The 1,088,225-nt window shown below is 38.1% G+C and overlaps 6 protein-coding genes, 1 long non-coding RNA gene, 1 other non-coding gene and 2 pseudogenes across 22 annotated transcripts; 6 read left to right on the top strand and 4 right to left on the bottom strand.

The window, feature by feature from the left end:
* The first annotated feature begins 30,733 nt into the window (after positions 1-30,733).
* Positions 30,734-31,252, top strand: LOC145510417 (large ribosomal subunit protein uL23 pseudogene; annotated as a pseudogene). Its single transcript, XR_014057004.1, has one exon. The product of XR_014057004.1 is annotated as a large ribosomal subunit protein uL23 pseudogene (transcript).
* A 45,109-nt stretch (positions 31,253-76,361) lies between these two features.
* Positions 76,362-193,059, bottom strand: LOC145510897 (uncharacterized). Its single transcript, XR_014057295.1, has 4 exons — positions 192,962-193,059; positions 180,559-180,779; positions 79,376-79,635; positions 76,362-78,598 (listed from the first exon to the last, which is right to left on the bottom strand). It is a non-coding gene; the product is annotated as an uncharacterized LOC145510897 (long non-coding RNA).
* A 227-nt stretch (positions 193,060-193,286) lies between these two features.
* EMC2 (ER membrane protein complex subunit 2) lies at positions 193,287-486,193 on the top strand. 11 transcript variants are annotated; one of them, XR_014057287.1, is made up of 16 exons: positions 193,287-193,348; positions 201,105-201,218; positions 201,735-201,799; positions 203,740-203,825; positions 213,235-213,292; positions 223,198-223,283; positions 223,433-223,492; positions 229,323-229,404; positions 230,472-230,582; positions 232,624-232,728; positions 240,638-240,841; positions 241,760-241,847; positions 254,454-254,592; positions 296,568-296,631; positions 298,240-298,438; positions 298,845-299,808. XR_014057287.1 is itself a non-coding variant. In XM_081503057.1 (12 exons), the coding sequence occupies exons 1-11, from the start codon at positions 193,309-193,311 to the stop codon at positions 241,844-241,846; spliced, it is 921 nt and encodes a 306-aa protein (XP_081359183.1). In that variant the 5' UTR covers positions 193,287-193,308; the 3' UTR covers position 241,847; positions 245,037-245,208. The 11 variants fall into 11 exon arrangements, 4 of the variants coding, with proteins under 4 accessions (XP_081359183.1, XP_081359185.1, XP_081359184.1 ...); XR_014057282.1 differs by lacking the exon at positions 240,638-240,841; XR_014057283.1 differs by lacking the exons at positions 240,638-240,841; positions 296,568-296,631; positions 298,240-298,438; positions 298,845-299,808 and adding exons at positions 449,597-449,703; positions 483,736-486,193.
* TRHR (thyrotropin releasing hormone receptor) lies at positions 299,703-853,058 on the top strand. The gene is made up of 15 exons (XM_081503056.1): positions 299,703-301,583; positions 449,597-449,703; positions 483,736-483,854; positions 684,460-684,601; positions 722,974-723,138; positions 767,108-767,222; positions 778,556-778,807; positions 783,133-783,218; positions 787,667-787,769; positions 788,785-788,935; positions 789,829-789,884; positions 800,725-800,791; positions 807,119-807,340; positions 807,856-808,729; positions 852,084-853,058. The coding sequence occupies exons 14-15, from the start codon at positions 807,941-807,943 to the stop codon at positions 852,489-852,491; spliced, it is 1,197 nt and encodes a 398-aa protein (XP_081359182.1). The 5' UTR covers positions 299,703-301,583; positions 449,597-449,703; positions 483,736-483,854; positions 684,460-684,601; positions 722,974-723,138; positions 767,108-767,222; positions 778,556-778,807; positions 783,133-783,218; positions 787,667-787,769; positions 788,785-788,935; positions 789,829-789,884; positions 800,725-800,791; positions 807,119-807,340; positions 807,856-807,940; the 3' UTR covers positions 852,492-853,058.
* TMEM74 (transmembrane protein 74) lies at positions 562,275-566,843 on the bottom strand. 2 transcript variants are annotated; one of them, XM_081503063.1, is made up of 2 exons: positions 566,706-566,824; positions 562,275-564,439 (listed from the first exon to the last, which is right to left on the bottom strand). In XM_081503063.1, exon 2 carries the CDS (start codon positions 564,272-564,274, stop codon positions 563,357-563,359), a length of 918 nt encoding a protein of 305 aa, XP_081359189.1. In that variant the 5' UTR covers positions 564,275-564,439; positions 566,706-566,824; the 3' UTR covers positions 562,275-563,356. The 2 variants fall into 2 exon arrangements, with proteins under 2 accessions (XP_081359189.1, XP_081359188.1); XM_081503062.1 differs by having other exon boundaries at positions 562,282-564,313; positions 566,706-566,843.
* On the top strand, positions 691,551-691,997 carry LOC145508629 (small ribosomal subunit protein eS24 pseudogene; annotated as a pseudogene).
* Positions 815,448-815,519, bottom strand: TRNAF-GAA (transfer RNA phenylalanine (anticodon GAA)). The gene has a single exon. It is a non-coding gene; the product is annotated as a tRNA-Phe (tRNA).
* Positions 853,059-866,723: 13,665 nt separating the features above from the next.
* Positions 866,724-1,034,939, top strand: LOC145510899 (uncharacterized). Its single transcript, XM_081503068.1, has 3 exons — positions 866,724-866,817; positions 867,830-867,946; positions 1,032,442-1,034,939. The coding sequence occupies exons 1-3, from the start codon at positions 866,756-866,758 to the stop codon at positions 1,033,061-1,033,063; spliced, it is 801 nt and encodes a 266-aa protein (XP_081359194.1). The 5' UTR covers positions 866,724-866,755; the 3' UTR covers positions 1,033,064-1,034,939.
* Positions 965,191-1,056,361, bottom strand: NUDCD1 (NudC domain containing 1). 2 transcript variants are annotated; one of them, XM_081503066.1, is made up of 10 exons: positions 1,056,136-1,056,361; positions 1,043,156-1,043,310; positions 1,026,064-1,026,249; positions 1,020,259-1,020,439; positions 1,017,117-1,017,299; positions 1,013,756-1,013,960; positions 1,009,733-1,009,877; positions 999,921-1,000,046; positions 969,511-969,670; positions 965,191-967,548 (listed from the first exon to the last, which is right to left on the bottom strand). In XM_081503066.1, the coding sequence occupies exons 1-10, from the start codon at positions 1,056,251-1,056,253 to the stop codon at positions 967,256-967,258; spliced, it is 1,752 nt and encodes a 583-aa protein (XP_081359192.1). In that variant the 5' UTR covers positions 1,056,254-1,056,361; the 3' UTR covers positions 965,191-967,255. The 2 variants fall into 2 exon arrangements, with proteins under 2 accessions (XP_081359192.1, XP_081359193.1); XM_081503067.1 differs by lacking the exon at positions 1,026,064-1,026,249.
* Positions 1,056,362-1,056,566: 205 nt separating this feature from the next.
* On the top strand, positions 1,056,567-1,067,359 carry ENY2 (ENY2 transcription and export complex 2 subunit). 2 transcript variants are annotated; one of them, XM_081503069.1, is made up of 5 exons: positions 1,056,567-1,056,717; positions 1,058,069-1,058,145; positions 1,062,369-1,062,439; positions 1,063,639-1,063,713; positions 1,066,223-1,067,359. In XM_081503069.1, the coding sequence occupies exons 1-5, from the start codon at positions 1,056,712-1,056,714 to the stop codon at positions 1,066,297-1,066,299; spliced, it is 306 nt and encodes a 101-aa protein (XP_081359195.1). In that variant the 5' UTR covers positions 1,056,567-1,056,711; the 3' UTR covers positions 1,066,300-1,067,359. The 2 variants fall into 2 exon arrangements, with proteins under 2 accessions (XP_081359195.1, XP_081359196.1); XM_081503070.1 differs by having other exon boundaries at positions 1,056,567-1,056,645.
* Positions 1,067,360-1,088,225: the final 20,866 nt, after the last annotated feature.

Raw genomic sequence — 1,088,225 nt, forward strand, 5'->3', positions numbered from 1 at the left:
GTACATAGAAAAGCACTGAAAAAGATAAATCACTATATAAACAATGGTTTAGTGGTCTTGATTTAAGTTTTACCATTCTTTGAAAATTTTCTACAGAAAGGATATATTACTAGGATATATTCACTAGGGACTGAAATTATTCATTTTGTCATGGATTGATAGAAACTTCGTTTGGGAGACTCTGCCTCAAAAACAGAGAAAATAACACTAAAACTTAAAATTACACAAGGATACTAAATGTCCTATCTATGCTCTTCCTCAGTAAAAAAAAAAAACACCTAGATTTCCTAAAAAAAATTATCTTTGAAGTTGAGAGTAGTGGAACTTCTAGAGTCATGAGTCAATTTAGGCTTCCTTCAAGGGCAAAGATTCTCCAAGTAGAGGAGTTTATTTAATATGCAGTCTTAGGGACCCTATCCCAGATGATTATTATTGAATCTCTGGGAATGTGGCCTATGTATCTACATTTTAGTCTACATCTTCAGGGAGAGACTTATACACCCAAAATTGAAGGGAAATATAATCTTTTAAGTGTTCTCTATCTTGATCTGGCTGGTGGATCATGGATGTAAAAATTCATTAAGGCATACACTTCTTTACTTCACATTATCTCAGTAAAAAGTAAGAGGAACAAAAATACTAGGAATTATATATTGCTTTAGCAAAATAAGTAAGTCTAATGTTTAGTAAATTGTAGTTAATACCAGTAGTCATAATTTATATATTTCCATTATTCTGAGGCAGATTATTTTGCATTTTTGCTAGAAAACTAAGCACTGGTCATTTTAGAAACAATGTTTTATATATTTCTGATTGAAACAGGCTTATTTTAATGGAAAAATAATTCTAGCTTATAACCAAATCTATTTGTTTGAAAAACAAGCCACTGTTTTGTTTTCTTTGATATAGGTAAAAGTCATTATTTTAGATTTAAAAAGTTTTGTGTTTCTTTAGAAAGTTGATGTTTCAAGTAAATGGTACATTGAGAATTAAAAACTTTTGTGTGAAAGAAGGGAGGAAGAAAAGAAGAAGAGAAGGAGGGAGGAAAAGAAAGGAAATGAAAGAAAATGGAAGAAACCATTAAGACAAATGGTTAAGACAAAACATTCCTGCACATCCTCTCAAAATAAATCACCTCAAGGGCCTTAAGATATTTTGCACAGTTTGTTAGTGAACATCTCTATTTATTCTGATTCCCACCTAGAACAGCCTTCTTAACTGCGTAGTAGGTGATTGGAACACTTTATAGTTGAACATATTTTACAGTTGTTTCTACTGATGTGTATTTGCAAGCTTTAGTGTCATTATTTAAAATATATGACTGTTTCTGTTTTGGAAAGAGAAGGGCAGGGACTCACTGTAAGGGGCAGAGCACATTTAAGAATTTGAGGCCTCTCATTTTGATGCCTGATTTATCACACATCTTCACAATTTTACTGGTGTCAGAAGGAGGCCTGTTTTCTCTTGGAATGCTACATTCTTTGGGGATGAAGTGTTCAGAGTGTTTAATACTGTATTGAAGTGTCTCTTGAGTATTTAGCATCTGGATAGGGCCGTCATCACAGTAATGAGAGACAGAGCAGGCCAGAACTGACTCTGTCCAGGGGAAAAGCAGGATCAACACCAAATCTACCATGGCTTTTCCCAGTGTTGCAAAAATAATGGGTCAGGAAGGCATCCTTATGGAATACCTCTGCAGTCTTGCATTTAATTTGTTATTGTCACCCAGTCTACAAACAGTGAGGAAATTACACTCAGAGTTAATAACTGTAAAAAAATTTAGGGGATTATGGGGCATAATTTTTATAACAACAGTTACAGGCTGTTATTGTAGACTTTGTTATTCTCACTCACATATAATAGTATCTTTCTCTTTTTTTTCAATAATAGTGCTAAAAATACTAGAAAGATTTTTGAAATATCAGGCTTCCCTGGTGGCTCAGACAGTAAAGAATCTGCCCGCAATGCAGGACACCTGGGTTCACTCCCTGAGTTGGGAAGATCCCGTGGAGAAGGGAATGGCAACCCACTCCAATATTCTTGGCAGGAGAATCCCATGGACAGAGGAGCCTGGCGCGCTAAAGTCTGCTGCTAAGTCGCTTCAGTCGTGTCCGACTCTGTGCGACCCTATAGACGGCAGCCCACCAGGCTCCGCCGTCCCTAGGATTCTCCAGGCAAGAATACTGGAGTGGGTTGCCATTTCCTTCTCCAGTGCATGAAAGGGAAAAGTGAAAGTGAAGTCGCTCAGTCGTGTCCGACTCTTAGCGACCCCATGGACTACAGCCTACCAGGCTCCTCCATCCATGGGATTTTCCAGGCAAGAGTACTGGAGTGGGGTGCCATTGCCTTCTCCGGCGCTAAAGTCTATGTGGTCTCAAAGAGTCAGATGCGACTGAGCAACTAACACTTGTTTTCACTTTTTTGAAATATAATAAATAATCCATGTTGGCTTAGAAATTATTTCCTAAGTATTACCAAGAGAGACAAACTTCCAAACTAGATGGACCATCTGACTTATTTTGTATTCATAAAAAATCTCCTATTGCTTTTATTATGGAACTGATACACATGTGTAATAAAAAGATTTTAAAATGTATATAAGCAGAGAAAAATAGATTAAAATCTCTAATAGGCCATGCCCTTAGAAATAATCTCTGTTAATATTTCTATGTAGAGATACATTAGGAGTGAGATTGATAGGTCACCACATTTATTCAGCACAGTGTTCTAGAACTTGTTTTATGAATATTAGCTCATCTAATTCAAAAAACAATTCTGTAAGGTGGTACTGGGTCTTCCCTGGTGACTCAGTGGTAAAGAATTTGCCTGCTAATGCAGGAGATGTGGGTTCAGCCCCTGGGTCAGGAAGATCCCCTGGAGAAGGAAATGGCAACTCACTCCAGTATTCTTGCCAGGATAATCCCATGGACTGAGAAGCCTGGCGGGCTTCAGTCCATGGGGTCATGAAAGAGTCGGACATGCTTAGCAACTAAACAACAGTAATAAAGTGGTACTACTGTAATTAAACTCTATTTACAGAGAAATCTGAGGAACAGAGTTATTAAATGACTTGCCCAAGATCACATCACTAGTAGGTGGCAATGCTGAGATTTGAGGCCAGGCAGTCTGACTTAGGGATCTGCATTCTTAGTCACTTGATAAAATTGCTTACCAGTAGCTTATTTTTATGTACAATAAACTGAAAATATTTAAAATATATATTTTGATGTTTTGTTAACCATCTTAACTATGTCTAAGTATACAGTTCAGGTGTGTTCAGTATATTCACATCATTGTATGACAGATTTCCAGAACTCTTTATCTTGCGAAACCAAAACTTTATAACCATTAGATAACATCTCCCAGTTCCCCTTTCTCCAGCCTTTGGCAACCACCATCCTACTATCTATCTGTTTGTATGAATTTGACTACTTTAGGGAATTTACACGAATGGAACCATATAGTATTTGTCTTTTTGTGACTAGTTTATTTCATTTAGCATAATGTCCTCAAGGTTCACAGATGTTACAGTATATAGCAAATACTCCTTCCTTCCCTTCCTTTTTAAGCCTAAATACTATTCCATTATGTGTATGCACCAAATTTTGGTTTTCCACTTATCTGTCAGTGACATATTCCCTGCTTTCATCTCTTGGTTGTCGTGAATAATGCTATGAACATGTCTGTGTAAATATGTCTGAGATTCTGCTTTCAGTTCTTTTAGATATAAACCCAGAAGTGAGAGTGCTGGATCATTCTATTTTTAATTTCTTGAGGAACTATCATATTGTTTTCCATGGCAGTTGAACCATTTTATATTCCCACCAACAGTACACAAAGATTCCAATTTCTTCATGTCTTTGCTAACAATTACTATTTTCTGTTTGTTTGTTTTTTGACAGGAGATATTCTAATGGGTGTGAGGTGATATCTCATTGTGATTTTGATTTGCATTTCTCTAAGGATGAGTGGTGTTGAGAATCTTTTGGTGTGTTTTTTTGGTCGTTTGTATATCTTCTTTGGAGAAATGTCAAGTCCTTTGTCCCAGATGCCATGATCTTAGTTTTCTGAAAGTTGAGTTTTAAGCCAACTTTTTCACTCTTCTCTTTCGCTTTCACCAAGAGGCTCTTTAGTTCTTCGCTTTCTGCCATAAGGGTGGTGTCATCTGCATATCTGAGGCTACTGATATTTCTCCTGGCAATCTTGATTCCAGCCTGTGCTTCATCCAGCCCGGCATTTCACAAGATGTACTCTGCATGTAAGTTAAATAAGCAGGGTGACGATATACAGCCTTGATGTACTCCTTTCCTGAGTTGGAATCAGTCTGCTGTTCCATGTCCAGTTCTAACTGTTGCTTCTTGACCTGCATACACATTTCTTAGGAGGCAGGTCAGGTGATCTGGTATTCCCATCTCTTTCAGAATTTTCCACAATTTGTTGTGATCCACACAGTCAAAAGCTTTGGCGTAGTCAATAAGGCAGAAATAGATGTATTTCTGGAACTCTCTTGCTTTTTTGATGATCCAGAAGATGTTGGAAATTTGATCTCTGGTTCCTCTGACTTTTCTAAATCCAGCTTGAGCATCTGGAAGTCCATGTTGCACGTACTGTTGAAGCCTGGCTTGGAGAATTTTGAGCATTACTTTGCTAGCATGTGAGATGAGTGCAATTGTGCGGTAGTTTGAACTTTCTTTGGCATTGCCTTTCTTTGGGATTGGAATGAAAACTGACCTTTTCCAGTCCTGTGGCCACTGCTGAGTTTTCCAGATTTGCTGGCATATTGAGTGCAGCACTTTCACAGCATCATCTTTTAGGATTTGAAATAGCTCCACTGGAATTCCATCACCTCCACTAGTTTTGTTTGTAGTGATGCTTCCTAAGGCCCACTTGACTTCACATTCCAGGATGTCTGGCTCTAGGTGAGTGATTACACCATCGTGGTTATCTGGGTCATGCAAATCTTTTTTGTATAGTTCTTCTGTGTATTCTTGCCACCTCTTCTTAATATCTTCTGTTTCTGTTAGGTCCATACCATTTCTGTCCTTTATTGAGCCCATCTTTGCATGAAATGTTCCCTTGATATCTCTGATTTTCTTGAAAAGATCTCTAGTCTTTCCAATTCTATTGTTTTCCTCTATTTCTTTGCAATGATCACTGAGGAAGGCTTTTTTATCTTTCCTTGCTATTCTTTGGAACTCTGCATTCAGATGGGTATATCTTTCCTTTTCTCCTTTGCCTTTTGGTCTCTTCTTTTCTCAGCTATTTGTAAGGCCTCCTCAGACAACCATTTTGCCTTTTTGCATCTCTTTTTCTTGGGGATGCTCTTGATCACTGCCTCCTGTACAATGTCATGAACCTCTGTCCATAGGTCTTCAGGCACTCTGTCTATCAGATCTAATCCCTTGAATCTATTTGTCACTTCCACTGTATAATCGTAAGGGATTTGATTTAGGTCATACCTGAATGGTCTAGTGGTTTTCCCTACTTTCTTCAATTTAAGTCTGAATTTGGCAACAAGGAGCTCATGATCTGAGCCACAGTCAGCTCCCAGTCTTGTTTTTGCTGACTGTATAGAGCTTCTTCATCTTTGGCTGTAAAGAATATAATCAGTCTGAATTTGGTATTGACCATCTGGTGATGTCCATGTGTAGAGTCTTCTTGTGTTGTCGGAAGAGAGTGTTTGCTATGACCAGTGCGTTCTCTTGACAAAACTCTGTTAGCCTTTGACCTGCTTCATTCTGTACTCTAAGGCCAAATTTGCCTGTTACTCCAGGTAGCTCTTGACTTCCTACTTTTGCATTCCAGTCCCCTATAATGAAAAGGACATCTTTTTTTGGGTGTTAGTTCTAGAAGGTCTTATAGGTCTTCACAGAACCATTCAACTTCAGCTTCTTCAGCATTATTGGTCGGGGCATAGGTTTGGATTACTGTGATATTGAATGTTTGCCTTGGAAATGAACAAAGATCATTCTGTCATGTTTGAGATTGCATCCAAGTACTGCATTTTGGACTCTTTTGTTGACTATCATGGCTACTCCATTTCTTCTAAAGGATTCTTGCCCACAGTAGTAGATATAATGGTCCCTATATTATGGACATGGTATATTATAAGATGCTATTTTCATCTTGCTATTATATATTAAACTATGCTTATCATATTTATTGATTTTATGGTAGTTTCTGTATTAGTTTTCAGAGTTTGCTATAACAAATTACCACAAACTTGGTGAGTATAAACAACAGAAATTATTCTCTTATAGTTCTAGGGGTTAAAAATCAGATATCTGGCAGAGCCACACTGATCCCAGGCGTCTTTATTTTTTCCAGCCATGCCCGTGGCTTGTGGGATCCTAGTTCACCAACCAGGAATCATACCTGGCTCTGGGCAGTGAGAGTGCAAAGTCCTAACCACTGGACTGTCAGGGAATTCCCTCATTCCAGGCTTTTAAGGGAGATAATGCTCGTTGCATTATTGTTGGCGCTGCTTGACTTGTGGCTGCATCCTTTCAATATCTGCCTCTGTGTTCGCACTGCCTCTTCCTCATCTGTCTCTGTAATATCCCTCCGCCTTAGTCTTACAAGTACACTTATCATTGGATTTAGGGCCGATCCAGAATGATTTTTTCATCACAAGATCGTTAACTAAATTGTAACTTCCAGGACTCTTTTTCCTCATATAGTAACATTAACAAATGCTGGGCTAGAACACACACATAACTTTGTGGGGGCACCATTCAACCCACTAGAGTTTTATTAAGGTAAATGTCTAAAATTAGAACTATTAGTTCAGGCTATGTAAAAATTTAAATGTTTTTAGATAAATATTTCCAAATCATGCTTGAGAGTGACTATGAATTGTGTTTTTAATGTTCTTTTACATATGTGTATGTGCTTTTATACACACCATGAAAAAATGTATATGCAATCCATACAAATCAAAAAAGGAAAGAAAAGAGAAGAGAAAATTGGAGGTAGGGAGGAAATAAAAAAATGTGGAGGCAGAAGGCTTTTAGCTCTACTCCTTTATCTGTCCACGGTTGTGTCAGTAAAACATATGCTATTGGGCTAGGCCTAGAGATACGGCCAAATTTGTATGATTTTGATTTTTTTATTTGATTATCCCTGTTTTGTTTCCATCCAGAAATATATTTTATTTTCGAATCTTTGCCTTTTATGTAAAATCATCTTCAATGATAACATGTTACATTTTCCTTTTGAAAGAAGTACTTTTTCTGTTTTCTTCCACTGTCATAGAATCTTTATGTGGTAGAATATAGGTCCTGGTACATTTAAAATCATTTGATGAATAAGCAAAGGGAAGTTTCATGTGTATATATGTAGGTAACTATTCTCTGGGAGGTGGAAAACCATCAGGATTTGGCATTTCTTTTCTTAAACATAGTTGAAAAGTTCACCGAAAAGGAACTATGTCTCAGGATAAAAGAGCATTTGGGTAATAAATCATGTGGATTGAATTTTCAATACTTTATCATGAAGAGCCATGAATCACTAGCTTCTTGATTGAGAGTGACTTTTTGTAACCAACTGGCAGACCTTACACATCCCGCTGAGTGTGAGTTCCTCAAAGTTGGAGGCCAAGCACTTATTCCAGGGATGTAACTGTTGCTCAGTATCAGTTCTCCTAACTGCTTTAAACTTCTGGCTTAAGATGCTCAAAAATAAATAAGTTTCATATATTTGATGAACTCATATCATATTTTGTTTACAATTTCTATGTATTTTTCAGTTTTACCATCCATTGGACTTGGCTCTGAATAATTTTTGGTCTGAGTCCAAAAATCAAATCCACTTTCATGGAAAAATAATTTGCCACTAGAGAGGATACTCAATATGTTTCTATGTTCTCCAAAAATGATTTAAGCAACAGCACTATCATTAAAATAAGAATATGGCCTCCTGAGGAATGAACTTTGAGAGATAACATGTTATTTGTGAGAGAAGTGCTATTTGTGGTATGTCTTCATTGATATCCTGACACCTTGCTACAGAAGAAACATGATAAGAGTTATAGGATACGTGATTTTAAGAGGAAGAAGGTACTCAGGATTTTCCAGTCAAACCTCTTAATTTTAATAAATAAGGAAAGGTGAGACTCAGGCAACTGAATTTGCAGAAAGTTAGCTACATCCTTAGGTGGTTATGGAGTTTATGTAGATCCAAGTTTTAAAATTAAACTTTTTTTTTTAAACCTTAATATGGTGTAATTGAAATTGTGAACTGGCAAGTGGCCAAGGGAATGGCTACCCACTCCAGTATTCTTGCCTGGAGAATTCCATGGACAGAGAAGCCTGGCAGGCTACCGTTCATGGGATCACAAAGAGCCAGACACGACTGAGCAATTAACAAATTTCCAACCTGCAGATGTGTCCTCATTAGCTAAACATTTTTAAATAGCTTTAGGTGAGGAAGTACTTCTCCTCTTGAAACGAGCACCAAGTTTTAGTCATGTGTGAAACCTACGGCCTTAGGGTAAGGTAGCCAAATTCAGCAAATAAAAATCAAAATTGCAGATTAGAAAATGGCTATCTTTTTACTATAAGAATGTCCCAAACATTGCATGGGGTATACTCACACTAAAAATATTAATTTATTTGGAATTCAGAGTTACCTGGGTGTCCTGTACTTTATCTAGCAAACCTAGCTTTGGGGCATATAAAGTATGCGTGTGTGCATGAGTGCAAAGTTGCTTCAGTAGTATCTGACTCTTTGTGACCCTATGGACTGTAGCCTGCCAAGTTTCTCTGTCCATGGGATTCTCCAGGCAGGAATACTGGAGTGGGCTGCCGTGCCCTCCTCCAGGAGATCTTTCCGACCCAGGGATCAAACCCGTGTCTCCTGAAGCTCCTGCATTGCAGGCAGAGTCTTTACCACTGAGCCACCAGGGAAGCCCCCATATAAGGCAAACGTATCACCATTTTGAATCTGGCCTACAAGCCAGGTATAGCAGAAACATTTATTATTCATTAAATAGCCTTATGTTCCCTCATCACATTTTACAGATTCCTTGAAGTCAGGTAAAACCACATGAGTAGTTCTGGCCAATGTGCTATTGTTAGAAGGATGTGTATGTCAGTTGATTGATGTACTTAAAGGCCCACATGCAGGCACCATCCTCCCCCAGGTCAGTCTTTTCCTGCTGCAGTGAACTATAAGCCATATATTCAAGATGGCATAGATGCAAGACACAGTCTTATAACCCTGAAGAAAAGTTGCAATGAAGGTACCCAGGAGAACCACTGGACTCACAGTATACATTGTACATGTAAGAAGTAAACCTTTATCTGTTCATCCCTTGAAATTTTAAGGTTGATTTGTTACTGCAGCTTGGCATAGCCTATCCTCATGAATACACTGTGCATATTAGATAAAAGTTGGCTTAAAGCTCAACATTTAGAAAACTAAGGTCATGGCATCCGGTCCCATCACTTCATGGCAGATAGATGGGGAAACAGTGGAAACAGTGGCTGACTTTATTTTTCTGGGCTCCAAAATCACTGCAGATGGTGACTGCAGCTATGAAATTAAAAGACACTTACTCCTTGGAAGAAAAGTTATGACCAACCTAGATAGCATATTAAAAAGCAGAGACATTACTTTGCCAACAAAGGTCTGTCTAGTCAAGGCTATGGTTTTTCCAGTGGTCATGTATGGATGTGAGAGTTGGACGGTGAAGAAAGCTGAGCGTCAAAGAATTGATGCTTTTGAACTGTGGTGTTGGAGAAGACTCTTGAGAGTCCCTTGGACTGAAAGGAGATCCAACCAGTCCATCCTAAAGGAGATCAGTCCTGGGTGTTTATTGGAAGGACTGATGTTGAAGCTGAAACTCCAATACTTCGGCCACCTCATGCGAAGAGCTAACTTGTTGGAAAAGACCCTGATGCTGGGTAAGATTGGGGGCAGGAGGAGAAGGGGATGACAGAGGATGAGATGGCTGGATGGCATCATCGACTCGATGGACATGGGTTTGTGTGGACTCAGGGAGTTGGTGATGGACAGGGAGGCCTGGCGTGCTGCAGTTCATGGGGTTGCAAAGAGTCAGACATGACTGAGCGACTGAACTGAACTGAAATATAATCTGTGAGTCTAAATTTGCTGTTCTTTTTTTTTTTTTTTTAAATCTTAATGGAGTTGCCATCAACTCTGTAGGTTTGTTTGGAAAACTGAATGAGAATTACAGGTGAAATGAATCTGTCATACAGACTGAAGTAAGTCAGAAAGAAAAATAGATATTGTATATTAATGCCTATATGTGGACTTTAGGAAAATGGTACAGATCAACCTATTTTCAGGGCAGAAATAGAGACACAGATGTAGAGAATGTATCTGTGGACAAGGGGTGGGGTTGCGAGGGGGGTGAAATTAATTGGGAGATTGGGATTGACATATGTGTACTGCCACGTGTAAAATAGATAGCTAGTGGGAAGCTACTGGGTAGCTTAGAGAGATCAGCTCGGTGCTCTGTGATAACCTAGAGGGATGGAATTGGGAGGGGGTTGGGAGAGAGGTCCAAGAGGACGGGATAAATGTATACACATAGCAGATTCACTTCGTTGTACAGCAGAAACTAACACAACATTGTGAAGCAACTATACCCCAATTTAAAGAGAAAAAAAAAAGCCTTGGCACTCTGTTGTATGGTAGGCTGCAACAAATGAGAATGGTATTTAATAACATCATACCCATTATGATTATTGTTTTAATTCTTATAACAGCCTTATAAAATTGGTGTTATTATAATTTCCATTTTATACCCAAGGGAAATGAGGCTTAGAGTGGTTAAGCAATTTGCCCAAGATTATTTCAACAGAGCTCTAATTAAATATAGAGCTAAGTCTCCATTACAAGACAGGCTGGCTCCAAAATCTATATTTTCAAATCTATATTGCATAAACATTTGCCTGTGACATAGAGAAAAGTCTCTATCCCATTCAGTCATTTAAAAAACGTTTATTTAATGCCCATTGTTATCAGATGCCCTGTATTAGCATTAGAATACAAAGATGAAAGACCAGACAAATGTTGACCTTAAGGAAGTCTCTGTCTTATACAGACAAGTAAATCTATAATTCCAGATTGGTACAGTGAAATATGTCATCAAGGGAGGCACAGGCTTCTAGAGGAACACATGTTGGGAATGGCAGTGGGCTTAGAGAAGGCTTCAAGGAGGTGGTGAAACTGTCTTGAGCTTAGTCTTGGAGGATGAATGTGAGTAGGCCTGACCAAAATGGCCTGGGTACTTGAGGCAGGGAGAACATGTACAGATCCTTTTGGCATGTTGAGGAATTGTAATTAGTTATATGCCTGGTTACAAGCATGTAGTGAGTTCAGGATATTGGAGACAATATTCTATTGTCTCCAATTGGATTTCCTCAGAAGCAGAGCTTGAGAAGGAGATTGGTGTGTGGGAAGCTTACAGAGGAGTGCATTCAGGCTCAATACTCATGGAAGAGAAGAGAATGAAGTAGGATCAGGCAGAGGTAGAAGCTGAGCTGCAATGCAGTGAAGCCTCAGCTGACCCCACATGTAGCTGTGCAGCTAAAACAGCCCTTCAGAGCTGTCCTGAGTTGGAACATGGGGTCAGACCTTTATACTCCCACTCTGATGGATTACAGGTTACCAGCTATCCTGGAAAGGAGTCATGACCTTGGGCAAGACAGTTTTATTCTGAGGAAATTCCTATAGAAGGCTGACAGCTGAGGATCATCTTCCAGCAGCATTCTCAGAAGCTGGGGAAATAAGTCAGGGTCACCATAATCCATCCCTTGCATCTCTTACTCTTTGCATAGCTTCCAGAAGCAGCTCCTCATGAGCTTTTCTTCCTGAAGGAAATTTGGAAAGGGAAGGCTAGTGAGACAAGCAAGAGTTCTCACTGCTGCAGCTGGTCCCGGGGACACAACTAACACTGGCTGTATTCCCCCATCTAGATCCCCTCACCCTCAGCTAGCAACTCTGCTGGTCTTGATGGTTTACCTGACATGACTTAGACTCTTTCTTTTCAGGTATCTGAGCACTGCTTACCATGTCTTTCTCTGGCCAGAGTTACTACACCTGGGAAAAATTGAGGACAAGAGGAGAAGGGGGCAACAGATGATGAGATGGTTGGATGGCATCACTGACTCAATGGACATGAGTTTGAGCAAACTTAGGGAGATAGTGAAGGACAGGGAAGCCTGGCGTGCTGCAGTTCATGAGGTCATAAAGAGTCAGACACAACTTAATGACTCAAAAACAACAGCAAATTCAATTTACCATCAGAATTACTCAAGAGAGGGGACTCTCCTGGCTGTCCAGTGGTTAGGACTTTGCCTTTCAATGAAGAAGGTGCAGGCTCTATCCCTGGTTGGGGAGTTAAGACCCCACATGCCTTGCAGCCAAAAAACTAAAACAGAAGCAATATTGTAACAAATTCAATAAAGTCTTTAAAAATGATCCACATAAAAAAAAAATCTTAGAAAAAAAAGAATTGATCAAAGGAGTACCAAGGGTCCACCCAAGTGGATTACTTGAGCTCCTCACATATTCTAACCAGTCCTACCTCCTCTTGATGATCGGGGTCAATTTCTCCTGCAAAAGAATGGTGACTCCTTATCTTGCTGACTTGTCCCTGGACACTAAGAGCTAGAAGTGGCCAAACAGCAGCCATAGTTGTTCAACTGGACTCTTGATATGCCCCCTGGTTGAAAAGTTCTCCGAGAATCAGGAAGTCTATACCCACAGAGCCCTTAGCTCTATGCAAACAATAACAAAGAAACCTTAAAATCTGAGTGAAGATCAACTTTAGGACTCTTATTTAGAGGCCAGGAAGAGTAAGAAAAATTAGGGGAAAAAAAAAAAACAGTTTCATAGGAGGGAAAACAGATGTATGATGTCTCTGAAGCCAAAAGAAAAAAATTTTTCAAAAAGTAGGCTTGACCAATTACTGTCAAATGCTGCTCTAAGAAAGGTACAATAATACGAAGACTGAAGATAAACCACTGGATTCAGCAAGAACAGTGACCTTAAAGAGTGTTTATTTCAGTGGAGTGGAAGAATGAAAGCCTGACTGCACGCGTGCTAACTTTCTTCAGTCATGTCCCACTCTTTGCGACCCTATGAACTGCAGCCTGCCAGACTCCTCTGTCCATAGGATTCTCCAGGCAAGAATACTGAATGGGTTGCCATGCCCTCCTCCAGGGAATCTTCCTCACCCAGGGATCGAACGCACATTTCTTACGTTTCCTGTAATGGCAGGCTGGTTCTTTAACACTAGGACCACCCAGGAAGCCCCAAAGCCTGACCAGAGGGGTTAAACACAGGGTTAAACATAGGAATATGAGGAGAGCAAGTGAAGATGGTGAGTATACAGATGTTTTTAAGGGATGAATTGTGAGATTGGGATTGACATATACACACTACTATGTATAAAATAGGTAACTAATAAGGACTTACTGTACAGCATAAGGAACTCTACTCAATACTCTGTAATAACCTATATGGGAAAAGCACCAGAGAAAGAGTGGATATATGTATATGTATAACTGATTCACTTTGCTATGCATCTGAAACTGACACAATATTGTAAGTCAACTATACTCCAATAATTTTTTTTTAAAAAAGGTGTTTATGGAAGTAAAGGAAAAGACAGTATCGATATCTTGAGGGAAAAGGCCCAAAGGATGTTTGTTAAAGGTTGCAGACATTATAATATGTTGATGAAAATGACCCATAGAGAGGGAATGTTTGTGGAGGCCTAATTATTATTTGTCACAGATGCCTGAAAAGAAGTGTTTAGTAACTGCTAGCTACTCCGATTGTTTTGTACTATTTTTAAAATCAGCCCTTGATAATTATAAAAATCATTTGTCTACCTTCTTGAATTTTTAATTGAATTTTTGATTTCTAGGACGTTTCTAGGTAATTTAATAAATATAGCCAAAATGTAAGGTCCATGAATGTTGCCGTGAAAAATAATAAACAAGAAGTTTACTGTTTCTTATGACCACGTGAAAATAAAATTACATACATTTTTGGGGAGGGAGAGTTTTATGTAGGCAGTCTATGCATCTGAACATAAACCTGTTATTTCCACAAAATAATTTACAGTTATGATAATGTTTATTATTTGAGAAGAGTTTTGTCTATAGTCAATAACAGAGTGCTCTGTGGATATGCTAGGTCACAAAACCAAAGACAAACATCACACAGAACAAAGAATAATGTCAATGGAGCTATTGCAAAGCATGAAGCAGATTCTAGGTATTTAGATTAAAACTCTCCCTTTTTAGGAGTTTGGGATGGACATGTACACATTGCTAAATTTAAAATGGATACCCAACAAGGACCTACTGTAGAGCACAGGGAACTCTGCTCAAGGTTATGTGGAAGCCTTGATGGGAGGGGAATTTGGGGGAGAATGAAACATGTATATGTATGGCTGAGTCCCTTTGCTGTCCATCTGAAACTATCTCAACATTGTTAAACAGCTATACTCCAAAATAAAATTAAAAGTTTTTTTTTAAAAAAGTAGCTTTTCTTTTTCTTTTTCTGATAAGTGGCTTGAGGTGACCTCTAAAAATGGTATGCTATTCACTTGACCCAGGAAACCCCACAAAATCATGCAAATCAAGAGGTTCAAATCTTCATGTTCACTTTAAGAACATTTGAAACTGCATGAAACTTGTGAAACTGCCCCGGCCATTAAGGGTATGCATATCTGAAAAGCCACCAAGTATCTTAAGGATGTCACTTTAAAGAAGCAGTGTGTGACATCCCGTTGTTACAATGGTGGAGTTGGTAGGTGTGCACAAGCCAAACAGTGGGGTTGGACTCAGGGTCAGCGGCCCAAAAAGAGTACTGAATTTTTACTGCACGTGCTCAAAAATGCAGAAAATAATGCTGAACTTAAGGGCTTAGGTGTAGATTCTCTGGTTATTGAGAACATCCAGGAGAACAAAGAGCCCAAGATGCGGTGCAGCACTTACAGAGCTCATAATCAGATCAACCCGTACGTGAGCTCTCCTTGCCACACTGAGATGATCATTACTGAAAAAGAACAGATTGTTCCTAAACCAGAAGAGGAGGCTACACAGAAAAAAAAGATACCCCATAAGAAACTGAAGAAACAAAAAGTTATGGCTTGGGAATAAATGCTGCAAAAAATAAATGCAAATAAAAGTAAAAAAAGAAAGTAGCTTTTCCCCTATACCTTTTAAAAAGTAGCTATGGGGAATGCCTGAGTGGTCCAGCGGTCAAGACTCTGCACTTCCACTGCCAGAGCCAGGTTCAGTCCCTGGTTGAGGAATTAAGATCCCACAGGCAGAGGGGCACGGCCAAAAATTTTTTTAAAAAAAATACAGAAAAAACTAACTATGATGACTGAGTAACTAATCGGGATGTCTGGGATTAGATCTAATACTTTAGGGTCTCTAGAATAAACACAAAAGGAGGGCATGATCATAGTTTTTGTTATTTTGAACAAAAGAGGAAAAAAGTGAAGCCTCTTTACTTGTGAAATTGTTCAATTTGTGTGTGAGGAAAAACCATGTTTATAACCAATCAGAGCCTTTGGCCAAGTAAAAGATTACAGAGAATTATTATCAGATGCTGGGTTTCTCCTTCCAGAAGAAAAACAACCCTATACCTTGAAAATTTCAAGAGCAGTCTTCCAAACCCCCTATAAAATATTAAAATAATATACTTGCAATTTTAGTAAAAATCAGGAAATGCAAAAATTACAATACTCATAGTTATATTAACTAAGTTCACAGGGCACACATGTAGGTCTTTTTATTCCAAAGCAGCCCAGTTTGATGAGTTAATATTTCTTTGGGGACTGAATACTTGTATTTTCCATCTTCTCTGAATTAAGATTAGAAAATGAAAATAAATGTTTGCATATTTCATTTAAAGTATAATTTCTTAGCATTACCAAGATGCTTGGCTGACCCCTGATTTTATATCAATATTTAAGGGAAGGTATTAAATGGGAAATCATTTTGAGGCAAAAATCAAAGACCATGTCATGTACTAGGGTTTTTATACTTTTTATATTTTACTGCAGTAATTTTACTTTGTTACTATTTTCTATAACATGTTTCAATTATTTAAAGAGAAAAAAATACTACATTTCTAAGGGCAAATCTTCAATTTTCATCTTTTTTTTTGGCCATTTCACTCCACTTGGGGTATCCCCTGACCAAGGATAGAACCTGGGCTGTTGGCAGTGAAAGGGCAGAGTCCTAACCATTGGACCGTAAGGGAATTCACAATTTTTCGCTTTTTTATGCCAAAACACTGAAAAGAGAGAATTATGCAATTCGACATTTGATTTACTTACATCTCTCGTTAAAATTTTTCTCATGCTGTGTTTATTTAATAGTCCAAATATTTTGATTGGTTTAAATATTCTGAAAAATATGCATATTGATGTGGGAACTGATAAAATATTTCTTAAAGTCATGATGGCATATCTACTTGCCAATGTATTATAACAATGGGCATAACTAAAATATTCCTAAATCTTACATTTTTCAACTGAGGAGGAAAAAACATTCCTTTTAAGAAACATGGCAAATCAACCAGTGTGATCTTATCATTTGGGAATGGTCTGAGGAACTCAGCCAGAATTGTCCATCCAAGGGGAGGAAGAGAGTATTACTTCTCTACCAATTCTTGTCCTGTGTTTTGTTAATCACTTGCAGTTCCAGATTTGTACATGAGTCAAACTTCAGCTGAACAGTTTCCTACAGGTGCTACAGCAAAAATTTCCTGATGCAGAAAGCAACAAATTGCAGTGGTTGTAAGGTGCTGTCACATTACGCTTGTGTGTGCCTGGTTGTTATAATAACACTCCGGCTAGAAGTACGTTAACAGAATGTGAGGTGGGGTGCAAGATGATGAACACCCTTTCATGACGAATTTTGGAAAAATAACATGGCATAACCATCAATAGATGTGGTTACTTCCAAAGAAGGTAATATAGGAATACCCAAGATTTATCAAGGTGACTATAAATAAGAATCCAATCCAAGTGTTAGTTGCTCAGTTGTGTCCGATTCTCTGCGACCCCATTGACTGTACCCCACCAGACCCCTCTGCCCATGGGATTTTCCAGGCAAGAGTACTGGAGTGGGTAGCCATTTCCTTCTCCAGGGGTCTCCTCTATCCAAAAATCAAACTCAGTTCTCCTGCTTTGTAGGCAGATTTTTTACGATCTGAGTCACCAAGGAAGCCATAAGTAAGAATGTCTAAGCCCAAACGATCATATTGTGTTTAAGTAAAGAAAGATAGGCTAGAGTTAAAGAATATATCCCATGTTTTCAAGTCTGCACAGGACCTATTAAGAGGAAGGCAAAAAGTACTATAGAAGCTCTGCATGCCTTCAGTAGAGTTATTGTCTATATTGTCTCCTGTGAACTGCTCAAGTATCTAGTCTTCTTAGCAGCATGGTATTTGGCGAAGAAGGGCATCAAGCAAACATTGCTTAGAGACATGGTATTAGAGACATTAACTAGAAATATCACCTAATTTTATCTACTCTGCTTCCATGTTCACTAAATAGCATCAGGTTCTACCCAAACTTCCTCATAAGTTCCTGGTCTACAGGGGTAAGATAGACATTTTCATCATGAATAATTACATTCTCTTCATAGTCATATCTATCATTACACATTTCAAGACTGAGTTATGGTTTACAGAGTAGTCCTTTCTGAATTTGAATGGTGTGAGATGGAAAAGACTGAGCATATCAAGCATAAATATGACAAGGAAATCAAGATGCTATGACAAGGAAAGAGTTGAGTACATTAAGTTCTAATAACAAAAGGCAGTTGAGAGAAAGTTTCCAGTGGAAATTAATGGCTTGGAAGGAGTGAAAGGGGCAAAGAGTGTGCTGATTCTTCTTCCTGGCTCTGTGGGCAAAGTGAAGGAAGTTTGGGAGACAATAATGAATTGTTCTCAATTAATAGAGGATAGCATTTTTGGGAAAAAGTTCAAGGCTAGAACTTGGCCATTTTGACAGTAGAATGGGTTCTACAAAATACTGTAGACCAGACTATTCTAAATTTTCACTTTGTGTGTGGTGTGATGGTACCCTTTCATCTCAGCAAAGTCTTTTCTCCAAGGTGATGGTTTGATTTGATCCATTATCAACAGTCCTTGGAGATGGGAAATAAAGGCGACTGCAAAGCATTTGGTAAACATAAATTAATATAAAAGTCAATACTAGCAACTTTCCAGAAAATGTCTCTGAAATAAGTGGTGTATTTTGTGTAAAATTTCACAGAGTGGTTTCTTGATACATTAAAATGTGTTTCTCTTATTAGTGATGCTTTCATAGTTGGCTTGATTCACTTGATATCGATGATCTACACTATAATAAAATTTAAGCAGAGAAACTTAATACAGTCTGAACTAGGAACCACAGCTTCATTGGGACTTAATGTATCATGTTACAGCATAACTTTCTAATATACATAATTTCCTAAATCATGCACTGACTTCAGGGAATACTTAAATATTCAGCACAACTCTCTCCTAAGTCTCCAGAATACAGTTAACAATCTGATGTCCTGCATGGAGAAGACAGAAAACCTTCCCTCCACACCAGATCCACCAGCACAGACACAAAATCAGACAGGTGTTACATGAAAAAGCACTCTGGTAGAGGTATTTCCAGAACACTTCAATGGGACACAAAGGGAAGAAGAATCAGCATTTCCTGAATGTCTACGTGTCAACCCTTTTAATAGTATTTTAACATATTTTGTCATCAGAACAAATCTACAAGTATACTTATTCATTATTTCCATTTCACTTTTAAGGAAACTAAGGTCAGAAATACTGCTGAGGTTAACACAGCTGTGGTGGAAGTGAGACTGGAGTACAATTCTGTTTTCTTTCTATTCATACACACAACCGGGGATCTACGTCCAAATCTCTGAATGCAGATGACTTCTGCTGGGGCAACCATTGCGGGTATCTCAACATTATTTCTTCAGCAGACAATCCTTTCACTGCTGTCCAAGTTGGCATGCATTTAAGAAAGTGAAATCTCTACTGCTTCCTTAAAATAAGAGGGTTATCAGACCAGTCTTTGTTTTCTTAGTGACAACAGGTATGGTTTCAGGAACCAAGTTCTAACGTGTTCACCAGCTGTAAATTCCTGAATGACAGAAGCCATGACCTTGACTTCCAATTTCCAACTTATACCTGGTTTAAAGGAATCTTGCCACACGTCAAACCATGGCAACAGTAGGTTATATCTGAGTTGCTGAATTCTTGCTTCCTCTAAATACTGAAGACTCAAGCCCTGAATTATTTCAATTATTTATGAAATGAACAGATGTTCACATTAATACAGTTCTTTATTTACTCGATATAAGTAAACAAAGAAACGTTTGGTAAATGCTCACTTTTACAGTGAATTGGGTTTGGCCTGCTGACTGAGTGGTGAAGGATCTGGATATGAATATTTTCAGTTGGCAGCAAGAAGGAGAAAGAGTTCTCCGTTTGCTTCTTGACATGGTGAGTTTAAGGAATGTTTTGTGCTGTTATCCTGACAGACTTACAAAATTGTAACCTACAGCTTTCAGTTGAAGACAATATTAGGGGGAAACATACATATGTTTCACTGTCGAAAAGTAGGAAGAAAGGGAACTCTTATTTTGAGGCTACCATATAAAATACTGACTTCATACAGTTTCACAGGCAAACAGATTAGAATTCACTTCAATTTCATCAGAAAATTATACATATATGAGAAAACTAAGGTAACTACTTCAAATGAAGAATGGAGGGGTCACTTTATAAGGTGGTGACTTTATAAAACCACCACATATGGTTCATACCTCTTGATAGTCACATCTTTGTGTAATCCCTTCCCATTGAGTATTGGCTAGACTGAGTGACTCACTTTCAATGAACAGAATAAGGTGGAACTAATGGTGTATGTCCTAAGAGGCAAGGCTTCCCTCCTTTCCTGCCTCTCTCTCTCTCTCTGCCTCTCTCTCTCATATTATTAACTCTATAAGAACCCAGCTGCAGTACTAATACCATGAGCAACCCTATAGTGAGGCCCATGTACGAGGATCTGAGGCCTCTTGCCAACAGCCATGTGAGTGAGCTGGGAAGTGCATCCTCCAGCTCCATGCCAGCCACTGGATGACTGCAGCCCCAACTGACACTTTGACTGAAGCCTCATGAGAGACTGAATCAGGACCACTGTGCTAAGCTGCTCCCAGATTCCTGATCCTGAGAAACTATGTATGATAATAAATGTTAATTGATGTAAGCCACTACGTGTTGGGATAATTTGTTATGCAACAAGAGGTAACTTGTACAAGGGGGCAGAAATAATAACACACAGTCTAGCCTGGAAAGGACAGGCCAGGAACTCATCTCAGCACAAGGACTAAACAGAAATATTTCATGTTTTAGTAGGTCGATTAAGAGAAGCCAATATATGCCACAGGTCTCGACTATTACCATGTCAAGGCTGGAAGTTTGGAAGCCAGCAAAACTGGCATACTCTGGAAAAGCTGGCAGCAGAGAGTTTAACCCCAAAGGTTAGTAGAAAATGTAGATGAGTGATCTAAAGGAGGCAGTTATAGAGAAGCTAGACTTACCTCATAGCTTAGGAGACTCTGCAAGACATTTGATGTGAAAGTTGTCCTCACTATCAGAGTTTAGTCATCTAAATAGATATGGTTGCTACCCTCTAGGGACTTATATTTTTAAATGGATAAATTGACATAGGCAAGCATATAAAAGGTGTGTGTGCTAAGTCGCTTCAGTCATGTCCGACTCTTTGTGACCCTATGGACTGTAGTCCACCAGGCTCCTCTGTCCATGGGCTTCTCCAGGCAAGAAAACTGGAGTGGGTTGCTGTGCCCTCCTCCAGGGGATCTTCCTGAATCAGGAATCAAACCTAGTCTCCTGCATTGCAGGTGGATTCTTTACCATCTGAGCCACCAGGGAGCCCTGCATATAAAAGGGTGTGACACTAAATTTGAAATGCATGTTCTTTCTCCTCATTCTCTCTGCCTCTGTCATAGCTAAGGCTCTCAGCACCTCATGCCTAGCACTTAATTGCTACCAGGTTGTTTCTTGTTCTTGAGCCTTGTCTTCTCAGCTAGACTGTAGGCTGCTTAAGGAAAGGATCATGTCTCATTCAGTAATCCTCCTCCAGCCACAAGTTCTTCTCATTTGAAATATGAGCATATGTGGACTTATTTCTGTATACCTTCTCTGAAACCACAAGAATTTTGGGTCATTATGCATGAATGATTTCAAGTTGCCACCATTTTATCTCTAGTAAAATTCAATACCCTTGGGTTATACGTTTCTACCCCTCTTCTGCTTCTCTATACTATTGGTTACATTCTCTCCAATTTTTGCGTAAGTGTATTATCATTTTCTTTATATCGTGGGCATTATGATGTAGTGTAAGAAATGGTACTAGATGTTAGGAGGACATACTGCTATAGATGAGGATAGATGTGGACCCTGCCTTCCTGTTATTTGTTACCCAAGTAGTCTGTACAGTGTTGGGTAAAACAAAATTAATTAATCAATAATACACAGAAACTGCAGCAGCTTCTGGGAATATATGAAGGCAATACTCACGATATGCCATGATATTCCCCAATGGAGGAGACACTTTTCAATCTGACACTATGCCATAAGTGATTTTTCCCACCAAAGAAAACTTTGTAAGATCTTGCAACACAGAATGCTTTTCAGGACAGAAAGATGCACTCACATAACAGGATACAAAGAACACAAATGTTGGAGAGACAGAATAGTGCTGTATCTTAAAAGTAGGCAACTAGAAACTGTCAGAGCATACCGAAGGGAGGTAAGTCCTTAGAAAATAAGTTCTTAAACTTGGTATCTAAAACTTTTTATTTGAGCAAATAGTAGATATAAAGTGTATTTTAAAAACACCTTAACATATATATTAAATGATTCACTACAATTTTAAAAAATGACTAACTCTTTCTAATCTGTTAGGTGTCCATTTAAAGTTATTTCTTCTAAGAATCCTTCATATGTGGTCCAATTGCCCCTGTCCAACTTAGCATAATTTGAAGCAATCTAATATTTAATTGTCCATTTCCATCCAGTATATTGTGGGCTTTCAATGAGAACAGGGACCTGTCTTTCTTGATGAGTTTTGTGCCTCCAGTCCTTAGCACAGTGTCTCACACTGGAAAGTGCTCTCAAAACATGTGTGTAGTGAAAAAAGGAGTAAATAAATGGAGGTAAAAGAGGGTTTAAAAAAAAAAAAAAGACCAGTTATCATATTCATGCTTTCTTCAAGAAAAAAAAAAATCAAGAGAAACATCAGAAAGACATGAAATCAACATGTAGGGCTAATCAAATATGTCTGATGATAAACCAGCCAGGAGCACAAGCATTTGTTAATTATTTTTCATTTATTTCTTCCTCTTTGATAGTCAACAACACCAGATTTTGCCTCTCCTGTTCGTCTTCTGGAGCCTTCCTGGGGGCCTCTCCCAAGGTATGGCCCTGGCAGAGACCTGACTTTCCCAATACATGCTCTCTTTCCTATCTCTTGCTTTCAAAGATCTGATATTGAACAGCCCAATTTGTTCATTCCTCACAGGCTGAAATATTGGAACTTGATTTTCCCAGCAATAACAACCATCAGAATTCTCCCAGAAAAGAAGCAGCATTGCAAAGCATGGTTCAAGAAGAGTCTTCTGTTGATATCAGTTAGAATTGATTCTTCTTTGGAGAGTCTGACGTTGAATAGCCACAGTTTGTAAGGAGAGAAGGTTCAAGCAATATTAAAGGATGAGAAAGCAATGAAATGTTTTGCACTTAGTTCCAAATGGGTGCACTGGTATGAGTTCAGTGAAGGAGGAAGTGATGTGCAATAGCAGGGTCTGAGGCCTGAGTGATGAAAGGGAGCATGAGTTAGCTTCAAGAGATAGAAAGGATTTAGATAAGTAATAATGCATATAATTTGTTTACAGGAAAACATAAAGAATAGCTTGGTTGTATTAATAGCAATTATTCTCAACATCTTTTGAATTCAGTTGAGAAGCTCAATAAAATGAGAATTCATGTGATCTATAAATGCCCTCCATTCAAAGACCACCAGGAACACACTTACAGTTGAAGGAGGTTGCGTTTTTAAGTTTATTGCAAAGAGGGAGAACGTACACCATGGAGAACCAAGGGGTGTCTCAGTAAAAGGGTTTTAAAAAGGACTTAGGTTTGTGCTAGTGATTTGGGGGAAGGTCCAAAGAAGCAGGGCTTTGCTCTGGATTAGATGCTGTCGAGAAACAAGGGTAATTCTTGTGTATCTCAACAATTTTTACCTAGAAGATGAAAAGAACCTAGGAATCCTAGAACTGTAATCAGTAAAGAAGCAGCAATTGGACTTCCCTGGTGGTCCAGAGGTTAAGAGCCCACCTGCCAATGCAGGGGACACAAGTTTGATCCCTAGTTCTGGAAGATTCCATATGCCTCAGAGCACCTAAGCCCATGCACCACAACTACTGAGCCTGTGCTCTAGAGCCAGCGAGCCATGATTACTGAAGCCCACATGGCTAGAGCCCATACTCCTCAACAAGAGAAGCCACCTCAATGAGAAGCCCTTGCACCGCAACTAGAGAAAGCCTGTGCACAGCAATGAAGACTCAGTGCAGCTAAAAATAAATAAATAAATAAAATAAAAAGAAGCTATTTAATGTCTTTGAACATAATTCTTCCAGCAATAGCAGGCTTTAAAGGCATATGGGCAAAGAAGCAACATTGCAAAGCAAGGTTCAGAAAGATTCTTCTTCTGGTAGTGAATAGGATGGTTAGATGGGGCATAACGGATGGGGGCTCAGACTGGGGAAGAGCAGGGAGAATAGAAGATGACCAGACCATGAGCTAGGACACTCTTGCAAAGGTCTGATCCTGACAAGATTATAATTGTATTAAAATATGAAAGTGAAAGTGAAGTCCCTCAGTCATGTCCGACTCTTTGAGACCACATGGACTGTAGCCAACCAGTCTCCTCCGTCCAGGGGATTCTCCAGGCCAGAATACTAGAGTGGATTGCAATTTCCTTCTCCAGAAGATCTTCCCAACCCAGAGATCGAAGCCAGGTCTCCCACATTGTAGGCAGACGCTTTACCATCTAAGCCACCAGGGAAGTCGTATTAAAGTACGGGTAGTGGAAATGAAAAGAAGTACTGGTTGTGAAAGACATTAAATAAGAATTTGAAATCCACTCACTATGAGCCTAGAGGGCAGAGACTTATCTTAATATTCTTAGCTCCCAGACCTGTGCTTAGGGGCACAGGGCATATCCAGGACCTATGATTTAGTCTTTACATGGGCATATGAGGTCATTGGAGATCACAGAATTTCTGTGGGTGGGTAGGTGAAAGAATGGAAGACAGAGTCATCCTCATCCTGATTTGACTTGGCAATTCTTATTTTTACCATAGAGGATGGAGGTAGAAATAAGATGCCTTTGAACAGTAGTGTTGGAGCAGGTTCTTGAGAGAACCTTGGACTACAAGGAGATAAAACCAATCAACCCTAAATATTCATTAGAAGGACTGATGCTGAAGCTGAAGCTGCAATACTTTGGCCACCTGATGGGAAGAGATGACTCACTGGAGAAGACCCTGATGCTGGGAAAGATTGAAGGCAAAAAAGAGAAGGGGATAGCAGAGGATAAGATGGTTAGATAGCATCACTGACTCAAGGGACATGAATTTGAGCAAACTCTGGGAGACGGTGAGGCTTCCCTGATGACTCATGGTAAAGAATCTGCCAGCAATTCAGGAGACCTGGGTTCAATCCCTGGGTTGGGAAGATCTCCTGGAGTAGGGAATGGCAACCCACTCCAGTATTCTTGCCTGGGGAATTTCATGGACAGAAGAGGCTAGCGGGCTTCAGTCTATGAGATCGCAAAGAGTCAGACACGACTGAGCTACTAACACTTTCACAAAACAAAAACAAAAACAAAAACACTTTCTGGAAGATGGTGAAGGACAGGGAAGCCTGGTGTGCTGCAATCCATGGGGCCTCAAAGAGTCAGACACAACCTATCTACTGAACAACAACAACAACCCTAGAAGATAAGTTGCCATTAGAGGAAAAAATATATATTAACCATTTCAGGACTATAGTGTTGATCTTTTTATAGCATGGATCTGGAGTCATTAGTTAGGGTTTCTAGTTCATCTCTGTTCCAATCAAACTGTGAATTTTTATGTATTAGTAAGTTAAAATTTCTTGAACTGCAAAAAGGAGATAATAGAAGAAGAGCCACATTCTTAAAAGGTATCTATAAAGAAAACTACAATACAGATCTCATGGGAATCAATGAGTGTTAACACCCCTAATCAATGAGTGTTTTCCACCCCTACAAAAACTGACAATCACATACCCTGGGGCTGCTCCCCCTTCTCAAGTGGCTCACACTCTGTCTGTGGAGAGTATTTCTCTCCAAATAAATCTACTTCTTACCCATCACTTTGTCTCTCACTGAATTCTTTCTGTGATGAGACATCGAGACCCTGAGCTTCATTAAGTCCTGAGACCAGGTGTGCTAGGTCTCAGTTAAAGTGTGTTCAACTCCCAGTCCAGGTTTTGGCTGGATTCAAGTCCCAACCCAGTCCCAATCTGAGCTGCACAGTTTCAGAAATAAGAGGGAAAATCCTTTTGAGTTGATCAGATCATACTATGTCCAACTATTACCTAAAACTGGGTTCAACTGTAGATTATGGGCATCTAGCCAAAAAACACAATGAAGCCAAAGACTGGGAGAAGGAAGTATTACTTGCAGTAAGTAAGAAGAATATGGGGGTCTTTTCCAAAATAATGTCTTTCTGAACAGCAAAGTTAAGGGTATACACATGTTCATGAAGGAGTTTGGGTGGTAGACAGAGTCCAGGCTTTAGTTGATTGAAATCATGAGGGTTAGAAAAGGTCAACATCATCATCCCTTAGGTTTGGTTGTTCTGGTGGTTGAGCCCTGCAGGCTAATCTTTCTATTGAAACAGAACTGGGAGTCTTTACAATCGATATATTACCTTTACTATTGTTCCTTCTCTTGCCTGACAAACAGCTTTTTGTTCCTTTAAGATCATTAATTACTGAGACCTATTCAAGGATAAGCATTGAACAGGGCCAGACTCAGATCACAAAAAGGCTTCGACCAAAAATTGCTTTTCTATTGTCAAGAAAGCCATGCCCGGTTCTCTTTCTCCTGGGACCCCTTACCCTATCTGCTTACACAACCACTAACAGAGTTGTTAAATAAAAGTAAATATATTTGTGATAGCTCTTGCCTAGCCCTTTCTGAGTTTTGTAAAAATATATTTCCAAACAGTTTGCTTAAAACATATGTCTTTTCATTAAAATCTAAGCAAAAGGTGGCGATGTTCTATACAAATGTTCACCAATCCCTTAACTATTACCTGTATAATTTGTAAAATAAAGTGTCTTAACTGCATATATTATAAGAATCAGAAAAACAAAATACCAGGCTTTATTAAGAAAATTTGAAATTTATAAGAAGTCATCTTATAAATGATTAAAATGCAAGACAAACACAACAGTCTGTTAGGGTACGTGTTTTTCAATAAAGATTCTTATGATGCACTAGATGTTGGAGTACAGAAACCTGAAGCATTATTTCTACATTTGATTCATACATGATCTTCTTCTTGCTTATCATATTGTCTATCTGAACACTCAAAACTTGATTAAAATTTCTTTCTTCAGGGCTTCCCTGGTGGTACAGAGGATAAGAATGTGCCTGTCAATGCAGAGGATGTGGGTTTGATACCTGGTCTGGGGAAGATTCCACATGCCTTGGGGCAACTAAGTTGTTGCACCACAAATACTGAGCCTATGCCCGAGAGCCTGAAAGTGGAAACTACTGAGTCCACGTGCTGCAGCTGCTGAAGCCCAGTGCTCCACAACAAGAGAGGCCACTGCAATGAGAAGCCTGTGCACTGCAGGGAAGAGGAGCCCCTGCTCGCTGCAATAAGAGAAAGCCCACACAGCAACGAAGACTCAGCATAGTCAAAAATAAATAAATAAATAAATGTGTGTGCCCTAAGTTGTGCTTGACTCTTTTGTGACCCCATGGACTGTAGCCTGCCAGGTTCCTCTGTCCATGGGATTTCCCAGGCAAGAATACTGGAGTGGGTTGCCATTCCCTTCTCCAGGGGATCTTCCCAACCCAGAGATCCTACCCACATCTCCTGAATTGACAGGCGGATTCTTTACCACTGAGTCACTTGGGAAGTCTAAATAAATAAACAAATAAATAAATAAATGTTATTTAAAAGTTTTTCTTTAGACAAATCTATGTTCTCCAGCCTCCTTCTCAGGATGGCCCTCTAGCCACAGGAAAAGAGCACTGGCCTGCATTTTGATATCCAAGTTTTAATTCAAACTCTATTTTAATCATAAAAATGGAAGAAAGTTAAGTATTAATTGAGCATATACCATGCTCTAAGCAAGACATATGTAATCTGGCTTAAATCTTGCTTAAAAACCAATAAAGTGAATATCATTAGTCCCACTTTATATATAAACAGAGGTTCAGAGGAGTTAAATAACCTATCTAAGGTCACTAACTAGAAACTAGGATGTAAACATTTAAACTAAATTTAAAGGCCCCAATTATTTCAATTTTTTGTTTCTCCATTAGGGGAGTTTACCAGTTTTTTCCATTATATCAACTCCTATGGCTATATCCTATTTATATTTCTTGATTATTACTTGATACTAAAGTTAAGGAAAAGCTACTACAAGTTAAGAACTTTTTTTGAGATATCAGGGGAAATTTTTGTAGAGATAATTTGAATAGTACTCAGCATGAGTTAGATGTGAAGTATAGAGATCTGGAAGTATGTTTTTAGTGAGTGCATTTAAATAATATTAGAATAAATTAATTAGCTATGTTGTGACAATGTTTAATTTTGTACTTAAAATATGATCAGTATCTATATCTTCTTTTCATGCATTAGTCTGCATTAGTTTTCCTAGGAACTGTGTTTTCCAGTGCTGTTTAAAAATGTTAGATTCTCTAACATGTATGTTTTTCCAGTCCAAGTCTTTGACAGTCTCCATCAAAACTCAACTGATGTTGAAGGCTGACTTTTTTCCCCTAATTTTTTGTTGAAATAGTCTATTTCTCTGGAATATTTTAAGGCTGTTCTTACCATTTCCTGCTGGGTGGGACTTTTTTTTTTTAACCATGTTGTTTGCTTAAACTATGAAGCCATTTCAAGTAGACGTGTTTTATCATTGCTTTTTCCCTTTAGGGGACCCTCCCTATAATTTAAGGTTGTTAATAACCTCACCAAAGTGACATTTCTAATATTTACTTATTTATTTTTCTCACTGGAAACACAGAGTGAAGGATAGTGTTTTTTCTATTTTTTCTAGCAGTGGTTCTAAACCTACTGAAAAACATAGTGAATTGTTGATAATGTATCCTTAAAATAAAACTATGTCATAAAAGGGAGTTATTTTAAATATAATAGAAATAAACCTAATAATTTTAATAGCTAATATTAGCTATTAATAATATAATATTAATAATTTAATAGCTAATATTAAATAAAGTTAATAATGTCTTAAAATATAGTTCATTCATTAGGGGTTGAAACACATTTCCCGAAGTTGCTTTTGGAGAGCAATAGGCATTGGGTTTAAATCACTTAAATGAGTATTTATGGCCTGTGTGTTATTATCTTCCCCATTATTATTGTTATCAAGGCACTTTATTCACAACAAGAATGTGGCATGTGTACCCATTTATGCTTGTCATATAAGTAAAACAAGTAACATGCTTGTTGGGAAATTAATAATAAAACAGCAAAAATGACAGGAACTATATTATTAAGCCAACAAATACATTGGAGAAAAGGATGATATGCTTTCTCTTTCACAGATAAAAAGCTGGAGTACTGTTTTATAAAATCTTTCCAATTTTTTCTTTGTTAGGAGGGGGAGTTTACCCTTTTGAAACTCCCAGGCAACAGCATTTTGACTTATTTTTAATAAGTTACCATTAGCTGCACAGCAAAGGAAGCCAATATAAACAGACAATTGACCAGATGGGAGAAAAGTTTGCAAATGGTATATCTGTTAAGGGGTTAATACCCAAAATACATAATAAGGGGTTAATATGCAAAATACATAAAAAGACTCACACAACTCAATAGCAGAAACTCAAGCAATTCAATTCAACAATTAGGCAGAAAATCTGAATAGACATTTTTCCAAAGAAGACATAGAGATGGCCAATAGTTACATGAAAAGGTGCTCAACATCACTAATCATCAGGTAAACACAAATTAAAACTACAATGAGGTATCACCTCTTGCCTGTTAGAATAGCTATTATCAAAAAGACAAGAAATAACAAGTATTAGCAAGGATGTGGAGAAAAGGGAACCCTTGTGCATTGTTGGTAGGAATGTAAGTTGGTATAGCCAATACGGAAAAAAGTATGGCAGTTCCTTAAAAAATTAAAAATAGAACTATGGTATGATTCAGAATTCTACTTCTGGGTATTTATCCAAAGAAAACAAAAATTAATCCCCAAATAAAGATGTATGCATACCCATATTCATCATAGCATTATTTATAATACCCAAGATATGGAAATAACCTAAATCTTATTGATGGATCAATGAATGTATAAAGAAACTGTGGTATATAAATACAATGGAATATTATTCAGCCATGAAAAGAATTAAATCTTGCTATTTGCCACAACAAAGATGGGTCTAAGGGCATTATGCTAAGTGAATAAGTCAAAGAAAGACAAATGCTGTATAATCTCTGTTATGTGTGCATGTTCAGTTGCTTCAGTCATGTCTGACTCTCCTCTGTCCACGGGATTCTCCAGGCAGAAATACTGGACTGGCTTGCCATGCCCTCCTCCAGGGGATCTTCCTGACCCAGGGATCAAACCCACGCCTCCTGAGTCTCCTTTACTGATGAGCCACCAGGAAAGCCCCAGTCTCTGTTAATATGTGGAATCAAAAAGGAAAGAAGAAAAGAAAGGAGAGAAGGAATGAATGAAGGAAAGGAGAGAGAGCAAGAGGGAGAGAGAGAAGAAGGGAAAGGAAGGAAGGAAGGAAGGAAGGAAGAAAAGAAACAGCAATCAATCAACCCAAGCTCATAGGTATAGAGAATGCATTGGTGGCTGTCAGAGGTGGGGGTAGGAGGAAGGGGGCAGTGGAGAGGTGGGAGGAATGGGTGAACTGTTTTTGTTTTTGTTTACATAAATTGAATTGTTCTTTGAAAAAAAATTCTTTGGAAATCATCTTCAGTAAATGTGCGATACCTCTTCAGTTTAGTTCAGTTCAGTTCAGTCGCTCAGTCGTGTCCGACTCTGCGATCCCATGAATTGCAGCATGCCAGGCCTCCCTGTCCATCACCAGCTCCCGGAGTTTACCCAAAGTCATGTCCATCGAGTCGGTGATGCCATCCAGCCATCTCATCCTCTATCGTCCCCTTCTCCTCCTGCCCCCAATCCTTCCCAGCATCACGGTCTTTTCCAATGAGTCAACTCTTCCCATGAGGTGGCCAAAGTATTGGAGTTTCAGTTTCAACATCAGTTCTTCCAATGAACACCCAGGGCTGATCTCCTTTAGGATGGACTGATTGGATCTCCTTGCAATACCTCTTAGAATGGCTAAATATGTATTCTAAATGAACATGCTGCTTTTCATGAAGATGGCGCCGAAGGCGAAAAAGGAAGCCCCTGCCCCTCCTAAAGCTGAAGCCAAAGCAAAGGCTTTGAAGGCCAAGAAAGCAGTGTTGAAAGGTGTCCACAGCCACAAGAAAAAGAAGATCCGGACGTCACCCACCTTCAGGCGGCCCAAAACACTGCGGCTCAGGAGGCAGCCCAAATATCCTCGGAAGAGCGCCCCTAGGAGAAACAAACTTGACCACTATGCCATCATCAAATTCCCCCTCACCACCGAGTCAGCCATGAAGAAAATAGAAGACAACAACACACTGGTATTCATTGTGGATGTCAAGGCTAACAAGCACCAAATTAAACAGGCTGTGAAGAAGCTCTATGACATTGACGTGGCTAAGGTCAATACTCTGATCAGGCCTGATGGAGAGAAGAAGGCATATGTTCGACTGGCTCCTGACTATGATGCTTTGGATGTTGCCAACAAAATTGGGATCATCTAAACTGAGTCCAGCTGGCTAATTCCAAATATAAAAGTTTTCACTATGTATATGCAAAAATAAATAAATAAATAAAAATAAAAATAAATGAACATGCTAAGACAGTTGCCACTTTGAAAGAAGAAAACAAATCAGGTGAAAAACCATTTTATTTTCTTTTACAGAAGCCCCAAATGTTTCTTTCATCTATTTTGAAAATAAAGGACAGAAAATATTGCCTTACGCCCAATAAATATAACAACCACGAAGGAGAGTCAGAGATTAGAGGAAACAAATGGTGAATAAGGAGAAAAAGAAAATGAGAAAAAGATAAAGATATTCACAGATATAAACAGGCAAAATTAAGAACAAAGAGACAAAGAAATATATTAGAAAGACTTTCACAGAAGTTAAGTGGAAAAGCAAAGAGACAGACACTCACAGTGAAACATGAGTCATTCCAAGAGAAAGTGTTTTCATGGAGAAAGAGCTAAATCAATAGCATTTAATTAAACATATTTCATAAACATATTAGTATCAAGCATGATGGGTATATGGGGAATGAAAACCTCTTGGTATTTACTTCTGGGCCAACTGAAGGGAAATTGAGGACTAAATCAGAGATACTCCAATATTATTTCAATTGATGAAAATTAAATTTTTCAATGGGTATTCCCTACACTATTGTAAAATGATAGGAAATAACTACATACTGATACCTCCTCTAGAAAAAGAAAAGGAAACTTGTAGGACAAAATAAAAAGTGAGTTTTAAAAATGTATTTTGTTTTCCTTGGGTATAATAAATCACATACACTTTTATGGAAGTGGTTTATTTATAAGCCTTTTATATAAAGTATAATAATTGTTAACATCAATCATTTTCCATATTATTAAGTTAAAATAGAATATTTCAATATTAATGACTTAATTGTTCATTTTAAGTGTTATAGATAACAGTATAATTGTTACATTAAAAATCCTTATCAATTAAATATGTAGTAGATGTATATGGGACTTCCCTGGTAGCTCAGCTGGTAAAGAATCCGCCTGCAATGCAGGAGACCCCAGATTGATTCCTGGGTCAGGAAGATCCTCTGGAGAAGGGCATAGCAACCCACTTCAGTATTCTTGCCTCAAGAATTCCATGGACAATGAAGCTGGGCGGACTACAGTCCATGCGGTCACAAAGAGTTGGACATGACTGAGTGACTAAGCACAACACAGCACAGATATATATGAGTGAAAGGAAATAACTTGATATAATTTGTTAAAAGAAGAGTGTGAGAGTTTATAGATAAAACATGTCAAGTATTAACGATAGCAACCTGGGAGGTAGGCACATAAAAGTTCATTATATTCTAGTTGTGTGGTATATTTTAAATTTTCTATAACAAAAAAGTGAAAATATTTTTTCTTTAATTGAGTCAATTATCTATAAGACATTCACTTGCTCAGAAGTAGCTCAAATTAAACCACAATCTCAGTTTCAGGGCATCGTGAAAGACTTTTCTGGAATTTCTGTTACAGAGATTTCTTTGGTTCCTATTTTTTTTTTTTTTTTTGCAGTGACTTCTATTACTTTATTTCCATCATCATCTAAATTTTATTTCAGAACATCTGAATTGTGCTTTTATAAATTTCCACTTCAGAAAAGCAGGAAGTCTTAAGAAATGGATGAGAACCAGGTCCTTAGTGTAAGTTTTCCATTGTGTCCCAAATGCTAAAAGCAGCAGTGGAAGTATCTTTACGCCTTGAGTAAAGATGTCTCAATTGTTCCATGTGAAACCTGGAGAACGGGTTGTATTTGGAAGCCTTTTTTTGGCTATCGCCTAAGCCTGGTATCCTGGAAGTGTAGTGTACTCAGTCTCCTGGAGGAGAAGAATGCTTGCCTCTTACTCATACACTGCTTTATTTGCAAGTGTAAGTCTCAGAGGAGACTGCTTGTCTACCCAGCTGCAGAATGTGTATGCAATGATTGCATCTGTTGCCATAGAAACTGAAATATAACCGATAAACTACACACCCCAAACAGATTAAAATTGACTTAGAAAGACTATAGAGAGTTATTACAAAATGTATGTAAAACATTACTATGCTTCTCTTTTAAAAATGGTAGCTTATTAAGTTTAATTTTCATAGAAATTATTTCTCCTAACAGAGTTTGCAGTGGTAGCAAGATTATTGCTGAATAATCGCTATTGGTAAAGAACCCTCCTGCCAATGCAGGAGATGCAAGAGACATGGGTTCAGTCCCTGGGTTGAGAAGATTCCCTGGAGGAGGAAATGGCATCCCACTCTAGTACTCTTGCCTAGAGAATCCCATGGACAGAGGAGCCTGGCAGGCTACAATCCATAGGCTTGCAGAGTCAGACATGACTGAAGCGACTTAGCACATACAATCTTTAAGGTAGTTAAAAAAAAATGACAGCAGGTGGCTGAATAGTTTAATTATGTTTATGCTAAGCATACATGTATGGGGTAATGATTTAGTTATGAAAAACCATTAGAGTCTTAGACATTCAGGCCCAAACATGTGTTAACATGATAAGAATACAATTGATTTCTATTTTAACATTAAAAGATGAGCATCTCCTTTCATGTTGAACTTATAGCAACCTAATAATAGCCACAGGGGCTTCCCTGGTAGCTCAGCTGGTAAAGAATCTGCCTGCAATGCAGGAGACGCTGGTTCGATTTCTGGGTTGGGAAGATCCCCTGGAGAAGGGATAGGCTACCCACTTCAGTATTCTTAGACTTCCCTGGTGGCTCAGATGGTAAAGAATCTGCCTGCAATGCGGGAGACCGGGGTTCAATCCCTGGATTGGGAAGATTCTCCTGGAGGAGGACCAGGTAACCCACTCCAGTATTCTTGCCTGGAGAATCCCATGGACAGAGGAGCCTGGTGGGCTATACAGTCCATGGGGTCGCACAGAATCAACATGACTGAATGACTAAGCACAAGCACAATAATAGCCACCACTTACTCAGCATTTATTCATAATGATAAAAATCATAGAGGTGGAGATAATCAGCACTCTTGTAGAGGATTGGTTGGTTGAAATAGATGCACCATTTTTTTTTCCCTTAAATGTGAATATCATACCTAGAAAGCTAAAATTAGTCATTTGGGGAAACAAAAATTATGATATAATTATTTAGGAGGCATACATTTAGAAAAACCTTATTTGGGGGGTCAAAGGTCAGAATTAAAGTAATTTGACAGCAATAATAATTTCAAAAAAATTGCTAGCAAAAATAATGGTAGTGTATAGTAAGGGAGAGGAACAAAGATTGGGATTGCACTGAAACACTATTGGATTTTCACCGTTTAATTTATTCTACATTAGCGATTTTAAAAAACAACCTTCTCAGTTACACAAAACAAGAGGACAACTTATGGAGGACATATCCCGTGGAAATTTTGAACAGTTTATTTTGCCATCTTTTAAATCAAAGGAGGACTGAAAGGTCTTTTTTCCTATTTGTTGCTCTGATGATTTATAGGAAGGGGAAGGTTCTTTGGGAGATGGCTAAAACAAAGTTCCAGCAATCTAAACTCTGTCTTTGGAAATGACTCATAGCTTCTAAAGTAGGACCTTCTAATAGTCTGTGTGCAGATGTATGCAATGCTCAGTGGCTTAAGAATGGTAATAGCTGGATCTTACTCTAGTCTCTGTTCTGCCATTACCTGGCTATGGATCTCAGACATTTCTGGCCCATGATTTTCTTGGCTGTCAGATCATGGTAGGGGGTTCCAAACAATCTGCAATAATCATTTCAAGTCTAATTAGAATAAAACCTTATGGTACAATGTTTCTGTCTGGCTCAACCCCAATGCATAAGCCCTTTCTCCCTAACCATCTTTCAGTATTAGTCCAGGAGTAACCATGTGTCCAATTCTATCCAACAAACAGTTGCTGGATAAAATTTCAGGAAAGCTTTTAAAAAGCATAGATTGGGGGCTTCACTTGGTGATCCCGTGATGAAGAGTCGGCCTGCTATTCAGGGGAGACTGGTGTCTGTGCAGGGGACACGGGTTCAGACTCTGGTCTAGGAAGATTCCACAGGCTGTGGGGGCAACTAAGCCCCTGCATCACAATTACCGAGCCTGTGCGCCCTAGAGTCTGTGCTCTGCCATGATAAACCACCGCAGTGAGAAACCCATGCACCACAACTAGAGAGTAGCCCCACTCCCGCAACTAGAGAAAGCCTGAGTGCAGCAACAAAGACTCAACACAGCCATAAGCAAACAAATAAAAAGGATAGATTGCATTGGAATGTTCCTTTGGACCTTCTGAGCCTGTCCCTTCTTGCTTGCAAAAAAAAAAAAAAAGGAATGCCTAGAGGTGTAGCAGCCATCTTATGACCATGAGGTGACATGCTAAAGAGTAAGGACAAGAGAAGCAGAGAGATGGAAATAATGTGTCCCTAATAACTGGACATGGAACAACAGACTGGTTCCAAATAGGAAAAAGAGTACATCAAGGCTGTATATTGTCACCCTGCTTATTTGACTTATATGAAGAGTACATCATGAGAAACGCTGGGTTGGAAGAAACACAAGCTGGAATCAAGATTGCCGGGAGAAATATCAATAACCTCAGATATGCAGATGATACCACCCTTATGGCCGAAAGTGAAGAAGAACTAAAGAGCCTCTTGATGAAAGTGAAAGAGGAGAGTGAAAAAGTTGGCTTAAAGCTCAACGTTCAGAAAACTAAGATCATGGCATCTAGTCCCATCACTTCATAGGAAATAGATGGGGAAACAGTGAAAACAGTGTCAGACTTTATTTTGGGGGCTCCAAAATCACTGCTGATGGTGATTGCAGCCATGAAATTAAAAGACACTTGCTCCTTGGAAGGAAGGTTATTACCAACCTAGATAGCATATTTAAAAGCAGAGACATACTTTGCCAACAAAGGTCCGTCTAGTCAAGGCTATGGTTTTTCTTGTGGTCATGCATGGATGTGAGAGTTGGACGGTGAAGAAAGCTGAGCATCAAAGAATTGATGCTTTTGAACTGTGGTGTTGGAGAAGACTCTTGAGAGTCCCTTGGACTGCAAGAAGATCCAACCAGTCCATCCTAAAGGAGATCAATCCTGGGTGTTCATTGGAAGGACTGATGCTGAAGCTGAAACTCCAATACTTTGGCCACCTCATGGGAAGCGTTGACTCATTGGAAAAGACCCTGATGCTGGGAAGGATTAGGGGCAGGAGGAGAAGGGGACGACAGAGGATGGATGATTGGATGGCATCACTGACTTGATGGACATGGGTTTGGGTAAACTCCGGGAGCTGGTTATGGACAGGGAGGCCTGGCGTGCTGCAATTCATGGGGTCGCAAAGAGTCGGACACGACTGAGTGACTGAACTGAGCTGAACTGAACTGAATTGCTTTCTTGAGAAACTGTTTCAACCTTGGACTGCCTGTATCTCAATTTCTTGCTACATGAGAAAAATAAACCCATGGTTTAAGCCATCATAGTATGGCTTACCTTATTTGCAGCAGAATTTATGCCTAATTGATAAAGCCTAACACAACAAATAAAACTAACATGCTCTAATAGAAGAAGGTTCTGTGGGAGGCATATAAAAATGAATACTATGATCACTTCTCTCAAGGAGCTTCTTCTTAAGTAAAAGGCAAAAGACAAGCACTAAAGTAGCCACAATACCAGACAGAATGTATTAAGAAGTACAGGGACTTCCCTGGTGGTCGAGTGGTTAAGAATCTGCTTTGCAATGCAGGGGCCATGGGTTTGAACCCTGGTCTGGGGAACTAAGATCCCACATGCCTTGGGGCAACTAAGCCTGCATGTTGCAACTGCTACTGCTGCTGCCGCCACTGCTAAGTCACTTCAGTCATGTCCGACTCTGTGCGACCCATAGACCGCAGCCCACCAGGCTCCCACGTCCCTGGGATTCTCCAGGCAAGAACACTGGAGTGGGTTGCCATTTCCCTCTCCAATGCATGAAAGTGAAAAGTGAAAGTGAAGTCGCTCAGTCATGTCCGACTCTTTGTGACCCCATGGACTGCAGCCTACCAGACTCCTCTGTCCATGGCATTTTCCAGGCAAGAGTACTGGAGTGGGTTGCCACTGCCTTCTCTAGCATGTTGCGGCTACTGAGCCCAAAACTAACAAGCCTATGGGCCACAACTAGAGAGTCCAAGTGCCTCAATGAAAGACCCTCACAATGCAATGAAGATCCTGCATGCATCAACTAAGACCTGACACAGCCAAATAAATAAATATAAAAAAAGAAAGAAAGAAATACAGTACCATCAATGTCTTAAGCAGAATGAAGTCATACTTGAGTTCAGGGAGCAGTGTGGAGAAACCAGGAATGCAGCCTTTAAAAAGTATATTTTAGTATTCTTAGAAGTTTATGATGCCTCCTAATCTTTTGGCCACCTGATGCAAAGAGCTGACTCATTTGAAAAGACCCTGATGCTGGGAAAGCTTGAGGGCAGGAGGAGAAGGGGACGATGGAGGATGAGATGGTTGGATGGCATCACTGACACAATGGACATGGGTTTGGATGGACTCCAGGAGGTGGTAATGGACAGGGAGGCCTGGCGTGCTGTGGTTTATGGGGTCACAAAGAGTCGGACACGACTGAGCGACTGAACTGAACTGACTGAATACTTACATTATTAACAACTAAATTATTAATACAGAACTAATACTTAGACATTAACATATAATCACTTGTTTAATTATGCTGATCTAGAGATTATGTTACATTGTTTTAGCTTGATTTTTAAACTAAAATTTAATCAGAATATTGTTTTAAAGATCTCCTCTCAGAAGAATTCCATATTTGGGGGATGAAAATTACTACTGTTATCCATTTCCTTCTGGCTCGATCAGTTAATGGCTTATGTAACTACTCCCAGTGTCCCAATAATTTGTTCTATTTTTTAAAAAAATATGAACTAAACTCAGTGCCTATTCTTCATCTTTTTATACATTTTTCTTTACTGCTTCTGATGCTACCCTGACCCTAACCTTGGGTGTAAATCTTTTCCCAAATTGTACAATCTGTTAAATAATTCAACACAGATGAGCTAACAAATAAAAATGGCTTAATGTGCTACCAGCTCTTCCTCAGTATTTGTATTTATTTTCATAACATCTAATGCAGTGATAATCCCTGATTACATTTTAGAGTCATCAGGAAAGGTCTAAATAAAAGAATAGTGCCCTCCCATCCAAGATAGTTTGAATTTAATTGGTCTGCAGTGGGATGAGGGCATTGGTAGGTTTAAAAGCATCTCAGGTGTTTCTAATGTACAGCCAACGTTAAGAACCAGAAGCGTAACCCACATGCAACATATATTTACCAGGTGACTGACAAAAATCCCATGGACAGAGGAGCCTGGCACACTACAGTCCACATGGTCGCAGAATTGGGCATGACTGAAGCGACTTAGTGTGTGGGCTTCCCAGGTAGTGCTACTGGTAAAGAACCTGCCTGCCAATGTAGGAGGCATAAGAGATGTGGGTTCAATCCCTGGGTCAGGAAGATCCCCTGGAGGAGGGCATGGCAACCCACTCCAGTATTCTTGCCTGGAGAATCTCATGGACAGAGGAGCCTCTTGGGCTACAATTCAAAGGGTTGCAATGAGTTGGACACGACTGAAGTGACTTAGTATGCATAGCGTGACACTGTAAGTTACTCTGAAAAGCTACTCTCAGTCTTGTGGGATTGGATGGCTAATGGACAACTCATTTTACCCTTGAGTGAAAAAGGAATTTTTGGAAAGAATACTGGATTTTCTCAGGCATAGGCAATGGTATCTCAATTGGGACTATACCCCATGTCTGGAAACCTGACAGCAACCAGGCAGTGGCATTCTCTCTCATTTACGGTTCATTTTTCTCTTTCTGAAACCCAACTCTTTCTGCCTCCCCAACTATGAAGAAAAATACTATGGCCCCTCAGGGTCATCATATATATTTGTGCCCTGCATCTGAAGCTGCATCTATCTAGAGGGATGCTTTCTCTTATGTGAAAAATGGCCCCTGTTGCAGGGATACAGCCTTACAGGTGCACTGGTGATGCTTCACAGTTCTCTAGTTCCCAGCTACTCCATTTAGGAGACAGATCTAGGCTAAAAGGTCTTTTGTTTTATTTATTTATCTGATAAAAGTACATGGTCTCCAAGAGGAGGATCTAGCTGGCCAAGCATGGTTAGGTCCCTTCCCTAATCTATTCAGAAGCAGACTAATATGGCAGAAGCACAGATGTGGAGGACTCACCCTTACACAGGGAAGGGGGCACATTTTATGAGGTGGGTAGTTAACTGAAAAAGTTACTTAACCCTCTCAAGGAGCTAGCTTTTTTTTTTTCTTGGCCAAACCCTGCCAGTATGTGGATCTTAATTCCCTGACCAGGGATCAAACACATACCTTCTGCAGTGGACGCATGAAATCTTAAACACTGGACCGCCAGGGAAGTTCCAGAGCTAACTTTTAATATGGGGTGAAAAGTCTAAAATGTGAACGTCTTTTATAAGCCTATCAGTGGATAAGCATTTAAGAAAAATAAGAGGTCATTTCTGACTGGTGTATTCTAGCATCATGGAGAGGATCGAATTTTAATAGACAATGCAAGGAAAGAAGCCAGCCCAGAGAGTCAGAGGAATTACAGTGAACAAAGGCATGGAAGTGAGAATGACAACTATTTCAGATTGATTGAACCATAGGATTTAAAGTATAATGAGAAATAGTTGAGGCCACATTGTGGAGGATTTTGGAAGTCAAGCTAGGGAGAGAGGATTCCTTTTTAAAAACTGTAAGGTTTTTGAGCAGGGAAAATATATAATCAGACTAGTATTTTAGGAAAATTGATCTTTTCCAAGGTGTCGAGTAATAATTAAGGAGGAGAAGATCTAAAAGTAGATGAGTAGATCAACTAAGAAGCAAGACAGGGTCTAGTCTGGGCTGATGGCAATAAGAATATAAAATAAAGGCAGGACATTCTTGAGAACCATGGGGATTTCAGGCATCATGCCAGGGAGCAAGCAGAGCGATATTTGGATTAGGAAGCACATTTCCAATGCTCTGGCCATGTACAATGTGGTAAAGCCAGTCCTTTCTAAAAGGATATTTTTAAAAGCACCCTATTGTTAATTTATTTCACTTTGTTCATTCCATTGTTCACTCACTTTACAAACATTTGTTGAACATCAGATGTGATCAGACACCATAGGAGAAGGTAGTTCAGATAAGATGAACAAGATCAATCTCTTCTACTGAGGATATGGACTTGAAAACAATGAAGGAGAAGACAGTGAGAAAAGTGCCACATGACCTCATAGGGCTGCTGGGAAGATTAAATGAGATCACGTCTGTAAAATGCTTAGTTAGGCACAGTGCCTGGTACCTAGTAAGCACTCAATAAATAGTAACTATTCTTCCATGTAAAATCCCGTGAGAGCAAAAAGGAGGAGTGATGACCTGTCTCAAGATATTGAGGACAGCTTCAGGGAGGAAGTGAGATCATTAACCAGGAAAAGACTAAGATGGGCACTCTAGATTAAAACTTAAAGGATCCATATGAGAAAAAGCATGGTGCGTTCTGAGAAGATGAAGTGGCCCATACAGACTGTGGGATGTGTTTTTAGGAGTGGCAGCTATTGGGCCTAGATTTTGGATAGTTTGAATGGCCAGCAAAATTTAGACTCTATATTTTAGACAATCAGAAGCAATGACTGGATTTCAAATAGAGAGTTGGTGAGCAGATGGCTTATTAGAAAGGTCACTCTGGGGACAGTCTGGAAGATGAACTATGGGTAGGAGGTGAGAAACAGGTCAGAACAAAGAAATCACTACAGATATTCCTTGACATTCCAATAAAGCCACTGTGAGTTAAAATACTGCAAGTTGAAAATGCATTTAATGCACCTAACCTATTGAACAACATAGTTTATCCTATCTCAACTTATACATGCTCAGAATAATTATATTAGCCTACAGTTGGGCAAAATCATCTAACACAAAGCCTGTTATGTAATAAAGTGTTGAATAGCTCATGTAATTTGCTGAATACTGTACTGAAAGTGAAAAACAGAATGGCGGTATGGGTACAGATGGTTTTAAGTGTAGCTGTGGTTTATCCCGTTATTGTTTAGCTGACTGGGAGTGTAGCTCACTGCCACTGCCCAGCATCACCAGAGAGTATTCTACTGCATAGAACTAGCCAAGGAAAAGATCAATGTATGGCTTCTACTGATTGTGTATCCCTTTCACACCATCGTAAGGTAAAAAAAAAAAATCATTTCAAGTCTAACCATCATAAGTTGGGGACCATCTGTATACTACTTAAATTGTTCAGGCAAGTCATGTAAGCATGAATCAGGTGATTCCAGCAGGATAAAGGGGCAGAAACAAACGATGATGTGTTGGGAAAATTCAGTTTTTTCCTTTCAGCATAGGGAAGAATCCAGTTCTTCTCTAAGCTGTGTTTCTTCCCCGTGTATCTCTTCTCATACTCAAACTGTACACTTCACTTCTTCTGGTCACCAAGTATGTGAAGGCTTCCTCCACTCCAAGCAATTCTCTGTGCAAAAATGTAAGTATTGTAGTATCCTGATGAAGAACATCCTTTCATTATTGCATTACATGAGAAACAGCCAGATGACCAAGACATAGGTAATGCATGGAGGTACCAGCAGCTATCAAGGTTGACAAATTGCTAACTCTCACCTTTCTGAACCCTGGAAAGGGTTACTGGGTAATTTCCAAAACTCTCTGAGGTCTTGTTACTGCAATTCTTATGTACAGTCCAGGCTTATTCATTGACAATTCACTTAACCAGAAATTTCAAATAATGAGTTATTTCTTAATAGTCCTTATATGTGATAACTCATCTTTATAATAAAAGCCACCAAGAACTGTGAAATCCTATATTTAATTTAAAAGCAAACCAGAAAAATTCTATTTCATTTGCTACTATTTTAGCGTATTTTTTAAAATACAATTTTATTTGAGATAACTGCAGATTCAGATGCATGTGTAAGAATTAGTACCGAGAAATCTCTTGTACTCTTTCCCAGTTCCTCTCAGTGGTAACATCTTGCAAAACCACAGTTAAATTTAACAACCAGGACACTGACACTGATGGAGTATAGGTCTATTTCTGTGTTCTCTCTTCTGTTCCATTGATCCATCCATCTTTTCCTCCATCAGTATAATACAGTTTTGACCATGGTAGTTATATAGTGGGCCCCAGTATGGGGAAGAGTGATTCTTCACACTTTATTCTTCTATTTCAAGATTGTTTTAGGTATTTTAAGGCCTCCTTTTAATGTCCTTAATAATATTTTTCCTTTGAAAAATTAGAAATCTGGGCGTACTATCTATGGCATCCCTATTAACAAGAATATGAATTATTAATATCTCATTCATCAAAATTCTGAATAAGAATTTACTTTTAATCCTTACTTTAAGGTAAATTACCGTAAAGTAGATTATAAAAGCAAGTTATAGAAACTTCTCTGTAGGTATTTAAAACCATCTATTCTTATCTATATGTCATAAACACTTCAGGTCTAATAATTCTGAAGATATTCACTATTTAAAATGATTTTAAAGGCCAGAAGTTTTACCATGTTAAACCAGTGAGGTGTTCTGTAAAAACTATTCTATTTTACCAACCTTTAGTCATATTTACCTACCTATATAACCTTTAAAAAAGCAATAAATAGCTGTAAGCACAGAACATGAACAAATCCTAAAACCAGCTTGTTAAAATGCAACTTTGTCTTTTAAGAATCTGCTGTGCCATTTACCTTTGGAGAAAGGCAAAAAGGACAAACAAAAGCTTCTGCAAATTGATGCTTAGAGATTAAATGTACTTAAGTGTGTGGATATATTTTTAGCCTTGAGAATGTATATTCTCACCAGCAGTGCTCTCTTGTAATTGCCTGTTTTAACAAATGGGTCAGAATATATGAGATAAATCTTCAGACTACTGCATAAACTTGCCAATTATTGCATTTCAAAACATACAGCATTATAAAACTTCATGCAACCTTCTAATCTGTGGGACTCCTAATTTGTTTTTGAGGAAGATAGGGTTTTTGTTTTCTCCCAGACAACTGGTTAAAATATTTGTGCTGTCTTTAAGAGATAAAACAGGCTTTTAACAAGGTATTCTAAAAATGAAAAGTCTAGCCATATTAGAAATCACTGCAGCATACAATCAAAGTAAATACAAAATAAAAATGACACCACCATAGATAGTGCTAACAAAGTCTTTAAATAAAAAAAGAGGAGCTTTAAAATTTGTTTTCAACAACTTTGTTGAGATGTATTTGACTTTAAATTGCACATATTTGAATTGTACTAAAAAATATGTAAGTTTTGACACATGCATACCCCTGTGAAGCCACCACCACAAGCAAGATAATAAAGATATCTATCACCCTCAGAAGTATTTTTGTGCTTTTTTATAACCCTTCCTACTTCTTCTATCCCAGCTGAGATAACCACTGACTCACTTTCCATCACTATATATTAGGTTGCATTTTCTAGAATTTTATATAAATGGAATCACATAGCATATATTCTATTTTGTTTGGCTTCTTTCCCAGCATCATTATTCCCAGATTCATCCATGTTTCTGCATGTATAATATTTCATTATTTTTTATTCTGGTAATATGGATACAGTGGGCTTCCCAGGGGGCACTAGTGGTAAAGAACCCACCTGCCAATGCAGGTAGATGTAAGAGACACAGGTTCAATCCCTGGATCAGGAAGATCCCCTGGAGGAGGGCAGGGCAACCCGCTCCAGTATTCTTGCCTGGAGAATCTCATGGAAGAGGAGCCCAGTGGGCTACAGTCCATGGGGTTGCAAAGATTCAGACATAACTGAAGTGAGTTAGCACACATGGACACAGTACCACAATTTGTTTATCCATTTACTGATTGAAGGGCATTTTGATTGTTTCCAGACTTTGGCTGGTAAACTGCTATAAATATTTGTATGCAAATCTCTGTATGAACCTGTGTTTTCATGTCTCTTGGATAAACATGTAGAAGTGGAATGGCTGGATCACATAGTAGATGTGTGCTTAACTCTTTAAGAAGCTCTCCGACTTCTTTCCAGAGTGGTTGAGCCACTTGAATTTCTACCAGCAGTGAATGAGAATTTCAGTTGTTTCACATCTTCACTAATACTCGGTATGGTCAGTTATTTTAATTTTAACCATTGTGTTAGTTGTGTAGTGGTATCCCCTGGTGGCTTTAATTTGCACTTACCTAACGACTAATGATAAAGAGAATCTTTTCATTTTCTTGTTTGTTATTCCTATAGCTCTTTGATGAATTGTGTTCAAACACTTTTCTCCCTTTCAAAAAAATGGTATTGTTTTCCTAATATTGAGTTTAAAGAGTTCATTGAATATTCTAGATATAAGCACCATATTCTATATATGATTTGCAAATATTTTCTCCTAGTCCTTGGATTATGTTTCTATTCTTAACAGTATCTTTTGAAGAACAGAACTTTAAAATTTTCATTTTGTCCAATTTATTGTTTGTTTCTCTTATGGATTGTCCTTTTGGTGTTCTATTTAAGAAATATTTGTCTAAACCCAAGGTCTCAAAGATTTCCTCCTATGTTGTTTGTTAAGAAGTTCTATAGTTTTAGATCTTTACATTATATCCAAGATTCATTTTAAGTTAGTTTTTGTGAATTGTAAGGGGTATGGATAGAAGTTCTTGTCTTTGTGTATGTATTTTCAAATGCTTCAGGATCCTTTATTGAAAATATTTTCTCCACTGAATTGCCTTATATACCTTTGTCAAAAAGCAGTTTTCTATTCATGTTTGGTTGTATTTCTGGTCTCTTTATTCTTTTCCATTGATCTATTTGCCTGTCTATGACAATGCTGCACTGCCTTAATTATTATAGTTTTATGTTGAATTTTCTGAATGTTGAGCTTTAAGCCAACATTTTCACTCTCCTCTTTCACTTTCATCAAGAGGCTCCTTAGTTCTTCTTCGCTTTCTGCCATAAGGGTGGTGTCATCTGCATATCTGAGGTTATTGATATTTCTCCCAGAAATCTTGATTCCAGCTTGTGTTTCTTCCAGCCCAGCGTTTCTCATGATGTACTCTGCATAGAAGTTAAATAAGCAGGGTGACAATATACAGCCTTGACATACTCCTTTTCCTACTTGGAACCAGTCTGTTGTTCCATGTCCAGTTCTAACTGTTGCTTCCTGACCTGCATACAGGTTTCTCAAGAGGCAGGTCAGATGGTCTGGTATTCCCATCTCTTTCAGAATTTTCCACAGTTGATTGTGATCCACACAGTCAAAGGCTTTGGCATAGTCAATAAAGCAGAAATAGATGTTTTTCTGGAACTCTCTTGCTTTTTTGATGATCCAGAGGATGTTGGTAATTTGATCTGTGGTTCCTCTGCCTTTTCTAAAACCAGCTTGAACATCTGGAAGTTCACGGTTCACGTATTGTTGAAGCCTGGCTTGGAGAATTTTGAGCATTACTTTAGTAGCGTGTGAGATGAGTGCAATTGTGCGGTAGTTTGAGCATTCTTTGGCATTGCCTTTCTTTGGCATTGGAATGAAAACTGACATTTTCCAGTCCTGTGGCCACTGCTGAGTTTTCCAGATTTGCTGGCATATTGAGGGCAGCACTTTCACAGCATCATCTTTGAGGATTTGAAATAGGTCAACTGGAATCCCATCACCTCCACTGGCTTTGTTCGTAGTGATGCTTTCTAAGGCCCACTTGACTTCACATTCCAGGATGTCTGGCTCTAGGTGAGTGATCATACCATCGTGATTATCTGGGTCGTGAAGATCTTTTTTGTACAGTTCTTCTGTGTATTCTTGCCACCTCTTCTTAATATCTTCTGCTTCTCTTAGGTCCATATCATTTCTGTCCTTTATCGAGCCCATCTTTGCAGGAAATGTTCCCTATGAAAGTGAAAGAGGAGAGTGAAATAGTTGGCTTAAAGCTCAACATTCAGAAAACGAAGATCAGGGCATCTGGTCCCATCACTTCATGGCAAATAGATGGGAAACAGTGGAAACAGTGTCAGACTTTATTTTGGGGGGCTCCAAAATCACTGCTGATGGTGATTGCAGCCATGAAATTAAAAGACGCTTACTCCTTGGAAGGAAGGTTATGACCAACCTAGATAGCGTATTTAAAAGCAGAGACATTACTTTGCCAACAAAGGTCCATCTAGTCAAGGCTATGGTTTTTCTAGTGGTCATGTATGGATGTGAGAGTTGTACGGTGAAGAAAGCTGAGCACCTCAGAATTGATGCTTTTGAATTTTGGTGTTGGAGAAGACTCTTGAGAGTCCCTTGGACTGCAAGGAGATGCAACCAGTCCATCCTAAAGGAGATCAGTCCTGGGTGTTCATTGGAAGGACTGATGTTGATGCTGAAACTCCAATACTTTGGCCACCTCATGCGAAGAGCTGACTCACTGGAAAAAACCCTAATGCTGGGAAGGACTGGGGCCAGGAGGAGAAGGAGACGACAGAGGATGAGATGGTTGGATGGCATCACCGGCTCGATGGACATGGGTTTGGGTAAACTCTGGGAGTTGGTGATGGTCAGGGAGGCCTGGCGTGCTCCGATTGATGGAGTCGCAGAGAGTCGGACACGACTGAGCGACTGAACTGAACTGATGTTGAATTTTGAAGTCAGATAGTATTTGTCTTCTAACTTTGTTCCTCTTCTTCAGTTGTTACTCAGACAACCAATGTGTTATGACAGAGAGTAGTTGTGTTTAAAGATGCTTTTTAGGGACTTCCCCGGTGGTTCAGGATTTAAGACTCCATGCTCCCAATACAGGGGGTGTGGGTTCAATTCTCGATTGGGGAATTAAGATCTCACATGCCATGTGGTTTGCAAAAATAAAAAAAATTTTTAAAAGGTGCTTTTAACTAATTCTGGTCTGGGAAGATGGAGTACAATCTCCAGCTCTCAATTGTTCCATGAAGGATATGTTCACAGTTAATACACGGGTGTGCTGTCACTTCAGTTATACCTCAGCTTTGTTGAACACAGACTGTTTAAATTCTTGTGGCTGAAAGCTACATTTGTTCAGTTCTTTATAAATATTAGCTATTGTTGTATAGGTAAGTGAAAATTAAGTGCTGAGTATAACTTCCAGAAGACATCTTTGTATTTTGAAATGCTGATGAATTCAGAAGGCACTTGGAGTGACTTTTCATGCAAATTTTTATTAAAAATTCTGCAGCACTAAGAACTACTGTCTAACCTGGAAGGATGAGAAACACATCTAATCTTACAGTCCAGTTTCCTGCAACAATTTTCAGTGGTCTTTACCATCCTTTCAGCCTGACCATTCGCTTGAGACCATTGCAAGATATGATAAAACAGTGGTTTCCATGATTTATTTGGAATTTACTAACACAACTCTGAGGGGGATTTTTTTTTTTTCTCTTCTTCCCCCCACCCCCCAAACTGAGATTGTCAATATGATCATTGGAAATTGGGTATAATATGGTATCTGCCTCTTAGGATTGTTACAAATGTTAAGGTATGTAATGTTTATAAAGGGCTTCCCAGGTGGCTCAGTGGTAAAAGAATCCAGCTCTCGATGCAAGAGGTGACGTTTCGATTCCTGCCTTGGGAAGATCCCCGGATAAGGAAATGGCAACCCACACCAGTATCCTTACCTGGAAAATTCCATGGATAGAGGAGCCTGGCAGGCTACAGTCCATGGGGTCACAAGAGTCAGACACGACTTAGCGACTAAACCACCACCACCATATATATCAACCAGTTCAGTAAGCAAGCCTCAACCCCTTCCTCTGGGATCGCAAAGAATCAGACACAACTGAACACACATGCATGGAATGTCTATGAAATACTTAGGCCATCTGCACCTTATGTAGGCATTGTTATGCTCTAAGTCAGTGGTTTCTAGGTGGTTTCTAGGTGATGCTAAATTTCAAAGTTCAGGCCACACCCCTGACCAATTAAATCTCAGTCTCTTGGGATTGGACATAGGGACCATCCACACGGTAGGATCTTCCTGATCCAGGGATTGAACTCACGTCTCATTTGTCTCCTGCATCGGCAGGCTGGTTCTTTACTACTAGCGCCCCCTGGGAAGCACAAGCAAGGTCCTTAGATAATCCTAAATGTAAGTGTTAGTCTTTCAGTTGTGTCTGGCTCTTTGCGACCCCATGGACTGTAGCCTGCCAGGCTCCTCTGTATAACCTATTGAAGTGAAGTGAAGTGTTAGTCACTCAGTTGTGTCCAACTCTTTGCGACCCCATGAACTGTAGCTGACCAGGCTCCTCTGTCCATGGAATTCTTCAGGCAAGAATACTGGAGTGGGTTGCCATTCCCTTCTCTAGGGGATCTTCCTGACCAGGGATCAAACCCAGGTCTCCTGCATTGTAGGCAGATTCCTTATCGTCTGAGCCAGCAGGGAAGCCTATTTAACTTATTAATAAAACCTTAAAAAATCAATAAGGGATTCTTGATTAAAGTTTTACCATTATCTATCATGGAATCAACTCTGGTAAATGATACACTGGATCTTGACTTGTGCTTTATTTTTTCCAGTCTTTGCAGTAGTTAGATAAAGTCCAAGCTATTAGAAAGAGAGCTTCTACCCAATGCTTTCCTGAGAATAATTCCCAGATGTGCTTTATGTACAATGGCCAACATAACTTGATGACTAGTTTCTGGAACAATATCCTGTTTGCTATAAAACACATTTCTATGGCATGTAATTTTTTTTCTCTACACACACTTAATTTAGGACATCGATGAACCAGCATCACAGCTCTAGTGGGAGCACTACAACAGGTTTTAGTATCTTAAGTGACTGATGGTTCTGGACATCACCATTTGCTATTGCTCTTCCAGGCCTGTAAACAAATTACAAAAACTGAGCAAAAATGACACTTCTGCATACATGATGACATAATTATGGGCGTAGACTTAATCTTATGGAAGAATCCCAAAAGAGCTTATGTCAGTACAAATGGTAAAGACACTGCCATAGGGATATTTTTAGGATTTATTTGCTCCCACAGTAACTGCAAAGAACTCAGTGCCATTTGACAGTAATTCTATTATTTTGAGAACTTTCTGCTTGACTAGTAGGCAACTATTCTTCAGTCTACCTGGCACTTTGAGGCTAAGGACTATCCAGACTGCATCAACTGAAACAATAATGGTTTGTATTAAGTGTAATATCGTGATGCCAACCAAGAAGTTAATAACACTTTGACACTCTGAAAAGTGTTTTCCCACTAGATAGTTCCAACACTACCAGTAATGTTGGAATAAAGTACCTTTATTTTCCAGTAGGCATTAAAGTACCTCAATAAGGTTGATTTCTTTTTTTTTAATTTGAGATTTTCTGTTTTTCAAAGGGCAAATGACTTTATTTTCTTTTTACAGTTATAAAAATATTGTTAGCCATACTGGTTGGTGTAATGAAGAAAGAAATCATCTGAAATCTCACTCTACAATGATAACCTCTAGGTATGTAGGTTTCCCTCCTTCCCTCCTTTTCTATTATCTTTCAACTTATTTCTCTCTCTAAAAATGCAATAAATACATTTGTATGGAAAAATCAAATATTAGAGAACGGACATAAAATGAAAAGCAGAATTCTCTCCTCCATTTTTTTCTCATCATTAAATCAGTTTTACAGAGGTTAAATATTTCTGTTTTACTTCAATTTTTGATTTATCAACTTATTTGCTACTTGTCTTTTCTTCCTAACAGTTTCATAATCACATTATTACTTTGATTTCTAATGCTTACTGACTTTTTTTTTCAGCTTTAAGGTATAATTGATAAATACATAATTGTAATATATTTAAAGTGTACATTGTGATGATTTGACATACATATATATTGTGAGAGGATTTTCTCCATCTAGTTAATTATGACATTCATCATCTTAAAACTGTTGACAAAGTACTTTGCTCCTGTGTGTGCATGCTAAGTTGCTTCAGTAGTATCTAACTCTTTGCGATCCTAGGGACTGTAGCCCACCAGACTCCTCTGTCAATGGGATTCTCCACACAAGAATACTGGAGTGGGTTGCCATGCCCTCCTTCAGGGGATCTTCCCGACCCAGGGATTGAACTTGTGTCTCCTCCATCTCCAATATTTCAGGTGGATTTTTTACCCACTGAGCCACCTGGGAAGCCACTTTGCTCCTAGTTGAATAAAAATGCATAAATATCACATTCGTGATAAATATCAATTATTTCAAATTTGTGAAAAAAGTCATAAACTACAAACAGTGTTCTTCTCTAAGAAATGTATCTTAAAAGAGCTATAATATTGTGGTACTATTGCAGGAGGATGAGGCTGTCAGCCTATTCTGTGGCCAATACAAGCAAAAAGAACCATCGTTCCCATGGTGGAAAAAGTATGTGCTATCTTTTCTTCGGGGGCAGAATTTTATTGGCATATAGTTGATTTACAATGTTGTGTTAGTTTCAGGTATATATCAAAGTGAATCAGTTATATATATATATACACACACACACACACACACACACTCTTTTTTAGGTTATTTTTCCATATAAGCCATTACAAAGTTTCTGTCGAGTTCCCTGTGCTATAACAGTAGGTTCTTATTATCTATATTATAGATGGTATTTTGCATATGTCAATCCCAATCTCCCAAGTTATCCCTCCCCCTCTTATTAATGATTACCTACTGACCTTAACTTAACTTAACGTGAACTTCCAGATGTTCAAGCTGGTTTTAGAAAAGGCAGAGGAACCACAGATCAAATTGCCAATATCTGCTGGATCATCGAGAAAGCAAGAGAGTTCCAGAAAAACATCTATTTCTGCTTTATCGACTATGCCAAAGCCTTTGACTGTGTGGATCACAATAAATTGTGGAAAATTCTGAAAGAGATGGGAATACCAGACCATCTGACCTGCCTCTTGAGAAACCTGTATGCAGGTCAGGAAGCAACAGTTAGAACTGGACATGGAACAACAGACTGGTTCCAAATAGGAAAAGGAGTACGTCAAGGCTGTACATTGTCACCCTGCTTATTTAACTTCTATGCAGAGTACGTCATGAGAAATGCTGGGCTGGAAGAAACACAAGCTGGAATCAAGATTTCTGGGAGAAATATCAATAACCTCAGATATGCGGATGACACCACCCTTATGGCAGAAAGTGAAGAAGAACTAAAGAGCCTCTTGATGAAAGTGAAAGAGGAGAGTGAAAAAGTTGGCTTAAAGCTCAACGTTCAGAAAATTAAGATCATGGCATCTGGTCCCATCACTTCATGGGAAATAGATGGGGAAACAGTGGAAACAGTGGCTGACTTTATTTTTTTGGGCTCTAAAATCACTGCTGATGGTGATTGTAGCCATGAAATTAAAAGACGCTTACTCCTTGGAAGGAAGGTTATGACCAACCTAGATAGCATATTTAAAAGCAGAGACATACTTTGCCAACAAAGGTCCATCTAGTCAAGGCTATGGTTTTTCCAGTGGTCATGTATGGATGTGAGAGTTGGATGGTGAAGAAAGCTGAGCACTGCAGAATTGATGCTTTTGAGCTGTGGTGTTGGAGAAGACTCTTGAGAGTCCCTTGGACTGCAAGGAGATCCAATCAATCCATCCTAAAAGAGATCAGTCCTGGGTGTTCATTGGAAGGACTGATGTTGAAGCTGAAAACTCCAATACTTTGGCCACCTCATGAGAAGAGTTGACTCATTGGAAAAGAGCCTAATGCTGGGTAGGATTGGGGGCAGGAGGAGAAGGGGACAATAGAGGATGAGATGGTTGGATGGCATCACCAACTCGATGGACATGGGTTTGGGTAGACTCTGGGAGTTGGTGATGGACAGAGAGGCCTGGCGTGCTGCAATTCATGGGGTCGCAAAGAGTCGGACATGACTGAGCGACTGAACTGAACTGAACTGACCTTAAATGTTATACTGAAATTTCTATTGCCTATTCCATTGACTGCCACTCTCTTTCACTTTTTGTGTTAAAGACACTAACATTATTATTCAAACTTCTACCTCTCCTGCCCATTTTTTAAGTCTCAACTTCTGTATTTCTGCAATGTCAAGATTTATCATATTTATATTTTGCTCTGCAAGGATTCAAAATCAAGAGATCTGGGTTAAAATCACATTTTCAATATATATAAGGTATATAATATAATTCTACTAGGCCTCAGCAGCAAGTTTGTGACTTTTTCATTTTGCTTAAAGGTGTCTTTTGATGAACATGTTTCTAATTTTGATAAATTCCAATATATCATATTTTTCTTTTATGATTACTGCATTTTATACACCAAAAAAATCTTTGCCTACTGCATGATTGCAAAGATATTCTTTATGCTTCCTTCTAGGGATTTTTATAGTTTTGGCTTTAATTTTTACATTTTCAATGCAACTCAGGTAAATTTTTAAATATGTTGTGATATACACGTCAGGATACATAGCTATCCAGTTATTCTAGCACCATTTGTTGAAAATATTTTCTTTTTCCCATTGAATTTCTGGCATTTCTGTCAATTAGCTGAGGATATGTGGTGTCTATTTCAGATTTTCTACTTTGTTCAATCTATTTGTCTTTTCTTATGCCAATAATGTACTGTCTTAATTACTATAGCTTTATACTAAGATATTTTAAGGACTTCCCTGGTGGCTCAGATGGTAAAGCGTCTGCCTACAATGTGGGAGACCCAGGTTCAGTCCCTGGGTCGGGAAGATCTTCTGGAGAAGGAAATGACAACCCACCCCAGTATTCTTTTCTGAAAAATCCCATGGACAGAGAAGCCTTGTAGGCTACAGCCCATGGGGTTGCAAAGAGTTGGACATGACTGAGCTACTTCACTTTCACTATATTAAGTCTTAAAATCAGTTAATCTAAGTCTTCTGAATCATTTTTTTTTCAAGATTATTTTGACCATTCTAGTCCTTTGTATATTCATATAACACTTCATGTGACACTATCAATTTCCAACAACAAAAATAACAACAAAGCATTCTGAGTTGCAAGCACACTGATTCTATAGATCAATTTGGGCTGAAATGGCATTTTGATAATATTGTCTTGCAATAATGTTTATGATGTATCTTACTCATTAAGCAGCTCTAAATGAGCTGCTTAATTTCTTTCTGTGGTTTTGTGATTTTCAAAGTAGAGATATTTTACACCTTTCCCTAAATTTATTCTTAGGGATTTAATGTTTTTTTGACACTATTATAAAAATATTTATTTTTAATTGTTATTTTCCAATTATCTGTTGAAACATTATAGAAATACTGACTTTATATCCTACAACTTTGCTGAATTCACTTATTGGCCCTAATAGTTTTTTGGGCAATCATGTAGAATCATGTTGTCTGTGAATAAAGACAGTTTCATTTTTGCTTTTCTAACATTTATTCCCGATTACTCATTTCTTTATATGTTATATCCATCTTTTTTTATAGACTTTTAAATACATGTATCAAAGTTATTTTAAGGTCTTTTTCTGCCAAATCTAACACCTGTCCTCTGTTGGTCTCTTTCTATTGTATAGAAGTCACATTTTCCCATTTCTAGTAATTTTTTAGTGCTATGCTGTGGATAATACATTGCAAAATCTCTGGATCTTCCTCTGAAAATACTGAATTTTGTTCCAGCAAGTAGCTAAACTACAGACAGTTCACCTTCAATCTGGAGAGGCTGGGTTTTTATTTTGTTAGGGCAGCTCTATGCTTTAGTTTTGGTGATGTAGTCTTTATTCCTAACTTTATGGAAAGTCCAAGGTGTTTGCCAAACCCTTCTGTTGGTTGGCCAAAAAGTTTGTTTGAGTCTTTTCATAACACCTTACAGAAAAACCTGAATGAACTTTTTGGTCAACCCAGTAACTTAGTTGGATTTCAACTCCAAAGCGTGTCTTACCTGTGGCAGGTAAAATCTTAGTTCTTGGAGTCTTCCTCAGATGTTATGTTCAGCTAGGCTCCTTAGATTCTCAATGGCACATTCACAGTTGAGGCATAATCCAACATTTTGAGGGGAGCTTACATACAGATTTTGTGTCTTCTCACCCAGAAGCTCCTTCCTTTGGGGGATTTACCTCTAGAGTTTCAGTTGTTTGGGCAATCCCAAACTCGGGTCTCTAAATTCTTTGACCACTAGGATCGTGGCTTTCTTTTAGAGTTCTGTGCTTCCATGCAACACACATTGAAGAGTGAGGAGGGCTATTTTTATAGCTCTATTTAGAATTTTACTTACTCTATTTAGAATCAAATATATGCATAAGAAATCTGACCCAAACTTTACAAAGTTTTACTAAACTTTTCCCATTTCCTCAGTGAATCTTTTCTCTCCTAACTCTTACTGAATAACTTATAAGTCTTTTATTTTTCCTTTCCACTTTCATCATAACTCGATCATACTCCTTAAAAATTTCCAGTTGTATTCATAATTGTCAAAAATTGGATTTCCATTACCACTGGTGTCATAGAAGTAGGATGAGATTGAGGATCAGGACACCAGTGCTTTATCACTGCTTTTTTTCACCAATCAGCTGTGTCATATTAGAATTAGGGAACCACCAAACCATTCTGTTCTTCAATTTCCTATTTGGACAAAAGCTAAAAATGAACTAACTAATGTCAAAAGATAATTCTAATCAGAGTCTATACACACACACATATACACAATGTAGACAAATTACTTTGAAATTCTCTAAATTTCAAATAAACTCTTTAAATTTTGATTTAAAAATTTTTTGTATCTTATTAATAAATAAATCATGTCATCAAAATAACAGCTACAATAAAAAAATTGCCAAAATATAAGAATACATTTTTTATTTTCCCCTTGGATCTTTTTAGGCTAGAGTATGTAAAATAATCATGCTTTATAAATGGTAAAGATGAATGGTGTTTGATAACTTCTTAAAATAATTATATATATAAAATCATATAGTAGAATGATTATATGCATAAAATCATATATATAGTTTCTGAAAATGAAATATTTTCTACTTTTTTATTGAGAATTGAGTATATTGTATATATATATATATATTCTTCATTTTAAGATATATTTAATCATTAAAGTTTTGAAAGATATGCCATAAAAGCCAAGTGAAGCTCTTATAAATATCTATAAATCATTCTTTACAAATTGCTTGATTTTAAAGGAAAATCATAATAATATCACTAAACTTGTAAACAAAGTTTTGCTTCTTAAATACTGTCTTTTATGTGTGACCAAACAAAATAATGGACTCATAAGTTTTGTTTGACATTTCACTGCATTCAACTCAATTTGATCTAAATATCAAAGAAATATGTGGCAGTGTACACTTGAAAATTAATATTGAGCAATGTTTCTAGGAACTCTGCATATGGCTAAAAGTTACCTCACCTTGTGTCTACCTTTTAATCTATTTCATCAGGAACTATTTAGAAGGATATATATGTGTAGTTAGACAGTCTGTGTCCCTAGGGCTATTGCCCTCCTTCTCCACACACAGACGCAGACAATTTCAGTGCATCTATACTTCTATTCTTCACTTCATTTTAGAGTACCATCAACATCATTAATTCAAAATTATCTCCTATTTGTAAAAAACCAACTGCCTTCCTCTTGCCTTTCATCAGAGAAGAGGATAACATCACAACTGTTCCTATGAGGGATCTTAAGCTAGCTAGCTAGATCTTTTCTTTTCCATTCTTAATTTCTTTATACTTCAATTTTTTATCCAAGATACACACACAAAATATTTAAGAGTTAAGTAATCTTTAAAGCAACATTTCCCTCTCCCTTACAGCTCCTCTGCTTTCTAATTCCCAGAAGCAACCATTTTATTTATTTTCATTATTTAAAATTTACTTATGCTGTGTGCTAGATCATGCATGCTAAATTGCTTCAGTTGTGTCTGACTCTTTGTGACCCTATGGGTTGTAGCCCTCTAGGCTCCTCTGTCCATGCGATTCTCCAGGCAAGAATATTGGAGTGAGTTGCCATGCCCTCCTCCATGGGATCTTTCCCAGCCAGGGATTGAATCTGCGTCTCTTATGTCTCGTGAATTTGTAAGAGAGTTCTTTACCACTAGCACCAGCTGGGAAGCTCAAAATTTACCTGAATAGTTCTAAATAACATAGTTTTATTGCTATATCATGTAGATTTTATTTCATGTCATCTCCCTCCAGATGAACAGTTAGCCTATGTTTTTGTTTAAAACCATTCACCTTCTGCCAGCATCTCTATTCCCCTACCTATATATTTGTTCCCTATACTCTCTCTCCCAAGATAGTTACATGATGTTCAGTTAGATCAATATTCAGGATTTGCAGTCATAACTAGGTAAACATTTCATGCTGAGCCACATAATATATAGTGTTAATTTTACTTTCCTTTCATTAGATTTCATAGTCTTATTTTTTTCCTTTGGTCAGTGCTTTTATATATTTAATTCTTCAGTTAATATATTATGTTGGTGCAAAAGTCATTGAGGTTTTGCATTGTTGAACTTTGCTGTTTGATATTGGAATACATTTTAAAATAAATGTGATTATGTTATATATCATTTTAATGCACATTTCTTGCTTTATGATTTTTGCTAATGACATTATTTGCTGTTTATTTTATATTTATCTTAGACTAGGGAAATGATGTTAGACAAAAAGCAAATTCAAGAGATTTTCTTATTTGAGTTCAAAATGGGTCGTAAAGCAGCAGAGACAACTTACAACATCAACAACACATTTGGTCTAGGAACTGCTAATGGACATACAGTGAAGTGGTGGTTCAAGAAATTTTGCAAAGATGAGAGCCTTGAAGTTGAGGAGTGTAGGGGCCAGCCATCAGAAGTTGACAGTGACCAACTGAGAGCCATCATTGAGCTGATCCTTCTACAATTACACATGAAATTGCCAAAGAACTCAGCGTTGATCATTCTATAGTTACTTGGCATTTGAAGCAAGTTGGAAAGGTGGAAAAGCTCAATAGGTGGGTGCTTCATGAGCTGACTGCAAATAAAAAAAAAAATCATCACTTTGAAGTGTCATCTTATTCTATGCAACAACTATGAACCATTTCTCGATAAGATTGTAATGTGTGATGAAAAGTGGATTTATACGACAACTGGAGACAACCAGCTCAGTGGCTGGACCGAGAAGCTCCAAAGCACTTCCCAAAGCCAAACTTGCACCAAAAAAAAAAAAAGTCATGGTCACTGTTTGGTAGTCTGCTGCTCATCTGATCCACTACAGCTTTCTGAATCCTGGGGAAACTATTACATCCAAGAAGTGTGCTTAGAAAATTGATGGGAAGCAGTGAAAACTGCAATGCCTCAAGCCAGCATTGGTCAACAGAAAGGGCCCACTTCACCCAACCTCATGTCGCTTATGACCAGTGCTTCAAAAGTTGAACGAATTGGGCTACAGAGTTTTGCCTTATCTGCCATATTCATGACCTCTCACCAACCACTTTCTTCAAGGATCTTGACAACTTTTTGCAGGGAAAATGCTTACACAACCAGCAAGAGGCAGAAGATGCTTTCCATGTGTTCATCAAATCCCAAGGCATGGATTTTTATGCTACAGGAATAAACAAACTTATTTCTTGTTAGCAAAAATGTGTTGATTGTAATGGTTCCTATTTTTATTAATAAAGATGTCTTTGAGCCTAGTTATAATGATTTAAAATTCACTGTCTGAAATCACAATTATGTTCACACCAACCTAATTTATGCATAATCATATAACTCAATTTCAAAGGCTTAGTTTTCCTCAGAGTTGATTAGTAGTTTGTCAGGGTATAGAATTTTAGATTAGAAATTTCAGGATTTTAAAGTCATTTCTTCAGTGTTTTCTACATTCCAGAGCTATTGTTAAGAACTCCAAAGCCTTTCTGATACTTGACCCTTCTATGTACATTCTCTTTGAAAATGAGTGGAAATTTTTCTTTGCTCCCAGTGTTCAGAAAATACATAATAATAGACATTAGTATGGATCTATTTTTTTTCTAGCATGTTAAGGCATTATACATTAAGCAAGTTCTCTGCATTTGTAAATTCATATCCTTCAATTCTAGGAAATTATTTTGGATTATCGTTTATTGATTTCTTTGATTGCATTTTCTTTGGAATTTTTTTATTTGGGTATTGGACTTCTTAGATTGCTTATCTTTTCTTTCCTATTTGTCTTTTTTCTCTGTTATCTGAAAAGTTTCTGTATTTTTATTTTCCAGCCTTTCTAGTGAGGTTTTTTTTTAAATTTCTGCTAGCATCTTTTCTAAATTCTAAAATCTCTTTAAGAAAAATTATGAATGCTTCCCCTCCCTTTTTAAACAGCATACTGACCTTGCCTCATGCTTATAATATTCATTATCTTATGATGATTTTCCATACCATCTTGTCCTTCTGAAACCCACTTAAAGGTTGGTGTCTGTGATCTTCTCTGGCACTGAATTTCCATGATCATCTCCATTTGTCAGACAATCCCTTCTCCAGAATCTGTCATAGTTCAGCTCTTAACACCTTGACCTTTGCTCACAATCTTCTTTTCTATTTTTGACTGACTCTGACTTTAGATATTAAGTTTATTCTTGATGAATCTCATCTTGCATTTTCCAAGTGTATCATGATATAAAAAGTATGACAAAGGTTGACCATAGTTTGAAATGCTTTGCTTTAGCAAAAGTATATAGACTTCCATACAGAAGGATCATTTTGAATGTCCATTATTATAATGTGCGTTATGGATATCCAAGAAGGAGCAAGCATTTTCCAAATTTATTTGGTCTCAGATTCTTTGAATGGGGCATCTCATATCAGTAGTGCTTGAGAAACACATTTTGGGAAATACTGATTAATATTGTGATTGAAAATGCCTCATCTTAATTCAGTTTTGTGCCAGAAATTGGGTATGGGGTATTTTTACTTGGACATTCTACTAACTCGGTAGGTCTAGAACCACATCTTCATCATCTTTCAAGCCACTATCTCTTCTCAATTTTTTGTTTTATCAGCATCTACCAGAGTTTTCTCATTCATCCCAACTCAAAACCTCAGCGTCATTTAACTTTCCTTCTTCATTTCCTTTACCCATTCAGTTATCTCTTAATTATTTATTAAATTGCTTCTTGAATTTGTATGTACTTGTTATCTATCTAGTTTAAATTCTCATAACCATATCTGGAAATCATCCTAACTGGCCCGGTTATATCAAGCTTTTTCTTAAATTAATCCCTTCTACAGCAACTACTTTTGTTAAAATACAAATTAAATCATGTCACTGTCTTGTTTAGGATCTTCAGCCAACTTCCTGTTGCCTCTTGAATAAAGTCTGCAATATTAACTGGTATATTTAAGGTTAATGTCTCTATTAGCCTTCCTCTATTTAGTTCATTGCTACGTCTCTAATTTTGCTATTTATTTGAGCTAAGTAGACCTCATTGTTCTAAACATGTAAAGATATTTCCAGCTCTGAACCACTTATTGACCATCTGCCTTGCGTTAGTTCAGGCAGTATTGTTGTAATTTCATGGATCATGAAATCAATTACTTTGGTGTTTAAATTAAACTCATTTTTATTTTTAGTTGTTTGCTTAAAGATATCTATATTATAGTTCTTTATTTTCTTTTCATTAGGAAGTAATGATCTCTGCAAGATGTTCTTACATTTTTAAATCAGTTATTCATTGCTATGTAACACAGTACCTCAAGCTTAATTATTTAAAACAAAAAATTAGTTTATTTGTTCATGATTCTATGGGTCAGGGGGCTTCCCTGATAGCTCAGTTGGTAAAGAATCTGCCTGCAATGCAGGAGACCCTGGTTCAGTTACTGGGTCAAGAAGACCTGTTGGAGAAGGGATAGGCTACTGACTCCAGTATTCGAGGGCTTCTCTTGTGGCTCAGCTGGTAAAGAATCTGCCTGCAATGCGGGAGACTTGGGTTCAATCCCTGGGTTGAGAAGTTCCCCTAGAGAAGGGAAAGGCTACCCCCTCCAGTATTCTGGCCTGGAGAATTCCATGGACTGTATAGTCCATGGGGTCGCAGAGTCGGACATGACTGAGCGACTTTCACTTCACTTCACTATGGGTCAGTGACTGGCTAGTTTTTCTCCTTTGTCAGGGGTCATAGTGTCAGTGTGAGTGCTGAGACAGCTAGAGGCCTAAAATCCTCTCACTCACATGTCTGCAAGTTATTTCTGGCTCCTGATTTGGGACTCAGCTGGGGTTGTTATTGGGGACTTGGATTTTTCTCTACATAGGTCTTTCCATGCAGCTGCTTGGGCCTGCCCACAGCCTAATGGTTGAATTTCCATAAGGTGCATTATAAGAAGCAAAGATAGAAGATATATACCTTTCAAGGTCCAGGCTCAGAAGTCAAAGCTTCACATCTCCCAATGGTCAGAACAGGTACCAAAGCTGGGCAAAATCAGTGGTAGAGGAAACAGACTCCACCTTGTGATAGGAGGGGAGCAAGGCCACATTGCTAAAGAATGTGTGAAATGGGTGATGGTATTGCAGCTTTCTTTGGAAAAACAGCTTGTTTACACTGTCTAATGTTCTTTCTAGGTTTTTTTTTAAACTTCAAATTTTTAAAGAAAATTTTAAACAATATATATATATATATATGCTGCTGCTGCTAAGTCGCTTCAGTAATGTCCGACTCTGTGCGACCCCATAGACGGCAGCCCACGAGGCTCCGCCATCCCTGGGATCTCCAGGCAAGAACCCTGGAGTGGGTTGCCATTTCCTTCCCTAATGCATGAAAGTGAAAAGTGAAAGTGAAGTCGCTCAGTCATGTCCGACTCTTTTCGACCCCATGGACGGCAGCCTACCAGGCTCCTCCATCCATGGGATTTTCCAGGCAAGAGTACTGGAGTGGGTTGCTATTGCCTTTTCCATATATATATATATAAATATAAATATATAAAACATATAATGTTGTTGTTCAGTCTCTTAGTCATGTCCGACTCTTTGCAACCCCATGAACCGCAACACGTCAGGCTCCCCTGTCCTTCACTATCTCCTGGAGTTTGCTCAAACTCATGTCCATTGAGTCGATGATGTCATCCAACCATCTCCTCCTCTGTCACCCCCTTTTCCTCCTGTCCTCCATCTTTTCCAGCATCAGGGTCTTTTCCAATGAGTCGGCTCTTCAAATCAGGTGGCCAAAGTATTGGAGCCTCAGCTTCAGCGTCAGTCCTCCAATGAATAATCAGGGTTGATTTTGTTTAGGATTGACTGGTTTGATCTCCTTGCTATCCAAGGGACTCTCAAGAGTATTCTCCAGCAGCATAGATTTAAAGCATCAATTCTTCGGCACTGTAAAAAAATACCAGAGACTGGGTGGCTTACAAATGAGGGAAATTTATTTTTCACAGTTTTAGAGGCTGGAAGTCCAAGATTGGGTGACAACACGGTTTTGTTCTGATGAAGACCCTCTTGCAGACTGCTAACAACTTCTCAATGTAATCTCACATGGTGGAAGGAGCAAGGGAGTTTTCTCAGGCCTCTTTTGTAAAGGCACTGATTCCATTCATGATGACTCTTCCCTTATAACCTAATCACTCCCTGAAGGCTATACTGCCTAATATGATCACCTTGGTGGGTAGGTTTCCACACATAAATTGAGGGAAAACACATTCAAACCATTATACCTGCTGAACGACATCTTGGTTGCTTCTAAGTTTTGCCAATCATGATAAAGTTGGTATAGACATTTGTGTGCAGGTTTTGGCACAGACATAAGTTTTCAAGTTATCTGAGTAAATATCAAGGAGTGTAACTGTTGGATCATATGGGAACAGTATGTTTAGTTTTGTAAGAAACTACCAAACTATCTTCCAATGTGGGTATACCATTTTATATTCTCACCAGCAATGAATGAGAGTTCCTGCTGTTTTATATCCTTTTCAACATTTGTTGTTGTTTCTTTTATTTTTAATGTGTGAAAGTGTTAGTTGCTCAGTCATGTTCGACTCTTTGTGACCCCATGGACTGTAGCTCCGTCCCTGGAATTCTCCAGGCCAGTATCCTGGAGTGGATAGCTATCCCCTTCTCCAGGGGATCTTTCCCACCCAGGGATCAAACCCAGGTCTCCTGTGTTACAGGCAGATTCTTTACTGCCTGAGCCACCAGGGAAGCCCTTATTTTTAATATGAAGAAATGTTATTTCCTATTTTATAGATAAACGACAGCATACCATAATTACTCCTTTTAAAACTGTAGAGTATATCATAGAGATCATGCCACAGTTATAAATATCACTTATTTCTTTTTTACAGCTGCAAAGTATGTCATTGTATTGATATAGCATGGTTTTATTTAACCCATCCCGTATTAATGGACATTTGGGTTGTTTCTAGTCCTTGTTATTACAAATAGTACTTTAATGAATTCCTTGTCAACCTCTTTTTTTTCTTTTCCCAATGTATCTTTATAGTTGATTCCTAGAAATGGATTGTTAGGTCAAAGGGTATATGCTTGCATAATTCTGGTATGTGTTGAAAAATTCCTTTCTCTGTAGAAGTTAATTTTTTTTCTTTATTTGCTGCACTGAAAGCCTTGTGGAATCTTAGTTCCCTAACCAGAGGTCCAACCCATGCCCCTGCAATGTAACTGCAGAGTCCTAACCACTGACCCTCCAGGGAATTCCCACATCTTGTATTTCCATAACAATGTATTAGGGTGCCTATATCTTCACAGCCTCATCAACAGAGTATGGTCTCAAACTTTTGGACTTTTCCCAATCTGATAAAAAAGAAATGACAACTCAATGAGGTTCTAAATTATACTTTTATTGTTATGAACATGGTTGAAAACTTCTTTAAAGTTCCATGTGCATTTCTTTTTCCTATGAACTTTACTCATATTTTTAGCTCATTTTATTATAGAGTTGTCTTTTTCCTTTCATTTTAGAAGCTTAAATATGTATTAGAAATATTAACCCCTTGAAACATACAATTTTCCCAGTGAATCATTTAAGATTTTTAAATCTGTCATTTTATAATCATGTCTTAAATTTTTATCTGATCAAATTCATCATTTTTAGTGTTTCTGGAGTCACAGTTTTCCTACTTTCAGGTTATGGAAGAATTCGATAGTGTTTCCTTTAATACTTATATAACCATAAAGGTAATCCAGTTTAGAGGGTTGTAACTAGCAGTTTTTAAAATGAGATAGAATTAATAAAATAGAAAAAAATAGTATTCACTGCATGTAATAAAATTTTGAGAGTTTGAAAGTTATCATTCTCATCTTCACAACAAGAAAAAAGCTGGACAAATTGAAAGTCATCAATTCTTAGATTTGTCAAAGGACTGAGGCTGAAGGATAAATTGTTACTCCCAAAACTTGAGAGACAGGAAGATACAGAGAATCACAGTTTACCAGCAGCAGGAGCCAGTACTGGTAGGAACACTTTCAACTGTAATTTATGAACTGTTCAGTGGCTTGATGCTTGAAATTCAAAACTTCCCAAACTTGAGAGTTAAAAACTCCATGGGGCCCAGTTTTAAGGGGTCTCTCTGGCTCTTCTGAGCTTTACCTCTAGGAGGCCTATCAGGTTCTTACTGTGTAGATGGGAGTGCTTCCAGCAGGAGGAGGGGGAAAGTAACCATTCTGAAATATACTCAGAGCTTTCTGTTCTTAACAAGGATTTAAACCTTAAGGGAAACTACTTTACCAGAGCCTGAATGACTGGGAGTTTACATAAGTCTAACTACCTGCAGGAAGGGAAATACCCAACTCAGGCTCACTAAAGACTAAGACCTCATCATGGGGCCACAGGATACTTCCCCTCCCCCTAAACTTTACCCCAACACCACAGGGCTCCTGTGTCGTATCAGTAGATTACCGCTAAAGAACTACAAGCCTCAGATCCTATTTTAGAAGTCTCTGTGAAAACGCAAAAACTAAAGAGGAGACAAAAGCATGACGCTTAATGAACTTTATAGCCTCTGACAGCACAACTAGAGTAAACAGTAAACACAGTCTACTCTTACCACACGAACATGAAGTATATAATGTTTTAAAACAATCAATATAGACATAGCTATAAACATGTATATTCAATTGTGATTTAAAATGAGTTTCTTACTGGGGACCACAGTGAAAAAAGCTGAAATCATTTGGCATAAGGAGTCTCTTGATTGTTCTCTGCAGAACCAAACAGTACTAGTATTACGCACTTATTTCCCATTCAAGTATAATAGTTTCTCACATTTCAGGCAACAATAGCTCAGTAAAGACATGGACAAACTGGTACTTCTTGACTAAAACTAACTTTAGCTCAAGTCAGGAAAAGTCCTATGTCCTAGCAATGCTTCTCTCTTAGCTACCTATAATACCCACTATGCTGGCAAAAGATGCCAATAAAAGCTCTGCTATGCTTGGGGGCAGGAGGAGAAGGGGACGACAGAGGATGAGATGGTGGGATGGCATCACCGACTCGATGGACATGGGTTTGGGTAAACTCCGAGAGTTGGTGATGGAGAGGGAGGCCTGGAGTGCTGCAATTCATGGGGTTGCAAAGAGTCGGACACAACTGAGCGACTGAACTGAACTGAACTCAACTATCCTCATCTTACTTGTGCTAGCCACAGTTCCCAATTGCAACATTGTTGTCTGTGAAACCAGCAGAGGTTTTCAAGTAAAAATATGGCACACATCTTTCCTTCAGTACTAAGCTGCTCAGTAATTTAGTCTCTTTAAGACACTACTGTGCTCTCTTTACTTCTTCCTGTATTTACATCTTTATTCTTGCTCTTAGAACTCACCTAAACAAATCTCACCCAATTGAAAGATCAAACTCCTCTTTGATCTGTAAGTCTCATTTGTCTATGAAACTGCCTTGGCCCTTCTTTTATTTATCCTTGTCTCCAAGAGTACAAAGAATTTATTTCCTGAACCATTATTTTTAACACAAAAATCATTTGTCACCATGAGTTTATTACTTAACTATTTCAGACATGTGAATCTTGACACACTTGTTAAATTATAAGTTCCTGGAGTAGACAGTCATTTCTTTTATATTCCATCTCAGTTGATCAAAGATGGATTTGCTCCACCTCACACTGATGAGAATGCCCATCATTTAAAAGTTTTCAAATAGGAGTTCTCTGGTGGCGCAGTGGATGGGAATCTGCCTGCCAATGCAGGGGACACAGGTTTGATCCCTAGTCCAGGAAGATTTCATGTGCTGCAGAGAAACTAAGCTCATGTACCGCAACTACTAGGCCTGTGCTCTAGGGCCCCTGTGCCACAACTACTAAAGTCCACGTGCCCTAGAGCCCACACACCACAACTACTCCATCTGCATGCTGCAACTGGTGAAGCACGCTTGCCTAGAGCCTAGGCCTTGTGCTCCACAGCAAGAGAAGCCACCCCAATGAGAAGCCTGAGCACCACAACCTGAGAGCAGTCCCCACTTGCTGCAACTAGAGAAAGCCCATGCAAAAGCAATGAAAACCCAGCACAGCCAAAAATAAATAAATAAAATAAAAAATTAAAAGTCTTCAAATAACAAATGCTGGATGGTGTAGAGAAAAGAGAACCCACTTACATTATTGTTGGGAATGTAAATTGTTGCAGTCACTGTGGAAAACAATATGGAGCTTCCTTTAAAAACTAAAAACAGAGATGCCATATGATCCAGATAGCTCACTCCTGGGCATATATCTGGAGAAAACCATAATTAAAAAGGATAAATGTACCCCAATGTTTGTTGCAGCAATATTTACAACAGCCAAGACACAGAAGCAAACTAAATGTCCACTTGCTGGAGTGGCGAGCGGCGGAGAGGTGATATCCCACGTCCAAGGTCAGGAGTTGTGGCTGCGCCCCATGTCCAAGGTCAGAGAAACTCCAGCAAGATGGTAGGCCCTGGAACAGCTGTGAAGAGATACCCCATGTCCAAGGGCAAAGGAGAAAGCCCCAGAAAGATGGTAGAAGGAGCGAATTCACATTTAGAATCAAACCCATTCCCGCCAGAGACCCTCAGAGGGCTCAAACAAACCTTGTGTGCACCAGGACGCAGGGACCCCATAGAGACAGAGACAGAACTGTGTTTGAGCGTTTCCTGTGGAGGTATGGGTCAGCAGTGGCCTGCCACAGGGACAGGGGCTCTGAGTGCAGTAGACTTGGATATGGCATAAGCCCTCATGGAGGAGGTCGCCATTAACCCCAACACAGAGCTGCCAGAACTTCCACAGGAATGGGAAATAGACTCTTGGAGGGCACAAGCAGAACCTTGTGCACCAGGAGAAAGGAGCAGTGATCCCACAAGAGACTGACCCAGACTTGCCCGTGAGTGTCCAGGAGTCTCCAGCAGAGGTGTGGGTCGGTGGTGGTCTGCTGCAGGGTTGGGGGCACTGAGTATAGCAGTACAGGCATGGGATCTTTTGAAGGAGGTCACCATTATTTTCATTACCTCCACCATAGTTTGGCCCCAGGTAAATTGCAGGGAGGGAACACAGCTCCACCCATCAACAGAAAATTGGATTAAAGATTTACTGAACATGGCCCAATCAGAACAAGACCCAGCTTCCTCCTCAGTCAGTCTCTCCCATCAGGAAGCTTTCATAAGCCTCTTATCCTTCTCCCTCAGAGGGCAGACATACTGAAAACCACAATCACAGAAAACTAACCAATCTAATCACATGGACCACAGCCATGTCTAACTCAATGAAACTATGAGCCATGCCATGTAGGACCACCCAAGACGGATGGTTCATGGTGCAGAGTTCTGACTAAATGTGGTCCACTGGAGAAGGGAATGGCAAACCACTTTAGTATTCTTGCCTTGAGAATCTCATGAACAGTATGAAAAGGCAAAAAGATAGGACACTGAAACATGAACTTCCCAGGTCGGTAGTGCCAATATGCTACTGGAGATCAGTGGAGAAATAACTCCAGAGAGAATAAAGAGATGGAGTCAAAGCAAAAACAACACCCAGCTGTGGATGTGACTGGTGATGGAAGCAAGGTCCAATGCTGTAAAGAGAAATATTGCATAGGAACCTGGAATGTTAGATCCATGAATCAAGGCAAATTGGAAGTGGTTAAACAAGAGATGGCAACAGTGAATGTTGACATTTTAGGAATCACCAAACTAAAATGGACTGGAATGGGTCAATTTAACTCAGATGACCATTATATCTACTACTGTGGGCAAGATCCCTTAGAAGAAATGGAGCAGCCATCATAGTCATCAAAAGAGTCCAAGATGAAGTACTTGGATGCAATCTCAAAAATGACAGAATGATCTCTGTTCCAAGGCAAACCATTCAGTATCACAGTAATCCAAGTCTATGCCCTGACCAGTAATGCTGAAGAAGCTGAAGTTGAATGGTTCTATGAAGACCTACAAGACCTTTTAGAACTAACACCCAAAAAAGATATCCTTTTCATTATAGGGTACTGGAATGCAAAAGTAGGAAGTCAAAAACCACCTGGAGTAACAGGCAAATTTGGACTTGGAATACAGAATGAAGCAAGGGAAATGCTAATAGAGTTTTGCTGAGAGAACACACTGGTCACAGCAAACACCCTCTTCCAACAACACAAGAGGAACCTCTACACATGGATACCACCAGATGATCAACACTGAAATCATATTGATTATATTCTTTGCAGCCAAAGATGGAGAAGCTCTATACAGTCAGCAAAAACAAGACCAGGAGCTGACTGTGGCTCAGATCATGAACTCCTTATCGCCAAATTCAGTCTTAAACTGAAGAAAGTAGGGAAAACCACTAGACCATTCAGGTATGACCTAAATCAAATCCCTTAAGATTATACAGTGGAAGTGAGATATAGATTTAAGGGATTAGATATGATGGAAAAGTGCCTGATGAACTATGGACAGAGGTTCGTGACATTGCACAGGAGACAGGGAGCAAGACCATCCCCAAGAAAAAGAAATGCAAAAAAGCAAAATGGCTGTCTGAGGAGGGCTTAGAAATAGCTATGAAAACAAGAGAAGTGAAAAGCAAAGGAGAAAAGGAAAGATATACCCATTTGAATGCAGAGTTCCAAAGAATAGCAAGGAGAGATAAGAAAGCCTTCCTCAGCGATCAGTGCAAAGAAATAAAGGAAAACAATAGAATGGGAAAGACTAGAGATCTCCTCAAGAAAATTAGAGATACCAAGGGTACATTTCATGCAAAGATGGGCTCAAAAAGGACAGAAATGGTAGGGATCTAATAGAAGCAGAAGATATTAAGAAGAGGTGGCAAGAATACACAGAAGAAGTATACAGAAAAGATCTTCAGAACCCAGATAATCATGATGGTGTGATCACTCACTAGAGCCAGACATCCTGGAGTGTGAAGTCAAGTGGGCCTTAGGAAGCATCACTACGAACAAAACTAGTGGAGGTGATGGAATTCCAGTTGAGCCATTTCAAATCCTAACAGATGATGCTGTGAAAGTGCTGCACTCGATATGTCATCAAATTTGGAAAACACACCAGTGGCCACAGGACTGGAAAAGGTAAGTTTTCATTCCAATCCCAAAGAAAGGCAATGTCAAAGAATGTTTGAACTACCGCACTATTGGATTCATCTCACACACTAGTAAAGTAATGCTCAAAATTCTCCAAGCCAGGCTTAAACAATACTCGAACTGTGAACTTCCAGAAGTTCAACCTGGGTTTAGAAAATGCAGAGGAACAAGAGATCAAATTGCCAACATCTGCTGGAACATCGAAAAAGCAAGAAAGTTCCAGAAAAATATCTATTTCTGCTTTATTGACTATGCCAAAGCCTTTGACTGTGTGGATCACAATCAACTGTGGAAAATTCTGAAAGAGATGGGAATACCAGACCACCTGACCTGCCTCTTGAGAAATCTGTATGCAGGTCAGGAAGCAACAGTTAGAACTGGACATGGAACAACAGACTGGTTCCAAATAGGAAAAGGAGTATGTCTAGGCTGTATATTGTCACCATGCTTATTTAACTTCTATGCAGAGTACATCATGAGAAATGCTGAGCTGGAAGAAACACAAGCTGGAATCAAGATTGCCGGGAGAAATATCAATAACCTCAGATATGCAGATGACACCACCCTTATGGCAGAAAGTGAAGAAGAACTAAAGAGCCTCTTGATCAAAGTGAAAGAGGAGACTGAAAAAGTTGGCTTAAAAACTCAACATTCAGAAAAATAAGATCTCAGCATCCGGTTCCATCACTTCATGGCAAATAGATGGGTAAACATTGGCCACAGTGGTAGGCTTTATTTTTCTGGGCTCCAAAGTCACTGCTGATGGTGACTATAGCCACAAAAGCAAAAGATGCTTACTCCTCATAACGAAAGTTATGACTAACCTAGACAGCATATTAAAAAGCAGAGACATTACTTTACCAACAAAGGTCCATCTAGTCAAGGCTATGGTTTTTCAGTAGTCATGTATGGATGTGAAAGTTGGACTATAAAGAAAGGTGAGTGGTAAAGAATTGATGCTTTCGAACTGTGGTGTTGGAGAAGACTCTTGAGAGTCCCTTGGACTACAAGGAGATCCAACCAGTCCATCGTAAAGGACATGGACTGATGTTGAAGCTGAAACTCTAATACTTTGTCCACCTGATGCGAAGAGCTGACTCATTTGAAAAGACCTCGATGTTGGGAAAGATCTGAAGGCAGGAGGTGAAGGGGACGATAGAGGATGAGATGGTTGGATGGCATCACTGACTCAATAGACATGAGTTTGAGTAAATTGCAGGAGCTGATGATGGACAGGGAGGACTGGCGTGCTGCAGTCCATGGGGTAGCAAAGAGTCGGACACGACTGAGCAACTGAACTGAACTGAACTGAAATATCCACTGACAGATGAATGGATAAAGAAGATGTGGTACTGATACACAGTGAAATACTACTCAGCCATAAAAAAGAATGAAATAATATCATTTGCAGCAACATGGATGGACCTAGAGATTATCAGACCAAGTGATGTAAGTGAGATACCATATGATGTCACTTATATATTGAATCTAAAATATGCCACAAATGGACTTATTTAGAGAACAGAAACAGACTCACATACATAGAAACAATTTATGGTTACTAAAGGGGAAAGAGGGTGTGGGAGAGATACATTAAGAGTATGAGATTAACAGACACAAACTACTATATATAAAATAGATAAAAAGCAAGATCATACTGTATAGTGTAGGGAACTATATTCAATATCCTATAATAATCCATAACAGAAAAAGAATATGAAAAAAATATATAACTGAATCACTTTTCTGTACACCAGAAACTAACACAACATTGTAACTCTACTTCAACTAAAAAAATAGAAAGAGAGATTGGCATGCAGCAAGTACTCAAATACTTTTTCAGTGAACGGATTCATGAGTGACTCAGTACACCAGTTCTCCTTTAAGAAGGATAGTTGTGGGTATATATAGATATATATTTTCATTTATGTTATTTTTATGAATACAATATGTTATTTTAAAGTTCAGAAAACTAGAAATCCATGATATGAGACATGTTCTTGTAAAAATGTCTTTCTAGAATTTAAAAATTATACTGATGATGCTAATTCTCACAATTGCAAGAACATTTAAAAAGATGAATAAGGGGGTTAGTCAGCCCTCTAGTCAGATGACAGACCTTTTTAAGTAAGCCTATTTAGATACTTCCTTCTGCCTGTGGAACTTCTAATTAAGTTATGAACTCATAATTCCCTGGGGTTTTGCCATAACATTCATCAATTCAGTTTTCTCAGTGACATATAAATGCCATTCAAAACGTACTTCTAAGTAAAACTCCCTTGTTATTTTTGTTTTTCCATCTAAAAAGTACTCTCTACTATAGGATGATGAAAATTCACAGAATAAAATTATATAATTGAGTTGTATTCCAGGTATAAAGAGTTGGGAAGATCCCCTGGAGAAGGAAATGGCAACCCACTTCAGTATTCTTACCTGGGAAATCCCATGGATAGAGGAACCTGGCAAGCTACAGTCCATGGGGCCACAAGAGTCAGACATGTCTTAGCAACTAATCCATTCTGTACCACCAGGTACAGAATCTCATTCCTCAAGTTGACATGTGTATACAACATTAGACAATCAATGTTTCAAACATTCAACATTGGTATTTCCTTATTTAAATCTGCAAGCTCTTCCTTAAGTATCAACATCTTTGGAAACACTGATCTATCGTCTAATCTATACTGGAATTTCTTTTATATTTTTTGGGTCTATAAATACTTATTGATCAGTTTTTCAAAAGGAAAATACCTGAAAAGCCTATTAAAAATCCCCTCTTGGCCTCTCAATCTAGGGTCACTACTTTTGACTTAAAAACTACTGTCCAAGTAGCAAATAACCAAGCAACTTAACTAGTATCTCTTAGTTCCACCTACAAATAATTTCAATTGAGTTCATGTATCTACGTATATTCAGACTCTTACATGGTTTTACTATATAAACAAGCACTTTTATAGACAATATAATTCTTCCTTATTTTCAGCAACAAATCCATTCAAAACTTGTCAGCCAGGTTTTGCTATAACAAACAACCCCAATAGCACTGTGGGAGGGAAACATCAGAACTGGGTACCAAACCATGCCCAAGGTATGGCACATTTGCAGCACATTTAAAACTTCTACTGAGGCAATTTATTTGCCAAAGAAAGTAATATCACACAAGCCAAAGTCAGTGGAAAGGAAAATAGACTGTCTCACAGAGAAGCATGGCAAGGGTATGGAGGGAATAAATATTTGTGAAATAATGTAACCTACCACAGCCTGCTCTCACAAACATCTACTTCCATCCCGTAAACAAAATGTAATCACCAGATCCTAAAGATACTCCAAGGTCTGATCTAAACCTCTAGCTTGAAATTCAGAATCTTGAGTTTATATCATGCCCAAATGTAGCTCTATTGAGCCAAGTTCTATGAAACAAAACACTTGTTGTTTGTAGCTACCTGTGATAAAATACATACCTCCACACCCATAATAAACTAGTGTAACCACAACAAACACTCTCATTTAGAAAGGGGAAAAAAGGGGGGAACCCAGCAATTACTGGTTCACAGTAGTTCTGAAATCCCATGGAGGGATTGTTACAAGGTCTACTAATCTCTGTGCAAGGAACTTTGCTTAATCAATCTTTGGTTTTGTTTCCTAGCAGTAGCTTCACAGTCTATTGTACTTCATGACGCTTGACTTCATCTTGTGAAGAGTCCTTCCTTTTCCAATATCCTCTTCGGGAGAAATGTCCATCTTTGGCTGCCAAACAACTTCTTCATCCCGTCAAAAAACTTGAGAGCTCAAGGGTAGTTTTATTGCTCAAACAATCACAAACTCTTTTTAATTCAGGCTGGTAGTAGCAATTTTGGCACACTACAATTTTTAAAAAAACATGTTTTTTTGATATCTTTGTTTCCTATTAGTGCTTCCTGCCAATAGCCAGTTTCATAATTACAAGACATTCTTTTAGGCTTAATTACAGATAATTTGTAGCTTTTAGCCTTCCATTAAGCCAATCTATGGTTTCTTTACCAGGAGCCATTCTGTACAAGTGAAATGACTTACTGGGGATTACTTTAAAGGAATCAGATGTCTTAACAAATGGTGTGGTGACAACAGTCTTGATTTGGTCTTTGCTCCCCAGCCTGAATCACCATGATCATAATCATATTATTATCATTAACTGGGCTTACTTTTACTTAATAGGATAAAAATATTAACTTTTCATATTCATGAACGATGACAAAAACTCTTTATAGGCACTTTATCATATTGCTTTTTGAAGACTGTTCTTGTCTTCTGATCTTTATAATAGGCTTCTCAAAGATAATAGATAATATAAGTTGCTCCTTTTCCTATTTACCCACTTAAAAATCTCTTTGATGGTATACTGAAAATCACCTACTATCTTGAAAATCACCTACATGTTACTATATGAAAATATGGTAATTTCATATTCAGCAGTTCCTCAACTTGCTGATGTGCTTTAAATCACCAAAAATAATTAAAATTATTCCATGTAATAGAATGTACACAGAATTAGAAAATGACTATCCATGCCCTTGACTTGGTCTTTGCATTGAGTCTTTGTCTTAATCTGCAAATGATTTATTGGCTGGAGATGAGAAATACTAATATATTTCAACTCTGCCTCTGGATTTCTGCATCCTTCTTTTCCCTTCTATTCTCATTTGAAAAAATTCCAATTATTTTCTGAGTTTATTCTTCCTTACAAAGCCTAATTAGCAATTTTGGCTACCAACATTCTGTCTTGAAAATTCTTTGAAAGTTTAAAGGTATATTTTCTGACTTTCAAGTTATTTCAGGTAGCAGTATTACCAAAACTTTCATCATTGCATAGAAGAGGTCATTTTTCCAGCCTCCTTTAACATCAGGGGCTCCCATAACAGGCACAATACAAATAACCTCATATTTGAGTTTATTGTTGTTGTTGTTATAGTAGTGTCACGCTTTTAGGTATAAATTTATTAATCAATTTTTGTTGATTATTTGTGGTGACAACTAACCTCAATTCTGGCAACTTGCAACAACAGTCACTTGTCATTCATGTTACTGGATTCTGCTGGGCTCTTTTGGGTTCAGCTTGCATTGTTGTGTCTTCTCTCTTTGAATCAAGTCTGAGGAGGAGCCACTGTCTGAAAGATGCCTTCCTAACAATGGAAGGTGGGAATAAGAGGAGTGTCAACCACGCAAGTGCATTTAAAGTTTCTGTCCAGATGTGTTATATCTGCTCACATCCCATTGGTTAAAGCAAACCACCCAGCCCAAATTTAACCAAGGTTAATGAGTGAGGGGAGCAAATGCTGACCATAGGACAAGAAGGAAAATTTTTCTTCACTGAAAAATTTTGCTTCATTTTTTCTTCATTTTTTTTCTTTGTTTTTCTTCACTGAAGAAAAAATAAAATCTACTTCAAGAAATATTTACTAAACAACAAACTGTGTTCCTTGCAAGTGCTAAAGATATTCTATAAACAAAGTAGTGTCTCTGATCTCAGATAACTCAGTCTAGTGGAGAATTCTGCAAGTAAAGAGGCAATCAAAATGTAATGTGAGAAGTATATAGGGACTCATGTCACTTAACCTAGAATTAAGGCATTAGGGAAGGCTTCCTGGAAGAAATGATAACTGAACCAGAATCCGGATGGTGAACAGGAGATAGATGGTGAAAGGAGTTGAGGAGCAGTGGACAGGGAGAGAGTTCTCAGCAGCTCAGGATGAGCAAAGCCCGAGGCCACGAGAAAACATAGAGAACAAAAAACATATGAGTATTGTTTGAGGACAGAGATCAGTCCTCTCAAATACACAGAACAATGGCTGAATACTTCATGTTAAAAAACATAAATGCTGGCTTTAAAGCTGTGGAGTCACAAGTCCCATAAACAATTTCACATTAGTATACTGTTATTCACTGAAAACTGAAAAAAAAAAAAAATTCTCCGTGCCTTTCAGAGGTGGAACAACCCAGAGAGCATGAGCATTTATACTTAAACCAAGCCAGGGTGAAATGCAGAAATAATAGGATTAAACTGCTTTGTGGCCTGGCACTTTTCTCCAGCGTGCTTTGTGGGAGAAATCCTCAGTGCTGAAATAGAGTGAATGCTGTTAATGTGGTAATTATTTTATTATCAAGGGCAACTACTGGCAAGAAAAGAATTGCCTTGAGGTTTATAGTTTATGCTGCTGATCAGAAAATACAGTTGCTTCTGTCGATTAACTACATTAACCAGGTTTTAGAAAAACAGAAATGAAAATGCAGTTTTAATCCATTACGGTTCAAGGGCGTGGCTTTGAGTTTGGTCTAAGCAGTGTGAAGGAATCTGAAGAGGATCCCTTCACAGCGACTGCTCTGAGTAAGAGTCCAGCAAGCTCACAACATGGAGAGGCTCCCTTGTCCTTTTAAAATGGGCAGCTGGGGAATGTTAACATGCTGATGACAAGCATATAAAAAAAATAACACTTCTGGCTCAGTTTGTACTCAGTGTGCATGTATTTTAAAAGGAGGAATCTTGTAAGTGTCAGCCATAAACTGCTTTCAAAACAATTTCTGGTAAGGGATGCCTTTGCAAAGCAGTCCAGGAAACGGACACTTTAAATATTCACCTTTAAGACACTCTTTGCAGTTCCCTTAAGCACCTGTGTAGTTCTGCTGCCCTAAATCTGTAAGGACCAGTCATAAGAAGAAAAGTCAGAGTGAAAACAAAAATCCAGAATCATCAAATTTGAGATCAAATGATGATACAGTATGAATGAACTACCCATGATCTTTTTATCACCAAAATCCTGAACACATGATAATGTATTTGTATCAACTCCAACCATTGATTGTCATGTTGTTGTTGAGTTTGCCTGTGATCTTGTCACAGGCAAAAGTACTGAGAAGGCAAAGTATGCCTATGTTGTCTTCCATTCCCCCAGGATCTCACTTTTGCTACAAAATCATTTCCTTTTCTCCACTCTAGTGTCTGTAGCTGCCCTTACTGGCTGCTTAACCAAGCTCTGGACACAGTGTTAATCAAGTATGTACATAATTTAACAATAGTGGTAACCATGTTTCTCTCATCTTAGAGATAAGAAAACTGAGATACCCCAAACATTAAATAATTTTCTCAAGCTCATAAAGATAGCAAAATGGTATAGGAAAGATTCAAACGAGATCTCTTTGACTATAAGCACATTCATAATTCCAACCACAACACTGCCATCTGCATTTTGATTGGTTTCTGACACATTGGAAGCTGTGGCTTGGGAAGGAAGCAAACTAATCCTAACATGTGAATGACTATAGCCCATCCTCCTTACCCACAATCTCATATCATTTATCTTTTTTTCACTTTGAAAAATGAACTTTATCATTCAAGTTGACTGAATCTTGAACTGGATTGATTTAATGCAAGGTAACAAAAGGAAATGAAATATTTTAGACAAACTGAGGAAGTATTTGGAAATAGGAAAGAGGAGCAGGAGCCATTCAGGTGTGATTTGAGTCATTCCATTTAGTTGGCAGTGGAATTTCATGGCTGATGTTTTCTTTTGAAGCAGGTCTAATATTACAGACTCATAATCAAGTCAGCTTTGCTCACCTCTTTGGAGAAAATATTTACCATAACTTAATGCTTCAACTAAAAAGAAAAGATTGGAGAAAATCAGTGAGGTCTATTGATGGTAGACATCTGAATGCAGATTTTTATTTCCCTGTTTGAGCACTCAGGTACTGGTAATTGAGGCCAGTAGACTGATCCAGTTTACAAGAATTTTAAGTCTCTGGTACAAATGCAACTTTCCATTTGTCCTCATTTACAATTTATTTATCTACCAGGCAACTTCTATTTATCCTTTGGCTTTTCACTGCTTTCCGTGTGGCACTAGTGGTAAAGAACTTGCCTGATAATGCAGAAGACATAAGAGACATGGGCTCGATCCCTAGGTTGGGAAGATGCCCTGGAGTAGGAAATGCCAATCCACTCCAGCATTCTTGCCTGGAAAATCCCATTTTCCAGGTCATGGAGTCTGGCAGGCTACAGTCCACGGGCTCATAAATAATTGGACACGACTGAGCATCTGAGCACACACACAAATCTGTGAACTCTTCTTCCATATCTTTCCCATCTTCATTTACTTACAGGTTTAATCTCCCCTTCTTTTGTGTTCCCTAAGCACTTATCTTTCTCTATGTGACAGCTCCTACACAACACATTGTAATCTTTTTACATGTTAAGCTTTTTTCACTTTAAGAATTTCTGAGGGGCTTCCCTGAAGGCCCAGATGGTAAAGAATCTGCCTGTATTGAGGGAGACCCAAGTTTCATACCTGGGGTTGGGAAGATCCTCTGGAAAAGAGAATGGCAAGCTGCTCCAGTATTCTTTCCTGGAGAACCCCAGGGACCGAGGTTACAGTCCATGGTATTGCAAAGAGTTGGACACAACTGAGCGACTAACACACACACACACACACACACACACACACACACTGATTTATAGTTTGTTTTTTTTCTGGAAGCACTGTGCAGCATGTAGGATCTTAGTTCCCTAATCTGGGATCCATCCCTTGCCCCCTGCAGTAGAAGCACAAAGTTTTAACCACAGTACAGCCAGAGAAGCCTCTAGATTTTTAGTGAGAGCATCTAACAGTATATGGCACTGATTAGTTACTGAATAAATAAACACATATTTTCTGTATCTGTATTTCATATTTGAAAAATGCCAGTCACAGGATCAATGTAACCTAAAGAGTGTTTCTGCAAAAGTTTAAACTTTATCTATATGGAACTGGTTCTTCTAATTCATTCCTCTTCCTCTTTTTCTTTGCTCGCTAACTCTTGCTTTCTCTTGTACTCATGCTCTCTTTCGCCTTCCCCTTTTTGCCTTTTTTGCTCTCTTTATTTCTCTAACTCTACCTGCTTTTCATAACTATTGGTCTCTGATTAGCTTCATTCCACAACAGACTCCTCATTGTGTCAGGGAAGATGGGCCACTGGTGCCAGGTTCAAAATTTCCAAGCTTAGCAACCTTATCAGAAAGTGAACATGTTTCTTCTGGTGTTTAAAATATTATCATCCTGCTTTGGTTTATTTTGTCTTACTTTTTGATGTCTTACTTATTCTTATATGAGGGTAAGTCAGGAGGATATACCTCAGATATCTAGAACTTTACCTACTACCTTCTTTGGTGTATAGCTAGGTTTTTACTGTGATAATGCTGTGTAACAAATAAACCCCCAAATCTCAGCTTCAGTCTCAGTAAGATCTCAGTTGTTCCAAAATTTTCTTCAGCATTTCTCAGGCTGTATGGTTCTTCATTAACGTACTGCATTTGTCATATTCCCTCAACCTTTGATTTAAAGTCTTAGGCTTCATTCCAGTGGCTCTAAATTATTAATTAGATCATGTTACTACTTTGAACCCATCATGGACCCAGATAGTGCTAATAAGTTTAGGCCAGAGCTGTTCATAGAGATACTTCTCTGAAGCATATGAGCTGCTTAGAGGTGATGGTGGTTATCTAAAATACAGTCAGGGTGCTAGAATCAAAATAAAGTGATAAAAATCTGTCACAATCAGCAAATGTTCAAAACAGAATGTCTGCTTACATTTTAGATTTCTTATTTAAGTTCAAGTTTGTGGTTTAGTCTACTTTGATCTTAGAAAGAAGGGTTAGGCAAGAGCCATGATCTGAGCTATTAGCAGATACCACCTTAAAGACTAAACTAAGAAAATTCCCAGAATAAAGACGGAAAGATGAAGAAGCGAGACTCAGTAAAAGGTGACAGTTTTCTTCTAGTACTTGATCTGCTGACAAACATCAGCTACTTAAGTTTAAACTTTTTCCTCCCTTGTAAAGAATATGAGACATTTTGAATTGGAAACATCTGCTGGTACATCAGTCAATGTTCTAGTTCTAGGAGAGAAAAATAGTAAAATGTTAGTCATGATAGTGGAGGAAGAGCTACACAGGAAATATTTTCTTGATTAAAAATATTTAAAAATATACGTAAGAACTGAAGAAGGACAAATGTTAAATAATATATGAATTCTGAAAAAATTCCCTTACATCTGAAATTTCTGATGCATGATACTTTAGGATGATTAAGAAACAATTTTAGTGATGCTGAGGACAAGATTATTGCTACTTCTGGGTGATACCCATAGACTGTCTTTGACTTAATGTTTATTCAAAGGACTGCTATGGTATATCAATGAAGGATTTCACATATAGAATTCACTGTACTTATAAATGTCCTACCTTAACCTTGTAAAATAATTGTCTGTAAGATGGCTTTGAACTGCTCTGAAGATTTAGAGGGTTCTTTATAACTCCACTTGAAGCCATTTCCCTGGGGATGACACACAGTTGTAGGCTTATTTATGTTCTCGAGATGAAGTGAAGTAATGTATGAGATGTGATTGAAATAGTCCTGGATACATGAAAAGTGCTCAATAAATTGCACAACAAATTACCTTTCCTTATTACTGCTGTTATTATTTGAATTATTATTGCTTATATTATTTGAATCATTTTTCTGTAAGAGCACATTCTGTGTGCAAGTTGCTGCTCTAAGGATTTGATGATAGGAAAGTCTACCCTCACTTGTGCTGATCTCAGAGGATGAATGAAGGTGGCAGCTGGTTTCTAACATCTCTGCTTTGACAGCTCTCAGAGCCAACAGAGCCTCACCTGCAATTGGGCCTATTGGTAGCTGCTGGAGTAAGAGTGCTTGAACATCTTCAGAATGCCAATATTTTTTTCAGGGAATAGTAACCATGTGTCTCAAAGTGAAAATTAAATCCAAATTTCCTTCATCATCAAACACTTGCTATTCCTCTTTGAAAACTTGGTGAATCTGGTGTTCGTGAAAACATGGGTGAGTGAAGATCAGTGTGAAAGGTCAAGTAACGCGTCTTCTTCCTCCTCTTTGGCTCTTCATTTTCATGGCCCTAATAATTTCTCAACAGAAGAAAAGCAAGCATGAAGGAAACAAGATCATAGAAATGATACTAGGTAATGAGTCATACCATAGTTAACAACCGAAAAAAAGCTAGTTTGATGCGATAAAGCTTGGACTGACAATTAAATACTGGTCATTAAAAGATAATTTAGATGTTTGCAATTACCACATTTTAACACCTCAACTTATTTGAAGAAAAGTTTTATGATATGTTTTAACTGCATTATTTATAAAGAGCAAAGGCTATGCCACAAAATAATTAGTACTTGTGATTCTTTGAGGTTTTTATTTTAAAATATGGGTAGATAATTGAAGATTATTTTCAAAATATAAAATGGAAAAAGTAGAAACAAATATTTTAATATTTATGTATATTTAGTAGTAGTGGTGAAAATTGCTCAGTTGTGTCCGACTCTGTAACCCCACGGACTGTAGCTCACTAGGCTTCTTGATCCATGGGATTCTCTAGGCAAGAAAACTGGAGTAGATAGCCATTGCCTTCTCCAGGGAATTTTCCAGATCTAGGGATCAAATCTGGGTCTCCTGCATTGCAGGCAGATTCTTTACCATCTGAGCCACCAGGGAAGCGCTTATGTATATTTACAGAAACACAAATCAAGATAGGATTTAATTTTTTTATACTTCAGATTATATCAGGGTTGAATAGCAGAATATGTGGAGATAAGCAGTCAAGTATTTTGGATAACCATCAGGGAAAACCATCAGGATTTGTAGATGGATTGGATGTGGCAAGAAAAGGAAAAAGAGAAGTCAAGGATAACTCTTGATGTTTTTAGTTTAAGCATCTAGAAGGATGAATTTACCATGGACTCAAATGGGAAAAACCATGGAAGAAACAGGTATGGAGTAGAAGAAGAGGTGTTTGCTTAGGTATATGAGATGTTTGAAGTTTGATTGTACTATCTTAAGCAGTTTGATTATTTTATCACAAACTTATTTTTTTTGATTAAGTCAGTTTCTAGGGTATAATATTCCTCAACTCAAACACAAGGAAGAGATTTTGCTCTTAATTAATAATTTGGCTTTTAAGTTCCAGTTGGCTTCCCAGGTGGCTCATTGGTAAAGAATCCACCTGCCAATGCAGGAGATTTGAGTTTGATCCCTGGGTCAGGAAGATCCCGTGGAGAAGGAAACGGCAATCCACTCCAGTATTCTTGCCTTGGAAATCCCATGGACAGAGGAGCCTGGTGGGATGGTCCATGGGGGTCACAAAAGAATCAGACACAACTTAGCGATGAAGCAATAACTTCCAATAGTACACAATAAGCTTTGAGATTACCCACCATTTTGAAAAATAAAAATGTAAGTATCAACATAGTGCTTAGTAATTACTTATTATTGTTATCATTATGTGTTGAACACTGTGCTAACTGCTTTACAGATGCTATCTAGTCCCCACAAACACTATTATTTCCTCCTATTTTCCAGATAAGAACAATTGAGAATTTAAAAGGGCCTGGGGACACACAGTCTGTACTCAGAACAGTTCGTGGGATTGTGTGTGTGTGCTCAGTCACTTTAATCACATCCAAATCTTTGCAACCCAATGGTGTCCATGAGATTCTCCAGGGAAGAATTCTGGAGTGGTTTGCCTCCCCTCCTCCAGGGGATCTTCCTGATTCTGGGATAGAATCCATGTCTCTGATGTCTCTTGCATTGGTAGGCAGGTTCTTTACCACTAGCGCCACCTGGGAAGCCCTGCTAGTGAGACCAGCCCTACTAGTAAGATGCTATGCTTAAAGGCATTCTATTTTACGTATTTGTTTCTTTTTGAAAAATGGTAATGTTGATTTTTATGCATATATTCACAAAAATTTCTAGTTTTTCTTCATTTTTTACCTTTCATTAGCATATTTTAATTCAGGTTCATACTGCTGCTGCTGCTGCTGCTAAGTCGCTTCAGTCGTGGCCTACTCTGTGCGACCCCATAGACGGCAGCCCACCAGGCTCCCCTGTTCCTGGGATTCTCCAGGCAAGAACACTGGAGTGGGTTGCCATTTCCTTCTCCAATGCGTGAAAGTGAAAAGTGAAAGCGAAGTCGCTCAGTCATGTCCGACTCTCAGCGACCCCATGGACTGCAGCCCACCAGGCTTCGCTGTCCATGGGATTTTCCAGGCAAGAGTACTGGAGTAAATATTTAATCAAGCATACATAATATTTAATATGACTTATTATGACTGGTTCCGATTTAGGAATTCATATTCATATTCATATTCAGGGCAACCATATTGAGTCATTATCAGATGAATAGTCATAAAAATAATTGCTTAAAATATTAAGTAAGCTGGACTACCCTGGTGGTCTGGTGATTAAGAATCTGCCTGCCAATGCAGGGGGTGTAGGTTCAATTCCTGGGCCAAGAAGATTCCAAATGTGGTGGGACAACTAAGAGCACTGAAATTACTGAAGCCCATGAGCCCTAGGGCTAGCTTGTGTTCCATAACAAGAGAAGCTACCTCAACTAGAGAAAGCCCCAGTGCAGCAGCAAAGACCCAGTGCAGGCAAAAATAAATAAATCTAAAACAGTCTCTCCCTATTTTGCCCCAATTTTTTAAAAAATATTAAGCTGAAAAAAATGTCAATCATATTATCCTAGTTAGCTCCATTTTTGAAAATCAGATATTAGATCAGTAACATTTTTTAAAAAGTTGGAAGTGTGGGTCACTCGGTCACTCCACAAGATGGGTTTAATCACAGACTTGTCAGTTTTGTTTAGGATTCATAAAGGATAATTTATTGTGTTAATTATCCTGAGGCTTTGCAGCAAAAAATAACACACAGGAAAACCCAGCCAAGTGGAGGAAGAAGCTGCCGAAGGGGACAGACTCCACTGCCAGACGGCCAGCCTCACCCTCCTGCCCGCCCGCCTGGCTCAGTCGGACAGACCCCTCTGGGCAGTGGTGCTGCTACCTGTATGTTTACATGACGTTTAGCCCAAGGACAGACCACCAACCAATGGACTTGCAGACACCTTGAGGCTGGGTTTCTGTCTCCTCTTTTTGGAGAAAAGGAACAGGGCAGTGGGATTTTTTTGTTGTTTTTGTTTTTAAGAAACAAAACAGAACTGCCTTTGCACTAAATTAGTGACTTGGACTTTTGCACAGTGAAGACAGGCTGTGATACTCTGGATGTCTTGGTGTACGTGAACACACATCGCAGACTCACCAGGACTTCAAACATCTGCTGAAACCTTGGGGTCAAGGAACATTTCATTGAGTTGTTTGGTCCCCACTCCTCCCTTCCCCTTGCTCATTTGGATGTCACCTCTCTTAATTCTGCCACCACCATCTTTGATTCACCCAGGATGTACAGTTTACAATCAAAAAGAGCAAATGGAAGGATTTTCTCTCCTAGTGGAATATGCAGAACTTGGGATGTGTGTATATATAAATATATAATATATATAAATATATATAATACTGACTTAAAAATCAAAAAAAAATAAATAAAATTATAAAATATAATTTTCAATATTATAAACCTAGTGAACAGGCACTGATTCTAAATATTAAAATATAAAAGTAGGCACATTAATTCAGCAGGAAACTTCTTAGTGATGAAGAACAACTGCTTGAATGAAGGAAAGGAAATTAATCAATTACCAATTAGTCTTGAGGAAAATGTGATCACTAGATTTTCCACAGAAAGTATCAGGCTCCTCTGGATTGTGCTGCATACAAAACAAGACCAGAGAGGAATCTTGTGGTGCCAAGAGCAAATCTGGATTAATCATTAGTGGCTAGCCCCTTGACAAGTGTGGCTTCCTGCCTGGGATGTCGTACCCCTGTGTTGAGTTTTGACTACTGCCAGTAGGGCAGTGACCATCATCGCCACATCCTCAGGTCCTATGGAAGATCCCATGATGACCCACTTTCTTCTTCATTTTTTCGGCCATGCCACACAGCTTGTGGGATCTTAGTTCCGCAACCAGGTACTGAACCTGAGCCCTGGCATTAAAAGTGCAGAGTCCTAACCACTGGACCTCCAGGGAATTCCTGACTATTTCCTTAGTGATGAATTCAGTTCAGAAACTTAGAAGATATTGAGATTCTGGCAATAGAAGACTTTTTAAAAAATGATAGGCCTTATTTAAGACCAGGCCTAAGGTGGAACAGTGAGAAAAATGATCAGATCATCTCCCTTTGAAAAAAATGCTTTAGAAGTTCTTGATAACCTTGGTAAGTTAATAAGGTCCTTTCTGTAAATTAACATTCTTTACTTTTGCTGTCTCATTCAATGCTAATGTGATGTATCTTCACTTTATTCATCAAAAAAAACCCAAAAAACCCTGCTAATTTAATGCACAGAATGATGATTTCCCTTTGGATGTCTTAGACTCTGGTTTATTTCCTCATTTCTAGTCTTTATAATTTTCTACATAGATGAATGACTATATTTTTCTAATCTCCATTTAAAAATAGGTCATGAGAAAAAAGCTATGCCAATGCAACTAATCTTTAGCTAGCTAGTGCCAGGAAAGCAACATTCATAATACTGTCCTCATTGCCTTTCCTTTTGGAATTGTGGTGCCAGGTGAAATGATTTACTACCAGCCTGGACTGAGACTTGAGCTTTGTAGAAAAGATTTATTGGCATCAACTTTGCATAAAGCCATAATCATCTCTGAAAAGACATTTGTCACTATAAACCCTTATTTTCAGGTGCCTGATACTTTCCATAAAAAGCTTTTCAAGTGGAAAAGTCATTTGAGTTTTCAGGTCCTTTATTCCAGTATTTCTTAATCATTTAAAAGTCTCTCATTCCTTGAGCTTTCTGGACACATTAGGACAGTGTTTCTGGGATCTATCCTTAGGTTTCCATGAGGCAGGGTGGAGTGGAAACCATAAATGTGCATTTAAACAAGTGCCTGAGTAGATTCTGCTGCAAACAGACTTTGAGACACACTCTTCAGAAAAGGGTATAAAGTCCCATGTATAAATTCTGGCTCCACACTTTTATTTGTGTAACTTTAACAAACGTGGCCTCTGTCTCATTTGTTTCCTTATGTATATTTCTTAAGTATATTTCACTTGGGTGAGTATACTTTCTGTTCATAAATCGTGAAGTTTAAAGAAAATAAAGTAAGGAAGCACCTTATAGGAAGTACATGGAGGAAGCAGATAATGCACTTTATTCTTTTCTCTACCATTCGTGACAACAAACACACAAACAAAATTATATATGTATATACACACATTTGACAGTAAGTCTAAGGTGGAACAGCTCTAGGGTAAGCAAATTGATCTCTTGATCAGAATGGGAAACAACATTCACTTATTCAGTTCACTTCAGTCACTCAGTCGTGTCCGACTCTTTGCGACCCCATGAACCACAGTATGCCAGGCCTCCCTGTCCATCACCAACTCCCGGAGTTTACCCAAACTCATGTTCATTGAGTTGGTGATGCCATCCAACCACCTCATCCTCTGTCCTGCCCTCAATCTTACCCAAAATCAGGGTCTTTTCAAATGAGTCAGCTCTTCGCATCACGTGGACAAAGTATTGGAGTTTCAGCTTCAACATCAGTCCTTCCAATGAACAGCCAGGACTGATCTCCTTTAGGATGGACTGGTTGGGTTTCATTGCAGACTCTCAAGAGTCTTCTCGAACACCACAGTTCAAAAGCATCAATTCTTTACCACTCATCTTTCTTTATAGTCCAACTCTCACATCCATACATGACCACTGGAAAAACCATAGCCTTGACTAGACGGACCTTTGTGGACAAAGTAATGTCTCTGCTTTTTAATATGCTGTCTAGGTTGGTCAAACTTTTCTTCCAAGGAGTAAGCGTCTTTTAATTTCATGGATGCAATCACCATCAGCAGTGATTTTGAAGCCCAAAAAAATAAAGTCAGCAACTGTTTCCACTGTTTCCCCATCTATTTGCCATGAAGTGACGGAACTGGATGCCATGATCTTAGTTTTGTGAACATTGAGCTTTAAGCCAACTTTTTCACTCTCCTCTTTCACTTTCATCAAGAGGCTCTTTATTCTTCTTCACTTTCTGCCATAAGGGTGGTGTCATCTGCATATCTGAGGTTATTGATATTTCTCCTGGTAATCTTGATTCCAGCTTGTGCTTCTTCCAGCCCAGCATTTCTCATGATGTACTCTGCATATAAGTTAAATAAGCAGGGTGACAATATACAGCCTTGACGTACTCCTTTTCCCATTTGGAACCAGTCTGTTGTTCTATTCCAAGTTCTAACTGTTGCTTTCTGACCTGCATACAGGTTTCTCAAGAGGCAGGTCAGGTGGTCTGGTATTCCCATCTCTTTCAGAATATTCCACAGTTTATTGTGATCCACACAGTCAAAGGCTTTGGCATAGTCAATAATGCAGAAATAGATGTTTTTCTGGAACTCCCTTGCTTTTTCGATGATCCAACAGATGTTGCCAATATGATCTCTGGTTCCTCTGCCTTTTCTAAAACCAGCTTGAACATCTGCAAGTTCACAGTTCACGTATTGCTGAAGCTTGGCTTGAAGAATTTTGAGCATTACTTTACTAGTGTGTGAGATGAGTGCAATGTGCTGTAATTTGAGCATTCTTTGGCATTGCCTTTCTTTGGGATTGGAATGAAAACTGACCTTTTCCAGTCCTGTGGCCTCTGCTGAGTTTTCCAAATTTGCTGACATATTGAATGCAGCACTTTCACAGCATCATCTTTTAGGATAGGTAGCAGCAATTAAGACAAGGCCACAGCCTTGCAAACAGTCAAGGTTAGGGAACATAAACAAGAGGCAAAGTTTATATCAAGACTGACAATCAAAGAGGCCCTGACTAGGGACACCAGTTCAAGGAAGATGAAGAAGCTGAAAACATTCCTCAAGTACCAGTGACAGGCATTCATATCCATTTATGGTAGCCTGAAATTGTCAGTATTTACTTTACCATATTCATTAACTTGCCAAGAAGCTGCACAAATTAATCAGTCCATCATTTACTCTTATCTGTGTCACAAATCAGAGGAGTTCAAAAGTCAGCCTAAAAGCACTTGTGCATTTTAATTGATTCCAAATGTAGGGTCATTATAGTATTTGCTTCCTTATAAAATGATTTATAGTGTGCATCCTTTATAAGTGGGTCTGTGAACTCTGAGGTCAATTATTCAAAATGTTTAAGTTCTGAATTTTCTGATCATTGCATTATGCTTCTCTTTTATTAATTATATGTGTTGATACACCTAGATCATTTGTGTTCTTTTTTTAATATATATACTATTTATTTAATTTTATTTAGCTATTGTTTTGGTCGCACCTCATAGCATGCAGGATCTTTGTTTCCTGACCAGGAATTGAACCTATGCCCCCTGCAGTGGAAAGGCAGAATCTTAACCACTGGACCACCAGGGAAGTCGCTCTGTTTCCTCTTTAAAACTCAGAGAAAAATTTTCATTTGTTCAGTTTTGGAGAAAATATAGTAAATCATGAAATTATCCAGAAAAGAGAAACCACCAAGCAGTAGTACATTTTATCCTGCTGTGGTTATTTCCAGAATTATCCATTTTGCTGTTGGTCCAAAATATACTCGTTAAATTGTTTGTTTTTAAACGAGATATATATATTCAGAGAAAGGTTTTGTCTTCATTACTGTTTAATAAATACCCAAAGAATATTTTGTGAGGTATTACAAGTAAAAATAAAAATCTGGTAAATTTGTGTTCTTAAAATCCAAATCTTACTTAATCTAATGGATTTATTACTGAGCAGATAAAAATACATTTATTAATTAAAAATAGAAATTTTACAGTGACATAAATATCTAGGTCCTTACAAACAGATTTGTTTAAATGTTTTAGTACTGGGCTAACATTTATTCTGGTTGTTTAAAATGGATGATAGATTATTAGAAAACTACTTAAAATACTGGAGATGAAAAGCTCATGGAAAATTTAAAATGCTTACTGATTATAGAAACATAAAATGTGAGCTTGTAACTTTTAACCAATCAATAATCAGTTAATCCATATTTATATTTTTAATCTATATTTATTGATTGACTACCTTGGAAACACTGGAAAAATATAAAAGAACTCTTGCATGGAGTTCCAGGGCTGCCATATTGCTCTTTTCCAGGGGGATGTTGAGATCTGCTTTGTAAGGTGGGGTCCTGGAATTAAGAGGGCACATTCAGCCTTCAGGGTTGGGTATAGCAGCAGTTCATGGTTCCTGTCCTCAACGAGTTTACAATCTATCTGAGTAAGGGTAACAATATGATGAGAAAGAAGAGAGACAAAAATTAAGGTGGCATATGCAAAAGACATGGGATGTAGTTTGTCTCTTTCCCCTCATAAGGTAATAATCAACAGATGGTAAATAACTTGGGTAACCAAGCATACCGTCAAAGACACGGTCTGTATAACAGCGTGGGCCTATGGGAATCAAGAAGCCTAGAGATTAGTGACTCTACTAATTAAAGCCCTGGTGAAAATAAAAAATGAGCCAAGAAAAGAATATGATCTTCAGTCATTCAATGAGATTGGGTTTCAGCTATCAGGAAAATTTCAGTTTCAATGTGAAATTACTGACTTGAAATTACACTTGATTTCTGTTTTTAAGTCACATAGCTAATTCATAATTTCATGGTGAAATCATCTATCTTATGTTTAAATTTCCCCAAGAATGCTGGGTGTGGATGTGAGGTGTGGGTTCTGTTTTGCAGAAAGAACTGTGTATATAGCATTATGAATAAAGAATGGGTTCACTAGGACCAATTCCATGAAAAACATTCCTTTGAAACTTATGAAGGAAGGCTGTTACATATAAAGTTGAGCATGCAGTTGATGAGTGGTACAGGCAATTGAGTGCTGTAGGTGTTTTTACTGATGTTTCAGACCTCAGTTTAGGAATCATTTCCTCCAGAAAACTTGCTGATCTCTAAGATTAGGCTACATACCCTTCCTGTGGTTTCGGAGAACCTTGTGATCAACGCTATCAGTGCACTCATTGTTCTCAATTGCAATGGCCTATTTAGTATTATACTATCTCTGGTAACAAAACAATAACAAGCATCATTAAACATTTTGCTGAATCATAAGAATTCAAATCTAGACAGACTGACTACAAAAGCAAGCAGTGTCTTTTATACCTGATGCTGGCACAATGTTGGGCACTTAGCGTCCAAACAGTCATTGAAAAGATAACTGAATGATGTCAGAGAAGAGGGAGACAGATGAAGACTAGAGCTGTAGCTGAAAACTTGATGGGGGGGGGGGTGAGAATTAAGCAGGGCTTTGAAGAGTGACAAGATTTGAGTAAGTTTATAGGAAAGCAAAAAGCATGAGGCCTGGAGGACTTGAACCAAGCCACAAGAATGGGTATGTGATGTGTTTTGGGTACAGTGAGGAAACTATCTTAATTATAAAGCAAGAAGCAAATTACTGGACATGAAGATAGGGTATGCAGGTTGAAGTCAAATATAGATTTATATATTTGTCTTATATAATATAGACTTCATATAGACTTATAGAATTCCTTAGAATCCATGCAAATAGTTGGGTAGAGAGCAGAAAGCCACTGAAAGATTGTGTGTATGACAGCGACATAATAAGAGCAGTTTTAGAATGAAAGCATTATGCAAAAAACAATGCAACCATATAGGTATTTTTTAAAGAATGTCTATTTTACTAACAAGCTAATTTTGAGGAAGGTAGCCTTCAATTTATTATTTTTACTCAGTCAACTGATGTCTATTGAGTACCTCTTCTTTGTTATTTATACAATGTAAAAGATGAGATAATCTGCAAAGATGATTTAGTGTAATTTTTTAAGATGTATTAAAATTCAATTTTGAAGTTTTGTTTTCTTTCAAAATGCTAGACTTTCATCTCACATAACAATAACATATCTTAAAGCCTTCAACTGGTTCTAATATGTCCTTTATTAACCACCTAGCTAGCACTAAAAATAATGACCATATTTAAGATGATTAGGTCAGTCCAAAAATTAGTTGTTTAGCTTATCAATTTCTTGATAAACTGTAGCTTTTGCTTGTTATTGTCAACGAACTTTAGGATTCTGCCTGTAACTCTCTCTTTCTTATCTTATGTATGTCTTTATAACTTAGAAAAGGCAAAATCATCAGATTTATAGATGTCACAAAACTGAAAAGAAAACAATCTATCTGATGTCATAATAGGAAAGTTTGGGGCAAGTGTCATATCTAACAAGGTGGAACCAGTGGGGATGAATCATATTTCTAGATCCTAAGAAAATAACCACACCAACAGAAGACTAAGATGATGTTTAGCAGCAATACCTGGGTTAAAAATCCCTGAATGTCCACCCTAGTCAGTTTACAGTTTGTGGTGACTAAATTGAAACTTATTATGCCTAACTTGTTTTCCTCTATTTCTTTGCATTGATCACTGAGGAAGGCTTTCTTATTTCTCCTTGCTAGTCTTTGGAACTCTGCATTCAAATGGGTATATCTTTCCTTTTCTCCTTTGCTTTTCACTTCTCTTCTTTTCATAGCTATTTGTAAGGCCTCTCAGACAGCCATTTTGCTTTTTGCATTTCTTTTTCTTGGGGATGATCTTGAGCCCTGTCTCCTATACAATGTCACGAACTTCCGTCCATAGTTCACCAGGCACTCTGTCTATCAGATCTAGTCCCTTAAATCTATTTCTCACTGCAAAGATGGGCACAATAAAGGACAGAAATGGTATGGACCTAACAGAAACAGAAGATATTAAGAAGAGGTGGCAAGAATACACAGAAGAACTGTACAAAAAAGATCTTCATGACCCAGATAATCACACTGGTGTGATCATTCACCTAGAACCAGATATGGAATGTGAAGTCAAGTGGGCCTTAGGAAGCATCACTATGAACAAAGCTAGTGGAGGTGATGGAATTCCAGTTGAGCTATTTCAAATCCTAAAAGATGATGCTATGAAAGTGCTGCACTCAATACATCAGCAAACTTGTAAAACCCAGCAGTGGCCACAGGACTTGAAAAGGTCATTTTTCATTCCAATTCCAAAGAAAGGCAATGCCAAAGAATGTTCAAACTACCGCACAGTTGCAGTCATCTCACACGCTAGTAAAGTAATGCTCAAAATTCTCCAAGCCAGGCTTCAACAATATGTGAGCCGTGAACTTCCAGATGTTCAAGCTGGTTTTAGAAAAGGCAGAGCAACCAGAGATCAAATTACCAACATCTGCTGGATCATCAAAAAAGTGAGTGAGTTCCTGAAAAACATCTATTTCTGCTTTATTGACTATGCCAAAGCCTTTGACTGTGTGGATCACAATAAACTGTGGAATATTCTGAAAGAGATGGGAATACCAGACCACCTGATCTGCCTCTTGAGAAACCTGTATGCAGGTCAGGAAGCAACAGTTAGAAATGGGAATAGAATAACAGACTGGTTCCAAATAGGAAAAGGAATACGTCAAGGCTGTATACTGTCACCCTGCTTATTTAACTTATATGCAGAGTACATCATGAGACATGCTGGGCTGAAAGAAGCACAAGCTGAAATCAAGATTGCCAGGAGAAATATCAATAACCTCAGATATGCAGATGACACCACCTTTATGGCAGAAAGTGAAAAAGAACTAAAGAGCCTCTTGAAAGTGAAAGAGGAGAGGGAAAAAGTTCGCTTAAAGTTCAACATTCAGAAAACTAAGATCATGGCATCCAGTTCCGTCACTTCATGGCAAATAGATGGGGAAACAGTGGAAACAGTGGCTGACTTTGTTTTTTGGGGCTCCAAAATCACTGCAGATTGTGATTGCAGTCATGAAATTAAAAGACACTTACTTCTTGGAAGGAAAGTTATGACCAACCTAGACAGCATATTAAAAAGTAGAGACATTACTTTGTCAACAAAGATCGGTCTAGTCAAGGATATGGTTTTCCCAGTGGTCAAGTATGGATGTGAGAGTTGGACTATAAAGAAAGCTGAGTGCCAAAGAATTGATGTTTTTGAACTGTGGTGTTGGAGAAGACTCTTAAGAGTCCTTTGGACTGCAAGAAGATCCAACCAGTCCATCCTAAAGGAGATTAGTCCTGAGTGTTCATTGGAAGGACTGATGTTGAAGCTGAAATTCCAATACTTTGTCCACGTGATGCGAAGAGCTGACTCATTTGAAAAGACCATGATGCTAGGAAAGATTGAGGGCAGGAGGAGAAGGGGACAACAGAGGATAAGATGGTTAGATGGTATCACTGACTCGATGGACATGAGTTTGGGTAAACTGCGGGAGTTGGTGATAGACAGGGAGGCCTGGTATGCTGCAGTCCATGGGGTTGCAAAGAGTTGGACAGGACTGAGCGACTGAACTGAACTGAATGTCTAACTTGTGCTGCCCTGCAAGGGTACAATTCCATTGTACATTGATAATGTAGATAATGGGTTTTAAGGAAACATATACATCATATATTTTTTAAAAGTTCACATCATATATTTTCCTGCTCTCTCAACTTCAAAAGCACTATTAGTTAGAAACAAAAGAGCCCAATTGATTTCTCAGTTTTTCAAAACATCAAATCCATCCATTATAAAACAAATAATTTATATATTTACTTATTATCTATTTATGTTTTTTGGCTGCGCTGGGTCTTCATTTCTTTGTGAGGGCTTTCTCTAGTGGCGGTGAGTGGGGGCTACTCTTTGTTGTGATGAGCAGGCCTCTTATTGCCATGGCTTCTCTTATGGTGAAGTACAGGCTCTAGGCTTACGGACTTCCTTAACTGCAGCACTCGAGCTCAGTAGTTGCAGTGTCCAGGTTCTAGGGTGAGCAGGCTTCTGTGATTGTAGCACACAGGCTCCGGAGTTGTGGCTTGAAGGCCCTATAGCAAGCGAGCTTCAGTAGTTGTGGCTCCTGGCTCCAAAGCACATGCTCAATAGTTGCAGCACACAAGCTTAGTTGCTCTGTAGCATGTGGAATCTTCCCAAACCAGGGATTGAACCCATGCCCCCTGCATTGACAGGGAGATTCCTATCCACTGCACCACCAGGGAAGTCCTCAAATCCATCACTCTTATCTTTCAAAGACACACTATTACAACAGTGTTGCTGCCTTATAGAAGTCAAAGAACTATATGAGCCCAGTGCCATATACTACTAGATTCCTTCTGCAAATGGGTCTATGAACTCTGATATAGCAGCCCAAAATCTTCTATCAAGGCATGATTTCACCAGAATCTAAGTCTTATTTCCAAAAATATTCAATCAGTTAGCAAAATAAAATAATTTGTTTTCAATCCACATTCTCTGTTTACTTTCTGGAGGCTTTTAAATTGTTAGCCCCCAATTTCCTTCTAAGTTGTTATATGATTGCTAGGCCCAATTTTAGTTACAATTCCCCAAAAGAGTCCTGAAAAGATGCTGTTAATTGTTTCAAATTCAAATTACCTCAAAAACTCAAGTGTGCAAACCTTCCAATATTAAACAAGACCATACATATAAATATGCACATTCACTCATGCAGGTATAGAGATTTTTTGTGTTTATCTGGATCTCTAGACATTAATTTAAAACTCACCTACACAAATGGTTCTAGTTCAACAAAACAATGTATCAAGAAACAAATCCTCTGGTGGTTCAGCGGCTAAGATTCCACCCTCCCAGTGTAGGGATCCTGGGTTCCATCAGTAGTCAAGGAACTAGATTCCTAAGAGTTTGTGTGCTACAAGAACAAAGATGAAGATCCCACATGATACAACTAAGACCTGGCACAGCTAAATAAATAAATAAACACTTTAAAAGAAAAAGAAACATCTAAAAAAAACCTCACTAAATTTAACCATCATTTCATTCTTTAATTTACCTGTCCATCCATCCAACAAAAGTTTACTTGAGTCTAAACTGCAGCCTAAATTGAGTCTAAATTTTCAGTGGAAAATTCTGAAAGAGATGGGAATACCAGACCATCTGACCTGTCTCTTGAGAAACCTATATGCAGGTCAGGAAGCAATAGTTAGAACTGGACATGGAACAACAGACTGGTTCCAAATAGGAAAAGGAGTACGTCAAGGCTGTATATTGTCACCCTGCTTATTTAACTTATATGCAGAGTACATCATGAGACATGCTGGGCTGGAAGAAACACAAGCTGGAATCAAGATTGCCGGGAGAAATATCAATAACCTCAGATATGCAGATGACACCACCCTTATGGCAGAAAGTGAAGAAGAACTAAAGAGCCTCTTGATGAAAGTGAAAGTGGAGAGTGAAAAAGTTGGCTTAAAGCTCAATGTTCAGAAAACTAAGATCATGGCATCTGGTCCCATCCCTTCATGGGAAATAGATGGGGAAACAGTGGAAACAGTGGCTGACTTTATTTTTTTGGGCTCCAAAATCATGGCTGATGGTGATTGCACCCATGAAATTAAAAGATGCTTGCTCCTTGGAAGGAAGGTTATGGCCAACCTAGATAGCATATTTAAAAGCAGAGACATTACTTTGCCAACAAAAGTCCGTCTAGTCAAGATTATGGTTTTTCCAGTGGTCATGTATGGATGTGAGAGTTGGACGGTGAAGAAAGCTGAGTGCAGAAGAATTGATGCTTTTGAACTGTGGTGTTGGAGAAGACTCTTGAGAGTCCCTTGGACTGCAAGGAGATCCAATGAATTCATCCTAAAGGAGATCAATCCTGGGTGTTCATTGGAAGGACTGATGTTGAAGCTGAAACTCCAATACTTTGGCCACCTCATGCGAAGAGCTGACTCATTGGAAAAGACCCTAATGCTTGGTAGGATTGGGGGCAGGAGGAAAAGGGGACGACAGAGGATGAGATGGTTGGATGGCATCACTGGCTCAATGGACATGGGTTTGGGTAGACTCTGGGAGTTGGTGATGGACAGGGAGGCCTGGCGTGCTGCAATTCATGGGGTTGCAAAGAGTCGGACACAACTGAGCGACTGAACTGAACTGAAACTGAAGCCATGAAATTAGAAGATGCTTGCTTCTTGGAAGAAAAGCTATGACAAACCTAGACATCATATTAAAGCAAAGACATCACTTCGCTGACAAAGGTCTATATAGTAAAAAGCTATGGTCTTTCCAGTAGTCATGTACAGATGTGAAACTTGGACCTTAAAGAAGACTGAGTGCCAAAAAATTGATGCTTTCAAATTGTGGTTCAAGAGAAGACTCTTGAGGCTCCCTTGGACAGCAAGGAGACCAAAGCAGTCAATCCTAAAGGAGATCAACCCTGAAAACTCATCGAAAGGACTGATACTGAAGCTGAAGCTCCAATACTTTGGCCACCTTATTCGAAGAACTGACTCACCGGAAAAGACCTTGATGCTGGGAAAGATTGAGGGCAGGAGGAGAAGCAGGCAACAGAGGATGAGATAGTTGGATGGCATCATCGACTCAATAGACATGAGTTTGAGCAAACTCCAGGAGATAGTGAAGGACAGGGAAACCTGGCATGCTGCAGTCCATGGGGTCACAAAGAGTTGGACATGACTAAGCAACTCAACAACAACAATGGAATAGTTAAGAACCCCAAGCTGTAGAGTCAGACAGGGTCAAGGTTCCTCATGCCTCCTACAAGGCTGTACACTATCTGTACCCAAATTGCCTCTCTAAACTCACCTACAACTGATTTCTCCCTCACTCACACCATCAAAGCAAGAAATTATGTCTGTTTTGCTCACTACTATATCCTCAACACTTAGAATAGTACCTAGCACACAATAGGTACTCTAAAATCAGTTCAGTGTATGAAGTGGCAGCATTTTAGTGGTAAACCAAGAAGGATATAAGCAAAGTCATCCAAATTACAGTCTTTTTCTAAACTTGTTGGCTTTGTTGGGATGTATGGGTAATCATGTATTTTTTGTTGTTGTTGTTACTAACTGGGACAATTTGGGGCCAGACAAATGTTGTACTATTTAAATTTCACTGAAACGTACATATATCTTTCACTCAAAAAATTTGAAAGTTGTCAGTTCAGGACAGTTTTGTCCTATATTGTCTGTATTTCATGTAGTTTATATTTAGGCATAGGCTAACATAATCTAACCCCATTCAATGCAAAAAACGCAGCTAAAGTGGTTGAGTGGAGTTGCTCAAGACCCTTATTATGAGTCCTGGGTATTTCAGTTACAGGTTATGGGACCTTGAGCATGTCATAATTTCCTCATTGCTAAATGGGGGATAGTAATAGTACTTGCCTTACAGGATTGTTGTAAAGATTGAATTAATTAATATCTATAAAATGCTGAGAGCAGCACCTGACACAAGTAAACACTTTATTAGTGTTTTTGTTATTATAGTCTCTATGCTCAATCAATTTAAGTCTTCTCCTAAGGACAGACATTACTTTTTTTTTTTTTACAAATATATTCACCTTAAAGTTCTCCTAAAATGAGTTCAGTTCTATAATTACAGAGAATACACCTGACTGTAGTCCTTGTTCCTAAGAAGAACCTTGGTGAAATAGGAGGTGAATGTGATTAAAATATCGACTTAGAGAATCCTTTCCAAACAAATCACATTCTGCAGCCTAGTGGCATGACACAGATAAAATTTATGTCAGAGGTTGAGCTAAAACATTTGTGGAGAGCCTCTAAGGCAATTTGGTAATGTGAGAGGGAGGAAGGGAGGGGCAGGAGGAGCTTAAGAAGTCATTGTCCTTTAGTCACTAAGTCTTGTCCAGCTCTTTTATGACCTCATGGACTGTAACCTGCCAGACTTCTCTGTATAATATAAATAAGCTACAGGGATATATTGTATAGCACAGGGATATAGCCAATATTTTATAACTTTGAATGGAACACAATCCACATAATTTTTGAATTATGTTGTGTACCTGAAACTAATACAATTTTGTAAGTCAACTATAACTCAATAAAAAAAAATAAATAAGGGAATCATACTGGTTTTAAGAGAATAAGGTAGTGGTACAAATAAGATGGAGCAACAACTGAGGTTAGCACTCAGAATGCATTTTAGAAGCAGTGCACATTTCCTGAGGAGAGATGCATCTTTTTTAAAATTATTACTTTGGTTTTTCTTTTAGACATCAGGTACACAGACTTGGATCACTGAGTCATACATCTAGTGGAGCTAATAGCACATATTGATAACCATGTGTGAAGGCAATGTTCTTATAGGTTACGGCAAACATTTTTTTATTTGGGGTTATTTGTTAGAGTAGTACAGATAGTTTGGGAACGAAAAATTTCATCTGTCACTTGGACTTCCCTAGCTTTATTGGGCCTCCAAATAGAATATCATTTAGGGGTGTTTAAAAAGAAAAAAAGCTTGCCTAATGCCCAAAGTATCCTATTAGCACAATTAAACAAAACAAAATAAAAACTCTACAACTGAGAGAAGTAGGTCAGACAGGGAAAGACAAGAATCATATAATACCTCTTATATGTGGAATCTAAAAAAAACGGTAGAAATGAATATATTTACAAAAACAGAAAAAGAGACGCATATATAGAAAACAAATTTAAGGTTAGCAAGGTTAGCACTCCAGATGCATTTTAGAAGTTGTGCACATTTCTGCAGAAGAAATGCATCTTTTAAAAATTAACTTTGCCTTCTCTTTTAGATATCAGGTATGCAGAATTGGATCAACAAGCATGCATGATACACTTTTTGAGTACTTGGATATTTATGCAGCTATATTTAATTATAGAAGGAGAAGACATGAGCCCACTACTCACAAGCAATTGACAAAAACAAGGCATACAAGTCTGGATGGGAGGGGAGTTGGAGAGGAATGGATACCTGCATATGTATGGATGAGTCCCTTTGCTGTCCACCTGAAACTATCACAACACTGTTAATTAGATATACTCCAATATAAAATTAAAAGTTAAAAAAATAGAAAATAGAGAAAGCAATGCATATGTTTGACTCTAAGTGTCCTAATAGCCAAGGAAAAGAAAGGAACAAAATCAGTAACATGATTTGCAATATTCATAAAATAATGATAAAAGCACTATTCCTCAGTCAAGTACTAAGAATTTTCTCCTAGTAGTCTCATAATGGGAGGATCATGAAATGTGAAAACAACAACAAAAAAACCCTATTTAACGATATTCCTAATAGCAAATTTCATACTTTTATCCACTTTAGCTGCGTTTTTTGCATTGAATGGGGTTAGATTATGTTAGCCTATGCCTAAATATAAACTACATGAAATACAGACAATATAGGACAAAACTGTCCTGAACTGACAACTTTCAAATTTTTTGAGTGAAAGATACATGTACGTTTCAGTGAAATTTAAATAGTACAACATTTGTCTGGCCCCAAATTGTCCCAGTTAGTAACAACAACAACAAAAAATACATGATTACCCATACATCCCAACAAAGCCAACAAGTTTAGAAAAAGACTGTAATTTGGATGACTTTGCTTATATCCTTCTTGGTTTACCACTAAAATGCTGCCACTTCATACACTGAACTGATTTTAGAGTACCTATTGTGTGCTAGGTACTATTCTAAGTGTTGAGGATATAGTAGTGAGCAAAACAGACATAATTTCTTGCTTTGATGGTGTGAGTGAGGGAGAAATCAGTTGTAGGTGAGTTTAGAGAGGCAATTTGGGTACAGATAGTGTACAGCCTTGTAGGAGGCATGAGGAACCTTGACCCTGAGCAAGACATGTACCTATCGGAAAGTTTGGAGTAGAGTGACATGATCTTGTTTGAGAAGAAGCAACTTGGGACAAGGACAGAAACTAGGAGATCAGTTTAGTGAAATATTCAAAGATATATTAAAAATCTGAAATAATAATTTCAAGTCTGTTTCTCCCAGATCACTATTCCATCCCTTACCCTCTCTACTAAAACATCTATCACCTTTCCCACTTCTACACTCTCAGCTGATGCTTATTTCCTATTTCACTCAGAACCATCAATTCTATGCACTCTCACCACCACTTCTATCCCTCAATCCACATCCATGCCCATTTATTCTGCTTTCCCTTTGGCCACAGCTGATGAAATAACTACCCATACTCCTTTTACTTGTCCACTAGTTTTATCTTCTTCCACCTACTCAAGGACATTGCCCCAGGATGTCTCTTTTCGCTACTGCATCATCATTTTTTACTTCTTTTTGGGATCATTCCCACAAGCACATAAATATGCTAATTACCTTCCCAATATTAAAAGAGCCCCTCTTTTGGCCCCAATCCATCATTCAGGTAAAGCCCTATTTCCCTAGTCCCCTTTACGGCAAAAATAATACAAAGAATAATTAATTCCTCTCCTTTGTCCTCTCATAACATATTCTAGTTGAGCTTTCACCCACACCACTCCATTGAAACTTCTGCTGAGAAGTCAGCAATGACTTTCACATTGCTAAATTCACGACTAGATCTCAGTTCTCAACCTACTTGATCTATCCACTACAGGCGACACATTTTACTAGATTTCTGGCACAGCTCTTCTCTTGGCTTTCCTCCTCTGTCTCCTGCTTCCTTTGCTGATTTCTCCTTATGTCCCATTAAATATGGGGCTCAGTCCATGGAGCTTTTTTCCTTTCTGATTAACTACTCTTTTGGTGACCTCTTCGAGCTTCAGGACTTTAAATACTATTTGTATGATAAAGGCTCCAAAATTTATACTCTAGTTTTGAACTACTGTATTAATTCTAGACTTCCCTATCTTCAATTGGACATCTAATAGTCTTCTCAAATATACAAAGCCCAAAGCTGATTTCTGATCTTTCCTCTAAACCTGTTCTTCCAGCATTTCTCCCCATCTTAGCAAACAGCAACTAGATCCTTTCAGTCTAAAACCTTAGAGTCTGTCATAGACGAACAGTAAATCCATTGTCTTTACTTTCTTTTGTTTTTTTTTTACTTCTCAAAGTCATGTTTTATTGAATGTTATCATTTTACCTTCTTTTTTTTTTTTTGTAGTAGTTTTTGCCATACATTGACATGAATCAGCCATGGGTTTACATGTGTTCCCCTTCCTGGACCCCCCTCCCACCTCCCTCCCCATCCCATCCCTCTGGGTCATCCCATTGCCCCAGCCCTGAGCATTTGTCTCATGCATCGAACATGGAATGGTGTTCTGTTTCACATATGATAATATACATGTTTCAATGCTATTCTCCCAGAACGTCCCACCCTCACCTTCTCCCTCAGAGTCCATAAGACTGTTCTATGCATCTGTGTCTCTTATTCTGTCTCGCATATAGGGTTATCGTTCCATCTTTCAAATTCCATATATATGCATTAGTATACTGTATTGGTGTTTTTCTTTCTGGCTTACTTCACTCTGTATAATGGGCTCCAGTTTCATCCATCTCAATAGAACCGATTCAAAACCAAAAACCTTAGAGTCTCTCATAGACTAACAGTAAATCCATTGTCTTTACTTTCAAAATGTTGCCACTTTCTAAACATATCTAGAGTTTAGATATGCTTTCTGTTCTCACTGTTCCACTGCCAGTACCTTGGTTTAATCCTCCATCATATTTTGAATAGATTATTGCAACAGCCACTTAACTAGTCTGATAGGTTCTATCCCTTTACCTCCTTATAATCACTTCTCGGAGAAGGCGATGACACCCCACTCCAGTACTCTTGCCTGGAAAATCCCATGGACAGAGGAGCCTGGTAGGCTGCAGTTCATGGGGTCGCGAAGAGTCGGATACGACTGAGCAACTTCACTTTCACTTTTCACTTTCATGCATTGGAGAAGGAAATGGCAACCCACTCCAGTGTTCTTGCCTGGAGAATCCCAGGGACGGGGGAGCCTGGTGGGCTGCCATCTATGGGGTCACACAGAGTCAGACACGACTGAAGCGACTTAGCAGCAGCAGCAGCAGCAGCAATAACTTCTCAACCCAGTGGCCAGAATGATCCAACTTAGTCAGATCATTTCATCCTTCCACTCAAAATCCTCCAGTGGTTTCCCATCTCACTTATGGCAAAAGTCAAAGAATCCTCAATGGCTTAAATGGCCTGACACAATCTGGCAACAATTTGAAAGTCTGACAATACTGAATATTAGTGAAGTTGTGAAACACTAAGAGGTTTTTTTTTTTATGTTTAAATTTAATTTTTAAAATTTGCTGGTGAAAGTACAATGGGTATAATCACTTCAGTGAACCAAGTGTTAATACCCAATGAGGTTGAAAAGGCACACTCTGACAGGAATTTTGCTCCTGAGTTCATACCTAGAAAACCTCACACATGTATAGAAGGTGACAAAACAATAATTTTTAAAGCAGCATTGCATGTAACAGCAAAAACTGGAAACATTCTCGAGGTCTATTTACATGAGATGAATGAATAAATCTTGGTAGGTTTATACAGTAAAGCACCACTAAGCAATAAAAATCAAAGAACTAAAGCCACATGTGTCAACATGGAGAGCCACTCAGAAGTCTTCACCAGCTTTAAAGCTTTATTTCCTAAACAGGGTAGTGGTTTCACAGGTGTTTGTTACATTAGTCCTTATAGCCTCTGTATGCCTGTAATAGATCATAATTTTTAAAGGATTTAAATGGTAAATTTGTAGAATATGGGAACAGTGTTGAGGAAAGCTTGCTGAGGGATAGGCATTGATGGACACAGGGATGAACATATACAAGTCATGTCCTGGGGTTGAGGAATTTAATCTCCATCCCCTTCTTCACCCCCATGTGGTTTTCTTGGTTCAGGCTTTGATCTTTTCAATAGCCTCCTATTTGTTTTCCTTGTTAGAGTCTTATTCCCCAGAATTTATTGTTTACACTTCTGAGTGGCTTGTAAAAATCCAAATCTGGTCTTGTCAGTCCCTCTACTTGTAAATCTTAAAAGACTTACAAGTGAATATAAGTAAATTTCTTAACATAATATTAAGAACATTCTGTAATATGAACCCAAGCCTCCTTATCAATATCTGTTCCCACATATTTCAGTTCCCAGTTCTGTATTCTTGCTAACATCCTTCATTGTGAGCATCATTTTCTCACACTTGAAAACATCAACATGAAACACAGTCATGACTTCTTTCTAGCTTCTTTAGAGATACCAAGTGCTTCCTTCCGTGTCTTTACATACGATTTTGTACATAGCTCTATTATAGCATCAGATCGTATAGGATTTTTACTAGGCAGTTATATTTTTGTTTCCACAATATGAACTACTAAAAGTCAAGTGGGTTTTTGTTGTTGTTGTTATTGTTATTTCATTTTCTGTATCTAGTTGTTTTTAAATCTTTGAACACTCAGCTCCTACCAAGATGTTTAACACATAGCAGGTACAAATAATCATTTGCTCAATCAATAGAATGAATAGAGGTTTTAATTTAGCAGTGTTGTAGGTAACAAGAATAGAACATTAGGTGATATATAAATCCAATTTTCAAGTTCTCAATTATCTGGTTGTTTCTACTCACTAATTAAAATGCTATTTCAACTTACACATATCTTCAACACTTACTAATTTCAAGAAAGATAAAAAAGAGGCATGCACTGTTTTGCTTATGTTAACTAAGAGCAGTCATGAATTGAGCTGGGGTTATTCCTAGGGTAATTAAAAATTGTTATACTGATGGAATACGAGGATATTTGAATTTATTTTTGAAAATCTGGATTAACAGAATACTAGCTTTTGTTCTGAAAAGATACACAAGATGCTGTGGCTCCCTCCTTCATTCTCAAGATGTGTGCTGGTAAAACCTAGTGGTATATGGTGTTACTGTAAGGCCACGCTACAGAGAATGGGGACTGTGTCAGGACTAAAACATCTGCACAGGAAAATCTGCTTTCTTTAGTTTTTAATTTTCTAACATTGAATTATTTTATAATTTAGAGGGAAAAATCCTACTGCTTTTCCATTGGTTCCCAGGACAATTGCATATGGTAACTTACATTTTTGAAAACATATCAGTTTGGATATTTACTCAAAACTGGACAGATTCCACATTTTAGAAATAACCAGTTATTATTCAACCTCCAACTTCCAAGTAGCTTGAATATTAAGAACTGGTTTTAAAAACCAAACCCACAAAGTGCTCCAGGAATTATAAATCATTCTTCAATTGTCAACCTCCAAGGCACTTCAGTTTAGAAACGAACCAAGACACTTTCCAGTTATTCAAGTCTAAATGTCTTAACCCAGTTTCAGACTGAGGATAAAACCCTCTAAAGACACAAAAAATGCAACAGCACTCATTTTTTCTTTTTCTTTTTTGGCGGAATCTTTCTTATGCATTCTCTAAGAAACAGGTATAAAACTGAGTTACTAGTCATTACTGATAGAAGTGAGAGGGAAGCTGATGATGTGAACAGAGCTGAAGGAAACTTGTCTAGGTAATCAAAATACCAGACTTCCATTTAGATCCCTGAATAGTTCCCAATTTTTTTGAGGTGGTTAAGTCCATCTTCTGCATTATTTCTCAAACACATTAGGATATTGCTACCATGTGTGTTTTAGTTTTTGTTACTGTTTTTATAATTTACCCTAATTGAATGAAAAATGAGGGCATGAAGTAAAGCATGGGGGTTCTTGATTCTTTTTCTCCTTTAGCCCGACAAGTTAAGCACAGATTTACCCCGTGCTGATTCTTGTAACACTTTGTAGGAGGCCCTGATCTAGCCATCATTCTTTGTAACTTCCAGACAACTGCTAGCCATGCTCTTGGATGGGAGAAACAGAGGGTTTTTGGAAGCTGTAAACCAAGAGTTTCAGCTGTCTGATCTTTTAGTTCTCCCTGACAAAGGCCTAGCTCAAAACAAAAATTCACCAAATCAGTAATCATCAGGTCTCTAACATTATTCGCATTATTTTGAAATTTTCTCCTTTATCTATGTTAAGTTTCTTCGACATATCACTTGAGTGAGAATTATATGATCTTGCTATAATATCAACTTTACAAATAACTAGTCATTCACTGTGAGTAGTACAGGATGCTAAATTCGATTTGTGGTAAATTTCAATATTCCTATTTGAAAGACTGGCTTATAATATTAGGACTTTTATTAAATAACTTCAAACTAATAAGAGTTGCTTCTAGACATGTAAAACTGAGGACTTGAGGAGGATGAAAGAAAAACTAATTCTTCACTATAAACACATTTGTACTGCTTGAGTTTCTTGCCATATAGATGTAACGTCTACTAAAATTTTGTTTTATTAAAAGTTTTTCAAACTGTATTACAGGCACTAAGTGCAGAGTACTTGCTCTCTTAACAAGGCTAGAAAGAATTAAAAGGCTAATCTAAAGGTTTCAGACATGTCAGATTTGGGAAGACTCAAAAGCCAATATTCCATTGTTTCCCTATCCATTTGCTTCTCTTCCACACCACATTCAGAATTAGTTACAAATAGATTTCTATTTCCAACATCCATCTCAGAGCTTTCTTTGTATTTTTATTCCTAGATAGCTACCAAATATTTATTTTATTTGAAGCATATTTTAGCTGCTCTTGATTATGTTTTTTTCCCAAAATGATTTTCCCTGGTGACAACTGAAACTCAAGTGATGATTACAACAAAAGAGATTTTAAGAGTTTTTCCAGAACCAGGGTCATTGGTGACATTTCCATAAATCACACACAATCTCAACACAGGCCATCTTACAGAGAAGCCTCACTCTAATAAGCTTAATATACAGAGGTTAAAATAGCCCCGTTGTATTTATCTTTCACTGTGAAGCTTACCAAAACCAAATTTCTGTCATCAACAATTATTAATCATCCATATGCCCTGGAGAGAATTTTAATAAAGTATATTTTGAACCTAGGGATGGGGGGATTCAGGAGAGACACAAATATGATCCAAATTTATAAAAGGAGATGGGGGTCCCTATTACTCCACCACATCTGTTTGCCACATGTTCATAAATCACATCAATGTTTTGAACATTTCTCCTAGCACCTTCCTGTCACTCTGGTTTTATAGTTCATAATTTTACCCCTCCTCTCTACATACACACAAAAATTCTCATTATTATATTTCAGGCTTGAGAGTGACATTTGACGAAGTATTAAGTCAAGCAACTGCAGCAAATGACTGTGGCTAGTGCCCAAGGGCCCTCCAGTTTCGTGAGATTTGGTCACAGTAAGCACAAGTGGGAGCAAAACATCTTGTTTATTCTCAAGAAGCAGAGAAATAATATGAAGACTCTAATGACCACTGCCAAACCAACAAGAAAGCTGCACTTTGAGTCTGAATCTATGAGATAAAGTTGCCAAAAAGAAAGTTGCCAACTTAGATAATTTCCCCTGCAAATGGAATCCTCGGAACTACCGTGGATATTAAATTTATTTTCATCTTCTAGTGATGCTAATGCATGTCTGCATGGAGTGCAGCGCTTGTCCTCTAGGAGTTTGCCATCTCTGACACCCATGACATGTGAAGACAGAGCAACAGGATATAAGGCTACATTTTCAAGACAGACTATGTGACCTGTTGGTTTATTTAATGGGGAAAAAAAAAATAAGCAAACTGAAGATACAGAGAAAGTCAAATTAGATGAAACCAGAGTCTCTGGCTCAGTCATTATGGCTGATTAACGTCTCCCTTCCCTTTGCTTCAAATCTAGCTCTGTTGAATAGAACATAACAACCACTAAAATATACATATCCATATTTATGCCTGAAAACAAAAAAGAAAAACCACATGAAATAAACAGTCAATCTGAAGCCAGAGCAATGAATGGGAGCTAAAGCCAAATGGGCCATGCAGCTATGGGACCTGGATATTCTAAGTCCCTGAGGTTTTCACCCAAGAGGAGAGAGTGGGGGGAAAAGCAGGGGCTTCCAGGCCTACGGGTGTGGAGAGCTATAGGTGCATACTCAGCATTAAAGCAGGAGCCTAGAAGGGATTAGAGAAATTTCTTCCACTGGAGTGGGAATTTGGTAAGAAAAATGGATTGCCTGTCCTAGTTCATGGTTGAAAATTAATCATCTGGGAGAAATCAAAACTGATACTATACAGGAGTAGGGGTTGAATTCACATATTATGTTTGGCAAAAGAATTTGAAGTCAAGAAATCATTGTTAAAACTAGTTGGCAGTTTAAACTGCCAACCCATGGGATTTGCAGAGGTAGATGTAAAACCACCCACAATAATGACTTCACAATCCTGAACCATGACATATCTTGTGAAAACAATCTGAAGTCGGATTCAGTCAAAATTTGAAGCACTATGAGAGGAGGAGACTTTCTGAGAGCCAGGAATGTCAGTAAACAGGAGAATCCACATGTTAAAACTAATAGAACCATGTAAAAACAAGTTTGTTTTAAATGTTCAAAGAAATAAATAAGGAAAAAATAAAAATTACAAGGATAGCATCTCCTAAAAAGGAAGATGCAGTTTTGAAAAAGACTAAAGTAGAAACCCTAGAAATGAAAAATACTGCACTTGAGAGGAAAAGCTCAACATGTGAACAATCCAGTATATGAAACATAAAGAGGTATTTAGTAAATTTGAAAATAGATCTAGAAAGAAATTTAAGAAATTCACTTAAAATACAGTAAGACATACATACATAAATATATGCACACATATATAAGGATTATAATACATACGTGTATTATATATGTATGTATATAATGTATATATATATATAAATATATATAAGGAAAGGAAGGAAACAATGTAAATATATATATATGTTATATGGTACTGTGTTTATGTTATTTCTCAATTAGTTAACTACAAATTCATTGGTAAATAAATAAATTTATTACAAATATAAAAGATGAATGGATGATAGAATGAGAATTTCTGATATATATATAATAAACCTAATAAATCTCATCAGAATGAGAGATTTGGAGTGATGCAATACTCTGAAAATGAATAAACCATAAATGTTCATACTCAAAAAGTAGACATTTCTGAGTAACATACCTTGAAAAAAATCCACACTTAAATAACCATGGTGAAAATTTAGAATATCAAGGATTAAATTTTAAAAATTAAAAAAGCGTTAAGTTGTACAAAGATTGAGACAAGTGATATTTACAGATCCTTACTAAAATGGTACCAAAAAATATACTTTGGCAAGAAGGAAACTAACATAAAAAGAAAGGGTGTGGTAGAAGAATCAATAATAGACAAACAAAAAAAAAAGTCAAATGCTTTTTGATAATTCTAGGTTTCAATGTTTAAAACCAATAGAACCATGTGAAAACTAGTTTGTTTAAAATAGACTGAAAACATATTAATATAAAAGAATAAGGTTCTTGCCTTATTTTAAGAGGATAGAATTATTGATTCATCTCAAAACTTACCAGGTTATGTATATGCTACTACTTAAGAGTAACGCTCATTTCACATGCTAGTAAGGTTATGCTCAAAATCCTTCAAGCTAGGATTCAGCAGTACTTGAATTGAGAACTTCCAGATGTACAAACTGGGTTTAGAAAAGGCAGAGGAACCAGAAATCAAATTGCCAACGTTTATTGGGTCATTGAGAAAGCAAGGGAGTTCCAGAAAAAAATCTACTTCTGCTTCATTGACAATGTTAAAGCCTTTGATTGTGTGGATCACAACAAACTGGAAAATTCTTAAAGAGATGGGAGTACAAGACAACCTTACCTGTCTCCTGAGAAACCTGTATGCAGGTCAAGTAGCAACCGTTAGAATTGGACATAGAACAACGGGTTGGTTCCAAAAATTTAATTTGTATTCAGAGAACACCACATGAAATGCTGGGCTGGATGAATCACAAGCTGGAGTCAAGACTGCTGGGAGAAATATCAACAACCTGAGATATGCAGATGATAACCACTATAATGGCAGAAAGCAAAGAGGAACTAACGAGTCTCTTGATGAAGGTGAAAGAAGAGAGTGAAAAGCTGGCTTAAAACTCAACAGAATTTGCTGTATGGCTCAGGAAACTCAAACAGGGGCTCCGTGTAAACCTAGAGGGGTGAGATGGGGAGAGAGATGGGTGGGAGGTTCAAAAGGGAGGGGATATATGTATACCTATGGCTGATTCATGATGAAGTTTGACAGAAAACAAAAAAATCCTGCAAAGCAATTATCCTTCAATTTAAAAATAAATAAAAAACAAACAAAAAACTAAGCTTATGGCATCCGGTTCCATCACTTCATGGCAAATAGAAGGGGAAAAAGTGGAAGCAGTGACAGATTTTATTTTCTTGGGCTCCAAAATCACTGCAGAGGGTGACTGCAGCCATGAAATTAAGATTCTTTCTCCTTGGAAAGAGAAACCTAGACAGTGTATTTGCTGATAAAGGTCCACATAGTTAAAGCTATGGTTTTTCCAGTACTCATGTACAGAGTTGAGCCATAAAGATCATAACATTGGACTATAAAGAAGGCTCAGTGTGGGGAATTGATGCTTTTGAACTGTGGTGCTGGAGAAGACTCTTGAGAACCTCTTGGACAGCAAGGAGATCAAACCATCAATCCTAAAGGAAATCGACTCTAAATATTCATTCAGCAAAGGACCAATGCTGAAGCTGAAGCTCCAATACTTTGGCCACCTGATGCAAAGAGCTGACTCCTGGAAAAGACTCTGATCCTGGCAAAGACTGAAGGCAAAAGAAGAGGGCGGCAGAGGATGAGATGGTTATATGGCATCACTAACTCAATGGACATGAATCTGAGCAAACTCCAGGAGACAGTAAAGGACAGGGAAGCCTGATGTACTGCAGTCCATGGGGTTACAAGGAGTTGGACATGACTTAATGACTGAACAACACTAGATGAATAGAAACAGAATGTATAGCTCACAAATTTAGCTAAGAGATATCTTGAAAAGAGTGAGGTGAGGATGGGAATAAACCCAATCAGTGTAATAGAGGAAACAACCACTCTCAGGTCTGGGTTTTTTCATTGCTTGTTGTAGTTCAAAGTAAGTCAATAAAAACAAGGTATTATGTGCATTTTCAGGAATTATAGTAACGATTAAGCATACATGCATGTGTGCTCAGTGGCTTAGTTGTGTCTGACTCTTTCCAGGCCTGTAGCCCACCAGGCTCCTCTGTCCATGGGATTTTTCCAGTCAAGAACATTGGAATGGGTTGCCATTTCCTCTTTCAGAGGATTTCCAACCCAGGGATCAAACCTGCGTCTCCTGTGTCTCTTGCATTGGGAGGTGGAATCTTTACCATTGAGCCACCTGGGAAGTCCAAGAAAAATTATACATAGGATTTTTTTAATACTAAATAAAGTAATACACTTACAGCAATATAAACACAGAAGAAGGAGCAAAATGAAAGAGCTTAATAAATGATAGACATCATCATTATTATGTTTAAACATTAAAAATTTTAAATTTCAGTAATATACAGCATAGGAAATATAGTCAATAATATTGGAATAATTTTGTATGGTGACATATGGAAACTATTGTGATCATTTAAATGATCATATTGTGATCATTTCATAATGTATAAAAATATTGAATCACTATGCTGTACACCTGAAACTAATATAGTATTGTAAGTTATATAGTTTAATAAAAATAAACTATGGATAAAATATGATTGATAGTCATTAATATGGCTTTAAAAAAAGTTTAAACTTTGCAAAAGAAGTTCTCTTCCAAAGGAGAAGAAACAGCAACAATCTGAGATATGAAGATGAAGAGGCAGATTTGGCATCGTCTCTGATATGAATGTCCAATGTGATTACAAATTAACATTCTAAATTGACAGGTAATTTGCTATTTTTAGGAGGAGCCAGAACATCAAAACACTGAAACACTGCTGACATTTATCATATAAATAATAATTGTAAACAATGCAGTGAGGGAAAAGGATAAACAAAACTTGCAATTTAATTTGAAAGGATCGCAGGTTCATTTGAAAGCTGGTACCACTTTCTAAAAGGTGGGAGAAAATTCAGCTTTGATATCATGCAAGAAAAACATTAAACATCTTCGACATCCAAAGTGCTCTCTTTATTCTTAGAAATTTTACAGAACTGTAGATCATATTCATGATTTTTTTTAAAAAAAATCTACTTTGCTTAATAATTTTTTAAGGACTTATATTTTTTCTTCTGGATCATAGAATTTGAAGGCCTGAATAATGTCATCTGTCACTGTTTTCCCCACATAACTACCATGTACCTTGAAACATTAAAATTGGTTTGTGGATGAAAAGTCGAAAATAATTTTTCTGAAAATAACTGACATTCATGAAAAGAGCTGTTTAAATTCAGTAGCACTTCCTCCCCTTGTCACAGAGAAAGACAACCATTTTCTTTACCTGTTTTCTTACCCCACCAAATAGAAACCAGACAGGAGCTAAGAGTAAGATTTATCAAGGAATGTATGCTTTCAATTTTTTAAGCTAAAAGGCTTTAGATGCTTTAGGAGAAGATCCTTCTGACAAGAACATCAAATATCCCTAGTTTTGAATGTATCAGACACATATAGTCACACTGCCTCATTATTCATCCAGAAAGCTTACTACTCTGTTCTTCATTCAAAAAGTGTGTTCGTTTATGATAGATATCAGTATCAAGAATTTTAATGGACAGAATTTCTCTCCAACTGCCTACTGTACATAAAAAGCAAAAGGCAACATATACAGAATATTCAGTGATGCGTCTTCTTACCGAAGCCTTAGGTGTTTACTTTCATCTTCTCTCTCTCATCCCCAGACCACTTCTATGCATCTCTCGTTACCACACAGCAGAGGACTGCATGACAAATCACTGTCTAAATATTACTATTCATTAAGCCAAAGACAGCTTTATTTTGAAGAGTGGCTTAAAAATTGCACCTTACTATGTGTATAAAACTCCTTAAGTGCCAGATGGTTTCATTTCAGCGTTTAAGTTGCTGATCTTCCCATGACACTTGCCAGAAGAAAGTTTGGGACACCTCTTCACATGTTTCTTGAAGTAGCCTCTTGATACTAAGGAAGCTTCTCCAGATGTAACTCAGTAAACATAATACCTTTGAAAACCATAAATAAAATGGCCTCAGCTAAGCTCACATCAGGAGACTGTCAGCCTGTAGGAAAGCTTTTTTCCCTCCAGCAAAACTCAACAAATGAGATAGCAGAGAACTGAAGGTACAGGGTGTAGTTCTTACTCTGTTTATACATTGGAATCATCTCAGATGACCTGAATATGAATTTTTCAGGAAGCAGGTCAAGACATTGGTATTTTTCTTAAAAGCTCTTTTTGTGATTCTAATGTTCAGCCAGGTTGAGAACCAGTGGGCTATGGGGCCCACTGACAGAAGGATCATACTTTCTTCTCAAAGCAAAAAAGCTTCACATGCATATTGTTTTTACAAAGATAGTTATAGATAAGCAAAATGAGAAGGAAAAAAATCGATGTGCAATTTTGATTTCTAGAGATGGCAGTTATTACAACCCTAGTGTATTTTTTCCATATTCTTTACTTTGCATGTCTGTGTGAAAATATGTGTGAATACATAAACACTGTTTTCTTTCATTTTTATACTTTTTCATATATCATAAAAATATTTAGAATCATGATTTCAGAGGCAAAATGGCTGATAATGTAGGGAAGAAAAGGTCAGTGCAATTTAGCCTTTATTTTCATAATACCTAACTCCAAAAGTCTAGTCCATCATTAGAATGACCTTATCAGCAGGAAAGCATTAGCTGACTTATTTCCTCTGTCTCTCCTTCTCTCTCCCTCTCTTTTTCCTTTCTTCCCACCCTTCTTTTTTTTAAGGTTGTTGTTTTTTCCTTTTTTTAAAACTGTTGGCCATATCATGGGGCATGTGGGATCTTTGTTCCTGAACCAGGGATTGAATCCTGGCCCTATGCATTAAAAGCACAGTCTTAACCATTGGACCTCCAGGGAAGTCCCCCCTCCTTCCTTCTTTCCTTCCTTCTTTTTCTCCTTACCTGCCCCTCTCTCTTCCTTCCTTCCTTTATGTCTTTTTGTTTCTGAGAAAGTTAAGCATAAAAAAGATTGAATGTGGAGACAATGGAGCCTTCATACTTTGCTGGTGGAAATGTAAAATGGTACAGCCTCATTGGGAAAAATAATTGGCATTTCCTAAAATAAACAAAGAATTACCATATGATGTAGTGATTCTACTGAGTATTTACCGCCCCAAAATTAACAAACACTCTGACAAAAACTTGTATACAAATATTCAAAGCAGCATTTCTTTTAATAGCCAAAAAGTTCATAACCTAAATGTCCCTCAACTGATGAAATGATAAATAAAATTTGATATTTCATAGCATGCAATTTGTTCATCAATAAAATGAAATTAACTACTGATACATGCTACAATATGCTAAGTGATGAAAAGCAATCACAAAAGCCCATATATTACATGATTACATTCACATAAAATGTTCAGAATAGGCAAATTTATAGAGACAGAAAGTTGACTGGTGGTTCAGTTCAGTTTATGTGAACTGAATGTGGATGTGGGTGGTATAGAGGAGAATGCTAATGAGTACAGGGTTTCTTTTAGTGATGATGAAAATATTCTAAAACTAGATTGTGGTGATGGGTGAACAGTGCTGTGAATATGTTAAAAAAATTTGCCACTGTAATATGGACTGTAGCCTGCCAGGCTCCTCTGTCCATGGGCTTCTCCAGGCAAGAATACTGAAGTGGGTTGCCATGTCCTCCCCTAGGGGATCTTCTCCACCAGGGATTGAACCCACGTCTCTGGTGGCTCAGGGTAAAGCATCCGCCTGCCAATGTTGTTCCAAGAAAAGTCCTCATTGAAAAATTTCATTCCGGTGATTTATCTTCCTGAAAAATATAGGGCCATAATATTTTGGTTGGCAACGGGTTGAGAGGTGTAAAAGAGGAAGCTGGGGCTGATGCGAGTTGTGGGGAGTTATAAAATAGAATAGTATTTTGTATTGATAAGGAGGGACATAACAGCAAATGCCTACTTCTTCCCTGACTGCATGTTGTGGTCAACTTGATTGAAGACAGGTTTAGAGTCAGCTTGAGCTGCAGGGTTTCAATAAGCTGGTCAAACTCAGTTGTTGAAATTTCATTAGGACACTCGGAAATAGCAATTTCAGGAGTTTGGGGGATTTTTCTCTCTCCTTTTGCATTCAAGTGGTAAAAAATAGTGTAAAATTTTCACGCCAATCATAGACTGCTTGAGTATGTATAATAAGGAGTCTACCACCAGCTAATCTCCCAGGGCATACATCCCAGAATTGGTGGGTGCATTCCCTTAAAGTACAGTCAAAAGCCTCATAAACAGAGGGCAACGGATGTGTTAATCTTGACAAAAAATCTGAAAGCATTTCCCATTATTTTTATATTTGAAGTGCTTTAAGAGAAACTGTGGGAAGAAAAGGTAATTTTAAAGAAATTGTATAGTTAGTACTACCATAGAGGGGGTCTCAAAGAAGATTCAAGAAGACTCTTCTGTTTAGAAAATGAGTGATAAAGAAAATAAATAGTTTATTTTAAATTACATCTATAACATAAACTATTATTGTCTCTCAGAGGCATATGCCCCTAACTCAAGCTATGTTCACTTTTTTTGTTTAAACAAATGGCCCAGAAATGGCTAGTCCTTATCAAAACGCAATCCTAAAAATTAGTGGTCTTCAAACTAGAATTGATTCTACTTTTTAGAGCAGTTTTGGTTTAGAGAAAACTTGAGCAAAAAGTCAGAATTTGCATCTACCTTCTCTCCCTGCCTCCTACTCTGTATACAGTTTCCCCTATTATTAACAGCTTTCACAACAGCAATACATTTGTTATAATTCATGAACCAATACATTATTACTAACCAAAAGTCATAATTTACATTAGGGTTCATTCTTTGTGTTGTATAGGTCTGTGGGTTTTGAAAAATGCATAATATTATGTATCTACCATTGCAGTATTACATAATAGCTTCATTGCACTAATAATCTATTTTCCATGTATTCATCCCTCCCTTTCTTCCTCCAAAGCCCTGGCCACCACTGATCTTTTTATAGTCTCTATAGTTTTGCCTTTTCCAGAATGTCTTAGAGTTGAGTTCATACAGCAAGTAACCTATTCAGACTGACTTCTTTTATTTAGCAACATGCATTTAAGATCCCTTCACTTCTTTTCATGGCTTGATAGCTCATTTCTATTTATTGCTGAATATGTATTTACCATAGTTTATTTATCCATTTATCTGTTGAAGAACATCTTGATTGCTTCCAAGTTTTTGAGTAAAACTGTTACAAACATTTCTGTTCCGGTTTTTGTATGGACATACATTTTCAGCTTATCTGGATAAATGCCAAGGAGTGCGATTGCTGGATCTTATGGTAAGACTATGTTTAGCTTTGTAAGACATTGTTAAATATCCAAAGCAGCTAAACCATTTTGCATTTCTACCAGAAATGACTGAGAATTCCTATCGCTCCATATCCTTGTCAGTATTTGGTGTTATCAGTGTTTTGGACTTAACCAGTAATAGTTGTAGAGTGGTATCTCATTATCATTTTAATTTGCAATTTCTTATGTGACTTCCCCGGTGGCTCAGAGGTTAAAGTGTCTGCCTCCAATGCGGGAGACCTGGGTTCGATCCCTGGGTCGGGAAGATCCCCTGGAGAAGGAAATGGCAAACCACTCCAGTATTCTTGCCTGGAGAATACCATGGACAGAGGAGCCTGGTAGGCTACAGTCCACGGGGTCGCAAAGAGTCGGACACGACTGAGCGACTTCCCTTTCCCTTTCCCTTTAATGACATATGAGTTTGAGCATTATCTCATATACTGTGTACTCGGCTGCTCAGTTGTGTCCAACTCTTTGTGACCCTGTGGACTGTAGCCCACCAGGGTCCTCTGTCCATGGAATTTTCCAGGCAAGAATACTGGAGTGGGTTGACATTTCCTTCTCCAAGGGATCTTCCTGACCCAGAGATCAAACTTGCATCTCCTGCATCTCCTGCATCGGCAGGTGGATTCTTTTACCACTGGACCACCTGGGAAGCCCTTATTTGAAAGTATATCTTCTTTGGTGAGATGTCTGTTCATATCTTCTGCATACTTTCTAACTAGGTTGTTTTCTTTATCATTGCTGAGTTCTAAGTGTTCCATATATTTTGTATGAAGGTGAAAGTTGTTCAGTCATGTCTGACTCTTTGCGATCCCACGGACTGTAGCCTACCAGGCTCCTTGGTCCATGCAATTCTCCAGGCCAGAGTACTGAAGTGGGTAGCCGTTTCCTTCTCCTGGGGATCTTCCCAATCCAGGGATTGAACCCAGGTCTTCCACATTGCAGGTGGATTCTTTACCATCTGAGCCACCAGGGAAGCCCCTATTTTGTATACCAGTCTTCTTTTGGATATGAGTTTTGCAAAGATTTTCTTCCAGTCTGTGGCTTGTCTTTTCATTCTCTTTTCACCCTAATCCTAGTATTAGCATAGTAATAGGCACAAAGCAGAATCAAAACATTAACTGAATGAACAAATAAATCAATTAGCGTCCACTTTCCTCTAGGCATTCTTATTGCTGGCTGAAAGTTTCTTCTAAGCATAGGAAAACCTAATCACAGATTAACACTTATTTTTAAAATCCGTTTCTTAAAAGGTACTGAGCCTCTTGAAAAAACTGAAAAGTATTTGAGTATTATATTAGCTTCAGATTATCTCCAAAGGAAATCTATGTCTCCTATTGGGAAGTCCAGTAGTGGAGAGATAGTAAAAATCCATTTGAGGAAAAAGAGGAAAGTATGTTCACACAGAAAACTTTACAGAGTTTAGAGTGAATAAGAGAGAGTGAGGGCCGAATCCTAACCACTGGACCACCAGGGAGAGAGTAAATGAATTTATTATTATTAAGCGGGTCACTTCAGAAGCATTTTTTTTTCCCCGGACCATTGGTATGAAAACAAGTTTGGCTTCATATTTCTTTTTTTTTCTATAGAATCATTCTCCAAAAATCCAGTGTTTTCTAGGGATTGGTTATTCAGATCTACATATGTAAGTCTGAAAGCTCTTGTAACTGTTTCTAAGATGAACATGTCACTAACAATAGGAAGAGGGGTTGTACTTCACTAAACCGGTTATCACATTTTGAAAAGCTATGATTGATGTGCTATAAGAGTCAAAGCAGTGTTGTCCAAAGTGCACCACTTGATCTTTATATGAAAAGATGACTTCTTTTAAAATAGTTTCTCCAGGGCTTCCCTAGTAGCTGAGTGGTAAAGAACCCGCCTGCCAATGCAGGAGACACAGGTTCAATCCCTTGTCTGGGAAGATCCCACATGCCATGGAGCAACTAAGCCTGTTTGCCAAAACTATCGAGCCTCTGCTCCAGGGCCCAGCAGCTGAAGTTACTGAGTCCAGGTGCCCTAGAGCCCATGCTCTGCAGTAAGAGAGCCACTGCAATGAGAAGCCTGAACGAAACACACAGAGTGCGGCGCCCGCTCAACGCAAATAGGGAAAAACCCAATTAGCAACAAAGACCCAGCACAGTTCAGTTCAGTTCAGTCGCTCAGTCATGTCCGACTCTTTGCGACCTCATGGAGTGCAGCACGCCAGGCCTCCCTGTCCATCACCAACTCCCGGAGTTTACTCAGACTCATGTCCATTGAGTAGGTGATGCCATCCAACCATTTCATCCTCTGTCATCCCCTTTCCTCCTGCCTTCAATCTTTCCCAACATCAGGGTCTTTTCAAATCAGTCAGCTCTTCACATCAGGTGGCCAAAGTATTGGAGTTACAGCTTCAACATCTGTCCTTCCAATGAATATTCAGGACTGATTTCCTTTAGGATGGACTGGTTGGATCTCCTTGCAGTCCAAGGGACTCTCAAGAGTCTTCTCCAACGCCACAGTTCAAAAGCATTAATTCTTTGGTGCTCAGCTTTTTTATACTCCAACTCTCACATCCATACATGACTACTGGAAAAACCATAGCCTTGACTAGATGGACCTTTGTGGACAAAGTAATGTCTCTGCTTTTTAATATGCTGTCTAGGTTGGTCATAACTTTCCTTCCAAGGAGTAAGCATCTTTTAATTTCATGGCTGCAATCACTATCAGCAGTGATTTTGGAGCCCCCAAAAATAAAGTCAGCCACTGTTTCCACTGTTTCCCCATCTATTTCCCATGAAGTGATGGGACTGGATGCTATGATCTTAGTTTTCTGAATGTTGAGCTTTAAGCCAACTTTTTCACTCTCCTCTTTCATTTTCATCAAGAGGTTCTTTAGTTCTTTTTCATTTTCTGCCATAAGAGTGGTGTCATCTGCATATCTGAGGTTATTGATATTTCTCCCGGCAATCTTGATTCTGCTTGTGCTTCATCCAGTCCAGTGTTCTCATGATGTACTCTGCATATAAGTTAAATAAGCTGAGTGACAATATACAGCGTTGACGTATTCCTTTTCCTATTTGGAACCAGTCTGTTGTTTCATGTCCAGTTCTAACTGTTGCTTCCTGACCTGCATACAAGTTTCTCAAGAGGCAGGTCAGGTGGTTTGGTCTTCCCATCTCTTTCAGAATTTTCCACAGTTTATTGTGATCCACACAGTCAAAGGCTTTGGCATAGTCAATAAAGCAGAAATAGATGTTTTTCTGGAACTCTTGCTTTTTTGATGATCGAGCAGATGTTGGCAATTTGATCACCTTTTAGGATTTGAAAGAGCTCAACTGGAATTCCATCACCTCCACTAGCTTTGTTCATTGTGATGCCTCCTAAGGCCCACTTGACTTCACATTCCAGGATGTCTGGCTCTAGGTGAGTGATCACACCATCGTGATTATCTGGGTCATGAAGACCTTTTTTGTACAATTCTTCTGTGTATTCTTGCCACCTCTTCTTAATATCTTCTGTTTCTGTTAGGTCCATGCCATTTCTGTCCTTTATTGTGCCCATCACTGCATGAAATGTTCCCTTGGTATCTCTAATTTTCTTGAAGAGATCTCTAGTTTTTCCCATTCTATTGTTTTCCTCTATTTCTTTCCATTGATCACGTATGAAAACTTTTTAAAAATCTCTCCTTGCTATTCTCTGGAACTCTGCAAATTTATGGTTGGTTATAGTGTAATGTAAAGCACATAAAATATATAAACTCTTGAATTAGATTGTGTTTGAATGTTGCTTCTGGCATTTTCTATGATTGAGAAACTTATTTAATTTCCTTGAGTCTCAGTTTTTTTATGAATAGGATGGGTCTCGAAATACCTCTATTGAAAGCTATTGAATGACTATGCAGTGCCTAGAAAGATCCAAAAGCTACCACTGAGAAAAACACCAAACAAAACAGGTCTCATCTAAGAATCAGGAATCAGAATGGTGTCAAACTGCCCAATAGCAATACTGAAAGTTAATATAATATAATGTAATAGGCATAACGACAATATAATAGGATCCAAAATAAAGAGTAAAATTATTTTCAATCAAGAATCTTGTACCTGACCAATCTTTCAATCAAGTATGATCACATAATAAAGGCATGTTTAAATATGCAAGGTAAAAAATTTCAGTACACTCTTCAGGAAATTACTCTTGAGTAATTTCCAGAAAACAAGAGAGCAAATTAAGAAGAAAAAGATTAGGTTAAGCAAACCTCCTGGTAACCAGGCTACAAGAGAATAATGTATAATCCAGAAATCCATTTCATAATTTTTAATGATAAGTATAATGTCCATAAGGAGAAGGCAATGGCAACCCACTCCAGTACTCTTGCCTGGAAAATCCCATGGATGGAGGAGCCTGGTAGGCTGCAGTCCATGGGGTTGCGAAGAGTCATACACGACTGAGCGACTTCACTTTCACTTTTCAATTTCATGCATTGGAGAAGGAAATGGCAACCCACTCCAGTGTTCTTGCCTGGAGAATTTCAGGGACGGGGGAGCCTGGTGGGTTGCTGTCTATGGGGTCGCACAGAGTTGGACACAACTGAAGCGACTTAGCAGCAGCAGCAGCAGCAGCAGCATAATGTTCATAGGGTCACAAAGCGCAGTCATGACTGAAGCAACTTAACACACAGCAGATAATGATTAAATGCCCTGGAATGCTATTTATCATCTGACCACAGTATTTTTTTCCCTAATGGAAAAATCTACATCAGAAACATAATCATAATAAGAAAGTTGTTGTTTTGAAATTATGAGTCAAAGTGAAGGAAAATATTCTATGATGGCCAACAAACACATATCCACTGTCAGGATATAATATTGGGCTGGCTGAAAAGTTCATTCACAATATGAAACGCCCAAATGAACTTCTTGGTCAATCCAGTATATTAAGAGAGCCTTTTGGGGCACTCCCATCCCACCTACGATAGTGGGGAAGATATGTTAGTATTATTATTCAATATATTATCTGCATTCAATGTCACTCTCTTAAGTCATCCTTTCTATAACTGGAGTAAGTCTGTGGATTTACCATTTTTGAAAGGTTTGAAAAATGCCCTCAGTCATATATTTACCCTACTTTTCATCTAATTATTTCCTTTTAGAGTGGCCTACATCTATACTTCAATGCTTATGTATTATTATTATCCTTTCCTTCAAAGAAAACTTTATGTTCATTTTTTGGGGACAGCTCACCAGAGCCCTTTATGTACTGACTACATACATATCCTGACAAACTGAATAAAATCAGTAAGAATCTCAAACAGAATCATCACAAAACAAACCTATATTTAGGAATTTTTCTGAAAACAATTACATTGTCCAGATATATTTTGTAGCAAGGAACAAAAACTAGCTCAAATAAAATGCTCATGTTATAATGACAGATGTTACAGTATATAAGAAAAAGCTACACAACCAAGTCTCTGAATGAATGGGGAACTTAGCGGCAAGAGATACTGAACTGTTACTATAGAACTCTACTATTGTGGGAACCCAGTAATACTACATTCTTATATTCACTATTAACATGACTCAGCTACACTTCATGTGACCATTACTTCTCTGTTTCTCAATCTCTTTGATTTTAGAACATGTATTTTCTGAAATCAAAACACAAAATGCAAAATTTATATATCTTGAGCAGTCACATCCACCTTTGTAATCACATCCAATACATGCACACACACTCATGCCAACATGCTAACCATTTAATCTCATCTGTCAAGGAAAAGTAGAACTAAATTTGGTATAATTTCATAATTTTTGATAGCAATATCTTTTAAGTATCAGATTAGAAAGCATTATGTCAAGATACAGGGTCACTCCAATGTTTCTATATAGGATTGTTAAATTTGATCTGTTCTTTAGCCACTGATGCTATAACCACTAACCCCAGTCACCTTGACCCTTTGTATCATTAGTCACAGTGAGGACTCTGTTGTAGTGTGAATAGATCAATGCAAATCCACCTCTATTACTGAAATACTATCTCAAGTGGCATGACCTATAGTGGATAAGGGTTAACATCTTGATTTATAAGGAGTTAATTAAAACCACCATTGAAACCAAGATCAAGAGCTGGAATTGAAACAAGCTAAAAGACAATCTAAAAATGTGGAAAGACTAGAGAACAGAGCAATTGAAATGGAAAAGCTAGTGTGAAGGAAAGAGGAAGAAAAAAAGTCAGTTTCCAGATAGAGCGTGAAGGGAATAGAAAAATAGAAATGAAATACTGTAGATGTACTGTGGTTTGAAAAGTTGAGGTAACTTCATATAAACTATCATATTAAGCATTCTATTTAAAAAGACAGTGATCTTAATGAGTATTTCTGTTCAGTTCAGTTGCTCAGTGGTGTCCAACTCTTTGCGACCCCATGAATCGCAGCACGCCAGGCCTCCCTGTCCATCACCAACTCCTGGAGCCCACCCAAACCCATGTCCATTGAGTCAGTGATGCCATCCAACCATCTCATCCTCTGTCGTCCCCTTCTCCTCCTGCCCTCAATCTTACCCAGCATCAGGGTCTTTTCCAGTGAGTCAACTCTTCGCATCAGGTGGCCAAAGTATCGGAGTTTCAGCTTCAACATCAGACCTTTCAATGAACACCCAGGACTGATCTCCTTTAGAACGTACGGGTTGGATCTCCTTGCAGTCCAAGGGACTCTCAAGAGTCTTCTCCAACACCACAGTTCAAAAGCATCAATTCCTTGACGCTCAGCTTTCTTTATAGTCCAACTCTCACATCCATACATGACCACTGGAAAAACCATAGCCTTGACTAGACGGACCTTTGTCGGCAAAGTAATGTCTCTGCTTTTTAATATGCTATCTAGGTTGGTCATAACTTTTCTTCCAAGGAGTAAGCATCTTTTAATTTCATGGCTGCAATCACCACCTGCAGTATTTAGATATTTTCAAACAAATTACAATGAACACCCTACTCACAGAGGTGGTGTTGAAAATATTTAATAATCTTTATGTCATGGGCATTGACCAATAAAAATGGATCTGAACATTCAATGTGGATGGAGACTATAGCGGTCCCCTGCTAGACTAGATCCTTTGTTGCTGGGTCACAAAGAACTCCACTGAAGATGGCTAAAGTATTGGGTGAGGAACTCAAGGATCTTAGTGTGGCAACCATTTACAGAAGAGTTTTTGTGTTATAACAACTAGCATAGCTATAACATTGTCCACTGGTTGAACGTAAATTCTGCTTACACATAAATTTAACATGCACATAAGTCTATCTGTTGTCCAAATAGCTAAAACGCAATTTCTAGATCAATGGAAATTTTTGTTCAGATAAATAATGCCAACTGCCTTTCAAAAAAGTACTGTAACATACTCTGTCTAAAAAAACTTCATCAACAATATCATTTTTTCATCTTCGTCTATGTGCACATGGAAGTTTTAATACTTAGTACTATCAAACTGTAATCATTGCTTATTACCTTTTTATAGATATTTGTACCACTCTCCTTTATTTTGCAGTTTTAAAAATTATGAGTGAGGTTCAGTGTCTTTTCATAGGTTTATATGATTAGTGTTTCATTTTCTGAGGCCAGCCACTATGAGTCCTTTGCTATTGCGTTTTTATTTGTTTTTTATGAACCTTCAAATATGAGTTTAAAAATATATATTAAATAAATTAGTCCTTTTTCAACTATATTTGTCATGCTCATTTTTTCCAGTTTGTATCTTTTGGCTTTACTGATGTATTTAAATACAAAGAAAACTCTCATTTCTACGTAGTCAAAATTATCAGTCTTTTCCTTCTGAATTCTGGGTCTCATGTCACTTTTTAAAAGCCTTTCCTATTCCAATTTTATTAAAAACAGTCATCTGAGTTTTTTTAAAACTACTTTTATGGTTTTAGTTTAAATATTTTTGATCCATCTGGAATTTATTTTAGTGTAATGAGTGAGGTAGGAATCTAGCTTAATTATTTTCCAAATGGGTAGCCAGTCATCCTGACACCATTTATTGACTAATTAGTCTTTCCTCTACAAATTATGCTAAATTCTCAAATGTACTTGCATCCATCTTTAGTGTTTGATATGTTCCACTGATCTTTTCATTCCTATACTAGTATCATACTATTTTAATTACTTTAAGTTTATGTTTTAATATTTAACAGGGATGTCTCACTTTGTTACTCTTTTCTCTCAAAAGAGTAACCAATCAATCACCTGCCATGAAAATTTTTGAATTACTTCTCGACATTTCACAAAATCATCCTCTAATTGGAATCAGAGTGGATTCATAACTTAAATTAGATACTTGATATAATTACAATAATGAGCCTTTCTATAAAAGAAAATGTTATGTCTTCTTATATTTTGACATCTTCAATAGAACTTTAATTTTTCTTTGTCTTTTTAATAAAGCTTATTGTTAGAATTTTTATTATTAATTTCTCTTGTAAATTGGATCTTTTCTTTCTATATAATCTCAAGCTAATTTTTTGGTGTGCTAGGAAAGTTAATGGTTTCTTTGTTTTATTAACTAGTACATTTAGGGAATTTTAATTGTCTCTCATTATTTTAACTTGCTTTTACTGGGTTTTCTAGATAAACAACCACTACACTACTTGAAAATACTGCCTCCTCTCTTACAATATTTTTACTTATATATTTACAATATATTTAATTTTTTCATCTAATTTCATTTTTTTTTTTAATAGAAAAAACATTCAAGTAATAAGAAAGAGATGGGACTTTCTCCAGGGACAAAGACTATATCAAGATCCTTGGATAAAATGAAATACTAAGAATAACTCTTCTTGTTCAGGAAGCTACTTTTGTATATAGTCTTCACTACGGGAATCATTCTTGGTCATATTTTCAAGCTCAATGCACACCACCTGCCCTATAATTGCTCTAATAATTTTAAAATAAAAACACTGATAGCTGTGGACAGCTATAAATAACCAAAATGGAAGTCATTCACACCATACTTTCAAAATGCACTTGTTTAGCTTTACTTTGCCAATAATTTAAACCATATGGAAAGAGCAAATTCTCCTGCACAAACACATTCTACAAGTGGTATGCACAATAAATGATAGCATTAGACAAGTTCTTACCAGTTTATTTCTTTTCAGAGACAGAAAAGCCAGTTGTTACAATCAGTGTAAAGTGAAAAAACGTGTACCTTAATAATCTAGGAGGGTTTTTTTTTTTTTTTTGCCTGTGTTAAATCATGTTTATACAACAGTAGCTTTGCTGGACAGGCTGCCATATATCCACTCCCGTTCCCTTTGCTCCTGTTCCAGAAGCTGAAGGGTCAATGATATAGTGGTGCCTAGTGAACACCACTTGGTTATGAGGTTGACAACTTTTTGAAGCATGAAGTTGAAGACATCAATGGACTTCCAGATGTTCCAATTCCTTGAAGATCAACTTGAGAAACTGAAAACTGAGCTTCTTTCCACCTATAAAACACTAACTCAGGTTTCTCAGCTGAGATGCTGTAGGGCAGCTATAGGAACAAGATACGATAGCAATACAAAGAAACTAATTAACTGTTGATCCCCCCTCCTTCTGTAACAGTGAGGGGAGTGGAAGTGAAAGTACACCCAGATTCAAATTGAACATTCTCTTTGCTTTTGCATCAGATAAAAAGTAACCCCTCTGGTGTGCTTATGTATATCAGGGCCCTTTCCCTCTATATCGAACACTGGTGCCTGTAGCATAAGGAAAGAGATAGGTAAGAAGATAAAAGTGATGCATGTTGGAGGTTCAGTAAAACCAAATAATGACTACTTGAAGATCAGGGAGTTCTACTGTGTTTCCAGGTGAACGCAAGTAGTTCTTACTTACACTTATTGTGAAACTGGATTTTCCTACTTTAAGGGAATTATTAAATTGATTATTTGGTCATATTTAATATTTTAATTTGATTTCTAATGATTTAGTACTCTTAGAGGGTTCTAAACTAAATAACTTACAAAAAAATTTTAATGACTAATTTTGATGAAACTGTAAATGATCACTATCCACCTTTAGGGGATCTTGAAATTGGTTATAAATAGAAAGCTTTTCATAAGAACCAGAGCATAAAAAGAGAAAGAGGACAAAGGTGAGAAAGGACAAAGTAATAAGTCTGTATTTTGAGTGTTGAAAAGGTAAAGATAAGGTAAGACAAGCAATGATGTAGTCTGAGATGTTGCTGGATAGGTAGTTATGTGTGTTGCAACTATTAAGCTACAACTGAGTGCTAAGTTCTACAAAATTGAAAATAGAGTCTTCAAGACAGTGATTTTCAATTTGTTCAGCTAATCAAGTAGGCATAACCCTTGGGACTCTGTCCTTTTACACATTTACAGCATTATATAACTAAGAACAATTTTATTAGCAGAAATGGGGACTGTATTTTAGGTATAAGACTTTCTGAGTCTTAAAAGTAATAGTACATAAAATGTATTTTAAAATTATGTATTTAAAAGGATAGATATTATCTATCATAGTCACCCAATATAATACGAAGGATGAGCTTTGTTGGAGTAATAATTATGAATTTAATTATTTTGTATCAAATTATGTTGATATCTGCCGAAAGGTAAGGAGAAGTAGGTGCCAAAATTTAAGAAAGTGTTCTAGAAAAATTTAATCTTGAGAAACTCCATTCACTAAATTAAATTCACTGGGAGTTGAATAAGGGAGAAAAGTTGAGATAGAAAATATCTTTCTTCATGTGTATTCTTCTATTTAGACATGCCTTTTTCCTTACCATTGTATTTACAGTTTATTTTCTTTTCTAGAAGTAGAAATAAAATTCCTCTATAATTCCTTATGCAATTTAAAAAAATTCTATGCTAGTTATGTTGATGAAAATTGTTTCTATGTTCCTAATACTGGTAAATTTGTCGATTCTTTAATGAATTAATCAGGGCTTTTTCAGTAGTAAGACATGGAATCATAAACAAATGATTTTAAGGAAACAAAATATAATTCATTGATACACGTAACTAGAAAGGATATAAAGATAAATTAAGAAATCAAGGAAGAACTGAACTGGAGATGGAACTCTCTGCCATAAGGATTCTGTTCATCTCTCAACTTGTCCATGCTTAATTGAGCTTTTTATTTTCCATTTCCCACAACAAAAATCTCCATTCTCTCATTTGCTTTGTTGCATAACAAAATGTTTGTAAGAAGTAGAGAAGATGGGACAATGATTAAGTTGCACCTTCTTTCCTCCTATTCACTAAATGTATAAACTTTTGCAGTGTAAAATGCTTAAGTATCAAGAAATAATTTTCTAAGTCTGAAGAGTCACAGCAATTATTCAATCTGATGACTTCTGTAGACAGCAGTACCATGGTTGGGAGGGGGACAAACCTCTATCAAATTCCTTAATTGAAAAACAAATTCTTAATTTTCATGAGATTTTTCTGAGGAATTGAGACATAATCTCTATCTCTAGTGGGTCTAGATAGATTGGTACCTAGTGAAATCTCTGCTTTGAAACTTCTAGGTAAAAATGGATAACTGAACACATATCCAATTTTATTCCTTCCCCAGCCCCAACAAGAAAAAATCAGAAAATGGATTTTTAAAAATTTTATTTTTAGTGTCTTAATTTTTTTCATTTAATTTTTTATACCATTTTAAAGGTTACTTTCCATTTACATCTATTACAAAATATTGCCAATATTCACCATGTTGTAAAGTACATCCTTGAGCCTATCTTACACCCAATAGCTTGTACCTCCCTATATCACCCACCCCTTGTACCCACCCCTTGTACCCTTTGTACCCACCCCTATATTACCCCTGAAACTGGCAACCAGTAGTCTGTTCTCTATATCTGTGAGTCTGCTTCTTTTCTGTTATATTTATTAGTTTGTCATATTTTTTACATTTCACATATAAGTGATATGATTCAGCATCTGCCTTTCTCTGCCTGACTTACTTCAGTTATTTCACTTGCAGGGCCTAATGTCCTCCAAGTCCATCCATGTTGCTGTAAATGGCAAATTTTCATTATTTTTATGGCTGAGTAGTATTCTATTATGGAGCTTCCCAGGTGGCTCAGTGGTAAAGAATCTTCCTGCCAATGAAGAAGATGCAGGAGATGCAGATTTGATCCCTGAGTTGTGAAGATACCCTAACTAAAGAAGGAAATGGCAACCCACTCCAGTATTCTTGCCTGGGAATTCCCATGGACAGAGAAGCCTGGAAGGCTACAGTTCATTGAGTCACAGAGAGTTGGACACGACTGAGCAATTAAACAACAAGTATTTCATTATATATATCCCATCTTTTTCATCCTTTCGTCTGTTGATGGACATAGGTAGCTTCCATATATCTTGGCAATTGTAAATAATGCTGTATGAATATTGAGATTCATGTACCTTTTTGAATTTAGTGTAGGAAATGGATTTTTAAAGGAAATAAACCCAAAAGGGTGTGGGGAAACAGAAGAGGGAAAATACACAGAAATTTAGGAGAGTTGGAAAGCATATGGAAAAATGATAATGATTTAGGATACTTGAGAAAGTTATATCCCAAGCCTGCAGTGGGAGCAGTAAAGAATGAATTTTTACTTCACAGAATCCTCTAAAATATCAGGAATTAGTGACACATAGTGCATTTCTCTATGTAGCTGCCAACTTGCTCTTCTTCATTCCAACACAAAACTGGGGGTTTACTGCTTGGAAGGGATAATACAACAGGACTGGCAGACGCTGGACAGTTGATTAAGGGGTACTTTACTGAAAGTAGGATTCTGAGATGTCTAGTCCTTTCTGCCCATTTGACTCCTGGAATGCCTTTATCCTCCAGAGAGGATACTGTAGGAGTCTCTTCAGGGGAAACGGTTGTTTCAAAACACATATACATATATAAAGATTCTGAAATTGGGAGAGAATCAATTAATGTCCTAGCCAAATTATCTTTCTGTGGAGTCCATGTTTGATCATTATCTTCAAATAAGTGTCTCAGTCCTTTATCTTTACATATGAACAGTTAATCATGAATATTGGATATTTAAGGAAAGGCTTTAACATAGAACATGAAAAAGAAAGATAAAAGAGGGGGAAAGCAACATTTTGGAGGAAACAGAGGTTATACAATATGAAGAAAACTTGACAAAAAATCATTAATATCCTGAGGGGGTAAGAGAAGCAAAAGTTTCTGGAAGTTAAAAATATGAGGGTAGGTAAAAAAAAAAAAAATAGGTGGAAGGAAGATACAGTTCAGAAAATCTCCTACGAAGTGTAGCAAAATAACAAAGAATTGGCAGGTGAAGAGAAAAAGAATGAAACTACAGTCCAACAGACCAAAAACAAATTATCTTAACTGGAAAACTGAGCCCTCAAATAGTCACACTGCTAACAAGTAGAAAGTCTAGGGTTCAATCCCAGGCAGTCTGACTTCAGATCCTGGGGATTTTACCACTTAGTCTTTCCAAAGTTCAAGAAAGAAAGAAGGAGCAGGAACACAGAGGAAGAAAAAATCATTCTGAAAAAAAAAAATGCTTAAAAATCATCCAGCACAACAAATGGAAAGACACCCACACAAAGGCAAATCTCAGTGAAATTCAGAAACCTAGAGATAAGGGAAAGATCCAACAATCTCCAAAGACAGAAGAACAGGTCACAATCAAAAGAGCGGGAATCAGAAAGGCATTGGAATTCTCAACATAAACACTGGGATATAGATAATGGAACAATGTCTGTAATATTCTGAAGCAAAATGACCTCAACTGGAGAATTATATTATTATACAAACTATTACTACAGTGAGAATGAAATAAAGACATTTAAAGGCATGCCAATTCTCAAAAAATTTCCTTTCATGTACCTTGTGTACACGCTCAGTCATGTCCAACTCTTTGGGACCTCATGGACTGCAGTCTGCCAGGTTCCCCTGTCCGTGGAATTTTCCAGGCAGGAATATTGAAGTGGGTTGTCATTTCCTTCTCCCTTAGTCAGGAAGCTACTGGAGAAAAGCTTTATGAGAGTGAAGAAAAAAGAGGGGATTTGGAAAGAGGTGAGGTGAAGGAAATCACCTTACCAGGGATGTAAACAGCACAGTTAAGAGTAGTCCAGGGGCTCCAGGAGTGATTTTTTTTCAAGAAGACAAGATTAATAGAATATCTGATGTATCTAAACTCTCTTTTTTTAAGTATTTTTTTCATTTTTTATTATTTATTTATTGACTGCAGTTTAGGTCTTTGCTGTGGCACATGGGTTCTTTGTTGCGGTGCATAGGTTCCTCTGTTGCAGTTCATGGGCTCCAGAGGGCAATGGCTCAGTAGTTGTGTCGCGTGGGCTTAGTTACCTCTCAACTATGATATCTCAGTCCTCTAACTAGGATTGAACCTACATCCCCTGCATTGGAAGGCAGATTCTTAACCATCCAGACCACCAGCGAAGGCTCTACCTGAATTCTTAAGTAGAGATTCAGACAAGCGGCAAGCAGCTCAAGGTTTTAATTTAAATTTATGACAAATATATTAAAAACTAAAATTTTTAAAAATGAGGCAATATTACCTCCAGGAAAAATGTAAAGATTAGTAATAAAGTTGAAATAATCCTAGTCTTTTCAATGGCACAGATTTGTATAGCACTTAGAAAGTTATACTAATGTGAACACTGAATTTAACTAACATTGTGCTTCAACTGTAGCAGAAGGATAAGGGATGGGAAACAAGTGTGTGTATGATGGGATGGGTAGAGGAAAGAGAGCTGCAACCTCAGGCCCAGCATATCAATCATATATTTTCAAAGATATGAAGGTAAATAACAAACATAGTCTCTAAAAGTAATGTTTTTCATAATAAATTTTCCATGGTCATTGCAGAATACTTCAGTGCTTTTATTATGTGTATGAATAACTGATGCCAGGAAAGACTGAGGGCAGGAGGAGAAGGAAGCGATAGAGGATGAGATAGTTGGATGGCATCACTGACTTAATGGACATGAGTTTGAGCAAACTCCAGGAGATTGTGAAGGATAAGGAAGCCTGGCGTGCTGCAGTTCATGAGGTTGCAAGGAGCCAGACATGACTGAGCAACTAAACAACAACAACAAAGTAACTGATGAAAGGAAAAAGATTCCTTCATTTTTTGATTATTAGAATTTTCTTGTGACTAAGATTACTTGGAGAGTCCTCTTACATTGTTTAATTAAGAGCATTCACATGCAGCAATTCATAAGCAGAACACATACTATTGCTAAATATATCTTTTAATTTTGTATATAGTAAAAAATTTGTTAAATCATCTTTAAAATACCTTAAAATCATCTCTTATTTAATGTATTCTGTATTCTTATGGAGCTAGGCAGTTTCCCCAATTGAAAATGAAGTCTCAGACTAAGAAAAATTTTTTAAATTGTGCAAGATCCCGTAGGAATTTGAGGAGAGTAACAAGATCGGAACACAACATTCCCAGTTCTTTGTCATCATGCCACAAAATCATGTTGAATTTTCCCAAATATTTTAAAAATAATAAACAAAAACCCAAATAATTTGAGAATGCCAAAAAGTAAGAAAGAAGTAACAATGCTGGTACCATTATAAACTAATTATGCATATTTGACAAAGACTCATGAATTCCTTGTCAGATATAAAAACAGAGAAGTCAATTTCCTCCAAAGCTGTGGCAATCCACAGTTGAATAAAGACTATAATGAATAAAAATAATAAGCAGAATGAGTGAAAAGATCAAGTATGTGAGGGGAATAAATATTATCCAAGGCTACAGTATATCTGTGAAATCAATGAAGGGTAGAGAAAGCTAAACACATACAAACAAATACAATCACGTATACACACCAAAATTTTATTCCAATTATTTCCCATTAATGGGACTGATTCTTTCTGTTTTTCATTAGATGGGACTTCAGCTCAAGCTTTCAGATCAGAAAGCCTCCCCCATGGCTCAGCAGTAAGGAATCTACTTGCAAATTCAGGAGACACAAGAGACCTGGGTTTGATCCCTGAGTTGGAAAGATCACTTGGAGGAGGGTATGGCAACCTACTCCAGGATTCTTGCTGGGAAAATCCTGTGGACAGAGGAACCTGGTGGACTACAGTCGATGGGGTTGCAAAGAGATATAACTGAAGCAACCAAGTGCCCACAATCATTTAAATTTAAATTAATTTTTTTTTAAAATTAAATGTCCTGTATATGAAAATTCTCTTCCTTGGAAAAATTTAAAAGAACAGAAACAAGTGAGTAAATATAAATTTGACCTCAGGTTCCTCTTCTGTAAAATTAGGATAATAGTACTCATCTCACAAGGCTGGTGTGAAGGTTAAATATAATAACCCATGGAAGCAATCTGCATAGTGCTTTATGCCATTTTGAAGGTAAACCCTAATTTCAATGCTTCTGCTTAGTTCTCTATACTGTTCTTCTATTTAGGAAAATACCTTAATAAGGGTCCTTAGGAATAGTCTGGAAGGAGAAAATTAAAGGGGGATAAAAAGAAGAAAAATTGCTCTGCATAATGTATTAACAGACTTTCAACTGTTGGGCACAGGGGTACAGACTGGAGGTTTTGGGGGTTATGGACAGGGAGTAGAGGAGTACAGTAGAAGAGGAGAATGAGTGAGAAATAGTCTAAGATGAGAGACAGCACAGTTGAAAACAGTTATCTAATGATTAATTTTATTTTTCCTTTTCTATGTTGGGCATATTCCTCCTCCCAAAAATGTTCTGCTTAATTAAGCAAACTGCTATTTACCCGAGTCCTTTGTTAGTTGAGCTTTGGGAAATGAACAGGGGCCTGAGGATGCAGACTAAAAAAAAGGTCACAGAGGCAAGGCAGTGAGTAAAGATTGGGCCTGGGAGTGAGAGATGACCGGATCCTACAAGGTTCTCCCATGCCTACACCATCCTAGAAATACCTGGGAATTGCGAAGGGGCCTCAATTTCATGTCTACACAGGAGGGAGCTGAGAATATTTAAGATTACCCTAGAAGGCTGGCCAATTTGGGCTTTTCAGGTTTAAATCAGCTGCTCTTCTTTCCTTTAGCTAGAATAACTTAATACACAAATAACTCTGACAGGTAACTAGTCACAGTGACTCCCTTAACAAGGACACATGATAACTAAGTTTTAATGACATAGGGGAATTGGATTTAAAAAAAAGTTTTAGAACGTTGCTTCACAACATTCAGTTCAGTTCAGTCACTCAGTTGTGTCCAACTCTTTGCAACCCTATGAATAGCAGCATGTCAGGCCTCCCTGTCCATCACCAACTCCTGGAGTCTACCCAAACCCATGTCCATTGAGTCGGTGATGCCATCCAGCCATCTCATCCTCTGTCGTCCCCTTCTCCTCCTGCCCCCAATCCTTCCCAGCATTAGGGTCTTCTCCAATGAGTCAACTCTTCGCATCAGGTGGCCAAAGTATTGGAGTTTCAGCTTCAACATCAGTCCTTCCAATGAACACCCAGGACTGATCTCCTTTACGATGGACTGCTTGGATCTCCTTGCAGTCCAAGGGACTCTCAAGAGTCTTCTCCAACACCACAGTTCAAAAGCATCAATTCTTCGGCACTCAGCTGTCTTCACCGTCCAACTCTTACATCCATACATGACTATTGGAAAAACCATAGCCTAGACTAGACGGACCTTTGTTGGCAAAGTAATGTCTCTGCTTTTAAATATGTTATCTAGGTTGGTCATAACTTTCCTTTCAAAGAGTAAGCGTCTTTTAATTTCATGGCTGCAATCACCATTAGCAGTGATTTTGGAGTCCCCAAAAATAAAGTCTCTCACTGTTTCCACTGTTTCCCCATCTATTTTCCAGATGCCATGATCTTAGTTTTCTGAATGTTGAGCTTTAAGCCAACTTTTTCATTCTCCTCTTTCACCTCTATCAAGAGGCTCTTTAGTTCCTCTTTACTTTCTGCCATAAAGGTGGTGTCATCTGCATATCTGAGGTTATTGATATTTCTCCCGGCAATCTTGATTTTACCTTGTGCTTTTCCAGCCCAGCGTTTCTCAGAGAATGTCACTCACCATCCTGTTCTATAAGGATTAAGTCACTGGCTACTGTACTCACTGAATTTAGGACAAAGAATAGGATAAGGCCCCTCTGAGGGGCAAAACAGACAAACAGGCCCTTAGATAATTATACATATTTCAGGAAAATTTTTTTTTTTTTTTTTTTCAGGAAAATTTTTTATGAACTCGGATTCTTGCATCTTCCCATACTCAGAAAAGCACTGAAATTAGTAACTGAGATATCTGTTCCTCACGGCCAACACTAACTTTCTACAAAGATGTATGTTGGATTATATGCACTCTTTAGTCAAAATCACATAAATATCCTGGTTTCTCCTGCACCTTTTTGGACAAGTTCTTCAGAGCAATCCAAGAAGCTATCTCCTGGGATATGGTCCTCAGTAAGACACTGAATAAAACTCAACTCACAGCTCTTACATGTTTTTTTTTCCAGTCAACATTAAGCTCGAGCTTGATTGTTTTATCAATATTTTTATAAAAGGACACATCCCCTTCAATCTTGTTCCTCTCTCTCTTTTTCCTCATGATCTTCTAATAAAAGAAAAATTATTTTTAATAAACTCAGTTCTATAAAGAGGAAATATTTATGCCAAAATGAAATAAAACCTAGTCTGGAAATACACCATCTTATTATCAAAGTACTGATGAGGTCTAAACACAAGAATGAGGCAGGAATTTTATGAATTTTAAAAGCAAATACTCTAGGGAAAGCCAAAATAAATTGAACTTAGTAAATGAACCAGTAAAGAAAAAAGAAAACTACAGTTTATAAATTTTATGTTCATGATAGAAATATATTTGCTGATGCATTCAAAAGACTATGCATGAATGATTGCCCAATATGTGGCTCTGCATCATGTCTTTAAATTTTGGGTTTCTTATAAGACCCAATGGAAGCACACAGAGAATCAGTTTGGGTACTAAATTTCTATTCCTCAAGTATGCAATTTCCACCCTCCATCCCTTGATTGGTGGTGGCCCCCATTGGTGGTGGCTGCTATTCATACGCTTGGTATTGAAAAAACTAACATTTCCTTGCTTCCTGTTTGCTAGCTACAAGCAAAAGAAAAATCCATTGATTGAACACCAGTGTTAGTTAACTTAGTCTTTTGCCTGTTTTGTCAGTCTTCCCATTAACTTGTATTTGAGATAATCTGGTATCATTTTTTGTTAAATAATAGCTGTTTTTGCTTACATGTTGGATGTGTGAAAGATACCATGTATCTGTGTTTTACTAAGATTTAGTGATGTTGCAGGAAAGGGTCTGAAACTGGGCTCTTGTCTAACACTCGGAAATGAATTGTCCGAGGAGACACATGTGCTGACAAAGCAAGAGATTTTATTGGGAAAGGACAGCTGGGCAGAGAGCAGTAGGGTAAGAGGACCAAGGAGAACTGCTCTGCCACGTGGCTCACAGTGGTTTTATGGTGATGGGATTAGTTTCCAGGTTGTCTTTAGCCAATCATTCTGACTCAGAGTCCTTCCTGGTGGTGCACACCTTGTTCAGCCAATATGGGTGGCAGTGAGAAGGATTCTGGGAGGTGGTTGGACTTGTGGTGTCTCCTTTTGACCTTTCCTGAACTCTTCCAGTTGGTGGTGGCTTATTAGTTCTGTGTTCCTTACCAGGACCTCCTGTCCTGGTACAACTCATACAAATCGTTACTATGGTACTTGGCCAGGGTGGGCGGTTTCAGTCAGTGTGCTTCCCCTAACAGTGCTACTGAATATAAGGCACGATTCTGCTAAAAATATTATACCAAAAATTAACAATGAAGTCCCAAACCTGTACAATCACAGCATCATATTAGCAATAATACAAAACAAACACAGACTGGAGTGAGCAACAACTACAGAACACATTGTGGTGGTTCCATTAGATTTCATTACCTGAGATCATTCTTTTTTGACAAATTTCATCTACAATCATTTTACTTGAGTTCAAATACAGGTAATTTTTAAAAAGCTGATCTATAAGAATCTCAAAATGGTAATCCCATAAAACAAAACTGCTAGAGTATAAGCACATAATTCTACCACTTACCAGTCAGATCTCAAATCTTTTCATATCTCACCATCCCTATTGATAAATGAAGATAATGACAGTAAACCTCATAGGATTATTGTGAGGCATAAATGAGAATATGAATGGTAAAAATAGGGCTTGGCACATAATGACTCAATCAACATTTGTTATTTATTGTTTCTGGGTTGTTTTTTTTTTAGCATAATTATTCATGCGGAATGCATTAGTTAAAATGCTTTTAGCTGTAAGTTTTAGGCCAAGTTAGAGTGGTCTCACACACAGAAGTTTGTTTTCTCACTTAATAAGAAATCCGGAGATTAGGCAGTTCCCTCAGATGCTCAACAATATCAGGATGCTAGTCAATGTTTCTGGAATTCTTTTGGTTTCTGTGCCCCCATCTCTGTCCACAATCACATGGCTATAGCATTACATGAGAGTATTCAAAGCAGGAAGGAAGAGGACAGGCAGAAAAGAGACTCTTTTTTTTGCCCAAGGAGATTCTCTTTATGTCTCATTTTCCTGAACTGGGTTGCAATGCTCACTTGTAAACCAATAAAGAATAAGATTCCTTGTAGAGATTAATAAGAAATTATCCCCTGAGCCTGGTGCTGAGGGACTGCTACTCAAAATATAGTTCTGTTTGCAAGGTAGACGAGTGAAAGGCATTAACAAGACAAAAGAGGGTGACTGAGTTTCCTTTTTAAGGCTCCTTTGTGATAAGGCCTGACTAACAAAATAGAGCTGAATTATTACCGGTCTGATAATTCTTCATCATTTCAAAAAATAGCAAAAGGAGGTGAGGACTTATTGTTTTTTCTTCTAAACAACAGAATAAAGAACAGGTCTATCAAGCTGTATAAAGGGAATTTAGTGTGTGTCGATAGGTCCTTTTCCTCAGTGGTGGTTTATCTTCCCTGAATGATCCAGGTTAGTGTTTCCATTCCTAACTATATTCCGTACGTTTTTCCACAGTCTCTCAACATACGTACAGATATTTTTTGTTTGTTATGTTTGTGGTTTTAAAAAATAGATTGGCCAACAGTCCCTGTCTAGTATGAATTACATTGAGAAATGGAGTATTTCCTGTCATATCAGTAAACAAGGATGTCACAGTCACCAGTAATTCCAGCCTCTCGAATGTGAACTTCTGAGCCCTGACAGCACCCAGGAAGAACAATACCTGCTATCTGGCAGCTGTGAGGCTGAAGCCACTCCCTACGGTGAGCACTGAGGAGCTAGGGGAGGTGGGGGAGGATGTGAAAAACACATGATACTGGCCCCAGACTGCTGAGATGCATATAAAAGGCATGATTTCAGTGAGCTTAGACTCTTGCATCTTCCCACACTCATGTTCAGACTACCTGCCTTTTGTTGCAAATTTCTATGTAACCTGACTCCTTTCCCCACCTCTTCAGAAAAGTTTGCTCAGGGCTACTTGAGATGCTATCTCTCAGCTTGGAGTCCTAAAAATTCCCACCAAATAAAACATAACTTTCAGGTTGTGATGATTTTTTAAGTCAACAACATATATATGTGAGAGAAAAAATTTTCTTATCTTGTAAGTTATCTTCCAACTCTGTCATTTTTGAAGTTCTATATACAGCTGATCTCCAAGAGACTTACTTAGCAACAAATGTTAAATGGATGAAAATGTAGGTAAAAATTGTGTATAAAACAAAATAATGAAAAACCATACTGATTTGGAAATAATGCAAGTAGTCAATTTGAGAACTTAGTTCTTTAAAACATTCAAAGAATATGATTATCTTTCATTGCGTATAATAGCCAAAAATAAAAACTTTTATTCACAGACTAAAAATTGTTAGGTTCATCCTTAGTTTTGTAATTATTTTTCATTAGGCAGGATTCTACATCAGTATTCTTCATTCTCTTTTTTACCTGCTCCTGCTTTTAGTATAACACACTCCCAATTTGTTGCGGATGTCCCTTTACACCAACTGTCTCTAAGGTATCATAGCATCTGTCAGTGATGGAAATGATCATGAGAACATCATATAATCATTAGTTCATTTTATTCCCACTTGGCTGTTGCAATGCCATGTAGTTAATACTACATTACGTTACGATATGAATCCGGTCTAAAGACAAGAATACTGTGATAGAGTTAAAAAGTATTAGAGACTTGTCAATACAGAAATAGAATCAAGTTCCTTTAACAGGGAATGATTATCTGGTGAATTAAGTTGCATGTTTTATTACTATAAAAGGCTTCACAAATGATTTCTATAACAAAGTTTTTTCAGCACTTTTGAGGAGGTTTCAATAACTGCAGTCTCTGTCCAAAGAATACACTGACCCAACTCTTCAATGAACTGAGTAATCTATAAGAAGAAGGTACATAATTCACTCACATGAGAACATGTTGATAAGAAAATGTACCGACTAGACATCTAGGCAATAGTTTCTTTTAAAATGATATCCAGTTCAAAACACTCTGCTAAAAATTAAACCAAAACCTATCAATATGATGAGGAGAGATTAGAAAAAAAAAAAAAAAAAAGCAACAGGGCCATCAGCCCTGAGAGGTGTGGTGACTATTCAGAGATTGTGATCTTTGGTCTCCTAGCTTTAATTGGCCTCCTGGGGTTTGTAAAATGCCTGTTTGTCACACTCCTAGAGATCTTGGCACAAACTATTTACAGCTGTTTGGAGACTTAACATACAATAGAAAGGGCCTGCTGGGTTTGGCATTTGCTGACACAGTCTTGGAATCAATGGAAAAGTCTTGCTTCTCTTTTGAGGTCCTTATAGTGAAGGATTTGCAGACTATAAAGTGTACAAGAAGCTAAGAATCACCCTTAGCACAGCCAAAGTTCCTCTCTGCAGGGATCCAGCGAGTCTAGTTAGTACACATTTTCTGCAGAGCCCTGGAACATTTTCACCTCCTTCACATGAATAACATCTTTCACAATAAAATATTTTACAATATTTTGCCTACGTTTGCCACACAAATAGATTACGATATAAGAGCCCACAACAGAGGTGGTGGCAGACTAGTAATCTGTGGGGCTGAATCCACTACACAGGCAATTTTTTCCCCTTTGGTTTGGACCCTCATAGTGTTTCATTTTACTTTGTTTAATTTGAATTTAGTTGCCAACTTTGAAAAATCAAGACATTTCACATTAAAAAAATTCAGATTATTGATGTCTCTGGAAAAATTAGATATGGCAACACAAAGTCTGAGTTCCCATTTGGCAACAGATAACTGAGAGATCAATCCTGGGTGTTCATTGGAACGTCTGATGTTGAAACTGAAACTCCAATACTTTGGCCACCTCATGCGAAGGGTTGACTCGTTGGAAAAGACCCTAATGCTGGGTAGGATTGGGGGCGGGAGAAGGGGACGACAGAGGATGAGATGGTTGGATGGCATCACCGACTTGATGGACATGGGTTTGGGTAGACTCCGGGAGTTGGTGATGGACAGAGAGGCCTGGCGTGCTGCAATTCATGGGGTTGCAAAGAGTCGGACACAACTGAGCAACTGGAATGAACTGAACTGGGGCTGGGTAGCAGCCACCCACTTTGGAGGGGTCATGAGTCTCAAGTGCCAGAGTTCCACTGAAAGGCCTCTAGCATTCATACCTCCTGACTGCCACTAGAATTATCAACCACTTCTATAAAGAACATGCCTTTAAAACACAGATTACAAGCATAAAGAACAATTAGGAATATGTCAACAAATTGAGAATTATGTTTCATTTGACAGACTTTCTGAGGACTTCAAGCCCAGGAAGCAGCTTCTTAGATATAAGAAGGACTGCTGGGGACTTCTCCAAAGAAGTAAAGGAGGAGTTAGGATATACAGAGGTTTTTGCAACAAAGACCAGGTAGTTGGAACATTAAAAAAAAAAAAAAAAAAAAAGCCATTAAAGAAAGCCAGGTATCTCAAGTTAACGAATTTAGCACTTTTCCATGTATAGGAAGATGCAAGAGTCTGGGCTCACTGAAATTATTCCTTTGATATGCACTTTAGGTATCTAGGGACTTCCCTTGTAGCTCAGCTGGTAAAGAATCCACCTGCAATGCAGGAGATCTGGGTTCGATCCCTGGCTTGGGAAGATACCCTGGAGAAGCGAAAGGCTACCGACTCCAGTATTCTGGCCTAGAAAATTCCATGGACTGTATCGTACATGGTCGCAAAGAATCGGACATGATTGAGTGACTTTCACACTTTCACTTTAGGTATCTAGAGTCAGTATACTGAGTCCCCTCAGGGTGTACCACTCACTGTGAGTGGCTGAGTGGCTGAGAGCTTGGTAGTGGGCAGCCTGTTGGTTTCCAACACGAGTTCCCTCAGGGCTCACTGTTGGGGGTGGCAGTAATGGGCTTGATGACTGCAACATCATTTGTTTATTGATATGGCAGGCAACATTTTTCATTCACAAATATTACACTGAACATAACCACCTCTTAGTTTGCTTAAGCAATATTTTCCTATTTTGCTTAAGATTTTTTTTAAAGAAGTAAAACATTATAAGTTCAAGCTTTCTGTTTATCCTTCCAAATTTCAATCCTCTTTATCCAACTATGTATATAGCCACTATTTGAACATACTCAAGTGCTTTATATAAAATGTCATAATATTTGCATATAACCTGACAACATGCTCCCATGTACTTTTATGGGAGTCTAGATTGCTTGTCATACCTAACATGACAAGTCTAGATTGCTTGTCATAGCTAACACAATGTAAATACATGCAAATAGCTGTAAATACAATGTAAATAGTTGCTTACTATTGTTTAGTCGCTAAATCGTGTCCAACACTTTTGTGACGTCATGGACTGTATCCTGCCAGGCTTCTCTGTCCATAGGATTTCCCAGGCAAGAACATAAGAGTGGGTTGTCACTTACTTCTCTAAGGAATCTTTCTGATCCAGGGATCAAACCCATGTCTCCTGCATTGGCAGGTGGATTTTTTACCACTGAGCCAACTGGGAAACCCAAGCACACCAGAAATTCAAGTTTTGCTTTTTGAAACTTTCTAAAAATTTTTTCCCAAATATATTCAATCTTCTATGGACACAAAGGGCTGCCTGTATAGTTCAGTTTATCCAATTTTCTATTGCTTAAATTTATGTAATTTTAATTTTCCTCTGTTTCAGACAATCTTGCTGTGAACATTCCTGTGCAACATACTTGTGTACATATTCAAGAGTTTCTTTATGACATACCTAACAAGGAACTGCTGAGCCTTGAGGTGTACTTCTCAGTTAGTCAGTTCTGTCGCTCAGTCGTGTCCAACTCTTTGTGACTCCATGGACTGCAGCACACCAGGCTTCCCTGACCATCACCAACTCCCGGAGCATCCTCAAACTCATGTCCATTGAGTCGGTGATGCCATCCAACCATCTTATCCTCTGTTGTCCCCTTCTCCTCCTGCCTAATATCTTTCCCAGCATCAGGGTCTTTTCCAATGAGTCAGTTCTTCCCATCAAGTGGCCAAAGTATTGGAGTTTCAGCTGCAGCATCAGTCCTTCCAATGAATATTCAGGACTGATTTCCTTTAGGATTGACTGGTTGGATCTCCTTGTAGTCCAAGGGACTCTCAAGAGTCTTCTCCAACACCACAGTTCAAAAGCATCAATTCTTCAGTTCTCAGCTTTCTTTATAGTCCAACTCTCATATACATACATGACTATTAGAAAAACCGTATCTTTGACTAGATGGACCTTTGTTGGCAAAATAATGTCTCTGTTTTTTAATATGCTGTCTAGGTTGGTCATAGCTTTTCTTCCAAGGAGTAAGCATCTTTTAATTTCATGGCTGCAGTCATCATCTGCAGTGATTTTGGAGCCCAAGACAGATACTGCCAAATTTCTCTCCAATATTACTTTATTTAATTTAACCTCCTATTGATAGGGTCAGAGTAAAGGGACAAAGTAGGTGGTTAGTTAATCCCACTAGGGAATTGTTTGTGGAAGGAAATGGCAACCAACTCCAGTACACTTGCCTGGGAAATCACATGGACAGGGGAGCCTGGCAGGCTATCATCCATGGGGTCACAAAAAAGTCAGACACAACTTAGCGACTAAAACACAACAAAAGGGAACTGTAAACAGAAAAATAGGGGAGACCCCTGTAAATTAAGTATCACTCAAAAAAGTAGGTTTGCTTAAGCACAAAACCAAGCAGGCTTGCTTAGCAACAAAACTATGCAATAGAAGCATGTGACATGCCCCCAAACAATAAAACAGTCATGGCATGAGACCCACATCCTGCACAGTAAGCTCTGTAAGTTAATGATCCATACGACATGCTCTCTGCACACATAAAAAACAATAATTTGTGCATCTAGCTTGACCATAGAGGGACAAGAAAACTCCCCTGCCCAACCTGAAGGAAGAGCTGAAGATGGAAGCATGACATCTACTCAAGAAAGACAAGTTTTTCTCACCCTCCCCATTTTTCCTTTGATTATAAAACTGTAGCCAAGATCTCAGGGTGTGGTATTTTTCACCCACCCACTTGTAAGCCTCACAAGAGTTCTAATAAATTTACTTTTATCTATCACTTTGCCTCTCGCTGAATTCTTTTCTGTGCTGAGACATAGAGGACTGAAGTACCAGAGCTCTTTAAGCCACAAACAGTTTAACTATCAGCAGCTTGTGAGAGTTGCTGATAATTACTCTTTCATACAAATACCTTTCACTTTTTCACTTTTTGCCAATTTAATGGGAGTAAATGGCATTTTGTTATTGTTTTAACTTGTATTTTCTTGATTGCTAGTGAGACTGAGCATCTTTTCATAAATTTATTTAGGTATTTAATCAACTTAGTATTTATCTTTGAACTTAAGAATCTTATTTTATTTTTCTTTGTGAATATCCATTTGTCTCAGCACAGTTTACTGAATAGCCCGTGCTTTCTCCAAGTTTATAATGCCACTGATGAATATATAGAGTTTTGGGGCTATCAGTTCTGTTGCATTGCTCCATTTGTTTCTGTGTCAGTCTCACAGTGTCCTACCTACTGTGCATTTAAAATAAGTTTTAGTGCTTTGAAGGGCTAGGCCGGGCCGGGAGCCGGGGGCAGCGGCCGACAGGGGCTAGGCGGGGTTGGGGGTCGGGGGTCGGGGGTCGGCGGCCGGGGGCCGGGGGCCGGGAGCGGTGGCCGACAGGGCCTAGGCCGGGCCTGGGGCTGGGGCCGGCGGCGACGGCGGCGGCGAGAGGAATTACCCAAGGCCCAAGGTAAGAGAAACCCAAGTAAGACGGTAAGTGTTGCGAGAGGGCATTAGAGGGCAGACACACTGAAACTAAAATTACAGAAAACTAGCTAATCTGATCACACGGACCACAGCCTTGTCTATCTCAGTGAAACTAAGCCATGCCATGTGGGGCCACCCAAGACGGATGGGTCATGGTGGAGAGGTCTGACAGATTGTGGTCCACTGGAGAAGGGCATGGCAAACCACTTCAGTATTCTTGCCTTGAGAACCCCATGAACAGTATGAAAAGGCAAAAGGATAGGACACTGAAAGATGAACTCCCCAGGTCAGTAGGTGCCCAATATGCTAATGGAGATCAGTGGAGAAATAACTCCAGAAAGAATGATGGGAGGAGCCAAAGCAAAAACGATACCCAACTGTGGATGTGACTGGTGATAGACGCAAAGTCCGATGCTGTAAAGAGCAATATTGCATAGGAACCTGGAACGTTAGGTCCATGAATCAAGGCAAACTGGAAGTGGTCAAACAGGAGATGGCAAGAGTGAACGTCGACATTCAAGGAATCAGCGAACTAAGATGGACTGGAATGGGTGAATTTAACTCAGATGACCATTATATCTACTACTGTGGGCAAGAATCCCTTAGAAGAAATGGAGTAGCCATCATGGTCAACAAAAGAGTCCAAAATGCAGTCCTTGGATGCAATCTCAAAAATGACAGAATGATCTCTGTTCGTTTCCAAGGCAAACCATTCAATATCACGGTAATCCAAGTCTATGCCCCGACCAGTAATGCTGAAGAAGCTGAAGTTGAACGGTTCTATGAAGACCTACAAGACCTTCTAGAACTAACACCCAAAAAAGATGTCCTTTTCATTATAGAGGACTGGAATGCAAAAGTAGGAAGTCAAGAAACACCTGGCGTAACAGGCAAGTTTGGCCTTGGAGTACAGAATGAAGCAGGGCAAAGGCTAATAGAGTTTTGCCACGAGAACGCACTGGTAATAGCAAACACCCTATTCCAACAACACAAGAGAAGACTCTACACGTGGACATCACCAGATGGTCAACACCAAAATCAGATTGATTATATTCTTTGCAGCCAAAGATGGAGAAGCTCTATACAGTCAGCAAAAACAAGACTGGGAGCAGACTGTGGCTCAGATCATGAACTGCTTATTGCCAAATTCAGACTTAAATTGAAGAAAGTAGGGAAAACCACTAGACCATTCAGGTATGACCTAAATCAAATCCCTTATGAGTATACAGTGGAAGTGACAAATAGATTTAAGGGACTAGACCTGATAGACAGAGTGCCTGATGAACTATGGACAGAGGTTCGTGACATTGTACAGGAGACAGGGATCAAGACCATCCCCATGGAAAAGAAATGCAAAAAAGCAAAATGGCTGTCTGAGGAGGCCTCACAGATAGCTGGGAAGAGAAGAGAAGCGAAAAGCAAAGGAGAAAAGGAAAGATATTCCCATCTGAATGCAGAGTTCCAAAGAATAGCAAGGAGAGATAAGAAAGCCTTCCTCAGCGATCAGTGCAAAGAAATAGAGGAAAATAACAGATTGGGAAAGACTAGAGATCTCTTCAAGAAAATTAGAGATACCAAAGGAACATTTCATGCAAAGATAGGCTCGATAAAGGACAGAAATGGTATGGACCTAACAGAGGCAGAAGATATTAAGAAGAGGTGGCAAGAATACACAGAAGAACTGTACAAAAAAGATCTTCACAACCCAGATAATCACAATGGTGTGATCACTCATCTAGAGCCAGACATCCTGGAATGTGAAGTCAAGTGGGCCTTGGAAAGCATAACTACAAACAAAGCTAGTGGAGGTGATGGAACTTCCAGTTGAGCTATTTCAAATCCTCAAAGGTGACGCTGTGAAAGTGCTGCACTCGATATGCCAGCAAATTTGGAAAACTCAGCAGTGGCCACAGGACTGGAAAAGTTCAGTTTTCATTCCAATCCCAAAGAAAGGCAGTGCCAAAGAATGCTCAAACTACTGCACAATTGCACTTATCTCACATGCTAGTAAAGTAATGCTCAAAATTCTCCAAGCCAGGCTTCAACAATACGTGAACCGTGAACTTCCAGATGTTCAAGCTGGTTTTAGAAAAGGCAGAGGAACCAGAGATCAAATTGCCAACATCCGCTGGATCATCGAAAAAGCAAGAGAGTTCCAGAAAAACATCTATTTCTGCTTTATTGACTATGCCAAAGCCTTTGACTGTGTGGATCACAATCAACTGTGGAAAATTCTTCAAGAGATGGGAATACCAGACCATCTGACCTGTCTCTTGAGAAACCTGTATGCAGGGCAGGAAGCAACAGTTAGAACTGGACATGGAACAACAGACTGGTTCCAAATAGGAAAGGGAGTACGTCAAAGGTGTATATTGTCGCCCTACTTATTTAACTTATATGCAGAGTACATCATGAGAAATGCTGGGCTGGAAGAAACACAAGCTGGAATCAAGATTGCTGGGAGAAATATCAATAACCTCAGATATGCAGATGACACCATCCTTATGGCAGAGATTGAAGAAGAACTAAAGAGCCTCTGGATGAAGGTGAAGGAGGAGAGTGAAAAATTTGGCTTAAAGCTCAACGTTCAGAAAACTAAGATCATGGCATCTGGTCCCATCACTCCACGGGAAATAGATGGGGAAACAGTGGAAACAGTGTCAGACTTTATTTTTTTGGGCTCCAGAATCACTGCTGATGGTGACTGCAGCCATGAAATTAAAAGACGCTTACTCCTTGGAAGGAAGGTTATGGCCAACCTAGATAGCATATTTAAAAGCAGAGACATTACTTTGCCAACAAAAGTCTGTCTAGTCAAGGCTATGGTTTTCCCAGTGGTCATGTATGGATGTGAGAGTTGGATGGTGAAGAAAGCTGAGCGCCGCAGAATTGATGCTTTTGAACTGTGGTGTTGGAGAAGACTCTTGAGAGTCCCTTGGACTGCAAGGAGATCCAATCAATCCATCCTAAAAGAGATCAATCCTGGGTGTTCATTGGAATGTCTGATGTTGAAGCTGAAGCTCCAATACTTTGGCCACCTCATGTGAAGGGTTGACTCATTGGAAAAGACCCTAATGCTGGGTAGGATTGCGGGCGGGAGGAGAAGGGGACCACGGAGGATGAGATGGTTGGATGGCATCACCGACTCGATGGAAATGGGTTTTGGTGGACTCCGGGAGTTGGTGATGGACAGAGAGGCCTGGCGTGCTGCAATTCATGGGGTCGCAAAGAGTCGGACACGAATGAGCGACTGAACTGAACTGAGAAAAGATCTCTCCTTTCCTTCCTCCTACCACTCCTTCTTCAAAATTATCTTTATTATTCTTTACTTTTGTTCTTCTACATACATTTCCTTTTCAATTTTCTAAAACTAACAAAATCCTATTTGGATTTTGATCGGAATTTCAAAGAATATTCAATATATATTTGAGGAGGAGGAAAATATTACACAAGAGGGTCTTCCTACTCATGAACATGGTACGTTCTTCATTTGCATAGGAAATTGTCAATAAGGTTTTACAACTTTTTGCATAAACTTTTGCACATGTTTAAAAATTTAATGCCTAGATTCCTTATAAAATTTAATCTATTAAATTACTTATTTTTTTTACTCTTTCTGAGGAGTAGACAGTAGGATTCTCAATCAATTTGGGGAATTGGTCTTGAATCTAGCAACCTTTCTGATTTTTATTATCAGTAATTATAGTTTGTTTATAGAGTCCTTAGATTTCTATTAAGATAATCAAATGATCTTTGTATAATAAGAATTTTATTTCTTTTTCTGGCCTTAAACTTTTGTATATTTTCCATTGAATAGAATTAACATCACTGGGTATTCTTACCTTTTTTAGCACACATGCAATTTTGAAATTTTACTTGAGCTAACACTTAATTATTAAAACAAAGGAATAAACTTTTCTGGTATTTTCCAACAGCTCTCAATATTGGTTTAACTAATTAATTACCTTAAGAGACATTTGCTACTCAGACTATTACAACAACAGCCTAACAAAACTTTTTAATTCAAAATTTGTCCCCATATCAGTGACTATTTAAAAATGTAACTAAGATCACAACATGCCCCTGTCTAAAATTCCTCAATGACATTCTGTTGCACTATACAGTATAATCTGAACTTCTTTTAATGCACAATCTCCAGTCTCAGTTCTTATTCCTAGGTCTTACCAAGGCCAAAGATTTTACCTCTCTTAAGAATCTTCCCTGATCTCTTTATTTAAAATAGTTCCTCCACTTTATCCTGCCCTCCTACTACTGTTTCTGTTTAAAACTCGTCCTGTTTTTTCTGTTATAGCACATTCCACATTCTGAAATTATTTTATTTGCTTAGTTGTTTATCGCCTGTTTCTTCAACTAGAGTATAAGTTTCATGAAGATAGAGCCCTTCTCTCTGTTCACATTAGTATCCCCAGCGCTTAGAAATGGTTGATACATAGTTGGTGTTAATATTTTTTGAATGAATAAATGAAAAGATAGTTCTTCCTCCTTCTACCCTATAATTATTCCATATGTAAGCTCTAACTCTGCCTTGATTGCAAAGAAGAAAATGATCATAATAGAAAATTTATCAAGAATAAATTTTGAACTTTTATAGACAGCTATTTAAAAATGTTCAGTCAGTTCAGTTGCGTCCAACTCTTTGAGACCCCATGGATTGCAGCACGCCAGGCCATCTGTCCATCACCAACTTCCAGAGTTTACTCAAACTCATATCCAATGCATCGCTGATGTCGTACAACCATCTCATTCTCTGTTGTCCCCTTCTCCTCCTACCAACAATCTTTCCCAGCATCAGGGTCTTTTCAAATGAGTCAGTTCTTCTGATCAGGTGGCCAAAGTATTGAAGTTTCAGCTTCAGCATCAGTCCTTCCAATGAATATTCAGGACTGATTTCCTTTAGGATGGACTGGTTAGATCTCCCTGCAGTCGAAGGGACTCTCAAGAGTCTTCTCCAACACCACAGTCCAAAAGCATCAATTTTTAGGTGCTCAGCTTTCTTTATAGTCCAACTGTCACATCCATACATGACTACTGGAAAAACCATAGCTTTGACTAGACGGACCTTTGTTGGTAAATTAATGTCTCTGCATATCTGACATTATTGATATTTCTCCCGGCAATCTTGATTCCAGTTTGTGCTTCATCCAGCCTAGCATTTCACATAATGTACTCTGCATATAAGTTAAATAATCAGGGTGACAATATACAGCCTTGACGTAATCCTTTCCCAATTTGGAACCAGTCTGTTGTTCCATGTCTGGTTCTAACTGTTCCTTCTTGATCTGCATATAGATTTCTCAGGAGGCAGGTAAGGTGGTCTGGTCTTCCCATCTCTTTCAGAATTTTCCACAGTTTACTGTGATCCACACAGTCAAAGGCTTTGGCATAGTCAATAAAGCAGAAGTAGATATTTTTATGGAACTCTCTCGCTTTTTTGATGATCCAGTGGATGTTGACAATTTGATCTCTGCTTCCTCTGCCTTTTCTAAATCCAACTTGAACATCTGGAAGTTCACAGTTCACGTTTAAAAATGTGTATCCCCCAAATTTAGGAAGCTAAGCAAATGTATTTCTACTGGATGGGCAGCCTTTCCAGGTGAGCTGGTCCTCAGGTTCTAGTAATCTAGGCTCTCTGGGGATAACATGGCTTCCTGGCAGTAGAACTATGCCCCTCACAGTGATTCTACCTCTGTCCTATAAGTCTAGGTCTTTTCTTGACTGTGGATAATTGTGGGATATGGGCCCCTGCTTTATACCTCTTCAGACTTTTTCTTTCATGTTTTATTGACTCCTTCCTCTCAGTGTCTTCCCTCAAGAAATTCCTCTACCATCTACAGGCTTCCTGTCACAAATACTCAAGTTTATTTCACCTCTAAAAAACAATGGTTCTCAAAAAGATAGTAGGTTTAGAATCCCAGCCCTTTACAACCTAAAACTTGTACACTCTGCCTTCAGAACTCAGAAAGTCTAGACTTTAAAACTATGGTGACATTCTCTCCCTGGAGACTTCACATCCTACTCCAAATCCATACTTATCTCCATAGGGTAAGAGTTGGAGCAAATTATGCTATGACTTCAACTATGTAAACTAGCATGGGAGAAGAAGCTAGGCTTGGGATGGAGGCTGAAACCAGAGAATTCAAGCCAACAGAGAGGTCTGAAGTCAGGTCCAAAGAACATATTAAGTTCATTGTGATCTAGGAAGCCATTCTGTCCTGTGTTACAACTCTAGAATTGGGGAGAGGGCAGTATCAGAAGACAATCAATATTTGAAGTCAGGCAAATATTTCAATTATGTCTATTTATGTTTTTGTTGTTGTTCAAAAACTGGTGTTTAACTCTTTGCAACCCCAAGGATTATATCACACCAGGCTCCCCTGTCCTTCACTATCTCCTGGAGTTTGCTCAGATTCATGTCATTTGAGTCAGTGATGCTATCTAACCATCTCACCATATGCCACCCCCTTCTCCATTTGCCTTCAATCTTTCCCAGCATCAAGGTCTTTTCCAATGAGTTGGATCTTCACATCAGGTGGCCAAAGTATTGGAGCTTTAGCTTCAGCAACAGTCCTTCCAATGAATATTCAGCATTGATTTCCTTTAAGACTGACTGGTTTGAGCTCCTTGCGGTCCAAGGGACTCTCAAGAGTTTTCTCCAGCATCACAATTCAAAAGCATCAATTCTTCGGCACTTAGCCTTCTTTATGGACCAACTCTCACATCCATACATGACTACTGGAAAAACCACACCTTTGACTTTAAGGATCTTTGTTGGCAAAGGGCTATTCATATAGAATTCATCAATTAATGACGTCAAGAGAACAGGTAATAAAACAGTTGAGAAGTTATTATCTACCATGCACATCAGTGTCACTCATAGTTCAGTCAGTAAAGAATCCGCCTGCAATGCAGGAGACCCGGGTTCAATTCCTGGATTGGGAAGATCCCCTGGAGAAGGAAATGGCAACCCACTCCAGTATTCTTGCCTGAAGAATCCCATGGGCAGAGGAGCCTGGCAGGCTACAGTCCATGGGGTCACAAGAGTTGGACACGGCTTAGTGACTAAACCACCACCCCCATATACATCAATCAGTTCAATAAGTAAGCCTCAACCCCTTTCTCTGCCATATGTCCTTCATTTAGGCAGTAAACTCAGCCTTATTATTTCAGTTTTTAAGATGTCCAGAGGCAGGTTGTTTCAAAGTTATACATTTAGCAGCTCAAAGCAATTGTCAAGGACCTGGGATTTTTCTTTCTTTCCCCTCCGCCATCTTGTATATGTTGATATTCAACCAGATCAGCAGTCAACAATGTCACCTGTCAGCACAGGAGATGCTCTTCTGTGATGTCTCCCATAAAAAGTTACTTATTCCTTTGCGAGACCACTGTACTGTATAACCCCTAATACTGCATGCTTTAAGTGTGTTTATTTCCTTCTATATTGTATGTTCCTGTCGTAGTTATTGCTACATTCCTATTGTTGAGCATAGGTGCCTGGCACGTAATAGGTATGATTACATGTTGAGTACATGAACAGAGCCCACTATGTGGTTTCTTACCTAGGGACTCCTCTCAAAACCCCAAATATCACAATGCCTTGTGTATCCCAATTATGCCTCTTCCTTCTCCCTTTTGTTTTCATCACTTCCATTACTCTGTTCTTCAGCTGCTGCCTCAGAGGTTTAATCTCTGGATTTCTCTAGGCTAGGAAGGTATTTATCTGGGACAAATATGCTCTCCATAAGCGAATATCCCTCAAGACATTTATTTTCTTTACCTGTGTTTCAGCATTCCCAATCTCCAAGACAGATCTTTTAACTTAAACATTTTTTCACAGCTGGCAGACTCTGTCCAGACCCACTGAACTCCAGCTCACTATGAAAACCAATAATTCACTGGTCTAAAACATGGGCAGCAGGGCAGGGGGCTGCCCTTCTGTGGCTGCAAGGGAATTTTATTTGAGAAACTCTAATTCTTATTGACATATTTAGTATAGTCCCATTTTTTTCCCTTAACTTTATTGCCTCATCAGTAAAACTGAAACTTTCCTCAAGAACTGAGAGTAGCTAGGAAATGAAAGTCACATGCATAGTATAGTGGTTGCTATGTATTTGTCTTCCCCTTCCTCTTTAGAAATGCAAGTTCTATGAGGAAGAAAAAACAGCTACATCGTCAATTAAATATATGGCAATTTCTGATGGAGAGTAGTAGTTAAAAGAAGGAAAAAAATAGGAAACTTGAGATTTTGGGCAAAATTTGAGAAAGCGAAAGAATGCGATTTTTCAGGCCAATTTGAAATTAGGGCAATGCCAACCTAACTACTGACATCATTGAATTAGTATCAGTGTATTAACAGCTGTCTTGGTGAAGTTCGTTTCTCAAACTGATATCCAGTTGGCATGTAGTTGACTGCAGTAAGCAAGAGCAATGGGAGAGGGGAGAGAGGGTGAGGCTGCCTCAAGAGTCAGACAGAATAAACTGTGAGATGTGTGTGGCTCAAATACTACGCTTACATCCTGAAAATTCTGGACACAGTGGAAGAAGAAACATATTGCAATTATGATTTCAATCCCATTAACAGAGGCAGATTTGTTGGAACTAAATTAAGCTTAAATTTTAGGCTCCCTTCACTTATACAATTCCCTCCTAAGGACTAGTACTTAATTTACATTATTTTTTTCAAAAGGTCTCCCCCAATTATATAAGCACCAAGCTCTAAAATACCTACATCTTCCCCTGCTAGTTAAATTTAATTTTTAAGAGGCTCCCAAAAGACATCAACCAGGGTTGTAATTAAATACCAGTTTAAAGGAGAGTGTGAAGGACTGAAATTCAGACAAACAAACAAATAAAGCATATAATTCAACAGGTACTTGTAAACCCTGATCATGAGGTTTTAGATGCTCTCTTTAAACGTAATATAGGTCACTGAGGAATCAAGACATAGGCACATAAAAATAACTACGGCAATTAAAACTGAAAATGGGAATTATCTGTTTAACAAATGCTTATAATTATGAATTCTGTGCCAGGCATTGCACTAGGTACTAGGAACCCAATCGTTACTAAAACATACGTGATCAGCCTTCATGGAGCCTACGGTCCAGTAGGAAAAAAACTTTAAGAAACGAATGAAAGAAATTTTTTTAAATTGTAACAAGTTCTGTAAAAGAATCTGGTTGCTAAAACATAAATTAAAGAAACTTCTTTTGCACATTTCAGAACTGGGTAGTCTATGAAGGTCTATTTGAGAAACTGACACACCTAAAGGAGAGAAGAATCAGTTATGAAAAAAGGATCTGAGGCAGGAAATAGCTTGGCCTTATTGAGTATTCTTGCCTGGAGAATCCCAGGGACGGAGGAGCCTGGTGGGCTGCCGTCTATAGGTCGCACAGAGTCGGACACGACTGACGCGACTTAGCAGCAGCAGCATTGAGTGACAGAAAGGAAGCCAATGTGGATTTAATACTATGGGGCCAGAGACATAAGATGAGGATAAAGATTCACGGTTTATTCTGCTTGCACATAAAGAATGTGGAATACTTGCTATACTACATTTCCTTTGTAACTTGGGAAGTGATGGTTTGGAAAATTGACCTTGGTTCTTATACCACAGAAATACAAGATCCAGCCATTGCATTTTCCATAAGACAGTTTATTAAAGTTAGCATAAAATAAGAAAAATTAAGTATGTATTGTTTTACAAAGGTCTTATATTTCATTATCTCTCTCTAAAAAAAAAAATATGTATCCTTGTTGATTTGTATTTTTATTAAGTTAGAAAATGGTGAAAACCTATCTCCTTAGTGTACCACTTAAGAAACATAGTAATTGTATACCAATGCTATCAATTCATCTGGGTTATAAAAGAATGAGTAAGGCTGTACTCCACTCCACCTTTGGAAGACGCTACCCCACAGACCTGTGAACCACAGATGAATCTTATTTTATCTTCCCCTCTTAAGACAGAGATGGAGTGTGATAGGAAGAGCAATTGCAACTGTCTTTTGGTAAGAATATTTTCACTGACTTCTTTCTCTTGGAGTTTTAAATCCTCCTTTCACTTCTTAATGAAAGAACCAATCAATGAAGACTTAACAAAGAGTATGCAGACAGGGGCCTGATTATACTTGGACTTGGAGCCAGTGACTTGGAGACTAAATTTTGATTTAAATACAATGGAAAGCCATCAAAAATGTTTTCTTGGAAAATTATATGGTCCAGTTCATGTTTTAAGAAACTATATGTTTTAAGAAGTAGCACAGATAATAATTCCATACTTATTAGAATTAGAGGTTAGTGTGTGCTGATTATAGAGAGGGGGACTTCTGAGTGGAGATAAACCAGGGACTTTAAATGATGGGTAAAATTAGATAAGCAGGGGAGAGAATAATAAAGGGCATTTATGGTAAGTGCAATGAAATGAGAAAAGGCTTTGAGCAGGCTGGAGTGGGAGAAGCTAGGGAGTATGCCCACCTGACTGACATATACTAAGTTCTGATCAAATTGTAATGGACTCTGCACATCAGACTCCAAAAATGTCATATTCATGATGTAATAGAAATAAATCTTCAGAAATACAAATCTGGTGGAAATGTGAAGAGAGGTTTCATTTGAAAGTAGAGAAAGGCATGGAAAAAATGTAATATGGAAAGTCTTAGCAACAAAACGCAATCTGAGGTGGGATATACATTTTTTTTACTTTCATTTAAAACTTAAATAAACCTGGCAATGGTTTTGTTATTTTCTGATTAGCATGCCAGGGTGAAATAGAGAGCAAGATCAGGATAAATGCTGCTGCAGCTAGGGTTAGCTGTAGGAGGGGTCCCAAAGGAAGGTGACAAGAACCAAAACCACAGTGAACATGACAACTTGGGCTTGGGTATGATTCAGTGGTATTCAGTGCACCTAATACAGAAGATGGGGTATCGTGGCCGGAGTCATGGATGTGCTGATATAATCATTAGTCAGTATTGTGAGAGTCAGATATGTAGTTCTAGGTGGGTGGCAATTAAGGGAAGACAGCAGAAAGAAGACTGGCAGGCTGGGTCATTCATTAAAATCCATGATGGAGGTTAAATAATATACTCAGTCTTAGTACAAGTATCCAAGATTGCATTTTGGGTATTATGACTTCAAGCAGGTAAGATGTTAATTAAATACCCCAGCCATTGGGGAAAAAGGACACATACCACATTGCAAGCTTTGGTTCCAGTGGTCTCAGGGTCTGGGCAAATCTGAGATTACTTAATGCAGGGAGGTGGTATGGTCTACTGCAAAAGAGCCCAGGGACCTGGAATCACAGCTTGGGTTCTCTCTGCCACTTACTAGCCAGATGACAAGTTATAAATCAATCTGAACCTCACTTTCTTTTTCTAAAATATATGGATACAAATATACCTAAATAGCATGGTTGCTAGGACAATGTTTGTAAAAGTACTCGATACAGAAAATGATTTGTTAAATGGCAGCTTAAAAAAGGAAAGTAATGATATAAAAAAATAATGATGTCATTAGCAAAAATAGTCTGGAACCTATATCAGTTGTTACCCTGAAGGAGTTTAACACAACCCTAAATACCTATTCATTTCCCAAGTGCTCTGAGATAAAGAGATTGTAGGGATAAATATAAGTATTGTGCCTCTGCCTACTGGGCTACAAATGGGGATATATTGATGGTAAATAATGAGGAACATCAGACATAATGGTTCAGAACTGTGGAGTAATTCCTTGGTAAGCCTGATATTTATATTTACCTCTGGAACACTGCTATCTCATGGCATTTTGGAAAAGGCTGCTCAGAGTCAAAAGAAAAACTCATCAAAGTATCAGCTCCTTATGAAGACATTTGAAAAATAACAGCATCGAGTCACTTGGCAGTTGATGCAGAGCAAAGTGTTCCACATTAATGAATCTGTACATGGAAAAACTCAGTATGCTTACAGAAGAAGAGACTTTAAAAGACTGACAAGCTACGTTGGGGGTCTAATGAAAGCAAACTTATGATAAAAGCAAAGTTATTATAGAAAAGAAATGGTGAGTATTTAGCAAATGATGTAGTAGAGCTATTGAAAGTTCCTAAAAAAATTAAGCGGAATTATTCAGAGGGAATATGATCCCACAGGAGAGAAGAGATTGTTAAAGAGAAAATTCCCTCCATATATTCGCCTAGAACCTATACTTCCACTATCATAGCATTTACCAACCTAGAATGTAATTGACCATCTGTCTGTTTCCCTCATGAATTAACAAGCTTCAAGAGGAGATCAATCTAACTTGTCAACAGTTCTCTTTACAATCCCCAAGGTCTAGTGCAGTGTTTGGCAGAGTAGAGGCTCAATAAATACTTGATATTAAATAAATAATTAATCTAGCACCATAGAAAACACTGTATCTCCTTATGGAAGATATGGTATATACAAGAAATTTGGTAGGTGGAAAAAAAAAACAAGAAAAGAGGCAGTGCAACACAGAGGCAGATACATTTTTTTTTTTAAAGTCTCAATGCTTTATGTCTGAAAAATGGGAAATCAACTTCTTCATCTGATCTTGATGAAAAAGAGAAGAGATAAAGAAATTTTAAGTTGTAGATGAGTATATTTATAAATTGTGACCACAGCAGCTAGAAATCTGATTCAAGTTTAATTTATGGCAAAATATAGTGGTCATTTTATTTAGTTTATGACTTGGTAAATATTATTGGTTGTTTTAGATTTAGGATCCAGTCTTGAAGAACTTTACACAAAAAGGAGAAAGAATCTTCGAGTATAAAATGAAAATGTAATCAGGAACAGTAAAAACAATACAGTTGTTAATTCAGCCCTGAAGAAGACAAGATTCCAGGTCCACAAGCCTCACAGACTAACTCTGACAGATGTGACCCATGGGAGATGTAGGATGACCTGGAGGTGTTGGAATTGGATGTATACATCTATTGTTCTAGGTTACAGCTAGATGATTTAAGAGACCCCAAAGCTAATGAATATCACAAGGAACCAGAAACTCCCTTGACAGCCATGTATATAAGTGTAAAATAACAAAGAATCTGAATGCAAGTGTTTGTACTTCATCACTCAGTCTGAAATTCTATCTAATTCATTCAAGCCCAGAGAAATGTGCAGCTTTTGCAAAAATCGCTCCCTTCCTTGAAACAAAATATTAATGTTACCACTGATGCACCCACTTTTCAAGGCATTCTTCATTTCAGATGTTCTTAATAGAACTCTGACACTGCATCCAATCAATCCTTATTAAAGGGCCAGCAATAGGATTTGACATGTCTTCTGGAAAATTACATGTGCTAATACAAAATCTGGGCATTTGCCACAGAGTTATTTTGTATTAAGTGAAAACTGCTGCTTCAGAAAACAAAAAATTTTGCCTGAAGAAAATTTGGAACTTTTTATCCAGCTTAATTTGATATTGAAATTCAAAAAATGAGGCAGGATATTGCTTTTTCTATGCTGATCTTAATGCACCAAATGAAACTACTTTTGCTATTTGTGTCCTTGTGTTTTCTGTGATACAGTTTATTCCACATTAAGACTAACTTTAAAACAATAAACTTTTTGAAAATAATAAAATATAGCTTGAGGGAAAAATTGTCAGTTAAAGTTTGGGTGGACTGGGCTAACTGGACAACCAGACTTATTACAGTCTCTTTTTAGAAAGACTGTGGTTATATTGTGGATAGTCTATATCTTCTTCTAAGATACAAAATATTACATGACACCAAGAATAACTGAATTCATTAACTTCCACCTGATATAATGGATGCTTTTAATGTTAGAATCATCATGTTCAAGATTTGGACACTGAAAAAGGCACTGAATATTTACTGTATCCCTACCTCTTTAATAATTGCATTCCTTAATATATACTGATTTGTACTGGCCAAAATGTCATACCATTAATTCAATTCAATCCATGTTTGTTCAGTTTTTCACAAGAAAAAACACAAACTCAAAAATCTCATATTGGCAAAGTCACATTTAATAATAACAGACTATAGAGCATGAGAGTTCAAAAGTTGTAAGCATCTATACTCCATGCTCTACGACAATTAAGTCTTGGCTGGCCAGAGAGAGTCTAAGTTTTGCTTGATCTCCCTAGCTTCTGCTTTTCTACCCAAACTCTTGAGTTCAGATAGCTTCAAAAATTGGTCCAGGATTGTCTTCTTTTCTGTCTAGACTCTACGCCTAGATAATCCTACCTCTGTACATCACAGACCACTCACCCACTCTCCAACCACCTTTTATGTCTCCACTTGGATGTTCCATATCCATTTTTAGAATCTATCCTCCACCAAATTATATTTCTAAAATGTGAATGAGATCATACTTATTTTCTGCCTAAATTTCTTCAGTGGCTTTCATTTCTCTTACGATTCAAATTCCTTACCATGGTCTAAAAGGCCTGATGATTTCTTTCTAATTCTTCATGTCCTCATAGCTCATATCTATTCTGATTTTCTTTTTCTTCCTTGCAGGAATTAAATCTTTGCTCTTTATAGGCCTTTACTCTAGCTCCTGGACGGCTCTGTTTTTCCCGTAGCTGTTCACCTGTGCTGCTTACCTTCAACCTTGGGTCTAGGAGCAAAGACCACCCTCTTAGAGGCTTTCTTTGACCACCTTAGTAAAGTCTCTTTTCCCATTTGCTTTTCTCCTTGCCCAGCTTTTCTTCATCTTAGTACTAATGACCATTTGAAACTATCTTCATTTTGAATTCTATAAACGTGCTTCTGTTCTCTCACCATTCCTAGTTGTGTCCTACTCCCTCTTCAGCCAGAGGCCTCCATTCTCTAAGGAAGGATTAGAGTTGCTATTGTGTGAGTACAAGGAAAAGACAGAGTCAGGGTTCTGCTGCAACAGCAGCTAGGAAACATGAAGCCATTTGGTATTTATTTATTTGGCTGTGAGGGGTCTTAGTTGAATCACTATGTATCTTCACTGGGGCATGTGGGCTTAGCTGCCCCAAGGCATGTGGGATCCTAGTTCCTTGACTAGGGATCAAACCTGCATGTCCTGCATTGGAAGGCAGATTCTCAACCACTAGACCACCAGGGAAGTCCTGAAGCCTCTTGATTTTAAAAGAAAGGGGTTTTTCAAAAAGACAACCTATTGATTGGGAGAAAATATTTTCAAATTATATAAAAGACAGGTACACTTTAGGGCTTCCCTGGTGGCTCAGACAGTAAAGAATCTGTCTGCAATGCAGGAAACCTGGGTTCAACCTCTTGGTCGGGAAGATCCCCTGAAGAAGAAGCACTCCAGTGGGAAAGATTGAAGGTGGGAGGAGAAGGGGATGACAGAGGATGAGATGGTTGGATAGCATCACCAACTCACTGGGCATGAGCTTGGGTAAATTCCAGGAGTTGGTGATGGACAGAGAGGCCTGGCATGCTGCAGTCCATGGGGTCGCAAAGAGTTGGACATGACTGAGCAACTGAACTGAACTGAACCCACTTCAGTATTCTTGCCTGGAGAACTCCATATACAGAGGAGCCTGGTGGGCTACAGTCCATAGGGTTGCAAAGAGTTGGACATACCTGAGTGACTAACACTTTCACTACATGACTGATAAGGGACTAATATTCAACATATATAAATAGCTCATATAACTCAGCATCAAAATAGCAAACAACCCAATTAAAAAATGAGCAGAAGAACTGAGTAGACATTTTCCAAAGAGGAAATGCAGATGGCCAAAAGGTACATGAAAAGATGCTCAACATCACTAAGCATGAGGAAAATGCAAATCAAAATCACAATAAGATAAAACCTCACATCTATCAAAATGGCTACCATCAAAAAGAACACAAATAACAAATGTTAGCCAGGATATGGAGAAAAGGTAACTCTCCCTCCTTACTGTTGGTGGGAATGTAAATTGGTACAGCCACTGTGGAAAACAGTATGACAGTTTCTCAAAAAACTAAAAATGGAACTACCATATGATCTGGCAATTCCATTTCTTGGTATATAACTGAAAAAAATAGAACAAAACAAAAATTCAAACAGATACATTCACCTCAATATCCACAGCAGCATTATTTACAATAGCCAAGATATGGAAGCAACCTGTGTCCATCAAAAGATGAATGGATAGAAGCTGCCCTGGTGACTCAGTGGTAAAGAATTAACCTGCCAAAGCAGGAGACATGGGTTCAATCCCTGATCCGGGACAATCCAACATGCCACTGAGCAACTAAGTCTGTGTGCCACAACTATTGAGTCTGTGCTCTACAGAGTCTGTCACCACAACTACTAAGCCCACATGCTGCAACTTCTGAAGCCCATGTGCCCTAGGACCCATACTCTGCAACAAGAAAAGCCACTGCATTGAGAAGCCAGTGCACTGCAACTAGAGACTAGCCCCCACTTGCCACAACAGAGAAAAGTCCACATAACAAGAAAGACCCAGGGAAGCCAAAAATACATAAATAATATAAAAAATAGATGAACAGATAAAGATATGTGTACACACACACATACATACACAGAGGAATACTACTCAGTCATGAAAAAGAATAAAATTCTGGCATTTGCAGCAACATGGATGGAGTTGAAGGGCATTATGCTAAGTGAAATAAATCAGAGAAGAACAAATACTGTTTGATATCACATTTGGAATTGAAAAAAGGTACAACAAACAGGAATACAACAAAAGGGAAGCAGACTCACAGATACAGAAAAACAAATTAGTAGTTCCTCAGATGATAAAGAATCTGCCTGGGAGGCAAGAGACCTGGGTTTGATCCCTGCGTCGGGAAGATCCCTTGGAGAGGGGAATGGCTACCCACTCCAATATTCTTTCTTGGGAAATCCCATGGAAAGAAGAGCCTGGCAGGCTACAGTCCATGGGGTTGCAAAGGGTCAGACATGACTAACAGTTTCACTTTTTCTCTCTTTGTAGGGAGGGACAACATAGGGGTGTTGGAGGGACAAAGTGGGAGGAACAAACTGTTGGGTGTAAGATAGGCTCAAGGAGGTACTGTGCAACACAGGAAATGTAGCCAATATTTTGTAATAACTGTAAGTGGAAAGTCACCTTTAAAATTGTGTAAAAATTTTAAAAATTCAAAATAAAAATAAGAAGAAAAGAGTTTTTGAGGAGAAGAATTTATTTTCCTAAAGTTTTGAAGGAGTTTTAATTTATCCATATATGACAGATTTAAAATAAAATATTATAGATTGAAAAATATTTGTTGTTGTAGAAAAAGAATTCTGGAAAGTATAAATCAGAATTAAGCAGGGGTCAATCTCTCGCCCCCACCTCTAATAGAGACTCAGAGACTTTCTGGGATTGACTTTTATCTTCTCCGTCTACTAGATGAGAGCCTTTGAGTCACATGCCCTAGCTTCTTTTCTGTAAAATGAAGATAATATTCCCTATTTCACAGACTCTTGAGGATTAAAGCAGTTAAAACATATAGAGCACTTAAAACAGTGTCTAACACATAATAAACTCAGTATTCACTTGTTTTCATTAATATCTAGGTAACAACCTCTCATTCTTTGTTTAAAATTATTTAGGCCTCATCCCCTCTCTGAAGATTTTAAAGCTATCCCTTTTCTAACCCCTTCTATAATACATACAAAAGTACTTGCACTTTTATTCTTTAAAACTACTTAAATTACTCAGTCTCATGAGGAAATCAACTGCCAATTCAAAACCGGTTAAGGAGATAAAGATGGGTTAAATTTTTCTCAGTTACTTCCAATTCCTTTTAAAGAAACAAAGGTTTCTGAGTGGTGATTTTTTATAAACATATTGAAATAAAATTGTGGATTTGTAGAATTTTAAATTACAGGTAAAATTTATTTTCCCAAAAGAACTTTATCAGGCATACTGTTACCTTAAATGTTTAAAAAAGAGCTCAAGAGAATTCATATGCTGTTCTCAAGCATTAAACTTTATAAACTAAAAATTTCTCTAGGTGATTTATTACTGAGAGGGGCAAAATACCCTTCTTACATTCTGAATCTAATGTTAATGTCCTCATCACATACTTAATGGTGTTATTATTATAAGAACACAAAATCATATTCCAATTATTCTCAATTGCATGTTGTCATGACTCTTTCCCTCTGAGAGATTGCATGACTTAAAAGTACATCACATTCACTGTGGGAACTTCTACAAATCACACTAATTAAGAGCACATGGAAAAATTAGTTGGCCTTCCAGGGTTGCTTTATGTGTTATACTTAGATAACAGATTAGCACAAATGGAGCAAGAACAATAATATAAACCATAAGTCAAAGAAATGATAAATTTTAAACCTGTGTCCTAAAAGGCAATGTATACCTTCTATCTTACAAGACCGCTACTAATCATTTATTGTACAGAGGCTTTTAAAAATACATGTTGAATCAATAACTACCATTTCTGGAATCTTTTATAATTTGTCTAACATTGCTATTGATATGTATATCAGAAACCAACTCTGGAGATTAATTTTCTAATCACCTATGAGAGTGATTCAGCTTAAATCTCCAAACAACAAATCTATTTTGGTAAAATGCTGAATTTCACCTTTGGTCCTAGAAAGTAACATATCAGCAAACTAAGTAATTTTATTAATTAGGATCTTTCACCTTTCTTTATAAAACACTTTCTCTTTCTCGCCTTGGTGTTTCTTTTCTGCATCAAAGCTCCCCTAAATCTCACCTTCTCCCCCAAACTTCCCAAACTAAATGTCAACAAAACTATAATGCTTTTCAACTGAATCTTCACAAAGTGGGCCAGTTTAATGTAGAAATGTTTATTTGTCTTTTGATACCCATCCCCCTCCTTCTCCATCCCAATAACCCCCACTCCTGCTATAGAGGCCTGTCCTTTAATGGCCCTTAGTCTCTATTTTCTCATCAACCTTTACCTGTCTTGCATTCCATTCCCTCAGGGCTTTAGAGTTACGATTAGATCATCTGAGAAACCAATCTGAGCTAATGTAATGTACTGAAGTCGTACTGCTTATGGTCACATGATAGGATGGATATAAAACACAGAATCTGAGAATGTATGAGCTCAGAGGGCAGAGATCATCAGTTGCCAGGCATGGGAACTGGAACCAGCTGGTCAGATTCTACCACAATTAGGAAAAAAACCTTTGTTTCTGGTTTGTTTTATAGCTTATGGTATTTTTTTTTAAGTTTTGGTACTTTAAAAGAAAATAAATTTAATGACTAGTAAAATCCCCCATAAATAGGTGTTATTGGAGCTAAAATTTAATTAATTACAGTGAAGTGACCATTGTAATACATGCTTTCTCATTAGATATTACTTTGCTTGAGCATATTCTGACGCACCAACCTAAAGGCCAAGCGACTCCATTCTTTCCAGAATGGCAATTTCCCAGCATAACACACCCTGGAATGTATTATTGTGGTTTTAAAATTGTCCGTGTAGTGGCAAATTTGTCATAATTAAGATGTTTTGCAGAAAATAATAACATGCCTATTAAAGTATTAAGTGAAAGTTTTGCTAATTACAAGTGTTAACATGTGTGGGGATTTATATATATATATATAATTTAATATACTTTATTAATTCACGTGATTATATAATTTTATATATATATTTTAAAACTCATTTCAACTTTTTCCAGATTTAGTTCATACTCTTCTCCATGAAACTTATTTAGGTGGTGTCCTCCTTCTTATATATAAAACTTTTGAGGAGACTGATGGGTCAAAAAGAGGTAAATGAAGTTTTCATGAACTTTAAAAACAAACTAAAAGCTATGTTAGTAAGGCTAGGGAGTCACAGGTGACTTCTCACACTACTAGGGAATACTTATATTGTTACTTTTTTTTTTTTTCCTGGAGGTCACTTTGGTCTTCATAGCAAATGCCTTAAAATTGTACATATTTTTTCTATCTAAAAATTCCCCCTTCTAGATATTTATCCTAAAGAAATAATTGTATAAAAGTGTAAAGTTGCATAAAGTTAGGCCCAAACTCCTTCAAGCTAGGCTTCAGCAGTAGATGATCCAAGAACTTCCAGATGTACAAGCTGGGTTTAGAAAAGGCAGAGAAACCAGAGATCAAATTGCTAACTTTTCATGGATCATGGAGAAGCAAGGGAACTCCAGAAAAACATCTACTTCTGCTTCATTGACTATGCTAAAGCCTTTGACTGTGTGGATCAAAACAAACTGTGGAAAATTCTTAAACAGATGGGAATATAGACCACCTTACCTGTCTCCTGAGAAATCTATATGCGGGTCAAGAAGCAACAGTAGAACTTTACATGGACCAATTGACTGGTTCAAAATTGGGAAAGAGTATGACAAGGCTGTATATTGTCACTCTGTTTATTTAATGTATATGCAGAGTACATCATGTGAAATGCTGGACTGGATGAATTACAAGCTAGAATCAAGATTGCTGGGAGAAATATCAACAACCTAAGATATGCAGATGATACCACTCTAATGGCAGAAAGTGAAGAGGAACTAAAGAGCCTCTTGATGAGGGTGAAAGAGGAGAGTGAAAAAGCTGGCTTAAAACTCAACATTCAGAAAACTAAGATCATGGCATCTGGTCTCATCACTTCATGGCAAATAGAGGGCAAAAAGTGGAAGAAGTGACAGACTTAATTTTCTTAGGCTCCAAAATCACTGCTGATGGTGACTGCAGCCATGAAATTAAAAAACGCTTGTTCCTTGGAAGGAAAGTTATGACAAACCTAGACAGCGTATTAAAAAGCAGAGACATCACTTTGCTGACAAAAGTCTGTATAGTCAAAGTTATGGTTCTTCCAGCAGTCATGTATGATTGTTAGACTTGGACCATAAAGAAGACTGAATGCTGAAGAACTGATGCTTTCAAACTGTGATGCTGCAGAAGACTCTTGAGAATCCTTTGGACAACAAGCAGATCAAACCAGTCAATCCTAAAGGAAATCAACTCTGAATATTCATTGGAAGCACTAATGCTGAAGCTGAAGCTCCAATACTTTGGCCACCTGATGTAAAGAGCCGACTCATTGGAAAAGACCTTGATTCTGGGAAAGATTCAAGGCAGGAAGAGAAGAGGGCAGTAGAGGATGAGATGGTTAGATAGCATCACTGACTCAATGGACATGAATCTGAGCAAACTCCATGAGATAGTGAAGAACAGGGAAGTCTGGTGAGCTGTAGTCCATGGGGTTGTAAAGAGTCAGACATTGACTTAGCAACCAAACAACAACAATAAAGCTGCATATACAAGAATGTTCACTGTAGACCGTATATCATATCAAAACATGCTAATCATCTAAAAGTACAAAAAAGAAGAACTTGATTAAATATATTATGGTATATAGCTACAGTGAAAAATTCATACTTCAAAATCATTGTGTAGGTTACATATATTAACATGGGAAATATTTATATGTGTTCAATGAAAAAAGTCAAATTGTAAACATTATATATAGTATGATCCATTTGCATTTTAAAAACAAGAGTTTATATGTGAACATATACCTCTGTGTACATGTGTGTACATGTATTTTCTCAAGCATGAGAAAAGTCTACATTTACAGCACTGTGTATGAATGGTCCATGGTGAAGAAAATGTTTTGAATCTGCTGACCAATACAATAGTCTCTGGCTGCTTGTGGCTGATGAGAACTTGAAGTGTAACTAGTGCAACCGAGGAACTGAATTTTTAACTTTATTTAATTTTAAATACCACAAATGGATAGTGGCTACCATACTAGGCAGCTCAGATCGGGGAGAGTATATACCATGATATATACCTCCAGATGGTAAGGAATCTGCTTGCAATGCAATACCTGGGTTCAATCCTGGACTGGGAAGATCCCCTGGAGAAGGGAATGGATACCCATGCCATTATTCTGGGAAATCCCACAGACAGAGGAGTTTGGCAGGCTATAGTCCATGGAATTGCTAAGAGTTAGACACGACTAACACTTTCACACTTTTTTATACCATGATATTAACAATCCTTATGATTTACTGCTGTTTATTTTCTTTATCTTGCCTTTTTAATTTCTGAGATTTACAAATGAACATTTATTACATATGTGATGAAAAAAAAATCAAGGTTCTTTTTTGAGAGATCAAGGGGACATTTCAAGCTTAGGTCTAGGAGTATAATGACCTGGATTTGAGTACCAATTCTGCTATTTATTAGCTATATTAGTCATTACTTAAAATTTCTAAGCCTGTATAATACCTATAACACCTCTTAGGTTGGTGATGTATGGTGATTTTGATTAAGTGAAGTCGCTCAGTCGTGTCCGACCCTTGTGACCCCATGGACTGTAGCCTACCAGCTCCTCCATCCATGGGATTTTCCAGGCAAGAGTACTGGAGTGGGTTGCCGTTTCCTTCTCCAGGGGATCTTTCCGACCCAGGCATCGAACCTGGGTTTCCAGCATTGCAGGCAGATGCTTTTACCGTCTGAGCCACCAGATTTTGATTAAATTGCTTAATATTTGTGACCAATGTCGCTTTCTGAGTGGACAAAGTTAAGAGTAAACCTACTTTCTTTATCTTGGAATTTCTATTTGGAGAATTAAATAATTGAGGAAAATATGTAAGAATCCTGAAATTGACTATGATCATAATGTTGATGAAATAGGAAAAAGAACTAAAAGCTTATATAGAGTGAAAGAAGAGTGGCCACATTTACCAAAAGGAAATGAAATTATGTGAGACATCTATTAACATTGATGAAACCTTTGGCATATGTCTTATAGTAACCATTAATCATTTTAATAAGACATAATAAAAACAAAAACATTTGTCTAAGAATATCTCACTGATTAGGTGAATTATCTAAAACATTAATATATGTCATGCATGCTCATTTAATTAAATTTCACTAATTAAATTTTAAAATCCATATGACTATGCAATAAAAATATGAAATTTTGCATGCCAGTATATAATGATATACTATATATAACTGTATACTATATATAACTATATAGAATACTATATATATACTATATATAACTGTATACTATATATAACTGTATAGTTACATATAACTATAACATGACAGTTCTCTATTTTAAGAGATTGGCAATGCATCTGCTTAAGATAATATTTACAAATATAGGAGAACCCTACTTAAAGAGTTCTTGGTTCAGTAAAAGGGTTAATGCTTCATGAGGTCAATGGAAATGTTCTGATAACCATATCTTTAAAAATATAGCAACACTATAAAAGAATTTACCTAGAAATCAGATGAATATAGAATTATGAATTTTATATTCATAAATGAAATCAAGCATAGAGTAGTATATTAGCACTTGGAAACTAACATTTAAAAGCAACTGAAAAATCTCTCTCTAAGATGTCCACAGGGAATAAAGTTTTGAAAGACTGCTGAATGTATTTTAGGATATTTTTAGGATTCAAATAAGATGCCAAAAGAAATACACTATAATAACACAGAAAAATAAAAGACTTAAACAGATGTTTATTAAATATATTAAGTGTGAGAAATAAAAAAAAGAGTATCACAACTATAGCAATGATTAGGTTGACGTATTAATAATAACTTTTAAAATCTGTTTTAGAAAAACTCATTTGTGACCAAAGATGACATTGAAATATATGAGAAAATAGATATTTTTCTAAACTGAGAGGTTTCTAATTTACCAATTCCAATTCTTTTTTCTTGTGTTTTGTAAAGAATTAACTGAAGTCATGATCACAAGCCGCTAAATAAATATTTTCAAGAACTGGGGAAACTTACATATGAGCTAGGTTATAAGTGTTAATAACCACAAGGATAAAAATAACAATGTTAGAAGCTATAGATTCATAACATCAACTACGTAACTCAGAAAATATTGACACATATTTCAAAGAAACAGGGTTATAGTCAGTTACAGACCATGGATTAAAAAAAAAACTCAAAAAAACCCCAAACCAATTTGGCCCTTTTCCCTTCTTTGAATATTAAAAATGACCACAGCAATTATTTCTAAGTTCTCACATTTAAGCAAGAGGTAGCAATATTACAGTGAGTTGTAGTTTATAAAATATTTTCCAGGTCACTGTTATAGTTTTACCATAAAACTATGAGTTGAGATTAATGAAGATGAGAATTTTACAAATGATAAAGCTCAGAGAAATTAGTAAGTTTTCTAAAATAAGTGGCATTAGTAGGACTCGAACCTAGGTTTCATAATTTTAAGGCTGGTCTCCTGGCCTTTATGATCACTCCGAGGCAGAATTCTACCAACTACATGGCTGTTTATTGATCAAGATAAACTTTTCCCTATGCACTCCCAGACTAGGGGGTGAAGGTCTGATGAATTTTCCTCCTCAACACTACCCTCCCTCCCTTCCAAATAGCGAAGGCAGTATGACTCCTTCCTGGTACCCAATTATTCCTGCTCAGAGACAGAAACACATGCCCTTCTGTTTGGGATTCAGAACATCACTACCGCTCACTTAAAAAATAAACTCCAGTCTAGACCTGCAGATTCTTTTAACAACACGCAGTATCAAACTAACATATAAGCATAACTATAAACTGCTGTTCTGAAATGTGAGGAAACTATTGTCCCAGGGACAGCAAATCATCTAATTCCTGTAATTACTCAAGTTATAAAGCAAAACTTGTAACAGGAAAGACAGTTTGACAGATGTGACTTGCGATTGTCTGGTTCCCCTTTTCTGAGAATTTCTATGCTAAAAGGAACAGGCTCTATCACACTAGGCAAATTAAAACTCAGTCTGTGATCGATCAATAAATTATATAACATTAGCACAGACAATACGTTTGGGAGTCTCCAAGTCAAAAATAAGATATATGCATTGACTTTTGTGTGTATATATGTTTTCAACAAATATAACCTGCTTTCCATGAGTCCACAGAAATGTTTGCATTCTCTTTGGAACAAGTCACCCTTAAAATCCATATTGTTCTCCATGATTTCCCACACAGTTGAAGCCTTCTTAAGTGCATGATAGACACATGGGAGGAATTTCATAACAGCTATTTTGAACCTGGGTTGGTGTTGAGGAATACCTTTAAATTCAGTCAGGCTTCTCTGCAGGGTAAGGTTAAAATCTGGTGAATCTGAGCTGTGAAAACAACTGTTCTTCATAATTCTGACAGAATATATACTATTTTCCTTATTGGGTAAGAGAAACTCAAAGTTACTTAATCATGTTTTAAATAAGTCATCCTACTTATTGTGGCTGGATGGCATCACCGACGCGGTGGACATGAGTTTGGGTAAACTCCAGGAGCTGGTGATGGACAGGGAGGCCTGGCGTGCTGCGATTCATGGGGCGCAAAGAGTCGGACACGACTGAGCGACTGAACTGAACTGAACTGAATTATTATGTTAATATTTGTAATATCACTAACAGTGACTCCGAAAAAGTGAGCATATAATAAATGTAGAATTCATGTTCAATTTAATATATGAATTAGTTTTTAATGTTTGAATATCTCTAGAGCACTTAGATGTTCGGCATTAAGCTAAGTGCATTCTCTACATTATCTTGGTTACCTATTATTAATAATCCTGTGGGTCTAAAAAGGATTATGTTCATGCTATACACAGAGTTTCTATATAAGCATTTCCCAGTATGCTCTAAAGATCATTAGTTCTTAAAAGTATTCAATGAAAATGAAGGAAGGCTCTGAGGTTAAAATATGTATTGTTGTTACTCTTGGAGATTTAACATACCTTATAAAGGATATGAGAATTAACAACATTAATGGGCTGAAAAAGAAACCAATATGATCTTTTCAATAGCTATGGAAAAATAATTTGGCAAAATTCAACATCCAGTCATGATAAGATCTCTCAGCAAACTAAGAACAGAAGGAGACTCCTTCAAACTGATAAGGGGAATTTACAAAAAACCTAGAGTTATCTATTACATTTAATGGTGAAAGAGTGAATGTTCTCTAAGATTATGATCCATCAAGGTAACAATATTCCCTTTACTACTTCTGTTCAACACTGTCCTAGAGATTCCAGCCAAGGAAATAAAACAAAACAAAAATAAATATAATTAATACACATCAGAAAGAAGTAAAACTCTTTATTAACAGATGACATGATTGCCAACTTAGAAAAATCTTACAAAGTCTACAAAAACATCACTAGAATTAATCAGTGAGTATAGTAGACCTGCAGATACCATATTATATTTCTAAATACTAGCCACACGCAATTGCAACTTTAAATTCAAAGAAACCATTTACAATAGCATAAAAACATAAAACACTTTGGGATATATCTTTTAAAAACTTAAACCACAAGACATTAATTTAAAAAGCTAAAGAACACCCGAATAATACCGAATTCATGGATTGGAAGCTCAATATTGTTAAGATGTCAGTTCTCCCAAAATTTATTTCTAGATTAAACAAAATTCCAACCAAATCTCAACAGACTTTTCTTTAGAATTAACAGGCTGATGTAAAAACTGTTATGAAAAAGGCAAAGGATCCAGAATATCCAAAATCATTCTGGAAAAGAACAAAACTTGCGGACTCAAATGAGTTGATTTCAAGATCATAGAGCTATAAAACAATAGTAATCAGTGTGGCACTGGCATAAGATAAACATATAAACAAATTTCAGAATAGTCGAATTTTGACAAATGTGCCAAGGAGATCCAGTGGGGAAATTGATCAATTGCTTGAAAAGGCTATATGTCTTTTCAAAGAGTTACCATATCACAGAGCAATGTCTCTCAAAGACTATTCACAAATATTCATAGCAGTGTTATTCCTAATGCTATAAAAACTGTAAATAAGCCACCACTCACTGAAAGGATAAATAAATTGTGGTACATTTATGCAATTTAAAATCACTCAAAAATAAAAAAGGATTAAATACATGCAACATCAAGATGAATCTCAAAAAGTTAAGTTAGGTAAAAGAAATCAGATACAAAAAGTTACAAACTTTCTGGTTATACGAAGTTCTTTTCTGAAAAGGGCAAAATTATAGACAGAAATCAGAGCAGTGTTTGCCATGGGCTGGAGCTGGGGGGAAAGGCAATGAATGCAAAACAGATGGAAGAACTTTTTGGAGTTATAAAAATATCCTAAATCTTTAAAAAATTTTAAATTGAAGTATAGTTAATTTACAATACTAAATTAGCTTCAGGTATACACCATAGTGATACAAAGTTTTAATAGATTCAGTTCAGTTCAGTTCAGTCGCTCAGTCGTGTCCGACTCTTTGCGACCCCATGAATTGCAGCATGCCAGGCCTCTCTGTCCATCACCAACTCCCGGAGTCCACCAAAACCCATGTCCATCGAGTCGGTGATGCCATCCAACCATCTCATCCTCTGTCGTCCCCTTCTCCTTCCGCCCCCAATCCTACCCAGCATTAGGGTCTTTTCCAATGAGTCAACCCTTCGCATGAGGTGGCCAAAGTATTGGAGTTTCAGCTTCAACATCAGACCTTCCAATGAACACCCAGGATTGATCTCTTTTAGGATGGATTGATTGGATCTCCTTGCAGTCCAAGGGACTCTCAAGAGTCTTCTCCAACACCACAGTTCAAAAGCATCAATTCTGCGGTGCTCAGCTTTCTTCACCATCCAACTCTCACATCCATACATGACCACTGGAAAAACCATAGCCTTGACTAGACGGACTTTTGCTGGTAAAGTAATGTCTCTGCTTTTAAATATGCTATCTAGGTTGGCCATAACCTTCCTTCCAAGGAGCAAGCGAAAAGAAATGCAAAAAAGCAAAATGGCTGTCTGAGGAGGCATTACAGATAGCTGGGAAGAGAAGAGAAGCGAAAAGCAAAGGAGAAAAGGAAAGATATTCCCATCTGAATGCAGAGTTCCAAAGAATAGCAAGGAGAGATAAGAAAGCCTTCCTCAGCGATCAGTGCAAAGAAATAGAGGAAAATAACAGATTGGGAAAGACTAGAGATCTCTTCAAGAAAATTAGAGATACCAAAGGAACATTTCATGCAAAGATAGGCTCGATAAAGGACAGAAATGGTATGGACCTAACAGAGGCAGAAGATATTAAGAAGAGGTGGCAAGAATACACAGAAGAACTGTACAAAAAAGATCTTCACAACCCAGATAATCACGATGGTGTGATCACTCACCTAGACATCAGCCAGACATCCTGGAATGTGAAGTCAAGTGGGCCTTAGAAAGCATCACTACGAACAAAGCTAGTGGAGGTGATGGAATTCCAGTTGAGCTATTTCAAATCCTCAAAGGTGACGCTGTGAAAGTGCTGCACTCGATATGCCAGCAAATTTGGAAAACTCAGCAGTGGCCACAGGACTGGAAAAGTTCAGTTTTCATTCCAATCCCAAAGAAAGGCAATGCCAAAGAATGCTCAAACTACTGCACAATTGCACTTATCTCACATGCTAGTAAAGTAATGCTCAAAATTCTCCAAGCCAGGCTTCAGCAATACATGAACCGTGAACTTGCAGATGTTCAAACTGGTTTTAGAAAAGGCAGAGGAACCAGAGATCAAATTGCCAACATCCACTGGATCATCAAAAAAGCAAGAGAGTTCCAGAAAAACATCTTTTTCTGCTTTATTGACTATGCCAAAGCCTTTGACTGTGTGGATCACAATAAACTGTGGAAAATTCTGAAAGAGATGGGAATACCAGACCATCTGACTTGTCTCTTGAGAAACCTGTATGCAGGTCAGGAAGCAACAGTTAGAACTGGACATGGAATAACAGACTGGTTCCAAATAGTAAAAGGAGTAAGTCAAGGCTGTATATTGTCACCCTGCTTATTTAACTTATATGCAGAGTACATCATGAGAAACGCTGGGCTGGAAGAAACACAAGCTGAAATCAAGATTGCTGGGAGAAATATCAATAACCTCAGATATGCGGATGATATCACCCTTATGGCAGAAAGTGAAGAAGAACTAAAGAGCCTCTTGATGAAGGTGAAAGAGGAGAGTGAAAAAGTTGGCTTAAAGCTCAACGTTCAGAAAACTAAGATCATGGCATCTGGTCCCATCACTTCATGGGAAATAGATGGGGAAACAGTGTCAGACTTTATTTTTTGGGCTCCAAAATCACTGCAGATGGTGATTGCAGCCATGTAATTAAAAGACGCTTGTTCCTTGGAAGGAAGGTTATGGCCAACCTAGATAGCATATTTAAAAGCAGAGACATTACTATTATACTCCATTTAAAACTGTTATAAAATATCGGCTATATTCCTTGTGCTATACAATGTATCCTTGTAGCTTATTTATTTTATACATGGTAGTTTATGCCTCTTAATCCCCTTTCTGTCTTTCCACTGGTAACTACTAGTTTGTTCTCTGTACGTGTAAGCTCATTTGTTTTGTTACATCCATTTGTTTATTTTTTATATTCCACATTTAAGCAATATCATACAGCATTTGTCTTTCCCTGACTTATTTCACTAAGCACAATACTCCCTAGGTCCATCAATGCTGCAAATGGTAAACTTTCATTCTTTATTATGGCTGAGTAATATTTCCATGCATATATGTGTATGTATGTATACGTATCACATATCTTCTTTACCCATTAATCTGTTAATGTACACTTAGGTTCTTCTATATCTTGGGTATTATAAACAATGCTGCTATGAATATTGGGGTGCATGTATTGGGTTGGCCAAAAAGTTTGTTTGAGTTTTTCCAACATGGAAACAAACGTTCTGGCCAACCTGAACAAACTTTTTGGCCAACCCAAATCTTTTGGCCAACCTACTTTTTAGGTTACTGTTCTCATTTTCTTTGAATATATACTTAAGAATGGAATTGCTGAATCATGTGGTAGCTCTAGTTTTAGTTTTTGAGGAATCTCTATACTATTTTCCATAATGGCTATACTGATTTACATTCCCACAAACAGTGTAGTAGGGTTCCCTTTTCTCAGCAATATTTGTTATTTGTGGTCTCTTTGATGATAGGTATCCTGGAAAATTTCCTATATCTTGCCACAGAGTGGTTAGAAACTGCCTACATTTGTCAAAACTTGTAGAATTATACATTTAAAAGGGGTAAATTTTACTGCAAGTACACTAAAATTTAATGAATTTAACTCAAGCAAAAAGTCTCTCAGACCTACTTTAGTAAGAAACTGGTTTACATATTTTTTAACTTTAAGTTTTCTAAGATTATTTTTTACTGAAAATATTTTGCAATATTTCTTTTTTCATCCCGTAGAAGTCGTTATTATGCTCTACACTGTAAATATGAGATATATATTTATATCTTTTAATATATTTTAAATATATTTTATAAAGTTATATATTTTTATAGTTATAGAAATGAAGGAATCTCTCTTAAAAGAAAATTTGAGGGCTATAGTCATAATAGAGACAAAACATCGTAGCTCAGTTAGTAAAGAATTCTTCTGCAATGCAGGAGACCCTGGTTCGATTCCTAGGTCAGGAAGATCCCCTGGAGAAGATTCTTGGAGTGGCTTCCTTTGTGGCTTAGCTGGTAAAAAATCCACCTGCAATGTGGGAGACCTGGGTTCGATTCCTGGGTTGGGAAGATGCCCTGGAGAAGGGAAAGGCTACCCACTCCAGTATTCTGGCCTGGAGAATTCCATGGACTATACAGTCCATCCATGGACTATACTATAGTCTATGGAGTTGCAAAGAGTCAGACATGACTGAGTGACTTTCACTTTCACTTTACTTTCATTCTATAAAGAGACTGCTGCTGCTGCTGCTGCTGCTAAGTCGCTTCAGTCGTGTCCGACTCTGTGAGACCCCATAGACGGAAGCCCACCAGGCTCCCCTGTCCCTGGGATTTTTCAGGCAAGAACACTGGAGTGGGTTACCATTTCCTTCTTCAATGCATGAAAGTGAAAAGTGAAAGTGAAGTCGTTCAGTCGTGTCTGACTCTTCGTGACCCCATGGACTGCAGCCTATCAGGCTCTTCCTCCATGGGATTTTCCAGGCAAGAGTACTGGAGTGGGGTGCCATTGCCTTCTCCAATTAAAGAGACTAATACGGTTCAAATCCTAATAGAGACTCAAACCTTCCTGTGTTTGAGTACTACCCTCAGAGACACAATATAGAATAGTTCCCAGAAGAAAAGTGTTTTGGATTTAAATGATGTTTGCTATTACATACTGCAAGAGCTGTTGAGAATACAGAGTTCAAAGACATATTCTTGCCCATAGGTTGCTCAGAAATAAATGTGGGAGATAGGCAAGTCATCTGTGCCGGTGATTGCAAAGTTAAAACTAAAACAGAGAAACCAGTTAGGAGGCCCTTTTGGTCTCTGAGGTAGGGAAATAGCTAGGGTGTGAACTTGCTAATGGTAATGGACATGGAAAAAAGACAAGATAGAAGTATCCAGAAAGTGGATTTGATATTATTTGAACACACAGTGGAAGTTGAGAGTGAAGTTGAAGGAGTGATTCTTTGGGGGTTTTGTTAAGAAAACATTTTAGTCTCAAATAAAGATCCTTCTCAAATTACTAACATGACCCACAAAACAATATTTACACATTATTACTTCCTACAATTCCTTGAAGTATGCAAAAGACAAGAGAGTCTCAAAAACTGCTTGGCCAATGAAATAATTAGAATACTCGAGAATTAAATGTTCATAATTTCAGATTTGGGGAATAGGCAGATGAGAGAATTCTTTTAATAGAATTTCAAGAAACTATAATTGTTTCCAAAGATCAGAAAGTAAAATGCCTTCTAAAGTTGTAATAGTCAAAACACATGAAAGATTCTGTAAGATTAAAATCTCAGTATCTGTATTTTTAGATACCTAACAATGTCAAAAATTTGAAGATAGTTAATAATAAAAAAAAGGAAACTCTTTAGTAATATTGAAGTTACTCAGATGTACAATTTCATTAAATCTTTAAAAATATTTTACTTGTATTTTTTCTTATAAAGAACTACTGTAATTTTCTACTGCTATTTTAATAGATTTTCCCTTGAAAAAGGATTTGTATGATTTGTATACATTTAACAAATTAACTCAGTAAATTATCCACCTTACTGTTCAATTCATTATTTTAAATATTTTCCATTGTTTCCAAATGCACATTCCTATTCTTGCCCTTCTTATTTTCAGTTGAAGACCTCACCTCCCAGTTTACCAGCAAAATAAAGACATCCAGCCTGAACTCCCTCAGTCTCCTCTGTCCCTTCCAAACTACTGAAAGAATTTTTCTTTTGTGTAAAATGATTCCTAGTGAAAGTGACTGATTTTCAGGTATATTGCACAAAAAGCTAAATATGAACCTTCCAAGTGCTGTGATATACAAATCGAATATTGATTTTTTAAAAAAAAGCTGGATTTACAACCTGACTTTGACTTATTCAATTACAGATAAAGAAACTAAGGTCCAAAGAGTTTCAATAACCATCCTCAGTGACCAAATGATTTTCTTCCCCTTAAAAATCTATTATCTTAAGATTAAAAAGAAAATCTATGACTAGATTATGGGTAATAGAGAGAAAAATACAAATAAATAATTTTATCAAAATAAAAGTAAACTATGGTTATTTAAAATCTAGCCATGAACAGGAAAAAATAAAGAGTATATTGATTTATTTTAAAATCTTATTAAGCATCTACCAGGAACTCTTCAAGACTCTGGGGATACAAGCATGAACAAAACAGACAATAATCCCTCCTTTCTGGGCTCATATTTCTAGTGAAGGGTGTCAGAGAATACAGAACTAAATAAGAAAAACTATTCATCACAGCAGATGATTAGAAGTGCTATGGAATAACAGAGCAGTATACTAATTATCAAGAGCCGGATGGAGGGAGAGTTCCAGTATTCTATATAACTGGGTCATCGGGAAGGTCTCACTAGGAAGGTGACATTGAAGCAAAGACCCGAAACAGAAGGGACAAGCCACACAATGGTTGGGAAAGGCGGGGGTGAGAGGGATACAGACATTGTGGGAAGGTGGGGGGATTCAGGGAAAAGATCTTTTTAGGCAGAATGAAAAGCAAGTACAAAAGCTTGAGGGGGTATCATTTTCTAGTAGGTTTCATGAACAAGAGACCAGACTAAGAAAGCCTTTGGGGCTAGAGCAGAGGGATGAAGGATTACTAGGCAATTAGAATAGAAAGGTGTTAGAAGAACAGCTTGCTGTAAGGTCTTGTCTTTATAATAAAACAGAAGCTGTTGGAAGATGTTTGACCAAAATGATGTGATCAATTTATCTTTTAAAAGGCCCATTTGAACTTTTATATTGACTACAAGAGAGCAAGGGGTTAAGCAGGAACCAGTGAGGAGGCAGTTGCAATAACCCAGGTAAGAGATAGATGTAGTAGAAATGGTTAAAGTCTAGACATATTTCAAAGGCAAAGCCAATAAGATTTGTTGACAGGTTGGATGTGGGGTACTAAAGAAAGACTATAAGAATTTTTCATTTGAACACCTGAAAGGATGGAGTTGTTATTAGAGAAAGGAGAGACAATGGGAGATGCTATCTTCGATGGAGATTGAAGAAAGCAATAACAGGAGTTCAATTTTAATTATGTCAAGTATGAGATCATTTTCAGACATCCAATTAAAGATGTCAAGTAGGTAGTTAGATATATGAGTCTGAAGTCAGAGAGGAGATACAGGAGGGGAGATACAAACAGAAGCCACCAACAGATACATGGCATCTAAAGCTATGTATCTGGACGTGATTACAGACAAAATGCTCAATAACTCATCTCTGAGGCATTCAAACGTTGCTAGGTCAAAAAGATATGAAGGATCAACTAAATGAATTTGAAAAGAAGAAGCCAGTAGGGAAGGAGAAAAACCAAGAGTGAGTGTTCCAGAAGCCATGGTTTAAAATGCTGCTCAGGTAAAATGAGGACTGAAAATGAACCACTGGCCTTAGAAAGGTGAGGGTCACTTGCATCCTTGATGAAGAGATATTAGAGGGAAAGAGGTTTACAAAAGTCTGATGAGAAATTACAACGTGTTTTGTACTTATAATCCGTTAAAAAAAAAAGAGAGAGAGAGAGAGAAGTAATGATGAAGAAGGAAGAATTGCTGGAATGGCAGGCGGAGTTGAAGAAAGGGCATGGAGTCTACTGAGCAAGTGCAGGCATTGCCCTGAGGAATACAGACAACCCCAGACAGGGGCAAGAGAAAAGTAAAAATACATACTGTTCACAGAAAAAAGCTTGTGCCCATTTATTACTATTACTTTTCTTAGGTTCATATTTCACATTTGACTTATGAGTTCATTATTTTAAGAGCAAGTAAACTCTTTTTTTAAATTTTTGCACATATTTTATTTCTATATATATATTAAACAGCACTTTCTAAATTTCAGAATGTCTTCTTTCAGTCCAAAAATCTTGCCTGCAGTTCAAGCAGTTCCAGTGTGCTGCAGTACCATCCAAATGACAGAAATAACTCAGATTTAAAAAGGACATTCTAAGCCTATTTACTGTTTTTCTTAATCAAGAAAAAAACTAAGATAATATCCTTTTTACTCCTTTTATGCTTTTTACATAAGATATAATCTCCCTGAGTATTCTTTACTCTAGGGTCCTGACTCTGGTAATACCCTGAGGTAAAGAATATGCAAGGAGATTTATATTTCAGTATTCAAGGAGACAATATTTAGCATTTGCTTTATTTAGGCTAAATAAAATACATGAGGAGAGTGAAAAAGTTGGCTTAAAGCTCAACATTCAGAAAACTAAGATCATGGCATCTGGTCCCATCACTCCATGGGAAATAGATGGGGAAACAGTGGAAACAGTGTCAGACTTTATTTTTTTGGGCTCCAAAATCACTGCTGATGGTGACTGCAGCCATGAAATTAAAAGACGCTTACTCCTTGGAAGGAAGGTTATGGCCAACCTAGATAGCATATTTAAAAGCAGAGACATTACTTTGCCAACAAAAGTCCGTCTAGTCAAGACTATGGTTTTTCCAGTGGTCATGTATGGATGTTGAGAGTTGGACGGTGAAGAAAGCTGAGCGCCGCAGAATTGATGCTTTTGAACTGTGGTGTTGGAGAAGACTCTTGAGAGTCCCTTGGACTGCAAGGAGATCCAATCAATCCATCCTAAAAAAGATCAATCCTGGGTGTTCATTGGAAGGTCTGATGTTGAAGCTGAAACTCCAGTACTTTGGCCACCTCATGCGAAGGGTTGACTCATTGGAAAAGACCCTAATGCTGGGTAGGATTGGGGGCGAGAGGAGAAGGAGACAACAGAGGATGAGATGGTTGGATGGCATCACCGACTCGATGGACATGGGTTTGGGTAGACTCCGGGAGTTGGTGATGGACAGAGAGGCCTTGCGTGCTGCAATTCATGGGGTCGCAAAGAGTCGGACACGACTGAGCGACTGAACTGAACTGAACTGAAAATACATGTGTGTCCTCTTTCTTATGATTCATAAATTGGAGCAAATAAGATGATATTAGTAAATTATTTAGACATTACAAATATTTTTGTTGACTTATCAATAAATAATAACCTAAATGTTATAAATAATTAATACATCAGGACTACCATCCTGTTTCAAAAATTCACATCTTAAATAGAAATGAGAAACTACTTTATTTTTTGAAAACAGTGACTTCTAAGCTCTTATCTCCTGTCTATTCCTTTGTAGATGTTTTAGCTCTCTTGATAAGAACTCAAAAGGCTTCTTTCTTTCCATCCCGAGCCCAGTTCCTCCAAATAAAACAGACACTCAGTAGGCTGGAGTGATTGACAGGGATCCCGAATGACATGGTGAAGAGTGAAAGGTGCAAAGAGAAATGTATGTCTCTTGTCTCATTTCTGGGTATTGTTTTTTCACACGTACACATCAGAATTCTAAATTAGGGGAGTTACAGAAAACCTCCTTAGTCCTCTATTTTCCCTCTTAAAGACATTCCCACAATTGACCAGTATTTTAGGCCAATATGATTATCTTGTGATCTGAGTTGTTACTTGAGGATTTTCATTATGACGGTTTGTGGTACAAGAATAGACTCTGTGTCACAGGAAAAGTTTTCCAAAAGTTACTGTCCAGTCTATTGTTGCTTTGTTTATTATCAAAGGATTAAAAATTACATTTTATTTCTAACTAGGGGAAACTAATTCTTATATGCTCATCTATTTAATTTCTATGTAGGTAAGTTAAAAGGAACAGGGTTAAGATGATGAGTGATGGGCTAGAAGGAATACATTTGGTTTTAAAACACAAGCTATTTGAATTAGCATTACATGAGCCCGCATAAAAATATCTCATATATTCATTTCTTGATCATTGCTTTCATTTCCTTTTAAAGCTGAAGAAAATAAAACAAAATTAATATTATGTTAAGTGGTATTCATGTCTTAGCTTTTTTCCCCTAAGGACATCAAGGAGAAATTCCAAAGAGAAGAGAGAAAGAAAAAATTATATACGTTAGTAGGGTTTATCAGCAGTGTTTTTATGGGTTAAAGAGGTGCAGTTTTAGGTTATGGTGGGAAGAGAGGTGAGACCAATGTCATTATAATCTCATTGCCTTCCACATCTTCCTAGATAAGGTGATTTAAAGTAGGTGGTTGCTTATTTTATAAAGTTAAGAAACCATTTGGTTATCTCACTAAAAATTCAAGACAACTGTCTAATGATTTTACAAATTTAAACTGGATGGATTAGTAAAGTATAGATAAAAATGTAACAAATACAAATTATCTTAGCTTCTTCCAAGATACTATTTTCAAGTCTACATCAGGCTTCTATTTAACTGTTACTAAGGAAGTATTACACAGTTTGCTACATCATCCTGTACTAGAGCTGAATGATGAATGGAAAAAACAGAAATAGTCCATGAAATGATGACTTCATTACAGTGATTATTTTTAACCACTTCAAATTTATTTTGCTCATCTGTCAGGTATTGTGCTATGCTATCACAGCAATTTTCACATTTAATTTTTTAAATAACCTCTGAGGTAGGTATTATTATTTTATATCACATGAGATATCAAGGACTTACACAAAATCATACTATTAATCATTGGTAAAGACAGAAATCAAGTCAAAGTTTTAGGATTCCAAGGAATATTAATGTTTTAGTAGATTGACTACAATAGAAAACGAAAAGTTCTTTTTGGGGAGGAAGTACTTGTGAGAAATGGCATGTCCTTATATTTGTGTCATATATTTATTTAGATCTTTATTTGTATGGTTACAATTTCATTTGGCTATCTATTCTTTAGTGACAATTTCTTCAAAAACCTATGTCTCCTCAAGAAGAATCTAAATAATTTCATGTAATTCTTAGATTATTCCATTTTTAGCCAACCTAATTGAGATATTCATTTGTAATACAATAAACTGAATGCAGGTAAAGTGCAACATTTGAATAGTTTTGACATTCACACTTGTGAAATCACTACAGTCAAAATAATAAACATGTCCACTACTCTTAGAATGCAAACAAATAAAAAACCTATGTCTCCTCATAGGTTTGGCCACTGGTAACTCTGATATGATTCAGAAGCTACAGCATCTCAATATTCCAGCAAAGAGTTTTTATATTTTATTAAGTGATACACAATTTTCTTCCTTTTTTTTTAAATTTTTTAAAAAATTTTCTTCCTTAAATTAAAAAATTCTTAATCTTTTGTAATGAGAAAAAATTGCTTATCTAACTTAACTTCATATAACTGCTCTTACGTGACTGTAACTTGAAACTTTGGAAAAGAACTCTCAAAATCACCAGTGTACTCTGGTTGAACTTTTGTTTTTCAGTCAATTGTGCTTAGCATGCAGCTCAGGTTGATAATCTTGTCTGTGTTGACACTAAAGTATCTACTCATTGATATTATGCTGCCAGTTATAACTAGTTTTATAAGTGATAAACCAAACTTAGCTCTTGATAGTTCAAAAATATTTAACTGTTATCATTAACACTTCTCCAAATATATCAACATCATTTTGTTTTTCCTTTTCGAGCATTTTTTGAATGGGAAAATTTTGTTCAAAATTAATGGTTAAAGGTTTTACTGGCTATTTATGAACAAAATGAAAACTGCAAGAGTATTTTCCATTGTTTTAAATGTACAGTGTAAATCCACCATCTTATGTCCTCTGCTCATATTGAATCAGCCTAGATTAAGGATAAAAATCATAAATTCCACTTCTAGCTGTTAAATGAATTTATTCCTTAAATTATTATATTAAGTGGTATTACAATTGGGCCAACAAATATATTAAAATAGATTAGCTTTCACAAGTTTGATTTAAGATGTTATATATTTCAAACCAGAGTTCAATGTAGTAGAGTCTTATTTTCAAAGAATTCCAATGAAGCAGAAAACACAAACAAAACCCAAAATTCCTCTTGAGAGTTTACTGAGTTTAGAGATCTCTAATTCATGAGTTTACTAATTTTAATTACTGCATATGGATATTGTTTGATCTACTATTTTATTGAGAGGCTGTAGTTTAGCTGTGAAATTTATCTGCAAAATTGTTTTATAATAGAAAATAACATGACTTTGCTTTCAGTATTACTATTGTAAGAAAAAAAAGGACTAAAGCTAGATTATCAAGGCCCCCTTTCTTTTTCTTCCTAAGGACAACAAGGAAGTTATGATAGAAAGTAAAATAAAAATAAAGAGAAAGCACAGATTTGTGAACACACAATTCAGATTCAGAAATTTCTCTTGGCCTGAAGCATTACAACAGACAGAATGTAGGAGAGAGCTTTAAGGGAGTCTCCTGTGTCATCAAGGGTCTAGATTACATCATCATTGATTTCATCTTTTCCATCTCCTAATTTTAATGGCTTTGCTTTCCCAAAGCCTGCTGTAGTTTATCCCATGGGTTCTCAAAATAAGTTCTCAAAATAAGTGAAACTTAAAATAGGAATATTGCTTCTGTGTTGTCTTTATCGTCTTTGCCTTCTGTTGTTATCACATATATTTGCAGAGCTAATAGTACCTTCTGCTCCAGTTCCAATGAAAATGCTCTTTATGTACTCTTTATTCACTATATGCTCTTTATTCACTATTTTGTCAATTAGATGAAGAAATTTTGTGATCTGTGAAATAAGACACTAGTAATACATTTATTCTGCTTTACTGTAAAATTTAACCAAAATGAATTTTGCTGAATTGATGAGGCAAGAGCTATAACCAAAATAAATTTACCAGAAAGGTTTTGCATCATGTGATACTTCAACCATAATTTTATTTTTCTTCTTAGATCAGACTGGAGCAACCCTTCCCCAGACATATATTTTTTAAAATAAAATTACTGGTTTTATTTTCAAATACATTCACTTCTTCAGAGAATTACGGGGAAAGAGTGAAAAGTCTTGAAAAGGGAAATGAGTACCACCTGCGAATCATGTGCCAAGATGCTCAATGACTTTTTTTTTCCTTCAAAGATATAGATAATAAGGATAGGAGACAATTTTCAGCCATTAGTGAGTGTTTCTTAAAAAAAACAAAACAAAACAAAACTAGAAGTTGTTACTTTGAAAACAGGTGAATTATCATTTTGAACTGCCTTACCTTATCTGAGAGTGGGAAGAGATTTACGAAGTCAGCCAGCTGTGCTGTGTGCGTACGTGCTCAGTTCTGTCTGACTCTTCACAACCCTACGGACTGTAGCCTTCCAGGCTCCTCTGTTCATGGGATTTTCCGGGCAAGAATACTGGAGTGGGTTGCCATTTCTTCCTCCAGGGGATCTTCAAGAAGTCAGCAGCAGTTCTGACTTCAGGTAGAAGTTGTCACTGATAGAAAAAAAGTTAAATTTACTCCTTTTCAAGAACTGTTCTTCAATGAATCCTTAATAGTCCCTAAGTATTAAAATAGATGTGAAGCTAAATTGTGGTTGTTATTTTTAATGTACTCAGTAAAATAAAATGCTGGCAAACATATTTTGGTCCCCTTATATTTTTTCTTGAAATTTTACTAGATCATAAAGCCCCAGATTCGTATGCACTTTTTAAATAGAGCTTCTTTTCCACAAATATTTATCCAGTCTCTGGGGACAGATCATGAATATGACACACAGGTGTCAAACAGAGCTTAGACACAAGCAATGATTGTAAGGGAGTGAGATAAGTGCTTTTAGGGAGACAGAAGTGCCAGGAATACCAGAACCTACGAGCAGGGCACCTACTCCCGATCTGGGGAAGTCAAGCAAGGATTTCTCTAGGAAAGAGATATAAAACCTGAATAGTGCATATTGACTTTGTAAGCAAAGTATCTCCTTCAAGGTATCTAGGTACTTGGAAAAGCAAACCAAGGAGCTGCTTTATCACCAGGGAATTAGAGCAAATGGCTATAATTAGAACCTGTTGAACTTTGCAGAAATAATCATGTCCTAGTCAGTACCACAGTTCCTCAGCAGCTAGATAATAATAACTTCTCCAGAGGTAAGATAGTGGGACATTTTTGAGGTAAGAAGTGCTATTCTTTTTCTTGTGTGTCTCTCTCAGTTTCTGTCTGTGTCTCTGAGAGTGAAACTTTCCTCACTCTCCTGTAGATTCTGAACCTCTCTCAGAAGGAGAGAGTGTCTGGGGAGAAAATTGGGACAGCAGGAACCTCACCTTTCTGGCTTTGGTTTTCAAAACCCACGGAAGAGGATATATTTAGGTGCTTCTGGATAAACCACAAGTAAAACAGTCCCTAGGGAACAGAGCTTTGGGGGTGTGGGGGGAACTTCCCCTGAGACTAAAATATTGCTCTTGCAGGGCTGGGGCAGGAGTGGTAGATAGGAAGAAAATACTCGAGGGGAGCTGATTAAAGCAGAGTTTGGTGGTTCCAGGGGAGGAAGCCATATACCCAGCCAGAGTCTCAAGAAGGTGAGAGCACTTAGTTAAAAAAAAAAAAAAAGGCAGCAAGTTATGCCCAGGGAGTGAGCTTCAAATTCCCATGTGATCCAAAAGTAGTCAGGAGAACCACAGGTATTTGTGGAGAGAAACAAGGGCTGTATTGCTAACTGGAAAACCGGGCAGACTTCCCAATGCCTTGAGACTACATATGCGAGACTCATATATAGTTTGTATGGCTGTAATGGTTGATAAATTAACAAAGTACTTTGTTTTCGTTCATAGTCATTCACCCAGAATCACCTACCCTCCCTAAAGAACTAGCCTGGAAACACCAATACAGTATACTAAGGCATATATATGGAATTTGAAAGATGGTAATGATAACCCTATATGCGAGACAGAATAAGAGACACAGATGCATAGAACAGTCTTATGGACTCTGAGGGAGAAGGTGAGGGTGGGACGTTCTGGGAGAATAGCATTGAAACATGTATATTATCATATGTGAAACAGAACACCATTCCATGTTCGATGCATGAGACAAGGGCTCAGGGCCGGGGCAATGGGATGACCCAGAGGGATGGGATGGGGAGGGAGGAGGGACGGGGGTTCAGGATGGGGAACACATGTAAACCCAGGGCTGATTCATGTCAATGTATGGCAAAAACCACTACAATATTGTAAAGTAATTAGCCCCCAACTAAAATAAATAAATTTATTAAAAAAAAGAAAAAAGAACTAGCCTGGGATGGCTGAGGAACCTCCAGGATGCTTCATAAGCACTAAACCTGGCATCTGCATCCTTTCTGACTGGTTGATGTATTAGTTATCTCATGTCATAGAACACTGTACTCAAAAAATTGGCAGCTTACAGCAATAATAATGATTTGTTTTCTCAGAGTTTCTGTGGGCCAGGAATTAGGAAGCAGCTTAGCTGAGCTGCTCTAGCTAACAGTATATCATGAGTTTGTAGTTATGATGTCAGCTGGGTCTACAGCCTTCACTGGGGTAGGGGGACCATTCCTAAGGTATATCACTCATATGGTTGGCAAGTTGTAGGGGGCCTCAGTTCTATACCATGTGGACCTCTCTGTGAAGCTGCTCGAATGTCTGCAGTGACACAGCATCCACCTTCCCCATAATGAGTGACCTAAGAGAGGGCAAGGCAGAAGCTACAATGTCTTTTATGACTTAGCCTTCAAAGTCATACTCTATCATCTCTGAAATAACCAACTGATGACACAGGTCATCCTTATCACTGTGGAAGAGACTACACAGGGTATACTAACCAGGAGTGAAAATAATTGGGGGCCATCTTGAAGGCTGCTACCACAGTTGGAAAGTTATGACCAACCTAGGCAGCATATTAAAAAACAGAGACATTACTTTGCCAACAAAGGTCCGTCTAGTCAAGGCTATGGTTTTTCCAGTAGTCATGTATGGATGTGAGAGTTGTACTATAAAGAAAGCTGAGCGCCGAAGAATAGCGCCGAAGAATTGATGCTTTTGAACTGTGGTGTTGGAGAAGACTCTTGAGAGTCCCTTGGACTGCAAGGAGATCCAACCAGTCCATCCTAATGGAAATCAGTCCTGGGTGTTCACTGGAAGGATAGATGTTGAAGCTGAAACTCCAATACTTTGGCCACCGGATATGAAGAGCTGACTCATTTGAAAAGACCCTGGTGCTGGGAAAGATTGAGGGCAGGAGAAGGGGACGACAGAGGATGAATGGTTGGATGGCATCACCAACTCAATGGACATGGGTTTGGGTGGACTCCGGGAGTTGGTGATGGACAGGGAGGCCTGGCGTGCTGCAGTCCATGGGGTCGCAAAGAGTCGGACATGACTGAGCAACTGAACTGAACTGAACCACAGTTGGTGACCTTGCCCTATGGGTTGTTAAATATTTTGCAAATCACTTTCACATGAGTCAGAATAGCCTTGAAAAAGGAGGCAAAAGTGCAGGGTTTCCTCAATGGCCCAGCAGGTAAAGAATCTGCCTGCAATGCAAGAAACATAGGAAATGAAGGTTCAGTCCCCAGGTAGGGAAGATCCCCTGGAGAAGGAAATGGCAATTCACTCCAGTATCCTCACCTGAAAAATACCATGGTCAGAGGAACCTGCTGGCAAAGAGTCAGACATAACTGAGTGACAAAGAGTCAGAGTCAGAGAAGTGCAGGACAAATTCCAACCTGAGATTAAACTTTTCTCTTCTTCCAATAATAAAAACTGAGTTTTATAAGAATGCATATTTTGTCCTTGCACACGTGAATTTGTGTACTGAAATTCATGGCTACTGTGTCCTATGTAACTGTCCCCTGAAAATAACTAACAAAGTTTCCTTTGTTTACCACTCCTTTATTGTTTTAATTCTTTCTTTAAAATGTAAAATCCTTCAAGAACTTTGCTATTCAGAATGTGAATCTGGGAAGCAATCTGCCTCTTCCCACTAAGTAGTGATTTCACTTTATCAGTCCTTGTGGCAGCCTGGAATGTGAAACACACGTACTGTCCTACCTAGAAGGGCATCTGTGCAGCAAGGCAGATACTAACTAGGGCCGCCTCAGCATTCAGAAGGAAGGGTGGCGTGACAGTGAGGGTCATTGGATTCATGCCCTACTCATATTTCAGACCTGTAATCAATTATCTGTTTGGGGGACAAGTATTGAGAAACTATAGTCTTGCTTAAGTTTATTAACAAACAATCATCAATGATATAGTATGGCAGTTACCCAGTGAATTATCAAGAAGCATTTCAGTCAATGTCTTTGGAATTTTCTAGTATTTCATGGAGATCTTGAGTTGTAGAATTTTAGAAGTGCTGCCAGTTTTGAGAGTTATACTGTTATTCTTGGGAAGATGTTTAAAAATTTTGAGTTACTTGGATACATTTGGAATGAGTAAAAAGAAATATGAAGTTCTAGATAATTTCTCAAAGGTAGCAGCATTAATAATTCCCAACCCAAGAAAAAAGTGAATAATTCCTGATTTGCACCTCATAAAAAAAACAAGTAAAATTTCAGGCTTCGGTGGGCTGGATATATTTCACCATGTCTTTTCTTCAACATAAGGCAACCATTGCTGAGCCATTAATAAATTACTAGTAAAAGACATTCTGTGGACTTCAAATAAAATTTTCCTATCTCAAATAGCTTTTTAACAGCTTCTGAGCTATGTATGTCAAGTAGCTTCTGAGTCTAGCTATTACTACAGGTGAACACACACCCCTACCTCTCATCAAAAATGGCAGCTCACATCCAGAATGGAAGAAGGATAATAATGGTTACTGTGGCAATTATGGAGGTGCAGTTAGAATCTTCAAGAAAGAACTTGCTATTCAGCTGCAAGGAGGGCAGGGAGCTGGCAGCCTCTAGCTATCAAAGGCTTCAGGATTTATGTCAGCTTTTGAGCTGAAGTGATGCTCTTCCAGGCAGCCCCCAGCCAATGACTGAACATTTAGGGGTCCTAAGGCCTGGCTATTTTGGCCACTGTAGATTAATGTGTGCTAAGTTGCTTCAGTCATGTCCAGCTCTTTGCAGCCCTATGGACTGTAGCCTGCCAGGCTCCTCTGTCCATGGGATTCTCCAGGCAAGAATACTGGAGCAGGTTACCATGCCCTCCTCCAAGGGATTTTCCCAACCCAGGGATTGAACCTGCATCTCTTATGTCTCCTGCATTGGTAGGCAGATTCTTTACCACTATTGCCACCGGGAAGCCCCATAAGACTATTGTAATGGGTAATCTTTGCTCAGGAGCTTTTCTCATTGAGTTGGCTGATACTTAGTCAGAGATAAATCTTGAGACTCTTTGAGACTTTCTATCCAATTCTGCTTCCTACTCTCCTTTTGCAGGTATCAGATATGCATCATGATCTGAAAGCATTCCCTACCCAATCTTGCTTTCTTCCCCTTTTATCTTTTACACAGAGTTTCCTCTAGTAAATCTCTTGCATTCCCACCTCACCATCTGCTTCTCAGAGGCCCCAAATGACAGAGCTACTAATTACTAAGAACCTATTGTGTGAAGGAGGAAGTGTTTGGGGAAGTTATTTAACCTACCCTAACTGTTCTTTCATCTGTAAAGTGGGATTGTTGTAAGAATTAAATGAAATAATCTACAAAGATCAATCTACAAATGTACAGTGCCTCATATATAAGTATTCAATAACTTGTATATAACACTAAGAGTATTATTATGCCAAACACTAGAGTTGCGTGAGGAATTTTTTATTACTTGTGTGTTAGTCACTCAGTATTGTCTGACTCTGCGACCCCACGGACTGCAGCCTGCCAGACTCCTCTGTCATAGGATTCTCCAGGCAAGAATATTGGAGTAGGTAGCCATTCCCTTTTCCAGGGGATCGTCCCAACCCAGGGATTGAAGCCAGGTCTCCTGCATTGCAGGTAGTTTCTTTATCACTGAGCCACCAGGGAAAATCTTTGTTAATTATCAAATATTATTATGCTCATTTAACATATGAGGAAACTAGTGTTCAATGAAGTTAAAATAACTTGTTCAAATTACTTAATTTATACACCTCCACCTGGGATAAAAACTCAGCAAGTTCTGTAGAAGAGAGCAATGTACATATATGTTAGCAAAGGGAAGGGAAGGGAAGTCGCTCAGTTCTGTCCGACTCTTTGCGACCCCGTGGACTGTAGCCTACCAGGCTCCTCCGTCCATGGGATTCTCCAGGCAAGAATACTGGAGTGGTTTGCCATTTCCTTCTCCAGGTGTTAGCAAAGAATCCACTGCTATTACCTAGAATGTAAAGGAGCTCCACACCGTCTATGGCATGGTATGTACAATTTATAATTAATAAAACTACTTTGGGGATTCTTTTATAAACCTAAATCTATACCCTTAATTCCACTAAGTATATGACATTAGAATCTATCAGTGAGTGCTTAAAATCAATAATTTGTCTAAAAGTTCAGAAGAGCTATATGTAATGCCACTGCCACTCCCTGATGAGCACTGGTGCTGCTGCTGCTAAGTTGCTTCAGTTGTGTCCGACTCTGTGCGACTCCATAGACGGCAGCCCACCAGGCTCCGCCATCCCTGGGATTCTCCAGGCAAGAACACTGGAGTGGGTTGCCATTTCCTTCTCCAATGCATGAAAGTGAAAAGTGAAAGTGAAGTCGCTCAGTCGTGTCCGACTCTTCGTGACCCCATGGACTGCAGCCTACCGGGCTCCTCCGTCCATGGGATTTTCAGGCAAGAGTACTGGAGTGGGGTGCCATTGCCTTCTCCGCTGATGAGCACTATCTGTTATTTTATAGAACAGCTCTCAGTTTGGGTTTGATTGATGTTTTCTCATGATTAGATTGAGGTTATATTTATATTCCATAATCTTGCTATTGCTAGAAAAATTGCATCAGATGAAATCATTCCTGCTTTGCCTGTCCCTGCTCCCGCCCCACTCACATGACAAATGTTCCAGCCGATTATTAAAAGATGCAAAAGAAATAATAATAGAAACATGATGAACAGAGGAAGCTAAAATATTATAATGCTGAGAGAATGTCTAGTCAGGTGGGAACAATCTGAACTAAACGGCAGCTTTGGAAGCATATCTATACTGTGCCTTACTTCACAGTTTTAAGATAAAAAATTGTAAGTATAATTTAGAAAATTATGTTACATAAAGTTTTAAAAAGTTGACATTATGATGTTTCCTCAGGAATGAGGTGGTGCTGTATAGGGTTGGTGGAATGGATTTAGAGTGGTCAGTTTTCTTAGACATGTTCTGCCAGAAAACCCAGTTTCTTTCTTACGTAAATCCATGAATTTGACTAAATAAACCCTCCTATATGCAAAAAAAAAAAAAAAGCACATGATTTATGATCTGAAATAGGGCCACATTATGTCCAATGTGGTTAAAAGCCAACTTTAGCCAAGACTGGTCAGCATGATCTTAAAAAGCAAAAGATGGCCAGTAAAGATGACCATGTGGCTTAGTGGCAAGGGTAAGACACAGGTCTGAGCAAATAACTTAGCCACTTGTGGCTAAAGTGGTGCTACCAAACCAACAAAGAGAGGGATGGTCGAAAAAGGAAAATTACATCTGCAACAAGATAATATGTTACTCTAAAAATGTATAAGTTAATATTCAGTATATTTTTGTATGACTTTTGCTTAGTGAAAAATACTCTCAAGAATATTTTTCAAGTAAAGAATTCAGTTATAGTTCTATTGTAGAAAGTCGAGTCTAGATGGGCTCCAGAGACCCCCAGGTCACAGTGATAGTATGTAGAGACTCCCGGATGTTTGATACCCAAAGGAATATTTACGAAAACACATTTTTGCAAAAGAACTGTTACGTATGCACAGATGTACGTGTGTAGCAGAACAGAAAATGCACTTTGGGGAAATTAAATAAATAACGTTGAAAAAGTGGACTTTTAAGTATAGTTATAAATCTCAAAAAGAAATAGCTCTAATTTATTGCCCATGGGGGAGAAATTCTGGGTGTACTCTTTCTGGATGTGCTTTCCTCTTCATTCTTACAACCATGGCACAAAGGGGTAATTATCAGTTTGTGAATTCTACTGTGAAAGGACCTAAGTGATTTCACTGGAAATGTTTCCCAGAGATTCTTCTTTGTGTTTTTTTAAATAATGTAATTATATGTGAAATGAATGGCTGGCAAATTTTAAAGCATATATATTGTAAATGATGGCAAACTTGGAAAAACCAGGGGTGCCTAAATGCTGTGGTTGTGCTAATAAAGAAGGCATAGGCTCCTGGGTTTTGTGGGATTGTATTAAATTACATAAGTTTCAAAAAATGTAATAAAAAGCAAGGTTCAGAAGGTTCCTAAAACAACTCTATGGTAATCTGGATTTGGTAAATAAAACTCTAAGGAAAACTTTCTTCCAACTATGAACATGTCACAGTAAGAATCTATTGTCAAGATGAAACAAGTAGTATTTGCCCTTAAATACAAAGGGATTGTGGTTATTATTCATTAATTAGAAACAATAACATGATTTAAAAGCTATGATAAATTTTATATGAGAGTCGCATTAAGACTAATTTACTTTGATGGATAATTGTCAGAGTAGTAAATTGAGGTTATAAACTGTGCTACATGATGTAGAATATTTGAATTCACTTTGATTAAGACAGAACAAAGCAGGTAATAGATTCTAAGTAAAAGATTTGATGACTATGTTGAATACTGCAAAAATGAATTACAATGGTATTATGCTTTGTCCTGTTAATGTACATTTTATAAATGTTATAAAACTTATTAAATTTAAGAAGTTGCTTTAGTCTTCCATAATGTCTGAAGACATTAATTAAGTAAACCATGACCATAAGAAAGAACCCCTCTAAAGCACTTTGTGGGGCAATCTGGCTTGATAAATAAAGCTTATCCTATCTCAAAGAAAATGTGAGCTTATTCAAAGTTATTCCTTTCTGACCCTAACTCATTCTGATGTGTTGATATTCTAACTATTCAAACATGATTTTGTAGGGAAAAAAATGAAAATCATATGATAGGTTCATATTTTAAAAAGCATGTAATAGATCACATCCATGTCCCTTTTTCTTCTGCTGTTGAAATCATTAAATGAAACAGTACTTCCCATGGTGTTGGACATGGCATAATCTAATATTTGTCTGCTTGGATAGTTTCCTGATATTTGTTACCAATACTGGGCAGCTGTTCAATCAGATAAACTGGATTAAAATTTTTAATATGCATGAATGAAAACTTTTTCAAAGGAATGGGAAGACGAGAGGTACAACTTGGAAAACATTTGTAAAGGTAGATTTATAGAAAGTATGTTTGATATTCATGTGTCCAAGGTTATGGTTTTATCTATAGAAGATATTTCTTTTTATTTATTTTATAATTATATTATAAAATGTTAAAAAAGAATACAGAAGTTTTGTTACTGACATGCCAGTTTTCTCCAAAGTATGTCTGAGGAAAGCAAGTTTTATTGGACATCTGAGATGTCATAAAGTATGAAAAGCCACTTTCCTCACTTCAGAGAGTACTACTGGTGACAAACATTTTTTCCTGTAAATATTTCATCTTTCATCTATGAACCAAACAACTCATCTCCTCCCTATGAATTTCTCATCTTTGTTATCTACTAGTAGCAAGAATTTGAGCAAATAATTTAATTTCAGGACCTCAGATTAAGAAACATGAACAATGTCCATTAGTGATTTTCAAAATATGGGTCATAACCCTATTACTGGGTCATAACAAATATTTTTGTAAAATAAAATGGAATTGACTCAATTTGAATAGAAAATATAGAGGACTTGCATTCAGGCTAAGTCACTTCAGCCGTGCCCAACTCATTGCGACCCTATGGACTGTGGCCTGCCAAGCTCCTCTGTCCATGGGATTTTCCAGACAATCCATACTGGAGTGGATTGTCATGCCCTCCTTCAGGGGATCTTCCTGACCCAGGTATCAAACCAGCATCTCTATGTCTCCTGCATTGGCAGGCGGGTTCTTAACCACTGAGCCACCTGGGAAGCCCCAATATATGACAAGGCACATTAAAGAGCTAGTGTGCAAATGCTGTTTCAGTTTTAAATATCTGTATGCACACTGTATGATGTAAACTGTATTCCTTAACGTAAGATCCAGGCAAAAATGTTTGACATATGGTTTCCAAAAGAATCACAAGTTCCTTATAAATCTAAAATGAAATTATTCTAGTTTACAGCTTAAAAACTCTATTGATCTCTTTTAACCTTATGTCATATAGTTTATTGCCTGACAGACAACAGTAGCTGGCTATAAGGGCATTTATAACGGAGTGGAAAATATTTATCCCTCAATTGGATGTACTTGTTATCAGTTCAGTTGCTCTGTCATGTCTGACTTTTTGTGACCCCATGGACTGCAGCACGCCAGGCTTCCCTGTCCATCACCAACACCCGGAGCTTGCTCAAACTCATGTCCATCAAGTCGGTGATGCCATCCAACCATTTCATCCTCAGTCATCCCCTTCTCCTCCTGCCTTCAATCTTTGCCAGCATCAGGGTCTTGTTATACCCATTGTAAATCATTCAAAGACAACTCCTTGGGCTTTCATGCCCTCTGGGTAAATGCCAGACCCAAAGCAGATAGGAATTTGACATATTTAAGTAATAGAAATAGATGAAAATGGTTGGGATATAGTGAAAAGAGAATAGTAAGATATGAAGGAAGAGATGTAGGAGGGAGCTGCACTGAGTAAAACCCTGTAAACCATGGTAAAGTGTTTATAGAGTATATTTTTGTTGCTGGCAGGGAGCCATTTGAGAGCTGTAAGCAAAGGACTTTGTGTGTGTGTGTGTTTATTTTTTTAAAGACCAGTAGGACTACTGTATAGAAAATAGATTTATACAGCAAGATGGAAGCTAAGGAGGTTAAGAGACTATGATACTCATTCAGGTAAGAGATGATCTTAGCTTCAATTAAGGTAGTAGCAGTGGAGACAAAAAAAAAAAAAAAAGATGGATTTGGAAGCACACAATACAGGATCTGCTAACAGACTTGATATATGGGGGTTGCTAGAATTTTAGTTTGTGAAACCAGGTGGATGTTTCACCAATTCCAATGGGGGCCATGATGGCAGGAATCCAGACTTCTGTTTGGTAGATGTTAAATTTGAGATACATACTAGTCATCTAAGTGGATGTCAAGAAAGTAGAATTGGGTTTTGGGGCAGAAGTAAGGACTGCTAGATTTGTACATTTGGGCATCAGTATATAAATACTATTTATAGCCACAGGACTGTTACTTCCCTGAGTGTCATGTAGTATCTCTTTTAATCTTGATAACAACTCAAGTAGATATTTTCTTTTTATATTGATGAGTAGCTTCTCTTTATATCTGAGCAACTCTTATATTCAAAAATACATACATTGAAAGTCAAGCAGCTACTAAACGATGGAGCCTGGAATTTAATTTTTTGAATGAAGCCTTTTTTGAAAGGTCTGGTCTGGAGAGAGTGAATCTCATTCAGAATCTAAACCAAGTTTATAAATTTAGTAGTCTTTTCTATCCTTTTGCAACTTTCCTTGAGCAGGTGCCACTGACAGGTTTTGTTTTTTTTTAAACTATTCCTTTGGCATATGGGAGAGGACTCTTTTTTCCTTTTTTCTCATATCTTGACTGTTTCTTCTTCACTGGCCTTCAACTGTATCTTTTATGCAGGGATTTCAAGCCTTCTTACTCTCTTTACCTGTTTCCCCTTTACATGTTTATGTTCTCCTTGGTTCAAATACTAAATATACGCTTATGTCATAAGTGTTAGTCACTTAGCCGTGTCCGACTCTTTGCGAGCCCACGGATTGTAGCCCGCCAGTCTCCTCTGTCCATGGGCTTCTCCAGGCGAGAATACTGGAGTGGTTTGCTATTCCCTTCTCCAGGGGATCTTCCTGACCGAGGAATGCAACCCGGGTCTCTCGCATTGCAGGCAAACTCTCTACGGTCTGAGCCACCAGGGAAGCCCAAATGTACGCTTATGATCCTCAATTATTTTGCTTCCAATGCAGACATTTTTCCCCCTAGCTCTAGTAGACCAGGTCCAAAGGTTTCCTGAAAGCAATTAGCCTGGAGGCTCCCCCATGCGATTAAAGAGGAGGAGCGAAGTGGAGGGGCTGTGAAGGTCTCGTTTGATTTGTATATTCATTCATATTTCCTTATAATCATTTACATATCGGCTGCTTCTATGGAGTTTCAAATCTAGAGTGGCAAGCAGACAGTGACGCACGGGGAGGGTTAACTAAGGGTTTAGCTTGGCACGATGCCCTTCGTGTGAACATTAAGTCCTCGGCCACAGGGGCATAATGTGCAAACACAGAACCCTGCTTAGTTCCTCAAACAGATTTAACGAACATTTTTTGAAGTGTATCAGTTTTGCCGAACATTAAAAAAGAAATCGAAGGCAGATCCTTTCACGGAAGGAGTAAATTTGGGCACAGATGAGAGATTCGAGCTGAATGCTGCACTGCAGCAGGTCATGAAGAGAACAAGATACTGATTAGGGAGTGAGTAGAGAATGAAGCACTCATGTAGAAAAAAATGAGAAACCGGGGATGGTATACATTAAAAAAAAAAAAGAAGAAAAGAAAACAACCCAGCTTTTGTTAAGTCATGGTAAAACACACACCTCAACCCAAGCCGGCTCCAGCGGCTCCGCCAGGGTGTCCTCACAGTTCCAGCGCGCCGCGCACCGCCCAGCTCGCCCCGCGCCGCCCAGCTCGCCCCGCCTCCCAGCCCGCCCCGCGCCGCCCAGCCCGCCCCGCGCCGCCCAGCTCGCCCCGCCTCCCAGCTCGCCCCGCCGCCCAGTTCCCCGACTGCCCCAAGGCAGAGCCGCGTGCACGTGCTCAACGGATCCCGCCCCCTTCGCTCCCTCGGCCAATGAGAAATGGTGTCGTAATTCTCCACTGCCTGGTATCGTGTCGCGTGACCACGTCTCCCCGCCCCCTCACCCCGCCGCCTCCAGGTTCTGAGAAGATGGCGAAGGTGTCCGAGCTGTACGATGTCACTTGGGAAGGTAACTGCGGGCGGGGTGGCCGCGGAGAGACCTAAAGCCGCAGGAAGCGGTTCGGGAGTACCTGCTGCCCTCGGAGACATGGATTCTCCGATCTCTCTTCAGCTCTGGCCCGGCCGAGCTGAGGTGATAGCTGAGGTAGTTAGTTGGCTGAGGTGGAGGTGGAGGCTGACCCCTTCCTTGGCCTGGCCTCTGACTGGAGTCTGTGGTGGTCCTCACCGCTTGGGTCGGTAGACTGACTGACCAACCGGCCTACCACCGCGCCCATCCAGCGGCCAAGGGTAGCTTCCTCTATAAGGCAACCGGGATCTGGGGCTGTCACACTTTTCCTGTGGCTGCTGGGCGGCGCGGAGGAGGCGGGATAGCTGTCCGCTGAAGCGTCTTTGCAGCCGAGAAATCCAGGGCCTGTAAAGGTCTTTCAAATGGTCTGTAAGGGGTACAACTCAGTGTAGTAAAGTGTGTGGAAAACCAGTAAACATATCCGATTCTTTTCCCTGCCAGTTTACATTCCCTTCTCTCTTCAAAACTTGGTGGTTTCTGATTTCCCCCCTTTTTAAATGATCCCCTGTCCCACTTCCCTCAAGATGAATTTACACACACAACCCAACTTGCTTCTTATTCCCTGCCAATAATTCCTTTTCTGAAGGTGGAAAAAGTTCTCGTTTAATCTGAGGTGAAGTTTGTCTTTAAATTTGGAAGCAGTCAAACTTTGAACCAATTCTGAAAGAGAGATTTTCCCTTCTTAAAATCTTGAGTGAGAGGTGTGCATGCTTGAGAAAAGAACCTTGAGTTTCTCTAAGGCATGGAATTTGTGTAATTGAAATTTATATTTCCAGCGTTTCACAGTAGACTTCAGTAGCTTGTTTGTTGGGATATTTAATTGGTGTTATTTATTTAAAATATGTTATTTTAAAATGCCTGATAACGCGTGGACTGAGAATTGTATTGGTTATTCAGTGTCGAGTAAATCTCTCCAATATTGAAAGTTGAAAACGATAATGAGAAAAGGTAAAATTCCTTTATCCTGGAACTAATTCAGTGATTTATTATTGGTTTTGTGGCCTCTAGCATAGTGTGAACCACCGTATTTCTACCTGTACTGGGCAATCTATTATATTAAAGTATTACTTTCTCAGTGCTAGATCTTGGTGATACCAAATTAAGTAACACACAGTCCCTACCTTTAGGGAGTTCATAGTCTGATGGAGAAAGATAGACTTGTAAAAACGTAGTTTTAAAAAGCTTGTGTCAAAATATATTCCTTCAGTAGCTATGTGGCTATTATTTTTAATGCTTTTAAAAAATGTTTCAAATAGTTCATGGTTTTTTTGAAAGTGCTATTTTGAAGGTATGTTCAACATAAATTTCTTAGATAATCTCGTGTAGACACATAGGAAATGAGTAGATGCAGTCGAGGTGATTTAACTGAGTAGCTTAGACCTTACCCTCTGGACATTCTAAAGGTAAGTGACATAATTACTTAGATGAGTAAATAATTACTTCACAGGTTTGTTGAGGAACAAAAGGGAAAACATATGTCGAAGTGCTTTTAAACTGTTAAATAATATATTAAAAAAAAATGATCTGGCTCCTACCTGTATCTCCAGTTGTATATTAAGCTACTCTCCCCCTTACCCTTTGATCTGGCCATGCTGGCTTTTGCTGAATTCCCTGTGTGCAGTGCTCCTCTTGTCTTAAGACTGGACATAAGCTATTCCTTCCGATGGAAGTGTTCTTACCTCCTTGTTCTAGTCTTATACTCTACCCATTATACTTTATCATTTATTAGAATTCCCCTCAAAAGTCACATACTTCAGAGAGCCTTCCTCCCACCCCCCACTCCTCCCACACCCACCCCCCCATCCCCTCCCATTCCATATCCTCACACCAAGTTTAAAAGAAAAAGACAACAAAAGCAACAAAATTTACCCTTGGTCTTTTAACTATGTATCCTCATACAATTGAAATACTTACCCAATTGTGTTACATTAAAAAATTTTGTCTCTCCTAGAATGAAGAGAGGGCCCAGGCCTTTCTTGTTCTAAAGCTGACATACTGGAGGAACTCAGTAATCGGTTGAGAAAATGAATTATTAGTACGATTAAAAATGAACATTAGGGACTTCCCTGGTGGTCCAGTGGCCAAGACTGCGATCCCAATGCCATGGATCCAGATTTGATCTCTGGTCAGGGAACTATTGATGAGCCTCATCTTAAGGGTGAGCATGCTGCATCTAAAATTCCACAAGCCACGACTAAAAGAAAAAAAAAAAAAGCCCCAAAGATCCTGCGTACCCAACTAAAAAAAAAAAAAGATTCTGCATGATGCAACTAAGACCTGGTGTGGCTAAATTATATATATACACATACATATATATAAGAATGTTAACAAATCATCACAAAGAAAAACTATAAGTCATGTTTTTTAGTGTTGGAATGATTTTTTTAGTATCTTAGACAACTCACTTAACAGTATACCGTTTGCTCATTTGTAATTAATGAGTAGAATTAAAATTGTATTTAGGGCACTTACAGGAAAAGAGTATTATAGATTTTTCTTTCAGAGACTTAGGGTAACAAGAGGGTGATGGGAGGACCCTCAGTGATAGTTTTTTTGTTTCAATATTTTGCAGGAGGGAGTGTCAGTTGACCTGTGTCTTTTAAAAATTCCATTGAGTACCATCATTAATTTAAGTAATGGAAATTGTTAGTCCAAAGACTAGTGTGATTCTTGTAATAGGAAAATTTATCACATATTTATAAAAGACATGTATACTAAAACTCCCTTAGTCTTTATTGGGCTCTGTAAAAAGAACGTAGGTATATGGTTTGTTGAAAGTTACAGATGTTAATTATTAAATATATAGAGGAATTTGGAGATGGGAAAGAGAGTTGAAGGAGGGTATAGTCAAGTCAGGTCTCTCAAGAATAGGGTGTTTGGGCAGAGTATGGGTAGGATGCCTAGCAGCCTGGCCTATAATTGGCATTGAATGAGTATTTGAAAAAATATTTATTGAAAATGTTTGAGGGGACTTTAGTTGTATATACTCACTGTCTCAACTTCTCTTTATTCAGTCAAACAACCACAAATTGGTTTCAGTACTCTATTAGTTCAGTAAAATTTCTAGAGAGATCTAATGCCGAGTCTAATGTATCTATTTTGTACATCTATACTACGTTTGTCATTGCAGATCATTCCCTCTGAAAAATTCTTTTGTTGATTTCTTAATAGCATTAGGCTCTCTTATTATTTTTAAGAACTTTGCTTCATTCTCTACATTTGTTTGCTCCTTATTTTTTGATGTCCTCAGTGGTCCTTTCCTTAGCCGTCTTCTTAATCTGTTATTGGTGGTGATTAATCCTGAGTTCAATAGACTCCTGACTGATGCAAACATAGATGTTATCTGGTCTGTGAATGTCCTGAAATTATATGCAAAATTGAATGTGTGTGTTTTTTTTCCCTCTTTATTTTTATTTTTTAAAATGTATTTGTTTTTAATTGAAGGATTGGTTTCTACCAAATATCAACATGAAACTGCCATAGGTTTACCCATGTCCCCTCCCACTTGAACATCCCTAAGTGTGTTTTTAAACTTGTACATATTTCTGGGAAAAGTTGGTTCAGAGGTTTCATCAGCTTCAAAGAGCTTTAAAAAGATTTAATGTCTTCTGTGGGTAATCATCCACACCTAGCTCTAATTACTGTATTAGTCTATATGCTAAATGACATGTTAAACATGTGTTTGAGTACTTTGCGCCAGGTACTGTTCCCACTATGCAGCATTCTTAACTTGCAACAAAAGCAATAGAATACAAAGGTTAAACTAAACGGAATAGGTCAAATATGGGGTCAGGTTTGTTCTCCCCTATTTTACCCCGCTCTCTTAATTTTTCCTCTTCTGTTAAGTGAAGCTTCAGGTTTTCTTTTTTTGTTTTTTGTTTGTTTGTTTGTTTTTTAGGGTCTCTGGGAGAAGTCTTTGACAGAGAAACATGTTCCCCACCCCATAATGGGTTACATAAGTGAAGAATTAACCTGAGCTCTGTTTTGCAATGTTCTGAAGAAACTACTTTTCTTTCATTTGCCCTTTCCCCCTAATCTAGGTGTGTTGGGCAATTTCCCAGTCCCTCAGCACGTTAGATACTCTCATCTGTCTACCATGGTTCATGCTCTTTGCTATAGACTTCATCTAACAAACTCTTTTTAATCCTTAAGGCTTATTTCACTTATCACAGATTTCTTCAACCTTTCTTCTTGCCAGGTGGAATTAATCATTCCTTCACCTTGCTTTCTTAGTGCTCTGAGCGTAAACACTGTCTTACCTTTTATCACATTATTTTGTGGTTGTTTACAGTTTATCTGTTAACTTGTTAACTTCTTAGCTACATGGGTTGATTCTTTTTTCACTATGTTTCTAGAATGTTATAGAAATAATGTATTAATATATTTTTGAATGACTAAATAGAAGTCATGGGGGACATGACAATAGATGAAGGGGGAATGAGTTAAGTCAGGGATTTCCCATTTATATACCTTGGTTATGAATAAGTAGGAATGGAAAGTTGAATACTATTGGTAAGTGAGAAATTTGACAAAAAAGGAGATGGGACCGTTTTTTCCCATTTAGTATCTAGTTTATGGAGAGGAATTGTACAGTGCAGGGTACTTAAAGGACATTGCAGGGTACAGGCAAGGAGTGTAGTTTTGTGAAACAGATCTGTAAAACACTAAATAAATTTAAATAATCTGCCAGTCAACAAAGAATGTGAACTTCAGATGGTAGTTACAGTATAGGGGATGTGTTTTGAATGAGTTCTGAAAACCCAAGGATCTTGTGGATTCATGTTGTATGTGTATGTGCTGAGTCCCTCAGTCGAGTCTGACTCTTTGTGACCTCATGAACTGTAGCCCGCCAGGTTCCTCTGTCGGTAGAATTTTGGAGCAGGTTGCCACTTCCTACACCAGGGCATCTTCCCAATCCAGGGATCAAACCTGCTTCTCTTGCGTCTCCTGCATTGGCAGGCAAATTCTTTACCATTGTGCCACGTGAGTATGTGTGTTATATTGTGGATATATGCTATATTGTGATATAATAAGGTATAAATACATGTTTGGTTTTCATCCTGGCACAGAACTCCTAAACCCTTGTAGTTTCCTTAGAGAAAGGAGTGATAGGAACATCTTCTGTTCTAATATTTAGTCTTAGTCCTGGGTTCCAGATATAACATCTTAGATTTATAGTGATGTATCTTTATGTGCCACTGAATAACTGGAGTCTGGAGAGCTTCAGGATGGTGCCTAGTCACTGGAAAGACCTAGACTTGGGTGAGGGGTTGGAACTTCAAACCTGGGATGGGAGAGGATCTAGAGATTGACTTAACCAGTGTCTAAGGATGTAATCAGTCATGCCTACAAGCTGAAACCTTCATAAAACCTCCTAAACTTTGGGAGAACTTCTAGGTTAGTAAATACATCAAGGTGCTAGGATGATGACTCACTCAGAAAGAGTATGGAATCTTCTCTACCCATGCACACCCCCTCCCACCTCCAACACTTTGCTTTCTGTATCTCTTCCATTTAGCTGTTTCCTGAATTGTATCTGAAAAGCGCTTCACTTACTGATTCTGTCAGCCACTCTAGCAAGTATCAAACTGGATGAGGAAGTTGTAGAAAGGAACCCCTGAGTTTGTAAGAGTTCCTCAGAAGTATGGGTGTCTCTGGCTTGCATTGGTTTCTGAAGTGGGAGCAGTCTTATGAGATTGAGCCCTTAAACTGTGGGGTATGAATAACTTACTTTTTTGTTTGCCTGCTCAATTCCTCTTCAGTCTTTAAGATTCAGTTTAATTTACTTCCTGTGCAGAATGAGTCAAGCTCATTTCTAGGTTTTCAGTAGAAGGAATTCATTTCAGTCGCTCAGTCATGTCCGACTCTTTGCCACCCCATGGACCACAGCACGCCAGGCCTCCCTGTCCATCACCAACTCCCGGAGCCTACTCAAACTCATGTCCATTGGGTCAGTGATGTCATCCAGCCATCTCATCCTCTGTCGTCCCCATCTCCTCCTGCCTTCAATCTTTCCCAGCATTAGGGTCTTTTCAAATGAGTGGGTTCTTCGCATCAGGTGGCTAAAGTATTGGAGTTTTAGCTTCAGCATCAGTCCTTCCAATGAATATACAGGACTGATTTCCTTTAGGATGAACTGGTTGGATCTCCTTGCAGTCCCAGGGGCTCTCAAGAGTCTTCTCCAACACCACAGTTCAAAAGCATCAATTCTTCAGCCCTCAGCTTTCTTTATAGTCCAACTCTCACATCCATACATGACTGCTAGAAAAACCATAGCTTTGACTAGAGGGACCTTTGTTGGGAAAGTTATGTCTCCGCTTGTTAATTCATGATTTTCTAAGACCATTTTTTTTGTAATTCAGGTAGGGTCTGTTTTCATCTTATGATTATTTTTGTTTTCTTTTGTAGACTTTGAACTGTAGGGACCAAGATAATGGTACATATAAAAGTAGTGAAAATCCCATGTGCTTCTCTTTTATTTATTCTCTAGAAGAATAGCATATTGTTGTTGATAATTTAACTCATGTATTCAGTAACATTCAATAACAACTTAAGTCAGCTATTTAAATCTATACAACATGTGTGTCAGTAGAAGGAAGAAGGTAACTTTATATGAATATGTAAGATTTTTCAGAGGTGAGAGTAGAAAGCATGTATGTAACTGGTGAATTGGGCAGTTTATTCTACCTTAACTATATAAAAAAGGGATCTTTTTTTCTGGATTAGGTACTCTCCCACCCCTAGTTATTATTTCTGCTTTTATCAAAATACTGTTCTTTGAAATTCCAGAGTTCCCTATTGTATTATGTGAAACAGAACACCATTCCATGTTCGATGCGTGTGACAAGGGCTCAGGGCCGGGGCAATGGGATGATCCAGAAGGATGGGATGGGGAGGGAGGTGGGTGGGGGGTCCAGGAAGGGGAACACATGTAAACTCATGGCTGATTCATGTCAATGTATGGCAAAAACTATTACAATATTGTAAAGTAATTAGCCCCCAACTAAAATAAATAAATTTATAAAAAAAAATTAAATAAAGTAAAAAAAAAAAAAAAAACATGCAAAGTTGTTCTTCCAACTTTTGTTGTTTGCTAGTGCCTTTGACCTTACTTTGCATTATTCATTTTATTCTTTTTATATAAGCAAAAATTTCCTTTGTCCTAATTTTCCTGTGTTGATTTCCTTATGTAATTGTGTATTTTTGTATGTTATATGGACTGTTGTAGTAATGTTTTTAAGGGAGTTTTGTGATGAATGTTCCTTCAGTGCTGATAGCCTAATATGATACCCTGATTATAAAAATTTTATGTTCTTGAGTCAGTGAAGCACTTTGAATTTTTTGAGAGTTCGGTGTGTAATATTATTCAGTTTTCTGAAAAAATAATCCTTAGCTTTTATCAAATTCTGAACATTGTAACTTCAAAAAAGCATGATCCATAGTCGCCTGAAGGGATAGAGGATCTTTGTAGCAGATCCATGCCATACAGTAAAGATAGCTGTAATATCAGTTGCATTTTCAGTCTTCTAAAGGATCTGTTGCTCTTAAGTTGATTTTCCACTTTATGAAATTTGAGACACCACAGATTTTACATTAGTATGAGTGTATTTTCTTTACTTAAAAAGTTGATTTTGTCTTGTCCATTTGTTTGACATTAATCAAATATTTGTATATATAATTGCAAGCTTATTTTTTTCAGAAATGCGAGATAAAATGAGAAAATGGAGAGAAGAAAACTCACGAAATAGTGAGCAAATTGTGGAAGTTGGAGAGGAATTAATTAGTGAATATGCTTCTAAGCTTGGAGATGATAGTAAGTTTTTAAATCTATTATGTTCATGCTCAGCACATGTTTCATTTACAGTTCTTAGTTTTTTTTTAAAAAAATCCTGTCATTATGGTTTTTCTGCTGTTAATATCAATCCATGATTTATTAATGTTTAAAATACTTCTCAGGATGTCTGAATGATAACTTTTATTTTTAGGACTTATAATTATTGGTAGTAGTGAAGCTATCCAATAGACATTTTTGTTTTAAAGCTCACAAGGCTGTAGTCCTGGGCAGATCAAAAATGTATTTCATAATGAAGCTTTTAAAACAGGAAATGTATTAAATAATTAAAAATTTTTTTAACCTGGTAAGATATTAAAATATGCATTGCTAAAAACATAAGGACACTTTTTCCTTAATTCCAGATGTAATATAATAAATCACTTTTCAGTTGTAAATAATGTTCTTTAAAATATCAGAAGCAAGAAGAATTCATTATCTAATTTCTGTTGTGAGATTTTTATATTAAAGTCAGTTTTTTCCTGTTTGTGTGTGTAGTTTGGATCATATATGAACAGGTGATGATTGCAGCCCTCGATTATGGTCGGGATGACTTGGCACTGGTGAGTATATTTTATTTTATGTTTAATTTCCTTCATGAATTATGTATAAGCAGTATGTGGCTTGTAGTGAATGCTTTCTGTAGCTGGTTTTTAGTGCTACTCTTGAGTTGGTAGGACTGACTAGGTACTTTGGGACGCATTATATTTTTATATCTTTTTAATAGTTCTGAAAAGTAGATATTTAGTATCCCAGTTTCACTGAAGAGGTTAAATTAGTTGGTGAAGGTAGTTTACTTAATAGGTAGTTTATACTATATTATAGAGTTAAAAATAAACATAACTTAAAACAAATTTGTCTTTTGGGTAGTTAAATGGCTTATGTTGTACCTAACATTAAATATTGTTTTGAGATATTTTAAATGTATATCTTAAAATTATGAGAAAATCCTACCGTGTACAGAACATGACTTAAAATACTCATACCAGTATTTAAGTGGGGCCTGATGCATTATGAAAGTCATTTTTCATTTAATTTTAATTTTAAAATAAAATAATAATAGCTATATTTTTGAACACTCATATGCTAGGCACTATTCTAAATGCTTTATATCATTTTTATTTTACATGCTTTATTTGATCTATATAATTATTTCTTAATTTGATTCGTTTGATAGTATCACTATATTTATTGTATAAATCAGGAAGCAGTGGTTTCTGTTTTGTAATCCTGACCTCTTAAGTGCTCCTTCATGCTGCTTCCTCATAAGCCAAGAAGAAATACAAAAAAACAATACCAGAATGTAGAAATACCTGGAGAACATACACAAGTTTAATTGGCATTGTCCTTTTCAATGTAATTTATGTTAGCAGTACATTTAATTCTGGTGGAGTTGCCCATGATAAAAAATATTCCACAAAACCTTTGTATTACCTTTAAAACCTATGAGACATTGTCTTTTGAATAAGGTGGCAGCTTATTTTTTGCGGGAGATTTTGAAATTATTTTTTGTATAGCAAAATGCCATTTGGTAAAGTAGGAGATCAAGTGAGTAGATAACTTTTTTTGTAACAGTATTTTTTTAATGGTTCAAAATTCCAGCACAGTTAGCTTGACTGAACAAGTACTATGAGTTTTGCATGATATCAAAGAACTAAGTGAACATCACTTTCAGTTTTAATTAACTTGAATATTTTTCTTACTATAGAATTTACAGACACAGACTTTGAATCTATACTGCCAAACCATATTAAAACTTATTTTCTTACGATTAATAATCTGTTCATTAGTTAAATGCATTTTTAATCACTTATGCTTTGGGGCACTAGAAAGGATCATTTTTATCATCGTTAACATTTCTAAGACTCTTCTAATCCCTCATGCTCAATAAATATTTGATTATTTGTTTAGTTGAGTTGATGGGTGAATTATGAATATCTGCCAAAAGGAGATTGGTACTCCATTCATACTGTGTCTGTATTTTATGGCCCTTAAATCAGGACTAGTGTTCTGACAAGGGTGATTAATATATGATTTCAACAAGGCAGAATTAAAGTGTTAATAATACTTGATCGAGACTTCGGAGTACTACCAAAGAGCTTAATTTTTATCTAGAGAATGCTTATGCACTAGTTAGGAAGAAAAGGCCAGGAAACTGTTGTAGTTAGTTAAGATGGGCTTGATTCATTATGAAAGCAGTTTTTAAGGAGGAGTGATATGGTAGTATTCAAAGAGTTATTAGTGGACCCCATAATCTCATTTTCTTAGTTAAGAGTTTGATCAGTTTCTGAGAACTCATTGTTGTCCTCACTGTAAATTCACAGTTGTTCTTTCACTCCATTTTTCATTACTGATTAATTTCACTTATGTCATTAGATCTCAGTAATGAAATTATTTAAGAAGATACACTGAAGACTATGAAAGGCATTCCTTATAGATCATTTAGTTCATGTAGTGTAATTACTATCCTTCAAGTCTTTTTATAATTTTTTTTCTTTTTTAGTTTTGTCTTCAGGAGTTGAGAAGACAGTTCCCTGGAAGTCACAGAGTCAAGAGACTAACGGGCATGAGATTTGAAGCCATGGAGAGGTAACTGAATCTTGCAAATAGTGTGATCCTGTTTTCAAATGGCAAACATGGGGTCTTAAATTTAGGTCCTCCTGCACCAGTGGCAGCATCATTAATTATGCAAGATCTTTTGCTACTCAGCTTCAGAATAGTGTCAGAGTACTTCTCAGCATCAATCCTCCAAGTTATTCCCCTTAGGTAGAATTTGACATAAGAGTGGGATCCATTTATCATCTTTGGACTTGTGGAATGGGATCATGCTTTGGAGTAAGAACTGGCTTCATATCCTATTTCTAAGGATTTATTATCTATTGACCTAGAAAATTATTTAACTTCTTTAAGTTTTTTCAGTCTTATTCCTCTGTAAAACAAGAATATTACCAGTTTGTCAGGGTTGTTTTGAGAATTAGTAATGATATATGTATAGTACCCTCACAGGCACTCAAAATCTAGAAGCTATTATATATATATATTTTAATTGAGATATAATTGACATAGGGACTAAGACTAAGGGGAAAATATGCCCAGTTGTGTTTGAATCTTTGCGACCCCATGGACTGCAGTCGGCCAGGCTCCTCTGTCCATGGGGATTCTCAAAAGCAAGAATACTGGAGTGGGTTGCCATGCCCTCCTCCAGGGGATCTTCCCAACTCAGGAATGGAACCCAGGTCTCCCACGTTGCATGCAGGTTCTTTACCTACTGAGCCACCAGTTCAGTTCAGTTGCTCAGTTGTGTCCGACTCTTTGCGACCCCATGAATTGCAGCACGCCAGGCCTCTCTGTCCATCACCAACTCCCGGAGTCTACCCAAACCCATGTCCATAGAGTCGGTGATGCCATCCAACCATCTCATCCTCTGTCGTCCCCTTCTCCTCCCGCCCCCAATCCTACCCAGCATTAGGGTCTTTTCCAATGAGTCAACCCTTCGCATGAGGTGGCCAAAGTATTGGAGTCTCAGCTTCAACATCAGACCTTCCAATGAACACCCAGGATTGATCTCTTTTAGGATGGATTGATTGGATCTCCTTGCAGTCCAAGGGACTCTCAAGAGTCTTCTCCAACACCACAGTTCAAAAGCATCAATTCTGTGGCACTCAGCTTTCTTCACCGTCCAACTCTCACATCCATACATGACCACTGGAAAACCATAGCCTTGACTAGACGGACTTTTGTTGGCAAAGTAATGTCTCTGCTTTTAAATATGCTATCTAGGTTGGCCATAACCTTCCTTCCAAGGAGCAAGCGTCTTTTAATTTCATGGCTGCAATCACCATCAGCAGTGATTCTGGAGCCCAAAAAAATTAAGTCTGACACTGTTTCCACTGTTCCCTCATCTATTTCCCATGAAGTGATGGGACCAGATGCCATGATCTTAGTTTTCTGAACATTGAGCTTTAAGCCAACTTTTTCACTCTCCTCTTTCACTTTCATCAAGAGGCTCTTTAGTTCTTCTTCACTTTGCCATAAGGGTGGTGTCATCTGCATATCTGAGGTTATTGATATTTCTCCCGGCAATCTTGATTCCAGCTTGTGTTTCTTCCAGCCCAGCATTTCTCATGATGTACTCTGCATATAAATTAAATAAGCAGGGTGACAACATACAGCCTTGACGTACTCCTTTTCCTATTTGGAACCAGTCTGTTGTTCCATGTCCAGTTCTAACTTGCTTCCTGCCCTGCATACAGGTTTCTCAAGAGACAGGTCAGATGGTCTGGTATTCCCATCTCTTTCAGAATTTTCTGAGCAGAGCCTACGAGGGGTTTTCTTGTCTCCTGGACGTCAGCGGACAGATGAGAGGGGCCAGGCCAGGCCGGGCCGGGGGCCGGGGGCGGCGGCTGACAGGGGCTAGGCCGGGCCTGGGGCCGGGGGCTGGGGGCGGCGGCCAACAGGGGCCAGGCCATGCCGGGGGCGGTGGCCAAGAGGGGCTAGGCCGGGCCGGGGGCCGGGGTTGGCGGCCAACAGGGGCTAGGCCGGGCCGGGGGCTGGGGGCGGCGGCCGAGCCGGGGGCCGGGGGCGGCGGCCGACAGGAGCCACCAGGGAAGCCCATAATTGATATATAACATTATATTAGTTTCAGGTATATAGCATAATGATTTGATAAATGTGTATGTATTTTGTGAAATGATTACCATAATAAGTTGAACATCTATTATCATAGTTATAAATTTTTATTATAAGAATGTTTAAGATTTATTCTCTTAGCAACTTTTAATTGTACAACACAGTATCATTAGCTATAATGAACCATGTTGTATTATGTCCCAGGACTTAATTTATCTTGTAACTAGAAGTTTGTACCTTTTGACCACCTTCACCCATTTGTCCCACTCGCCATCCCCTCCTCTGACAACCACTAATCTGTTCTATGTATCTATGAGTTCATGTTCTGTTTGATTCTACATGTAGGTGAGATCACACAGTATTTATGTTCTTGGTCTGACTTAGTACACTTAGCATAATGCCCTTAAAGTCCATCCAAGTTGTCATAAATGGCAGAATTTCTTTCCTTTTTATGGCTAATATTCATTGTATTAATATATACAGTTAACCTTTGAACAGCATGGGTTTGAATCGTGTGGGTCCACTTAATACATGAATTTTTTTTTGATAGTCGATATTACAGTGCTGCACAGTCTGTAGTTGTTGAACCTGTATGTAGAATCTTGAATAAGGAAGGACCAAGTGTATGGAGGGCCTATTCTAAGTTATATATGTATGGAATTTCAACTTGATGTAGGTTTGGTTTTTAAACCTACATTTGAGTTATTATATATTATTTATGGAATTTCAACTGTGATGTAGGCTTTCCTGATCTCAGCATTGTTCAAGGGTCAGACTTCTTTATCTATTTATCTATTGATAAACACTTCTGTTATTTCCATGCCTTGGCTAATGTTAATGCTGTAGTGAACATGGGGCTTCAGATATCTTTTCAGGTTAGTGATTTTATTTCCTTTGAGTAAATACCCTAAATTAGACTTGACTTTATCAAATGGTAGTTCTGTGTTTAATTTTTTGAGGAACCTTTATACTGTTTTCCATAGTGACTGTCAATTTACATTCCATCTACAGTCCAGTTCCCTTTTTTCCACACCCTTGCCAAGACTTGCTTTGTTTTGTCTTTTTGATAATAGTCATTTTAACAGGTATGAGATGATATCACATTGTGGTTTTAATTTTCATCTCCCTGATGATTACTGATGTTGAGCATCTTTTCATGTATTTGTGTGTCTTCTTTAGGAAAATGTATATTCAATTCCTCTGCTCCTTTTTATTTAGATTGCTTTTTTTTTTGCTGTTGAATTATATAAGTTCTTACAATATTTTGGCTATTAACTTTTTATTAGATATGATTTGCAAATGTTTTCTCCCATTCCACAGGTTGCCTTTTCACTATGTCTATGTTTTCCTTTGCTGTGCAGAAGCTTTTTAGTTTGATGTAGTCCCACTTGTTTATTTTTGATTTTGTTGACTTTGCTTTTTGTGTAAAATTAAAAAAATCACCAACACTGATGTCAGGGAACTTACCACCTATGTTTTCTTCTAGGGGGTTTATGGTTTTAGAGCTTCTGTTCAGCTCTTAAATCCAGTTTGAATTTTTCTCTGTGGTGTAAAGACAGAGGTCCAGTTTCACTCAGCTGTCTAGTTTTCTAACATCGTTTATTGAAGAGAGTGTTTTTTTTCCTATTGTATATTCTTAGCTCCTTTGTTGTAAATTAATTGACCATATATGTGTGGGCTTTCTGTTCTGTCCCATTGATCTATGTGTCTGTTTTTATGTCAGTACCATATTGTTCTGATTACTGTAGTTTTGTAATCTAGTCTGAAATCAGAGAGCTTGATCTCTTCATCTTTGGTTTTCCTGCTCATGATTGCTTTGGCTATTTGAGATCTTTTGTGATTCTAGACAAATTTTAGGATTGTTTTGTTCTATTTCTTTGTGAAATGCCATTGTAATTTTAAGAATTGCACAGAATCTATAGATTTCTTTGGGTACTGTGGATATTTTACCAATATTAATTCTTCCAGTTCTTGAGCATGAGATATCATCTCATTTATTTGTGTCTCATTTATTTGTATCAATTTCTTTCATCAGTATCTTAAATTTGCAATATATAGGGCTTTCAACTCTTTGATTAAATTATTTCTAGGTGTTTTATTCTTTTTTATGCAGTTATAAATGGGATTGTTTTCTTAATTTCTCTTTCCAATAAGATTCTTACTAGTGTATTGAAACACAACAGATTTTTGTATATTGATTTTGTATCCTGCAACTTCACTGAATTTTTTAGTTGTAGCAGCTTTTGATGGCATAAGCTTTGATTGTCTTCACCTGTCTGGCAGTTTTGGATGCAGTGGCTTTCCCTGTAAGTTTAATTGTCTGATGGATCTAAGAGTAGTTCATTCGGTATGTTTCGCTTTTTCTTGTGAGGATAGGAGTGATGATTTCCAGTCTTTATGTGCCAGACCAGGAACCAGAAATCTGAGTATCTTTTCATGCAGTTGTTGGCCATTTATATATGTTCTTTGGAGAAATGTCTGTTCACATTTTCAGTTTTTAAATTGGATTAATTTATGTCTTTTTATTATTGAGTTGTAAGAGTTCTTTATATATAGTCTAAATACAGGTCTTCTATCACATATATTTGATTAGCAAAAATTTTCTTGCATTACATAGCTTGTCTTTCACTTTTCAGTGATGTCCTTTGATTACAAAACGTTTTGATTTTTTAAAAGTAAGTTTATTTTTTCTTTTGTTGCTTATCATTTGGGTGTTGTTTCTAGAAACCATTGCCTAACTCAAGGTCACCAAAATTACACCTATTTTCTTCTAAGTGTTTTATAGTTTGGGTTTTTACATTGAGATCATTGACACATTTTGAGTTAATATTTTTTATGGTATGAAGCAGGTGTCCAACTTTATTCTTTCTTTTGTAGATATCTGGTTGTCCTAGCACCAGAAAAAACTACTTTCCCCATTGAATTGTCTTGGACAGTTAAATCAGTTGGATGTTAATTATGTGATGGTTTATTTCTGGGCTTTGAGTTCTGTTCCATCAATATATATGTTTATTATATACCACACTGTATTGATTCTAATAATGATATTGTAGCTTTGTAGTAGTTCTAAAATTGGGAAGTGTGTCCTTCAACTTTGTCCTTTTTTTTTTTAAGATTATTTTGTCTATTCTGAGTCTCTTAAGTTTTTATATTCATTTTATAGTCAGGTTGTTGTTTCTTACCTTTTTAACTTGGTGCTTTAGGTGAGACAGGGTTTACTTGTACTTCACTTGTAGTTTTTTTCTTGCAAGATTCATTGATACAGTTTTTCTTAACCCTTTTGTTCCTTGGCTTTTGGCTTATCTATTTTATCTATGTGTATTTTAATATCTTTGAATCTTTTCTGTTAGTAAGCAAAGGGCATGGATAAATAAAACAAAGTAGTATTGCAGGTTAACAGAAAATAATTTTGAATCAGAGCAGAATGGAAGAAATCTGCAAAGGATTGCTCCTGAATCAGTATTCTATTCTATTACCACTTTTTTTTTTTTTTACTTCAAATACTATGAATTCCTAGACCATTCTTAAAATATATGAATAACAAAACACATCCCAGAGTCTAAGATGAATGATTTTTCAGATTATCTTTTTAACACATTTTAATAGTGATCATTTCTCTACCTTCTTTCCAATCATACAAAAATATTAATATGGTAGCAATAATTTATTCTTAAGTATTAACTCAAGTTTCTAACAAACTTTAGTTTCTTTAAGCCTTTATCCTTTAATTAACTGAAACTCATATCATTTTACCTAGTAAGATTTTACTGTTTTTCCGGAAAGACTGGCTGTTTATGTGTTTTTGTTACATAGGACCTTTAACCATTTTCATACATGATTGTGCAAATTAGAATTATCTGTGCCATTTAAAGGAGGCAATGGCCACCCACTCCAGTACTCTTGCCTGGAAAATCCCATGGACGGAGGTGCCTGGTAGGCTGCAGTCCACGCGGTCACTAAGAGTTGGGTATGACTGAGTGACTTCACTTTCACTTTTCACTTTCATGCATTGGAGAAGGAAATGGCAACCCACTCCAGTGTTCTTGCCTGGATAATCCGAGGGACGGGGGAGCCTGGTGGGCTGCTGTCTACAGGGTCACACAGTTGGACGCTACTGAAGAGACTTAGCAGCAGCAGCAGTGCCATTTAAGATGTAGTTGCGTAGTCTTCACTCTACTGACATAAGTCTGAAATCAGTTAGGGGTGTAATGCATTAAAGTAGACAGGTGGATTTGAGAATGTTGTTGACTCAAGGTAAATTTTTATGGACCTTTGGTGTATTAGTCAGGATTCTCTAGAGAAACAGAACCAATGGAATGTGTGTGTGTGTGTGTGTGTGTGCACGTGTGCATGCACACATGGGTGTCCATAATGGAGATTTACTATGAGGCAGATATGGAGGCTGAGAAGTCCCAGGATCTGCTGTCTGTGACCTGGAGACCCAGGAAAGCTGGTAGTGTAATTCAGCTGATAGTGTAAATTTCAGTTTGAAGTCTGAAGGCAGGAGAAGGTGAGATGAAATGTCCCTGCTCTAGCAGTGTGAGGCAGTAAAAGGAGGTGAATTCCTCCTTGTTCTTCCCTTGTTGTGTTTAGGCCCTCTAGGGATTGGATGGTGCTTACCACATTAGGGAAGGCAGTCTGTTTTACTGAGTACATGGATTCAAATGCTAATCTCATCTGGAAACACCTTCAGACATACCCAGAAATAATATTTGATCTAGGCACCTCATGATTGACACAGAAAATTAATCATCACATCCAGTTTTTACATAAATTATTTTTTTAAATTATAACTTAAATATGTTCAAATATAAAACTATTAATGCCTTATGTATATAGTTTTCAGACTGTAAAGACAATGTAAGTTTTCTAATAAAATACCAAAAAGACTAGAAAATCCTAAAAATTCACATTATTACTATCATTGTATTAATGAAATGAATGGTTTCCTATTTTCCTTTGTCATTTCCAGTATATTTCCCAGAGGTTATATAGCTGGAAAAAGATCCCCAGGTGATTCTCACATACTTTGTCTTGTGAGAACCAGTGCTTTTTAGCGTCAATTTTTGCCCTTGTTTATATACTTTATTGTTTTGTTTTATTATTATTTAATGATTTTATTTTCTGTTTCTGTAGTTGCAGATTCTTGTAAGGCTAGCATACCTATAATCAAATATTATCAGGTATTTGATTTCCAAAGTGATTTTCTTTTTCTGAGCTATTGCTAACTCTGATTAACTTAGGATGTAGTGATGCTGTTTGGCCTTTGCATGGTATAATCACATTTACAAACTAAGTCTGCTTTTAATTTTCTCAGTAGTCCGCTACCATTAGTTAAAATATTCTTATCTATTGATGTGACCGTAATCACAAGTACAGGCTTGGTCATTAAAATTGTGGGGCAATGTTTGATTAAAGGACGTGTCATGTGATGATATAGAATATTCTATGTATTGAATATCACTAAGAGAAAAACTTGAAAAATTATCATAGAGAACTTAAGAATAGATCACAAGAGTATATCTGCTGTCCCTAGTTTTATAAGGAAAGGAAAGGAAAGTCGCTCAGTCGTGTCCGACTCTTTGCGACCCCATGGACTGTAGCCTGCCAGGCTCCTCCGTCCATGGGATTCTCCAGGCAAGAACACTGGAGTGGTTTGCCATTTCCTTCTCCAGGGGATCTTCCCGACCCAGGGATCGAACCCAGGTCTCCCACATTGGAGGCAGACGCTTTAACCTCTGAGCCACCAGGGAAGTCCTAGTTTTATAAACACTGCTATAAAAGTTTTTAAACATGGATTTTTGCTTTTCCTAAGATCTCTATCTGAAAGTGAAGAAATTGATTGGAAGGGAGTTGGGGGTTATGGATATGGTTAGGAAGGAATTTCAGAATCACTTAGCTATATCCTTGAACTCCAAATAAGATTACCATATATAGGAGTGTATTGTTAGATAAAGTGCTTTATGTGATTTCTGATGTATCCCTCCTTTTGATTCGCTATCATGCAATGTTAATCTTGGCTTCTTAGTTTTATCCTGTCATATTTGATTATTTTTTCATTTGATAAATTTGTTGTTTCCCATGTGAGATTGTGAACTATGGTGTTGGAAAAGACTCTTGAGAGTCCCTTAGACGGCGAGGAGATCAAACCAGTCAATCTTAAAAGAAATCAGTCCTAAATATTCATTGGAAAGACTGATGCTGAAGCTGAAACTCCAATACTTTGGCCATCTAATGTGAAGAACTGACTCATTGGAAAAGACCCTGATTCTGGGAAAGATCGAAGGCAGGAGGAGAAGGAGACAACAGAGGATGAGATGGGCTGGATGGCATCAGTGACTCAGCATCAGTGCGTTTGATCAATTTCCAGGAGTTGGTGATGGACAGGGAAGCCTGGCATGCTGCAGTCCATGGGGTTGCAAAGAGTTGGACATGACTAACTGAACTGAACTGATACGAGGTTGTAACCCAGCAAAGTATATTATGTGTACATACTTGGTTTAGTTGCTAAGTCCAACTCTTGCGACCCCATGGGCTGTAGCGCACCGGGCTCCTCTGTCCAAGTGTGTGGGATTTTCCAGGCAAGACCAGAGTGGGTTGCCAGTTCCTTCTTCAGAGGATCTTCCTGACCCAGGGATCGAACCCAGGTCTCCTGCACTGCAGGCAGATTCTTTACTGACTGAGCCACTAGAGAATTCTTTAATAGGTGCTTAATGAATTGAACTTTACCAGCTCAACAAAGAAAAATTCTCATAAATATTTATTAAAGGAGAATTAATACTTAGATTGGGGCTTCTCAGGTGGCTCAGTAGTAAAAAATCCCACTGCGAAGCATGAATTTGATCATTGGGTTGGAAAGATCCCCTGCAGAAGGAAATGGCAACCCACTCCAATATTCTTGACTGGGAAATCCCATGGACAGAGGAGCCTGAGAATCGATAGTCCATGGGGTCACGAAAGAATCAGACATGACTTAGCGACTAAGAAAAAAATACTTAGATGATTTCTTTGTGAATATATTTGTTAAAATTAAACTTAAAAAAAAATACTTTATTTGCTGTAATTCTAGGTGTAACTAGGACCACAGAGGTATCTCTTTGAGCTAGTTTTTACCTTTGTATTTAGACCAAGTCGAATCAGTATGTTTTTGAAGTAAGTTTTTCTATAAATATTTTATTAATGATTTTTTTTTTTTTGCTTAGAAAATGACATTGTATCAAAGTTACTGTTATGTGAAGGTCAGAGGATGCTTAGTAGTAATTGTAAATACGTATAAAGTCTTTCCAGTTTTTAATCTTTTTCTGTATTTACCATTTGTCACTAAATTTTAAGGTAATGATTCTTGATATTTCTTTTTCTTTTTAAATAGATATGATGATGCTATTCAGCTATATGATCGAATTTTACAAGAAGACCCAACTAACACTGTAAGTTAGCTTGTTGTCCTGAAGATAAGTTAATTCTGTGTTAGGAAGTGAAATTATTTTAGAATTAATATAAAAATACACATGGAAACATATTTTATTTTGTTATTTGAAATATCTCATGATGGGTCACTTTAAAAAAAAGTAGGTTTTAACTCTTTGGTTAATTTGACTTCCAAAATCTCTTTTTAGAAAGCAGCTAGTTGAAATTTAGATAGAATAAATTTTATGTGCTTGTAAGAACAAACACCTGTCGGAACTTATAGTTTCTGTAATATTTTGAAGTTTATTAAATACTAACTTGTCTTGTTTGGGTAGTTATATTTTAGTTGTCTTATTGAAAAATTAAAGATATTATCTCAGTAATTAATGTATGGAATAAATTAATGAAAGCCTTTTTGGTAGTATTACCTGTCCTAAAAATATCCTGGTGAAAAAAAATTTTTTTTAATATTGAGAACATTTTAGTTTACTGTATTGGTATAATGGCTTAGATTACTTCTTTTAATATAATCCCACCCCAGGGAGATTTTCTCTGGAAACTTCCTAGGTGTTTTGTAGCTATTTGAATGTTAAGGATTCTCAGAATATAGAAATTCAGGGGAAAACTTTTGACAGCTGCAAGCCTATCTGTTATTAAAAAGCAGTTAATTTAGATATTCCAAATATCTAAAAAGTTAAAATTGAAAAATTTTTAATAATCTTCTAATTTTATTTATCCTAATAGGTTGCTATCTGTTTTAATAAAACAATCCCTTATAAAAAGCACCATTTTTCTTTTCCTGAAGATTTTCTCATGTACTTATTTCAGCTGTAAGATTTCACCACAGTTTTAAAGGTATTCATTTTCTTTTTTGCAGCCATATATTGAAAATATGATACCAAATTTCTGAAAAACTTGTTTCATGTAATTTTCTCATGCTAGTTTAAAAATCAGTAGTTTGTAATGTATTTTTTAGAATTAGAAGTCATATATTTCTGTGTCAATTTAAGTTGGGCATATTTTAAAGAAATTACTTCACTACAGGGTCTAAAATAATATGTAACTAAATATTATCCTGTCTTTGTAGTACTTTCCATGTTTTATGACTTGGCTCCCCTCATAGATTATCTGAGGGGGTAGTAACTAAATCATTTGGTTGTTAGGTAAACATTTTAGAACAAAGTGACTGAATTCAGCTTTGTTAGATATATTATTCTTTCATCAGATATTATTTTTATCTAATCTTCCCTCAGTCCCTTCTGTCCTTCTGGAAATATTTATTTGAGTATCTGTCAGGAGCCACCAAAGTGTTGGTGTTACTAAAAATAAAGACAGTATTTATGTTACCATATCCATAGAAAGCACTGTGGTAGACATTAAGGGAGAAACACAAAGCCATATAACACCTAGAACTAATAAAGTCTGGTAGAGGAAGACTTTACTTACATTAAACAGTACAGACGGAGTGCCTGAAGAACTATGAACAGAGGTTCATGACATTGTACAGGAGGCAGGGATCAAGACCATCCCCAAGGAAAAGAAATGCAAAAAGGCAAAATGGTTGTCTGAAGAGGCCTTACAAATAGCTGTGAAGAAAAGAGAAGTGAAAGGCAAAGGAGAAAAGGAAAGCTATACCCTTTTGAATGCAGAGTTCCAAAGAATAGCAAGGAGAGATAAAGCCTTCCTCAGTGATCAGTGCAAAGAGATAGAAGAAAACAATAGAATGGGAAAGACTAGAGATCTCTTTAAGAAAATCAGAGATACCAAGGGAACATTTCATGCAAAGATGGGCTCAAAAAGGACAGAAATAGTAGGGATCTAACAGAAGCAGAAGATATTAAGAAGAGGTGGCAAGAACACACAGAAGAACTGTGCAAAAAAGATCTTCATGACCCAGATAACCACGATGGTGTAATCACTCACCTAAAGCCAGACATTCTGGAATGCAAAGTCAAGTGGGCCTTAGGAAGCCTCACTGTGAACAAAGCTAGTGGAGGTGATGGAATTCCCATTGAGCTATTTCAAATCCTAAAAGATGAAGCTGTGAAAGTGCTGCACTCAATATGCCAGCAAATTTGGAAAACCCAGCTGTGACCACAGGACTGGAAAAGGTCAGTTTTCATTCCAATCCCAAAGAAAGGCAATACCAAAGAATGCTCGAACTACCACACAATTGCACTCATCTCACACGCTAGTAAAGTAATGCTCAAAATTCTCCAAGCCAGGCTCAGCAATATGTGAACTGTGAACTTCCAGATGTTCAAGCTGGATTTAGAAAAGGCAGAGGAACCAGAGATCAAATTGACTATATCTGTTGGATTGTCAAAAAAGCCAGAGAGTTCCAGAAAAACATCTATTTCTGCTTTATTGACTATGCCAAATCCTTTGTGTGAATCACAACGAACTCTGGAAAATTCTTAAGAAGGGAATACCAGACCACCTGACCTGCCTCTTGAGAAATCTGTATGCAGATCAGGAAGCAACAGTTAGAACTGGACATAGAACAACAGACTGGTTCGAAATAGGGGAACAAATACGTCAAGGCTGTATATTGTCACCCTGCTTATTTAACTTATATGCAGAGTACATCATGAGAAATGCGGGGCTGAATGAAGCGCAAGCTGAAATCAAGATTGCTGGGAGAAATATCAATAACCTCAGATATGCAGATGACACCATCCTTATGGCAGAAAGCGAAGGAGAACTAAAGAGGCTCTTGATGGAAGTGAAAGAGGAGAGTGGAAAAGTTGGCTTGAACTCAGCATTCAGATAACTAAGATCATGGCATCCGGTCCCATCACTTCATGGCAAATAGGTGAGGAAACAGTGACAGACTTTATTTTCTTAGGCTCCATAATCAGTGCAGATGGTGATTGCAGCCATGAAATTAAAAGATGCTTGCTCCTTGGCAGAAAAGTTACGGCCAACCTAGACAGCATATTAAAAAGCAGAGACACTACTTTGCCAACAAAGGTCCATCTAGTCAAAGCTATGGTTTTTGCAGTAGTCATGTATGGATGTGAGAGTTGGACTATAAAGAAAGCTGAGCGCCAAAGAATTGATGCTTTTGAACTGTGGTGTTGGAGTAGACTCTTGAGAGTCCCTTGCACTGCAGTTAGATCCAACCATCCATCCTAAAGGAAATCAGTCCTGAATGTTCATTGGAAGGATTGATGCTGAAGCTGAAACTCCAATACTTTGGCCACCTGATGCAAAGAACTGACTCACTGGAGAAGACCCTGATGGTTGAAAAGATTGAAGGCAGGAGGAGAAGGGGATGACAGAGGATGAGATGGCTGGATGGCATCACCAACTGAATGGATATGAGTTTGTGTAAAATCTGGGAGTTGTCTATGGACATGGAGGCTTGACGTGCTGCAGTCCATGGGGTCACAAAGAGTCAGACCCCACTGAACAACTGAACTGAAACAGTGATGTTACTGTGTAGAAGACATCATGGTTATATCCATAGTTATAATTGAAGCTTTTTTACTGTAGGGCTTTGCATTGTCACACTGACTGTATGACTCTTTCATCTATCTTGTGCCTCTGTATTCGTGGATATCCAGTATAAAAATGAGGTTATTCATTAAAGTTTTAGGAAGCTCTTCCTCTCACATGCATTCATTATTCTTTCAAAAAATATTTGTTGAGTGCTTGCTATGTTCTTGGTATAGAGACTAGAAGGATGATTTAGACATCATCCTTGACTTTGATTTTAGAGAGATCGCGTGATATACTTAACAGATTATAGACCTTGAAATAGACTTACTAAATCCTGATTCTTTGGTGATTTGCTACAGTATTTCTGAGCCTTGTAGGCCTTGAAGGTTGGGTATGGCTTAACTAAGACAGATGACGGGCTGGGGAAAGACATCATATTCCATGATGTAATGAGTAAGCCTTAGCATTATTAAAGCACAAGACCTACCTGGGGAGAAAAGAAAAAAGTGATTGAAGTGGAAGTTTCAAATTTAGGGAGGTTTCTAAAATGGGTCATCTCATCTATTTTTTAAAAATTGTGAAATGCTCTTTTGAAAAAAGTAGTATGTATGCATGTTAAAAATTGCAAACAATAGTAGCATATGTGTTGAAAAATAAGCCCCCCCTCCCCCCAGATCTCAAGCCCTCCTTCACTTAGGCAAATGTTTCTTAAGAATTTTTCCAGAAATTTTTTTTCATGCACACACAAATAGGTCTGTATGCATGTGTGTGTATGTGTCCCTTTTGATAGGGAGAATGGTTGGAAATGCAGATGGTGGCATACTCTACCTTTTAAGTGAAAGTGTTCAGTTGTGTCCAGCCCCTCTGTCCATAGCAGTTTTCAGGGAAGACTACTAGAGTGGGTTACCCTTTGCTTTTCCAGGGGATCTTCCCAACCCGGGATTGAACCTGTGTCTCTTCTTTTATTTTTTTTTATCTCTTTCCCTTCCCTCCCTCCCACCCCCACTGAACTTGTGTCTCTTGCATCTCCTGCATTGGTAGGTGAATTCTTTATAACTGAGCTCCCTGGGAAGCCCCAAACTCTACCTAAGTCATCTATGTCAGCACATCCTTTATTTCATCCTTTAAGTTGCTGCATATCATTGTAGTATATGGATGTATAATCCTTGTTTTGATGAAAAACTTTATTGAACTAAGTAAGTCCCTTTGGTATCTGATACATTCTTCCCGGAAGCAGTGTTGCAGTGCGTGTCATTTGTAGAATAGATTTGTAGAAGTGAAATCTGAGTCAGGAGGTTCATGTATCTTAAAAGTTAACAGATACTGCCTAATTTCCCTCCACAAAAGATTTTTAGTCATCTATACTCACTTACATGGTATATGAGAATGCTTCTTTCCTAGTATCCTCCCACATGGTGTATTATCAGCTTTTTTTCATTTTTAACCTTTGCCAATGTAATTAGTTAAATACATAATTTGCATTATGAGTGATTCTGGGTATCTTTTAATATGTTTAAAAGGCCATTTATATTTCTCTTTTTGAACTCCCTTTAATGCAGTTATTTCATGAAATTTTGTTTCTAGTCTTGTTGAAGAGAGCATGGTTCTAGTGCTCTGCATAGGTTTAACCTACCCCTTCTTCATCACTGATTTACCACCGAGGAAGACTAGGGCTTTAAGGGGCAATATTTTATACCTTTTAGTTGGTTCACTGTCCTGAGTGATTGGCAGTATAAGAAGTTCTACATTTGTGAACAACCTGGTATGTTACACTTCAGAATTTTTTTTTTTCTGCATTATCAGTAAAGTTTTTATTTATTTTTTTCATTTCTTCTTGTTTTAATTGTGGTTGATTTGCAATGTTCTTTTTGTTTCAGGTATCAGAATAGTAAGTTGAGTTTTTTTTGCAGATTATTCCGTTATAGGTTATTACATAATATTGAGTATAACAGAATTTTAATTCTTAGAAAATGGAGAGTGAAGTCAAATTTGATTGACAAAGTACCACCAGATTTTTTGTTTTAAAGATAACTGTCAGTAATGTGGGAGATGGTTTGAAAGGGGTGAAAAGAGATGAATTATGTAATTTGGAGACTCTTCTGTCTTAGGCTAGAGATTATGGGGATCTAAGATGGCTCACTGGGAAAGTACAACTTAGAACTCCCTCTACCCCAGATGTTGAGACCCAGAAAGACCACTGCCTCTAAGGCTTATGCCATGACCCTTATTTTGGAATTAGATGTAATTGCCTCTGTGGCAAGCGTGAAGATGCTTTTAGAAGGCCATATTTCCCAGGGTCATGGCATAAGCCTTGGAAGCAAAAGAACCTGGAATTCTGCTTTCCCTCTGTTGGCCAGGGGTCTTTTTGGGTCTCAACATCTGGGGAAAGGTTTGCTCTGCATTGTGCTTAACTGGTAGACCTTGGTCCTTTAATCCTTTTCTAGGTTCTTGCCCTGTGTGGCGTATTTTTTTTTTTTTTTTGAAGATGTGACATGTCTTTTAGGAAAAAATTGATAGCTAGCTGTAGTACATAATATTACAGAGGTATGTAACAAATTTATGATCGTAAGAACTTTTTGGCGTTTCATATTTTATAATAGAAATTCTGACTCCATTATTAAAATCGCTTGTAAAATGTGGAGCAGTTTTCATTTTTAACTTAAACTGACTTTACAAAGGTTGATCTAAACAAGAAATTTAGAAGAATTCAAAACTGGCGTATTTCATTAGATGTGAGAAATATAAATGGAAATTGGTAAATAGTTAAGACTCAATGTTTAGTCTAATGCTATTATTTAAACTATTTTGGCATCTAATTTATGTAGAATAGACTGCACATATTTAAGGTGTATAATTTGATAAATTTTGATGATTGTATACATCTGTGAAACCATCACCACAATTAAGATAGTGAACAGAATCATCATCGTCTGAAGTTTTCTTTGCCCCTTTTGATTTTTGTATTTGTATGTGTGTATATATTATATATATATATGAATATATATAAACATTCTTTCTTGTAGGATATAATTAAATTACAAACAGTTTTATCCTTTTGGGTCTTTGTGAGACAGGCCCAGAACATTGTTTATCCTGGGACTAATTATTCCCCAATAGGTCCATCTTAGTACTCTATCCACTGTCCTAGAAATCATGGCATTTTCCAGTCTGGCTGGTAGAAAAAGACACTGTTCCCAGCCTTGTGTGAACTCTGGGGCACTTTTCCTCCTAAATGTTTCTCTTAGATCTTTTCCTGGCATTTGAAGTTTCCTCGTACACATGCACTGATCAGTACTAATCACTATTCCAGGGGATCAGTATTCTCATACACATGCACTGATGAGTACATAAGTACTGAGTATTTAAGGGGAACCCTTGAGACTCTAAGGAAATCTCTTTAGAGTCTTATGTATTTTTCTTTCTTTTCCTTTACTCTGCCCCATGAACTCTAGCGTGTTTGCTCTTCTTGGACTCCTGAGTGCTCTCCGAACTCATGGATTCATCTGGGATCAACCTGGTTTTCTTTTCTTGCACAGCACCCTTGAAACTCTCAAAGCAGTGAACCAGGGCAATAAAAATAGGGCTCACCTTGTTTGTTTCTGCCCGTCAGGAATCATCTCTTCTTTTTTTTTTTTTTTGGCCTGTTGTCCTCTGCCTTAAAAATAGTTGCTATATGTATATTTATATATAGTTACAGTTGGTGTTTTCAGGCAAGAGGATAAAACTGCTCCCTGTTACTCCATCTTGGCTGGAAATGAAATCCCTGCTTAGTAGTCTTTTTAAATGATCATGATAAGTGAAGTTTTTTGTTTTCCAAAATGTTATATATTATTTTTCTGTAGAAGGACTGTTGTATGTGAATTAATGATACATTGTTGCCTGTATGATACTGATTGCCATGTAGGTTTTTCTTTAAACTGTCATGTGTAGTTTCATTAAGAAGAGTGATTTTGCGTAGTTGAATAGTTACTACTTAAAAAGTTTGCTTTTAACCTTAGAATACTAGGAGATAGGATACTGTATCTTAGGTTTAGAGTGGTTTAGCAGTATATTACTTGTATAGTAGAGATTTGGGAGCATGTTTCCCAAATTGATTAATAAAGCCTTATATTTAAAATCTTTGCTTGTACTTTACTAAAGTGTTTGTTAGGTGGAAAACTCTTAGTTTTTAAAATAGACTATTACAAAGTTAATACCAAATTTTTTTTTGTCTTACATTATTTTAAAATTGTTGTATTCCACCTACTACAAATATCCATGATTCAAAATAATAGTAACAAATTAATTTGTAATATCTCAGTTTTTTTCAGGAACTCTGATCAATGAATCTAGAATGGGAATGAGAAATTTGAGATCCTACTTCTCATCCTTCCTCTTTTGATGCATTTAGGTTGTCTCTCTGTTTTCCATTTATGAAAGGCTTTTTTATTTTTTAAAAAAGGCATTTTAAAATATTAATTATCTATGAAACACTAGTAATGCTTTGTAAACAGTATTCTACAAAATGCTGCTGTCCTAAAACTTTGGTATGTGTTCAACAATAGAGACATGATTTTGTTGTCAAATCACTGAGAAAGTTAGTATTAGGTGTGTTTTTTAAAAAATGAAACTCATTTGTGAATAATGGTGTCCATTACAGTGTTTGTACCACATCTCTTACTATGACTATAGAAGTACTGGTTCCTATTCATGTTTATAGTTTGACTTTTTGTCTCTTATTTATGGAATTTGAAGGCAGTATTTTCAGCAGGTTTCACTGCATCTGTACAAAATCATTTTAACTGATAAAGATCCTATAAGGACTGGGGCAAGTTACTTTTAGAGCTTTACTTTTACTTTCCTTCTGAATTCTTTATGAATTGAGACTTGCATTTATTATGGTCCTTTCATTGTTGAAAATAGTGAAATTACTTAAAAAAATTTTGCCTACTGTGTGGCAGGCATTGTGGTAGGCCTTCAATATGAGCCATATAATCAAGGATATATATTTTTAATAGAGGTGTCATTTTTTTCATTACCAAAATATTATTATCACTATTATTATAAATATGGTTCTTGGTTTTATTTATTGGAAGTCTTAGTTTTCTCTGATGTTTTTTAACTTTCAGTTTTTCAGAAAGTCCAATTTTCCACTCCAGGACAGATAGCTCTTTTGATCTAAGGAGGCTTCATTCATTTTACTTTCCTTGTTTATATCTTGTGGAGTATGTGTTATTTAAATGATTGTTCACTGTGGCCCCAAACATAAAGTCTTGACTATACACAATGCTGCCTTTGCTCCTGAGTTCTTCCTACTATTCATTGTCCTCCCTCCATATAGTTTTCTCTTCTGCTTTCTTTATGTCTATTTGCATTTTCTATTTCAGTTCAGGTATCACATCTGGAACCCTCTTTGGTGTCTTTCCACCTCTTCCCCTCAGGCTATGTTAGGATCTCTTCTGTGTTGTCACAACATCCTAGATACCTCTATCATTGTCTTTTTTACTTGATGTATCTTTCTCTTATCAGACTTAACTCCCAAGAGGAATTGTCTATTCCTTTTTTTATTCTTATTTTCACTGCGTAGCACAGTACCCGGAGAAGGCAATGGCACCCCACTCCAGTACTCTTGCCTGGAAAATCCCATGGATGGAGGAGCCTGGTAGGCTGCAGTCCATGGGGTGGCTAAGAGTTGGATACGGCTGAGCAACTTCACTTTCACTTTTCCCTTTCATGCACTGGAGAAAGAAATGGCAACCCACTCCAGTGTTCTTGCCTGGAGAATCCCAGGGACGGCGGAGCCTGGTGGGCTGCCATCTGTGGGGTCACACAGAGTCGGACACGACTGAGGTGACTTAGCAGTAGCAGTAGCAGCACAGTACCTGGCAAACAACAGATGTTCATTGTGTGTTTGATTAATGTGTAAATAAATGGCATTTATTTTTCTATTTATATTTGAAAAGCTTTAAGATGCAAGTTTTAAATGTTTTGTATATTATAAAAATATTTCTTTCAGAACCCATTTTATTCTTTTGAAAGACTTTTAGCTAGGTTTTTCTCTTAAAATTGTGAAAAAGTTATTAGAGGCCATATTTGTATAATGACATTCACGTGGCCACGGTAAGATTATTTTCTAATCTCCACTATCCCTTTATCTCTTAAGATACAGATCTTATGAATGAGACAGAGTAAAGGACTTTGGGCTGGATAAAGATTAAGATTCCCTGCTGGCTTGTAATTATCAGAATCTGGATGGTTATTTATTTGAATGAAATGATGCATATATTGTGTACATCAAAAGTGAAGCACATGTGATTGTTAGAGGAATGTTTGAACTCCCCAGTGGGATGTCATGGGGTATGTTTATAAACTCCCACTAAGCAGTAGTTCTACAATGGAATTTCATTGGCATTGAGATAATAATTTGCACAGTCAAATTACCTTCTTTACAAAAACCCAGGGAATCATGAAGGCCTAATCCTTTATTAATGTCAACCCACAGGCTGCAAGAAAGCGAAAGATTGCCATTCGAAAAGCCCAGGGGAAAAATGTGGAGGCCATTCGGGAACTGAATGAGTATCTGGAACAGTGAGTGTCTTACAAGAGGATTGTGTTTTGTTATTCTGATAAATCTTTTTTAATTAAAATGGAATTTGCATTTGATTTCCTTTTTGCTTCCATGCTGTTCATTTACAGAATATCTACACATTTATTTTTTTTCCCTTTACTCTCACCAGATTTGTTGGAGACCAAGAAGCCTGGCATGAACTTGCAGAACTTTATATCAATGAACATGAGTAAGTCATTAAACACATAAAATTTTGCTAGGACATGCAATTTTCATCACTATATAAATTCAGGAGGTATAGTAGTTTCTGAAGGATTGGTAAGAAGATGTGAATTGTGTCAAATTAACAAAATAAATAAACAAATTGACAATTTGTTGGTTATAATATGTGAATTGTTTTAAGTAGGTCAATTGTGTTTTGCTAAATTATTTTTATTTGGGAAATAAGTTTTCTTTTAAATCCAGATGGCATTCTTTGAAATTAGGAAGAGATGTATTTGCTGAGCTAAGGTTATTTTTAGTGAATCAAAATTGTGAATTTTTAGAATTTAAATTGTTCTTATATACAAAGAGTATTATACTCCCTGCTGTTTAAAAATTCTGTCAATTGTATGCATTTATTAGCCTTAGCATGAAGAGAATCAACTCTTCCAAAGTAGAAGCATTCTGTTGCCTGGGTAAAAAACCAAGAATAATCAAGAATGTTGAATGTTGTAGGAACTTACTTATTGGATATTTAATGTTTTGTTAGCTTTTTTTTTTACTGCTGCAGTGACAGGAGGAAATCCCAGTGTGAGAGGATTAGCCCAGTCTTAGTGCAAGTTTTCCAATATCACAGCATTAATGCTGACCTCTATCTGGAGGCAAGGGTTTTTTTCTTTTTTTCCTTAGTTCTGAGTCTGAAGTATATCACATTGTTTCTTTCATCCCTTTTGAGAGAATAGAATCAGATTCTCATGCGCATATTCTTACTGTGCATGAATACTTAGAATACTTAACCTCATTCTCATAGTACAAAATAGCTGACACAGGAAATAAAATCAAATGAAGACACTTGTCTCTTGCGTTTGTTCAGGGCCATATGTGTATGTAACATGAAGAGTTAAGGTAGTTATATGTATAATTCTAATAAAAGTGGGAGCTAAAATAAAAGTAATAGCTGTCATTTAATGAATGTGTACTGTATTCTGGGAACCATTTTTCACTTCTGTTATACTTGTTGGCTATCAGATGCTCTTTGTTTTTTAATAGGAAGTTATTTCCTGAATCATGTTAAGTATACATATGGGGATGTTTATTATGATCATTCATGTAAATGTACTTAGATTTCTCTTATATATGTAAGAGTGGTAGTGTATTTGGTTAAATGGTCATGTTTCCACTTTTCATTGTTTTAAAGTCAACATTTATAAAGTATTGTTGTTGATATTCAGTTGCTAAGTCGTGTCTGACTCTTTTGCGACCCCATGGACTGCAGCACGCCAGGCTCCTCTGTCCTCCACTATTTCCCAGAGTTTGCTCAAATTCTGTCCATTGAGTCAGTGGTGCTATCTAACCGTTTAAATAACATGAACTGAATTTTTGGAGTGCAGTAAAAAAAAAAAATTAACAGTGATTTTAATCTGTCCCTAAAGCAGATGGTAGTTATTTATGTTTTTGTGCCTTTTGAAGATTTTGTGATTAAAACCATTTACAGGCATTTCAAATCATCAAGGAAATTTTTTCTTTAAAGAAGTACCTAATACAGAAAATTTGGAAAACCCAATAAAGAATAAAGACAAAGACAAAAATCATGTGTAATTGCATCATCCTAAATTAACTAGTTTATATTTGATTTTTTTCCTTCACTATCCCTTGAAATAAAAAGAAACAATTATCTTTTGTAGCTTACGATTTTCACTTATTTATATTTTATCAAAAATTCCTTATCACAGAAAATATTCCACAATGTGATTTTAATATTATTCCATCTTATTAATTAACTCTGATATTCCTAACTAATTTCCTAGTAAAATATAGTAATGCTGTACTATCTTCATTTTATTCTATTTGTTTTCAAGAAGTAAAATGTTATTTATAGATGACATGATTGCCAATTTAGAAAATTCTACAGAGTCTACAAAGAAGTCACTAGAACTAATGAGTATAGTAAACCTGCAGATAGGATATCACTTACATAAAAATCATATTTGTAAATACTGGCAACAAACAGTTGCAGTTTTAAATTAAAAGAAAGCGTTCATAATAGCACAAAACACTTTGGAACTTTTTTTTTTTTAATGTAAATTGTTTGTGTGCTGAAAACTACAAAACATTAATTAAAGAAATTAAAGAGCACCTAAATAATACCAAATTCATGAATTGGAAACTCAGCATTGTTTTGTTTGTTTTTAATTGAAGTATAGTTGATTTACAGTGTTAGTTTCAGCTATATAGCACAGTGATTCAGTTATACATACATGTAATGGTTGTCTTTATTTTTAATTGTTTCCTTGGGCTAAATTCCTCAAAGTAGAATTACTTGATTAAATGATATATGCATTTTTTAGTGATTTTGATAAATCATTCCTAGATGTTCACTAGAAAGGTAGTATCAATTTACCCTCACAGCAGAGTTGTTAAGAGTGTCCCCTTAACAACAGTGGGTGCTATTGTTCTCTTTAATCTTTGCAGATTTTAATAGGTGAAAATTGGTTATACTTTTTTTAGGAGCTCTTTATATAAATGATATGAGTTAATACTGATTTTTTTAACTTACAGAAACTTTATATTTTTAGATGGCTAGATATATCAATTTATATTGCTTTTAGGTTTTCTGTCCTCCAAGAACTATATAAATATATTATCTCTTTTTTCTTCTACTTCTTTACCAGTTTTACTTTTTTGCATGTATTTGAAATATTTTTATAGTTCTTGAATAGGTTATACTGTATTTTTAACCTGTCACTAAATTTATTATTTGCTTTATCTTGTAATAGCCACATTCAGTTTTGCTTTGTTTTGGGTCTCTAAAAAGTTTATTGAGATATTGTTGGATAGAATCTTGGAAGAATCACCAGAAGTCAAGACATACAAAGACAGAACAACACCTGAAGAGTAATTTCTTTTTATGGGAAATGATAATTATGTTCTGAATATCCTTTTGTCTTGTGTTACAAAGCTCCTTTTGGTCTTGAAGCTAGTTACTTACAAAATGACTATTTTTTCTAATTGAACATTTAGAAGGAATATTTTAGATTTAGGGTGAGTGAAAATATCTTCATATTTTTTGAAGCTATTTGAAAATTAGAATGTTCACTTAATTCATTTAATTTGTTTTGGCAAGTCATTGTGGTAGGTAGGATGTTTTTGGTAGAAGTGGTAAGTTATTGTCAGATAACAGTTTACCACAGTTTTGTGGACACATTGGCAAAAATGTAGCAAATTAGGAATTGATTGATATATTTAACATTCTGACATTCTTTTCTGCATATTAATAGTTATAGTAAGTCACAGGCAGATTGCTAATCTAGATCGAGACGTTTTTACTCAAAATAGATTTCCACAGTAGGATGTTAATCTCAGTCTATTCAGTGTTTTTATAGAGAAAAGGGGATATAAATTTCTGCCACATACATTTTTAATATCTTTAAGTTGCTTTTATTTAAATTTTCTTCTGATTTATAAATTCTAGATACAGTTATTCCACTGGTATATATCACACCAGTTGATCATATTGAGACACTTGTTCTAATATAAAAAATTAGTTACAATTTTTGCCTTAATCCCAACAGTACATTATAAACAAAATTGTGTATTTTAAACAAAGATACTTAATTTTTTTTAATGTGATTTGCTGTTAAAACTGGCTATCAGCAAGGAGCAGTTTTTAAAAGTTAATTACAAATGTCATTATTGTAGGTCCGGCTTTACTGTAAGATTCTATAACAAAGGGAATTATCAAGATCTTGTAAGGAAAAATCATAATACTGATAAAGCAATCTAGGAGCAAATACTTTAACCTTTACATATGCTTTTGTATGGAACAGAAGAACTTCACAAACACTTTAGTTACTGACTCTAATGTAGTAATAACAGTGGTTATTATGTTTTAAATGGATTCTCATTATTTTTACTTCTCTAAATCTTAATTTCATTGAGTTGTATACAATAAATTAATACAAGTATCTGGAATGATCATTACTATCTGGATGACATATACCATCATTGGGAGAATTGTGAAAAGAGTCATCACTTGAATCACTTCCATGTGGCTCAGTACTCTTGGGCACTGCTGCCTGAGAAAAACTGGATTAGGCCATTTCTTACTCCTTCCAGCTCTAAGTTTATTTGATTCTATAATTTATCCACAAAATTTATTTGATTTTTTATTTTGTAAAATTGGGGGAAGGTATCCCCTCCTTGTATGTGATGTTAATACTAAATAATTTTTGACAAAAATATCTTGGCATTAATTTTTCATTAAAAACTCCTATATACCCAGTTTATCTTACTTTATGCTATGTAAGAATCAAGAGTCACAATTTTGCTCAACCATTTAAATCTCTGGGAACATTTATTCTTAGCGTTAATATGAATTTTGGGTGTTACCCTAGTTAAAGGAACACATTTAGAAGGGAATTATCTTTTTGATGAACTTGAGTGTTAAGGTAGAGGCGACTTCCTCTTCTATACAGTGATGAATAAATATCAGATTGATGGTCCCAATACTTTTGTTCTAGACATTTATTCAGTTGTTTGTTCAGTAATTATATAGCTATCATACATTAAGAACTAATACTAGATTGGGGGCATAAAAAATGAAAAGGGTTAAATAGCAGTGTGATCTTTCATGAGAATTATCTTTGAGTAAGATCTTTAATGAATATAAAATGCTGTGATTTGGGGAGGGTGTTTTTGGTTCCTTTGGCCCTTTGGGTTTGATTGCTGTATCCCTTTTTATATTACCATTGACATATTCTTAACTACCATCACCACCACAATTTTTCATTGTAGCGTGTAGTACCTACAGGCAGTATGCTTAGTAGTTAAGAGTATAGGTTTTCTGCTTATTTCCTAAGGTATTGTGGGAATTAAGTGAGTTAATATTTGTAACACCCAGAGAAGTACTTGATACATAATAAACATATAAAAACAGTTAGCTATTATTAGTTTTGGACGTGTGAAACAGCAGCCTACATATTTTGAAAAGTGAGTATATCAGACATTAGTGTAAACTAGGTACCTTTTTATATTGACAGATGTCAAAATTAATTTTAGCAGCCTTTTTCTGTTACAATGGCATCACTTCCTCACTGGGACTAAATCATATAATACCTGTGTTCTTTAGGATTTCCTATAAATATTAAGGATATTTACATGGCATAAACATATAAAATACATTAAGGGGTAAATTATAGTCATGTGGGATAAAGCTATTTTTCCAGAGTTCTTTGCAGCAGTTTTTTCTTTAGGATTTTTAGTAAAGATTTTGTTTCTCTGCAACATGATTAAGTAGTAGTAGAGTGCATATCAAAACCACTAACTTGATTTATATTTCATGGGCTTAGAAATTTGTAACTTTGTCATAATTTTGTATATGATAGTAACCTTAAGTAATGAAAAATCTTAAGGTCTTCGTAATAGAATAGGTTTATTAATACATGTCTGTGAAAGATTTTTAATGAATAGAGAATATTTAATAAAATGTTTATTTCTTCATAATACTTTAGCTATTTGAATATTAAATTATCAGTGGATTTCTGGAGCTTATTTTATGTATAAACTGATCCAGGATCTTGAAGACTATGCTGTTAATAATGTTTGAATATCATTGTAGTGACCCAGTTTTAAAAATGTAATGTCATTTGATCATAGACTGCTTTAGGATTTAAGCTTCTGTTTATCCATTTCGTTAAAAAAAGTGATATTATTTGTATTTACAAATGCAAGATAAGTACTTTATTAATAAAATGTTAAATTATTTTGGGAATAAAATGTATAATATCACTAAAATTGTTTTAAAATCATTTTAAGGTGTAACTGACATATTTATGACTTTTAAAATTGATGTTTTTCAGCTACGCTAAAGCAGCCTTTTGTTTAGAGGAGCTTATGATGACTAATCCTTACAACCACTTATACTGTCAGCAGTATGCCGAAGTAAGTGTTTTCAAAAACTAGTTGTATGTGATTTTATTTTTGTTGGTGTTGTATATTATTATGGAACTAAGAATATCTCCTTAATGTCAAGCAAGTATATAAATATTTAAGACACATGATGAAAATTGATTTGTGAGAGTAAAAGTTTTAAATTGTTAATATTGTAATGGAAATACTGATTTTTCAATTAAATGCCCTTATTTAAAATAGTTAAATTCTTTTTTAATTGTATTTTTCAATTGTGTAGTATATTCTTTTTTAATTACGAATTATGTCACAGTTATCACCATTTAATGGCTTTTAAGGCATTTACAATGATTATGACTTTTACATCCATATTTTAGGAAATTTATATTAAGGTCATTATTTCGGAGAAGGCAATGGCACCCCACTCCAGTACTCTTGCCTGGAAAATCCCATGGACGGAGGAGCCTGGTAGGCTGCAGTCCATGGGGTTGCTAAGAGTCGGACACGACTGAGCGACTTCACTTTCACTTTTCCCTTTCATGCACTGGAGAAAGAAATGGCAACCCACTCCAGTATTCTTGCCTGGAGAATCCTAGGGATGACGGAGCCTGATGAGCTGCCGTCTATGGGGTCGCACAGAGTCGGACACGACTGAAGTGACTTAGCATAGCATAGCATAGCATTATTTTGGGAACTTAACTGTTAACAATAGCAATACAGTTGACTCCTATGAGGTTAAAAGGACTTCATTGTTAAGGAATGTCAGTGTAACTAGGAAAGGACAAGTTAGTATGAATTCTAGGTTTATAGTAATAGAAAATATAAAGTTGTAAAGCATTTGCAAGGCTGGCTTTTTTATATTGGCAACAGTTTTTAATTTTAAAAACTACTCAGTGATCATGATGTTCGTAGAATGGTTTTGGGGGTTAGGTTATACTTAAAATTGAGATTAGCTCTACAACTTTAAGATGAATTCTTCTAACAGCTTGCATTTGTTTACAGAAATATCTGTTTCAGTTACTAATGCCTATGGTATGGTGAAGCATGCTATATTTCAAAGTAGTAAAATAAACAGGTTTCAGCACTCTAATTTTTAACAGGTTAAATATACCCAAGGTGGACTTGAAAATCTCGAACTTTCAAGAAAGTATTTTGCACAGGCATTGAAACTGAACAACAGAAATATGAGAGCTTTGTTTGGACTTTACATGGTGAGTTGAGGTACATGTTTAATTTTATTTTATGAAATGTCATTTGAAGTCCATTACCTGTCCAAGTTTATCACTTCTTTTTTTTTTTGTATTTCATTGATAAGCATATGATGTTTTTCCTCTAGTTAATTATGAGCAACAGATTATAAAGCAGTTATATTTTTGAATGTTAATAGAGCCTAGCTATTTGACATTTCATTGTAAATTGTCTTTTATCAGAATTTAAATCTGTCTTTGTAAAATTAAATAGTAGCAGATACAAAGCTATGTTATGTATTTCCTGTTTTGTTATTCTTGGGCTTATGCCCAACATTGTATTAATATTTCTTACCTTAAATAATAATTGTTTGATATATTTTTAAACTATGCCAATAAAAGATATATTAGAAGTAAAATTTTTAGTGCCAAATGAAAACTTTTTATTGTGGTAAAGACAAACAGGTTGGAAATTATTTATGGTAGGCATGTAATTAAATATTTCTTTTGTTTATGTATGGCAAATGATGAGCTTAGAAAAAGACAATTAACAATAGCTATGGGAAATAGAGGAAGAATTTGCTGAACTTCAAAATTAAATAAAATGAGCTCCTCTCTACAGTCAGAATGACTATAAAAATAAACTTCATTAATAGGCCAGTTCTTTGAAATTTTAATTTATTTTAGTCTTTTCATGGACTTTTGGATGAATGTTTTGTTGGAGCCTAGTGAAAAAGAATTGATTGTAGAAATGGAGGCAGGAAGAAACATAAATGAAATAATTTCCAGCAAAGAAATAGCAAAATAGAATTATAAAACAGTTAAAAAGAGTTTCAAAAAAACTACTTCTGGATTCTACCAGTGCCAATTATAGTAGCTTGTAGAAACAATATGGTAGCAATGTCTTTATTTTTACCAAATACATTAAATGCTAATTTTTAAAAATAGGTAACAAATTATTAAATAGTAAAAGTATGCAGGTTCTGTTATGAGCTCTGTTTTTTACTGTAAATTATTAAATTCTCACATCAACTATTTGAGAAGGTGCTATTATTATTAATACTACCATTTCACGGAAAGTGAAACTAAGACACAGAGCGTTCTGATTAATTTGCCCAAGGTTGAACACAAGCTACTGAAAGATTGAGCTGGGATTCCAATTCAGGCAGTTGACTCCAGAGTGACTCCAGAGACATTTTCTTAACTACTGCCTTTGCTGACATTCATACCGAAAAGGTAACATTAAAGACATAAAAGTTTAAAAATCAGATTTTGGCATATACATTCCTTAGTGACAGAGAAGAAGACAGAAGGAAAAAGCTTATAACATAGGCTAGGTATAAAAGAAACCACAATGAACAAATCCTCTTAAGAATAAGATATATTTAAGCATAAGATAAAAGTTAAATCTTTCTCTTACCAGAATAGATACAATTAAAAATTAGAATATGATTATGAGGGTTTCCAGATTCTTTCATGGATCCCAGAGTACCAGTCCTTTGTTTAAATACAGTTTTTAAAAAGGAAAGGGTGAATTTAATTGGTTATGGAACACAGTTTGGAAACTGTTGGTATAGTGAAAACAGAAATAGATTGGAAGTGATGATCTCTTTGTTTCTAAGACTTTTGTTAACTTACTTTGATGATGTCAGTTTACTCCTTTTGGACTTCATTATTTTTCACATGTTAATGTAGGAAATTGGATTAAATTGTTTTTGAGGTTCCTTATTAAGTAGTTCTATAATTCTGACATAGAAAAACTGAAGTAATTCAGTAATAAGTTAAACCAGTAATATCCTGTAGTATTTAAGTGATGATGAAATTTTACCTTCCAGAGTGGTGGCAGATAACTAAAAATAATTTTAGATGTTATTTAAGCTAGCACTTCTTTGGATTATTCTGTTTGAAAATGTATTTTTGTTTGTAAACACTAATTTATTCAACTTTGCATTAAAAATTGCACAATTTTAAAAAACTCAACTATCAGCCCATTGCAACTATGACCTTTTGATTGTCTTGGCTACATGAAAGGAATAAAATTGTTTTTAATTTTTTTTATTTTTAGTCTGCAAGTCATATTGCTTCTAATCCAAAAGCAAGTGCAAAAACAAAAAAAGACAACATGAAATATGCTAGTTGGGCAGCCAGTCAAATAAACAGAGCTTATCAGGTTAGTACTGATAATTTTATATTATCCCATAGGTCAGTTAATGTATTTCTTAGTTGTTTATTTTTCCACAAGCTATAAAGCCAGATGTCTATCGTTGAACTTTTATACTTTTGGGTCTTTATCAAATTTGTTTTAACTGTGTAGAAGTAACTTCTAAGATCACATATTTTTTTCCTCAAAAGGAGTTTGTTACTTTTATGGTCCCATAAAGAGCCTTATCATCTCAGCAGTTCTGCATTTGGCAGATAAAAAGTAATTCTAAAAATCTAGAAAGGATAACTAAATTGCATGATGCATTTCAGAGGCAGATTGGGTGTGTGAATGTATTATTAATCAGAGATACCTCAAATAATAAAAAAGGAGGAAGGAAGGCCTAAAAGTAAACTAACAAGACTATGTAACAAAGTTTATGTACTCTGCTTCCAGTCAGATCTTATCTGAAATGTCTCCACATGTTTCTTTGTTTTCTGAAGCTCATCCCTAGGAGATTCTTCAGGAAGGAGTCATGGAAAAACGCATCTTCTTACATCTTGCATATTTATAATTTATACATCTATAGTCTGTATTTGAAGGACAGTTTGACTTCTCTACATCCTTTGGCTATTAAATACATTTACCTAAGTATTAAACAAATTGTTCTGTTTTTATTTTATTTATTTATTTTTTTAGGGTAAAATATTGCTGTCAAAGCAAGTTTTATGCCATCCTGATTTTCTTTCTGTAATAAGTGACTTGAACTTACTGTCTGGTTTTCCAAAGGAATTTTTTATCTTTAAAATCCAATAGTTCTATTATAATAACGTTTTGTTGGTTATTGCTGGGTCGGTTTCCCCAAATATACTGTAAACCTTTTTAATATTTGGATTCACTGCTATTAATTTGAGAAAAGTTGCTTTTTTAGAATAATTATTTTGAATAATTTTTTTGCTTGATTGCTTAAGTTTTCTTTTTCAAGTTTCCAGTTATAAGTTTACTGGATCTCCTTTCTCACTTCCTATATTATTCCTTTTTTTTTTAATTTCTGTCATTTTACGTGTTTTATTCTCTTCTTTTTTCTTCATAGTAAGTTTTTATGGAGTTGGTTCATATTCTTTTTGTTCTCTACATTTAAATAAGATAGTTTTTCTGGACTATTAAGAAATTGTTTTTATGGTCTAAGGGGAGTTGGAGATAGGACAGGATAACTTTCCCAGCTTGGTCCTTATAAACTTTCTTTTTGAAACAGAGAACTTAAATATGACCTTTCTATATATCCCGTCTTTCTTAGAACTAGGTCTGGTTCATAATGATATTTCTGGCTTCAGCCTTTCTCTCTTCTACCCTTGTGGGTCTTCAGGTCTTGAATTTTGAGGTGCTGTTCTCAGTTTTAAATGTTACATTTTGTTGTTGTTGTTTCTCCTGGGATTTGCTTCCCCTGAGCATCACTGCCTCCCAGCTTCCCCTTTTCCCCTTATCTGAACCATCTCTCCCATTTAACTTCAGTGTTTCTGCCCTATTCAATTTGGTTGCAGTTTCAGAAATTTTCCTTCAGTATGAAGTTTTTTACCTTCCGAAAGAGGGTGTTTGCTGGATATTTCAGGGACTTTGAGGTCTTAGGCCATTATTGATAGATTTGTTTAGTGTCACATTTGCATGCAGTTTTTTTATACTTTGATTTGGAGGCTTTGAGACTGTCGTGGTTTTGCAAGCCATTTGCTGATTCATCAGTTCATATTCTTTTCATTTCTGTGGCTTATGGAATACTAAGGTGTCCTCTTTTGCATCCTGTTGTGCCTCCCACATAGCTGAGCTTTTGTAGGTCCCACTACTATCAGCAATATTAATATATTTATAACAACCTTCTAGAGTTTTGAAGGATTGCTTGCTATATATATATATATTTTTTTTTTAAGATGTCTTTGTTGAAATTGTTTCTTGTTATTTTGGTTTAGTTTTGGTGCTCTTTGTTTTTGTACTCCTGATTGGGGAGATTAAAACAATTTATTGCCTTGCAATCATACTGTTTAGTCACCTTTGTATAGTTTTATTATATATAATAAAACTGTTGGCATATTGCAAGTCAGAATATTTCTCAGTATTAGCTAGGCTGTGCTTCTTCAAATGGAGGTTGAGACAGCTCGGGTCTGTAATGGGGTTCCACACAGAGTAGGCTTAGTCAGAGGTGTATGAGGCAGGGAGGGAGAGGTAGTTTGTGATTTAAAAATAAGACTTGGATAATATGAAAATAATAATATGCGAACTACATCATCGTTTTTAAGATATTTTTGGGAAACAACTAGCTGCTCAGTGCTTTTTTTACATGGTATGACTATATTTCTAAAATCAGTTTTTATTAAATTATAACATACATAGGAAAAAAAACCCAAGTCACAAAGGTACATTCCAATGAATTACACAAGTTAATGTATCCAGGACAATAAATAGAAACATTATATCACCCCAAACCTTTATGATAACTTTTTTCAAATTCTACTTCTGTCCCTCTCAAAAGTATGAATTTATAATACCATAGTCTTGGCTTTTTTTTGAACTTTGTGGAATCAAATACTGTGTATGTATTTTTGTTTGGCCTATTTCACTATGAGATTTATTTTAAGTGTGTAGTTCATTCATTTTCATTGTAGTTTATTGTATGAACATACTGTATTTAGTCAGCTGTTGATAGGCATTTGGATTATTTCCTGTTAGGGGCTATTATGAATGACACTGAACTGATATTGCTGTGCAAATCTCTTGGAGTATATGTACAAGTACTTCGGATGGTTGTATACCTTTGAGTGAAATACTGAGTCATAGGATGTACATATATCTAACTGAAGTAGATAAAGCTTGTTTTCCAGATTACTTGTTTGTAGTCCGACCAGCAGTGTTTGAGAGCTCTCATAGTCGCACATTTTCACCAACACTTCCTTCTGTTAGGTTTTGTAATTAGTCATTATGATGTATGTGTAGTGGTATCTTCATCTTATTTCATATCTCCGTGATGACCAGTGAAGTTGAATACTTGTTCATATTTTTATGGTCGTTTGGATATCTTCTTTTATGAAGTGTATGTTTTCCATTGGTTTATGATTTTTTACTTTGTTTTTTTTAGCTTTTTGATTATGGGCCTTTTGTTCATTATATGTGTAGCATATCTTTTTGACTCCTTTGTTGCAGGCAGTTGCAAATGATTTTGATGAAAAAAGTTCTGAAGATTATCTTCTACATAATCATTTCCTTTATGGTTTGTGCTTTTTGTGTTCTGTTTAAGAAATTGTTTGCTAATGATCATAAAGATAAGCTTGTGTGTCTTTGGAGTTTTTTTTCTTCTACTTTTCACATTAAGATCCACAATCCTTTTGGAATTGATTTTTACGTATGATGTAAAAATAGGGGTCAGTTTCCTCCTATGCAGCTTTCCAGTGTTTCTATCTCTGTGTTCTGTCATTGAGTCCCATTCTGTTGAAGCTACTACCTTATAATAGTTGAGAGAGAACACAGATGCTAGATCTGTATCTTCTGGCTTCAGAGTTTGACATTTATTAGTTATGTGGCCTTGGACAAATTACATGCCATTTCTGGGCCTAGCTTTTCATCTGCAAGATGGGCATAATAAAAGTTTTCTAAGTATTAAAGGCGTTGGAACATACGTTTCACCATATCACAGTTATACACACTGTATTGTGCTTACTAATTGCATGCTCTAAGTTCACTTTAAGTGTGCCATAATTACATTAACAGTAACAGCCATAACAGTATAATATAGTAAACAGAAAGTTTATTGTAAGATAGGTACTTTTCCTATTTTACAAATGAGGAAATTAAGGCAAACTGAGACAGTCTGACTCCAGACTTGATGCTCATAATGGCCACAATATACTGCCTTTATAGAGAAGTATCAGGTGTCAGTCAGTCAGTTCAGTCGCTCAGTCACGTCCGACTCTTTGCAACCCCATGAGCTGCAGCACGCCAGGCCTGCCTGTCCATTACCAGCTCCCAGAGTCCACTCAAACCCATGTCCATCGAGTCGGTGATGCCATCCAACCATCTCATCCTTTGTTGTCCCCTTCTCCTGCCCTCAATCTTTCCCAGCATCAGGGTCTTTTCCAGTGAGTCAGCTCTTCGCATCAGGTGGCCAAAGTATTGGAGCTTCAGCTTCAACATCAGACCTTCCAATGAATACCCAGGACTGATCTCCTTTAGGATGGACTGGTTGGATCTCCTTGCAGTCCAAGGGACTCTCAAGAGTCTTCTCCAACACCACAGTTCAAAAGCATCAATTCTTCGGCACTCAGCTTTCTTTATAGTCCAACTCTCACATCCATACATGACTACTGGAAAATCCATAGCCTTGACTAGATGGACCTTTGTTGGCAAAGTAATGTCTCTGCTTTTTAATATGCCATCTAGGTTGGTCATAACTTTCCTTCCAAGGAGTAAGCGTCTTTTAATTTCATGGCTGCAATCACCATCAGCAGTGATTTTGGAGCCCAGAAAAATAAATTCTGCCACTGTTTCCATTGTTTCCTCATCTATTTGCCATGAAGTGATAGGACCGGATGCCATGATCTTAGTTTTCTGAATGTTGAGCTTTAAGCCAACTTTTTCACTCTCCTCTTTCACCTTCATCAAGAGGCTGTTTAGTTCTTCTTCACTTTCTGCCATAAGGGTGGTGTCATCTGCATATCTGAGATGATTGATATTTCTCCTGACAATCTTGATTCCAGCTTGTGCTTCCTCCAGCCCAGCGTTTCTCATGATGTACTCTGCATATAAGTTAAATAAGCAGGGTGACTATATACAGTCTTGCCGTACTCCTTTTCCTATTTGGAACCAGTCTGTTGTTCCATGTACGGTTCTAACTGTTGCTTCCTGACTTGCATACACGTTTCTCAAGAGGCAGGTCGGGTGGTCTGTTATTCCCATCTCTTTCAGAATTTTCCACAGTTTATTGTGATCCACACAATCAAAGGCTTTGACATATCAGGTATATATGTTCTTAAAACTGCAGTTTTAGTTTCCATCATCCTTCTCATTTATTTTCTCATGTGAGCAAGATGACATCCTATCCTCACTTGGTTTTTTTTTTATTTCAAGCCCAAAGCTCTCCATAGTAACTAAATTTAGAGTTTCATTTTGTTTGGGTCCTTCCCTCCCCACCCCCCTCGCTTTCTCCCTGTCTTTGACTTTTGCACTGTAAACTCCATAATACCCAGTGGTGTTTTACACATCTTTCCTTTCCAAATTGCCTTTTCTTGACTAAGGAAAGGATAGTAAAAAGACTGTTTATCAGTTTTTGTCGTCTTGTATACCACTCCAGGAAGATAACATCTCTCAGTTGATAATGTCAGATTTCGGTGTAGCAGCCTGAAATACCTCTCAACTAGGAACCACCTACTGTGTATAATTTATTTTGCCTCTAGATACTAGTAGTGAGTTTTAAGTAAAATATTTCAGTTCTTTGCACGCTTTCATCTCTGTGCTTTTTCTGCAGTAGGTTTTGGTTTTCTTTCTGTGAATCTGATTTCATAAATATTTGTATCCATTGCCTTTTGCTATCATATTCGTTTAAAATAATGACTTATTTGCTTACATCTGTAGGTGTCATGTAGGCTTGGGCTCAGTTGAGTAATTCTACTAGTCTCCAGTGGGCTTTATTTTTTTCCTGCCCCATGCCAGTGGTTGGTTGATGGCCTCAGTTAAATATCTGGTGGTTGGTCTCTGTCAGCTGGGAATGCTGGGCCTTGTATTAAATATTTCTCACTTTGCAAGCTAACTTGGACTTACTCACATGAATAAGTTGCAGGGTTCCTGGAGCAGCGAACAGGTGAATTCCAGTGCACAAGGGCATTTTGAACTCTGCCTGTGTCACATATTGCTAATATTCCTTTGAGCAAAAGAAGTCGCATGGTCAGCCCAGATTCAGGGGATATAATATTTTACCTCTCAATGAGAAGAAAAATATGTGGTCATTTGGAAATTTATTACACTTTTGTATGACTCATAGTTCCATCTTTCTGTTTTATTTTGCCTTTTTCTTTTTATCTACCTTATTGAAGTATAATTTATATACAATAACATGCAAACATCTTAAGTGTACAGTTGAGTTTTGACACATTATACTCCTTTCTCACCACTGCCCCATTCAAAGTGTACAGTTTCCATCACCCAAGAAAGTACCCCTCTGCCACCTTGCAGTCAGCCCCATTCCACACTGCAGAATAGCATTGATTTGACAGAACTTTATATATAAATGAGATCGTTGGTTATGTATTTCATTCCTGGCTTTTTTTACTCACCATGTTTTGGAGATTCATCTATCCACTGCTCCGTTTTATTTATCTTACTACTTTGGTCACCCATATTATTTTCCACAAATTACGTGAATTTGTGAATGTTAGTCCAGCTTATCCTAGTTATCACAATGGAGAAATCATTGACCTTTGAATTTGAAAAGTTTTTATTATTTGAGTGATCTTTCTGGTGAGTTTTCTTTAAGACCCATCAGGAAATGATGAAAAAAGATTTTACTTAAAAATCTATGAAAAATAAAAATGCAAAATTTGTGATTAATGTGGAAAACTACAATATGACTTTCAGAGATTGTTGTTTTAGTAATATAAATCTCTGGGATCTAATTGAGAAATTTATGATGTGTCTAGGCTAAACAAGTATAAAGTATATAATAAAGTATTCCTTATTGTAATGTTTTTCTAGGCATTTAAAAATTAGAGAAAATGAGATCTTAAGAACTCCTTTCTGTCTTTGTTTTTACTTAATGAAACAGAATATGGCTGCTACTTGTTCTTTAATTAGGTAATTGGTTTAGCATGTTCAGTAGAGGCAGGCAAGTTTGATTAATGCTCATGAAAAACTTTAATGTTAACCTACTCACAGTAATTTCCAGATAAATGCTTCTTTGGTACTCTGTTAAATTTGTCTGTGCATATGTTATTTATGATTACTGAGGTGATCCTGTTACTATCCTTTTGGGAAATAGAAAATTAAATCATGATTTGAGGGAAAAATAGGATTCCAGCTTAATCAGTTAAATTGCCATATAATTCTAGAATAGACAAAATGATTGCATGTCAGGTAAAATTTGAAGTGATAGATTTATATTTCCAACTTTCTTTTTATTTGTTCTGACACAGATAAGTCAGTTTGGCTTATTCTGAATTGCACTAGTTGTCAGTAGCATTGATAGATAATCTTTGTATGTGGTTTTCTAAAATAAGCTAATTTTAAAAATCACAAATTTGTGTTTATTATTATTTTTATTACATTTAAGTACAAACCAAGAAAAATGCTATAGTTAAAATACTTGGTATAACTTCAGCACTACATAATTTTTTCATTTTCATTTTCTATTTAAAAAATTAGTGTCCTATTTTGTACCTCCCCCAGAATGCTTTTTCTTAGAATTAGACCTTTAAATATATGATTAGGACCATTCCTTTTTACTTTGGGTAGGCAGTGGTAAAAGAAAAGGCTTTCTGTTCTTGGTAAGTCCTTGCAAAAGTGAATCTTATCAACTGGGTAATAGGAGTAATAAGCACACTCCACATCCTTTACTCACCAGGGGAAATTATGAAAGGGCAAAGTTTTAAATGTGGTATTGCCATAGTTTCTAAATATAACCTGTATATTCAACATTTGAATTCCTTAAATTAGTAATGTCTTATAAAAGGCAAAGTGATCTTGATTCTTATGAGTTTTTTTCTTTCCCTGGCATTTCCTCTAGAAATCTCTTTTATTAATAGTTACTCTGTCAAATCAGTATTCAACTACAGACACTAGCGGTTTAGGAACTAGGAGAATGATCATGTTAAACTGCAGTCAAGGAGGTCAGAGGCAGGTTACCAATTCTGAAGCCTATTTCCTCTATGATGTTACCTGTGCTTGATCACTTAATCTTTCTCAACAGGTCACATGAAGTTTGCCAAATTAAGTTAATTACAAAAGAGAAAGAACACATCATAAATCAAGTATTAAGTACTTAAGACAGCATTGGTATCTGAAGGAAAGATCAGTCACTTGAAAATATACTGAGTGCTTGGATGTTAACTTGAAAATATTATATGTTGTTAGTAGAAAATGTTGATCACTACTTTAACCAGAGGAAAAATAGGTAATATAGATATAATAAACCTTCCCCTACCTTTCCAGGGAAAACATGCTTATCTAGTAAATCTGTAGTGTTAAGTCAAACTGATAAATGACAGGAATTGTCAGTGTAGTTAGAAAACTCATTTTGAAATCAGCATATGGGGTATTCAACAGTATTTTCCCCACTGATTACATACTATATTGAATTTTAATAAGTCATGAATTTTTTTGAATATTCAAAGATAGTATTTAATCCTTTATGTTTTGTTCTCATTGTAAAATCCATTCCCAATTTGGTACTATAAAATAAATTATGACTTAATAAACTAGAAATGCATTCTTTAAAACATGTTTATATTACTTCAACATGTAGCGTAGAGTTTTATTTGATAGCTTTTCACTACAGAAACGTGATGTTATCTAGTCAGCTAATAAAACTGGGAATTTTTAAAAAAATTGAAACCTACTATAAAAAATTTTAGAGAAATCTTACAACTTTAAATTGTTAAATAATAGTACTTTACATTTATATTTTATCTTTATTTGAAATTTTAAAAATTAGAGGTTACACAAGTAGAAATGGTCCACATTCCTACACAAATACTAGCTAAATTTTGTTTCTAGATTATGTTTTTTATTTCATAAAGGTTTTTTGGTCTGAAATGGTAGGATAGTTTGAAAATCAAATATATGTTTTTATAGATTATCATACTACTTAAACTGGTCAATTTTACAGAGAAATTTTTATACTTCAGTTGAAGATGAATCCTTAATGAAAATGTTCTTAAAACCCAAAGTTTATTTTTTACTGAAGAAAAAGAACATACTTGATTTTGTGCTAGTGATGAAATAGTGTTAACTCTCATTAACAATTTGAAAGTAAGATTGTGATTTTGTACCTGCCACTGTAATTAAGCCTAATTGCATTTTTTAAAATTAGTTTGCAGGTCGAAGTAAGAAGGAAACCAAATACTCTCTCAAGGCAGTCGAAGACATGTTGGAAACACTGCAGATCACCCAGTCTTAAGGTTTCAAAAACTCTTTCACATTACATTTCACAACTGCAAAATTGAGCTCACTGGTTTGTGACTTATTTACTAGATGCCCAGTGCTATTTATATATTGATTTTCTGTTAAGAAGGCAGTTGTAAAGAATACATTTATATAAACCTAGAAATGACATTTACTGCCAAGCAGGTAGAGGGAGAAAGCCCATGGAAAAGAGATTTAACAAGATTCTTAACAGATCAAACATCATTCTTTTCATATCACACATATATAACTGCTCTTAAGCCACAATCTGATATATAAATAACCTTGTTAAATAAACTGATGATTTATTAAACTTGCGTATGAAAATTCTAGATTCTTTTTTGTTATATTCAAATAGTGAATATATTGTTTTAAAGCTTAATTTCTAGTTAACTCCTTTTTTTGTGTGGTAGGAAATACATAGCATATGTAGTTTACAGAAGCAAAATGCTGGTAAATTATTCTCTTTATAGTGTCAGGTTGAATTTTGTTCTGTATTCCGGTGTGCTATTATTTTATATGCTATAATGTTATTCTGATACATCTTGGTTAAAGTATATCATTCTCCAAAGTTCAGCATTATCATTTTATGAAATTTTGTTTTGCTGTGGGACATAATTGAGATTTTTTACCTATAAAATGGTTTAAGGTTCATGTATGCTATGATAGTCAAATTTAACCCTTATGAAAGTTACATTAATCCATCTTTCAACACTAAATTATTTAAAAGGCTATTTAGAAAGCATAGATAATAGGGATGAAAGGAGTTTCAGTGGCTTAATTATTTTCCTTTAGGGAAAAATAAGAAAATCTAAACTATTTGTAGAAGCAAAAATTTTGTAATTCTTATATCTCATTACCTCCTTAGTAATAATTAGAATTTCTTTCTCTTTTCATAATGAACAATCATTACACTACTGTTAGTAGTGTTTGGTGTGTTTTGCAATAAAATAGAACTTGAAAATTAAAACACTTTATTCAGACTTTTAAGTTCAAACACTTAATATAAATCAGGTTTTAAAATAGGCAGTTCATTCAGGGCGAATATTATTAGTGTTAATTTATAACTTACATGCATAAGTTATATATTGCATATATAAATACACATAAATTTTAATTACTTACCAATGTAATACAGAAACTCTGGTATGCTTGCTATTGTGCTCAGTAGGGCAAATAGAGATCAGAGAAGAATTGACAAAGTAGAAGTCTGAAGGAAGAAAACTATTGTCAGTATCAGCATTTTAATTTTTTGAGTTATTCTGTTAGCAAATTGTTCTCCACATCTAGTCTAATTCTTTCATTTTGCATTTTTTTTTTCATTTTGTTCTGCCATGGATAATGGGCAGATGTGAAATAACTCTTCCCTTAGGAAGATAATTCCTATTAACTAATATTTGTTATCACAGGATAAACTGTTTTTACCCATGAATTTATTGACCATTTTCAACATAATCAGCCATTTCAGATTGGTTTCCTTTAAATAGTGCCCACATATTATTCCACTACCTTTCTTCCCTATAATGCCCTTCTGTGAGTCACTATATATAGTGAAGTCGCTCAGTCGTGTCCAACTCGTGGCGACCCCATGGACTGTAAGCTACCACGCTCCTCTGTCCATGGGATTTTCCAGGCAAGAGTACTGGAGTGGGTTGCCATTTCCTTCTCCAGAGGATCTTCCCAACCCGGGGATCGAACCCAGGTCTCCCACATTGTAGGCAGACACTTTACCATCTGAGCCACCAGGGAAGTCCCTTCTGTGAGTCACTGGAGTGCTGTATACTTCAGCAGTATTTGCATAATAAACAATTTAGTGCCCCTTATAACTGTCAGCCTTTAGTTTTACTTTTTTTCTAATTTTAACCCCTTCTCTCCAGAAATTTTTAATTTGTTAAGTACATTGTTAATGTGTAATAATTTATAGACTTCAAATCTTACAAGCATGAAATCACAAGTATGAGAATTAATTATGAAATATTAAAGCTAAAAATGGTTCCATAGAAAGGTTATGGGGACCCTGGGTCCCTGATGGCATTGGTGAACACCTGAACCAACAAGAGTAATTGCCAGCTTCTGCACTAAATACACGAGAAAAATAAACTTGATTATTAAGCCATTGTTTGTATTTTCTGTTACTATAGTCATATATGTTTCTGACTAATGATCCATCATTAAGCTCTTTTTAAAATGCAGAACTATTATTTTAGACATGTGAGGGATGCTATTTCAAAATTTAATGATTTAAAGTTAAGTAGATAATTACATACAACAAAAGAAGTAGTATCTTGTTCCAACTCAACACCTAGCATTTAAGCCAACAGAGGTGAGAAAAAGGCATATTTAGAACATCTTTAATCGTGAGAATAACTTTGACTTGGGAACAGAAGAAGATATAGAAAAAATTGAAATGGAGAATTAATGTTTCAATATGCCAGAAGTATACAAATTTTTTAATCACTTATTTCGAAGAATTCTTTTCCTTTAATGCTATAATCTCTTTGTTCTCAAAGCAATGTCACTTATATTCAAAGAACTATAATAGAGTTTAGAAGGGACATTAGAAAGATTTGGTTGTACTTGATTTTAGGATGAAGAAGTAAGGTTCTGAGAAATTAAGCTCTTCTGTGACAGAGCAGGAAATAGGATTAGGATGTCAGGGGTTCCCAAATCAATCCTCTTTCTAGTATATTCCAAGGCGTATGTCTAGCCTGTGATAGGTTGTTCCTTGATAAAGATGAGAGCCAGATGTATCCATGGGACATTGCTTGGTGGCTGAGAAAGGACTAGAATTCAGATTTTCTGACTTGTGAAACAATTTTTTAATGGAATAATAAAGCTAGAATTTCATTTCTAATTAAATTGAATATAAAGGAAATTACCCAATAAAAATTCATTTATAGTCAATGTGAGAAGTATTTCAAACTGTTTTAGAATTATTTCAAATCTCCTCACTTTGAACTTCTAATTTCTCCTATCTCCCTTCTCATTCTTGGCAAGTAACCTCTTGTTATAGGCTGAATTGTGTCTCTCCCCACCCCACCCCACCCCAATTTAATATTTGAAGTTCTAATCCCTGGTGCCTCTGAATGTGACTTTATTTGGAGATTGAGTCTTTAAAGTGGTCATGAAGTAAAATTGAGTCATATTGCTGAGCCCTAATCCGATATGATTGATATCTTTATAAGGAGAGATTAGGACACAGACATACAGAGGAGGCACCATGGAAAGACGAAGAGAAGATGTCCATCTACAAGCCAAGGAGTGTTTCCTCAGAAGAAACCAGCTCTACTGACACCCTGATCTTGGACTTCTGGCCTTTAGAACTGTGATGAAATAAATTTCTGTTGTTTTAAGACACTCAGTCCTCTGTGTACTTTATTAAGGCAGCCCTAGTTAGCTATCATAGCCCTCTTAGTATTTCACAGAGAAAAAGAGAGATCATAACCTGTATCAGATATTCTTGTGCGCAACTTCATCTCTTTTCCTCCTAGAGTAGAAGAAAGTAGCCCTACTCTTTTTTGAGCTGTTTCCCACCACTATCTTCCTCATTTTTTATACTTCAGCCATACTCTAGTTGCATGAATTTGCCACCTTTCCTTCTGCTGCAAGAGCATCCTGACTTCTACAAAACTTCAAAACTTCATTTCTTTTCTTCACACTTGTCCTTAAACTATTTATTTTCTTCACTATACCTTTTTTCTTTTTATTTCAGCTAGTTTTTTTTTCCTATTAACACTAAAATATGCTCAATTTTCTACCACTTTTTAAAACATCTTCCTTCATTTCCACAATTCCCTTGCAGCTACTACCCATTTCTCTCTTTTTTTTTTTTTTTACTGCCAGATTTCCTCACTTGTCTGAACTCATGTCTATTTTCCCATTCTTTAAATTACTCCAGTCTGGCATCCCCAACTCCCTCCTTCACCCCACATTGTTCCTTTGAAATAGTTTAGTTAGTTCCATGTTACCAATCTAATGGACATTTTCAGTCTTTTAAATCATGTCCATGTTCCATTTCTGTTATGCTCTATGATTCATCTCAAGTGTATACATTCTCCTCCATTTCTATTGCCACCAGCACCCTAGACCAACAACAGAGGATGAGATGGTTGGATGGCATCACCAACTCAATGGACATGGGTTTGGGTGGACTCCGGGAGTTGGTGATGGACAGGGAGGCCTGGTGTGCTGCGGTTCATGGGGTCACAAATGACTGAGCGACTGAACTGACTGACCCTAGACCAAGCTACCATTACCTGATTCCTGGACTACAACAGTAGCTAGATATCGTCTTCACTTCCTCCAGTCAGTTCATCACTACAATTAGAATGTGACAAAACATCACTAATGATGACTTTTTACCCTCCCCCTCTTTAAAACTCGTCATTTATTTCCCATTTGATGCCTTAAACGTGACCTTTGACGTTCTATATGATATCAGAACCAAGAAGGAAGATTCAGATTTTCTTAATTGTAAACTACTTTCCTCTTCCCCTTTATTTCTGAATTTAGTTATACTTACATTCCATGGCCTTGTTACACATCCTTCTTCCATAAACTTGCTACTTGTTCTGTCTGTATGAAATAAAGCCTTCCTTGACTCATCTTTCAGAGGTCATGTCCCTCTTTTTTTTTTTATTACTATATTTTTAAAATAATGTCTTTTAAAGTACTTTAAAACTCAGAAGAAGTTGCAAAAAATGATACAGAGTTCCTGTGTACTGGTAAGCTACTTCCTATTATCTTATGTAACCTTGGTACATTTTCAAACCCAGAAATTGACATTGCAGCACTGCTATTAACTCAGGTACAGATTTTATTCAGATCTCATAATTTTTACATGCTTGCCTTTTTTTCCCCCTCTTTATGTAGTGTTTCATATGTAGATTTATGTTACCATCACCACAAGTAGGATATAGAATATATATCTCAAAGGAACTCCTTTCTACTTGTTAATAGTTACATGCTACACCCTTATCTGTCACTAATAGCTACTATCCACTGATTTTTTCTCTGTTGCTATAATTTTCTCACTGTAAAAATGTTTCATCCATGGAGTCATACAATTTGTAACATGTTGAGACTGGCTTCTTTCACTGGTTATGTTGCCCTTTAGCTCTATCAGTGCTGTATGTCAAGAGTTTTTATTTTTAAGTAATATTTCATTGTATAGATGCATCACAGTCTGGTAATCCATTCACCATGAAAAGACATTTGAGTTTTTAACACAACCAAGTGAGGTTTATTCCAGATATGCAAGGCTCTTGCTTTACTGTTTGAAAATTTGTTAATTTAATTTATCATACTAAGAAGAAAATAAAAACCAGGTGATTATATTGATACAAAAAAGGCATTTGACAAAATTAAACACCCATTTATGATGAAAAAGGTATAAAATTTGCATCTAGCATGGTATGTAATGAAATACTAAACATTAATTTGTAAACAAGACAAGGATATGCACTTACCATGTCTGTTTGATACAGTACTTGATGACTTAGCTGGTGCAGTAAGATAAAGGCATACAAAGTATACAGCCTGGAAAGGAAGAAGTAAAGCTCAGATTTACAGATAACCTAATGGTCTACATGTAAAATCCCAGGAAGTCTCCAAGAACATCCTGGAACTAATAAATGAGTTTAGCAAGATCACAGAATAATACAAGGCAAACGAAACTTTTATTTTTATATGCTATAAATGACATCATTTACAGTTGCTAAAAACATACAATATTAAGTATAAATTTAAGAAAATGAGATACGTTTGCTGAAAACTATAAATGTGAATGAAAGAAGAGCTAAATAAATGGAGAGATGTACCATATTCATGGATTGGGAGGCAACATAGTGAAGATGTCAGTTGTCCCTCAAATGATCTGTGGGTTTAATACAATTTCTATCAAAATCCCAGAATTCTTTGTAGATAGATAGACTTTCTAAAATTTATTTGAAAAGGCAGAGAAACAAGAATAGCATACACAATTTTGAAGATGAAGGAATCAGATGGCAAAATATCAAGGTTTATTATGTAGCTACTACACCATCAGGAGAGTGTAGTATTGATACTGATTGTATGCAAAAGCCAGAAGGATAGACACATAACAGCAGTGAAACAAAATATGGAGTCCAGAATAAACTCACACCAGTATGGCAAATTAACTTTTGAGTAAGGAGGAATTATGCTGGGATAATTGAAATAGTATTGGAATAATTGAAAGTTTATAGCAAAAAATCCCTCAACTTAGATCTCCCAAGGTTAGGCCAGAATTCTTCAAGTGACAAGATATAATCCTTTTTGAAAAATATGAATAAATTGAACTTGTAAAAAGTGAAAATATTTTGTTCTGAGAAGAACCCTGTTAAGTGGAAAGATAAGCCCCAGACAGAAAATGTTTGCAAATATATTCAGTAAAGGACTTGTGTCCAGAATATATAAAGTACTTTCAAAATTCAATCAGTTCAGTTCAGTTGCTCAGTCGTGTCCAACTCCTTGCAACTCCATGGACTGCAGCACGCCAGGCCTCCCTGTCCATAACCAACTCACAAGAGTTTACTCAAACTCGTCCATTGAGTTGGTGGTATCATCCAACCATCTTATCCTCTGGTGTCCCCTTCTCCTCCTGCCTTCAATCTTTCCTAGCATCAGGGTGTTTTCAGATGAGTCAGATCTTCTCATCAGGTGGCCAAAGTATTGGAGTTTCAGCTTCAACATCAGTCCTTCCAATGAATATTCAGGACTGATCTTTAGGATGAACTCGTTGGATCTCCTTGCAGTCCAAGGGACTCTCAAGAGTCTTCTCCAACACCACAGTTCAAAAGCATCTATTCTTCGGTGCTCAGCTTTCTTTATGTCCAAATCTCACATACATACATGACTACTGGAAAAACCATGGCCTTGACTAGATGGACTTTTGTTGGTAAAGCAATGTCTCTGCTTTTTAATATGCTGTCTAGGTTGGCCATTACTTTTCTTCCAAGGAGTAAGCATCTTTTAATTTCATGGCTGCAATCACCATCTTCAGTGATTTTTGGAGCCCAAGAAAATAGAGTCTGTCACTGTTTCCACTGTTTCCCCACCTATTCGCCATGAAGTGATGGGACCAGATTCCTTGATCTCAGTTTTCTGAATGTTGAGTTTTAGGCCAACTTTTTCACTCCTCTTTCACTTTCATCAAGAGGTTCTTAAGTTCTTCTTTACTTTCTGCCATAAGGGTGGTGTCATCTGCATATCTGAGGTTATTGATATTTCTCCTGGCAAGCTTGATTCCAGCTTGTGCTTCATCCAGCCCAGCGTTTCTCATGATGTACTCTGCATATAAGTTAAATAAGCAGGGTGACAATATACAGCCTTGCCGTACTCCTTTTCCTATTTGGAACCAGTCTGTTCCATGTCCAGTTCTAACTGTTGCTTCCTGACCTGCATACAGATTTAATCAAGAGGCAGATCAGGTGGTCTGGTGTTCCCATCTCTTTAAGAATTTTCCAGAGTTTGTTGTGGTCCACACAGTCAAAGGCTTTGGCATAGTCAATAAAGCAGAAGTTCATAGTAAGAAAAGAATCCAATTATAAAATGAGTTGAAGACTTGAACAGACACCTCATCAAAGAAGCCACTGTAATGGTGGCAGGTAAATAGATGTTCATGTTCAATGTAATTAGCTATTAATAAGGAAGAACAAATTGCAGCTGAAAAGAATACCTATTAAAATGGCTAAAATAGGACTGATAACTCTATGTGCCAATGATTATGCTGAACAACTTGAAAATGTCAAATGTTTAGCCTTTCTAGAAAATGGTTTGTCATACTTTTATATTATTACATACCTTATATTTGGAGCATTTGTCACTTTAATCATATTTTCAGGTGATTTTCTCCCACAATAGTTCTTTAATTATGTGAGGTCTGAGACTCTATCTGTTTTGGCCCACTATTGGCATTACAGTTTTTAGCATGAAATCTACACACAGACACAGATGTTCATGTATATATCTCTTTCCATTTATATATTTGTATTTCCTTTTGCACCCTATTGTAATAATCACAATGAGATGTAGAAGGTATGGGCTTTGCATTGCAGTAGACACAGTAGAAAGCAAGAATAAATCAAGTATTCTATACTCATTGTTTCTTAATATAAAAATAGTTAATTAGATCTTGATGCCCCAAGTTAAATTAGAAGCATACTGTAACAAACATTTAAGCCACAAATGATGGAATTCCAACAAGGTCATTTGCATCTCTGCAATTTAAAATAAAAATACAAACATTGTAAGAATGTGCAAACCATTTTCAAGTCTAAGCCCTGGAAAAATTCTTCTACCTCAACAAAATCCTGCCACCAAAACAAACTTGGACTAATTTGATGAATAAGTCTTTAATAAGAAAATACATACTTGCAGATGTCCAAATAGTAATGAACATTTCCAAATAGAAAAGAGATAATAACTGAGGAAATCTGAGTTTATGCCTAGCAAGTGAGAGATAAACTACTAGAATCTCCTTTAATTGCAAATTCAATTCCTTTTTAGGCAATGTAAATATTGCATGAGATGGATAAGAATTATGTAAAAATATGATTTGTCAGATGAATGACTAAAAAGTTGAGGTTTCTCAAAAAGCATGTTGCTTTAGAAACTCTAGGTAGTAACAATGTGTACCAAAATATCACATCAATTTAAAATCAATTTGAAGCTCTCCAGAGTGGTAACTATAGAGTGATTTCAAGAGTTGGCCTCAAATGACACCTGATTTTGGATCCAGTTTCACTATACTGGCCTACGTGTCATACTCAGTATGACAGAGAACTGGAGACAACACAGCTCCATTGGTTGATAATTCCCCAGTGTCCCTCCCCTAGTCTGACTTTATTAAAAATAGTGGAATTATGACTACAGTTCTGGTGAGGGGAATCAAACTTGTGTGGTTCCAGATAAAAATGAAGAAAATGATCTTGCTAACAAGAGCTTTAAGTAACAGGATAGATACACTGATTTATAAAAACGAATGGCAGTTGGGAAATATGGTCTAAATGTTTAACATCACAAGTGGTTGGATCACAAATGGCACCCAAGAGTCAGAGCTCTGCTGCTTGCACAAATGCAATCATAATGAATATTAGAATGAGAGAAAGTTTTAAAAAACAAGTTTTAAATACATGAAAAATAGTTGAATACAATATTGTTTGATTTTTCATGGAAGTGTTTACTGCTAAATATTTCATTTTTCTGCATATGATTTCTCTAAATAAAGTTTTCACACAGGGAAATATTTACCAGTTTAAAGAGAATCATAATACAAAATTTTCTGTCATGAATTGTATCCCAATTTAGCTTAGCAACTTTAAACTTAATTTTCTACTAACATATCTCAAATATCAGTAGACTAGTTTTTAAATTTAACAGTCACTGATTAGAAATAACAAAAAATGATTTTCATTTGTATTCTTTTCCTGCTGCAAGCTTATAGAAGTACGCCACCTAGAGTAAATTTTATAATTCTTTAAGTGTGAAAACATCTGGACTGGTTTTTTTATTTTAAACTATAAAAAGTAGGCACATTTTTATCAAAAGCTAAATATTATCATAATTGTGGAATTTTTCTTATACTCAGTTTTGACATGTAACTTTCTTAATATTGCTTTATGTAAAATTGACTATTTTTCAGTAGTTCCATATTAAGCAATTTACATAATATGCCCTCTTGAGATGGTTAACAAATCAAGTTTAGGAGTTACAGTTTTTGAAACCTGATCCAATGACAGTAGGTAATCTTAACATGCTATTACCAACAGAAATAATTATGGAAGTATTTGAGAGATAATATAAATAATGAGTTTTGGATATATATGTAAGTACAAGCATTAATCTTGTTGTGTTCAATGAATTTTTAAGTATAATTGTGGAAGATACAGCCATTGAGTAAGCACTGATGCTAGGGATCTAAACATAGAAGTAGGTAAAATTTTTCAAATGCTGATAAAATGTGAATGAAAGGAGCATTTTACTTGTCCTCTGGTGTTTTTTCAGGTGGACATGAAACATGCTCTTTTTCTTGGTGAAAAAAAATATGAAAGAGCATTTTTTAAGATTTATGTGTAGATCTAAATATCTTTATTGAGGAAACACTGTGTAAGATACTGAGGCCTATAGGTTCTTTTAACTAGGCAGTGTTAAAAAGCATTGACATTTCTTTTTTTGCTTCCTGCCTCCCCCAACCTTATTGAAGTATAACTGGCATATAGCATTGTGTAAGTTTAAGATATACAATATAATAATTAGATACAGGTATATATTGCAAATTGTTTAACACAATAAGGTTAAATAACACATCCTTAACCTCTTATAATTAGTATTTTGTTGTTATGGTGAGAACATTTAAGATTTACTCTCACAGCATCATACAAGTATGCAATAGAGAAAAGGAAACATATACCTATCTGATTGCAGAGTTCCAAAGAATAGCAAGGAGAGATAAGAAAGCCTTCCTCTATAATCAATGCAAAGAAATAAAGAAAAACAATAGAATGGGAAAGAATACAGATCTCTTCAAGAAAATTAGAGATACCAAGGGAACATTTCAGGCAAAGACGGGCACAATAAAGGACAGAAAAGATATGGACCTAACAGAAGCAGAAGATGTTGAGATGGCAAGAATACACAAAAGAACTATACAAAAAAGATCTTCATGGCTCAGATAACCACAACGGTGTAATCACTCACCTAGAGCCAGGCAGCCTGGAATGCAAAAATCAAGTGGGCCTTAGGAAGCATCACTTCGAACAAAGCTAGTGGAGGTAATGGAATTCCAGTTGAGCTATTTCAAATCCTAAAAGATGAAACTGTGAAAGTGCTGCACTCAATGTGCTGGCAAATTTGGAAAACTCAGCAGTGGCCACAGGACTGCAACAGTTCAGTTTTTATTCCAATCCCAAAGAAGGACAATGCCAACGAATGTTCAAACTACTGCACGATTGTACTCATCTCACACGCTAGCAGAGTAGTGCTCAAAATTCTCCAAGCCAGGCTTCAGCAATACGTGAACTGTGAATTTCCAGATGTTGAAGCTGGATCTAGAAAAGGCACAGGAACAAGATATCAAATTGCCAACATCCATTGGATCATCAAAAAAGCAAAAGAGTTCCAGAAAAGCATCTGCTTAATTGACTTCACCAAAACCTTTGACCATGTGTATCACAACAAACTGTGGAAAATTCTTAGAGATGGGAGTACCAGTCTCCTGAGAAATCTGTATGCAGTTCAAGAAGCAACAGAACAGACATGGAAAAACAGACTGGGTCCAAATCGGGAAAGGAGTATGTCAAGGCTGTATATTGTCACCCTGCTTATTTAATTTATATGCAGAATACATCATGCGAAATTCCGGGCTGGATGAAGCACAAGCTGGAATCAAGATTGCCAGAAGAAATATCAATATCCCTCAGATACGCAGATGACACCACCCTTATGGCAGAAAGTGAAGAAGAACTAAAGAGCCTCTTGATGAAAGTGAAAGAGGAGAGTGAAAAAGTTGGTTTAAAGCTCAACATTCAATAAATGAAGAATATGGCATCTGGTCCCATCATTTCATGGCAAATAGGTTTAGAAACATGGAAACAGTGAGAGACTTTATTTTTGGGGGCTCCAAAATCAATGTAGATGGTGACTGCAGCCATGAAATGAAAAGATGTTTGCTCCTTAGAAGAAAAGCTATGACCAACCTAGACAGCATATTAAAAAGCAGAGACATTACTTTGCCAACAAAGGTCCATCTAGACAAAGCTATGGTTTTTCCAGTAGTCATATATGGATGTGAGAGTTGGACTATAAAGAAAGCTGAGCGCCAAAAAATTGATGCTTTTGAACTGTGGTGTTGGAGAAGACTCTTGAGAGTCCTTTGGACTGCAAGGAGATCCAAACAGTCCATCCTAAAGGAAATCAGCCCTGAATATTCATTGGAAGGATTGATGCTGAATCTGAAACTCTACTTTAGCCACCTGATGCGAAGAGCTGCCTCATTTGAAAAGACCCTGATGCTGGAAAAGACTTAAGGCAGGAGGAGAAGGTGATGACAGAGGACGAGATGGTTGAATGGCATCACTGACTCAATGGACAAGTTCTGGGAGATGGTGAAGGACATGGAAGCCTGGCATGCTGCAGTCTATGGGGTCCCGAAGAGTTGGACATGACTGAGCGACTGAACAACAGCAATACTTTGATCCCTTTCTCTTTATGTTGTGTGTATCCCACATTGTTTTTTGTTTTGCATTTATCCTGAGACTTACATAAAACATTGTAAGGATATAGCAGTCTATTTACGTAGATAACAACTTAACTTGGAGTGTATACAAAACTTTACCCTTTTTCTGCTTGCCCCACATTTTATTTTTCGATGTCACAATTTGTATCTTTTTATATTGTGTATCTGTTAACAAATTGGAATAACTATAGCTATGTTTACTATTTTTTCCTTTAACTTTCATTGTAGAGTTAAATGATTGGCACACCATATCATAGTATTAGATATTCTGAATCTATACTAGGTACATCACCAATATGTTATATATTTTCATGTTTTTATATTACTAATTAGGATCTTTTCATTTCAGGTTGAAGAACTCCTTTCAGCATTTCTTGTAAGGCATGTCTAGTGGTGATCAACTCCCTCAGCTTTTGTTTTTTGGGAAGGTGTTTATCTCACCTTTATTATGTTGCCTTCATTTCTCCATTTCTGGACAATTTTGCCAGGTAAAGTATTTGTGGTTGGCAGTTTTTTTTTTCTTTCAGCACTTTGCATTTGTCATCTTACTCTCTCCCATCCTCCAAGGTTTCTTTGGAGAAGTCCACTGACAACCTTATCAGGGTTTCCTTTTATGAGAGTAATTTTTTTCTTCTGGTTGCTTTAAAAATTCTCTCTTTGATTTTAGACAGTTTTATTGTAGTGTGTTTGGAGAAGATTGTTTTGGATTGAAATTTTGGGGTGACCTGTTAACTTAATGAATTTGGATGTCTAAATCAATTCTCTCTTTGAATAAACTTTCTACCCCTTTGTCCCTCTTTTCTCTTTTTGGGGCTTCAGTTATACATAGATTGTTTCTCTTAATTGTGTGTCATTAGTCCCATAGGGTTACTTCATTCCTTTTCATTCTTTTTTCTTTTTACACTAGATCATTTCAAATGATCTGTCTTTGGACTCACTGTTTGTTTCTTATTTTGTGCAGTCTGTTTGTGAAGCTTTTATTGGCTTTTTCAATGTGGTCATTGTACTCTCTAGTTCCAAAATTTCCCTTTTGCTTTTTTGTTCATGTTGTCTATCTCTTTGTTGAACTTCTTGTTTTGTTCCTATATTATTTCCCTGAATTCAATAATTGTTAATCTGCGTTCTCTAATAGCTGCCTGAAAATCTTTATAACAATTATTTTGAATTCTTTATCAGGTTGTTCTTGGATCTCTATTTCTTTGGCATCATTTAATGAAAATCATTGTGTTCTTTGGTGGTTATCATGTTTAGCTGATTCTTAATGAGGCCACTACCCTTGCATAGGTGTCTGTACATTTGAGGAAGAAGTTACCTCTTCCAGACTTTGTGGACTGACTTCAGCAAGAAAAGACCTTCACTTGTGTGATGGGGTATGCTGGCACAAGATGTGACCCTAGGTCTAGTGGTTCAGGACACCAAGTATGCACATACGTGGTGGCTCTGGGTTATGGGGAAGGGAATACTGTCTCAATGACTTGGACAGCTGGATTATAATATCAGTCATTATGTGGTCTTTGGTGAGCAATGTGGGGGATGTTCTACAGCTGGCAAGGTTATTGGTTCTTCAGCCATGCTTCCAAGTCGAGTGACTAGGGACCAAGGCATAAGTGATGGTGGCTGAAATTAGGGATGTGTGGGTCTGGGGACTAGCTGCAGGATCCTGTGTAATGACAGGGGCTGCTTGCAGACACACACGTAGAGGTGGGGGCCAGGGCAAGCAGCGAGTACCAGGGCCAACTGGGCAAACAGGCAGTTGTGGGGCCCTGGCTGTCAGCATGTACTCCTGTGACTGTGGGGTCTTGCCATGGGTGCATGCATGGCAGTAAAGGTTGGTGACGGGAATCAGGCTAGAAGGTGCAGGTACACGGTTGGAGAAGCTAACCCCAAGCATGCACGTGGCAATGGGGGTTAGCCGTAGAGGTCTTGGCTGGTGTTTGCACTCATGCAGCCACAGCCACAGAAACAGGGTGTCAGTGCAGATCGCAGGCTCTGATAGTGAGGAAAGAAAGGCAGAGGAGAGATACTCAGGCATTTGGCATCTGTAAACACGAAAACCTGTGGGGCAAAACCCAATGAAATCTGAAGAGATTCTGTTATGATTGTGCTTGTTTCCTCAGTGGCCAGATTTAATCTGCTAGAGTCTTCTAGAGGAGATCACAGGGAATCACTGTCACTTGCATTGTGTGGCTGCTGCTGGTCGCCTTGCCCCTCTTCCGTATTCCTAACCATATCTATAGTCTCAGCTCTGCCGGTCTCCGGGTGGGCGGAAACCAAAGTGGCTTCTTCATGCGGTGCCTTGAAAGGCTGGGGAAACTGATAACTCACTGTGTTCTGTCTTTCCCAGTGAGGGGAATTCTTTCTAGCTGGGGAATTCCTTCCTGGCAAGGAGCAGTGCAGGCCCAGGGGAATGAGGGAGGCAAAATGAGCTATTCTTCCGGTTTCCTTTTTGTGTGGCTGTACTCAGGGTTTTGTTCCACTGTGTTGCTAAAATTTCTGAAGTGGACTTCTGAATTCTCCCAGAGGTAACTTTGTTCTGTGATCTTAGGACTAGTGGTTCAGGGCACCAATTGTGCATGCATGTGGTGGCTCTGGGTCCTGGGGAAAGGAATACTGTCTCAATGACTTGGACAACTGGAGTATAATATCAGTCATTATATGGTCTTTGGTGAGCAATGTGGGGGATGTTCTACAGCTGCAAAGGTTATTGGTTCTTCAGCTATGCTTCAGATAGCTGTTTGATTGCTGATATTTGTGAGAAGATGGATTCTGAGGTCTTATTTGTCATCTTGATGATGTTACTCTTCAGCATTGACATTTCATAGTGATTGTGATGGGGAATATTTCATGAAATTGAGTACAAAATATTTTGGATTTGAAACGAAAGCTATTTGGAGAGGTCATGAGACTCCATCTTATTTCTACTTTAAAAGATTATTTTCTCTTCTAACTTTTTGTAAAATTTTTTTACTTTACAATATTATATTGGTTTTGCCATACATTGACATGAATCCACCATGGGTATACGTGTGTTCCCCTTCCAGAACTCCCCTCCCACCTCCCTCCCCATCCCATCCCTCTGGGTCATCCCAGTGCACCAGCCTCGAGCACCCTGTATCATGCGTCGAACCTGAACTGGTGATTCATTTCACATATGATAATTTACATGCTTCAATGCCATTCTCCCATATCATCCCGCCCTCGCCCTCTCCCATAGAGTCCAAAAGACTGTTCTATACATCTGTGTCTCTTCTGCTGTCTTGCATACAGGGTTATCTTTACCAACATACTAAATTCCATATATATGCATTGCTGCTGCTGCTAAGTCGCTTCAGTTGTGTCCAACTCTGTGCGACTCCATAGACGACAGCCCACCAGGCTCCCCTGTCCCTGGGATTCTCCAGGCAAGAACACTGGAGTGGGTTGCATTTCCTTCTCCAGTGCATGAAAGTGAAAAGTGAAAGTGAAGTCGCTCAGTCATGTCTGACTCTTTGCAACCCCATGGACTGCAGCCTACCAGGCTCCTCCATCCATGGGATTTTCCAGGCAAGAGTACTGGAGTGGGGTGCCATTGCCTTCTCCAATATATATGCGTTAGTATACTGTATTGGTGTTTTTCTTTCTGGCTTACTTCACTCTGTATAATAGGCTCCAGAATATTGGAAATAAAAGCAAAAATAAATATATGGGACCTAATTAAAATTAAAGGCTTCTGCACAACAAAGGAAACTATAAGCAAAGTGAAAAGACAGCCATCAGAATGGGAAAAATATTAGCAAATGAAGCAACGGACAAAGAATTAATCTCAAAATATACAAGCAACTCCTGCAACTCAATTCCAGAAAAATAAACGACCCAATCAAAAAGTGGGCCAAAGAACTAAACAGACATTTCTCTTCTAACTTTTGTGTCTGTTGGTAGATAGTGCTTGGAATTTTTGCTTTAGGGAGTTTAGAATTTGAAGCAGTTGTAGGCGAATGATGTTTCTGTAACTTCTCACAAGGGATTTGATTTTCTAGTGAAATATTGCTTTGATTTATTAGTGTCCTTGTACAGGTGATTTCTACCCTTATCCAGAGGAAAAATTCCTGCAGAATAGAGGTCTTACCTTCAATTTCATTTCCCTACGTCATGACCAACCTAGATAGCAGATTTAAAAGCCAACAAAGGTCCATCTAGTCAAGGCTATGGTTTTTCCAGTGGTCATGTATGGATGTGAGAGTTGGACTACAAAGAAAGCTGAGCACCGAAGAATTGATGCTTTTGAACTGTGGTGTTGCAGAAGACTCTTGAGAGTCCCTTGGACTGCAAGGAGATCCAACGAGTTCATCCTAAAGATCAGTCCTGAATATTCATTGGAAGGACTGATGTTGAAGCTGAAACTCCAATACTTTGGCCACCTCATGCGAAGGGTTGACTCATTGGAAAAGACCGTAATGCTGGGAAGGATTGGGGGCGGGAGGAGAAGGGGACGACAGAGGATGAGATGGTTGGATGGCATCACCGACTCGATGGACATGTGTTTGGGTAAACTCTGGGAGTTGGTGATGGACAGGGAGGCCTGGCGTGCTGCGATTCATGGAGTTGCAAAGAGTTGGACAAAACTGAGTGACTGAACTGAACTGAATGTATTTCTGACACATATTATTGCCAGAGTGGATTCTTATAAACAGTTTTTGTTACCACATTTTGTCTCCAAGCTAACTGAAATAAATGAGGAGAGTTATTCAGTTGCTAAACTTGAACAGTCTGATTAGGTTATCAGACTAAGAATTTGATAAGCAAAGTTTGAAAACTCTTCATGGTTTTTTTTTTTTTAATTGAGTATGGTAAATTTTATTTAAGGCATCGCAGAAGTTCAGAATGAAATATTTATATTAATAAAATTTCTTAACCCACTCAAAAACAAACCAGACAGAAAAATTACTCATTGAGTTATAGTAAATGTCAGTTTTTTTTTTAAACTAACTTATTTTTTAGTTACAAGCGACGCATGTATCTTATTTATAATATAGCTTCAAGACTTTAAATATGCTGCCCAGAATATCTTCCAGTTGCTATGGGGAGTTCTGTTATTCGTCAATGTAGGGTTTCCTACTTGGCAGCATTATGTATTTATGATGGCATCTATGTTTGCTGGTTGTTGCATTTGCAGTGGAACTTGTATTTCAGCCAGTTGAAGAGGGAGGGAAAAAGAAAGCAAATTAAACTTGACTTCTTGGCAATGAAGTTGTAGCTTCTTGTTACTTGGACCCATATATTCCAAGAACACCAAATTTAACAGCAGTTGTGTGCCATAGTTACTCTACCTATAGTTGACTGTATTTGCATTGTAACGAACTTGAATAATAATGTTAAAACAAAAAAGTTAAAAACTAAAATATTATGTCTTATCAGTTGACATGTACTTTTCAATTAGAATTTTAATATGGGAAATTAGCTATTAGAATGATGCCTATTTTCTCCTGGTCAAAGAAAATTATCATCAGTATCATTCTGTAAGCTTTCTTTTTAACACAAGTTAAAATCTAAATCAGTGAATCAAAAAAAACATTTTCCCTCAACTTTTATGAGAGAAACAGTAGAAAATAAAACATTAATATCTAAGGTTTCTTTTTAAAAACAACTACTGCATTTTAAAGTCAGTATATATTTATCCCAAGCCAATATTCTAAACCCATCTATATCTACCACATAAGCCTGTAATATTTGAAGTTCATAAAGATTATCTTCAGATGTCCCAAGAAGTTCCTTTTTAATATTAAGAACATAGAAACACCTTCTTAATATTGATTCTTAATATAAAGAACCAAGAATTAACTCCTTAATATTGACATATATAATTGTATTCATTATAATTTATAGATTTGTAGATTGTGTTCATTTTAAGTAATTCATTTTTTTTTTTGAACACTAGCAGTTCTTGAGGTGTAGTTTAGTTAAATGTCTACTGAGTTAACTTTTAACTTTATGTTTACCCCAGCTATGTTACACAATTATATTCTCTGGTTTCTGGAAGCTTATGAAATGGATACATTGGTGGTTCAGTTCACTTCAGTTCAGTCGCTCAGTCGTGTCCAAATCTTCGTGACCCCATGAACCGCAGCACGCCAGGCCTCCCTGTCCATCACCAGTCCCTGAAATCCACCCAAACCCATGTCCATTGAGTCAATGATGCCATCTAACCATCTCATCCGCTGTCGTCCCCTTCTTCTCCTGCCCTCAGTCTTTCTCAGCATCAGGGTCTTTTCAAATGAGTCAGCTCTTCGCATCAGGTGGCCAAAGTATTGGAGTTTCAGCTTCAACATCAGTCCTTCCAATGAACACCCAGGAGTGATCTCCTTAAGGATGGACTGGTTGGATCTCCTTGCAGTCCAAGGGACTCTCAAGAGGCTTCTCCAACACCACAGTTCAAAAGCACCAATTCTTTGGCGCTCAGCTTTCTTTATAGTCCAGCTCTCACATCCATACATGACCACTGGAAAAACCATAGCCTTTGTTGGCAAAGTAATGTCTCTGCTTTTTAATATGCTGTCTAGGTTGCTCATAACTTTCCTTCCAAGAAGTATGCGTCTTTTAATTTCATGGCTATAGTCACCATCTGCAGTGATTTTGGAGCCCAGAAAAATAAAGTCTGCCACTGTTTCCATTGTTTCCCCATCTATTTGCCATGAAGTGATGGGACTGGATGCCATGATCTTAGTTTTCTGAATGTTGAGCTTTAAGCCAACTTTTTCACTCTCCTCTTTCACTTTCAAGAGGCTCTTTAGTTCTTCTTCACTTTCTGCCATAAGAATGTTGTCATCCGCACATCTGAGGTTATTGATATTTCTTCCGGCAATCTTGATTCCAGCTTGTGCTTCCTCCAGCCTAGCGTTTCTCATGATGTATTCTGCATATAAATTAAATAAGCAGGGTGACAATATACAGCCTTGACGTACTCCTTTTCCTATTTGGAACCAGTCTGTTGTTCCATGTCCAGTTCTAACTGTTGCTTCCTGACCTGCATACAGGTTTCTCAAGAGGCAGGTCAGGTGGTCTGGTATGCCTATCTCTTTCAGAATTTTCCACAGTTTATTTTGATCCATATAGTCAAAGGCTTTGGCATAGTCAATAAAGCAGAAATAGATGTTTTTCTGGAACTCTCTTGCTTTTTTGATGATCCAGTGTATGTTGGCAATTTGATCTCTGGTTCCTCTGCCTTTTCTAAAACCAGCTTGAACATTGGTGGTACCAGGATGTATAAAACAAAAGGGAACATGGAGACAATAATCTAATATTTAGATCTTGCCTTCAAGGAGTTTGTAATTCAATTTGAAAGCCAGTGAATAAGAATGAAAATGCTATCATGTAAACAGCAAATAACTGTCCAATAGAACAATGTGCAAATAATTCTTATTGCCTAATGACTTAATAAGTTAGTGCCCTACAGCTTCAGATGAAGATGTTACAGCAGATTGGAAGATTCTATAGAAACTGGGCAAAGGGAAAGACTTGGTCTTGATACTGAAAAATGGATAGTTTTAGATGGAGCATTGGGCAATAGGGGTAATAATTTATATATCAGTGTTAGAGAGGAGAAACTACCTTCTAGAGGCACATTGAGTAGGTCTTTTTGCTGCGATGAGATTTTAGAGCGGTGAGTATAGAGAAAGAATGATGGGAAGTATTAATATATTAGATGCAATATTTCTCTAGCTGTTTGCAATTCATAAGGAATTGCTATGTAATCCTCAGTTAATCTTTTAATATCTACGATGCAATATCTTCATTACTTCTACTTAAAAATAAATATGTAACTAAGGCAACTTATTGTTATGAAATAAAAACAAGCAAAATATAAACATAAGCTTTGATGATCTAAAGAGAAAAATCAACAAAAATTAGTGTAAGGTGGAGACTAGGTGTAAGAAAAAATGTGATAATCTATTTAATCTTTCATTGTAAGGAGACAGTATAAAGGCAAAACACATAGTTTTGAAAGTGACATCAAAGATTTTTATATTTTTTTTCTTACCTTTAGAGAGATCTTTTATTTATTAACTGTATCTTCTGTGAAGGTGAAACTTTTATGAATTTCAGTATTGCCTTCCATTTTTTAAAAAAAAATGTTTAATTTAAAATCATGATTATCTCATTTTTTCCTGAAATTATTTATATTTGATCATCTGAAGTATTCTTTTGCAAACTGTGCATATCTATATGAATATTCAATAAAAGTTGGCAATGATGATTTTTGGGTGCTGGAATATAGATACAAATATCTAGTTTTTTCTTGGCACTTTTCAGTGTTCTTCCTGAACCAAATGTGCATCATTTTTTTTTCTAAAACATTAAAGGCATTATTCTTAAAATTTAAAAATTCCACGCAAGTTCTTTGAGGAATACGTTTTGGGACCACTGATATAGATAATTATTTCCTAATCTTTTTGGATGGATGAACTCTTTCACAATAATATATGATTTTGCAAAGTCAAGAATTGAAAAGCTTGTTTTCTGATTTTCCTATGGCATGTAACCAAGCGATTTTGTGAAAAGTTTTCATAATCATTTTATTCTTGAGAAGACTTGAGTAAAGGTTGACATTTATTTTTTGGCTGTGCTGGGTCTTCTTTGCTGTTCACGGGCTTTCTCTTAGTTGTGAGGAGCAGAAGCTATTCTCGTTGCCGTGTGGGGTCTTCTCACTGCAGTGGCTTCTTTTGTTGCGAGGACGAACTCTAGGTGCACAGGCTGTAGTAGCTGCAGCAGGCAGGCCTTGGAGGGCACGAGCTTCTGCTGTTGCAGCATGTAGGCTCTGTAGTTGTAGCTCATGGGCTCTAGAGCACGGGCTCTAGTTGTGGTACATGGGCCTGGTTGCTCCATGGCATGAGGAGTCTTCCTGGACCAGGGACGGAGCCCATGTCCCCTGCATTGGCAGGCAGATTTTCAACCACTGGACCACCAGGGAAGTCCCACGAATGCACTTTTAAAGAATTTTGATCAGATAGGTTGAACTAATGGATTCGAAGATCATTTTGAGGCAAATTAGCACATATATTTGTTCTCATTAATGTGTATTTTAGTATTTCTTAGGTTATCTTACTTCAACCAATGACTGATTATGGATATAAATTAGGTAATAAGGGAGCAAAAATTGATGATTTAAAACTAAGTAATGATTAATGCCTTCATGATGACTGCAGTGCTCTATTGAGTTGTAAACTGACAGTATCTATGTATAGAGGCCCTTTCTCTGATTTCTCATAATCCCTGTGCATTTTTATAGTACTTGCACTCCCAGGCTCTCCAGATTTCATTTTTGATGGATATTTTTAAAAAGTTATTAGCATATTAAAAAGTAGATACTGAAACAGATAACATTGTTAATTTTAATATCATAATTCCTTATAAGTCTTTGTGAAGGTTACTCTTTGGGAATGACCAAACAGAAATTGATATCAGCATAGGCTTCCATGTAATTCTTAAGGAAAAGAGAGAATTTAGAAAGAACAGAAGGTTAGGGGCTGAAGTTTAAGGCTTACTAAAATTTGGGGTATGGAGAAGAAAAACTAGTAAAGGATGGAGAACTAAGGAAATACAACAATTACAGAGGAATAACCATTGAAAGAATGATATTACATACTATTTCTTTTCATACTCACAGTAATCCTAACCTAATTTAAATGAGAAAGTTACAACTCAGAAAGATAAATAATTTGCCCACAGTTAACCAGTGAATCAGAGAAGGCAATGGCACCCCACTCCAGTACTCTTGCCTGGAAAATCCCATGGATGGAGGAGCCTGGTAGGCTACAGTCCATGGGGTCGCTAAGAGTCGGACACGACTGAGCGACTTCACTTTCACTTTTCCCTTTCATGCACTGGAGAAGGAAATGGCAACCCACTCCAGTATTCTTGCCTGGAGAATCCCAGGGACGGCGGAGCCTGGTGGGCTGCCGTCTATGGGGTCGCACAGAGTCGGACACGACTGAAGCGACTTAGCAGCAGCAGCAGCAGCAGCAACCAGTAAATGGTAGAGCAATGATGATTCAAAGCAAATCGGTAATAAAGCTCATGCTGTTTCCTCTTCTGCATTCCATCTCTCTAGTTCAGAGATTTCAGAAGAGAATGGTATAATAAAAATTGAAAGAAAGATTTTAATAAGAAATTGCTCTGCATTAGATGTGGCAGAGAGGTCAGGCAAAAAGAGACCTCAGAAAAGATAACTGGACTTGATAGAGGTCTTGAAGTCCTGGGTCTAGCATCCAGAAGAGGCACATTCTGTGGAATTGAGGGGACTTGTTTTCTCTGTCAACACAAGACTTGTATTTATGCTATTAGTATGGTATCTTTCTTACTTTTTCCTGGTATCCCTTAGGCTTGGGCTTCCCAGATGGCGCAAGTGGTAAAGAACCTGCCTGCCAATACAGGAGATGTAAGAGACGTGGGTTCAATCCTTGGGTTGGGAAGATCCCCTGGAGGAGGGCTTGGCAACCACTCCAGTACTCTAACCTGAAGAATCCCATGGACAGAGGAACCTGGCAGGCTACAGTCCATGGGGTCACAGAGTCGGACATGACAGAAGCAACTTAGTACAGCATACAGCACATCCCTTAGGCTTAGGGTGGAATTTTGCCTACAGTAGGCACCAGGCTAAGATCTTGCAACTGCATGACTGATGTGCATTATACGTCAAAAACAGTCTGGTGGATATTGAAGATCCAAAGGGTGATGGCACTCCAAGGGGTGATCCACAAAAAGACTGATGATTTGAAAGTGAAAGTGAAGTCGCTCTGTCGTGTCCGACTCTTGGCGACCCCATGGACTGCAGCCTACCAGGCTCCTCCATCCATGGGATTTTCCAGGCAAAAGTACTGGAGTGGGCTGCCATTGCCTAGCATAATATGAATGTTGAAAAGCAAAAATAGGTGGTAAAGTATACAAATCATTGGAGCCCACCTCTGGAGTATAAGAAGACTGTGTCTTTCCTTTACTCTGTCTCTTCCTATGGTAGCCATTGTGAGTCAATATTACCAGGAAGACCCACAAGTTTAGATAAAGTTGGGGGATCACAGAAATTCTGGCATATTTTAAATTGATGAGGACTTAAATTTTAAAGAATTTATTATATAAAAATGTACTAATGCTGATAAGTATTTTTCAATAGGTGAAGAAAAAACATTTATAAAAATAATACACATTTATGAATTTAAAAAATCAGTGAAAATTGGGCAAAGTACATGAATAAGTAATTTAAAGGAGATGCTTGGAAAAATAAAATTCAATAGATATTTACTGAATAAAAAGTAGGCTGTGGTAGAATTAGTTTTCTACCATAAGAAGAAACAGCAAGTACCTTGATTAATGAGAACTTTGTATGTCATACTTTGGAGCATGGAGGTAAACATGTAGATGGTGGTGGTGTTGTTCAGTCACTAAGTTGTATCTGACTCTGTGACCTCATGAACTGCAGCACAGCAGGCTTCCCTGTCCTTCACTGTCTCCAGGAGTTTGCTCAAACTCATGTCCATTGAGTCGGTGATGCCTTCCAACCATCTCATCCTCTGTCATCCCCCTCTCCTCCTGCCTTCAGGCTTTCCCAGCATCAGGATCTTTTCCAAAGAGTCAGCTCTTCGCATCAGGTGGCCACAGTACTGGAGCTTTAGCTTCAACATCAGTCCTTCTAGTGAATATTCAGGGTTGATTTCCTTTAGAATTGACTGGTTTGATCTCCCTGCAGTCCAAGGGACTCTCAAGAGTCTTCTCCAGCACCATAGTTCGAAGGCATCAATTCTTCAGCACTCGGCCTTGTTTTATTGTCCAGCTCTCACATCCATACATGACTACTGGAAAAACCATAGCTTTGACTATACAGACCTTTTTTGACAAAGTAATTTCTCTGCTTTTTAATACGCTGTCCAGGTTTGTCATAGCTTCCTTCTAAGGAGGAAGCATCTTTTAATTTCATGGCTGTGGTCATCATCCACTGTGATTTTGGAGCCCAAGAAAATAGTTTGTCACTGTTTCCATTGTTTCTCCATTGGAAAATTGTTCTTCCATTCCATTGTTTCCCCATTGGAAAATTGTTTCACCATTCCATTGTAAATGGTGGGAGTCTACTAGAGTACTGTTCACATTGAAGTAACATTATTTATTGGCACTGTAGTAGTACTCGAAACAGACTTGAGCTGGTGGGAAAAGGAGGTAGCCAGATTAGCTCAAGTAAGAAAAAATGAAACTATGTAGGGATTAAAGGGATGAGAAAAAATGAGCAGATTTAAGAAATATTAAAACGTGTTTTCAAAGTATACTTTTTTCTCCCAGTTTTATTGAGATATAATTGACATACAGCACTGTGTAGGTTTAAAGTGTACTGCATAATGATTTGTCTTATATACATCATGAAATGGTTACCACAATAAGTTTAGTGAGTATCTATCATCTTATATAGGTGCAAAATTAAAGAAATAGAAAAATGGTTTTCCTTGTGATGAGAGCTCTCAGGATTTACTCTCTTAATAACTTTCACATATAACATAGAAGTGTTAATTATATTTATCAAATTGTAAATGATATCTCTAATACTTATTTATCTTACAACTAGACATTTATATCTTTGATCATTTTCATTTAATTCCTCCTCTTGTCACTCTGGCAACCACAAATTTGACCTCTTTTTCTACGAGTTTGTTTTAAAGGTAGTAAGACTTGATGAAATGAATTTGGTAGAAGGTAGGGGATAAGAGGCTGCTGATGCTGCTGCTAAGTCGCTTCAGTCGTGTCCGACTCTGTGTGACCCCGTAGACGGCAGCCCACCGGCCTCCCCTGTCCCTGAGATTCTCCAGGCAGAACACTGGAGTGGGTTGCCATTTCCTTCTCCAATGCATGAAAGTGAAAAGTGAAAGTGAAGTTGCTCAGTTGTGTCCGACTCTTAGCAACCCCATGGACTGCAGCCTACCAGGTTCCTCCGTCCATGGGATTTTCCATGCAAAAGTACTGGAGTGGGTTGCCATTGCCTTCTCCGAGGGAATCTAGGAAAAATACTCTTTTGTTAATAACTTGTATGACTGACTACCTGGATGATACAGTATTTGATAGGAAATAAACATGGTATATAGCACATGCATTTATTACAAATTTTTGAAATTGAGCTTGAAAAGCTGCTTTTAAATATAATTTAAAATGCATTTTTTATTACAGACTTAAAAAAATTTCTTAAAGCAGTTTTAGGTTTGCAACAAAATTGAGAGAAAGAGACTTCCCATATGCCCCTTGGCCTCCCTCTTCTCTCATTCCTCACCAGGATGGTATATATATGGTATATGTATATATATGTGTGTATATATTTTTTCTTTTTGCCAATAACAAATCTACATTGACATAATCACCCAGAGTCCACAATTTATCTTAAGGTTCATTCTTGGTGTTGTACATTCTGTGGGTTTGGATAAAAGTATTATGACATATATCATCATTATAATATCATATAAAATGTTTTCTCAGCTGTAAAAATCCTCTGTGTTCTGCCTATTTGTCATCCCTTTCCTCTAGCCCCTAGCACCCATTGATCTTTTGTCTCCATGGTTTTTCCCTTTCCAGAATGCTTTTTATAAATTAGAGCTACATGGAATTATGAATTTTTGTATTAGTTAGTTGTATATGTAATACCATCCATTCTCCAAATTAGAATCACACATAAGATAAACCTTGGGTAAAATTTTAAAGTTGCTTCTAAGACTGCATATTTATTAATATAATCATATCAGAAATAGATATGGAAAGATATTTCCCTCAAGTGTGATTGAAAATAGTTTCTGTTAAGGTTCTAGCCATTAGATTTAGTTCTGGTTGATGTTTAAAATAAAAAAAAATGTTTTTATTAATGTCACATAAAGAACTTACAGGTGTCAGGTGTCATTGAATATTTCCCTTTTGTATTAGAAAATGCAATTTTTGGTTTAGAAATTCTTTATTATAATGTATCTTTATTCTGTGTAAAATTTAATGTTAATCTTATAGAATAAAGAAGCTCATTTCAGATATATAAATTTTTCTGTAAAAATATAAAATTCAGATTTTATGGCATATGGAAATACACTTTCAGTATGTAAAACATTCTGAAAAATTGATTTAACTTGAAAATATATAGAGGAATGTGTAGAGATTTCCCATATGCTCCTTCCCCTCCCTCATTCCTCACCAGGATGACATTATGAAGTGTCTTCTACTTAGGTGTTGCCACTTACCCAGATCTGATAGAAAGGTAATTTATAAAAATTCTATTTGTATACATTCAAATTTGACTTAATTTAGAATATTTTGAAATAGAGGAAAGTGATTAAAAGAAGAAAAAGAACACCAATTTGTGGCACAAATATAAATGTTGACATTCTATTACAAGATTAATAAACAGTTTCATTTAATTTTAGATTTTGATACAACACTTAAAACATTATTATGGCTCAAAGGAAGTTATTAAATCTGGGTATCAGTGAAATGAATAAAAAAAAAAAATTATTAGCATTGTAACAAAGCCATGAAACAAAATGTCATTTGGAGAACAGCAAGCTGATAAATGCCAAGGAGGAAAGAATTAGAAGCACAAATGTTTTAGCAGAATCTTCATTTTTGAAACTGAATAGAGTGTAAATATATTACCATTTAAGTGTTACCCTTATTAGACCTTAATTTCTAAAGAACAAATGACAAAAATAGAATCTGGATTTTTATAGAGTGGAAATAAGAACTATTGCTCCCTTTCCATTTTAAGTTTGAAATGTCTTCTCTCAACAATCTTGGATTGTTTCATTTTGCGTTCAAATTTCAGGTAGACCAGTCTAGACCAACAAATAGAAAGGAAGGGAAATTTGGAACAGACAAATGTCATTTAGGACCTGAGTTATCATCTTATGTTTCAAAAATATTAACCTTCCATTTTTACATACACCAAAAACTTCATATTTTTGTTTCAAAAGAGCAGGGCAGAAATTTTTGTAGGTTAAGACTACAAAGTAAACAAAGCAAAAAACTCAATCAGGGATAACCTTACTTCCCAACGTGGTAAAAATAAAGTATTGTTTTGTAACAAATTATATTGCTTATAGAAAAAATTCTGTACCAAAATTTAATAAATCTAATAAATTTAAATTCCCAATGAACAAATATGTTAGAAGGAAAGGCAGTTAACAGTTCTAAAATCCTTGAAACCTGAGATAAGAGGTAGAACCTGATTGTGCCTATGGTGAAGATAGCCTTCTTAGTTTATCAAGAGTTTTAAGTGTCACAGTATTTTCCTCTTCATAAATCTCTAAACACATCTCTGATTTGCTGTGGTGTTAACTGAATGTTTAGGATTATTTAGTTTCACTGCTACGAACACAGTTTCTTCTTTGATGAATCAGTAATTGCTTATACATCTTTAAACCTAAGAATTCTATTCTCTTGTCATTTGCTGGCAGTTTTAGGCACAGTATGACTTAGTTAAAAGGATATTTAGCATTGTGGCCAACTTGATTTTCATGAAATAAGATGGTCAGCTGGTGGAAGCCAATTCAGGCCACACATACTGTATTTAAGACTCAAATGCTCAACCTTTATGGCTGTTCAGGAAGTTACCAAACAAGTCACATAGCCTGTGTGCAACACACCGGATGTTGTGTAAAATGGCCTAAACTTTCCAGATTTCCTGGCTTTTCCCCTTTTTAGAGTACATCAAAGCAATTTCCTACAGCATTGAACCATCTGACTAGCTCTCATAGTTTCTTTTTTCTTATGATTAAGGGAGAAATATCAGTTCAGGGGAAAAAAAGCTGTGGCTCAACCCGAAGCCTGTGCTAAGGATAGAGCTCAGTGATACTAAAATGCCCAAATCTTTGTGTGGATCTTTGGTGAGCAAAATAACAGGATGTAGTTATGTTCAGAAAATTGAAAAATTGAAATATAATAAATTATCAATCTCTCTAATCTTTGAGTAGTGCCCAAGTTCTTCCTTCTGCTTCATTTCTGTAACACCATACATTTTATTGTTTATATGTAATTCTAACTTTAAACAAATATATAAGTAATAATAAGGTTTCTTTGTAGCGTAATAGTATATTCTCTTATTTCTTAGTTAGCTAATGTTTCTATTGATTGAACTTAAAAGTTATTGCCTAATTCCACACTACTATTTTCTTTCTTTTTTTAAAAAATGTAATTGAAGGATAATTCAGTTCAGTTCAGGTCAATTGCTCAGTCGTATCCGACTCTTTGCCATCCCATGGACTAGCACACCAGGTCTCCCTGTCCATCACCAACTCCTGGAGTTTACTCAGACTCATGCCCATTAAGTGATAATTGCTTTATAGAATTTTGTGGTTTTCTGCCACACATCAACAAGAATCAGCCATAGGTACACCCAAGTCCCCTCCCTACCAAACCTCCCTCCCATCTCCCTCCCCACCCCACCCTTCAGCCTGTCACAGAGCCCCTGTTTGTGTTCCCTGAGCCACATACCAAATTCCCATTGGCTATCTATTTTACATATGGAACTGTAAATTTCCATGTTAATCTCTCCATACATACATACTCTTACCTTCTCCCTCCCTTCCCTGCCATGTTCATAGGTCTGTTCTCTATGTCTGTTTCTCCATTGCTGCCCTGAAAATAAACTCATCAGTGCCATCTTTTTAGATTCCATATATATGCATCAGTATATGATATTTATATTTCTCTTTCTGACTTACTTCAATCTATATAATAGGCTCTAGGTTTGTCCACCTCATTAGAACTGACTCAAATGTGTTCCTTTTTATGGCTGAGTAGTATTCCATTGTATATATGTGCCACAACTTCTTTAGCCATTCATCTGTCAATGGACATCTAGGTTGCTTCCGTGTTCTAGCTATTGTAAATAGTGCTGCAATGAACAATGAGATACATGTGTCTTTTTAAATTTTGGTTTCCTCAGGGAATATGCCTAGGAGTGGGATTGCTGGGTCATATGGTGATTTTTTTCCTAGCTTTTTAAGGAATCTCCATACTGTCTTCCATAGTGCCTGTATCAGTTTACATTCCCACCAGCAATGCAAGAGTGTTCCCTTTTCTCCACACCCTCTGCAGCATTTATTGTTTACAGACTCTTTGATGATGGCCATTCTTACTGGTATGAGGTGGTATCTCATTGTAGTTTTGATTTGCATTTCTCTAATAATGAGTGATGTTGAGCATCTTTTCATGTGCTTGTTAGCCATCTGGATGTCTTCTTTGAAGAAATGTCTTTTAAGGTCTTATACTGACTTTTTGATTGGTTTTTTGTTTTTCTGGTATTGAGTTGTATGAGCTGCTTGTATATTTTGAAAATTAATTCTTTGTCAGTTGTTTCCTTTGCTATTATTTTCTCCTATTCTGAGGGTTGTCTTTTCACCTTGTTTGTAGTTTCATTTGCTGTTCAAAACCTTTTTAGTTTAATTAGGTCCCACTTGTTTATTTTTGTTTTTATTTCCATTACTCTAGGAGGTGAGTCATAGAAGATCTTGCTTTGATTTATGTCGTTGAGTGTTCTGTCTATGTTTTCCTTTAAGAGTTTTATAGTTTATGGTCTTACATTTAGGTCTTTAATCCATTTTGAGTTTATCTTTGTGTATGGCATTAGGAAGTGTTCTAATTTCATTCTTTAACACATAAGGTCCAGTTTTCCAAGCATCACTTATTGAAGAGGCTATCTTTTCCCCATTGTATGTTCTTGCCTCCTTTGTCAAAAAAAAGGTAACCATAGGTGTGTGGATTTATCTCTGGGTTCTCTATCTTGTTCCATTGGTCTATATTTCTGTTTTCATGCCAGTACCATACTGTCTTGATGAACGTAGCTTTGTAGTGTAGTCTGAAGTCAGGAAAGTTGATTCCTCCAGCTCCATTGTTCTTCTCAAGACTGCTTTGGATATTTGGGGTCTTTTGTGTTTCCATATGAACTGTGAAATTTTTGTTCTAGTTCTGTGAAAAATGGTAATTTGATAAGGATCATATTGAATCTGTAGATTGTATTTGGTAGTATAGTCATTTTTACAATATTGATTCTTCCTCCCCAGGAACATGGAATACCTCTCCATCTGTTTATGTCATCTTTGATTTCTTTCCTCAGTGTCTTATAATTTTCTGTATATAGGTCTTTTGTCTCCTTAGGTAGGTTTATTCCTAGGTATTTTATTCTTTTTGTTGCAATGGTGAATGGGATCAATTCCTTAATTTCTCTTTCTGATTTTTCATTGTTAGTATAAAGGAACACAAGTGATTTCTGTGTATTGACCTTATATCCTACAAATTTGCTGAATTCACTGATTAGTTCTAGTAATTTTCTGATAGTTTCTTTTGGGATTTCTATGTATAGTATCATATCATCTGCAAAAGTGAGAGTTTTACTTCTTTTCCAATCTGGATTCCTTTTATTTCCTTTACTCCTCCAATTGCCATAGCTAGGACTTCCAAAACTATGTTGAATAATAGTGGTGAGAGTGGACACCCTTGTCTTGTTCCTGATCTTAGAGGGAATGCTTTTAGTTTTTCACTATTGAAAATAGTGTTTGCTGTAGGCTTATCATATCTGGCCTTTACTATGTTGAGATAGGTTCCTTCTATGCCCATTTTTTTGAAGGATTTTTATCATAAGTGGGTGCTGAATTGTGTCAAAAGTTTTTCTGCTTCTATTGAGATGATCATATGGTTTTTATCTTTCAGTTTGTTAATGTGGTGTATCATGTTGATTGACTTGCGTATATGTTCAGTTCAATTCAATAGCTCAGTCATGTGTGACTCTTTGTGATCCATGAACTGCAGCATGCCAGGCTTCCCTGTCCATCACCAACTCCCGGAGCTTGCTCAAACTCATGTCCATCAAGTCAGTGATGCCATCCAACCATCTCGACCTCTGTCATCCCCTTTTCCTTCCACCTTCAGTCTTTCCCAGCATCAGGGTCTTTTCTAATCAGTCAATTCTTCGCATCAGGTGGCCAAAGTATTGGAGCTTCAGTTTCAACATCAGTCCTTCCAGTGAATATTCAGGATTGATTTCCTTTAGGATTGACTGATTTGATCTTCTTGCTGTCCAAGGGACTCTCAAGAGTCTTTTCCAATACCACAGTTCACAAGCATCAATTCTTCAGCATTCAGCTTTCTTTATGGTCCAACTCTCACATCCATACATGACCACTGGAAAAACCATAGCTTTGAGTATATGGACCTTTGTTGGCAAAGTAATGTCTCTGCTTTTTAATATGCTTTCTAGGTTTGTCATAGGTTTTCTTCCAAGGAGCAAGACTCTTCATTTCATGGCTACAGTCACCATCTTCAGTGATTTTTGAGCCCAAGAAAATAAAGTCTGTCACTGTTTAAATTGTTTCTCTATTTGCCATGAAGTGTGGGACTGGATGCCATGATCTTATCATCCCCAAATGTGACAGTGATTAGACATATTTATCAGTTAGCTAAATTAATTAACATATTTGTGACATGAAATTTTAGGTTGGACATGCAAATTATTGATTTGATTTTGATTTTCTCAATTTATTAATGATTTTGTCTCAATATAGGGCCTTTACTTAGTGATGTTTAAGCTAATTCTTTACTGTGATACCCTATAGCTAAGAAAATCACCCAACCTTACTCTGAACAAAAAATAAGGCTTCTCCACATCCATGTTGCTAGATCTGCTATCACACTCATGATGAATTACTTTTGCTTTTGGTAGCATAAAAAACCACAGCCTATTTTTCCTCTTGAGTGGCAGTTCTCTCCTCACTTTCTCTTTTTCTATTTTAATTCCCTTCCAGCTGCTTATCTCTTCTGATCTTTAACCTTTCCTTATTTATGGGAATCAGTAATGTTGTTTTTTTCAGAAGTTAGTTCTTTTAGGGAAGTAACAGTCATCGAAAGAGTCACCTTTGGCCATTAACATGTGTGTTTACTGATGAAGTCATTTATTATGGTTAAATAAATACATTTGATTTCAAATAGATAAGACTTATTAGATAACTGTAAGTAGAAACTTAGTTTTTGAAATTGCTTCTAATGTATAATGAAGCTTTAATTATAAAAAAAAATCAGCCTTTAACAACATCTAAAAAAACACTGACAGGAAGTAATAAAAACATTTTATATTTCAGTGATTCCCTGATAGTCCTTTTGTTCTACACTAGATATAGCAACCCTTGGTTTATTAGAGGCCATTTACTAGTTGTGTTTGTTTGTGTTTAGATGCTTGAGACAGTGTACCTGTAAAAATATACTGCTAGGTTAGTAGCGTTGCCCTTGTTTAACTACATGTACTGATTAAATCAGTTTAGCCTTTCACTGTAGCAAAGAAACATAGTGATCAACAGTAGAGAAATGCATTCTCTACATCACAAATGTATAAACAGTGGATCAGGGTTAAAATAGTAGTATTCTACAATGTGGAAAGCAAGAAAATTGAGTTTACCATTAAAGGAAGGAAGATGGATACCTGGATGTGTATTTCTTGAAATTAGTTACTCTAAACTACCCTTTGAATAATTTTTTAAAAGCTGGAAAAAATAAAATTTTAGGTATATCTATCTATCTATCTATCTATATAGTTATTGTTTAATCACTAAGTCGTGTCAGGCTCCTCTGTCCATAGAATTTCCAAGTGAGAATACTGAAGTGGGTTGCAATTCTGTTCTCCAGGGGACCTTTTCGACCCAGAGATTGAACCTGCATCTCCTGCACTGGCAGGTGGATTCTTTACCACTGCACCACCAGGAGAGTCCATATTTTATATATATATATAAATAAAATTATTTTTTGCATTGATGAGTTGGTAAAACAACAAAATCCCAAAATAGAGTAAACTAGGAAACTTAAAAGATAAGTGCCAAAGCTATTTTTGTTCTGCTGAATCCTGAAATTTGGGTTTCAGAGTTTCCATTTGACAGCTTCTTTGGCCATGATGGATACTTGTTAAAACTGAGGATCCACCTATGGAAGGAAACCTAATGGGATATCAGTACCCTACACAAAGCTGAAATGTGTAGGAGTGAAATGAACATGGAAACACCAAGTAAATTTGCCAGTAATGCTAGGTAAGTGAAGAATAAGTAAAAATTTCCTTGTGAATATGTAAGTACAACCTGGCCCCCCTGAAAAAAGCCTAAGTTTAGTGGAGAGTTTAGCTTAGAATGTTTCTAGCTCATTGTGCCCCCAGATGATTGGCAGAAGCAAATAAAAATCATTTGGAGGAATTCCAACTTCAGTTTAGGCCTCACCTGTGTTTCACTGATAGAATGCAAAGGAAAATGAATCCTCATGTAAAAAATCATAAAGCAGGCAAGAAGACATCATAAATGAGAATCTACTGAAAACAATTAAAAAAAATCATGATTGATATGATTAAAGAAACAGAAGCTTGAAAACCGATAAGTAGATTTGAAAAATAAATAGAAATTCTAAAAATTAATAATATAATAAAAACTCAATGAAAAGATTAACCATTGTATTAGACATAACAAAAGAGAGAATTGGTGAGATAATTTCTGAAGACATTATTTAAAATACTGTCCAGAGAGAAGTGTAAAACATGATAGAGAAATTAACAGCTATGGAGAGTGAAGGGAGAAGGTCTAATATACTTTTTTAGTTTATTTTTTATTTTTGGTTGTGCTGGGCCTTTATTGCTGTGTGGGGGCTTTCTCTAGTTATGGTGAGTGGGGGCTACTCTTCCTTGTGGTGCACGGGTTTATTGCAGTAACTTCTCTTGTTGTGGTGCATGGGCTCCAGGTGCATGGACTTCAGAGGTTTGGCACATGAACTCAGTAGTTGCTGCATGCGGGCTCTAGAGGTCAGGCTCAGTTGTGATGCTCAGGCTTTAGTTGCTCCATGGCATGTGGAATCTTCCTGGACCAGAGACCGAACCTATGTCCCCTGCATTGGGCAGGTGGGTTCTTATCCACTGTACCACTAGGGAAGTCCTCTAATGTACTTTTTATTAGAGTTCTAGAAGGAGATTATAGAGCCAATGGGAAAGTGAAGCGAAGTGAAGTGAAAGTCTCTCAGTTGTGAACGACTGACTCTGCGACACCATGAACTGTAGCTTACCAGGCTCCTCTGTCCATGTAATTCTCCAGGCAAGAATACTGGAGTCAGTAGCCATTCCCTTCTCCAGGGGATCTTCGAAACCCAGGGATCAAACCCAAGTCTCCCACATTGCCGGCGTATTCTTTACCATCAGAGCCACCAGGGAAGCTCAACGGGAAAGAAAGTATTCAAAAAGAACTCCTTGGAGTTGTTGAAAGATGGTAATCTTCAAATCAAGAAAAGTAAATACCAAGATTAAATTAAGAATTAAATTAAGAATTTCTTTTCATCAAAAATCACCATAAAGAAAGTAGAAAGATAAGCTACTGGGAGGTGATACTTGCCATCCATATAGCTGACAAAAGATTAGTATCTCTCCAGAATATAATATATATAACATGCATTATGCATTATTATAATTGTATACATTGTATATAATTGCATATATAATAAAATTTTAATGTTATTGTTTATATATATTTATATGTAATACAGAATAATATATTTTATTGTGAATGATTAAGAAGACTGCACAGAACAGCTCTGTAACTCAGGTTATAAAATTACAAATTATCTTAAACATGCCTCTGAATTATCCTAAACACCTTCTGCATGTCTATATCAAATATCTCCAATTCCTTGAGATTCTATATTTGAACTCTCTTTAAATTGTCTCCTTTCCTTCTGGTTTCATTGATAATAGCTTGATTCAAGTCTTAACTACATTCCCTTTAGCCTAGGGGAATAGATTTCCAACTGATTTCCCTCTTTCCCTTTAATCATTTCTTTTACAATGCTAACAAAATGTTTTCTTAATACATTTAGGAAAAGTTTTGTTATTCTTCCACTCAAATATTCACCATGCTGTATAAATCATGGCTGTTCATTTTCATTTTTATCAAATTATACATATACATACCTTAAAGAGTCAAATAGTTTTATTAGGTCACTTCATCCTTTTAACTTCTTCCCATTTAACTTTTGTCATTATATTGATGTCTTTATTTAAGTTTATATTGTTTCTTCTTGATATTTCAATTTTAAGCATTGACTTTCCGTTACAGAATATGAGGATTTAGATCTCGTCCTCCATCTCTGCCACATGTCAAAACTGAGAGAAGACCTAAGTTGTCCCTGAGGCAGGATATTTAGAGAAGAGAAAAGGCATCCCAAACTCCTCAAATAGTAGGCCTTCCCACATGCCCATCTTTCTGACATAGATAACATGTTAATTTTGATCATAATAATATTTAATATTTCATATCATTTTGACTATGTAAATACTATTTTAGCTGGTCCAAATACTAAATTAGATTGATTTTGTTTTCCTGGAAGAATTTTTGTGATCTTCATCTTGCTCTTTTATCTTCTTGCAATTATTATTAATTTAAATCCAAACTCTTCCCAGTTGCCTATTTAACTCAACACATTTAGATACATCATGCATTTGATCAGTTCCATCATCCTGAAGAAATCTTCCTTAGAATGTAAATTCCTAGCATAGTACCTTTCATATGGTGGGTTATCAATAAACATTTATTGATCAATTAACTGAAATACTACTAGCTGAGCTACATAAAGAAATTTCTACAGTTTGTTTCTTCTGAGAACTAAAGTTGTATGGGTCATTTCAGATTTTGCTTAACTTGGAGAAGCTTCAATTTCCTCATCTGCGAAAAGAGAATAAGAATTTCTACTTCTAAGATTGTTGTCAGGATTAATCCTATAATAATTATATGTTTATATACTATAATTTTACTGTTGTACTTGGCACATGTGAAACAGTAAATTGGTAGCAGGTACTGAGTTAACATAATGGTTGTATACAGTTACTACTATTATTTCTGCAATACTGCTAATGATATAACATGGGTCCTTATCATGAATTTCCTTAGGGATTTCCAGTGACTTATCAAAAGAAAGAGTTGGAGAAAGATTTTCACTATTTCAAAATCTTTCATGAGAATTCCCTTGACTGTTTTTCTTGGCCTACTATTTGAGGGGTTTGGGATGCCTTTCCTCTTCTCTAAATATTCTTCTCCAGGGGCAACTTAACTCTTCTCTCAGCTTTGATAATGCTCTGTATCAAAGCATATAACTATCAGATTTAATGATTTATTACATGTTTGGCTTTATTTAACTATTTCATATTTATTATTCTCATCTCTTTCATGAATTTATAGGCTTTTAAAATGCCATCTGAAATAATTGCTTTCATTTATCTGAAATAAATGCTTAATTGGTCTGTTTTTGGCAAGGAAGAAAAAGAAGGAATAAAATCTCCCAATAGTGTGCAACATTTCTGGGAGCATATAGACTTGATTCTTAAATGCTCCATAGCTGATTGCACTATTTTCCAATTATCCCTTCATTCCTCCTCAAGATTTTTCTCCAAAAATCTTTTTAAAAATTCTGCTTTATGTTGGCTTCAGAAATAATGTATTAAAGCAGGTTGACTCAGGGCTGCCACAAAAGAGCCCTTCAGTCAGCAAAGAAAAATGTCCCAGTGGCAGAGTGGTTCCAAATCAGCAATTCATAACAAGACTGTTCTTACTATTAACTGTGCCTGATGTATAGGGATATCTGGCAAATCATTTGGCATTTTCATTTCCCTGATGTACATAAAAGGCATTTGAAGTTGTTCAGTTAAAGATGTCTCTATTACATTAGACTTTTTGGAAATCTCAAGTAAAAAGTGACCATCATTGCACAAAGAGCTAAACTAAATCTCTCCCTTTCCTAGTTGAGTTATTTTCTTTGTTTGTTTAAACTTCAAGTATAGCTGGGAAAAATATGAGGAAATTATTTTTAAATTATTAAACATTGGTATGTATTTTAAAATTTGAAATGATTGCTTTAAGTGTGGATTCTTTTCAGTTCATTTCAATTGCTCAGTTGTGTCCAACTCTTTGCAACCCATGGACTGCAGCATGCCATGCCTCCCTGTCCATCACCAACTCCTGGAGCTTGCTCAAACTCATGTCCATCAAGTCGGTGATGCCATCCAACCATATCATCCTCTGGCATCCCCTTCTCCTCCTGTCTTCAGTCTTTCCCAGCACCAGGGTCTTTTCAAATGAGTGAGTTCTTCTCATCAGGTAGCCAAAGTGTTGGAGCTTCAGCCTCAGCATCAGTCCTTCCAGTGAATATTCAGGATTGATTTCCTTTAGGATGGACTGGTTTGATCTCTTTGCTGTCCAGTGGACTCTCAAGAGTCTTTTCCAACACCACAGTTCAAAAGCATCAGTTCTTCAGTCTCAGCCTTCTTTATGGTCCAACTCTCATATCCATACATGACTACTGGAAAAACATTATCTTTGACTAGACAGACCTTTGTTGGTGAATTAGTATCTCTGCTTTTTAATATTCTTTCTAGGTTTGTCATAGCTTTTCCTCCAAGGAGCAAGTGTCTTTTAATTTCATGGCTGCAGTCGCCATCTGCAGTGATTTTGGAGCCCAAGAAAATAAAGTCTGTCACTGTTTCCATTGTTTCCCTGTCTATTTGCCATGAAGTGTTGGGACTGGATGCCATGATCTTTGTTTTTTGAATGTTGAGTTTTAAGCCAGCTTTTTCACTCTCCTCTTTCACTTTCATCAAGAGGATCTTTACTTCCTCTTCGCTTTCTGCCATAAGAGCGGTGTCATCTGCATATCTGAGGTTATTGATATTTCTCCCTGCAATCTTGATTCCAGCTTATGCTTCATACAGCCCAACATTTCACATGATGCACTCTGAATATAAGTTAAATAAGCAGGGTGACAATATACAGCCTTGACCTACTCCTTTCCCAATTTGGAACCAGTCTGTTGTTCCATGTCTAGTATGATTCTTGATCAGCATACCTGATTCACAGGAGGAGGGTAAGATGGTCTGGTATTCTTTTAGAAGAAAATAGCACATCAATGATGAATTTCTATTATTTCAAAATGATTAATTTTAAAACTGTTAATTGTACCAATTAGGAAGGTGAAAAGAAATTCTGCTACAATGTAGAATTTCAACAGATGAGTGAAAACATCAGAAGAAACTCTAGAAGACATTTCTGTGTGCTTATAAATGCCTGTTGAATATGCTCTTTGGGATGTACTGCTGACATCCCAGCTTACACTCAAGCTGCCCCAGTAATATTCATTATTCTTTTTTCTTATGCCTTTCTTATTCACTTTTTAGTTAATTTATTTATTATCTTTTTAGTCACTAGAATATAAACTTTGAGCTCCTTCCTCCTCTTTATGATCACTAAGTTCTGTGGTTCGACTTCTGAAGTCCCTCTTGACTCTCTCTTCTCCATTCACTTCATTTCCTTGATTTATCTTTAGAAAGCCACTGCATTATGCTTCCAACTGGTCTTCCAGTCTCTCTAGCATCCCTTGATACCTTAGGAATTTTTGATTATTTTGCATTTGTAGTTTCTTTGTGGAATTCAGTCTAACTTTCTTGATAGGACCATTCAGGTCCTTTCTTGCCTCAGTATTGTTATTGTTGGTGAATAAAGGTAGAACTTTGAGATCACACACACTTGAGTGCAGATTCCATCTTTACCACTTCACATGTGATTTCCTCAGGCCAGTTTCCTGACTTTACTAAGAATAGTTTCCATGTTAATATATTGATAATGATAAGAACAATGGTTTTAAACTCCTAGAATTTTTGTGAGGGTTAAATTAGTTATAACTTATTTGAAATGCTCAGTGTATGCTAAGCATTCAATATATTATTTTTCATTTTTATTTACCTTCATTTCAGCCACCATGCCTATTACTTACTATGTTGTGAGTTTTCAGATTCCATCTATGTGCTTGTTTTCCTTTCTCTACCTAATGAACTCCTACTTGTTCTCTATTATTTTCAGTTTTTTTAGATGAGCAGTCACCATTCAAAGCCCTGTTTAAATGCCACTTCTTTTGTGAACTGCATTAATCACTTTTCTGAGAATCACATTGCATATTCATACTAATAATTGGGTTCATACTAGTATATCATAACTATATTTTTGACAGGATTTTTCCTTATATATTTGAAAATCTTCAAAGGTAGAGATCATATCCAATTCATCTCTGTATCCATAGTGCCTAGCATAGTGTTGAATGCAAGAAAACATGAACATTTCAAATTCTATCCTGTTTTTATTGGCTAGGCTGGGAAAGATTGAAAGCAGGAGGAGAAGTAGACGACAGAAGATAAGATGATTGGATGGCACCACCGACTCGATGGACATGAGTTTGAGCAAGCTCCAGGAGTTGGTGATGGACAGGGAAGGCTGGTGTGCAGCAGTCCATGGGGTCACAAAGTCAGACACGACTGAGCAACCGAACTGAACTGAGGCTGGGTTGCAGTACAAGGACTCTTGGTTGTGGAATGAGGGCTTCTCTTGAGTGGGGTGTGGCCTTAGTTGCCATGTGAGATCTTAGTTCCCTGACCATGGCTAGAAGCTGTGTCTGCACATTGGAAGGCAGATTCTTAACCACTGGATCACAAGGGAAGTACTTATATCCTGGTTTTAGGCTCATTTTTCTTGAACCAGTTACCTCAAAATATAGCTGAAGATCATTCCCAAAGGTAATTTTTAAAATAGTAAATTAAAAACACTTATTACTAATGTAACAGTGCTGCAGAAAGTCTGAAAGATAAAATAAAAAGCCACACATGATCATGTTGTTGTCATGTGGTTTCTGTTATTCTTTTGGTGCTTTCGCTTCTGATTTTTTTTAAGAAAAACATTATTTGCATAGTTTTAATTGTAGTATACATTCAGTATTTTTGTTCTGCTTTTTTTAAAATATGATGTTCTAGGTACTTCATATGCTATTATAGAACATACATAACCACTAAAAAACCACTTAATTCTTCAAGTGAATATTTAATTATTTATTATATATTTCTGTCTACCCTTTCTCTCCCTTCTGACTTTTATAAGTTGTGCTCTAGTAGACAATTGCATGACAGTAGCCTTTTATGTATGTTGGATTAATTTTTTGATATACAATTCCCAAAATGAAAGTAATGCTTTAATTATAAGTCATTTTACTAATATACTGTGCTTAGATTATAACTACAGGCCCATAGTAAAACTGGAAAATGCTAGGTGGAAGATTAAGGAAGAGAGAAGGGGTAAGTATCTTTTCAAAAAAATTTTATATTCTTTAAGGAGAGTTACCTAGTCTTAGAGTTTTTGCTACTTCTTGGTATGAGGAAACAGTATTCATTTATTAAATATTTATTGAGCACTTATTTATTGAGTACCCTTAGCAGAGGATATACAAAAATATAATGCCTGCCCTCAAAAAGCTTACAGTTGATTGGGAGAGACAGACATGTAAACAGGTAATTAGAATAGACAGAAATAAGGACTATAATGGGTGTAAGTATATCTAGGTATTGAAGGATACACAGAAAGGACAGCTAAAGCCATACGGGAAAGTTAAGAGAATTCTTTCAAAAAAGTTCTGTGCCAGTTACTAGAAATATAATCTTGAAGCTCAAGGATAGTCTGATCTAATGGAACAGACTGATATATATTTTAAAATAACTACAGTAGATTTAAAATTCCAAATGAAGATTTCACAAGAAATATTTGGAAGCTTTTTAAAAAATTTTTTAATCGGAAGGTAATTTCTTTACAGTGTTATGTTGGTTTCTGCCATTGTTGTTCAGTAGCCAAGTAGTGTCTGACTCTCTGTGACCCCATGAACTGCAGCACGCCAGGCTTCCCTGTCCTTCACTATCTCCCTGATTTTGCTCAGATTCATGTCCATCGAGTCAGTGATGTCATCCAACCATCTTATCCTCTATCGCCCCCTTCTTCTCTTGCCCTCAATCTTTCCCAGCATCAGGGTCTTTTCCATTGAATCAGCTCTTCACATCAGGTGGCCAAAGCATCGGGGCTTCAGCATCAGTCCTTCCAATGAATATTCAGGACTGATTTCCTTTAGGATTGACTGGTTTGATCTCCTTGCTGTCCAGTGGGCTCTCAGAGTCTCCTCGGCTACAGGTCAAAAGCATCAATTCTTCAATGCTCAGCCTTCTTTATAGTCCAACTCTCACATCCATACATAACTACTGGAAAAATCATAGCTTTGACTATATGGACATTAATTAGTAAAATGATGTCTCTGCTTTCTAGTATGCTGCCAGGTTTGTCATAGCTTTTCTTCCAAGGAGCAAGCATCTATTAATTTCTTGGCTGCAGTCACTGTCTGCAGTGATTTTGAACCTTTTTTTTTTAAATTTTTAATCAGACGATAATTGCCTTGCAATGTTGTGTTGGTTTCTGCCATACAACAACACAAATCAGTCATAACTCTCTCTCTCTCTCTATATATATATATATATATCTCCTACCTATTGACCTGCCTCCAATCCTACCCCTCTAGTTCATCACAGAGTGCTGAGCTGTGAGACAGTGGGATGAATTGAGAAAGTAGCATTGACATATATACACTACCATATGTAAAATTGATAGCTAGTGGGAAGCTGCTGTATAATACTGGAAATCTATTTTATGACTCAAAGAGAATATCAGTGAAGTGAGATGTTGACTCAGGAAGAGCAGTTTGTGAGTTGCGTACAGAGTGAGCAAGAATGGGAGAAGACGCAAACCACACCCTCTTCTCCACATCCTATCTGCAGTCAAGTCTACATTGGGGAGAAGGGCAAAGGTTTTACCTTTGAATGAAGACATGAGGTGGTGAATATTTTGGACTGGCTCTTTTAATTTTTAAATCAAGATTGCATTTTTGTGACCTAAGTAAGCATCTCTTCCCAAAACAGATCAGAAGAAATAAAAATGAAGAGATTACCCAAATTTTTATCCAGATAATGGCAGTATTTTGGAAATAGCCAAGGGCATGGATGAGGTGGGCAAGCTCCCTGGAGGTATGAACAATTATCAGAATGCCTCTCTCTGCTCCCTCCTAATAGTTTTTTGATGCTAAATGACTGGACCAGGATGTTTTGTCTGCCAGAGGCTCCTGGACTGTGACAAACATAAAATCAGGATGACACATAGCCCGTGCTTCCGCAAACATTTTGTCCTTGTTGATATGCTTTTACTAAGAGGGAGACTGAGTTGCTTTTCAGTAGCCTCTGCTGATGTTCTTAAGAATTTATAATTATATATACTGACTCACTGGAAAAGACCCTGATGCTGGGAAAGACTGAAGGCAAGAGAAGGGGACAGCAGAGGATGAGATGGTTGGACGGCATCACCAACTCGATGGAGATGAGTTTGAACAAGCTCTGGGAGTTGATGATGGACAAGGAAACCTGGCATGCTGCTGTCCATTGGGGTCGCAAAGAGTCGGACACGACTGAGAGACTGAACTGAACTGAATGACAATATTACTCCAAACTGAATAAACAAAATAATGCAAGATTCTTTTTTGATGCAGTACCATTAATGTTTCATAGTCATCTCTACCGGTTGCATTGCAGTGGTTATATACACAGTCTCAATCTCCTAGATGGTCAAAGGCATGACAAAAGTCATAATATAGTACTCAGTCTTTAAGAAAGTGTGTTAGAGCCAACTAATTACTCCAAATACATCTCTTCATTCTTTTGGTAAGAGAACCCCAGGACTTTTAAGAGGTCACAAAACTGCCTAGTTAGAGACTACATTTCCATCTTCCCTCACAACTAAGTGTGTCCATGCGACTACATTTTGACCACTGATATATGAGAACAAATTATGCAAGTCTGAGTGACTCCCTTAAAAAAGGAAGATGATGGCCTTCATTCTATATTTTATATGTTATATTTTCTAGTGAGCTAAATCATTATCCCCAAGAGATTATTCTGTACTGCACCAGGGGAAAGGACAGCAAAGATGAGTGATTTTTTGGCTTGCCCTAATCATATTCACTGGGGGATATTTACAGTCATACTGCTCACTCCTCCTTTGAGTGGCGTTTCAAAAGTTTGAGGTATCTACAAATATCCCTTGCCTATAACAGATGCTCTCAACATGTCTTCTTTGCCTCTTATGGATTTTCAGCAGAGATATTCTACGCATAAGCTGAGGATCTGGTAAATTCCACTTTATTTTGAGTAAAAACATTCATAAAAGCCAAAATAGATTCCTCTTTAGCCCACTTAAAAAAAAAAAACTTGATAGATGCACAGATAAAGCAAGTATAAATATTAAGAAGGGTTTTTTTTTTTAAACATCTGTATTTAAAGCAACATCAGCTAAATCACCTGACTATCCTATCATTAGGTCTAAAATGGTAGCCAATGGAAACTGATCTTTTATAATGACAATCCTGAAATACTTAAAAAAAAAAACAATGCTTTCCAAATCATTAAGAAAACATCAATCAGCAAATATTTATTGATGATCTACTATGTATGCAGGTCAGGAAGCAACAGTTAGAACTGGACATGGAACAACAGACTGGTTCCAAATAGGAAAAGGAGTACAGCAAGGCTGTATATTGTCACCCTGCTTATTTAACTTACATGCAGAGTACATCATGAGAAATGCTGAGCTGGAAGAAACACAAGCTGGAATCAAGATTGCCAGGAGAAATATCAATCACCTCAGATATGCCGATGACACCACCCTTATGGCAGAAAGTGAAGAAGAACTAAACAGCCTCTTGATGAAAGTGAAACAGGAGAGTGAAAAAGTTGGCTTAAAACTCAACATTCAGAAAACTAAGATCATGGCATCTGGTCCCATCACTTCATGGGAAATACATGGGGAAACAGTGGAAACAGTGTCAGACTTTATTGGGCTCTAAAATCACTGCTGATGGTGATTGTAGCCATGAAATTAAAAGACACTTACTCCTTGGAAGGAAAGTTATGACCAACCTAGATAGCATATTGAAAAGCAGAGACATTACTTTGCCAACAAAGGTCCGTCTAGTCAAGGCTATGGTTTTTCCAGTGGTCATATATGGATGTGAGAGTTGGACGGTGAAGAAAGCTGAGCACCACAGAATTGATGCTTTTGAACTGTGGTGTTGGAGAAGACTTTTGAGAGTCCCTTGGACTGCAAGGAGATCCAACCAGTCCATCCTAAAGGAGATCAGTCCTGAGTGTTCATTGGAAGGACTGATGTTGAAGCTGAAACTCCAATACTTTGGCCACCTCATGCAAAGAGTTGACTCATTGGAAAAGACCCTAATGCTGGGAAGGATTGGGGGCAGGAGGAGAAGGGGACGACAGAGGATGAGATGGCTGGATGGCATCACCAGCTCGATGGACATGGGTTTGGGTAAACTCTGGGAGTTGGTGATGGACAGGGAGGCCTAGCGTGCTGCGATTCATGGGGTCTCAAAGAGTCCGACACGTCTGAGCGACTGAACTGACTGAACTGACTATGTCCCAACAACTGAGTGTGCTTAGTACTGTTAGCTTCATTTTAGAGATGAGGAAACTCAAGCACAGTTTCAAGAACCTACTCAAGGTCACACCTAGAAAGTGTTGAAAGAAGTAACACCAAAGCTCATGGTAGTTTACCTTTTCTAAGAGTTGATCAGTGATTTTGGATGGTTTATTTTTTTTAATTTTTAATCAGAAGATAATCCCCTTGCAATGTGATGTTGGTTTCTGCCATACAACACCACAAATCAGTGTTGGATGGGCAAGTAAGGCTAACACATGAAAAAAACAGAGAATAATTAAACTGAGAACCATATAGTCAAAACTGGGTATAATACTCAGAGGATCTAGTTTAGTGAAGATTATAACAATTAGGCTTCAAGCAGAATGTTAGACTTGAACTATGTCTTGTGGAGGAAATAGAACTTGCATAGGCAGAGTGGAGGGAAAATGCAACTCAGTCATGGAGAAAAAATCAGGGCAGACTAATGCAGGGGGAGAAACAGAGTATAAGTTCAGAGTATTTTAAATGTTGCATATACGTAACTTTATTCTACTTCTTCAAGTTTAGTAACCATTCAGCAAGCATACCCCATTCCTAACTAGATAGATTTTTACTATGAAAATCGATTTTAGACTTTTAGAGCTGAAAGAAATTTTAAAAACTTGTCCTGAGAATTTGGGCACAATGAGGGTTTGTAATTCATAGAGTTATTGAATCACATTATTGCTTATCTGGAATTCAGTGTGCTTTTTCCACCACTGCACTGCTCTGGGCAGGTGGGGTATGGGTAATAGGAGTGGGAGAAGATAAAGCCTCCAGTACTGGGTATTCTCAAACTGTCTTCTTTCCAAGCACTAAGCAGACCCAATTCTGCTTAGCTTCCCAGATTGCAGAGCTGTCAGATGGAAAGGAAAAACAAAGTACGTGAAGTTTCTTTTAAGATGCACATGTGGACTGGTGTTTCTTTTCTTGGCTGTTAGAAGGCGCCTTCATCACGGTACAAAGGAATTTTCGTGTTACTGTGGGGATTTATTGGCACAAGTTACAATGTACCACAGCAGTACTTTCTCTATATATAGAGTTATGTCTGATAAAGCATATGCACAATAGTGTTGTGGGTGACACAGCAAATGCCCAATAGCTTCATAGGTATGATATGCAGAAGCTGAAAAGTAAGGAGTTTGAAGATTGAAAAGAAAGGAGAAAAAAAGAAACAGGAAGATAAATTTACTCTTTTACCGCAACCAACAGTGTGATTTCTTATTATGGAAATCATACTGTTGAAAAAAGCAAATAATCAAAACATTCCATAGTTTATAGACATTATTTTGGCTGGAAGATGAGAGCTATTCTCTTAGCAGACAGATAGGCCAGAAAGTATAGAAGGATAGTGAAGTTTAAAGAACTGCCTGATTCTAGTAGGATTCTTTGAAAGTCATTCAATGCATGTTAAAATCTACTTGAGGGATGAAGGTCTCTAAAACTAGGAGTGGCACATTCGTATCTTTTTTGATACTTTTTCATATCATTCTGTCTACAAATGGATGACACAGTTGGATTAGATGACTTCGCCTGCCTTGCAAATCTTTGATTACATTTAAGTCTTTTAACCAAAGAAACTGGCCATTAGATATTAATAAATATTTAACTGGGACATTTTAGAAGGTCTGTCTTATCAAAATGAAATAATATAATTATTAATATAGTTTAAATATTGGGCAGAGAATTCAGAAAATTTCTAAAGCCTTTGTTAATTGAGAAAGGTGCATGTGTGGTGCTAAGTCACATCAGAAGTGTCTGACTCTTTGCAACCTCATGGACTGTAGCCCACTAGGCTCCTCTGTTCATGGGATTCTCCAGGCAAAGATACTGGAGTGGGTTGCCATGCCCTCCTCCAGGGGATCTTCCCGATCAAGGGATCAAACCCGTCTCTTGCATCTTCTGCATTGGCATTCAGGTTCTTTACCACTAGCGCTACCTGGGAAGACCTAATTGAGAACGTCATAGTTAAATACCTAAATAAATCTTGTTTCCTTGCAGTAGAGGGAGTGCCTTGAGGTATTTTATACTTGTACAACCATGTAAAGAGAAAAGTCTGTCAAGGAGGGCTGTGTCACTGTGTCTCTGCCTTGCTTTTGTATTTGGGGCATGATTCCTAAATAAATGGCAATGAGCCTTTAGGAGACTGGGGTTTCCTGCCAGTATAGATGTTACACTTGAAAGGACTATTGCATGCTATTGCATTGTTTATCGGAGAAGGGAATGGCACTCCACTCCAGTACTCTTACCTGGAAAATCCCATGGATGGAGGAGCCTGGTAGGCTGTAGTCCATGGGGTCGCTAGGAGTCGCTAGGAGACTGAGCGACTTTCACTTATCACTTTCATGCATTGAAGAAGGAAATGGCAACCCACTCCAGTATTTTTGCCTGGAGAATCCCAGGGACAGGGGAGCCTGGTGGGCTGCCATTTATGGGGTCACACAGAGTCAAACACGACTGAAGCGACTTAGCAGCAGCATTGTTTATGGGGACTTTGTATTCTGATTATCGTTTGTAAAATCTCCTCACTGAAGAGTAGAAATTTGAAGCCAATAGGAGGTTATTATTCAAAGACTTGTCCCCTCCCATATTGGTCTTTTGGTCTCCATTCATTAAGTAGACTCCTATGTGCCAGATGTGCCCATTTAAAATATTGGGAATATAATGGGAATAGCTTGACGTAGTTCTTGTCATTAAACATTCATTGTCAGAACTCTCAAACTCTTTAGAGAATTACCATACCCAGTCATAATTTTATATAAATAGAAGAAAGTTCCCTTTTTTTAATAAAGCTAGATTTTTGCCATAATTATTGAAATATGTACAACAGAACATTTTAGAATTGGAAAAGACTTGTAAAATGTTTCCTTTGAGTCAAGAATCCATTTTAGAAATCACTGGTAGTTCTAGATAAATCAGATTTTCCAATTTATTCATAATGTGGTAGAATCAAGTATATTTTCATAGATCTACAGCAGCAGGATTGGTAAGAGAGGCATGCAATAAGAAACCAATTTCAATTTTGTTTCTTATTTCTGAAATGGTTTTCTGTCATAACTCTGGAAAACCAATACCATGACTTTTTCAAATTATCATTAGGCAACTCTGGCATAATTTATGTTAAGAGGTTTTGGCCTGTTTATGTACCCTGGAATTTGCCAAAATTAGTAATGTGATATTCCATATTTAGCAAACCTATAGAGCAATAAATAAGGACATATGACTATTGGGGTGTGCTGTTTGTTTAAATTCTTTTTTTGTGGCATTCATGAAATACAAGGGACTTCCAACTCAAATTCTGCAATATTAGGCATCAAGTTGTACTCTGAACCAAACCAGATGGTGATCAGCTCTATTCCTATTATCAGTTCAATGCAGCGATGGTTACCAGACCTTACTTAAAACCTTAACATTTGGAACAGATTAACAGCAGTTAGGCTGAAATGAGAAACCTCCATTTTACTAAAAGGTTCAGAACATATCATGCTGTAAAATCAGAAAGACTAGTAAGAAAAATTATGAGGGAAAGAGCTCACTGTCTACCTTGGTTTCTCCTTGCAGGACGTGCTATTTCCCTTTTATGAGTGCTGTTTTCAAAGGAATTTTAATGTATAGTATTGTGAGGATTAAGGTCTATTAGCCTATCAGCCTCCTGAGGTGCCCCATTACACAACTTGCTGTTGAATTTATCTCAATGTAGCCACAAACAATCTAGACCTTGGACACACATGGAGTATTATTTGCAGTTTGGAGGGGTTTCCTTTGCAAGAAAGTCACACATGCACATACACACACACACACACATAGTATAAGTTCAGAGGTTCATGAGCTGCTGAAATTCATGAAACATTTGGGCTGCCCAGGTTTAACCTATGGGTTTGAATATATTTAGCTAAAAGTTTTGCCCTGTCTTCCAATGCCACATGGTATCTCCATCAATTTTTTCTTTATGGCACCTATTGGTCAAATTTATTCCCAGGTCTTTACAGGACTAGAAAAAGCAATATTTTTTCCTAATGTCTAATTTTGTATCAATTTTGCCTAAGCAGCAAATCTTACAGCTATTTTAGGACAAAATTGTAAAAAATAGATGTGTGACTGAGTTTAGCTCCCATTCTGTGGTATGGGAAACTGAGGTACTGGGAAGTTAAAGGATTTTCCTAAAGACGCACAGTTGGTGTGAGTGGTAGATGTGATTAGGAAGGATATAAGTGTTGCTAACGTGTCAACATTCTTCTATGACCATGATTCAGATGCAGAGACAAAAAATAGATCCTCCACGTTCTATACCCAAATGATGGCAGCCCTGCTCTTGTTCTGGTAAACTGAACAGTTTGCCAGAGAAACCCTTCAGAGAGAGTCCAGCTGCCTTTGTTCATTTTTGTTTATTCTGTAGCCAAGACCTTGCTTCAGGGCTGATTGAAAACCCTTTTGTCTGTTTTTCAGTATGATAGGAAATATGAATTCCTCCTTAGAAATGGGTATTTGAAGCTTCTTGTACTGTGAAATTAGGGAGGATGAAAATAATGCTTAGTTCCAGGAGGATAAGAATACCTCATATGTGTGTGCTTGAACTGAATTTTAAGGTACAGTTCTATTTTAGTCACTAAGTTGTATCTGACTCTTTTGCGACCCCATGGACTGTAACCTACCAGGCCCTTTGTCCATGGAATTTTCCAAGCAAGAATATTGGAGTGGGTTACCATTTCCTTCTCCAGGGGATCTTCCTAACCCAGGGATCTAACCCGGGTCTCCTGTGTTGCAGGCAGATTCTTTACAACTGAGTTACCAGGGAAGCCCATTTGTAGCTGTATCTACCCATAAACTATATCCATATAAATATATATATTATATGATATAATAATTTATAGGTGTATATATATATTTAGAAAATTGGTTATACCATATGCACTGTTGAAACTCTGATTTTTTTTAACTTCACAATTTATTGTGAACATTTTTTACCATTCACTTAAATTTTAATGGCCATATAATATTCCCTTACAGGGTGATATTTTAGTAATTTACTGAATCATCTCCTGTTGATGGATATTTAGTTTTTCAATTTTTCAATAGACATGACTGTTGTAGCTATCTATGTAAATATATCTTTGCTCACATCTATGACTATTTCATCAGGATAACTTCCTAGAAACTCTTTGGTACATAGAGTATTCAAAAGCCTTAAATTTTACAGGATATTGCTAAATTGTACGTGGCCATGCATTGGAGAAGGAAATGGCAACCCACTCCAGTGTTCTTGCCTGGAGAATCCCAGGGATGGGGAAGCCTGTTGGGCTGACGTCTATGGGGTCGCACAGAGTCGGATACGACTGACGCGCCTTAGCAGCAGCAGCAGCATAACTCACATTACTTTTGCAGTATAGCTGATGCCCAGGGAGCTGCATGTGAGCTGTATGCAAGATCTCCACACTGTGGTGCTCCTCTCCCCAAATTTGTTAGTTGTGATTCTTCCTTATGGTATCAAGTACCTTGTAAGTAATCAATATAACAGTAATCTCTCTTACTCCAGACACTAGATTTAAAACTTAGAATTGGAAATAACTTGTGAAATATGAGTTAAGAATTCATTTTAAAAACCACTGATAGATCCAAATTTATTGATTTTCCAATTTATTCATAATGTGATAGAGCAGATAAAAGTATATATTAACCATGAAGATCGTAATTCCTGGCCCTTAAGCATTTAAAAATATTTTAATAGACTTTGTTTTAGGGATAGTTTTAGGTTTACAGAAAATTTTAAACATTTTATATTAAAAAGGAAAGAAGAAAAGAAAAAGGAAAATTGGGACATAAGTAGATGTATCTTTTTGAAGTGAAAGAATTATTATTTTTCCTTTTAATCCTATAGAAGGCAATATTATAATTGGTTAACATTTAAAACTGCTTCCAACAAGGATCGTTCATTTCACAGCAGCCTCAAACATAAGCATATTCTCATTTGCCTTTGAAACTTAAAGAAGTCATGGTAAAGCTAAACAAAACTAGGTGGCAGAGTGGAAAAAGAAGACATATTTATTCTATTATTTCTTTCTTTCCTCTCATTCTGTCTCCTCTCTCCTCTTATTTCATTGGAATTAAATATTCATGAGAATTTTTTGAGAATTTACTTGGTGGAGATCTTAAACGTACCAGAGAATGGCTACCAGAGAATTTTTATTCCTACAGTGGTATATGTATTTCTAATGAAATGAACATAATAGTCAACTTGGAACTCTCATTTGTGTTTAATACAATTCCTTGTTGCATATTTGCATTACCTTTTAATTAAATAATACCTAACTGCAATTCATTTTTTTTCTTACTTCAAACACTATCTTGATAAATGCTAGGTATACAGTAGATACTTAGTAAATGCTTGATTAATTAATTAACTGGAAAAGTAGCTATTACTAGGTTGAAGATTCTCATTATGGGATCTTCCTTTCTGTGAAAATTAGTAGCAAAATACTCTTTGTTGGTACCAGAAAAATCACATTTAATGTAATCAAAAAAAAGTGTATAGCTTAAAATCTTAACTGATATTCTGGGTCTCAACAGCAACTATTAACCCCTTAGTAATTTTTCAGAAGTTACTGTGTGCTTTAAGAAATCTACGTGTACTACTAACATTTTCTCAACTGTTCTGTGTTCTCAAATAGTTTTTAAAAAGAAATCTGGCAGAGCATGCTAGCAAAAAGAACAGCCTCGCCAGATTCTAACCAAATCATCAAATAGGAGCTGTGTTTCTTTAGGACCTCACAGGTTCCCTTTTAATAGGCCCTTTCCTCTGTTATTCTACTTCCAGAATACTAAGACCACTAGTACTAGCCAAGAACATTTTTCTCTGTTAAATCCTTGTCAACTAACACTACAGAGGAAGAGTTTAAGGCATTACAGTTTTCAGGAGTAATTGCATTTTATTAGGGGAATCTTTGAAAAGGAAAAAACCTTTATAACTCAAAGTAGCAATGTATAATGGAGGGGATTTTAGGTGGTGACCTATGAGTGCCATTTGGAAAGTTCTTTTTAAGGTGTATATTTGAAAAAGTACCTTCTTTTCACAGCTTATCACACTAGATAAGCTGATGCCAAGTTAATTGAACCTATCTCTCCCCTCTCTGAATTAAGGCTTCTTGCTATAATCTGCCTTCTGCCTTTATTATTTTCTTGAAATCTGTGATGATCCAAAACCCAATCCAATCAGTACTATTTAGCAACCATCCAAGTTGACAACTCCTTACTAATGACTTTCTCATTTGAAACTGTCTTTCCTTGGTTTCAGCATACTATTCTCTTGGTTCTCTTTCCACCTCTCCCAGTATATTTTTTTTCCATTTTCATGAGCTTTCCTCCTCTTCTCACACAGTAATATTGATACTTATATATATAAGCAGGCTTCCCAGACGGTGCTAGTGGTAAAGCCAATGCAGGAGCAGTAGGAGATGCAGGTTCTATCCCTGGGTTGGGAAAATCCCCTGGAGGAAGGTATGGCAACCCACTCCAGTATACTTGCCTGGAGAATCCCATGGACAGTGGAGTCTGTCCTGTAGGAGCCTGCTACAGTCCATGGGGTCACAAAGAGTTGGACCCAAGTGAAGCGACTTAGCATGAATGCATATATAAGCAAGCTTCTATTCTATTAATCATAGAATTTCTCCTTTTTATTTCCTTCACTCTAGGTATTATCTCAATGCCTACTACTCCATGCCAGTTCATCGTCTCTCTAGAGTGTCCTTCTGGACACTGCACTTGGATCTTCTTATGATGTAAATGAAACAAGCCCAACATCAAGCTCATTATCTCTCTTCTTGAGTCTTGTATTTTCTATCTCACTTAGTGACATCACCATTTATTCAACAACCTTCTTCCAGATAACTCATATTTATCCTTGGAACTGTCACTTCCACATCCAGTTGACCAGATGTTATTGGGGTTCTCCTAAATTAATTCAACAACTTCTCTCAATCCTCAATTCTAATCTTTTAGTTTAAATGTTCACCTCCTCTAACCTATCTTACTGTAAACACATACTAAACATAGGCAAAGTGCCTCAATTGTTCTCTTTCAATAAAAGATGCTTTTGTCACTTTGCTGCCAGATATGATTATTTCCTTCTTCATTTAAAATTATGATGGCTTCCTATGCTTATGAGATAGAGCAGGTTTTTCATTCATTTATTCATTCAATTAACATAGTGAACTTATGCCATGAGGCTGGCACTGAATAAATATTGATGAACAAAGTATAATATCCTCTATATTTTTCTCTACTCAATAATCCAATTCCAGTGTCATTCTATGAACTATTTTTTTTTCTTCCTAATACACTCTCCTTCCTAGCCTATACCTCCTACTGGCTCCTTCTCTGAAAGGTAGTCTGTACTCCAGCTATTCAGATATATTCTACATCCTGCTAAGGTACATGCTATAACATCCTGGTGTCTTCTGCTTCTTTGGGGACAATTCTCCATGAATTACTTACATTTCTGCATTTCTTATGAGCAGAGGTACTCACTGCCTTTGTTCTGGATTATCTTCTCCAGAATATTTGTATGATATGCAGTCTTGGGGTACTGGGTAGTGTCTTCTTCAGGAGCATGTTTATTGCATTCATATATTCATATATGAATATATATTCATATATGCTCATATATGAATATATTCATATATTTATTGCATTCAACATATTCATGTTTATTGCATTGCATCTCATATCATTGTAAACAAACAAAAAAAAAGATGGGCTCCCTAAGCTCAGAGTTTCTGCCCTGTAATGCAGCCCACTGTATGTGCAGGTGTTACCTGGCCCTTGTTGTGTCCCCTGGAGTAACTAGGATCTGGAAACTGGGATAAGAAAGTGCTAACAGCCTGGCTACAATGATAACTGTGAGTAATAAAGATCTTTCTGTTTGATTAAAGATTTTCATGTTTTTTTCAGCCTCTGTGAAACTTTTGCAAGATAATTTGTTGGTTTGATAATAGGGTAAAATCTCAACACTTCACAATTCTTGACAAAATTCATCTTTCAAGTTCTGGCTTAAACATTTCCTCTTTAAGGAAAATTTTACTGATTCTTCCAGGAAAGCATTTTTGCAGATCTGTGATTTTCCAGAGCATTGCCCTTTATAGTAATTGACATACTATTTAGAGTTAGATATTAAGTCCCAGTTACTTGGTAGCATTTATGGAATACACGTTAAGATATGCAATAAATACTGATGAATTAATGTATATAGTTTTCTTTTCTTGATTTCATCCTAGTCAGCCTCATTTTCTTTTCATATCTGAGGTATTGAGTAACTTATTTAAATTTTCCTTTCAAAGCAACATCCTGCTACTGTCATTTTATAACCACTGGAAAAGATGATTTCTTCTATACCCACTAGCTCAATTAGAAATTTCTCTACCATAGAAATGTAGGCTTGTTTGAACTGCTTCTCTGGTTGTAGAAGGTCAAATTCCCAAGAATACAGAAAATACCTTGTTACTGGACATTCTTGGTTCCAATATTTTATATAAAAGTGGCTTTATCTCACTGTATATTTCCTTGTTCCTAAATGAAATTGTCTTGTTAAAATGTTTGCATTTTTCTTTTTAACCTTAAGATGTTATAAACCACAGCTTGACATTAACTGAATGTCTTGACTTTTATTTGTGATTTGTGGCATCACATTATGATCAGAATGTTTAGCTGATACTGTTAATAACTGTTCGCTGAATTTTCTACCATCCAGTCTTCTATTATTCAGGTCACATTTTCTATTGTACTGGTTATTACCTAATTCTCTTTTAGAACTGGCCATAAAAAGAGCCAAAACCATATGTAGGAGTATGGTGGGGAGGGCAATAGACAGAAACAAGCTGGAGTTTTAGTCAAGATAGTACAAACCTATGCTTCATAGCACACAAACTACCAAAACCACCAAATTTCACTGCCTTGACTGAATAGGTCCAGATGACTTTCCAGGAAAACTTATTTTCCTTACAGGAGCTTGACAGTTGAACCTACTTAAATGGTGATGCTCTTTTTTCTCCTAATTTCCATAGAATTCCTGAACAAGGGAAGAGTGAACGGAGAGTTCATAACTTCTTCAAATCCCATTGGCCAGAGGTACTCACATGGCCCCCAAAACTACAAAGGCAGAGAATAGTGGTAGTCATTACTAATGAGAACAAAAATAAATTTATCTAAATTTAGAAAGAAAGAGTTTAATCATGTGGAAGTACACCAGGTTTGAGAGGAAATGAATACTTATTAGGTACCTACTTCAGAAGTTTCCTTTTTTTTTTTCTTTTGGTTTATGACATTTTCAGATTTCCTAAAGTAAATGTTGATTGAGTAGTTAGGTACAGACAGCTTAAAATGTATTTATATACTAACAACTTAGTAATTTTTTTGAGAAAAAATAATACACATATTTGAAATAAAAAAATTATTTTGGTTTTAACCACATTTATTTGTTAACAAGATGTGTGGGCCTCTTGGGCATTCTGCATATCTCAGACTTCGGAATCAGATTGGATCCCATTAGTTTCATTTCCTGCTCTACATTGATTTTAATGCTTATTTACTTTTTGTCCAACAACTAACAAAACTCAGCTTCACAAAGATATAATGTCACTGAAAGAAATGTCGTATGATCTAATATTGAAGCTATCTTGAGCTAGTAGTTCATGCAGTGGCTGAGAGATTTCAAATATTGTTGCAGTTCCCTTGAAAATTTAAAATATCCCATGCTGCCTCTAAAAAATGTGTTGCAGTCCCCTGGAGTGACTCAGTGCACAGTTTGGGAACCATGGGTCTGCTGTCCTAGGTATTATATATAGATCATTTACTTCTCACTATAGTTTGGAAGGTAGATGCTTTTGTTCCCAAGTTGGATAGGAAAACTAAGGTCTGAAAAAGACATGAATTTAACCCAAACCTCTTATTTAGTAATTAGCATAGCAGGGGCTTGAACCCAAGCCTTCTGGCTCTAAATCCCATTGCATCATGCCATGTGTCATGAAATTTACAGGATTAAGGTTTTCACAGCTTCCTCTCCCCATGACCTTTCCTGGGTTTCAAGCAACATTGAAATGACTATGTTTTAAACATGTGGAAGTGCTTGAAACTCATGGAAGTGATTTTAAGTCTTCAGTTTTAGTTTTAAGGCACACCTGCTAGAAAATAAATTTTCTTGAGTAGAGATTAAAGAACTTTAAAATGGCCTTAAAATGGCCCAAGGAAGAGTATTTAAGCTTTAAAATCAAGACAATATATTTCTAATAAGCTTGTAATTATTTACTGCTAATTTTTAATATGACATTTAGTATAGAACACATATCACTTTTTTTTTTTTTTTTTTTTTTTACCAACTGTCAGGACAGTCCTTGCACTAAACTTTCTTCACCAGCTGTTGCCTAATTCAGTATGGTCCATTTTGGAATTATTCCAACTCTGCTTGCACATAATTTCCAAGTCTCAACAGACCTGGGCAAAAATGGACCACAGCTATAATCTTTCATGTTACTCATAGTTCTGTTTAATTATCTGAAATACTACCTGATAAATAGTGCAATCAGAAGAATTCCAGTTTAACAGTAACTACTTCCACCTCACTTTTCTGCTGTCATCTAATTTGAAACAGGTTTTGGATTACAACCTCTAAATTATGTAAACTCCTAATCAATGATTAATTTATGAATCTTCAGGCCGCTGCCGTTTTTCTTTTTTTAGGTGGTTCCTATACATGCTAAGTCACTTCAGTCGTGTCTGACTCTTTGCTACCCTATGGACTGTAGGCCGCCAGGCTCCTTCCTCTGTCCATGGGATTCTCCATACAAGAAGACTAGAGTGGGATGCCATGACTTCCTCCAGGGGATCTTCCCAGCCAGGGAATCAAAACCCTTATCTCTTACATCTCCTGCATTGGCAGGTGGGTTAAGTGTCAATAAATTCAGGCCTAGTCAAACGAAGCTTCTTTCTTTCCTAAAAATTTTAGACCTTTATTTTCTACTGAGTTTGTTGAGGAGACAAAAGAAAAGCTTTTAGAACCAAAGAAGAATAAATTTGTACAATAGAAAATTGTCTTCAAAGAAAATGTCTATTAGCATGAATTAAAAGTACACTTGTATTAAATGCCTGTGACTCAGATTACAGTTCAGAGAATTATCTAAAGTTAGGTGTAAAAACTGTTCTTCATTTGAAACCAAATATATCAATGAATGGAAAGAGAATGACATTTATCTAACACTCTGTAAATGCCAGACATTCTCATTTATTATTTTGTTTGAACCTGAACACAACAATGGGAGGTCATGGTTATTACTTTCATTTTGCAGATGAGGAAACTGGAAGCTGAGAGTGTGAGGAAACCTAAGGTTACAAGTGAATAGCATGTACAGCCATCACAGTCAACAAAAGAGTCTGAAATGCAGTACTTGGATGCAATCTCAAAAATGACAGAATGATCTCTGTTCGTTTCCTAGGCAAACCATTCAGTATCACAGTAGTCCAAACCTATGCCCCGACCAGTAATGCTGAAGAAGCTGAAGTTGAACGGTTCTATGAAGACCTATAAGACCTTCTAGAACTAACCCCCAAAAAAAGATATCCCTTTCATTATGAGGGACTGGAATGCAAAAGTAGGAAGTCAAGAAACACCTGGAGTAACAGGCAAATTTGGCCTTGGAGTACAAAATGAAGCTAACAGGGCAAAGGCTAACAGAGTTTTGCCAAGAGAACACATTGGTCATAGCAAACACCCTCTTCTAATAACACAAGAGAAGACTCTACACATGAACATCACCAGATGGTCAATACTGAAATCAGATTGATTATATTCTTTGCAGCCAAAGATGGAGAAGCTCTATACAGTCAGCAAAAACAAAACTGGGAGCTGACTGTGGCTCAGATCATGAACTCCTTATTGCCAAATTCAGACTTAAATTGAAGAAAGCAGGGAAAACCACTGCACCATTCAGGTATGACCTAAATCAAATCTCCTACGATTATACAGTGGAAGTGAGAAATGGATTAAAGGGATTAGATCTGATAGACAGAGTGCCTGAAGAACTATGGATGGAGGTTCATGACCTTGTATAGGAGGCAGTGATAAGACCATCCCCAAGAAAAAGAAATGCTAAAAGGCAAAATGGTCCTCTGAGGAGACCTTACAAACAGCTGTGAAAAGAAGAGACATGAAAGGCAAAGGAGAGAAGGAAAGATATACCCCTTTGAATGCAGAGTTCCAAAGAATAGCAAGGAGAGATAAGAAAGCCTTCCTCAGTGATCAATACAAAGAAATAGATGAAAACAATAGAATGGGAAAGACAAGAGATCTCTTCAAGAAAATTAGAGATACCAAGAGAATTTCTTCATGCAATGCTGGGCACAATAAAGGACAGAAATGTTATGGACCTAACAGAAGCAGAAGATATTAGAAGAGATGGCAAGAATGCACAAAAAAACTATACAAAAACAATCTTAACGACCCAGATAATCACAATGGTATGATCGTGAGCCAGACATCCTGGAATGCAAGGTCAAGTGGGCCTTGGGAAGGATCACTACGAACAAAGCTAGTGGAGGTGATGGAATTCCAGTTGAGTTATTTCAAATCCTAGAAGATGACGCTGTGAAAGTGCTGCACTCAATATGCCAGCAAATTTGGAAAACTCAGCACTGGCCACAGGACCAGAGAATGTCAGTTTTCACTCCAATCCCAAAGAAAGGCAATACCAAAGAAAGTTCAAATTACCACACAATTGCACTTATCTCACACGCTAGCAAAAAATGCTCAAAATTCTCCAAGCCAGGATTCAGCAGTACGTAAACTGTGAACTTCCAGATGTTGAAGCTGGATTTAGGAAAAGCAGAGGAACCAGAGATCAAATTACCAACATCTACTGGATCATCAAAAAAGCAAGAGAGTTCCAAAAGAACATCTACTTCTGCTTTATTGATTATGCCAAAGCCTTTGACTGTGTGGACCACAACAAACTGTGGAAAATTCTGAAAGAGATAAGAATACCAGACCACCTGACCTGCCTCCTGAGATATCCCTATGCAGGTCAAGAAGCAACAGTTAGAACTAGACATGGAACAGCAGACTGGTTCCAAATCAAGAAAGGAGTACATCAAGGCTGTATATTGTCACCCTGCTTATTTAACTTATATGCAGAGTACATCATGAGAAATGCTGGGCTGGATGAAGCACAAGCTGGAATCAAGATTGTCAGAAGAAATATAAATAACCTCACATATGCAGATGACACCACCCTTATGGCAGAAAGCAAAGAACTAAAGAGCCTTTGATGAAAGTGAAAGAGGAGAGTGGAAAAGTTGGCTTAAAACTGAAAATTCAAAAAACTAGGTTCATGTCATCTGGTCCCACCACTTCATGGCAAATAGGTGGGGAAACAGTGGAAACAGTGATATATTTTATTTTTTTTGGCTCCAAAATCACTGCAGATGGTGACTACAGCCATGGAATTAAAAAATACTTGCTCCTTGGAAGAAAAGCTTTGACCAACCTAGACAGCATGTTAAAAGGCAGAGACATTACTTTGCCATCAAAGGACCATCTAGTCAAAGCTATGGTTTTTCCAGTAGTCATGTATGGATGTGAGAGTTGGACTATAAAGAAAGCTGAGGGCCAAAGAATTGAAGCTTTTGAACTGTGGTGTTGGAGAAGACTCTTGAGAGTCCCTTGGACTGCAAGGAGATCAAACCAGTCAATCCTAAAAGAAATCAGTCTTGAATATTCATTGGAAGGACTGATGTTGAAGCTGAAACTCCAATACTTTGGCCACCTGATGCAAAGAGCTGCCTCATTTGAAAAGACCCTGATGCTGTGAAAGATTGAAGTTGGGAGGAGAATGGGACAACAGAGGATGAGATGGTTGGATGGCATCACCGACTCAGTGCACATGAGTTTGAATAAACTCTGGGAGTTGGTGATGGACAGGGAGGCCTGGTGTGCTGCAGTCCACGGAGTCACAAATAGTCAGACACAACTGAGCGACTGAAGTGAACTGAATACTGAGAGCTCACATTCAAAGTCAGGTGGGACCACAAAGGTATGTTGCCTCTAGATCAATATATGTGGGGATGGGCTTGTGTCATTTATGTTTCAGAATGGAGATTACTATGAAACCATGATATTATTTTTTTATTTATCAAATATTTATTGAGTGCTGCAATGTGACTGGCACTTTTCTAGGTGTTAATTGTGCTAGTTATGAATATTGACATTAAGTTGTGTAACTTATTTGCATCTTCTAAAAGTCTGATTTATTTTTAGCTCTTGTGTTGTTTGGCAATAGGTTGATGATTATCTACAAATTTGAAAAAATTTTAGACTCAATCCAAAGAGAGCTGTGCATCCATGTTTGTCTTTTCTACTTGGTACCTTGGTGTTCATGAGTCAATTTCTATATACTGACTCTGTTTCTTCATCTGTATAATGATCTCTGAGGTTCTTCTGAAGACTAAAATTCTAAGCACACTCCTGTTTTATAGTCAGTCCCAATGATTCATGAGATCAGGACTGAAATAAATGGTTTTATATTTAGCTTTAGGAAGTATAAATGAGGTACAGTGAATGAAACCTTTAAAGCACTATTCCAATTTTATTAGTCATCTATTGCTGTGTAACAAATTACAACAGATTTTGTGGCTTAGAATAATATATATTTGTTATCTCACAGTTTCCATGCGTTAGGAGTCTCAGCATGGCTTAGCTGGGTCTTCTGCTTAGGATCTCGCAAGGTACAGTTAAAGTGTCAATGGGTTAATTCATTTCTGGGCCTTGGTCTTTTTCCAAGCTCTGATTGTTGGCAGAATTCCTTTTCTTGTAGTTGTAGAATGGAGGTCCCCATTTTCTCTTTGGCTATTAGCCAGGTTCAAGCGGTTCTCAGTCCCTAGAGATAGCTGGCAATTTCTTGCTCTGTGACTCCTTCACATTGTTGTTCAGTTGCTCACTCGTGTCCAGCTCTTTGCGACCCCATGGACTGCAGCACACCAGGCTTCCTGTCTTTCACCATCTCCTGGAGTTGGCTCAAACTCATGTCTGTTGAGTCAGTGATGCTATCTAACCATCTCATCCTTCATAAACCCTTTCAAAACTTAGAAGCTTACTTCTTCAAGTTGATGAGAAATAGTCTTTCTTCCTGTCTGCTAAGATAAAGTTGTATATGACTATACTCGGTTGACTAGTAAGCCCCCAAATTCATGTCTACTTGAAACCTTACAATATGACCATATTTAGAAATGGGTCTTTACAGATATAGTTAGTCAAGTTAATGTGAGGTCATACTGGAGTAGAATAGGCCATAATCTAGTGACTGTTGTCCTTGTAAGAAAACAGAGGCATACAGACACACAGAGGGAAGACAGCCACGTGACAGCAGAGACAAAGACTAGGTTGAACTTCTGTAAGCCAAGGAACACTAAGGATTTCTGGGAAACACCAGATGCTAGAAGGAAAGATTACTCCTCTAGAGCCTTCAGAGAGGTCATGACCTATAGATACCTCGACTGCAGACTTTTAGCATCCAAAAGTGAAAGAGAACACATTTGTTATTTTTGAACCCCAAATTTGTGGGACTTTATTATGGCAGCCCTAGAAAACTAATACAATAACATAATGTAATCATGTGAACAACAATATCCCATTACCATTGCTATATAATGTAACCAAATCAAGAGAGTGAATGATATTCTCTCACCTTTGCTATTTCTGTTGGTTAGAAGCAAGTCACAAATTCCTCCCACACTGCAGGAGAAAGCTGCAAGGTGACTCATTTGGATCACCTTAGGATGTATCTGCCACATCAATGCAAGTTTATCTTATTTTGTTAGAATAGGCCTTCTATTATGTAGGAAGTGAATTAAGCAACCCTATCCAACTCTCTTTACCATTTCTAACTATTTTAAAATTATCTGCACAGATATTTTAATAAAAAATTTCATTGTGACTAATTATTTTTAATGATAGCTCTTTAAACTCTACCACTCAACATTTTATGTTCTCATTTTTTTAAAATGGATTTGTTGCTACTTAAGTTACAAGTTGTTCTGAAGATGAAAGTTAGTCGATCATTTGAAAGTATAAAAAAGAGAAACAGAGAAGTTTATTAGCTAAACACTGCCCTCTCAAAAACATCATTAGTGCTCCAGGAGATATTGGTCAGTTGATCAATAGTCCGTTGAGAACCTATCATATGCGAAGGACTGTACAAGATTATTAACTTTACCTTAGTACATCTTCAGTATTCAAATGATAAAATGACATGGCTGAAGGCAAGCTCAGACTTGTCAGCCAGAAGAAGTCTTTGCCCTTAGATTGCTTTATATAGGATACACTTACACAAAACATTAGTAGATTCCATCATATTTATTAGCTTTTATGGAACTGCAGTTCAGGGTTAGCAGGAAACAACAAAGTGAAGTAATGATGCTATTTCACTATAGGTACTCTGATTTTCATGTTGATTCTTGAATCCATACTTCCACAAATTCTATGAAGTGCTGTCAGATTTGTGAACTAATGTTCCAGACATATCTCTCATATTTTTTTCCTTTGGATTTCTTTGTGGGCTGTTGGATGGACATGTGTTTTTCTTTGGGTAGTGCCATAAAACTCCCTTATGAGATAGATTTCAACCCTTAGTCAGCCTTGGGGAAAAATAAATGTTTCCTTATATATGAACTTAATACCTATCATGTTGCATAACTATTCTGGATACACAGCCCTGTACATTTGAAATATCCTCTGGCATTTAAACTTTCAGAGATAATTTGTTTGAAAACCAATCAGTTTTGTTAAAGATAGAGGCTCATATACTATCATACACACTGCTGTCAAAATCAGGCTCCTGAACTAGTCTTGATTCTATGAAGATCACAATTAAAATTCTCTCTTCTTGCCAAACCCATATCTTTAATGCTTCATGGATAATCCTTTAGGGTATTGGTATTGAGTACAGCCAGGGGTATTAAATGTGATTACTCCAAGAAGATTATTTGTGTACTATCAAACATGGAAAAATAAAGTACATTTTAGGTCTCTAGTCCTAGAATTTCCATGTGATGAAGTGAAATTTCTTCATGTAAAGAAGGTCATAGAGTTGAGTTTCTGGCTCTGGATTTTAGGAAAATGAAATGTTCTATAGGTCCCTGATAAAACTTAGATAAAGGTGTTAGTTCTTCTCTGAGTTTTGTGGATTGGATCTCTGAGTGAGAGATGTCAGGATCCTATAGATTAAAATCACAAGTTCTGGAGTCAGTTGGCCTGAGTTCAAATTTGAGCTCTGACACTTTTTAGCTGTAAAATTGGATAGGATGATACATCATAGGGAATATGTGGTGATTAAATAATTACTGTGATCAGATTAGCTAGTTTTCTGTAGTTTTAGTTTTAGTGTGTCTGCCCTCTGATGCCCTCTCGCAACACTTACCGTCTTACTTGGGTTTCTCTTACCTTGGGCCTTGGGTAATTCCTCTTGCCGCCGCCACCGCTGCCGCCGGCCCCAGCCCCCGGCCTGGCCTAGCCCCTCTCGACTGCCGCCCCCGGCCCTCGGCCCCCAGCCCCCGGCCCGGCCTAGGCCCTGTCAGCCGCTGCTCCCGGCCCCCGGCCTGGCCTAGGCCCTCTCGGCCGCCGCCCCCGGCTCCCGGCCGCCGGCCCGGCCTAGGCCCTGTTGGCCGCCGCCCCACGGACCACAGCCTTGTCTATCTCAATGAAACTAAGCCATGCCCTGTGGGGCCACCCAAGACGGATGGGTCATGGTGGAGAGGTTTGACAGATTGTGGTCCACTGGAGAAGGGCATGGCAAACCACTTCAGTATTCTTGCCTTGAGAACCCCATGAACAGTATGAAAAGGCAAAAGGATAGGACACTGAAAGATGAACTCCCCAGGTCAGTAGGTGCCCAATATGCTAATGGAGATCAGTGGAGAAATAACTCCAGAAAGAATGATGGGAGGAGCCAAAGCAAAAACGATACCCAACTGTGGATGTGACTGGTGATAGACGCAAAGTCCGATGCTGTAAAGAGCAATATTGCATAGGAACCTGGAACGTTAGGTCCATGAATCAAGGCAAACTAGAAGTGGTCAAACAGGAGATGGCAAGAGTGAACGTCGACATTCTAGGAATCAGCGAACTAAGATGGACTGGAATGGGTGAATTTAACTCAGATGACCATTATATCTACTACTGTGGGCAAGAATCCCTTAGAAGAAATGGAGTAGCCATCATGGTCAACAAAAGACTCCGAAATGCAGTACTTGGATGCAATCTCAAAAACGACAGAATGATCTCTGTTCGCTTCCAAGGCAAACCATTCAATATCACGGTAATCCAAGTCTATGCCCCGACCAGTAACGCCGAAGAAGCTGAAGTTGAACGATTCTATGAAGACCTACAAGACCTTCTAGAACTAACACCCAAAAAAGATGTCCTTTTCATTATAGGGGACTGGAATGCAAAAGTAGGAAGTCAAGAAACACCTGGCGTAACAGGCAAGTTTGGCCTTGGAGTACAGAATGAAGCAGGGCAAAGGCTAATAGAGTTTTGCCACGAGAACGCACTGGTAATAGCAAACACCCTCTTCCAACAACACAAGAGAAGACTCTACACGTGGACATCACCAGATGGTCAACACCAAAATCAGATTGATTATATTCTTTGCAGCCAAAGATGGAGAAGCTCTATACAGTCAGCAAAAACAAGACCGGAAGCAGACTGTGGCTCAGATCATGAACTGCTTATTGCCAAATTCAGACTTTAATTGAAGAAAGTAGGGAAAACCACTAGACCATTCAGGTATGACCTAGATCAAATCCCTTATGAGTATACAGTGGAAGTGACAAATAGATTTAAGGGACTAGACCTGATAGACAGAATGCCTGATGAACTATGGACAGAGGTTCGTGACATTGTACAGGAGACAGGGATCAAGAAAATCCCCATGGAAAAGAAATGCAAAAAAGCAAAATGGCTGTCTGAGGAGGCCTTACAGATAGCTGGGAAGAGAAGAGAAGTGAAAAGCAAAGGAGAAAAGGAAAGATATTCTCATCTGAATGCAGAGTTCCAAAGAACAGCAAGGAGAGGTAAGAAAGCCTTCCTCAGGGATCAGTGCAAACAAATAGAGGAAAACAACAGATTGGGAAAGACTAGAGACCTCTTCAAGAAAATTAGAGATACCAAAGGAACATTTCATGCAAAGATAGGCTCAATAAAGGACAGAAATGGTATGGACCTAACAGAGGCAGAAGATATTAAGAAGAGGTGGCAAGAATACACAGAAGAACTGTACAAAAAAGATCTTCACGACACAGATAATCATGATGGTGTGATCACCCACCTAGAGCCAGACATCCTGGAATGTGAAGTCAAGTGGGCCTTAGAAAGCATCACTACGAACAAAGCTAGTGGAGGTGATGGAATTCCAGTTGAGCTATTTCAAATCCTCAAAGGTGATGCTGTGAAAGTGCTGCACTCGATATGCCAGCAAATTTGGAAAACTCAGCAGTGGCCACAGGACTGGAAGAGGTCAGTCTTCGTTCCAATCCGAAAGAAAGGCAATGCCAAAGAATGTTCAAACTACCGCACAATTGCACTCATCTCACATGCTAGTAAAGTAATGCTCAAAATTCTCCAAGCCAGGCTTCAGCAATACGTGAACCGTGAACTTCCAGATGTTCAAGCTGGTTTTAGGAAAGGCAGAGGAACCAGAGGTGAAATTGCCAATATCCGCTGGATCATCGAAAAAGCAAGAGAGTTCCAGAAAAACATCTAATTCTGCTTTATTGACTATGCCAAAGCCTTTGACTGTGTGGATCACAATAAACTGTGGAAAATTCTGAAAGAGATGGGAATACCAGACCATCGAACCTGTCTCTTGAGAAACCTGTATGCAGGTCAGGAAGCAACAGTTAGAACTGGACATGGAACAACAGACTGGTTCCAAATAGGAAAAGGAGTACGTCAAGGCTGTATATTGTCACCCTGCTTATTTAACTTATATGCAGAGTACATCATGAGAAACGCTGGGCTGGAAGAAACACAAGCTGGAATCAAGATTGCCGGGAGAAATATCAATCACCTCAGATATGCAGATGACACCACCCTTATGGCAGAAAGTGAAGAAGAACTAAAGAGCCTCTTGATGAAGGTGAAGGAGGAGAGTGAAAAAGTTGGCTTAAAGCTCAACGTTCAGAAAACTAAGATCATGGCATCTGGTCCCATCACTCCATGGGAAATAGATGAGGAAACAGTGGAAACAGTGTCAGACTTTACTTTTTTGGGCTCCAAAATCACTGCTGATGGTGATTGCAGCCATGAAATTAAAAGACGCTTACTACTTGGAAGGAAGGTTATGGCCAACCTAGATAGCATGTTTAAAAGCAGAGACATTACTTTGCCAACAAAAGTCCGTCTAGTCAAGGCTATGGTTTTTCCAGTGGTCATGTATGGATGTGAGAGTTGGACGGTGAAGAAAGCTGAGCGCCGCAGAATTGATGCTTTTGAACTGTGGTGTTGGAGAAGACTCTTGAGAGTTTCTTGGACTGCAAGGAGATCCAATCAATCCATCGTAAAAGAGATCAATCCTGGGTGTTCATTGGAAGGTCTGATGTTGAAGCTGAAGCTCCAATACTTTGGCCACCTCATGCGAAGGATTGACTCATTGGAAAAGACCCTAATGCTGGGTAGGATTGGGGGCGGGAGGAGAAGGGGACGACAGAGGATGAGATGGTTGGATGGCATCACCGACTCGATGAACATGGGTTTGGGTAGACTCCGGGAGTTGGTGATGGACAGAGAGGCCTGGCGTGCTGCAATTCATGGGGTCGCAGAGAGTCGGACACGACTGAGCAACTGAACTGAACTGAAATAATTACTGTAAATTGCGTAACATGAAACTTAGCATGTAGGAAATGCTTAATATGTTAGTTAAAATTAATTAACAAAAATAAACTTGCAGCTCAACACTCACTTCCAAGTGTCTGTGAAGCAAACTTAGGCTATGGAGAAATTTGCAAATCGTCTGGGGATTTTCTTTGCTCTGGAATATTTTGGCACCACCCATCTTTGTAGGAAGGAACACGCATTCTCTGGCCACCTACTGCCATCAGATATGTCAGAATATTTCCGTTGATGGGCTCATCAAATTCTCCATCCCCCAAAAAACCCTCCAAAAAACCTATGAGAAATTCTCATTTTTAAATAAGGAACTAAGCTCAAACAATAAGTTGCAGATCTATGATTTAAATCCACACCTGTTCAACTTTCTAATCCAAGTTCTTACTGCTCCACCATGCTGCCTCTCAAAAGGCAAAGCCCCCTGAAATTCAGCCATGTTATATGACTTCTGTATGCCATGAAGAGAGAAAAATAAAAATGGAAAGTGATGAAGATGTTTATCATACTGAAAATGACATTTCCTGTGAAAAGGCATAAATTTCAAATGATGGGCAAGCCTAGAAGCTTTTTGGGAGGCTTTAAATGTGATTAGGCATACACAGTCAGACATGGTCTCGGAGTTACTTGTATAGATCTTTTTATTTCCACTCACAGATACATGAAGTCATACTTGCCTGATTTAGTTTTTGTTGATAATCTTGGACCCAGATGCAATGAGGGTGGCTGGGAATGGTAGATGGGAAATAACTATATTTGCATTTTGAAAATATCACATCGGTTACAGTATGGAGAACAGATAAGAAAAAGGTCAGATGATTGTAGGGAGATTAGTTAGGATCACCAGCAGTAGTACAGGTGAAAGATGGTGAATGTTAGAGTAGGATTAGTAATAATCAACAGGGTGAAAAGTCAATGACTTTGAGTTAAGAATTAAATTAATGGGACTTTGTGATGTACTTAGACATGAGTGTTGAAGTGAGAAATGTTCAAGGAGAGCTCTTATTTCTGTAAGGTTCACTAAAATAGGGAAATAGAAGTAGAATAAAATTCTAGGGGAAATATCAATATGGCATTTTTTGCATATGTTAGATTTGAATATGTGGAGTTTGAGACTTTCAAATGGAAATGTAGGATAGGAAATTGAAAGCAAAGATATAAAGCTTAGATATAAAGTCCAGGATGAGAGATGTAAATATAGGGAAACGGTAATCATAGTATATATGATGATTAAAGCTGTGAGTGTGAGTTTTCTTAGAAAAATACAGAAAGTGAAACAGAAAAGTTGTCTACTACCCAGAATTTCCCCTTCATGGGTCATAGCCTTGTCATGGCAAAGGGGCTTGTGTAACTCAATGAAGCTATGAGCCATGCAGTGCAGAGCCATCTGAGACAGATGCATCATAGTGAAGAGTTCTGACATGGTCCACTGGAGGAGGATATGGCAACCCACTCCAGTATTCTTGCTGCAAGAACCCCGTGAACAGTATGAAAATGCAAAAAGATATGACACTGGAAGATGAGCCCACCATGTCAGAAAGTGTACAATATGCTACTGGGGAAGAGCAGGGGGCAATTACTAATAGCTCCAGAAAAAAGAAGAGGCTGGGCCAAAGCAGAAATGATTCTCAGTTGAGGATGTGTCTAGTGGAAAAAGTAAAGTCTGATGCTGTAAAGAACAACATCACACAGGAACCTGGAATGTTAGGCCCATGAATGAAGGTAAATTGGATGTGGTCAAGCAGGAGATGGCAAAAGTAAGCATCGACATCTTAGGAATCAGTGAACTAAAATAGACAGGAATGAATGAATTTAATTCAGATAACTATCAAACCTACTACTGTGGGCAAGAATCCTTTAGAAGAAATGGAATAGCCCTCATAGTCAACAAAAGAATCCAAAATGCAGTACTTGGATGCAAACTCAAAAATGACAGAGTGCCTGAAGAACTATGGAAAGAAGTTGGTATCATCTAGTTGGTAACCAGAACCATCCCAGAGAAATAGAAATACAAGAAGGCAAAGTGGTTTTCTGAGAAAGACTTTACAAATAGCTGAGGAAAGAAGAGAAGCAAAAGGCAAAGGAGAAAGGGAAAGATTTACCCAACTGAATGCAGAGTTCAAGAGAATAGCAAGGCGAGATAAGAAGGCCTTCTTAAGTGAACAGAGCAAAGAAATAGAGAAAAACAATAGAATGGGAAAGACTAGAGATCTCTTCAAGAAAATTTGAGATATCAAGGGAATATTTCATGCAATGATGGGCTTGATAAAGGACAGAAATGGTAAGGACCTAACAGAAGTAGAAGAGATTAAGAAGTGTCAAGAAGACACAGAAGAACTATACAAAAAGTCATAATGACCTGGATAACAACTATGGTGTGGTCACTCATCTAGAGCCAGACATCCTGGAGTGTGAAGTCAAGTGGGTCTTAGGAAGCATTACTACAAACAAGGCTAGTGAAGGTGATGGAATTCCAGCTGAGTTATTTAAAATGCTAAAGGATGGTGCTGTTAAAGTGCTGCACTCAATCTCAATATGCCAGCAAATTTGGAAAACTCAGCAGTGCACACAGGACTGGAAAATGTCAGTTTCATTCCAATCCCAAAGAAGGGCAATGTCAAAGGATGTTCAAACTACATTTAAACATTGTACAGTTGCACTCATTTTACATGCTAGTGAGGTTATGCTCAAAATCCTTTAAGCTAGACTTCAAAAGTACATGAACCGAGAACTTCCATATGTACAAGCTGGATTTAGAAAAGGCAGAGGAACCAGAGATTAAATTGCCAAGATTTCATTGCATCATGGAAAAAGCAAGAGAATTCCAGAAAGTAATCTATTTCTTCATTGACTATGCTAAACTTTTGACTGTGTGGATCACAACAAACTGTGGAAAATTCTTAAACAGATGGTAATACCAGACCACCTTACCTGTCTGCTGAGAAACCTGTATGCGGATTGAGAAGCAACAGTTAGAATTTGGCATGAAAAAATTGATTGGTTGAAAATTGGGAATGGAGTACAACAAGGCTGTATATTATCACCATGCTTAACTTCTTTGCAGAGTACATCTTGTCAAATGCCAGGCTGGGTGACTCACAAGTTGGAATCAAGGTTGCAGGCAGAGATATTGCCAAACTCAGATATGCAGATGACCACTCTACAGGCAGAAAGTGAAGAGGAACTAGAGTCTCTTGATGAGGAGAGTGAAAAAGCTGGCTTGAAGCTCAGCATTTAAACAATGAGAACATGGCACCCAGTACCGTCACATCATGGCAAATAGGAGGGGAAAAGGTAGAAGCAGTGACAGTTTTTCTTTTCTTGGGCTACAAAATCACCACAGCCATGAAATTAAAAGATGCTTGCTTCTTGGAACAAAAGCTATGACAAACCTAGACAGCATATTAAAAAGCCAAGACATCACTTTGCTGACAAATCACCATATAGTCAAAACTATGGTTTTTCCAATAGTCATGTTTAGATGTGAGAATTGGACCATAAAGAAGGTTGAGCACCAAAGAACTGATGCTTTCAAATTGTAGTACTGAAAAAGACACTTGAAAGTCCCTTGGACTGCAAGGAGGGCCAACTAGTGAATCCTAAGGGAAATCAACTCTGAATATTCACTGGAAGGACTGATGCTGAAGCTGAAGCTCCAATACTTTGGCCATCTGATGTGAAGAGCCAACTCATTGGAGAAGACCCTGATGCTAGGAAAGATTGAAGGCAGAAGGAGAAGGGAATGGCAGAGGATGAGATGTTTAGATAGCATCACCAACTCAATGAACATGTATTTAAGCAAACTCCTGGAGATGTTGGATGACAGAGGAGCCTGGTGTATTGCAATCTGTGGGGTCTCAAAGAGTTGAACATGCCTTAGCAACTGAACAAGAGCACCCAGAATTTTGGAAATCCAGCATTTGTTGGGTGGGTGGATGTAGATAAGCAAAAGAAATACATGAGTGACCAGAGATAGAGGAGTAAAACTCAAGTAGTTGTGGTAAGGATTTAAAAAGGAGAGATTAATACATATGATTATAGATGAGGACTGAAACATATCCATAGTTTTTGTAACATGGAATGATTTAGTGACCTTAACAAGATTTCTTTTGGTGAAATGATGAGGGTAGGAACTAAATCACAGGAGTTGAGGAGTGAGCAGCAGGTTTGAAATTGTTATAATGTATAGGGTATGTAAAAAATAAAACCTCTTGACAAATTGGACTAGGTTTTTAGAAACTGAAAATCAGGCTTTCTTTCTTCTGACTAATAAAAGCAAAGTGTTGCCATTTATATGGTAAATTTTTTTTATACCTCAACCAAAAAGAAAAAAAAAAAAGGAAGATAAAAAAGAGAACCAAATTAAATTCAAAGGAAAATAGTAGAAAGAAAAAGTAAAAAAGAAAAAAAAATCTTGTTTAAATTGCCTCAAAAAGAATAAAATACCTAGGAATAAACTTAACCAAGGAGGTAAAATACCTGTACTGTGAAAACTATAAAACATTGATGAGATGTTTTCCCTCTGTACTCATTTTAATGAGAATTTTTGTTTTCATTGTGAATGGATATTGAATTTTGTCAAGTGCTTTTCTGTTTCTATTGAGATGATCATGTGGTTTTTATCTTTCGTCTTTCCTTTTGTTAATGGGATGTATCACATTGATTGATTTGCTTATGATGAACCATCTTTCCAACCCTGGAATGAATCCAGTGTGATCATGGTATATGTATCCTTTTAAGTATTGTTGGATTTGGTATGATAATATTTGGGGCGGGGGGGCGGGAGATTTTTGCATCTATAGTCATTAAAGATATTGGCCTGTAATTTTCTTGTTCTGTAGTCTGGTTTTTGTATCAGGGTAATGATAGCAAACACCCTCTTCCAAAAACACAAGAGAAGACTCTACACATGGACATCACCAGATGGTCAACAATGAAATCAGATTGATTATATTCTTTGCAGCCAAAGATGGAGAAGCTCTATACATTTAGCAAAAACAAGACCGGGAGCAGACTGTGGCTCAGATCATGAACTCCGTATTGCCAAATTCAGACTTTAATTGAAGAAAGTAGGGAAAACCACTAGACCATTCAGGTATGACCTAAATCAAATCCCTTATGATTATACAGTGGAAGTGACAAATAGATTTAAGGGACTAGATCTGATAGACAGAGTGCCTGATGAACCATGGACAGAGGTTCCTGACATTGTACAGGAGACAGGGATCAAGATCATCCCCATGGAAAAGAAATGCAAAAAAAGCAAAATGGCTGTCTCAGGAGGCCTTACAAATAGCTGGGAAAAGAAGAGAAGTGAAAAGCAAAGGAGAAAAAGAAAGATATTCCCATCTGAATGCAGAGTTCCAAAGAATAGCAAGGAGAGATAAGAAAGCCTTCCTCAGGGATCAATGCAAAGAAATAGAGGAAAACAAAAGAATGGGAAAGACTAGAGATCTCTTCAAGAAAATTAGAGATACCAAGGGAACATTTCATGCAAAGATGGGCTCAATAAAGGACAGAAATGGTATGGGCCTAACAGAAGCAGAAGATATTAAGAAGAGATGGCAAGAATACACAGAAGAACTGTACAAAAAACATCTTCACGACCCAGATAATCACAATGGTGTGATCACTCACCTAGAGCCAGACATCCTGGAATATGAAGTCAAGTGGGCCTTAGAAAGCATCACTACGAACAAAGCTAATGGAGGTGATGGAATTCCAGTTGAGCTATTTCAAATCCTGAAAGATAATGCTGTGAAAGTGCAGCACTCTATATGCCAGCAAATCTGGGGGACTCAGCAGTGGCCACAGGACTGGAAAAGGTCAGTTTTCATTCCAATCCGAAAGAAAGGCAATGCCAAAGAATGCTCAAACTGCCGCACAATTGTACTCATCTCACACGCTAGTAAAATAATGCTCAAAATTCTCCAAGCCAGGCTTCAGCAATACGTGAAACATGAAGTTCCAGATGTTCAAGCTGGTTTTAGAAAAGGCAGAGGAACCAGAGAGCAAATTGTCAACATCTGCTGGATCACTGAAAAAGCAAGAGAGTTCCAGAAAAACATCTAATTCTGCTTTATTGACTATGCCAAAGCCTTTGACTGTGTGGATCACAATAAACTGTGGAAAATTCTGAAAGAGATGGGAATACCAGACCACCTGACCTGCCTCTTGAGAAACCTGTATGCAGGTCAGGAAGCAACAGTTAGAACTGGACATGGAACAACAGACTGGTTCCAAATAGGAAAAGGAGTGTGTCAAGGCTGTATAGTCACCCTGCTTATTTAACTTATATGCAGAGTACATCATGAGAAATGCTGGGCTGGAAGAAGCACAAGCTGGAATCAAGATTGCCGGGAGAAATATCAATAACCTCAGATATGCAGATGACACCACCCTTATGGCCGAAAGTGAAGAAGAACTAAAGAGCCTCTTGATGAAGGTGAAAGAGGAGAGTGAAAAAGTTGGCTTAAAGCTCAACGTTCAGAAAATTAAGATCATGGCATCTGGTCCCATCACTTCATGGGAAATAGATGGGGAAACAGTGGAAACAGTGTCAGACCTTATTTTTTGGGGATCCAAAATCACTGCTGATGGTGACTGCAGCCATGAAATTAAAAGAGGCTTACTCCTTGGAAGGAAGGTTATGGCCAACCTAGATAGCATATTAAAAAGCAGAGACATTACTTTGCCAACAAAGGTCTGTCTAGTCAAGGCTATGGTTTTTCCAGTGGTCATGTATAGATGTGAGAGTTGGACGGTGAAGAAAGCTGAGCGCCAAAGAATTGATGCTTTTGAACTGTGGTGTTGCATAAGACTCTTGAGAGTCCCTTGGACTGCAAGGAGATCCATCCAGTCCATCCTAAAGGAGATCAATCCTGGGTGCTCATTGGAAGGACTGATGTTGAAGCTGAAACTCCAATACTTTGGCCACCTCATGTGAAGAGTTGGCTCATTGGAAAAGACCCTATTGCTGGGAAGGATTGAGGGCAGGAGGAGAAGGGTATGACAGAGGATGAGATGGTTGAATGGCATCACAGACTCTATGGACATGGGTTTGGGTAAACTCTGGGAGTTGGTGATGGACAGGGAGGCCTGGCGTGCTGCGATTCATGGGGTCGCAAAGAGTCAGACATGACTGAGTGACTGAACTGAAACTGAACTGAATGATGGCCTCATGGAATGAATTTGTGGGTTTCCCTTCTCCTCAGTTTCTTTGGAATAAGTTGAGAAGGATAGGTCTAAATTCTTTATAGTTTTAGTAAAGTTCCTCAGTGAAGCCATTTGGCCCTGGACTTCATAGGGGCTTTTTTTAACTGATCAGTCTGTTCAAATTGTCCGTTTCTTTTTAATTCAATCTTGATAGGCTGTATGTTTATAGAAAATTTTCCATTTCTTCCAGGTTGTCCAATTTATTGGCATATGACTGTTTATAGTATTCTTTCATGATTTTTTTCCTTTAATTTCTGTGGTGTTGGTTGTTAATTTTCGATCTTTCATTTCTTCCCTCAGTTGTGTCTGACTCTTGCGACCCCATGGCCTATAGGCCAGTAGGCTCCTCTGTAAGAATACTGGACTGGGTTGTCATTCCCTTCTCCAGGGGGTATTCCTGAACCAGGGATTGAATTTGGGTGTTGTGCATTGTAGGCAGATGCTTTACCATCTGAGCCACCATTTTGTTTGATTCCTTCTTCTTTTCTTGGTGGGACTGGCTAGAGGTTTGTCAATTTTTCTTATCTTTTAAGGAAACCAGCTTTTTCACTTATTAGCTTTTTCTGTTGCTTTTAATCTCTATTTCCTCTCTAATCTTTATTTTTTCTTTCCTTTTCCTGACTTTGGGTTTTGTTTGTTCTTCTTTTTCTAATTCTTTTAGGTGGTAGATTAAGTTATTTATCTGAGATTACTTATTTCTGGAGGAAAGCGTATATAGCTGTGAAGTTCCCTTTTAGAACTGTTTTTGCTGTATCTTATACAGTTTGTAAACCTGAATTTTTCATTTCTGTTTTTCTTGAGGTATTTTTTTTTGATTTCTTCTTTGATTTTATCATTTACCCATTGATTTTTTTTTTTTTTTTTAGGAGCATATTGTTTGTTCTCCATGTGTTCCTTGTTTGTTTGATTTTATTTCTTTAGTTTATTTCTAGTTTCATAACATTGTGGTCAGAAAAGATGCTAAATATATTTTCTATACTCTTGTTATTTGTTGAGGCTTGTTTTGTGGCCTAGTCTGTGGTCAATTCTAGAAAATGTTGTGTGCACAGTTGAAAACAATGTGTATTCTCCTTTCTTTGGATATAGTGTCCTGTAGATGTCGATTAAGTCCAATTAGTCTATTGTGTCATTTTGGACCTCTGTTGTCATACTGATTTTCTGTCTGGAAGATCTGTCCATTGATGTTGTGCATGCTAAGTTGCTTCAGTCATGTCCGACTCTTTGAGTTCCTATGGACTGTAACCTGCCAAGCTCCTGTGTCCATGGGATTCTCCAGGAAAGAATATTGGAGTGGGTTGCCATGCCCTTCTCCAGAGGATCTTCCTGACCCAGAGATTAAGCCCATCTCTTACATCTCCTGCATTGCAGGCAGGTTCTTTACTGCTAGAGCCACCAGTGGGATATTAAAGTCTCTGACTATTATTGTATGATTATCAGTTTCTCCCTTTATGTCTGTTAGTATTTATATATTTAAGTGCTCCTGCATTGGTGCATGTATGTTAATGAGTGTAATATCCTTTTCTTATATTAATCCTATTATTATTATATAATTCCCTTCTTTGTCTTTCTTTATGTCCCTTGCTTAAAGTCTTTTTTTTTTTTCCTTCTGGTATTTCTACCTCTGCTTTCTTGTCTTTTCCATTTGTATGAAATATATATTTTCCATCCCCTCACTTTCAGTCTTTCTGTGTTTCACCCTGAAGTGAGTCTCGTGTAGGCAGCATACTGAAGGTTCTTTTTTCTTTTTTAATCCAATCAGTCACACTGTATTTTTTTATTGTAACATTTTGTCTACTGACATTTAAAGTAATTATTGATAGATATTATTATAAGGATTTTGAGACTATACATTTTTTTGATTAAAATATTTTTAAAACTAGCATACAATAATTATTGATTTTCATTTCTATACAGTTATATGAATTTTAACACATGTGTACATTCAGTAACTACCATTGCTGTCAGAATACAGAACCACCCCCAAAATCTCTATGCTACTCATACAATTTTCCTTCCTAACCCATAGAAACCACTTATCTGTTCTCTGTACCTATAGTTTTATTTTTTTGAAGCTTCCATATAAATGGAGTGTGTAACTTCTTGAGGCTGGTGTCTTTTACCTGAGAATAGTGCCATTGAAATTCATCCATGTTGTTCCAAATGTCAATAATTCATGCCTTTTTTTCTGAGTAAGATTCCATTATATAAATACACCACAATGTGTGTATCCATTTACCTGTTCAATGGCAAGGATTGTTTCTAGTTGTTGGCAATTACAACTAATGCAGCTATAAATATTTGTGTATAGGTTTTTGTGTAAACCTAATTTTACTTTCCCTAAAGTAGTTAGCCAGGAGTAGGACTACTGGGCCATATTATAATATGTATTTCACTTTATGAGACACTGCCAAATTGCTTTCTAGCTGTTCCATTTTGTATCTTGGTTTTAAAACCAAAATTAGATACACATGTATTAGAATGAGTAAAATTTAAAATTCTGGCAATTTTAAGTGCTGACAAAGATGTAGAGAAACTAGAACTCTCCTACACTTCTGGTGGGAATGCAAAATTGTACAGCTAAATGAAAAAATGATGGGGGCGCTCACATTCTTTGATAATCTAATCATGGAAGTGACATTTCATCACTTTGTCATGTTCTGTTAGAATCAAGTTACTAAGTCTAGCTCACACTCACAAGGGGAGAGAATTCTACAGGGATATGAGTATTAGGGAGGAGGGATCACATTTGGAGTCATTGGAAGGCTGCCTAAAATAGTAAAGAAAAGAGAAACATACTTACAGAGAAGAATATTATATTTACACAGATATTCACCATTTATATTGCTCTTCCTATATTATTGATGCTCAAATTTCCCTCTGCTATCATTTTCTTTCTGTGAAAAAAATTTCATATCTTTTATTTCAGAGCAGGTCTCTTAGTTTTTCTTATTCTAAGTCTTCATTTTACTCTTCTTAAGGGTTTATTTGCTGTGTGTAGTATGCTGGGTTGACAGTTTTTTTTCTTTCAACTCTTTAAAAATGCTGTTCAGTTTGCTTCTGGCTTTCATGTTTTCTGATCAGTCTGAATTGTTGTTTTTCTATAAATAATTTGTCATTTACTCTGGTTGCTTTCAAATATTTGTTTTAATTTTCAGCAGTTTGATAATGATGGATTTCTTTGAGTTTCTTCTGTTTGGAGTTCACTGGGTATTTGAATCTGTAGGTGTATTTTTTTACAAAGGTCTGGACGTTTTCAGCCATTATATCTTCAAAGATTTTGAGTACCAGGCTTCCTCTTTTTCTGGGACTCCAATAACAAAAATATTAAATCTTCTGATACATTACCATAAATATTTGAGACTTTGTTACTTTTTTCCAATTTGATTTTCAGTTAGAAAAATATTTATGAATCTGTCTTCAAGTACACTTAGTCTTTTCTTTATTATCTCCAATTTACTATTGAGCCTTTACAGTTAGTTTTTAATTTTGGTTATTGGTTTTGGAAGTTCTAAAATTTCTCTTTAGTTCTTCTTTGTACTTTCTTTTTTTGCTGAGATTTTGAATATCTTATCTTTATTTTAAATCTCTTCATTTCTAGTATGGTATCCCTTTCTTGTTGGAGCATTTTTATAATAGCTGATATAAAGTTTTTGTCATTTAATTCCAACATCTGTGTCATTTCAGTGTTCATGACTATTGATTGTCTTTTTCTTTGCAAGTTGAGATTTTACTAGTTCTTAATATTCCAAATTATGTTAGATTATGTCCTGAATATTTTAAATGTTATAAGACTCTTAGTCTTGTTTAAATCCTATGAAAATGTTGATATTTTTGTGTTAGCAGGCAACTGACCCAATCAATATATCTCACAAGTTCTGTCCAGTCTTCTGTGGTTTGTAGTTTCAATGTCAGTTCCATTTTCAGAACCTTTGTGTATTATTCTAATGTGTTCTGTGTACACACTATTCAATGTCCAGTCTGAGATTTATGTCTTAGTTAAGTTCTAATCTTTGTTATGCTGTTTAAGATACAATTCATCTATGTGCAACTTAGGATGTGAGCCCAGGAATTTAAAAAAATGTTTTTTTATTGTGTTACTTACCCAAATTCCTTCCTGTCCCCAGAACTTTCCTGTTTCCTGATGTTTCCATTGTTGGTTTTCTGGATAGAAAGTTAGGATGTTATTTAACTTGCTTTGCTGGCCTTCTCACTTCTCATGACTATACTTGCTTTTGGGACCCATTGATTAGAGAAGCTATAGAGAACTGAGCATTAGGTCTCTCCAAGTCTAACTTTCCTTACTCCTTAACTCTAAAATACATTTTCTCTCTAGCATTACAAAGCTTTAATTTTTTTTGAATGTGTTTTAAAGAAGTCATTTTGCTAAAAGCTTACACTTTTCTCTTTTGAATCAAAACCTGTACTCTATATGGTAAGAAGCAAAGGAAGAAATTGTGGGTACAATAGTCTTAGGTAAGTACCTTGTACTGAGGAAATTTCTTATAGGATAAGAAATCTGAAATTAACTGTAAGATGAGGTTTAGACAACAGAAAGTGCAAAGAGAAGTATACAAGAGAGAAGTAGATAGTACATCTAATAGGTACTGGCTATCCCATACTGGTCTAATGTTGAGGTTGGAAATATACCACCAGTCCTGAAAAAAAATAGGTTCATGTGTTTTTGAGTTCTGTTAGGTCTTTTGAAGCTATAAATTACTAGTTCTGCATTGGCTTCCCTTTTATAGGCCTTATGTCTACTCAAAACCACATTTCTTCCCACAGTGGGTTAAAAATAAAAAAAAACACATTTTGATTTTCCTGGGAGGTCTGTGGAACTCAAAATCAATGAAAGCCAGGATTTTCAGCCATACTCTTATTACCTTTCCAAGGTAAGGACACAAAGGAATCCTATTTAGGGACATATATATAAATCCTTTAAAGATCTAGTTTTTTGAGAGTAAAATGTTTAATAAATATTGTCTATTTTTTACTCTGAAATGGATACTTAAAACCATGTGACTGGTTATCAGACTAAAAATAAAATGATTTTCAAAAATAAACAAGGCTTTCCAAGTAGTACATAAAAATGATGTCATCGAAATCTGAAAATTCTCTGTAACAGTTTATGTTTATATTAATACAATGATGTCCTACTGATGTCTGATGTAAGAAAAAACAAAAAAAAACCTCTTAGAGAAAATTAACTACTTGAATGTGGGCTGCCAAATGCATTTCGTAAGTCTCAAAATTTTGGCAGAATATCACATCATTCAAATGGAGGAGATAAACTTGAAGTGTAAGGGATATGAAGCGCAGCTTGCATTCCTGACTCTCCAGACAGTAGATTTTGGAAGATGATAAGATAGGTTAAAGCTTCTAAGGCAAAAGGTAAATGAATTCTGAAGCTGCCAGTGACATATCCTGGCTGGACTAAAATCAAGGCATTGTCATTAGTCTAAGCAATCTAGGAGCTATGGGGTTCTTTTGTCTTATCTTTTAAAATATAACTTTCACATCATTATTACATCAAATTTTTTTTCTTATTGGGGAACTTGTAATTTGGTATACACTCGAAATAGCTCATCATTTCAGCAGTGAGGAAAAAAGCAGCCTGAACATAAATAACATGAAAATAATGTTTAGGTAAAGAATGAAGAATTATAAGCAAGGTGCATCTTAATTCCTAGTCTTTCTTCATAACCAGTGTGCATAAGTAGTGTATGTGAGAGGCAAAGTGATCTGAACATCTTTGAGGATGAAAAAGCAGTTTGTTATGTGAAAAATAATAAAACTACTTGTAGCCAGTCTAGTTACAGATAGATAGTTGGTGGAGTGGGGGCTGGGGCAAAACATTGTTCTATTACCACTAACTGTAATCATTTACAGTATTTATTTAGCTTGTGCCAAGTTTGCTAAATTTTGCCACACAGATACCTTGAAGGGAAATATTGTGTTACCTACCAAGAGCTTAGACTCTACCGTCAGACTCTGTAGGTGCCAATCCTGGCTTCACTGTTTACTAGCTTTGTAATTTTAGGCCCTTTGTTTGCTATCTCCTAAGCTTTATTTATCCCATCACAAAATGGGATTAATTGTGTATATTTCATAGGGCATTTGTGAATATTAAATTACCTCATAAAAATGCTTAGCATACTATTAGCATAAGCATTTAGTAAACATTCCTTAAATGTTAGCTATTACTGTGACATTGAGATTCTATAGAGCAAATCAAGTAACTCAACGAAAGCTCTTTCCATCAAAAATGTTCTGTGAAATAGATCTATGATATATAACTTAGTCCAGCAGGTTTAGGATTGGCAGTCTTCCATGTTTCATAATCTGGTGCAAAAACAGGTGGATTTTTACTATAATTTTAAAAGTTATTTACACTATATTTATAAAATTAAATTCTATTCAGACATTTACAGAAACTGGGAAATATGACATTGACTCTCAGGTTTCTTAAGAACTCAGTTTGAAAACACTGAATTATGTTGAATCTTTGTCCTTTTAGTAAAGATTTAAAATTTAGTATCAACCCATTTAGCTGCCTACTACTTCATTGAGACTATGGTTCCTTCAGATGAATGACTTGAAATAACAGTATCTTTGAATTAAGTTTGAATCTTTTGATGTTTTGAATTAACTTCTATTTGTTTTTTTGAATCTGGCAACAAGCATTTCAGCTATATTTTTGTTATGTACACCAAGATAGTGGGGCAGAAAGAGAAGTCAAAACAAGAGTTCCATGTTAAAGTATGAAAGTCATCAAGAAAGGATTGAGCATTGGCTTTTTCTGACAAATGCCTAGGACAAAGGAAAGACGGGTTGATTCTTTAGGTTCCCACAATTCTTGGTAACAATTGTGCTCAATATATACTTTGTGAACAGCTGAATTCAATTTAGTTTTGCCTGTACATGCTTTTTTTCCTCTCACCAAGAACAAAGGCCCTTCTTCTCTGTGTTCCTCAAGGTTCAGTTAAGTTCCTATCTCCTTTCTTGAAAATTTTACCACAGTGTTGGAAATCTTCTTTAGAGTATTCATGGCTTCTTCAACACAACGATGAAGATATTAATATCTTTCATAGTGGTTTCATAGAAATTCTTGTCACTTCAACTAGATGAAGGTAATTCTCTTTTATCCTGTCCCCACAGTGCTGAATATGTTATAGGATCTCAGTATTTATTTGTTTATTCATTATACTTCAGTGATTAAAATATGTGAAGTCTATGATTATGTAGATGCTTTGTTAATTGTTTTTGTGAATCAAAGCTGGTATTTCTGTGAATTTATAGTTGAGATACTTTGAATATAAAAATGTAACATTTTTTTTCATCAAGTTTAGCCATGTTTCCATAAGCATGGCTCAAGGCTCCACTGATATCTGGGATTTGTGCATCTTCAGTTGTTACTGGGGTATTATTTTCATCTTGGAATGAGTAGCAGAAATGCTACTTTACTTCATCTACTCTGAAACCTAGAGGGCTTAGTTTGTGTTTATTAGAAAGATTTTCAGTGTCAATTGGAGGACCATGAGAGATTCACTGAGTTCTGTTTCCGTGATTACTTAATTGTCTGTCTCCTTCTGTGTTCTCTTATGAGAATCACAAACTATTGTTTAACTCATTGGAACTCAGTATAAGTTGGAAGAGTTTTCATCTCATAGAAATCTACAATTCAGTGAAAGTAATAATTGGATGATGAGAACTGCCTTCTTAAGATGGGATAGAAAGAGGCATGAATGAGGCCAAGAAGACCACCCTGGTGAAAAAAAGAAAAGTTTACCCAAAAGGAGATTTTTAGCAATGAAGATAGAGTGTCCTGAGGTTTTATTCTTGTGTATGAAACCCAGATTTCCTGGAAGAGTCCCTCCTAAGGGTTTGGCCTTGCACAAAGTATAATGCCCCTACACAAATGTATCATTAAAGGAAGCATGGGCTGGAAGATTCCATTTGGATCTCATCCCATGGGTTGTTCCTATTACCATCCCACAGATTATCTGCTCCCTACTAGTTTCCTCACTTTCAGATCCTGCAAACAAACACTGTGTGATGACTGAAAATTTAGGCAGAAGAAGAAAGCAGAATAGAACCAATGATAAAGCTTTTATATTTCCACAAACACATGAAACATCAGATTCCAAAGAGGACCTAGAGTAAGAATATTTCCGGAATTCCTGTTACATACATTTGAACAGCTGTTTTGGACCTTCTCTAAAAATCCCTGCTGTTGTTTGGTCTATCCAAGTATAAGGTAGACTGTTGAGCTTGCTTTGATTATGAGAGAAAAATTATAGTCAGATTTGCCTTGAAAGGAGTCAAGACCTGAATTTTGTAGGATTTTCTTCCTAAATATTGGAAGCATATTTCATGTCCCTCTAAAATAATCTCATTTATTTAATTCTGAGATGACCCTGTAGGGTATAATATCTATCAGTATCATCTACATTCAAGGCACTTGTTTCATCTCTGTCTAGGGAGTAAGCACTATAAAAAAATCTTGTACTGAGACAAAATTTTGCATTTTTCCTTTGTGCCACCAAACTCACTAGGGTTAAAAATCCTCAGGCTATTTGGAGTCTCATACTTATAGAGGTAGCATAACACACTGCTGGGAATGATCCAGCTGTGATGCATTCAGAGCAGCACTCCCCACAAAATGATTATATCATCTCTCTGTAACCACACACATTTATTAGAAACTTAGAGGAGAATGCTAATGAACACACCCTGCATAGTCTTTCCACAAACATTCTAATAGGTTTCCATTGCCTATTACTTCTTAGTAACCAACGGGAGGGCAAAAGGAAAGAATTAAGCTGTTACTCACTTGCTAAGATTCTGAAAGGACTTGCAAAGACTTCAATAGAGTGGGAAATACCCACCTCTTTCCCCCATTTTCCTCTGTTAGAACAGAAATATTGCCGAGGACATATCAAAAACATTTTGATCTCCATTCCCCTCTCCTCCTCTCCTCCCTATTGCAATTAACAGCTATAAAAACTCAAATCTAAATCCACAATCATAAAAAAGACCCTCTCCTGTAATATTCTTCCTATAAGACACAAAGCCAAAACTTTTCCACCTAAACTAGAGATACGGAGCTATAAAGGTGAATGTCTAGTCATCAATAATTCATTCCTACATTAACCAATTTCAGATATGCTACAATTTGATTCCAGTTTCTTTTACTTTATCCTTAGGTAGGGAGAATAGGAGCACAGTGCTTTGGAACAATTATTTTGCAACTTGAGTGGACATTCCCTCTCTGGTCAACTGGCCAGGAACAGGCAAGGAATCATGTCCTGGTCTGTAGTCTGTAACTCTGCAAAGGGGTAACTCTTGACAAGCAGGGAATGGGTTTTCTGGTCATTGTGGAAAGTCTCAAGACCTGGATGGTTCAATAGGTAGAGTTGGCATGGAGGTAAAAACTACCTTCTGTCTTTTGTGTCTCTCCAGCTATACTCTATTTTGCTACCTATTGGCATCATTTCCACTATAGTTCTAGAAGATAATACATCTTGTTGCTCTCTAGATACATAAAACTCTAGTTATTATGACTTCTGCCTTCTACTAGTCCTAAATAGTATCACTTCCCCTGCTAATCATGCCTCCCCTACTCTCCTCACAGAGAAATTTCAAGTGGATTTTGATGGAACAGCATGCTGGTTGAACTAATTCACACTTGAGTGTGAATAATTGATTAACTTCTTATTATTCCTAGAATGCTTGCATTTTGAGAAGAGTCTAATTACCCCCAAAAATCAATAATTGGAGGCATTTCAGAAACTATGAAGTAAATTAAAACTGGCAATTTGGGAAAGATTTTCTGGAGAGTAAAGGCAGTGAGTAGCTGCTTCATTTGGTCCTGAAACAAGGTAAAGTCTGTGTTGTATAATAAGCCAAGCTATAAACGCTATTATTCAGCAGTCACAATGCATGAGAAATCTTGCCTGAGAATGGGAGGGAAGGGTGTCCTTTAGGAAGGAAACACCACAGACTGGCTTAGTTCTAGAAAAATTTTAAACATTTTCTGCAAAACCTTCTCATTTTGTGAACAAAATACCAATTCAGGTTCACTGCTGCCCAAGGAACACTTGTGTCATTTGGTGGCCCATCAGAAAAGGAAGAGCCAGAGATTGTTAGCATGAAATCTGTAATTTCAATTTACTTCTTCTAGAGAAGGGCTTTTATTTTTGTGTCTACTGCCCCATTGAATTTTTTAGCATTTTTTAGCAGAGGAAAGAGCACAGCATGTGAAACCAGAAAGAGGGTGAAAATGCTGGCACTGGCTACTTGCTCTCTGATTGTGAGTATGGCATTTCCTCTCTGAGCTTTGGTTCCTCATATGCTATGATGGGGTAATAATGATGACACATACTATACAGGATTGCTGTGGTTGTAAGGATTCAGTGAAATAATGCAGAGCTTGGGAAATGACAAAGCAGGGCAGTTCATTTAAAAATTTTTAGGCTCTTTCTTTCTCAGTCCTGATCAGTTCCTTTTAAAGCCATAGGACACCTGACACTTGAGATACAGGGCACATATTGGACCTCGATGGGCCTTATATAACCTTAATTTTTACCATTCAAGTGTTTGCGTATGTGCATATGTGCATGTGGAGTGAAGGTGAAGAGGGTCTAAGTCAAGGCCCTAGCTTTGGAATTGGACCTTGAAGTAAATGTTGGTGACTGAAAGGTTTCCTTTGCATTGTGTCATATCAAAAGAGACAATACAGCTTCTTCATCTTGACTGTATGGCTATGACATGGGTCAGGACAGGAAAGAAAATGTTATGCCTTTTATTGGATCTTGCTTATTTAGAGATAATCACTGCAGATCTCACAAAGGCCAAATGAAATCATATTAATGTTCCTTATTTGGGAGATTGCCACTTACTGGCTTGAAAACTTTTAATTTCTCCAGACTGCATCAAGCCATTATCAGTCTCTGCATTTAGTCTCTTCATGACTCCTAACAAAACCAGCTCAACTTCTTCCTATCCCTCTAGCCAAGGGTACTTTCACTCACTCTTCTTTCTGTGCACAATGTGTGTTTTCCAAAAGCTTAGTCACAGTTGCATAAATATTTTACATATTATGAGCCTAAAGCTGACTGTAGGAAAATAAGATAATTTAGTTAACCAGATTTTCTTTTCAAGGGTAAAAAGGGTTCAGAGGAGCTTCCATAAGGTTGGATAACATCCTCCTGAGAAAGTATCACTCACGGTAGAAAATATTCCACTAAGCAATGCTACTGATGATGCAATTGGAAAATCATTGTGAGCACTACATGTATTGTTTATCCATTTAAAAAGCCAATTGAAAGAGTCTCAAAAGGTTTCCTTAGGCAGAAGATAGCTCCATGTTTTCAGAGTTTGCTTGATAGCTGTAGTGGGGGGTGAAGAATGTTTGTGCCTGTTTCAAAGAGTTTTTTAGATCTTCTGTGGACAGTTCTGTTAGATCCTTTAAGTTTACTTAATAGAACCCACTCTCAGGTTGAGAGCTAAAGCTCATCTTTTCTTTTCTTGCTTTCTTTTTTTTTTTTCAAGCTTCTTGGCATTGATCAGAGCCTTCAATATAGTTATTCATTTCTTTATTCATTTATTCTTTCCTTCCTTTTTCATATTTTCCCTCTCAGTATTTTTCATTTTACACACATAGAATCAGTTTGCCATGATTCTCAGCGTATAGTCAAGTGTCATCATGGATCCATGCTCAACTTGCCTCTTTAATTATTTTTTCATCTAATTTTATTATTCTCTCTTGCCCAATTCCAAATCCATTTTCCCAACTATAGACATCAATTCTTATGTATTTACTGCGAGTCCTTCTAAGCCATCATATATGTGTACATATATATATATATATATATATTTGTATGTATATGTATTCAATTCAGTTCAGTCACTCAGGCATGTCCAACTCTTTGTGACACCACAGACTGCAGCACGCCAGGCCTCCCTTTCCATCACCCACTCCTGGAGTTTACTCAAACTCATGTACATTGAGTCGGTGATGCCAACCAACCAGCTCATCCTCTGTTGTCCCCTTCTCCTCCCTCCCTGAATCTTTCCCAGCATCAGGGTCTTTTCAAATGTGTCAGCTCTTCGCATTAGGTAGCCAAAGTATTGAGGCTTCAGCTTCAACATCAGTCCTTCCAATGAACAGCCAGGACTGATCTCCTTTAGGATGGACTGGTTGGATCTCCTTGCAGTCCAAGGGACTCTCAAGAGTCTTTTCCAGCACCACAGTTCAAAAGCATCAATTCTTTGGCATTGAGCTTTCTTTATAGTCCAACTCTCACATCCATACATGACAACTGGAAAAACCATAGCTTTGACTAGATGGACCTTTGTTGGCAAAGTAATGTCTCTGCTTTTTAATATGCTGTCTAGGTTGGTCATAACTTTCCTTCCAAGGAGTAAGTGTCTTTTAATTTCATGGCTGCAGTCACCATCTGCAGTGATTTTGGAGCCCAGAAAAATAAAGTCAGCCACTGTTTCCACTGTTTCCCCATCTATTTGCCATGAAGTGATGAGACCGGATGCCATGACCTTAGTTTTCTGAATGTTGAGCTTTAAGCCAACTTTTTCACTCTCCTCTTTCACTTTCATCAAGAGGCTCTTTAGTTCTTCTTCACTTTCTGCCATAAGGGTGGTGTCATCTGCATATCTGAGGTTATTGATATTTCTCCTGGCAATCTTGATTCCAGCTTGTGTTTCTTCCAGTCCAGCATTTCTCATGATGTACTCCATATATAAGTTAAATAAGCAGGGTGACAATATACAGCCTTGATGTACTCCTTTTCCTATTTGGAACCAGTCTGTTGTTCCATGTCCAGTTCTAACTGTTGCTTCCTGACCTGCATACAGGTTTCTCAAGAGGCAGGTCAGGTGGTCTGGTATTCCCATCTCTTTCAGAATTTTCCACAGTTTATGATCCACACAGTCAAAGGCTTTGGCATAATCAATAAAGCAGAAATAGATGTATTTCTGGTACTCTCTTGCATCTTCCTCTAGACATATGTTATTCAGAACCTGATCCTAGTAAAGTCTGGTAATATCAACATCATGTAGAAACTTATTAGAAATGGAAGATCTCATACCTCACCCCAGACCTACTAAATGCCCTTATTAACTCCTGAGTCTGTAATCATGATTTTCTGGACATAATGATATTATTCTTTATAACCAGGGCTACTCTGGAGATTGCCCAGACATGTTCCTGATATTGATATAGTTGTGATTGCTCGAATGCTTCTCTCCTTTCAAACTTCTCTGCAAACTTCAGGATTCCTTAAAAATGCTTTAGTGTGCAGCTCAGGGATATCAGGTATCTAACAGGTGGGGCCCTGCTCCTTCTTGAGACAACTTTTTACTCAGAGCAGCTGTTGTAGGTTCAATTATGGGTCCCTCACCCCTAGAAAAAAATGATATGTTGAATTCCTAACCCCTGGTACCTGTGAGTGTGACTTTATTTGGAGATAGGATCTGTGCAGATGTGATTGAGCTAAAATGAGGTCAAGCTGATTTAGGGTGGGCCTAATCTAATGACTGATCCTTATGAGAAGAGGGCAATTTGGACATAGACACAGAGGAGACACACAGGGAGAATGCCATGTGAAAATGGAGGCAGAGATTGAAATGATGTGTCTACAAGCCAAGGATGCCAAAGTCTAATGGCAACCACCAGAATCTAGGAGAAAAGCATGTAACAGATTCACACTCACAGCTCCAAAAGGAGTGCCCTGCCAACCTGGATTTTGGAATTCTAGTCCCAGAACTTTGAAAGGACAAATTTCTGTCTAAATCTGCTCAGTTTGTGGTATTTTGTTGTGGTGACACTAGGAAGCTAATACCATAAGTTTCCTTTGATCTGTTTTATATCTGCATAACATGCCACTTGAAGGAAGAATTGGCTCAGTTGTGAAATGCTTAGAAACCATGACTGTCCTCTACTGGTGGTGATGATAGGTGAAGGGAAGCAGTTGGGGCAAAAATTGTTCTCTTTGTCTCAAAATAAAATTCTTTATTGGAGTAACAGTGTGTCCTAAGTCTGTAGTCCATGACACTTCTAGTAACATGCTTTTTTCATTTGATAAATCTTAATTACAGTTCCCTCTTCTCCCTCCTGTGGCCCATTCTTTGTATAGCTTGAACAAACTACAGTTTCAGTGATACTGTATTATACTATACTCAAAACTATTCATCTTCACAAAACCCTAGGTAATGGACCAAGGAAGTGCCTTTACTATCCTTCCTTTCAAATGAGCTCCTTTTGAATGTAGTACTCTGCCTGGGAATCGAAGAAGAAGCTGTTATTCTCAGACTACTCTGGGGCCACGCCTCAGTCCTAGGAGACCCAACCATGTTTCTTACCATAAGGTCCATGAGTTCTCTTGGAAATAAAAACAGTAGGTCTACTCCAGTTCCATAAAGCATGCCTGGAATACTCTTTCAAATATTACTAGAAATGGTGAAAAAAAAATAAGATGATATGCAAAATTTTGTTTTAGACAAAATGAATAAAGAGAAGTTGTTTCATTTGAAAGGAAGAAATAGACAGCATTATTGTATAAGCTCATTAATTGTTGCATATCATTTAAAATCCCAGAAGTCATAGTTTCCAGCTGCTACTGACTAAAAAGCAGTAGTTGAATGGATTGTTAAAGCTAATTAGGTCACTTAACATTATTGTTTTTACTTTTTTCAATTAAGTGTATGTTTATCTTCTTAGTAATATTTCAACACAGCAATTACATTTTAAATAAATAAGTGAAAGTCTGCAGACACTTATTCAAAAGAGATGCTCGTAGCATTGTGTTGTATTTTTAAAATTTATAACTGTGTTCAGTGGATTCCAGTGGCATTTAGTGAATTTATTTCCTTTTTGGTTTTAATTAGGAAACCTACTGGAATTGTGGATAGCTATGCAAGCTAGGGGAATGGATATGCTTTATTTGATTATACTGGATGTTGGTGACTTTTTTCTATAATAAAATTTCAGGGATGTTATGGTGTTAGTTTCAGATTTTTTCTTTTTCTTTTTTTTTAGAATGGTAAAAATGAAACTCAATATTTATTTAAAGATATTTTAAATGTTGCACAAATATGTGCTTATTGAGAAAGTTGAATTTCTCTAGGAAATAATGCTCCAATTTCTATGTTTTGACTCCATATCAGTTTGAGATTAGGGGCTTGTGAAACTCTGAGTAAACAATGTAAATATTTAGAAAAACATTATTTGTGGTGGTGCGCTGAGGCAAAACAGACAGCAAAGGCCTGAAATAAGTGAACCATTTCCTAAGATTCTCCAGAAGGGCCCACTTAGAATTCTCTTTGGATTTTTCAGTTAAGTACAAGAATATATCTTGGTCACTCTGTCAGCTTATCTTTTACCTCCATAATCGGGAACCAAAGAAACCATCAGCAGCATGGACACAGCCATGAAACTGAGGGTCCTCAGTGACTGGTGGCCATACCGGTTCCTACAGAAACTTTATTCCTGCATGACTCTTTCTAATTGCATATATAATAGACTATATATATGTATGTATATATAAGCTCTGCAACTTCTCAGTAGATGACAGATTACATCCCGTGCATCCCATGTGTTGTCTCCTTCAACCTGAAACCCACAATGATTGCATTAAATGCAGTACCACATGTACTGTCTCTTCTTGAACTTATATTTCTGTCCTGCTTAGACCTCCTCTTACCAGTGTTGGCTGCCAACTTTCTCTGCTTACCCTCACTTTGTCCTCACTATTAGCCCTTCCTTGTCCCACTTTTTAGGTCACAATTCCACTATAAAAAACTCTCTTAGATATTGACCTTTCCCTTCTCTTCTTTCATTTCTTTGATTTAACCTAAATCTAGAACCATTAAATTCTGGAGCAATAAAGAATCTAACCTCACCCTCTTCTTTTGTAGGTGAAGATAGAAGAAGAATATATAATGATATGTTCAAGGTTACATAGCTATATAGGAACATTACCAGAAGTATTTGTATTACATATACCTCTCACATTTGTTAATACCACCATTATTATTTATGACACTTTATATCCTCAATTATTTTTTATCGAGACATCATATAATAACAGCATAAATAAATCTGATAGTGATATGATGACATTAATTGATTTATTGAACCTATTAAGCATAACCTATGTGTTAATTGTTATAAATACTGGGAATTAAGCTGTAAATGGAATAGAAAAAGTCCCAACCTTCATGAACTTTACATTCCTGTGGTGGAAGATAGATTCTAAATTTATGTATAAGTGAAATATATAGTGGCTTGTGATGGTGCTGAAAATTCAATCAGGAAAGGAGGACAGAAAATGTAGGGAGTTGTAGGTTCTGTGTGGGTATGGGTGGGGGAGCAGGCAGAGATCAGGATTGGAGTGGTGAAACCAAGTATTTGGAGATGAGGAAATTAAATATACTGGAACTGAATCAATGAAGCTTATTCCCTTTTTAAAAATGTTTAAGTATAATTTAATCTATTACAATAGAGCTCGCAGGAAGTCATGCCATTGGTGAGTACATTTATGAATTTAGAGCAGAATGCACATTTGGCAATCAGTACAAAGTATATGCCCTTTTGATTTAATTTTTGCTAATGAAGATGGATTACCAAATATAATCTTTCCAAAGTTTTGTTTTTGTCCTCCTGATATAACAGTATAAAATTGTGGCAAAGGGTAATATAAGGAAGGATAGTTGACTCTGGCTGCCATCCTCATTACCTTTATTTTTCTTTCAGAATCTCATTTATCATAAAGGTGTGGTTCACACACTGGCATGACAATCATTAGTTAAGTTAATTTAAATCTAGAGTTTGCATTTCATTTTTAAGAACTGAGTTTCTTACTAGGAGACAAAAAAGTGTTTTATCAAGGCTGTGTGTAAGAGAACAACCAATATGCAGAAGGGATCTATAGCTGCCAGGGCATCGGCACACATATCCATGTACTGGACATTCACAGGAGAAGGCAACAGCTTGGAAACTCCTTTACTTTGGAAAAGTGGAGAGGGAATTGGTGCTCGTGATTCAGAAGACAGAGAAATAAGTAGTGACCAGTTTATCTGCTTTTCCTAATCCATTGAGTGGTACACTGTTTCAAAACTGGGGTAAAAATCTTTCAGTTAGGTGGGGATGATAAAATAAGGGATAAAATGACAATTATTTTTTCTTAACTTGTGTTTGTTTATATATACTATAGTTGGGGAGGAAAAGATATGTGAAATTTCCCTAGTGTTCTACGTACTTCTCCTACAATTTCTCTTTCCTTTCCCAATTTCCTTCCTTTCCCTACTCTTGATGTTGGAATTGCATAGAATTCTTTCTTTTGTTCACTGCTCTGCTCCCTCTAGTTCCTTTCCTTGGATTAGCTTCCCCATTAACGGGGCTTTAGTTGTCACCTAAATGGTGATTACATCCCCATCTCTCTCTCCACACTTAATTTCATTTCTCATATCACTAGACTAGTAATATTTCACTTGTTCATGATATGGGCACCTCAAGTGCTTTAGTTACAGAAATAAACTAACTGTTTGCTTTACAAATTTTCTCATCCTTTTTAGTCTCCATTTCATTATTTGTCCCATCTCCCAAGCCAGATACTCAGGTTATCTTTGACTAATCCCTTTTTATCATTAATCAAGCCCCTTAATGGATCACAGCCTTTCATGACAAAGGGACTTGTGTACAATCAGTGAAGCTATGAGCCATGCCAGGCAGGGCCACCCAGATGGATGGGTCATAGTGGAGAGTTCTGACAAAATGTGGTCCACTGGAGGAGGGAATGGCCAACCACTCCAGTATTCTTGCTGTGAGAACCCCATGAGACTGTAAAAGGCAAAAATATTTGACACAAGAAGATGAGCCCCACAGATCAGAAGGCATCCTCTGCTCTTCTGCTGGGGAAGAGCAGAAGGCAATTACTAATAGCTCCAGAAAGAATGAAGCAGCTGGGCCAAAGTGGAAAGAATGCTAGTTTTGGATGTGTCTGGTGGTGAAAGTAAACTCTGATGCTGTAAAGAACAATATTGCATAAGATCTGGACTGTTAGGCCATGAATCAAGGTATATGGACATGGTCAAGCAGGAGATGGCAAGAGTGAATATCAACATGTTAGTGAACTAAAAATGGACAGGAATGGGCGAACTTAATTCAGATGACCATTATATATACTATTGTGGGCAAGAATACCTTAGAAGAAATGGAGTAGCCTTTGTAGTCAACAAAGAGTCCAAAATGAGGTGTATGTTAGTCACTCAGCTGTGTCTGAATTTTCGTGACTCTGTGGACTGTAGGCTGCCAGACTCATCTGTCCATGGAATTCTCCAGGCAAGAATACTAGAGTGTGTAAACCATTCTTTTCTCCAGGGGATCTTTCCGACCCAGGGATCAAACCCAGGTCTCCTGCATTGCAGGTAGATTCTTTACTATCTGAGCTACCAGAAAGACCCCCTGAAATGCAGTACTTGGGTGCAATCTCAAAAATAACAGAACAATCTCAGCTCATTTCCAAGGCAAATTATTCAATATCACAGTAATCCAAGTTTATGCCCAACACATAATGCCAAAGAAGTTGAAGCTGACTGTTTCTATAAAGACCTACAACACCTTCTAGAACTAACACCAAAAATGATGCCCTTTTCATCAGAGGAGATTGGAATGTGAAAGTAGAAAGTCAAGAGATACCTGGAATAACAGGTAAGTTTGGTCTTGGAGTACAGAATGAAGCAGGGCAAAGACTCACAGAGTTTTGTCAAGAGAACACACTGGTCATAGCAAATACTCTCCTCCAACAACACAAGAAATGACTTTACACATGGATATCACCAGATGGTCAATACCGAAATCAGATTGATCATATTGTTTGCAGCCGAAGATAGAGAAGCTCTATACAATCAGCAAAAACAAGACCTGGAGCTGACTGTGGCTCAGATCATGAACCCTGATTGCAAAATTCAGGCTTAAATTGAAGAAAGTAGGGAAAATCAGTAGGCTGTTCTTATAAAAGTTCTTATTATTTTATAGTGGAGGTGACAAATAGCTTCAAGGGATTAGATCTGGTAGACAGAATGCCTCACAAATTATGAATGGAGGTTTGTAACATTGTACAGGAGGCAACAAACAAAACCATCCCAAAGAAAAAGAAATGGAAGAAGGCAAAGTGATTGTCTGAGGAAGCTTTACAAATAGCTGAGAAAACAAGAGAAGCAAAAGGCAAGAGAGAAAAGGAAAGATATACCCAACTGAATGCTGAGTTCTAGAGAACAGCAAGGAGAGGTAAGAAAGTCTTCTAATGTGAACAGAGCAAAGAAATAAATGAAAACAATAGAATGAGAAAGAATAGAAATATCTTTAAGAAAATTAGGGATATCAAAGGGACGTTTTATGCATGGATGGGCACAATAAAAGACAGAATCGATAAGGACCTAACAAAAGCAGAAGACATTAAAACGATGTGGCAAGAATACACAGAAGAACTATACAAAAAAAGTCTTAATGACCCAGATAGCCATGATGGTGTGGCCACTCACCCAGAGCCAGACATCCTGAAGTGTAAAGTCAAGGGGCTTAGGAAGCATTAGTATGAACAAAACTAGTGGAGGTGATGGAATTCCAGGTGAGCTATTTAAAAATCCTGAAAGATGATGCTCTTAAAGAGTTGCACTTGATATATCAATAAATTTGGAAAACTCAGCAGTGGCCACAGGACTGGAAAAAGTCCGTTTTCATTCCAATCCCAAAAATGGGCAATGCCAAAGATTGCTCAAACTACCGCATAATTGTGCTCATTTCACATGCTAGCAAGGTTATGTTCAAAATCCTTCAAGCTATACTTCAGCAGTACGTGCACCAAGAACTTCCAAATGTATAAGCTGGATGTAGAAAAGGCAGAGGAACTAGAGATCAAATTGCCAACGTTCATTGGATCATAGAAAAAGCAAAGAAATCCCAGAAAAACATCTACTTCTGCTTTGTTGACTATGCTACAACTTGAATGTGTGGATCACAAAAAACTGGGGAAAATTCTTCAAGATGGCAACACCAGACCACTGTACCTGTCTGCTGAGAAACCTGTATGTAGGTCAAGAAGCAACAGTTAGAACTGGACCATGGAACAATGAACTGCTTCCAAATTTGGAAAGGAGTACGACAAGGCTGTATATTGTCGCCCTGCTTATTTAACTTATATGCAGAGTACATCATGTGAAATGCCAGCCTAGATCAATCAGAAGCTGTAATCAAGGTTGCCAGGAAAAATATCAATGACTTCAGATATGCAGATGGTACCACTCTAATTGTCTAAATTGAAGAGGAACTAAAGAGCCTCTTGATGAGGGTGAAAGAGGAGATTGAAAAAGCTGGTTCCTTCAAAAAGCTGAGATCATGGCTCCAGTTCCAGCATTTCATGTCAAATAGAAGGGGGAAAAGTAGAAGCAGTGACAATTTTTCTTTTATTGGGATTCAAAATCACTGTGGATGATGACTGTAGCCATTTAATTAAAGAAGATGCCTGCTTCTTGGAAGGAAAGCTATGACAAACATAGAAGTGAAGTGAAAGTGAATGTCACTCAGTCATGTCCAACTCTTTGCAATGCTATGGACTGTAGTCTGCCAGGCTCCTCTGTCTGTGGAATTCTCCAGGCAAAACTACTGGTATAGGTAGCTGTTTCCTTCTTCAGGGGATCTTCCCAACCCAGGGATCAAACCCAGGTCTCCCTCATTGCAGGCGGATTCTTAACCATCTGAGCCATCTGGGAAGCCCACCTAGACAGCATATTGTCCCTGTATTCAAAACTATGGTTTTTCCAGTAGTCATGTATCGATGTGAGAGTTGGACCATAAAGAAGGCTGAGCCTGGAAGAATTGATGTTTTCGAATTGTGGTGCTGGAGGAGACTCTTGAGAGTCCCTTGGACAGCAAGGAGATCAAACCTAAAGGAAATCAACCCTGGATATTCATTGGAAGGATTGATGCTGAAGCTGAAGCTGCAATTGGCCACTTGATACGAAGAGCTGATTCATTGAAAAGACCCAGATACTAGGAAAGATTGAGGGCAAAAGGAGAAGGAGTTGGCAGAGGATAAGATCATTAGATAGCATCACCCACTCAAAGGACATGAATTCGAGCAAACTTAGGGAGATAGTGAGGGACAAGGAAGCCTGGCATGCTGCAGTGCATGGAGTTGCAAAGAGTCGGACATGGCTTAGCAGCTGAATAACAACAACAAAGCTCTGAGTTTGCCAGTTTTATGTCCCAATAATATTTAGGCTTTCTATGCCGCTATTCCTATAGATTTAGCCTCATTTAAAAATTTTCTTATCTCCGTTTCTCCCCCAACTCCCTCCATCTTTTGCATTTGTTCTGTAGAGAACTTTGAAAATGTAAATCTGATCACATTAATATTTTGCTTTGATCACTTCCCATAGTTGACTTCTTTAGAATTTGGCCACCTCATGTGAAGAGTTGACTCATTGGAAAAGACCCTAATGCTGGGAAGGATTGGGGGCAGGAGGAGAAGGGGACGACAGAGAATGAGATGGTTGGATGGCATTACCGACTCGATGGACATGGGTTTGGGTAAACTCCGGGAGTTGGTGATGGACAGGGAGGCCTGGTGTGCTGCGATTCATGGGGTCGCAAAGAGTTGGACATGACTGAGTGACTGAACTGACCTGAACTGAACTTAGAATTGAAATTTTTCTTACCTAGTCTAGCTTTATATTGCTTTATATTAATATTAATAGTAGAATCCTCTTTTTGGAAGGAAATTCAACAAAGGTATTAAATGATAAAGCTATAGAATCCCAGAATTGAAAGGCCCCCTTCAGAGGTCACCAGTGAAACATCTTTTTCCTCTCTAGAGGTATCCAAGCAGAAGCCATGTATCAAGTAAGAGGGACTAAAAATGAAGAGAATTTAAGTCTTGACCTGAATTAAATGAACTGTCAACTTTCAACCAAACCAACTATGGATTGTTTGACTTAGAGAAGTATTATTAATTTTCTAGGCTCAGGTTAATGACATTTTCTCCATGAAGTCTTCCATCTTTCATTAGAAGTGATTTTTTTAACTTGTTTCAGCCTTAAGGACAGAACATGCCTTTTTACTTTTGACACAAGTAATGTACTAAGTAATGCTGAATAGGTATGTGAATATAAAGCAGCATTGAATTTTCGGTATTCAGTTTATATTGTTATTATTGCTATCATGTCAAGAATTCAGACTTTACCTTCAAGGAGACTTTAGTTCAAATTCTGGTTCTAGTTCTTAGTAGTTTTGTGATATTGGAGGAAATGATTGATTAATGATTGAGAAGCTTGGTTTCCTCTATGAATTGAAAATACTAACTTTTGCTTTTAGGATTTTAGTAAGGATTTTCAAAAAAAGTAAACTTGAGAAACTCTCATTACCTTTTTATAAATGCAATTTTCACTTAAGGAACTTTTATTAGGTGCCAGCTTTCTGCTCTAATTCATCTAATCTTTATAAACACACTATACTGGTTCTATTGCAGGTCCATTTTATAGAGAGGATGAAAGGCAGACAGGTATTAAGTAATATTCCAATGTCTCACAGATAATAAAAGAGTAGATCCAGGATTTGAATTCAGCTCGTCTGCAGATGCCAGGCTCTCAACCTCTGTGTTTCTCAAACTCAGCAAATACTCCTATTGATCAGTCACCTGCCCAAAGATGCTGGCAGCCCATCACACAGAAATCCAGCAGTTTTTTTCCAAAGTTACTGTGAACCTTTGGTGGGCCAATTTAGTTCTCTTGTGTTTCCCTGATAAATCTGCAAATGAGCAGATGGCTCCTTGGAGGAATGGAGGAGCAACGTTTCAGAGACATAAAACAAGCTTTTAATTAATCCATCATAATTAGACCTTTAGAAGACTTAACTGGATTAGAAAGACTCTCTAACAGTATATTACTTACTGAAACAGAATGAAGTAAACTCTATTTGTCAGGCATAACCCAACAGGTAGAAATAAAGCCCAAAGAATAGCAGACATTATGGACTCAGTTAAATGCACATATTTACCTGTCCCTTGCTACCATGATTAAGTAAGTGCTTCCAAACGGTTGACAGTTTGGTCATAACCAAATCCCACTAATCATAGGGTACTGGAGAACTCATTTATTTGCCAGGGGAAAAAAGAGAATGACATGATCTAATGAGGTTTTCCTATCAGTAATATCTGTGAAACATATTATTTAGTAATACTTCAGAGAGATGCATATGTAATTTGAAGTAAATTAATATAACCAGCAGAGTCTATTTTGGGACTCAAATCCAATTGCAGTTGTTATGGCATGCTTGTCCTTGTGTGCCTGCCTGGTTACCAGGAAAAAGTCTGTTCTGGGCTCAATGTTATGTGGAAGAGAATATACTTTGTCTGGGCCTTTTGGAGGCTTACGTTACTGACTGACTGAGGGATCCCTAATCAGCTTGCATTAGTGACTGACTACAGCACCTCTGACTCTTCAGCTCAAATATTTATTGTCCATGTACTTGTTTGTGTATCATAAATGTCAAATAACTACTGAATTAATGAAAAAGAATCAGTCACTCAACCCCACTCTCAGGAGTTTGGGAGAGAGCAGCAATTCTGGGATGAAGAACTAGAACCTCTTCTGAGAGTATTTTTGAAAATGACTTGATCAAACTCAGCACTCAGGCTGGTTAGAGGAATGGAATGTGTCCTGTGTGAGGCAAAAGTCACTTATATCTGGATTTAACCAGGTATCTGGAGGCAGAGTTCTAGACATATGTGATATAGCCTCAAGAATCACTTGTTTGACAACATGCTGTGTAAGTGGGGCTTTTACATGAAGAGACAAGTTTTCAGAGAAAAGAATCATTTAGGTTCCCAAGTCTTTATAAAAACTAGGCAATGTTCAATAGTGATAGGGAAATATTGGATATTTCACTAACCCAAGAGTTAATTGGAGTTTATTGCCCATAACACAGCTGCCCATTAAACGGTTCAACTGTGTAGGTCTTAGCAGATTGGTAAGGGCCAGGCCTCTGCACTAGTTCGTGAGAAGGAATAGAAGCTTTCTTACGACAAGGCACCATTGTGCCTTTAACTCTGTAGGAGTATTACCAAGGGACCATGGGCTTTTCAGGTGCCCATAAAAATGTCTGAGGGCTGAAAAAGTATTGCCTACAAATATGAAAAGACAATACAAAAATTAAACTAACGAATGTTTAATTCAATTCAAAGTATAATATCATTCTATTACTTGTTAAATTTATTAATAATTAAATTTTATTTTATTTGGAAACAACTTGGAGATTGAATTTTTTTTTTTAATAAATTTATTTATTTTAGTTGGGGGCTAATTACTTTACAATATTGTAATAGTTTTTGCCATACATTGACATGAATTTTTTTACCTTTCCAAAATTCTCAATATGAGTGATGATTATGGAGATTTATGTACCATATTCTTTCTAAAACAAAATTATAAAGCTCTTTAAAAATTTTATAGCAAAATATTATGTTAATTATATCTAACAAGGGCATCACTTCAGTTCAGTAGCTCAGTCGTGTCCTACTCTTTGCGACCCCATGAATTGCAGCACGCCAGGCCTCTCTGTCCATCACCAACTCCCGGAGTCTACCCAAACCCATGTCCATCGAGTCGGTGATGCCATCCAACCATCTCATCCTCTGTCGTCCCCTTCTCCTCCTGCCCCTAATCCTTCCCAGCATCAGGGTCTTTTCCAATGAGTCAACTGTTCTCAGGAGGTGGCCAAAGTATTGGAGTTTCAGCTTCAACATCAGTCCTTCCAATGAACACCCAGGACTGATCTCCTTTACGATGGATTGATTGGATCTCCTTGCAGTCCAAGGGACTCTCAAGAGTCTTCTCCAACACCACAGTTCAAAAGCATCAATTCTGCGGCGCTCAGCTTTCTTCACTGGCCAAATCTCACATCCATACATGACCACTGGAAAAACCATAGCCTTGACTAGATGGACTTTTGTTGGCAAAGTAATGTCTCTGCTTTTAAATATGCTATCTAGGTTGGTCATAACCTTCCTTCCAAGGAGTAAGCGTCTTTTAATTTCATGGCTGCAATCACCATCAGCAGTAATTCTGGAGCCAAAAAAAATAAAGTCTGACACGGTTTCCACTGTTTCCCCATGTATTTCCCAAGAAGTGATGGGACCAGATGCCATGATCTTAGTTTTCTGAATGTTGAGCTTTAAGCCAACTTTTTCACTCTCCTCTTTCACTTTCATCAAGAGGCTCTTTAGTTCTTCTTCACTTTCTGCCATAAGGGTGGTGTCATCTGTATATCTGAGGTTATTGATATTTCTCCCGGCAATCTTGATTCCAGCTTGTGCTTCCTCCAGCCCAGCGTTTCTCATGATGTACTCTGCTTGTAAGTTAAATAAGCAGGGTGACAATATACAGCCTTGACGTACTCCTTTTCCTATCTGGAACCAGTCTGTTGTTCCATGTCCAGTTCTAACTGTTGCTTCCTGACCTGCATCCAGATTTCTCAGGAGGCAGGTCATGTGGTCTGATATTCCCATCTCTTTCAGAATTTTCCACAGTTTATTGTGATCCACACAGTCAAAGGCTTTGGCATACTCAATAACAAGGGCATAGAAGCATTTTAATATATTTGACACAATAATATGGTAGCCTAAGGCTAAAGTAACTTGAATTAGAGTTTAATTATTAGCAACAGGAAAAATGTCCACATAAACAGCATTAGAGAAGTTCAAGAGAAAACCTCTGGGAAGTCTAACTGATAGGCAGAGTCTAGGGATGCTGCTGCTGCTGCTAAGTCGCTTCAGTCGTGTCCGACTCTGTGCGACCCCATAGACGGCAGCCCATCAGGCTCTGCCGTCCCTGGGATTCTCCAGGCAAGAATACTGGAGTGGGTTGCCATTTCCTTCTCCAGTGCATGAAAGGGAAAAGTGAAAGTGAAGTCGCTCAGTCGTGTCCGACTCTTAGCGACCCCATGGACTGTGGCCTACCAGGCTCCTCCGTCCATGGGATTTTCCAGGCAAGAGCACTGGAGTGGGGTGCCATTGCCTTCTCCAGTCTAGGGATGGAGACAAGGCAATCTGAGCCACCTCACTGTCAATAAGTAGTTTCCTCCCACACCATGAGAAACCTGGCAAAAGCAAATCATGACCATAGCTCTAGAGAACCAAAACTGGAATTTAGGGTCAGGGTTTTTATTGTGGATAAGTCAGATGCTGAATTACTATAAGCTAGCACCAGATAAAAGCTGGTCTTGGTAGAAAATTTGGCTTGTTTATGAGACCCATGAGTTTTAAGCCTGAATCCAGTTTCCCCTCTGATCAAAAACAGGTCTCAGAGCCTATGAGGATCAAGATAGTCAAGGTGAACTTACTAGGCACCTACTATGTGCCAGGGACTGTGTTAAATACTGGGTATACAGTAGCAAACAATCAGATGCTAATTCATAGACTACAGTGTTTACTGTCTAATGAGAGAAACAGACATTAAACCTATAATGAGTGTCATAAGTGCTATTAAGAAGTACAAGGTGCTAAGAAACTAGCACAAAGACTGGGAGCAAGAGACCAAGACAGGGCATTACAGAAAAAGCAAACACGAGCAAGCATGCCCAGAACTAGGGGCTTTATTAACAAGAGAATTTTCTGTCAGCAGAGGACATCACAAGCACAAGTTGCTGAGGGCTGGATGGGAGTGGGACTTGGGGACCCAGCTGTAGATTTTGTGGGACTGCGACACTAATCAGGGCGGAAGAGCTCTCGGTGAGTCCTTCCTGGATAGGATCTTTCCCAGGGGCAATATATGACACTGAGAAATGCCTTCTTGGAGTATGTTTGAGGAGGTCTATATTATGTGCTTTCTCTCATGAACGAGCTATCATTAAAAACTTTTTCTTATACTATCACTTCCTTTCAGATACTGTGGCTAATCCTTGCAAATAATCAGCTTCAGTCTATTGGACTGTCCAGTTGAGAAATCTGTCTTTTTAAATCTTTTATATGTAACTGAGGCCCTTGTAGCCTCAGGCATCCCTAACACATGTATAATTCTCTAGAATTATAAAGAAGTTATTTTCAAGACCAATTAACATCATCATCAAAAATATTGTGCATGACACACATCTCATGCAAGCAGCAAGCACTGACTGTACAAAGTACTTTCAACTGGAACCCACCCAGTTCAAATGACTTCATGAAGACAAAATAAATACCAGTGAGCAGGCAGCTTGATTTGAGTAGAGTAGGCTTTTTTTGTTTGTTTTCTTTTTCTACCTCCAGCAGCCCTTCACAGAGTGCCTTACTGATGAAATATTTCTTAAAATGAAAAGTATATAGAAATTGGTGTATCTTTCCAGTGCCATATCTGATTTTGAAAGTCAACTAGTCCAAGCTGAATCACCTAACATTTTTTTTTTTTTTAATTTAGAGGTAGTACCCCTGTCCTGTCCCTTTGCCTTCCTCTGGAGGGGAGAGATGAAATGTGATAATGCAGTCATTTGTGTTAAGCATGTTCCAGCTGAAAGGCCTTTGTGTAGGTACTTTGAATCTCAGAGAAAGGTAGTCATTGTTTGTCTCTAGTATTTGAAGATGACCTCACTGATAGGGTTGTATCTCCAAGTAACTGAAATGGCTATGGTCTCAGAGGCGTGTGGGAAGGTTTTTCTTTGGTTTGTGGTGAGAGTCTGTTTGCAGGGTCTGGTATTTGTAGCACAACCTTTCTTTAGGCTGCTTGTCAAGATGAGTTGGCTCATGTCTGTTAGCTGCACACCAGGTTCCTCTGTTAGTGGGTGTTCTATTCCAGAATTCCATAGTTATCGAGAAATGGACTATATCAACACAAGGTTTTATTGTGTTTTGAAGCACTTTGGGGCCTCTGACAGCTGCTCTCATTTTTCAGAGCAAACTGCTGCTGAAGGTTTGAAAAAGGTTAATTTTTAAATGGATTCTATGCTGCTATATGTGGCATCTCCCTCGGTATTTGAATCATTCAGCACATAACCCCACTGTTAAGTCATTTTTTTTTTGAAATTTTTGTTGGTCACCTTTAAAGCTGCATCAATCTTGGTAATGGAAAAAAAGTCGATGTAATGATCTGCTTTGAAAATAAAGAGTATAACTTGACTTTGGCGTCGAGAGCCTATTATCATGTGGTAACATCATTCTATTCCAATGACATTATCTGCTAAGGATATTATGATGGTGGAAAATATTTCAATTTTGTTATCGGAACAATGAAGCTGTGATATTTAATTATAGAGAAATGTGCTTAATTTGGGGAATCTGGTATGTTGACTGTCAACAGTTTACTCATAAGAAGCTTGGGCAATGGTAATCAAATTTGAATAGAATATTATTTAGTGACCCACCCATGTTATGCATTCAACACTTTTCCTCACTTTCTGAAGTCTTATCCTTTGAAATTTGAGTTCTTTCATTGTTTGCTGATTATCAAATTAATTAATGAGCTCATTTACAAACTGTAATGGTGGGTAGTGATGAATACCTAAGGAGTAGAGAGTAACATGTCACCAGTTTTTATTCTGTGAGGGTGAAACCTATATGAATGACACAGCAAGAAATGTATTTGCAAACTGAAATCTTAAAAAATTAGGGAAAGTGCATTCTCTCTCTCCACTTGGGCACACACACACACTGTCTCTCTCACAGAATGGTGAGGAAATTAAAAATAAAACAGAGCCCTATGACTACATTGATTAAACTGTTATGTGATGAATAAAAGTTTTCTTTAAAATGGTGGTAAAGGTGGCATTTGGGATAACATTTGAAAGGCAATTCAGGGTACCTCCTATTCTGTAGTAACTTTCCTGATGACAATCAGTTGTGCCATTCTATACCTTGTTGAAATATTAGTTGACTCACAATTTTAGTTTCAGGTATACAACATAGTGGGCTTCCCTGGTGGCTCGTACAGTAAAGAATCTGCCTGCAATGCAGAAGACCCATGTTCGATCCCTGGGTTGGGAAGATCCTCTGCGGAAGGGCATGGCAACTCACTCCAGTGTTCTTGCCTGGAGAATTCCATGGATAGAGGAGACTGGCAGGCTATAGTCTATGGGGTCACAAAGAGTCACACACAACTGAGCAACTAACACACACATACAACATAGTGATTTGATATTTTGTATACTACACACCATAGTGAAAAAGTGAAATATTAGTTGCTCAGTCATATCCTACTCTTTGAGACCCAATGGATTGCAGCCTTCCAGGCTCCTCAGTCCATGAGATTCTTTAGGCCAGAATACTGAAGTGGGTTGCTATTCCCTTCTCCAGGGGATCTTCCTGACCCGGGGATCAAACCCAGGTCTCCTGCATTGCAGGCAGATTCTTTACTGTCTGAGCCACCAGGCAAGTCCCATGTAAAGTTATTAAAATAATATTGACTATTTTTTCTACCATACATTGTCATCACCATGACTTACTTATTTTTTTATTTTTTAATAAATTTATTTATTTTAGTTGGGGGCTAATTACTTTACAATATTGTAGTGGTTTTTGCCATACATTGACATGAATCAGCCATGGGTTTACATGTGTTCCCCATCCTGAACCCCCCTCCCACCTCCCTCCCCATCCCATCCCTCTGGGTCATCCCCTTGCCCCAACCCTGAGCATTTGTCTCATGCATTGAACCTGGAATGGTGTTCTGTTTCACATATGATAATATACATGTTTCAATGCTATTCTCCCAGAACGTCCCACCCTCACCTTCTCCCTCAGAGTCCATAAGACTGTTCTATGCATCTGTGTCTCTTATTCTGTCTCACATATAGGGTTATCGTTACCATCTTTCAAATTCCATATATATGCATTAGTATACTGTATTGGTGTTTTTCTTTCTGGCTTATTTCACTCTGTATAATGGGCTCCAGTTTCATCCATCTCAATAGAACCGATTCAAATGTATTTTTTTAATGGCTGAGTAATATTCCATTGTGTATATGTACCACAGGTTCCTTTTCCATTTGTCTGCTGGTGGACATCTAGGTTGCTTCCATGTCCTGGCTATTGTAAACAGTGCTGCAATGAACATTGGGGTACACGCATCTCTTTCAATTCTGGTTTCCTCGGTGTGTATGCCCAGTACTCCATGAACCACCTCCCAGAATATTGGAAATAAAAGCAAAAATAAACAAATGGGACCTAATTAAAATTAAAAGCGGTTGCACAACAAAGGAAACTATAAGCAAGGTGAAAAGACAGCCTTTAGAATGGGAGAAAATAATAGCAAATGAAGCAACAGACACACAATTAATCTCAAAAATATACAAGCAACTCCTGCAGCTGAATTCCAGAAAAATAAACGACCCAATCAAAAAATGGGCCAAAGAACTAAACAGACATTTCTCCAAAGAAGACATACAGATGGCTAACAAACACATGAAAAGATGCTCAACATCACTCATTATTAGAGAAATGCAAATCAAAACCACAATGAGGTACCATTTCACACCAGTCAGAATGGCTGCTATCCAAAAGTCTACAAGCAATAAATACCGGAGAGGGTGTGGAGAAAAGGGACTTACTTATTTTTTATTGGAGTATAATTGCTTTATTATGCTATGTTCATTTCTGCTATACAATGAAGTCTGTCATCTATGAGTATACATATACACCCTCCCTTATTTTGTAACTGATAGTTTGTATTATACCTCTTAATTACCTTTACTATTTCACTCATCCTCCCATCCTTCTCTCTTTTGGTAACTATTAGTTTGTTCTCTGTATCTTTGAGTCTGTTTCTGTTTTATTTGTTCACTTGCATCAGTTTTCATATTTTACATATAAATAAAAATGTGCAGTGTTTGTCTTTCTCTGTCTGACATTTCACTAAACATAATACCCTCTAGGTCCATTCAAGTTGTCAAAAATGCAAATTGTGATATTCTATTTCTACATGCACAAGAGAACGTGCACACACACACACAATCTTCTTTACTTTCTTTATCCATTCATCTGTTGATGGACACAGGTTGCTTCTGTATCTTGGCTATTGTAAATAATGTTGCAATGAATATTGGGATGCACATATCTTTTCATTTTTTTCTTTTTTGGCTGTGCCATGCAGCTTGTGGGATCTTAGTTCCTCCACCAGGGATTGGACCTGGGCCCTCAGCAGTGAAAATGTGGAGTCCTAACCACTGGACAGCCAGGGAATTCCTGGAAGGTTATCTTTTCAAATTAGTGTTTACATATTCTTTGCATAAATACCGAAATGTGGAGTTGCTGGATTGTATGGATGTTGTTTAGACTCCATGTGTTTTTGTTTTTTCTTAAAATTTTTCTTTGTAGAATTGATTTCTAGTTTTATATATTGTGGTTTGGTAAAGATGCTTACTATGAGTTCAGTCTTCTTAAAGTTATTGAGACTTGTTTTATGGTTTAGCATGTGATATATCCTGGAGAATGTTTCATATGCACTTGAAAAAAATAATGTGTATTCTGCTGTTTTTGGTTGGGATGTTCTGTAGATATCAATTAGATTCAATATGACATTTAAGGCCATTGTTTCCTTATGGATTTTCTGTCTGGAATGATGTACGTAGGGGTATTATCATTGTATTACTGTCAGTTTCTCCCTTTATGTCTATTTGTATTTGCTTTATATATTTAGGTGCTCCTATATTGGGTGCATATATATTTACAAATATTCTATTGTCTTTTGGATTGACCACTTTATTGTTATGTGATGCCCCGTTTTTATATTTTGTTAATAGCCTTTGTCTTAAGTATATTTTTTCTAATATGAGTTTTGCTGAAGCTTTTTGTTTGTTTCCATTTGCATGAAATATCTTTTTACTTTCAGCCTTTGTGTGTCTTTAGCTCTGAAGTGAGTCTCTTGTAGGCAGTATATATATGTGTCTTGTTTGTTGTTTTTTTATCCAGCCATTCTTTGTCTTTTGATTGGATCAATTTGTCCATTTATATTTAAAATGATTGTTGATAGGTATGTACTTATTGCCATTTTGTTAATTGTTTTTTGGTTTCTTTTTCTTTTTTTTTTGTTGCAGTTTTTATGTGTTTCTTCTCTTAGTCTATTTCTTTTTGTTTGATGATTTTCTTTAGTGTTGTGTTTGGGTTCCTTTATCTTTATTTTTTGTATGTCTATTGTAGGTCTTTGGTTTGTGGTTTTCATGAAGTTCATATATGTTGACCTATGTATATAGCTATTTGTTTTAAGTTGTTGGTTACTTAAATTCAAACACATTGTAAAAGCTCTACATTTTTAAAATCCTCCCCTTCAATTTTTAAAAATATTTTATTGGAGTATATTTGGTTTATAATATTGTGTGGATTTCAGGTGTACAGCAAACTGAGTCAGTTATACATATGCATATATTCACTCTTTTTTAGATTCTTTCCCCATATAGGTCATTATAGAGTATTGAGTAGAGTTATCTGTGCTATACAGTAGGTCCTTATCAGTAATCTATTTTATACATAGTAGTGTGTATATGTCATTCCCAATCTTCCAGTTTACCCTTCCTCCCTTTCCCTCATGGTAAACATTTTATGTTTTTGACAGCATATTTTACATGTTTTTATTTTGTGTATCCCTTAACCATTTGTTGTAGTTATAGTTGGTTTATGTCTTTTGTCCTTTAACTTTTATATTAGCATTTTAAGTGGTTGATCCACTTCCTTTGTATACATTTGACTTTACCACTGAGGTGTTTGGTTTTTTCCCATATACTTCTTATTTCTAGTTATGGCATTTTCTTTTGTTTTTTAATGGAGACCCTTTAGCATTTCTTATAAGTCTGGTTTAGTGGTGATGAACTCTTTTGTTTTTGCTTGTCTGGGAAACTCTATCTCTCCTTCAGTTCTGAATGATCAACTTGCCTGGTAGAATATACTTGGTTTTAGGCTTTTTTCTTTCAATGTTTTAAATATATCATGCCACTCCCTTCTGGCTGGCAAAGTTTCTGGTAAAAAAATCAGTTGATAGCCTTTCGGCAATTTCCTTGCATGTGACTTGTTTTTCTTGCTGCCTTAAAAATTCTCTGTCTTTAACTTTTGGGGCTGGTTATCCTGGACCCGGATATCTCTTTCCTTTCCCAGGTTAGGGAGGTTTTCAGCCATTATTTAATCAGATGCATTTTCTGACCCTTTCTCTTTCTCTTCTCCTTCTGAGGCCCCTATCATGCAAATGTTAGTATACTTGGTGTTGTTCCAGATGTCCCTTAAACTATCCTCATTTTTTAAAATTAATTTTTAATGCTCTTCTGATTGGGTCATTTCCATCATTCTATCTTCCAGGTCACTTATGTATTTTTCAGTATCATTTAATCTACTGTTAACTCTCTCTAATGTATTTCTCATTTCAGTTGTTCTGTTCTCCTATTCTGGTTTTTTAAAAATATTTTCTAAATCTATTGAAGTTCTCACTGTGTTTCTCTTTTGCTAAGTTTAGTGTGCATCATTAGGACCATAACTTTGAACCCTTTATCAGATAAATTACTTATCGCCATTTCGTTAGGATTTTTCTTAGGTTTTATCTTATTTATTTGAAACTGATTTGAAGCTAATTTCTTTCATTTGAAACTAATTTCTTATTTTGTTTGATCTTTCTGTTTCTATGAGTTGGGTAAAGCAGTTACCTCTATTGGTCTTGAAGTTGTGACCTTGTGTAGACCGTTCATATGCAGAAAACATGTGCTTTAATGCGAGGGCTGAAGTGCGCACAGAGGTGCTGCCATCTTGGTGGGAGGACTGGAGCTGAATCTTATCATGGGTTGGGGATTTTCTAGGGTGGGACAGGGGCTGCTGACTTGGTGGGTTTGTTGGAGCCAGAACCAGGTGTGGGCCAGGGGGCTGCTGATACAGTCTTGACAGGATAGCTAGAGTGCCAGGGGCTATTCAATCTGCTGCTTCTGTACTAGAATTTGGAGGAAATGAATTTGTGTTCAACCCCTTTAAGAGCAAACTATTGGTTTCCTGCAGCTCTTCTAGACTTAAGCCCTGCTCATTTTCAGCCAGTTATGGGAGCTCACCTTCCTGGTGCCGGACCCTAGGGATGGGGTGCCCACTATGAGGCAAACTTTTGCTTTTTAGAGAGGACCTTTGAGTTTGTGATATCACTTCTTTTTTGTGGGTCCCTGTGCTGGGGGTGTAGGTCCTGTCTAGATTACTTCTCTGCCCCTGCTACTCATTTCAATATGGTTTTAAAGACATACTTAATTGTAGAGTGGTTGTTCTGCCAGTCTTCAGATCATTCTCAGAGAGAGTTATTCTATATGTAGTTGTAGTTTTGATGTTTCCCTGGGAGGAGATGTGCTCAGGATCTTTCTATTCCACCATCTTGATTCTGTGGGGCCATCCTGCCTTCTTAAATGGTCTTCAGTTATAGCCATTGATTGGCAAGAAATAGTTGAGCCTCTTTTGCTGAGTATCTAGTATGTGTCAGGCATCATGCCAGATCTAAAAGGAATGTAGAAATGGATAAGGCACACATTATCCTCAAGGAGCTTTATATTTCATGGGAGACAAACACAACAAATAGCTGTGCTTGGTGTTCACATGTGATCAGGGATGGGGAAAGGGTCATCAGAAGTGAGAAAGAGTGAAGAAGGCCACACCACATTTACTCCTGTCTCACTGGTACATTAGCAAGGACTGGTTAATCATAAAACCAGAAAATTCTCTAATTCCTGAGCTAAAGGAAAACTCAGAAAACATCAAGGCCATCTTACTTCAACAAATGAACCTGCTGAACACCTGGGGGTTACAGTGGTTTCCCCAAGGTCACAGGGCAAGGTGATGGCAGAACTAGCCAAAGAGCCTAGTCCCCTGACCACTTTTCTGCCTATTATATAAAATTCCTTCCAAAGTTCTATTTCTAGCTTGAGGTCAAGAAGATTGGAATTCTGATGTTGAAGGAGTTGTAGGGGGAGACTTGATCTATTTCACAATTTTCCTTGGTCACAAGTCCTGATGTGAAATTTTGTTTCCTTCTATTTTACCTGGGGGCAAAAGATAGATTCCAGAGGTAACTTGGCTAATGGCAGGCTGTTTCTGCATCTGGACCCGAGATGTTCAGCACCCTGATTTTGGCTGTTGAAACATTCTGAGTCACTATTTGGCGTGTCCTTAGATTCACAAAAGTGCCACAGGGACCACAAAACAGAACCTATGTGTATATGGAGGGCTGGGAGGAATAGAGAGAGTTGTATTGAGGGCTACCACCAAATTCACATGGGAGTTGTATTCTAAAACAGAATATAAGAAGAAAAAAATACCTTTTGTTTCTGGCAGGGGTCCACAATCAGCCTCAAGTCTGGTGACAGTAAACTGTGAAGAAAAGTAGCTCAGGCTACATTTGAGCTGGCACTGAGCAATTTGGACAGTTGACAGAAATATGACCTTTCTTGCTTGTACTTCTCTACTTCAGCTCCATGTCTTTTGTAGGCTCTTTTAGTATATACAGCAAACTGAAAGCTCTGCTTTCATGGACTTTTATGGTATTAAGAGAATGTGTACCTGAAAGAAACCATTTAAGAACTGATTTTACATAACCCACATGTTTGATTACAGGTGGGTGGTGAGTAAATATTGGTGTTGTTAAATTTTAAAGGGAATCTTTACCTTGGCCATTCTTTATAACTTCATTTTTAAAACACTAATTCACATAATTGTCTCTAATAATGAAAGAGTCCTCCTCACTCAAAACGAAAACAACCAAAGCTAATCACAAAAGCATGTGCATCACTGGTAATTCTTTATAGGAAACAAAATGAGAAATAAATATAGGTCTGGTTACCACAAGCTCATTTCATGTCAACACATGGCTTTGTGACACAGAAATCAGCATATAGGTCAAAAATGCTTTGGAAAAACACAGACTCTTTAAATATAGAATGCATAGCACTTAATCCAGTCAGCAACATTTTTATATTGATGTGTGAATGTGTTATGTTTGCATTTATTTAGGAGGCAGCATGTTGAAAGGAAAGTAAGGCATGTGAGTCAGACCTATGAAGGTTAGAATCCTTATTCAAGCCCTGGGAAGGTTACTTAATCTTTTTGAATCTCAGTTTTCTCATTGGCAAAAGGAGAAATTTGCTCATGTTAGAATCTTGGCATGGTACGTTTTGCATTATGGGCACTTTGTAAATTTTAGTCCAATTTTCCTTCTTTATTCCTGTCAAAATAAACCACTGGGGACATGATTTTGGAAGCTCTCATTAACTATTCTCTTTTTTTCATACCCAGTAAATTGCTCTCTTACAGTTGGGTATCTTGGTGAGCATATCTCAAATTTATTATCGTCTAACAAAGAGAAGCTGTCAGAGGACCAACTTGGAAGGGAAGCCCCAAGAAAGGCTGTAGTCACATGTGACAAGAAAAGGAAAATCAGCTGAGGGCAACATCGTGGAGAGAGAGAAAGAAACCAAGACACAGTTTTATCCTTTGTGGTATCAATCAGTGTTCCAAAAGCAGGACCATCCTATCTTTTATTAATGAAACTGGGATGCTTTTGAGTGTTAAAAAGGACAGGGGGAAAATTCATATCAAATGGAACACACATCCACGTGGAATGTCCGAGTAAACCAGGATGTATGGTCTTCTTGTCTATAGGAGTCCCGTGGGCCTCAAGCAGTCTGGTATCACACAGACCTCGGCCAGAATCCCCGCTGAGTTGTTAGACATACTGTGATCAGTTATGCACCCTCCCTGAGCCTCAGCTTATTAATTCAGGGAGTACTTGGTACAAGATGGTATGCAGAAAATAGGGATTGTTATTTTAAGTGTATAAGAAGTACAGAAAGCCTGCATGGAAAGGACATGAGAATACAAGTAAATCTCTTAAAGGGAAAGAATCTCCCTTGTCCCTGACTCAAACGTTACGAAACTTGGAACATGGGCCAATGGGAAAGAGAAAGAAATTTACCAGCATCTTATGCTGGTTTCTGGAGAAGGCAATGGCACCCCACTCCAGTACTCTTGCCTGGAAAATCCCAGGTATGGAGGAGCCTGGTAGGCTACAGTCCATGGGGTCACTAAGAGTTGGACACGACTGAGTGACTTCACTTTCACTTTTCCCTTTCATGCACTGGAGAAGGAAATGGCAACCCACTCCAGTATTCTTGCCTAGAGAATCTCAGGGACGACGGAGCCTGGTGGGCTGCCGTCTATGGGGTCGCACAGAGTCGGACACAAATGAAGCGAATTAGCAGCAGCAGCAGCAGCATGCTGGTTTCTGTTAATTTTGGACTTTGTTAGCCAACTTTATTAAGTATTTTTGCTGGATATATTAACTGTCATATTGTTTTTCAATCTAATTAATAATGCTGATCTAAAAAAAAAACATGGATAGATCAGGGATCAAGAGAGAGGAGATCTATTTGAGGGAAGAACTATTGACCCATGTGTGGAGTGTAGGCAGTGAATTGGCATAGGTTAAGAGAGCTCAACTGTAAAGGTTTGGGATTAATTGCTTCTCCTTCTCTAGAAGCTCCAAAACCTGGCCATGCATGTTCTAGAGCTTCCTTTTGAGGAGAGTAGCAGTCTTCTCCTTTGCCCGTCTCTTCTACAAGTAGGAAATAAAGCTTTCTGTTTATGGATAAGTAAGCACACACATCACACACACCCAAAAACAGATACTTTTTTAATTTCAAATTTTATTGCCATTTTTTCTGTTGTTACTGAATAAACAAGTTGTTCAAGCCTTATACATGCTAATTTTAATTCTTTAAAAATTCAAGCTCATTTTTCATATTCTTTTCTTAAGTATATTAATATTTATATTCACAAGTACTACTTTTGATTCATTTTTTCCAAGCCATCCAGGCAGCACTTTTAAAAAACAGCATTTGTTAAGGCTGCTAAGCCTTGAATAGATATCCAAATCCTGCTGAGTATAAATGTCATGATCTCAGACATCACCCTGCTGAAAAGCATTAGTTGTAAAATAAGAGGGGGGTTCAGTTCAGTCACTCAGATATGTCCGACTCTTCGTGACCCCTTGGACTGCAACATGCCAGGCCTCCCTGTCCATCACCAACTCCTGGATCTTGCTCAAACCCATGTCCATCGAATCGGTGATGCCATCCAAACATCTCATCCTCTGTTGTCCCTTTCTCCTCCTGCCTTCAATCTTTCCCAGCATCAGGGTCTTTTTCAGTGAGTCAGTTCTTTTCTTTTTTTTTTTTTTAAATAAATTTATTTATTTTAGTTGGGGGCTAATTACTTTACAACATTGTAGTAGTTTTTTGCCATACATTGACATGAATCAGCCATGGGTTTACATGTGTTCCCCTTCCTGGACCCCCCTCCCACCTCCCGCCCCATCCCATCCCTCTGGGTCATCCCATTGCCCCAGCCCTGAGCATTTGTCTCATGCATCGAAACTGGAATGGTGTTCTGTTTCACATATGATAATATACATGTTTCAATGCTATTCTCCCAGAACGTCCCACCCTCACCTTCTCCCTCAGAGTCCATAAGACTGTTCTATGCATCTGTGTCTCTTATTCTGTCTCACATATAGGGTTATCGTTACCATCTTTCAAATTCCATATATATGCATTAGTATACTGTATTGGTGTTTTTCTTTCTGGCTTACTTCACTCTGTATAATGGGCTCCAGTTTCATCCATCTCAATAGAACCGATTCAAATGTATTTTTTTAATGGCTGAGTAATATTCCATTGTGTATATGTACCACAGGTTCCTTATCCATTCGTCTGCTGATGGACATCTAGGTTGCTTCCATGTCCTGGCTATTATAAACAGTGCTGCGATGAACATTGGGGTACACGCATCTCTTTCAATTCTGGTTTCCTTGGTGTGTATGCCCAGCAGTGGGATTGCTGGGTCATATGGCAGTTCTTTTCATCAGGTGGCCAAAGTATTGGAGTTTCAACATCAGCATCAGTCCTTCCAATGAATATTCAGGACTGATTTCACTTAGGATTGACTGGTTGGATCTAATTGCAGTCCAAGGGACTCTCAAGAGTCTTCTCCAACACCACAGTTCAAAAGCATCAATTCTTCAGTGTTCAGCTTTCTTTATAGTTCAACTCTCACATCCATACATGACTACTGGAAAAACCATAGTTTTGACTAGATGAACCTTTGTTGACAAAGTAACGTCTCTGTTTTTTAATATGCTGTCAGGTTGGTCATAGCTTTTCTTCCAAGGAGCAAGCATCTTTTAATTTCATAGCTGCAGTCAATATCTGCAGTGATTTTGGAGCCCCCCCAAAATAAATTCTGTCACTGTTTCCATTGTTTCCCCATCTATTTGCCATGAAGTTATGGGACTGGTTGCCATGATCTTAGTTTTTTGAATGTTGAGTTTTAAGCCAACTTTTTCACTCTCCTCTTTCACTTTCATCAAGAGGCTCTTTAGTTCTTCTTTACTTTCTGCCATAAGGGTCGTATCATCTGCATATCTGAAGTTATCAATATTTCTCCCAGCAATCTTGATTCCAGCTTGTGCTTCATCCAGCCCAGCATTTCACATGATGTACTCTGCATATAATTTAAATAAGCAGAGTGACAATATATAGCCTTGTCGTACCCCTTTCCCAATTTGGAACCAGTCTGTTGTTCTATGTCCAGTTGTAACTGTTGCTTCTTGACCTGCATACAGATTTCTCAGGAGACAGGTAAAGTGGTTCCCAGGAGGATATGCTAAATAGTATGTCATGCATGACTTTGTGACCATTGCTATAAGAATGTGTGTTGACTTTTGCTGTATCTGTATTAGCAAGCTAAAGAGGACATTCAAATCTGTAATGTTTCAATTGCTTTAGTGGATACAAGTTGGATTATGAATAGTTACTGAAATGAGACTGCAGTACATTTGTAATTAGAAAGAACCACATAGGTTACATGAGGTCCTGCAGTCAGTGACCTAGTTACTGACATTTTGTCTTAACACCAAAACACTTCTCAAGACCTGACTTTTGTGTGGGTGGGTATTTTTTACCTGCTGTTCAAGAAATAGTCTTGTTTTTTCATTTCATTATTTTTACTCTGATAACTTACTTCTCCTAGGGTTGTTGAGTATTTTCATCTTAAGACTATATCAACATTTATTTATATTTTTGTTGAGACTTTATGTATTATTTCAGCAAAGACAGAATATAATATTATCAACCCATATACATGACCAAGGTACAGGTTTTCTGAGCATTTCTTCCCCCATATTTGCCCTTTATGTAGTCATGATATATCTAAAAGATGCCTAGTTTTGTGGTCTTTATAATGGTAAAGTTAACTTTGAAATCAGAATTGAGCAATAAATTGAGGTCTTTATTTCCCAACAGAAACAGTGTTCAGTTTGACGTGTTTAAATCAACAATAGGTAAGTGCTCCATTCCCTTGGTAGGCAGGAAAATCATCCCAATCCCATGTAAATACTACCTTGTAATTGGTGGGGTTTGGTTTGGCAATTAAGCTTGCCAAGAATAACAGAACTTGGCTTCTCTGAGTGGGTTTTTTTTTTTTTTGGCAGTTCTTACTCTGGCAAATTTTTTGGAAGTTCTTTTGTAATTCTTGGAGGACACCTTCAGTAATGTGCTTGTGTGATTAAGAGACACATCGTGGCTAGACAATTTAATACATGTCTGGTCAGACAATCTAGCCTGGCTAGAAGTTGTTGGCAAACTATTGTCTATTACCAGAAAGTAAAGGGAGTGAATAAGAAATTTCCCAACTACTTCCCCCTCCTCTATTTTATTTTAATTTTTGAATTAACAAAGTAAAATTGACCTTTTGGTGAGCAAATGAATTTTAATGTATGCATAGATTTGTATAACTATCACCACAATCAGTATAAAGAACTGTTCCATTGCCCCCAGACTCTTTTGTACTGTCCCCTATAGTCACTTTCACCCCATCCCTAACTCCTGGCAGCCACAGATCTGTTCTCTATCATTATAGTTTTATCATTTCAAGAATGTCCTATGAATGGAATCATATGATATGTGACCTTTTCAGATTGTCTCCTTTCACTTAATATAATGCCTCTGAAATTCATCCAAGTTGTATGCTGTTGTTGTTCAGTTGCTCAGTCATGTGGACTCTTTGCGACCCCATGGACTGCAGCACGCCAGGCTTCCCTGTCCTTCACCATTTCCCAGAGCTTGCTGAAACTAGTGTCCATTTAGTCGGTGATACCATCCAACTATCTCGTCCTCTGTCATCCCCTTCTCCTTCTGCCTTCAGTCTTTCACAGCATCAGGGTCTTTTCCAGTGAGTCAGCTTTTCACATCCATTGCTTATTTCTTTTTATTGCTAAGTAGTATTCCGTTATATGGATGTGCTGCAGGATGTTTATCCATTGAAGGACATTGAATTCCTTCCAGTTTTGGCAATTATTAATTTGCTATAAACATTAATGTACAGGCTTTTGTGTGAATATAAAATTTCTCAAGGGTAAATAGTGACAAGTGGGTTTGCTGTTTCATATGGTTAGTATGAGTTATTTACATTTCTAAGTGTGAGAGTTTCTGGAGAAGGAAATGGTAACCCACTCCAGTATTCTTGCCTGGAGAATCCCATGGACAGAGGAGCTTGGTCGGCTACAGTCCATGGGGTTGCAAAGAGTCAGACACAACTGAAGCAACTTTGTATGAGAGTTTCACTTGTTCTATAATCTTGTCAATTCTTTGTATATCCATATTTCTAATTTTATTTTTTTTTAATTATTTGTTTATTTGGCTGCACTGGGTCTTTGTAGCTACAAAAGATGATCCAGTGGATGTTGGCAATTTGATCTCTGGTTCCTCTGCCTTTTCTAAACCCAGCTTGAACATCTGGAAGTTCACGGTTCACGTATTGCTGAAGCCTGGCTTGGAGAATTTTGAGCATTACTTTACTAGCGTGTGAGATGAGCGCAATTGTGCGGTAGTTGGAGCATTCTTTGGCATTGCCTTTCTTTGGGATTGGAATGAAAACTGACCTTTTACAGTCCTGTGGCCACTGCTGAGTCCCCCAGATTTGCTGGCATATCGACTGCAGCATTTTCACAGCATCAGCTTTCAGGATTTGAAATAGCTCAACTGGAATTCCATCACCTCCACTGGCTTTGTTCGTAGTGATGCTTTCTAAGGCCCACTTGACTTCACACTTCAGGATGTCTGGCTCTAGGTGAGCAATCACACCATCATGATTATCTGGGTCATGAAGATCTTTTTTGTACAGTTCTTCTGTGTATTCTTGCCACCTCTTCTTAATATCTTCTGCTTCTGTTAGGACCATACCATTTCTGTCCTTTATTGAGCCCATCTTTGCATGACATGTTCCCTTGGTATCTCTAATTTTCTTGAAGAGATCTCTAGTCTTTCCCATTCTGTTGTTTTCCTCTATTTCTTTGCATTGATCGCTGAGGAAGGCTTTCTTATCTCTCCTTGCTATTTTTTGGAACTCTGCATTCAGATGGGAATATCTTTCCCTTTCTCCTTTGCTTTTTGCTTCTCTTCTTTTCCCAGCTATCTGTAAGGCCTCCTCAGACAGCCATTTTGCTTTTTTGCATTTCTTTTCCATGGGGATGGTCTTGATCCCTGTCTCCTGTACAATGTCACGAACCTCTGTCCATAGTTCATCAGGCACTCTGTCTATCAGATCTAGTCCCTTAAATCTATTTGTCACTTCCACTGTATAATCATAAGGGATTTGATTTAGGTCATACCTGAATGGTCTAGTGGTTTTCCCTACTTTCTTCAATTAAAGTCTGAATTTGGCAATAAGCAGTTCATGATCTGAGCCACATTCAGCTCCCGGTCTTGTTTTTGCTGACTGTATAGAGCTTCTCCATCTTTGTCTGCAAAGAATATGATCAATCTGTTTTCGGTGTTGACCATCTGGTGATGTCCACGTGTAGAGTCTTCTCTTGTGTTGTTGGAAGAGGGTGTTTGCTATGACCAGTGCGTTCTCTTGGCAAAACTCTATTATCTATTAATATGATCCATTTACAGGTAATTTTTGTATAAGGAGTGAAGTTTGGAGCAAAGTTCATTTTTATTTCTGTGTATGTATTTCTGAATTTCATAATACTACTTATTGAAATGATTTTCTTTGCAAAAATACACTGGTTGTATTTGTGAAGGTCTATTTCTGGACTTCATTGTATACACTGCCCTATGTGTGTATCTTGTTAACAATACCATACTGTTATGATTACTGTACCTTTACAGAAATTTTAAGATTGAATAGTGAGATATTTTGATTTTATTCCTATTTCTCAAAATTACTTTAGCTGTTTAGTTTCTTTTTAAAATATAAGTTTTAAAATAAATTTGCCTATAGCTACAAAAATTGCTGGGATTTAGTTAAGATTGCTGGAGAAGGCAATGGCAACCCACTCCAGTACTTTTGCCTGGAGAATCCCATGGAGGGAGGAGCCTGGTGGGCTGCAGTCCATGGGGTCACTAAGAGTGGGACATGACTGAGCGACTTCACTTTCACTTTTCACTTTCATGCATTGGAGAAGGAAATGGCAACCCACTCCAGTGTTCTTGCCTGGAGAATCCCAGGGATGGTGGAGCCTGGTGGGCTGCCGTCTATGGGGTCGCACAGAGTCGGACACAACTGACGTGACTTAGCCGCAGCAGCAGCGGCAGTTAAGATTGCATTAAATCTGTAGATCAATTTGGGAAGAATTAACATTTTTACTATTGTTGAGTCCTGCAATCCATGAATATGTATATCTATTAGGTCTTTATTCATTTACTTTTCAAATTGTTTTTTCTTTCATCAGTGTTTATAGTTTTGGAAAATAGACCTTGTATATTTTGTATATTTTGTTATATTTGGTTTTCTACCACTTTATAAATCCTATTTGTATAGTGTGGAGGACTATTTTTTTTTAATTATGTCAAACCATTAAGTTCAAGAATTATTATATATATCCCCATAAAATAATTAAAACTTTAGCCTTATTTTACAGATGAAGCTTTTCCCCTGGGGCTGCTCCAGACCAGGGTCCTATAAAGACAAGGAAACATAGTTGTCATTTTCTCTATTTTGTATCCCAGCACTTTTTTTTTCCTTCCACTCACTAGACACTTTTAACTTTTCAGGAAGGGTAGAGTTAGAAATGTGGAGAAGAGCTAAGACTCATGAAGAGTACTGATATTAACTTAGCTGGCACTATTGTGAGTTGACATTGGCCCTAGATTTGACAAAATATTTAAAGCTAAACTGACTTTTCTCATTTGCAGGATTTTCAAACACTCACCAACAGTTCCGTGACACTGATGATGCAACACTTCCACATAAACTCTCAGTGTTGGGCTTCCAACATTTGTCCCAGTGGCTTTTAGGGGCAAAATTCATATAAGAGTACCATCAGTCAGTTCAGTTCAGTTGCTCAGTCGTGTCCGACTCTTTGAGACCCCATGAACTGCAGCACGCCAGTCCTCGCTGTCCATCACCAACTCCCGGAGTCCACCCAAACCCCTGTCCATTGAGTCGGTGACGCCATCCAACCATCTCATCCTCTGTCGTCCCCTTCTCCTCCTGCCCTCAATCTTTCCCAGAATCAGGGTCTTTTCAAATGAGTCAGCTCTTCGCATCAGGTGGCCAAAGTATCGGAGTTTCAGCTTCAACATCAGTCCTTCCAATGAACACCCAGGATTGATCTCCTTTAGGATGGACTGGTTGGATCTAATTGCAGTCCAAGAGACTCTCAAGAGTCTTCTCCAACACCACAGTTCAAAAGCATCAATTCTTTGGCACTCAGCTTTCTTTATAGTCCAACTCTCACATCCATGCATGACTACTGGAAAAACCATAGCCTTGACCGGACAGACCTTTGTTGGCAAAGTAAAGTCTTGGCTTTTTAATATGCTGTCTCGGTTGGTCATAACTTTCCTTCCAAGGAGTAAGTGTCTTTTAATTTCATGGCTGCAATCACCATCAGCAGTGATTCTGGAGCCCAGAAAAAAAAGTCAGCCACTGTTTCCCCATCTATTTAGCATGAAGTGATGGGACCAGATGCCATGGTCTTAGTTTTCTGAATGTTGAGCTTTAAGCCAACGTTTTCACTCTCCTCTTTCACTTTCATCAAGAAGCTCTTTAGTTCTTCTTCACTTTCTGCCATAAGGGTGGTGTCATCTGCATATCTGAGGTTATTGATATTTCTCCCAGCAATCTTGATTCCTGCTTGTGCTTCCTCCAGCTCAGCGTTTCTCATGATGTACTCTGCATATAAGTTAAATAAGCAGGGTGACAATATACAGCCTTGACGTACTCCTTTTCCTATTTGGAACCAGTCTGTTGTTCCATGTCCAGTTCTAACTGTTACTTCCTGACCTGCATACAGATTTCTCAAGAGGCAGGTCAGGTGGTCTGGTATTCCCATCTCCTTCAGAATTTTCCACAGTTTATTATGATCCATACAGTCAAAGGCTTTGGCATAGTCAATAAAGCAGAAATAGATGTTTTTCTGTAGGCCAGGACATTCTCTCTCTCTCTCTCTTCTTCGTCACCTTTTTCCTCTCTCTCCACAGATACATGTAGTCCACAGGAAAATCACCTGATATCTCAAAGCATAGCCCTCTACACTGCTGCCTCTTGCCCTTTAAATCTCTTGGTGTGAATAATACCATGGTTTACCATATCCCCTTAACCATTCAAGTATTCTTAAGTCTTTCTGGATTAGCTTCACACCTGGTGGGTCTCATAGTATGTCAACAATTCTCACCAAAGAAAGACTATAATTTCCTACTTACTTGCCCCAGACTCCTCAGACTGTTTTATAGAGTAGAGGTTAATGAGGAGGTCACAAAATGGTTTCCTACCACTTTACAAGTCCTGTTTGTATAGTGTAGCAACTTACTGTGGAATATGAGTAGATGGCCTAACCAAAACCGAGAGAGAGGAAGAATTCCTTTTGAACACCCTATTACATGTATGAATGATCCTTTTGAGCTTTATATGCCTGATATCATGTATTAGCTGGAAAAAGATAAGTCATGTATCAAAAGTAGCTGGTGAGTTAGCAGAGAGGAAAACTCATTGTATGCATATAATAATACTAGTTAGATTCTTTTACCATGTATTTTTTTCTATTTAAAAAATTTATCTATTTTTAATTGGAAGATAATTTCTTTACAGTATTGTGTTGGTTTTTGCCATACATCAACATGACTCAGCCATAGGTATACATATATCCTCTCTCTCTTAAACCTCCCTCTTACCTCCCACCCCATTCCACCCCTCTAGGCTGTCACAGAACACCAGATTTGAGCTCCCTGAATCACACAGCAAATTTCCACTGACTATCCAGTTTTACATATGGTAATGTGTATGTTTCAGTGCTACTCTCTCAATTCATCCCACCCTCTTCTTCTCCACTCTGTGTCAACAAGTCCGTTCTCTATGTCTGCATGTCCATTGCTGTCCTGCAAATATGATTATCAGTACCATCTTTCTAGATTCTGTATACACACATTAATATAGGATATTTGTATTTCTCTTTCTGATTTACTTCACTCTGTTTAATAGGCTTTAGGTTCATCCACCTCATTAGAACTGAATCAAATGCATTCCTTTTTATGGCTGAGTAATATTTCATTTTATATATGTACTAAAACTTCTTTATCCATTCATCTGTAGATGGACATCTAGGTTGTTTCCATGTCCTGGCTATTTTAAATAGTGCTGTGATGAACATTGGGGTATACGTGTCTTTTTCAATTATGTTTTTCTCAGAGTATATGCCCAGGAGTGGGAATCCTGGGTCATACTTACCATGTATTTTTAATTCTAATGGATCCAGCAGTGAGGACTTTCTGCCTTCATTGTCCTGCAGAAATTAGATGTTACTGCAGAAATGAAGAGAAAGCCTTTTGAAGGTTTCAGCCTTTTACATGAGAGAAGGAAATGGCAACCCACTTCAGTATTCTTGCCTAGAGAATCCTGTGGATGGAGGAGCCTGGTGGGCTGCTGTCCATAGGGTCTCACAGAGTTGGACACAACTGAAGCAACTTAGCATGCATGCATGCATTGGAGAAGGAAATGACAACCCACTCCAGTATTCTTGCCTGGAGAATTCCAGGGACAGAGGAGCCTGGTAGGCTGCCGTCTGTGGGGTTGCACAGAGTTGGACACGACTGAAGTGACTTAGCAGCAGCAGCAGCAGCAGCAGCAGCCTTTTACATCATTCACCAAAATGTGGGTAAATGCCTGTTGATGCATAAATTATTTTCCCATCATGCAGATAGGCAAGAGAGAGAAACTATATAAGAATAGGAGACATAAGAAAGGAGGTTTGGGAGAAGGTGAGGGGATCACATGACTCCCTGTATCCAAATGTGGATTAAAAGATAAACTATAGATCAATTTTGTTGAACCAAAAGCAGAGATTTGGGTCTTACTCTGAAGGAAGGCCATGGGAAATTCTGTCCACCTTTTAGATAGCATAGAGCATTGGTTGGAATAGTAAAGCAAATAGGTAGGGGATGTAAGAAATAAGACCTGTTATAAGCCCCTAAACTCTAGTGATATGGGACAACATTTTCCCATGGTCATGAGAGGGAAGAGTGGCAGATGGTTCGGAAGAGCCTTGTGGGACACAGACTCTGTATCTCTGATATTGGATGCCATGCAGCCCCATAAGTATCAACAGCTTCCAGAAACAGTGGATCCAGAGGCTAGTGGCCAAGACCAAGCAGGAAACATTAAATCTCAGCAGGGAGGTCAGATGATTACTGCAGACTGGAAATGGGCCAGTCCATCTGTCCCAACCCCACAACTTCCAGGATACCAAGATATCTGAGCTTCCTTCAAAACCAGACAGCAGCCAAGAGAAAGGAAAGGATAAGCAGAGTAAGATTCCAGAATTAACTGACTTGTTAACAACAATAATGTGTGTGTGTGTGTGTGTGTGTGTGTGTGTATGCATGCTCAGTCGTGTCCAACTCTGCCACCGCATAGACTGTAACCCACCAGACTCCTCTGTCATGGGATTTCCCAGGCAAGAATACTGGAGTGGGTTGCCATTTCTAACTCCAGGGGATCTTTCCTAATAACAATGATACTAATCTAGAAATAACTAGAAGTTCTAACTAGAAATATCTCAAATTGGCAAGATTTAGCTTTTCACTTCTGAATTAGATCCAGTTTTGCACAACTGAATCTATGACTGTGAAGTTAAAATCCATTTATACATGTATACTTGTTCACTAAATTCTGAACAATGTGAGGGCAGAATCCAATTTCAATAGATTATTTTATCCCTGGGACCTAGTAAAATTGCCTGAAATGGTAAAAATTGAGGAAGCAGGTATTGTATTAAATTAATATGAAAGAAATAAAACTCTTAATTTGTAAATTGGTTAGTTGTCCCCTGTCCTAGTCAATGTATTTGCTACCACTTAATGAAAATTTCAGCTCTCTAGTTCCTTTTCATCTGAGATTGGATATGACCTCCTTTTCATGATAGCAGGTGAGCTTCTGTGATAATTTCTCTGATAAAATGTTTTTCTTGCTGTATTTTTGCCAGTCTATTATTTGCAGGTGAGAGTCACATCCATGGCTCATCCTTCTCTCTTGTTATAAAAGCTTAACAGAGGAATGCAGGAAAAAGAGTCAAAAGCAGAAACACACACACACACACACACACACACAGGAAAAGGGCTTGACAAATGGAAATTACAGTAATTCATTGCTATAAAAAGTCTCTCATAAAAATGTGTTTGTGCTATAACATGATTCTTCCATTAGCATTAGGAAATAGTTTCCACATATAGAAGATAAACCTCTCCTAGATGTTTCTGAACAATCAACAAAACTTTACTGCCATGTCAGGAAACCATTTTTCAGTGCCACTTATTAGTGATTTCTCTTTCACCTCAGTTATCTCTTTTCTGAGAAAGAATGGGAACAACTGGCAGGAGGCAGAATTCCACATTAACCTTTGATAAGATAGCTTGTTAAGTAATAATTTCCTACCAAGTGCTTAATTCTAAGTGTAATTTTTAGAAAACCAAGATTTCATTGACAGCAGGACTGGTTAATTCAAGGGCTGTCTTTTGCTTTTTTACCAAAGCTGAGAATCTTCAAAAACCTAAGCTACCAAAGAGTATTTCCAAAGTGTTACCTAGGTTTACTGGGCTTCTCTAGTGGCTCAGGCATAAAGAATCTGCCTGAAGTACAGAAGACCTAGGTTTGATCCCTGGGTCAGGAAGGTTCCCTGGAGAGGGGAATGGCTACCTGCTCCAGTATTCTTGCCTGGAGAATTCCATGGACAGAGGACTAAAACGTTTCTTGCAGACTTTATTTTTCTTAAGAATAGCTTGCATAATTCTAAGCATGAAATTTGATTAAACATTAATTACCTGAAATTTCTTCATTCAGAGAAAATTTGATGGAAGTGTACAGGAATGCCCTGGTACTCAGATTTTCTTCCAATTAGGAAAAAGAAAAAATAGATTAGATTTCAGTTCGGAAGTTGTACTTCTTTATCAAACAAAACAAAACAACAAAAATCCAAAGAATTGTAAAACTGCTGTAGTTTGCAGAAAACCTACAAGTAGGCTACAGAGATAGTAGCAATGATGGTAAATTTTAGTGCTTTCTTTCTTTTTTTTTTTTGTTAACTCTTTATGTCTTTGAAATTGTAGGTTAATGATTGATATTACACTGCTCAGCTGAGATGAAAAAGTATTAATAGAGAGATAATTCTCTACACTGAGAGGAAGTATAAAAGAATAATGAAAATGTGAGCTCTAAAACTGGACTGCCATGGTTGGAATCCAGTTCCTGTGCTTTTCAGTGATGTGGCCTTGAAAGTGAAAGTGTTAGCTATTCAGTCATGTCCAACTCTTTCTAACTTCATAGACTGTAGCCCACCAGGATCCTCTGTCTGCAGAATTCTCTAGGCAAGAATACTGGAGTGGGTTGTCCTTTCCTTCTCCAGGGGATCTTCCCCACCCAGGGAATGAACTAGGTCTGCATCGCAGTCAAATTCTTTACCGTCTGAGCCACCAGGGAAGCTGGATGTGACCTTGTGTGTGATGTGCTCAGTCATGTCTGTCTTTTTGCAACCCCATGGACTATAGCCCTCCAGGCCCCTCTGCCCATGGGATTTCCCAGGCAAGAATACTGGAGTGGGTTCCTCCTCCAGAGAATCTTCTCAACCCATGGATCTAACCCAAGTCTTTTGCATCTCCTGCATTAGCAGGCAGATCCTTTACCACTCCACCACCTAGGAAGCCTGATGTGACCTTAAGCAAGTGAAATAGTCTCACAATACTTGAGTTTCCTTATGTGTATTATGGCGATAGTAACTTACCTCAAGAGTTGTGAGGAACTAGTTAAAATATGTAAAGACATTAGAACAGAGCTTGGCACATTATAAACTGTCACCAATACCAGTAATTTTGACTAATTCTGATGAGTGGATTTTATTATTGTGTCCTAGCCATAGCCCCCTATTCAGTTAGTCTTGCTATATGTTATTGCCAGAAAGGATAGTTTAAGATCAATACTCTGATATACAAATAATCTAAGCTGAGAAATGTCAAGTGATATTTAATTGGTTTAAATCCAATGGTTCAACACAACAAGATAAGACATTTATTTACCCCTGGGGTACAGAAAATTTATCTCAAAAAGTACATGTATATAACTGTATTTTCCAAAATTAGAAGCCATCTTTATAATGAATCATTAGAATTGACTTTCTGTTGTTCTGGGAGATGATTGGCAACTCCTACCTAAAAATTTCCAAGTTAAAATTCTTTTGTGAAAGTCACTCAGTTGTGTTCAACTCTTTGGGAACCCTTGGACTATACAGTCCATGGAATTCTCCAGGCAAGAATACTGGAGTGGTTAGTCTTTCCCTTCTTCAGAGTATCTTCCCAACCCAGGGATCAAACCCAGGTCTCCTGCATTGCCGGCAGATTCTTTACCAACTGATTCACAAGGGAAGCCCAAGAATACTGCAGTGGGTAGCCTATCCCTTCTCCAGGAGATCTTTCCAACCTAGGAATTGAACCAGGGTCTCCTGCATTGCAGGCGGATTCTTTACCAACTGAGCTATCAGGGAAGCCCTATAAAATTCTTATAATTGCCATATAGATCTTGAGGTTTGAGGTATGATTGGCCATTCATGCATCTGCAGCTTAAAATCAAGCCTACTATCAGAGGAAAATGTAAGTAAGTTGGCGCTGCATGTAAGTAACCTCTTGGCCATCCAAGTGAAGTGGCCCTTCATTCAGATATGTATCTTAATTAGATTTTTCATAAAAAAATATTAGCCTTACTTTCTGCCTTGTTGGTTGTTAAATATGTAATGATATTTGTGCTGAATGCTTCCTCTGGGGAATGTTGTTTGAACCTTTTGATGACCAGGAATTATTCAGGAAAGAAAATTCCTTTGTGATAATATTTAATAAAAATTACCCAAAGCATGTGAACTATTCAAGATAAGCCACATTTTCTCTTAGATTAAGCAACAACACCAAGAAGAGCACTAACACTATATTGTTTGAAGTCATTATAAAACTGATATTATTGAATAGTGCGTCACTAAATTTATTGCATGTTTACCATAGGTACATTGTTAAAGGCATTATCCACTACATAAAGGAGAACACAAGAAAAATTATTCTCAGGTTTCACAGAGAAAATTATGATTCCTCTATCATAATAAATCTTTTTTTTTTTTAATCTTATTCTGGGTCCTTATTTGCTTTGGTCACAAGGAATCTTGTTTTTTCTAGCAATTTCTAAGATACTATATTTCTAAACCTTTATCAGGTTATACACAGAAAGCAAATGCTAATATTTGTATGGCATACTGAAGAAAAGAGAAGAGGTAGCCAGCCTAGGATTAGATCGTCCAACCACCCCTGGCTTCCCTGAAGGCCAAGAGTTCAGGATGTTTGCACACCAGAAAACCATTCATGGAATGCCACTGGAAAATCTTTCACATTGTGTGAGTGATTGAAATCAACCTTGAAATCTTTGTAGAAGGAGACAAGAAATAAAAAACAAAGTAATCAGATCATTGATTAAAAGCTGAGAAGTAGAGGACACCCAAGGAGTGCCAAGGTTATAGTAATATAGAACAGAGGTTTAGCAGCAGCCAGGCTGTTAGCATTTTGCAGAGGACTCTAAAGAGAAAGAAAGCTCCTCAGTAATCCTGGGTCTTGGTATACTAGTGAACTAGGGTCCAAAGCACAGACAAAACCTAAGACATATCTGAATTGCAAGGGCCATGATATGACAAGACAATTTCCAGTACATAGTAGTAGGGAAAAGATTGAGGAGATAAACAAGCAAGTTTTCAGAAACTGGAAAACACAAGGAAAAATGCACACTATAACCTACTTTCTTAGGCATAACTAGATAAAGGTTTTCACAAGTGTTATAAGGAGAAACTAAGACCTGACATCAGAAACCCACTAATTATTTACTGATATAAAATTATCTTTGAAATCTATATTTGAGTCAGCATTGTAGTAAAATATAAGTAATATTCAGTATATAATATGCTTTTCATCATTTAAAATTATTTTTTGTTATTATCTTTCATTAAGTACAAAACTGAAGGACCCTTCACTCCCTTAAAGCAGGATTCTTGAGTCCAAGATGGAATAAAATCAGGCCATTTATACTCCTCAGAAAATGTTTTAAAAGTCTTCTCTCTCCCTCTGGAGATGCTACACAGCATAATTTCAGCAAACAAATAGATTCTGCCATCTATCTGCTGACAATTCCCACATTCACATCTTTAGCCAGATGAAAGTCTAAATTTGTATGTCCAATTTTCTACTCAATATCTCCATGCTTGCATATCTTTTTAGACATTCTAAGTGTCAAAAATGATCTCTAGATCTTGCTCCCACCCTTCTTTCATCCAGAAACTTCCTTATCCTAGTTGATAATTCCAGCTTTCCAGATGATCAGATCCCAAGTTTAGTAATCTCTTTGTCTCTTAAATCATTATATTTAATTCATCATAAAACGTTTTGGCCTTACATTAAAAATACATCCAGAATTTAACCACTTTTCTTTATCACCACCATGGTCCCAGCCATACTTATCTCCCACTGGATAACTGCAATAACCCTTGTCTCCCTCCTGTCACCCATTCCCTCCCACCCTTATAATCTGTTTCCTACAGAACAACCAGAGTAATCCTTTAACATGGAAGCCAAATGAAGTCACTCTTGATTATTATTGTATTATATTTCTGAAAGCTTCGAGAACAGTGCCTGCTATATATTTTGTGCTTGGGACTGAACGCATGAAAACCCATTCTTAGAAGAGAATACTAACAGAAAATAATTTATTTGCTCAGTATCTCATAGACAGTAGCAGAATTTAACTCAGGTGTTTGAACTCCACATTACTGTTCTTTTCCCTGTGCTATGCCTCCTCCTAGATGTGTTGATAGAATCCTCATAATGGATATCAGGATTTTTCTGAGGAAGAGTGTTGAACTGGTGGGAGTCTGAGTTCAAGTCCTGACTGCCGCTAAGTAGGAAGAATCTGAGTACAACCGCTTCTGGCTTGCAGAAAGAAGTTGAACTAGATCATTCCTAAGGTCCATTCTAGAGCCAAATAAGTTCAGTGACACTGTAAAAGTTTCCCATTTTTTTCATTATCAGTTGAGAGTATCAGCAGGACAAGAGTGCCTACCAGATATGCTAATCTGATTCTTAGATTTTCAAGGACAGCCAGATGGAGTCATCTTGTTGAATGAGACAGGGGTTCCCAGGGCTGGTTGCTAACCCAGTGACATTTGGCTCAGTGTGCATTCTCAGTGGTGATGCAAATGTGGATTGTTTGTGTAAAACTGAGTGTGACATCCATCTATTTACTTATTTATTTAATGTATTTATCATGTGAAAGCAAACCCACATCCAAATTCATGGTGTGATGCCTTAGAGTTTATAACAAGCCTTTGTGTAGTTTTTCTATCTCATTAGGTTAAAACTCACTGTATACATATTTGTACAAGTATTTGTGTTTATTCCTTTACCTCAAATGTAACAAGATTTGTCTCAATATACACTTTCCCAACCCCAAGCATCTCTTTATTCCAGCCAAGACAGTTTTCCTACAACTTTTTCTATACTCTCCCTTTTTATTTGAGCCTTTTCGTTTGTCTTCCTTCCTCCGTCCCTCCCTTCGTCCCTCCCTCTTTCTTTCTTTTCTTTCTCTTCTTTTCTTTTCTTTCTTTCTAGCTTATTTTCTCTACCACTTTGGCTCAGAATATTTTTCTTAAAATGTGTTTTATCCATGCAGGATGCAAGATGAATTTTAGTTAAATTGAATGGAATAAGATATTAGTTTCTGATTTTTAGCTTTACAGTCCTATGTTTCTGTTTTTGTGCTTTAGGATTTGAGTGAGTTTGCTGTGTGCTACATAGGAAACTAGACAGTCTATCTTAAAGTTTTAAGATAGAATATTGCTATTATCTCTTGGGTCTTATCCTCACCTACTAAACTGGAAGTTCTTTAAGGTCAATACTATGTCTTATTCATCTTTATTTTCCTACAGCTATAGTACCTGGCACACTTTATGTACCCAATAAATATTGAATACCCAACCCTCGGTAGTAGAGTTTCTATGCACATGGAACCACTCCTTTTGTTAAACTAATTCTGATTTGACCACACTGGGAATTTGAAGTCAAAACAGGCTGTTGCAGCTTCCCAGAATCTCGAGGAAAACTTTTGGCTCCTTAGGATTATTTGTCCATTTGCATTTTGGGTGAATCTTTCTATGCCTGAATCAACCCACTGAAGCTTCCCTATTATTTACACTGACTTACCTGTAGTTTTAGGAATTGCGGATAATAGAATTTTTTCCAAAGTTCTTGAAATCAAATATACTTTACTGAAACATTTCTGGATATGGAATGAATCAGAAACATGTGGATTAAATCTCTCTGAAAATTTCTTTGGTTATAAAAATTAAGGGGAAAAAGTGTTTGGCCAGACGCATTATGGGTGACGCCAAACTCAAATTGTTTGAAAAATGTGTGTGCTGGTTAGATAAACAAACAAACAAGTTTTATTTGCCTCTTGCCTTGTAAAATCTCACACTCACTGTAAAAAATCTCAGATCAGGTCACAGCCAAGTTTTTTAAAGGTTTTTGAGAAGTCTGTATTTTTCTACTTTGCTTCATCATTGAAGGCAAATAGCTATATAGGTGAATGTTCTTGGGAATGCAAGTATGCAATGCTGATGTTTCTCAATAGATTTTAATGGATTGAGTGATGTAACATGTATTTGTAATATTTGTTTGATTTCTGAATGTTAACTGAAGAGTTTATCTCAAATAATTACTTTGTAAGAGAAGCAGTTAACTTGTTCAACTTAAACTGTTCAAAATTTTCAACATCACATGACTTGTGAAAAGAAAAAAATGCCTTCATCACTCAAAAAACAAACTTTAAAGTAGTTCAGATAAGTTCAGTCACTCAGTCGTGTCCTACTCTTTGCGACACCATGAACTGCAGCATGCCAGGCCTCCCTGTCCATCACCAACTCCCGGAGTTTACCCAAACTCATGTCCATCGAGTTGGTGATGCCATCCAGCCATCTCATCCTTTGTCGTCCCCTTCTCCTCCTGTCCCCAATCCTTCCCAGCATCAGAATCTTTTCCAATGAGTCAACTCTTCACATGAGGTGGCCAAAGTATTGGAGTTTCAGCTTCAACATCAGTCCTTCCAATGAACACCCAGGACTGATCTCCTTTACGATGGACTGGTTGGATCTCCTTGCAGTCCAAGGGACTCTCAAGAGTCTTCTCCAACGCCACAGTTCAAAAGCATCAATTCTTTGGCATTCAGCTTTCTTCACAGTCCAACTCTCACATCCATACATGACTACTAGAAAAACCATAGCCTTGACTAGATGGACCATTGTTGGCAAAGTAATGTCTCTGCTTTTTAATATGCTATCTAGATTGGTCATTGCTTTCCTTCCAAGGAGTAAGCGTCTTTTAATTTCATGGCTGCAATCACTATCTGCAGTGATTTTGGAGCCCAGAAAAATAAAGTCTGACACTGTTTTCACTGTTTCCCCATGTATTTCCCAAGAAGTGATGGGACCAGATGCCATGATCTTAGTTTTCTGAATGTTGAGCTTTAAGCCAACTTTTTAACTCTCCTCTTTCACTTTCATCAAGAGGCTTTTTAGTTCCTCTTCACTTTCTGCCATAAGGGTTGTGTCATCTGCATATCTGAGGTTATTGATATTTCTCCTGGCAATCTTGATTCCAGCTTGTGCTTCCTCCAGCTCAGCGTTTCTCTTGATGTACTCTGCATATAAGTTAAATAAGCAGGGTAACAATATACAGCCTTGACGTACTCCTTTTCTTATTTGGAACAAGTCTGTTGTTCCATGTCCAGTTCTAACTATTGCTTCCTGACCTGCATCCAGGTTTCTCAAGAGCCAGGTCAGGTGGTCTGATATTCCCATCTCTTTCAGAATTGTCCACAGTTTATTGTGATCCACACAGTCAAAGGCTTTGGCATAGTCAATAAGGCAGAAATAGATGTTTTTCTGGAACTCTCTTGCTTTTTCGATGTTCCAGTGGATGTTGGCAATTTGATTTCTGGTTCCTCTTCCTTTTCTAAAACAGCTTAAACATCTGGAAGTTCACGTATAGCTGAAGCCTGGCTTGGAGAATTTTGAGCATTACTTTACTAGCGTGTGAGATGAGTGCAATTGTGTGGTAGTTTGAGCATTCTTTGGCATTGCCTTTCTTAGGGACTGGAATGAAAACTGCCTTTGGCATTGCCTTAACTTTAAAGTAGATTAGTCCCCAAATCCTGCTTAGTAAAAAGAATTGTTTTAGGTTCAAAACACATTTTATTGTAATGGTCCTTATCATTCTTTTCATCCTCTTCATCAAAAGCCATCAAATAATTTGTTAGGTAACCATGTCCCTGTACTGAGCACAGTTTAAGGAGAATCACATAAATATGGTCTATGGTTAGATATAGATTAGATATACATGGATAAGTATACCTTAGTACAGTAAAAGGAAGACATTAAGAAATTAATGGGCCACAAAATATTTCTGTCAATGGCGCTTATATATAAGACTGAATTATTATCACCTGGAAAGGTTATTAAAAATTCAGGTTGCAAAAGTCTCCTTCTCGGCACAGAAGTTTTGACTGAACCAAGGGTCAGGAATCTTCATTTTCATCATAGATCCAAGTTGATTCTAATGATGATTATCCAAGTAGTACAAACATGGATTTAGATGAAGAGATAGCTTGAGGCTGATATCAGGAAGAAGCACTAAGGAAATTCTACTTCAAGACATAGGAAGACAAGGACATTTACATCACCTAATCAGCACCAGTTTATAGATATTTTTAGACTATAATTATGAATTTCCAGTAATACCTCTGTTCATTTAATACATTTATTAAATGGCCAGGTAAGATTTTTTAAAAAATAAAAATACAAATCCATGTCTTCATGAATTTTATATTCTAGATGAGGGACACATTCTATAAAAAATAAATAAATAAAATAGCTTGTATATCAATCAGGTAATGATAAGTGTCAAGAAGAAAAAGTAAGGCTAGGGTTGAAGTTTTTAGGAAGAATGGAGAGAAAAGGCCTTGTTAAGAAGGTGATATTTGAGTGAAACTTAAAGGAGGCAAGGAAACAGGGAAGAGTCACTGGAATACCCTAGAAGGAAAGCTTCCAGTATGAGGGAACAGCAATTGCAAGGGTCTTGAAGTGGAAGCATGGCTGGTGTAGTTGGAATGGAGTGGTCTCAGAGAGTAGACAACAAAAAAGTGAGAGAGTGTAAATGGGAAAGAGGTTTAAAGAAGATTTTGTCTTCTCCTCTGAGAAGTATGGGATGACATGAAAGGGTTTGAACTGAGGAAAATCCAACACAAAATGTTTTCACTGTAAATTAAATGGCTTACTTTTCAGCTTACTTTTTCACTCTGCAGTGCTTTCAGATACAGCAGTGTGTAATATTTGTGTTGTGGGACTATTTGGATGGATGATGGTTAGAGGATAAAAAAGGCTAGATAAAATGTGAAAAACCTGACCCCATCCTTAAATTACATTACAATATACATGAGTGTTATATAAAATTAGTTAGTCCTTGAATCAATTATTGCCCAGACTAGTCAATATTTGCCTCAATTTTCAGAATTCTTTTTAGCACATAAGTTATAGAGTATTTTCATTTAAATATGAAGGGAATGAGATTTTGGCCACATGGAAAGTCATCTGAAATCGGTGGATTAAAGTAGCAAATATATGTATCTGTGGTTAGTGAAATCTTTCATTTCCAAAGACCTAGGGCTTTACGTAAATTTAATACCTGAGAGAGAACATTAAGAACAATACATCAGGATCACTAAATTTCCTAGTCTAGGGAAACAAAAAAGGTATAAACAAGTATATAGAATATCTGGGAATACAAAGTGGTTCTGACCTCTTGAACATAGTGACTGTTCAGTCACTAGTAATTTATAGTTAATATTTCAGATTATAGAGCCAAGGGATGTTTGTTTTCCCAGTTACTAAAATGCATCTGGGCTCATAGGAAACATGCTGATGCTTCAAATGAATAGATAGTCTTCTTGTTGGAATGAGATTCAATACTCAAATAAGAACTGGTGGCAGAATTTGGCTACATGAGGGTTCTTGTGTATGTTGTTGCCCAGTTTCACTCTTCCTTGGCAACATCTTTGGTCTCTTCTTCTCTCTTCTAATTAATTAGCAACACCAAGTAACCAGCGTGACCGAATTTTTCTGTCATCTGTTACCAGAAAGCTATTTACTAAGAACAAAGCTAGTGGAGGTGATGGAATTCCAACCGAGCTATTGCAAATCCTAAAAGATGCTGCTGCTAAAGTGCTGCACTCATTATGCCAGCATATTTGGAAAACTCAGCAGTGACCACAGGACTTGAAAAGGTCAGTTTTCATTCCAATGCCAAAGAAAGGCAATGTCAAAGAATGTTGAAATTATTGTACAGTTGCACTCATTCACATGCCAGCAAGATTATGCTCAAAATCCTTCAAGCTATCTTCAGTAGTACATGAACCAATAAATTCTCAGTAGTACAGAGAATTTTCAAAAGTACAACTGGATTTAGGAAAGGCAGAGGAACAAGAGATCAAATTGCCAACATATGCTAGATCATAGAAAAAGCAAGGAAATTCCAGGAAAACATCTACTTCTGCTTCATTGACTATGCTAAAGTCTTTGCCTGTGTGGATCACAAGAAACTATGGAATATTCTTAATGAGATGGGAATACCGGACCACCTTACCTGCCTCCTGAGAAACCTGTATGCAGGACAAGAAGCAACAGTTAGAACTGGACACGTAAAAAGGGACTAGTTCAAAATTGGGAAAGGAGTACATCAAGGCTGTATATTGTCACCCTTCTTATTTAACTTATATGCAGAGTACATCATTTGAAATGCTGGGCTGGATGAAGCACATGCTGGAATCAAGATTGCCAGGAGAAATATCAACAACTTTAGATATGCAGACGATACCACTTTAATGGGAGACAGTGAAGAGGAACTAAAGAGCCTCTTGATGAAGGTGAAAGAGGAGAGTGAAAAAGCTAGCTTAAAACTCAACATTCAAAAAACAAAGATCAGGGCATCCACTCTCATCACTTCATGGCAAATAAATGGAAAAACAATGGAAACAGTGACAGACTTTATATTCTTGGGCTCCAAAATCACTGCAGATGTTGACTGCAGCCATGAAATTAAAAGACACTTGCTCCTTGGGAGAAAAGCTATGCCAAACCTAGACAGCATATTAAAAAGTAGAGACAGGCACCTTGCTGACAAAAGTCCATCTAGTCAAGGCTATGGTTTTTCCAGTAGTCGTGTATGGATGTGAGAGTTGGACCATAAAGAAAGCTGAGCACTGAAGAATTGATGCTTTTGAACTGTGGTGTTGGAGAAGACTCTTGAGAGTCCCTTGGACTGCAAGGAAATCAAACCAGTCAATTCTAAAGGGAATCAACCTTGAATATTCATTGGAAGGACTGATGCTGAAGCTGAAGCTGCAATACTTTGGCCACCTGATGTGAAGAACTGACTCACTGGAAAAGACCTTGATGCTGGGAAATCTGAGGGCAAGAGGAAAAAGGGGCAACAGAGGATGAGATGGTTGGATGGCATCACTGACTCAATAGACATGAGTTGAGCAAACTCTGGGAGATAGTGAAGGACAGGGATGCCTGAAATGCTGTAGTTCATGGGGTCGCCAAGAGTTGGACATGACTTAGCAACTGAACAGTAACATCTTCAAATATTTGTTCATGACTGATAGATATTATTTCTTGGGCACTGAATCTTGGAATTTTAAGTCCATACTATTTCTATGTTAAAGAAAATGAGATTAAAGATACTGTCCATATTTCATAGTTTATGGATGTTAAAGATACTGGACCTACCTAACATTATTCTAGCTCAAGGAATGTTAAATAATATATAAAAATTTTATAAAAGGTCACAAGTATAATGAATAGTGAATATTTGGGAATCAAATATTAAAAGTATAAGGATTCGACTCATTTTCCAGATAAGGAAATGAAACTAAGTTGGCTTCCCGATTTTTACATAGCTACCAATATTAGAGCTAGGTCAAGCTCTAACGGTTTATCTCACTTTCAGCACTGGGCTCTGGAATGTTCTGCAAGATTAGAGATAATTCTAACAAGAATTGCCTAAGAATTGATGGATGCTATCTATGATTCATTACTTAAAGCCCCTACTCAAGATAAGTGATCTGTCTAGCTCCATGCATCCATTTAACATAAAATAGGGTCATGGAATGTTAGAATAGGAAGGCACAGTGGAGAAGGTAGTCCAACTCTCTCTTTTTTTAGATAAGAAATGTGTTCTGTGAGATTTTCATGCTTCAGCTGTGTCCTGGGTCTAGTTCATTTCTTTTTCAAACTAATACTATTTTCTAACTCAGTGCTCCTCTGTAAATCACTACAACTTAGATTTGCCTAACATGATTATTTGAATTATTCCAGTTTATTCTCTTCATTGGCAGCAAAATAAAAATGTCTAGGTCTTCTTTTTTTTAAGTCAAGTTTTCTGGTAGCAATCTCAAAATCTTGACTGTGTGCCACTTCTGCTGCTTTGCTAACCAGCCATTTAGAATATAAACTTTTGGATCAGAAATATAAGGAATTCAAAGAAAAAGAAGCAATACTTGGTTGAGTTGGCTTGGCTTTCTTTGCTTCTTTAGTATTCAAGTGGACAATTTGTACAATTTCCCTTGCTTTGATCTTAGCTGCCCACACTACCAAGTTGTAGGCACAATTACTTGCCCATCTCTACATCCATAGACTTTGAAGGACATGGAGAAAACACCCAGCATGAAACATTCAGACAAAAAGTGCCTGTAGTTGTTGCTGATGATGATTTGGGCCGTATGAGGTGAGACAGCACTGGCCAGGCCTGCCCCAAAGCCACCTACTCTGCCAAACCTCTCTGTCTTGCCAACATCGTTTCCTGAATGATGAAGCGCCCCAAAGTGTGTCCCCTGACATGCCCTTGGAAGAGCAGGAATGCCCAATCAGGAATTAATTAATGGGAAGAAGAAGGCAAGAAAGAGTTTTCTGTTTAACTTGGAACCATAATAACCACGAAATGGCTCTTGGTATGTTGTGAATCAGATTGCTGTCAAATCCGTGTATTTTTTGATTCAGATACACTTCAGTGATTGTACTGTTTTTTGGTAAGAACTATTTGATGTTCATGACTTTGAAGTCATTTAGACTATGTTCTTTCCCTCTTTTCAAATAGAAGTTTTCATTTTGTCCACCACATAGAAAATGTAAATGCCAAAAGGTCTGAGTTCACTTTGAAAGTCCAAACCCACAAACTCTCATTGGTTTCTATACTTGGCCAGACTATCCTTCAGAGTTTCAGACCTTACATCGAATGGGACAGTATGATGTCACAATGAAGACTACGTACTGTGGAGCAGACTACCCAAATTCAAACCCCTCAGAGGTATCTTCAAGGAAATTGCCTCATCTTATTTAGCCTGTTTACTTCTCCTTCCAATGTGGTAGTAAAAGTACCAACTTCCTTGTCATACAGTACACTGAGCATTCGGGAACCTGACACACATTAAGTACTGTATGAGAAGACTGGGGCAAACTAATTTTTGGTAAGGGTTATTTGCATTTTAGTACTTCCTTTTCATGCAAATGATTTGAAATGAATTCCTTATTGATAAAGGGAACTAAATAAGCAATTACACAATGTTACAGAGTGTTAGTTTTAAAAAATAATTTTAAAATATCTTAAATAGGTATTGGGCTTCACCAGTGGCTCAACAGTAAAAAATCTGCCTGAAATGCTGGAGGCACAGGAGACACAGGTTCAATCTCTGGGTGGGGAAGATCCCCTAGAGGAGGAAATGGCCACCCACTCCATTATTTTGCCAGGAAAATCCCATGGGCAGTGGAGCCTGGTAGGCTACTTGTTCACAGGGTCACAAAGAGTTGGCCAAGACTGAGTGACTGAGCAAATAGGTATTACTTATATAATAATTTCTGCCCAACATATTGCAATACTGCTATCTATTCTTTTCCTCTCTTCTTCTGTAATGCTTAAGCCCAAATTAAAGTCTTTTCACATTTTTACTAAACCCAAATCAATATTTCCCCCTATTTCCCTTCATTTCCATACCCCTGACTATATACCAAAGGCATTTGACATTATCTTAGTTTGATTTTAAGAATATTTTCTGGATAAAATTCACTAATAGTGGCCAGAGATAAAAAGGGAATAGGAACGCAATTTTTTGCAAAGATAAGAAGGCAAGAGGAAAGGAGGAGGAATAGGTCCAGAGATGCAAAAATAATGTGCTAGAAAGTCCAATTATAAAAATTCTTGTAAAAATGAGGGAGGAGGTATCAAATTTACCTAACAGCTAAATGCTGGTATATTAGATGCCAAAGTTTTAGTGTTATTCACATAGCTCGTGATGATAAATGAGTTGTGTAATTATGGAGGTTTTTGTGGAAAATGCAGAACAGAACTTTAGTAGCAACCAGGCTGTCAACACTTTGCACAGAGACCCTAGCGAGAAGGAAAGCTCCTCTGTAATACTGAGACTTGGTATGTAACAACGAACCCTCAATCGACTATTGTAAATAAAGATAGCTGGAATTGGTCAACTTCATCTGACTATATGTGTTTATATAGAGTGATAGAACAGAGAGATTTAAAGTAGAATGAGGTGATGATCTATTCTGGGAACCTGAGAACTCTTTCCTGATTCAGTATCACCTGAGCACTGATGGAAAAGTAGGAATCAGTGAAGCAAATGTAGGGACTGATGGGGAACATTTAGAAGAGCACTTCAGGCAAAAGAAGGCATGTGCAAAGGACTTGAGATAGGAAGGAGCAGATGAAGACGACGTTTACTTTCTTCTGTCTTTAGTCTGAAGCTTAATAATTCAGAGCATAAATGTCACCAAGTCCTATGGATTATCTTCCGTATGTCCTTTAATTCTGATGGAGTCAGTAGTAATATTACCGAGGTCCTTTTTTTTTTGTTTTAAAATAAGTCCTGCAAATGGGGAAGCTAACATAGAAGCAGCTGCTTTCACATGTGATTTTGATTTGGGAGTGTAAGAAACCCCCCTTGCCCCACACTGTATGAAAGGTACCTGCTATTTGTTTAGTATTAGATCACCTAAAATTCAACTGGTTGACATTTGATGACCTCTTGGTTTTATAGAGAGTCATTATTTTAAAAGTAGGCATCCTGAGGGGCATTATAATTAAGCAGGAATTTAATTTTCTTACATATGATCTAACAGAAAGAGCCTGGACCTCTTGAAAATGGATGCAAAGAGCCCTAGGAGGGAGGGAGAAAGTGGAGATGGGAAACCAGATCCTCAAGGAGAGAATGAAAAGGTGTAAAAGAAAAAGTTTATCTACTTGATAATTCAGCCTCGGTACTCTCTTAATTACAAGGAAAATTTCACTGCTGATTTCTAAAGTCTTTCACCCTTAGATTCTCCCAGCTCTTGTGTTGGGAGCACTATTAGTATAGAGGGGCAGGAGAGAGTCTTAGCAATAAGGAGAATCTTATGAATGAATCTTATGAATGAACTTCATGTTCCCGGGAGAGACTGTGGGCACATCATTGTATGTGTCACAATGCCAAGATTTGTAGTAAAATGAAAGGGATGCCCCCTGCATTCCTGTTTTTACTGCCTCGACAAAGGCTAAAGAGAAACCCGCATCAAGCAGCAAGCTTCTGTCCTCCATACTCGAGCTTCCAGAATTGATGGCAGTGAATGATCCAGGTACACACTCCACTCCCCCTCATGTGCCTGCTGTCCTCAATATACTCCATGAACATTTCATCAACTGTAGAGTCTATAGTTTGAAAGTAAGTCACATATTGTTTATAAAATGTATGATGCATTTCATTGTTTGAATACTTTGGAGCAGTGGTAATAGGTGAAAAGGCTTTGATGGTGGAGATCTAGACCAGTTGCTAGATTTTATATATTATGGACAAAATTCCCTTTGTAGATGTTTGCTTGATTGTGGTTTTGAAACTAGCTTTGTTAATGGGAAATCAGTTTTATTACAGCTTGATCTCTCTGTTCCTTAGTTTCATCATCTGTGACTTAAGGAACCAAAAGATGGAATCATGAAATCTCTTCTGTTCCAGCTTGAACATGCTATAGCTCCTGTGCTCTACCATGGTAGTTCTGTCACTGGCTATCAGTGCTGGTTGGAGTATTATAAAGGTTTGCTTCTGTTTGAAGCTGCTCAGTGAATCTTTTCACTGCCATGAAATCTGTCCCTACAGGCTAAAAATGCACTGAAAGTACTACATATTCACTGAAATAGCCCAGGAAGTGCCATGGTAATTGAAATGCCACTCACCTTTTCAGCTCTGAGAGGAGTTACATTTGCTGAAACGGGAAAGAATGGTTCCCTGACTTTGTGCAGTGGTTTGATTTTTAGATGGATTGATGTCACAAAACAGACACAATAGAGAAGTTTTAGTAACCATCCAAGAAGTTTCACCCAGGCAGCAAAATGTAAGCCATGATAATGGATCATAATTGTTGGCACCATTGTCCAGGATTTATAAAGATGATAATGCCATGAGCAGCCAAGGGTCACATCAGAGAACATGGTAAACCATCATCTCCCTTTGGCAAGTGTTCATTTCTAAAAAAGAAAATTGTTATATATTTGTTATCAGTTCTAATTCTATAGGTGAAGAAATTGATGCATAGAGAGCTTACACAGTTATTAAGTGGCAGGGTAAATATTCAAATCCAGAAGTTATAGTTCTACTTAACAAATGTTGCTATCTCTGTAAATCACTGCTTCCCAGGAATAAAAACTAGAAACAGAAACTGGGAACTCTGAGTAATCATTTAAAAACATCCAAAACTAAGCACAGTAGTTAAAAAAAAAAAAAAGCAGTTATTGAAGGTTGGAGGTCTGGGAGTATTGACTTTCTGAATGTTCTGGACTTCTCTGAATCCCACGTGCATGTACAGATGTTGCACTGATCATGCAACTCAGCATGAGGGCTGAGACCGTCCCACTCTCCACAACTTCATCACTAAAGAAGTGAGTGGTCCACTACGATGTACGCATTTAGTTGTGGTGCAAGCTGGATGTTGGATGAGCCAGGGCCACAGCTCCCTATGCTTTTTCTCTGTCTCTGTGGAATGGATAACTTTATGAATGGCATCCTCCCCGGCTTTCTAGTCAGATCTTAAATGTATGTCCTGCCCTGAGAAAGTTGAAGTTCTAAGAATTAAAGGCAGTTTCAGTTTCCAAAAGAGCAGCAGTTATTCCCATACATTCATGCTCCTCTAATTTAAAGCTAGATTATTCTACTAAATTAGTCAAAATATTATGAAGTGCACTTATGTTCAAAACGTTTTTTGCTAATCCTCTAAACATCACACCTTTATTAGGGACCACATGACTCCATGGGAGAAATGTGAAAGGTAGAAGAGTCTATGCTGGATACAGAGATAAAAAGTGTCTGCCGTCTGCTGCTGCTTCTTTAAAAAAAAAAAAAAAAATTTGTTGAAAACCAGTCCATTTGTCATAGGGATAGGGAGGTTTATCTATTCCCTTCCTGTTTCAGTGGCACGTAATAGAAGCTATCATTCATTTGTGTTAGTGGACACATTGTAGTTTCAACATCTGATGTTTATTTTCATCTGTCCTGAGTTTCCCTAACTGCTTTACTTTTCCTTAATTTACCTGAAGAATCTGGCATATAATGCCCACAAAAGAAATGCTCACAGAATTCATTTTTTTAACTATAAAAATTTAGAATTTCCAGGATGTTAATGCAATAGAGCAGCAGAGATTCCTAACATATATAAGATTTTAGATCATAAAGAAAATTTCCCATGGTATTTTCTCTGAGGGATAGCAGCTTGGGGTGGGCCATGGGTAGATAAGGAAACAAAACTAATATTTGTTAAACAGCTGCCAGCAAGTTTCATATACATTATTTCATTTAAATCTTCAAAAGTTTTGAGAGGTAAATATTTCCACACCATTGTACATGTATGAAAAATTGGGCTTTAGGATGTTAATTTGCTTAATGTCATACCCTTTTTGATAAAGCTGAAGTTCAAACTCAGGTATGTATGTATCAAGATTTGTGCATACTCCTTCCACTGAATCCCATATCTCAGAAGGATATCACTTAGTAGGATCATTCAGCTTCCTAATGACACATGCAGCACATTCATGACAATCTTGTTAGATACACTAATAACTCTTAGGGATCCTTGTCTGATGCTATGGTGTTTTCTTCCCTTCTTACCCTTTATTTACCCATACTCTTCCTTCTTGATAGCAAATCCTTAGTAAGAGAAGAGAGAAAGAAATTTGGCTAGCGTCATAACATGTTGAAGCAATATTATGATCATAATCGACATCAACAAGAGGAAGTGTTTTGTTTCAGTTTGAAGATTCCAAAGAATCAAAGTCTTCTGAAGCCCTTCCTCATTCCACTGTGCTCCTCCTGTGGAGCCTGATCCTTGGCAAGCTGATGGAGATGGAGCTGGTGTCAAGGGGATTGTGAAATTGGAGACAGCAGGAAACTGCAGATGACCAGCTCATTAATATTGATGAGTTTCTCCAAAGCAGAACTTGAGAAAAGGCCACAGGTGCAAGAATGCTAAGTCATTGCAGTTGTGTCCGACTCTGAGGGACCCTATGGACTGTAACCTATCAGGTTCCTCTGTCCATGGGATTATCCAAGGAAGAATACTGGAGTAGGTTGCCATGCCCTCTTCCAGGGGATCATCTCAACCCAGGGATCAAACCCACATCTCTTATGTCTCTTGCATTGGGAGGCAGGTTTCTTACCACTAGTGCCACCTGGGAAGCCCAGTCTATTTAAAAGATGATGCCAGAAAACATAAGTGGGGAAGTATGGAAAATGAGACAAGAAGTGCAGAGAGCCAATACTAGGTATTTTAATGAAAAAGTTACTGCTGGGGCCAACTGGACTCAGTTCCACTAGGGGCCCTTTGAGAAAGTGAATGTGATGGGGAGGCTGGGCATTTATTTATTTATATTTTGTATTCAGTTCAGTTCAGTTCAGTAACTCAGTCGTGTCCAGCTCTTTGCAACCCCATGAATCGCAGCATGCCAGGCCTCCCTGTCCATCACCAACTCCCGGAGTCTACCCAAACTTACGTCCATCGAGTTGGTGATGCCATCCAGCCATCTCATCCTCTGTCATCCCCTTCTTCTCCTGCCCCTAAACCTTCCCAGCATCAGGGTCTTTGCCAATGAGTCAACTCTTCGCATGAGGTGGCAGTATTGGAGTTTCAGTTTCAACATCAGTCCTTCCAATGAACACCCAGGACTGATCTCCTTTACAATGGACTGGTTGGATCTCCTTGCAGTCCAAGGGACTCTCAAGAGTCTTCTCTAACACCACAGTTCAAAAGCATCAATTCTTTGGCACTCAGCTTTATTCACTGTCCAACTCTCACATCCATACATGACTACTGGAAAAACCGTAGCCTTGACTAGATGGACCTTTGTAGGCAAAGCAATGTCTCTGCTTTTTAATATGCTATTTAGGTTGGTCATAACTTTCCTTCCAAGGAGTAAGCGTTTTTTAATTTCATGGCTGCAATCACCATCAACAGTGATTTTGGAGCCCCCAAAAATAAAGTCTGACACTGTTTCCACTGTTCCCCCATCTATTTGCCATGTAGTGATGGGACTAGATGCCATGATCTTAGTTTTCTAAATGTTGAGCTTTAAGCCAACTTTTTTGCTCTCTTCTTTCACTTTCATCAAGAGGCTTTTTAGTTCCTCTTCACTTTCTGCCATAAGGGTGGTGTAATCTGCATATCAGAGGTTATTGATATTTCTCCTAGCAATCTTGATTCCAGCTTGTGCTTGTTCCAGACCAGCGTTTCTCATGATGTACTCTGCATATAAGTTAAATAAGCAGGGTGACAATATACAGCCTTGCCGTACTCCTTTTCCTATTTGGAACCAGTCTGTTGTTCCATGCCCAATTCTAACTGTTGCTTCCTGACCTGCATACAGGTTTCTCAAGAGGCAGGTCAGATGGTCTGGTATTCCCATCTCTTTCAGAATTTTCCACAGTTTATTGTGATCCACACAGTCAAAGGCTTTGACATAGTCAATAAAGCAGAAATAGATGTTTTTCTGGAACTCTCTTGCTTTTTCGATGATCCAGCGGATATTGGCAATTTGATCTCTGGTTCCTCTGCCTTTTCTAAAACCAGCTTGAACATCTGGAACTTCACGGATCACATATTGCTGAAGCCTGGCTTGGAGAATTTTGAGCATTACTTTACTAGCGTGTGAGATGAGTGCAATTGTGCGGTAGTTTGAGCATTCTTTGGCATTGCCCTTCTTTGGGATTGGAATGAAAACTGACCTTATCCAGTCCTGTGGTCACGGCTGAATTTTCCAGATATGCTGGCATATTGAGTGCAGCACTTTCAGAGCATCATCTTTGAGTATTTGATATAGCTCAACTGGAATTCCATCACCTCCACTAGCTTTGTTCGTAGTGATGCTTTCTAAGGCCCACTTGACTTCACATTCCAGGATGTCTGGCTCTAGGTGAGTGATCTCACCATTGTGATTATCTGGGTCATGATGATCTTTTTTGTACAGTTCTTCTGTGTATTCTTGACACCTCTTGTTAATATCTTCTGCTTACGTCCATACCATTTCTGTCCTTTATCGAGCCCATCTTTGCATGACATGTTCCCTTGGTATCTCTAATTTTCTTGAAGCGATATCCAGTCTTTCCCATTCTGTTGTTTTCCTCCAGTTCTTTGCATCGATCACTGAGGAAGGCTTTCTTATCTCTCCTTGCTATTCTTTGGAACTCTACATTCAAATGGGAATATCTTTCCTTTTCTCCTTTGCTTTTCGGTTCTCTTCTTTTCCCAGCTATTTGTAACGCCTCCTCAGACAGCCATTTTGCTTTTTTGCATTTCTTTTCCATAGGGATGGCTTTGATCCCTGTCTCCTGTACAATGTCATGAACCTCCATCCATAGTTCATCAGGCACTCTGTCTATCAGATCTAGTCCCTTATATCTATTTGTCACTTCTACTGTATTATCATAAGGGATTTAATTTAGGTCATACCTGAATGGTCTAGTGGTTTTCCCTACTTTCTTCAGTTTAAGTCTGAATTGGCAATAAGGAGTTCATGATCTGAGCCGCAGTCAGCTCCCAGTCTTGTTTTTGCTGACTGTATAGAGCTTCTCCATCTTTGGCTGCAAAGAATATAATCAATCTGATTTTGGTGTTGACCATCTGGTGATGTCCATGTGTAGAGTCTTCTCTTGTGTTGTTGGAAGAGTGTGTTTGCTATGACCAGTGCATTCTCTTGGCAAAACTCTATTAGCCTTTTCCCTGCTTCATTCTGTACTCCAAGGCCAAATTTGCCTGTACTCCGGGTGTTTCTTGACTTCCTACTTTTGCATTCCAGTCCCCTATAATGAAAAGGACATCTTTTTGGGGTGTTAGTTCTAAAAGGTCTTGTAGATCTTCATAGAACCGTTTAACTTCAGGTTCTTCAGTGTTACTGGTTGGGGCATAGGCTTGGATTACTGTTGTATTGAATGGTTTGCCTTGGAAACGAACAGAGATCATTCTCTCGTTTTTGAGATTGCATCCAAGTAATGCATTTCAGACTCTTTTGTTGACCATGATGGCTACTCCATTTCTTCTAAGGGATTCCTGCCCACAGTAGTAGATATAATGGTCATCTGAGTTAAATTCACCCATTCCAGTCCATCTTAGTTTGCTGATTCCTAGAATGTTGACATTCACTCTTGCCATCTCCTGTTTGACCACTTCCAATTTTCCTTGATTCATGGACCTAACATTCCAGGTTCCTGTGCAATATTGCTCTTTATAGACCTTGCTTCTATCACCAGTCACATCTACAACTCAGTATTCTTTTTGCTTTGGCTCCATCCCTTCATTCTTTCTGGAGTTATTTCTCCACTGATCTCCAGTAGCATATTGGGCACCTACTGACCTGGGGAGTTCCTCTTTCAGTATCCTATCATTTTGCCTTTTCATGCTATTCATGGGGTTCTCAAGGCAAGAATACTGAAGTGGTTTGCCATTCCCTTCTCCAGTGGACCACATTCTGTCAGACCTCTCAACCATGACCCGTCCATCTTGGGTGGCCCCACACGGCATGGCTTAGTTTCATTGAGTTAGACAATGCTGTGGTCTGTGTGATCAGATTGGCTAGTTTTCTGTGATTATGGTTTCAGTGTGTCTGCCCTCTAATGCCCTTTCGCAACACCTACCATCTTACTTGAAGTTTATTCCTAGGGTCTTTAATTCTCCTGTACTTCTAAGTTGTGCCTGTCTTTTGAAGGTCCTGCTTTCATAGTCCCTGAAAAAGCCTTCAGACAGGGTCAAGAAAAACCCAGGTGAGAAATTGTCATGAATTTTACTGTAGCTATTAGTGAAAATCACACCACCAAAGGGATTATCCCAGCAAAAATACTGGAGCGGATTGCCATTTCCTCCTCCAGGAGATCTTCCCAACCCAGGTGTCAATCCTAAGTCTCCTGTGGCTTGGCATTGACAAGCGCATTCTCTACCACTGAGCCACCTGAGAAGCCCTAGGTGTTAGTGAACTGGGAGCCGAAGAAGTATGGAGCAGGATATCGACCGCAGCTGCTACAGACATCTCTATGAACTGATAGGAGTACAGGGTGATTTGCAACATTCTGTAAACTCCTAGTGAGTGTGTGATTGATTAGTGATTGGACACTCTGGAAAGAGGCAGCACAGTGCAGTGGGTCTGGGCATGGACTCTAGATTCAAATCATCTCTGATACTTCTAGCTGGGTTAACTTGGTCAAGTTGTTTAACCTCTCAGTACCTGTTCTCCCATCTGTATATAATGCTGCTGCTGCTGCTGCTAAGTCGCTTCAGTCGTGTCTGACTCTGTGCGACCCCATAGACGGCAGCCCACCGGGCTCCCCTGTCCCTGGGATTCTCCAGGCAAGAACACTGGAGTGGGTTGCCATTTCCTTCTCCAATGCATGAAAGGGAAAAGTGAAAGTGAAGTCACTCAGTCATGTCTGACTCTTAGCGACCCCATGGACTACAGCCTACCAGGCTCCTCCATTCATGGGACTTTCCAGGCAAGAGTACTGGAGTGGGGTGCCATTGCCTTCTCCGGATTGTATATAATGAGGATGGTGATAATAAAACCTACCTCAGGTATGTTGGTGTCAGGTTGAAATGAGCTAATATAGGTAAAGCATTTACAATTGTTCATTGCCATTCAGTTGCCAAGTCGTGTCCAACTCTTTTCATGACTCCGTGGAATGTAGCATGTCCTGCTTCCCTGTCCCTCACCATCTCCTGAAGTTTGCCCAAGTTCATGTCCTTTGAATCAGTGATGCCATCCAACCATCTCATCATCTGTTGAGTTCTTCTCTTGCTGCCTTAAATCTTTCCCAGCATCAGGGTCTTTTCCTATGAGTCAGCTGTTTGCATCAGGTGGCCAAAGTATTAGAGCTTCAGCTTTAGCAACAGTCCTTCCAGTGAATATTCAGGGTTTATTTCCTTTAGGTTTGACTGGTTTGATCTCCTTGCTGTCCAAGGGACTCTCAAGAGTCTTCTCCAGCACCACAGTTCAAAGGCATCAATTCTTCCGCACTTTGCCTTCTTTATGGTCCAGCTCTCACAACCGTGCATGACTACTGTAAAGAGCATAACATTGACTATATAGACCTTTGTCAGCAAAGTGGCATCTTTGCTTTTTAACACACTGTCTAGGTTTGTCATAGCTTTCCTGCTAAGAAGCAATCACCTTGTAATTTCATGGCTGCAGTCACCATCCATAGTGATTTTAGAGCCCAAGAAGAGGAAATCTGTCACTGCTTCCACCTTTTCCCCTTCTGTTTCCCATGAAGTGATGGAACCCAATGCCATGATATTGGTTTTTTTTAAATTAAGCTTTAAGCCAGCTTTTTGTGCTCTCCTCCTTCACCCTTATCAAGAGGTTCTTTAGTTCCTCTTTGCTTTCTGCCATTAGAGTGGTATCATATTTACAACAGTACCAATCTCAAAATAAGCACGCAAGCACTCTTTATTTTTATTCATACAGACCTTATATTGCCTCCTGAATTTTGCAAATATAGAACTGAAATTTCAAAAATCTTCCTAGTGAATTCTTTAACTAGAAAGCTTTCTTTTATGTTCTATCATCAAATTCTACTTACCCAGACCCAAGACTTCACATATATCTTAATATGTAATCTATCCAAATTTTGAGTAATCATAGAATTCAACTTTTAAGGGGTAGAAGTTTACAAAACAGCAAGAGGTTCTGAAAACCAGAAAGGACTTGTATTGCCATAAATGGTTTGGACATCTTCAGAACTCCAAATAAACAATACCTACTATTACATAGATTCCTTTGTATTGGAGACGAAATACGGCAGTGGATTATGACCGAGGGGGCAAGTGCTAAGTGTGCTAAATTCATCATCTACTTTAATCTTTATATCAAATCCATGGGGTAGAATATCATCACTCAGTTCTTCAGATGAAGAGACAGATTCAGAAAGCTAAAATAACTTGCTCAAGATCTGAAACTAGTAATTTGTGGGCACTGGGAGTCTGACACCAGTGCATGTTTTTTTAAACCACTGTGTGCAATTGAAACACTGCAACACGCTAAATGTTATTCTCCACTGACATTCACTTGAGATACTTTATACTCAGGGTGGCTTGGAATCGAAGCTTGTGTTGAGTTCTGCTCTATTACTTATGGCATCACTTAATCTTTCTGAGCTTGTAATATTGTATTTTCTGTATGAGAGGAATAATGGTTTTTGCTTCATAGGATTATTTTGGGAATTCTATGAAATTAAAGAAGTATAATTCAGTAATGTATGAATTTAATCATGTAAAAGGATAAGAGTTTTGGAATGAGAGGCTGAAAGTCTCGATAAAAATAGTAACAAGGGAATACAGATTAAAAATTATTTCATAATCAACTTTATATTCATATAGTTAAGTTTTTAATTGATATTCTTTTTCTTTTTGCATCTTATTAATTCACATCACAAGCCTGTATTAAATACTTACTATATAAGGCATGTTTTATGAGCTGGGAATATAAAGGTGAAAGTAGCATGGTATCTATTGATACATTCAAGTTGCTTAAAAGTCTAGGAGCATAAAAAATATCTCAGAATTTTTTTCAAAATAGCAGCAAGGAGATTATGGTTATGAGATTTCGTTTTGCCCATCCTCTTCTTTTTTCTCCTTCCATCCTTCCTGCCTTCCTCTTTTATTCTTTTTTAAAATTCCACTTTGGATCTTAACTGAGAAAAAAAAAGATAACCAGCGCACCATTTTGTCTGCCCTCAAACTTATTGTTTAGAAATAGTTAAGTAAATGCTTTCATTTAGACATGTGCTCATTTATACATAGATATGTCTATCTGCAAATAAGGCCCTCCCAATGCTGTGAAATATTAAGGTCTTTAAAACCATTAAGACTGTTAGCTTTGGCTTCAGATAAGCAGAATAAACAAACTCCTTTCCAAGTGAGAATTAGTTTTACTGCCTTTATTGGCTTTTGAAGCTCAAGGAAGCCACAGTTTCAAAAAATAGCTTATCCCTCAGACTGATAATTTTCTGATGGGCTTCATTATTTTGTGTCTAGTGTTTCTCACAGGTGCAGATAGCAATGTTTCTATGTTGGCTGTGAATAGCCTTTAATGGTTTCCTGATTTTTGTTAGTCTTTCTGCTTGTATATAATTAGTTATCTACTTACTCATCTCTTGGCCCAATACTAGCCTTAATAGCTAATACACACAAGTGTCTTTTTACTCAAATAGTCAATTAATGTATAAGTGCAAATAGAGCTTGAAAAGGTCTTTCTGAATTTCCCGGGGAAAATTGATGGGTTTTCCTTTTAGTTCAGTAGTCTTAATTCCTTCCTCTAAGCTCTGGTTCTTAAGGTGTGATTCCAACCCTCCACCCCCACCCCCTAGTGGACTTCTGCCAATATCTGGAGACATGTTTGGTTGTTACCACTGCTACTGCCATCTAGTAGGTAAAGACCCCAGTGATGCTGCTCACTACCCTACAAAGCACAGGGCAGTCTCTACAATACAGAATTAATGGGAAGAGCTGACTTATTGGAAAACACCCTGGTGTTGGGAAAGACTGAAAGCAAAAGAAGGGGCATCAGAGGATGAGAGGGCTAGATGACATTGCTGACTCAGTGGGCATGAGTTTGACCAAACTTGGGGAGATAGTGGAGGACAGAGGTGTTCTGCATTCTGTGGTGTCGCAGGGTCAGACACAACTTAGTAAGTGAACAACAACAGAAATATCTGCAGTGCTGAGATTGAGAAACTCTGTGAATCTAATCTCATTCTTATGTAAAAATTAAAAACTTTGGAAGATTAACTGCATTCTCTAAGGTTAATTCTGCTATCCATAGTCCTGGATTTCCCAGTGGCAGGATGAGGAAGATCTTGTAAACTTAGTCCATCAGCAAATTAGAGGAACCAACAACACCACATCCAAAAGATTTATTATTCCAAAATGAAGCAAATCAGAATTTTAACTTCTTTGACTCATTTTAAAGACCCTCTTCCTTTTATTTTAAATGTATATATGATATATGTGTATCAATGAGAACACCACCTTAATCTTTTTAGTATCTAAGATATCTAATTAAATAGAAAGGTAAAGAACAATGAATGCAACTATCACTTGTTAAAGCATCAGAATTTGGGATGACCATTGTGAATTATTCACTTTTTCCAAACTCTCCATCGAGTTTTCTAATTTTTAGACCTTTACTCACTCTGTTCCACTCTTTTCTAGCTATTAAAATTCTATCCATTCTTTAGAACTAGCTCTCTGTAAATCCTTTCCGGATGAGTCCATAAAAAACGATTGCTTCTTTTTTACATGAATTTCATGGATTCCAGCAGTCTTTCTGTAGTCCTGATCTTAGAGAGAGAGCAGTAAGTGGTTCTGAAGAGAGATCTTAGCTCCCTGCCCAGGAATTAAACCCAGGACACCTAGATGAAAACCAAGAGCTCTAGCCACTAGACCACCAGGGGCTAGGGCCAGAAGCAAAGTGCCCTGGTTCCTGCCCCTCTTTGAAAGCAAGAATGTTTCAAGGAGGCAAAAACTATAAAAACAGTTACAAATTTTATTATTAGAGACACAGCACAATGTATGGTAGAGCACATAGGAAAACAATTTGTTTATCCAACTCAGAAGCAGGGCAGAGATACACACCCAGAAAGAAAGGGTATAGGCATCCTCTCTAATGAGGAGGGGCACAGTAAGTCAGAAGTTAGGCAGAGATACACGCCTGGAGAGGAGTGTGGGCATCCTGAGTGAAGAGGAGTGCAGTACAAAGGTGATATAAATCACTTATACAGAACAGTCCTTCCGGTCTTTGTTTACTATTGGCCAATTATCTTGTTTCTTCACACCTGACTGGTCCATGGATCCTCCCCAAGATGCATGTGGAACATTTTGCTAAGATAAATCCCACCACAGAAGCCTATGGGTGCATTTCCACACTTATTATGGGGTGGGGCCTCCTCCCTCTTTGACCTTCAAGAAACCTCCCTACACATGTGCAGACAGGAAAGTCTTCCTTGACCTCAGGAATGGGCACCTAATCTCTGTTTTAGCAGAGCTCAGCTTTTACCACTAGCTTTGTCCTTGGAGTGTCTGGGTGAGAACAAAGCTTGAATTTTATTCTGCTTGACAAATACCAGGTGTCCAGCTCAGAGGTCCACTGTCTCCTACCTCAGTCCTCTGTCAAAAATTTTATACATATGCATTTATAAATATGTGCATCTTATTTAAGGTATATGGCATCTTCAACTGAATTTTAAATATTTTATATTTAAAGGTAAGACACTCTGTTTAAGACACTTTCATTTTTATCATAACATCTATCTAGTGAACATACACTTAACTGGCATTCAAAAGATTCAGATTGGTACTCTGGATTTGTAGACTATAGTGAAGATATTACCAAAATAGTATTTCTTATTGCGGAGGAACTGTGTCCATAACATGCTAAAGGAAATTTCTTATTATTCCTCCTTACTTTGATTATCTCTCAAATACGCTCATTCAAATTTATTTCACAATGTTGTAAAGTACCAGAAAAAAAGATAATTTATTAGCTAATACTGGAAAGACAGAGAACTACACCAACATAAATTTTCCTGTTTAGTTTAGTATATTTTTAAATCATTTAGAGTTTCTAAAAACCTTTTTCCCACAGAATGTTCTTTCTTGTTAGTGAAAACTCTGGAGGGAGAGAGGTAGAGGGTAAAAGGTGAGGGCAGATAAGAATTTAGACGTGTGTTCCTCACAGGGCAGCAAGTGGTGTGGCTTTGATTTGGATGCCTAGAGCTTATCTAACATACTTGTGAATCACGTGGAAGAGGGAGCACACAGATTTCAAACTGTTAAATGGAACAAAACCACACATGTGAGAGGGTAGCAGTGAAACATGAAAGTAGGGAACCAAGTTTTGTAATTTTTCATTTGTGTTTTAAAAATTTTCCCTAACTGTGTTCATACCATAAAGAACAAATCAGAATATGATGAGGTACATATTCTATATATGCATGTGATGAGATTACGTTTAAATACTAACATATTTCTTTCCAGCATTCCCTTGAAAGTATTTTCATCTATTGCTTTCCAATTCACAAGTAGCTTTACTCTTCCCATCTCAGTACTAAAAATTCTTTTGGACTGTTCAGATTTTCTTTTCCAAACAAAACATAAAATTATATATTGCAGATGTGAATTCTTTAGATTAAAAATGGGATCACAGCTTAAGGTTTAAAGATAAGGTATAGCAGTTTAAATATTTGCAGGGTATACTTTATTAATTATATATCACTTAATATCCCCAATGTACTTAGTCTGTTGGCCACTATACAAAATAATTCTTGTTGAATTGTTTTGCTCATGGGGAAACCTATTCATTTTAAGATTCTCTGCTCAATATTAACCTGGAAACAAGCTTAATTTTACTGTAGGGATGTTGTAGTTATAAAGTTTGATATGTCTAAAAAGGAGATTTTATATTTGGAAAATACCAATTACATCCTACTTCAAACAAATGCATTCTTCAAATGCAGGGATAGTATGTAAGAGTTACATAGTAGGTCAAGCATACTTAATATAAACTTTATGTACACTCTAAACCACAGAAGAATAATCAGTGCATAATGGAATCACTCAATAATGTAGCCAATTGACTTGATGACCCTAGATATTAAGAACTACTTTACTGCAAACCAGAATAAAGATGGTTTTATTGGACAACAATTAAACATCTCATCCAATCTCCTTCATTAGCCCCACTGATGACACCAGACAAAATTCTTTTGAAATTATAACATCCCATATTCTATTATACGTTACATCATTTTCTACATTATCTACATTATTATGTATCTCTAATACATTTATTTTTGATAAAACATTATTTGTGTTTGTGTCTATATTGGGGAAATCAAGAGTGCTATTGTGTGATTTAAAATGAAATCCTCAAATTAAGTTTTACTCTGAATTTCCCTCTTATGATTCAAAATTTTATGATATCATGCACCTTTTTACTTCATTTATTTATTGTCATTTTGTTGTCTTACATGTGTAGCAAAATCTTGGAGAGATACCTGATCCTTTGATGGGCTGTTGGAGAGCTGTTTTCAGTATTAATATTTGCTATATAAAAGCCGTGCTTGAGTTATTTATTTATTCTGTGTAAGATCAAGTCATTTTATTGGTGCCATTAAATGTGGCATTATTTTCTCACTACTTTTCAAAAGAATTTTGACAGCTAAAGGTGGGAGTGGCTGAGGAGGTGGCTGGGGCCAGTGACCTGATGGCTGAAAAATGGTTGAGAATCTGATATGGACTGTGGTGATACACAATGTTATCATCCTTCTTAGCTCTTGAGTGAAGACAAGAAGCTATGGCAGTGAGATTTCCATTTGTTTAAATGTATGCTGTAAAAATTGTATGTTTTTTCTTTGCTGGAATCCTTATATATATACAACCTGTCCATTAGTCACTTTATACATTTTATTATCACTTCATACTTTATTTTCTTCCTTTGACCCCAGAAAGGTTCCCAAGCAATTCTAAAACCCCTTAGTTCTCTGAACACTCACAAAAACTCCATAAATGATTTTTAATGGTCTTTACTAATCAGTATTAAGTAATCTTGGACAGGCTAGAAGTTATCTTATGGAGACTTTAAAAAAATATTTAATATGTGAATTCTCTTATTCTCTGTTGTTAATACTATCATTTCCCTTTTGAGTATCTAAGGATGATTCAAAATTTTTACTATGCATTAAAACCAGTATAATAAATGAGCAAATTCCATTTTCACTCTCCATTATTATAGCATGTTGAATTTAAATAAGGAAGTTGCTGCTATAATCTACAAAGAAGGTGAGAAATCCTTCTGATTAGTCTCCTCACCCCCACTCAATACACACTTCTGTTGGTTCCTTGAGTAACAGCAGCTGTAGACAAAGTGCTTAGTACTACTGAGTTTAGATATGTTTTCTAGCTCCTGTGGACACCTATGCCATCTGAGGAATGGTCTATAATGTTGTGGGATACAGTATAACACAGAAACAGGGGTTTTAATACAGATGGAGTTCAAATCCTGGCTCCACCACATCCTAGTTGTGTGTTTGGGCAAGTCTCCTGTGAGGTAGCATTGATGCTAATACATACCTTGTATGATTGTTAAGGAATAAATAAAAAATGGAAGTCACTCAGTCATGTCTGACTCTTTGTGACCCCCTGGACTGTACCTCTATCCATTGAATTATCCAGGCAAGAATATTGGAGTGGGTTGCCATTCCCTTCTCCAGGGGATTTTTCCAACTTAGGAATTGAACCCACATCTCCTGCACTGCAGGCAGATTCTTTACTGTCTGAACCAACAGGGAAGCCCAAAAGAATAAATGGATAATGAATAAAATCTTCCAGCACAATTCCTATTATGCAGTAAGTTCTCAATAAGATTAATCGTTACTCTTATCTCCACTTTTGTGTCCAAGAAAATACATTGAGAAAGACTTCTCACACTCAAAGGGGAGGACCCCTGTGCAATATGGTTACTGTGGGAATACAAAATTCCCCAAATGAGAGGTCAGAATTTTTACCAGGGCCCACAGAGTGGGCAATGGTGCTGTTTATTTGGACTTATTAAGAGGTACAAGCAACTATGTGAATAAAGCTTCACAAAAGGGTTTACAGTTTTATTCTCTGAGTTGTGCTCAGTATTTTCACTTAATTTGATACATTAGCAAGCAATCTGGTCAAAAGTGAAAATTTCTACTTTCAACTAATTCCATTGCTGCAACCACCCCTGTTTAGAATATAGAGAGCTAATTCAAATCAATTTGTCATCATTTAGAGTTATAAACATAGCAAAAGGATCTTTCAAAGATACTATCTACTGTAGTCCATAAAAGTTGGGAGTCTTTATCCTCCTAAGTATGTTTAAGCACAACAGGCATGATGAAGAGGCTTGTCTAATTGCTTTCCACATTCACCATGGAAGGTTAGCATAGTGGAAACAGTGGGATGTCTTTAGGAGAATTTGTATAATAGAAGCCTTTCCACTTTCCCAAATTTGATTAGAAACATATAGAAGGTGGCTTCCCTGGTGACTCAGATGGTAAAGAACCTGCCTGCCAATGCAGGAGATGTAAGAGATGCAGGTTTGATCCCTGGGTCGAGAAAATCCCCTGCAGGAGGGCATGGCAACTCACTCCAGTATTCTTGCCTGGAGAATTCCATGGACAGAGGAGCCTGGTGGGCTACAGTCCATGGGGTCTTAAGAGTCAGACATGACTGAGCAACTGAAATACACTCACATACAGACAGGTGTGCTTCTACTAGCATGCCACCATGTAGTGTCTATTAGACTCGTTACTCTTAGCAAACCTATTATGGAGATTGGACAAAAGAAGAGACTGTCACAGTGTAGGACCTTCCATGCATGAGGAGAATGATACCTGAGAAAGAACTTGGCATTTCTAGATCCTATCATTTTTGGCTTAGAACTTCTTTGGAGTTAGTTTCTTTCTCAGTTGCATCATCAAAGAAAATAATCAGGGAAACAGTATAGCCTGGTGAATTGGTCGAGCATTCTCTTTCTGAAGTCAGACTTCCTGTATTTAAAGTCTGTCTTAGTCACAATTGTGCCTGTGACCTTGGGAAATCTTTTAGCCTTTTAACTCTAATTTCTTTATCTCCAAAATGATACCTACCTCATAGGCTTTTTGTGTGTTGAGGGGGTAGGGGTGGGAGTAAAATCAGATAATGAAAGTACCTTAGCACATTTGTTGAAAAATTAAATGCTCAACAAATTAGGGTTTTTGTTTGGAGGGCTGTCGGTTCCATATCAGAAACTTATTCTAGTAAGATAAAATTTTCTTTGAGTTAAATGTAGTAGCAGTGGGATCCTTAGGGAACCAGAGACCTAAGAACATGGAGGAGCATACCCTAGCTAGAAATTTGGGATGAAAGAGTAGTGGAAAGAGGCTACAGTGCCTAAGAAACCCAGCAAATCAAACAGTGTGTAGGTACCTTGGAGTCTCAGAAGAGTGATGAGACATTGTCCATCAACCCAGCAAAACCCCTTTGTCTATAACCTTGGATACTGTTATAGGAAGAATTGCGGCCTCCCCAGGACCTCAGAATGTGACTTTATTTGGATACAGGGTCTTTACAGAGGTAATCAAGTTAAAATGATGTCATTAGGGTGGGCCCTAATCCAGTATGACTGGTGTCCTTATAGAAAGGAGAAAATTAGAGATAGAGATAGAATAGAGAGGGAATGCCATATGTGGAGAGTTATAAGGAGAAGACAGCCATCCACAAGCTAAGAAGAGAGGCCTGGAACAGATCTTCCCCTTACAGCCCTCACAAGGATCCTCTCTGGTGAGGTCTTAGATTTTGAAATGTGAGACAATAAAATTTCTGTTGTTTAAACCTCCCTGTTTGTGGTTTTGTTTGTTTGTGTGTTTTTTTTCTTGTTTTTTATGGCAGCCCTAGAGAACTAATATGGATACTTACTAAAAAATACTGCCCCCCAAATGTCCTAAAATGGAGTTGGTGAAAATATTAGAGGTAGAGGTAGAGGCATGTGAAAGAAGCAAGGCCTCCTAGGTTACAAAGTCATGGTCACAGATACCAAGCCTTGGAAAGTCATCTCAAAGGAATTGCTGGTTTGGATGTGGTTTAATCCTGTTAAGTAACTTGGGGAAAAGAGGATACCGGGACCTTCCCCACCTTTAGTTTTCCAAAGGCTTTTGTATCACAGTGGGAATAACCCTCCCATTATTGGTGCTAAAAGCATGCTCAAGGACTCAACCTATTTAGGTAGGGACTTATATTTGGTTTAAGACAGGGAAGGGGAAGGTATGACTTACTTCTTCACTCTTCCACTTTTCTTAATCAAACTTAAGTGGTTGGAAACATCAGATAGAAATATTTTTACTTTTGTTTTGAGAGACAGGCCACCAGAGTTGTAGATAGTTGTATGAAAATTAGTAGCATTCATCTAGTCTTTTGTCAGATATTTATTGAGCTGTTACTGTATATCAGGCTCCATTGACGTTATGGCTTCGGTGGTAGATAACACTTGGTTCCTGTTCTCAGGGGACTTACAGTCTAAAGAGGAATGCAGTTGAATAAACAAGGCCACCTCAGACTGTGACAATTGGCAAGTAACTCAGGGATGCTATGAGAGCACACAGAAAGTGCATTATCCCAGCCTTCAAAGGACTGGGGAGTCTTTGAACGGCTTTGAGGAATAGATAATGCCCAAGCCAAGTCTAATAGACCCTCCTCGCTAGGTGAATAGAGGTGGAAGGAAAAGAAGGACAATCCAGATAGTGGGCATCGCAAAGGCAGTGTCATAGGAAGGGGATTGGGAGAACATGGCACATCTACAGAAAGTGTGAATGATTTTTTCAAGAAGGGGTTAGGTACAGAGGGAAGGAAGCAGGATAGGAGGGTTGGATACTGTAGGGGCAAAGTTATCTTTAAGAAGAGGTACAGTAGCCAGATGGAGTGGAAAATGAGCTAATTTGAAAGTTAGAGTTCATTCATTCAATAAGTATTTATCGAAGTTCTAAATATGTTAGGCTTTTAGAATGACTGCATCCATACAGTTGGATGGCATCACCAACTCAATGGACATGAGTTTGAGCAAGCTCTGGGAGATGGTGAAGGACAGGGAAGCTTGGTGTGCTGCAGTCCATGCAGTCACAAAGAGCTGGACACGACTGAGTGACTGAATAATAACAGTCATTTTGACCTCATGGAAAAGGCCTCTGTGTGCCTCATGGCCATGTCATTTCCTTTTTGCGTGGGTTCTGAATAAGTTACCAACCTAGATTGAGAAACTCAGTACTTAATTCCCTTGTTGGCAAAGTGGGAGAGCTGGACCAATGTGGTTCTTAGTTCTTAGATGATTCTGCCTTGAACAGTAAGAAGAACCTGCTCTCCTAGTTGACATGAGTAGAATGCTGAATTGACTCAGAGTACCATGCCCCCGGGTATACTGTTAGTATTAATAATCCCATATCAGGAAGCAGATTGTTCATATAACAGTTCCGTTAGGCAGCAGTCTCCTTCTCCCAGAGTAATAAAATCACATGTTTATGACTCGTATGAAATAAAAACCGTGAGCTTTTGTGGTTTCTGTGAAAAACCTGTCATGTCTCTGTGGAAACTGGTTTTTATCATTCAGAGTGTCACTTTAGTAATTGTAGACTGTTTTTATACTTGTTCTGTCTCCAAGAAGCAATGGGATTTTTACCTCTTAGTTTATGAGCAATCATGACTTCATTGTAAAAATATTAAGCATTAAAAGGAGAGAAACATGCTGGTCCTGGAGAAATATCTCAAGCAAATAGAATTTGTGCTGGTATCTCCTTCTCTCCCTGACCTTGCTAAGTATACCTCCATTGTTCCTCTTCTCCATCTCAACTTGTCTTCTCGTTTAGATTGGTAACCAACGAATGACTGATACTTATCAACCACTAGTTCTGTACTTAAGAAAATAATCTCTTATATCCCTTATAATCATCCATGAAGAAGATAGCATTATCCCTTTTCATAGGTAAGGAAACTGAGACTCTGAGCTATAGCTTTCCCAAGATTATACAACTAGTAAATTGTATTGGGATTTACTAGTCCAATCCCAGATTGTGATTAGAACCTAGATCTGGTTTCCCACCAGTTCTTGTTGTTATTCATTTTCTTTGTCTCTCTCCACTCCCCAACCCCAACCCACATCACCACACCCGTCTTCTTCCTACACTCACCTCCCTCACTCTGGAAGAGTTAGCTAGTACTCAATGAACATGCTTGTTGTAGGTATCAGTTTGGTGGTAGTTGTATTAATATTGCTTTCTAAACACTAATTCATGTTCTCTCATGGAGCATGGCCACCCTCCCTCTACCCTGCTTCAGTGTTTTACAACCACCATGTATAACTTTGGAGAAACAAAGCCTCTTGTTTTTCCTGCCATAACTTTAGGCATAAACCTTCCAACATGTGTATTTTTGAAGCAACTAAACATTATTTAGATCAAGTGAGTATTTGATACTTTATTTTATTTGGTTTTAATAGGAGGATCACTTGTTATAAATCTTAAAAACAAATATCTTTCTTTATGGGGAGTGACTATACGCCAAAGAGAGAAAAAGAATTTACCAAGTGAAACAAACAAACAAAAAAAACAATGACAAATTGAGGCTCCTCATTGACATTTTATATGGCCATTAGAAGGAGGAAAAGAGTGAGCATGGTTTTCTATGTCTGAGGCAGCAAGCACTGAAATCAGCTTTAATTGAGCTCTTCTTGGGGATGACCTGTCCTGAGGAACAAAAATCCCCAAAGATCTAAAATCCAAGGCCATACTTAGGGGTCAACCCACACTGAGGCATGGCACAATACCTCTGTGAAGAAACCCTGAAGACAGCAGTGGGCAGCATACAGGGATTTTATTCCCCATCACATCTCTGGGTAAAATGATTGGAAACCTCTTTGCCTAGGACCAACACTGCCCAAGTTTCATTCAGGCCTATTGCCTGATACAGTATATCCTATGGAAGTGGCTGAGTGAGAGAAGTGAAATTGCTTTGATCTTGGGAGCTCCAACCCCCTTGAATGACTGTTACACTGAGGAATGGATCTGCCCTTCCTCAAAGAATGGCAATGAAGGCAGAAGACAATTTGTCTCAGCTTCCGTGTTTTGGCCATGACCAGTCAAGTCAAATCCAGCTTCTTCTCAGTAGTTCTCTACCATATTAAATACTTTTCTTTTCTGGATAATATTAAGCACAAGAGCTTCCTTGGAATTATAATTTGGAGAGGGCTAAGGCTTTGAAGAAATAAAAACCAAACCTACTGCTACTCCTGGCAAATGAAAGTTCAAGCATAAATTATATTTTGAAATTTGGTTGAGACATATTCTTCATTCTACATGCATGCAGAATGTAAACACAGTTCCATATTATTTTAATCTTTAAAATAGACTTGTAAATTAGAAGAGCCATATATTACTTTCTCCATTTGATATATCAGTTCTTTGTAGCTAATAGTCAAGAAATGCTTATTGATTGTATAATTTAAAATATCTAATCATCTTGGCCAGGAATGGTAGGCAGAATAATGCACCCCCTTCTTAATTTCTGAAAACTGTGAATATGCTATTTTACATTTCAAAGACACTTTGCAGATGTGATTAAGTATCTTGAGATGGGACGATTATCCTGGATTATCTAGTTGAGCACAATATAATCACAAAGATCCTCATAAGAAGAAAGTCAGAGTCTAAAAGGAGGTGTGTTCACAGAAGCAGATGGAGAGAGACAGAGAGAGATTTGAAAATGCTATGCCAGTGGCTTTGAAAATGGAGGAAGGGGCCATGAGCCAAGAAAGGCAAGCGGTATCTAGAAGCTAAGAAAAGGAAAGAAACATTCTCTTCTAGAGCCTCCTGAAGAAAGGTAGTCCTGCTGACACCTTCATTTTAGGAATTCAGATGTCCAGAACTGTAAGATTTGTGTCATTTTAAACATTCGTGCTAATTTGTTAAGACACAGTTAGTGGCAAGTCTTTAGCAACAAAGCTGATAATGTAATCTATATTATGGCCTGTATATTTTCTGATGGAAAGCGAAGTTTGTAAAACAATTGATGGGAAGGGAATTATTTAGTGTTCACTTAACTTGAGAGGGCCTTTGTGTTCCTACTGTCCAGGTATCACAAACTTCTCTCTTTGCAGACACATTCTGCTAATGCAGCCTGACTGAATATACTTCTGTGTACACATGTCTGCACATTTCCTGCTTAGTCATGAAAATAAAACTGTGGGTAGAGCCAGTGCATGTTCTGAAGGGTCAGTGAAAACTTTTGCTTGCTTAAAACTTTTTCAAGCTGTTTTCAAGGTCCAGTAATACCATGTCATTTTACAATTTTTAATTAAAAATGAGGATATGCTTTTATGACCATACAGAGAACTCTGCTCAGAAACCTCTGTGTACTTTTCAACTTATTGGGGTTCAAGTTCAAAGTTTTCAGGGTTGTCTGTTGAACTTCATTGGAGAGAAATAACCTTCACATTAAATTTTTTTAACTAAGAGTCTATTTTGTTGTTAATAAGATTCTAGGAAAACTCATGTTCTTCATGCTGATTTCCTCATTGTTTTGCAGTTTTTCAAGAGGTTCAAACTAAGTCAACTCAGACATAAGTAATAAACTTTCAATAACTTTGTGAAGTTTCCAAAGTCTCTACTACTGAAAAAATTTCTCAAGAAATAACAGTCTTGAATTCAGACATTGCTGTAATTCCATGTTGTTGTTGCTGTGGTTCAGTCTCTCAGTAGTGTCCGATTCTTTGCAACCTCATGGACTGCAGCAAGCCACCCTTCCTTGTCCTTCACTGTCTCCCAGAGTTTGCTCAAATTCATGTGCATTGAGTTGGTGATGCCATCCAACCATCTTATCCTCTGCCTCCCTCTTCTTTTTTTTGCCTTCAATCTTTCCCAGCATCAGGGACTTTACCAGTAAGTCGACTCTTCGCATCAGGTGGCCAAAGTATTGGAGTTTCAGCTTCAGCATCAATCCTTCCAATGAATATTCAGGGTTGATTTCCTTAGGATTGACTGATTTGATCTCCTTGCTGTCCAAGGGACTCTCAAGAGTCTTCTCCAGCACCACAGTTCAAAGGCATCAATTCTTCAATGATATCATAGCTGGTATCTTCTCTGCTTCTCACCTGGAGGAAGGGGCTAGGAATATCTCTGGACCCTCATTTATAAGGCACTAATCCCATTCATGAGGGTTCCCAAAGGCCCTACCTCTTAATACCATCATCTTTGGGTGTAAATTTTAGGGAGATACATTCCTGACTGGGGCATCCCTGAATCCACACCCTTTAACGATTTCTTTCAACACTGACTGGGGGTTTGACCATTTCACTTACCCTGGCCCAAATAGGCTAAGGCAAATTTGATGCAAACAAAGATTTGAAAAAAAAAAAAAAATGCTTGTATGTTTCTCTTCTGACTCTTGGACTTCTGCCACGAGCAGTGAACAGGCTGGCGCTTTCTGGGGAGACATGAGATACCTTGGAGAAGAGCCAAGATATCCCAATCAAAGCCATCCTAACCTATCAGCCCCAGCCAGGTGATTATAGAAGCCCAGCTGAGGTCAGTCCAGCCCAAATTTTGAGAAAAAAGAAATGCTGATTAGTGTAAGCTGTAAGTTTTGAGGTGGTTGGCTATTTATACACATAGATACTAATATTATTCTCATTTTATGTATAGGTAAACTGAATTCCAGAAGGATGGAGTAACTTGCACAAAACTGATTCTAAAGCTCATGAACATAACCATATATAATCAAATCACACTTTGCAAAACTTTGAAGTGAATTCTTCAGCCTAAAAATGGACAGAATAGTTCTTTTATACTCACACACACGGTATTTTCATTCTTAAAGGGCAGAAACAAACATTATGAAATAGATGTGATATAATGGGGCAGTAGGTGATCATTGTTCTGTTAATTTCACACAGGTGACACTCTTGACACATCTGGGAGGGATGTTTTGGGTCTGAAGCATGTTTATGGACCTTTTCCCTATAATTCCTCTCCCTCCTCCAGTAATAATGACCACTAAAAATGAGCTCATAATAATTCTGACTACTAATTTTGGCATTATCCATCACCCCAAATTTTCAAATCTCCCTAGATGAGGAAAAAGGGCTGGGGAAAGTGATTCTAGTTGACAACCACTGTTGGAATTTACAAAATGTAAGATTTAATACTAAATATATGTGGGGGTTTTTTGGTGTAGACATACTAATTTTAAGAAATAATTAAATTATTAAGGCTAATAATTTAATTTTTAAGACTTATTATAGGGTAAACATCCTTGATATAACCACTCAGGTAAAGAAGAAGTATTTTATCAGTCATTGCAGACATCCCTCCTAGATTCCTCTATCCTCTCAATAGTAACTACTTTTTGTATTTTATAGTAATCACTTCTCAATTTTATCTTTTTTTTGTAGCTTCATCACCCAGATGTGTGTCCCAAGTCAAAGTGTTTTGTTTTAACTATGCTTATTTTTCCCCTAAATATGCCTTATCAGTTTCTCTTCATCTAATGTATCTTATCCATCCCTTTTTCTTATAAACTTATTTGTTGAAGAACCTTGTAACTTTTATTATTTCAGGCCTGAGGCATTGAATCTGTGAGGTGAACATACATTTTTGTTTGGAAAAAACTATGGCAACATCATTTATATAGTCAGCTCTTGTGCAGTTTATTCAGTCTGTCACTTCTCTGCATTGGTTCAGGAACATATTGACATTTTGGCACAGTTGTATCCTGAGATTATGACTTTCTTCAATTAGTATTAAGGCCAAGGAATGCATTATGTTAAACAATGAAGTTAATAATTATTTCTCAAACAGTAGGCCTTGACTGCTTCCAGGGAAGTTATTAACCGATCTATTCCCCCCATACCTTCTCAAGAATGATATCATCACTTTAGCCATTTATATAGTACTTTTTCAATCAAGAATGTCAAAATGCTTTTGCTTCAATGCTTTCTCTCTGTCCAATTGCTATTTCATGACATTTTCCTCTCAAATTAGGAAAAAAATAATCAAAGCCTAGTCATTATGTGGGATCATAGTGCTACAGATTAGGCTGTGTTTATTTTTTTTTTCCTTAATTCTATACTACAAGTCAGGATGATTTTAGAATATCAGGTTACAGAATAAAAGGAAAGGTAAGAAGCTACTTATCCTTTTGAGGTTAGAAGGTTAAGTTGATTGCCTGGAAATCTAACTGCTATTCAAAACCAACAAACTTGCTTTCTGATTATAATACCAGAGCATATTCATTATAGGAGACTTTGGGAGAAAACAAAAAGTACAAAGAAAAATCATAAAAATTAGAGAATGGTCTTATTGATAGAGTTCATTTTCCTAATTTTTAAGGTCATTTGTTTAGTTGTCATTTTCAGGAGTCACATGCTACTGCCATTGCCCAAATACTGTTCTGTTGGTCCTGTATCAGTGGGGGATGCCAGTATGAACTGGTGTGCTTTCCTCTCTCCTGCAATATATTTCAGCTGCCACTGTACTCAAGGTTGATGACTGTGAGAGATAACCCATCATGGGAATTCATCCACAATTTGGTTTTGTCCATAATCCTTCATGGGACTTGTCTTCTGTCCTGCTCTATAGATCTCCCCCTAAGATTTCGGACTACAGTGAGCATTTCTGCAAAGTGAGCAGTCTTGTGCAACCAGTGGTTCCTTGGGTCCACCAGTCTAGATGGTCAATTAGGATGTAAAATAACACTACACTCATTAATTTGCATCCCAGGCCAATAGTCTTCCCTATAAGCTTTCCCTTTTACCACTAGTTGGGGGAAGATCTGATCATTAAGAGATTTAATAAACTTCACTTCATCTTTATTTTCCATGGGACCTCATAGCTTTGTAGGGCTTTGAGAGAAAATTCAGTTGCTCTCAGGGAATACTGTTATGTTATGGTATGGTATATGTTATGTTATGATGTAAGAATAATGAATAGTTTGTATTTCACCCAGTACCTGACACAGTGAAAACTCAAATTCAATGAATGTTAGCAAATACAACAATTAGTAGCAGACATTTTAAGTTGGAAGGTCCATGTATCATTCAATGAATATGTTCACTATACAGTTAGAAATAAACAAATAGAGTTAAAAAAATACAGAAGCATTTAAATAGCTGAGTGACATTACCTATTCTTCTTTAATAGTTTGAATGCTCCCAGAGAGCCATTGGTGAGAGCGTGAGGTGGAATTCTGTGACTTCATCATTTCAATTATAACTTGAGGGAAGGATGATTCACTGAAATATTAATTTGTACAGATGCATTTATTCCATCCTTCCTTTTTAAGGAGAGAACTTGAACTTTAGCAATTTCTTGCCACATGGATTTTTTTTTTTTTGACAGTGTAAGGAAGAAATTCTTTGAGTTCAAGATACTTTTATAAATACCTACCCTCAATTTGAAAGAGTTTATGCCAGGTGTTCTTGAAAGAGATGAGGGGAAATGAGGCCCCTTTGAGATCTAGAAAAAAATAGTTTGGTTAGGCTGGAGAGAAATTTGAAGCCTATGATCAGAAGTATGTATTCAGAGAGGAAGCTTGCACATTTTCTAACCATATCCTGGAGATATGGCAACATCTCTGAAATTGGAGCACCAAGCGAGAATGGTCCACGTATGGGGCCTCCCAAACTTGCCTATGAGTCTCACACCCTCACATGAGCCATGGAAGCAGCAGAGCAATCAAGACTTACAGGAAGCTTTGGAAATGGGATAAGGAGATACTGAATAATGACTAAGGGACTCCCCTCACCCCCACCCCGAATAGTCCTGTGCTATGTAAGACTTTGGCCTCCTAATAATTCTGGAGAAGGGATGTACCATAATACCTGAATGAATCTCTTGTCAGCTAAACAAAAGAGAGGCTTAAACAAGGATTTAAATAAAAACAATGATAGTGAATAGATGTTATTTCTTACACATCTGAGTTTGTGGATGCAGATTTATACTTGCCTCTCATGGATAATATCAACAACCTCAGATATGCAGATGATACCACTCTAATGGCAGAAAGCAGAGGAACTAAAAAACCTCTTGATGAGGGTGAAAGAGGAGAGTGAAAAAGCTGGCTTGAAACTCAACATTCAAAACACTAAGAGCATAGCATCTGGTCCCATCACTTCATGGCAAATAGTAGGGGAAAAGTAGAAATAGTGACAGATTTTATTTTCTTGGGCTCCAAAATCACTGGATGGTAACTGCAGCCAAGAAATTAAAAGATGTTTGCTCCTTGGGAGAAAAGTTATGACAAACCTAGACAGCATGTTAAAAACCAGAGACATCCCTTTACCAGCAGAGGTCCATATAATCAAAGCTATTGTTTTTCTAGTAGTCATGTATAGATTTGAGAGTTGGTCCATAAAGAGAGCCAAGTGCCAAAGAATCGATGCTTTCCAATTGTGGTGCTGGAGAAGACTCTTGAGAGTCCCTTGGACAGCAAGGTGATTAAACCAGTGAATCCTAAAGGAAATCAACCCTGAATATTCATTGGAAGGACTATTGCTGAAGTCCAATACTTTGGCCACCTGATGCAAAGAGCTGACTCATTGGAAAAGACCTTGATGCTGGGAAAGATTGAAGGTAAAAGGAGAAGAGAGCAGCAGAGAATAAGATGGTTAGATAGCATCACTGGCTCAATGGCTGTGAATCTGAGCAAACTCCAGGAGATTGTGGAGGACAGAAGAGCCTGGCATGCTGCAGTCCATGGGGTTGCAAAGAGTTGGACGTGACTTAGCAACTGAGCCACAACAAAAACTGTTGGTTAATGTGGCAATTGTAAAACTATTTTAAGAGAAATTGTGAGACTGAGAAACCACTACTTTATATACGTTTTCCGTGAATTTTCAAGGAAAAGGCTAATAAAATTCACACTTAACATAAACTCGAGAAATATTTAAGTTGAAACAACTGTATCCATGCTAAACATTCAGTTTAGAATGGGGGCCATAGTACACTGTAACAAGCAGTGTAGTGCTAAGGTTATGAAAATAGGTTCAGGAATCACTTGCTTAAATTTAGGTATATCATAGGATAACTATATGACCTTGGATGAGTTAGCTAAATGTTCTTCCCTACGTTGTACATTTGAAAAATGAGTATAATAATAAACCTCTCATGGTTGTTGTGAGGACTAAGAGAACGAAGTCTTTGGGTTTTTAAATATAAAAATTCAACATTAATGACAATTTATTTGGTGCATCAACTTGCCTGGGTGGATATTTCATAAATGAATTTCAAATAAACATGAATGTCCCTTTTGGGGTATAGTCTATTTGAAGACTCAGAATTAAGAAACTCAAAAAGCCCAGAATTTATTGTTACTGTTGTTAATAGGTTATATGTTTCAAGGCATGATTAACTAAGCTTCTGTAAAATATTCAGTGCGTTAACAGTGACAGCTTTACCATTGGGATAGAAACACTCTGAAGATATTTAAACTTTAACTTGATTCCCTTTGGACTTAAATGCTGTTTTTATTCATTTTTGTCCTTTATAACTCAGGTTATAAAAATATTCATTCCCTGAGATAAAAATACAGGGCATCCACACATATTCCAGGTGTGGTCCATTGTAACATTATATTGGAGAATAAATGTAGGGATGGGTTCTTATTTCATCATATTAACAAACTGTACACTTTAACTTACATTACAGCTGGCTTTCTTGCTTATAGGCATGCAGAATGACTTCTCCCACAAACAAGCTCTGTTTCTTGTAACTCACCATCTCCTTTTTGATTTCTTAATTCCACTGGCAATTTAGAGCAGCTTGCTTACTCATGTTGTGTCTGTAGCTCTGGAATCTTAGCCCTTGAGTCATGTAATTTCAGAAATCTTTGCTATCTGTATTATGTATTAACAGCAATCAGGCAGCCCCGTAAGACCTTTCTGGAAATATTCCAAAAGACCTTGGTTTTTATTTTCTATTTAGCTTGAAGGAATTCCAGTTAAGTTAGCCTTAGATTCCTAATTTTGACCGGCCATCCAACTGAAGACAGCCTCAGAAATCTCTTGTTTGGCAAATCAGCACCCTTGGTGACAAACTGTGGATTTCCTAAACATCACACAATCAATTTGTGATATTAAGCTTCCAAAATCATAATTTAACTTCTTAGTCCAAGGAAAACTTTTCCTGCAACTAGTGTTTAGTACAAGTCATTCCTTTCTTTCCTATTTAGTTTATTAATGAAAGTCTAGATGCCAATGTAGAAAAAATAAAGGATTAAAGATTCATTAAATATAATTATATTTTAAGGAAACAGTAGTATGTGAGGGATGGAGTTTATAGATCACTTGTTCATACATTTTTTTCAATAAATTCTAACTAACCTACTTCATTCAGGGCACATTACTAAGTCACTGGGAAAGCAAGAGCTACTAAGATCCATTTGCTGTCCATAAGGAGCTTACAGTCTAGGTTGAAAGGCAGAAAAATAAACAGGTAATTTCAATACAGTGTGTTAAGTGCTGTATCAGGGGTAAGTACTGAGTATGGTAAGAGCACAAAGAGAAGTCATCCTGGAGGTGATTACATCTAAGCCATGATAACAAGGATACAAACAGATATGAAAGTGTTTTGAGCATTCTAGGCAGAGGAAACAACTGAACAAAGATTTGGCTTGCTCTAACTAGTGATAGGCTTGTCTTAGAAGATTTCTATTATGTATTATGCTAGTTATAGTGGATTGTAAAAATCACCACAAATTCTTCCCCTTTTTGCATTCAAATCTTTTTAAGGTGATGTTACAGATCCTCCCATAAAGAGCTGTAGTATATTTCTCTACCTTTTGAATCTGAGTAGCCCATGTGACTTGCTTTGGTCAAAGAGACATAAGCAAATGTGATACTAGCAGAGACATGAGGAGTACTTGTTTGCTGGAGCCTGACCTCTTGCTGAGCTAGAGCCCTGAGTCATCATGTTTTATGAGCCTGAGCTATCATGCTGGGGGAAGAGAACTCAAGCATCCTGACTGACAGGCTGACAGCTGCCAGAAATGTGAGGAAAGGCATCTGTGGGAAGTAAAATAAGCCCCCTCCACATGAAGATATCTATATCCTAACCCCCAGAGCCTATAAATATATTACCTTACAAGACAAAAAAGACTTCAAAGATGTGATTAAATTAAGGATTTTGACAAAAGGAGATTATCCTGAATTATCTGGGTGGGTTCATTGTAATCTCATTGTATCTCTTATAGGAGAGAAACAGAAAGATGAGAGCTAGAGAGGTGAGAATGGAAGCAAGGGTGGAAGTCAGAGACTGATGATGCTTTCCTGCTGGCCATGTGACAAGGAATGCAGGTGACCTCTCGAATCTAGAAAAGGCAAGGAAACAGGCTCTCCTCTAAAGTCTCCAGAAGGAGCGCAGTCCTGCTAATACCTTGAATTTATGTGCTAAATCACTTCAGTCGTGTCTGACTGTGTGCCTGCATGGATCATAGCCTGCAGGCTCCTCTGTCCATGGGATTCTGCAGGCAAGAATTCTGGTGTAGGTTGCCATGCCCTCCTTTAGGGGACCTTCCTGACGCAGGGATCGAACCTGTCTCATGTCTACTTCATTGGCAGGTGAGTTCTTTACCACTAATGCCGCCTGGGAAAGTGTAATACCTTGATTTTAGTCCAGTCAAAACTTCTGACCTTCCTAGCCACAAGATAGTAAATTTGTGCCATTTTAAGCTACTAAGTTTGTGGCAATATTTAGAGCAGCAAAGGAAACTAATACACCGTGTTGGATTATCTAGCTGCCAGCCAACTGGCCAGCTGCCCACAGCTACATGGCAAAACCCAGCAGAGATCAGTCAAGCTGATACTGATCAGAAGAACCACAAAGACTACCTACTGGATTGTGAATGATAATAAAGAGTTATTGTTTTAAATTACTGTTTTGGAGTGATTTCTTCCTCAGGAACAGCTACCTGCTATACTGATCCATATAGTCAAAATGAAAAAATAGACCAAAATATATTTTTGTGTTGTTACTTCAAAAGTTATTTCTTGCTGTATACCTGCCACTAATACAACATTGTAAATCAACTGTAGTTCAACAAAATATTTTTAGAAGTTATTTCTCTAACTCTCTTATGGACTTTTATGTGGATTCTTTTCATTTTCTGAAATTTTAAATGAGAATTTCATCCACTCTTTGATCCATACAAAATGGTTATCCACTGCCTATATTGTACTAGGCTAGAACCTGTGGTAGATACTTAAAATTTGTTTCTGCTCTCAAGGAGCATATAGTTCTTTTTCTAAAAGTCTGATCTTGACCAACTTGCTCAAATCTGTACATTTTAGTATCTATCTCTTCAAAAAAGGGATAACAATAATACTTGACCTCGTGCTCAGTGGCTGTCATGTCCTACTCTTTGTGACCCTATGTACTATAGCCCACCAGACCCCTCAGTCCATGGGATTCTCCAGGCAAGAATACTGGAGTGGGTTGCCATGCCCTCCTCCAGGGTATCTTCTTGACCCAGGGATCGAACCCACATCTCCTGCATCTCTTGCATTGCAGGCAGAATCTTTACCTACTGAGTCACCTGGGAGGCCCCGATACTTGGCCTAGAGGAGTGTTTTGAAGATTAAATGAGAAAATGCTTGTAAAATATTCATCTCTGCATGGCATACAATAAATATCCAATAAATGTCAACCAAATCAGAAGATGAGGGAAAACTAAGTGGCGATATAAAAAATAGAAAAGACAATAATATGAGAAGTGACAATAACTGCTACTTATTGTTTACATGTTCTGGACTTTATGCTTATTGAGTGTTACTATAACCCTGAAAAATAGATGTTGGTGTTTGCATTTTCCAGATGCTAATTAATCTAAAATTAAGATTCAGAAGATTAAGTTTCTTCTTTAACATCATATAATCAGCTAGTGGCACAAGGCCTCTAACCCCACACTCTCTGATTCTAAAGCCTTTCATCCTTCAGTGCCTAATGGCCCACAGGTGGTTGTGACTAAATCAGCAGCAGCTAAGATTATCTTTAAAAAGCTGTATCTGGTCTGGTCAATTACTCTTACAGCTCCCTATTGCTTACAGAATCAAGTCCAACATCCTTTACATGGTCCAAGTTGCTTTTCACCAACTTTCCAATTTCATATCACTTTACTCTGCTCTGGGTATACTGACATCTGTTGTTGTTGTTCAGTTGCTAAGTCACGTCTGACCCTTTGCGACCCCATGGGCTACAGCATGCCAGGCTCCACTGTCCTCCACTATCTCCTGGAGTCTGCTAAAATTTATGTCTGTTGAGTCTGTGATTCTACCTAACCATCTTATCTTCTTCCCCTTTCTTCTCCTTTTGCCTTCAATCTTTCCAAGCATCAATGTCTTTTCCAATGAGTCGGCTCTTCACATCAGGTGGCAAAAGTATTGGAGCTTCGGCTTCAGCAACAGTCCTTCCAATGAATATTCAGGTTTGATTTCCTTTAGGATTGACTGGTTTAATACTCTTGAAGTCCAAGGAACTCTCAAGAGTCTTCTTTAGCACCACAATTCGAAAGCATCATTTCCTCAACCCTCTTTATGGACCAACTCTCATATCTGTACATGACTACTGGAAAAACCACAGCTTTGACTATATGGACCTTGGTTGGAAAATGATGCCTCTGCTTTTTAATATGCTGTCTAGTTTTGTCATAGCTTTCCTTCCAAGGAGCAAGCATCTTTTAATTTCATGGCTGCAGTTACCATCCACAGTGATTTTAGAGCCCAGGAAAATAAAATATGTCACTGCTTCCACTTTTTCCCCTTGTATTTGACATGAAGTGATGGGACCAGATGCCATGATCTTAATGTTTTTGAATGTTAAGTTTCAAGTCAGCTTTTTCACTCTCCTTTTTCTTGCTCATAATATGCTCTTTAGTTTCTCTTCCCTTTCTGCCATTGGAGTGGTATCATCTGCATATCTGAGGTTATTGATATTTCTACCAGCAATCTTAATTCCAGCTGGTGATACTTCCAGCCTGGTATTTCACATGATGTACTCTGGATATAAGTTAAATAAGCAGGATGACAATATACAGCCTTGCCATACTCATTTCCCAATTTTGAACCAGTTAGCTGTTCCATGTGGAGAAGGAAATGGCAACCCACTCCAGTACCCTTGCCTGGAAAATCCCATGGATGGAGGAGCCTGGTGGGCTACAGTCCATGGGATCTCGACGAGTCAGACACGACTGAGCGACTGCACTTTCACTTTTCACTTTCATGCATTGGAGAAGGAAATGGCAACCCACTCCAGTGTTCTTGCCTGGAGAATCCCAGGGACAGGGGAGCCTGGTGGGCTGCCGTCATGGGGTCGCACAGAGTCAGACACGACTGAAGAGACTTAGCAGCAGCAGCAGCTGTTCCATGTCTGATTCTAACTATTGCCTCTTGTCCTGCATACAGGTTTCTCTGGAAAACAGGAGAGGTGGTTTGGTACTCCCATCTCTTTTAGAATTTCTACGGTTTGTTTTGATCCACACAATCAAAGTCTTTAGCATAGTCAATTAAGCAGAAGTAGATGGTTTCATGGAATTCCCTTGCTTTCTCCATGATGCAACAAATGTTGGCAATTTGATCTCTGGTTCCTCTGCCTCTTCGAAACCCAGCTTGTACATTTGGAAGTTCTCAGTTCACATATTACTGAAGCCTAGCTTGAAGGATTTTGAGCATAATCTTGCTAACATGTGAAATGAGAGCAATTGTGCTACTGCCTAAGAAATGTTTGAACATTCTTTGACATTGCCCTTCTTTGGGATTGAAATGAAAACTGACCTTTTCCAGTCTTGTGGCCACTGCTGAGTTTTACAAATTTGCTGACATACTGAGTGCAGCACTTACCAGCATTTATCTTTTAAGATTTTAAATATCTCAGCTGGAATTCTGTCACCTCCTCTAACTTCACTTGTAGTAATATTTCTTAAGGCCAACTTGACCTCACACTCCAGCATATCCATTTCTCAGTGAGTGACCACACTGTTGTGTTTTATCCAGGTCATTAAGAACTATTCTGTATAGTTCTGTGTATTATTTCCACATCTTTCTAATCTCTTCTGTTTCTTTTAAGTCCTTGCTGTTTCTGTCCTTTATCATGCCCGTTCTTGTATGAAATGTTCCCTTGATGTCTCCAATTTTCTTGAAAACATCTCAAGTCTTTTCCATTCTGTTGTTTTCCTCTATTTCTTTGTATTGCTAATTGAAAAAGGCCTTCTTATCTCTCCTTACTATTCTCTGGAACTCTGCATTTAGTTGGGTATATCTTTTCCTTTCTCCCTTGCTTTTCATTTCTCTTCTTTTCTCAGCTATTTGTAAAGCCTTCTCAAACAACCACTTTGCCTTCTTTCATTTCTTTTTCTTTGGGATGATTTTGGTTACTGCCTCCTGTATAGTGTTACATACCTCTGTCCACAGTTCTTCAGGCACTCTGTCTACCAAATCTAATCCTTTGAATCTATTACTCACCTCCACTGTATAATCATAAGAGATTTTTTTTAGGTTATATCTGAATGGCCAAGCGGTTTTCCCTACTTTCTTCAATTTAAGACTGAATTTTGCAATAAGGAACTCATTATCTGAACCACAGTCAGCTCTGGGTCTTGTTTTTGCTGGCTGTGTAGAACTTCTCCATCTTTGGCTGCAAAGAACATAATCAATCTGATTTCAGTATTGATCATCTGGTGATGTCCATGTATAGAGTCATCTCTTGGTTTTGGAAAAGCGTGTTGTTATCAGAGAGTTCTCTTCACAAAACTCTTGTTAGTCGTTGCCTTGTTATTCTGGATATCTCTTAACTTCCTATTTTTGCATTTGAATCCCCTATGATGAAAAAGATATCTTTTTTTGGTGTTAGTGCTAGAAAGTCTTGTAGGTCTTCATAGAACTGGTCAACTTCAGCTTTTTCAACATTAGTGGTTGGAACATAGACCTGGATTACTGTGATGTTGAATGGTTTGCCTTGGAAACAAACCGAGATCATCCTATCAATTTTGAAATTGCATCCAAGTACTGTCTTTCGGTGGAGAAGGCAACGGCACCCCACTCCAGTACTCTTGCCTGGAAAATCCCATGGATGGAGGAGCCTGGTAGGCTACAGTCCATGGGGTCGCTACGAGTCGGACACGACTGAGCGACTTCACTTTCACTTTTCCCTTTCATGCACTGGAGAAGGAAATGGCAATCCACTCCAGTATTCTTGCCTGGAGAATCCCAGGGACGGCGGAGCCTGATGGGCTGCCGTCTATGGGGTCGCACAGAGTCGGACACGACTGAAGCGACTTAGCAGCAGCAGCAGCAGCAGCAGCAGCACTGTCTTTCGGACTCTTTTGTTGACTATGACAGCTACTCCATTTCTTCTAAGGGATTCTTGCCCGCAGTAGTAGGTATAATGGTCATCTGAATTATATTCGTCCATTCCCGTCCATTTTACTTCACCGATTCCTAAGATGTTGCTGTTTACTCTTACTTGACCACCTCCAACTTACCTTGGTTCATGGACCTAACATTCCAGGTTCCTATGCAATATTGTTCTTTACAACACTGAACTTTACTTTCACCACCACCCACATTCACAACTGAGCGTCATTTTCACTTTGGCCCAGCTGCTTCATTCTTTCTGGAGCTATTAGTAATTCCCTCTGCTCTTCCTCCTTAGCTTTTTGGACACCTGACCCGGGAGGCTCATCTTCCAGTGTCATGTTTTTGCATTTTCATGCTGTTCATGGAGTTCTCCTGGCAAGAATACTAGAGTGGTTTACAATTTCTCCTCCTGTGGACCACGTTTAATCAGAACTCTTCACTATGACCCATTCATCTTTGAGTACCCCTACATAGCATGGCTCATAACTTCATTGGTTTACCCAAGCCCCTTTGCTATGGACAAGGCTGTTATCCACAAAGAGGATTCTAACATCTACCAGTGGGTAAAATGTCCCTCTCTTTCCTACTTCCAAACTCTTTGAACATGCTGATATCCCTCCTTGAATGCTCTGTTTCCTCTTGGACTAAACCCTCCCTTATCCTTCTCATCTCAGTTTCAGTTAAGTTCAGTCGCTTAGTTGTGTCCAACTCTTTGTGACCCCATGGACTGCAGCACACCAGGCCTCCCTGTCCATCACCAACTCCCAGAGTTTACTCAGACCCATGCCCATTGAGGTGGTGATGCCATCCAACCATCTCATCCTCTGTCGTCCCCTTCTCCTCCCGCCTTCAATCTTTCCAAGTATCAGGGTCTTTTCACATGAGTCAGCTCTTCGCATCAGGTGGCCAAAGTATTGGAGTTTAAGCTTCAACATCAGTCCTTCCAATGAACACTCAGGACTGATTTCCTTTAGGATGGACTGGTTGGATCTCCTTGCAGTCCAAGGGACTCTCAAGAGTCTCCTCCAACACCACAGTTCAAAAGCATCAATTCCTCGGCACTCAGCTTTCTTTATAATCCAGCTCTCACATCTATACATGACTACTGGAAAAACCATAGCCTTGACTAGACAGACCTTTGTTGGCAAAGTAATGTCTCTGCTTTTTAATATGCTGTCTAGATTGGTCATAACTTTTCTTCCAAGAAGTAAATGTCTTTTAATTTCATGGCTACAAGTTACCATCTGCATCTCAGTTTATGTACCATCTTTCCCCCTGATACTTAGATTACTTTAATTCTGTTTGTTATCTATTTTTCTTTAACATTCTCTTCTTTTCTTTCTTAGCCTTCACCTTTGAAGTTCCTTGGCTTATTGCCTGTCTTTCTCAGTAGTATAAACTTCTAGTGGCTCTTTGGTTCAAGAGTTCCATTTCTTTGTCCCCAGGACATAGGAATGGTCTCTCAGAACCATATCTCTATTTCTGAACTTAATTACCCCTCCATCCTGCCCTTGATCCAGGGGTGAACATTTAACTTAGGCTGACTATTTGGTTTCATTCTGCTAAGAATTTTTTTTTTTTTTTCTGCTAAGAATTTTAACAAAGAGATGTAGAGCCTCAGGGAATTGGAACTCTGCCATGTTGATGGCAGCTGTCTAAAGCAAAGACTCATGAATTCTCCCTCCTAGTCCCCAGTCCACCCTGATTCTTACCCTCCCCAAGATCCATTGTTCACCTCTTGTTTGTATTTCTATTTCCTTGGGCCTCCTTCAAATATGGTCCCCTTTTGACTTAAACCAGCCAGAGCTGGTTTTTGTTAATGCTAGACTGTGAACTTCATGATGTAATTTGAGAATTCCTTCTCATTACCCAGCTGTTATAAATCTGTAGGTACCCCAATATTTTAGAAGCATGATGGGAAAGATATTCACTCATTTCTGGATTTATCTTTTAAATTTTTGGAGTTTTGAAGGCTCTAAAATAAAGATTCTATGTTGATTATTATCTCATTGAAACATGTCAATGTAAGCCTAGAGGTGCTTGAAGAAAGCCTCCATGTCCATGTCCGTTACTTGTCTTGTTTTCTACTCAGCTGAGACTAAATCATCTCTTTGGAATGCCATGAGAAGACATTCTATCCTTTGTTAAGGAACTTGCCTGGCCACAATTGTATTATTATGCCTATGTCTGTTGAAACATTCCATGGAAAGTTAGAAAGAATCACATGGGATTTTGGCTTGAGTCAAATGAAACCAGTTTGGAATGAAAAAGCAAAGAAAATATGAGCAGTAAAAGAAATTTCACAACTATTAAAAGTGCCAATTTTACTGCAAAATTTACCTTCCCTAAATGTCTTATAAATTGTGTGTACAGTGGTGTACTTTTTAGAAGGTGATCAAGGATCTTGGTGTTGTAAAACATAACTTCTATTACATGGTATCTAGCTCCTTTGAGTCCCAGTATTACATCAATTTCTTGTATTATGTAAATAAATAAATAAATAAATAAATAAATATATATATATATATATATATATATAGTAAGAGAGTTAGTTCATCCCCATTATGATATATGCCTCTTGCTCAGTTTGGGTTCTACGGTCAGCAATTCTATGACACCATCACCAGAATCATCGATTTTCTATCTCTCTTTCCTTCCTCCACATCCACCAATCATTCCTAACCCTGAATGGATTTGTCACAGGAAGTTGTCTTTAGCCAGTCATTCTGACTCAGAGTCCTTCCTGATGGTGCATGCTTTGTTAAGCCAAGATGGTTGCCAGAGAGAAGGATTCTGGGAGGTGGTTGGACATGTGGTGTGCCTTTTGACCTTTCCTGAACTCTTCTGGTTGGTGGTAGCTTATTAGTTCCGTGTTCCTTACCAGGACCTCCTGTCTTAAAACAACTCATGCAAATGGTTACTATGGTGCTTGGCCAGGGTGGGTGGTTTCAGTCAGTGTACTTCCCCTGACAGATTCAACATATATCTTCCATGCTTTACCACATAGGCTTATATAACCACAAACCGGAACTGCTACAAATTTAGGATTTTCAAGCCCAGCTGGCCTCTCAGTGCTACTAGGCAAACCTTTAGTTGATGCTGGTTAATAGACAAAGCTGTTTCTTTTTTAGTATATAACTCTGCCTCAGCCTTGACAGAGAAAAATATAGGCCCTCATATTAATAAATCCTCTTCCCTACATTATAAAACTGTCCATAGTAGTATCCATCCTTCTTTTTTGTATTAAGGGAAAATGAGGTGATATTTATCAGTGATTTGCTGTATATCTCCATCCAAACTTCTCTCCTAAATGCCAGAGTCTTATTTCTTATTGCCTGCTAAACATCTCCTTTGGATACCCAATAAGTTTCTCGAACTTAAGATGTTGAAATCAAAGCTCCTGACATTTCCTACCAAGTTCCACTGCTCTAGGGTATTTCCCTTGCCAGTTGATGATGACTCTATTCTTCTGGTTGTTCAGGCCCCAAATTTTGGCCATCTTTGCCAGCTAAGTCATTATCATCTCTTGTTTGGATTATTGTAATAATCTCCTAGTTTGTCCTTTTTTATTCTGCCCTTGGAGCCCTACAATCTATTCTCAGCACAACGTCTGGAGTCATTCTGCCAAAATTGTAAATCAAATCACATTCTCTACCCCAACCTTTCCACTGTCTTCCTATTACATCCTAAAGTGAAAGTAAAGTGAATGTGTTAGTCACTAAGTCATGTCCAACTCTTTGTTCCCATGAACTGTAGCCCTCCAGGCTCCTCTGACCATGGGTTTTCCCAGGAAAGAATACTGGGGTAGGTTATCATTTTCTTCTGCAGGAAATCTTTCTTAGTCAGGGATTGAACCTGGGTCTCTTGCATTGCAGTCAGATACTTTACCATCTGAGCCACCAGGGAAGCCTCATTATACCTTAAAGAAAAGCCCAAGTCTCTACAATGGCCTATAAGGCTCTTTACCAATGGGTTCACTGTTGCCTTTAAGGTTGACTGCTCTTATCACTTATCTGCCTCCTTGCTCTTCCTTGAATATGATGGACTTGCTTTGGCCTTAGGCCTCTGCATTGTTGCTCTCTGCCTGCAACAGTCTTCCCTAGGTTATTTGCCTGTCTTTCCTTTTACTTATTTCAGGTTGCTGTTCAAACATTTTCTTCTCAGTGAGTCCTTTCTGACCACTGTGTTTAAAATTGCTCCCACCCATCTAATCCTACTGATCAATATCTATTTCCCTTTCATGTCTTATTTTCTCCATAGTGCTTACCACAATGAAACATTTGGTATATTCACCTCTTTTTTCATTGTCTGTCTCCTCCCCCTAGGATGTTGTTGTTGTTAAGTCACTCAGTCGTGTCCGACTCTTTGCAACCCCATGGACTGTCCTTCCCTGTCCTTCCCAGGCTTCCCTGTCCTTCACCATCTTTTGGAAATTGCTCAGACTCATGTCCATTGAGTTGGTAATGCCATCCAACTATCTTGTCCTCTGTCATCCCCTTCTCCTCCTGCCTTCAATCTTTCCCAGAATATAAGATGCATTAAAAAAAGATGCTTGCTTGTTTTCTTTACTGCTCTATCTCCCAGTGGTTATGACATTGCCTGGCACACAGTTGAAATTAATAAATGTTTGTTGAATGAATGATTTTTTTTTTCCTAAGCAACTTCTTTGTTTATACACTGAATCCAGTCTCTACTGTCTGTTTAGAAATTGTTTCATCAGCTTTTCTCAAATATTTGTGTATTTTTCCTCTCTGCTTCTCATCTAAATCAGTGTTTTCAGCCCATAAATATAGTTATATATCACTAATATCTCTTACAAAGTCTTTCCTGTGCTTTCCAGTTCAAGCTGAGATTTTATGAATAATACAAGGTACACAAAATGGTATTAAACACAGTATAGGAAATGAGGGTTGGGCCAGACATCAAGAGTGAATTTTTAAAAAAAATATTTAGTAATAGGAAGAAAATGGGAGCAAATTGAAAGATGAAATAGAAGCTGAGGGTAATTGTAGCCCAGAAGGAGGAAGGAGATTTAGTATGTGTGTCTGCGGGGAGCGGGGGGGGGGCACTGTCGGCTAATATCCTTGGTGATCCCTAGAGGGAGTATGGAACCCTACCTGATAGAGAGCAAGGTCAGGAGTGAGAAGTAAAGCCAAAAGGAGGACATATTTTGACATATGTTGATAGAAAGCTGCATCAGTCTGTTCACCCATATCCTCTCTCCATTGTTAAACACACAGCTGCTCACAGCAGTTAGTGAGTATGCCAAGACAGAGTGTACTTTTGAATGTTTTAGATTATGAGCATTTATTACTTTGACTTAGATTTTTAAAAAGATGGAAAATGATTAAAGGCAATAGGAAAAAGGCAGCGTGAAGTAGCACTTGACTAAATCAGTCCAGGCACTGGACTGCCTGAGTTTAAATCACTGGTGTGCTACTTTCTAGCTTGATAACCTTGGGTTATTTTCTTAGTTTGTGCCTCAGTTTTACTATTTGTAAAATGGACATAATAGAGGTGTTTTCCTTACAGGTTTGCTGTGAGGACAAAATCAGTTGGTAAGGTACTTAAACCAGTGTCTTATGTATGTGATATGTTGTAATTATGTGCTCAGGAAGGAAAAAGAAAAAAAAAAATATGAACCAATTCAATCTGTTTTATGTACTCTAAATTGACCCATGTCTCATTTCTCTCATAATTCTGGGTTTGGTAGTCTATTGAAGGAGAAGAATAAGGGTTGAGTCTGAGCAATTCTTTGGGATTTCTGAAAAAGAAGCAGGGGATGGGGGAAATTTTAATTTGATTGGATGTTTTAAAAATGCAACTTGTAGAGTGTCTTGATCAGCATTCCTTTTGTTTCTTTTGTTGGTATTGTAACTAATTTTAAGGAAAAAACAAGGCTTACTCCCTCCACAGAGCCTTTTGCAAAATCCCTGGCCCACTCAGAACTCTCTTTATCTCTTGCATATGTTACTTTTTAATTGCATTTAGCCCCATTTTATATTGCATACTCTAATTATTGGGACAGAAAGTAGTTCTTTATTATATGATACTACTAAGTAGAACATATTTTACTAATTACTATGGGTTTATAGAGTATATTTATTTAGTATAGCAATTTTTATGAAAGAATATTTATTTTCCCTTAACCTAACCTTTCCTGTAACACTTTGTACTTTCTTATTTTAATAGCTAAATCTTTAGAAACGGAAACCTGCATTCTGTAGTAGTGTGGTTTCCATTTCTATAGCTCATTTACTCTTTTTTTTTTTTTAAATAAATTTATTTATTTTAGTTGGGGGCTAATTACTTTACAATATTGTAGTAGTTTTTGCCACACATTGACATGAATCAGCCATGGGTTTACATGTGTTCCCCTTCCTGGACCCCCCTCCCACCTCCCTCCCCATCCCATCCCTCTGGGTCATCCCATTGCCCCAGCCCTGAGCATTTGTCTCATGCATCGAACATTCCATGCTCATTTACTCTTTAACCCTCTACAGGTTGCTTTAATCCATCTACTCTGCTCAGACTCTCGCTGGGGTGTGCACCAACTTTCTAGTTGCCAGGGGCAGTTGTCTATTTCAGTCTTTATTTTGCTTAACCATTCAACATCAACATCTTGACTGCTTCTTGAACTTTGAATCCTCTTGATGCTTCTTGAAGTTTCTCTGTTGGATTTCAGGAAAGTCTTCTCAGCTCACATCCCACCTCTCACCATTCCTTCTCTCAGACTTCTTCATCAGCATCCATGTTTAAGAAGACCCTTTGCAGATCTTTCATTCCTCAGCTGGCAAATATAAATATTAGAAATTGAATAGTAAGTAGGGCTAATATTGTATTTATTAGGGAATATTATTAAGAGTTTAAACATCGTAGGATATTTGACATATCAAATAATACATTCTAGGGAAATGGTTATTATTGAGGTAATAGCATGGTTTGAAGCACCCAAAAATGTGGGGGGAAAATTCTGTGATAGAGTTAAACAACAATTATTTTGGTGTACAGAGGTAAATTTAAAAGGACAATTACAAAGTGACTTACAAAGCCAAAACCATCACTAGAATAAAATTTTAATTTAGTTCTTAGAGAACTAACTTCCACAGAAGCTCTCTATGATTCTCCTTCACTCCTACAAATGCTTTTCTGAAGAGCAGATACTCTCAAGAGTGCACCAATTATAAACACATAATCTGGTGGTGCTTACAGGGATAGGGACTGCTCTTACTCATTCCCCACTCCTCCTTTCCTTCAGAAAGGATATTTTCCCTTCTCCATTTCTTTCCTTTCTGTTTCTTTGGCAGAGTAGAATGATTTAAAGCTTGGTGAGTTTCAGAGGAGGACCTGGCAAGTGTGGTTCCTTCCTGTCCCTTTAGTTTTTAGGATCTGCCTGCCTGTAGAGAATCTGCCCTGATGGATCATGTGGAAAACTTAGCTTTAAAGGTCTCAAACTTACTTTTTAGTCAGAGTGAGTGGGAGATAACATATGCTTAATTCTAGGACTCAGAATCAAGAAGTCTGTTCTCACCATATATTCTCCTAGAGCCCCTTTTTGTTCATCTGCCTCATTCTTTTGTCCATCTCATTGATTCAGAATTCAGGAGGGGAAAATTGGGGAGCTACTTACTAATTCCCTCGAAACTAATATTAACTTCCACAGTGAGTTAACTCTCCATTATTTGTAACAATATGCATCAGAGAACAGTCATTTCACAGACATATTGTTGTACCTGGCAGTAGATACAGATAGAAATCTTTCTATGATTTTTAAGGCAAGGTATAACTACTCTTTGGATGATTTAATCATCTCAAAGAGGCCAAAATACATCCCTCTTCGGTATGTTCATAGTATCCATCTCACAAGAGTTGATTCAGCAGAATTCTTGTGGTCACATGGTTTTATTCCCTATTTTTATCATATAGATAACAAAACAAAGAAGATTCTACCACTCAACAAAATAAGAAATTACTAGGAAGAGGTGCAAGAGAAATCCTGCCTTCTTCATTGGGAAGTCAAATATCCTCTAATAGTCCATGGGGCCACAAAGAGTTGGACATGACTGAGTGACTTTCACTTTCAATATCATATAATTCTGCAGTTTTCTCGGATTTTATTACAACTTATCTGAATGAAAACCAATTTTCTCCAAACTCTAGAATTTTTTTTTTGTCCTGCAGCCATTATTATATAAAAGATAAACTTTGAAATTAGGCTCAGAATCCATGACAAATGAAAGCCTTTTTCTTTTGGGTTTTCTCTGCTACATGATAGTTGTGAAATGTATTTTATAGTATTCACTTGAATTATTAAAATGTTACAGACTTTTATTTATTTATGTTTGTATTTTGTAGTTTTATTTATTTATTTTTTTAAATTAGTTTATTTATCTATTTTTTAACTTTACAATATTGTATTTGTTTTGTCATACATTGACATGAATCCACCATGGGTGTACATGATTTCCCCTTCCAGAACCCCCCTCCCATCTCCCATCCCATCCCATGTTACAGACTTTTATACACAGTTTCAGTCAGCCTCCGTAAGTTATATGTAAGGGAAACCTTGAGTCTTTCCAGGTTAGAGGGAGGATGCCTGGAACAGTTAAAAACCAAAACTGTAAGGTTATAATCCTGAGATATATAAGGTCTAGTCAGTTCAATCAGCAGGGACTTACAGAGTTAACATGTATGAAGTATGATGATAGAAACTGGGGAATCCAAAGATTAACTGGACCTGGTCATTTTCCCTGAGGTTCTAACTCATAAATGAGAGAGGAAAATGTGAATTCAACCTACTGACTGTCAAATTCTCCTCTTCTGAGGGACCAGGATAACTAGCCTGGGTTTTTGGCAAAATGAATTAGGTCTAGGTCTGGATAGTTGAAGGCTAGATCTTGTGTTAATAACTGCTCTGAAGCATTCATGAGTGGGCAGACCTAGTTTATGAATAAGAAAACAAAGCAACAAAAACACATTCTTGGAGAATTCTAAAGTCAATTTCTTTCAGGCTTTTAAGAATGAAATTTCATTGACGTAAATTAAAATTCATAAGACCAGGAGTCTCGTAGACACCAGGACCAAGTAGAGAATGGGCAGACAGAAGGAAAATAAGAAGATCCAAAATCATTACAGAGAACAGGCTGGCCAGCCAGTGATTCATTTCTGGTGGCTTCTGGCCATGTACATTGTGAGCTAAAGGCCTGAGTTGGGAAAACTCAAGCCAAACATTAGATTGTCAGAGTGCAGTGGAAGGGGGACAGGGATTTCACGAAATCATACAAATTAGTTGTTATTTTCAGCAAGTTCAATTTTTAGAACCGATGCATGGGCCTGTCACTAGAAGAACCAGGGTTATGTAGACATGGGATACCTAAAATAAGCAGGAACAGCAGCATATACATATATTTTTTGGACTTCCTGTGCTTGCTTTCTTTTATATCAGGTGTTTACCTCTAGATCTGGGGGTGACTGAAATCAGCCTGACTTCAAACTGTTAGGAAATAGAAGCGTAGGTTGGTCTCTAAAGGGAATACTGGAATGTTGTTTCAAAATTTAAGAGGAACAGATTTCAGATCAGCAAAAACAGATGTCCACAAAGAGGAAAGTTAAAATATCAAATGCGACAGAAGACAAGAATTACGAGGAGGAAAGAAAACCTCTGAATTTTGCAGCCAGGTAAATGTCAATCTGCATCTTGGCTCAGCCTCTTAGTAATTTTGTAATCTCTGTCAAATCAAATAATTTCTCTGAGCCTCAATAGTAAAGTCAAAATTCTGACTCATCATTAATAACTTGAAGATGAGGCTTTGAAAACCCTTCAGTATATAATTAGTTATTAGTATTAACAGTTTTTAAGAAAATAGTCATTTCAGCAAAACTGTGCCATTTACAGAGTTGTGGATTGACCTAGAGACTGCCATACAGAGTGAGGTAAGTCACAAAGAGAAAAATAAATGAACAATAACTCATATATGTGGAATTTAGAAAAATGGTATAGATGAACTTATTTCAAAAACAGAAATAGGGACGTAGACATAGAAAACTAACTTATGGACGCCAAGGAGGGAAAAGACGGTTGGATGAACTGGAAGGTTGGATTTCACATGTATACACTTCTATGCATAAAATAGAAGAGAGATCCCCTGGAGAAGGGAATGGCTTCCTACTCTAGTATTCTTGTCTGGAGAATTCCATGGACAGCAGAGCCTGGCAGGCTACAGTCCATGGAATCACCAAGAGTTGAGCATGACTGAGTGACTAATGCATCACTTTCACATATATAAAATAGATAACTAATGAGAACCTCCTGTATAGCACAGGGAACTCTACTGAATTCTCTGTGGTGACCTAAATAGGAAGGAAATAAAAAAATAACACATGTATATATGTATACATATAGCTGGTTCACTTTGCTGTACAGCAGAAACTAATACAATTTTGTAAAGCAACTATACTACAATAATTTTTTTTTAAAATAGTCATTTCAGTGGTGAGAAATGCAAGCCAAAACAATGAATGGAGAGGAGATGAAAGTAATACATATATAGGTGAAATGTAAGGAATGTGATCAAATGAAATACTATAGAGAAATCAGATGATAGCTAGAACATGACGTCAGGTTCAACCTATATAACTATCTATCCTCTCCCTACCCTAAGATAGGGCAGATCTGTGAAAATAAGAAGGCTTGGTAGACATAGCCAGCTGAGGAAAAGATTATAGAGAAAAGAGAGAAGTGAAAGAAATCAACAAGACATTCAAATTTAATGGAAGGAAAAGACCATTTCTCTTCCAAAACTAAAGACATTGATAAGACGACAGCCTCTTCACAGGCCATCTCAAGTATTAATTCTTCTGTAAGTTCCCACTGTCCTTGATATGCCATCGGCCACCACACCCCTTTCCACACTGTAATGTGGACAATTTATATGTCTCTCTGTTACATTGCAGTATCTATATCCTTACTGCTAAGTGCATTTCTTAACCTATATTACCTACTCACTAAATGTTATTTGAATGAATGAGCATAAGCAGTTGCTTTCTTTTTCTCCTAAAATCGGCACTATTGCTAGTGACTTTAATCTCTTTGGTGATTCAGCTAAAAAGACTAGTATCTGGCCAATTGTTTTTTATACCAGGACATATGAAAGATAATCCTATCTTAATAAGCTTGATTGTTAAGGCTCCATCTATTGAATGGACTCAGAAGAACCATTGTTCTCCTTCTTGCTCAATTGCAAGTGTACAAGTCTCTCTCCTTTACTTAACTGTGAGCCCTTCCAGGCTAGAAGCCAAAATCTCATTCATCTTGTATACAATCCCCAAAACTTCACTCACATCCTTAAGTCTATAGTAGAAAACTCACTCAGTCTCTGACACTTAGAGAAACCCTGTAAGTATTTGGGTAATTACTAAATGAGTATAACCCAGGTAAATAAGATTTAAAGAATGCTTAGTGTCATATCATTTAAACCTACAGTTAAATAGCCTCTATTATAGTGCACTTGTTTATAAAATGATTTAAGCACATCATTCACACATCATAAAGCTGCCCCCTTTTAGTCCCTTTGTATATTGCATTGTGAAATGGTTAGCTGTGATATCCCCACTGAGAGTATTTAGTGTAGGTAACTCAGTTCATTGGGAGAGGAAAACAGATTTTAACTGTTGCTTATTTCATATATTTGTAGCTCAGTTTGCCATGATAAAGAAAAGCTACAATCATTGATTTTCTTATATGTTACATATGGAACATGAAAAATTGTCTGCGGTCAAGGGGAATAACTAAATAAAGGGGTCCATCTCTGTGATGAAATGTGGTTTACTATTAAGAAGAAAATCCTTCATTCCCAAAGACTGATTAGGATGATACTTTGAAAAAAAATCCCATATAGTTAAATGTAGGACCATAAAAGAATTCCACCTAATGACCTCCTCTGTAACATTTCATTTGATTATGATTTAGATTTCTTTTTGCTTTACTTTAAACCTTTCTCTCGAAATCACCTAATTTAAAGTCCTTAAGTCAGTGGCAAGAGAATTGTTGGCCAAAGTTAATGCCTCCCTTATACAAATGGTCTTTTTAAATTATGTGGTTCCCATTTAAAAGTGGCTCTTTGTGACCAAGATGGTGTTAGTTTGTGATTGTGCAAGAATGGCTTCATGATTTGTAGCACTGATCGTGGTCTTTTCACGCTCTCTCTTGCAAGCGTTGTCTTTTCTCTTTTCTGAAGTTATCTGAGGAAGATAGAGACTTACAGACACTGGCACATTGTTCTTGTTGTTGTTTTCAGTTTAAAATTGACTCAGAGAAAGGAGAGATTGTCATAGATTACTGCTTATTGCATAGAATTTCAATCTTCATTCCACAAACATTTATGGAAGGCTGACTGGAAGCCAAACACCAGAGGTACATATGCATCCAGATGTCTAAGGAACCATGTCCTGTGGAGAAGACATTCAGATTGCTGACATTTCCTGATCAATGTAGTTACTCTGTAAGGGTAAGCAGAAGGGGCTTCCCTGAGGCTTATCTAACTCCACATTGAAGGGAGTATCTTCCTTTCTAGGTGGATGACCCAGTCCTTAGAAGAAAAGTGGAAGTTTCCAGGGAAAAGGAGGGAGTAGTAAGACAGATAAGATTGACAGGCTGTTAACAAGAAAGGAGTCTGTGGCACTGCAAGAAGTTCTGTCTACCTTATAAGGAGAGTGCAAAGAGTGGAGAAATAGATGAGGCTGGTGAAAAGAATATAATTAAATGATAAGATTTACCATCTCTCATCTCTGATATTCTATGAACTATAGATACCAAAGAGAGTAGTCCTTATTTTCTGAGTAGGGTGAGAGGTGGTAATAGAAAATTAAAGAATCTAAGAATAGCTTCATACACTGAAAAATATGGGTAGACCCATAAGGAGAGCCAAGAATTGGGAGATAGAGCTTAGAGTCCCAGACAATCTGGATGAAGGAAGATGCAGGTGGAAAAGTTGAAGAGATAGTGGTAGGACAGAAGGAAAAGGAGAGATTTAAAAAGACAGATTAAGATTAACAAAGACATATGCACATACAAACAGACCTCATACATAAACTCTGAGACATATGGCATATGACTAGCTGTCAATGGATGAATGGATAAGATGATATCTCAGACACACACACACACACACACAGTGGAATACTATTCATCCATGAGAAATAAAGAAAGAAGTCTTACCAATTGTGATAGTATTGATCAACCTTGAGGGCATTATGCTAAGTGACATAAGTCAGACAGAAAAAGACAAATACTGTATGATGTCACTCATATGTTATTGTGTTGTTGTTCAGTCACTAAGTCACGTCTAATGCTTTGCAACCCCACGGTCTACAGCATACCAGGATCCTCTGTCCTCCATTATCTCCTGGAGTTTGTTCAAATTCATATCAGTTGAGTCAGTGATACTATCTAACCATCTCATCCTCTTCCACCCCCTTCTCCTTTTGCCTTCAATCTTCCCTAGCATCAAGGTCTTTTCCAATGAATCAGGACTTCACATTAGGTGGCCAAAGTGTTGGAGCTTCAGCTTCAGTAGCCGTCCTTCCAATGAATATTTAGGGTTGATTTCCTTTAGGAATGACCAGTTTGATTTCCTTGCTGTCCAAGGCATTCCCAAGAGTCTTCCTCAGCATCACAATTCAAAAGCATCAATTCTTCAGTGCTCCACCTTCTTTATGGACCAATTCTCACATCCATACATGACTACTAGAAAAAAACATACTTTTGACTATGTGGACCTTTGTCAGCAAAGTAATGTCTCTAGTTTTTAATACACTGACTAGGCTTGTCATAGCTTTCCCTCCAAAGAGAAGGTATCTTTTAATTTCATGGCTGTAGTCACTATTCCCATTGATTTTTAAAGCCCAGGAAAATAAAATCTGTCATGGCTTCCACTTTCCCCCTTCTATTTGCCATGAAGTGATGTAAACAGACGCCATAATCTTAGTTTTTTGAATGTTAAGTTTTAAGCCAGCTTTTTCACTCTCCTCTTTCACCTTCATCAAAAGACTCTTTAATTCCTTTTCGCTTTCTGCCATTAGAGTGGTGTCATACCTGAGGTTGTTGATATTTCTACCAGCAATCTTGCTTCCAGCTTGTGAGCATCCAGTCCAACATTTTGCATGATGTATTCTGCATATAGGAGAAGGAAATGGCAACCCACTCCAGTATTCTTGCCTGGAGAATCCCAGGGACGGCAGAGCCTGGTGGACTGTCGTCTATGGGGTCGCACAGAGTCGGACACGACTGAAGCGACTTAGCAGCAGCAGTAGCATTCTGCATGTAAGTTAAATAAGCAAGGTGACAACATATAGCCTTGTCTTACTCCTTTCCCAATGGTTCTATGTTCAGTTCTGTTTCTTTTTGACCTGCATACAGGTTTCTCTGGAAACAGAAAAGGTGGTCTGGTACTCACATCTGTTTAAGAATTTTCCACAGTTTGTTGTGATCTACACAAAGGTTTTAGCATAGTCAATGAAGCAGAAGTAGATGTTTTTCTGGAATTCCCTTGTTTTCTCCATGATGGAACATGTATTGGCAATTTGATCTCTTGTTCCTTTGCTTTTTCTAAACACAGCTTGTACATCTGGAAGTGCTTGGTTCACATAGTGCTGAAGCCTAGCTTGAAGGATTTTGAACATAACCTTGCTAGCATGTGAAATGAACACCATTGTACAGTAGTTTGAATGTTCTTTGGCCTTGCCTTTCTTTGGGATTGGAATGAAAACTGTCCTTTTCCAGCCCTGTGGCCACTGCTGAGTTTTTCAAATTTGCTGACATATTGAGTGTAGAACTTTAACAACTTAACAGCATCATCTTTTAGGATTTTAAATAGCTCAGCTGGAATTCCATCACCTCCACTAGCTTTGTTCCTTGTGATGATTCCTAAGGCCCATTTGACTTTACACTCCAGAATGTCTGACTCTAGGTGAGTGACTACACCATAGTGGTTATCCATGTCATTAAGACCTTTTTGTAGAGTTCTTTTGTGTATTCATGCCACCTCTTCTGAATCTCTTCTGTTTCTGTTAGGTCCTTACCATTTCTGTCCTTTATCATGCCTATCCTTGTATGAAATATTCCTGTGATGTCTCCGGTTTTCTTGAAGCGATCTCTAGTCTTTCTCATTTCATTGTTTTCCTATACTTCTTTGCATTGTTCATTGAAGAAGGCCTTCTAATCTCTCCTTGTTATTCTCTGGAACTCTCCATTCAGTTAGGTATGTCTTTCCCTTTCTCCCTTGCCTTTGGCTTCTCTGCTTTCCTTAGCTATTTGTAAAGCCTCCTCAGATAACCACTTTGCCTTCATATATTTCACTCATATGGAATCTAAAAAGCCAAATAATAAAAACAGAAAGTATAATGGTAATTACAAAGGCTGAAGGAAGGGGGAAATGAGGTGTTTGGGTTTTTTTTTTTTCCAATTAATTTATTTTTTACTGAAGGATAATTGTTTTACAGAATTTTACTGTGTTCTGCCAAATCTCAACATGAATCAGCCATAGGTATACATATATCCCCTTTCTTTAGAAACTCCCTCCCATCTCTCTCCCCATCCCACCCCTCTAGGTTTATACAGAGCCCCTGTTTGAGTTTCCTGAGCCATATATCGAGGAGGTGTTTTTTAAGGGTACAAATTTGCAACTAATAGATAAATAGGTGCTGGAGATCTAATGTAGAGCATAGTGATTATAGTTCACAAGAGCACATTATAAACTTCAAATTTGCTGAGTGACTAGATCTTAATGTTCTCAGCACAAAAAAAGAAATGATAATTATGCAACATGATAGAAATGTTACCTAATGCTATAGTGGTAATCATATAGCAATGTGTAAATGTACCAAATCAACACATTGTATACCTTAAACTTACATGATGTTTTAGGTCAATTATATCTCAATAAAAATAGAATATACACCCAGACAGACACAGAAGCAGTAAGAGAACAAAGAGACAAAGATAGAGACACATATAAAAAAGACAGACATCAAATGGTACAATAGAGAGAACGAAATGTAGTAGCTGCTACAGTTACTAGAACTTTGGCAGAAAAGGAGTGCTTATAAAGGTTTCTAAGGTTTTCCTGTCCTTTGAATGTACTGTGTTATGTAATACTCTTTGTTTCTCCACAGAAAGTTTATTAAAAATACCCTATTTATGAACATGTTTAGAGTTTTTGCTTTAAGATGTATGAACATGGTCAAATTGGCCCCACAGACACCCAGCAGGTACCCTAGAGGTGAACAGTGATAAGAGCAAGGAAGCCCGTGTGCCCCATTAGTGAGTTGGAGACCCCTACTGTGCCTTATGGTCAGAATGACTTTTCTCAGTTTCAGCAACAGGACTCATGCGTAGAGAGCTCTGGAAAATATAGCTGCATCTCAGGAAGAGCTATTGGGCATCACCTCCCCTAGGAAGTGTTCCCAGTCCTCCCAGATCTAGTCAGGTGCCCCTGCTCTTTGTTCCCACAGCACCTAGTCTCACTTTATTTACCTCAGGTAGAACATAGGTGAACTCTAGCCACATGGGGCCACATAGCCTCATTCTTCATAGTTTATTTTTCGCTTTTAGAAAGTTTTTTTTTTTTTTTTTCTGCAGTTTAATAAGCTTCAAGACCAGAATTTTCTTCCTTTGTGCTAAAAACATGTCACTTCCTAAAGGGAAGTAAGAGCAAGAAAAGAGTTAAGCAGGAGGGTCATGGTGGAAACTGCCAGCTACATGTCCTGGATTAATCCAGGCCACTTCATCCTCTGAGCAAGACCATCTGAAACCAGGTCCATATGTGGACCCAATAGGGGTGGCAGGGGGACAGGGCCATAGCAGCCAAGCACGTCTGTGAAGCAGGTTGCTCTGTGTTTTCTTTAAAATAGACATTGTGAAACTTGATATCCATAGAAAAACTGGAATCTGACTTTTTATGGTGAATGGGTACAGTATACATGCAGGAAACTAACCCATTTCATGGACATGCTTTTACACAAACATGTCCTATAGCATAGCGCAAGTAGAGAGAAACCTTCAGAGTTATTCTCCTCAACCAGGCCAAGCTGGGACAAATTCTTCTTCATTTATGTATTGACTTTTGTAGTTTACCAAAGTCAAGTCTTAAAGATTTGATGGTTTACAGGCACTGCTAATGAACCTTTATTGTTCCCACATTCCCTAGGAGGACAGCTAGGAGATATGAAGAGACAGCTCAAGGTGAGGGTATAGTAGTAAGTGGCAAATCAAGATCAAGCTCATAGATTTTTCTGTATATTTCTCTGCTATTTCTACTCTACAATATTGCTTCTCACTGCAGAGAAATTCAGTAACTTGGAAGAATAGTATAACTGCCTCATCCAGCATAGTCCATATACTTAACCTGTCTAGAGATTATCAGGAGGCCAAGTAGAAATTGTAGATGGTTGGCTCTAACTTAGCATGCTTTTTTCTGATAGACCATATAGATTCTTTCTTCCATTAAAGATCAAATACCATGATATCCTTGTTTTTTTCCCTTATGTTAGGAACAACTAACTGTGGATAGTGAATTACAATGGGACAGGCCAAGTTGAGAGGGTCCAGGACTTGGAACTGGTTTCTCCCACTGTTTCTCTCACATGTCCCATTTACAGGCAGGGAAATAAACCCAATTTGGCAATTGGAATATGGAAGTCAGTGTGTGAATGATTATATAAAAGCAGCTAGACTAGCAGTCTGGAATGGTAGGAATGGGGTGGGAGGAATGTAACAAGGCAATTGTTTCAACTAGGGGAATATCATAGTGATAAGGGGTGTGAGAGCAAGTGATCTTCTAGAAATCTGGAATCCTGGATATTGGAGTGGGTATCAGGGAAAAGAGTAGCAGGATGCAAAGCCCCAGCCCTGGGGTACAAGGCTGAGATATCCTGGATCAAGAGAGCAGCAGAAGACTAAACGATGCAAGAAAGGTTTCAGTCCCAAAGATTTCCGAGTGCGTTAATAGCCTAGGAAGTCAGATACTAAATATGTAGGAAGGCTGGGCTACAGAAAGAATAATGAGATCAAGTCCAAGAATGGTGACTGGAGATACTTAGAGCCTATTTGCTTAAACTCGACATCCTGAGAAAATGTGGTTACTTAAGTGTGCAGATTGGAGTCAGTATGTAAAGAGGCAGAGAAGTTGCAGGGTCTAGGGAATAGCAAAGGCTTAATACTTGTTTATTGAATAGATAGCAGTACTATTTTTGAGCATCTGACTCAGGTGCTGATGCAGAGATGTGTAGCCAGATGAAGAAGGTGCTCTAAAGGGTACTTGATTCAAAACAATATGCTTGCAGCAGAAAAATAATAATATAAAATGTTTGTTAAGATATGAAATACCAGAGATGATGCTAAAAATATATCATTCAGTTAAGACTAGGCATAAAGAATAAGTTAACTTTTCACCTGCATTTGTAAACAAAAAAGTTTGTTTTTATTGCTGTGATATTAAGTAGAAGACTGTGGAGAGAGAAGAAACTCACCACGTAAGAAATATTAAAATAATAAAAAACAATCAAATCTTTAGGCACAGATTTTACTTTCCAATTGAAAGCTCTTTTAAGAGGGAGACTGGTTATATATTCTCTCAAAGAGCCACATGTTCAGAAACAGATTCCCTGTATTATTAATCAGATGGCAACATAGGTGTTTACCTAACATTAACTTGATAGTTATTATTTGTTTAATAGCTAAATCACCATGTATGAGACCTAGTGACTACAAAAACTTGAGTATCAGTGCACATGTTGGCAATGACTCCTAAAATATTTAAAAGCATTGTAGTCATGAATTAGATCAGAAGGAACTGATTATAGTTGGTTTCAGGAGTGTAGTTTGAGTGTTAGTTAGCCTTGCTGGGTCATTCTTATCCTATTCACTACTCCCTTTTAAGGCTATAGTCAAATTGAACCATAGCTTTTGGACATAGGAGTGGATAAGGAAGACTTTCTCTTGTCCATCTAATCTACTACATAAAATCTCACTAATGGACCCCTGTCTGACCTTACACTATGGCTACTTCTGTTCTCAGTATTGAGGGATGGGAGATTAGACAACAGAAGGAGGAGAATAATACAGACTTCATAAGACATGTTGTGGTCATATCCCATCTCAGATTTAAGGGCTTTAACATTTTAAAGACTCAGTGGCTTAAAATCAACAACCAACTAAACAGAATCCTATCCAAACACTGTATTACATTTACCACATTATGCAGCATTATCAATAATTCAGTGCAGTTGGCACTCCTTGTGAACATGAACTTAAGCCATTTCACAGCATTAACTCTGATGATTTTGTTCACATTTATTTTCTAACCCAATCTTGATTCATCTGTAATGGGCTTCTTAGGTCATCTGTTTAAAACAGCCAGGTTCATCCTGCACTCCCACAGAAACAAATGGCAATTTCTCAAATTGATAGTTGCAAGGAGAGGTCTAATTTCCCAATATGGATTGATTTTTTTTGGTGCAGTAAAAAGAGATCTGTGTATTTTTCAAAGCAGCCAGTATCACAGCAGCTGGAAGCTAGTTGGTCTATATTAAAAACAGATTTCATGTCCTAGAATGCTGAGTACAAATTCTAGCTATCTGACAATTCTACTTTTTTGAATAGGCAAACACTTACCAATCTCTCAGGGATGCAAAAAGAATAAATTAACATAAGGTTGTTAAGCATTTTTTGTCAAGCTAGAACATTACAGTAAAATGATTTATTTTCCTTTTTAATATCTGATGATGACGGTGGATTCAGTGCTTCAATTTTTTCAGCTAGATGTATTAGTTGTTCATTCCAGAGGAAAAATTTCTCTTCTTATTTATTTTCTTCTCCAAGGTCAAAGATGCAGTCACAACAACAGATTGTGAGAAGTTAGTTTCAGATGGCCAGGTTGTATAACATCTGACCCTGTGCCATGTGATACACTGACCCCAGGTAATGAGACTTGATGGGCAGCTGAACCAAGGTTAGCGAATCCATGGCATGGGCAACAACTTATGTAATATTGTCCCAAAAATCTGTTCCAAAAAAAGATGAAGGGTTATTAGTTGAGCCCATTAGATTTCTACTCTTAGTACTCTGCACTGCCAAGTATGAAAAAAATAAACCAGAGGGCCTCAGGGAGAGAAGGACACAGAAAATAAGAGGTATACAGAGAGTAGCTGAGTCAGTTAAAAAGCATAGATCTGGACTAAATATCCATGGCCTCTTGATACTAGAGCTGCCTTAGATTCTGAATGGCCTTTTGATTCTGACTTCCATGAATTCTATTCTGATTTCTGCCCTTCCTGATATCTAGTTCTTTAGCTTCCCTTGGCTTCTGAAAAGATAATCTGTATGAAAAAAGTCTTGTTTCCTTATTTCCATACACTAAATTTGAGTTAGTATTACATAAAATAATTTGAGTTGCTATCCATTGTTATTATCCTTATGACAATAACAATAATAAAAGCATAATTAAAGATTTTGTGCAGAGAAGTTCTGAAAAGTCTGTTTTAAATTACAGTCACTTCTGTTCTAAAAAGGGAAAACACAGTGCTCCTAGCTTTTAAACCACAGTAGCATACATCTCAATATTAATGTGACTGTGTGGATCACAACAAACTAGAAAATTCTTAAAGAGACAGGAGTACCAGATCACCTTACTTGTCTTCTGAGAAACCTGTATGTAGCTCGAGAAGCAACAGATAAAACCTTACATGGGACAACTGACTGGTTCAAAATCAGGAAAGAAGCACATCAAGGCTGTATATCATTACCCTGTTTATTTAACTTCTATGCAAAGCACATCATGTGAAATGCCAGGCTGGATAAATCACAGGCTGGAATCAAGATTGCTGGGAGAAATATCAACCGCCTCAGATATGCAGATGATACCACTCTAATGGCAGAAAGTGAATAGGAACTAAAGAACCTCTTGATGAAAGTGAAATAGGAGAGTGAAAAAACTGGCTTAAAACTCAACATTCAAAAAACAAAGATCATGGCATCTGGTCCCATCACTTCATGACAAATAGAAGAGGAAAAAGTGGAAACATATTTTATTTTCTTGGGTTTCAAAATCACTGCTGACAATGACTGTAGCCATGAATTTAAAAAACACTTGCTCCTTGGAAAGAAAGCTATGACCAACCTAGACAGCATATTAAAAAGCAGAGACATTTTTTGCCAACAAATGTCCATCCAGTCAAAGCTATGGTTTTTCCAGTAGTCATGTATGGATGTGAGAATTGGAGTATAAAGAAACCTGATCACTGAACAATTGATGCTTTTGAACTGTGGTGTTGGAGAAGACTCTCTTAAAAAGAGTCCCTTGGACTGCAAGATCAAACCAGTCAATCCTAAAGGAAATCGGTCCTGAATATTCATTGGAAGGACTGCTGCTGAAGCTGCAACTCCAGTACTTTGGCCACCTGATGTGAAGAACTGACTCATTGGAAAAGACCCTGATGCTGGGAAAGATTGAAGGCAGGAGGAGAAGGGGATGACAGAGGATGAGATGGTTAGATAGCATCCCTGATTCAATAGACATGAATTTGAGCAAACTCCAGGAGATAGTGAAGGACAGAGGAGTCTGGCATGCTGCTATCTTTGCATGGGGTTGCAGAAAGTCGAACTTGACTTAGTGACTGAAGAACAACAATGAGGAAACACACAGAGGTTAAACAACTTGTCCAAGATCACATAGCTAGTGGGTGGCAGAGCAGGGTTTCAACAGGCCTGTTACAGAGGAAGGAAATGGCAGGGGCAGTCAGATTTTACACATCCTGTACCATCTAGGGGTTAAGCCAGGCTTTTCTGATTGCCGCCATAGAAGACAGAGCAAACATCTCATGTCTCATTCACCTTGGAAGGGTTACATGTCTGTTCCCAAATAGGTCATTGTAACCAGGATGAGAGGCTATATGTACAATTAGTTAATACATATCAGGGTGGGGGCAACCCCACTTAAGCAACAGGACTGAGAAAGGAGGAGGAAAAGGAGGAATTCCCACAAAGCAAAACTTTGGTTGCTATAGCTAGAAGATGGATAAATGGAGGTTGGTGGCAAAAATAACTACTGAATACCACAAACAGGAAACAAAGCAGAGAATTTCACTTTTAGAAGGGGCATTAGAAGCTGCTGAATAAGGAGAAGAGGAAATAGGGGACCACAGGATGGACAAGAGAACAAGTAAAAGCACTGCTTGGGGCCTTCCTGAACTAGTCGGGGAGGCCTCATCAGGGGCTAGAGCTCTCCCATTGCAATTGTTGGTACCAGGACAGGAAAACTCTGATTTGTCAATATACTATGGCCACATTTTTACCCTTATGTTGTTCACTTGGAGGAAACACAAGTTGACACTGGTGCTGGAAACTGTGCCATGAATGTTGAAACATCATTTCCCCTGGATGTCTCTCTGCCAGTACTTGAGTTAAGTATATTTATTTCACTTGCATACTTCTTTTTATCCTCACTTAGAGCATAAAATCCAGAAGTAGGATTTCTATATCTACTCAAATCTTTATGTTAGACCTCATGTCTTTATGTTTCAATTTTAAAAAAGCAACTCTTCCACCAGCGTGACCTTATCAAGGTTAAATGAGGATGGTCTGAGAAAAGACCGCTATCTAACTTTCTGCTGAGTTTTGCCCCTCATCTCCCTTCCCCTGAGGTTGAGTGTGATCAGTATCAATTCGGCCTCAACTCAGTCATTCTCTTGGATGACAGGTGCTGAAACCAAGATCTGAGCCTCAAGAGGAAAGGAAATATAGGTAAACGTGAAGTTGCTGTAGATCTAATTTTAGCTAATTAGAAATAAAGACTTCAAAGATTATGGAAATACCTCACTGCTATATTTAAACATAGATAGATTATTGCTATGATAGGTAACTTATCAGGTGGCTGTGCTTGAAGCAGACAGGAACTGACTAGCTATTTCCATAATAATATGATTATGATAAAGAAAGTAACAAGTTATTGACTAGTAAAATTCAGATCCCTTAGATCTGAATTTTTTAATGGTTTCATTCATTTCCTCTTTGTATACATAATTTATAAAGGTAGCTTTTCTAGGTCTTGTTAATCTCTGGATTGTGCAATGTAGAGTCTGCCCCTCCTCATCTTTCCCCTCTCCCATATTTTTGCATATGTACTTTTTTCTCTTTAAATTGAAAGAAACTACATGGCTAGTACCTCCTCCCTTCATACTGAGAAGCAGAACAACACTGTCATCTGCTTCATTTTATAGATGCTAGTGATTTTCCTTTAGAGGGATAACTGTTGATTAAATATTTTCCATGCTCCCTCTACATTTCCTGGTTCTGCAGCTCTTGTTTTCCTGACCTAAAGCAAAAATATTGCTTGGTTAAAACACCATGCTCTATTTCAAGTAAGTCTGTCCCCAAACTTTGGTTATCGAAATATCATTTAAAATACAAACCATCCATATTTGAATATTACTCACATGACCAAAAGTGAACCAGGGCACCTTCTCAGTGAATTTATTGATTGACTTTTAATGAGAATTTAATAAGTGACTTTTCAAAGAGCTGTTTATAATTGTACTGCTTTTAGAAATATAATCTGTAGGTTGGTTTCTAGTTATCTTGTAATAAACTCCAGTACTCTTGCCTGGAGAATCCTCATGGACAGAGGAGCCTGGCCAGCTACAGTCCATAGGATTGCAGAGTTGGACACAACTGAAGCAACTTAGCAAAAAGAAAAAAACTTATTAAAATATGTACAGATATATAAAAGTGTATTCATATTACCTGCAACATTTACATTTTTCAGCTAGAGAAACTATGATCCCTATTAATTGCTATGTTGAAAACAATTGTTGGTAGGTCTTATTAAAGAAACTATTTTCACACATCACAGCAATACTAATAAACAACAATAGCACCAATTCTATTGGTCCTACTACCACTATCGATAATTCTGTGTCTACTGGCTTTATGAGGTAAGCCTGATAGCTATACTTGTTCCCATCTTAAATGAAGAACACAGGCTGAGCATATTTCAAAGGCTTGTTTAAGGTCAAAGGACATACCCAAAACAGAAGCAGGGAAAGACACAAGTTTCTTTAACTTTCAAGAATACACAACTTGTTATTGGGTATTTTGTTACATTGGCAACATCTTATATATCAAGAAAGTTTGTCTCTCATCAAAGTAAAGTAAGTAAACACATTTATACAAAAATACCACCTTAACATTTTGTTACATCAGTCCTGAGAATGAACTTCTTGGTCAATACAACTAGATTTCCCCATCCTCTAAAACTTCATGATCCTACTTAGTGTTAAAGCACTGGAGAAATTTATATGGACATCAATCAATATTTTGCATTACAACATTAATTCAGTTCATATTGTCACTTCAGGTCTGGAACTCTGCTATTTATGTGCTATACTCAGGTGCAGGGAAGAACTTTTATGACCTGGGAATCTTGGTGTCTATGATCCTGGCTCCTTATACACACCATGCAACCATTCCCGTCTTGCCACCTTTCAACATTTCTGTCACAGACTATGTATGGACATTGCTCAGAAGATTTATAGATCTCTTTACCTTTTCCAACTACGTTTAGCTTTTCAAAAGCATCATCTCTCCTTTCTTCTTGAACTTGACTTCCTGAGCCTCAAAGCACCATTTCCCCTTTCTGTTTCTCACCTTGCCAAAGTCTCTGGGGCTGGCATTACAAAATATTAACAATCTACTTGAGAAGGAGTGGATATGGGGAGGATTTACACATGTTATCCTGCCAAACAAATTACTATAAAAGTTAATCATCATCAGTCCTTCTAGTTATTTGAAAAATTTACAGAGCCACAAAGCTTTTTCTTTCTATTCTGGACTGAAATGTAGGGGCTATTGGGCTGGTGACCTTGGCAGGGCTTCCCAAGTGGCGTTAGTGGTAAAGAACTTGCCTGCCAATGCAGGAGACTTGAGAGATGTAGGTTTGATCCCTGGGTCAAGAAGATCCCCTGGAGAAGGAAATGGCAACCCACTCCACTATTCTTGCCTAGGAAATCCCAGGGACCGAAGAGCCTGGTGGGCTACAGTCTTTGGTGTTGCAGAGTCAGGCATGACTAAGCATGCACACACACACTAGCCATTGATTTGCACTGGCCATGGAAAGGAGTAGAAGTAATTCATCTATCCTCTAATTCTTGGTCATAAGTGGAAATCATCTGTGACTCTGGGCAGACTCGTATTTGGAGCACTTACGTATTTTATTTTTTCTAACTTTATAAGATTCAATGTAATATTTTCAAAAGCAGAGGGAAATATACCCACTTGTATACTTTTTATATGGTCAGCTTATCATCAATATCCACAAATCAAATGGAGGTGCCAATTATCTCTGAAATGAAAGGATGGAACATTCTCTAGAAATGAGCAAACCCATTTCTTTTCCTCATATCAATTTTTCCTGAACTCAAAAAAAAATACTGACAATAGACTCACAGATAAGATATTCACTCTAAATTTGGATAGATTATTTGAACTGTTATAAGAATTCCTTTATTTGTTCCATGGCAAAATATATGGTACTTCATTCCAGTTTAACTCCTCTATGGACACATGGCTGACAACTGTGATCATTCTGGTGCTATGTTCAACATTTACTTCTGAGCACTGACTAAGTATTGAATCAGAAGTACCATCTGCTTACATAATGATTTACCTTGCAAAGTCTTTGGAAATAAAGGAGTATATTAAAAAAAATAAATAAATAAAAGATAAAGGAGTATCTTAGTTTAATCTCACATTATCAAGCATCATGTAGCACAATATATGAAAGCTTTAGATCATTACTAGAATTTTGTTTCTAAGTCTCCCATATGCTGTTATGCGGTGTGGTTTTGGCTGAGTCTTAATGTACCCTATGATATCACTTCCCCATTTATAAAACAAAGATCATAGTGATGTATAGTAATACTTTAAACTTAATTTCCTTACTTTAACTGTGTCCTCAACTACCCACCAGACCCTTAATAAAACTGTTTCAATCTTTTAGAAACAGATTAAGGAACTTTGAAAATAATTATATCCAACAAAAGGTAAAGTGCAAGTGTTCTACATTTTTGTGGAAGGTCTGGAGACAGAAATCTACGAAAGATGTATGAATTCAGTGGTTTGTGAGATATTACCAGGAAGTTTCTTTCTCATCCCATGTTCACTCTAGCATTAACCCAGCAACAGGGAGAGAATAACTTGAAAAGTAGATACATTTTAGATTAAAATAAAGCAGGGGAAAATGAAAAGAAATAAGAAAATAATCACAATGTAATTGACTTATAATCCTTTCAGATCTATTTTAAACTTCAAAATCCTTATAAGAGCTGGATCAAAGTTCCAGAGAATGGCCAATTAACAACAAAGAACCCTGTAGAAATTAAGAGATTATCATACTGATGCTTAGTGATGATGTTTTTAAAATGCTTGTACAGTTGAAATAATAAGATAAAACTCCTCATTAATCCTGTCAAAACTGTGAATTTGGAAACAGGAAAGGGTCCTGGGACCTGATAAGCATCCACAGGAGTCTTGGTTGAACATGGTCAAAATATATGACCTAATTTACTGGCCGAGACAGGTGATGACCTGTGCTCATTCTTGGAAGTAGTTCCCTTTATATTTGGCTAGGAGTTATCTAATTGTTTTTAAAAGGTGCCTGCAGCTGGGGTCAGGGTGGAGCCAAAGGTTAAATACTAGCTCAGGGTCACAGAGTATCTTGGTTTTTTGGTTCTCCTGAAAACAGGGTTTCCATTCAGCTACATTACCCACTGAGCTGTATCAGCGTGTTACCAGGCTGAGAGGGTCCCTCTGGGCCAAGAGCAATCATCCTGTTTCTGTTTGTGGTTGCATGGAAGATGTTCACATGGCTAATGATCCCTGTTACCCAAACAAAAGCAGGTGAAGCTCAGGTTAATACAACACTGAAGTGCTAAGAGGTTTTTCACAACTCAGGAAACTCTCTTAGCTGAGCTGGTTCTCCTGAAATGTTGAGTCCTGTTTTCCGTGGCATGGCGCAGCTGATGTTGTCACTCTGTGGTCAGGAGCAGGAAAGCTGGTGGGGCGGAGAGAGATTAGTGGTCTGAAAATATGTAATTGGTATTGCATGGCAGCAGGGAGTTGACAGCCCTCGGGGACCGCAAACAGGAGAGGACAGACAGCTCAACTGAATTAAAACAAACCGTGATTTTAAAAGAGAGAGAGTAACATATTCAAGTATTCAAGAATTTGACAAAATATAGATGAATTCAATATTGTTAAATGAGATAATGTATGTAAGGAAGTTAGTTTAGTGCCAGGATCATAGTTATTAATCAATTAAAAATCTGACTTTAATTGTTATTAAGTATGGGGTAGCAGGTTAGTATACCTTCATCTTAGAAGCAGTATCATTTCATTGGAACTTCCCCCCATTTGCACTAGAGAATTTTGATACTTGGTTCATATCCTGTACCTGACATTGTGGGTGGAAAAACTCCACTCATGTATTGAAGAGGGCAGGCGCACTGCTAGCAGCAGTTAGCATCCAACTGAGTGTGGTTAGTTTGTATAATTGAAGCCAAGCAAAGCTAAGGCAGTGCCTGGTGCATGGATCGTTCTGTTAGACTAAATAAAGAACAATGAGGCCATTTTATGGGGTGGCGGGTAGGGGAAGGAAAAAAGTGTTTTAAACAGTAGGGAATGGCTTGAGTTTAGCAACCTCAGGCTATGTATAAATGTTACCAAATATTGAGATGAAGTTGCATAAAATTCTACTCAGTCATCCAGATATTTCCAGAAACCCAATCTTCGAATTCATCGTAGATGAAATCAGGGGAAGATGAGGTTTTCTTTTCTGGCACTGTGAGACACGATCTCAGTATCTCTCTGGTTGGCTTGTGGAACTCTCTATTTAAGACTATGTCATGGACTCAGCCTGTGTGAGCACAGCTGCTTTCTGGGACGTGAATCCACTTCTAGGACCCCTCTTTGATCTGTAGAGGACTCTGTTTTGTACAAAGTTCACAGAGGAATGGAGCCAAGTTTGATATTTGGCTCACTGGAATGAGCCAATTGAGTTTAGTACATTGGTGGTTTCAAGTCAAAGGATTAAAATGCACTGGCATTAACATTGCCCGCTGTACCTCAGATATATCTGAAAGAGATCAATCGTGATCCTTCCAAAGCTTAAAAAAGTTAAATCAATTCAAATCTGTAGAAGTTTCATGTCCTTGAGCATCTGGGAAGTTAAGCAAGATCAATTCTTTGCGCAGGATAAGATGATAGAGAATGAGCAGAGTAACAATAGGTTTAATACGACACGACATAAAGTAGATGCTCCAGATATTGGCTGTTGAGTGAATGAATGAGAATATTTCAAATAGAAATCGTTTTAACATGAAGATCAAGATTTAATTAAATACAGCTTTTCAACTTCATGTATATTATGTAGCAGAAACATAAATGGAAAACCATGATCTCAGTAGTCTGAAGGTCATAGATTCAACTCCTATGTCATTTATCTTCTTCAAGTTACCTAAACCATAAAAGAAAATTTATAGCCTGCAAGAAATTTTATGAAAATGAAATCAGATATTTATAAGGAGCCTTACCTAATGCATAGGAGTTGCTTAGTAAATATGAGTTCTCTTTCCCCTGTTGTTCTTTTAACCATCCCCTTAAGACTGACTTTAGTTCCAGGCATAGATGCTTAGCATGCAAAGGGATAAATGGAAAATCCTGAGACAAATCTTTTGGAGAAAGTCAATTTTAGTGGTCCACTCCATATTTATTTTTCATGATAATGTCACTAAGATGGACTAGACAGCAATGAACAGTGCGTTCAGAGGAGTATTGGCAATCAGTTCAGTTCAGTTCAGTAGTTCAATTGTGTCTGACTCTTTGTGATCCCATGGACTGCAGCATGCCAGGCTTCCCTGTCCATCACCAACTCCCGAAACTTGCTCAAACTCATGTGCATTGAATTGGTGATGCCATCCAACCAACTCATCCTCTGTTCTCCCCTTCTCCTCCTGCCTTCAATCTTTCCAAGCATCAGGATATTTCCCAATGAGTCAGTTCTTTGCATCAGGTGGCCAAAGTACTGGAACTTCAGCTTTAGCATCAGTCCTTCCAATGAATACTCAGTACTGATTTCCTTTAGGATTGACTGGTTTGATCTCCTTGCAGTCCAAGGGACTCTCAAGAGTCTTCTCCAATACCACAGTTAAAAGCATCACTTCTTCAGCACTCAGCTTTCTTTGTGGCCCAACTGTCACATCCATACATGACTACTGGAAAAATCATAGCTGACTATACAGACCTTTGTCAGCAAAGTGATGTCTCTGCTTTTTATATGCTGTCTAGGTTGGTCATAGCTTTTCTTCCAAGGAGCAAGCGTCTTTTAATTTCATGGCTGCAATCACCATCTGCAGTGATTTTGCAGCCCAAGAAAATAAAGTCTGTCACTATTTTCGTTGTTTCCCCATATATTTGACATGAAGTGATGGGACCAGATGCCATGATATTAGTTTTTTGGATGTTGAGGGTTTTTTTGATTTTTGTTTTTTATTGAAGGATAATTGCTTGCAGAATTTTATTGTTTTCTGTCAAACCTCAACATGAATCAGCCATAGATATACATATATCCCATCCCTTTTGAACCTCCCTCCCATCTCCCGACCCATCCCATCCCTCTACATTGATACAGAGCTCCTGTTTGAGATTCCTGAGCCATACAGCAAATTTCCTTTGGCTATCTATTTTACATATGGTAATGTAAGTTCCCATGTAACTCTTTCCATACGTCTCACCCTCTCCTCCCCTGTCCCCATGTCCATAAGTCTATTCTCTATGTCTGTTTCTCCATTGCTGCCCTGTAAATAAATTCTTCAGTACCATTTTTCTAGATTCTGTATATACACATTAGAATATGATATTTCTCTTTCTCTTTCTGACTCACTTCACTCTGTATAATAGGTTCTAGGTTCATCCACCTCATCAGAACTGACTCAAATGCATTCCTTTTTATCGCTGAGTAACATTCCATCGTGTATATGTATCACAACTTCCTTATCCATTCATCTGTTGATAGACATCTAGGTTGCTTCCATGTTCTAGCTATTGTAAATAGTGCTGCAATGAACACTGGGATACATGTGTCTCTTTCAGTTTTGGTTTCCTCAGGGTAGATGCCTAGGAATGGGATTGCTGGGTCATATGGTAGTTTTATGCCTAGTTTTTTAAGGAATCTCCATACCATCTTCCAGAGTGGCTGTATCAATTTACATTCTCACCAACAGTGTAAGAGTGTTCCCTTTTCTCCACACCATTTCCAGCATTTATTGTTTGTAGACTTTTTGATGGTGGCCATTCTGACTGGTGTGAGGTGATATCTCATTGTAGTTTTGATCTGCATTTCTCAAATAATGGGTGATGTTGAGCATCTTTTCATGTGTTTGTTAATTATCTGTATGTCTTCTTTGGAGAAATGTCTGTTTAAGTCTTTTTCCCACTTTTTGATTGGGTTGTTTGTTTTTCTGGCATTGAGTTGTATGAGCTGCTTATATATTTTGGAAATTAATCTTTTATCGGTTGTTTCATTTGCTATTATTTTCTCCCATTCTGAGGGTTGTCTTTTCACCTTGCTTATAGTTTCCTTTGCTGTGCAAAAGCTTTTAAGTTTAATCAGGTCCCACTTGTTTACTTTTGTTCTTATTTCCGTTACTCTGGGAGGTGGATCATAGAGGATCTTGCTTTGATTTATGTCATTGAGTGTTCTGCCCATGTTTTCCTCTAAGAGTTTTATAGTTTCTGGTCATACATTTAGGTCTTTAATCCATTTTGAGTTTATCTTTGTGTATGGTATTAGGAAGTGTTCTAATTTCCTTCTTTTCATGTAGCTGTCCAGTTTTCCCAGCACCATTTATTGAAGTGGCTATCTTTGACCCATTGTATATTCTTGCCTCCTTTGTCAAAAATAAGATACCCATAGATGCATCGGTTTATTTCTGGGCCTTCTATCTTGTTCCATTGGTCTATATTTCTGTTTTTGTGCCAGTACCATACTGTCTTGATGACTGTAGCTTTGTAGTATAATCCGAAGTCAGGAAGGTTGATTCCTCCAGCTCCATTCTTTTTCAAGACTGTTTTGGCTATTCAGGGTCTTTGTATTTGAATGTTGAGTTTTAAGCCAGCTTTTTCACTCTCCTCTTTCACTCTCATCAAGAGGCTCTTTAGTTCCTCTTTGCTTTTTGTCATAAGGGTGGTGTCATCCGCATATCTGAAATTATTGCTATTTCTCCCTACAACCTTGATTCCAGCTTGTGCTTCATCCATTCTGGCATTTGCATGATGTACTCTGCATATAAGTTAAATAAGCAAGTGTAAATTGATAATAATTTTCCAATTTATGATGAGTATAATTTATACTGATTTTAACAAGTTTTTCAAAACTCGTGGAATATCTATATAGTTCTATAAGATCTACTATTGAAGTTGCTTATTTTAGAAAAATATAGTCACACAGTGGGATCATCCTTATTCCATGGAAGGAAAGCCAGAGAACTAATGCTATGGCTAATCCAAGAAACTATAGTATTTGTAGAATTAGCTGCTGCTGCTGCTGCTGCTGCTGCTGCTGCTAAGTCACTTCAGTCGTGTCCGACTTTGTGTGACCCCATAGAAAGCAGCCCACCAGGCTCTGCCATCCCTGGGATTCTCCAGGCAAGAACACTGGAGTGGGTTGCCATTGCCTTCTCTGCTAGTCTTTCTAAAAACCCATAAAGCCATCTTTATTATACTCAAAGGCAAATCAAGGAAATATATTCCAGAGTAAGACTCTTATGTTGTGCCAGGACCTACCTGGTAGAGTCAGTATACAGTTAGAGTACTCAGTATCTACTGGAAATTCTAGCTCCTGCTTTTATTATCACATGACCTCAGAATATTGAGCCTCCAGTGTTGAGCTGCTGTGTAGTACTGTATATTGAAGAGTCTTGGCACTGTGAAATGAAGGGCTTATTTTGAGCACAGGCTTTAATTAGGAAGCAGATCTTCAGGACACCTGGAGCTGCATGGAGCCATTCTTCACTATGGCAGAAGAACACATCCAGAAAATAATAAGCTTACCAAGACAGCCAAGCAACAGGAACAGGCATTTTAAAGAGAACGTTAGGGGTCGCTAAGAGTCGGACACGACTGAGCAACTTCACTTTCACTTTTCACTTTCATGCATTGGAGAAGGAAATAGCAACCCATTCCAGTGTTCTTGCCTGGGGAATCCCAGGGATGGGGGAGCCTGGTGGGCTGCCATCTATGGGGTCGCACAGAGTCAGACACGACTGAAGCGACTTAGCAGCAGGAGCAGCAGAGGGAAACAAAACTCAAATGCGAATAATGATCAAGATTCTACCTCAAACAGACTTCAGATAAGTTCTCAGAATGACATCATCCCAGGGTAGATTGTATGGGACAAAAATAAAACATTGTGGGAGATACAAAAAATCAGCAAACCTAGAAGATTAAGAATCCCAGTTGAGATCAGAATAGACATTATTGTCTTGGCTACTCTTCTAGTCATTCCTTAAGTGAGTAATAGTCAAACACTGGTATCAGAACCCTACTGAATGGTATTTGGCTTATTATTAATACCCTGGCTTAAGATAGGGTGTGACAAATTGTATAGTTCCCATGTCAATGACTAAGTTCAAACATTTTCAAATTTTCTTATTGTTTTCATAAAGTTCCAAGTTAAAGACTTTGTAAACAAGGTTTCCTGGGCTTTGTGAATCCAACTTGACTACTGCATTTAAATATTGATACCTGGAATTTTCAAAATTTTATTAGCATCCCTCATTAGCAGCTTTCAACAAGGATGTTACCAGCTGTTGTATTATAATTGTTTTCATGTCTGTGTTTTTCATACACCATGAGTTTAATGTGGATTGAGAGTATGTCTTATTCTTGTGAATATACCCAACATCAAAGAAGGGTTATCTGTTCTGTGATGGCCTAGAGGGGTGGGATATGGTGGGGTTTGGAGGGAGGCTCTAGAGGGAGGAGTTATGTGTATACATATATCTGATTTGCTTTGTTGTATAACAGAAATTAACACATCATACAGTAATTATACATCAATTTTAAAAAAAGAGGGGCTATCATTGGTACTTCATGAATTTGTTAAATAATGGCATGTATATATATGTGTGTGTGTGTGTGTGTGTGTGTGTGTGCTTCCTGTATTACTAGAGAAATAGAGCATTGCCCAAGATACAAAGTGTGTTACAGTGGAAACAAGTATTCTTAGCTTTATATCTTACCTGTTGTAATCCATCAGTCTCTACTTTGGTTCTAAAAGCATCATATTAAGTGTAATGGATTGTATATGTCTGATTGATTAGGCCAGTTAGTGAAAAGTAATTATTCTAAAGAGACAATGGTTAACAAGTCTGAAAATTCATTCTCACTCTCAATGGAAGCTATTTAGAAATTTTTCTAATTGAACCATGGTGGCTGGAGTCAGGCCTTGTCTGTAGATTATGATGAGAACCAATTGTGGGAGAAGTTTATGAGAGAAGTTGACAGTTTAATGTCATATGGACCAAAACGACAAGTAGTTGTGAGGACTGAACTGGACCCCAGATGGGAATGGTCAAGCTGCATCACTGCAGAGGGGCACCAGTCACCTCGTCATCTATGTGCATTGTGTTCTATGAAAATGTGCAACAGACAACCTGTGAGTTCATGTATGCAGCCCTGGAGGGGAGGTGGATCCAGATGTGTAGCAGATGCTATCATATTGCTCAAATGTCTCAATTTGCTCTGCCAGACTTTTAACTTCCAGATGACCCCAAGGACTTGTCTTCTTCATCCTCTTACCCCAACTGTGAAAAATGGCACGCCAGAAGTACTGAGTTAATACCCACAGAACAGCTCTGAAAGTGTGTGTGTGTATATATATATATATATATACACACACACACATATATATGTATATATATACCCCCAGCTCCCTTGCATCTTGGGTGGGATAATTCTCAAGCATGTGTTTTGTACCATTTCCCAGAGGTCCCCTGTGGGAATAAGCTTCAGTTGCCCACTATGGTGGCTGGAATAGTATATCCTTTATTGATTGCCTTCCATTTCTTGGGTTACCTTCACATTCTTCTTTTGGTATTCCCTCTACTTGCCAAATAAATCACTCAAGTTTGAATTATTATCCCAGGATCTTCTGGGCAATCTGAAACTAAAACAAGGTGCAATGTATATCTGCTTAAAATTTTCCAGAATGTGGTTGCAATTCTGATTCCTTTGTAGAGGCCTCTTCCTTGTCTACTGAAGTTGGATTATTCGCCCTGAACAGCTGCCAAAGTACAATGGATATTCCTGCAAGATATAGTCTTCTACTGCCATCTAAATTGAATAAACAATTTAAAAATCCCAATTAAAGGACTGTAACAAGTCACAAAGTGCTCAAATGAATGTTGCTTCTGTTTCTACCCAATATTACAGGTTCTTTGAAGTAACTCTAGTCACAACCTTATTCTCTTTTCAGAGTACATGGAAATGAAATGTGAAAACCCACAGTTTTTTCTGTTAGCCATATATGGAGCTAAATGGCAGAAAAATTTAAATTTAGAAGAGGCTGCACAGAAACTCAAAGGCTGTGACATTGCAGTCAAAAATACATTAGGGACAATATTAAAAAGAACAAGATGGCGGAGGAGTAGGTGGACATGGAGTACATCTCTCTCCACAGATACATCAAGAATACACCTTCAGACACAGAAGTGCATGCAGAACACCAGCTGAGAGCATACAGGAGGACCTGACCAGTGGAAAAGAATATAAAGAACCACGCAAAAGGTAGGACGAAGGAACTAGGAGAAAAAACAGGAGTATTAGTAGTTCTGGCCCTACCCTCTGCGGGTGGGGGACCTGAAGCAGGGGTCCGATGCCCACAGTGGGGCAATTGTCTGAGTCAGAGGAGAAACGTTTAAGACTGAAAGTGAAACAACTGATCTGTGGCAGCTTAAGTGGAATGAGAATCAGACAGTCTTTGCCACAGCCATACATATGCTGAGAAGTAACGCGGGTCTCCAGGAAGGGGCAGAGGCTGGGAGCTGGAATTTAGGGACTGTGGAGCAATCCGAGTGCGAGGGCTGTTGTTGACTGCAGAGAGATGGATGGAGGGGATGTGAGGGAGGAGATCGTGATGGGAAGTGCCTGTGGAGGAAAGCCAAGCAGCGATGGAAGTAAGGCGATACTGCTGAGTCACACGTAGGGGGTGGAGCCATCACCATAGCCTCTCTCTCTCCACATGACAGCATCAGCAGCTGAACAATAGAGAGGCTGGCCCATCAAACGCCTAATGCATTGATCCCACCCAGGGTGCTCCTTTAAGTGACTGATGCAGAGAACTACAGAATAGGACCCCAGTCAGGGGGGCCCCTCTATGTGCCTGATGTGTGGAACAACAGAAAAGGGCCCCAGGCAAGGGACCCCTCTAAGTGCCTGAATGGGTGGGAACTACAGAGAAAGACTGGCCAAAGAGGCCTTCTGATCACCACCTACAAGAGGCTCAAAAAAAGACTCTAATAGGGCCATAACTCCTGCCACGGAGGCAGTTTGTGTCCCTGAACACTTGGCACCTCCAGGGTCCCTGCAAGTCAAGCAGCTGCACCACCTTCACACTCAGCTCTCACTGGGGCAGAGCTGCCACAGGCCAGGAAAAAAAAAAAAAAAGTCTTGTGTTTATGCGCGCAGGGTCGCTTCAGTCCTGTCTGACTCTTTGCGACCCTGTAGACTGTGGCCTGCCAGGCTTCTCTGTCAGAGAGGGGATTCTCCAGGCAAGAATACTGGAGCATATTGGCCAATACTGGTTGCCATACCCTTCTAGAGCACTATATTTCCTTCTGCCCTAGCCGCCAACCCCTCTGAGTACCTGGTGCTGCCAAAACCCCTGTGACCCAAGCAGCTGCATCACTTCGACACCTGGCCATCACAGGGGCAAACCCAAGCTCTCCAGGGCAGCCTCAGGAGCTAAACCCCAGCGGACAACGCACATGTAGAGGTGGAAATAAAACCACAATTGAAACCCAGTGTCCGTGTGGCTAAGGAAGAAGACCCAAAACCTTCCCACCAGTTGTACAAGCTGCAGATTAAATCCAAACAATCAACTAAGCAGATTCTGTGTCTATGGAATATATAAAAGGCCATTGAGAGCTCCCACAAAAGAAAATGCACTAGCTCTGATAGCTGTGGACATTGGAGGCAAGAACACCTAGGAGGAGGACCAGATTAGAATCTGACCGGCCCCCACAGCACGTCCAGAGATCAGTACAGTGTTTGAGGGCATCCCAGGGAGGTAAGGTGGACTGTGATTCCCAGCTCAGGAAAGGACTCTGACAGCAGTGATTGAAGAAAAACATTTATTATTCTAATTTTTTGACTTGTTCTGTAGATTCTTTTGGATTTTTTCTTTTTTTTTTTCCCTTCCCCCCCACCCCGTTATAGTTGTTGATTTTATTGGCACTAAGAAACCCAATTAAGCTTTTGAGCTTTTTTAATTTTTAATTTTTCTTTTTCCTCAGTCAAATTTTTTACTGTAGTCATCAACCTCTACCTCTACATTGGGCTTTTGCAGTTCTGTGGAGTTTCCCTCTTTCTTCTTTTCTCTTTTCTTTTTTATTTTAATTTTTAAACCTATTATTATTTTTTCTACATTTATGCCTTTGTTTGCTTTTCCTACTGTTCTTTTCCCCTTGCAGTTAATCTCTAACGTATATAAATCTTCTTTATCTACCTCTATTTAACTTTGCATATCTATTCTGTCTTTCTTTTCTTTCTATTCTTTCCTCTCAACATATTTGTTAGTTTTATTTTCATTGCTTTAGTCCCCAATTTGCACCTTGCTTTAGTTTTGTTTTCCAGTTTGTGCTTTAATTAGTTTTGTTCTGGTAGATACAATTTTTGGTTTCCGTTGTTCCCCGGGTCAATCTATTGTACTTAATTTTTGTTGGACTGTTTTGATTTTGCTTATGGGTGTATACGTATATGTGTATATTTAGTCACACTTTCTATTGTTGTTATAAACCTCCACCTCTACATTGGGCTTTTGCAGTTCTGTGGAGGTTTCCTCTTTTTCCTCTTTTTCTTTCTTCTTCTGTTTTATTCTCTTTTTTATAATTATAATTTTTAAACCTATTATATTTTTCTACATTTATTTCTTCGTTTGCCTTTCCTACTGTTCTTTTCCTCTTGCAGTTAATCTTCAATGCATATAAATCTTCTTCATCTACCTCTATTAAACTTTGCATATCCATTCTTTCTTTCCTTTCCTCTCAACATATCTGTTAGTTTTGTTTTCATTGCTTTATTCCCCACTTGGCACCTTGCTTTAGTTTTGTTTTCCAGTTTGTGCTTAAGTTAGCTTTGTTCTTAACTGGTAAATATAATTTTTGGTTTCCTTTGTTTGCCAGATCAATCTACTGTACTTTATTTTTTTTAGACTGTTTTCACTTTGCTCGTGGGTGTATATGTATATGTGCATATTCCATTATTTTAATTATTATTTGCCTGATTTTGTAACTTCCATTTGTCTGGGGTTCATCTTTGGTTTCTCATTTTTGGATATTTGTTTTACTCTCCCTTAATGCCATAACAAACCACTTGTGGAATCTTCATTCCTGACCAGAGATCAAAACCTGAGCCTTTGGAGTGGAAGCACTGACTCCAAGACCCTAGACTACCAGAGAACTAGCCCTAGGGAGTATCAAATAGTGAGAACTCACACAAAGGAAACCACTTGAACACAAGACCCGGCATCACCCAACCGCCAGTTGCACCCTGTTCAGGACACCTCATCTAAACAAGAAACAAAACAAAAATACAAACCCAATCAGCAGACAGGAGTACCACCTCACTCAGCCTTACCCTTCAGAGGAAAAACAAACAAACAAAAACTCAGCACAAATCACACCCTATATGAAGCTCACACAAACCACTGGACCAACCTTAGGAGGGCAGAAACCAAAAGGAAGAAAGAATTCAACCTCCTTCAAGGAAATAATTCAACTTTCCTTGAAGCCTGGGAAAAGAAGACCTCAAACACAATAACTTAAAAAAAAAAAAAATGAAAAGGCAGAGAAATACTGCACAAATGAAGGAACAAACTAGAAACACAGAAATCCAAATAAATGAAGAGGAAATAGTAAAATTACCTGAAAAAGAATTCAGAATAATGATAGTAAAGATGGTCAAAAACCTTGAAAACAAAATGTAGAAAATGCAAGAATCAATTAACAAAGACCTAGAATAATTAAATAAAAAGGATACAGAGACAAACAACACAATTACTGAAATTAAAAATACTTTAGAAGGAATCAATAGCAGAATATCTGAATCAGAAAAATGAATCAGTGAGCTGGAAGATAAAATGGTGGAAATAACTTCTGAAGAGCAGAATAAAGTAAAAAGAGTGAAAAGAGTTAAGGACAGTCTCACAGACCTCTGGGACCGTATCAAATGCATCAACATTCTTCTGGGGGAGTCCCAGAAGAAGACAAAAAGAAAGGGTATGAGAAAATTTTTGAAGAGATTATAGTTGAAAATTTCCCCAACATGGAAAAAGAAATAGCCAATCAAGTCCAAGAGGCACAAAGAGTCCCATACAGGATAAATCCAAGGAGAAACATGCCAAGACACATACTAATCAAACTAACAAAGACTAAACACAAAGAAAGAATATTAAAAGCAGCAAGGGAGAAGCAACAAGTAACATACAAGGGAAACCCCATACACTTAACAGCTGATCTTTCAGCAGAAACTCTGCAGTCCAGAAGGGAATGGCAGAATATATTTAAAGTGGCTGAAAAGGTAAAATCCACAACCAAGATTACGGTACCCAGCAAGGATCTCATTCAAAACTGATTGAGAAATAAAAAGCTTTTCAGACAAGCAAAAGTTAAGAGAATTCAGTACCACCAAACCAGCTTTACAAATGTTACACTGACTTATATAGTCAAAAAATACACGAGAAGAAAAAATATCTACAAAATCAATACCAAACAATTAGAAAATGAAAATAGGAATATATATATCAATAATTACTTTAAATGTAAATGGATTAAATGCTCTAACCAAAGACACAGACTGGCTGAATGGATACAAAAACAAGACCCATATATATGCTTTCTACAAGAAAGCCACTTCAGACCTCAAGACACATATAGACTGAAAGTGAGAGGATGGAAAAATATATTCCATGCAAATGGGAAGCAAGAGTAGCAATCCTCATGTCAGACAAAATAGACCTTAAAGAAGATTACAAGCAATAAGGAAGGAATTACATGATCCAAGAGGAAGACATAACAATTGTAAATGTCTATGCACCCAACATAGTAGCACCTCAATACATAAGACAAACTCTAACAGACATAAAATGAGAAATTGACAGTAACACAATAATAGTAGGAGACTTTAACACCCCCACTCACACCAATGGATAGATCTTCAAAACAGAAAATTAATAAGGAAACACAAGTCTTGATACATTATATGAGATGGATCTCATTGATATCTTCAGGACATTCCATTCAAATGCAGAAGAATACAACTTCTTCTCAAGTGCACATGGAACATTCTCCAGAATAGACCACATCTTGGGTCACAAATCAAACCTAAGTAAATTGAAGAAAATTGAAATTATATCAAGCATCTTCTCCAATCACAATGCTATGAGACTAGATATCAATTACAAGAAAAAACTGTAAGAAACACAAACACATGGAGATTAAACAACACGTTTCTATATAACCAACAGGTTATTGAAGAAATCAAAAGGGAAATCAAAACATTTCTAGAAACAAATGACAATGAAAACACGACAACTCAAAACCTATGGGATGCAGCAAAAGCAGTTCTAAGAGAGAAGTTTATAGCAGTACAATCTTATCTCAGGAAACAAGAAAAACATTGAACAGACAACCTAACTTTACACCTAAAGCAACTGGAAAAAGAAGAAGAAAAAACCCCCACAATCAGTAGAAGGAAAGAAATCATAAAGATCCGAGCAGAAATAAATGAAAAAGAAATGAAAGAAACAATAGTAACAATTAATAAAAACTAAAACCTGGTTCTTTGAGAAGATAAACAAAACTGACAAACCCTTAGCCAGACTTATCAAAAAAAAAAAGAGAGAGAAGAATCAAATTAACAAAATTAGAAACGAAAAAGGAGAGGTTACAACAGACAATGTAGAAATATAAAGGATTATAAGAGACTTTTTTTTTTTATAAATTTATGTATTTTAGTTGGGGGCTAATTACTTTACAATATTGTAATAGTTTTTGCCATACATTGACATGAATCAGCCATGGGTTTACATGTGTTCCCCTTCCTGGACCTCCAACCCACCTCCCTCCCCATCCCATCCCTCTGGGTCATCCCATTGCCCCGGCCCTGAGCCCTTGTCTCATGCATCGAACATGGAATGGTGTTCTCTTTCACATATGAGACTATTATGAACAACTATATGGTAATAAAATAGATAACCTGGAAGAAACAGACAGATTCTTAGAAAAGTTCGATCTCCCAAGACTGAACCAGGAAGAAATAGAAATTATGAACAACCCAATTACAAGCACTGAAATTGAAGCTGTGATCAAAAATCTCCCAAAAAACAAAAGCCCAGGACCAGATGGCTTCACAGAATTCTATAAAACATTAGAGAAGAACTAATGCCTATCCTTCTAAAACCGTTTCAGAAAATCACAGAGGAAGGAACACTTCCAAACTCATTCTATGAGGCCATCATCACCCTGATACTAAAACCAGACAAAGACAACACAAAAAAAGAAAACTACAAGCCAATATCACTGATGAACATAGATGCAAAAATCCTCAATAAAATTTTAGCAAACAGAATTCAGCAACACATCAAAAAGCTCATACACCATGATCAAGTTGGGTTTATTCCAGGGATGCAAGGATTTTTCAATATATGAAAATCAATCAATGTGATACACCATATTAACAGATTGAAAAATAAAAACCATATGATCATCTCGATATATGCAGAAAAAAGCGTTTGACAAAATTCAGCACCTACTTATGATTAAAACTTCAAAAAATGGACATAGAAGGAACCTACCTCAACATAGTAAAGGCCATATATGATAAGCCTACAGGAAGCATTATTCTCAATGGTGAAAAACTGAAAGCATTCCCCCCCAAGATCAGGAACAAGACAAGGGTGTCCACTTTCACCACTATTGTTCAACTATAGTTCTAGAAGTCCTAGCTACAGCAGTCAGAGAACAAAAAGAAAGAAAAGGAATCCAGATCAGAAAAGAAGAAGAAAAGCTCTCACTGTTTGCAGATGACCTGATACTGTACATAGAAAACCCTAAAGATAGTATCAGAAAATTACTAGAGCGAATCAGTGAATTTAGCAAATTTTCAGGATACAAAATCAATACACAGAAATCACTTGCATTTCTATATACTAACAATGAAAAATCAGAAAGAGCAATTAAGGAATCAATCCCATTCACCACTGCAACAAAAAGAATTAAGTATCTAGGAATAAAGTTACCTAAGGAGAAAAAAGAACTGTACACAGAAAATTATAAGACACTAATGAAAGAAATCAAAGATGACATAAACAGATGTAGAGATATTCCATGTTCCTGGGTAGGAAGAATCAATATCGTGAAAATGACTATACTACCAAATGCAATCTACAGATTCAATGCAATCCTTATCAAATTACCAATGGTATTTTTCACAGAACTAGAACAAAAAATTTTACAATTCATATGGAAACACAAAAGATCCCAAATAGCCAAAGCAGTCTTGAGAAAGAAGAATGGACCTGGAGGAATCAACCTTCCTTACTTCAGGTTATACTACAAAGCCACAGTCATCAAGACATTATGATACTGGCACAAAAACAGAAATATAGACCAATGGAACAAGATAGAAAGCCCCGAAATATACCCATGCACCTCTGGGTATCTTATTTTTGACAAAGGAGGCAAGAATATACAATGGATCAAAGATAGCCACTTCAATAAATGGTGCTGGGAAAACTGGACAGCTACATGTAAAAGAAGGAAATTAGAACACTTCCTAACACCATACACAAAGATAAACTCAAAATGGATTAAAGACCTAAATGTAAGGCCAGAAACTATAAAACTTAGAGGAAAACATAGGCAGAACACTTGATGACATAAATCAAAGCAAGATCCTCTATGACCCACCTTTTGGAGTAATGGAAATAAAAGCAAAAGTAAACAAATTGGACCTGATTAAACTTAAAAGCTTTTGCACAGCAAAGGAAACTATAAGCAAGGTGAAAAGACAACCCTCAGAATGGGAGAAAATAATAGCAAATGAAACAACTGATAAAAGATTAATTTCCAAAATATATAAGCAGCTCATACAACTCAATGCCAGAAAAACAAACAACCCAATCAAAAAGTGGGAAAAAGACTTAAGCAGACATTTCTCCAAAGAAGACATACAGATGATTAACAAACACATGAAAAGATGCTCAACATCACCCATTATTCGAGAAATGCAGATCAAAACTACAATGAGATATCACCTCACACCAGTCAGAATGGCCACCATCAAAAAGTCTACAAACAATAAATGCTGGAAAGGGTGTGAAGAAAAGGGAACACTCTTACACTTTTGGTGAGAATGTAAATTAATACAGCCACTCTGGAAGATGGTATGGAGATTCCTTAAAAAAAACTAGGAATAAAACCACCATATGACCCAGCAATCCCACTCCTAGGCATCTACCCTGAGGAAACTGAAACTGAAAGAGGAAAGAGACACATGTATCCCAATGTTCATTGCAGCACTATTTACAATAGCTAGAACATGGAAGCAACCTAGGTGTCCATTGACAGATGAATGGATAAAGAAGTTGTGGTATATATACACGATAGAATATTACTCAGCCATAAAAAGGAATGCATTTGAGTCAGTTCTGATGAGGTGGATGAACCTAGAACCTATTATATAGAGTGAAGTGAGTCAGAAAGAGAAAGAGAAATATTGTATTCTAATGTATATATACGGGATAACCAGAAAATGTAAGTCAAAACATTGTTCAAAGGCCAACTAGTTATTCCTTCCAGCTATTGGGCTTCCCAGGTGGTGCTAGTGGTAAAGAACCCTCTTGCCAATGCAGGAGACACAAGAGATGCCACTTCTATCCCCGGGTCAGGAAGATGCCCTGGAGGATGAAATGGCAACCCACTCCAGTATTCTTGCCTGGAGGATCCCAAGGACAGAGGAGACTGGCAGGCTACAGTCCATAGCGTTGCAAAGAGTCAGACATGACTGAAGCGACTTAGCATGCATGCATGCTAGGATGATGCAGCCTGGCGGGAAGGGAGTTCAATCTAATTTATCTTCTTTCCATCTCAGTGATTCCAAATAGTCACTCAAATCTTTATTTTCATAACATTTTAAATACTCAAACACAGTTTATAAATACTGACCATGAAGATAAAAATTTTAATCTTCCAAAATAAAACATTGTTTTTAAATAAGGCAAATTAACAAATAAAATGCATTATGCATATCAGTAAGCTAGAAGTGCTATGTATGAAATATTCTAAAATAATTGGAAATACAGTAGTTTAAATTTAATGTAAAAAAAATTGATAATTGGCTGAAGTCAGTTTCAAAAAACCCTTGATTTTTTAACCTTTTCCGAAACAAATGAATCATGTGCAATCTGACCAGATGACTTTTTTCCAGAAATGGCTCAAACTCTAGCCATGTTTCCACCATTACCTCTGGCAAGAGGGGATATTGACAAGTAATGACAGTTACTTTGACTTTGTATTTTTGCCACAAAATTCATCTTTCTATGTTGATCAGCATTTCATTTTCACTTGGCCATGCTGCCAAATGTGGCTAATTGGCTTTGGAGCCATGGGATTGGATCAGCCTAGGTCTTCTTAGGACTTTCCTATTTAATAAAACTCAAGTTTAAGGGTACATTCATTTAGATGAGTTGTGACAAGCTACAGTGATCCAATTTTTGACATTTTATTTTTATTCTTTCTATCACCAGCTTGCAATGGCACCAGAAATTCACCATAGCCTTGAAAGAGATCATAGTAGATAGTACTTTGACCATGGCTACACGTACATAGTTTTCAATAAGGAGGTCAGTTTTCATGCTACCTTTCCCCTGGAGAGGATGTTCCCTAACATCCATGTCTCTTTAACTGTAAAAACAAAGCATTGGACTATGCATCGATCCTTTACATTTTTCAAAGAAAGGCTGTATCTTAATCACACAGCAGAAATTCTTCTAGGATATTAAGTGAAGAGTACACAGATGACAAAAAGAATAGATTTCAATATAAACATATATTGTTGTTGTTCAGTCGCTCAGTCTTGTCCAACTTTTTGCAACCCCATGGACTGCAGCACGCCAGGATTCTCTGTCCTTCATGATCTCTCAGAGTTTGCTCAAACTCATAATTTTGGCTTTTAGGTAACTTAGTTTTATATTAGCATGTCAATTAAAATATCTGGAAAATGTCATACTGTGCTGCTGCTTCTGTTCTTGTTGTTGATGATGATAAATATCATTCCTATTCTTGTTAGATTCTCTTAAAAGAAAACCACTGTTATTGTTAGCTCTTTCTATACTCTATGTAAGCCAATCTATGGGATACTCTAAACACAAGAGAACACACCCTCCTGGATGGAAGGCTATAGTCAAAGAAATGTGTTCTTAAGCTCAGTGATAAGTTGTGAAGAGGCTGGGACAAGACAAGGAGTAAGGGTGATGAAGTACACAAACATTTTGCCACTAATTGCAAAAACAAATGATGGAAACCGTGAATGCAAAAGACATTTCAAGGCAGTAAAAACTTGTTTAAAAAGTAAAAAGTGATAGAGTCTGCATAAGTTAAAATCCCTAGCAGGTCATGACACTGGAGCAATATTTCCTGTGCAACTGAAGAAGGTGATTTAAACAAGGGCTTTCTAACAAACATTTAAGATTTCTTTTTAAAGTAAACATATTTTAGAATTTCTATTTGCTATGTTTTAAAACTAATTCAGTACAGTTTAACCCTTTGCCTTAAACCTATATTTCCTATAGCACCTTGAGCATGCCAATCACAATTCTTTTAGGAATACAACCCCTAAGTATAGAGAAATATTTCTATAAAATGTATAGGAAAAAAAGAAATATTTAGAAATGTTAACAATGCTTATCTGTAAGTGGAGAGATCATAAAAGATCATAAGAGGAGTTTATTTTTGTGTTCCTTTCTGTATATACCAATTTTTTTTAATGTGTACTTACTATTTTCATAAACAGAAAAAGTACTGCTTAAAAAGAACTGCAATGTTCTGGGAGACCAAGAGAAAGGATCACTTGGTGGTTAGTTGATTGAATTTTAACACTGTGGCTGGCTTAATACTTAAACTCAGTTATGTGTTTGTATGTTGAAAGTCTTTGCTCATACTTTCTGTTAGTTTGTTTCAGGAATTTTTGTTGTCATTGGTCAGAGGGAATATACCTGGACTAGAATTGATCAGAAAAAATAATTTCACTTGGTAGATAAGAAAAGGCAAATAGCTGAAATGACTAAAATGGTTGATTCTCTCACACATGCTGATCTCTTAGAGAAAGAGAGAGGGTAATAAAATGGTAGGATATAGACCTGCGTAAGCCAGGTGACTCATCATTAACCCTTTGTAGACATAAGCTTCCCAAATCTTCCCCCTAATATTCTCTTACTGCATTCATTCCCACCTCAGTAAATGGCATCCGTTCATCCAGAAATCTAGAAGTCATTCTTGAAAACTTCTTCCTCATTCCTTACAACAAAGTCATTTTCAGCCAACTGAAGAGTAAAAAAAAAGTGGTATATTTATATAATGAAATATTATTCAGCCAAAAAAAGGAATAAAGTAATGATACATATTATAACATGGATGAACCTTGCAAGCATTATGCTAAGTAAAAGAAACTGGACACAAAAGGCCACATATTGTAAGCTTCTCTATATAGGAAATATCCAGAATAGGCAAAACTATAATAATAAAAAGCAAATAACTGGTTGCCCTCAGCTGAGGGGAGGAAAGGAAAGAAGAGTAGGTTAGTTTGCTAGGCCTGCATAATGAAGTATCACAGACTGGGTGGCCTAAACAACAAAATATATTTTCTCACAATTCTTGAAGCTAAGCCTCTGAGATCAAGGTATTAGCAGTGTTGATTTCTTCTGAGTCCTATATCCTTGGCTTGAACATGGATGTTTTTTCCCTCTGTCTTCATATGATCTCTCCTCTGCATGTCTATGTCCTAATCTATTCTTCTTAGAAGGACACCAGCCATACTGAAGTATGGCCTAACATATGACCTCATTTTACCTTAATTTCCTCTTTAAAGATTTCTGTCTCCAAATACAATCATCTCCTGAGGTACTCGGAGTTAGGATGTCAACATAGGAATTTGGGGAGAGCCTAATTCAGCCCATAACAAGGAACAACTGCTTAGTGGGTATGCCTCTTTCTTTTAGAGTAATGAAAATATTCTGGAACTTGATGATGGTAATAGTTGCAAACATTGTGAATACACTAAATGCAGCTTCCCTGGTGGCTCAGATGGTAAAGCATCTGCCTGCACTGTGGGAGACCATACTAAGTGCTACAGAACTGTACACTTAAAATGGTAAATTTTATGTTGTGTGTATCTTACCACAGCAAAAAATCATCATCTAGGCGTATTGATTTTATCTCGTAAAATGCCTTGAATCAGGGTACAATTGTCATCCTAATTCTACTATTCTAGCCCAAGAGTAAAAGTCAAAGTTGCTCAGTCATGTCTGACTCTTTGCGACCCCATGGACTGTAGCCTGCCAGGCTCCTCTGTCTGTGGAATTCTCCAGGCCAGAACACTGGAGTGAGTAGTTGCTCCGTTCTCCAGGGAATCTCTCCAACCCAAGGATGGAAGCCAGGTCTCTCACAGGCGGACTCTTTATCATCTGAGTCACCAGGGAAGCCAAGCCACCATTATTTCTTGCATGATATATGTCAACAATTTCTAACTATTCTTCTCTTTTCCACCTTTGTGTATGTGTATGTGTGTTAGTTGCTTAGTAGTGCCTGACTCTTTGTGACCCTATGGACTGTAGCCCACCAGGCTCCTCTATCCATGGGATTCTCAAGGCAAGAATACTGGAGTGGGTTGCCATTTCCTTCTCCAGGGGATCTTCCTAACCCAGAGATTGAACTCAGGTCTCCTGCATTGCAGGCAGTTTCTTTAGCATCTGAGCTACAGGGAAGTCCCATTGCTCTGCTTCAATTTGTTCTCTGCCTTGAAATCAGATTGGTCTTTACAAATGTGGATTAGATTATATCACTCCCCATATCAAAGCCTTTTAGTGGTTTGTCATTTTATTTATAATCAAATCCAAATCTTCTGGTTGTGGCTTCAGGCCCATCAAGCTCAGATCTTGGCCTACATCTTAGTTTTCTTTCTCTCCTGCTGCTTAATTTGGTGTAGTCTCACTCTTAATCTTTGAGCAAGCCAGAATCATTCTCTTCTCCATACTTTTGCATACGCTAGTCTCCTCACCCCCACTGCACTCCCTTCATTCTTTGCCTACCTTTGCATACCTTCACCTACCATCATTCTCCTCTTAACTTAAATGTCATTTCTTCAGAGACACATTCTCTGATTTCTCCATCTAAATTATTCTCTTTTACTTTCTTCCAACTTCATAGAACAATTATAATTTACTTATCTGTTTATCATGAATTATTGGTCTGTTTTTTCCATCACACTGAAGACTTGTGAAGGTAAGAACAATGTTTATTTGGTTAACTGATCTATTCTTAGCATAGTATAGCATGTAATACATAGTTGGAATTAAATATTTTTATATAAAATATTATTTGAATAAATAAAGATGAAGTAAGGCTGGAAGGTTTCACAAGCTCTATCCATCCAGAGAGAATGTGATTTGTAATTAAATTTACCTGATTTTCCATACAATCAATAAAAAAGCTTTTATAAACAGAGAGAATCTCACATAAAAAAATCTCACGGTGCTGTAGTGTGCTTTCAAAAACTTCCAGTAAAGCACACACTAAGGACCAACACCTGCTGAAATGGGAACAGGACTCAATAAAAAAGAAGTGGAATTTATAAAATATATAATAGATTTAATCAATAAAATGAGAACTTTTAAATTTTCTTTGCTAAATATATTGAAGGAAAAAAGAGAAAAGATAAAGTAACTTGAAACAAGAAAAAATATAACTAGGGGTTTGCAATGTCAAGAAATCATGATATAATTCTATGAATAAATTCTATGAATTAAAAAATAAATTCTATGAATAAAAAAAAAGTAAGGACTTCTCTGGTGGTCCAGTGGTTAAGAATCTGCCTTCCAGTGCAGGGAACACTAGTTTTATCTCTGGTCAGGGAGTTAAGATCCCACACACCTTGGGGCAACTAAGATCCCGCAACTACTGAGTCCTTGTGCTGCTAGGAAAGATTCCACATGCTGCAACAAAGACCCCATTTATAAGACAATAATTCAAAATGAATTTATTCAACTTTTAAAGATAAGATTAAATAAACTCCATTAAATAAACTTACCAAAGAATTAAAAATGTTTTAAAAAACTTTAAAATTCATTTAGTTAAGCTGCATAATCCTGTTACAAAACCAGAAACAAAAGAAAAAAAACTGGGAAGAACTATAGATTAATCTCATTTACAAACATAAGTACGAACATCTCAAGTTACATATTCACAAATTATAACAAGTAACTTTTTCACAGAATAATAAAATGACTAGGATTTACTCTAGAAGTGTAATGAGTTTCACGTGGAGAAATCTGTTTATAAAATTCAACTAGATCAACACATTCAGAAAATATTATATACCTATATTATTATAAAAAAAGGTGTTTCCCATGAATCAATACCATTATTAATAAAATCAAACTAGGAATAAATAGGTTCCTCCCTAATTTAATTAAGAAAATTGTCAGAAAAACAGCAAACATGATAATGGAGAAACATTAAAACACGTCCCATTTAAGTCCTGACCAAAATAAGAGTGCATAAAACCATCATACCTACTAAAACTGAAACTCTACCAATGCAACAAAGCAATAAAGAAAAGTAGAAATTTGGAATAACAAACTCAAACTTTTATTATTTGCATATAATAGAATTATGCCTGAGAGAGGGAAGGTAAAACAGGTTTATACAATGTCAACATATAAAAATCAATTGCTTTACAAGTAAATAGATAGACAAATAGATTTAAGGGATTGAATTCGATAGAGTGCTTGAAGAACTATGGATGGAGGTCCATGACATTGTATGGGAGACAGTGATCAAAAGCATCCCCAAGAAAAAGAAATCCAGAAAGGCAAAATGGTTGTCTGAGGAGGCCTTACAAATAGCTGGGAAAAGAAGAGAACCGAAAAGCAAAGGAGAAAAGGAAAATACCCATCTGAGTGCAGAGTTCCAAAGAATAGCATGTAGAGATAAGAAAAGCTTCATCAGTGATCAATGCAAAGAAATAGAGGAAAACAAGAGAATAGGAAAGACTAGAGATCTCAAGAAAATTAGTGATACTAAGGGAACATCTCATGCAAAGATGGTCACAACAAAGGACAGAAACGGTATGAACGTAACAGAAGCAGAAGATATTAAGGGGTGGCAACAATACACAGAAGTATACAAAAAAAGATCTTCATGACCCAGATAACCACAACAGTGTTATCACTCACCTAGAGCCAGACATCCTGGAATGCAAGATCAAGTGGGCCTTAGGAAGCATCGCTACCAACAAAGCTAGTGGAGGTGATGGAATTCCAGTTGAGCTATTTCAAATCCTAAAAGATGATACTGTTAAAGTGCTGCACTCAATATGCCAGCAAATTTGGAAAGCTCAGCAGTGGCTACAGGACTGGAAAAGGTCAGTTTTCATTCCAATCCCAAATAAAGGCAATGCCAAACAATGTTCAAACTACTGCACAATTGTACTCATCTCAACGCTAGCAGAGTAATGCTCAAAATTCTGCAAGCCAGGCTTCAGCAGAACATGAACCGAGAACTTCCAGATGTTCAAGCTGGATTTAGAAAAGGCAGAGGAACCAGAGATCAAATTGCCAATATACACTGGATCATAGAAAAAGCAAGAGAGTTCCAGAAAAACATCTACTTCGGCTGCACTGACTACGCCTAAGCCTGTGAATGTGGGGATCACAACAAACTGTGGAAAATTCCTCAAGAGATAGGAATACCAGACCACCTTACCTGCCTCCTGAGAAATCTGTATGCAGGTCAAGAAGCAACAGAACCAGACATGGAACGACGAATTGGTTCCAAACTGGGAAAGGAGTACATCAAGGCTGTATATTGTCAGCCTGCTTATTTAACATCTATGCAGAGTACATCATGAAAAATGCTGGGCTAGATGAAGCACAGCTGGAATCAAGATTGCTGGGAGAAATATCAATAACCTCAGATATGCAGATGACACCACCCTTATGGCAGAAAGCAAAGAGGCCTCTTGATGAAAGTGAAAGAGGAGAGTGAAAAAGTTGGTTTAAAACTCAACATTCAAAATACTAAGATCATGGCATCCGGTCCCATCACTTCATGGCAAATATTTGGGAAAACAATGGAAATAATGACAAACTTTATTTTCTTGGGCTCCAAAATCACTGCAGATGGTGACTGCAGGCAGGAAATTAAAAGGCACTTGCTCCATGGAATAAAAGCTATGACCAATCTAGATAGCATATTAAAAATCAGAGATATTATGTTTCCAACAAAGGTCCATCTAGTCAAAGCTATGGTTTTTCCAGTAGTCATGTATGGATGTGAGAGTTGGACCATAAAGAAAGCTGAGTGCTGAAAAATTGATGCTTTTGAACTGTGGTATTGGAGAAGATTCTTGAGAGTCCCTTGGACTGCTAGGAGATCAAACCAGTCAATCCCAAAGGAAATGAAACCTGAATATTCTTTGGAAGGAGTGATGCTGAAGCTGAAACTACAATACTTTGCTCACCCAATGTGAAGAGCTGACTCATTAGAGAAGACCCTGATGCTGGGAAAGATTGAAGGCAGGAGGAGAAGGGGACGACAGAGGATAAGATGATTGGATGGTATCACTGACTCAATGGACATGATTTTGAGCAAGTTCCGGGGGTTGGTGATGGACAGAGAAGCCTGCCAGGCTGCATTACAAGGGAACACAGAGTCAGACATGACTGAACAACTGAACTGATCTGAGGGGGTTATTTTGGCATTGTGTAGCTGAGGTGATCTATGAATGACATTAATCCCAAAATCATTTTTAAAAAGTAACAATTTTCTAAATAAAAATTAACTATTTCTGCACAATGTATGATGCAGCAGCAAAGTTAAAAGGTAATTAACAGACTGGAAAAAAATATTTACAACAAATACGACAGAGAAAGAGAACCATCTAACAGTTCTTACAGTTCAATAAGGAAAAACAAATAACCTAAAAAGGAAAAGAAACAATAGTTATAACCTGGTAGTTCTTATAAAAAATAAAATGGCCAGCATACATCTGAAAATATGCCTAAATTTACCAGTATTCAGGAAAATTCAAATTAAAGCATCAATTTTTCCCCATCAGATTAGCAAAACTTTAAAAATCAATGATAACCATTGCTGACTAATATGCAAACTGATGTTCTCATGAATTGTTGGTTTGTATATAACCTGGTTCAACCTTTCTGAGGTCAATTTGATAATAGTTTTTAAACTTATGATTTAACATATTCTTTAAGCAGCAATTATATCTTAAAAATCCATGTTTGATGTCCTTGTCCTCTCCTACAATAATGCCCTTGCTAGATCCCCACACTTTATGTGTGAGATAATGACTCATAAACCCAGTTCAACTAAGTACATTCCTAAGGTCACAAGTCAGTTTCTCTCCACATGTTCAGTCACAGTTTCTCAAGCATATTCCCAGGTGGCTGGCTTAAAGAGGCTTCCAGTATCAGCCCTATTGTGTGACAGACTTGGTACCCTCTCCCCACAACCATCTTCAGTTCAGTCACTCAGTTGTGTCTGACTCATTGTGACCCCATGGACTGCAGCACACCAGCTTCCCTGTCCATCACCAACTCCCAAAGCTTGCTCAAACTCATGTCCATCAAGTCTGTGATGCCATCCAACCATCTCATGCTCTGTCTTCCCCTTCTCTTCCTGCCTTCAATATTTCCAAGCATCAGGGTCTTTTCCAATAAGTCAGTTCTTCACATCAGGTGGCCAAAGTATTGTAGCTTCAGCTTCAGCATCAGTCCTTCCAATGAATATTCAGGGTTGATTTCCTTTAGGATTGACTGGTTGGATCTCTTTGCAGTCCAAGGGATTCTTTTTTTTTTTTTTTTTAAGGTTTATTTTATTTTATTTTATTTTTTTAATAAATTTATTTATTTTAGTCCAAGGGATTCTTAAGAGTCTTCTCCAACACCACAGTTCAAAAGCATCAATTCTTAGGTGCTCAGCCTTCTTTACAGTCCAACTCTCATATCCATACATGACTACTAGAAAAACCATAGCTTTGACTAGATGGACCTTTGTTGGAAAAGTAATGTCTCTGCTTTTTAACATGCTTTCCAGGTTTGCCAAAGCTTTTCTTCCAAGGAGCAAGCATCTTTTATTTATTTATTTATTTATTTATTTTTTGTAGTTACTATTGTTTTTTTTTTAATTATTTTATTTATCTATTTTTTTCTTTACAATATTGTATTTGTTTTGCCATACATTGACATGAATCCACCATGGGTGTACATGCATTCCCCTTCCAGAAACCCCCTCCCCCCTCCCTCCCCATCCCATCCCTCCAGGTCATCTATGAGAGAGGGCGAGGGTGGGATGATATGGGAGAATGGCATTGAAGCTTGTAAATTATCATATGTCAAACGAATTGCCAGTCCAAGCATCTTTTAATTTCATGGCTGTAGTCACCATCTGCAGTGATTTTGGAGCCCTTCAAAATAAAGTCTCTCACTGTTTCCATTGTTTCTGCATCTATATGCTATGAAGTGATGGGACCAGATGCCATGATCTTAGTTTTCTGAATGTTGAGCTTTGAGACAACTTTTTCACTCTCATCTTTCACTTTCATCAACAAGCTCTTTAGTTCTTCTTTGCTTTCTGTCATAAGGGTGGTGTCATCTGCATATCTGAGGTTATTGATATTTGTCCTGTCAAACTTGATTCCAACTTGTACTACATCCAGCCTGGCATTTTGCATGACATACTCTGCATAGAAATTAAATAAGCAGGATGACAACATACAAACTTGACACACTCCTTTCCCAGTTTGGAACTAGTCTTTGCTCCATATCCGGTTCTAACTGTTGCTTCTTGACCTGCATACAGATTTCTCAGGAGGCAGATAAGGTTGTCTGGTATTCCCATCTCTTTAAGAATTTTCCACAGTTTGTTGTGATCCCCACATTCACAGGCTTAGGCGTAGTGAGTGCAGCAGAAATAGATGTTTTTCTGGAACTCTCTTGATTTTCCTATGATCCAATGTATGTTGGTAATTTGATCTCTGGTTCCTCTGCCTTTTCTAAATCCAGCTTGAACATCTGGAATTTCTCAGTTCACATACTGTGGAAGCCTGACTTGGAGAAGTTTGAGCATTACTTTACTAGTGTGTGAGATGAGTGCAATTGTGTGGTAGTTTGAACATTCTTTGGCATTTCCTTTATTTGGGATTGGAATGAAAACTGACCTTTTTCCAGTCCTGGGCCACTGCTGAGTTTTCCAGATTTGCTGGCATATTGAGTGCAGCACTTTAACAGTATCATCTTTTAGTATTTGAAATAGCTCAACTGGAATTCCATCACCTCCACTAGCTTTGTTCATAGTGATGCTTCCTAAGGCCCACTTGACTTTGCATTCCAGGATGTCTGGCTCTAGGTGAGTGTCACACCATTGTGGTTATCTGGATCATAAAGATCTTTTTTGTATAGTTCTTCTGTTTATTCTTGCCATCTCTTCTTAATATCTTCTGCTTCTTTTAGGTCCATACCATTTCTGTCCTTTTTTCATCTTTGCATGAGATGTTCCCTTGGTCTCACTAATTTTCTTGAAGAGATCGCTAGTCTTTCCCATTCTATGTTTTCCTCTATTTCTTTGCATCAATCACTGAGGAAGGCTTTCTTACCCCTCCTTGCTATTCTTAGTAACTCTAAGTTGTTAGGAACTTTACTGCATTCATATGGGTATATCTTTCCTTTTCTCCTTTGCCTTTCACTTCTCTTCTTTTCTCAGGTATTTGTAAGGCCTCCTCAGCCAACCATTTTGCCTTTTTGGACTTCTTTTTCTTGAGGATGGTCTTGATCACTGCTTCCTGTACAATGTCATGAACCTCTGTCCATAGTTCTTCAGGCACTCTAGCAGATCTAATCCTTTGAATCTATTTGTCACTTCCACTGTATAACTGTAAGGGATTTGATTTAGGTCATACCTGAATGGTCTAGTGCTTTTCCCTACTTTCTTCAATTTAAGTCTGAGTCTGGCAATAAGGAGTTCATGATCTGAACCACAGTCAGCTCCCAGTCTTGTTTTTGCTAACTGTATAGAGCTTCTCCATCTTTGGCTGTAAAGAATATAATCAAATCTGATTTTGGTGTTGACCATCTAGTGATGTCCATGTGTAGAGTCTTCTCTTGTGTTGTGGGAAGAGGGTGTTTGCTATTACCAGTGCTTCCCTTGGTAAAACTCTGTTAGCCTTTGCCCTGCTTCATTTTGTACTACAAGGCCAAATTTGCCTGTTACTCCAGGTATCTCTTGACTTCCTACTTTTGCATTCCAGTCCCCTGTAATGAAAAGAACATCTTTTGGGTGTGTTAGTTCTAGAAGGTCTTGTAGGTCTTCATAGAACCATTCAACTTCAGCTTTACTGGTTGGGACATAAACTTGGATTACTGTGATATTGAGTGGTTTGCCTTGGAAGCAAATAGAGATCATTCTGTTGTTTTGGGGATTGCACCCAAGTACTGCATTTTGGACTCTTTTGTTGACTCTGAGGGGTACTCCATTTCTTCTAAGGGATTCTAGCCCACAGTAGTAGATATAATGGTTATCTGAGTTAAATTCACCCATTCCAGTCCATTTTAGTTCGCTGATTCCTAAAATGTCAATGTTCACTCTTGTCATCTCCTGTTTGACCACTTCCAATGTGCCTTGATTCATGGACCTAACATTTTAGGTTCCTATGCAGTACTGTTCTTTACAGCATTGGACTTTACTTCCATCACCAGTCACATCCACAACTGGGCATTGTTTTGCTTGGCTCCATCTCTTCATTCTTTCTGGAGTTATTTCTCCACTCTTCTCCAGTAGCATGTTGGGCACCTACCAACCTGGGGAATTTATCTTTCAGTATCCTATCTTTTTGCCTTTTCATACTGTTCATGGGGTTCTCAAGGCAAGAAAACTGAAGTGGTTTGCCATTCCCTTCTTCAGTGGACCATGTTTTGTCAGAACTCTCCACCATGTCCTGTCTATCTTGGGTGGCTATACATGGCATGGCTCATAGTTTCATTAAGTTAGACAAGGCTGTGGTCCATGTGATCAGTTTTGATTAGTTTTCTGTGATTGTGTTTTTCATTCTGTCACTGTCTGGTTGGTAAGCATAAAAGGCTTATGGAAGCTTCCTGATGGGAGAGACTGACTGTGGGTGAAACTAGGTCTTTTCTGATGGACAGGGCCATTCTCAGTAAATCTTTAATCCAATCTTCTGTTGATGGGCGGGTTTGTGTTCCATCCCTGTTGTTTGACCTGAGACCAAACTATGGTGGAGGTAATGAAGATAATGGTGACCTCCTTCAAAAGGTCCTATGCATGCACTGCTACATTCAGTGCCCCTGACCCTGTAGCAGGCCACTGCTGACTCATGCCTTTGCCAGGGACTCCTGGACACTCACTGGCAAGTCTGGGTCAGTCTCTTGTGGGGTCACTGCTCCTTTCTCCTGGGTCCTGGTCCACACAAGATTTGCTTGTACCCTCCAAGAGTCTGTTTCCCCAGTCCTGTGTAATTTCTGTAATCAAATCCCACTGACCCCCAAAGTCAAATTCCCTGGGGGTTCTCAGTCCTGTTGCCAGATCCCTAGGTTGGGAAATCTGTTTTGGGTCCTAGCACTTTCTTAACAGTGTGAGAATTTATTTGGTATAATCGTTCTGCAGTTTGTGGGCTGTCTGCTCAGCGGCTCTATGGTGGGGTTAATGGTGACTTTCTCCAAGAGGGCTTATGCCATACCCAGGACTGCTGAACCCAGAGCCCCTGCCCCTGCAGCAGGTAACTGCTGAGCCATATCCCCTCAGGAGACACTCAAACACTCAAAGGCAGGTGTGGCTCTGTCTCTGTGGGGTCTCCTGGTGCACACAAAGTTTTGTTTGAGCCCTCCAAGCATCTCTAGAAGGTATGGGCTTTGATTCTAAACGCAATTTTGCACCTTCTTGCTAGGGCTTCTTTTTTGCCCTTGGACATGGGGTATCTTTTTTTGGTGGGATCCAACTTTTCCTGCCATTGGTTGTTCAGAAGCAAGTTGTAATTTTGGAGTTCTTGCAGGAGAAGAGTGCATGTCCTTCTACTCCAGCATTTTGAAGAAAAAGGGGCTTCCCTTGTGGCTCAGCTGGTAAAGAATACACCTGCAATGTGGGAGACCTGGATTCGATCCCTGGGTTGGGAAGATCCCCTGGAGAAGGGAAAGGCTACCCACTCTAATATTCTGGCCTGGAGAATTCCATGGACTGTGCAACAGAGTCTAGGTCGCAAAGAGTCAGACATGACTGAGAGAGGCATTCACGTTCACAACCATCTTGGCCATCTTGGCAAAAGGCAAATAACTCAATTTTCTTCTGTGTTCCAGAAAGTTAGAGAAATGAGTGAAGCAGGGAGAGCAATAATATATATGTGAGTGGTAGGCTTTTGAGAAAACTGTAGAGCATGTGCCCTGGCCAATGTAATTCATATTTATATGTGAAATATTCTAACTGTTAAATAGTTCACTAAGTTTTATTGGTTCTCTACCTTGAAACAAAGAAAACATAGCTTAGCTCATAAGCAATTTATTGACAAGCCTCTAATCTAGCCTTGGCCACCAGGCCAGTATTATCTACATTTGTGGTTAGATTCCCATGGTAGCTCCTGGTGCCCTAACCTGCCCATGCATCTTCAGCAGGACCATCACAATCCATCAGAGGCTCTAGAAATATTCCTCCAAAAGCAAAGAGTCTGATTACCATCACTGAAAAGGCCTCCTTGGTTCCACTGTAGATACATACCTCTTCCCCAGTGACAAGTTCTGCATACCAAAGGGATAGGGTGGTGGTGAATACTTTTAGTTAAGCAACTTAAATATCCTGGCACTTTTCTCTTAGACAAGAGTGCCTGTTCATTTTTCACCACAAAGTCACTCAAGTGATGCTTACCAGAACAATGAAAATCTGTGTTCTCTCTCTCCCTCCAGAAAGAGACGTGTCTGGTAAATCATACACTGAAAAACTCAAATGAGTTCTGTCTACTAATCCCCCAAACACATGATGACTGTTGGAAAAACTATTCATTTAAGAAATGTGGAAATATATAGCAAATACAAAATGTGTTCTGCTTTCTTATAGAGAAAGAGTTAAGAGACAACCACCTTCAACTTAAAGAAGAAGGTTACTTTATCCAGTTGAGAGAGTAGACACTGTTTTTACAGAGTAATGAACCACATTTTTTCTGCCACACAGAATTCTGATGCTGTCAAGTATGGTGTGACAGATGATCCTATTTAAAATTATATTTTACAAAGCAAAATAGATATAGCTCAGTAACTCTGCATCTAATTGACTTAATTGCCTCATTCATCACATGACTTAAGTGAGCTGATGTTTTCTACTCTGCTTCACCCATGTAATTCTTGTAATATAAGAGCTGAGACATGGTGCCAGGCATGAGCGAGAAATCATCTCTCCTGAGAAAAGATATCATTGGAGTGATGTTGGCTTTGGGTTCCAGTTTATTGAAAAATCAATGTCCATTTGTGCGACCAACACATATGGCTTTCTTCCAGCCTGATGATGGCTTTGGGAGGCTGGCTATCACCTAATGAAGTCAGATCAGCTTACCCAGCACCCGAGTTACAATTGGCAAAGTGACTTTGTCATTAAAACCCAGTTTATCACTCCCGTTGGTGTTTTTCTTCCCATTTCAAACCATCCTATCCATTTCTCCTGAACCCACAGTATTGTTTTTCTCTCTGCAGATAACAGACAAATGGCTCCAAATTTTAACATTTCAAAGGGATTCAGTATGATGTTTGGTGCACAAAGGAGAAACAACTTTCCCACGTGTCTGTGTCTTTCATTAAAGGCAGAAAAATACACTTATACATATACAGTCCTACTTAGTCTTGACTCAAAATAGACATTTATAAGTCAGAGCCAGCCTTATAACAAGCTTAACTGAAATTTGTCAGCTTGGCTGTCTTGAGTAAATCAACAAGTTTAGTTTTGTTTAATGTGTTGGTATGTGCCAGTAAACAGAGTCCAGATGACATTTTACAAAGGCTTTAAAAAATTAATTACCAGTAAAGTAATACCATTTCCCCATTTATTAAATGCAGTAGCAATCTAAATTGCAAATACTGTTTTTTTTTTCCCCCAATGTTCTCTTTCTCTGGAGAATACCCCTAGAGTGATAGTCACTGGCAACAGAAGCTCTGGCAAAGCAGTGGGGTTTTTATCTCCCTGAAATCTGCCAAGAGTAACAAATAATTCTGTTAGGAAGTGCTAGCTTAGTCTCTAATCATGGTGATGTGGTTCTTACTTGAGTGGATCATGTGAAGACCTCCCTTTCTATTAGTTTGGAAGGTTTTGATTACAGGTAACAAAAACTAACTTGCTAGTGTTAGGAAAAAAGAAAAAGAAGTATATAAATTTGCAAGGATACCAAGGATGTCACAGAAGCAATGTGAGGATAGGGAACCAGGCATAGAGACTGGGTATGAATGAAAGCACTTCTGTTCTTTTTTACCAAGAGGGAGGAAGCCAGGGTCTTTTAACCAAGCAGGATGGTCTAGAGCTGCTGCTGCATGTAGGACATCATGGATGCTGCTGTTGCTGCTATGAATGAATCTAAATGGTCACTTTGGTTTTGTGTCCCTCACTACAGAGTCACTGTCCCATGTTGGGGCCTCTGGTTGACTGAGACTGGGACATTTGCACCTATCCTGTCAGATGCCACTCCAAAGAAAAAAAAAAAAAAGATCATCGGATGGTACTCCAATGATCTCTGGTTTCTCCCTAGAAAAGGGTGTTTATGGGGAACTGCCCTATATGATCAATGTCCTCTACACTCAGAAGACGAGCACCTGAACTAGAAGACATGGATGAAACCTGCCAACCTTCCAGCATATACTTAGAACCCTTAGAACTTGGGGTCAAAATAAGAAGATAGAAACAGAGTATATGGTCATTTGTACTTGGCATTCCTAGAAAACTGAAATCTGAAACAACTACCTAAAGTTTGCAATGATTACAGCAGGTCTGAACTGGTAAGTGTTGTAAACTAGAAAAGTGATCCATGGCATGGACATTTCAAGGTCATGGGAATCTTGAATGAGGAAATGTAGTCTACTGAGAGTCATGTAAAAAATCTTACCTAAAGAGACATGTAAATGGTTCCTGTAAGAAACATAGGAAATAGGAGAAAAAAAAAAAAAAACCAGAGGAATAAGCTGGTTAGGAAGTAGAGTCTCCAATAAACATCTCAAACTTATGATGAAATATAAATTCTCTCCTTCTTGAAACACTCTTGCCTTAGCCAACTTGGGCTCTATAACAAAATGCCATGGATTAATTGACTTAAACAACAGGAATATATTTTCCTACAGTTCTGGAAGCTGAAAGTCCAAGATTAAGTTGCTGATAGTTTTGATTCCTGATGAGAATATTATTCCTGGCTTTTAAAGGTTCACTATCTCACTGTCATCATCATCAGATGGTCAGTACCAAAATCAGATTAATTATATTCTTTGCAGCCACAGATGAAGAAGCTCTATACAGTCAGCAAAAATAACACCTGGATCTGACTGTGGCTCAGATCATGATCACCTTTCTGCAAAATTCAGGCTGAAATTGAAGAAAGCATGGAAAACCATTAGGCCACTAAGGTATGACCCAAATCATATCCGTTATGATTACACAGTAAAGGTGATGAATAGATTCAAGAGACTAAATCTGGTAGTCTTGTAGATTGCCTGAAGAACTGTGGACAGAGGCATGTAACATTGTACAGGAGGTGATGAAAAAAATATCCCAAGGAAAAATAAATGCAAGAGGGCAAAGTGTTTGTCTGAGGAAGTCTTACAAATAGCTAAGAAAAGAAGAGAAGTGAAAGATAAAGGAGAAAGGGAAGGATATACCCAACTGAATGCAGCATTCCAGAGAATAACAAGGAGACTTAAGAAAGCCTTCTTAAGTGAACAATAGAAAGAAATGGAGGAAAGCAGTAGAATGGGAAAGACTGGAGAGCTCTTCAAGAAAATTGAAGATACCAAAGGAATATTTCATGCAAATACAGGCAGAGTAAAGGGCAGAAATGGCAAGGACCTAACAGAAGCAGAAGAGGTTAAGAAGAGGTGGCAAGAATACACAAAAGAACTATACAAAAAGGTCTGATGACCCGGATAAAACATGATTGTGTGGTCACTCACCTAGAGCCAGACATCTTGGAGTGGAAAGTGAAATGGGCCTTAGGAAGCATTACTATGAACACAGCTAGTGGAGGTGATAGAATTCCAGTGGAGCTATGGTGCTGTGCTTAGTCACTCAGTCCTGTCCAACTCTTTGTGTCCCCATAGACTGTAGCCCTCCATACTCCTCTCTCCATGGGATTCTCCAGGCAAGAATACAGAAGTGGGTTGCTATGCCCTCCTCCAGAGAATCTGCCCAACCCAGGGATCGAACCCAGGTTTCTCACCTTGCAGGTGGATTCTTTACTAGCTGAGCCACCAGGGAAACCCAAGAATACTGGAATGGGTAGTATACCCCTTCTCCAGGGGATCTTCCCAATCTAGGAATCAAACCAGGGTCTGCTGCATTGCAGGCAGATTCGTTACCAGCTGAGCTGCCAGAGAAGCTCCCAGTGGAGCTATTTCAAATCCTAAATAATGCTGTTAAAGTGCTGCCCTCAATATGTTAGCAAATTTGTTCAACTCAGCAGTGGCGACAGGACTGGAAAAGGTCAGTTTTCATTCCAATCCTAAAGAAGGACAATGCCAAAGAATGTTCAAACATACAGTTGCATATGCCAAAGAATGTTCGAACTACATACAGTTCATATGCTAGCAAGGTAATATTCAAAATGCTTCAAGCTAGGTTTTAGCAGTATGTGAACCAAGAACTTGCAGATGTACAAGCTGGATTTAGAAAAGGCAGAGGTATCAGAGATCAAATTGCCAACATTCATTAGATCATAGAGAAAGCAAAGGGATTCCAGAAAAACATCTGCTTCTGCTTCACTGACTACGCTTAAAACTTTGACTGTGTGGATCACAGCAAACTGTGGAAAATTCTTGAAGAGATGGGAATACCAGAGCACCTTACTGTCTCCTGAGAAACCTGTATGCAGGTCAAGAAGCAACAGTTAGAACTGGACATGGGACAACACACTGGTTCCAAATTGGGAAAGGAGTATATCAAGGCTGTATGTTGTCACCCTGCTTATTTAACTTACATGCATAGTGCATCATGCGAAATCCCAGACTGGGTGAATCACAAGCTGGAATCAAGGTTGCCAGGACAAATATCAACAACCTCAAATATGCAGATGATACCACTCTAATAGCTGAAAGCAAAGAGGAACTAAACAGCCTCTTGATGGAAGTGAAAGAGGAGAGTGAAAAAGCTAGCTTAAAACTCAACATTCAAAAAACTAAAATCACAGCATCTGGTCCCAACACTTCAAGGCAAATAAATGGGGAAACATTAGAAACTGACAGATTTTATTTTCTTAGGCCCCACAATCACTGTGGATGGTGACTGCAGCCATGAAATTAAAAGATGCTTGCTCCTTGGAAGAAAAGTTATAACAAATTTAGCACATTGAAAAGCAGAGACATCACTTTGGTGGCAAAGTTTTGTATAATCAAAGCTATGGTTTTTCCAGTAATCATGTATGGATATGAAAGTTGAACCATAAAGACAGCTGAGCACTGAAGAATTGATGCTTTTGAGTTGTGGTGCTGGAAAAGACTCTTGAACTTCCCTTAGACAGCAGGGAGATCAAACCAGTCAATCCTAAAGGAAATTAGTCCTGAATATTCATTGGAAGGACTGCTTCTGAAGCTGAAGCTCCAATACTTTGGCCACCTGATATGAAGAGCCAACTTATTGGAAAGATCTGATGCTGGGAAAGATTGAGGGCAAGAGGAGAAGAGGGTGACAGAGTGTAAGATGTTGTGTGATACCACTGACTCAATGGACATGAGTTTGAGCAAACTCCTGGAGATAGTGAAGGCCAAGGAAGCCTGGCTTGCTGCAGTCCATGGGGTCACAAAGAACTGGACATGCCTTAGTGACTGAACAACAACAAATCTCACTGTGTCTTCACATGACCTCTTCTTTGTTCAAATTCAAGGGAGAAAAAGAAAAGTTCTGGTGTCTCTTTCTGTTCTTATAAGGGCACTAATCCCATCTGATGCTCCACCTTCATGAGCTCATCTAAATCTGATTACTTCCCAAGGCCCCACCTCCAAATATCATTACACTGGGGATTAGGACTTCAGCATGTGGATTTTCTTAGGACACACTCAGCCTAAAACTACACTCTTCTTCAGGGTGCCACACCTTCATGGTTATCCTCCTCTCTCACTGACAGCTCTTGTTCTGTTTGATTTCAATTGTTATCCATTCTTACTTGCATTCCTCTCTTTCTATTCTTCTTGCTATTCCTGGATGATCTTATCCATGCCCACATTTAATAAGCACTGAGGAGCAGAAGTCTCATGAATCATCACTATACCACACTTCTAATTTTTAAGTTTGGTCTAATCTAAAAAATTACTTATTTGATATCACTTCTTGGAATATTAATGATACTTCAAAGTGAAAATATCAAAACTGAACTTACAACCTGCTCCTTTCACTACCTAAGAACCCCCAACCAACATACATACATACATGCACGTATACATGTATAAATACCCAATCTTTTTCAGCATCTTGGGTTACCATGATGGTACCACTGTGAATCACATTGCAAATTTACATTTATTAGCATGATTAGTTTATTATTAGTTAATAAACTAATAAACCTGTTAGTTTATTAGTTAGTTAAGATAGTTACTTTACATATCCTAACTGCTCCAGCATTGTTCAAAACTCTGGGAAAACAGCTGTCAACCAGACAGGCAGAGCCTCCACTATGTTGACAATCATATGATACAGTGATGTGCTGTCCTCAGATGCTCAGATGTGTTCAACTCTTTGTGACCCTGTGGACTGTAGCACAACAGGCTCCTCTCTCCATGGTATTCTCCCGGCAAGAATATTGGAGTGGGTTGCCATTTCCTCCTCCAGCGGACCTTCCCAACCCAGGGATCAAACCCGTGTGTCTTGCATCTCCTACTTTGGCAGGTGGATTCTTTACTGCTGAGCCACCTGGGAAGCCATGATAGAGTAATGGAATACATAAAATAAAAAATAAATCGGGTAACGTGATAAAATAAATTGGGTAGAGTGTGACTGAAAGGCTGATATAATTAGAGGAGCCCACTGGGAAAAGGTATCATATGATTTGAGACGTGGATGATGAAAAAGTGACCTTGTTGAGACAGAATGTTCAAGCAGAATGAGCAATTCTAAAGGTCTTGAGATGGATATGAGTTTCACATGTTCCTGTAGCTAAATGTAAACCAGTGTGACTGGAGTATAGTGTAAGAGAGGGATAATAGAGGGAGGTGGGGCTAGGAATTTTTGTAAAACAATGATAGTCATATTAGATAGAATAAGAGAGAATTAAAACAGACAAAAAAAAAAAAAAGAAAGAAAGTGGACTTGGCAGTTGAAGGAAAATACTGACTTTTTATTGTACCTCCTGAAACATAAGGGAAAGAGAACTGGCTTGGAATATCCTCAGTCTTGAAATCTTCTTTCATACTGTTTGGAGGCAGATGTGGGCCTTTATATGTCTCTAAATACAACCCATGGTAAAAGGACAAAAACTGATGTGTTCAGAAAATTGTGACAGGACTGGAAATTTTGGTTAATACGTTCCTTGTATACAAAGGATTGAACATAGTAATTCTATTGACATCTAATTGCTGGCATGTGCAGGCTGATAAGTGTTACCAAATGCCTTCCTAAATAAGTGTGGGGTGGTGTGGACAGAAATATTTCTCTATTGGCTAAATGGTGAAAGCAGTAATCTATTAAGAGAATTATTCTCATAGGCTGAATGCTAATTGATTTTATGTGCATGTCAAGAAGCCAGTCAATGGCAGGTTTGTAGTAAAATAGCAGAGCAAAGAATAATATACGAAGTAGATTGGAGTCAAATGTAGAAAACATCTGACCTTATCACTGAACATATCTAGTTAAGTGAACATACTTTTTACCGGTTTGGCACCTATAAACTTCAATGGAGTATCTTCAATTTCATTGTGAACATGTACATGTAAAAAATTATTAAACTAAAGAAAATCAACATTATAACCTCATAACCTTAAATTTTTTATTGAAGTGAAATTTATGTAATACAAGCTTAACAATTTAAAAGTGTGTATTTCTGTGACATTTAATGTGTTCACAATGTTTTGTAATTATCACTATCTTGTTTGAAGCTATATAGTTCCCAAAATTGAAAACAACCCAAATGTCCATCAGTGGATAAATGAATAAACAAAATGTGATATATCCATATGACTGAATATTATTCAGCCATAAAAGTTGAAGTACTGATACAACTAGCAATGTGGATAAACTTAGTAAGCATGCTAAGTGGGAAAAAAAAAAACAGATACAACAGGTCACATATTATATAATCCAGAGTGGGCAAATCCACAGAAACTTTATAATTTCTTATATTATAAGTGATGTCTGATTTTTCCTGTAAGAATTGTGTACAGGGTCTGTACTTACTCATTTGTTTTATCAGTCCATAACATAGAGAGCCCACTGAATCAGTTAAGCTTTTTATCAGATTATCAGAGAAGTAAGATGATCAGGATAAGTATATGTGTATCTGTAAGTATATGTACATATGTGCTAACTCACTTCAGCCATGTCTGACTCTTTGTGACCCTATGGACTGTAGCCCATTGGGCTCCTCTGTCCATGGATTCTCCAAGCAAGAATGTGGAGTGGGTTGCCATTTCCTCTTCCCAACCCAGGGAGTGAACCCACATCTGCATTGGCAGCTGGGTTCTTTACCACTAGTGCCACCTGGGAAGTTCATGCATATATATATATACATATATATATATATATATATGCATTGACCGTAAGGGTTTAACCTTACGTAACTATGGAAACAGAAGAAACAGTGCATGTGAGGTTTAGTGTCTGAGTCTATGCTGGAACCTGATACCACAGGTAGATGTTTGGGAAGGGAAGATGGCTGCAGAGTGAGGAAAGGCCATCTGCGTGTGCAGATGCGACAAGGCCAAACTGCAACCTGCAAGTCTGAATTGGGACCCTCAAGAATGAACTGGAACAAGTATTGGTTCCTCATTGCCTCCAAGTTTCAAACTTTGATGCTAAGGGTTTTCTTCAAGAGAAGGTGATGCCCCTTTGTCACACTGCCAAACACAAAACTGAGCTGAGAGTTGGAGAACTCAAAACAGGAGATACAGCAGAATCTGGAGGAGTTAAGCACCTGACTACTGCCACTCTCCAGCCAAGAAGCCAGGGGGCAGCACCACTGGGAGAAGCTGCAACAGTACCTTGTCTGCACCAACCTTCTCAGCTCCAGAAGCCAGCTAGGCTTTCCTCGGCACTCCTGAGCCTGGGCTTGAACTGATCACATGAGGGAAAGGTGGATTCCAGGAAATGTCCCAGCTTAGCTAAACTGACACAACACAAATCTCCCACAATTACCAGGAATGCTTATGGGAGAAATGAGTAAAAAAGTGCAAGAAACAATGCTTCAGCAAGCATTTTTGTGCCTTTCTTGCCTGCAGAGTGAGTGAGAAGTATTTTCTAAGGCCAGAAAATGGATTGGACACTCAACTAGCACTGTTGTTTCATTATATCTTCACTAGATCCCTATGACATAATTTTTATATTTATATATTTTATAATTATGATTTTTATTACCATGACAAAGATGAAGTGACAGGTGCATAGCTTGTTAAATAGCAATAGGTACTTAGCCTCCGTAACAAATAACCCAGCTAGAAAAGCAGATTTGGATCTATCCCATTATAAAGCCGATGCTCTGTCTACTGTACCACACTGCCCCCAGCAGGCTCACCTCGGCCTCCATTTTGTGTATAGTGAAGTTTTCTGCTTCTTTCTCCTCTTTCTATCTTCTTCCTTGCCTCTCCCCTGCCAAAAAAAAAAAAAAAAAGGAGGAGCATCCTTTTCTTCTCATTACCGTTATTATGGATGATCCAGCTTTTTCAGTGATGTGCCCATCAAATGTGTTATGAGGCTCAGCATCAGAAAATAGGGCCTTTCCTTTTATTCTCCAAGTATATTATTCTATTCCTCCTAGTCTCTGTGCTCTGGCCTCTGCTATAGAATCCACTTCCATCTCCTACTACCAATAAGCTACCATGAAAAATAAGAAATTTTTGTCTATTTGTTGATGAGTCATACAAATCTCCATCAAAAAGTATGTCGTTTTGCCATGACCAAATACTTGATACTATCACAAAAAGGTTTAATATATAATTCATATGGCAAAGAAGATCAGATTAAAGAATTGTGTACATCATTTGCCTAAGATGAGGTGTAAAATATTAGTAGCTAATGTTTTTTAGCGCTTTAGAATCATGAACATGGTTCTGAGCTATGAGTTTTATATTAATTCTCTTTTTAATCTAAGTGGACACCCAGTGGAAGAAGTAATTATATACTGAGATGTCCTTTAATAAAAAAAAAAAATCTGAGACTTAAAGAAGTTACAAAAACCTGCTGAAGGACACAGATAGTGAGTTAGATCCATCTGATCTCAGAGCTTGATATTAATTATCATGAAATGTTAAATTATGAAATCATGAAAGGTTTAAAAACTCCCTAGAAAATCCTTTCTATTATTTAACAAATATCCACTGAGTCCCTTCTAAGTATTCAAGTAATAATAGCAGGTTAAAAACACCATAGCATGGGATATAATGAGAAAGATGGGAATACCAGACCACCTGACCTGCCTCTTGAGAAATCTGTATGCAGGTCAAGAAGCAACAGTTAGAACTGTACATGGAACAACAGACTGGTTCCAAATAGGAAAAGGAGTATATCAAGGCTGTATATTGTCACCCTGCTTATTTAACTTATATGCAGAGTACATCATGAGCAACACTGGACTGGATGAAACACAAGCTGGAATCAAGATTGCCAGGAGAAATATCAATAACCTCAGATATGCAGATGACACCACCCTTATGGCAGAAAGTGAAGAAGAACTAAAGAGCCTCTTGATGAAAGTGAAAGAGGAAAGTTAAAAAGTTGGCTTAAAGCTCAACGTTCAGAAAACTAAGATCATGGCATCTGGTCCCATCACTTCATGGCAAATAGATGGGGAGACAATGGAAACAGTGGCTGACTTTATTTTGAGGGGCTCCAAAACCACTGCAGATGGTGACTGCAGCCATGAAATTAAAAGACGTTTACTCCTTGGAAGGAAAATTATGACCAACCTAGATAGCACATTAAAAAGCAGAGATATTACTTTGCCAAAAAAGGTCTGTCTAGTTAAGGCTATGGTTTTTCCAGTGGTCATGTATGGATGTGAGAGTTGGACGGTGAAGAAAGCTGAGCGCCTAAGAATTGATGCTTTTGAACTGTGGTGATGGAGAAGACTCTTGAGAGTCCCTTGGACTGCAAGGAGATCCAACCAGTCCATCCTAAAGGAGATCAGTCCTGAATATTCATTGGAAGGACTGATGTTGAAGTTGAAACTCCAATACTTTGGCCACCAGATCCAAAGAGCTGACTCATTTGAAAAGACCCTGATGCTGGGAAAGATTGAAGGCAGGAGGAGAAGGGGACAACAGAGGATGAGATGGTTGGATAGCATCACCAACTCAATGGACATGAGTTTGGGTAAACTCCAGGAGTTGGTGATGGACAGGGAGTCCTGGCGTGCTGCAGTCAACGGGGTTGCAAAGAGTCAGACATGACTGAGCGACTGAACTGAACTGAACTGACAATCATAAGAAATTTTTTGTATTCTAATAGCTGTCTTTAAGGTTAGTTTCTGAAAGACATAGTAACATTTGATGAATGAAAGCCTTTTTAAAGGATCTCACCATAAGTTTGTTGATTTTGTTTTAATAGGCAGGACTTAAATAAGTCTTACTTAAACTGCAGGTTTAATTGACTGAAGTTTTTGAATTCAAGTTTTCTCTGCAAAATTTATGTACACAAAACAAGCTACCAAAATATAAAAGGTTTTATTTTCATAAATTTTACCTCTTTGTTGCAGTGCCCTGAGAAGATAGGGACCACAGAATGAGAGACTGCAACTTACGGTAGCAAAATACTCATAGAGATTTCTGCTGCTAGTACAGCAGATCCTCTCTCAGACTATTTTCTTTTGTGCTTTTGCTATTTGTGCTATCATCGCTATTTTATAATATTCTCTTTTTCCTTTTCATCTTAGATCTTTAGTGTTTCTACAATGGAAAGGCTATGAACCTCTACTGGACTGGGAAATTACATTACTTAGAGAATGCAGAGCACAAGAATGCTGGAGACCTGGCCAATGTGATCTTCTCTAAGGTCTGTTATATATTTGTTTTTCCACATCACACATCAGATTCTTAATGGCAATTGCCAGTGGATTGCCAATCCACTCTGTCTAGGATTCTACCAGAGTGATTGTTTAACCTAGAGCTTATTTGATACAGTAGTCACAGAGATGACTTCCTCCACAACATAGGATAAGGAATGTGTCTGGTTTAACCTGCTTTTGTGGATATTGCATTATGTATGGCAGGCAGATGGGTTGTGATACAGATATCAATTCCTCCTTTACTATATGAATTAATTTGGTTTGGTGTGACTCAGAGCATAATCTTTTTAATGGTATAGGTTTTGTTTTCTTTGTACAGGATCTATTCCTCTTTCTTGTTTTTGTTTGATTTGCTTTAAATGTTGTTACTGAAATCTTATTTTACAAGTATACTTAAATTTTTACTTTATCAATTGAATTGCTTAAAGGGAAGTTATTACCTTCAATATTTCTGAAACTGAGCTACTACCAGTTATCCCTTGCCATGGAGATATATCCTAAGTACCTGGGCTCCGTGTCTTTTGTATGCGTATTTCCCCTTTTAATCATGATGGTCTGTGTCTTGTCTGTGCTGGGGTAATACTTTCCATGTATTGAATGACTACCTGTACTACCTCTCACTTTCACAGTAATCTTGCAGAGTGGTATGAGTACATCTGTTTTACAAATAAAAAAGTAAGACTCCAAGAAGACTTTTCTAGGGTCACACACCAGGATTTAAATCTGTATCTATGTGACTTTAAAGCTCAGTGACTTTGAGTGAGAAAAGTAACTATTAGAATGGCAGGAAATATATAATGGTCTTAAAGTGTGAGATTCTGCAACGGGACTGTTTGGGCTCAAATCATGGTTCCACCTTTATTATCAAACTAACTTTGAATAAGTTACTTGAACTTTCTGAGGCATAGTTTCTTCATCTGTAAATGGACATAATTATATTAATTAACTTTCTGGACTAGTATGGAGACTAAATATACTGCAGGTGACATCAATGTTTAAAACAGTGGCTGGCATGTGGGAAAAGTTCAATATATGCTGGCTGCTATTATTATTAAACTGAAAGTGGTTTACTAACAGAGCTATTGGTATGATGATGGTTACTCTAAAGCATCCATGAAAGTCCTTCGTGACTTTCAAAGGACTGTTTGAATATTGAACCGTTTCATACTCATTGTCATGTAGGGTCATATCTATGCTGGAAAGAAAAGAGTTGTTTTTAAAATAGTGCTTTCCAAGCTTTGGTAATATTGCTACTTTTTTTTTTTTTCCTCTCTTGATGCTGTTCTTAAATACAGAGTGGAGTATTCACCAGTTACCATACAACACATGAAGTAGCCTCATTCGATAAAGCCCTATGTCTGGAAGACAACTTTGGCTTGGGTTTGGCAATTCTAAATGTGAGGATTAGAGTCCAAAATTGACTCCCTGGAAATGCTGACCAGACAGCAGTTAGCAAATCACCCTCAAGCAGAAGGAGTTCCCAGACAATCTGGGCAGGATCAGGGCTTTCACTTCCCATAAATCTCCCACTGGCCATTATCCTTCTTTCTGGGAACCACCGTTATTGCTTTCCATTTTTTATCCCTTCCTCCTTCCCCACCCCCCCCATTCTCTTTCCTTCCTTCTTTTCTTCTATTAGGGTATTAAAGCAGACATCAAAACCAGCCCTTTGGTATGCCCTGTGTTTTCCATACTGCATGTGCTGTGTGTATATAAACTTGGAAAGTTAGGACTTTAAGGGCAGGAACTTGGTCTGGTCTTGCTCTGAATGGTACCTGCAATACCCAGAACTTCACACTCAGCCACAGAGTCACTGAGGATGGTCAGGTTCTCAAAACAAACATTTATTCACAAATTTTAATCTTAGTGTTCTATGGCTTTGGCCATAATACCTCAGATATGTTTGGAGAAAAAATTATATTAAACAAATTACTAAAAAAGAAGTGAAAAATTGGTCCTTTGATTCTAGTTGTAAGGATGACCTCTGCACAAGAAAGAGAAGGCCTGGGTACCTGGACTAGCACTCTCCTGTCTGCTTTGCTGCACAACACTTATTAACCACTTAAAATACTGATATTGATCCTAAATGGTCCTTTTTGCATTGGGTATTTCCTTGTGTTTTTCTATATTGGAACATTCCTCACCTTGGTGAGGTGAGTCAGCCTTTCCTTGTTCTCTATTTAGCTCATTAACTGAGTTGCCCCTCTGCCAGTGATTTCCAAACACCAGTATGTGACAAAATTTCACCAGTATGAGATAAAATGAAAAAAATAAGGATAATGTGGGGCCTTTTTATTTGGGATAAATTTATTTAACTGAAAGAAAAGCAATTCAATCTGAGATTACGTAATTCCTATTTCATGAAAAGATCTGCAAAAGATGAAAATCAAGAAGCCATGACTTTCGACTTTAGGAAATGTGAAATAGAGAGCTTCTCTACTCCACATATGATATGGGCATGTGTATATGTGTGTGTTATGGCCAGGCATCCACCTCAAGGGGCCATGTGACTGGACAGTCTCTTAAAGGAAGCTTCTAATGGGGACTCCATGGGACATGTTAGCAGCAGTCAGATGATTGCTAAAGCAAAGGAATTCCTGAAAGCAAAGAGGTACCTATTCCATCTTTATAGACAAATATTTAATATCCTCATTGCTCTTTGGGATGTATTTTCTTCCTCTAAGCTGTACTTGGTGTACCTTTTAACCTGATTTCACCTGAATAAAATTGTTTCATAAAGATAGTCTTGATGAAGAGTCAACAACTTAAAACAGGAAATGAATGAAAAAAAGATACTGTGATGCTGTTCCTCATAACAGTGGTTCTTTAAATGAACACTACAGCTCAAGTTTTTTAGAAAAGAGAATACACAGCAAGACTTGATTGATGATGATTTTTTGGGAAGTGCAATCTCAGGATATCAAAAAAGAGAGGAAAAAAGAAGTGCTTATGCATATATCATCTCAACAGAAATGAAACAAGTTAATGATCTAATTAAAATTTTGCTTTTAAGTGCCATTTTTGGATGTCTTTAGTAATTCCATAGTAAAACAATGAATGAAGTCCTCAGGAAGGTGAATGGCCCAGGTCTGTGTGTCTGTGTAGTTGAGGAGTGGCAGAGCTGGATTCAAAATCAGCCTTAGCTCCTGAACTAATAATGGGTTTTCATCATTCCTGCAGATTGGTGGCATAGGACTTTTAGAAAAATATCTGGTACAAAGATTATTACTCTAGTTTTAGAGAAAGAGGACATAAATGCATTGGAGAGCCTATTAACTGTCTAAAAACAAACTAGCAAACTGAATCCAACAGAGTATAAAAAGAATTTTATAGGAAATTCCCTGGTGGTCGAGTTGTTAGGATTTGACACTTTCACTGCCGGGGCCTGGGGTTTGATCCCTGGTCAGGGAACTAAGATGTCGCAAGCTGGGCAGCACAGCCAAAAAAAAAAAAAAAAAGATTTTTATACCTTTTCCAAAGAGGATGTATTCCACATGTGCAAAGATAGTTCAACATTTGAAATCAAATGGTTGTAATAGATGTAGAAAAGAAATCGAAACAATCCAAGACACTTCCTCCTTGAAAGAAAAGTTATGACCAACCTAGACAGCATATTAAAAAGCAGAGACATCACTTCATGGCAAAAAGATGGGGAAACAATGGAAACAGTGAGAGATTTTACTTTTGGGGGCTCCAAAAGTACTGCAGATGGTGACTTGCAGCCATGAAATTAAAAGACGCTCACTCCTTGGAATAAAAGTTATGTCCAACCTAGACAGCATATTAAAAAGCAGAGACATAACTTTGCCAACAAAGGTCTGTCTAGTTAAAGCTATGGTTTTTCCAGTAGTCATGTATGGATGTGAGAGTTGGACTACAAAGAAAGCTGAGAGCCAAAGAATTGATGCTTTTGAACTGTGGTGTTGGAGAAGACTCTTGAGAGTCCCTTGGACTGCAAGGAGCTACAACCAGTCTATTCTAAAAGAAATCAGTCCTGAATATTCATTGGAAGGACTGATGCTGAAGCTGAAACTCCAACACTTTGGCCACCTGATGTGAAGAACCGACTCATTGGAGAAGACCCTGATGCTGGGAAAGATTGAAGGCGGGAGGAGAGGGGGATGACAGAGGATGAGATGGTTGGACGGCATCAATGACTCAATACCCATGAATTTGAGTAAACTCTGGGAGCTGGTGATGGACAGGGATGCTGGCGTGCTGCAGTCCATGGGGTTGCAAAGAGTCGGGCACGACTGAGCAACTGAACTGAACTGAATACTCATTCACAGTGGGGAAAAAAAACTTTACCACTTTACTTTAACATTGTACTAAAATTCCTAGGTAATACATTAAGATGAACCTATTTGTAGCGAAGGAAAGGAGATGCAGATGTAGAGAATGGACATGTGGGCACAGGAGAGGAAGGAAAGGGGAGAATGAATTGAGAAAGTTGCATTAAGATAAAAAAGGAAGTAAATGGTATACAAATTGGGATGGAGGAAATAAAATGTCTTTGTTTGCAGGTGACTTGATTATTCATGTAGAAAATCCAAAAGAATTGACCAAAAATTGTCTGGAGTTAATAAGTAATCATAGCAAGTTTGCAGGACACAAAGTTAGTTTACAGAAGTCAATTTCTTTCCTATATCCCCAGTAATGAACAAGTAAAATTTGAAATTAAAAACAAAACCTTTATATTGAAACCCCAATGAATATTTAGGTATAAATCTAACAAAATATGTACAAGAGTTTTAGAGGCAAAATACAAAACTGATGAGAAAAATCAACTAAATGAATAAATTAAGAGTTGGTCTATATTCATGATGGTAGTTGTTTACAACTCTTGCCACCCTATGGACTGTAGCCTGCCAGGCTCCTCTGTTCATGGGATTCTCCAGTCAAGAATACTGGAGTTGCCATTTCCTTCTCCAGGGGATCTTCCCAACCTAGGAATCAAACCCAGGTCTCCTGCATTGCAGGCAGATTCTTTACTGACTGAGCTATGAGGGAAGTCCTAAATGAATATCCTACATTCATGGATACACTCAATATCATCAGGTTATTGGTTCTTTCCAACTTGATCTGTAGATTCAATGCAATCCCAATGAGAAACCCAGAAAGTTATTTTGCAGACTCTAGAGTTTACATCAGCAGACAAAAGACCCAGATTAGCCAACACAATATTGATAAAGGAAAGCAAAGTTGTAGGAATGACACTACCCAAATTCAAGACTTGCTATAAATCTACACAAACCAAAATAGTGTGGTATTGGTGAAAGATAGACAGATCAATGGAACAGAATGGAGAACCCAGAAATAGGCCCACAGGAATATAGATGACTGATCTTTGACAAAGGAGCAATGACAATACAGTGTAGCACAGATTGTATTTTCAACTAGTTATGCTAAAACAAGGGCTTCCCTGGTGATACAGATGCTGAAGAATCCACCTGCAATGCAGGAGATCCAGGCTCGATCCCTGGATTGGGAAGATCCCCTGGAGAAGAGAATGGCTACCCACTCCAGTATTCTCACTTAGAGAATTCCATGCACAGAGGAGCCTGGTGGGGTTCATGGGGTCACAAAGTCAGACACAACTGGGCACTCACATGGAAAAAAATGAATATAAACAGAGAGTTTATACCCTCACAAGAATTAACACAAAATGGATAGACTTAAATGTAAAGTAAAAAACTATACAACTCCTAGAAGATAACACAGGAGAAAATATAGATCTTGAGTTTTAGCCATGACTTTTTAGATACATCAAAGGCATGAATTAAAGAATTAAATTAAGTTCTTTTTCAATTCTAAGTTCAATTTTTCTATGAGTTTAAAACTGCCCTAAAAAAATAAAGTCTGTTTAAAAAAGCTGCAACAGACAGTGAGGGGGTGGGGATAACTTTATTAAAAGAGTAGTCAACCCATAGAGACAGCACTACACAGGGACCACGGAGAATTGCTTCTAGACTCTGCTCTGTGACTAGTCAGCAGTACTTTGGGAAAGCAACACCTTCTCTAAGTTTTATTTTCTCACATGAAAAAAGAAGCAAGTGGAAAAAGTGTTCTCTAAGGCTCCTCTCCTGCTCCCATTTGCTTAGTTTTGGAACAAATCAATTATGGCTACTTTTGGGGAGTTCACATAAGTGATGGGCTTCCTGAGGAACTGAAAAGGTCCTCTTGACCCAAATTGTCACCTTCTCTGCCTGGGAACGAATCTATTCCATCTCCATTAAATTTTTTTTCATCAATCATTCATTTAATAAGCAACAACCATGTTCCAGAAACTGCACTCAGCATCAGGGATTCAGTGATTAGTGAACAAGAGGGATGATCTCTTTCTCACAAAGCTATTTGACTTGTTCCTTATTAAATGCCCACACAGCAGAGCAGACACCAGACTTCCACCCACTTTCCTACTCTTGACGTCCTTATGTACTCACACTAAATTCAAGAAAGAGTGTAAATGTTCCTTTCATCCAACTTCTCAACCTTTACTACTTGAAAACTAGCTAAAATAAAAACTGTTTCTTCATTTCCCTATTATGAATAAATGCTGCCCCCTTCTGGAATATTGACTTCTAGCAGTGAAAATTCTTACAGTTCTTGGAAGGTTTAGATTTAACTTTGCTTAAATCTCACTGTATTACCAATGGAAAGTTTGATGCGTGGGAAGCTCAGCTTGTCTGTCTATACCTTGGAAGGGAAGAGAGTAACAACAAGGAATGAAAAAGCGAACTGAAACCTATGCTTCCTGACTCTTAGTTCATGGTCCCTCCTTTTAAGTTTACTAGACTGTAGACATGGTTATAGATGTTTTTATTGCTTCTACATATGCATTTGCCTGGGACTTCTCCAGTGGCTCAACAGTAAAGAATCTGCCTGCAGTGCAGGAGACGCAGGAGACGTGGGTTTGATCCCTGGGTCAGAAAGATCCCCTGAGGAGGGCACGGCAACCCACTCCAGTATTCTTGCCTAGAGAAACCCATGGACTGAGGAGCCTACTGGGCTACAATCCATAAGGTTGCAAAGAGTCAGGCATGACTGAAGTGAATGAGCCCCTACCTATGTGTATTTGCCTATACATTTTCCCTTCATTTTCATTCACATTCAGTTTGTGATTTTATCTCTTCCCTGTTTCCCTTTCCATAGTGTTGTAATAGACAGATTCCTCTTAAGTAGTTAAAGCAGGTTAAGAGCTGTCTTAACCAGCCACTCTCTGTGTATCTGTGTTCAGAACTTTTGTCTGTCTGACTGATACCTTCTGTAGATTTCTGGGTAAGGGAATTTAAAGGCCACTCATTTATGATTTTAGTTCTATATGAACAAACCACACGTTGTCTTCTCTTCCACTCAGATAATTATTTAGCGAACATTCACTGCTTATCCCCTACATATTAGATGTCATGAATACAAAAATAAAAAAGGCAAGCTCTCTGCTCTCCAGGACTTATTTTGGGGGATGACAGAAAAGTAAACAAATGATCAGAGGCAGCAGCGTGATGAGGGCCCTCAAAGAGGGAATCCCAGAGAATGGAGGAGGCATCTAACACAGCTTGAAGGCAGGTGAGGTTGCTTAGAGGTAGTGGTGCCTCACCTTCCAGCTTTTTGAGGATTCCATATAAGATGAAGGGCAAGTACAAAGGTCAAACTGCAAGGAAAAGTTTCATAGGCATTCGTATTCAATTCTTCATTTCTTAAGAGGCCTCAGAGATTTGTAAATCACAAAATAAATGCATCATCTCAGTGATCACTGAAGCTCAAGAATATAAATATCTCATAAAATATATGAGACCAAACTTTACAATAAATCATTCAGAAACATCACTTTTAAAAAATTGTGATAATATTTAATAGTCTTTCCATCTACTTCTGTAATTGATATTCACATATTTGTATAGCTTAAAGTAGCCCTATGATTTGTAAAGCCCTTTACTTTATTAAAGATTTGTATTAACTTGTGATGAGCAAACTCTGTAGGCTGTTCAATAAAGAAAAAACCAAAATAAAACTAGGAAAGTATCTAAGAATGGGATTGGAAATCAATGAACTTGTGTTTGCAAAGTGTTCTGGGACTACTGTGTTAACAATGCCTTAAAGCCTATTTTAATGTATTATAATGGAATGCAAATTTAATTAGAAGAAATTTGATTAGGAGAGAAAGATAGTTAATTTCTGAATAATCTTGGGCAAGTTGTTTAATCCCTCCAAGATGCAGATATAGGCCTACCTGTGGCCCACATGGTGCCTTTGTGCAGATTAGAAACGGCACACCTACTCTGGGTGGCTATAGCCCCCCCCAGACACTAGGGTTGGTTTTGAGAATACCTTATTTCTTTGCTCAGAAAAGGTACAGTATCTTTAATCATGTTCATTTTTACCATTCATTTTCCCTATTAAGTTTTTATCTTCTACCAGCCAATCGTATTTTGACTTATAAGGATCACTTGCTCACTGTCACAAAATGTTACCAAACAGTTTATATTAACTGTCAGGTAGTCAATCAAACCTCTTTAATTCCTATTTTGTGCTGAAGAACACAATCTTGATGATTTCATAGATATAAAACAGTAATATTATTTTAGAAAAAGTTCTCTCTTTGGGAGAGACCATGGCTGAAGTTATTGAGGAAAGTATGAACTGTAAGATTCCATTGTCTGGGAGATGTGTGTGTGTGTGTGTGTGTGTGTGTGTTTTAGTTTATCTTTAATTGATTGATGATTGTTTTACAATGTTGTTTTGATTTTTGTCATGCATCAACATAAATGAACCATAAATATATATATGTCCCCTCTTTCTTGAATCTTCCTCCCACCTCCCGCCAATTCACACACCCCTACAGGTTATTACAGAGCCCCAGTGTCTGGGAGTTTTTAAAATGGAAAAATATGAGAAGGAAAATGAAAGCTGTTGCTGTTCTATATTCTTATGGACTTTTAAAACAAATTCAACATTTAGTAATGTGGCATCAATAGGAAAATAGTACATTTTTCATTATTTACACATACAATTTATAATCTTTCTAGAAATCAGAAAATAAGCAAAAAAGAGATAATGAATGAAATGTACCCATTATAGCATACTACAAGATAGCTATTGATAGCATTTTATATATATATATATATATTCTCGTAATCATATAATCATATATGCAAAATATTCCATAAAAATCACACAAATTATCAATGTGTATTTTGAAAACACATCAGTGTGTAGATAAGCAGTTAGTTTGCTAGCTTAAGTTTGTCCTCTAATATTTAAATATGATACTTTAAAATGTTTCTACTCTGATTCTCTGAATCCAGATTCTACTGAAATATCCTAAAGGGATAAGTATATTTTTTAATTGGGGAGATACATAGCCATACACAGGCACATATATTTTTAAAATGGGATCAGCTCTTTGAATTGTTTCATTTTTTTTAAATCTAGAGACAATGTCATGATCATCCCTATTTTTTTATTAATATACATTCTCATTAAAGTTTTCAGAGAAGTGTAGTAATACATATGATATTTTATTAGACCAGTCTCCCACTTGGGCAGATGTGCATCATTTAGGTTTTAGTTCAAATATGAGAGCGCTGCCATTTCTGTCCTTGCTGACATATCTTTGTGCACTTGCCTAATTATATTCTTATTTGGGTTCTAGCCAAAGGGAAGCTACATTTTTCCAGGTGACCTTAATTTTACAGGAAGTCATAGAATAAACTTTTCATTTTTTATGTTTGATATATGCAGTTTTCTAGTCTAGTAGAATGTAAAACATGTACACATTTTGAGTATAAAACTGGAATTTCACAATGTATGGCAGAAACTACTACAATATTGTAAAGTAGTTGGCCCCCAACTAAAATAAATAAATTCATTTAAAAAAAATAAAAATAAAAATAAATTTTAAAAGTAAAAAAAAAACAAAACTGGAATTTCAAAGAAATGTCAAACTGTCATCAGGTCATTTTGAAAGTGGGGAAGCTAGCAGGTGAGGTTAAGTGGAAAGGTGTGGAAATGGCAACCCACTCCAGTATTCTTGCCTGGAAAATCCCATGGATGGGGTAGCCTAGCAGGCTACAGTCCATGGGGTCGCAAAGAGTCGGACATGACTGAGCGACTTCACTTTTCACATTTACTTGTATCACCAGAGTTTCTTTAATGGAGAAGTTTGAGAAGCATTTGGGATAGCTTTGAAAGAATTTGTAGATCAAATGGCATTTCCATTTTTATGATTGTTTTTATCCACATGGCAAGGGCTTTCCCAGTAGCTCAGCAATAATGAATCTGCCTGCAGTGCAGGAGACACAGGTTAGATCCCTGGGTTGGGAAGATCCCCAGGAGGAGGACATGGCAACCCACTCCAGTATTCTTGCCTGGAGAATCTCATGGACAGAGAAGCCTGGTGGGCTACAGTCCACGGGGTTGCAAAGAGTCAGACACAACTGAAGTGAGTGAGCATGAGCATCCACATAATAAATGTTTCCCTTACTACTTAGCCCTATATCTATTAAAAACTGTGTCAATTTGTTGGTGGGTGGTAAAATCTTCCATTGATCATAATATTTAAAGATACAGTTTAAAAAGAAAAACATCCAGGGCACATATGTCTACCATGTCAACATTTCTTTCTTCTCATCCTACTTAAGTCACCATCTTGAGGTGTTCATATACATAACCTCTTTGAAGCCTTAGCTAATTTTCAGTTAATACAAATTTTGTTCTTCTTTCTCTGACTCTATAAACAGGTAAGAATTAAAGTGATTTTCAAACTCACTCTATGAGGGTGGTTAGGCCAGCTGTACCCAACTTTTTAAAAAAATTATTTGTGGCTATCCAAATTTATTTTAAAATGAAATCATCACATTCTGCAATGACTTTGATTAAGAAAAAAAAAATCTGTTCTAGCTTTTCAGACAGCTGTCAGCCCAGCCACAGTTGGAAATGAATATTGTTTTGTGACCATAGCAATGAGAACTGTTGAATGTGGAGTACGGTGGGAAATGATCAAATAATAGCCAGAATTCAGTTTTGAAAGGACAGACACAGGTATTGCACTGGTTATGAGACTCCTATTTTTGTAATTCATTGAAGTGCCTTTTCATGTCAGTCTAACATTTTGTACTTCATGCATAGTGGGTTAATGATAGCTGTAGTCATTGTACAAATGTTTTCAGGCTACAATTATGTTATAAACTCTAATAAATTAGGTATATTATAGAATAGACTCTCATCTTTGTATCTCTAGTACTCAACACAGTATTTGGCATAAAAAGAAACCCAATAAAAGTTCTTAAATAGATGAAATGTAGTATGTGTGTGTGGTAAGTCACTTCAGTCATGTCCAACTCTTTGTGCCCTATGGACTGTAGCCTCCCAGGCTTCTCTCTCCATGGGATTTTCCAGGCAAGAATACTTTGAATGTGTTTTCATGCACTCCTCCAGGGGAAATTCAGTATGTGATCACAAAATTATGATATAAAATAAAAATATACACTTCAGAGATGATTCCCCTGATTTAATCAACAGTAGCTGAATGCCTGCTCTCAGCCAAGTACCGGAGATGCAGTATTGAGTAAACCAGACAGAGTCCCCAATCCTTGTATCCAATAAGGGTAGTATTTGTGTTGCTAAGGAGATGAACATGTTCCTAAATCGCATCTTGTCCTCTATCAAGAAAGGTAATCTGTCTCACCAGAATTTTCTTAAATCACAACTGGACACACCAGCAAAGAATCATATTAAAAATCAATAATAAGAACAACTTCACTCCTACACTTCTTCTTTTTCTTTGCTCTAGTGAAACTGATCATCTTTTTGTCTTTGGGTTCCCTAAGCACTTTCCATTCTTAGGCCTGTTGTCTTTCTTCTCGCACCTAACCGGAACAGTCTGCCTCGTATCTTTTTGCTCAGAATTTGGGTTGAATATCATCTCCTTAGAGAGGTCTTACCTGTTTTCTCCTCCCCAATTTCAACTGGTCATTTCCATCTCAGACACTCTGTCACATTATAACAATGATAAATTGTTGAAATTATGTTGCCTGTTAATCTGTTTCTTTTTATTAGTTCCTGCATACAGAATATAAATTATAAGAAAGCAAAGACTTTCCATGAAAGCAAATCTGTCTTGTTCACCACTATATTCCAGCACATAAAAGAACAACACATCAATTTTATCAAGACAATTAGGTTAAGAAAACATACTTTTTTTCCATTTTTGAATAACAGCTATATGCCTGACACTGGAAATACACAATTCAAGGGGACAAAACACTAGTTATTATTTTATATTAAGAAAACAAAAAATTAAAATTAAAACAAGTTCAAATAGTAGGAAAAATATGGAAAGAAATGTAAAAGTCTCTCCTTTTTTCCCACTCTCAACCTCAGTTATACTGCCCAGAAATTTAAATTTTAACTTTCAAACATTTCTGTTTCAAATGCTATTAGTGGTTACTACTGGGACTCCAGTAACTTATTTATATTTATTGATTTATCATAGTTAGACAGTATCTTACCATAGAAGATGAGGAATTGTTGTACAGTTGTCCCCAGTCCCCTGGGAAATTGTTCCAGGACACACACCAAAGTGGACTGAGGCTCAAGTCCCTTATATGAAATGATGTAGTATTTGCATGTAATTTATGCACATCCTCCCAAATGTTTTAAATCACCTCTAGATTACTTATACTTTGCCTAGTATAAAACAAATTCAAGTTTTTCTCTTTGGGAACCTTCTGGAATTATTTTTTGGAATGTTTTTCATCTCTGGTTGGTTGAATCCTTGGATATAGAACTTGTGGATACAATGAGCCAACTGTACTTTCTCTACATCTCCTTCTTTATGTCCCATTTCTTAATATTGCTGTTTTAGTACTCATGATTACCCTCTCAGTATTTAAAAACAGATTTAAATCTCTTGATTAACCCAACTAGATATTGTCTAATTATGATAATTATTAAAATTGGGTAATTAACTCTCATACAGTTTCTTGGTATTTTCTTCTCATCTCTTCATAATTTTTGTCATTGCTTCTTCATTAGCAAGGTTGCAATATTTGCAATCTGTAGGTTGATTCTAATATTTTAACCAGTACTTTAACCACCATTTGTGAATGTATTGTTGTGTGAAATTTCTCAGATACGTAGTATTCTTGCATAGAGGAGAAACCCTAAACCAATGCCGCTATCCATATGCTTCTCTAAGAATAATGTTTTAAGAGCAAAGTTCAGATAAATTCTCTTATATCTATCAATTGCTGAAATCACATCATATTTTAGTTAACTTCATATTTGGATCATTATTTTCAAATACACATTTATTTTTCTTGGAGTTTCTATTTGTTTTTCCTTCTCATTGGCTAGAGAGATAATTCACTTTATTATGTTTTAAAATTTTCCAGTTTCTGAAGTGCAGTTGCCTAGTGGAATATACTTTTATCCTGAAAATATGATTCCTAGAACCTTCTGACTGTCTGTTGCAATGTAAATTTATTCATTTCTAATTGCATGACCCAGAGAAGGCAATGGCAACCCACTCCAGTACTCTTGCCTGGAAAATCCCATGGACAGAGGAGCCTGGTAGGACTGCAGTCCATGGGGTCACTAAGAGTCGGACACGACTGAGCGACTTCACTTTCACTTTTCATTTTCATGCATTGGAGAAGGAAATGGCAACCCACTCCATTGTTCTTGCCTGGAGAATCTCAGGGACAGCAGAGCCTGGTGGTGCCGTCTATGGGGTCGCACAGAGTCGGACACGACTGACGCGACTAAGCAGCAGCAGCAGAAGTGACTTAGCAGCAATTGCATGATCATAATTATGGGATTCATTTTCATTGTATTATGATTTGGTTCCACCACTTTTTTTTTTTTTAGAGACTTTACCCATCTTTTCTCACTAATTTTATTCTGCCTATGTTTATGTTTAAGTTTGGGTTTGTTTTTTTTTTCAGAAAATGAGAAATGGTATATAAATTTTTCAGCACATGCAGATCTGAAAGTTATTTCATTTTGATCATTCTTGATGATAACCTGGTTAGTAAAAAAAAAATTATATTCCAAATTATTTTTTAACAACTCTAAAATTATCTTTCCTCTGGCTTCTAGTATCCATTCTACCTGATTGGAACATCTGATCCTGATCTTGTTCATTTTATTTTATAAGTAATCACTTTATAAGGAATTTTGTCCTAAAAGTTTAAAAATTTCACCAGGATGTAAACAACTGTAGGTTTTTTTCTTTTTTCCATTTATTCTCCTTGACCCATGGGAGGGACTTTCAATCTGAAGATTAAAAACATCTTTAATCAGGAATTTTTTTGTTTATTATTTCCTACCATTCATTATCTCTGTCCTCATCCTCATGCCTTTGGAACTTTTACTATAATGATTTTGTAAGGAACAGGCAAATTGGTTTGAGACCCTCACATTTAACCATAAACAAACAAAAACAACTCTTATTCTAGATCTATTGTGGAAGTCTAAATTTATCTTAAGATCTGCTCTTTTTTCCCAACTCTAAGACCAACATCTTGGAGCCTACCTAAGGAAAATTTTTGACATTCTAACTGGAGGCAAAAGTTCCAGCTAACTGCTAGATGGGATTGGAGAGAGGCCAAACAGTCCAAAGTGTTTTTAACTAAACACATTGATAATTGATTCAAAGTCCAAATAGAACTTAGACCTAGAGGCTCTATTTGGGACTCTTAAGATAACTCCCTGTGCTCTATTCTTTGAAATTTCCCTTGCTCTTGTGTTTCCATTAGAATGATCAATTCAAATTTTGTCTCCCAGAAATGTATCAAAATCTCTACTATGTACATGACATACTCATTTTCAGTGCTGGCATGGATTTATTATTTTCAGTAAAGTTTTTACTGAAATTTCAAGGTAGTCTTGAGAACACAGAGAAGCAAACAATGCTCAATCTGCCATACTGAACCAGACATCAGCACGTGACAGTTAGTTGCATGATTTTGAATAGTAGTTTTAACGTTGGAGTATTTTTATACTGTCCACATCAGAATCATTCAGTTTGCCTTTATTTAAATTGCAAGTGTTATGTTCAACACATACTTTTTACCTGGTCCATGAGCCTTCCTTCAAGCTTCACAGAACATAAATGTAGTGATAATATGGTAAGATCTCCTACTTTGTTAATTAATAAGAGCCTAATCCTTGTTGAAACAAGTGATAATTTTCTGAAAGACAGGATTTGGGTGGAATTATGTAGAGATAATCACACAGTAGTGTGGTTAGTGCTATGGTGAAGTGAGAGAATTGCTTTTTCTGTATTTCCCTTCTTCATTGCCACAAATGCTCAAAGTTTCTTTGCCTTTGAGACGTGTCCAGAACACTGTTTTTCCTCTGCCAATTAAAATATTCTTTCTAGTCTTTCATCTATCAAGTTGTCTGGTTTCAGATTTTCAAGTCTTATCTGAAATCCCAAATTCTTCATAAAAGTTTCCTTTAGTGAATTAGAAAAAATTAAATTTTTCTTATCCTGACAAGGATTATTTCTGTTTTATTATATTTTAAAGCAGCTTTTTAAAAAATTAATTTATTTATTTTAATTGGATGCTGATTACTTTACAATATTGTAGTGCTTTTGCCATACACTGACATGAATCAACCACGGGTGTACATGTGTCCCCCATCCTGAACCCCCCTCCCACCATCCCTCAAGGTCATCCCAGTGCACCGGCCCTGAGCACCCTGTCTCATGCATCAAACCTGGACTGGAGATCTGTTTCACACATGGTAATATACATGTTTCAATGCTATTTAATGAGATATAATTCACATAGCATACAATTCACCCATTAAGGTGTTACAAGTCCATGGCTTTTGGTATATTCAGTCATGTATTGGTTGTCACAGTCAATTTTAGAACATTTTTGTCACTCAAAAAGAACTCTAGGAACTTCCCTGGTGGTCCAGTGGTTAAGAATCTGCCTTGCAATGCAGGGGACATGGGTCCGATCCCTGGTGGGAGAAATAAGACCCCCATGCCTTGGAGCAGCTAAACCGATGCTCCACAACTACCGAGCCTATGTGGCACAATTAGAGAGTCCATGTGCCAGTAAGACTTGATGAAGCCAAAGAAATAAATATTAAAAACTCTGTACCCTTTAGCTATCTCTTTCCTATTCCCTCATCCCTTCCACCACCCATCCCTAAGCAAGTGCTAATCTACTTTATGTCTCTATACAATTTCCTGTTCTGAAATTTCATATGAATGGAATCATATAATATGCAGACTTTTGTGACTGGCTTCTTTCACTGAGCATAATGTTTTCCAGATGCATTCAAGTTCGAGTATATATCAGTACTTCATTCCCTTTTGTGGTCAAATAATAGTCCGTGTCTATATATTCATTTTATTTATGTATTTACATTCAAATATCTTTAGAAGGTTTATTTGCATCAATCAAAAACTGGAAAGAACTAAAATATGTAGAGAAAGACTAAAGAATAAATAAATAGTGGTGCATCCACAGACTGTCATACTTCTAAGCGATATAAAAAATAAACTACCCATTTAAGCACTATTGATGACTACCAAAACGACTGAAGTGACTTAGCAGCAGCAAAATGAATAAGCCACATGAGGCTACTCAAAGAAGAAAAAGAATAAACTTTTCATGAGCAGAATTATATATAATTCTAAAATGGAAGCTAATCTATGATAATGAAAAGTAAACCAATGCTAGTCTGAAGAGCAGAGATAGTAGAGAGAGAGACATTATAAAAGGGCATGAGGTAAACTAAAAGATGATGGAAAGGCTCATTACTATGACTCTGGTGGTTTTATGGATTTATATGAATGTCAAAGCTTAATCAAATTGTTGAGTTTAAATATAATCAGTTTGTTGCATGTCAATTATACCTTACTAAGGCTAAAAATACAATTCAAAAATACAATTGTATTTACAGTTGTAAATACAATTCAAAACTAAAAAGCCAGATTTTAAAAAATAAATACAATTTATAAAAATACAATTCAAAATAAAAAGCTACATTTCCTACAATTCTGGAAAATCAGTTTGGCAAACCTATAATGACTTCATCATCTCTTTCCTCATGCCCTGGGAGAAACACTTTGCTTAGTAGTGGCAAATATTGGAAGCAACAAGGCAATTTCCATCAAATTCAGTAGGAATGAAGGATGGGTTACAAAGCGGACAGCTTGTCCTTCATTGTTGGTATTTTTAAATTTTTGATTATTCATTCATCCATTGATAGACATTTGAATTGTTTCTACCTTTTGGTTACTATGAGCAATGATACTATAAGCATTTATGTACAAATGTTTATGTGTATATATATACACATTTCATTTCTCCAGGATTTGAATTACTGGGTCACATGGTATCTTTATTTTTAGTTGTTTGGGGAACTGTCAGGTTGTTCTCCAAAGCAGTTTTACCATTTTACATTCTAACTAGCAGTAAATTAGGATTCTAATTTTTCTACATTCTTGCCAACACTTGTTGATATTTAAACTTTTGATTCTAAGGATCCTACTATTTGGAAGTGGTATCCCATTGTGCTTTTGTTTTGCATCCCCCTGATAACCAAGGCTGTGAATATCTATTCATTTACTTATTCTCTATCTGTATTATTTTCTTTGGAGAAATGTCTATTCAGATCCTTGCCCATTTTAAAACTGAGTTGTCTTTTCATAAGTGAGTTGTAAGAGTTCTTTATATATTCTAGATATAAGTCCCTTATGATTTGCAAATGTTTCCCCCAATTTGAGATTTTTACTTTCTTAATGGTATCCTTTGAAACACAAAAGTTTCAAATTTTGATGAAGACCAATTTGTCTATTTTTTTCTTTTGTCGTTTGTACTTTTGGTGTCATATCTAGAATTCTTTTCCAGATCTAGGCTCATGAAGATTTACCTCTATATTTTCTTCTAAGAGTTTTATAGTTTAAGCTCTTATAGTTAGGTCACTGATCCATTTCAAGTGAATGTTTTCTATATATATGTTATTAGGTAAGGGTCCTACTTAGTTGTTTTACATGTGGCTATCCAGTTGTCCCAGCACCATTGTTGAAAAGACTATCCTTTTCCTTAGTGAATGTTTCTGACACCCTTCTTGAAAATCTATTGACCACAGATCCTATTGACTCAGTGTTATACTGTACTCCGCAATATACATTTATCTCTTTGCCTGAACATGAAGATAATATCTGATTTATTTCTGGAGCATACTAAAATTTTCCATAACATTTAGCCAGGCAGACCACCTGGAAATCAGTTGGCTCTTGCTGCATAACAAACAATCGCAAAATCTCAGTGGCACAATTGCATATTTAGTTTATGCATCTGGGAGTTGGCTGGGGATTGTCTGATCAAGGTTGGGTCTATCACAGTTAGGGTGGGGAAACTTTTCTGCAAGTGTCTCTCATTTTCTGTCTTGGGTTAGTGTCCCAAATTGTGCCTGCTTTTCTCATGGTGATGGCAGAAGCTCCAGATATATATTTTAGTTTTAGATTTTGCTTAAAGGCCTATAACCAATTTTGATTATGGTGAACCTTTATGCAAGGTCATATGCAAGGACCTTATGTAAGCCCACCTGCATAAATGCATTCCAAGCTTCCACTGTGTCACATTGGCCAACATCTGGTTAAACAAAACAAGTCATGTGGTCAGGTGTAATATTAAAGCAACAAGAAAGTATATTCCTCTCATGGACTGAGGAAAAGGAAGTGAATACTGAACAGTAATTCAGTCTAGATATTTCATTTATACAAAATTTCTTCCAGGAAAGAAATGAAAAACCCTAAAACTCTTGAACTGGATCTCTTTATACTAGATGCCCCTTGCTAAATTTACTTATTATTGCTAAGAATTTTCTTTGGTTTACTCCAGAGTTTTCAGCATTCCCTGTCATGTCATCTGTGAGTAATTACAGTTTACCATGTTCCTCTCCAATCTTTCTACCTTGTATTTCTTTTTCTTTCCTGTTACACAAGTTAGAACACTCTAGTTCAGTGTTGAATAGAAGCAGTAAGATGAGGCATCCTTGCCTTAATATTTGACCATTGAATGTGATGTTGGCTATAGGTTTTCTCTGATACATTTTATCATATTCAAGAAGTTTCCTACTACTATTCCAAGTTTGCTGAGACCTTTTATTATGAATGAGTGTTAAATTTCATGAAGTGTTCTTTCTGCAATTATTGAAATAATTTATTTTTCTCTTTAATTCTCCTATGATAATGAATTACATTGCTTGACTTTCTTACAGATTTATTGAGGTATAATTGACATAGGATGAGTTTTACGTATTAAAATTATATAATTTGATAAATTATGGTACTGGTAAAACCATCACTGTGATCAAAATACTGAACATATCTATTGTTTCTAAAACTTTCTTGGTGGCCTATTCGTAATTCTTCTTTCCTATCTCCTACACTTGTGGCTTCCCTTGTGGCTCAACAGGTTAAGAATCCACCTGCAATGCAAGACGGAGAAGGCAATGGCACCCCACTCCAGTACTCTTGCCTGGAAAATCCCATGGACGGAGGAGCCGATGGGCTACAGTCCATGGGGTCGCTAAGAGTCGGATGACTGAGCGACTTCACTTTCACTTTTCCCTTTCATGCACTGGAGAAGGAAACGGCAACCCACTCCAGTATTCTTGCCTGGAGAATCCCAGAGACGGCAGAGCCTGGTGGGCTGCTGTCTGTGGGGTTGCACAGAGTCGGACACGACTGAAGTGACTTAGCAGCAGTAGCAGCAATGCAAGAGACCTGGGTTCAAACCCTGGGTTGGGAAGATCCCCTGGAGAAGGGAAAGGCTACCCACTCTAGTATTCTGGCCTGGATAATTCCATGGACTGTATAGTCCATGGGGTCACAAAGAGTTGGACACGACTGAGCGACTTTCACTTTCACCCTGATCCCCAGGCAACCATTAATCTGCTCTCTGCTGCCATACATTAGTTTTCATTTCCTAAAATTTTATACAAATGGAAGCATATAGTATGCACTAATTTTTGTCTGACATCTTTCACTCAGCATATTGTGATGTTTTTCAATGTATAGAATGTAACAATTTGTTATTATGAATTATGCTTTTGGCATTGAATCAGGGCCGGGGCAATGGGATGACCCAGAGGGATGGGATGGGGAGGGAGGTGGGTGGGGGGTCCAGGAAGGGGAACACATGTAAACCCATGGCTGATTCATGTCAATGTATGGCAAAAACTATTACAATATTGTAAAGTAATTAGCCCCCAACTAAAATAAATAAATTTATAAAAAAAACAAAAAAAAAAAGAAATCTTTACCTAGGTCAAATATGTTTTATCCTTTATATTATCCTAGATATACTATAGTTTTAGATTTTACTTTTAGGTCTATGACAAATTTTGAGTTATGGTGGGCCTTTGTGCTTATATTGGGCCTACCTGGATAATCTAAAATAATCTCTTCATCACCAAATCATTACATTAACCATACCTGCAAACCACCCCCTGCTTTGTAAGGAGAAATAGTCACATGTTCCAGGAACAAGAATTTGGATCTCTTGGTGGGGAAGTATATTATTCTGCCTACAACAGAGGGATTCTTGTAAGCAAATATCTCTGGGTTTTCCATATTATACAAGTGACTTCCATGTTTCTCTACAATGGTTTAATATGATGAACAACTTGGGGATGGGAGTAGAAAGACTGAACACTGAACTAAGCCTTTCCACCAAAAGCTCACCCAGATTGTGATGGAAAGAGCATGGGCTTTAGAATAATGAGGAATTGGATCTGAATGCTTAATTTTTCCATTATTCATTCTGTGGCCTTTTAATTTACTATCATCAGGTTTGTTATTTAATAATAGGGTGAAAGTGAAAGCCACTCAGTCGTGTCCGACTCTTTGCAATCCCATGGACTATACAGTCCATGGAATTCTCCAGGCCAGAATACTGGAGTGGGTAGTCATTCTCTTCTCCAGAGGATTTTCCCAACCCAGGGATCGAACCCAGGTCTCTCGCTTTGCAGATGGATCCTTTACCAGCTAAGCCACCAGGGAAACCCAATAATAGAGTAACAATGCTCATATTATAGGGCTATTTTGAGAACTAAAAAGATAGTATAAGTGTCTAGACAGCACCTAGAACATAAAATGTATAGCAGTATACATTTCTTCCAGAAAAACTTGCTTCTATTGGGCTTTATTTTTCTGGACAAAGAATGTGCATTATTTATCCCTGATGCTTATACTATCGCTTTATGTGCACTGAAGTCTTTCATCTTCAAATTAGTATCAGTGGCGAAGAGCACATTAGTAGAGAGGTTAAGAGTTATAGGTCCCTGGTTCTAAATCTTGATGTCAGTCTGTGATAGTTGTGTGAGATCAGGTCATTTGTTTACACCTCAGTGTTCTTATCTCCTCAATGAGAGTAATGGGACCTACCTGTCTCACGGTTTGCTGTAACGACAGTGGAGGTGCCTATCAAGTACTGATCACAGGACTGTGGTGCAGTAATTCGTTTGGCCTTTAGAGGGAGCTCCATGTGAGTGAGAAGCCTGTGAAGCCGATGAGCTATGTTGGTGCTTCTTTCCCCGGATTCTGTTTTTAGCAAAATTGATTAAGAGGTGATTTAAATCACACAGATTCACAACCATGTGACATTATATATGCATTTTTAAATTTTTGAAGCAAATTTAGTCTCGGTTCATTCTCAGTTAACATTAATTTGAGCTATTTTGCAAAATGCTAAATTCCTTGGCAAGGTCATAAAATGTGAGTAATTTACATGCTAGAGTATCCTTCACTGGCTAACCAGGATCATAAATTCCATAATTCATAAAATATATTTTTAGTATGTATATATACACACACACACACACACATACAAGTAATGATTACACTAAAATAGGCAAGGTGGTGATCATTTTGAATCTTTCAAACCATAACCTTTCAAAGAAATTAATTCTTCCTGTGACAAAGATTGCTGAGGCGATAAGCTATAAATGGTTTTTATGGAAACAAATCCAGAAAAAATACATAATTTTAACATCAACACACCAGATAACCCAGAGTGGTTCTAAACTTATTTTTGGCTTATTGAAAAAATAAAATATAAAACAAGAAAGATGTCATGCTCAACACTAAAACTAGAATGCAATATTAATAAGTTTAAAAGGAGATACATTAACAGAAAGATTAATGACGTTTACTTGTCACGTGGCAAGAAATAATGTAGTTTAAGACATTTAAGAAATTATTAAATTCAGTTTTTAAAGCAACAATATATGAACTATCCTCAAGAGAAGGGAGGAAATAATGTCTTATCTTAGATACTGTGAAACTTTATTCACTGTGAATTTACAATAGTTCAGTTAATTTTCTTCAGTGTGATGAAGAGTGGGCCTGAGCCTGAGCCCCACAGCAGGACTTGCTATTACCCTCATATATTTTGCACTTTCAAAGTATCTAAGAATTTCTGTTCGATTTTTTCTGGTGAGAATTCCATTCCTTCCACCCTTGTTTTCTGCTCTTTGGACAGAACTCAATTATCCCATCTTCTCAATAATTCCCAAATAATCTGTCCACCCCTCCTCCCTTCCCCATGCTGTGCAGTGTTATTTATTTCCTCATTGTATTTCCCAAAACACACTTTCTATCCCAGCTATTGGTTTATGATCTTGTCTCCATGACTGAATTATGAACTTTGTGTGAGCAGAGAACATACCTTATTTTTTTTTAACTTTTAATTTTTTATTGGGGTATAGCTGATTAACAATGTTGTGATAGTTTCAGGTGAATAGCAAAGGGACTCAGCCATATATATACATGTATCCATTCTCCCCAAAACTCCCTTCTTGTCCGTGCTGCCACATAACATTTAGTTGAGTTCCCTGTGCTATACGGTAGGTCCTTGTTGGTTATCTGTTTTAAATATAGCAGTGGAAAACATGCCTTACATAGTTCAGTTTCTTTGGAACCTTCCAGGGTGCTTAGAACATGTTATAAAATTAAGTTTGATTTTTGTAGGGCCAGGTATCCATAGTACCATGTATCCACAGGCAACTTTGAGTCTGTGAGATGAGGTCAGTAGTGATAAGTATGGTGATTTAACTACATGGGAAACCTAATATACAAAATTAGGAGACCATTATTTCCTTTCCTCTCTTTTCAGTAATAAAAAGTTACTCATTATTATGCTCATTACAAGAATTTCCTTTTTTTTTCAAAATGAGTTATTAATGTTTTGGATAAAAGCAGAACAAGTTGAAATTAATTATGCATAGATTTAAACTTCTCATTTTGGCAAACGCAGGAGTCTTAGGTACAGAGAAAATTACTTTCACGGTGTATTTTGAGGTGCACTGGACAGACTCCATTTGCTAAAATTTCTTCTTATCTCTTCCCTTTGCTAGCCAGTCTCCATGCAGAAGCCAGTGCAATTTCTTTTTTAAAAAGAGTGTATCACTTACCTCCTTAAGTCTCTCTGCTGGCTTCCCAATCCACTTAGAATAAAACTCAAACCCCTTTTTTCGGCCGCCAGGCCCTACATGGCCTGCCTTCTGCTGATCGCTCTTGTCCTTTCTCACTGTATTCTGTTTCATTCACGAGCTACAGTCACTCTCTCCTGTCTTCTTTTATTTGAAGGCACCAAGCTTAGTACCACTTTTAATCTTTAAAGGACATTCTCCTCTTCTGGAGAGGTTTTTCCTTACCTCTTTTAAGAGACCTGCTATCTCATGGTTTAGATCCACATTAAAGACACTCAACTTTCCTTGATTGCCTGATCTAAATAGCTCCTCAAACCTTTCAAGTGTATCATCATGTTTTATCGTTATTACAGTATTTAGCACTACCTGATTGCTTCTTGATATTTGTTTAATTTTCCATCCCTCTCCACTAGACGGTACAATCTTTAAAAAGATACTTTGTTCATCTCTGTGACCCAGACCCCCCAAAAAGCAAATAGAGGCTCAAAAGCATTTCTAAAGGGAATCAGATTTCTTCTTTATCTTTTCCCCTAGTATTCTTTAAAAATATTTCCTGAGAAAGTTGGTGTTAAGAACACATTCATCTGAATTATCTTAAATGTTTAAAAATTGGTAGATTAATCGTAAGGAGCAGCATCTTGAGACATAAATGTTGAAATTACTGTTGGTTTTAAGATATCCAAAGGCAGGTTATAGACTCTGCTAGAACCAAGCTGACACAGGGACTGTAGCAGATCTTCTAAGATTTGCTGAAAATGCAGCCAAAGAAAAGGTGAGATGGAAGTAGGGCCAAGAGAAATATTTATTTTTCTTAGTAAAATGGAAGAAAGAATAACATGTCTCTAAAAGTGGTAAAGTGGCAAAGATTATATTAATTAGGACATTCTTTATAGACATTCAGGATTTATTTTTCATATGTAAATTGCAATGTTACACAGAGAAAAATCATATTTCCGGAAGATGCTAATATGTAATTAGTGTCATAATTGAGGTGAAGTTTTTAGATATTTAAAGAAGGAGGGATCAGAAAACATTTTGGTATACCACTTATTATGTGATGATAAGTGAAAAAGGTACCTGAGTAAGTTTGGAGTGTAATAGATAATCCACTACTCTATTTATTCTGGACATATTGGATCATATTGATGGGTCCTGCATCAGTGGGGCTCCAGTGGCCAGAGACTGAGAAAAATCCAATTGTTGAATAGATTTCTTCATTTTTAAAATGACAATATATGGCATCATCTTTAAGGTCCCTAGTGGATCTGAAAACTCTGTAGTGAATTGGAATGTTATAGGTTTCAGAAGCAAAATACACTGAAAGCAGAGGAAAACATACGAATGAGATCGGTGAAGGTAAAATTCATCCTCTCCAGATCTCTGACTGGATGGCCTTATGTGCCACTTGGAGAGTGCATTACCCCTTTCAAAGAAGAGTAAATCAGTGAACAAATAGCAACGATAGGCCATGCCTAGCAATTTAAGATTGCAAAACTTTTTCTGGAGAAATTATATGCTTTGTAGATAGAAGGGACCTAAAAAATGATTTGATGTAGCTTTTCTTTTTAATCCATGAAATGTAAGTATTATGAAAGTGAAAGTGTTAGTCACTCAGTTGTGTCCGACTCTTTGTGATCCCATGGACTGTAGCCCACCAAGCTCCTCTGTCAATGGAATTCTCCAGGCAAGAACACTGTAGTGGGTTGCCATTTCCTTCTCCAGGGGATTTTCCTGACCCAGGGACTGAACCCAGGTCTCTTGTGATGCAGGTAGACTCTTTACCTACTGAGCCACCAGGGAATACCAAGTATTATGAGATGTTAACAGATATTATGTAACAAATGAGTTCTGTATTTAAATAAGTATGGAAAACACTGCACACTATATTTGACTGGAAGATCTCAAATCTTATCTGTGTATTAAATGTCCTAGAAATTCATCAGTAAAGAAAATGAGTTAACTCTAAACACACTTTTCATTCACTCAACATTTATCACATGCCCACTGTGTACCAGCAGTCAATGCTAAGGTAAGAGCAAGTTCAATATTCAAGCAAAAGTAAGGGGACCGATATGGCTCAAGCAAAATGAGCCAGAGGGAGAGTCACAGGAGACGAGATGGAGAGAGTTGCTCATGATGATTCCTCTGAGCAATTTAAAGCTTTTGGCTTTTTCTCTGAGTGAAATGGGGAGCCACTTCAAGACTTTAACCAGAGAAATAACTCAACTTTATTTAAGCCCTTAAAAGATTGTTTCAGTTGCTATGTTAAGAATAGACTATAGAGAATAGAGTTTCAAGGACAAAAGCAAAGAAATCCATAAGGGGTCTGTTGCCATAATCCACGTGAGAGATTTTTATGATCTTGACTAGGAGGATAGCAGCGGGCATGGTGAAAGGGGTGAGATTTGCTTTACTAAAGGATCTGTGGAAGAAACCACTTCCAAGTTCATTCATGTCATTGACTTAATTTAGTTCTTTGTGTTTGTAAGACTGAGGTTCCTGTTTCTTTACAGCTGTCAGACAGGGGCTGGTTTTTGCTCCTAGAGGCTGCCCACATTTCTTCACTATGCCTTTCTTGTGGCCTCCTCTGACAGTGGTGGGATAAGTCCTACTAACACTTGGAATCTCTCTAACTTCAATAAAATAAAGTTCTTTGCTTCTAAGGACTCATGTGATTAGATTCAGCCAATGGAGATAATTTAGTATGATCTCTCTGTAACCTTAATCACAACTGCAAAACCCCTTTGCCATGTAATTTATTCACAAATTCCAGGGATTAGGGCATGGACATCTTTGGGAGAGGGAGCATTTTGCCTCCCCAAATCTTTCATTTAAAGATTCAAGGCATTTTTAAAAATATATCCTATAAAATTAAACATTTTCTATGAGATAAGAGATTATAAATAATATCCCATTTAGACAATCAAGAAGAGAAGCAAAAAAATAATTGTAATTTGCAAAATGAAATTTATTTCCTAAATATCATTTCTTTCCTTTTCTTCTTTTTCATTTGCATTTGATCGCATTTCATTACATTAAATTCCACAGCTTTAGGTGAACAATTTCCATATGCCAGACACCAGTGTTAGTTGCAATGGCTATAAAGACAGAAGACATATTTTTAGCTCTTAAGAAGCTCGCAACTTATTTGGAGAAACCTCACAAGTGCAATTTTCAGCAACACGATATAGCAAATGAACATTAGTGGCCAAATAAATTGAGTTAGAACTACTTGAACACCCTAGAGTTCCTAACGCTATATTGGACAGGAATATGTCCACAATAACTAGATTTTCAAGAAGCTGCAGCAGTCTCTATAAAACATTTTTCTCCTTTGCTTGTATCTTCAGCTGCCGGAATAAAAATCTTTTGGGGCATTACCTTGTGACTAAAAAGGAAAACATTCCAGACTTGGCATGAGCCTTCTCATCTTTCCATAACTTTATAAGGTCAAATACAATCTTATAAAAACCAAGGCTTCCCCTTGTGATCGATAGAGTGGGGGCATCAAGCTGGCAGCTGGGCTGGGGCCTGCATACGAGTCAATCCCCCAGGAGTTCTCTATGTCTGACCCTTTGGCATTCACTCTTGCTGTGCGTACATGGTAGGAGATTGCTGAGGTGCTCATTGGCAGAGCTCTGAAGCAATTATATAGACCCTGGCACTGTCCTTCACAGACAAAAATGTCTCAAGCTTTTATCAACACAATCAAGATAACTGTCTTGCTTTTGGTTGCCCTTTTGGATACCAGTATTTCAGATGTGATTTCCCATTCAGATAAAATTCTTTCATATTGTTCATTAAATAATTTATTCATATGTTCATTTATTCCTTCATTTTGTTGTACGTCTCCAGAATATGACTCTAAGTTTTAGCTTGAAATATGTGCAGACTTCCCCACTGTTTTTTAAGGGAATGTAGAACTTGGTTCAGCCTAGCATACACAATTAACCATTAGTTTGCAGGGATAAGAGGAAAGCAGGGATGCTCATATTTTTGAGCATACATAAGACACTAACCAGTCCAAATACATATCAGCCAGAGGTCTTGGGCAGTTCCTGACAACCCCTTGCTATAGCTGGTATGGCATTAACTTTTTAGTTTGGGGAAAATGGGTAGACTCAGAGGCTTTAGGTGCCAGAGAAGAGGATACACTACTAATCAGTAGGAAAATATTTAGATATTTTAACATTTAGTATAGCTATACTGGTCATGAGAGCTAAATATCAATCCTGAGTAAGAGTATTTACATGAATTAGCAGATGAATTTGCTGTGGGCAATATATTCTATTGTTTCTTTATTTTGACCTATTCACTCCTTTAAAACTGCCTATAAGAGCAATGTTTCCCAGGTCTCCCTTTTCTTAAGAGTTACAGTGAGCTTTGTTTTAATTTTGCTGGTTTTGTTAAAAATTAAATAATTTATTTTAATTGGAGGCTAATTACTTTACAGTATTTTAGTGGTTTTTGCCATACATTGACATGAATCAGCCATGGGTGTACATGTGTCCCCCCATCCTGAACCCCCCTCCCACTTCCCTCCCCATCCCACCCCTCAGGGTTGTTAAAAATGTAAATCACTTGTCCTACATTTCTACTTTGTGGAAACATATCCCAGAAGAATTCATTTTTACTATTTCAGTATTTAGTTCTTATAATGATTGCTTCCATAATTAAACACAGTAGTTTTATATCTATGATTCTTAACAATGTTAAGTAGTATTCATTTAATTAAAGGGCCTTTAAAAAATATATACAGATTACCAGGATCCTCCTTACTGTGGTCTGATTCAGGAAATCTATGCTGGACTAGGGAATATGAATTTTTAAAAAGTTCTGATGTGACATCTTTGTTCAGCCAGAATCAGAACTAATTTACTAGAGAATTATTATCATGTATTACCGTAAAGATCTTTGTTCAACCAGCATGGCCATGGTTGGCAGAATTTTGCAACCTGGAAATTTCTCTTCATTTGGAAAACATCTTACATTGCTTTCCTTCTCCTTTTCTGTTTTCACATTTTTTCATCCTTTCTCTAAATTTATTTGCCTATTTTTGGTGTGTCCTGCAGCTTGTCTGTTAACCCTATATTCCTTGCTTTTATACCCAAATTTAGGGAGTTGACAAAATTGCTGTCATACATTATTGTCCAAAGAAAATGGTCACAGTGAAAGGTCATTAAAATTGTATCCAGCAGAGCTCTCAAAAAAGATGATCAGAATTTTCTGGGAAAATGTATAATCTCATGATCAATTAAAAGGATACATGTTCTCAATAGTTGGAAACAGCATATTGATTTAATGTAGCAACTTATATTTAGCAAAAATTACTTACACACTCAGGAGCATAAAATCTCTATACTCATTCTGCTTGCCAAAGCATTTAATGCAGCCCTACTTGTTTATATAAGCATAGTGCTGAGTTTTCAAATAATTTCTTCTGTAGGATGCATTAAATCACTGGGAGTATTAGGTAGTAGAGGGCACAAATGCATTCAAAATAGGACATGGCATCTGTTAGACTCGGCTTGATAATGTTTCTAACCTCATGTTAAATCTCTGAGCATTACTAATATGCTTAACACAGGTAGCCAGCCTTACGTTCTGGGTAAATGGAGCAACCAGGTCAGTTTCATCTGTTATATAAAAACTGTTCTTAATTGAATCATGTCTGAATATTTTCTCAATATTGGAGTGTTGTTTTGTAGAAGATTTTTAGTTTAGTCATATTTCCTACAGGAGGAGTTGGTCCTCTCAATTTTTACAAAGGAATCTACAATTATTTCTGAGAATCTACACCACACGAAAACAGATGATGGTAAATATTTTTAAAAGAGAATACCATTTTTTCTTCTCAACCAGCTTCTTTATTTCACAATTTAACAGCAGATTTTTCTGCTTGGACTCAGTATTTGATCCCCTCATCTCAGTTGCTTCCTATTCCCAACTCCAGCAGTTCTAAAATCTAATTCTTCCTTTCAAATATTTTAGACAATGAAAAATTGGAAAGTAAAAATTTTAAAATACCATTTATAATAGTGTTAAAACCATAAAATACTAAGAGATTATTTTTTCTTAAGGTACATAAAATTGCTTCACTGAAAAACTACAAAACAGTGCTGAAAGAAATGTTAAAAGACTTATGTAAATAGGAAGAACTAGTATATTTATTGATTTGGAAGATGCTACTGTTAAGATGTCCATTCTCCCCCCAATTTTATGTGTATGTGTGTATTCAACATAATTACAAATTGTCTTAATTCCCTGTAGGTTTTTGAAGAATCGTCTAAATTCCCTGTGATTTTTAAAGTATATTTGGAAATGCAAAGGACCTAGAATAGCAAAAAAAAAAGTCTTCTAACAAAGCTAGCAATATCTGACCTCAGGATGTGTTACAAAGCTACAGTAGTAAAGATAGTAGACAAATATACTAAAATGATAATAGATAAATAAATTAAAATATAGTATCTCAAAATAGACTCACACATACGTATATGGTTAAGTAATTTTCAACAAAGGCATCAAAGTGATTCATTGAGATGAGGAAAATCTTTTCACAAATGGTGCTAGAAAAACTAGCTATTCAAACAGAAAAAGCACTTCAACTTCTACCTCACTCCATACTCATAAATTATCTGAAATGGACATAGACCTATAGATAAGTGCTGAAATTATAAAGCTTCTAGAACAATACATCAGAAAATATCTTCATGAACCTGGAGTAGGCTAATATTTCTTAGGACAAAGAAATCACAAACTAGACTTAGTTATAATCAAAAGCTTCTGTTCATCGCAAGACAGCATTAAGAAAACAGATAAAACAACAGGTTTAAGAAAATAATCATAACAAATACATTTGACACAGGGCTTACGATGTATAGAAAATATACATAGAATTCCTACAACTCAATAATAGTTTCATAATTGTATGAAAAATGGCCAAAATATTTAAGCAAATACTTCACAAAAATCACATATGTATTACTGATGAGCACATTAAAAAGTATTCAACATCACTGATTCTCAAGGAAATGCAAATTAAAACACAAATTGATAAAAGATTGACAATACCAAAAGCTCTAGAGAATGTAGAACATCTGGAAATCTCATACATAGCTATAAATATATAGAATGGTACAGTACCTTTGGAAAGTAGTTGGGCAGTTCCTTTAAAAGTTAAACATACATATGTGCATCCCATGATTCAGCAGTTACACTCCTAGGTGTTTTTCTAAGAACTAGAAATATCTATCCACAAAAGCCTTGTTATATAATGTTTAAAACTACTTTATTTGTAGTAGCCCCAAACTGGGAAAAATCCCAGTGACCATCAACAGGAGAACAATGATTAAATAAATTATTATATATTTATACAATGGAACAACAGTAAAAATAAGTGAACAACTTCTTAGCACTTACCTTCATCTTGCTCAGTACTTGTTTGTTATTGTCTGCCTCCCCTGCCAGGATGTACATTCCATGAGATCAAGGCATTCGTGTGCTTCTGGTCACTCATGTATTTTAGCACTGGGAAACACTTAGATATAAGAAGGACTCAATACATTTTGTGGAATTTATGAAAGTAATATTTATGCCACTTCCTTCTTCTCTCAGAAGGTCACTGTCTTCCTCTACTCTCATATCCACTCAATCTTTTTCACAAGCACCTGTCCCTTCTTCTTACCTGTCTCAGTGAATAAATGTCCTGTTCCTTCAAAGAGAATTCTTCTATGTTCTTTATCTCACCTTTACCTTTTAACTTGGAAAATTTCATAATTTATTCCCCATTTTCCCTATATCCTTAACCTCTCCTCTGCAGAGACGTAAGCTGCCCCTTTTCCTGGAGCCAATAAGCACACTTGAGTTTGTGCTACCTAAAAACAAAACAAAAAAGTTCTCTAGAATCCACATTCCCCAGTTGTGCTACTTTTTCTATATATCTATATCTATCTATACTTCCATTTGCAGCCAAGTTTCATGAGAAAGAATTCTATTTATATTATTTCCACTTTCTCATTGCTCATGTCATTCCTCAACCTACAGTATCCTGAATTCTTCTCTACCTACTCTACTAAGATTATTTTCATCTTAAAATTTACCATGATATTTGTAATGTCAAAGTCACAGTCAATGGACAGTGTGTTTCCATATTGTAAGGGCCCTTCTGGGGCAGTGACCTGTTGAACATATCTATCTTCTTGACACTAGCGTGATCCTTTTTTCTTGCTATCTTTCTGATTTTTTTATGTTCTTATTCTCTAACACAGACTCAACTTCCTCAACTTATTATTTAAATGTTGATGTCTCCCAGAGTTTCAGATGCATCCTTTCACTCTGTCCAGCCATGCCAGCCTTCTTCCTATTGCAAAAAAAAAGCACAAGCTTAACTCTTTCCTGCAGATATATATTTGCTGTCATTTCTGCCTGGAACACTTCTTTTTTGTCCTTTTGTTCTAAGTCACCTTCTGTGTGCGTATATCTCTCAGGATCCTCATAGCAAATATGTCATACCAAAAAGGGAATAATTAAATAATTTTAATAAAAGTAGCATTTATGGGTAGGTATGGGTAGGATGTAGGGAAATTTACAAGGAACAGTAAAACACTCTGTTGCCTCTTGGCAAAAAGTCATGCATCAAAGAAAGACTAGCAGTACTAGGTGATAGTTATAGCCACAAAAGGGGGCTGCCTGGCAGAAGCTGTGTCCTTCATATATGCAGCCACTGACAAAGCATGGTCAAGCAAAAAGTGAGAAGGAAGACAGAGTACTTTGACCTCTGCTTTCTCCCACTCTCTCATTGGCTGACCCTGTTGGAAGCCAGAGGACAAGGGGGCCTGGTTGATGTTGCCTATATGAGTCATTCCTGGAGGTTGAGAAGGACACAAAGTAGAACTGGAAGGGCCCACAGTGAATATCCTGTTTACCTCTTTTCTCTGTCAGCATCCATCAATGTCGTTTGTCAATATGAACACCTTGTTCCAACACAGGAGAATAGAAAGTCTTATCAGTTAGCATGTCTTTTTGGAGTAATATCAATTCAGTCAGTCTTACCTGAAAGTTAAAATAGTAGCACCAGTGTATTTCATTTAAGGTAGCTATAGCATAAACCCTGACAGTTGGCTTTTCTTTCTATAACACAAGTACCTGACTTAAGCTTTGATTGCTCAGGCACCCACTTCAAAGAGTCGTCTACTTCAAAGATGGCATCTACTTCAAACATGGCATCCACTTCAAAGATGGCTAAATTAAATATCTTGACTAAGCACATTGCCAGCCACACGACTAGATAAAGAGCCAACGCCACTTCCCTCCACCAAGGCTCCTTTGTTTTAGAAGTCTTGGTTGATTTTGATAACTGACCATTTGGGCTGTTTGTTCTTTTTCTCTTTTCATGCTTTAAATTACCACCCTTATGTTTTAAATTCATCATTAAAGAGTGAGACTTGGCAACCCTAGACCTCTACCCTGGACCTCAATAAAGCAGAGTCCTGGGCCTTCCTCTCCTACTTCCTCCCCTGTTTTTGTCTCTCTTTCTCTCTCTCTTTCTCCCTACCTGTGGCCTTGCTGTGTGGCTGTAGGTGTGCCCTTGCTTTTCAGGACCTGTGAGTAATAAAACATTTCTCTTAAGTTTCCTGATGTTTATCGCTGAGATCATCTTGCAAGTGTAATAAAAACAAGAAGTCCAGGTCCATCCACAGCATTGGTTATCAATAGGCTGATCAGCATGAAACAGTAGTGGATCAAAAAGGTGGAGAGAATTAATTAAAATAAAATTAGCCCTATAGTCCCTGCTTCTGTTACTAGTCACAGGGACTACATATTCATATATTTCTTCCTCCATCAATCTTTCTTTGTTACCCTGTCTGTTGGCATCTTGGCTATTTTTATTTCCTCCTTTGTGATGACCCTTCTTCACCATAGAGTAAAAGTCCTCATTGATTGGTATAGTTTTCCCTTGACCAGAGCTATTGGGCAAATGATCATGGAGAAAGAATCCAGTAAATCCCTGGATACTAGTCTTCTTTGCCATCACTGTATAGCTGTGCCCCAGTTTTCCCAGATAATAAGGATCAACTACCAATCTTCTCCTTCTTTGTTAGTTCAGGGTATGAAAAACACAAAATGATCTGATGACAGTCTCAAATCACAAGTTAGTAGAATAATGACTGTATTTCTTAGTGGAAGCACTCCTCCACGAGGCACTAAGATATCCAACTCCAGATCTCGAGGTCACTGAGATGAACCTTTCCTACCTCCATTCTTTCGCCGGACCCTGCATTCTGGCTTTTGGTAAGATTATACCATATATTGACCACTGGTATATAACAAATCCTGTAGAATGCCAGCTCAGCCTTGCAGGATGTTGACTCCAAGCCATCCCCATAAATAAATTTTCCTCAGGCTATTCTACCTGTCCTGTCAAGTTAGCTACTTCTAGGTTACAAGGACTGTAAAACTAGTGAATTCTATGGCTGTGAACTGACTGCAGCATTTCTTTTACCAGCAAATTTTTTCTTTGATCTGAGATGGTGTCCTAATCTCAATTAGGATGTAGTGATGAATAAGACTTTTTATTAACATCAACAGGTTCACAGGTGATGGTGTTGACAGAGGCATTGCAATCAGAAAAGAAGCATCTTCACCCAAATTTCCCCGATTACTATGATGGCAATAACTTTCCCTTGCTTACCATCTCATGATAGAATGACTCTCCAAAATAATCCACATGGTACTAGGTGCCTGGATGGTACCTCAGAGGATGGGACAAGCAGAACTCAATACTGTCCTTTGCTGTCGTCTGGTCCAGTACTCACCTAAAGCTCTGAAGAGCCACCACAATTGTCATCATGGAATCTTTGAATATGGGCCAATTGAGTTAGCACTGAGGTAGAGGATAAAGAGGCAAGCATGCCATGCAGACCCATTCATAACCAGGTCCACAATTTTTGTTTCTTTGTTATTTGGTCAGAGGGAACTCTCCGTGACACCACAATACCATGACACCATGGGAGCCTCAGTCATCTACTCGTGAAGTTGACTCGCGCCTTCCACATACTACTGTGCATGTTCAACTTTATGTTTCAACAAATTAGATAACATTCTTGATGAATAGTTGGGTCACATAGTCACTTGGTGTCTCATTATTAGGTGTTCAGTCTTCTAGAGCTCAGGAGCAAATCTAGGGTTACTTTTCAAATGGAAAATGATGCTTAGAAGGGTTTGATCTTAACCCCAGGTTGTAGAGATTTGTGTTGTGATTATTCTACTGGGTATTGCTAGAGGTTCCATTCAGGGTCTCTTCTACCATAGATAATTATGATACCATTGGATCAACTTCTCGTAAGATCAAAATGGTAGAGCAATTCACCACACAGCTAGAACCTTTTGGAAAGCTTTTCTTGTTTTTTTTTGGTCCAAGTCTCACCCACGGGGGAAGTTCTGTGTCATCTAATAAGTGGTTTGGGAAAGCCCACCCAAATACATTAAATGTGGCCTCCTAAAACCAAAGAGTCCAAGCAATTATGCCTCTTTATTGATGGCAAGATATGTGAGAGCAACTTACAACTTGTCACTCACGTAATAGGACATATCTGGATGTCCCCATAGGCCACTAGACCCAGATATTTTTCTAATGAGCATTTCCCGAACTCTTGTACTTATTTCCCATATGGGCATATGTTTTAGCAGACATGTAGAGATGCTTTCTAATTTCTGCTGAACAGGTCCAAATAGCATCATATTATATAATGGACCAGCATGATATTCTGGGTGATATTAAGATGATGAAGGGATATCTAGATGATATATAACATAGAGCAGGAATAATGCCCTAACCCTAATGTCAAGATAATGAAGTCTACTGTAGTTCCTGCCACATGAAGAAATACTGTCATTGTATAGATCTCTATGTTCAAAACAATCTGATTGCTACTCTAACCCCAAGGTTTATTATTGCACTTTCACCCACTTTATCTGATTATTAAGTGATCACCAGTTCAGGACCCAAATCTTCCTATTAAAACTGAGGATCCCAATTTCCTTGAGACATCCTCGATACTATCTCTGGCTTACAATTAACACATAGTTTTTCAAAGATAGTAGTATTGCAATTTCTTATTGTGTAGATGAAAGAAATATCCTCTGAGTCCATACCATAGGGGATATGGTTAGGGGTGGCTACACAGTTGGCATAAAAGAAGTTTACTTATATCCTTTTGATCCTTTTAGACTCCCTTTATCTAAAATGTGCCAGGGAAATTCCAGCACTGCCACCATTTTCCCATCACTTGCTGCAGGCCACCGCTGAGTCCAGGCTTCAATTAATCAATCTAGTTGGGGGCTAATTACTTTACAATATTGTAATAGTTTTTGCCATACATTGACATGAATCAGCCATGGGTTTACATGTGTTCCCCTTCCTGGACCCCCCACCCACCTCCCTCCCCATCCCATCCCTCTGGGTCATCCCATTGCCCCGGCCCTGAGCCCTTGTCACATGCATCGAACATGGAATGGTGTTCTGTTTCACATATGATAATATACATGTTTCAATGCTATTCTCCCAGAACGTCCCACCCTCACCTTCTCCCTCAGAGTCCATAAAATTGTTCCATGCATCTGTGTCTCTTATTCTGTCTCGCATATAGGGTTATCGTTACCATCTTTCAAATTCCATATATATGCATTAGTATACTGTATTGTTGTTTTTCTTTCTGGCTTACTTCACTCTGTATAATGGGCTCCAGTTTCATCCATCTCAGTAGAACCGATTCAAATGTATTTTTTTTAATGGCTGAGTAATATTCCATTGTGTATATGTACCACAGCTTCCTTATCCATAAATAAATTTATAAAATAAATAAATAAATAAATAAAGGAAGGTTTTCAGCCCCCCCCCAAAAAAAAAAAATCAATCTAGTTGAAGAAGGTATCTGAAACTTCCACATGCATGAGTTAACACATTAAATTCTGAATCCTGAATATACTCCTATGTTAATAAATAAAACTGATGTCATCTTGTGAGTTGACTACCTTTGTCTAAACTATTAAGGTTGGTGAAAAAGTAACTGCAGTTTTGGACCATGAATTTTAAATCATTATAACTGGCTCAAACACATCTTTATTAATCAAAATAGAAACCATTACAATCAACACATTTTTGCCAACTAGAAATAAGTTTGTTTATTCCTGTAGTGTGAAAATCCATGCTTCAGGATTTGACGAACTCTTGAAAAGTATTTTCTGCATCTTGCTGGTTATGGAAGCGTTCTCCCTGAAAAAAGTTGTCGAGATGCTTGAAGAAGTGGTAGTCGGTTGGCAAGAGGTCAGGTGCATATGGCAGATGAGGCAAAACTTTGTAGCCCAATTCGTTCAACTTTTGAAGCATTGGTTGTGCAATATGTGGTTGGGTGTTATTGTGGAGAAGAATTAGGCCCAATCTGTTGACCAATGCTGGCTGCAGGCATTGCAGTCTTTGGTGCATCAATTTGCTATGCATATTTCTCAGATGTAGTGGTTTTGCTGGGATTCAGAAAGCTATAGTGGATCAGACAGGCAGCAGACCACCAAACAGTGACCATGACCTCTTTTTGTGCAAGTTTGGCTTTGGGAAGTACTTTGGAGCTTCTTTTCAGTCTGACCACTGAGCTGGTTGTTGCCAGTTGTATAAAATCCACATCACAATCCTATCGAGAAATGGTTCATTGTTATTGCATAGAATAAGAATCAAAGCAAAAAATTTTTTTTGATTTGCAGTCAGCTCATGAGGCATCCATTTATCGAATTTTTTCACCTTTCCAGTTCTCTTCAAATGCCAAACAACCATAGAATGGTCGATATTGAGTTCTTCAGCAACTTCTTGTGTAGTTGTACAAGGATCAGCTTTGGTGATCCTCTCAGTTGGTTGTTGTCAACTTCTGATGGCCGGTCACTGCACTCCTCATCTTCAGGGCTCTCATCTCATTTGCAAAATTTCTTGAACCACCACTGCACTGTATGTTCGTCCGCAGTTTCTGGGCCAAATGCATTGTTGATGTTGTGAGTTGTCTCCACTGCTTTATGACCGATTTTGAACTCAAATAAGAAAATTGCTCAAATTCCTTTTTGTCTAACATCATTTTCCTAGTCTAAAATAAATGTAAAATAAACAGCTAGTAATGTCATTAGCCAAAATAAATAAATAAATAAAATAAAGCAGGAATGTGCATTAAAATGATGATGTATAACATAACCACATTTATTTAAGAATGTCTTCCAATGTACTTCAATACTTTGGCCACCTGATGCAAAGAACTGACTCATTAGAAAAGACCCTGATGCTGGGCAAGATTGAAGGCAGAAGAAAAAGGGGATGACAGAGGATGAGATGATTGGATGGCATCGCCGATTCAATGGACATTAGTTTGAGCAAGCTCTGGGAGCTGGTGATGGACAGGGAAGCCTGGCATGCTGCAGTCCATGGGGTCCTAAAAAGTCAGACACAACTGAGCGAGTGAACTGAACTGATTCCAGTATCAAACAGCAAAATTCAACAATGGAAAACCACAATTACTTTTGCAGCAACGTAAATATTTAGAAGCTAGTCCCATACATGCTCTCCAGAATTCTGCTTACATGAATCTGCCACTCCTTCAGGTCTTGAATTTTTACAACTGTGCAATGTTGGACCTGGCAGCAGTGATGGGTAGTAAGTGCATATCCTGAAAAGAATCAGCCTGTCCTTGTAAGCCACTGGCAGGCCTGGCCAATTAAAGTAGGTATGATCCTCCATGAGTTTTTACCTTTAACCAACTGGATGTTGACACCTAGGGTGGCCTTGGACCTATGCATTCCATCAGCCTAGGTCTCCAAAAGACTGTGTGGAAAGAACCCCACATCACCCTACTCTACCAGCAAGCTGGCACCACCAGTGGCCTGTCACATAAGAAACTAATATCTATTGTGTTTGAGCTATTTTGTATTTCAGATCTACTGGTTATATCATTTTGCTTACTTTCAGTAATACAGGGCCTTTTGCTTTCTTTTCTTTTTACTTGAAATGTGGTTTGTAAATTATTTTGAAAATGGGAAATTAATGATTCATAGAATTAATGTCATAGCTGTCCTTTTCTCCCTGTACTCCTACATAAATTTGTAGATGTGACAAATCTAATGATAATTAGATATTATTAGTCTGCATGCCACTCTTAGAATGTTATTTATTCTTTCCCATTATTATCACAGAAGCTACAATTTTCAATGCCAGGGGGATGCAAAACATACCTAGGAAACCTTTAAGGAAAATATTGTGTTAATGAGCAAAATGACTTGAGTGACTATCAAAAGAGATCTTTATTCAGGACAAATGTTTCATTGTGGCTTTTTTTTCCCCAGAGAAAAAGATATCCCTTCATACAAAACATTATCAACATGTATTGCACACAAAAAGCTATGTATCATAAGTACTCTTTTTATTCCTTAATTCAGAACAAGATCACAAGGCAAGAAAAAACACTGAAATACCTACACGGTTCCCAATAACCCTAGCAAGGTCTCTTTTCAGGCAGATTAAATAACCTTGAAATTTGAGACCTTGGAAAACTTTTACCAGAACTCTCTTTACCACATTTAGAGTTTGTTATGCGGGTAGGTAACTCTATTGGGCTATGTGAGTAGAACCTTGAGTTACTTTTTCTAGAAGGAATGATAACTCTACCTTGATATTACACTCACTATAAACAAGGGCATCCTCACTTAGCGTTGGCCAATTTCCTTTTATAGAATTCAGTGTTTGACTTTGTTATAGGTGCCCTTTGGCCAGATTATTCCAGGGTATTCCTCTAAAACACTTCATTTATAAAAAATAGAACAGTTTTATCAGTCATTCATTAAAAACCCCCTTGTCTTTCTTTTTATTTTCTTTAAAGTGTTCACTGTAGAAGACAGAGGGTCGAGTAGAAAATGATCTGAATGTCAGGATGCTGTGGGCTCTTATCCTGCCTCGGCTGCTTGCTATGGACTCCTGAGTAAACTACTGACCCCTCTAAGTCTTGTTTTTTTCTCAGTCTCAAAATGAAAGCCTCTTAGGGTACTGATGAGGAGCTGGTATGTATAAAGCGCCTGGTATACAGTTCCTTCTCATTCCTTTATTCTCTTTGGCTCTAGCCTGATTCTTCTTGATTGAATTAATATGATTTCTCAATGACTTGCATATCAAATCAACTTGGCAGAGTTGTCATGTGCTCCAGACACAATTATCACTCAGAACACTTGCCCTTTGGATCTGGTTCATGCATTATTTAAAAACCAAGCATAATTTGTTGATTGAATTAAATGTGTAGACTTTAAATATTAAAATATATTTAAATTTACCATTTAATATCAAAGGCAGTCTGATGTTGGAATCATCTCGCATTGGCAGAGAGACATACTCACTTCTTTGGGATGAGTAGAGGGAGGCATCACCTGTCTGGGCCAAAGATATCCTTGGATCTCTGTAGCTACAAATCAATAAAACTTCAATGCAATCCAGCACAAAGCAATATAATGCAAATTCAATAAAGGAGGAATTTTCTGAATACTTTACTCAAAGCAATATTCTTATTTTCCATTATCCTTTCTTGTCATCCAAGTACTTAAAACCTTTCTTCTTTATAAGAAGATATGGATATGTATAGAAGCCAAGCTTGAGTAGAGAAGGCTCGTGTAATGTAGTCTACCGTATATCTCCACTTTCTTATTTTCCTTTCAGTCCTCAATTCCCTGCAAACTGGTTTTGATATTGTCTCTTTTAGTGAAACTATTCTTGAATGTAGCACATAGTCTCCAAATTAATAGGAACACTTTTCAGCCCTTAGTGTATTGTACCCACTAGCTGCATTTCAAACTGTGCACAATATGTGAATACTTCCATCGTAACTTTCATAAACTTCTCTCTCTGGTTTTTACTATCACTATAACTCTCTTTATGTGTTTCAAAGTCTCTCCCCTACTCAGCTTATTTTCATTAATTTTCCCTCACGATTTCATTTTCAGCTCACTATTCTAAATGTATGTGCTCTTTCTTGACATGTGACCTGTGGAACCACCCTGTTGATGTATCCAGTCCTACCCTCCCTACTGACGTTTAATAACTGTAAATGTCTTAATTGTACATCTCCACTTAGGATGTATGTTAGGGGCCTATATTAAACACCTGTTGGCATTTCTGCCTAGTTTAGAACATTATTTCTGAGCACTACTCCTGACATACTATTGTGGTAGACTCTGCATGTGGTCTCCTTAATCTTAATTTCTTGTTCTATCTTACTAATAGAACTTTCAATTTATTTGGGTGTCAGTGTGCCCAGCTACTAAATTAAACATCAAAACACGGCCAATGTGACATAAGTGAAGCCTTCTAAGGATTTTAGAAAGATTTGAATCACCTCTTCCTCCTTGTTGCTCCCTTCTTTTTCTTTTTCACCTGGAATGTGATTGAAAGCTGAAGGTGGAATAGTTATTTAGCGACAATGAGGTGGCCATAAGGATGGGAGCCATAAAGTGTGGTGGGTCAGAAAGACAGAAGCTGACTGGAACATTGTAGACACTTTTTATCTTCTGCACCAGCCCTGTATTCTGACTGTATTAGAATAGTTTCAGCTGTGAGTATAATAAAATCTCAAAATAGTAGTGGCTTAACAGTATATAAATTCATTTCTCTTTGGTGTGAATAAAGTTGTGGTTTGACAGGGGCTGATATAGTGATTCATTAATCATTAGGCACTGAGACTCCTTACATGTTGTTGCTTATAACTTTGGGAATAAGAAGGGCACTTGGTCAAATAATCCAGTTATTATATCCACATTTAATTCATGAGCAAGAAAGAGGACAAAGAAAGACATAATGTCTCCTTTTTAAAATACTTTACAGAAGTCATGTAAGACACTTCTATTCAGATCCATCAGCCAGAAATTAATCATGCAGTAACCACAAAGTAGCCATGCATTCAGGCTTCCCTGGTGGCTCAGCAATAAAGACTCCACCTGCAATGCAGGAGTCACAGGAGATCCAGGTTTGATCTCTGGGTCAGGAAGATCCCCTGGAGGAGGGCATGGCAATTCATTCCAGAATCCTTGTCTGGAGAATCCCACGGACAGAGGAGTCTGGTGGGCTACAACCCATAGGTCGCAAAGAGTCGGACACGACTGAAGCAACTTAACATGCACACACACACACCAAGCCATGTATTCAGCTAAAAATCATGAATGCTGTAGCAACCCCAGTTGCTCATCTTTGACTTTTTGTTATGTAAAAAAAAATCCCCATTTGATTAAATGTAGAATTATGATTCAATTACATGAAGCCAAATGCAGTCCTTAATTAATTCAGAATTTGGATCCTAATTGAGACCACTAAGAGTAACAGAAGATAAAATATGGAATTGACTAAAGGAAGAAAGTGGTGGTTTGGACAATAAGGACTCACATACTGAATGCCCAAAAACTGGTGGTGATCATTCTGTGGAATTAGGTCAAACTGTTGTCTGTTGTGTTTCAGAAGGTAGACCACATCAATCCTCAGGCTATTAGGAAAAATGGAACGGCAATTCAGACTACTGCAGGGTATGGGTTACCTTTTGCCACTATATTATCAGACCACTCTACAAACAAAGATGAAAGAGTTGTTTTAATTATCTATTGCTGTGGAATAAACCACTCCAACACCAAATGGTTCAAAACAGTAATTAATACTGCTGTGGTTCTTATGGGATGATTTTATGGGCTTATGGGCTCAACTAGGTGATTTTCCTATAGGGTCTTGCTTGTAATTTCACGTCAGATAGTAAATGGGACTGGAGATACCTGATGTGCTGACTGATCTGGACATCCAAGAAGGCTTTTCTCCTTACATGTCTGATGCTTTAGCTAGGTATCCGGGGGCTGTGGATCTCTCTCTGCATGCAGCCTCTTCTCACAGCTAAATTGGACTTCCTCACAGCATGACTATCTCATGATCATGCTTCTTACACAGTTGTTGGCTATCCCCAGACTGAGTGTATGAGAGACCTAGCTCAAAGTTACTAGACTTCTTATAATCTACCCTTGGAAAGCATATAGCTTTGCTTCTGTCACATTCTACAGTTTATGTGAATTATAGGGCCAACCCAGATCCAAAAAGTGGGGAATACACAAGTTTGTAAATCCCAGGAAACATGCTTCGTAAGAGTTGCGGTGCTTTCTTTGGAAAGAGAATAAAAATCTGCTGAGAGAGTTGCTTTAGGCCTGTGTCCTAAATCTAAACTGCATGCTGAATTTAGATACTGGAAGATTGTTTTAAAAATTGTTCTTACATTCTAAACAAATTCCATGGCAGTGGCAACCTTGGCAAGAGCAAAGACTGACCCAAGCAACTTTCCTTAAGACTCCTCTATCAAACACAGGTTTTGAATTTGAAGGAAAAGATGGGATTAATACTGTTGTCATCTAGAAAGAGGCTGTTTTAAATGTAAATTACGTAATCATGAAGACTCACCGTATGTGCTGGTATGGAATTATGTCTAACATAGACTCTCAAGTCAGTTAGCTGTGTCCTGGTTTGCATGAAACAGTCATGGTTCACACCTGGGGTCCTAGTATAATTACTAATTATATCATTTTCACCCTTAAATTGGCCAATTGAAATGATAAATTATGTTTATCTTATTGTTAAATAACAAAACATAAGATACAGAATAGTGTTTATGTCAGTATGTATAATATGACCTATTCAAAACCACATAAATTTAAATTTAAAAAGTTATGGTCAACATTTTAGTGAAAGGGAGAACTTGTGGAAACATAATACTTGTGGAATAGGATACTTTACACATGATAACAGTGGATGCCTGTGGAGCAGGATCAGGAAACTTCCAATCCTGTGGCTGGAAGACAGGGGTCAGAGACTTACTTTTGTCTGTAAACCCATGTGCCCTACTAAAATTCTGTGCCTTATCCATGTATTGCCTATTTGGAAGAGCAATTTAAAACAACAAAATTCATTTTCAATACAATGTGAGTCATGCCATGAGAGCTATTACCATATTAGCTTCCATTTATTGGGTTCTTATTCTGCCAGGCACAGGTCTAACCACTGTACATACATTAGATTAATTAATTTTAACATTAAACCTAAGAGGTAAGTAGCACTACTACTAGCTGTATGATTAAGAAAAGTTGCCTAATTTCTTCTATAAAACTCTTTTTATTTTATCCTGTTTATACTGTTCTTATTCCTGCTGATTCCGTGATATTGCATGATAATGCTGAATGTTTGCTAAGTTAGTGGCTATAGTAGGAAGTGTTCTTTCTATATATGAAGTCCCGAGCCCTTTCTCTTGGGCTTCCCAGGTGGCTCAGTGTAAAGAATCCTTCTGCCAATGCAGGAGATGCAGGAAACAAGGGTTCGATCCCTGGGTTAGGAAGATCCCCTAGAGGAGGTAATGGCAACCCACTCCAGTATTCATGCCTGGAAAATTCCATGGACAGAGGAACCTGACAGGCTACAGTCCATAGGGGTGCAAAAGAGTTGGACATAACTGAGCATGCCCTTTTTCTTGCTCAGCTACTTACTACCTACACAAACCTCAGCAAACCACTTTCTGAGAAAGGCTGGGTTTTCACCATAGAATGAAAACAAGATGCCTTCTCATTTTACTGGCTTACTGTGAGGATCAAAGGCATTCATATCGAAGTAGGTTGAGAACCAGAATGTAGCAAAGGAATTTGAGTTACTATTATTATTAATGACCTAGCGTAACACTTCTGTCCGAAAGCCATAAATCAATAGAGATGTAACTGAAAACAATTTGAAGACCATTTTCATTTTCAGCACAAGTGGCATTTCTTCATTGTTTGTTGCTTTATATAGTCAATAGTTTTATGCATAGCAACAGCCTTGGATCAGCAAGTACATAATGAACATACTTTAAGCAGGAAATGTTAAATGATCCATGTCTGTTGTTATGAGGTAAGCCTTGATTAATTCAGGAGGTGGTTTTCTCAGTTGAAACGAAAGCAAATGACCTCATGTCATTTACTGTACATAAATAAATTCAACGTTTGATTATACAATGGTAAGATAAGTTAAATTTGTGGCGTTTTCTCTTCAGAAAGCCTTGGAAATATTGTACAATATTTATTTAGCTTCACTCCCTTTTCTTTTGCCTAATTTGAGAGAAGACTTTATTCCTCCTTCTCCTCCTCCTCCTTCTTGGTCTTCTTTTCAGGAACAAAACAAGTATGGAAAATACTGCAAAATAATAACAACAAAAAGTCTTACTAGAAATTAAACAAAAAAAAGTTAAATAACTTGATTTAATAAATAACATCTTTGAAAATATATGCAGAGTTTTCTAGAGGGTTTATCAAACTAAAAATCTTTCAACCTGTCATATATAAAAATGGAATTGTTAGAGAAATGAAAGGAAAGGTAAAATATATAGCTTAGTTGTTTTTACAGCTTTGTAAAGTTACCTGGCAGACCTGCCTATGGTTTGGTTTATTTTAGCTTTTCTTGGCTCTTATAATAGTTGAAATCTAGAAAAATCTCATAGAGACCTTTATCTCATTGGTGGTTTAAAAATTCATAACACTAGTAGGCCCCAACAGCTCAGTTTATCTTTGCATAGAAGTTTTATTTTTCTTTCAACAGTGTCCTGTCTCCCCCTCCCTCCCACCTCTCTCATGGAACCCTTCATCCCTCTGCAGTGGCACTCTGGTAAGCAGCTTTCTAAGGGGAGCAGGGATGTTTGAGATGTGGGGGAAGAAGTGAACTAAAACCCACAGGATAATCTTTATTTAAATAATTTTTATCTGGAGATTTTAAAAATGCCAACCAAGGTACTCAGTCCTATTTTCTTAACAGAAGAATAAAGCAAGAAGGTGGAAAATGCTTAGTACACCTGCACCCTGGTTGGAATTCAATATTTCCTCTTATTTAGGGATTTATTACTTAACTATTATCTTCTATCCAGAACTCACAGAATCAGTAGGCAAAAGCTTTCTGGGAGGCAATTTCTGAGTGTGGGTTTTGGAGTCAACCTGACCTCACTTCAGATTTCTTGAGTATTTTTAGGCCAGAGAATATAGCCACCTCAGCAGAAGGAACCAGAATTTTTACCCTATCCAAAAGAAACAAAACTAACTAAGACAAAATTTCAAACAAAAATAGTAACAACGACTGGAGCAAAATGGCCAAAATGTATGTTTACTATAATGGAAAGAGATTGCATGTGAGGTCAGGAATCTGCATGTAATTGCCTAGAATAAGTACTCACAGGAGATGTGATCTTAGACTCCTTGGACTCTTTCTTCATTTGTTCAATTGTAGTGACTACTTTTCTTGGCTGGAGAATTCCATGGACAGAGGAGCCTGGTAGGCTATAGTCTATGGGGTCACAAAGAGTCAGACATGACTGAATGGCTAACAGACACACACAGTGACTACTTGCCTAACTTCTTGTGCAGATTGAACAATGGTATATCTCAGAGGTCAGCAAGTTTTTTGGTAAAGAACCGGAGGGTAAATATTTTAGGTTTGTGGGGCATTATTGTTTCTACTGCAACTACTCAACTGAACTGTTACAGGGTAAAAGTAGCCAGAGACAGTACATTAAGGGATGTGTCTGTGTTCCCCCCAAAATATATATGAACACTAAAACTTGTATTTTGTAGAAGTTTGCCCTGATCTGCAGACAGATGTGGACCGCAACTGGTCTCCAGATGTTATTAAGGGAGAAAGTGGTCACAATATTGTGGAACTGGTGCTGGATTAGTTATTGTATATTTAACTCTCTACTCTTGAAAGACTGAGTTCAGAAATGAGAATTAGGCGAAATTTTGAAAAGCAGGCAGAGTTTATCTTGCTTTAAAAGGGAAGGCAGGGGGGCTTCCTTGGTGGCTCAGTGATAAAGAATCTGCCTGCCAATGCAGGATCATGGGTTCTATTCCTGGTCTGGGAAGATCCCACATGCCTAGGAGCAACTAAGCCCGTGAACCACAACTACTGAGCTTGCGCTCTAGAGCCTGTGAGCCCAACTACTGAGCCCACGCACCTAGAACCTGTGCTCCAAAACAAGAGAAGCCACTGCAATGAGAAGCCCACACACCGCAACTAGAGAAAGCCAGAGAGTGACAAAGAAGAGCCAGCGGGGCCAAAAAAAAAAAGACCCAGAGGAATGATTGTTTACGGTTGAAACATTTTAGACTTCATGACAGGCAGCATAGAGGAGAAGATATTTTTAGGGAGGGGCCCAGGATCAATGTTTCCTGGACCATACCATGCACATGCAAGCTAGTCCATATACTCTCAAATACAGTTTGCAGCACTGTAGAAACGGCATAGAACTTGCAATCAGGAGATATAAATTTGAATCCTGGCTCTGTCACACATTCTTTCTGTCCTGAAGCAAAATAATGGCATGATTATATATTTAGAAAACACAAAAGTATACTCAAAACTATTAGAAACTAGAGAAGAATTCAGCAGGTCATTGGTTACAAAATTTATATGTAGAAATCAATAGTTTTACTATACACTGACAGTAACTGGTTAGAAAATTTAGTGGGAAAAAAGTTTTCCTTTATAACAGCAACAAAAAACAATAACTATAACACAAAATTTTCAGAGCCAAAATTTAAAAATGAAAAACAAAACAAAAATCTTTCTATGAGGTATAGTAAAACAACGGCAAAAACAACTAAATTGAATGAAATACTTTGCTGGGAAATAAACCCTGTAAATATGTTTATTTTCCCTAAATTCATGTCTATATATGATATACTGTGAATCAAAGTCCTAACAGGATTTTGGAGAGCCCACAAAGCGATTCTAAAATTAATTAGAATGAGGAAACATGTGAAAACAACCAGGACATTTTTGAAAAGTAAGAGGAAAGAGGAAAATCTTGCCTTACCAGATGCTATTAGAAAACTTCACGTATTAGGCGAGAAAGGAGAAGCTCCATGGCTGCACTTGTTTGCTGTGTTCACAGCCACACCCAAAACACAAAACAGTGACCGGGCAGTCAATTAACGCTGTTGTTGGGTGAATGGATGAAAGAATGACTAAGCTTCTTTAGGTGCAAATGTAGATAACCCTTCATTTTCCAGTGCTACAGAGGATGGGACAATATGAAACAAAGTAGCGATCGTGAAGAAGCACTGATTCTGAAGTTGAACTTTCTGGGTTTGAATCCTCATTCCATTACTTGCCAGCTGAAAGGCTTTGCTTAAATTCCTTAACTTCTTGGTGTCTCAGTTTCTTTATCTCTAAACTAGGGATGACAGTTGTACTTACCTCATACAGTTGTTGAGAGTAATTTTGTTATCCAACTAAAGTCTATGAAGGACACCTAGCACAGAATGCTGCTGCTGCTGCTAAGTCGCTTCAGTCGTGCCCGACTCTGTGCAACCCCATAGACGGCAGCCCACCAGGCTCCTCTGTCCCTGGGATTCTCCAGGCAAGAATACTGGAGTGAGTTGCCATTTCCTTCTCCAAGCACAGAATAGTTCTCAGGCAATTCGTAGAAAAAAGAAATGAAGGATGAAAATTTTGGGCTTCCCAGGTGGCACTAATTGTAAAGAACCCACCTGCCAGTGCAGGAGATGTAAGAGATGTGGATTTGATCCCTGGGTCTGGAAGATCCTCTGGAGGAGGGCATGGCAACCCACTCCAGTATTCTTGCCTGGAGAATCCCATGGACAGAGGAGCCTGACGGGCTGGAGTCCATAGGGTCTCAAACAGTCAGACACGACTGAAGCAGCTTAGCACACTCACACAGCCTTTCTCAAAGGTCAGTGATACAGCATCTTAAATCTAAACATCTGCTTTCATGTGAATGGCCTTACATACTAGTCTCAAAGTTCTTTTACTGCCTTTTATTCCAACTATGCACCCATAAACCACTTTACCAACCTACTTACATAGTCTCAACCAAAACCTATTGTCACTTCATTTAATTCTCTCTGGAACCTTATATAACAATTTCCGTCCACTCAGGTATATAATTTCTGCCCATAACCTTATAGTCTTTCCCCGTGTTCACTCTTTTATACCCACTCCAACTGTTCCTGCACTTTTCCAAGCATCTGAAACCTCTCCCTTTCTTTCAGTCCCTCACTACCTCACGGATTTGCTTCTTCCTTATCGGACTTAGATACAACATATTTCTTGTCAGTGTGGGCATTTGTGCTCAGTCGCTCAGTCATGTCTGACTCTTTGCTACCCCGTGGATTGCAGCCAACGAGGCTCCTCTGTCCATGGGATTTCCCAGGCAAGAAAGCTGGAGTGAGTTGCCATTTCTGCCTCCAAGAGATCTTCCTGACCCAGGGATCAAACCTTCATCTCCTGGGTTTCCTGCTTTGGCAGGCAGATTCTTTATCACTGAGCCACCTGGGAAAGTCTCTTGTCAGTACAACCATTTTATTTTCCTCTGTATTTCTCTTGCACTTGTCATGAAAATCCTATAACTGGACAGCTGAAGGGCAGAATTCTTAATGTCAGCACAGATTCATTGGGTCTCCAACCTCAATTTGCCTTTTGGTAGCACACAGTCATACCTTTAACACATCCTTCTCCAATCCCTGGCATGTTGCAGTTTGTGTTAAGTAGTTTCAGTTTGTGTTAAGTATTCTAAGTTTCTTCATTTCTCAAACTTTCTTAAACATTTTGATTCATTTCTTAATTTGCTAGAGATTTTAGTCAAGTATTTTTTTCAAGAAGGACTTAAAGGCATTATATTTTCTGAATTCTTTCATATTTGAGAATGTCTGCTTGTGCTTGAAAAATATCTTGACTGTATATAATATTCTAAGGTTCTTGCCTTCAGAACTTAATGAATATAGCTTCATTGTTTCTAGCATTGAATGTTTGTTTACAGAAATTGATGCTAGCCTAATTTTTCTCCATTGGACATTTTTGTTATTGTGTATGGATGCCTAGAATTACATAACTTCATGATATGCCTTGATGCTGAAAATCTGCCTTCAACTTTTCCTGCTATCCTTAGTGCTAAATGTTTGGAATCAAAATTTTCTGGAGCCAATGTGCCCTGTGAATGGCAATTTCAGGTGTTGCTTCATTTGGGGGGATTTTCTTTAATTTTTTTCTTTCATTTGTTGTGTTCCATGCTTCACAGGCACCAGTTATGCTTACTGGGAAGACTGCTTATTATAGCTATCAGCTTTATTCTGATTGTTCTAATCTCTTTGTCTTTTTCATCCACATTTTCAGAAGTGAGGTTACTCCAAAGCTTTATTTATATCAGCACTTCAATTTTCAGACATATCTATTCTGTTTTATGTTGCTTTTAATTTATGTATGAGTTTTTCATCATAATATGTGTTCCATCTGCTTTTTGTTCCTCCCTTTTTCTTTTATTGCATTCATTTGTGCTTATCAAGCATATTTTGGTATTCACCTTATCTCCTCTACTGAGCTATGTTTGTAGCTATACCTCATTGCATTATTTGTGTGTGTGTGTGTGTGTTCTCTAACTTTAGAATCATGAAATTTGTCTGGAGAGCTTATTAAAACACATATTGCTAATAACCAATTTCGGGGTTTTTTATTTCAAAAGTAGGAGATAGGGGCTGAGAATTTATATTTCCAACAAGTTCCAGGATAATATATCAAGAACCAGTTTTCTAGAGAGTATATTGTGCATCTTTAACTTATCACAATTTACTATCAAATGATCGACCTAATGAGCACTATAAAAAAACTGAAAAGCACAAAATTCATTTTATCCTTTAATCCTCTTTGCTCTTGCTGACATGCATTTTACTTCTACAAATGCTAAAATTCCGTTATATAGTGATTATTTTTGTTTTAAACTGTGAGCAGTTTTTAAAATTAATTTTAAAATATATTACAAATAATAAAAACATCTTTTATATTTACCTATGTGGTAGACAGGCCCTGGGGTGCCCACCACCATGATTCCTGTGTCTGGGTCTACATGCCCTTGTATAATCTCCTCTACTTTAGAGTGGGCAGAAACTCTGACCTGCTTCTAACCAATAGAATATGGTTAGAAGCAAATATGATAGGATGTCACACCTGTGATTACATTGTATGAGACTCTGTCTTGTTAGCAGACTTATTCTAGAGACCCACTTGGTGGTTATGAAGTTACTGGCCATGTAGCAATTAACTGCAAGTTGCCTCTAAAAACTTCTGGTAGCCTCTCAGAACTGTGACCAACAGCCAGCAGGAAACCAGGGATCTCAGTCTTAAACCTCAAGGAAATGAATTCTGCTAGCAACCTGAGTGATCCTGGAAGCATATTCCTCCCCTGTCAAATGTGTTGTTGTTCAGTTGCTCAGTCATGTCAGACTCTTTGCAACCCCATGGATTGCAGCACTCCAGACTTCCCTGCCCTTCACTATCTCCTGGAATTTGCTCAAACTCATGACCATTGAGTTGATGATGACATCCAACCATCTCATCCTCTGTTGCCCACTTCTCCTTCTGCTTTTAATCTTTTTTAGCATCAGGATCTTTTCCAATAGTTGACTCTTCCCATTGGGTGGCCAAAGGATTGGAGCTTCAACTTAAGCATTAGCCCTCCCAATGAAAATTCCGGGTTGATTTCCCTTAGGATTGACTGGTTTGATGTCCTTGCTCTCCAAGGGACTCTCAAGAGTTTTCTCCAGCACCACAGTTCGAAAGCATCAATTCTTCTGTTCTCAGCCTTCTTTATGGTCCAACTCTCACATCTGTACATGACTACTAGAAAAACCATAGCTTTGACTATATGGACCTTTGTCAGCAAAGTGATATCTTTGCTTTTTAATACACTGTCTACATTAGGCATAGCTTTTCTAAGTTACCAAAAGAGAAAGCAGCTTGGCTGACACCTTGATTGCTGCCTTGTGAGACCCTGAGCAGACAATGCAGTTAAACTGTACCTGGATGCCTAACTCATAGAAACTGTGAAATAACAAATGTGCACTGTTTTGAGCTGCAAACATCTGTGATGTTACATAGAATAGAAAACTAATACAACCTATATACTTATCCTTTATTACGCTTTTCTTTTCTGATCAGGCTTCCTCTGATATCATTTTCCTTCTGCTAGAACTTCCTTCAACATTCCTTGTAGTGCAGGATGGTTGGAGATTAAAACTTCTATTTTTGTCTGTTTGAAAATGTTTTTATTGAGTTTTATTTCTGGAGCATATTTTCATTGGCTATAGATTTACAGGTTAACAATATACATTTTCCTTCAGCATTTTAAAGATATTCATTGCCTTTTGGGAGCCATTGTTTCTAATGAGAAGTCAGCTATCAGTCAAAGAGTAGGCATACTGTAAAATATACGCTACTATAGATAAAATAGATAATTAACACGGTCCGACTGTACAGGAAACTCTACTCAATACTCTGCAGTGGCTTATATGGGAAAAGAATCTAAAATAAAATGGATATATAAAATACATATCTGAAACTAACACAACATTGTAAATCGGCTGTACTCTGATAAGAATTATTAGAAATAATTTTAAAAATATAGCTGAAGAAAAGAAGACTGTAAGTCCCACTTAAAAATATGTCTTTCAAAATTAATTCTAAAGAGGACATTTTATACTATTTAGCTGGCATCACTGATTTTATTTCTCAAGGGTCCAAGCCTAACGAAGATTTCTGTATTAAACTTCAATTTAAAAAATATCTCACTTTTGTATTCTATACCCTCATGGTTTGCTTTTTTTTTACATTTAAATTAGTCTATTTTCTATTTTTTAACTTTACAATATTGTATTTGTTTTGCCATACATTGACATGAATACACCATGGGTGTACATGTTTTTCCCCTTCCAGAACTCCCCTTCCATCTCCCTCCTCATCCCATCCCTCCAGGTCATCCCGGTGCTCCAGCCCCAAGCACGCTGTATCATACGTTGAACCTGAACTGGCGATTCGTTTCACATATGATAATTTACATGCTTCAGTGCCATTCTCCCATATCATCCCGCCCTCACCCTCTCCCATAGAGTCCATAACACTTTTATTTATCTGTGTCTCTTTTGATGTCTCGCATACAGGGTTATCTTTACCGATTGACTAAATACCATATATATGTGTTAGTATACTGTAACGGTTTGCTTTTTAACAGAAGCTTAAGAAATCATTTTGAATTATGCTACTGATTTGCTTCCTTAGCAAATAAACAACAAATAAATTTGTTTAAGACAGGAGATACACACAAAAGATAGGTACTATATTTTTATAAAACTCATATATGAATTAAGGTCAGAGTGGAACTTACTGATTGAATATCAATAGCAACATAAATTTATTATCAAATTAAAGTGAACTTAAGGTTTAGAGAAGAGTATGAACAGATAAAAAGAGAAAAAAGACAGGAAAATGTATATTATTAGGAACTGAAGAATATAGGAATGAGAGGAAATAAAAAATTTTTCGGGTTTTTCTTTTTTTTCTGGTGTTTGTCATTCAGTCAGTACCTAAAAGGGGTCCTAGAAGGAAATGGCAACCCACTCCAGTATTCTTGCCTGGAGAATCCCAGGGACAGGGGAGCCTGGTGGGCTACCGTCTTTGGGGTCGCACAGAGTCAGACATGACTAAAGCAACTTAGCAGCCTCAGCAGCAGCAGGATCATATTCTAGTCACTTGAAATCAACAACAGAATACTGTATGATAAGAAAGTAAGGTATAATTGAAAGAGTTTGAATTTGTTTCTGAACTTTTAAAGTTATTTACTTTATTATTTTATTAAATTTTCAAAACACTTGGATTTATCCACTTTCAACAAAATGGAAGACAACATTCCAGAATTTGGGAATATGAATCTACCAGATGATATAGAAACTAAATTTTACCATGTTCAGAAACTGGGGAGCTCTTTTAATATATGATATAAAGTGTTTGCATTTACAGAATTCTTGGGTCCTCCTCACCTGTATGTTTTAGTAAATAGAACATGCGAAATCACTTCATCTCTTTTTTTCCCTTTCTGACTTAAAAATAGATGGAAGTGACTGAATAAGTTACAGTATATTTTTGAGATGTTTAACATCAGTGTTTTTGTTTGAACAAGGACCTGAACCTTATCAAGTCAACATGTTCATTCCTTACAATCTAAGATACATATCTGCAAATTTAGAGGAACAGAGTGAGACCACTGCACGAAATAAAATCATTTTTTCTTCATAAGGCTACATCTAACATCTCCTTGTAATTATGTTCAAAATGACTGGGTTGGGACATGTTGCAGGAACTCTGAAAATGATACTAAATTGGGGAAATGTTTCTTTTATCTGGTAAAGCAGAAGTTCCAAACTTATAGCACCAACACTGCTCATTATTCCCAGCAGACCTCTGCTTTGACCACAGACCTCAGTAATTCCATAAATCATTTTTGTTTCCTTAAGAGTTGGTGATTATACCCAAAGGAGCATTACCAGAAGAGGATAAGATTATAGGCTGTTCTTTCATTTCCTAATTTGGGGTCTACACACTCAGCATTTAAGAAGCCAGGTAGTTCTTACTGCTGGCAGTAAGAAACAGTGATGCCTGATGAGGATTACTCAGGCTAAATGGTGAGGATCATCCTTGATGTGGATAATTTAAAGATAAGAAATACGTAGTCTTAATTTAGTGAAATCCCTTTGAAAGAAGTATATAATATTCTCTTTGTATTACTATATAGTGTTCCACAGATTGTATACATCAATATTTACCTCAACACACACTATTCATAATGACAAAAAATAATATGGTGATTGATTTTCAAATATTATAATATTCTGAAGATATGTTCTTTTGCTGTCTTTTTAAGGGTATTCATATGCTTACATGTGGGGTGAATTAATTAATTACTTTTATCAGAGAAAAGACCTTAACAAAGTTGATTTAAGTGCTTGCTGCTATAAATTGCTTCTCCTCTATTTTTTTTAAACCAATAAATTGCTTTTATTGCCTTCAAGAAGCAGCCATGTATGTACTTTTAAGTTTTATGTGGTTGTTACAGAGAAAATGAGCCTAATGGTGCCAGAATTAACAGTACATTAATGTGCTCAATTTTCCTATGACTTCCTTGGTCAGGTCTTTTATTTTTCCCTTATCAAATCAGAAGCAATTTCACCTTAGTAAATGCTTTGCAATTTACTCTGGAGTCTATACCATTACTGGCTTAGTACTGGATAATTTATGTATTGAACTCTGTGTATTTCACTTTTCTATTGAATTGTGCTTTTTTCTCATGTTATCAAGAAAGAAAGTCAAAGTGTTAGTCACTCAATCATGTCCAGCTCTTTGTGAACCCATAGACTATATAGCCCACTAGGCTCCTCTGTCCATGGGATTTCCCAGGCAAGAATGCTAGAGTGGGTTGCCATTTCTTTCTTGAGGAGATCTTCCTGACCCAGGGGTCCAACCTGAGTCTCCTTCATTGCAGGCAGATTCTTTACTGTCTGAGCCACCAGAAGTTAAATTCTTTTTTTTTCCCTCTGAGCATTTAAAAATGACATTTTTAAAAGCAGAATATCTTTCAAACAGTTATACAGCTACAATCTTAGAGGTATCAGTAGCTAGAATATATCATTTGGTGAATTCTATAAGAATTTTCTAATAACAGAATTTAACAGAAAATTTCCAGTTCCAGGAATAGTTTGGAAATTACCGTAATAATCCCTTTATTAAAAGAAAAAACATCGCAAAGTAAAAACAGAACAAGTATACTTTTAAATGCATAGCAGAAACAAAGGGGATGCTGAAAACCAGTGAGTGAACAAGCAAACTGAGCTCTCTGCCTACATGCAGGATCCATTGGATTTACATCCTCCATGAAGGCGAGAATTAGGAAAACTCTACCCACTTGCATCAGGGGAAGGACTGACACATGTAAAGACAGTTCACAAAACAGGAAATGCAAATGGTCAATAAGCTTATGAAAAGATATCTAATCACCTTGGTAATGGAGGAAAACCAAATTAAGAGAGTAAGAAATACAAATACCCTTTTCCCATCTTACTTTTACTTTGAGCTATGCACTCAGAGGGTGGAATTGTGAACAGAGTCATGGATACTATTCCAAACATATACATATTGGTGCTAGTGGTAAAGAACCCACCTGCCAATGCAGGAGACTCAAGAGATGAGGGTTTGATCCTGGGTTGGGAAGATCCCCTGGAGCAGGGCATGGCAACCCATTGCAGTATTCTTGCTTAGAGAAGCTCATGGACAAAGGAGCCTGACAGTCTACAGTCCATGGGGTCACAAAGAGTCAGACACGGCTGAAGTGACTTAGCACATACACACGTACGGTCAAAAAAATGTGGTATAGTAAATACACTAAATTGAACCATTATATATGTTTGACTTATAACGAGTGATTTGGTATGACTTGATCATTGAATACACGTGATGCAAAGCACTGATTAGAAGAGCACACTGACATTCAGACCCCATAATAGATCTGTTGATGCCAAGTGGTACCCCCAAGAAGCTTAGATGAAGCAGAACAAGGCTCAAGCTAGTGTCTTGGGATTGGCAATGTGGGATGAAAAGCCCAGTGCACCGGAGAAGCAATGCTGGGTCTCATGGGCCTTGCTGGTCACAGATCCTGTCTTAGGAGATGAGTTGCCAATAGCAGAGCTAGATGATTATTAGCAAGTCCATGCAGAGTGTGGTTTTGACAGAATGCATTCGCTGGCAGGAGTGTGAGAGGCAGCAAATGCTTGTGGCTTGCTTCTGCTCTGACTGCAACATTAACTTGTCTTAACCTTTACTTGGCTGAGTGCCTGAAGCTCTCCTTAGAAGAGATGCAATTATCCTCTTGCCCTTTTTCAGAGTTTCTCCCTGTCACTTTGTAGTCTGGCTGCAGCAATGTCATACCTGATAACTGGTGTCTCATACAATCTGTGGCCAAGGTTGTCATTAACTGGAGAGGGTACAGTGATGTAACTCTATATGATGATCTATAGTGAACTAGCCTGTGTTGCTACAATGCCCAAAGCTTTTACTGGTTCAACACTCAAGCCAAGTTGCAGTGCAGAAGGCAAAGTATCTGGTCAGAGCTGGCTGGACTATGTCAGCTAACGGATCCTCCTCTGATTGCAGGTCCAATACACTAGGTCCTGAATTTCTGAATTAAGTAAAAAACCAGGACTCTGTCTCACTGTTTCTCTGTCTGACTGTATCTTTTTCTCTCCTTCCCTCTGAATACTATGAGACCCTTCTTTGAGAAGAAATCCAGCTACCCAACACTTTTCCTAGAAGCTTCTTAGCAACTCTTTACTTGTGTAGGGTCCTTTGTGAGTCATTTTGTTCTGTGTGTTTAAATTTTCACCAAAGCCAGAATCTTTATTAATTTTTTTCCTTTGCAAGAGAATCTCACTGAATTCATTTACCTAATTTTTGTTTCTATTCATTCATGGACCCATTCCTCCATTAATCCAATAAACATCTTCAGTATAACTGATAAAATATTAGGTTCTGCAGCTATCATGGTTAAGAACATGGTTTCTGGAGTAAGAAACCTGAGCTCCAGGCCAGGATCATCTACTTACCTTATCCTTTTAAATAAGAGCCATAGAAATAGTTGTACAGCTATGTCATGCCTGAAGCAAAGAGGCCTTTTTCATATTATTGGAGGATATTTTAGCAGCATCTAAATTGACCCTCTTACTTTTCTCCAGGAAAATCACCTTGACTTGAAAACTGATAGTCTCAGATCCAATAGAGGCCTCTGTTCACAGAGTGAAGTGAAAGTCACTCAGTCGTGTCTGACTCTTCGTGACCCCATGGACTATACATGTCCATGGAATTCTCCAAGCTAGAATACTGGGGTGGAAACCTTTCCCTTCTCCAGGGAATCTTCCCAACACAGGGACTGAACCCAGGTCTCCCGCATTGCAGGCAGATTCTTTACCAACTGAGCTACAAGGGAAGCCCATTCTCATTCTTCTGTTCACAGAAGACACAGGCAAAAGAAACATTACCCTCGTCCCATCCCCCTGTTTATTCAAATCCAGGCTCAACTGTCCATGGAATTCTCCAGGCAAGAATACTGGAGCGGGTTGCCATTCCCTTCTCCAGGGGATCTTCCCAACTCAGGGATCGAACCCAGGTCTCTCACATTGCAGGCAAATTTTTTAATGTCTAAGCCACCAGGGAAGCTCATTGAAATTATACACAGTCCTAAAGCTCTTCTTGGTGGAGTAACTAAGGTTTTGTTTTTTTTTTTCTACTTAGTCCTTTTAATATTCATAAAATCAACGAAACTTTCCAAAGGTTAGGCAATTCCTTTATGAAAAATATTTATTTCAAGGGTTCATTCTAAAAAATATAAAAATAACTCACTTCCAAAAAAATTAATTAGCCCCTGTTTCTATCAAATCACAACACAAAACAGGCCTAGCCAAAGCTCTTGGTGCCTTTCTGCACAGCTTTTGGGAAGAAAGGCCAATCAAGATTATAAAACAACTTTTTAAAAGGTCAAAAAAAAAAATCCTTTTTGACCTAAAGCAATGCTTCCTACGCTTCTTAACCAATTACAATTCAATGCAGTAATGTTTGAAAATTATTTAGCAGTGTTTCATTGCTTTTGCTATTAATACCAAAGATGAAAGTTGATAGAATGGGCATCATTTTAAACAGGATTATTTGCACACAAATAAAGCTGGCATAGACAATAATCTCCATCATCTCTCCAAGCACATGTGACTAAATTTTCAGAGATTCAAAGAATAAAAGTATATGATACACCCTGACCTGAGGGACTTCAGTCTCCATCATGCTGAATTACCTCCAATATGAAGGAAAATATCCTTCATTATTTTATATATTTTCCTAAGGACAAAAAGCTGATTTTCATGAACAAGTTGAAAACCCTTCAAAGAAAACTTAGTAATACACAAGGTGAGGGCTTATTGTAGGCTCCACATTTTCTTTTAATTTGTTAATCTGTTCCTCCTTTCAGACTTTCTCATGAGAATTTAGAAAATTTTCAGTCCAGCCATGTGGGTAGAACCTACCTTGATGACACTTTCAGTGACCTGAATGACAGCATTTATCTTCTCACCATCATCAACCTTCAGGTCTCAGTCCAAGTGTCACTTCCTTCGCCATGTTAGAGTTTCATCTCTCCCCATCCTTTTCCCTTTGTTTTACTTATCATCAATTTAATTATTTTCATATGTGATTTATTCACACCTGTCTTCTCCACTAGATTAAAATTCCTTGAGGAGAGATGGCTTCTGGGTTGGTTTTTCTTTCCTTTATGTTCTATTTGCCTATCAAAACTCTTAGAACGTTATAATCAACCAGTAAAAAACTATTGAATGAATGAAAGAATTAATTTCCTCCAAATATTTTTCTTTATTTTACCTTACTCCAGTCTTCCATATATTTCCTAGTTCATATTTCTCATGGAATGAAACTATCTCATGTAACTGTAATTAAACCCTTCCTTTCTTCCCATTGATAAATATAAGAAACCAACCTTTTCCCCATTGTAACAGTCCCATATGTTATGTCTCAAATCAGCTCAGATAAAATAGGTGTTATGAGTCAGCCACAATAAACACAAACCCCAAGCAGCTAAAGGCAAAGAGCTGCATTTTAGATAAATTCTGAAAAATGCTAACTTTGCTTCTAAAGTGCTAAAAATTTTGTCCTGGAATTTAGATAAATAAACACAAATCTAGCCATGACAAAGTTTGCATAGTATTGGAATGTTTTTTAAAAAATCAATTCTAATATTTAGAATTTAATTACTGGTAGGCAATGGCAACCCACTCCAGTACTTTTGCCTGGAAAATCCCATGGACAGAGGAGCCTTGTAGGCTGCAGTCCATGGGGTCGCTAAGAGTCAGAGACAACTGAACGACTTCACTTTCACTTTTCACTTTCATGCCTTGGAGAAGGAAATGGCAATCCACTCAAGTGTTCTTGCCTGGAGAATCCCAGGGACAGGGGAGCCTCATGGGCTGCCATCTATGGGGTTGCACAGGGTCGGACACAACTGAAGTGACTTAGCAGCAGCAGCAGAGATTTTATAAATGATATAAAAGAAACAATAGATCATTGAGATTTGAATTTGTGGCTTAGATTAGTAGGGATGACTGTGAAGGTCACCAGAATGTATTCATTTACAACTTGGGTAAGAATGTCTACCTTTAATGGTGGTTTTTAAAATATAACTTTATTTACTTATTTGTTTGGGGCTGTGTTGAGTCTTGGTTGCTGTGTGGAGTTTCTCTAGTTGCAGCAAGAGGGGGTACTCTCTAGTTGTGGTACATGCTTCTCACTGCAGTGGCTTCTCTTACTGCAGAGCACAGGCTCTGGGGTGCATGGACTTCAGTAGTTGCAGCTCCCAGGCTCTAGAGCATAAGCTCAATAGTTGTGGGGCATGGGCTTAGTTGCTCTGCAGCATGTGGGGTCTTCTCAGATCAGGGATCAATCCTATGTCTCATGCATTGGCAGGAGGATTCTTTACCACTGAGCCACCAGGGAAGCTTCTTAATGGATAAATAAATATATACAAATGCCTAGCATTCAAAGCAGGTATTCAAGGTACTTCTCTAGTGAAAGGTCTAATTCTCTGATCAGTATCTTTATTTAAGTTAATGAAATCTGTATCTGATTTCTTCAAACTATGGTGATCTTCAGTTATTCCACAGCCAGATATAGGTCTACTGACTATTTCCATACTCTTAGAATTAAACAGCAATTCTTCCATCTAATAACCTTACATATTTCTGATTATTTAAATATTCTTTCATGCACACAGTTAAACATGACAGTACTTAGGAAAAAAGGAATGACAATTCCTCTCAACTACTGGTGCCTCCTCTATATGGGCATCAACAGAAGGGTAATGCCAAGGGGCCTGCCCTTTTCTTCTATGTCCTATCCTTAAATTCCCCATGGCTCCACTAATATGAGGCTGTTATCTATGGCTGACTTGTACAAAAGGCTTGAAGACATTGAAAGAGAACATACAGAATAATTAGGAACAGGAACCAGCTTAATATTAAATGTGTAACATCTCTGATCTTCAGAACCCTTCAGCCATCTTTGCAACTGGGAATTTGAATAAGTAGGCTTTTTTCCTTCTGAGTCCTCCAACCTCTTTCCTGGGCCCTCTCCCTCTGCCCTTTTCTCCCTCTGTCCTCTTTTCTCCCTAGATGCCTGTACCCAACTCTCAAGTTCCTCATATTTATCATTTAGAATAGTTTTACTATCCACTCACTCTCCCTGAGAAGGAGGAGGTTCAGTATGTGAGTAACAAGCTACAAAGTAAGTCATTCCTTTTTTAAAACCAATATGGCTTAGCGAAGTAAGAAAATAAGTTAGTAATTTTTTCTCCTAATCTGAGTTCCAAAGAATAGCAAAGAGAGATAAGAAAGCCTTCCTCAGTGATCAGTGCAAAGAAATAGAGGAAAATAATAGAATAGGAAAGACTAAAGATCTCTTCAAGAAAATTAGAGACACCAAGGGAACATTTCATGCAAAGATGGGCTCAATAAAGGATGGAAATTGTATGGACCTAACAGAAGCAGAAGATATTAAGAAGAGGTGGCAAGAATACACAGAACTGTACAAAAAAGATCTTCATGACCCAGATAATCAGGAAGGTGTGATCACTCACCTAGAGCCAGATATCTTGGAATGTGAAGTCAAGTAGGCTTTCGGAAGCATCGCTACAAACAAAGCTAGTGGAGGTGATAGAATTCCAGTTGAGTTATCCTAAAAGTTGAGTCAAATCCTAAAAGATGATGCTGGAAAGTGCTGCACTCAATATTTCAGCAAATTTGGAAAACTCAGCAGTGGCCACAGGACTGGAAAAGGTCGGTTTTCATTCCAATCCCAAAGAAAGGCAATGCCAAAGAATGCTCAAACTACCGCACAATTGCACTCATCTCACACGCTAGTAAAGTAACGCTCAAAATTCTCCAAACCAGGCTTCAGCAATACGTGAACCGTGAACTTCCAGATGTTCAAGCTGGTTTTAGAAAAGGCAAAGGAACCAGAGATCAAATTGCCAATATCCGCTGGATCATCAAAAAAGCAAGAGAGTTCCAGAAAAACATCTATTTCTGCTTTATTGACTATGCCAAAGCCTTTGACTGTGTGGATCACAATAAACTGTGGAAAATTCTGAAAGAGATGGGAATACCAGACCACCTGACCTGCCTCTTGAGAAACCTGTATGCAGGTCAGGAAGCAACAGTTAGAACTGGACGTGGAACAACAGACTAGTTCCAAATAGGAAAAGGAGTACGTCAAATCTGTATATTGTCACCCTGCTTATTTAAACTATATGCAGAGTACATCATGAGAAACGCTGGGCTGAATGAAGCACAAGCTGGAATCAAGATTGCCAGGAGAAATATCAATCACCTCAGATATACAGATGACACCACCCTTATGGCAGAAAGTGAAGAAGAACTAAAGGGCCTCTTGATGAAAGTGAAAGAGGAGAGTGAAAAAATTGGCTTAAAACTCAACATTCAGAAAACGAAGATCATGGCATCCGATCCCATCACTTCATGGCAAATAGATGAGGAAACCATGGAAACAGTGAGAGACTTTATATTTTTGGGCTCCAAAATCACTGCAGATGGTGACTGCAGCCATGAAGTTAAAAGACGCTTACTCCTTGGAAGGAAGGTTATGACCAACCTAGACAGCACATTAAAAAGCAGAGACATTACTTTGCCAACAAATGTCCATCTCGTCAAGGCTATGGTTTTTCCAGTAGTCATGTATGGATGTGAGATTTAAACTATAAAGAAAGCTGAGTGCCAAAGAATTAATGTGTTTGGACTGTGGTGTTGGAGAAGACTCTTGAGAGTCCCTTGGAGTGCAAGGAGATCCAACCAGTCCATCCTAAAGGAGATTAGTCCTGGGTGTTCATTGGAAGGACTGATGTTGAAGCTGAAACTCCAATATTTTGGCCACCTGATGCGAAGAGCTGACTCATTTGGAAAGACCCTGATGCTGGGAAAGATTGAAGGCAGGAGGAGAAAGGGATGAGATGGTTGGATGGTATCACTGACTCAATGGAGATGAGTTTGAGTAAACTCTGGGAGTTGGTGATGGACAGGGAGGCCTGGCATGCTGTGGTCCATGGGGTCACGAAGAGTCGGACATGACTGAGCGACTGAACTGAACTGAACTGAACTGTTTTCCTATTGCAAATTGGATAGAAATTAACAACAATAAAATCAACTTCCAGAGTAACTACAGGCCTCTTAGCAAATAATATGTTTTGATTGTTAAACAGGTATTTCTTTTTCCTTTGATGTATATTCTGACAGAAAATCTAAACTTGTAAAAGCCCTAAAAGAAGAGGAAGGAAAACTGATGTACAGTTCAAACCAAATAATGCCATCTAGCTACCAAATAAATTATTCATTGTAGCTATTTATATGGTGTAATTCTTATACTTACCTGACAATGTGCTGACAAGTTCTTTCTACTATATTTTCCTCAGTCAACTTATTCAAATTCAAGTCTGAGAAGAAAAGTGAGGGAACAGTGGATTCTCTCTTTTTAGAAAGTATTTTGATTATGTTTGTTATTCTAGGTTGTTGATTAAAATATTAAATTATTATAATAACAGGAAGGAGAGTCTCATCTATGTGGCTCCTTTAAAGGATGAGTATAAATGTAATTAGGGGACAAACTGGGTCATGCAAACCTGCTTTATTATTTCATGAGTCACTGACTCATAGGCCTGGCAGGGACCTTGAGCGTCACACCACCAGTCTCAGCAGAAAGACATTACATATAACAGACCACAAATCCCATTTTTATTGTCTCATCTCACTGAGAACTTCCCACATTTTGCCTTTTAACTCATGCTAGTGTAATAATCCTGAATATCAGAATAGTCTTTCCTAATGAATAACTGAAATCTTCATGTTGCTTTCTTACCTTCTTATATGAGCCCAGAGAAGTCTGGATAATTAGCTCTTAATTTTCTCCAATTAAAAATTATTTTATTTTCTGGTTTCAAAAACCTTTCACAATAGTAGTATAGTTAAGAACATGGGCTCAAATCCTGCTTCCACAACTTGCTATCTGTGTGACCTTGGGGAAATTTTTAAACCCCTCTGCTTTCATCATCAATAACACTGAGGTAACAACAGTACCTACCTCATAGGGTTCTTATGAGGGTGAAATTAAATGAGTTAATATCTGTAAATCCTTTGGATGAATATTGTGTGTGTGTGCGTTCTTCATCACTCAGTCATGTCCAACTCTTTGCGACCCCATGGATTGTAGCCCCTCTGTCCATAGGATTCTCCAGGCAAGAATACAAGAGTTGATGGGATGGGGAGGGAGGTGGGTGGGGGGTCCAGGAAGGGGAACACATGTAAACCCATGGCTGATTCATGTCAATGTATGGCAAAAACTATTACAATATTGTAAAGTAATTAGCCCCCAACTAAAATAAATAAATTTATAAAAAAAAAAAAAAAAGAATACAAGAGTTGGTAGCCATTCCCTTCTCTAGGGTATCTTCCCAACCCAGGAACTGAACACTAGGTCTCCTGCATTGGCAGGCATATTCTTTACCATCTGAGACATCAGGGAAACTCAAATACTGTATTATAAAAATGTTTGTTAAAAAATTAAAAGCACATTTAAAAATAAAATCTACAAAATACAACAACAAAAAAAGAAATCACCAATAACCCCACTCTAGAGATAACTACATTTTGATGTTTCCTTTTGTCTTATGTATATATGAATAACATAGATAGCACACAATTGGGATGATGCTATATTTGACAAAAGGTTCTACATAAAGAACTTCTTAATGTTATTTTATGGGTGTTTCTCCATATCCTTAAAAATTTCTGAAAATCATGTTTAGGGGCTTTACAGTGATCCATTTTATGGGCTTACCCTATCTCAGAAATCCCCCTATTATAGAGCTATGAGATTGTTTTCAGTATTTCATTGTTTTAGTTAATGCAGTGATAAATATCTTTATAAATAATTTTATCTATCTCTTTGACTATTTCTACTCAACTTGTCTTGAAATGATATTCTGAAAACTCCATTTCTATTGGAAGTCAATGATTCTGAATATCATCTAGTAAAAATTAGTGAAGTTTTATTAAGTTATACCTTAGCCTTTGGCTCTGCAAGTGGAAGTCATTGTTCTTTACAATCCCTCGTGTCATGGTTTCTAACTTTAATCCACTTTGTAGCTCTTGTCTAGGGTGTTTTTCTGTTGTTGGGTTCTTTTCTTATCCTGGTTTCCAGGATAAGAGGCTCCTTTATTATAGGGCCAGATTATTTGTTTTGGCAAGAATTTATTAATCAGGAGAATTTATCATGTTCCTATTTATGCAAATCATGAATAATCATCAAGTGACTGGTATAGTATTAATGTTAATCTAGGGACTATGGAGGTAAGAGAGGTTCTTGTCCTCCCAGAGTTTAATGTCTAACTGGAGACAAATGCCTAATCCATGAAACAGTGATCAATACAAGGCAGCCTGGGCCTCCCTGGTGGCTCAGATGGTAAAGAATCTGCCTACAATGCAGGAGACCTAGGTTCAATCCCTGGGTCAGGAAGATTCCCTGGAGAAAAGAGTGAAAACCCACTCCAATATTCTTGACATTTCCTACTCCAGGGAATCCCATGGACAGAGGAGCCTAGCAGGCTACAGTCCATTTGGGTCATAAAGAGTTGAACACAACTAAGTGACTAATGCTTTCATAAGGCAGCCTACATGGGTGAACTGTTGAATAGAGATACAGGTAGTAAGCGCTATGGTGATTTAAAGAAAGGAGAGATCAATGGTGATGTGAGTAATCATCAATGAGGTTGGCCTTGGCAGAAAGAAGGGCAGGCATCAGGTGAAAATAACTACAGAAGTGAATGGCAGCTTAGTATAGATATAAAGAGCATGAATTTTTGTGTCAGACTTGGATGGGAAGTCTCAACTCCACCTTTTACTTTAGCAACTGTATTAACCAAACTCTGGATTTGAATCTCAGCTCTGCCATTTATAAACTGTGTGGCATAGCTAATAATTTGGGCAAGCTAATAATTTCTTGATAATGCTAAATCTACCTTTGTTCATGGATAACATCAGAATAATCAGAGAACCTACCTCATAGGATCATTGTGGGGATTAAATGAGCCAATGTGAAAACTGGGGCATGGAACATTTTAAGTACTCAGTAGTGTTAGTTTTAACCATTAACTTATTTAAGCATCAATTTAGTAAATCACTTGTTTATATGATGTAATAATGATTGTCAGCCATAATAGATGGGGCTTCCCAGGTGGCACAGTGGTAAAGAATCTGCCTGCCAATGCAGGAGACACAAGAGATGTAGGTTCGATCCTGGGAGGGGAAGATTCCCTGGAGTAGGAAATGGCAACCCACTTCAGTATTCTTGCTTAGAAAATTCCACGGACAGAGGAGCCTGGCAGGCTACAGCCCATGGGGTCACAAGAGTCAGACACAAATGAGCAACAGAATATGCACACACCATAATAGATAAATATGGGCATTGGTGTTTTGAGAATTGGTCAGATTTGTCATTGCAAAGGTTAAAAATTAACTGGAACCAGAGATCTTCCCCCAAATCATGGTGCACATTTTATATTTTGAAGTAGAATGCTTGCCTCTTCTTTTAAGGTCAGTTTATTGTTAATTATAGCCCATATTCACAGACCTAGCTCTCTCTCCATTCAGGCTTGAGAGCCTAAATTTTCTCTGTAAGACCCAAAGTCAGCTGACTTTTTAAAGATCAAATTCAGTGCTCTTATTAATACATCCTAAATAAAAGATGTAATTAATATTCCTAAAAATGGGAACGTTAATTAAAACAGTAACTAACTAAAGGAGTTAATTAAAGTACCAATTAGCTAAAGAAGTATATTAGGAACACTAAAGTGGATGAAAGGATTTAGAAAAATAAACACTCTTGAGTGTGGAGGTTTTAAAATATAGGTACCTATTTTGACACTCTCCCCTTCATAAGGTGGAGCCTAGTTCCCCTTTCCTTGAATGTGGACTGGACTTACATAGAATGTGGTGGAAGGGACAGTGTTTTTGACTTCTGAAACTTAGCCATAGGAAACTTTGCAGCATTCTCTTTCTATTTAGTATCATTCTCTTTTGGGGACTCCAGCAGTAACCTTAAGAAGCTCTATGGAGAGGGCTGTGTGTTAAGAAATCAAGGTCTCCCAGCAATGGCCAGCACAAACTTGCCAGCCTTGTGAGAAAGCTGTCTTGGAATTGACTCCTCCAGTCCCAGTCAGGCCTTGAAATGCTACTACTACTACTACTACTAAGTCGCTTCAGTCATGTCCGACTCTGTGCGACCCCATAGACGGCAGCCCACCAGGCTCCACCGTCCCTAGGATTCTCCAGGCAAGAATACTGGAGTGGGTTGCCATTTCCTTCTCCAGTGCATGAAAGGGAAAAGTGAAAGTGAAGTCGCTCAGTCGTGTCCGACTCTTAGCGACCCCATGGACTGTAGCCTACCAGGCTCCTCCATCCATGGGATTTTCCAGGCAAGAGTACTGGAGTGGGGTGCCATTGCCTTCTCCTTGAAATGCTACAGCCCCAGCCAATATCTTGACTGCAACTTTAGGAGAGGCCCTGAGCCAAAACCACATAGCTAAGCTGGTCTCAAATAATAAAAGTTTATTTTTAAGTCATTAAGTTTGAGGATAATAATTGAATATAATATAAGATGAGATACTTAATGTAATTCACTTGAGAAAAAAACAAGTCAAACACTCAGAGTTAATTAGAGGAAGGTTTTGGTAAGCAAAAATGAAGAAAATAATTAGAAAAAGTAAATATCAATCAGGAAATTGACTGGAACCAGGTCACACATTTTGGCAGGGATTATCTAGCCGTCCATCAAAGCCATTTCTTCTTTTTCCTGGATATACTGCTGGACAACATTTCTCAGACTCTTTTGCAGTTAGATGTGGCAATCAGGTTGAGTGCTAACCAACTGAAATGAAAGTCTCCATGCTGTCTTTTTCCGTCTGCTGGTGAAATACTGACAACCAGGGTGATCTGGGAAGTCATATGTTGAAGATGATAGAGTCCTTATCAGCAGTTTCCTGAATAACTGGGGACTAGACAGCCCCCACTACCCCCATGTTTGCCCCAAACTTTGCTAATGGAGGATTTGACATCTTCATAGTCACTTCAAAGTTCTTCTTGGGCAGTGTATTACTCAGTGTTTTCCACAGAAACAGAACCAATAGAAGATAGATAAATAAATTGATACAGATGTAGATATTCACAAAGAGACTTATTATGAGGGATAAGCTCATGTACTTACTAAGAGGCTAAGAAGTCCCACAATCTTCTGACTGTAAACTGGAGGCCCAAAAAGCTGATAATATAATTCCAGGCCATACCCAAAGGCCTGAGAACCAGAGGTGCCAATGTGGGGGGACAGGAGAAAATGGATGTCCCAGCATAAGTGGAGAACAAATCCATCCCTTCTCTACCTTTTTGTTTTATCCAGGCCCTCAAAGGATTGGATGATGCCCACCCACATTGATGAGGGCAATCTTTACTCAGTCTCCCCATTCAAAAGCTATTCTTTTCTAGAAACATCCTTACAGATGCATAAAGAAATAATGCTTTATTAACTATCTGGGCATCATTTAGTCCAGTCAAGTTGACACATAAAATTAACCATCAGCTTCATTCAGCCACCAGATTGGGAAGTGAATAAAAGTGTGCAGTTTCTTTAACTACTTCATCCAGGAAGTGACATACATCACTTTGCTCACATTTCATTGGTGAAAATTAGTCATTCAGCCTCACCTAAATGAAAAATATGCTGGGAAATGTAGTCCCTGTTGGTCTACTGCTCTCTGGCAACAACTCTACCGAAAGGAAATGGGATATGATCTTTGGTTGACCTGCCCTGATCTGTCTCTTCTGCTTACACACAGAGCATACACAACTCCCAAGAGGGATGACTGAAAGATCCATCTAGATACTGCTTCCAGCTCCAAGTCCAAGCCCTCCAGGGTGTGCACAGACTTCCACATAAGGCTTGTATATCTCTTCTTGGAATCAAGAAAAGTATAAGCCAAGAAGACAAGTTATATATATAACTTGTATATATATACACAACTTGTATATATATATATATATATATATATATACAACTTATATATATATATAACTTGTATATATATATATATATATATACAACTTATATATATAACTCATATATAATATACAGTGATGGTAGCAGGGACATGATAACCACATGATAATCATATTATGGATCCACAGAAATGCTGAAACTCTGTCAGGCATTATATAGTCCTTTTGTCCATAGGGATGGGTAAATTCTTTGATTAGGCTCTGTTCTGATTTCTGGAAGAAATTCACTTATCTACTATTCCCGAAAGCCCCTGTTCAAGCCTCCAGGAGTTTGCTTTTTCCTTGCCATCTCTCAGTTCAGTTCAGTTCAGTCACTCAGTCGTGTCCAACTCTTTGCGACCCCATGAATTGCAGCACACCAGGCCTCCCTGTCCATCACCAACTCCTGGAGTCTACCCAAACCAATGTCCATCGAGTCAGTGATGCCATCCAACCATCTCATCCTCTGTCGTCCCCTTCTCCTCCCGCCCCCAATCCCACCCAGCATCAGGGTCTTTTCCAATGAGTCAACTCTTTGCATGAGGTGGCCAAAGTATTGGAGTTTCAGCTTCAACATCAGACCTTCCAATGAACACCCAGGATTGATCTCTTTTAGGATGGATTGATTGGATCTCCTTGCAATCCAAGGGACTCTCAAGAGTCTTCTCCAACACCACAGTTCAAAAGCATCAATTCTGCGGCGCTCAGCTTTCTTCACCGGCCAACTCTCACATCCATACATGACCACTGGAAAAACCATAGCCTTGACTAGATGGACCTTTGTTGGCAAAGTAATGTCTCTGCTTTTAAATATGAAATCTAGGTTGGCCATAACCTTCCTTCCAAGGAGTAAGCGTCTCTTAATTTCATGGCTGCAATCACCATCAGCAGTGATTTTGGAGCCCAAAAAAATAAAGTCTGACACTGTTTCCACTGTTCCCCCATCTATTTCCCGTGAAGTGATGGGACCAGATGCCATGATCTTAGTTTTCTGAACGTTGAGCTTTAAGCCAACTTTTTCACTCTCCTCCTTCACCTTCATCAAGAGGCTCTTTAGTTCTTCTTCACTTTCTGCCATAAGGGTGGTGTCATCTGCATATCTGAGGTGATTGATATTTCTCCCGGCAATCTTGATTCCAGCTTGTGTTTCTTCCAGCCCAGCGTTTCTCATGATGTACTCTGCATATAAGTTAAATAAGCAGGGTGACAATATACAGCCTTGACATACTCCTTTTCCTATTTGGAACTAGTCTGTTGTTCCATGTCCAGTTCTAACTGTTGCTTCCTGACCTGCATACAGGTTTCTCAAGAGACAGGTCAGATGGTCTGGTATTCCCATCTCTTTCAGAATTTTCCACAGTTTATTGTGATCCACACAGTCAAAGGCTTTGGCATAGTCAATAAAGCAGAAATAGATGTTTTTCTGGAACTCTCTTGCTTTTTTGATGATCCAGCGGATATTGGCAATTTGATCTCTGGTTCCTGTGCCTTTTCTAAAACCAGCTTAACATCTGGAAGTTCACGGTTCACGTATTGCTGAAGCCTGGTTTGGAGAATTTTGAGCATTACTTTACTAGCATGTGAGATGAGTGCAATTGTGCAGTAGTTTGAGCATTCTTTGGCATTGCCTTTCTTTGGGATTGGAAGAAAAACTGACCTTTTCCAGTCCTGTGGCCACTGCTGAGTTTTCCAAATTTGCTGGCATATCAAGTGCAGCACTTTCGCAGCATCACCTTTGAGGATTTGAAATAGCTCAACTGGAATTCCATCACCTCCACTAGCTTTGTTCGTAGTGATGCTTTATAAGGCCCACTTGACTTCACATTCCAGGATATCTGGCTCTAGGTGAGTGATCACACCATCGTGATTATCTGGGTCGTGAAGATCTTTTTTGTACAGTTCTTCTGTGTATTCTTGCCACCTCTTCTTAATATCTTCTGCTTCTGTTAGGTCCATACCATTTCCGTCCTTTATCGAGCCTATCTTTGCATGAAATGTTCCTTTGGTATCACTAATCTTCTTGAAGAGATCTCTAGTCTTTCCCAATCTGTTGTTTTCCTCTATTTGTTTGCACTGATCGCTGAGGAAGGCTTTCTTATCTCTCCTATTCTTTGGAACACTGCATTCAGATGGGAATATCTTTCCTTTTCTCCTTTGCTTTTCACTTCTCTTCTCTTCCCAGCTATCTGTAAGGCCTCCTCAGACAGCCATTTTGCTTTTTTGCATTTCTTTTCCATGGGGATTGTCTTGATCCCTGTCTCCTGTACAATGTCACGAACCTGTGTCCATAGTTCATCAGGCACTCTGTCTATCAGATCTAGTCCCTTAAATCTATTTGTCACTTCTACTGTATACTCATAAGGGATTTGATGTAGGTCATACCTGAATGGACTAGTGGTTTTCCCTACTTTCTTCAATTTAAGTCTGAATTTGGCAATAAGCAGTTCATGATCTGAGCCACAGTCTGCTCCCAGTCTTGTTTTTGCTGACTGTATAGAGCTTCTCCATCTTTGGCTGCATAGAATATAATCAATCTGATTTCGGTGTTGACCGTCTGGTGATGTCCATGTGTAGTCTTCTCTTGTGTTGTTGGAATAGGGTGTTTGCTATTACCAGTGTTTTCCCTTGGAAAAACTCTATTAGCCTTTGCCCTGCTTCATTCTGTACTCCAAGGCCAAATTTGCCTGTTACGCCAGGTGTTTCTTGACTTCCTACTTTTGTATTCCAGTCCCCTATAATGAAAAGGACATCTTTTTTGGGTGTTAGTTCTAGAAGGTCTTGTAGGTCTTCATAGAACCGTTCAACTTCAGCTTCTTCAGCGTTACTGGTTGGGGCATAGACTTGGATTACTGTGATATTGAATGGTTTGCCTTGGAAACGAACAGAGATCATTCTATCATTTTTGAGATCGTTGTGCCATCTCTAGCCGCATCTAAAATGGATATTCAGGAGTATGCCCTCCGTAGGGCCTGTACAAATTTTCAGGCCTGCTTCCTGCTAGTACAAGTATTGGGGCCCAAGTGTTGTTATAAAGGCTTATGTATTTAAGGGCTTCTTTGGCAATAAAATTCCTTCAGCAACTTAGGCTTCTGTGCTACTTGTTTCCATCAATTTCATGTACCATTAACTAAATTCAAAGTTTTCCTGCTTCCAGCCTGAATCATTTGCTGGCTCCTCAGTCCTAGCTTCTCTTTCTCAGCTTAATGATGGCTCTTGAGATTACCCAAAACAGCTATGCCCTTAATATAATCTCTGACATAAGGCTATGTTGTTAACAAAACTTTTTCTCTTGAAGTCTCTCTCAGCCTCATCTATTACTGTTTAAAATCTAGCATCCGTCTCTCCCAATCCCCTTTTTTTCTGCTTGCAATCAAATCCTGGCTTTGCCCTCTTCCTTCTCTGGTGTCCCTGATTTCTCTGCTATGGATCACTTAGCCGTAGGGGGCATAGCTGACTATGCCATTTAAATATCAAGGGAAAATAAAGTTTAATTTTTGGCAATTGTTCTTAACGTTCTTAATTGCTCTTAATATCATCTGTATTCCAGAGCAGTTAATTTTCCTAATTTGGCAGATTGTGAGTAGTTCAAATAAAATTCAAATATAAATTCAATATAAGCACACACACGCTCAGGTCTGGATGAATGGCAGTGAAGAACAGTCTTTTGCCAGAGTGCTCACTGAATAGAATCGTTTAAGTTTTAACACTATGAATGTAAAATATATATATTTTTCAACCAAATAAAATGATTTTGTTGGACTTTCCTACGGCAAAACTCTTCTATTCAAAGAGATATCTGAGTTTTCTGCCACATAGCATGTGATGGTTAGAACTATTCACAATTAAGCAAAAGACAGTTTTCCAGACTGATTTTCTGTCTCGTGAAGGGAAATATAATTTGCTTTCTCAGACATATCTATGATGGTGAAATTAAAAGACCTGCAAATGAATGGTTTCCACATAGTTGATGATTATGGTAAAGGAAGAAAGAGGAGAGAAAAATAAGAGGAGGGTGCTAAGAAGAGGAAAAAGAGGAGAAGGGGAAAAGGAAAAGGAGAAGAAAGAAGAGGAGGAGATTATATGATCATGGTGATGACCCAATACAGTAGTTTGTCAGCAGCTCATGATCATGATTCCTAAGTACTTCCAAAACCCCAGGTTCTGCTGTTACAGAGCAGCACACGTAAGATACTGTGGATCCAGTGAGAGAATACCCAACAGGATTCTCTCTCAGACTTTGTCTAATTTATCTTAAGTTTCATTAGAGTCCTGCAAAGCAAACAGTTTATACCTATTTTACAGATGAAAATGGCTCAGATGTGTGCCACTTCAGAGCATATTCTAGAAATGCATTTCCTAGCATAAGTGGGACTAAGTAGCTAATCCTGGCTAACAAGTTGTGAGGAGGTACAATGCCTGTTTGAGACTTTTCTGACTCTATTTTGCCCTCTGGGTGCACAATCAGCAACATTTGACAGACATCAGATTGGGTCCCTGGGAGGCTCCCTGCTGACCTCTGAGGGTCAGGTAGCAAGAGACCATGGAGTTATAGCACCATTGTGCAGCTCATTCTGAATGACCAGAGGTGGTTAACCAAAAAAAGGTCTAGCAAAAAATATGTATGAAAAAACACTAGATTTTCTTCTTCTATAGTAGATAAGAATCTGGATCCATTTGGTTTCAAACGAGTGGAGCAATAAATGGGGCCTCACTTCAAATTGTCCCTTTAGGATTCTCAACTTTGACAGCACTTACATATAGTAAAGATAAAATTCCACTTCATTACATACATAATTATCTATCTCTCAAATGAAAATGGAGATCAAAATTACATTAAAAATGATTAAGAGCAGGGGCACGAGCTAATCCAATATTTGTTTCTCACCTTAAAACTTTCTATATTTCTAGATGAGTGTTTTTAAAATATTTATTCCTGTATTTTTTCCATGTTGTGCAATTCATACTCTAAGTTCAATATTGAATAATTTGGAGAAACTCAAATAGCTATTATAGACTATTCCACATAAAGTAGAAAAAAATAAGGCATGGTTTACAGTACTAAAAAGAATGTTCTACTTGAATCAAGGATAAATATTACTTTTAATTTTTTTACTGATAATTTCAAATGTAATTTGAAAAGACAAAATCAACATCACATATTCAAATAAAAGTTAACACACACAATAAAACATCTTAATAGTTTTATTTTAAAATGATAATGACACACTTACTATTAACATATACAGCATCAAATGCTCTAATAGAAAGTCTAGAACCTGAATAACTTCCCTTTTTGTAACATAAAAAACCCATAATCAACATCAAATTATTTTTCTTGTTTGGCAAGAAAGTAAAATGAAAAGCATGATGAGAACCATAAACTCTCAGTACACTGTATAGTAATAACCTGTCTTTGCTTTCTGGTATGACATTTGTTCGGAGTCTGGCAAGGAAGCATGAAGATGGCAGTAGGAAAATAAGGCTGGCTCTTCCTGAAACACAGGAGAACTGCCAAAACAAAGCATAGGAAAATACTGTCTGCTACCCATATTTCCTTAAAATAAAATAATAATCATGGCAAAATAATTTCTAAATATGCCATGCTTTTGTGAGTCTAAAATTGAGAGGGTAAAAAAAGTAAATTAAACATCTGCAGGAAGCTGAATAACCAAAAAACCAAACAAGAATCCATATAATTATGGCATCTCATTCTGAGGTTGATTCCAACTTCTTCATTCATGATGTGTGAAAGACTTCTCTTGTCCTTAAAGTTAACATTAAGGCATGCCAAGTTTCCCATAAGAAAATTATTCTAATAATAGCTTTATATATTACAGTTTTATAATTATAAATATTCTCCTAATAAATACATAGACTTGAGTGTACATAAACTTGCACACTAAAAACAGAAACAATGGAGAGGTATGCTCTTAAGGGTAACCCATGGGTTTTTGAAATCAATTTTTCATATTTAAAATAACATCTTACTTTTTACAGTGCTACTGCACGAGTCAGGCAAATTACTTCCCAAGACCTATGCCCATACAAGTTGGAAGGAAATACTACAGAAAACTATGGACCATAAAATTGCATAGCTGAAAATCAGCTAAAAGATGATATGTTAATTCTCTTTACAAACCATTTTATTCTGAGAAAAGCCAGTTAGACTTCCTTATAATTCTTTTTTTATTATAGTCATTCTTTATGCCCCATTCTGGAAAAGGTTAAACCCCAATACAGAGAACTTTAAGGCTCTTATTACTTTGTCACAGTGGAATTTAGTTGGTGGTATTAAATTTTGCTAAACAGGTGAACCATTGATGAAGGTTGTGAGTCTCTTTAGTCAGACCACGTTTTTATGGTAGCAGTTATTGATGCAATGGAATACAACCTTCAGACAGAAAAACCTTCTCCTAACAGATATATAGAACATTTTTCTCTAATTTTACATGAATAATACAGGTTTTGCCTGTGCCTATCATTGCACATGTGAAAGATGAAGGATTAAATGTCAAAGGGTCCTGCCTAAAATTTTGTTACAAAGAAGTAACAAAAAGTAGAACCACTTGGATTCAAACCTTTAATTCCTGATATTCAACTGACATAATTCTTACTCACTCATCCTTATACCCAGCAGCAAAAGGAAGGCACAAATGAACTTGGCAGGGCAGCCTTTGTCTAAATTGGCACATCGAAGGATATGTGCCTGTACTGGGCCAGCTTGAGTCCCTAAAACAAATAAGTATGGGAGGAATGGACTCAGGTGTTTTTAAGCAGACAGTAAAGCATGTGATATTGATATCAATGCAAGTAGCTAGGCAGTATAGCATCAAGAAGCATGGTAATTTTGTGAGTAAAAGTACCCACAGCCACCAAGAATTTCATGGTTCCAAGTAGTCCTGTAATCCTCTAAACTATGAATCGGCTATGAAATGGGGGCCTGGAGAAAAGACGTTCTTCTTATGAAGGGTCCAGTACATCATATGACATGGAGCTCCAGAAGGCTGAAAAGGACACACAAGACTGCAAAGAAAGCACTTCAGTTCTGCCAAAACAGTTTAAGGTGCCCTGGAAAGGAACAGTTTTTATTAAAGTTATTAAGACAGTTAAACTGGCCATTAGCAGCCTGTAGATCCCAGCAGTAATGGAGAAAAGCAGCTCTCTTTCTGGTACTCACCCCTTCAGGCCTCCATGCTGAACAATGAGTTGCCTTCTTTTAAGATTAGGAAGGTGACTCTAGTTATCTAAAACCTGGTAAAAAGTTAAGACCTAAACTATGGACCTCTGAAAAAATAGTTTTGCTTCTCTAGGTCTAGCAACAAAAGCTCTCAGAGGTAACAACCAGCACCATGTTAAAGAGACAGGCGTAAGGTCACAAATCTCCATGAAGAATCCAAGACCCACACCATAGCTATGTTCTGTTCACTATCTGTAACAGTATAACCTGATCTTGCCAAAGTACTTCTACATAAATATATTTAGAGCCCCAAACCCTCTTTATCAGATTGGAAACAACAATGTCTAAAGCTCAGGGTCTTTTGATACCTGTGTAACCATCACTTAAAATTAAATTAATCTTCATCTTGAATTCAGGCACTGATAGTATAAACTAGAGCTACATGGCTGAACACCTGGAGAAATCATAACTGATGGAGGTGGTTATCTGAGTCATGTCAACACAGCCCTAGAGACACCCAGATGATGTTCTGAATTGCTTCCTTTTGGTGTAATGGTCTGCCCTCATATAAGGAGAAGATTAAAGAGATATGCCCCATATACAAGCAGATTTAAATAGTGGTAAAATAAGTTACCATATATGTGCACACATTCGTGCTGTCACTTCAGTCATGTCTGACTCTTTGCAACTTTTTGCAACTCTATGGACTGTAGCCTACCATATACTTACTGTATTTCAATTTTAAAATTTTAAGGATGAAAAGGAAGAAACATATTCTGATTTAATTCTTTTTTCCTGAATATTTTTTCCCAATTGGGATATCAACATATATGTGCGTGTGTGTGTGTGTGTGTGTGTGTGTGTGTGTGTGTATACATACATATATAAATACATATATATATTTATGTAGGGCTTCCCTGGTGACTCAGATGGTAAAGAATCTGCCTGCAACACAGGAGATCTGGGTTCAATCCCTGGGTCAGAAAGATCCCTTGGGTAAGGAAATGGCTACTCACTCCAGTATTCTTGCCTGGAAAATCCCATGGACAGAGGAGCCTGGCAGGCTACAGTCCACGGGGTTGCAAAGAGTCAGACATAACTGAGCAACTAAGCGTGTGTGTGTGTGTGTGTGTGTGTCTGTGTGGGTGAGTGGGTGTGTGTGTGTGTGTATGTAGGAATATATATCCTGTAGATCACATTGGAACTATATATAATTTGGTAGCACTACAAGCATCATAAAATACTTCCAAATGAAAAGCTTTGACTTTTTTCCTTTATCACCAGCTTTACAGAACTGAAAAAACTTTCTAACATTTGATTCTCAAATTTGTCTTCCTTCACAAACTGAAATTCAGGCTGCTCATTAATTGTTTAAGTCTGCAATTTGACTAATTTAACTCATCTTGATTCATCAATAAATAAAAACAAAGCTCAGAGGATGCCAATTAGTGTCTATGAATAAACATGTACTTTGTACAGTATATCTTTTTTAAAAAAACACACAGCTCAGACCTACTAACTCAGCCAAAGAGATCATTCCCCTGTTGCCACATCATGCATTGTAGATACTTAAGCAAGCTAGAATCTGACAATTTATATTACATATAAACCTTCAGGATATGAAATTTATACTTCTGGGAAAAGCTGGCCTCAACACATGAGAGTCACGGTAAAACAAAGTTTCTTCGAAAAGCACAGAGAACCAGCTATAGAAAACAGAAATCATGTCTGTACTCTCCCAATTATTTCCAAATCAGTAATGGTCTCTTATAAAGGATAAGGTAATCCAGTTACATCTAGCTTCTTCTGAGGTCCATATAATTTACCGTTTTAACCTAATAATTCTTTCACACATCTGTCCTATTTTTATTATTCTCTGATCTTCTCTTTTGCATTTCACTTTAACCCTTACCAACACAGTGTACCCAATTTATCAAATCAACCTGACACCCACAAGAGCTCATTCACATAAATATCCTGACTCACACACTCTGCCAGCCAGAGTCACCCACATACTCCACAGTCTTCAATAACAAAAACTTCAGCCATCAGAATCAGGCTTTAGAATCTACAAAGAAATCACTTTCCCACTTCCCCTCCCCTGCTCTCCACCCTGATTCCCAGCTCTAGTCCTCTTTAAAAATGGCCCAACCAACCCTGGTAACACAATAATTGAAACTAAAACTACTCTTGAAGTGGGAGGTTGAAAACACCTCAATGAAGAGCTGTAAAATGCAAGATATTTCTGAGGCTGCATTCTCCATCCCCTTCTTGAACCATAACCCACAGAGACACTGAGTTAGCATGGATTCTAGGTGTGTGTTTTGCAAAGTGGTCACTGTTTTGCTCATGGTGCTTTTAATAAAGTAAGTCTGAATTTATGAGGCAAGATCTCACAGGTATGAGAGCCTGGGTGTAAGGTGCTCAGAATGTTTGCAAAGTGGTCACTGTTTTGCTCATGGTGCTTTTAATAAAGTAAGTCTGAATTTATGAGGCAAGATCTCACAGGTATGAGAGCCTGGGTGTAAGGTGCTCAGAATGATGCCTAGACGATTGTTAGCAGGAAGTAAGTTCAGGTGAGAAGTACAATTCCCATGGATTCAGTGTGTTCAGTCTCTCTCGTCTCATTTTAGTTTTTTTATTTTTTGGCTGTGAGCTTAAGGACTGCTGCCATCCTGGTGCAACGACTTGCTATAACAAGTGATATAACAAGTGATGACCTATAACAAGTGATACCAGTCTCTAGGCACAGTCCCCACAAGTCTAGCTGCACTTGTGTTGGAGGTTTTCTCCAAACAACAACAACCTGCGAGTGTGCCTGAGCCGATTGTGATTCAACCTGCCTAGATGTGTAGGTATCTGGAAATAGGATAAAAACATCTTACGCTTACCTCTCTGGGGGTGAGAACCAGGAAAGACTTCAGCATGTGTAACATATATGATGGCTAAATCACAAACAGAAAATGAGGTTTATATCAGCAATTAATTTTACTTCATCTAGAAAATGGGCATGTGACACTGGCTAATATCCAGCACTCCCATTTTGGGTTAAATTCAGATTGGCTGATTTATATAATTTTATTAGAAAGTTTATTCTAATGACTTCATTACCACTTTTGAGTACAGGAATAATTTTGAATATAACATATGTGTTTTTGCATTTTTTAATAATCAGTATCTTCAAGCTTCAAAATATTCAAATTCAAACCCCATATTTTAATGTTTAGCCAAATTACAGAAAGAATAAATTGAGCAAGAAAATGGATAAGCACCTTTGAGAATTAAATGTAAGCCTTATGTGATTAGTGCTTATATTCTTTTTCACAAAACAGGTTACTAACTGGTTCTATACCTTCTAGTGTCTAAAGAAAAAATGTCCCGTATCATGTAAAAGAAATCATTTGAACACTGAATTTTTAGAAATATTTTGCTATAGAAGTATTAATAGAAGAAGCAGGTGGCCACTACAGATTAATTAGTCTCAGCTCTTTAGAAGGACCAGTGTATCTGGCTGTGGTTTCTTAATGCGTCTTACATGGCTTTTCTTCTAAATAAAAAAGAGCAAAAACTCTCACTGGCTGTTGGTTTGGGAAACAAACTTTTCTTGCCAGGCAAATAAACTGCACTAGCAATTTTAAGAAATGTGTTTTGCTTTGTTTTGTTCATTTAAAATACCAAAGCAGACTCTCAAGAAGTTCACAACCAGAATTAACTCTGTACAGCGAGAGCATCTTCCTCCACCAGTGACAGTTCCAGGGTGTTTTCATTAGTGCTTGTTTTCATCCTGAAGTTGAAGGAACCGTAGAGTTTCGCAGACTCTTTGGAGGAGGCAAACCTGTCACGACGATATAGCTCCCCCTTCCACATGGACATCATCAGCAAGCACGACAGAACGACCCCCCCAAGCGTGAGCAGGCAGAGTCCAGCAATCACACAGCGGTCCAGGTGAGCCCCAAGCCTCGCACTCTCCTTCTCCAGGCGTTCCATCTCCCGGGCCGCCACAGTGTTGGGATCCACAGTCACATCCCGTGGGACAATGTACGAGACGATCACCAGCAAGATGCCAGTGACCAAGAACAAGATGGCGCTTATGAAACCATAGTCTACTGACTTCCCTGAAGAGGTGGCTTCGGAGCTGGTATCATCTTCATCTTCGGAAATCAGGGATATGGCAGACTCGTGGGACCACTCATTTGGATTTCCCCAGCCAAGGTCTCCCAGGTGATCACTCCCTTTTGCTGAAGGGGAGCACCTGTTCCTTTGCTCCAGGTTGACATTCTCGTCCACGTAGGTAAAAGAGGTTTCTAATTCCTGGCTGCAGCAGTTGCAGACTTTCTGTTCTGCTGTTATCTGGTTGTTCCCTGAGTTGAGAGTTCCTGGTGGCAAGGAGTCTGTGTGAATAGCACTGTCTTGCAGTGAAGGAGAAGGAGATGCTGGGGAAGGACTAAGTTTAGATGCTTCCATCTCCAGTGCTCTTGGCTTCGAGGTACAACGTCTCTGGCAGCAGAGAGCAGCTCTGGTGGCTGCTGCATCTGCCTGGTCCCCAGGAGGCCCTCTTGAACTCCAGTCAGCAGCATCACACGGGGCTGCCTGGCTGCTCTTCATAACAAGGCAGTGGAGCTCCATTCGAGCTAGTCAGACATCCCCCAGCAGCTTCCAGAGAGTCTGCCAATAGCAACACAGTTAGATAAGAACCCACCAGGAGCTAAGACCGGACCACCGGGAATACTGCTCCTGAGGCCCTCTTCTCCTTTGTAGCTACAGGTTTTGACACTTCAGCCCCAATTCCTCCTGAAATAGGTAAGAGAAAGGAGAAGCTACCTAGTGGTGGGAAAGTGTGAAAAGGGCAAAACTTAGGTCAGGGTAAAAAGGAACATGGAGGAAGTGGCAGTGTCTGGGAAGAAAACATTGCCGTCACCAAGCCAAATTTATCCAAGGATCACACATTTCGGTGACAGGATCCTCAAACGAGAAGGCAGGTTTCCTGCACAGAGATACAGTGAGAAAAGCAGGACCTTTTTCAGCAGAGCTGCTGATTTTCTGAAGGACTTGGGGAAGCACAGACTTCTCAATAATTCAGTTAAAAATTATTAGTGTTTACACTCTCTGTAGTTCAGAACAGATTCTAATACAGATTAGCATCGTTAGAGCATCACCATGGGTGAACCAATCAATATGTCACCAGCAGTTGGGCTCTACTGGAGCTTGGCATTTTGACTGGGTGGCTCTGAAGTGGGTGAAAGATGGCTGGCTTGATTAAGCCACCCTCCTAACAGTACACTTTGTACACACAGAGATGCTAATCACACAGCCCTGTTCATTGTGATTCCATTCTCAGCCTACTGCTACATGATGGCAGCATGTTCTAGACCCAAAAGTATGTAGACATACACCTCATAGGGTGATCTCTGAAAAATACAGTGAGCTAGCCCACTCCTATACACACACACACACACACACACACACACACACACACACACACACACACACAGACTTGCCTGCTTCGGGTACAAGTCTGCTACCCCTGCACTCCAGGTCTGAGTGAGTATGAGTTCCTCTCCCTCTGGACGCTTTGCTAACAAATGTGTACAGGAAATCAACCGTCTAGAAGTTTTCACAAACCCCAGTCTAGAAGAAAACTGACAATAAAATACAAATCATAAACCCACAGAGTCACAGTTCTGTTGAGGCCAATAGGGGAGAAACTATTTCCAGGGTTACCTCTGGAACTTTGTCCTACCTCACCACAGCAAGGCACCTTCATGAGAGAAAATCTTGGATTGAGCAGAAAACCATTTGCCTGTCCTTTTCTGCCTCTGTCATCTTTCTGAGGAATACAAATTTACTTTCTACTATCAGCAAGTACAGAGGTTTCAAGTAAAGTCCCCTTTTATTTTGCTTCCAAGTCCAGGATAATAACAGATTTAACTCATGTCTTAGAGGTTTATTATACTTCAAAATCCACAGCTCCAACGGCTGGTAACCTACACAGAAACGCAGGTAAGGTGAAGCCGAAGTCCACCTGGCAACTCATTTAAAATATGAGAGGGGAAATCCACATGTTTTATGCTCTACATTAGAGTTTGTTTAAAACACGCACACACACACACACACACACACACACACACACACTTCTATTATCGGAGTTTCTTTGAAGCTAAAACAGGAAAATAAGCAAAAAAATCAGATGCAGGAAAACCACAACTGAACCAGAGCTTTCCTTTAGTAAGTGCATAGACGCCCCCCTACCCCGCTCCTCCACTGCGGGATCCCTCAGTGAAGGAAGCAATGGTAACGGGTTTGATCGATTACTGAAATGAGAAATCTCGCAGTTCCCTCAAACATTAGGTGCGCTGATTAACCTTTGGCACAATTAGCCCATCAAATTGGATTACTTTAGATAAAAATCGGCAGAGCCCCTTATGGGACTTCCAATTTATAACAAAGAGAGAGAGAGAAATCTCCACTTAATTCCCTTCTGCCTCTATCTCTTAAAAGAGAGACTACGCTTGTTCCATCGGAACAAGCTGCACAGTCGATTTCCTTTGCAGCTCCGTAATCCGGGGCTTCCATTCTCAGGGGAGAATGGATAATCCCAGGGGACCAGCCAAAGGCTCTTTCCTCCAGCCTCCTCCCTCTCTCCTCTCTGGTTTAAGAGCGCGGTTAATAAAACTGCACCCGCAGAACGCGGAGACAGCACTTTCCCTCGTCCGTCGGCCAGCAATTAAGAGCATTATTATCTGCATGGGAACCAACTGACACGGGCGAGGCTGGTCTAGCGGAGGCGACCTCGGGATCCGTCCTGCGCGCGCTGTGCTGTAAGGGCGCGCCGCAAGCACCGGGCAGCGATCGACGTTCCCCACGGACTCAATCAACCCATTCCGGGTGAGCTCCGCGTTCGCCGTGGTGCCCGGAGTTGGGATGCGTTCGCCAAATACCCAAAGGCTAGGCAGGCACCTTAGGCAGGGACGGGGGACGCGCTCCCCAGCTCCGTCAGGCTCTCTGGGTCTCTCGCGCGCTCCAGCGCCTCCTCCCTGTCCCATTCTCCGCCACTCACCTCCTGCTTTGGCCACGCAGTGAGCCTAGAGCACCGCGCGCTAGTCCCTGAGCTGCTCCTCAGGAAAGTACCCCGCTCACCAGCCGCAGCACTTGTAGCCTCAGCGCGCCGCCCGCTTCGTGGGGTGGGCAGCGCCTGCGGTGGCCGCGGGGCGGGGCTGGGCGGGGCTCTCCCTCTTGCTGAGCATCCCGGGAGATGTAGTCTGGATCGGCCGCCCGGCCTCCCTTCTCTCTCTCTCTCTCTCTCTCTCTCTCTCTCTCTCTCTCTCTCTCTCTCTCTCTCTCTCTCTCTCTCTCTCTCTCTCTCTCTCTCTCTCTCTCTCTCTCTCTCTCTCTCTCTCTCTCTCTCTCTCTCTCTCTCTCTCTCTCTCTCTCTCTCTCTCTCTCTCTCTCTCTCTCTCTCTCTCTCTCTCTCTGTCGCTGAAATCGCTGGCTCCTAAACACAGAGTAAGGTCCTCTAGTCTCCGTATTATGAGGGAATATTTGAGTATTCTGGGTGTATATTTAGTTACAACTGTGTGCCAGGCAGTATGCATACTTCGTTTCGTTTAAAAGTCATAACAAATCCTCCAAGATTTTATTAATTCTCATTTTACAGATGAAGAAAGAGACTCAAAGGAATTAAGACCTCATCCAGGGTAAAAAAGATAGTAAATGATCTCTAATATTGTGCTCAAGAATCTGCTTCCAAAGTCATTGCCTTGCCCACAAAATCTGGAGAAATGTGACCTTTGAGGGCAAGGGACTGTCCTGTTGATCTCTACTTCCCTTGTGGCTAGCAGAGTGTCTAAACAATCAGTTCTGTTCAGTCGCTCAGTCATGTCTGACTCTTTGCGACCCTATGGACTGTAGCACACCAGGCTTCCCTGTCCATCACCAACTCCCGGAGCTTATTCAAACTCATGTCCATCCAGTCGGTAATGCCATCCAACCATCTCATCCTCTGTCGTCCCCTTCTCCTCCCACTTTCAGTCTTTCCCAGCATCAGGGTCTTGTCTAGTGAGTCAGTTCTTTGCATCAGGTGGCCACGGTATTGGAGTTTCAGCTTCAGCATCAATCCTTCCAATGAATATTCAGGACTGATTTTCTTTAGGATGGACTGGTTGGATCTCCTTGAAGTCCAAGGGACTCTCAAGAGTCTTCTCCAACACCACAGTTCAAAAGCATCAATTCTTTGGGGCTCAGCTTTCTTTACAGTCCAACTCTCACATCCATACATGACTACTGGAAAAGCCATAGCTTTGACTAAACAGACCTTTGTTGGCAAAGTACTGTCTCTGCTTTTCGATATGCTGTCTAGGTTGATCATAGCTTTCCTTCCAACCAGCAAGAGTCTTTTAATTCATGGCTGTAGTCACCATCTGCAGTGATTTTGAAGCCCCCCAAAATAAAGTCTCTCACTGTTTCCATTGTTGCCCCATCTATTTACCATGAAGTGACTGGACCAGATGCCATGATCTTAGTTTTATGAATGTTGATTTTTAAGCCAACTTTTTCACTCTCCTCTTTCAATTTCATCAAGAGGCTCTTTAGTTTTCTTCACTTTCTTCCATAAGGGTGGTGTCATCTGCATATCTGAGGTTATCGATATTTCTCCCGGCAATCTTGATTCCAGCTTGTGCTTCATTCAGCCCAGCGTTTCCCATGATGTACTCTGCATATAGGTTAAATAAGCAGGGTGACAATATACAGCCTTCACATACTCCCTTCATAATTTGGAACCAGTTCTTTGTTCCATGTCCAGTTCTAACTGTTGCTTCTTGACCTGCATACAGATTTCTCAAGAGGCAGGTCAGATGGTCTGGTATTCCCACCTCTTTAAGAATTTTCCAGTTTGTTGTGATCCACACAGTCAAAGGCTTTGGCGTAGTCAATAAAGCAAAAGTAGATGTTTTTCTGGAACACTCTTGCTTTTTCGATGATCCAATGTATGTTGGCAATTTGATCTCTGGTATCTCTGCTTTTTCTAAATCCAGCTTGAACATCTGGAAGTTCACCGTTCACATACTATTGAAGCCTGGCTTGGAGAATTTTGAGCATTACTTTGCTAGCATGTGAGATGAGTGCAATTGTACAGTAATTTGAACATTCTTTGGCATTGCCTTTCTTTGGGATTGGAATGAAAACTGAGCTTTTCCAGTCAATAATAATGACCCAAAATAACAATAATTAACATACAACACACTTACTATCTTCAGGCTATCTTCTAAACATTGCTGATATAACTCAGTTAATGGTCACAGTTAATCTTTAAAGTTCTGTAAAAATCCTCTTTTGCAAAAGTGGATTTTTACAAAAGACGAAACTGAATTACAAAGAAGTTGAGTAAATTGCCCAAAGTCATACAGCTAATCCTTAGCAAGATGGCACAACCCCAAAGAGCCTAAGCATTATGCAAATTGAATGAATGAGCAAAAACAAACAAATAAACAGAAGCCTGGAAGACAAAGGATTAGGAATAAAGGAAATCCGGAGATTAAAGCTACTGAGATGTGGTTCCCAAGACAGGACAAAATAACTTCTTTGAGTCACCAACCTCTTTCTTACCAGAGCTGACTGCAGTAGCCAATAGCCAAATAGAATAACTGGTTTGTGGATTGTCTCCAAGTTTTCAGCATCTCCTTTGGGGTGACTCTAGGGTTATTGATTGTTTTATCTAAGGGGAGCAAGATAAGGTTTATATTATAATATAACATTTTGCTGCTTGTGAGTAGCTCGCATGAATTTTGTGATTGCTTTCAATAGATCAGTCTCCTATAATGATGACTTAGTTGGTTTTCCTTTAGTGTAGTGTAGCGTGTGTGCTCAGTCATGTCTGACCCTATGAACTGTAGCCCACCAGGCTCCTCTGTCCACGAAATTTTCCAGGCAAGAATACTGGAGTGGGTTGCAATTTCCCACCCTACGGGATCTTCCCAATCCAAGGATCAAACCTGCATTTTTGTGTCTCCTGTATTGACAGGCAGATTCTTTACCACTGAGCCACCTGAGAATGGCTTTGGTTTTCCTTTATGTTGATAGAATTCATAGTTTCATAGTTCCAGGGATGTCATAATACAGTCGCTTTTAAATCTTTTCTCACTATGACTCTCTTTTAGCTAGTTAAGCCCGTTTGTTGTTAAACATGATGTATTTATTATGGCTTCTTCTCCTTTGCTCACTAATTACATTCTTCTCCCATGAAAATATCCTTTTTTCACCCCCCTGTTTCCTCTACCTTTCAAGGATTAGCTCATCAAGCCACATTTGCTGGGGTACATTCTTAGTATTAATGCTGTATATTTGAAAGAGAGCCCAAAGACACCATATGTCGTCCAGAAGAGAGCAACTGAGAAGCTGAAGAAAGTTGAACTCATGTTGGATGAGGAGACACTGAAGGAATTTGGGATATTAGCCAGAGGAGGAGACTTAGAGGAAACAAAAACTAACTTTAAATAATTAGATGTTTGTGAATAAGAATTCTATATCATGGTTAACAAGGGGGGAAAGCAGAACCAATGACAGTAAAAGCATTTATTTGTCCTAATGGGTTATCTTTAATTCTTACACCAAGGCCGTAAGGGAATCATTATTATCATACCCATTTGCATGTAGAAATTGAGGACTGAAAATGTCTCTTTTCAAAGATATTAAAAGTAATAAATAACTGGTAGAGCCAAGATTCTAACTTGGGTCTATCTGATTCCAGAACTTGGATCTCTTCACCATTGTGCTATACTGAGCAGTACTGCACAGTCATTATCACAGCAGAGCATCAGTAAGGTGACAGTATTTATTGCCCTGGGATAAACACAGGAAGTTTCTCATGGCCATCATCCTGGTGTTGTGGCTACTTGAGCCCCTGCAAGACAGCTAGGGGATCCAAGGGAAGGGATAAGCCAACACATCTATAGTACACTGGGACACCCGAGAATGATGGACACAGGGCCTGGGGAGCCCTGGGTAGCACTATCAGACTTCATAAGGAGGTTAATTTGGGGCTGAGCATAAAGAAGAACATTCTCTTTAACGAATTGAAAAACAGGGTGTCTCATGAAAGTGAATTTTATTGTTACTAGAGAGGATAAAAAAAGAAGAGCCATTTATTAGTGATGTGGTAGAAGGGATTCATCTAGTTGGATTAGAGGAACTCTATGGTTTCCCTACTGAAATATTCTAGTTACATCTCACTCATGAAGCCATTTTTCTCCAAGCCAGTTCCCAAAGATTCTGTCTCTTATGAACTATACTAGGACTTGTCAGCACTAATAATTTTTATATTTATCAGCCACTACCCTGTGACATTTCTAGTATGTCTAGGTAACTACTGTGTATCATTTAACTTGTCACTTAGGCGCCCAAACCTCTAATATCAATTGTTAAGTTTCTTAAAGTCAGTATCCATATATTAAATTTCTTATTATCTCCTACAGAAAGTAAAATATTTCTGTTGAATAGAGTGATGGAAAAATGCCAAGACTGAACTGAGACTGGAGATGATTATCTCTTCACATTATTCTCTCTCATTTCCTATTTCTGAATATAGTACACTTGACTGTCTACATATTCTTGAGCATTAAAATAAAATCAACTCTATGCCAACATGCTACAAAATCTCCTACAAATTTCTTCAGAAAAAGAATAAATGTGGATTTAGCTCCTGGAAATAAAAGCTCTGCAAAAAATATCACTTGCAGGAATAACTTCAATGCTCTTTCCTATAAGTCCATGTCTACACTTTCATCATAATCTTACCCCAAACCCTTTCTCAAGAGCCTTTCTTGTTCATAACCCCCCAATTCTTATTGCTGTTTTAATTGGCATTCTGGTATAATATACATAGTGGTATAATATGCTTCCTTTTATGCTGTCATTTTACATCTATAGAAGTATTTCATGTATATTTTATACAGCTTTCTATGTGTTTCTCTTCTCAGATAAAATTTAAGCTCTTTGAGAACCAATATTTTCTTCCTATAACTTTGAAGCTATACAGGGACATGAAACAACAAAAATACATGGTCAACAATAGTTCTTCACTAGATGCTATATGTGTACACAATGATTCACACTGATAAAAAGATGATAATAAAGTCTAAGTAACAATTTTGATCCTACATAATTTTTAATGTGGTTCTTATTTTCCTGTTTACTTATACTCCATGAGGTATATGGGGTGTAATCATGATTACACCAAGTAGAAAAATAATTTCTGAGTAGTAAATTTACCATGTGAGTCAAGGGTAGTGCAGGGACTTTTAACAAAAACATCTCTTGTAACGATAACAGAGGATACTTTCCAGTTTTCTGTCTTCAACAATAATAAGAAGGACTGTTTGTAAACAAATATTCATAGTGGATTTAGAGTTATCAGGAGAGGCTAGGTTGTTTGGAGGTAAGAAAGACATTGGCTGGATAGAGGCTCAGTCATTTAATGGGACCAGTACAAGGAATATTATTTACTTCGTATCCAAGCTGGCACTTCTAAATGATAAAGAAAAGAATGAAAATGATCAAATTTTAAAGTATTAACGATCTGATTTACTAACAAATTCTAGGAACAAAAAGGTAGTATTAAATTTTAAAGTTTTCTTTAAATGCTCTAGTGGCCAAGATACCTTGTTATTTAAATAAATAAAGTGGATGGATACAGACCCTAGGGGTGAGGGAAGATTGTAGTCAAATTGAGACCTAGTGCTTTTCCTAAGGGTATAGTGTCCCTAACTGTTTGTCTTTACCTGATGTTTGTCTTGAGTGAATTCAGACATCAAGAAAAGTCAGATATCCCACTTTTTATTTAAAAATTCAGTGTTTAAAATGTAAATTGAAACATTTAAAAATCTGTATAAGTCAAAGAAAACATAACTATAGGAAACATTACTTTCTGATAATAGCAGATAAGGGGATTTAGACCCACCCCCTGCTGAGGGGTAATTATAAAATCTGGACAAAATGTATAAAAAATCACTAGCTTGAAGACAAGTAAATTTAAAAAGATAGAGAAAAATTACTGTGCTAGTAATGTCCAGAAAAGAAGAGAGGTTCATGAAGGCAAGTCAGGAGCTTGGAGCTTTGTTTTACTTGAGGATGTTGGGTGATTCCAGGAGAAAAAGTTGAGAGGCTAAGAAGCTACAAGTGGAGACTGGGTTCCTGAGCCTACCAAGGGAAGGATCAGAGTGAATCTGCTCTGCTCCTTAAACTTTGGGTTAAAATCCTGTAAAGTTCTATCCTAGCAGTGTGAAGCCATTAGACAGTCCTTCACCCGGAGTGCCTCTCACTTTGTCAAGATTTCAGTCTTTAAACTTTAACCAAGGTGGTTTCAGAGTGCTAGAATACCAGGTACTTGGCATCAGAAGCAATCTTTGAAAAGGGGTGGGGGGTGGAATATAGCATCACCTCAAACCAATTTTATAATTTTGCAAATGTGTTAACTCATAATAAAAAATTAATGAAAAAAGCCAATTTCTAAAGATCACATCCTGTATAATTCTCCCTTTCCCCCTGATATATAGAGAGATGGAAAACAGATTGGTGGTTTCCATGGGTAGGGTTTGCAGGGGTTATAGGGGTACATGTAACCATAACTTTAAGGGACAGCATGGGGGAGATCTTTGTGGGATGGAATAGTTCTGTATCTTGATAGGGATAGTGGCTACATGAATCTATGGTTTACCAGTTTACCAACCCAATTTTCTGGGTTGATATTACATTTAGTTACACAAAATGTAACCAGTGGGGGAAACTGAGTGAAGGGTACACAAGATTTTTCCGTAATATCTTTGTAGTGTTCCAAGAATCTATAATTATTTTAAAATATAAAATATAAAGTTTTTTTTATATTTTTTATATTTTATGCTTTAAAATATAAAAATAAAGCAAACAAAAAGCCCAAGTACATCAGAAGATTATATCACGAGTATGAAAACAAACAGAAACATAAAACAATAGAAAAAGACCAATGGGAGACTTCAGATATTAGAAAATTTTAAATAACTCTATTTACTCTGGGCTTCCCTAGTTGGTTCAGTGGTAAAGAATCTGTCTGCAATGCAGGAGATGCAGGTTCAATCCCTGGATGTGGAAGATCCCACGGAGAAGGAAATGGCAACACATGCCAGTATTCTTGCCTGGGTAATCCCATGGACAGAGGAGCCTGGCGGGCTACACTCCATGGGGTCACAAAAGAGACAACTTAGCAACTAAACAGCATATTTCCTGTGTTCAATGAAATGAGACAAAATTTAGAATTTTTATCAGGTAACTGGGAACAAAAATGAAAATTATCATGATCAAAATTAAGAACTCAGGGAAAGATTAAGAGATTAGGTACAGTGAAGAGAGAATTAGTAAACTGGAGACATATCAGAATAAAACATTTAAAGAATAAGCGCAAAGAGACAAAAGGATGAAAAAAGCAAAAATGAGTGTAAAAAGACATAAACGATCAAGTTTCAATCAGAGATTCCTGTGCCCAAAGAGTGAAGTTTTTCTTTTTCCTTTTGGAAAGGGAAGACATCTGACTTGGCTTTCATTGTGTTGCCCTAGGGGTAAAAAGTGGAGTGTTGGAAACCAAATGGTTATTATTTTTGTTTTTTAAGTGAATCATAGTAATATGTCTCTGGTCCAAATACTGTGCACACATTCTGGATAAGTGAATATTTTAAAAACCCAAAAGTTAGAATAAAGAAAAGAAGCTAGCCACTAAAAAATGCTAATGTATAACTGTGCAAGTCCATTTCTATTGTTAGCTAAAGAGGCAAAATTATACCAGAGTATGTTGTGATACTGGTGAAATAATGTGAAAAGCAAGGATGTGATTACCATAAATTTCAAGATAGAGGCTACATATTCAAGGGAGGGAGGAAATAATGATTTGGAGAACGCAAAAGGAGAGGCTTTGGGACACTGCACTTTTCTACTTCTTGACCTAGATATGCATTTATGAGCATTCTTCTTGAGTTAAATATTGAAGGTGACTCTATCTCGTGCACTGTTCTGTATGTAGTAGTTCATAATAAAAGATCAATATACTTTTGGAGAGAATTCAACTTTCAAGTACCTGATTTGAATCTCTACTTTAAGAGTTTACATCATAATCTAAGAATTTTATTCTCTCATCCTAAGAACTAGAAAATGGTTTTCTCTAGCTTGGAATCACCCAGCATCTTGCTATGCATGGAGGGTGGGAAGAGTATACAGTCATCTGGTCCCTCTAACACCATGTCACCATGCTTTCCTTTGTCATTTATTCAAGAAATGTTAACTGACTTCAACTTTCTCCCTGTCCTTTCACTTCTCTTTTTCAAGATATGATTCAGCTTATGGGTCTATTACTGCAGCAAAGTTTCTTGCTGAAATCATTAATAATATTCAATAACTCAGCCACTCACTCAACAAGTATTAATTAAATGTCAGAGGATTCTGTGCTAAGTGCCTGATGTACAACTGTGAACTGAATGGATACATCCTAACTTTGGGGGAATTTACAATCTGATGGGGGATGTGCCAATTTAATAGGCAAGTATAATGCCAATTCATCAGTGCTGTGATAAAGGAATAGATGGCACAGTGGGAACATAAAGGAAGAGGACTTAATTGAAAATTTACAGGTCAAAGTAGACTTCTCGATGATAGAATATCCAAGTGAGATAAATATAGAAAGAAGTTAGTCCTTTGAAGAATGAGGTAGCACGATGAACAGTGGGAGGCAATTCAAAAGTTAAATTACTGGAGTTGAAAAAAGTTCAGTATGTCTATAGTATGAAATGTGAGGGAAAGAATGTCAGTAATGATAATGGAAGTGTCCTAGAGGACAGATCACCTTTGGACTTATAATTAAGGATAAGGTGTGTGGACTTAATTTTAAAAACAACAAAATGTCAATGATGGTTTTTAAGCAGGATAATAAGATCATACTTGAATTTTTAAAAGATCATGCTGGGGAATAGATTGAAAAGGAACTAGTTTAGTGTAATCAAATAGCGTATAAAAACCATCTTCAAGCAAGAGATAATGACAGTGAAGTTTAGATATAATGATACAGATAAGTTACAGGAAAAATGTATATATCAGTTCAGTTCAGTTCAGTCGCTCAGTCATGTCCAACTCTTTGCGACCCCATGAATTGCAGCACGCCAGGCCTCTCTGTCCATTACCAACTCCCGGAGTCTACCCAAACCCATGTCCATCGAGTCGGTGATGCCATCCAACCATCTCAGCCTCTGTCGTCCCCTTCTCCTCCCGCCCCCAATCCTACCCAGCATTAGGCTCTTTTCCAATGAGTCAACCCTTTGCATGAGGTGGCCAAAGTATTGGAGTTTCAGCTTCAACATCGACCTTCCAATGAACACCCAGGATTGATCTCTTTTAGGATGGATTGATTGGATCTCCTTGCAGTCCAAGGGACTCTCAAGAGTCTTCTCCAACACCACAGTTCAAAAGCATCAATTCTTCGGCGCTCAGCTTTCTTCACCGTCCAACTCTCACATCCATACATGACCACTGGAAAAACCATAGCCTTGACTAGATGGACTTTTGTTGGCAAAGTAATGTCTCTGCTTTTAAATATGCTATCTAAGTTGGCCATAACCTTCCTTCCAAGGAGTAAGGGTCTTTTAATTTCATGGCTGTAGTCACCACCAGCAGTGATTCTGGAGCCCCAAAAAAGTAAAGTCTGACACTGTTTCCCCATCTATTTCCCATGAAGTGATGGGACCAGATGCCATGATCTTAGTTTTCTGAACGTTGAGCTTTAAGCCAACTTTTTCACTCTCCTCTTTCACCTTCATCAAGAGGCTCTTTAGTTCTTCTTCACTTTCTGCCATAAGGGTAGTGTCATCCGCATATCTGAGGTGATTGATATTTCTCCTGGCAATCTTGATTCCAGCTTGTGTTTCTTCCAGCCCAGCGTTTCTCATGATGTACTCTGCATATAAGTGAAATAAGCAGGGTGACAATATACAGCCTTGACGTACTCCTTTTCCTATTTGGAACCAGTCTGTTGTTCCATGTCCAGTTCTAACTGTTGCTTCCTGATCTGCATACAGGTTTCTCAAGAGACAGGTCAGATGATCTGGTATTCCCATCTCTTTCAGAATTTTCCACAGTTTATTGTGATCCACACAGTCAAAGGCTTTGGCATAGTCAATAAAGCAGAAATAGATGTTTTTCTGGAACTCTCTTGCTTTTTCAATGATCCAGCGTATCAGACATTAATCAGAAGGAAGCTGAAGTGGCTATATTAAAGTGGGCTTCAAGACGACAAATATTACCAGGGATGAAGGAAAATAAAAATGATAAAAAGATCAATTCATCAGGAAGATACACCAATCTAAGCTGTGAATGTGCCCCCCAACATCTCTGTGGGGCCACATTTCTGGCTCTGGTAAATAGAATGTGTATGGAAATGATGTGTGTTAACTTCCAGTATAAGATAGTTAAGGATCTGATGTTTCTATTTCATGCCATGTGCTATCTGGATAATGCTAAAATGACCTTGAAGCCACAATATGAAAGCAGTCTGGGATGCTGAATCACAACTTAGAAGAGTCTGATCCATATCAGACACAGATGTGAGCACAAAACAAGCTTCTATTGTGGTGGTGAGGTTTTGAACTTGTTCAGCAGAGCAGTTATCTTTCTTTCCTAAATTGCAGCCCCTCCTGAGCCAAAAAGGAGCTCAGATGGGGGACAAAAGGGATCTGGTTATCTACAATGGATAGTGGTTTAAGCAATTATTGTATTTTGCTTTCTTTTAACATTAAAGCGAGTAAAGACTTTATTTTAGATTTATATTACAGCTAATCTTCTGAACTGAAGTTATGTTCTATTTGAATTTTCCTCATTTATCCTCACAGCCTCCTTTCCTATAAAATATTTGAAAGGCATAATAACACTTTACAGCTATATCTCACACTTTGAATATACAGCATATGAATAATAAAAGTTGGATTCCTATAAATGCATTAATATATGCCTCTAAAATTGAATTCATGCATGTGAGCTAAGTTGCTTCAGTTGTGTCTGACTCTGTGTGACCCTATCGACTGTAGCCCACCAGGCTCCTCTGTCCATGGGATTCTCCAGGGAAGAATACTGGAGTGGGTTGCCATACCCTCCTCCAGGGGATCTTCCTGACCCAGGGACTGAACCTGCATCTCCTGTGGCTCCTGCATTGCAAGCAGATTCTTTACCGCTGAGCCACTGGGGAAGACCATATATTTCCATATATGTGTATATAAATATATATATATATGTATATATATATGTATATATATATTATATCAATTAGTGTCATGGAATATAACTAAATATTTCTGAAGAATATTCCATTCTAAATTCAGCATATTTAGCATATTTCATTATTATAATACTTCTGAGACTCTTTAATTTGCTAAGGTATAATTTGAGGCTCTGAGGGTAAACCCTGTTTTTAAAGTTTTCCCAACCTTGTAAGATTACAAATCTTTAATTTTCCACAAATCATCTTATAGAGCTAGTATTATATAGTAAACTTCGGGATATACTGCTATAAAGAAATTACTATTTTATTTTCAACATTCATATCAGATAAGAATATTTCATATTTTGATTTGTGTTTTTCATGACACTTTGTGATTCAAGTCTTCTATGCTACTGTTGGAGACTCTACATTAACAAATGTCTTAGGTGGTGGCTGTACTTCATTAACTTTTTTTTAACATCCTTAAACTTTTACAGTATGTGAGGTGACATTTTGATATCTCACCATTATTATTAGCATCAATTTTCTGACTCTGTGCTTGGTTGTTCTTCCTTATCTCTCCTTCCTCAGTGTAGACTCATTGTCTCTTGTCTGCTGCTGCTGCTGCTGCTAAGTCGCTTCAGTCGTGTCCGACTCTGTGCGACCCCGTAGATGGCAACCCACCAGGCTCCGCCGTCCCTGGGATTCTCCAGGCAAGAATACTGGAGTGGGTTGCCATTTCCTTCTCCAGTGCATGAAAGGGTAAAGTGAAAGTGAAGTCGCTCAGTTGTGTCCGACTCTTAGCGACCCCATGGACTATAGCCTACTAGGCTCCTCCGTCCATGGGATTTTCCAGGCAAGAGTACTGGAGTGGGGTGCCATTGCCTTCTCCGGTCTCTCGTCTAGACTACTGCAGTTATTTGATAGGTAGTACCTTGCCTATAATCTTGAGCCTGTAATTCATACTTAATGCTGCCTGTGAATTGATCTTTATGAAAGAAAAAAGTCTGATTATGGCAATCCTCTTCCTAAATACTTTATCTCCATTGTCTAAATTTGTCTTGTTTAGCACTTAATTGCTTCTCTCAAATGAAGAATCTTACCTTTTTTCAATTCTAAGAAATTTTAACTCATACATTTAAATATTACTTCCTTTTCATCGGGGTTCCCTGATAACTCACACTAAGCTCTTAGAGGCTGTAGCTTCTAGATCTGTTCTCCTTGTTCTTAACCTTTATTTCTTTACACCCATCTTTTTATCTTCTTTTATTGCATTCTAAAGTGATTCTTAGATTCAGTCTTCTGTATGCTATATACAGTGGTTAGTATGTGTTCTCTGGGGTTGGTGTGGTTTTAAGTGAGTTTTACAAAAGTCCTGCAGTTTAATTTTTTATTTAAAATAAAGATCATAATAGTATTGCTTATTTGACTATTGTGAGGAAGAAGTAAATAAAATGTATACAAAGCACTTAGAAGTGCTTGACATTTAAGTGATTCAGTAAGTGTCAGTATGTTATTTTTTTTAACTTTTAATTAGCTTTTCAGCTGCTTCCATTATGCTCTGCAGTCCATCTATTAATTGTTTAACTTCAGCAATTATATTTTTCACTTCCTGGCCATTTTGTTTCTTTCTTATTTGTAATTGTCTATGCTATTTCTTATTTTCTAAATGTAATATCTTGCCTTAACTTTCCATGGATATTAATTATAGAATATATTCAAATTTATAGCTATATCAATTTTTATTATTCTTTGAACTATTTATTGGGTGTAAGGTCTTCAATTTTGTCTCTCTTTCTCAGAATACCTTTCCTCAGATCTTTGGTCATTTTTTTTTTTATTATGCCCTTCTTCACGGTGGAGATTTCATGCTGGATTTATTCCTCCATCTGCTTTGATAGCTTCCATTTAGTGATCTTATAGTTCTTCCATCACACCCTATCTGCTTTTCATATTTTAGAAATTTCTCTTGACTTGTGCTCCACTGACAGTCTTACACATATTTGAAAGCTTATTTCAGAGAAAGTTTTCTTATGACTTGGCCTTTACCTAATTCCTCTTCCTCATCTCCCACCATATGCTCCAGCTTCATAAACTATTTGCAGTTCACTGATATTCCCAGTTGAACCCAGTGTTCCTTTTCAAAAGCTACCTCCCCTACTTAGATCAGCTGGTTCTGAATTTCATTTCCCACATGTCAGTATAGGTCAACTCTTCCAGAACATGGTTTCTCTATACACTTCTTTAATAAACCTTCCCCACCCTGGACTGAATTGATCACTACTTTCTTTGTATCTCATCCTAACTGATTTTTTATACTCCTATCAGAGCATCAGTAATATGTCATTATCTATGTTTGTTTATAAGTGTGAAAGGGGAGAACATTAGTCGTCATTTTTAGCTCTTGATCTCCAACCTTCACTTCCCTGCAAAAGAAAGCAAATGTCGAGGAATATCTTTCTACTTGCTGAGCTGTGTGATACACAAAGGTGCAAACTGGGGAGCTGAGAAAGATAGAAGTAGTACTATTTAAGGAAAGAAGTGGTGGAGGAAAATCCCAGAGTGGGAGGAAGGCTGAAGTCAGACATGAAGAGGCTGCAAGAGAGGGATTTTGGAGGATGAGGGAGAGGGGAAATTAAAAAAAAAAAAAAAAACAACGGTGTAAGAAGATTAGGGAAGATTCTTTGTGAGTAGGATGGGAAGAGGGAAAAAATGGGGATGACATTCTGTGCAAAATAATTTTGGGGTCCCCAAACTCTTGAGTCTGATATATTTCAAAAGTCAAGTGATCTGTTTGTTTTGCTTCTGGTTTGATTGGGTTTTTCTTTATATAATTTAAAAAGCTAAAACTTTGCATATATATATGTATACAATTTTATATGTATATGTATACAAGTGTGTGTGTGTGTGTGTGTGTGTGTGTGTGTGTGTGTGTGTATGTATATATATACTATATATATACTTTGGCTCTGCTGGGTCTTCATTGCTGCACACTGGCTTTCTCCAGCTGCAGCAAGCAAGGGCTGTTTACTCTTCTTTGCACTGCACGGGCTTCTCATTGAGGTGGCTTCTCTTGATGCAGAGCACATGCTCTAGGCATGTGGGCTTCGGTAGCTGCAGCACACGGGCTCGGTAATTGCAGCTCATGGGCTCTAGAACTCAGACTCAGTGGTTGTGGCACACAGGCTTAGTTGCTCCATGGCATGTGGGATCTTCCCAGACCAGGAATCAAACCCATATCCCCTGCACTGGCAGGCAGATTGCTATCCACTGTATCACCAGGGAAGTTCATATATAATATATTTTGTAAAATCCCCTGTAGGACCTGTAGCAGCAGCCTGTCATCAAACACATTAATATATTTTTCAGTAAAGTGGATATTCACACTAGTTTGGATAAAGAAAGAGTGTAAGTAGCCTTTCAATAAATTTAGATTTGTTTTTGCTGCCAAGTGGATTTACTGAAAATTAATAAAAATGCTTTTGTTTTTAAGAGTTTATTGGATTTCAGAATCATGACTAAACAACTGTGGCCCTACATAAATCCTTGCTGTGCCCTCCCTACCAGATCTTTCTGGTCTTGACTAGGCTCACTCATGTGTCTGTGGTCAGTGCTGGGTCACTGATCAGTCTGGGATGGCCTGAGCTGGAATGACTGCTTGTCTCTGTGTGGACTTCCAGCCTTCAGCCAGCCAGATTGGGCTAGTTCACAGGCTGGCGGCAGCAGGGTTCTAAGAGTGAGTGGAAGTACATTAAGCCTTTTGGGAAGCAAGCATAGAACAGGATCATTTCCACGGCGTTATTGTGTTAAATGAAATCACCAGCTTAGCACCGATTTATGAAATAGAAGAATAGACTTTCTCTTCCTGCAAGAACCTACAATGTCATGTTACTTGGCATGTAGAATGATTTGGACAATTTTGTAATCAGGATACCATAATAATAAAATTCTGAGTCTGAACATGAAACAGGAGTGGGTGGAAAACTGATGCCATCTGATTCAGTCACTGGCTGCCTTACCAATGCCAATTTCCCGTTTTACCATTCTCTTTTGTTACAGTACTTGAAACTTCCTCTAAGTAACTGTCTTTCTCTTTTGCTTGGTAGCTTTGTGGTTTGGGGGACACCACCTCTACCCTCTGCTCAAGGACACAAATCAATAAGACTTATCACATTCCTTCAGGCTATAGGAAGTAGTTAAGAAAAAGGAAGCCGGAAACAGGAACTCCCCTAGCCACACTTGACTCAGAAATGTTCAGTCAAGGTAAAGTGCATAATTTTCATGATGGTTGAAAATGGAGAAAGCACAGAGTCCCTGCTTCTGTTTAGAACCACCAGGTAAGTTAGCCTGAGAATAAATCACTATATGGGAGAAGGCAAGAGGCTAAAGCAGCACAAAGAAACAGAATAAAAGTCGAGGTTAGATTGTGCTGAATTTTCTCCTACCTTTGAGCTCCTTGATAACAAGTCAACAAAATGCCAGCTTGAGTTGGGTTTTCTAATACCTATGAAAGCATTTGAATATGATGTATTTTCATACATTTTTCTGTCTCCTTAGATTTCTTGAAGTAGGTACCAGGTTTAATTAATTCCCAGCTCCCCAGGTGGAGCATAGTATCTATCTCATCATAAGTCTGAAATAAGTGTTTGGTCAAGGACCCTAACTAATCTGAAGCCTGCTATAACATAGTTCTCAGTTTTGGATAAAATAGAAACAGTATCTTTAAATAAGAAAACAAAAGACAGTAAGTAGATTCCAACTTGTAGGGCTCAGTTCAAATTTATAAATGAATGTGTAAATCAATTGGTAAGTGAAGAATTTAAACCTGAAATCTATCATTTCATATAATTATCCTGTTCTGCTACCATGATAGCTAAAATGAATAGGTACAAATAAATGCTTTTGGTTAAAACAACAACATCTGAACATTGAAACGTAGAAAATAAAAGCCTCTAATCAAAAAAGAAGGAAATGCTCCAGAAAAAAAATGCCCAATCCAATCTTTTTTTTTTTATGGATAGTGGGTTTCAAATAAAAATAAGAAAAGGAAAAGGAAAATAAGTGACAGAAGAACTGAAGTATAAGTTAATACTAAAATGTCAGGAACATAGCACTTCTACAAACAGCATCCTTATTTTGCAAAATGTATAAGCAAGATAAGCCTGATTCACTAGTCCTTATTAGCATTATGATTTTAGTGTTACAAGGAAAAGGGAATTTGGTAATCTGGCAATGGTTGTAGCAGCAATTAACTAAATGAATGCTTTGCTAAAATGAGAACCAAATAGCAATGTGAAATGTTAGCTCAGTGAGACAGAGACAGAGCTCTTATTGGTAAGAATTCTATCTTTCTTTGATCTTAATGGGAATTAGAATGTAATGCATGTCTCAGCCTGCAAGATAAAATCCATCCTTTTGAAAATCAAGACAAAAATAAAAAACTGTAGCCCACCAGGCTCCTCTATCCGTGGGATTTTCCAGGCAAGAATGCTGGAGTGGGTTCCTGTGCCCTTCTCCAGCAGATCTTCCCAGCCCAAGGACTGAAGCCCCATTTCTTGGGTCTCCTGCTTTGGCAGGCAGACTCTACCACTGAGCCACCTGGGAAGCTCCCAAAAATCAAGACTAAGTAACTTTAAGTAGCAGTAGAAACCAAGGCTAAATATTGGGGGGAAAACACCATAATGAACTGTAAAATATGTAATGAAAGAATCTGTTACTGTGCAAAATCAATGTCACTGTCACATCTGCTAAGTTATGACACGTGTCTATAAAAAATACTTTAGAAATAATTAGTGGATCATTACTGTATTGTTCTCTCTCCCCCTCACTGTGTGGGCAGACTAAGTAATTCATTACCAAATTCTCTTAACTCAGTAGAATCTTCATTTCTATTTTTGTACATTTATTAAAGTCTTATGTATTTCTTATAGTCATGTCAGATGAGACTATGGCATGTATTTCATCAAGATTAATGATTAGGATGGTAAAAACAGATGCTATCTTAGAATAATACCAAGGAAAATGAAATTGCACATTTCAAATACACAAGGCAACTTAATTTGTCTACCCCTTACCTAGCTATGGGCTTCCCTGTGGCTCAGCTGGTAAAGAATTTGCCTGCAATGTGGGAGACCTGAGTTTGATTCCTGGGTTGGGATGATCCCCTGGAGAAGGGAAAGGCTACCCACTACAGTATTCTGGCCTAGAGAATTCCATGGACTGTGTAGTCCACGGGGTCTCAAAGAGTCAGACACAACTGAATGACTTTCACTTTAACTAGCTATACTTTGTAACTATTTTTTTATTATGTTGCAGTCTGCACATCACATTTATTGCTTCACACATTTAGTGAAATTTATTGAGCACACACTCTGGTCAGGCACTATGCTAGATGCTGGAAGTTAGCGACGAGAGACGTATTATTAACATCTCTACTTGCAAGCTCTTCCCAATGTCATACATGCCAGCTTGTAGAAGGAATACTTCCCTATCTTATCAGTCTTTCTAAAAATACCAGAGAAATCCCAGTGGTTTATTCTATAAGCAGTTGTTCCTGTGTATTAAATGTCTTACAACCCATTTACCTCCTCCTAAGATGTTTTAAACATCTCCCAGGCAATGGCACCCCACTCCAGTACTCTTGCCTGGACAATCCCACGGACGGAGGAGCCTGGTAGGCTGCAGTCCATGGGGTCGCGAATAGTCAGACACGACTGAGCGACTTCACTTTCACTTTTTTTTTTTTGCTTCAGTCTTTTTTTTGTTTGTTTGTTTATTTTATAAATTTATTTATTTTAGTTGGGGGCTAATTACTTTACAATATTGTAATAGTTTTTGCCATACATTGACATGAATCAGCCATGGGTTTACATGTGTTCCCCTTCCTGAACCCCCCACCCACCTCCCTCCCCATCCCATCCCTCTGGGTCATCCCATTGCCCCGGCCCTGAGCCCTTGTCACATGCATCGAACATGGAATGGTGTTCTGTTTCACATATGATAATATACATGTTTCAATGCTATTCTCCCAGAACGTCCCACCCTCACCTTCTCCTTTTGACTTTCACACATTGGAGAAGGAAATGGCAACCCACTCCAGTGTTCTTGCCTGGAGAATCCCAGGGACGGTGGAGCCTGGTGGGCTGGCGTCTATGGGGTCGCACAGAGTTAGACACGACTGAAGCGACTTAGCAGTAGTAGTAGCAACTTCACCAGTTGCTCAACTGAATCACTTCAGATACCTGGCATTCTACTGAGTAGAATGTGCTGATGATCTTTCATAAACTGAAGAGTTCCTTTTTCACTGCCTTCTCTCAACAACAGTAAAGATCAAAATTCTCTTGAGGGAAAGATAGAGAGAAGCTATCTTAAAATTATCAGAAAATCAAGCATTCATTTGATCCTCAAGCTAAACCAAAATGGAAATGGTTGGTACATTTTGTCATAGTAATTATAATGAAGTAAAAGACTCCAAAGTATTCTCGTTCCATCTAGCTGTGAATTAATAGTAAAAAAAAAAAACAAAAACAAAAAAAACAACCCATTAAAGGCCTCTTATCCTCATAAATATTTTAAATTTCCTGACCAGATGTGCTATTTCTTTTTTAATTGAGTTCTGAGAATCCAATCACTGGAGTGGGTTAGCACTTCTGACAATCTTAAGGGATTTCCTGCTACACCAAAGAAGCTGACTTCAATGGTTTGATTATTGGAAGGAGACAGAAGTTGATTTCAAATTAATGCGTATTTTCAGATGTTTGTGTAAGTGTGGAAAATAGTATTTTTATTTTATTTTTTTTTTTTATTTTTTTATTTTTTTTTTTTTTGCATACTGCATAAAGCTTCTTTTATTTAAAACAATCCTTTGCTTCAAAAAAATCAATGTGAAACTGATAAAGAAAAGACATAGTGGTCAGCAATACATAATGTGCCCCTTTTTTTTTTTTTTTTTTTTTTTTTTTTTATAAATTTATTTATTTTACTTGGGGGCTAATTACTTTACAATATTGTAATAGTTTTTGCCATACATTGACAAGAATCAGCCATGGGTTTACATGTGTTCCCCTTCCCGAACCCCCCACCCACCTCCCTCCCCCTCCCATCCCTCTGGATCATCCCACTGCCCCGGCCCCGAGCCCTTGTCACATGCATCGAACATGGAATGGTGCTCTGTTTCACATATGACAATACACATGTCTCAATGCCATTCTCCCAGAACGTCCCACCCTCACCTTCTCCCTCAGAGTCCATAAAATTGTTCCATGCATCTGTGTCTCTCATTCTGTCCCGCATATAGGGTTATCGTTACCATCTTTCAGATTCCATATATATGCATTAGTATACTGTATTGTTGTTTTTCTTTCTGGCTTACTTCACTCTGTATAATGGGCTCCAGTTTCATCCATCTCAGTAGAACCGGTTCAAATGTATTTTTTTTAATGGCTGAGTAATATTCCATTGTGTATATGTACCACAGCTTCCTTATCCATTCATCTGCTGATGGACATCTAGGTTGCTTCCATGTCCTGGCTATTGTAAACAGTGCTGCGATGAACATTGGGGTACACGCGTCTCTTTCAATTCTGGTTTCCTCGGTGTATATGCCTAGCAGTGGGATTGCTGGGTCATATGGCAGTTCTATTCCCAGTTTTTTAAGGAATCTCCACACTGTTCTCCATAGTGGCTGTACTAGTTTGCATTCCCACCAACAGTGTAAGAGGGTTCCCTTTTCTCCACACCCTCTCCAGCATTTATTGCTTGTAGACTTTTGGATAGCAGCCATTCTGACTGGTGTGAAATGATACCTCATTGTGGTTTTGATTTGCATTTCTCTAATAATGAGTGATGTTGAGCATCTTTTCATGTGTTTGTTAGCCATCTGTATGTCTTCTTTGGAGAAATGTCTGTTTAGTTCTTTGGCCCATTTTTTGATTGGGTCATTTATTTTTCGGGAATTCAGCTGCAGAAGTTGCTTGTATATTTTTGAGATTAATTGTTTGTCTGTTGCTTCATTTGCTATTATTTTCTCCCATTCTGAAGGCTGTCTTTTCACCTTGTTTATAGTTTCCTTTGTTGTGCAAAAGCTTTTAATTTTAATTAGGTCCCATTTGTTTATTTTTGCTTTTATTTCCAATATTCTGGGAGGTGGGTCATGGAGGATCCTGCTGTGATTTATGTCGGAGAGTGTTTTGCCTATGTTTTCCTCTAGGAGTTTTATTGTTTCTGGTCTTACGTTTAGATCTTTAATCCATTTTGAGTTTATTTTTGTGTACGGTGTTAGGAAGTGTTCTAGTTTCATTCTTTTACAAGTGGTTGACCAGTTTTGTATGGAAATATAAGAAACCTCGAATAGCCAAAGCAATCTTGAGGAAGAAGAATGGAACTGGAGGAATCAACCTGCCTGACTTCAGACTCTACTACAAAGCCACAGTCATCAAGACAGTATGGTACTGGCACAAAGATAGAAATATAGATCAATGGAACAAAATAGAAAGCCCAGAGATAAACCCACGCACATATGGACACCTTATCTTCGACAAAGGAGGCAAGAATATACAATGGAGGAAAATAGTATTTTTAAAAGAATACTATTTTTAGGAGATAAGATGATTTATTTTGAAACTCATGATCCAGAAATGTGTGGGTGTCATAGTCATGTATCTCAGACCTTAAATTTGTTCTTTCCATCTTTGAATATGAATTTGTACTGCCCTCTCTCAAGTAACTAAGATGTTGAGGCATTTCAGTTTTGCCTCATTGCTCCCATAATCCTCTTCATATATCTCTGCAATCATATTTACCACACATCTGTCAGTTTCAGTTCCCATCTTTGCCACCAAAATGAAAATTCCTGTAGAGCAGGCAATATGGTTTATTTATTTCAGTATCCCCAGTGCCAAGTGGAGTGTGGAACCAAAAAGTCAAAATATATTGGATAAGAAAGGAAGGAAGAGAGTATGGGGGTGGAAAGATGGGAGGAATAAAAGTAAGGAAATAGGGAGGAGAAGAATATGACAATCAACAAGTGGAAAAATATTTAATAATCTGGTAGTCCATGGAGTCGCTAAGAGTCGGACACAACTGAGCAACTTCACTTTCACTTTTCACTTTCACGCATTGGAGAAGGAAATGGCAACCCACTCCAGTGTTCTTTCCTGGAGAATCCCAGGGGGAGCCTGGTGGGCTGCCATGTATGGGATCGCACAGAGTCGGACACGACTGAAGCAACTTAGCAGCAGCAGTAGGTGGTTAGAAACTCTCTGTTGTAACATATACTTGACAAAAGCATCATGTTTGTTAAAAGCTTAAGGTAGAAGAGTTTGTCAAAGAGAAATAAATATTCAGGTAGAAAATGACTACTATAGGGCTAAACTCTTTAAAGCACAGGGACTCTAAATAACTATTTACTCTGAAGTCTCAAAAATGCCACAAATATAACAATATAAACTTGGCCTATAAAAACTTGACCTCAACATTTACACTTCTTGTGGCTTTTTAAGACAAACAGTCACAAGTTTTTTGACCTGACTTAGAAAAATAACATTTTTTTCTGATAAAAAAGCAAGTTTAAAGGAGTTTTGCCTTAACTTTTTTTTAAGAAACTGAATCTAAATAGTTTGAATTAGTGAAGGAGAATAGCTTAATATGGGAGAATATTAGTCACATACACAACATTTTTTAAAAAATTGAAATAATTGGATATTTGGTAGAGTTTAGGATTGGGGGCGGGAGGAGAAGGGGATGACAGAGGATGAGATGGTTGGATGGCATCACCGACTCGATGGACATGGGTTTGGGTAGACTCCAGGAGTTGGTGATGGACAGAGAGGCCTGGCGTGCTGCAGTTCATGGGGTCGCAAAGAGTCGGACACGACTGAGGGACTGAACTGAACTGAATTGATTTAGAAAGCAAACTTGGATAGTTTGGTTTTCCCTGCTAACATACATTCATCTCCTACTAACATTAATTTTTAAACATTTGTAAGCCTCATAACATCAATAACCTCAGATATGCAGATGATGCCACCCTTATGGCAGAAAGCAAAGAGGAACTAAAGAGCCTCTTGATGAAAGTGAAAGAGGACAGTGAAAAAGTTGGCTTAAAACTCAACATTCAAAAAACTGAGATCATGGCATCTGGTCCCATGACTTCATGGCAAATAGATGGGGAAACAGTGGAAACAGTGAGAGACTTTATTTTCTTGGGCTCCAAAATCACTGTAGATGGTGACTGCAGCCATGAAGTTAAAAGACACTTGCTCCTTGGAAGAAAAGCTATGACCAACCTAGACAGCATATTAAAAAGCAGAGATACAACTTTGCCGACCAAGGTCCAACTAGTCAAAGCTATGATTTTTCCAGTAGTCATGTATGAATGTGAGAGTTGGACTATAAAGAAAGCTGAGCACCGAAGAATTGATGCTTTTGAACTGTGGTGTTGGAGAAGACTCTTGAGAGTCCCTTGGACTGCAATGGACTGCAACCAGTCCATCCTAAAGGAAATCAGTCCTGAATATTCCTTGGAAGGACTGATGTTGAAGCTGAAACTCCAATACTTTGGCCACCTGATGCGAAGAACTGACTCATTGGAAAAGATTCTGATACTGGGGAAGGTCGAAGGCAGGAGGAAAAGGGGATGACAGAGGATGATATGGTTGGATGGCATCACCAACTTGATGGACATGAGTGTGAGCAAGCTCCGGGAGTTGGTGGTGGACAGCAAAGCCTGGCATGCTGCAGTCCATGGTGTTACAAAGATTTAGACACAACTGAGTGACTGAACTGAACTGACTGAACTGAAGCCTCGAAACAGCAGTTACAGTTGAAGTATGTGTGATGGATACATAAGTTGGAAAAGACAGAAAAACCCATAGAACAAAAAGCTAAGTAATATTTTAGCCAAACTGAATAAAAATGTTGTTTTTTCTGTTAGCAAAGGATATATAAGTAATGCAAACCTGAAGACAGTTATTAAAGCATAATTTAGGAATAAATATTTTAAAAGAAGTTGCATATGGCCAGAAAGAAGGAAAATGGATAAACTAATGAATTTTTTTAATCCCCACAAAGTCTTCAAATTATCTTATGAATACCTGAGGCTTTTTGTCCCCTTTTTTATTGTATAGCAGTTTAATGTGAAGTTTGTCGTAATCACTAGATATTGGAAAAACCCCTGTCGACAATTCTGGATCTTATGTGTCTTTTGAAACTTGAAGTAGCTTACAAAATGGCAAATTCTAGAAATGAATGTAGCATGGATGGTTTATGTGAAGTGTTTCTGCCACATCGTCTTAAGAAGCCTGCCCGGGTAGCCAAGCCCCTCACATCATCTGGAAACATCTCCAGGGCCGTCAGCCCAGTGTCACTGTCCTCTTGTCTGGGTGTCACTATGTGTCTGGTTTCTGCTTGTCTTACTTTTTTATGTGTTGCTGCCTAGATTTTCCTATGACTTCTATTTCCTTAAAGATTACAGAAAATATCAATTGAATAAAGACCATTAATTTTAAATATTTATAATTCCCAACATACTTTCTAAGTTGGTTGGGTCCTAAGGGAGATACTCTTGATTGTTTGGCGGATTGGTAGATGATGGTATAAATAAAGTTGGTAAGTGAATAAAATGTGCCTCTTTTGGCCACTTCTTTGTACATATAATTTTTCCTCCAGAAGAATCATTTTAATGGGCTTTTCCAGCTTTGCAATTTTAAGGGTCTTATACACCCATAGTCTTAGGGGAATGATATTACAAGATGTTTTCAGGCTTGAGAAAGGATATTCCTCTGGATACTAGCCCTCGCTATGTGGTTCTGGTTGCTGGGAAAGAGGTAAATAGACTGCATAAGGACCAAGGACCCCTTCTTTCAAAATTCAAGCACTGTTATGATGGATGGGGATGATCTTACTAATGTTTTATGCCTGGAAAGGAAATCAAGACCCTGAAAAACTATCAGGAATGAAGTTTGGACTGGTGACCCCGGTTCAGTACCTAGACACAAGTGATGAAAGCAAGGGCTGTGTTCAGTTCAGTATTCTAATGGATGAATTGTCATTAGGAACCCAAATCATGACCTGTTCTAGGCTTCCCAGGTGGCTCTAGTGGTAAAGAACCCACCTGCCAATGCAGGAGACACGAGAGATACGGGTTCAATCCCTGGGTCAGGAAGATCCCCTGGAAGAGGGCATGGCAACCCACTTAAGTATTCTTGCCTGGAGAATGCCATGGACAGAGGACCCTGGCGACCTACAGTCCATGGGGTCACATAGCATCAAACACAACTGAAGTGACTTAGCAGCAGCATGACCTGTTCAGACCTTGGGCCAATTAGGGACTCACTGAAGACTAGGATTCTGCAGGCCCAGTGTTAACTTGTTGTAGTGACAGAGCAACAAAGGCAGAAAGCTGGACTCCACTGGCAAATCAATCTGACATTTACGTTTTCTGTGCTTAGTGTTTAAAAGCAAAATGTACACTTTTGCAATGATTAAAGCAAAAGTGTTCTTAAATAATTTGGGGGTAAAATGTGACCTCAAGAAGGAGATTATTAGTTATCTGCTCATTTGGCTATGTGGAGACTGGATTACTTAATTTAAAAATAAGATAAAGGTAACTATTATGGACTGAATGTTTTTGTGCCCTCAAGATTCATATGTTGCAACCCTTATTCCCAGTGTGACAATACTTGGAGATGGAGTTTTTTGGAGGTAATTAAAGTTAAATGAGAAGTCATAAGAATTGGGCCCAGTTCTGGTAGGATTAATGTCCTTTTGAGACACTAAAGTCATATCTGTGTCCACCGTGTGAGAATGCAGGGAAAAAGTGGCCATCTGCCAGTCAGAAAGGAGCTCTCACCAAGAGGCAAGTTAACCAGAATCATGATCTTGGCCTTCCAGTCTTCAGAATTGTGAGAAAATTAAATTCTGTTATTTAAGCCACTTGGTCGATGGTATTTTGTTATGGCAGCCCGGGCTGACCTGTAATGTGACCACCTTTGTACTCTGAGCTAATGAAATAGGTCATAATAGTCACATCAAAATAATGAAGCACTTGTTTTTCCTTGATAAGAGGTATAGGGTCAAGTTTAATGGGAGTGAATGTATACAATACCACAAGCATAAGACCAAGAAGTATTTCTAATGCTTCCAGACACTCACATGGAAGCCAAACAGATAAATTTAAAGGAGAATTCTGAGTCCTGGTGACCTTGTTACTCAAGGTCAGCTTAACATTGTATGCAGTTGGCCATTTCTTACCCTAAGCTAACTAATATGACATTTTAAAAGCCCAGCCAGAAAAAGCCAGATTTTACTTGTGGTCTGAATATTGCTCATACAAAGTCCTGGAATTTTTTTTAAGACTCTCCATGTCTCTGAGATAATATTTATGCACGACAATTTGTGTAAATGTCTTCTTTTCCCTTATTCTTAAAGGAAAGGAAAGTGGAATGAAAATTTATTGAGATCAATGGTTTGTAACTAAATTCTGGAATGATTAAATAATTAAAACACATTGCCTAGGGCTTCCCTGGTAGCTCAGCTGGGAAAGAATCCACCTGCAATGCGGGAGACCCCAGTTTGATTCCTGGGTCTGGAAGATCCACTGGAGAAGAGATAAGCTACTCTCGCCAGTGTCTTTGGGCTTCTCTGGTGGCTCAGGTGGTAAAGAATCCTCCGGAAATGAAGGGGTCCTGGGTTTGATCCCTGGGTTGGGAAGATCCCCTGGAGAAGGGCATGGCAACCCACTACAGTATTCTTGCCTGGAAAATCCCCATGTAGCCTGGTGGGCTGCAGTTCCTGGGGTTGCAAAGAGTTGGCCACACCTGAGCGACGAAGCACACATGAGCATTTAAGATGATATAATACTTCTGCTGTGGGAAGTCACAGATCAAATTCCATTACACTACAATGCTTCTTTTTTTCTTATAAACTAAGATGGGCTCTGTTTTTATTTGCTAGTTAAAAAAGGCACTGTCAGTGATGAGGTAGCTATATAGAGTGATGGGGCAAATGACCCTTTTAGGATCTGTGCAGTGGTTCACTAATGTCTGACCAATATTTCTTTCTACATGACAGCCTGGAAGAATAGAAACATCATGAAAAGATTTACTGAGCTTGTTGCTGTTGTTCAGTCACTAAGTTCTGTCTGACTCTGTGACTCCATGGACTACAGCACACCAGGCTCCTCTGTCTTCCACTATCTCCTGGAGTTTTCTCAAATTCATGTCCATTGAGTTGGTGATGCTATCCAACCATTTCATCCTCTGCTGCTGCCTTCTCCTTTTGCCTGCAATCTTTCCCAGCATCAAGGGCTTTTCCAATGAGTCAGTTCTTCACATCAGGTGTCCAAAGGACTGGAACTTCAGCTTCAGCAGCACGCCTTCTAATAAATATTTAGGGTTGATTTCCTTTAGGATTAACTAGTTTGATCTCCTTGCAGTCCAACAGACTCTCTAGAGTCTTCTCCAGCATCACAATTCAAGAACATCAATTCTTTGGTGCTCAGCCTTCTTTATGGTCCAACTCTGCATCTATCCAAGAATAGTGGAAAAAACCACAGCCTTGACTATACAGACTTTTGTCAGCAAAGTGATGCCTCTGGTTTTTAATATGCTGTCTAGGTTTGTCATAGCTTAAGACACAGACAATTTATTATTAATTTTCAGTTAGCATTGAAAGAAAACAATTTTGATTCATGCTTGATTTCTTGGTCATTTGAAAATGTTAAGAACTGGAATGTACCTTTTGAGGGAAATTTCAAAAAATTAGGATTTTAAAGAGAAAGAAAACACTAATTTATTCCTCTGGATAAGTGATAACCTACTCAGTTTACTCTTCTGTGTCAAGGTCAAAGCTAGATATGGATTTGATTCTAGGCCCCACCATAGCTATATATCCTTGAACATTCATTTTTTTCTCATCTGAAAAGTACGGTAGGATGGTAATGAAGATAAAACGATCATATACACAGGAAAAGTTTAACACAGGACCTAGCCTATGGCAGCCTTTCAGTAAATCATAGCTACTGTTATGAAGAGCCTGCTGATGCTGCTAATGGTGATAAGTATGCTAAGACAAGAGTAGTAAGAGTGTTCATCCTATATATGTCATATTCACTCAACATTGTTTCTGCATATATTCATGAAGCTATGGGTCTGACCCTGGGTTAGACACCTGGTATAAAGTTACACACAAAATAGGTATGACTCCTGTGTTTACTGAGCTTATGGATGAGTCGTGAGGCAGATGATAAACCGAGAGTCATACACATAAACATAGAAATGCAAATAAGTATAAGTTTTATAAAGAAAAATTCACAGTAATATGGGAAAATATGAAAGGGGAATAAATACAGATGGGTGTGAAGAAAGGCCTCTTTGAGGAAACGTTACTGAGCCCTTAAGAAACAGAATGTGATAACAGGCAAATAGATTGGTGAGGTGGACACCAGAGGGAAGAAACACATGCAGCTGAAGGACTGCAGGAAGACTGCTGGGCTGAAATTTAGCTGTGGGGTGGGTAAACCTGGCACCACCTGAAGAAAGGTAAGTAGCCAGGATCTCGACTGGGCTTCTTAAAGCCTGGGTTTTTTCCTAAATGCAATGAGCAGTCATTCTGAGTAGAAGAGTGGCATGATCTAGTTTACGTTCATGTTGAGGTTTGACAGAAAACAACAAAATTCTGTAAAGCAATTGTCCTTCAATAAAAAATAATTTTTTTTAAGAAAGAAATGAAGAAAGTAGGAAAAAAAAGCACTCAGATAGCTTTGTGAATAATGGAGATGAACAATACAGAAGCAGAACAGAATGATGACCAGTTAAAAGCAGTTGTATTATTCCAAAGAGAATGTAACAGCTGAAGGAAGTATCATGGCAGAGAAGAAAGAGATGAATGAATGTTTTATATATAAATTCCTTGACATGTTATATTATTACAATAGTAATTATTGTAAATTTAAATGCAGCTGAAGATGTATGCATACATTTTCATATATGTGTATATATACATTTTCAGCTGTACTTCATATTTACAGTAACTATTGATGATAATAATAGTATATTTGCCAAGCAATTTATTAAGCCCTGTCAAATGCATTATACCATTTAATCCTTAGAACCTCTTTAAAAAGCAGATACTGCTTTCTTAATTCTTTGTTAAACTAAAAGCCTGAAAAGTTAAAATAACTTGATCAAGGCCAAACAGATATAAAGCAACACTGCTGGGATCCAACTTTATTCCTGTCTTGAGTCTAAAACTCATATCCTTAAGCTTTATTCTGTGCTTACCATCTGATCTAGATGTACTAGTACCAGGGATTCTTTTCAACTTCCAGACTCTCAGGGTTTGGGGTGACTGTGGGGACAGAGCTGGGCAGGGAGCATCTGTATGAGGCAGCTGCAGTCAACTTCACATCTGCCCCAACACCTGCATCACCAGCAGTTCTAGGAGCTCTCCCCCAAAGTGCTCTGGTGCTTCAGAAAAGGGGCCTTTAGAAAACGTGGTGAGAGGATTATCGAAGCTTTGCCCTTGCACATTAGGAAAAGTGGAGTGGTAGTTGCTTTTATTGTATGGTTCTTCAGATAATCAAATAGAGGGATTGGAATAAGTGTTTCAAAAGGAACGTGGGAGATCACCAAACCAGAAGTGTTTCAATGAGGGTAGCAGGATCCAAAATTTGAATGACATCAAATGGTGAATAGATAACTAAGAGGATGCACTTTTCCGGGGGGCGGTGGGGAGGGAGAGAACAGAATGATGAATAAAGTATAAATATCTTGACATTTCTGCAGAGAAGAAACATGGAAAAGTATGTCAGATATCAGAGAGCAGAAAGTACAACAATAATTGATACCACTATTGAAAGGTTACTGTATGCTGTATGCAATTAATTGTGTCATCTCATTTAATTCACTCTCAGAATAACATTATTACTGAGGCTCAAAGATATCAATAAAATTGCCTTGTGTTAACTAGCTAATAAGTGGGGGAAACAGGAATGAGGTCTGTCTGCCCTCAGTGTTGAACTCAAATGATACATTCTTCTGACACAAAAGAGGAGGAGAGAGGCATGGGTTTTGAATGAATCCTCTCTGTGATTCCTGTCTCTAATCCTAAAGGGGAAGGGAGCTCAAAAAGGAGAGAACAAAAGAGCAAAGGAAAATACATTACCTGAATAGGGTTTAGAATGACCTCTCTTTAGAAGACAACCACTCTGGCAGAGAGATTAAAGTGAAGACTGCAAAGCTTGACAAACAATACAGGCAAATCCTAAAAGGCTGTATCTCTAGTGACAGAATGAGGTTTCTTGGGAGTTATTGCAGATACCAGACAAACAGTAGTACATTGGAATCATGCATGAGGAATAATAGGAGTGATGAGATTTCTGTTCTTGCTGTCTCCTTCTTTAGTTTGACATACTGTATAAGGGTGGGAGGGGATTTACATTAGAGCTTACAAATATTAAAATGTGTGAGATGCTGCCAGTCAGAATTTAAATGGTTGCTATTTGGTCAAGGAAGCTTATTTCTAGTGAAAGAATACTTTATCAGAGAGACAAGAAACTTCTGGATCAAAGGCCAGTGCTATTGAGGAGGAAGACAGTGAGCTCCTAAGGTCTATGACTTGCAATAGTCCCATGGCTAGTTGATTATAATGACAGCTGCCTTTCATCAAGCACCTCCCAATCTAGACACTGCTCTTAGAGCTCCCCATGCTTTACTATAGTATCATTCAATTCTCAGGGCTTCCCTGGTGGCTCAGATGGTAAAGAATTCGCCTGCAATGAGGTAGACCTGGGTTCGATCCCTGAGTTGAGAAAATCCCCTGGAGGAGGACATGACAACCCTCTCTAGTATTCTTACCTGGAGAATCCCCATAGACAGAGGAGCCTGGTGGGCTACAGTCCATGGGGTCACAAAGAGTCAATGACTGAGCGACTAAGCATAGCACACATTCAATTCTCATACAACCTCATATAATACAAGGTGCTGTAATTATAATAATTCACATGTTACAGATAAAACAGAAGCAGAGAAAAAAAAGTTAAGAAATGTTTCTGTACTACTATACTGCTAGTAGGTACTACAGATGGGATTTGAGTCTAGGAGATTTAACTCTGTAGTCTGTACTATGCTATCTCTCTTTACTGTAAATCCCATGTCTGCTTTTCTGTTTTCTGAGTGGCATTTGGATTTGAAGTATATACATCTCACTTGCTTTAACATTCTAGCATTTCTAAAGTCAGTAATCCAGATTAGATCTTTTTTGAGACCCTCCTCATTTTGCTTATATTAAAAATGATAAAAAGTCATTTTTCCGGTGAACAGTGAAGGGACTCAGCCATATATATATGTGTCTATCAGAACATTGTTAATCAGCTATACCACAATATCAAATTAAAAGTTTAAAAAAATAGTAAAATAAAATAAATAAAAAATTAAAATTAAAAAAGTCATTTTTAAGAAGCATTGAAAATTAACTGACTCCAACAAACTTCTTTACTATGAAGCACTCTACAAAAAGTCTTCTTTTTTATATGTAAAGATGGAACCCTAGGGATTGAAGAGTTTATTGCAGACTTTAACACACAAAAACGTATATTAAATGTTGTTTGAAGAGAATAGGTGAGAACTGCCATACTTAAATATGTCTAATTTTATAAAGGTTTTTAGGGCTTCCCACAGAGAAGGCAATGGCAACCCACACCAGTACTCTTGCCTAGAAAATCCCATGGACGGAGGAACCTGTTGGGCTGCAGTCCGTGGGGTCACTAGGAGTCAGACACGACTGAGTGACTTCACTTTCATGCATTGGAGAAGGAAATGGCAACCCACTCCAGTGTTCTTGCCTGGAGAATCCCAGGGACGGGGGAGCCTGGTGGGCTGCCGTCTATGGGGTTGCACAGAGTCGGACACGATTGAGATGACTTAGCAGCAGCAGCAGCAGCAGCAGGGCTTCCCAGGTGGTACTAGTGATAAATTATCTGGATGCCAATGCAGGAGACACAGGAGACTGGTTTCCATCCTTGGGTCCAATAGATCCCCAGCAGTAGGATGTGGCAACCCACTCCAGTATTCTTACCTGGAAAATTCCAGGCAAAATCCCTCTTTCCAGGGACAGAGGACCCTGGTGGGCTACAGTCCATGAGGTTTTACAGAGTCGGATATGACTGAGAGACTGAACATGTGTGCGTAAAGGTTTTTTACTTTTTCTTTAAAAAAAGGTAGACAGCTTTCCCTCTCTGAGTAGGTATGTTGGGGGTTGGAAGTAGCTTAGTGGATCAAGACTTAAAAGAGAGTGTTTTCCCTTAAAGCTATTGCAAATGATGACATAAGAAGGTGAGACACAGCCAAAGGCTAAGAGCAAGATTCATTCCCCAAAGCCAGGGAAGGAAAGCCAAAGGGGCCACCAGCCTAGAGACCAAAACTAACATGGAAATCTAGAGTCCAGTGTTATCATGATTATCAGAAACAGCAGTCAGAGTAAGCAGAAATTACCTGGACTAGTCAGTGTTGACACCAATGCTTTTATGTAGCATCTGCTGCTTAGAGTTGCTTGGGAGAGCTAACTCTACTTAAGGGCAGCGATGGGTCGAGTTGAATGTCTCAGACTCCATTTTGGAAATATGTACCAACAGAAGGAGAACACAGAGGAATATGACAGCACCCTCCTATAGTAAACTGTGACAGTTTTTCCTTCAAAACTTCACTTTTCTCATTGTACAATTTCTTGACTTCTCTCATTACAGCCACTCTCCATAATGTTATCTAAGTTTTCCTCCCCTATACCACGAAAGGCAGAAATGAAATTTTTGGCTTTCTGCTCTCAATGACATCTCTACAGAATCCTGGGAGACATGAGCTTTTCTAATTTCAGCCTGAACTATGTTCAATCAAGTGGGAGTCAAAAGAGTGTTAAGAGCAAAAGTTTGGGTATCACACAGTCTGGGCTCCAGCTATATGTTCTCTCCTACTCTGTCTGCACGGTCCTGGGCAAGGTTATCTGCTCTGTAAAATTTTATAATCATTCCAACTTCATAAAACTGGATAATTGAGTTAGAGGATGCAAATGAGGTTTAAGCTTAGTAGGCACCTAATAGATGATTGCTATTAATTTATTGATATTACTGTTATCATTGAAAATGGTCAACCATTTTAGGGTTTACGTGGTGGGAGGAAAAAGAGTTTATTTAAAACATTGTTGGTCCCTCCTGGCACACAGCAAGCTATATTTCAAGCATAGAAAATGACTATCTTACCTTGACAGGGGTCATTTTCTAATTTAAAGTATTTGATGACTTACTGGAATAAAACAGAGGAAAAAACATAGTGCAGTGTTTAATTTAGGTTAATAATACTTCATCCTCTTTCTTTGGAATGCAAGGCCTGGGGACTGGATTCCTCCAGCCTCTATTAAGGAACACCTGGTTGATTTGAAATAAGCATTCTGGCTTGGCAATGGAAAACATAAGGCTCATCCATCTCGATGAGCTTAGAGAAATGAACTGATAAGCTTCAAGGTTAGAGTGGAGCAACGGGAATAAAGAAGAATAAATTTATAAGAATACTTAAATCCTAAAATTATTATAAAAATAGTACCAAGGCATTTATTAATGTAAATTTGAAAAATTCCAAATGGAAGATTCAGCCAAATTTCCCATTTACTCATTCATATTTTCATTCAACAGAGATTTATTCAGTGCTCATTATGTCATGGATGCTTGAAATTTACACTACCTCCAACAATGGGTCATGGAATTAGCCTGACTGGTAACAATAAAACAATACCAATAAAAATAAAAAGCTAATGGCAAAATAGAACCTTACAATAATCTTGGATTATACTCCTTCAGTGATTTTTTTTTTATTTAGCAAGTTTACTCCTTCTCACTTTGCACCCCAATCCTCATCTCCTTGCCACATCCAATCTCAGCCCATGATGATGGAGAGAGATTGGAGGGCAGGAGTAGAGAGGGCAAAAAATTTCCATTCCCATCTCGCTTGCCTTCTTCATGACCCTTCCTTCTCTCACTTGGCTCCAGCAGCACTCTTTCCTCTCCTTGCTTCTTCCAGCTTAGAACTGGTAATGCCTTTCACTGTTTGTTATTGATGGTATGTGAGTGCTTCTGCACCCTTTGATGGTCCCCTTATCTCCGACCGCTCCTTTGTAGACAGCTCTTTTATTACAAGTTCTTTAAAATCCCATCTGTGTGAGCCTTCTCTTTCATGCCTAGACTTTGATTGATAAATAACTGTATCTGTATGGCTAAGAAAAGAACTTGTTATCAATAATAAACAAAAGATTACCTCAAATAGTTTTGTAGTTGTTGTTCAGTTGCTCACTTGTGTCTGACTCTTTGTGACCCCACGGACCGCAACACACTCAGCCTTCTTTATGCTCCAACCTCACATCCATACATGATTACTGGATGTAATAGTTTTATTACTTCCAAATAGATACCTTTACCTCTGAGCATCACAAAGTGAAACTACTTCACCATAGATGTAATTCAAGTTTATGTACACATATCTAGGGATATATATAGAGGTCACGGACCATCAGTGACTTCCAGACAGAAATTTGCCTCCTAGCTTTTATAGTCCTGAGATTTTTTAATTAACACACACATTGTTTTATGTAGGTAAGCCCTGTGTTCCCAAATGAGTCTGGACAGGTACATCAAGACTTTTCCATAAGAGACTGAGATATTCCTACTCTGCTTCACTACTTTTCTTGATTGTAGGGAATAGTGACAAGAAACCAGAAAGAAAACACCATATTTTATGGTTTAGCAAAAAATTCAAAGGGAACAGATAGGCAATCTGCTGCTTCTCTCCCATACGGGCAACAACAATGCCTTGGAAGAATGAGTACTAAATAGCTAAATGAAAAGCTCAAACTGTGATTGTTGAAGAGTTTAATTAGAGGACAATTGTGATGCTTTACCAATCTACGAAAGGTAGAAACAGAGAGAAACTCAAAATGCGTCACCTGTAAAGTCTGGTTATTAAAAACCTTATATGTTTCAGAGGAAACATCAGTAATTTAGTGAAAATACTAAAAAAAGATTCTAGTTAACAATTAAAGAATTTTGCTTGTTTATACATATCTTACTCCGAAAACCAAAGTAAAACTATTGTTCTGATTAATTTAGTTACATTCATAAGAGCAGGCTATTGAAGTATTTATTAGAATTAGGTTTCAGTAAAATATTTATTGAAAACAGTATAAAACTCATTGTACAAACATGTGGCTAGGAACAGAACAGTGTGAGGGCTTACTCTGCTGTATCAAGTGGCTATGTTGAAAATCAGATGAAGAGTATCTATAGAACATTTATTGAAATATTTTGAATACTTATTTCCTCTCTGCCAGGTTAGTAAACACCTCTGAAAAAGTTGTTTGCTATTAGGATCATCATCTACTAATCTAATAATTTGTGGCCCATTCCTTCTCTGAAATAAATAAATCTCACACTTGGTTCCCAGAATTTTCTTTTAAAACATTCACATTACCTCCATTCTCCACATTTCATTTTCATTTCTTGTTACTCAAAGACTACCAAAGGAGGATAAATAATCAAATGTGCAGTTTTTCCTTGTACTCTAGGTTATAGTTTGACTATGTCAGGAAACAAATTCATTTTGAGATTACGTACTATTACAAACAGCTCATTTATCTTGGGATTCAATTCTTTTTGCACCAGTATTAGATTCATCCTTTTTGTGGTCTGAGTTTCTTTCTTACAGGGCTTTAAAAACACAAGACAAAGAAAAACAAACACAAAATAAGAGTTGAATAATTGAACATTCTCTCTATACTGGTGATTTTTTATCCCCCCTGCAACTCCACCCCTGACTGTCTGCCTTGGGCTTCAATTAAGTCTTATGAATACAAGAGACCTGACTCTTAGAAAATGAGATTTCAGCCTCTTTTCTTGTTCTGCCTTCAAAGTAATTTTGATGAAGACAAGACTGGGTCAGACTGGGTCAACCATGTTTATGCTGGTAATTCCTGAATATCAGCTTTTGAGATAGACTTATTCTTATAACAAAAATGCATTCCACCTGATACCACACTTCCTGATGAGGCTGGCCTGGTATTTTTTTTTTAATTGAAGGATAATTGCTTTATAATGTTATGTTGGTTTCTGTCATATATCAACATGAATCAGCCATAGGTATACATATGTTCCCTCCCATTTAAACCTCCCTCCCACCTCCTACCGCATCCTACCTCTTTAGGTTGTTACAGAGCCTGGGTTTAAGCTCCCTGAGTCATACAGCAAGTTCCCATTGGCTATCTATTTTACATATGGTAATGTATATGTTTTTATAGTCCTCTCTCCATTCATCCCACCCTCTCCTTTCCATTGCCACCCCATGTGCATAAGTCTGTTCTCTATGTTTGCATCTCCACTACTGCCCTGCAAATAGGTTCATCAGTACCATTTTTCTAGATTCCATATATATGCATTAATATATGATATTTATCTTTCTCTTTCTGACCTACTTCACTCTGTATAATAGACTCTAGGTTCATCCACCTCATAGGAACTGACTCAAAAGCATTCCTTTTTATGGCTAACATCCCATCGTACATACGTACCACAATTTCTTTATCCATTCATCTGTCTATGGCCATCTAGGTTGCTTCCATGTCCTAGCTATTGTAAATAGTGCTTCAGTGAGCACTGGGGGTACATGTGTCTTTTTCAGTTTTGGTTTTCTCAGGGTATATGCCTGGGAGTAGGATTGCTGGGTCATATGGTGGTTTTATTCCTGTTTTTTTAAGGAATCTCCATACCATCTTCCATAGTGGCTCTATCAATTTACATTCCCACCAACAGTGCAAGAGTGTTCCCTTTTCTCCACACCCTCTCCAGCATTTATTGTTTGTGGACTTTTTGATGAGGGCCATTCTGACTGGTGTGAGGTGATACCTCATTGTAGTTTTGATTTGCATTTCTCTAATAATGAGTGATATTGAGCATCTTTGGCCTGGTGTATTATAACATATACAACCCCAAATGCTAATGTGTACACAGTTTTTCTAACCAAATATAGTCTGTAGGTGACATCACAGTATTGGGATATCAGCCTAACAGAACTGACAGTAATTCTGAAAAGGATTCTTATACTGAAAAACCACATTTGGAAAAACTATTTCCTACTGGCTATTATAGCAGAAGTTACTATATTAACAAAATATGGAAATTCTTGCTTACACTTTATATGATTATATATTGCATGTGCTAAATAGGCTTCTGATTAAGTCCAAAGGGGGTTTTTACTTACCTTCATGATTAAGGGAGAAATATATTTCATTATTTAATGGTCAACACTCTTTTCCCTCCTACCTTAAGAAAGATATTTTGGATTCAGGTGAGAATCATTTCTCCCTTAACTTTACTCTGACCTTCAATATTGCACCTGATCTGATAAAGCATATAACTGGAATGGTAAAAAACAAATTGAGGCTCTTTAGAATTTCATGAGTGAACTTAGAAGTTAAAAAAAGTACTCAGTATTCTGCTCATGATATTTCTAAGAGAGATTTTTCTCTCTAAATGCATATCAACACATACAACCTATAAAATAGCACCCTATAGGCAACCAAGGACTCAAAGAAGTAACAGAAATTTTCTCAGTGTCTTACCAAATTTCAAGACTTAATTTTCATTGTGATATTCATGGAATAGAGAGAAAAATGACAACCACTCCAGCATTCTTACCTGGAGAATTCCTTGGACAGAGGAGCCTGGCAAGCTACAGTCCATGGGGTCACAAAAAGTCGGACATGACTAAGAGACTAATACACACACACACACACACACACACACACACACACACAGAGTTCAGTTGCTCAGTCGTGTCCAACTCCTTGCAACCCAAGAATTGCAGCACACCAGGCCTCCCTGTCCATCACCAACTCCCGGAGCTTACTCAAACTCATACCTGTTGCATCAGTGATGCCATCCAACCATCTCATCCTCTGTCGTCCCCTTCTCCTCCTGCCCCCAATCTTTCCCAGCATCAGGGTCTTTTATAGTGAGTCAGTTCTTCACATCAGGTGGCCAGAGTATTGGAGTTTCAGCTTCAGTATCAGTCCTTCTAATGAATATTCAGGACTGATTTCCTTTAGGATGAACTGGTTGGATCTTCCTGCAGTCCAAGGGACTCTCAAGAGTCTTCTCCAACACCACAGTTCAAAAGTATCAATTCTTTGGCACTCAGCTTTCTTCACAGTCCAACTCTCACATCCATACATGACTACTAGAAAAACCAGAGCTTCAACTAGACGGATCTTTGTTGGCAAAGTAATGTCTCTGCTTTTTAATATGCTATCTAGGTTGGTCATAACTTTCCTTCCAAGGAGTAAGCATCTTTTAATTTCATGGCTGCAGTCGCCATCTGCTGTGGTTTTGGAGCCTTAAAAAAACAAAGTCTGTCACTGTTTCCACTCTTTCCCCAACTATTTGCCATGAAGTAATTGGACCAGTTGCCATGATCTTAGCTTTGTGAATGTTGAGTTTTAAGCCAACTTTTTCACTCTCCTCTTTCACTTTCATCAAGAGGCTCTTTAGTTCTTCTTCTCTTTCTGCCATAAGGATGGCGTCATCTGCATATCTGAAGTTATTGATATTTCTCCCGGCAATCTTGATTCCAGCTTGTGCCTCATCCAGTCCAGGATTTCTCATGATGTACTCTGCATATAAGTTAAATAAGCAGGGTGACAATATACAGCCTTGACATACTCCTTTTCCTATTTGGAACCAGTCTGTTGTTCCATGTCCAGTTCTAACTGTTGCTTCTTGATCTGCATACAGATTTCTCAGGAGGCAGGTCAGATGGTCTGGTATTCCCACCTCTTTAAGAATTTTCCACAGTTTATTGTGATCCACACAGTCAAAGGCTTTGGCATAGTCAATAAAGCAGAAGTAGATGTTTTTCTGTAACTCTCTCGCTTTTTCAATGATCCAGTGGATATTGTCAATTTGATCTCTGGTTCTCCTGCCTTTTCTAAATCAAGCTTGAACATCTGGAAGTTCATGGTTCACATACTGTTGAAGCCTGGCTTGGAGAATTTTGAGCATTACTTTGCTGGCCTGTGAGATAAGTGCAATTGTGTGGTAGTTTGAGCAGTCTTTGTCATTGTCTTTCTTTGGGATTGGAATGAAAACTAACCTTTTCCAGTCCTGTGGTCACTGCTGAGTTTTCCAGATTTGCTGGCATATTGAGTGCGGCACTTTCAGAGCATCATCTTCTAGGATTTGAAATAGCTCCACTAGAATTCCATCACCTCCACTAGCTTTATTTCTAGTGATACTTCTTCCTAAGGCCCACTTGACTTCGCATTCCAGGTTGTCTTGCTCTAGGTGAGTGATCACACTATTGTGATTATCTGGGTCATGAAGATCTTTTTTGTTTAGTTCTTCTGTGTATTCTTGCCACCTACACTCACACGTGCACACATATTCCATGGAGACTAATTTATTGGACTATAAGCTTCATACAAGTAGAAGTAATTTGGTTTAGTGGTATGGTGGCTCAGATGGTAAAGAATCTGCCTGCAATACAGGAAACCCAATTTCAATCCCTGAGTCAGGAAGACCCCTGGAGAAGTGAGGGGTTACCCACTCCAGTATTCTTGCCTGAAACATTCCATGGACAGAGAAGCCTGGAGGCCTACAGTGCACAGGTTCGCAAAGAGTCAGACATGACTTAGCGATTAACACACACACGTATGCACAATACCTACAACTGTTCCTGTAGCTTAATAAGCATTTGTTAATTGTTCATGCTAAAGTAATAGCTACCATGGAATGAACTCTGTTTCATTTTAACCAAGGAAATAGTATAGGATAAATTTTTTTTTCAGTATTCAATAATCTTTTCCAGCTCTTTGATCTCACAAAATAATAGAATTTTATACGTTGGGGGAAACTTCAGGATTATAAGCTCATTTCCTTCATAACTGAATGTCTGTTCCTAAAGCAAAATAATTTTATTGTAAAGCTCAAGTTAATCTTGCTTTTCAAAGATTAATATTATTACTGGAATGGGAATGTTTGTAACATAGCTTTTTGATAAATGAGATATCAATTCTAAACAGTTCAAAAGGGGGCTGTGTCCTAGTTTCCTTTCTCATTTCCTAAATATTTTGGTTTACCTAATGGTTTTAGAGTCACATGTCATCTAGCTAACAGGAGTGAAATCAAGTAAACTGCCTGCATCAATGTCAGTGGCATGAGCTAGACATCTTTGACTAGTTATTGTTTCAGACCAGCTCAGCATTAATTTGTAACCACCAAACAAGCAACTGAAAGTCAATTGGTCAAAGTTTCCTGAAGAACAGTTTATCTTTCATGTACAAATTTCTCAATTTTTACTGTCTGCCTGGAACCTAAACTATTTGTTTAAGCTTTTCATTAAATAGCTTCATTTTTAATTTCAAATATAAACTTCCCGTTACTATTTATTTGGAAACTTTTATCACAGGTCATAAGTATAGAGTAATTATAAAGTTAAATATTATATAATTAAAACATGTATTAAATTTTACCTATATTCCTCTTTGGACAATCTGGATAAGAATTCAAAATAAAGTACTAACAATCTGGACGATAAATTTCTTGAGATCTTTGCATCAGTTATCTCACTGATAAATTGTGTATAGTAATAATTCTTATTGCAGAGAACTTTAGTGAAAATTAAATGAAATAAAGGTGTCAAGTCTCTTGGAACTGATCTAAAGATATTGTATTTTTCTAATCAAATTCTCTACAGTTTTTTTTGTTATTGTTGTTTTAAGAAAATTTACAACTCGATTTTAAGTTTTATATGAAGTACAAGGCAGTTTATATGGAAAATGGTCAAAGCAATTTGAAAAAGCAGAGCAAAGTTGAAAGCATTTCACTATGAGAAAGCTATATTAATAAAGATATCAGTACATTGGAGAAATGATAGACAAACTGATCAATGAGACAAAATATAGTGCCAGAAATGGATGTACTCAGTGCTACATATTTCTGTCACCTGAAATACAGTTAAGATAGCAGTACACAATGCAGTGGAAAAGGGATAGTCTTCTTACTCAGTAGTGCTGCATCAACTGGATATCTATTGGAAAAATATGTATCTCAACCCCTATTTCATACTAGACCAAACAATCAATTCCAGTGAATTGAAGATGTAAATGTAAAAAAGAAAACAAAACTTACAGAAGACTGTCTTCATGAGTTAGGCTTAAAACAAAGATTTCTTAGGCAGAAAACAAAAACCACAAACCATCATCTTTTAAAAAATTAAAATGGAATTTTACTGCGAATTTATGTATATCAAGACAGTGGTAATAGTTCTAAAACCAACCCATGGGCAAAAAAATATATATTTATAATACATTTATCTGACAAAGAACTTATACCCGTGATATTTTTTTTTAAAGAAAATGCTACAAATCAGCAATCTCTTGCAAATTATACAACCAAACAGAAATCTGTACAAAAAAATTTGAACTCTTCTCCAAAGAGAATGTCTAAATGCTTAATAAATGTAAAAAGATATTGAACTTCATGAGCCACAAAGGTAATGAAAATTAAAGCACCCACAGTGGAAGATGATATATTTGTAATATAATCACATGGCACAAAACTAGTATATGGAATATATAAAGTATTTCTGAAAATGAAATCAATAGGACAGACCACCCAGTAGAAGAATGGGCAAAGGACTTGAACAGGCCTTTCACAAAGAATGAAATCTAAAGAACCAATAAATGTGCAAAGGTGTTAAACTTCCTCCATCATCAGGAAAATACAAATTAAAAATTATAATGAAATATTTATTACAACATAATGGCCAGGTCACATAAAGGCTACCAATAACAAGTGTGAGTAAGAATTTAGAAAAATATCTATTCTTGTAAACTTCTAGTAATAGTTTAGATTAGTGAAACAACTTCTGAAAATATCTGTTGTTGTTGTTTAGTCGTTCAGTCGTGTTCAACTCTTTGCAACCCCATGGACTGAGGCCTGACAGGCTCCTCTGTCCATAGGATTTCCCAGGCAAGAATACTGGAGTGGGTTGCCATTTTCTTCTCCAGGGGATCTTCCTGACCCAGGAATCAAACCCACATCTCCTGCATTATCTATTAAAAGTGAAAAAGATGTTAGGTATACACCATTGACCTATCCACAAGTACAAAGAACACACAAGAATTCTCATTGCAGCATTGTTTAGAATGGCCAAAAACAGGCAATAAGCCAAAAGTCTTTTAACAATAGGATGAATAAATTATTTTTAGTTTATTTATGCAATGGGATACCATAAAGCAATGAAAATGTACTATGCTATCAATACATGCAACATGTAAGAATCTCACAGAGAAGCATGACATAAAATAATAGTTCAGCATGATTGTCTTCATGTCTCATTCAGAAAACTAAGATCATGGCATCTGGTCCCATCACTTCATGGGAAATAGATGGGGAAACAGTGGAAACAGTGTCAGACTTTATTTTTGGGGGCTCAAAAATCACTGCAAATGGTGATTGCAGCCATGAAATTAAAAGACGCTTACTCCTTGGAAGGAAAGTTATGACCAAATGATAGCATATTAAAAAGCAGAGACATTACTTTGCCAACAAAGTCCATCTAGTCAAGGCTATGGTTTTTCCAGTAGTCATGTATCGATGTAAGAGTTGAACTGTGAAGAAAGCTGAGCGCCGAAGAATTGATGCTTTTGAAGTGTGGTGTTGGAGAAGACTCTTGAGAGTCCCTTGGACTGCAAAGAGATCCAGCCAGTCCATCCTAAAGGATATCGGTCCTGGGTGTTCATTGGAAGGACTGATGCTGAAGCTGAAACTCCAATACTTTGGCCACCTCATGTGAAAAGTTGAGTCATTGGAAAAGACCCTGATGCTGGGAAAGATTGAGGGCAGAAGGAGAAGGGGATGACAGAGGGTGAGATGGCTGGATGGCATCACCGACTCGATGAACATGAGTTTGGGTAAACTCCGGGAGTTGGTGATGGACAGGGAGGCCTGGCGTGCTGCGATTCATAGGGTCACAAAGAGTTGGACCAGACTGAGCAACTAAACTGAACTGCATTGATGATTGTCTTCAAAACAAAAAAGAAAGTAAGCCAACATGTTTACATATGTGTGGTAGAACTATTAAGAAATATTAGGAAATTTTTACAGAACGATCATCAAAAAGTCAGGATGGTGGAGGTAGAAATTTAAGATCAGAAGAAACAGGCAGGGTCTTCTGGGAGCTGAAGACGGTGTTCTCTTTCTTAACCTGGATGCTGATGAATAATGTTCACTCTGTTATTTATTAAGCTTTACACCTTTTCTATATATATTATGCTATATTTTACAATTTTTAAATGTTGTAAAAAGAAAAGAGAAATAGAGAAAGGGTATCTGTTTTGTTGATATGCGTCATGACAAAGGCACAGCTCACTTGACAATCCAGTTCTTCAGGATGACTAAATTCCTAGAAGCTTAGTCTAGAATATCTAGTATGTTTCTTTGGCTCTTTTAGAATGGCTAAAATGAAAAAAGTAGCAAGTGTTGGAGAGGATATGGAGTAACTGAAATACTCACAAACTATAGGTGTAAATGTAAATTGATATAATCACTTTGGAAAACTCTTCTACTAAAGTTGATTCAAGACATACCTGTGATTCAGCAATTCCACTCATAGAACATATGCACAATAGAAATATGCTTATGTATTTGTCAAAAGACATGTACTAGAATATTCATAGCAGCACCATTCTTTGCAGCCCCAAGTTGGAAACTGTACAAATGAACAATAATGGAATGGATGATAATGGAATGGATAAATGAATGGTGATATCTTTAAACAACGGAATAGTATTCAGCAAATAAAATAAATAATTTATAATTCCAAGTAATCTTATGGATGAATCTCACAAACAAAACATTGAGCACAAGAAGTATATACAGGCGTATCTATTCATATAATACATTAAGAGGCAAAATTAATCTAAGCTGTTAGAAGTCAAGATACAATTACCCTTGAGTAGGTAGGAATAGGGGGCTTCCCTGATGGCTCAGCAGTAAAGAATATGCCTGTGATGCAGGAGCCACAGAATACATGGGTTTGATCCATGGTTCAGGAAGATCCCCTGGAGGAGGATGTGGCAACCCACTCCAGTATTCTTGCCTGGAGAATCCCATGGGCACAGGAGCCTGATGGGCTACAGTCCATAGGGTTGCAAAGAGTTGGACATGACTGAAGCAACTTAGCACTAACATGAGGGAGGAATAGAAGAGGTCTTCCAACAGAGAGGTGCTTGCTATATCCTGTTTCTTGACTAGGATGCAAGTTAAAAGGATGAGTTCAGTTTTTTAAAAATCATTACTCTGAATATATGACTTATCCACCTTCCTATATAGATAAACTGAACTTCTCTGTGAGTTTACATATGTGAGGCTCTTATAAGTTTACCTGGTACATGTATATGCATGCTCAGTTATGCCTGACTCTTTGCGGCCCCATGGACTGTAGCCTGCCAGCTCTTCTCCATGGAATTTTCCAGGCAAGAATACTGGGGTGGGTTGCCTTTTTCTACTCCAGGGGACCCTCCAACCCAGGGATTGAACCTACATCTCCTGTGCCTCTTACATTGGCAGGTGGATTGTTTTATCACTGAGCTACCTGGGAAGCCTACCTGATACATAGAGCTCTAAAAATAATTTGCTATTATTTTTGTATTGTTATTGATGTTCTTGCCTACAAAAAGCAAAAACTTAAGCCCTTCTTCTTATATGTTAAGAAAAGAAATTTATAAATGTTGGAAAGACAAGACATTTAGCATCAAGCTGAGGCTATCTCACACACATAATCAGAAGAATTAAAAAATAATTGAAAATGCGTAATTTTCTTCTTAACCGAGACAATGCATTTTAACTTTGAGCTCATGGACTACCTATGGCACACTTCCTTCAATGTGGAAATACTTCAGTTAACCAAGCAATTTAACTGCTTTGAAGAGACTGTTGACATCTTACTCACCCTTGACAAGCTCATCACAATCAAACTCCCTTCCTGACTAGGTGTTCTTTTTTCTTTCCCATGAAATTCATTTATATCTACTTGATTTTAAAATAAGCCAAATAATGTTGACTTCTGAAATCTTCAATTCAATGATTACCTGAGTACTTGGTGATATGTAAAATTCAATTTTAGCTTACCTTGCAAATGAATTTTGTGTGGATAAACAATAACTTCATGTGGAGAATACAAGGCATTCTGCTACATTTTCAGAGATTATTAGTTCTTTGGTCTGTATCCTTAGTATTCAGTCAATAGAAAATAGTATCAATATCATATCAAAGAATATGATGAAGACATGGAATAATATCTGTTTCCATTGCTCCTTAACATTTAAGACAATGTGAGTCTACACGCACAAAACAGAGAATTAGCTAGATTGAAAAGAGATCTAATTTAAAATGCAATATTAAAATAGGCAGAGATTAGCACTGGTTTAAAAACTCTTTCTCTGCAAAAGCATGACTTTCTATCTGTTTAGCAACTGTTCTCAAACACTGATAGTTGTACATAAGATGACCTTGTGTACTATTAGTTTAGTTTTCTATAATAGAACAGAAAAAATCTTAAAACAGTTTTCCAAACTAAAGATGATACACTTTTATGGACTCAGAGATTAAAATTATCAAACAAAAAAAATCAGTTCTAAAGCAGATGTAATGAAAATATCCAGTCAGTGACTATTTACCTAATGGCTTTTAATTATTGAGATCAACATCATATCCTCCCTCTTCTTGGTTTCTGAAGTTTTATTTGGAAACCTTTCTTCTATGCTCTTTGAGAAATCAGAAGTTTGGTTTCCTTTGATGAGTTTGTGTGGAGTGTCTGTTTTGCACTACCCTTGCTGCAGCAACATTTTTTAGTTCATCTGTATTAAGATGGCAGCTGGAAGACCCAAAGTAGGTAAGAGAAAGAACCAAATTAATGAGAGAAATTCCTTTGAGTCTGCTTGGGTGTTCTAGCTATTGGAACTAAGAGTTGGTATAGCCATTAAGAGGGGAAATTAGGCCCCATGAAAGAGCATGACTATGGGGACAATAAGATGGTTGGGCTGCAAGATTATGTGATTTCTCCTCTTTGTTGATTTGTGTTGGTCACAGAATTCACCATGTCTTAATTTTCCTCACTTCTGGAACCCTTGGAGTCTCTGGCTCTACCTTCTCCATTTTCTTACTGTAGTGGTTGGTATACTACTAGCTAGCCTTGTTAATCACTTTCTTTGTGCATGGCACTATATTAAGCAATTTTCATAAAAAGCCTCATTTGTTCCTCACAAGAAACCTATACAACTTACATAATTTTCAATCTTTTGTTGATTGAAAGAGCCAAGGCCTATAGAGGATAAGTAAATTTTCCAAAGGCCACACAGCCAGAATGTGTTGGAGCCAGATCAGCAACCTGGAGACTTTGCCTCTAAACACTAAATACTACTGCCTAGGCAACAACCTCCAGCTTTCCATCTTTGAACATCTATCAGTTTTCTCCACCAAGAGTATAAACTGTTGTCACATATGCTTCCACATCCTATAAAGAATCTAGTAAACTGATCCCATGGCTGACAACAGATTTAAAACCTATTTACCAGTGGAAATACCAGATTGCTCTGTGGGAACTGAGAAGACAAGAGTAAAATATACCTTCATGCTAGTTTTTGATATTTGGTAAGAGCTCTTCAGATGGAGAAAGGGGGCCAGTTATTGGCAGTTGAAGGTTAGGAAGGAGGCAAAGATAAGCAAAGGAAAATAGAGTAAACAATAACCAAGATTCTGTATTCTCCTACCTGCTTAATTGGCAGCTCCTATAATTCAGACTCTATGGCAAACTATTTCCTAGTCACACAGACCCACGTGTATCTTACAGATGTCAGGTCAGAAAAAAAATCATTTTCACCATCCCAGAAATCTCAATAAAACCACTGAGGTAATTCCCAAGTCTCCACCTCTGGGACAGCCTTTAAGACTCCTTGATTATATCCCTTTTATCTTTCACTAAGTGAATTTCTTCTCCCCAAAAAAGACCCACTCACTGAACAAAATGGTGTGGCCCTATTCTCTGTCCACTAAGTAAGGGGTGCGGTATATGCCGCCCTCATGCTGATCTGCAGCGTACAATGGGATCAGGTCTTAGAGGGAAAACTCAGGCAATGCCCCCAGGGTGTACTACCTGGAGTTGAAAAGTATAGAGGACATTTCTTGTCCACTGCTTCACATCCATTTGACGCACTTTTTTTTTCTGAGCAGTGCTACAGCAATGAGTTTTCACCAGTGTAACCTGACAGCACAACACATCTGTCATTTTTTTGGCTTGGAGATTCTTGGATGCCACATCATGGGGTAGGTGTGAGCACTTATTAGCTGTCTAGGAGGCTCATTTTGACTGACGGAGAGGGTAGAAGGAATCTGATCCTTTCTTTCACAAAAGAAGACATTCCTGAGGTGTGTTCTCTATGACACTCCGGAAAGTCTTGGCTGGAGAGAGCTTCCATGGTGCCTCACAGAAACCATGGTGGCACGTTACCAGAGGATTGGCTGCCTCTCCTTTTGTTTCACTGTCTCTAGTCTTTCCTTCCTTTTCTCTCTTCTAACTTCCCCAACACCATCTGCACAAAAGCCCTTGTCTCAGTTACTGCTTTCAAGAGCATTTCAGACTTACACAAAAGCATAAAAGTTGGAAAAAGAGAGTGAATAAGATGGAAAAGGTGTAGATTTTTACTTTACTTTAAAATTTATCCAATTTGAGATGGAATTTAAGACAGTTGATGAAAATGGAATGGGGTAACAAACCAAAAAGCATTAGTACAATCAAAAAGACAAAACTACTTTGTAAATGAGAAGACATTTACATCAAGTTCCTACTAGGTTTCCTAGAAGCCAGGGCAAAAAATGTAAACATGGCTCTTAATGGTAGGTAGCAAACGAGTTGAACAGCAGATATGAATGTGTTTCACATGCTGGACTCGAGGAGAAATTATGTCAACATTTTTTTACAGATGAGACATTGAAAATATAACAAACAGGGTTCCTAATAACAGAGTTATAATAAAAGTTACAGAGGTATTCCATGAGATTGCTTCATGAATTAGTGTTTCATTAATGCCAAAGATATATCTAAAATGCTAGAAATTTTAAAATAGCAGTTTGGAGTTGTTAAAAATGCACAAAAATCTGCTTAAATGCCAACTTATTGGAGCAGGAAAAAAAATAGCTGTTACCAAAAAAATACTTCAGAGATCAGCACTTACCCAAACTGTATAGAAGAATCAAAATAATGGCAAATTTTGAGCAAAACTCCATCCTGATAAACTTTGAGCAAGATAAGATGCCTGAGCATTCTCAAATAATTAAATAAATTAACACATTAGACAACATTTTCTAATAATACGAATATGACAGATTTATTGAATATGTCACTGCTTCCGCCTGTACCTCTGGCAGACATTCCTATTGATTATGGCATTCTTTCCTTTTGGTCTTGGAGGCAGCCTCTGAATTTCCTAACAGAATACTCCAGACACTGAAAAGAATTAGAAACTAAAGATGAGTTGAATACTATTGATTATTTTTTGTGTGTGTGTTAACCACCGGGATGAGAAAACACGCATGCTGAAAGTGACTTTTGGTTGAGAATAAAAAATATTTAGCTCTTCTCACTCATACTGAATGGACCACAGATTTCACAACTTCTTCAGGCTACTCTTGGGACACAAGGTAGAATTTGCTCACTATGTTCAATACTAAGCACAAATAATGTGTGAAAATAGAGTGACATTTCCAATGTGACTAAGATATCTAAGAGCCATGAAAAGGTAAATTTTATCATATGGTATAAAATGTGTTGATATATGGAGTGCATTTGTGCGTGCTAAGTTGCTTCAGTCGTGTCTGACTCTGTGCAACCCTATGGGCCATAGCCCAAAAGGCTCCCCTGTCCAGGGATTCTCCACACAAGAATACTGGAGTGGGTTGCCACGCCCTCCTCCAGGAGATCTTCCCAACCCAGAGATCGAATCAGCGTCTGCTACACTGCAGGTGGGATCTTTACTGCTGAGCCACCTGGGAAGCCTAATATAAGGAGTACAGGAAGGTAAAGGAGGATTCTTTACCCTAATGAATCATTTCGCCCAAAAGACAAGACCCATAGCAATAATAGATGTATGAGCCTACTGAGCCTTAATATACCTACCATTTCATTAATAAAAAGAAGGCAGGCATGACACAGTGTACTTCCCGTTCTGAAGAACATTTCCACACACACCCTCCAAATCCCAGCTCTCAATTCTTGGTAAAGAAAAACTCCATCTACAACTGTAACAAAAATAAAAACATGATGAAATCCTCCTTATATCAACTTAACATTTTTAATATGATAATACTATGAGAGGAACTCCTCCATGAAATGAATATCTCCCAGGTTATCCACCTCCCATTCCTAATACCTGTAATATAATGATCTGCCACTGCAGAAAGAAGTAGCTCTGGTCTTATGGGAGAGATGTAAAGAGGAAAACATATCCTATCAAAAACTTTAAATGGAATTCTCTCTCATCTTTAATGTGAATAATCAGTCAGTCAGTTCAGTTCAGTTGCTCAGTCATGTCCGACTCTTTGTGACCCCATGGACTGCAGCACACTAGGCTTCCCTGTCCATCACCAACTCCCGGAGCTTACTCAAACTCATGTCCATCCAGTCGGTGATGTCATCCAACCATCTTATCCTCTGTCGTCCCCTTCTCCTCCTGCCTTCAATCTTTCCCAGCATCAGCGTCTTTTCAAATGAGTCAGTTCTTCACATCAGGTGGCCAAAGTATTGGAGTTTCAGCTTCAACATCAGTCCTTCCAATGAATATTTGGAACTGATCTTCTTTAGGATGGACTGGTTGGATCTCTGTGCTGTCCAAGGGACTCTCGAGAGTTTTCTCCAACACCACAGTTCAAGAGCATCAGGGAAGCCTAGCGTGCTGCAGTCCATGGGGTCGAAAAGAGTCAGACACGACTGAGCAACTGAACTGAACTGACTGACTGATGATTCACATTAAAGATGGACAGAGAACTCCATTTAAAGTTTTTGATAGGATATGTTTTCCTCTTTACATCTCTCTCATAAGAACAGAGCTGCTTCTTTCTGCAGTGGCAGATCATTATACTACAGCACTCAGCTTTCTTTCCATGGACTGTATAGTCCGTGAGGTCGCAAAGAGTCAGACACAACTGAGTAACTTTCACTTTCAGTTTTCTTTATAGTCCAACTCTCCCATCCATACATGACCACTGGAAAAACCATAGCTTTGACTAGATGGACCTTTGTTGGCAAAGTAATGTCTCTGCTTTTTAAAATGCTGTCTAGGTTGCTCATAACTTTTCTTCCAAGAAGCAAGCGTCTTTTTAATTTCGTGGCTGCAGTCACCATCTGCAGTGATTTTGGAGCCCAAGAAATTAATGTGAATAGATGAATAAAATGTTTACAAAGTGAGTAATTGATGGTAATTGATGATAATAGTAAAATAAATGTGTGAAGCTTCCCTTATAAAAGAAATGCTAAGATCAAACATTGACTCATTAACTTTCTAATGCTACATATCCTGTCTGGTAAATAGATATTAATTATTGTATATAGGTGGGCTTCCCTGGTGGCTCAGACAGTAGAAAATCTACCAGCAGTGCAAGAGACCTGGGTTCAGTCCCTGGGTTGGGAAGATCCCCTGAAGGAGAGTATGGCAACCCACTCTAGTATTCTTGACTGAAGAATCCCCATGGACAGAGAAACCTAGGGGATTATAGTCAATGGGGTCTCAAAGAGTTGGACATGGCTGAGCAACTAAGCACAGCACAGCACATTGTATATATGTAGAAAAATGTAGCTAATATTACAGTCAACTGCACTGTAGGTCAAAAGAGGTTGTCTGAAGGGAAATCATAGTGTAATCAAGTAGTTAAAGAACTACTAAATTAGATTATTATACTTAAAGGTCTCTTTTCATGGTATACAAAAATACATTGTTTTCAATAGCCCTCATCTACTGATCTAATAATAGCAGTCTATTTTATGCCTAAATTTCTTTCTGATCATGGATAATTTTCAGGCAGGTTAGTTCTAGGTTACTGAGTTTTGTTGATAAAAAGGCAGTACATGTCATAAGCAGAAAGAACGTTAGTTATTTCTTCCTTGAAAATGAGAGGCATCCATTGATTTTAAAGTATAATTCAGTGTGAATTATTTAGTACCTGTAGTCATGCACTGTTAGCACTAGAAAGGCCCTTAGAGATTTTCTAGCTCAGAAGTTTTCAAACTACATTCTTTGGTGCCCTGGGCTCCTCAGATGCACCAAGGACCTACCCATTCAGCTGCTCACCTTCACTTTGGCTAACCCAATTATATTTTTTTACTGTTTCATGTGATGGTATAACTTGTAGGCTTTCACTTGAAAAAAAAAAAAAGAATTCTGATACTAAAAATTGTGAGACAGTCAATGTACCACCTCATTTTACCAATAATAATTGTAGAAACCTATGATGTAAAGAAACTTCCCTGAGAAAAATATCATTTTAGAGGGAGAGCCAGGCACCAGTGTCCTTTCTGCTCACATCTGGCCCTTCCTCCATGTAATTTTTGGAAATAACCTTTGTCCGAAAATGTTTATAGGGTTTGTTTGTTTTAGTTTTAAAGCCAATTAATAAATGAGTGATACTTCCAAGTTTAGGTCTTAATTTTATGCAAGGCTATTTGTTGCTTTAGAGAACAGAAATACTTGACTATTTTTATAAATTTGATTAGTCAAGCGAGTTTAGGGAAAAAACTGACATGAAGAGAGAGAGAGGAGTGTAAAGGGAGGAGAGAGAATGAAAGAAAAATGAAGGAAATGAGAGATGGATAAATAAGGGAGAAGAGAGAAAGAAAATTGTTTTGATCAACACAACTACATTTGGGGCTGATGCCCTCAAATCCATTTTTTATATCAAACTAATAAAACATAAAATTTGCTTTTACTTAATATCATATATTGATAGAAAATAAACATTTGATGATAACTTCTTTAAAATGAATTACGTTTATTTTACATTTAAATTCTATGTATTCTCTCTCCTCTGTGTGTGATAGCATTTAATAAACTGAACTGTAAATTGTTCTAAAAGAAAAAATATGAAAAGCTAACAAAAGCTTAAAGAAATATTCCATCTTGAGCATTTGCAAGAGAGAGTATATATATGAAGCAAAAGTAAAAGTTAGTTGAAATAAAATTATTCAAGAATTTCAAAGGTGGTGCTATATATTTATGAATTAAGACCTCCAGTTCCTTTCAATAGGGGAGAGATGTTAACTTGCTGTGCAAATCAAATAGCTGAATTTGTGCTGATTATAATTCTTTGCATATTACATTGATGTTATTTCTTTGCTTGTTTGTCTCTCCTCTAAGGTGGCAAGTTCCTTAAGGGCAAGGATTTTTATCTCTTACTATCTATTTTTCACAACTAATAACTCTCACAGGCAACATGATAGATGTGATATTAATATTTATTAAGTGAGTGAATACATGAATGAATAAATATGAATGCCTCTACACACCAAGCTTCTGGGTTACTTGTGCTTTCTGATTACTCTCTAAAAATCTGCCTTATTTCAAATACTCTCACTTCAGAGTAGCTCGGTGACAAAAGTAAAATTATAAATCTAGAATTCTTCCTCACTGTTTTCCATACCATTTTAGTGGTATCCAAATACTATTGAAAACCAAGTTTACATGTATTCTAAATCATTTCTCATTACACAAGGGGCAGAAATTGTAGCTCAAACAAATATGATGATTTCCACTACATATCTTTACTTTCAGTTGAAAAACAAAACATATAGACACAAGAACCCAAGTACAAATACATGAGAATAAGATCAGTACTTCACCTTTTTAAGTTTTTGATAGATTATTCATTTTTAGAGAAAGATAATAAAAATAAATATTATTTGAGAAGTATATACTATGCCAAACACTATATAAAGTATTTACATATAGTGCTTTTTCTTCGCAGCATTCTTATGTTTACAGTATTCTCACTTTAGAAGGTTCCACTATGATCCCCATTACCCTGTTGAGGAAACTGGTATTTAGAAATGGTAAGAAATTGCATATTGCTCTCACACTGAAAGCCTCAGTTTGAAACCCAGTTGTATCAGACGCCATGTACTGTAATCTAGTCTTGTCCTTTTTAAGGTATAATCTTAACATATATCAAAAGATCTGATGCAGAGTAGCAAAGAAGGAATGAATGAGACTAGAATGACTGAAACTATTCGGAAAAGCCTCATTTCAGAAATAGAAGGCCCCCAAACATTTGCTTTTTGCTTTCTGCTAACTACTAGATTTCAACTTTCTAATATCACAGAAAAGAATATTCATGTGCATTTTAAAAAATCTCCATTTGGCATTTTAACTGAAGCCCAGATAAAACTGGTGGTCTTCTTCCCACACATGCACCCTTTAGATAGAAGCCTTCTCTTTTTTAGTATGTAATCCAGTTTAGGTTCTCTCAAAACAGACGTCTCTTTTGTTAATTTACAAATTTAAAAGATCAGTGAAGTGTGAGAGCTAAATGGATATAAAAATACATGAACATATGCAGAGGGTGTTGAAAAGAGTCAGACAATACAGTGTTTCTCAGCATGAGGGCTGCTCTGTCGCATTACTACTTGGGACATCTGTGCCTGCACCAAGCTGTCTCAGAGAAAGGCTTTGAGCCAAACCTCCCCGCAGACCTCATCCTCCACACACAGTCATGGCGATGCTGCTATTCAGGAGCACCTGCCCACGAATACAATTTGCTCACTGATGCTGCAAAGAGCATCAGAATTATGCACTGTCTCCTTCTAATAACACCTTTGCAGCCTCTCCACAGCAAGGGGCTCAGCGTGGCTCCTTCAGTCATCTTGCCCTCTGTAGGGAATAAGAGCTATGATTTATCTTCCCCTCTCAAATTAAATTGTACGACCAGGTAGCAACAGGGCAGTGCCAGCTGAATAAAACCGATGACAAAAGCAGACAGAAGAATTCCAATGTCCTCCATGGTGTTCGAGAGTGAGAGATTTTATTTCAAAAGCAATAACTCAACCGATCATGAGCCTGAGTGCCATGCCAGCACCATGGTGCTGCTCACTACATCTCAAGCCAGGAGTGGCACGGAGCAGACATCACTAGCTAACAGCTATCTTAGGGGGGATCTGTCAGCAGCTGAGCCATGCCTCCCTTGTCCCCCTGCAAATCTGTACCGTTGCCATCCTACCCCATATTTAGATTTGCGCCTATGCTTTAATAAATAAGTGCCTTCAGTCAGAGTGTTGCATTCACCCATTTAAATATGCTCCTAAGTACAGCCAGTAGGATTGGCTTTCAGATGACTAAATTCGAGCTCATCAGGCAGGTTCATAAATGACATATAAACGAGGCATGTTATAAGAAACATTTTCATATCGCAGGGTGCCTGCTGCCTGTTTCTGACAGGAAGATGTAATAAAAGGTTGAATAACATCTTTGGGATTCATCAATTATGAACGCAGCCTTTGGTTGATGCTGTGGTATGTATGTTGCTTACTGCCTTTCAATTGCCCATGACTAATGCACTTATTGCCAGTGTCATCACCATCATCTTAATTTATAATAGACACTGAGATAGCTTTTCCCAAAGTACATCCGTTGGAAGACTAACACTGCATAACAGAGTTCTACAGAGACACCCTACCAAGAAATGTTCCTGTGAATCTGTAGCAACAAGATACGCCCTGTTGCGTTTTTCAAAATTATTTAATTAGGAGTTCCCCTTTCACAAGATATCTTGAAGGATAAATGCCCCACTAGAATCGCTCTTTGAGGGAAGAATGAAAACAAATAGTAGCAGATATTATCACCATCCAAATGTTCATGATGACAGATGGGGGAGAAAGAATCACAACCTCTTGCTTGTTTGAGCATTACCTTTCCCCCTCAGATTAAGACCTTGTACACTGATCTCTGTGATAGTTTCATTATATCATATATCAGGCATATAGCAAAAATAGCAAAGACTGTGTCCCACTTCCAGCTTTAGGGACATAGCAGATGCTCAGTAGGTAAATGCTTGTTGAATGAATGAATGAATGAATGAATGAGGCTGAATATGCCTCTTTATGAGTGTGGGTACCTGTGATAATGCACTGTTTTCTAAAAGTAAGTAGGCAGTATTAGAACAGATGTTTCTAAGCCACCACAGTGGCTCTGCTTTCCTCTCTATAACTTGTAAATAATGAAATCACATGTGTGTTTCAAAATGTCAGCCTCTGTTGCTGGCTGTGTTGTTGCCTTGGCAACATAGACTATGACATTATAAGCTATGGTCTCTGCCATGGCAGCTATTTAAGAATTACACTGCAGTGTCCCAAAATGAGATACTGTCATTGCTGCTGCTGCTGCTGCTGCTAAGTCGCTTCAGTCGTGTCCGACTCTGTGAAACCCCATGGACGGCAGCTCACCAGGCTCTGCCGTCCCTAGGATTCTCCAGGCAAGAATACTGGAGCGGGTTGCCATTTCCTTCTCCAGTGCATGAAAGGGAAAAGTGAAAGTGAAGTTGCTTAGTCGTGTCCGACTCTTAGCGACCCCATGGACTACAGCCTACCAGGCTCTTCCGTCCATGGGATTTTCCAGGCAAGAGTACTGGAGTGGGTGCCATTGCCTTCTCCGATACTGTCATTATGGATCCCTAAACAACCCCTCGTCTGAACCTTAATGTGCATGTGCCTCCAAGGATGAGGTTTTCCTTATGTTAATTCCTTAGGTCCTATTTCCTATTTAGGAGCTAATATTCAAGTTGCTAAATAATTTTTTAGTTCTCCTCTTTCATTTGCCTAATTATGCTCACAGTTCAGAAAACATTCTCAAGAGCACTGATGATCAGATTTGGGGATTTTACAGACTAAAAAAATTAAGTGTTAGAGAATATATGTTTTTCTGCTTTATTGCTAAATAAGGGCAAAATTTTTTAAATAATCACCCAGTTTCCTAGTTTTAGTAAAGAGTGGACATTTTGTCCTCCAAAAGTAGGAAGGACAATTTTTAAATAGATATCCTTTAATTTGAAGAGTTCTATAAAATATCCATCACATTGTCTTTTTTCATTCTATTAGACTGTTGAACATTACATAAACTGTTCCACAAACACATATGTATTTGAAAATCTCTTCTCAAAGGTACGGTAGGAAAATGAAAGTGAACATAAATATGTGAAGGTCTTATTCTAGACAAGGCCAATGGTCTTTACAGCCCCAAATTCTATCCTGTCAGGGGCACCAAGGAGCATGAAGCAAGGCTTAGCTTGTCATGCCAGTCTCCTATGCATGTGTTGAACTTCACAGGCAATCACATTTTTCACCCTCTTCCAGCTGCCAGCACACCTCTACACTCTTTCTCCCAGCATTCAACCTTACTTCCTCTATCTTGAGAAAACTGAGGCCATAAGTCTCCTGATTCCATGTATTTGTTGTTTCTGTTGTTCAGTCACTCAGTCATGTCCAACTCTTTGCAACCCCGTGGACTGCAGTATGCCAGGCTCCTCTGTCCACCATGGGATTTCCCAGGCAAGAATACTGGAGTGGGTAGCCATTTCCTTCTACAGGGGATCTTCCCAGACGAGGGATCTAACCCGTGTCTCCAGTATTGGCAGGTGGATTCTTAATCACTGAGCCACCAGGGAAGCCCTGATTCCTTATGAACAAATTATCTAAATCCCTACCCATCTTCTGCAGGAGCATAGGCCTCTTATTATTATTGTTGTTGTTTGAATTTTCATAATCTGCCTCTTCCTTGACACCTTCACTTTAGCCTTCCCCTTCTCCTTACTCACTTCTCCCTAGTAAAGTACCAAATCTGGTTTGCTTTGATCCACGTTAATTATGCATGTAATTGTTGTGTTCCCAAAAAAGGCAGTTGACTTCATTGCATTTCTCACTGTAGGTCTCATGGACATTTAAGAAGACCTTAGACTCCTCTCATTCCTACTCTCAAAGTATAAACAAATGAGATGAATGAAGCCTACACTGTGATCACCATCTTAATGCCTGGTCTTTGTGCCTGGCCATACAGTAATGGCCAGAATCTTGGAAAGTCACAGATAAATGACAGGTTTAGGACATCAGCCTCAATCAAATTCCTAACAGTTTACACCCCTCAATGCCACTTCCTTGTAAATCCACCCTCTGCAATCTGGTTTCACCACCCACAGGACACCCCAACCACTCTGGCAGAATTCACCAGTGTCTTTCTAATTGTCAAATTCAATAATATCTGTCAATCTTGTAATATATTTCACACTTGAAAATCTTAAAGTTTTAAAAGTATAATGTAATGGTTTTTACATCTCGAAACATTTTAGCTCTGATTTTATTATTCTTTGTTCTGATACTTCTGAAAATTTTCTATTTGAAATCCTTTACTGAGTCTTTTCTTCCTTAGAAAACACTTTCTTAGGTTTGCTTTTACTTCTCTAAACCAGTTCCTCTCAGATTCCTTCACTAAGTCCTTTAAGTGTTAACACTTTTACGTTCTTGTCTTGATCCTTTTCTAATTCTGTTACTCTACCATTCTATGATTCTATAATTCTACCATTACTTTTACCACTATTTGAAGGTCAACCTCCAAATCTACATATCCACTTAAGTCTGTTCCTTGACTATCAGTTCCATATTTCTTTCTGCTTGCTCAAGCTCTCCACCTAGATAAATAATAAGTATCCCAAACTCTGCATATTCAAAATTAAATCAATCATTCCACCATGACAGCATGAGGAGCTCTTCTAATCTGTTCCACAATGAAACTGGAAAAATGTAAATTTTAAATACAACCATATAAAGCCTCTTGACTCCTAGGTATATACCCAAAAGAAATAAAAACATATATCTACACAGAAACTTGTTGTTGTTGTTGTTCAGTCACTAAGTTGTGTCTGACTCTTTGCAACCCCATGGACTGCAACACTGAGCTCGCCTGTCCTTCACTATCTCCTGGAATTTGCTAAAATTCTTGTCGATTGACTCAGTGATGCCATCTAACCATCTCATCCTCTCCTGCCCCCTTCTCCTTTTGCCTTCAATCTTTCCCAGCATCAGGGTCTTTTTCAATGAGTAGGCTCTTTGCATCAGGTGGCCAAAGTATTGGAGCTTCAGATTCAGCATCAGTCCTTCCAATGAATATTCAGGGTTGATTTCCTTTAGTATTGACTGGTTTGATATCCTTGCAGTCCAAGGAACTCTCAAGAGTCTTCTCCAGCAGCACAATTCAAAGACATCAGTTCTTTGGCACTCAGCCTTCTTTATAGACCAACTCTCACATCAGTACATGACAACTCAAAAAACCACAGCTGTGACTAGACAGACTTTGTCCACCAAATGATGTCTCTGGTTTTTAATATGCTGTCTAGGTTAGTCATTGCTTTCCTTTCAAAGAGCAAGCATCTTTTAATTTCATGGCTACAGTCGCCATCCATAGTGATTTTGGAGCCAAAGAAAATAAAATCTGTTACTTCTTCCACTTTTTCCCTTTCTATTTGTTATGAAGTGATGGGACTGGTTGCTATGGCGTTAGTTTTTTGAATGTTGAATTTCAAGCCAGCATTTTTACTCTCTTCTTTCAGCCTCATCAAGAGGTTCTTTATGTGTACACAAATGTTTATAGCCATTTATGTTTTTATTCATAATAATCAAAGGTGGAAACCAACCAAATTTTTACCAAGGAACAAATGGCTAACCAAATGTGGTATATCCATATAATGGACTATTATTTGGCCCTAAAAAAGTATGAAGTACTGATACATGCTACAATGTGGGTGAACCTTGATAAATATATTAAGTGAAAGAAGCTACTGACAAAAGACCACGCAGTATGTGGTTCTATTCATATGAAAGTCTAGATCTATAGAGATAGAAAGGTTAGTTGTTGTTTTAGGTCATAGAGAAAAGAAAGGTATATAAGGGAGTGATAGATAAAATGTATGAAGGTTCTTTTTTTTTATAAAATATTCTAAAATTGACTGTGTTAATGTTTGCACATATCTCTGAATATATTAAAAACCACATATTTTATGCTTAAAATATAGGAATTGTATGGTAGATGAATTATATTTCAATAAATCTGTTTTTAAAAATTAATCAATCATTTCCACTGAGGTCTGCTTGCTCCTTTTTCTTCAAGACTGTCTCTAAAGGCACTGAGTATCCTGGAAGTTATTCCACACTCCTCCCCCTGTATCCAGTTCTTCACCAAGTCTTATCTAGTCTACTTTCTAAAATCTCTCTGACTTTTCTTGTTCACCCCATCCCACCATTATGCCCTCTATTCTCGTAAGTATAATTTCTCTTGATATGCATCCCCATCCTAAGAGTTGTGTGTGAAGGGAATGGTATTAGAATTGGTGGCAATGGGTGGGGGGAGGATTAACTGATGGATGTGCTTACCTATTCCAGTAACTTCTTTCTTTTTATTTTGCTGCTTTGCTTGAAACATTTTAAACAATGATTAATAGTGTCAATATTCTACTCTCATCTCTACATCTCTTGTTTTTGACATATCTTTCTTTTTTGTATTCATGTTGCTTTTTTTCACATTGCTGCATTTTAAGCCAAATGGAAGAACAATAGAGATTGTCTAACAGAACTTAACATTTTTTATCTTGTACCAAAGCATTTTCTTTCCTCCCTCTCATTAATCACTTCCAAGTTACCAAAATTCTTGTTTATTTTACTTCTTTAATAGTGCAAGAATTAGGAAAATATATTTCTCTACACATATATATGTATAATTATTAACATGGAGTGTGACATATAATTTCAATTACTTGTGACAATTACAAATTATAAGACAGAGAAAATTCTAGGAATAAATAAAGTAATTCGGGGGCCTTGGCTTATAATTAATTTCAGTAAAGGGTATTATTGTGAAGAATTTTACTAATATAGGGTAATATTGCCTATGGAGAAGGAATTGTGTTTGATAATCAGATCTAATGGCAATGATTAGTATATTAAACTGTTAGAAAACAGCTATTTTGTAATGAAAATTATTATTGTCCACTTTTTGGAAGGAAAAATGTACAATATTGAGATTGAAAAAGATGATTTTTCAAAACTTATGGTAACTCCATGAAGTTCTAACACCTACTCACTTAGTGGTTTTAGAAACAATACTAGATTGAATTTACCATGTTTGAGGAATGGAAGCTTCCATTTTGCAAATATAGGAAGTAGATTTTTTTCCTATTACCCAAGGATGACTTCCCATAAGAGAGACAGCTCATTCAAAATTGGCAGGAATGTTCTTGTCTGCAAATATGTGCACTCTTACTGTAGGTGAGCCATGTGGGTAGCCAGTGTAAAATCAAAGTTTTGCCTGGCCAATATAGAAACAGAACAAAGGGATTTAGGTGGTCTTTAAGACTCTCTCAGAGCTAAGGTAACATGAAGCACTCCTTCCCACTATAGGGACAACTTGTCAAGGAGACAGAGTGCTTCAGTTCACAACCAAGACCCTTTGCCTGCATGAAGATTGGTTTTTGTTTCTTCTTTTCAAGACCCTCATCTTCTTAGTATATCAATGTATAGCATCTACTCATACATAAAACCACATGCACTTAAATTTATGTTGCTTCAATCTGAAAATAACAACTGACTGTGATTAGTCTAGCATTGTGCTTCCTGTATCTGAATAGGTTGCAGTTCCCTTTGGCTACAAAGGCTGACATGCAGATCTGGTGCCAAGAGACTTTAGTATCACCTGTTTCCTCAGCTTCCACCATTGTCAAGTCACTTAGATTGTGCATGTGCTTTACTAGTTAAGCTTGCAGAGGATATAGTTTGTTTCTCTCAGTTCTGAAGATATTTCATTTTAGGACCACCAATATTTATTTGCTGTTTTTCTCTCTTCATGCAAGAAAATGCACTTTACTGTCTATTCCAATATGTAACAGGCATAATTGGACTGCACTCTTACCAAGACTTAGACACATTATTCACTTTTCATAAAATAGAGAAAACTCACTTATTTGTTTAAATAACTATATTTCTGTATTTCAAAGAAGATTTATCTCCATTTTTTTAGAAAAAAACTTTTTGATAAGGGCATACCCAGGCATCTAATACCTGTGTATGATTTTTAATCAAATGTTTATCTTAATCTGTAATAGAACATTCTCAAGTCTAACAAAGCTATCCCACTAGTTGTCAGAAAAGATCCGTCAATTATACCCAGGATGAACACTTCGTGCATTGAAGGACAATTCAAACACTGCCTGCTTGAGATGGGGACTATTCCAAGAGAAAATACTCTCTAGTCCCTGCCCTCAAAAAAAATTTTAGGCTAATATTGCAGGAGACAAGAAAGCTAAGCAAAAAACAACAAAAAAATCAATGTTTTTCTAAGATGTGACTGAATATAACAAAAGGCAACAAATGAACAAAATTGAAAGCATAAAATAGATTCAACCTGGTTAGAATTGATTTATCTTCAAAACAGAATCAGCAGCTGGAAGATAGATGTACCACTTTTATTGTATTCCTCTGGCATTAGGCAAGCCTACACAACCCAGGATGCCAATTTACCAATACAAATGGAAAGAATTTGCTGTTTTGTAGTGAAAGATCTGTAAGTATTATCAGTTTTGTGAGAAAAGAAGGAGTATAAACTGATCCACAGTGTCTGTGTGTGTGTGTGTGTGTGTGCACGTTACAGCAGGATAGTGGACCCAGATCTCCATGTGGATCTCTGGTCCTAGCATATGTCTTGAGACCCCTGTTGCCCTTTTAGTCTAACACCTAGACCACAGCTTCCCAAACTGAATGTCCCATGGAACACTATTACACAAGAAAATTAAAAAAAAACCAAACATTAAAAATAATGTTCAGTGCTCAAATAAAGTTGAGAAACTATTGAACAAACGTAAGGAGACTTCCTTAAGATTTTTCAAAAGCATTAAGATGCTGCTATATATTGTAAATATTAAAAACTGATTATGTTATGCTCGCTTCTATTCTAGATACTCTTAACTCTGAAATTCCCATTAATATCTTTAAAAAATGCAGTGGAACAGAGTTGGGAACTCTGACTTGGAGTAAATTCTGGACTCTTAGGGCCCTTTACCCAAATCTCCCCTTTATCTAAGCCTTTGAGATTGTGCCACTCAGGAGGCAAGAGGCATAGCATAACCATACTCAGTTGCCCACCCCCATCCTGAGGCTTTCCAAGACTACAAGGAAGAGCCAGTCCCTGACCTATCTTACTGTATGACACAGAGTAGGAAACTCTTCATAAATGGAGCCAAAGACTATGATTTTCAAGTGAGAAAAAGACTCCTCATATTGAATTTCTACCTCGCAAGTGTTGTGGTGTTGACCTTGACCCATTACTACCCCCCACCCCAATCTTTCATTCCTCTACTGGAAGAGAGTAGAGGTGGGACAGGTTGACCTTGACCCATTACTACCCCCCACCCCAATCTTTCATTCCTCTACTGGAAGAGAGTAGAGGTGGGACAGAGAGTTTGTCACATCCCATATGGTCCCCGGTGGCTCAGATGGAAAAGAACCCACTTGCAATGCAGGAGACCTGGGTTCGATCCCTGGATCAGGAAGATCCTCTGGAGAAGGGAATGGCTACCCACTCCTGTATTCTCATCTGGAGAATCCTATGGAGAGAGAAGAATCCCATGGACAGAGGAGCCTGGCTACAGTCCATGTGGTCACAAAGAGCCGGACACGACTGAAGAACTAAGCACACATGCACACACATGATCACAAGACCATTCCTACAAATGTGTTCACTCATAGGTCCTGGATTACAGCTCTCTGCATGGTCTATTCAAACCATAGCACAAGGTAAACTTGGAAATTTATGGAGAGTTTTTCATGATATTTTAATATTTATAGGGGCCCAAAACTAAGGAATGGAGAACTCTGTGAAATGAATATGGTCTAGCTGAAACATAGACAAATGTCACACTGGTATCAGGAGTCATCTGATGCCTCACTTACAAAGAGTGCCCGCTGGCATGCAGTGTTCAAACTTTCTGTAGATTGACAGAAAAAATAATTATTTTGACTCTGCTGTGTAAGATGTGCATAGAAGCAAGGGTCCTGGTCACATAGGTCTTCAATTTCAATAAAATCTCCTAAGGAGATAAAAGAGGGCAGCAACTGAACACTAAATTTTAGCCTTTATTCAGCTTGGTGGGTCACAAGAAATGCTTCTTTCGGGATAATTTTATGTTTGAAAATAATAAGATCTATAGTGTGAAGCAGACTGGAAGAGTAAGAAGCACACCCATTAGGGAATCAAACAGATCAAATATTGGGTACTAGTTCTGCTACTTTCTAGCTAATTGCCCCGAATAAGTTTACTAATCTTTATCAGCTTCAGTTTGCTCTTCTATGACATGAGGATAAAAATATCTAACTCAAGTGATTAATCTTATAATGTTCCTGGCTAATAATAGGTATTCTACAAATTAGATGTCTCCTAGGCTAAAATGAAAACAAATTAAATAAGCAAACACCAAAAGCAGAATAGCAGTAAAAAGAGCTATCAATCTTGTGTCTATGATGGTTGTTACTGGATAATAAAATTCTTTTACATAATCTGACCATAGGTTATATCATAACTTCTGTTTGACAAAGAATAGCATTTTTATGATTTAAAATGAGTCATGTCTCTTACAGTCAGATCTAGCCTTGACAAGAGTGAAACTAATCTCTCCAGCTGGTAGACAGAAGCCTCACTCAGCTTATCTTCAGGGAGTTTTTGTAAGAAAGAATTCACCATCTGGGAAATAAAGTTTGGATTTATTTAGGTTGTATTTTAAAGCTAGTCTTGAAAACAAAGCCCTGTACTGTCTGGCAAATGAGAAACTGATGTAAAATTTGATTGAAATGATAGAACCGAACATCCAATAGTTAGTTTAAATGCCCATGTTAATTGTTCTTTGAATACCTTCACTTACATTTTTAGGTCAGAAGTCTCCTTAAGCTTGTTCTGGCTTAGACTGCACTTTTAGTATGGCCAGAGGACATTAATCTGGCATATCCAACACTTAACTTTCATGAAACGTAATGCTGAAATGAAAGTTTCATGAAACTTAAACATGAAACACAACTAGGCTTTTCCAAAATAGATGCGTTTCCCTGGGAATGCTTAAAGAGAACTGGAATGTACATTGGGGGTATCTTATATCAAATGTATTTGTTAGAAAACATACTAGTTGCAAAGTATAACATTAGAGTATGCGTCAGGGTACTTCGGTATATCAGGCAATTTGGGTAGAGAAATAAGTTTCACTTATTTATAGTGTACTTATAGATACACTATAACTATCACTGGAATAAGAAAATTAATAGAGGAATTAGGTTTGCACAAATGTGGCGACTGGAGGACTGGGAAACAGTCACTGACGACTTCAGTCTTAAACAATAGGGAGGGTGGAGAAGCTCACACAGGAGTCTGAGAAACCATGGCTTGTGGTCCCCATGACCCAGAAGAGGCAGCCACAGAGATACCTGTAGAAAGCTACCATGCCTCACCAATGCGCTTTATGAGAATATGTCTTCCCCTTTACTTTTGCCTTCCAAATCTCAGTTTCCCTCATTAGCAGCCTCTAAGCCAGAACCATTGGATGGCATCACCGACTCAATGGACGTGAGTTTGAGAAAGTTCCAGGAGTTGGTAAAGGACAGGGAAGCCTGGCATGTTACAGTCCATGGGGTTGCAAAGAGTCGGACACAACTGGATGACTGAACTGAATTGATGCTAGAACCACACAGGGAAAGAAAGGGCTTACAGAAATATAGTTCCCAGCTTTGGAAAGAGTAATGGTGGTGCTGAGTTGATAAGAGACAACCCAGCTCACCTGGTTACATTTTGTGCTGAGATGTCAAGAAAAAAAAAAGAAAAGAAATCAAGCATTTATTGAGGACATTTCATGTCATGGGAATTAGGTGGTTTACAGCTATTATCTCATTTACTCTCAGAACGTAGATTGTTGCTTTGGTAACTTCATATTTTATTATTATTAATGTTTTATTTTCACTTATAAGCAAAATTACAATAAAATTGGTCTAGTTCTCTCACAATACTTCAATATTTTATTTATACACATGTTAACTTTTAAAACTGACTACATTTTTCAATAAATTGTTAATAATATCAACATTTATGCAAATACTAGCATATAATTAATAGTCTTTGGGGTGAAAAAGAAATATAGGGGCTATACAATCAATCATAGTGTAGACTTTATAGAGATGAAATGGTATATAAGGCAACTTCATTTTAAAGGTGAAATAAATGTCTCCTGAGTCATTTAACTCATTGATGATGAAGTAGATGGAACCTCGGTTTGGGTCTGAACACAGCACTGTTTCTACCATACCAGAACACATCACATGAAGGGGATGAAAAATTTAACAGTGCTTTGAGCAAAACACAAATTTTTTAATGTTCATAAAAGGCCTCAATATGTATTTTGTGGCCTACCTACATCAGAATAACTAGGAGAATTTACATTTTAAATTAGTTATTTGGGTGATTCTTGTTTTGCTCTATAACTTGAGAATCAGTAACTTAGATATTTCCTCAATCATCAATACAGAATCAGTTAGGAGAAAAAGGAAATTGTACTGCAACTATTATAGCAGGATATATTAAAATAAAGAATTATGAAAAGGTTCTGTAAAATATAAAATTAGAGGCAATTCAAATCCTTACTCTCAGTATTGTTGCTTTACATAATTGCCTTCCTGGAACTAAAAAACATGTTATGATTATTTCCAAATAAAAAGGAATCTCAAACAAAAAAGAATAAATGTTCACTTCTTTCCAGGAAAAATCAGTACAGTTATCTAAGGGTATAACAGTTTCAAATGTGCTTAAGGTTGTCTGTGATTATTTTCATGGCCAGCTAATTGTTACGTGTTTAGAAATCATCTATATACTTCAGTCAAGTAGCAATGCACTCGAATCCATTTTGGTTTCCTACACAGTGACCTAGTACACTGAGTCCTCCAGTGACTGGCAGATAGTACAATACTTCACAGTATTTGCAGTGATCATTCAAGAACTCTTAGTACATCTTGTTCTTCTGATTCTAATTGCTAAACAGAATATGATAACCTTAATTAGAGAGACATCTCTTTTTGATGGTGAGATCTTTGCCAGACTGAAGCTTCTGTTCTAAATGCACGCAAGAACACAGAGAAAATTGTGTTGGGAGAATAACCACAAAACCTCAAATGTATTCTGTAGAAGATATTATGTAAGGATATCCTTACATATGTAAGGAGGAAATTCCTAGTCATACAGTTCTCTGTGGAGCTAAGCAATTGTGCTGCCGATTTTCTTGTTTGGTAACCATGACATTTTGAAAAGCAAGTTTAGTCCCAGGATGTCTGCACAAAGTGAAAATACAAAATATTTAGTTATGATAACCTGAGGAGAATATCAGTTGCTTTTTTGTCAATTACCTGAACTTTATAATTGAGAGACCCAGGTTCAATCCCTGGGCTGGGAAGATCCCCTGGAGAAGGAAATGGCCACCCACTCCAGTATTCTTGCCTGGAGAATCCTAGGGACGGCGGAGCCTGGTGAGCTGCCGTCTATGGGGTCGCACAGAGTCGGACATGACTGAAGCGACTTAGCAGCAGCAGCATTGTCATTGTGTTCCCTCAGTTCCCATAGAATCTGTATTTTTAATCATGTAATCTGAGTTTCAGATTATGTACACCTGTACCTTTTTGTCTCTTGGTTTTCTATACCCATCTCACCTGCCTTTTGATATTCTTCATTTTCTTGCCACTCTCGCTTCAGACTCAGACAACTGACAGTCTGTTCTACCTGGAGTCCCTCGTGGTTTCTCTAAACCTCTCGATTGCCTTACCTATTACAGTTATGTGGAGGTTTACACCTATCCTAATAGACTTTGGACTCCTAGTTCCTTGACTGAAGGATCAACTATTGTGGGAAGATTAGTTAGCCAGTTTTAAGACCTCTATTTTCGCTTGTCTCATGTGGGAATTTTCCTACCTTTCCCTTAAGGTAGCTTTGAGAATTCAGTGAGATGACATGTGAAAAGCATTCAGCGTCTACACATGTATAGCACCTCTTGCTTAGTAAAATACTTAAGCACTGAAGCTATTTTTTCCTCATTTTTTTTTACTCCTATAGTGCTTTGAAAAACATATGTAAATTTTGGAAAATTTTCTGTTTCATATAATATTTTATCAGCTCTTCCTAAAATGAATCCAGCATTAAATAAAAATTTTAAATCTCCAGGGTAAGAATTCTATGTTTTCTTCATTTGAAAGCCTCATTACCTATCACCAGGCTGGGTATGATTGTAGGTGTACAATTAATAATTACTGAAGTGAATTAAAGTGAAAGGGAAGCTGGAAGGGTTTCAATGGCAGTTGCCAGGCTGACTATTCCATGTTATTCCTGATAGAATGTTGTCCATGAATTAATGATTCAGAACACCAGGTGGTCAGCCACAAGCTTCCTAAAAAGGGATAGGAGTGGGAGGAGAAAAGGATTTTAGCATGAAAGCTTTAAGTTTCACCACAGAGAATTCAAAATCCTCCTCTCTCCCTTCCCAAATGAGGCAGCTGGTGTCACAGCTTCATTCCAACTGTTAGGGAGGGTGGCAGCAATGCTCTGGGTTGAGAGGTGGCTTGTTACTGGACTCCATCTCACTCCCACGTTGCTTCCAGGTTCTGATGATCTCAAAGATTCACTTACGCTCATACTGACCTTGATATGTGAAATTTTTGTACATCTCCAGTTCTTTCAAAGGTCAAAGTGAATGAAAAACCTGGCAAGAATACAGTAACCTGAAAGAAACATTTTAAATGTATCAAGAGTCCCCTTTATTTTGTTGCCCTACTTTTTTTGAGTCCTAAGGGTCATATATGAGCAGAGAGACCAGATTGGTTTAAGAACCTCGTAAAACTTTATTGAACTCACACCTGCCTTGATAATAAGAACAAAGTCATGGCTCCCTCAAGTCTAACTCCAAAGAATACATGCATTGAGCAAGGCTTATTTAAACATGCATGTGTGTGCACGCACACACTCACACACAAACACACGTACACTTTTCTCACTGAAAAAGTGAATACTATTTTTATGTATAAGCATCACCTCTCATCATCACAGCAACCCATGGTCCAAGAAGATGAACTTAAAGAGACTGCCAGGGAAACTGTTATACCCAATTTAACTTTGCAGATATTATTTTAGCTTTTGGAGAGCTATTGGTATCTTATGATGTATAGCATCTGTCCATAAACCTGAACATATTTTCCATAGATTATACTCAACTTTACATCTCAGTTTATATCCTCTTCTATATCTAGCAGAAGTAGATCAGACAAACAAATGATACACAAATCCTATCCATTAACCTGATATAAGGAGAAGATAAAATGGGATCCTGTTATAGGAGAATGAACAATTATCTCAAGTTGGACCTATTTAATAATTGAGAACTTACAGGATGGAGAAAAAATATGCTGATGTATATTTGAATCCATACCCCCATCACCTAAATGGAAGGTCCAAAGGGCACTTTATGGATCTAAAATCAAAATAGTACCTGCATCCATGTAGCTGCTCCTTGTCTAGTGGAAAAGAGGCACTAATTATGTCATTGAAAAGAAATAAAATTGTTAAATATTTTCATAATTCTGTGAAGGAATAAAATTGATGCTCTGACATAATGATGACGAGAGACATTTTAAATAGGATGGTCAGGAATATCCTCTCTGAGAATATGACATTAAGTTGAGACCTGAAGTTTTCAGCCATGAGAAAGGCAGTGTGACACGGAAGAGAAAATTGGCCCCTGGGTTGAAATACAGAGTGAAGTTGATTTTAGTGCCTAAACATTTCTTAAGTCTGTGCTTTGCTTTCTATCCTCACAAACCTGACTTCCTTTCTAGACCACGATTGTCTTTTGCCTAAATTATACAAACATCTCTAAAATGGCATCTCTGCTTCTGGATTTCTCCCCATCTCATCCATCCTCCACAGTGTAGCCAAAATTATTCTTTTGGAACAGATTGGACATGTCACTCCCCTGCTCAAAACTTCAAGAGCATACCTTCATTCTTGGAACTAAGGCTAAATTCCACTCTGGGTTTCTAAGGCTCTGCAGGAGTTTGCACCAGTATTTTTCACTCACCTAGGCCTTTTCCACCAGCTGCCTTCTATTCTAGATTTCCACCATATTGAATTTCCTTTAGTTATTCACACATACTCTTCTCTTTCACCTTGTAGTCTTTGCCAAGGCTGTATCTTCTGCCAGAAACAGTCCCCCATCCATCCTGGCCCTCTTTTATCTGATTAAATTATTTACTTCCTTCAGGTCTCACCTATGACATGATTTCATTGGGGGAGCCTGCCTTGAATCCTCCAAGTTTGGTAGGTGCTCTGTGTGTGTGTGTGTGTGTGTGTGTGTGTGTGTGTGTGTGTGGTAAGTCGCTTCATTTGTGTTTGATTCTTTGCGAGCCTGTGGACCGTAGCCCACCAGGTTCCTCTGTCCTCAGGATTCTCCAGGCAAGAATTCTGAGTGGGTTGCCATTTCCTTCTCCAGGGTATCTTCCTGACCCAGGGATCGAACCTGCACCTCTTATGTCTCTTGCATTGACAGGCAGGTTATTTACCACTAGTGCTACCTGGGAATAGGTACTATTCTTAGGTAATCTTACAACACTCTTCTTCCCCTCTTACTCACAACCCTGTATTGTAATTTCTTGTTCACTCTCAAGATCTCTAGACTGTAAATTCCACAAGCAGGGACTTTGCTTTCTTTGCTCTATCTTGAAGCTTTAGAACCAGTCCTATCATATAATGAGTGCTTAATGAAGACATATTGAATCAAAGAATATACGAATGAATACATGTGTAAATGAATCAATAAATAAACCAAAAATATTTATGAGTGGGTGATGAAAAATATGGATGGTTTTTGCTTCATTTTGAAATTCTTTATATTCTAAATTTACTACAGAGAACTTGTATTACTATTCCACTAGGGAATAGGTGGCTCATCAAGTGCTGTGAAGATGGCTAAGGCTTCCCAGATTGTCCTGGGACTTTCTAGGAGCAGGGACGAAATTCAGGTTCCTGAGAATGTGCAGTATCTGGTGTGTGTTGTCAGTGCTGAAACGGCTAAGACTGAAACGGGAGAGTCCAAGGGGAAGGTAGCCTTTAGGGAGAGACCTAACCCAAAGCCAGGACAGGCCATCCAACTGAGTCAACCAGACAGACTTCTAGAAATCCATAGAAGGAAACCTGATATGAAGGGGTATAGTGGGAGAAGAAACCTGGTAAACATTTCTGAAGCAAAGAAAATATCATAGCAATTCTCTTTTTATGGGAATATACATCCTCAGTGTGAGAAGAGAGAAAACTTTTAGTGCTATTGACAGCAGGAGAATCATTTTATGGCTCAAATATCACTAGAATAGTTGTCAGGAAATCAGTATTTTAAGCCACCTGTTTTTTTGTGACCCAAAGAGAAACTTATCATCTGGGTCTTTTTTCCTCCCTTGTAAAGCTAAAGAATTAAGGCTAGTTGATCTCTTCAGGCTTTTTTTTTTCTCTCTTTTTCAGTTATAACATTCTGTGTTCTCTCATTCTGGGCTGAATTCCCAAGATGTTCAACAAAATAAATTTGTTTTGAAGAGATAGAGGAGGGAAGTGATTCACCTGTATTTATTTCTAAAGCACAGGGTGAATTTTCTGTCAGATAACACCTTGACACATGCTGGATAGTTTCTGAATAAACTCACTCTATGTGTGATGAAACATACCAAATTGAAATTGACTCTAGTTTAATCTAAAAGCCAGAGGCATCTGACACATTCCCACCCATAGGAAATATTAGAAGGATTTCATTTAGTGCTAATGCGTGGTGCTAGAAATACTTGAAAGTCAAACACAAGTCGTTTATTTTATGACTCATTTCTAACAACTTGGAGGAGAAAACTTGTTTAGAAACTGTCAGTGCTATGAAAAGAGGCAAAGTAATGTAGAAGAATATTGAAATTCTCTCTATAGAGCATTAGAAAAAAACCACATCTGAAAGAATATTCTGGATATATTCTACATTAGCTCTTTACTTTCAAACTCCATTTGTTCCTGAAACAAGCCCATTTTGAGGTTTCCCTAGCTCCATCTTGGTTGGAGGCAGGAGAGAGAGGTTAGATCTTTAGTTTCATGTTAAGATCATCTTGGTCTGCTGTTGATGACCTGGAGACACCTGCTGCAGCATCTGGCATTTTAAAATCTGCTTTAACTTGAGTTTACAATATTCAAGTCCCCCTTCCTGGAGTTCCCTGACTGATATCCCTACCCTGGGATTCTTTCTTGACTGTAATTTTCCGGAACACAAAGACAGATTATGCACAGATTACCTTCAGTGCTGATGGTTTATGGTAGGAGTTCTCCCCATAGAGTAGCAAGGACATTGAAGTTACATGGTATCCAGGGCATGCAAGACTGAGAGCTACAGCCATCATGAGTACCAGAACATAACCAGGCATTGTTCAAAACAGCTACTCTTTTTCCTCCTCTTATTTCTTTTTTCTACAAACTTTAACAAAAAGAGATGATATAATTATGCTAGGTTGTTGCCACCTAACTTGAGTCTCAGAGGCACCTGACCTCTTTTGTGTTGGTCAGGAAGATACTTTTCAGATAATGTACCAAAATCTGGCCAATCCACCACAGCCTGAGAGGCAAGATTGGTTTCAACTGACCTATAGGCCCAAACATAGCATGTGAGCTGAAACAGAATTTTGGGATCTCTTACTTCAAAATAGAGCAATGTAAATGAGCAGATACTTTGGGGTTGATTAGCTTTCTGACTGATTAGATTGCAGATGAATAGAAGTTCATAAACAAAAGTACCACGAATCCACTAAGGATCTCTGCACACTCACCCATCTGCTGCAGGAGCCACTTGTAGCAGATGTAGATCCTCAGGGAATGTGAAAGGCTTGCATGCTGACTCCACTCTGATATATTTAGAAAGACTCTGTAAGATCAGGTCAGTTATCTCTGTTCTGCAAAGAAGTCTCAGTGAGGATAAGCAACTGTGAAATTATGCCCATATGTTTTAAGAAATGCTTTACTCTGTAGGAAATTATAGGAAACCAACATAATCTCATTTAAATCTAAACTATAAGAAAAAAATATATACATTTCACTCTTTGCCAGTGAAATATGGAAGCTTTTAACTAGAGCCATATCCAAGTCTTCCTAAATTCACTGTCTAAAAAAATAAAGTGCCAGCTCCACTAAGTTGAGCCAGGCCTTCCACTAAAACCACTCATTCCAATGGTAAACCTATCATGTGAGTTAAGGTGGAAGTGCTGGAGACCCAGTGAGAAAAGATGTCAATAATCTGTATATTACTACTATTTATATGTTTTGTGATTATTTGTATATTTAATTTTTTGTTTTGTATTGTGTTTCCTATTTACTAAAAATGTTTTAATCTTCTTTTCTACTTTCTGTTACATTTATCAAGGTTTGTGTTTCTTCCTTTTGCCTTAACAACATTTGGGAAGTTACCCATATTATTTCTATTATTTTACTGATGATCCTTAGAATTTTAATACATAAACTTCACCTAGGTGTTAATTTTATCTACAATTCTACCTTCCTCCTTTAAAGGGAGCTTAAAATGCTGTAAATATGTAAATATGATCACCCCTCTCTGTCTTAAAAACTATTGTTATTTTGCTTTTGAATTTCTAAATATTACTTATTTTTTATGCTATTTGAATTTACTCATATCTTTCTCAATTACTTTACTTATCATTTCTTTTCGCATCCAACTTCTTCATTCTTGGCTCATTATTTCTTCCTGAAATGTATCTTGTTTAGTATCTCTTTCACTAAGTGCATGCTAGTAGTAAAATCTCTCATAGTGTATCGGAAAATATCTTTAGTTTACACTCATTCTTGAGTAACAGTTCAACATCCCATAGAATTCTATAGTAATCACTATTTTGGTTCCACAGTTTAAAAATATTCCACTTTCTTCACACCTCTGTGTTGTGATGAGAAGTCTGTTGTGAAGTCTAATTATCATTCTTTATTGATATTGTTTTCCTTTATTTCCTTTGATTTTATCCTGTCTATACCATAATGTGTCTACATATATACACAGCTTTGTTTTTATATCTAGAGAGACAGGAAGTCTGTCTGAATAAAATGTAATACTGGGGATTAATTTCCTTTAATTCACATCAATGTTCCTTCTCAATGTTTTCACTAGGTCTACCATTAACCACTTCTACTCATTTCTTTTACAGTGCAGGGTCTATACTATATCTATGGTGATAATTTAAAATACAAAATCTGATTATATCACTTTCCTACTTAAAATTATTAAAAACTTTCCTGCATTCTTAGAATAAAGACCAAAAGCCTAAACAAGATCTAAAAGGCCCTCCCTATGGGACATCTCCAGACATCCTGGATCTTTTCCTCCTTTGCTTCCTGACTTTCAGAAACATTGATTTCCTTTTTGTTTTTCCAGTTTTACCCAGTTAACTTCCAGTCATTTTTGAGATCTTATTTCAGTATTACTCCTCAGATGAAGACTTCTCTGACCCTTTGGGATATATCAGGTCTTTCTAAGACATGCTCTTATGACCATCTGCCTTATTTCAAAGAGTAATGGGACTATAAATATATGACCATATGACTGTCTGTCTCATCCGTTTGAGTGCAGGAATCTTTCTCTTTTGTTCAACATTGTTACCCTAACACAGAGCATAATTCCTGCCACACAAGTTATTTTTAAAGGCTAATAATAAAGCAATACTTTTCAACTACCAGTGTGTTATTTGTTTATCCTACCTGCATGGAAGGTGTCTATTGCCTACTAACCTAAGAAAATTGCTTATTAAGACTTAGCAGACCTGGCATATCATTTCTACCAACTTTTAAGTCTTGCTAAACTAGCAAATTGTATTACATGGAACTATGTGGGGTTTTTTTTTTTTGAGTTACATTTTTAATGTAGCTAATCATCACTTATCACCCTAAAAAGAGGTGAAATTCAAAAACATGACATTTTGTTTTGAAAAATACCTTGGAAATAGGTATATATTGGTGTTTGAATTTGTTTTTGTCAAAAAGTCATATAATTAAAAGTTAACCATACACATATACATGAAAGTAAATATGCTTCAGAAAGAAAAAATAAAAAACAACCCAACTGTTGGGAATCATGAGCTCATCTAAGCAAGAAGCTGCCATCTGGAGAAACGATTTTCACATTCTGATGACAGAAGTGGCCTTATATCACCAAGTATGACATGCCTTCTTCACTTCTTTTCTAATTAAATGAAATTTTCTTTGAAAGAGCTTTTTGTTAAAGATATAATTGTGTTGATATAATCCAAGTAAAATATAGCCTGACAGATGGAAGAAGAAGGGATGGTAGTTTTAATACTACCCTTACAAATAAAGTGTTACCAGCGAAAGACTTGGTTTACCATTAGTCCTTATTTACATGCTGATTTTTTCCTCTTAGTGTACACATCTATAAAAATTGTAATTTGAAATCTCTAATTCATTTATTTAAAAACAGAAAGAAATGAATACCAATCTTCAGTTTTCCACTGAACAAATGTTAGTAATTCCCATTCCAACCAACCATGCTGTACAACATGGAAAATAAAATTGATTTCTTTGTGTCTTCCTTTTCCTTTTTTTAGGAGCATTGCTGGTGGCATTTCTGACAACTTGGGCTGCTCTTGTCAAATCAGCACAGCAAATATCCACAGTAGTCATGATAGAATAGCTAAGTTAATTTTGTCCAATATAACAATTTCAAGGGACATACAGAATTGGATGTGTGTGTGTGTACATAAAATATATATACTGAATATACACACTATATGTACAAATGCCCATTTATATGTGTACAAGATAATATACATGTGTATAAATGCGCATATATGTATATATGTGAGGTATACACTGTATGTATATGTGTACGTATACATATATTTGTACATATACATATATTTGACATTTGTCTCAAAGTATCTTTTTTAATAATGTTTGTGTCAGGGTTTGTATTCAGCTGCTATATTAGAAATTCAGAAAAACAGTGACACATACATGATAGGAGTTCGTTTTCTCTTGTGTAGAAGAAGTTCAGAGGTGGGTGGTCTGGGGCTGTATGGCAAATCCACAGTCACCAGGGCCCCCTATTTTACCTGCTCTTGCAATCTTAGCCTGTATTTCCATTTTTAACTTTCCTCACTGACCTAGATTTCTGCTTGAACTCCAACCATCGCAACTCAGATACAGACTAGGAGCAAGAGAAAGAGGGAGGGCAATGTAAGCTGCCTATAAGTCCCACCCAAAGATTTTCCTTTAATTCTCCTGTATGCTAGGATGCTGGGAAATGTCCTTTGTCAGCAGGGAACTTTCCACAGAGTTCTATCAGGAAAGAGAAAACCAAGTAGGCCTCTAACAGTCTCTACCACAATGTGCAATACTCAACTCTTCTCTAGAACCCGGGAGGGCGTGTGTTTATATGGCAACTGATTTAGTCTTCTAAACCAACTTAATTCCATTAATAGTCTAGAAGACAAGCTTCTAGGGAACATTGGTCCAGCCTTATTAAAAAATTTTTTTCTCCTGAGCCAGAGTACCACCTATTTTATTCACTCAGTGTGGTCTCTGTGTCTAAATGGGTTCTTTGGATGAATTAAAGCATATTTCAAATCTGTTGAAAAATGCAATTCACATGCTAAATTTGTTTTTAATATAATTTTTTTTTAATTTCAGTAAAAATAAAGAATATCAGTCAGCTCAGTTTATACCAAATCAATAGGTCATATTAATTAAATTGTTTGAAACTCACTTTCTACAGCTGTAAAATGTGGTAAATGATTCTTCACTGGGGGCATTAATATGAAGATTTCAAGCTCATAAATGCATGTCTAGCCCAGCAAGTGGGTAATACCAAAAACTTAGCAAATACCTATTTCACATTTCCCACATATACCCAGTAGGTAACACTAACTAGAAAATAGTAAAAATATTATTATAATATTAAAATACTGATTCAGTATTTAGAATTTTCCGACCTGAAAATCTGCACATCTTTGCCACGATAAAAAGCTATGTTCACATTTCTCTCCTTTTTACCAATGAATATCTGCCTCTGTAGATAGAATCATGACAGACCATTAGTACTAACAAGATAATCATGTAGATAACCAGTTAAGATATAAAATACTGAATAAAATATAGACTATAATATCAAATGAAAATCAGTAGTTCCTCCATTACCAACACAGTGTACTGGAAGATGTATTAGAAGGTATTAACTAAGTGTGTTAGTCGCTCAATCATGTCTGACTGTTTGCAACCCCTTCAACTGTAGCCCACCAGTCTCCTCTGTCCATAGAATTCTCCAGGCAAGAATACTGGAGTGGGTTACCATTTTCTTTTCTAGGGGATCTTCCCTACCCAAGGATTGAACCCAGGTCTCCTCCATTGCAGGCAGATTCTTTACCAACTGAGCCACCAGGGAAGCCCTAAAACTATAACTAAAACTATAAAAACCTAGTAATCAATTGATCAAGAAATTTTCAAGACCTTTATGGGAAAAACTGTAAGACTTTACTGAAGGCCAATCAAGAGATACCAACATAAATGATGTCTGTTCATGTATAGGTAGAATTAATATTTTAAAAATGTAAATTCACTCTCAGTCTATAATCACAATTAAAACCCCACCAGGATTTTTAATGGTCTATGGCAAATTCATTCTAAAATTTACATGGAAGAATAAATATATAAAAACAACCATACCAACTTAAAAAAAAAGAGATCAAAGAGACTGAAATTTCCCAACCCAATCAGAAAACATATTCTAAAGCAATGGTAATTAAAAGCATGATATAATGTAGGAATAGGTGACTAATTCAATGGAATACATAAGAAAGTCATGATAAAGAACCATGCATATATGCCTCTCCTTGCATTTTTGGCTAATTCTGACCTCAAGGAAACAGTAAATAAACCTCCTTGTGCTTGACTTGATTTTTTTTTTTTTTTTAATAAATATGGACTCTGAGGGAGAAGGTGAGGGTGGGACGTTCTGGGAGAATAGCATTGAAACATGTATATTATCATATGTGAAACAGAACACCATTCCATGTTCGATGCATGAGACAAATGCTCAGGGCCGGGGCAATGGGATGACCCAGAGAGATGGGATGGGGAGGGAGGTGGGTGGGGGGTCCAGGAGGGGGAACACATGTAAACCCATGGCTGATTCATGTCAATGTATGGCAAAAACTATTACAATATTGTAAAGTAATTAGCCCCCAACTAAAATAAATAAATTTATTGACTTGATTTTATAGGCAACTCAGAGTGGAGGTATTTTCTCACGCTCTGAAGAGACTCCGCCTTCTATCTACTTTCAAGTATTTTACCACCTTACTTCAAGACAGGAAATGCTCTTTCATCATGTACTCTCCAAACTTTCTTTTGACTCCCTCTCCATCCTGAAGCCACTTTCATCCCCTGTTGTAAGAATAAAGAAGCAATCCTGTTCTGTTATTTACCTCTTGGATCTACTTTAAAAAGTTATTTAATCTGAGTCTGACACCTCTGCTATTAAGTGAGATCAATAATAGAACCTCTCCAATAGGATTATTTTTAGAGTTAAATCAGTTCTAATCATTGCATTTAATAGCATCAATTGTGGGACAAACATGCAGCCATGCTGTTTATCTCTCCCGTCATCCCATTACATCCATTCTCTGGGTCTAGTTTTCCTCTGTCTCAGCATGGAAATTAGAGCAGACACCATAATTTTTCTAGTAATGTTTAAGTAACACAAACAGTTCTCTAACAATAAAATGTAGTCTCAGGCTTGTATCAACACAGTCAGTCCACGTGATAGACAAAATTTCAATCTTGCTTTAAAGTTAAAATATCTCTGCCTCTTCCCTTTCTGAGTTCAATTCTATGGCAGGAAGGAAGCCTTGTTTGAGGAAGTAACCATGTGGTCAATTTTTAAATTTTTTTTCCTCAATTAACCTGCTACTTTAATCTCTTCTTGCTAATAGCAGTGGAGGAAGGGAGAAGATGAACCAGGTGCAGAGAAGTTCCTACTTGGACGGTATTGTCACATTAGTCTGATATCAGAGCATGCTGGACTTGGCAGGTGTTTAGAGCTGAATCTTTCTCTTGTTGGTACTTACATTTGTTCTCCAGAGAACACCCTTGCTGGGAATCTCCTAAAAGAATCCCTGTTGATGAGAACAAAAACACCCCTACTCTTGCTGGTTTCTCACTCTTTTTTCAGCCCAAAGATGTTTCTTGCTTTTTTGCATAAGGTCTGTTAACCGGATGGGCTTCTTGGATGGCACAGTGGTAAAGAATCTCTCTGTCAATGCAGGAGATGCAAGAGACTTGAGTTCGATCCCTGGGTGGGAAAGATCCCTTGAAGGAGGAAATGGCTAACCCACTCCAATATACTTGCCTAGGAAATCCCATGGACAGAGGAGCCTGGTGGGCTACAGTCCATGGGGTTGCAAAAAATCAGAAACAACTGAACAAGCACATGTTAACCTGATAGGAATGAAGATAATGACTTCAGAACAGCTCTCTCTTACATGTGACACATACTGGGTCCTTAAAAACATGTACTTCCCACACCCAGAAAATTCTGGGAGTCCTGTCCAACCTCTTCTCCTTACATTGTCAAACCAGCAAGATAGCTGTTTGCTGTTGGATTTTCCAAGTGTCCCTCAGATTCCTGTCCACTGTGATCTTTGCATTGCATGTGACATATCTTGAGCTTCTCAGTTCCCTTTTCTTGGGCTTCAGGGGACAGTGTCCTTCAATCTTCTTCCTTAAAACTCAATATGCAGCATTCTCCAAAGAAACCTCCCCATTCTAACTCTGAATACTGTTATGCCACTGACATGAATGAAGGGATGAGTCATGTAACTTATTTTTTGATACTATGTTTATAAATTTTGCATACGGTCGAGCACCTCCTTTGACATGTCCTTTTGTCTCATGATATCTCAGTGAAATTTCCATTTCAAATTAAACAAATGTTAGTTCTTTTTATCACCCAACGATAGCAGGCATAAGTGCTAACACTGGGGATAGAAGGGTCAAAGGAAATTTTATTCTGTTATGTTTTTAGAGGAATAATTAAGTCTTACATTGTGTGTAAAATTAAAAATACGGTAATCCTCATGGATAATATATTTTTCCATTGTTATTTAAGTAGATCCTCATTTTCTCAGAGGCTACATGCTACCTCTGCATTTATCAAGTTTCCACAGACATTGGTCTGTTTCTAAACTCTCTATTCTATTATTTTGGTAATAGAATTCTCTTATTTCTGTGCTAAATATTGCACTCTCCTAGTTATTACAAGTTTATGCAAACAATATCTAAAGAGAAAATCCCCCTCCTTGAATGGCCCTTTTCCTTAAGAGGGCCTTGGCTTTTCTTGGCCTTCTGGCCTTCATAAAGGTTTTAGAATCAGCATCTCAAATCATAATGAATGATTTGAAGATCACCCTTTAATTGTCCAATGCCCAAAGTCTATGATACTAGAAGAAATAATTTTGCTATAATTAAACATATGGATCAAACCTGTCCTCTCTTTTGAGGTGACTGCCTCCCTTTTAATTTCCAGATAACTGATAGTGATGTTAGCCAATCACAAACTTTCTTGTGGGAGAATTGAGCAGTAGGTTTCCCTTTAATATGTAATAGAGGTTAATATTAAGCAGCAACCATGTACAAACGCCTCATGACTTAATGCAAGATAGATATATAGGCTAGAGAAGTTTCCATGTTCTATTTCATTCCCCTTGTCATATTACACATAAATACCATTTGGATGTGGAACAACCTGTATCTTACTATATCAGGCTCTTTTAGTGACCGTTTAGCAAGTCCATATCTTCTCAGATGAAGAAAGCTTTGTAATGGCAAATGACCAACAAAGCCTCTAATCCATTCTTTAAAGAATTTGACAATGGTTCTTGACATATTCTATCCCTTGCTTTTTCAATTTAAAATTGTGGTCATATTTTCAGGTCAACACATAAAGATTCAACTCATATGTTTGCATAACATTTACTACTGGGAACACTGCAATGAACAAGATAGAAAATAGTCTGTGAATAAAGCCTTAATTATTTTTTCTCTAATATAGCATTACAAGAGACTCTCCTGCTTTCCCTTCCTTTTGCCATCATCTTTTTTCTCTGAATTTACCTCTAGTCTGGCACATTTGTCTTAACACAATGACTTACTTCCATCCTTCGATGGTCATATTATTCATCACATTTCTGAAACTTCTTTCTTCTTCTTCCATTGAGCTTTGAACATTAATTTCTTTGTTGTGCCCTAACCTTTTTCCAAGTCTTTTTCTACAATTGCTTGGGTTTATCAGCGCTTTCCTTGGAGGAATGAAAATCTAATTCCTCTTCTTTGTATCCCTAGCTTCTAGCCTAGTGCAAGGAACATTGGATCCGTAAATAAGGGTTAGATGAATGAAATGTCTCAAATTTTCCCCGATCACCTCCATGGAGAGGACTCTACAATATTTTAAGTAGTATTTAGATATTTCTGGATGTCATTTCATCTCCAAACATCTAACATTTTAAAAATTGAGTTAATCATCTTTTCTCACCACTGCCCTTTGCTCAGCCAGATCTCCTTTTTGACTTTTTACAAACTTTAACCATCCTATTTTGAGCTAATTCTAATTCATTGACTTCCTTTTCCCTCAACTTATATCTTGTCACCCATCAAGTTCTATTGAGGAGATTTTATTCCTAATATTTCCCACAGCCATCCTTTCCTTTCTTTTTTCCAATTAACAGCCAAATTGAAGGTATGCATCTTCTAAAGCCAGGTCTATTGCTATATATACCTAACAGAGTGACTCATAGACACTCAAAGGATGACTACATGTCATGTGTGAACAGTAAATTACATGCCCAGCATTCTTTTTTTTCCACAAGGAAACTTTTTATTTTATATTGCAGTATAGCCAATTAACAATGTTGTCATGCGAAGTTGCCTTGAAGGAGATCAGTTGTCACAATTGTCAGGAACAGAAAAACAAAAGAAAGTTGGATTCACTGGTCATGTTCTAAGACCAGCAGGCTGGTCTTAGAAGAATTTATTAATGTTCATCACAGGGACATCATTAGTAAAGCTGGATATTGTAGTCATCCTTCTGCACTCATTTATTTGCCATTTACCCTTTTGAAGAGGCTCCCTCATCCTCTCTTGTCTGCTGAGCACTCTCTCTTCTAAATGCCTCTCTTTAGCTCTCACTATCTTGAGTATTGTTCACAGCTCAAGACCTCCAGCATCTCCACTGAATCCCACCCTCTTAGGTTAGTAATCTTTGAAGGCATTGCATGCTAAGCACTTCAGTCATGTCCAACTCTTTGCCACCCTATTGACTATAGCATGTCAGACTCCTCTGTGCATTGGGATTCTCCAGGCAAGAATACTGGCATGGGTTGCCATACCTTCCTCCAAGGGATCTTCCCGACCCAGGGATCGGACCTGTCTCTTATATCTCCTTCATTGGCAGGTGGGTTCTTTACCACTAGTGCCACCTGGGAAGCCCTTAGAAGGTTTTAGCTAACCAGATTTATTCACCCATTAGTTCTATAAATAATTAACAAGCACTCCAATTCCAGGATTGTTTTGGGCACTGAAAATAAAAGCTAGTGCCTGCAAAGACACAGCTGGCTAATTTGCTGACTATTCTCCCTGACCCTATTAATATGTCCAGTTCTTAGGAAGGCAGTATATCATGGTTAAGGGCAGAAGACATTGTGTGGGTTTGGATCTTAGCTATATCCCTCTCAGTATGTGAGGTAGTACAATTCTTTAAACTCTCTGTGTTCAGATGCATCATCAATATTAATATTTTGCTCAGACTTTGTAGTAAGAATTATAAGAACTCACAAAATAATTCTGGTACCTATTAAGCATTCAAGAAATATTGGCTACTAAGAGGAGGCCCTAAGTGCTCTGAGCATTTCAGATCTTGGGATTTGTCAGGGTGGAGATATGGAAGTTATGACAATGTGTCTTGTACCAGTTCCAACTTCTTCTCTGCCTATGTGCCTGTGTGTTCTATGAGGTTGATTGATATTGATTGATTAGTTGATGACTTTGGGATAGTGAGTGAGTTTTGGTCGTTAATCAACACAGAAGTTAAGCACAGATGACCTTTGGAGTCAGGCAGAACTAGGTTCAAATCTTTCTTTGCCAATTATGTGCCATGAGATCATAAAAGAAATGGGGTTAATGATTCTATGTCCTTTCTTCATTTAATCAATGTTTACTGGGCACTTACTGCATACCAAACTATCCTATGCCCTGGGAGTACAGTAGTGAACCAAAGAGATATGATCTTGACACTAGTGGTACCTACAATTAGGTGAACAGAGATAACATGTAAACAAATAAAAAGATAATTTTAGCCACTTCCTAGGGTCACTGTGAGGGTTCATAAATGCTGTAGGAATGGACAGCACCAGGATGAGAGAAGCGTATAGTCCAATGTGGGAACTAACCACAGAAATAGGTATTTGTTATATGATATAGAAAAAGCAATAACAACAGTCATTACGTGGGGTCTGGGGGAAGGTAAGATCCTGAGAGTGGTAGACTCTGGACCCTAAGCAGGAGGGGTAGAGTGGTGAGGGGCTGCAGGGAGGATTGGCAGTCAGCTTCCGGAGACCAGCTTTGCCCTCTAAGGCCATCCTTCCCCTCATCTTAAGTCAAACCCCAGTGCCCGAATTATTTTCTAGATCAGCTTGTTCCATCACACCGGACCTTTCCTAAAATATCTTCTTTTCCTAGATCTCTCTTTCCCAAATGCCCAAGGCAATATTTTTCCAGATGCTCTTTTCAACACCTCAGTAATGATTATTAGATTTGAGAGCCCAACACAAATTGGATGTGGGAAGTGCTAATCAGCTACAGAATTTCCTTTTCGCGCTTGTAATCTCAAGAGGAGCATTTTTTCAGGTAAGCCGTCCCTCTTCCATGTCTTTCTCTGTATCTCTTCCATTTCCTGATATCAATTCACCTTCGGGAAATTGTACCTGGTGGGAAATTACAGCAATTCCCGACCTAAACACTGTTGGCAGAAGTCCAGCTTCCTAGCAATTGACTGATCGCTCTGGCCTCCAAGCTGGAAAACACAGAGCCACCTCAAAGAGCTCTTACAGGAATCTTGGTGGATGTAAACACGATGAGATCATAGAGAAGAGTGCACTGTAAACACCAAAACCCATATCTGGAGTTTTAAAAAGGCACCATTAAGTTTTATTTAAAGCCTCCAGGTCCCTGTAAAAATCTAAAATGATTTACAGGAAAGTCTTTTCGGAACACCTGGAAAATTTACGTGGACAAACACTTGTGACTTCAAGGATCTTCTTTCTTCTTTAGGATGGATTGGAACATAAGAGTGTATTTTATATAGAATTTTAACAATTTACGATTTGACAATTCCCAAGCAGTTAAAAAAAAAAAAAGTAGGATTTCTTCCAGATATAGATGCCAAAACAACTTCTCTCATTTTGGCCCTCTCAGGTCAATTTCAAGGCCTATATATGTCTGTGGATTTTTTTTTTTTTTTTGCTTTTTAATTCCACTTGTAGCAACACATGTCAAATTGAGCACTGCAGCCAAAGAGTGACATAAAATTTAGACTGGAATATATCTAGCTTGCTGAAAGAGTTAGAAGTGTGTATGATTAATTAAAATTTCTATGTGACTACAGGTATCAATTCTGTGCAGAGTGCCCCTTGAAGGTGAAGTTTTCATAGACACCTAGACTGGAAAAATGATGCCAGCTAACTTACTGAGCTGAGATTTGTGAGGGTGTGCACATGACATTGATGAGAAAAACAGGTAGACTGAAAGGAATTCTCTCTGTTGTCTTCTCCCTGCCCTCACTTGCCCTGGGAGACCCACCTACACTCCTGGCTGATGACTCCCAGATCTGTCATCTGCACCGCCTGACAGCTTCAGGCCTAGGACCCTAAGCCTCATTATGTCCAAAAGCTAAATGCACCATTTTCCTTACCAAATTATAGCAGCACCCTCACCTTTATATCATAATGGTCTACTATTCAGTTACATAGAACTGAAAGCTCTTACTGCTTCTCAGGAATTCTCAAATATGTGACAGTGTCCTTATTCCAGCACTCATATTAATGGACAATCACAGAGGAGTTAAGATTGTAACAGAGAAGGTCTAGTTATCTCTTCCAAGAAAGTCCTTTGATTTGAGCAACATTGTTACAATTTTCTGCAGAGTTTTCATAGAGAGTGTGAATAATGCAGTATAACCTATTGCCATTGAAAAAGCCACTTCAAGCATGCTGTTCATTTGTTTTGTGGCTCAAGGTTTGTTTGTTTTTTTTTTTTAAACTACTCACTGAATTCCAGATTTATTTGATTTTCAATAGTTTTCCTGTTTCTGTTCCAGGATCTAATCCAAGGTACCACTTTGCGTTTAGTTGTCATAAACCCATGGTCTCTTCTGTGACAATTTCTCAACCTTTCCCTATTTTTCACAACATTGACAGTTTTGAGGAAGCAGTCAGGCATTTGTCCCGCAATTTAGGTTTGTCTGATATTTTTCTTATCAGGGCTTTGATTTTTGGAAAAAAATGCCACAGAGGTGAGGAGCCTTTCTTATGTATTAGCACGGGAGACATGATATCCATGTAACATGATGTTAATGTTACTCTTCATCATTTGGTTAAAGTGGTGTCTGCCAGGTTTTTCCACTGGAAAGTTACTATTTTTTCCTTTCCATACTCTACCATGAGTGCATTTTTATCTTAAAAGTCTCAAGTTTTCTAACAAGCTTTTATTTTCTTACTTTTTTCTTTTATAATCCTGTAACATGTAGCACCTTCTTCTAGGAAAAGGGAAATTCAAACTTATTTGAATTTCTTCCTGGAATGTAACATAATCCAAGGCCATCTTTTCAACAAATATTTTTGAAATATTAAAATATAACTCAACCCAGTGCTGACTGTTCCATATAGAACATTTACATCAATATCATGACTCATAGTTGTAATGCATTTGAGTTACTCTTGTCATTGATTGACTAGATTTCCTAGAACTTATAAAAGCTTACTTATATGAATAGTCTTTATGACATTAATCAATAAAGAAAGCACTCAGAAATACCCTCCTTTTATACAGAAAGGCATTGTAATATATTTATGTGACATTTTTGAAAAGTTTTAGCAAAAAAAATGTATCTGAAATATATATGATGAGTTCTGATTTGCTTCAGAGGAAAAAATATAAAAGCATAATTTCATTTAAAACTATATGTAACTCCAAAGCTTACTCTTGTCAGTTAAAAAAATGTGTATGCAATAAAACATTATCTGTGACATAATTTTTTAAATGAAAATGTTTACATCTCTTCCCTTCCTTAATGGTCATCTAATTCAAGATTTGTCAACCATATTCACATGAGCTGTATTTGTGTGCTTCCTGAACCTCTAATGCTAAAGAGAATGTTCGTAGACTTGACTCATACCTGATAGAAACGAGGTCAAATAATTGAAATATTACATTTAGATGCATAATATTAGACTCATAATAATAGTGTAAGGAGCTTTGCCTTACATTTTGATTAGCTCCCAGACAAGTATATAGCCCACGTCTTATATCTGTAGAATAGTTCTGTAATTACAAACTACAACAGCAAATGATTAAGTTTTGAAACCTGGAGTATAGGTTAAGAATGTAAAAGAGGCGTAACTTACAGCTAAGTGATATTTACTGCTAGAATCTAGGCATGTCTGGTGATGGACTTCAAGAGCCTGTTTCATCCAAAATTCTGTTAGACACTGGGATAGAAGGCAGCACTCTGGTGTTTGTGAGACAGTTCAGTTCAGTTCAGTCGCTCAGTCGTGTCCAACTCTTTGTGACCCCATGGACTGCAGCACACCAGGCCTCCCTGTCCATCACTAACTCCCTGAGTTTACTCTAACTCATGTCCATTGAGTTGGTGATGCCATCCAACCATCTCATCCTCTGTCGTCCCCTTCTCCTCCCGCCTTCAATCATTCCCAGAATCAGGGTCTTTTCAAATGAGTCAGTTATTCATATTAGGTGGCCAAAGTATTGTAGTTTCAGCTTCAGCATCATTCCTTCCAATGAATATTCAGGACTGATTTCCTTTAGGATGGACTGGTTGGATTTCCTTGCTGTCCAAGGGACTCTCAAGAGTCTTCTCCAACACCACAGTTCAAAAACATCAATTCTTTGGCGCCCAGCTTTCTTTATAGTCCAACTCTCACATCTATACATGACTACTGGAAACACCAGAGCTTTGACTAGATGGATCTTTGTTGGCAAAGTAGAGACTGAGCATTGCCTAAAACACAAGAACATGCATCCAGCTTTTGTGGGTAAGAAAGCATAGCTTCTGCTGCATCTGTAGTTCAAGAACAGGGTGTTTCTTGGCACTAGGAAGGTTTCAAGGCATTATCTGTGGTTGTAGTGGCATTGACAGTGCCTAGCTGTGGGAACATCAACAAGTGGCTGAGATGACACCAGTGATGTCCTGTAGATGCTGCTATAAGTGCTGGACTGTGGCTGGAAGAGATCTTATCAATCCAGTTGTTGGAGGCTGAAGAAGATGGATGGGCCCAAGCTCATCTGAGCCAATTTTCTTAATCACCAAGTTCTCCGTGTTATCGTGCTGGTTAGCTTGCTTGATAAGGATGGTACAAACCCTTGGCTTACCATCAAGAATCTGACACACATGTCAGCACCAGCAACTAACTGGGAATAAAGGTTTAAAGCAGAAATGAAGAATTTGATTATCACCCGCTGGTATCTCTAACCACAATTTCCAGTTCTTAAATAGTTTAATGGCGATAAATGAAATAAGGCATGTCACAAAATGCGTTTATTTTATCGTTTTGTTTTTCTCCGGATAGGGCAATTTGTCTCCTGCTTGGCAAAAAATGCTAAGAGCAGTACATAGAGTGACCACTTGGTGTCAGGAGCTACTAACTATTCTTATAAAGGAAACAGAGTTTTCAGTTTCAAAAAGAACAGTCTTTTTAAATAATTTGTCTTCTTGATTTTCTCTAACTCTGATGCTTTGACTACTCAACATTGTAATACAATTCCCAAGAATTCTGCTCAAGATATTCATAATTAGAACTAGCCCTGAATTTAATGTTAAAATGTTTAAAAGATATCTATGCTGCATGTTAATGTAAAAGTTGTGTTGATCTGTTTGTAGAGATCTGTTAGATGTAATAAGTAACCACTCTAGAGATAAATGAGTACATGTCCTCCTCTACATTATGACAGCGTTGGCCTAGAAAGAATATAGCACTACTGGTAAAGAACATGCCTGCAATGCAGGAGACACAAGAGACCCAGGTTCAGTCTCTGGGTTGGAAGATACCCTGGAGGAGGGCATAGCAACCCACTCCAGTATTTTTGCCTGGGAAATCCCATGGACAGAGGAGCCTGGCAGGGTACAGTTCATGGGGTCACAAAGAGTCGGACACAACTGAGCACACGCACACACAAAGGAAAGCTTTGGAGTCAAGCTATCATAACTTAACAGCCCAGCCACTTTTTAGCTGCATCATCTAAGATAAGTAACTTGAGTTCCTGTTTCTTCATTTGAAAAATGAGGATAATAATACCCTCCTTAACAGACTTACAATATTGATTATTATTATCAATACATGTTCAGTGTCCCAACCTGATGTCAGGTTCTAGAGCAGGCTCTTAGCAAACTACATCTAGTATTTTATAGTAAGTTAGATATCATGTAGATATGCCTATTTGAACATTCTATGATTCAAGTATCTAGAATTTTCTAGGATTTTCTTCATTCTTAGTTAAACCCAATGAGGAATCAAAATGTATCAATATCTGATGCTATTTATTTTATTATTATTTAAGCTTGCAAAATTATTTTGAAAAATTAGAAATGAATTATTTTTATGTCCTTTCATCAATTCACTATCACATATTAGAAGTTATTTAGAGATTTTGATTCACTTTTTTCTCTTGTATGTCATATCTTCCAACCTTATAAATCTCAATACTTTAAAATTTTTACTTTGTCCTCAAATTTATATCGTTTTTATTTTCTCATGATCTAAAAATTGAAAGTGAGTGAAAGTGAAAGTCACTCAGTCATGTCCGAATCTTTGTGATCCCATGGACTGTACAGTCCCTGGAATTCTCCAGGCCAGAAAACCGGAGTGGGTACCCTTTCCCTTCTCCACAGGATCTTCCCAACCCAGGGATCAAACCCAGGTCTCCCGCATTATGGGTGGATTCTTTACCAGCCAAGCCACAAGAAAAGCCCCAAAATTGAAAAAGATTTACCAAAAATTTTTAAAAAAGAAAGAAAGAAATGTTATACCAGAAATTGTGATGACAGAGAAACGAAAGAGTGTATCTAAGTTAGGTTTTCAGCCCCTTACTCCATCCTAATAGACAAGAAAGCATCTGAGGTGGGGCAAGGATGAAATAATATATGCTCAGGTAGACAAGGTTTAGCTTGGTTTTGCAATCAGACAGACATAAGTTCAAATCCCCGTGGTGCCATTTTCTTGCTGTGATACTCAATTTAAGATACGAATTCTCTCCTAGCCTTAGTGCATAATAGGAATACATATAGAGTGCTGTATTGAGTAGATGAGAAATTATGTCAAACTCTCATTAAGGTACCTAGTCTATATTTAGCATTATCTAGCTAACTAATTTCATAGAACCTTTGCCCCAATTCATAGTCGAAGTTCCATTTTGGAGACCACCTGATTTTTTCCTTCCTGACATAGCCGGAATGTGTCCTTATGCTGGACCTTCATCTCCTGAGCTTTGGATGATTCTAGATCTTTAGTTCCTCAGATCATTGCTGTGCTGAGACATGAATAATAAGACCTAGATTCTCTTTAACACATAATCTCTCAGTAAATGTCTTTCATCAGCCCTGCAAGACCCCACAGAGTCCTCCAAGCCTAGATCCCTTCTATTTTCCTGAAAATTCATATTTGTGATTCCATTAATACTTACTGAAAAGCCAGGATAAGAAGCTGACCGAAGGTACAAAATTTTAACTTGCAGTACTTCTCAGCCTCCCCTACAAATACCAGTGGAACATTTGGACATCACCCACTTAGCTTCCCTGGTGGCTCAGACAGTAAAGAATCTGCCCACAGTCAGAAGACCCAGGTTCTATCCCTGGATCAGGAAGATCCCCTGGAGAAGGGAATAGCTACCTACTCTAGTATTCTTGCCTGGAGAATTCCATGGACAGAGAAGCCTGGTGATCTACAGTCCAAGGGGTCGCAAGAAGTCAGACAGGATTGAGGGCATGTGTATACACACACACACACACACACACACACACACACACACACACACACACACACACACTTAGCTTCATCTTCATCCCCTGATGTCTGAAGCAAGCAAGGACTAAATCTCTCCATATTTCGTTTCATGAGGAAAAGCAATCACAGTGAAAGAAGAGCTGTTCTCCTGAGGTTGTGTCATGGGAGCTGAGAAGAAAGGCACAGTTCAAACAGTAGAAAAGCAGAGGGATGAGAAGTACTAATATAGTGGAGATTTGGGACTGTGATAGTAGAGAAAATTACTCTTGGAAGGTAGGGTAGGAAAGTATTCAAGAATGTAAAGAAGAGGAAAAGGATCAATTATTTTAATTAGATTTAATGAATCACAGGCTTCGATTTTCATAAATGTTTGAGACACCTAAGTAAACATTAGGCTCTAATTCCCTTGAATGTCACAACTTTTAAGCACAAATTTTGGGAAGGAAAAGTGAGTGGTGGACTTGTTCAGAATTTGAGCTCTCCTGCACACAGCCCAGTTTAGTATAGATTAATAGTAGTATATTACATCTGATCCCACAAGGCAATTTTAGTAAGACTGTACAAATTTTGGGCTAATGGTAAAAGTGGCTCCCGAATCAATCATGATAGTTCTTGGAGTGATAGCTGAGAGGACAATGTGGATACTGCTTAAATTGGAATTATATTTTTGAGAGAAGAGATTTTGGGACTAAATTATCCAGTTGAAGAACCAGACTCAGGCAACATTATGTCAACGAAAAAGTTCAAAAGTCTTAATAGAGTTATGACCACAAAATTGGTTTTAATCCTGGCTCCATAAATATGCCTACATTTTTCTTTAGAAATGTGGGTTCCACAACTAAGGGTTTGCATGCCTCAATGAAGACTGAAGGTCCCACTTGCCACAACTAAGGCCTGGCACAGCCAGATAAATAAATAAATAATTTTTTTTTTAAAGAAAGAGAAAGAAATGACTGTAGTTAGTTATGCCTGGTTCTACCCACCATTTCCTCTAGATTCTACCTAAGAAGAAGTATACCCATTCCCAACAAAAGAATATAGGGAAGATAGTTTCTGTCAGTAGAGTAAGTCTGTGGACAAAATATACTATTAAAGATTAAAAATCTCTTTTATGAGATTTTTATAAAATATAAAAATCTTTTGTAACAACATTGAGAGGACATGTGATAAGATAAAAATGAAAACTTACAGGACTTCCCTCTCTGCCTATGACTAATAAAATATCAAACCTAGCAAAGTATAGCAATAGAATTATAAGGATTGACTGTTGCCACTAATTTAATAAGGAGTGGGGATATAGAAGAAAAGTTTAGAATTATTCACAGGTCTCTAATTTGGTTGGACAAATAATATGGTGAACAAGAAGAGTAAGCGGAATATTGAGATACCTTTTAGTGACTATGTCCATATGTAGTTCAGTATATGCTTTTGGAACCTAACAGAGAATCGGTGTTGAGAGATATGATTGGTGGTTGAAGCCAAAGAAATGGAAAAACACACGGAGACAGAATACATAGATAGTGAACTGCAAAGGGCCAATGGTGAAGCCTTGAGGAACACACATATTTAAGGGGGAGATAAAGAAAAAAGAGCACACCAGATAAAATAGGAAGATAACACGCTGTTGTGTAGTGCTCTTCAGAATGAGCATGAAAGAAAAAGTCTCTTTGTAATGCAGAGCAAAAGAACCAGTGATGTTTGGAGAAAAATGACAGACAGGTGGCACTCTCACCAAATGTTCAAAGTTAACATCATAGAATGGAACCGGACACACACCCTGAGCCTTCTGATATGCTGCGTTAAGATCACTACAGCATTTCCATGACATTCCTGCCAAAAGTTCAGAACTGGAGTCTGATCATGAGGAAACAGACAAATCCAAACTGAAGGACTTTCTTAAAAAAAAAAAAGTTCTGTACTCTCAAAGTAGCAATGGCAACAATGTCATGAAATATAAAAGATAGCACAGGACCTATTCCAGCTTAGAGAAGACTAATGCATGAGCCTAAATTTTCTTCTGCTATAAAGGACACTCTTGGGACAAGTGATGAAATTAGAATAAAATAAGCAGATTCAATAATAAAAAAATAAACTAGGAAGAAAACGTAGAAAGAATTGGAGATGTGGTGTCATGGGGCAACGGAGATGAGAGCTTCACAAAGGAAGTGTTTAATGCCAAATGTTGATGAGGTCAAGTAAGATGTAATGTAAAAAAAAAAAAAATTACTGAATTTGACAAGTGGAATTCTACAGGGGTTGTGTGCCAAAGTATATTTATTGAAGCAGTGAGAGCCAAAGCCAGATTGCTGTGAATTGGCAAATCGCCGAAGTAAGAAAGTGGAAATAGTGGATGCAGATATGTCAAGGAGGTTGGCTGAGCATTACAGTGTTACAGGAGGTTCGTCGGTATTTAAAGGAGTTGGAATGGAAGGAGAGCTCCCTGCTTTTTTTTTAAAAAAATTAGTTTATTTATCTCTTTTTTAACTTTACAATATTGTATTTGTTTTGCCATACATTGACATGAATCCACCATGGGTTTACATGTTTTCCCCTTCCAGAAACCCCTCCCACCTCCCTCCCCATCCCATCCCTCCAGGTCATCCTGGTGCACCAGCCCTTAGCACCCTATATCATGCATCAAAACTGGACTGGCAATTCATTTCACATATGATAATTTACATGCTTCAATGCCATTCTCCCATAACATCCCACCCTCGCCCTCTCCCATAGAGTCCATAATACTGTTCTATTTATCTGTGTCTCTTTTGATGTCTCACATACAGGGTTATCTTTACTGATTAACTAAATACCATATATATGTGTTAGTATGCTGTATTGGTGTTTTTCTTTCTGGCTTACTTCACTCTGTATAATAGGCTCCAGTTTCATCCACCTCATTAGAACTGATTCGAATGTATTCTTTTTAATGGCTTAGTAATATTCCATTGTGTATATGTACCACAGCTTCCTTATCCATTCGTCTGCTGATGGGCATCTAGGCTGCTTCCATGTCCTGGCTATTATAAACAGTGCTGCGCTGAACATTGGGGTACATGTGTCTCTTTCAATTCTGGTTTCCTCGGTGTGTATGCCCAGCAGTGGGATTGCTGGGTCATATAGCAGTTCTATTTCCAGTTGTTTGAGGAATCTCCACACTGTTCTCCATAGTGGCTGTACTAGTTTGCATTCCCACCAAGAGTGTAAGAGGGTTCCCTTTTCTCCACACCCTCTCCAGCATTTATTGCTTGTAGTCTTTTGGATAGCAGCCATTCTGATGGGTGTGAAATGGTACCGCATTGTGGTTTTGATTTGAATTTCTCTGATAATGAATGATGTTGAGCATCTTTTCATGTGTTTGTTAGCCATCTGTATGTCTTCTTTGGAGAAGTGTCTGTTTAGTTCTTTGGACCACTTTTTGATTGGGTCATTTATTTTTCTGAAATTGAGCTGCAGGAGTTGCTTGTATATTTTTGAGATTAATTGTTTGTCCATTGCTTCATTTGCTATTATTTTCTCCCATTCTGAAGGCTGTCTTTTCACCTTGTTTATAGTTTCCTTTGTTGTGCAAAAGCTTTTAATTTTAATTAGATCCCATTTGTTTATTTTTACTTTTATTTCCAATATTCTGGGAGGTGGATCATAGAAGTTCCTGCTGTGGTTTATGTCAGAGAGTGTTTTGCCTATGTTTTCTTCTAGGAGTTTTATAGTTTTCTGGTCTTACGTTTAGATCTTTAATCCATTTTGAGTTTATTTTTATGTATGGTGTTAGAAAGTGTTCTAGCTTCATTCTTTTACAAGTGGTTGACCAGTTTTCCCAGCACCACTTGTTAAAGAGATTGTCTTTTCTCCATTGTATATTCTTGCCTCCTTTGTCGAAGATAAGGTGTCCATAGGTGCGTGGATTTATCTCTGGGCTTTCTATTTTGTTCCATTGGTCTATATTTCTGCCCTTGTGCCAGTACCATACTGTCTTGATGACTGTGGCTTTGTAGTAGAGCCTGAAGTCAGGCAGGTTGATTCCTCCAGTTCCATTCTTCTTTCTCAAGATTGCTTTGGCTATTCGAGGTTTTTTGTATTTCCATACAAATTGTGAAATTATTTGTTCTTGTTCTCTGAAGAATACCGTTGGTAGCTTGATAGGGATTGCATTGAATCTACAGATTGCTTTGGGTAGTATACTCATTTTCACTATGTTGATTCTTCTGATCCATGAGCATGGTATATTTCTCCATCTATTTGTGTCCTGCTCTTTTTTAAGGGGAACATGGAACTGAGACCTTTCTTATGGTTAAAATTTTGATCATGTTTAGGAGTTGGTGAAATTGAGAGTGAAACTGCAAAAGAGAGGACAGACTACAGAAAATGATCAGGGTTCTGCAAGTGAAAGAAGGGACAGGAAGCAAAGGGACAGATGGAGGTGTTCATCGTAAAGGAGAGGTAGCAAGTTTTGTATACTGTCTCCTGAACTGTGACTAAAATGAAGCAGATGACTATCAGTGAGTTGTAAAGGTGAAAGGGAGGTAAGAAGAGACAAATGACTTGGAGAAGCAAATAAGGTTGCCCCTTCAGACTTAACCATAAATAAACACATCTATGAGGATAAAAATAATCATGTTAGCGAGTTTTGACTGAAGTCCAAAGAAAGAAGGGCTCAATCTAGAAGAAGTCAACCAAAGGACTCAAACCGGACACCAAAGAAAGTATAAAAAGGGTGAAAGATGCAGAAACTGGCCTGGTTCATTCATAGATCAAGGTGCTCAGTCAGGTCCACCCAACAGATCTCTCACTGTAGAAATGTAACAGAAGATCCTAGTGCCTTTCAGTAGTCACATATTTTGTTTAACTTCCTTTGTTCTTATTTTAGTCTCACTAAGGACCATTTATTGGAGTAGGAAATGGCAACCCACTCCAGTATTCTTGACTGGAAAATTCCATGGACAGAGGAACCTGGTGGGCTACAGTCCATGGGGTTGCAAAGAGGCAGACACAAGTGAGCGTGCACACACACATACACACAAAAGGATCATTTGTGAGCACACTTGTCTAGGTGGATGTTTGTTCCAGCTTTAGTTAACTTTCTCATTTCAAATGAGTCAATTGGCATCCTCATTTGAATAATTTAGTCTCTGATGAATTAGTGTGGGTAAACTTCCCTAAGCAAAATTTACTTGCCAGGTTCCTCTGTCCATGGAATTCTCCAGGCAACAATATTGGAGTGGGTAGCCATTCTGTTCTCCTGAGGATCTTCCTGATCCAGGGATTGAACCAGGCTCTCCTGCATTGCAGGCAGATTCTTTACCATCTGAACCACTAGGGAAGCCCCTAAGTGAAACTAATAACGTCTAAATTTTCAACCTGCATCTCTGACATCTGACAGATGCTAGATTCTGGTGAATATAATCTTCTTGTGAGGCTTCCTAATAACAGTTGGCCCAAGTTTCCTGCAGGCATCTTAGTCCAGAGACTGAGTTAAATTTTCCTTATTCCAATTCTGTTTGGAAAAGCATCCTGTATATGTATACCTAGCTTCTGTGTCTTACCTTAGCCAAGTGAGGTAGTTTAGAATAGTGACCAGTATGAGTTCTGAAAATAGACCAGCTGAATTAGAATCCAGACTATTCTACTTCAAACAAGTTAATTAACTTCTTGTTATCTCAATTTCCTCATCTTGAAAGTGGGTATAATTAATGCTAATGTTTAAGTAATAATATTTTGTTTTATTTTTGGAGAATAAAGCATATAAAACTCTTAGTATAATTTTGAGCATGCTCTAAGTACTTAAATAGTATTAACCATTAATATTAGTACTGTACCAAATTCGCCATTCCCCCCAAATCATAAACTATGTCCCAAACTATATTTATTTTCTATTTCTTTCTTTATTCAGTAAATATTTCTGTTTCCATAAATAAATGAAGGTTTATGCTTAAACCTCAGGAAAAGGCAATGGCAACCCACTCCAGTATTCTTGCCTGGAAAATCCCATGGACAGAGGAGCCTGGTAGGCTGCAGCCCATGGGGTCGCGAAGAGTCGGACACGACTGAGCGACTTCACTTTCACTTTTCACTTTCATGCACTGGAGAAGGAAATGGCAACCCACTCCAGTGTTCTTGCCTGGAGAATCCTGGGGACGGGGGAGCCTGGTGGGCTGCTGTCTATGGGGTCACACAGAGTCAGACATGACTGAAGTGACTTAGCAGCAGTAGCATCAGCAGCATGCTTAAACCTCACAGTGATTGATGCCAAAAAAGTGATGCCATAATATCCCTCCCCGAAGAACTTATTACTGGTTGGAAAAAAGAGGATGATGAGAAAACTATCAGTCAAGACACAATAAAATATAGTGCCTGTACTCTAATGCCGTACTAAGCAACTCAGTCACCCAAACAAGAAAACCAAGTTTTTGTGACCTGTTATCCTCTCCTTTATGCCCTACACCCAAATCACCAAATTGCTTTAATGTGAATGTAGAGGGATGTCATTTGGCAGCTTGTTCATTGAATTTCTTTGAAATATTCTTTATTTACCTGCAGTGTCATCAACCACCCAAGATCTTTTCACCTTTCTAGTCTGTCTGCGATCCTGTGTGTGTATTCCTTTACCCTTACACTTTTTGCCTCATGATCACAAGATGGGTGTTACACCTCCAAGTTATATGGCCACAGCCCAGGCAAAAAGGAGGAAGGAAAAAGGCATGGATCTTTCTGAGTGGATTTTGTCCTTGTGAACAAGAAAGGGAAGCCTTTCATAGGGACATAACCTGCCTCTTATTGACCAGAAGACCATATATTCTGTATCTGCAAAGAAGGCTGATCTATTAACTGTGTCATTAACAGTCATGTTGCTATTTTAAACAAACAGATTATATTAGGAAGAGAGATGTGTGGGGAAAGTGCCATGGGATTACTAGACATGCTTGCCACACTTGCGTGGTTTAATCCTAAAAGAAATTTTCTCAACTTGGTCTTTAATTTCAGTTCTTTCATTTCCATTGTAATGTAGATACTCTATAGTTTGTCTTTGTTTATTATTACTGAGATTATAATCCTAGTTCAATATTTTTGTTCCTTAGTAAATACAGTTAGAACTTACATTTTATAACAGATATCAATTTAACAAATAAAAGTCTAATATTTTAAAATTTCTACTTTCCTATTTTACTACATGATACCACTTTGTTTAACCTGAGTTTTACTGTGAGCCTTCCTATATTTCTTGATGATAGAGATTAAGTAGATTTTTAAAACTATTAGAAGATCATTCTTTTAAGTACTATTTTGATGTCTTGAACAATCAAAAGTATTGGGTTTGATTACCTGGAGAATACTTTCAGCATTCATAGTCTATAAGAGCACTTTGTCTAGCCTTTATTGGCTAGAAAAAATTAAGATTATGTGAATTTATAAACCCATCATTCTAATAATTACCATTTCTATCAGAATTGATCTAAGATATTGGCTGTATTTTTACAGCCAGATGTTAGAGGGTATCAGTAATTTCTTTTTAAATATGAAAGTTTGATTAATACCTTTCTCAGTACAGTTAGGGTTTTTTTTTTAATCCAACATTTTCCAGTTGTCACACGTGCCATCCCCTGTAAAAGATATTGACTGCCCAAAGGGACTGCCTCTTTGAAAAAAAATTTAAGCATAGATCCAGCATGTAGGGACATTTAAATCTCTAATAAAAAGGTAAGTCATTAGGGTAATAACAGTAATTTTTAAAAAGACCTTTATATAGATTGCCCTTGACTTATGATGGTTTGACTTAGAGTTTTAGACTTTATGATGGTGCAAAAAGTATACAAATTCAGTATAAACTGTACCTTGAATTTTGAATATTTATCTTTTCCCCGAGCTAGCAATACTCTCTGGTGATACTGGGTGATTGATCAAACCCATGTATTTATTTATGCACATGATCATGAGGGTAAATAACCAATGCCCTTAACAACCATTCTGTTTTTCAATTTCAGTATAGTAGTCAATAAATTACAGGAGATATTTGACACTTTATTATAAAATAGTTTTTGCGCTATATGATTTTGCCCGACTGTAGGCTAAGGGAGTGTTCTGAGTACATTTAAGGTAGGCTAGGCTAAGCTATGGAGAAGGCAATGGCACCCCACTCCAGTACTCTTGCCTGGAAAATCCCATGGACAGAGGAGCCTGGTAGGCTGCAGTCCATGGGGTCGCTAAGAGTCAGACATGACTGAGCGACTTCACTTTCACTTTTTCACTTTCACGCATTGGAGAGGAAATGGCAACCCACTCCAGTGTTCTTGCCTGGAGAATCCCAGGGACGGGGGAGCCTAGTGGGCTGCCGTCTATGGGGTCGCACAGAGTCGGACACGACTGAAGCGACTTAGCAGCAGCCGCAGCAGCAGCAGGCTAAGCTATGGTATTTGGTAGGTGAGGTTTATTATTTTCTACTTAATGATACTTTCAATTTACAATAGATCTATCCTGATATAACCCCATTATAAGTCAAGGAAGACCAGTACTGAAAATGCCCAACCATATTTATCTGCCATAGCCACATCTATTTGCTCTAAAGTCCTGAAGCTTTTTATCTTAGATGGTAGATCCAATTATCAACCAACCCAAGAGGAGTAATGTTACAAAGGAGATATAACTAGAGTTATAAAAGCACAGCTTCAGTGACTGTGAATTTGGAAGCTTCTTTTTGGACCAAAGAGACATTTGTATGCTGTGTGCTAAGTTACTTCCATCGTGTCCGACTCTTTGGGACCCCATGGACTATAGCCTACCAGGTTCCTCTGTCCATGGAATTCTCCAAGCAAGGATACTGGACTTGGCTGTCAAGCCAGCCTCCAGGTGATCTTCATGACCCAGGGTTCAAACTAGCATCTCCTGCAGTTTCCGCATTGTAGGCAGATTCTTTACTGCTGAACCACAAGGGAAGCCCCACCTTTCCTTTAACTTGTTTAGTTGAATTGTTCTGGCAAAGGAGAGGTTACCACTGCAATCAGTCTGACTTCTAAAATTATACTCTCCTAACAGACAAAGCATCAGTCAACACTTCACAGGATTAACTGTGGAACAGTGAAAAACAGAAAGAAGCAAGCATTATTAATAGTAGCCCAAAAAGGACAAATAAATTTCAGATTATTAGTAAAATGCATACAGAAACAAAAATAAACCATAGCTACATTCAAAAACATGAATACTCTCAAAAAATAATATTGAAGCGAGGAAGGCAGACACAAAGAAATGCTTGTTATTATGATTCCATCTATATAAAGTTCAGAAAGAGATGTTACAAGCTACAATAGTGGGGACTTTGGGGATGCTGGCAATGTTTTATTTTGCTTCGTTTTTTCTATTAACTTAATCTGAGTGTTGACTACATAAGTGCTTTCACTTTTTGAAAATTCATAGTTTTATATGTGATTTATATGCTTTTCTATGTGTATGCTATATTTCAGTATTCTTTAATGGCAAAACTATCATCTATGGCATCAGGATTAAGGATTGGTGATGATATTTGCATAGGAAAGAGGGAACTGTGATTGGGATGGGGCATAACTGGGCTTTAGGGGAAGCTGATGATAATCTATGTCTTGATCTGGGAGGTGATTAAATAGATGTGTTCATTTTGTGAATACTTTATGAGCCTTCAGAATCTACACACTATTCTGTCTGTTGCTGGTGCTCAGTCTCTTAGCCATGTCCGACTCTTTGAGACCCCAGGGACTGTTGTAGCCCACCAGGCTCCTCTGTCCATAGAAATATCCAGGCAAGAATACTGGAATGGGTGCCATTTCCTACTCCAGGGCATCTTCCCAACCTAGGGACTGAACCCACATCTCTTGAGTCTCCTGCATTATCAAGCAGATTCTTTACCTCTAGCACCACCTGGGAAGCCCCTTTATATTTGTAAGTTATACTTAAGCTAAAAAACTAAACACAAAACACTCAAACTTCTTGCTGTTTTACTGGCACGCTGTCTAGGTAAATGTATTCTTATAATAAGATATATGAATCCAGGCCGAAAATTTGACATAGTCATGATATGGGAAGTAACAACCATCTCTTCTGTCGTCCTTCTTGTGAAGTAAAAGAGATGGCTTTCTCCAGTGAACCTTGTTGACGATTCAGTAATCAGGCTACAAATCATGGCATAGTTTATTTGGTGATTAGAAGAAGAGGCTTATCAAGACTTTCACTACATGTCGTTTTCTTTTTTAAAAGTATGTGTTTTGCATCATGAATTATTACCTATTCAAAAATTTCAACATTACAAATAAAATATGCACACACACACTAAAAAATAAGTAACTAAATAAAATGTAAGGAATAAAAGATATGACTCTATATTGATCTTATTAACATTTCTCTGCACTTAATTTTTTAACCACTTAAGCAAAATATAATTGTACTCCATTTTCTTTTACAATTTAAATGAGCTATATAATTTTCCATTGAAATGAAACCTTGGTGGTTTTAATGTAATTACTTATTTTGTATACTAGTGCACACACAAAAATAAATCCAATATAACAATACTTACACTATGGAATGAATAATATTAATATTATAGTTTTTTTGGCAACCATCCTTTACATGAACATATTGTACATGAACATAATGTTCATGAATATGAACATTACACTAGCAGATTACTTTTTTCTTGAATCAACAGTACTCATTCCTCGTTCTATTGTGATTATGTCAAATTTCCCATTAAATACTGTGTTCCAGTATTTTAGGTTCACTCTAGATTTAAAACTGCTGTTGTTCCTTTAACAAAATTTTTACCTAATAGCAGCTTTCATCTACTGGCCCATATATAAAACTGTGGAGCTAGTTCTACCCCTCCAAATATTTGTATCCAAAATTATATCTTAAAGTATATTTTAGCCACTATGGCAAACAATTTCAATGATCACCATTTTTTTCTCCTCTTCCTGGAGAAAAAGTCAAACAACTATTTTCAACCTTTTTTGCTTTTAAATGTGCTTACAAATATTCAATATTTATGGCATTAAGCCAGTGATAATTTGTTGTTTCTATAGCAATTATTCTACCTAACTAACCAAGACAACTAACTGGTACATCGGAAATTATTTCAAGGGGTTATTAAATATATAAGGTTTATGCTTACAAATTAATGCAATTTTGCCCTCAATTTGTCACAAAAATATAAATTCAGGAAATACCATTATAATCTATAATTTAAATCAGCATTTAAAGTGAATTTAAACTATAAAAGTATGATTCCAATTAGTAAAATACCATAAGGCAAAGAGATCATAATAACATGTTCATTAAAGTACACAGTTATTTTCCTGGACTCCAAAATCACTGCAGACAGTGACTGCAGCCATGAAATTAACAGACATCTGCTACTTCAAAGGAAAGCTATGACAAATGTAAACAATGTATTGGAATGCAGGGACATCACTTTGCTGACACAGGTTCGTAGAGTCAAAACTATGCTTTTTCCAGCAATCACATACAGATGCAAGAGTTGGTCCATAAAGAAGGCAGAGCACTGAAGAATTGATGCTTTTGATGTGGTACTGGAGACGACTCTTGAGAGTCCCTTGGACTGCAAGGAGATCCAACCAGTCAATCCTAAAGGAAATCAACCCTGGATATTCATTGGAAGGACTGCTGCTGAAGCTGATGCTCCAATACTTTGGCCACCTGATGGGAAGAACCAACTCATTGGAAATGACCCTGATGCTGGGAAAGATTGAAGGCAAAAGGAAAAGGGGGCAGCAGAAGATGAGATGGTTAGAAAGCATCACCGACTCAATGGACGTGAATTTGAGCAAACTTCAAGAGATAGTGAAGGGCAAGGGAGCCTGGCATGCTACCATCCATGGGGTCACAAAGAGTTGGACATGACTTAGTGAATAAACAACAAAAAGAGGACAATCATTCTCCCAAATTAACATTTAATTGGTGGAATTCCAGGACATAGTAGACTGAATAACAACAACAAATAAAATATTGTCCTGTAAGCATAGATTTTAATTTATGGTTTTCTTTTTTGTTATTAGCATTTTCTCTCCATCATATTTATTTTCTCACTAAATGTATGATATTACACATTGACAGTGGTATAGAGGTAAAGAACTTACCTGCCAATGTAGGAGATGTGTGAGACGTGGATTTGATGCCTTGGTCGGGAAGATTCCCTGGAAAAGGTCATGGCAACCCACCCCAGTATTCTTGCCTGGAGAATCCCATGGTCAGAGGAGCCTGTCGGGCTACAGTCCAAGGGGTCGCAAAGAGTCGGACATGACTGAAGTGACTTAGCACACACGGGAGGTAAAAGAGAATAACTGTTACTAGAATAATCTAAATTCCTCAAAACATGTATCACTATTTTAAAAATATTTATTAGGTGCCTACTTGTGAGTCATGAAGTACTGGTTATTATGTATACACTTAATAAACAAGATAGGGATTTGAAATGCAGCATTCATTGAATTTTTATATTTGATTAATAGTTCCTCCAGAGATCTCAGTAGAATTCTAAGGATATACACTAAAATTTATTATTTGAATAGTAAACATACTTTATTGACCTAGCTATGGCAATTCGGTTACTGAAATTAAATTGCACTAACTCTGTGAAAATAACAAAATTTAAATGTGCCAATATGAGATTCTTTCTTAGAACTTAAGTTTGATTATTTTGGTGAAACAGGTTGCAAAATACAAGGCTTATAATCCTAAGGAAATGAAAGCTTCTGAGAGTTCAATTGCAAAGGTTTCATCTTCTCAACTTACCTGGAAACATGTTAGCAAGAAAAATATATATTCCTTTCCCTTATGTGATATTGTTTGAGTTAACTCTGTTTCTTTACTCCCTTTAAAAGGCAGATGGGGACCTGATGTTGTTAATAAGTGGTTATACTTTTAGAATGATAAAAATTCATCCTAAATATTGATTTCTCACATTCAGTAGGGTAGTGAAGTGTTGAGTGCAGAGTCAAGGAAGAAATCAAACTAAAAATGGGAATGGTCTTACTAGTTGAGAAGTGACTTGTTGTCTACCTTGGGCCTTGACAGAATAACGGAAATCCTCTGTTTATAGATGCAGGCAGGGTTTGTGCCTAACTTTCTTGCCTATGTGCTGTGCTTAGTCGCTCAGTCATGTCTGACTCTTTGCGACCCCATGGCTGTAGCCCGCCAGGCTCCTCTGTCCATGGGGATTCTCCAGGCAAGAATGCTAGAGTGGGTTGCCATGCCCTCCTCCAGGGGATCTTCCCAACCCAGGGATCAAACCCAGGTCTCCTACATTGGAGGCAGATTCTTTACCATCTGAGCCACCAGCTATACAATGCAGGATATTAAACACTCGGGTTACTAGTATTCTCTGTGATTGAATCTAAACCCACACAGTTCTCCCAATTGTTTGTAACTGAAGGTTATCTGACTCAAGAACCTTCATGGCGAACTAGATCTATAGTAGAAGCCATGGGGTCTGGACAAGAGCAGAAAATAACTCTTCAGGGAAATATATTTGGGGGATAAAGCACATGGAAGGTAAAATACCCACTGAGGTGCAAATCTATTTCCAAACAAGTGTAGAAAACATCAGTTGTTTAGGTAGACTCGTTGGCAAGATATTTCCTCTCAGTGATCTGTGACTGTGTCTTTAGATTACTTAGTACAGGAAATTGGCAAGTATTTTGTAGCTAATCTCAATAAAAGGAAACTGATCTCAATGTAACTCTTTTTAAAGTTGCCATAACTTTATAGTGAAGTGACAGTGAATCTGAATCAAACAGATGGCTAATTAAGCATAGTTTCTATGGAGAATGAACTTCAGACTGTTCTTCAGAAAACAGACCACTTAACCAACTGGCCCTCTGACTGCATTATTATGCTATGCAGTTAATACCTGTATTTTACACGATATTATATGTGATATTGCTTCAGATTATCCCCAGATTATCCCCAGTTGCCTCTCACTGCCTTTATTGCTACCAAGCCACCATCATCTCTTACATGAATTGCTGTAAAGGCCTCCTTTACTCTACTTTTCCCCCTTTTCTGTCTCATAGTCTCATCTCAATACTAGTGAGAGAAGAGAGCTTCTAAATACAAGCCAGACGAGGTCACTTCTCAAGCACTGTAATGGCTCCCCTTTCACCAACAGACTAAAAGCCGAAGTCCTTACAGTGACTGACTTGTCAATAGTTTGGGTTCTCTAACTGCCATATGACCCAGCAATCCCACTGCTGGGCGTATACACCGAGGAAACCAGAATTGAAAGAGACGCATGTACCCCAATGTTCATCGCAGCACTGTTTACAATAGCCAGGACATGGAAGCAACCTAGATGTCCATCAGCAGACGAATGGATAAGGAAGCTGTGGTACATATACACAATGGAATATTACTCAGCCATTAAAAAAAAATACATTTGAATCGGTTCTACTGAGATGGATGAAACTGGAGCCCATTATACAGAGTGAAGTAAGCCAGAAAGAAAAACAACAATACAGTATACTAATGCATATATATGGAATTTGAAAGACGGTAACGATAACCCTATATGCGAGACAGAATAAGAGACACAGATGCATAGAACAATTTTATGGACTCTGAGGGAGAAGGTGAGGGTGGGACGTTCTGGGAGAATAGCATTGAAACATGTATATTACCATATGTGAAAGAGAACACCATTCCATGTTCGATGCATGAGACAAGGGCTCAGGGCCGGGGCAATGGGATGACCCAGAGGGATGGGATGGGGAGGGAGGTGGGTGGGGGGTCCACGAAGGGGAACACATGTAAACCCATGGCTGATTCATGTCAATGTGTGGCAAAAACTATTACAATATTGTAAAGTAATTAGCTCCCAACTAAAATAAATAAATTTATTAAAAAAAATTAAAAAATAAAGAAGGAATGTATATATGTAAAACAAACAAACAAACAAACAAACAAAAAAAAATAGTTTGGGTTCTCTAAAGGCAGAGCCTGAGATGAAGATTCCTGTAAAAGTGATGTGCTGAAGATATAATTCCTGGTGCAGCCTGGAAGAGAGTGAAGCAGAATGGAGAAAGAGAAAGAATTGAGAAAAGAAATAATCTCAGGGAAAGTCCACCTTGGCCTGAGCCAAAGCAACAGGACTCTGGTGCCCAAGTGGATCACAGAGCAAGTCCCTCTTAAGGCAAGAATATCAGCTTTGTAAATACTCAAATCTATCAACACATTGTCCATTGTCTGTGTGCAAGGGGGTCGACCTCCCACCGCATGTGGCTCCTGTTGGCTGAGCCCTCATAGAAGAGTGTGTGCCTGTTGAGGAAGCTAAGAGCAGGCCACAGAGCATCTACTACACTGACCCATGGGGCCCCAGAAGTTGTGGTACCCGGTACCTCTCTGACCTCATTAGCTGTCACTGTCCATCTCACCCACTTCACCCCAGCCACTTTAGCTCCAGTGCTGGTTCTCAGCTCACAGGTAGGATTTTGCAGCTTGCTCCCTCACTTCCTCCTGAAGGCAGGAAGTTGGAGATTTGAGGAGAGGAAAAAAGGTGTAGAGTGGCTATTTAGATTGTGGGAAAGTGAACAATTAAAAAAATGTCGAAGCAAATGAGAACCTTCTTGCATTGCTGAAAGTGTCAAAAAATGCAGCTATTCTGGCAGCATTAAATGAAACAGCTACCACATTCTTGACAATGTACTCCAAAGAATCTTTTACACAGATGCAGAAAGAGACATGGGCAAGACTCTGCATCCCTGCATTGTTTCCACATTAGAAATGTGGCCATAAATCAAGCAATGGATAGATAAAATGTCAAAAATGCAGTCAGCAGTCAAGAGATGAATGAATTCTACATATATCACTAAGACTAGATGTCTAAAACATAACTCTGATTCTAAAGATGAAGAAGCAGAATGAGAAGTATAATACAATTCAATTTCTATAAATTGAGTGAGTGAAGTTGCTCAGTCGTGTCTGATTCTTTGCAATCACATGAACTGTAGCCTACCAGGCTCCTCCATCCATGGAATTTTCCAGGCTACAGTACTGGAGTGGGTTATCATTTCCTTCTTCAGGGGATCTTCCCAACCCAGGGATTGAACCCAGGTCTCCCGCATTGCATGCAGATGCTTTACCATCTGAGCCACCAGGGAAGCCCTTTCTATAAATTAAAAAAAAAAAGCTCTTACTTATATTTTATTTTCAATATTTGTCTCCATCTCCCATCTTAACGGTTAAGATGGGAGATGGAGACAAATATTGAAAATAAAATATAAGTAAGAGCTGGCATAAATCAATAACAGTTTGCAATAACTGTGATTAATCCTTTGCATATCCAAGGCCCTCCCAACAACAACAACCATAAAAACAGAAGACCAGATACAGAAGATAAAATACTCAGTGTATATATTATTTATAGAAAGGAAAATAAATTTATAATCATCTGATGGAAGTCTCAGAGATGGGTTATCCAGTGAGCAAGGAAGGATGAATAGAAATTACTTACAGAATCCATTATTATTAACTTGTGATTTGTGAGAAGTCATTGATAATAAATTTGTTTAGTGTGTCATGTGTATTATTCTTTGCTAGTTGACTTAGAGCTTTTTTTCTTAAGGTTCATTACAACTTTTATTCCTGTCCGTATTTTTCATCATTAAGTTTTGAGTATCTTACCCATCTACAATGAGTGTTTTGGGAAAGCTAATCTTCAAAATTTGGGAAACATAATTGTACAGTTTTCTCCCAATTACCTTTGCCCTATTCCTCCTTGTGTTCAGAGCAGAATTTCTCAAGAAATTCTATTGCTCTTTTTGGCTGGATAACTCTTGTGTGTATGTGGGGCATGGTGGTGGGGAGTGGCTATCTTAGACTTTTTTTTTTTTCACTTTTAAATAAAAAGTTTATATTTGAGTAAAATTGATTAACAATGTTGTATTAGTTTCAGGTGTACAGCAAAGCGATTTAGTTACACATTTACATATATTCAGGCTTCCCTGCTGGCTCAGACAGCAAAGAATCTGCCTGCAATGCAGGAGACCTAGGTTCAATCCCTGGGTCAGGAAGATCCCCTGGAGAAAGGAATGACTTCCCACTCCAGTATTCTTGCCTAGAGAATTCCATGGAAAGAGAAGCCTGGTGGGCTTGAGTTCATGGGGTCACAAAAAGTCAGACACAACTGGGCAACTAACACAAAGACAACACATATATCCATTCTTTTTCAGATGCTTTTCCCATATAAGTTATTACAGAATATTGAGTAGCATTCTCTGTGCTATACAGTAGGTCCTTGTTGTTTATCTATTTTCTTTATAGCAGTGTGTATATATTAATCCCAGCCTCCTAATTTATCCCTCCCCCCACCAACCTTTTGACACTTTCTTTCAAAATAAATTTGTTTAGGGATTTCCCTGATGGTCCAGTGATTGAAAATCTGCCTTCCAGTTTAGGAGGCGTGGATTCAGTTCCTGCTCTGGGAACCAAGATCCCATCATGGACATTTTAGAATGTTTAACAGCATGCCTGGTCTCTACTTAGGGATATACTCAGCACTACTTCTCTAGTTGTTATAGCCAAAAATGCCAAGCCTGCTAGGCTCCTCTGTCTAGGAATTCTCTAGGCAAGAATACTGGAGAGGGTTGCCATTTCCTTCTCCTGGGGATCATCCCAACCCAGGGATCAAACCCAGATCTCCTGAATTGCAGGCAGATTCTTTACCATTTGAGCCACCAGGGAATCTTCACCACCACCCCCCCCCCAAAAAAATGTCTCCAGATGTTGCCAAATATCTCCTGAGAGTTTAGTAGAAAGCTAAACCATAGGTTGGGTGATTCATAAGAAGTTGATCAGATTTATTGCGATAAATAAAAGCCTCCACACAATAACTGCTCTCCGTGGATACCAGTGCATACGTGATCCCAAAGAGAATATGTATAAGAATGTACAATTAATAGAAATACACGTCCTGAATGTCTGTAGACACACTTCCAAAATGTACTTAAATATTTCTATTTTTATGTTGAGCCACATGAAATTCCAATATTCAACCAATATGGCAGTTTTGTGTGGTTATACCTACTAATTACCAAAATCTGCTATTGTTTGTTTCCCCTACTAGAACTTGTGCTCCCTGAGGGTTCTTTGATGTATCCCTTGCTGGCTAATAATACAGTGTCAAACACAGCATGCATTCTATAAACACTGACCATAGCATGTACAAATATGTTAATTAATATATATATAAATATAATTACACATGTAATTGGAGTCATTATAGGGCTATAAGAAACTAATAGCAAATATGTCTCTTGCTTTATTGACTTGGAAAGTTTTTGTAACTCCTCAAAGTATTCTTCATATAGTTTCATCCCATCTTTAAAATATTCTTCACATAATTTTAATCACCTCATGCGTCTCTAAGTCTATATAATAGTTCCAGGCTTTGGAGTGAGATATTCCAGTTTGAATCCCAGAAGTGTTACATACCAGTTATATGATCTTGTCTGTAAATGTATATGACAATACTTACTTCAGTGGATTGTTCTAAAGATTAAATATAACAGCATATGCAAAACAATCATCACAGTATCAGCTCCCAGTTGGCATTCAATACATGTGAAATTTTTGTTTTTCCCCATTTAACCACTCCTACTGATTGAATGTCATCTGATTTTCCTCTGTATTTTTGTTTCTTTTTGTTTTTGATATTTCTTCTCAGCTTGGATTACATTTTTCAGGAAGATTTATTCAAGTAAAGTAGGAGTTCAGAGACTCTATTCTATTTGCATATTTCATTTCTCAAGCTAAAAAAAATTTCCATTAGCTACACATACAGGTGTGAATTTAATTGCATTCTGTATTTGGTAGATATAAAGAATTTTATAGTTTACTTATTATTAGAATTTAACATCATGACCTCCCACTATAACTGTATTCCTTTAAGTATTTAATATTGAATTTCATTTTATTTTATCTTATACAAATAGGAAGGATAATTATATTGCAAGTGTACAATTGTTAAAGGATGTCATTAGATGCATTTAAACATTTTCCATTTAAGTTAAATTATACACCCTAAACACTGTAGTTTAAAAAGTACTTATCTTTTCAACTAAACGTATTTTTCCTTCTAAGAAGCCTTAAAACAAGATTGTATAAAGATGTCCTGAAAAGATTTGAAAAGATTACACATTGTGCACAGACCAAATGTTGTATTTCTAGAGTTTTATTTTTAAAGGAATCATTTATTTAACAACTGATTTGCAGAAGTGTTTCATTAGCCTTTGGCTAAAAAATAAATTGCATTCTTCCTTTATCACTTTCTAATTAATTAGTAGTTCAAAGTCTGCCCCTACCAAATACCTCCCCTTACTACCAGAAATGTTTTCCAGGAATATAGCAAAACTCACTTAATCAGTTTTAAAATATATTTCATATAGCAAGTAAGAGACCCATTAAAAATTGATTTGAAAACATCAAACGTAACACAAAAGGATAAAACAATCGTCATTATTAAGAGGTTTTTTTTTTTTTTTAATAAACTAGTTTCTGCAGAAGGAAATGGCAACCCACTCCAGTATTCTTGCCTAGAGAATCCTGTGGATGGAGGAGCCTGGTGGGCTGCTGTCCATAGGGTCGCACAGAGTCGGACACGACTGAAGCAATTTAGCAGCAGCAGTAGATATACACCACATCTTCTTCATCCGTTCATCTGTCAATGGATATTTAGTTTGCTTCCATGTCTGGGCTATGGTAAATATCGCTGCTAGGAACATTGGAGTACATGTATCTTTTTAAATTAAAGTTTATAAAATATATTTTTTTCAGATACATGCCCAGGAATAGGATTGCTGGATCATATAGTAACTCCATTTTTAGTTTTTTAAGGAACCTCTGTACTGTTCTCCATAGTGGCTGCACTAATTTACATTCCCACCAACAGTGTAGAAATGTTCCTTTTTCTCCACACCCTTCCAGCATTTGCTATTTGTAGACCTTTTGATGATTGGCATTCTGACCAGAGTGAGGTGATACCTCATTATAGTTTGATTTGCACTTCTGTAATAATTAGCAACATTAAGCATCTCTTCATGTGCCAGTTTGCCATCTGTATGTCTTCTTCGGAGAAAAGTTTATGTAAGTCTTCTGTTCATTTTTTGATTGGGTTATTTATTTTTTAATACTGAGCTATATAAGCTGTTTCTGTGTTTTGGAAATTAATCCCTTGTCAGTCACATCATTTGAAAATATTTTCTCTCATTCTGTAGGTTGTATTTTCACTTTGTTTATGGTTTCCTTTGCTGTGCAAAAGCTTTTAAGTTTGATTAGGTCCCATTTGTTTCTTTTTGCTTTTATTTCCATTACTCTAGGAGATAGATCCAAAAAATCACTGCCGTTTGTATCAGAATGTTCTTCCTGTGTTTTCCTCTAGGAGTTTTATAGCATCTGGTCTTACATTTAGGTCTTTAACGTATTTTAAGTTTATTTTTGTATACAGTGTTAGAGATGTTCTAATTTCATTCTGTTACATGTAGCTATCCAATTTTCCCAGGACCACTAATTGAAGAAACTGTCTTTTCTCCTTTGTATATTCTTGCCTTCTTTGTCCAAGATTCACTGGCTTTGGGTGTGTGGGGTTTGTTTCTGGGTTCTCTATTCTCATCCATTGTTCCATATGTCCGTTTTTGTGCTGATACCATGCTGTTTTGATTACTGTAGCTTTGTAGAATTATCTGAAGTCTGGGAAGGTTATGCTTCAGCTTTACTCTTTTCCCTCAGAATTCCCTTTGCAATTCTGGATGTTTTGTGGTTCCATATAAATTTTAGGATTATTTGTTCTAATTCTGTGAAAAATGTCATGGGTAAGAATTCAGTTAAATCTGTAGATTGCAGAAGCCACTTTCTTGGGTACAGTGGAAGACTACTTTGAGTTATATTTACTATATAGTACCCATAAACATTCTAGATAGAGATATAATATTTGGAATCATCAGTATAGCTAATTCTTTGCCTCTCTGAGGCAGGGAATATGTAAACAGATAAAGACAATAAGGGCAGAATCTTGAACAAAACAGATGACAGAGAATGCTCTGTCAAGGCAGCAGAGTTATACAATCCAATTCAGCAGCCACTAGTCAACATGGATTTCAAACACTTGAAATGTGACCTATCTAAATCGTGTGCTGTAAAATATATACCAGATTTCTAAGAGTATGAAAAAACTGGCCTTTAGAGGAAAGAGACTGTCTTCTACTCAGTGTTACATAGCATGTAAAAAAACTATACATAGCTGAGCACAAAACAAAACAAACAAACAAAAAGAGCTTTTTAACTACCCATATTTGTTTACCTGGATAATGACATGTAGGAGAAGGGGAAACAATATTATCCAACTAGAAGAGATAAATTAGCTTTCTGAGAACCACTTCCCCCCAACAACACATATAACATGTATGTAATTGGACTTCAATAAATATATAAGTGGATGTGTGTACATGCTAAGTCGCTTTGGTCATATCTGACTCTTTGCAGCCCTATGAACTGTACCCTGCCAGGCTCTTCTGTCCACGGAATTCTCCAGGAAAGTTCCTGCAGGGGATGTTTCCAACCCAGGGATTGAACACATATCTCTTAGGTCTCCTGCATTGGCAGGCAGGTTCTTTACCACTAGCACCACCTGGGAAACCCATATAAGTGGATAAATGAACTTTAATAAATAATTCAGATTCCTGGGATAGAATAGATGCCATGCTCAAATAGGAAATTGAAGAGTTTAATAAAGTAGCTATTTATAAATATGAAAGTGGAGTAAAAAGCAAACAAGCAAACTGGGGAGCTACTGCCATCCCTAGGCCTAAGGAGATGAGGGAAGAAGCAGTTGCTGGAATTTGAGACATAGTAGATTCCCTTATAGGAGCCATGATCCAAGTTGGAAAGATGCAGCCAAATAAAGATGCCCTCAAGGGAGGAAACCAGTACAGTAATTACTCTGGCTTCTCTTCCCATCAGCTGCCGATCTCCTGCCAGAGCTCCCGTTAGCTGACACAAACCCAAACAGGAAGGCAAGGGAGATCCTTGATGCAATCTTCCCAGACCAACCTCCAAAGGGTCAACTGGAGAGTAGATCTATAGAGGCAATCACAAATTAAAGATTTTATTATGATTTTTCAATCCAGCTAGAGATACTTTTCTTTTTTCTAAGGAACATTCATCATATGGTCCTCATCATCATTCAAATAGTGAGAAAAAAATTAATAACCTAGACAGTGTTGTAGGCACTGGGGATACAATCGTAAGCAAAAAGACTTAGGCTAAATTCCTGTCCTGAATGAGCAGATAGTTTCATGGGGGAAGAGAATCACCCCAGAGTTCCATAGATCTCCTTTTGTAGAGAGAAAATCATGGTCTTTAGAATCAAACCAAAACAGTGTTTTACCCATATCCACTGAGCCTGAGCTTCATCTAATAAAAGTGAATTGTTATTCCTGTTTTTGTTAGGGTTCATGTGTAATTTAAAGACTAAGTACCAGTTCAGTCACTCAGTCGTGTACAACTCTTTCCAACCCCATGGACTGCAGCACGCCAGGCCTCCCTGTCCATCACCGACTCCCGGAGCTTATTCAAACTCATGTCCATCGAGTCGGTGATGCCATCCAAACATCTCATCCACTATCATCAACTTCTCCTCCTGCCTTAAATCTTTCCCAGCATCAGAGTCTTTTCCAATGAGTCAGCTCTTCACATCAGGTGGCCAAAGTACTGGAGTTTCAGCTTCAGCATCAGTCCTTTCAATAAATATTCAGGACTGATTTCCTTTAGGATTGACTGGTTTGATCTCCTCGCAGTCCAAGGGACTCTCAAGAGTCTTTGCCAACACCACAGTTCAAACACATCAATTGTTTGGTGCTCAGCTTTCTTTATAGTCCAACTCTCACATCCATACATGAATACTGGAAAAACCATAGCTTTGACTAGACAGACGTTTGTCAGCAAAATAATGTCTCTGCTTTTTAATATGCTGTCTAGGCTGGTCATGGCTTTTCTTACAAGGACCAAGCGTCTTTTAATTTCATGACTGAAGTCACCATCTGCCGTGATTTTGGGCCCCCCCCCACCAAAATAAATTCTCTCACTGTGTTCATTGTTTCCTCATCCATTTGCCATGAAGTGATAGGACCAGATGCCTTGATCTTAGTTTTTTGAATGTTGAGTTTTAAGCCAGCTTTTTCATGCTCCTCTTTCACATTCATCAAGAAGTTCTTTAGTTCTTCTACACTTTCTGCTATAAAGGTAGTGTCATCTGTGTATCTGAGGTTATTGATATTTCTCCCAGCAATCTTGATTCCAGCTTGTGCTTCATCCATCCTGGCATTTCACATGATGTACTCTGCATATGCCCTTCTCCAGTGGATCACATTTGTCAGAACTCTCCACCATGACCCATCTGTCTTAGGTGGCCCTACACAACACGGCTCATACTTTCATTGAGTTAGACAAGGCTGTGGCCCATGTGATTATATTGGTCATCTACTTCTGCTTTATTGACTATGCCAAAGCCTTTGACTGTGTGGATCACCACAACCTGTGGAAAATTCTGAAAGCGATGGGAATACCAGGCCACCTGACCTGCCTATTGAGAAACCTGTATGCAGGTCAGGAAGAAACAGTTAGAACTGGACCTGGAACAACAGACTGATTCCAAATAGGGAAAGGAGTATGTCAAGGCTGTATATTGTCATCCTGCTTATTTAACTTATATGCAGAGTACATCATGAGAAACACTGGGCTGGAGGAAGCACAAGCTGGAATCAAGATTGCCAGGAGAAATATCAATAACCTCAGATATGCAGATGACACCACCCATACAGCAGAAAGCGAAGAAGAACTAAAGAGCTTCTTGATGAAAGTGAAAGAGGAGAGTGAGAAATTTGACTTAAAGCTCAACATTCAGAAAACTAAGAATTTTGGGGGGTTCCAAAATCACTGCAGATGGTGACCACAGCCATGAAATTAAAAGACGCTTACTCCTTGGAAGAAAAGTTATGACCAACCTAGACAGCATATTAAAAAGCAGAGACATTACTTTGCCAACAAAGGTCTGTCCAGTCAAGGCTATCGTTTTTCCTGTAGTCATGTATGGATGTGAGAGTTGGACTATAAAGAAAGCTGAGTACTGAAGAATTAATACTTTTGAGCTGTGGTGTTGGAGAAGACTCTTGAGGGTCCCTTGGACAGCAAGGAGATCCAACCATTCCATCCTAGAGGAAATCAGTCCTGAATATTCATTGGAGGGACTGATGCTAAAGCTGAAACTCCAGTACTTTGGCCACCTGATGTGAATAACTGACTCATTGGAAAAGACCCTGATGTTGGGAAAGCTTGAAGGCGGAAGAAGATGGGGATGACAGAGGATGAGGTGGTTGGATGGCATCACCGACTCAATGGACATGAGTTTGAGTAGACTCCAGGAGTTGGTGATGGACAGGGAAGCCTGGTGTGCTGCAGTCCATGGGGTCATAAAGAGTCAGACATGACTGAGTGACTGAACTGAACTCAAGTGAACTGAACTCTGCAAATAAGTTAAGCAACAGGGTGACAATATACAGCCTTGATGTACTCCTTTCCCAATTTGGAACTAGTCTGTTGTTTCATGTCTAGTTCTAACTGTTGCTTCTTGACCTGCATACAGATTTCTCTGGAGACAGGTAAGGTGGTCTGGTATTGCCATCTATTGAAGAATTTTCCACAGTTTTTTGTGATCCACACAGTCAAAGATTTTTGGCATTAAAGCAGAAATAGATGTCTTTCTGGAACTCTCTTGCTTTTTCGATGATCTAGCAGATGTTGGCAATTTGATCTCTGGTTCCTCTGCCTTTTCTAAAACCAGCTTGAACATCTGAAAGTCACTCTTGATGTACTGTTTAAGCCTCACTTGGAGAATTTTGAGCATTACTTTACTAGCATGTGAGATGAGTGCAATTATGTGGTAGTTTGAACATTCTTTGGCATTGTCCTTCTTTGTGATTGTAATGAAAACTGACCTTTTCCAGTCCTGTAGCCACTACTGAGTTTTCCAAATTTGCTGGCATATTGAGTGAAGCATTTTCACAGCATCATCTTTTAGGTTTTGAAATAGCTCAACTGGAATTCCGTCACCTCCACTAGCTTTATTCATAGTGATGCTTCCTAAGGCCCACTTGACTTCACATTCCAGGATGCCTGGCTCTAGGTGAATTATCATACCATCGTGATTATCTGGGTCATGATGATCTTTTTTGTATAGTTCTTCTGTGTATTCTTGCCACATCTTCTTAATATCTTCTGCTTCTCTCAGGTCCATACCATTTCTGTCCTTTATTGTGCCCATCTTTGCATGAAATATTCATCTAGTATAGGTTTTGGCACACAGTAACTAATTATAACTTTAGAAATGGAAAGATATTCTTTACTCTGTTTACCAGTTCAAATGCTAGTCTCTTCTGGAAACACTCCCCACCAAACATGTCCAGAAATTATGTCTTACCAGTTATCTGCATTTCCCTTAGCCAAGTCAACTTGACACATAAATTTAACGATCACAGACTACAAAGCACCAAAGGAGAACATTTGATATTTGTAAAAACCATAACAGCAGCTCTCTCTTCTCTTAACATCACACAACTTCTTTTCATTTTAGTTAACATGGGAGCAGGTGGTTGGTGGCAAGTGTAGCTCCATGTTCCAGGAAGTGGAGAATTCCTATGCTGAGAGTTTGAGTTGTTTGAGATCACTGCATCATCTCCACAAGGAGGGCCAGAAATATGTCCATGTGGAGTGTAGTCATGGCGACACCTGTCACTTCCTCTCTTCACTGGACACACACATTCAATCAACTTCCAAGATTGAGGAAATAAGGTTCAAAATCATCAAGTTCATTGAATCCTTGGATGTGAGACATCCATCTTTCCTTGCAAATCATATCTCAAGTTGTTTGCCTTACATTTGCATAGAGGAATTATCAGGAAACTATCTACAATCACAAATAAATTTTTTCTTATATGTATTGTGTAGTGTGTCAGTAAATTTGGAAAACTCAGCAGCAGCCATAGGACTAGAAAAGGTCAATTTTAATTCCAATCCCTAAAGAGGGCAATGCCAAACAATGTTCAAACTACCACACAATTACACTCATTTTGTATGCTGGTAAAGTTATGCTCAAAATCCTTCAAGTTATGCTTCAGCAGTCCGTGAACAAGAATGTCCAGATGTATAAGCTAGGTTTAGAAAAGGTAGAGGAATCAGAGATTGAATTGCCAACATTCTTTGGATCATAGAGAAAACAAGGGGATTCCAGAAAAACCATCTATTTCTGCTTTATTGACTATGCTAAAGCCTTTGTGTGGATCACAACAAACTGTGGAAAATTCTTTAAGAGATGGAAATACCAGACCACTTTACCTGTTCCCTAAGAAACTTGTATGTGGGTCAAAAAGCAACAGCTAGAACCAGACAAGGAACAATGGACTGGTTCAAAACTGAGTATGACACGGCTGTACAGTGTCACCTTGAGTGTTTATCTTCTATGCAGAGTACATCACGTGAAATGCCAGGTTGGATGAATCACAAACTGGAAAATCAACAACCTCAGATATGACACCACTCTAAAGGCAGAAAGTGAAGAGGAACTGAAGAGCCTCTTGATGAGGGTAAAAGGAGAATGAAAAAGCTGGCTTGAAACTCAACATTCAAAAAACTGAGATCATGACATCCACTCCATCACTTCATGGCAAATAGAAGGGGGAAAAGTGGAAGCAGTGACAGATTTTATTTTCTTGGGCTCCAAAATCACTGTGGACAATGGCTGGCAGCCATGAAATTAAAAGACACTTGCTCCTCCTTGGAAATAAAGCTATGACAAACCTAGACAATGTCTTAAAAAGCAGGGATATCACTTGCTGACAAAAGTCCATCTAGTCAAAGCTATGGTTTTTCCAGTAGTCATGTAGGGATGTGAGAGTTGGACCACAAAGAAGGCTGAGCGCCAAAGAACTTATGTTCCGAATTGCAGTGTTGGAGAAGACTCTTGAGAGTCCCTTGGAGTACAAAGAGATCAAACTAGTCAATCCTAAAGGAAATCAATCCTGAATTTTCACTAGAAGGACTGATGCTGAACTGCAGCTGAACAGCAACAATAAAGTGTGACCCTGTCATGTGTTATTACGTTATATGTGTCAATATTGTGCTCTGAGGGCAACCCAGGTGGCACTAGTGGTAAAAAATCCTGCCTGCCAATGTAGGAGACACAAGAGACACAGGTTCGATCAGGAAGATCAGGAAGATCCCATGGAGGAGGCCATGGCAAGCTACTCTAGTATTCCTGCTTGAGAATTCCATGAACAGAGGAGTCTGGCGGGCTACAGGTCTGTAGGGTCGCAAAGAATTTGACACATCTGAAGCGACTTAGTACACATGCATTGTACACATGGGCATGCAGACGACATATTTTTTTCCATTTCTTTCATATCTAATATTCAATATCTTTTGCACAAATGTATAGTCAGGCCACCCAGCATGGCTGTTCTCTTGATATCTGTACATCTCCCGCTGGACCAGTGCCTGCTTCATCTACACCCTATGCTCCTGACTGACCTTCCTAAGCACTTGCCCCCAGGCCCCAGCTGATGATTGTTCTCATCAAAGGGGCGGGGAGGGGCATGCCCCTCTGGTGGTTTCCCTGGTAGCTAATGAGCCCACCTGATGTCAATTCCTCCTATAACCCGCAATCTCTGAAGAGAGAGAAGACGGACGCCATGTCCTGCTCGCCCTCTGCCGCACACAGCGGGGTGTTGCTATGGGTCCTTGCTACAGACATGTAAGCACCCCCATCCATTAAATCACTGATGTCTCTGTAGCTGACTTCAGCCTCTTTCTTCAGTCTTGAAGTTAGGCAAGTACAGGCCTTATAGGCTTGTGGGGTGCGGCCCTGCTACAAAAAAACACTGTATAACCTTTCCTGTGTCAGCAATATGTGCACACACTTTATTCTATTATGCTATAGTGTTGACTGTAAATAACAATGCTGTTTTTGCAGAGTATAACAAACATGGAGACAATTAGGAAAGGTATTTTCCTCCTGCTTATCTCAGAGGGAGCCAGTCAAGTTCTCTGTCCGTAATGCAGCCAGACTGACTTTAGAAAAAAGCAAGATCCACCTTGCTACATCCCTGTTTAGTTGCCTGTCAATAGTGTCCAGCCACTATTAGAATAAAAGCCAAACTCTTTTAACATAGCCATAAGGCCCAACAGGACCTGGTCCCTTCTTACTTCTCCTTCTCCAAGTTCCAGCCACTGCAACCTTTCTCCATTCTTTATGCATCCAGATTCTTGAGCTGGACTGTTTAGTTCAGTTCTCAGTTGGCTCTCTACCAGTTCTGTGATCTTAGACAAAGTACTTAATATATCGAGGCCTCAGTTTCTCATCTATAATATGGATGTAATAATGTACCCACTTGACACTTTTGTTATTATGAGGGTCAAATAATATATATGAAATTATCAATTTGTGCCTGGCACACAGAGCGATAAGAGGATTCTTGTTGTTTGCTGTTCTTGTATAACTACTTTAATACATGCTTTTGTCTCTGTTTTTAATGCTGCCTTTCCTTTAGCTAAAGTACATTTATTCATTTTATATCAGCTTAAATGTTCTATGTCTAGAAAATATTTCTTTCCATTTAAATTAGATCAGAACTCCCTATTATATACTTTTCTGGTACCCCGTATGTCCTTAGAAGCACTTACCACAATAATGATTACACAATTAATTGTTAATTCTTTCTGATTTTTCACTTAAATCCATCTCCACTGCTCCAAGGGTATAAACTCAGTCCATCATGCTGATCACTTTGTAACCCCTCCATCTCTCACCCCCAACCTATGAACAATTGTCAATAGTTTAAATGACTGATGAGTTCCATATGCTCTTTCTCTTCCTGTCCTCTTTTCAGAATTGAGAGAAACAAGGAATGATGTGGCTAGCACGGAGGCCTCAGGGACACTCAGGATACCTCTGTGCTCTGAAATGCACTCTGCATGGCAGCATCATGAGAGAAAAAATAGAACAGTGTGGAGAGATGGAGAAGCTAGAAGGTAAGAAAGGACACACATGTCTCAAAAAAGAAAGAATAATTATCCCAATGGTATTCTTGAAATCATGGCAAGGGATCCAGTCATACAGGGCAGAAAGTACAAATGGGAACTCCTAGCAAGACCTCTCATATCCAACCATAGCTCTGCCTTAGGGCCACAGCAAAACAAGAGTCCAATTGACAAAGAGACTCTCATAATTTTCCCACATCTCCTATAAGAACTCCAGAGCATTAGTCTCATCAGAAGTATTTGTGTTCAATCTATTTCCTTATGCTTAGCTCCTGAACGGCCCCTTCTTTTGTGTTTTATCTTTCCCTCATTTTCTTCTTTAAGACCAACATCAATTCTGGTGAACTCCACAAAATATATATTATAAGCTATATGCTCACTCTCTCTCTCTAAAAAAAAATGCATTTGTGTACCTGTGAATATCTTTCTATTATTTCCATATATATTTTTTTTTCCTCTCCAATATTTAACAGTTAAACCCAGAATGACTCCGTCTATTTCCCTTTCTGTTTCAACCTTTCTGCACTCGCCAGTGCTGAACAGAAGATGCCAGTCTTACAACTCAAGCTGATTCTTTGGCCCTCTCCTAACTAGCCTAAAAACAAGTCAGCTTAAGATCCCAGGGCAAAGACCCTTGAAATCCCCTAAAAATCCAAATAATAGACATGCAATTTTATGTACTAGGATATCCTTTTTAGTATTTAAATACATCTTGTCTATTTGGGATTTACATATTTGTAATTGGTTTGCAATTTCTATTCATAGGCCTTTTCTAAATAGCTGAAACCAAATGAGTGTTGAGACTAAAGAATCAAAGAACTGTGAAGTTTGAAGGGCCTTAGAATTTTCTGCGCTCTCTACATGAATTTCTTTGATTTGAGAATGGAGTGTGATTTCTTAGTACAAACTTATTTCCCTATTCATACATTCATTTATGCATCAAAATTTTAATAGAACATATTCTATATGCTTAGCAATGGAATAATTGCTAAGGATACAAATGTAAATAAGACAAAGTAGACACAATCCTTGTCCTCTGTTATGGATTGACTTGTGCCCCTCCACGCCCCAAAAAAGGGGGGTATAGTCCCCCAGTTCCTTAGAATGTGAACTTATTTGGAAATAGACTCGTTGCAGACACAACAATTAAGAAGATGATGTCATTCTGAAGTAGGGTGGGTGCTTAATGCAATATGACCGATGTCCTTTTATAAGAAAAGGAGAGAGACAGATAGGGAAAAGATGGTCATGTGGCAACAGATGAGATTAGAATGATGCATCTTCAAGTCATGGAATGTAAAGGGTTTCTTTTTTTGTTATTATTTTTTAATTGGAGGGTTCTGTGTTTTTTTACAATGTTGTGTTGGTTTCTGCTGTACAGCAATGTGAATCAACCATAATATGTATATATAGATAGATAGATATAGATATCTATATCTATATATGGTATCTCAGCTGATAAAGAATCCACCTGAGACCCCAGTTTGATTCCTGAGTCGGGAAGATCCGCAGGAGAAGGGATAGGCTACACACTCCAGTATTGTTGGGCTTCCCTGATGGCTCAGCTGGTAAAGAATCCACCAGTAATGTGGGAGACCTGGGTTTGATCCCTGTGTTGGCAAGATACCCTGGAGAAGGGAATGGCTACCCACTCCAGTATTCTGGCTTGGAGAATTCCATGGACTGTATAGTCCATGGGGTCGCAAAGAGTCAGACATGACTGAGCAACTTTCGCTTTATATATGTATATCCCCCCTCCTTCTTCAGCCTCCCTCCCAGTCACCATCCCAGGTGATCACAGAATTCTGGAATGGGCACCTGTGTTATACAGCAGCTTCCCACTGTGGTTTTTGTTCAGTAGCTAAGTCGTGTCTGTCTCTTTGTGACCCCTTGAACTGCAGCATGCCAGGCTTCCCTGTCCTTCACCATCTCCCAGAGCTTGCTCAAACTCATGTCCACTAAGTCAGTGATGCTATCCAACCATCTCATCGTGTTGCCCCTTCTCCTCTTGCCCTCAGTCTTTCCCAGCATCAGGGTCTTTTACAATGAGTTGGGTCTTCGCATCAGGTGGCCAAAGTGTTGGAGCTTCAGTTTCAGCATCAGTTCTTCAAGTGAATTTTCAGGGCTGATTTCCATTAGGATTGACTGATTTGATCTCCCTGCTGTCCAAAGGACTCTTTAAGAGTCTTCTCCAGTACCATAGATTGAAAGCATCAGTTCTTCAGTGCTCAGCCTTCTTTATGGTCCAACTCTCACATCCATACATGACTAAGCTTCCCATTAGCTATCTATTTAACACACGGTAGCGTATATATGTCAGTGCTGCTCTTTCAATTCGTCCCACCCTCTCCTTCCCCCTCTGTGTCCACAAGTCCATGTCTCTGGCAAACATCGGAAGCTACAAATGGCAAGGCAAGATTCACCCCTATATAAGTTTCAGAGAACTCAGCTGACACCTTGATTTTAAACCTCAGGACTTCCCTGGTGGTCCAGCAGTGAAGACTCCACACTTCCACTGCAGGAGGCAGGTTTTCAATCCCTAGTTGGGGAACTAAGATCCCACATGCTGTGAGGTGAGGTCAAAAAGTAAATAAATAAATACATTTAAACTTCTAGCCCCCAGAACTATGAGATAATAAATTTTCTGTTGTGCTAAGCCACCTAGTTTGTGTACTCTGCTATCATAGCCCTAGGAAACTAATGCGCCCATAAAAAGATGATGAAATACAGACAAGTAAGCTAATACAGTGTAATAAATACTGTTATAATCAAAATATGGGCTGTGATGAGAAAATATGAGAGAAATACCCATCAGAGGAGAACAGAGGAGAGATTTATGGAGGAAGTGACTCCCCATTCCAAAAGCCAACAAACAAAAGAGATGTCAAAGACTTGCCCAAATAAATTACTGTGAAGCAGCAGAGCCATTTTATGAATGGAGAAAGGCGCCTGACTTACCGACCTACAGTCCTTTGCTCAGCTCAAAACTTGGGTCACCAATCAGAATATTATTAGATATGAATCTCAACTCAGATGTTCTGAGTCTCTGATTGTACCAGATTTTATTTGTTATCATTTTCATTTTCTACATTATGTAAGTAAGAGAAAAATAAACCTCTTTCAAACCTATAGTGACTGGAGCAACCAGTTTGTATAACAGCACTTGCAATTCCACAGAGCCTTTATCTTCCTTCCCTTCCCTTCTGAACCCTGTTTTCTGCCCTTACTTCTGCCCCTTCAGAGCTCTGGGCTCCTTCTGTTCTCTCTGCTTTTTCCCTGTGTCTGATTTGACTAAATTTCCACTAATTGACCTCCATCATTTATTGCACATATATTTTCTAGAATCTCTCATGTATCCTCCAGAATTTTTGTTTGCCAGCCCCCAATTCTTGTTCCCAAATCACTATCTTCCCTCTAAGCCTCTAAGTCAAGGTTCTCCTGAGAAACAAAAGCTATAGGAATTGACTCACATGAATGGAGGAGACTGAGAAGTCCTACATTGCCATCTGCAATGTCTGAGTCTGCATTGCCATTCAGTCTGAGTCTAAATGCCTGGGAACCAGGAAATCCAATGAAATGAACCCCCAGTTTGGAGGCAAGAGAAGATGAGATAAGATGTTCCAGCTCAAGTAGTGAGGCAGTAAAAGAAGAATGAAATCTTCCTTCCTCCAATTTTTGTTCATGCAGGCCCTCAAAGAATTGGGTGTTGCCCAAGCACATTGGGGAGAGCAATCTGCTTTGCTGTGTGCACTAATTCAAATGCTAATCTCAAGAAACAGCCTTACAGACACACCTAGAAAAATGGTTAGTCTAGGCACACCATGACCAATCACATGAACATATAAAATTAAATTTCATAGCTTCTAAGTCTTTTTGAAGCTTTTCATCATGCATGCCCCTCAGCTGTCCTTGCTAAGCTCTTCAGGAGACTGATCTGAAGAAGTTTCCTGGTATTGGGTTGCCCTGTGCAGGATTACCCAGTACAGCTCTCAGAGCTCTTTTCTTCAACATAGGTTTGAGGCATTGAGGGAGCAAATCTGTCCACCCGCTCTGCCTTGGAGTGGGTCAGCTGATTCTTTAGGTTATGAATTTTGTTGACCCAAAACAAACAGACTGCCAGTTATTTCTCTAGCAAAACTGGGTTTATTCAGGATCATCAAATAATTGCAATTTAGAATCTACAACCATGGCAAGTCACATGCAAATCCCTGCACAGGAAGAGAAAGAGAACTCTTTCATAGAGGGATAAAAGGAAGTTAGGAAGACTATAGTAAGCAAAGAGTCCACGCTTTTCATTGGCTGAGTTGTTGCCGGAAAAGGAGTCTATTTTTCTTCCTATTAGACTCAGCTATCATCACAGAGCGTGAGAGCTCCCTGTTCTGGTCTCCAGGCTCCAATTAAATATAGTAATTAGGTTTTCACTTATTTATTTGTTACAGTTCTCCCTTTTGATCAAGATCTTTCTCTGAAAGCATCACAGAAACCAGGTTTTTCCAGTTTCATTGACTTTTTGTTCCTAAATGACGGGAAAGAGCTTTCCTGGGTGTGGTGCATCCTGTCAGAGGGAAAGGACAGAGATTGGAAATCTGCTGAGATCATATTCAAGTAACTAGAAGGGGTAGGAGAGAGAACTCTCAGGTGCTTTTTATCTAAAGTCCATGTGTTATCAAGATCATTGATACTGGCAATCATTGGAAACATTATGTCCTGATCAAATGTTCCATGACAAACTTTCAATAGGCCTGGTCTTTATATCCTAGTCTATCTCATCAGATGTTATCTGCTTCAGTTCTAGGAACTCTTTACTTTCAGATTTCCAGATGATGTGAAGTTCCAGACAGGGTTTGCGATGAGAATTCAGAACTTCTGTGTGAAGTACAGAAGGCCTCAAGGGGATCCTACAATGGTTTTCTCAGTGTCCTTGACCAAAAGGGCAGTGGCAGTAATAACTCTAAGACAGGAGGAGTATCTTCATGTCACAGGGTCCAACTACTGGCTGTAATAACCTATGGGTCAAATGTGGTCCCCATGTTTTTGAGACAGTACCCCAAGAGCATCCTCTTCCCTTTCATATACAAAAAGGAATCTGATAACTGGGATGTCCAAGGGCAGATGGGTTCATCAAATCCTCCTTTGAGGCTTTGAAGGCTGTGCCATAAGTTCATCCCATAGAACTGGGTCAGTGATGTTACTCTTTAGTAAAACACACATTGGTTTGGCCATAAGAGAGAAATTTAAAATCCATTTTGGCAATAACACCCAAGAAAACTTCTCAGTTGGTGCTTAGTTTTGGGTTTTGGGAAACTTAAGACACCCTGAAGTCTGACTGGACCCAAGTGTAGCCCTTGTTCTGATAATCAGATCAAACTGCAATTTTTCCTTGGCAACCTTATGCCCTTTTAAGGCTAAAAGCTTTAGCAAGTAGGTGCTGTCTTCCTGTGAGGAGGCTTGTAGAAAAAGAGCAAAGAAGCAAATCACCCACATATTGCAACAAAGTAGAACCCCTCTGGAACTTAATATCATCCAGACCAACTTGCAGGATTTGTGATATGTAAGAATGACTCTAGGTAAGACCCTGAGGCATTACTGTCCAGGGCATTGTTTATATTCTCCGGTGAAAGCAAAAGAATATTGGCTAGCTTCATCAGCTGAAATATTAAAGAATACACTGCATAAGTCAATTACAATGAAAAATTTGAATACGGTGGGAATGGGTGTTAGTGACTTATGAAGGTTAGAAAGAACAGAGTGTCAAGGGATGACAATGTTTATTCCTCAGAGGTCCTAGACAAACTTTTATTTTCAGCTGTTTTCTGACTGGTGAAATAGTATTATAGGGACTGTTACAAAAGATAATGAGGCCTTGAGCCTTGTAATCTTCTATTATGGTCATTATTCCTCTAGGGTCTGCTTTATGTATAAAATATTGATTAATTCTGGAAAGAGATTTTGAGGGATCTATTATAAGTATAATAGGAGTTGTGCTGTGAATTTTACCAATATCAGTTGGAGATTTTGCCTTTAAGGAGAGTGGTGGCTGATTCAGTAGGGACAAAACAATCAGTGTTTTCAGAATCATCTCTAGTACTGTCAGAAATGAAACAAAAAATGTCAATGGGTCATTTAATTTACCTGGCTGGTTACTTTGATGTCTGCTGTCTAAATTCTAGAATTATTTCCCTCTTTTGGGAAAAATTCCAGCACGATTCTACTCTAAGATGTTTTGGCTTAACAAAAGCATAGGGACAAGAGAACTAAGGGAAAAAAAAGGTGTGCATGTCTCAAATGGACTAAACAAAAGTGAATAGGTTCAGAGATAGGAACCCATTGAATTTCATTAGAAATCCCCACTCTTGAAACTGTTTTAGTGCTCCAAGGCAGGTGCTGCCTTATAGTAGTGGGACTGCACACTGAGAGTGCAGACTTAGAGTCAATTAACACTGGAAGAGAATGTTTCTCCAAGCTGATCAAGAGAGGGGTTAGGAAGATTCCCCATAATTCCTCAGCTCCCCAGGATTGGGAATTGTGGGGACGTTAGAAAGACTGGTTAGAGGGCTGAAGCTGCCTGAAGTGCTTAAATTTGTAACAACCTCTTTCCAATGCCTTGGCTCTTTGCAATAATAGCAGAAACTAGGAAGATTTTGGTTTGTTAAGGGTCTTTATTAACTGGAGTTGACCATTAAGAGTCTTAGCAGTCTTCCTTTCAGGTGACTCATCTATTAACAGAAAGCAAGAGAGCTGGCTTGCCAGATTGACTAAATCTGGAGTAGACATAGTTTCCCATTCCATCATGATCCTTTTTACTGTAAGGAAAAGGTCCTGGTTCAGCCCATTAATAAACAGAGTTAAGAGCTACCTTAACATCTAGAGGAAGACTAGAAGCTTCTTTAAAAATTATCTGAGCTTTTCCTCCCTGGCTGCTTGACGATCAGCTGCCATCATGAATGACACAGTAACTATCTGGACTAGCAAGTTCATGACCAACCGACTGCTTCAGCGGAAACAAATGGTCATCGATGTTCTTCACCCTGGAAAGGCAACAGTACCTAAAAAAGAAATTCGGGAAAAACTGGCCAAAATGTACAAGACCACACCAGATGTCATCTTTGTATTCGGATTCAGAACCCATTTTGGTGGTGGCAAGACAACTGGCTTCGGCATGATTTACAATTCCTTGGATTACGCGAAGAATGAGCCCAAACATAGGCTTGCAAGACATGGCCTGTATGAGAAGAAAAAGACCTCAAGAAAACAGCGAAAGAAACCCAAGAACAGAATGAAGAAAGTCAGGGGGACTGCAAAGGCCAGTGTTGGTGCTGGCAAAAAGAAGGAGTAAAGATTCTGCAGTGACTGTATCTGTGGTGATTGTGCAGATTTTTCATGAAAGAGAGAATAACCTAAGACCTTTTACATGTAAAACAACAACAACAACAACAAAAATAATCTGAAGTCAGTTGTAACAGCCATGAACAGACTTATCAGATTTTTATTGAAGCATTAGTTTTGTTCCAATCAACAGATTTTGGTAAAGCCCCAGGAACTGCTTGATGAAGTCACCTAGGAATTGCAGATCCTGAGCTGGTCTCCCAATTCTAATTCTAGAAACTTTTCAGAATTTTTCCAATTAGTTTTCATTCAATGCTGGGCCTGGCCTTCACACGCATAAGAACTAGCTGATACAAGTCAGAAAAACCAGGTTGATAAGTTTGAATGATTATATTAAATTCCTCAGCAAATCAATGAGAATCTTCAGTTACTTTGGTACAATCTTTGACTATTGCTTTCTTCAGTTCAGGAATTAAAAGAAATTAAGGGTTTAGCCTCTGGATCTTCAGAAGGCTTAAAGAGACAGGTTTTGAAAAGTTCAGAGGAAAAGAGAGTGAGGAGAGTTTCAGAGAAAAAGAGCTGTTCGGTGAGAATGAGTATGGAGAACTGAGGCCACAGCAGCATAGGCAGCATAGAAGGAAAAAGTGAGATGGCACAGAGGCCGGGCCTGAGTCAAAAAGCCAAGGAAGAGGAACACAAGCCTTCAGAACCCTTTTATATTTCTCTAATTGTTTGTTTGCCTCACTTAATCTTAAAATCTTATTTTTCAGAGAGACAATTCTAGGCTTCTAATAACATTGAAAGCTCAAAATACCAATCAAAATAGGCATTTTATTCAGTTTTGGAAATTTTAGAGCTATGGTGGTCCAATCTGGTTTTAAGAAAGTAGTTTGAGGATTTCAAAAGTTCTCCATAATAGCCATTGATATGCCAAATTGCCTTTGATCAGGTCAGCCTGTTTAGTCAGAAATATGTATGAGAAAGAACTGTGATTTGTAGACATATAATGGTTGGAGTCCCTGTAGAGGTGGTGTCCTCAAAATATTTGGATAGCTAGGATCCCATTTCTCAGAATTTTATCTCTAGATTACAAGAATAATTTTTTAACAGCCTGAACAGCTCAGACAGCTTAGAGCTCAACTCAAATAGCCTAAACAGCTCAAATAGCTTGCAATTCAAACAGCTTAAACACTTCAAATATTTCAACCAGTCTGCAGACCTAGTATCAGGCAGTTCTAAGAAAATAGCTTAGTCCTGGAGGAGTCAACCCAAAAGCTTCTCAGCTCAATTTCTATAGAAGAACCCCTATTCCTGAGGAATAAACTGAAGGCTAACCTGGCATGGTTCTGATTAAACAGCCCCTATTCTCAAAGGTATGGGTCAAAGGCTGAACCAGTTCCAGTTGGAACAGTCTGATTTCAAATTAGACTGAAGTGTCAAACCAATAGTCCCATACAGAGCAAGGCTTTAACCAGAAAGAGTGAAACCTTAAAATAGATTCTGATTAAAACCTGGAGAGCTTAAAAATATAAAAAGGGCAGAAGCTCAAATCCAGGAGAAAGACATACCTTCAAACTGAGGGGTTTTCAAGAAAAGCAGTGAGCAACAAGGAGCTCACTGTGGGTACCACACTAATATATTCACCACCCCTGGAGCCATCAGGGGTCTTCTCTGGATCCCTGTATGGACCACCACAATGGTGACTTAAAACAAATAGACTGCCAGATATTTCTCCAGCAAAAATGGGTTTATTCAGGATCAGCAAAAAAAATTCATTTTGGTGTCTGCAACTGTGGAGTGAAAGTGTGTTAGTTACTCAGTCATGTCCAATGCTTTGAGACCCCATGGATGGTAGCCCACCAGGGTCCTCTGTTCATAGAATTCTCCAGGCAAGAAGACTGGAGTGGGTTGCCATTTCCTTCTCCAGGGGGTCCTCCCAACCCAGGGATCGAACCAAGGTCTCCTGCATTGCAGGCAGGTTCTTTACCATCTGAGCCACCAGGCAAGCAGAAGCCATGTGCAAATGCCTAAACAGCTAGGGAAAAAACTCTTTCACAGAAGAGAAAAAATTGGGAGGGTTAGAGTAAGCAGAGTCCATGTCTTTTCAATTGCTGTCTCTGCCAGGAAAGAAGGGGAGTCTTCTTTTTTCCTGTTGGGCTCTGCTCTCATCACAGGGTGTGAGAGCTCCCCTTTCTGGTCTCCTAACTCTATTTAGTTAATGTTCCTGTTCATGAAATTTTTACAATTTCAGTGGTTATTATGGTGCTGCTGTTGCTCCTAATTAAAGAGCTCTTGACCTAAATGTGATTTGGGTTGGGGAGATTATTCAGGATATATAATATCTTTTTTTTCAAAGCTTTTCATAGCACTTAGTGACCCTCAAGAAAATTGAGAGGGTGCAAATCAGACATGGCTTCCTGGACATGTGTAAGTGGAAGCCACAATGAACTGTACACATACAGTCATCCCTTGGTATTCACAGGGGATTGAATCAGGATTCCCAGGGATTCTGAAATCTGTGGATGCCCAAGTCCCTTATATTAAATGGCATAGTATTTACATATAACCTATGCACATCATTCTGCATATTTTAAATCATCTCTAAATTACTTATCAATCAATGTAAATGCTATGTAAATAGTTGTAAACAAAAGATAAATGTTATATAAATAGTTACCGGTATATGGCAAATTCAAGTTTTGCTTTTTGAAAATTTCTGTAATTTTTTTTCAATTATTTTCAATCCATAATTGGTTGAATTTGCTGATGTGAAACCCACAGATATTAAAGACAACTGCACTACTTCTCCCCCATCCCCAGAAATGGAAATCTACTGATAATGACTTTTCTTATTATGTCATAATACTGATAAATCAAGAATAATGGCTAGGTAAGTGATGAAGGAACCCAAAGTACACATCCATTAATAAAAAAAAAAATGTGAAGGCTTTGTAGCAACTTGGAAAATATTTTTGATAAACTACAAGAAAAAATAGAATGAAAATCAATAAACAGGGAAGACTTTTAAAAAAAGAAAGCAAAATATTTTGCTCCCACAAATAACTAATAAATTTCATTTAGAAAAAGCCCACAGGAAAATTACTTATAATCTCATCGTCTTTAAAAATCAAAGGTTTTTATGTTTTCTTTGTCATTTTTGGCTCATTATGCACTTACCATATTCTCTAACTAAAAATTAATTCATTCAATTGTTTGGTGTATATCTATTTAAGGGCACTGTAATATACTCTAGAAAATAGTAATGAAGTATCTAGAGAAGCAGGGCAAAGGCTAATAGAGTTTTGCCAAGAGAACGCACTGGTCATAGCAAACACTCTCTTCCAACAACACAAGAGAAGACTCTACACATGGACATCACCAGATGGTCAACACCAAAATCAGATTGATTTATTCTTTGCAGCCAAAGATGGAGAAGCTCTATACAGTCAGCAAAAACAAGCCTGGGAGCTGACTGTGGATCAGATCCTGAACTCCTTATTACTAAATTCAGACTGAAATTGAAAAAAGTGGAGAAAACCACTGACCATTCAGATATGACCTAAATCAAATCCCTTATGACTATACAGTAGAAGTGAGAAACAGATTTAAAGGACTAGGTCTGATAGACAGAATACCTGATGAACTATGGATGGAGGTTCACAACATTGTACAGGAGACAGGAATCAATACCATCCTCAAGAAAAAGAAATGCAAACAAGCAAAATGGCTATCTGAGGAGGCCTTACAAATAGCTGTGAAAAGACGGGAAATGAAAAGCAAAGGAGAAAAGGAAAGATATTCCCATCTGCATGCAGAGTTCTAAAGAACAGCAAGGAGAGATAAGAAAGCCTTCCTCAGCGATCAGTGCAAAGAAATAGAGGAAAACAATAGCATGGGAAAGACTAGAGATCTTTTCAAGAAAATTAGAGATACCAAGGGAATATTTCATGCAAAGATGGGCTCAATAAAGGACAGAAATGGTAGGGACCTAACAGAAGCAGAAGATATTAAGAAGAGGTGGCAAGAATACACAGAAGAACTGTACAAAAAAGTTCTTCATGACCCAGACAATCACGAAGGTGTGATCACTCACCTAGAGCCAGACATCCTGGAATGTGAAGTCAAGTGGGCCTTAGAAAGCATCACTATGAACAAAGCTACTGGAGATGATGGAGTTCCAGTTGAGGTATTTCAAATCCTAAAAGATGATGCTGTGAAAGTGCTGCACTCAATATGCCAGCAAATCTGGAAAACTCAGCAGTGCCCACAGGACTGGAAAAGGTCAGTTTTCATTACAATCCCAAAGAAAGGCGATGCCAAAGAATGCTCAAGCTACCACATAATTGCACTCATCTCACACGCTAGTAAAGTAATGCTTAAAATTCTCCAAGCCAGGCTTCAGCAATATGTGAACCGTGAACTTCCAGATGTTCAAACTGGTTTTAGAACAGGCAGAGGAACCAGAGATCAAATTGCCAACATCCAATGGATCATCAAAAAAGCAAGAGAGTACCAGAGAAACATCTATTTCTACTTCATTGACTATGCCAAAGCCTTTGACTGTGTGGATCACAATAAACTGTGGAAAATTCTGAAAGAGATGGGAATACCAGACCACCTGACCTGTCTCTTGAGAAACCTGTGTGCAGATCAGGAAGCAACAGTTAGAACTGGACATGGAACAACAGACTGGTTCCAAATAGGAAAAGGAGTACGTCAAGGCTGTATATTGTCACCCTGCTTATTTAACTTATATGCAGAGTACATCATGAGAAACGCTGGGCTGGAATATGCATAAGCTGGAATCAAGATTGCCAGGAGAAATATCAATAACCTCAGATATGCAGATGACACCACCCTTATGGCAGAAAGTGAAGAACTAAAGAGCCTCTTGATGAAAGTGAAAGAGGAGAGTGAAAAAGTTGGCTTAAAGCTCAACATTCAGAAAACTAAGATCATGGCATCTGGTCCCATCACTTCATGTCAGATAGAAGGGGAAACAGTAGAAACAGTGGCTGACTTTATTTTTTGGGCTCCAAAATCACTGCAGATGGTGATTGCAGCCATGAAATTAAAAGATGCTTACTCCTTGGAAGGAAAGTTATGACCAACCTAGATATCATATTTAAAAGCAGAGACATTACTTTGCCAACAAAGATCCATCTAGTCAAAGCTATGGGTTTTCCAGTGGTCATGAATGGATGTGAGAGTTGGACTGTGAAGAAAGCTGAGTGCCGAAGAGTTGATGCTTTTGAACTGTGGTGTTGGAGAAGACTCTTGAGCATCCCTTGGACTGCAAGGAGATCCAATCAATCCATCCTAAAGGAGATCAGTCCTGGGTGTTCATTGGAAGGACTGATGTTGAAGCTGAAACTCCAATACTTTGGCCACCTGATGAGAAGAGCTGACTCATTGGAAAAGACCCTGATGCTGGGAAGGATTGGGGGCAGGAGGAGAAGGGGATGACAGAGGATGAGATGGCTGGATGGCATCATCGACTTAATGGACATGGATTTGGGTGGATTCAGGGAGTTGGTGATGGACAGGGAGGCCTGGCGTGCTGCGGTCCATGGGGTCGCAAAGAGTCAGACACGTCTGAGCGACTGAACTGAACTGAGAGAAGTGTCACTCCCTCAAAGCCCTTCTATTAAGACAAAGATTAAGGAAAATTCCCTTTGTGAGGGCTTCTTAATCCTACCCTCAGGTCAATTTTTTGTTTATTCCTCTGGATATAGGAGCATTTCAACCTATATGGTAATGATTAGTGAATTTCTCTTTAGCTAGACTCTGAGTATGTTGAAAACAAAAAGTATTCTATATTTTGTTATAAGCCCTTGGTCTAAAGCTGTACCTAGTTTATAATAGAGAATAAGTGATAGAGAAAAGGGAAAGGAAAATGAAGAGATAGGAAGAAGAGCAGAAGGATGTGAGAGATTAATGCTGGAAGGAATAATTGAGTTTGGTATATGCAGATATAGTTTGACTACAGCACAAGGAACAGCAGCTTCAAACCATCAAAAGAAGCAATTCAACTGGGTTTGTGAGGAGGTAACATTCATGCCCTTTGTTTCATTAACTTGATGCTTGTTAAACTGAACAGTCAACCCTATTATCCTACATTGTAAATTATATTTATTTTATGATCCATTATTAGCCAGAACAATACAAGTAGCGGAGATCATTATGGGAATTTAATGACCTATTATGATTAGTAAGAGAGATGATTTGAAGATAACATCTGCCTCTTAGAATAATAAAACTGCATATCTGTTTGTTTTATTAGTTTGGAGCAAATAGGAAGTATGTTATTTTTTTTTTTAAGATTTCTCCACAAACATGTGTTTTAGTAACTATTGATTTATTAGAATCACATGTGCAAGAAGAAAAACCATAAGTCATTTCTGTTTCTCTGTTTCTATCTTTGTCTGTCTCTGTCTCCTTCTCCCCTCTATCACCATCTCACTCACCCCTCTTTCATACACACCTTACCCCATGTCAGAGGGAAAATTACTCACTTTGTCAGGTTTCCCAAGAAATCCCTAATAAGGATTCAAATATCCCTTACACACTGTGTAATTTCCCTGGTGGCTCAGACAGTAAAGCGTCTGCCTGCAGTGTGGGAGACCCAGGTTCGATCTCTGGGTTGGGAAGATCCCCTGGAGAAGGAAATGGCAACCCACTCCAGTACTCTTGCTTGGAAAATTCCATGGATGGAGGAGCCTGGTCGGCTACAGTCCATGGGGTCGCAAAGAGTTGGACGTGACTGAGCAACTTCACTCTGTGTGTGTGTGTGTGTAATTTATGGATCACTAAATGTTTACTCACAAAGTTACTATAAAGGAAGGTTTACATTGTTTATTTCTTTGTTAAAAGCTATATTGTTTGGTCCTTGCCTGTGATGATGGTATATGATTTTAGTAATAAATTCAGTCTTTTGAGACTCTTCTAACTGCATATTAGATATTTAAAGGTTCCCATGATTTATAGCCTTTGAAATTGTGTGGAGCCGACTGTTCATTCATTTATTCATCCCTTAATCTTATCCTTCATGGAAAAAACACATGTTGGATGCCTATGTACATGACTTGGACTAGGATAAGTCACAAAGATCATATTAACAGGACAAGATTACTTGTTTTTAAGGATCTCACAATTTAGAAGGATAGAAAAAAGTAAAGTCAGTTGATAATTACAAAAAAGAAGTACATACAAGATGGTTCAGAAAAGAGAACAGAGGGCTAGCTTCTGCCTGTAAGGATTAGGGAGGGCTTTGATGAAGTGATTCTGTTAAATCCAGACCCTAAACATTCATTGTGATGTTCAGCAGCTGAATCATGAATCATCTATCTTAAGAGAGTTAGAAAAACAAAGTTTCCTTCACGTGTAAGTATGATTAGTAAAATAACAAGTGTGAAAAGTAGACTTAGATTGCCAGAAAAGACCCCAGAGATGATAATAATAATAATATTTACTCATCTAAAAAATGATACAGAAAAATCAGTTTTGATTTTGATTTGTGCCCAAGTTCTATAAACTCATGTATATGACTATATATATCCTTTCTCAGGTTTGGAAATTTTTCAGCATTATTTCTCTTTTTTGAGTAGTGAGTATTTTTAAAATTATTTTTGAAATTTATTTTTGATTGACTGATGATTGCTTTACAGTATTGGTTTGATATCTGTCATACAACAACATGAATTAGCCATAGGTATACATATGTCCTCTGCCTCTTGAACCTCCCTCCCATCTCCAACCCTTTCCCACTCCTCTAGGTTGTTACAGAGCCCCAGTTTGAGTTCCCTGTGTCATACAGCAAATTTCCATTGGCTATCTATTTTACATATGTTAGTATATATACTTCCAAGCTACTCTCTCCATTTTTCTCACCTCCTCCTTCCTCTCCCTTGCCCTTGTCCACAAGTGTGTTCTCTATATCTGTGTCTCCATTGCTGGCCTATGAATAGGTTCATGAGTACCATATTTCTAGATTCCATATAAATGAAATCCTTTTTCCTTTTCTGAAAAAAAAATCTTTTTTCTCTTTCTGACTTACTTCACTCTGTATAATAGGCTCTAGGTTCATTCATCTCATTAGAAATGACTCAAATGCATTCCTTTATATAGCTGAGTAGTATTCCATTGTATATATGTACCACAGCTTCTTTATTGATTCATCTGTCAATGGCCATCTAGGTTGCTTCCATGTACTAGCTATCATAAATAGTGCTGCAATGAACACTGGGGTACATGTGTCTATTTCAGTTTTGGTTGCCTCAGTATATTTGCCTAGAAGTGGTATTTCTGGGTTGTATGGTGGTTTTATTCCTAGTTTTTTAAGGAATCTCCATACTGTCTTCCATATTGGCTGTATCAATTGACATTCCCACTAGCAGTGCAAAAGGGTTCCCTTTTCTCCACACCCTCTCCAGCATTTGTTGTTTGTGGATTTTTTTGGTGATGGCCATTCTGACTGGTGTGAAGTGATTTCTCATTGTAGTTTTTATTTGCATTTCTCTAATAATGAGTGATGTTGAGCATCTCTTCATGAGTTTATTAACCATCTGTATGTCTTCTTTGGGGAAATGTCTGTTTAGGTTGTTTGCCCACTTTTTGATTGGGTTGTTCCTTTTTCTGGTATCGACTTGTATGTGCTGCTTGTATATTTTGAATATTAATCCTTTGTCAGTTGTTTTATTTGCTATTATTTTCTCCTATTCTGAGGGTTGTCTTTTCACTTGTTTATAGTTTCCTTTGCTGTGCAAAAGCTTTTAGGTTTAATTAGGTCCCACTTGTTTATTTTTGGTTTTATTTACATTATTCTAGGAGGTGGGTTATAGAGGATCTTGCTATGATTCATGTCATACAGTGTTCTGCCTATGTTTCCTTCTAAGAGTTTTATAGTTTCTGATCTTACATTTACCATTATTTCTTGAAACAAGTTTTCTACTCCTTTCTCTCTCTCTTTTCCTTCTGGTATTCCCATAATGTGAATATTGTTTCAATTAATGGTATTCTATAAATTACATAGGCTTTATTCATTCTTTTATTCTTTTTCCTTCTCTGATTTGATAATCTCAAATGACCTGTTTTCAGGCTCACAGATTCTTTCTTCTGCTTGATCAAGTCTTCTATTTATGTTCTGTACTGCAATTCCAGAACTATTTATGTTCAGTTCTGGAATTTCTGTTTGGTTCTTTCTTAAGAATTTGTCCACTGAACTTGTCATTTTGTTCATGTATGGTTTTCCTGACTCTGTTACTTGTCTCTCTGTGTTCCCTCGTAGCTCACTGAGCTTACGTAAATAAAGTATTGAGTTCTGTGTCAGGCGATTCATAGATCTCCATTTCTTTGGGGTTAGTTACTGGAAAATTATTGTGCTCTTCTAGTGATTTCGTGTTTCTTGTATGCTTCTGTTCATCTCTGTGCGTTTGATGGAACAGTCTTTCAGAATTTACATGTTGGCTTTGGTGGGGAAAGACCTTCATTTGTGGGTGGGTGCAATGGTGCTGGCTGCTGGGTGGAGTATGGTAGCTTTGGTTCTGGGGAGGACTGAGTCCTTAATATTTTATCAAATTAGTTTTGTACTTTTTCATGATGTATTTTTTCATTCACTGATTGAAACAGAAAATATCACAACAATAAGTGCAGAAAATATACTTGATAAAATTATACATTGAATCATGATAGAAATCCTCAGAAAAATAGGGACCAGATAGGAAATACTTATTCTGACAAAGTTCATCTTTAAAAAATTAAAAAATAGCATAAAACTCAATGATGAAATATTGTACAATTCTGATCTGAGTATGGAAAAAGGCAATATCTAAAGTAATATTTTCATTCAACATGTGCTTATGGTCCCAGCAAGTATAAGAAAAAGAAAGGCAAGAAAAACAGTGAAGACTGGAAAGGAAGAAACTACAGTCATCATTTTTCAGGTTTGCTGCATACAAAGTCAATATTAAGGAATCATTTTTTCCATACACACAGTAAACAAGTGGAAAAGTAAAATTTTAAATTGCCATTTACAATAATATTAAATGTCTAAGAATAGATCTAATTAAACATTTCTCCAAAATGCTATATTTCTGTGAGAAATATAAAAAGACACAAATTAATGGAGTATACACTATGTTCATAGATTGAAATATTCAATACATTTTAAGATGTCCATTGTGTTCCAAACTGACCTATAGTCAATGCTACTTTAATCATAATCCAAACTGGGGTGTGTGTGTGTGTGTGTGTTTGTTTGTTTTTGGTGAAAATTAACAGATTCTAAAATATATAAGAAATATAAGACTTAAAAATAGCCAAGATAATCTCAAAGAGGAAGAAAATTTGTAATAGTTAACTCTACATTATATTGAGGCTATTTTTAAACTAAATTAATTTGATGAGGTTGATACAAGGATTAATTTAGTCTAATTGGTAGAAGAATAGATAAATTGACTAATAGGAAAAAATAGTATTCTGAAACAAACTTTTCACATGCTTCGTTACCATATTTAAAACAAAGACTCCATTACCAATCATAGAGAAAGAGTAGTCTTTTCAAAAAAGTACATGGAGTCAATTGCATATTTATATAGAAAAATAAGAAATTGACCCCTTCCTTGACACCACACACAAAAACTAACTTAAAATTGAATATAGGTAATGTAAAAGATAAAATAATCAGGATTCTTGAAAAGCTACAGAATATCTTTATGACATTAGAATAGTCAAAAATTTTTAAATGGCACACAAAAATCACTATGAAAGAATAATCATTTTGCTCCTTGATCACACTACTTCATATACTAAACAGAAAAACCACAGATTAGTATCAGTGATTTATAATACATATATCTGACAAAGGACTTGTATATAGGATGCATAAATATTCATACAAAGCAAAACAAACAGGAAAGATGCAAATTTTTTTTAAAATGGGCAAAAGACCTGAACAGATACTTCACAAAAAAGGTATTAAAATCACTGATAAAGGCAGACGAAGACACTATAAAAAACTATGAATCAATGTCCCTTATGAACATAGAAAGGATATCCTCAACAAAATATCAGCAAACTGAATTCAACAGCATGATAAAAGAACTATATACCATGACCAAGCAAAATATTTCTATTCAAAACTGCTTTCAAAAGTTCAATTTTTTCTAAAATAAAAATTTTAAATCTCTTTAAGATAAGAATTTTTTTAAATGTACATAAAATACAATTTAAAATAAAATTTTTAAAAATTTCTTTTACAGTGGTTATATTATGAATAGACTATAAACCAAATAATTGTGTACATATTCATGCAGCTTAATCAATTTCTTATCTGTGCCCATTTTTAATACTGTTAATGATACTTTCTGAAAAAAAAAATTTCTGTATGGTATAATTATTTTCATTTTTTAATGAAATGCCTATATTTTAAATTTAATGCCTATATTTTAAATTTTCATTTTAGGATTAATAAATGTGATATTCTTGTCTCTTCTCTTTAAAACATAAAGTTTTAATTGAGGAAAATCTGTACTAGTGCTCCATTTTCTAATAAGCTTGGAAAAATTCTATTGAGTGGAGAAAATTCTGTTGTTTTTTAAATGTGTAAGTACTTAAGCCCAGATGTTTTCATAGATACTGTCTTTTTTCCTCCATTTAGAGTATCTTTCTTCAACAAATATTCTTACAGGATAAACCCTGAGAAGTAAATTGTTAGTACTGAATATCTATAATTCTCTTGAATGTTTCACAAAACATATATGACGTAAAATAACAGGATTTCTCAGTTTCATTTTGATGCTATGTATATATACACATATACATTCATGTATATGTATATAGATTTATATGATTAAAAATAGAAGTTCCATCAAAAGATTCTTTCAAGTTGAAATACTCAAAAGTGCAATTTTTCAAATTCAACATTAAATCTTACACATTAAGCTATAAAAGATTAATTTATTCAGTTTCTTTTTCAAGGATAAATTTCACTGTCTTACTGCTCACAGGCTGTTTTCAATAATTGTAACACACTAAGAGCTTTGGACACTGGACTTTTTGTCACTCCATTTGTGAACATGTTGGTCAAAATTTTCTAACTAATATGGAACAAAATGCAGTTAGAATTTAGAGAAGTCATTGCAGGACACAAATTAGTATGCAAAAAGTTATTCAGATGTTAAAACACATAAAATAAGATTGAATCTCTGTACAAGGAGAGAATAGTATAAGGCATGCTATTATACTTTTTTGTATTAGACTTTAGTTTCATTAAAATAAAACTTTTAGCTTCAGTACTCTTATTGGTTAATATAAATGCATTTTTAAATTTTAAGCAGAAGTTCTATTTTGATTGATAAAATTTTAGAACTTGTTTGGATACTAATGAATTAAGACAAAGGTTGGCAAACTGCAGCCCTCTGACCAAATCTGGAACTCCGCCTGTTTCTATAAATGTAATTTTATTGGAATGTAGCCATGCTCTTTTGTTTATAGATTTTTCTATGGCTGCTTTTGCACTAAATAGCAGAGTTGAGTAGCTGTGTAAAAATCTATGTAGCCTATAAAGTCTGAAACATTCTGGCATTTTTGCAAGACACAAATTTGCCAACCCCTCAGTTAAGCATATAATACAATGAATTTCAAGTATATTTCAAGTATATTTCTATATGAGTTTCTTAATGAGCATTAATATTTTCTACAATGATGCTATGCTCTACCAAAATTTGTATTCATATTTTTCCCCACAAAACAAATAACTTTAATGGTGAACTTCTTAACCGAATTTATAATAGCATTCACAATAGGATGGAATGATCTTCCAAAAGTTTAACATTGATTTTATGAAATCAATAAAAAAAAAAGTCAACTAGTTATTGTAATTAATTGATTTTTCTATTTAAAGCAATAGATGAGTGTCAGAATTAGCTAATTTCAGTGGTTGGAAGGCTTTCTAAGGAGTGCCCTTGAGATCAACTCCTGTGGCAGATACAGGAAAGAAGCAAAATTGAGCAAATGAAGTCAAGATGGCTCAAAGTTAGCTTTTGCCACCTATTCAGATTTATTCTGTCTTGGGCTAAAAGACAGAATACCACTGCCTCGATCAATAATCCGTGGGATACAGTTCTGTGCAGCTGAAGCAATCCCCGAAGGGACTGACAACTCTAAGCTGCCTTCCAGCGGTCCTCACAGTAGCTGAATGAACAAGTCCTTCCTTGAAGAGGGAACCAGGCAGTGCATCACCATGTTATGTTCATCCTCTCCTTTGTACGTGGAGCTGCTTCCTGCTCCTCCAGGATTCTGGTGGGCCTCTCTTCCTCAGGAAAACTTAGAAAAGGAAGGGCAATGGTGCTGGCTATTAATCCTGCAGCTGCATTGCTCTAAGGGTCTCAACTAAGACACATTGTCTTTTTCTTTTACTTCCCATTTCAAATTTCCCTTATCCTCAGCACATCTGGCAGTCTTGGCTGGCTACCATGTACTTTTCAGACTGAGTTTGCCTGAGAATTGTCATTTTCCATCAAAATTGGGCAAGGAATTACCAAGTGTGCCCAAATGGATTACTAGGTGTCAACAATATTCCTCCAAAGTGTAATAGCAGCCCTTCCTTCTGCTGACGATCAGTGTCAAACATCCTTGCCAAGTTGGTGACTCCCTCTTTTTGTTTGATGACCTTCGGACCCAAGAAGTCTGAAGTGCCCAGATATCAATCATAACTTTTTTCTGCCTCCTCACCAAAGTATTTTCCCTTGAGGGACCAGAATTATAAACCTAAAAGAGTGCATAATTATCAGGACAGAGGTATAAATTCCTACCATTAGTCATTGGGAATGTGGGAATGATGATAAGTAGAGCAACTCCTGCTTCTACACCTTAATTCTTGAACCATCATATTCTTCCTATGGAAGACATCGTTCCATATAAAGTTCTTCGACTTAAGGTATATACAGTGACCTGGAGGATGGTGTCCCATCCCAGTAAAAGCATCACCTCTAAACTAGAACTTAAGTTATGCCTCTGTAAGACTGTTTCCAACACTCAGGTAGCAGCTTCTTGGTGGTGCAGTATGTTATATAAACAGTAGGTTGTATTGTCATGGATCCACTCCCATACCTCTTTTTCTCTAAAATGAATTCTTATTCTCATGAAATCCTGTGCTGGTAGGTTAAACATGTCATATAGCTTCAGAGAATAGTGTTGGTTGAGATTCTATAGGCTGAAAATGCAAACCTCTACCTATGATGTGTGCTGATCCCTGCTTAAATGAATCATTGGCTGTTCCAAGATGGAAGGAGCTCAACAGAGTCACCACCAAGTGGCCCATTGGTCAACTTGAGGGATGATGCCATACCAGAGACTTACTATTGGTCTCTGTGGCTAGCAGGCTAGAAACACAGCATCAGTGGCTAGATCAGCCTTAGTAAATTGGAGCCTAAGTTACCAAGTTCATTTATAGCTACTGTGACTAATCCATTCATGCGGACAATGGCAAAGCCTTACATCCAATGACTATTGGGATTAAGTGAAGTGCCTGGGGCACAAAATTTAAGAAAGCATGCACTCTAGGACTAGTCAGTGCAGAGTTACAGAAAAAAGTGACTGTCTCCTTGTGTTTTTGGATCCTAGGTACCTCACTTGCTCTATGCTAGTTTCAGCCCTGCCTAAGTGATTTTGTTTGTTTGTTTAATTTTGTTTGGAGTAGGAAATGGCAACCCACTTCAGTATTCTTGCCTGGAGAATCCCAGGCTCCTCTGCCCATGGGGTCACAAGAGTTGGACACGACTTAGTGACTAAACCACCACCACCAAGTAATTTTGTTTACTTGCTCATTTAGTACACTTTCCATGGTGGTTACTTTCTGGTGAGCATTAACATGTGACAGATAAATCAATCCACTTTGTGCCCATTCCCATATGACCATCCATATGCCTTTATCTCAGACTTCTTTGTTGTCAAATTTCCAATCTTTCTCTTTCCATATTTGTGATCAACCAGCAATGACATTCTCCACTGTCCATGATCCACTTTCTGTTAATCTCCTAATGTTGGGTAAGTTCTCTGTCCAACAAGGTAGATAACCTATCCATGCACTGTCCATCAGAGGGTTATCCTCTCATCTCTATCCTGCAAGGTCACCTCTGATTAAGCCTTGAGGACAGTCACTGTATCTTGTAGGCTTGCATCCAAATACCAGAGTCATTCATCTGTCAAGAACTCAGACTTTTCTTTCTCCATTAGCTGGTCACAAAAGGTACTCTATAAGACCTTAAGTATGAGTTGAAAGAAGGCTGCTAGTGCATCAGTGTTGAATAACATGAGAGTCTGCACTACCTGCTTATACATTTTTTGTGTGTCCTCTAATCCCACTCCTGCTCAATCCTGAATGTATCACTTCCATCTTACAGTTAATTGTTGCTAGACCCACTTAACCTCATGACTAAGCATAACGTTGTCTATATAGTTGATCGAGGTGATGTCATGTGCTAAGTACATTCTGATAGATGGCTGCCAATTTTGACTGGCAGCCTATAGGAAAGATTCTGCAAGAGGTTCAGGCTGAGGTGAAAGAAATCTTGCCATGTGTACCATACAGACCTGACTGTATTAAAGCCACAATGATAACTAGACCAGACACACAAGAAGTGGGTAGAGCTTTAGAGGGCTTGGTAAAACACATGAAATCCAGACACTGGAGGGATAAACTCTGCAGACATGTAGAGGCCTGGCACATCAGTAAAAGTTTTCAGGGGTACAGTGGTCAGGGGCTTTCTGATTCATCCTATCCAAATCAAAGAACAGGTTTTGTACTGTGCTTTCCTAACAAACCCTGATAGCGTCCTTCAGACTCTGGTGGCAGCATGTTCCACACCTGGGATGTTCTGGTAGGATGTCAAGATGATCCAGATCTCTTTAGACTATGTTATGATGCTGTGCTTCATCACTCAGCGTGTCCAACTCTTTCTGACCACATGGACTGTAGCCTGCCAGGCTCCTCTGTCCATGGAGATTCTCCAGGCAAGAATACTACAGTGGGTTGTCATGCCCTCCTCCAGGGGATCTTCCCAATCCAGAGATCAAACCCAGGTCTTCCACACTGCAGGTGGATTCCTTACTGACTAAGCCACCAGAGAAGCCCTGTCTTATGATAGAGAGCAGAAAAGTTAGCGATTTCGAAACTATAGCTGTGTACTGTTTTCTGTTCCATCAGAATACTAGCTGTTTCTGATTCTCTTTGATAGGAATGATGCAAGTGCCTCAGGCTATATTAATCTGCTCTAACAAAATAACAACTCAGACAGCTGTAGGCAGGTTTTATTCATTGGTTGATCTTTCAGTGAGTGGGTGAGTGAGTGAAGTCGCTCAGTCGTGTCTGACTCTTTGCGACCCCATGGACTGTAGCCTACCACGCTCCTCTGTCCATGGAATTCTCCAGGCAAGAGTACTGGAGTGGGTTGCCGTTTCCTTCTCCAGAGGATCTTCCTGACCCAGGGATCAAACCTGGGTCCTCCCACATTGTAGGCAGATGCTTTACCATCTGAGCCACTAGTCTAGAGTTAATCTAGTTTCTTCATGGGCCAGACTGGAGAATTAAATGGACATGTGATAGGGAGCACCACTCTAAGAGATGGAACAAACATAAGCCATCCTTCTTCTCCCCTGATGTAGTATTTATTATCTTGGTTACAGGAGATAAAGCTTTAGATGCTTCCCTTGGCCTTACCCACAGGTCAAATACTCAGAATGGGGAATGTGCCAACTACCAAGTATTTCCATCCTAAATAAATATTATGGAACTGCAGAAATGATCACCAGGTACACCTGTGATGCCAGTGGACTGACTGTGAGACAAACCTTAGATAAAACCTCATTTATCACATGGCTACTATATGTTCTCACTGTAACCACAGGGTAGGAAGGGAACATGATGATGCTTTGGATCCTCTGGTATCAGTGTGATCTAACAGTCTTCAAAACGTTTGGTTAGTTCCCTTTTTTTAGTGTATACTTATCTGAGTAAATGGCACTAAGTGCCTTTGGGGAAAAACTGGCTTAATCATTATCATGTGCATTTGCTGTGGTTCCTCCTTCCTAGGAACCCAGCCTTTTTTCAGTCCATGCATGCATGCATGCATGCTAAGTCGCTTCAGTCATGTCTGACTCTGTAAGATCTAGAAACTGGATGAGAAATCACTCTCTGTTTTTTGAGACAACTTGCCTTGGACTTTTGATTACCTACCCTGATATTTTCTGATGGTACAAGTTGACTTGCAATTAAGAAAGTTAAAAGGCAAAACATAGACTGGGGGGAAATTATTACAATACATCTAACTGACAAAAGAATTTTGTATATCCAGAATACATAAAGATCCTAAAAATCAGTAAGAAAAGTATGAAAAAGAAGAAAAAAATACTTGAACAGGTATGTCAATAAAATGTTATATAGGTAACCAGTTAACATATTAAAAGATGCTCAACACAGAGATATTCTTGATTCTGTAATATGGGAGTAACTGGTATTAGACTACCGTTCTGTTATAAGCAACTCTAAAACTGGACAAAATATATTTAAAATGGGGACCTGGGTTCAGTCCCTGGGTTGGGAAAATCCCCTGGAGAAGGGAACGGCTACCCATTCAGTATTCTGGCCTGGAAAATTCCATAGACTGTATAGTCCATGGGGTCACAAATAGTCAGACACAACTAAGCGACTTTCACTTCACTTCACTTCAGATATTAGATGACAGTACATGTCTGTAAGTCCTGAGAGAAGAGGAACTAACAAGGTGAACCCTACAAGTACCCTGGATTTCTGCTTCAACGCAGTTTTCAGATTGAGGCCCTGAAAAGAAGCCTTAACTGACTACAACAATATCACTGAACTATGGAGACAAAATTTGAATTTTGACACTACTAAGTAAGCTAGAATTTGTAAAGGAGATTACCCTTGATAGCAAGTGATACTGAGAAGGAAATCCACAAATCTGCAGAGGGATTCCCATGAGTCTTTGCCTGAATATTAAACTGTGCATGCACAAGGTCTACACAACACTAGAAAAAGTGAATAACTGGGGAAAGAACAATTATCAAAGAGTTTTAAGTCAAATAACTGCTAGAAGTAATACAGAATAGGGCTGGGTGGTACTACATAGATTAGATATTGGGGTTATAGTGTGGGGAATCCTAATTGAACACTATAACTTTTAATAGAAAACTCATGAAATCCAGGCCTTGGGAGTAGAGTTTATCTAGTCTTTGAGTAAAGGCTGTTCTAGATTTACCCTAAAAAAACTTAAAGATGGGGCTCAAAGGGATCAATCTAATCTGTATGAAAGTTAACCACCTATGAGAAACTAAAACTTAATGCTCTATTAAAGAAAGCCAAAAATTTCAGACATTGAACAACATAGAATACATAATGTCCAACACACAATAAAATTTGCTAGACATGCAAAGAGGAAGGAAAATGTAACTCTTAACACAAGAAAGATCAAAGAAAAGGAGTAAAAAGTGACAGAGATGATCGAATTAGCAAATAGTGAAGTGACTCTTAAATTCCTATTATGAATATGTTTACAGCAATAAAGGAAAACATGAATATAATGAGGGAACAAATTGGGAATTTCAACTGAGAAACTCAAGCTATAGAAAAGAATAGAGTGGAGAGTCTAGTACTAAAGAATATAATAACTAAAATAAAAAATTCACTGGATGGACTGACCAGCTTAGGTACTACAGAAAAAAAGTATTTAACACAAAAACAGGACAATAGACACTGCACCAACTGAAGATGCTATGCAGGCAAGAGAAGAGGCTTATAAAATGTATTACAAAGGGATATCACTATAAACCTACCAAAATTTGCTAAAATTTAAAGATTTGCCAAATTAACTATGCTTCAATTTTTAAAAAATAGCATTAAAAATTGTTGCTGATGTCAAAACAAAATGTTACATAGGTATCAGAAAAGTACTTGGTATTTTCTAATAGTATTAAATGATGTATGACCCAACAATTACAGTCCTACATATACGTGTACCCAGGAGGGGCAAGTGCTCATGTTCACACACAAAAAAATTCAGAGTATTTTTATCTTTAATAGCTCCCAACTGGAAACAATCCATGTGTTCATCAGTTTAAAAATGCAGAATACATCATGAGAAACACTGGGCTGGAAGAAACACAAGCTGGAATCAAGATTGCTGGGAGAAATATCAATCACCTCAGATATACAGATGACACCACCCTTATGGCAGAAAGTGAAGAAGAACAAAAGAGGCTCTTGATGAAAGTGAAAGAGGAGAGTGAAAAAGTTGGCTTAAAGCTCAACATTCAGAAAACTAAGATCATGGCATCTGGTCCCATCACTTCATGGGAAATAGATGTGGAAACAGTGTCAGACTTTATTTTTTTGGGCTCCAAAATCACTGCTGACGGTGATTGCAGCCATGAAATTAAAAGATGCTTACTCCTTGGAAGGAAGGTTATGGCCAACCTAGATAGCATATTTAAAAGCAGAGACATTACTTTGCCAACAAAAGTCCATCTAGTCAAGGCTATGGTTTTTCCAGTGGTCATGTATGGATGTGAGAGTTGGATGGTGAAGAAAGCTGAGCGCCACAGAATTGATGCTTTTGAACTGTGGTGTTGGAGAAGACTCTTGAGAGTTTCTTGGACTGCAAGGAGATCCAATCAATCCATCCTTAGGAGATCAATCCTGGGTGTTCATTAGAAGGACTGATGTTGAAGCTGAAACTACAATACTTTGGCCACCTCATGCAAAGAGTTGACTCATTGGACAAGACCCTAATGCTGGGTAGAATTGGGGGCAGGAGAAGGGGACGACAGAGGATGAGATGGTTGGATGGCATCACTGACTCGGTGGACATGGGTTTGGGTAGACTCCGGGAGTTGGTGATGGACAGAGAGGCCTGGCATGCTGCAATTCATAGGGTCGCAAAGAGTCGGACACGACTGAGCGACTGAACTGAACTGAACTGAAATAATTTGCTATATATTCTTTCAATGGAATAAATGAAAAAGAAGAGCTACTAGTACATATAATAACATGAATAAATTTCAGTGATATTATGCTTAGTGAAGGAAAACAGAAAAAAGACTATATGTTAAGTGATTCTTTTTCTATGAAGCTCATAAAGAAGTGAAGCTAATCTGTATTGATAGAAATCATAGTGGTTTCCTCTGGAGTAGGTAAAATATTCTAGAGTCTTGAAAATATTTTCACTTTTGATTTGAGTACTGCTAATAAGGGTGCGTTGTTGCTGTTGTTCAGTCACCCAGTTGTGTCTGACTCTTTTCAGTCTCATAGACTGCAGCACGCCAGGCCTCTCTGTCCCTCACCATCTCCCAAAGTTTTCCCAGGTTCATGTCCATTGCATCAGTGATGCCATCCTGCCATCTCAAGGGTGTGTACATATGTAAATTCATCAAGCTAAGTTAAGATTTGTGCATTTCTTTATTATTTGTAGTTTTCCCACTTGTGTTTGCCTTTAAATAAAAGCCTTGTGTGAGTATACTCTGAAGAGTCAGAGCACAAGGAAGGATATGAATACTTTCAAAAAGCTGAACTTGTTAAATCTTTTCACTGTATGAATATTCAGCAAAGATTCCAAAAGTTCAGATTTTTGAAAGGATTCCTATTCTTCCTATGTTCTGCTGGTCACATAGGCAAACCTGGCTGTCGTTTGATTAAGTTAAAGTTCTTCAGAGAAGCAGATCAAATAGGATATACAAACATAGAGAAACCTGGCAGGCTACAGTCCATGGGGTTGCAAAGAGTCGGACACGACTAAGCAACTAACACACATACACAATGGTTTATATACACATGAGCCAATTCCTATAATATCTCCTCATATATATACATAGATAGTATATAATTAAACTCCTCATATACATACACATGTATATCTATACATATGTATTACCTATATATCTATACATATGTATTACATATATATCTATATATATATATATATACATACATATACATATTCTAGATATGGATGTTTTCCCAGGTGGCTCAGCAGTAAAGTTTCTGCCTGCAATGTAGGAGATCCAGCTTTGATCCCTGGGTCAGGAAGATCCCCTGGAGGAGGACATGGCAACCCACTCCAGTATTCTTGCCTGGAAATTCCCATAGACAAAGGAGTCTTCCTGGCTACAGTCCATGGGGTGGCAAAGAGTTGGACATCAATGAAGTGACTTAGCACACACACATGTCTATGTATTATATACTGTATATATATGAGAAGAGTTTATATATACCTAAAAAATCTTGCAGATCTGCTGTCTACAAGGTGGCGAATCAGGGATACCAGGAGTATAATTAAGTCTGAGCTTGAAGACCTGAGAGTCTGGGGACTGATGGTATAAGTCCCAGTCTTAGTCCAAAGAACAGGCAACCAGGAGCACTAATGTCCAAGGGCAAGAAAAAGCAGAAGTTTCGGCTCAAGCAGAGAAAGCAAATATACTCTTTTCCTTTCTTGTTCTACTCAGGCCCTAAGTATTAGATGATAAAAGATGATGCCCACTGGCATTGGTGAGAGCAAATCTGTACTCAGTATACTGCTCCAAATGCTAATCCCTTCCATCCTTATAGACAAATCCAGAAATAATGTTTTATTAGCTTACCCAGGTACTCCTTGGCCCAGTCAAGTTGACACATAAAGTTTACCATCACACAGGGGAAAGCCATCCATAAACAAACCAGCTTAGCCGTCCTCAGGCACATCATAAATCCCACTGCCCTTTCCTTGGCCAAGAGCCAAAGTCAGATCTCCAGGCATCCTAGGAAGGAATCACAGCAGTCTCAGTTCTCTGTGTAGATTCTCAGCAAATGCTCATGGGTTTATTAAGAAGTTCATTTACTGAATAACATGATTTGGTCACATTCTGAATCCATTTATACCTACATAAAGCCATGAAAGATGTTTTTTAGCCTTTTCGTAAACCCTTAAAATAGTTTGCTCAAGTAGAGAGAAGATGATTGATTTTACATCCCAAGTCTTGAGTTATTTCTCTGTTGGCTCTCTTCTGAGAGAGATTTTAGTTCCATTGTATATATTTCACTTCATAAGACATGAATGTCTTTTTGTCTTTGCTCAATTTTAGTAAGTTATTTTTAAAGTCTTAGATTATTAAAGACATAATAAGTGAATAGCCAATGGGCAAAGGCAAAGTGCCTTCACTTAGAAGTGTGAAATTAATTGAAATTGCCTTTTGCCTGAAGACGGTACTACTACCAAGAACACACAGCAAAGTATTTATTCAGTGATAATTATAAATCCAAATATCTCATTGTTATAAGTATAGAAGCCTAGCAAATGCATAACTATTTGAGGGTTCAGTTAGTGTAATACTTTGATGTAAAATAGTACTCTCAGAAACTAGAGTAGTCTAGCTACTTTTGTCCTGGAACAGCTTGCCCTAGTCATATGTAAATCAGTAGACTAAAAGCTCTGTGAGGATAAAACCTTGACAGTCTCATGTATTTGTGTATCTCCAGTGATTAGCATAGTGATGGCACAGGACAGACATTCAATGTGCATTTATGGAATTAGTGAATGAAAAAAGAAAAAATTGAATAAAGCCTTTCTTAAGATTGTGGCCTAAATCTTCACACAAGCTGAAGCCAGAGTTCTAATTTTCATTTTCTTGGAGAGTAGTCAACAAGACTCAGCTAGTCTTTTTATGGGGGTTTACAAGTGGCTCCAGAGGTACCTAGCCAATTGCACCCCATGGATGGACATGTTTAACACCATCACAGTACCCCAACTAGGAGTGGAGCAAGTTTTCAGATTTACCCAAGTTCTGGTTGAGGTCTGGTAAATGTAGGGGTGGAAAAAATAATGACATTGGTAAAGGAAAAAAATAAAGATAATATCCTTTCAAAATGTAAATATATGTCTCTACCTGTCCTCAGCTCTCCAATGTCTTTGTTTCATATGTAAAGTCCAAAATTCTTACTCTGAGCTACAAGATACCACAAGATCTGCCTGCCAACCCCTCCCAACTTTCCTCTGACTATAGCTCCCAGAGTCCTTCCGCATGCTCAGTGGTCAGCCTCACTGGCCTTCTTGCTAGTTTCCAGGCATCTCATGCACATTTGTAATTTGGTGTCCTCTGCCTACACTCTGAACTCTTCCTCCAGGCCTTCACAGCACTGGCTCCCTGACTCCCTTTAAGTCCCTGTCCATATGAGGTACCTCCTCAGCATGGCTTTTTCTGGATAAGTATAGCATCTATGACTCCTGGGTATTATGTTATGGACTTATTTACCTACTTGTTTATTGTTTGAGATCCCCACCAGGATAAACATTTCCTCAAAGGAAGGAAAGAGAAACTTTGTTTTTTAGCAATGTTTTTTGCTTTCGTTTGTTTTCCATATATTCTTTCCTCAGTTCTTAAAACAATGGCTAGAACACACTAGGCACTCCATAAATACTTGTTGAATAAATAAATGAATGACTGAAGAGATGGGCAAATGAATGTCATGACTGCTGGGTAAATTCTAGAAGAGATAAAAGGAAAATTTCCCAATGTTTCTTTTCAGCAAGATCATACTGAACCATGACAAGAGATATGAGAGTGATAGGGTGAAAAAAATTTTTCAACATTTTTCTGTAATTTCCCTTTCTTCAGATACAGTTGACCTTCCTTTGTGCTTGGGGGTTGTGACTCCAGAAGAAATACTGATGCACAGTTCTTGATACTGCCCCCAATAGTTCAGATATTTGAGGCTAATTAACACTCCATCTAGTAATGCTGACACAGAGCAGAAGATTTATAGGGAAAACAGTTTAAGTTCAAAACTTTATGCTTTTTCTCGACTAATAGTAGTAAAAAATTAACAAAAAGACAGCTAACTATTTTTCTTCAAAGAAAGGAAAGGAAAAATATGTTTAGTTAATTTACTATTGTTAAATATTTCAACAACAATTCCTTGAAGAAATTATTAAAATTTCAGTGGGAACAGAAACATATTTGTATTGGGCATCATCAGAATTACTAAGAAACCATAGTAAAAAGATATTTAGCAATTTTATAGCAATAGCAAATGACCAAAACAATTACACATTTATAAATCCCTTTTAGATATAACAGATACTTTACTTTGTTAAATATGTATAATAGTCCATTCCATTCATTTTTCTTCCTTAATACAACATAATTGCATTTAGAGTAAATGTAAATAATGAGAATTTCTTTCTTTTTTTAATTGAAATATAGTTGATTTACAAGGTTATATTAGTTTCAAGTGTACAGCAAAGTGATGCAGATTCTTTTCCATTATAGGTTATTACAAGATACTAAATATAGTTCCCTGTGCTGTACAGGTCCTTATTGTTTATCTATTTTATACAGATACTATCTGTATAATCCAAATTCCTAATTTATTCCACCCCTACCCTTTCCCCCTTGGTAACCATAAATTTTTTTTTCTGTGTCTGTGAGTTTGTTTCTGATTTGTAAATAAGTTCATTTGTATTATTTTTTTAGATTCTATACCTAAGTGATATATTTGATATGTGTCTTTGACATACTTCACTTAGTATGATAATATCTAGGTCTATTCTTGTTGCTGCAAATGGTATTATTTCATTCTTTTTTATTTGATATTGATTATCAAAGAATCAAATATATATTACTTGTTACTACTTGATATATTATATATATTACTGGATATATATTATATATATATATTTCTTGATATATAATATATATATATATATTTCTTGATATATATGCCACATCTTCTTTAGCCATTCATCTGTTGAGGGATACGTAGGTTGCTTCCGTGTCTTGGCTCTTGTAAGTAGGGGTGCTATGGACATTGGGGTGCATGTATCTTTTCAAATTAGAGTTGTTGTCTTTTCTGGATATATGCCCAGGAGTGGGATTGCTGGATTATATGGCAACTCTGTTTTTAGCTTTTTAAGGAACCTTCATACTGTTCTCCATAGTGGCTCTACCAATTTACATTACCATCAAAAGTGTAGGAGGGCTCTCTTTTCTCCTCATCCTCTCCAGCCTTTATTATTTGTAGACTTTGATTATGGCCATTCTGGCCAGTGTGTTATGATACCTCATTGTAGTTTTGATTTGCGTTTCTCTAATAATTAGTGATATTGAGCATCTTTTCCTGTGCCTACTGGCCATCTGTGTATTTTCTTTGGCGAAATGTTTATTTAGGTCTTCTGGCCATTTTTTTTTTTTAATTGAGATATATAAGCTCTTTGTGTATTTTGAAAATGAATCCCTTGTCAGTCATATTATTTGCAAATATTTTCTCCCAGTCCATAGCTTGTCTTTCATTGTGTTTATGGTTTCCTTTGCTATGCAAAAGCTTTTAGGTTTAATTAGGTCCCATTTTTTTTTTTTTTTTGCTTTTGTCTCCATTACCATAAGAGACAGACCCAAAAAAATATTTCTCTAATTTATGTTAAAGAGTGTGCTGCTTATATTTTCCTCTAGGAGTTTTATAGCATCCAGTCTTGTATTTAGAGGAGTCTGGTATGCTATGGTCCATGGGATCAATGATTGAACAACAACAACTTACAGTTAGGCATTTAATCCATTTTAAGTTTGTTTTTTTTTATAGTACTAGAGTATATTTTAATTTCATTCTTTTACATGTAGTTATCCAGTTTTCCCAGCAACCTCACTGAAGAGACTGTCTTTTCTCCATTGTATCCTTGCCTCTTTTGATGAAAATTAATTGACCATAGGTGTGTGGATTCTCTATTCTGTTCCATTGATCGCTATGTCTGTTTTTGTGCAAATACCACATGGTTTTGACTACTATAACTTTGAGGTATTGTGAAAGTCTGGGTGGGTGCCTCCAACTTTGTTGTTTTTCCTCAGGATTGCTTTGGCAATTCTGGGTCTTTCATGGTTCCATACAAATTTTAGGATTATTTATTCTAGTTCTATGAAAAATGTCATGGGTAACTTGATAGTGGTCATATTAACTCTGTAGATTGCTTTGGGTAATATGGCAATTTTAGCAATGTTAATTCTTCCAATCCAAGAACTTGGTGTATATCTTTCCATTTCTTTGAATCATCTTTAATTTTTTTTATCAATATTTTATAGTCCTTGGCATATAAGTCTTTTATTTCCTTCATCAGGTTTATTCCCAGGTATTTTTTTTTACATGATTTTAAAAGGGATATTTTTCTGATGTTTCATTGTTCATGTAAAGAAATTTCTTTATGGTGATCCTGCATTTTGCAACCTTGCAGAATCACTCATTAGCTCTAATCATTTTTGTGTGGAGTCTTTAGGGTTTTCTATATATATGGCTCAGCAGGTAAAGAATCTGCCTGTGATGCAGGAGACAGAAGAGACACGGGTTCAATCCCTGGGTCCAAAAGCTCCCCTGGAGCAGGAAATGGCAACCCACTCCAGTATTCTTACCTGAAAAATTCCATAGACAGAAGAGCCTGGCAGGCTACAGTCCAAAGAGTCGCAAAGAGTAGAACATGAGTGAGTGACTAAGCATGCACATATATAGCATCATGTCATCTGCATATAATGATAATCTTACCTTCCAATTTATATACCTTTTATTTCTTTTTCTTGTCTGATTACTGTGACTAGGACCTCCAATACCATGTTGAATAGAAGTTGTGAGAATGGACAACCTATCCTGTTCCAGAATTTAGCAGGAAGGCTTTTAGCTTTTCACTGTTGAGTATTATGTTGGCTGTGGGTTTGTCATAAATAGCTTTTACTATGTTGAGATGTGTTGCCTTTATATCCACTTTGATGAGAGTTTTTATTGTGAATGGATGTTGAATTTTATCAGATGCTTTTTCTACATCTATTGAGATGATCATATGGTTTCTGTCTTTCCTTTTGTTGATGTGGTTGATATCACACTGATTGATTTGTATATGCTGAACCATCCTTGTGACCCTGGGATGAATCCAACTTGACCATGGTGTATGATCTTTTTCGTATATTGTTGGATTCAGTGTGCTAATATTTTGTTGAGGATTTTTGCATTTATGTTCATCAAAGATATTCACCTGTAATTTTCTTTTTTGGTACTGTTATTGTCTGGTTTTAGTATCAGAATGATGGTAGCTTCTTAGAATGACTTTAGAAGTGAATGTTAACATATTTACTACCACTATTAAGAACACGGATAATACTTATCAAGTCATACTCTGTGCTGGGCATTCTTTTAATTCATTTAATATTCACAACCACCCAGTGAGATAAAAATAATTATTATTCCCATTTTAAAGTTGAAGAAATGAGATATAAGGGAGCTACAAAGAAGTACCCAAAAGATGGGAATGGTTTAATAAGCTATTTCATATCTACACCACAGAATATGATCCACACATTAAGATGAATGAATTAGAGCTATACTAACTGACTTAGAGATTTCCATGAAGTGTTGTTTCATTAAAATAGCAATATATAAAAAATTGTGAATGTATGGCCCTATTTTAATAGAACAGAAACAAAAATGTCCTCTATACCTATATCTATATATATTTTTCATTGTATTTTATTCTGTGCATTGGGCATAGAATCACGACCAAACAGTCAAAGGCAAACCTTAGGGGTTGGGGAGCAGTCATCAAGGGTGACTGAGGGAGAATGATTAGTAAATGGAATAAGAAGAGAAACAAGAGAGAAATTTCCAGGAAGCCAGATAAAGAAAGTGGTTCGAGAAGAGGAGTGGCAACAATTACTGCTGGATAGAGTAGAATGGAAACATTGGCTTTAGTAACATGGAAATAATTCATGCATTTATAATCTTTTCAAGATTTTTTATTGTAATGGGGATGGAAGCCTGATTGGAGAGGGTTTAAGACAGAATGGGAAAACTGGGGATATCAAAGACACCTATGGTCAAACCTTGCAAGAGGGTTTTGATTTAAGAAAAGAAAGGTAATACAGTAATATACCAGTAGCTGGAAGGAAGTGCTTTGTTTTGTGTTGATTTTTAAGATGGTAATTATTTCAGAACGGTTGTATGCTAATGAAAACAATCTCTTAGAGGAAAATTGTTGATGGTAGAATGAGGAGGCAATTGCCAGACTGATGTTTTAACGAAAAAAATGTGGAAATGGCGTTTAGTACACAGATAGAGTGGGATGGTCTTAAAAGGTGTGTAATGGTTCCTGTATCATAAACAAAAAGGGAAGTAGAGTATAGGTAGAGATGTTGGGTGTTGGCAGATGAGGTGACGTGTGTGGAAGAAAAACATCCTCCAGTTCCTTGTATTTTCACAGTGAAATACAGAAGCAAGGTCATCAGCTGAGAATGAACATGAAAGGAACTATTGGAAGTTTAAAGAGAGAGGAAAAGGTAAGGAATAATTATCTAGGAGAGCAGTAGAGTGAAGGAGTACAGAAATGCAGTGGGATTTCCTGTGAGCATTAATGTTCTTATTCAGGTTATACATTTAAGGTGAGCACAACCATGATTTTTCTCCAGCCACATTCAGCAGCCCAGGTACACATCTGGAGTAGGTAGTATTGAATGTAAACAGTGCAGTGTCAGTATCAGTTCAGTTGCTCAGTCGTGTCTGACTCTCTGAAACCCCATGAACTGCAGCACACCAGGCTTCCCTGTCCATCACCAACTCCCGGAGCTTACCCAAACTCATATCCATCGAGTTGGTGATGCCATCCAACCGTCTCTTCCTCTGTTGTCCCCTTCTCCTCCCACCTTCAATCTTTCCCACCATCAGGGTCTTTTCCAATGAGTCAGTTCTTCGCATCAGGTGGCCAAAGTATTGGAACTTCAACTTCAGCATCAGGCAGGGTGACACAAATATTAGCCCTGGAATGGGGGAACCTATGACATAACAGGGATGATGGATAAAGAAAGGCAATGGGATATAGGTCCCAAATAGACAAAGCTTTTTTGGAGTATGGGTATTACAGGGAATGAGCTGAAAAGATAGGAGACAATGGTCAGAGAGTGGTGCACTTAAAAATCAAGATCATGAAAGGAATGTGATTTTTTTTATTATGATTGACAAGCTCTAAAGACAATCATAGAACTGAAAAACTGAGATAGAATGAAATTTCACAATCATTAGAGCAAAGGAGGTTAAAAGACTGAGAAATAAGCTCACTTTGCATGGACACTGAATCACCTGGGAGGAATGAGGGCCAGCTGTGTGACAAAATCTCCAGGAACAGCTTGGCAGTCTGTAGATAATGCCAACAGGAGGGGAGTGGATGGTTTCATATGATAGAATGTGCTTTAAAGACAGCGTTTCTTTGGAAGGAGACAGGGACAGTGATGTTGATAAGGAACAAGGAGTTCCTCAGTTACCTCACTTCTGAGCTGTGGGAGATTAAAATAAACAAAACCCAGCCTCCTTTGAGGGTGCTGCAGAGGAAGCAGTTTCATTAGGGAAGAATTAGTCTGAGACAGAGCAAGCAGATGGTAATTGACTGAACAATGGCCTCCAAAGACATCAGTTCCTTATACTAGAACCTGTAAATGTTACCTAATTTGGGGCGGGGGGAGATCTCTGCAAATATAATTAAGAATCTTATGGTGGGGAGTTATCCAGGTGGGCTTTAGTTGCAATCACAGGTATCCTTATAAGAGCGAGAGGCAGAGGGAGATTTAACAGATAGAAGATGCCAAGAGAAGGTGTTATGGTGATGGATCAAAGAGAGTTGAAGATGCTTCCTTTGAAATCTGGAGTGATGTGACAAGTCAGGGAGTGCCAGCAGCCATCAGAAGCTGTAAGATACAAGGAATAGATTCTCCCCTAGAACCTCTGGAGTGGACACAGTCCTGCTAACCCTTTAATTTCAGCCCAATGATATTGATTTCAGATTTCTGAACTTGAGAATTGAGAACATAAATGTCTGTTGTTTTTCGGTCACTGAGTCTGCAGTGCTTTGTTACAGCAGCCACAGGAAACTGATACACAGGCAAAGCAAAGAGTCAAAGAAGAGAAAGGGAAGAGAGTGGACTTTGTTGATTATGGACTTTAATTTCCAGAGAGTACAAGGGAAGTGGGAGGACAGAATTGCAGAGAACATATGAAGTCTTACAGAGCTGAGAGCCTGAGACAAACCTGCAATTATTGGATAATGGGTGGCTACCCATTAAATAGGGATAAGTGAAAGTGAAAGCCGTTCAGTCATGTTTGACTCTTTGTGACCCCATGGGCTATATAGTCCATGGAATTCACTAGGCCAGAATACTGGAGTGGGTAGCCATTCCCTTCTCCAGGGGATCTTCCCAACCCAGGGATCAAACCCAGGTCTCCTGCATTGCAGGTGGATTCTTTACCAGCTGAGCCACAAGGAAAGCCCAAGAATACTGGAGTGGGTAGCCTATCCCTTCTCCAGGGGATCTTCCCAACCCAGGAATCAAACCAGGGTCTCCTGCATTGCAGGCGGATTCTTTACCAACTGAGATATCAGGGAAGCCCAAATAGGGATATAAGAGAATGATGGAATTAGCACTGATGACCTAAGAGGTAGACTTTGACAGGAGGAAAATGATATACATATATACACCTGTAAATGATAATTATGCACACATGTCTATTTATAAATAGATAAATGTACATATATTTGACTGTATATGCATAATATATGTATATATTTATATGTGAGTTTATATGTAGATTTATCATTATGTGCATATATATATTCATCTATGTATATGAATGTATGTATTTGCATATTATTTTTAAATCATGGAGGAAATTAGAAGTGTAAGAGTTTGAGTAGGATAGGAAAAATAATGGAGACAAAGAGGAGAAGAAAAATGCTGGTACTTAGAAAACAAAGCAGAAAGTGAAAGAATATGTAAGGATCACATTTAAGCATTTATGTGAAACTGCATAGGTGTGTATATGTATGAGGAATTTTTTAAATTCATTTAAAATAAACTTATAAAATCATAGTTTGTATAGCAATGAAAGTGCCAAAAGATCTTTGTAAAAATTAGATTGAAGCATTCGTGATGCTAACAATCTGATCTTAGTTTCCCCTGCATTTGCTCTTTCCTGTTTGCAGTTCACTGCATTTATGATTCTAACAGATCCAGTGTATGCAGACAATTCAACATACAACAGTTCCAGCCCTCTCTGAAGCCCCTACTTTTTGTCTCTGAAAGGAGGAGGCTGCAGTATTCAGTGGCATCTGTGTGCTAAAAAGGAGTTTGCCTGAGACAATCTTAAGGTAGGTCTACTTTGAGAACCTGGTCTCAAAGTAAAATATGGCTAAAAATTTCTGAAGACGGATATTTACTTTAAAAGAATAGCCTGGCCATCCAAATTTTCTTCTCAGTATCATTTGTCACCAAACAGTTTTATGATTTAAAATCTAGGGTCTTTTCTTGAATGAACTGTAAACAAACTATTTTACTCTTTTGCTGGGAAGCTAAATGCATTTATTTTTTAGTATCTCTCACCCCTAAAATCTCACTCGTGCAGGAGTTTAATGCAAGTCTTGGGGCTATGCAGTCTTATCTTGGATCTTCGTTGCCCAGAGATAGACTGAGAAAAGAAAAAATACATGGAGGATTGCTAGAAACGTTTCTGTGGGATTATCATACTTCATTTCTACTTATATTTCTACTGCTCATGCTAGTCACAGACTCTGGACCTAGACTACCTGGTTCAAATTCTGGTTTTACCACTACCTGGCTGTGTGTTCTTAAGCAAGTGACTTATCCTCTCTGCGCCTCTGAGTCCTAAGCTGAAAATGTGATAACAATCAATAGCAGTGACCTCATAAGGTTGTTGTGAAGACTAAATGAATTAATCCACACATTGTACTTAATTCTTGGTACATAGTAAAAACCAAGTAAATTGAACTGTCACTATAATTGGTGGATATGTGGAGAAATAATCCCCCTAAAATGTGGATGAGCAGAAAAGGAAGAAAGAATGAGATAAAAGCTAAAAATAATGAGGGAAACAAAAAGTCAATGACCTATGTCAGGATTTGGGAAACTGGAAATATTTTGGGAGAAATGAAGACCCTCAGAAAAATCTCACAAAAAGAGTAAAAGCAGGGGTCTGGTGACCTGAATTGTGTGGATATGCAGAATCCATACAGTACTCTCTGGGGTCAGGAAAGTTAAGTAATGAGTATGTGTGGCCACAGTTGTAGAGTTCTGGGGGAAAACAAACCTATATGTAAAATCACTTTCAATAAGCCTAAAAATGCATCTCTCAGTAAAGTTAAAAAACAAACAAAAAAAATCCCACAAAAATACATACTTACATTGTGCACAACAAGAATGAATTCAGATGGGAAACAAATACATCTTTACACAAGCTATTCAAGAATTTATTGGGACAGCAAAACTTCCCTGTAACTAGCCAAGTACACATTTCACTTACTTACCTGCTAGTCCGATAGCTTGAAAAATTGGCTTTTAACCTTGCCTTGCCCAAGGACAATGTTCTCATTCTGAAAGGAGTTTTTAGCCCCAATTGATAAATGCCTCTGCTTATGTTTGTATATTTTTATCTTAGAGAATACTGATGAATTTTTGGCAGACAGGGGACTACTAATGAGACACATTGGCTCACAATCTTCTTATCAATATTTTCAATTAGCAGTTAGAACTTGTCACAGAACATAGCACGCCTTTCACGAGTATATATTTGTTTTAATGGAATTGTTCTGTTCAGATTTCACAGTTTCTGGAATTTCCTAATATAAAGTGGAATTTGGTTTGAGATAATACTGGAGATGTTATGTGGACTTGTAAAAGGAACTTCTCAGCTCTACTTTCTGTCTTCTGGAACACTTTCAGAAAACTGTTTGGGTGGCCTTAGGCAGGGTCTTTTAGAAGGCAGTTTATGTGTATGTGGATGATGGCCTATTCAAAGAGAAGTGCCAAAGGAGAGTTATCAAAATTGCCATTATATTCGATGTTGATGTTTGTTTTATTTGCTTTGCAATAAAAAAAGTAATATAACTATATCAGTTCCAACACAATTAGAGAATTTTTTAAAAGTGATATACTGATTGGCACTTGAAGGTGATGTGTAATGGAATGAAACAAAAGTTCAACTTGTGTAACAGGTATATTCATCTTCCAAAACCATATTCCCTGTTGAGTAGCCCTGCCTTCCCCTCCCTACTGCCCTCTCCATATTATTTATTTGGCAAGCATTGAATATTCTCCTACTATTCTTTTGGTACTGAGGATAGGAAACTAAGATGATATGCATGGTCGTTATCCTGAGGAAAAGTTTTCACAAAATGATTGGAGCCCTTAAACAAAGTGCAGTTTTTAGATGTCATTTCCTCTCAAAAGGAGCAACAGAAATAGAGTTCCAGGGCTATGGGCTGAATTGTGTCCTCACAAATTTGTATGCTGAAGCCCCAATCTCCAGTACTTCAAAGTGTGATGGTATTTGGCCTCTTGATGAAAGTGAAAGAGGAGAGTGAAAAAGTTGGCTTAAAGCTCAACATTTAGAAAACTAAGATCATGGCATCCGGTCCCATCACTTCATGGCAGATAGATGGGGAAACAGTGGAAACAGTGGCTGACTTTAATTTTCTGGGCTCCAAAATCACTGCAGATAGTGACTGCAGCCATGAAATTAAAAGACGCTTACTCCTTGGAAGGAAAGTTATGACCAACCTAGGCAGCATATTAAAAAGCAGAAACATTACTTTGCCAACAAAGGTCCATCTAGTCAAGGCTATGGTTTTTCCAGTGGTCATGTATCGATGTGAGAGTTGGATGGTGAAGAAAGCTGAGCGCAGAAGAATTGATGCTTTTGAACTGTGGTGTTGGAGAAGACTCTTGGTAGTCCTTTGGACTGCAAGGAGATCCAACCAGTCCATCCTAAAGGAGATCAGTCCTGGGTGTTCATTGGAAGGACTGATGTTGAAGCTGAAACAGCAATACTTTGGCCACCTGATGCGAAGAGCTGACTCATTGGAAAAGACCCTGATGCTGCTAAAGATTGACGGCAGGATGAGAAGGGGATGACAGAGGATGAGATGGCTGGATGGCATCGCCGACTCGATGGACATGGGTTTGGGTAAGCTCCAGGAGTTGGTGATGGACAGGGAGGCCTGGCGTGCTGCGGTTCATGGGGTTGCAAAGAGTCGGACACGACTGAGCGACTGAACTGAACTGAACTGAAGATGTGATTAAGTTAAAATGAGGCCATTTCTAATCCAATTTGGCTGATATCCTTCTATGAAAAGGAAATGTAGTCACACAAGGGAACATAAGGGGTGCACAGGCATGTAGGGATCATCATCTGAAAACACAGGGAGAAGGAGGCCATCTGCAAGTCAGGGAGAGAGGTCTTCAGGAGAAGCTGTTCCCAACTGGGTCCTTGGACTCTTTAATCAAGAAATTGATAAGAGGCCAGATAAGAAATTCACACAAGACTTTATTGGGGGTTGCAGCACAAAGGCACAAAAACAAGTGACAGGTGCCTGCTCACTCCCAGGGGAAGGGCGAGCTGGTTCTTTGCCTGTAGTAACAACAGGAGTGGTCTGGAAGTGGGCAGGAAGAGTAGCTTAGGAGGTCTGCCCACCCCTTGGTGGTGCTGTGTGCAGGGACCATGGGCAGTTCCTGCTTTCACTCCCAGCATCCCAGAAGTAGCAGTTGGTTTGTGGCCTTTTCATTGCGTATGTAATTGCCCCCACTACACATATGTGCAGTTGTTTTTAGTTCTTTACAGTTTCTTTGTGTGCTGCTGCTCCAGGAGATGTCTGTCCAGGTGCAAACACTCTGGTAAAGGGTCCCAGATCCCAGCTTATCTCAAAACTAACCCTGCTAATACCTTGATCTTGGACTTCCAGCCCTGGAACTGTGAGATTCTATTGTGACATTTTGTTATGGCAGCCCAGCAAATGAATGCACCCAGTTTGCTAAATGACCTACTCAAGATGACCTACTCACCACCATTTTTTTGTACTAGACCCTTTCAGAATAAAATTGCACTAGACAAAGTTAAATAGGAAAGGAAAGCTTTATTCAAGACTATTGATATATATATTAGGTAGTTAGAATAGGAAAAAGGAGTCCAGAATGGTGGTAGCTAAAAGATGAAGAAGGGAAAACCTGTGAAAATAGAACAAAGGAAGGTCCGAGGCCTCGAGTGAGGATCTCAGGTAAAACAAACAGCCCTCCTGGCTAGCCCAATTTACATAGGGCTGGCTCAGGGGGAGATGGAAAAAAAACATAAAAAGAGGAGCCACAGGAGCTGCTTGTATATTTTTGAGATAAATTCTTTGTCAGTTGCTTCATTTGCTATTATTTTCTCCCATTCTGAAGGCTGTCTTTTCACCAGGTCAATTCCAGAAAAATAAACAACCCAATCAAAAAATGGGCCAAAGAACTAAACAGACATTTCTCCAAAGACGACATACAGATGGCTAACAAACACATGAAAAGATGCTCAACATCACTCATCATCAGAGAAATACAAATCAAAAACACAATGAGGTACCATCTCACGCCGGTCAGAATGGCTGCTATCAAAAAGTCTACAAACAATAAATGCTGGAGAGGGTGTGGAGAAAAGGGAACCCTCTTACACTTTTGGTGGGAATGCAAATTAGTACAGCCACTATGGAGAACAGTGTGGAGGTTCCTTAAAAAACTGGAAATAGAACTGCCATACGACCCAGCAATCCCACTGCTGGGCATACACACCAAGGAAACCACAATTGAAAGAGACACGTGTACCCCAATGTTCATCACAGCATTATTTACCATAGCCAGGACATGGAAGCAACCTAGATGTCCATCAGCAGACGACTGGATAAGAAAGCTGTGGAACATATACACAATAGAATATTACTCAGCTATTAAAAAGAATGCATTTGAATCAGTTCTAATAAGGTGGATGAAACTAGAGCTTATTATACAGAGTAAAGTAAGTCAGAAAGAAAAACACCAATACAGTATATTAATGCATTTATATGGAATTTAGAAAGATGGTAACAGTGACCCTATATGAGAGACAGCAAAAGAGACACAGATGTAAATAACAGACTGTTGGACTCTGTGGGAGAAGGCGAGGGTGGGATGATTTGAGAGAAGAGCATTGAAACATATATATTATATGTGAAATAGATCGCCAGTCCAGGTTTGATGCATGAGACAGGGTGTTCAGGGCTGGTGCACTGGGATGACCCTGAGGGATGGGATGGGGAGGGAGGTGGGAGAGGGGTTCAGGATGGGGAACACATGTACACCCATGGCTGATTCATGTCAGTGTATGGCAAAACCACTACAATATTGTAAAGTAATTAGCCTCCAATTAAAATAAATAAATTAACTTAAAAAAAAAAAAGAGGAGCCAAAATTGACACAGGGGCTTCTCTTTTCTTAGACTCTTTTGGATCGGCCTGCCCTCACGCCTCTCGGATGTATTTTCCTTTGCTTGCCAAATAAAACTGAGCTGTAACACAGAGCTATAGCACTGGTCTGTCTTTCACTTCTGTGGTGAGACAGAACCAAGGAAATTACAAACACCCCCAACACAGGGAAGAGAGACTGAATTCAACTCCCTCAAAAAAAGGCAGAAGAATTTTTGAGCCCTGGTTGAGTGAATGGAAAATTACTGTAGGACTAAGAAGGTTTATCAACGGGATCAGTACAATAGGTTATTCTTGAGTTTGCAAATGTCTCTGTTATTAGGCCATTTGTGTTTACTAATTGGTCTCCCCTGAAGTTAGGTTCCTACCCTGCCTCAGAGCTGGGAGCTGGGGTACTGTTTCTGTCAGTGTTTATTAACACTTTTCAAAGAGATGATTTCCTGATCCTTGAGAAAGACATTCCTGGGTTTAAACCTGGCAAGAGGTTGGGGGAAAGCTTTCATATATTTCAAAGGGCACAGAAAGAATCTATAATTGCAAGTTTCTAAAGTAAATGCTCTAAGGAAAGGACGGTCAGGGGGCTATGGTAGGAAGAAATCTATCTAAAGTTTAGCTGCTCTGAGGGGAACATTACAGCCATCTCAGCCAACCCATTTGTAATGGAACAGGCTGACCTTTAGTCCCAGAAAGGCATTAGGTTCCCAGCCATTGATTTGCCTCTGTGTTCTTGTAAATTGGTCCCTGGATGCTGTTGTAATGGGACAGGATGTATCCCATAGTCTTGGACTAAAGAAATTCCAGTCATTTCACAGAGGCCAAGCAAGCGAAATCAAAAGGCATGAAAATAACCCTCTACTATTGCCATTCTGAGCTTCTGCTAATGGTGCCTTAGGCTGGATCTCATTAAATCTGCATCCCATTTCCCACCTCAAATCACTCAGAGCCCAGCAATTACCCAGCAAGTGCTTTCCAAACAGCAAATGTAGGATTCATTTTCTTTCAACTTCTCCATCTGTTACTTTGTTTTAAAATAACGCTGCTTTAAAATTGGTGCCACCAAGGAAAACAGGTAATGCTCTGTTTTCATTTTGTTTCCTCTGCCAGGAGGTCCTTAGGCATCGAAAGGAAATCCCTCTTTGCCTTGCAGCCCCAGGAAAGTACGTACTGGTGTGAAAGCATCTATGAATACATGGGAAATTACCATATAACTGCCCCCTACAAAACACCAGTGGGACACAGCCACTGGAAATACACGTAATGATGAGTGTAGTTACAGACTCAAGTCACAGCCCGTGCTAGCATACAAATAAGCTCTCTTGTGGTGCCTAGCAGTTGGACTCCTTAAGAAAGAAAAGTTTGGGGTTTTAAGTGAAATCTCAGTGTTTCTTGCTGAACCCTGGGGGTTCTTCACAATCCAAAGAAGCTATACAGACAGATTCCTCTTTTCTTAGGGTAAAAACACAAGTGAGTTAAATTGGATGATTTATCTTTCATGGATCTATCTTTTCTGAAACTATAAAGCCAAAGGGTCGAACACTGTGATCCTGGCCTCTCCATTTAGAGGGAAGAAGAACACAGCGTAAAAGACACATTAGACTTCCAGATATATGCTATTCTCATCTATAAATATCCTCATTGTAATTGCTGGTTTCCTATTAGGATAAAGGCAAAGTTTGCTTTGAATAGCTCAGACTGGCTTTCTGCCTTTTGGGTTTCTACAACTTTGCTATTTCCAAGTATGTTGTAACCAGAGAAGAGAAATAAAAGAGTGAAAGTGAGATTAGGCCTTTGGTAACAGCTCACCCCCAAGTGCTGGTCACAAACCAAAGACACCAGTGTGTGGGGGCAGGGAGGGGGGATACTCTCCTCTTTCATGACCCACCCCAATCCTTACCAGGTGACTTACCTTTTTTTTTTTCTTTTCCCTGCCCAAGTCAACTGATACCTCCAAATGACCCTTAATTCTTTTACCTTTTCACGTGTTTTTCACATTAAATGATTTTGGAGATGCAGGACTAAACGATTTGAAGTAAGCATAGTCTTTCACTAACGTGACTGAATCAGAGCATTATCTAATGATTAGATACTAATACATTGCCTCATATCCAGATGATGGTGGGTTCCTGCACAGACTTGTAGATCTAAAAGTATAACTTCAATGACAAGAATATTCATTCAACAAGTATTCATTGGCACCTCTGATACAGTCGGTGCTGGGGATACAGCTGTGAGAAGAGAGTGGGCCCCTCCCTCACAAGGCTTCCAGTTGTTCTAGGAAAACAAATAATAATAATTAGTATGAAAAGTAATAAAGATCTTAGATTTCCTGGTGGTAGCCCCAGACCCAGTGTTGGCTGAGTGTAGTTAATAACAGTTGAAGGACCTGGACATGACAACCCAGAAGTGGCAGCATGACATTTAATTTGAAAACTGAACAGAATTTAGTCAGATAAAGCAATGTGTGAGAGGTCCCAATAAAGGGAATAGGGTAGAAAGATCTAGATGCTTGAGGCAAGAGAACATTCCAGAGAGAAAAAGAAATTGGAACATTCAAAGATTTTATAAATCAGAAACTAGCTGGATAAAGCAAAAGTGGAGTGCCCAGGTTATGCTCTGCGGTCCAGAGCTGGCCTCTGGACGATCTATCCTTTGTCCCAGATTAGCTTGCTCACACATAGGGCCACTGTGAGACCTCACCACACCTTCACAGAAATTAGAAGAATGTGTCTCCCATCTAAGTCACTCAGCACCTGGGTGAAAGTCTTAACCAAGAGAATTGAGACTGGATTTCATCCCCAACTTGTACTTCCTATGGTCCCTCCAACCTTGAACCTGACCGTCCTTAGGTAGAAGCCTTGCACATGGAGACACACAGCTTGCCTTTTGTTTTGACTTTATCTATTATATGTCCTGAAGTTACACCAATTAGGTGTTAATTTGGTAGAATAATAGTCCTCTTAAAGAACTGTTAGGTGATGAAACTATAAACTATACATAAACTATAGATAAATTACTTTACACAAATTAATTTGATCATCTTGCTTCTCCCTGGTTGGGAATAGTGGCATTGAGGGAACAAGAGTTCGAACTGGAGATGAAGGAGAGGTGAATTAATCTAAAGCATGATGGCTTCAGTGGGAGGGATGGAAATTTTGTAGAATTTATATAGAGTATTTTATTAAAAGGTAGTATGAGTATGAGGCCTGGGAAATGAAAGACTAAGCAGTCTTTGAGGAGAGTGAATGGAAAATGTGAAAGGGCCAAAAATGAACTTCACTTGTTCTAAAACTTGTCCTGAGATGACCCTGTCTCCAAGGGGTCATGGTATTTTCTCTCCAGAATGCAGCCCTCAGACTCCTACTATTAGTCCTACAGCTCAGGGACTTTGTAGGTTGTATTGATTTTTTTTTTTTTTTTTTAACTTCTGGTTGACCTGAAGACCTAATCACCATGGCTAACATTGTTTCAATGGATAGACATTGGAATTCCAAACCAGCTTACAAGCCTGTGTGTCAACTTGGAGTTACCTTAAACAGAAATTAAGCATATTCTTCTCTTAAAAGCAACTTCTCAGTGGTATGGTTTAGCATTACATTCCAGTAGATCAAACAAAAACAAAGAAGCAAAAACACAAGAATAAAAAGTTGTCTGGAATTACAGCTTGTGTAAGGCAGGTTGCCTGGCAATCAAATAAACTCAGTTCTGGAAATTTAAGTATGTACTGATTAATGTTATGGGATCACAGAGACAGACACAGAGTCGATTACTTCCTACACAATTTCACTTCACCAGTATCACTGGAAGACTTAGTTGAAATTTACGTTTTGATTTTTTAAAAAACCACTTGTGCTCTGGGTTTTCAGTGAAATTCAAGTTAATGAAACTTCAGTGGGAGTCATATCAAGAAGTAGACACTGTGCTAGATGCTGAATGTTTTATCACCTCATTTAATCATTATAATAACTATTTATCATTCTTTGTTAGTCAAATATGGAAGCTGAAGCACAAATCTAAGCTCACTCAGCTAGTAGAGGATGGATATGAATTCTGTTTTACGTAGCTCCATAAACCTTACTTTTTCTAACATACCATTTTGCTTTATTTCTTTTTTTCTCAATAATTCCTAAATGTTTACATACACCAAATGTACTGTGTCCCCACTTATTCCTCATAACACAAGTCTGGTAAACATATGGTTATTTACATTTTATAAATTAAGAAACTGATATTCAGTAATGTTACATACATTGGGTATGTGGCAGGTCGAACAGTGGGTATGTGGCAGGTCATATCAAAAGTGTAAAACTAAATTTTTAAAATCCAACTTCAGTTCTTCTACTCCCCAAGAGCTGCCTCTTTCAAGATGTTCTATCCTGAACTCATTAAAACACAATTACGCCACTTAAAACTGGTGCTCTGATACTTTCCAAACTTCCCTGCCTTTTGACCTCTGCCTCAAAAGCATGTTCTCTCTACCAAGGGATCCTCCCAATGAAGAGATTGAACTTGGGTCTCCTGCATTGCAGGCAGATTCTTTACAATCTGAGCCACCAGAGAAGTGGGCTACAGTAGAAAAATAATCTCATATATTAATCCAAGCCATATTGATGGCTGATTAGTGAATTCATTTATTACAGCTGATCCTTGCATGTTTCCTAGGACACAGCAGAAGACAGAGAGTTCCAACCCACTAGAATGACCCTCTCTTGTTGGAATATTAGATACTGAGGCAGCGCTGGCAAGGGTGGACACACATTTGAGCAAACAACCTTTATTATACTCCTAAAATCATATTATAGATCAGTAAATGAACCCAGAACATATATAGATATTATGACAGAAGACTTGTGGTGTATGCTTACATTAATACATATATGACTTAAAACAGTACAGCAGAGCAAGGTCTCATGAACCTACAATAGATCTGGAACATTCTGTGGTTCTAAATTTCCTCTCTTTATAAGAGGATGGAAACTCTCTTGCTCCCGTCAGGAAGATCTCACACACAGGTGATAATCTGAAAGAAAAGTTACAAAAATGAGGGCAAGCAAGATGACAGTCTTGAATTTTAGTATTTTTCTATTTCACATATTTGAAAACCTAACACTAAATACTGTATAAAGAAGGTGTAGTGATTTCCCATTAAATTAAAAGGCTGTAGATGGCATAAAAAATAGAAAAACAACAAACAAGCAAACCCCCAAAACCCACACTGTATTTCTTCGGGAGAAGCAATACCTACTTAGTTTCTTAGACTGCCTCTCTAATAAAGTTAATAATAGTTTCTTCTTGTCTACTAGCTTAATAAAATATTGGCCTACAAGTCTGGGGATGAAGAAGTGATAAGCCTTAAAACTTAACTGAATTGTGGCTTCAAATTTTGTCCTTACGTTTCTTCTCCTCTAGGCCTTCCCTCTCTGCTCTGCTGCACATGAGCTTTATTTGCAGGTTACCACATGGCATGGCTAAGATGATGGCTGGAAGCTTAGGCTGATAGCCGACCAGCTTAGAAAACACCAGCTGGAGAAGAGTGCTACTTTCCCTCAAACCAAACTCCTCAGATTTACAGTGATTTGCTAGGTTTTTGTCATATGCCTATCCCTGAACCTAATAGAAAGTTGAGTCCCTGATGGCCAAAGCTGGCTCATTTTGGACTCCAGCTTCTAAGGGTGGTATCAACCCGGGCAGAATCCCAGGGACTGAGAAAGGGAGAAAGTGGTTCCCCAAAGGAATGGTGGACAGTTCAAAAGACAAAATAAACTACCACAGGTGTTATTTCAAAATAGTGGATAGGTTAATTCATTGAAAAATCCTTTTAATACAAAGGAAAAATAAAACATAAAATGAATTAGAAAATGTTTTTAAAAATTATGTATCAGAGACATAGCTGTTGATTAAGATATGATTAAGGTGCCTTTGATAGTGTGCAAAGAATTATAGGTAGACCAATAAAAACAAAGAACACCTTTTTCTTTGAAGTACATTTAATGTGTCAGATTATGTTATACCCAAGGTTGGTAGGAGGGAGTGTTGACTGGGCAACCTTTGATTAATAATGCAATGACAGCACAGTCATAAGTAGGACAGAACTGAGCAAAGTTCCTCAGGTTTGCGTGACCCTGTGGTTCTTACTTTAGAGTCCATAATACCAGAAGAAAAGCATGTATCCAGAGAGAATTTTCAATGGAAATAAAGGAGATTCAGTATATGAAACTCATTCAACAGGATGAATCAGTTCCAAGACCTAGAATGTGCCCCCTCTTCACTCCTAACAAGCTAGCTCTTTTTCAACTCCAACCTGTGCTGACCACCTATCCTGAAAGAGCAAGGGGCTAGAGGATTGTTTGGCCCAGCTGATGCACTGGCAGGTAACACTTACTTTCAGCTGTGGAGCAGAAAGAAAATGGGGACTGCAGGTGAATTGTAGACAACAACACTCTTACTCACAAGGAACTCTCAAACAAGTAGAGGACAACAACCAGATCCAAAGCAGTGGCTCACCGACGAAGGGCAGACAAGAGAGAGTGGATCCAGGGAGAAGATCCTGAAGAGAGCTCTGAACCCATGGAGCCTGGAGAGAGAAATCCTTTTCTTGAGATCCTATCACCTATGCTCACCAGCTTTGAAGAACCAAGTTGACTGTTTTCTCCCTGAAGCTCTCCCAGCCCATTGGCCACGCGGAAACACCAGGGTCTTTGACTGTGGTTTCACCCACCCTATCGGTGGTCAGGAAAGAAAGATCCTCAAAGCGAAATTAAAGCAAAGCAAACTTAAAGGTGTTGTAACCGTGAGAAAAAAGAACATATACGTGCATACATACATAAAATCCCACAAAAACATAGGTCTTAGACTGTTTTGCTAGCCGCAGGCAGAAAATGGATTGCATTTTGAAAGAATGAGTAACATTTTTTACCTTTTAGGTATAGCTGAATATTTTTGAAACTCTATATAATGTAGTGGATTGTGTACAAGGATGGAACTTCTGTCAATGCACTTTTGAATGTACAGTCATTTACCAAAAGCTTACAGAAAAATCCTCAAGTGCCATCAAGAGGTCTTTTGCTTTGCTTCCTAAGGCCATCTCTCCATCTAGGGGGACACCACCTGTAAATCAATATTACTACACAACTGAGAGGAATATAAATAAGTCCTCCACTAGGAACAGAGTTAGAAAACAAGTCAAGACTAGAAAACTGAGATAATTAGTCCAAGGGCATCTCAGTCAGGTAAAGGGGAGGGGGATGTATAACATTTAAGGGATAAACAGCATCAGTAGCTTGGTTTTAAGAGAGAAAATTGGGAAATAACTAGGCTTTTTACTAAGTTCAACAAATCCTGCTAGTAATAGACTCTGGTTTATAAGGTACTCAAAGAGAGACTTAACAAGCTTTTTTCTAAAACACAGACAAGAAATGCTCAAAGAGGTAATAACCAAGTATAGGGGCAGCATCTATAGTGGAAAATGGTACCCATGGAGAGAGCCCCAAAGGATTTTCAGATAGTGTGAGGAGGAACCTAGCTCTCTAAACAACTGAACAATAGAACCATCTTGGGAAAAATGACAGTGAATAAACTGATCAAAATATGTATTTTTAAAGGTCTCTGCAATTAAATGTGTATTTTTAATTGAACCATAAACTAAAATTCCATGAGCAACTTATTTGCTTTGTTTTCCTTCTGTTATTTTTTTAATGAATTCTTTCCTTAAAAGTTACAAATTAAGAACCATAAGTACATATTCTCTGAGGCATAAATACCTGACTCAAACAGAACCTGAAGATAGATGGACCTTTCTCTTTGCTTGGTTGCTATCTGGTCTCCAAGGAGGAAGAACGCTTAGCTCCCATTTAGCTCATTTACTCTTACTTGCTATATACAGAGAGAGGAAAAGGGGAACAACAGAATTATTCTGGTATAATTAATAATAATCATCATCAATAAAAGAGTGAGTTGGATTTGTCAGACTACATAGATATAAGCCTACCCAGACTAAGTTTTGTACTTAGTTGAAAACCCATCCTAAGAAATCAGGAAATGGATAACTCTGAAACTCTATCACTGTCTACAGCTATCAGTCCTAAAGTAATAAAACCCCTTTGCAATTAGGTTTTCTCTCCCTTGCCAAAGTCAGATAGTAAGAGTGCAAAGAGAAGAGTAAGCAAATCAAGGGACCAAGTATGGGGGGAAAAGCGTCACTGTCCTAGCAACTTCTGAGACCCTGCAGTGCAGATCTGGCCAGCCCTTTGTCAGTCGAGAGAAACCTGAGGTTCCCACTGTTGAGCTGATGTGAAAGGTGAGCAAACTGACGAGCATGGAGATGTCCTGTTTTACAAGATAGATGAGTTTTACAAGATGCTTCGTGCTTTGTACACTTCTGCCCCCAAAGGAGCTTTGGAAACTCAGTCACTCTACATTTCTCCATTTACCAAAAAAAAAAAAAATAGTATTTACCTCCCCTTCTACCTCAGAGATGTCTTCTGAGAAATAACCAACAAATCTACTGCCATGCCCTTGTTGAATGATGTGATAAAAGCACTAGTAAGACTAAAACTAACTTCTTTTGAAAAATGCTTCTCTGTGCTTTTGAAAAATACACTTACAGCTAGTCCTAAATTTAACGTAATTATTAAAGTATAAGCAAGTTCCAAGTTCTAAATATATGAATAGAGTTTAGCAACTTTAAATATTAAAATTTGACATTTAATTTGCAGTTCTACATAGTAAAGCATTTCATAATATCCTTGTGCCTTTTATTAATGTGACTTATAGAAACAAACTGTAAGTAGCATATTGAAACTTATTTATTGGTTTAGGATAATAGCATTGCTCAATCATGCACAACATATTCTTATTCTAGACCTAGTCAAAAATGAACAGTGACTACCAAGACAAATAATCTCCTATGGTCAGCAGAAGAAGGTCATAGGGTCATAAGAAAACACACACAGACACACACACATAATTTGTCTTTAAATGAAATTTCACTGCTTTTTCCCCCCTATTGTAACTTCAATCCAAGCTATTAAAATCCTAGTTTAAAATGTACACATGTATCTAATGAAGAACTTGTGAAATATTCACTTTTAAGAGGCTGCAGAAGATTTGCTATTTTTAGTTCACATATATTTTCTAAACAAAAATGATCTCATCACTCTTCAAAAATTAGAACTTTACCCACATTACTCTGAGCAAAAAGAAGATAGTTTAATTTTAACAAAATGTGATTTCAAATTTCAGTATTAAAGAGGAACATGAAACATTAATGCTTAGTTTCCCTAAAAGGTTCTCTTTTGCACCTGTTTACTCTATCTGCAAAATCAATTTATACAATTAACTCTGACAAAATATGCATACAAAAATCAAATTATACCCTGCTAGTATCTTCAGTATAATTTTAATTCTTAAATAAGATAAAGCTTAATAAAGCAATATATATAAACAAAATAATTGCTGATAAAAGTGAGTTTCTCTACTGAGGGAAAATTTGAAACTAAACAAATGACTATTTGTGTTAGATCTTAGTTGTAATTCCTAAAAAAGGGAAATGAAGCACGTTTGTTCATTTCTAATTTTCTATATTCTGACTAAGGTGGTGTAAACAAATCTTTTGAATGAGCTGAAACCATGATACACATATGCACCATTTAAATCTTACCACAATCTCAGTTCCTTGAAGGTCTTCTGAAAAAAATTGAATTGTCTGCAATAGTAATGAATTTCAGTGTTTTGACCATCTAGACTGGAAAGAAAATGACAAAATAACTATTGACACTTTCATTTCATATAGTTTATCATTTGCAATATATTTTGTGGTTGTGTTGTTGAGCAAAGTATAGACTTTGAAATATGGAGCTTTACTTTATGCTTTGGCACTAACTTTCCACAAGGTCAAAATGGATTTATCACTTGTGAGAGACATCTCAAACTCTCTAGCCCACTGGGACAAAGAAAAAGAACTTTTAAAAATAATTTGGCCACCTATGATATGCTCATAAAAATCATAATATGAGTCTGGGTAATGTCTGGCAATTCTTTTTCAGTATTGATAGATTTTTTTTTAAAAGACTAGAGTTACATTCAACAATAGTTAATAGAAATCCAGTCACAAGCATTATGACCCACAATTCAAGTTCTAGGTGATTCTCTCAAGTCACATTGTCAACTGTGAAAAATGAAAAGATAGTTAAAAAGCTTTTTTTTTTTTTATGAGTGCTGGAAACATTTCTACCAGGAAAGAAATATATGCAGTGCATTTTCTCATAGTGTATATCTAGCTTACAAAACGGCTGATACAGCAGCAATCTCTCTCTCTCTCATTTCCTTTTTTTGACATTCAGTTCCTGAATTTTCTATTGTTATTCTAATGGTAGTCCACATATCGATGAGCCAACACTGATACACGTGCCACATCACAGACTGCACACAGTTCCTCTGAACTGAACTATTGGGTTCAGTTCCTTCATCATCTCATCGATGTGACTGACAGTTACCATCAGAGCTGCCACTTAAACTGCCCATATGCAGCAGTAAGCCAGGCAGTCAGGATTTCCAACAAGCAAGGAGAATCTCATGTTGTGAGATCAGTGAAGACTTTGCCCTGTGTTTAGGGATGCCTCATGATTGAACTGAAAGGAGTAGGGGGAGACTAAAAGTAGGAAATAGCTAGAACATAATGCAGAAACTAAATACCAAACGGCTATGTTTTATAGAATGCACACTACAAAGTGTCTCTCTTTCCTACAACTCTGAGCTGTACTGATTGCTTATCATGGTATTTTCCAATTGAAAACATTTGACAAATAAAAAGTCAAATAAAAGTTTATGATAAAAACAGAAATTCTCACATACCCTACTAACTCTTCATATTAAATAATATTTTAAAATTTCTGTTTCAGAAATGTATCTATTAAACAAACACCTTAATGAATAATTAAGCGATAAGGATTTGCCAAAAATCGTTGTTGGAAATGACTGGAGTTTTAGGAGTTTTAATATAAAATGTAATGCTTTTGATTTCATGCTCTCTAGTAGAGAGACTTCTATTCTTATTGTACTATTTTGAAATAGATATTGTGCTATTTTTTATTGTTTTAAGATGAACAATTAAGTTAAAATTCCCTGACACCACATTATTTTAAAAAATAACAGATCTCTATGGATTTAAATATTTCAAAGTCTTTAGACAATTTTGCTTCTTCTGGAGACTGAGTCCAACAGTTCTAGAGTAATGTAATACTGTGGGACTTTAGGAGTAGGAATTACAACAGATTTGAAAAGATTGCAACAACACAAATTTCTGAAAGTTTAGTGCAAATTCTATTTAATAATTAGAAGAAAGAAGGCCCTGATTTGAAGCTAAATCATATACATTTCCTCATCTTTAAATTTGGTCTCATTCAAGGTTTCTTGACTCCTTTTTGCTTTGTTTCATAGATCACCTTGGACATAGCCTATATTCCTTTTCTCAGAATAATATTTTTAAAAGAATAAAATAGAGTTTATAATTAAAAATAATATATATGTAATAGGTAGCTGATAGATTGATTTGTGGCTGGAGTCCACATACACATCCCACTTTATGTAAAATAAAATTACCAATAAAATAAAATTTCCAAAGGACTTGCTGGCAACAAGGTGGCCTCTTTTAGAAGCAGGGGCAAATACAGCATCTATTGTATACCTTCCCTTAGCAGCTGACAGTGTCAGGTCAGAGTCAGGCATTGCTGGAGCTGAGAAGCCCCTTTCTTAATGTGGCTTAGTTTGTTTTATGCTAGTGGCTTTTACATCAACTTAGAAAAAATGTAAACAAATAATCTAAACTTGTAAAAGAAAATATTTACAGACCTCTGGGTCCCTCCTGATTCTAAAGCCCAAACCAGCCTCAGCAAAATTTCACCTTTTTTTAAAGAAAATATCAGTGTCAGAGACCAGAGATCTGAGCAATACCTTCACCTTCAAGCATCTTCCCTAGTAGCTCAGATGGTAAAGAATCTGCCTGCAATGTGAGAGACCTGGGTTCAATCCCTGGGTCAGGAAGATCCCCTGGAGAAGGGAATGCCAACCCACTCCAGTATTCTGCTTGGAGAATTCTGAGGACAGAGGAGCCTGGTGGGCTACAGTCCATGGGGTCGCAAAGAGTTAGACGTGACAGAGCAACGAACACCTTCACTTTCAGCATCCTTGAAAGAACATTTCTCACAAATGTAGACAATAGACATTATTCTGATATTCAAGTAAAGAGTTGACTATCCTTGATAGAGACTCCATTGTGGTTCATCTTTTAGGCATCCTATCACATAGCTGGCAAAAAAGCCTGACCTCTGTGAAGAGACTGCTAGCAGTCTGGACCAGCGAAGTCTAATCTCCCTTCCTCCACTGTAACAGCAGTGTCAGGCTGTGGCTACCCAACAACAGGGCATTGCTCAAATTTGCTTGTGGTTAAGCCGGCTTCAGTAAAAGCGAAAGTGATGAGTGTGATTTCCTGGCTGTTGTCTTTAAAAAGTGAGTGTACCTCCTACATGCTCTATTTTCCCTTCTCATTGTCTGAAACTCTGATGGATCAGCAACTCCATTTGTTATTATCAATTTTTTATTGAAATATAGTGGTTTACAATGTTGTGTTTGTTTCTTGTTGTGTTATGTGTGTATACACACATACATTATATATATATATATATTCATTTTCAGATTCTTTTCCATTATAGGTTATTGCAAGATATTTACTGTAGTTCCCTGTGCCATATAGTGACTTCCCTGGTGGCTCAGAGGTTAAAGCGTCTGCCTCCAATGCGGGAGACCTGGGTTCGATCCCTGGGTCGGGAAGATCCCCTGGAGAAGGAAATGGCAAACCACTCCAGTATTCTTGCCTGGAGAATCCCATGGACGGAGGAGCCTGGTAGGCTACAGTCCACGGGGTTGCAAAGAGTCGGACACGACTGAGCGACTTCCCTTCCCTTCCTGTGCCATATAGGATGACCTTGTTGTTTATCTAGTTTATATATAGAAGCATGGCTCTGTTAATCCCAAACTCCTAGTTTATTCCTCCCCACCTCTTTCCCCTTTGATAACCATGCATTTGTCTTCTGTGTTTGTGAATCTGTTTCTGTTCTTTTTCTTTGTTTTTCATTTGTCTTGTTTTGAGCTTAGAAACAATAGAAATTTATTGCTCACAATTCTGGAGGCTGGGCATCTCAGATCAGAGTGCAGGGTCTGGTGAGGGTCCTTTTCTGAGTTACAGACTTCTCATTGTGTCCTCCTGTGGTTGGCAAGGGCTAGTGAGCTCTGTGGAGACACTTTTGTTCTTTCTTTTTTCAACTTTTTATTTTATATCAGAATATAATTGATTAACAATGTTGTATTAGTTTCAAGTGTACAGTAAAGTGATTCAATTATACATACACATGTATCTATCCTTTTTCTAATTCTTGTCCCATTTAGGTTGTTATGTAATACTAAGCAGAGTTCCCTTTGCTGTACAGTAGGTCCTTTCTGGTTATCCATTTTAAATGTACCAGTGTGTACAGATCAATCCCAAACTTCCTAACTATCCTCCCTCCTACTCTGTTCCTTCTCTCCACCCCCATTGACCATAAATTCATTCTCTAAGTCTGTGAGTCTGTCACTGTTTTGTAAATAAGATAATTTGTATCATTTTCTTAGATTCCACATATAAGTGATATCATATGATGTTTGTCCTTCTTTATCTGACTTATGATAATCTTTAGTTTCACTCTTCTTGTGGCAAATGGCCTTATTTCATTTTTTTTTATGACTGAGTAAAATTTCATTGGATATATATACCACATCTTCATCTACTCATCTGTTGATGGACATTTTGGTTGCTTCCATGTCTTGGCCATTGTAAATAGTGCTGCTATGAACAGTGAGGGTGTATGTATGTTTTTGTATTAAAGTTTTCATATTTTCCAGATGTATGCCCATATGAGGGATTGCTGGATCATATTTTTAGTTTTTTTGAGGCACCTCTATACTGTTCTTCATAGTGGCTATACCAGATTACACTCCCACCAGCAGTGTAGGGTTCCCTTTTCTCCACACCCTCTCCAGACTTTATTTGTAGACTTTTGATAATGGCCACTCTAACTGGTATAAAGTGATACCTTATTGTAGTTTTGACAGCAACATTTTGACCTTATTGTAGTTTTGACAGCAACATGCAATGAATACTCTAGAAGATGGTGAAAAAACAGTACAGAAGAAAACTGTTCCCTGAATGATTGGGTGGTGCTCGGTTACCTGTCGATCACCTCATCCTACCCTAGCGTGACTGCATGACCGAGAGTTAAGCTCATAAGTTGTTTGAATTACTGAATTTGGGGGACTCTTTACTATAACAGTTCAGCTTACTCTAACCAGTATATCTCTTGGGTATAATATCTAATCTCTATATATCATTCTGGGACTATATACTCAAATAGTATAGTGAACAAAGCCAATTCTGTCCTGTTGCTAGAACTGTAGACAGCACCAGGAAATAATCTGTCCCATCACCCCTCAGAGAGGTCAGGGCCTTGAACTCTGGGACAGCTTTTGTATAACTTACAGAATGACTGCAGCACTAATCCTGTATATAGCATTTACTAATATTAGTTTAAAAGATAATTCCTCTGTTTAGAATACAAGATTTTATTTAAAGTGTTTCATATATTAACGTTGATTTAAAGTTCTAGTCAAGTAATCTAGAAAGAAGAAACTATTCATTGAGAAGTTCTTAACACTCATTTACATAATTTAAAGATATGAATCTTAGAGAGCCTCTCTACAATAGAACCTCCTCTACAATAGACCATCTCAGGTAGTTATAATAATGATGATAAATACTATATATTGCTACTACTATCACCATCATCACTTTTACTATTACTGTTTATGAGCACTATGTACCAGGATTCTACACTATTGCATTTACTATATACTAATAATTACTATATACTAATAATTACTATATACTAATAATTCAATCTTGTCATTCAATTTCTATAATGGTCGTAACTCAGTACCTCCAGAGGCAGGTGATTCTATCACTGTATAATCTTACTGTTGGAGATTTTTGGTTAAAAGTTCAAAATTAAGCTATAAATAAAATTTAAGATCAGTCCTTAAAAGTGTACTCTGAAGTAGAATTCAAGAAAAAATGAGTTATATTTGAAAATAAAGGAAATTGCACATTCTTTCTCGATCCATAACTCATTAAGTTAGGTTTAGTGTCCACTATTTGTTTTGAAGCCATTTAAAAGCTAACCCCTTGTAGTGATATAATATATAATGTAAAATAATATGACAGTCAAGGGTTCTGTGGACTTATTTTCCAGGAAAACCCCCATGGCATGAAATCAGTTATAACACTCAAAAAAAAAAATCACTGTTGGTTGCAACACATACCTCAAGATTAAAAGTGCTTATCTATTTTTGTGGTTGTCAAGGAAACCTTTCCCTGATTTTATAGTGAAATACATTGCATGAGAGATAAACAGAATAAGCACCCAAGTGTGAAATAAAATCCATACTTTAAAACATCTAGTTTTTAAAATATTCATGAAACATTTTAAAAACTTAATGTCTTAATTTTAAACTCCTTCATATAAAGCATTCAAAAATCAGGATAATAACTTTTGAGTTGGTATTCTGAATCCTAAAATATTAAATCCTCAACCAGCATTATTTATACTGTCTTAAACACTAAGAGAATACAAGTGAAGTTGGACATAATTATGCTTATAAGTCTTTTAAACTATAATAGAGCAGATAGAACTATACAACTAGCAGATCAAAATAATATTAGAGAAATGTTGTATGTGTTTTAAAAGACTATTTGCGTAGTCAATATGAAGAAGTGTTGGTGAGATTTTAAGTGACGTTATGCAGAGTTATGCAGATTTAAAATGGTAAAACAATTTTTCTCAAAAGATAGTAATTTAAAGATGGATAAAATACCATAGATTATAGCTCTATACAAATGCTCAGGAAGGAAGAAACAATTGCATGGAAAATACTTCTGGCTGAAATTAACCTGGGCTTCATTATACAGAGTGAAGTAAGCCAGAAAGAAAAACAACAATACAGTACACTAATGCATATATTTGGAATTTGAAAGATGGTAACGATAACCCTATATGCGAGACAGAATAAGAGACACAGATGCATGGGACAATTTTATGGACTCTGAGGGAGAAGGTGAGGGTGGGACGTTCTGGGAGAATAGCATTGAAACATGTATATTATCATATGTGAAACAGAACACCATTCCATGTTCGATGCATGTGACAAGGGCTCAGGGCCGGGGCAATGGGATGATCCAGAAGGATGGGATGGGGAGGGAGGTGGGTGGGGGGTCCAGGAAGGGGAACACATGTAAACCCATGGCTGATTCATGTCAATGTATGGCAAAAACTATTACAATATTGTAAAGTAATTAGCCCCCAACTGAAATAAATAAATTTATTAAAAAAAAAAACAAAAAAAACAAACAAAAAAAAGAAATTAACCTGGGCTTGAACTGTGTGAGGTTGAACAGGAACCAAATCTCATTGCTCTGTCTGCACTCTCAGGTTCTAAGCAAAGGGTCTGAAAAATCATAAGTGTTATTTGCTCAGTCATGCCCAACTCTTTGAGACTCCATGGACTGCAGCCTACCAGACTCTCTGGCCATGGGATTTTCTAGGCAAGGATACTGGAGTGGTTTTCCATTTCCTTCTCCAGAGGATCTTCCTGACCCAGGGATTGAACCTGGGTCTCCTGCACTGCAGGCAGATTCTTTACTGATTGAGCTACCAGGGAAGCCCAGAAAAAAAAATCATAAGTGCTCAATAAATTTTGGTAAAAGAATTCATGTGATTCAATCACTGAAAAACAGTTGTTATGAAAGTTTCTTCACATTCTGGCTTCAAGTTTTCATCTATAAATTATTGATGTTGAACTAAATGATCCCTTCCAAGCTTACCAATCTGTCATTCTTACCAATTTATAGTTTTCACCCAGTTACTCAAGCCACAGACCTGAACCTCCTTATTCCTCAGCTCTTACATCCAATCCATGACCCCAATAGGCAGATCCTACTATCAGTAATATCACAAGAATCCACCCACTTTCTTCAGTGCCACTGTTGTCACACTAATCAAAGCTTTCATACTCTCATTACTGAATAACAGCATGCCTGTCATCTCTCTCCATTCCACTGTACTGGCAGGCGGAGTGATTGATTAAAATAAAGATTCAGTCATGTATCACTCATATTTAAACTCTTTCCTTGGCTTCTCATTGACCTTTGTTTAAGTCTCTGAAACCTAAACATCTCACAAGAAGCCCGTCATAATCGAACTTCTTTCTCTCTAGCTCTTGTCTCTTTTCTTGTGACTCCTTCCTTCAACTTTTTAATGCTCTGGCTCATTGTATTTTCTCCATGCATTCAATGTATTATATTTTTGTCCTCTTCCACAACTGTTTCTTAGGCACTCTTTCTTCTGCTTGAAACCCTCTTGTCTTCCCCTAGGTGTAGACTTACAAAATCTTATTCATCTTTTAGTTCTCATCTTTTTACCACTTAAAATAGGTTGCTGCTGCTGCTGCTGCTAAGTCGCTTCAGTCGTGTCCAACTCTGTGCAACCCCATAGACGGCAGCCTACCAGGCTCCCCCGTCCCTGGGATTCTCCAGGTTCCCATAATATTCATTTATTTTCAACAATATATTTCTGTTTTGGCACCACTCATTATACTTCTGTACATTCTGAATATTTTTCTCACAAAGCCTTAAAATGTATGAAATCAGGAACCATATCTATTAATCCCTTGTTTATAGCTGAATCCTAATATTCCAGAATAGATCCTGTGGTTTAGTAATTACTCAGTTTTCATCATTCAGACCCTGCATCTTCTAAATTAGTGTTTTCTCTATAGAAACTGAATAAGGTCACCAAAATTTCACCAACAAGGTGAAAAAGGAAAGAGTCATTTAGCACACCCCCTGTTTTCCTTTTCAATTCCATTACTCTTCTTTACTAACTAGATCCAGACTTAGTACAGGGCAACAGTGTGTATCTAACTCACAGTCCATCATCTCCCAGCCTTGCTTTTAGCTATTACTAGCCATTAGGTTCTAGTTACTAAAATGTTCCCTGGGGTGTTCTTCTTCCCAGATTAATTCTCTTGAGGAAAAGCCTTTTTTTCACTTTTCTCTTTGTATTTCCACCCTCTACTGGGCTGAGTAAGAATGTAAGCCTGGAGGTAAAGCTGCCGTCTTTCCTGAATGAAAGCTGCATAGTAATTATGATAGAACGAGAAGAATGGATGAGCCCAGTTCATTGATGAATATCCTCTAGCCACTGCATTAGCACCAAGCCGCTGTCCTCCAGACTTCGTGTTACAAGAGGAGAAGCCCCTTATTTGTTTAAATACTCTCTGGAAGTCTATGTTACTTGCATCTGAATAAACTCCTAGCTCATCCAGGCAATCAATTTGAATATGGTATTGAGTATATAGGGCTTCCCTGGTAGCTCAGCAGGTAAAGAATCCACCTGCAATGCAGGAGACCCCAGTTTGATTCCTGGGTCTGGAAGATCCCCTGGAGAAGTAGTAATAGGCTACCCACTCCAGTCTTCTTGGGCTTCCCTGGTAGCTCAGCTGGTAAAGAATCCACCTGCAATGTGGGAGACCTGGGTTCAATCTCTATGTTGGGAAGATCCCTGGAGAAAGGGATGGCTACCCACTCCAGTATTCTGGCCTGGAGAATTCCATGGACTGTACAGTCCATGGGGTCACAAAGAGTCCGACGCAACTGAACAGCTTTCACTTCACTTCACTTCATGTCATTGAGTATGTAAAAGGAAATAAACAGTTGACGGTTTTTCATATTTGAACCCAGTTCTGCCTGTTTCAAGTTGTTGGGAACTCACTAGATTCAGTGCAGTCATCTCTTAACTAAGAAGAGTGATTATCATCTGACGGAGAAAATAAGATTGTCATCTTACTTATTTATGAAAATTAAAAGCCAACAACTGAAAAGCTTTTAGCTTATGATCTGATATAGTAAAACAAATAAGACATACAGTAAAGCAAGTAAGACATCTCTTGCTCAATAAAACGAGATGTCACTGCCTGTTCTTAAAAAGTTTGTATTTTGTATTGAAGTATAGCCAATTAACAATCTTGTAGTAATTTCAGGTGGACAGCAAAGGGATTCAGTCATACTTATATATGTATCCATTCTGCCCCACACTCCCCTCCCATCCAGGCTGCCACATAACATTGAGCAGAATTCCTTGTGCTATACAGTAGGTTCTTATCTGTGTAATCTAAAAAGAAATGATACAAATCAACTTATACACTTATAAAATAGAGACAGACTCACAGACTTAGAGAAAGAACTTAACATTTGTTGAGACAGGTGAAAAAAGGTGAAAGATAGAGGTCAGGAATAGTAGGGAGTTTTGGATAGACATATACGCACTGCTGTATTTAAAATGGAAAACCAACAAGGACCAACTGTCACTGCCTTTTGATTTAAAAAAAATAAAACATACGCAGGCTTTGTAGTCAAATAGAGCTTCTACCAGTTATCTACTATATAAACTCCTTAGACTTTTGGAGACTTAGTTTCCCAGTTGTAAAGTGAGATGAATAATATCTACCTTGGAGAAATCTGTGAAGATTTGGAGATAATATTTAAAGCAATAGACATTTAAAGAATGGCAATTACCATTCAAATAAGAAATAGAAATTCACAATACTATACTCATCTTAGATTATGACCACCAAATAAAAATATTTGACTCTACACAGCAACTCTTCCATAGCAAATTTTAAATTTTTGAAGACATGTTTAGATGAGAATTAATTCTCATCTGGAGGTTAGGGAGGAGGCCACAAGCCCCTTTGAAATTTTCAAGAGCTCTATGGGCCTTATCTCCAGAAAACAACACACATATAAAAGCTTTTATGGTCGGTTTTAAGGAATTATGAGTTCTCTTAAATTTCATCAGCCCCAAGATTACATTATACTCCCTGGTCAAGAGTTATGGAGTTCCAATAGGCCATCCTGATGTAATAATTTCATATATAAAGTTATTCTGTGAAATAAACTCTAAGATATATGTCTTATATGCCTAAAGAAACTTTCGTTTCTTTACCTCCACATCTACTCCATTACATAATGGTCGTATAATTTAGAAAGGAATTATTTTAGCATATCAGCATTTAGAAGTCAGTGTTGTACATATTTATGCTTGGAAGTGTTAAGTTTCATTTAAACTTTGTTAAAGAAAAGGGAAAAAGAAGAAAAGACATCTAGACAAGGAAAATTAAAATCAGTAAGCTACAATGCAGCTATCTACATGTGATCCAATGTTCCACTAAGGAAAAGAAAAAATAAAACTCAGAGTGATAGCTCCTCAAGAAAGAATTACATTTCTGCCAAAATATTGCTGAGATTACCTATGGAACTGCCAGTAATTGTAGTTTATAAAGAATCTAGTATTACTTTGTGGTTAAGCACAAGATCAGGCTCAAGAAAGATGTCATTTCAGATTCTCCAAGTCACAGGATTTCATTACCGCCTTAACCAAGTTATATAAGCTTTCTTTCTTTCCTCCTGCACCTACAAAAGAAAAAAGAGAAGTGTTTTTAATCTTCTCTGACTGAATACTTAATAAATGTGTGACAAGTTTAATATATACTAAGCATTCCTTAGATTTCTTTTTTTTAATTGAAGTATAGTTGATTTATTTCAGATGTATAACATAATGATTCAATATTTTTACAGATTATATTCCATTTAAAGTCATTACTAAACAATGGCTCTACAGTATATCTTTGTTGCCTACCTATTTTATACATCTTAATTTTCAAATACCAGTTGCACTGCTTCCACTCACTATGCAGTAAAGTCTTGGGCAGGAGACATGATTCTTGTGAGTCATCTATTTCCATTCAATAAGCCTGTCTTTTGTAGACGGTGTCAGTTTTCAGTCTTGCAAACAACTGTATGTTTGTGTTCCTGGGCTGTCTTTCATTTTCTCTTTGCCTTTGCTTCATGGATATTAATTATGATGACTTATACTTTCACCAGAAGTAAGAACAAGAGAACTATTTTTTTTTTTTGCTGTATATCTGTGTGTCTTACTTTTTCCTACTTGTGTCTATGTGAGTATTTCCGCATTCACTGAATATGTAGGAGTCACTCAACTGGTTTCTCTCAAGTAGCAGTACCAGAATTTACTCCAGGAAAGGGCATAAATATCTCTGAGGAAAAGCAGACCTATCTTTGGGGATTCATGCTTTCCAGGAAGAGGAAAAGGATTCTTTCAATCATGATTTAAAAGTGAAGAGAGACAGAGGCAGAGAATGGAAATTCCCCCTATGCATACTAGTACAGATATTTTTAAAAACCTAATAGAACCCCATAAGAAAAAAATACAAATACTTCTCAGAAGAAAATTCTCCTAAGCTGAAGAAAGGCCTGAATTTGATAAAATAAAAATTAGTTTTATAAAATTCACTCTCAGTCATACACGGGCGGCCACAATAGAAGTAATAAATGCAAAAAGTGATGTTACATGACAAGAGCAAAGGGAGGAAAAGTGCATATGGAGTACAGTTTGTCTTAAAAAGATGGGAAGATAATATGCACACACATATATGCACATATACATATATCTTATACACATATATATGTACTATTCACATACAATTTATTTTTAAAATGGAAAAAAGCTGATAATCTTTTTATTAATATTTATTGTAGAAGAAGGGATTCCCTGGTGTTTATTGTAGAAGGAAGACAATAACATCAACAGTAAAAGATGGTAGCTTGACATCATTTGATAGTATGCATAATTATTTTTAACATTACATAAATTTCCCTAAAAATAAAGAGGAACAAGTGAACCTAATTGTGTAAACACTTGGTAGCATAAGCACACAGAGATGAACCATTCCAAATGATTTTGAAAGTCACACACTAAACTGTATATCCCTAGCAGAATATAAGCAAAGGACAAATATAATTGAGAAAAAAAAATAAACTTTCTCTGGTGGCCATATTCGTAGAGTGGTGTCATTATTATTGTTCTGAAGCTTTTGTGTGTATATTTGGGGGTAAAACAAGTGAATAACTATATTAGGACATAAATTTCTGCCCCCTAAAAATGAGGTAGATGAGATTGTTAGTAAGATTGACGAGATTAAGGTAAGACTAGTTCTGAATTTAAATAGTGTCAGTATAAACAAAAGATAAGTTTTTTATTGAAGTGTAGTTGATTTACAAAGTTGTGTTAGTTTCTGGTGTACAGCAAAGTGGTTCAGATATATATATATATACATATATATATGTATATATATATACACACACACACACACATTTGTATTCTTTTAGTATTTATATTCTTTCAGTATTATTTTCCATTATGACTTACTACAGCATTTTGAATATAGTTCCCTGTGCTATACATAGGACCTTATTGCTTATCTATAATATTTTATATGTAGTAGTCTATATCTGCTAATACAAAACTCCTAATTTATCCCTCTCTCACCCTCTTTCCTCTTTAGTAGCATGAGTTATGTTATGAGTCTGTTTTTGTTTCATAACCAAGTTCATTTATGTCATATTTTAGATTCCACATATAAGTAATATCATATGGCATTTGTCTTTTTCTGACTTCTCTTAGTGTAATAATCTCTAGGTCCATCCATATTGCTGCAAATGGTATTGTTTCATCCTTTTTTATGGCTGAGTAATATTACATTGCATATATATATACCAGAGCTGCTTTATCCATTTACCTGTTGATGAACACTTAGCTTGCTTCCGTGTCTTGGCTATTGTAAATAGTGCTGCTGTGAAGAGTGAGGTATATGTATCTTTTTGAATTAGAGTTTTCATCTTTTCCAAATATGTGCTCAGGAATGGGATTACTGGATCATATGGTAACTCTACTTTTTTGAGAAACATCCATACTGTTCTCCATAGTAACTGAACCAATATACAGTTCCACCAACAGTGTAGGACAGTTCCCTTTTCTACACAACCAAAAATATTAAATTTTATATATTTTCCTCAGACTTTAACTGATCAAGTAGGCAAGTAACTGTTGATAAATGAATAATGTAATTTTGAACACTATAAATAATGACTGACTTACCTAATATCTAACTTTGAAAACACAAAGACTATATACTTTTCCTAAAAAATCATGACAGTTACAACAATTAACAGTAAGTCATACAGATAACCTCAAGTGCAAAAGCAAAATGTGAGCAAAGTACATTCTATAATCACAAAGCAATAAAGCTTGAAATATAAATGGCCAAATAAAAGATAGTTAAAGTTTTTAAACACTATTTCAGATTATTCTTGAATCAGTGTATTATAGATCATTTAGAATATGTCACTAATGGACACTTCCAAAAAAAAATAGTATGGGATGTGTCCAAAGCAATATTCAGGGTAAAATGTATGGCTTTATATTCATAGATTATTAAAGAAGAAAAAAACTAATTGAGAACTTAGTCACTTATTTTTCCTCTTTTTGTGATTAATAGAATATGTCCTTAATTTCAAAAATTCCCCTAGGCCATCTCACATAAGAATAAAGGCTAATCAGAGTCTTAACATTAAATCTAGCAGAACAATTATGATGAAAATAATAAATCAAGAAATGGTAGCTTAAAAATTTTTATTAATGTAATTTGTTATAAAAGTAAGTGAAAATCATAAGACTATTAATATTCCAATACAGGCTAAAATATCATTTAATAAAATTTAGTATCTCAAAAACAAGTGAGTAATTTTAAAATCCAATAATACTCTCTTAACAGATTTTTTAAATGGTTCTTTCAAACAAATAGACGAAACCAGTTTGTAATAGTGAAGCATTTTAGATACTTACTACAAATCACTGCAAAGATGCCATCTGTTATATCATATGAATATTTACTAATTTATCATGAAATTTTAAAAGACAAAAGAGTAAGTCAATTCTAGAGGAATTGTAGATCTAAATCTGAAAGATTATACAATAAATTTTTTGAAGTAGTGCAGAGGAACAAAAACAGAAATATATACCAGTGGAAAAGATAGAAAGCCTAGAGAAAAACCCACACACCTAATGGGCACCTTATCTTTGACAAAGAGACAAGAATATACAATGAAGAAAAGATAGTCTCTTCAGTAAGTGGTCCTGGGAAGACTGGACAGCTACGTGTAAAAGAGTGAAATTAGAATACTTCTAACACCATACACAAAGATAAACTCTAAATGGATTAAAGACCTATATGTAAGACCAGAAACTATAGAACTCTTGAAGGAAAACAATACTCCTTGACATAAATCACAGCAAGATCCTCTATGACCCACTTCCTTTAATAATGAAAATAAAATAAACAAGTGGGACCTAATTAAACTTAAAGCTTTATTGCATAGCAAACACAACTATAAACAAGGTGAAGAGACAGCCCTCAGATTGGGAGAAAATAATAGCAAATGAAACAATTCGCAGAGGATTAATCTCCAAAATATACAAGCAACTTATGCAGCTCAATACCAGAAAAACAAACAATCCAATCACAAAGTGGAAAGAAGACCTAAACAGACATTTCTCCAAAGAAGACATACAGATGGCTAATAAACACATTAAGAACATCACTAATTATTAGAGAAATGCAAATCAAAGCTACATTGAGGTATCAGCTCATATTGGTCAGAATGGCCATCATCAAAAAATCTAGAAACAATAAATGCTAGAGAGAGTATGGAGAAAAGGGAACCCTCTTGCACTGTTGGTGGGAATGTAAATTGATACAGCCACTATGGAAGATGGTATGGTGATTCCTTAAAAAACTAGGAATAAAACTACCATATGACCCAGCAATCCCACTACTGGGCATATACCCTGAGAAAACCATAACTGAGAAAGACACATGAATTTCAATGTTCATAGCAGCACTATTTACAATAGCTAGGGTGTGGAAACAACCTAGATGTCCATTGACAGATGAATGGATAAAGAAATTGTGATACATATACACAATGGACTATTACTCAGTCTTAAAAAGGAACATATTTTTGAGTCAGTTCTAATAAGTGGATGAAACTAGAGCCTATTATACAAAGTGAAGTAAGTCAGAAAGAGAGAAACAAATATTGTATGTTAATGCGTGTATATAGAATCTAGAATCTAGTTCAAACTGATGAACCTATTTGCAGGGTGACAATAGAGATGCAGACTTACAGAATAGACTTATGGACACAGTGGGGAAGGAAGTGGATGGGATGAATTGAGAGTGGCATTGAAATGTATACAGCGCCACATATAAAATAGATAGCCAGTGGGAATTTGCTGTATGAAGCAAGGAGCTCAAACCCAATGCTCTGTAAAGGGGTGGGATGGGGTGGAAGGTGGAAAGTAGATTAAAGAGGGAGGGGACATATGTATGCCTATGGCTAATTCATGTTGATATATGGAAGAAAGCAACACAACATTGTAAAGCAATTATCCCCCAATTAAAACTAAATTTTAATTAAAAAGTAATGCAGAGGAGAACTCATCTTCATGTCTTTTAATGCACGTATTTGTCAGGGTCCTCCACAGAAACAGAACAAACAGAATATACACAATATAGGCAAAAAATAAAATGAAGAGTAAAAAAATGTAAAACTTCATCAAAAGCAACATGACAAAATAAAAGAGGAAAACAATACCTTGAGAAAAATATTTGAAACATATATAACAAATAGTTAACCTTCCACTAAACATAGAGCACCAACATTAAAAGAGAAAATGGGCACAACACAGGAAGACAGTTCAGTGTCGGAGAGCTGTAACTGAACATTAAACCTGAAATCAAGTTCAACTTTAACACTAATTAAATAGTGCCGAGTTTAAAATTATAGTAGTTTAAAAAGACAAGATCTTCATGAGGTTGGGCCGAATGGGCTTTTTGCATACCTTCTTTGAGAGTGGAGTAATTTGTTAATAAGTGTAAAATACATCCCAACTGCGAAATGATCGTGATAGTTACTGAAATGTTACTTTTAATATATGAGTTTTTAAAATAATATAACTAATAATAAGAGATAAATTGAATTAAGTGTGAAAATATGTACCCATGAAAATTGTTTTGAAATAATATTTAATAGTATGGGCCCCTATTCCCACTCTACCATTAGTGAAAGAGAGCAGGTTATGAATATTCTATTCATGTACAAAAATCAAAGTATATTGATACACTCATACATAAAAATTATACAAAAAGAACATATTCTAAAATGTTAAGTTTCATTTTGGGATTACATGTGATTTTGGCCTTATTTGTGTTTATTTTGTATGACAGCCTTTTTCGATTTTGGAAACAAATAGGTTTTGCAATTTTTATAAAAGTAAATGAAAATAATGGTCATTTTGAAGATTAAGAAATAGAATAAAAAGTGAAGAGAGCAAGACTGGAAAGTTTAAAGATAAAATGTGAATAAAGGAATATAAAAACAGATAAATAACTTAATATAAAACCAGAGGATGTAAAACTTCCTCAAATACACAAATTCAAGAAACCCAGTGAGAAGAGGAAAGGGACTTCTCTGGCTGTCCGGTGGTTGAGACACCGAGCTTCCACTTCATGGGGCATGGGTTCAGTCTGTGGTTGGGGAACTAAGATCCTGCATATCACGCAATATGGCCAAAAAATAGAGGGGAAAAAGAGGAAGAATCTAGATACAGATAATATCATTACTTAAAATAGAGGAACCAATCAATGTGTTTAAGTGTGTTGAAAAAGAACTACATACTGCCCATGCTTATATATTTGAATATTTCTATTTAAATGGACATTTATGAAAGAAAAGTACATATACAAAATTTGACTCAAAACAAAATTGAGGAGGAGGCTATAACAAAAACATAAATATTTAAAACCTTTTTTTAAATTGCTTTCAAAAAACACTCAATCCAGATACTTGAGGGCAAATACTTATCATGATTTTTTCCAAAGAGCAAATACTTATCATGATAAAATCCATACAGTAGTCAGTTTCCAGAAAAGCATGGGAAACCTTTCTAAGACAATTTTATTGAATTTGCCGTAGCCTTGACACTAAAGCCTAGCAGACAAAGCGCCCCACCACAGCTGTCTGAGACCCCAGGTGTCTCTTCTATTTTGGGTAAGGATGTCCTCTGTCACCTCGGGACGCTAACTCCCTGCCCTCCACCGTCTCATCAGGCAGGGTCCCAGCAGGAAGCAGATGGCGCACCCAGCTGGGAACTGGGGAGAGGCTTTCTAACTGAGGTGTGGCAGGGTGAAGGGAACCACACATGATTCTGAGGCACACGGGAACTGGCACTATTTGGAAACACTTACAGCTCACAGGCCTGAGGGGACAAATAAGGAAAAGGTGTTAGAGCTCTGTTGAGAGCTGGGATCACTGAAGAGGGGCTGTTGATGGAAACTCTGATTTTGGAGAATCTTAGTCACTCCCAGCACCACCGAGCAGCCAAGAGAAAATGGAGGAGGTAAACAAGTATACTCATTTTCCTCTCCCTCCTGTCCTCCAAGTTTCAGTCAGCTCAAAGAATGATGGAGACATGTCAAAGGACACAGGTGCCAGCTTGAAGAGTCAAAATAACTCATTAGAGTAACAGCTTATAAACTGAATAAAATTTATTTTGAATTGAATAAAATAAGAATCCATGAGCCCATACTGTTGAAAGAAACCATTAAAAAAATCAGTGGAAGAAAAGAGAAAACCCTTCCCTACATAGAATGTCAGTCAGTAGATACAGAAAACAACATCACAGTCTTATCTTGAGCTCCAGGCCAACCACTTGCAACACTAAAACCTCACTGAATGGGCTAGGTCAGCTTCCGAGCTCAGAAGCTTTTTCCCTTTATCACCTGACATTTTGTGTGATTTATAGTATCCCATCACAACTGTTTACACAATATTTAAAGTCCAGTTGTCAATATGTACTTAGGAATAAAAGGAAAAGCTTTCCAAAAATTCCAAATGTGAAATGATGAGAATCTGACCTAAAAAAGTGGTAAAGAGGATGGATCACATAGTTGGGATTCAGAATGCATTTCTGATGAATAATTGTAACAATGAAGTAAATGTTTATGACCAATTAGATGTATGTGGGAAAGAGAAAAAACTGTGACTAAATTTAAGGTTTGTAGCTTGAGAGACTGGATAGTTAAAAATGACATTAACTGGAATAGGAAATGAGAGAGATACAGAATATAAAGTTTGAGGTATCTTCAGGACATTCAGGTGGAAATTCCCTAAAGTCATTGGGAGTCATAAAAGTCCTAAATATTTCTTCACAGGAACACAATGTATCAAAAAAGTTGAAATCTTATTAACATGACAGGCAGCATTGTGCTATTAACATTCTCTCATTCCTGCCTCTTGTAGGAAACTTTCTTAAACAAAAAAAACATATATATTATCTCTGGTCAGGTCATTACATGCACTAGGTCCTTGAATTGCATTGATGTTCACATGCATGTTTGCCTTTACTAGCTCTGTCTGTGCTGTTATCAACTAGCACAGAATCTACTCCCCGACAAGAAATTAAATTCTACTTGTTTTTCCCTCTAAGGAAATGGTTCCAAATGGATGTTTTGTCCACCAAAGTGCTTGACATGCTTTTCACGAGAACTGGCACAGCCCACAAGTGTGTGGGTTCTTAGTAACTGCTGGTGGCCATCCTATGTTGCTGTTATTCAGGCCAGAAAAGTGACTTATCATTTGTTTCCTTATATCACTGCCAGGAGGCCTGAATGCTGTGGCTGAGAGCAGGTGCCCTACTGTGTTTCTGATGAGTTTTATCGAAAAGAGTATAATTCTACCTGCTAACCTCAATTAGAGACAAACCTGTTCCTGGCTTCTCTCTTCTCTGATTTGAAGTGGAACTTGAAAAGAGGTGACTCACATAGTTCTTATCTTTAGATATCTCTGACATCTACCAGTGCTAGAACAATTAAAATCAGAAAACCTAGAATGTAGTAGCATGTTAGAATTTGCAGAATCTTCTCTATCATAAACAGAGTCTATAGCTGACCATACAACAGAAAACCATAAACATAGAACCATCAGGCCAGTTCAGTCTGCTGCCATCTTATTATTTGGGAAGGAGAGTTTACTTCTAGTGAATTTGAACTTGACTGTCTTTAGATCTGATTTGAGTGCTCTGGTGTGCCACTTCCCGCCAATCCTTGTTTTTTAATACCTGGCTGCATCACGTATTTAATCTGGAAGTGCAAACAAATCTTTAATTCTGGAACTATTTGTCTTAATTGGTATCATTTAAACAATTGTGACAGAATAAATCCTGTACATAAGTTTACTTTGGCCTGGGCACGACAGAAGTGACTGAACAGGGGCATTAATTAAACACATAGAACTTAGCATAATTTCTGGTAAAGAATAGTCCATCCAATACATATTTTTGAATGAATAAATATATTTGATTATTCAGTAGCCATCAGGGCTGGATGAACTTTTTTTGGTGCAGCCAAATTTGCATAGAAGATACAGAGCCTGTATATGTTTCTAAAATGTTTCATGATTATTAAACCTGGGTATCCCTATCTTTGAACCTTGCACTGTATCTTCTATATTGAAAAAACTTCCTGTGAACTGCTGAACATAATACGTGATGTGTCCAAATATTCACTCTTTATCTGTAAATTACTAGTATATATTTTCTCATTGAATTCTAGCAAAACCATGTTTAGTATGAATATTAATTACCCAATTGATACTGGATAAAATTGAAGTTCAGAGATATTGATAAATTTTCTCATAGTCACACAAATCCCATACAGCCTAGGATTTTAAACTCAAACAGGTATTTTGTTTTTTCCCCAGGGACAGTTATGCTCCTTTTGTTTCTCTGATTAATTAGGACAGTTGTGTCCAGCCTCTCTGTTAAGAAGACATATCCTAAATGTTACCTGACCTGTTGAGATAGACTTGAGGATGTAGAGAAAGGCAGATCTATCCACCCATCCACTCTATTACTCATCCTTCCACATACCCATCACAGACAAGGTGATGAAAATTCCTCTTGTGATTTCCTCCTCTCTCACCTTTAATGTTTTTATTTCTTCCTTGCTTTTCCAGTTCCAGAGATATTTTTAAGCACTTGCCTCTATATGAGGCAAGTTTATACTATGAGGGAGGTTGCAAGAGCGAGCACAGAGGTAGTTTCTTCCAGCCTCTGTCTTTTCTAGGATTATCTCTGGATCTCCCATAGAATAGTTCAGTTGAGTTCAATCTCTCAGTTATGTCTGACTCTTTGTGACCCCATGAATTGCAGCACACCAGGCCTCCCTGTCCATCACCAACTCCCAGAGTTTACCCAAACTCATGTCCATTGAGTCGGTGATGCCATCCAACCATCTCATCCTCTGCCGTCCCCTTCTCCTCCTGCCCCCAATCCTTCCCAGCATCAGGGTCTTTTCCAATAAGTCAAGTCTTCTCATGAGGTGGCCAAAGTTTTGGAGTTTCAGCTTCAACATCAGTCCTTCCAATGAATACCCAGGACTAATCTCCTTTAGGATGGACTGGTTAGATCTCCTTGCAGTCCAAGGGACTCTCGGGAGTCTTCTCCAACACCACAGTTCAAAAGCATCAATTCTTCTGCGCTCAGCTTTCTTTATAGTCCAACTTTCACATCCATACATGACTACTGGAAAAACCATAGCCTTGACTAGACAGACCTTTGTTGACAAAGTAATGTCTCTACCTTTTAATATGCTGTCTAGGTTGGTCATAAATTTCCTTCCAAGGAGTAAGCATCTTTTAATTTCATGGCTGAAATCACCATCTGCAGTGATTTTGGAGCCCCCAAAAATAAAGTCTGCCAATGTTTCCACTGTTTCTCCATCTATTTCCCATGAAGTGATGGGACCAGATGCCATGATCTTAGTTTTCTGAATGTTGAGCTTTAAGCCAACTTTTTCACTCTCCTCTTTCACTTTCATCAAGAGGCTTTTTAGTTCTTCTTCGCTTTCCGCCGTAAGTGTGGTGTCATCTGCATATCTGAGGTTATTGATATTTCTCCTGGCAATCTTGATTCCAGCTTGTGCTTCCTCCAGCCCAGTGTTTCTCATGATGTACTCTGCATATAAGTTAAATAAGCAGAATAGAATAGAATTGGTGTCAAAAGAAAATATTGGAAAAAATAAAACCAAAAGTGTTTTAACTACTTGGTTTTCAATAACTCACAAGGATTGAAACTCAACCATATTACAAGATAAGCTAGTGTTGCAATATTTAGCTGAAATCCTAAATATCATACACATGTGAATTGAGTCCCACAATTGTCCCTATCCTTAAGGGTTCCTTTTAGAGTGCCATTGTTGCCCATTAAAATCCTGTTCATCTGGAGGAACATGGTAACTCAAAATATGCCTATTAAAACATATTTTGGACCAATTTACTATGTTAATGCTTTTTTCTGATTACAATAATATACCAAATTGAACTCAGTAGTTAATGTTTCCACTCAAAGAACTGACTTGAACTGGTTAACTCTCTTTTAACCTGTTAGCTGTATAATTTCTCAACTGAATCACAATGGGGTGCCTATAATTCAGGTCTAATGAATGTTATTTTAGACCATTCTTCAATGCAGCTGGTTTCCATATGTTTAGACTAATATCTCAAAAACTAGAGATTAAAAAAAAATGAATGCTGAGAATTGGATTCTTAAAAAAGAACTTCAAAGTCCACTCTAGGTTATCTTAGGTATACCTGCTGACGACAGAGACAGGGTACGGAGGCCTACTGGGCATGCAGCCTTCCTAAAACAGAATTTAGTAAGCTGCATTCATGACTGTTAAAGTTAGGGCAACAAGGTTTATTGATGAGGCCTCTTTAGAAATATTGTATGTGAAACTTTTCAGTCTATTTAGCAAAATCTCATAGAATATTCTTAAAGATAAGGACTGAATCTGAAGAAAATTTCACAGTTGGTATAGCAACTGTGATCAAAATATAAACACTGAAGCTTTTCCCTCAGGCGCTCAGCTCTGATGATCTAACCACAGGCCTTGTTTTCCCAAAATAATTTCATACTAGATCACAGAGGGGCTGCCTTGTGGCATTTAATTATCATTGCTTCAAATACTTCATCAACTGTAGAGAGACAAGAGTTGATCATTTAAAGCCATATATATATACATATATGTATATATATCACATATATATGGTTGTTCAGTTCAGTTCAGTCGCCCAGTCATTTCTGACTATTTGAGACCCCATGGACTGACATATATGGTTGTAGTATTATATATATTGTGTACAATTGTATTATATAATTTTATATATGTATGTGTGTGTATATATATATATATATATATTTCCCCCCTCAGTGGGCTTCCCTGTGGCTCAGATGGTAAAGAATCCTCCTGCAATGTGGGGGACCTGGGTTCAATCTCTGGGTCAAGAAGATCCCCTGGAGGAGGGCATGGCAACTCACTCCAGTATGCTTGCCTGGAGAATCCCCATGGACAGAGGAGCCTGGTGGGCTATAGTCTTTGGTGGGACAAAGAGTTGGACGTGACTGAGCAACTAAGCATAGTGCAGCACGTGTATTTAATATATGTGCATGCTCAGTCGTGTCTGACTCTGTGAATCCATGGACTATAGCCCACCAGGCTACTCTCCTGCATTGGCAGGTGAATTCTTAACCACTGTGCCACCTGGGAAGATCCCCATTCAATATCTGTAAACACACAAACACTATAAAGCAGACTGATATGTCAAAATATCTCTGATTTATTTTGATTTTTCACCAAGGCATAGTATCTAAGTCATGCATACATCAAGATGACTTTGCTTCTGTTCTACTAGAGAAGGGTACTTTTGAGCCAAAACCTCTATTACATAAAATGAACCCTGCTTTAATTCTCCCCAGATTTTCACAAAAAGAGCCTTCTTTTAAACAGGCTGATCTATTTCATGAAGTGAAAATTTTCAAAGCTCTGTGGTCAGTACTTTACAACCAGGGTTTTGTTTAATCTTCACAAAAATCCAGTGAGTTAGGTATTATGCCCATTTGAAAATGTTGAAAGCAGAACTTCCCTGGTGGTCCAGTGGTTAAGACACCATGCTTCCACTGCAGGGGGCATGGGTTTGATCCTTGGTCAGGGAACTAAGATCCTGCATGCTGCATGGCATAGCCAAAAAAAAAAAAAAATGAAAGCGTGGCACAGAAAGATCTAAATAGTTTGAATTAGATAATTTAAGAAATAAAGGGTAGGGTTTATTAACTGAACATGAAAAATAGCCATGTACTTTTAACTATGAAGCTATAATGAATTCTCAGAAGTTTAAATTGTGTGTGAGAAGCTGTCAAGCCCCTTGAAAATCCCCACAGGGAAATGCAAGAACAGCAGCTAAGACTGCAGCACAACAGGAAAATTCTTCAGAATTTTCTGGGTAACCAGAAGTTAGAGATGACTTTCCTGTGGTTTTTGAGTGTTGGTCAATATCCAGACACCATGAGCAATAAGCCCCTGACCATCTATGCCTGACCTTCCAGGAGACTCTGACTCCAATTTTGTGATGCTGAGCCCATTGCTTATATCCAGGGGAGTATGGAAGGAATGGGTGTGATGAGGTTGGTTTAAAGAGCTGTGAAGATGATTTCTTTAGAGGAGAGTTGTGAGATTGTTGCCCGACTTCATTGCAACTGCCCTTCTCAGCCATGGGAGAGTAATTTCAAAGGAGTCACTCTAAGACTTAGCTACCAGGTATCCAGAAAAATCAAAGCCTCAAGATGGAAGGCTGGCCAGGGATACCCAGGCTGCAGTAAAATGGGCTTCCCTCAGAGCTGTCTACACCTCCCTAATAATAAGACTGATGTGAACAGTCCTATGACAGAAACTGGGCTTGAATATCCTGGTAACTCCTAGAGGCAGGGACAGGGTGAGGTTTGGTGTGTTGACCCACCTTCAGTGCAGAGCAGCCAGCCTGTAGAGGAATTGCCTACATCAAGAGAACTGCTGTGGAGACCCCCAGAGGACAAGGAGGAGGACACCAAATACCCACAGAAACACCAATCAGTAAAGAATGATTAGGTAGCTGACATCCTGGAAGGCATAAGTGATGCGTGAGACTATGCCCTCAAACACGCCCTCTCCTTTTCTCCTCCATGCTGCAGTCCCTCCTCTTCCCTTCCAGCCTTTGACATAGAATTATGAATGAGAGCAGAAAACAGCCAGGTAGTCTTGGGAAACGGAGGAGAAGCAGCTGGCCATGTCCCCTTCTCACTGTATGCCACTAGCCAGAGGTGAGCCCATCAGATGGGCTGGCATAGAGTATACAAGCTTTAAATTGAAGGAAGATTTAAAATTCTACATTAGGTTAGATTGGACAGTTTATCTGAAGGATTAACACTCTTCATGTCACACTTTAGAACTAGCACAGAAGCTGTGGAACTAATCTAAAATTTCATTCAGGAGCAGGAGAAAAACAAGCCAATAGAGTAGATTTGCAGATGCAGTGGTGTGGAAAAAGGAAATTGATAAAATGCACCCCTAAAAATGATAACTTGTTTTAGAAACTGTTTAGATTGGGAGCAAATCCTTAATCACTCCTTTTTATACCAAGACCTCAGTTCTCCTCCTGGTTACCTGGCCAGTTTTCACCTCCACTGGATTGGGTTCTTGGCTTCGCTTTGCTCCTTCCCTTGTGTTCTATATTCTCTTATGGATCCCTGAGTTCAGGTTTGCTTTGCTGGCTCACTGTCTGTCCTTGCACAGACCCACTGATGCCTCTACTGCTTGCTATATTCATTTCAGGGTTTAAGGTGAAATCCAAAACCAATCTGTTTTTCCCACTATTGACCCATATCTGGGGTGAGTCACATTCCTGGTTCAACTTGTTCAGTTTTCCTCTGTCCCAAAGAATTCATTAATTGGAAAATTCCCAACCATAATCAGAGAAATGGCCTTCAAGTAATAAATCTAGGCTGGCAAAATCAGCACAATGACCTGCTCAACAACCTATCAACAAGGGATATGAATAATTCCTGAAGAATCATTTTCTAATATACATTTCCCATTTGGTTTTCTTATTAGTGTATTATTGCATTAACACCATAAAAAGAGTTCCCTGTACACTTTCGGATAAACAAATGTTTACCACTTACTTAGCCCCTGCTATGGGCTAATACTTTTATATAATCAGTTCTGAGCCTCACAAAACCATCTTGTTCAAGTAGGTATTATTTTATTCCCCCCAAAAGATGAGGAAATTGGCTCAAGAGGTTCAATGACTGGCCCATGAATGACAGAATTAGAATCAACTCCTTATTTTTCTGCTCCACAAAGAACCAGAATTTGGCAAAATCATGATTTAGAAATAATGTGTAACAGATGCTGGGAGGATTATAGTCAAATTCCAAAAGGCACATTTAGAGATTCATGAAGAATACTTCAAAATATTAACTGAGAAACAAGTTGGATAAAGACAGACAGAGGGAGAGAGCTTGGCTTTGGCTAAGATCCTGGGAGTAGAAACTGCCAGATGCTATAAATTAAAGCCAACACTTGGACTTGTCCCTGGCTGCAGACAAATATCCATTGTGGAACACCACCAGGGAGATGTAGTCCACTTCTCTCGATGCCTGTGTTGTTCTAGCTGGAACCAGTTGGAACTTCAAGATTCATTCTCTAACAGAGCATGGCAGAGTACACAGATGAAGGCGACTGCTCCAAATTCAAACTGACTGGTTGTAAGTAATAGATGAGGGAGCTTTGCAGGCAGATAAGAAGTGGGACTTTGCTTCCTTCTACAGATTGCATTCTGCTTCAGAGCCTGTCTGGGGAGAACCATGCTGGCCATCATATGTTAACAGAGAATGTCAGGGAATGCATGCCTTCTCAGTGTTCCATGTGATGTTTCTCTATGGTGCCCGCAGTGGGAGTTCACTAAAGAGTAGCATTTTCTTCTCCAGCTGTGATTATGTGAGATTGTGGTGGGGGAATGAAAGGACATTCAGGGATCCAATGATAAATTTGCAAATTGTTTACATGGCTACCAAAATCTATGATCCTGGATATAATCCTGCAACAACCGATCTGTTTACCCATGGTCTTTATAATCGATGACAATAACTTGTAAGTCAGTACTATATTTTAGATTTTAATTCTAAAACTATTAATAAGGCACATAACATAAGCCATGCACTAGGTACAGAAGTGAACAAAATAGGCACAAATCTTGAGCTCCACAATCAGCTTTCTGACAACCCACTAAAATTCAGCAGAATACTAGTCCACTATGGATTTTACTTGATAATAATATTAATAGTAAAGTTAATTACATTTGAACAACACAATAAAATAGTACTGTATCATGGCCCAAAATATAAAATAAATATCCATAGTCTATATTGATTTAAATAAATGGTTGAATAAATAAATAAATGGGAGCAAGTAGACAAATCTCCCATGAAGAAGAATTCCAAATAAATTGTCAGTACTCTACCCTCAAGGACATGGAACATAATACGCAATTACTTAAGTATCGGCTGCTCATAGTGACTTCCTTCCAAAGAACACAGTATGAAAAGAGTAACTTTATGGTGGCAAAACCTGACAAACACTACATCAGCCAGGTGACAGAGGCTAACGCCAACAGGGATGAGTTGTGTTGATAGTATGTACCTTTGATCTGATGTGATGAAGATGGTACTTTACCTCTTCAGTTCAGTTCAGTTCAGTCTCTCAGTCGTGTCCGACTCTTTGCGACCCCATGAATCATGGCACACCATGCCTCTCTGTCCATCACCAACTCCTGGAGTTTACCCAAACTCATGTCCATTGAGTCGGTGATGCCATCCAGCCATCTCATCCTCTGTCATCCCCTTGTCCTCCTGCTCCCAATCGTTCCCAGCATCAGGGTCTTTTCCAATGAGTCAACTCTTCACATGAGGTGGCCAAAGTATTGGAGTTTCAGCTTCAACATCAGTCCTTCCAATGAACACTCAGAACTGATCTCCTTTAGGATGGACTGGTTGGATCTCCTTGCAGTCCAAGGGACTCTCCAGAGTCTTCTCCAACACCACAGTTCAAAAGCATCAATTCTTCTGCGCTCGGCTTTCTTCACAGTTCAACTCTCACATCCATACATGACCACTGGAAAAACCATAGCCTTGACTAGATGGACCTTTATTGGCAAAGTAATGTCTCTGCTTTTTAATATGCTGTCTAGGTTGGTCATAACCTTCCTTCCAAGGAGTAAGCATCTTTTAATTTTGTGGCTGCAATCACCATCAGCAGTGATTTTGGAGCCCGAAAAAATACAGTCTGCCACTGTTTCCACTGTTTCTCCATCTATTTTCCATGAAGTGATGGGACCAGATGCCACGATCTTAGTTTTCTGAATGTTGAGCTTTAAGCCAACTTTTTCACTCTCCTCTTTCAAGAACTTTCATCAAGAGGCTCTTTAGTTCTTCGCTTTCTGCCATAAGGGTGGTGTCATCTGCATATCTGAGGTTACTGATATTTCTCCTGGCAATCTTGATTCCAGCTTGTGCTTCTTCCAGCCCAGCGTTTCTCATGATGTACTCTGCATATAAGTTAAATAAGCAGGGTGACAATATACAGCCTTGACGTACTCCTTTTACTGACATTGACTAGAAATGAAATAAATGAATAAATGAGATAAACTATTTCATTATTTTAATCAAGTCAATATACTTTCTGAGTAACAATTTCTTCATTTGTAAAATGGGGGTAATATCACTTAGTTAGAGGTATTTGAAGTGCTAACTAAATGTATGGGTGTGACTTACCAAGTATAAAACCTGATACAAAGTAGGGGTTCAATAAGCCTTTACTACTGGAAACTTGCTAGGGAAAAAGAAATATGATATTGGGTGATGGAGAGCCGGAAAACAAGAGGAATAGGATAAAGATGAGAAAGTCTATATGATAGGATTATCCAGAAGAAATGCTCATCAGACATGTAGAACACAAAGACGTCTTCCCTCCCCTTGCTCCCAACCTGAGACCTACTCTGTCACAAAAAAAATGGGCTAACAGGATCTTTTGAACTGGCACAGGTCTCTTGGTAGGTGTTGGGATTCTCCAAACACTTGAGGCCCTGAAGATAATCCAAAGTGCTGGAATGTATTTCTGTTAAAATAAGAGCGAGTAATTTCTTATTCATGCCTGGACATCTCAGTAAATTGCATGATCCAATGTGCTAATCTAGAGGATGAGCCTTTTGAATAATAGCTCTTGTTCTCATGGCAGTTCAATACAACTATATCCAAAAGTTGCATCAGAAGGTTGTATAAATGCTTCTATTAAGTTAAATGTAATTAAATCTTGGACTTTTACATTATAAATGATGTCTCTTGATGTTCCTTTAAACTAAATGTACAAAGAGACGAAAGTCACATGTCCCTGGTCTTGTGGTGAAGGCCCTCTCAACATTGTCTCTGCGGCTTCCGGCCCCTCCTCCTGTTATCCTCACTATGGGGGAGAGGGTCAGCAGTGGGAGACAACTCAGAGGGCTCCCCTCTCCTTGCAGAGGGTGGGAAAGAGGCCTCTTCCTTTTCCAAAGGCCTCTTCCTTGCCTCCAATTCCCTGATCACTAACATTTTTCCCTTTAACACATTCTTCTGGCCTTTAGCATCTGCTGCATAATGTTTAGACTCTAAAATGTTACGACCCATTTTTCTGTTTGAAAGTTACTGCATTTAGGTTAAATGTCGAATTTATTTTCTGTATCCAAGTGCTAGAGCTCTAGGTCATGAACATTTTCAAAATAAGTCATCTCAAAAATAAACATTCATAATTTCCATTATAGGTAATTATCTCTGTGGCTCAGGGCTGCCAAGCTGAGCCCCAGCTCAACCTCCAGAACTGTTTTGAAGGCCTGATACATACAGTGGCATTACTGGTGCTAATCCCAGCCATATGAGGTCAGTGTTGCAATTTTCCTTGTCAGTAGCTTCATTGGCAGGACAAAGTATACAAGGTTTGCCAAAGCTAGCATATAGGTAGCTGGGCCTCCAAACAGATGTGTTCCCATTTCCTGTTATTCTCCCTTTGTCTTTCACTGGCACTTTCTGTTGTGTATCAGGCCAAATTGTGACTCTTACTTGGATGTGCTCAAAACCCATTGTACTCCTTGGCCGTATGTAGCTGAACTTGAGAGTTATATCTGACCCATCATTTGAAGTCTTTGGAAACATTTCACATTCCTTATCCTGTGGCTGAATTATCATTTTAATCCCTTCTGATCAGGGAAGCTAAGAGTTGGGGGGAAAAGGTTAATGGAAATGAACATTGCCTGACATTTGCCTCTCCTGAAGTACCTTAATTTTTGCAAAGTCCTAGATTCCTGATATCTAACATTTTAGTCCATGCACTAGCTAAATGGCTGCATCAAAATTACCTGATTTGTTACTTACAACACCGATTTCCTGACCCCGAAGCAAACCTATAGAATCAGACTTTCCAGTGGTAGGACCCTGGAATCTGTACATTTTTTTAATCTTTAGGTTACCAACCAGGTTTAGGATTCACAGAGGTTCTCTTTGACCCAAAACATTTCTAAGATGTCTAAACATGGCTTAGGTTACCACTGATCTGGATCTTTCCCAGGGCTAAGTTTTGATCTGTATCAGGGTTATAACACCACAGTAGGTCTTTAAATCTTCCCAGTTTGTCCCAGGACTAGTGTCAACTCCTGGAGGAGGCAAAGGCCTAAATGGGAAATCACTGAGCACCTGTTACCTGCTAGGTTCTATTCATGGATTTTCCATTTACAACATGGGAAAATATCATTTGTGATTTACAATCCTCTTACACTTTCTAAAAAGATATGCCCTGGTGACTGGTGGGTCCCTTGTATACAGAAAAAAAAAAAAAAAATAATGCCTGGGGGCAGATGTTTGAAAGGAATAGAAGAAAGTTAAATTGAACTGCATGAGAAGGAATGAGAGAGAGTGAGATGGGAACATTAGATCCAGGAAGAGGGAGACTATAGCCTGGCAAGTCAGGCCCTGGAGAATAATGGGAGAAAAAGATCTGAGGCTCAGAACTGGTCTATGTATAATTAGAATACAGAATAGAATTAGAATAAGTTTCTCTAACCTGAAGACCTCAAAATATAGTGGCCTAAATCAGATGGTTTATTTTGCTAACATTTAATAGTTAAAATACGAATAAAATTGAGCCCTGGGAAAGATTCAGATCAGTGGTAACCTAAGCCATGTTTAGACATCTTAGGAATGTTTTAGGTCAAAGAGAACCTCTGTGAATCCTAAACCTGGTTGATGACCTAAAGGTTAAAAAAATGTTGGGTTGTCAGTATTCTTTAGGTCACAGGAAATAGAAAAGAGTCCAAGACAAGAAGATTTATTGAGAAGATGACCCAGCAGTTGTACAAATCATTATTGTTCATACCACACAAGCCTGACTTGGTTACTTAGTCACTACAGGATGCAAGGGAGGCCAAAATTATGCAATCCCTCTCCAGACAGCTATGTTCTCAGCTAAAAGTTGGAGGCTTCTGTTGCTAAAAGAAGAAGGGATGAATGGGTATAATGTGACAATTAGCAGTCTCTTAATCCACTGAGCAAAAGATAACTAGTAACTGTAAGTTTTAGAGTAACGTGCTGTCTCCTGTATCACATGAATGTCCACCTCAACTTTAGCCCCAAATCTTTAGTAAAATACACACTGTCCCCTGACATTTCGAAGTGGTTTCCTTCTAGTGAACATAAAGAGTGAAGTTTTGCTTCAAAGTTGGCACAGTGCTGAAAACAAAACTCCACCCAGGGAGAGAGACAAATGAGTTGACGTGTATCATCTTGACTTGTCCACACAACAGCCCCATCAAGGAGCAATCACCACCTTTTTATTAGAAGATAAAATGGAGACTCAAAATGTTTAAAAAAACAAAACAAAGCAAAAACCCACCTGGGAAGTGGCAAAGTCAGGGTTCCAGCAGCTGAATACCTGATTCCAAAGACCCGCAGGACAGCACTGTGTTCATTCTCTTTGCTCTAGGCTCCCCCTCCTCCTAAGGAGAGGGTTATTTCACTCGGCTCCTTTGTATGTCTAATCTCCCTTTTCATTTTCCACGTGACCAAACCTCCCTCAAAGCAAACCCAAAGCCTCCTTGCGTGCATGTGTGCTCAGTCGCTTCAGTCGTGTCCAACTCTTTGTGACTCTGTGGACTGACTGTGGCCCGCCAGTCTCCTCTGTCCATGGAACTCTCCAGGCAAGAACACTGGAATGAGTTGCCATGCCCTCCTCTAGGGGATTTTCCAAACCCAGCGATCGAACCCACATCTCCTCCATCTCCTGCATCGCAGGTGAATTCTTTACCCACTGATTCTCCTGGGAAGCGCCCCCCACCTCCTGAAGGAAATGTTTTTAGATAGGAGAAAGACCTATTCCTCACTTTGGAAATTCAACCTTTTGAAAGATTTTCCCCACTAAAGATTTGACAATTAACCTTTAAAAATATTTTAACAAAGTCATAAGGAAAATTGGCTGAAATTTTGCCCATATCTGTTCAGGGACATTCAAATGTGACAAATAATGACACAGCTGGGTGTTAAATTTGCCTCCATAGATAATTAAGAAACACACATACTGTGTCATGGAGGTAAGAGAAATCTAAGGTCTCCATGACTATAGTGTTTCCATTAGCTAAAGAGCTACTTTTAAAATAATGACCATGCTTCCCAGTATGACTAATTTTGTCTCTAAGGTGACATTCTACCCAAAAGGGCACAATATTTCTCTCGACAAATCCATGATTCTCCTGCCCATTAAAAACAAGCTGTTCCATAAAAAAGCCTGACCCCTCTTTCCAGTGATACAAGAATCTGCTGCATACCACTTCCTCTAGTGAATGGAGAAATGTGGATGAATGATCAAAAGCTGGACACTAACAGGCATGGACCAAGGGTGTGCAAGGATTTAGAATTATATTCAGTGCCCTAATTCTCAGCACAGAACTCAAAAAAAAAGAAAAGAGAAACCTACTCTAACAATGCCTTGCTAAAAGCAGGAAACAATCTCACCAGGGTCAGGAATTAAGGTCACAGGAGAACTTATGAGTTACTCTGACAGCAAACTTCTCTTTCAGCTCTATTTGCGAGTGTTTATGTTTCCCATAAGAGAGATGATTTCTTTAGTGATGTCTGCATCAGCCTCACCCTATGTGATGTCTCTGAACTCTAATGTCTCAAAAAGTTCCCTGAAAAAAACTATTTCTGTGGTTAAAATTGGGAATGTTGCATATTCCATCACACAGATTGAGATACACAAGATATTAAGGCCCTAAAAAAAAAAATCCCTTAAATTTTTGTTTAATGTAGTGTTTCCAAAACTTTTTTGACCACTGAAGTCTTAAAAAAATACTATTAATATCCTACCCCTCACTCCCAAACCTGCCATATGATTTTCATTTAGTAATCAAGGGATATTTTTTAAACCATAAGTCCAATTATGTCTCATACACACACTCAAACATCTCCAATGACTTCACATCAACTCACCATGGAAATCAGAGTCCTGACTGAGGTGCCCAGGGTCCTATACAATCTGGTCTCTCACCTCTATCAACATCTGCCTAACATGCACTTCCCCGGGCCACACTAAAAACCTTGTTCTCTCTAGACTATGTCAAGCACTCTTTTGCCTTAGGACCCATTGCATTGCTATTATTCTGCTTGCAGTATTCTTCCCCAGATATTTCTATGCCTTTCACACTTACTCTATTCTGATTGCCACTCAGATATCACTTTCTCAGAAAATTCTTACCTTTCTATATAAAATATCATATTTAAAACAATAAGTTTCTTCTCTGTCCTTTAGCCTCTTATTTACCTCATCTTATTTTTCTTCATAGTATACTATTCACCACATGAAAATGTGGAATTATTTGTTTATATGTTTAATTCACATCTGCCCTACTAGATGTGATCATAGGTCTTTTCTTTTTCGTTTGCTTCTTTATCCACAACATATATCCCCAGAACATAGCAGGTGCTCAATAAATAAATATTGACTGAATGAATGGACATCCCATTGGATCAGCATCTAATGGAATACATTCAGGAGTTGTTGGTTCTCATAATGCAAAACACCTGATAGATTTGAATAATTTAAACAACCAACTAAATTCAAACAAACAAAGCAAGAAAAGAAGAATTCATAAAACCAGTTGTTTGGTGAATAAAACAACTGATAGATTTGAATAATTCAAACAACCAACTAAATTCAAACAAACAAAGCAAGAAAAGAAGAATTCATAAAACCAGTTGTTTGGTTAATAAAAACTAATCAAGAAAAAATATTTTGGCTAATCATTTTTACTATATGAAGAACTGTTTCCCAAAAAGAGCTTTAATCTTTTTCTGCTGAGATAGATGAGGTTTTAATTCCATAGAGGAGTTGTTTTTCTACTTTTTTTATAGCTGGGAATTTTTCTGCTCTCAAAACCTTCCTAAAGTTCTGTGAATTACAATCTGGCTTGATCTCCACTGGAGAATATTCAAAGCTTCTATGACCTTCAGTAAGGAAAGATGCAAAGCACTCTTCTGGCAACCGAAATCTGAAGTAGGTAAAATCTTGAATTTTGTTACATTGTTATTTAAGAGGGCTTGCATCAAGAAATCAGTGGTGCAATTTCACATTATTTGAATTATGATTCCAGTGATCTTATTGTGAACTCAGAGTTCAACTATTATAACTCTTGAAAGATCAGAGAAAAGCAATTAAATAAAGATGTGTTTCCTTGAATATACCACAAATTGAGAATGGAGTCTTATTCACAGCCATCATCAACATCAAAAGAAATAATTACCCTAACTTCAAAAACTGTCACTCACTATCAGTGAAAAATTACCTGCTTGAAAGACAAAATAAACCAGCATTGACAGTTGCTACTAAATTCCTCCCCCAGAAAGACCTAATATCCAGCTGCCACTGAAAAAGAAAAATGATTACCATACTATCTTGCTTGCTTGGTAATAGTTTAGAAGTTGATTTTTCAGACAGCTTAGGAAAAATTTGATGAAAAGCCTCATTTTTCATAATTATAGGAATAGTACATAGTGAGCAGGAAAGAGGGAGAATTGTTTATGTGTGTGAATGTCATCATCACTAGAAGCCTAGGTATGGATGAATGACTTGGATGGACTTGAATCCCAGTCGGTCTAAGGATAGGAGACTAAAAAGGTTAAGGGGAAATAGAATAAAGCAACAAGATACCAATTTGAAAGTTTCAAATGAGACATAGGAAAAGGTTATAGATATAACAAAGGCTTACAGTGGGCCAGGCTCTGTTCTTTTTTTTTTATTTCCGAGAAGTAGGCTGCTATTTATTTATTTTTTTTAACTTTACAATATTGTATTGGCTTTGCCATACCCCAATGTTCATCGCAGCACTGTTTGTAATAGTCTGTTCTATTCTAAAACTCAAAGACATGAGGCAGGAACTTCTATATACCCCATTCTTTAGATGAAGAAACTGAGGTACAAAAAGGCCACGTAGCTTGGTCAGTATCTCATTGCCACGGGTCTCAGATTCCAGTTTAAACCCAGGCATTCTGGTTTAGCATGCAGGCCAGAAACACTGCATAAAACACTGGGGTAGTTCAAGAGACTGATTGTATGCAGAAATTTGTAGGAAACATCCAGATAAAAGCTGGTTTTCCAACACTAAAAAACAAACTCTTATTTACAAAAAGACAATGAAAGAGAGTGCAAGAGCACGTAGGTGAGAAAGAAGATTTTGTGAGGAGGTTTCTTTAGCAAAATGCACCTTTTGAGCCCCACCCCCTCTTCCTTTAAGTAAGAGTGATGGGTGGCTCCAGGCCCCTCAAAACAAGTCCAGGGATCAAGAGATGGTTAGGAAGACGGGTTCAACAAGACTACTCAGAGAGCCTTTCCTATTAGGGACAGAGTAGACTGATATCTGACCATTGTCTCTGGAAATCTGGAAGGCAGGAGAAATAGGCTCAGGAGCAGCTTTGATGGTGGGGCTAAGGCAAGTTTCTGCAGCTTATTGAAAGTCACTATACTCCTCTCTTAAGGTGGGTCAAAGAATGTGTGATTTTCTTTTCCCGAAACCGAATGGAGAGAGAATTGAGCTGGAAAATCTGTGTTTGTTTTGTTCATGTTATTTTCCTGGTACCTAGAGTACTGCTTGTCCTAGTGTCCTAGTGGCTTGAACAGAATGTTCAGTGAATATTTACTAATTTTATAAATTACTATTAATTTATTATAAAATATTATTTTATAAATGTCATGCATATTTATTAATTTATGAAAATTAATATAAAATATTAATAGTACAAAATTAATAAACAGAAACCTCAATTAAGTAGTATTGGGAGACCAGAAGAGGGAGCTCTCACACCGTATGATAATAGCAGAAACAGGGCTTCCCTGATTGCTCAGTTGGTAAAGAATCCACCTGCAATGCAGGAAATGCTGGTTCGATTCCTGGGTCGGGAAGATACTCTGGAGAAGGAATAGGCTGTCCACTCCAGTATTCTTGGGCTTCACTTGTGGCTCAGCTGGTAAAGAATCCGCCTGCAATGCAGGAGACCTGGGTTGGGAAGATCCCCTGGAGAAGGGAAAGGCTACCCACTCCAGTATTCTGGCCTGGAGAATTCCATGGACTGTATAGTCTATGGGGTCGCAAAGAGTCTGACATGACTGAGCGACTTTCATTCATCCGAAGAAGGGCTTCCCTTGTGGCTCAGACTGTAAAGAATCTTCCTGGAATGCAAGCAACCCTGGTTCAATCCCTGGATCAGTAAGCTCCCCTGGAGAAGGGAATGGCTACCCACTCCAGTATTCTTGCCTAGAGAATCCCACCGACAGAGGAGCCTTGCAGACTACAGTCCATGAGGTCACAAAGATTCAGACATGACTGAGCAACTAACACTTTCCTCGGAAGTAAAAGGGGCTTGCTTGGTGGCTGAATAGGAAGAATGATGGGAGAATTTACACCGTGGAAATTGTCAGACACCACAGAGCAGCCACCTGAACTCTTACCCAACCAAAAGCTCTATGTTAAACATTTAGCAGAATCCCCCCTTGCACCACTAGGTTCACCAAGTTTCACAGGCAAGTGCAATAAAATTTCTAAGGTTCCAATCAATGCAATCTCCCTGAAACTCTCTTAGAGAATAGAAAGATGAAATACTCCTAAATTCATTCTGTGAATACAGTGAGTGGGAACCAAACAAAAAGGGGAAAGCAAGCTCATTTTTCTCATGATCATAAAAGCAAAGCATCCTAAGCAAAATGTTAATAACTGTAATGATACAGTACATAAAAGTCAATGGATAACTTGGATACATTCCAGGAATGCAAAGATGATTAGTAATTTGCCAAATTAACAGATTAAAGGAGAAAAAGCCATAGGACCTTTTTTAAAGACCCAATAATAACATGATAAAATTGAACATAAATTCAGGATAAACCCTCAATATAATATGATAATAATGGGTATCTAAACAGAAACAACATACTCCACAGTAAACATCACCTAAATTGAGAAAAATAGATGAATACGCCCATTGTTATAACTTCTACTGGCACTTTACTGGAGGACTTAGAGCGAGAAAAATAGAAACCAAGATGATAAGAATTGAAAATAAAAAATAGATATTATTGAAGGCATTATCATTTACATAGGAAACCCAAAAGAGTCCACAGATAATTTACTAGAAATAGTGAAAGAAGTTACAAAGTTAGATATTCATTTCTCTATGCCAGGAAAAATTTAGACAATTTAATTTAAAAACTTCTCTTTAAAATAGCCATCAAAACATCAAAGATATAGAGTTAAACCTAACAAAAGATGTAAAAACATCTTAGGAAATTTATAGACATCATTGAAAGACATTGAAAAAGAATGAAATAGATAAAGAGATACACATTCATGAGAGGAAGGGAAGAATAAAGGGTCCAAAATATACAGCTTCATTTTGAAGCTGCATTAACTATGTCTTGGTCTCTACTCTGTTTCTCTAAATAGAAAAGCTGATCAATATATAGATTGAGACACACCCACGATATGTGGAACTTGGATACATATGTGAAAAAAGTAGCATGCCAGATCATTTGGAAAGAAGGGCTTTTCAACAAATGGAGCTATCCATTAAGGGGACAGATGAAATTGAATTCCTCCTTACACTATACCCAGTATCAGCAGCAAATGCTTCAGTACTTTGGGAAATCAGTGCAGCCATATCTTGTAAAGCTGAACATAGTCCTTGACACAGCAATTCTCCTCCTAGGTATGAGCCTGAAAGAAACTTCTGCACATGTGCACCAAGAAACCTATACAGATATGTTCATAGCAACCCTGTCGTATAGGAGCAAAAATCTAGAAACAATAAAATTGAAAGAGGAGTGGATAAATTGTGTTCTTGTGGTATGCTTATATAATAAAATTAAAAGATCCAAACGAATGAGCTCCACCTGGACACAAGTTTACTAATAAATATTGGCAATAAAATTTTAAGTGAAAAAATAAATCACAGAAGATTATGTACATCTTCATATTTTCTTTTTATAAATCTTAAAATGGTTAAAAAATTTTGGTGAATAGATATGATAGAAATATACCACAAGAGGGAAGGAGGTTCAAGAGACAAGGATATATGTATACTTGTGGTTGAGTCACATTGTTGTACTACAGAAACAAACACAACATGTAAAGCAGTTATCCTCTGATTAAAAATAAATTTTAAAAAATATACTATAAGTAAAGGAGAATGATAAATACATTTGGGATAGTAATTGTCCTAGATAAGAAAGAAGAAGAGGTATGAGACACATATTAGCTATTTTCAGTGCTCTAATCTTATATTTCTTGTCATGACTTCTTGAGTGTTCCTCCTAGGGAAATGGTTCAAAACGACCTTGAAAAAATGACCTTGAGTGGAGTAGTAATGAGAGTGGATCATAAATCAATGATCAAAATTAATCAAAATCTATGATTCTAAAACCAAATTACAATAAGAATCTTTTAAAATGAGAATCCCATTAAATGTGTTATAGAAGGGAGGCGCCAAGGCACAGAGAAGTCTAGTAACTTAGTATAAGTAGTGGAGCCCAGATTTTTAATCCAGATTATCTGACCCAAAAGCCCATGACCTTAGTCATTTGCCCCTAAAAGGGCAGAGTTACATCCTGTTCACATCAGTATTAGCACCATGTGGAATGTACAGATACGAAAGAGAAAATTAAAGTAAAAAGAATATGAATAGTAGCAGCAATAGATGAATCAGACAATATCTTTCAATGAACTTAGAAAGCCCATATACCATAACTACTAGACTGCAGGTAAACTCAAATGGCAACAAAGAACCTATATAATCTACAAGAACCAGGGAGCCTGAAGATATGAGGAGCACAGAATTTGGAATGAGCAGAGTCATACAGGAGAAGATATTGGGAAGCAAGACTGAGACAGATTCAACCATGTCTGACAAGAGAGTTGTTAGCAATCCTTAGAAACAATTGGTGGTTAAAATAGAAGCTACCACTGCATAATGTAAATCATCCATTCTGGGTACATGTGATCCAAATGTCAGCTGGAACTATGCTGTTTCCTAGTATTTAATTAAATATTTATAAAATGTTGCATGCCCTTTTCCCCATACATACCAAATTCAAAGGGATCCTTGAGAGCTCACATTTCCTCTGGTGCTTCCATTTGAATTTTTGCAGCTATGAGTTCTCAAACTCACTCACATCTTGCTTCCAATGACTGTTCTCTTCTTTCTTCTCTGTAAAATCCCAGACACAGAACGTACCTCCTTTTATGCTATTTCTCCCAAAACTATTCTCAGAAGGCATTTTGTACACGACTTTAGTACAACAACCAATTTAAACTTTAATATTACACATCCCCATTCAGATGTCCTTTTCTTGCCATGCCACTAGGCATTCTTCAATGACCACTCTTGCCCACAGGTTTCAGACAATGACTCTGTATTTTTCTTCACCTGCCCTCTAATTTCTTCCTTGGCTCAAATTCAGTTTCATGCTGATTTCTCACACAGAATAGTTTAGCTATCTCTTCCTCCATTACTTAACAAGAGCACCCAAACTCTGTAAAAACATTCCACCAAGGTATTTTTTGAAACAAAGATAACCCCTTTCTTAAGTTCTATTCTTGTACCATTTAATATTTCTACATTGAGCAATAAACAGCTGCTACTAAAATCTCCTGATGCCTCCCTACCACTTCCTTGGATCCTTTGCTGAGACCTCAGACCTCCTTCCAACAATCCAGCAATTGATAAGATAGTGATCTTAGAGGCATTGCCCGCTAAGTTGCTTCAGGCGTGTCTCTTTGTGACCCTATGGGCGGTAGCCCGCCACGCTCCTCTGTCCATGGAATTCTCCAGGCAAGAATACTGGAGTGGGTTGCTATTCCCTTCTCCAGGGAATCTTCCTGACCCAGGGATCAAACCCAAATCTCTTACATCTGCATTGGCAGGCAGGATTTTTACCCTTTAAACTGAATTTATTGCCCCTAGGATCTAAGATAGGAATGTTTATATTAAAAAATGGAGACTTCTTTCTGGTTTCTCTAAAACCTCCAATCTTGCAATAATGGCTGTACTCCTACATGGAAACAACTGTCTGGATTGGAATAGTCATTCCCCTTAGACAGAACCTGTGCTTGTTTATTTATATTATCTGTCAGGCCCGAGGCTATTTGAGTATGTGACCCATGGTATATATAGTGCCTTTGTGTTCCCTAAATTTTTTATTGCTTGCCTGATTCAATTCAGTTTAACTCAGTAAATCTTTTGACACCTAAAGTAGTTGGCACTAAAAAGAATGAAATAAGTTATAGTTCACACTATCAAAGAATCTCTTAGTCTAGTAAGGGCTACAGACACTTCAGAGGAGAATTTCATACGTAATATGGTGAAACAAACAGTAGAAGTAGGTACAGGATAGTATGAGAACTGATAAAGAGCATTTCATTCAACCCAGGTTACCAGGGAAGTTTCTGATATGAGATGAGTTTACAAGATGATGAGTTTAGAAGGATAGGGGAGAAGAATTCCAGACAGAAGAGCAGGTTTAAAAAAGAGAAGAAGACAGCAGATGGAGTGGAAATAAATGCAAGGGTTTGGTTTTGTTTTTTAACAGTCAGCAATTTCTGACGCCACAGCCCTATTCTAACCTCTGGCAAATTCTTGTTGACTAGAGTTTAACCCCAAGTTTTATCTTTATTCCTTGCTTATAGGTGTTTCCTCAACCTTGACCCACTCCAGGATGTCCTGGTTTCTACCAGTGTTAATTTTCCATTCTGCCTGCACAGTCACCCTCCAGAGAAGTGTGAACCCCCACCACACACACACTTCAAGAAAAACGTCATGACATCACTTCCAGGCCTATGACTTTTCAAAAGGAATTCAAGCCAATATGAGTCAACTTCATCTTGACCTACCAGACTCTATCTTCAAAACTAGATGAGTGTTCTATGATTTCTCTCCTGGTAGGTAACAGATCTCTTTTAAAATACTATACATGTTTAGTATTAAAGCTCACAGAGCAAACTCAATAAGATAGTGTTACTATAAATTTGTTCCATTTGTTGCTTAGCTCATAGAGCCCCTACTATGATACAGCTGTTCTTAAAAGCATCACAGGGGAAGAGTTTTGTCTTGTTCACTGTTGCATCCACAGTTCTGCAAACAGTATTTGACATGTAGTGCTCAACACATTACCTATTTAATTAATGAATAAGATTTGTCATGGATTTTAAAAATATTTTTTTGTAGTTTCACTTGTATAACTTTTTAAAATGCAACCAAGTCTCACCATCTTTATCAAGCAAATAAAATTAGTGTGAATGAATGGTTAAAGTATAGACCATAAATGTTCCTTTTTGTTGATATTTAGAAGAAAATTTGGTATTTAAATCACAGGCTTACTTTAGAAAAGACAGAGGATCAGTTGCAGAATTATTTCAATCTCTTTGTATGGTGTAGGGATCCAAGCAGCTAAGATAACTGAATCTTTCTCTTCAAATTATAAGATGTATCAACTGGTAAGCTGGGAGTTATTTTGTTGTGTTATTTATGAGGTATTTCAAGGAGAGAACCAAATGGACATATTAGCACTTTAGGGAAATAACCTACCCACTTACTTCCTGATTACCTATCTATTTATACCCAATCTTGTTCCAGAAAAGATTGACTGTGGCTTGCAAAGTTACATAAAATACTTAGCATAGATTAGAGCAGAGCAAAAGGAAGAAACAAAGGACATAAAATGCTACTAGAAAGAGTGCTAAAATGCAAAATGTACGTCAGAAAAGCTCATACAATTGCCTAGCTGAGTCACAAACTTGGCCCTGAGCAGTCTGTCAAGTCCGTGGGAAAATGGAAACCTGATAGTCCCTCAGTGCACAGGGTTCATAACTTAGAAATAGTAATTTATCAGGATGAGCACAATGATTATTGTTGTAAGATCAGACAGGATGTGTTCATCCTGTGGAAAAACATGCAAGAAAATAAATTGTCATGGTCAACATTTATTCATTTTAATCTATGAGAACATATTTGAACTATAATTTTTTTTAAATTTCTCAGCCTTAATTCCTACTAGCCAGGATCTTAACTCTGCCAGGTCTGGGCTTGTATAAGAATATTTCCTGGTTAACTCTTAAGAAGCAATTAAAAATCAGAGGTTCTGGCTAGTCTGGTAGTCATGCAAGTAGCGCTAGAATCAAAGTCTATGTGAATGAAACCTATAGTGGAAAACATTTTCTTTTAGCAAATTAGAATCTGTCCAAGGATGGAACAGCACATTCTACTTGATGGTCTGTGTAGCAGACAGATTTAAGTTCAGAGGCACAGGAAACTTTGACAGACTTCTCCCTACTAATAATACTAATCAGTTTTGCTCTATCTTGAGGCCATAAAAAAGTCTAAGACTTTTAGGAAACTTCACGAGAGGCCTATAGAATGAATATATGCCTACTATCTATGAGATTTTTGTAGTTTCATGATTTTAGTTTAACTCTCAAACTTCTTTGAGTTAGATAGGTTGGTTTCATCACCTTCATTTTGCTGATAAAGAAAATGAAGGCAAAAACTTAACCAATGACATAACCAGGAGCAACCAGAATTTGAATCCAAGTCTGTCCAACTCAAAAACTTCTGTTTTGTCTTACAAACTCACAGAGTTCAAGTCCTATGTAAGCATTAAAACATGAAGTTAGTGGCTTGAAATATGTAGCAACTTTAATCCTAGTTGGGTCTGCCCTGGTGGTTCAGATGATAAAGAATCTGCCTGCAATGCAGGAGACCTCAGTTCGATCCCTGGGTTGGGAAGACCCCTATAGAAGGAAATGACAACCCACTCTGGTATTCTTGCTTGGAGAATTCCATAGACAGAGGAGGTTGGTGAGCTACAATCCATGGGGTTGCAAAGAGTCAGACATGACTGAGTGACTAACACTTTCACTTTATTTCTAGTACTCATACATAAGTATTATTCTTTCCTTCAGAATAAAGAGGATACTTCATTGTCATGAGAAAAAGTCTTGCATTACCCATTTATGTAGAAAAGTCTATGTAAAGTACTCTGAACAGAAGAGATCCAGAATGAATATACTTGCTCTGTTTATAATGGTTCATTTTTAAATATCATTTTATAGAAAAAAAAATGGCACCGATAGCTCTTAATATAATCACAAAGGCAGAGAACATTCTGTCACTTCATCTTGAATATTAAATATCATAAGGAACCTTTCTACAGGAATGTAGCTATTGCTATAATAAATTCACCTTTAGCCTCTCCCTTTTTCCAATTATTGAAAGACATCAATTCTTCAGCACTCAGCCTTCTTTATGGTCCAACTCTCACATCCATACCTGACTACTGGAAAAACCTTTGAAACTACTGAAAAACCATATAGTCAAAAAGCTTTGACTATATGGAAAATCTACTATATGGAAAATCTACCTCAACAAAGTTCCTTTCAAAAAAGAATAAGGTACAGAATAAATTATAGATTTTTTCAAGAAAACTGGGGTGAGGAGGTAGAACTGCCACAGGGATTTGTCCTCTGAACAATATTTCAAATCTCACTGGTCACTAACTTCCCTCTAGTCAAAGCTTTTCCATGCCCCTACATTTATGATTATGTGTTTTGAATGAGTTGAAAGAGGAGCATTCACACTTGGCCACATGTTTTTCTCCCAGCTTTTAATGTGGATAATATCCTCATTTATTTATTAATTCACTTTTAGTCACAGCCCACCTAATGGTGTGCTAATCTTTCCACGGCTTTTTTTCCCTATAAATACACATGGCCATTAAAGCCAGGAACTGTTGTTTCAGTTTCTTCTGAGTTATATAAACAACCAGATTTACAGAAGGTAACCCAGTAATTCCAGCTTTGGGGGGACTTTCTAGATTTAAGCACTGAAAGGCCCATGTCCAGAGAACTCCTTGATCCCAGACAAACCGGGACAGTTGGTATTTCTGCATCATTCATATTGAACAAATGTATTGCAATTGTCTTTAAAATATTCCAAACCATTAGAAAATGAAGTGCCGTGAAAATGGCACTGGACTCAGAATTGCAGCTTTCCGATAACATCCTGTTTTGCCTTCCATTCTGTGATTTCAGCAAGTCAATCAAACATGCAAGGTTGTCATTTATAAAATGAAATTGAAATCTTGGTCTTCATTATATTAGGGCTGTTATGAAGGTCAAATTTGGTAATGGTCATGCAGTCTTGATGAAGAAAATTTTATATATTATCTTTTCTGATCTTAAAATTTAGAACTAAATGGTACTCCTATGAATTCATGATGGTTACTAAAATTCAGAAGTTAAACTAAAGTATAATACATGAAATTTTTGTTCTTTCATAGAGATATTTCATATCCAACCATATCTATAAACAACTTTATGTTTAGTCAATACAGTAATAAGAATTCACATCTCTTCTGGTATTCCAATACTCTGTCATGAGAAACCCCAAATCATCCTTTTAACATTTGGACTACAAACATCTTCTCAGCTCAAAAAGGATAAATTAGAAAAGATTGTTTTAAGTACTGCTCTCGCCAGTGAGAAGTTCACATATACTTATAAAAGACGTTTTTCTAGGATGACCATTTTTCTATAAGCTGAAAGATATGCTGGTCAGCACCGAGCTTCTGAAAACTGATTTCTGACCATCCCTTTACAAGTTGTATGACCTTAAGCCAGTTATGTAGCCTCACTGTGCCTATCATCCCTGCATCTGTAAAATGGGAATAATAATCGCACCTCCCATGTAGGATTGTTATGAGGACCACATGGTTGGATATGGGAGAAGAGTGTAGAACAATACCTGGCACAATGCAAGTATTCTAAAAATTATCAATATTTTACTCTTCTTATGACTGTCAGTAAATCACAACGCTAGGCACTAAGAACAAGCTATTGAATAAAGGTATTTACTGCCCTCAAGGAGGGTATTGGGTATTATAAATGCTTTTGGGTAGGGACCCAGAGTCATAGTGTCAAGCAAGGCTATTCTAACGAATATTATGTTTAGTCTCTCCCTTTAACTCAAGGAAAGGTTCTAATCTAAGCTTAGTAGATTTGCCTGTTGAAAACCTTAATCCCAAATCATTTCCAGGTTTTTAATGTGTTTAGTCTTCAATAACTTCTCCCAATTTGAACATCAGGACTTTTGACATTTCAACTACATACCAGGGTCAGTGAAAATAGCCTCTGTCTCTGTCTCAGTGCCTTCTATTCTGACTATTTGAGTTAATAATTTGATTCCTCAGTGCTTCAAACACTTTCCACAGCTTGTCCTTCAAGGATCTTACCAGAACATCAATAGTTTCTCCATTAGAAAGCTGAAGAGTTGGTTTCCACATAATTCAGTAAAAACGTGAGTATAACTGAGGATGTCTCGCTCAGACACCTGACAGTATCGTCTGTGGTCATGGTGACAACTTGGGACAGCAGCCCCCACCTCCACCCAGTCTCTGCCATCACTGCTTTCCCACCCTCTCCTCATTCCCTCTCTAGTTCTGCAGTGAGAGTCAGGTTTCACCACACAAGGGGAAATGATCAGTGGCTTTTTGCTCTGTACAGTTATGGAAAGTGCAATCATTACTATAATATCTCCTGCTGAAATGAAGCCCATCGTATCTCATTGCGTTTTATTAATTGCTGAACATTTTCTTTAATTCTCTTAACAACATAGCACCTACCACTGAGTTTTCTTTATTGGAAAAATAAGTGTCTTAAAGACAGTAATTAGATCTTTTCCCTTTCTTCCACCTTGTTTATTTACTTATTAAGGGCAAATGGGGACAACTACTTGGAGTGTGCAGTGGCTTCAGGGAAGCCTACAAGGCAGATCCAAAGCTTGGTGCCCATGTCCAGTCTCACACATTATTCCATTGCCCCAGAGCCATGATTCAGCTGAGCCCCAGCACCACCCAGGCTGCCTTCCTGATTTCCTTCATGGCCCGATCCAGACACCAGTGGAAGCATCATCCAAGAATCAGAAGATCATGAAGTTATACAGGCTTGGAGTTGAGTCTCTCCAAACAAATATGATTCAGTCAGTCCGTTTTCACCTTGTTTAAATTTCTTATTAGAGCTCTTCAGAGATCCGGGTTTGCAGTGTACCCTGGGTTTACCTTATGGAGGCTCTCACATTCCTCCCTTTGCTCATTTACACTCTTTTTTCCACATTCCAGACAGCTTTATCATGTTTGGTTCTCTTAATTAGTGAAGTTTTTCTTTTAGTATCTTACCAATAGGAGAACTATTTCTTTATTTTGTTCAAGAGGCCAAAATTCAAATCCCTTTACCCTGTCCTCCTCTAGACAACAAGAGTAATCAGTTACTACTGAGTTCTAATGACTCCCCTTCTGTGGATTTTTATCACATCTTCCCCCTTCTTTTAAAAAAAAAAAATTAATTAAAGTATAGGTACTATACAATATTATATGTTATAGGTGTATAATACAGTGTTTCACAATTTTTAAAGGTTATACTCCATTTTATCATTATAAAATATTGACTATATTCCTGTGTTGTACAATATATCCTTGTAGCTTGTTTTATACCTAGTAGTTTGTACCTCTTATACCCCTGACCCTATCTGCCCCTCCCTCTTCCTCTCTCCCTACCAGTCACCACTAGTTTGTTCTTTATATCGGTAAGTCTGCTTCCTTTTTGTTTTATTCACTCACTAGTTTGTTGTATTTTTTAATTACATATATATATGTAGAATGCCATAATTCTAATAAGACCAACAACAATAGCTATAGTTTATGGAAGCTCTCCTATGGGTCAGGCACTTTGCCCATATTATCTCTAAATCCTTGCCACTTCCCACCATGCAATGAAGGGCTTATTACCTCTACTTGGTTTTTTTGTTTCACTTATTAAGGTATGACATATGCATATTTAGTTAATTTATTTATATGTTTATTGGTTGCCTCAACCAACTTGAATGTAAGCTTCATGAGGACAGGGATATTTGTCAGGCTCATTGCTGTATCACTAATTCCCAGAACAGGTATCAGGTTGGCAAGGACCAAATACGTTGCCCATTGTTTTAATTTAGAACACTTATGTGTCACCTAATAAATATTTATTGAATTAACTGATGAAATCAAGAATGGCATTCAAGACTCCTTTTCTACTTCTGTCAGTTATATTCTATATTCCATATTTCATCCCTAATTGGTCCACCTTTCATTTATTTATTCTTCTTAAATTTCAGGCTATTTTGGAAATATATTGATACTAATTATATTGATATCACTGCATCAGTTGAGATTCAATCAGATAAACAGAACCACTAGAGGAACCCATAATATGAAGGGATTTGTCAGAGGGGCTTGACCTTCTACATTTGTGAGAGCAAATTAAGTGGTCCCTGTAAGTTTTTTGTCTTTGCATCTGATGTTAGAGCTCAAAGTCCACTCATTAGCGAATCAGGAAGGGAAGATGAAGTTAAAGTGGGAGAGCCAAAAAAAGTTGGAATCTATAAATATAACCTGGAATCCACAAAGAAGAACTGAAACCTGTATCATTTCGTATTGCCTTTGACATTGATGGTATGGGTATCTGCAAAAATCCTGGTTCAGGATTCAGAGACATTGAAAAAAAGATCTAGAGGTAGGGGGAGTAGCTGTAGGCCCTGCAGCTGCCTCACAATAATGAAGCGAACTAGCAGGTATGTGACACATTGTATAAGTTACAGAATAGCTATGGCTTCACTTCTGTCCTCCACATACCCTACAGGTTCTTTCTTGTGGCCCACCTGTTTACAAATGTACAGAAAAGGGAATCTGAGAAATATAGCTTACCCTGGGCAAGCTGGCACATTACAAAGCTTCCTCTCATATCTTCCAGTTAATTGGTCATGACAACTTTGAGTTGCATTCCTATTTTGTCAGTTATTAACAATCCACCCCAATTCAGACTAGAAACTTGAGGAACAATGTTTCCTTCTTTTATAATGATAGTACTGCTGAATTCCTATTAACTTCTCGCTGTACCACGGCACTTAAAATTTAATTAGATATTCACTTAACTTCTCTCTTGGTTAGAAATGCATTTGTCTGCAAATTTTAACCAAAACAAACAAACAAAATCATGCCTTAAATAAAATAAAAGTTTATTTCTTTCTCACAAAAAAAAGCAAAAAGTCTAGAGCTGGTCTGTCCATGGTCATCAGAAACCCAGGCTCATCTTCCAAGTTACTTTATGACCCATGAAAGCTTCTAGCTCTCCAACCATCATACTTACTTTTCAGAAAGAAATAAAACTCAAAGAGCTCATCTCCCAGATCCCTTCCAGCTTTCATGAAACTTTCCTAGAAATTCTGAAAAGCCATTTCCACTTGTATCTCAGAGCTTCAACAGAAGTTGAATCATACCCCAGAGCTAAGCATGTTGTTTAAGGGAAAATGAATATTTGGGAAGCAAACAGCATTCTCTGCCACAATTTCTAAGAAGAAATTCTCCTTACACAAAGCATACTAACCAAGACTAGATATAGCTTTCCTCCCTAGGGATGAGAATATTATCAAATATAATGGTGGGCTTTACAACAACTAATTTTGTGGTAGGTGACTTCATGCAAAGTTTTTGACAAAGACATTTGAAGCTCTACACTTACAATATGGTTATTACAAAGAAAGTTCTCAAACTCTTAAGCTGAAGCAGTGAAGATAATACAGAAACCCAAATATTTCCATCAAACTCATGGAATGTTAATTACTTGAAAGTTGTGCAAAGTGTTAGACTCAGTGGGAACACAGGTGCCTGGCACCATGGAAACTGGAGACTGATTCAAACAGGGCTGTGGATGGGGTGGCATATCGAGATCCACATGAAACCATCGTATAAACCAGATTGTGGAGAGTTTTGTTGCTGTTGTTTAGTCACTAAGTCATGTCTGATTCTTTGCGACCCCAAGGACTATAGCATGCCAGGCTCCCCCTTCCATGGGATTTCCCAGGCAAGCATGCTGGAGTGGATTGCCATTTCCTTGTCCAGGGGATCTTCCTGACCGAGGGATCAAACCCACATCTCTTGCATCTCCTGAGTTAACAGGTGGATTCTCTCCACAGCTTTCCCACCATGGACGCTGTGGAGAGTACAGCGGTTCATTAGTTTACCAGAGGGCATTTTTCTAGTTAATAGAAGGAAGGGGCTCTAAAAATAAAAATTTGGTAAGAATTCTGGGGACCTGCAGAAACAGAGGAAGCTATGAAAACTTGATTTTGGTCACAGAATTACTGTCTATTTAATATCACAGCATGTGAGCTTGAATTACCCACCTACAAAAGATAATTATTCATCCACCTGATCAAAAACACTTCATCAAACATCTTTGGTCTTCATTATTAAGAAAGTTTTACCAGACAAAAGCATAACCTTAATGAAACCAATATAATGTTCTATCTTTGCTTTTACTGCTATCCCCCTCAGGCATTTTAGAGAGAGAGAGAGAGAAAGTTGGTTTGTCAAAATTTGCTTGTCACTTAGCCCTGCTAATTACTATATATGAAGTGTGACTACAGTGTCATAGACTAATGTCTCACAAATGTGGTGGCATTTATGCATCCCAGGGAATGCCATATCCCTTCAAAGTACCCTGGGGTCAGAAGGCAGGCAGGGTGGCTGCTACAGTTCCAAACATTTTGGGAGCTCATGTTTTAGAATTCAACAGAGACCATAGCACTTTTTTTTCATTCCTTGATTTTTGTGTTTTGTGGTTTTTTTGCCACTTTCATGCGTGCTTATTTTTATTCCATCCTGCTTTGTTAAAGAAGGACCCAAAGAATGAGTCTGTTCTCCACGTTAGGCCTTGGGAAGACCCAGAGAATATGGTTAAGAGCCCAGGCTCTGAGGACAGAGCCCTCAAGTTCAAATCCAAGCTCCACTCCACATGCGCTAGACAATCCTAGGTGAGTCTCTTACTATCCCCTTGTCTTAGTTTTCTCACTAGCAAAGGGAGGAACTAAATATAGCTTTACATCACAGGGCCTAAGGGAGGACTGAAGCTTCAGTTGGAGTTTAAGTAATTTTAACTGTGGGAGTAAGATCCGTGGGAGCAACCAGAAGAGGAATATGGTAATGGTAAACAAATAAGCGCAAACATTAAACTTCTGTTTTTACCTCACAAAATAGTCTTAAGCAATTCAGTTAAGTCTGAACAACCAAGTACTTCCTGTTTTTATAAAAATAAAAATGTAGCACCTTTGTAATTAATGTCTTACATCTTTTAAAGATAACAAGAGTCTCAATAATGTAAAGAAAGAGCAGAACAAGGCATTTCTAAATTAGCATTCCTGTTTTAAAGACAAATCAAAAGTTCGTTGTTATTGTTGTTTAGTCGCTAAATTGTGTCTGACTCTTTGCGACCCCATGGACTGTAGCAACCATGATTACTGAGAAATTAAAGGCAATCTCTAGTTTCACATTAGCTTGCCTTCACAACTATGCACTCTAAGCTCTATGCTTTGGAATGCTTTTATTTCTTCCCTTCAATAATCCAATATACATAAAGTTGAGTCAGCTTGACAGGTCAAATTTAGTTTGAGAGAACAAACTGAAAAAGTAGAATCAGTTATTGGATAGTTTTAAAGATCTTCAAATTATTTAATTACAACCTTTTCTGAATTTATTAAATCTCTTTTTATTCTCCATTAAGAACAGAGTGGTTATCCCCAAACCGCCATATAGAAACAAGACTGCCATCTGCTCTAGCCACAAAGCCCTAGTGTAGATGGGTCCCTTGGGCTCCAGGACTCAAGAGAGCCCAGGACAGCAGACTGATCAAGCATGCTGGCCAGCAAACTGTCCATGTGCTCTCAAAATGTTCATTTGCATTTGGGGTTTTGCACGAGTATGTGAATTCATACTTGTGAATAGCTATGGAAAAAATTAGTATTGACCAAAAATATTTTTCTTTATTTTCAGGTAGACCAGGATTTGAAGAGTTCAAGTGGGTTCTTGGTCGTCTGTTTAGGCACTTTGCAACACATGGTCACAGGCAGGATGTGCTGACATGGCTGGCCTTGGCCATGGCTGTTCCCTTCATTCTTCTTCAAAAGGATACATTTGCTTTCAGGCAGGACATTCCAGCATATGCCTCATGTATAACCCTTCTTTCTGATTATGAGCATTGTACAAGCACTACCTTAAAGTCATTCATATCATGAGCTTGAATCAGACTGAAGGGAAACCTTTATTAATGCACAAAACAGAGTTCTTTCAAACCCAAGATGAAAGACTATTTTTGGGTATATTTTTGCAATGAATTTCAACTGTCGCTTTTCCTTTTTTCCTATTATTTGCTTTTTTTCTCCTGTTTTAAAGTGTTAATCTGACATATGGAGAAAATTTCCTTAAAAAAATTTCTAAGATGCTCAGTAGGAACTCACTGTAGGGAGTTCAAGGGAAAATCTCTAGGACTCCTGCAAGTTGCACAAGATGTGAAGAGCACTTTTGTATCTGGCATGATATTATCTTTTGACTTTCAGAACATGAATAGAAGTATAAAATTACAAATATGATAATACCTAATACTGTTAAACTTCAATAGCTCAGTTGGTAAAGAATCCACCTGCAATGCAGGAGATGCCAGTTTGATTCCTGGGTCGGGAAGATCCACTGGAAAAGGAATAGACTACCCACTCCAGCATTCTTGGGCCTCCCTTGTAGCTCAGCTGGTAAAGAATCTGCCTGCAATGCAGGAGACTGGGTTCGATCCCTAGGTTGGGAAGATCCCCTGGAGAAGAGAAGGGCTACCCACTCCAGTATTCTGGCCTGAAGAATTCCATGGACTGTAGAGTCCATGGGATCGCAAAGAGTCGGACACAACTGAGCAACTTTTCACTTAACTTCAACACTGTTAAACAGTTCCTTTGTGTCAGATCTTGATTTAGAGGCTTTAGATATATTAACTCATTTCCTCCTCACACCAACAGCATGAGGTAATTACTTATTATCTCTGTGTTACAGATGAGATGTCTGAGACTCAGAGAAGTTCAGCAAATTGCCCAAGGTCACACAGATAGGTAAGTAAAGGGGGCTATAAAAAATTATTAAACGGAAACCTCTGTAAAATAGAGTTGAGAGACCAGAAGAGGGAGCTCCCACACCTTGTGAGGATAGCAGAGCCCAAGAAGAAGAAGAAAGACTCTTTCCTGGCAACAACTCAGTCAATGAACAGCCATGGATTCTATGTTTACTATAGCCCTCCCAACTTTTTTTCCCTCTATAAAAACATGCTCTTTCCCTTGCCCTGTGGGTACTTGGCTTGTGTCTTGCTATGCTTGCAGACCCTGAATTGCAATTCTCTGCTGATCGTGAATAAGCCTGTCTTTGCTGGAAAAATGTGACACTCTTCAGGTCAACAGGGCCAAGGTCTGAGCATAACAGGGACAAATGAACTCCCTAATGACTAATTAAAGAGTAAAAAGAGCTAACATTTCTTGAATTCTTATTTTGTGCTAGGCAACATTCTAAGAACTTTTTATGAATCATGACTTTTATTCTTTACAATTCTGTGAGATAAGCATGACTATTACCGCCCTCCCCCATTTTTTACAGAGAAGAAAGTTGAGCAAAGGGAGCATAAATAACTCATTTTGAGTCACAAAGTAGTAAATGATGGGGCCAGAATTAGAACTGACTCCAGAACCCAGGTTTTTATTATTTGAATGAATAATTTTTTGAAACAGAACAAATTACAACACAACTCAGTAGACTCCCCCTAACACAATTTTCATATGAATCACACACATAAAAACACTAATCTCAGAAAATGTCTGACACCATTTTTAAGAAACAATAAAATGTGTTGTCAGTGGTCTCCATTATGAAATTCTCCAAATTGACACCTGGGTTTTCCTAAGTTAGAATATTAAGGTACATCATTTCTTCTATGGCTTGTGTCTTTAAAATAAAGGTAATTCAGGAAGATTGAAGGCAAAAGGAGAAGAGGATGGCAGAGGATGAGATGGTTGGATAGCATCACCGATTCAATAAATATGAACTCGGGCAAACTCCAGGAGATAGTGAAGGCCTGGTATACTGCAGTCCATGAAGTCCCAAAGAGTCAGACACGATTCAGTGACAGAAAAATTCACATTATGGTTTGGTCTCTGGGGAAAACTGACTTTCACAATTTGAAAACCATCATCAAAAAAAGAAAAATCATCAGAAGGATAACTTCTAGATATTAAAAAATTTTCCTCCCTCTCAAAACAAAAATTCCTCAGCTCTAAGCTGGCCTAAAGGATCAGGAACCAGAAATAAATGGGAACAGTTAAATGAGGAGAGACACAGAAAACATCGTAAAAACAACTCTGTATTGTCATGGACACCTCTGGGAGGGCACTCTCTACCGCCCAACAGCTGTGTGATGTTCAGCAAAACCTGCCTCTCTGGATTTATGAGGTATAAAAAATGGCCATCATAATATCTGAAAATGATGAGACCAGTCCTGAAATGACCGTGTCAACACAAAGTGCTGTGGAAGGCAAATAAAAATGATTAAATTTTATGTGACAGAAGATGCTGGCATGCAAAGCACCAACAGCTGTTTCCACAGGGAAGCGTCTATCATCAATAGGCCATAGATGGTGGCCAGGCAGGTGAGTGAAAGGCAGTGACTGCAGAAGAGAGGAGGGATGATTGTACTCTCATTGGAAGTCATGCTGGCTCTTTCCATGGACATCAGATCTTACAACTGACTTCATTCCTGTCCCACCAGGTTAGAGCATCTCCCCCAGTCCCCCAGGGTTCTATGTGGATGCTAATTACTCCTATCAGTGAGCTCCTACTGTGTTGAGAACAATTCTAATCATTCTCTATCCCCTTATTTAAACCTTAAGAACTCCACGAATAGGTATCATTACCAACTTCACTATACACATGAAGAAACCAAGACAGGGAGAAATTAATAACTTAAGGTAAAACAGGTAAAATGGAAGAGTCTAAAATTCAAAGACAATCTAACCCCAGATTCCACCCTTTTAATAACATTCTGTGCTAGGGAACGGCAGCCGAAGAAGCTGAAGTTGAACAGTTCTATGAAGACCTACAAGACCTTCTAGAACTAACACCCAAAAAAGATGTCCTTTTCATTATAGGGGACTGGAATGCAAAAGTAGGAAGTCAGGAAACACCTGGCGTAACAGGCAAATTTGGCCTTGGAGTACGGAATGAAGCAGGGCAAAGGCTAATAGAGTTTTGCCACAAGAACGCACTGGTCATAGCAAACACCCTCTTCCAACAACACAAGAGAAGACTCTACACGTGGACATCAGCAGATGGTCAACACCGAAATCAGATTGATTGTATTCTTTGCAGCCAAAGATGGAGAAGCTCTATACAGTCAGCAAAAACAAGACCGGGAGCAGACTGTGGCTCAGATCATGAACTGCTTATTGCCAAATTCAGACTGAAATTGAAGAAAGTAGGGAAAACCACTAGTCCATTCAGGTATCACCTAGATCATATCCCTTATGAGTATACAGTAGAAGTGACAAATAGATTTAAGGGACTAGATCTGATAGACAGAGTGCCTGATGAACTATGGACAGAGGTTCGTGACATTGGACAGGAGACAGGGATCAAGACAATCCTCATGGAAAAGAAATGCAAAAAAGCAAAATGGCTGTCTGAGGAGGCCTTACAGATAGCTGGGAAGAGAAGAGAAGCGAAAAGAAAAGGAGAAAAAGAAAGATATTCCCATCTGAATGCAGAGTTCCAGAGAATAGCAAGGAGAGATAAGAAAGCCTTCCTCAGCGATCAGTGCAAACAAATAGAGGAAAACAACAGATTGGGAAAGACTAGAGATCTCTTCAAGAAAATTAGAGATACCAAAGGAACATTTCATGCAAAGAAAGGCTCGATAAAGGACAGAAATGGTATGGACCTAACAGAAGCAGAGGATATTAAGAAGAGATGGCAAGAATACACAGAAGAAATGTACAAAAAAGATCTTCATGACCCAGATAATCATGATGGTGTGATCACTCACCTAGAGCCAGACATCCTGGAATGTGAAGTCAAGTGGGCCTTAGAAAGCATCACTATGAACAAAGCTAGTGGAGGTGATGAATGCCAGTTGAGGTATTTCAAATCCTCAAAGGTGATGCTGTGAAAGTGCTGCACTCGATATGCCAGCAAATTTGGAAAACTCAGCAGTGGCCACAGGACTGGAAAAGGTCCATTTTCGTTCCAATCCTAAAGAAAGACAATGCCAAAGAATGTTCAAACTACCGCACAATTGCACTCATCTCACATGCTAGTAAAGTAATGCTCAAAATTCTCCAAGCCAGTCTTCAGCAATATGTGAATCGTGAACTTCCAGATGTTCAAGCTGGTTTTAGAAAAGGCAGAGGAACCAGAGATCAAATTGCCAATATCCGCTGGATCATCGAAAAAGCAAGAGAGTTCCAGAAAAACATCTATTTCTGCTTTATTGACTATGCCAAAGCCTTTGACTGTGTGGATCACAATAAACTGTGGAAAATTCTGAAAGAGATGGGAATACCAGATCATCTGACCTGTCTCTTGAGAAACCTGTATGCAGGTCAGGAAGCAACAGTTAGAACTGAACATGGAACAACAGACTGGTTCCAAATAGGAAAAGGAGTACGTCAAGGCTGTGTATTGTCACCCTGCTTATTTAACTTATATGCAGAGTACATCATGAGAAACGCTGGGCTGGAAGAAACACAAGCTGGAATCAAGATTGCCGGGAGAAATATCAATAACCTCAGATATGCAGATGACACCACCCTTATGGCAGAAAGTGAAGAAGAACTAAAGAGCCTCTTGATGAAAGTGAAAGAGGAGAGTGAAAAAGTTGGCTTAAAGCTCAACGTTCAGAAAACTAAGATCATGGCATCTGGTCCCATCACTTCATGGGAAATAGATGGGGAAACAGTGTCAGACTTTACTTTTTTGGGCTCCAAAATCACCACTGATGGTGATTGCAGCCATGAAATTAAAAGACGCTTACTCCTTGGAAGGAAGGTTATGGCCAACCTAGATAGCATATTGAAAAGCAGAGACATTACCTTGCCAACAAAAGTCCGTCTAGTCAAGGCTATGGTTTTTCCAGTGGTCATGTATGGATGTGAGTGTTGGATGGTGAAGAAAGCTGAGCGCCGCAGAATTGATGCTTTTGAACTGTGGTGTTGGAGAAGACTCTTGAGAGTCCCTTGGCCTGCAAGGAGATCCAATCAATCCATCCTAAAGGAGATCAATCCTGGGTGTTCATTGGAAGGACTGATGTTGAAGCTCAAACTCCAATACCTTGGCCACCTCATGCGAAGACTTGACTCATTGGAAAAGACCCTAACGCTGGGTAGGATTGGGGGCAGGAGGACAAGGGGATGACAGAGGATGAGATGGTTGGATGGCATCACTGACTCGATGGACATGGGATTGGATAGACTCTGGGGGTTGGTGATGGACAGAGATGCCTGGCGTGCTGCAATTCATGGGGTCGCAAAGAGTGGGACACGACTGAGCGACTGAACTGAACTGAAAATTCAAAGACAATCTAACCCCAGATTCCACCCTTTTAACATTCCGTGCTAGGGAATGGCAAACAGTAGCCTGCTGGCCAGATCAGCCCACAGCCTGTTATTTTAGTGGCCATGAGCTAAAAATAGTTTTTATGTTTTTAAATGTTTGGGGGAAAAAAATCAAAAGTATAATGTTTTGTGACACATGAAATTCACATGTGAGTCACATGAGATTCAGATTTGATTATTCATAAGCAAAAGTTTGATTGGAACACAGCCACGCATACTCATTTACATATTGCCTATGACTGCTTTCATGCTATGACAGCATAAGTGAGCAGTTACAACAGAGGTTGTGTGGCCTACAAAGCCAAAAACATCCATGTGATACGGAGCAAGGGGCTGGGGAGGAATCTCCAAACCTGCCATACCCAAGTGACAACCTGCTGTCCAGGCAAACCTTCCAAGCCACCTCCTGCCATCTGTTTCATTCCCCAATCTTTGCTCCTGTGTGTGAAGTTAACACAGGACCACAGTTCTGACCTACTACCAATAGGTTCACTTATTCTGTCTTGAAATATATGGCTAGAAACATAAGCATGGCACAATCAGCAAAGCTGATTGGAAACCAAGTTTCCAAAGTATAGTTATTGTGACTTTAAAACTGCTTGAACCAGTGTTTAAGTGGGCGTCCCTATAGCTCAGTTGGTAAAGAATTTGCCTACAGTGCAGGAGACCTGAGTTCAATCCCTGGGTTGGGAAGATCCCCTAGAGAAGGAAATGGCAAACCACTCCAGTATTCTTGCCAGGGAAATTCCATGGACAGAGGAGCCTGGAGGGCTACAGTCCATGGGGTCGCAAAGAGTCGGGCACAACTGAGAGACTAACTCAAGTGGGAAGGGAAAGAAGCATTTTTAAATATTTAAAATTAATTATATGGCCCCCATCACTAGTGCAAAAAGAAAAAGAAAAAAAGATGGTCCCTTCTGCTGATCCAGTCACTCAACTGCCTTCACTGTGGCTCAGTGGTTCTCACCTGAGAATAAGAAAATGCAAGTGAGTTACTCTCTGCAAGCCCCTGTGTGCGTGAACTAGCAATCAAGGAGGAAAAGGCAGAGGTAATTGGGAAATAGTGCTTTAGCCTCTGTGTTCACCAGATTTCAAATATTTTAATAAATAAATTAAAATCCATGTTTAATTTAAACATTAGTTTGATAAAAACTGCACCTGAATACTTCATGCCTGGCTTTTATCTCTCATAATCACTATAGCAACAGGACAGGAACAGGATTTGGCATTTCCTTAACCACAGTCAAGGAGGTAACCTATAAAAGAGGTGAACTTTCAACAAAAGATCTCTAAAATATACATTATTAGATCAGCAGAGCTCTGGTTTTCTCTTGTATTAATATGCATGCCACAAAAAGAGAAAGCAAAGAAAGTGAATATAATGATATCTCCAAAGAGGGGATATTACCCTGTACTCTCAAGGGGATTCATCTGCATGTGTATAGTGGGTTTACATGTCCCAAGAGCTTGAATCTTTGACATCATGTGGGTTTTTCCACTCTGTTCCCTTATGCAGCTCTTAGCCTCTGCAGTCTCCGTAAGCAAGTGGCCTTGTGTGTGATGCGCAAGAACCTAGACATTTTCCATACTGAGATAAGCCAGATAGAGCAGTCTTGCAGACTTCCAGTAAATGCAGTTTTACTGATGGGATAAAATATCAGGGGCACAAGCAGAGAGTCTCCCTTCCCAACCTGGGTTCAGAGGACAGTTTTGTCCAACTGCACAGAGAAAAGCCACTTTTTCCATTTTGGTTCCCTCCGAATGTCAGGATAGGAGAGATGCTGTAATATGACTCTGGGCTACCTGAACCTTAAACATCATTTCTTTTGATTCTCAAGAAGAGTATAAAATACCCTCAAAATCAAACATTTAAAATCAGAACATGTCAATTATTCCCACACCTTCATTTTACAGATGAGGCTTAAAGAACTGAAATAAATTGTTCAGGATCATCCAGCTGATTTATGGGACAATCCAGGCTTTCCTTTCCATTATACACACACACCTTGCTTCTCTGCTCCTCCGAGCATGAAACTAATTATTTTTAAAAATGACACTGGATCACTGCATATTAAACTGAACCTGGTTTGCCAGAAGCTAATGTTGCTTGTTGAAACAAGTTGTTAAAACCATCTGTCTAGGATAAGGAGAAGATAACCCCGGGGCTTGTTCTGCCCTGGAGAGGTGGCAAACACTTGCCCTAATCTAACTGAGACAAAACCAAGGAAAATCGCTGCCTGTAGCATCTCCCCCAGAAGGCAAAAGATCAATCAATTCGAGGTTCGATCTTTGAGGTACATTAAGCTCTTAGGTAAGCCAATTAAGCCAGAATTTATTAGGGATAGGCATAATATTGTAGAAATTTTCTTTTTCCAGCTGCATTAGTATTCAACTACACAGACACAATACAGCCTAGGAGAATACAGCTATTTTGGCAAGGTTCTGCATGTCTTCAGTTGTTAGGATGTTGTAGGAAAAAAGAAAAATAGAATGCTGATTCCCAAAGACATTCTTATTACTAGGAAATGTGGTAGCAAGTAAGGTGGAACAAGCCGGAGTTCTGTATACATGCCCCACCCTCCCACCCCTTCACTTGATTAGACACATTCTTGCCTCAGCTGAAATCCCATCTCCTCTTCCTGCTCTCAAGTTTCAGGTCCAGGATTGACTCCTCCATGAACTTTCTTTATCTTCCAGGCCAAGCTGTTGGCCACTCCTATGTACAACTGAGAAGCTCACTGTGTTTCTTCACATTTCTGTTGTTGAACTTACAAGGTTATATTGTAACTCATAGTTTGTGTTTGCTTGTCTCACCCATTAGACTATAAACCACTTGAGAACATGGAACCCTGTTTTCTTTATCTTTGCTCCCCACAATGCTTAGAATAAGGAGGTGCACAGTAAAGATTTAGTTTCTGTGTTTTGTGCATATGATATTAACTGAGTTTTTTGTAATCTTCACATCTCATCTCATTTTCTCTCCCTAAAAGCTTGCCCTTGAAGACTGACATCTTACTCTTTTGCCTACACCTACCTTCCTCTTTCATTCTTAAATTGGCTAGATCGTTTGGCTAAAACTCAGAAGTAACCTGAACATTAGCATTGGCTGTGACTGCCAAGAGGCTGGAAGGTCTACAAAGCTAGTGCCTTTGCCCAGGGATGCGAGGATGCTGGGAATTGCACACCTTCTCTTCATCAGAGTAGCTTTCAAACTCTTTGGCTCAGACTCACAGTAAGATGTGAATTTTACGTTATCACCATGTACCTTATACCTTCTAGAGTCAGGCACAGCATGTGTGTGTAATAGAGTAGTGCTCACCACGGGACAACCTCAGAGAGAGACGCAGCACCTACTGCTGTCCACTGACAATTTTCCATGCTTAGTACCTTCCCTGTATCCCAGCTGGTTGGTCAGAGGCGGTTTATCCAATGGTTTATTGCTTTTTTTTTCTCCTGGATCTGAATCCTGTTGATCTTCTCCTTGGTCTTATGAGTTTACTCCATACTATTTCACATAGAATTAGTCACTCCTAACACTGTCCACCTTTTAAAATGCATGCATAGCTCAATTATAGCAGCTGACACACTGATGCTGGAAAAGATTGAAGGCAAAAATAGAAGGGGGCAGCAGAGGGTGATATGGTTAGATAGCATCATCAACTCAATGGACGTGAGTTTGAGCAAACCCCGGGAGACAGTGAAGGGCAGGGAAGCCTGGCATGCGACAGTCCATGGGGTCGCAAAGAGTCAGACACGACTTAGTGACTGAACAGCAACAATAAACACACTGTATTATAATAGGCAGTTTGCATGAGTCACCCCTACCAGGCTGGGAGCTCCTCTGTGCTTTTTATATTCACATTTCTGTCTATAGTGTCTGGCAGAGAGCCTGTCAAATAACTGGCACTCAGTAAGGGAACATTTAACAAGTGTGAACGGATGAACAGGTGGATGGACAAATGCACCTCTTCGGTGAGGGTGAGAAATCCCTCTGTAATGTTGCCTTTTAATTCATTCACCACACTTCTTTCCTGCCATTCTTCTTTGAAAAGGACTTCCCAGAAGACTGGAAAGTTAGGAAAAATTATAATAAAACACTTCCGAAATGTCTCACCTTAGAGGAAATTGCTGTGATGACTTCACAAACTGAAAATTTGTTCCACATTAATGCCTCTCTTTAAAAAAAAAAAAATCAGTTCCAGTACTGAGGTGGCCTTTGATTCTCTAAGATGCTATGCTTTTGATTTTTGGCAGATCTCACTTATCTCCTTCAAACAAACCCCTATTTCCTATCTGCTTCACTCCCAACAAGCCCCACTACTTCTCCAGAGATTGGGGCCACCTGTGGAAGTGTCAGGAAACATTTCTGCAGGGGGATGTGGTCCCTTCTGCACATCACTGATCTCAGATGATTTCATCAGTAACAACAAAGAGCTAGCTGCCACTGCAACCTAGTAATTAAGCGACTAGATTTTATTCTTAACTACTTACTGTCTTCCTTTCTTTAGAAAAAATTATTACATATACAGTTTCAGTATTCCGTGTCTTCCTTTGCATCTTAGCATACTATGTAATCCAACAATTCCTGACAGCGAAAACAAATCATTTTTTTCCAAGGTTCTTTATCACAGTCATAATTTCAAAAGCATTAGTAAGAATTTTGATTCTATAAATTCTCTCATTTGTTATGGACATAATTATGGTGATTGAGCAAATGCTTGCATTTTGTTAATTCATTAATAAAATTACAGAGGCATGGAAGCATTTAATATTGTATTTCACATTTACTCAGTTTTAGAAGAATAAAAGTGATACGGTACTAGAAGCCTCCATGGAAATATATCTTAGCCACTAAAAAACCCCATTGGATACAGTAAGACATATTTTATAACTTAGACATTTTAAAGGTGGTGTGTGGTGTTCTAGCAAATTTAACGATACAAGTTTTATTTTCCTTGAGCACATTGCATTTATAGAATAATAAATATACTAAACTTCTAGTATGTGCCAAGTACTAGACTGAGTGCTTGATACATATTATGTCATTTATTCATCATATCCGTTCCATGAATTATATTTTAAGTCAATCATTTGGGAAAATTAATTCACTCATTTATATGCCAAATTTGTATTGTACATGAACTGCCTTTTCTCTATAGTCTATATTTTCTCTGCTGCATACTGAGAGACACAAATGTATAAAGCCGAGTTCACCCTAAATGTATACAGTTACTTTCTTGAAGCTTTGACTTTTTTACAGGTAGCCATTATGTAGATTTGTATGAAAATAAGACATGCAAATTCACATGCAAACGATGCAATCGTTTTGGAAGATATTTTGGTGATTTCTTAGAAATGTAAACATATATTACATTTATGTCCCAACAGTTTCACCCTTGGAATTTGGTAATTCTTATCCAAGAAAAATTACAAAATGTTTTCACAGACCTTGTATTTGCATGGTATTTATAGAAGTTTTTGCTCGTAATTATCAAAACTTGAAAACAATTGAAATATCCACAGGTGATAGGATAAAATATGATATATTCATATAGCCATACAATGGAATACTGTAGCAATAAAAGGGAAAAAGGACTGATTCATGCAACAAAAAGGGTAAGTATAAAAAGCAGTATGCTGATTTATGTGTATCTAAGAGTACACACTGTATAATTCCACTTACATAAAGATCTTCGAAAGTTAAATATAGTCTAGAAATAGAAAGCCGAGCAACATTTACCTGAACTCAGAATTATTCAGAGGATACAGAATTGAATGGGAAGGAACATAGGAAGCATTTTGTGGTGATGATGTTTTCTGTATCTCAATTATGGTGGTTGCTACAAAGTTTTATGTATTTGCTATAATTCATAAAATTCTACAGCTGAAGTGAATTATTTTATGTAAATTGTATCTCAATAAAATTGATTTTAAAATGGTATATACATAGCTGGGAAGCAGTGTTATATGTCTGCATCTATTTGTCTGATATAACAAATAAGAGCAGAAGAGGAACTGAAAGTCAAATGCAAAGTTGACAGACTTAGTTAGCAAAAAGAAAAAAAGCATTTCATTGGTAAAGTCTTACACAACTATCTATGTCAGGATATAGATTTGGACTTGAAATTCCTAGCAGCCACAGTAAGCCAGATTCAGTTTACAAAATGGAATTTTATAAAAACTTAATTGCAACAACTTTTTTATATTATATAAACTTTTAAATTTATTTTTATTGAAGCGTAGTTGATTTACAAGCTTAGAAGTTTTGATTAAAATTCTTACTCTTCAATCTTTTGTGTAGGCCATGACGCTTTGGGAAACTTTAGTAACTGATGTTAACTCCTCCTGAACACGTTTCACTCAACCAGGTAACAAATGGTAGACTGCAGAGGGTAAGAAGCTATGTGTATGTATGTGTTTCTACTTTTTAAAAAAGAATATTTTTAGGTTGACTTCTACTGTACTTTGTTTTTAAATCTAAGATCTTATTTTCTCCACAAATGTGGACACTAGGGAATGGAAATATAAGAGGATATATGGTTGAGAAACAGACAGGCAGTGCACCTGTGCCTAAAATACACATTGTTGTTGTGATGGTGGTTTAGTCACTCAGTCGTGTCCAGTTCTTTTGTGACCCATGGACTGTATCCCACCAGGCTCTTCTGTCCATGGGATTTCCCAGGCAAGAATACTGGAGTAGGTTGCCATTTCCTTCTCCAGAGAATCTCCCCAATCCAGGGATCAAACCTACATCTCCTGCATTGCAGGAGGATTTTTCACTGCTGAGCCAACAAGGTTCAACAAAAAATAATACACACTATTACTATGCAACTTACTTTTACCTTTCAGATTCTGTGCCTTTTTCAATGAGCACAAACACAACTCATAATCCCATTTCATAAGGTATTTTTCTTTGTTGATCAAAAGTTAACAGTCTTCTCTAGCTAATATATAAATTTCAGCCAAAATAAATTTTGACATCTTTTCTATCAAGCTTGCCAAATGCCTTCTACTCCAGGCTCTGTGATAAAGCTTATTCCTGAATAGAGGAAATTTTGAAGGATACTTAGCTCAGTATCTAGATGACTCAGCATCAAATCCTGAGTTGACATTTTTTGCTACTTCTTGAACTCAGATCTTCTACCCCAATCCCAGTGACCAGGTCTTTCTATGTCTGGATCTCAGCTCGATAGCCTGCACCTCACTCTGTTCCTCTAAACCAAGAAACCTGCATAGTTATACAGTTTCTCTCAGGAACCAGAGTCTATGCCAATGTTCTGTTGTCAACATTTTCTGATGTCGTCAACCTTTCCACATCTTGGCGGGTTACCTGCATCTAGTTTACTTCACCTCCCTGGCGCTCCTGCAGCTTGGACCCCCATGTACCCCCACCCCTGCCTCTCCAGAGACCAGTGGTTTTTCGGTGTAGCTCAGTGGTTCTTAATCATTACCATACATACCAAAGTTTAGGCTTTACTTCCTGCCTAATTAAATAAGAATATCTGGGAAAGGGACCTGAGTATCTACACTTTTTAAAACTCTCCAGATGGTTCTGAAATTCAACCAGGGATGAATAGACAGAAGCAAGGGAGGGTACAAAGTTTCAGGGGGCTCCAAAACACAATAATCAGGATATAGATTTAATGCAATATTTTTTAAAACTCAAAATGAATGCAAAATAATCCAGAGTAAACAAAAGATCAAAATTTAAGTAAAGAATCCATACTTGGAACCTGAGGTGAAAGGGATAATTCATAATAATAATGATGATTCTGTCTCTATTTAAAATGTTGATATTTTATTCATCATAGACTTTTTGTATAAACTTTAATTTTTAAAATATTACATTAAAATATTAATGGTATTAATTAGTGAGGTTGTTGGCAACCCCTTTAATTTTACCCTCCCCTTACCCTGGCCAGGGTCCTGCAAACCATGGACCTAGCTGGATGCTCGGTAGTATCTCTGACCCCAGAGCCACTTGACCACAGTGAACAGATATTCTCTTTCCCAACAATCCCCCACCTGCCAAACCGAGCCCCAGGTATGATGGTAGAGATGAGAGAGAATTATAGATACAGAGGAGTAGAACAAGTCAGTTGCTTTTGTCCAGAATCCCAGTTTCTTTCTCAGGCCCTCGTCCAATTTGAGGAAATATACCAAAACTCAAAATACTTAGGAGAGCTAAGCTGACATGCACATTTTAAAAACTCTCTCCAGGTGATTCAGATTCATCATTGTTCCCACCTCCCACACGAGAATCACTGACCTAGATTGTACTGTACAGTGTTACTCAAACTGTGCTCCACAGACAAGCAGCATCAGCACCACCTGGAGTTTATAGGAAATACACGTGCTCAGGTTCCACCCTCAAGGTACAAAAACAGCAACTTGGGGATGGTGTTACCCAGATTTTAACACGATGCCCTGGAGATCCAGATGCATGCTAACATTTGAGAAATGCTGAGGGCATAACTAATCATATTCCTACTAATGGGTTCATGACAACCAAAGGACAGCCACCTACTACCTAGACAGCTGAGATCACTGTCAGGGGCCAGCGTAGGACTTTGCTAAATTACTCTTGTGTAGAATTCTTACAGAATTCCCCTTGGGTAGAACAAAGCAGGTGTGGAACTATGTCAGCCACTGTGTCCCAGAGACAGAGACTTGGCCAAGCAGATGGTTTCCTGGGGTAGCCAGGAGAGGGAATGCCAGCACTGAGAGCAAGCTGTCTGATTGGAAATGCCAAGGGTGGGAAGCGGAAGTGCTAAATCTTTCCTCAAGCTCAAGGGTCAAGTCTGAGTCCAAGCAAAAAAAAAAAAGGGCCCAGCTTGGAGTCCAAGGACATTCTTACAAAGGAGCCTGTAAGTGTGATGCTCATTTCTACTGATGCTAGCCAAGTGAGTGAGAAGGCCTGCCTGGCTAAAGCTCAGAGGAAACGGCAAGACTGAAAGCTCAGAGGACACAGGGCAAGAGTGAAAGTGGATGATGAGAAGTGTGTGCACCAATCTACATGCTGTAGCCATGACTTACCCTTGTTTCAAAACAGATGCCACTGGACAATTTTCAAAGGATGCATTTCTCTCTAGTCAGCATTACTCAAAAGACATGAAAGTCAGAGCTGGTTAGAATTTAAGATAGTATAAGGAAAATCTCAACCCAACTGTGTAGTCTAGTTGAACCCCATTTTGTGCCACTCTTTGCACATGGGAACATTTATGAAATCCCTTATGAAGTCACAGATACTTTGAAAATACAATTTTGCAAAGAGCACTAATTAGACTGAAAACAGACAGGACTGTAATGGATGGCAAGTCTGGGATGGGGAAGGTGGAAGTCTGGCCTCTGCAGAGGAGAAAGAACTAGTTAAGAGAGAGGGAAGGAGGAACCAAGGATGGACCAAGTCAGAGGAGATGGAAGCCTCCTTAGTACAAAAGCTGCCTGTTGGTCATCAGTCGTTGTCTCACACCAGCTCATACTCCTCACGGCCAAAGCAGAATTATAAAGTTACTTTCCCACACCATGGGCCTTATATATCCTATCTCCTCCAGTCAGAATATCTTCACTCATCCCACCTTTTGAAAAGAAGCTGTACTTCTCTTCAAGACTGTTCTCAGATGTTACTTGACCTCAGAAGCCCTCTCTGGCCCCTCAGCCTGTTGCCTCCACCACCTACGAATGCTTTTCCTTCACAACCTAAACCCTCTCGACAGATCTATGCCTACCTGTAACTGTTCGTGGGTCTGCTGCTCCCAGTGGACCACAACATATTTGAAGGTAAAACAAAATGTTATATACTAGGTGCCTGGTGCGTCAGTCAGTTCAGTCACTCAGTCGTGTCTGATGCTTTGCAACCCCATGGACCACAGCAAGCCAGGCCTCCCTGTCCATCACCAACTCCCAGAGTCCACCCAAACTCACGTCCAGTGAGTTGGTGATGCCATCCAACGCCTGGTGCATAGTAAGTGCTTAACAATTAAGCTCTAAGAAATGAATAGAGACAAAATGGAGACTCAGAATGGTGTCCTTGCATAGAAATGCTGAAGAATGCGATCAGATTTACCGGGAGATGGAGTTGCCAAGGCAGATAGCATTGTAGATGGACAACTTCTCCCTTCATCTTTACTACCCACATGTAAGACTTGAAGTGAAGTTTCACACTTTTAAAGATGCCTGAAAGCTGACTAAAATCCTGAGGACAGGGAGAGGGGAAGAGGTGCTTTATAAAGTGTGACTTTTCAAGAGGTCTTTCAGATTGGAGGTGGTGGTGTTGGGATGGGGTAGGGAGGCAGGGCTTTCACCTTAGAAGACATTTTTTTATTCCAAAATAGAGAGGACTCCACCAGGAGCAAGGTGGTCAGAGTAATCTCTGTCCCCAAGGGCAGGGAGAGAAGTAAAGATGGCATCCTTTTTCCAGTCATCAGCTGGTCGAACAAACTAGAATGTGGACAGAAATCCTATTCCGGGTAAAGGAATGTGCGTTTGGCTGGTGCCCTCCACTGTCTGTCTCAGGAGCTGCATGTGGTACACAGACTCAGGCCAGGTGTGTGTGATACTGAGCGAAGCTGGCATGTGACAGAAGAGGGAGGAAATTAGGAAAGGACATATCTTACAGCTCACAAACGGCTACCCACAACCACTGCTCATGGTTATTATCTCTAGCAGGAATATGGACTCTTGGCTGCCAGATCTCTCCGTGTTTATGAGAGGTAGAAATCTAGATTTAGTATGCAATATCTCCATTTCAATATTGAGAAGTTGTCTAAATAGTCTACTTTGGCGCCTACATTGTACAGGCCAAACTGTACCTTTCTGAAGCCTGAATCAGGCTCATGGGTCATTAACTTGTAACTCTGGATGATTTGGAAGGAGAAGTTAGATACTCCAGGAGCCCTCAATGGTTCAGAGGGTGGAATTCATTCAGCATCATCCAAGCTTCATCTTCATCCCATTGTTACCTAGCCTTGAACATGGTTCTGGTACCTCCATGATCCTGTCTACTCCAAATCTATTCTTCCATTGGCATCCTCTAGAAAAAAGAATATCTACACTTCTCAAAATAGAGAATCAACCTGTTCACCATATGGGGAATTAAGTTAAGGGCTGTTTTTCGTTGTCAGTCTGAAATAAAAGTGGACAGATATTAACATTTGGTGCATTCAGTTGGTTCTGAGAGAAGAAAGACATATTTTCTGAGATTTCATTTAAAAATATAAAGATTTGCCCATGGGCTACTTTCAGTTCAGTTCAGTTCAGTTGTTCAATCATGTCCAAGTCTTTGTAACCCCATGGACTACAGCACGCCAGGCTTCTCTGTCCATCACCAACTCCCGGAGTTTACTCAAACTCATGCCCATTGAGTTGATGATGCATCCAGCCATCTCATGCTCTGTCGTCCCCTTCTCCTCCCGCCTTCAATCTTTCCTAGCATCAGGGTCTTTTCAAATGAATCAGTTCTTCGCATCAGGTGGCCAAAGTACTGGAGTTTCAGCTTCAGCATCAGTCCTTCCAATGATATCCAGGGCTGATTTCCTTTAGGATGGACTGGTTGGATCTCCTTGCAGTCCAAGGGGCTCTCAAGAGTCTTCTCCAACACCACAGTTCAAAAGCATCAGTTCTTCGGTGCTCAGCTTTCTTTATAGTCCAACTCTCACATCCATACATGACCACTGGAAAAACCATAGCCTTGACTAGATGGACTTTTGTTGGAAAAATAATGTCTCTGCTTTTTAATAAGCTGTCTAGGTTGGTCATAACTTTTCTTCTAAGGAGCAAGTGTCTTTTGATTTCATGGCTGGAGTCACCATCTGCAGTGATTTTGGAGCCCAAAAAAATAAAGTCTGTCAATGTTTCCACTGTTTCCCGGGCTACTTTAGAGAAATAAAAATCAAACTGAAGTACACTTTTCTAAAAAAAATGGTTTATATAGTTCTGTTTCAGAGTGGCCCCGGTTCAGATTTCCACTGGATATGTTTTCCACCTAGAAATAAATTGATACAGAACCTTGCTGGGTGGTACATGTGGTTGGTAGTCCAGAGGGTGAGTGAAGAGGGGAGAGGTGTCCAGAGCAGTTAGAAAGATTCTAGTAAGTGATGCAAAAACAGAGTTGAAAAACAAAGTTCACAGATCATATGTAGGTTGAAATCAATGTTCTTATCTCAAATGGGTTAAAAAAAAATAATCTGTATAAGTCTCAGAAGATTGCAGCTGAAATGGTTTAAAATCAATTTTAACTCATTTTCCATTCACATACTATGAGAGAAGGGAACTGACTTCACTGGTTCACCAGAGAAATAGTCCTCAGGTTTCCATCATAGAGAAAAAAGTGTGCTTTCAGCTCAGACAGATATTTCAAGCTTCAAGGGCTGTCTCTGGGCTGAGACGGATTTGCTCTCCCAGAGTCCTGTCCCACAGGGGAGTGGGATTTACCCGGGTACCTGAGTTTCTCTAGAACTTAGACTATAAACAACTATAAGACCAGCTGCTTCAAACCCCCTGGCTGGCACCGTCAGCCTTCCAGATTACAACTGTATCGTTAGCACATTTATGAAAGACTCCTCAGAGGGGAGATCATGAATCAGCGAGGACTGACTGGCGTCTGTGAGTGTGAGTGTGGGGTGTGTGTGTGAGAGGGGAGGGGGAGACAGAGAGCCGAGTGTGTTCTCATTAGGGGACGGTCTATGATTTGCCAGGCTCTCTGCTGCTGCTCCTGCTGCTGCTCCTGCTGCGGCTGTATGGTCTGGCATCAGTTGGAAAGGCTGTGAGGGTTTAGAGGAACCGCAGTTCTGAAGACGGAGCCCTGCTAAGTGGTCTCCCTGCCAAACAAAGTGGACGAGGCTTTCCGCAAGGTTGGAAACTCACACTTATTACCGCTCCATCTACCTGGAAGAAGAGGCAGCACTACAGGGGTAAAGGTAAGAGGAGAAATTATTCTCTGTTGGGTCTGCAGGGCAGGGGGCCTGAGGAGGGTAGGTTCAGAGGCTTGCTATTTTGTAGCAGAGGGATCTCACCCGTTGCAGCCAAGGAGGCAGATGCTAATTTTCTGTCAAGCTTTTTGGCTCCCCACCCCCCCCAGTCGATATCTTTTTCTTCTTTATTGTACTTTCCCCAAGCATCTGAGAGATTTGTTTTTCAGGTAGCTGATATTGTTTCTTTTTTCCCCCCTATTGAGGATTATTTCAAAACAGGGAGCATTTTCTGTGTCTCTTTTCTTGAGCATTTTTGTCCATTAAGAAAAAATCAGTCCCTCTTATTGTAAAGTGGTGAAAACTGTTACTCCATCCTATGCTAGACTGCAATAAAAGGAGTTTTCAGTAGTACATATGAGCCCTATTACTGGAGAAAAATGGAAGGTGAAAGGGGAGGACATGAGAATTACTTGTAAGTGACTGTGACTCTGTGAATGAATATGGACTATAACTCTTTACAGGGGGAGAGAACCACTGTGGTAAATGCAGGGCACCAGAAGGAAGATGTGTTGAGAAGTGTTCCAGAGAAACCTCAAGCCACTAAAGATGGAAAACGAGACAGGAAGTGAACTGAACCAAACTCAGCTTCAGCCACGAGCTGTGGTAGCCCTCGAATACCAAGTGGTCACCATCTTACTTGTGCTCATTATTTGTGGTCTGGGCATCGTGGGCAACATCATGGTAGTTCTGGTGGTCATGAGGACCAAGCACATGAGGACCCCCACAAACTGCTACCTGGTGAGTCTAGCAGTAGCTGATCTCATGGTCCTGGTGGCCGCAGGCCTCCCCAACATAACGGACAGCATCTACGGTTCCTGGGTCTATGGCTACGTTGGATGCCTCTGCATTACTTACCTCCAGTACTTGGGCATTAATGCATCCTCTTGTTCAATCACAGCCTTTACCATTGAGCGGTACATAGCGATCTGTCACCCCATCAAAGCCCAGTTTCTCTGCACATTTTCCAGAGCCAAAAAGATAATCATCTTTGTCTGGACTTTCACATCCATTTACTGTATGCTCTGGTTCTTCCTGCTGGATCTCAATATTAGCACCTATAAAGATGCTATTGTAGTGTCCTGTGGCTACAAGATCTCCAGGAATTACTACTCACCTATTTACCTAATGGACTTTGGTGTCTTTTATGTTGTGCCAATGATCCTAGCCACTGTTCTCTACGGATTCATAGCTAGGATCCTCTTCTTAAATCCCATTCCTTCAGATCCTAAAGAAAACTCTAACACATGGAAAAATGACTCAACCCATCAGAATAAGAACTTGAATTCAAAGACCTCTAATAGATATTTCAACAGCACCGTATCTTCAAGGAAGCAGGTAAGCAAATCTGAGCCTCCGAGTTCACAGAGGAAATGTGGGAGAGAGTTCCTTGTGAGATAGGATCAACTTTGCCCTACTTAGCTGACAGCAAAACTGAAACACAATCATACAAACGTTTCACTGGTGTAAGCCTCTGCTTTACATATTAAATCCATCTCTAAAACAACTGAGGATCTAAAAATAGATGGGGAAATGTTGACAGCACACCAGCAGGTACTAGTTTGTGTGCTTTTAAAATATAAGGAAATATAAACCGAAACCCTAGAATTCTACCTTTAAAATGTTTGTGCCTCTCTGAGAAATGTTATCAATATATTTAGGCCATTTCTGGCTTCTATAGGGAGCAGCTGGATATTTTTAAAAACTCGGCTGCTGCTAAGTCGCTTCAGTCGTGTCCCACTCTGTGCGACCCCACAGACGGCAGCCCACCAGGCTCCATCCCTGGGATTCTCCAGGCAAGAACACTGGAGTGGGTTGACAAATATTTGACAAGATAGTTTGAGGAAAGATGAGTCGAAACAATACTGAAACTGAGAGGGGTTCCTGGACTTTTTTTTTTTTCTTCAGTCTTAGTGGAGAAAGATTCTATCACTTTCTGCTTCAGCTCCCTACAAAATGTCCCAGCATGTAGAGACTCACAATGCACTCTGCTCAGGAAGTGTTCTGATAAAAAGGCTAATACCAAGCTTAATTTGTTACAAAGAATGATTGCAGTTTTCACACGTCTTTTTCCTATTAAGCATAGCTATGTTTCAGATCATCTGAATGCTCAGGTGGTTACTGTTGAATAGTGGTTTTATATGAGTGAAGTGTAACTGTGTTTCAGTAGATACAGTTTATAAGAAAGTGCAGGAATACTTTTATATCATGTGCACCTTTACCTATAGTTACACACCTAAGTTATCTAGGAACTTGGCTTTCAGATCCTTTTATTTCTTTGTTAAACAGAAAAAAGAACAGGTGATTACCAAAACTTGCTCATTCAAATAGGTTAAATTTTCTTTCTTTATTTTTGATCCTGTAAATATTTAGTTTTTCCTATGTATAAAAACAGATACTGAGTGTACTTTTTAAAGTATGCAGGTGAATCATTCATACTATCACTTCCTAATCTCTGGATTTGCTGAAATATGAAGAATTGTATTGAATGTTGGGCACATAGTGAAGTAAGTTACAAATAAATAGTGGTGTTTTAGGCATGAATGAAATGAATAATGAACTGTCACTAAAAAGAAATATATACAACACTTTAAATGATATCATGACATTTGATTTATATAACATTTATTATTAAAGGTGCCTAGATGATAGAAAGGAAAGACTTGAGAAACTATTGCCAGCTCTTAGATTTCTGTTGCTTTGGATCTAGCTGCTGCTGCTGCTGCTAAGTCGCTTCAGTCGTGTCCGACTCTGTGCAACCCCATAGACGGTAGCCCACCAGGCTCCCCCATCCCTGGGATTCTCCAGACAAGAACACTGGAGTGGGTTGCCAGTTCCTTCTCCAATGCATGAAAGTGGAAAGTGAAAGTGAAATTGCTCAGTCGTGTCCAACTCGTAGCGACCCCATGGACTGCAGCCTACAAGCAGTGCTACCTAATACAAGGCATATTTGGCCATCTATTACCCAAAACTTGATTAAGGGAAACTTAGAGAGGTCTGTTGGCCATCTGCCAAGGCAAACAGTAACAAATACATTAAGAGAGTAAAGAATATGTACATCTCAGTTAGAGACTAAACATGGGTTAATGTCTGTAGCAAAGAAGGTCAGGGAGTAAATTCATTCATTAGACTCATTTATATTCTTGTTATAAATTCTAAAAAATTGTTTGTCTCGTCTAATGTCTTCCATTTCAATTACAGTCATTAGTACCTATCAGCATTAATAATGTGCTTTAAATTGCTAATTGTGTTACATGTTCACATTCGTATTTCAAAGCTGTTACAGATAGGCTGTCCTCCCAGAGGCTGAGTGGTAAAATAAAAAGCCAAAGAGTTGGCTCCAAAAAACCCTGGGCTTTAAAATTGTAGGGTTCTAATAAGCTTGGATATATGGCCCTGGGTAAGCAGAACTCTCTGAGCCTCAGTTTCCTCATCTTTAAGCATGAGGATAAATAGAAACCAGGATTGGTGCGAGGGTTCAGTGAAATACCTGATGAAGGACACCTAAAGTGGGTTCATCTGAGTGTTTAATGAGCCTCATTCTGAGTCTTTTAATATGTTGGCAACTATAAGGGAAATAGAGAGATTTATCTTTAAACTCGGAGAAGGCAATGGCAACCCACTCCAGTACTCTTGCCTGGAAAAGCCCATGGACGGAGGAGCCTGGTAGGCTGCAGTCCATGGGGTCGCTAAGAGTTGGACACGACTGGGTGACTTCACTTTCACTTTTCACTTTCATGCATTGGAGAAGGAAATGGCAACACACTCCAGTGTTCTTGCCTGGAGAATCCCAGGGACGGGGGAGCCTGGTGGGCTGCTGTCTATGGGGTCGCACAGAGTCGGACACAACTGAAGCAACCTAGCAGCAGCAGCAGCATTCTTTAAACTATACATGCATCATTTAACCAAAAATCATTGGTTGAACAGGTGTGTGTAGGATTTGGTAACTTCTCTAAGAAACTTTTAATAATCAGGGCATTTGGAATTGTGTTCAGAGCATTTGGGGTTGTCATGAGGATTTGGCTGGAAAGAGAATGGTGTGGATTTGGAGAGGGGACCAGGACAGGGTACTATGGGGGAATTTTTATAGTATGTAGTGATTTGGTTTCCTGGTGGCTCAAATGGTAAAGAATCTGCCTACAATGCGGGAGTCCTGAGTCCAATCCCTGGATTGGGAAGATCCCCTGGAGGAGGGCATGGCAACTCACTCCAGTATTCTTGCCTGGAGAATCCCCATGGACAGAGGAGCCTGGAGGTTTACAGCCCATGGGGCTGCAAAGAGTCAGACATGACTGAGCAACTAAGCACACACAGCAGTGATTTGGTTGATTAAAATGAAGTCTTTGGAGGAACAGCAAAAAGTAAGATTGGATTGCTAGTGCGTACGTGTATCTGTGAGAGAGAAAGAGAGAAAAGAATGAGGGAAAGGGTTGTGGAGGATCCCAACTATCAGGCAAAGGAAGAAGTTTGAACTTGGTGCAGGAGCAACCAAGAGTGTGACTGGTGAGCAGGAGGCAGCAGTGAGGAAAGTGGTGTTTGGGGACAATAAATCTGACAGCTGTGGATGAGGCAGGTTTGCAAGCTGAGAGACTGGTAGCAGAAGGACCACTTTTGAAGCTGTTGGTAGTAATTTAGGCATGAAGTATTGTAGCAAGATTCCCTATCAGGAGAATTTAAAGTACGGTATGAACCAGAGAGGGGTTTCAAAGAAAGAGGAGGTGAGATGTGAACATGTCAGATACAAAGGATGAAGAGGGGACAATTCGATGGCTCTGAGTCTGGAAGAACAGAGGTGTCTCCGATGAATGGAATGAGAACCATGAAGGGGAGTCAGTTTTGTCCAAAATCAGTGACCCTTTGATCTGGCTTTTTCCTCTTCTGGAATGGTTCTTTTCTTAAATCTTCAAAAGATTCTAACCTCCACCTCCTCTAGCCCCAGGATTTGATTCTACTATTTTCTCTGCACATTTTTTTGGGGGGGCAAGTTTAATTTACATTTTAATAAATATTCTGTCTGGACCAGGTCTTTCTAACTAATTAAAGTCAAATGTGCATAGCTTAGAAGAACTACATTTCAGAGGAAATATAAAGAATACTTATATGTGAGAGACAAGTGTGAGGTTTGTGTTTGCTGATTTGTTTACTTTTACCTTATATTTCCAATGCAGAAAACTCAGGTCAGAATCTTCTTTCTTTCTGTTATTCAGATTCAGCTAAATATTTGGTAAAGTCGATAAAACAAATTACTCTAAATAATAGCTTGGACTTGTGTAGACAAAAGAATTATCTGATTGACAATCTTTTGCTTTACAGTTGGTTGTTTTGATGCTAGAGCCATAGTTTAAATGATCACGTTTGTCACATTTCAGCTCCATCTACACAATACCAAAAGATCTCTCTCTGTTCAGTCAATTCAAGTGTTCAACATTGTATAGATGAAATGTCTTTATCATTGCCTGAGGAATTGATTGGATCTTTTGGCATTTTGGAGACACAGGAGTATCTTGCTAAGGGACAACACTGTGAATAAACACATTCAATTCAAATATTTGCTTTCCATAGGGCACAGGGGTATACAGACTGTTTTATAGATCAGGCTACCAGGTTCATTTTCAGTTGAGTCACTCTAATGTACTTTTTTTTTTTTAACAGTATAGCTAGTGGGGAACTGTGTAACATAGTCTGAATAGAAACTCCAAGAGTTTGTGGCAAATTTTTCATTATGGGTTTTGTTTGACTGAACAAGTTTTTAAAAGGCCAAATAATCTTTGTTTCTATAAATTTCTTAAAAGTCTTCTACCTTCTGAAGAGGAATATTGGTAACCCAAGAGACAAAAGCAGTTTTCCTTTTAAAGAAATACATGCCCTTTATTTGTTGCTGTTGTTGCTATTGTTGCTGCTGATGATAGAAAAGCAATCGTGTATTATGGAAAACATAGAAAACAAGGCATAAGAAAAAAAGCATCCAATATCCTACCTCTCAAAACCATAATTTATTAGCATTTAGTAATATTTTTCTCATGTTTTTACTTGATTTTCTTTTATATCATTATAGTCAATATATAGATATATATATTGCTGATATATGATATATATATATATATATATAATATAGATATATATACTGCTGATTCCCTGATAGCTCAATTGGTAAAGAATCTGCCTGCAATGCAGGAGACCTGGGTTCAATTCCTGGGCAGGGAAGACCCCCTGAAGAAGGGAAAGGCTACCCACTCCAGTATTCTTGGGCTTCCCTTGTGGCTCAGCTGGTAAAGAATCCACCTGCAATGTGAGAGACCTGGGTTTGATCCCTGGGTTGGGAAGATCCCCTGGAGAAGGGAAAGGCTACCCACTCCAGTATTCTGGCCTGGAGAATTCCATGGACTGTATAATCTTTGGGGTCACAAAGAGTCAGACACGACTGAGCGACTTTCACTTTGGATGTCTCTGGTGGCTCAGACTGTAAGGAGTCTGCCTGTAATGTGGGAAACCCAGGTTCAATCCCTGGATTGGGAAGAGCCCCTGGAGGAGAAAATGACAACCCACACCAGTATTCTTGCTTGGAAAATCCCATGGATAGAGGAGCCTGGCAGGCTACAGTCCATGAGGTTGCAAAAAGTTGAACAGGACTGAGCAACTTCACTTCACTTTGTAGATATATAATCTTAGATGCTGCCTTACACAAAATGTTGGAATTAATATTCCCAAGAATAGCACAGAGTACAAGAAAATGGATAAGATTGTAAGTCAGTTTTTCTCTGCCTCAGTTTTCTCATTAATAAAATGAAACTAACAATTCCTCATAGAGTGACTTGAATCAAGTGAGATGCATCAGACAAAATCCACGGTTTTGCCCCTCCTCACCTGTACCACCAGCTACCCTTCCCTCAGTCCTGTCCTTCTCAGTGATCGCCACCCCCTGGGCAGCCTCCTGACTCCAACTCTGACTGAGCAATCTGAGTAGGATGTGCTCATGGAAAATTATGAACTTGGATAAAAAAGGGGCTTAAATGTGTCTCTTCTCCCCTGCCTCCCTCCAACTCTTATCCTTTTAAGGAAGAAACCCTGAACAAGGAAAACAGAACACAAAGGAAAAGAGGCAAAATAGTGGCAGTAGGGCTGACATTTTTGCAAACATGAAAGCCCTGAAGTTGTGTGGGTAGCCTAATCAATGATTAACCTCGAAAGGCAAATTAATGATACTAAACTCTTCAGCATTAGGCCTAAATCAGAGGTTTCTCAAGTTTACTGGGAAATTTTCATACTATTCTAACAGGTCCATCTTTCATTTTTAATTGTCTATTTGTCTGGGCCCAACTATATTCTTAATAATAAAAAGATCTCTAAAATGGGGGGAGTGCAATTTTTGTCACTTAGCACACAGATATCTAAGTGTGCCATCTTAGTTTTTATTATTAAAGAAAAGTGTTCCATTTTCTAATTCACATCCTATATAAGGAAAAACTCCATCTGCCATTAATTGCCTCAGTGAAAGTGCCCTGCAGTTTCATGTTTTGTGTCCTTTGGTTAGATGAACACAAATTGTTTATTCTCAATTTTATACTTGCAGCTTTGAGTTATAATTTCTCTGGTAGAGAAAAATAAATTTTTCTATATGCCTACAAAAACAAAAAAAAAACCTGCATGCCTACAGAATTCTCAATTTGACCACACACCAAAAAACCCCTTAAAATCAGCTACCTTGAAAATGAAAAATTATATTTCTTTATGCAGCCTCTTGTGAATTCTTCAAATTGTAGATAGTCCAAGTTCCAGACAGCTGAAGGCTGGACTGTAACCATGTTTTTAGTCTCCTTTACTTTTGTTGAGTTAGGGAAAGGTGAAAGGTATAAAGTTAAAGCTAGGTCAACATTAAGCAGAATTTTATGGTAGATCATTTTATATTCAAAGAAAAATGAAAATAGTGAAAGTGTTAGTCGCTCAATCATTTCTGACTCTGAAACCCTATGTACTGTATCCCACCAGGCTCCTCTGCCCATGGGATTCTCCAGGCAAGAATACTGGAGTAGGTTGCCATTCCCTTCTCCAGGGGATCTTCCCCACCCAGGGATTGAACCTGGGTCTCCTGCATTTCAGGCAGATTCTTTACCATCTGAGCCACCAGGGAAGTCCAATACTCGGGAGTATTCAATATCCTCCCCAGGTTAATGAAACATTCATTCATAACCCCCAAATCACCTAACATTCCTAGATATTAGAGGCCACCAGGACATTTAAAAGCAAACTCTTCACCTTCAAGGGCTCACTATTGGCCATGTGCACGAATAATCCTGAGTAGACTATTGTGCTTTACAATAGAGGACACAGCATCCATGAGGAGAGAAGCAAACTGGGGAAGAATGGGGGACAGCTCAGTGGAGTACGGGGCATTGATCTGGGCCTGTGAAGATGGACGGAATGTGTAAAAGCAGCAATAAGGAGAACAGAGAGAAAAGGAAGAAAGTTCAACTGAGAGAGGAGTAAATAGGGGAAGACTGGGCACATTCAGGGAGAGACTAGTCTAGTATCATTGAAGTGGGACAATGGAAGTGTGCTGTCTCCAGAGGAAAGCCTGAACCGACTGTGCTTGCTCTTTCCCAGCCCTGACCTTTGTCACTCCGCCTACTTACATCCACACCCATGGTTATAACTCCCGCCTATGAGAGCCCAGGACACAGCTCTAGCAAAGACATCTGACCCATACACCTAACTGGTTTTTGGACATCATGTAAGTTCATCAAATCCAATACGACTAAATCTAAATCCATTTATTTCCTTCATGAATCCGTATCACTTTTCTTCTTTCCTATTTTAGATTCCCAAACCACAAATCTAGGAGGCCTTATAGTGCTTTTCTGTCCTATCTACCCACCCCAAGTGATAGCCAGATGCTAGTGATTCTAGCTCCTAAGCTCTCATGTTTGACCTATTCTGTCACACGACCGTTGTCCTAGTTCACCATTTCTCACCTGCTCCATTTCAGGACATACCTCACCAAGCCTCTCCCATTCCACCATCTCCCAGATCATCCTGTACACTGCTCACCAGGAGGTTTCTCTAATACACAAATATGTCATCAAAATGCTTTTTATAGTTCCCTGAGGCCTAGAGTTTGAACCTCTTAGCATAACAAATATGATCCTGACTCCTTTATATGTTTTTAACTTCATTGCTATGGCTCTCCTAAAGTACACTTTATGCCCCAGCGGTACTGAATTATTTGTAATTCTCTGAACTTGCTGTGTTCTCTCAGCTGGAAAACGTTTCATCTGGCAAGCTCCCAATTATCTTCCAAGTCTCAGATCAAATGGTGCTCCCCCATGCACCCCATCCAGCCTTCCCTGCATTTCTCAGGCAGATCTATATAACTGAAAGCCTAGCTATAATCATTCCGTTAGATATTCTACCTGTTTCCACAGTACTTTGTACTGGTTTAGTAATTCTTATGTATCATAGCTGTTACCTGTTGGTCTTCCCATTGCCATTAACATCTGTAAGAGTAGGGCCCCTATTCCCAGTGCCCTCAGCACTGAACTTGGTATGCAGCAGCTCCCCAAAGAACATATGGCAGATCATGTGTTGCAGCCAAGGAATACAGGATTTGCAAGAGTGAGTGGCTAGCATTTCTTTGCAAATCTACATTCAGTGACTTCACACTAGTTGCTTAAAATTGGTCATGATTGGAGTACTGCTGCTGCTGCTGCTGCTAAGTCGCATCAGTTGTGTCCGACTCTGTGCGACCCCATAGATGGCAGCCAAACAGGCTCCTCTGTCCCTAGGATTCTCCAGGCAAAAATACTGGAGTGGGTTGCCATTTCCTTCTCCAATACATGAAAGTGAAAAGTGAAAGTGAAGTTGATCAGTCATGTCCGACTCTTCGTGACTCCATGGGCTGCAGCCTACCAGGCTCCTTCATCCATGGGCTTTTCCAGGCAAGAGTACTGGAGTGGGTTGCCATTGCCTTCTCCGGATTGGAGTACTAATATTGTAGGAATCAGCAAATATGACATTTCAGGGCCCCTCCCTTTTCTGTGGAGAGCCAGTTGTTAAATATTGATCAATACACTTCTGTGTATGTGTGTGCATGTGTATCATACATAATAAATGAATTGTAAAAGAGTACATACACGCATAGTTGGGACTAAGTCCAATCCAGCACTCTATTTTGCTCCCTGAAAAAGTATTGCTTGCTATTCCATATCCTTCTCTGGTTTTAATTAAAATTTATTTTCTTTTATTGACTGTCTTTGAATTATAAAATAGCAAAACTAGCAACCAGCTAGTATGATAGTGAGTTTGTTGCTGGATAAGAATTTTGAGGAAGATTTCCCCACTTTCAGACTGAACAGGCTGACTTAGAAACATGGCATACTCAAATCATAATTTACTTTTTATACAAAATCCTGTTGGCTTTCCAACAAGCCTTTCAAATATCCTTCCCAATAAGAGAACTACACTGGACAGAATATACAGAGATGCAGAGGGATGGCAACTTAGGGGAGGAAACAATGTGAGCAGAAGTACTAAGATGAGAATGAATCTATCTGAGTGTTCCTCTGTGACTAATTTTCCAAAAGCAATTTGCACACATCATCTTATTTCAAAGAGAAATATCCCCAATTTCCCCTGACTGGCTTTCAAAGCCCTCTAAAATCTGACCTTTTCATCTTTTTTCTTGCTTTGTTCAGCCATTATTTCTTTAATTCAATGAACAATTACTGAGCACCAATCTCATGCCAGGCATTACTCTCGGGAACAAATAATACTCACTATCTTGTGGAACTTTCTGTATCACAATTCAAAAGCAGTTTGAGTGGTATTTTTGATCTTTCAGATATATAACCAGGAGTGGATCATATAATAACTCTATTTTTAGTTTATTGAGAAACCTCCATACTGTTTTCCACTGTGGCTGTGCCAATTTACATTCCTACCAACAGTGCATGAGGGTTTCCTTTTCTTTCCATCCTTGCCAACATTTGTTATTTGTGGTCTTTCTGATGATAGCCATTGACAGGTGTGAAAAAATAAAAACACTAATTTGAAAAGATGCATGCACCCTAATGTTCATAGAAGCATTATTTACAATTGCTAATATATGCTAATATATACAATTGCTAATAGATGCTAAGCATCTATCAACAGCTGAATAAATAAAGAAGATATGGTACATCTATACAATGGACTACTACTTGGCCATGAAAAAGAATGAAATTTTGTTTGCAACAACATGGATAGACTTGGAGAGTATTATGCTAAGTGAAATAAGTCAGAGAAAGACAGATACTGTATGATACCACTTATATGTGGAATCTAAAAAATAAGCTAGTGAATATAACAAAAAAAGAAACAGACACAGATACAGAGAACAAACCAGCAGTTACTAGTGGTGAGAGGAAGGGAAGGGGGCTAGTTAGGGTTAGGGGACTAAGAGGGACAAGCTACTATGTATAAAATCATCTACAAAGATATTGTACAGCACAGGAATATAGATGATACTTTATAATAACTGTAGTTGTTGTTGTTGTTGTTCAGTCACTTAGTTGTGTCCAACTCTATGTGACTCCATGGACTGCAGCACACCAGGCCTCCCTGTCCTTCACCATCTCCCAGAGTTTGCTCAAACTCATGTCCACCGAGTTGATGATTCCAACCAACCATCTCATCCTCTCTTTCCCCCTTCTCTTCTTGCCTTCAATCTTTCCCAGTGTCAGGGTCTTTTCCAATGAGTTAGCTCTTCACATCAGAAGGCCAAAGTACTGGAGCTTCAGCATCAGTCCTCCCAATGAATATTCAGGGTTGATTTCCTTTAGGATTGATTGGTTTGATCTCCAAGCTGTCCAAGGGACTCTCAAGAGTCTTCTCCAGCACCACAGTTCAAAAGCATCAATTCTTAAGTGCTCAGCCTTCTTTATGGTCCAACCCTCACATCTATACATGACTACTGGAAAAACCATAGTTTTGATTTGCAGACCTTTGTTGGCAAAGTGATGCCTTTGCTACCTTTAAAATTGTGAATCACTATATGGTACACCTGTAGCTTATATAATATTGTACATCAACTATAACTTTTTAAAAAGTTGAACAAGATAGTAAGAAAATACAAAGTTAGGCTGCACAATGTACAGAAGAAACACAAGGAGTGAGTAAATACCACACATAACGCTGGAGAGCAGCACACCCCCAACAGAAGAGTCACTGCACTTTTGAAAAACAAGTAGGCATTCACCAGGCTGACATGAAACCAGCAGGATTAGTCATTTATGTAGCCAGAGCCCAGGGTAAGACCTTGGAAGTCCCTGTGTGTCACTGAAAATATCTAAATTTGGTTCTAAGTCACCAGGGAAACACTGAAGGACTCTAACAAGAACAGCGGCAAACTGGATTTGACTTTTGGAAACTTTACTCATGATATTTTACAATGAATCCAGCCCATAACTTGGAAAACAGAAATGACACTTTTATAATCCAAGCAAGAAAGCAAAGACTTGCATTAACATGTAAATAGCAGAGAAGGCTAGTTCAGTTCAGTTCAGTCGCTCAGTTGTGTCCGACTCTCTGCGACCCCATGAATTGCAGCACGCCAGGCCTCTCTGTCCATCACCAACTCCCGGAGTCTACCCAAACCCATGTTCATCGAGTCGGTGATGCCATCCAACCATCTCATCCTCTGTCGTCCCCTTCTCCTCCCGCCCCCAATCCTACCCAGCATTAGGGTCTTTTCCAATGAGTCAACCCTTCGCATGAGGTGGCCAAAGTATTGGAGCTTCAGCTTCAACATCAGACCTTCCAATGAACACCCAGGATTGATCTCTTTTACGATGGATTGATTGGATCTCCTTGCAGTCCAAGAAACTCTCAAGAGTTTTCTCCAACACCACAGTTCAAAAGCATCAATTCTGCGGCGCTCAGCTTTCTTCACCGTCCAACTTTCACATCCATACATGACCACTGGAAAAACCATAGTCTTGACTAGACGGACTTTTGTTGGCAAAGTAATGTCTCTGCTTTTAAACATGCTATCTAGGTTGGCCATAACCTTCCTTCCAAGGAGTAAGCGTCTTTTAATTTCATGGCTGCAGTCACCATCAGCAGTGATTCTGGAGCCCAAAAAAGTAAAGTCTGACACTGTTTCCACTGTTTCCCCATCTATTTCCCATGAAGTGATGGGACCAGATGCCATGATCTTAGTTTTCTGAACATTGAGCTTTAAGCCAACTTTTTCACTCTCCTCCTTCACCTTCATCAAGAGGCTCTTTAGTTCTTCTTCACTCTCTGCCATAAGGGTGGTGTCATCTGTATATCTGAGGTTATTGATATTTCTCCCGGCAACCTTGATTCCAGTTTGTGTTTCTTCCAGCCCAGCGTTTCTCATGATGTACTCTGCATATAAGTTAAATAAGCAGGGTGACAATACACAGCCTTGACGTACTCCTTTTCCTATTTGGAACCAGTCTGTTGTTCCATGTTCAGTTCTAACTGTTGCTTCCTGACCTGCATACAGGTTTCTCAAGAGACAGGTCAGATGATCTGGTATTCCCATCTCTTTCAGAATTTTCCACAGTTTATTGTGATCCACACAGTCAAAGGCTTTGGCATAGTCAATAAAGCAGAAATAGATGTTTTTCTGGAACTCTCTTGCTTTTTCGATGATCCAGCGGATATTGGCAATTTGATCTCTGGTTCCTCTGCCTTTTCTAAAACCAGCTTGAACATCTGGAAGTTCATGGTTCACGTATTGCTGAAGCCTGGCTTGGAGAATTTTGAGCATTACTTTACTAGCATGTGAGATGAGTGCAATTGTGCGGTAGTTTGAGCATTCTTTGGCATTGCCTTTCTTTGGGATTGGAACGAAGACTGACCTCTTCCAGTCCTGTGGCCACTGCTGAGTTTTCCAAATTTGCTGGCATATCAAGTGCAGCACTTTCACAGCATCACCTTTGAGGATTTGAAATAGCTCAACTGGAATTCCATCACCTCCACTAGCTTTGTTCGTAGTGATGCTTTCTAAGGCCCACTTGACTTCACATTCCAAGATGTCTGGCTCTAGGTGAGTGATCACACCATCGTGATTATCTGGGTCGTGAAGATCTTTTTTGTACAGTTCTTCTGTGTATTCTTGCCACCTCTTCTTAATATCTTCTGCTTCTGTTAGGTCCATACCATTTCTGTCCTTTATCGAGCCTATCTTTGCATGAAATGTTCCTTTGGTATCTCTAATTTTCTTGAAGAGGTCTCTAGTCTTTCCCAATCTGTTGTTTTCCTCTATTTGTTTGCACTGATCGCTGAGGAAGGCTTTCTTATCTCTCCTTGCTATTCTTTGGAACTCTGCATTCAGATGAGAATATCTTTCCTTTTCTCCTTTGCTTTTCACTTCTCTTTTCTTCCCAGAGAAGGCTAAGATGGATATATAAGAGCAAAATCAGTGGGATTTAACTACTAATTTGTCAAATGACAGAGAAGTTCCTAAATTGAGTCCCAGATTTTCAGCTGGAATGAGTGGACAGGCAGTGGTGTTAGGAAGCATGGCACAGAATACAAGAGGAAGAATGGTCTTTACCTATATTTATTCCTTCTTCATAGATGGAGATGTGTCCACTAGATTCTCCTATGTATACGAAGCTCATTTAACTTTGCAACCTTGCTGATGTAATTTTTCCCACCTGTAAAGCCCTCCCCACTCTTGATACCTCCCACCTCTCTGAAAAGCTCAAGGTCCCAGTTCAGGCTGCAGTTAGAGCAAGGAATCCCATACATTGAACATCCACCCAAAGGCAGAATCCAGCATGACCTCTGGAGTCAGAAAAATGTAAGTTCAATTCTACTTCCTGTCTCTCTAACTTTGGATAAGTTATTTTACTTCATAATACTTGTTTGTTCAAGGGTAACATGGGATACTAATGATACCCACTCATAGGGTTGCTGTGAGGAAATACCTAGCACATAATAAGCATTCCATAATTTTTTTTTTTTTTTTTTAGTTCTACCAGTTTATTGCTACCAACCCATTTCCCTCCACCCTCATGCACGCGTGCTCAGTCATGTAACTCCATGGACTGCAGCTCACCAGGCTCCTCTGTCCATGGACTTTTCCAGGCAAGAATACTGGAGTGGGTTGCCATTTCCTTCTCCACATAATTTTATTTACTATACTTAAATTACTTGTCGTGATTAAAATGTTGTTTATCCCCACCTTATTCATGAAATAGCAAAAATTTTAGACTAGTAATTCATTCCTGAAGAAGACAAAGTTTAGAGGTTATAGTAGATGGATCTTCCAGGCTCACCTAACAGTATATTCATAAGATCAAATCAGTGAGTATTTCTCAGTCTTCTGCTCTATGCCCAGAGAGAAATACAGTAAGCACATTAAGTTTATATGAACTAATTTAATATGTCTTCACCAGAATCCTGAGTAGGAACTAACTGTAAAAGAGAATTTGGAGGCATAGGAATACAAAGTGATGTGCAAGTTGTGGCAAAGCCAAGATTTTAACTCAGCTCATCTGCTCCATTTCAACCATGAAAGTGAAAAGTGAAAATGAAGTCACTCAGCCGTGTCGGACTCTTTGCGACCCCGTGAACTGTAGCCTACCAGGCTCCTCTGTCCATGGGGTTCTCCAGGCAAGAATACTGGAGTGGGTTGCCATTTCCTTCTCCAAGGGATCTTCCCGACTCAGGGATCAAACGCGGGTCTCCCACATTGCCAGCAGACGCTTTACCCTCTGAGCCACCAGGGAAGCATTTCAACCATAGAGTAAGAGAAAAATCAAAGGAGAGATCAGTAAGGGTTTCCTGGAGCTGGAGGTTTGGGCCACATTAAAGAGACTGAGTGGAAAGAAGTCATTCCAGATAAAGGAGGGAGATGGGAAGGATCTGATGGTATTATCAATGGGAGAAAAAGCCCAGAATTTTATTATAAAGCATGCTCTGTCTGAGGAGTAGTAATGCGATTAGCTAGATGTGAGCCAAAAGTTTATGGGAAATAAATGTGGAGGACCTGCAGGCTGGGGCTGGATCAGTGAGGCCAGAAAGCCAAGCACAGGGCCCCTACTGCCACCTGCCTTCCCAAGTCCCCCATCAGGCTGGTGAACAGCGCCAGGGAAGTCACATTCCACAGGTTGCAGCTTCGGAGTTTCCCTTCCGATGGGCCCTCGTTAAGCTCTGCCTATCCATGTCCCTGATAGCTCAGTTGGTAAAGAATCCACCTGCAACGCAGGAGACCCCAGTTTGATTACTAGGTCAGAAAGATCCCTGGAGAAGGGATAGGCTACCCACTCCAGTATTCTTGGACTTCCCTTATGGTTCAGCTAGTAAAGAATCCGCCTGCAATGTGGGAGACCTGAGTTCTATCCCTGGGTTGGGACGATCCCTGAAGAAGGAAATGGCAACCCACTGCAGTATTCTTGCCTCGAAAATCCCCTGGACAGAGGAACTTGGTAGGCTACAGTCCATGGGGTCTCAAAGAGTCAGACACAACTGAGTGACTTCACTTTCTTTCTTTCTATTCTTTTTATTGAACTACAGTTAGCATTATATTCATTTCAGGTGTACAACATAAGTGATTCAACATTTATATACATTATGAGTTGATCACCACTACAAGTCTAGTAACCATCTCTCACCATACAAAGTTATTATTGTAATTATCTCCATGCCTTATTTATTTTTATAACTAGAAATTTATACTTCTTAATCCTCTTTACTTATTTCACCCAACACCCCATCACTCTATCCCTTGCTAATCACCAGTTTGTTCTCTGTTATCTATGAGTTTGTTTTCATTTTATTTTATTTTATTTTATTGTTTGGTTTTTTAGATTTCACATACAAACGCAGTTCATTTTATCACACTTCATAGGTATTGCAATGTTTGCAAACTGAAATTTTGTGGTAACCCTGTATTGTTGGATGATAGCATTTTTTAGCAATAAAGAATTAATTAAGGTAGTATATTGGTTTCTTTTAGACAAAATGCTATTATGCACTTAATATACCACAGTATAATGTGAACATAAGTTTTATATGCCCTGGGAAACCAAAAAATACATGTACCTCGCTTTATTGTGATATTTCCTTTATTGCCATGGTCTAGAACCAAGCTCACAATTACTCTGAGGTGTGCCTGTGTAAGTGAAGTCATACAGTATTTGTCTCTCTGTCCCCCTTACTTCACTTAGCATATATTTACCCTCTAGTCCATCCACGTGTTATAAATGGCAAGATATCATTCTTTTTTAAGACTGAGTAATAGGTGGGGGGACAAGAGCCACTTTGGAGGGGCCAGCTGGGACAGGTGGATTGAGTGAGGTGGGTCCCAGGGAACACCAGGATGGGGTACACGGTTTTAGCTCGGTTGATGAAGTGGGACAGACATGGCATGTGCCAGCCCTGAGCCAGCCAGGTGAAAGAGCGTGAAAGAAAATGGGGACCCACCAGTGCTTTCATCCCCAGAGAAAGTGCCACCATATCCCTGTGCCTCTGGCACCTGTCTTTATGTCAGTGATCTCCTCTGTGTTTGGCCCAGGTTCTGTTCAAGCTGCTACCTCTGTGCTGGGACTCGGAGGGAGCAGGTTTATGTACAAGCCCTGCAAGAGTGAAATCTCAGTTTCCCCACAGCCCTCCAGCTCTCCTGGACATAAGCCCCTCTGGGTTTCAAAGCTATATGTTAGGGGGGAATCATCTTCCCAGTGCAGGACTCTTGGGGCTGGGGAGCCCGAGGAAAAGCTTAGACCCCTGTCTCCTCAGGTTGGGCAGAGGGTCCTCCATGAACGTGATATCCCTCCCACTTGTGGATCACTGCCCCGAGGGTGGGGGTTCTGACAAGACCGCATCTCGGCCCCTCCTGCCCATCTCAGCGTGGCCCTTTCTTTATGTTCTGAGTTGTAGAGAAGCTTTTCTGCTCGTCTTCAGGTTGTCTTCAGAGACAGCTGTTGTGTATGTAGTTGTGGAGCATCCCTGGGAAGGGCTGAGCTCAGAGTCTTCCTACTCCACCATCTTAATTCCAACACTAACTATAGGTGAATTTTTTTAAAGGGAACGACAGACGGACAAAATCCGAGTTCTGGAGCAATGACTGCATTTTAAGAGGCTAGAAGAGGGTTAGGTTCTTTGCTAGAGATTAAAAAAACCACACAATACCCCCCCCCTTGGAACAGCCAGAGGGCCAAAGGCATATTTGTAGTGGGTGATTCCAGTTACAAGGGAAAGTAAAGAAAGACAATGAGCCAAGGAGAGTGAGAAGTTTCAGTTAAATAAATCAGTGAATTTATCTAAAACTGGGAAGTCATAGCCTTGACGCTAGAGTCAGACACAGCTCTCCAGAGCTGCATGGGAGGCACCCAAAAAGAACTTCAATAAACTAAAAATTAAATTAGCTCTGAAGGTCAAACAAAGCTAAATACATGTGCTCATGGAAGAGGATGAATAATGTAAAGCACCTGACATCCATATTTAGTTGCAATAAAAATAGATAATTATTTTGGAAAAGAAAATAATGCAACCTTTTATAAACAACACAGGTGACTTTTAGCCAAAATCTATATCCCTTGGATAGATTGCCAGAGCATAATTATAAATTAGCTGCAAGTAAGTAAAGCATCCTATGCCTTTCCATTCAATGCCTTTGTTGTTTGAGTTTTATGGAGATTTATGACTATTTATGACTAAAGAATGCAGCATCCTTTCTGCAGGCAGCAGCTCTTAGCTGAGAAAATAAGGCGAGCGGTGGCACCACTGGCAGAGTGAGAAAGGAAAGAGGCAGAGTAAGTGCAGAGCACCCCGGGGATTTTTAAAGATCGTTTGTAGAGTCAAGTGCCTGAAGCCCCCACGTGCAGAACTGACATCCTGCCATGTTTCCTCCGATGCGAGTTCAGATTTGTGACTGATTCTGCCTGACAAGCATTTGAAATACCATGCATGTAGAAAAATCTGAGTGGGAAGAGTAAGAGAAGAGTGCCCTGAGACAGTTTCTGTTCTACGGTGACAGAGAAAGTGACTCAGATTCAGGATGAATTTACAGGAGAAATATTTAACTAGCTATTATAAAGTGCTAGAATGGACCACCCGGAATTTCTTTACAAATCCATTAGGTATGTCTCTGAAGAAGTTAAGAGCAATTGAGTCAATACGTTTGTACAAACCAACTGCAGTACACAGTGGAGGTATTATCCTGGAATTAAGAAGGGCTTTGTTCAATTTTTATAATCCCTTCAAGTTCATTATTATATGGAATGGGAAAATAGTGGGATTAAGGTTCAGTCTCTGGGTCAGGAAGGTCCCCTGGAGAAGGAAATGGCAATCCACTCCAGTATTCTTGCCTGGAAAATCCCACAGACAGAGGAGTCTGGTGGGCTACAGTCCATGGGGTCACAAGGAGTCAAGACACGACTAAGTGACTAACAGAAGGACAGATTTGCATCTACTCATTTATGATTCAGTTGAAAACCTACTGTATGTCAGGCACAGAGTTAGGCACTAGGATATAAAAATGAACAGGGGTTCCTACTCACAAAAATATCATAGTCTAATAGGAAAAATATGAAAGTAAACTGATCACTAACACCGTAAAGGAACGAGTGTTATCATGGGGGAAAGCACAGATTAGTGTTACCTGATCCAGATAGTTTTGGGGAAAGGTGAGCCTCAAAAAGGCTATCTGGAAAAGAAAATTCCTAAACTGAGTGGATAATGGAAATTAATCAAAGCTGTCTAGGTGAAGAAGGGAAGGAAGATGACTTATGCAAAGGTAGCCATAGAGGTGAAGGCGAGGAGTCCAGAAAGAACAGGATCAGTCCAAGAACTGATGTAGTCATTAAGGCTGAACAACAAAAGGGGAGACTAAACCAGGAATAAAGTCATAGTCTAGGATACTGAGAGGGCTTCCCTGGTGACGCAGATGGTAAAGAATCTGCCTGCGATGCAGGAGACCCAGGTTCTATCTCTGGGTCAGGAAGATCCCCTGGAGAAGGGAATGACAACCCACTTCAGTATTCTTGCCTGGAGAATTCCATGGATAGAGGAGGCCGGCATGCTGCAGTCCATGGGGTCACAAAGAGCCAGATATGACTGAGCAGCTAACACTTTCACAGGATACTGAGAGTTTGGACAATATTCTAAAGGCTATGAAAAGTCACTGGAAGACTGCAAGGCAAGGTGTATTATAGTTAGATTTATGCTTGAGGATGATCACTGTTTTCAGTTGGCAAAAGATTAGACCAAAATCAAAGGTATTAGTTCGGAGAGTGCTGAATGATATGAGTGAGATAATCTGAGTAATTCTGCAAAGGCCTAACATGTTGAGGAAAATAGCAGTGAAAATAGAAAGAGATATATTCGGAATAGAATCCACAGACTTGATAGATGTAGGTATGTAGAAAGAGAGAGAGAAACGACTCCAACACTTGAACCACTGAGATAAAAAGTGGTGTGACAGTTGAGAGTCTGCATTCTGGATCTCATGCCCATGTGAGTGCCTGGACCATGAAAATAATAAATGTTATTATTAATTGGATAGTGTAATTTGTCTAAATGAAGACAATTAGTGGAGGAATATATTTCAAGGAGGGTGAGCGTGTTAAATTCAGTTCTGCCTTCACTGTGTTTGAAGTGCCGATAGAATACACAGGCACAGTCAGAAGCACAGAATTAGAGCTAGAAGAAACATCTGACCCAGAGACACAGATTTGAGAACAAATCAGGTTTTTTAAGACTCTGGAGTAAGTGTAATTATAGGAGGAAATTTTGTGGAATTTAAAGGAAACCCTGGAGTAGCTTGAATCATAGGGAGACTAGGATGAAGAGCCTATGAAATTAACAGAAGAAATTACCAAAGAGGAAGAAGGAAGAATAGGAGAAGCAGAGTCACAAAAGCCAAAGGAGAGAACTTTCAATAGTGGATCAATAAAACAGGCAAAGATAAGAACTGGAAAAACACCTAAAATAGGTATTGGTAATCTTTTTGAGTAGCTTTTCCATAAAAGTGTAGGGAAGAAGAATAAATCAGATCTCATGCAGTTGGTGAATGAATTGATGAGGTGAAGAAAACTGGAAAGAGAGAATTAACAGCTATCTTAAGCTTGATTGTGACAGGCAACAATAATGACAGTGAGAAACAAGACAGGGTATTTTTATAATTGTTTTACTTGTATTTTACTTCTTAAGATGAAGAACCCCAAGCCTGTTTAAATCATAATGGGAAAGAGGTAGTTCAATGGGAGGATTTATTTGTAGATACACAAGCCAGACCAAGTATTGGTAGAGTCCAGTTTCTGAGGATGCAAGAAGGGAAACCATAAACAGTGTAGGCAAAGCTCTCAGCATTGGAGAGGAAAGGGGGCATCCTTGTTTTCCTTGTCAGCAGGGTTTGTGTCTAATTCACTGACCCATTTACAGCGCCTGGCACCATGTCTGGCACATAGAAGTACCCAATATGTGTTTGTTAAATAAATAAACGATAAATGAATGAATCGAAAAAGAAATAAATATGATACAAAAAAAGAGATGAGGATGACCATGTTGCATTAGTTTTAAGTGCTGGGCAGGAAATGATGAGTTCTCACAAGCTGGTCTCTATTTTCTCAGTAATGAGAGGGACAGTATCAATTGGGAATGAAGAGGCAATGGCAGAGGGAGGGAACATGGCAGTTCATTGTGGGAAATGGGAAAAGGGTCAATGACAGGGAGAACGGGAACAGGATTCAGTCCCATTCTTATTTAGAAAAGGTGAACCAGAGCACTAGTAAATTGTTGCTGCTGTTTAGTCGCTAAGTTATGTCCAACTCTTTTGAGACTACATGGACTGTAGCCCACCAGGCTCCTCTGTCCATGGGATTTCCCAGTTAAGAATATTGGAGTGGGCTGTCATTTCCTTCTCCAAGGAATCTACCAGGGACCGAACCCGTGTCTCCTGTATTGGCAGGCAGATTCTTTACCACTGAGCCTCAGGGAAGCCCAGTAGTAAATTACAGGCAGTCTGATTTCTTCATGACATCTGAATGCTTGCAGTGGACCTCTTTTAAGACTTACTCCCAATAAACATCTCCAGCAAATTAGGAAAACCCATCCCTTTGTTTGGACACTCAGAGGTCTTTACTCATGGTGCCCGCTTAGAGGAGCCACTTCTTTGTCCTCAAGGTTGTTTCCTCTTCAGCTGCAGCAAGCGACACACCCACAACCCGTACAATTTCACATTTAGCACTTCGTTCCCCTTCCCTGAGGCAAAGATCTTAAGACAAAGGGTCAGATCAGACCAAATGTGATGCATTGCCACAGGACAGGGATTTTTACATTTACCAAAATTGCCATGGGAAGCTCTGCCTCCAAATTGGTATGAGCCAGGTGCCTCAATAAACCCCTTCACCAAAAACGTTGTGGACAGGATGAGTTCCTGGGCTCCTTCCTCACCTCTCCTTTATTAGCATCCTCAGCTGACATGCCTAGGGTTCAGTCTGGTTTTCTCTCCCCTCAAACATCTTGGCTCTTTCCACTTTGTACACTTCTGAATTTTGACTGAAGTATATTTGATTTACAACATTGTGTTAGTGCCAGGTGTACAAAAAAGTGAATCAGTTATACATATACACATGCCCACCCTTTTTCTTAGATTCTTTTCTCATATAAATCATTAAAGAGTACTGAGTAGAGTTCCCTGTGCTACACAAAAGTTATTAGTTATCTATTTTATTTATAGTAATGTGTATGGACTTCCCAGGTGGTGCTAGTGGTAAAGAATCTGTCTGCCAGTGCAGGAGACATAAGAGATGAAGGTTCCATCCCTGGGTTGGAAAGATGCCCTGGAGAAGGGAATGGCAACCCACTCCAGTATTCTTTCCTGGGAAATCCCATGGACAGAGGAGCCTGGCGGGCTACAGTCCACGGGGTCGCAGAGTTGAACATGGCTGAGCACCTTACAAAGCTCCTTGGTGTGTATATGTCAATCACCATCTCTGAAATTCTCACTGCCCCCTATCCTCTGGTAACCATAAGTTTGTTTTCAACAAGTGTGACTTCTATTTTATAAATAAGTTCATTTGTACCTTTTTTTTTTTTTTTTAAGATCTCATATATAGGCAATATCACATGGCATTTGTCCACTTTATCTTTGGAGGATTTTGGAAACACACTTAAAGGTGATTAGCCTTGGGACAAAACCAACACATTCCATTTTTCACACAGTCCTTGACTTTAACTTTCCTATTGACTTTATCTCAGAGAAAGAGGGTATAATGAAGTACAGTCACCCTTAATAAATAGGGATCCACATGATCAAGGGTGCTTGACTCTTCTTGTTCAAATGCAGGTATACTGGGTTCTTGTGCCTCACGGAGACCCTTGAGATGCTAAAGGCAAAACCAGAGAGGCTTCACATAATGACACTTTTTTCTATCAGTGCTACACTTCACACTTTAGCATCACGCAGAAAGTTTGTTTATTTCTCAGAGGAGCTCTCCCATCTCAAGAAGCCTGTGCCAGCCACTCAAAATCCAATGCAGACCCAAATTTAGACAGGTGGACACTGCTGTTATTCACCGTGGCTTTTAAGCTAATAAGTAAAAGCTTCGGTTGCTGGCTCCTCCCCAACTCCACCCAAATCCCCAGAAAAATTATTTAAAAGAGGTTGTTAAATCACATCAGACTTATTGTCCCCTTCTGCTGCTAAGTCGCTTCAGTCGTGTCCGACTCTGTGCGACCGCATAGACGGCAGCCCACTAGGCTCTGCCATCCCTGGGATTCTCCAGGCAAGAATACTGGAGTGGGTTGCCATTTCCTTCTCCAGTGCATGAAAGGGAAAAGCGAAAGTGAAGTAGCTCAGTCGTGTCCGACTCTTAGCGACCCCATGGACTGAAGCCTTCCAGGCTCCTCCATCCTAGGGATTTTCCAAGCAAGAGTACTGGAGTGGGGTGCCATTGCCTTCTCCAATTGTCCCCTTCTAAACATGCTTTTTGTCATATGTGAAACAGAGCACCATTCCATGTTCGATGCATGTGACAAGGGCTCGGGGCCGGGGCAGTGGGATGATCCAGAGGGATGGGAGGGGGAGGGAGGTGGGTGGGGGGTTCGGGAAGGGGAACACATGTAAACCCATGGCTGATTCTTGTCAATGTATGGCAAAAACTATTACAATATTGTAAAGTAATTAGCCCCCAAGTAAAATAAATAAATTTATAAAAAAAAAATAAAAAAAAAAAATAGATAATTATCCATGCGTAAACCACAAATAGAAAAAGCACTCTGGAACTTTTTTTAAAATCATGAAGACTAAGGTATACACAACGAAAAAACCTCACAATCCTATTAAACTCATTCAAAAGAGAGACATTTCTAGGCTGAGATGGTATGAATTATCTTCTCAAATAAGGTTTAATGGCCATTAAAAAACTCTTGGTCACCCTTTAAGTTTTGCAAATGTAGACCCACTTTCAGATGCTGCTGCTATCTTTTATTGAAGAGTTACAGAGTAAAGCTATTAGGATTCTACTCAATAAGGCCACCTTCCTGCCTCAGCTAAACTGACCCAATACAATCCCATTATTAAGGATAGTTGTTGTTATTTAGTCTCTAAATCGTATCCAGCTGTTTTCCAACCCCATGGACTGTAGCCCAGTAGGTTTCTCTGTCCATAGGATTTCCCAAGCAAGAATACTGGAGTGGGTTGCCATGCCCTCCTCCAGGGGATCTTCCCAACGCAGGGATCAAACCCACGTCTCCTATGTCTCCTGCAATGGCAGGCAGATTTTTTTTACCACTGAGCCACCAGGGAAGCCAGTATATCTTAATAATGTATTGTAAATTTATCAACCTTTTTTCCACTCCAAGTCTGTAGCCAAAATTCAGCCTGTACCAATTTGAGTCTCAGAGACAGACTTTTGGGTGAGGTGGTGCTAATGATAAAGAACCTGCCTTCTAATGCAGGACTCCCTGGGTTGGGAAGATCCCCTAGAGAATGGAATGGCAACCCACTCCAGTATTCTTGCTTGGAGAATCCCATGGACAGAGGAACCTGGTGGGCTCTGGTCTATAGGATTGCAAAGAGTCAGATACAACTAAAGCAACTTCGCACACAGAAAAAAAATAGCTTTCTTTTGTTTTTGGTTCCAACTGGTAGGGGGTCTGTGTGCTTGTGGGCAGCATGCAGTTAACTTCTTTCCCCTGGTAGGAGTTTTAATATCTGCAAAACAGCTCAAAGATATTGTTGTGTGTATCCCTTGAGGGGGAACCAAGACCCTGCCCCAAGACTGCACTACTGTTTCTTGTGTGCTCCTGTCTGTCTCTGCATCTCCTTCCTTCCCTAATTAGCACCTGTTTGAACCTGCCTGGAGGAACTCAAGGAAGATCATGGAGGCTAGACGAAATCCTTTTCCTGAAAACAAGAAATGGCGACCCAGAAAGACTTTTGTGCCCAGGAGCCTCATAGTGTCCTACTGGGGTTCAAAACCCCTAAAAAGCAGGACATTTTTCCTTCAATAGCAGAAGCACATCCCAACACAAACTCTAAAGGGAAGGCAACTTTACCAGCTCTCCTGGAGTCTGGAGGGTTCTAAAAATTCCAAGAGATTGTTACAACCTTCCTCAAAGCCTCCCTACTTGAGGCCCAGAGTCACTGTGTATATAATGCTACCTTCAATTCAGTTCAGTTCAGTCACTCAGTCATGTCCAATTCTTTGCAACCACATGGAATGCAGCACACCAGGCCTCCCTGTCCATCACCAACTCCCAGAGTTTACACAAGCTCATTTCCATGGAGTTGGTGATGCCGTCCAACCATCTCATCCTCTGTTGTCCCCTTCTCCTGCCTTCAGTGCTACCTTAGATTCTTCAATTAGTATCATGCCGCCAGGCCACTTGTCTTATCTTCCTCCCACCAATGTAACCAGGCAAGTAGTTTGTCCCACTTGCCTAGGTAGTGGTTTATTAACCTTTCTGATAAGTAATACTATTGATAGGTAAAATTTGTTGAATACCTGATTGAGTGTTCTAGACACTGTTTCAGTTCAGTTCAGTCGCTCAGTCATGTCCGACTCTTTGCGACCCCATGAATTGCAGCACGCTAGGCCTCCCTGTCCATCACCAACTCTTGGAGTTTACCCAAACCCATGTCCATCGAGTCGGTGATGCCATCCAACCATCTCATCCTCTGTCGTCCCCTTCTCCTCCTGCCCCCAATCCTTCCCAGCATTAGGGTCTTTTCCAATGAGTCAACTCTTCACATGAGGTGGCCAAAGTATTGGAGTTTCAGCTTCAACATCAGTCCTTCCAGTGAACACCCAGGACTGATCTCCTTTAGGATGGACTGGTTGGATCTCCTTGCAGTCCAAGGGACTCTCAAGAGTCTTTTCCAACACCACAGTTCAAAAGCATCAATTTTTCGGCACTCAGCTTTCTTCACCGTCCAACTCTCACATCCATACATGACCACTGGAAAAACCATAGCCTTGACCAGATGGACCTTTGTTGGCAATGTCTCTGCTTTTAAATATGCTATCTAGGTTTGTCATAACCTTCCTTCCAAGGAGTAAGCGTCTTTTAATTTCATGGCTGCAATCACCGTCAGCAGTGATTTTGGAGCCCAGAAAAATAAAGACACTGTTTAGACCTTCAGAATCAAGGTGAAAAAACCTTGAGAAACGTGATGAGTAAATAAGACAACTAATTTACTAAGGTCAAAGACTTCTCTTTTACAGCAGACCCATAGACCTTACACCTAAGGAGCATGGTTAGAATCAGGGAATAAATACACACACTATATAAATAAATGCACATAATATATCAGATTGTGATATATCAGAATGTAGAGAAAAATTAAGCAGATAAGGAGAATATGGAATGCTGAAATAGGAGGGGTATGATTTTAAATAAGACAATCAGGAATCAAATAAGTAGACCATTTTTAGATTGCAGTGTTATTTTGATTCTATATGCAGGCATTAGTCAATGTCATTTGTAAATCAATGCCTGAAACAACAAGGTTTTTTCCCAGTGAGGAAATGTTAAAACAGGCTGGCCTACATTAGTCATTTGGCTTTTATGCACAGGAAGTATAGCATTAGTGATATTATTTAATTATATTTCATCAATTTGTATAACACTTATTCCAAAAGCAAATGTATTCTATGTTCTAATTCAGAATTGAAATATTTCCCAATGGTGGGAATAAATACCTCTAGGTAGGTCATTGATTGAGGGAGGTTTGTGATAAACATTTCTGTGCCCAAATAGTGTTAGGCCTCTTCATCTTTGTAAAAGGAAGTATGACAATCTCTACTTGTCCTTCTCAATGGGGGAAGAAGAAACAGTTGCCTATTTTAGGGACAGGATAAGAGATTTCCATTTTTTTTGGTGGCAGGCAGAGTGATTAAAAGGAAGATTGGGACAAACTGCCTGGATCAAATCCCAGTTTTCCACTGGTAAGTGGTATATGAGAGAAAGAAAGTGTTAGTCACTCAGTCATGTCCAACTCTTTGTGATCCCATGGTTTGTAGCCACCAGGCTCCTCTGTCCATGGGATTCTCCAGGCAAGAATGCTGGAGTGGGGTGCCATTCCCTTCCCCAGGGGATCTTCCGACATAGGGATCAAACCGAGGTCTCTCACATTGTAGGCAGATTATCTTCTGAGTCACAAGGGAGATGAGAGTACCTTCCTCATAATATATTGTCAAGATTAAAAGAGCTAAGATGTAAATGAAGCGCTTAGAACAGAACTTGATGCATAGTAAGAAATGTTTTCTGTATTAGTTTTAAAAACAGCTTTTGCTTTTCTAGCATTTGCTATGTCCCAATCACTAGCACTAGAACCTGATATACATTATCTCATATATTCACACAAAACCCCTGGGAGTTAGGTAAAAATTTCTTTCATCATTTCACTGAAGAGAAAACTGAGACTCATAGATAGTGTCAATAGGGCCCAAAGTCTAACAGTTGGTAAGTGGAGGGGCCAAGACACCAGCACAGAGAAACTGCTGTAAAAGAGGAGTCTTTGGCATTAGTAAATTAGGAGTTTTGTATAAAAACCAAAGGACTGGTTTGCTCAGGGACAGGAGGGCCAACTACCAATCAACGTGTAAATGCACCTCCTCCAACTGGCTCCTGTGATGATTTCTACACCACTCCTGACTTAATCACCCATGAGAGTGCATATCTTCTGGAAAAGTAACTCCCAGGATTATTGAAAGTACAGTGTTGTTTTTTGGGGGGAGAGGATACTTAATGCTTATTTTTATTTATTTATTTGGCTGTACCAGGTCTTAGTTGCAGCAAGTAGGATTTTCTAACTTCCTTAAGGCATGTGGGATCTAGTTCCCTAACCAGAGAACAAACCCGTAACCCCTGTATTAGGAGTGCAGAATCTTAGCCACTGGACCAACAGGGAAGTCCCAAAAATACAGTGTTAACATTACATTTTCTAGGTGATATTTTTTAGAGAGGTAATGCTAACCATGATTCTGTTGTTGTTGTCCTGTTGCTAAGTCATGTATTGCTCTTTGAGACCCCATGAACGGTAGCACACAATGCTTCCCGGTCCTTCACCATCTCCTCAGTTAGCTCAGACTCATGTCCATTGAATCACTGATGCCATCCAACCATCTCATCCTCTGTCACCTGCTTCTCGTCCTGCCCTCAGTCTTTCTCAGTATCAGAGTCTTTTCTAATGAGTCAGCTCTTCACATCAGGTGGCTAAAGTATTGGAGCTTCAGCTTCTACATCAGTCCTTCCAATGAACAACCAGGATTGATCTCCTTTAGGATGGACTGGTTGGATCTCCTTGCAGTCCAAGGGACTCTCAAGAGTCTTCTCCAACACCACAATTCAAAAACATCATTTCTTTGGCACTCAACCTTCTTTATTGTCCAACTTTCACATCCATACATGACTACTGGAAAAACCATAGCTTTGACTATATGGACCTTTGTCATAAGAGACATTAAATTTTAAATTAAATCTTTGGTTCATGAGCTGAGAGCCAGCATTATTTGGTTAATATTTCTCATAAGCTCATCAATAATTAGACGAATAACTTTAAAAAATTAGTCATAAATTACAACAATAATTTGAAAAAGGCTATATGGCATTTGTTGTTTTATTTCAAGTGTTCAACTCTTTAGTTACTAGGCAAAGTACAGTCAAGTGCCAAATCTAGTTCTGCCGCTTGCTTTTCTAAATAAAGTTTTAATGAAACACAGCAGTGCTGGTCATTTAGGTGCTGTTTATGGCTGCTTTTGTGTTACAACAGTAAGGTTAAGCAGCTGAGACAGAGACTATATGGCCCACAAAGGCTAAAACGCTTACTCTCTTGCCCTTTATAGTAAAAGATTGCTGACCCCTAAACTACTCCTATTTAAAAGTTTATCTTTAAAACTATAATATACATAGTAAGCATGCTCAGTCTGTCAGTCATGTCAGACTCTTTGCGACCCTATGGACTATAGCCTGCCAGGCTCTTCTGTCTATGGGATTCTCCATGAAAGCATACTGAAGTGGGTTGCCATGCCCTACTCCAGGGGATCGTCCCGACCCAGGGATCGAACCTGTGTCTCATGCATCTCCTGCATTGCAGGTGGATTCTTTTCCACTAAGCCACTGGAGGAGCCCCAATATACCTAGCATAGGCACTGGTAAATGGCAGATGTTGAAAAACAAGTGATAGATACTTAGTAAATAAGTATGCTTGAATTCCACAAAATTACTCAATGCAGAAAAGTTCAAGTTTATCACAGACAGGCTAAGTTAGCAGTTAGCATATTTCCTCCTTCATCTTGACTCTGTATCCCCTTAAACAACATGCTGAGCCTGTTCCATGGGAGAATCCTTGATTTCAATAGGCTCTAAACATGCAAAGTTAAGATGCAGAATGACAGTTTTCTACAGTTTCATAAGTGACAGAGAAACCACAGGTGACTAACTTTGACAGCAGGAGATAAGACAGAACAAGAAGGGCTGTCAAAATGAGATTTATATCTCTTGGAGGCAACCTTCACCTTACTTTGGTGAACATTAGCAGAGTATCAATCAACATCCAGTAATGGGAAATGAACTCAGCATGAATCATACTGAGTTAGCATCTCTTTAGCTCTTTACATTTCCTAAGTTCTTCATAACCACATAGCCAACATTTCTTTAATTCTACAGACTATTCCCCAGAAATTTTTCTTCAGCATAATTCCAGTCTGATCTATCATCTATGTCTTGGACACTGAATCTTTACACATTGATTTTAGTTTTTAACTTCAAGCTTTTTTTTGATGCCAAACTTTGCCTGAGGAGCTAGAGATAAAAATATGTACTCACATTATTCCCACCATCAAGACCTTGTGGACCAGGAAAGAAAAAAGATCCAAAATAAGAATGACATTTGCAATTAGGGCTAGAAGTATCAAACAACCACATGGAACTCCATGGATTCCATGTGGAATAGCCTTAGTGAATTTTTTCTTTATTTATGTAGTCATTTCTTTCCTGAACGTTTATGGCATCTACCAGGTGGAGACCTTCATGTTGTTCCTTGCATGTAAGGTAGAACAGCAATGTTCAAGGAGCCATCATCATTCTAAGGAGGTTTGTTATTTGTTTATTTTATAATTAACAACCAAATGAAGCAACAGAATCCTTTCAGAATGTGATTATTAGTAAGGAAATAAACAGGGAGAGATAGAAGTGACTTAGGGAAGGGTTAGTACTAACCACTCTCTCTACAAATGTTAACTTCTCTGGATCTCTGTCTCTTCGTCTATAAAGGGAATACCTATCTCATAAATACTATAAAATAACTCAGTAAAGCTCCCTGCATTATGCTTAAGACATGGGAAATCTCACCACTCTAATTGTAAAATTAGCTGTTGTTTATTGAGGACTGCTGGTCCTTTATGTAAATTATTTCATTCATTCTTTATACTTACTTCCATTTCACAGATGAGTAAACTGAGGCTTAGAAGTCTGGGATGTCTTGCTCAATGCCCCACAGCTAGAAAGAGGCAGAACTAGAATCAGAATCCAGCTATATCTGGCTTCGTAACCTGTTCTCTTAACCACTATACCAGCACTTCCTGGGCAATATCATTGAAAAAGGACTCTAAAGATGTAATAATCTATGGTGAAAGCATGGGCCTCATAGCACAGGGCCAGTATGCCATGGTTTGCATCATACACTTTGTAGATTCATTTGGGTTTCTAGTCAAATAGACAAAAAGCAGATAAATGTAAAGTGGCTCCATTCAGTTAGGTTAACTGCTGTTATTGTTAAGTTGCTAAGTCATATCCAACTCTTTGTGACCCCATGGACTATAGCCGGCCAGATTCCTCTGTCCCTGAGATTCTCCAAGCAAGAAGACTGCAGTGGGTTGCCATTTCCTCCTCCAGGGGATCTTCCCAACTCAGGGATCAAACCTGTGTCTCCTGCTTGGCAGGCAAGTTCTTTACCACTTGGCCACCTGGGAAGGTCAAGTTAGGTTAACACCTGGTGATAAAACTAGCAACCCTTACCAAGGATGCAGATTTCAAGTTAGGATAAGGAACATCCCCTTATGTTAGGAAGGTATAGTATATGTTACAACATGTTTCCATGACCTCCTTGCAATTAATCTTCAAACATATATTTTCCTATGTTAAATGCAGACACCAAGGCTCAGAAAGCTTTGAATGGTAATGACTAGTGAAGCTAAAATTTCAAACCACATCCTCTGATTCTCACTCTCAGTCCCATGTTTAACATATCAGAAAGTTAAAGTCAATGAAAACGCTGAATTTAGGGCTATACCTCCCCCATTCTGGCTGTCGCTGTGGGCTCTTATGGGATGGCTAGGTAAGTAACTCTGTAATTCTGGAGGGGCCCAAGCCTGGTGCGGGCTGTCTCTCCAGGGAGAGAAATGGGTAGAGAAGGAGTTGGCTGCCTTTCAGGTGCTGTCCGCCTTGTAATCAGGGACTTTGTCCAAGACCTTTAGAACAAGACAACGAAATGCCTGCTCAAAGTTTGGCAGCCCTCAGAGCTTTATTGCTGTTTAGAGACCACCTCCCTTCCCCTCCATCGCTCACACTTCACATTTTAAGACATTCTCATTGATTTCCCATCCCTGCCGGGTGAGCCCCTAAGGGATCACTTGTTTGTATTACAGTCGACAGTGTCACCCGTATGGGGCCAGAGAAGCATGGGGGAAATAAGATTGGGAATCTCTTCTTCAAAAAGAATCAATATCTTCATAGAAGTGAGATAGCCTGTAACTGGATTCCCAGCTCAGACCCAGCCAAGATGTCTCATGCAGAATTTCTAAGGTCTCATTCCAATAAGAAAAATGATCAAAGGAAGCAAACACACCCTCGGTGCAAAGGTAAGGAAACCAAAGTAAGACTTTTTAAGATAAGCTTTTCCACATGCTTAGCCATTTGCCAGTAATTTATCTGGAAGAGAAAACACTCAGAAAAGACCAAATAGGACACTCAATCCATGGCAGATGAACTGGTGCATTGTTCAAGCATGGCTCATAAAAGAATCACTGACATGTTATTTTCTAAATTGAGAGATGTCATTATAATTTGAATCCCAATTGTGCCCGCTGAGTTTTTCCCTTCCCAGCATGTTTCCAAATACCCACCTCCTGTGAACAAGAAAACATCCAAGCAACAGGAGGGAAGCCTGCTTTTCCTCATGTACGGTTATCAATACCCAAACCGCCCCCTGCAATAGTTGCCAGTACAACAGCAAGCTTTGCAGCTAATCCTCAGGTCTAGCTGCAAATGTTACCTAGCACACAGCTGCTTTCTACTCTTAGCAGAAGAGCCTGCAATCAGAAACATTCCAAAAATATGTTCCATCAGGACTTGGTATCACAGTATTAATAGGAATATCTTTGTTAAATGCTGAGACATAAACCATGGGTAGCACTAAGAATTAGTTTTGGGTGTTTTTTTTGTTTTCTAACCTTATCTGGGCTCTTTTTTTAAATTGAAGTATAGTTGATTTACAATGTTGTGTTAGTTTCTGGTGTTCAGCAAAGTGATTCTGATATATAAAGAATATATATTGAAGAATATATACATTCTTTTTCATATTCTATTCCATTATGGCTCATTATCAGATATAGAATATAGTTCTCTGTGCTGTACAGTAGGATCTTGCTGTTTATCTATTTTATATATAATAGTTTATATCTGCTAATCCCAGACTACTAATTTATTCCTCCCCAACCCTTTGGTAACTGTAAATTTGTTCTTTATGTCCATGAGTCTATTTCTGTTTCATAAATAAGTTCATTTGTATCATATTTTAGATTCTACATAATATAGAAGTGATATAATACGGTATTTGTCTTTCTCTGTTTGGCTTACTTTACTTAGTGTGATAATCTCTATCCATGTTGCTGCAAATGGCATTATTTCATTCTTTTTCATGGCTGGGTCATATTCCATTGTGTATTATATACCACATTTTCTTTATCCATTCGCCTGTGATTGGACATTTAGGTTGATTTCATGTCTTGGCTATTGTAAATTGTGCAACTATGAAGAGTGGAGGGCATGTATCTTTTGGAAATAGAGTTTTCATCTTTTCTGGATATATGCCCCAAATTGCTGGGATTGCTGGATCATAAGGTAACTGTTTTTAGTTTTTTGAGGAACCGCCATTCTGTTTTCCATAGTGGCTACACCAGTTTGCAATCCTACCAACAGTGAAGGAGGGTTCCCTTAAGAATTAGTTTTTCATTCTCCCTACTCTTCTGCACACAGAGCCTTCAACAGTTCCAACCTTTAAGCACACATTTTTGGTTTTTTGTTGTTGTTTTTTTTAATTTGGCTTCCCTTATAATTCAGTTGGTAAAGAATCTGCCTTCAATGCAGGAGACCCCAGTTCGATTCCTGGGTTGGGCGGATCCACTGGAGAAGGGATAGGCTACTCAGGCCAGTATTCTTGGACTTCCCTTGTGGCTCAGCTGGTAAAGAATCCATCTACAATGTGGGAGACCTGGGTTCGATCCCTGGGTTGGGAAGATCCCCTGGAGAAGGGAAAGGCTACCCACTCCAATATTCTGGCCTGGAGAATTCCATGGAATTTATAGTCCATTGGGTCACAAAGAGTTGGACACGACTGAGTGACTTTCATTCATTCATTCATTCACTTGGCTTTTTTTTTATTTTGCAAACTTTAGGGAAAAAAATATTTCTTCTCCAAATTCTAGGCATTATATTAAAGAGGATATGGAGATTTTTAAGTCAAACATACATCTCCTCAAAGTGTGGCTTTATTCTTTAGTGTATGACTTTTCTCAATGTCAGTCTTATCCTTTGTAAAATGCAGATAAAGTAAGGCAGTTGTGAAGAAAGTGCCAAGTGCATTGCCTGGTACACAGTAGGCACTTCATACATTTCCATTCTCTTCCTCTCTTTCATCTGCCAGTTCCTTTTGCTAGATCGGAATACCTTTCATTTTCATCCAGTTTTCTTCATTCCAGATTGAAACATATGAAGAAATACTGCACAGTCCCCTCCTCACACAGCCTCTCAGAGATTCTCAGAAAGTGAGGCTTGCAATCACTCAGGTCTCTCTCACCCTGAGAGGCATTGGTATAGTTTTGCCCTGAGCCCTGGCTCTACCAGCTGGAACAGCTCAACCTTCCACCATTTTTCCCCACTCTTCATGCGTCTGTGCCTCTCCCTATCTTTGCTCTTGAGAGAAAGTATAAGCTTTGAGGGTTCATCCCACATCAAAGTTGGGTGCAGAGTGTTGAATATTCTGCACAAGAGGTGACTCACACTTGGTATTTGGTGATGCTCAGTGATTATTCTGGAGAACTGGAGGAGTCACGGCAGAAAGGCCATATTGTGTTATACACAGAGGTGTGCCACCATGTGACACCAACTGTCACCGCTGCTCTTGAATCTCCCCCACAGATGGCCATCTCGAGGCTCTGCTGGCACACACAGCACCCCGGGGATGTAAAGTCTGGTTTTCTGTCCCCACAATCATCTCACTCAGGAAACAGCTCTGCTTAAAAGAGCTGAGGAAGTGCTCAACACCCATACAACAGTGAAGAAAAAAACTTTTCTTCAATTTCACTGGATACACCACACTTACAGATTTACACTTGAAAAGTCTTGTATCACCATTTGTTTTTTTCACTTAATTTCTCCTTCTCCACCCTCAGCCATCACCAAATACAACTACAGTGTCTCTACTGGGAACCCCTGCTAATACTTTCATGGACCTTTAAAATCAGAGTAGAGCCCAAAAACACTTCAAAATTCTTACCAGAATGGCTATTCTGAGTGGAACATTTAGATACAGTACTTGACAGGTGGAGTTAAGAAGCCCATGCCTTAGCATCCCTGTGTGGCTTCTTGTCAAGAAATCTGCAAGTAATCCACAACACAGGTTATGGCCATCCACAACCTCTCCACCATGAATCACCACTCAGACTTTATTCACTTTTATTATACTTTTGCTGACTTTGAGTTGATTCCAACCCCTTCTTCGGCCCCATCATTCAATTTTTAAATCCCATCAATGATCTCCCTCCAGGATATGAAACATTGATGATAACTGTCTTTTTTAAACTGTCTGTGAAGACAAAGTCAAAACAAAGCAGAACAGGCCAAAAGTGGAAAATTCCAGGGGCCCCCCAGTCAGTGTTGAGGCTCGGCTAAATTCAGATTTGCGTAATTGTCTAGTCAAGTTTTTCCTTCCATTGTGCCAATTAATGTCATAAAATGCAAAGGGTCATCAATCACATTGATCACAGGTCATCTGAGAGGAAAAATATTCCCAGTAACAGAACATCTTGTTAATATGCAGCTATACAGGAGAACATGTAAGTTCCAAACACAGAACGTATTGTTACCCTTCAAAGAATGGCATTAGAAAATTAAAGGCTAACTTTTATATCCATTAACCAACAAATGTGTTCAGAGGAAGTACACTTCTAAAAATTAGAGTATTCCAGCCAGAAGTGCAAGAACTAGAGCTCTTTGCTAATTTAAAGAGCCCTAACCCCACACAGACTTCCACAATTATATTTTAACGTTTGCAAAAAATATTTACTCAGTAATAATTCAGCTGTGCATGAACACATTTCATCACAGGCATGTGTATGAAGGACTTCTCCCAATCTGTTGTACAACCCTACGGAAGTTAGTTGTTGATTTACTTAGTTCATGAAGCCTAAAACAGAGCTTTAGCATTATAGAATGTGGGATCCAACCTGATAAAGAGCCTATTAAAAGTTAAAGTTACCTGTTATGATGCTCTTGATAATCATTCATTATAAAAGAAAAGTGGTAAATATTCTTCAAATACATTTGCTGATGTGGTTGTCACCTCCTGTTATATGACTGCCTTTTCAGTTCTAAGAAAGATTTTTCAAATTGCCCTGCAATTTAAATATTCTGCCACTAATGACAGCTAAGTGTTTAAGTGGGCCTTTTATTAAGTAATTTTTGTCTAACCATTCTTTTAAAACTTCTATAGATTCAGTTTTTAACTTGACAGTACTCCTGAAAAAGGATTCAATTATTTGCTTTCTTCTCCAAGTGACACCTGTATATCTTTCTATAATGCCATGTCTTCAAACAATATTGCAGTTATAATGAACTTTCAAAGAGAAAGAACAGTAGGTCTAGAAGCCAGGGTCCTGAGTCTAGAGAAGCACTGTGTTCTTAGTTAGCGAGAAGATATTAAAATAAATTCTAGTCATTTCTTCAACACTTGAAGAAACTGCATCACCTCTCTGAATGCAGCGATTAAGATGATTATCAACAGTCCCTGTGGTTAGGAGCTGAATGGAGGGATACATATGCCCCAGGGGCTGTTTCCCTTTGCCCGGTCATATGACCCCCCATAACAAAACCCAGTCATGTGAAAATGATCACAAACATGTCTGAATATTGTCTCATCATTAGTAACATCTAAGTTAGATTTGTGTGGAATGTTCAAATTGGAGAGATTTTTGAGAGAAAGCCAGATTGTCTATTTACTGGCTCAGAATAGGCAGTTCAAACATGTCACATGACCTGTCCAGTCTCCTCAGAGCTCAGAAGTGGACTGTGAAACCAAGATGCCAGATGCCCACTGCACGTTGTCCCTCACTCACATGCAGAAGGACTGTGTCACAGCCTTTATCTCCCAGGAGGGAATGTCTGGATAATAGCAAGACCCATGACCAAGCACAGGATTTTTTTCTGAATCATACACAGAATCAAAAATCAGAAAAAAAACTTTTTTTATCAGTACAAGAGTTTCAACTAAATCTTCCAGAGTACTCTGAGATATCAATCAATTGCCCATGACTTCCTAGATGGACTAATAAACTAATCTTTGATTAACCAAAATTTCCTCAGATTTTACATAACCAGATCCTCATAAGTGATATAGTATTAATTGAGCTATAACCCCAAAAGACAGAAGTTTCCATTTTATTTTTTATGCAATTTTATTACTTTTGCATTTTAAATTTTCTTGTTTGTATTTTCCCTAGGAAATGCATTAGTATGAAGGATTCTTGTCTGCCTTGTTATGACAATTTTTCTCTAATCAGTACTTCCTAAATGTAACACTCCAATTTGGGGGCAAAAATCATATGTAATTCCAGGGCTACCACTAATTCCTGCTGACATTATTGTTCAGTAGCCGAGTTGTATCCAACTCTTTGTGACCCCATGGACTGCAGCTCCCCAGTCTTCCCTGTCCTTCACAATATTATCCTTTCAAATACTTCATAAACAATTAGAAGGCTTCAGCTTACCATATATGTTGATTTTTGTAATTATCTGAAAGAAAGTGAGACTTAGAGTCAACAGACCTTAGTTTAATAACTAGCTTTGCTTTTATATGTGAGCTATATGACCTTATTACTTTGCTTTTCTGAGCTCAGTTACCGTTCATCAGTGAAATGGGACTAATAATACCTGTTCCACAGATCTCACTGGGACATGAACAGAAGATGGTTTAAGGGCAATGAAAGTATTTTGTTAATTCCAAGGAATTAAGCAATTAACTGCTATCAGGACTCCACTCAGGATTCAGGGTGTTGACAAGAAAGTGGCATTTTTTTCCCTGGATTATCTTGATCATTTAGATCAAGTACAGCTAAGAACAACAACAACAAAAAAAAACAGATATTTTAAACGTAGTTTTGTGTCTACACTTGAGAAGAGGCCAACCACACCACTTCTGCACTGGATTCTGTTCCCTGTTCAAGAACATAGCTCTTCCAATTGTCTTCTTTCTCCATCTGGATCATAAAATTTCCCCTCCCCATGAGGATTGTTCCCTAAGCAAACAAAGATGCTATAATGTCTCTTATCTTTAAAAAAAAATTGATTCTTCATCTCCCTCTGAGAGCCCTTCTGCTTTTCTATTCCTTTTCCCAGAAAAACTCTCAAAAGGTATGCTTATAACCTCTACCCATTTTTTCCATCTTCTCTTGAACCCACTCCAAACAGGCTTGCCTAATAAACGGAAGTTTTTATTTGTATAAATAAATAATACTTTTCTCCAAAAATGCTTATTTCCTCTTACTCATGCTTTTCTGTCTTGTAGTTGGTCTCTAAGTTTACAAGAGTAGTCTGAGAGGGTTGTTTTAACTGTTTATATTTTGTCTTTACTCTTTCTCTTTCTTGAATCCTGATCTGTAAAATCAGTTAGTACTTTTTACTAGGCATTATAGTAATAACTATCAGAAGTGGATAAATAAAACGTGTTATATACATAGGATGGAATATTATTCAGCAATAAAAGAAATGAAGTACTGATACATGCCACAACATGGATGAACCTTAAAAAACATTATGCTAAATGGAAGACACCAGTCAGACACAAAAGACTACATGATCCCAATTATATGACATGATCAAATACGCAAATCTATGGAAATAAAAGTATATTAGTGGCTGGGAAAGGTAGGGGGAAGATAGAGAGTTACTGTTAATAGGTATAGAGTTTATTTCTGGGATGATAAAAATGTTCTAAAATTAGATTGTGATAATGGTTACAAAACCCTTGAATTGTACACTTTAAGCGAGTGAACTTAATTATATGTAAATTATATCTCTATAAAGCAGTGTACAAGTTAATGTCATCAGTCGTAAGTCAAGTTGGTAGCCTGTTCCTCTGATATGTTGTGTCGAGAATGGCAGTTCACCTCTGTGGCCTTCCTCTAAAAACTCCATAACTTCATTTCAACCATGAAGAAAATATCATCTAAACTCAAGCTGAAGGATATTCTGTAAAATGCCTCACCAGTAATACTCCTCAAAACTATCAGGACCATCAAAACGAAGGGAAGTTAGAGAAACGGTAACAGCCCAGAGGAACCTGAGGAGATGTAATGACTCAATATAACGTTGTATCCTGAGTGGGATCCTGGAACAGAAAAAAGGGCATGAAATCTGTATAAGGTATGGAGTTAGCTAATTCTGTGTAAGGATTGTCATTAATTGTGACAAAGAAGTAAATGCACCATACTAGTATAAGGTCTTAGAAATAGTAGAACTTTGGTGTCGAGTATTTGGACACTGTGATTTTTCTATAACTCTAACACTGTTTTCTTAAAGGCAAGATACAAATGTTAGCTAATAGTTTTAGAACTTGTAGTAAGAGTCATAGTACTAGTACTAGAGATGGTAGTTAGGAAAACAAGTTTCCTCAGCAGCCTAGAATAGAGAACCTAGTTAGTCTCTGGCTTTTCACAGGCAGCACACACATGCAAAGTTACGCTTGAATCCACTCAAGGAGCCGTACGATCAACCTTAACAATCAGATAGACACCTATCCAGTTCACATCTTTGTTTAAAAAAATTTTAAAGGAAGAAAAGAAATACCTGAATAAAGTTTTTGTCTAGAGATTTTATAAAGATAACAAAATGATGTTTTGAGGATTGAGTTAAAACTTCCTTGTGAGAACTATATGCCACTTATTCCATATAATTATATATTGAAAGAGTAAAATATCTATTGGGTTAGTGGGGGAGGTTTCATGCTTATGTGCTTAGTTGCTCAGTCATGGCTGAGTCTTGGTGACTTCATGGACTGTAGCCCGCCAGGTTCCTCTATCCATAGGATTCTCCAGGCAAGAATACTAGAGTGGGTAGCCATTCCCTTCTCCAGGGGATCTTCCTGACCCTGTTTCCTGCATTTTCAGATGGATTATTTACCATCTGAGCCACCAGGGAAGCTGAAAATATCTATAGCCAGGGCTTGATTTTAAAGTTTCAAGCTGGTCCACATGAAAAAGACAGCCCTTCCCCATGGCGGCCAAGGACTGAGGCCTGCCCAGCTTAGACCCTCCTGTTCCCACCCTTCTCTTCTCAACCATCTCTGTAGGCAGCTTCTCAAGCTTAACACTATGTTTTACTTAACTGTTCTTATGACCTCTTTTCCTGGTCTTCAATATACTCTGCAAAAATGGCTGCCTGTTTCTTCATTGACTTCTTAGCTCCATGAAGCTGATGTTTTTAGAACTCAACACTCTGCGTCTCCTTTGGCAGCTGTCCTAACAGAGGGAATACCAAGTACCCCACAGAAAATGATGGCTTTTGTAATGGTTTCCACAAGCTTCCTGGAGAAAGAGGTCACTCCACTTCTTTCCATGGTCTGCAGTTGACACTTACACACTGAATTACTTCTGATCCTCATGCCGTGCTTCACTATCGCATGCCTCCAGCTTGTCACACACACTCAATCTCTGCAGTAACACTTGTCCTGTCTCTCTTTACCTTCAGATTTTGGCTTAACTATCACTAACACCAAACCCTCATTCACAATCCTCAACCCCAATATCCAGATGAGGGGCTCTCATAGAACCAAAACTTTACTCTCTCTTAGCATTGATCGCATTGTATCAGATTGTAAAATACATGAAGCCACTGGCAATGTGTCTCTGGGTCCCTGTCAAATCCTTACGAGCCAGAAGATTAACTGGTACCCAGTAGGAATGCAAATGAATCTCCTGAAATAAATGGATAAATAAATTCCTTCCCAATAAAAAATACATGATAAGATCATTTCCCCCTGAAAACTGTTTCATGCTATTTTCAAAGACCAGTAGGTCCTGGGGAAGAGGCTTCTGTAAAGAAGTAATCTTTCAACTCATTGCATATCCCATGCATTTCCCCAGCAAAATGTCAGTGCTTAAAAACAATGGCCCACTACAATGTTGTAAAGTAATCAGCCTCCAATTAAAATAAATAAATTAATTAAAAATTAAAAAATAAAATAACACACACACATTAAAAAAACAATGGCCCAAAGATATTTTCAAATTTGCATTTTTGTCACTTATTTAGAATCACAACAGAAATAAAACTTCAACAACCAACAGCAAAATTAATTGGGTATGAAAGACAGTCTCCAGGACATTTCCTGTCTAGGTGTTTGCTCCTATATTAAGAAACTATTAAAATCCAAGCTACAGCTACACTAAACACTTGTGAACATTTTAGAAAGTGATTAAATGCAACTAAAATAGTTCCCAGTGAAATTAAATGTATTCTCTATCAGCCCACTGGGGACATTTTTTCCTCTGGGTCAGTCATAGAAACATCGTTGTATTTGTTTCATTCCACACTCCTTAAAATTTTTAAAAATATATTTCAAAAAAAAAGCTGAAATGTATTAAGGATTCATTTGACTAACTAATCTCTATTTAAAAGGGATTTTTAATGTTAAAAAAATTAAACATTTACAAAAATTCTCTACCAATACATTGGAGTGTTAAAACACAGAAAAGGATCATGTTTACATATTTTGAAATAATTCTTTCTATATCTGAATTTATTCAGCATTGATTGAGGGCTATCTTATGTCACGTGTGTGTGTGTGTGCTCAGTCGTATCCGACTATCTGTGATCCCGTGGACTGTAGCCCACCAGGCTCTCGTGTCCTTGGGATTTCCCAGGCAAGAATACTGGAGTGGGTTGTCATTTTCTTCTCCAGGGGATCTTCCTGACCCAGGGATTGAACCCACATCTGCTGGCATCTCCTGCGTTGCAGGCAGATTCTTTACCTACTGAGCCACCTAAGAAGCCCTCTCTTATGTCACATACTGAATTAAATCCCCAGGGAAAGAGAAATGAACAAACTTTACTCATGTTCTGAAGAAAGTTCACCATCTATTGGACAGGTGGACAAATATAACTCATTGAAATGAAAAGTGTGGGGAGTGATGCCGAAGTATACATGGGGAGCACATGGCAGAGGGGCTAACCTAAAGACTGACTGCTTTCCTCTAAGGCAATGAAAGGTGCTCCCTCACTCATATTAAGGAAAAACGTGTAGATAGATATTAAATGTGCATTTAGTGTTTTACCTGAAAATTTTGTAGGGAAAAAATAAACAGATAAAATTCAATCTTAAAGTTCAGAAATTTAGCAGCAATAAGTAAGTTGGAATTATACTTAGAAGAAGTTGAATGTTTTGGGCACCATATGGGGATAGCATAGTAGAAATCTCATTAATGAAAATGAGTTTCACAGCGAGAGAAAACTATAAAGAAAAGAGCATGGGCTTTGGCGTAAGCAGACTTAGCTTGAATCATGACTGTCCTTTACTAGCTATGTGTCTTTAGACAAATCACATAGACTCTCTAAACCTCAATTTCTTCATATGCAAAATACTAGCTTACACATTAAGCATTAAATAAGATCATGTTTACATATCTTTATGACAGACCATTATAAAGACTCAAATGCTAGCATTCCAACTGTAAATTAAGCCAGGGGCTCAAATATAGGATGCTCAGTCCTTGGCAAGGAGTGGGAGGATGTTGGCAAGTGTGAAGCCGTGGCCTGATGTCAGAGAACCTGAAGTACCAGGCAGTGGACAAAGCAGAGATGTGAGTGATGATGATGATGACAAAGATGATAATTACTATGGCTCCTTCCAAAGCTTAGAATACTTATCACTGAATTAAGCTTTTAATTTCCTAGGATGAATTGAAGTATTTACTCCTAATCTTCAAAGTCAGCTTAAGAAAGAGCAGGCTTCCATTAACCTCTTGTCTGACTAGATTCTCTTTATCTCTGAAAGAAGGCAGGATCTCTGGAATGTTTTACTTGGTATTATATTAGTCAATGGGAATATCACTTCCTACTGAACAACTTCTGTGCCCCAGTAAGCCAAATATAAAATGTAATTATCCTACCTGCACTGAGTCAGTAGGACAATGAACAGTGATCACCCAGGGCATGAGGTAGAGCAGGAGATCTTGGGGGACATTCTTCAAGGGCAGGGAGAGCTTCAAGAAAGTGATCAAATGGCCCTGGAAGCCATGGAAACACAGTAACTTGAGACTGGGTGGATAGATAGTACTTGGGTACCATTGCAGAGAAGTTGTAGGAGCTATTAAAGAAAAAGATATTAGTGGTTCAAAAAGCTATAAAGGCTATGCATGTCCATAAGTGGGCTTCCCTGGTGGTTCAGATGGTAAAGAATCTGCCTGCAATGCGGGAAACCCGGGTTCGATCCCTGGGTTGGGAAGATCCCTTGGAGAAGGGAACGGCTACCCGCTCCAGTATACTGGCCTGGAGAATTCCATGGACAGAGGAGCCTGACAGGCTACAGTCCATGGGGTTGCACAGAGTCAGATAAAAATTAGAAGTTTTACAGCAAATGGTATTTGGAGAGCTCAGAAAGGAGACAACTGCTATAGAATAATAGCAAGAGGAGAACATTAGCCCCACAATTCAGGATTTGTAGGAGTGCCTGGGATGGACAAGATATAGTTAAAGGGTAAGACAGAGTCCCAGAATCAGAAGGAGTACTAGTGTGGAAAAGGAAGGTATTCTAACAGAGAAGAGTAAGATGGATTCTGTCATCAGGATTCAGTACAAGGAGCTGAATTTATATTGGATACTAATGACAGAGTAGATCTCTAGCTGCGGAATCCTTATTTCTACACAGCAGGATCTCTCTTGATGCCGGAACAAGCTAGAGGCTGGCAGTGGGGGCTTCGGAAAAGCAGCTGGGAGGTTAAAGGAGGAAGCATCAGTCCCTCCTATTTTAAGTATTTTCAAGTTCAGAACAACTAGAAAGTCTGGGCTGAGGAAGCTGAACTTTTTCAAACACCGCAAGGGACTAAAGATAACTGAAAACTGATTTTAAAATATGTGAAGTGTTGCTCTTGAAGAAAAGGTGAGTAAGATGGGATTGGATCCAAGGTCTCCTAATGCTTACCGCGGACACTTCGCATGCCTTGGGTCACATTCTCTTAGTCAGACTGGGATTTCAGCAGTGACTTCATGGCTATCGGGGGTGGTCCCTACTCGCAGAGAACATTGAACTTCAGGTATCCACTGTCCTGACTGTCTCTCCTCTTCTCTGCCTCAAGGTTCTCTCTAAAGCCCCCAGAAGTTTCCAGGCAGGAGAATCATGGAGGTACAGGGCAATTTAAATAAGGCACCTCTCAACAAAGGGCAGTTGGTGAATAAATGCCTCCCAAGCTGGACAAATGATCCAAATATATCACTTGGCCCAAAGTTTTCCACAGTGGGAGCTGTCAAAAATACACATTATTTTGGCTTTTCCTCCTCTGTCACTCTGTTCTCTGTGCCTTTAATCCTGCTCCCTGGGTTCATCTCCCAAATAAACTGCCCTCACCCAAGTCCTTGCCTTGGGCCTAAAGTTTGGAGGAGGGCAGAGGGGGAGTCGTCTTATTTTCATACTTTGGTCCTGTTTTGTTTTAATTGGTGTTTGCACTGCATTTCTGTTTCTCCATAGGTCACCAAGATGCTGGCAGTGGTTGTCATCCTGTTTGCCCTTTTATGGATGCCCTACAGAACCCTTGTGGTTGTCAACTCATTTCTCTCCAGCCCTTTCCAAGAAAATTGGTTCTTGCTCTTTTGCAGAATTTGCATTTATCTCAACAGTGCCATCAACCCAGTGATTTACAATCTCATGTCCCAGAAATTTCGTGCGGCCTTCAGAAAGCTCTGCAACTGTAAGCAGAAGCCAGTGGAGAAACCAGCTAACTACAGTGTGGCCCTAAATTACAGCGTCATCAAGGAGTCCGACCATTTCAGCACAGAGTTGGATGATATCACTGTCACTGACACTTACTTGTCTGCCACAAAGGTGTCTTTTGATGACACCTGCTTGGCTTCGGAGATAACCTTCAGCCAAAGTTGATTGATGGAATGGAGAAAATGGATGATAAACAAAATGAGAATCTGTGCAGTTATCAACCCAAGAGAGGAAACAGCCAATACTCGTATGTGACGACAGAGCAGACAAATTCTTTGCCGATGCTCTAATCAATCCTGGCCCAAGGTACTCTATCCCATGAGAATGATTCTGTTTCATTCTCATATCAAAAAATATACATCATAAAAAAAATTGAGCAGATCTGTGAAAGATCCAGATGGTGGAAACTTTCCATTTAATTTGAGACGTTTCACTGTATATTCTGGGGCTGTGAATTTTAGATAAAATCAAGGCATCGACTTACCTATTCAGTATAACTTTATCAAATGTATTTTCTCACCCCCTCCAGATTATTTATACATTTGAGAATTTGGCAACAAGAAAAATTTTAATGTTTTCATTTAGCATTTCATTTTAATAATATACAGTGCTGTCTTCATGAATATCTGAAACCACAGTGAAATATAGAAAAAAACATTTTATTTGTTGAGTAAAAATGAGATTTCAGACAAATATATTCACTGTTTGAAAAATGTCATAACACCTATAAAATTGTGAGTTGATTTTTTATATTTTACAAAGTAGATGGTCATCATTCAGCTTTAGTGTAAATAACCAAAACCTCAACATAACCAAAATTACTGAGAAGACATATAGATTTGATATTTAATTAAGTCCAGTTCTGTACTCTTCAAGCCTTCAAAATGATGGGTAAGACAGGAGAAATAACTCAATTAAATAACTGTGAAGATACAAAAACATAATTAATATTGAAAAGTATAACCAAGACAAGAGCAAGGTTTTACTTTTTCCTCTGAAACTTTTAAGGAAGAAAATCCTATTTTTGAGCATTCCCATGTATAAACTACTGAGACATATCAAGCAAATCCTTCTAGCTGAATCTAGTTTAAAAGTCTGAAACATTCTCAAAAACTTAGTTGCTGTTCTAAGTCAACCAAAGACTGACTATTACACTTCCAGATGAAGACCCCACTGAGCATTGTAGTCACTGGATTTTAACTTGTCTGCAAGTGTCTTTCCTGCCTGCCTACTTGTCTTTTGTAGGTTCTTCTTCTTTTTTTTTCAAATGCTTGTGATTGTGATATTTTGTTTACAGATTCTAAACCAAAGCAGTGAAAAATTTTGTCAGCTTTATGTTCGATAGAGCTGAAATTGATTTCATCTCACTGTTAATATATCTTCACAGTTACAGCTTAGGCCTGCTCTTCTATTCCACTGATTATTAGAGAGATGTAAATATGAATCTCTCAGGTCCTACTTTAATCCCTTTCGGTTGACTCATCTACTAAGATCTGGCTAATCAGTATCTCCCAGTGTCAAAATGGCCCTCGGTGTTGATTCAGTAATAGCTGAATTTTAATGATTGGGTTGAAAAGTACTGGGTACTTTTAAGTGCCAGCAAAGACTGGCATTTTCCCTCTCCAGGGTATATCCCTACCTGGTGGCTTTTTTCTGAAACCTATTGCTAATGATCATTACCCACACAAACACCTTGTTTATGAGGAATATATCACTCAGTTTTGGAAACTTCAGCTTTTAAATGCCACTTCATGGAGACTCTGCCATCTAAAACCTCAATCCCAAATATGCTTTGGTGAAAATTGGCCTCATCTACTCCATGAAAACATTCTTATCCTGTCACTGTGGCAGTAAAAAAATGCAAGCAAACATTTATAGGAAATACCCTAAAAGTCTATATGCATGACACTAAGAAATCTATTTTAACTGACTTTTCATCCTGGATTAAATTTTCAATTTGGAATCATATAGATAGAGCACTAGAGTGACCCAGCCCCAAATCACACATGCATGTGTGCGGTGCATACAAAGTTACTAACAAGGGAGATTGTAACATGCTAGATTTTTTAGATAACAGGAAAGAACTAATGTCTTTGAACATCTATTATGTCTCAGGCATGCGAGTAGATATTTAATCAACATTATCTTCATCACAGTCTCACTACAGCTGTGATTTTCTTATAAGACCAGGGATCAGGGATTAATTCCCTAAACTGTGTAGATGTTAGGGAGAGAAAATGAAGAAATATCTTTCTTTTTTCTTTTCCTTTTTTTCAAGCTAGCATGCTGATTAACATTCTTGTGACCTGATGGCATAAGTAATAAAAATATATATATACTTTGCAGAATGATAATTAGATGTTGAAAAATATTATGATTAGTTTTATATGTTAGTCACAGAACATAATATACTCTTCCTATCTTTGGAAGCTTAATATATGGGCTCAGTTTTTATTTTAATGCTTAAAAAGTTATTTGCTAATAATCTGTTAGTTTTAGACCACATGAGAAATTCAAAAGAACACAGTTCATAGTGTTTCAACTCTAAAGTAAATGCCATTATGAAAAACACAGTTCATAGTGTTTCCACTCTAAAACAAATGCCATTATGAAGTTAAATGTTCCCAAGCAATATCCAATATATATTTGGGTTTACACAGCACCGATCTAACTTTTTAAGGTATTCTTTATTCTGTACTAAATAAAAAATATTGCCTTAAATAACCAAAAGTTAACAATCAACTGAAAATAAAAAGCTAGATTAAAAATTGCTGAAGGAGTGAGGTAATGTTATTAAGGCCTCACCTAATAAAATTCCTCGAGTTATTTTATTAGTTCCAATTTCATTAATTGCTGAGTGTCTTTGGTTCGATCTTGCACCTAAGGTAATTAGGTAAAGGGCACAGATAATTAATAAAACAAGCAGATATAAATTTCCACTTCAGACTTCTCCATCAGTATTATGAGTATATTTCTAGAACTTCTCTCCAACACAAATATTCTAAATGATGAAGAGAAATGAGAAAACTGTAAACTCTACAATTATTCTTAAACAACCCAAATGCATAAAACAATGTAACTTGACAATAAACTAAAACAAATGGCTGCTTTGAGCTAAACAATTAGTTAAATCAAAGGAAACTACAGTCATAAAACTTAAGTGTAACTAAATACTAAACGGATACTTGAATTGTTTCATTTTTATAATGAAATAACAATGAGGACATATCTTAGTAATGCTGAATCCACATGGTTTTGAACTACTCAAAGAATCAGAGTTACATCACTGTTATTGTTGTTCAGTGTCTAAGTCATGTCTGGCTCTTTGTGACCCCATGGACTGTAGCATACCAGGCTCCTCTGTCCAGTATCTCCCGAAGTTTGCTCAAATGCATGTCCATTGAGTCAGTAATGCTATCTAATTGTCTCATCCTCTGCTGTCCCCTTCTCCTCCTGCCTTCAACAGGGTCTTTTCCAATGAGTCAGTTCTTCACGTCAGGTGGCCAAAGTATTGGAGCTTCAGCTTTTGCATCAGTCCTTCCAATGAATATTCAGGGTTGATTTCCTTTAGGATTGACTGATTGGATCTCCTTGCAGTCCAAGGGACTCTCAAGAGTCTTCTTCAACACCACAGTTCAAAAGCATCAGTTCTTCAGCACTCAGCCTTCTTTACGGTCCAACTCTCACATCCGTACATGACTACTGGAAAAACCATAGCTTTGACTACATGGACCTTCATCAGCAAAGTGATGTCTCTGCTTTTTTGTTATGCTGTCTGGGTTTGTCATAGCTTTCTTTCCAAGGAGCAAGTGTCTTTTAATTTCATGGCTGCAGTCACTATTCATGGTAATTTTGGAGACCAAGAAAATAAAATCTGTCACTGCTTCCACTTTTTCTCCTTTTATTTGCCATGAGGTGATGGGACCGGATGCCATGATCTTATGTTTTTTGATTTTGAGTTTCAAGCCAACTTTTTCACTCTCCCCTTTCACTCTTATCAAGAGGCTCTTTAGTTTCTCTTCACTTTCTGCCATTAGAGTGTTATCATCTGCATATATGAGATTGTTGATATTTCTCCCAGCAATCTTGATTCCAGCCTGGGATTTATCCAGCCTGGCATTTCAAATGATGTACTCTGCATAGAAGTTAAATAGAAGGGTGACAATATACAGCCTTGATGTACTCCTTTCACAATTTTGAACCAGTCCATTGTCCGGTTCTAACTGACCTGCATACAGGTTTCTCAAGAGGCAGATAAGGTGCTCTGATATTCCCATCTCTTGAAGAATTTTCCACAGTTTATTGTAATCCACATAATCAAAGGCTTTAGCATAGTCAGTGAAGCAGAAGTAGATGTTTCTCTGGAACTCCCTTGCTTTCTCCATGATCCAACAAATGTTTAGAGTTTGACCTCTGGTTCCTATGCCTTTTCAAAACCCAGCTTGTATATCTGGAAGTTCTCAGTTCACACACTGCTGAAGCCTAGAGTGAAGGATTTTGAAGATAACCTTGATAGCAGGTAAAATGAGCACAATTATGCGGTATTTTAAACATTTGTTGGCATTACCCTTCTTTGGGATTTGAATGAAAGCTGACCTTTTCTAGTCCTGTGGCCACTGCTGAGTTTTCCAAATTTGCTGACAAAATGAGTGTAGCACTCTAACAGCATCAACTTGTAGGATTTTGAATAGATCTGCTGGAACTCTGTCTCCTCCACTAGTTTTGCTCATAGTAATGCTTCCTAAAGCCCGCTTGACCTCACTCTCCAGGATGTCTGGCTCTAGGTGAATGACCACACCATCGTGGTTATCCAGGTCATTAAGACCTTTTTTGTATACTTCTTCTGTGTATTCTTGCCACTTCTTCTTAATGTCTTCTGCTTCTTTTAGGTCCTTACCATTTCTGTCCTTTATTGTGTCCATCCTTAAATGAAATGTTCCCATGATATCTCCAATATTCTTGAAGAGACCTCTAGTCTTTTCCATTCTACTTTTTCCTCTATTTCTTTGCATTGTCCATTTAAGAGGCCTTCTTATCTCTCCTTGCTATTCTCTGGAACTCTGCACTCAGTTGGGTATATCTTTCCCTTTCTCCCTTGCCTTTCACTTTTCTTCTTTCCTCAGCCATTTATAAAGTCTCTTCAGACAACCACATTTCTGTCTTGAATTTCTTTTTCTCTGGAATGGTTTTGGTTACTGCCTTGTGCACAGTGTTATTAAGCTCCGTCCATAGTTCTTCAGACACTCTGTCTACCAGATCTAATCCTTTGAATCTATGCATCACCTCCACTGTATAATCGTAAGAGGTTTGATATAGGTCATACCTGAATGGCCTAGTAGTTTTTCTTACTTTCTTCAAATTAACCCTAAATTTTGCAATATGGACCTCATGATTTGAGCCATAGTCAGTTCCTGGTCCTGTTTTTTGCTGACTGTATAGAGCTTCTCCACCTGTGGCTACAAAGAACATAATCAGTCTGATTTCAGTATTGATCATCTGGTGATGTCCATATGTAGAGTCATCCCTTAGGTTGTTGGAAGAGGGTGTTTGCTATGACCAGTGTGTTCTCTTGACAAAACTCTTCTTGCCTTTGCTCTGCTTCATTTTGTACTCCAAATTTGCCTGTTATTAGGATTATATCTTGACTTCCTACTTTTGTATTCCAATCCCCTAAGATGAAAAGGACATCTTTTTTGTTGTTCATCCTAGAAGGGGTTGTAGGTCTTCATGGAACCATTCAACTTCAACTTCTTTGGATCAGTGGTCGGAGTATAGACTTGGATTACTGTTGAATGATTTGCCTTGTAAATGAACTGAAATAACTGTCATTTTTGAGATTGCACCCAAGCACTGCATTTCAGACTCTTTTGTTGACTATGAGGGCTACTCCCTTTCTTCTAAGGGATTCTTGCCCACAGTTGTAGCTATAATGGTCATCTGAAGTAAATTTGTCCATTCCTGTCCATTTTAGTTCACTGACTCCTAAGTTGTCAGGGTTCAGTCTTACCATTTCCTGCCTGACCACATCCAATTTACCTTGATTCATGGACCTAACATTCCAGGTTCCTATGCAATATTGTTCTTTACAGCATTGGACTTTACTTTTACCACCAGATCCATCCACAACTGAGCATCATTTTTGCTTTGGCCCAGCCATTTCATTCTTTCTGAAGCTATTTGTATTAATAATTGGCCTCTGCTCATTCCCAGTAGCATATTGGACACCTTCTGATCTTGTGGCAGGCGGGGGGGGGGGGCGCGCTCATTTTCCAGTATCATATCTTTTTGTCTTTTCATAGTGTCACGTGGTTCTCATGCAAGAATACTGGAGTGAGTTGCCATTTCCTCCTCCAATGGATCATGTTTTGCCAGAGCTCTTCACTATGAACTCATCCATCTTGGGTGGCCCCGCACAGAATGGCTTATAGTTTCATTGAGCTACATATGGCCCTTTGCCACAACAAGGCTGTGGCCCATGAAGAGATACATTACTCTAAACTATGTTAAATATATAGACATGAAAGAAGAGAGAAAAGATTAATTTTTGGAGAAAAAAAGAAATTTTAAATAGTTTGCCCATGGCTCTATGAATTCTGTAAATAATATATTCAACATTATTTACATCTCCTGCAACTCACAAAGGAGTTGGAACGTTTTTTCATGGGCTAAGAGAACTGGGTGTAAGTTATGGACTCACCACAGAACAACCAGTCCATCCAGGTTCTAAGAACATTTATTTCTAGCGTTTGAATCACTTGTTCTCCTTGGAAGAAGCAGAGGATGAACATCTTTAGCAATTTGTTTTCTGTTTATCTGTAGTTGTCCATAGTAAATAACGATCAGAACCAAGATTTGGCCAAGTGAGTATATTTTTAGAGTAATACACATGAAGAAGTCTTACTGTACTCTGTAGTAATAAATATATTCTTCTCTCCTTCTCCACCTCCTGTATCAGACTCGTCTCTTTCCACAAATAATGGTTTTCCTCAGAGCAGTCAGTTATATCTGACTTCATTGAAGCCTAAACCTGGACATGAACTGTCTTAAGTAAACGTGGATCAAAGATATATATTCAAATCTTTCAAATATATATATATCTTATTGCTCTGAACAAAAACTGATGTTTCTAAAGTTTCTATTTAAGTTATGTCCTCATTTTCATGGGGGGGGTGCAGTCATGTGCAGAGTTGAGCTGTTTGATATAGATTTTTCCCTCACAGATTAAAGTAGAGGTCAGGCATTTCAGAGCTTCATTGAGAAACCAATAAAAACAATACTCCACATGTGATGAACTGCCACAGAAATTTAAGAAAATAAAAGGCTTTTCCCATTTCTAAGAATTTCACAACCCAATGAGGAAACTATATTGACTTCCATGACAAATCAATATGATATCATCTCAAGATAGAACAGTTTGGCAATATTTAGAATATGAATTAGAGACATCAGAAGTGTTTTAAAGAAGCAATTAAGATTATTTAGGTTGTGATTCTATTTTATGAACTATAACTGGAAGTATTGATTAATGTAATTCTTAACTTCATTGATCACAAGGGGGAAAAGGTTAGATATGACCCTGTAATATTTTTGTTTTTGTGTTTGATCTATAATTTCAAATTATTCAGCAGAAATGTTCATTTACAAGACTGTCCCCTGGGGAACAGTTTTGTTATGGAGATGATTAGAACCAAATGGACTATTCTAATATAAACTAAATTATATGGTTCTGATTTTAATATTCAAGTAATCTCTTTGAAAAAAGTTGCCAAGAATGTTTGTAGACAATGTTTTCAGACCTGTTTACATTCTTCTACACCAAGCACATTTATGGCAAATCCAATATGAGGTGATTGATTTATATTTTAGAAATTATGTCTGGAAAAATTAAAAAGCTGGATGAAATGGTTCACCTGGGCAACACATTGTGAGAGCTGTCAAATCTGGATCCTGCAAGAAAACAAAAAACAGCTTTATGGCTAATAAACAGCAAATCCACAGCAAAACCACCTACATATCCTTGTGGAGGAGCATCTGTGTCAAGTCCATACTACACGTTCTCAACTGATATAATGGAAATAAAAGCACTTAGAAAATTATAAAAGGTAAATGAACGGGATAAACAATTCAGTTGACTAAAGCTCCTGCAACTTACCTGAGCCCCGAAGCAACACCCAGAAGTGATTATTTCATTGCTCACAGAGCAATGGCCTTAGTTTTTTGTCCATGTGGCTATTCTCTGACTTGCAAAAAAGAGAGAATGAACTTTCTCAAGAATGTTATGGACTGATATTGATAAAGATGGAGACTTTCCAGAAAAGAAAAACATACAGTATGGCAGTAGAATAAGATGTCATTTAACCACAGTTCTTAATTCAGAAGCCAGTAAGACCATCTGTATCCCTGAGATGGCCCAGAACGCCCTCATATGAAAGCTAAATGTTTATTCCTTAGCCAAGAATAAGAAACCACTCCCACTTTAATATACATAAGAATTATCTGAAAGCTTATCTTAAAATGTGCTTTATTTGACCTTGCCCCCAAATTCTTCTTTATTAGGTAATTTTGAAGCCTGTGGTCCTCTGACCACACGTGAAAACATTAAAAATAATAATAATAAAATACACTTTAAAAAAAGAAAGCCATTGAGTCATGTCCCCAATGGAGATCTTCGAGGCTCTTATTTATCATAATTCTTAAAAAACAAACTATATGAAAAACTCTTCGAGAATACGTCTATCATTGTTGTATTCCATGAATCATCTAAACTTGGATAATGTCCCTAAGTGTTAAATATAGGAATGAACCAATGAATTCCAACCTATGCAATACATTTTAAAATTTTCTGTTGATATCCAATTTGCCTCTAGATTTGTTTACACAATAAGAGAACTAGTTCTATCTGGTTTTTATTTTTTAAACAGCTCTTGGGGCTTCCCAGGTGGTGCCAGTGGTAAAGAATCTGCCTCCAATGCAGGAGAGACAGGAGAGATGGGTTTGATCCCTGGGTCAGGAAGGTTCCCTGGAGTAGGAAATGGCAAACCACTCCAGTATTCTGGCCTGGAAAATCCTATGGACAGAGAAGCCTGGTGTGCTATAGTCCATCAGGTCACAAAGAGTCGGACATGACTGAGCACCCAGGCCATCCATCCATCGCTCAGCTCAGTGAAAGGTACTACGTTAAGTGTGCTAGATGAGAGTCGAACAATTTCTTACATATGCATAGTGCTTGCTGATTTCAATGGCACTTCCACATCCTAATTTAATAGTTCAAGACTGACACATTGCCTCTGCCCTCAAGAAGATTACAGTCTAGTGATAACATATTAACATGGAAATGTAAGAAATACAGAATACATATTTGGAAGCCAAATTGTGTGATTTCAGATTACAAACAATTGAACTCTTCAGAGGAAAAGTGGCATCTTTGGCACTTGGGGTCATTAAGGAGGACTTTGCAGAGAACACAGGACTTCTTTCAAGGATATGTTTGATTTAGGTAGTTAAAGGAAAGACATTTCATGGGAGAGAAATAAGATAAATGAGCCTAGGAAGATACAAATAACGTTTAGAGCAAGGCTCTGGATGTTAAGGATATGCGTCCAAAGTCCATTTCATGGGAGATTAAAGCAGCAGCCTGTCCTTTAATATTTGCCACCACCAATAAAGCTCCAAGAAAAGGAAAAGTAAAGGAAGTCAAGGACCTACATGTGCTTGTATTTGAGGAAATATTCCCCTATACACTAGAATATAGAGTTAAACACATATAGGTCAGCTTTGTTTATTATGTATAGAAGCTCTGTTACACTATTTGTCTTGTAAGCATTATAATTCTTAAAGTATTCTTTTAAGTCTTAATTTTTGAAGTGAAAAATGTGTATATATATGTGTATATACATATATACCTTTGTTTCTAATCTATATCATATCATCACCATACATTTTTAAATATTTATACCTGTGTATATTATTCAGGGGTCCTTAACAACTCTGGATTTATCCAATTATGCCAACCATAGACATCAGAGCTAGTTCAGGGACCTAGACCCTTCATAAACTTAAGCTTCAAGATTAAATTTGTATTGACAAGCATGTAGTAATTAGCTTCAGATTACTTGTGACAACATCGTGGACTTGCATGTTGCTCTTGATGTGCTCCTGAATGTGTTGGCCGCCTTCTAGCAGTTTTAGAATGTTGTATGCTGACTCATTTCATCACCCGGGAATTAATCTCTGTGTCCTTGTGGGACAAAGACTCTTCTTTAAGAAAGTACAGCATTATGTGCTCTACTGTGAGAAACTGTGTGTCTGTTCCAATCTGTGTATCGTGAGCAATAAAAGCATCAAACTGAAAGAACTGGCTCTTTAGTTTTCTTTGTCTTCCAAATATTTCATTTTAGTGCAATTTGACTCTTAACCACCTGCTCAGAAAAGCATTAGTGGCACCCAACATGTACCAGTGTGGTTTTATGAGATGATTGTAAGTAACACAGAGATAGATGTTTCCCATTTCAATAGTAAGTTTAATGTGTATTGGAGAAAATGTGACTAGCTCATCAAATTCACAGTGTCAATGATGTCAGTGTATTGACTGGATGTGGATACTGTGCGTAGTCACTCAGTTGTGTCCTACCATTTGTGACCCCGTGGACTGTAGCCCACCAGGCTCCTGTGTCCATGGGGATTCTCCAGGCAAGAATACTGGAGTGGGTTGCCATGCCCTCCTCCAGGGGATCTTCCCAACCCAGGGTTGACACTAGATAAGACAAAAAACCAAAAAAATGTGGTTTAAACAAGCGGCTAAGCCGTGGACAACGCTGAAGTAATTGCTTCAGGTGTCTGTCCCCTTTTGAACAATAGCAAAATAAACTCAGATACTTGTGTGCATAATTGCAAAGCAAATTGCTCCATTACCTTTGTTGGTCCACGTGATCTCCAACTTGACCTGAAAGAGGCAGGGCAAAAATACACAGACTGTAAATTTCAACTCTTGTAGAAGTGAATTTGGATCATTCCTGGGGCCACTGCTCTAGCATACAGACTCCATTTGATAAAGTTTATCTTGCCATGTACAAGAAAATGCTTGCTTAAGTAAATCTCAAGCTTTGCTTGAATGACCTCAATCTTTCACACTTTGAGAATATGAGAAAAATAAAAAATACCACTTGAAGCACTGAAGATTGAGTGAACAAGAGTAGGTTGTTTGAATCATCTTTATTCAAGAGTAAAACAACCTTGCCGCTACTACCCCTATCTGCCTTCCAAAACGTTTGTTCTTACATTATGAGGTGCAGCACCTTCAGCAATGTAAATTTTCCTCAATCCCCCCAGGTAATTAGTTTAGTGGGATTTTACCAAATAGCATAGTCCTCTTTCCCAAATCTCCTAAAAATGCTGTGAAAATCAATGAAGACACGTTTTTGCTCACCATGGTCAAGTAAAGTGCAGTGACTAGCACACTAACTGGCACAAAATGGACCCTTCAAAAGTACCTATTAATGGATGTGAATAAATATGTTTACTGAAAAATGTGATGGACAGAAAGCATTTTATACCACAGAGAATAACCTCTAAGAGTATAGACTGCGTGTTGACTCTAAGTCTTAGACCTCTTCAGTCTAGCACCCTTAGGAGGATACCACTTTCTACAATTTCCTATTCTGACACAACACAAAGCAAGTAGAAAAGTCCTTCTCATCAGATTTTAGAAAAAGACATTGAGTGCAAATATGCTGAAACAATGGAAATGAAGCAAGAAAGAATGATCTCGTCTGCCAGTAATGTGACATTAACTCAAAGTGCCCTAAAGCGAGAATACAGTATCTCAGTTTCCAAACAAATTGAATCTGGTGTCCCAAATAGGCATTTGTGTCTAAAATAGAAGCAAATGTATTCTGGATTTTCCTGGGCTTCACCAGTCAAAGGATACAAATGAAGTCACAGTAACATTAGTACATAATTTCCCTGGCTGGTCAACTGCCCTGCCTAACACCAATGCCTCAGTCCCCCCTTCAGTTATTTCTTGCAGACCTAGGAGTGTGTCATTTTGCTCAGGACCTGTCTTATTTGTCTTCCACTTCAGCCTTTTTAATGACGCAAAACAACGAGATAGTATCTCCTAGCTGATGTGGCTGCCAGTTCACATCATGACTATGTAGATTTGCCCAAGGAAACATCTCTTCTGACTTCAAAAGATGTAAAGATTTAGCAAGTTGCCTAAAAACCAAAACAAAAAACCTCCATTTCTTTCCTGATCTATATAAATAAAATCTCCATCTTTCTCCTAATTTTACCATGTTTTGAAATAATCTTGGTTCTGTATATTCCTGCTTATGTTCTGTAGGTAGCAATGATTCCTATAAAAATAAGCTCTCAGTACCCACCTGTGAGCATTCTCTCACAGGAAGATCAGATTCATCCTGGAAACAAGGCCAAAAAAAAAAAAGTCACCATAATCCTTTGCCTCTCCCCACCTCTCCTCTCAGACACTCATCACAAAGCTTTCCACCTCTGATGTCTTTTTGTCATTTAATATGAATCCATTCATAAATGGAAATAATGAAAGGCATTGACCCACAAGAGTGGAGACTAAATCTGTTTGTTGTTGTTGTTTAGTTGCTCAGTCGTGTCTGACTCTTGCAACCCCACGGACTGTAGCCCACCAGGCTCCTCTGTCCATGGGATTCTCCAGGAGTGAGTTGCCAATCCCCTCTCCAGGGGAGCTTTCTGACCCAGGGATCGAACACATGTCTCCTGCACTGCAGGCAGATTCTTTACCACTGAGTCCCCAGGGAAGCCAAATCCCAGTTTAGGGTCCATAATAATTACAGCCGTATTGAAAACAGATTAGATTTGAGGAACAAAGTAGATATGCTACTTTATTTCCTCTTTCTGGAACACATGCTGAAGAAGAAAAACTCAAGAGATCCTTAGCCTACTTCAGATCTTCGTTCAATCCTACCCAAACAAGGAACACTAACAGCAGCTTCAGACGTGATCAGTCTTGGCTTCATGATCATATCTCAACAGTGGCCTCAAGCATTCAGGGGGCATGCGTAGGGGGCAGAGCCAAAATGACAAGTATTTGTCTGTCATTAGACTGTACATGACTGGAAAGAAAAAAAAATCAGCTTAGTTTCACCAACTGACATCCAATACAAGTGGACTTTTTGAAGTCAAACAGGAGGATCTAGATCTTAAGATGCTAAAAGCAAGTGTATTAGATGATATTTATTCTATTTCCCAGCAGTTGTTTTGAAACCTGTAGACTCTGCACGGAGATCACAAAGCATTCTACTCAACAAATCTAGACTGGCTGGATTTGTTCAATACGTTTGGAGGGAGGCCACAGAGTACACTCTATTTCCCCACAATCTGTGAACAGCAACTGATAGATTCACAAAATTCAGTTTTATGGTGAAAGCCTGCAGCCTTTCTCTTCCCATGTTTTCGAGACCATCCAATTATTCATCCCCTTCTTTTGCAGTGATCTCCAGAGAGGGCGAAGTCTAAATCTTCACCTGCAGGTAAATACAAAACAGAACTTTCATTAGCAGATGAAGAATGTAAACCAGAAGCTTAATTTTGGTTTGCACATTCAAATCACAAAGCAGCAGCTCAGCCAGGCCCCCTGAACGAGGTAATACCAGAGTCAAAAAGGCACCCTTTAAATGGAATCCTGGAAGTCAATTTCCCTCTTTGCATATTACTTCTCCAGGAGAAAGTTCCCCATCGATTAAAGGTCTTGAATTCACGCAGAGTGCCTACTACACAGATGAAACCACACACAGAAAATTGGGAGACACATCGCAGCATCAAGCACTGTAATTAAGCAAATTGCCTTTATGCTTTTCTATGAATATGAATGATGACTAAATGGCTGAGCAGCATGGGCCTCTTAATAACTGCAAGAGCAGAAGCAGGTGAAGCACCTGGGTCTCCAGGAGCTCCAAAGAGGGCTAGAAGGACTACAAGAATCAGAAATCAATGCATCTCAAAATATAGGAACCCAGATGCTTGCAAACATAAGATAAAAATACAAGCAACTTGCAGTTCAGGTGCAGTCGCTGAAACATTAGCCTGACTCAGAAAGAACATAAAGTAAAAAATCGAGTATCAGGGCTAAAATGCTCCTAGGGAAAGGGTGAGCTCTGTGCTCTGAAAGCAGGCATGTAGTCAGGCCACTCAAGATGGCTGCTCTCTTGCTCTCTGTCCATCCCCTGACTGACCAGTGCCTGCTTCATCTACACCCTAACCCCCTTCCCCAACTGACCTTCCGAGTACTTGCCCCAGGCCCCAGCTGGTGATCGTTCTCATCAAAGGGGCGGGGAGGGGCGTGCCCCTCTGCCGGTTTCCCTGGGAGCTAAATGAACCCACCTGATGTCAATTCCCCTCATAAGCTGCAATCTCCACGGAGAGAGAAGAAGGCCGCCATGTCCTGCTCGCCTTCTGCGGCACGCACTGGGGTGTTGCTCCAGAACCTTGCTTCAGACAGGTAAGGGCCCCCCTCCATTAAGCCACTGATGTCTCTAACTGACTCTGGGCTCTTGTTTAAAGTGGGGCAAGTACAGGCCTGCCCGGTGCAGCCCAGTGGTGGGTTTCCCCCTCCCTGGCCTCGGCACTGCTCTTCATCCTTCCCCTAGCTCTTGCCCTTCTTGTAACGATTTAAAACCCTCCTATGGTCACCTTCTCGTGCTTCACAGAGAGCAGAGCTGATGCAAGCAGTCAGTTCTGAGAAAGATGAGGAATAAAGCAGAGAGGCATGCGCCTGGGCTCCCTGGAGCAGCCAGTGCCTAGCTGGCAGAAACAGAAGGTCTCAGTCAAGGGTCTCCTGGGGGAAAGCAAAGAAGAGACATTAAAGCTGAAGAAGTCAATGTGGGAGGCAAAGAAACAGCCAAGGAAGAGGGACTAGGGGCCATTCCGTGGGTGGTGTTTGCCCTGAAAAGGAACACTTGAAATAAATTTGCCCTGCGTAAAAGGCTAGCTATTTCGCCTTTTGACCAAGCCTTAACACCAGAACCTAAGAGTTTGTGTGGAGGGGCTGATGTTGATACCATAGTTGAGAAGTTCCTCTGGAACAGGCTCCTTTGGGTATAGTGGTTGTGTGTTGGGAAAAACTAATTTCGCTAAGAGAACAGTAATCTTGGGGAATCCAAGTGTGCGGAATTTGGGTGAAGCAGAGTAGGGAAGCTGCTGCTGCTGAGTCACGTCAGTCGTGTCTGACTCTGCGACCCCATAGAGAGCAGCCCACCAGGCTCCCCCGTCCCTGGGATTCTCCAGGTAAGAACACTGGAGTGGGTTGCCATTTCCTTCTCCAATGCACAAAAGTGAAAAGTGAAAGTGAAGTCACTCAGTCGTGCCCAACTCTTAGCGACCCCATGGACTGCAGCCTACGAGGCTACTCCGTCCATGGGATTTTCCAGGCAAGAGTACTGGAGTGGGGTGCTATTGCCTTCTTCGAGAGTAGGGAAGACGTATACTCAATCTGCTCTTTCATTTCATTACAGGCTGCATTCAGCAAGAGCACTGAGGGAGCCAGTTCTTAGTGACTCCACGTCTACTGAGCTCAATGACAGCAGGATTCCAACTGTATACAAAGCATCTGAGACACTGCTTGGCCTCCAGTAAGTACTCAATACACAACAGCCCCTTTCCAATTGGGAGCTGATTATTGATCACAAATGTTTATGTAGCTCCTTTTCTTAGAAGTGAGCAGGAGAGAAGACTTCTATCCACAGTTCTGAACAAGGTAAGTTTTCTATTGCTCCATGTCCCGTTCTCCGGCCGTCTCCCTCGGAAAGTAGTCATTTGTGCACATTGTTTATAATTTACATTTAATTATGGAGTGTGACAATTATGTAAATCACTAAATGAGTCAGGTTAACTTTGTTTTGAGTACACCACAAAATTCTGAACTCACAATTTTGTAATTAGCTATTTGTGTAATATATCCGTTGGTACTGATTCAACTGCCGTAAGAGAAGCCATGACTCATCTGGACTTAAACAATAAGGAACTGTATTATTTCACAGAGGACAGCAGTCAACACTGCAGGGTGATTTGATTCATAGACTCAAGCTACAATGCCAGAGACCAGATTGTTCTGTCTTTCTGTTCCGCTCTAGAGTGTTTGCTTTATCTTAAGGGTTCTTCCTGTTTTGATCCTAAGATGACAGGCAGCAGCCACTGTAGCCATGTAGTCTCTCATTCACATCTAGAAGGAGGGAGAGAGAGAACCCACCGCCCAAGGAAGGGGTCTAAGTCTTTCACTTTAGGCTGGCGGAGCCAACTGAAGTCAGAAGTCCACTCCTGCATTGGTAACTGTTGCCAAGAGAATTCCATCTGGTGGTTCTTTGAGACTAATTATTATCCACCCTTGGTACCAGGGATTGTGTCAGTCTCCTGTTAATTGTGTACACTGCGTGGTCCATACCTGAGCAAAATCAGGATTTGAGCTGGAAGGAGGAAGGGGTGATGAATAGCAGGCAGCCAGCAGCCCTGGGCTTAGGAGGCATGTGGGAGATTGTTTTTCTGAGGAAGTGGTTGTAGGAAAGAGAGGAGCTAGGGACCAAGAACTGCCTGGGAGTATCTTACACACTTAGGAAATTGTAAGGAAATCTCTATATTTTGAGCAACTTGGAAAAGCATCTCTCTAAAAGTCTATGGTAATTTCTGTGATCAGATGCAAGTAGCCCCAGAAGGGAAAATGGTTATGGTCTGAGTTCGCAGATAACTTAACTGATATCAGGAGGGTTGGGCCAGAAGCCACACTCCTCCCCAATTCAAAATACCCCATTGTCCTCACACCAAGATTTCATTCCTTAACTTTTCCTTCCTTGTGGGTGAGCTCCTCACAGTGAGGCTTTTCTAGATCACCTCCAGAAAGATCAATTGCCAGTGACTCTTCGCTGTCAGCCAGTCAGATGCAGCTGGACTTACCTGGTCCTGAAACCTTGCGGGTGCACAATGTAGCTTGCCAGCTGGGACTCCACTGTGTGAGCAGCCTCCAGCATCAAAAATAGATTGAAACCTGAATGACTAAATAGCCTGCATACATCTAAGTCTAAGCTGTCCTCTGTGGATGATTGAATAAATGATTGTTCAGGCTAAAATCCATTTCACCGAATGAAAGAATGAATGTGATCTGATTAAAGCAGAGCCTGTTGAACTCCAAAGGCCAGTTTTTTTAAATCGAACTTTGTGATCTAAGGCAATGATTGGCGTTTATAAATCCTTCAGGTGTCAGCTGTCTGTGTGCAAGCATTGTCTCCCGAGAGATGGCACATTCTCCAAGTTATCGACCCACGCCAGTTGCAGTCGGTGAATTCTATACATAATGAAAGCTCATTTATTAAGTAACGTTAGTGAGCGCTGACAGTGCGCCCTGTGAAAGGTCAAGGTGACCCCCATCCTCAACCGTGAATTGACATAAGCACGGCTACAATGAGAAACTTTATAACCTAGAGATCTGCAAACTATTCTGGAATCACACAGAATAAGTGGTAAATTCTTTCTAAAGATATCAGGACGGCTGTTACAAAGGAAGAAGCATTTAAGAAAGGTCCTTAAAATAGGTAAAATCTTGAGATAGAGAAAAAAACTGAAAAATGCATTTTTTTTAGGAAAAGGGAATTTTATGAGTAAAGCACAAAATATGAACAAACATGAAAATGTCAAAGAATATTAATGGGCTGAAAAATTGCCAAGATGATTTCAGCTGAGAATGGATAAGTAATGTAGGAATCCATAAAGGACAGGACTGAGATTGTAAGACACAGGTGTGAACCCTTATTTTGCCACTTAACCTTTAATCATCTGTAGATTACGATTATTAATCTACCGTAACTGCTTCACCAGATGATCCCTGATCATGTTGTAGCAGGGAGACCCCCTGCCTTAGATCCATGAGACAGACCTCAAATCAAAATAAACTGTTACTTTGCAAAGGAGGTTAAGGTATCACACAATCCAAGGAACCATTATTTCATTTGCCAGATCCACTTGGAGACAATGACAATACAAGTGACTCCAAGAGAATTTTTCAGAAAGGATGGGAGAAGAAGCCTCTTTGGGCAGAAAGATCTTTGGTTTCCCACCCATCATAGCATGTTGATAGCTGCCCACCCCAGTGCTACCGATGTTAACCATACCTGCCCTGAAAAATTGACTGACTTCTTGATACAACCTGATTCTTACTATGTGAATTGCTATTCCATTATTTTGAACTGAATGTTTTTCAGACCAGCAAAAGCACTCATTTTCAATACATTGCAGTCCTTCCCTTTATTACTGCTTTTTGGCACCAATAAGAAACCATAAACTAATATGTTGCTAATAAGCAACTCAGTTCATTAATGCACTAAAGTCCTCTAAATTTCAGTTTCAGCCATAAAATGGAGACATTAATTCCTGCCCTCCAAGTTAGGAACTATATATATAGTGTTAAATTGAAGAAAGTAGGGAAAACCACTAGACCATTCAGTTCAGTTTAGTCACTCAGTCATGTCTGACTCTTTGCAACCACGTGAATCACAGCACGCCAGGCCTCCCTGTCCATCACCAACTCCCGGAGTTTACCCAAACCCATGTCCATCGAGTCGGTGATGCCATCCAGCCATCTCATCCTCTGTCATCCCCTTCTCCTCCTGCCCCCAATCCTTCCCAGCATCAGGGTCTTTTCAAATGAGTCAACTCTTCGCATCAGGTGGCCAAAGTATTGGAGTTTCAGCTTCAACATCAGTCCTTCCAATGAACACCCAGGACTGATCTCCTTTAGGATGGACTGGTTGGATCTCCTTGCCATCCAAGGGACTCTCAAGAGTCTTCTCCAATACCACAGTTCAAAAGCATCAATTCTTCGGTGCTCAGCTTTCTTCACCGTCCAACTCTCACATCCATACATGACTGCTAGACCATTCAGGTATGACCTAAATCAAATCTCTTACAATTATACAGTGGAAGTGACAAATAGATTCAAGGGATTAGATCTGATAGAGTGCCTGAAGAACTATGGACAGAGCTTCGTGACATTGTACAGGAGGCAGGAATCAATTCCATCCCCAAGGAAAAGAAATGCAAAAAGGCAAAATGGTTGTCTGAGGAGGCCTTACAAATAGCTGTGAAAAGAATTCAAAGGCAAAGAAGAAAAGGAAACATATACCCATTTGAATGCAGAGTTCAAAAGAATAACAAGGAGAGATAAGAAAACATTCCTCAGCAATCAATGCAGAGAAATAGAGGAAAACAATAGAATGGGAAAGACGAGAGATCTCTTCAAGAAAATTAAAGATACTAAGGGAACATTTCATGCAAAGATAGGCTCAATAAAGGACAAAAATGGTATGGACCTAACAGAAACAGAAGATATTAAGAAGAGGTGGCAAGAATACACAGAAGAACTATAAAAAAAAAAAGATCTTGATGACCCAGAAAATCACGATGGTGTGATCACTCACCTAGAGCCAGACAGCCTGGAATGTGAAGTCAAGTGGACCTTACGAAGCATCACTACAAACAAGCTAATGGAAATGATGAAATTCCAGTTGAGCTATTTCAAATCCTCAAAGATGATGCTGTGAAAGTGCTGCACTCAATATGCCAGCAAATTTGGAAAACTCAGCAGTGGCCACAGGACTGGGAAAGGTTAGTTTTCACTCCAATCCCAAAGAAAAGCAATGCCAAAGAATGCTCAAACTACTGCACAATTGCACTCATCTCACACACTAGCAAAGTAATGCTCAAAATTCTCCAAGACAGGGTTCAACAGTACGTGAACCGTGAACTTCCAGATGTTCAGGCTGGATTTAGAAAAGACAGAGGAACCAGAGATTAAATTCCCAACATCTGTTGGATTATCAAAAAAGCCAGAGAGTTTCAGAAAAACATCTATTTCTGCTTTATTGACTATGCCAAGGCCTTTGACTGTATGGATCACAACCACTGTGGAAAATTCTTAAAGAGATGGGAATACCAGACCTCCTGACCTGCCTCTTGAGAAATCTGTATGCAGGTCAGGAAGCACCAGTTAGAACTGTACATGGAACAACAGACTGGTTCCAAATTGGGAAAGGAATATGTCAAGGCTGTATACTGTCACCCTGTTTATATAACTTATATGCAGAGTACATCATGAGAAATGCTGGGCTGGATGAAGCACAAACTGGAATCAAGATTGCTGGGAGAAATATCAATAACCTCAGATATGCAGATGCTGCTGCTGCTAAGTCACTTCAATCATGTCTGACTCTGTGCAACCCCATAGACTGCAGCTCACCAGGCTCCCCCGTCCCTGGGATTCTCCAGACAAGAACACTGGAGTGGGTTGCCATTTCCTTCTTCAATTCATGAAAGTGAAAAGTGAAAGTGAACTCACTCAGTTGTGTCCGACTCTTCGCAACCCCATGGACTGCAGCCTACCAGGCTCCTCCATCCATGGGATTTTCCAGGTAAGAGTACTGGAGTGGGGTGCCATTGCCTTCTCCAGATATGCAGATGATGCCACCTTATGGCAGAAAGTGAAGAAGAACTAAAGACCTTCTTGATGAAAGTGAAAGAGGAGAGTGAAAAAGTTGGCTTAAAACTCAACATTCAGACAACTAAGATCATGGCATCTAATCCCATCACTTCATGGCAAGCAGGTGGGGAAACAATGGAAACAGTGAGAGACTCTACTTTTTTGGGCTCCAAAATCACAGAAGATGGTGATTGCAGCCATGAAATTAAAAGACGCTTGCTCCTTGGAAGAAAAGTTATGACCAACCTAGTCAGCACATTAAAAAGCAGAGATATTACTTTGCCAACAAAGGTCTATCTAGTCAAAGCTATGGTTTTTCCAGTAGTCATGTACGGATGTGAGAGTTGGAATATAAAGAAAGCTGAGCACAGAACAATTGATGCTTTTGAACTATAGTGTTGGAGAAGACTCTTGAGAGTCCCTAGGAGTGCAAGCAGGTCCAATCTGTCCATCCTAAAGGAAATCAATCCCGAATACTCATTGAAAGGACTGATGCTGAAGCTGAAACTCCAATACTTTGGCCACCTGATGTGAAGAACTGACTCATTTGAAAAGACCCTGATGCTGGGAAAGATTGAAGGAGGGAGGACAAGGGGATGACAGAGGATGAGATGTTGGGATGGCATCACCGGCTCAATGGACATGAGTTTGAATAAACTCCATGAGTTGGTGATGGACAGGGAGGCCTTGCATGCTGCAGTCCATGGGGCTGCAAAGAGTCAGACAAAACTGAGCAAGTGAACTGAATTCGCTACCTCTGTCTTGCCCCTCCCTCTTTCTTTCTTCCCACTGGTAACTACTAGTTTGTTGTCAATATCTGTGAATCTGTTTCTGTTTTTTTATATTGACTAGTTTGTTGTTGTTTTTTAGATTCTACATGTAAGTGATATCTTACAGTATTTGTCTTCTTCTGACTTATTTCACTTAGCATAGTACCCTCCAACCCCATCCATGTTGTCACAAATGGGAAATTTGCAATCTTTTTTATGACTAAGTAGTACTCCATTGTATGATTACGTGTGTGTGTGTGTGTGTGTGTATATATATATATATATATATATATATATAGCATGTCTTCTTTATTCACTCATCATCTGTTGATGGACACTTAGGTTGCTTCTGTGTCTTGGCAATTGTAAATAATGCTTCTGTGAACGTTAGGGTGCATGTACCTTTTCCAATTAGTGTTTTCTCTTTTTTTCAAATATATACCCAGGTGTGAAATGTTTATATTAGAACAGAAGGTAGACTTATACGGAGTAACCCTTCTTGTCTTCTCTTTTGATTTGTTCCTGGTCTTTCAACTGTTGTGGGTTTTGGGATGCCTTCGTTCATACTATTAAACTCTCTCATGGAGCACTTTTCTTATGTGACAAAATGAATGCTAAACATTTTCTGTCCACAGCAGGACATGGGATAAGGCAGATTAGTACCTGAATATTTTAGGTAGAGTGACAAATAACACTTCATAAAAGCTAACAAGGAGTGTTTGACTTTTCTCATTAATGTAATGCTTTGACTACTTGGTTTCAGAGATCACTAATGAAAAATTCATCTTACATTGATATATTTGGATTAAGTATGGCTTGGTCTGCTTCTTAAACCTCATAACTCCCATCCCAGGATAAACTTCTTAAGATTAGAGAAAATCCTATAATAATAGGGTTTTCTTCATTTTCTGTACTTTTTTTTTTTAAAAAATAACACGATCTGATTGAAATATAAGCAAAGCATAACAGAATCATGTAGAGTTTTAAAAAATATTGCTAAATGTTTCTTCATCTCAATTCAAATCCTAAAAGTAACGAGTATTAACAGTTTGACATGTATTTTTCATCTTTTCTATCCATTCAGAGAGAACAAATATATAGCTTGAATTTGTTTTCTTAAAAAATGTTGTTTTAAACATATAATTGCATAAACTGATTCTTTTCCATTTAAGATAATTTTGTATATTTAAAGTCTGTACTTGTATTCCTCGTGCTACCTTGGGAATTAATTTTTAAAAACCCCTTTAGGAAGAATCCATATATGATTCAAGCTGGAGAACAGTGATGAGCTGCATATGATTCCTCTGTATATCTGTACCATGATTTAATTACATCAGTCTGTCAATGACATCTCGGTTGTTCCTAACATTTTACTGTCACAAACAACACTTCAAAGAGCACCATCATGAAGATGTTTTTACACATAGCTTCCGGAAGTATTCTAGGACATAAGCCTTAAAAAGTAATTACTGACTCAAAGAGCATATATATCATACACTTGAAATATATTCCTAAATTGACCTTCAAAAAGACTTATCCTAGTTACACTCCAATCAACAATACAGGAGAGTAATCAGTCCTCTATACTTTCACCCACATTAAATGCATCAATCTTAAAGATTTTCTTAAACTGTTGATCCCCGCTCCCCCCCAAAAAAAAATTTGGCTGCACGACCCGGCACGGACTAGGGATTGGACCCACACACCCCCACCCCCTCATTAGAAGCTCAGAGTCCTAACCACCTGACATCCAGAGAAGTCCTCCCAAAACTCACACTATTTTAAATTCCAATTTTCTCATTACTAATAAAGTCGAACGTTCTCTTTCTGTGTCTATTTCTGTTATTTACTCTATAAGTTGCTTTTCCATGGTCTTTGTCATTTTTTTAAATTTATTGACTTATTATTGCTTTATAAGAGTTCTTTGTATATTTTAAATATTCTTTGTTACATTTGCAACAAATATTTTCTCCCTTTGTGTTTTATGGTATCTTCTATTGTACAATACATTTTATCTCATCTGTTGGAAATCTTGTCAATCTTTTCCTTTAAAATTTCTGTGTTCTCTGCTTTGCTTAGGAAGGTCTTGCCCACGTGAAGGCAGTAAAAATACTTCTCTGTGTGTTTCTCTAGTGCTACTTTCAGAAAATCAGACAACACCTCTCCCAGAGCAGTTTGAAGGAGAATTCATTTGGATTGACACTCTAGTATCTAAAACATTCCATGATATACAGAATGGGCTCTGGATTTTCCATCTTCATTCCTCTCTTTCTTGCTCTAACACCACTTTACCTTAATTAGCTTACTTGGGTTTATGGCTTATTTTGAAATTTGTTATTACTTTTTCCTCTTGTTTTTATTTTACCAAATTTTCTGTACATAGTCTCCTATAGAAAAACTTTAGGATCTGGATCTCAAATTCCATGAAATTTTCTATTATGATTTTAATTGAAAAGGAATCAAATCATGAATTTGTGAACTTTTCCAATGCTGAATCGCCCCATGGTACTCCACATGGTATTCTTTTATATTCATACAAGTCTCCGTTTTTGCCTTTCATTAAAGTAGTGTAGCTTAGTTCAGATAGGATTTGAATCAGTTCAGTTCAGTCTCTCAGTCATGTCTGACTCTTTGCTACCCAATGGACTGCAGCACGCCAGGCCTCCCTGTCCACCACCAGCTCCCGGAGTTTACCCAAACCCATGTCCATCAAGTCGGTGATGCCATCCAACCATCTCATCCTCTGTTGTCCCCTTCTCCTCCTGCCCCCAATCCTTCCCAGCATTAGGGTCTTTTCAGATGAGTCAACTCTTCTCATGACGTGGCCAAAGTATTGGAGTTTCAGCTTCAACATCAGTCCTTCCAATGAATAACCAGAATTCATCTCCTTTAAGATGGACTGGTTGGATCTTCCTGCAGTCCAAGGGACTCTCAAGAGTCTTCTCCAGCACCACAGTTCAAAAATATCAATTCTTTGGCACTCAGCTTTCTTCACAGTCCAACTCTCACATCCATACATGACTACTAGAAAAACCATAGCCTTGACTAGACGGAGCTTTGTTGGCAAAGTAATGTCTCTGCTTTTCACTATGCTATCTAGGTTGGCCATAACTCTCCTTCTAAGGAGTAACCATCTTTTAATTTTGTGGCTGCAGTTACCATCTTCAGTGATTTTGGAGCCCGAAAAAATAAAATCTGTCACTGTTTCCATTGTTTTCCCATCTATTTGCTATGAAGTGATGGGACTGAATGCCATGATCTTAGTTTTCTGAATGTTGAGCTTTAAGGCAACTTTTACATAATATTAATTTTTTGCTAAAAACTTTAAGATTTTTGTTACTGTGAATGAGATTCTTTTCTATTAACTTCTTAAATTGCCTATCTTGGATGTATAGAAAATGATACCAATTTTGTATGTTGACTTTGAATCTAGACAACTAACAGTTGTGTTGTTTTTTTACCTTTCCAATCCTATCATCTTTAAATACAGAGGTGCCTTTTCTCTGTTAGGGTCTAGCACTCTGTGATGTATATATGTATGTGCCTATGTGCTGTATGGCCTTGATATGACAGTTATATATAAATTATGTTCTCATTTGTCTTTGCTTATAATATAAATTTTAATTTCTCTTTTTATTTCCTTTTCAAACCAAAATTTATTCAGAAAAGATTTTTCTAAGTGATTAGAGTTTTCCTATAAATTTCTGTTATTTAATTTGATTATATTATCAAATACTCCTTATTTCACTAATTTTAATATTTTTTTATATTTAGTTAGTGGACTAGTATAATGGGCTGTTATTTCCTTAGACTCATTAGTGGACTAGTTAGTGAATTAGTAGCCTGGCAAGCTGTAGTCCATAGGGTCACACAGAGTCAGACACGACTGAAGCAACTTAGCACGCAAGCATGTATACTAATACTAAAATAGTGGGCTAGCAATTCCTTAGCGAGACTTTCCACATCCATATATTTTAAAAAATGACTATATATTTTCAGTTCCTGTCTGTAAAAGTTCTCTGTATGTTTATTAGATATAGTTTGTAATTATATTATTTAAATCTGCTATATCCTTTATTTATCACTTAATTCCTGGAGAAGGAAATGGCAACCCACTCCAGTATTCTTGCCTGGAGAATCCCATGGACGGAGGAGCCTGGTAGGCTACAGTCCATGGGGTCGCAAAGAGTTGGACACGACTGAGCGACTTCACTTAATTTCTGAGAAATATGTGTTAATTGGTTGCAAGAATTATAGATATGCATCTTCTTGTGTTTCTAATATTTTGCCTTATATATTTTATAACTATGCACTTAGATGTATATAAGCTATATCTACTTGTCTACTGTAAAGTCTCTTTTACCTTTAAGATATGCAGTATCTCTTGGTCTCATCTAATACTCTCATCCCAGAAAGATGCATTATAGTAATTCATAGAAATATAGTTTTTCTGTGTTAGCACTGCCATATTCTCTTTTACTTTGTTATTATTTCCCTAGTACTTTTTGTCATCTTGTTATTTTCAGTTTTTCTGTGTCCTGATTTTCTTTCCTCTGGTGAGTCCCTTATAAACAAGAAATGGCTGGATTTTGTTGTGGTTTTTGTTTTAGCTCTTGTTTTATCCACGTGTGCTTTGGGATTATTTGCTAATCCAAACCTTGAGGCATAACTTATAACATGTATGCAGTATCTGATATGGTAGCAGAAGAGAAGAGATCAAGGACTGTTTCTGAAATGTGGGTCATTATTATATATGTATCATGGCATTTGAGGATTTTACTCTTAATAGCATATATGACTGCCATCATTTTTAGGATAAGTTGATGCTATGAATTAAAGCATTATCTTCATGAGGACGTATCCTTTAGAATATTCTTTAATATTCACTTTGAGGTAAATACTTTTATAGCACACATGTTTTTTAGTGTATCATTTTAGGAGATCTCTAACCAAATGCAAATGAATAAGCTTTGGAAACAGCCAACTAAATCACTTTAAGCAAAAATTCTCATGGAAAAGGGCAAGAAAAAATTCCTTTAACTAGCAATTTAATTTCTTCAAGTTTTTATTTTAAAGTTTCCTTAATTTATGTATCATTATAAAGCACTTTTAGTTTACTTTGTTCTAATATATATATATATATGAGTGTATATATATATCTCCTTGGGAATCCATTTTTCTTTGGAATTTCATTTCATATCACTTCTGGGCAATTAATTTGTATATATGTTGACTCTTTATTCTTTTGCATTCCACAACTGTCTGTACCTCTGGACCTTTATCGTGACCTAAGCCAGAGTGTTTTCCAAGTCTCGATGTGGTACATTATGAATAGATCAAAGGCTCTGGTTCAAAGGTTAGTGAAACGTTTCCAGATATAAGAAAATTAATTAATAATCTGCTTGCACAGAAAGAAAGGCAGTAAAGAGCTGCCCATCAATTTACTGGACAGCATTTCTTTCATTTAGAGTGTATATATCTAAAATTTAAGGAGTTTTTACTCCTGGCCTAGACCAGACATACTTTAACCATGGGGAAGTTGTAGAAGAAATATGGTCCCAGATCAGAGACACATGTCCATAGTTTACAAGTGACTGTGGAATGCCCAGAACTAGTAACAGGTAAAACTGGGAAGGAGGCCATATTGGTCGTAGCATCATTTTCCGACTAGATGTCTGCAGTTCTTTGATATATTTCTATATGTGTATACTTGTACATGCATGTGTAATATTTGAATGAGTGACATGGCCAAAGGAAGGAGAGGAAAAGGTTGGGAAGGGGCGAAGGAGAAAGGCAGGAATGCAGGGAGAAATACAATTTAGATGTGTAAGTTTGGGTTACTTAGGCTATCAGGTTGAAATCAAATTTTTAAACTAATAAAATTTGTAATTGTTAGAAATGAACATAGAAGGGAGCAAAGGAAAGCAAATTCTTAAAACTGTAATATGAATATACTGAGCATAGTGTATAAAGTAATACTGTACCTTCAACCACTAACACATTTCAAAAATGCTATGATTTGGGGATGGGGGCAGAGTGATGAAATGAAAATGCCCAGTTTTTAGACTCGAACAATGAATTTGCCACTCTCAGTGAGTACAACTCTGCATCTCAAGGCTTCCCTCTGTTAATTAGGGGTGATCAAAATGCAAACTAAGTCCAGTTGTTTTAAGGTTAAAATGAAATATTGTATAAGAAGTGCCGGTCATAGAAGTCAGTCAATAAGCAACTGGCATATTAGTGTTTGATTATCATTCGGTTTTCTATGAACCATCAAATGTCAAAGTGAAAGTGAAAGTCACTCAGTCATGTCCAACTCTTTGCAACCCCATGGGCTCCATGGAATTCTCCAGGCCAGAATACTGGTGTGGGTAGCCTTTGCCTTCTCCAGGGAAGCTTCCCAACCCAAGGATGGAACCCAGGTCTCCCGCATTGCAAGCAAAGGGTTAATTAATCATCAAGTACACTAGATCCCTTCTGATACAGCCTTCATCAGAAAACAGAATTTGACAGTGTCTCCCTTGGAGTCCAGGGACTAATTAAAGTTCCCTTTCCATCAATAATACAGTTTGTCCCTGTACAGCATTTTAGAATATTTATAAGGAGGCTGTATTCGAGTTGACCCACAGTTTGGGAAGCTAGAAGGGAAAACATTTAGCACTACTCTGTAATGAGCACATCGAATACTTGTGTATTCTTTACAACAAATCTACGAGGAAGATATTATGTTCTCCATGTTACATATGAGGCAACTCCATTCAGTTGAAGGGAAGTAACTCCAGATTCCCACACCTCATCAGTGGCTGAGCTAGGATTCAAATTAGGCCTGACTACAAAGCCCACTATGTTTTCATCACATAATAATGCCACTGAGGATCAATCTTGAATAGGTTGGTCTTCTAATTTTCAAAGTAACTACAGTTTAGAAGAACAAATACATGAGTATGCCAAGTTCAGAGAACAGTTAAAGATGACACATAATCAAATGAGAATGACATTCAGAACTGCACTCTGTTTGTCTCAGGAGAATTTTAAAGATCCGCACTCATAATAGAACAAAAACAATAAAATTGGCATGATGCAACAGAGTATTGGTCTGGTAGCCATGAGAGTCAAATCTAATTCTCTTTTTTATTTTTAGCCTTGGAAGCTATTTGTTAAATTGCTTGCAACATAGGTTCAAATTCTGTTTTCTAGTGAATGGTTTTGGTCCCAACAGTCCATTTCTAAATGCAACAGATGTCTTTTTTCTAAATGACTCATTACTGGAAACTTAGAGAAAACCTTTTGGTAAGTCTGCTTCTTTGCTCTTTCCTATTAAGATTCAGAAAATTTAACATCTATTTTATGTGGAGAATTTTGGTGTTTTTTTTCCCCTAGTTTTCTCAATAGGCTAAAAGTTCAGGATGGCATGTTGCATCTGTCACTCACACACATGCATCCCCCGGTCAGTCCTCAACACTTGTCTTTTGAGGGAGTGTTCATAAAATATCTACCTGATCCTCTTGCTCCCAAACAAGTCTACATCTATTGTTTTTGTTAAAATAGCTGAAACTTCCACCATAATGTCCCCAATATTAAAAATTTAAATACTATTTCCATTAGAGATATCGCCATAGAGTTTTCGTAGTTCTCTTTCCAGAATGCATAATCTTTGATATTTTTGTATCAGAAATTCTGTAGATTAGGGATATTGTAGACCCATCCTTCACATTTGCCTCCTTAAAGTACTAGACCTGACGTAGGTGGAATTATGACAGGTTAGGGATGATGAAAGGATGACTAGAGAGCTTCAGGGCAGAGTTGAGTCAAAGGATGAACTTCTGCTCAATAGGAATTTGATTACATGAAGGGTGACTGGATTATCTTTAATAATACTTAGCAATAATAATCAGATACAATTTCTAAAATAGTTTATGCTTGCTATATCAAGTGCTGTTTACAGTATTTATCTCAATACATCATTTTAAAATTATGTATTTTTCCCATTTTATAATCTAATAAACTGAGCCTTGGGAGGTTAAGTAATCTACATTAGTTCCCACATCTATGGATGACACATGAATGACACATTGAAACCACTATAACATATTACCTCCCTTAGACCCAAGATTGGTGTGTGTGTGTGTGTATTGTTATTCCATGAACATCACATTCACACTCATATTGCATGTCCCTTAAAAACAGTTCAAATATCTTAGGAAAATTTGGTAAAACTGAAAGTTATTTGGTGGTTGGGATTAAAACCCTTGCTACTACAAGCAGGAGTGGTTCACATGAAAGCACCAAAAATTATCTGAATTTTTTTTAAGTTCTCATTCTTGTCACTAAAGTGAAGTGAAAGTTGCTCAGTCATGTTTGACTTTTTGCGACCCCATGAACTATACAGTCCATGGAATTCTCCAGGCCAGAATACTGGAGTGGGTAGCCTTTCCCTTCTCCAGGGAATCTTCCAAACCCGGGAACCGAACCCAAGTCTCCAGCATTGCAGGCGGATTCTTTACCTGCTGAGCCACAAGGGAAGCCCAAAAATACTGGAGTGGGTAGACTATCCCTTCCCCAGCGGATCCTCCTGACCCAGGAATCAAACCAAGGTCTTCTGCATTGCAGGTGGATTCTTTACCAACTGAGCTATCCTGCCTTTTTACCAGAGTTGAGCTACAGTGTATTTTTGAAAAATTCTGCTGCAATAATATATGCAACCTTCATTTTGCAAACATTTTCAGAGTGTTTATTCATAACATGCCAGGTACAGTGTTAGGCCCCAGAGATACATATGTGAACCCTACACACTCCATGTTGTTCAGTCCCCAAGTCACATCAGACTCTCCGTGACCCCATGGACTACAGGATGCCAGGCTTCCCTGTCCCTCGCCATCTCCAGGTCCTTCCCACCATCCATATTAAGATACTAACAATCGTAAAGATACAGAGCTTGCTCTAAATACTAGATGTTTAAACTTAACACAGCATGTTCTCTGGCCACCCCACACCCTAATCACTCTACTGTCACAGGATTTAGCTGGTCAAGAAACATTTGCTAAATCTCTGCTGTGTACCCAGGATGGCTTAGGTGCCGATGACACAATGGGGAACAAGGGGGTACAAACGAGTGCATGTGTTTTAGGAGGTGCTGCAGCCAAGACACATAATCTCATCTTGAAGGGGGATGAAGACAGTCAGAGGAGTGAGTTGTATGGACGGAGAGAAGGGAATAAGGCTCTTCAGGCAGTAAGAATACATTCCTCCCCCACCTTGGGCAGAGGTCCAGAGCTAAGACAGAACCTTGAGCCACTGTGTCTGGAGTAGAATTTCATATGAAAGAGAAAAGCAGGGATCTAATCATGTACTCTGTGCCAGTCATATTAAAGAGTTTGCGCTGTATCTTGAGCACAATGTGAGATCATTAACAAGGTTTAAGCATAAAACAAGAGACAAGGTCTCTTTTAGCCTGTTTGCTTACAGGTACAGTCCAACCAGAATCAAATAGGGTGGTGGTGTTTGTTTGTTTGTTTTTTAACTGCTTTTGTACCTTCTCAACCCTAAAAGCATGACCTTGAGGGTTCTATAAGGATTCCTCACATTTCTACTGGGGCTCCACGTTCTTAACTCTGCTACATAGTAGTATCACCAGAGGAGATTTTTTTAAATTGATGCTCCATCAAGAGAAAGAGAAGACAAACCACAGACTGGGAGACAATATTTGCAAAAGACATATCTGATAAAGGACTATGATACAAAACATACAAAGAACTCTTAAAACTCAGCAATAAGAAAATGAACAACCTAATTTAAAAATAGGCAAAATACCCAAACAGGCTACTGGGTCAGTGATAAAGAATCTGCCTGCAATGCAGGAAACCCGTGTTCAATCTCTGGGTCAGGAAGATTCCCCTGGAGAAGGGAATGGCAATCCACTCCAGTATTCTTGCCTGGAGAATCCCATGAACAGAGGAGCCTGGCCGGCTACAGTCCATAGGATCACAAACAGTTGGACACAAACAGATACCTCAACAAAGATATACAGATGGCAAATAAGCATCTAAAAAGATGCTCACACTGGATGTCATCAGAAAATACAAATTAAAACAATAAGCTATTGTGACACATCGATTAGAATGGCTGAAATCCAGAACACTGAAAACACCAAGCGGTGGTAAGAATGTGGAGCAATAGGAACTTTCGTTCATTGCTGGTGGGAATGCAAAATGGTACAACCACTTTTCAAGACAGCCAGTCTCAAAACTCAACACACTCTTATCACACAATCTGCACCTTAATATTTGCCCAAATGAGTTGAAAATTTCCATCAATACAAAACCCCATACACAGATGTTCACAGTAGCTTTCTTCATAATTGCCAAAACTTGGAACAATTAAGACGCCCTTCAGTAGGTGAAAAGAGAAGTACCCTGTAGTGCATCCAGTCAATGAAGTAGTATAGAGAGCTAAAAAGAGTTATCAAGCTCTGAAAATACATAGAGGAAGCTTAAGTGCATATTACTCAGTGAAAGAGCCCAATCTGAAAAGGCAATTTATAATATGCTTCCAACTATATGACATTCGGAAAAGGCAAAACTATGGAGACAGTAAGCAGATCAGTGATTGCCAGGGGTTAGAGGGTGAGAAAGGGGTCACTAATTAGAGTGCTGACTACACTTAGGACAGTGATGTATGATTCTGCAGTGTTGGATGCATGTCATTAGACATCTGTCCACATCATAGAATGTACAACACCAAGAGTGAGCTGTCATGTAAACTGTGGACCTTGAGTGATGGTAATATATCAGTATAGGCTCATCAATTAAAACAAATGTCTGAACCACAGTGGTGCTGGATGTTGGTAGTGAGTGTGGCTGGGAACTCCATACTTTCTACTCAGTTTTGCTGTGAACCTGAAACTGCTCTGGTGGCTCAGATGGTAAAGAATCTGCCTGCAATGTGGGAGACCCAAGTTTAGTCCCTGGGTTGAGAAGATCCCCTGGAGGAGGGAATGGCAACCCATTCCAGTATTCTTCCCTGGAGAACCCTACGAACAGAGGATCCTGGTGAGCCACAGTCCATGGGATTGCGAAGAGTTGTACATGACTAAGCGACTAACACACGCACCTAAAAAAATACATTAAGTCTACTTAAAAGGCAAAAAAATGATGCCCAGACCCCATCCCCAGTGACTCAAATTTAACTGGTCAAAAACGGGGCCAGAGTTTTGGGGTGATTTCACTGAGGCTCACCAAGCAATCCTGAGGTACTGCCAGGTTGAGAACCACCATGCCAAGTAAGCATGTCAACCAGGTGTCGGGCTGATAAATAATTTCTGGCTTTTGGCTTTCACGCTGAATTCTAATTAAATTAGTATTTACACAGTTCTTTGCAATTCTCTACCAAAAGGCAATCATAATTTTTTCCCTCTGTGATGCTAGCAACATGCCAAGTAATCCCTCACAAGGAGGAAAATAGGAAATTAAAATTGCAAACTGCAAAATTAAGGCTGTAAGTGCATGGTTTGTTTATGCCTTCCAAACATCATCTCTATTTCATTTTGTCCTCATTCCCCTCTAAGGCTTAAAACCTATCCATCTGCATCATAGCCTACTTGGGGCTCTAAAAATGTGTTGCAGTAACCATTCTCTCATCTTCGTACCAAAAATGAAGGCTATCAGAATAAACAGAAAATAATGATCAGTAATCGACAAACAAATACAAGTTCATTGATGACAGAGAGATTTTTGTTGGCTGGGGTGGTGACTAAGCGCATAGGAGTGACAGATGGCATGTTTTGATGTGCTCAGGCCGTGTGGGTTGTGGATGTTTTTCTCTTCCAATTTAGCCATGTCTTCTTTAAGGTGCAGAGGTCTGAGAGATGGGTCAGATGGTGCTTTGAAAAATTCAGTAATGTGACAGCTTGGCAGGACGAGTAAATTATTCACAACTTGCATTTATACGTTGTGATGTGGCTTGCCTCAAGCCTCTGTACTTCCTCAGACTAAATGCCTTGAACGCTCTAAAGAATAACTAACCATGGACTTGGAAACAAGTACCTTAGGGATGTTCTCATGACAGGAGTCTTTCAGGTCATCCAAGTTTCCTGTAAATGATCAAGCCAAAACAACCTGTAGGCGTTGTAACCTGAAGAATAGCTCGCATATATTGAATGCCGATGCCTGTTTTGTGTCAGGCTTTCTGGTAGGAACTTAATATGAATTATCTCATTTAATTCTCATAACAACTGTGGGATGTAGGTGTTTTTTTTTTAAACTTTATTTATTTGTGGCATAAGAGATCTTTAGTTGCAGTTGCAGAGTATGAATTCTTAGTTGCAGCATGTGAGATCTAGTTCCCTGAAGAAAGTGAAAGTGTTAGTCTCTCAGTTGTGTCTAGCTCTGTGTGATCCCATCAACTGTAGCCCACAAGGCTCCTCTGTCCATGGAATTCTCCAGACAAATATACTGGAGTGGGTAGCCATTCCCTTCTCCAGGGGATCTTTCTGACCCAGGGATCAAATCCAGGTCCAGGGATCAAACCTGGGAGCAAGTTTGCATTGGGAGCGTAGAGTCTTAGCCACTGCACCACCGGGGAAGTCCTGATGTAAGTGTTATTTTAAGCCCATTTGGCAGATTAAAGAGAGTAAGTTTCATGTGATCTGACTCCAGTGCCAGTCATCACTCAGCTATATGGATGGGTATGTGCAGTGTGATATAGATATGATTCAAAAGTAAGGAATATATGTGAATTCTCTTGAATTAGAAATTTATACCTAAAACAAGTTTCCCCAGTATGGTGACATAGGCCACGGAGGCAAAAACCACCTTGGACTGCCAGCAATCAGCTAGAAAATCAAGGCACTGTTTCCTCAACTTTGTTACATAGAAGACTCACCTATGGAACTTTAAAAGATGAGAAGAATCTCTGATCCCAGCTTCTGAGATTCTGACTTAATTGATGTAGGGTGGAGCTCAGGCATTGGGATTTTTAAATGCTGCCCAGTGAGGACCAGCTATGTAATTTGCAGAGCCCATTTTCAAATTAAAATACAGGACTCATTTAAATTTGAAAGTGATAAGATGACAACAGCGGAACATTACTCCAAGTGGGGGAGGCTCCTTTTCGGATACAGCCTCATAGAGGGACACATCCATGCAGCCTGCTCTACATGATGCTAATATGCTAAAAACTTTGAAAGCCATTGGACCAAGGGGTTCCCCTGGCCAGACCCCACTCCTGTAACATGGGTGGCTTTTCATCATCATTACTGTCATCACATGCATTAAGCCATTAGCAAGCATCACGTCTTCCTCACAATAATACTATGAAGAGAAAAAAAATTGCGTTTACATCCCCATTGTTCAGATGAGCAAACTAAGGCTTTCCTGAGTTAAATATTGTACCTTGCATCCCTGGAGTAGTCAGTGGCCCTGACTGTGTTGAGACCAGACCCTATAGATTCTGGCCCCCACGCTCTTAATCATCACCCTGCACTGAAGCTCTTTGAGAGAGTAGTTATTTCTTTTATAATTGCCCACATGCCCCCAGTCCTAAAGAAAAAGGAAAATACTGAGACTGAAAACAGATTCATGCCCCAGAAGTCATATCACCTAATTTATTTCCTTGATACACCTGAATGTGTCTTTGTTTATTTTGTTTTGCCCTCTTACATTTCTGTTTTACCTTTGTGTTATGTATACACTGGCCAGAATATACAGGGACATGAATATACATAGACAGGAGTATAACTTGTATAAAATTTCACTGATAACACTCCAAAAGGGAGTCAGAAGCCCTCAAGCCTTCACTGACTTGATGCGCCCCAATGTGAAAATGAAAGGAAGATCACGGCCATATGCTCATCCCAGGGATCAATACATTCAACTTAGTCCTCAGGGAGACTCCTCAGCGTGGCTCTTTTTCATCATTCTATAGCGCACACTTAAATGGATTTGTCGAGAGGGAGCTCGGTTCATACCACTCTCGGATGAAAACATATGTTCCCCTCACTCTTCAGCACAGGCTGTGTGTGTCACCAGTGTATCTATTACAGCCTTTATCTCCCGGCCCTGCAATCGTTTGTTACATGAAGGCCACACCGTAGACCATGCATTACGGAAGGGCAGGCACCGAGTTCTATTTATTTTTCTATCTCCAGCTTTTGACAGGGTATCTGGCACATACTTCCTTGGTGGCTCAGATGGTAAAGAATCTGCCTGCAATGCAGGAGACCTGGGTTTGATCCCTGGGTTGGGAAGATTCCCTGGAGAAGGGAACGGCTACCCACTTCAGTATTCTGGCCTGGAGAATCCCATGGACAGAGGAGCCTGGCAGGCTACAGTCCATAGAATTGCAAAGAGTAGGACATGACTGAAGCGACTTAGCATGCAATGGGATAACAACAGAGGAGGAGTAAATTCATAAATGATGCATTCTTATTCAGCGAAGACCAAAATAAATTATAAGTGCTATTTGGATAGAGAGTTAGCAGTAGTTTGAATAAAGAAATGTGCTAAAGCAAAAGGATGAGAACAGGTGAACTGTCCATGACACAAGAAAGAACATATGGGCCAAATTCAAAAGAACTTAATAGCAGTCAGTACAGTAGTCCCTTCACAAATGCTGCCTTAGCTTTAGGAAAATATCAGTTTTCACATAAACACGATATTATTAGTATGAATTACATTAGAGTGAGGTATTTGATTTCAGGTAAATGCATGAATATATCCCTTTTCATTGAAATGCTTTGACATAGCTTAGAAGCAACCAGAACCCACAATCTTTTCAGTCTTAGCGTAACCTTACCAGTCAACCAGAGGTCATCCTTTGTGAAACACAGGTAGATCAAAACCGCTAACTCTACAAAGAGTTATATTTCAATCTTATATTTCAATCTTAAATTCAAAAACAAGGGAAACTTAGTTTTTTAAATTTAATTTTTTAAATTCTCTGAGGTGACAAAAGTTAAGGAAAGGGAATGGATTTTAAAGATAAAAAGGAAATATGAATTATAAACAGATGAGGATGGAAATAGAAAAATGGAGAAGAAATTTCAAATTGACAAAAAGAAGACAGTAAAACAGAAATTCAGCAGAAATGTATCTGGAAATAAATAATACATCTCTGGAAAGGTCAGAGCCATATTATGCTTTATATTCAATGAAAATATAAAATCTAATTATTATGACAAGTTTTGTACAAGAAACCCATGAATCTTTCTTCCTGCTATGTCAGAATCATTCATCAGAGTTAACTATGTATAAACCTTATTCAAACAAGCTTAAAAACCAACAGTGTCAAACTGAGTAAACAAAAAACTTTATTCTAAAAGAGCAGATACATTTAAACAATTTAACAATTCATAAACATTGATGAGACCCTACTATGTCCCAGCAATGGTGCCAAGTATCAGACATACAACAGTAAATGAAATATGTATAATTCCCATTTTAATGGAGTTCACAGTATTGAGGGGGTTGCAGGCATTGCATCAGAAATCACTTAGATGGGAGAAACACAAGAAACGATGAAAGCACTGATACCCTTGTCCAGATGGAGAGGGTTGGAAATGCTTACAGGAGGAAGTTGGAAAGGAGAGGACTAGCCCCAAGTCTGAAATCTATGTTCCTCTTCAAGATGCCTAGCAAGTTACACTGTCAAATTCCTTTGTAAACAGGAGACCTTGTGGTATTTCCTTGGGGGAAGTAGAGGAGTCATTTCTAAGAGATGGTCTATCTAGTTTTTTTATTGTCACTAAACTTGGAATTTATAGGTCACTAGAAAATGTCATGTAAGCTGGATATTAATGGGGTGTATAAAGGAGCTGTTTCAGAACTGAAATGGCTCTTTTGTGCATATCCACCATGCACCGCTGAGAATTTTGCATGCTCTAGTGTACATCCAAATTGGGAAGAACAGACTTGGGTAGTTTTGTTGATGGGCTCAGACTCTCCCATATTTCACTTGAGTATTTTGTGCTCTGAATGTGGCAATTCAACCTTCAGTGTTGTCTTAAAAATGGTAGGTTGGGACTTCAGAAATAAGTGCGAGTTGGCCAGGTGAAATCACGGTGAGAAGTGGAAAGGGAGATGGACAAGGGAATGCTTAAAGCAGAGGAAACAGCTCATGAAAGAGCTCAATTAGGAAAGGTGAACACGTTTGGCAAGAGCAGAGCTAAAGGTGCAGGAGGCAGAATCACATGATAGGAGATCCTACAGGCCATGTAAAGAGTCTGTAATTTATCCCCAGAGCAATAGCTCACAAGTGAAGTGGTTTAAAAATCTGAATGACAGGAGCTAGTGGATTTTTTAGACAGAATACAGAATAGGGAAGGTATTAGAGGAAGATAAGATAAGAAGCTGCTAAAATAATAATCATGTAGCAAGACTAAGCACTCCAATTAAAAGGTAAAGACTACTACTTCAAAGAATGCGTGCAACAGATGTGTAGACCATGTCCCACCTGAAATTTACAAGCGTGATTTGAGAAGTGTTGTTTTCAGTAGCCAAAAAACTGAAACAACCTAAATCTCCAACAGTCATGGAATGGATAAACATAACATGGGATATGCATGCCGTGCGGAGTATTCAGCAATGAAAGGGAACAAAGGGCTGCTCTTCAGAGCAAGAGGAATGATTCTCACAAATGTAAATTTAAACTAAACAAGTCAGACACAAGTTATGCATCCTCCATGATTTCATTTCTATAAAATTTGAAAACACACAAAATTAGTCTATAGTATTAGAAGTTGGATCAATGGTGACCTTTGAAGGTAGAATAGAATATTCTCTCAGAGGGGCTGAGCTCCCAGGGTGCTGGCAATTCTTGGTATCTGGATGTAGGTGGTGGTATCAACTGTAATCACTTTGTAGTAAACCAATAAGTTGTAGCTGTTTGGGGGGTTTTTTTGTTTTGTTTTTTGTTTTTTTTGCACTCTTCTCTACGTTTGTTTCAAAATTACTTGAAACAGAAAACATAGACCATAAAGCTGAGGTTTATTGTCCTAGAAGAAAGAAGATAAAGCATTCAAGTGAAAAAAACAGTCAATTTTGGAGCAAAAATTCCCAAATTAGTCTTGAAAGTGATGACTTTCCAACACAAGAGCCAGAAAATTGAAAGGGAAAATAGGTTTGTTGTGGCTTGGTTTTTCTGTGGGACATTGCTGGTGGATTTGGGGGAATTTTAAAAGCGTGTTTTTGTTGATTAAAAGCAAAACCTGGGAAAGTCAAAATATGGAACAGGAAAGAATGTGCAGCGAAAAGAGCAGATTTCCTAACACCCAGACAGGAGCTTAGAACCTGTTACGGGCTATGGTGGAAGGGGAATTTGTCAAGAACTCAAAAAAGGAGAGCAAACAAGTTAGATATGCCCATGAAACACCCAAGCCTCTGCCATACTACCCCTCATTCCAGTGCTAGATGGCAGACAGGTTAGAGGAATTCTGGAGTACAGGGGGTACGGCCTTTCTGCCCAGGGCTTAGCCCTAAGAGACTGCCCACCTCAGAGAGAAGCCCTGGATCCAAACAATATGAGGCAGTGGAGGAGCAATGGGTGTAGGATGAGTAGAGAGAGAAAGGGGGCCTGATACATCCCCCTGAGACTCTTCCAGATCTAAAGCCACAAGGCAAAGTATCAAACAGGCCCTAGGTCACAGAAAACATAAAAATTAATAGTAAACTGAAGAAAGCTCATGACTGACATAGGCTAACCCAGATGGTGGTAGCCAGATAACTGAGGCCTGTGGAGGAAATGACGCCATCAGCCGATGCAGCAGGAGCAGATGCTGACCCCATGGATCCTGCTGGGTCCAGAAATCCGTCAGGACAGACAACAAGGTCAGAAGATGACCGTGAAATCCCCACATCACCCTGCTCTGTGGCATTACATAGGCCCTAATCTCAGATAGGGAAGGAGGAGGCAACAGAGGCTGGGCATTAAGTGGGAATGACTGAGTCTCTTTAGCCTGGAAAAGGATGCTTTTCACCACCAAGCGGAAATGAGGAATGCAGTTTCATTTCTTGCACCCCTTACTCTGTGACTATAAACTATTTAACTACTGCTCGTGAAAAGATGCCCAGTTTCAGGGCCCAGTTATTGTTCCCTTTGCGTGCAAAAAGATGCTCCTTCCAAGGTGTGGGAAAGAAAGGAGGGGAAGGAAGCGTCTGTTTCTCTAAAGCAGGAGTAATTATCCCAATTCATCATATTATTGGAATGATTAAAGGACATCATGAAAGCGGTTGTTACCAAGCAAGAATCAATAGATATTAATCCCTTCTCTGGTGGAATGAAAGGGTTGGAAGAGACCCCCAGGGGCCTTCTGGTCCAATTACCCATCTTTATGAAGGAAAATTCACAATACTTACAGCAAATCATTGTCTGACCTAGTTTTATAGATTTCAGTCATGGAAAGTCTAGAATTCATGCTAGTGTATCTCACAGATAGAGTCAACAGTACTTCCTAGCCCCTTCCTAGCAAGTTAAGCCACTTCTTCTCATTAAAATCCTTAGAAAAGGAGAGAATAATTAGCTATGTCTTTTTCTGTAACTTTTCTTTCACTGGAAAATTGTCATCAAATCATCACTGAATCTTTTTTGTGGGAGCTAAATGATTTCGGTTCATTTAACCTTTCCTCACTGGTCCTAAGATCTCATTGTTTTTTATTCTCAGCACTAAAAACTTCTCTTAAAATGTGAAGATCAAAACAGAACGTGAAGCTTTAGTAAGTAGGAAAATTACTTCTCAATTTTTATGGCATAACCAACAATTTTATTTTCTGAAACAACAAACACTGCTAATTTACAGAAATTTAATATTTTTAAGAGATAACTATGAATTGGATTCTGCTGTGAATATCACATCTTTAACAAGAGAGGAAGCAAAAGAGGAAATTAAGAGGCAGGAAATATCAGTGACTTACTCACGTACAGACTGCCCCACCATGCCTGTTAGTGTCAGAGCTGGAACTCCAACTCCATCTTCTCTCTCACCTGCTCCCATCTTTAGGCTAAAACAGGTCATCCCTCACCTGGACCTCTTCACTGTTCTACCCCACATACATTCTTTTTTATTTTTAACAGGATATTCGATTTACAATGTCATACCAATCTCCGTAGTCCAGGAAAGTAACTCAGTTACACACATAGAGACATTCTTTTTTATGTATATTCCATTCCATTATGGTTTATTATAAGATATTGGATCTAGTTTCCTGTCTTCTACAGTAGGACCTTGTTCTTTATACAGCCTGACATAGTTTGCATCCTCTAGTCCTAAACCCTCACCACATATATTCTTGCCCTCCTTCAATCCACACTCCATACTTCAGCCTGTGGCCATTGCTGAGTTTTCCAAATTTGCTGGCATATTGAGTGTAGCACTTTCACAGCATCACCTTTTAGGATTTGAAATAGCTCAACTGGAATTCCATCACCTCCTCTAGCTTTGTTCATAGTGATGCTTCCTAAGGCCCACTTGACTTCGCATTCCAGGATGTCTGGCTCTAGGTGAGTGATCACACCACCATGGTCATCTGGGTCATGAAGATCTTTTTTGTATAGTTCTTCTGTGTATTCTTGCCAATTCTTAAAGAGATGGGAATACCAGACCACCTTACCTGCCTCCTGAGAAATCTGTATGCATGTCAGGAAGCAACAGTTAGAACTGGACATGGAACAACAGACTGGTTCCAAATAGGGAAAGGAATATTGACGTATTCAATATTCCTGTATATTGTCACCCTGCTTATTTAACTTATATGCAGAGTACATCATGAGAAACGCTGGGCTGGATGAAGCACAAGCTGGAATCAGGATTGCCAGGAGAACTATCAATCACCTCAGATATGCAGATGACACCACCACTATGGCAGAAAATGAAGAAGAACTAAAGAGCCTTTTGATGAAAGTGAAAGAGGAGAGTGAAAAAGTTGGCTTAAAGCTCAACATTCAAAAAACTAAGATCAAGGCATCTGGCACCATCACTTCATGGCAAATAGATGGGGAAACAGTGGAAACAGAGATTTTATTTTGGGGGGCTCCAAAATCACTGCAGATGGTGACTGTAGCCATGAAATTAAAAGATGCTTACTCCTTGGAAGAAAAGTTATAACCAACCTAGACAGCATATTAAAAAACAGAGACATTACTTTGCCAACAATGGTCCATCTAGTCAAAGCTATAGTTTTTCCAGTAGTTATGTATGGATGTGAGAATTGGACTATAAAGAAAGCTGAGCACCAAAGAGTTGATGCTTTTGAACTGTGGTGTTGGAGAAGACTGTTGAGAGTCCCTTGGACTGCAAGCAGGTCCAATCAGTCCATCCTAAAGGAGATCAGTCCTGAATATTCATTGGAAGGACTGATGCTGAAGCTGAAACTCCAATACTTTGGCCACCTGATGTGAATAACTGACTCACTGGAAAAGACCCTGATGCTGGGAAAGATTGAAGGCAGGAGGAGAAGGGGTGACAGAGGATGAGATGGCTGGATGGCATCACTGACTCAATGGACATGAGTTTGAGTAAACTCCAAGAGTTGGCGATGAACAGGGAAGCCTGGAGTGCTTCAGCCCATGGGGTCAGAAAGAGTCAGACATGACTGAGTGACTGAACTGAACTGATACTTCAGCCTGGGATATTTTCAAAAAGTGGATGTCATTGTCTTGGGTACAAACCTTCAATGATTTTCCAATGTGTGTTTGGGGGAAAGACAGGAGTTCTCAGAACTTCCTTATTTCTGACACTAGAAGAAGTTTCAGGCTTGTTATGTATATTTCCTGCCCTGGTTCAAGAGCCAGCCATGTCTCTAAGGAGTCCTTTCCTTTTTATTGGAAATTTGTATTAGAAACCCAAGACTTGGATGCTAGGTGTTCTTATGATATTGGGGTATCATTGTTTCTAGGCCCTCTCAGTTGAAAGAATAAGGAAATATAAGTTGGTACACTTGCATATCTACTAGCCTATGTACACACACATGTGCACACACACACACACACATATATATAGCCATCTGTATCTATATGCAACTAAACATGAGTTCATAGTGATCTTTCTAACTCTAATCCATTACCACATGGATCATTCTAGTCTGTTCTGCTTGCTTATCTATAAACTTCACTCCAACAGTGAGAAACCTGGATCCCACCATCTGCCATCCATTTACCTAAGTGTTCAATTCCAGTAGGCATCTATAGTGGTATCAAAATTATTAATTCAAGCCCCTGTGGGAAGCAACTTTATCAACTAGAGTACAGTGCTTATGTCCAGTTGTGTTTGCCTTTAATCTTTCAGATTGCACTCATTTTCCATGCTGCTTAGATCAGCATTTTCCCCCAATCCTTTCAGTGTAATTGTTTCATATATTACAAATAAGAGTTTGCATTCCATGCTGGGATCTGCTGACCTCCTAAACGATTTCTTTAGATTTTCATGCATTTTAATGTATTGTCAAAATCACCATTATAAACATTCACATCAGTTAACTTCTGCTTCAGTAAGTAAATTTCGGCAGTGACTCTCCAAATTCACCTGTCTCTCCATATTTCAGCGTGACACCTAGCCCCGTGGCTTCGCTTCTCTGATGGATTCAAGAAACATTATTCATGTTCAGTTTGTTCAGCTTTTTCTTGTTGTAGTGATTGGAATGAAGACTGTCAAGTTCTTTTTTGTTGGAGTTAAAAATATATTTTCTTTTTAAAAATTGTTTATTTATTTGACTGTGCCAGGTCTTAGTTGTGACTTGCAGGATCTTCTATCTTTGTTACATCATGCAGATCTTTAGCTGTGGTATGTGGGATCTGATCAGGGATCAAACCCAGGCCCCCTGCATTGGGAGCAAGGAGTTGTAGCCTCTGTATCACCAGGGAAGTCCTTATATTTACTTCTTAACGTCCACTTTCTGCATGCCTGAGAGAAAAAGATTGTGTCAGTGTTGCTCACCATTGTATTTAAGCACCAATTTCAACTTCTGGTCCAAATGTGTGTTGTGTGTTAGTCATTCAGTCATGTCCAACTCTTTGCGACCCCATGGACTGTAGCCAACCAGGCTCCTCTGTCCATGAAATTCTCCAGGCAGGAGTACTGGAGTGGGTTGCTGTTCTCTTCTCCAAGGGATCTTCTCAACCCAGGGATCAAACCCGGTCTCCTGCATTGCAAGCAGATTCTTTACCATCTGAGACACCAGGGAAGCCCAAATACTCAACAAATATTTGTTAAATGGATGGAAAACAATGAATAAAATATCTCAAGTTCAAATACAAGTCTAATTATCTTCTTCTACACCATATATACCTGCCAGATCTTGCTCTGTCATTTGACAGTCTTTTTACCAATTCATATTGATTGTTTCACAGTGTCCTTTTCACATACTTATAATATTGGAAGAAATAAACTGTATTAATGACAGTTCAAATCATCATTCAATGCCTTTTTATGAAAAGAAAATTTCACAATCTCTCTCAGTAGTCTATCTATTATCAACTTTGATAGGAATTGTTTTCAGGCAATAATAATTTATTGGATTCACTGGGAACCTTGGTGCTATGACTTCATAATGATTTTAAACAAAGGATACAAACCAAGTTTTCCTCTGAAATGTGTAAATAGTTTGTCTTTATAAATCTGCTTTGCTACTTTCCGACATTCAAGTTAGTTGGTAGACTTTCTTCAAATAAGAAAATAAGCCAAACTTCAGGACTCGGCAGCTTGGGTAGCTAATCAAAGCCTCAGACAATCTAGATGCTGAGAACAAAACATGCCTTCATATGTCGTGGAATAATTATCTTGCCTGGTTTGCCACAAATCAGTAGATATTTAAAGCTCTGTTTATAAAGCCTGTGAATGCAGGAGCCATGGAAAAACTACTAAGCAAGGCAGAAAAACCATAGGTCTCTATAATTTTCCATCTAGAGAAAGATTATTTACATGTACATGAATCAATATGTAATTTACACACTCTCTTAACTCTAACATAGACTCTTTACCAAAGCTTGGTGTGTTAGCATTCCTCAAGTGAAGCATGTAATCTTGTAAGGAGACTCATATGTTGCTTGTGGGAGTATATATTGATATAACCTTTCTGGAGATTATGTATAAAAGACTTAAATATTGACCCAAACTATCTCTTCTAGGAGTAATTTCCAAGGAAGTAACTAACAAAGTAGGAGAATATTAAGCTACAAAGATGTTCATCACATACTGTTTCGAATTGTGAAAAATTAGAAACAACTTGAATATCCAGCTATACTATATTGACTGATTAAATTGTGATTCAGTTGGATATTCTGCAGCCATTAAAGACTTTGTTGTACAGGTGAATTTATTAATGTGGAGAGGTGCTCTTAATGAGCTGGAGAGTTAAATCTTACATTCAAAACATTTTGTATTACATAATTCCAAAGATTTATTTATTTGTTTCAATATATAGATAGGGATGTTGTTTAGTTGCTAAGTCATGGCCGACTATTTGTGACCCCATGGACTGTAGCCCGCCAGACTCCTCTGTCCATGGGATTCTCCAGGCAAGACTACTGGAGTGGGTTGCCATTTCCTTCTCCAGGGGATTTTCTTGACCCGGGGATTGAAACTACATCTCCTGTATTTGTAGGTGGGTTTTTTACCACTGAGCTACCAGGGTAGCTCAATATTCAAAATATTCAGTTATTTCTGGGTAGCAGTATGTATCCCTTCTTTTCATATTTTCTGGTTTTGCTAATATGTGTGTGTATTTTATGATTTTTTAAAAGAAGTAGTACTCAATCTGTAGCCATTATCATGGTATTCTGATTTGGTCCTATTGCAATTTCCAGTTGCTACTGTGGTGCTCTTTAGGGGCCAGCGTGTTGCACAACTAGAAAGAATAGCAATGTTGCTAGAGACCTTGAATATGAGGTACTAGACATTATCTGTTGAGGAAGAATATGACTATAAGCTAGGTCTTTTGTTCCTTGTTTTTCAAAGATGAAGCTAAAATATACAGAGCAGGATATGGGGGCAGGTTTGGAATATCATACCAAGAAGGCAAAGTCAAGATAACAAAATTTCGGTGGGACAGACAAAGGTGGGGTTGCATTTGTAACCCAGAGGAGAGACGTAAGATGCAATCTTCAGCTGGGGTATGATTTTGAGGTAATCTAGTTTCAAGTCCTCCATTCTCAGGGGCAGTTTTTCCTGTCATCAGGTAGACTCCCTTCCTCAACTTCCCTTTTTATAATAGCCCTTCTCTCTCCCATGTTACATACGAAAGACATCCCCATGACTCATCCTGAATCTATGTCATTGTTCTAGGGTGTAAAAACATCTGGGGTACCTGCCAAAAATAACTGAAATAGTGTAGAGAATGTCCTATGTTGATTAATCAAGACACTGTCTTCCTGTCTTCCTTTAAATGACACACATCTGATAAGACTAAAGTATATGGCATTAGAAATAGAGTGCTACGCTGGCCCTTCTAGGAATGTCCCTCAATTCCATGTATAACAAGAGTAGACAGTCTTCACTACTTCCCTTTTCTAGACTCTTTTCAAAGCATGCATTGCTCCCTGAGACAGAGCTGAAAGCGAAGTAAAGAGAGCATTATTAAGAAACACTAAAAGCTAAAAATTGCTTTTATTAAATGAGCAATTTTTTCAGATACCATAATATTTACAGAAGAAAAGCACCTTCTTGCCAAAGTAGTATAGCTCAGTGATGCTGTCTTTTAAGAGTAACTGGAATACTTTCCAAGACTATTCGATCTCTTCTAGTTATGATGGAAAGTACATCCACAAATAAAGGTTTTATAATTTCTTTTAATGTGCAATATTCAATGAGATACATTGAAGTACAGTTTATCAAATCAGACCATAAAATACTTATTCTAATTATACATTAGTTAATCTTATAAAGCGGTTAATATTTTTCTATCCCCTACTACATAATAAGAAATTATACATCAATTGCCAGGTAAATTTAGCAATAAAAATATTCTTCTTCCATAAGGTACCTAGAAAAATGCTACCATCATATCAAAAAATTAAGAGTTCTGAATATTTATATACAATTCTTTATTTAACACTTTCTTGAAACTTATACAATATAGGCTTAAAAACCCATTTAATTTAAAAACACATTGTTTGATTTATTATACTCCTCTTGACTGCTTATCTTAGCTGTCCATCACATTGCTTGTGTGATCAGTCTCTCAGTCATATCTGACTCTTTGCGACCCCATGGACTGTAGCCCGCCAGACTCTTCTGTCCATGGGGACTCTCCAGGCAAGAATACTGGAGTGGATGGCTATTCCCTCCTCCAGGGGATCTTCCCAACCCAGGGACTGAACCTAAAATCTCTTGCGCTGCTGAATTAGTAGGTGGATTTTTTACCACTGTGCCACATTGCATTAATAGAAATTAAATAATCAAAAAGTACCACATAGCTTCCAGTTTCTAGTTCGGCATGCAAAGAACTTAGAAATCACCACTCCTTTATAACAAGTAAAAAATTGAACAAATGGAAAAATCAACAACTCTCCTTAGATCTGTAAGAAAAGTGAGATCACAGGACAAATGGCTGCCTCTGAAATCATTGAGGCCAACAGGCCAACACAGAGAATCACAACTTACCAGAGCAGAAACACAGGAACTGTTTCACCTTCATGGGAGCCAGTGCCAGGATAGGAAAACCAGAACTGTGGGAGTGGACAGGTCTGAGAGTTAAAATCTCCAGGCGGACACAGTCAAATTCTTTGCCCATTTTTAAACTGGGTTATTTTAGTGTCTTTTGTTTGTTGTTTTGTTTTTATTGAATTATAATAGTTTCTGGTTTTGTTTTTAATATTAACCTCTATGTTTTCTCCCATTTCATTCATTGCCTTTTTACTCTGTTGATCATTTCCTTTACTGTGCTTTTTGGTTTGATGTAATCCTACTTGACTATTTTCAGTTTTATTGTCTGTATTTTTGGTGTCATATTGAAGAAATTACTGCCAAGACCTGGAGGTGATTTAATTTTAGAAATAAGGCGAACTTGCCTAAAATTGGAACTCAGAAGTGAGAAGCATGTCACCCTACTTTCCTTCTCTGTTCCTACTGTTGCTTTTGTTTTTTCTGTCAACAAAGATTGTAGAGTCATTTGTTCTTCTGTTGGCTGTGTTAGAAAAGGTTCCAGTGACCAGTCATTACCTTCATGTGTGGTACAGACTGGGCGTCCATTCCCCAGGTACTGGTACATATTTTAAGGAGTGGCATTGGGAACTTCTCTGGTGGTCCAGTGGTTAAGACGGCATGCTTCCACTGCAGAGGGCTTGGGTTCTGTCCCTGATCAAGGAACTAAGATTCCACATGCTGTATGGTATGGCCAAAAAAAAAAAAAATGAAGGATGTTGGTGGTGTTCTACCTTTGGCAGCAGTAGCCAACACCTTCCTGATTGTAGGCTATCCTGACTGCAGAAATGGTGGCTGGACTGAAACCAACAGCTTACTGATCACAGAAAAGTCAGCTGCATTTTTAAAAGCCCAGTTTTACATGTGACTTTGGGATTCATTCCTGAAAGCCCAACATAGAATTTGTTGCTTCATCCCACCCGACAGTTATGTAAGCCATTTGATACCCTAGAATAAATACTTTTCTTCATAATCTTTTAGTCAGGGTAGATTCTAGATATATATCTAGGATAGAAACAATTTTTTTTCCCACAGCTGAATTGGTGCTAGTGGTAAAGAACCCACCTGCCAATAGAGGAGACAGAAGAGACCAGGGTTCAATCCCTGGGTCGGGAAGATGCCCTGGAGGAGGAAATGGCAACCCACTCCAGTATTCCTTCCTGGAGAATCCCATAGACAGAGGAGAGGAGCTTGGTGGGCTACGGTCCATGAGGTTGCAAAGAGTCGGACACACTGAAGTGACTTAGCAAGCACACAAATGAATGTCAAACAATAGAGCCATTTACATTGTTACCTGGGTTGTAAATATCTTTTTGCTATTTTATTCCCCCAGTGGAACAAAAGGGTAGGGGCAGGGAGAAAAAGATTCCTCTCTGGTCGATAGGAGCTCGAGTTGTGTGTGACCTTCACGCCTCCACCAGTCTTGCATGACTGTTTCCATTCCAACATGTATGAATATACCCTCCTCAGGGTGCCCATGGGAGACAGCTGGTAGCATGGCCTCATGGAGATAAATCTACACTTAATAGCTGAGAAGTTATGGAGCAGATATGCTGACTATATTTAGACCTCATAAAGCACAGCAGGAGCATTTAAATTAAAGCTATGAAACCAAAATTGGAAGGCTCTTAGTTCTAACTTAGTAATTTCATCCAGATATAGCACCTGCACACACCCAAGAGGTTCTTGTTGTGTTAGGTTTACAGTGTTTGTGTGGTGGGTGTGGATGTAGACCAGCAGTGGGAGTGGAGTCATGGGAAGGAGAAGGGACCTGTTATCTGGTGTTCCTGTTCCTCCAGCTTCTTGGGTGGTTTTTCCTCATGTCCTCATCTCTTCGTCCCAACTTCCCTTTTCCCTTCTCACTCTTCTCCCCTCTGTGCCCATCTTCACTGCAGATTATGCCTCAAGCCCACTGCTCCTTTCTCCCTCTCCATGCCAATCTTTCTCTCTTTGTTTTCTTCTCAGTCTAAAGAAAAAAGCAAAATAACAAAACCAAGATGTCCGTCCTGCCAAGGCTGAAAGAAGCTTCAACTCCTCCATCTAATATCTTGACTCTCTTCTCTCCTATTACATTTAATCACTTTGTATCTTACAAAATGACACAGATGAAAGTAGAGAAAAAGGAGAAAACATCAATGAGAATAAAAGAAAGTGGTGTTTGAATGCTCTCTATTACTTGCCTCTATAACTAGAAAAGAGTGCTTGTGTGTTATTGTTCAAAGTCAGCACAGGATCATTTGACAGCACTTATTCCATTCCTCCTGTGTCCACTCTGACAATGGGACAGCAACCAGATAGAAAATGGTAAATAAGACCCGTCTCTGCCCTTCATCAGCTAGTAAGACAAGCATACTAATACAATTATGATTAAATATGATAAATCACTACTCAAGTTGCAGCCAGAAATCTCAGTCATCTTTAATTCTTCTTGAACTGTTGAAATGTGGAACCCTTGAATCTCCCCTTTTCTCTATAAATAATGCCTTCTTGATAGTTTCTTGAACCTTCCGAGTAGAGATCACGAGGCTATGATGTTAATTCATATCATCTCCTTGTTTCTACTCTTAGCCCCCTTCAATCATTCTTCACACAGTAGCCCAAGTGGTCATTCTTAAAATACAAAGGCAATCACATCACCTCCCTCTTAAAACCCCCTCAATGGTTTCCCATCACACTTTGCAAAAACCTCCTCACCAGCAGTCCCCAAGCCATATTAATCCTGCCCTCCCTGCTCTTTCTCATTCCTCTGACGCCAGCACTCTATCTTGGCTTCCTCGAATTTGCTGGTTTCACTCCCCACCTTGAAGCCTTTGAGGCCACTTCCTCCCTACGGAATTTTTTTCCTCGTAATCTTCACATGACTGATTCCTTCTTATCTTTCAGATCTCCTCATAAGTGTCATCTTCACAGTGAGGTCTTCCCAGGACAGCTGATGTAAAATAACCTCTCAATAAACCTATTTCAGTCTCTGTAGACAATTACCACTTTTTTATATTTCTTTTGCTTATTTATTTGCTTATTGGCCCCACCCTTCAACCCACTAAAATGTAAAGTGTATCTGGAAACCTAGAAAAAATAATTAATTTATTGGATCCAGTTTCAAAGGCACTTAGTGGCTCAGAGAATTGATAGAAAGCTGGAGGAGCAGACTGGGGAGTTAGGCTGGAACCCAGAGGCTGTGAACACTAAGCATCAGGAATACGGATCCAGGCCATCACCAACAGACATGGCTACACACCAGGGCTGCCCCGGATACCGTCACAGAACCTGATCATCGCTGCCACACCCACTGCTACTGGACAGTGACGCTGAGCTCCTCAGCTTCCACCCAGATCATTTAGGTCTTTTACCCTTCATCTGAGAACACAAAGGCATCTTCATGCAGATACAACCCTGCACGATACGGTGGATAAAAGGCTGGGTTTTGGACTCTGACACTTACAACTCTGGCTGAGGATGTAACCCAGACAGGTCAGCCGCTTAGGATATAGAACAGGGAGCATAAAGGTGTAGATCTGGAAAAACAAAACTGATGCTGCCCATCAAAGTGCTGGGTGCTGGGCATCAAAAGCTGCTCTTCAGCTTCTACTTTTGACATTCATCAGTTGAAAATTTTGTATCTTCAGCCTAGTTGAGTAAACATTCATCATAAGTTGATATCAATTCAATTATCCTACTACCTGAAATCTAAAACCCTAGTTTTCATATAAGATAGTAGAATGAAAAAGAGATCATAAAATTGTTAACCAACATCAGACGGCTGCTTCAGTCCGCATTCCTAGAGTTGGTCAAGAGGCCCACATTGTCTTCCGCCACCCCACCATCCATGTTTCTTTTACCCCTGCAAGCACTTCAACTGCAAAGGGATTTTTATGTGGAAGGATAACCTTCAGGATCTGAGTACTGGGTGGTTTTGTCATTTGGGGTTGTTGCTATTTTCCACTGAGCAGAACTGCTAACAAAGGAATGCTAATCGGCATTGCCAGGGAATTGCCAGGGTTCTAAACACAGTCCTTCTCATCTTGCAGATGAGAAATCATGGTAAGATCCTGGGAGAGAACACACCAGAAAGAGAAAGAAGCCCTTCCAAGTGATCCATATACAGAGATTTCCTTCTCTTCAATTTTCCAATTGGGTCTCCCAGTACCTGGTCCCATGGCCAGCCCATTGGCTCCTGCCCATACATCAGTTTGGATCTATGATGTAGAGTCTCTTTCCAGACAAAGTAAGCAACCAGCCTCACCGACAGTTACGCCTATTGGTTTGATATCAATACACTTTCACCACTATCTCTTGGAGCCTCCCTTCATTAAGTGCAGCTGTAGTGCAGTAATATCCACCCCTGCCTGGTGTTAATATCCCAAGTAGATATATCAGTGAGTCAGGCCCATATTTTTTCCTCCGTCATGAGTGAGTCCCAGGAATTCTCTGTGAGGCCAAAGATAGGAGCTGAAAGAGAGGCAGTAAACAATGGAAGCAGATAAGTCTGACCTACCCGCGTGTGACCCCAGACCTCCTCAGATCCAATATCTATTAGCAGTTCCTATTCTGCAATAGAATCTCACTGACCCCCTTCCATTTTATGATTCAGCAACTCATGTAACACTAGTTAATAATGCAATAATGTGCAGTACTGGGCAACACAGTCACATCAGGTCCCATGGTCAGACTTCGGCTTCTACCTGAGCACAGTGACAAGCCTGTGAAGTAGGAAATACTGTCAGCATTTGCACAGGTGTAGAAATTTGCAAAACTTATGTATCTAGTTTAAGTGGCAGAGCTAGGATGCAAATCTAAAGTCCATGCTCTTAACACAGTATATGATGTAGTAGTATTTTGATTTGGACTTTGAAAGGTAGGTGAAGATTAGGCATTAGTATCAGTTTAACATTTATTATTTACATCATCACTAAGACCCAGGAAATATACTAAATGCTTTTCATTTATTGTCTCTTTTATTGCATACAAACCCCCTATGAAGTAGGTCCTCTTATCATTACAGTTAACCCTTGAACAAAGCAAGGATTCCCTTAGTGGAAAATCTACGTATGACCTTATGGTCAGCCTTCTATTTCCACAGTTCTGTGTCTGGGAATTCAGCCAATCTCATATTGTGTAGTATTGTAGTATGTATTTAGTGGGGAAAAAAAATCCGCATATAAGTGGACCCATGCAGTTCAAACAACATTGACCCAGGGTCAATGAGGAAATTACATTTCTTATACAAGAGGAAATTGCAACTTAGGCTAAGTGATTTTGTCATATCACACAGCAGATTCTTTACCAACTGAGCTATCAGGGAAGCCCATCACACAGCTAGATAATGGGAAAACAAAAATTTCACCCATGCAGTCTGACTCCAGATCACCGTGATAAGCTTTAACAGACAGAGTAGAGTAGGAGAGTGTTAAGAAAGAAAGACTAGGCGATAGCAGGATGGAGCTAGATATTTAGGTTGGAGTCAGAGCGACTGTAAAGTGTCAGGAATTACCATGTATAGGGTGATCTCCAGGTAAAACTAGTAAATTTAATCTGTTTAAGATGAGAGTTCATGCCTGATTCTCTCACTGCTCTTCAGTTATGGTTATCAGCAGTAGGTCCAGGGTATCCAGCAGCAGCTGGGAGAAGTGAACAGGACTGAGAAAAGCACCTTCTGCTATGGGATGACAGCCTTATGTGTATGTGAGTCAGGCTCTAGATAAGAGGGGATGGTACCAAGATCTTGAGCAAATAGTTCTAGCCATAAGAGAGCTGGCCATCTACAAAGGATACAGCAGCTATTCTTCCTGGTCACCTATATCATATTTTACTTTGAGACTCAACATCCTCCTTTCCTTGACTTAACTGTACTTGACCACCTGATTCTTTCTCAGAAGACTCTTTTGAGCTTCAACTTCTTTCCTGCTTCACCTGTAAAACCCACAGGGCTTCCCTGGTAGCTAAGCTGGTAAAGAATCGACTGCAATGCAGGAGACCTCAGTTCAATTTCTGGTTTGGGAGGATCCCCTGGAGAAGGGATAGGCTACCCACTCCAGTATTCTTAGGCTTCCCTGGTGGGTAAGATGGTAAAAAATCCACCTACAGCACAGGTTGTGAAGATCCCCCGGAGGAGGGCATGGCAACCCACTCTAGTATTCTTGCCTGGAGAATCCCCAAGGAAAGAGTCTATAGGGTCACAGAGAGTTGGACACAGCTAAGCAACTAAGCACAGCAGAGCATAAAACCCACTGATCTTTCCACCCAGTCTGTGCTTCTTTGAACTTGATCTCTCACTGGCTGTCCGCAATATCGAAACTGCCACATCCTTTCTGATCCTGATTTGTCCTGGTTGATCTCAAACTGCCTACATTCCACCACTACCCCCGCTCCCTGCCCTGCCCCTGATTATTTTAGGATATTAATTATGGTGGAAGTAATACAATAGGCTGGAAGAGGAAAACACATACTACAGGAGGTCAGATGGGGAATCTTTGTCGCTACTCACATGCAAGGTAAGAGCCGTAGCTAGAATGAAGGTGGCATGAACAGGAAGCAAAGACTTTAAGGAAGCAACAGAGTCAGCTGGCTAATGGATAGAGGCGAGAAGAAATAGGAAGAATCAGGGGTGAATTTGCAGTTTTGTGTCAAGGTAAGCTGAAGAATGTTACCACTGAAACAGTAGGTTGGAAGTTTGGGGATTCAGATGTAAACATCTGAGCTTTAATATGGTCATTGTTTAATACGGCCAAAGTTTGACTGATCAGTTGGGAATAGAGATCTTTGGCCCAGGAGAGAAATCAGAGCTAGCTGTTGATTAGAAATTATTTACATAGTGAAAGTTAGAGAAGCAAGGAGAAAGAAAGAGCTCTTCAAGGGGAAAAAAAATGTTTTACTTTGTAGGTTCCCTTTGTGTGTCCAGTAGATGAAGCACAGTAGGCTTCATCCTTTTTCTCAACTGGCTTCTTTCACTTTTGAGGCTCAGATAAATGTATGTGAAAATAAATTGTTGACGGGGTGATGAGCACAAGAAAAAGAATAATGCTTCCCCTAAAAAAGATTTTCTCCAAAACCCTCAATTTTAGATCTTCTTAAAGCACATTTCCACTTTCTGTTATAATGATAGCATGAGAAACCTCTCATTTTTAATCCTCTTATTTTAACAGTGAACTTGGTTATATATTATGGTAACAAAATGGAATGATCTGGTTATTCAACTATTCATTCTGGAATGATTATGTACTACATACATGGATTAATAATTTTTAAAGAACTATAAAATCTCAAACTCCTTACATCTGGAAAAGCATAAGGCATACCATTTAATTTTCCTTTGCTAATTCAAAAGACACATAGGGGATTTGAATTCATCAGGGTCATCACTGCAGCCATAAATTTTCATTGGTCTAGGAATGTGTCAAAGCATAGAATTCATTGGATTTACTGATATTACAAATTCTAGGCCATCATTGATTCTCTACCTGATCAAAGGAGACAAATGAGTCTGGCCAGAAGAAATTCCTGAGTAGCAACAACAATAAATCCTCTAGAAATGAAATGCATTTATAATGAAGTTAGCTTTTGCTATATCAAGGATCTGTTTACTATGATCATTAGAATTGCTATTACAACTTCATCTTCTGGTACCCCACCAAACACAAAATCCATTAGCAAAAGTCTACGGTTAATTTGTTTGATTGTGTACTATCTTTTAACGCATCTTTTAAGTATGACTTTAAATTTTTTTTAATATTTTTAAAAAATTTATTGGAGTATAGTTGCTTTACAATGTTGTGTTAGTTTCTACTGTACAGGAAAGTGAATCAGTTATATGTATATATATCCTCTTGTTTTTGGATTTCCTTCCCATTTAGGTCACCACAGAGCATTGAGTAGAGTTCCCTAAACTATACAGGAGTAGGTTCTCATTAGTCATCTATTTTATACATAGTATCAATGTCAATCCCAATCTGCCAATTCATCCCATACCCTCCCTTTCCCCCTTGGTATCCATACCTTTATTCTCTACATCTGTGTCTCTATTTCTGCTTAATAAATAAGATTGTATGAATTTTTTCAGATTCCATATACATGTGTTAATATACAATATTTGTTTTTCCCTTTCCAACTTACTTCACTCTGTAGATACTCTCTAGATCCATCCACATCTCTACAAATGACCCAGTTTTGCTCCTTGTTATGGCTGTGTGATATTCCTTGGTATATATGTGCCACATCTTCTTTGTCCATTCCTTTGTTGATGGACATTTAGTTTGTTTCCATGTCCTGGCTATTGTGAATAGTGCTGCAGTGAACAGTGAGGTGCAGGAGTCTTTCTGAATTGTGGGTTTCTCTGGGAATATGCCGTATGGGACTGCTGAGTTATATGGCAGTTCTATATTTAGTTTTTTAAGGAACCTCCATACTGTTCTCCATCATAGCTTTATTAATTACATCCCCACCAACAAAAGGGCCCCCTTTTCTCTACACTCTCTCTAGCACTTGTTGTTTGTAGATTTTGTGATGACAGCCATCGTAACCAATATGAGGTAATATCTCATTGTAATTTTGATGTGTATTTCTCTAATATTTCATGATGTTGAGCATCTTTTCATGTGTTTGTTGGCCATCTGTATACCATCTTTGGAGAAATGTCTGTTTAGAAGCAGGCACTGTATGTTAGAGAATCAAAGCAGAACAGAGAAGGAGCAGATCTGCCACGCATTTTTTAAAATTTTTATTTCTTTTAATATTGAGCTACTTGAGCTGTTTGTATATTTTGGAGATTAATTCTTTGTCAGTTGCTTCATTGGCAAATATTTTCTTCCATTCTGAGCATTGTCTTTTCATCTTATTTATGATTTCCTTTGCTGTGAAAAGTTTAATTAGGTCCCATGAGCTTATTTCTGTTTTTACTCTCAGTACGTCAAGGCTGTATATTGTCACCCTGCCTATTTAACTTATATGCAGAGTACATCATGTGAAATGCTGGCTCAAGGAAGCACAAGCTAGAATCAAGATTGCCGGGAGAAATATCAATAACATCAGATATGCAGATGTCACCACCCTTATGGCAGAAAGTGAAGGAGAACTCAAGAGCCACTTGATGCAAGTGAAAGAGGAGAGTGAAAAAGTTGGCTTAAAGCTCAACATTCAGAAAACTAAGATCATAGCATCTAGGTTGTCACTTCATGGCAAATAGATGGGGAAACAGTGGAAACAGTGGCTGACTTTATTTTTGGGGGCCCCCAAATCACTGCCGATGGTGATTGCAGCCATAAAATTAAAAGACGCTTACTCCTTAGCAGGAAAGTTATGAGCAACCTAGACAGCATATTAAACAGCAGAGACATTACTTTGTCAACAAAGGTCCATCTAGTCAAGGCTATGGTTTTTCCAGTAGTCAGGTATGGACGTGAGAGTTGGACTATAAAGAAAGCTGAGCATCGAAGAATTGATGCTTTTGAACTGTGGTGTTGGAGAAGACTCTTGAGAGTCCCTTGGACTACAAGGAGATCCAACCAGTCCATCCTAAAGGGAATCAGTCCTGAATATTCATTGGAAGGACTGATGCTGAAGCTCCAATACTTTGGCCACCTGATTCGAAGAAATGACTAATCGGAAAAGACCCTGATGCTGGGAAAGATTGAAGGTGGGAAGAGAAGGGGACAACAGAGGATGCAATGTTTGGGTGGCATCACCAACTTGATGGACATGAGTTTGCGTAAGCTCCAGGAGTTGGTGATGGACAGGGAAGCCTGGCATGCTGCAGTCCAGGGTCGCAAAGAGTCAGACACCACTGAGCAACTGAACTGAACTCTAGAAAGTGGGTCAAAGAGATCTTACTGCAATTTATGTCAAAGAGTGTTCTGCTTATGTCTTAAATATGATTGCTTGCAACCTATGACATTAAAAAATTATCTCAGATATAAAAATAGATATTTTTAAAGTTAGTTCAACCATCTTGTTTCCTTTGATAAGAAGAAATGATAAAATAGGCAAGCCTACAAAAGCCCACATGAGACTTCAAACCACTAGTTGGGCAACTTCTGCCACCTTTACTCTAGGGGAAAAAATGGCGTTTCTTTGAAACTTGGAGAATTTCACTGTTTTTCTCCTAAAATGGAATCCTTTTTCTAACACTTCCCCAACAGAACAAAACACACTACTAAATCAATATATGGGAATGAGGAATTTTAAATCTGTGCACAGAAATCTCAGATTATAAATAGTAAATATACAACTCAATAAACAAAATTATTGTCTCCACACAGTTACTACTTAGGGACTAGAAGAAGGTTGGTCTTTGCTTAAGAAATTAAAACCTTAAGAGTACTACAAGCAGTCCTAGCTCAGTAACCAAAAGATGTACAAAGCCAGAATACAGTTCCCATACTCACAAGTTTGATTTAACACAACTGCTGCTGCTAAGTCGCTTCAGTCGTGTCCAACTCTGTGCGACCCCATAGGTGGCAGCCCACCAGGCTCCACCATCCCTGGGATTCTCCAGGCAAGAATCCTGGAGACAACAGTGCTGTGCAAATTAAGAACTGCTGGTATTTCAAGGAGATTCTGGGATTCAAGCTAAGGGCTAGAGAAGGCTGACTTGCTCTACCTAATTAAATCGGATGAATTTATTTCCATCTTATTTCTTTCTCTTTTGCTCCTGAGAACACAGGGGAGGGAGAGAAGAGAAAGAAACAATCAGATATCAAGAGGCCAGGGTGTCCCACAGAATCCCAGGGCCTTCAAATTTTTCTCAGGGAAAAGACTTCGGGAAACAAAATAGTTAATAGTTAAATTTTAGTTGTGCTCTCGACTTGCATTCTCCAATAAGGCAGCCATTAAGTACTTGAAATGCAAGTGTCCTGAGAAACTGCAGAAATGTACAGGGAGTGACCCTGTACATTGCCTGTGTCCTTTAGTGGGCATTTGAGCTAATCTTTCTAAACCTTAAAGGAAAGGACAGCATTCTCTGAGACATAAATGACAGGAGTTAGATTTGCTATAGGCCTTTCATGACTCAACCAGCTTCAACACAAACTTATTCATATGTACTTTCTGTTCCACTTCATTCCATTCAAAAAGCCCTGCCTTTGGGCTCCCTCTTGGTGTAATCATACTTTATAGTTGGTTCTCTCTACTTTCAAGCCCAAATTGAGTTCTTTCTCCATGAGCTGGGTATTTTAAAAAGGAGGGGTCTCCCATTTCTAAGCTCCAGATATAGTACTTTAGTTTAGATACACTTTTCCCTCATAGTCAAATGACCCACTACTTAACCTTGTGTCTCCTGGGCTCCAAATCCTGAAATTCCCTAAATAGCCTTTCTTTACATCTACCTTCACTGCTTCTCCTGTGTTCTGCTTTAATTTCTCTGACATACAGTGCCGCTTCTAAACCCATGGATCTTTGAAAAGCTTCTCATTTGTTAGAATACTGCTTCAGAATATCATGCTCACAATGTGTACCATTCATTCCCAAAGAACATAAGTAACCTCCTGGTGGAGACAGGACACCAGAAGATGATGTCTGTAGGAAATAGAGGCAGAAAAGGATCAGTTCAGTTCAGTTCAGGCACTCAGTTGAAAGGATCATTGCTGACCAAATCTATGAAATACTCAAGCTTAGAGAAGTTTCAGATACACCCAGAATTCATATTAATGAGGTACAACAAGGAGGTCGTGGTGAAAGGAGAAATGGTCCAGATATTATAAAATAAAACCTGTTATAATAAGCCCTTGTCCTTAAAAATGTAGAGGAGACTTCTTGGGTGGAACTTGGGTTGTCTCCTGATGAATAAGCTTGTCTTTGTGAATGGCATTAACTAACTTTCTTAGAGTTACTCTACATACTCTACATACTCAAGCAGACAAATATTCCCCTTCGTGTTCCAACCCCCTTGTTTGTCCCCCCTTATGGACCTGTAACATCTTATAAGCACAGCAAAGTGAGTGAAAGTCACTCAGTTGTGTCCGACTCTTTGCGACCCCATGAACTATACAGTCATGGAATTCTCCAGGCCAGAATACCAGAATGGGTAGCCTTTCCCTTCTCCAGCGGGTCTTCCCGACCCAGGAATCGAACCAGTGTCTCCTGCGTTGCAGGCAGATTCCCAAGGTAAATCTTGAACAGCCCACAAAACTGACTCCTCCCTAAGTGTTCCCCCATTTCAATGAATAATACCACTCTTCACTATTACTGAGGTTAAAAACTAGGAATCAGCCTTGAATGTATCATCAAGACATGTCAGTTCTCCCTTCAAATATTCCCTAAATCCGACCATTCCTCACTACTTCTATTGTTCCTTTACTCAGTACAAGCCACCAGCCCATCTAACATGGGGTATTTCTATAACCTCCTAATTTATCACCTTGCTTCCCCTCTTGCCTCTTCAGTCCCATAAATGACCACTGATCTTAAGATGTAAGTCAGATCACATCATTCTCCTGCTTAAATTCCTTCAATATCTTTCCATCACACCCGTAATAAAGTCCAGATGCTTCACACGGCACATCAAAGCTTTCCATTCCCTGCCCCATACGTACCTGTCTGACTTCATTACCTACCACATCACGTCATCTACTCCTTGGCCAACCAACACTCTCCAGCCACAAAAATGCTAAACTCATTTGTATATCAGGACCCTATTCTCATTCATACCGCTCAGGTATCTATTCAAATGTCACCTCCTTAGAGAATAATTCCCTCATCATCCTATCAAGAATGGTTCTCCTCCTGCTCCCCTCCATCATTTCTAGCCTTTTAATTTTCTCCTATAGTTTTCATAGTGCTTACTGTAATCTGAAAATATATTATGTATATGTTTATCTATTTTCTCATTCCCCAGGCACATCCTCAGGAGATTATAAGCTTTCTGTTTTATTCATCATCATTATATCTCAAATAGCTAGAAAAATGCCATGCATGTAATAAATACCCCAAAATACTATTAAATGATGGAAAGAATAAGTATCCAATAGAGCTGATTGGTGACAAATTGTAGTTGACTGTGTCTTAGAACTTTTTTCATTGAGATATAATTTACATACATTGTAATAGTTTCAGATATATAATAATTCAATACTTGCATTGTGAAATAATCATCACAATATATATTGGAACTTTTTGCCTTTATTTTTATCCTGATTGACACCTAGAATTTTTCTTAGTTTCAAAATATTATTCAGATCAGTTAATGGAAGGTGGCTTCCCTGATGGCTCAAGTGGCAAAAAACTCTGCCAGCCAATGCAGGAGACATGGATTCAATCCCTGGGTCAGGAAGAGTCCCTGGAGAAGGAAATGGCAACCCACTCCAGTATTCTTGTCTGGAATACCTCCCATGGACAGAGGAGCTTGCTGGGCTACAGTCCATAGGGTTGCAAAGAATCAGACACAACTGAGCACACACAGCGATGAGAAGGAGGAGGAACTCCCATTGAGATCTTCAGTGCCAAGAAGTCAAGTGAAATGAGGCTCCATCGGTTCCAATGGTAAAGAATCTGCCTGCAATGTGGGACACCGGGGTTTGATCCCTGGGTCGGGAAGATCCCTGAAGGAGGGCATGCCAGTTCACTCCAGTATTTTTGCCTGGAGAATCTCGTGGACAGAGGAGCCTGGTGGGCTACAGTCCATAGGATCGCAAAGAGTTGGATATGACTGAAGCAACTTAGCACACTGGAAACTGCATTTTTCATGGACTGGTGCTATGTGTCACAAGATTTTAAACCACCACACAAATTAAATACAGAAGTTAAGGTTATATCTCCAAGGCCATGTTGAAGATGAAATATATTGTTCCCATCTCTTCTGATAATGAATCCATTTTTGGTATATAGCTTCTATGGTAATTGAAGTATTGGGGATTTGAGTGTTACAATGGGAGAAAAAGTTTTCTAATGTTAGAGCCTTAGTCATGACAATGCCCTCTGGCCAGAGACCACCAGAAACATACCTGTAGTTGAAAAAGACTGAGTTTATTAATTTGTTCTAAGAGATGAAGCTTACACACCACGGGGAACTATGGGGCAGCTCAGTAAAGAAGCCTAAAGAAGGACCTGTAGAATCTGTTCTTGTGTTAGGTTTATCTGAGCATGTGCTGGGAATATTCAAGTGAGCAGAGCTCTGATAGATTGGATGCTATCTAGATGCAAAAGTAATTCTATGATTGACTATCTTAATAAATCATATCTGTAAGTCATGAGGAATGAAGCCAGGCTAAATATGTGATTAATAAAGAGGTAGCGGTCCCTCGTATCAGCTAGGCTAGGGGAATGATTGATCATTTTGCTTGGACGATGCTTGTGTTTCGTCTGTGTTCAGACACGATTACAAAGTGGTCTCATGTTTGTCTTGATCTGTCCTGGTCACCAAGTGGCCTTGTCTGCTGCTCCTAAGAGATGTATGTCCTAGAGTTCCATTGCCCCTTCCACACCCCAGCATCCAGGGAAGGCTGCAGCTCAGTGGTGACAAGAAGTGGAAGTCTGTGGGCAAGTCTGTGGGCCAAGTCTGGCCTGAAAACTGGACTGCCCAGTTGCTGTTAAAAGTTAAATTAGTTGCCAACATTTAAAATTAGGAAGAATTACATAATGTAAATCCAGATGTCAGATTTGCCTAGAAAAAAAAAAAACCATGAACTCTGGCAATAATGAGTCCACTTTCCTGCCTGGCCACATTCAGCTGGAGCTGGGGAAGAGGTTTTACATGGCCTGCTTCACTCATTTACACGGTCTTGTTAGATATTTGAGTTTGAGCTTCTGGTTTATTCCTTCCCTTCCATTTCTTCCCCTGTCGTCACTCTCCGTGGTTTTCATAGCCTCTGGGTGACCCCAATAACTTGGATCCAAGTCTCCTGACCTTCTTACAAGATGAGCTTTGCTCCCATCTTATCTGTTTCATACTTCTATGCTGCCCCCAGTACCTTATTACCAGTAACCACACCACCTGCAAAACCTTCAAGAATGTTTGACTTTTTGACCACAACCCCTAAACCTCTAACCACCTCACTCTAATTCCTACTGAAATTCTTGATTTACCACGTCTAGATTCTGAATCTGTAAATCTCACCATTTTTTCCCTGCCCAGCATCCTTTTCTTATTCACTCCTCCTTGTCACTGCTGCTTAACCCAACCCATCATGTGTAAGTCACTGCCCCAAATCCAATCAGCCACTGTATGAACTCAGTTATCTACCTTTCTATGACTGCACTAGATGGCTGAATGCTGCTAGAGAAATCACACAGCCAGACCAAAATTAGCCAGACTTTAAATTCACTTAAAACTCACAACAGAGCACCAGAACTTTTCAGATTTCCCTGTTGTTGTTGTTCAGGTGCTAAGTTATGTCTGACTCTTTCTGACCCGGTGGACTGCAGCACGCCAGGTTTCCTGTCCTTCACTGTCTCCTGGAGTTTGCTTAAACTCATGTCCATTGAGTTGGTGATGCCATCCAACCATCTCATCCTCTGTTGCCCCGTTATCCTCCTGCCCTTGATCTTTCCCACCATCAGGGTCTTTTCCAATGAGTCATCTCTTCATATCAGATGGCCAAAGTACTGGAGATTCAGCTTCAACATGAGTCCAATGAATATTCAGAGTTGATTTCCTTTAGGATTGACTGGTTTGATCTCCTTGCAGTTCAAGGGACTCGAGAGTCTTCACCAACACCCCAATTCAAAAGCAGATTTCCCTAGAATGGTCTTTTTTTCTTTTTAATTCTCTATTTAAACCCTTACCATCTCTTCCCCAACCCATCAGCCTCAGTTAATAACATCATCTCAGCTCCCCTAGAGTGAGAGTCCAACAGAGCAGAGATTTTGTGTTGTTTAGCACAATTGTTTAGGCGAGAAGTATGTAATAAAATGCCTGGCCCACAGTAAGAACCTAATTAATATTTGCTGAAAGTTTATTTCAAAGTGAATATTTTTCTACCATCAAATCTACCAACTGTGTACATACTCATTCTTCTCTGCACTTCCTACCATTCCATGGAAGAAGTATCTTTTCTCATATTTGTGTTCTACAATTCGGGGCTTCCACATTGTATTGAAATAATAAGAAGTTTGATTGAAAATTCATCCATGTCATCACAAGATATTTCAGCATTACATTTGCTGAAGACTGGTAGTAGACAAGCCTTCTGTATAGAACATTGTATGATGATGATTATAATCAGAGTTAACAATTACTCAGCACTCATATTTGCTTAGCACTTTCCAAGGGTTCTTCATACGCCATCCTGTTTAATCTTCTCAGTGACATGAGATCAACACTATTTTTTTCATTTCCATTTAACTGAAGTACAGAAAGGCCAAGAAACTTACCCACATTCTCACAGCCTAAAAACAGCAGAGCATCACTCTTACCCACTATGTTCTACTGCCTCTTTAAAACACATTCTAAAGATGAAAAATCAGTACAAATGGTCATAGTGGTGGGAGATGGAGAATGGAAAGCACAGGAGAAGAGAGGAAGGGGAAGCTTGATGCTTCTACCTCTAAAATCACCTCAATCTGTATCCTTTGCCTCTCCACTGCCACTGTCCTAGCCCAAAGCCACCACCATTTTTCACCTGGGCTATTACAATAGCCTCCTAACTTTTCTCTGTGACCTACTCTTCTCCTCAGAAACTGAAATCAACAGTTTAAAACAAACCAGATCTTCAAAGGATTTCCATGGCATTTTGCATAAAATATAGACTTGCTGTGAAAGATCCATCAAATGCTGCCTATTCTGGCCTCTGCTTTTCCAACCACATCTCATCCAACTATCCCAAATGCCACATTGAGAAACTTTGGAACAGGAACCTTCCTTCATTCAGGGCAGTTGCCTGGAATGTTCTTCCTCTTGGCTCTCTACCCAGTTGGCTCATTTGAAGCCTTTGGATCTCAGTCCAAATGTCACCAAACCAAGAGACGTTCCCCAAGCATCCTATGCAGAGTAACTTGCTCTCTCAAATTACTCCTTATCACATGACTCTATTGCCTCCATAATTTAGTAATATCTGAAACTACTTTGTTTATTCATTCATCTTTTCTTGTATGTCTTTCCAACTCAAATGAAAGCTTCCTGTCTTTCTGTTATTCTACCTTAACTATCAGGACAGTGTCTACAGTTTGATTGGTACACAATAAGTATATATTGAATTACAAAATGAAATGAGTATTGTATATATAACTCAGCACAATTCCAAAATCCCTACCAGTATTGTACTAACAACTGATCAATTATTGACTTCCTAAAATAAATCAAACTAATTTCTCAATATAGTTTGATGTAGCAATAGCTCTGCTGCTGCTGCTAAGTTGTTTCAGTCGTGTCCAACTCTGTGCGACCCCACAGATGGCAGCCCACCAGGCTCCGACATCCCTGGGATTCTCGAGGCAAGAATACTGGAGTGGGTTGCCATTTCCTTCTCCAATGCATGAAAGTGAAAAGTGAAAGTGAAGTCGCTCAGTCGTGTCCGACTATTAGCGACCCCATGGACTGTAGCCTACCAGGCTCCTCCGTCCATGGGATTTTCCAGACAAGAGTACTGGAGTGGGGTGCCATTGTCTTCTCCGAACAATAGCTCTAGTTAAGCCTAAATCTTCGAGTCTTCTTGTTCCTAGTTTATTGGTGATTTATGAAAGGAAGTTGCCTGATTTTCTTCATCATATGCCTTGTCTTCTCCAGTCACACATTATTTTTCTTGTTTTTAATTTATAAAAGTCCACTATCAGGAGACAGTGTTTTCCTTCAACCATCTCTGCAAATATTGTAAGTGAGGAGTAAGATCCCTTAATTGGTCATTTCCAAAACATTTGCTTCAATTCAGAAGCAGTCAACATGCCAATACCCCCTTTCTCACACAGCTTTTATCTCTTAAGAAATAAAAATAGAAATAATCATTTCCATCCTGAATAATTCTGTCCATAAGTAGTTACTTGGGCATGAAAAAAACATCTAAAGAGAATGAGTAATGCTTTACTTCAAGTCCCCTTGTCAATTAGTACATTAAAAGAAATAAATTGCTAAGCTTTAAATTTTAGGGTAAAAATAAATATCAGACCTCCTTTAAATTATCCAAGGTTATCTACCCCAAGTATTTATTTTCCCCCAACTCTATTTACTCAAATGCTTTATGGTGTTTAGGAAATATGCTGAACTTTTTAGGTGCTACATCTATGCACTCAAAGTTTTCATACAATCTACATCATGAAATCTTGAAGTAAATAGCACCCTTTAATGAATGGTCTGGTTCTTCAGCACATGTGTTTCTCTGTACAGCATAATTTTCTATACATACAGAATTTGCCCCACATGTTAAATGCACCATAATATTTCAGTGATTACTCAGATTTTCTTTGGAATCATCACCATTCAGCTTATATCTAACATGAGTTTAACTTGGGTAGTTATTCACAAAGTCACTTTTTCCCCATTATATTTCTGTTATACAGATTAAATAACCTAAATTCTTTCATTTTCTCATCCATTTGTTTTTAATTTGTAAATTACTACCCTGGCTCCCTTTTAGGCTGTGGTGGGGTGGAGAGGTAGACAGTACCATCGTGTCTACCCTTCCTATCCAATGACAGCATCTCTCGTGGTGTTATCATCTAAAACTGAGCATTTGTGTTTGGTTCTTTCCTGTGTAACTCCGTTATAGACAACTGTTGGTTTGGAGGCAATAATCAGTATTTGGGACACACTGTCACCACTACCACACTAAGTCAATAGGTAAATAAACTATTTTTGCTAGAACAAAAGAATGAGACAGGAAGTAGAACTTTTCTTTCTGACTTTCACGGGCTGAATCTATCACTTTGCAAAGCAATGCCATCCAATAATGCGGTACCTTCTCTAAAACCAGAAAAAAATTATGCAGTGAAAGAATTTTGAGTTGGAGTATAGTTTCTTGCAGATCTGGAGTTGTGCTGCTGAGATTCTATTTTTAATAATCAGAGCATCCTTAGAAAATCAGCTTCCTCCTGGAACGGTTGAGGAAACTAATTGAACCCACGTTATAAACAACACTGAGAACAGCAGGAGAAAGAAACCAGGAAGACAAGCATCATGTACAGTTGCTATTCCTAACAGGTGGTGGGAGAAAGGAAGCCTCAGCCTGGTAGTAGGTCTATTTAGTGTTCCAAACACGTGATGCCCACCAGGGATGTGGCGGGAGATGAGGGCAGCAGTCCCCTTTTGATTAATGAGCTCAGACAGCGAAGCAGTTTGTACCCGTGTCCTGCAGGGTGTACAAAAGGAGATTCAATGGGTTACTTTTAATTTACAAAGCCTTAGCTACCTCTGGCTCCTTTTGCATGGCAACAGCAGGTCAATATTAATGGAGAATTTTTGTTTTCAAGCAGTGGCTCTGGAGATTTGGGCTTCTCAAAGATCTATCTGTGGCTTTATATTACTTGGGCTTTAGTTGCTAAATATTTGCAGCCCATTATCACTTCCCAAGATGAAGCTCTAGTTCTATGAGATAAAACAAATACCAATGATTGCTTGGAGAAGTATTTTTGACAGACCCAAGGAATCACATGGTTTTCTTCCATATGCTTTTCACTAAATGTCTCATTCATTCTTTCATTCCTTTTTAAACCGAGACTGAAGAAACAGTGGATCCACTTATTAAGTTCACTTGCTCACATCGTTTTCATTCCATAATCCACTGATCTTTTTCTGCTTTCACCAAGATAAGGGATCTGGTGAATGCCACCATTGACCAATGCCCTGTTCAGTCATTATCTTACTGGGCTATTCTGTTGCGTCTGATCATGGGCAGTCCTCCTTTCCTTGAAACTCTTCTACTCTGCGGACTTTAGTCACACATTCTGGATCTCCTCCTTTTAGATCTCTATTAACGCCCTCTTCTGTCCACTCTCTGAAATATTTCTGGTCTCATTGCAGTTTATTTGATCAACCATTCTAAACCATATTTTACCATTTTAAGCACCAGCGAGGCAAAAACATCCACAAGTTGTATTTCTGTCTGCCCTTTTCTGTGAGCTCAGGCGTAAATACCCAACTGCCTGTCAGATATCTCTAGCTGGTTGTCCCATAGCATCTCAGCCTCCACATAGGGTGAAAAAATTCATCATCTTCTGTTCTTCCCTTTTCTATCCAGTTTCAGTAAATGCTGCCAAAGTGTACTCAGTCTTCCAAGCCGAAGATCTTGGAAATATGTTGAGGCTACCTGCTTCCTCACTCCTCATCCTCTCCATCCTTGCTCCATATGTACTTGCAATGAAATGCAAACAAAATCAAGACTTGCTGATTCCACCTGCAAATAGTGAGTTCTACTCTTTCCCACCCCACTTAGAGAAAAGACAATTCATTGATGCCAATGCCAAGATAACAGAGATGTTGAAATTATCTGAAAAAGATTTTGAAACAGCTATTAAAAAACACTTCATCAAGCAATGCCAAGTTTCTTTAATCTATCAATTACTGAAAGAGATATGTTAAAATCTGCCATGATTGTAGATTTGTCAACAATTTTAAGAAATTCTAGGTAGATAAAGGACTGTAAAACTGTAAAACTGGTGACTGTTAGTAGTCTCTCCTTGTTTATTATGACCTTGACACTTTGAAGAGCACTGGTCAGTTATTTTGTACAACATCCCTTAAATTTTTCCAGTGTTTTCTCAAGATTAAATTGAAGTGGTACATTTTTGGCAAGAATAGCATGGTACTGGGGTACTTCAATTTTTTCTTTTATAATTAATATCCTGGCAGGGGTTCAATTTGAGACTGAGCAAATATCTTACATCTCTTCAAACATTATAGCACAAATTGTAGCACTGAATGATGTTTCTTGCCTGCAACAATTATTACTGCAGTGTTCTCATAATGATGTTCTATTTTTCTCATTTCTTCTATACTTATTACTTGGAATTCTTCTGAAGGAAGAACTGTCCCTTTGCCTTCATTTATTTATTTATTCAAGAATGTATTTATATCAGCATGAACTCATGTATTTTTATTCCACTCTTTAAAATATAGTCTAATACTAGTGTTATTTTTGGTTACTCAAATTGTTCCAGCTTTGGTCTTTGGGAGCTCTTTCAGACTGGCTCCAGTGGTTTTCAACTTGACACTCCCTGCATCTTTTATCAAGTATTTCTTTATTTTCTGCAACCATAAGAAGTTCCATGTTAGTCTTGCATTTTACATATCCCAGTCTTGGAATTGAGCACTTTTTCCAGGAGCCCTGTTTCTTTATATTGGAGAATGGTACACAGAAAGCAAGATTTCAAAGCTAAAAATAATCATTATCACCGGGTTGTCATTTGTTTTAGACCCTCTCAGCAGACAAAGCTTAGTTGCATACATGCATATACACACTAATGCATGAATATACAGGTACCAAATTTATTTCTGTGTCTATTTGAGTACATATATTAAAAAGCAATAGGTTCACACCAGTACCTCAGATTTCAAAGTATTCTAAACTTCCTCCTTTCCTTATTTGTAACTTCTTTCTCAAATAGTGAAAAATTTGATTTTCTTTACAGTATATTTACTTATTTATTGAGCCTCGCTAAATACATAAAGTGGTTTTTAAATTACCAATCTGTATGCCATGAAAAACATTTACTAGCTAAAATATTGAACTTGTGTACATTTTTTGCTGTCTTTAGGGAAAATACTGTTTTGTAAAGTAACTTACTTCTTAACTTCCCCACCAACAATGTGGATGATACCTGAGGACATCATCCTGAGTGAAATACGCCAGACAGAGAAAGACAAAAACCGTGTGGTATCACTTGTATGTGTAATCCTAACAAAAAGTCAAACTCGTAGAAACAGAGGATAGAAAAACGGTTGCCAGAGGCTGAGGGGAGGGGCAGTTCGAGATTAGTAAAAGGTTCAAACTTAGTCTGAGGAGCTAATGTATAAATGAGTGAGTGTAGTTGAGAGGGGCTTCCCAGGTGGCTCAGTGATAAAGAATCCACCTGCCAATGCAGGAGATGCCGGAGTCGCTGGTTCAATCCCTGGGTCAGGAAGATCCCCTGGAGGAGGAAACAGCAACCCACTCCAGTATTCTTGCTTGGAAAATGCCATGGCTAGAGGAGCCTGGCAGGCTACAGTCCATGGGGTCACAAAAAGAGTTAGACATGACTTAGCCACTAAGTAACAACATAGTTGTTAACACTATATTGTATAAGTGAAATTTGCCCAGAAGAGAGTAGAACTTAAATGTTCTCTCAAAAAATGTATGTATATGTACATATATATACAAATATATGAGGGATGGATGTGTTAATTAATTGGATGGGAGGAATCCTTTCACAATGCATATATATATCAAATTATTACATTATACACTTTTAATGCTTTATAATTCTGTTTGGTAGTTATACCTCAATAAAGTGAAAATAAATAAATATTTTAAAAATGAGAGATGTCCATTTAAAAATGTCATAAACTGGACCATAACAACTAGACTGAAAACTAGGATATAATTAGCTATCTTAGTAAGAGGAGATTTTAAGTGGGTTGAAGAGAGAAGCCAGGGAGCAGGATATGAAAAGGAAAATGAAAAACAAGAAAGAAGAAATAGTAATAATTCTTTATCATTTGAAAGTTTTACTTGGTAAGAAAGGAAAGATCTAGGGAGACTGACAAAAGAGGGTATAGATTTTACTGAAAAACTAATTTTCTGGCCCAGTTTTAAAAACACAGTTGACCCTTGAGGCCTCGAAGTCTTAGAGCTACCTCAGTCTAAAACCCTGCTTCCTAAATTTAACACCACACAAACCAGTGTTTGTCGATACAGCTAACCTCGGCACCAAGTTGGCTTTACCCAACTGGTTTATCCATGGCAAAATTTAAATCACTGACCCACTGCCTGTACAAACCACTTTCCTCCCATCTTCTGTTAATGTTTGTTCAGGGAATAGTAAGCTAAATAAAATGTAGTTTGTACAAAAAATCTGTCCTCTTAAATTAAACAATGTTATGTTAATTGTTAGACTATTTAGGAGGCATTAGAGCACAGTAATAAGTATCAGAGGCCCTGATGTTGGACCATCTAGGTGAAGTCCCAGTGACTGCATTTACTAGATTCGTGACTTTCAAAGAGTTTTTGACCCCTCTCTATTTTGTCTTTCCTACATGTAAAATGAGGGTAATAACGAGTAGCTTATTCAGAGTTGAGGAAGTAAATATGCCAGTTGCTATCTAGTAGTTAATAAATCACACACACACACACACACACACATTGCAGTTGACCCTCGAACAACATTGCTTTGAATTGCATAAGTCCATTTATACGTGGATTTTTTTTTTCAATAAATACTATAGTATTACATGATCCATTTGGTGGTTGGTTGAATCCACACACTTGGAACTTCAGATATGGAGAACCTGGATATAGTGAGGGCTGACTATAAGGTATTTGCAGATTTTCCACTGCTTGGAGAATTGACACCCCAACCCTTGTGTTGTTCAAGAGTCAACTGTGATTCTTAAGTTGTTTTACACATAATTTTCCAATCAGGGAGACTATGACAACTACTGTAGTTGAGATAATTTAGACCTTTGAAATGGAATTTGTAATTTTTTTCCTTGCATCAGGTAATCCCTTATTTATCATTACTTAATGGAATAGTTTCTTTATAATTAATGGGCTTAGGCATAATCCTTATTTTATATTTGGTTTCCTATTGGTACTTGTCCTATTACTTCATAGTACTTTGGTGTTTTGATAATATGGCAAGGCTATGGAAATCTTTTCTCAAATACAAAGAATTGAGTAATTTACCACATAAGGGTTACATTTAATTTCCCATTTTCTGTCCTTTTAAAATGCCTATACATTGCTACTTGTTTATAATGAAAAGTAAACAAATAATTGCAAAAGAAATGGACAATGTGATTTAAGTCACTGCCTACTTAAATGGCTTAAATGTGGCTTTTTAAATTTTCAATTAAAAAGGTTCACTATTCTGTGTTTTCATATACTTTTTATAATTTTATATGAACAACTCTTAGGAATAGCAACTCTAACCAAAATCTTTAACCCAGTATTTTTTTTTAATAAATTTATTTATTTTAGTTGGGGGCTAATTACTTTACAATATTGTAGTGGTTTTTGCCATACATTGACATGAATCAGCCATGGGTTTACATGTGTTCCCCATCCTGAACCCCCCTCCCACCTCCCTCCCCATCCCATCCCTCTGGGTCATCCCATTGCCCCAGCCCTGAGCATCTGTCTCATGCATCAAAACTGGAATGGTGTTCTGTTACACATATGATAATATACATATTTCAATGCTATTCTCTCGGAACGTCCCACCCTCACCTTCTCCCTCAGAGTCCATAAGACTGTTCTATGCATCTGTTTCTCTTATTCTGTCTCGCATATAGGGTTATTGTTACCATCTTCAAATTCCATATATATGCATTAGTATACTGTATTGGTGTTTTTCTTTCTGGCTTACTTCACTCTGTATAATGGGCTCCAGTTTCATCCATCTCAATAGAACTGATTCAAATGTATTCTTTTTAATGGCTGAGTAATATTCCATTGTGTATATGTACCACAGCTTCTTTATCCATTCATCTGCTGATGGACATCTAGGTTGCTTCCATGTCCTGGCTATTGTAAACAGTGCTGTGATGAACACTGGGGTACACGTGTCTCTTTCAATTCTGGTGTCCTCGGTGTGTATGCCCAGCAGTGGGATTGCTGGGTCATATGGCAGTTCTATTCCCAGTTTTTTAAGGAATCTCTACACTGTTCTCCATAGTGGCTGTACTAGTTTGCATTCCCACCAACAGCGTAAGAGGGTTCCCTTTTCTCCACACCCTCTCCAGCATTTATTGCTTGTAGACTTTTGGATAGCAGCCATTCTGACTGGTGTGAAATGATACCTCATTGTGGTTTTGATTTGCATTTCTCTGATAATGAGTGATGTTGAGCATCTTTTCATGTGTTTGTTAGCCATCTGTATGTCTTCTTTGGAGAAATGTCTGTTTAGTTCTTTAGCCCCTTTTTTGATTGGGTCGTTTATTTTTCTGGAATTGAGCTGCAGGAGTTGCTTGTATATTTTTGAGATTAATTGTTTGTCTGTTGCTTTGTTTGCTATTATTTTCTCCCATTCTGAAGGCTGTCTTTTCACCTTGCTTATAGTTTCCTTTGTTGTGCAAAAGCTTTTAATTTTAATTAGGTCCCATTTGTTTATTTTTGCTTTTATTTCCAATATTCTGGGAGGTGGGTCATGGAGGATCCTGCTGTGATTTATGTCGGAGAGTGTTTTGCCTATGTTTTCCTCTAGGAGTTTTATAGTTTCTAGTCTTACATTTAGATCTTTAATCCATTTTGAGTTTATTTTTGTGTATGGTGTTAGAAAGTGTTCTAGTTTCATTCTTTTACAAGTGGTTGACCAGTTTTCCCAGCACCACTTGTTAAAGAGATTGTCTTTTCTCCATTGTATATTCTTGCCTCCTTTGTCAAAGATAAGGTGTCCCTAGGTGCGTGGATTTATCTCTGGGCTTTCTTAACCCAGTATTTTTAACAGATCCTTTTCACTTTCTTCAAATAGTCCTAAAAATACCAAGACAGAAACTTTAATTTATATTTCTATAAATTTATGTCACTTAAAAGGCATATGTTAAATCTTTTCAGATATTCATTTGTTTTTCTGCTGCTGCTGCTAAGTCGCTTCAGTTGTGTCTGACTCTGTGCGACCCCATAGATGGCAGCCCTCCATGCTCCCCCGTTCCTGGGATTCTCCAGGCAAGAACACTGGAGTGGGTTTCCGTTTCCTTCTCCAGTGCATGAAAGTGAAAAGTGAAAGTGAAGTCGCTCAGTCATGTCTGACTCTTAGCGACCCCATGGATTGTAACCTACCAGGCTCCTCCATCCATGGGATTTTCCAGGCAAGAGTACTGGAGTGGGTTGCCATTGCCTTCTCCTAATATAAGTACAAAAAATTAGTGTCTGAAATGGATACAAAATATTCTTCAACTCTTTCATCTGTAAATTCTCTGTCAAAGAAAGAAATTTTCTTCCTTCATTCATTTTGTTTCTCTGGGGTTTGGTTTTTTTTACTCTAAAATGATAAAGATTAGAGTAACAAGTTTCCAATGTTCTTTTTAGCAATAAAAATGTATAAACTGAAACATTTCTTCCTTCCACTTGATCCCCATTGTTGTTGGGTTTTGCTTTTTCTACATTTTCTATTTTGGCTTCATTTTATGCTTGACTCTGACCTGTATTGTGGGGCTAGGACACAGCAAACTTCACTTCCAAACTGCCTTGTCATCTCCTTTCTTTTAGGTTATGATATATATGTATATATACACAAACACACACACATGCATGCATGCACAAATATAGTTGACCCTTTCATAATACAGGTGTGAACTGTGTGGGTCCACTTATATGCAGATTTTTTTATCAATAAATACTACAGTACAGTTCAGTCGCTCAGTCGTGTCCGACTCTTTGCTACCCCATGAATCGCAGCACGCCAGGTTGTCCATCACCAACTCTCCTGGAGTCTACCCAAACCCATGTCCATTGAGTCGCTGATGCCATCCAGCCATCCAGCCATCTCACCTTCTGTCTCCCCTTCTCCTCTTGCCCCCAATCCTTCACAGCATTAGGGTCTTTTCCAATGAGTCGACTCTGCATGAGGTGGCCAAAGTATCGGAGTTTCAGCTTCAACATCAGTCCTTCCAATGAAGACCCAGGACTGATCTCCTTTAGGATGGACTGGTTGGATCTCCTTGCAGTCCAAGGGACTCTCAAGAGTCTTCTCCAACACCACAGTTCAAAAGCATCAATTCTTCAGCACTCAGCTTTCTTCACCGTCCAACTCTCACATCCATACATGACCACTGGAAAAACCATAGCCTTGACTAGACAGACTTTTGTTGGCAAAGTAATGTCTCTGCTTTTAAATATGCTGTCTAGGTTGGTCATAACCTTCCTTCCAAGGAGTAAGCGTCTTTTAATTTCATGGCTGCAATCACCATCAGTGGTGATTTTGGAGCCCCCCAAAATAAAGTCTGACACTGTTTCCACTGTTTCCCCATCTATTTCCCATGAAGTGATGGGACCAGATGGCATGATCTTAGTTTTCTGAACGTTGAGCTTTAAGCCAACTTTTTCACCCTCCTCTTTCACTTTCATTAAGGGGCTCTTTAGTTCTTCTTTGCCTTCTGCCATAAAGGTGGTGTCATCTGCATATCTGAGGTTATTGATATTTCTCCTGGCAATCTGGATTCCAGCTTGTGTTTCTTCCAGCCCAGCGTTTCTCATGATGTACTCTGCATATAAGTTAAATAAGCAGGGTGATAATATACAGCCTTGACGTACTCCTTTTCCTATTTGGAACCAGTCTGTTGTTCCATGTCCAGTTCTAACTGTTGCTTCCTGACCTGCATACAGGTTTCTCAAGAGACAGGTCAGATGGTCTGGTATTCCCATCTCTTGCAGAATTTTCCACAGTTTATTGTGATCCACACAGTCAAAGGCTTTGGCATAGTCAATAAAGCAGAAATAGCTGTTTTTCTGGAACTCTCTTGCTTTTTCGATGATCCAGTGAATGTTGGCAATTTGATCTCTGGTTCCTCTGCCTTTTCTAAAACCAGCTTGAGCATCTGGAAGTTCATGGTTCACATATTACTGAAGCCTGGCTTGGAGAATTTTGAGCATTACTTTACTAGTGTGTGAGATGAGTGCAATTGTGCGGTAGTTCGAACATTGTTTGGCATCGCCTTTTTTTGGGCTTGGAATGAAAACTGACCTCTTCCAGTCCTGTGGCCACTGCTGAGTTTTCCAGATTTGCTGGCATATTGAGTGCAGCACTTTCACAGCATCACAGTACTACACAGTTAGAAGTTGGTTGAATCTGCATATGTGGAAACCTGAATAAAGAGTATGATGTCAGCTGTGGGTTTATCATGTGTGTCTTTCATTATATTGAGGTACATTTCTTCTATACCTAATTTGTTGAATTTTTTATCATCAACAGATGTTAAATTTTGTCAAACGCTTTTTCTACATCTATTGAGCTGATCATATTTTTTTTCTTTCATTCTGTTAATATGATGTATTATGTGTATTCATTTGCATATGTTAAATCATCCTTGTATTCCAGGGATAAATCTCATTTGATCATTGTTTAAGATCCTATTAGTGTGCTGCTGAATTTGCTTTGCTAGTATTTTATTGAGTTTTTTGCATCTACATTCATCAAGTATTTTGGCTGTAGTTGTCTTTATTGGAACATACTTTTCTAATTTTGTTATCAGGGTAATGCTGGCCTTGTAAAATTTGTTTGGCAGAGTTTGATATTTTGGAAGAGTTTGTGAATGATCAGTGTTAGTTCTTCGTTTAATACTTGCTAAAAATTCACCTGCGAAGCCATCTGGTCCTGGATTTTTTTTCTTTGGAAAATTTTTGATTACTGATTCAATTTCCTTACTAGTAACCGGTCTGGTCAGCTTTTCTATATCTTCCTGATTCAGTGTTGGTAGGTTGTATGTTTTTAGGAATTTTTAATGTCTTCTAGGTTGTCCAGTTTAATGGAGGATGTTTTGTTGTTGTTCAGTCACTAAGTCGTGTGTGACTGTTTGAGACACCATGAACTCCAGCACTCCAAGCTTCCCCATCCTTCACAATCTCCCAGAGTTTGCTCAAACTCATGTCCATTGAGTTGGTGCTGCCATCCAACCATCTCATCCTCTGTCACCCCCTTCTCCTGCCCTCAATCTTTCCCAGCATCAAGGTCTTTTCCAGTGAGTCAGCTCCTCATATCAGGTAGCCAAAGTATTGGAGCTTCAGCTTCAGGATCAGTCCTTCCAATGAATATTCAGAGTTGATTTCCTTTAGGATTGAATGGTTTGATCTCCTTGCAGTCCAAGGGACTTTCAAGAGTCTTATTCAGCACCACAATTCAAAAGCATCAATGTTTCAGTGCTCAACCTTCTTTATAGAGTATAGTTGTTCATAATATCTCTTACGATCCTTTCAATTTCTGGATATCAGTTGTAATGTCTCCTTTTTTATTTACACTTTTATTGATTGGGATCCTCTCTTTTTTCCTTGGTTAGTCTAGCTAAAAATTTGTCTTTTTTTAAAAAAAAGAACTAACTGTTGATGTTTTAAAATCTTTTCTCTTATTTTTTTGTTGTATTTCATTTATTTTTGCTCTAATCCTTATAATTTTTTTCCTTCTGCCAAGTTTGGGCTCAGATTATTCTTTTTCTAGTTCCTTGAAACATAGAGTTAGGGCATTTGTTTGAGATCTTTTTGGCTTCTTAATTTTGAATTTCTTAATTATCTTAATTTTGGTTTCTTAATTATCCCTATCAACTTTCCTCTTAGAATTTGCTTTTGCTCTATTCCATAAGGTTGAGTATGTTGTGTTTTCATTTTCTCTTGTCTCAAGATACATTTTTACTTTCCCTTGCAGGCGATCTGGCCAGGCTTTGCAGTCAGGCAGGGCCAGGAGCAACACTGAGGAGTGAGCAGGACTATGAATTAGCTCCCTACCACCCATGCAGCCTCCAAGTGTTCCCTGGGGCTTTCCAGTCAGAAGCAGGAGGGAGCTGCACACAGTAATGAGTAGGGCTCTAAACTAGCCCCCCACGCCCACCGCCCCAGGTGCAGCAGGAAGCTGAACTCAAGCTCAGGAAGGCTCGCTGTCTGTGGCCTTGCCATAACCCAGCTCCTTAAGTGGTCAAGCCAGACCACTCTTCAGGTCCCATGGCCCAGTGCTGCCACTGGCTCTTCTCAGGACCGTCAGCTCTGCCTGCCATGCTTTCTAGTTGAGGCCTCACTCGTGTGTTCTGGGATTTTTTCAGTGGTGTCTTATTCCTGGATAGTTGTTAGTTGTGTTCCTTGGGAGGGGGAGCTAAGTCAAGGGACCATCTGTATCACCGTCTTGGTGCCATCATCTTCCGGGCTGGATAATTCTTTGTTGGGGGTGGTCCCACTGTCTAGACAGAGCAGGGGAGCCCTGAACTGTAGAAAGTTTAGCAGGTTTCCTGGTCTCTACAGTAGATGCTGCACCAGCCAAGAATGTCTCCAAATATTGCCGGTGTCTCCTGGAGACCAAAATCCACTCCTAGTGGAGAAACATTGAGCTAGAGGGAGACTGGAAAGAGGAACAAATAGAAAACGATTTCTGTACGTTGTTGCTCTTCCTGACAGCTTTGCTTCAGTGGAAGCAGTTGCTCTTGTTCCCAGCTTCCTTGGGCCCGACCAGAATCAACTCCCTTGCAGCCCCTCAGAGACTCTAGAGGCTGCCACACCGGGCACTGCTCCTTTCAAAGTTCTGATCGACTCCTCATGGCTTCTTCTCTGAGCTGCAAGCTAACCCTGTTACCCTGGCTCTAGGGGGCAGTGATGGAGTGACTTCTTCATGGAGATGTTACCTCTGGCTTACTTCAGAGTCCTCATGTGGTATTAAATCCCCTCTGTTTGAAATATATCACACAGTCTCTGTTTTCTGAACTGGCCTTTGACTAATAGAGTGATAATGACTATAACCTTGACATAGGCCAAGCAACAGAGCTGACAGGAGCCTGGGACATTTTTCTTCATTCAACCAAAGTTTATTGGACATCTACAAATAGGCCCTGTGCTAAAGTTTGAGAATAAAAGCTAAGTCCCTGCTATATATACACACTGCTATATTTAAAATGAGTAACCAACAAGGACCTACTAGATAGCACATGGAACTCTGCTCACTGTTACGTAGTAGCCTGGATGACAGAGGAGTTTGGGGGGAGAATGGATACATGTATGGGTATGGCAGAGTCCCTTTGCTGTCCACCTAAAACTCTCATAACATTGTTAATTGGCTATACCTCAATACAAAATAAAAACTTTAAAAAAGAAAAAATTCTAAGTCCTTGCTATCGGGGCAATAAAGAAAAGACCTGTCGAGAGCCAGCTGTAGATAGGTTAAGTACATGCAAAATTGTTTTTTAATCCAGTGCTTCATTTGGCAGCCCACAGATCCATGTCAAGAGGTTCACCGTATTACACCCAGCTTTACTAATTTTCATTGTTTGGGGCACATGTCCTATTTCTTTAGTTTGGTATTTAAACTGAAAATATATTCATCTTGATATAACACACTTTTATTCTTACCAAAAACACAAGTAATTAAAATATTTTTAACTGCCAAACCATCATCAAGGTGGCAAGAGGTTAGAAAATATATGTTCTTGACCTTTGTTCAAACATCTTTGTTACAACGTGGGGAAATAAGTCAGATTTATATATAAAGAAAAAGCTGGAGAATGGGGGTAAGATAGAAGCTAGAAACCAGTCATGATAAATGTTTAAATTTTCATAAAATCCTTTAAAATTGATTTGAGACTTCAAAGGTTAAGTAGTGTAAAATCTGCAAATCTTTTTTTTTAAAGTCTCCTGGCTTAATAAGAGTGAGCATTTGAAGTAAAATTCCAAATTTTCTCCTCTGCCTGAATCATGCCTGGTGAGACAGGAAAGGATCTCATTTAATCAGTCACTATCTTTTTTAAAGGACTTACTTATTTGGCTGCATCAGGTCTTAGTTGTGGCTTGCAGACTCCTCTGTAGTTGTGGCACTTGGGTTTAGTTGCCCTGAAGCATGGGGAATCTTAGTTCCCTGATCAGGGATTGAACCCACATCCGCTGCATTGAAAGGCAGATTCTTTTTTTTTTTTTTTTTTTTTTATAAATTTATTTATTTTACTTGGGGGCTAATTACTTTACAATATTGTAATAGTTTTTGCCATACATTGACAAGAATCAGCCATGGGTTTACATGTGAAAGGCAGATTCTTAACTACTTGGATCACAGGGAAGTTCCTAGTCACTGTCTTAAATTTTGATCTTGTCTGTTTTGACACCAGTAAAAACAAAATGGCCTCTTTTTCTTTTGTCATGGTGCAGTCTTTATGTAGGATGCTTGCTAGGGAGTGCCAGTAGCCAAACTCAAGCTAACAAAAGCAAAAAGGAGGATGTATTATAAGAATGTTAGGGTCTCACCAACACATTGGGTCTTAGGAATATGGAACTAGGGTCTTGGATTTTATCAGGACCCGACATTTTTCCTCCTTCTTGCACATCAATGTCATTTTTCTCTCTCTTTATTTTTCCTAACAAAAGCTTCCAAGTTTTTTATAGTGTCCAGCCAGCTTCAGGCACCAGAAAGACAAAGATATGATGTGTTCTGTTCCCAAGTAAAAAACTATATAAGGGAAGAATCTCAGGTTTTAACCCAGCTTGCAACTCATCAGATGTCACCTGGAGATGGGGTCATTTTCAGTTCAGTTTTAAGTTGTTCAGTTGTGTCTGACTCTCCGCGACCCCATGGACTGTAGCACACCAGGCTTCCCTGTCCATCATCATCTCCCGGAGCTTGCTCAAACTCATGTCCATCAAGTCATTGATGACATCCAACCATCTCATCCTCTGTTGTCCCCTTCTCCTCCTGCCCTCAATCTTTCCCAGCATCAGGGTCTTTTCAAATGAGTCAGTTCTTTGTATCAGGTAGCCAAAGTATTGGAGTTTCAGCTTCAACATCAGTCCTTCCAATGAATATTCAGGACTGATCTCCTTTAGGATTGACTGGTTTGATCTCCTTGAAGTCCTAGGGACTCTCAAGAGTCTTCTCCAACACCACAGTTCAAAAGCATCAATTCTTCAGCGCTCAGCTTTCTTTATGGTCCAACTCTCACATCCATACACGACTACTGGAAAAACCATAGCTTTGGATAGACAGAACTTGTCATTCAGAGCTTGGTTAATAGTGACAGTTAGTAATTATGCCTGGAGTCATCAGGAAATGGTAACAGTGGTATATTTCACCTGAGCATTTAGGGACGAGCAGGAGTTTGCCAAAAGAAAGGTGCACCAAGCATCCTGACTGATGGAACCACCTCTGCAAAAGTGCTGAGGCCTAGAAGGTTCTGGAGTATGGTCAGAGCTTTTTTTTCCCACTGAGATCAGGTCATAGGACACCTGAAATTAAGGAGCAGAGAAGTTGGAGCTAGTTTTCAAAAGATTTAATGTGCTGTCAAGACCCTCATATACTGTATTAGAGATTAAACTCAATCTACTAACTACAGGGAGATAAGAGAGGTCTCAGGTAAAAGGCTTTCTCATTAGTCTCCAGATTTTAGTCTAAGACCATGATTGGTAGCTGGGGACATTTGTGTCCCCCGAGAAGACACTGGGCCATATCTGGGGATGTTTGGATTGCATTACTAGGTGAGTGCTACTGGTACTAGGCCAGGGGTGCTGCTAAACATGCCACAACCCACAGCACAGCTGCCACAAGGATGAATTACCCAGTCCCAAATGTCAGCAGCGCTGAAGTTGGAACAGCCCTGGTCTGAGATGAGGGTGGTGGGGAATGTAAGACCTTGGTGGAGATGCTTTCAAAATGAGTCAGGCGTGGCAGTGAGAGATTGTGAAGGCTCCACAGTGACTCTGAGGTAGCTGTCCCAGAAGGCTGGGTGGCCATTGTTGCCATGAACTGAGAACAAGTAAAGCAGGGCTGTGTGGAGATGATGATAAAGTATTCCAATAGGGTCCTGTCCGTTGACAGAAAGGAAAATCCACAACCTGAAAGTTGAGAATTATGTTTAATTTGGCAGGCTTACTGAGGACAATAGCCCAGAATACAGTCTCTCAGAGAGCTCTGAGGGACTGTTCCAAAGAGGTAAGAGAAAAGCTAGAATATATAGGAGTTTTTGCTTGAAAAAGCAAACACATGCATGCTAAGTCACTTTAGTAGTGTCTGACTCTGTGCGACCCTATGGACCATAGCACACCAGGTTCCTTGTCCATGGGATTCTCCAGGCAAGAATACCGGAGTGGGTTGCCATGCCCTCCTTCAGAGGATCTTCCCAACCTAGGGACTGAATGCGCATCTCATGTCTCCTGCATTGGCAGATGAGTTCTTTACCACTAGCGCCACCTAGGAAACCCAACCATGTAGTCAAACAGAAATATTACTGCTAATCACAAAGAACCAGACATCTCAAGTTAATAATTTTAGTGCTTTACTATGTATGGAAAGACGTGAGAGTTGGGGCTTATTGAAATTATTCCTTTGACATGCACCTTAACGATGTAGGGCCTGTATCCTGCTTTTTGAAATCCAGAATGCCCTGAGGGCAGGGCTCATTATTCTCAGGGTTACAGTGGCTGATGGCTTTAGGGTCAACATTCTTTGCTTCACAGACAGGCAGTGGTTCTTCCAATTTCCATGATGCACCTGCCAGTAAAGTAAAGGTAAATAATCAGGCAAAGGAGAAATCGGGTGCTATTTGATTATATATCACCTTTGGCTACAGTAATATAGGGAAACAGAAACTCTGTTAGTCCTTCAACTTCTATATCAGCATAATAGTAGTGAATGAAACCCACAGAATATTTTTTAATTCATTTTTAATTGAAGTATATTTGAACTACAATGTTGTTAATTACTGCTGTAGAGCAAAATGACTCAGTTATATACCCACACACACACATATATATATATATTCTTTTTTATATTCTTTTCCATTATGCTTTATCACAGGAAACTGAATATAGTTCCCATGTGCTATACAGTAGGACCTTGTTTATTCGTTCTATATGTACCAGTTTGCATCTGCTAATTCCAACCCTCTCCCACCCCCACCCCCCTTGGCAACCACCAGTCTGTTCTCTGTGTCCCTGATTCTGTTTCATAGATAGGTTCATTTATGCCATCTTTTAGATTCCACATATAAGCTATATCATATATTTGTCTTTTTCTGACTTACTTCAGTTAGTATGATCATCTCCAGTTGCATTCATGTTGCTATAAATGGCATTATTTCATTCTTTTTAATGCTGAGCAGTATTTCATTGTATATAGGTACCACATCTTCTTTACCTATTTGTGTGTTGATGGGCATTTAGTTTGTTTCCATGTCTTGGCTATTATGAATAGTGCTGCTGTGAACGTGGGGGTACATACATCTTTTTGAATTATGGTTTGTCCAGATATATGTCCAGGAGTGTGACAGAGCCCACATGGGGTCTCACTGTTAAGAGGGCTCATTATGTTGACCCTGCAAACAAAGAATAAAATCATAGTGATCCTTGCGACTGACAAAATTGCCCAAATGACATTCTGTTTTCTCACTGGCACACACCTTCTTAAAGCTGTGAGACCACCAGATTCCAGACGTCTGGGTACGTGACCACAGGACTCAACTACAGGCCAAAAATTACCCACCCCCTCAGAGAATTTCTCAGTGGTGGGGTATAAGAAAGACCCCGTCAGAAAGGGAGGACACTGGTTCTCCTTAAGGGCCAGTCACCCTCTTGTTTCCCTCTAATAAATTTCCCTTTTCTTGCCTGACTACCCAGCTCACTATCTTTTTCTCTGCACTTACCTTACAGAGTGAGATTGCTGGATCATATGCTGATTCTGTTTTTAGTTTTCTGAGGGAACCTCCATGCTGTTTTCCACAGTGGCTGCGCCAATTTACATTCCCACCAACAGTGTGGGAGGGCTCCCTTTTCACCACACCCTCTCCAGAATTTGTTTTCTGTAGAACTACCCAGGGTGAGGTGGTACCTTATTGTAGTTTTGATTTGCATTTATGTAATAGTTTGTGATGTTGAGCATCTTTTCATGTGCTTGTTGGCCATTTTGGAGAAATGTCCTCTACCCATTTTGGGGTTTTTGTTGTTGTTGAGTAGTATGAACTGTTTGTAAGCTCACAGAATATTGATCACCATATGGCTAAATGAAATACTCTTAAACATTCCATTCAGGGAGATGATACTTAATGCCATCACTATATATTTAAATTAATAGTATGTATGCTCTTTCTGCTCATCTGGTTATTATTTCTTGGTTTCCAGACCCTTTGAATAACCCCTAACCCCTTGGCTGACTCCAGTTAGAAGCTTGGAACCTGTGAAATGCAGTTTTCAGGGGTCAACCTACTTGTGAGGCAGAGCAGGGAAAAGGCAAGGAATGGACCCGGCAGCCTGACAGAGAATTCACTCAGTATTTATTTAATCTGGACAACACTCTCAGTGAGGTATGATTCCCACTTTTACAGTCGAGGAAACTTTAACTCATAAGTGGCTTGCCCAAGGTCATAAGGTCCACGATGGGCAGATCTGGAAGTTTTACCAAAGTCTGTCCTGATCTGAAGCCCCCACTGCTCTCTCAGAAGAGGGTAGAGCATCATAGCTTGGCTTTCCAGGCTGTGAATCTTGAACAATTCCAAAGAGGACTGATAGCCTCCTGAGAAACAAAATAGGGCAATTGTTTAAGTCTCAGAGAAGCACGCCTGTGATGCAAGGCTGCGGGATCTAAAAGAGCAGGGTAGACCATGAGCATTTTTATTGAACAAAACAAAGATCCTGGCCTAAATTCTTACATAAATCATTATTGTCCTGCTTAATGGGGCTGCCATAAACCTAATAACCCGCAGGATTTACAAGCATTTTAATGAAAAATAGATGGCTTTTAAAGGAAAGTAATTCAGCCCAGGGGAACAGAGTTTGGATACAGGGAGATTTATCCTTAATAGTCAACAAGAGGTTCTGTTACCTGGGTGATGTCACACATTAGCACAGATGAGTTTACGTGATAAGTCGCTGCCAGCAAAGAGCAGAACCTGAAGACAAGTGGAAGGGCACAGAAGAAGTGGGTTTTTTTTTAAAGGATGACAAAAGGTAAGAGGCAGAGGAGGAAAGATGAGGGAGTTGTCTTACAAGGAGATAAAGGCCACTTTAAGAATCACGGCATTGCTGGGGAAGTGGATTCGCTTTGTTTTGCAGATATCCTATGTGCTGATTAATGTGTAGGCATGACCCTCCATTTGTCAGTCTCTATTAGAATCATACCCTGTATGCCTTTATCAGGTTAAGAATGTGGACAACTCTGCTTCAATGCTTATAGAACAGGCATCCCCATATTCTGATCTCCATAGCCCCATGGGTTAACAGGCCTCAGTCCATAGTTTCAGCTCTTTTTCCTAGAGCCAACTGAAAGGTCTTTACATTTCTGAATCACAATTTTTTTGTACTCTTTGTGTTAACTTTGGACTTTTTTATTGCTTGCTTGTTTGTGTTGTGGGGACAAAGTTAGGTGCAAAATTCTCCCATGGGCTTCGTGTGACCTGAAATCTAGTAGCAGGTCTAATTCCCACTCCACAGCTGAGTCATTGGAGAAATTTGCTATTTCAGCCACAATGGTTGCAAAGAGATGGGCACATGAACCAAGATGAGCGCGTCTGAGGGCATCACTGTAATTTTTCCAACGTAAGCTAATCACAAAGCTATTAGAATGTAATACTGCTGCTAATCACATCACAGCAAGTGGAGAAATCCAATAAGAAGCAAGCAAGAATGAAGCAGATACACTAAGGAGGAGAGAGGACCAAGAGGATGTATGTGTCAATGGTGTTTAAATTCTAGTTCAAAATGCCTGATCCCAGACGGCCTCTGGTTCACGTAACTCAGACCCTTCCAACAAGTGCCTCCGTCACTTACAACCTAAGTCCTTGATTGATATGGTTTGTAATGTAGGTATGAAAGGGAAAGTGAAAGTCGCTCAGTCGTGTTGGACTCTGCGACCCCAACGGACTGTAGTCCACAGAATTCTCCCAGCCAGGATACTGAAGTTGAGCTTAAAGCTCAACGTTTGGAAAACTAAGATCATGGCATCTGGTCCCATCACTTCATGGAAATAGATGAGGAAACAGTGGAAACAGTGTCAGACTTTGTTTGGGCTCCAAAATCACTGCTGATGGTGATTGCAGCCATGAAATTAAAACACACTTACTCCTTGGAAGGAAGGTTATGGCTAACCTAGATAGCATATTTAAAAGCAGAGACATTACTTTGCCAACAAAAGTCCGTCTAGTCAAGGCTATGGTTTTTCCAGTGGTCATGTATGGATGTGAGTGTTGGACGGTGAAGAAAGCTGAGCACCGCAGAATTGATGCTTTTGAACTGTGGTATTGGAGAAGACTCTTGAGCGTCCCTTGGACTGCAAGGAGATCCAATCAATCCATCCTAAAGGAGATCAATCCTGGGTGTTCATTGGAAGGACTGATGTTGAAGCTGAAACTCCAATACTTTGGCCACCTCATGCGAAGAGTTGACTCATTGGAAAAGACCCTAATGCTTGGTAGGATTGAGGGCAGGAGGAGAAGGGGATGACAGAGGATGAGATGGTTGGATGGCATCACTGACTCGATGGGCATGGATTTGGGTGGACTCCGGGAGTTGGTGATGGACAGGGAGGCCTGGCGTGCTGCAGTTCATGAGGTCGCAAAGAGTCGGACGCAACTGAACTGAACTGAGACTTTCCCTTCTCCAGGGGATCTTCCTACCCCAGGGATCGAATCCAGGTCTCCCACATTGCAGGCAGATTCTTTACCTGCTGAGCCACAAGGGAAGTCCAAAGTAGGTATAACTGGTGATTCCAGGATAGTAGAAATTTCCTAAACCCCACTTCTGAACCCATCACCTTTGAAAACCAAAGTTGCATGCTAACAGCATTGTGGTATAGTGGTGAGCACCGTTACCTTCAACACTGCCTGCCACCCCTCCATGTGTGAAAGTGAAAAGTGAAAGTCGCTCCATCATGTCTGACTCTTTGCAACCCCATGGACTATACAGTCCATAGAATTCTCCAGGCCAGAATACTGGGGTGGGTAGCCTTTCCCTTCTCCAGGGGATCTTCCCGACCTAGGGATGGAACCCAGGTCTCCCACATTGCAGGTGGATTCTTCACCAGCTGAGCCACAAGGGAAGCCCCCTCCAAAGACATTAGCTAATTCCTGGAAGTTTATCTTATCCCCACCATTCCAGTGATTGGGACCCAGCATCCTTGCATAAACCTGTGTAACACTGTGTACAAAGCACACACTATGATGACCAAAAAAATCACAAAAATCATATTCTGTGAGTTGAGGGGATTATACAAAAGGTTTGGTAGGGGGTGTGTCCCAAGGCACAGACATGACATTCACCTCATGACCTCATCCTCTTTGCCTCTTCTCAGTAACTATACAAAAAAATTTTTTTTAGTCCATTTTTCTCACAGAAATTTACAAATCATTTTCTGTTACCTGTACATCTCGATATTGCAATTAAACCCCAAATGTCTTATTAAGATAATTTTCCAGTGAAGTCCTTTCAAATCTGATTGCAGCATAATTTTCCAGTGAAGTCCTTTCAAAGTCTGATTCCAGCTAAAATGTAACAATGTTACATAGCATTTTTTCTTGTCTTTGTAAAAAACAGATACATTTTAGATATTTGAGATAGTAGATTATGTCTAATTTTATATTCTGTCTTCTTCAACTTTAGACCAGGTGCATTTTCCGATGTGAATGAAAACTCTTCAAAACCATGATATTTAATATCTTCCTAGTATTCTATTGTATGAATATATGCTGTTTACTTGTAATTCCCCTAAATTTTGAGTATTTAGATAATTTTAGTTTTCACAATTGTAAATAACAGTTCAGCCTTATGGATGAATGTTTGTATTTTTGATTCATCATCTGGAATTGTTCCCAAGAAACAAAATTACAGAGTTAGAGGGTGTAAAAAAATATGAAAGCTCTTAACCAAATCACTCAGTTGCTTTTTCAGGAAGATCATGTAAGTTTAAAATCTCTGGCAGTATATGAAAAAGTGCTTGTTTCACTTCACCTTGTTAAAAAACAAAGCGTTCCTTTCACTTCACCCTTGTTACCTGTGTTACCAAGTGTTTAAGGATTTTATAATTGATAAGTGGAAAATAATTCATCGTTATATTTCTTTGATTACTAGGGAAGCTGAGAAATTTTTATACACGTTTTAGCTTTTTCTTTTGTAAATGGTCTATTCATACCCTTTGACACTTATGTAATAAAAAACAAAATCTCCCATCCCTCCTCTCACTCCATCAGAGAAAAACTTTTAATGTTACTGTTTGAATTTGTTCTAGTGGTTTTCATCCTAACTGTGTAATATGCTCAAAGTGCCATTTCTCATAGATGATATATATCAGCTCCTGAGTATAGGGGAAAAAAAGATTCAAATCACATTTTATAGTTTAGCTCCCGTTACAAACAGACCCTGAGACAAGAATTTATGTACAAGCAGTTTATTTGAGAGGGCAATTCTGGGAAGCACAGGGATGAAATGAGAAGTGGAACCCAGAAGGGAGGAAAAACCAGTGAAAGGTAGATTAATGTGGGAGTTACCCCTGTGAGCAACTGGACCAGTATTTCAGGGGACACTCTAAAAAGAGACAGCGCGATGGTTTCTCATTAAAAGCAGAATCTCATCCTCATGGTTGAGGGGTTATTCCTCGGTCATCTTCCCAACACTTCTGGCCTGTTCAGCTCACAGGCCAATCCCATCCCAACAGAGAGAGTCACAAGAGACCATTGGGTCAGTGTGTGCTGGACCAGGCTCTGATGGCCTCCAGGGTAGACTACAGGAATTTGCATAGGGCATCCACAGCATCTGTTACAGTCTTCCTCTTAGAGTGTGATATTCATGGCTCAATTATTTTTTAATTGCTCTGTTGGTGATCTTAATAATTTAAAATAGACGCTCCAGATACTTTCTACATTATCTCTTACTGACTCTCTGCTTTGTGAGATAAGGATGCTAGTGCCACACTCCACTCAGCCATTTCTCAACTTTTCCCTCCTCTTATCCCATCCTGTTTTGGCTACACCTTAGCAAGGTTGTTAATATTTACTTTGTTTCTGGCAACCATAGTCAGGGTTTTTTGTTTTGTCTCTAAAAATTGAGACCCAATAAAAAAAAATTTCTATACTTACAATTACATAGACATTGTCATTAAAAATTCAAGCAATGTGTTTGGGTTGTGTTTCCTTCTAGTAAGTACAATAGGTTGACTTAAGCCACTTGACGAGAAAATTAATATTAACATACTTAACTTCATGGGCCTGTTTAACTTCACTGGTGGCTCAGATGATGAAGAATCTGCCTGTAATGCAGGAAACCCAGGTTTCATCCCTGGGTTAGGAAGATCCCCTGGAGAAGGAAATGGCAACCCATCCAGTATTCTTGGCTGAAGAATTTCATGGACAGAGGAGCCTCAGAGGCTACAGTCCATGGGGTAACAAAGAGTTGGTCACTACTGAGCAATTCATGCAATGTGTCACTTATCATCACATATGAGCCCCAACTTTCTTCTCCAGGTTTTTCCTCAGGAATTCTACTTGCAATTTTCTCTCTTGCATTATTTGCATTTCAGTTCAGTTCAGTTGCTCAGTCGTATCCTATTCTTTGGACTCCATGGACTGCAGCATGCCAGGCCTCCCTGTCCATCACCAACTCCCGGAGTTTACTCAAACTCACGTCCATTGAGTTGGTGATGCCATCCAACCATCTCATCCTCTGTCAGCCCCTTCACCTCCTGCCTTCAATCTTTCCCAGCATCAGGGTCTTTTCAAATGAGTCAGTTCTTCCAATCAGGTGGCCAAAGATTTTCAGTCTCAGCTTCAGCATGAGTCCTTATGATGAATATTCAGGACTGATTTCCTTAAGGATGGACTGGTTGGATCTCCTTGTTGTCCAAGGGGCTCTCAGGAGTCTTCTCCAACACCACAGTTCAAAAGCATCAATTCTTCAGTGCTCAGCTTTCGTCACCGTCCAACTCTCACATCCACACATGACTACTGGAAAAACCATAGCTTTGACTAGATGGACCTTTGTTGGCAAAGTAACGTTTCTGCTTTTTAATATGCTGTCTAGATTGGTAATAACTTTTCTTCCAGGGAGTAAGCGTCTTTTAATTTCATGGCTGCAGCACCATCTGCAGTGATTTTGGAGCCCAAAAATTCTGCCACTGTTTCCCCATCTATTTGCCAAGAAGTGATGGGACCGGGTGCCATGATCTTAGTTTTCTGAATGTTGAAGAAGAATAATTATATCAATACATAATAGTTTTATTTTTATGTGATTTTTCAATACAATTCTTGGAGAAACATAGGGAGTACAATTGCCTAAAGCTTCTCTTTGAACAACGTAAAGTGTTTATGGCAATGTTGAATTCTCCTATTTATTTAAAACCACATTTCCTACTCAGCCTGTTATATTTGATGTTGGATGATCATGAACTGACTTTAATTTCTAATTTCACATCAGTTTGAAAAGTTGGCATGCTTCCTTTCATACTGCTGTCAGATCTGGGGTCAATATTTGTTAACACCAAAGTGAGAACATTTGCTAAGGAGCAGATGGCCTACACCATTCCTTTCCTTAATTCTCTACAATGATTCAATTCTTATGAATCATCATTCTAGAGTTCTACCAGGAATGCAGTAAAAACCACTCGTTAAATCCCCACCAGAGAAGTTCTCACATCTCAAAAATCTGGCACTGCAACTGTCTCCATGTGGGCACTTGGCAAATAGGTCAACAGGTGTTCCTGCTTTGTTAGAATTACTCATGGACAACAGGTAAATCAGGGAGCTTAGCTGGCTGCTATATTTGTAAAACAAAGTCTTTGGGTAAGTCAACAAGTACTTTTAGCCCAGGATTCAACACAAGTTGAAGTGATACCTTGAGAACTAAAACACATCGAGGGGCATTTTAAAATAAATTAATTTAAAAAGGCAAAACTTGGAGAAAAGAAAGTAAAATATATATATATATGTGAAAAAAGCATTGCCAGAAGGAAGGTTGTTCAGAAACAGCCTGATAGCAGTTTTTCTTCTCATTGTACCAAACTATAATAACCCTTTTAGGCCTAACTAGGAATTATTATACAGCTGGGGTCAGTTACCCATCAGATCACTGGGGAAACCATTAAAAAGCATGTATTTGGAAGGAATTCAAAAGTGGTGCTATGGAAACCACAGTGGACATTTTCTAGACACATCCTACCAAGCATGGGGTGAAATCACGAGCTTCAAAAATCATAAACCAAATGTTCCCATTGATTTGAATAGTTTTAATTACTCACTTTCCCAAAGCTTCTGTCTCTGAAGATACAGAATACTGACAACAGTGAAGAAAAAAAGCAAAAAACAGCGATGATTGAGAAATACAGTTGCATCCAAACTCTATCTGCTTAAAATCTGAGAGACGTAAGACATAGATGACATAAAACATCATCCCCCTCACAGTCAGCAAGAAGTATATGGAGGAGTTTCCACCTGTGTATGCAAAGCAGATTTAACAAGTAGCTGCTAAAAGCTCACTAGAGTTTATACTTCCCTGCCATTTACCAACTGTAGAACTAATGTTTAACTAAGGCAGGCTCCTTAACTTCTGTGTTCCAATTTCCTCTTCTGTGAAATAATAATAGGGTTGAGAAAAGAGTTAATATGTAAAGTGATAGAACAGTGGCTGGTGCATCGTAGGTAGTATGTATTAATTATAATTGTCACTACCTTTAAGAAATAGGATTTTGAAATGCCTGTGGCTCCTGTGCCCATTAAGGCCAAGGTATCAACCTGTCATTTGGATGAATGCATAAGTTTAAGATAGTATTAATAGTCTATCTTCTATTTCAAGATCCCACAGGTTTGGTTGTTTCTGAAGGTCAAATTCTGCCTTAAATCACAAAAAGATTCAAAGCAATTTAAAAGGTTAAATTTTTAACTTTCAAAAATTTGTTGAATCAACAATGTTGGTCAACAATGTTGTGTTAATTTCTACTATACAGCAAAGTGTTAGATATACACTCATACTATTTTCCATTATAGTTTATCACAGGATATTGAATACAATTGCCTGTACTATGCAGTAGGACCTTGTTGTTTATCCATTCTCTATGTAATATATAGTTTGCATCTACTAATCCCATAATCCCAATCCTTCCCCTCCACCCCCTCCCCACCTCCTTGGCAACCACAAGACTGTTCTCTGTCTGAGTTGTTTCTATTTCGTAGATTTATTATTTTGTGTCATATTTTAGAGTTCCCATATAAGTGACATCATATGGTATTTTTTTCTTTTATGACATATTTCACTTAGTATGATAATCTCTAGGTCCATCTATGTTGCTGCAAATGCATTATTTGATTCTTTTAATGTCTGAGTAGTATTCCATTATGTATATGCACCACATCTTTATCCATCCATCTTTTGATGGGCTTTTAGGTTGCTTTCATGTCTTGGCTGTCATAAATAATGCTGCATTGAACATTGGGATAAATGTATCTTTTTGAATTATAGTTTTTTGCAGATATGTACTCATGAGTGGAATTGCAGGTCATATGGCATCTCTAGTTTTTGTGTTTTTGTGTGTGTGTGTGGGGAAACTCCATGCTGTTTTCCATAGTGGCTATACCAATTTATTGACTATACCATTTTATTAATATATCCCCACCAACAGTGCAGGAGGGTTCCAAAATATTGCACTTTTAACATGTCCCAAATTTAAAGACGGTGTATTCCCTCTACAACTTGCTCCTAATCCTGAATGTATGGTAAAAGGGAAATTTCTATTCTTCCTTCTTTTCTCTTGTCCTCTAAGATGGTCTATCTGTCCTCTCTTCTTGACTGCCACTGTCACTGTTGTTCAGTCACCCAGTCATGTCTGATTCTTTGTGACCCTGTGAGCTGCAGCATGCCAGGCTTCCCTGTCCTTCACTATCTACTGGAGTTTGCTCGAACTCATGTCTGTTGAGTTGATGCCATTCAACCATCTCATCCCCTGTTGTCCCCTTCCCCTCCTGCCCTCAAAAGAGGCTCGTCTTTCCTAGCATCAATATCTTTTCCAATGAGTCATCTCTTCACATCAAGTGGCCAAAGTATTGGAGCTTCAGCTTCAGCATCAGTTCTTCCAATGAATATTCAGGGTTAATTTCCTTTAGAATTGATTGGTTTGATCTCCTTGCTATCCAAGGGACTCTCAAGAGTCTTCACCAACACCACAGTTCAAAAGCATTAATTCTTCGGTGCTCAACCTTCTTTAAGGTCCAACTCTCACATACATACATGACTACTGGAAAAAACGTAGCTTTGACTATATGGACCTTTGTCGGCAAAGTAATGTCTCTGCTTTTTAATATGCTAAGTTTGTCATAGTTTTTCTTCCAAGGAGCAAGTATCTTAATTTCATGGCTGCAGTCACTGTCTGCAAGAATTCTGGAGCTCAAGAAAATAAAGTCTGTCACTGTTTCCATGGTTTCCCCATCTATTTCTCATTACTCTAACTCAATTTCTCATGAACTTTTGCAATTATAATGGCCCTCTTGCCATTCTCAGGCCTTCAGTTTCTCTGTTGTCTACATACTTTTACAGATGAAGTATATAAATATACTTTTCAGCACTACTTTAATCTCACTATTGTTGAAGTTCAATTGCTGAGTAGTCTGTGACCCCTTGGACTGCAGCACGCCAGGCCCCTCTGTCTTTCACTATCTCCCGGAGTTTGCTCAAATTCACATCCATTGAGTCGGTGATGCTACTCACTACTTCCCAGCCCCAGACTTCCTATAGTTCCCTTTACAATTCCCTGCAGGTTCTTGCCTGGAGAATCCCAGGGACGGGGGAGCCTGGTGGGCTGCCGTCTATGGGGTTGCACAGAGTCGGACACAACTGAAGCGACTTAGCAGCAGCAGCAGCAGGCAGCAGGAGTGCATGGTGGGAATAGAGGTTCTGCTTAGCAACATTTGTTTCCTTTCTGTGAGCTCCAGTAGTCAATTACAGGGGAAAAAACATCTCATTAAACACCCAATATCAAATTGCCAAAATCATGCAGGTAAGTCCTCTACATACAAGCCTTCAAATTGTGAATTTTCGAAGATGCAAACATGTGCTCCATCAGTGTCAGGTGTGAGTGGAATTGCAGCTTGCCCTCCATCTTCAATTGTTGACGATCCTTCAGCTCTACCATCTCCCACATCCTTTCCCTCCTCCAGTCAGTATCTCTTCTTGCCTTTTCACTCGATCCCAGGCCCTGTATGCCAACTGTTGTACTGTACTACTGTGTTTTTCAAGGTACTGTACTGAAGATTAAAAATGCCTTTTTCTGTGTGTTTGTTTTTTAATGTATTACTTGAAGAACTAAAGAGCCTCTTGATGAAAGTGAAAGAGGAGAGTGAAAAAGTTGGCTTAAAGCTCAACGTTCAGAAAACTAAGATCATGCCATCTGGTCCCATCACTTCATGGGAAATAGATGGGGAAACAGTGGAAACAGTGTCAGACTTTATTTTGGGGGGCTCCAAAATCACCACTGATGGTGATTGCACCCATGAAATTAAAAGACGCTTATTCCTTGGAAGGAAGGTTATGACCAACCTAGATAGCATATTTAAAAGCAGAGACATTACTTTGCCAACAAAGGTCCGTCTAGTCAAGGCTATGGTTTTTCCAGTGGTCATGTATGGATGTGAGAGTTGGATGGTGAAGAAAGCTGAGCACCAAAGAATTGATGATTTTGAACTGTGGTGTTGGAAAAGACTCTTGAGGGTCCCTTGGACTGCAAGGAGATCCAACCAGTCCATCCTAAAGGAGATCAGTCCTGGGTGTGCATTGGAAGGACTGATGTTGAAGCTGAAACTCCAATACTTTGGCCACCTCATGCGAAGAGTTGACTCATTGGAAAAGACCCTGGTGCTGGGAAGGATTGGGGACAGGAGGAGAAGGGGACGACAGAGGATGAGATGGTTGGATGGCATCACCGACCTGATGGGCATGGATTTGGGTGGACTCCGGGAGTTGGTGATGGACAGAGAGGCCTGGCGTGCTGTGATTCATGGGGTCGCCAAGAGTCGGACACGACTGAGTGACTGAACTGAACTTATGTGAAAAGTATTATAAACCTATTACAGTACCATATAGCTGACTGTGTTAGTTTAGAACCTAGGCTAACTTTGTTGGACTTATAAACAAACTGAACTTACAAACAAAGAAATGTGCTCTTGGAATGGCACTTATTTGTATGAAAGTGATTTACTATATACTCTTTAATATATTATAAAACTTTTTGAGGAAACTAGCATGCATTGAAAACTTAACACTCAACATATAGCCCTCACCACATTATTCTCCCCATCGTGCAGAGTAGGTACTGGGAATACCTAAAAAAAAAATCTGACTCACTGAGTCAAGTTCAAAACTTCATGAAGATCTGTTTACATTTTAATCATGCTCAGCACCTAGCAAAACTACCTGAAAACCTATAGTTGCAATGCAAGAACTATTTGATCAATGAACTAATGTACCTGAAGCTTGCTGAAACTTAGGTAATAGCTCTCTCTTTGGAGAATCTTTTTCTTCCCACATATAATAGCTATGGTGCTGAACTCAGCCAACTTTGAGCCATTATCACTAACTGATGGATATAGATATAGATATCTTCATAATTACATACAACAAAATTATCTGAAAGTTTCCTCCCACATGTAGTGTAAAATAAAGGGACATCAGGCCCTTTGTTACCAACCTTCTCTTTCAAACAGTTTCCCTGCACTCTGCTCAGATGTCAAGCACCTCTCATTATCTGAGACCTTCACCTTCTGTTATAGGAGTGTTAGTTTTTTACAGTGGTTTTGACAAGGGATGTTTTAATAAAAAAAATTGCCTTTGTTAACAGACGTATAAACCAGTAAGTCTCTATGTATTAAGGAGATCAGCTTAATACACCAACAGTAAAAGGCATTCTCTTAGTTTTTCTATTGGTGCTGATAGATTTTTCTATTAGATATTGGGTCTCTCCTGGCAGGTGTTCAGCAGATGAGTACCTGAGTGAATCGAGGAAACTTTGCTGAGACTGTGGCTGACATTGGGAGGTAAGGGTGGGGGAGAGACAGACAGACACAGAAATGAGGAGGAGGAAAAAGAGAAGGAGAAAAGTAGGTAGAGAGAGAGAGCAAGGAAGAAAAGAGAAAACAGCAAGTTCTAGATCATGAGAAACTCTAGTGCATGGATGTTCTCACTAATGCTTTCCCCTTGTCCAAAGGAACTTAGTATGTTCATACCATACATATATTTGTGATATTTCTTCTAGGCCCTCTGCAATGATTTTCAATTAGACTCTGGACATGTAAGCAATGGTAGTTTTCACTATTACCAAAAATGTATAAACAATGAACTTAAAGTAAATAAAGATGTTGTTTTTAAACTATAACATGTTCAGGAAAAGATTTTACATATCAAAGTTTCCTCTAACAACAAAATCACTTAGATGGGCCATGTATCTTGGCAGTCTTGAAGTCAAGAGATAGGTTTTCTTTTTAGGATGAAGGGTAGTACTTGGAATTTTGCAGACTCCAATCCTAAACCAGAAATATCGTGTTTTTTGTGGTTTTCACAGACTCGGCGTGTTATCAAGAACAAAAACGCTCATAGGTTTAAGTCATTTCTTATAGCTTCACTAGTTTTAGATAAAACATAAATATCAGTAGACTATAACAAATACACTAAAATAAGGAGGGTGCTCTCACCCAAATAATCCTCATAATATTCAGGAAAAGCATTCCAGATGAGAGTTTTGGCAAGAGAGCAGATCACCGCTTTTTCTAATCATTTCCCCCTCAATAAAATTACAGGAACAACTTGATTTTATCAATTTCCCTAACCAAAAACTTCAAATTTCTTGAAAAATAAAATACTTTCAACAAGCTGAAGGCAAAAATATCAATATAGTTTTAAAAACTCGTACATATTTAGCACAGAAGATGACTCCAGACTTTTTCTTGTGTTGTTGTTTCTATGATAGTTTGCATTGAGATATATGGCACTATTTATTTAAAATATGTAAGTCAATGATTTTACTGTAGTCACAGAGTTGTGCAGTCACCCCAATCAATTTCAGTTTCTTTTTATTTATTTGCCCTGCCGCACAGCATATGGGATCTTAGTTCCCTGACCAGGGATTGAACCACGCCCCTGCATGGAAAGTGTGGAGTCTTAACCACTGGACTGCCAGAGGTTGGGACTGCCTCCCACCAATCAATTTTAAAGCATTTTCATTATCCCCTGCCTCTGCCCAACATGTATGCCCATTAGCGATTACTCCTTGTTTCTCCCCAGCCCTTGACCACCACTAATCTCCTTTATCTCTGTAGATCTGCCTGTTCATAGAAATGAAATTACACAATGTATAGCCTATTGCAACTGGTTTTCTTCACTTATTGTAAGGTTTATACATGTTATGGTATGTTATCAGTACTTCATTCTTTTTATGGTTGAATAATATTTTATTGTGTAGATATATTGCATATTATTTATCCATCCATCCGTTTGGGTTGTTTATACTTCTTGGCTATTATGAATGATGCTACCATGAACATTAGTATACAAGTTTTTATTTCTCTTGGGTATATATCTAGGCATGGGATTGCTGGGTCATATGATAACTCTATGTTTTACCTTTTGAGGAGCTGTTAGACTATTTTCCAAAGCAGCTTACATGTTGTTCATAGTCCTTGATTTCTCTTCTTTTTCTTTCTCACATTTGATTCTACTGGGTTCCTGAAGCACCCAGATTGGGTGGACCTCCCAGCAGAATGTATTATATCAACACTATAAAAGAATATGCTTCATGCTTTTATTACCTTGTACCTATAGTAAGATACCCTCACCCTTTTCTTTTGTTCCTCTGGTAAGCTGGTATATTTGTAGACAGAAAAAACATTGAATACCTATTTGCTCTTTAGTAAAAGATATGAGAATATAGTTTCCTTCAAAGTTCTTTGCTTTGTGATTTCAGTGACTGAATTTAATGTGGCATGCTGAACTACATTTTTCTTAAAAAAAAAAAAAGCATATGAGGGAACAATGTTTTAATGTTTTAAGAATATACTTAGTCTTCTTAATATTCACCTGGTACCATTATTCCAGGAGTAAGAATCTATTTTGGCAAACACTGAAAGTAAATCTCAAATACTTTTTAAAAATCTGTTATAGGAGTAGAAAAAAATCTAAATGGCTTAAAAATATAATATGTTACAGATTTTTTCTCTTTTGTAGCATGGGCGTAGGGAAAATGTCAAAGTCAGAAAATACAGTTTCAAGATTGAAAGATCCCATAAATCTTTAATCCCCCCTCCCTGGCACCACAGAAATTACTTTCTAAGTCTATTTTTATAAATATACATTTTTGAGGAGAATAGCAAAACTTTGGAGTGGAAAAATTTCCCATTTTAAAAAGCATTTGTAATTTATTAAATCCCTGTTTACTGTTGCTATTGATAAAAATGTAACAAATATCATCCATAAACTTAGAGGTAACAACCTAAAATAAAGCCCAAATCTCAATGTAAAAAGTATAGCTATATGTTAAAATAATTTTTCACCATGGAATCAGGCCTCTTTTGACCAGCTGGCTCTGGCAAAAAGAGAACTTAATGATTCATATTATGGTAAAGTACAAGAATAGATCTAGTTTTAAGCACTGCTAGGTAGGACTAGATGATACAATCAAGGCCCATTTTCTCTCTTAACAGCCTCTAAGCTCCATCCTGCTGATGGGTCCATATTTTGAGAGGTTCTCACCTTACCACAGTAACAGTAAGTTACTGTAGGTTGGTTTTGTTTCTCTCCCTTCATTCTCAAATCCAACGACAAATCCTTGTCCTAGAAAGTGAAGTCACTCAGTCATGTCTGACTCTTTGCAACCCATGGACTGTAGCCTGCCAGGTTCCTCCATCTGTGGGATTTTCCAGGCAAGAGTACTGGAGTGGGTTGCTATTTCCTTCTCCAGGGGATCTTCCCAACCCAGGGATGGAACCCGGGTCTCCTGCTTTGCAGGCAGACTCTTTACGACCTTAGATACTGGGGAGTCCCTTGTCCTAGAAATCACAGTAAATGCTCACTATGAATCATTGGTTCTAAGTAGGTCAAGTGCCCGTCTATGAGCCAATTACTATGACCAGGGGGATACAAAGGGCTGACTGACTTAACCTTAAGTGATGGTGCTGAGGATGGAGCCAGTAACGCAGATATATGGTCTTAGAAAGAAATTATGGTATTGCTACCAAATTAAAGGGGAATGAATGCTGACACCACAAATAGAGGAAGTGTATATTACAATGCTATTTCAATGTTATTAATAAAAGCAGAAATATGATGAAAATATATAATTAAACCAATAGAAAATTTTTCTAAAACTCAATACCTAATCCTTAAATTAAAATTTTAGTGGCATTATTAAGGAATCATTGACATAAACTGCATGTTTAAGGTATACTGTTTAATAAAGTTTGACTTACGAATTCACTGATGAAACTATCCCATAATTAAGCTAAGGAACATTGTCTATTACCCATAATGTTTCCTTCTATCTCTATAATTTTTCTTTGACCCTTCCTACTCAGCAACCACCGATTTGTTTCCTATATAAATTTATTGGATTCTAATATAAAACTTGTTACTGTCTAGAATTTTATAGGAATCTAATGATACAGTACATGTTAGGCCTTTTTTCACTCCGCACAATAATTTTGTGATTCATCCTTGTTGACAGTATTAATAGTTTGCTTTTTATTGCCAAGTAACAGTTTATTGCATGAGCTTCCCATGTGGTGCTAGTGGTAAAGAATCCGCCTGCCAGTGCAGGAGACATAAGAGACGTGGGTTCGATCCCAGGTTGTGACGATCCCCTGGAGGAGGAAATGGCAACCCACTCTGGTTATCTTTGCCTGAAGAATTCCATGGACAGAGGAACCTGGCAGGCTACAGTCCATGGGATCATAAAGAGTCAGATACAACAGAAGTGACTTAGCAAGCAATATTTATTGTATAGCTATATCACAATGTATTTACCCATTCACCAGACATTTGGCTTGCTCTCAACTTGGGCTATTACAAGTAATGCTGCTATGTACAAGTCTGTACATGGACATATACTTTCACATACTTTCTTGGATAAGAGAATGGGTAAGTGGAAAGACTGAGTCATATGACAGATGTATATTTAACATTTTAGAAAACGCTATCTGCTATTTTCTAACATGATTCTACCATTTTACACTCCCACCAGCAGTGTAGGAGATTTCAGATGCTTCACATCCTGTCAAATCTTGGTATGATCAGCCTTAAATCTGAGGCATTTCAATAGTGTTATCTCATTGTGCTTTCATTTTGCAGTTTCCTAGTGACTAATAATGATGAGTATATTTTCATGAGGTTACTTACAATTCATATATCTTCTTTGATGTGATGTCAGGTTCAATAATCTGGCCCATTTTAAAAACTTTATTCATTTAATTATTTTCTTATTATGAATTTTGGTTGTTCTTTATATATTCTAGATACTAGTCCTTTATTAGATAAATGTGTGCAAAAGTTTCTCCCATTCTGTGGCTTGTTTTTCATTTTCTTAAGACTATCTTTCCAAGACATAATTTCTTAATTTTGACAAAGTTCAATTATCAATTTCCTCTTTAATGGATCTCACTTTTGGTGTTACACACAAGAAACCTTTGCCTAGTCCAGAGTTGCAAAGATGTCCTTTTATGTTATCATTTAGAAGTGTCAGTGTTTCAAGCTTTACATTAAGATCTATGACCCATCTTGAATTAACTTCAGTGTAAGGTTTTAGGTTTCATATGGCTACTCTAACAAATTACTTCAAAATTTGTGACTGGAAACAACAGAAATATATTCTCTCACAGTTCTGAGGACAGATGTCAGTGGGGCCGTGCTCTCTGTACCTTCTCGGAGAGGATCCATTCCTTGCTTCTAACTTCTGGTGGCTGTCAGCATGTTGGGTTGTGTACACATCATTCCATTATCTGCCTCCATCTTCACATAGCCTCTTCTGTGAGTTTATAATCTCTTATAAGGACACTGCAATTTGAATTTAGGGTCTGTCTAGATAATCCAAGATAATCTCTCAGTGTAGCTGAAGATCCTTAACATAATCACTTTCGCAAAGACCCTTTTTCTGTATAAGGTAATAATATTCACAGGTTATAGGGGTTAGAACCTAATACCTTTGGGTAACTATTGTTCAGCCTACTGCAAAGAAGAAAATAGATATCCAGTTGTTCAGCACCATTTGTTGAAAAGATTATCCTTAATTTTTGTGTAAAATTAATTGGCCATAGATGTTCATTTATGCATCTATATCTAGACTCTGTTCTATGGATCAATTGGTCCATCTTGATGTTAATATCACATCGTTCATTGACTTGATTACTAGCTTTATAATAAGCCTAAAGTCTGGTAGTCTAAGAACTCTTTGTTGTTATTTTTGGTATTCTAGGTCCTTTGCAATACCAACCTCTACCAAGAAGGAAAACAAAAAGCCTACTAGGATTTATCACACTGAATCTATAGACACACTTAGGAACTTGGGGATACATTTTATCAATACCAACTCTACTGATTTATGAACACTGTGCTATTATAAATGCTATTTTTTATATTGTCAGTTTCTGGTTGTTGCTGTATATAGAAATGCAATTGAATTTTATATATTGATCTTATTTCCTGCAACTTTGATAAACTCACTTGTCATTCCAACAGTTTTTATTTTAAAAAAATTCCATATGATTTCCTTCATAAATGATCATGGGGCCTGTGGATAAAGAGAGCTTTATTTCCTTTCCAATCTAGATTCCTTTTATTTTTCTTGCCTGACAGCTCTGGTTGGAACCTCTAGTACCATGCTGAATAGAAGCAGTGAGAGCAGACATTCTGGGCCTGTTCTCAACCTTACGGTAGAGGCAGGAAAGGATGACATTTAATTTTTCCTCATTAAGTATGATGCTGCTAGCTTTCTGTAGATGCCTTTTATCAGGTCAAGCAAGTTCTCTTTCATTTCTAGTTTGCTGTGATTTGTAAGTAAAGATGTTGGACTTTAATGTGTTCTTTAGTGAAAGATCTTAGGTTTATTTTGTCTTCTTGTCTATTGAAATGGTAAATTTCCTTGTGATGTGTTTCAAATATTAAACCAAACTTGCCCTGCTCAGATAATCTCCACCTGGTCATGCTGTATTGTCCCTCTTCTTGCCTTTATATTTTTTTTAATTTTGCTAAAATTGTGTTCTGAATTGTTGCATTCATGTTCATGAAGGATATATTGGTCTATTGTTTTTATTGCATATCTTTGTCTGGTTTTGGTATCAGAGTAATGTTGGCCTCATAGAATAAATTGTACATATTCCTTCAATTTTCTGGAAGAAATTTGTGTAAAATTGATATTTCTTCTTCAAATGTTTGGCAGAATTTACCTTTCATGCCATCGAGTCTTTGTGGGAAGCTTCTTAACTACAAATTCCATTTTAAAAATAGATATAAAGTTATTTACGTTGCCTATTTCTTCTTGATTGAGCTTTGGTCATTTGTCTTTTAAAAGCATTTGTCCATATTTTCTAAGTTGTATGAATTATTGGTATAAAATTGTTCATATTTAAGTATCTGTAGAATTTGTAGTGATTTCACTCACCTCTCTTATTGCTATTATTGGTCATTTTTATCTTCTTTTATTCCTGATCTGGCTAAATATTTATTCATTTTTTCAGTCTTTTCAATGAACCAACTTTTGGTTTCATTGATTGCCTCAAGTGTTTTGTTTCCTGTTTCACTGACTTCTACTCTATATTATTATGTTTTTTACCATTTACTCTAGGTTGAGTTTAATCTTCCTTTTCTAGTTCCTTAAAGTGAAAGCTAAGGTTATTGATTTGAAATCTCTCTTCTAATAAAAGCATTTAGTGCTATAAATTTCCCCTTAAATACCACTTTAGCAGCATCACACATTTTGATAGGTCATTTTCATTCATTTTGAATACTTTCTAATTACTGTTTGATTTCTTCTTTGAGCTATTTACAAGTGTGTTATGTAGTTTCTAAATATCTGAAGATTTCCCAAAGTTCTTTCTGTAACTAACTTCCAATTTAATTCTGTTTTGCTCAGAGGACATACTTTGTATGACATTTTTGATTTATTGAGAATTGTTTCATGACCCAAAATATGACCTTGATAAATCTAAGTTTGCACTTAAGAATGTTTATTCTTAAGAATACTAAGAATGTTATTCTGTTGTTACTTGGTAATGCTTTCTGTAAATGTCAATCAGGTTAACTTGGTTGGTAAGTGTTATTTGAATTTTCTGTATCCTTGCTGACTTTCTACTTATCAATAATTGAAAGAAGGGTATTTAGATCTCCAACTATAAATGTTGATTTGCCTGTTTATTCCTGTAGTTTTACCAGTCTTTATTTTTTGCATTTGAAGCTTTGTTATTTTAGGGGTATAAACATTTACAATTATGTCCTCTTAAATGACTAATCCCTGCATTATCATGAAATGACTTTATCCCTGGTATTATTATTTGATCTGAAACTGATTTCATGTGATATTAATATGGCCACTCCAACTAATTTTATAGCAGTGGCTTCATGAATATACATACAATATATATTATCATTACAGATGAATACTTTTAAATCAAAATACATACTTAGAAATATTAAAAATGATCCAACTGTACAAGTTAAATGAGCATAGTTTATTGTGTGCAAGTTATACTTCAACAAAATTTATTTTAAAAGCTGATATAGTGCTAAATATATATGTCCATTTGAAATAGTAATGATTATAGGTTTCCGGTCTAAATGGCCCAGTATATTTTTCTAAATTAAATTTTTTTCAATAATTTTGATTTTTTTTTCTTGAGACTGAGTACAGCACTTAACCATAACTGGTATCTTTCAGTGTAAGCACACACCTCTTTATAGACTTTACATCATTGTGCTGCCAATAGGTTACCAGTTGCCTAGATATTTAGGCCCTTGGATAGCCAAGGTCACTTCTTGCCAAGAGCAAGATTTTTCTGCCCCACTGTGCCATATGATTTTCTGTGTGCCAAGAAGCAGGGTGGAAAAATGGTTAGAAGTCTATGATATTGATGGGAAATAGTATGGATACATGTGGAAGATGTCAAAGATATTTCCAGTTTTTCACCTCTTCCGTATTCACCTCTTCCATAACTGCAGAGTACTCCACTCTGACTTTGGAATGAACTATGATTTGCTTTGGCCAACATGATGTTAGAAAATGAGATATGAGCAGAAGCTTGAAAAACACTTGTGCAATTGACCTTGCCCTTTTGCATTCTGACACACAGCCATAACACATGCTTGGACTAGTCTGCTGGAGGGAAAGACAGGTGGGACACAGGATGGATGTGGCTGGCAATGGATCCAACACAAGTTACTTCTCTTGAAACGTGACTTGCCTGCTTTTAAACCCAAAATACTTGCTGAAACCAAAGTGAAAGGGTGGCTCCTTTTCCTTCCCATGACAGAAACTCTGGAACCCAGGTGATATTCATCTCAGTTTTCTTGTTTCCTTTAAGACACTAAGGGGTGTTTTCCTCTTATTTTCTAATAGATGCATTAAAGAGCAAAAAACATGTTTTTATGAACCAAGACTTCTCACAGGAGTACTTATTTTCTTGGAAAACAGCACACAAATCTTGTAAATTGATATATTACAATAAATCAATGGTCAATATATTAGAATTGACTTCCATCTTTCGTGAGAAAAGGAAAAAAAATATATATGGAATAGATATATATATATTCCTTATATAGTCCTTATTTATGGGCTTTCAGACCCATAAAGAGGGATTTAACCAAAGTTGTCTTATAAACAATAGTATATAGGATTCAACTGTAAAAACATTACAATTTAGTCATTCCTCTAATGAGGATCATTTAGATTCCTCCAAATTTTTAATGTAAATACTGCTGCATGTATACCCTGATACTGATCTCCCTATCTACATGCTGAATATTTTGATAGTTCTGCCAGGATTATAGAGAATGTATTTTAAAAAATTTTTTCATACATACTTCCAAATGTCCTTCACATGTACCTATTTATACCATTCCCCCCCAACAGTATAGGAAAGACCCCATTTTCCTGTACCCTGGCTGATATTTACTATAAAACTTAAATTTTTTACCTATTTCTCTGATTACACAGAAGACTAGGCATATTTTAAAAACTATATTGGCCATCTTTCTTTTCCTATTGACTTTTCTTTCTTTTGCATGTTTTTCTATTGTTTCCTTTTTATTATTGATAGTAATTCACTTTATATTCTAGATTTTACCCTCATATATTACGCACTGGCAAAAATCTTCTCTCGGTTGCTGATCTTTTACCACTGTTAGTAGAACAGTTCATAAAGAAATTTTACATTTTATAATGACTGAATTCAGTCATCTTTTCCCTAATTTGATTTTTGTCTTCTGGGTCTTAAGAGCCTTTTCAACCTTGAGGTTATAAACATTTCCTTCTAATACATAAATAAAAATTAAATGTGAATTTGTTTACTGATGTGATTATACCACCTCATTTAATTACTGCTTTATACATGTACCTTGATATGTAGTTGGCTTGGTTGTTTTGGCCTATTTTTCTTTCATACTAATTTTATAAGAGCTTCTCACTTATTACTCCAACATCCCATCATTAGGCCTAATTTTACTAGCTCAGCTTCTATGACTTGTTCAGTAAGACACACTCAGTACTAAGAAAATATTCTTCCAGTTATCAACAATGCCAATTTTATTTATTTGCCACACATAATACTTAACATTTGTTCTCATCTCCATAATAACAAAATGTTAGAAATACCTGTGCAATGATGATTTAACCTGTAATTTTCATTCTGTGTAGAAATAAAATAGTTGTAATATACTTCAAAGCATTAAACTGTTAACCATTCTTAGTTTCTTTTTTAAAAATCAGTTATCTAACACATACATTAAATACCTACTATATATTAAGACCTGTATCAGGCTGTGGATAGAAAATGGTGGGAGAGTTTCCTTAATCATCACCTGAAATTTTTACTGGTTATCAGGAGAGCAGAGGCAGAGCTAGAAGGCAGTCTGTGAGGAGGCAGCAACTGTGTGAGGAAGGAGAGAATGGAACCATGAGGTGGGCTAGCAGGAACTAGACCCAAGTGTTGCCAGTCCACAGGTAGCTCCCGGGCACTTCAGTTCAGTTCAGTCGCTCAGTCGTGTCCGACTCTTTGTGACCCCATGAGTAGCAGCACGCCAGGCCTCCCTGTCCATCACCAACTCCCAGAGTTTACCCAAACCCATGTCCATCGAGTCGGTGATGCCATCCAACCATCTCATCCTCTGTCATCCCCTTCTCCTCTTGCCCCCAATCCTTCCCAGCATCAGGGGTCTTTTCCAACGAGTCAACTTTTCACATGAGGTGGCCAAAGTATTGGAGTTTCAGCTTCAACATCAGTCCTTCCAGTGAACACCCAGGACTGATCTCCTTTAGGATGGACTGGTTGGATCTCCTTGCAGTCCAAGGAACTCTCAAGAGTCTTCCCCACACCAAAGTTCAAAAGCATCAATTCTTTGGCGCTCAGCTTTCTTCACCATCCAACTCTCACATCCATACATGACCACTGGAAAAACCACAGCCTTGACTAGGAACTTTTGCTGGCAAAGTAATGTCTCTGCTTTTAACTATCTAGGTTGGTCATAACCTTCCTTCCGAGGAGTAAGCATCTTTTAATTTCATGGCTGCAATCACCATCTGCAGTGATTTTGGAGCCCAAAAAAATAAAGTCTAACACTGTTTCCATTGTTTCCCCATCTATTTCCCATGATGGGACCAGATGCCATGATCTTAGTTTTCTGAACGTTGAGCTTTAAGCCAACTTTTTCACTCCTCTTTCACTTTCATCAAGAGGCTCTTTAGTTCTTCTTCACTTTCTGCCATAAGGGTGGTGTCATCTGCATATCTGAAGTTATTGGTATTTCTCCCGGCAACCTTGATTCCAGCTTGTGTTTCTTCCAGCCCAGCGTTTCTCATGATGTACTCGGCATAGAAGTTAAATAAGCAGGGTGACAATATACACCCTTGACGTACTCCTTTTCTTATTTGGAACCAGTCTGTTGTTCCATGTCCAGTTCTAACTGTTGCTTCCTGACCTGCATACAGGTTTCTCAAGAGACAGGTCAGATGATCTGGTATTCCCATCTTTTTCAGAATTTTCCAGTTTATTGTGATCCACACAGTCAAAGGCTTTGGCATAGTCAATGAAGCAGAAATAGATGTTTTTTTCTGGAACTCTCTTGCTTTTTCGATGATCCAGTGGATGTTGGCAATTTGATCTCTGGTTCCTCTGCCTTTTCTAAAACCAGCTTGAACATCTGGAAGTTCACGGTTCACGTATTGCTGAAGCCTGGCTTGGAGAATTTTGAGCATTACTTTACTAGCGTGTGAGATGAGTGCAATTGTGTGGTAGTTTGAGCATTCTTTGGCATTGCCTTTCTTTGGGATTGGAATGAAAACTTACCTTTTCTAGTCCTGTGGCCCCTGCTGAGTTTTCCAGATTTGCTGGCACCTTCCTTTATTTCACACCAAGGACCTCAGCACAGTTACTTGTGCTACAGTCATTGCTGACCTGTCTTCCCAGTGGGCTGGGAATCTCTGGATCCCAAGTGGAAGAGACCCCTTGGAGAGCCCTGCCCTAGCAGCCATTAACCCTGCCTGCCCTAGGGTCATCCCTTGGCCTGTTTTCCTTTATGTGGTAGCTGAACTGTAACTCAGTTAAATATTCTGCAGATTGTTTTCATGCTTATTTTAAAAATTAACATATATTAGTTTCAGATGTACAACATAATTTGGTATTTGTATATATTGCAAAACAATCACAATAAGGCTCACTACCATCTGTTACTACATAGTTACAATTCTTTTCTTTTAATAAGAATTTTTAAGATCTACTTTAAGCAGCATGTTATTAACTATAGTTGCCATGCTATACATTATATTGCCCAGACTTAATATTTTATAAATGAAAGTTTGTACCTTTTGATCCCCTTCACCTATTCAAGTACCCCACCCCACCCTCACCACTGGTACCCACCATTCTATGTATCTGAGTTCAGTTTTGGTTTGTATGTCTGTTTTTAAAATTCCACATAGAAGTGAGATAATTTGTCTTTGTCCAATTTATTTCACTTAGCATAATGCCCTCAAGATCCATGCATCTTTTCACAAGTGGTGAGATTTCCTTTATTATTGCTGATATATATTTTATATACATATATATATTTGTTGTTATTGTTTAGTCTCTCAGTGGTGTCCAACTCTTTTGAGACCCCATGGACTGTGGCCCACCAGGCTCCTCTGTCCATGGGATTTCCCAGGCAATAATACTGGAGTGGGTAGCCATTTCCTTCGCTAGGGGATCTTCCTGACCCCAGCATCAAATCCAAGTCTGCTGTAAGCCTCCTGCACTGCAGGCGGGTTCTTTACCACTGAGCCACCGGGGAAGCCTATATATAAATGTGTGTGTGTGTGTGTGTGTATATGTAGTTATGCCATATAGTAAACATATATATGCCATTTTAAAAAGCTATTCATTCATCCATCATTGAGCATGTAGGTTGTTTTTATATCTTGGTTATTGTGAATATGGGGGTAGAGCTGTTGTTCAGTTGTCAAATCAAGTCCGACTCTTTGCAACCCTATGGATTGCAGCACACCAGGCTTCCCTATCCCTCACCATCTCCTGGAGCTTGCTTAAGTTCACATTCATTAAATTGGTGGTGATGCCATCCAACCATCTCATCCTCTGTTGCCCTCTTCTCCTTCTGTCTTCAATCTTTCCCAGCATCAGGGTCTTTTCCAATGAGTCAGCTGTTCACATCAGGTGGCCAAAGTATCAGAGCTTCAGCATCATTCCTTTCAATCAGTATTCAGGGTTGATTTCCTTCAAGATTGACTGGTTTGATCTCCTTGCTGTCCAAGGGACTCTCAAGCACCACAGTTCCAAAGCATTAATTCTTCGGGGCTCTGCATTCTTTACAGTCCAGCTCTCACATCCATACATGACTTCTGGAAAGACCATATCCTTGACTATACAGACCTTTGTTGGCAAGGTGAGGTCTTTACTCTTTAAAATTCTGTCTAGGTTTGTCATAGTTTTCCTGCCAAGAAGCACCTGTCTTCTAATTTCATGGCTGCAGTCACCATTCACAGTGATTTCTAGAGCCCAAGAACAGGAAATCCGTCACTGCTTCTACCTTTTCCCCTTTTATTTACCATAAAGTGATGAAGTGATGGGATCAGATGCCATGATCTTAGTTTTTTTAATATTGAGTTTTAAAGCCAGCTTTTTCACTCTCCTCTTTCACCCTCATCAAGAAATTCTAAGTTTCTTTTCACTTTCTGCCATTAGAGTGGTATCATCCACATATCTGAGGTTGCTGATATGTCTCCTGGCAATCTTTATTCCAGCTTGTACCTCATTCAGTTGGCATTTCACATGATGTGCTCTGCATGTAAGTTAAATAGGTTGACAATAAATAGCCTTATTGTACTCCTTTCTCAATTTTGAACCAGTCAGTTGTTCCATATAAGGTTCTAACTGTTGCTTTTTGACCCGTTCAGGAGACAGGTAAAGTGACTGTATTCCCATCTCTTTAAGAATTTTCCACAGTTTGTTATGATCCACACAGTCAAAGGCTTTAGCATAGTCAATGAAACAGAGGTAGATGTTTTTCTGGAATTCCTTTGCTTTCTCTATGATCCAGTGAATGTTGGCAATTTGATCTCTGGTTCCTCTGCCTTTTCTAAACCCAGGTGAAACATCTGGAAGTTCTTGGTTCACATAAGGCTGAAGCCTAGCATGCAGGATTTTGAGCAAAACCTTACTAGCATGGGAGATGAGTGCAATTGTCCAGCAATTTCAACATTCTTTACTACTGCCCTTCTTGGGAATTGGGATGAATATTGACCTGTGTCAGTCAATTTGTTGACATCATTGAGTGCAGCACTTTAGTAGCATCATCTTTTATGATTTTAAATAGCTCTACTGGAATTACATCACCTCCACTAGCTTTATTGGTAGCAGTGCTTCCTAAGGCCCACTTGACTTCACACTACAGAATGTTTGGCTCTGGGTGAGTGACCACACCATCATGGTTACCAGGGTCATTAAGATCTTTTTGGTACAGTTCTTTTGTGTATTCTTTCCATCTCTTCTTGATCTCCTCTGCTTCTATTAGGTCTTCACCTAATTTCTGTCCTTTATTGTGCCCATCTTTGGATGAAATGTTCCTTTGATATTTCTAATTTACTTGAAGGCATCTCTAGTCTTTCCCCTTCTGTTCTTTTCTATTTCTTTGCTTGTTCATTCAAGAATGCCTTCTTGTCTCTCCTTGCTGTTCTCTGGAACTGTGCATTTAGTTGGGTGTATCTTTCCTTTCCTCCCTTGCTTTGTGCTTCTTTTCTTTCCTCAACTACCTGTAAAGCCTCCTCAGCCCACTTTGCCTTCTTGCATTTATTTTTCTTTGGGATGGTTTTGTTCACTGCCTCCTGGCCAAATTACGAATCTCTGCCTATAGTTTTTCAGGCACTGTTCACTAGATCTAATCCCTTGAATCTATTCATCACCTCCACTGTATGTTCATAGGGGATCTAAGTTGTACCTGACTGGCCTAGTGTTTTTCCCTGCTTTCTTTAGTTGAAGCCTTAATTTTTCAATAAGGGGCTCATGATCTGAGCCACAGTCAGCTCCAGGTCTTGTTTTTGCTGACTGTATACAGCTTCTCTATTTTTGGCTACAAAGAATGTAATCAAACTGATTTTGGTGTTGACCATTTGGTGATGTCCATGTGTAAAGTCGTCTCTTGTGTTGTTGAAAAATGGTGTTTGCTATGACCAGTGCATTCTCTTGGCAGAACTGTTAGTCTTTGTCCTGCTTCATTTTGTATTTCAAGGCCAAACTTGCCTGTTACTCCAGGTATCTCTTGACTTTCTACTTTTCCATTCCAACCCCCTATAATGAACAGGACATCTTTTCTGGGTATTAGTTCTAAGAGGTCTTGTAGGTCTTCATTTAACTGATCAGCTTCTTCGGCATCAGTGGTTGGGGCATAGATTTGGATTACTGTGATCTTGAATGGTTTGCCTTGGAAACGAACACAGATTATTCTGTCGTTTTTGATTGAACACGTGGGTATGTATCTTTTTGAGTTAGTTTTTGTTTCCTTCAGATAAATACCCACAAGTGGATTTGTTGGATTGTATGGAAGTTCTACTTTTGATTGAGGAGCCTCCATGTTGCCTTTCATAGTGGCTGCACTAACACATTTCCACCAACAGTGCACTTTTCCCTACTTCCTTACCGACACTTATTTCCTGTCTTTTTGATAATAGCCATTCTGACAAGTGTGATGTGATAGCTCATGGTAGTCTTGATTTGCATTTCCCTGATGATTAGTGATGCTGAATTCCTTTTCATGTATCTGTTGACCATTTATATGTCTTCTTTTGAAATATATTCAGATCTTCTGCTCATTTTTTAATTGGATTTTTTACTTTTGAGTTGTGTAAGTTATTTTGGATATTAACTCCTTATCAGACACATGATTTGCAAATACTTTCTCCCATTCAGTAGGTTGCCTTTTCATTGTATTGATGTTATCTTTTATTCTGCAGAAGCTTTTTAGTTTTACGCAATTCCACTTGTTTATTTTTGCTTTTGTGGCCTTTGGTTTTGGTGTCAGAGCCAAAAAAAAAAAAAAATCACTGAGACTGGTGTCAAGGAGCTGAGCACCTATGTTTTCTCCCAGGATTTTTATGGTTTCAGATCTTATATTCAAGACTTTAGTCTGTTTTGAGCTACTTTGTATAGTGTAAGACAGTGAACGTGAATGTCCAGTTTTGCCAAAACCATTTATTGAAGAAACTGTCCTTTACCCTTTGTATATTTTTGGCTCTTTCGTTGTAAATTAGTTGACCATGTATGGGTGGGCTTATTTCTGGGCTCTCTAGTCTGTTTCATTGATCTTTGTTTCTGTTTTTATGCCAATATGATACTGTTATGATTACTACAGCTTTTTAACACAGTTTGAAATCAGGGAGCATGATGCCTCTACCTCTGTTTGTCATAATTCATTATTAACCAGGGAATTTCTGTATAAACTAACACCGGTGGCCAGTGATTATTTTAGCTGACCAAAAATTAATTTTGTTATTTCATTAGCACTTTTGGGGTTATTACATTCAATAGTTACACCTGACACCTGTAAAGTTTTCTAATTTTTGTAAAATGTTGTCTTTAATCTACTCTTCTACAGAAGCAAAGGAGCACTCTCCAACACTGTGAGAGTGTTGTCACTTTCCGTATCAGAATCAGTCACTAAGTTTTTTGTCTTTTTGTTGGTCTAATGTTCACATTGTCTGAATCAGAACTATATTGTGAAGAGCTATCATCTGCTATCGTTTTCTGAAACACTAGTATGTATGGTGCTCAAAGTATCTGCATAAAATTCACTTAAAATTCTTCACTCAAAATTTTGCATTGTGTCAATTCTGAAAATTTTACGTTTATACTGTATACAAGACTGGAACAAAAACCTAACGGAGCAAAATGTGGACATATAAGGAACCCATGATCAATTTTAAGCTCTAACAACTTTGTACAATAATGTTAATTCCATTACTCTCTAAAACCACATTAATACATCTCCAGCCGATGATGTGTTGAGTGCTTTGGCTTTTTGCGGTCTTTTGTGGTTCCATGTAAATTTCAGGTTAGTTCTATTTTTGTGAAAAATCCCATTAGAACTTTAATAGGGATTGAATTAAAGCTATAGATTGCTTTGAGTAGCAACTGCTTCCAATCCACAAGCATGTGATATCTTTGTATTTATTTGTATCTTCATCAATTTCATTCATTGATGTCTTACAGTTTCCAGTGTACAGGTCTTTCATCTCCTTGGCTAAACTTATTTATAATATTTTATTCTTTTTTAACGCAGTTGTAAGTGGGATTATTTTATTTCTCTGCTAGTTTGTTATTAGTGTACGGAAACTCAACAGATTTTTGTATATTGATTTTTCTATCTGCAACTTTACCTAAGTCATTGGATCCAACTGTTTTCTTGGTGGAGTCTTTATCATGGAATCTGGAGACAGTAACAGTTTTACTTCGTTCTTTCCAACTTGGATTCCTTTTCTTTCACCTAATTGCTATGGGTAGGATTTCCAATATTATGTTGAATAAAAGTGGCAAGAGTAGGCATCCTTGTCTTATTCCTGACTTTAGCAGAAAAAAATTTTTTTACCATCAAGTATGACGTTAGCTGTAGGCTTGTCAAATATGGCCTTTATTATGTTGAGGTATGTTTCCTCTAAACCCACCTTGTTGAGAATTTTCATCATAAATGGATGTTGAAATTTGTCAAATGCTTCTTCTGTATCTATTAACTGTATAATTTTTATCCTTCATTAAATGAAAGTGGTAGATCACATTGATGAACAGATACTGAATCATCCTTACATCTCTGGAATAAATCCCACTTGATCATGGTGTGTAATCCTTTTGATGTATTGCTGAATATGCTTGTATTTTATTAAGTATTTTTGTATCTTTGTTCACTGTGGATACTGGCCTCTAAGTTTCTTTATTTGTGGTATCCTGGTATAGTTCTCGTATCAGGGTAATGCTGGCCATCTCAAATGAGTTTAGATGGGTTCCCTCCTCTTCTACTTTTTGGAAGAGTTTGGGTAGAATTGGTACTAATTCTTTAAATATTCACCAGAATTCATCAGCGAAGTCATCTGGTCCTGGTCATTTGTTGGGAGATTTTGGGTAACTCTCTACTAGTAAATGGTCTGTTCAGATTTTCTACTTCCTCATGATTCAGTCTTGGTAGGTTATATGTTTCTAGGAATTTATCCGTTTTCTATGTTACAATGTTGTTGGTGTTATAAATTGTTCATAGTAGTCTCTTATGATCCTTTTCTTTGGTTAATTTCTTGACTTTATTAATTATCCTCTTTTTGACCTTTTCCACTGGCAACTGTTTTGTCTGTTCTTGTATGGGTTCCATCCCTGGTTAAACATCTTTCATATACAACAGCTCCACAAATCTCCCATCTACTTTTTTACTCAAAGAGAAACTTCACCTAGAAATCACTAGACTTTTTATTTTTAACTTAACACTGTATTATTCTTAGCACTGAATATATGTTTTCATACATAGCTGATGCCTACTAAACATGTTGATATAATGAATACTGTTAAATGACTCCATATGAAAAACACAACATTATTTTATTACTATCATAGTTTATAAATTCCCATTTATAATTTATGGTAAAATCAGTAAAACACAAGGTACTACATTCATAGCACTTGTATACACTTCATTTAAATGCTAAAACATTGTTTATATTGAGTTAAATGTTTGTGGAATTCTTGAAACATTTTGAGAAAACATGGCTTGGAATCACTGCTCTAGACCTATTACTTTCAACATAGACCAATATGCAAAAATATTTAGGACAAATAATCCTGATAGGTTTCAATTCAACATTAATCATGTTAAAAATAACATATACAAAGGGAAGAAAATTGATTACCATATGGAAATTTGCATATATTTATATATTTAGTCATATGGTTAATTAAGCACCACATTAATCTGCATTTTTCTTAAATTCCCTAAGAGTATTTATTTATGATCTTTGAGGTAAATTTTAAAGAAAACTTTAATCTGTCACATAACAAAAGCTTTTAATAGTTCACCATCTAAATAATCTTTTGTTTCATTGAATTTTACAATGATACTAAAAAGTTCTGGAAATATCACCAGTTTGGTTTTTGGTCCAGCCATACATTTTTTTTCCCCTCTGTTCATGATCTCATAGTGCTTGATAGCAATCTAGCCTGTCTCTTTCCTAGTATTAAAAGTACTATTAGGACTCCACTGTCACTATCAGTTCTTGAGCCTTTTCCCAACTTTGTATCAAGTATCCCAATTCTTCTCTCCAGGAAAATGCATTCTGACAAAGTGTTGAAACATGAATGTAATCCCCATCTTTTCCCTCCCTTTCTGTCTCTCAAACTTATTTTTCCTTCTTTCACTAAAATTTAATCCAGCCAAACACTTGTCTAGATAGGTAAGAGATATGTTAGGAACAAATGTTTCCGATCTTGTATCTATTTTCTTTACTGTCTCATACTAAAATCTCAATTCTATTATAAAAGTTAATTTGACATTTATGTAAGAAGCATACAAAAATCGTATAAAAGTAAACAATTTCCCAGGTAAAAGCACACCAAAAAAAAAAAATCCAAGAAAATAATGTAAGAAACTAAAATTCATGGCAAGACATATTTAATGTATAAATAGGATTACTTTTTTAACTGTAGAACTACAAGGATGAATTATAATTTGTATGGTAAACTGTTATATTAATGGCTTCCAGTGAATCATTCCACCTGCTATCTGTACCCTTGGATGCTCACCTCTCACACTGACTCTAGACTTGGCTACTTGCTTTGTTCAACTGAAGATGAGCAAACATGATGCAAGTACAGGCTTGATAAACTCTTGTACATTAGGGAACTGCTCTCTTGTAATGTTTTCTCTGTTACGGGAAAAAACATAGTCTAGCTTATCGGAGGAGGAGAGGCCATGCAGAACAGAGACAGTCAAATCACTGAACCGTGAGAAATTATAAAACATCCTGTTTTAAACCACTGAGTTTTGGAGTGGTTTGTTATATAGCAATGGGTAAGAGCTACACTTTGTAGAACCTATCATCTCTCTCTATTCTGTGGAAGACCAAGTGGATTTATAAAAGCTTAAGCTATACTTATTTTGAAAAAACACCTCAGGTCTCCTCAGCAAACTTACAATATTAGACCTGCTGTACCTGTTATATATCCCCCTCTACTCCAGCTATTCAGTCCATTTAAAATTATATATAAGAATCAACATTTTAACAATTATCCTATAGGTACAGAAGTAGAAACTGTATCAGCGAACAGAGTACATGATAAATATTTTTGTTTAAACAATGAACTGTACATCTTTCATATAAAAGATGAGATTCTAGCCTGTTTTTTAAAAATTATACTTGCTAACATTATCTTTACATTTTTTACAGAAGCTGTTTTCTCTAAATTTGCAGCTTCATTCCATAGCTTTTATAGACCCATAATTGCAAATATATTTCTAATATCCTTTAAAAATTTCATACAAGGTAATTTTATTTAACACAGTAAAACTTAACAGGTTATAGCAAAACTGCTCAGCCTTCCAGCTACCACAGAATACTTTGGCAGTACAGAGAAGCCAACGCATTGGAGTAATTAATTTTCTGTATTTACCTTTATTAAAAAGAGGTTTTTGGTAGTGAGGACAAATAATCTCTCATTTGTTGCTTGAAAGCCTAAAATAGGATCATTGGTTTCTAGGCTTGCTACTTGCTGCTTAGCAACCTGGCCTACTTGCCTGCCTTCCTTCCTATTGTAAAGTACGGTGGACATGGGAGTGGGCTGACGGTAGATGAAAACTCGTCGAAGGCACTCGCAAAGGGCTGCATAGGAGTAATTTGGAGCACAGGCAAAAAATTTTTTGTCTCTTTTCGATGCTTGGACATAGCCTGCCAAGAAATATAAGACAAAAAAGAAAAACTATGTATTAAAAAGAAGGGAAAAAATGGTAATTTAACATTTACTATTTCATTAATTTTATTACAAATTGAAATGACTCAATATACACACCACAGATATTCAACAGTGGTTAAATTCTGAACCATTAATGACTAGCCACAATCAATCTCTCCCAAATGGTGCAAAAACAAAGCACTAATTCCTAAGGAACAAAACAGTGTTTCATTCATCTCTTTAAGAAAAGCACAACATAGCTCCCATATAATTTCCAGAAATAATTAAAACAAAAAATCTAACACATTAAACACATGCCAAAATATCTTTAAATGACAATTTAATGACTGAGTACATCAATCACAGAGATGGCATTACAGCATGTTTTTTTTTCTTACCAAATGGGAAACTGTTTAGAGGATGTTATTACAAAGTTATTTCAGGAGTGTGTGGATAATGCATTCTCACTGTATATTATCAGTGGTATTTTTATAATCAAATCAACACCAACACTGTAACAGGATTTGTTGTACTTCACCTCCCAGAAGTAGAGCCTTCTGATCAAAACAAAATCAAAAAGAAAATTCAAATATCTAACTTAAAAATTCCATTAGGATAACCTTTGAAAACTAATTAAACTGTGAAAAAAACAATCTTTTAAAAGGGCTTTTAAGTTCTAAAGTATAAATCAGCAATTTTCAGGTTGGGATATGATTATTGAATGTTAAACGTGAGAGGGGAAGTATAACACTAATATAAATTGAGATCTCACCAAACAATGAATGACCAGAGGAACCACGAGCACAGGCAGATGGATGCTGGTTTTTTAAAAATTAAGCAGGATTGAGGATGAAAAAGTAGAAGGACATATACACCTATTTGAGAGCCTAGAATTAACTCTCCAGGCTAATCTTGACAAAATAATGTATATAACATCTCAAGACTACATATCTAATATAATGTTGATTTAACTCAAGCACAATAGAATTCCACTAAACTAGGATGTAGAGATACAAAAGAAGGATCTGAAAATTAAGATAAAGCTTTCCTCTTACTTAAAAAAACAAAAAATCAGGAATTTTAGTAGAAAGGCTAGAAATTATGTGGCTAAATTATTCAGTCAAACTATTTCAGGTCATAAAAATTCATTTGGAGTCTGAATTAACCACATTAACAGCCTATATTACTAACTATTAAGGGACAATTGAAAAAAATATCTTCTATAATTAGGGTTGTGCATATATAGCAATCAAAATGCATAGTTTTACTTCCTGCTGGCAGTTTGAAATAATCTTTCAATAAAGCCATAGCTGTGGTTAATTCATAAAAAAATGTCTCTCACACAATACTAATTAATGTATTTTGACATTAAATCAATTATTGCATAGGTCTACAATTATAGTTCAAAATGTTTCAAGCCCTACCAGTATTTTCCCTTTTATCCTACAGAATAAATTTCATTTCTGCATCACCATTTTCCGTAAGTGTTAGCATTATAATGGCTCTGTTTCACACTTAAGTTCCATGAAAGATGTCTCCTAATGTGCTTTTTAACCTTAGAGCAATTCTATGATTACTGAAGACTACTCTGAAGAAATCTGAATACAAGTTCCATGTAGGGTATTGCCAAGCCCCTTGTTCATATTCTAATACTGTACAGTTTAGCTGGAATAAGCAAGTAATTGATTAGAATGATTCAAGTGGTTAGATAAACACTCTGATTTCTATTCTGTGCTGATCTTTTGCACAAACATAAAAAAAAAATTTAGTCCTACTGTTCCAAAAGTACTAACATTCACCAACTGTGTACAAGCAGCCAAATTATAGCACAAGTCAATCCAACTGTAATTAGGACAGGTCAAATTTAAACAAACCAAAAAAAGAAACTTAAAAAAAAAAAAAAAAAAGACTGCAATTTTTGATATAATGTCAAAGGTTGTCAAAGAGCTTGCTTATACCTAAAGCATTGAAGGTTGCAATGTGCTCCCACATATCATCTTGTTTGCTGGAGTGTGGCTGCCAAAGCAAGGCATCAACATCATGGCGCAAACAGAAGCAGGGCATTTCTTTAGGATCCGCTATGACAGAGAAAAGGTACTGGTTGCTTCCAAGATTCACCTAAAATAAAAAGTGACCCAAAAAAAAAAATCATTTACTCAACAACAAATTATTGTAATTAATAATAACAATGACAACTGACACAGGGAACCACATGTCAGCAACTGTTTTAAACTTTTTCATACCTAACCTCATTACCTCTTCATAATGCCCCTGGGAGAAATGTGCTAATGTTAGGTCTGTCTTAAAGCTGAGGACAGTTAACTTGCCCATGGTCAGTCCGGTAATAAGCTATGCTGCTGACATTGAATCCAGAGTCCATGTTCTTAACCACTGCACTATATATACTATTTCTCAACTGTTAGTAACTCATTTAAAACATAATATAAAGACCAACTTTATAAGCAGAATATATTTTAAGCCACAATACAAATATGAAGTTTACAAATGCTAACTTGCAATAATAACTACTGAGAACAATAGCTACTATGATTTATGAGCACATTCTATATGTCTAGGCATATTATAAATATTAACCTCAATAACCCACAAGGCTGTTACTCTATAGATATTTGAGAGAGCTTGAGCTACCCATTCTAGGCTACACAGAAAAATCACAATGCTGGGGTTCAAAATTCAGATCTGTTTACAAGTTATTAACTTCATACTGTCCATTTATAGTAAAATGTAAAGAATCTTTATCATGTTAAAAATTTTATGGCAATATTGATGGTTAAAGGAATTCATTTTAATACAAACTCATCAGGTTGAGACTCATAATTGAATTCCATCCATAGGAATACTTCTCTTAATGGAAAGAAGTTGCAGTAATATTTTTCATTACAAATACCGTTTACTAGAGTTAAAAATGCCTAAATAACAGCAATCACACCAAATGTAGAAAACATAAAACACACAGAGTACTTAATAAATATTGAATTGGTTCCATGGGTTTTAGAGCAGACTAGAGAATAAAATGTTGGATTAAAATGAAAGGTGGAGACCTGACCTGTATTCGGCAGGGAAATCCGTGAAGTGGCTCTCCATGTCTATTGGTCACAGGAGAATCCAGAGACACCAGCCCAATCTGTGTTGCCCCAGCAATGCCAGGGGATAGGGCTTTTGGGAGGGGCCAGTGCTTGTTCTCTACAGAAGGGGGACCGGCAGGCACACAGGGTTCACGGATTATTTCTTCTCTTTGCGTCCCTTTGCTCCTGAGAATCACTAGCTAAGCGAGGTCTACTTTCAAAATCAACACCAACTAACTGGCCTTTTATGTTACATTTTATCATAAGTTTTACAGTTGAATTCCATTTTTTTCTCTAGTTTCAACTGTATTTCTATTGCTTTCAGTTTTATAGCTTTCTATGATACATATGTTTCAGCAAATAGTTTGAGGATTTGTCCCCCAAAAGTGAACAAATGATCCCTTAAATAAGATTTGGATGCTTTAAATATACTCAAAACCAAGTATCCAGGAGTTTCTAAAACAAATTATAATAAACTAGTCAGATAATTTACTATGAGACAAAACATTCCCTTTAAATGAGATGAGTTAGACTTTTATCTTTGTGATATTCTCAATATTAAAGTCTAGCCTTCCTATTCATTTTAAAATCCAGTAATCCATACAGCTAAATAAAAAAGTTTATACCATTTAAGATGTATGATACTTATTAGATTGTTGGTGGCCACATGAGGAAAAGAAACTTTTGAATGGAATTATAAGTTGCAATATAAGAGTAAAGAAAGGAACTGCATATAAACACTGCTTTTACGGTAACACCTAAAAAGTGTTTTCATTTTTCTCATGGTCGTTATTGGAATCTCCTGATAACTATTTATACCTTTTACTACTTTTTCTTGCCTCAATGCAATAGCTTTGAGTTTGAGCATGATGCTGATGAGTAATGAGGGCAAACACCCTGGCCTGTTACCAATCTTAAGGGAAAGCATTTTGGTTTTCTTTTTTTTTTTTTCACCATAAAGTACAATGTTAAATCTAGGCTTTTCTAGGAGGCAATTACCTTCAACTCCTAGTTTGCTAAAAATTTAACGATGCTAAGTTTTGTCAGTTCTTTTTCTGCATCTACTAGAATAGTCAAATAGTTTTCTTCAGTCTGATGATATGCTTATTTATATTGACTGATATCTGAATGCTGATGAATCAACCTTGAATTCCCTAAGTAATACTTGGTCATGATGTATTATCCTTTTTACTTATGGTTGGATTTCATTTACTAATGTTTTACTGAAGACTTCTGCACCTATATTTATGAGGGATATTGGTGGTTTTTTTTCACTTTGCTTTTCTTGCCATATCTTTGCTATAAAGGGGTACTACTGGCCTCATAAAACAGGTTGAGAAGGGTTTCTTCCTCTTTTATCTTCTGGAAGTTTGTACAGAATTGGTTTTTTTTCATTTGGTGTAACATACCAGTGAAATAACCTAGGTCTGGAGATTTGTCAGAAGGTTCCTGGCAGTAAATTCAATCTCTTTAACAGATATAACTAATAAGGCTTTTCTATTTCTTTTTGAGTGAACTGAGGTAATGCTTGTCTTTCAAGAAATTAGCTTCACTTAAATTGTCAAATATACGAAAATAGTTATTCATAACATCCCATTATTACACATTAGTGTCTTTTGGACTTGTACTGATGTGTCCATTTTTATTCCTGATTTAGTAATCTGTGTTGTCTTTTTCCTTGGTTACTATGCCTACTATTTTATCTATTTTGATCTTATCAAAGGACCAGCTTATGATTTCACTGGTTTTATTATTTTTGGTTTTCAGTTTCACTGATTTCTACTCTTTGTAAGTTTCCTTCCTCCTATTTGCTTTAGATTTGGTTTGCTCGTCTCCTAGTTCAAGATGGAAGCTTCAACTAGGAAAAGAATTATTATTCTCATTTAATTCTGTTATGGTCAGAGAACATTCTGTTTGAGTCTTACTCTTTTAAATTTCTTGACATCTTATTGCCTAGAATATGGTCTATTTTGGTAGGTGGGATTTCAACTAGATGTATGTTACACTATTAGATTACCACCCCACAGTTCTTGGATGCTGCTATTTTGTTTGTTTTTTAATCCCACCCCACCTCCACTTTCTTTGGTTTCAGTTCTGCTAATTTTTACTATTATTAAGTTTACTAGTTTTTTTCCTGCTAATATATGTTCAGCTTTCCAGTGGTGCTACCTCATCTTCACTGGTAGAAGAATCCTAATAGTCTACTCTTGATTTCCTGCCCCTCCCCAGACATAGGGATGGTGTTTTAAAAATTGTTTTTATTTTCCCCTAGCTGCAGTGGGTATTCTTCTGAGCCCTCAAGATGCTAAGATTTGATGTTTTTCCCTCATCTGCTTAAGGCTTTTGCTACTTGCTTTTCTGCTATCTTCCCCTGTCCCCAGTCTCACTCATCAGGCTCTGGTCATGGTCCATAAAGAAGATCTGTGAATCCCATGGGTTCTATACTTCTTGCTAGCTCCCTCTAGGCCTTTAGAGGTTTGTTGAATTCTTCTTACCCACTTACATGGTAAACCTTTCTTCCTCCTATGTTCAGATGAACCAGTTCTCCTATACAATCTCTTCTTGGTGGTACCTGTTTTTCCTTTATTTCAAACTTGGTTGCCCTGTAACCTCAGATCTCTGATAAAGTTTTTTAAAGTAATGATTTTACAGATTATCCAGGCTTTTCTTGTTGTTACACTCGGAATGACATTCTTTCCAGGTTTCTACACCCCAGACTGAATTGGAAGTCTCTTGCTTACTGTTTTAAACTTGCCTAAAAAGCAAACCACTTTCAATGAGCAGACTAGTGATAGGTCAATATCCACAAAAGGCTCCCTATACCCAAGTAGGCAAACCTAAGATCTCACACCTTGGCTTCTCCTAACATAATCAAAGGTAGATAATTAACTAAAAGGAAACCATCTTTTATCCAATGATTTAAGAAATGGTTAGATGTATTTTGTTTTTGGATAGGTGCATCCCCTACTGAATAACGGCTGGCCAAAAACAATATACTCTCTTTGTTGAGTCTAAATGCCAAAAATAAACAATAAACCCATTCATACAGCCAGCAAAGAAGAGAAGCAAAAAATATAACCAGAGAGACTACAGTAAGCAGAAATCATAATATGAAGTATAAAGTGAGTAACAGGTATGAGCAGGAGAAGCAAATATGATGATGTGATAATAACAGCACAGCACAATAGAGCAAGGGACACTTGATTCTCAAGACAAATAGAATACCTTGTCATCAGAATTGTGTTCTATTTTTCTAAACAAAATTTCACTTCCCTTTTACGTCTAACTTGCAAAGGCATTTGTTTACAGAATGATCTTCTATTTCTCTGAGATCTAAAGAGATTGTTTCCACTATTCCGTGCAGTCTCCACATATGTTCCCAGTAAATATCTATGACTTGAGATAATGAGAGGTCTTTTCTGCTCCTTATAACCTCTAAAAGCCCAGACTAAAGGAGTTTGTCCAAAATAAAAGGAAATCAAAATCAGATTACAAACTGGAGCAAACTAATTTTGCTAATTAAGAAGTTAATTAAGTGAATGAAAATGAAGTGCAAAAGTGTGAAGGTACAATGAAAATTACATGAACTGTTATAATTTTTTGTTTCTCTAGCATCATATAAGTAGAAAATGTTTGAAGAACAATAAAGACACATCATTAATTTGAAGCAGCAGGGAAATAAGACATTATTTGGCATGGGCATGGGCAATAACCTGTAAGAATCAAGAACAAGATGTCCACTTCAAAGGGAAAAATCTGCAACCTAGAATATTCAGCAAGATTATCATTTAAAATAGGACAGAGATTGAATTTCTCCGAGAAGCAGAATCTAAAAGAGTACAGCAATACTAAAGCTATCCTAAAAGAAATACTGAAAGGTCTTCTCTAAATAGAAAAGAAGCAGAAAGATATAAGAAATGAAATCACAACTGGAAAGTAAACCACTTAAGCCAGTATATAGATCAAAAAGGAAAAATCATGTATGTGTGAAAGTAATTATAAACACAAGGAAGAGCAAAAGCATAAACAAAGATGTAAAAGATATCCAAATGATAAAATGTGGGTAGGTAAAGTAAGGAAATGTGACTGAGGAGAGTAAGGAAATGTACGAATACACTTTTTTTTTTTAAGAATGTGTTTGAACCCATTGTCTAAAGCAAAGGGAAACTACAGGAAGCAGTTTACACATTTATAGTCCAACTCTCACATCCACACATGACTACTGGAAAAACCACAGCTTTGACTAGATGGACCTCTGTCGGCAAAGTAATGTCTCTGCCTTTTAATATGCTGTCTAGGTTCGTCATAACTTTTCTTCCAAGGAGCAAGTGTCTTTTAATTTCATGGCTGCAGTCACCATCTGCAGTGATTTTGGAGCCCAAAAAAGTAAAGTCTCACACTGTTTCCATTGTTTCTCCATCTATCTGCCATACACTGATGGGACCAGATACCAAGGTTTTAGTTTTTCTGAATGTAGAGTTTTAAGCCAACTTTTTCACTCTCCTCTTTCACTTTTATCAAGAAGCTCTTTAGTTTTTCTTCACTTTCTGCCATGGGGTGGTGTCATCTGTGTATCTGAGGTTATTGATATTTCTCTTGGCAATCTTGAGTCCAGCTTGTGATTCTCATGATGTACTTTGCACAGAAGTTAAATAAGCAGGGTGACAATTTATAGCCTTGACCTACTCCCTTGCTGACTTGGAACCAGTCTGTTGTTCCATGTCCAGTTCTAACTGTTACTTCCTGACCTGCATACAGGTTTCTCAGGAGGCAGGTCAGTTGGTCTGGTATTCCCATCTCTTGAAGAATTTTCCACAGTTTGTTGTGATCCACACAGTCAAAAGCTTTGGTGTAGTCAATAAAGCAGAAGTAGATGTTTTTCTGGAACTCTCTCGCTTTTTTGATGATCCAATGGATGTTGACAATTTGATATCTGGTTCCTCTAGTTTGTCTAAATCCAGCTTGAACATCTGGAAGTTCATGGTTCACATATTGTTGAAGCCTGGCTTGGAGAATTTTGAGCATTACTTTGCTACCAGGTGAGATGAATGGAATGTGCTGTAGTTTGAGCATTCTTTGGCATTGCCTTTCTTTGGGATTGGAATGAAAACTGACCTTTTCCAGTCCTGTGACCACTGCTGAGTTTTCCAGATTTCCTGGCATATTGAGTGCAGCACTTTCACAGCATCATCTTTTAGGATGTGAAATAGCTCAGCTGCAATTCCATCACCTCCACTAGCTTTCTTTGTTTGTAGTGATGCTTCCTAAGGCCCACTTGACTTCACATTCCAGGATGTCTGGCTCTAGATAAGTGATCACATCATCATGGTTAATCTTTTTTGTATAGTTCTTCTGTGTATTCTTGCCACCTCTTCTTAATATCTTCTGCTTCTGTTAGGTCCATATCATTTCCTTTATTGTTTCCATCTTTGCATGAAATGTTCCCTTGGTATCTGTAATTTTCTTGAAAAGATCTGTAGTCTTTCCCATTCTATTGTTTTCCTCTATTTCTTTGCATTGATCACCAAGGAAGGCTTTCTTATCTCTCCTTGTTATTCTTTGGAATTGTGCATTCAGATGGGTAGATTTTTCCTTTTCTCCTTTGCCTTTTGCGTCTCTTCTTTTCTCAGCTATCTGTAAGGCTTCCTCAGACAACCATTTTGCTTTTTGCATTTCTTTTTCTTGGGGATGGTCTTGATCACTGCCTCCTGTACAATGTCATGAACCTCCATCCATACTTCTTCAGGCACTCTTGTCTATCAGATCTAATCTCTTGAATCTACTTGTTACATCCACTGTATAATCATAAGGGATTTGATTTAGGTCATACATGAATGGTTTAGTGGTTTTCCCTACTTTCCTCAATTTAAGTCTGAATTTGGCAATTTTAAAGATATTACATCCAAAATATTTTTAAGGTATTACATCCAAAAACTACACATTCTTTTCAAGTAGACATGGAACATTCTCTAGAACTGCCCATATACTAAGATACAAAACTCAACAAATTTATGAGTATAAAAATTATCTCAAGCATCTTTGCTGACCACAATGGCATGAAAGTAGAAATCAACCACAGGAAAACAAAAAGAGGAAAAAAAAATTACATGGAGACTAAACAACATACTACTAAAAAAGCCATGGGTCAATGAGGAAATTAAAAAGGAAATAAATACCTTGAGACAAGTGACAGTCAAAACACAACCATACAAAATCTATGGAATACAGCAAGAGCTGTTATTAGAACAGTTCTTTGATACAGGCCTTCCTAAAAATACAAGAAAAATCTCAAAACACCTAACTTACCACCTAGAAGAATTAGAAAAAGAACAAACAAAACTTAAAGATCAGAGAGGAAATAAAACCAAGAGTTGGTTCTTTGAAAGAGTAAACAAAACTGGCAAAATTCTGGCTAGGTTCACCAAAAAGAAATGAGAGAGAACCCACATAAAGTAAGACATGAAAGAGGAGAAATATCAACTGATACTGCAGAAATACAAAAAAGAAAAACAAAAGAATACTATGAACAATTACATGTCAACAAATTTGACAACCTTGAAGAAATGGACAACTTTCTAGAAATGCACACCCCACCAAAACTCAATCACAAAGAAATAGGCAATTTGAACAGACCAATCATGAAAGTGAAATACAATCGGTACTAAAGAAACTTTCTACAAACAAAAGTCTAGGACCGGATGGCTTCATGGGCAAATTCTACCAAACATATAAAGAACTTCTACTAATCCTTCTCAAACTCTTCCAAGAAACTGAAGAGGAGGGAACACTCTCAAAGATATTCTATGAAGTCATCATCATGCTGACACCAAAACCAGACACAGATACCACTAAAATAGAAAATTACAGACCAGTATCTCTGATACAGATGCAAAAGTTCTCAACAAAATACTAGCAAACGGAAACCAACAACACATTAAAAAGATCACACACCACAACTCAGTGGGATTCATCCCAAGTTCACAAAGATGGCTCAACATTCACAAATCAATCAATGTGATATCAACCACACCAACAAAAAACGACACACAACCCACATGGTTGTCTCATTAGATGCAGGAAAAGAAAAACATCTGACAAAATTCAACATCCATTTATGATAAAAACTCTTGTCAAAGTGGGTATAGAGGGAATAATCTTAACATAATAAAAGCTATTTATAATAAACCCATAGGCAATATAATACTTAACAGTGAAAAGCTGAAAGCTTTCAGCTTAAATATGTAACAAGACCAAGATACCCACTCTCACCATTTCTATTCTATTTACTGCTTAGCCACAGCAGTCAGACAAGAAAGAGAAATAAAAGGTATCTAAATTGGAAGAGGTAAAACTGTTACTATATGCACATCATATGGTACTATATATAGAAAGCCCTAAAGATTCCACACAAAAAATTACTAGAACTGATAAATGAATTCAGCAAGGTAGTAGGACATAAGATTAACATACAAAAATTGGTTGCATTTCTTTACACCAACAAAGAAATATCAGGAAGGGAAAATTTTTAAAAAATACCTTTTAAAATCACAACCCCAAAATAAAATACTTAGGAAAAAGCCTAAGGAGGCAAAAGACTTACATGCTGAAAATTATAAAACATTAATAAAGGAAACTGAAGAGGATTCAAAGAAAGATATATCTTGCTCTTGGATTGGAAAAATTAATATTGTTAAAGTGGCCATACTACTCAAAGCAATCTACCGATTTAGTGCAATCCCTATCAAATTACCCATGCCATTTTTCACAGAACTACAACCAAAAAACTATATGAAATCATAAAAGCCCCAGCAATTGCCCAAGCAATACTGAGGAAAAAGAACAAAGCAGGAGACATTAACCTTCCAGACTTCAGACAATACAAGAAAACTACAGTGATCAAAACAGTGTGATACTGGCACAAAAAGAGATCTATAGATCAATGGAATAGAATAAAGAACCCAGAAATAAACCCATATCCATAAGGTCAATTAAATCTTCAACAAAAGTGGTAAGAATATAAAACAGGACAAAGACAATCTCTTCAGCAAGTGGTGCCAGAAAAGTTAGTGTAAATCAATGAAGTTACAATACACCCTAACACTATGTACAAAAATAAACTCAAAATGGTTTAAAGACTTAAATGTAAGACAAGATACCATAAAATTTCTAGAAGAGATCATAGGCACAACATTCTCTAACATAAACTGTACCCATATTTTCTTAGGTCAATCTCCTTAGGCAGAAGAAATAACAATGAAAATAAACAAATGGAACCTTACAAGCTTTGCACAGCAAAGGAAACCATAAACAAAAGACAACCCACAGAATGAGAGAAAATATTTTCAAACAATACAACCAACAAGCACTTAATTTCCAAAATATATAAGCATCTCATACAACTCAACAACTACAAAAAACAAAGAACCCAATTGAAATATGGGAAGAAGACCTAAACAGACATTTCTACAAAGAAGAAATACAGATAGCGATAGACACATGAAAAGATGCTCAACATCACTATTAGAGAAATGCAAATCTCTACTATACTATATGCACTATATACTATATATGGTACTATAATGAGGTACCATCCCATGCCAGTCAGAATGACCATCATTAAAAAGAGTACAAAAAGATATGCCAGAGAGGATGTGGAGCAAAAGGAGCCCTGCTACACTGTTGGTAGAAATGGAAATTGGTGAAGCCACTATGGAAAACAGTATAGAGGTTCCTCAGAAAACTAAAAATAGAGCTACCATATGATCTAGCAGTCCTACTCCTGGGCATATATCCAGACAAAATTATAATTCAAAAAGATATGTGCACTCCTATGTTCACAGAAGCACTATTCACAACAGCCAAGACAAGGAAACAACCTAAGTGTCCACCAGCAGGTGAATGGATAAAGTTGTGGAACATATATATGATGGAATATTACTCAGTCATAAAAATGAATGAAATAATGCCATTTGAAGTAATGTAAATGCAATTAGAGATTATCATACTAAGTGAAGTAAGTCAGAAAAAGAAAGACAAATACCATATGATATCACTTATATGTGACAATAAAAACTGCATCAATGATCCTATCTACAAAAAAGAAAGACTCACAGGCATAGAGAATAGACTTGTTGTTGCCAAGGGGGAAGGTGAATGGGGGAGGAATAGACTGGGAGTTTGAGGTTAGCAGATGCAAACTATTACACATAGAATAAATAAACAAGGTCCTACTACAAAGCACATGGAACTATAGTCAATATCCTGGAATAAACGACAATGGAAAAGAATATAAAAAAATATGTGTATAACTGAGTCACTTTGCTGTACAGCAGAAAAATCAACATTTCAATAAAAAAAAAAAAACAGATGCCACAAATCCCAGTGAATTCACAACTCTGTTTACTTTGGTAGCTGAAAGTAAAATGGGACAGCAAATAAGAAAGAAGGAAAAGGATGTCTGTTTGGGGAGGACACTGTCAAGGTAAGAATAGTATCCAACAGCTTATTAGCAGTGGAAAAAACAAAAACAAACCATGCAGAACCAGAACTTTTTAATGGAGTAGACTGAGACTACTTAGTGTAGGAGTCAATAACCCAACTTAACATCAAATGCTTCTAGGGGTTTTACTATATAGACATACACAGCATGGTAATCAGTGTTCACTCTAATGACATTCAACAATCAATAAAATGTTACTTTCTCTTCAGAATGCTCTACATAAGATTTTGAGTAAATAATAAATTTTCTAAGATTCCATTTTAAAAACAAGCCCTATAGATAGTTTTAGCATTTAAATGAGAAGAGTTAATTCATATAGACAGTTTATTTGAAAAACTCATTCTTTGTTAATGCCAAATAATCTTATTGCCTTAAAAAAACCCCTCAAATTCACAAAAACCTTTGACCAATAAAATGGAATTCTTCATTTCTTCTATTCTCATGTTTATTATAGGAAAGGTAGCATTTATCTTTGAAGTACCAGGGGAGACTACAATTAGAGTAAAATGATGGTAGAGAATCACCTGCAATGCAGTGCAGGAGACCTGGGTTCAGAGAAGGGATGGCAACCCACTCCAGTATTCTTGCCTGGGGAATTCTATGGACAGAGGAGCCTGGCGGGCTACAATCCATGGGGTGCAAAAGAGTCAGAAATGACTGAGTGACTTCACTTACTCATTCTCTATAGAAAAACTTGGAACATGAACTTCAAGTAGTCAACTGATTGTCTTTTTCTTCTCTTTGCAATTCTCTTCACTTAGCAATTAAAGACTTCTGAAAATCGTATGTCAAAGTGAAGCCATTTAAACAAGCTTTAATCACTGTTATTACCAAATTAAACTGGAAAGCAGTATTAAGGAAAAGGTTTTATCTATTCATAAATAATGTGTCTCATGGGAGGTCAGATCAAAAAGTTAATGACATGAAAATTTAATTCCAAATTCATATTCTGTACATAGAATAAATTACTAAAATTTACTCTGTTCTTGGGCTTCCCAGGTGGCTCAGGGGTAAAGAATCCATCTGCCAATACAGGAGACTCAGGTTTGATTCCTGAGTCAGGAAGATCCCCTAGAGAAGGAAATGGCAACCCATTCCAGTATTCTTGCCTGGGAAATCTCATGGACAGAGGAACCTGGTGGGCTACAGTCCACAAGGTAGTAAAAGAGTTCAACAAGACTTAGAGACTAAAACAACACCTCTGTTCTTACTACCCATGAAGCATTGAGTTGATTTTTATCTAACACTGAATAAGGAAAAAAGGAAAAACACTCCCCCCGTTTCTTTTTTCTCACAATACTACCACGCTCAAAACATTTCTGATACCGATGTATAGGTTTTTTCACATATCCAGCAATTCTCTGACACCAGGTGGGTGTCCTACAGTTAATTCAGTTCTGACACAATCTACGTGGAGGTAGCACCAGACTGAAGTGACTTTAGCAGTTAGCAGCATCAGATTCCACAGGTTAAGTGCTCAGTCCCTGAAGACTCCCCTGCTCCCCCTACCACCCCACTTCAGATGCCAATCACAAATCCCAAGTTGCCACTGATACTTCTGATTGACCGTAAATCAAGAATTCCAAAGACCCTCTCCTTGGGTTCAGTAATTTGCTAAAATGGCTCACAGAATTCAGGGGAACACTTATATTTATTAGTTTACCATAAAAGGATATGATAAAGGATAACTAAGAACATTCAGATAGAAGAGATGCATAGCAGAAGCTACTGAGGAAAGGGAACAGAGCCTCCATTCCCTTGTCAGGCAGCCACCCTCCTAGTATCTCCATGTGCTCAACAACTCAGAAGTTTTACAAGCTCTGTCCTTTTGGGATTTTTACAGACATTTCATCACATAAGCACGATCAATCATTAACTCAGTCTCCAATCCCTCTCTCCTTCCTGGAGGCTAGGGGAGGGCTACTGCTCAAAGTTCCAATCTTCAGATCTTGGTGTGGTCTTTCTGGTGACCAGCTCCCATCATGAACCTATCCAGGAACCCACCAAGTACTGCCTCATTAGAGTGAAAGACACTCCTATCACCCAGGAAATTCCAAGGGAATTAAGAGTCAGAACTAATGTCAGAAACCAGGATCAAAGACCAAAAACCTAGTGCTCTTATTACTTAGGAAATTACAAAGGTTTTAGGGTCTCTGTACAAAGATTTTAAGATTTACTGATCCCTGACTGGGCAGAGATCAATAAATACTTTTTCATAGCTACATTATTTAATCCTATTTAATCTTCACTACCTGAGAATTCCCACCTTATGGGGGAAGAAACCTCAAACTCAAGTGGTTAAGAGACTTAGGTTAAGAAGCTGATAACGTATATATTCTGCTTGGTCAGTTGTGTTGGAAAGTTGTACATGTGTGATATGTCTCAAATCGATGTCTGAAAACTAACAAAAGGTCTTATAAAATCTTGACTTTAAGGCCAGTATGGCTTAATAAAAGTAAGCTAGGGGAAAAAATGGTAAAAAATGAGAGACAGTCAGTATTGGAGAGCAATGACTTTTAACTATGGTCTCAACACTGGTAGCAAAATCAATTTAGTTAGACCAAGAAAACAATTTTCTATTTTACTTCACTAAAAATAGTATGGAACAGAATACTAAAAAATGTCTTGTACAATACGAATGGGGTGTCCCAGGTGGTGCTAGTGGTAAAGAATCCACCTGCCAAGGCAGGAGATGAGGGTTCAATCCCTGGGTCAGGAAGAGCCTCTGGATTAGGAAATGGCAACCCACTCCAGTACTTTTATCCATAAAATTCCATGGATACAGGCACCTGGAGTGCTACAGTCCACGGGGTCACAAAGAGTCAGACACAACCGAGTGACTAAGCACACAGAGTATGACACTGGGCTTGCCAGGTAGCATAGTGGTAAAGAATCTGCCTGCCAATGGAGGAGACGTCAAGAGATTTGCATGGTTCTATCCTAGGGTTTGAAGACCAACTGGAGCAGGAAATGGCAACCCAGTCCAGTATTCTTGCCTGGAAAATTCCATAGACAGAGGAGCCTGGTGGGCTACAATCCATCGGGTCACAAAGAGTTGGATATGACTGAGCACACACAATAATGGGAGTGCTGTTTTGTGAAATTTTTGCTTCAGATATATTCATGTTATATGTGTATACTGATTTCTCAATTTAAAATATATAAAATACAGTGAGTCATAACGCCTGCCTGTAGACCACAGTGAGGATCCTAGACATTATTCTAAATGTGACAAGACTGAAAAACAGTAGAGAGGAAAGAAACAGGGAAATGACAAAATCTAAGTCCTTTCCAAAGACTACATTAACCTTCATAGAAAGTACTTACTAACTCAAATGGGAAGATAAGTTTAAAATAGGGAAACCTGGTGGACACCATGTAATCATATTTAATGCCACAATAGGAGAAAACCAGTAAATATCAACCAAGTAACTCCAAATGTGATACACTGGAAACATCATTTATATAAGGTTCTTGGAAAAAATGCAGACTCAGAATCTGACTTCGAGGAAGTATTGGAAATAGTCTATAAAAGGTGGAAAACACAGTCAGTTTCATAAGGCTGCCTAATTGTATGTTCCAAACTAAAGGAGACTACAGAGACACCACAATTTGATGCAATATGACACGTGTGATTGGATCCTGAATTAGGAAAAAAAAAATTGCTGTAAAGTATGTTACTTGAGCAATTGGTAATATCTGAATATGAACTCTATATGAGATAAAAGTATTAATGTGTATCAATATCAAGTCTCCTGAATTGTACTGCGGTTCTGTAAGAAAATGTCTCTTTAGTATATATGTGAGGTACTGGTGTAAAGGGCATGGTATCGTCAACTTATTCCTGAATGTTTAAATAAAAAGAAATGGATAAACAGAAAAAATGTGGCAAAATGTTAACAATTACTGAAATCTAAGTGAGGGACACTGTTATGGGCTGAGTTGTATCCCCTCCCAGATTCGTATGTTCAAGTCCCTACCCTCAGCACCTCAGAAGAAGATCTTCAAAAAGGTAATTAAAGGACCAAGAGACTAGTTTTGCAACAACGGCTGAAGGACCTTCTCCAAATGGAAAAGAAAAGCCACAATTAGAAATAATACATTAATGGGATAATACACCAAATCTAGTGCAAGTTATCCCAGGAATGCAAGGGTTTTTCAATAACCACAATTCAATCAGTGTGATACACCACAATAACAAATTGAAGAATAAGAACCATATAATCATCTCCATAGATACAGAAAAAGCTTTTGACAAAATTCAACCCTTCTTTATGAAAAAAACTCTACAAAAGTGGGCACAGAGGGAACATGCCTCAACATAATAAAGGCCATAAATGACAAACCTACAGCTAACATCATGCTCAATGGTAAAAAGTTGAAAGAATTTCCTCTAAGACCAGGAACAAGACAAGGATGTCCACTCACTCCCCTTTTATTCAACAGTTTTGGAAGTTCTAGCCATAGCAATCAGAGAAGAAAGAGAAATAAAAGGAATCCAAAATGGTAAAGAAGTAGTAAAACTGTCACTGTTTGCAGATGACATGGTACCATACATAGAAGATCCTAAAGATGCTACCAGAAAAGTGCTAAAGCTCATCCACAAATTTGTTAAGTTACATGATACAAAATTAATAAGATCTGTTGCATTTCTATACACTAAAAAGCAAGAGAGTCCCAGAAAAACATCTATTTCTGCTTTATTGACTATGCCAAAGCCTTTGTGTGGATCACAATAAACTGTGGAAAATTCTTCAAGAGATGGGAATACCAGACCACCTCACCTGCCTCTTGAGAAACCTGTATGCAGGTCAGGAAGCAACAGTTAGAACTGAACATGGAACAACAGACTGGTTCCAAATAGGAAAAGGAGTACATCAAAGCTGTATATTGTCACTCTGCTTATCTAACTTATATGCAGAGTACATCATGAAGAACGCTGGGCTGGATGAAGCACAAGCTGGAATCAAGATTGCTGGGAGAATCAGATATGCAGATGACACCATCCTTACGGCAGAAAGTGAAGAAGAAACAAAGAGCCTCTTGATGAAAGTGAAAGAGGAGAGGGAAAAAGTTGGCTTAAAGCTCAACATTCAGAAAACTAAGATCTGGTCCCATCACTTCATGGCAAATAGATGGGGAAACAGTGGAAACAGTGGCTGACTTTATTTTTTTGGGGTTCCAAAATCACTGCAGATGGTGACTGCAGCCATGAAATTAAAAGACGCTTACTCCTTGGAAGGAAAGTTATGACCAACCTAGACAGCATATTAAAAAGCAGACATTACTTTGCCAACAAAAGTCCGGCTAGTCAAGGCTAGGGTTTTTCCAGTAGTCATGTACGGATGTGAGAATTGGACTATAAAGAAAGCTGAGTGTAGAAGAATTGATGCTTTAGAACTGTGGTGTTGGGAAAGACCCTTGAGAGTCCCTTCGACTGCAAGGAGATCCAACCAGTCCATCCTAAAGGAGATCAGTCCTGGGTGTTCATTGGAAGGACTGATGTTGAAGCTGAAACTCCAATACTTTGGCCACCTGATGCAAAGAGCTGATTCATTTGAAAAGACCCTGATGCTGGGAAAGATTGAGGGCAGGAGGAGAAGGGGACGACAGAGGATGAGATGGCATCACCGACTCAATGGACATGGGTTTGGGTGGACTCAGGGAGTTGGTGATGGACAGGGAGGCCTGGCATGCTGTGGTTCATGGGGTCGCAAAGAGTCGGACACGACTGAGAGACTGAACTGAACAAAGAAGGATCAGAAAGAGAAATTAAACTAACAATCCCATTTACCACTGCATCATAAAGATTTAAAAAAAGCTAGGAATATACCTACCTCAGGGGACAGAAGACCTATACTCCAAAAACTGTAAGATGCTGATGAAAGAAATCAAAGATGACACAAGTAGATGGGAAGATATATCATGTTCTTGAATTGAAGGAATTAATATTGCCAAAATGACCACACTACCCAAAGCAATGCACAGGTTCAGTACAATCATACCAAATTACTGATGTCATTTTTCATAGAATTAGAGCAAAAAAAATCTTAAAATCTGTATGGAGTCACAAAAGACACTGAGTAGCCACACTACCTTGAGAAAATAGAGCTGGAGGAATCAGGCTATACTACAAAGCTACAGTCATCAAAATAGTATTGTACCAGTACAAGAACAGACATACAGATCAATGCAACAGGAGAGAAAGCCCAGAAATAAACCCATGCACCTATGGTCAATTAATCTACAATGGAGACAAGATCTTCCCAGGTGGCTCAGTGGTAAAGAATCTGTCAGCCAATTCAGTAGAGGAGGGTTCAATCCCTGGGTTGAGAAGATACCCTGGAGAAGGGATAGTACCCACTCCAGGGTTCATGGGCTTCCCTGATGGCTCAGATGGTTAAGAATCCGCCTGCAATGTAGGAGACCTGGGTTCGATCCCTGGGTCAGGAAGATCCCCTGGAGGAGGGCATGGCAACCCATTCCAGTATTCTTGCCTGGAGAATCCCCCATGGACGGAGGAGCCTGGTGGGCTACAGTCCATGGGGTTGCAAAGAGTCAGACATGACTGAGCGACTAAGCACAGCACACATAATGTATTAACACATAAAACAGAAAACAGCACGGATCTTCTTGGGCCTCAAAAAACAGCAGGGAAGAGGTCCCAGGAAACTTATGGGCTTTCCTGGTAGCTCAGACAGTCAAGAATTCTCCTACAACGCAGGAGACCCATTTCAATCCCTGGGTGGGGAAGATCCCCTGGAGAAGGAAATGGCAATCCACTCCATTATTCTTGCCTGGAGAATCCCATGGACAGAGGATTGGGGTCTGTGGGGTCACAAAGAGTCAGACACAACTGAATGACTTTCACTTCAAAGGAGACAAGAATATACAGTGAAGAAAAGACAGTCTCTTAAAAGTGGTGCTGGGAAAATTGGACATCTCCACCATATACAAAAATAAATTCAAAATGGATTAAAGACCAAAATGTAAGCCCAGATACTATAAGACTAAGAGGAAAACACAGGCAGAACACTTGGACATAAATTGCAGCAATATCTTTTTCAATCCATCTCTTAAGAGTAATGGAAAGTAAAATAATAAATATTTTATTCTTTTAAATAAGAAATGGAAAACAAAAATAAACAAATGGGACCTAATTAAACTAAAAAACTTTTGCACAGCAAAGGAAACTATAAACAAAATGAAAGGACAGCTCACAGGATGGGAGAAAATATTTGCAAACAATGCAACCAACAAGGGATTAATCTCCAAAATTTACAAACAGCTCAGGCAGTTCAATAGCAAAAAACCAAACAACCCAATCAAAAAATGGGCAGAAGATCTAAACAGACATTAGTCCAAAGAAGACATACAGGGAACTTCCTGGCAGTACAGTGGTTAGGACTCAGCACTTCCACTCCCAGGGGCCCAAGTTCAATCTATGGCCAGGAAGTAAGATCCTGCAAGCTGTGCATTCAAAACAGAGAGAGAAAAGAAGACATAGAAATAGCCAAGAGGCACATGAAAAAAAGCTCAACATTACTAATTATTAGAGAAATGCAAACCAAAACAACAGTGAGGTATCACCTCACACCAGTCAGGATGGCCTTCATCAAAAGTCTACAAATAATAAATGCTGGAGAAGGTATGGAGAAAAGGGAGCTCTCCTATATTGTGGGTGGGAATGTAAACTGGTACAGCCACTATGAACAGTATGGGGATTCCTTAAAAACTAAAAATAGAGCTACTATATGATCCAGCAATCCTACTCCTGGGCAAATATCCAGAGAAACCCATGGTTAGAAAGGATGCACGCACTCTGATGTTCACTGCAGTGTTGTTTACAACAGCCAAGACATGGAAGGACCTCAATGTCCATCAACAGACAAATGGATAAGGAAAATGTGGTACATATATACAATGGAATATTCCACTAAGAAGAATGAAATAATGCCATTTGCAGCAATATGGATGGAGATTATCATACTAAGTGAAGACAGAGAAAAACAAATATATCACTTATATGTGAAATCATAAAAAATGACACAAATGAACTTACTTAGAAAACAGACTCATAGGCTTAGCAAACAAAATATAGTTACCAAAAGGGAAAAGTGGGGGAGGGAGGAGAATTTGGGAACTTGGTATTGACAAATACACACTACTATATTTAAAATAGATAACCACCAAGGACCTACTGTATTGCACAGGGAACTCTACTCAATATTCTATAATAATCTAAATGGAATACAAATTTGAAAAAGAATAGATATATGTATATGTGTAACTGAATCACTTTGCTGTACATTTGAAACTAATTTACAACCTTATAAATCAACTCTGATAATAATTACAAAAAAACACACCTCAACTAGTTAACTTAATACAACTTGACAAATTGAGGTCAACCAACTATAGCATGTACACATTTTCAAGTATAAATGGAAAAAATACCTACAGAGACCATGTACTGGGCTATAAACAAGTCTGAATAAATTTTAAAAGACTGGTTATCCCTAACCACAATGAAGTTAGTGAGAAATTAGTTTAAGAATACACACACGCACACACACACCAAAAAAAATCCCTACACAATGGGAAATTAAAACACCTAACCTTATAAAGAAGAATGGATCAAAGAAAAGGAGTAAAGGATATTAGAAAATATGTTAAGCCGAAATAAAGTGTAACTTATCAAGTTATATGAAATCAAGGTTAAATGGTACTTTGAGAAAAATTTACAGGTTTAAATGCCTTTATCAGAGGAGAGGTGTTACAAACCAATTACCTATGTTTTCACCTAAGAAGCTAGAAAAAGAGGAATAAACTAAACCCATAAATAGTAAATAAAAGAAAATAATAAAAGAAAAATGAATAAAATACAAAATGGAAAAATAATGGAAAAAATGAAATCAAAATGGGTTACTTAAAAGATTAATAAAAATGATAAATTGATATAAAGGCTGACAGAAAATAAAGGAGAGTAAACATATAACAAAACACAAAAGAGAAGCCATCATTACAATTCAATAAACATTAAACAAACAATGAGAGAGTATTTTGAAGTATTTTTGCCAATAAATTCAACAGCTTGGATGGAATGGATTAATATATGAAGGACAACAATGATTAACACAGCTAAAGAGGAAATAGAAAATTAGAATGGCTCTATATCTACTAACAAAGCTAAACTCAATTAAAACCCTTCCCACAAAAAACCCATCCAGGTACAGGTATTTTCAGTGATACATTTTACCAAACACTTAAAGAACAAATAATACCCACCCTATACAAACTTCATTAGAAAATAAAACCTCTCAATTCAAGAGGACAGCATTACTGTTATTTGAAGAAAAAAAATTACAAGAAAATATCCATTATGAACACAGAAATAAAAATCCTTAAAATAATGCTGTTTCAATTTTTTAAAAAATTAAATGATAAAACTTAACATATTAGCAGAATATAGGACAAAATCCACATAATCAAAGCAGATGCCCCAAAAAGTACCTAAATTCACCAAAATTCATGATTAAAAAGATAAAAATCTCAGCAAACTAGACTATAGGTGAGTTCCTCAACCTAACATATAAAAACCCTAACATCATATTTAATGGTAAACTACTCAATCTTTCTTCCCAGGACCAGGAATAAGATAAAGAATTTTGCCCTCATCATTGAAATTCAACATTGCATCTGATGTCCTACTGAGCACATTCAGTTCAGTTCACTCACTCAGTCGTGTCTGACTCTTTGCGCATTAAGACAAGGAAAAGAATGTTAACTATCTTTACTCAGTCATTATCCTGTACATAAATATACTGACTTATCTACCAAAAAGCACTAGAAAAAGAGAATTTATAAAAGTTACAGTATAAAGTCAATGAACTTTACTTCTATGGAAAAGACAAAATATATTGGGAATCTAAAAAAGTATATCCCAATTACAATAGCTTCCATAATATGAAATAATGGTATTAAACTGAACACTAAAAACTTCAAAATATTGCCACGAAACATTAAGAAAAACCTAAGTGAATGGAGACATACAATGTCCACGAATGACACATTATTAAGGTATCAATTCTCAAGTTGACCTACAAATTAAATGCAATTCCAATAAAAATTCAAGCAAATGTTTTTGTACAAATTGAAAAGCTTACTGTAGTTTTTTCAAAAACAAAACCAATTTAGGAAAATAAAAACAAAGGTCAAGACTAAAATTATCTGACAGCAAAACTACTACACAGCTATAGAATCAAGCCAGTATAGCACTCTCTAAACAAGGGATCAACAAACTTTTACTTAAAAGGGTCAGATAGTAAATACTTCAGGGCTAAGGGCCATATGTTCTCTGTTAAAACCACTCAACTGTTGATATAGTATATAAGCAGCCACAGACAATACACAAATAAATGTCTACAGTTTTTATTCCAACAAAACTCTTTTACCAATCAGGTGGCTGCAGGTAACCAGTAGGTTACTTATCCTGTTCTAGATATGAACCATTTGCCACAGAGGTGTATTACAAATACCCCTTCCTCACTGCAAGTTTCCTTCTATACTCTCATGTTATCTTTTGATAAACAGGTGTTCTGAAATTTGATCCAACTGAACACTTTTGATTTTTTACACTGTTTTATATGCCCTGTCCAAATATTCTTTACCTACTCCAAGGCCACAAAAATTTCTGTTTCCCTCTACATACTTATATAGATATGCAATTCATCTGTAATTGATTTTTGCATATGGTGTGATGTAAATGTCAATAAATTACTTTTCTTATGGATATCTAACAGACTAGAGCCATTTATTTTGATCATCTCTCCCCCCACTATATTGTAGTATCATCCTTCTCACATATCAGGTTAATTGTATTCATGTGTTAGACTTATTGTTCATAACAACAAAGAAACTGCATTTTTTAATCAAGTATTTATCAAATCCTCCAGCTAGAAACATGAAGACTTTCTCCTATCTGGTGTGTAAGGGGCAATCTCCCTGGGAAAAAGAGAATAAAGAAAGAAATCCTCTAACTTAGGATAATTTCTGAAAATATCCTTGTATTTTAAGGTTGCAGATGAAAGTTTATTAAATGTTCTATCTATAACAAACCTTCTAGGAATACCTTCCCGTAAGATGCTCTGTATACATGAATTCGTATTCTAAGAAAAAATGGTCAGTCAAGTAACAATCTCATTGATACCTCAAGTGTTAAGTCACTCAGTCATGTCTGACTCTTCGTGACCCCAGGGAATGTAGCCCATCAGGCTCTTCTGTCCGTGGAATTCTCCAGGAAAGAATACTGGAGTGGGTTGCCATTTCCTTCTCCATTGATACCTCAAGGGAAAGGCTCAATTCTAGTGGACTGAGGGGCTTGATACTATATAGAAATTGTAAGAATCAAAAAGTATGTGATATGCAACTAAAATAATCTTTCTTTGCAGAGAAAAGAAGGTAAAAATTGAACTGAAGACAATTTCAAATAGGTCCATCACAGGTAACATCAATAATAACAATTGGCAACAAATAATTGACATTTATCTATTATATTTTCATAACCCTGAAAGAAACTGAAGTGCTTTCATTTGAATCACACTTATGACACCAGCATTACCGTGATACTGGAACACTAACTTGTAAGAAAATAATTATTATAAAAATTCTTGCATTTCTGCACATCTTTCTAGCAGAGGCACTAATCTGTTTCTAGACTACTATCTCACGGTAGTGTTAGAACAAACAATCTTAGGATAAATGGTCTCCCTCCAAAGCAAAAATTAGACTTGTTAGTAAACAAGTAGCATAATCTTTCTCTCCTGAGCGAGGTCAGACAAGCTTTCTGGCTACCTCCATGTTACACTGTAGGAATTGGGGCTCAGGGAATTGGTCCAAATGTTGATACTCTAGCTAATGTTACTATTGTCAGTAATAAACTGTGCTTTGTGATCCAAGTCTCGAGTTTTTTACCAGCATCTGTGAAACGGTGGCAGGCTAACTTGTTAGCTTACAGGAAAGTTAAAAATCTCAAACTCACTGCCATTTTGGAGAGAAAGAATGGATGCTGACAGAGACATGGCTCTCAGAAAATATGAGGGCCTTATGGTTCAATTTATACAATCTGAGTGAAGTCTGTGGGGACTGGTAACAAATATGCAGATCAAATTGTATGGTAAATCAGGCAATGAACAGTCTCCTACTTTACTGCCTGGTAATTAGGAAGACTTGGGGACAGGGGTGCAGACTGCTTCCAGGGAAGAAGCTGATTCATAGTCAGCGGCCTGAATGGTGCTCTGGTGGTTACTAACTCTTCCAGAAGAGAACACCTCTTCATCAATCTAGTGGTCAGATTCAGGTCCATCCTCTAGGAACAACTAGCAGCAGGATATGTCTCCTTCCACTTTCAGACACTGTAACAGAGATATACACCTACTCTGATCATGAAAGCAGGGGAATTATTACATAGCTTCATTACTACTATAGTCAAATTGGATATAATCAAAGAAATTATAAATTCAATACCCCAAGGAACTTCAAAGCTGGAGAACCACTGATTTAGATACTTTCTAAATGTATTTCCTTCCTCTATAAACTCTGACCCTATTCTTAACATCTTTTTGAAAGAATTAGTATACAGAATACATGCAATTTCTACTATTTTTCTTAATGATATTAATCTAAAAGAATTCTTTCCTGTTGATACTTCCTCTGCTTACTGTCTCAATGACTTGTAAGTAAGTTACAAGTATTCTTTTCAGCTGTTTTATTCTTGTGTTTTAAGCAGTGAATGACAAATACCACATGATCTGCAAACTTCACTGTAGTTTAATTTTTTAAAAACATCCTATCACCTATTGATTGTTCAAGGCTATATTTAATTTGATCTCTATAGATCAGTGTTGTCTGGCAGTAATAAAATGCAAGGCACTTACATAATTTTAAGTTTTCTAGTACTTACATTAAAAAGTAAAGAGAAATGGGATATATAAATTTTTATAAATGTAATTTACTTAACCTAATCAATTATCATTTCAACATGGACATTCATATAAGAGCCTTTATTAACAATATATCTCATACTCTTTTTTTCAGGCTAAGTTTTCAAAATCTGGTTGTACATTTCACTTACAGTACATCTCAAACACTCTAGCCACATTTCAGCTGCTTGAAAGCTATGTGGCTAGTGGCTAATGTTTTGGAAAAAAGCAAAAATAATTCATTTTCAACTATATCTAAATTCTGATTTGAGCTTTACACCCTAGTGATCACATCTCATTATTTTTCTTCTTCAGTTCTGATATTTAATATTTCTCTTTTATCATGTTGCTATATATATTCATTTAACATTTTACTTTCCAAATGCCAAATTCTAACCCTGATTTACATTTCATTCAGGAAATTTATATTTTGGAAAATCTGTCATTTACAGTATAGAGTTACGTATGACCTTTCTGTTTTAGTACTTTTTTTCTCTAAAATTAGGACATATACTGACCTTTCCATGTATAGGTAATTTCAAATTGTCCAAAGTCATGACAAATGAAATCAAGAAGAGAAACTTGAAATAAACACTGCAGAAAAGAGTACAAATTACCCAAGTATTTGAAGCCTAAAATGGATGTTCTACTGAATAGCCACGATGCTAGAGCCTCCTTCATTTCCTTTCCCCATGACAAGCCAAGTGGTACCTCTTGGGTATAACAAGAAACTATTTTAGTACAAGCTACATTTAACCAGCTAGACCTTGACTTTCACACAATACACTGACATACCAAATCTGTTTTTTAAAAGAAGATGGACTGAGTATAATTTGTTGGAGATGTTCCAGTTATTATCAGTCCACTTATTCCCAAACATCAAAGTTTATGCATTTTTATTTCACTGAATCTTGGCCTATATTCATAAAAAGTGACTAATAATAGAAAAATCAAAATGCTTGTCATTATATAAAAAAACTTTGGCCTCAGATTCAACTCAACTGAGATACTGGTTCAAGAAAACAGTGAAAAAGGATACTGAACTCACCTCCTCCCATGAAGGAGGGGAAAGTTTTTAATTCAACACCCATCTAGGAGCCTACTGAAATACACTTCAGGAACAGAGGCCAGTAAGCGCCATCTCCTGCACTCTCCCTCTGCATCTCTTCAGAGCACCAGTATCTCCCAGAGAGAAAGTTGGACACACATCTGGTGCCCCTGCTTTCACATTGAGTACCCTGCTGCCCAGGAAATGCTCACTGTTGACCTCAGTCTGGTAGTCAGTGTGGCTTGTGTTCCTGGTACTGTGGGACTATAGCAGTTAGAGACAGTTCCTGGTTGGCTACCACTGTCAGGGCTTAATGCAGATGGCAAGATACACTCCCAATCTTTCTGTGAAAAAGGACTCTTTGCCTGTCCTAGAGCTTCAAAGTAGTGATAGGCTTCTGGTGTGACGTATCTAAAAGCTTACTGAGTTGCTTTTTGGGGGCTTCAATAAAGCTTTAAAAGATAAGAGAAAGTGTCAAATAAAAGTCACAGAGCTGAAGAATGCAATAACTGAATAAACTGAAGATGAGAAGACACAAAAGGATCATTGAGGTCAAACTTAGGATAGTTCAACTCACTCAATCAGAGCAGCAAAAAGGAAAAAGAATGAATCAAGTGAAGACAGCTTAAGAGACAACACCAAGCAGACTAACTTTTACATTATGGAACTCCAGAAGGAGAAGAGAGAGAAAAAGTGACAGAAAACTTATTTGAAGATAGAATGGTGGAAATGTTCCATCATTTTGGTAAGGAAACAGATAACCAGACCCAGGAAGCCCACAGAGTTCCAAATATGAAGACCCCAAAGTTGGACCCACAACAAGACACCTTGTAATTAATGCGTCAAAAGCTCAAGAGGTAGAGCAAGAGAAAAACTTTTTACATACAACGGAACCCCATAAGACTATGAGCAGATTTTTTTCAGCGGAAACTATGGAGGCCAGAAGGAAGAAGCACAATACTTTCAAAGTGCTGAAAGGAAAAACCTTCCAGCCAAGAGTACTCTACCGGGCAAAGTTGTCAGAATGGGAGGAGAGAGAAAGAATTTTCCAGACAAGCAAAAACTAAAATAGTACATCACCAATAGACCGGCCTAGTAAGATATGTCAATGAAACTTCTTTAAGTTGAAACAAAATGGAGCTAATTAGTAAAAAGAAAGCCATAGGAGTATAAATCTCACTGGCAAATGTACAGAATATAGTAAAATTCTGAATAATCTAAGTTGTAAAGGGTGTTGGATTAATTTATAAAGATAGTATGACAAAGTAGTAAAAATAAAGATACAACAATTTGCTGAGGGATAAACAAGATAAATGGTCTTCCCTGTTGGCTCAGACAGTCAAGAGTCTGCCTGCAACGCAGGGTATCCGGGTTCAGTCCCTGGGTTGGGAAGATCCCCAGGAGAAGGAAATGGTAATCCACTCCAGTATTCCTGCCTGGAAAATCCCAAGGATGGAGGAGACTGGCAGGCTACAGTCCATGGGGTTGCAAACAATCAGACATGACTGAGCAACTAACACACAAACAAGATAAAAAGATGTAAACTGTGAGATCAGAAATAAAATATGGGGTAGGGGTTGTAGAGCTTTAGAATTGTTCAAACTTAAGTTGTTATAAGCTTAAAATAGAGTGTTATAAGTTGTTTTATGTAAGCTTCACGGTAACCACAAAGCAAAAACCTCAAGTAAATACAAAGAAGATAAAGGAATCTAATATACTACTAGAAAAAATAATTAAATCACAAAAGAAGTAATCAATGGAAGAAGAAAGGAAAAGAGCAACTTCAAAACAGAAAACAATACACTATTAATAATTAATTTAAATGTAAATTGATTAAAATAAAATCAATCAAAAGAGTGGATGAATGAACTAAAAAACTTGAACCATTTATATGCTGCCTATAAGAGACTCAATGCATATAAGGAAATACGAAGACTAAAAGTAAACAGATGGCGAAAGATATTCCAGGCAAACCAAAACAAAGTGGAGGTAGCTCACTTATATCAGACAAAATACACTTTAACACAAAGACTACAATAAGGTACAATGAAGGTCACTATATAATAATAAAAGGGTCAAGCCAACAAAAATTTGTACATATTTATGAACCCAACATAGGAGCACACCTGTCTATATAAAGCAAACATTAACAGACCTAAAATGAGAAAGAGACAGCAATACAATAATAATAGGGGACTTCAATAAGCCACCTTCACCAATGCATATATTATCCAGACAGAAAATTAATAAGGAACTACTGGCCTTAAAAGATACATTAAACCATATGGCCTTAATAGATATAAACAGAACATTAGACTCAAAGGCAACAGAATAAACATTCTTTTCAAGCATGCATGGAACATTCTACAGGATAGATCATATTAGGCTAAAAAACAAGAATCAACAAATTTAACAAAAGTGAATAGTATCAGATCTTTTGTGACCACAAAAAAACTTGATATCAACTATAAAGAAGAAAACTCAAACATTTACAAACATGTGGAGATTAAATTCAATGTGAATTCAATACATCAAAACTTATAGAACATACCAAAAGCAGTTCTGAGAGGAAAATTCATACCAATAACTGCCTACAATAAGATCAATATCAAATAACCTAACTTGTACATCTCAAGGAACTAAAAATTAACCAAGTTCAAAGTTAGTAGAAGGAAGGAAAAGAAAAAAACAAAAAACTCCAAGTAAAAATAAATGAAATAAGAGACTTAAAAGACAATGAAAAGATCAATAAAACTAAGAATGGGTTTCTTAAAAAAAAAAACCACACAAAATTGACACTACTTCAGGCAGATGTCAGAGAAGGCAATGGCACCCCACTCCAGTACTCTTGCCTAGAAAATCCCATGGACGGAGGAGCCTGGTAGGCTGCAGTCCACGGGGTCGCTAAGAGTTGGACACAACTGAGAGACTTCACTTAGCGACCTCACTTTCACTTTTCACTTTCATGCATTGGAGAAGGAAATGGCAACCCACTCCAAATTGAAAAGAAGTAAAACTGTCACTTTACAGATAGGATATGATATCTACAAAACACTACAGATTTCACCAAAAAACTGTCAGAATACACAAATTCAGTAACATTGCATGATACAAAAATATACAGGTATCTGTTACATTTCTATACACTAATAGTGAACTATCAGAAAGAGAAATTAAGAACATAACCGTATTTACAATTGTATCCAAAAGAATAAAATACCTAGGAATACATTTAATCAGGGAGGTGAAAGTACAGTACACTGAAAACTGTAAGACATGATGAAACAAACTGAAAACACTAAATAAATGTGCTCATGGACTGTAAGAATTAATACTGTTAATATGTCCATACTACCCAAAGCAATCTACAGATTCAATGCAATCTCTATAAAATTCTAGTGGAATTTTTCACAGAAATAAAACAATCCTAAAGTTTGTATGGAACCACAAAAACCCCAAACAGCTAAAACAATCCTGAGAAAGAGAAAATGCTGGAAGCATCATGTTCCTTGACTTCAAACTGTAATGCAAAACTATAATAACCAAAACAGTAAAGTATTGGCATAAAAACAGATGCATAGATCAATGGAACAAAACAGCCCAGAAATAAACCCATTTATATATGGTCAATTAATTTATAACAAAGGAGCAGAATACATTATTATACTTAAATGATATTAACACTGAACTGATTAAATATTTAAAGTATGTAAAAAATGCTACAATATTTATTTAAATATTGTCCCTATAAACTATGATGTAATGAGGGATTGTTTATATATTTCTTAAATTTCCCAAGCTAGGCCCTGCTTACAATAAGTCTATCATTCATGCTCTATGGGAACACATTTTCTTCAGACTGCAGTGGTTTAGAATCTTGAAATTATAATTTATGATCCTGGTATTTAGGGAAAATTATGGTGAAACATCCTGAAAGTCCACAGATCTAGTTTCTAATACTGGCTCTACCTTTGATCTCATATAATCCTCACCTACTATAGCCTAACAGATCTGCAAACTAACAAGATGAAATACAGTTCTACAGATCCAAATTTTTTTTTCAAAGTTAGAAGGATTATCCCTGTTTATTATGTATTATACTTCTTCCCCACTCCTGATGTATCTTTCTATGACACTGAGAAGGTCCACAGCTATAACACTTCACCTTCTATAAATCCTTAAGGAGTGAAGTAACATTTGGTTGGTAAATGTAAGAAGAAAATTCCGAGTATATTCTTCTCAGCTCTATCAACTTTTTCCTCTAGGGAGCTAGAGGCCTCAGAGAATAAGATGCTTCCACTGCCCCACCAGAGTCAGCCAGATCTGGTTTGGCACTGCCTGTGACTCCTAAGGTTAGGTGCTACTTGCTAAATTCTAGGATTTAGTCAGCAGACGGGGCATTTGTACCCTAATTTGTCAGTAATAAAGGTTTTATTTCAGTCCCCTTCTATTAGTCCTTGGTTTTAACTTACAGTATGTTAAACATAGGAAATTAAGAGGAGTACCATTAACTAGATGCCTCTCAGTGACCAAGATTAAACTACTTGATCAAAACTACTTAGTACTACCATACTACAATGAAGTAAAATTCTCAGAGAAGCTAAGCTGAAACAGTAATGTTTTATGACATCTAAGATCAGGTGCCTTCTCTATAAAAGTTAGGCAGGAAACAGTATCTAAAAGTTATAGCTCCTAAGACTGTAAGTTTAGGAAGAAAGGCCAGATTCTTCAAGAATAAAGTCTACAGTTAGTCAAGGTTGAAGAGTTTTTCATTAGCCGTACTTAGAATGATTTTCTAAAATCTAACCCAAGGCAGTAAGAGTACTCGTGCAATGGCTCTTCTTTACTCACAATTAAGGGAGTTATCTATGGGATTATGTCAGAACTAAAAAACATCTAAGAAGCAAAATGCCAGGAAAATCTAACAACTTTGATCATCTGGGCTTTGGATCAGTGACCAGATTGCATAAAATAACATGATCAACTGTTCAATTAGAGGAGTAACTGAAAAAGAACAGGAGATATAAAAGTGCATGCAAATTTCTTGAGATCCAAGATGGAACTGAAACCATTTTTATTTTTATGATTGTCACCAAGAGATCAGTCTAAAAATGTTTTTAAGCACCTACCAGAATCAGAACCCTTGGCAGGTATTAGGTACACTGTGGTAAGCAAAATGTTATCTCTGTGCTTTTCAGAAGTTATTCGTGTTACACGTTGATGGGGTGGAGAGCACAGCAGATGTAGAAATTAATCTTAAGAGTAAGTAATTTTGGTACAAGCTTTAATGACACCTTTTTCTACCCACTGATCTTATGCCATTCCACATCATTTCTCTATACAGGTATAATTCAGAAATGCTCCTTTTTATAATTCCTTTGAGTATCATAATATCCAGCTATTAGTTTAAAACAAGTTGTTAAGTATTTAAAAAATATTACAAAAGGACAGTGAATGAGAGGAACAGTTAGATATTAAGTTGTTATATATTGCAAGCACAACTACATATTAAAAACCTGCACAGAAAAAAAACCATTGAAAGATATCACTATGCAGTAGTACCAAACATACAATACTGTTTAATTATGGGTAATGGTGTGAAAAGATGGCTACTTTAGTAAGTGAAGAAATTTGTCACAGATAGTAAATGCCAATCAATCTTTGCAAAATAGTATTTAGTCAATCACTTATCATCTCATCTGAATAACTTCTCTCTATTCACAAATTTTTACAAATATCATTATCAACAACTTACCACATGAGTAGTTTTTAATGTATTGCCATCAAATCTGCATAAACTGAAGTTCTCTTCAAAGAAAACATCACATTCTTCTAACTCTTGAGCATTACAAGGAGGTTTATCTTTATCTGGATTTGGATTCTTGGACCAGAAAAGAAAATAAACAACAATAAGAGAATAAATGTTTTCATATTTAAAGATGTTGAGACTACAGAATAATGAAATATTAAATTTCAGACTCAGGACCAATAAAAACTTAAACAAAAATAGTCACAAAAACAATAGACTGATAGAATCAGCAGAAAAAGATATGAAAACAGCTATTATAAACATGTTCTATATACTCAGAAATATAAAGAAAAACAAACATTGCGAAATATAGAAGATATAAAAAAGAACTAAACTGAAATTCTAGATATAAAAATACAATATCTGAAATGGAAAACAAAATATATGATACTGACAGCTAATTAGACATGGCAGAAGAAAAGACAACCAGTAACTGAGTCTATTTAAAATGCAATAGTGTCTCTAAAATAGTAATATGTGCTGTGCCGTGCTTAGTCCATCAGTTGTGTCTGACTCTACAATTCCATGGACTGTAGCCCACCAGGATCCTTTGTCCATGGGGGTTCTCCAGGGAAGAATAAGTGGGTGGCCATTCACTTCTTCAGGAGATCTTCCCAACCCAGGATCAAACCAAGGTCTCCCACACTACAAGTGATTCTTTACTGCCTGAGCCACCAGGGAAAGCTTAGTAAAAGAGTCTGTCTAAAAATGAAGCACAGAGAAGACAAAAACTAAAAAGAGACACAGAAAATAAGAACCCCAGTGACCTATGGAACCATATCAAATGGTCTAACATAAGTATTTAGAAGGACGCAAGGAGAATAGAAAAAAATTTGAAGAAATAATGGCAATTTTTTTTCAAACTTGATGAAAATGATAATCTTACAGGTCAAAGAATCTCAAGCATAACATTAAGAAAAAAAAAATCACAGTAAGTCACATTAAAATGAAATTGCTGAAAATACAAAAAATAAAATCATTCTCTAAGTAATAAACCCGTCAACAGTGTCTTACACACTTAAGAAAAATAGCTTTAAAAGAAGAAAGGCATGCACTTGTGCATATGTATGTCTGCAGAAAAACAAAAGAATTATCCAGCGGAAAGATTTATCCAGCAGAACTACAATGCAAGAAATGATAAAGAAAATTCTTCAGCAAGAAAAAAAATGACATCAGATGGAAATCTGAATAAACACAATGTGAAGGAGGAAATGACAAATATTTGGATCAATGCAAGACTTTTCCACACTGCATTTTTCATCTCTTTAAATGACAAGTGACTAAAGTTATAACATATTATATTTCTAGTTGAGTTCAGTCATTCAGTCGTGTCCAACTCTTGGCGATCCCATGAACCGCAGCACGCCAGGCCTCCCTGTCCATCACCAACTCCCAGAGTCCACCCAAACCCCATGTCCATTGAGTCGGTGATGCCATCCAGCCATCTCATCCTCTGTCGTCCCCTTCTCCTCCTGCCCTCAATCTTTCCCAGCATCAGGGTCTTTTCAAATGAGTCAGCTCTTCGCGTCAGGCCAAAGTATTGGAGTTTCAGCTTCAACATCAGTCCTTCCAATGAACACCCAGGACTGATCTCCTTTAGGATGGACTGGTTGGATCTCCTTGCAGTCCAAGGGACTCTCAAGTCTTCTCCAACACCACAGTTCAAAAGCATCAATTCTTCGACGCTCAGCTTTCTTTATAGCTCAACTCTCACATCCATACATGACCACTGGAAAAACCATAGCCTTAACTAGACAGACCTTTGTTGACAAAGTAATGTCTCTGCTTTTAAATATGCTGTCTAGGTTGGTCATAACTTTTCTTCCAAGGAGTAAGCATCTTTTAATTTCATGGCTGCAATCACCATCAGCAGTGATTTTGGAGCCCCCCAAAATAAAGTCAGCCACTGTTTCCCCATCTATTTGCCATGAAGTGATGAGACCAGATCTTAGTTTTCTGAATGCTGAGCTTCAACCCAAGTTTTTCCCTCTCCTCTTTCACTTTCATCAAGAAGCTCTTTAGTTCTTCACTTTCTGCCATAAGGGTGGTGTCATCTGCATATCTGAGGTTATTCATATTTCTCCCAGCAACCTTGATTCCAGCTTGTGTTTCATCCAGCCCAGCATTTCTCATGATGTACTCTGCATATAAGTTAAATAAGCAGGGTGACAATACACAGCCTTAACATATTCCTTTTCCTATTTGGAACCAGCCTGTTGTTTCATGAACAGTGCTAACTGTTGCTTCCTGATCTGCAAACAAGTTTCTCAAGAGGCAGGTCAGGTGGTCTGGTATTCCCATCTCTTTCAGAATTTTCCACAGTTTATTGTATTCTGCAGTGTCAAAGGCTTTGGCAGAGTCAATAAAGCAGAAGTAGTTGTTTTTCTGGAACTCCCTTGCTTTTTCGATGATCCAGCGGACGTTGGCAATTTGATCTCTGGTTCCTCTGCCTTTTCTAAAGCCAGCTTGATCATCTGGAAGTTCACAGTTCATGTATTGCTGAAGCCTGGCTTGGAGAATTTTGAGCATTACTTTACTAGCGTGTGAGATGAGTGCAACTGTGCGGTAGTTTGAGCATTCTTTGGCATTGCCTTTCAGTTTATAAGGTAGAAATAAAATAACAAAAGTAATACAAAGGATGGAGGAATGGAATTATACTATAAAGTTCTCAAGATTTGAGTTAAATGAACTCAAGATATGAGTTGAAGACATACGGTGATAAATGGAACATGTACACCATAATCTCTAGAATCAACACTAAAACACACACACAAATATCCACCTAAACAAAAACACAGAGGTATAGTTAAAAATAAGCTAAACATAGAGATAAATGGAATCACTGATTTTAGTATGTTTCACTGTCTGCAAAAGTCACTGTTTGATGTTTTTCTAAGAGTGAAAAAGGATTACTCAAGTTATAAATTGTATATTCACATGCATGTAACAGAAATACAATTCTATAGCAACTGATAAAATGTCCACATACCTAGTCTGCCAAAATATAGTCATGTTATTCAGAATTTAAGAAACCGCCAGGGTCTGAAACTAAATGTCTGTAAGTTAGAGACATTATCATATCTGTCCATTTCCAGCTGAGATATAGAGTGAGCTAGCTATGGTTGTCTGCTCCATTCTAAATATCAAAGGAAACAATGATTACAGTGGCTGGTTAGAAGGTAATTCCAGCAATTAGCTAGCCCATGGGCTTTCCAGGTGGCTGTAGTGGTCAAGTACCCTCCTGCCAATGCCAGAGACATAAAAGACTCAGGTTCAATCCCTGGAGAAGGGAATGGCTATCCACTCCAGTATTCTTGCCTGGAGAATCCCATGGTCAGAGGAGCCTGGTGAGCTACAGTCCATAGGGTTGCAAAGAGTTGGACATGACTGAAGTTGATTTACCTTGGACAAGGGGTATCTATTCACGACTGCCCCTCCTGACCTTGAATGTGGAGTAACTCCTCTCGGCCCTCCTGTGCCCACGCAGACGCCATTCCTTGGACGTAGGGTAGCTCCTCTCAGCCACCACCCCCGGCCTCCAGCCCGGGCTAGCTCCTCTCAGCCGCCGCCCCTAGTTCCTCTTGGCTGCCACCCCCGGCCTCCGGCCTGGGCGAGCTCCTTGTCCAAGGTAAGGAGCAATGGCTGCACTTTGCTGGAGCAGCCGTGAAGAGATACCCCACGTCCAAGGTAAGAGAAACCCAAGTAAGACGGTAGGTGGTGTGAGAGGGCATCAGAAGGCAGACACACTAAAACTATAACTACAGAAAACTAGTTAATCTGATCCCACGGACCACAGCCTTGTCTATCTCAATGCAACTAAGCCATGCCGTGTGGGGCCACCCAAGACGGATGGGTCATGGTGGAGAAGTCTGACAGAATGTGGTCCACTGGAGAAGGGAATGGCAAACCACTTCAGTAGTCTTGCCTTGAGAACCCCATGAACAGTATGAAAAGGCGAAAAGATAGGACACTGAAAGATGAACTCCCTAGGTCGGTAGGTGCCCAATATGCTACTGGAGATAAGTGGAGAAATAACCCCAGAAAGAATGATGGGATGGAGCCAAAGCAAAAACTATACCCAGCTGTGGATGTGACTGGTGATAGAAGCAAAGTCCGATGCTGTAAAGAGCAACACTGCATAGGAACCTGGAATGTTAGGTCCATGAATCAAGGCAAATTGGAAGTGGTCAAACAGGAGATAGCAAGAGTGAACGTCAACATTCTAGGAATCAGCAAACTAAGATGGACTGGAATGGGTGAATTTAACTCAAATGATCATTATATCTACTACTGTGGGCACGAATCCCTTAGAAGAAATGGCGTAGCCATCATGGTCAACAAAAGAGTCCAAAATGCAGTACCTGGATGCAATCTCAAAAACGACAGAATGATCTCTGTTCGTTTCCGAGGCAAACCATTAAATATCACAGTAATCCAACTCTATGCCCCAACCAGTAACGCTGAAGAAGCTGAACTTGAACGGTTCTATGAAGACCTACAAGACCTTTTAGAACTAACACCCAAAAAAGATGTCCTTTTCATTATAGGGGACTGGAATGCAAAAGTAGGAAGTCAGGAAACACCTGGTGCAACAGGCAAATTTGGCCTTGGAGTACAGAAGGAAGCAGGGCAAAGGCTAATAGAGTTTTGCCAAGAGAACGCACTGGTCATAACAAACACCCTCTTCCAACAACACAAGAGAAGACTCTACACATGGACATCACCAGATGGTCAACACCGAAATCAGATTGATTGTATTCTTTGCAGCCAAAGATGGAGAAGCTCTATACAGTCAACAAAAACAAGACCGGGAGCAGACTGTGGCTCAGATCATGAACTCCTTATTGCCAAATTTAGACTGAAATTGAAGAAAGTAGGGAAAACCACTAGACCATTCAGGTATGACCTAAATAAAATCCCTTATGATTATACAGTGGAAGTGACAAATAGATTCAAGGGACTATATCTGATAGACAGAGTGCCTGATGAACTATGGACAGAGGTTCGTGACACTGTACAAGAGACAGGGATCAAGACCATCCCCATGGAAAAGAAATGCAAAAAAGCAAAATGGCTGACTGAGGAGGCCTTACAAATAGTTGGGAAAAGAAGAGAAGCGAAAAACAAAGGAGAAAAGGAAAGATATTCCCATCTGAATGCAGAGTTCCAAAGAATAGCAAGGAGAGATAAGAAAGCTTTCCTCAGCGATCAATGCAAAGAAATAGAGGAAAACAACAGATTGGGAAAGACTAGAGATCTCTTCAAGAAAATTAGAGATATCAAGGAAACATTTCATGCAAAGATGGGCTCGATAAAGGACAGAAATAGCAGGGACCTAACAGAAGCAGAAGATATTAAGAAGAGGTGGCAAGAATACACAGAAGAACTGTACAAAAAAGATCTTCACGACCCAGATAATCACGATGGTGTGATCACTCACCTAAAGCCAGACATCCTGGAATGTGAAGTCAAGTGAGCCTTAGAAAGCATCACTACGAACAAAGCTAGTGGAGGTGATGGAATTCCAGTTGAGCTATTTCAAATCCTCAAAGATGATGCTGTCAAAGTGCTGCACTTGATATGCCAGCAAATCTGGAAAACTCAGCAGTGGCCACAGGACTGGAAAAGGTCAGTTTTCATTCCAATCCCAAAGAAAGACGATGCCAAAGAATGCTCAAACTACCGCACAATTGCACTCATCTCACACACTAGTAAAGTAATGCTCAAAATTCTCCAAGCCAGGCTTCAGCAATACGTGAACCGTGAACTTCCAGATGTTCAAGCTGGTTTTAGAAAAGGCAGAGGACCAGAGATCAAATTGCCAACGTCCGCTGGATCATCGAAAAAGCAAGAGAGTTCCAGAAAAACATCTATTTCTGCTTTACTGACTATGCCAAAGCCTTTGACTGTGTGGATCACAATAAACTGTGGAAAATTCTGAAAGAGATGGGAATATCAGACCATCTGACCTGTCTCTTGAGAAACCTGTATGCAGGTCAGGAAGCAACAGTTAGAACTGGACACGGAACAACAGACTGGTTCCAAATAGGAAAAGGAGTACGTCAAGGCTGTATATTGTCACCCTGCTTATTTAACTTATATGCAGAGTTCATCATGAGAAACGCTGGGCTGGAAGAAACACAAGCTGGAATCAAGATTGCCGGGAGAAATATGAATAATCTCAGATATGCGGATGACACCACCCTTATGGCAGAAAGTGAAGAAGAACTAAAGAGCCTCTTGATGAAAGTGAAAGAGGAGAGTGAAAAAGTTGGCTTAAAGCTCAATGTTCAGAAAACTAAGATCATGGCATCTGGTCCCATCACTTCATGGGAAATAGATGGGGAAACAGTGGAAACAGTGTCAGACTTTATTTTTTTGGGCTCCAAAATCACTGCTGATGGTGATTGCAACCATGAAATTAAAAGACACTTACTCCTTGGAAGGAAGGTTATGGCCAACTTAGATAGCATATTTAAAAGCAGAGACATTACTTTGCCAACAAAGGTCCGTCTAGTCAAGGCTATGGTTTTTCCAGTGGTCATGTATGGATGTGAGTGTTGGACGGTGAAGAAAGCTGAGCGCCGCAGAATTGATGCTTTTGAACTGTGGTGTTGGAGAAGACTCTTGAGAGTCCCTTGGACTGCAAGGAGATCCAACCAGTCCATCCTAAAGGAGATCTGTCCTGGGTGTTCACTGGTAGGACTGATGTTGAAGCTGAAACTCCAATACTTTGGCCACCTCATGCGAAGAGTTGAATCATTGGAAAAGACCCTAATGTTGGGAAGGATTGGGGGCAGGAGGAGAAGGGGACCTCAGAGGATGAGATGGTTGGATGGCATCACTGACTCGATGGACATGGGTTTGGGTAAACTCCGGGAGTTGGTGATGGACAGGGAGGCCTGGCGTGCTGCCATTCATGGGGTCACAAAGAGTCGGACACAACTGAGCAACTAAACTGAACTGAAGTTGACTTAGCATGCATGCACGCATTCTGTTACAGTGACTCAAGAAGATACGTACATCCAGCAGAACAGAAGGTACTCTCCCTCCCTCCCTTCCCCTTTCAATTACTCATATGGGGCTTCCCTAGAGGTTCAGACAGTGTAAGAATCTGCCTGCAATATGGGAGATGCAGGTTTGATCCTTGGGAAGGGAAGATCCCCTGGAGCAGGAAATAGCAACTCACTCCAGTATTCTTGCCTGGTAAATTCCATGGACAGAATAGCTCAGTGGGCTACAGTCCATGGGGTCCCAAAGAATTGCAACAACTAACACTAGAAATAAGAGGGCAAAAATTAAAAGCTAAGTACTACTGAGGCAGCCAGTACTGAAAAAGACAAGATTACAGAGAAAAGAGAAAGCAAAGAAAACCCAAGACTCCATGCTGTTTTCCTTAAGCTATCTGCTATTTCAAGCTGAGCTCAAAAAGACAAGGGAAAGCAGTGGATATAAGGCTAAAAAGCTGAATTTTGGTAATTGTCAAAGTGCTTGGAGACAAAAATTAGACATCAGGGCCTACACAGGAGGAGAAACCCTGGTAAACATTCTACACTTTTAGCTAAGATATGTGAAAAGTTCCGCCCCAGGTTTAAGAACAGACAAAGAATAACCCAGCCAGGCAAAAAACTGAAAGCCAGCAACAAATCAAATCAATCACTAATGGGATTAAGAAAACCGGCAGAAAATTTGGAGGCGGCAGCTAATGCAGTATTTAGAAGGAAGTGTAGAGCATTAAATGTTTTCATTAAAAAAGGAAGGTAAAAAAAATCATCTAAGCTTTCACCTTCAAAAAAACAGCAAAATAAATCCAAAGCAAGCAAAGAGAAAGTAACAAATGTCATAAAAGAAATGAACGAAACTGGAAACTGTAAAAAAAGAAGAAAAATAAAGTCAATTGAAATAAATGCCCCAAATATCTACTAAAGAACTTAAATTTATGGTTTAAAACCTTCAAAAAAAGAAAACTCCAGACAGTTTCACTGGCAACTTACATCGAGCATTAAAGAAGATAATAATGCCAAGTCTACAACCTCTTCCAGAAACAGAAGACAGAAACACTTCCCTACTCATTTTATGAACTCAGCATTATCCACATACAAAAAGTAAAAAAACAAAACAAAAACTATAGACCCCAATATTCCTCACAGAGATGTAAAGCTCTTCAATAACATCAGTAAACTAAACCAGCAGTATGTAAAAAAGAATAATTTTATTTTACTGTGGATTAGAGGTTCTAATCAATGCAGTAAGGCAAGAAAAGGTATAAAGATTTGAAAAACAAAAACTGCCTTCAGTTAGAGATGACAAAATTCTGTTTATTTTAAAACTAACAAATACACTAGTATTCAGGCATAAATAACTTAGTCATTTATCTAACAACATTCATTTGAAATCATCAAGTTTAAAAGGCAGTTAGCAGCAATTATCTACAACCTCAAAACAAACCTCCATTACTGTCTCTATAATTATATCCCCAGAGCCCTATTACAATAAATACTTGCTGAATGAATGAGCATAGAGAAATGCAGTCTGCATGACTCGTAACAAGGCTATGAAGTCAAAGTTACGTAGTCATACATAGAATTCCAGTGATTCTTGAAATTTTCCATTATGCTGGAAAACGTGAAACATGGTTTCTCCATTTTGGTCATGTTTTCTTTTGTCAGAGACATTTACTTTCAATATTCTAATCTTTCTTTTCTATCTTAGGATGCAAATAACTCTAAATACTTCTTTATACAACCCTTCTCATTGCTATAATTCCAGATGGCAGTAAGTCAGACATTTTAAATGTGCTGATGTAAGATCTGGTAAATGAAGATAACTGAAGTTCTGGTGTATTGCTGTATTTGTTCAAATTCTTAACATTATCTTAAATGTTACCAGAGGAGGAACATAGTCAACAAAAAAACTGTAGTTATATGTAGTGTGTATATATATATATATACACCCCTTGTGATATTCTAAGATCACCCAAAAGATGTCAATGATTATAAATAGATTATTAGCAAAGTAGGGTTTAAAATCAAAATTTCGTCCCTGTCAGCACTGGTCAGTCAATTCTTCTAAAGGAGAATACAGATATATAGAGAGACACGGTTGACACCTGAACAGCATGGGTTTGAACTGCAAGGGTCTACTTAAAAGACTGAAGGCAGGAGGAGAAGGGGACGACAGAGGATGACATGGTTGGATGGCATCACTGACTCGATGGACATGAGTTTGAGCAAGCTCCAGGAGCTGGTGATGGACAGGGAAGCCTGGTGTGCTGCAGTCCATGGGGTCACAAAGGGCTGAATATGACAGAGCGACTGAACTGAACTTAAAATACACACTACAGAAACACATCATATGCAACTGGTTGAATCTGAGGATGTGGAACAGCAGATATAGAAGATCAACTATAAAGTTATACTCAGATTTTTGAGTGTACAGGTGGGCCCCCAACCCCTGCATTGTTCAAGGATCAATTACATATCTCCTTTTCTCTCTACATATATTGAGAGACTGAGAGATACATATATACATACACACATGCATGCACACCCACCCTGTATGTACAACATGCCCACACACATATACATATTCAGTTAGTGTAGGGAATAAATATTAGAATTTCAAGATACTCAAACACTAGTCAGTAATACCTAATGTCTTTTACATTAGCAAAAGCAAAATAACGTTTGAAAAACATGGTATAATCCCCACATACTTCTGAATCCTTGGGAAGTCCCACTACTATTGCAATTGCTTACCAGTTCATCAGAGGTCAAATGCATCAAACGTTCAGCTATTGCAGCACACTGAGCTGAGTCTCTTATAAATTCCCCTTGTTTATCACCGACCAACAACTCTGGCCATGTCATGCCTTCATTCTTCTTAATCAAGGAAATCTCCAAGCTAGATGTGTAAAATGAGGAAAGTTATGTTACATTAAGCAGCTACACAAACTATACAACCAATATCAAACAGAAGAATCTTCCATAGAAATTATCCCTCTGGTGTCCAGAGAATGTTTTACCAAAAATCATGTTTGTTTTAGTTTTGCATATGATGGAAAACCTATAATCCAGGAGTAAACAAGGTGGACTTAACAAATAAGAAAGTACCACTGGTCTGATGCTACTGCTGCTGCTAAGTCGCTTCAGTTGTGTCTGACTCTGTGCGACCCCATAGACGGCAGCCCACCAGGCTCCTCTGTCCCTGGGATTCTCCAGGCAAGAACACTGGAGTGAGTTGCCATTTCCTTCTCCAATGCATGAAAGTGAAAAGTGAAAGTGAAGTCGCTCAGTCGTGTCCGACTCTTCAAGACCCCATGGACTGCAGCCTACCAGGCTCCTCTGTCCAGGGGATTCTCCAGGCAAGAGTACTGGAGTGAGTTGCCATTGCCTTCTCTGACTGGACTGATGGGAAGAGTCAAATCACCCTCAGAAAGAACTTTAGCAGTTCAGGTGTACTGAGTGTTACCAACCTTAAGTAATGGAAATATAAGCAGGATGTATCTATGAGCTATTTCACTGGGGAATGGCGGTGGAGTGATGGGCACATAACGCTAACTGGAAAGGGCCTATAACTAAAGGTATCTCTCTGTGTGTGGAGCCAACAATTACCTCCACTATCACCAAACTAGTAGTCATAGTATGATTACTAAAGATCAGGCAGCTTAAATCAATAAAAAAGAACCTATAAGGGAACTCTAAGATTAAGGACTAATACAGTGGGAAAGGGAGAGACAGGTGAGTCAGGGTAGACTGTGGACATGGGATAGGGAATCGCCCATGTGCCTCTTGACTAGGAAAGGGAATCAAGGTAAGCTGGCTGCTGCGGTAATACAGAGAAAAGCGGGGTGGTGGCACCTGTTCCACAGCAAAGCAACCTTTTCCATGTGCCATCTCTAGTACACGTGGGCCATACTAACCCATGCCCTGGAACACAACTGCAAGGAAACAATTGCAAGAACACAATAATAACTATTATCATAATTATCAAGTACAACATGCTAACTTATCAGCTATTTTCAAGGCTATTATCACCACCTCATGAATTAACTATAGCACTTTAAAATTTTCTAAAACTACTTTTATTTAAAGAGACTGTACAAAATATCTTTCTTACATAATGAGTTTCTATCATTAGTATTAAAAATTACCACCACAATTAATAATGCCCAGATATAGTTATGTCTTCTAAGGAGAAAGCTAATCTCAAAAGATGAGGATGATTAATGATGATAATAAAAGTAATGACAGCAGCTTATACTTACCTAATGCTTACCACATGCTAGGTGCTATCTTAAGCACTTTACATATTTTAACTCATTTATGGCTCACCACAAAGAAAGTAAGTACTATTAGCATCTCCACTTTACAAATAATGAAAAAAACATTGAGAAGTTAAGTAACTCCCCAAGGTCACAAGCTAGTCAAGCAGTCTGGCTCCGAGTCCATGCTCTTCACTCCCGCACTAGTCTGCCTCTCTGAAAAAATATATGTGAATAACTATTCAAGAATTTGTACCTAGTGACCAGAATGCGTAAATACTGTTCTTACTCAGTTGCTACCTAAAGAACTTAATAAGTTCATACAGTCTTGGTTATAAAGAATTTATGAACCATCACTAAATTGGCATATTCAGTCAATGTTACTCTTTAAGCATAAATGCATTTCTACATTTTAAAACTAGAATCACATCCTACCATCCAAGCAAAAAGGAATACATAGCTCCATATATAATAAACTACAGATTAGTTAACAAATCCTTTCAAAGTTAGAACATTAACTATTAAAAATGAGATGAATTATATAAAAATATCATGTGTTTTAAACCAATGATACCACACACACATCATTGTAATTACCTTTTGTAACATTAAATAGTAATTAACCACCTCAAATCTCATGGAAAAACAATACTGGTCTATGTTCATGTGTTAAATGTTGAATCTATTTTTGCATATAGTCCAGCTCTTCTCCTAAAACTTGGCTGAGTTACTGCTTGATGACTTATATTTAACAGTATGTTCCAGCTGGTTTGCCAATTTAAAAATGCTATCCTCAAATCTCACACACTAGTAAGATATGTTTAAATAGAATATATGGAAATATAAAATATTTTTAAAAGAACCTTTTGGATATAGAGTTTTTTAAACAATATATAAAAAATATAACCAAGTCACCAAATTTCTCCATTAATAAAATAATTTCAGTATATCTGTTCAATTTAAAGCCTAAAAAACTTTGTGAATTAGATATACGGTTCTTAGACTCTCGGGATTTAGATTCATATCAAGACTCACTTGATTTCACTGACTACACCAGAGCCTTTGACTGTGTGGATCACAACAAACTGGAAAATTCTTTAAGAGATGCGACTACCAGACCACCTTACCTATCTTCTGAGAAACTTGTTTGTGGGTCAAGAAGCAACAGTTAGAACCAGACACAGAACAACGGACTGGTTCGAAGCTGGGAAAGCAGTAAGATGAGGATGTATATTGTCACCTGTTTATTTAACTTAAATGCAGAGTACATGATGCGAAATGCCAGACTGTATGAAGCACAAGCTGGAATCAAGATTGCCAAGAGAAATATCAATAACCTCAGATAGACAGATGACACCACCCTTATTGGCAGAAAGCGAAGAGGAACTAAAGAGCCTCTTGATGAGGGTGAAAGAAGAGAGTGAAAAAGCTGCCTTAAAACTCAACATTCAAAAAACCAAAATCATGGCATCTGGTCCCATCACTTCATAGCAAATAGATGGGGAAACAACAGAAACAGTGACAGACTTTATTTTCTCAGGCTCCAAAATCACTGCAGATGGTGACTGCAGCCATGAAATTAAAAGACGCTTGCTCCTTGGAAGAAAAGCTATGACAAACCCAGACAGTGTATTAAAAAGCAGAGACATGATTTTGCTGACAAAGGTCCGTCTAGTCAAAGCTATGGTTTTTCCAGTAGTCATGTACGGATGTGAGAGTTGGACCATAAAGAAGGCTGAGCACCAAAGAACTGATGCTTTTGAACTATGGTGTTGGAGAAGACTCTTAAGAGTCCCTTGGACAGCAAGGAGATCAAACCAGGCAATTCTAAAGGAACTCAACCCTGAATATTCATTGAAAGGACTGATGCTGAAGCTCCAATACTTTGGCCACCTGAAGCGAAGAGTTGACTCCTTAGAAAAGACCCTGATACTGGGAAAGACTGAGGCAGGAGAAGAGGATGACAGAGGATGAGATGGTTGGATGGCATCACCGATTCAATGGACAAGAGTATGAGCAAACTCTGGGAGATGGTCAAGGACAGGGAAGCCTGGTATGCTGGAGTCCATGGGGAGGCAAAGAGTTGGATAAGACTGAGCGACTGAACAATGAACAACAAGAAAGCACAGGAAGGAATATATTATCTAGTTAGCAAATTAAAAGTTAGTAGAAAAAAATTATTTCCATTAAAAAGTTTAAAATGTGAAATTTCAAATAAATAGCCATTTTCAACCATTTATTATTATTATTACTCTCTATTGTATCCAGAGCTGGTAATGAAAAGCATGACAATATAATGCAAACAATAACTAAGCTAGATCTTTAACCTTAACTACAGCTGTGCTCTTTGACACAGTAATTTCATTTTGAATTTATCCTAAGAAAAATAACCAGCAGTATCGATGAGCCTATCATAGTATTCCCCCTTGATGTAACCACTGCAGAAAGGGTAAAAAGAAGAAAAAAGTAGAAAAATAAAAGGTTAAATTTCAAATATAAATAAAACTAAAAAAAATACCTATTATTTTCTTTAATTATCCATGTACTGCTTTCATGATCAATAGATGAAAAGAGATTGCCTTCCAAAAACCTCTGACCTTTCAGTACAATGTTGACATAATCAGGCAAAAACTGTACTTGAATGTCTTCCTTAGTACAGTCTTCTGGAAGCTGTATTGTTACTGTCAAATCATCTTCAGTCTGTTGCCAGTAATACAGAGGTTCTTTGGGAAAGAAAAATGTATTATGTAATAAAAAAGAGAGACTACAACATAACATACAAAATCAGAAACTAGAACATACCAAAGAACACCTATCTAGCATCTTTTCTAGTGATCTTCTCACAAAAAAGTAATTATGAACAAATACACAGAGATCTCCTTGGGGGATTTTCACTCAAAGTGTTGTAGCAGTCACACTTGACATTTCCCTGTTCCAGGCTTACCCAATGCGCTAGAAGATATACCTTCATAAAATACAAATCATAGCTCTTTATTCCCTACCTCCCAGTATCCGTGGCTTCTCCCTCTTCCTCTTACACACACACACAGGTTTCCAAGCACGCACATGCGCACACACACACAGGTTTCCAAGCACGCGCACACACACACACACACACACACACACAGGTTTCCAAGCACGCACGTGCGCACACACACACAGGTTTCCAAGCACGCACGCGCACACACACACACACACACACACACACACACACACACACACACACACACACACACACACACACACACACACACACACACACACGATTCCAAGTTAAAAGAATACCAAATATGTCACAAACCCTGCCTGAAACTTTCATCACAACCTTGATTTGCCACTGTTGGGGCCATGTAGTAACTTTGTGATATAGGAGACTATGACTATTTGGTGGGACAGACATCCACACAAAAATAAAAGATATATTTTCCTAATAAAAGTACTGGCTATTTTACCCCACAATATGAAAGCAATTTCATAGCAAATTCAAGGGCTGTCAGTATATTTACTCTTAAGTTCCCAGTAAAAGAATCCTCCTTTCACCTCCTTCACTGTCCCCTCAACTTGGCTCCTAAAAAGCTATCTACCTAAGAAACACTTTTAGGCCCATAATACTATAACCATGAAGTAAGAAAGAAGGGCTTAAGTGTAAAATGGACAAATATTTGCTTAATAGCATCCATAAACATTCATCTGTCCACTCACTCATCAGAAAGAAACATAACATTGGTGTTGTTTAGTCACTAAGTCATCTCTGACTCCTTTGTGACCCACCAGGCTCTTTTGTTCATGGGATTTCCCAGGCAAGAATACTGGAGTGGCTTGCCATTTCCTTCTCCAGGGGATCTTCCTGAATCAGAGATCGAACCTGTGTCTCCTGCACTGACCGACAGGTTCTTTACCACTGAGCCACCTGGGAAGCCCAGGTAATAGGTAATATCAGTCTAATAGAAGTTTATAGAAAATGAAACCAGCATATATACTCAAAAGGGAGCTTAAAAGAAAGCATGCTAATTAACCAACTATCCATAATTTTTAAGTTACAACCATTTTCCTTTCTTATTGTGAAAGTCTGATGATATTAAAATAAATACAGAAGAAATTTCCCAAGAGGAAGTGGGTACAAGAAGTAAGGGCCATTTATTAGAAGGAAAACAGAAAAATTGAAGGGTTTACACTAAATGGAAATGGTTTACACTAAAAGAGAACAAATTCAGGAGGAATTCAAATATAATGTGAGATGTCAACAAAAGAAACACTAGTGGCTAGTGATTTAAAAACATGATGTGTTCCAACTAGGCTGCAAATCTGTCTTGGAAGCACATGGGCCTAGCTACTAGGCAGACTGGTTTCAAAGATGAAGGCAGTCCTTCATTCTTCCTCAACCACTCACCAAAGGAGTTCTAAAGGGCATGTGCTCTAGTAATACAAATAGCTACTCTGGCTAAGCTCCAGGAGAGTTTAACATTATAACTAAGACAGAACAGTAGAGTTTATTCAGAAAGGGATCTTGTGAAAAAAAAATCACTTGTGAGGAAAGTAAGCTGTTAAGAGGTGAAGTAAAGGCCACCATGCACAACTCTTATACTCAGGTGTTCATATTTATAAACCTGGAGAAAATATTTTTAAAATATTTATTATAAAAGTATTTTCAAATATTTTTCAACAAATTTATTTTTTAAGAGCTATGCGAAAATGAAAGTCACTCAGTCGTTTCTGACTCTTGGCGAACTCATGGCCTATACGGTCCATGGAATTTTCCAGGCCAAAATACTGGAGTGGGTAGCCTTTCCCTTCTCCAGGCGATCTTCACAACCCAGGAATCAAACCCAGGTCTCCTGCATTGCAGGCGGATTCTTTACCAACTGAGCTATCAGGGAAACCCTAAACTATGTAAGTACATAAAAATAGTGAAACTGATTTTTATTTTAAATAATTAAGTTGTTAAAGTAATAAAAAGGGTAGCTTCAAAGAGTAATACATATGATTGTTAAATACTGTGCAAATCTGTTAAGTAAAATATACTATTCTCTAACTATGATTATCAGAAATATGAACAGCAATGTTTATGGAGATATGTTCTAAATATTTTCTAGAAGAATATGAATTCTTTGCATACAAATATAAACTTCTTCTGAAAGACCTTTTTATTCTTTTCATTCTAAAACATTACCTTCATTCATTCATTCAAGACTGAGAAAACTTAAGTGATTCTACCCTCTAGGAACTTTCTTTCAGTTCAGTATGAAAGGGAAGAACACGTAATTAGCATACCTATATGAAAAGATATATACCTATAAGACTCTTCATACCTATCTGAAGAGGCTTCCCTGATAGCTCAGTTGATAAAGAATCTGCCTGCAATGCAGGAGATCCCGGTTTGATTCCTGGGTCAGGAAGATCCCCTGGAGAAGGGAAAGGCTACCCACTCCAGTGTTCTGGCCTGGAAAATTCTGTGGACTGTATAGTCCATGGGGTCGCAAAGAGTCGAACACGACTGAGTGACTTTCACTTTCATATGAAGAGAGGTTAGCTTATTTTTAAAAATTATTATCTATGATACTAATATGCTAGACTTTCAAATATCAACAACAAATAGACATCAGTATTTGTTTATTCATTAAGTATTTGTTAAATATCTAATCAGGTAAAACAATACATAGATTTTAAAAAACATTTTTGATAATTATGAAAAGTATTAAATTTAACCAGTTCACACTACCTAGGTGGTATATTTTATGAAAGGCTATTTTGGGAAATATAAAGGAAAACAAAGAGAAATTCAGTGCCAATCTTAACCTGGTAAAACTTATAACCCAGCTAGGAGGACAAGTCAGATCTATTTTACACAGGAGCTCTATGGAGATTCAAAGTAAAATCACCTTTGATTTCCTCGGACATGTTTTCATCCTTACTTTCTTCAAGATCCTGACCAGCTTGAACAAATGTAAAGGACTTGTAGGAGACAATCATCAGACCGTTCCCATCAGGTTCAATAGCAGCATAATGTGGCACGGACTTCCCACGGAGAATATTACGCTTAGCCATTTCATATTTTTTATCATCTGTGAGAAAATAAAGCATTTTAGAATAAGAAAATTACGAACAAAAAACTATAATAAAAATATCTGAAAATATTCCAGTATAATTCTAATTTAAATTAAATATTTTAAATGTATTATTAAAAAGCATACTATTAGGTACCTTTTTATAAAAGGATAAAAAAAATTTACAACCTAATATTCTGTAAATAAAATCTCTTTAAAAAAAAATGGGTCTAATGAAATTTGTTCTAGGCTGTGATGTCTAATGCGGTAGCCACTGGCCATAGTAGCTATTTAATTAAGTAAAAATGGACATTCACTTCTCCAGCCACACGAGCCACACTTTAAGTGTTCAAAAGCCACATATACCTACCTGCTATCACACTGAGTGGCTCACATATAAACATGTCCATTTTGGAAACATTTCTATTGGACAGCTGGGCTCTAAAATGTGTAAGTGACTGACTTAGCTGAACATCAACCTCTGAAAACTCTACCCGTTCCTTGACTACAGCCTGTCTACTTTCTCAGCCAGTATATATATGATAGGTGTCTGCTGACAAGGGCCACAAATTGATGGTAATGGAAAAAGTGTGGTGTGGACTATTTTCTGCCCATGAGCAGGTTTTCTTAAAATGAAATAACTTTTATGGTAGAAATAATTTTTATACACATTCAGATATAGATCTATTTGCCATAAAATATAAATAACTGTACTTAGAATTTTAAAGATAGGAACAATTAATTGCATTCTGAAATTTTCTGGTAAACTAACTGAATTTATTCTATGAAAGTAAGGGTTTTTTTCTTTTTTTGCTTTAAAAGTACTCAAACATTTGAATCCATACCTTTACTTAACATTGTTACTTTTGATAACAAAATTTTTATTACAGAGGGTAGTATTTATAAGCTTCACACTGAGTAGTCAAAAAATCATAACTCAACATCATAAGTTATGTATAATAACACATATGTTGTTGTTGTTCAGTCGCCCAGTACTGTCCAAATCTTTGCGACCCCACGAACTGCAGCATGCCAGGCCTCCCTGTCCCTCACCATCTCCCAAAGTTTGCCCAAATTTATCTCTATTGCATCAGTGATGTCATCCAGCCACCTCATCCTCTGAAGACCTCTTCTCCTTCTGCTCTCAATCCTTCCCATAATAATACATATACATACATAATAATACAACCCATTCTAAAATATGTCATTTTTCTCTCTAAATTCTCACCTGCATTCACACATTCACTTTATATATATTTAAGAATAGACTTTTCATTTCATGAAGTAAAAACTACTATTTTTCTTCCATAGGTACACGCAAGGCATTGTCCTACCTGGCTCCAAAGACCCAAACTTAGACACTCTGTATTTTATAGGATGGTTTTTCCCAACATGTGGGATAGAAAACAGTAGGTGAATTCCATGGCTAAATGGGTTGGTAAAGGCTGGATCAAAATTACCTTTTTTTTACTCAAGATTTTTAGAAACTTGACTATGCTTAATGTGAAATGTGGCTATTGTATGCCTACATTTTCAAACTTACTTGACCACAAAATATAATTTATTGAATGTTCCACTCAACACAGTCTAGGAATACAACACTGCTCTGTTATATTCATTAGAAAATAAAAAGTAACACAATTATTGTAGTAATTCAGGGAAAAAAGGAACTGAAACATCCAGAAAAGTTAAAGTGAACCACAGAAAGAATGTTTCTACAATTACAATAATTAAAATTGGTTGGAGACTCTACGGGAGACGGCGAGGGTGGGATGATTTGGGAGAATGGCATGGAAGCATGTAAATTATCATATGTGAAACGAATAGCCAGTCCAGGTTCAATGCATGATACAGGGTGCTCGGGGCTGGTGCACCGGTATGACCCAGAGGGATGGGATAGGGAGGGAGGTGGAAGGGGGGTTCTGGAGGGGGAAAACATGTACACCCATGGGGATTCATGTCAATGTATGGCAAAACAAATACAATATTGTAAAGTTAAAAAATAGAAAATAAACTAATAAAAAAAATAAATTAAAAAAAAAATTGGCTGGAGAGAAAAAAAAAAAGGTGAGTCTAAATATAGTCCAGCTGAATGAAGGGAACAAAGATGAAGAGAATAGAAGGCAAGGAGCCAGAGCAGAGTGCCGCTGTGGACTGACCTAAAGCTGTCATGGAACCAAGAGTCTTAGAGAAGGAAGAACACCCATGGTGATTTCTCCTATGTTATGTACCTTAATTTAAAAACCAAAGCTTTTATTTTTATCTAATGCAGGGATCTGCAAACTATAACCTGTGAGCTGAAGAATAAATTTTACATTTTTAAATGGTTCAAAAAAATCAAAGGAATATTTAAATACATGCAAAATTATATAAAATTCAAACGTCAGTATTAATAAACAGCTATACTCATTCATGTATGCCTTTGTAAATGGAATACAGCTGGAATACAGCTCTATACTCATTCATTTATGCCTTTATCTACAGCTGCTTTTGCAGCACAAGATCCTAGTTGAATAACTGTGATAGGTCATATGGTTACCACCTAGCCCTTCACAGAAAGTTTCCAACATCTAAAGATTTAAGTTACTCTGTTCCTCTAGAGATAAAACTACAACACTGGGAAGAAGAACAAATTACACTAAATATTTCAAAGAACAAATCTTGTGCTTAATATGTTACATATTAACATATATTTTTGTATATATTAAAAACATATACTTTAAATTCTTCCAAAATATGTAATAGAGTCTCCTTTTACACAAAAGGTGTATTCAACTGTGGAAGCACGTAATTATTTTTTTTTATAATCCATACCTAAGGAGAAACTACCTATATTCATTCCACTGGGTGGCAGGTACTAGAATCACAACACAATGCCTAAGAAAAAGCAAATAGCATTTACAGGAACAGCTTTGCATTTCAAAACCTACTGAATTATAGCAACCACCGCAGAGAGATCAGAATTTTGTTGTTTTACCTTCATATTTCTTACTAATAGTGACCCACTCCAAGGAAACATAGAAACCACTTCCTTTCATAGCCAATTCCTCTTTCTCTATTCGAAGGAGGAGAGTAGCTATTGAATGTTCTTCAGCTTTCAGCAATGAGATACTGTGAATTATGATAAAAGGATTCCCAAGCTCTTCATTAAATACAATCTACAAAAAAGAAAAAAAGATGGCATTCACAAAAATGTATTACATGAATGCATAGAGCACAGAGGAAATACACAGAATTCTGACAATCCAACAAGTAATTCGGATACTGTTTACTGCAAGGACACAAGAACGAAAAAGCCCTGAAATAAAGCTTACAAGTTTAAAATACTGCTTAAAGAAATAACTTTTAGAAAACATCTATTTAACAGAGAAAACTGATCAGTACTCACAGAAAACAACAGGGCCTCCAAACAGCATCCACAAGAGAAAGAGAATTAAAAGCAATCTTCTAGAAAAGAATTGGCAAGTGAAAAAGAGTGCTCCATACAGAGGAAATGAGGTCAATATTCCCTTACTGCATCTCTTCCCCTGTCTCATATCTAATTTATTGAGATAGATTAACATATTGTATAATATTATAGTCATCCATTTATAATATATGATATATATTATATGATATATATTAATCATATCTCATATCTACTTTATTTCTGCCTTCTTCTTAGTTTCTGAATACTGTTCGTAAATACATGTGTGTATGCTTTCTTTCCTATTGTTTTCAGTTTGCTTTGTTTGTTTTCTGGAAATTTACAAAGTAAGAGTCAAAGGAACTGGAGAACAAATCATGAAAACTTTCTTACTGTTCAAAAAAAAGATCTCATTTCATCTATAATTCCACTAACTGTTAAATATTGAAATTTCTAAAAAAAAAAAAAAAGGCAAATCAAAGCATCATGGAAAGATGTACAAAATTTTATCAAATTCTTCTTATAACACATAATCTAAAAGACTATTATATTTTTGTTAAATACTGAATAGGAAAGGTTTTAAGACTGATTTCTAAACAAGTTTTTCAAATAAATGAAAAAATAAATAGTTGAATACAAATCTAACTGAAACACAAGAATTAGCTCTTTTTTTCTTTTTAAACCTGTATCTGGAATCCCCTCATGTGGGCTGCTACCTGAAAGCCTTATAAGAAAAGGGTGCTTTACCCCAATGCTCACAGCAGCACTACTTAAAACAGCCAAGACATGGAAGTAATCTAAATGTCCATAGGCGGATGAATGGATAAAGATGTGGTATACATACAGAGGAATACTGTTCAGCCATAAAAAGAATAAATAACACCATCTGCAGCAACATGAATAGACCTAGAGATTATCAAACTTTAAGTGAAATAAGTCAGACAGAGAAAGACAAATATCATATGATATCACTTATATGTGAAATCTAAAATATGATACAAATTAACTTATTTACAAAACAGGAAAAAACTCAGAAAACAGACTTATAATTACCAAAAGGGAAGAGGGAAGAGGGATAAATTAGGAATTTGGGATTAGCAGATACAAATTACCATATATAAAATAGATAAACAAAAAGGTCTCACTGTATAACATAGGGAACTATATTGAATACTTTGAAATAAACTACAATGGAAAAGAATATAAATATATATATATATAAAACTCAATCACTCTGCTATACACCAAATGTAACAAAACACTGCAAATTATAACTAGAGTTCAAGAAAAAGAAAAATGTGCTTTAATGTCATTAATTTCCCTTTGTGTTTGAGAAACTATGCCAAAATTATTCAAATAGTAGACCTTTGGAATCAATTCTAAATTCTTCCATAGATGAGGGGAGGGCGGGCCCTCTCTCAAATACCCAAAATCGGGAAGACAGACATATTTTTGGTTAAGTGGGTTTTGTTTTTGTTCGGGGACAAGAAGAAATAACAGAGTAGGAAGAAACAATGGTAAGTTTTGCCAAGTACAAGTAGCCAGTTTACTGTTTCCTCCCCCTCTTTCTCTCTCATGTGAGAGAGACCAGAGGAGGCCATGTCAGGACTTTCAAAAATCCTTAGGCTGACACTCCCAGTCCTCTGAACAAGCACGGCAAATCAATTGTGAAACTGCTGATATACAGCACTCCCATCACGTTAGAGGCCACACATTCCCTGCCTTCTTTCATTTCTCTTTCTACATTTCAGTCATCACCACCACACTTGCTGGGCCTCCTTATGCCCTACCATGCCCCCATCACTTCCACCTTTAGCCTCCTCTCTTACACCAATCACCCCAAAGTCCCAAAACTCAGTTATTTCTCTCACAGTATCCCTTCCACTTCAGCTAATGCCCTGGTTCCATAACTTCCCCACTGTCCCCACATCCCCAGAGAGGACTGACTTCATTATGGCAGTATATATATACTGAAGAGGATATGGAGTAAGGTTAAATTTTTAATTTATTTTAAAAATACTATTGAAGGCCTAATATGGGCCAAGGAGATACACAGCAGAAATCAAATGAATCATAAACCCGTATGAATTTTCTCCTGGTGGACTACGTGGTGTTATTTTTAATCTGAAAGTGAAGACGGTCAATGTGTTTCTTCCTACTGAAAACCAACAGAATCCACATAGCTTGATAACAGATACATTCTCATTCACATCTCTCCTGTCCATCATTCTTCAAATTCTTTTCAACTGTTTCAGGTAGCTGGGTGCTATATACCACACATTCTCAGTAAAAAAAAGAAAAAATTACTGGAGGCAGGAACAGAATATGTCACAATGTCCAATGAATATTTAAAACTGTGACTGACGGCAAAGGCCTCCTATAAACAGGCTCTTGTTCTGGTACTTCGTGGCATTTTTGTTTAGCTCTTTGAACACACTGCAATTAGGTAGTGCAGCATTTGGTATAACAATAAGAAAGGTAAACCACTAAGGCCTTGTTGGTTTTTCTCAAATAATTAAAGCCCGGTGTTTACAGGCACCTGTTGGTCTGATAAAAATCTTTTATAAGATTTATTAAATTCTATCTCTTTAGCTACCTAGACCTAAAGGCCACCTGCTGAAATTTAGAAGGCAGCAATATCACGTTGTACTTATTAGCACAACTTAGTGTCACTTTGTCTACTTTCAAAACCTGTGGCTCTGGAGAAACTAATTTCACATTTATTATTACTAAAATCCAAACCTGCCCCTCAGTCTATTACATTGTTTTAAAAAAACTGAAGTAAAAATGGCATCTTGGAGATTGGTACATAATTACAGTTATAAATCAAATCCCTTACGGTTATACAGTGGAAGTGACAAATAGATTCAAGGGACTAGGTCTGACAGAGTGCCTGAAGGAACTATGGACAGAGGTTCGTGACATCGTACAGGAGACAGGGATCAAGACCATCCCCAAGAAAAAGAAATACAAAAAAGCAAAATGGTTGTCTGAGGAGGCCTTACAAATAGCTGAGAAACGAAGAGAAGCTAAAGGCAAAGGAGAAAAGGAAAGATATAACCATTTGAATGCAGAGTTCCAAAGAACAGAAAGGAGAGATGAGAAAGCCTTCTTCAGTGATCAGTGCAAAGAAATAGAGGAAAACAACAGGATGGGAAAGACTAGAGATCTCTTCAAGAAAATTAGAGATACCAAGAACACTTTCATGCAAAGATGGGCTCAATAAAGGACAGAAATGGTATGGACCTAACAGAAGTAGAAGATGTTAAGAAAAGGTGGCAAGAATACACAGAAGAACTATGCAAAAATCGATCTTCACGATCCAGATAACCACAATGGTGTGATCACTCACCTAGAGCCAGATATCCTGGAATGCCAAGTCAAGGGGGCCTTAGGAAGCATCACCAGGAACAAAGCTAGTGGAGGTGATGGAATTCCAATTGAGCTATTTCAAATCCTAAAAGATGATGCTGTCAAAGTGCTGCACTCAATATGACAGCAAATTTGGAAAACTCAGCAGTGGCCACAGGACTGGAAAAGGTCAGTTTTCATTCCAATCTCGAAGAAAGGCAAAGCCAAAGAATGCTCAAACTACCGCACAATTGCACTCATCTCACATGCTAGTAAAGTAATGCTCAAAATTCTCCAAGCCAGGCTTCAGCAATACGTGAACCGTGAACTTCCAGATGTTCAAGCTGGATTTAGAAAAGGCAGAGGAATCAGAGATCAAATTGCCAACATTCGTTGGATCATCGAAAAAGCCAGAGAGTTTCAGAAAAACATCTACTTCTGCTTTACTGACTACGCCACAGCCTTTGACTGTGTGGATCACAACAAACTGTGGAAAATTCTTCAAGAGATGGAAACACCAAATCACCTGACCTGCCTCCTAAGAAACCTGTATGCAGGTCAAAAAGCAACAGTTAGAACTGGACATGGAACAACAGACTGGTTCCAAATCAGGAAAGGAGTACATCAAGGCTGTATATTGTCAGCCTGCTTATTTAACTTTTATGCAGAGTACATCACAAGAAATGCTGGGCTGGATGAAGCACAAGCGGGAATCAAGATTGCCGGGACAAATATCAATAACTTCAGATATGCAGAATATACCACCCTTATGGCAGAAAGCGAAGAACTAAAGAGCCTCTTGATGAAAGTGAAAGAGGAGAATGAAAAAGTTGGCTTACAGCTCAACATTCAGAAAACTAAGATAATGGCAACCAGTCCCATTACTTCATGGCAAAAAAGATGGGGAAACAATGGAAACAGTCGCTGACTTTACTTTTGGGGGCTCCAAAATCACTGCAGATGGTGACTGCAGCCATGAAATTAAAAGACACTTGTTCCTTGGAAGAAAAGCTATGACCAACCTAGACAGCATATTAAAAAGCAAGAGACATTACTTTGTCAACAAAGGTCTATCTAGTCAAAGCTTTGGTTTTTCCAGTAGTCACGTACGGATGTGCGAGTTGGACCATAAAGAAAGCTTAGTGCCAAAGAATTGATGCTTTTGAACTGTGGTGTTGGAGAAGACTCCTGAGAGCCCCCTGGACTGCAAGGAGATCAGTCCTGAATATTCACTGGAAGGACTGATGCTGAAGCTAAAACTCCAATACTTTGGCCACCTGACACAAAGCACTGACTCACTGGAAAAGACCCTGATGCTGAGAAAGACTGAAGGTAGGAGAAGGGCATGACAGAGGATGAGATGGTTGGATGGCATCACCGACTCGATGGACATGAGTTTGAGTAAGCTCTGGAGTTGGTGATGGACAGGGAAGCCTGGCGTGCTGCAGTCCATGGGGTCGCAAAGAGTCGGACACGACTGAGCGACTGAACTGATGCTATGGTATATTTAATATTCTAAATAGGGAATATTCCTGTAAAGTTACTATTTGACTAGTTTAAACATATCAGATAGCCAAGTGGTGAAGTAAAAGCATGCTAGGCTCATAAATATATTTGAGAATAAAACATGAGAAAAGGAGAAAAGACACGACAAAGTAATTCTCTGGCCAACTCTACAAAAAAGAAAGTAGCAAGGTCAATGCTTAAGGTACTGCTTTACACTTACAAAGCCTCAACTGGTATTTGCTGAAAAACAAATGCAATTCTTGACAACTGCACTCACCCCAGATCAAAACAGGAATAGCTAATATATCAGTTTCATAAAAGGTAGACATTTTATATTTTAAAAGATATCCAAAACACTATATATTATAAAAATCAAGAGGTCACATGTAAACCATCCCTAAGAAGGTGTAAACCATCCCTAAGAAGGTGTTATTTCAAAATCATTAAGATCTAATTTGAATATACTTTCCAGACTCAGTGTTAAGTCCAAAGAAAACAAAACAAAACAAAACAACTCACCTCCCATTTTTCAGAAGCACTATTTCCACGTTCACCTGTTCCAATGAGGTACAGTCTTCCAGTTCCATCTGACAAGGTAACCCAGGTAGAAGACGTGAAATGGATGGATGCGGAAAGGCGATTGTCACATGCTGTCAAATCTGTAGGAAGTCGAAACACCTCTCGTGGTTTTCCTAAGGCAGTGTCCTAAACAGAAGCCGAACATTATGAATGAATCCCTCCCTCTCCTCGACACAAACACACACAGAATAAATATCAGCAGTGCACTGGATACTCTCCTCCTCACAAGTAGGTGCCCAAGTCCCCTGCTTGAGTATGAGCTGTCCCACTGGCTCACTCGTAAGAACCAGAAGTGACGGTATATGACTTCTTAGGTTAGGTCATACAAGACTGTACATCTCGTCTCTTGCTCTTTCTCTTCGACTGCACGTGACAGACCCATGTGAGGAGGCACTCAGGGCTCCTGACAACCACCCGTGAGTGAAGTTTGGAGGTGTACCCTTCAGCTCTAGGCGGGCTTTCGGATCACTGCAGCTGTGGCTGACATCTTGGCTACATTCTCTTGAGAAATCGTGAGAGGGAATCACCTAGCTAAGCCATTCTGATTTCTCACTGAAACTGTGAGATGACAAACATTTATTGTTTCAAGTTACTAAGTCCTGAAGTAAGTTATTACACAGCAATAGATAACTAATGCAATGCAGTAATCTAGTCTTCATTGTTAAGTTCAAAATTAACAATCGGTATTTTTAACTAATTGGAAATACCACATCATGCTCTAAATTCCTACATAAATGAAAATGCTATGTTATGCTATTAACAACTTGCGTTTTTGTTAACACATTTTTAGTGTGTGTATATATATCCTTATAAATATAGTGTCTCATGCTTCATGCTCAGTCATGTCTGACTCTCTGTGACCCCACAGATTGTGACCCACCAGGCTCCTCTCTCCATGGGATTTTTTCAGGCAAGAATAGTGGAGTAGCTTGCTATTTCCTCCTCCAGGTGATCTTCCCGACCCAGAGATCCAAACCGTGTTACTTGCATACCTCCTCCATTGGCAGGTGGATTCTTTACTACTGAACCATCTGGGAAGCCCATAATATAAAGTAGTAAGATGGATTACATCATTAAAATGTTTTTACAAGAAAATATATATAAAAGGGCTACAACTCAGAAAATAAACTTCCCCTCATACACCAAACTGTATTCAATTTTTACTGTTGTTTTAGTTTTTAGTTAACAGGTTTTCCTGCGGCACAGAAATAATCCTTGATTCATGTATTTCAGGGCTTCTCTGGTGGCTCAGCTAGTAAAGAATCCACTTGCAATGTGGGAGACCTGGATTCAATCCCTGGGTTGGGAAGATCCCCTGGAGAAAGGAAAGGCTACCCACTCCAGTATTCTGGCCTGGAGAATTCCACGGACTGTATAGTCCATGGGGTCACAAAAAGTTGGACACGACTGAGCGACTTTGACTTCATGTATTTCATTCCCTGCTCCTAGAACTGTTTAGATTAATATATATACACATACATACACTAAAAAAGATTTAAGTTAACTATGTCCTTACTAGCCTCATTTTTTAGTGACTCATTATTTGTTTCTAAAGCATGCGATTTTGTTTTCTTTAAAAGGGTACTTTCCTTCTTTTTGTACTCATATTTTACTGATTTACATAATACTGCATTAAATCATGAAAATACATAGACAAACACAGTTGACAAGTTTTTAGAATGAGAAAATCTGATTATGACTGATGTAAAACTCAGCTAGCAGAAACAGAATTATAACAGTAAAGAACTGAGTAGCCTACTAGCAATACATATCAAGCTTACAGTGGCCTTCAGTCAGTATGTTATTAAAAGAGAATAGAAAGTATCAGTTAATCCAGTCAGTTAAGTGAAAGGCAAGCAAGAGAAATTTTACTGCAAGCTAATGCCTGTGTAGGCATTTAGAACATGATGTTAAATTTCCAATTATTGTGAAAGAAATGAACTAATCAACAAATAATAGTGGAACATTAGGGAATTTTAGGAAAAAAAATTATATAAAGACATTCCTTATTTCAGATAAATCAGTAATCTAAATGTTTTAAGGGAAAAGTAAAGCAGCTTTGTTAGAAGATTGTTTTAATAATCTCAGGGTGGAGAAAGCCTTCTTATGAGTAAATAACCTTTAAAACTCAACAAGAATGACAAGGTTATCATTTTTTTTTTCACAGTAAAAGAATATGAACAGGAAAACTATGGTTTAAAAAAAAGGCCAAAATATTCAAACTCACTAGTAAAAAAAATATGATTAAAATAATACGATACCTCCATTAACCAGAAAAAAAAAAACAAAAACTTTAGACTGTTAATGTCTATTCTTGGCTAAGGTGCCCTGTTGGTAGGAACAGAGTATAGGCTTTTTGCAATGATTATGAATCAAATTTTATGATGTGTTATATACCCTTTAGTGGGCTTCCCAGGTGGCTCAGTGGTAAGGAATCTGCCTGTCCACGCAGGAGATGTGGGTTCTATCCCTGGACTGGGAAGATCCTCCAGAGAAGAGACTGGCTACCCACTCCAGTAATTCTTGCCTGAAGAATCCCATGGACAGAGGAGCCTGGCAGGCTACAGCCCATGGTGTCTCAATAGAGTCAGACATGACTTAGTGACTAAACAACAACAAATACAATTCCACTTCTAGGTATTTATAAGAATACTTGCACATGTACACTAAGATCCACATAACAAGAATGTTCATTTTAATGAAAATGACAAAATGTGCTAATAAAAACTAAGATGCAATCTAGTTTATCAATAGTGAGGAAGAGAATAGCAGCACCTGACATCCCAATGCTAGCCTGGTAGTACTAGCAAGGACTTGGTTTTGCTATGAGCTGGTGACACTAACAGCTATATTCTCCTGATAAGCAAACAATTTCACAGAACATCATCATCAGACAAGGACACTGTGTGACCTCTGTCATTATGACCAAACAGGACAAAAACAGCATCACTCCATAATGGTAACTGAATACATATAAAATATGAATGTTGTCAAAGCCACAAATAGGATCCTAATCCATGCCAATATTACTAATCATAGCTTAAGCCTTGTTCCAGTCTTCCCTCCTTCTGGACAAGACTTATTATGATACCCATCATGGAATTCTCCAGTTTCCTAACAGTAGCCAACCCAGAGCAAAGCCCCAGTTTCTAAAATCCTCTCCCCAAACCATCTGATAGAAGCCCAATCCTACAATGTCCTTTCTAACATCCTCTAACTGAGACACCCTGTGGTTCCCCATCGTACACATCCTCCTCTGCTTCACAAAATAATAAATCCAGTGAGTTCAAAGAGAAATGTGTATGTGGCATCTTTGTCCGGAGAGCATTGGCAGATGAATGGTTAACTGGAATAACCATCCTTTGGAATACCAAATAACTTCGTTATACTAAAGTAGATTTAATTTTTTAAAGATTTTTTTATGTGGACCATTTTTAAAGTCTTTGTTGAATTTGTTATAATACTGCTTCTGTTTTATGTATTTTTGTCTGTGAGGCATGTGGGACCTTGGCTCCCTGAGCAGGGATTGAACCTGCGCCCCCTTCATTGGAAGGCGAAGTCTTAACACCAGACCACCAAGTGCCCTGAAGTAGATTTATAGCGCATTAAAAAGATCTCCAAGATAATGACTGGAAAAAAAAAAAAAAGCTGCAGAAAACATATAAATCCATATATGTTGGAACAAACACTGTGATAAGACAGCACAGAGTAAGCTATAGACAGACCGGGCTATTCTAGCATTTACTATTAGAAAGGAAAATGATCTGGTGGTAAAGGAGACTGGTGGTTAAGGGGAAATTTCCATTACTGCTTCAATACATTGCTTGACTTTTTTTAAAACACTGAATAATTTACATGTGATATACATAATTAAAAGATATAAATGTTAAAATAAAATGCAACTTCTTCCTCAAAATAGTTGTTGCAAAGCAAAGTTTCTAGTGGTCTTCCCCACTACATGCCTTTCACAACATCTAAGCTAGTGAACCATTATTAGGAGGCAATCATTCTTCATTTCATACTCCACCCTAAAGATGGCTTTAAGCCATTTTCTTTTAAATAACAAGGCTGCACATAACTGAGACTGCTAGGCAGCTGATTATCAGATGTGAATGTCAAAGTCACTCAGTCGTGTCCAACTCTTTGCGACCCCATGGACTATGATTATCAGATAAATGAGTACAACATCCAATAGAGTGATTAAGATATTCAAGTATATAAATGTGAAGCTAAAAATAATTAAATTAAAAATGCAAAAGAAAACACACAGTTATCTCAAAGCTAAATGATAGTTTATGTGAAAGAACCAGAATGCTCCTGATTTTTGAAACCTAATTTTCAGAGTACATTTTAATTTTAAATGGACTGTAGGCAACAAAACATTTTCTTCTGCATTAATAAATCAGAGTACTAAATTATTTCTGAATACCCTCCATTAACAGTTTTACAGTATCTTAATAATAAAGCTTTATGTAATTAGCATCTATCGGAGAAGGAAATGGCACCCCACTCCAGTACTCTTGCCTGGAAAATCCCATGGACGGAGGAGCCTGGTAGGCTACAGTCCACGGGGTCGCTAAGAGTCGGACGACTGAGCGACTTCATTTTCACTTTTCCCTTTAATGCACTGGAGAAGGACGGGGTCGCTAAGAGTCGGACGACTAAGCGACTTCATTTTCACTTTTCCCTTTAATGCACTGGAGAAGGAAACGGCAACCCACTCCAGTATTCTTGCCTGGAGAATCCCAGGGATGGCGGAGCCTGGTGGGCTGCCGTCTATGGGGTCGCACAGAGTCGGACACGACTGAAGCGACTTAGCAGCAATTAGCATCTATAATGTCCTGGTCCCAACCAATCATTTTCTTCTTCCAGTCAGAAACAAGTTAACATTACTATGTTCAAAGCTGTTGACAATCATTCTGAGATAACATTACACAGCTGAATTGTGGAAGAATTAAAATTTCAATGATAGATGAGTACTTTTTGAATGATTATAATGTATAGTATTGTATTAAATAAGTGCTTTGACTTTTGCCATCTCATTTAATTATTTCCAAACCTTATGAAGTTGAAATTATTATCCCACTTGAAGAAGATAAAAAGCTCTGTTCAAAAAAATTAAATAATTTGCCTATAACTCCACTGCCAGAAATGGCAGGGTCAATATTCAAATCTTGGTTGACTGCACTCCAAAAATTGGTCTTTCCTATATTCCACACTTTCTTGAGAAGAAATCAATTCTCAAGTTTTTCTAAACAAATGATATGTCAGAAGTGAATGCAACTTATAGAGTAACACCTCCCCCCCCAAAAAAACGCTCTAGTATGAACGAAACTACTATATTCAGTTTTTCTTTCAGGCTAATACATTATACAGTATTTTAATTAGATTCCTGAGTCAATAAAACATATTACAAAAATCTCACTGTCCACATATTGTGTACAAATGACACTCCAAACAAACAGCAAATTAGTACTAATACATAAACTACATATTTATGAAAACATCTTAAAACAATTGGGGATCTCTTAGTTACAACTACAAGAAGACAAGCTCTGAACTAACAGAGCCTTTTTCTAATACATGTACATTTATAGAAAACACTACTCAAGTTTAAAAAAAAAAATGGTCAAACTAAACAAGGATGTCATTTACTATTAGACACTGATACTTAAAAACTTGCCCTTTTAAAAAGGAGTGATCTTTTTCTGGAGAAAAACTTTCATCACTAATAACGATTTGGAAGGAAAAAAATATCTTACTATATCCTCCTTCTTTCCCCCACTTTTTTTGCTAGAACTGTAAGGAAAGGTGTTTTAAATTAATTGTAATTTGATTAAGTAATGTCTTTATTTACCACAAAGCTTTCAATATGTATTAAACACACACAGATCCAAGAACTTTACGCCACTCATTTTTCTTTAACCAGATAAATCACCAGCTCCCTGCTAGTAAACTCAACTGTAGAACATAAGCTGGACTCAGGTCTGGATAAGAATATACTGGTAAATAACTGAGTTGGACTAGCAAGTAGCTGTAACCAGTAACTATGAGACACAGCCTCACAAGTGCACGCTTCAGATGGAATCCAGTAACTCTCCTCTGGATATTTACATGTAACTTAAATAGGCATCACAAGATGATGCTATTCTTTATTAGCAAAAACATGAGTTTTTCAGATAAAAAGAAATTAGGACAGAATTAATCCCCTAAATATTAAGAAACAGAACACAGACTTTAAAATAGGCCCTAAGATGATAAAATGCCAATATAATAAAGAATTAAATTTTAAACACTTTTTTTTTTTGCTTTTCTAAGGACAGAGGTTCGTGACATTGTACAGGAGACAGGGATCAAGAAAATCCCCATGGAAAAGAAATGCAAAAAAGCAAAATGGCTGACTGAGGAGGCCTTACAGATAGCTGGGAAGAGAAGAGAAGCGAAAAGCAAAGGAGAAAAAGAAAGATATTCCCATCTGAATGCAGAGTTCCAGAGAATAGCAAGGAGAGATAAGAAAGCCTTTCTCAGCGATCAGTGCAAAGAAATAGAGAAAAACAACAGATTGGGAAAGACTAGAGATCTCTTCAAGAAAATTAGAGATACCAAAGGAACATTTCATGCAAAGATAGGCTCGATAAAGGACAGAAATGGTATGGACCTAACAGAAGCAGAAGATATTAAGAAAAGGTGGCAAGAATACACAGAAGAACTGTACAAAAAAGATCTTCACGACCCAGATAATCACGATGGTGTGATCACTCACCTAGAGCCAGACATCCTGGAATGTGAAGTCAAGTGGGCCTTAGAAAGCATCACTACGAACAAAGCTAGTGGAGGTGATGGAATTCCAGTTGAGCTATTTCAAATCCTCAAAGGTGATGCTGTGAAAGTGCTGCACTCGATATGCCAGCAAATTTGGAAAACTCAGCAGTGGCCATAGGACTGGAAAAGGTCAGTTTTCGTTCCAATCCCAAAGAAAGACAATGCCAAAGAATGTTCAAACTACCGCACAATTGCACTCATCTCACACACTAGTAAAGTAATGCTCAAAATTCTCCAAGCCAGGCTTCAGCAATACGTGAACCGTGAACTTCCAGATGTGCAAGCTGGTTTTAGAAAAGGCAGAGGAACCAGAGATCAAATTGCCAATATCCGCTGGATCATCGAAAAAGCAAGAGAGTTCCAGAAAAACATCTATTTCTGCTTTATTGACTATGCCAAAGTCTTTGACTGTATGGATCACAATAAACTGTGGAAAATTCTGAAAGAGATGGGAATACCAGACCATCTGACCTGTCTCTTGAGAAACCTGTATGCAGGTCAGGAAGCAACAGTTAGAACTGGACACGGAACAACAGACTGGTTCCAAATAGGAAAAGGAGTACATCAAGACTGTATATTGTCAGCCTGCTTATTTAACTTCTATGCAGAGTTCATCATGAGAAATGCTGGGCTGGAAGAAACACAAGCTGGAATCAAGATTGCTGGGAGAAATATCAATAACCTCAGATATGCGGATGACACCACCCTTATGGCATAGAGTGAAGAAGAACTAAAGAGCCTCTTGATGAAGGTGAAGGAGGAGAGTGAAAAAGTTGGCTTAAAGCTCAACGTTCAGAAAACTAAGATCATGCCATCTGGTCCCATCACTCCATGGGAAATAGATGGGGAACAGTGGAAACAGTGTCAGACTTTATTTTTTTGGGCTCCAGAATCACTGCCGATGGTGACTGCAGCCATGAAATTAAAAGACGCTTACTCCTTGGAAGGAAGGTTATGGCCAACCTTGATAGCATATTTAAAAGCAGAGACATTACTTTGCCAACAAAGGTCCGTCTAGTCAAGGCTATGGTTTTTCCAGTGGTCATGTATGGATGTGAGAGTTGGACGGTGAAGAAAGCTGAGCGCCGCAGAATTGATGCTTTTGAACTGTGGTGTTGGAGAAGACTCTTGAGAGTCCCTTGGACTGGAAGGAGATCCAATCAATCCATCCTAAAAGAGATCAATCCTGGGTGTTCATTGGAAGGTCTGATGTTGAAGCTGAAACTCCAATACTTTGGCCACCTCATGCGAAGAGTTGACTCATTGGAAAAGACCCTAATGCTGGGTAGGATTGGGGGCGGGAGGAGAAGGGGACAACAGAGGATGAGATGGTTGGATGGCATCACCGACTCGATCAACATGGGTTTGGGTAGACTCCGGGAGTTGGTGATGGACAGAGAGGCCTGGCGTGCTGCAATTCATGGGGTTGCAAAGAGTCGGGACACGACTGAGCGACTGAACTGAACTGAAGGAATTGGAATTTTTCTACTTCGTAAGTGAACTTCCTCCCAACTGACATTTTTCTGAAATTAAGTACTGTAAACCACAAATTGGCCAGTGGCCTGTGGCTGAGATTCCCAGGTGGCTCAGTGGTAAGAATCCATCTGCCAACGCAAGAGACTCAGGAGGAGCAGATTCAATCCCTGGGTTGAGAAGATCCCCTGGAGAAGAAAATGGCAACCCACCCCAGTATTCTTGCCTGGAGAATCAATGGACAGAGGAGCCTCGCGGGCTGCAGTCAGACACGACTGAGGGACTGAACACACACACCCCACAAATTAAGCTGATTCGGACCTTATCAATACAATGCCTCTATAAACCTGTGTTGCACTGCTGCCACCTGCTGGCTCCTGACAAAATCTAAAGGCTAAACAACTGGTAGATTTCCTTTCTTAGGCCCTACAGCCTTCATTCACTGTGACCACAATGTTTAGCCCAAATTAACAAGGAAGGTCATTTTTGTAAATCAGCCACAAATAAAAACCTCCCTGAGATTTGTGCATGTGTGCCTTTGACTAAAAAAAAAAAAAAAAATCAGACAATAAAAAGTATGTAAGACTGTTTTCTGCTTTAAAAAAAAAAGCCAATGTATAAGCACAGCAGCCAATACTCTCCACCTGCTCCCAATACAGTTCAAAGAACAAGCTGATTTCCTTTGTTGCTGATCAAAAAAATAGTGTGGTATTCTTCTGTACCACTGGTGCAGAGTTTCACAAAACTTGGTCACTAGACCAGAAGCAAAGTCATCTGGGATGTTTGATAAAATGAAGACTCCCAGACCACAACCAACCCTAACAAACTGAATCAGAATCTTTGGGAACTACAACCTGAAATTAGCTTTCTGTTTTGATCAATTGCTCCAAATGATTCTGATGTGCAATACAGTTGAAAACCAAAGACAAAAAGCTGACTTAAGCAGAAAACTAAAACAATCCCAAATACGGTTCTTTAAAAATAAAATAATAATGATATCCTTGTAAAGTTTGATTAAGGAAAAAGAAAGAAAAGATTACAATTTTTTTCCTAGCAAAAATATACAGTATTACCCATGAAACAGAGTTTGAGTAAACCAATTACAATAGAATAAACTGGATAGGTGGTTAGAGAATTACCATTAAAAAGAACAGGATATATACCAGGTCTGAAGAGAATTTTTATTTTATATATAAAGACCAGATTACTCCAATTCTAAACTATTTCACTTCCAGAAAACTCAACAATTCAAGGAAGCCAGCAAAACTTAAATCAAAATCTGACCGTTACCAACAAAATCAAAATAAGAAAACTATAATTTGTGAAAACAAATACAAATATTATAAATAAATGTCAGCAAATAGAATCCAATAATGTATCAAAAGAATAACACATTCTAACCTAATTTATTCGAGGAACTTAAGGAATTAAGAAATTAAGGAATTTTTTAAACTATATCAATTTAACTTACTACACTGATAATAAAAACACACAATCATTAACAATAGGTGGGTTCTGAAAAGGCATGCAATAAAATTCTTCAGGCATAATAAAAATATTCAACAGAAACCGAAAGAAGCAAGTTTACAACAATAAAGTGAAAAGTCGCTCAGTCACGTCCGACTCTTTGCAACCCTGTGGACTATCTGTCCATGGGATTCTCTAGGTTAGAACACTAGAGTGGGTAGCCATTCCCTTCTCCAGGGGATCTTCCCAACCCAGGGATCAAACTCAGGTCTCCTGCATCGCAGGCAGATTCTTTACCAACTGAGCTATCTAAAACCAATAGTGAGTGTCCAAGTCATTTAAAAGCCACTACAATTAAAATCAAAAGGTAAACAGAGACAGTTGCAGTCCCCATTATTATTCAACACTGTCTCAGAGGTTCTTCAAGAAGACAAAAAGGAAATGACACAGGAATGTTTTTTCTCCTTTCACAAATACTAGAAAAGGAGAGACAAAACCATTTCCTTTTGCTAATGATGGACCTATCAATTTTGAAAGCCTAAATGGGAACAGGTAAAAATTACTGAATTATCAATTAAGGTGACTGCTTATGCAACAAATAGTCTTTATCAATAAACCTCTAGGAAAGAAAACAGAAAAAACTATATTCCACGCGAGGCAAAAACCATAAAATTGTCAAAATTAAACTTCAGTATAAGACTAAAGGAAAACGATAAAAATCTTACCTTAAGGAGATAAAATATAAATGAATGAAAGGACACACACCACGTTCTTGGGTAAAAAAAGAAAGATTGCAAAAATGCCAATTCTCCCCAAATTAATATAAACTACTCACTCTATCAAAAAATGAGATTTCTCTATTTAAAGTTTTAATTAGACTGACTCGGGCCTTCAACTACAGGAGTAAAGGACACCACAGAAAGAAAACAGAGGAATCAGCAAATGCCCACATATCAGAAGATGAGACTACAAATTCTTTTCTTTTCTTTGGATACCAGAAAGCCACAATCAGGCCTTATACCTCTCAGACAAGAAAACAGAGGACTCCTCTCCGGGGACACCTGCCAGCCCAGGAGATATGACCTACAAAAACTAGCATTCAGATCAGCGGATTCTCACTCAAGCATACAGCTGTCACTTACTAGTTGGGGGGAAAAAAGGTATAAAGATATATGTAGGTCTTCTCAATAGAAGATCTAATAAACTAAATTTAGAGTGTATATTATATCTTTTCAACTAAACAGTTAAAAGGACTTTGTAATCCAAGTGCCTAAAAGAGAATACATATGAAGTGCTAAAAGAATTCAGGGATGAGAATGACAACTGGGAAGCAGGAAAGAATGCCACTTGTAGAAACTTTCCCAGAAGTCATGCATTCAAAATTATGGCTTCCTTATTGCTTTCCAAGGTGGGGGGGGACTTGCTAATTTTACTAGGAAGTTAAACATATTTAAATGTAGACTACATTTAGAAAGATGTACATTGCTTTGAACATGTACAAACATACAAAAAAGGTTGCTGTTTCAATGTCAAGTTCAAATTGGGAAAGCGAAGAAAGGAAGCAGTTCAGTTCACATTCTACTGGAAATTAATAAACTAGAGGAGACTTTACTTTGTACACTGCAGCATTCTCAGTGCCTACAATAATGCATAACATATACTGCATATTCAATAAACATTTTGAATGTCAAGTGAACAGTGTAAATTAGACTGAGGCTCCGTCAGTCAATATTCTTAAAAACTATCCAGATTTTAGATTTGTCTTCTGAAACAAAGCATAACAGACTCCTTAAAAAATATACGAGCCCTTAAATTTAAAAAACACAACAAAATGCTAACTATGCATATGCAGAGTACGGATATGTATCATCATATATGGGCAACAGAGCAAACATGTACGTGTACAGGGTATCTGGCCTGTACGTATTATCGCAGTACACAGTGTATACAGAGTGCATGTGTATATAGTGTCTTTAATGAGTCAACAGATAGGCAAAGAGACACTAAACCAAATAAGGAACTATAACAAATTATTAGAAGCTCGACAATGGGACAGGGTAAGGAATCAAAGATGTATCAGTCTTTGCTCTGATTCCATGTCAGGTAAGCTATCAAAAAAAAAAAAATTCCAGAAAAAAAGCCACCAAATAAAATAATTTTATTTCCTAAGGAAACTTTTCAATAGAAGAAAAAGATACTGATAAGTAGGCCACACTGCTTATCTATGGTATTTCAAATGCAGTCATGAACTTTAATTCTCTAGATTTCCAATCTTGTGATTTGAGTTGGAATTAGTATCCAAAATCATGATTATCAATGAGTGAACTGATAAAACCAAGCTTTTGGCCCTGTGACCCTGTTGGCATCCCTCTCCTGACCATGCATAGTAGTAAACTATTTCCTCCTCCATACTATTTCAACATCTTATCCTCACTTCCATGGTGACAGGTAGCAGTATTCAATAAGTGTTGAAGAGAAATAAATATTTCTTATTCAGTAATATCTCAACAAACCAGACTCACACTTTTACCTGATGAAGAAATAATAAGATCATATCACAAGTGTAAAGCCAGGAAGCTTTAAGGAACTGTTATCCATTTTATAAACACACTGATTAAGCCTTCTGTTGGCTGCTAGGATTATAAAAATATTAGACACACAGCCTAGATCAAGCGTTGGCAAGCTATAGTCCTTAAGACTAAAAATTAGCCTAGTTGTCTTTGTAAATAAAGTTTTATTGGAATGCAGCCACACTCACTGTTTACATATTGTGAATTGCTATTTTCACACTACTACAGCAAAACTGAGCAGCTGTGACATAAGAGTGTCTGTTCCATAAACCCTATAACATTTATTATCTAGCCCTACGTAGAAAAACTCACAGTCCATGCAGATCTGAGACGAATGGTTTAAATATCCTGGAGGAGGAAAGGGAGGACCTCAGGGTAAGCTTCCTAGATGAAACAGTTAGCTGAAACAAGTGAAGACTGTGAAGCAGCCCGATACAGAAATCAGAGAAGGTCAAGAGTTAGAGACAGAGGGATACAGGGCAGGTTTTAGTAACATGGTATTGTTAGAATGCAGTGTACAAAGTGGTGAACGACAAAGCTGGAGAAAAGGGCATTATAGGCTACAGTTGCCAAGGTGAAGAGTTTGTATTTTTTAAACAAATATATCGCTTTATGCTTATACTTGCCAGAAAAATAAAAATCAAACATACACACAGACACACAAATCCACCTCTGGAAGAATATACCAAAAAACTAGTAAAAAGAAGTAATAGAGGGAAAGGACAGATAAACCCGGGGTCAGAAAGACTTTACTAAGTATCTTTTTAAATTTCTTGTTTTTAAAATCACATGAATGCATTACATATTCTAAAATTACATGTTAAAAAGTATGTTCCTTGCCATAAAGGAAATATTTAAGGACTTTAAATGAGAAATGTTAAGAGTAAAGAAACAAATTAGATTCTGTAGATGAAATATAGAGGAAAGCTGGAAAGAGCAAAGAGTAGTCAGGAAACTATTAACAGACCACTGATTACTTAAAGCAAGCACATTAACAATGTATTATGAAGTTTACAACATAAGAAGAAGTCAAATGTATGACAATAGCTCAAAGGATGGAAAGGGAAGTAAAGGAATCATATCACTGTAGGGTTTTTACATTATTTTTTAAGTGGAATAAAATTAATTAAAAGTAGGATAAATTAAGGATGAGTACTACAATCTCTACACTAACAATTAAAAATACCACAACGAAACCTTTCATGCACCAGGACCCAGGAGAAAGGAGCAGTGACCCCACAAGAGACTGAGCCAGACTTGCTCGTGAGTGTCCAGGAGTCTCTGGTGGAGGCATGGATCAATAGTGGCCTGCCGCAGGGTCAGGGGCACTGACTCTCCTAGGAGCTAACTCCAACAGCCCTGAGTGTGTCAGCATAAGTCTTTCTGAAGGAGGTCCCCATTACTGCCATTACCTCTACCATAGTTTGGCCTCAGGCCAAACTACAGGGAGGGAACACAGCCCCACCCATCAGCAGAAAATTGGATTAAAGAATTACTGAGCATGGCCTTTCATGACCCAGATAACCATGATGGTGTGATCACTCACCTAGAGCCAGACATTCTGGAATGCAAAGTCAAGTGGGCCTTAGGAAGCATCACTAGGAACAAAGCTAGTGGAGGTGATGGAAGTCCAATTGAGCTATTTCAAATCCTCAAAGATGATGCTGTCAAAGTGCTACACTCAACATGCCAGCAAATTTGGAAAACTCAGCAGTGGCCACAGGACTGGAAAAGGTTAGTTTTCATTCCAATACCAAAGAAAGGCAATGCGAAAGAATGTTCAAACTACCACACGATTGCACTCATCTCACATGCTAGTAAAGTAATGCTCAAAATTGTCCAAGCCAGGCTTCCACAGTATGTGAACCATGAACTTCCAGATGTTCAAGCTGGATTTAGAAAAGGCAGAGGAACCAGAGATCAAATTGCCAACATCCACTGGATCATTGAAAAAGAAAGAGTTCCAGAAAAACATCTACATCTGCTTTATTGACTACGCCAAAGCCTTTGACTGTATGGATCACAACAAACCACCTGACCTGCCTCCTGAGAAACCTGTATGCAGGCAAGAAGCAACAGTTAGAACTGTACATGGAACAACAGACTGGTTCCAAATCAGGAAAGGAGTGCGTCAAGGCTATACATATATTCTAGTGCTCAGTCGCTCAGTCATGTCCGACTGTCTGTGACCCTGTGGACTATAGCCTGCCAGGGTCCTCTGTCCATGGGACTCTCCAGGCAAGAATACTGGAGTGGGTTGCCATTTCCTTCTCCAAGGCTGTATATTGTCACCCTGCTTATTTAACTTATATGCAGAGTACATCATGAGAAACGCTGGGCTGGATGAAGCACAAGCTGGAATCAAGATTGCCGGGAAAAATATCAATAACCTCAGATATGCAGATGACACCACCCTTATGGCAGAAAATGAAGAACTAAAGAGCCTCTTGATGAAAGTGAAAGAGGCAGGTGAAAAACTTGGCTTAAAACTCAACATTCAGAAAACGAAGATCAAGGCATCCAGTCCCATCATGTCATGGCAAATAGACGGGGAACAATGAAAACAGTGAGAGACTTTATTTTTGGGGGCTCCAAAATCACAGCAGATGGTGACTGCAGCATGAAATTAAACGACACTTGCTTCTTGGAAGAAAAGCTATGACCAACCTAGACAGCATATTAAAAAGCAGAGACATTACTAAGCCAACACAGGTTCATCTAGTCAAAGCTATGGTTTTTCCAGTAGTCATGCATGGATGTGAGAGTGGGACCATAAGGAAAGCTGAGCCCCGAAGAATTGATGCTTTTGAACTGTGGTGTTGGAGAAGACTCTTGAGAGTTCCTTGGACGCATGGAGATCCAATCAGTACATCCTAAAGGAAATCAGTCCTGAATATTCATTGGAAGGACTGATGCTGAAGCTGAAACTCCAATACTTTGGCCACCTGATGGGAAGAACTGACTCATTGGAAAAGATCCTGATGCTGGGAAAGATTGACGGCAGGAGGAGAAGAGGACGACAGAGGATGAGATGGTTGGATGGCATCACTGACTCGATGGATAAGAATTTGAGTAGGCTCCTGGAGTTGGTGATGGACAGGGAAGCCTGGCGTGCTGCAGTCCATGGAGTCGCAAAGAGTCGGACACGACTAAGTGACTGAACTGAACTGAATTAATCATGGCCTTGTCCACCAGAGCAAGACTGAATTTCTCCCACAGCCAGTCCCTCCCATCAGGAAGTTTGCACAAGCCTCTTATCCATCAGACGGCAGATAGAATGAAAACCACAATCACAGAAAACTAACCAAACTGATCATATGGATCACAACCTTGTCTAACTCAACGAAACTATGAATGAGCCATGCCATGTGGGGCCACCCAAGATGGACGGGTCATGGTGCAGAGTTCTGACAAAACATGGTCCACTGGAGAAGGCAATGGCAAACCACTTCAGTATCCTTGTCCAGCATGAAAAGGCAAAAGGACATGACACTGAAAGATGAACTCTCCAGGTCGGTAGGTGCCAATATGCTTCTGGAGAAGAGTGGAGAAATAGCTCCCGAAGGAATGAAGAGGCTGAGTCAAAGCGGAAAACGCCCAGTTGTGGACGTGTCTGGTGGTGAAAGTAAAGTCTGATGCTGTAAAGAACAGTACTGCATAGGAACTTGGAATGTTACGTCCATGAATCAAGGTAAATCAGAAGCGGTTAAACAGGAGATAGCAAGAGTGAACATCGACATTTTAGGAATCAGTGAATTAAAATGGACAGGAATGTGTGAATTTAATTCAATGACCATTATATCTACTACTGTGGGCAAGAATCCTTTAGAAGAAATGGAGTAGTCCTCAGAGTCAATAACACGAGCAGGTTTAAATAAAAAGCCAAGAGAAAATTAAGTGGAATTTTAATTTAAAAAATTTTTTAAGAAAAAGAGGGACATTTTTAAAGAGGGACACAAAGGAACAAAAAAACTGATGGGACAAAACAGGCAGAATTAGCAAAATGGTAACATAAACCCAACCATAACAGTAGTTAAATATAAATGTACCAAGCCAATTAAAGGACACAGATTGTCATTCTGGATTAAAAAACAAGACCTAACTACATGCTCTTTACAAGAGCCATTTTAAAAATACTAGCACTTACAAACTGAAAGAAAAAGAATAGAAAAAGACAAATACTAATTAAACAAACAAAAGCCAGGACAGCTATATTAACTATCAGAAGATTTCAAGACAGAAATTATTCCCAAAGCCCAGAGATAAACAGGGGTATTTTATAATGCTAAAAGGACTGATCCACAGCAGACAAAACAATCCTAAAAGATCTATTCCCAATTAATACACTTAAAATACATAAAGCAAAAGTTAACCAAAAGAAAAACACAGATAAATTCACTGTCATAGTCAGGGCTAACAACTCATATAGAAAAAGCAGACATGAACAGTTACATCAATATTGAGATATAAAATACATTAAGTAGTTGCCTTGGTAGGAGTAGAGGGAAATAAGTTAAAGTAACAGGAATGAAGGGAAAAATTAAAGTTGAATTAAACAAAATGAAGCTTTATACAAACTGATGATACGACTCCATATATTAAAGGTATGTGTACCTCAATTCTGTGGCCATCAAATGAAAAATGAAAATTAAGGATCAAATTTATTGAAAAAATTCTAATATTATAGATCTTTTTCTTACCAGCATCACTGTTAAATTCATAATTCTTCCAAGGTTATCAATGTAGTAGACACTGTCTTGATACCATGGATCACAGTGTAGGTAATTATACATTCCAAAAGCATGCATGTGTTCCAGTGTATATTGATCATCTCGAAGTTTTACTTCTGCCACAGCTGAAATATAAGAAAAATAAACATAAACACTAAGAGCTTTGCTCAGATTGTTTTTTTCTGCAGAATGCCAACAAAGTTTAAAAAAAAAAAAAAGAACACCAACTACCAAAGCCTTCAGGACAATTTACTTACATCATTCATTCAAAAACAATTTCTGGGCACCAACTAGGCACTGTGTGCAAAGGGTAAACAGTGAATCAAACTGACAAGGCCGTTCCCTTACAGAATTTATAGTACAGTGCTGTGGGAGAGCTTTTCACACCACACCCTTTTCTTTTAGGTACCTCTTCCTTGTAATTACAAATAAAAAGAACAGAGAAATTCTAAAATTGAAAGATTCCCTGTCTTCTGGGCAAATATTAAGTACACTACATTATAAAGTGTTTTTTTGTACTTTTAAAAATCCTTTCCTGTCTATTAACTCATTCATTTTTACTACATGTTAAGAAATAAAGAGAATGTTTTTATTATCTCATTATATAATGATGGAAACAAATGAAGTGTAAATGTTATGCCACATCTTTCCTAAGAGTACAGAACAAAACAATATCATATCTGGAACAGAAACAAGGTTTCCTACTCAATGAACAGTGTTCTTTTTTTTCCACTAGGGCATTAGCGACTTCCATAATTTTATTTTCCCAGCTTTATTGAAATATAATTGATATACAACACTGTATAAGTTTAAGGTGTACAACATAATGATATATGTATGTATTGTGACATGATTACCAAATAAGTTTATTTAACACATACACCCATCAACTCACATAGTTAGAACTGTTCTTATTATAAGAACTTATAAGATCTACTTTTTTAGCTGCTTTTATAATTTTAAATCTGCCTCCCACTCCTCCTTCTCTTCTATGTAGATAGAAACTCTCATAGTTCAGGGCTGCCCATGACCTAGAATTAATTCCTGTTCCAAAAGGAAATACATAAGTAGACTACGCTTGGCCAGTACTTTACCTTAATTATGAAACTCACCTTACTATATTCTAATTGCAAGTATTTTCATCTTTTTTTCCCAACTGCTCACCTGTCCCTACTTCTAATACCTGTCTTGAGATCTGGCTGACTTACATTTATTCATTCATTTATTCAGCAAATATTTTAATAGGCATAAGATCACAGAATCTATCTTCTTAACACTTGTGATCCACTGTGGAAATGGACATTAGGCAAATAATCAAATAAATACATTATATACAAATGTAAGTGAAGTGAAGTGAAAAGTTGCTCAGTCATGTTTGACTCTTTGCAACCCCATGGACTATACAGTCTGTGGAATTCTCCAGGCCAGAATACTGGAGTGGGTAGCCTTTCCCTTCTCCAAGAGATCTTCTCAACCCAGGGATCGAAACCAGGTCTCCCACATTGCAGGTGGATTCTTTACCAGCTGAGCCACATGGAAAGACCCATATGAATGTAAATATGTATATAATTAATCAAATAAACATATAATTAAACTGCAATAAATTTTACAGAGAAAAATTACTGGAGGCTGTGAGAACCATTAACACTGGAAGCTGATCTACTTGGGGAGATTATGAAGGATTTCAAAAGTTTGAGCCAAAGGGACACGGGTTGGATCCCTGGGTCAGGAAGATCCCCTGGAGCAGGAAATGGCAACCCGCTCCAATTTTCTTTCCTGGGAAATCCCATGGATAGAGGAGCCTGGCGGGCTACAGTCCATGCGGTTGCAAAGAGTCTGACTTGACTGAGAGCGAGCACACACACACACACACACAAAGGATAAGGTAGAGTTAACTTAAATACGCCTACACACACACCCTTACTTATCACTGGCAAAAGGACAGCAGGCAAAAGTAGAAGGAAAAACTTGATTTCAAAAAAACAAGTCGGAGAGTCTGACTTGACTGAGCACACACACACAAAGAATGCCTACACACACACACACACCCTACAAAGGATAAGGTAGAGTTAACTTAATTCCGACTTGACTGAGCACACACACACAAAGAATGCCTACACACACACACACCCTACAAAGGATAAGGTAGAGTTAACTTAAATACGCCTACACACACACACACACACACACACACACACACACACACACCCTACTTATCACAAGGAGAACTGCACAAGGAAAGGCTACAGATGCATGAAGCTAGAGAACTGGGCAGAAGGTGGATCACAAAAGGCTTTGAGATATTCATCTTTGCTGATAAACTCAATGTAATAATTCACGTATGAGCTTTTAAGTAGGAGAGTAAGGTCCAGATTCAAATTTACAAAAGGTTTACTTACAACTAAATATGGAAAACAGAGCAGAGCAAAGGAAACCCAGGAAGGACCCACCAGGATGCTACTGCAGTCATCCAGGTAAGAATGGCTAAGGTTAGAGACCTACCAGAGGTAAAATCATTGTAATGATGGATTTGATAGAGGCTGAGGAAACTTATTACATAACTCGAGGAAGTGTTTATTTTATATGGAAGCTAAAAATACATATACACTGACTAGAAACAATCATCAATTCCTGGTTTTCTAGCGCCACTGTGTGGATTAAACTTGATACTGCAGGAAGTGTACACGCTAACATAATGGCGCAAAGCAGCAACATGAGGCCATGATACAACAAATACAATTTCTTCATACTTGTGCTCGAGACCTGGGCACTCCTGAACAAGCCAGAGACTTCTCAGCCCTCTGCCTTAGCACAAACATGTGCTCGACTGAGAATGTACAGATCGGGAAAACCATGTTAGGAAACCATGAAAGAGTCTCAGTCTTGCTGCATTCTGACAAGATTAATTTATATAATTTATTAGGACACAAGAAAAGGGCACATTATATACTTAAAGTTACTGCATTTATCATGTCAATCATCTCAAGTATAAAAAGGCAGGTAGAGGAAATGGAAGGAGAAAAGCAACATCCAGAATGTGACAGAGCTTAACCATCGGCAGGGCTCTTCTGTGGAGTCCACGGGAGAAGAGGACGGCTGGGAGTCTCCGAGCTAGCCTGGCTCTGTGAGTTGATTGAAGAAGAGCGACCTCTTTAACAAAGAGCTAAGAAGTCAGTGTAGTAAGCTATTTTATTATTGGAAATATACTGAAAGAGCCCTGCTGGAAAAGCCTTTTCTCTTATTCTTTTAAAAAGTACTTGGGGCCTAACAAGAGGGGGGGGAGTCTCCCTACATCTTTACCTAACTTTCTTATTTAACATGCATGGGACCTCAAAAATCTACAGATTTTCATTCACAAATTCATTTACTGAATGTCTGTTACGTGCCAGACATGGTGTTTGGCATTGAGCAAATACTGGTAAATAAAACAGACATGATCCCTGTCCAAAGGATGCTAATGATGGCCACAATTATAGCTTCCTATTCTTTTAGAATATACAATTGGATTGAATTACTTTACAAATGTCACTTCATAGACCATTTATCTTCTTTCCACCTAGTTGCTGAGTTTGCTCTTTGCATATAAAGATGTAAAGAAGCAAGAGTACAAGTTTGTAGAGCTAGTTCTGAAGCAAATGTATAGAACAGGGCAAGGCTAGATTCAGCAGCACTGCTCCCACTAAACTCTTTTATATAATGCTTCTGTTCCATCATACTTAGATCTGCTTTTCCCCAAATTTTCCTCCAGAAGAGTAGGCGTGAATTTTATAGTAAACTTACACAAAACAATGGTTACATGGCTTTTTTTCTCCCTTTAATTATTGCCTAAATTTTTTTTTAACCAGCTTTTATTCTCCTTGCCTTGAAGAAACAGCCCAGGGACCAGGAAGAGCATGTGGTTTTTTTGGGTCAGGTTAGCCAATGATGAGCAGCTTAAGGGTAAGTTACCTGTCTACCCTGATTTCTCACCTGCCATAGAAGTGAACAATACTTATCCTATAAGTTATTGACAGGCTTATATTAAAAAATATGTGAAGCATTTGCTATATGATGCCTGAGAAGAATGTTAATTTCCCTGTTCCTCTTCTCCCTTCCAAGGCTAATTCTCACATGGCTGTTGATGATTTCCTTCTCTTCTGGGCCCTTCCTCAGGTTATCTTCTTTTCACTGGCCCCTTCTCCTCCACCTAAAGGTGTTGAAAAATTCCCCACTCACAAAACACAGGAAAAAGGTTTCCTCTGCTCTGCACTCAAAGCAGAGCTCTCTTCCGCCCTGTATTTCTTTCAAACTTCTCTAAAAAACAGTCTACATTCCCATTTTCTCATTATGCTCATGAATTCATTTTGTTTCCAGCTCTAATATTCTACAGAAATTACTCTCACTTAAAAACATGTACTGAGCAGCCAAGATGGAATAATAGTGACCAGATTTATCCTTCCCTCAGAAACAATCCGGAGAAGGCAATGGCAACCCACTCCAGTACTCTTGCCTGGGAAATCCCATGTACAGAGGAGCCTGGTAGGCTCCAGTCCATGGGGTCACGAAGAGTTGGACACGACTGAGCGACTTCACCTTCACTTTCGACTTTCATGTACTGGAGAAGGAAATGGCAACCCACTCCAGTGTTCTTGCCTGGAGAATCCCAGGGACAGAGGAGCCCAGTGGGCGGCCGTCTATGGGGTCGCACCGAGTGGGACACGACTGACATGACCTAGCAGCAGCAGCAGCAGAAAGAATCAGTAAGACAAAATAAATCAGACAAGATTACATAAAACAATAATTTTCAAGACATGAGACAACAGGCAACAAAGGACAGTGATCCTTAAGAGATGAGAAACAAATGAGGTCAGCTCTACTATGCCCCAGCTTAGTGCCCTGACTGAGGGCCCAGCCCACAGCACCAAGAGGGGCGAGTGAAGTAAAATATGACTGACTCCCTGGGTGGAGGAATCTGAACTGAAAGTCTGGGGAGACCAAGGCAGCTACAGTTCATCAGGCAGAGTACCAGAGAAGAGATCTGCAGAAAGGGGACTCCACAGATCTGCAGAGGGCTCTCTCAAATATTCAGCAAACGACTAAAGGCACATGTCTGAGGAAACCACTCCAGGCCACGGAAAGGACCCACTGAAGGGACTAGAGGGAAGAGTGATGGGAACGCACACAAGGCTGGGAGCTGTGACTGTTCCCCTAGGTAGACCAGAGCCAACTCCTAATTCATAGGCAGAGGACACAGAACAGTCCTGTCTCAGAGGTGGGGAATAATCAGCCACAGACTCAGCACTGCTCCAGACCAGGCTAAAAAAAAATCAGAAAAGCAAGACCCAGTGAAGTTAATGTAATTAATCCAAGTAACTCAACTGCATCACAGAACAAAGTTCAAGACAATTTATAAGGATACAAAGATGTGTTACACCCAATAGGGTAAAATTCACAACTTTCTGCATCCAAAGATTACCAGGTTTACAAAGAGGAAAGAAAACAAAACCCACAATGAAGAGAATAATCAATCAATAGATGCCAACAGATAATGGTCACAGAAGTTATAATTAGCAGGATAAAACATTAAAGTATAATTAAAGTACATTCCAAATGTTCATAATGACAACCAGAGATATGAAGTATATTAAAATCATTTAAATCAAGCTTCTAGAGATGAAAACTAAGATGAAAAATACACTGGATGGAATTAATGACAGAATAGACATTGGAAAAGAAGAGTGAAATTAAAGGCATGAAAACAGAAACTATCCAAAATAAAACAGACTTAAGAGACTTCCCTGACGGTCCAGTGTTTAAGACTCTGTGCTTCCACTTTAGAGGGCACAGGCTGCCTGGTTGGAAAACTAAGACCCTGCATGCCACGCAGCATGGCCAAAAACAAACAAAAAACAAAACAACAATAACAGAAAAAATAAAAGCATTGATGAGCTGGTGTTTAACTTCTCATAATCTAAAAATGGGTAAGGAGGACTTCCTGTAGGTCCAGTGGTTAAGAATCCACCCGCCAATGTAGGGGACAATGGTTTAATCCCTTATTTGGGAGGATCCCACATGCTGCAAGGCAGCTAAGCCCATGTCCACAACTGCTGAGCCTGAGCTCTAGAGCTGTGAGCTGTAATTCTTGGGCCCATGAGCTGCAACTACTAAAGCCCATGTACCTAGAGTCTGTGCTCCACAACTAGAGAAAGACTGCAGGCAACAACGAAGACCCAGCACAGCCAAAAATGAATAAATAAATAAATAAAAATGGGTAACTAGATTCCTTAAAGGAGAAAATAGAGAAGGGAAAAAAAAGAGTAGAAGAAATAATGGCTGAAAACTTGCCAAAACTGATGAAAACTATAAATTCAGAGATCTAGGAAGTTCAGCAAACCCAAGCACAACAATCATGAGGAAGACCACATCAACACACAATATAGTCAAACCACTCTAAATCAGTATGAAAGAGATAATTAAAAACAGCCAGAGGAAAAAAGAGATATCATGCATAAAAGAACAAAGGATAACATATGATTTCCCCCTACTTTTACATCTCTTTAAGAGATAATTAACTATTTAAACAAAATGTTGAGCACCTAAGATTTGATCCTTTCAAACCATGGTGCTAGAGAAGACTTAAGAGTCTCTTGGACAGCAAGGAGATCAAAACAGTCAATCCTAAAGGATATCAACGCTGAATATTCACTGGAAGGACTGATGCTGAAGCTCCAATGCTTTGGCCACCTGATGTGAAGAGCCAACTCAGTGGAAAAGACCCTGATGCTGGGAAAGATTGAGGGCAGGAGGAGAAAGGGGTGGCAGAGGATGAGATGGTTGGAGGGCATCAACAACTCAACGGATAGGAGTTTGAGCAAACTCCAGGACAGCGAAGGACAGGGAAGCCTGGCGTGCTGAAGTCCATGAGGTCCCAAAGAGTCAGACACAATTTAAGAGACTGAACAACAACGTACTTTTATAGTAATATGTAGAAGTAAAATGCATGAAAATAGCATAAAGGAGAGAAATGGAAGTATAATTTTGTAAGGTTCTCAAACTATACATGAAATAATAAAATATCATTTGAATGTATCATATAATAATTTAAAGATGTACATTATAAACCTTAGGGGCGTCCCTGGTAGCTCAGTGGTTTAAAAAAAAATAAAATCTGCCTGCCAGTGCAGAAAACCTGAGTTTGATCCCTGGGTTGGAAAGATTCCCTGGAGAAGGAAATGGCAACCCACTCCAGTATTCTTGCCTGGGAAATCCCATGGACAGAGGAGCCTGGTGGGCTACAAGGGGAGATCACTTCTGCCTTTTTCTTCCTCCCTGTTCCCTCCTAACTAACTCTGGGCCAGATACAGAAAAGAACAAGGGAAATTCTGGGGATGATGGCTAAGTTTAATTTCTTGATTTTGGTAATGACTTCCTAAGTGTATACAGACACATGTCAAAACTAACTATACACTTAAATACCTGTAGATTATTGTCATTTCTATCTCAGTAAAGCTGTTAAAGTGCTGCAATTAATATGCCAGCAAATTTGGAAAACTTCATAGTGGCCACAGGACTGGTCACATTCCAATCCCAAAGAAAGGCAATGTCAAAGAATGTTCAAACTACCAAACAATTGTGCTTATTTCACATGCAGCAAGTGAAAGTCAAAGTCGCTCAGTCGTGTCCAACTCTTTGCAATCCCATGGACTATACAGTCTATGGAATTCTCCAGGCCAGAATACTGGAGCGGGTAGCCTTTCCCTTCTCCAGGGGATCTTCTCAACCCAGGTGTCGAACCCAGGTCTCCCACATTGCAGGCGGATTCTTTACAAGCTGAGCCACAGGGAAGCCCCACATGTAGCAAGGTAATGTTCAACATCCTTCAAGTTAGACTTCCACAGTACATGTACCAAGAACTTCCACATGTACAAGCTGAATTCAGAAAAGGTACACAATCCAGAGATCAAATTGCCAACATCCACTGGATCGCAGAAAAAAGAGAATTGCAGAAGAACATCTATTTCTGCTTCATTGTCTACGATAAAGCCTTTGACTGTGTATCACTACAAACTGTGGAAAATTCTTAAACAGATGGGAATACCAGAGTACCTTACCCACCTTCTGAGAAACCTGTATGCACACCAAGAAGCAACAGTTAGAACCAGACATGGAACGACCTGGTTTAGAATTGGGAAAGGAGTACATCAAGGCTGTGAACTGTGACTATGCTTATTTAACTTATATGTAGAGTACATCATGCAAAATGCCAGGCTGAATGAAGTATAAGCTGGAATCAACACTGCTGGGAGAAATATCAAAAACCTCAGATGCAACTGACACCACCCTCACGGCAGAAAACGAAGAGGAACTAAAGAGCCTCTTGATGAAGGTGAATGAGGAGTGTGAAAAAGCTGGCTTAAAACTCAACCTTCAAAACTAAGATCATGGCATCCGGTCCCATCACTTCATGGCAAATAGATGGGGAAACAATGGAAACACTGACAGACTATGTTTTCTTGGGCTCCAAAATCACTGCAGATGGTGACTGCAGCCATGAAATTAAAAGACGCTTGCTCCTTGGAAGAAAAGCTATGACAAACCTAGACAGCATATTTAAAAAGCAAAGGCATCACTTTGCCAACAAAGGTCCATCTAGTCAAAGCTATGGTTTTTCCAGCAGTCATGTGGAAGTGCGAGTTGGACCTTAAAGAAAGCTGAGTGCCAAAGAGCTAATGCTTTCAAATTATGGTGCTGGAGAAGAATCTTGTGAGTCCCCTGGACAGCAAGGAGATCGAATCAGTCAATCCTAAAGGAAATTAACCCTGAATACTCATTGGAAGGTCTGATGCTGAAACTCCAATACTTTGTCCACCAAAGGTAAAAAGCCAACTCACTGGACTAAATCCTGATGCTGGGAAAGACTGAGGGCAGGAGGACAAGGGAGCGACAGAGGATGAGATGGTTGGATAGCATCGCCAACTCAATGGACATGAATTTGAGCAAACTCCAGGAGACAGTGAAAGACAGGGAAGCCTGGTATGTTGCCGTCCATGGGGTAGCTGAGTCAGATACAACGGAGTGACTGAACAACAAAAGCTGTTTAATGTTGTGTGTGATATAAAATCATTTATTACTAATCAGTCATGCTTCAGCCCCAGAGATGAAACACTGAAAAAGATGGATACAGGACTCTCAACATAGAATAGTGCTAGCAGAGAAAACAGACCCCAAATGCTGAGAAATCTGATAAACTCTATGAAGAATCAGGTCTATGGAAAAGTACATATTCTCGTTTGTACAGATTTTATAGTATAGGTTCTAATAGTCAAGAAAGGAATCTGACTTTCTTGTAAACCAAGATTAAAGAATGGAGTATGAATTAGCTAAGTGAAAATACATACATTTACTGAGTGGGGAGTCTAGGGAAAAAAAATATAAGAGAAATGCCCGAAATGGAATTGCTGGGTCAAAGGGCAGTTACATTTTATACAAAAGATTTTTATTGCTTAGTTCTTTGGGATAGAAAAAGACAGAGTGACATTTACTGTTTACGCAGTGTCACAGGGGGTAGCATAGCAGGTTTTAGAACAATTTAACAACACATAAGACAAGAGAATAAAACTCAGTGCTCTGAGCTCTTCGAGCCCAGACACCCTACCTTCATTCTCACATCCCAACTGCAGAGCTTCACACACCACAGGTGCCTGCCAACAGTTTGTTGAATTAATATGAACCCCCTGGGCTGGTTATAAAGGAAATCAAACCATCAGGAGGAGCAGCTCAATCATCTCACAATCTCTCTAGAAATGGCAGTTTTTAAAAGAGTTAACCTCTTCTTCATTGTCTTCAAGTAATTCTTAATGAAAGCTCCTCATGTGAACTACTGCAAAGCCTCCAAACTGGTCTCCCTGTCTCCACTCCCCTCATCGTCCAAACTCAATCTCCCAGAGCCTAGGAGTGAACTTGTTGTGGTTTAGTTGCTAAGATGTGTCCGATTCTTTTGCAACCCCATAGACTGTAGCCTGCCAGGCGCCTCTGTCCATGTGATTTCCCAGGCAAGAATACTAGAGTCGGTTATCATTTCCTCCTTCAGCGGATCTTCCCGATCCAGCGATCGAACCCATGTCTCCTGCATTGGCAGGCAGATTCTTTGCCTCCGAGCCACGGGGGGAAGCCCCGAAGAGTGAACTATTCAATCCCCAATTTAGCGATTTCCCTTCTCTTCTTAAGACCTTAAGGTAAATGACATCTCATCACCTTCACCTGTGCATCCCAAACAATAATCTAAGACCAATACTGGCGAAATGAGGGAGAAAAAGAATATCTTAGTTTTTCACAAAGTCAGTGTACTCAATTAAGAGGAATATTTATTGTGACATTTTGCTTCCTGCTTTTTTGGTGTCAAAATATCCTTTTGATTATGAAAAGGTGGGTGAGGACATGATAGCTTTTAAGAAACAGCTTCACTAAGGAAATTTGAAAGCTGGTAAATCTATGACAGCTGAGCTTTACTTTGTAATTGCCCATGTAAAAGTCTGGGAAAACACTGACTCACAGGATTAAAAAAAAAGCCAAAAATAAAAAGTGCCTTCACCTATCTGAATATTCTCATTCTCCCAGTAGATTTTTTTGCTCCTGTAAAACAGCACTGCAGTAGTGCCCCGCACAGAGTCTAATTGTTTCCCCTTTGCTCATGCTTTCCCAGGAATGGAACGACCTCAACAACTTCTCTTCTTCATTCAGTCAGTGTACTGAGTATCCACTATGCCAACCACTGTCTCTACAGAGTGAGCACTGAGCAAAAGAGAAACACCACTGTATCCACAGAGCTCACAATCTAGTGGAGGAAACAGATATCAAATAAACAAAGAATTAAAAACTATAACAAGTACTGCCTTAAAGAGAATGGAATGAAGGTGCCCAAAATCGAAAGCAGGAAGACTCGTCAGCAAGGTACTACAGTTCAGGTGAGAGGTATCAATGATTTGGACCAGGGTAGAGGCATGGAGAAGACAAGATTTTGAGTTGACAGGCTTTGGTGAGAAACTGAATAGATTGTCTCACTGTTCCTCACTGTGCACACTGTTGAACCCATGGTAGGCAAGGCATGAGCAAGGATGATGGAAGAAAATTTTAGGGGTTGTAGGAATGACAGACGCGTTTATTGTCTCCTGACTGGTACAGCAGCCGTAGAAAGAGACACCCTGTATTCTCTCCTCTCATGGTTAACTTAGTGGACACAGCTGTCACACAGGCACAAGGGCCTCTCAGGTGGTGCTTATATGGGGCACTGCACGTGCACAGTACAATAAATGATCTCAGCTGTTACATAACTACATATTTACAAAACGTGGGGCAAGAGCGAGAGGCCATGGGGCGAGAGCCTGACCACTGCTAATTTGCTGATCTTGGCTAATTTGCTCTTTCTCTACAGAGATTTAAAAAAACAAGAAATACACCAAAGATGACTGAAGCACAAATGACTATGTCAACCTGCATTAGAAGTCTTCCCACACATACCCACTCTGCACTTGATTATACTACTTGCTTTGGCCAGTGGAACAATAGCAAACTAACTGCGAGCAGAGCCTGAAAAAACTCTTGTGCACGGCTTGTCTCTTGGAATAAGCCTGTGGCAGCCTGCTGGATGAGAGACCACATGGAGGAAAACCAAGGCGAGACCATCTGAAACCATCTTACAGCAGCCTATAGCCAGAGAACCCCAAATGTATGAGAAAGCCAAGTCATGACTAGACCCACCTATCTAACCTGTAGACTTGTAAGCACTAATAACTGCTTACTGTTTTGAGCCACTGAGTTTTGCGGTGGTTTTTTAATGCAAGGCTAATTAACATGGAGTTATCATTTATTTATATAAGGTGGGAGAAAGGGAATGAAAAGAAACAGCAAGCTCATTTACTCTTACCCTGATCAACTCCTACCTATTCTTTAAAGCCCAACTGAGATATCAACTCCCTCAGGAAGCTTTCCTAGATGTCTCTAGCTGGTTTGAGAAACATGGAAACACCATTACTACGTTTTGCACATATCCCGATCACTGCCTTACCATATCCTCTTGTAATTATCGGCTTACACGTTTCTTCCTAGCTAGACAATAGCAACTTTACATTACTGTATCATATGCATCTTGACTGTATCAGCATGTAACATAAAACAGGATCTCAAGAGAGGTTGCTGAGTTTGTATAATTTATACATTAAATGAATAAACTCTTACTTGATACTATAAAGCCTATTAACTCTAGATATTGCTCAAAGGGTGACCCACTGACAACGTGAATCTGAATCAGCAGGGTTGTGTACTAAAAATGCAATCTCTGGGCTCTTTATCGTCCACAAAAATGCCATTCGTTACATTGTAAAAACACGGATGATTATTCCCGCCACCGACAGATTAACAAAATAAGTAGTAGAAGTGTGGGTACTAAACCAACTCGTCTCCAATTTTTTCTCGAGATGTAATCTACGACAGAGTCCTCAATCTGACAGCCTATAACTGCAATGGAGTTTCTCTTCTAAGAATTGGGTCTCAGCCAGAGGACAGGAGCAGGAGGTCCTCCAAAGAGGTGTGGCTTCTCAACGCACACAGAGGATGCTCCAAGAGCAAAGCCTGTGCTGAGCACTCTCTGCAGCAGGGATCAGACCAGGACTGACAGGCGGGCGGGGCCTAGGCAGTACCCCGAGCAGGCTCTCGGAGCCCGGGCAGCGGAGCCGAGGGCGGAAGCCACGGTCCTGCTACGCCAGAGCCACTCGAAGGCGGCTCCCTTGGGGGTCGGGGATGGGCGTCATTCTCCAGAGGCAGCCACGGTCAACTCCAGCTCGGCTTGACCGTGAGGAAGGCCACAGTCGCCTAGCTAGCCGAAGTCAGAAAAGAAGAAAATGCTGGATGGGTCGCGCCGAAGGAAACCGAAAGGGGAACGGAACAGAGTGCGAGAGGGTGCCGCCGCTTCTCACCTGCGTCAAGTTCCAGCTGGTAAGAGGGCAGCGGCTCGAGGGAGAGCTTGTAACCCTCAAAGCGGGGATCCAGCAGAGGTCTCTTCACCCGCAGAGAGCAATTAGCGGCCACCTCCATCGCCTTCCAGAGGCCCAACGTGAGAATTAGTAAAGCTCTTGTTGAAAGGTCCGCGCTTCCCTTGTAGAACCGTGGCTTGGAGGCGGCGTGGTTCTCATCCCAGAAAGCACTGCGGCGTAGCGTGCCTTCTGGGAAATGTAGTGCCCACGAGAAAGTTACCTCTGTTGCATGCTGGGATATGTAGTCTTTCGGGAACTTAATGCCCGTGCGACAGCAGGATCTGGACTCTCATACCCAGAAGGCTGAGCGACCGGGAGGCGGCCCGCGCTGGTTAAATTCTCACTTTATAGGCAGGGTGGCGAGACCCCGCCCCGGAAATGCGTGTGCTAGCTTTCTGGGTGCTTAGGTGCCCGAGCTACTGAGGGTCTAGGTCCGGGCAGCCGAAGAGTGTGGTAGGTAACGGTCGTCAGCGCAAGGGTCATTTCGTCGCTGGGAAGGGACGGCCCTCGCCCGCGGTGATGGTGGTGAGCTATGCCCGTGGTCCTCAGGGCCGGGACCCGGGCCCAGCCCAGGCTCCTTTCGATGTGCTGTCTTTCGTTAGCTTCCCCGACCCGCGCTCGCGGGCCTGTAGGGCTCTCCGACAGGGCGTGCTACCGGAGTTGGCCTGAAGCCAGTCCTCGCTTTGTTTTCTGGCTCCTCCCCTCCCGCCTCTCCAGCTGTCTCCGCCCTTTTCTATTTTCCCAAAGAATGTCTGAACTGGGAGGGATCCCCTAGCGCCCTTGTTTTACCAGTGAGAAAACTGAGGCCTTTAAGAACTGACTTGTCCAAGGTCACTATCCGTAGTGTCGGGGTGAAGGCAAGATCAAGTTCAGTATTCTAGGGAAGGTACTGACTATAGACCTTAGTGTTATTTTGAAAATGTTAGCCTCCAACTGCAAAAGCAAACATATCCTAGACCTTTCTCAACCTCTCCTTTTTCCTGTTGCATTAAAAAAAAAAAAACACTGAAAACTCACCACCACTCTCAGTTTTCTTATAGGCGGCAAGTTGGGAGACAAGTTCTCAAGTTAGTGACAGATAAGTAGGGCAACATTAGCTTATTCCAAGTTTTACAACTTAACCTTCTTCTTCTTTCTACACCGTTTTGGTTGTCTGTTTTTACTGGAAATTGAGAATTTTCTAAGTTAGGAATTTATCTGAGATTTCTTTTTCCCTTATCCCAACCTGCAAGTTTTGATAAAGAACATACTCACACACAGCTAGTTTGGCGGTTGTAAGTCTGTAAAAGGAAAGCGCTTAAGAGCCTTACCTAGAAATTTTGTCACCAACTGTACTTAATCCTTTATTGATATTTAAGTTCTATAGCTTCCCCCAAATTTTGAATGCATTTAAATTAAGAGGCAGAAATGATTAACAGTCAGTTATGATGTGCTGTTAAAAAGTATTTGGGGGCTTCTGGGGTCACAGTATCTGAATTCACTTTTCTATCTTGATTCCTCAGTTTCCTCACCTGTAAAATATAAACTGTGTTAATGCTACTTACATAAAAGAATAAGATCTGGGAATTAAATGAGATAAAAACAACACGTTAGCTCAGTGCCAGGCACATATGCATTTAATAAATGTACAGTAATTTTAATTATCCAAAGACTTATTAATGAATGGTACATGGGGGGAAAAATTGTAAGGTTCATCATTATGACTTCTTGGGAAACAGTAAATAATATTGAGAGTAATGACATTGTCAACACATTGTTGAAATTTATCACCCCTTCAGTTGATAGAATGTTACATGCGTTGAGGTGCTAGCCTAGAGGATTTAGAAGACAATGCTTTCTAAGTGTTCTATATCTGAAAATACATGTTGATGTTCAGGTTAGCAAGATGAACAAAGATGCGCAGATGAGAGCAGCGATTAACCAAAAGTTGATAGAAACTGGAGAAAGAGAACGGTAAGTAACAGATTAATAAATTACATTTAACATCTTTAAACTATAATCTTGTTATATTACAAGAGTATAGTTATCAAGTAACAATACTAATGTTAGTGGAAATAATTACAGAAAATTGAGATTATCCAAAACTTCAATTCCTAACATCAATTTTAAAAAAAATGCTTAGGTCTGTTCAGTATGGCAAGACTTGGAGGGAAGTGAATCATGTACAAAGATGAACAGGAAATGATTCTCTCTCAAAAAATGTGTAATCTAATGGAGAAGAAAAATACATACCCAAATAACTGCAGTTGGAGATAAAACATTGCCCAGTTTTTAACAGAGTCAGCATAATGGAACCAGTTTCAGTTACCAGGCTCTCATATCCTCAAGAGTAGCATTTGCTATTCTTACTCTCTGAAATATTCTTCTTTCCCCCCATCTTTAACTAATTCAAGCCCATTATCAGGTTTTAATTTAAAGATCATCTCTTCCAGGAATCTGTTAATTCCCAAATACCTTGTTCTATCATAGCATTTAATTACTTTGTATTATACTGGCCTACTTTGCTAGTTTATATAAGTAGAATCTGAGTTCCTCCACAGCAGAAACTGTATACCCAGCGTCATACCTAGCACATAATTGGCCAAGTAAACATCTGAAGAATGAACAGGTTTGCAAGTGCAGAGGAGAGGCTAAAGAATCAAAAAAGGCTTCCAGGAGTAGGGTGGTAAATTGTATGAGAGAAACGTAAGAGGGAACTTTCAGCTTCTACCTGGAGATTAAGATGATCAGTGAAGTCTCCCAGAATGGTGGAAGTGTTACTTCACCTGGGAGAGAAGAATTAGTGGTTCCCCAGCACAGTAAAAGAGAAAGGACAGTCTGGGCAGATGGTAACAAATATGCAAAGTCAAAGAAATTTGTTCTAATATAATAATATTTTGGGGGAACTGTGCAATTAAAATGTGAAAGATAGTGGACAGGAGAAATGTGGTTTTTGTATAATCAGAAATCTTTCCATTAAAAATAAGAAACTAGCTCAACTAATGGAAATGTATAATATTGTATAACTAAAAGTCTAGGGTTTGAAGATGCTTCAGGCACCACTGGGTCCAGTCTCTCAAAAATTGTCACCAAGAATATGTCTTTATTTTCCTTTCTCGTGTCTGCTTTCCTCTGTTGGCTTTATTTTCCAGAAGGCACTAGGCACAAGGTGGCAGGAATTAGGAGCTCAAAATTCACATCTCTCCAGCTAAGACTACTTTTCTCCTAGTAGTTTCAGCAGTAATAGGCCATTCATGATCCACCTTGCCTAGCTCACATTTCCATTGCTAGAGCCCTACCCAGATTTCTTACACCGGAGTTGTAGAGTGTTTTTACTGTCAAAGAAATGGCAGAAAAATAGGTGATAGGTTTGCCAAAGCATTTGTTGACTTATCCTTGGGTGGTGGGAGGCATTAAAAAATTTTAAGAGACTGACTAGGTCGTGTTTGCACTTTAGGAATGTTATTTTGGCAGTGTGAAGGAGACTTGAAGGTCTAAAGATAGATTGCAGAAGATAATATCAGGCTAAAAGTAAAGCAGCAAAAAAGGAAAGAACTTACAGTTTTGTTTTTTTTTTTTTTTTTAAGTAAAATCAACAACCCTTGATATGAGGAATGAGGAAGAAGAAAGCCTCTAGAACAGTGCCTTGGGAAACCAAGAGGATAGTATTTCCAATAATGGCTGTAGGGGATTATGTATTATTGTTTTTCATCTGTCTTCATTCATGTAGCTTTAAGTTACTGAGTTGCTACCATTTGCCATGCCCTGTTAAGGTCTGAAGATACAATAGTGAACAAAATGAAGTCTGTTCTTTTATACTGCTTACATTCTGATGGAAGGAGACAGAAAATACATGTGCATTGTGTCAGATGGTGAGGAGTTCTAGAGGAAAAATAAAGCAGAGAGTAATCAGGTGTGTTATAAAAAGGAGAAAAAGTAGACCTCACTGATAAAGAGATCAGAAAGATTTGAGGGAGTGGGGAGACTCAAGAGCCATGGTCCTGAGACAGCTTGCCTGGCTTTTTTCTTCTTCTTTGGCCACGTTTCACACACCTTGTGGGACCTTAGTCCCTTGTCAGGGATGGAACCCAGGGCCCTGCAGTGAAAGCGCCGAGTCCTAATCACTGCACTGCCAGGACATTCCCTTGCCTGGCCTTTTGAGGAACCCATGGAAGCCCCTGAGACTGAGTCAGTTGGGTGAGGGAGAGAAACAGTAAAGTCAGAGACATCGTTGGGGAGGGAGCAAACCATGCAGGGTCATTAGGCTATATTAAGACTTGAAATTGCATTCTGAGTAAACTGGGAGACCCCTGGAGGGTTTTGAGCAGGGAGAGGAGAAGTGTACAGGGGAAGTAGCAGGGGAACAAGTCAGCAGGCTTTGGCAGCGGTCCAGTCAAGAGAAGATGGTGGCTTGAACTAGCTAGTAGTGGCAGAGGTGGTGAAAAGCATTTGAATTTCAGGTACATGTTTAAAAACTGGAACTGATAGGATGTGCTTATAGATTGGATGTTAGTGTTACCAAAATTACTGAGTGAAGGAGGCTGCCAGGGTTTCTAGCCTGAGCACCAAGAAGAATTGAGTTGTTGCCTTTCTGTTAAGAACAGCTTGAGGTGGAAGAGAAGCAAGAGTTGGGTTTTGGCCCTATTAAGATTAAATGACTTAATTAAACATCAAAATGGAAATGTCATGAAGTGGATGTTAGGAATATTGAAAAAGAAGCGGTTTGGCTTGGGACTCGACATGTTTAAGCTGAGAAGTGAGATGATTTAGGTTGAAGATTGAGGCTTTATAACAGTAGGTTTTGCAGAAGATGAAATATTTTTTTGCACCCATGATGTCATTAGTTGTAATACATACCTGTTGTGGTCCTTTAATAGACCAGAACTTGGGGGACAGAGTCGACCGATAAGAAAGTGAAAGAAGGAAGAAAAGAGGCTGAGCCGCATGAACGGGACCGGCGGTGGGGGGGGGACACGGGGACCAGTGCTCTGATGGAACAAAGGCGTTTATTTAACATATTGTGGGCATATATATACTCTCTTACAAGATAGCCCTTTTTAGCAGAGACAGGGATCAAAAATCTAACAAGTCATCTAGAAAGCCAGAGGTTAGAATCATTCTCAAGAGAGGGGGTTGTAAAAGTTACTTTACATGTCAGAAGGGAAGAGAGTTGTAAATGGCTGCTGTTTACTGTATGGAATTTCCATACGAATGAGATACATGAATTTCTATTATTTCCGAAATCCGGCTTGCCAGCTCTCTGACACCTGTATTCAGGTGCTGTTAAGGAACATAGAATTCATGCAAGACTGAAAACAGCACACGGGAAGCCTCCTGTTAAATGTATCCTGACACATACCATTATTTTTTTTAACCATTAAGAAAAGAAAATACTGCCAATTAAATTATGATAGGCAGGCCAATGAATGGATTGTTAAAATGTGGGAAAGTACAGTCTTAGAGTTAATGAAATACCATAGTTAATGTAGTAACTAAAGTTCTTCCCTAGTGGTTCAGACGGTAAAGAATCTGCCTGCAATGCAGAAGACGCAGGTTCGATCGCTGGTTTGGGAAGATCCCCTGGAGAAAGGAATGGCTATCCACTCCAGTATTCTTGCCTGGAGAATTCCATGGACAGAGGAGCCTGGCAGGCTGCAGTCCCTAGGGTCACAGAGAGTCAGACATGACTGAGCTACTAACACATAACATAGCTAATGAGAAAAAGGGAGGGGGAAGTCTATAAGGTTGAGATATAATGGGGCAGTAAGATAGTTAATGGTTAAGAATTTGTAGTTAAAGAATGGATTCTGGGGTTTGAAGCTTTCAAAAGTACAGCTGCTTCAAACTCAACTAATACCCTTTTGAAGTTGTACAAAACCCACAATATGCCTGTTGGTGGAGTGAAGTAGAAAGTGTGTAAGAAGGCCCAAGTAGGGTTTCTTAAGAAGTATTGTGTCCCATCCACTTGACTGAATTTTATTGATGATGAAAATGAGGCTCAGCATTTAAAAATGACTCACATAAAATCAAAGAACTTTTTAGTGATAGAACCAAGATTAGGCCATGGTTAAATTAAAAGTTTTGTAACCAGAAGGCAGGGGATTTTTTATTGAACAGTGAAGCTTTGCTTCAAACATTCCTGTCTAAGATACTGTACGCTGCTGTAGTTTAATTTGGAAACACTTCTTTTTCAACAGCCTCAAAGAGTTGCTGAGAGCTAAACTAATTGAATGTGGCTGGAAGGATCAGTTGAAGGCACACTGTAAAGGTAATCAGTTTCATTTAGAAGATAAGCTAATTCCATTGCTCTCAACTGTGTGGGTCTGAAATTCACTAGAAAAAATTATAATTAGTATGTTAAGATACGTTGAGTGCTCAAGCACTGTTTTACACAAATAGAAAATTGAATCGTGGTATAGACTGCTTGGACTGAGTGATCATATGTAGACCTGCTCCTTGAATTTTAGAAATGTTTCTTTGTGTTTCTCTTAAAACACTTGAGGCAAGATTTCCTCTGGCATGAGATATCCCACCTTTCTCAGTGTGCCTACTGGAAGTGAAACAATAGTGACTCCTAGTCAGTTTTTTAATAACATGTTGAGCATGTTATGGCTGGCAGACTTATAGGAATTTTATCTCCTGTCTTTAAAAGTGTTATTTTTGAAAAAAATCATCTATAAAAGCTCTTAGAAAATCACTTACATTTTTTAAATTATAAAATGGAAGCTTGTTAAATTACTGGGTATTGATGATGATGCCATTAGCTGGATTCCACAAGTCACTAAGGTGAGCCTCCTTCCTTTCTGGCTCAGCTTTTGGCATGATGGAATTCTGGATATTTATAATGAATTCTCATTGTAATGGTTTCTACGAATGGTAATGATAATAGAGACTTTATATCATTAATCCAAAGAAGGCAGTGTGCCAAATTAACAAAAACATAGACTTCGAGGTCATATAGACCTTCGGTGTAAGACGAGCTGGATTTCAAGTCATGTTTGAATGAGATATTTAATTTTTAAGCATCACCTGCCTCACTTTCAAAGTGGGAAAAATGACCAGGCCATTAGATAATCATGAATATTAAATATTGCAAAACACCCAGCACATAATAGGGGTTCAGTAAGTGTTAACTCCTTTCCTCCTCCTCCTCCTCTTAGTCCAGCATAGAGAAGAGACAGGAGCAAAGGAGTTGTTCCATATTTTAATTTTGGGCAATTTGAATTTACAGTTCAAATTCATTCTGCTTGTTACAACTAGTTGTCTTATGTTTCGGATCTGGTGAATACATGCTGTGTTTAAAGTTGAACTAAATCTTCATTAGAAAGAAAAAAAGAAGTGTCCTCTTTTTTTTTTTTTTAAACCAGTCTGGACTCTCAAAACATGATCTTAACCCTTCCTCTATGAAAATCTTTCTTACAGATAATGATTTTAAATGATATGATTTGTTTTTTGCTTTTGCATAAGAGGTAATTAAAGAAAAGGGACTAGAACACGTTACTGTTGATGACTTGGTGGCTGAAATCACACCAAAAGGCAGAGGTAAGGAATACAAATTGTGTGAAAGGAAATGTGGGCTAAGACATGATTTGTTTTCTCTTTTGCTTGTTCAGGTTTTCTTTTTTTTTAACAAGGAAAAGCACTCTTTCTAAAATTATGTGGGTATACTTGCATCTTCTCTTTGGGAAGAGTTATAGTTGCCTCGCCAACTTTCTTGCACAGTTTTGAGTAACAAATGAGGTGTAAAATGTTTTGTACTCTTAAAACAATATACACGTGTAAGTTGATATGGTTGTTAAAACAGATAATTTCTAAAATTTGGGATTTTTTTATAGAGGCAAATATTACTGGAAGCTAGGATTTGTAAAGTTTAGCCTGATGTTTTACGCCAGCCTCTGAGTCATTGCTCGCTTTCCTTATTAAAAATAAACAAAATTGTCTTCTTGGATATCTAATTAAGAATCTGGTAGCTCTGTAACTTCGTGATTGGGTAATTCATGTTTAAGACTCACACTTCAGCTGCCTTCCTAATTTCTCCCTTTAATGCCTTGTAAAGAGAAACCAAAAGAAACAGAGGAAATAATGTTAAGTCAGGAGTTACTTCATATATGTAATAATTAGGTGTAACTAGATTATTATCATTTATTTTGAGGAAGGCAGTAGGGGGTGGTTGTAGTTATAAGTGGAAGCAGGTAAATTAGATAACCCATTAGTTGTTTCCTCACACAGAAAAAGTAAAAAGAATTGAAGTGTGAAAAGTAAATCACTTTAAAATTATTACTAGAGAATACTAGGCCCCTAAATTGCTACCACCTGAAAGGAGCTACAGCATCCCATGGTCCTTCCCAGCCATCTTTTAAAAAAAAACTTAGTCATATTTTGGGGGGGTGGGAGGGCAGTATTTATTGCCCTCCCCATGGATTTATATTTTTAAATGATTTTCTATATTTTGTTTCTACTTTTCTTCTGTAATTTATGCTTAATCTGTTAACATTTAAGAAGTAAATCTGTTGACAGGGTAGAAATTATCCTCTGCATTTCCTTCAGTGCTTGTGTGTTTGACATTTCAATCCCTTATAGCTCCCCTGCAAGAGAATGAGCAAAAAAGAAAAGTAAAAATAAATCTTTTCTTTTTATTGTTAAGAAAGTATTTTTTAAATTAACATATGGTAAAATCGACCCTTTTTTAGTGTCGGTTCTGTGAACTTTATACACATGTATAGATTTGTTCTAAAAGACTCCCTCAAGCTATCCCTTTATAGTCACACCTCATCCGTAACCCCAAGGCAGCTGATCTGTTCTTAGTCATCATAATTTTGAGTAAAAGTATATTTAATATGCATATTGATCACATTTCCAGTGGACTTAATTGTGTAGTCCATATTTCTCAGCAGGTTTATACTAAATTTATAAAGAAGAGTATCTGTCTTATTTGATTTCTGTCATTTGTGGAATTTTTTGTAGAAATATTGAACTAATATCTGAAGATTTCATTTCCTCTAGATTCAAGCAAATAACATTAGAGGTTTAAGTTAATTCCTTCTTGTCCTTATTTATTAGTAGCCAAAAAGGGGGGAAATAGTGTAGATTTAATAACTGGCATTTAATATTAAGTTTCAAGGATCAGGACTTTTCCCCAGCCTTTTTCTTTTGGCTGTGCCTTGCAGCTTCTGGGATCTCAGTTCCCCAGCAAGGGAATGAACCTGGGCCACACGGCAGTGAAGCCTGAAATCCTAACCACCAGGGAACTCCCGTTTCCCCATTTTTGGTTTAATATTCTGAGTAGATAATATAATTAGTCACATGATTCAAGATTTGAACATGAACATAGGACAGAAACAACTATTGTTAAAGCTTTTGCATCTTTATTGATTCAAGAGAATATATGCATTTATTTCAATACAATATCACCAAATTATCTCCCCAAATATGCTGTATCAATTTATTCTCCCACCAGCAATGTAACAGGGCCAGTTTGCCCTCAGTCTTGCTAATACATATATTAGTGACTTTTGGATTTTAGCCAATCTGACTGGTAAAACATGGTATCTGAATTGTAGTTTTAATTTCATTTCTGTTGTGAGGTTAAATTCTTTTGACATTCAAGAACTGTGTGCTTCTCCTTTCATCATTTTTCTGTATGCCTGCTGATCTTTTTCATATCAAGTTGAAGAAATTATATAGTAGGGAGATCACCCTGTTTTTGTAAGAGTGCTTTCTCTGTTTTTTTGTTTGATTTTAACCAGCCTTATTAAGTGGCATTTGAATCAGATTTAGCAATCTTTTACAGCCTCTCTTTCAGAAATGGCCTTTTCTATTCCTAGTGTAAAGAATTTTCACATGTGCAGTATATTTTTAGGTGTTGAATAGTTCTTTCAAATAATAAATTGCAAATATACTTTATTTTCTCAGATGTCTTTATTTTTTTTATTGAAGCATGAGGGTTACTTATGAAATTTCTCTTGGTAATCCTGAATAAAATACCAGATCTCAAATTGAAAAATATTAATTGGAATCATCTTACTCTTATGTTTTTATTTTTATATTTCAGCCCTGGTACCTGACAGTGTAAAGAAGGAACTTCTACAAAGAATAAGAACATTCCTTGCTCAGCATGCCAGCCTTTAAGATTGAATTAGATTGTGTTGTTTTGTGGTTTTATTTCTAAAGTAAAACTTGCCATAAATTAGGAATCGATTTCCCAAAATAAAATCCTTTTTTGTATGATGGTATACAGTTTTCAGTAATGATGTATACATTGTATTGATTTTTTTCCCTAAATGTGTTATTTTAATAAATATCTCATGAATGAGTTTGAAGTTTCCTTGGATTTTGGAATAAATGGGACTTTATTAATAATTCATCAGATTTGTTGAGAGAAAAGTCAGCAATTAATATAGTTTAAGTGTTAAGTATGTAAATGTTAAGTAAGCACATCTCTGTACTAACAATTTAGGGGAAGTAAGCAGCCTCTTCTGATTGTTTGGATGTAGTATATGCCTCTTTTGAATCCCTATATTTTATAATATATGTTCCATCTTGTACTATGGATACCTTATTTCTTATTTGTTATAAACGCTGAGGGTTAGGACTGGGTCTTACTCATCTTTATGTGCCTTCCTTATTCCTCAAAGAATTTACCATCTTACTGGAAGAGAGAACATTTGCAAAGTGGCTCCATACCAAGCTCGTCGCACATACTCGACTCATCTGAACTTTGAAAGCAGAAACTAAATTGCATCCCCACATGCTAAGGTCAAGAACGAACTAATGGGAAATAATCTCCACCCATAGCTTTACTCTGACATCAAGATTGCCAAATCCATGGACTTTTGTCTGTTCTTATGTGAGCTCTGCTGGGAAATGAGAATGTTGACCATCCTGCCACTTGGAACTCTTCCCACTTCTCACGTTGTTTAGACCTCCCACTGGAACCTCCTTCTGTTTCTTGTGGATACCTTTTGCTATATGGAACGTTAAATAACGATGTTTCCTAGTGCTCCCTCTGGGCCCTCTGCCTAATGATATGATTTCCTGGGCAGATCCCAGGAAACTTGGGTCGGACCGTGGCTTCAAATACTAACAGATTGATAAATGGTAAACTGCATCTCCAACCCAGCTTCAGGATCCATATACTCAACTGCTATGGATCAGCTTCCTTGAATGTTGCATAAACACCTTAAACCGACCACACCTAAGAGTGATTTTTTTTCTCCAGTAACTGCCCATACTGTTTTTCTGTTCTGTCTGAATGATTCTCCCAGACATAGGGATTACCTGAAAGTGTTAGTTGCTCAGTCGTGTCCGACTCTTTGCAACCTCATGGACTGCAGCCCACCAGCCTCCTCTGGGATTCTCCAGGCAAGAAGACTGGAGTGGGTAGCCACTCCTTTCTCCAGGGGATCTCCCGACCCAGGGATTGAACCCAGGTGTCCTGCATTGCAAGCATATTCTTTACCATTTAAGCCACCAGATTGCTTGTTAAAACACCGATTCTGAAGGTAAGGAATATGGCACAAGATTGTGTATTTCAGACAGGCTTCTCAAACGTTTATGCTGCTAATCAAGACCGTTTTGAGTGTCACAAGATTGTAAATTGTCAACTACCTGCCCTCTTAGGCCCTCTTAAGTTCAAGCCCAGATTACTGCAGTAGGCTCTTAATATTTTCTCGCTTCAGTTGCTCCATGCCTCCTCCAATATATCTTCCACATTACTGCCTAAGTGACCTTACTAAAATTCAAGCCTGGTCTTGTTTATTCCCCTACTTGAAATTTCTCAGTGGGTAAAGTTCAAGCTCAGCCATATCACCTAGGCTCCTCTTGAACTGCCATTTACTTCTGTGGTTAAGAGTCCCCAAAAGGTTCATGTTGCTGTATCTAATACAGTAGAAAATCCACCAAAATGGGTAGCCCTCCTGCTTAACTTGCCTTTCAAAATTCAGCTTGAGTTGTTGCCAGAATATTCTGATGTTTCTTGCTCTATTTGGATTCCCTACCACTTTTTCTATGAGAAACACCTGTTCTGATTTCAACACGGTGGTTTCCAACTTGAGCATGCAACTCCTGGAGGGGAGAAAACATGACTTTATTTTGTGTGATACTTATTTGTGGGTGAATGGACAACGCAATTAACATATGAATGAACTAGTGAACAAACATGGGAGCAAAAAGAGAAGGTAACAATACAGTTGAGTGCAGTTGAGGAAAGCGTTCATGTTGATTTTTGGATCATGGTCTAGAGATACAAATTTCTGATGAATTTTTATTTTAAGTGTAGTCATTGAACAAACTGGACTTAATTATGAAAATTTGAGTCCAAGACACACAAAATCATAAAACTACCTGAAAGGATTTTCTGTTTCACTTCATCTCTTACAAAGCAATGATCCAAAGTAATGATAGTTATATTCACCATTATGCAACCAATTATCAGAAATGAAAGTCTTAAGTGGTACATAAATGTTGAACAATTAGTTTTTATTTCATAGTACTGTATATGAAAGCAAATAAAAAATTGCTCGTAGAGACGCTAGTTTAATAGCTCAAGAGAAAATGGAAAAAAATATTTTGAAATGGAACAAAAATAGCTGAATTGAAAATAATAACAATTCAAAATACTTCAGAGCCTAGCTTTAAAATGATAATACGGAGAAATTCCCCACCATCTCTAGGTTTTTTGGTTTTTATTTTTGACATCTTAGAAATTATCCTGTAGTTTTCATCTAGAACCATTGATATCTTTCAAATAAACCAACTTTGTATATATCTTGACTCACATCATTGATTTATGTTAAATTAGGAATACATCTTTTAAAAATTTTGCACCCTTTCATGCTCAGTGTTGAAAATTCATTAGGAGATTACTGTTACGTGACTGTGCCGGGTGAGTAAAATACTAATTAGGATTACCATAAGCTTCTCTTGTATAGGATTAAAGAAGACCCATGTAAATTATTTATGTAATCGCTTTGCTCTGGCACCACAAGTGTATCATTTGGTTGAGCAGTGCCAAGCCTGAGCCTGGGTGATGTTGGGGATTGTAATTGGATATGGGACTTACATAACTTGAAAAAAGACTCCATCTAACTCAAGAGAATTGTGACAGCTGCTCCATAGCTGATGTTGGAAATGATCCAACATGTGGTTTAATCCTTGTAAATGGCTATCTCATGTTACTCAGTGGCTTCATAAGACCCCTCATATTTATCATCAGAAACCACACAAAAGTCATTGGATGAATCGGCCAAGAAAACTTAACAGGTGCAATTAGCCAATTCGAGTTGTGATCTCATCTATTACACTGAATTATCAGGTAAGGCTGACTTCAGCCTCAGTTTCTTCATCTGCTTAATAGATCTGATCATGCTGACCTGGAGAGAATGAAAATAATTTTTAAAACTGTAAACATTATTAGTAGGATAATTATAAAAAGCAATATGGGTAAATCAGAAAAAAAAAAAATACAGATTCATGTTACTCCTAGGAAAAACTTTGTTGTTAAGTTACTCAGTCGTGTCCGACTCTTGTACAACCCCATACACTGTAGCCTGCTGGGCTCTTCTGTCCATGGGATTTTCCACGCAAGAACACTGGAGTAGGTTACCATTTACTCCTCCGGGGGATCCTCTCGACCTAGGAATCGAACTCTCATCTCCACCTCTCCTGCACTGCAGGTGTCTTCTTTACGCTGAGCCACCCAGGAAGCCCTAGGGAAAAACTATAAATATGTAATTATTTACTATGTGTCTTCTAGATCTGTTTTGATACAGGGATTACACTTGTGTAGAAAGCTGCTTTTATTTTTCAGGAATTTCTACGTAATATTAATTGTCATAAGAATACCTACAAAAATAAAGGCCTACATAATAATGTGATCAGAATAGGAAAAAAAAAAGAGTCACTATAATGGCACTTAGCAGGGAGAGCTGAAATTATCTTTTCACCTTGATTTTACTATAACACAAATCTGCATCCCGCTTATCTTTTGATCTTCAGTGCATAACAGAGTGCATAATAGAATTCCTAATATGTTCTTTTAAATGAACAGATAAATGGCAAAGGAGAAAACCTGTTATCCAGACTTTGAATTATATTTGGTTATTCTGCTTATCAGTCACCAGGGGGCAGTTAAAGCCTATATTTTGATCCTCTCTGGGGCTCACTGAAATATGTTCTCGTGTCAACGGGCCCAAATCCAGGCCAGTCAGCTTTTTCAAGATGATAATGCAATTGAATTAAAACCTAATACAAAGACCTCAATGTGCTTCTGGTATATATTAAGATGAAGCTACACTGAGATGCTATTTTACTGGGATAATAATGTAGATATTATTTTACTGGGATCATTTTCTGAAGCCAATTTAGTAATTCAGACAGCAAATTGATTTAAATAGCACAACTGAAATAATTCTATTTCAGCTATTTTATCAAAAAAGCACAGTATGTAAATTCTTAATAGTTTCCAGTATATTTTCCATCACTATGCTCCTCTCTCAGAAAGCCCTTTTAAAAGAGAATAATATTCATATTTTTTCTCTTACAATATAACTTTGTTAATATATATGCATATCATGAAGTGCTAAGTCACTTCAGCAATGTCTGACTCTTCATGACCCTATAGACAGTAGCCTGCCAGGCTCCTCTGTTCATGGGATTCTCTAGGTAAGAATACTGGAGTGGGTTGTCATGCCCTCCCCCAGAAATACCTATATATATATACACATATGTATATGTGTGTGTATGTATATATGTGTATGTATTCACTAATATATACATATATATATATATATATACACACACACATAAATAGAGCCTCATATAGTTCAAATGAATGCTGGCTTGTGATTAACAGTGAAGAAAGCCAATGAATGAAGGTAGATTGAATCTGCACTCATTGTGGATTGTTGCTCATAAAACAGTTTTGATACTGGAGCTGGTACTCATCACATCTATAAATGCTTTGGCTTTCTTCCTGGGATCATGAGAATTAAGTGATAATAAGGGCCTTCCAGTTACTTTATACATTTGTATTCTAAAATTATTTGTGGAGGGCACAGCTTTAAGAATTTATCCCTCCTAGACAGCTTCTTTGGAGAAGGCAATGGCAACCCACTCCAGTGTTCTTGAATGGAGAATCCCAGGGACGGAGGAGCCTGGTGGGCAGCTGTCTCTGGGGTCACACAGAGTCGGACACGACTGAAGCAACTTAACAGCAGCAGCAGCAGCAGACAGCTTCTTATATCAAAGTTGTGCATTGACAGCATAAGAGTCACTAAATAGAGTAATCGAAATAGAGATGTCCATCAAACCGTAGCCTGTGTGATGTGCTTCCCTGGTGGCTCAGGGTAAAGCATCTGCCTGCAATGCGGGAGACCTGGGTTCGATCCCTGGGTCAGGAAGATCCCCTGGAGAAGGAAATGGCAACCCACTCCAGTACTCTTGCCTGGAAAATCCCATGGATGGAGAAGCCTGGTAGACTACAGTCCATGGGATCGCAAAGAGTTGAACACGACTGAGTGACTTCACTTTCACTTTGTGTGATGTGCAGGTGACTTAGGTAGTGATACAGATGCCAGCAAATTTGGAAAACTCAGTAGTGGCCACAGGACTGTAAAGGTCAGTTTTCATTCCAATCCCAAAGGAAGGCAATACCAAAGAATCTTCAAACTACTGCACAATTGCACTCATTTCACATTAGCAAAGTAATGCTCAAAATTCTCCAATCTAGGCTTCAACAGTACATGAACCGAGAACTTCCAGATGTTCAAGCTGGATTTAGAAAAGGCAGAGGAACCAGAGATCAAATTGAAAACATCCGTTGGATCATAGAAAAAGCAAGAGAATTTCAGAAAAACATCTTCTTCACTAACTATTCCAAAAAGCCTTTGTGTGGATCACAACAAACTGTGGGAAATTCTTAACAAGATGGTAATACCAGACCATCTCACCTGCCTCCTGAGAAACCTGTATGCAGATCAAGAACCAACAGTTAGAACTGGACATGGAACAACGGACTGGTTCAAAATGGGGAAAGCAGTATGTCAAGGCTGCATATTGTCACCCTGCTTATTTAACTTATATGCAGAGTACATGATGCAAAATGCCGAACTGGGTGAAGCACAAGCTGGAATCAAGATTGCTGGGAGAAATATCAGTAACCTCAGATACGCAGATGACAACACCCTTATGGCAGAAAGCGAAGAGGAACTAAAGAGCCTCCTGATGAAGGTGAAAGAGGACAGTGGAAAAGCTGGCTTAAAACTCAGTATTCAAAAAATGAAGATCATGGCATCCAGTCCCATCACTTCATGGCAAATAGGTGGGAAAACACTGGAAAACAGTGAGAGACTTCATTTTCTTGGGCTCCAAAATCACTGCAGATGGTGACTGCAGCCATGAAATTAAAAGATACTTGCTCCTTGGAAGAAAAGCTATGACCAACCTAGACAGCATATTAAAAAGCAGAGACATCACTTTGCCAACAAAGGTTCATCTAGTTAAAGCTACGGTTTTTCCAGTGGTCATGTATGGATGTGAGAGCTGGACCATAAAGAAGGCTGAGCACCGAAGAATTGATACTTTTGAACTGTGGTGTTGGAGAAGACTCTTGAGAGTCCCTTGGATTGCAAGGAGATCCAACCAGTCCATTCTAAAGGAAATTGACCCTGAATACTCATTGGAGGGACTGATGCTGAAGCTGAAGCTCCAATACTTTGGCCACCTGTTGCAAAGAGCAGACTCATTAGAAAAGACCCTGATTCTGGGAAAGATTGAAGGCAGGAGGAGAAGGGGACGACAGAGGATGAGATAGTTAGATGGCATCACCGACTCAATGGACATGAGTTTGAGTAATCTCCAGAAGATGGTGAAGGACAGGGAAGCCTGGCGTGCTGCAGTCCATGGGGCTACAAAGAGTTGGACATGACTGAACGACTAAACAACAAGAGATGGCGCTGGTAGTAAAGAACCCAAGATGGCACTGGCAGTAAAGAACCCACCTGCCAATGCAGGGGATGTAAAGAGACGCAGATTGGATCCCTGGGTGGGAAGATCCCTTGGAGAAAGGAATGGTAACCCACTCCTGTATTCTTGCCTGGAGAATTCCATGGACAGAGGAGCCTGGCGGGCTACAGTCCATGGGGTTGCAAAGAGTCGGACACAACTTACCATGCATGCACACACACATCATGTGATTTGGGGAGTGTTCAGGAAGGTTTCTTGGTGGCTCAGATGGTAAAGCGTCTGCCTGAAATGCGGGAGACTCAAGTTCGATCCCTGGGTCGGGAAGATCCCCCGGAGAAGGAAATGGCAACCCACTCCAGTATTCTTGCCTGGATAATCCCATGGACGGAGGAGGCTGGTAGGCTACAGTCCATGGGGTCGCAAAGAGTCGGTCACGACTGAGCGACTGCACTTTCTTTCTTTTCTTTCTTTCTTTCTTTCAGGAAGGCTAATACAGTATGTGTGTGAGTGCTCTGGTCTTCCTCTCAGTTTTATTACTGAGCTTAATGACTTCATTAGTCACTTAAATGTTCTACATGACAGACGTCTGTCAACAACACATCTCCTTTCTGCTAAGGATGCTAGGAGTATAACAAAGAATGAGAATTATGGGCATTCCTCTTCTGAGGTGTGACATAAAGTCAGAGTTACAGTAAAAGACTTTTATAAGTCTTTATATATATGCTGTACTTTCCTCCCTAGTAATGGGGCTCATAAAACAATTTTGTGTATGGTATCTGTCTCCCATATTTTACCCCATTCACAAACATTGGGCTTTCAGCAGTCCTAGTTCATGTAAAAGCACAGATGTTTTCACTGACAAGCTGCATTTCCTATGTTCCTGATATAATTCTTTCACTTTTTAGAGACTTCGTAGAGACTTCCAGCCAATTGGTGACCTTTTTTATTTTAACATTATTATCCATCACTCCCTTCATGTTCTCTCTTCCCTCTCTACCCGCTTCGACTTCATGGTTTATCAATAGAACTCCCTTACAATGACCCTGAACTTCTCTCTTCTTTTTTTTCTAATCACACACAGTCTGGATTAAATCTAATTACCCTGAGGGCTTCCTCCCTGTGTGTACCTGAACACCTGAATTTTGCTGAGGAAAATCACACAACCCTTCTCTAAGTTTCACTCTAAAACAGCAATGACAACATTCTCAAAAACAGCTGGCATGACCTTTCCGAAAACGTTAATGTCAAGAAAGAATGAAAGACTGAAAAAAGAAAAAGGAAAGAAACATAAGTCAGGAACTGTTCCATGTTAAAAGTTAATATAGAAACATTAGTATTTAAAGCAATGTGTAAACACACAAAACACAACTATTAAGAACATTATTAGAAAACTTGCAAAATGAACTGTGGTATCACTGTTAAAATTCCTGAGTGTTACCTTTGTATTCAAGTAGAAAGACCCTGTTACCCAGTGAAGAATTTAGGGGCAAAGTGTCCCCTTGTAGTGTGTGTGTTAGTTGCTCAGTTGTGTCTGCCTCTTTTGCAACCTCATGGACTGTGGTCAGGCTCCTCTGTCCATAGAATTCTCCAGGCAAGAATGCTGGAGTGGGTTGCCATTCCCTTCTCCAGGGGATCTTCTTGACCCAGGGATTGAACCCAGGTCTCCTGCATTGCTGGCAGATTCTTCACTGTCAGAGCCACCAGGGAAGCCTGTCACATTGCAACTGACTCGCAAAGAGTTCAACAACAGAAATGTATATATATATTAAATATGAAGAGAGAGAAAGAACATGTTAATCTAAGGGAAAGAGATGTAAATACTTATTCCAGATATGTTTGAAATTTTTCAAAGTAAAATTATGAAAGCAAGTAATGATTACAAATCTCAATGAACACTTCACTGCCCAAGAACCTTCCTACGCTTTTTTAGTCTATACATTGCCCACTCCCCTGAAATGCCTATTTTACCCTCCTTTCCTGAACTAACAACACTGCCTCATGCTTTATCAAGGAACAGATGCAATCAGACAAGAATTCAGCAATCAGACAGGCACCCTCATTAGTTCAGTTCAGTTCTGCCACTCAGTCGTGTCCGACTCTTTGCGACCCCATGGACTGCAGCATGCCAGGCCTCCCTCTCCATCACCAGCTCCTGGAGCTTGCTCAAACTCATGTCCATTGAGTCGATAATGCCATGCAACCATCTTATCCTCTGTCGTCCCCTTCTCTTCCTGCCTTCAGTCTTTCCCAGCATCAGGGTCTTTTCTAAGGAGTCAGTTCTTCACATCAGGTGGCCAAAGTATTGGAGCTTCAGCTTCAGCATCAGTCTTTCCAGTCAATATTCAGGACTGAGTTCCTTTAGGATTGACTGGTTTGATCTCCTTGAAGTCCTAGTAGGGACTCTCAGGAGTCTTCTCCAATGCCACAGTTCAAAAGCATCAATTCTTCTGCGCTCAGCTTTCTTTATAGTCCACTCTCACATCCATACATGACTACTGGAAAAACCATAGCTTTGACTAGATGGCCCTTTGTTGGCAAAGTAATGTCTCTGTTTTTTAATATGCTGTCTAGATTGGTCATAGCTTTTCTTCCAAGTAGCAAGTGTCTTTTAATTTCATGGCTGTAATCACCATCTGCAGTGATTTTGGAGCCCCCCAAAATAAAGTCTCTCATTGTTTCCACTGTTTCCCCATCTATTTGCCATGATATGATGGGACTGGCTGCCATGATCTTTGTTTTTTGAATATTGAGTTTTAAGCCAGGTTTTTCACTCTCTCTTTCACTTTCATCAAGAAGTTCTTTAGTTCCTCTTCACTTTCTGCCATAACAGTGGTGTCATCTGCATATCTGAGGTTATTGATGTTTCTCCCAGCAATCCTGATTCCAGCTTGTGCTTCATCCAAAATGGAATTTCGCATAATTTACTCTGCATGTAAGTTAAATAAGCAGGGTGACAATATACAGCTTTAACGTACTCCTTTCCCAATTTGGAACCAGTCTGTTGTTCCATGTCCAGTTCTAACTGTTGCTTCTTGATCTGCATACAGATTTCTCAGGAGGCAGGTTAGGTGATCTGGTATTCCCATCTCTTTAAGAATTTTCCACAGTTTGTTGTGATCTACACAAAGGCTTTGGCGTAATCAATAAAGCAGACGTAGATTTTTTTTCTGGAATTCTCTTGCTTTTTCTGGAATTCTTTTGCACAACTGCACTCATTTCACACGCTAGCAAAAAATTCTCCAAGCCAGGCTTCAACAGTATGTGAACCGTGAACTTCCAGAAGTTCAAGCTGGATTTAGAAAAGGCAGAGGAACCAGAGATCAAATTGCCAACACCCATTGGATCATAGAAAAAGCACCCTCATCACTCATCACTAAACCTGTCAGCCTTCCTGAACCTGGACCCACATGTCCAGTCTTTCCTCTGCCTCTGCTCTGTGCTTCTGTCTCTTTCTCAATGATTGCCTTCCTGCATTTGTCCCCCTCTCTTTCATCTGAAGTTTCTCCCTAGCAGCACAGACATTTAGCAAAGTAGGTCTCCTCTTTTATAAAAACCATGTCTTGATCTCAGATCCCAGGAATTGCCCCATTTCTCTGCTCCCATTCACAGTAAGGAAGGCTTCATCACTGATTTGTCTGTAGGTACTATCTCCACTTCTTCACCTGCCACTCATTTACTCATGGAAATTACATTCTAGTGAAGCTATTCACGTCAAGGTCAAGGGAAACTACCTTAATCAACCTCTTGGCAACATTGTAATAAGTGACCACTCTCTTTCCTTAGACACATTCTTCCTTGATTTCCATTCTACAAAACTGTCTGATTTTCCTCCTAACTTATGGCTGCTGTCTTTCAGTCTGTTTGCTAACTTCTCTTGTTGTTGTTGTTTAGTCGCTAAGTCATGTCCAACTCTTCTGCCATCCTGTGGACTGTAGCCCACCAAGCTCCTCTGTCCATGAGATTTCCTAGGCAAGGATACTGGGGTGGGTTGCCATTTCCTTCTCCAGGAGATCTTCCCAACCCAGGGATTGAACCTATGTCTCCTGCATTGGCAGGTGGATTCTTCACCACTGAGCCACCAGGGAAGGCCAACTTCTCTTCTGCTAGACCTCTAATTATTAGTTCTCAAATCCTAATCATGTGACTTAGTTTTTTTCTCTACCTATAACCTCTCCCTAAATCAAGGGTTCTTAACCGTTTTTAGCAGTAAAGTGAAGCCTATGAATTCTCTCCCAGAATAACATATTTAAATGCAAAAAATAAACATTTTAGAATTACACAGGAAACTATACTGAAATGTAATTATAAGCTATTTCCAAATAAATGAATGATATTCCTCTTTATTAACACAGAAATAAGGCAATGCATTTCAAATACAGGTAAGCTTCATGTCTTATTATTTTATTTTATTTTTTATTTTTTATAAATTTATTTATTATAGTTGGGGGCTAATTACTTTACAATATTGTAATAGTTTTTGCCATACATTGACATGAATCAGCCATGGGTCCACATGTGTTCCCCCTCCTGGACCCCCCACCCACCTCCCTCCCCATCCCATCCCTCCGGGCCATCCCATTGCCCCAGCCCTGAGCCCCTGTCTCATGCATCGAACATGGAATGGTGTTTCGTTTCACATACGACAATATACATGTTTCAATGCTATTCTCCCAGAACGTCCCACCCTCACCTTCTCCCTCAGAGTCCATAAAATTGTTCCATGCATCTGTGTCTCTTATTCTGTCTCGCATATAGGGTTATCGTTACCATGTTTCAAATTCCATATATATGTATGTCTTATTATTTTAAAATATCAGTGTAAAGGCTTATTCAAGTTATCTCTTAACTTGTAAAATGACATTAAATTGTGAGGTGGCTTTCAACAAGACAACATATCATATATATATTACATGGTATGTCAGAAATTCCTTCAATTGCAAATTTTTGTTTTAACGGTTGCAAGTATTGAAAATCTTGATTGGTTAAGGTATATATATATTTGCAAATGGAGTTAAAGCTTCTTTATCACTTTAAAAGGCAAAAAAAAATAATAATAATAATAATCTTGTCTCAAAGAACACCAGAATTCTCAAAGGCTTTTTGTGTTTAACTATAATAAGATTCAGTCCTAAGATCAAAGACTGTAAGCTAGGACAAAATCTTTAATAGAGTTTATATCAGGAAGAAAAGGGTTTTAGATCTGTGGTTCAAATTTAATACCATCAAGATAGAAGTAACTTCTGAAGGAGTCCTCTGTAGTTTCTAGGTGTTCATGGATTTCTTTTTTTAGAAAAATTGATAACCGTCTCAGAGTAAAGCACGTCCTTTAGCATTTCAGTTTGGAAAGGATGTCAGTCTCTATTCTGGTCTTCCCAATCAGCTACTAATCCTAGAGAGCTTACAATATTTTTTTTTAAGTAGAAAACCTAATAGGCTTGAAATGAAAACTTCATCTCATTCACATGGTTAAAAATAACTCTCAGGTAAGGCAGCACAACTTCCCTGGTGGCTCAGAGGTTAAAGCATCTGCCTCCAACGCCGGAGACCCGGGTTCGATCCCTGGGTTGGGAAGATCCCCTGGAGAAGGAAATGGCAACCCACTCCAGTATTCTTGCCTGGAGAATCCCATGGACGGAGGAGCGTGGTAGGCTACAATCCATGGGGTCGCAAAGAGTCGGACACGACTGAGCGACTTCACTTCACTTCAAGGCAGCACGTGGATAAATCATTCTTTTCAAGGTATTCTGACTGTGGAATTTCTTTTCTTTTAGAAAAATTAAAGCAACTGTCCTTAATTCAAAGAAGCACTTAGGTATTGCTCTCTGGGAAAGCCAGTGAACTATTTGGTAAACATACATTTAATATCCTGGCCCTCTTATTGGTAATTTTTTAAATTCAGTGATTCAGAGGGATTATCAGAGGGTAATATTGGATGACTTTGATGGTGGTTGGCAAGTTGGCAAAAGTTCTCACAAGACTTCAAGAAGGGTTTACATTCCCAGTGCACGTCTGTGTAGAAAACAAGAAATGATGATATCGTGAGATGCTTCCTCTTCTGTTAAGGTAGCAATACCAGAAACATTACCAAGCCTTGCTGGGACCGGTCAGGAAAGGCAGGGTCCCCAACCTTTTTGGCACTAGGGACTGGTTTCATGGAAGATGATATTTTCCACAGACTGGGGAGAGGGAAAATGATCTGGAGATGATTCAAGAGCATTATGTCTCTTATGCTAATGATAATCTGTTTGCAGCTGCTCCCCAGTGCCAGCATCATGGCCTCAGCTCTACCTCAGATCATCAGGCATCAGACTCTCATAAGTAGTCACAACCTAGATCCCTCCCATGCACAATTCACAGCAGGGTGCGTGCTTCTGTGAGAATCTAATGCCAGGGCTGATCTGACCAGAGGCGGAGATCAGGTGGTAATGTGTGCAATGGTAAACAGTTGTAAGCACAGATGAAGCTTTGCTCACTTTCCTGCTGCTCGCCTTCTGCTGTGTGGTCCAGTTCCTAACAGGTCAGTGACCAGTTACTGGTCTGTGGCCTGGGGCTTGGGGACCCCTGATGTGAGAAGTACAAGTCTTTTTTCCAGTTGAAGATTTGTTTGGAAAAATAATTTAAAAAAAAACAACAGAGCAATAAAACAATCTTTCACCATTTCCAACACGTCCAAAGCCCTGATCGTTTCCAAAAGAGACTCACAAAATAAGAATTCTTCTTCCGGGTGCATATGCAAAGAGAATGCTGGGGATTTCAACTCTTCTATTGCTTATTTCAAAATGCTAAGATATTTCGATAATTCTACAATGTATCAAAACATCTGGCATTAGAACCTTTCCTAGATTTCTGTTGGTCTGAAACCTTGGGAGTTAACCAGCTGAAATCTGAAACTGGCCCCCCATTCATGGAGGGCAAGGAGAAACTGAGGGAGAAGGTAGATCACTCCAGATTGGTAGGTGGACAGTTTAACAAGCAAAGGAGCTTATATATGAGGCTTATCTTGGGTGGCTGCAAGACAAGTAGATTTATGGACTTGCCACCCCCCAACCTTAAAAGTTTGTGTGGAGGCCTTAACTGGGTTCAGTCATATATTGACTCCAGATGGTCTCAACGCCTTATTTTCTCAAATTTACGACATCCTTGAAAACGGCTCCCACAGTGAGAACAGTGGGCAGAATGTATATTCCAAAGGCAGAGTGGGGATGAGGAGCCTTAGGTTGCCCGGGTTCAGCTTGAGGATCAACCAGTTGTCATGTCCTTAACTGGATGAACTCTTCCTACAATTTCTCTTCTGTTTCAGTCCAAAAGCCAACCTGAACATTTTCAGTGAACATTGTTAAACTAAATTGTCTCTTTAGTTTATAGGCTGTTAGAGAAAAGAATTTTGATAAATGGCAAATCCAAGTTTTGGGAGTATCTTAGCTCTTCCTCTTGAGATTTTCTTGCATGAAAAAGCCTGCTGTTTGCAAGAATTTTTAAAAAATTAAAACACTGTGGTGGCACAAAAGAACTAACTGATAAACTAGACTTCATACAAATTTAAAATTTCTGCATTGCAAAAGACACTGTCAAGAGAACGAAAAGTTAAGCCACAGAGTGGGACAAAATACTTGCAAAAGATATTTCCAATGAAGGATGAGCAATCTAAAATATATGAAGAACTCCTAAAATTCAACAATAAGAAAACAAACAACTTGATTTTAAAATGGGCCAAAAACCTTAACACACACCCTTCAGAGAAGATAACACAGCTGGCAAATAAGCATATGAAAAAGATGTTCTACATTATCTGTCATCAGGGAAATGCAGGTTCAGACAATTATGACAGCATTACACACCTAATAGAATGATCAAAATCCAGAACACTGACAATACCAAATATTGGGGAAGACATGGAGCGACAGGAACCCTCACTCATCCTGATAGGAACTGAGTCACTTTGGAAAACAGTTTGATGGTTTTTACAAAATTAAACACACTCCTACCACATGATCTAGTAATCACACTCCTCGATATCTACCTAAAGGAAGTGTTACACCCACATAAAAACCTTCACACAATGTTTACCACGACTTTATTCATAACTGCCCAAACTTGGAAGCAATTAAGATGTCTTTTGGCTTCCCTGGTGGCTCACACAGTAAAGAATCTGCCTGCAGTGCAAGAGACCCAGATTCGATCCCTGGGTTGGGAAGATCCCCTGGAGAAGGGAATGGCTACCCGTTCCAGTATTCTTGCCTGGAGAATTCCATGGACAGAGGAGCCTGGTAGGGTACAGTCCATGGGATTGCAGAGAGTCAGACATGACTGAGTAACTAATACACAAGATGTCTTTTACTAGGTGAATGGATAAATAAACCATGGTACATCTAGACAACAGAATATTATTCAGTGCTCAAAAGAAATGAACTGTCAAGTCATAGAAAGACATAGAAGAAACTTAAATCCATATTATCAAGTGAAAGAAATCAATCTGACTACATACTGTATGGTTCCAACTATATGATATTCTGAAAAAGGCAAAACTATGGGGACAGTAAAATGATCAATGGTTGTTAGGGATTGGTGGGAGGGAGAGATGAATAGGAGTACAGAGGAATTATATGGCAGTGAAACTACTCTGTGCAAAACTTTAGTGGTGTGTGCATGTCATTAAAAATTTGTCCAATTCCACAGAAAGGTCAATACCTTGAGTAAAACCCTAAACTACAGACTTCAGGCGACAATGAGCCAATGTTCAGTTCAGTTCAGTTCAGTTCAGTTGCTCAGCCGTGTCCGACTCTTTGCGACCCCATGGAATGCAGCACACCAGGCTTCCCTGTCCATCACCAACTCCTGGAGGTTACTCAGACTCATATCCATTGAGTTGGTGATGCCATCCAACCATCTCATCCTCTGTCATCCCCCTCTCCTCCTGCCTTCAATCTTTCCCAACATCAGGGTCTTCTCAACTGAGTCAGCTCTTCGCATCAGGAGGCCAAAGTATTGGAGTTTCAGCTTAACATCAGTCCTTCCAATGAATATTCAGGACTGATTTCCTTTAGGATGGACTGGTTGGATCTCCTTGCAGTCCAAGGGACTCTCAAGAGTCTTCTCCAACACCACAGTTCAAAAGCATCGACTCTTAGTGCTCAGCTTTCTTCACAGTCCAACTCTCACATCCATACATGACCACTGGAAAAACGATAGCCTTGACTAGATGGACCTTTGTTGGCAAAGTAATGTCTCTGCTTTTTAATATGCTGTCTAGGTTGGTCATAACTTTCCTTCCAAGGAGGAAGCCTCTTTTAATTTCATGGCTGCAGTCACCATCTGCAGTCATCTTGGAGCCCCCAAAAATAAAGTCTGCCACTGTCTCCACTGTTTCCCCATCTATTTGCCATGAAGTGAGCCCATGTAGTTTCATTAATTGTAACAAATGTGTCACTTTGGTGGGGAATGTTGATAATAGGGGAGACGACATATGGAGGGGCAAGGGGTTTGTGGGAAATCCCTGTACCTTCCACTCTATTTTGTGAACCTAAAACTACTCTAAAAAATAGTCTATTAAAAAAAACAACACTAGTGTAGCCTTTGTATCCCATCACATTAACTAACGTACAAGTGTCTGAGACAAAGTGTAGTCATGTTGGTCTTATTGTGGATTTAATAATTCCCTTGAAAAGTGATGGGTATAAATGACAATATGATATCACCAACAACTGTAATAACATGTGAAAATATCGAAATACCTATGCTTTCCTTGGGTTACAAATTGCAAATACTGATAACAATACTCTGGTTTGTTGTCCACACTAATAATTGAAGGAAATGCAAATTTTCACTTAGACAAAAGTGAAAATAAAGTTGTACCTTTTTCCCATCAAATTCATGAACATCTGCCCTCAGGGATCTCAGTCCTTCTTGTGGCTTTAAATTCTATCTACATGCTGCCGAATAACTCCGCATTTGTTCACATACTTAATATTTACGTTAGTTTATAAGGATAGTTAGTGACTTATCTGGTGGCTCAGATGGTAAAGCATTTGCCTACAATACGGGAGATCCAGGTTCCATCCCTGGGTTGGGAAGATCCTCTGGAGAAGGAAATGGTAACCCACTCCAGTACTCTTGCCTGGAAAATCCCATGGACGGAGGAGTGTGACAGGCTACAGTCCATGGGGTCGAGAAGAGTCAGACACGCCTGAGCGACTTCACTTTCACTTTCTTTCTTTACCATATGCTAGCACAATTCTATTTAGTAAATCATTTATTTCTCAAAACAACACTATCAGATAAATTGTGTTATTCTCATTTTACATTAAAAAAACCTGAGGCACAAGACTGTTTGATAGCTTGTCCAAGGTTTCCAGCTACAGAGTGGCAGAGAGCAGAATGGAGCCCAGGCACTCGGCCTCCCAAGCCTGTGCCCTTAGCCTCTAAGCAGCCCTTCTCCTAACTGGTGCCTTGAACTCAAGTTGGACCAATAGGAGTATAGATACCCTACCCCAGAAGAGAACCTGCTCCAGTCTTTCCACCTCATAGTAAATGGCACCACCATCTACCAAGAATTAACACACAAAACCCAGAGCATCGCAGGTATCCCTTACCCCATAAATCCACTCCAAAATATAATTCCACAAGCTAATAGCAGTGCTGTCTCCAACCCATATCCAGCAATCTGCCCGTTTTTTCACAGTTCCAATCCTGCCATTCTAGTTCCATCTTCACCATCTCTAGTTTAGACCACTAAAATAGCATCCTAAACTGGTAAACTGGTCTCATTTCCCTCCGTGTCTCCAATTTAATCCCTTCACACAGAGGAGCTACAGTGCACTTTCTGAAACATGAATCAAGCAAGTCACCTACCTCCACTTCAAGTTGGACACCTCCTTACTTGAGTCCCAAAAAGCCTTTCTGATTTGCCCCTGCCTCTCTCTCCAGGCTCATCTCATATTCCCTTCCCCTTCATTTGCTACCATGACTGACACTGGATTTTTGTTCCTTTCCAGGTTTTTTTTTCTCACTCAACCTTATTTGCCATTTATTTTTAAAGGGAGGGAAGAGGGCATAGGGACAAATTACAAACCATCAGCACCTACTTGATCAGGAAATACTGAGAAACATTTAATAATATAAAGTCAGGATCAATAGCTTCTTTTCTGCCTCAAAACATTTATTACCTTTTGGCAAAGGCTCATAGGTGGTTGCAGAGAAGTCAATGGCACCCCACTCCAGTACTCTTGCCTGGAAAATCCCATGGACGGAGGAGCCTGGTAGGCTGTAGTCCATGGGGTCGCTAAGAGTCGGACACGACTGAGCGACTTCACTTCCACTTTTCCCTTTCATGCACTGGAGAAGGAAATGGCAACCCACTCCAGTATTCTTGCCTGGAGAATCCCAGGGACAGCGGAGCCTGGTGGCTGCCGTCTATGGGGTCGCACAGAGTCGGACACGACTGAAGCGACTTAGCAGCAGCAGCAGCAGCAGCATAGGTGGTTGACATGTTCTCAGTTCTGTACGAGAAAAAAGTTTCTCAGCTAGGATTATCCTACCTTATAGACAGTTATTTGAGGAAGGGAGGCTTAATAACTTAGTAACGAAAAAAACTGAGGCTCAATATAGCTTCCATATGTCAATTTACGTAGGGTTTTGGAAAAATGCAGAATTACCAAGTGATTCAGCCCTCTGAGAACATTGCCACCTTACTAAATGATTTCACCCAGTGCTGCATTTTTCAGGCAATTCAAGCAAGTTATACCCTTATAAGATGGTTTGTTTCTTTCATATATAATAAAAATAAGCACGTAGAACAAACATTTAAGCCATGATATCGGGCTAATTTCCACTGTCAGTTCATATAGCTAGGTGCCAATATGGCTCATTTACTATTATTAATGCTGTTTGTTTTCCAAAATTTGTTCAAGAAAAAAGTACTTTTGCCATAGAAGACAACAATGATGACACTGCTAGCTAGCTAAAAACATCTAGATTAGGGGCCCCCAACCTTCAGGATCTAATGCCTGATGATCTGAGGTTGAGCTGATGAAAGAATAATAAAGTGCACAATAAATGTAATGTGCTTGAATCATCTAGAAACCATCCCCCATCCTTGAGTCTGTGTAAAAATTGTCTTCCATGAAACTGGTCCCTAGTACCAAATAGGTTAAGGATGGCTAATCTAGAGTTTTTCTTTTACACAGGTGAACATGCCTTTTTATCAAATATTGCATAGTGGTTACAATGCAATACATAGTGGTTACCTTTTCCATCCTGACAAATAAGGAAAATAAAAGAAATAAAGAGAGGGAATACAAAACTTCCCCATCCCTCTTGAAAACCATGATTTATCAATATTTTTCTTAATTAGAATTTTGGGGAGGTTGCAAATAATAGTACCTGATTGGCAAACTATAGCACTATGGAAATTTATAGGAAGAATATCTAAAACTCACAGTATCATTGGAAACACCAGGCAAATCAAAATGTGGAAAACAGGGAGAAACTAAGGCATTTTCTAAGACTGCAAGGGAAAAACCCTCTAAAACAGTCCTTGTGTGAACAATCTGCTCAGGTCACTTCCCAGGCAATGAACAAACTCCAGCATTTACGCTGTGTGTTCCTCTGGTCCAGAGGCAAGCTCCTGAGAGAATCTGATTGGCTAACTCTGGCTCATTACCACCCCTTGCCCCCTCCACACACACACACACAAACACACAAACACACTTTGGTTCAACAGACTATATCTAATGAGAAAGAAATCATTCCACAAAGGAGAAATTGTGATGCTATTTTTAAAAGGGAGAAATAAGAGGAGTGCTCCCCAAATAACAACTGTCTACTTCAAACAACAGACCCCAGAATTCCCAAGGCAACAAAAGCCAAACCCACAGGCTTCCTTGAGAACAAAGGCTTGTTCATCAGTAGGTTTTAGAGCCTCTCTACGCCTTAACATCTTTCTAGTTTCCTGACTTTTTATCTGAGAATGCTGCTGCTGACAGTGTCATCTTAGTGTAGGAAAGTGACTTCAAGTCTAGTGAGTAAAACCACTAGCTTGCCCAAAGTTGCCTGCTCAGAAAGTCTGCACCTGCGCACTTCACATAGCTGGAGGAAAAAAAAAAAGCACCATTCTCACTGATTTCATTTCAATTTAAGATCACCACCCTGGCTCGCTGCAGTGACTTTATTTATCCCTGGGCTATTGATTCCCCAACCCTTCTAGCTTATTGTGACAGGTAGACTCTAAGATGATCTCCACTTCCTGCCTATTCTTTCAGGAACTACTCCAATCAGGATTTCACCCTCACCAGTTTACTGAAACTGCTCTTATCAGTCTCCAATAAGCTTCACATTGTTCAACCCAAAGGCAATTCTCCGTACTCTTCTTGCTTGACATAGCAACAACAATTGGTGGTTACTACTTCATCCTCCTTAATGTCTCTACTTGGCTTCCCAGAAAACACTCTCACCTGATTTTTCTGTGCCCTCTTTGACCACTCCTCCTCAGTCAACTTTGTTTTTCTTCTTCTTTCCTACTAATAAGCATTGGAGTTTTCCAAGGCTCAGGTTTCAGATCTTTTCATGTTTCCATCAATATTCTACTCTCTAGGTGATCACATTTGGTCTCACTGTTTTTAAAACATGTGCTCTTGATGTACTCTCTCAAACCCACCCCTTCAACACTCTTCCCCAGCAGTTAATGGCCCCCATATTCCTGGGTATTAAGACCCAAACACTTGCGGTCAAGTCTGACATCTCCTTTTTGTCTTTTACTCTCCATACTCCCTGTCAACAAATCCTGTTAACCCAGCTCTCAGATATATCCAGAATCTGACCCCTTTGCACTACCAACACTGTTCCCATCCTGGTCCAAGCTACCAGTATGCTTGCCTAGGTTATTTGCCCTAGCCATCTAAGTGATCTCCCTGCATCTGCCCTTGCACCAGTGCAACAAAATAGCAGCTGGGTGTTGAAAACATAAATTGGAACCCAAGTCACATTTCCACTCAGTATTCTACAGTGGATTCCCATCTCACTCACAGTCAAAGCAATGCTCCTGCATGCCCTGTCCCTCCTCTCTCTGCTTCTCACCTCTTCCAGCACCCTGCTTGTTCTTGCCACTCAGGCCACTCTGGCTTTTCTGCCCCTTACACACCAGACAGACTCCCTCCTTACCCGTTGGCAGTTGTTTGCCCAGTTGCCTAGAATGCTCTTCTCCCAGATGTCCACGTAGCTAAGCTACTCACTTCAGACCTGCAGATCTTCACTCAAAATTCACTTTCTCCGTGACAACTTCCTGTTCATCCTATCTAAAACTCCATTACATCCTACACTCACACACACATAATTCTATTCTTCCCTGATTTATTTTTTCTCTCTAGCATGTATTTTCTAACATACTATAAATTATATTCTACTTGTTTATTTTGTTTATTGTCTGTTTCCACTAAAAATGTAAGTTCTGTAAGAAAAGAGATTTTTAAAAACTTACTGCCATCTTCTTTTGCCTAGTATACTGAATAATTGTTGAAGGCAAATTACTGTTTTGTAGGCACTTCATTTTGTTCACCATCTTTCACAGTTCGGTCTAGATTCAAAATCAGGGTTCATCACACAGCTCATTTTCCAAGTCAGTGAATCCCTTATTCCTTCCAGTTATGCAAAAATTATCCCTTTTTCTGATTATGTTTAAATCAAAGAATCAACAAGTTTAAAACTTGCCTTTTTTTTTATCATAAGTGCAGGCAGGACCATCTATATAATCATGAGATCTCAGACAAAATGAAAATAGGGATTCTCCCTCATTCAAAAAGTATTAAGGATTTCAAGATGGTGACTTCAGAGCACTAATCCAAACGTGGGGCCCTATGAGACTGCATATGTCATAGTCCCATGATGGTTGCCCCATAGTTGGTTTTTGTTAGAGCTAGATTTTTTTTAAAAAATTACAAAAAAAGCATGTGATTTGGTAGTTAAGATTCCCTCTTCACGTTTGCTCATGTCCATGTTCCATGATGAGTCTGTATTGTAAAGGTTTAAAGATTCTAAAGAGTATATTAATAAATCATTCGTCATGTAAACACATAACCACTTTTTCTAGTTCCAATTTGACA

Source organism: Giraffa tippelskirchi, chromosome 6, assembly GCF_054371585.1.
Source record: "Giraffa tippelskirchi isolate mGirTip1 chromosome 6, T2T-mGirTip1v1.2.pri, whole genome shotgun sequence".
In the NCBI taxonomy this organism is placed as follows: Eukaryota; Metazoa; Chordata; class Mammalia; order Artiodactyla; family Giraffidae; genus Giraffa; species Giraffa tippelskirchi.

Coding starts and splice junctions, on each gene's coding strand:
- EMC2 (XM_081503057.1), top strand. CDS start 193,309: ATGGCGAAGGTGTCCGAGCTGTACGATGTCACTTGGGAAG. Junction 213,293..223,197: donor AAGAAGACCCAACTAACACT/GTAAGTTAGCTT, acceptor GTCAACCCACAG/GCTGCAAGAAAGCGAAAGAT. Junction 230,583..232,623: donor CTTTGTTTGGACTTTACATG/GTGAGTTGAGGT, acceptor TTTTATTTTTAG/TCTGCAAGTCATATTGCTTC.
- TMEM74 (XM_081503063.1), bottom strand. CDS start 564,274: ATGGAGCTCCACTGCCTTGTTATGAAGAGCAGCCAGGCAGCCCCGTGT.
- TRHR (XM_081503056.1), top strand. CDS start 807,941: ATGGAAAACGAGACAGGAAGTGAACTGAACCAAACTCAGCTTCAGCCA. Junction 808,730..852,083: donor CCGTATCTTCAAGGAAGCAG/GTAAGCAAATCT, acceptor GTTTCTCCATAG/GTCACCAAGATGCTGGCAGT.
- LOC145510899 (XM_081503068.1), top strand. CDS start 866,756: ATGTCCTGCTCGCCTTCTGCGGCACGCACTGGGGTGTTGCTCCAGAAC. Junction 866,818..867,829: donor CAGAACCTTGCTTCAGACAG/GTAAGGGCCCCC, acceptor ATTTCATTACAG/GCTGCATTCAGCAAGAGCAC. Junction 867,947..1,032,441: donor GAGACACTGCTTGGCCTCCA/GTAAGTACTCAA, acceptor TGCTTTTCTAAG/GACAGAGGTTCGTGACATTG.
- NUDCD1 (XM_081503066.1), bottom strand. CDS start 1,056,253: ATGGAGGTGGCCGCTAATTGCTCTCTGCGGGTGAAGAGACCTCTGCTG. Junction 1,013,961..1,017,116: donor CATGTCCGAGGAAATCAAAG/GTGATTTTACTT, acceptor TCTTTCCCAAAG/AACCTCTGTATTACTGGCAA. Junction 969,671..999,920: donor CATTAAAAACTACTCATGTG/GTAAGTTGTTGA, acceptor TTTTTATTTTAG/GTGAATCTTGGAAGCAACCA.
- ENY2 (XM_081503069.1), top strand. Junction 1,058,146..1,062,368: donor GAAACTGGAGAAAGAGAACG/GTAAGTAACAGA, acceptor CTTTTTCAACAG/CCTCAAAGAGTTGCTGAGAG. Junction 1,063,714..1,066,222: donor AATCACACCAAAAGGCAGAG/GTAAGGAATACA, acceptor TTTATATTTCAG/CCCTGGTACCTGACAGTGTA.